General features: G+C 36.7%; 27 protein-coding genes and 6 long non-coding RNA genes across 75 annotated transcripts; 20 read left to right on the top strand and 13 right to left on the bottom strand.

The window, feature by feature from the left end:
* The first annotated feature begins 9,494 nt into the window (after positions 1 to 9,494).
* Positions 9,495 to 24,758, top strand: LOC132907413 (uncharacterized). 5 transcript variants are annotated; one of them, XR_009658169.1, is made up of 5 exons: positions 9,506 to 9,597; positions 9,872 to 11,678; positions 20,195 to 20,355; positions 23,246 to 24,282; positions 24,386 to 24,758. It is a non-coding gene; the product is annotated as an uncharacterized LOC132907413 (long non-coding RNA). The 5 variants fall into 5 exon arrangements; XR_009658166.1 differs by lacking the exon at positions 9,506 to 9,597 and having other exon boundaries at positions 9,604 to 11,678; positions 23,246 to 23,428; positions 23,914 to 24,282; XR_009658167.1 differs by lacking the exon at positions 9,872 to 11,678 and having other exon boundaries at positions 9,495 to 9,597.
* Positions 24,759 to 122,731: 97,973 nt separating this feature from the next.
* LOC132907129 (uncharacterized) lies at positions 122,732 to 233,350 on the top strand. Its single transcript, XR_009658121.1, has 3 exons — positions 122,732 to 122,926; positions 178,953 to 179,245; positions 232,544 to 233,350. It is a non-coding gene; the product is annotated as an uncharacterized LOC132907129 (long non-coding RNA).
* On the bottom strand, positions 127,218 to 154,316 carry LOC132907387 (CYFIP-related Rac1 interactor B). Of its 5 annotated transcripts, none has more exons than XM_060960442.1 (7): positions 153,739 to 154,316; positions 135,794 to 135,930; positions 135,376 to 135,600; positions 133,552 to 133,886; positions 131,778 to 131,857; positions 131,528 to 131,654; positions 127,218 to 131,210 (listed from the first exon to the last, which is right to left on the bottom strand). In XM_060960442.1, exons 2-7 carry the CDS (start codon positions 135,900 to 135,902, stop codon positions 131,073 to 131,075), a joined length of 1,014 nt encoding a protein of 337 aa, XP_060816425.1. In that variant the 5' UTR covers positions 135,903 to 135,930; positions 153,739 to 154,316; the 3' UTR covers positions 127,218 to 131,072. The 5 variants fall into 5 exon arrangements, with proteins under 5 accessions (XP_060816425.1, XP_060816427.1, XP_060816428.1 ...); XM_060960444.1 differs by lacking the exon at positions 153,739 to 154,316 and adding an exon at positions 153,582 to 153,720; XM_060960445.1 differs by lacking the exon at positions 153,739 to 154,316 and adding an exon at positions 140,955 to 141,085.
* On the top strand, positions 140,327 to 140,701 carry LOC132907388 (uncharacterized). Its single transcript, XR_009658162.1, has 2 exons — positions 140,327 to 140,497; positions 140,560 to 140,701. It is a non-coding gene; the product is annotated as an uncharacterized LOC132907388 (long non-coding RNA).
* A 373-nt stretch (positions 233,351 to 233,723) lies between the features above and the next one.
* LOC132907089 (transcriptional regulator Myc-like) lies at positions 233,724 to 271,994 on the top strand. Of its 3 annotated transcripts, none has more exons than XM_060959842.1 (3): positions 233,724 to 234,636; positions 240,655 to 241,422; positions 259,333 to 271,994. In XM_060959842.1, exons 2-3 carry the CDS (start codon positions 240,660 to 240,662, stop codon positions 259,941 to 259,943), a joined length of 1,374 nt encoding a protein of 457 aa, XP_060815825.1. In that variant the 5' UTR covers positions 233,724 to 234,636; positions 240,655 to 240,659; the 3' UTR covers positions 259,944 to 271,994. The 3 variants fall into 3 exon arrangements, with proteins under 3 accessions (XP_060815825.1, XP_060815824.1, XP_060815826.1); XM_060959841.1 differs by lacking the exon at positions 233,724 to 234,636 and adding an exon at positions 235,708 to 236,312; XM_060959843.1 differs by lacking the exon at positions 233,724 to 234,636 and adding an exon at positions 239,139 to 239,305.
* A 5,112-nt stretch (positions 271,995 to 277,106) lies between these two features.
* LOC132907090 (tRNA dimethylallyltransferase) lies at positions 277,107 to 397,404 on the top strand. Of its 2 annotated transcripts, none has more exons than XM_060959845.1 (9): positions 277,107 to 277,301; positions 312,529 to 312,669; positions 313,382 to 313,656; positions 349,956 to 350,091; positions 382,970 to 383,085; positions 395,742 to 395,838; positions 396,564 to 396,677; positions 396,803 to 396,988; positions 397,083 to 397,404. In XM_060959845.1, exons 1-9 carry the CDS (start codon positions 277,122 to 277,124, stop codon positions 397,308 to 397,310), a joined length of 1,473 nt encoding a protein of 490 aa, XP_060815828.1. In that variant the 5' UTR covers positions 277,107 to 277,121; the 3' UTR covers positions 397,311 to 397,404. The 2 variants fall into 2 exon arrangements, with proteins under 2 accessions (XP_060815828.1, XP_060815829.1); XM_060959846.1 differs by lacking the exon at positions 277,107 to 277,301 and adding an exon at positions 297,354 to 297,495.
* A 10,895-nt stretch (positions 397,405 to 408,299) lies between these two features.
* On the top strand, positions 408,300 to 757,150 carry LOC132906645 (collagen alpha-1(XVIII) chain). 8 transcript variants are annotated; one of them, XM_060959003.1, is made up of 25 exons: positions 408,300 to 408,540; positions 408,620 to 409,366; positions 430,451 to 430,521; positions 488,312 to 488,577; positions 489,408 to 489,683; positions 688,779 to 688,850; positions 724,213 to 724,299; positions 732,303 to 732,384; positions 732,887 to 732,981; positions 735,884 to 736,036; positions 736,330 to 736,527; positions 746,424 to 746,453; positions 747,331 to 747,700; positions 747,983 to 748,374; positions 749,509 to 749,520; positions 749,828 to 749,932; positions 751,623 to 751,878; positions 752,318 to 752,392; positions 752,538 to 752,632; positions 752,732 to 752,824; positions 753,129 to 753,251; positions 753,353 to 753,367; positions 754,170 to 754,364; positions 754,485 to 754,600; positions 755,328 to 757,150. In XM_060959003.1, exons 2-25 carry the CDS (start codon positions 409,356 to 409,358, stop codon positions 755,620 to 755,622), a joined length of 3,483 nt encoding a protein of 1,160 aa, XP_060814986.1. In that variant the 5' UTR covers positions 408,300 to 408,540; positions 408,620 to 409,355; the 3' UTR covers positions 755,623 to 757,150. The 8 variants fall into 8 exon arrangements, with proteins under 8 accessions (XP_060814986.1, XP_060814982.1, XP_060814985.1 ...); XM_060958999.1 differs by having other exon boundaries at positions 752,264 to 752,392; XM_060959002.1 differs by lacking the exon at positions 746,424 to 746,453 and having other exon boundaries at positions 752,264 to 752,392.
* Positions 559,190 to 595,099, top strand: LOC132906648 (uncharacterized). The gene is made up of 2 exons (XR_009658020.1): positions 559,190 to 559,979; positions 594,406 to 595,099. It is a non-coding gene; the product is annotated as an uncharacterized LOC132906648 (long non-coding RNA).
* Positions 757,151 to 757,579: 429 nt separating the features above from the next.
* Positions 757,580 to 760,653, bottom strand: LOC132906647 (THO complex subunit 1). 3 transcript variants are annotated; one of them, XM_060959007.1, is made up of 9 exons: positions 760,310 to 760,650; positions 759,542 to 760,234; positions 759,218 to 759,465; positions 759,042 to 759,068; positions 758,671 to 758,970; positions 758,438 to 758,587; positions 758,212 to 758,359; positions 757,880 to 758,116; positions 757,580 to 757,806 (listed from the first exon to the last, which is right to left on the bottom strand). In XM_060959007.1, exons 1-9 carry the CDS (start codon positions 760,343 to 760,345, stop codon positions 757,651 to 757,653), a joined length of 1,995 nt encoding a protein of 664 aa, XP_060814990.1. In that variant the 5' UTR covers positions 760,346 to 760,650; the 3' UTR covers positions 757,580 to 757,650. The 3 variants fall into 3 exon arrangements, with proteins under 3 accessions (XP_060814990.1, XP_060814992.1, XP_060814993.1); XM_060959009.1 differs by lacking the exon at positions 759,042 to 759,068 and having other exon boundaries at positions 757,880 to 758,113; positions 760,310 to 760,651; XM_060959010.1 differs by lacking the exon at positions 757,580 to 757,806 and having other exon boundaries at positions 758,056 to 758,139; positions 760,310 to 760,653.
* A 1,487-nt stretch (positions 760,654 to 762,140) lies between these two features.
* On the bottom strand, positions 762,141 to 770,974 carry LOC132906614 (E3 ubiquitin-protein ligase SMURF2). 4 transcript variants are annotated; one of them, XR_009658014.1, is made up of 13 exons: positions 770,748 to 770,953; positions 769,731 to 769,769; positions 769,551 to 769,659; positions 769,346 to 769,479; positions 768,878 to 769,142; positions 768,344 to 768,807; positions 768,021 to 768,270; positions 767,775 to 767,941; positions 767,120 to 767,310; positions 766,649 to 767,046; positions 766,119 to 766,579; positions 765,404 to 766,035; positions 762,141 to 765,335 (listed from the first exon to the last, which is right to left on the bottom strand). XR_009658014.1 is itself a non-coding variant. In XM_060958940.1 (13 exons), exons 1-12 carry the CDS (start codon positions 770,800 to 770,802, stop codon positions 765,848 to 765,850), a joined length of 2,721 nt encoding a protein of 906 aa, XP_060814923.1. In that variant the 5' UTR covers positions 770,803 to 770,954; the 3' UTR covers positions 762,141 to 765,765; positions 765,845 to 765,847. The 4 variants fall into 4 exon arrangements, 3 of the variants coding, with proteins under 3 accessions (XP_060814923.1, XP_060814922.1, XP_060814924.1); XM_060958940.1 differs by having other exon boundaries at positions 762,141 to 765,765; positions 765,845 to 766,035; positions 770,748 to 770,954; XM_060958939.1 differs by having other exon boundaries at positions 762,141 to 765,768; positions 765,845 to 766,035.
* A 445-nt stretch (positions 770,975 to 771,419) lies between these two features.
* On the bottom strand, positions 771,420 to 894,704 carry LOC132906642 (uncharacterized). Of its 3 annotated transcripts, none has more exons than XM_060958993.1 (4): positions 894,694 to 894,704; positions 776,331 to 776,377; positions 773,852 to 774,010; positions 771,420 to 772,808 (listed from the first exon to the last, which is right to left on the bottom strand). In XM_060958993.1, exons 2-4 carry the CDS (start codon positions 776,370 to 776,372, stop codon positions 772,620 to 772,622), a joined length of 390 nt encoding a protein of 129 aa, XP_060814976.1. In that variant the 5' UTR covers positions 776,373 to 776,377; positions 894,694 to 894,704; the 3' UTR covers positions 771,420 to 772,619. The 3 variants fall into 3 exon arrangements, with proteins under 3 accessions (XP_060814976.1, XP_060814977.1, XP_060814975.1); XM_060958994.1 differs by lacking the exon at positions 894,694 to 894,704 and adding an exon at positions 859,158 to 859,168; XM_060958992.1 differs by lacking the exon at positions 894,694 to 894,704 and adding an exon at positions 779,993 to 780,158 and having other exon boundaries at positions 776,331 to 776,382.
* LOC132907097 (uncharacterized) lies at positions 783,850 to 786,324 on the bottom strand. The gene is made up of 3 exons (XM_060959854.1): positions 786,187 to 786,324; positions 784,477 to 784,713; positions 783,850 to 784,371 (listed from the first exon to the last, which is right to left on the bottom strand). The coding sequence occupies exons 1-3, from the start codon at positions 786,322 to 786,324 to the stop codon at positions 784,126 to 784,128; spliced, it is 621 nt and encodes a 206-aa protein (XP_060815837.1). The 3' UTR covers positions 783,850 to 784,125.
* LOC132906624 (myelin transcription factor 1-like) lies at positions 803,887 to 865,064 on the top strand. Its single transcript, XM_060958966.1, has 3 exons — positions 803,887 to 804,496; positions 860,475 to 861,434; positions 861,975 to 865,064. The coding sequence occupies exons 2-3, from the start codon at positions 860,586 to 860,588 to the stop codon at positions 862,440 to 862,442; spliced, it is 1,317 nt and encodes a 438-aa protein (XP_060814949.1). The 5' UTR covers positions 803,887 to 804,496; positions 860,475 to 860,585; the 3' UTR covers positions 862,443 to 865,064.
* Positions 828,630 to 830,476, bottom strand: LOC132907050 (uncharacterized). Its single transcript, XR_009658101.1, has 3 exons — positions 830,144 to 830,476; positions 829,736 to 829,991; positions 828,630 to 829,177 (listed from the first exon to the last, which is right to left on the bottom strand). It is a non-coding gene; the product is annotated as an uncharacterized LOC132907050 (long non-coding RNA).
* Positions 864,703 to 866,019, bottom strand: LOC132906632 (rRNA methyltransferase 2, mitochondrial). Its single transcript, XM_060958982.1, has one exon. It carries the CDS (start codon positions 865,808 to 865,810, stop codon positions 865,055 to 865,057), a length of 756 nt encoding a protein of 251 aa, XP_060814965.1. The 5' UTR covers positions 865,811 to 866,019; the 3' UTR covers positions 864,703 to 865,054.
* Positions 866,078 to 871,545, top strand: LOC132906628 (WD repeat domain phosphoinositide-interacting protein 3). 3 transcript variants are annotated; one of them, XR_009658017.1, is made up of 8 exons: positions 866,078 to 866,276; positions 866,994 to 867,167; positions 867,248 to 867,505; positions 867,580 to 867,781; positions 867,860 to 868,083; positions 868,173 to 868,297; positions 868,379 to 868,419; positions 871,465 to 871,545. XR_009658017.1 is itself a non-coding variant. In XM_060958974.1 (8 exons), exons 2-7 carry the CDS (start codon positions 866,995 to 866,997, stop codon positions 868,277 to 868,279), a joined length of 900 nt encoding a protein of 299 aa, XP_060814957.1. In that variant the 5' UTR covers positions 866,139 to 866,276; position 866,994; the 3' UTR covers positions 868,280 to 868,297; positions 868,379 to 869,218. The 3 variants fall into 3 exon arrangements, 2 of the variants coding, with proteins under 2 accessions (XP_060814956.1, XP_060814957.1); XM_060958974.1 differs by lacking the exon at positions 871,465 to 871,545 and having other exon boundaries at positions 866,139 to 866,276; positions 866,994 to 867,008; positions 867,073 to 867,167; positions 868,379 to 869,218; XM_060958973.1 differs by lacking the exon at positions 871,465 to 871,545 and having other exon boundaries at positions 868,379 to 869,218.
* LOC132906637 (uncharacterized) lies at positions 869,671 to 872,489 on the bottom strand. The gene is made up of 6 exons (XM_060958986.1): positions 872,218 to 872,489; positions 871,426 to 871,548; positions 871,151 to 871,325; positions 870,939 to 871,024; positions 870,735 to 870,870; positions 869,671 to 870,245 (listed from the first exon to the last, which is right to left on the bottom strand). The coding sequence occupies exons 2-6, from the start codon at positions 871,504 to 871,506 to the stop codon at positions 870,055 to 870,057; spliced, it is 669 nt and encodes a 222-aa protein (XP_060814969.1). The 5' UTR covers positions 871,507 to 871,548; positions 872,218 to 872,489; the 3' UTR covers positions 869,671 to 870,054.
* On the top strand, positions 872,760 to 875,122 carry LOC132906633 (UPF0193 protein EVG1-like). The gene is made up of 5 exons (XM_060958983.1): positions 872,760 to 873,539; positions 873,815 to 873,948; positions 874,015 to 874,111; positions 874,292 to 874,435; positions 874,502 to 875,122. Exons 1-5 carry the CDS (start codon positions 873,443 to 873,445, stop codon positions 874,720 to 874,722), a joined length of 693 nt encoding a protein of 230 aa, XP_060814966.1. The 5' UTR covers positions 872,760 to 873,442; the 3' UTR covers positions 874,723 to 875,122.
* On the top strand, positions 875,292 to 893,565 carry LOC132906622 (sorting nexin-8-like). 2 transcript variants are annotated; one of them, XM_060958964.1, is made up of 9 exons: positions 875,292 to 875,548; positions 876,171 to 876,298; positions 889,014 to 889,146; positions 890,283 to 890,476; positions 890,758 to 890,875; positions 891,060 to 891,519; positions 891,687 to 891,903; positions 892,448 to 892,636; positions 892,882 to 893,565. In XM_060958964.1, the coding sequence occupies exons 1-9, from the start codon at positions 875,524 to 875,526 to the stop codon at positions 892,966 to 892,968; spliced, it is 1,551 nt and encodes a 516-aa protein (XP_060814947.1). In that variant the 5' UTR covers positions 875,292 to 875,523; the 3' UTR covers positions 892,969 to 893,565. The 2 variants fall into 2 exon arrangements, with proteins under 2 accessions (XP_060814947.1, XP_060814946.1); XM_060958963.1 differs by lacking the exon at positions 875,292 to 875,548 and having other exon boundaries at positions 876,129 to 876,298.
* On the bottom strand, positions 893,670 to 895,665 carry LOC132906631 (U6 snRNA phosphodiesterase 1). 2 transcript variants are annotated; one of them, XM_060958981.1, is made up of 4 exons: positions 895,551 to 895,665; positions 894,478 to 894,620; positions 894,069 to 894,406; positions 893,670 to 893,948 (listed from the first exon to the last, which is right to left on the bottom strand). In XM_060958981.1, exons 1-4 carry the CDS (start codon positions 895,562 to 895,564, stop codon positions 893,760 to 893,762), a joined length of 684 nt encoding a protein of 227 aa, XP_060814964.1. In that variant the 5' UTR covers positions 895,565 to 895,665; the 3' UTR covers positions 893,670 to 893,759. The 2 variants fall into 2 exon arrangements, with proteins under 2 accessions (XP_060814964.1, XP_060814963.1); XM_060958980.1 differs by lacking the exon at positions 895,551 to 895,665 and adding an exon at positions 894,954 to 895,334.
* LOC132906636 (zinc finger CCHC-type and RNA-binding motif-containing protein 1-like) lies at positions 895,466 to 897,314 on the bottom strand. The gene is made up of 5 exons (XM_060958985.1): positions 897,172 to 897,314; positions 896,647 to 896,811; positions 896,203 to 896,314; positions 895,825 to 896,133; positions 895,466 to 895,759 (listed from the first exon to the last, which is right to left on the bottom strand). The coding sequence occupies exons 2-5, from the start codon at positions 896,757 to 896,759 to the stop codon at positions 895,622 to 895,624; spliced, it is 672 nt and encodes a 223-aa protein (XP_060814968.1). The 5' UTR covers positions 896,760 to 896,811; positions 897,172 to 897,314; the 3' UTR covers positions 895,466 to 895,621.
* Positions 897,315 to 897,836: 522 nt separating this feature from the next.
* On the bottom strand, positions 897,837 to 901,216 carry LOC132906620 (D-glucuronyl C5-epimerase B). The gene is made up of 8 exons (XM_060958961.1): positions 901,090 to 901,216; positions 900,560 to 900,776; positions 900,375 to 900,469; positions 900,124 to 900,271; positions 899,865 to 899,993; positions 899,085 to 899,798; positions 898,826 to 899,013; positions 897,837 to 898,749 (listed from the first exon to the last, which is right to left on the bottom strand). The coding sequence occupies exons 4-8, from the start codon at positions 900,262 to 900,264 to the stop codon at positions 898,218 to 898,220; spliced, it is 1,704 nt and encodes a 567-aa protein (XP_060814944.1). The 5' UTR covers positions 900,265 to 900,271; positions 900,375 to 900,469; positions 900,560 to 900,776; positions 901,090 to 901,216; the 3' UTR covers positions 897,837 to 898,217.
* Positions 901,217 to 901,245: 29 nt separating this feature from the next.
* Positions 901,246 to 906,220, top strand: LOC132906615 (centrosome-associated zinc finger protein CP190). 5 transcript variants are annotated; one of them, XM_060958943.1, is made up of 8 exons: positions 901,246 to 901,413; positions 901,533 to 901,722; positions 901,810 to 901,921; positions 902,165 to 902,229; positions 902,540 to 902,711; positions 902,833 to 902,972; positions 903,051 to 903,311; positions 903,438 to 906,220. In XM_060958943.1, exons 5-8 carry the CDS (start codon positions 902,547 to 902,549, stop codon positions 905,434 to 905,436), a joined length of 2,565 nt encoding a protein of 854 aa, XP_060814926.1. In that variant the 5' UTR covers positions 901,246 to 901,413; positions 901,533 to 901,722; positions 901,810 to 901,921; positions 902,165 to 902,229; positions 902,540 to 902,546; the 3' UTR covers positions 905,437 to 906,220. The 5 variants fall into 5 exon arrangements, with proteins under 5 accessions (XP_060814926.1, XP_060814927.1, XP_060814928.1 ...); XM_060958945.1 differs by lacking the exon at positions 901,246 to 901,413 and having other exon boundaries at positions 901,435 to 901,722; positions 901,810 to 901,896; XM_060958942.1 differs by lacking the exon at positions 901,246 to 901,413 and having other exon boundaries at positions 901,435 to 901,722.
* Positions 906,221 to 910,138: 3,918 nt separating this feature from the next.
* On the top strand, positions 910,139 to 918,326 carry LOC132906618 (PAS domain-containing protein cky-1). Of its 2 annotated transcripts, none has more exons than XM_060958950.1 (9): positions 910,139 to 910,294; positions 910,822 to 910,998; positions 914,804 to 914,865; positions 914,957 to 915,046; positions 915,247 to 915,423; positions 915,649 to 915,833; positions 915,931 to 916,037; positions 916,227 to 916,380; positions 916,632 to 918,326. In XM_060958950.1, the coding sequence occupies exons 2-9, from the start codon at positions 910,950 to 910,952 to the stop codon at positions 917,548 to 917,550; spliced, it is 1,743 nt and encodes a 580-aa protein (XP_060814933.1). In that variant the 5' UTR covers positions 910,139 to 910,294; positions 910,822 to 910,949; the 3' UTR covers positions 917,551 to 918,326. The 2 variants fall into 2 exon arrangements, with proteins under 2 accessions (XP_060814933.1, XP_060814931.1); XM_060958948.1 differs by having other exon boundaries at positions 910,817 to 910,998.
* Positions 918,327 to 919,174: 848 nt separating this feature from the next.
* LOC132906611 (mediator of RNA polymerase II transcription subunit 1) lies at positions 919,175 to 930,481 on the top strand. Of its 3 annotated transcripts, none has more exons than XM_060958927.1 (9): positions 919,175 to 919,468; positions 919,794 to 919,939; positions 920,010 to 920,143; positions 920,225 to 920,363; positions 920,445 to 920,664; positions 920,745 to 920,970; positions 921,049 to 921,280; positions 921,354 to 925,547; positions 925,707 to 930,481. In XM_060958927.1, the coding sequence occupies exons 1-9, from the start codon at positions 919,438 to 919,440 to the stop codon at positions 925,755 to 925,757; spliced, it is 5,373 nt and encodes a 1,790-aa protein (XP_060814910.1). In that variant the 5' UTR covers positions 919,175 to 919,437; the 3' UTR covers positions 925,758 to 930,481. The 3 variants fall into 3 exon arrangements, with proteins under 3 accessions (XP_060814910.1, XP_060814907.1, XP_060814908.1); XM_060958924.1 differs by having other exon boundaries at positions 919,184 to 919,295; positions 919,381 to 919,468; positions 921,354 to 930,481; XM_060958925.1 differs by having other exon boundaries at positions 919,188 to 919,295; positions 921,354 to 930,481.
* An 856-nt stretch (positions 930,482 to 931,337) lies between these two features.
* Positions 931,338 to 937,579, bottom strand: LOC132906621 (sterol O-acyltransferase 1). Its single transcript, XM_060958962.1, has 10 exons — positions 936,903 to 937,579; positions 936,796 to 936,854; positions 936,528 to 936,598; positions 935,888 to 936,015; positions 934,673 to 934,843; positions 934,050 to 934,198; positions 933,824 to 933,963; positions 933,324 to 933,487; positions 932,333 to 932,606; positions 931,338 to 931,928 (listed from the first exon to the last, which is right to left on the bottom strand). Exons 1-10 carry the CDS (start codon positions 936,914 to 936,916, stop codon positions 931,509 to 931,511), a joined length of 1,590 nt encoding a protein of 529 aa, XP_060814945.1. The 5' UTR covers positions 936,917 to 937,579; the 3' UTR covers positions 931,338 to 931,508.
* Positions 937,580 to 942,406: 4,827 nt separating this feature from the next.
* Positions 942,407 to 976,394, top strand: LOC132906612 (chitin synthase chs-2). 7 transcript variants are annotated; one of them, XM_060958931.1, is made up of 21 exons: positions 942,413 to 943,391; positions 956,066 to 956,179; positions 956,643 to 956,887; positions 959,142 to 959,435; positions 959,850 to 960,059; positions 960,345 to 960,689; positions 961,169 to 961,560; positions 962,966 to 963,233; positions 963,327 to 963,589; positions 964,001 to 964,211; positions 964,292 to 964,539; positions 964,696 to 964,888; positions 965,053 to 965,207; positions 966,632 to 966,937; positions 967,931 to 968,178; positions 968,751 to 969,063; positions 969,883 to 970,059; positions 973,868 to 974,035; positions 974,320 to 974,548; positions 975,083 to 975,443; positions 975,518 to 976,394. In XM_060958931.1, the coding sequence occupies exons 2-20, from the start codon at positions 956,067 to 956,069 to the stop codon at positions 975,400 to 975,402; spliced, it is 4,698 nt and encodes a 1,565-aa protein (XP_060814914.1). In that variant the 5' UTR covers positions 942,413 to 943,391; position 956,066; the 3' UTR covers positions 975,403 to 975,443; positions 975,518 to 976,394. The 7 variants fall into 7 exon arrangements, with proteins under 7 accessions (XP_060814913.1, XP_060814916.1, XP_060814917.1 ...); XM_060958930.1 differs by lacking the exons at positions 966,632 to 966,937; positions 969,883 to 970,059 and adding exons at positions 965,754 to 966,059; positions 970,668 to 970,844 and having other exon boundaries at positions 942,407 to 943,391; positions 975,083 to 976,394; XM_060958934.1 differs by lacking the exon at positions 969,883 to 970,059 and adding an exon at positions 970,668 to 970,844 and having other exon boundaries at positions 942,410 to 943,391; positions 975,083 to 976,394.
* Positions 976,395 to 977,263: 869 nt separating this feature from the next.
* LOC132906639 (uncharacterized) lies at positions 977,264 to 978,560 on the bottom strand. Its single transcript, XM_060958988.1, has 4 exons — positions 978,224 to 978,560; positions 977,939 to 978,150; positions 977,577 to 977,680; positions 977,264 to 977,467 (listed from the first exon to the last, which is right to left on the bottom strand). Exons 1-4 carry the CDS (start codon positions 978,417 to 978,419, stop codon positions 977,287 to 977,289), a joined length of 693 nt encoding a protein of 230 aa, XP_060814971.1. The 5' UTR covers positions 978,420 to 978,560; the 3' UTR covers positions 977,264 to 977,286.
* A 467-nt stretch (positions 978,561 to 979,027) lies between these two features.
* LOC132907096 (mucin-2-like) lies at positions 979,028 to 990,865 on the top strand. Its single transcript, XM_060959853.1, has 3 exons — positions 979,028 to 979,147; positions 979,357 to 990,475; positions 990,609 to 990,865. The coding sequence occupies exons 1-3, from the start codon at positions 979,028 to 979,030 to the stop codon at positions 990,863 to 990,865; spliced, it is 11,496 nt and encodes a 3,831-aa protein (XP_060815836.1).
* A 20-nt stretch (positions 990,866 to 990,885) lies between these two features.
* Positions 990,886 to 999,512, top strand: LOC132907095 (mucin-2-like). The gene is made up of 3 exons (XM_060959851.1): positions 990,886 to 996,423; positions 996,490 to 998,531; positions 998,818 to 999,512. The coding sequence occupies exons 1-3, from the start codon at positions 991,004 to 991,006 to the stop codon at positions 999,132 to 999,134; spliced, it is 7,779 nt and encodes a 2,592-aa protein (XP_060815834.1). The 5' UTR covers positions 990,886 to 991,003; the 3' UTR covers positions 999,135 to 999,512.
* A 973-nt stretch (positions 999,513 to 1,000,485) lies between these two features.
* On the top strand, positions 1,000,486 to 1,001,867 carry LOC132907380 (uncharacterized). The gene is made up of 3 exons (XR_009658160.1): positions 1,000,486 to 1,001,195; positions 1,001,296 to 1,001,466; positions 1,001,825 to 1,001,867. It is a non-coding gene; the product is annotated as an uncharacterized LOC132907380 (long non-coding RNA).
* Positions 1,001,868 to 1,001,904: 37 nt separating this feature from the next.
* On the top strand, positions 1,001,905 to 1,005,570 carry LOC132906983 (protein spaetzle-like). The gene is made up of 5 exons (XM_060959671.1): positions 1,001,905 to 1,001,961; positions 1,003,381 to 1,003,542; positions 1,004,148 to 1,004,213; positions 1,004,271 to 1,004,374; positions 1,004,790 to 1,005,570. The coding sequence occupies exons 1-5, from the start codon at positions 1,001,905 to 1,001,907 to the stop codon at positions 1,005,013 to 1,005,015; spliced, it is 615 nt and encodes a 204-aa protein (XP_060815654.1). The 3' UTR covers positions 1,005,016 to 1,005,570.
* Positions 1,005,571 to 1,007,390: 1,820 nt separating this feature from the next.
* On the top strand, positions 1,007,391 to 1,010,818 carry LOC132907094 (uncharacterized transmembrane protein DDB_G0289901-like). Its single transcript, XM_060959850.1, has 2 exons — positions 1,007,391 to 1,009,402; positions 1,009,706 to 1,010,818. The coding sequence occupies exons 1-2, from the start codon at positions 1,007,464 to 1,007,466 to the stop codon at positions 1,010,551 to 1,010,553; spliced, it is 2,787 nt and encodes a 928-aa protein (XP_060815833.1). The 5' UTR covers positions 1,007,391 to 1,007,463; the 3' UTR covers positions 1,010,554 to 1,010,818.
* The last annotated feature ends 204 nt before the right edge of the window (positions 1,010,819 to 1,011,022 follow it).

The following is a 1,011,022-nucleotide window of genomic DNA, read 5'->3' as shown; positions in this document are numbered from 1 at the left end:
AAACTTCGATCGCTCGACACGCCAGCTTGGAAAGTTGCCGCACGTTATTTTATCCGGCATGACAATACCGCGATCGCGAATTTACGACTGGATCGTAACAGCGCCTGGTTGCGTTATCCTACTCCGGCCCACCGTTAAAGACACCACGCGGACAGGGAATCGCAACAACGTAAATCGAAGATCTAGATTATCGCTCCAACCGGTGCACCGTTTCGTCGTCGTGGTTAACGTTACTACGGACTCGCGCGTTTAATTAGATCAGAGTGGATCGAAGCTTGGCACCGAGACGTACGTCGACGGCGATACTTTACTCGTCGCGACCGCTGTGTGCCAGAACGGAATGTCGCAGCGAATGAAGCTGAAACGAGGATGAGCTCATTTGCTCTGACGTATTTAAGAAACACAAAAGATCCGCTGAAAGTAAAAAAGAACAAGGAAAAACCTCTGCCTCTATATCGTTACTGACAGAAAAGCTTCGAGTCGTAACGCGGTAGACAACTGCAGTAGGGCAGAATCGTCTGGTTTTCTGCATTCTTTCGGCGCTTCGTGCCATTATGGGCATTATGAGTATGCAAATTGACGAAGAAGGATAACGGGTGCGTTGACCAACCTATTAGTAGACACAGGCCGCCTCGATCGTGTCTCCTTATTGACGTAACGGTTCTCAGTGACGATTTTCGTTCCGTTTCGGAGGCCGTGGCGGACGCGGGGGCAGCGCGTCTCGCATCGATCGTACAGGCATGCTCGTTACGTCAGGATCGTACGATTTCTAGAATTAATTAGCCGCGATAGATCACGTCGCGGCTTTTTCACCGTTCGCCTTCGACCTTTTTTCTAGCCGCGTGCACGAGAAAAAATATCGTAATTGCTTTGCGTGGGTAAGAAAAGTTGATTACGCTAACGGTACCTCGGCTTCTTTTATCGGAGAACTTCCAGCGGAACGACGACCCGACGGTCTATCACGTGAAAACGAAAACTATTCACGGTGAATGTTTAATTTTGATTCCGATTGATCTTACACTTCGAAAATTTGTACGTAACTCTTCTAAGGAAAGATAACGTGTTACTTGTTGGTCGGTTGATCGTTTATCTATAGTCTACGGATAATACGAGTATTTTCCTTCTTGTCGAGTATCTGCAGGACGAGGTGTTCGGTATGGTTTTTGATGTTTTTATCGTTGGCTCGTAGAGGCCGATAGTTCTATCGGTGCTAATACCCTAAGTGCTGTGTGCCTCGGATTAATTTCATACTTCGCGACGTGAAAAAAATATAGCGGGGCCGACGAGCACCACCTTCCCCGGCAATTTGATCGTTTATCACGATCAATTAAATTTCCTGCGCGGCGACGATAATTGACCAACGCCATCACCCTTGTACCACGGTGTCGAGATAATCTCTGGTGCAAGTGCCGATAAATGGCGCATTCGCGTGAATGGCGCATTCTGTACCGCGCTATCATTATTTTACGAGATACGTTTTAAGCGTAATAAATTTTATTGTGCTTCCACCGTCCACCCCCCTCCACCCTCTCTCTGCCACCACCATCGATTCCTTGGCCTTCCTCGAAACAAGCTCGAGCGTCGCGGCTCCTCGCGAACAAACCGGAACCGGTAAACAGATTTTCTAGAATTCCGGATGGTAAACGAATCGAGGAAAAATCCTGGCATCGCTCGCGATCGCTGGAAATCGTAGCTATTTCACGAATAACCTTTCTTACTTTACGCGATCTAATCGTTGAGAGAGCCAGACGATGCTTTGAAAATTTTCATCGCCTCCTTAATATTTTTACCGTTCTAAGTGAACGTCGTAACAGTTACTATTAATTATTTTTTTCATCAAAGTCGAATTCTGTAGTCTAACGAATTAATAACTTGCGAATGTATCAGAAGCAGATTTTCTAGTTCTCCGTCAATCACGAACATATTAGAGGAAAAATGAAAGAACCACGTATAGATATGTAGTTCCTCGTGATTTTGCCACCTCGCCTCTCTGTATTGCTAGCACGTATATCCCGTAAATATGTGGTAAATTAATGTTATAAATCATATAACAGGAGACAATAATTACATCTTTCCGTTCAATTTGCCATGACACGCATACAAATAGGGAAATATGTACTTTTTTATTGAATTGACTACGATGACATTTACGTACATCATATCGTGTTCCAAGTTGCTCGTTGAACTATAATTGCCAGAGAAACCGAGACATTTCAACGAATTATTCTTGAAGAAATGCTGATATTGTTCGGGATGCAACATAAGCGTAGTGGCTGAAGGTAGTGTTGTGCAGCTAGGAATAGTGCCGGTGATTTCCGCGTCGCGACGCTCGCGACGGGCTCGTCGTTGTAACGCGGTGCCGGCCACGAGCACGCGCGACTATACAAATCAATATTTTCTACATATCTCACGAGTTTTCCCTAATTGGCCGGCTGCACGAGCCACACCACTCGACATGGCCATGCCGCGTTTTTATGATTGTTTGCTGGAAACACGTATCTCGATTGAATCTGGAGGATGCGCGTCATTTCTTATTTTTCAAATAAAAACACCTTTCAACTGTCGTCAACCCTGTGTCGCCGGGCAAAAACCAACTATGACAGAATGCTTGCAAAAACTTGTTGTTCGTCAAGCGAATCAACGCGATCATCCCTTTTGTTCCTATTATTGGATCGTTATGGCAGCGGTCTTAGTAGATGCGTTGCAAATATGCAAGGCATATTTAGATCATAATGTTTGTTACATTAAGAATATTGATAGAGTGGCAGTTACGCTCGAATAGATTCTCTTCCACGTAAGTTTATGAAATGTTTGAATAATTAAAAGAGAAGAAACGATCTATAATTTTTCGCCATTTATCATTTGCTTACATTTTTTACCAGACAAAACCTGCAGCGATTCATTTTCAATACACTGTTCGGATATGCAAATAATCGTATGATATATCCATAGATACAAAGTGGAATGAGGATAAAAACAAATGAAATTTCCAAGTAAATATTCTTATGATATATTACAGTTGCGTAACCGCTGTAATTTTCCTTTCGAAATGACCCTGATTTTCTACAGAATTTAAAACGTCGTTGAATATTCTACGAATTCTACTACAAATCGTGTTTACAAATGGATTATTCGTGCTCTAACTGCTTCCAATTGCCTCAGTTAACTGTAATTGTAGATAAACTAATTTCTTGATAGTCAATGTCGATAAGCAATATTCCATCTGGTGTCCTCGCGTGTGTTTGATCAGTAACGTAAGCATTATTTCGGACGGAATTTTCGGAAAGAAGGAGAAACTATCTTCTGAGAAATTGCAGACGTTCGTCCACACGGTGAACGAGTTCGGAGGTATTATGAAATAAATCTCGTTATTGCTTGGTCGAGGAAGAAAAGCGGGCGGTCAGTTTTAATTAAAGAACTCGGGGCGTCAGCTGCTCCTTGCCAACGGCTCGCTGGTTTCCCTTCTTTTCCTTTTTTTTCCCCTCTCTTTCTTCCAGTCGTGCATCGCGACCGATATCGCCTACGTATGTACCATAAAACCCACGGTTTCGATGAGAAAAATAGTCACCGAACGAAAACGGTGACTCGTCAATGCTGCACTATATTCTTAAATCGAGGTACGAACGAATTCATTAATAACACGATCATAGTAAATCAAGTAGATCTCTTTCATACGCGTCATACGATCAACGTGACGTTACGTAAATCAATTTTATTTAACGCTTGACGAACCGACGTAAACGCTAATATCGGTAATTAACGTCTTATATCGAGTCATAAATTAAAATGAAATTCATAACGAAAGAATATGCCAATTAGACTTGCATATGTACAAAGAAACATGTTTCTGAAGAGCGAGAAATGGTAAATTCGTGTCCTTGAATTAGTTTAGATAACGACGTAATTACGCAACCGATAATATATTGCAACTTTGTATAAATAAAAAATAATAAGTACATTATGCATGAATATGGTAAAGTTAATAAATGTCATCGTTATTATTTTTCTTATTCTACCAAAGATTATTTGCTGCCATATGCAGATGAATTTTTTATGTTAATATATTTATAATTTGTTACGTATGCGTTCTAAGGTGAACGGATCGATAAATTTCCTTATCAATGAAATAAGAGTAACGGAGAAAAATGAAAGCGAATCGTAAACTACACGTAAGAGGCTGCATTCCTAATAATTTGTACACTTGGAAACCTGTCGCACATATAACCATCGATGTCTCATCGCGCCACGTGGATCGTAAAACTAAAGAGTGACTAGCATCGTACTGGAGGTACTTAACGAATAGGTAAAAGAGCTCGAAGAGCAACGGGCAATCGAAGAAATTGCCAGTACAATTTTATACGAACGGGAGGCAGGGAGGGAGGGAGGAAGGGACGCGTCGCGTTCTAGTTAATGCGAAAAATATTTACAACGGTACACATGTCCACGATCGGAAACACACCCAAGATGACGCTTTTATTATTCCAGAGAATGTGCTCCACGAAAGCGTGTACTACATCATAGACGTAACATTTTATGGGTCGTACCGGTGACCTTATGAGGCAGCCACGGTGAATTCTTTAAGACTCCTGCAGAGATAATATAATCCGCTATAACGCGGAGCCACCGAGTAACCGAGTAACCAAACATCACTGGGATCCAATAAAGAACCGTACTTGACGAAATAATGCTAGACTACTGGCATGGAAAGTAGACATAATTGACTCGGTAATGACGAGGTAAACGGACAGTTCTATTAAGCGCTGTAGTACGTACGTGCTGAACATGATGGATACCACCGCGTAACTACCTGCAAAAATAATTACTTTCACATTTTGCATGGGGCCAGGCAAATGTCAGTGTAACCGGTGAAATTCGATTTTTCACGAAATTCATCGACTGATATAAATATTCTTTCTTACGAAAAGTTTTGGATAGTCGAAGTTCACATTAGGACGTTACGTGGTTAAACAGGCAAGGTTTTCAAAAACAACGATGTGTATGTTTCGCGATGTAAAACTCGCGGACTGCGGGTCACACACGGTCGATGTGTTAAGTGCCATAAACAGTGATAGTCGAAGAATTTCCTGCTTATCTTTCAAGTTACAATAATAGCATAAAATATAAAATACCACATGCGTTATAAGCGTTAAGCAATCTTACCTTTTAATAAGATATACATTTTACATTTTACACGCGTTATGTTATACATTTTATGTAGGTATGTCATGTTGAAATGCGTATAATATATGGCACTATCTTAGCGCTGTGAATAAGGCTTACAAAATCTGTTCCGTAGGTAAGGTACGCGTTAAGAAAAAAACCCTACTTGCAAAGAGAACAAGCGTGTTGAAAGCTAAAGTGAAAGAAATAGTCAGAGAACGTTATCCGAGAACACGAAGCTCGTAATTAGAAATGGAATGTAATAACGAACCGAGCGAGCGTTTCTTGCCCTAGAAACTCGTTTCTGTCGTTGCGAATATGCAGCATCGTGGCCTACAATTCCGTGAAATATCGCCAAGCTGTATGTCTCAATTAGCCACGCGTCGCAATTAGAACGTCATTTTCGCGACATGTTTTAAACGGATCGCGTTAAAGTCTCGGGACAAGCCAAGACGAGAACCGAAGGTACCTAGAACCGGACAGCAAGACGGATAAACGCGCAACGAGACGAAACGCGCGTCCTCCTCGTCGCGGAACAAAGTTACTCAAAGTTGTAGCGAAGCGTCGAATGGACCTAACGAGCAGCAACGAACCGCCAGAACGAGCATCACCGTGCCTCATTAGTGACTTTTAATTTTCCAAAGCGAGTCTCTCTCCTTCGAGTACTCGGAAACGACCACTAGGCGTTGTCGCTGTGAGAATAAAAAGAGCGCAGAAAAATACAGAGATGAAGGAAGAAAGAAAGAGGAAAAGAAAGAGAAACAGCAACAGCAACACGGCACGGTGCGGTGGCCCGCGCGCCATTGTTCCCTCGGTTCTTTATTCCTCCTCCATCTCCTCCCTCCTCTTTTTCTTCTGTCCTCGCGCACCGTGGCTTTATTGTGTTTGAGCTCGACGCTCCACTCTTTTGTTTTGCTTCGCGCGCCATTAGAGGGGCTAATTGCCGCTCATACGCGATCGCCTTTTGTTTCCTCCTTTTGCCACCTTTTCTCCGGGAGTCCCTTCACCCAACAACAGAGTTTCATCTCTCTCACCCCTGACGCGACGTCGCCTGTGTCCACTTCATGCCTTCCTCTTTGCGGCCACGAGAACCAGAGAGAGCTGAGTCATATCTCCTTCTTGCACCACCCTTGTCTTCCTCTCGCTTCTGTCCCGTCCAATACAGTCGGGAACTTGTCGTTCCGTCTTCTTCTCGCCGGGAAACGATCGGTTTTTATCATCTTCCCCTCGCGATCTTCCACGCCATTCCATCGTTCGCGTTCCACGCTGACTTTCCGACTTGGCGCGATTCTGCTTCTCTTTTCTACTGGCAGCTTTTCTCTACAGGGAAAAGCGAGAGAGCGAGAGAGCGAGAACGAGAGAGAGGGAAGAAGAAAGAGGGAAGGAGAACGAGGGAAGACGAAGAGACGCGTTTTAACGCCTCGGTGACCTTCGTCGATGCTTGTTCTTCTTCTCCGCGGTGTTCCTCGGATTGTCGCGGTTGCGCGTATACGACGTTCCTTTCTGATTGCCTAACTAAAGCGAATTCATTCGATCGATGCATCATAGTTGATAAGATTAGACGATCGATCTCTCGTCCATGTTGGCGGTTGTGTGTAGAAACGATCGAACGTGAGACGATTAGATGATCGAGCACGGCTGTATTACTCGGTGAAAGAAGAGACTTGTTCTTTGTACGGATGCTTCCAGCAAATTAACGACAAATCGGAATGAACACGCGGAGATGAGGCAAGATAACGGTTATTAGGAAACGCGATATTGTACTGCGTGTTTGAAATAACAATTTTTGTGTTGAACTTATTGCTTTCAGGGAAGCAACTGTTTTCGACGTTGTAATTTATGGACTGTGGAATGAAGATTCAACCTTGAGCATTGGATGTGTTTAGTGGGATCGAGGATTTTATATCTTAATTCTTTGTTAATGGGCTTCCTCCTCGAAGATAAACCGTAAGCTATGCGTCAACCCTCGTTTGTCCCCCTTTTGTTTCTTAGAAATAAATAGACGACAATGGCGAAAAGCTACTTTATAACGAGAAGATAAATATTTTCAAATTCTTTAATTAAATACAACGATAAAATAATGTACGGGATATACTGAATTTAACATATATTAACAGAGCGTGCGAAAACGCGGACGAGTTAAACGAGTCTCGTCCCTTATTTAAATTTTAATTGTTGTAGCAAACCAGCATATAAAATTTGAAAAAATTGCAACAAATCCACAAAGAATTTTTATGAAAAGTTAGAAAAACGAGCGCAGCTTAAACGTATCCACGGAAGAATAGGGATATCGAGGGAAAAACGAGGAGCAGCCCGAGGGAGGCCCATAACCAAGAGAGAAAAGATCCAGCAACGGGATAGACGGTTTTAATTCGGTGGAAAGCTAATAATTCCGGTATTGTGCGATCCTTACCAACGTTATTGTTTCCCTGCGGGGCCTCGTACTCGCGCAGAGGACTCTTCTCGTATCCTGCTTCCATCGTTCTTTTCAATCGAGCCGAACAATGAGAAGAAGAGCCAGTTCTCTTCCTTTTTCTCCTCCTCCTATATATACAATATATATATATATATATTGTAGCTTAATTATTGGTTTTATTATGATTTTGTCCTTCTCGCCGAGAGCTTGCTCTCGCGGTCATCATCCCACTGGCGAAGGAAAAAGAAGAAAAGTCGAGAAGGCAGAAAAGGAGAGACGGTGAACAACAAAAGAAAGAAAAGAAATAGAGACGAGAGAAAGAAGGTGCAGTCTCGATGACAATACGCTTCGTTCTCCCTCTGCCTCTGACGCTTATTAGAACGAAGATGAGAAAGGACTTGGAGCGAGCAAGCAGCTTCATTATTAATTTCGAGGGGCTTGACAACGACCATCGACACTCTGGCTTTGCTCCGCCAAGGTCACGCGTGCCGATTAACCCTCTCGTGGCAGTATTTTAAAAAAGGCACGGAGGGTGGCGTATGAATAGGGTACCAAAGTCGTTGCACGAGTCTCGATCGTTCGATGCCTGTCATTTATTATTTCATTGTACCTCGGCTCGTTAAGCCGGCAACAGAAACTCCGATTGTTTTCGGGTAATCGAGTGTTCATCGCGTGCGGGATGCACATGAATGAAAATAAGCATTGATAATGTTTTTAGAATAAATAATAGTTCTTTGTTTGGAAGACATTTAAAACGAAGATTTGAACGAAATTGGAACGAAGCAAAGCATTGGAATCACGAATGCAATAACCATTTTCTGGAATTTCTTGCAAATATGAAAATTAATCTGTAATATTGAATTTTACATTCGTTACCACTCTAACGTCTATCATTCTAACAAATTCAGGAGAACTTCACCGATACATCAGAGATACGAGAATTTCATAATTTCTAATTATTTCCAATATTACTAATTTCTGACGTAAATATCCGTTCGCTTTATTTTCATCTTGCAACCTTGTAACGAGTTAAGATCCCGGAAATCTACGCATTCTCGTCGCGATAAATCAGAGTAGTAACAAGGTAGCAGCGACGGAGCAATTCCGACATTTACACAATCATGCCGAGCCAGAAAATTGTCCACCTTTGTAAAATTACACGGTCCTGGTTAGTTCCTGACCGATTTCGATCCGCGAACGCGCACGTGAACCCGGGGGTTGAAGGTATCCCCCGAGATATTCATCGAAAGAAATGAATTCGCACGAAAGCCGCGCTCGAGCTCGGCCGTAATCGCGTGATTGTAACATCGTGAAGCGCGGTAATTACGGTGCCGGCGCGAGCTACGACCGATTTTCTCGGAAGCGATTCGAAAAAGGCGAAACGTCAGCTGACCATATTGTAGTTTACGCGAAAGAAGGGTACGAGGTAAATGGTAGGACCCGAAACGCAGGCGAAACGCAGGCGGACAGAAGGTTTCGAGCGAGGAGGACGAACGTGTTGGTCGAGTTCGGGGACACCAGAAGGGGAGGAAGGTGGTGAAGGAGGAGGCCGAAGCCAGGGAGGACATGGCATGTCCCCCGTAATTATAGCAACAATAAAACAATTTTGATAATTATCTCAACTAGTGTATGGGAACACACGACATTACAGCGGGCACGGGTATAGAAACGGAAAGAGAGACGCATGGCGGAGAAAGAGAGCGGGGTAGGGGCGGAGAGGAGAGAAGAGGAGAGGAGAGGAGAGAAGAGAGAGGACACAACGACCGGGGCAGAATAATGACAATAATTACCATTTATATGCAAGTGCCGTCATTACCTGCACACGAGCAGAGCACGCATTCAATTTCGTATCTAATTTGAATAATTCAAACAAATCTCTCCTTCCTGCCCTCCTTCCTCTGCACGCTTTATAATCCCAATAAACGCGACGAGACATCGACAGTGATTCGCTTTTTCAGTGCTTACGAAGACTCCTTCTCTACGTTTACCTTGATTCCCTTCTGCGCTGCCCAATTGCACCGGTAACAATCGTTCGCTATCTTTTTTATTAAGCTAACGAGAGGCATCGTCAATTTTCCTTTTGTTTCCTTTTTCTCTTTGGATAATCGCGTGCGACGTTTGTTACGCTGCGATTCCACCGGTAAACAACGGAAGAATTACCATGTACCGTTTCTGCGATAATTAGTTGATACGTATTCGTGAGATAGAAATCCGGAAATCCAATAGCAACTAACGATCATTCGTGGATTACGATTGTAACGATTTACGATAAAAATGTATTACACGTGTTTCTAGTGTTGTAAGCAGCTTTGAAACGTGCATCGATAATATCGCTGATCGCTTCAAATGGGACGTCAAGTACTAAAACAGTGGCGACCTATCGCTTTAAATTCAATGGTGTGACATAAAAATAATTTCCTCCTCGATTGAATGAGATCGACGCGAACGAGACGCGAAAGGAAAGCGAATTAAATAAATAAGTAGGTCGTAAATTCTCGGAAGCGTTATGCATCCGAGGCACCGGCAGATTTCGCTAAATCAAGCGCAATTACCGATCCGTCGTCTCGTCTGAACCTGCAATTCCCCCATTGCCCTTACCTTCGCAACGATTCCAGTTCCTACCCTGGAATCACTCAATCCCCGTTTACCTCTCCCGTTCGCGCAATGTTTGCGCGCAGTCATGGCACCAGCAAAGTGGCCCTATCAATATTAATCGCAATATTTGCCTGGCATGCTCTTCGTCGCACTCTCTATTACCAATTAATCCGGTCGTGCGAAGTATGCTGCGAACGAGCAGATAGGCCATAACGCGCGAGATGAAGCGAGGGAACGAGAGAGCAAGAGTGACCAGGGGACAAATAAAAATGATGGAAGAAGAAAGACGGACAGAGAGGAAGAGAAAGAACGGGTGAGACAGTGAGACGGTGAAGGGGAAAGCGAGAGAGGCCAAAGAGAAAGAGAGAGAAACGACTCGTTGACGGGTTAGATATTGTGTCAGCCGAGTCGTCCAGCATTAAAAGTAATTACGACGTGATTGACCGAGGGCCCGTTGGCCGAGGGTGAGGCGACGCCGAGGGGAAGGCTAAATCATCGGAGTGACGCACGTAGCTCGTTGTTGCCTCCCAATTATACAATCAGCGAGACCAAGCAGAGGAGAAGCGAGAGGGAAAAACCGAAAGATAGACGAAGAGTGGGAAGGCCAACCCGTGCAGCAGAAGAAAGAAGCAAAGAATATACTTGGATCTTGTATCTCGTGACGGACGAAAGACGAGAAGAGACGGTGGCGGAATTACGTCAGGAACGTAGTGGGGCAGCCGTGGTCGTTCGAGTCGGCGAAGATCGGTGCCATCGCAACGATAATTGCCAACCGGAACCACCAGCACGACCGGGGATGCATCGAGACTCTCCAACATCGACTTTTCACAGCTACTTTCAAGGACAACGTTTTGTACTCGTGAACGTTACACATTCGACGGAAGGTGTTTGAATCCGCCCCTGTGCGAGACGAGAAGAAGAGGAAGACGGACGAAGGAAGATGGACCGATCGCGATCGTTATCGTCTATTATAAAGTCGAGTAAGTTGGCCTGTGATGCAGCTGCCGTTTTGTACGGCGATGACGACGGTGGTTTATAAGTCGTGATCTAGAAACAAATGAGCCATTGTGGAGGACAATCGTTCCGTTAAGGACGGGAGGAGGGCCAAATAGGCGTGAAGAATCGAACGACCGAGCTGGCAAGAAGAAGTAATCGATTTCGAGATGGTTTCCGTCGTACTGCGACGACGTCTAATCCAACCATTGCAAAAGGAAAACACATTTCGCGCTCGAACACCTCCCAAGTGCTACGCGCTACCATTCTTCGTTCGTTTAACGTTTGTTCCTCTCCGTGAATCAACGTGCGAGCTTTATTTAAACGTTTCTATTCTTACGTTTCTTTTCGACAAAATTGATCCCGTGATATTGAAATAACAAAGATACAAACTCGGTCGAAAGTATTAAAACTGTTCGGTTGGATATAAAAACTTAGTCGAAGAATGCTAAGAACAACGAAACGAAACCGAACGATACCACACCTCTACTCAATTAGGTTGAGTATTTAACAGGTAGGTATACACGTAACACTGGAAGAAAAGGAAACAATAATATTTTGATTTTGTTAGCGGTATTGTTCCAACCATAATCTTGTGTACCCTTCGTTTCAAGTACTAGACACTTGAGTATTTCACGCTATGAAGTACGCGCCAATTGAGAGACAAAGGGCTGCACGAGTTGGCAAGGGTGACTCGGTATGACGATATTACAATAGTTTCTATGAAGCCTTTTCTTCGAAGCTATGGCCATTAACGGCGCCCTCTTCCTCTTTCTGCCGATCGTTCATTCCGTTATTTTACTGTTTGACTCGACTTTAGAGCCTTTTCAAGGTTGTACTTGAAGACATTCATCGTGATAAATAGTCTCCTACGTGGTGCGACCACAATTAACGGAACCGTTTTCACGCGGCAGCGGCTCTTCGTGGCGGTTATTCAGAAAAATCCGCTTTGTTGCATGGGAAAATACCAGACGCGAATTTTTTCCCTTTCGGGAAATCAATTTCCTGCCGAAGATGGATATTTTATCAGCGACAAACTCAAGGACTTGGAATCGTTATTTACGACGAATGTGATAATTGAGCGTGAAGTATAGATACGTTACGTTATTGCAAAACGAAACGTGAGAGCAAATTAATCGAATCCATAGTTCGTTGCCATCGAGCGCACAACAAAGCGTCGTACATATTAACTTTTGAAATCGTCGATCCACGTCGCAAAGCTAATTCGTCGGTGAAAATCGGTGGACACTGGCGAAACGACTTTGTGCTCGTTTATTCGCGATGCGTGTACAAATTCGTATTGCATACACGTACCGAGTATGCCACTCCTGCGTTTAAGCCACCAATTTTACGACATTGCAGAACCGTGATTCAAATCCTGGAAACCTTGCTCGAATTAAACACCGACGCGTTCCAAATATTAACATTAATAATATACCAGTGTCTACATGCCGGTTTAACAGTAACTTTCAGATCGAAAAACATTTTCCCGCTTCTTCGCTAATTTACTTCGCGAAAGGGGAATAGATCGGTAAAGATCGGGCAGCGAATTAATACTTGGAACGTGGTAAAATTTAAATAACATAATCTACGTGTCAAGGTACAACAAATACTTAAAAATAATAGATATTCTACGGAATTTCAACAACAAGTTGTTTATCGCGCGATTTTTACAAACTTTTACAACTTCGCGAAGCTATGAAATCAACGTGGCAGGAGAAGAATCGTTTCGAATCCACCAAGTTCCTTTTTATAAGTAGAAAAAACAAGGATCGATAATATTTAAGTGAAAAAAGAAATTACAGATGAAACGTTGCGTTAAGAGAACGTTGACCCTTGACGAATCGAGATAAACCAATTCACAGAAAAGCTTCTCACTAAATTTCTCTACTCTAACCATTCTATCCTAGTAATAGCGACCGAGCCATTACCATTAATTGAAGAACAACAATCGAACAGGCTTTCGACCATCATTATCCTCTAGTAGATCGCGTTTCTACGATTCGTTCGGCAACATGAAAGAGTGGGATCCATCCGCGGGCCTTCGCTCGCATTTCACGACTCATCGACGAAAGCCGTCCGATCGATCTTGGATCTCGCGATCCAGGTTCCGTGTTCGATGTGGGACCCGTCTGAGAGGCCCCGCGTCAGCCAAGGCAGCTCGCGTCCAACGGTTATCCAGGCACCGACGAGACGCGTCCGCGGTTTGAAAGGTGGGCGCCCCGGCACCGGTTACGAGCCTGGGCGTTAAAATGTATCGAAAAGAGACAGCGTTACGTACGCGGCACGTATTTATGGGCATGAACCCGGTCAGAACGGAGAAAGAGACAGAAGGAGGCGATCGGTATGGACGAGTCGGCGGATCCGGGCTAGGTCGTTCAACCAACCGGTGAACCATCGAACCATCCGAGCGACCAGCAACGGTCGGTGCGGAGCACCTTGCTCTCTTAACAGTCCTAACCGAGGTTAGAAAGAGAGGAACTGGCCCCTCGCGCGGGGACGAGGAAAGCGGCCGGAACGGGCCGCGGAATAGAGCGAGAGAGAGAGGAGCCGTAACGATCGGCGGTCGCACAGGATCCGCCAATGGTGAGTGACTTTATGTCTCCGTTGCAAGTGTGAACCGGGCATAAGCAGGCAATCTTACAGAGAAATCGCGCGCGACTGTGCACGCCAATGTTACGATACGCTCGACTCTTCTCGCTCGTGAGCCCTGGCTCCCCAGGGTGGAGTCCAAAGGCTCGCCGGTGTATTAATAACGTCGCCCTGATTTATCGCGACGCGAGGGTTTCACTCGGTCATGAGCTCGCGAAAGTGTTTTAAACGCCGGTATCGTGGCTAACTGGTAAATGGATTAATTGAATTGAAAGAGGAAGTTGGATTTATGGATGTATATCGGAGGCCAGTGGGTTTGAAGATGATGAAACGGTAGAATTTTGGTATCGTAAAGCATCTGACTGAAAGATGGTAGTGATATATAGTATGGTAGCAGGATACACGTGCGAGGATATACCTATTTTTCTTGCAAGAGTAGCGGCACGAGAGAAGGCGAATTCGTGCTCCTTTGAAGATGCTCTTAAACGTTTCACAGATTCCAGCTCTGTCAAACAAGTCCCTCCTTCCTTGCTCGTATGCGCCAACGTACGAAAGGTTCGTTTGTTTCCACTTGCTTCGCAGAATCTCTTTATACAGTCTAACGATCCCGTACGTGAAACAGGGTTGTTACACATACGAGAGAAGTCTAACTGGTACGTACATCCCGAAGAAGGCTACGAGTCGGAGCAGCGATAAAACCTTCTCGAAACGCTTCGGATAATTGTTACGAGAAGGTAGGTATCCGTTATTCGGCGTGCACTGGTGAAATTTCAAAAAAATCCGCGAGAGAAATAAAAACGAGGATGTGTTGGGATTAAAAGACCGTTGTTTATCCGAGTCTTCCATTGAGTTACTTCGCCATTAAACAGATTAAAGGGACACAATCAAGGAGAAAGCACTTGTCGTCGAAAAAAACACCTAAATCAATGATATCTCGACGGCCTGAAATCGTAAGGTACGCGGGTCTGGCAACCCGCCCACAGTTCAGGCTCCGCTCTGTTCACGTCCGTTCCTCCCAAACATAGCAAAATGGAGAAACGTGTTGTCTCGACGTCAAATCGTAGCACGCGGCGAACACCGTGCCTCCCCCGGGCCGTCCATTCCTCGATCTCTGGAATAATATTCCCAACGTTTTTTTACGGGCCACGTACTCAAGACAAGAGGAAGGAAGAAAGGGACCACGGGCAGAACGAGGAGAAGAACAGTGGAAGACGGTGGAGGCGCTCCACCACGGAGAATTGAAAATGATGATTGGCGGTAAGCGGGCTGCCAGCAGTGATGGAGGAGCAGTAGAGAGGTGGTCAGCTACGAGAAACGGACAGGGAAAGGGATAAAGAGAAGGAGATAGAACGAGGCGATGGGGTACTAAATAAGAAAGCGATGAGGGGGAGGTGGAAGCCGGAGGAGGACATCCAACCTAACCGGAGGGGAAGAGAGACCACTTGGAAGGAAAAAGAGTCAGGAGCGCGCGAATTAAGTCGATCGCAGTGCGTGGAACCACATCCTTCGCGCCCGCTACCTTCGAGGATATCGCTTTTCTTTCGTCCTTTCCCTCCTCGCCCTGTTTCGGCCACCTCCCTCTCTGTCCCACCTTTTAACGTTGTTCGAAGCGCGTACCTCTTCTTTATTATCGGCATCAAGCATCGTCTTTTGTTTTATAATAACCGGCGTTGCTGCGGTCGCGCCGCTCTCGTAGCTCCTTTTGCAATGCCGGAGGAGCAGCTCTCCAACTACTGCAAAGAGAAGAGAAGAGAGACGCGGGACGGGGAACGAACGAAAGGAGAGGGGTATCGCGATAAATTGCCAATGCCTCGTAACGCTGACTTCACGCGCTCTTGAACACGCACTTTGGGTATTGTCACTGAAAAGCCGCGTCCCCGTCCGCGGGACTATTCTTGTGATTAACCGCAAGGCGAATTATTTCTATCGAAATCGCTCCAACGGGAAAAATCGGTCCACAAGGGAACAATGTTTCAAGACAAAGATCGGTCGTGCGAATCGTCGTAAGGAATATTTCGTAAAAAGAAATCGTGACGACAGCTGGCATCAGTCGCCGAACTTGCGATATTAGACGTAGCCGACGCAAACACGGAGTAATCCCTGGAGCAGCAGGGTGCATCCGGAAGTATTTAAACTCAAGTCGCTGACATTGCGCTCGAAGCTGCTCATCTCGCACCCTTATATTAAATATTCTCCATTGCATCCCGGAGAGGCGATGACCACAGAAATATATATATATATACTCTCTCTCTCTCTTCTCTTTTTTCTCGTTTTCCATCTTCGTTCTTTTTTTATTCTTTTTGGACTGGAAGACGAGATCGAGCGGACGGATAAGGCTGTGACACGCAGCGACGCGCAGGGCGCCCTTAATCCGGCAATAAAAACCTCGGCTCACGTATATTATTTTATTTAGTTTCCCAAACTGCCACGACTTAAACGCATCCATAATTACCGGCGACTACGTGAACCGCTTAACTTATCGCGCGTTTCGACCGACTCTCTCGACCCTCTGTGCACCGCTGTACGATCGTCGACGGTCGTGTGTGCGCGCACGCCAACATGTATCGTCGATCGTACGTACGAACGTAATTTATGCGTGCGTGGATTTTAACTCCCACGCCATGAAGGCATACCACGAGATTGTTCGTGCCCACGATTGCGCGTATACCTGTCCGACCCGTAAGAATTATCCGTGTCCATTTGCGACTGGCTCCCGATACGCCCAGCCCGAATTCGGCTCAATGGAGTCGTTATCTATCGGGAACAAGGTGTTGAGAATTCGGACGGTCGCGATATTTCCCTCGTAATTTCCTAGAATCGGATATTAGGGTTTTTATGCGACCAGCTCTTCTCTAGCGTCCGTTTCGATCGCTCGATGGACCATGTTACTAAATATATATTATTCTTAAAAGCACGCAATACGTTGAAAGAAAATTGTTGGAATCGAAGATTAGATATGCGTAAAATCTTAGTGCAGCAAGTTAAGTTTAAGTTACGTTTTATTAGAAAGATTTATGCGCTTTGTTCGTGGATACTGATCGTAAAATTGAAGAGGCAAAAAATCATTTACGTTCTCCAGGTTCCATAATGGCAAAATGTTCAGAAACATTAACATCAAATATCAAGTGAATTGACAATAAGCACTTCATACTTCATACGTGTAATCAAAGTTTAGTTTCGATGTAACAGATTATCTGTGCAAACGCATAACCCGTGAAACGATTTAAATGATAAAATTCGTAAAGCAAAGAACATCGTAAAATTAAAAATTTCTGTATAAAGATACATATTTCTCGATATAGGACTAAACTTCTTTAACGTGATTTTCTACTAATATTCTTTATTATGATATTATAATTTATTTTTAATTTTCGCAGATTATAAGAACAAATTTTTCGGTTTGTTCGGTAGAATTCTTCCAACTTGTCTCAATTTCTAACCGCGTCTCGCACTGCGAAAGCACTCTGAGAGCTCGCGTTAAATTAACGCCAGTCATAAATAATATACGTATATATCGATATGTATGTAAATTAGTGGCAATTTTACGTTCGTGTTCGTTGTCTTTTCGAGGTTCGTTCCTCGCCGACTCGAAAGCGAGTTAGTCCCCCTTCGGATGGCATTACTTTCCCTTACTTAGTACCAAGAGAAATAAAACGCATCCCTTATACTTAACTACCGTATAATGGCTTGCAGTCGCCTAGGTAGCAGTCGCGAATCATTGTATCCAAAGCAGAAGCAGCAGCAGCAGCAGCAGCCAGTTGCTTTGGTCTTTGGTCGACGAAGGGAAACACGAGAGGGGAACGGCATAACAAGTGAAGCGCGCGATCAAGAATAATGTGAAAACGGACAGCGCGCGCGGACAAAACGACGAAAAAGAGGAGAACAATGAACGATGCTCGCGCTCGCTCCACGTAGACCCAGCAATTTCGTCGAATTGCAAGCGATTACCGTCGCACGGCAGCTCGAATTTTCCGTTTGTTTGAGTTACGGAGTTGTGCAAGGCCGCGAAATGCTTCGAGGTTCGACGAAACAGACCCACGGCCAACAACACACCAGAAACATCAGAAGACTCTCTCTCTGTCTGTCTGTCTGTCTGTCTGTCTCGTCTAGAGAATAGCCATAGTTGGAAAAGAGGAGCGAGTTGTACGACGAACAGTTTGAACAACGAGCGCAACGAAGAGGTACAACAAGAAGAAATTAGAGGTCTCGAAGAAGAAACGAGAACGGACAAACGGGAAAGAGATACGGGAAAAGAACCCACACGGTTTACCTGAGCGTATTACCGGTCCGGTAATATGCCCAATGGCCACAGATTAACACTCAAATGAACTGCGGGAAACACCAGAGTCTCTTGCCCTTTCGAGAGAACCTAGTTTACTCTTTACCAGACTCTTTGTTCGAAACGTTTCTGAATCTTCGTTTGCCTCTCTGTCTGTTTGTCTGTACGTACCACTGCTAGACAATGGTACTGGCTATTCCACGCCACGATTTTTCCGGCTGCCGAATAAAGAAGGAGCAGCCGAGGGAGATAGAGGGGAGATCGGAGAAAGAGAACTCGCGCGCGCGTCTCCAGCAGCAGACCCGCTAGAAAGAGGATAATTCCCTGTAAGTGGATAATGCCTCGACGGTGCTCCTTGCCTACGCACCCAAGATCGTACTCCAACCTCCTGCTTCCTCCTCGTTCTCGATCCTCCTTTCCTACCGTCGTTTCGCATGGTAGTTTTGTGGCTGGTGGTTGAAGGCTTTGTAGTTTGGAGCCCGGTAGTCTCCGTCGCTCCTTCTATCGTTTCTATCTACGCGGTTCTATCTTCGTCCTTCTGCAGGATCTTATTGTACAACTCGCTTTCAAAGTTCCACTCGTTGCACCCGGACGCGCCACCACCGTGGAATTCGCGTTTTTCCTTCTTCGTCGCTTTCTCCCACCTCCTATCCTCTCCCTTCGCTCCCCTTCACCTTCCTTCCCTCCCCCATCGCTGGCTCTAGGGTTTTATCGCGCGAGATACCCTCGCTGCCGTTTGCGGTTCATCCTCCAATTATCCCTAATACAGAGAATACCGTGGAGCGTTATTATTACTCCCGGCTATTCCCGATTGTTGCTCTTTCCTCGAGATTTTCGTTTGTGCCACGTTGTAGGTGCAGTCTAAACTCGGACGAACAGACGGATGGTAATTGGCCTGATTCTTCCAGTCGAAAATCCGTGAGCATATTCAAAGTGTTTCGTTGTTTAATATTCCAAGGTATTCAAACGTTTTCAGAGAAACAAAGTTGTTGCTTTACGGCGCGGTATCAAGAGAATCCAGGTCTATAATTGTAAAATTGTTGGTATTTTAGATTTAAAAGTTTAACCCTTACGAATGTGAGCAAAATTTTGCTGTTATCCGATATGTGTATACGTAAATTCGAAGCTTTGATATTTAAAACATTCACGGAAATTCTCACATAAAAATGGCGAAAAAGATGTGGATCCAGAGAAATTATTTTGATTTTCCGGAGCGAAGTCGCGTTATCGCAAAAGTTTGTGCGCTCTGTGATATCTTTTCTCCAGAAATGAAAGCGGTATGTACTCAAAGAGAGGAAAAATATGTACCGAATAGGTTGTTCGAGGTCGTGGATAATTGTCGTATTTCGAGTCGGGTATTGGAGTACGTGCAAACTGTCGACGGTACATCCCTTACGGTTAAACGAACGAAAGAACGTGGTAATACTGTTCGTCGTTAAATCCATGGCATGGCCTAACGTAGCGTTTCGCATGGCTACCACTGTCTGAAAGGCAAAGAACAGACGGTCAAACGATACACCGCCCTGAAATCTACATTTATCCTCTGAATTTTATAGGCTGCCGTCAGAGCGATTCCGTTGTTCTCGGCACCGAGAGCTTCTCTCTTTGATGGTCTTTCCTGCAACAGCTAAATGCTCGACGCGGCGTGAACGAATCATCCACCGTGCAACTTTTTGCCCGTCGATCGCAATGACTTTTACGACGGTCAAGTCCCTGGGATGGTTCTTACGATCATAAACGTGTCAGCTGTTAACTTTCGATCGGTATGCTATCGCGCGAGCCGATGATAGCGTTAGCAAGCTCGCAACCGAATATCCTGTCCACGCAATACCTGACGGAGGAACGATTGATGCCGCGTCATTTCGAACGAGAATTCGCAAATTTGCCGCGTACTTTAACAGTCACGCGTGAATCTCGCGGTTAGCCGATTCTCGAGTCGGTATTTCAGTAGAAATGCAGATTCCTTTCTCTTCGCCAGGTTTCTCGAGTATAATCGCGAAGACGATGCGCGTAAGATCGTAAAAGATCATCGTGCGAACAGAATACGATGGTCTGTCGAGAATTTTAGCTAGAAGCGAACGATCTAGGAAAAGGAGTAACGAGTATCGAGTTTCCACGAAGAATGACGAAACAAGGAAGTAAATTTTACGCTCGTCTAGGTTTCCCGCGCGACCATACGACGAACGATGGAACACACAGAGAAGCGAGGAGAAGGAACTGAGTGCAGAACGATCCAGAGCAACGGAACCAGTAGAAATCTCTCGCTACCTTTTCCAGACCTCCAGCGGCGCGGCGATCGAAAACGATAGAATAGAGCAAGGTATTCCGTGTAAAGCGTTCGTCAGGGCAATCGTATAGCGGTGAGAACGAGTTCGCTCGCGTTTCATCGAATGTTCCCATGGATGCCGTGGTTCGTGATGCCGGAAAAATCCATAACGTCAGCCACTAGTAGGCAAAGCACAATCCTATTGGCTCTCTTCCCGTTGCTCGACACACTGCGAGAGAGCTGATAGCGTCCAAGCTGACGAGTCCATAAGCCAAGTTTTCGAAGTGCATCTTGAGACTGCTGCGCGTTCCTGTATCGTGTATACCACGTTGGTCGCGTACAAGTATATATAAGTATTTCCACGTACGGGGATGACTCGGTAGACGACCAGCGGACAGGGATCAGCGAAGACCTCGGCCGAGCACAGTTTTGTTATGAGGATCGTATAATATTCCAGTCAGACTCGCGGCTGTACAACGGGCATCGGCATCCGCGAGCTGAATGACAATTCGGCGGATCCGAAGCGCTGGGTAATTGCCAGCTTAGCCAATCATTATAACGTGTATGGTGGATATGCTACGGGTTGACAGGCCTCGAATAACCGACAGTTAACGGACGGTTGACATTCGTGATTTACGTGAATGCGCCATAAATCTGGCTAGCTCTGAAACCTAGACCCCTTGCGCTCGTGCCTTTTTAACATGCTGCGACCGATTCGTTCTAAAGCTTCGGCTACCTTATTTGGAGGATTTGTCTACCGCTTCGTAGATCAGCCGTCGATAAATGTGTTCCTAGTTGATACCAGTCATGGCTATTATACAAAAACTTATGTGTCTAGTATATGATGTAACAATTTGACGACTGACGCAGTTAAATTTGATTGCATATCACGAATTGGTATATCAGATATATGAAAAGTTCTTCGGACATTTATTTATCCTTTACAAGAAACAACTCTGTCTCAACTTTCATGTGTCTTACTGTACGATCTTTGACGATTAATTTTTATGCCTTTCTCTTTGCAATTTCGTATCGATTAGAAACACAACAGATCGCGAATGACCAACTTAGTCAGATTCGCAGCGATCCCCGATTTATTACATAGCGAACTACTACGATGCCAAGTTATTATGGAAAACCTATCCATATTAGAAATCAAATTAAATGGCTTCTCTTGCCAAGGAGAAGTAAACGATCGCGACGATATTCCTCGAGGTAAATCGGAATACGATAAATTATTGCAAATAATAATGTCATCGCGTACCGTGGAAGGTGCTCGTTAAACAGAAGGCAGTACAATCGTGCTGCTAATGACCGGAGCAGGAGAGTTGTTTCTTAGTATAACAACGCCAGCGACCGTAGATACTTCGTCACGCGTAGAGGATGTACGAGTCCCAGCGAATCATTAGCAAGGTATCCGCCTTGAAGGCTGGTGCTTTCCTTTTAGCCAGATGCTTTTGTAGATTTTAATCCGCAGATCGTTCGTACGTTACCACCCAAATGAGATCCTTTATTTCCTCTCAGCTCAATAAACACGATATCTCGCTGCAATGCTTATTCGATTAAACCACTGGAACCATGTGATTTCGTAATTCTGCGATTGTCCTAATATTTACGTAATATTTACGTTTAGGTTGGTAGTTCATTGTCCCTTAAATATTGTGTTTTTTTTTCTTTTTTTACCTTATTAAATATTTATCGAAGACGATCTTTAAAATTCACCTAATGGCCAGGAGATATGTTCCAGCTCGAGAAAAGAAACAATGAGTGGAAATCACGAATTGGAATTTACGTCACATAGTTTTGAAGTTGGTGTGCCGGCTATTTTTACGTGCTACGCGAAGAATGAATAATAAACCGCGTATCCGCGTTTTAACTTCTGAACTGGAGAACAACATAACTGTTCAGGTTGCGTGGGTTATTCGTAGTATAAATGGATATTGACAAAACCATCTAATTAGACTTGTAGCGAATATACCCAAGTGAAAGGTTCGTAGGCGTGGCAGGAAGTGCACAATGGATGGGAAACATGATAGCACACATTAAATATATATGACCGCGAAAACCTGAGGCTAAGAAAGTTACTATACCGCAAAAGGTTAATTACTACGCAGAGTATTATTATTCTTACTACTAGTAATGCAGTTTGATCGCGGACCATGATATTTCCCTTACGTTACCGAATCAAACCTCTTCCATCGAGATCGCGATATATATAAATCAATTCTTGCCCGATGGAGGCCGAATCACCGCTGTCACGAGCGTCGGCTATTTTATTTCATGTATATTACGTTTTATTAAGCGAAGAATGAAAAAGTCTTGCAATACCGGAAGGCAAGCAACGGATAAACCTAACTATATGCAAAACACTTTTTACCTCTACGTGATAATTACATAAATTTAAAAAAAAATAAGGTCGCTCACATGGTTCAGATAGCCGTTGAGAAATATTTGCATATTTCCTTGTTCTCCTTATCAGGCTTTATTCATTTCACTTTCATGGTTATTTTCATAGCTGTATAAAAATACTACCATGTAAATGATATGAAATTTAACATACTAGGATCTGATAGATTATCTAAATAAATATAATAATATGCAAACGCTTTTCGTAGCTACTGTAAATGTAACCTAGAAAATAATAGACGTGTCTTCAACGCCCGTTAAGTAACACGTATTGACTATTTAATTTTACCTTATACTATTAGAGTTTAACACTACTCAAGATATCGTCGGTTATTTTCGTTTTATTTGCCACCACTGAACGCGTGTACGTCGAAGCGCGGCGCATTATGTAAATTATTTGTGATGGAGTACACGGTTCGCGGGTTCGTTAGTTAAAGAAAATTATTGCGACCGGCAAAAAGGATCGCGAAGAAGGATCGAACGTATTAATGCGTTCAAGGAAGGTATGGCCATGTAATGTTTCGAGTTTCTGTTTCAGGAACCGTACGACGTTTCGCGGAACACAACGGCTCGTAAGCGGCCGTCGTGCAGGCGTTAAAGATCTGATGCCCACTAATGACGAAGTCTTGTGTTCACGTGTTGACACTAACTGATCACGAAAAGGAGGACGAAGAAGTGTCAATGATTGCTTCGCTGTGTCATCCTGTCCGTTTGATAAATGGTCAGAACTCTAATAATATAATACATATTTCAGTACGGAGCATGTGTTTGGTATTTTTTCAAATTCCACCGATTGAATATCCTTTTCGCGGCCATTATCACCATCCATTTCTTGGCCATAATAAATCGTACAGAATACGTTCATTACGACTGCTATCGCGCAGGTATCGCTGGTAGATCTCCAAGATTCTAATTCAATTAGATTCGGGTTTTACATTCGATTCACCATCTCACGTTTTCTTATCAGATTCTTCCTGAATAAAAATGTCATAGTTGCGGACCCATTTCGTCTCGTTATTGATTTAAAAATACAAAAGTTCTAGAGAAAATTAACGTTACCGACAAAACGATCAGAGACTTATCGATGATTCGCGAATCCCGTCTAAAGAGCTTCTCTCGATTTTTCATTTCTTGTAAAAGATATAAATATAAGAGTACGTAATAAGAAGACGAAAGAGGCAACGAGCTAATAAAACGCACTATTAGGTTGGCAATATCGGAGAGAATAGGGTACCGAGAAATCAAGCGTCCGGTAGAAGAATCTCCGGACGGATCCGAACAAGGGCTGGTCGTGCAGGCGTTAAGGATCCGATGACGCTAATGACGAGGCCATGTGTCCGCATATTGACGCTAACTGGACTGACCGCGAAGAAGGAAAGCAAGAAGGATACGAAAGAAGAAGCAGAAGAAGAGAAGAAAGATAAAAGGGGAAGAGGTGGCGATGGTTTGCAGTACCACGAGTAGAGTAGAAGACCGGTGTGCACGGAGGTAACGGAGGTAACAAACGTCTCCTCGAGGCCTCGAGTGTGGTAGAAAGGCGGAGGAGGGAGGGCCGCGGCAAAGGGTTCTTCCGAGGTGAGGAGGCCGTTTTTGAGCCGCGGAGATGATTTACCTTACAACTAACAATATCCCTCCTTACGGCCCTGGCGGATTTATTAGTTCTCTCTCTTTCCTTTAGGGTTAGTCCGCAGAGGTGAGAGGCAGATCGTCTCGCGAGAAGGACCGCGCTCGAGGGAGAAGGAAGATGAGAAAGCCCCAGGCTCGAGCCCAGCACCTCATTACCCGATAATTTACTACGCGAGTAATTAACTGGGCACACAAACGGTGCCACGTTATATACACCCTGCGCGCATATATACGCCTCGACGACTCTTCCCTGGCTCTTTTCGATTCTCCAGGCTCATATATTACCGGTGCCGCGTCCTCTTGCCGATCTATTTATCCATTCGTTTGTAAGCGATGAACCTTCGACGTGCGAGTGCACGTAGGTATTTCCAAAGACCAGTCTGACAATAATCGCTTAAACGATAGAAAATGAGACGGCGGAGACGGAACCGCGTGCGGAACATCGCCACGGAATCGTACGTAGTTCGGTGCACCGTGTTTCTTTCGTTCGCACGGTTATAAATGCGACGCGATATTCCTCGTTCGCGCCCAACGTGTTGTATGCTTACAAAGCACCGGCAAACGAGTGTATATATCGGGGGATATCGTATGTTGCGAAAGAAAGTATCAATCGAATCCTCGTTACGTGTGGTACACGCTTGTTTCATGATCTATACGCTGTGTTAACCATTCTTCTGTATTTGTACTTTTTAACGCAACGTTACGGATAGGTACACTTAGTTCTATATTACCTAACAATGTCTCTCTGAATCTCGTGAGAAGCTTTAACATTTATCTAGGAATTTACGATCATTTACCTTACCTGCTTGTCAGAAATAAGTTTGTGCAAGTCATCCGGTTTTTAAGAAATTCAACAGCGTATCGAACCACTCCGGGGGTACTTATTTTATTCTCGGGAATTAGTCCGAGCAATGAAATGAAAAAAAAAAGATCTTGCTGTTGAAAGAATAGGACGAAATACATATTTAGATTGTAGTTCCCCTAAACGCATTTCTCGATGATTTAGTTTCGCAAATATGGATCCGGTGGACACTAAGAATATATAGTATTTTGAGCTCGTCATTAGCATCGGATCTACGGCCGTTACTCTACCGATTCCCCGAGTTGGTGTTCGCAAAATATGGACTGGATCGTTGAAAGGCGGCCGTGTGTCGGCGAGGCGAACGTTTCCGCGAAAGACGGACGAGAACCGAAGAAATCGCCATTTATAGGCGCTACCGAGGTGGCTATCGCTTGTTATTCGTACGAGCCCCGGCACGTTCCTGGATTTTTCATTTGATACGCATTTTACGATTTTTCGCGTGCGACTAGCTTAGCCTCGGCTTCTCTGTGCAGTCATCAGATCGAGGCTGCCTGCATGCTAATCGATCTCTCTGGCTGAGCCAGAGAAAACTATGCATGAAGAATGGTTCGCCGTGCTAGGGCTGCGAAATCGATCGTTCGATTTCTTTCAGCCGATCCGAAAGCCGATTGGCGCGGTTCTATTCGTTGTCATCGTAATTTTCATTACACGATACGTCCCGTCCATGAATCAACGCTCTACGACATTGGTATACTGATTCGGTTAGAAGCACGTGGACGTGATTGATAACAAAAGCGCGAACCGGTACTTTTCCTTTCCCACAACCGCGTGGTGGTTCGCGGGTTCGAACACGGCGCCGATCGTCGGTGCCAAACTTAATTTATTAAAGGTAATATGTTATCATTTTCCGTTAATAAATTTTTGCCACATCGGCAATAATTTAGCAATGCAGGCAGATTAATTTGAGCGTCGCCTCGGCGGGTTGTTAAGCGGACGATAAATATCCCCGTAAATCTGCAACGACAATGTAAATCACACCTCCAAATTTATCATCTTTCAGCTATTTAAACGAAGAGGAGGAAGAGTAAGAATAATTCTAAGACGGGGATGCGTACGAATATTAAAATAAGGTGTCAACCCCTGGACGGTATAATAAATTGCTGGCAAACGGTAGGAACCACCGAAGAGACAGTAGTTTATTATCAGGCCATGAGCACCACTGGCAAACTGACATCGTGTTGACCACCGACACGTTTGCCGAGAAGGATGCATATGCTGGCCGCCGTGGTGCAGAGCAGTTCGGTACGCGAACAGAGCACTAAAATAATAATGCTCGCGACTATAGGGCCCTCTGGGGCTTCGTCGACCGCAGGAGAGGCCGCGAAGAGAAGCAAGAGATGCGTGCCTAGGCCCGAAGAAAAGGCGTCGGAGCTGATTAGAATGAGAATAGACGTGGGTGTGGATGCGTGTTAAAGTTGAACGAGGAGGGAAAGAAAAAAGAAAGGAACTACGTATACGAGAACGAAGAGGAACACGAGCAACAGAGAGGGAGACAGCTACGGATCGGAGAACGAACAGATGAGAGATAGAAGCGAGCAAACTAAATAATAACCCCCACTTTCAGGCCGGAGCCATCAGCCGTCCTCTGAAACCCGAAAAGACCACCCGGTGCAACGCAACGGAACGAGAAGTTGTGCGCCGAGCCAACAAGTGGGCTCAGGTGAGCAGAGGTGAGCATTTGAAATGGTAATTACGCCCTGAAACCGACGATCGACGATAAAACGATTTCGAATGGTCACCTCGGTTAGATGAAGTTTCACGTGCCTCCACCGACCGATAGCACATCCTCGCACTGTCCTCTTCTGTATCGTATTTGTCATTTCGAGCCGCAAAAATTTATCGCCTCTCTTCCACGCGTTCCACCTTCGATTTATTCTTCGTTCTTTCTTTTTCTTATTTGTCGTATTGCGTGAAAACACGAAGTAAATCTTGTTTCTCGTTATGACGAGCGTTGAAAAGATACATTGTTAAAACGGTACGCACGAGCACCGAGCAGAAACAAGTATAAGCTCTTTCGAAGCGCAATACCGGAATTTAATTATTCTTTCGTTCGTGTTGCTCATCTTGGACCACGGCGATCGCCAGGCGTCGGTGCATTATGCATACGAGAACCTGAGACCGGGACTTATGAAGGATCTGATTGAGTTCTGAGTAAATGGCATCTGGTTAGCCAAGCTGCTAATTAAACACCCACAAAGGATACTAACCTCGTACCTCTTAGGTGTATCGCATTACAGGCGGACTCGGGTACCGCGTTTGAGTTTCAGTTTCTCGAATCAATTTGTTATATACATTTTGAACGTCTTCCGACATCTCAAATGCCCTTTTATAGGATAAAACATACTATAATAACGTTACGAACGAGGCTGGCATCGGAACGGTATCCTGAATTTCTATAATTACACTTTGATACGTCGATCGATTATTATTTAATAATATCCCATTGAACAATATTCCAACGTAATAAATTAAATGCTTAATTTTCAATCAACTGGCAATAATGCTGTTTAATTATCTGCAACGTGTGTTGGTCTCTTTCCATTGATCGTGGCGGGACATCTCTCACTCGGCATACCTCGAAACACCGAACGTCGGTACATTATGTATACGAGACTCGGAGAGAGAGAGAGGTGCGCTTATGAAGGGATCTGATTGAGTTCTGAGTATATGGCGTCTGGTTTGCCAAGCTGCTAATTAAACACCCGCGAAGAGGGTCCCGACACACAGGCACACAAATCACACACCAGCTTTGTCTTACTAACTGTCGCGTTCTCCTTTACCTCGTTTTCTCTTTCTCTTTCTCCTTATCTTTCCGTCTCCGTTTCTCCTTCTCCCTCTTGCATTACCTTCGCAACCAAGAGTCTCTCGTCCTCTTCCTCTTTTCTTTGCTCTTGCTTCCGCTGATTGATATTTAAGCTTGAGTTTAACCCACCCATGATTCCCCCCTTCAACCACCCTCATCCATGTTCTACGGGGTCGTTAGCGAGCTGCTGCTCCTGGTACTGCCGCTGCTGATGTCCCTGTTGTTGATGTTGGTGTCTGTGTCGTTGCTGGTGATTTCAGCACACCTGGCGAGGAGACTCGCTGGGTACCAGCACGGCTGGTGCCACCGAAGCAATGGCATATACCTCGATTAAATCCGTTTCACTAGCCGATGCCAACATCCTTTGCGACGATTCCCTTCGTCTCTCGGCGACCTAAGTGCCTTATTCCAGTTGCTCTGACCGGAAACAGGAATGCCATCGAAATGCAGATTCATGAAATCGGCTAAGCCAGCCAAGCAACGCGCCACGACACGAATAATTTGAATCAGCATGTTTCTGAAGAATATTGAAATTGGAAAAATCATAATCCACGCTTATGCATTGAAAATATCACACGCTGAATTTTCAACAGAGGGAGAGTATTTCACGAAAGAAGAGAATTCCATCTTTTAAGAAGATGCTTTAACTCTATTCTCATACTTGAGCCTACGTTGCGACTACACGCTAAAAGGAAATCTGTCGATTTCTTCTAATGCGTTATGCTATTGGCTCGATCTCTGCGTAAAACATTATATGCCAATAAATTAAAATATTCACGCGTGTGTATACCGAATTTTCAAAAAACAAGAGAGGGTAGAAAAGACGTGCGTCGAACGGAGTACTGTTGGACAGGATCGTAAATCTGCATCGAATTCCACGAGGTGAACCGTGGCCTCACTTTCAGACCGGGTTGCAGGAACGGCGTCAGCGAGGATATATATGGCTCGCGTGGCTTTTTACGGGAACGCTTTGTCCGAAGTAATTACACGTGTACGAACGAATCCTCGCGCACGTTGCGCCACGTACGAGGCGGGCAAGACAAGAGGTGTTCGAAGTCCAATAAACGGTCGAAGACACGCGTGGATTCTCGCCGCCTGGGAGTCACAGTGACTGGTCCCCGCGTACGTACACGTATATACAGGGTTACATCAAGAGTGTAAAAGGTTCCTGTAAGTCGCTCGGGGGACCCCAGGACGATTCTCCTCGATCCTTCTTGCCGGACAGGCACGTATAAAGCACCTGTTGGTCGGCCGAATCGCACGCGTTCTTTGCTTTAACCGGCTTGTATATATCGTGCATCGTGCCGGCCCTTTTTGCCACTGGGAACAGAAATATTTTCACAGCTGACCGAGCATCGTCGAGAGCGTACTTGGCACCTCGTCGCTGATGGATACGCTTCGACTAGATTATATGCAAAATTCCTTATCGTGCCAATTCCTTCTTCCCTCCCCTTTCCTTCTCTTTTCCCTTTTGCCCGCTTTCTTTCTTCTCCTTGTTTTCTTTTATTTTGTCGTACTGACACGATTCTCTACGCATCAGGCAATGAGATAGATCGCATCCTCGTTGAATTACAAAATGCATACTAACTTCTTTACTCGTTGGCTGACTCTGGCTCCAACCAGCTGGCTATATTATAATGGTGGTTAATACACGGCTTTATCGAGCTGCTCGATAACGGGCCAAGTCCGCAAGATGATAAAATTTCTGCGAGCTGGCAGTTTTATAACGATCTCGCAAGAATAGAGCGGCCGGCTTCATTACCGCGTAATGCCTATGAATTATACGCAGTTATATATGAGTTTCTATTATCCTAAGTTTCAATTTACTGCACTTGTGCGTGCGATCGATGCGTTTCTTAGCAGCGGACGCGGCATTTAATTGGACAAAATAGACGGGGCGCGATCGTATCGTGTACACACAGCTCTGCGTCACCTCGCCGCCACCAAAAAGATGTAACGCAACGTGTAATTATATGGTGGGTGTCTCCCGTGTATATCAGCGACGTGGCTATCGTCGAACACGGACCATTAACAAGTTCATAATCGTACCAGCAGCTGTTATCCTTACACGATACGCCCGGTAATTGATACGAGATTTCGAGGAAGCGCGTCTCCGCTCCGCGACCAACCACTCCGTAGCCGCTTACCGAAGTAACAAAATCAAAAGGAGGAGAAACCGAGAGATGCGCCACTCCTTGGCACCTTTTTGGTGCTGCAGGTCTGCTGGACTACCCGGATCAACGTCCATGAAAGATATCACGAACAGTCTCTAACGTGGTCGCCGGAGGGTCCTCCTCTCGAGGTGGCTGGTAATTTATACGTTTATCTCATTCCGTCAATATTTAAAGAAGGACGCGCGGTACGGTTCGTCCGGAGCCCCCTAAAACTCGCTTCGGGATCCCATTTGGGAATGGCCGCGGGAGAACAGCTTTCGTCGCACCGGTTAGATTTATGTCAACCAAAGTGTACGCGGCTAATTTAACGTTAATATGCATATCGTCATTAAGATCACGAAAAGTTCGGCTTATCTGCTACGGGCATCTTTTAACGATGAGACGAGTTTGATAAATGGCGACTCTCTTACGAGTTGAAGTGGATATTGCGTTTCCAGTCTAATGTTTAATTAGTAGTAGTGTAGTAACGACGTTTATTTACAAGTAAACATGCGCGAATTATGCGTTATCTATGTTAAATGAGAATAACGATTTATGTATTGAAGTACTTACTACTATTTCAATTAGTGAAAATGTAGAACGTTGTAGCGGAAAGTGAACGAGGCGCTGAATAATTTCCTTGTAAAAAGAAAAAAAGAAAAAAGAACAAGTGCTAAGTCGAAGTGGTTGGTTGAGTAAACAGCGAGGTGATTCATAAGGAAAAGAACACGCAGCAATACATTTTTACGCATTCCAGTTAAAAAAAAACGTTCCGGAGTGTATTTTCAGACCCAATAGCATTTGCATAAAGTAAATATCTAGTTCATTGTAGCGATGTTTGCACGGCGAGGTGTAACGCGAGATCAAAGAGGCAAATTTGACTTTGGTACTATCGGATTTCCAAGGAATCTTGACATTTCCGTTACGTAATTATTCTTTATTAAAAAATTAAGAACATCAGATAAGAAAATTTCCTTGCTATTTCACATTCCTTCAGATATATTTGTACTCTTTACAACTTATTCTCCATTTCTATCTTCTAAGATAATAAGGTCTAACACGAAGAAAATAAATTATATACGATAAATATATGATACATTATGTACGATAAATTTCGCTCAAAAATCAAAAGACGAACCTTGTTTCAAAAGTAATAAACAAATTGCTAATTGAAAATAAATTAAAAATACTCTCAAACGATATATGTCGTGTGCTATTGACTTTAAGAAATTTTTTAAACTATAAAAAATATGTTTCTGCTGAATTGATTTTTCATTAACTTTAATGGAAATTATTAAGACTCGAGTTTACAAACGCTGTTCCAGTGAATTTCTACACAGGGCTATTTTTACCAACAAAAGAATAAAAGACTTTTAAAAATGTATCTGTATCTGTATCTGTACACCGTAGAATACGTAGGAGATAAGAGCGAAACAGAAAACGAGGAGATCAGAAACGTATCCCGTCTCATTGCATACAGGGAGATGGCAATGCAGTGTTAGCAAACTGTGCATTAGCATCACAAAGACTGCATCTGCAGCTTTGCTCGCGTTGCTTACGGATCGCATGTGACCACGTGTGCGTGTATCCGTGTACCGTGTACACACTACGTAGACCCAGGTATCTGTGTGTTAACGCCAAAACGAACTCGTGTGTGCACCGATTTCATAGCGTACAGTGGTGACACAGAATGCTACGACGAAATAAGCAACGCACGAACCGGGCAAGCCTCGTAATTATCCTTAAACACAGTAATTAACGTTCGCGGGACGAGTTCGGGGGTGTCGCGGCGACGTTTTCACCCTTCTTTAACCCCTCATCACGGCCATTATCGTCCAGGTTATGATTATACGACGGAGGCAAGCTATACGCGACAGAGAAAGGGAAAAAGGCATTGAAAGTCACATCAGACCGGCCACATGAATTAATTCTACTGAAATTATGAGCGACTGTGCGTGTGGAAAATTAGTCGGAGAAAATGTGGACTGACGAATCGACGTCCTCGGCCGGTGATTCTTTATAACGCAACGATGTATAATGTAACAGATGCACGTTCCAGCTTTGATTCTATCAATACGACGAATACGTGTACATATAAGGATCGATGCGATGTATTTGAATTGTACAAGATGTCGCTTTCGTGATCGGTAGCCTGATGAAGCCAGATAAATTAACCCGGGTTCAACGTAAGATACTACGAAATTGGTAATAATAATAATAATAATAGAATAACAATTTTCCTCTACTTCTGTTGGTAAATAGGTATTCTCGACGAATAAAACTAAAAATTACTGGAATTTATTCGAATAAATTCCTGACTCCTCCACTCTTGTAACACGATTATAATAAGATCTAGCTCAAAAAAACATAGAATATACATGTTTTAAACTAGATGTCAGAAGAAACAACAACATTCTGTTTGAGATCAACGCGCAAAGGATTGAAATCCGTTACTCTAATCCTGCACAGCGTACATCATGGTCATTAAATTCATGAAAGATGTCCCAGCCGAGGTAGCAATAAAAGGGACAAGGGAATCAATAAGGTTGCATAGTATCTATCGCGGAGACTAAGTACCGGATTTAATCGACACCAGGGACGAATCGACAGTTGGCGGTAATCGCAGACAAGCGCTACCGTACCGAATAAGAGGGTCAGGCGGCCGCGGTGGAATAGGAGGATGGAAGGAGGGATGATTGTGCAGAGCACCGCGTATAATTAGCGTAATAAGTAGTTTTTTGAGGCGGGGCCCGTGCAGAGAGAAAACAAAGCGATGGCTGGAAGGCAGCTAATTTTGATCCAGGATCGGAGGACAAAAGGAGTTAAAGCGCGTGTGTGCGTTAATAGAGCCAGGAGCAGGGTGGTGAAGGGCGGAGGAGGAGAAATGCCAGAAAAGAAAAAGCAGCGCCTGACGCACATCCTCCCTCGTCCATTCATTCTTTTTCAGCGGGTCCGCTTGGTTTCGAATCAAAAGGCGGGGGCACCCTTTGGGTCCGCGAGACCGTATTTTTTTCTTCGTCTATCTCGCTCTTTCTCTACGTTCGACCCCTTTTATACGCGGCCGTGCCGACAAAAGATCAGGGTGCGCGCGTGCACACCAAGACAAGAGAGACGATCGCTGGGGAGACACCCGGTAAATCTCGACAATGAACCGCACCGGTGTACAAGCTCCTCGAAAACGGATTAATTACAGTTTACCTCCGTAATTAGCCCCGCGGGAACGGCCTCTCGCTGGGCCTTCTATTTCTCTGGGACCGATCACGTAATGCGTCCTGTGCGCGAGTTTTTCTTCCCTCCCTATTGTGAGTATTTCTGGAGAATAATCAGTCCGTGAGCTAAATATTCTCAAAAAGCTGCATCGTGTATATAATTAGAATATCGATACTAGCGTTTCGAAGAACAGATAGAGAATAAAAAAGAAATCTCTAAGAAAAATATCTGAACTTTCGTTGGATGTTTTCAATCGGACAAGACGACATCGAGATAGGTTTCCTTTTAGAAAACTAACAAAAAGAAATAAACCGCGAAGAGATGTCAAGAAAACAGATCCGGCACCGAGAACCAAGAGAGAGCAACGTTTGTGCAAGATCGTGCGATGTTTGTACGAATTTACGAGTCGCGCTAAAAACGTAGCGGCATAAACCGGTAACGATCGTTCCCTTTATCGAACGGTCGCAAAGGAAACGAAGCAAGAAAATCTAGAAGACGATACGCGTACATGTGAATGCAAATCGCGTAAGTAGAGAGGACCGCTAACCCGATATATTTCACGGACAAGCGCATGAACGCACGGCGCACGGATTATCGGTATCAAGCACAAGAATAGAAGAAGGTTGTCATAACGCGAGCAAATAAACTTCCATCAAGCTCGTGCACGGATCAGATCGCGATTTCTGGTTATATTAACGCCAACGGCGAGATTACCAGTAACCTAACATCACACACTGAACAACTTGCATAATTAATTAATTAACATAAGCTTTAAGGCGTCGTTGCTTTACGTTTATTCGATTCTTCTCTTTTCCAAAGCCCTCCCTGCTGTTCTGTGTACCCGTAACCTAACGAAACGCAACGTTTGTCTTCCTTTTATGTCAAGAGTCCGCGAGTGAACGTATCTAAACTACATCAAGGCATTACAACGTTTAAACTCCACCATGCCAATTTCAGCTAGAAGCTGGCTTTTTCTTCCTTTCTTTCTTTATCCTGTAATGCGACCGAACGCAGTGTCATCAAACCTGTGCATATAGTTGACTCCGGCCGCGATATCTCGTTGTATTAATGCCAACGGCAAGCGCAGCACCGTCATGAGAGAGAGCATGATAATCGGGTAGGTAGTATACCTGGAATTAGCATGCCTCCGAATCATCGATTTTCTACTTATCGGCTATCTCCGGCCTTCCCTCCCCTTCGTCTCTTCATCCATGTTTCGCTCGACGCGACCTCTTACCGGTCATTATACAACGTTCTGCTAGCTTGTGCTCGCGAACCCTCTAACAGAGAGCTGCACTTAGCTGTTCGCCGCGCATACTTTGCCTGGATGGTGCTTGGTGCCGATGATGAAGAGGAGGACGTTCCTGGCTGCTAGTCGAGCTCTCATCCGAGGCTTCTATATCGATACTTTCGATCGTGTTCGCATCGAAGATCGCGTGTCCACGCGCAACGGTTCCGCGAACGACCAAGCTACAATGGGCCGCAAGTGGCAGTCGTGGGTGATCGTCGATATAACACGTGTGAGAACTCCACGCCGCGCTTCAGATTTGTAACAGCGATCACCGCCAATCGTACACGACGTACCGTGTATTCCCATTCCATCGAACGTTTCTGCGCGGAAACGAACGCTTGTTAACACCGACCGTTTGTAATCAATCACCATACCGCTCCAAGTTGGTCGCTTACCAACGATCTTCTTATTTTTCTACCGACGCGACATGAATCCGCGAAATTGGAAAATTGACATATAACAAGTACGAGAATCGGAGGGATAGGAGAACCGTTATAGCGAGGTAGTGGATTTACTTTGAAGTAGAAATGTTTTATAAAGGAAGATATCGATATAAATATTAGATAGAGAACTGTGTTAAAAAATCTTGTCCGTCCTCTACATGTTTAATTTTCACTCGCTTGTTTCAACGAAAGATACGTACATTTGCCGGTTCATCTATCCAATTGGGAAAATTATTGCTTCGTGAAGCAGTGCATGGTGAACAATAGACTGCATGCAAGAGGAAACAAGATTATTAAATAAATATCGTAATGGCTATGAAATGCTACAAATATGAATTCTTGTTAAATCCGTAATTACAATACGACCCAAGAAGTCGAAGAGCACGAATCACGACTTTAGTTTAAGTGAAGGAAGAAAAGAAAGTTTATTACGTAAGATAACAACCGCGAGAGAATCGTAGGAATCTGAAATCCTAGAAACTTTCGCTAAGAATATAACGGCCATAATTAAGAAGATGGTTCTCGCGCATTGAGAACTTTGCTAATAACTCTGGATGAAACGCCATCTCTCGAAGATTCTCGTGGTGTGGTTCGCGTTCCTGAAGTTTGTTAACTCTCGTAAGCTTCCCGTTTGAAGAGGAAGGGTACTAGGGTGGTATACGGCGAACGAAATGAAGGGAGTTTCCCTGCGTGGAGTGAGTTTTTGGTGATTAGATTAGACTCCGCTCGCCGATGGGCCAGCTGTCCACCGGAATTCGCTCAAGAATCTGCCTAAGTGGATGAAACCAACAAGGAAGGTCGTCCGGTCGATTCGACTCGTTGTAATGAACGAACCGTACGAGTTCCAAGAACTTCTTTATTGCCAAAGTTTCGACCTACACTCTGCCCTGTAATGATCGGGCGTTTAGCGATAAAGGATTAAAAATTTATCAACGACGACTAACCGAGCATATATACCATTTCTTTCGAATGGAATTCTTGAAGAGAAAAAGCCAGTATAATTTGATTTCCTCGGTAGAGCATCGCGACAGCGATAGGAATATTAAATGTACAGAATTCAAGACGTCAAATACGTATAAATAATAGTAACTTACAATTTATTTTGTTTTTGAATATTTTGAAGCCAGTTTAAGCAATCAATTTAATAGATTGATACAACAAAATTTGATTTTCTTATTTCTGCGGCTATTTAGAAGAATATTTGTCAATTACATAAACCGACAAGTGTAATATTCAGTACCTATATATAAATTTGACGTGTTCTTGGAAGCGAGAGCCGTTTCTTCCAGAGTCATCCTACAAAGAAGTATCCTTTTCCAGAGAACGTTTCAATTGGACCTAAAATTACGAGTACGAGCAGAATCGAGACGTTCTGGCGATCGCTGATGCTGAACAAATCAAGGAAAGAAATCGTGTAAAATTTTGTAATCACCCGAGAGGCCGGGGATCGGGCCGAGTACGAATCAAAGAACGACGAACGCACATTCCGAAACGAGATCGAGAGTTAAATTTACCGAAGTTATTTCCATTGGTCGGTCGAGCACACCACGAATCGTCGCAATATCGGCCGAGGGGCAGCGGGAGGAAAGAGAGGAGAGGTGAAAGGGGAGGGGCAGGGTAGGGCACGGCGATCGATAACAATAATAATGGGAAATGATCGCGACCGCAGTGGCACGTGATCCAATGACTATGCCCAGGAGGCGATGCCTCATTATTTCGATTTCCAAGCAACTAACCAGCGACCTTAGCAGCCTCACGAAATACGAACGCCTCCTCCGCCCTCCAATTCCCCTTTTCCTTCGTCTCGTCATCATCTTCATTCTTCGTGCGAACCCAATCATTCTTCCCGCTCGAGCTGTACCAAGCCTGATGCATTCGACCTCGAATATCTTACGGTTCAATAATCGAATGTTATAATTGCAGGCCCGAGAACGATTCCTTTATTGATTTTACGAGCGAGTCGATCGTCTCGGCACCGTCTTAAGACAAGCTGCTTAATAACACTTCGAATAATGAGCGTATCAATTCCGGAGCACGAGATATCAAGACTATACTGCTACAAAATTAATAAGAACACGATATAGCGACGTAGGTAAATGCCGACTTAAAGGGATAATTTTGCAAACATCTGTTTCCGTGAAACGAGTATCTTTCGTTACGAGTGTTCGGTGATCATTTCGAATGTTATGCACGAAATGTTAAATATCCCCGTGAAACGTTTGAAGAAGTAACATTCAGCCCACCTCCGGCCTTTTTTTCCAACGTCGAGATCAAGATTGCGGCGAAGATTTAACGATACGAAACATAATTACACCGAAGCTGCAGGCCGGCACGGTTAGGCGCAATTATAACAACGCGCACATCCCAAGAGTACCGTCCTTCCACGAAGACACCGGAATATTGACCCCGGCCTCGGAGTCTGCACCTGCAGGGGCTATATGCAATCTTTGCGCGCATAACGACCCTACCGAGAGGGATACATTCTTCGGGAGTATTGCGTTTCTATGTTGGATATATTAGAATAGAAAGATAGGAGCTCTCGATATCTCGTCATTGCGAGCGCGGAAATAAGACATCGGAGCGAGGAAGAATCCGTAGGGGCAGATAAAAGCGCGGAGATCAGGAAATGGAATACCAGCCGCTGCCGCCAGCTGGGAAGTTACCGCGAACATACTGTAGAAAAATTCTCGAAGGTGTATAACCGCGCGCGCTTTCTTTGTTCCGATATAGATAGAGAGCACGAGGTTCGAAGGTTACATGGTAATTATTCGGGATAACGACCGAGCAGTTCGTTTCTTGAAAACGCTCTTTCCCACCGTTGGCCGAACGTTGCTCGAAGCTCGCGGTATTCGCTCAACCAGAGAGAACGAACCGAGCAAGCGTTCGAAGAATCGAAAAGAAAGGAGAGAAGAAAAGGAGTACGTAGGAAAATCATCTTTCGCGTACAATTTTCGTCGAACAAAATCTGCCTAACAGCCGACCGCACGAATACGAATAAAAACTATATAAACGAAAGACCCTTCTTAGCCGATAATTTCTCGTGATCCACCGTCGAAAAGCTTGATAGCCAAATGGTTGTTGGTTATTTTTTTCCTCTCCTCTCCTCTACTCTACGAAAGACCTGAAAAGCCTACGGGTCACGGGTTAAACGGGCCTTCCCGTGACAAGGCCCTCAGGACGCGTTCCTCGAGACAGGATGCGGCTCGCTCGACAGGGTATACACACCGAAGGCTTCGGTTCCTGTGATAAAGTGCTCATAATGTTTTTAACGAGTAAGCTGCGCGTAATTTTATAATTCGGCCGTGGCTCCGGCCCCGTGGTATTTCGAGAGTGGATATAATGATTCGATGATTATGCGGCCATATCTCACCCACGGCTTCGTCCCAAGGGAGATACAGCCGGTGAAGAGATCACCATCCCGTCCGTCCGGATGGAAACAATGTCGATGGACCCTCCCACGCCACGTACAGGGACTGTACCACGGCGAGCCGGAGTAATTCCCCCAATTATAAAATTATTATCCTGCGGTTGGCACCCCCGGGCAACACGCGGGACCAGCCTGGCCTCTACTCTCCTCTCGGCCTCGTTCGCCATGTTCTCCGTGTACTCTCTTCTTTTCTCTTCTCCTCTCCTCTCTCCTCTTTATTCTTCCTTTCCTTTCCCTTTCCTTTCCCTTTCCTTGCCCCTTCTTCCACCTACCACCGTCGTGTTCCATCCGGCCTCTCGTCGATCCTCGTTGATTCGCGGATTGGATGCTGCGCACGTTTGCCGCGAAAGATCACCGCTCTTTCCTCGCCGATCCGGATTATTTCAAATTGATTAACCCTTCGCCCGTATTTGGTCTCGGTTTTCAGTGTTTTGTAGTCGAACGTTTTCGGCATTCAACCGCCATTCAACGGATAATTATTGGAATAATCGTGCCGGTTATATCATTTCGAAAAATCTCCTCGTCGTATTAAGTATTCTGACGAAGTAACTTCTCCCATTTATGTGACTCTCTTCAACTCTCACGTAATTGGTAACATTTTAAAAACACTTTGCCGCTTAACTTCGTTCTAACGATAATTCCAGACTTCGAGAATAATGTATCAGAATCGAGTCGTTCCTTTCTTCGATTATCCTTTGAGATACGAGCGGATGAAACCTTGGTGTGCGAAGAAACACACTAAGAAGTTCATCTTTTTTTTTTTTTTTGTTTTGACCTATGTATTTCTTTCCTTGATTCGTGATGCTCGTAGTTATCGTTAAATTGAATTTCGATAAACTTTAGACTAATGGCAGGATAAGTAGCAAGATCGAACATTAAAATTCGTCTCGATGATAAAGAAAGATCGAGTAGAAGGAAACAAGCAAAAAATAAGAAGATGTCTGCTTTGTAAATCATAAATTATGGTAGTACGGTGGTCGTCCTTTTCTTCTCCACCTACTTTAAATTCGTTTGTGGTGTACTTCTTTACGTTATTGAAAGACCACTCTGGAGGATGGTACTCCTCAACGATAAAAAGACAGAGTACTCAGAAATTAGCGAACCTTCCTCGCGTCGTCGCCAAGTTTCCTTCCTGTCTCGCAGAACTGGCAGTAATGTTGTCGCTAAGGAGCCATTTATAGAAGAATTTATACCAGCCGTTAGGGTAGAAAAGATCGACCCGTAGAAGGGTGAAAAATAAATAAATATAAACGGAGCAACCCTCGCACGGGGCGATCCTTTCTTAACTCGAGCTCGTTCATAATCTTGCCAGTGACTGCTGGTGACTTTAACCGAGCAACGTCTCTGTGTTCCATCGTCTGTAACAACGTGTGGATACGTGCGTGAAATTTCGACGACACAGGCAGAACACTCGAAACGACGATTCTATTAAAGAATGACAACCACAGGCAGTGAAACGCATGGTTTTCTCCAACGACATAGCAATTAATATCGAAAAACAATAACAACGTTCTAAGTATCGAACTGCAAATTATTATTGCTACTTTGCTCGATACGTGTTTCTATAAAATTATTTTACGCAAAGTTTAGTTACAAACTAAATCAAAAGTTTCCGAAAAGGACATTCAGAAGGAAAATACAGCGTTTCTTCTAATGGTTAAATATCGAGGAAAAGAAATCCCAATATCTAGCATAGCCCAGAAATTAGCGATCCGTGGTTCTCTGGAAGAGTCACGATCCGTCACGGACACGAACCATTAGTCTGGTCTCGACGAGGTTTCGGTAAAAATGAACGAGAAGAAAGAGCGAAGGTAGAAAGAGGAGCTTATGTTGGTTGAAGAAAGGCGACGCGACGTTGGTCCCCGTGGGTGGGGTGCTCCCGCGAGTTAAAAGGACAAGAATGTTTGACAGCCATTTTTCAGTGATCACACCGAGTTAGTTATCGACGTTGAGATCTTTCACCCCAGCTGCCCCCTTGACACCCCGTGCAGCAACCCAATCTCAACAAGCCGGTCTTCGTTTTCTATTTCTCTTCGTGTTCCCAATGAAGAGAGAAGTTATCTCTCATCTTCTCCTTCTCGCGTCCGGGCACGTATTCGGTGTTTCTTCGTGGTTCGGTATCGAGAATCTTACGCCACGGTCCTTTTCTCTCCCTCGTGTGCCACCCTGTGCTATCGGTGGCCACCGACTCACCGACGAGTCGAGAGCCAACTCTCCAACGAGAGAGGGGTCCTCCTCTCTCCTCTAATGCGAGCCATTGTGCGTCTAGTTAACGGCGATCCGCCCAACGCAACGTGATTCATTTTTTACTTCCACGAAAAGTTTTTTGATTGATCGGAAATTAGGGACTTTAAATACCACCCCGGGGCACGACACGTCCGAATAGAGATCGTAATCGATCCATCGGCGTGGAGCCGGGGGACTTTCGACTTCCATTGTGAACCAGCGGAGAGCAACGTCGATGCGTGTGTAGTATACATAAATTCACTCTTCTCGTCTCACGACGCGGCGTCTCTCTCGCGTTTTCGACTTCGCTTGGACCTTGCTCCTTCGTTCCCTGCCAATTGACGAGCGTGAAGCCCTTGCTGCTTTCGTGGATGATGTTCGGCGTTGGCCCCTCGATTACCCATAAATCTGCGCTAAAGGTTTGAGGCCAGCGACTTAAATGATGGACCGTCTTTCTTCCTTTCCTTCCTTCGGGTGATGCTCAACGCCAGGATCGCCGCGAGCAACCGCGAATGGAACGCAAAGTGCCTGGACGGATCGCGCGCTTTTACGGGTTCCCTTCGCTGTTCGTAATTACTGGTATTCTTTAAAAAAAAGCCCCGGCCAACCGCTTTTCGAGGCGTCCGTACTAAATCATACAAAGTCCAATCCATCGCGGTGAGTCGCGCGGCGATAAATAAATTGTATCTCTCTTATAAAAACGCACACGATGCACAGGTGTATCGAGCAAGGTTGCGAACGAGTCTCGTAGAAATTGGAGAAAAGAAACGAGAGGACGAATTTGAAGCGTGCCGGACACGTTGAAGACAGTTATTGAACAAAATGACAGTAACTATATGCAAATATTGGATGTCCGGCGGGACATTATTGAAAATGATTTTGCAAAATGATCGCGATGATGTGGCAGACGTCGAAGATAATAATGTAAAGAAAACTGCTCGAATCACGCGTGTTTGCCGGCTTAAAAATAATTCACCGACATCCTCGATCAAACTGGTCCGATTGCGAGATAAAATTGAATCCTGTATACGAAGTTTCAATGTAGCTTCTTTAATTCCCTTTTTCCGTGATTCGACGAGTGACGTAGGTACGTTCCTGCTCGTGATTTAATGTCTTTCTCAGCATATTATTCGCCTACCTTTCGTACGTCTTTGAGTACCATGTTACTTGCAGTCGATTATTTTAATGCTTTAGCGATGTAATTTACAAACAAATTCTCAATTTTATCTAAGCGTAATATATCTTTTAAACAAACATTACATCCATTCGACGTTGTTTGGAAACTTCACGGCTCGTTTGACAGTCGATATATTACGCTTGTATTTAATGAAATTGGATGGAACTTGTGTTAAATATATAAAGTGGTGAATTCGAACGAAAAGAGTTGCTGGATAGAAAAAGTGTCGTTAGATCTTACGTATCGATGAGAAGCGACCAAAGCATGTGACCTTATTTTAAGTTCTTCTTGCCGTGAAAAACGATACATGCGTTATTTAATAAAACGCTAATTTTGTAAAACTTTCGTCATTCGAATAATCGAGTATTCATCGTCGAGAACCGCTCTTAAATAAAGTAGCCCTGTACAAATATCCGTGCGCAACGAACGTAACGAACAGCGAACGGTCTCCTAATAATCGTTAAGGTGACCACAGGTTTTCAATATTCAAAAGATCTCGCCCGATAACGGAGTATGACAGTTTCATAATAAATCTTCATCGTTCTCGGTATCTCCGAAAAATCTTTTCAATTCCAAATATCGGCTGGGTGCCCCGACCTGCCACTTCTTCGTGCGTACAGAAGAGAGTCGATCACACGCGAGGTCTCGCAATTAACGAATCAGATACGGCGCGACATCAAAAAGACAAATGACCCCGGAGAGATGGGAGCGGATAAACCGCGTTCTTTTTTCCCTCCCGTTCCTGCCTCCCCCTGTGCTGATCGCCTCTCTCTCTCTCTTTCTCTCTCTCTCTCTCTCTCCTTTCCTCTCTCTCGCTCGCTCTCTCTTGGTTCCACTTCGCTCGCGCTTGACGAGTATGAATCGGGGATCTGATAACCGAAGAAACGGTTCGAGCGACCAGAGAGTATGGGGCAGTTGAGAAAGAAGAGAAGAGAAGATGGAGAGAGACGCGGGAGAGGCAGGGGAGACTGAAAGAAGGGAAAGGAAGGTGGATGAGTATGAAAATTATTCTTTGGATGCGCGTACGGGGCGCACACTTGTCAAGATGGCGCATGGAATTAATTAAATTAAGCCTGCACCTCCCTCGAAGAAGATAACCTGTCCGACAGAGGCCGCGATTCCTTGGTAAATCGAAGAAGGAGAGAAGAAGAAATGCAGGGGCCGAGGGGAGAAACGAAGACCAAGAGGTATCTTCGGTTCGACATCGAGTGCAAGTCATTCCAGTCATTGGTTGCTCCATAGGAATCTTAGCTGTTAGTGTGTACGCGGTCGAACGACCGGCCATATACGTGTGGGTGGACGAGGTGTGTTTTGACGTTTGCCCTCACGCCAGGTATTCTCGTTCCTCCGACCCCGTCGTGACGGAATTTCTGGCGCGCGAAACGCTTTTCTAACCAGTCTGATTCGCGGATTTTATCCGGTACGCTAGAGGAGAACGCGTAATCTCTTATGAATAGATAACCGATTAAACTCGAGTATTTTTTACAGACATTGGTACGAAGAATGTTATAAGAGAGGTTCAGATGTAGTTACGTTGCTAGTCGATAGAAGCATTAACGATGGTGAAAAAGAAAATTAATTAGCATCTAAAGACTTTGTCGTCGAATTACCGATTCTTAGGAAATTATCGTGAATTCCTGCGAGTTCTTTTACATGGCTGTAAGATTTCTGGAATTCGTAAGATTTTCGTCGTTCACGTGACTCTGTATCATCTCACTCAACTATTCTAATCATCCATAAAATAAACTATATATAAACAATCCTACTCTTTCCTCGTATTCACTGGATATATCGTCACCGACAAAGTCTCCTTACATTTGTCACCGTTTCGTTCTTACGTACCGCATAGATTACGTTCGTCGATGCTCATAATCCAACACCGTGCACGAGATTTGATCAAACGCGAAACAAGGAGGGGAAAGAACGAAAGAATAGGAGAAGGATCGGCCGAAGGGTCCAGTCGTTCGGATATTGCTGTTAGGTGGTACGTACCTGAGCAATGCCGGCTTGTTGACACTTGGCCCCTGGGCCGCTAAATCGCTTTGGAGTTAAGCATCCGATGGCCTAAACGGCTCTCCCCTGCAGAGCGAGAGAATAACGCGGAAAGAAGAGAGGAAAAAGAGGACGCTGGTCGAAGAGCCGTGATACTTCTCTTCCTCTTTGCTAGCGCGCGGGACAAAACAAAAAAGGGGGAAAAAGAAAGAAAACGGTTGAAACAAGGACAGAGGGAGCGAACGCGAGAAGAATGGCGGGTTCCTGGGATAAAGGATGCAAATGCTCATGCCGGCCATCAAAATCTAATTAACCAACGAAAGAACGATGCCTGGGCAAAAGCCAGAAAGGTTCCAGGAAGAAAAAGGCTCGGGTGGAGGTTTAGCAGTTCGAAGGTGTCGGAGACCGGTAAGGTTCCCTTATGCATATGCCAAGTGCCTTCCACCCACTCTGCCTTGCCCCACCACCCGACGAAGCCTTAACCTCCTTCATCCGAGTCTATATGGGGTGAGAGGACCAGAGCAGAGAAATCTCTATAGCAAACGTCGTTACGAGCCGGGTTTTATGTCGCTCGCCACGTATAACACCCTACAGCATGAAATTCGTCGGCATGTAACGGGGGTCCTAAATTTCGAGCGTGTACTCTTGGAGGAAGCGCACGAGATCGAGTCGTGTTTAAACTTTATCCACTACAATGCCCATGCGTTTATTTATCGGGGGAATATATCTTAACTTGGTCGTGTAAGATATGGCTGGTTATGTTTCACACAATAGTCGCCAGTTACACACGTGTAATTTATATTACCTCGCGTGCTTATCAATCGCCACGCGAAAAACCTTCAAAAGGAATCGCATGCGGATAGAGGTTGGGATTTGAAATTGAAATGCTGTACGCGTTGGTCATGTCAAGTATATAAGTAGGAGCTGGTAAAGATTATTTTACAAATGGAGCTCTTTACAGCTATATTTTGTAGTTTTTCAATTCCATAAATTGAAACGCAGAGAAAAGTGACGATGCCGCGAACACTATTTTTTAAATTTACCCTAGAATTTAGTATCGTCATGCTTGCTGTAACGAATGATCTTATGAAAGTAAATCATCTGTTCCTTGAAAGTTCCTTTAGCACCTGAGAGACTGATATTGTCACGCTTATCGTCAACTTCAACTTGCGCCACAGTCTCTCATTCTGCGATAGTCTTCTATAGAAATTCAGGTATTTATCATCGCTCAAGTTCACCCATTTGATAAAAGAACTTCTCGTTCTCGCGATAAGTAGAAATCTCTTAAACCAAGAATGGTTTCTAGATCATCTTCCTTCATTATCGCATATTATACTAACTTGACCAGCTTTGAAATCAATAATCGCATTATGTCTCGCGAGACGATAAAACGATTCAAAACTAAGGTAAAAAGCACGCTCCGAGCTTGAGCCTGAGTTCAAATCGAGTCGAAGGATTTGTGAATCGAAGCATTGGAACTAGAAGAGAGCCTTTGCGATACCACCTTTGCGCCTGCTCCACGTTAGCATAAGTAGTTGTAGCTTTATTAAGATTATTGATGCAAGATCGCATCTACAGCCGGATTAGTCAAGCTGGTTCTGATTCTCCTGATCTCCCTTCCTCCCTTTTTCACCGTCCACCTTTTCAACCGCCTTATCACTGGTGCTCTCGTGTATTTATTCCTCCCACCTCCGCGCAAACTCAACCGTGGACAACCAAACTTGTACCACTAGACGAGTCTATAGCACGATCAACAGAGATTTCGCTCTCTGCGTTCGTCTTGAATGACTTCGACGTTTAACGACTTCGATACTCGTTTCGAGAACCATCCTACTCAATAGAATATGGAACGCGTGATATTTCTCATTGTACTTCCCACGTGTCAATAGTAATAACAACATTTTCTCTACTTTAGCCTTAAATATCAAATATTGTTCGCGCAACAGTACGTACAACTGTTCTCCGAATGTAAAATCGTACTGCGCGGTTGGCATGAGAAGCAATTCATTACAAGGGACACGATGAGTAAAAGCAAGAGAATCGACGACGAATAAATCTGCTTTCGAGTAAGAAGAAAACACTTTTTCGAAGCGAAAGTTCGCTTGGATCCTGGGAGCATTTTGGATGGCGATCGCTGGCCAGGTGGACCACGAGCCGGCAATCGAAGATCGAAGTAGTTTCCGATGTCAACGACTGCGACCTCCGGCGTCTACCGCGGCCTGTTTCCAAGGATAATTCGCGATTCATGTCGGCCGTAACTCTTCTTTCTCTTTCTCCTTAGCAGGCCTCTCGCACTCGCGTCCCTGCCCGGAATTACAGGCGGATTTACAAGGAGCGGCGGATTTACAAGCCGGCCAAGAGTGGCCTTTCCTGTTCGCCGATGCCCGCGCCGGGCCCTGAAATCGTTGGAAAGTACCGAAAAAGCAGACCGCGAGGCAGCATAGCCGGAATGTTCGAAAGAAACTGCCGCGATTATTTCGAACACGTCCGGCCGCGATACAAAGTCACAGCGTTAGCGATCGACCAGCTTGAACGCTCAGTCTTGGGCTATTAAACGTTTCGCTACAACGGATAGAACGTAATTCCTATAATTGTTCGATTCATCCTCGCGATTATCGTAATCCGTTGTTAACGAGTTCGAAGCAGAAGGAACACGGCAGTCGCGAATTAAGCTGAAATCGAATGTACCTGGTCCGACGAAAATCTTTTCTGATCCCTGTCGATGTAGTCTTACACGGTTTGTTCGTAGCCGCGGGAAAGAATTTTCGATAAGCAACCGCTGCCCCTTTAAAAGTCACATTAAAGCGAATAATACAGAATCGACATAATGGCTCAATTTATGGCCGAGATTATTGTAATTTCGTGAGTGGCGAACCGTCGAGGAACCATTAAGCCGACACGATGCGCGTTGTATAATAACGATTCTCGCTTGATAAATCGACTAGAAACGTAACGCTCTTGCCGCGATACTTTGAAAGGAAAGAATGACTCTGAGAGTGCGGACCGAGCAAACGCAGATATTCTCCTGTAGCCGTGAAAAATCGTCGATTTAAGGTGCTTCCGAGCAGATAGATAGTATTGCGAGCAGGGAGACCGCCGCGACGGATTATCCAGAGTGGAATAAAACTTCGCTTTCCACCATGATATAAATACAGACACATCGAAGACTCGATATTCGATGCGTTAGAGCGCGATTCTTTCGAACGCGTACCTAAAGACGTTAAAGAAACGATAGGCACACCCATTGAATTTCGTCAATAAAATCTTTCTTTTCCCTTTCTGCTTTCGTTCTTTTACTTTCTTCCGTTCTGCCGTGTGCGCGATACATCGACATTATCGCGGCGGACACCCAGTATAGTTGCGGGCGTCCTAAAACAACAATGGAGGCATTAAGATGATCTACGGCCAAGTCGCTTGACCCTCTGATTCAAAAAAGGTGTTCGAATCCACTCGGTGAACGAGGAAGGAAATAGAAAGAACGGTGGATAAAACGAAAGAAGAAGAAACGAGTGGACGAGCAAAAGAAACAGAGGAAAATAGGCAGAGAGAAGAAGAGAGAGGGTTCTCTCTGGCTCGTTCGTGTGGGTGTCAGCTTAATGTTCCTGGTCAGCTGTGTTCGTGGCCATCGAACGACTCAAGTGTGAGTCCAGCCTTTAACTCCCTGTGCATGAGCGCGCGAGCGCGCGCCAGCGTACTTTTGGGCCTGATTAAATATATATTAGGAGTGAGAGAAGAGCTGGGAGAGGGGACTAGCTCACGGCGGGGGGTGTGGTATTTTTTCAAGAGGGCAAGCAAGTGGGCCCCCATGGCCAAAGGGTGCGGTCCAACGGTGATACCGAATTCGTGAACCAACATTTGCCCCGACGATGCTTTTTCCTCGATAGCATTCATAAGCTGTATTATTCTCGTTAAGAATTCCTTGTAATCCCACGCTGATCAAGATTTATGTAGTTAATGTAATTGAACGCGTACAAGGACGCACATTGTTAAACGTGATCTTCGATCGTTTGAAATTCTCTTCTCAAAAGAAATATATCACTTAAATCCAAAGAGTTTCTTTAAACGCTTTCCTGTTAAAATCCAATGATTTTTCGTTTCTTTTTTCTCGACATAAAGATCCATCGAAGATCATAATATTTCGATCTTACTTTACTCGGTTATTTCGTGATAGGAATATAAGACATACCGCGATGAAATTCTATTCTCTTCGCGAGGTTTGCTCAACGCATAAACTAAACAAGATTTATGAAAAGCGAGCTTTCGGTTCCGCCTCGTACGAAGTGCCGGCTGCTGTGCTCTGTGGCTTTGTTTATTCGCCAAGCGTCAGAATTGTTTCTGATTTGCATAATGTAAGAAAAATGAATACTCGATCGACGTAATGGAAATATTATGAAGAGGAAAGGAAGAACGAGGAAAGAGGTAAAATATGATTCACGTGAAGTGCGAGACCATAGTGACAGAGACAAGTATCGAATTAATCATCAGGTTTTACGCTGTCATTAAACAGCAAAAGAGTATCTTTAGTCGAGACGATGTGGATCACCCTCTATCACGATTTCGTCTCTTTTCGTTTAGAAATATGAGGAAGGCGCCCTCCCAAGTAGCCACGACCGTGTCGTGTCTCCGAATTTATCTTCGGCTCATTAATAAGAGACGACAAGCATCGATAAGGAAGTAGTAAGGGCTCGGCTAGAACGGGCTAAAATGAAAGGAACGACAAACGACTGTCGGTGAAAACCGTACAGCAGGTAGTTTCATTTACGAACAGCCTATCCTAGTCGCGTTCGTTGGCCATCAGTCATTAATGTGCTACCGGATGCCTTTCGAAGTACTTCGTCGTCTAGTCGAGTATAAATATCAAAATTCAATTCCTACGTATTAAATATAGCCAACATTTTTGCGCAATTATTCTGTCTATTTATAATTGCAAAAAAAAAAAAAAAATATTAGACCACCGCATAAATAACACGATTTTGCCGAGAGACAAGTTTAAAATAACGGATTTGGTTACTTTTTAAAAAATTAATTTTAGAAATTTATATCTATATATGTAAATTAAAATATGCGTATTCCACGTTTATATTCTTATACAGTACTAAACGTAGAATGTTACCGAACGATGTTGTTAAAGATAGTGAGGGAGAAAAGAGGGTGAAACCGGGGGTGGTATTGTATTCTGGTCCCTGGTCAGATAAGTCATAATAGTGGCTCGGTCGACGTTGTTAATAGTCAACAGAGGATCACGCCGAGATAGCGCGCTAATGCACGCATTTATTTGAAATATTAAACCTCGAAGAAAAGAGAAGGAAGAGGCAGGTTCTCTTCTTGTTCTTCCCCGTCTGCGAGGACCAGCTTTACTGGGAGGAAAGGCACGGGAAGAGACAATTATAAATGATGATAATTAACGAAGATCTTAACTGGTCAGTCCGCGACTTTACGGTTGTGATTCTACGTTCGAAGCCCAAGGCGTATTTGTTTAATTTGTTGACTTTGTAAATAGTCTAATCAGGTTCTTATTTATTCTTCCAATTATCATAAAAATCATTGTTAGAAAGAGAAATGCTTCCGCCGGTTATAAAATGATTTCTCTTCTTATTTCCAATTCCCTCGTTCGTGTATAGAAATTTTAATTCTGGCCAGGTGAGAAACGTTTAAAGAATTATGAAAAATTTCTTTCTAGCGAACAGAAGAATGGCAGGGAACGCAATAAAAATCGTATTAATTTAACGAACAAGAAAACATCTCTTTTCGAACCACCTTAATAATTGTTTCTTCTTCGTTCCCATCGTATTCCATCGAGCAGACGAAGAATCCCAGACAGGCTGATCAAATCAACACTGAGTAACAGTGATACCACTAACTCTCTTGCTTTTTCTCTCCTTCGTTCTCTTCCTAATTATTAATGTGCTCGAACGAACAGATAATCCTCACAATCATCGTCGATGCATTCAAAGCCCTCTCGCTCTATCTCTCGTTATTGAATATGAGTGATTAATTAAGAACACCTCACGACCTGCTGACTCGCCGTTCACTCTTCCCCCAGCCAAAAACAAACTTTGAATATCACATCCAAGGAATTGGTTTACACCGAACGCGTGTAATGGAATTATTTTTGAGGATCACGCACCGTTCGATCTACGAAACGAGTGATCGACGACGAATCACAAACAACGGAATACCTACCGGTCGAAGCGATAAAAAAATCTCGGTCGTACGGAATTCTACGAGCACTCCGTTTGTCAGCGTTCACAGTGAACAATCGTAAAGACCCTTTGTTTCATTCTTGCACCCCAACAGAGTTCAGGCTACGTAGAGAGACCTTGCTACAATGACTCGGAAAAAAAGAGGCGACGACGAAGACAACTGATACAATATTCATTTACTGCTACGTGTGCCTATGTTTCATAATGTCACGCTGGAAAGAGAAAAGGGAGGAAGAGCAAAAAGAGACAGATGAAGGAGAGTTGCATTCAAATGAAGGAATGCCGGGGGCGGTGGGATGGGGGGAGGATAGGTGGGACCCCAGGATGACACTTCTCTTAGGTGATTTATACCCGTTGGTCGAATGACCATCATCTCGTGGAAAGATCTACAGGATCTCAGAGTCACTTAGTTAGTCTTTGGACGAAGGATAGTTAGTCCCTAGGATGCTACACAGAGTAGGAAGAGGGGGAGGGGGGTGGATACAACGAAGACTTAACGCATAATGGGGGGCCTTATGTAACGTGAAACATATAATTCCGTGGCACTCTCGTTACTCTCAGGTAACACTATCATTTATTTAAGCATCGACGTTCATTGCGTCGTTTGCAAACCTTAAGCTTACATTTCTCTCTGGCGCAGGCGGATCCGTATCGATAATATATCACGCTAAAAAACCATATTTGTAGTGCGAGTTAATAACGTTCTTGATTTACATAAAAAATTCGCCTGGTGTAACGCCACTTTGAGATAAATTTCAAAATACCTATAACCTCAGTTTTTATTCTGAACAACTAGGAAAATATAATATAGTTACCTACTGAAAATATTTTTACTCGAATTTTAATAATTCGGTATAAACAAACAACTCGTTGCCAGTAGCAATGGACGTGACAGGGTGATAACCGAATAGAATAAAGCTTAGGAAAATAAAACTTGTTAAAAATATTCGCTCGTCTTGTTTGAAGTAATACATTTAAGAAAATGTACATGCTCGTGCATGCGTCAGAAGAAAAGCTTGTACATATGCTTCATCGTGACGAAAGAATTAGTGCAGCAATTTGTACATAAATTTAACGACTAGTATGAAGACAATATTAAGTGCATATTCATCGAGGTAAATATGGTTAAAATAGCCCAGGGATCAAACCAACGCAAAGTTAAAACTCCTCTCCTGAATTTTACTTCGGGCTAGGTACACGCACAAGTACTTGCATTAACTGTGTAAATAGCTACTTCAGTTTTAAGTGGTTGGATAAGAATTAGTGTTTTAACGCTAGAAAGAGGCAAAGAGAAAGAAACGAAAGTGGTATCTCGAGTGACACCAACTGGATTTTTGCTACTTTTTTCAAGTATTTGATCAATCTCTTTTTCTCTTCATAGTTCCGATAAATGAAAAGATATAACCGGTTTTAGGATAATCGAGTTTCGTGGATAAGTAGAAGGAAGTTGAAAAAGAAACAAACGCGTGTACTAAATTAAATTCAAATCTACCAATTATTACGATTGGGAAGCAATAAAGTTACGCTACCTGCAAATGACCAAATTATAGAATAATTTGAAAATTGTAGAAAGCGATGGTTTATTGAGCAATAAGCAAAATTTATGTAGATCACAAAAGTGACAATATCTCGGATTATATGAAAGTTATAAACCATAAATCTTTACGCTCGATTTGTGACCATTTTTCGCCAGCGACATGCTTCCGTGATAATTCGTGAAAGTCTCGAGAAAGTTACGAGAAATTAGAGGAAAATCGTTTTGCGGCCAGAATCTTTCGTTCGACTACACGCATCACTGATTATTAATTTCAAGCCTCTCACGACTTACGGTGCTTCCAGATAAGGCTATCGGGCCTTTGTAACTGTTTAATGTATACGATGATTAAATAGAATTATGAACCAATAGAGAACGATCAAATTCTTGATGCGCAACCCACGCACAGTTATTTTCGATTTATCTTCGTGCCACGTAATTTGAATAGCTAATTCAATAAAATACCCAGATTACGTCAGATTTCGGTAACTACCGGAAACGATGAGGATGATGAACAGAACTTTCAAATAATATTATTAGTAGCCCTGTAAGTATTTATGATAATGAGACATGCCAAAATATGCAAAATGGATATTGTATTTTAAATTGTACCAAAGTATCGTTATTATTTCTAAATGAGATGTTAAATGAAACACGTAATTACAGCATCTGACTTACGAGAAACTGTAGGTAAATCTTAACAATTGATCTCGGAATACTAATCATTAAACAAAAAATTAAGCAAACTGGAGGATTTACATTGGGAAGATTTCATTTGGCCAACTTTCTCCTTCAATTTACATTTTTATGACTTTATATGAGTTTTTTATGATAAAAGAGATATCGTCCATTGTGGCCAGATACGCAATAAACAACGTTAATTATACAAAAATGTTACGAATTTTTCAAACAGCTCAACGATAATGGATTATTCTTACAAACAACCGAATATATTTCAACTATTCACTTCCGCGTAAGTAATCGAAGCTCGGATTCGTCAAACCGAGTTATATAGCATGACGAAGAGAGCTACGAACTGACGATATGGTGTAATATCGAAACCATAAAGATTCGCGCGATTTGATCAGCGGTATAGAAATTGTGGAGTGCGGGCCGAAAGGAGCGTTTCACGTGGCAAAAAGAAGAGACCTGATTTGACAGTCATCGGTGTGGGAAACACGTCGACTTTGAGGCTAACGAAGCTGCAGGCGTGTGTACACATAAAGTCGATGTCGAGAGTTCACGAACCATGAAGTAGAGGAGGAAGAAAAGAAGACGAGGACGAGAAAAGGTGGTGGTGGCGGAGAGGAGGCGATGGAGGACACAACGTAGACGAAGAAGAAACCGGGGAGGCAGAGGACGTTCCGAAGGTAAGAGGAAAAGAGAAGAACCGGCGCCACTCTTCGAAACGGAGCCTTGTCCTCGTCTTCATGGTGTGCAGGCTCGCGCGCCAACTCGCGGGGGTAAACAGACGAAATTATATCGAAGAAAAATTACCCCGAGATAATAGTGATTAATGATCTGCTGCCACGCGCGTGTGCGTGGACAGGATTGTGTGCGTGCTTGTCGGTACGTTGATGCCCGGTAAAATATGATACTTGGTAAACTCTGCACCGTTCGCCTTCCTTCTCTATTGCTCTTCCTGTCTTTCCCATTGGCAAACTGGCTTGCCATCTACCGTCCAGTTTGGCGACAGCGTACGAAGGCCGTGGAACGAACAAGAAGAAGAGGGAGTGGAGGAATTGGCAGAGAGCAATCTTCTCTAATTAACACATTAAGACTAATCAGAGCCAGTTGGGTTATTCCTGTTCGAGGGCCCACTCGCCTAGATTTAACGTTCCACCTAAATTAATTCTAATTATTACCATGCCCGTTGCGAGCCGTATATTGGGATCGACGTCGCCGTTTCGCTGGTCGAAAATGCCGCAACTGGCCTGGCATTAATCTTCTTTGTCTGTGAACATTTTGTTTCGAAAACAACCCGGTTCTCTCTTCGATCTTAAACGCTTCGCCTCTGTATATTTTTCATCTTATCCCACACGAGAATTACTCAATTTTGCTTCAAAATGACCGTTTTAATCTATAACTGTTTTGTCTTTTCTGTTTTTTTCTTTTTTTTTTTTTTGTTTTTTTTTTTAATTCGTATTATTGGATCTATATGGGTTGTATTATAAGAGTGTAAAATTCAAAGCAATGAAAGAAATAAACGTTTGAACACAGATCTAGCTCGATTTCGTACGCGAAAGCTAAGTACTCGTGATAATTAATAATCGTCGGAAGATCCTTTCTACACACGAACGAGTTTCCGAGAGACCCTCGTGGACGAGCATAATAGCGACCATACGAAAAAATGAGAGCTGAAGATCACCGTCGAGATCTGACCCGAGATAGCTGGACGGGCCTTATACATTCGAGCGTGCCAGAGGAGCGAGTATATCTCTACCTATGTAAAACACGTGCCCAGAAAATATTTAAACCAGTTCCCTCCACATGTCCCCTCTCTTAAACCTTTTTTCTTCGGTCACAATGTACGTACGATGGATCAGTCATTGTCATTGACAATTCAGCTGCGGAACGTTTGTTTTTATCACACCAAACCACATCTCTCTTTCCTTTTGCGGCTACCTATCTTTTATCGCGGAATTGTCTTGTCAATACTAATAAGATATAGACAAAATAAAAAAATAATAAATTGCTTCATATAAATTAGAGATACTTACACTCACGTACAATACTATTTGCGATTATTTTCAAAAGCTTATAGATATTTTGTAACCATTGAATTTGTCCTTCGTATTTAACTTTAAGTCAGGTCAAATAATTCTATTTTAAATAAATTATCATTTAAATAGTGGTAAAACTAAATAATGAAATTACGTTTAAGTACGCGAAAAATGAAATTCATAGAGTGTTATTAAGAGACAGAAGTATATTATTCTTTAGATTATCTGATTTTCACTAATATTTATATAGACAGTATTTTCCTAAATAAAATAATAGTATTCTTCATCTATTAAATTACGAAATAATTATGTAATATTTTAAACAGGCGTTTTACTTAATAGGATAATACTGTACAAAAGTAATATAAAAAATTTGAGAAATATTTTTGACTCACCAAAATCTCCGACACACCACCATTGATACAAATATCTTTCATCGAGTTTTTCAAATTGATGTTCTTCTTCGCAACAGCAAAGGCAGCTCACACCACACACCAGCTATATAATATAAAAGTTAATTAGGTTAAATATACGATTGTCACTCGAGTACTGATTAAATTTAATCATGAATGATCTCATTAATATTCCGCAGGTGATTGATACAATTCGTATGATTATGCAGCAACCTACGTGTCATTTACAATAGATATCTTTCATAATTAACGGTGTCAGTCTGACGAAAGAGATTCTTTTTGTGATCACAATCTACGGGTGGTATAATGGAAGACTGATTATCCGAGCATCTTTCAAGTGTACGTTCAATGACCCAATAGCTAATAATCAATGTGTAAGAAAAATATTCTTTTTGTAAATAAATTATATCGTTAATGCATTACTTTCAATGCATATATTCAATATTTATCTTGAGATATCGATAAGCCTATTCGATTTATCGTCTCAATGATGCGAATAAAAGTTTCGAATTGATATTGATAATGAAAATGATGTAAGAGAATATTGAAACTGAGAATTGGTAATATAAAAGATGAAATATAAAATAATAATGAAAATTGAGGAGAATAATAAAAGAAAACGTATTATTGCAAAACATAAAAAAATTAATATCGAGAATATTAGAACACATAAATTATCCTATTAATATTAATAGGACATAGTAATAATAAATTTAATAAATATGAAATATTTTAATATAATATAAATATCAATTTTATTAATATTTATTAATTAAATTAAATTAAATAAACAAAAGGATTAATAATAATATGAAATTACAATGTAATAGAAATGTAAAAGAAGAATACAAAACATAATTGCAGCAACGAGTTAACTTGAATTTCTGAAACATTATTGTTAAGAATTTGGCGAAAAGTACAAATTATATTTGGCAGTATTCTTTTTATCTCTAAATACCTCTTAGCTTGTTTCTGGCGCACCTGACATTGATCATTTCGTGGAAAGAGCAGATGTTTGCTCGCTGAAATCATTGACCTGTTTGTTTACGTGTACGGTCGTTCGTGTACAACTATATCGAATAACAAAACATTTACACACAGACAGCTTATCGGTATTACGCCAAAATTGTGTGATCGCGAAACTGTTCTAAAAATTCTATGTATTATCTTTTACGAAATTCGTATATTCGAATATGTTTCTAAACCAGTTAGTATAATTAGATATTTATGCAAATGTGAACAACTTTACATGTGTTTACATGTGGTAGAACAAGCAATATTTGATACCTTTTAAGAAATATTATATTAGTTTTGTTTCATGTAATTATGCTTGCTATCCAAAAGGCATGCAATGATCTAATACGTATCTTTTAATGCACTGCATATTGTTGTACAACCTGACAATACGTTATTTGTACATACGTATATATAAATATATAACTCATATTTTATTACGTTTATTCGATCACCAATGATAACTTTTTATTATATATACCCATTGACATTTAAGTGACTAATGTCTTATTTATTATTTATTCATTCTTTATAATGTTATTTATTATTTTCTGCTTTTCCGTATAAAATTTTAATAACAAATGTAAGAAACATTAGATAAGAATTACTTAGTAATCGTTTACATATATTTCGTGCTATACTGTTTCATCCATTTCCCGCTATTTTCTGTCTTTGATCTAGTCGCCATTACGTACTTTTTCAGTTCGAACAATAACAAAGTTTACTTATATTTGAAACACTTCGTTTTTATTGGCATGGATACGTACTCACTTGCTTCGATGATCTGTATTATAAATCACTTTGACATTCACTGGCAATTAATATTTTAACTTCGTTCGTTATCAGTAACGATAAAACCGAAAGCACGTACCGAACTCTATTACACGATTCAAATCGATCTATGAACGTCGTACATGGTATAAATTTTCTGTACCCAACTTAACAATTATTGGGTCGCCACCTGCGATAGTGTATCGCGCGCCATCTGCCGAAAATATTATCAACTAGTTTCATGCATAGAAGCCTGTATGTACTTTCGTATTTACCACATGCGCAATTTATGGTTAAGAAGAAAAAATGTCGTTTTACAATTAGTGAATTTAAAAGTTTAAACGATCGACATTTGTTATTTTATAGTGTTAGATGTTTAAGTATTAAAGTCTTTATGCAATGTGAAGCCTGGAGAGTATCTTACACCTTAAAATATATTTATCTGTACGTATTAACTTTTTGTTATGATTATTCATACGCATGTATATTCTTATACAAGAGAATATCGTTTGCAATTTGAAATTTGAACAACACGTACCTTTTCTAGATTTAATGTCACGTTGGAGAGTACAGGAAAATAGAATTTGGAATTTGGAAGGATATCACAACGAAATGTGAGTAAAACTTCACATAATAATCGAATGTCAGAGAAAAGATGTGCGTGTGGTATATATGTATATGTGTGTGTGCGTTATATGTACAGAATGTCTATAACAAATGTTTGGTTATGATTTATCTTTTCTAATATATCCTTCTCTGTTTAAAGCATCGAAGTCCCCAAAATATATATTATTATAAGATTTATTACGTAATTATTTAACAAATGAGCTTCTAAGAATAATATCTACCATATTAATATATTATTTAATCAAGTAAAAAAGCAATAATTATTTAATAGGCGAAGATACTTGATCTGTTCATTCAGATATTAAAAACGATTTCCTCCAATATAATATTTCATTATTTATATTCATTCTTGTTTGTACCTTATTTAATTGACATCCAAATTTTTTCAAATACAAAAAATATGTTCCATTCTGTCTCAAAAGCTTTCATTGTTTATTATAAAACATTGGAGTTTGATGTAGATTATGAACATTGAACTCCATTTTTTCTCTCAAAATAATATAATTTTTTCAAATCTAACATAAACATTAATTATCCTGAAACTTCTAAACAGGAGGGTGTATATACCTGATTTCTTGTTAATGCCTAGAAAGTGCATAAATAGCGTACACTAAATAAACATAGGAAAATATTAAAAACCTTTCTGAAAGCTATTTCTTTCAATAACAGCTATTCGTTTCCGGCTTTCTAAAGCTCTCGGATATAACAAGAACCGGTGACATTTCTGAATAATTCCTTGAAACTGCACGGAATGGTAGCCAGCCATTAAGAGCTAGGACGCGAAAGACGTTTTACCCGGATAAATATTTGAAACGTTCTCTGACAGTCTTGAGAGGTTCATTACGGGGGATTACACAACTCATATCGAGGACTTAGAATTCTCCTTTCGCGCGAGAAGACATGATCACAGTCTTTGCAAACTGATTCGAGCGTAGGAAATTAGTTCGCTGAGCTTTCATTCTTGAATACTCAATATTCTTCTCGTAGGTAATTATTCCTTCGTGAAATGGCCTTTTTCGAAAATGAATGCCCTCTGTTCCTTTCGTTTTATTGCTGCCTTTCTGATATGCTTATGAAATATTCTACCATTGGATAGTATATCATTAATGAATGTGAATCGAGATTCCTGCATCGTTTTCTCGGTTTAAAATGGCTACTTTTTATTATATATATAGCATACTACCAATTTCTCTGCTATATATTTTATTTTTCTCTCAGTAAGTTCTCAAACTGTCGAATATTAATATGAATGACGTGCTTGAGAGTCTTTTTATAAAAAATGAATTAACGAAATCATCGGTTTTATGTGTCCGATTGGAAGGCAGATTTAAAATCATGTCAGATCAGTGAAAGCAAAATTAATTTTGTCATTCGTGTAATGTGTGTAATTTCACTGAATACGCGAAATTTTGTATACTATTACACACGTCTATAATTCACATAAGCATTAAAGTAACATCACAAGAAGGAAACGACAGTAAATAAAACAAATAATACCGTACAAGTGACTAAAACAATACGTATTTTCCATTTTAAAGAAGTCAGCAAAAATTCTACTCTGTTCTCCATATTACAAAGTATATTTTCAATTTAAACAACCCTGCAAGCATGTTAACGTAATATCGTCCAGTAGAGACGTCCAAAAGTCTCATCATTACGCGATACTCGATGCGCAGTGAATATTCAATGGCCAACTAAAAAATATCCATTGCCTCGGTGCACGTTGCCGTGCATGGCGTACAATTTTTCATTTCTCAAGACGTTGATATGCATACTGATTACTTGTGTACACGAGAAACCTTTGAGAGTATGCGAATCTACGTCTATATATGTGTGTAACGTGGATTTCGAATTCGGCTCAGCTAATATTAGCATCGACGAACGCTATAGAACAACACTATTCTTCGGATAATAGGCATTTAAGGCTTAATATATGCATTGAAAACTATTAGGTATTCAAATACTCGGATTGCGTTACGTTATACTATAATATCCGACTTCCTCCAATACATCTACCAAATTGCCACCATTATCGTTATTATATCTTATTTATTAGCCACGATGGCCTTAATCCATCCTAAATGGTATCGGTACAGACATTCGTGAACTACGATCTTTCCGACTGAGCAGAAGCTAGTCCTTTTCATGTACATACATATGTTATTTTCAGTACGAGAAATTTACGTTAAAATTCGAAGAATGAAATTTTAATTGACATCTTCTACTTCTCAATTTTATTCCAACCTAATGTTTTATTCATATAGTAAATTAGGTATATAAGGTATACTTTATCAAAAGTAATAATTTTAAACGAAATAAGTGGGTACCTGCTTGAAAGTAATTTAAATAAAATATTTTAACGCTCTTTTCAAAAGTATTCAAGAATAAATTTTAAGATCCCGAATTGGCTACCATACTTCTGTTATGATATACGGATAATATTTCAAAAATATACTTCAGTAAGTTTTATAAACTATCCAAAAATACTACAGACAAATAATAGCTGTCATTTACAATTTTGAACAAAATTTTCTTTAAATTTTTGTCAATCTTCAAAGAAGAATAATGTCTAAAACTGTATATATATAGTTTTCATTTCATTCAACATCAGAGACAAGTCACATACTATGAACCTTCACAGATTCTAAACTTCGGTTGGAGAGAAGAAAATAAAGCGTCGATTTTTATCATCGAATTTTCATCTAACACGTTACACAGCGATGATTTTAATTAACACACACAGACCAGAAAAAGAACTATACGAAACTCTAATACGAAGGTCGTTGATTGTTGCGAAGGCCTTCGGTTCGGAGAGGTCCGATTCGATTCGCTGTTACAAAACTCGTTACACGACGGCCGGTGTACCGAGGCTTCTTACAAGACAGTGGCCGTGCTCGACGCTGAAGAAGGCGTCTCGCTTCATTAGCGATAAGCCCTTTTTCCTCTTCATTGCCGTACCGACGAGTTTTTCTACTCTACTCGTTTTTGACTTCACCCGCCTCGCGACTTTATGGACCTATGCGCATTCCTTGTTGATCGTTTCAAACCAGATGCGGTACTGTCATTAAGGATAAATCATATCTGAAGGATGTACGCTCGAATGTTTGCAATGACTGTAATGCACTTACACGATCTCGTTACTTAAAACCTTCCATAATTCCGTGCTACGTTTCAACCTTTCAGATTACTTCGTGGTTCATTTACGAACCGCTGCAAATTCGAAACACTCTTCCGCAACACTTAATGTTTTTTTCCTTCTTCCTTTGAGTAAAATCTTCAGCGTACGAAACTCAGTAAACATTTATTTCGGTATAAAGAAAATTATTTGTCTAGTAAGTATATAATTCTTTGAAATTAGAGATCGAAAGTTAAAGTACAAATTTTAATACATATTCACAATCATAAATATCTTTTCTTTACAAAAATTTCGTACATATATTTTAGTAATAATAATAATAATAATAGTTTGTATACCGCTCATATATTTATTTATTTTCGTGTTACAATAGTCCTAAACTAGTGCTTTCAATAATATACACACGTATACACGAGACATCAGATATCTTATATAACCAAGGGGAAAAAGAAAGGTCGTCTTAAATCGTGGAGTCACATCAGGCAGATCTCGAGCAACAAAGAAATTGTGGCTCTCGGTAAGTGTGTCGAGTGGTGTCGGGGCAGTCAAACGGAGCCTCCGGGCTGTCCGGCAATTAATTTCGCGGGGTTTCGGCGAACGGGCCAGAAGAATCGTCCGAGGGATTCCTGAAACCGAGAACCGATATCGGATCTGGCCCTTTTCTCGAAGCCGCTCTTTTCCGCCCGATGCCGATCTAATTAATAACGGATCGGCGCCTGATCCCTTGCCCCCTGTCCAACTCCTTCCATCGTTCTTTCTCTCTCTTTCTGTTTCGCCAGTCCCTTCTGGCTACAACTGGCTCACACAGAGCTCCGAAGCTGAGTCCCGTTCACCGGTCGGCCGCCGGTTCGATTTAAATTGAAACGTTCGAAACAAAGGAACGGAGTGGAGAGCGCGCGAAATTAAACAACCTGCAATATCTCGGGGCTGACTATGCCACCCTACAAAGGCGCGTTCACACCCGATTAGGCACAAGGTCCACATGCTATGGCTACGGAGTGGCAGGATGGGGCGTTTGCTCGGATCTATCTATCGGTAACGCAGGAATGTCTAATAACGAACGTATATCTCGCTCCGACGAACCACTTCGTGCATCGGGACTCGAATTCGCTAAAGGAGATAGGGATTGTACGAACCTTTCCAGAAGCAAAAATGTGGGTTTCCGAGTTTCACGATTGTTCGTGGTATACTTGTACTTCCATAAGTATGGCAAAGTAGGCTTTTGATTATTTGAGTCACCCCAGCTTCGATATCGACATTAAAATTCAACGTTGTATTTTACATAGAATAATCAAACTTGTTCATTATGTATCTTTAATATAATAACAAAATTATATAATAGAATATAAGAACGAATGAAAAAATATTGGTGTAATTTATGACTGGGAAGGAAAGATATCAAAAAACGAAAAAATAAAAGTGAGAGGAGCGTTATTTGCAATGGAGATTAGTTTTCCACATGTCGTTGGTATAATAGAATAGGTTGCTCTGATAAAGTATTAAGAGAAGTTATAGACAGGACGTTGCCAATTACATTGTTTAATGGTTGTACTATAATGATGAAACAAACATCTGTCGAGGTCGGTTTCGGTAATTACTGGCCAATTTCGTCCATTATTCGGCGTAGCAGGACTAAGTGGGCAACGAAGCGTGCACCGGTTTCTACAGATTTGAATGTAATTAGTGCCTCGAACTGTTCGCGATACCATCTTCGGAACTAACACGATCTTTTTCATTTATAGATTCTATAGTCTATAATACCCTGAACGTTATTACGGCCTTTCGCGAAGCGGAAACAAATTGCACACCTCTTGACGATTAATTGTATCAACCGGAGCAATACCGAGTTCGGGGAAATTAAAGTTAACTTCGCAATCAATCTGGAAAAACGCGTCCTTCGTTGGCCGTAACTTTGTATAAAGAAAGTCGTTATGTGAGGCAGTGGTGGTAAGAGAAACCGAGGGTCGGAGAATGAAAGGAAGCCGTGGGGTGGGCTAGATTCCGGGGGTTGAGTTTTTAATCCGGCAAGCCGCCCCCGTGTAATCGTTCCGTTTTTAAATTAAAGAAATAAAGGAAAAGATCCTCGCGCTGAAAAGCTCGAGGCGACGGCGGAACTCATTTGCACTTAAAAAAATGACGAGCCATAAAACTAACACCTGGAGAACGCAGAGAATTAACGACGAGGAGAGAGTGAGAGAGAGAGGCTGAAGAGGAGACAGAGGCAAGTAGGCTGACGAAGGAATTTTAAGAGGGGCAAGCGTTAATAAATGAACGCTTGCTTTATCGGCCGGAAACGATTCTGATCCTAACCATTTTCTCGTTTAAATCTTTAACGCTGTACCCGTCAGATTCTTTAATCGGATTTTTAATTGGTGCTATTTGCGCTACATTAAACCACCCCTCGACTTCTAAATACTTCCCATCTCGCTCTATATTTATTTTTATTATTGTATCCGACAATTTTCGACCAGGTCTTCTCCTTCATTCTTTGTACAAATTTCTTCGTTCCTCGACACCTGTATTCAGCCAAGACTAATTGTAAAATCTTCGATCGATCGTGTAGCGATATATCGTTTAAAAAGTAATACAGAACTTTGGAAATAGATAGAATTTTATAAAACGTTACAAAATGTTACGATACAAGTTAATCGTCGTATAATTGCACGAAACGTAAAAACGTCGTCGAGATCGTTTTATCATGGAAGCAGCGGAAGAGAAAGAGACTCGATAGAGCGCGGATTAGGAACACGTTGAAAATCGGTAGCATGTAACCCCAACCCCCGTTCGTCGGTGACGAAACATCGCCGGAACATTGACGGTAGTAATAATCGCAATAATCACAATCGCACCAGGGCGCGAGCCAATTTGAATATGAATCCAAGTGCGAACAATGTCATCGCGAGGGTGGGTGGGGGATTGCAGGGGTTTATACGTGCCGTATCTCCCCCACAGATCGGCTCCTGCCCGGTACTTGCTAACTGTCCGGGACTGTTAGTTAGTTAACTGGCCCGCCACGATGACAGTCACGTACTAGAGAGAGCATTCGAATCCGGAACTCTCATCAGAATCAGCGCTCGCTACGTTTAACCCGATAATTAAACTCGCCGCCACCCTCTGGCTCGTTTCATCGGCAGAGAGAGATGGAAAGAGAGATTTCTCTTCAACCGTGACCCCCCTCCCCACTGGATTGTTCAACCCCGGACCGTTTCGACGAGGGAAATCGTGCGGTCCGGAATTTGCATTCGCAGATTTCGTTTTCATCGGCGAGCGGACGTGTTCGCGCCTCTAATCCGGATTATTTCTACGGTAGTCACTTCGCGTCACTTGTGATTCATTATTCCAGCGACCGACTCCACCGGGGATGACGGTTACACGGTGTCGATTATTCTCTGATTACGGCTGCATTAAGCCCGAAGTACGCGATCGTGTAAAATTGCCTCGGTACGTGGAACGGGAGATTAAAAGTTTTCGTATCATGAATCACATTATCGATGAAATTTTACTTTTACTCCCTGTTGCCTGATGCAATTCTTTTTTTTTTTTTTGGTTTTCTACTAATTAAACGAACAATGGAAATCATATTTGAATATTTGCAGTGTAAAATGTATATTATCTTTAAGTAGAGAACAATTTCTTTTTACCAATTTTAAATGTTATATTTTTATGTATAGTGGAAGGTATACAAAATTACGATCGACACAGGATATAAGTAGTATATAATTTTCAATCTTCGAAACAGCAAAATCTAACTTTGTCGTTTGAGATTAGTTTCGGAATAAAGTGCACCACTTGACCGGGGTAAAGGACGAACAAAGTTATTTAAAACAGTTTACACTTGTTCCCCCGATAGAAGCATTCGTGGTAGTTTTAATAGGAAGTTGGAGAGGGTATCTTCCTCGAGTCGCGGAACAAAAAGCAGGTAGTCTATACGAGAAGCGAGCCCGTGGATCTATACCATAAAAGGGTCGCGTGGCTGAGAAACATTCGCGAATTGGATGGTTAGACATCGCTAGGCAGTGGCGATAGTGGTGACTGGCCCCAACAATTACATCCGAATAAAAGCAAATAAAATCCTCCCCGAGGGGGAAGTCAGGGTGGAAGTCGTCTGAGTGGGATGGATGATTCGTCTAGTAGGAGGGAGGTCGGCGGTTAAAAACAAGGCTAGACCAAAATAATGGTTAGATCCGTCGTAGGAGATAGTTGCCAAGGGTAATGGAAAAGAAACCATTTAAAAATAGGACTTTAGGCAGCTGATTCGGCCGCGATTTCGTGACTGCCACCGTTATGCTAGCATTCACATGCTTTATGTGTTGTTCTTACGTGTTCTTACTCGCGTCAAGCAGACTTAATCCGTCGTATTCTTCGTTGGGTTTTCGCTCGCTCGATCAAGGTAATTGTCCTCCAGATTTGTATCATTTTAGACACGTGAATACGAAAACTGTTTTCGAATCGGTGTTGTAATCGAATAATTAATTTTGATGCAAACGTTCATTGATAAAGGAAAAGTCAAGATATATATTATTCTTTATTGATTGCTAGATATTTGGTAGAATTACAAAACTGATAGATTGATATTATATTTGCAAAAGGGTTGACTAAATCGCACTATGTTTCTAAAATTCTATTGGTTATCGGGATCCAATCTTTATTAAAATTACGTCTAACGCTACCATGTGTTCGGTAAGTTCTGAGATAGAAGAGTAACGTCAAAGTAGTCAGGTCAACAGGTTTCCATTTTCTGAAAGTTAAAGTAACGAATCTCGGGAAGAGGAATACAGGCAGCTTAATCAAATTCTCAAAGGCAGTCATGGATCGTAAAAACAAGTCATGGGCATCGAGTCGAGTAATGATAAGCGAGAGTAGATAAAGAACAGCTGACTACATCTGTCGGTGAGTGTAGGAACTACCCAGTGGCCGGCACCCTTCCGTCCAGCGATTCAAGGGGTTGCTCGACCTGGACCGTTCCTTCGGAGCTATCGTTTTTCCCTTTTCTTCCCGAGAAAACCGGCTGAATATAGGAGCTGGAGGAAACGAGAAAGGAGAAGGAAGGATCAGGGAGAAGGTTTAAACGTGCAAGAGAGAAAGATACGAAATATAGCTAACGTAGCGAAGGCTAGTTAGTATGCATAGTGCGGGAGTTGGCTGGGAATGAAACGTCAACCCGAGACTCGTCATGCTGGCCTCGTGCTTTCGTCCTTTCCAACGACTTTCGTCTCTACGGTTCCTCCGTTTCTATCCCTGCTCGATCAAGCTACCCTTTGCATGCGCTTTATCCGCAATGACATCAACACCGTCACGATTATTCCAATTGCCTGGTTTATTTTTAAATCCGCAAAAATGGAAACTCTCTGATGCTACAGAGCATTTTAATATAAGACATTTTTTAAGCAACAAATAGAAGAACGTGGTCTAGGCGTCTTTAATCTATAATTTTAAATTGTCTATAATTATTTTGTATCAGTAATTGATATAGTAACATACGCGCTTTTTCATAATTGCTTTCATTATTTTCAATGGATTCAAGTACACTATTAATACTTACGTGTTCAATAATTTTAAACAGTTGCGTCTCAGACAGTATCTACTTTCTCAGATCTATAAATATATTCGGAAATAGTTAAAAATACTTGTACCTTTCTTTTGTTGTTCCTACGGCTTTGTACTCTGTTACAATTTAAATTATCTCTGTAACAATTAAGAATCCAGATATTTTTTGTTCTTAGAGGATAGATGGAATTTAATCTCCGAATAATAATTTTTATCGTAAACGATACTCGATATCCCAGTGATTGATTGAAATGTTCACGCAAGAAATATTCTATGCATAGTAAGCGTCAAGATCTTCAAGGGTGTAATCGGCTTTTCGAAACACAGTGGCAGCAATTGCGAGAGATCCTCATCAATTGCGAAAGGGTTAGAAGGTCCCACGAAGACAAGGGTTCTGTGATCACTTGGCAGGATCAGCATTACGTTAGTACGCCAATTAGGGATGAACGGGGGGTGAGAATAGCCCGCGGCTCCGGAAAGGGGTAAAGAACATCGCGATCCAGGCTGCAGGGCACTAGCTCACGCATCAGAGGGCAGTATCGCTCAAGTTAGTCGGTTAACAATGCTAATAATAACTAAGAGAGGTGGCGGGATACAAGCGTACCCTTTGCTTCCATTTGCAATGCTAGCAGAAAGCTTGTTCACTTTGTTGAAACATGAGAAAGTATCACAGTTTACTCTAACTAAATATACCTTTCTAACAGCATAAATAATCTGTTTGTTAAATATTTGATCAATTTAGATGTTATTTTAGGTGTAATTACAAATTAACAAGTACAGATCAGAAATAGCAACTTAATACAGGAAAAAGGAAGAATATAGTAACATTAAGGATTTAGCAATTTTCTCTCAATTGAAAGTCAGAAAATCAAAATGGACTTATCATACTTCTCTGTGTCGTTTTTCAAATAATTTACGGGGCATAATAAACTTATTCATATGACAAAATATCATTTATCATGACGAGCACGAAACACAAAGCGTAATAACCCAGAAGCCATCCCATGACTCGTTTCCACTTTGTCTTTGAAGATGAAAAGATCCGTCAGGATTCTGCGGAAGCTTCCGGCTGGAGTCTGCGAAAGGGGTCGATTCTTGGTCCCAATTAAACCTCATTCATACAAGGCTAATTATTATCCCCGCGGGTTATGCACGGGTACATACACGCGTATCGCGCCTAATTCGGCCAATCGGCACCCAGCGGCGGGTCGTTAGTCGCTTGTTTCGGGTATAATGGCGAGCTCGCGCTGCGAAGCGCATTACGATCGTGCATGATTTTACATAGTTCGGCTCTATTGTACCGCCATAATCACGTGATTTCGTTAGCGATCCTCGTTGTTCATTCTGCGCGCCACGTTTCTACGTATGCGCCAAAATTTCGAGTAATTTGCCATTATGTAAAGCGTTTTCATAGAATTATATAATTAGAATAATGAGGCAATTAAGCTGTAAAAATGGAGGAAATTTAGTTGCTTCAGTACTGTGAGAGATCAATCATATTTCTTTTATAGTAGGGAGAGAAGTGGTTCAATTATGTAATTATGTAATTGAAATTCTCTATACCTATAACTGATAGATATATAAAAACATACAATTGTAAGAAGAAAAGATGAATCACGCTGATTAATAACGTTTAAATCAACCCGACCTCAAAATAAAATTGCAAATATTTTTAATGATTACGTAAGAAGCAAAGAAGTCTAGTAAGAAAGCAAAGTAAAAATTGGTAAAAGTTCCCTGAAGAAACAAAATATAATTTATTCTTTACAAAAAGACGTTGTTGTAATAGACGTGGCGAATATTTTCGAGTATCTATATTTGTCTTTTTAATGCAAAAGAAAGAGGAAAGTGCCATAATTTTCGCAGAAAGGGAGCGTTCTGCACACAAACGGTAATCCTTTCGGTGTTCTTCTTATGAATCACCTTTTAAGCCGGCAAAAGTGTGCGCGCACACCTAAGGAAGATCTCGTAGTACATCTGACTGTCCTCTTGGACACCCAAGGACTGATCTAGATGGGTGTTAGCGAGGGGAACATCGAATCGAAGTAGCAGGTGAAGGAACAGGAGAAAGGGACGAGATAAATTCAAATCCAGGACTCAGAAGTCCCGAACCGCAAATCACGTTCCGCTCCTATATACATCGAGGATCATCTCTCTTCGACGCTGACCAACCCCTTACACCGTTACACCCATAGCTGTCATCCCCTTACTTATCCAATGTCGGCCAGAAGACGACCAAGACGCGTTCGAGACTCGATTTCAAAAGACACGCGAGATCTATCGCCCCCATCCGTATTCAAATCTACAATGACGTATCGTGAATAAAATGTTCTGCAACCGTGAACGAAAATTTCGTTTCAAAGTCGTGGAATTAGTTTTATTTTTAACTCAATATTATAAACGAAGTATCGTCCAAATACCGCCCAAAAGGTGTTAATCAAACTCGAATATAGAAGGTGCTGACAAAAATTACTTGTTAAGCTGCATATTCGTACCCAAAGGTGACTCACCTTAACTGTACCTACGCGTCATATATCATTCCTCGGTGTTAAATTGTTCTGAACCGCGCAAACACGGCTAACATGCTCCAAAATAGCATTTTTATCGTACGCACTACGTTTTCCTCCGAATGATTTAAATGGTCATCTGCATTTCCATCTTCTCTACACGTACGCGCGATTACACGCACTCGCGCAAGCACGCGTATCGAAAGGACATACACAGGCAAAGAGCATCGCACGGCGCGTACGTCATGACAAATTCGGAATAAACAAATGTGACAAGCCAGAATGGAAAATAACTCGGCTGACACAGATGGTCGTTGCTCGAGCAGGCAAGATATGTACGTGTATATGCATCGTATGCACGCGAATATGAAAGTAAGCAACGAACGACTGCAGTAACAGGTGCATCTGGCCTTTGCTTTTGACCGCGCAGAAGGATAAGGATGTCTGAAAAGAGTTTCCTTGGCGCGACCGCAGAATTTCTCTCACCGGAAGCGATATGAAATTATTCGGTATACCGTTACACGGTGACACGCAAACTTCCTTCTTTTCGATAAGAAAAAAGAGCGGAACAAGAGAAGGAAGAAGCTAAACTCGATGAAACAGGTTTCACGTGCGACTCGAACAATTCATTTGAAAATGCGCCCTCGGCTAGCAAGGAAATGGGAAGAGTCTCGCATAAGAATAAAACCGCGGAATAAATATTGGATGTTTCTGCTACTTTAAACGGTAACGGAGCACCCCGTGTATAAACAGAAGTAGGTATGCACATGCAGAAATCCATATACCATGGAGGGGGCGCAATATTTAGAGAGCACGGGAATCGAACGCTCGCACCGTCTGCTGTGCCATCAATATACATGATCTATGTATATACCGCTATACGTGTGTGCTGTCTTTCCGCGCTTGTCTGCGTACACGCATACGTATGTCTAAGGATACACGTATGGGCGCACATGCGCGCGCGATATCCGCGGTTACCAAAGTTACGCGAAGCTCCAGACGGAAACTGCCCCTCTCACCCTTGCCACCCTATTTCCAGAGGGCCGAATTTGCATACATACGACGTCACACACGACCCGCTTTAATATCTCCGGCCATGGCTGGAAATTAAGTCCCGAAACCCAAGCCGATGCACGCGGAACAATTGAACTAGCAAACGCCGCCATATTCGCGATTGCACTCGCTTCCGGTGTTTCGTGTCGTAAACGGGACTGCTAGAACGATCGGCGGCAGATGATAACGACACGGGAAATATCGTGGTTATCAATCGACCTTTGGTCCGATGAACGATTATTTGATAACGAGTTCTTCGTAATTTCGCGTTTCAGAGTGATCATTGAAGTTTCGAAGAAAATATATGTCCGTAACCACGTACGTGTAGTATAAAGGTACTTTGCAGAAAACATGAAATCGAATTTACGATTTTGCTCACGATACGATTCATTATTTTTAGAAGCGAATTTTTTATTCATCGGCGATGAAAACATACCTATGTCTTTACGAGATACATACTTGGAAGATCCTTTGGAAGTTAAGAGCGTCGTATCGAGCGACGTTTCTTCTGCGCAATCGTATCGGTTCGATGGAAAAACGTAATCGTCCGCGTTCGCGGCAATTGTTAATGGACTCCCGCGGTACGAACGACCGATCTAGATTCTGGAATGTTCTCTCATGACCGTGACATTCTTTCCCGATGCGTATCTGCGTCACGATCTCGAAGCGTTCGCTGATCTCATCGTGGATACCGATCGTTTCTGTCCCTTGATGAACGATTTAGATATCAACATCGGCTCTCGGTGCGCGGGAAGATTGATTATCGCCACGACTAATAATCCTACGATCAAAGAGAAGATGTCAGTAGGAACCTGATTGAGCGTTTAGTCGTATAACGCACGTGGCTCCGTGCGGTTATTAAGTCGCTACGTGGCATTGGAAACAAAGACCGCGTTAATACATCATCCAATCAAACGATTGATCAAAAATTCAGTGAGCGGTAGGCTAAGACCGCGGAGGCCGTGCGGTTGGGGACGATCAGCAATGAGATTTCTAGACCAGTGACCAATATTTCTTGGTATTCCTTCTACGTACTTCCAGCGAGTCCGTAAATCCTGTCGCCACTCACTGCGTCCTCGGTTCCACTCGGCGAGATCCTAAATACCAGGACAACGAAGAGAGGACCGCGGATCTCCAGCTGGGCCCCCGAAGGATCCCTTCGACCTGTGCGGCACACATGCGTAAATATAGTGGAACGTGTGTTCGTTGGTATATGTGTGTGCACGCGTAGGAGACGTAGTCGACGTATAAAAGGCACATGGGGCCCCAATGGCTACCATCACTCGCTTTATAATTCGCATATTCCTTTCCCCTCGCGCCCTCTTTCCCTTATCTCTCGTCGGGATCTACCGAGGGCCAAGGAGAATCCTCCTTCCAACCTCCTTCCCTTCCACGAACGGTTCCTCTATCTTCCACCTCGGCCTCCTCTTTCACCTTTCGGCCTCCCTCTCTCCCTATCGACGTGTACACATCGTCGCGCTGCCCGTTGTTTCTAATAGACGATTTGAATTTTTGAATATATTTCGGCTCCCGGCTCCGCTTTGTCCCTACGATCCGTTCCCGTGTTCTACCTCCCGTTCGCTTCCCTTTCGGCTCCCTAACCCTCTCCCGCTCCACGTTTCACGTTATTATCTACTGTGCCGCTGCCGATAGAGAAACTGTCATCGTCTTTTCGGTGCTCGAGCGAACGAGAAAAGGAGTCAGAGCCTACGAAAGGAATGATTTTGAAATATTTGTCGCCAGGCATAAATTTGGTGGCGGCGGTCTTGCATACTTAAATATGGACCGGACCTTCCGTCTTTCTCCTTCCTACCTTTCTTCTTCTTCTTCTTCTTTCGCTGCTTCTATTTCTTTTTCATCTCCTTCTTTTTCTTCCACATGCTCAGCTCGTGCTCCAAGTTGCTGCTGACTCTTACCTCACCGCTTCTCTCCTTCCTCGTTTTTCCTCTTCTTCTTTTCGGGTCCCGACCTCCATTGTCTTCAGAGCGCTAATAAACTATCCCGGGGCCACCCCGTGCAGATACCCATTGTCGTTATTATTGTTCCTGCTCGCGAGTACGAGGAACGAATCGAGCAAGATTCGTCCCGCGCTCGTGCATTATGGAGTTTGAAATTTTCGATTGGTTGACAATCGTTTTGATCGATTTCCGTACCATTCCTTCATCCAGAATTCTACGTAACAACGCGTGCCGATCGAGATATCGATAGGAAGATAACAATTATTATTTAAGTTTCTTCTCGATCGAGATAATTATTGTTGAAACTTGATTCTTCTTGCGATATCGTTGTATAATTGAATTGCTGCAATACAAATTAAATAATAGAAAAATAAATTCTTCAACAAGAATCTCTCTCGTCCTAATTCATCGATCATCATGCAATTAACGTTGTTATACCGGAAAGCCTGATCACCTCGGTCTCATTCCACTTCCAAGTAGTATCATCTCTATCAGCGCACACCGCTGTTATTTAATGAGTGACGCAGCCACGTACACTACGCGGTCGGGGTTTCGTTATCGAGTCGTTGAAAGATTGCCGCAGATAGACAGCACATAAACGTCTTTCCAGTCGTGTAACTCCATTACATTATTTCAACGGGCGTATTGTGGAGATCGGCGGGTATCTGTAACCAGAGGTGCACGCCCGTGGTCGTTCTCGATCCCGACAATCTCATCGTGCACCTTAAGTATCCGGATAAGATTAAATCCCTAGACGACGTGGCCCCGACGCGACGTAACAGGCGTTCGCAATCCAGTCACACTTAAAAAGGACGCGCCGCTAACGTTATATCCAGCCGCGTCAGAGCCTTCGAGGGAATCCGGAAAATTAAGATTACCAGATAAGGTCGGCTTAAATCCAGCCCTGTTGCCGCTACGACTTCATTTCGAATATACGCTGGCTGCCGACCGCACGCAACGTCGTAATGATAATCGCGTAACGCTCGCAACGCTGATAACGGGCCACGGTATCAGGGAAAAGCGGTATCGGTGATGCTGAGGATCGTGGTTAAAGGGAATGAACAGGAGCGAAAGCGAAGGAACGACAGAGGAGTAAAACGGGAGCCGAGTGTAGCAGCACGCAAACTTCTCTCTACATTGGCCTCAAAATAAAAAGGATGCCGGGTGTAATATGAGAATCTCGTATAGTAGTGGCTAAGATCTAATCTGCTGTGTCTGTCCACGGGGGGAAACACTAGACACAGAGGGAACACCAGCGGACAGGCGGATGGGCCCCTACCAAACAAGAATCTCGAGCTACCTTCTTGGAACAAGGAGTCTCGCGGATATTTCGAGGTCAGCATCCTCGAAATATTACAAAATTTCGCCTGTCCGTGTCGATACGTTCGACCGTGACTCTCGCTACTTTTTAACGACTTTGTTTTACGTGGTATAACGCGTGGAAAAGGGTTGGATTTAACGCGAATGTGAATTGTCATCGGCATCGAACACGAGTTCCTTTCTAGCGATGCGATATGAAGTTATTTGCTAATCGTTCTCCGCAATATTTTTCATATTTTACGATCTAATGCGTAACCGTATTTAATTCAGAACCAACGTTATATTTCATTTGCGATCTTTCTCATTCAATTTATTTTACCGAATTCCACGTTATTTTGCTGCTCGATATGGACGAGTCGTAGAACGACACGTGTAAGCAATTATCGTTGATCTTTATCCCAGAATTTCATAAATATACAAAGAAGATAGTAATTGATTTATCTGGCCATAAAACAGGTGAATTCCACACAATTTAATTTACGTAGGAATTACTGGAATTATCTACTCGACTGAGACAGCAAATTTATTCATGAACCAGGTCGTTCGCTTCCCAAATGTCGCATTGCTTCCTCCGCTACAAATAAATTCTTAAACTGGCGTCTTCCGTTCGTGGACAATTAGGCAACCGATGACAAACCTCGAACAGCAGGCAAGCGTTTCTTCGACTTTCACTGGAATCCGTTCTTACGAAACGTATTTCCTCGTCCTTACAATTCATTCCAATACTACGATATATTCTCTTATAAATTTTACGAAAACTAATTTAAACAATGACTTGACAAGTATACTTGGAATCTTTATTGAAAGAAAGAATCGTAGTCTCGATGGAACTACGATATTATTTTTAGAATAGAGTGTTTAGAATTTCGTCAGGGTCCTTGAAGGAGAGCTAGAAATAGTAAAAGAAAAGGTGGCAGCGTCGGCGGACGATTAAGCAAATAAGAATCGTTTCGATTAGCATATTTGGTTGGCCGGCTGGCTATCGAGGCGCAACGGATCGTAAAGGAGACGAGTTGGCTGACATTGCGCGGGGTGTGCTTGTGAAGTGTCAAGGGGGATGAATGGAAACAAAAGACCGATCGGTATCAACGCGCACGCGGTTCCCGTCACGGTTTCTGGCTGACCCTTCCGAAGCAGCCTGCGTGGCGGTCCTTCGATCTTTATCTGCCATGTGGATTGCGACGAAATTTCATGAAAGCACGATCAGCTCCTTTATCACCGACAAAATTCATTAAAGCGATCGATTTTCTACCATCGTTTCTCCTCTAAAGCAATTTATTCACTCTCTTCGATCATTTTATTCCTATGAAAATAAAATCTTATAAAAATTTACGTATTTTTCTAATTAATTAAATTATTCAATTGGACAAGCTTTCGCAGACATATTCGCAAATCGTAATGCCTTGCGCATTTCTCAATCCAATCATTAATAAATCGCAGATTGCACAATATCGTATTCGAATGCATAAAATCAATTTCCCGTAGTTAATTCTTAATAGTTATTGAAACTCCGTACGTATGCAGCGTGATACTCGAGCACTCCCATCGGAATCGACTTCTATGAATATGAACTGACTAATGTCAGCTATAATGTCGCGCAATTACTAAGACACAGCGTATATCTGCAATTACCGTATCTCGTATATCCCTACGTACGAACGATGGCGCGAATACGGATAGAGAAAACAGAAAGACGCATTGGGATATGCACGCGCGTTGGTTCTGCGTGTGCCGAAGAAATTGTACATGCACTCGCGATATTGCACATGCAGGTACAACGTTGCACGTGCACGCACCTTGAAGTACATCATCACACCAACGTGAATGTACGGATGCACCCGCCGGCAGGTCGCCACGCTATGCAAGTGGGAGTTGAATGGAATGCTGGTAGGAATGCAGGGCTCCTCCCTGCAGGGCGCATGGTGCATTATAGAGTTACGAACTCTTCGTTGCAACGGGTGGGCCTGGCGATTTCGAAACTCTCTCCACCCTTTCTTTTTACATTCGCGCGGCTTTCTGCACGTGATCGTCGAACGACGACCACGGCACGGGTCCTATCCAACCGTCTTTTTTACCGAGCATTTCGCTAAGCCACGCCATGCCACCTTGATGCGTTCATTGAGTTATTCGTTCATCGCCTAAGATGTCCTAAGATGGACTCGAAATATAATTCAATGGCTCAGAAACCATGCTAATTAATTCCACAAATTGGAACGTACAGAGAAATGACAACTACATAATCTATTTCTAAAAATTTGTCTCGGGATTTGCGATCATTCGTGTTATCCCATGATAAATGAATTTATGTAAATAAATGAAAATATGAAAGAATTCACTATTGAAAAGAAGGAAAAGTTCTTCGCGAGAGGAATTATGAAATTGTTCGTAAATTAGAGCATATGTATAAGTAGAAAGAAGGACTGGCTTTGAATTTTTCTTACAATTAGCTACGAACATTCAAAAGAAACCGATATATTATATACGATTCCGTATCGTTGCAAATTCCTTTTCGAAAGACACCCGTTGTGCACCGGCGAGAACAGTCGAAACGGAATGAGTATTCGACCCGTAACATCGCCGGACTTCGGAGCATTTAAAATTAATTTGACCGAAACAAAACGCGATCGATCAATAAGTATTGTTGGCATAGTCCGACGGGACGATCGACGAACGTCACGTTGCGAAGAGGATCGGAGGGGAAGAAGGTAGGTGTGGGGCGCCCCACGGGGTTTCAATTTTTGAATTTTCGAGTCATTAATCTCGTACGTCACCGACAGCGCCGAAGTGTGCGTGCATCAGGAACAAACCATTGTTCTAATTCAAATCAGCTCGATCCGATCTCTAACGTTAGCTCCTCTTCGTCGGTCGTCCCTCTGTTTCTCTTCCTCTAACATCGTGCTCTCTATGTGTCTAACATCTACCCATCCGTACGTCCGGTTGGACGTTCATTCGTCCCGTGATATATTATAATAGATTCGTTGCCTCGGAATCATGCATTTCGTTTCGAACTCCATTACGCAAGTTGCACGTATTACTAACCGAACTCGCGTTCTCTTGCTCCTTCGATCTTCTTGTTTCTTTCCTAGATTCGTTCGAATTTCAATAGACGTCTATGGAAATTGACCAAGAACCTTGACATTCGAGCGACTGACGCACGGAGATCATTGAAAATTGAGATCGGTTGGTTAATACCGCGCGATACGGCTAGAGGCTGCGACGAAACCTCGATTTGACGAATGTTTCTAGGACGATTCTTCTCGGCCTGCCTTTTTAATCGCTTTGAAACAATTTCTAGGGGTTGGAATTCCTGTCAGTTTGCACGTGCACGTCAAAATCTACCCACTGCATTTTGCCATCAGACAACAGAGCTACGTGTGACTAATTCAATAATTCTCCCTGCCGAAATATGTACCTATTCTTGTTAAAATTTTGTCCAAGTGCATTGTTGACGAGCTCGAGATTGATCTGGCCAACTTAACAAAGAGCTAACTCGCCGGTGACTCGCAGAGGAAACATGAAACGAGTTAACGACTTTTTGGCCAGCTACGTCCACACGTCCTTATCGAAATTCTTCCTGGAAAAAGTGCTTGACACGGAGTGGCACTTGGTCGTGAAGCAGCCGAGTGATCTCGCGAGACAAGAGAGTGGTCCTTTGGCCCTGGTTGATGCGTCCAGGTACTCGAAATTAACCGGTCGGCTACCCGTCATAACAGCCACTGATACGCGCCAAAAATTCGCGTCTGTCGTCCGGAAGCACAGGGACAAGGTGCGCGTTCCTCGAGCACGGAACGACCGGGCCGTGCTCCAACGTTTTAATTCAAGAATTTTTTGAATGGAACCGCTTCTGACTCGCCGCGAAGCAAGTTGAACTGGCCTGTTAACGGGCATTTCGGGTCCTACCACGCACCGTTCTGGCCCCTGCTTTTATCCATAATTTCATCTTAATTTCAGACCGGTGTGTGTCTGTCCGCGGTGCCGCGTCGCATTCTGGTTTATGAAATTCTCCGCGGCATGACAGATGGTTCCGGCGTGGTTTCGTACGTGATTCTCTCCTTTTACATATTCCCCATCTCGCCTAGCCTCTTTTCCTCCTGCTTCTCTGCTTCCTTCGCCGCCGTGTATCCGCGCGCGGTCGCGCGATACGGTCGGTTTTCTTTTCTCGCTCCCGCCTTTTTTCTGATCGTACCGGTCGATTGCGCGCCTGGACCAGCTCCTCCAGTTCGGTCTTTCCTCTCCACCTCCTAAGTTGACCGCCTTCTAACGCGGCGCCGCCATGAATGAGACCGAGCACGACTTGTAATTCAAATATTTGAATTCATTAGGCGAACCACGCTCGTACCCTCGTTCCCCTTCGTCGAACCGTCTTGCCGTCCACGTTGTCGTGCCGCCTCCTTCAGCTTTCTCTCCCCTTTTCCAACCCGATATCTCGCCTCTTTTTCCCTCTCGTGGTCTTTGCGCGAATGTAACAGGCCCCTGCTATTAATGGCCCCCTGTTGTCCTCTCGTAAGCACGTCCGTTACATGCGTGCCCGATTTCACGTTTCGTACAGATGGGGGAATAACAAGTACGCACTTTTATGGTAACGCCGTGCCTCGGTAGGTACATTCCGTGGGGCTCGATTCGCGTGCTCCGAGACTACACAGATTCCGTATCCGGGAATCTTTCGTTCAAGACTCTACCTTCTTCGATGTTCGAAGAAATCATTCGTAACGCCTTCTTTCGCCTCGTTCCTTGTTCCTTCGACAATTTATATTTGCTTCTCTATCTATCTATATTTATACCGATGCCATTCGATTAGTTATTTCAATTGGAGTAGATTTTCAAAATATCTTAAAATTGCTGGTTTATTTATTAATATCTCTGTTACATTATACAATCGTTTATTAAGTCAAGTGTTTGAATCTTTCAGTAAAGGTAGAAATCCAGAGATAAGAAATTAAAGGATGGAATTTTCTTCGTTTCACTTTGCTTACGGTTAATTTAAACATTATCATCGATAATCATACATATTTTACGATGATGTTGAACTTTAATAAAGACCCACCAAGTATGTACATGTATAGAAATGTTCATTCCCCTTAACAGTTAGCAGAGATTGTAAAAAAAATGCGAAATCTTTCCTTGCTGACTCGCAGTGGTATTCATACAATAAGGAAGAGATCCGCGGTTAAACCTTTAGAACGTTCGTGTAGACTAGTGTAGAGCAATATAACGCAGATATTCCGCGTGAAAGTATCCCATGCATCTCGTCACCGTGTTTCCCGGTTTAGCCCCTTGTACGTGTGTCGAAGAGGTACGTGCGAATGCAAGTGTACCGTTTTTTATGGTAACCAACGCATTCCGAGCGTATATGTACAATTCTGGGAGGGCGAACGTCCCGTGTTTTTCCAGCGATCGGTCCCGGAACGTGCTTAACGAACTAACGCGCTCATTAGAAAATTCTATTGGCCGGCGATCGATTCGCATTAACAATCGGCCGATCGCCGCGATAGTGAAACGCTTATCGCCTCGAAACGACTGACTACCATGGCTGCCAGCCGACCACCGGCCGAGCCGTGGCATCGACAACTAGAGCATTTAGCCTGGAGAAACCTCGCGAGAATCCCGATGTCCTTTTCTTTATTCGAAAGCGAAGGAACGTTTAGCACCAGGTGCGATATAATTCTGAGCTGGTGAACTACCGCGAACATCGCGCTCCTCCATGTTGATTCCTGTCACGCGCACTGAAATCGTGCCACCGACTCGACAAAAACCTTTGCGTAAGAAAGATGATGTTTCAATTCGTCCAGGCGTGGCTCGTGTTTAAGAATTTCATTTTGGTACTACGTTTTATATTACCGTCGATGCATGTAGGCTCTTTGAATAATTGTGTAATCTTTTACGATAGAAATATAAGATGGAGAGTGGATCGTTGCGACAAAATAGTTAGAAGACAAAGAGAAATAAATTGTTCTAGGGTTCTTGGATTTCTAATGTACAGTAGAACTCTGCTGATATCAACATGTTGAGGGACAAATAGTTTACAGAATTGGATGTCGTATAATATTGTTTTAAAATGTGTCCTAAGATCGCAAACATGTCATTTCATCAAAGTTTATGTAAATATCACACTTTGTGAAAACAAAGCTATTTAAGTAAGTGAAATGAAATGAATATTTTCAATTTTCGTATTTATATATTTATCGCACTTGATACTTATCTATACTCGAAACAACATACAATTATTTTAGGTACATAAAAAATTTACTAAAGACTAGTCATTACTAAACTCTTATTTGGCCTACTATAAATACATTCCTTTATTAAATACAAATAATATGCTGGTTCAATCTTTCTTAATACCATCATTCGTACATATCCATGCCCTACTATAGAATTACCAAATTCTCCGTGATATTCCATATTAATAAAAGAATAGATGCAGCGATCTGATAAAACGTTATTGTGCAGGACGAAAGACAAAATTCGGCCGTACGAAATTGGATTCACTGGCTTGCAATTTAAGATTCACCGGTTCCTATCGAGATATCGGTTTTCATATCGTGTCGATTCTGATTCCGAGGCATTTGCAATTGTTTAAAGTAAACGTTTGTCCGGAATATATGTTCGCATGAATATTTTGGCCATTGTCGGTCTTACTGCTTCAGAAAACAGATCGTGTGTCGTTCTTCCACCCTGTCGCTATTCTGTCGACATCGATCCTCTCGATCCACCTGCGTTTTGTGACAGACTTCGTACCATGATGTAGGACCATGATGAATGTTCGACCTGCAAGTAGGCTCTTCATGAAGATGTTAATGTCGATTGACGGATACTCCCTGATGCTATAGCCGGACACAAAGATGAATCGAATTTTCATTGAATATTCCATAACTTATACGCTACAAACACCAGCGGGCCAGCATACCCGCATTTCCTCCACTACGTCTATAACTAAGCTCTTACAGATTATAATTTACGTAGCTTCCCTGTTATTTTGAAATGTATGGGCACGCTTGCACACGATAGATGAAAAGCCGTCATATAGAAGTTGCCCAATCCATTATCTAGATTATATCAAAGCGCAGCACAGTATTGTTTCCGAAGGAAATCGACGTTGTTTTGGTAACAGAAAGAAAAAATGATTAACATTGTTCTAGTGATGCAAGATTCGTTGAATCTTCTTTAGAGTTTCTTAAACCATGTTAAAGGTTTGAATTAAATACACGTTATAATGACGAACGAATCTCTCAACATTGCCTAGAATCCTTACAATTTTTTACCATTTATGTATATCAACAAAACTCCATTCTTTTAAAAAATCATCAATCAAAATCCTAAAATAACAAAACACTATCTATATATCGCTAAAATCAATTAGCTTTAACCTCCTTCGTGAACATCTTTAAACCTACGTTCAACTATTTTCCCGACAAGCCAAGGTACCACTATTTTCAATACAATTCAATAGGGGATAATCGATAACAGTTTGAAAAAGGAATAATAGGAGATGGTGTTTTCTTGAAGGCCTTCTCGTCAGCCGAGCCGCTACTCTCGGGGAGATCTTACGTCTCGTTACACACGTGTGCCGTGTAACTACCGTGCGCGGCTATGGGGAGTCCTCCACGTGCAACAATCTCCAACACGTATCGGTGGGGTATGCATAATAAATGAGACTGGTACGCGTCGGTTTGCGGTGGTACCCGTTAAGCACCATGTTTCGTTTTCTATCGACGCGGTCATCTCTAATTCGGCGTGGGCGATACACTTTTCTTCGTACGATGGTACCTTTGTCGTACATGGTCACGTAAGAAGCGCGATTGAAAATAAGTTACCGATAGAGTGCTTCTAAGTTCGAACGTCAATAATGAGAATCATCTACAAGCATTTTTATACTCTTCCTCTCTCCTTTTTTCTTTTCTTTTTTTTTTTTTTCGAGATGTATTTGGCATGTTGCATACGCTCATTCGAACCTAACCTACCTTTCATTTCTCAAATGATATCTGCATATTGACGTGCATCAATTTATATCTTTACGTATTGTCAGTTTATTACAGTTCATCGCGACTTTCACCAGAGTAGAAAGGTACACAATTACTGTTCTAATAAGTCTTACCGATTTATTGCAATTGGAATAAAATTCAAGTCAATATATAATCTTACTTCATATTTATCTTTCCTTACGCAACAACATGCCATTATATATATTCCGCTATATAATCATTTATTTCCTTGGCCGAGTTGCGCAAGAATTAAATTCGTCTGCGTCCGTAAGCCTTTTAGACAGGCAGGTGAGACATTATTTAAGCAAAAATGTTAATCACCATGTTGGGAACAGATCTCTTATTATCGGGCAGCATTGGTTAAATGAACAGTGATACCCTGCGGTGCCGATGCATGCTAATGATCGCTCGATGTGACACCAGCGTTAAGAAAAGGGTGGTACACGTTTATCGATAGCAATGATCGACACCGACGATATCCTGAATCCGGTACTGGCCGAAAAGGAGAGGAGCGAACGCCTTACGCTAATAACACACCTTGCCTGTAACATTCTCGCCCCCGTAATAATTGGTTGCCATGGTCGGTCGTCGTCCGAGCAGCGATGAAGATCTCGCTCCGTTTCTCTTCTCTCGTGCATTAATAACACAACTGGCACATTGCCACACCAACGATGCGTTTTGTTTAACTCGCCTGCTACTCAAGAATGTCGATTTACTTTACTTTTGTTTCAATTATTCTCGTTATTATCATAGCGAAACATGTGCACGAAAGCCTTAAAAAGAGAATTTTAGGAATTATGTTTTTGAAGAAGGTTCAAAATCATCTTTGATACGGTAGTGAAAGATAGATCAATTTACTGAAGTTAGAGGCAGATGTATCCCGAACTATTAAAGTATAGTTTGCAGTCAAGGTATTAGGTTTCTAGGTGATTCCAGAAGGTTCTCCCTTATCCAATGCGTTTTAAGTGGAAATCTAAGCTGTTTTCATATTTATTCGTCCTTCCAAATCAAAGTTTCTTAAACGAAGAATATCTTTTATATAACTATTACAATTACATAACATGTTCGAAAATAAAATACAAACAAAGAGAAAGCGCTTTAAACACCTTAAGCAAGAATCTAATTTCGTTCAAACGTTGTTATTTTCATATTTATTTGTTCTTCGGAGAAAAAATACTCCAAACGAAGAATACATTTTGTATTACAAATAAAATTCCTCAAGTGGAAACAAACGATGATTGTCAGACTATCGACTCTGCTTCCTAAATATCCTCCCAAATAATAAATACTTTCAACAGGTCTTCACGTCTTATATCATCGTCAGAATTGAAATAAAAAATATCACGAGAATTTCCCCGTAAAGCGAAACTCTATCCTGCTTTTACAGGCCAGGTGAATCCGATGCGAGGGACGAAATGACGCGACATCACGAAAGTGGCATGCGAGGTGACGAGGTGTAACATTCGCGCGGCGATAGACGCTACGGGTTAGTCGCGAACTAATTTACAAAGATCTTATTAATGCGCGGAAACGCATGTGTCCAAGCCGGCGGAATGCCGAGTAAGGTGGACGCCGCGTGAATTTAAATTGTCCTGTTAAGCGCGGGCGCCGGTTGTCTAGCGGGAGGATCTCGCTCACGTACTCGGACACGTTTCTCTCGAGGAACTTGTGGACTCGGCTGTTGGTATGGTTACGTGTACAGAAACGACGGCGGCACCAGCAGCCAGCAGCCAACACCACCAGCACTCTGGGCTAAAAGCGATCCAAAACGGTTTCCCTCGTAGAACGAACGAAGACGCGATTGCCCGAGTGTCATTCACGAGGACGGGCTCGTTTACGATAAATATGTCGTTTGAATGACGCTGGCCTCGTGTCGTTATTATCTTTCGTGAATTCGTACGTTTGTACGAGGCTTTCCTGTTTACCGCCGCTACTCTCATAAATTAGCGGTTACCGTTGCGAAAGCGATTTGCTCGAAGAATTGGTAATTAGGAGTTTACATGGCTTTGCGTGTCGTCGAGTTGGAAACGTAGTTATCCTATAATAACGTGTATACAAATCGTTGGTATGCTAGAGGAATAACGCAACTAGGAAAAATACATTTTTTTGAAAATTTCAGAAGTGGAAGAATTTAAGGTAGAAAGCGATTACACGATTATTCAGAGATGAGAAGATATTTTTTTTTACAATTTAGGTAATTGTTTACGAGTTTGTCTTTATAGAGTAAAATACCTTATGCGACGCACTTCGATTTCGCAGCGGTAAAACTGCATTATTATCATTGATATTTAATATTAAAGTGGCTTTTACTTTAAAATAAGCAGAAACTCACGGTACAGCGTCTGATAACTTATTCTCCCATGCGACATATGTATGTACATCCGTATCAGCTTTCGCAGCGCGCGTTTTATGTAGCTCTCCCCCGCCCCTGCTTCAGAGAAAATATTGAAGAATTCTACTCGATCTCGCACTACTACGCCGAGAAAAATGGATTCGCATGCATACCCTAAAGAGATAAGAGTTATCATCTACTGTTACATACATTATACTTATCTCTTTTTATGAGACAACAACATTTTATATTGTTCGAACATCGCGGGTCTACATTATTATTGGCATTCTTGCTGTATTCGTCTCAAACAGAGTCAACCCTTTCAGCAGTACTGCGCTGCACTGTACGCGTCTGCGTCATTATGGCTGCCTGTAGCCAGGCGCTGGTGTTAAAGTATCCTACCAATAGAAAATATACAGTTAAATTTAATCTTAAGAAACTTATTTTGAATGACATAATTGCATTCACGTTTAACATTAAGCAAGATAATAAGAATAAAATTGTTAAGCTTACGTTAGATTTAAACTTAATTTTACGATTTAGGTTTTAAAACGAAAACATTCCTCGTTTAGCTAAGATTACATCCATTCTTTCTTACGACACTATTCCCGTTATTAAACAGCATCTAATGAATCAAACGTTCTCCATTGACCTATTGGCGTAGTTTCCTTCCAACGTATTTCAAACAGTTAAAGATGTAAAATTCTAAAAGACAGCTCTACAATCTATCATCGATATATCGACAAATTGATTAGATGCCCTCGCGTTCCAATTCGCGCCGAGCGCTGCGACCGATTACTAATCCGTGGAATCGGCGAAAGAGATACCGCTTGGTTCTATGGTCTTGGTTGTGGGCTCCGTCGGTCGCAACATCCGAAGAAGGACACAACTACGAAGAAGAAGGAAAGGAAAGCAAGTCTGCCGCGTACCGGAGAAGCCGGGAGGCTGCTTAGCACACAAAGAAAGTTCGAAAAGTCCCTTCTTGCCAACCTTTTTGCCCTCTCCCCGTTCAGCTTGCTCCTCGAGTTGGCTGCTCTCGAAGGAGCGAAGGTTTGTCCTCCGTCCCGTTTCCTCCCTCTTTCCACATCCTTTCGTCTCTGCCTCTTTCGCTCTTACACTCTTTTTCACTGCCCTCCAGCATGCTAATGCACGCACGAAGCGCAACTGTTCTCGCGGCCCTCCGTTCTCTCTTGCGTTCCTCCCGGTTTCCCCTTCGTCTCTTCGTTTATTTGGCCAAATTTGATTCACCAACGAGATCCGATCTGACATCCCGATCGCTTCTTGTCCTCCAACTCCTCTTTCTCTCTTTCGCCGGCTCGTCTCGCTCGTCTAGCTCCCTCTCTACCTCTTCTTTTCGCCCTTTTATATCATGTCTCGCTTCATCCGGATCCTCTTCGTCCTCGCTGTCGTCGTCGCCGTCGCCATCGTCGTCGTCGTCGCTCCATCGTCGTCGAGTTTTTCTCTCGACACCGTTCCAACTTGCCGCTCCAACGTCACCGACTGCCTTCGATTCAGTCCACCGAATTAGGAGCTCGCTTTTTGGTGGTCGGCTGGCTCAATTTTTTTCTCTCCTGCCGCCTTCTATCGCTACCGTGTACCGCCTCGTAATAAGTCGGAATTTTCCAGGCTGTACGCATACGCCGATTCTCCTACCGCGGAAAGCTTCTTTAAGGGTCCTGGCTTTAACGCCGATCGATCATCGCCTGGTTGTTATGAACGAAAGACTCCGTAGAAAGTAGGAATCTTTTGGAGAAGAAAATATATAATAAAATAACATTTCGTGAATCTATCGTACAAAATATTATAAACGACAAAATATAAATCTTGATGGTATTAAATTCAATCCGTAATACCGACCGACAAATTAGACTTGGTTACTATTTTCTTCTTCTCCTAATTCGCCATTCGTCAGGTTTTTTTTCCAACTATCGACTTTCTGATTTCGCCTCGTGGCTAATAAATACCGTACGATTTCAGTGTGACATCGTTGATTATCATTAGAAGATAGGGCGGGTCGAGTATGCTTCGATGAATTATTATCGATGCCATTATCGACGACGCGCTACATTCGTTTCGCGAACAGCACAGACACTCGTGGAAGCTTTACACCTAACGAAGCCATAAATACCAGGATCGAGATATACAAGCGATCGTGCACGTGGTGCAAGTTCGAGGTATAGACGGAGAATGCCACAAATGCGTGCTCTTTGGGGCCTATTGTCCGCTGCGTTTAAATTTGAATCGCGGGGAATCTGATCGTTTATTGTTTAAATTTGTAGACCCACTCTTAATTTGAATTTAAGATTATTCGCTGGCGCGTTGCGAGACGATTTGACTTGGTGATGGTCGCCAGCTCGCCTTCCTATACCTATCCCCTCCGTCTCTTCTCTCGAAAGACTGCTCTCCTCCCTTGGACCTTCTCTTTTTCGCTCTCCGCTCTTCTCTTTCTTCCATTCGTCTATGCTTATTTGCCCCGTATATACAGACATATGTACATCGACGTATACTTTTGATTCGTTATACTTCGGATTCGACGTGTCTGCTCATGAGCGTGCGCTCTATCTTTTTACGCTTTATGTCCTCTTTCGTCGTAAATCGAAAATTGCGCTGATACGTGTTTAGAAAAGACTCGATAAGAATTGGAATATGGCGAATTAATAGATAACACCGTTCTGAATATTTTCAAAGAGGACCGTCCGATAAGAGACGCGGAGAAAAGGAGAGAACTGAATCTTTATTTAGAGGGGATAGTACACGATTCTTCGTTTTAAGAGTCTAGTTTCTGCATCTTTAGTCATTAGATATCTTTTATTATTCTTAGAATCTATAGAATTATATGTATGTTAAATCTATAAAGTATTGGACTTGATCAAAAAATTCCTGGCATTCCTGATATTTCGTTATTTGACATGGAACGAAACAGAATTTTATACAACGTATCTTTACCGGGTAACGAAATTCTGAACAACTCGTTAAAAGACATCACGAAGAGGCAATATCCAGTAATTACGTTACAAATCGTATGATGTCGTCGCGACTAACGGCGTCCGTGTGCGTACATCGCGACTTTTTCGACTCGCATCGAATTTTCACGTGCGCGCGAGTCGTTCGATAAATAATGGATAAAATGCGTTACAAAATCCTTTTCTCACTCGAGCCGTCGAACAGGAATACTACTGCGCGCTCGTTGTCTGGTCGAGAGAAAAAAAAATCGGGTCCAAGAAAGGAATAGAACGAAGTCGGGGCCAGTACAGTCCGCTCGTTCGTCACGCCAGTGGTCTTGGTTTCCGCGCGGTGGCCAGCCCTCCTGCATCGTGAGGGCTTCTCGCCGGACTGTACTTATCTACATGGCATACCAAATGGGGATTCACCATGGCGAGTCGCAAGATCTCGCTGACTGACGTTAGTCAATCAAACCGGAGAAAAAATGCTCACCTTGGCGGATGCTCCGGTGAATTCCTGCCAGCGGTGCTCCAGTCACGGCACCCTCGTCAGAATCGATACTTTGTATTCCGTGGCGGTCGCACACGGCCTCCTCCAAGGATTAACATTAAAATTCGAGCGTCATTAAGACATGCCGCAGAAACTCGATATCCGCGCGAATCTCACTCGTTCTCGTCTCGTGCGCGGCTCGCAGATGCAGAGAGAGATCAGTCGGACGATGGTACGTCGGCTGAAACCTCGACTTATGATAATTTTATTACGGTAATTACTAGATAGAAACCTGATGAGATGCAAAACGGATGTGGCGGGGGTGAAGGAGTATCCGGAGCCTGGGATCTCGTTGAGGCAATTTTTCAGGAGATCTCGCTTTTATCTACTTACCATGTAGAAAGAAAAGAAACAGAAGAGCGGCATGACGAGCCGCTGCTTCGGTTCTTCCTAATTGAATTAAAGTTTGATCGCTCGTCGGCCGTCCAACCGGGCTTTATACCGGCGTCCACCCCGGAATAATGGAATAATGGTGGAATGGCGAAAGGTGGAGATCGAGATCGGCAGAATCTTGGTGGCACGGGTAGCAGGTGACGCTGTCTGCCTAGCCCGACCCTTCCTCTTTTCCTTTTCGCCCCCGTCTCTCTTTTCCCCGTTCCATTCGAATAAATTTAAATTCAAGCGCACGCATCTGTTACATCTCCATCGGGTGGTTAATTAGGAACGCTTAAGCGAGCCTGATTCCATGCATATCCATTACCATCACCCGTTTATTACGTTCGATAGAATACTTTGTGTCCAGTAATAGGAAGTTTGAAGGTATAGGTACTGTTAATTATTTTGCGATTATAGGGATTGAACCAATTTCGATTGTCGATCACGTATTAAAACACTTAGACGATCGGGATGAATTTCGTATTGTCGAAGCGTAACAGCTATTTATGTGAAAAATTTGGCAAAAATATGTAATCGTATACTTTCCGTCAGTACGCTATATAACTTAATTACTTTCTATCGTATTGTCTGTAGGTTGTAGATCGATAACAAAAATAAGATCTTGCGATCGTTAGTAACTTCGATCTTCACGCATTTCGTCGTAACGCGAGAAAGATAAAAGACCGAGGGAATATCTAGCGGCTGTTGGCAGTTTCTGCTTGCGCGTTTGACCGCGTGGAACCTCTTTTGATTCGGCCGGAGAAATTAAGGGAATTTGTGTTCCGAATTATTCATAATTGGAGCCGGCACTTTGTGCGGTGTTCTACGCTCGATGGGACGGATCAAACGGCTCTTTTGCCGGCTAATTCGATTGCAGGGAAATTTGAATTTGAAATCCCATTGCGAGGTCACGATGCGTCGATTGGACGAATGATTTTTCACCGCGGCCGTTCGCAGAGTCAATATTTTTTGAAATGTGAAAAGGCCAATTTGGTAGTAAAATTTCAACGAACGCTTCGGATTCCCACCAAAGTGGGAGGGGATGGGTGGAAAAAAGGATGCGATTTTGTAACTGTGCACCATGGCGGCGAACGATGTTAGCATTTCCATGAAAAGTGAGCGTTCCATAAATTCGAAAATTATACGACGTATTTCGGCTGGAAAAACTGTTTCTCCCTATGTCGTTGTTGCTCTCTCTCTCTCTCTCTCGCTCTCTATTCGTATGATTTCTCTCAAAAATCCAAAATAACCGTGTTCCGTTAAATTACTATTCAAATGACCAAAATATCGTTATTATTCATTGACAGAAAATACATTATTAAACACGTCGGAAAAGTTTCATCATTCAGCAAATAGGAATAATCATTGAGAGAAAAAAGAGAACTATTCAAAATCCAACTCCCTTTTCCTATCGTCAAATATTCCAAAGTAAAATGGTATGTTGCTTTTAATATTCGGCCGAAACTCTATTAACTTTTGCATAAAATAGCCATATGTTAATCCAAACATTGGTCATTCTTCAAACGTAAACTTTCCCAAGTGCGGGCATAAAAATGTCAACTCTCGACACTGGAATAAATCTATCTAATTCGTAGATATTAGAAAAACAGAAGGAAACGAACAATTTATCGCGTTTACTTACCCTCAACGAGCCCATTCATCTATTCCCATTAAGCGTGGCCGTTTCTTCCATACATTACGTTTCTCTCGGTTCGTTCGTTGCGGTGCTGGCCTATAGAACGGCGACACACGGCTAGTTATTCACCTGTATAAATATGCAGAGGTAAGTGGTGCGTGGCGTGAAATACGATGTAATAAAAAGGTGGCGTAAGCATTTTCAGTGGGGCTGTTCCGGGGTTGGCCGACAGAAACCGGAGGGCCGCGCGTACTTATAAATGAACCCACGGTAACTTTATAACTTTTTAGAGGATTACGTCATTAGCCCGACAGCAGCCAGACGTGGCCCGCCCTAGCTTTTAATAATTTAAACAAAATTACCTTCGCGCGCTGCGGCTGGATAAATTAAGCCGGGAAGGAACGAGGCTGTTCCTTTTCTCCGCTCGCTTGCGCACCGCGGACGCATGAATCTCCACCTAATTTTCGAATCAGGGCGATTGTCCGTGATATTATACCGGGAATCCGTTCCCCTCCAGGACAGCTACACGGGACAGATTTTATGATATCGCTGCGTATCTGTCGTTCCAACGTTTTAACGAATCTCTGTTTCGCTAGGAATAATTAGGTTTGGCATTGGACCCTTTTCCAATCGAAGAATCGACTTTTAAAATTATTTTTTGGAACAGCTTGTAACAGCCGAGACGGGATAGTCTGTTGCAAAGAACGATGCATGTATCTTTGTTATATATTGGTAGGTAATTAGAAACCAGTTATTTTTCGTTTCAAATCCTTAAACTACTAACAATTTCTTTTCCTATTAAAACAAAACTAAGGCAAAATTTACAAACTTTATATGTCGTGGTGAATAAACGATCGCAGTAATTATACACAAATGTAAATTTTTGTAGGTACACGTAATATATTAAGTATCGATACCAGTACACTATAAAACTCATTGTTTCGATTTTTATTAATTTTTATTAATCGTTCCATATTTAAATGCACAAAGCCTTAATAAAAAAAAGAATTCAACGATCAAACCACTCGACTAAGTCACAGAGATGAATATTCCACGAACCACCGAAAATTCCACTTGCAGTGGCTGTCACGCGAGCAGTCTGTTCAAAACTCTCTTTTTTCACTGGGTGTCGTGTCCGACTGCAGCAGGCGGCGTAGTTCAGAAATTAATCTTCCCTAGTGTTTCGTGGAGCGCGTCTATCTGCCGGGGAAAGAGGAAATAAAAAAGATACCAGTTCGTAGGTGTTCGAAATGTGAAATATAGTGGCAACGGCGACGAGGGGTTTCGTTCTTTTCGTTTTATTCCGTTGGTGGAAAGGGCGAACGTCAACAAGGTCGTTCGTCAACTGTGAGAGAGCTGCTAGTCTGACAAGGGAGAAACGGATTATATTGGTTATTAGAGAAAAAAACACAACAGCATTACGGGACAGATGTGATACTTTGTCAAATGAGCTTCGCTTTTCCATGATTGAAAAATATTTCGTCGTATAAGTTATCTTGTATCGAAAATGTTCAATGAATCGCAATAACTTTTATCTTTTTCCGATAAAATTATTTTTATAAAAATGTTTATACCTATAAGAATTTATGACGATAACAATTAGTTGTAATGAAATTTGATCTTTACGTTAATCGCTGGTCTCAAAGCTGAACGATTTCGAAATAGTATTTTCACCGGATGTTCAACCAAGCGAAAGTTTCCATCCTATATTTTATTGGAGAAATTAATAGGCGTAATGAAATTCAGCTAACCCACTTTATCGGCCAGTTTATCGTCCCTCGGATGATTCTTTTTAAAATTTCAATCTTCAGCGACCTGGAAAACACGTACACGTTTATTACGCGAGATTGGATTTAATTAAGGATAAAATTAAAGCCCGGCAGAGTAATTGCGTGATTAGCTGTAGAGAGCGGCAATCCAATCTAGAGATCCGCCGTATAGCCAATCGAGGCCTCCACTCGAAGACGCATTCGAGCAATTTGCATGGAATCTACATGTCCATTCGTTTGCATCAAACGAGATACCACTGAGATATTATCAGTGATGAGATTTTCATGCCGAACAACTTACACGTGTACAGGGAATTTTAAAACTTTTAATGAACATACTTTCGTGATTTGTATCTTTTATCGCTCAATCGTTATCTGTTATCTGTACCTCTGTTGAAAATACTTGAGAACTTATTTCACTTAGGTCTGATGTTAATAATCATTGATATGTTCTAAGGATAAATTTCAGAGTTGCCGGTATGACGAAAATTATTTCAAATGTTTATCCATTTTGACGTTATCTAATAAAAATGATGATATGTAATTCATTAAAGATCATACGATAAGTAATACTATTTAAATATGTATCTTGATTTTCGTGTAAAACATTATTTGCAAAATTGATCCAATTACTTTTTATAACACGATGATGCACAAAGCCGATAATGCAATGATTCAAAGATATCAGATGACTTTCTTATCGTCTACAGACCGGTGTCCAATTGTGACCATTGACGTCAATAAACGTATTATTTCCTTTTTCCATCTATCTTTCACGGTTTCGATACTCTATACCATGATTTTTTACATAAAACAGAAGAAGTAAATTTCTGTTTTAGTCTCGATCCTAAGAAAATCTTCGATTGGGAACATTCTCCTGAGAATCACTCGATGTAAGTGCAAAGTTATTTTAGAATACAACCAACAGAAATACTTTAAATTCGGCTTAATAAAATCGATACCCATATGTACTACTTTAAAAATTACCCTTTCAAATATAAATCAAAATATTCAGCGTAACGATCCAATAAAATTTCTATACTCTAACCCTAATATCAGTGCAAGACGCAGCGACGAGTACTACCTCCACCCTTCCATACTACCCTAATCCGACGAGATACACCCAAGATCGCTCAAATTTCCTAATCAACCAAAACCTGAACGAAAATATCAAAACTCGAACGCATTCCTGAAGCAAGGGTTGAACGATCGAAAAAGAAGCAATCTACATCGTTGCCGGAAGTCTCGGCGCGGAGGCAACGATGGAGGAAACCCCAACGGAGCCTCCAATCAGACGATTCGCCCTTGGTTCTTCTAATTAATACCTTGGTCATTGGTACAGGGGTGAAGTGAGTCCGAGGAAACGGCGTGATATCATTTGTTGGTGGGCGTCTTAATTAATCCCCGGGTATCCGCCTTTGGTGGCTCGGCGCGAAAGGGGCAGGGCGTGGCTCTCCAGTAGAAACAACTGAGCGAGTGCAGTGCTGCCTTCTCTGCCCCACTGACCCCCCTGTCCGCGCTCCGCGGCCGGCCTGGTCCCCTTTCTCCCCCCGTAAGCCGACGAACCAACACCCCCCTTTCGCGTCCTCCTACCCTTCGGTGGCGTTCGTTCGTTCCATCGGCGTGGATGTCACGTGACCGGCCGACAGCCAATCGACGCCCACTAATGAGCAACGCTGCGCCGACGTTTAATTAATTGCACGCGCTGCTGCACCGGTAGGCTCGATCCGCAGTTGCGCAAAGTGCATCCCATACCGGCAGAGGGGCAGCGCGCTCAAACCTATGGCTTTTCCACGAGACTCGCTCGAGTCTCTTATGAAATTTCGAAACGTCTATCGATACTTGATAAATGGTAATGGGACGATTATTTGTGGCAAAGATATAAAGGTAATTGAGGTGGATTGGTTGTTACATGCTAAATAGGAGCAAATGCGGTTTGATTGTGAATTACGTATGGAGTTTGCTTCTTTAACAGATTTATGGATTAATCAGGATTGTCAAGCTTTTTAGAAAAATGTAGAACTTAGGGTAATGCGTAAATAAGCGTAGACTATATCGTACTTTTTAAATTATGTATCTTGCAACTGAGCTGTTCATAAATCACATTGCTCAACCCCGTAGATTGAAAAATGCAGGAATATGATGATTGCGCGAATACGTTAGAACTTACTCACTATTATTTTTGCCATCTTTTTCCAATAAATGATTTTACGCGAGTCGTTCGTCTCTCGAGTATTAAACGTTAACTGTTGAGAAATTTGCAAAAAGTAGAGTTGTTCGGTTTGGCTTCTGAGGCTCATTATAAAAGTAAATAGAAAAACAAAGATCCTTTCTGTATTTTGAACAACGTAGATATCAAAATTTCATATACATCTACTAATTCTAGACGATCTATTCTCACAAATATCGCATACCATATTTTCAATACATTTAACGTTCTTCTAAAACCACCCCCCCCCTGCAATCTCGTAACAAAGTTCTCCACTCGAACTTATTGATCATTCGCCAAGATTTATCCGCGCTGCAACTGCGAGTCGCTTTACTCTACACGAACCGCTGTGCAGCTAATATTCGGAAGTGTCATCGCATTCATTTAACCAGCACTAGCCGACGCATGTATGTGTGCGCGCATAAGCTCATGCAACCTGACACCTACGTCTTGTATGTCGTGGGCGTCGCGTGATTCTCGCAAAAGAATTCTATCCGCGGCGAGAAATTCCAATTCGCCGAGCAAAGAGGAACGAGTATAGGTACCTACGACTACAAGTACAGGTACCTGCATCCCTCTATTCCCGATGAAACGCGAGCACACGCGAACCAACGATAGCCTATGTATGTACGTATGTGTCCACACGAGTGTATCCGAGTGTGTGTCGACTTGACGTGTATAAAGATACACAGGACCGGTAGAATCTACTTTCCTGTCTCGGGCAAACTGAAAATTGATCCAACGACACCCCCATATTTGCGATACACCAGTAACCCTTATAAAACTCGATGCCTGAAATTGCATTCCACGATAAAATAAATTAATATCCGTTCGGTAATGCTCGCGCATTCCCAGGAGCCCCGTCGATGACTCCGCCGGTTTACGACTCTACGACGCCTCGAGTTTGCGATCGTCCTCCAGTCATATACCGAATCGGGTTGCCTTACGCACGAACACCGTTTACCAAAAGACGAATCTTAGATGAACATGACTGATTGGCAAAATTTTTGCGTTCAAGACCCGTCTCTAAACCAATCGCGTATACAGATTCTTTCGAGGAACGATACAATCCCTCCGGCCGCCAAGCTAAAGAGGATTCTGTCACCTCGAAACATTTCGAGCCGATATCGCCGGCCCTGTAACACGTACACGTATACGTACGTTAACGGACACGCATACTAACACCGGCGCATTACTACATACCGATGGTATGCATCGAGTGTCCTTCTATTTCCTTAAAATTCCGATGGATCGTATGCCCCCGGCCTCCACCGAGTGTACTCTGCTCGCACACGTATAGGTGTACACACTCGCGACAGCAGGGACGTACATGCGATCACACGAATCCCCATCCACGCGTTCAGCTCGTTAAGCGTGTGTGGGTGGCGCACACAAGGGAAAAAAGAAAGAGAGGAGGTCTCTCGCGAGGAGAGTACGAAGAGGAGGAAAGCCACGGGGGGGAGGAGAACGAACCTCGGGGAAGAGCAAGAAGAAGCGGACGAAGAGGAAGAAGACGAAGAAGAAGAGGAAGAAGAAAGAGGGTTGAGGAGACGAGAGTAACGGAGGACGACGCCGGCGGCGGTGGTAATGGTGATGGCGAATGGCGATGGTGGTGGCAGGACGCTTTCCTCTGTCGCTGTATACGTAGCCTTGCACGTGTATACGTGTACGTGCACACGCTGCCCGTGTGTGTATAGGGATTCCAGTTTAAAAATACAAATGGAGTATCGAGCTTTCGAGGAACGTTCCGCGAGGGGTGGCGGTGTTCGGTGGCGGCTGGAGGCGGGTGGCGCGCTCAGGCAAGGGCGAGGACGTCGATGGGCCGAGGGGTGGGGAAGATATTTCAAAAATCGAATATTGATCAGAGCTGCCAATCCTACCCTCTGTAATCCGTACGTGTGTGTCGGTCTTACATATCCCTTAGGTGCAGCCAGTGTCTGCGCTCTCTCCCGTTCTCGTTCCTTCAACTTATGCGAGCCTGTGTCATCTTCTTGCGCTGGTGTGCGTACCGGGGATTCGATCTCAAAACTGAATGTCGCGGCTATGTATACTGCCCCTCCGTCAGGTGGCTTTCATTGCGATTTTAACTAACGCCCGTTACCCTCGACGAGCATAATTGGACAGATGCGGGACGTAAATCATATTTTTTGGAAAATTAAACCCGCTGCATGGGGAGATGCAGGAACTTGTTGAAAATATTTTATTGGCAATAACGTCAAGTACAGTTTTACTATGCTCTCAAAATGTTTGGTTCGTGCCAGAAACTCGTAAAAGTATAGATACATGTAGATAAGTAAATGTATCATGTAGATACACGTAGACGAAAATAGATCGAGTAATCATCGTTTGGCAATGTTCTTTTAAACATGTTTGTTAACGAACGTTAAAGAAAGATATGTTTCGGTAGTTGTACCTTAAACAGTTTCTAAACTGTTTTATACGATGCTTAAAACGAAACCAGCAAAGCTGACAATTAACTTGATTCTCTGTCGAAATATATGCAAAATGTAAATAAATATCCATTCCACGCGAAAATCTCGTGACACCAACTCTGAAACTCTAACGGTATTAACGATTATTGGAAAAGAAGTTCACCCCATGAGCGAGCTTCGTTACGTATCCTTCTTCTAAAATCAGACCTCGCATAAAGAAATAATACAAGTTGCGCGCGAAAACATGAAAATAGAAGCTATGCACAGTTTCTCACAATTTACACCCGGCCCTCTATTCTAACTCTTATATACAACGAAGCCGGTGCTTTTCTGCGAGTGGTCGACCGTGTTCCGTGTATTCGTGAACGTACACCACGAGGACCAGTCGCGGGCTCGTAGGGGAAGGAGGAGAGTGAGAAAAAGAAGGAAGGAAAATAAGAAAGGAGGGGTGGCTCTCAGATTACTCACCCTTATATATGGGTGCCGCGGGCGAGAGAGGGAAGGGATGAAATCTTTTAATGGCAGCCATCCAACCGCTCCCCCTTCTTCCTCTCCTCCGTCGGCCACCTCTTTCCCACCCCCGGCTTTCCTTCGCCATTTCCGTATTAGCTATTCTTATGTCCACCAACGAATGCTACCCCTACGAAGGACACCCTTCGAGTAATCGCATTTTAAATTACCCGCGTAGGTATACGAGCTTTACATGGTTCTATATACTCCGGCTCTATGTAAGATGGAAATAGTCGACGGAAGATCGAATGTCAGTGTACGCAGGGGTCGATGTACATGTCGGGATGTGCCTCGGATATAACCGGCTCGGCTATCACGAGCCGCGAATACATCGAGCTTCGTTAAAGCTTCGCTGGAGGTCTCTTCCTATTTCAATGAAGGCTAATTTCGTATGTAAATTGATGGATACGCAGAGAGGAAACTTTATAGTCATTGTCGTCTGATAACGATTATAAATAAGTGTGATTAAAGTGGAACGTCGTTTCTGGACATGTTCGTGAGGAAATCTTTCCCTTCCAACGATGGTAGATTTCGTGTCGCGATGATACGATTTATCTCGCGACCTGTCGCGAGTAGCGAATCGAGAAAACCGTCGATGGGTGCAAGAAGAGACGCGCAGTCCGGATTCGCTCTTAACCAAAGCATTGCCTCCGACTGGTTTCAACTTCACCCTTTCCACGAGCTTCCTGTTAACGGTGCAACTTCTTTCCTCGTAGGAAGACAAAACACTGGCGTCTCGTGTGACAGTGCAAAGAAAACAGTAACAAAACACCCCCTGGATTTCCAAGCCCCGTCTAACAAACGAGTCCTGGCACCCTCTCCACTCGCCGTCGTTTTCTTCCTTCGCCAGCTCGCATAATGGGGCTGATAGCGGTGCGTGTGACGTCACACGAGCCCAGAAACATACACACACACACACACATGCACACACTCACACGCTCGTACATACGTATTTGCACATATAAGAAGTGTATGTAAACGCACACAGAGAAGCGAACATTCGCGTTCGCGAACATAGAGCCCGAAGGAAAAGCCTCGGCCCTGGAGGAGAAGTAAATCCATATTTTACACCACCACCACCGGTAGCTTCATCTCAGCCCCACCATCACCACCACCACTACGGACATCAGCAGTGCCACCAACACCGTCACGACGCCTTCGCTTGTTTCGCTAGCCCGCCAACCTCTCTTCTGCTCCCTCACCGACACCTCCACCCGCCCACAACTTACATACATCCCCTTAAAGATCACGCGCCCGCTCGAAACTCGGGGTGGGGTTTAGAGTCCACTCGTTCAAAAGGGGTTCAGGCCGTGTCTTCGACCGGACACGCTCGTCACCGAACCATTTTTTTTTTTCTTCTCTCTCCTCCCTCCTTTCGTGTTCCTTTCTTCCCCTCTCTCCTCGTCGCAGGCAATAATGACGGGAAGCGTTGTAATATCGGGGCAAGCATCAAGAAGATCAGCGGCGGGGGATGGCGTGTAATTTATGGAATTTCATGCGGCCGATATTGCCAACGAAGTTTGGAAATGTGCCTTCGGAGACGTTGGAAAACGTGACTGCGAGTAATTGAGATCACCGTGTCTCTCTGATGCTGATGTTATATAGTCAGCCTTCTATAGACCCAGCTATAACTTCGGATACCCGGGCCAATGTAGTGTAAAATGTTACGCAGTCGCTCCATTTACAGAGGCTACCGATGGAGTCCTTTACAAAGGATTCGTCGTCAGAGAATTATCATTTCGAGGCGCGTGAAATATGTCAATGTGACAGTGGCTTGAAGGGAATAGAACTTACTAGTAAAAACGAGCTTTCGTTAGACGAAGGAAACTAGTAGGATCCGAAGGATAAGAATTGAAGGAATGAAGTTGGAATTGTATTATTATAGACGGTATATACCTTGTTTTATAATTATTCAGATGACTTCGAAGTATAATATAGATATCGTTCTAGCATAAAGACAGAGTTCGATATTCTAATATAGAATCTCTGGTGTAACTCCGCTATGATTTTCCTTATTTTTAAATTGTTTGGAAATACTACAAGATGTATAACACTCACGAAATCGTTGAAAAGGAGCCAGGAAAGGGATGGAAATTGGAAAAAAAAAAGTAAAGTATCCTGATATCCATTTCTAGTATTGTACATTAAAGGTATGCAATTAAAAGCGTACATCAAAAATATAATTATTGGAACAGAGAGGAATAGTTTCCGCTTATTTAGTTAACGCACGGGTTTAACATTGAAGAAACGCGTAAATCTAAAAAAGCAACTAAGATATCGAAGAATTTCACTGGAAAGGATAAAACATTCTCACAAAATAATCGAATTATCCTACGCGTCAAATGTCAGAACAGTTACCTGTAAACCGGACTACAAACGTCACCTATTCCAAACAGGAACATTAATTGTTAATGCTTTCTGTCAACAAACGCGCCCGTCGTAGCTAGTTAGGCTAGGTTCGCCTTAATCCGCAGTTAAAACAGAACTGGACACTGACCGATCGTTGGTAGACGGTCGAGGCATCTGGTAGCTCGGACTCAACGAGATCTCTAGATCCAGATTAATTACTCGGTGTTCGCGTGTCCCTAGGACAGAAGGTAGATAAATCGCGACTGACTACCGAAACCGTTACAGCAGTCAGGACCTCGTAAAAAAAGAGAGGACAGACAAGAAAAAAAAGGAGCAGCGGCTGCGGGGTCGGTGATCGTTAAAACCGTAAAATCGACACATGGGATTCGTAGCAATCGGTCGTCGCTGGCAAAGATCAATAATTCGATCTCGATATAAATTCGACGATGGAGGAGGGGATCGTTTCTCATGCGCTAGGGTCGCAAACACGCTTCATGGATGGGGTTGAAACCGATCGCCCTTTTTTTTTTCATCGATCACTCTTCCCGTTCGATGCATCGCTTGCCACTCGCGTCTCTGGAATCTAATTTTAGCGGCGGCACGTTGAAAGTATATCGAGAAAATGTGACGTAACGTCGATACTTCGCGCTTAATAATTTCTGTTTCACCCTCTGTGCGAGCCTTGTCCGTTATTATTGCTTAGCTGGATGACTTTGGAATCGACCGTCTTAAGAAACCGAGGCTATGTGCTGCTCTTTCAACGTCATTGTATTTTAAGGTCGAGTCTCAAATCGTATGCACGTGGAATAAATCGTTTTATCAAAATTTTTAGTATATACGTAAGTTATGTTCGATCACAAGTTTTAATAAGAATAAGTAACAGTGAACAGTCACGAGATTTTTTACAGTTGTTAGACATCTCACATTTTATCCTCCCATTTGCAATTTCGTAATTGATTAGTGGAACCAATTTTTCACGTTTAGTTTATACAGAGGCACAGAGATTTCCCAGGAAACATGTTTCTGACTGATTCTGCGTGATTCATTTGACCACAGTGTAACGACTGCTACACTTCTGCAGCCGATTCAGCGATTTCAGCGAGTCTTTTATAGTTTGGCGCGCTAAAACCTGTAGTTTTTTCCACGCACGTCCACGGTTCGTGGCATTTCGAAAGTTTTCATCGAGCTGTCGCGAGGCATCGCGACAAGAATACTAGAAATCGCATGAACTCCGAATACCGGGAATCCAATAGTCGTGAGCAGAACAATGGTTGAGCAGAACATCACGATGCTCGATAAAAATTGCCATGGTTTTATTATGCAGTCCAAGGGCTCGAGCCACTCTGCGAGATCGTCTGATGAGGCGAGCCGAGGATCCTCCTCTGGGAAATACTCATCTTCACCCCCGCGTTTCCCCATGCTGTTATGTTACTTGTCTCTCCCATGATAGACTGGCCCTTTTTTTAGTGCTATGATTGACTTATCTTCGCGTGCCTGTTTGCACATAGCAATTTTTAACGCTTGCAATTTTACGAAATACGCCCGATTTGATTCAATAAGTAATAGATTATTCTTATAAAATGATTTTTAGCTGTTATACAAAAAGTTCGATTTTAATGGCTTTATGTGGAATTATTTTTCAAGGTGTGTTGGAAAATAAAAATCGCATTTACCATTTCTACGAATAGTATGTAATATTTTTAAAAGAATCTAAATTTAATAACGTATTATTCTTTTCCTCTGATATTAAGAAGCCTACCCTTTTTATTTCGGTAGTTAACATTCTCCTAAATTTTGCGCATGCATGCAACATCATTTACGAGCACGATAACTTTCGATTCGGAGAACTGCGTTAGCTGCTCCACTCAAGCACACGACGCTACGTTGCAAAGTCATTCGTTTCGAACAAGAAGGGAAAAGGGGGTAGTTTTAGCGAGGGCTAGAAAGATGGAGAGCAAAGCAGAGTGAGTCCCCCGTAAGAAGAATGAAACGAAGCAGCAAAACTAGAGAGGTTTATGAAAACAAAATGAAAGCAAAAATAGAGAGACGTGCGTTGCCTATATTACCACGAGTGAACTCACGGTATCCCCTTGTTTCGAAATTAACGTCTGTCACTCCTAACATCATCTTCTAAAATTATTTCTATATTATTTCTTTCTAAATATTTTGGACAACACGATATAACAGAGAAACTAATTATTTCTATTTTAATATCAACTTTTACTGTAGTTTTTCTTACAGAAATTTTCTAGATACACAACGGTATATCGTTCAGAATTTAAGTCAATTTGGTAAAGTACTTGTATAGATAAAAGCTCGTTTTGCGTAAAAAAATTTTTCCCACAAAAAAAAGTTAGCGCAGGAAGTACAAAATGGCAACACATTGTAAGAATTAGCAAAGAGAGGGGTGGAGAAACGGTTTTCGAGAAACTTCCCGTGTCGAGACACGTAGGGGACCACGGTCATCCATAAAACCCGAAGGGTACGAGCGACAGCCACTCCTTCGCCGTGCAGTTTCGTAGCCTGAATAAACTCCCGGCACGAAGCTAATCATATTTTCTAATCCAGCGCTGAAAGTGGAGAGAATGGCGGACGAAGGCGGAAAAAGCTCGCGTTCCCAGCTATCATATAATTTTTCTGACAAAAAGCACTTACGCTTCCTCGTCCCTTGCTATAACCTATACACCCTCTTGGAAACACGTTGCAAACTGGACGAGGACAGAAAGTCTCGAAGAAAGGAAGGGAATTTATATCGAATTCCGTGTAAAATTTTGCGAGCTTCGTGACATGTTCGCTGCTTAAGTTTCGCGAATCGTTGTTTCCTTCGCAGGAAAATAGTTTTAAGCTCGTATTGCTCTCGAAAGCGTGTTCACCCAGCAGTGCCTCTGACAATTGGTTTTACAAATTTTTCTCTTCGTTCGGGAAAAATGGTTTTAAAATTGAGTAAAATGTCGAAATTGCGGATAGAACGAATGAATCGAATTCGATTAGAAAATTTGAAACCTTTCCATTTTGATAAAATTTTTATTCAATTTTAGATATCGATGTTATCTGTTTAGAGATTAATATAAGTATAAGCTTTAATCGCGGACACGTTCGATAATAAGTTTCAATTAAATACAAAGAGAGTGTATTGTATTTTACGAAACAGATAGAAATTCGTGATAATCGAGAAGAAATAATATCAAAGGAACCTGAAGGAATACAAGTGTCGCCATCTATGAACAAGAACGTCGCGTAGGTTTCTCCCAGTTTCTTCAAGTACGACGACCGTTCTCCACCGTTGATTGCCGCCACGGTCAGTTTTCACCACTCGATACCATCCACGAGTTAATAAACCCCGACCCACTGATCAATACCAAAAACCTACCCTTCGAACAAACTCGGAGCAGCCATCTGGAATCCATGAAACCCAACGAAGTAGCAACCGAAGAACATTATACGTAATTCTGCCGGTTAAAGTACAAGGCATTCTCCTAAGAGAATCATCCTTTTCTAACAATATTCTCTGAAACGATTCTCCTCGCCCGCCTCTCGAGAAATTAACGGGAGAAATAATCAGCAAACTCTTGAGTCCTTTGAATCCCTTTCAAAGAGCTCTACCAAGAAGAAGTTACCCCGTACCGGGCGAGGAACGTGTAACGAGCGGGCCCGAGGGTACGGGAGGCGGTGACGTGGGGACACAAGGGGGTGGAGAGGGGTGGAAGAGAGTGGTGACGGTGGAAGGTGACTGAGGAGGGAAATGTGTCGGAGGGGGTGGCAGAAATTAAGTCGGTTCCCCACCCTCGACGTTCCTCGAAACGACACCTCTTTTTCCTCCTCTTCTTCTTCCACTACTTCTTCTTCCTCTTCTCCTCCTCGTGCGTTGGATTCTGAAATAAGCTCGTCTTTCCCTTCCCCTCCCGTCCCTCGACGGCCTATACGAACCGCCACCTTCCACCTCCTCGATCTCCCTTCCAGCTTCCAACGCGACTTCGAGCACCTTTCCACGCGAGAGCTCGCGCACACGCGTGCGTTCACAGACACAATCGAGCCCTCGTGCTGCCTAGACCGCGACATTCGCGTTCGTGTGTATACGTGTGCCGTCGTACGTGTATCAAATCCCCTAGAAGGGTGGAGGACCTGCGCGTGAGGGGTAGGTGGTACCAAAATGGCCGAGGCCGCACCCACAACCCGCTGGTGGGAGCGATTCAGGGGAATCAGACCTGGTGGGGGATTACACACGACGGACACACGTGCACCGGCTGGCTGATGCGGGTGAACCAAAGTGTGTGCGGACGATGAACCATGTGTACGCGCGCGCATGTGTACGTGAGAAAGGGAGACAGCGAGAGAGAAGAAAAGGGACATCGGTGCGCGATACACTTCGGTCACGATGTAACCCCGGGGATACCGGGTGGGAGGATACAGACCTGGGCATACCTATGCGCCACTCGAAAGGTGTGGCTCGGTTACCGGGCCAATTAAGTCGGTTAATTAGGTTGGTTAATTAATTACGCGTTAATTGAAGCTGGAATAATTTTCATAAATGTCATCGATGTTCTAAAATGGGTTTCCCATTTGTTTCACCATATATTGCGTAAAATTCTTCGATTTGGAATTGGTATTTCGTTTATTTTATCGCAGTTGTAGGACGAATAGGAATAAGATCGATAGGAGGGCGTTAATTACAAAGAGATGACAGCTTACTTGTATTTTGGATAATTGGAAAATATCCAACGTTCTCAGTCCCTTTCGTTTTCGCATATGCCTACTAACGATTGCTTAACCTGTACCTGGTTTTTCTATGCTGAGAAAAATATATCATATCGCAGGATCATTAACGAAACGAAAAGGAAACGAGAAACGAACCGATTCATCGGTTTACATAATGAAAATCCTTTGCAGACGTACTTGGCGGACTGTCAGTAACAAACAGCGCGGCCAAACTTAAATCGCGTTTTCCTCGAACTCGATGGATGCGAAAGAAGTTTCGTTTCGGACGACACGAGGAGCAGGGAGCTGGGAAAGAGAAGGAGAGAACGAAGGTATGGGGATTGGCGAGGTCTCGTCGAACCCCTGAACAATTGCCGCTTCAGCAATAGTACGAAGGCAATATCGTTTTCCCCGAGGAAGAAAAACATGCAGATTCGATCGATCGCGCGGGAGGTCGAAATTCCAGCGTGTTCCGGGGGCTTCCTGCGGCAGACAGAGTGTCCTTTTTTGTCGCCCTAAATGTCCACCCTCTTCGCCGGCAAAAAAAGGACACGGGAGACACGCACGGCTCCTCGACGCTCGTGGGGGATGCACACGAAAACGAGAGCGAACGAAACACGCGTACGTGTGCGTGCGTGTGTTATTTTTTCCGAGGCATTAAGCTTGCTTTCCTGAGGGTAGGGATGCTTGTTCTCCGATAGGGATGAGGTATAGTTTAGTTTAGGGATTCCACGCGAAACACAGTCAAGGACTCTGCTTCTGTAATACGCTTCGCGACGCTCTCCAACGTCGACAGATTTGTCATGGGATTCGGTCGCGTTAAACGACCGAGCTTGTCCTCGTTAAAATATCGAACGATGCCCCGAAGCTTTGACGTCGATTCTGATCCTGTCCTTGCTTGCTTAGCGTATATTACTATGCTCTATAAGTAACGTAATATCTTTGCTCCCTCCCAAACCGAAAACACTCCGTAATCGCGAACGATGGTTGTTGGTAAAAATGCTATTTAGCTTGGATATTCTATACGCAATGGAAGGTGAATAATTTTTTGATCGAATTAATTAAATCAGCAAGAATTATTAGGTGGAGTTAGAAAATCTGGTAATAGCTCTTAGTAGCATGTTCAAATGAAGATAGTTAAATCAGACTATCTCGTGTTATAAGGTCAAGTCGTGACCATTGCAAGGATTATGACACTGTTTCAACGAAAGCAAGTTACGTTACTGATCTTTTGCGTTTGAGAGTGTTGCATCAGTGAACATTTAACTTTTGCTCGAGTAGTTTCTATAATTAAAGTGAGGTCATTCCAAAATAATATAAATAAATATTCAAGGAATGCCATCGTTTAACACCTACTCTATTTAAAGTATTCGGACCATTAATGTAATATACCATTTTCACGTATTTTTACCTCTTACCACTTAGCTTTACCTACAAAAGAAATAGGAAAATATGACAGTCTAATTTTTCTATCGTCTTCACCCGGCGCCGAATACATACTTCGTTCGCCAGCCGCTTATCCCAAGCCCGTAGGACGATTCCGTGGCTTTTCAATCATCGCTTGGCGACGAATTCGCGTCGCGGCGAAGGAGCCATCCCGAGTGGAACAGGATTTGCGAGATGGGCTTCTTACAATCACAAATGTAGCCCGAGTTAACTCGGCGATTCGTTCTTATTGTTCGAGCAAGCAGACCGACTCGGGTTCGTCGACTGCGCTGGCGTGGCCGGTGCCACACAGTTTGTCCTTGCTCCTGTACGCCAGAGAAAGATAGACTCGATTTCCATTCATTTATTTTCACCGCCATTTCACTGATTGCCACACCATCGCTCCTCCTTCGCTCGCCTCTCCGTTCCACCAGAGTTTCCTTCGCTCTAATTCCCGGCTTTACTTTAATCACCAGGAGTGCGGGCCCTCTCTCGTCTTCTCTAGTCCATCCTCGTTCGGGTCAAGTGCTTGGTAACCCATCCGACGTTATTTTGTCCCCGGGAACTCACCCCTGTCGCGCGAATTCTTCTCGAGACAAAAAAAGAAAATATAAAGAAAAGAAGGAAGCGCGCCACTCGGTCCTCCGTTTCTCAATATGCCGTTTACTCCTTCGGGGAAATATGAAAGTGCCTTGAGCTTGAGACGGTTTCGTGCACCTTTGTCTCTGTAAGATGCCATCCGCGTCTTCATTTGTCGATGGAGATCCTTAGAATGCACAACCACCGCCGCGGGTCAATTATTCCGCGAGCCTCTTTGACTCGTTAAGTTCACTCTACTCGTGGATGCTTTCTGACGGATTATTCCGACTCTGCCATCTTCAGCGGTTTTGTGCGTTTTGTTTCTTTAGAATCGCTCGAGGAGATTGTACTGGATTTTAGACGAGCTCGGACAATGGACTTAATTTCAGCGTTGGGAAAGTTACCGAGCATTTGTTGATGACGATGTTTACATTAAATCCAGCAATGTGGCTTAAATTACGATTTGGAAGGTACCTGAAAATTTCATAGAATATTTATTGTATTTTTATCGAGGATATAAAAGTATCTGTTGAAATAAGCGCGATAGCGACGATCGTACAAGTTCGAACGTATGGTCTTGTGAAAGCAGATACTACAAATGATTTTCTTCTGAATTTAATATTCTTTCAACGTATCTAGGTATCATATGAAATTATCAAACTTATGTATCATATCGAGTTGATAAAATTTGTTTAAGAATTCTTAGGAAAAAAGAAATATCGATAAGAAGAATATAGAATATATTTAAAAAAAAATTCCGAATAAAATACATGAAAAGAAATCAGGATGCTGTCGTTCGCTTTAAACTACGATCGTACCAATATTACTAACAATTATTAAATCACTGTGACACGATCCCATGTAAAACAAAATCTAACTATACTTCCTATCACTTTTCTCCATGTTTTCCATCGGAAACATCCTCGAACGCAATTTTCCTCAATGGCGCCCATACATCTGTCGCTTTCCGCCTCTCTACATGAATCAATCTCCGAATCGATCTCTCGTCCTCGTAACGACCAATCGACGCATTCTGCTTGATCCTGATAACTCCCTCGTTCCTGAAACAACAAAAAAAAAGAGGAAGCAGAGCATCGAGGTAGAAGAAGGGAATCCTGCAGGGTCCGCGTTCATTAATAACTGGCCAGGGCGAAATGTGTTTTTGGCAAGAAAAGTCACGTATAGCGAATAAATGGTCAGGAAGAGGTGGGCAGGTGGAGGGGAGGGATCGGAGGCTATGACATTAATGGCAGAAGTGGGACGCATAAAGCACGGGAAATCTACGGAAAAAGGCAATTTATGAGGTGGGGCAAAAAAATAACGGTATGATAATGAAAAAAATGTAGTCTGGCGTGCGTGCACGTGCGCGCGCGTTAACTCGCTTCCTCCGAAACAAGCGGGCCATAGGAAAAGTAGAAAAAGAGCGGGAAGCGGGATAAAGGAGGAAGAGGAAAGAAGAAGGTAGATAGCAGCGACCTTCCCCTTTTTCTGCCAACTCGACGTGGGGAGTTGACTTCAGGGGTGGTCGAGCGTGGTCCACGGAATGAGTAGAGGCTCGCTACAAGGGAGAAACGAAGAGGAAAGACGGCAGGGATAAGGGCAAATCCACGCTTATGAGGCACGCCAAGACAAAAGCCTCCATTTCGGCAGAGCCAATATACGAGCGTGCTGCAATTCGATATAAATGCATCTGCGCTGATCGTAACCTTTACAAATCGTACGAAGAGACGAGAGAACGAAGGCGGAGAAACGATAGAGAGATGCACGAACGAGGATTAGAGAGAGGTCGGAGGACGTTTCTTCGCACAAGGGTCCATCTATCCGCTGTCTGTGGATTAATTAGGGGGTTTGGGGATTACGGGTCTTCTCATCCACAGAAACAACAATTCCATTTACTTGGCGGATAGGCTGGGAACTAATGCGGAAAGATCATGTGAAAGCGTTTTTCCTTTTCTAAATAATTATACATAATTAGCTCTGAAAATAAAGTTTTAGCGACCGACAACCACGTTTTACCTTCCATTTTATTAAATTAATATTAATGGAGAAGATCTCACACTTCGAAGAAGACATTCTTCATCGGAATATTTCTGATAAATTTTGATAAATTCGGGCCGATATCGGCGTGGAAGGGATCGTTTATTTCCACGGCGAGAAGCAATTCCGCGCATAAATCAATATACGTTTCGACAATACGTAAGTTCCAAGGCGATACAGGCGGCCACGCTGGAAAGCAATCCGAGTCCAAAGATTCAACAATCACCGTCGCTTTCGCACTCTGATCCCCGGTATAAATCTCTAACGTCGCGACACCCGCTCGCGGGATACAACCATGCTCTGGCACGGTCAACGCCGTGAAAACGTGAAAAATTCCTCGCGATTTTCCTCGCAGTTTTTCGGCGGAAGAACCATTTTTGTTTGCCGCTTATTCCTCCCGTGGATATAAGCCTTTGCAGCGAAGCCAGTGGAAGCTAATCTAATCCTCGAGTGTATAGTCGGCTCAGCGTAGACACAGAACGTCGTGCATCGAGACACACGAACGCGTCGTGCACTCGAACGCGCATCAACCTGTGTGTGTGTGTATACACAGAGGAGACACGGAAAGTGGAGAAGGATGAGAAGTAAGAAGGAGGAGGAGGAGGAGACGTTTGTGTAATACCTGAGAGAGGTTTACTCGTGCTCACACGTGTGAGGCTAAGAGTACGTTATACGCGTGTGTATGTGCGCGTGATGAGGGTGGCATGAGAAGGAGGGATGGGAGGAAGATGTGGATAGGGAGAGGGTGGCAGAGCCAGCAATGGCGCCCCGCACGGGCGTTTATTATTATGATTATACTTGATATCCCCTGCCCAAAGCAGGGCCAGCCAGCCAGCCAGCCAGCCAGCCAGCCAGCCAGCCTGCGAAACTTTCCCTCCTTTCCTTTCCGATATTAATATTATTTTTGCCCGGGCGTAGCGGCCGCCATATATCTCGCTCTGGGCATAAAATCCATTCCCCGTTCCCCAAACCACCTATCCACCTCGACTGCCTCTCACCCCCTTCTACAGCTGGAAAGAGCGGAACAGAGAAAAGGAGAAAGAGAAAGAGGAATAGAACGGGGATCGTGGAAGAGAGAACAACCCTCGTTTCCGTCTCCCTTTCACCCTCGTTCCCCCGTTTCTGTCCTCTTTCTCGGTTTGCCAGTCCGCGGCTACGCGCTCGGTTCTATTATTAATTAATGGCGGGCCGGCCATTTTCTTTTCTCCGACCGTCCGGTCCTTCGTCCGACTCTCCTCGACGTTCCTCGAGAATTCCTCTCGGCTGATTAACGTGTCTGTTGCACGCCCACTTGCGCCGCCACGCGCGCTGCACGGTGCGGTCCAGGTGAGCGCGCCGGCCAATGAGCGAGAATCGCGAAAAACAGATCGTTAAATATGTATGAATAAGTTCCACCGGTGCGATAGTTTAAAATAGTCCGCGTTTGAATAATGTATGCGCGATAGAAGGTGGATCAGTCGCCCCGTCGAGTTCTCCAATTCATACCTAACCAGAGGTCAACGACCATCTTTCGATTTCTTCGCTTTCCAATTTATCCGATAGCTTTCTCTCCATTCCAAAAATTTGCCATTTTCCTCCTTCTTCTTCCATCTGCCTTGTCCTTATTTTACTCGTGAGTTCCTGGCTTTTTAAAAATCGTCATTGCAAGATGTAGCCGTGCGAATCTGGACGCGTAGCGAGTAACGAGATAGCGTCGTTTGTAGACGTCGTCGCGACCACTAGCGTGCGCCCGCTCTTGCAAGGTTCGCGAAAAATAATTCGTCAGCGCAACGTTGACAGGACGCGAGTCACCTTAGAGCCCACGGGGTCGGGTGGATTGGCGGATGAGCCGGTTGTCTTGGATGAAAAGGGCGCGGGTGGTTTCCGGGCTTCGTGTGAGAAATTTTAAACTACGATCACCTCGAGGGTAACCCGATGGCGGTACATAGGAAAGAGGTAGGAGGTCGAAGGGAGTTTGTATGGCTCGAGATCGACCCAGAAGACGCCCATCGCCAGGTTCTACGTGCAGGACATCATAGGACACGGGGGTTGAGAGAATTGCTCATTTGTTCGCCATAGTGACGGGGCCGGAGGATGCCCTGTAATGTCCTACAGCCTCCTTCTACTTTCTACTCCTCCTACTGCTCCCATCTCCCCCTTCTTCCTCTTTCTCCTCCTCCTCCACCTTCTTGCCTCCTCCCGTTCTCATTTTCTCTCCTGCTCTCTCCGCTTCTGCTCTATTCACCCCTCTCGTTCCTCTGCCGTGGCGGTGTTCGATCGAAATTCAATTTCCACCGAGCCACCCCTCTCACCTACCACCCCCTGTTTCTCTTCATCCGCCACCCCCCTCCGTTCCCTTCTTCTTTCGTGCTTTCCTCCTCTCTCCATTCGGGAAACCCTGAGGACTCGGGAAAGGAAGCCACCGGCTGCATTCCTTGCGATAAATTACGCGGCTCAATTATTCACGGGAATCTCCTGCGCCTCTGTTTAAGACGTGGATGTTCTTTTCTCGCATCCCCGACCTCGTGCGATCTTCACCGTGAGAGAACAATGTGCGAAGTCGTGCTTCGTGCTAAATATTAGAAACATGTTACACCGAGAAAATGTTCGAATGGCGATTCTAGTTTTTCTTCGTCCTGATAGCTCAGAGAAGTCACAACGTTGCGAGCGATTTTCGGATTATTCCTATTTCTTTTGACATTTCGTTGTTTTTTTCCTCATATTTATTTCAACGCAAGCTGGCGGTACATAAATTAACGTTGATGCGCTTCTTGGCGTACGGTCAAAATGCAATAAAAAAAATGATTTCCAAAATATTCCTGCAGTAGATCATGCATATCATCGCTCAGTATATATCGCGAGCAATTAACATAAATGGGAAGTTACGTATAGATGAATATTAACTTCAAATAATGCTCTTCTTATTTGGAAAATAAGATACGAGAGATGTACAAAAATTAAGCTGTGATTTTCTTTAGAAATAGGTTTATTTTCTGGTTAATTAATATTTATATCGATCGGTATAATAATCTGAAATAAACGTTACTTGTATTGATAAATATATCAGCGGGATTAACTACTTCATAATACGACACTTAAAAATTTAAAGCTAATCAGTGATTATTGTCCAATGGAAACGAACTTAACCCTTTAATATTTATTATTTAACGGAAAATGATTCGTTCCTTGAATAAAACATAGCATTAATGAAACCTTCTATGGTATTCATTCGTATGGCCGATTGCTGCACATTGAGATGAAGCCATGGAGAACCGACCCGCCATCAAAGCAACCCCACCCACCGTTGGATCGTACCTATTTAAATAGCTTTTTTTCTGAGGGGAGTTCGAATGAACCCCACCCTCTTGGCTTCCTCCATTTCGGAGCAATGCACTAGTTACTACGAATTCCGGGACCCTTCTTAAGGCTGAATTATGCATTTAATCGAAGTACCGCCATTTTCTTTCACAATGTTTGTTAAATGAAAATCTGAAGGTTGATCTACCTGCAACAAATAACGAAATGTAGTTACATTTTAATTTAACAGTAGGAATAAAAGTTCTACCTGCGAATTAATTTTCCTTGTTTCGAGATATTAATAAATTCTATAAAAAGATGATACAGATTCATAGCGCTGAAATCTTTCGCAAAGATTTATTGCAGCATACTGTAATTACGAAATGTAACTAAATTATAGAAACGAAAAGAGTAACAAGGCATGTAACATTTTCGATAAAAGCATAATGTATCTGAAAGTTCGTTCAATTCATTTCACCAGTATATTCAGCACTTGTAACTTCTACGTTAATGATTCTTCGTACAACCACAAGTAATGTAAAATGATCGATAATAGCCGTCCTAGAAACGCCAAATGTTACACATTAGATTTGTTAATATCCAAAGTCTACCGTGGTTCACTTTGAGAATCTATCGCGAAAAGTAATTTATAAAAATATCCATAAAACCACTAGTTTCTTAATATCGTTTCCACTAAGAATATATTTACGTAACTTTGGAAGATCTCGTAATTCATGTTCGTGTATATTAAACTTTGCGTAATCCAAGCGTCCAACTAAAATCCGTTACTAAATTGAAAATGTGTATAAACCTGAAGTAACGAAAGAGAAAAGATTAATTGACATACAATATAAATTACGGTAGACAGAAGATCCATCAACTCCGTGTGACAGTCCGTGAAAACGCAAAAAAGTGGGAAAAGGGAAGAAGTTAGAAGGAAATGCAGAGACACTAAATTTTATGCGTCATCCAGGGCGATCTATAACGAAACACACGGAAGCAGGACACGGAGGTGTGCGCGGCTCAAAGAGGCATCAAGAAACACAGGAAGGCGGCAACGGGGGTAGAAGAGAGACGGGCCTTTGCACACAAAAGCAATAACGGGCTGATATTCTACGCGGGATTCGAGCTCGGTCGTCTCGGCCATCCGCCTCGCCATCAGACCTTTTCGCGAGACCGAGTCTTTACCGGGGGCATACGAGGGTGGCCGCAGAACAAATACATTAATTTCACTCCCCACCCTCTGTTCATCCCTCCGCGCCCCACATAAGCGCAAGCTCTCCCGCATACTCTCGCACGGTTCTCGTCCCTGGTCTCTTCTGTGAATCGTATCTACGTATACGCATACGAAAGATTCGACTATGTGCGTACGTATGTGTACGCGTGGTGATAACACACGCTCCCGTGTACGCATACAGACACAGACAGGGAGGTCGAGCTACCACCTCCATCAACGGGTACACACACAGACAAGCGCATACGTGCACATGTGCCAACGCGCGTCCTCCGGCATATAAGTAAACGGGGTGCAGAGTGTATGAGGTGGGAGGGGGGACGGGTAGAGGGTGGTGTGTGGTTACCATGGAAACGCCCAGTCCCTCTCTTATAATTATATGGGGAAAAATGGCTCGCGGACTTTTACCCCGCGTTACACCCCCGCCCCATTCGCTCCACTCTTTCCCCGCTCGTTCTGTCTCTCTTTCTCGCCCCTTTTCCACCCTCGTCTCTTTCGCGCGCCATCTCCGTACTTTCTTTCGCCTCTGCCTTTTCTTCCGCCTCTCGTTCGTCTCCTTGCTCTCTCCTCTGTTCCATTTCACTCTTTTTTTTTTTTTTTTTTTTTGCTCTCCGTATCCTTCATCCGGTCTCACCTCCGTCGTCTCATCGTACCGCGGCACCTACTTTCCCTGCCTCGGGAATATTATGCTTGCACCTCGCCGGGGTGACTGTGTAACCGTCCTTAACTCGCTTTAGGGCTGACTGCTCGACGTCTCTTGGATTTCGCGTTACTTCGTCGGAAACGCTACGCGGGCCGAGGTTGCACGGTTCGTTTCGATATTCCACAGCGAGACCGATCCTTCCTGGAGAATTTACGCGAAAAATCAGAGCGACGTGTTGTAAGTAGTCGATCGGTGTGGTTATTGTTAAATAAGGAATTGACGGATAAACGTGTCTAAGAAAGCTTTGACGCAAGCTTGGTACTGTCGACCTATAGCTTTTCTAGAAATTTTACAGGGTTAATTAGGTTTACGAGATAATATTACGAATCAAATGATAACCATAATCGAAAGGTTTGCGGCATTAAGCAGACAACGCCAATATTTGAATTATATTTATCGCAGTAGTATTTTAGATTAGATATTCTTTGTACTATCCTTCTTTGCCATAATTAATTGTTTCTACCCTGTCGATCAAAGATTGGAAATTTGCATCGAAAGTATAAATTACTCGGATAAAATGCAAGGAAGAAATTGATTGACTTAAAATACTTTCTTCTATTTCGAAACTCTAGGAAAAGCTAATCCCTTTATCAAGTCGGTTCATTCATCGATGTTCGGGGTTGAGGTGACATTTTTTTACTAACACGACCAAATCCGATTAACTTTTAGCGTTAAAGTCAATATAGAAGGCATTACTACAAATCGAAAAGGAAATTAAGAGGAGAGGACACTTGAGCGGTCGCCAAAGAAAGAAAATTGAAGGAAGAAAAGGCGGAAAGGCAAGAGAGGGTAAAAACTAGAAGGGAGGAAGATCCTCTCGCAGATAGCTAATGTCTTTGGTCAGCATTTAGTGGCATAGTGTATCGAGCAAAGAATTGGCATCGCCGATACAGCTAGAAAATTCTCATTTCGAACTGACTTCTCGGATAACAACTGCATCTGCGTCATTACTTTTCCAAGCACATTAAGGTTTCCTTTTACGTTTCTGACCAAAATCTTCGCTCATTTAAGACGTAATTTAAAAACTTGTTTTAAATTCTGTAAGTCGGTGCAACTATAATTGGAAAATAATTAAGAAGGATTTTGTATATTCGCTCTTTTTCTTCCTTATTCCAATATTTATTTAATTATACCTGTTCTCAATTCACATGGCCATTTATTTGTAATTGGTAGGGCATAATTAATCTTCTCAAAGATCGACAGGAGAACTATATATTTGACTAGTTTATATAGGAATGACTTGCGGATTTTTATGATTAATCCGTAGAAGAACATTATTCTAATAATATCTATCATTGTTTAATCGTTGTAAATTATTGTTCCCCCAATAATAATCGATCCACCTACAAAATTAATCAGAAACGAGTCTTATGAATTACAAATGATCTTTTATTGAACAACGATAAACCTATCGTTGGTTTTGAATTTATGAGACATCAGCACTCATCGATCGAATATGATCATTTCCTCCGCAATAATCGATCCACCAAATTACCAAACGTAATCAGACACAAACAAAATCATTTCATTAACATCCATACAAAATTTCCACATCGTCAGAAATAAATTAAAAGAAATATCGATCGTCGATGATAAGAGGATCCAAGACATAAAACGAAGCACACTCTGAATGGAGCTCGTCAATCGGCGGCTAATGCCATACGTTGAACGTTTAACGAGGAAACGCAACGATAGGTTGAGTAGGAACACCAGGCAAACTCTCGTTGCTTTTCGAGATAACGGGCATCGGTCGAGAGATAGAAGATTGCTTGTGTATATTCCGCGTGTGTTGGCCACACGTGTGTCCACTCGGGGGTGGTGTCTTCGGGAACGAAGCAAGAGGGTAAAGCAAGGAAAAAGTGAGAGGGAGCATATTGCTCCGGAGTAATCCTACTTGATCGCGGTTTTCGGTTTCTCCTGCGCGCGCGCGCGTGCTCTCGTAGCCAAACAGCCGTGTCTCCAGCGTGTACACGTATAGAATCGCAGCTCCAGTTCGATGTGTTCATCTTATAGACGGGACTAATACTCGTGCGTGAGAGCCCGGAGGATTACTGCCTTTAGGAGCCGCCCTGGCCCGTCCCTCCGTCCCTGCGCGCTGCCTCGCGAACGATGAACGAAGGACGAGGAGTCTTTAAATACCCTCGGGATGCGAGCGTCCAGGACGCCGAGAACGTGTCTTGACGACAAAAAATATAATTTCGTCCGAACAGCCCCTGCCTCTGACCTCGCCGTCATCCTCTTCACCCCTTTCCTCCGACTCGCTAGATCGAGGATTAGACCAGTTCGACTAAAGCTCGATCCTCGTGTACATGTAGCTATTGTAGACTCACAGAAACTTCAAACACGATAAGGGAGATTTCTCTGTTTTATCAATTATTCTTGTAGAAGTCGTTACGTACGTTATAAATGGTCGTGAAATTGGTTCAGATGTATTGACCGTTTCAAGGAGGTGATTTTATTTGGAGGAGGGTCTATGACGAATCGAAGTAAAGATTTATTAGAACTTGTGCGTGAAGTACTCGACGAAATTGTGAATTACGAGATCCAAAAAAGAGTTTTTTACTCTTGGTGTGCATTTTTCAGCACAGTATCTTATATCAGAAACATACACGAATATAATTCGTGTCATTGTAATCAACCATAATTAACGATCATAATTTTTTTACTTAAAAGTAATTATCATGATTTTATTATTAACGACCCTAACAGTCGTTTAAAATCCCAATACCTTGGAAAATGTATATATATACTATTTAGTAGTATTAGCTATATCTTTGCCTCGATCTAACGAGTAATTATAATTAAAGGCACATAACAACGAGTAAATTACAACTAAAAAAAATAATATAATTGTATAAAATGTTTCATATGTGTCTTCTATATGTTTTATACCGTTTCCGTGTATAACGAATCGAGTTTAAACTCGATGGTGGCGTATTTAGGATCGATCTTCGGCTTTTAAGTGCTCGTCCGTGCCTGTTCATCGAGAATCCTCTGTTCCGGTAGGCCATGCGAATGATTAGTCGATTTAATGAAATAATCCCCTTTGATCGACCTCCTTCTCTGACCTTCCCACCCCCCTTTGGCCTTCCTTCGGGATGCCCTGGCATCCTCAAAGGGAAACACTTGAACCAGAACGTTTTAATTGCGAGGCCCGCAGCGATCTCATTGTTTCCGCTTAGCCTGTGAGTGCTGCACCGCGATAGAGGATAGGGAAATACGAGGAAAATACTTCTTAAAAACTTAGCGAAGAATCAAGAGGGGCGATAGCTCCTTTGATTGCACAAGGGTAGAAAGGTGTACATATATATCCGTCCTTGTACTTCTCCCCTTACTTGGTCTACTTTTTAATCATTTAACTTTCTCCCGTTCGAAAGACTCCCGTTTCCTTCCTCACCACGAGGTTCATTTTTAATCGATAAATTTAATGTAGGTCGCTTGACATTTTTGGCCGATGGAAATTCTCCTCATAAATATGTAAATTAAGAAACCGTAAATTTGGAAATAAGGCTGGTTAGTGGGGAAGTTACGCAGTGTAGATAACATCATTGGCAAGCGTGAAGCACTTTATCATCGTTGAAAAGATATTACTGTTACTGTATAATGTTACGAAATTAACACTTTTAAAAAACTAAACACAATTTTATAAACGTTCCAGCGAGGGATAATCGAGGCAAGAGACATTTAACGTTATTGTTCCAAAAGGCCATTATTTTATGAATGCTACGTTCGTAGCTAAAATTATATAGTAGCGGTCTCCCAACCACCAAAGAGGAAGAACAAGGAAAATGTAAATGCAATGTAAAGCTAACGTAAAAGTTGATCGAAGGATGAAACGAAAGAGGCAAAACAATATTCTGTAGAAGCTTGACGTGTAACAATGGATCCGTTTAAACGTAGAAGATCGAAGATCGTTAATAAAATACGGGTATCATTGTAAGAAAAAACAAATGAAAAATTAAAATATCACTGCCATATTGACTAATCACAGCAAAATACTTTATACTCTAATTACCGATATTCCTTCGATCGTACATCGTCCAATAAAGTACGATTGCACTAAAAATTTCAACGGATGACGATGGCACATTAAAAAATACGCACGAATTACATGGAAAAAGGGAATACGTGAATAGGAGAAATATTAATAATTATGTTAATGTGGTGATGCAGGGTTCAAGCGAAAGACGTCGAAGGGAAGGGGTGGCCCTCGACGTCAGAATATCTCCTTAGTTCCCTCCGATGGGGCTGGCTTCACGGGGGTGTGTGGGGGTGGGGATGGACCTTCGCGTATTTTTATCAATATCTCGCGAGTTGCGCCTGCGCACCATCCAGCATCCCTTCCGACGAACCCTCGAGGTCCACACGTAGAAACAGTTGGAGAAAGGGAGAAAGCCAAATGCGACTGCTAGAAGAGAGGAGAAAGATGAAAAGAGGAAAAAGGGAGGAGAAAAAGGGAGAAGAAAAATGTACGATGGTGTGTGCCACGGCAGCGTGCATGCGTGACCGTTCCTAATGAATGTGTGCACCATGAGAACGTCGGTGTGTTGGTTGTGTAGCGTGGAGGCGCCTAAGGACCCCCAGGACAAAATGGAACCCGCTTATACTCCGTTGCTGCTGCAAAGTGCATCCTTTTCCAGAATTCCCTTTCTTTCTTCCCTTCTGTCCCGTTTCTTTTCTTACTAGTCCTCCTCTTCGTCTTCTTTCTCTTGTTTCTTCCTCGTTTCTACTCTCTGTTTCTTCTCTGAAATCCGTCTCAAGGGTCAGATATTCTCTCATGCGGATGCAAAATCAACGGAACTTCTTGAGATAATTGCTATGGTGAATACTCGGTCGTACTGCAATCGTTTTCCAGACGGAACAATGTTCCTTTGGAATTTCTTCCAGTTTTTGTAACTTCAAGTTTCGTAATTAATTCTTGATGTATGAATATCTTGTACGGCGACGAATAGATGTTTACACCACCATGTGAATTTCACTGTGAATTTAAATTACGATTTTTCCTGTCTTTTTCCACTTATCCTTTCGCTTGCCCAGCAGGTATTTCCTCATGCGAATGCAAAGTCGCTGAAGCTTTCCAGGATAATTGCTGCTACGGGACTCGATGCCAAACATGAATATATTTCGACTACTTGAAGAAAGGTTTTTCTCCTAGCCAAGAGGCTACACGTAGTAATCTTTCCTTTTGAATCGTTCCTTAGAATAGATCTTGTTCGTTACCGTTCATGAATATACTTCCACGGTAAGGAAATTGAAATATTCGAGAAATATTTGCAAAAATAATAATTCTGTATTTAGCGTGTTACAGGGATTTGCTAAAATTTTTGTAATGAATAAATAAATTAGATTCGAACTTATCGTTAGTATAAAAATTATCAAACGTTCGAAATGAATATTTCACATTGTAGACAGTGAAAAGTTCTCGATTTAAGAGTGATTTTCATTAGATGAATATTATTTAAGATCAGTCCGAGTTATTTATTCAACGTTTAAAACAATAATATAGAACGTATGCTTTTTTTATCCATCATTGGTTATCTTGTTTTATTCACCCCATACGGGATGGGCTGTTCGTCTCCTTAATTATGAATCACTGACGTTATTTACTTTTATTTATCGTGATACAATTCCGCTTGATTTATCTGTTCGAAAGTTACGTCTATTATTCCAGTTTTTGTGCTCCGCTTGAGATCTATTATTTGCCCGTGACAATCTGCTTTCTCTTCTCTTTTTTCGAGCGTTTCAGACTTTTTCCGACCGCGAGACATATGTGCTTAGGACTTTCAGTGAAATAATTCACGAGTCCTTCTTCCAAATCAATAGCCCATAAATATTCGCCTAACTGTGACCACGTTGCATTCATGAATTCATCGAATTATGAACACGAGTTGCAAATAAATTCCTCTTGTGTACAATCATACGACAGATTATTTTTAGAGAATTCTAAATACATTCTAGAAAATCCATTAGTTTAATAGGTCTTGTCATCCTGTTACAAACGACAAACAAGTACTATATCGTAGCTTAATAGTTATCAATCTTCGAAAAAATCTATCGCTAAGTGATCTTTAAGTAAATTTTCTTTCGCCTTTATCTTTATCAATATTTTATTTTAATCCCATTAAATTCGACAACATTATATATCTCTTTAATAATTCGGAACATAATGAATTTCCATATTTTTAGTTGTCGATTAACACACCTATCTATCTTCTAATCCTCTCAAATAATTCACAAACAGACTTCTTTTCTCTTTTCGCAAAATGACAGGGAATTATTTGAGTGTATTTCGTACAAGATCTCGGTTGCTTTCTCCGCGAATCTTTAAGTTCTCTTACATTCTCCGTCAATGACTTTCGATTCTTCTCTTTTCCTTCAATTCGTTTTACGTTCTTTTCTCCGCGACCGAGTCTTTCTTGTCCAGTCATGCGTTTACTCATACGAACGCAAGTCTCCTCTTCCTCCGGAATCATCATTTCTATCAATGGCTTCGCTCGCATTCGTCCCGTCGCCCGTAATGGCCATTCGCATAAGCAAAACTCCTCAACTGCGTGCGTTTCGTTCGAACAAAAACCATCAGCTGTGGCAAGAACCCCACGTTATTAACTCCATTATCCACACGAAAAAAACTCCGATTCGCCGTACCTGTCCGCGGCAAACCAGCCATAAACACCTCCCCTAATTACCATTAACCCAATGAAATTGTCTTGATTCCCTACAGCACGGGTAGATCCCGTGGAAATTGCGTTTCCTCTCGGATAATATAACGCGGCTATCATCAAGCATGTACTTATACATCGTGCTCTTCCTCGCCTCTCCCCCTTTCCATTCCTTCGTTCTCTCTCTCTCTCTCTCTCTCTCTCTCTCTCTCTCTATTTTTCAACTAGATCTTCTTCGGCGTTGCCACTCGTCGCTCGCAGAGAGATAGATATTATTTCCAACATCGTGGCATGGCCAGGGATGAGCAGCGAGAAGGAGAGGGTTGCCAAGAGGGTGGCTTGGGTGTTTTGCAGCGCGAAATACCCTCCATTACACCGTGGGCGTCGTATATAAGAGATTATTTTTCTTTTCTCTCGCCTGACGCTACCCACCATCCCCCTCTACTCTTTTCTTCTTCGTGTTTACCTTTCCTTCTTTCTCTTTTCCATCTTTTTCTTCTGGAGGCCACGTCGACGTGCCAGCAAGTCTCTGAGAGCGTATCGAAGGGGATGAGTGTTGCAGGGGGTAACGTCCAGAAAAGCTCCGACTTACTCCGCGCTCCTTCTTCTTCTTCTTCTTCCCCTTTCTACTTTCCTCCTTTCTACACCCATCCGTGTCTTCCGTATTCTTCGACCTCCTTTTTCTTTTTGAGAAATTACAGAAAATTAGTTCCATGACGAGGTCGCTTCGTTATCCGACTCATCTTGTCGCAAGCGGCTGAGAGACAGAGAGAGAGGGAGAGAGAGAGAGAGAGAGAGAAGAGGATGGTAGAAAGGAAGATAGACGTGGGGTGAGAGTATAAACGACAAACGAGTTCACGACTCGTTCGCGAATGTTTTAATCTCGGGGGAACCCGGACCAAGGAAAAAAGCATTTTCTTTTTAATGGAAGACCAGAAAGACAGAAAGTAAGGGAGCAGAGACGGCGAATCTCTCTAACTTTCGACGACCGAATTTTTCGCTTCGTTTCAACCTTTCTGACGTGTATAGAAATTAGACGTTCCTTGGATATATTTGTCGTAATTAACGTTACTAGAAAGTGACTGAATATTTGACGTATCTCTGAGAAAGAACGATTTTGATGGAAATTTAACTACGTAAGAGAGACGGATTTTGAGGAAAAGACAGAAGATTTATTTAAGAGATACGTCGATTATGCGAATTGTCATCGAACGATGATCTCCTTTGAGCGATACTAGAACTCGTAGAAAACCATAAATTCCTTATCCTTATAAAATCCTTATATTATATCCTTGGTATATTAGATCCTTACATCCGTATAAAACTTTTGTAGTTACAATTTTGCCTATACTTGCACGATAGTACTTTTAAACTCGTTTCAAACTTTAACGTACCCCTTTACATAAATTAATAAGAGTGAAAAAGATATTAAACATACCAACCATTGTACCAGTGTCATTTGTCAAACTACAATCGATGTAACTTTCCACACACTATTCGCACTTATTCTGCTGATCATTTGATGAACACTACCTGTTACTTAGTAACATTTATATTACAAACTGGCAAGATCTGTCACAACTAACGCAAGAAGCGTACAGTTTGATACGAACCGAATCGAGAACAAGTTTTCCAAAGACTCACCGTACCGAAGTGAGCCAGGTGAGTGACTGGCTGACTGAAAAATTTTGCTTTCCTAGCCACGGGGGTACAGATGCTGGTCTATAAAAAACGATCTCCACCCCAGGCACGGGTACCCTTGGAATAAAAAAAAATGCTCCCCCCTCAGGAAAACCCTTGTATAAAAACCGAAGGGGGTCACTCACCTACCCAACCTGGGTAGCGAGGGGACTGAGATGTTCACGAAATTTTTCGAGCTGCACATATCGTCCTGGCATCTACTAAAATAATTTAATAACGCTATAAATTCGATTCTGAAAATTTTTTATGGCGAGACAATAATTTGTACGATTTCGTTATAATAGATTACTATCGCTAGTTTAAGGAAACTTCTTCAATGCATACATATTAATATTTCGCTTCGAAGTTTTGTTCCTAGGCAAAAGGTCTGGTAAAGCGAAAGTAATTTATTTCACATTTCTTTTTAAGAGGGTAGAAGATATCGAAAGGTTAGAAGATTGTACAATAATATCATAAATGCCTCGTATTTTTGTTAATAACATTTCCTTTTTAAAATTAATAATTTATTAATTATTATTTATTTCTGCGCGAAAATTTGTATATTACAGAGATAATAACTTTTTAAGAACTTATTGCTACTCCATACACGATGTATACACCGAAAGTAGTTCAGATTTCGATTCTTTTAAAAGTCTTTGTTTCCATCGAATCCAAATTTATAAGCAGAGAAAGCTTATAAAATTATTTAACGTTTTAAAAGCACGAAACGAGCGTGAATATGAATTTTTTAAGAGCGTAAATAATCGTTAATTTAGACAGTAATAAATAATATTTACGTGGCATTAACTCAGAAACGCTTTGTCTTCGAACGCAATGGACACGATAAAAAGTTTTTTTCGATCGTGGGGCCTGCTTCCTGTCCCATTCTACGATCGTGGGGACATAGAAATTTCGGGGGTACTCAGAGAAACGCGTGCCCCAGGTTTTTTTTTCATTCTCACGTCGCTACTACCCCCACAGAATTTACGGAGCCCTACGCTGTCCGTCATCAAACACTCGTTATTCCTGTCCATCCGGGATTACGGGATTTCCAGGATATTTTTTTTCACGAAAAAGTCTTATATCCAAGTGTATCACGATAGGATTACACGAGCGGCGCACCATGAAATGACCACCATCCGTATAATCTTCCAAAGAAAAAATTAGTGACCGTGGTAATCGCACTCGAGATCGTCCATTTACCTATCGGTCATCGTCATCCCTCGTACTACGAGCAAAAGTTGGAAAAGCGATTACATTCGTTGATTTCTTCAATTTATCGCCCGTTCGTGATCCCAACTTTTGTCTATTCCGTCTATCGAAATACTAGATTCTTTTTTTGTTTCAATTCTACGTGAGTAAGAAACGAATAAGGTAGGAGATGATTTTATGTGAAACAGTTTGTGTCATCGAAATAATCATTATCGCGTTAATTCATTTCGCGATAGAAATTTTTATTTCTATTATCTACGTTGTAAAAGGAAAAAATTTCTCTTTCGTCTGTTCCGTCAGGATATGCAGGAGTCACATTTCCGCCGTTTGTAAAAGAGGAGACCCTTTGAAAGAAAACGACCGATTCGATGAGGTGTTCGTGAATGGCACGGTTCCTGATCGTGTACGCGCAGCCGATCAGTTTCGGGAAATTTTTTTGCGAAAATAACGGTGTTCCATCGACAGAGGAAAGAGTATGAAAAAAATGAGAAACATCTGTCGATCCTCGATGTCTATCGAACGGTTCGTCCTATTTCGTTGAATACCAATATTCTTGCCTAGTATGAAGGAATCATAGAACAGTGATAGAACCATGTTGTTGTTTAAAATATTATTTAAATTTGTTAAGCTAATCATATTCATAAATTGTTGGTAAGAACGGAAATCTATCAATAATTAGTATAAATGAACAGACTTTAATTCATTTTCTAGGTTCAATTTATCACAAGTAAGAATAAAAGGAACAAAGGGAAATTGTTTAATTATTTCAAAGAAATATACGTTTCAGAAATATTTATAATTCTATTTCTACTAAGATTAAAATCGTTTTGATCAATAATAATCCAACATCTAACCAATTAGTATTTAAAGTTAACGGTACAGAATAGTTTCGAAATAATTTATAAATCGTTTCCGTAAAAATACCGATATCAAAATTAGTACGACTAATTTTGATTACGTACAAAGATTATTCGTTATCGATTGACGCAATCTAACTTCATGCACTCAAAAACCAAACACGCAGCCAACTGCATAGTTTGTTGTAGAAAAAGCAACATCCCCAAATACATACTTGAAACATTAGTTACGCGTACAATAAAGCATTTCCATAAATGACTATCACAGCAAAGGCGATAATGCTCGTATCGTATATCGAGAACGATACTATCTAGTGGAAACGAATAATTTTCATGATCGAAACGAGGCGATCCAGTCGGGGCAGCGTGTGAAAAAAAGGAAGAAAAAACTATTAGTTCCGGTCTGCGAGGGGGAGTGCATGGGGTGTTTTTTTATACGCGAGAGCGAAGAGTTTCGAAGGAGAGAGGGAGAAAGTGGACCTCCCTCGTAAGGTTTCACCCTCGAAGGACCTCGCGTTGCCTTCCACGCTCATTTCATAAATTCTAATTTATCGTCCGCAGAAAATTGGATCCGACTAATCCCGACGATCGATGCTCGACTACGTCCACGTATCCAGAACGAACCACGTCGATGCGAATGATGCATGATTCTATCGAACCACCTGAATGGGAGGAGACGCTCGATTGTTTCCCGTCACGATTAATTTCAAATAGAATTAGAAAGGATTCGAGCGTTCTGCGAATGAAGATTATTCGAAAGGTGAGTCGACTGTTGTGTAATTTCTTTAAAAGTATGTGAGAGAGTTATGCGTATATTATACGTAGTCATGCTCCAAACATATGTTCTCTCCGTGTTCTCTTCTGCAACACTGTAGCTAATGATCATTGGTATCTACCTAAATATATTATACATAAAGTAAAATAATTAATGTGATACGATAAACGCAAAGAAATATATGCAATCATGTTTCTGTCTTAGTAAAGGTAAGCATTATTATTGCCAGAAACGTACGCTCGCAAGTTATTAGTAATAGCAAAATCAACAAATCTGATATCAGTCGGTTTGATATTGTAGTTACAGTATTAAGATAAAATGTTCCTATTAGAAATCGATAAGTATCGGTAGCTCGTTACGAGTTCTCAGAAACAAAGCGTGCCTTATTCGAATCAAATGGCACTGTAAGAGAGTTATAAGTCGCTGATAAAATTTTTCAATCTATTAGAAGCTCCAAAGCAGACGAAGAAATTTATCGATTAAACCAACAGTAGCTCGTAAATAATTGAAAGTAACGTGCGAATAACGGAGCGAATAATTTAGAGTAAAATTTCCGAAAAATCCCTCTCGATCCTGTCAATAGATTTTTGTTTTTTTTGTCCAACATCAACAACGAACGCAAACGATATCGGACGCATAAAGCTGCGTCGGTTCATTAATTTTTCCCAGTTTACAACCACCGAAACGTGCATCTATAAAATCACTAACGACGTCTGAAGTTAATAAATTACAAAGCTAATACGTTTGAAACTACCAGCTCGCCAAATATCATAATTCATAACGTCCTAATTATCTCTTTCGAATTCGAGAAACCCTTTCGAACTCGTACCAGCGTGACGGTGTCGAAGACATTTAACGCGTGTCCTTCGATTAGTCGCTCTCCCTTTCTTCTAACATCTAGCAACGTTTTTTCTTTCTCTTTTTTTTTTTTTTTATCATCTCATGCCGAGAGACAACCGCGTGTTTTTCTGCGCCGGCCAATTTTCGGGTGTGCAAACACGGTCCATTGTCATCGCGCACGCGCCCTTACCTCGATCTCTTCCTCTCTTCTCTCCGGCAACCCCTTTCTCCCTCTCTCTTTCTCGCTCGAGCCACCCCATTTCCAGCTCCCTCGATCCTGCTCGCATTCTACGACGGATTTAAATATGCAAAACGACTTTTTTCTTCGCCACCGCGGCTCCTTCCCTTGTTTGGTCCACCGCGCCCACATAATTACCGGGTGGCAGGAAAATAACGCGCAAAAAACGATAGACGAGAAGACAGACCGGGCGAGGTACGAGCCTAAAGGGAAAAAAAACAACGAGCGAAAAAAAGGCGATATCGCAATTAGACTGGTTACAAGGGTGCATAGTATCCCACAGCGTGGCGAAAGGGGTGGTATGCCGCTATTGTAAACTTCGCATTATGCTCGTGCGTCACTATGCTCCCGAAGGTTAATGGGTGTAGACACTCGATGCGCTACTTTCTCCTTTTTATTTCGTTTTTTTTTTTCTTTTTTTTCTTTTTCCTTTTCGTCAGTAAAGGAACGTGACAAAGTTTTCGTTAAATATTAGGTCATTTTGCAAGTTTTCGTTGTTCGAGGCCGTTCGTTTTAAAGGAACGGAGGAACATTGTATCCTTGTCGAAATTAAACGTTTTTATTTAAAATAATTTCTATTATGTTCGATTTTTGTCGATGTATTACGAGAGCATTGATACGTTTACTGCTGATTGAATTTTTGCTGTTCATACTTTATACTATGAAAGTCTTTACGCAGGAAGATTTTAACAAACCCTCAAATTTCTTCGATTTTTAATAAAATTTTTAACGTAAGATTTCGCTCGTACCTTGTACTTCGTCGTATAGTCGTCGTCGGGTAGTTCGTTCTATGATGCGCTACATCACATACGTATGGCGTTTTCTCCAAGCTAATAGAAAATAAATATTACCACATAGCAGAGCTCCCCATCGTCAATATTATTCTCAGTTACCAATAAGCTTCGGAAAAAAATTGAAATCTAAACGCGTTACCTCTAACCATTAGTACGATATTTAAGATTTATATTCATTCGTGCAAAGCGAAAGCCAGGTATGTTAAAGACAGAGCGAGTGATCCGTATCCGCCAGATCGAGCCTCGCGAAATCATAAACACAGTGGGACTGAATGTTTTTATTGGTCCATTAATGCGTGGCCCTTGTCGCGCGATTACTCTCGAGGAAACGCAATTCGTATCGGTAAGACTTTCGAGTGGTCGGCTGGAGGAGCGGACCGTGCAAGGAATTAATGTACAGGGTGTGTCGGACGGATTAGTCTCATTATTATTCCCGAGCAGCCACGGTACCGTGGTGAGGAAAAAAGAAAGAGGAAGAACAAAACCGTCGGAAGATTAACGAGCGACGAACCCTTATGAGCCAGCTCGACGCCTCGAAAATCACAGAGAGACAGAAGTGAAAAGCCACGATGCGACAGACAGGGACAGACTGAGAGAAAACGAAACCGCTGGAAAAAATAAGATGAATCGCGAAAAGCTACTGGATATCGCAATTAAACAGGCCGCCAACCCTACAAATTGGGGGTTGAATTTTTTTTAGGACCTTCGCCAGGGGTTGCTCGAGCCCTTAAAACATCGTGGACCGATCCTGACAAGGGTTGGCGGGGTAAGCACCGACAGGGGCAGGGGGGTGAACTCGCGGTACGGAAAAAATCCATAGGGGTCCCTGCCTCCTCTTTTCGTCTCTCTCGCGCTGTCGACTTTCGAGCTGAAAAAAAAAGAGAAACGATCATCGGTACGGGTAGTGTGAAAGTTGAGGGGTGGTGGGGTTTACAGCTCGACGGGGGAAGAAAATTCTGTAAGGGTGGTGCTGATGGCGGTGGCGGTCGCGCTAAAGGCAAAACAACAGCCGAGCGACACATTCTTGGACGCCTTCGAAAACATGGCCGTGCTGGCGAGTGCTGAGAGAGCCCAGTCGGAAACGATTTCGTCGTTCCAAGCTCGAATTCGATGTATTTAACGCGATGAAAGAGGAAAGGAGACGTTACGATGGTTAAAATTTGGTTTGGAGACGATACGATGGTTAAAACACGATGTGAATCTGACTGCCTTTTTATTGGATTGATGGAAGTCGTTTATTGCGTGCAATGACCTGTGCAGATCGATTGATATCGATTTGCAATTACCGAATAATATTTATATGGTAAATAGTAACATTTGGATATTTCTTGCAACTAAATAGTCGAATTATTTATTCGTATTGAAAATGAAAAGTTTCTAAAAGGTATTTCTAAAATATCGAATATACTCGATTATTTAAATTCACTGTGAAACGTATAATACAGTTAAGGAAAAGGAATTTCGATCGCGAACGTATTACGGAATACATAATACGATCGCCTCGTATGATAATCTTTTCTCCTTCGAGTATTTGAATGCATATACTGTCCGAGAAATATATGTTAAATATTCTACAATGATTGATGGAGAAATCAACGATGCGATGCTTTAAACTTCTTTTTTTTTCCATCCAACGTGCGCGAAATAAAAATTCAAAGCTCGGATCGAAGTTACCCCGGAAAATTCAACGATAGACACGTTCAAAAAATGTTCGATACCGCGATACAAATGATAAACGAACGCATGATCCTTCGTAAAACATTTAAACGAGCCGATAATTAAAAATTTATCTGTGAAATAGGCCGCATTTATAATGGGAGAAAAAATCCATAGAGACCGGCCGCGCCCATCATATATAATAGACGATCTTCCCTTCCCATCTACCTTCTCATCTCATCTCGTCCGTTCGTCTAACCTCCACCTCTTCCTCCCTTCACTCCGTCCACCTTGAGCTTCCGCCCACCGACTCCAACCCACTTTCAATCAATATTTAAAGAATTGCGCCTTAATAACCGCCGTGGCGTCGCGTAATGGCGGGCTTTGACCTTTTTTCATCCACCTGCAGACGGAACTATGTACTAAGTTTTTTAGGCAGATTTTTGTCGTTAACTCGGAAAACAATCTTATCGACGAACGTTGAGAATAAATACGAACATGTTCTATATTATCGATCGTAGACAACGTGTTGATAGTATCGACTGTGGTCAAACAAATTTTGTCACACGCGACATTACCGATACAGTATACAACAAGAGCGCTACACATCCAGTGGATGGAATTAGAACTAAATTTTCCTGTGAAATTGCGAATAAACTATAGAATATGTCTTGTAATCGCATACAAGATATGGAATTTTGGATTTTACGATATCTGCTGTTCACTTTTGTATCATTAAAACACAAGGTATTTATATAATGTATTTTATTAACTTTCGGGATTCTACAATTTCATTTTCAAGTAACAATGTTTGTAAATAGATAATATTGCGCAATAATCTTAAGGTATTAATCATAAATGTTACTTAAACGTAAATACACTGAGAAACCAAAATTCTGTGCACAACGTATCTATCGAATGAACATAAGCTTAATTCAACTTACTATATCAGAATAGATTTGACGACATTTCTAGAAATATCGTCGCGTTCTACTTAAAGTAAAAATACATTTACACGAAAACGCGCGTACAATAGAATTATAAATTTCGTTTCTTCTCGGACAGTCGTGATTAAATTAACATTCGTAGCAAATTCACCGACAGACAAATGCAAATATTTGTATTTATAAAAAAATGTGTTCGTACGTTTGTATTTTTCAGTCGCACACAGGTATCTTTATCTTGTACGTAGAATTTAGCTTTCTTTACGCTGTGAAAGTAGTATTTCACGAGATATTCGTATTATTATATTAAATTTCTTTTATGTAACCTTCGTGCTCCCTCGTTGATCCTTTTTGTACAAACGATGCGGCTAAACTTTCGGATCGAGGAAAGCGTAACAAACCTTTGAGTATCGATCGTTAACGCGATTGTAAAAATCAATATATTTCTATAACTACGTTAGTAACATTTCCTTTATTTTACGATAAACGTCGGAATCTTGCAACCGTCTTTTTTTCCGTTCGTGCTGTGATTAAGAAAATGGAACATCGATTGATCATTTTTAAGAAAATCGTTGGAAGATAAACGCGACACTCGTACGAGTACAAGTATAATCTGCATATTTAGAAGGAGGAAGTATAATATTCGTTATTACGTTCATACTTTCTTTATACAGCGACGTATATAAAGGAAAGTTTATTTTTTGTACTAGACACTTTTAATCATTTGGTTAACAGTCATCTATCGTATTTACCAAATACAATGGATAATTCATCGCTTTCGTAAATATAATTCCATTTATTAAATTAATGTAATTCGTCGTACTCTATCGCTTTTAAACTTTCTTTTACCCGACACTGTGCATAAAAACAGCGCAAATTGAATAATTTTACGTAGAGTATTCAATTCTAATTCTCAACTAATATCGTTGAATATTAGAAAAGTGATCGAAACAGCAGTTTAGGTTAAATTATTTCATTTTAAAGCACTTGATTTCGTACTCTGTGTTTTACTTGATAAATATCATCGATGACACGTGCAATCGTGTAAGATATAAAATACAAATTGCCATTAAGTAATCCGAATATAATTTAAACCGAACTAAATCTAACCCAAACTGTTGTGCTCACTCAATAATATCAGTTAAAAATTAAAATAAACTATAGAATATGTCTTGTAATCGCATACAAGATATGGAATTTTGAATTTTTTTCAAAATTTTAGAATTTTAGAATTTTTACTTATAATTTATTCGAAAAGATTGTAAATTTCGATGCAAAACTAGATTCACGAGTCTAATTATTGCTCTTATTTGTTATTACGGTTAAAAAATTTGTCTACGTAGGAAGAAATATATATGTACTACACACTATAAATTTATATAAATTACATTCATTAAATGGTAGACAAACGAGGGAATACTGTTAATTAAAAACGATCAATCGATTTTTTGATAATTAAGCTTACAACAAGCAATTTATAAGTTACATGAAATGCTATACGGAAAATAGTTTGTCATCAGTCTGTCTTGCAAAATGGTATCAAAAGATATATGTAATTATGTAGTAAAAGTAAAAAAATGTATCCATAATTAGGTTCGTATGAAAGCAACAACCGCAAGATTATAATAAATATCACTGAAAAAGTTCAAGCTATAACTAACATTTGAGAATTCCGCTTTTAAAAGCTGTCTCGTGTCCATCCGTTTTTTAAATTCAGAATCCAAAATGGAATGTGCGATCGTAGGTATTTATAAGAACCTTGTTTTAAATTTAACTTTGAATTATTAAATAGTTTGGACAAATGCAAAAGACAAAAAATTTATCGATTTATTTGGAAAATAAGAAAATCTGGTACTTCTTTATCATTTGTCGTATTAATTTAAATTAAATAGCTTGGACAAATGCAAAAGGCAAAAAATTTATCGATTTACTTGGAAAATAAGAAAATCTGGTACTTCTTTATCATTTGTCGTACTAGTTTAAATTAAATAGCTTGGACAAATGCAAAAGACAAAAAATTTATCGATTTATTTGGAAAATAAGAAAATCTGGTACTTCTTTATCATTTGTCGTACTAGTTTAAATTAAATAGCTTGGACAAATGCAAAAGGCAAAAAATTTATCGATTTATTTGGAAAATATGAAAATCTGGTACTTCTTTATCATTTGTCGTACTAGTTTAAATTAATAGTAATTTCACTAAAATTTCACAAAGCGCGCCAGACAGCTTTTAAGAACGGATAGTGTACTAAATAATATAATTTCATAACATCGGATATCTAAATAGTAAAATTCTTGATGCAAGAAAACCTACACTGTAGATCGGTCACGTACGTTTAGAATCCTTAAATGTGCACTTAGAAAAAGAGTGTGCGACGCGATGCCGGCGCCAACAACGATATCGTTCACATATGAATTTGTTTGTCGCGAGAACATTGACAATTTTTCCCCATGGCAAAGTATATATATTCGCGTCAACGGATAACTTTTTTCTCTGGCGGTATAAATAACGTGTTTCTCGAAAATACTGCAATAATAAATTTATAATAAAATCAATGATAGGTATATAAACGTTAGCATAACAACATCTTTGGTTCTTAATTCTCTGTTATATAGAAACGAACAAAAAGCTTAAAAAAATGAGAAGAAATACAACAACATAAATTCTTTTCAAAAGAAGAAAGTACGTTTGTCTCAACTAGTAATAAAGAGATAAAACAAATCTGTAATAAATATATTGACATTAAGAAAACAAGGTAAAGAGTCATTCCCGATTTTCGATTCCAATGATCGATATCCAGTCCCAGTATTTATAACAATTTCTCTTTGATCGTCTCTTCGCCCGGATGACAACCATTCAACAACGAAAACAATTGCTAAAGATCTGTGTAATATCTTACAACGTTCTTAAACCTCTCATTGTAACACTGCGAATCGTCTGCAATCATTGAAAATTACCCTATATATGTTATTGATATGCTCTAATTAACTCGATCCCATCCTCCCTGATTCGGGAAGACAAATACAATGTTAATACACGTGGTGACAAGTTAGTCAGGGCAATAATACTTCGGATGACAATAATAACTGGAATAAACGTCAAAAATCGCAATAATAGTAATGATCGATAATAATCAAGATATCATGTGTGTCTGTGTGTCTGTGTGTGAGAGATAGAGAGGGAGATAGTAATATTATAATAATAATTCCTAAATGTTTTCGCACTCGTAACGGCGATAAAGGCATCGCTTAAGAACGAGTTTAGCAATTCCTCCAATGTTCAGTCGTTTCGATATTTTTTTTTTTTTTTTTTCTTCTTTTTGCCTTTCTACGATTTCCCTACCTGTCTTTTTTACTTTTTTATTTTTTTTTTCTTTTTTATTTTTATCTTTTTTTTTCTTTTTGTCAGAAGGTATGTAGAATTCGGCAGTTTTAGGGCAGCTATAGACTCGGTTACGAAAGACACGTTTTTAGTGGTCCACCACCCAGCCACGATCAGAAACAGGAGATTGCTCTTGGATCATGTGGAGTCGCCGAGGATATCGTCTTCGATATCCTCGTGACGCTACACAAAATAAATGGCATCGCTCGTTTAGCTTCTGACATATCAGCAGCCAACTGTCTCAGCTTCTGATGCAGCAGCCGCGTTGCTTCGGTAATCATGCTGCTAGCAGGTTCTTGATATTTTTTGGTGTGTTCTCCTCGTTCAGGTGCTTGGTGGTATAACGGAGAGCGTTCAGAAGACCCTCGCTTTTGCAGGGTGGTTGATCCTTCAACAGCTTCACACAGCCTTTAACCTGAAGAAATAATATACTTTTAGCATCCAAGAATCTCGTGTTTAAATTCAATACGAAGCTTTAAATTTTTATGTATAATAATATCGTAAATAATATAATTATAGATATACTAGGACTCTTATTCCTATAAATATAATCTAACTCGATGTTATTTCTGTTCGGCTATAAATATCTAGAATATTTTGTCCTTTCATCACGTATTTGCTACATATATTTTTAAAGTATTTCTTAAAATAGGTCGATCCATCAATTGACGTCAGGGACATATTAAATATATCCATTTTTCAATACACGTAGCAATAAACGTTAATACTTACATCGACATTCGAACCCTTAACAAAGGCACCTTGGGGATGAACGTGATCATAAAGGATCACTAACCCTACCATCACTCTCAGAACAAAGAGTTGAGTTTCCTCCCGTTGGAATTGCGCCAGTAGATTCCTAAGAACAATAACATATCTCATCTCGAACTGTTGTTGTTTCTTTATCTTTCTTTAGAAATCTTTTCCTCTAGACTACGTGAATGTTCTTTCGACTCGACTGCCAGTTCAATGCATTACTTACGGATTTTCTAACATGCGCAGGCAAACCTTGGCCATGGTACCAAGCGTTTCGGTGATGTTTTCGCGTGCTACATCTTCGTTCTGAAACAAGTACGAAATATTTGAAATTTAATATAATACGAATTTTCTACAAATTACGATAAAACATGAATATTACGGCAATGGTATATCATACTGCTCTATTCTCGATACTTCTGTCATTCTTTCTTACAGCTGTCACCAGCTATTGTAACGATGTTCGTCTAAGGTGAACAAGGAATTGTAATACTATCAATACGAATGCGAATAAGAATCGTATCGATCTATCGTACGTCGATTATTCTAAACTTCTATCGTGTGTTTTGTACCTATTATCCGGCTTATTGTATCGACATAACGTAGAATTGTTTGGAACTGCTTTGTTAAGCATACACGTACGACACTTGCACTATCCTTTCGTGGATATTCCAGATATTCCTTTCGTAGCAAAAGGAATATCCGAGTCAACAAATTACACGCGATAATATACTACACAGCATGAAAAATGCTTCTTCGTAAGCTGAAGGCTTACTTAGTATTTAATAGTAGTTACTATATCGTAAAACGAATAACCACTTCCTCTGTGGTACCAATTAAAGTACACATCTACAGATTTATTGCGAATGAATCTGTTATCCATTATGCGGGTAAATGTTCCGAGAACTGTTTTACCCTGAATCACTTGGAATAATAGCTTTTAATTTTCTGCTTCAGTGCCTGTCATTATTTATATCGACCTATTTTCTTTGTACACTGTCCCTCCACGCGTTTCGTCCCGTTAACGAAGCTACCCCGCTTTAATATTTATACGAGGAAACGCAACGTTCTTTTGTCCTCCTCCAAAATGAAGACTCGGGATGAAAAATGGAAAGTTAATTATTAATTCCGAGGCAAGATATAAAGCAGAGTGTTTAGTATTGCGTAGAGTAGAAAGCCAACTATATATATAAACACACATATACGCTATACGTACACACGTGTGCTTGAAGAATGGATTTTGCGACAATACCGCCTATTCAGTGTTGCCGAAGCAAGTAAATTTATTTTCAAGATTCTACAGACCTTTCACGTTTCTCTTTTCTCTATTGTAAACTACCTTTTTGCTCGTTTACTCCCGGAAACAAAGTCGATTTTAAAGCACGTTGAATGATTCAAAGTTAATAAACTCGCGAAAATTGTCAGAATTTTACTTGTTGCTTGAAACAACGTTCCACAGAATGTGCACTTTTCCTTTGCCCATTATAATTTGTCAGTCCTTTTCAGGAAACATTTACGTGACAGAATGAATAAGAGAGCTATTTAAATAACTTTTATTACGTCTGAAAAATTCTACGCACGAAAGGTATGAAACTCGATTACCTCGACTTTTATAAAATTGTTTTTTTCATTCGTGTCTTTTCTATTTATTTGACTATCATAGTGTCAAAAATATGCGAAAAACATACTGTAATTGTATTATGAAACAGACATTCACGTACAAAAATGTCAACCACAAAATCCTAGTAGTCATCCAAACTGGAAAGAAAGAATGACAAGTCAGAAAACGTATATCTTCTTAGGAAATATAAGCAAAAGAATTTTTTCACAAACGAGAAACAATATTTTTCGTTTCTATTACAAAGTACTAGTTTCTATTAATTCCATTCAACCGGAATTCTTGGCAATCAATATCGATTGGCGTCCGGATGGGTCGATAATTGTCGAGAAACGGTGCATAGATAGGGGAGAGTACAAAAAGGAGAAGCAATACCACTTACGTCCATCAAGAAAGTAATGGTCGCGTGACTCAGAACACGAAGCATGGGTGTCGCGTGGGCGTAGAACAAGGACATTCGGTTGGCGAGCTCATTTCCAACCACGAGGTCCTTCTCGGCGTTTTCCTGTCGCGCCAGGGATGCTCTGGTCAATGTTCTTCGATAATAACTGAAGTCGTTCTGAATTGCGGGAGTCTTCATCTTGTGTTCATCGAACTTCAAAACAAACTCTAGAATTTCTGCCAGCTGTTTCACCAAAGCCTGCTGAGTCTCCAGATGTTGGGTCGGCGAGAGGTTGCCAGAGCATAGTTCACCCAAGATCTTTGGTACTACCTTTTCTGGAAAATATCGAAGCATTTGCAAGATGAGCATTACGATTTCTAAACTCGAACAATTTGTTCCTTCTTCTCCTTTCTTTGCAACTTCGTCGGATGGTTAAGAATTCTTTTCTGTTTACCACATGTGTACAGAATTATCTGTGAATCAGTTGCCATGGTATTTCAACTGGTTTTATTAGTTAAATAAAAAAAGTATTACAAAGATATGTTCGTTGGCATCGTTCGTAGACACGGTTCGTTGGAATAAAATCAAGAATTTATTAATACATAAGGAAACTTTCTTTCCATAAAAAACTGAAATCACCTTGCCTCTTTTTTAAATGATATTCGAAATAAAACAGGGACACTTTGATAAACAAAATTTTTATTCCAAGCTGTAGATTTATTTTTTCACGTGAAATCACTTTTTCGTTGATCGCAAGTTACATGATTCCCTTGTCATTTCAGCATGAAGCATTCGTCTTTTTACTATTAGCTCTTAATTTACCTGACTAAAATCTTACGTAATAACAAGTTATGCAAAATACTAGTTTGAAAATGTACAAGGAGAATTATACAAATTTGAAGGAATATAAAAGTCAGTAAGCAGAAAACGTCGAAGAAGTTGGTTATAACTCTTTAGGTTGTCCTTTTTATTTCCGAGTTTCTAGATTTGTTTATGATGGAAAGATTCTGTCCAGATGATATGCTTCTGGTATTAATAGTTCACGAGGTGGCGAACATTTTCACTTCCACTTGGATAACTATTACTACGTTATGCAAAATAAAAGCAATAAATGCCCCTGAAGTTTATAAGCGGTTGCGAGTTTCGCTGGTGCCGATGCAACGATATTGGATTTCCAATCATCGTGTGTACCGGAATATTCAGGCTACATTGAGGCTAAACAACAATCCCTCGCGATTCGTTGCTAAGCCAGTATCGACATTTAGGTTCTTACGTTCTTATTTGATTTCAGCGAATGACATCGTAATTAAAACTATAGAAAAAAAATAAATGTTCGTTTAAAAACGCGACAAGCCTGTACCACGAATTTTGAAGGAATTGATAGATTTTGCTTCAGAAAGAATAATGGTCAGTCTTCGAGAGGAAAATTAATCCTGTCATGGGAGAATTTATTTGAATAAACTTGCGTTAAGGTACCCTCGCACAGCCAGTAGCCTTGTGCATCCGCAATTTTTCAATTACCCACGATAATTACCCACGAAATCTCATTGGCTAGATACATATATACGGAAATAATTTACCTTTATGCTTACGTAATCTTCTATTTGTCTATCGTGTAAGATTATAATATTAGACACCTCTAGCGTTTTACTATTAAATATTTATTGACTGTTACAGATATACATCGTGCTACTTTAAACAATCAATTTTGATAATATCGAGAAACGTTCCGCTTAATGAAACGAGGTTTTATAAAGTGCCCTAAGACGTTTCAAAATATAGGAAATGATTAAAGGAATATGTATATGAAAGATTAACACTCACCAAGTTCCAATGAAAATTCATAGAATCTTTTGAGCTTCGCAACCAGAGGGGCAACAGTCAGATAGGCTTTTCGTTGACACTCCTCCGTGGGCGCCGAAATCGCCTCTCTGATTTCTTTCCCTGCCCCTTTGTAGCACTGAATCTCCTCTAAGATAGATTCTGAATTTTTCAGAACCCTTTGCACCGCTTCAAAGGTTTCCCGCTCTATCTCAGAAGGTTGTGCATCTAGAAATATTTGATAAGAGCCAACTATTAGTCTTTGGAAACAAGTTTTCTTCGCAAATGTTAAACAGTACGATATTGCGCAACGTTCTGCGTTGTCAAATAAAAGTTGGAAAGCATTGCGAACGACAAATTCAACGTGCAAGAACTACGACCGAAAGGAACGTTTCCGCTGGAGTGTGCTTGTCGAACTTACTTTCGAAATCCAAAAAGACATCGTACTTTTGAGGCGTGCAACAGGTAGACTCGTCTCGAGCCAAAAGACTCAAAAGCTTGCCCATCTTCAGTCTGATACTTCTTTTCATTCAGTATTATTTACAAAATGAAAGACATCTGTAACAGATGAAAATATACATATTAAAGTCTCTTTAAATTTAACAGCTCGTTAAAACGAAATATCACAACCTGCTACTCGCTTTTATCTATCCAACAAATTATTTAGTCTCCTTTTAAACAACTTATCGCGCTTATCCTTACAAAAAAGTCACACGTAGGACTGAAAAAAAAATGGTAGACTTTAGAATCGACCCCTAATCAAAGTTTAATCAAACTCTAGTGAGAGTTTCTCCATGATACGAAGTTTATCTAAAGTTGGAATATCACGAAAATCAAGAACACTCTTGGGAAAACTGGTTGATGGGTATATCACGAGGTAGAAGGACGGTCGAACGAGTGCCAAAACCTATCAAAAACAGTCTGAGTGGAAGAGAGTGAGAGACAGTTGGCCTGGCGTTCCGAGTTTGCGTCGTTACTGCACGGAGTCACAGCGGAATTTGAATTTCTGACTCGATCACTGCGCTGATCCGCGCGTACATGTCGAAGTGTTAATTCCAGACAAACTACGCGTGCTTGTACGTACGTATATACGTACGTGTAAGAGTACATTAGGCAAGCCGCGTGTCCGTATCGGGAACGCAGAACGAATGAGTTCTGCGAACTCGTCAACGAGGGATGAACCTTCTGTTAATTCCAACTAACAGAGTTAATCTGTGTTGACCTTACCTGGAACGGCTAAAGATTTCAAGGACTAACGTCTCTCGTGCGTATCAAGGCCAACTTATCATCGTAAGCTTTGATTGATTTTCACCCTCGGCTTTTACCCTCGTTGGATCATACGTAATATCATGAGATTTAGGAATAAATACGGGTTAGGTTGATTAATCTTAAAATTTTTTAAATTTAGCGTCCAATATGAAACGTTTACTTGATACTATAGACAGTAATAGAATTAAAAAATAGACACACATATATGGAATAGAATAAATAATGTGAAATGAGTAAAAAATTGTGTGAAAAATGATATGGAAAACCAAAGGTTGCATTTTTTGGGGAGAACGAAAATTCGTACAATATGGAAGCTAATGGATATCTACTTTCTGTTAAAATATTTATAATCTTTATTGACTGCCACCTATCGTGTCAGTATTCGTTAAAAATCTCTAATTTTCGTTTCTGTTATAGAATCTTTTCTGCTCATTATTCAGGCATTCGGAATTAAGATACGTATTATGTAATTAAACGCCGTTTATGTTCTTTATGGCGTAAATCACAGAATATTAATTAAAACGTAATGCTCTAAAATTAAATAAATTAATCGAAACTCTCTTACGATGATGCTACTTGAGGCTGAAAGTATTTACTTTAGAAGCATTTATTTCAAAGGATTCGTAGGTATAGCACAAAATTTTGCGTTCGTATTCAATTCCTGGACTGAAGATGTTTCAACGTAGAGAAATTAACACCAGCAGAGGCGGAGAAATTTGTTCCGGTGGTAGAAGAGAAACTCGAGTTTTGGATGAAAAGCAATTACAAACGAAGAGCTAGATAAAGATAAGTTTAAATTACCAGCGAAACTGGTTTGTTAGTTCTCCGTGACATAACAAGAGAACCTTATCAACTTTCGTTGCAAAAGGCAATTAAGTTTCACTCGCGGAATGCAATCGTACTTGAATGATGGAACGAGAAGTTCCTTTATCGTGCAACGTGTAATCAATGATACGTGGTAACGATAAAGTCTCTGACAAATGCTGGAAACGCTCGACGAATGCTTGTCACACACGTGAGAGGACAACGATCGAGTTTGCTAGATCTAAAATTGGGCACGGAGGGATTCCAATGTACCGGCGAATGTCTCCGTTATTTTTAGCAGAAAACGGTGTGTTCCGTTAACGAACTTCTCTTGTCACGTTGAACCGCTTAGATCTACCTAATTAGCCAGCGATCCTCCGCAAAACCAGTTCCTGTTTGTTCTTATTAAAACGATTTACATAGAAATCTATCGTAAAGCTATGTATTATTCGTTTCTTCCAACACGGTGCTGGCTCGATCACGTATCGGATGCAATCGAAGATAACTCCCATAAATGTGATAAATGTTTACGTTGAAAATTCCACCGATGATTCGACGCAGAAGCGTATCCGGGATCGCAAAATGTTATCACAGTAGGGATACAATAATCTCCGCTTTCGTACCATCGTAGGCTAACGAAACGATTCTTGGCCGAACAGAGCGATTGCCTCACGATCAATCGTACAAACAAACCATTCGAACCATCTGAAATCGCGTTAACGAATCACCTCGTGGCACGCGTTCTGGTTAGAATTGAAGCACAAAGAAAAATCTATCCTCGAAGAAATAAAAATATCCATAGACACAGATGGACGAACAGACAGAAAATAACAAATTAGTCGGAACAACCGGCAGATTCTCCTGTTCGAAAGTCGAAAAGAGGATGACAACGATTTAGTGGCACGAAAGATGATATGTGAAAAAGTTTCCTTCAGAAACTCACCGTGAAGAAGAGTCGGCGTGATCGCGCTCGAGAACGCGAATACATGACGCTGACAGGTGCACGTCGAAACCTGGGGATGGTCAACAAGTACGCGTACCGAGTGCAACAACTGTCATTCAACGGACGGCCATGTTGCTGTTCGTAAGGGGTTGCGTTGTGTAGTGGCGCGGTTCGAGCCCTCTCCTTATTTGGTAAACGACAGTGGCGGCGGCACGTTCGCGCGAAAAATCAATGAGGTTAGTTCACCGGTTCATCCTCAGGGTGACGCTGCTTACCACTTATTTAGAATCGCAAAGGATTTCGAAATTTTCCATTATTCGAATAATCGACAAAATTTGTAGAACTTTGGAAAAATGTTAAATGAAAGAATGATCTTTTAATAGTACATAATCGGTTCGGTGGGAATTTGGGAAGAATTATATCTTTAGATACAAGTAATTTACAGTGACGGGTAGTTTAACATCGACAAAAGCTATTATCGAAGTTCATATATAATCATGGAATTTTTTATCGATATTATGCCAGACTTTTCGTGCTCAGCACATTTGGTAAATAGTTTAAAAGCTGTTATAAATCGGAGCGAATTAATTTAGTTTCAAAATATAGAAAGTTTAAAATTATCGAACATTTCCTGTCTTTTTTCTACCGCGTGTAATTTTACGTCAATATCGTGGAAACTTTAAAAGTTATCTGCTACATCTTTTATCTTTCATTGCTTAATTCGCCGGAACTTACTTAAGCTAGCTTTAATTTTTGATCCGTTTAAAATTACATTACATTCTAGAGTGCAAGCGTATGCGTAAATGTGTAGAATTCAGATGCGACATGTGCAGGAATAAGCGAAAGAATGCAAAGAGGGTTTACCTGATAAATAAAAGAATATGACGATGAATAAATATCTCTCTACAGGTTCGTCAAATAAAATTTAGAAATAATTAAGGCATCGAACATCCTAATTTCCAAAATTATCTCCAAAGAAGTGATATAGATCGAATCAAAATCTTTTAATCAAAAAGCACACGTTTATTTAATCTTTTCAATATTTTTGAATCTTTTCCGATGTTTGTCTAAAGTATCACCACATTTTTCAAATATACATCGATTGATATATCTTTTCTAACATTCGATTCTTCCCATTAAAATTGTAAATTGCAAACACGTCGAAATCCCCTGTGCCTTTACTGTCGGATTATCGACGTCGGTACGGTAACAGCTCGTATTATAAAATACGTTTATAAATTTAGAAGTCCTCTAGAACTCGTGTTCAACTCATCCGTGAGGGAGTACAATCCTCGTCTTTTTTCATCCTAGACTGTAGACCAACGGATTGCTAGTGACGGTCAAGATGAGACTCAAAAGTGTGAACAATATCTACGTCTTGTCTGACTGACAATGAATATAGCCTGACCGATTTACCAGGAATCAATCGCGTTAATGTTTATACAGCTTTGCCTGGAATACTCGGGTCAGTACCTTTATGGGTTAACGCTCGTGGGGTAAACGAATGACATTGAGATGGCGAGCCATTTATGGACTACAAGAATATTCGTCTCGCTTGTTACTAAACTTCTTTCAGAGAGTTTCCTCGAAAGTTTTGCATTTCAAAGATTTGATTTGTCGATGCAATGATCGTAGAAAAGTTTTAAAAATATTTCTTTTCAACAACTATATCTTTAAAATGAAAGAATAATAATAAAATATAAACATATTTTTATAGAAAAAATAGGAATATTACTATCTTTTCTCTTTAATGGCGATATAAACGGGAACTCGTATTTAAACAACGACATATCACCCAATCTTATAGATCGTTATACATCGTGACACGTTCAAACAAGATGTGGAGAAATCGTTATTTGCTTCAAGGAAATTCCGTGTCAAGAGAGAATTAGTTCGTATGATCTATCGGATACTGAAAGAAGAACCAACGACGTGGATAACCGTCGCGATTTCACTACCATTTTTTCGATAAAGCAGTAATCGTTGCTGACATTACACAAACCACCCTACGCTTCACAAACCTCACGTGCATTTACTACTTGAAATGCGTGTGATAGGGCGAGTCTTATCTGCAAATGTTCTCTCTCACTGTATCGCAAAAGTACGACCGTGTTCCATAATAATGTTTTTTTTTTTTTTTTACAATTTGTCCTAAAGGACATTTGGTAAAGTGTTATCATAATAATGTATGCACCACAAAGAGTTTTTTTCCATTTTTCCATGCACAACACAAACCGTAAAAGAAATTAAGGTGCCTTTGACGAGATATTTAAAAAATTTATTTCACACAAGATGGACTTTTTCAAGTAGCCTTTGACAAAAATAAATTCTGATTAAATTATTATAAAATATTCGTTTAGGCTGTTCATTAAGGTCGAAGATGTAAATAGAATTATTAATTTCTATCAAAGTCTGAAATGAATTTCGAGAGGTATCTTTATCACTCGGTTAAAAATCAATTTACTCATAGCAACCGATGTTATCTCTCTCTCTCTCTCTCTTTCTAAGTTATTTATTATAAAACAGGAAACAATGGTTAATTATTTATTAAACTTATGATACTTACAAAAAGAAAAAGTCTTACAACACTTCTCGATTCTGCACTGTCAACACTGTTCTCTTCGACTCTTCTTACAACTCTACTCTCTTCGACTCTTCTTACAACTCTACTCTCTTCGACTCTTCTTACAACTCTACTCTCTTCGACTCTTCTTACAACTCTACTCTCTTCGACTGCCGTTACAGCTCTCTAGCGACTACCTTTTATGTTGCATTTTGGTATTCATACAGATGTGGATGACTATGGTCAAGTACACCTTTCTTAATTAAGAATAACGGGTATATGGCCCATCCGTTAACACTTATATTGCTTTTTACCTGGGGTTCATTGTATATTATAAAATTCTAAATACTATTTTATGGATATTACCGACAAACTGACTCTGATCCTCAACAGAATATATAACTATGTAATAAATAACAAACATCCTAATTTACGTGACAGAATTTCTGCCGAAACGACCGAATCACGTTGTTGTTCCACGTACATATTCTTCTTTGTTCGCTTGTCCCTAACGGTGCAAGACTTTCAGTGTCTGTTTAGACCATCGTCAGTTTCCGCGATGCATCGTTTCAGTATTATCGCGGTGTCGTGATTTTTGCACCTCTTTCAAGTACACGATTGGATAATCGTCGGAAACCGTGGGCGAAGATAATCGACGTCTATTAAAGGCCTTTTTGTGCATCAATTCCAGCAAATCAATTGAGACCCTCACCACCTCCCACCATGACCCTCCATACGGTCCTCTCGAGCTCCCCTTTCCTTCGGTCAACCTTAATTTTCGTCGCTGCGACGATAGGCAAACCGACAACCATGATCACGATGACTCTGCTACCAGTTACTTATGTGCTCACGTACTTACGTATGTACATGTATAGACACTTGTAATCCACCAGATACTTTATGCGTCAAATGTTACCACGACTTATGACTGGCACTGACTTTTTCTTCCACTCCTAGTTCGCCTTTATTAGAAGAAATTGCTTACCAGAACGGCTTTTGTCCGTCTCACGCGTAACGTTCTCTGGATAAACTGTATGACGCAGAGTTGTCTAATAAGCAGGTTTATCGAATGGAAGAAAGTGAAAGAAGCTAAGGTATAAACTGGTTCGATTTTTCTAGCAAGTCTATAGGAGTACATATCCGACGCTTTTTCGTGCTACCGGTTGCACATTATATTAATGGCATAATCGGATGAACGTATGATCTAAATACGTAATTCAGGATTTTTAGTCGATAAAACAATTTGGAAACATTTTTAGTATTTTCACGAATACGTTAATCTTTTGATATTACAGATTAGCTGACATTTTATGAAAACGACATTCTGTCGCCACATATTTCTATATTATCTCTAAAAGCGAAAGTGTTAATACTATAATAACCGATGGTGCTACACTGGGATCATATGAGTATTAACTATTAACGTTGATATTATTTTTTTATATCAGCTTCGAAGCAGTGCTGGCGTGTGTATGAGCGCCCATTAATATATAATTACTATTGTTAAATTTTCTAAAAACCTCTTAGAATCCCTGTAGATTTAAAAAAACGTTATACAATCTACCAAATGAAAATAGAATATTTGAAGTTATTGAACTTCTCTATAAACCTAACTCAAACTGTACTTTATTAAGTTCACGGTAATAGTCGGCCACTAATTTACTCGAAACTATCCAGCCGTCGTATTAATGACGCTTCTTAATCGAAGCGTAGCATAACTAATCGTAAGACAGCGAAGAAATAGCTTGGCAGTGTATGTTAAGCGCGTAGGTAAGCACGCCACTCATTCCCGAGTGGCTCATGAGTCGGGATACGCAGTGGCGTGCGTGCTTAATAAGGGAAACGTGTGCGCAAGTACGTACGCGGCTTAAATACCAGGCGAGTAGCGCACGTACCAACGACGCATCGCCGCGACATGACACGTCGCGATATGGTAACGCACGCTTGGTCTCCTCGTCTCCTGGCCAATCACTAAACCGGGCTAACCATATCGTGCACAGCTCGGTGGCCTCCTTAACAACCTGAGCAAATTAATCGCGGAACACAGCGAGGATCAGGGCCACCAGGGACGAGCACGTCGCTTTAAAAAGTTATGCGACCATTAAGTCGAAACTGGCACTGAAAGTGGCGCGCATGGAATACAAGAAAGAAGTCTCCCTGTCTGCTTAGAAGAAAGATGTTCAGTGCTACTTTTGCTTGTGGAAGCTCCTTGAGCTTGCGGGTTGTAGAGTGGAATCGAAACAGTTGCTTTCTTTTAACGAGGTATAATTTGTTCGTTAAAGTGACATTAATGGAATCATTAATTAGCAATTTAATCCCCTCTGATACTATTCAACATGTACAATGCAATAACGTTTTCTATCTATTCAATTGTATAAAAATATTAAATACATGTTCAATGAAATTGTTTCGACATATGTAGTAGAAATATTGTGCTGTCAGGTAATCTATTTATATCAATTATTAGTTCCATATCCCCTATCGGAATATAAATAACTGCAATCATATTGCATGAAGCGAGCATGTAATCATATTATTTAATTTCCTTCGATATTAGTTGGATTTGAATTATAGGAGCGTGTTCCGTAAGTAGATACCTTTTTCTCATTTAAGAATTATGAGGAAGTATGCATCATATTTTTGTTAAACATATCGCTGTCTATTTCAATCTGCTTTTCAGTTTCTTAAAAAGTTTCTTAAAAAAAATTATCTGTGAAAGTATGTCTCTGCAACGTTATGAGTTGACGCTATCGCGTAAAAAGAAAATGATTAATTGACCTATGATACTGATCACTCTGCTGCTGCTTAAATACGAGTGGAGTTAAAGTCTGTTTGACTCATTCGTATCAAGATACTGAAACGTTAAACCAACTAATATCGTTGGAAATTATTTTAGGCCATAGATATTTCATAACCAGTACGTCGCATCGTGCAAGTATGTGGTCTGCGATATCTAGAAGGTTATAACGTGCTAATAATTTACACGTTGTAAAATTCTTATTCCAAAAATTCTTACAAAATACAAATACGAATTACGAACATAACGAAGAATGTTCTTATATTAAATTACAGGATTGCTTTTTCTCATTCAAATCAGATAAATAATTTTTAGAAACTCTTATCGATTAATTTTTTCCCTTTGTTTTGTTCACCCTAACTTTTTTAATCTTTTTTTTCTTCATTAAAATTTCAACTTAAATAGAAACTTAATATTATAATAAGAAACTTAAATATTAATGTAATGGAGGTCATTTTATAAAATTAAAAAGTTCAAACGATTTAGAAACCATTCGCACCCACACGCACCATACGAAACCTTTGAGCACGCGAGGCTATTATTGTTCAGTGGCCCTGTCCTCCTTAAGAACGAGGCAAATTAATTAAAAGCGGCAACGGTAGAAAGAGGAAATGACCGAACCTCAGATTATACCGCATTTCCCATGTGAGCATTAATAACGTGCCAAATTAGATGTCGCTAAATCATGCATATAATGGCATTAAATTGACTTTGTTTTCCCATACGAAAGAAAAGGAAGAGAATTAAAAGCTGCATCGAACAAATTCATTTAAAATAACATTCTGACTTTACCAATAAATATCATATAGCAGTTTATCGATCAACCATGATCAATTAATCAATTATCGTGCGTCAGTTAAGCAAATTAATTCCATCATCCTATTTGCCCTATAAAGCATCAAACCACTTCAGAATCTCTAAATTGAATTTGTTTGGCGACCTGATCGAACATCCTGTCATAAACCAAGCAATTTTATAGTATAACGTAGTTTATGGGTTTCCAATCTTATCCGAAAGTATCCAATCTGACAACGTTTCGGAGTACTCGAAGGGGTATACTTTATTTACCGATTTAATATGATGCAATTGTCCGCTGCTCTTAGTATCAATAGGAAATTAAGATCGACAGTTCCATCAATTCCATCAAATCGTTCCATTAAAATTAGAAGTTACACGGACGAATTACCGATATAGAACAGGGATCCTGCTTTTCCCAAAACGAGAACATCGCGTACAAGACGGTCTAAAGGAGCCAGACTTTCTATTTCGTCTATTCCGATATAGTATTGTACTCTATACATTATACATATAGTGCAGATTCTCAGATAGCTATAGATATACATATAATAGAATACCACATAGTTGTTGGTAGCGAAATTATCGTACGAAACACCAAACTCGGAAAATGTAGATTTGGATATAGCGATTAAGCAAGATTTATTTCTTGAGAGTAGTTTAAAATGGTTCAATTTTAACAAGAGACTAATTATCCGATACCTCATTCTTCCAACGAGAAACTAAATCCCAACATTCGACCATGAAACCATGAATATAGTCGTGAGCCAGATAGCTTTCAACACGAACAAGATGCTCCATTTTTTGAAACAGATTCCTGTAATCACGATTCAGATTCTAGAGGATGGAGTGATAAAGAATGACTCAGTGGTTTTGTCACAACAGAGAATTAGCGAGAGAGCTGTCATCGGGTACTCCTATTTCTACTATACATATATCTCTATGAATAACATACGTGTGATAGTGCACGTGTTCGCATAACGAGAGAAGGGACGAAGGGAAGAAAGGGTTGACGTGTTCGTAGATGCATAGATCATTTCAAGATTCAATGGTTAATCTGTCCTTTTTTCTCTTCTTGCATTCTACTCTTCTTTCTTTTCTTTTTCTTTTTTCGTTCCTTCATAAGTGGATGCATGTAATCGATTCAACGAGGTTTAAGTTTCTGTTTCGTATCTCGGTACTTGGGTTACGTGATGCAGAAGCAAAATACGATAGACGTGAAAGTCTCTCACGCTGTACGTTAATTTTCCGTAAGCTATCACATGACAATCATGCGAACGTGAAACATATCTGAAAGGGCGATACCCTGGTAAGAGCGTTTTAATTATTCAGATTCGGAGCAGAGCGTTTCTCCTCTCGATGGAGGATGGGTTGAACATTCAGGAAGAAAGTATGAATCGTTTAGCTGGAAAGTAAGCAGTGAAGTATCAGTTATGTACCGATTATGATATTACACGAGTATTTGAGACTGAATAATTTTTAATTAATTACAATCACGATTCACCTTTAACAACTATTTTAATAGACGAATCGAAAGACGTTACAAATTTTATAGATAACCGGCAAAAATTTATATAATACAATTAAAATTCGAAATCTATAACTTTTTAGTTTAGGAACAAATTACAATACGAAATTTTTCCTAAATGGTAAAATTGTTTAATCGAATGATGTGGTGGACCCAAAAAAAAAATTAAACATTTTATATATCGCAGAAATATTTTATATCTGAAATATTTTAAAGGAAGCAAATTTCTTTAAACAAATTCCAATGGTTACATAATCTGTCATTGAATAGTATGGTTTTTATCAGAAATCGCACGTACCACGGATATTTTTATGGTTGCTTACGCCACTGGCCAAGCAGGGGGGATATCGTCATATCCCGGACGAAGACAGGAAACCTCCGAGCAAAATTCCCCTCTGCTCGTATGCACGTTTGCTTTGACAAACCTCTCTACATACATACGTATATGTGCACTTGATTACAAATGAAGCAAACAGAGAAAAGGAGTGAACCGTTATAGAACGATCGCGATTAGTTGACAGCGATCGATCGACATCTGTCGTCTGGGCAGAAAATATTCAAATTCGTAGCATACATCGCCAAGTCGGTGGAAAATATTTATAGCACCTATACAGAAAATTAATCGCACCAGTTATGTATCGGAAAATTATTGACATAGACAGAAATATTATATTTACATTCTATGGTATTTATTAGCTGTTTATAAAATAATCGATAGTATACACTCTAAGGGCAAAATACTTTTTTATACAACATGAAAGCGTGTGTCGAGTTAAATTCAATCATGTACGATGCAATGATTTTTCAAGGTAAAAGATCTAGGTAAAAATAATCTCTTAGCACAATATACGTATTGGTTTCTTTTATTGCGAAAATTACAATTTTATTTTGAACGTTTTTGTTTCAGTGTTGATTAGTGATAATTGGTATATGCATATATATTATGCATACAACGTACGCAATGAATTCTTTTTTTGTACTTTAAGTTCGATCCAGTGACTTAGTACGTATCTCCTTATTCCTGACATCCCGTGTTTTTATATGTTCATTTTCTTACGATAAACAGAATTACGTCACGGTGTACGAAGCACACACGTGCGATAGCATGTAAGTAAATACTTTCCACACACGTGATCACGCCACATCCGCCTATATGCGATACCCCATAGAAGGATGTTAATGCTTGTTCCTATGGTTACCCATATTGAAGAGTTTATGGTATGTAAACAAAGTAGTACCACCTCTATCAACACGATTCGAATTTCATTACGTTCCATCACGCGAATTCCGATGTTTCGATCGTTTTTATTTCAGCTACGAATCCAATTATTTAAATGAAATATCTACCTCGCACGAATACGAAATATCTTCCTTTACAATTATAATCGAAGCGTCTGATACACGACGTTACAGATTACTCGCAAGCTACGTGTCTCAATAAATTACCATATAGAAAAATTGTAGCAAAAGCTATCTCTGCTGTGTTATCTTTCTATTTCAAACTAAGGTACTAAAGCGAGTTGATAAGTTGATTGCTTCCGGTCAGACTTCATAAATAATTCAATTAAAATTATAAGTTAAACATGCAGGATATCCTACGAGCATCCGTGGAAATTAAACATAAAAATAGAACCACAAATGATCTATAAAAAGGTCTTGATAAAAATGTGAAATTGAAGGAAATAATAATTTGCTGCTAATATCATTGCATGTCATATTCTACTGAAACTACGCACTTCTCTATCATTTTCAATTATAGAATATAATAGTTAAACTTATATGGAAATCTATAGAACACCCTGTATATTTATACATTCAGATAGTCTTTATTAGATTAATGTTACATTCGATTAAAGTTCATTAAAGTTGCATTTCTACCATCTTAATAATATTCCCTTCGTTATTATACACGTAGAGGTACCAAAATCTTAGTATTGCTTCCAAACAAACACAGGTACACAAAATCAATCTTTAGATCAAAAAAGAAATCGAAGAAATAGTTGATAGAAGGTTGCACAAATTTCTTACATTTTTAATTTTTATCGTATGAAGATTTCATGTTCTTTATGTAGATGATCTATCGTTCAATTCTAGATAGCATTTAGCGACCCCAAAATCGCCAAATTTTCCATTGGGTCAAGGCTATTGACCAGGAATGCATCGACATGCGGTACCGTTCGGCGAATCAATTTCTACCTGGAACAGCAACAGCCCGATGGAATTCGATCGATGAAATTCTCCGTAGTTAGCCAGAAAATGAGTACACCGCTGTGTGGCTCTATTATATAGTCGGAATCAATACCAATTTCTAGCATGCACTGCTTGGGTCTCGATGTAACTACAAATTGAGGAAGACTCGACCAGCTACGTATACACACCAAACAAACTCCAAAGTTTTGCCACTTCTGGAAATTTGTATTCACGACCGTTCGTCTGCGAGACAATTCCATTCGAATGAGATTCATCTCTCCGGGCAACAAAATTGTTGCTTTCCCCCCAGTACCTACCTGTTGTTTCCCTGTTCTAGTTTTATTATAAAATATTATGATCCTTTCAATAGGAATCTCTCTGTAGCATTTTAATTTTATGATCGTCTGTTTTTATCGTAATATAGTAATTTGATATTAACATACAAATACTTGTATTACCGTAAATGTCAGGGTTTAAGTTATTTGTTTTATAGATCTTTTGTAAAATGTATATATATAAGAAATGACGAAAGGTTTTTGTGATCAGAATGATTATGACGAATGAATTATCGCTCATTAAATACCACTGGTACAAGATCAAGTTTCTTCAAGATTAAAATATATCCATGTCAACTAATTATCAATGATTTTAAAGAAAAGAATTTGATTAACTCGTACGCATTCGTAGAAAACAATGGAATAACGGCGATTTCTACAATGTTGCGCTAATTAATCTTCAATTTCGTATGTACATAATTTGCAACCTTTAATTAATAAGAAATATCTTGATTTTATACGGGGGAAAGATCTCATTCGGTCTTGATCATGAAGCTATTGTGTGCTAACATTCGTCATTAACCAAATTTCTCCTGTGTTCGATTCTTCTGAATCCTTGTTAATCGTTAATAGAAATTCTTTCGGTTCCTTTGCACTCCGTGCAGTTTACTGTTCCTCCGGTTCCGTTACTCGACCGATAAACATTTCAGGAATATTCCATTTATAGCGATGTATATACAATTAAACTTACAAGTACTGCTTGTTTCCACAAAGGATACAACGTTTTTAATCGGCATACTAAATCACAAGATTTAATTAGAATCGAGACGTAACGAACAAGATTTATTGGCAACAGATGAAGAATACAGTTCTTTGTAAGGAACTCGTGCTTGAAAGTTAAACTATAAATATGATTAACGTAACGATTGAGTGAACGATTAAAGAGTTTGGATTCAATACCTTTCTTCTTATACTCATATTTAATTGATAGAGATTGATGAGAAAATAATACTACTTTTAACAGCATAGGGACATTTAGATCGTGCATGTTTGTGCAAATTCATATTTTTATAAATAGAACATGAGAAAATTGATCCTAAGCAGGTTTACATGATATTTACAAGTAAGCTTCCTCTTATTGACTCAAATAACTATTATAAAATTATTCGAGTCATTTTTTCGTTCTTACAGATACTTTTTCTCACTCAACTTAAAATGCACAATATTTCCACATTCTTCCGTTACTGTATTAAGGTGTATCATAATATGAAACAAGGTTGAATTTTTTAAGGCGTAGAAGCTTAGCTGACGACAATAACCCTACCTTACTCTATAGTGGGTAGTATACTTTCTCATATACATTTTTGTAATTTTAAGTATCGCAGCCATTCTAGATTAAACTATCGTCCAGTTGAATAATATGTGAAAAACGCTACGTAACGAATGGTTACGGTTTTCCATTTTGCGGTTTCCCATTTTTGGTTCCCATTTTCGGTTCCCGCAAAAGAGCGGATGACCTACTTGTTAATTGGCCGACAGATAGGACAGATAGAAGCGTCCTGATTACGAGTAACGTGCCTCGATAATCTAATAACGTATCACCGGTCATGGATCCATAAAGAACATGATGAAAAAGAAACGAAGACCCTCTGAGGGTTCGATACTCGTTCGATGTTCGTCGTTGAAAAAAGTATCCTATGAAAGTTCGTATTTTATCGCGCACGATTCTGCGCCAAACGCGACCCTGCTTTCATCGCCCTTTTTTCTCTTGTTACTTTCTTTCGTGATGCCTTTTTGCAGTGTATCGAGTACCGTAATTATGGCCGTGTTAAGCACTCTGTTGATATAAAAATTCGTCGTATAAAAACAGTTGATTGCAATCATTTTTATCGAAGTTACTCGAAACACTCGTAAACTCTACTTTTTCTTCTTTAGAAAATTCAGTCACGTATTTCGTTTGGTAAGACTAAACATGTTATTTAAACATTATTACGAAACATTAGTTAACTAAGTGAAATCTCATACCCGGAAAAGATACGTATGTTGTAATGATTTTCATTTGCGTAACTTTAAGAATGTGTGCTTTATTTTTCTTTTATTTTTGTCATAGATAATATAAATAACGTGATGATTATTGGTACAAACGCAAGCTGTTATATAACATTATCATATTTATCGTATATAGATAGGTTAATAAAAATAGTGTAGCGTAGGTCAATAAAAATACATTTGTCACTTATTCACTGGTAAATCAAACTTAACCTTGCTGTTTAGGTACTATGAAATATAATTTTCATTTATCTATGTATTCTATCTATGTATCATTTATCTATCTAAATAGTAATTTGTGAACTTACACACCTTTCTATTCCTCTTTCATGGTTAATAATCCGTGCAAGTGCTTGATCGATTACAAATTTAACGATGATTGCACTAAGAAAATATGGGATAAAGCAAAACACGGATAGGAAGACACGATAGTACATTGTCGGCAGAATTCAACACGGTAGGTGGAGAGTGCGTGAACGAATTTTCAATTAAAAGGAATTAACGATAACGAGTTCGGCGAAGAAGAAAATAAAAAGTTCCGTAGACGGTTCGAAATAATAACGCATAGGCGATCTTCGATGCACGCTTCCTTCTTCCGGCGTTCGAACCAAAACAGAATTTCAAGACAGCGCGCACAAGGAAATAGAAAGAGAACGAGAGAAAGAGAAGGACAGAGGGCAAAGTAAATGCGTTTAACGTTTTAAATGATCCGGAAAAAGCAGAAATTAAGCGAGTCTGCTCGCAATTAAGAATAATTAACGATAATCCGTTCGGGAGAACACGGGTTCCTCGCAGTTATACGCGCGAGCGCGCTATTTCAAATTCTCCAGGTTCTGTCTTGAAATCGTCTTGAACGACGATTTGTCGTCTGGCAAATCGACATCGTGGAGGACGTTAGTATGAAATTGAGCCGTCATACAGCCTTGTGCGAATTTATTACGTTCGCCTCGAGTTTCGCGGTTTCCTTTGTCCGGCCGATAAAAAATTTTTCAACGTGAAAACAGCGCTCGCGTGTGCATCTGGCGTAGAGATTCCCTTCTCTCTCTCTCTCTTTTTCTTTTACCCTCTCGATTCATCTTTGTCTCTCTCGCTCGGTTCTCCATCGAGCATTAATGATTCTGTCCTTGTCTCTTCGAGAGGCCTGATACGCACTTGACTTCCACGCGGAAACGAATCGTACACGTGATACAAGAGCACTTCCGACGACAGAATAATTCATATATACATAATTTAGCGAAAAAACAAACGAATCATCGTCCCGTTTTCACCGTGTCTCGCGCTGGAAAATCGATTGTTAATGCTTTCGCGCCTCTTCAGTGGTCTGAATCGCGTGATCCAACAGCGTTTGCAAAATATACGTGTGGATATTAGGCGTGCATTGGTAAATTGGTCTGTCTGGGTGTAGAAGGGAAATTCGATTTTAACCATTAGTTCAGCGGTAGCATTTATCTCTATCTTACCTTAGTTTTGGTTACTAGATAGAAGCTATAATATGTATTTGTATAAAGTTGAAAAAATTGGAGTTTAGCGTATAAGAAAAGATATTTCTCAGAATCAACGACATTGCTCGTATCTGTCCGAGTATTTATGCTTCTCAATGCGCGACGTGTAGGTATTCCATATACAAAAGCATAAAACAATGGACAAGAGATGACGGAATAATTTGCATCGTGGACAAGATGACGAGACCTTGCATCTGTCAATCATTTCCGAAACGGCAAACATACTGCGTTGATTTGCAGTCGATGATTAACTGTGCGTTGTAGCGTTAATAAAACAATTTTTGTATTTGCTAGAAATATAAGTTAAGAATACTCTAGCGCTATGATATATGTAGTATTCCATTTTCAGTATGTTAAATTGAACTCGGGCGAAATTTCTGAGAATTAGGTGATTCGCATAGCTCTTCTAGTGTTACTTTAACATACTTAAGATCAAGTTCATAATTTAATTGAGCCACGTTTTGTTAGTAGTTATGTTCAATCGTATTACGTTTATCTCCCTTTACTCTTGTATATTAGACATAATATGTGGTAATATGTATAAAGTGCACACTGTTACATACAATTACTCGTAATTTCTTCTAGACATGATACAATAGCAATGATAAAATTATCCATCAGTATTGTTGATCTAAGTACAGTATCGAAAAAATATGATCTATATTGATACAATTTCTAGATAAATGATATTCTTAAACTTGACAGATACTTAGAATGTACCTGCAAACATGTTCATCTGAATTTCATAAATTATTTTACATTATTTATTTAAAAAAATAAAATATAAAATATGTTTGAATAAATCTGAGCTGCTTTCATCAAAATATTCAATTGCATTGTTATACATTTGATTCAACGCACCATTGCACGTTAAACCTTCGTACAATAATTTTATACCATTTTTCCCTGTACGGTATTTCTCATTAATTTTTAATTGCCTCGATCCTCCTATTTCGCCGAAAATTCCAACAAAGAAATTACATTTTATTTTCCTTCTATCTTTTATCAATATGAGTAATATCATTTATCAATACTATTGTATTAATTGATAAAATTCACTGAAGTAAAAGAATTAAGTGTCTCATCCGTTTTCTAAAAGTCTTATCGTAAAGTCTGACGAAATTAATTAAAAGAATCGTTACTTTTGCAATTATTATTTTCCAATTTTTGCAATATTTTCCAACCAGTCTTCTATCGTATCAACTGCAAACTTTTTTCCCTATTTCTAGCTCAACCACGCAAGGACAATACGATAGTACAAATATGACGATAGGTATAAAAATACTCGTCACGCTCTGAAAACGGTTTCTTTGACGAACCCCTGGTATTATCCGCGGTGATTATCGCAATTTGTAGCAATTTCTTCAATCCGCACGTAATGACCGTTGGCGAGGTGCGCGTTTTGCAACGAAGAATCCTCGCGAAAACTGCACGACCCTATATTCAGATGCGTAACGAACCAAAAGAAACGAATAGAGAGGAAAGTTTATTTACCTTTCGTTGAAGCGCAAGAAGGCAAAGCATGACTCAACGGGCCCGAATTATTATCTTGAAAAACGTGAGAGAGAGAGAGAGGGAGAGAAAGGGAGAGAAAGGGAGAGAGAATAGCGGCTTCAAGGGAAGATGTTCTCGAGTGTCGACATTGTTCTACCTTCGTCTGGTTAATAGCCACTTCCGGTTATCCAGGAAGAAGTAACCCTCTTCAGGCTTGGGCGGGAGAGAAGAGCCTTTTTCAAAAAGGAAAACGATCCGCCTCTTTCGCGCTGACCCAAAAGGTCTCCGGTTGCCGCGCGACGATAAGCTTTTATCACTCACAAAACACGCAGCACAAATTCGTAGAATGTCTCAATACAGATTTCCTTGTGTCTGGTACTAGATGTTTGTTTTATCTTGTTTACCGATGCGTCTTGGGAATTTCTAGCAAGTTCTCGAAAAAAGAAAAAAAGTGGAAACTAAAAAATGGAGCGAACTAACGTTCCTCTCGTTCTTCCCTTATTTCCCTCTACCCCTTTCCCTTATTCACTCGATCGTTTTTCCTATTTATCTTTCAAAACTGTTCCAAACTGTCGTAAAGAGTCCCCCACACGAATGTTTCTATATGCGAATCACAGTTCGTCGGAAAATTCTCGATGGAAGTTTCTCTTTCTTTTGAGTTCCAGAAGTGAGATTTATGAAAGAAGAGAACACACCGACTGTGCTCGGCCGGAGGTTGATATAACACTGTCAAAGCAACGGCGTGCGGCAAACGACGAGACAGTTTCACCGAGAGGCCAGTCAGCTGGCGCTCCCCACTCTTGATACGTCACTGTGTACACTCCTCCGTCGTTCTTTACAGATTTTCAATTCCACGGGTCGTTCTCTCCTGTGATTTCGCTTATATAGAACCGTGATGGAGCTCATTGTCCACCGGGGGATTGGAAAACGTGTCTCTCGCGACCCGATGTAAAAATTTTGTTTCTACCAGTGGCCCCGTGAAAGTCTCCAGAACCAATAAATACGTTGATTAACGCACGCTTTTACCTATTCGAACGGTGGATTAGATTTTCACCGCAACGATATTAGAAACGATCATTCGGTTTGATTTATGCGCTATACTCGTTAATTTGTTTCATCGGCTGCAACATGAAAGTCTACACAAGTAATGAGAATTTTGATTAATACTCTGTAACTGTATAATGCACATAATTCAGTCGGTGATATTATAGGAAGAGGAAAGATCGTCGGTCTTATTGCTTTTAATGCTATTACAATTTTCGAATAAATATTTATTTAATCGTAAAATTATATTGATATTTGAAATAATAGATTACATGAAAATTTATAAAATTAATGGAATTCGAACAAATACGCGATCATACAACGAATATTAGTCTGTATTTGTCATTTTTCTGTCGGCTTGATAATATTAAAAAACGTATATTCGAAACGATTTTATATTTTCACACTCGATAAAATACCGTGGCGCAGGTACAAACGAATCAAATTTTTTATTAAATTTCCAAAAATTCACGATGCAATGTTAATTCTTGCAGAATATTTCCGTCATGCATTTGCACTGTGTACGTGCAACATTTCGTAATTCATGATTCATTGCTTCTTGATCGATGAACTTGTTTCTACGGTTGCTCGAAGGGAAAAAAAACAGTAATAGCGTGATTTACTGAGCAGCTTTGTACCTTGTTACACTGTTTCTGTTTCTATCGACATCCGTTCAGTATTACTCTATTATACTTATAAACATTCGTCTTCGATAACGTACTACTTATAGTGTAGGGAAATGTAATACACGCTTTCACGAGTTCTACTTCACGACATAACTTTAATATACTTTCTCAAATAATTGTTCCATTATCGAATTTAAATTGACTAATAAATTGATTCGGTTACTATTAATTTCAAAACAAAGACAAATTATGTTCCAAAGAAGCAGAACTTAAGATAAATGATCAAACTGAAGATGACATGCATGACCGCCCACGTTAATTACGTGAGCATATTATATACATAATCCTATGGTAAGGTCCATTTAATTAAGTTTTAATGAAGTACGTGCATGCTTCGCGTGCTTTCCAAATTGATTTTTTAGAACACAAAAACTACAACAGTATTCTAGTAGATGTACCTTTGCTTAGAGACACGTCTACGTACCCTTGCTCCCTAGTAATTTACCTAAATTACCTTCGAGAAGGTAGCATCGCATAAAGTAGAGCTTCTTAATTTGAAAATAACATGCACCCACTTTTATAAAATAAAGTATAGCCTAACTACATAGAAATTACATTTTTTTCTATTCGATGAAAAAAATATATAAGTTTAACTATTCGCCTTTCCGTTGTACCGATTTTGTGCCATTTATATCAGGCGATACAGCAGGTTATGCAAATGAAGTTAAAGTCAGTCAAGAATTGTCAAAATCTCATTATCAACTGGAAATTTCTTCAAATTACAACTAACAAAACTGATGTTTCAATACATCGCTTGGAATAATGGAAAAATTATAATAACATGAAAACGATGTTAATTTAAGACTATCTAGACTTAGAGCGTGCTTGCAATCACCAGTCTGTTCACGTCAACAGCAAGAAGAAAAATCCGCCAAAGAAAAGCAGGTATGAACAGATCTATAAATATTAATATCCACATATCATGTTCACTCGGATTGAAACTCGTTACCAAGTTGAATTCGTTGGGTAATCGCTGGTAATAACGCGCCGTGATACCGAAGCAACGAACGTAAAAAGCGAGTGCAGGTAGCGCGAGATGCAAAATTACACAGTACCACGGTGAAAATTAACTCGTTTCAGTCTTCAAAAAGCAACCATATGGTGTAGCCAGAATATCGTTGAAAGAGCAAGGCGGAGCAAGGAGTCATCTTCTAATTCAGTCGAGGGAATAATGGCATGTTGTAGCGTAGATCATGAATAAATTCGAACGAAGCCAGAAAAAGTTTAAAATTTTTATATTTCTTTCTGCAGAAGCTTCTCAGTATGTATTTCGTTGCTAAAGAATTACGAGAATAATATATAGCAGAGCAATTTTAAAATTCAATGCGTCGTCAACCAATTTCATATCGAAACTATCTTTCCACTTGATTTTGGGATTAAATATGCGTTGTTGTAACCCTTTTGAACATTTACAAAATATTGGAAACGTTAATTACATAGAAAAATTGCATTAATTAAAATTAATTAAGATGAACTCAATGATTAAACCAACGTTGTTCGTCTGTTATAAAACGTTGTAGATTTATGGCTTATTTAAAAAACAAATAATAGTCATATATTCTTGTCATATAAGAATTAACATGGTTATTTTTGATTTATTTTCCTTTTTTATTTGGATATAAATATTCTAAACTGAGAGAATTATTGCACGGTGCATTCCTTCGCCATGAAATGTAAATTCCGAACATTTCTGCAACTATCATTAAGTGGCAATCGTTCGACATATTCCTTTTTCACGACGTGAAGAGTGAAACGCGAGGGAAAAACTGGAACAAAATCGAAATGGTTCGAAGCTGTCCCCGAAAAGAATCAAATTAACCGGTGATTTGTATTCACCGAACGGCGAATAATTTTTGCGTATGAATTATTTAAATGATCGACAATAAAAAAGAAAACGGAGGGTTGGCGAGCAATTTTAACGATCGAGTTACCCGACGTAAATAGCGGCGCGATCGATGGTTCCTTTTTGTTCCTCAAGTAAGTCACGTGGTGAAACCTTTCTTCGAAGGACGGCGGACAATCGCACGTGCGACCGCTATTCGCACGTAAATCTAATGCTCTCGACCAAAGATCCGCAATTTTTCATGCTTATCTGCTTATTTTCATCTAAAGAACAACGATTTCTTTAATCAATACGCTTGCAAAATAAAAGCTAATATCCAGAGGAAAGGTATAATTAGAAATTGACTTTGTGATATGCAAGCAACCAATTAAACTTGCTACGATCCTGAAATTTTTTGTGTCTCGGAGAAAGGACTTGTAATGTTTAAAAATGATATTTAACAGAAAATTAAAACGTTCGATATTCAAATATCGATAATATTACTCGCTCAATTAATTAGGAAATTGTATTAAAATGATTAATTAAAATTCGAAATAATTTATGAGTCATTCTTATCTATCTTCTACCTAATCCTAACGCATTATAACATTCATATATCAAAAATTAACGAGATTCGTCAGAAAGAAACTTAGCCACGGTGAATGTACCGATCTGTTACGATCACATGTTCGGAAATTATAATAAATGGTATTTCATAGATTTCTACCAGAAGGTGAAAGCGCGTTATTAAGTGAAATATCTCTTTGCTTAGAAAATTATTTAAAACGAAACGTAGAAAGCAGCGTTGCGGGATTCGGTCAAGTCATAAAGCAATCATATTAATAACGACGTTCGTCGACGTTCCGCACGAGAATCGACGATTTGAGAAAGATGAAAGATTTCGCTTTTGACGAAGCATCGTGGAACCAGTGAAATCGGCAGGGAGTTGATTCTTGTGCGAAAGTGCTTCCTTAACGTGCATCAGCGACCTGCCTTAATGCAATGCGCATATGTAATAACGATCAGCGCATGCCGGGTACAATGACTTGGTAAACGCCATGCTGCACGCAAACGGCGCAACTGTCTTGCCCACGGATGCATATCCTTTTGTACTAGCGGAATGGGACACGTAATATTTCCAGTGGATTAATTAAAAGGCAATGCTGTCGTCGTGCTGTCTCTTCAACTTTTCTTGGTCCTATCGTATAGATTTGAGTATCTTTTTAAAATGTCTGATTCTCTGATCGATTTAATTTTTGTATTAATTTTTCAGAATATTTATTAATTTCTAGAAATTTGTTTACATTCGTTTCTAAAATTATTAATAATTACGTTAGTAAGGGATTTTATATTACTAGAAATATTATGAAAAGAAATATTTATTAATATATGAATTTTTTTAATTCTCCACGATAATTTGCCATGTGTAAAAAAGTTATTTATCTTAGATTGCATTTTCGTGGTATATATGTGAGAATGCGAAAGATAAGTGGACAAAGAATTTAATAATGCATAAAATGAATCTTGTAAGTAAATTAGGGAAAACAATTAGAATGAAATTACAGTATTACGAAAACTGAATGGAAATATTGAATATAGTATGAGCACGTGGGTTATGTAATTATTACACCAGATATGACCATATCACTATGCATGAAATCGGAGCATGCAACACTTAGCAAATAAGTATAATATTATCATAATTATTCCATTCAACCGCACTCGACAAATGTTTATTAAACAACAGCCATTACTAATATAATTATCTTTTTACCATTAAGGTTAATTTTTAACTTTAATATTTTATTACATTAGTTTCATTAAATAAATGCAAACAACAGTTTACCTGTCTCTTTCTGAAATCAAAGTATCAACTTCTGCTAATAGAACAGAAAATGTCCATTAATTGAAACGACATTAACCAATGTGATCGATTAATTGATGGCAAGTAAAAGACGTTCTCTTGGAGTTCATAGTTGGAGCATACATATAATACTTGGCTGGCTAAAGAGCTTTGTTTCTGCAACTCATTGTGGAACGACTTCTCCCATAAGTACTTACGTGGCACGCATTGTGTGCTACACGTACACAAGCAAAATCGACACAGAATGTATGCAACTCTTGTTTAATTTACATTATGCAAGACTAATGCCATTTCCACGCCTATTTAAGTCGACGTGTTCAGCTTAATCAAAGCATGCCCTAAATTACTACGCTGAAGTTAAAAGCGATAGCGAAGGCTATTAGCCGCAATATCTAGCGTGTCGTTCGGTATACCGTTAAGAAGTACAAGGATTAATTATTATTCAAACGTAAAATTGGTAAAACTATTTAAACTTAAATTTATCTAAATTAAAAATTATCCAAACATCATTCGCATTAGATACTTTACATCAGCTCGTTTTCATAAATATATATTTAGATATAAAAATTTTATATTTAAAAAAATTATCACAATTTTGAGAGCTTCCGTTTATCCTTTATCTTTTATTTCTCTCTAGATTTATGTTTTATAAATTTTGAATTATTATCAAAGCCAGAAGCGATTCAACGTTCAAGTAATTATTTTAAAAGTATGTCAAAAATACGCTTTTTTCTCTCTTTTTACAGACAAGATTTTAAAGCACAGGGAATCGATCGAAACGATGATATATAAAATATAAATTTTATTGTCCTTTCTTTATCGGATTAAACGTTTTCCCTGTAATCTGTTAAATTCGTTTCAACGTCGTTTTTATAAAATTTTCTATTATGTATGAAACTTTATATCCTGAAGTTTGCAGATTTTTCTTTATAAAGCTTCTTTTGTCGTAGAAATCAACATATTTGAAATCATGATTCATTTTCTACTATCTTCGTTGCCTGCTTCTTTCATACATCTTTCTTTGCATTTGAAAAGATGCAGCTCCACAGAAAATGATCTTATATCTACGTGTGCCTTTCCATTTTCAACGATATGCTTTCAGGCAAGCAGACAAAACTACGTACATAAACAGCATTTAGATTGTAACAACGTCACAGTCAGGACTTGTTGCCCTTATGAGAATTTATCGAAATCTTCTCTTCGCGGTTGTCAGTTTTCTCAAATAATTTCGTCCTTTGAAAAACTATTCCACGTCCTATCAGTCGCAGCTTAATTTCCAGCTGCGTAAGACACGATGTTGCTGGAATTAATTCCTTCCCTTGGCACAACAAATTTAATTGTACATCTCTGAATATTTCTTTTATGTACGTTTCTTCATGATGTCTTGAACGTTGTGAGGTAAATAGGCCGTGATAGTGCAGTAGTTTCTGATGTGTTTGGTGAGACAGGTTCTGCTGCGGGTCGCCGGTGTCTCTGCTGGGATACTGCTGTATTTTTCTTCTCGTTTCTCGGGTCGTGGAAGAAAAATCGAATTCCGAATGTTCGTAACCTTAGGCGCTAACCACTGCACTGTCGTCGTCCGACGTTAAGTTAGTGTCGAGTGGTGGTATTTTGATGTCGAGTGCCGCCACAGGTGCAATTTATCAAAGACGAAAAATTAAACAAACATTTTTAATTAATGAATACCGGTTTTGAGACGTTCTACACTTAATATACTTCCATGAAGAGAATAACTACAAATTGGTAATATATAAAAGACAAATACTCGACGATGGTTGAGCGAATTTTGTAAAAATTTCAGTTTGCAACTGAAAGCGCTATCGACCTGTATTGATCGAGTGCAGTGCTTATCGTTTGTTATTAGTGGAAATTATCTATTTTCAATGTGCGCGATGATACACACGAACGTATACAGAGTGTCCGCCCAGTTAGCTATTCAAACTTCGCACGCGTGATTAACGAATTATTCTGACAAAAGATGTCACGTATACTATAAGTTTGTTTCAATATTGAGATTAACATTGTTTGTGGTGATTTTAATTATGAAGCTTCCTAATAGAATAAGTTAAATAATAAGTTAAAGCTTGTGTATGACGTTCCGCCTTTTATACTTCATTTAAGCGTTTCAATAGAATTTATGGTGCCCGATATTTATGGTGCAACATGTGAATTGATGTACATGTAGGTTATTATTTCCAATTAATTCAATGAAAAGCCGCGTAATATTATAAAATATGGTTTATTGTTATTTATGGACATTGATTTATAGTAAGTGTATATAGTAATTCGAAATAGTAAACGGGTACTTTGTTAGGCTATATATCATAGAGACACAAGTAAGAGCGAATTATACATTAGAAAGTTTGATAGAAAATTAGAAGAAAAATCGGAATAAAATTAGGAAAATAGTATTTCGTATTAAAACAGAACTAATAGTCATGTAATAGTTATTAGATCAGTGTATCACTTTTGCTTTTTTTTTTTTAATATCCTGTTGAACGAGTAAAGAGTTTATTGAATATCTCATGTAAACATTTCACGTATAAAGTGTAAATAAATTGTATGTCTATGTGAGTAGTTCTTTGGAAAAATGGAACAGATAAAATTCTTATAATATTTACTCTTGATTAAGGAAGGAAACGTATGATTAAATGTTAGGGCGTTACGAAAGTTATATTTTTGAATAAATTTGTAGAAATATTTTTTATACCCGTAATAGAAATTATAGGGATCTCTATGGTGTTACGCCTACATACTGCATTGCTGAACAGCAATGATGCAGCATCGATGAATGCAGTATGATTTCGCCATCGCCGACGTATTCTTAAGATTCAACCATCATCGGGGAATTGTATTTTCCATGACTGAATCACAAAATAGATATTATATGCATGCATGTTACGAGACTACCTGTCTCGTGTTCTGTAATACCGATTTCGTACATAATTAACTCACTCGTCAAAGGCGATAAATATACGATTGAGTGAAATAACATTCGCCTTGAACACTCGCATTTCGATAAAGAATAGAATGAAAGAAAGCGATGCAGCCACTTGCAATGATTAAATGCAGGCACAAATATTGACTGCATACAGATTTACTAAATGATTGAACGTCAAGTTTATCGTGGATTTAATTGAGGTGTCGAGTGTATTTTACCTCTAGTCAATAATAAAGTCTGTTACCAATACTTGGCAAATTAAGGAGGTAATTAAAGGAGAGCAAGTACTATCGAGTGATAAAACAGTAACAGTTATGAATATCTACTTTATCAACACATTAACTTTACCGATACCTACATACTGTATTACCAACATAAACCGTAGGTCGGTAACTGTAGATTGTCTATGCCACGTGACGAGGGACACGAAAATAATATGAGGAGTTACGTGACCATCACCCGAAATAATAGGACGTGAAAATTTATTGAATATCACACCTATTGTGTACCCCGTTGGTGTTCCATACATACATATTAACACAAGTAAGGTACAGAATAGACATGAGATTCCTCTATTTAGTTAATGCTATTAAAATATTTCTTAACTACTTGAAAGAAATTACTAGTAAATTAGGAATTTTTCAATTAATTTTAATAAAATTTTTAAAGCGTTGCTGAGTCGGTAAACGTAAGCCACGTGTTACGTAGTTGACGCGTGCTCTGCTAGGTGGCACTACATGCTCGTTCGAATGATAAAATTTAAATTATCGGGCGAATGAAATATTAAAAGTTTAAAAATTTTATTACACGACAATTTTAAAACTCTGTGACACTATCTCAGATATATAAAAATACTTTTAATTCAAATTCAATACACTGAATCTTAGCGCGAAGATCTTTCTCAATTTTTTATTTATTCCAAAATACGTACAAAGAATCGTCTAGCCCAAAGCATTTATACTCGATTAACTGCTTCCGAAGTTTCACCTGAATCTATTTCCTGTGAATACATTTTGACATTCTATTCTAATCAACTCTAAAACCTGTTTCCGTCAAGTTAGTTTGAAGTTCTAATTCAGGCCCTTGCTCAAACTTATCTATTCATTCATAGTTTTTAAGTAGGTCAAAAACGTTCACCGTCGTATCTTCTCGTTTTATATTACAAAATTCTATTACCCTACTTTTCGTATACCAATGCTTCAATTAGAAATAAAAATTAAAAATTTGCATTTGCAATTCTACAACATCATAATTCGTAACTTCACCACACGTTAACAAATTAACTTTCTCGCGCATTCGCAAACCGGTGAGATATCATTCCCCACTTCCACGTTAGTCAATCGATTACAAAATCGCGTCATTCCCTAATATTAATTTCCCTTAATTTTGGTTCGCCTTGTCGAGCAATCGTAGCTTCCTTTGCACCTAGTTAGTTCCATGTAAATAAGGAATATTAACGAAGCCATTGATCCAACAAGATTTACAAAGCGTTTAATTTTTATTCTCTACGCGATTACGTCTACCGGATATTTAAATCGACGGCGATACGATCGAACTTTTTCGGTAACTAAAAGCCGAGTACAAAATCTCCATGACACACTGACGAAACAGAAAAATCGAAATCAGAATGCGATTGTCCCTTGGTAACCTGTATTCGACGACTCGATGAGAAATTAGCGATTCTAAGCAGTTTCTTTTCTGTGCACACGCACTGCGTTTACACACGTGTTCGACATAGCCAACGTTCGTTAATTACTTGGCGCCAATGATACCTATTTGAATTTCCTATTTCTTACGTCTTATCGATCGTCGTGACATGTTCTTTACGGCAGCGTCGTGTCTGTTCTGTTCGAAGAATAACGTTTTCTCATTCGTTTCTAGAATAATTAAATAGTCTTAGCACAGCTCTCAAACTCGAACTTCATTTTTCTTCGGTTGAACGAGGGTACGTGTGAAATATACGGGTAGAAAATGAATTCCTTATTTTTCGATATATTATACACATTGTTAAATTCGTTCACGTTATCGATAAAAGGTATGAATACTCTAAGAAATTTTCTACAACGTATTTTGCATCTTCGAGTCATTGTTATAGAGAATATGCGTCGACTATGCAGAAAATTTGAAGCAAACCGATGACCCGAATGTTACGCGTTCCCTGTGTAAAGCAATGGCATACGCTGCGAGCCATTAGATAACAACCGTTTCCTTTACTATCAGACATTCAAACACGTTATGTTATCAAACTATTTTATTTTATATTTTAAATTGTCCGTGATATTTTAAATGTCTGGGAATAAAGTTACATCAAATTAAAAATTCCAGAATTAATCTCGATGATACCAATTTAAGAGTAACTCGTAAATAGAAATTTTTCTGAAACAGAATCCTAAACCTTCGAAAATAACAACCTTCGTACATCGCTGTATAAAATTCCACGCCAAATATACGATCTTTCCATCGCGACCTTGAGATGCCTACAGTTAAAGAAGAAATATCCAAATTCAGTAATAGATATACCATAAGAAGATATATAAGAAGATGTACCAAGAATTAACAATCACCAAAACCCACTTAGACATAAAAGATATAACTTAGAAAAAACGAAGCTGGCACCCCGCTGGGGGTAGCCACCCACATGCTATATTTATTTTTATTTTATTTTTTTTTATTTTTTTCACCAATAAGATATAACACTTTACCAAATGTCCATAAGGACAAATTGTAAAATAACCAAAATAAAATAAAAAAAAAAAAAAAAACTTTACCAAATGTCCATAAGGACAAATTGTAAAATAACCAAAATAAAATAAAAAAAAAAAAAACTTTACCAAATGTCCATAAGGACAAATTGTAAAATAACCAAAATAAAATAAAAAAAAAAAAAACTTTACCAAATGTCCATAAGGACAAATTGTAAAATAACCAAAATAAAATAAAAAAAAAAAAAAAAAAACTTTACCAAATGTCCATAAGGACAAATTGTAAAATAACCAAAATAAAATAAAAAAAAAAAAAAAAACTTTACCAAATGTCCATAAGGACAAATTGTAAAATAACCAAAATAAAATAAAAAAAAAAAAAAAACTTTACCAAATGTCCATAAGGACAAATTGTAAAATAACCAAACTAAAATAAAAAAAAAAAAAGAACCCACTTAGTTACCCAATTACTTGACACGACGGATCAGATGCACAGGCTAAAAAGACATTACCCTCTAGATTTAAACATTAGATTCAGCTAGAATCAAACATACGATAATCATTTATTATTCAGGTAAGAATAATTTACCACGCTAGAATAATTTACTTATAATTCTCAATGAAAATTCATTGTAAACTACACGCAAATAAAAGCAAAAGTACGATCTATACCGAAACACCGTATATACAGGCACGAAACGTCCAAAAATCACGACACTGGCATTCAAATTTTTCTTCGAAAGAATGACACATCCCGTCCTCTCTTTCGACCAAACGAAAAGAGAAAAACGCTTGGAGAGTACCGATAAAAAATGCTCGATAAGCTCATTATCGCAAAGGCAAGTTCATCGCGAGTTGGGGCGTCGCGTCTCCTCCGTTGTGGCGGAGGCGAGTAGCGAGCAAAGCGATGGTGCGTGCGCGAACGGATCCTAAAGTCATGGAGGCGCGAGCAGGTGGCACCCGCATTCGAATCAAACGAAAAAATCCCAGGAAGAAATAAGCGGCTAGGCGGGCCGAGGCTGCCATACCGGGGCAAATTTAATTGACCGTTCGTTTTATTTGAACGTTAGTATGGAATTAAATGGCGATACTGACCGGACGAGGTTGCGCGTCGACGACGAGGACAAAAATGGTGTCCTCGTCGTCGTCTTCGTGGTTCGATGATAAGATCGCGCGATTAAAGGCTTCAGCGACTCTAACAACGCCGGTGAATCAGGTGTACAAGTTGTAGGAGACGAGGATACGTGCCATGAGCAATTAATTACATAGAAAATGATGGAAACTCGAACTGGTTAATAATCTCTTCGATATGATAATTCGTGTATTTAGAAGTTTTCATTTTTATCACTTACTGTGCGACGATATTTTATTCATTCGTGTGGAGGGCAAATTACGTAACTTGTGGAATTAAATGTGCAAAGAAATGTAATTAGCAATTATTTTGTTCTGCTCGGAGTTGTTTATGGTTAGAGGAATAACATTTGTAGGAATAAAGCATTTGAAAATTTTGGGAAGAAAATATCTTTAGCGATGCAATTGTGAAGAATAAATGCGAAGAGATGGGGAAGATAGATATTGTTAATGTTAAAAACAATTTAAATGTACGATGATAATAATATAACGAGATATTATCCCAGTTTGTAAAAGAAAGAATAAAAGTCATAAATAAAAAAAAAATGATTAATTCTCGTGTAAGGATAAATGAAAAAGGAAAGACGTAAAAGGAAAGAAACTGGCTCGAACTCGTAAAAAAACACAATTTGCTTGAAATGTGGACCACAGCCAGTTTCGGCGTGAAGCTTTCATCGGGGCCCGCGTTTTACGTTTCAATCATGCTAACGATACATTTTCTGAAACATTATGCGGAGTACATTGCAACGAAATTGCAGTGCGGCAGCTCGTACTGGGGCAAGTTCGTGTGTTGCACCTGCAAAACGAGGCAGAACTAATGCAGCCATCTTGTTCGATCGATGTTGCGCACGAAGGAAAAAGTTTATAACGGATAACGTAAAAGACTCGAATTTTGCGATATTCCACCTATGGTATAAAGATGGATAAACAATATCCGCGCTGTTTTTCTTCGAAATTGTGCCCTGGCAAAATGCTGCCGTTCGTTTATAATTTGTAAAATACAATTTTTTTAAAAATCTGCGTGTAACTACAAATATGATTTTCAAGACGCTTTTCAAATAATAGATATTTTTAATCATTAAATTAGGTTGGCAATTATATCTTTGAATTTTATATTTATCAACTACCCGGCGTTGTTAATTAGATAACCATTTTCTTACGATCAAGACTGTTAAAGAAGGCAAAAGACTCGAGTTTTGCGATATTCCTCCTATGGTATGAAGATGGATAAACAATATCCGCGCTGTTTTTCTTCGAAATTGTGCCCTGGAAAAATGCTGCCGTTCGTTTATAATTTGTAAAATACAATTTTTTAAAAAATCTGCGTGTAACTAAAAATATGATTTTCAAGACGCTTTTCAAATAATAGATATTTTTAATCGTTAAATTAGGTTGGCAATTATATCTTTAAATTTTATATTTATCAATTACCCGGCGTTGTTAATTAGGTAACCATTTTCTTACGATCAAGACTGTTAAAGAAGGCAAAAGACTCGAGTTTTGGGATATTCCTCCTATGGTATAAAGATGGATAAACAATATCCGCGCTGTTTTTCTTCGAAATTGTGCCCTGGCAAAATGCTGCCGTTCGTTTATAATTTGTAAAATACAATTTTTTAAAAATCTGCGTGTAACTACAAATATGATTTTCAAGACGCTTTTCAAATAATAGATATTTTTAATCGTTAAATTAGGTTGGCAGTTATATCTTTGAATTTTATATTTATCAATTACCCGGCGTTGTTAATTAGGTAACCATTTTCTTACGGTCAAGACTGTTAAAGAAGGCTAAAGACTTCGTATGCCTTCGATCTAGTTGTATTTAATCGCGGTCACCATAAAAAATTTCTAATCAAATTATTACATATAACTCGTACGTAGTCGGATATAACATGTATTATCATAATATAAAAAATTTATCTGATAATGTATTTATACTATAATGTATAATATAATATAACGTAGAGTAATATAACAACAGATAATATAATATGACTAACAATTATTTTCTTCGTAGATCGCGTACAATTATTTTATACGTTTAATCGTGCAGCTGAAATATTAATTGTAAAATTTTCGAAAGTACTTTTCACTTTCGTAATTAACGATCTTACAAAGAATTTAATGAAAGTATAAAATTACTATGCATATTCGCAATAACAGTCAAATGCGCCTTTCCCGAGTGTTTTCTTTTTTTAAGAAACGGGTAGCGAACGAGTAACTCATTCGAAGAAATGTTAATTGAAGTGTAATAACTTTTGATCAACGAAACAATCTTGATAAAGAGCTGAAGTATACTGATTTCTATAATTTAGTTTCAATTATTCGAATAGAAAGTATATGGATAATTAAAAAACAAGAGTGCTCGAAGGCGTGTAATCACAAACGTAAGCAATTTATAGTGATTATAAACAGAGCTGCTCCAGACCTCAAAAATAGCTGCTTAGAAGATACTGTTATAGAAACTCGAATCTATTCTTAACCTGAGCCCAAAATGCTCTGAATCCTGAATCCAAAAATACTGTTAACTAATCTTCTTTTCACGTAAAAAACTCCATGTCGTTGAACTTGAACATCTTCGTGTAAAATCACACAAACGTCACGTGATAAGTCCACTTCCGTTGATTTTCTAATTTTCACCGATGGCTAAAAAATAGTACGTAAACCTAAACAAAACGCAAGCAATATTTTTGAAATATCCAAACTTGTGACAAATGTACGTATATATTTGATTTCGAAATCGCTTAGAAACACTCCTTTGCTGATATAAAATGTTAAAGTAACTGCAATATAAAAATTGAAAAGTCCGATCTATGATGTTTCTGCTCCTTCTACGATCTTGGTATACGTATACATATTTTACAATGTACAATGCGCCATTGAATTTCTGCTTGAGAATCTTTCAACATCCACGATCGTTATTCCGATCTTTGCGACATAATTTACATATCCCTGCTGCTACGAAGCAACACAATCGTATTTTTAATTGTCTGTGCGCCAAAGAGAGGCGAACAGAAGATCACGAGGAGATCGTGGAACGTCATCGCGACAACCCTTTGCAGCAAGAAGCGTTCGAGCTAACTACGATCGCGTAATGGTTCCTCGGACGGTTGTTTCGCGCGTCGCGGCGCGTATTTTAATGCAACAAAATTGCTGGTCTGCAGGCCGGGCAAGGGTGAATTTCATACACCTGCATGATTTTATATACACCTGCGGAAGAGTTGTACGGTTAAAGAGCGCGAGACGGCAGCCATGTCGCGCGTAAAGTGGCAAGGTTAAACCGTACGTACGCGACTTCTCGTCAAAATGGAAAGGAGGAGGCAACGAGACGAGGACGGTAAAAACGAAAAAGGGCGGAGAGAAAATAAATGCTCGCCGCTTATAAATACTTTTTCCATCGAATGGCAGAACTCGTCGTACCTCCGGAAATATTTGTTCTGCTACATAAGTTTCAGATATACATCCGTGCAACCGGCGTCGCATTCGAATAGATACGCATCCGTTTCGACGTTGTTGGGGAGGATGAATTAATGAGAGAGGTAGAGATGAAGGCCGACGTATATGAGCACCATGATTGTACAGAATTTATGAAATGCTTCGACTCCCCGTTTTTAATCCATTAAGCATCAACGTCGCGTTTAACATTTCATTTGCAATTTTTTTCTTTTCTTCCTTTTCCTTTTTCAAACATTGACTTCTTACTCGCTTTTCGAACATTGTTACGATGAGAGGGAATTTCAAAAACTCCTTTAATGTTTTGTTCTTCGATCGCTGTTCTTGCGCCAACGTTCTATAATTTTATGAAATTTGAAGAAATCTAAGTTTCCTTATTCGTGATTTGTACAGTAGGTTTCCGTAGTATCCAGTAATAATTATTATATTTAGATACGTTTTCGAATAGGTATTGACACGTCTACACAATTTTTTATTTCACTGTTTGGCTTAACGACTTCTGCGTGACTTCTTTGTGCAACTCCCCGTTCACAGTACGATGTGTGCGATGGTAGTGTTTGGTTTGAAATTAAGTTTAATTAATGGTCGTCAGATGGGAATGGAACGTAAGTACACGACACGTAACATGCAAGTTGGAAAATTTGGATCCAAGCGAGATCGATTAAGTAAGGTCCGAACGAGGCATTATTGATTTAGCAATTTTCTAGGAGAAATCGTAGTAATTTACGTGCAGACGCTACTTTTAAAAGACATACAGATATTTGCAATTCTAACTTTGATAATTTGATGTTTTAAACACTTCGTATCGTCGTTGTATTCGTAAAATCTTGCACCAACGGCGTAAACAAAATTAATTATACACTTCTTTTAAGAAATTTTATCAAAAAATTCATTTACATATTCTAAAGTATGTATGAAAATAGGGAAAATCAAGAAATATCGTGTTCCAAAAGTTCGCTAAAGTAATTATACCAATCTGAAAGAGATGGCTAATTTAGAAGTACACAAATTAATTTTGCAACAAAATTGTTCGAAATTACGCTTACCCAACTACATTGCCAAAGAATATACGGAGATCGAATCACACTTTTGCGTGCGTGGAAATGTACGGCGAATTCAGCACCGTATGCAATTAAGGAAGCCATAAGTAGAATGATATCTCCGCAGGGAGCAACAATTTCCGAAAAGATAACGGCTCGAAGACAGAAAAATCGAGCTCGTATCGTTTTAGATGCGATATACATGAGATTCGTTAAAAAAGATTGTGCAACCTTCTTTAATCCTTGATCCTCGTCCCTTTGCTGTCCGTATTAAACATCATTTTACAAGCCAAGCGTACAGTTTGAAGAATCGAGCTTTGTCAATCAGCTACGCAATTGAATGTAGAAAAACGATTGATGTTAAAGAAGGATCAAAGAGGAGAGAAGGATCATTGTACTGTTAATATCCTTCAATCTTCAGGATTAACCGGCAACAGCCTTGAGCGGTTAGTATTAGAGAAGCACAGTGTAATCAGGATAACGGAATTTACTGCAACGTCGTAAATGTGAGCGGTTGAAGATTATTTTATACTATAAGAAAGACTATAAGAATGAATTGCTCTCCCTCTACCTGTCTCTTTTATTGTTGATCAGGTGATTATAGAATAATACGTAGCAAATATTTCAAGTATAATAGATCTAGTATAATAGTAGTATAATAATTCTATTCTAGCGATTTATGCGTATGTTCATGCCGACACGAAGAATTTATTTTATGATTATGAATTTTATTTATGGAGTTCCTTTCGTGGCCACTTTATTTCTCCTTCCTCCCCTGTAATCCCTTCTCAAGTATATTAGATTTCGTATCATTTAGCAGTACCTTCGTATAGTTATACAAATTTGATATTATGAAAATGAAGTGTAGAAGCTGATAAAAAAACGCTTCATTGAAAAATAGGGCTATGTGCAAATACGTTTTGTAGCCACTGAACGTAGAGGGTGCAAACTCTTAAAAAAGTCCATTCAAGAAGTGTGTGTGTGTGTGTTTGTGTAATCAAATATAGAAAAAAGAAACGGTAATCGCAAGAAGAATAAAGAAAACAAGCTTTCTCGTATTTTTGAAAACGTTTCAATTTAAGAACAAAATGATGATAAAATATAATTACTAACGAAGTTAACATACCTGCTCCCTTTATGCGAAGCATGATGAATATACAGCTGAGGTAGCTGTAGATAGCTATAAAAGTTTATGTCAATTTGTGACAAATTGGTTCAACAGACACTGGCTTTCTCCATATCCAAACTGGTTTATCACGTAACCAGCAAAAATGGGTTCGTGGAACTGTACACGAAGCCAGATAATATCGCAAAGTTCCACCAACCATGGTTCGAACTTTGCGAGCTGATGGTGGCTGGTTTTTTGTCGAATCATCTCCGGACATCGAAAGCTGTTTCGCTCGTTTCCGTACGCGTCTGCAACAATGTTGCACATCGAAGACGCCAATGAGTCGGCGAATTTTGGACAAAAGAGGGTAGAACCAATCTAAGAAATCTGAAATGAAGCGAAGAGAGAGAGCTCTGTGTGCGGATAAACCGGCTGCGATCGTTGAACGAGCTTATCGTCGAGCAAAAAATCAAAGTGAAATGTTTCATTAATTTCACGCGCGCGTACTCGCAACACGAAGTTTGAAGGCTGATGGAAGGTCGATCTTCGTTCTTCTTGTTGCGATCTCGAGCTTGAGCATCATTATTGAGCTGTACCTATCGTTTTATACATTCGCGATAATCGAGGTTCACGAACAAGCCGACGACCTTGTTCGTAATCTATTCATCACATAACTGTGAAATAAACTGCGTCAAATCGTAAATTAATTTAAATTAAATTGATTATAGTAAAGCACGATATGGAAAGCTTGCGTTAATGTAGCGACAAAGTTGAATGATACAGATCCAAATATAAAGAGAATAGAATCAAAGGAATATTGTCTACGATTGAAAAATGTTACTTTTTTTTTCTCTTACTGCAACACTAGAATTCTACAATTAAGTGAATTAACAGTATTGATCGAAGGCGCTGCTGCAATAAGAAAACACTTTTCAGTAGTATGAGTAAATCAAGGAAAGTCAACTAAATATCGTTGAAAACCAAATCGCTTTTTGAAACGTGCTAAAGATTCATAGTCAACTAATATTCGTAATAAAAAACTTTTGCAGCTTTGAAAATGAGAACACGTGCCACGATCTTGATATTACGTTTGGTAGAGATAAGCGGCGACTTTCTATCATAACGACGACCTGGCTATAACACAACTCATCTGTCTTGCCACACGCGGCACCAAAACCGACACAAAAAAAATCATTTAGTGATTACACCTGCTTTCGATGGTGTTGGTTTGCACCTGGAATTCGGTGGCCCAATTCGGTGAAGGTAATCCGGGCCACCTATCTGCTTCGCATTTCCACGATGACATCGCTTCGCGTTCCAAACGCAGGAAGTAAAAGTAAGCGTCGTACAATCCAGGTGAAACTTTTCGTAGTCGTGATGATGGACGAGAGGCGAGCGAAAAGGACAGGAAAGGTCGGCTTTTCTGTTGTGTGTTATTCGTGCAAAAGGCTGAGGGTTCGAGCTCCTATGAAGTTTCGACTAATCCAGCTGGCGAAGGAAGAAAAGAGATCACCGGATCTCCCTCTTGTTCCTCTTCCTTTTCTTCTTTTCACCGAGCAAACTTGCTACCCTGTCCCTTCTTACATTTGCACGCAGTCGGCTTCTCTTCCCTCTTTCCATCTGGTCTGCATCTTTCACGTGGCCTTCTACGAAAATCCCGCCGACGAGTATGATTAATCGATTCAAATCCGGAATATTTCCGACTGGTTGTCGGATTTTAGGGAAATCGAGAGACAGGTTCGGTCCCAGCGGACTTGAAAAATGCGTGTCATTCGAGGTATGGCCGAATCATCGATGCGTTTGACTTAACTGGATGATTTTGTGACATATCGCGGTCATAATAACGGGAGAACCTGACCTGAGAAAATGTTGTGGGATGGTTAAGAAGTTCGAAGATTATTTTCTCAGGTGGTTTTGAAATAATAATATTTCTTTGGCTTTTTTTGTACTTTAATGTTACTCTGTTTTCTTCTCTAATTTTTCATTTTGTTTATGATTATTCTTTACCTTTGTTAGAGTCATACTCGAAGGAAATAGACGTATTACCTACTTGGTAAAATATCGTTGGTTAGAATGTTCTATAATGTTTGCAATGTTCAATTCACCCTTAGCAAAAGCCACGTGTGCATGATTGATGACCCTATCAAACTTACTCGAAAATGATCCTGCTTGATCTTACTTTGAATAGTTTTTCCATCGAGAACCAAAGCCTTTCCTTCCATTTTAATGCGTAAGATGTGATTTTTCAAATTTCAAACCTTAGATCTCATACTTTGACTATATACTTTAAGTTCGTGCATACATGTCGTTGCTTGGCATTGATAGTGGCACGAAAATTTAAACTTTAAAGCTTTTAAACTACGAGGCTTTTTAAAATGTACAGCTTTGAAAATACTAAATAATTGCCCTCTGACAGGAAACTGATAGAATTATAAATACGTAGTTTTACACGATAAGAACAGAAACATAGGTCTTGTATGCAATAAAAGTAAATTTAAAATTTTTTTACTTGTGCCACTATTATTATGCTGTTATTGGCGTTACCCTTGATTAAACAGCGAAGTGTACAGTACAATATTTTTACCGGAAGCGAAACGAAAAATATTAAAAACACAGCTTCTTACTTCGTCATTTCCGACTCCTCTGCTTCCTGTGTTGTGAGAAAAAGACGGTCAAACCCTACCCTCGATTATTTACACAGCATTCGCGGTCACTTGTTCGCCAACTGTTCTGGACCTGTTTACTCGACGTGTATGGGACGTTTATCGCCACGTGTTGCGAGAAAGTTGGTTGCAAAACAGAGCGTAAGAAAAAGGAAAAATAAAGCCGAATGAAAGGAAATAAAACGCGGACGTAACACGTGCGAACGAATATTCATACAAAGTACAGTGTGAAATATAACTTTTGCTAATTGATCCATAAAGGCTGAATCAAAAAAGAAGGCAAAATTTTTCCCTCTTTACGTTTTCTTTTTACCATAATTGCTCGTAATTTGTACTCAAAATTGAACTCAGAATTAATGCTTGATTTTTTGTCGTACGGAGGTTGCCTGACAGCTAACAATAAGAAATTACATGTACAGGGTGTCCCGTAGTATCGGGGATCCACCTTAGCGATGGATTTTGCATACAAAAACAAAGGAAAAGAATTTATATAAACATATACCCTATTTCATCTTTTTTTCGAGTCATAGCGAGTTTCTTTTCCAACGAACTTTATCTGCGCACACCTTTACAAGAGCTGTCCAACATGACCTCCTTGCATCCGAGCACAAGCCTGGAGACGTTTTACCACTGACTGCCTTAACCTTTCCATTTCTCCAGATAGTGTTTTGATTTTCTAAATATACTGTACATTTTTGGACTTTTAAATTCCACATAAATCCATAGAAATCCGCAGTCTGCCCATAAAAAATTCGAATTAAATTTCCCTCGAGAACTATAACTCAGCTTCTACGGTCTCGCTTGTCCAATCGTTCGTTACTCGCAATAGAATCGTTAATAACAATAACAAGCTACATATAAACGTCACGAGAAGATTCCAAGTCCGCGAAAAGGAATAGAAATTACATAATGAAACGACGAGTTCCTCCGTTTAATAAACTACCCCCGATACAGCAGGAGCGTGCTGCTCCGCGTCGATAGGATTCGTCACGAGGATCCTATTCCCCTGGCGGATCGATGAATATTTATCTTCCGTATGGAAGCGACAGATACGTTCTCCCTTCTTTTCGTCCCCCTTCCTTCTTCCTCTTCGATATTCATTGGACGTTTGCGCCACAAGGTAGAAGAACCTCTACAAACCATGGCCCATTAGGACGAGAAGGAATGGGTTAAAGGCTCTCTCGGTTCCTTCGGTATATAAAGGAAGATCGCGAAATTCGCAGCTGTCGCTCTCTCAGCACCTGCCTCTCCTGCGATCGATCTTCTCTCTTTCTCGCGGTGTGGTACGCGCGTGTGTGTGCAGGTTTGTCCGTGTTACACGCGTGTATTGGTGCGTAAGATTTTATGTGTTGTTTACCTGCAGGCTGGTCCCGGCTACACGCGTATACCGATACGATTTACCAACACGTCGTAGGAAGTTGCTCGTAGGAAGGAGTTAAAGAGAGAAAGAGGGAGGAAACTGGGTACATATGGCGATGACGGGGGTAGGAGAGGATACATGTATCTGATCTATGGCATACTACAGGTTCTTTTTTCTTCGATGCCACGTTGTTAAGTAATACGAGCTACTTTTTGATACTTAACGACGCTCCTGAGACTTTTAAGGTGTGTGAAAAATTGCCAGAAAGCGGCTTCCTTCCAAAGTACCGCGCGGTTTTGCTTGCTTCTGTTGCTTTTCTCTTTATATTCTGTTATTATTGTTTCTTCCGTTGTTATTTGTTTAGAGGTATGTATAGAGATTGCAAATAGGCTCGTTAAAATTCAATGAGTATCTGCGAAGTAACAGTCGTACATTAAGAGGAACAAGTTTGATAAAACGTAAAGATCGGAAGTTTCGACTGACCGCTTGTGACAATGGGGTGGAACCACTTCCATGGCATCAGGGATTCTATTTATATTCTTGCACCGATCTCTCTCGTCTCCCTTCTTTCATTATACAGATACGTGACGCACATAATACTCGTCTATCATTACCAAAATCGACTATAAAAGGTGTGCACAAAACACATTTTTAACTATTGCAACTACATAATAAATTTACGGATAACTATTTTTTAACTATTCTTATTTTCATATCGGCTATTAGATATTAGAGTGATAGGCTATTAAAGTAATATTCTTTTAAGTTCGATACCTCTTTAATCAATTTTACGACTTCGAACGTCGTCAATATATTTTACTTGAGAGACACCCGTTACGTGGTACGAGCAACCCTCCAAATGCCATTTACACGAGTCTCGAGACTTTACAACTGTCGTTTGCCTTTGTACGCGATATTGGATCGATTTGCATTTACATTTAAATTCATCAAGCCATCGAAAGTTAAGCGAACGAATGAAAGATGAATAGCCTGATGGAGAATGCGAAATGTTACGCCAGTAGGACAAAGCCACGCTTAAAAGTCGCCGATACTTCAAGTTCTGACTGCGTTTTCTACTCACACCATCGTGTTATGATTCACGATGCATTGTTGCGGGATGCTTTGAAGCGATCTATACCTCAGAAAACTGAAAGAAAGTTTTCGTTGCAATGAAATGTTTCGCATTGCAGTCGGATTTCAAGAGTTTTCGACTCGATTTCACGAAAACTGAATTACGATGTAGAAGTTTAACGACAGTTGTATCAAACAATTTTCACGTCGACTTTTAATTGTGATTTATATCGTGGATTAATAACATTTTCTTTTAAAACCTGCGGATCATCTGCACTGTAAGAAGAAGGATTTTATCTTTGTGAGTCTAAAGCGTAAGAAGTACAATTCTATCTTCGTAACTCCACTTTTAAACGAAACGAAGATAGAGACGTTCCTATTTCCAATTTAATCGCTTAACCTTTGCACGAGGATTTATATCAGTGAACGCTCGCTTCCCAAATGTAACTGTGTCAAAATCTTTAACGCAATTATACATAAATCCATTTATATATCTTGTAACGTCAAAGGCATCAAATGGCGTTCATATCGAGTTCTTTCTGACTTTTAGCCTACTCAGCTATGTACGACCTAGAATGAAAAATATTTCTCTTTAGTTAGCGAACGCGTATTTTACGTAAAACTATTTTTCAAATTAGCAATTTATACTAAAAAGTCACAGAAAAATAAATTATAGGATACTTCGTTTAGATACTTTCTTTACTTTGCTAGTAAGCAACATTATCCATTTAATCTTCCATTGCTATCGTCCGATTGTTAATGAGATTGGAAATTCACAATAATTTCAGCTGATATAACTTTAGTTTACTTAAAATTCTACTCTATATTTTCACCGATGAAGGCTATTAATTAAAAAACCTAAACTGACAATAAACGATCATCCACTACGCATTATACAATCGAAAGTTAGCTCTAGAACGCCAGAAATACGACAAGAAGAAGATCCCAGAAGTATACAAAATGGTGAAGAGGGTATAAGAGGAAAAACACTTTCGCGGTAAGGCGACCAATGCATATCATCGCCCGGACGCATAAAAATAACGGAATGCGATGAATATTCCGCGCGATATCGCTGATAGACGCCAATACCGTTGTAAGTATGTATACACGAGCGTCGAAGCCGAAGAAAAAGCAGCGCGTAAGTACTTACAGGCGCACGCGCGCCACGCTGATGGAAGGGGACGTCGTTCACCTTTTTTTCCTTTTCTGCTGGTCACGTGAATCGGCCTTAAGAAGCGAAGTAAGGTGGCGGAGCCATCTGCCCTCAGATTGCGTGGCCAGGAGGGTCGAGGGAGGGACGAATAAAAATCAGGCCCGAAAGCATTACCCAGCTGGCACGCGTCTACCTCGCAGCCATTATCTTTAAACAGGATCACATCGCGAGGACTCCACGGGAGGATTTCTTCTTCTTTCTCCACCTTCCCGGCCCCCTCTACGGAGAGTGTCTTTTCTCCTTCGGCCTACCTCTCCTTTTCCTCTCTCTCTCTTCTTTTCTTTTCTTCTCTTCTCTTTCATCCATCGAAGCTCGTGCTCGTTTTGTTGTCCAGAAGCACCTGCTGCCACCACCATACCGGTGTTTTCATCCTGAAAGCCCTTCGACAAGATAAATATTCCTCGTTCCACCGAGGACTGGCTCAGACCTCTGCTCCTAGGATATCGCTTTCGGCGGTTTCGATTTCGAAAATCACTGGGATTATGAGACATCGACGACAAACCTGCGATGACTTGACGTATCCTCCGATGTGATTGGCGGAAGTTGAATAGGTCAACGAACGAGAAAGTCCAGCGTTAAGGGGTTGAGAATCACGCGAGGATCATTGGGGAGTTTTCTTCAGATAGATTTAAATCTGGTCAGCTTCCTCCGAACTTACATTTTTGTGAACGACGGTGACGAGGTCAGCTTTGACGCATAATATACAATTTTATTTTTATTTCATTTAGAAGATTAGTGTTATATGTGTATGATCAGTTTTATATGATATATATATAAGAATCTTGTAAGAAGAATCTTGCATTTATTTTTCATTTGGAGGAGAAAATGTTGTAATTATAAATTTTATAGGGAATGTATTTTATAATTTATATTTGCGATTGTTATGTTGCAGCTTTATTACAAAACGAAGGCTATGAAACTAGGATTATTATAAAATTACGAAGAAACAAAGAAACTAATACCATAAAAAATTAAAATAGGAACAGATATCGTATAAAAAAATTTAATCACTGCAAAACTACCGACGTTACATTAAACGTATCACGGTCTCTTCGCCTAATAATAAGTTCTCCGGTTCCTATAATAAAAAGAATTACCCATATTCCATCTCAGTCTGTGGTATATGAAATGAAAGTTTAAAGGGTCAAATCGATCGCTCGCGAATTGGGTTACCACGAGGTCACAGGCATTTAAAAATCGTATCTTTTAATCTTCGGGATAGTAACATCGGTGTACGTCTTCTCTTAATCTCTTTTTTTCTCTATGTTCGCAGGTACGAAATTGTTCGAGTTTTTTGTGCTCGTTGCTCGTGATTCTGGACAGCTGAGTAACGGGGAGAGAAGAAGCAGATCGGGAAGAAGAAACAGATGTTAAGTGTAAACGCTTGCGCTAATTTCAACGGCAAATACATAGACGATTGGACTTCCTCGCTATAGACTCGCTGCTTGATTACTGTGTAGTTGAAAATGGCCCGTCTAATTGAAACTGAATAGACGAAGCGGGAGAAACGGAGGTAGAACGTCGAGAGGAAATGTTTAACAGTTGAATCTTTTTGCCGCGTTCCAAGTAAGTAGCTTGTGTTAATATATGGATTGCGTTACGATTTTCGTACGAAGAAATAATTATATTGGTCTTAGATTTTCCCTCAGACAGTAAATAGAACTAGCTTTTGTGCTACATTTGATATTTGAACGGCCCATTTTTTATAATCTTTGATTTTCATTGATACTAAAATAGTGCGTATGAAATAGTTCCCTCAAATAAAACTTTTATTATATGCAGCTTTCTCAGAGGGTCAAATTAATATTCTAATTAATATCAAAAGAGGCTTTCTTGGGGGAAAAGATAAATTCCATGATAAATGCTTTAGAATAATGTAGTTTAATTATTTACATAGTTAAAGTTACGTATTAAAAAAAGAGACGATATCATAGTTTTTCATTATGTTAAAAATCATTGATTCTGGCAATTGCATCATTTTGTCTTCTCACTTATCTAATCTGCTTTTATATGTATAATTCTGCAAATCATTAGTCTGCTGTTTTTCATGAATCACTAGAATGTTCTGATAATTTCAATCCAGCGCTTATATTTCATACTATTACCCAACATAGCATTGTGTTGTGTATTTTAGAATTTGTTTTAATATCAAATTTCACTTATACATTAATACCATATCGCATCGATAGGTCTCGTTTCGTGTTACAATCACCGAATTAGCATAGCATTCGAAAATATACAAAGTATCCTGTAAAATGTAAAGTACTCCTAACTAGTAACATTTAGCCAATGAAACGATGTTAAGTTTCATAGCTTCGTTCTTTGTCGTGAAAATATAAATTTGCATAGATATCCTCGGTTCGCGTGTAAAATTACAATCACTGTTTCTGAAGTGGTCAACGGTGCAGAAACTCCATATGTATCCTCAAATAGAAGTACACAGTCTTAGAAACGCGTGGTTGGTTAACAGCGTATTAAATTTTAAGCCTGCTTCTTTTAATTACATTAACCCCAATTGGATATTTAAATGAATCGAAGTGACATATCCCTCAACTATTTAACTTTCTACAACACGACAAGAAATCATAACCGCGATATAGCCGCGTCGTCGCATCCGGATTCCTAGATTAATAATAACCGAACGTAAACCGGGTGGAATCGGCAAAAAGCGAGGCAGACTTGGAACAGAAGAGACGGTACTTACGTTTCAACCTTAACTCGACCGGTTTGCTAGCCGGTATCCCGTAGCAAACAAATCGAGTTGAAGAGCACGCAGGGCTGGCCAGCATGGCGCGCAAAATGAATTATTCGAGGCACAAAACGCGACACGGTGTTCGTGAGAAGAGAAACACGGATCCGAGACATTAAACGGCAGGGAAGAAAAGCGGGAAGAAACGGCAAATAGGTCGATCTGCATCGCGCCAAGGAAAAACAAAGAGAAGGAAAGAACAAAAAAAAGAGAAAAAAAATAAGAAGAACCAAGAGACAGAAAGAAAAAGGAAGAAAGAGAAAGAGAATTTAACATGCGTTTTCCCATGCTTCCTCGAGCGTGCCCGACGTGTAACAACGAAACTCTAATTGGAATATCGTTAACCTTGCTCGGTAGCAGCGGCTGGTTCACAGAGACCGGCGACGTAACAAAGAAAAATTTTTGAAGACGCTAGGCGAACGTTTTCGAATTCAAACCCTTTGTTGCGCGACCGTGGAATGTAATCCTTTTCTTTTTCTTGGCCTAAATCCTTCCTAATGATCTTGCGGCCGGCCCAAAAGGAAACTGTTTGCCCGTGCCGCTAATGACCGGGTCAGGCCATTTTTTTTTTTTTTTCTTTCTGCGCGCGAGCAAGGACCTCTTCGCTCGTCTCGAAAATCGGCCGACTTCGCAGAAGAACAGGCTCGTGCGATCTGCAATTAACCGGCAGGCATTTCTCCGTGGCAGGTGAGCTTGAAACCAGCAGGGGAAAAGAAGTACAACTTGGACTGTCTCGGATGCCACGATGCGCAGATGACGCATGGAAATCGCGTGTCGCGACCGACAATTCGATATTCTGTTTCTGCTGCGTTTCGCAGTTGCGTAAACCGACTTTGCAATTACGTGGCACGACGAATCGCAATACACCAGGTTTATCTGTCGACTCGTTTTGTGATTATATTCTTTCTGAGCCCACCAACTTCTCTTTCTATGCATACCAACGATACTGAATGGAAATGGTTGCTTAGTAGCTTGATTTAGGTGTTTGTATCCTTTTTGTAGATTAAGAGTGTGTGGATGGTGAGACAGAGGAGTCGACGGGGTTGAGAGAGGATGGTGATGTTGATTGATTGGTGCTTAATAGGGTTTGGAAAGTGATGTGTAAATTATAGAGACGAGAGGTGGTTATATTGTGATATATATGTCGTCGGTTTGATGGGAGAAAGACGAGCAAAACGATAATATTTCATATAACAATCGCGGTTTTTCTGATACTGAAAGGAACGGTTTAGATTTCTTATTTGAATACATTCTCATAAGAAAACGCATAAACTCGTTGTTATATCAACAATATAAAATTCAAATAAACTCCATGGGCATTTCAAGAGGAAGAAAATATTTATTCTCGTACCGAACCACTCTTATTTGATACATTGTCTTAATGATATCGAGCGTTTTATCTACTTGATTACTTTATAATTACGGGTCCGACGGTTCCATATCATTAGCGTCCATTTTTTTCACCTTGCCATGTCGGATTCGCGTTAATTTGGCAAACAGAAAAAAAATATTTTTCACCCCGAACATTATTTTAGTTGTACTGTATCTGCAACTCTTGAGCCGCGTACCTCGGAAATTCCAGGAAACGAGAAAAGGACGAAGGTCGTAAATTTAAGCAACCGAACAGCTGGAATACGAATGCACGCACTATTCGTGACTCGGTGGTGCGTCTGTGTTGCCTTGGTATCCACAAACCCACCAGGCCCACGAAGAAAAGAGGGACACGAAAAATCTTGAGAGCAGGCAACATCGTGTCCGATCGCGGTCGAAAAGAATTCTTTCTCTCGATTTACGGTCGGTGATACCCAGTTTCTTTATTAAATTAGCTACTTTCTTAACCTATTAATCGTAGAAATTAACTCGTCACTCAAATTCCCAGTCTTTTAGATAACAATTTCTTTATTTACATTTACATCTCTTATTTTTTATTTTGTCGTAATCGTATATTTTTAAGAATTAAAATCAACTTACCTGGAATTAATTTGTCTTAATCAACTGTTGATTCTGTAATTGTGGAAATGTTCGGTCAAAGAACAACTCCGTTATCAGGTTAAATAAATAACAAAAGGGTTAGATGAATGTAAAGTCATTACTCGTTACCAATAGAGAAAAGAGAGTTTTAAAATAAGAAAATATTTAATAAAATATATACACAAGCAAAAAATTAAAAGTTCTGTCGTATTACGATACGATACTTGGTGTTATAAATAGCTTTATCGTGTAACTTAATGAGTGGATGGAGCAACTACGAAATAATGAATTAATATTTTATCAATGTCCATAATTTATTCTAAATGGAAACGTTTGATATTTTATAGCAATTTTCATTTATTGAAATACAATTCTTAATACGCCAAGGTAATTTTGATACCTACGTATTACATAAATACTTTTTAAAGAATTTACAGGTATCATCCCGAAGATAACCTTAAGTAATTGTTTTCTCTTTTACAATACATAAATTTATGTGTAATAATGTTAAGATAAACGAATAATTGCCACGTGACATTTATCTACTACTTCGATATTATAACATCGGAAAAAATTGCTTTTTCTTCAGCAACATTACCAGAGTATAACATGTTTCTAAATAACGTTAATTCTTCGTTATAATTATATTTCTTTTATGCTACATACAAATCAAATTAAACATTGTTATAATATACGATATGAATGTGATCTCTTTTAGCAATCAAAAACTGATGTACTTTACAATCTAAACAAAGTTACAAAAATTTAATTCATATTATTTAATAGTGGTACGAATACACACATCTCTGTTCTTCGTCGTAATGAATCTGCATCCCTTAATTCTTCATCTTACTCTGTTAACTCTAATAATAATAAGTTGTATTTTGCGTCTCACTCAAATTAGAACAGGAAACTTACATAACATATATTTCACTTATTTAACGACATTTTTACGTAATCTTGATTTAAACACTGATACTTCTCAGCGGTCTTGCAAAAGGATTGCGGCTCTGTGTAAGTTTATTAAGTGAAAAATCAGTTTGGGCATAACTTCAATTTATTCTGAGACAGCTGAGCAAGACTTTCTGTCAGAATTGAGACAGGCATAAATACTACAAGTGAAAGATATTCGAAAACAATCATTTCGATAAATTGCCGCAACAAACAAAATTGCATCGTTAAAGATGAAAGCATTAACGAATAACCTGTTACCGTACCAAGTTGTGCAGCTGCTTCTGATTTCGTTCAACGCATTTTTCCCGAAGTAAACGAAATGTTGTACACCCTCAATTAGTATAAACAATGATGTAGCAAACATATAATTTGTATAGTTATATTTTTGTGATAATTATATATTATTCTAAAATCAAGCAATAATAATAAATAAATAAATAATTGAGTTAAATTTCAATTTAACTCTCTGACACACGGTTAAATCAGAAGAAGTTTTCCATATAATCCGCCTGAACAAATACGATAAAATTTTCTATATAAGATAGGAATCTGCTATGCAAAAGTTCCATACGAAGAAATTTCCAATTTACGTAAGAGCTTTTCAAAATTAAATTTCTGTAAATTTACTTAAACAACCGTTTAGAAAGAAGAAAGGTTTAAAGTAATTCCAACTTCTTAATTAAAGATATTCTCACTTTTCATTTGAGATCGCAATCGTCTGAGAAGAAACTAGTCGTAACTTCTCTTCTTTGCTTTATGAACGATGCGTTCTCACGTGAAATGATGACTAGAAAGAACCACGTGGTGGCCTTGCCAATGATTTCGCGCCTCCAATTGCGTTCATTGTCTGCTTCGTAATTTCCACGTGCTGTGTTCATTCATTCTGACGATTCTCGCTTCTCTAATTATCCGCGCGTATTAGCGAGTTGGTCGTAACACGCGGAAGGTGTAATTTCCGACACGTATTTCCAGCGGAAGCGCGGCTCGGAATTATAAGTAGCGTCGAGCTGTCAAGATAATCGATCGATCCCCCCTTTCCATTATCGTTCCACGATTTTTAATTCCGTTCGATTTCTAGTCGCGGAACCAATGAATCGTGTTTTCCATTCTCGACGAGAGTTCGACACTGATACTTCCTTCGTTGGGGTAAATAAATTCCACGCGAAAATTAACTCCACGAGTATGTACATTGAAATAAACATTCTAATTTTTAAAATACGAACAACATTCGCCGTTCGGTAAGGTTCTAAGAAGAGGAATAAAAATAAACATATATAATTAAATAATTGTGTCAAACAAGATGTGCTTAATTTATCGTAAAAATCTTTGTTAATGTTCATCGCAAGAAGACTAAAAAGGAAACACCCAATAGACCTCATAAAAGATATAACTTAGAAAACACGAAGCTGGCACCCCGCTGGGGGTAGCCATCAACATGCTATATTTATTTTATTTTATTTTTTTTATTTACCAACACTTTACCAAATGTCCTTCAGGAGAAATTGTAAAAACCAAAATAAAATAAAAAAAAAATGTTCATTCAGTTCGATTTTGTATTTTTTTCTTAAATCAGATTATTTTTTATTATTTAATTTGTACTTTACAATTTGTCCAGCTGGACATTCGGTAAATTTTTCTAGCTTAATTGCTACATAACATGTGGATGGCTACCCCGAGCGGAATACCATCTTCGAGTTTGACTATTTTATTGCTTTAGTAAGGTCAGTGGGTTGTTTTCTTTTTAGTCTTCTTGAGAGTTTTGTTCGCTTCAGCAGCCAGCTGGTTTGGATGTGTTGCCGTTTTTTCCTTGTATTTTTCTGCGTACCTGCCGACTTCACTTGAATCAGATACGTATTAAAACTCTGTTTTAGTCTGTTTTCGGACATCACAAGCCTTTATTAGATCTTCTCCCCAAAATTTGAGCTTGATTTTTTAACTCGATCATGGAAAATTCTATTCCAACAATGTATTGCGTTACAATTGTATTTATCGCATCATGTTGTTTTATAAAAACAATCCTATCGTACAACATAGGAAAGAATGTGTAATATCCCCTGGTAAACAAAAAGAAAAAACGCTATTTCATGAGAGTTAATAAAAGTGAAACAAACGATTAACCATGGGAATCTAACTATCAGAAAAATTCTTTAATGAATCGATTCATAAATTCTGATTAATAAACTTTACGATTATGATGTGTACAGTTTGAAAGTATTATTAAAGCCGGCAACAACGTAATTTACATTCTACAGATAGTATCGCACAGTTGGTTCCCTGTCAGCTTTACTATTTTCTCGGACGTGTGACTGATCGCGGTCTATCATGGAACGGTAAAATTAGTAACTGAACTTTGCTTTTCGATATGCATACAGAGACCTCTTTATAATCGTGTTACTTTGCAATCGTAACCAGACAAGCCGTGAATTTTTCCACGGTACGACATGTGTTCGTGACGTGTTCTCAAGAAAGACGATACCTCTACCTATCGTATGTTTGGTTTGTAAGAAAAAAAAAGAAGTCCTTTGACACTCTATAGTCGGTCATCCGGTTAGATAGCCATTATCTCGTTGCAACTTACAACGTGTACGATCGCACCATGTTGTAGAAAAATCGATAACTTGCAGACATTTGGTAGTATAAAGTACAGTGGGTTAGGTTAGGATAGAAAGTAAACTGGTATGTAATTGGTCTACAAACCTCGTTCGTATCGCTCGTTCTTTTTAACTTACACTAAAATATTTGCACTGATAGATAAAAAAGACCTAATAGATAGGTAATAAGTGAAAAATACTGTGATTCTCATAAATATAATCCTGATAAAAGATATAGAGGATAAACCGAAGGAATTTGTTATTCAAAATAACTTGTTATCTATCATTTGTATAAGAAAATGTCTTCGTACATCAGGTGTACAGCAATCGTTTGCATAAAAGCAAAAATGGATTACAGAAACTTTAAGTCTCAAATTATAATAAATTAGGAAAGCAGCGAAGTAAATATCGGTTAATTATATACAGTCTGCTTGCTATTTAATGTATATTAAAATTTATTTTATCGAATATCTTATTTTAATTTGTCACCCCTCGGAAATTTCACCCCAATAGCGAAACAGGTGCGCTAATTAGCGATTACCCAAAGACCAACTTATCCTCAGCTTATCCAAGTAATCGATGTTCTACCATGTTGGCGTATCCAATTTATAAAATATAGGTCACAATATACATACTTTCCAATAATTAAAGGTATATTTCATTAAAACGACTGGAAATGTAAAATGTCTTCTGAGATCTGATAAGACAAACAAGTTTGAATTTCCGAAATTCATTATCGCAGAACTATCACAAACCAATTAAATTAAATTAGCAAATTGATCTATCGCTATTCAGATCATATCTTTAATATCAAAAATTAGATCTACGAAAATACGATACAAAAGAAAAATCTTTGTTCTTAAAAGAAAAATTACTCGATCGAATTTCCATTATTCCAATAATTCAACTTGGGACGATTACGAGAAATCGGTCGACAAATTTCACAACCGATAAATGCTCTACTTCGAATGGACGCTCGTAAACGTCATGGTGTGCAAAATATAATTTGAAAACGTTGAAAAAATTGACCAAGAACAAACCATCCCGAATACAATGACGATTCGATAAACGGAAAACCGGCCGTCTATTTTCACTACACAGAGAAGTTGCTGTTACATTATTCAACAGCTATTTTTCCTCCTGGAATTCTGACAAAAGCGACACGCTCAAGTGGCTATTGTTATTCAACCAGGAATAGAAAGAGAAAGAGAAAAGACGTTTTTCGTTCACCTCATAAGCTGTACGAGATTTATACAGATACTGTCGATTTCGCTTCGCATAAGGGTATTTTGCTTGCAGGAGGCGAACGAAAGAAAAGGAAAGTTATGGACGAAATACTGGAACGTAACAAAAGCTAGCATTTACTTCGTGAGTGTTAATGCTTCGACTAAATTGGTGTCCTAATTTAAATTCATTTTGTATTGCAACTGGGTTCAATGTAATTAGAATTCGGTAACAATGATTATAATTAGTAACAAGTTTGAAGAAATTTGAAAGGAAAACTGGTTAGTTAGGAAGCATATGGCCAAATGTAATAGATTTTTATAATTATACTGAATATGCTTATGCATATAAAATATGTTAAACGTGAGATTATAAAATACGTATATATGTAAAATGTAAAAAGCTTTTATATACATATTTTCAAAAAATCATTGAAATTATTTATAAATTTGTTAAATTTTTATAAAAAATTGCAGATTGGTAGCTCATAAGAACGAGGATGCTCATTTTGATACAAAATATCCTCAAAACCTAACCCCAGTCGATCCCACTAGTGTATATTCTCACACCCCTTATTTCTCAAATATTCTAATGCATTATTTATCAGTTTGACACATTTATCTTCACGCACGCTAACCACGATGTATTGACTTTTCTACGGCGTGTTCTATTACCAAAAAAAGAGAGGAGGACGCTCTAGATTATCTATAATTTCCCAAAGCTCCGACACTCCATGGGTGTTGACGAAGAAAGGGAGAGAAAGCTGGGGAAAAAAGGAGTTTAAGAAAGTTCTTCGTAACCGAAGAACAGATGCCACGGCCAGGTCCTCTCAGGCCCTGGACCCCATGGAACGAAGTAATGCGTGTGTTCTTCCATTAGTCACGGGAATTTCTTTACTCCCGTGACGTATTAACCCCACGCTTCGATCTCCACGTATCGATAAAACCCACGATGCAAGGTGAACGAATGCGATAAGTCGCGCTTGCTTGACTAACGATCTTGTATTTTTGGGATGATACGTACCGATATTGGCAGTGGAATAATCATGAGAGAGCTCTACGAGAGATAACAAATTGAATTATTATTGCCGCTTGGCCCATGTAAGCGACGATAATGCGAGGTTGTAATTTGCACTTTTTTTCCTCAACAGTTTCCGTTCCATCCCTATAAAAGATTATATGGTTAGATTGTCGTAAATTATGATAAATAGACGCCTTTAAATAGCGTTCGTATAATCTTTAATTATTTGGAGGCTATAAGGAAACGTGAGCAGTGTGAAGAATATATTATAGATATCGTAAAATTTCCTGTTTAATATATAATTTGTAAAATTAATGGAGTGAAGAAGATTTTGCAGATATTACGTTCTTTAGTTCCAAATTGTAGACTCGAAAGATATTTCGCTACTACAAAGAGTGTATATGTGATCAGAAAATTTCCAGTTTTCGATAACATAAAAAGTTTCAAGCATTGAAATACTCAATTAGATACTATACTATCATCAAACGCAAAGTATGACGTAAAGACAAAGTTATTTAAAACCACACGAGCTGCCTATTTCATATTCAACAACAGATAATCAGAAATGACTAATATCTGTCATATGAATCACTATAAACTTTAATCGAATCTAATTTTTATTCTCCTACTCGTCCTGTCTTCTAAAGTTTCTTACGAAAGATCAAACTATTTTCAAATTAAAAATTAGAAATTACACCAATAGTTTCAACTACCATAAATTCCCTCGATTACCAAATCGACCGAAAATATTTAATCCTAAACGCGTAGACCAACCAGAAGTATCCGATTATCATCAACTTGTCATAGGATCGTTTAATCATCAATCTCTAAACACGTGCACACGTGTTTACACCTAAAGCGTCTCCAATAGCTATTTATCGTTATTTACACGACTGTGTCCTTCGGGTTGATCCAGGTCGATGCACCCAAAACCACTGGCGATCGAAGATTAAACATCTCCGGTTCGTCTGTTTTATCTTTCTCTCTTTCCTACCTTTTCCTCTAAACGAAAGAGCTCGAGACGCAATGAATTACGAATCACGATCCTGGCGAAGGCGTGCAACGATCCGCAAATACGAACGACAGCATTTCCCCTTGAATTTCCGCAACTGGTGCAACGTGGCGCAAAGCGTGGCGCAACGTGGTGCAACACCCTCGTGACCGCGACCTGACTCAACTCGAGGCCCCTCGGTCGCGATCGATGTGGTTATTTCGAGACGAGAGAATCGCTGGAAAGATCGTAATAGCCAGCTACGATAAATAATATACGTGTCCGGAAGATCGCGGGGAGGGCGAGAATGACGCACACCTATCTATTTCATGATTGCGCGATCCTGCGTAAGAAGGAAACGCGAAGAACGAGGATGCGGAGAAACTAGAGAACTAGGTTGACCGATATGCTTAGTTAAAAGTAACATTTACTGGGTTAAGGCATAAAGCGACGATTTTTAACCAGTGTACCACAGAATAATAATTATTAGTTAGTTTATGTGTGTGATGAGATGAAAGTCGTTGGCTTAAAGTAGAGTTTCTTAAACTGTGGGTCATAATCCCATATAGAGTCGTGTAACAGAATTATGACAATGACACGAAAAATATCAATCGTCTACCATTAAAGGATCAAAGAGAATTGATCGAGTTATTGTTCGAAATAATTGTAAAACAGCGACTTTTTAAAAAATTTAAATGGATTTAAATGGATTTTTGATAAGTGATGACAAGTGATAAAATTATAACGATAGACTCATAACTTATAACAAAGAATTGTTTAAAATTATACTTCTTTGATTTATTATCGATTAATATTTTATGTACATATTTATTTTATGTACTCTCTTATGTACATAACCGGATTTGGAAAATAGGGTCGCGAATGAAAAAAGTTTAAGAAGCGCTAGCTTAAAGGATTGCCTTTGAAGAGATGGTAGACGATTCTATCTTCGGTTAAAGTGTCCTATCTAGCATAAGTAAAACTTTGTTTGATTCTTTCTTTAAGATTTCTTCAGATTTCTATCTTGAATTATCGTTGGCATATGAAAGGAACAGGGAACTACGATTTAAGTGTATTGGTACATCGATAAACTCAATAATAATAAGAGATAGTAGTTTGGGAAATACTTTAAGTTCATATAACAACGCTTATCCGATGTTGAAATCAATATAAACGTTGGCAATCGTCGTTATTATAGTTAACATATAAAGCAGCTATTGTATATACTGGGTTTCAAACCAAGCTCCTATTACTTAATACTAATATTCGTGCATGTATGAAATGCATCAAATAATTGAAAAAAATAAATTTTACAACATTCATATATAATATTTAAGATATTTTAATTTCGTTTGAACTAGAGCTATTACGTAAAATAGTTACATCTTTACGAGAATAATTAGAAAACGAGATTACGAAGAACAAAGTAAGAAAGAATATTAAATTAAAGCGAAATTTATCGAGGAAACGAAGTCATTAGGCGAATTGACGTTGTAATTCTATCGGGAAGCAATGTTTGGCAATTTAATTTGAACATGGTACACATTCTACGAGAGAAATTATATGACAATTATTAATGTAATTCGCGCGTATTGTCTAAAATATACATACTAAGTTAGCCTAAAATCAGATTAAATCAAATGTACTACAAGAAGAGGGCGGATCCAGTCCTTCAGACTCCAAATTCGGGTGGAGTCCCTTTCATGGTTACTAACTGCTGTGCCGCGCATGCGATTTTCACTGAATCTCAGTCAAACTTTGCGACACCATCAAATACAGTTGTCACAAGTTAATTTCAAGATATCGAGAGAGAGAGAGAGAGAGAGAGAGAGAGAAAACGATCGTTTCTCAACAATCAATTACAAATATTTTATTTAAACATTTAACACAATAAAAAATATCTCGTTCTAAAGTAATTTGGTTCAAAGTTTAGTTGAATCGCTAAAATTTTTAAAGACAGAAATGCTTTCATCAAAATTCAATTTTGGAAATCTTTTTCTTCTGAAAATTTGCAATGCTTCAAAATTTTTAAAAGATCCCGTGAAAAGAAAGTATCTAGAATATTCGTAAAATACTTGAATGCATTAACTCGATAATATCTACTAAAATTTTAATTTGCAAGTAATGTGATAATTCATTTTTCAATTATTCTTGACAAAAATAACTTTTCTCGACGTACAGTCATGTCACAGTCTATTACGAATACATATAGCAACATTCTTATAATAAATTCCTATTATAATTTAACAAATTCCTTCATAACGAAGAAAACTTCTCTCAGAAGTTCTCTCGAAGAAAAACTATAGCCATTGTCTAAATTCTAGCCTGCTTTTTTATGTTAACTCTATACCTTTTGTGCTTCATACGTTATTAAAATATTTCGTAATTAATTTAAAATTATCACCCGAGTCAAGCGATCTTTCTTCCAAATTTTAGGTATGGTATTTATTCGTGTAGAATTTAGAAAGTACGCTGAAAATCGAAAGGCGCGAACGAAGAAAAAGCAGGGTCGTTTTCTGATGCTTTCGCGCGTCACATCGCCCGAAAATCAGCGTCGGCTCCTTCGGCGATCTTCGGAGGGTAAATGCGACCTAGCTCAATCCGACGACCTTCGAGGCCAGGGTGGAACGAACGGTCGGTCGTATACGAAAGTTGGGTATGAGGCTTGCGGGACAGAGACGAAGGAGCGGCGTTGCTTCATGGGGAAACATCTCGGGGAATAAAGGTATGGGGACGTCTGTCTCCATGGTGATCCCATCGAGCGGTTCCGAGCGAGCCGAGAGCCGGAGAGCGGGAAAACGCCCTTCGCGTTCCGTTCCCTTGCCTCGTCGTCGACGACAAGAGGGTCAAGGAACCTCTTGTGCCGTTTTCCTGATCGGCAAACAGATATACGAACCGCTGGATGAAACCTCCGAGATATTGCACGGTAGACAAAGACATTTTTCAACTCCGTTAATTTTGTCGAAAGATTTACCCCGCGACGGTACTGGGAACTTTCGACGAACGGGTCTTTTTCTTCATACACATCTTCGAGCTACTCGAAGAATACGTTTGGCAAGATTCGTCGAGGAACGAAGGGAAAGCCGAGGAAACGAGGCCTCGTGACGAGTCGTTCATCTCGCCCGGACTGAATTTCACCCTCGGACGTCGCTGCGTCGCGCGCTCAAGATAATTGGAATCGACTAGGTCGAACATGAAGGGAGATTTCTTTGATGGAAGCTGTATGAGGTAAAGGTGAAAAGTTCGGGATAGAAGAAAACTTTGGATGCTGCCAGTAAAATATTTGTGTAAGGTGGAAAATGTTGATGACATAATAGAGAATGGAATAACGTGGTCGAACTAATACGGAAACCGAAGCGAACGAAATTCTCAAATCAATTCTCTTAATTAAGGCAGTAAATTAAGATTGTATTATGACTATTCGTAACCGTACTATGACTCAAAATAAATTGACATGCTCAAAGCTGCTCGATTAAGGCGAATTAAATGTCGTACGACTTCCAACAACGATGGCACAAACTTCGTCGGCTAATCTCGACGTCATTTTAGCAAATACGAGGCTCGCCGTTCAATCAAATAAATTCAAGGTCCTTAGACGCAATTATTGGCCCTCTTGATTAGGCGTGACTCATGTACTCCGCCAAATCTAACTATGCGACCAGTCCATCGCTCTCTGAATGGATCTGTGTACTCGTTGCTTCTGTGGATGATTAATTACTATACGGGATGTTCAATGAATGTGCGTGGGAAAGTACTATTCACCAGCACGTGTACCGTTTTAACGCAATGAGCTTCGATAATTTCGGAAACGGTGGTACAATTTTTCACAATTGAAGAATGCTTGTAGAAAACACTCTGAATTCCAAAATTGAAAAATTTTGTTTTTTATGAGAGAATTTTTTACATACTATAGTATAGAATTTAGGTGCAATTTCTCTTCCTAAAATAGCTACAAATAGTGCTAGAAGATAGTGGGCTTCGCCTCGATTTAAATGAACATTGAGCTTTTTTGGCAACTAAGAGATGGCATGTAAAGACTTTTCGACAGATACGCTCTCCTTTTTCGTGAATTTGGACTATATTGATGAATAAGTTTTCTTTTCCATTTATGAAACTAGTTTCTTTGCTCTTACTGGGTTTTATAGAAGTATTCTTCAATTATTATACGGTGATACAGTATAAATATAAATATTTCTGTAAAGAACATGGTAGATTTATTTTCCTTAAATGTCAAAAATGTAAAATACAGGACACAAGAAAGAAGAAGCAGGTTTAATCGATTGTTGTATCAATAATGGTAAAAGTTTCTCGTTTTCTCTATATCCGAAAGAGTAAACCGACTTTAAAAAGGCTTTAAGTCGTACGTATATCTCATCCGCTTTAATGATTTTTTGTCTCTTACAGAAGATGAATTTCATCAATTTAATGAACATAGAAAATGTATGCGTAAATAATTTTCATAAGTAATCGTATTATTAACATTTTTGTGTGTTTAATTAATTTTTCTGTTATCCAAGAATTCTTTTACATTTCCAACGTGACATTCATAGATAATTGTACTTTTCTGAAAAAAATTATAATTCATGCAGACTATGAATATCCGTGAAATACGATTCGTTCCTTAATTATCTACGGACGTAAGAAAAGTGAATTACGATGAGGGTAATGGACTGTCTCTTTCAAGGTACGCACTCGTTTCTTTTCTTCCTCCCTTTAATTAATTGCTTCTCCCTTATATTACATTTTCGTAGAATAATTTATACGGTATCGATAATTTCCGAATTAGATCACTATTTTTGCAAGCTCCTCCCATTTTAGTTCAAGAGAGTGATAATAAAGTTAATGAAAACGAACTTGCGTTGATTAAACATTATTTAAAAAGGTTAATACTTGTATTATTTGCACAAGATTTTATTTAATAAAAATAATCAACTGACATTCACAGCATATCGGTGTAACGTCCAAGCAATTATACCAATGCCTGCTACGTTATATTTATCACAAACCACTATCTTTCTTTTAATTTCATAATTTTGTTTTTTCATAATTCAGGTATAAAGAAAAAAGTTAATTTTTGTATACATACGTAAACTCGTTACATCTTCAACTAATATTTACACCTAATACGATAGAGAATCAATACCACCTTGCACTCTCACGCCTATCCCCCACTCTCACCTAAGTGACAAAGACTACCTGCACGTCTGCAATCCTGAACGATTCTTTATCACGACTGTAATTCAAAGAACCTATTTCAATTAATCAAACGATCAATTTATTTCTAAGAATCATCGCTCACCATTCATCGATCGTCTCCTTTGCGATACACGAAGCCTTCTCCTTTCTTTGCCGATCTTCTTCCTTTCTTTGTTCTTCCGCTCTTTCCTTTCAGGCATCGATAGATCCATCGTTGCGTTTAATTTCTTTTGCACGCGCGTCGTAACAATCGAACAATCCTTCGACCCCTCGTTCACGTGCATCTACGTGTACAGAAACATTGTTGTTCGCGATTGAGATTACTTAACAAGATTAAATTTTATAGTCTATACAAAGTTGTCGGGCTGTGCTAATGCCATACCGCAGCGTATCGGGTCTACGATCGTAGTACCGTTTAATAAACGTCCTGAGCACGCGCACGTAAAAATATTGGCCTCGATAATAAACCATGGTACGTACATACTATATTGTGTACCATCCACTTATTCTGCTGAGTGAATGCGAAGAGGTCATCCTCTTCGTCGACCAAAATGTGAAATTGCACGGTTTCAGGTGATTCTCTTTAATGAAACTACTTCACCTGTGGCTTCGTTACCTTCGTTTCCTTTCGGTCAGCTATTGCCTGGAGAGCTGCGGCTTTGTATTTGTATAAATTGATTATAGTTATAAAGACACTTTTTCCAAACTTACTTTTAACGCTAAAAACCTGATATTTACCCGTGCAATTATAATTTTATTTCAAGCAAAACGATTAATGTAATTGGACTTCATATAATAGTTCACTAATCCACCTCGTAACCTGTGATTTTTATAAGAGTCCCTACTAATAAATCAAGTTTAATAAATGATGAAATAATCGTCTTAAAAATATTTTTATTGCGTATCATTTATTAAATTTCTAAGACTTCTGTTTGCTCGATCGATATGATACGATCATTCATGGTAGCGATCGTTTCGTGCACTGCATAGTAGAACTCTGTTTATTGGTACGAAATTTTTATTGGTATCTGATCAATCAAACTCCTATTAAGTAAATGAAAAAGCACAGATAATGGGAAGGATCGGTGTATTATTAAATAAAGTCCACTTTAAACGTTACACATTGTTCGCCAATGTTCCATGCAACTCACCCCAACTTCTCGGAATAGCTATACATATACATGCACATCTTGCCTAGAGGTAATGCAGCACTTCCGTGTTCGAAAAACTCCCCTAAAGGATCATTTAACCCGAAGTCTGCCTAAAAATGCGACAGAGAATATCTTCGGCAAACCCCCATTTGAGATATAGTAGTCATCTTGTAATTACATAGCGGGACATATCAAGCGTATTCGCTCGGTTACATTGTATATACGGGGAAGAAGTTTGAGCGTAGTGCGTTTTCGGGCGTTTCGCATGCAAAGCCGGCTGACACGACGCGAACCACCCTTCAATCAGGAACGTCATTATAACGGTTGTAAAACTGACCTTAAAACTAAAATACCGTCGTCGTTGGCCGTTAGGATCGTGCGAAGAATTACGCTTCACGGTCGCGCATCGTACGACCAAGCCAACGAACGATGCTTCCGCGAAACGAGCGTCAAGCTCGGAAAGTACGAACGCTGTCTTATTAACGTTAAAGGGAGGTGATCGTGTATCGTGCACGTGGCGAACACCTGTCATGCAGTTTCGTTAAAGGAAATGCGGCGTAATGAAAGAGCCGGAGCAGAAGCGCGCGAAAACGGAGCCAAAGACGAAGAAACGCGCGCGCTATGCGTAACGGAAGAACTCACTCCCTCCTCCCCCCTTAAGTACAACGTATCTACCGCATAAATATTCGTAATCGGTCGTTTTTAAGTATAATAGCGTCATTCGTTCTATCCTCTCACTTCTACTCGTATTTCCTGAAAAAAATCTTGAAACTTGAACTTCCCTTCAGGTCAAAACCATTACATTCGGAACATTCGGACCGATTATCAATCTATGATTACCGATTATCTTTCTAGCTAATTAGCATCGGATTCTTCCAAAATTTTTCCCGTACATATTAATTGTAAGCATGTAAAACATAAATGATTCTGCCATGGTCGCGTTATCCGTGAATGATGACTTTGTTTGAACTGTATCCGTTAAATTAATCAAGAGACTGTGACAAAAATTTGAGGATATTCCAAGAGCACATAGCCAAGATTCTTTCTTCTATTAGATATAGAACGAAGTTTGTTTTCGTTTCGGCCTCCTGGTTCATAAGAAATATGTACAAATACATACCATATCTCGTTTTCAGCAGTCAGCCAAATGGAATTCTCGACCGACAAAGTTTGCCGGGTTATGGTCTATTGTGCTGCCGTGCTACCCTCCTTTTGTTTCGTTCAAGACTTGCCCGCGACTCGATTAACTCCTACGTGAACGCCTGGAACGCGTGTGTATCTTCCTCTGAAATCTAATTACCTTCTTGAAAGGTGCTCGTGACGATACGCTGTATTGGAAGGTCCGTCACGGTGTTTTGTGTTGATCTCCAGAGGGTGGAGTTTCTTTCACCGGGAGCTTCCTGAACTGTGTGTAGCACGTGTGGGATTTAATTTGCGTAGGAAGTCAGGAAAGAGAACTTTTGTTACTAAATTGTTTTGTTAATTTTGTTGATAAATGCTATATGTACTTAACTTTAGTTAAAATAATTCCTTTCTCCATAAAGAAATTATTTTGCAGTACATTGGACAGTTAAAATTTTCAAGAAACGAACGAATAAAACACTAATAATATTACTCGGTTCTTTTTTCTCAACTTTATTAAGATGTATTTTATATTATTTCTGATTGTTTCTATCAAAAATTGTTTGCTATTGCAATTATTATCTCTTATGTATCTCTCGGCTCGCGATCTCCTTCATTCTTCTTGCACGACAAGTGTGGCTTTGTCACGAAAAAACAAGGCTTTCGTTGTAGTTCCACGAAGTCCTCGACATTTTCGAAGTTTCTTCTTTGCAGAAAAAAAAGTATTGGATTGGCCGCAGAAGAAGATGATGTTCCCACGGAGCATGTCCACGGAATGTGGTGGGTGTGGTAAAAGTTCCCACCCGAATACGTGTAATTTTTTTGCGCTTGCCTTGCAATATTCCGACAAGCGTTGCCTTGCCAGAATACAATGCTACTACCGATTGATAAATCGCGTCATTTATCAATTGTGGCCGACTCGAATTCTTCCGATCTAGCACGGTGTTTTTCGACATTCATGATTTCATTTGTGCTACTTTTTTAACTAATTTGTCAGTATTCGTCTTATTTCCTCTACTAACTTCGTTTATACTTTATTCGCCTTGGACTATCATACAAACTTCGCTCTTTACTTTTAGCTTCTAATTAGTACATTGAAATTAGTTCATAATTTTTATGCAATGAGAATTGTTTTCACGCTTCTTGCATTTCGATATTTTCGTTGTTTAAAAAACTTACATCACTCCAGCACATCAATTTTTCATTTCTTAATATTAAAAATGTAATGATTCTTCAAGTACCGCTACCAATTTTATATGAATTATATTCAGCTATTCAGTAATTTTATGATTTTTTTCATTACAATCTTAGAGATGCACAATCTTTTCCTACATATCTCAGAGAGTCGTTGTTTAATCAATGATAAAAAATAGATAGATATGCAAACATTTTATCTTTTTCTTAAAATAACTCGTACGAGAAGAAAGAGAAATATTTCCTGTAAACTAATTTTTCTCTTCTGTCATTTAACATTCGTGAACTTTAATATTCGTCAAACTTATTTTTCTTAAGCCTAATAAATCTTAAATAATTATTCGATCATTTATATATAATCTGTCTAATTTTTTGTGTTAACATTTTTTCTGTAAACATTAAATTATACAACAAATTCTACGACTAACTTACAGAGTAGTATGGATGAATATTTTTACTCGAGTGTTTAATATTTATTCCCACTATGGAAAGCAAAATAAAAAACGGACAAACAGGTATACATTCGGATTCTAAAGATATTCAGAAACAGAAGAATTTCGGAGAAAAGATAACCATTTACGTTGCATTTAAAGAAAAATATCATGCTACTAATTTACTAATACGAGCAATCGTAAAGCATTCCAGTATCATTTGCCAATTGAAAATCCTTGGCCATGATAAGACACGAACTTTTCTTCTTCCTAGAAAGCATTTTATGTATACGCAGGTATATTTGTATTTTTTTCTGGAACGATATATCTAGAAAATCTAAAAACGAATTCCTGAAATTACACAACTGTATTGAAAATTTTGGACCCTTACGAAAATAAATATAAAGTTCTATGTGCTGTCTAAATAAGAATTAAAAAATATATTATGTAAATGTATCGTGTGTAAAATGTTACAATATATCTTTTTATCTTTATCTTACATGCGTATTTCTTCAAAATGAAGTTCTTCTTAAAATGTTGTTGAACAGTTTTTTTGTATTCGAGATAGCAATACATTTTAAAGTATATATATCAGCATCACTTTTTAACATTTCACTATGAATATCACGTATTCCAGATCATTGGTACGTGACGAAATCTGACCCGTTTTGATCTTCGAAATAAAATATGATCTTTTGCTTGTCACGTATGACCTTTCAAAACGGCATCTTTTTTTATAGATATGTGGATTATTATTTCACGAAAAAGTTGAAAGATAAAAATATCCAACTTACATATAAACACTATTCCATAACTAGTTTACCTACTAAATATTATAATGAATAATTTACCTTAGATATATTTTAAATATTTTAACGTATCACTCACATAGATCCCGTATATTTTTGCATCTTTAAGTTCATTACAATTTTTCGTATCGCTAAAAAGAATTCAGAACCCGAGATTGTATCTTTCTATGCAAACAGCAACCACCATGTACTTCACTTACCATCCAAGAACGGTTCACCAAACTCACTCGAACATATCTCAACATTAAACGAACAAACAATCATTTCACGACGTCAAAGCACATCAACATCGAACGAAAAAAGAAGCGTCTTGCATATCGAAAAAAAATATCTCCCATACAGGAAAATTATTTCTTCGAGAGGCCACCGTTCGAGACGTTGTACGCGTCGTCGACCGTTTAATAAGAAATAATCGAAGAGACTCGGTCGGAATCGTGAAGACGGCGAAGAAGCAACCGTGTAGATGACGCGGACAGGACAGAATTTAAGGACGCTACGAGGTTACGACACTTTCAAGGATCGGTTGTTGGGGTCCTGAAACAAAGGGAGGCGCCTGTAGCACGAGGCTGGCTCGTAACGAGAAGAAGAGCAACGATCGCGTTGTATCTGGACAAAGGGAGACGGACGGTGCCGAAAATTGCTGCTGCAGGCCAACCTGTCTGCGAAAAATAGAGAAGTTGACGGTGGCAAGGAGAAAGAGAGACGAAGAGGATCGGTCGCTGATCGAGGAGAAGGAGAGTCAGATACAGAGAATTCTACCTGTTCGAAGAGGCACGATCACTCGCGGAGCCCGTGCCGATCTTTCCGTGCCATGCAGTCTCTCTCTTGAAAAAGAGCGATTTCATTCAGCGAACAGTCATTGACAACGTCAGCGTGTCTGGTTCATTAGGCCAGCTAACTGTGCCGTGCACCCGGAGCTATTTTCTAGCCAAATTTCCTGCAACCTTGTGGCTCTCGAATTTCGTTTATAATCCAATAAAACGAACGTGTACGGGTGCTTCGCGAGAGGTAGAATCGTTTATGGAATTTCTACGCGGAGCTGAGTAGCTTGGCAATCGAGGCGTGTCGCTGGTAGACAACGTTGATAGATTTTTTATTACCAGAGTTAAACGCGATTATCGTCTCGTTCGAGAGACATTACTGAAATACAACTGACTTTTCTTCGACTGCAATTCATTCGATGTTGGGGTCCACTAATTGCGTTAATTGGTTTAAGCTCGGTATTATGTTACCATTGGTCCGTGGTAATTAAGATTTTGAAGAGAGATAAAGTAATTGATAGAGAGTTTAGCGTCTCGCGTGGATTGCTGTAGTTAATGATTTGTATAATCTTTTTGAGGCTCAGTGTGCTAACGACTTTTACAATTTCAAAAGATGTATATTATCTCTGGCAATAAAAGCTTTCTATTTTTTCGTTTCGTTTGCTAGAAATAAACGAAGATAACATTAATCATGGTACCAGATACCCAACTTCTACGAATGTTCGTAATTGCAAAGAAAACAGTACGCGAGTCATTATAACTTTGGATGATATAACGTAATGAATCATACATAGAGGAATTAAGATTTGCTCGAGCATATGCGCACTGTGAAGCACGCCACTTCGATGAAAGTATTTTTGTTCCAACTGGAATATAATTTAACGAAATAAATTCAATTAAATATAACGCGTTAATAAGTTGCAATGAAAATTAGAATTGTGAATTTCATAAGAAGAATTGTGTATAAAATTGACATTTGAAAGTGAAATTTAGAAAGCGTAAGAGAAACTCTGTTAAAAACAACGTAAATATAATTTAAGATCATTAAAAGAATGTAATAACACAAAATATTCAACTATAAATAACATACCAAACACAAAAGAAACTTTTTATAATCATTAAACTTTAATTTACCAGTTGAACTTGCAATTCACAATAGGTATCATTATATAACATAGTCTTTATAGAACCGACCACTTTTTTACACAAACTTTATATTAACCAGACGCATAAAAAAAACAAAGCGCATCAAACATAAAATTAATCATCTCTCGAAACTGACAACTAACCCGCACCTAAAAGAAACATTTCAAATAAAGTCTATAGTTCCCAAATAATCAAAATAAAGTAACACACTTAACCTCGATCAAAATCAAATTCCCTATCAAAACATCTACTTATCTTTCGCAATGCGCGTCTCACCAAATATACCTGTCCTCTCGAAAACTTCATTTTCAAGTCGACCAAATCTTCACGATCAAATAGTAAACTGTCATCTAATTGCTACAATGATGATGCACAAAGGCTGCCAGTACATAATCCTATCTTCCAACGAAGCGTTTTTTTATGAAGTTTTACATTTCATTTTGGTAATATCAAATTGCTATAGTTATACGGAAATACTATCGAATGATAAAAAATTTCATACACTTGAATCTAATTAACAGAATGCAAAAATATAACATGTAAAAATACATAAAATATCCAGGATGTATTACCGGTTATAACACTTAGCGTGTAAAACAATTCTCTACCTAGATTTCACATTTCTAATTATCTTCATAAAAATATAAATTTGCATAAATATTCGCAGTCTACTAACTAATTTACTCGCTAATTAATTAGTATGTAAATGTTATAACGAATACAATGGAGCGCCAATATTTTTTGTATTCACTGTACACGTATATCACCTCTATTCTAGGAGTCGAAGAGGTCTAAGCTCTATCTTGGTGTACCATTTTCCCCTCGACTGATCCCGAAATAGAAATACCCACTCGCGTATCGATCCAACGAGTACGAGTGAATTCCCGCGGTGTGTTCGCGATCCTGGTAAGCTGGGTCCCTTTATTTGCAGAAGGATAAGGCCGGATGCGGTTATCAGGCGGACCGATAAACAGCCCCTAGGGCCCCGAGAGCCCGCGTCAAGACTTCTTGTATTTATAATATTTGATCTGCACGAGCTGTGTTGCTTTGGATAGTGTCAAACCATTGAGCCTTTCTCTGTCTTCATATATATCTGTGGGGCCTGGTCATGGTCCTTGAAGGATCCCCAGACTCAGGTAGACAGGACAGCCATTCATGGTCTGTTAAAGAAGGCCAAGCCTCGAACAGGAAACGCTGGGACCGAGTGGATGCTATTTAGAAGTGTTTTTTCAAAAAAATTCCTAGCTGCTTGGTAGGAGGATAGCACTTTACCCAACCCCGTTTCCAGGACCCGGCTCCGCTTGTTTGCTTTATCCAAGCGTGCGCCTTGACTCAGAATCATCCTGAAGGGATCTAGGTTACCTGGTGATCCCTGCTTTGGATACTGCTTTGGATACGCCGACATGCTGGATCCTCTCGGTTAGTCGATATACTAAGGATCGACCACGGATTTTGATACCTTGGTAATGGAGTTATATGAGAGGATGAAAGAAGTGTACGCTTCTGTTCCCCCTTTCACCAGCGAATTAGCCTGGTTCCTTCGGATTTGATACGATATTGTTGAGCTGTCTAGCGTGTCAAGATGTTCTGCTTGTATTTTTGGTGTATATGGACTGTTTTTTCTTTTTCTGTAAAGAATGAGTTTCGATGGCTCCTTTAAAAATTGGAGAATTATGAGAATGATATTGAGTTGAAAAGTGCGTTCGAGAAGTTGAATGAGTGGAAATTAATGGTAGCGTGTTGAGAAAGGAAACGAAGTATGTATTTAATTTGTACTTTGCTAGAATCCGGTCATCTGAACGTGAGCACCTATTATATGAATGAAAAATCATAGGCGGTGGGAAGTATGAGGTGGTCACCTATTATACTTCAATTATATAAACTGTTTGTTTCCCGACAAATCCACATAATCAAGGATCTACTGTATTTTAAAACTAATGTACGTACGCATAATATATTTTAAAGCGAGAGGTATATGTGCAGTCTGTATCACAATTTTGAAAACACAGCCATGTTTCTTTTTTAATTCTTTCGCCATTTCTGTCTTTCTTAGAATTTGCACGTGACATGAACGAGTCACGTAGTGGTCACGTAAGTAGCTGTCGCTATTTACGTCTTTCTAAATCACTCACCGTAGCTATCGCATAAAAAATTCAAAGTGTCTTGATATTTATAAATTTTTCGTATCTTCACAGTCAAAAAAAGAAATCCCAGAATAGCTCAAGTTACGTCACTCACTATCGTAAATGATACAAAGTTTCCGCGATGATTACAAATTTATTGCCACTCGACTTACATTTGGTCCAAGCATAGTTGATCTATTTTCGGAGTCTCATTTGTCAAAGGAGCTGACTCTGCTTTCGAAATCGTCTACGCAATAGTCGGTGCAGATAAAAGAACTGTGAGATCGCGTGTGGTTTTTAATTTGGACATGCATTTCGGCACGCATTTAATATCCCGCATTGTGGATCCGGTCGAGATCTCTCGATTAGGCGATTTAAGATGTTCCCCGGTTGACGTACCATCGCGATTCCCCTATTCCCGTAATTGCCCTATTCCCTTATTCTAAATTGCACAAAGAATGGAAGTGGCAACGTGTGTCGTGGAACAATTATTTTATCTGATAATTAATCTTTAACTTAACAGAACTCGTCTGTAACAGGAATGTAAATTTTTTATTTCATTACGATAGTTTTATAGAGAATTTTTGAAACTTCGGCAATTGAACTCTATTAGCTATAAAATTTTAGAAAAGAAATCGGAACGGTCCATTTAACATTATTAAAATAGAGTTAGAAGAAAGTGAATGAAATTCAAGTACACTAATAACATAAAATATGACAAGTTACATTGTGATAAAAAATAATCGTAAAAGAACAAATAGATGTCGTGAGAAAAAATTCAAGAATAAACGCAAATTCCAAACAAATTGTATCAGCATTGTTTAGTGATTTAATCTCTCGTCGTTAAAAAATAATTGCTAATGTCCCACATTGAGTCATAGGAGCTCGCAGCTCTTTTTAATGTCCTTTGTCACGCATAAGTCTTACTACGAATTATGTTGTAGCTTATAAAATTCGTAAATTACTGCTATCTATTCCTACTTCTTTCGAATAATTGTCATAATTGTTCTTATCAATAGGAATCACTGACATAATACACAATTGATCAATTATTTCTTTCGTAAAATAATTCTATCGATTTTATCTTGACAGTAAAGAGATAACTAAAAATACTTGTTCCTGTTTAATTTCTTGTATGCAATTTAGAAAAACTTTTTGTTCTAACTTATTTTTGTTAAAGAAAAATATATTTTCTAAGACAGCGAGGAACAAAATTTATATATTTGAAATTCAGAAATAAAAAGATAATTCTTTACTAATTCAGCTTTAGTAGAATCTGATTTCTAACTTATAATCCATTAAGGAAGAAGCTGATTCGTCACACAGAAATAAATCAAAAATATCAAACAAAATTTTATTATACGAGGAAAAAACGATAATTTAGTAGGCATAATCAACATTCGATTGAACAACACTTATCGCCATTTTTATCAATATTGACAATTCCAAAATATTTCTTAAGTATGTCTCGCAGCAGAACCGTACGATATTAACTCGATACAATTTCTTCTAACTTTCAAAGAAACACTTGTATCGATAACGATAACCACGTACAAATTGGATCAGATTGATTTTTTTATTAGTGTAATATCGTATTCACTATATAAAGTAAAATGATTAGGGGAAAGTATAATACACGGAACAGAACTTGAGCTATGCTGATAGAAATCGTATTCCTCTTTTCCAGCAAACTACTGTAAAAAATTATAATATTTATGTAACAAAAATTGATTGATATAAGTACCACATGATAACACATCAGAATGTGAATCTATATCAAACAAATCCTTTTATATAAAATATAATATTAAATAGTTCCTCAAAAATCTAATAATCGACTCCAAAAGACAACCAAATTTTTTTTTTTTTTTATTATTTAATTTGTACTTTACAATTTGTCCAGCTGGATATTCGGTAAATTTTTCTAGCTTAATTGCTAAATAACATGTGAATAGCTACCCTCAGCGGGATACCACGAGGCCAACCAAATAGATACATATCACAAAGATACAACCTAAGTAAAATTGTATAAACAACCAATATATGTCACATATCAAATTTTTCCAATAGATTTCGAAGAACGGTTACTGAAGAGAGCTGTATGTAAATACCCACATTATCGGTGCGGGTATAAAATGTGGGAAACAGTTATAGTATCTATGCTAAAAGCCCGATACATATGCATACCAAAGATACAATAAGTTCTTGTAATGTCAGTGTATTCATTTCAGTCGCCGTTCAGACGGTGACAAATCTACATGAATAATTTTTCATTGCCTTTCCTTCGTCAAAATTCATAACTAAAATGTGGATCTTTATACATTTACATCTCTATGAGAAACTTAACACTTAATCGATATCTTTGAATTATTGGTATTAAAAGTTTAGAATATTTAATTTTCATTTAAGCAATGGTTTTGATCGTCATTTAGTTCGTCTCCGTAAATAATTATTGAGAAACTATAATCTTCTAAATGGGAAAAGAAGGTGAAATTATTTTACTAGAGATTTTATATTTTGTACTTTATATTATCAATGGTGTTTCTCCTGTATAGCGTAAAATGTAAAGTAAAATTGAGCAACCTGTCTAAAACTAACCTCACCTGTAAAGATCAATTGTAATAATTGATACACGTTGACGATGACACAAAAGATATAACCTAGCAAACACGAAGATGGCACCCCGCTGGGGGTAGCCACCCACATGCTATATTTCTATTTTTATTTTTTTTTTCTTTCCTAATCACTAAGATACAATACTTTACCAAATGTCCCTCTGGACAAATTGTAAAAACCAAAATAAGATAAAAAAAAAAAAAACGTTGGCGATGAAATATAGAAAAATACACAAAATACATATAATACGCAAGAATATGTAAAATATACAAAGTAAGATATGCATATATTATAATATTCAAAAATAAATTTGTGAAATAAATTTCTGCAATTGTGCCTATAAAAATATGAATTTACAGAATGCATATTTGCATTCGTAGTCTACTTACGACGAAGAGACAGTGTTCCGAATAAGATGGTTTTCCATATGGACGCTTCCATGATTCCGTCAGACTGGACGTATAATTACAGGCAATATCATTAAAAATAACCTCTAATTCAAGGTAACCAAGAGGGTATCACGATCTCGTGTCCGGATATAGTTGGACAGGACTGATCAGAAAGTTGCACAATTTGCATAATTAGGAATAATCACGCGAGATGAACCGTCAAGATTATCAGTTCGCTACGTATCTTCGTTAGCATATCTATTGCACGGTAAAGCTCGATATTCCCGACGTTCTCCTTCCGATTTTTATTACGATTGTTGTGGTATTATCGGTGAATTTCATAAGAAATGCAAATTCTAGCACTTTATCAAAAGGAGGAAATTCGTGACGGTGTCGGATTTGAAATTTTTATACCACCTTCGTCCACCGTGAAATTAATTAAATATCTGATATACGTCACATTACTTGTTTCGTTTTTCAAGTATAAATAAGTATGGTTTCGTGCGCAACTAAAAGAACAGATCCTCCTCTCGTGATCACGAGATTAAAACAAAAAAGAAATACGAGTGGCTCTGTTTCTTCCTGAAGGTTTGTAATCAGGCTTAAGTTATTCGTTACGTCTTAATATTTTATCTATATTATACCTCGTATTAACGAACTAAAAATGTACTAATTAAATGATTAAAACTACAAAGAATAACAAATGTTCTGATTTGATACTCTCTGAATCTTATCAATGAATAAGATCATTTCTACAGATCTGTTCTTGCTTTTATAAATTTCAACCGTTTCAATTACTCCGGAAACCTTATCGCCAATCGTATCGATACAATTCCGAAACCCCAATTTCAAAACCCCAATTTCAATCCACCCAATCTTACTTCGAAAGTCCCTCAACTGATCACCCATTCATTCATCCCTCGAAAACCACATATTCCATCAACACCCCAAATGAGCAACAAATATCCGCCTCCTATAACCACATGGATTCGGGCAAAGCAAATAAAGCGAAACTAACGCGGCAGGCTGCGTCCATGATTGACCGACGAGCAGGAAAATCTGACGTCACATTTTTCATTCCGATGAAAGGAAAGGGAGAGCGAAGCGGTGTCAGAAAATAGTGGCGCCGATTTCTACCCGTCCTTGACGCGAACGTGAACGTGAATGTTCTCTCAACTAGGCGGAACATTATCGTTTAAGCTAATCGGCGATTAATTTTTGTATTTTGGTGCGGCGGCGGCGGCGGCGTGGTCGTGGAAGAAATTCAAGATCCGATCGAAGGTCTCTGTGGCTTGTAAAGGAGAACGAACCGGCGGGCCAGGTGCTGCTGGCCCGGATCCACGAGGGGAAAGAAAGAACCAGTTTTTTTAGGGTCTCCTTTCTTTCAATTCGTCGCGACGAAGGGCACCGTATTCGCGCGTCTGCCCTAAGCCATACGTCGCGTCGTTCTCCTCGCGCCTGAACAGTGGGAAAGTTACACGGTGCACGCCGTTTTCGAATTTGCCGGGGGTTAGGGTTGCTCTTCATCTTGCTCCTTTTTTTCTCTCCCCTTCTCTCTCTTTTCTTTCTTCCTCTTTTATTCCGTCGTTGAGCACGATGCGTACCTGTCGACGAAGAGTTCAACATCGACGACTATTTATGGGATCGTCCTGCGATTGCGTGCCTACTTTCCACGTCCGGCATCGTTTGCGCGTTTCCTGTGATGCTTGTTAAAGGGTGGAGTGCGTACAGCTCGAATGGCACGTGGGTTTTCTTGACGTGTTACACTAACGAGAAACGGGCGGGAATCTATTTACGTTCCAACTTTGGTATTGTTCGATGGTTAGGGACTTAATTTGGGGATGGTCCTGGATAGAACGAGGGAAGATGAGGAGTTTGTGATACGTGTGTTTATAGTGATTCACTCGTATTTTTATATCTGTTATTGTTTCGATAGTTTGTGAAATTAAATTTTTAATAATTTATTAAATTAAACAGAAATAGATATAATTGCATAATCGTAATTGAATTGTATGATATGACAGAAATTGGACTGATTAAAGGATATATATTACGTTAATATTACGAAGAAATAATAATTTATAAAATCAAAGAGACTCCCTTGTTCAGTGCATGCAATTTAGTGACGAGAAAGAATCATGTACAAGAGACGTAAATGGTCTGTGTAAAGCATTTCTATCTAATTATATTGTTCGAATTGCAGTTGATACTGAATTAAACTTATGTTTTATACACCGATGTTTACCTACATATTGCCTTATGTTATCCTGTACCATATACATAATTGAATTTTATCGATCAGTGTACCTATCTTATAATATCATCTGTTACCCCATTCTCTCCTTCCCCACCTCTAGAAGCAATAAAACGACACGCTTGGTGTATTCTAAGTCAGTATAATGAAATTATCTTCTAACCTTACTTCCAAATGATTTATGGACTGCAACGATATTCAAAGTATAAAAATTAATTTTTAGAAAATAAAAACTAATTTACTTAGATAATAATATTAAATAATCAAATGATTCTAATTTAACTTACATATATCAAAGAATAACGTAACAATCTTTTCAATTATTATTACCACATTCTCGCAATATCTCCTCTCGATAAAAATTGATCACACAACCGTTCCTATCCATTCATCAATTAACGTAAAAAGAGGAATGTTAAGCTCAGGTCACAAACTTGGCTTCTTTTCTTCGAAAAGAGTCCTGAAGTGGTTGAACTCGAGGTCCAAAGGAGAGATCGATTAAAGAGGGCGGCGAGTTAAATGGTATTAAGCTCGAAAGCTGTTTCTCTCTCAAAGGGTTTCCAAGGTGCCAAAGTCGATGGCTTTCGAGTGTTTCGCGCCGTTCTCTCTCGCCTACTTCCCCCTCCCCCTCTTTGGCTCTCAGCGAGCCAAAACTCTTGCTAATATTTTTATTGCGGCAGACCTCTATGAAAGTGAGAACGTTCGTGTGAAAGGAGAGGGAATAAACGATCTTACCCTTCATCCTCTTAATTCGTACACTCTCTTAAGCACACGAGTGGTAAAAACCGTTTTTCCGAGTTTCATGCATGTTTCGTGCGTATAAATGTGCGTAAAATGCTTTGAAAGCATGAAATAATTATTAGTAGATAACAATGTTACAATATTATTGTAACAATGTAACAATTACAAATCAGAAATATGAAATATTATAATTAATGTTCAATGTAATCAATGTATCTTAACTTATGAAACATTTTTATTTGCGCGATTAAGCAGAATCTTTAGCAATAATTACTTTGGAAAGTAATTATTCATGTGTTATATCGTTTCTTAGGATTTTTTAATCTTATCGGTTACTATTATAAATTGTTTAACTTACGGAGCAATTCAATGACCTATAATACATATCATAAAAGATGACCTTTTACATACACGCTCAAATCTAGTCTATGTGAGATGTATTGTAAGATGTGTCCGTATACAACCGATATAAACCAACTGACGGATGATACAAAAAAACGAGTATCGTTGCTAAGTTAATATCTTATATGAAAATTAATAACAAAAATATTACCTTTAACATGATACTGCTTTAACTTCAACAAGCGTTTGAACGACTATTTTTAAAATAACACTGCATTAAAAAACATATCATCGATCAAATTAAAATATTCGTGAAACACGCACGACATCCACAACAACATCATTAAAAATCAAGTATCATCGCAAGAACGAATCACGTTTACCTGTAAAATAATTAATCAACTCGATAACCTCTCATATCAAATATACCAAAGAAACAAAAAAACAACCATATCATTAACATATCACAAAAGAGTTTCTCGCTAGAAACGTCAATTAAAAACCCGGAATCCTTGCTGCCCCTTCCCCTCTCAGCAGTCCATTCCCCTTCTAAATTTTACCGCGAGAACATTTCAATGTCCCGTGATCGTACAAGGATGTCCGCTGGTATCTACACAGCTGGTAAAAAAGCTAACAAGCCAGCGTGCAGGCAGGCTACGGCGAACGCAGACGATCGTACAACGCGCGGAGCTCGCAAAGTCGCAGTGGAAGGTTAAGGGTCAAGAACCCCGCAGCCTTTTTGCCACTCGATTAGCGACTCGTCGGTGCGAGTCGTCCGAAACTTCCGGAGGACGCGGTCGCCTCTCGCTTAATCCACACGACGATCGTTCCTCCTACTCCTCATCTTCCTTCCTGCTCTTCATTGTCGATTTTCTTCGTCGCCTTCGTCTTCTTCTGTTTCACGCGCGTTCCTCTTGCCCCTCCATGGCAATTTTCGGGCAGGCGATGCGACGCAACGCGACGCGACGTATCCCCATCGTACGATCGCGAGGCTGCATACGAAAGCGCAGGGGCAGACACAGGAGGCCAGACGCGTCGCGAACGAGTAGCCACGCATCGCTGAATAAACCGATGCGTTCGTGTCGCGTACGAACGCTACGTGCAACGTATTTTTGCAGGACACGCGGCTTTCGTTTCGATGAACTTTCCCTTTCTGTTCTTTCAGTCCGTCCGTCTTTGTTCCTCTTTCACCCCCTCTCGCCTCCTTGAGCCGTCTTTATCCTCGGACGAACCGCGTTGCCTCCTCTTTTCTTTTTTTTTTTTTTTATTATTCTCGATCCTTTTATTCGTGATTCTTTATTCGCCGTTGCGCGCTAGGCGAACGGACGTCTGCGAGCATGCGCAAACCCGCGTATTATTTCGCTCGTAATATGCATTTGAAACTGGTTTTTCTTTCGGACACGGTACAGTAAACGAAGCCGTCGACAGATTGCTCGAAAATGAAACTGGGAGTAACATTGTCGGGACAATCGTTCTCCCATATATGTTAGAGCTGTTTGGAAAAAGATTATACGATAATGGTGGAGTGTTTCTTTTTTGAGGGGGTAAGGGCGGGATTCTACGCGCATGCGCCTCCTTTAAAATAGCACACGTTTGTTGACGTTTGTTTTAAAGACCTTTCTTTAAATCGTGGTAGATACGTTTCGACTTCTTTATATTTCGAAGAAGCTTTTAACGTTATTTTTTAAAATACAGCATATAGGATAACAGCAAGCTTTAATAACGTACAATTTCGTAAAAAGTTCACGGGTAATGAAAAAGTTGCAAATGTAAGATGGACAAGAATAATATCAAACAAAGATGTATCGGCATTAAAAAATAGTATCTTATCAGAAAGAAACAGCCAACAAGTCGAGACGAACAACTCCGTTCATCAACCAACTATGGAACAGAATAAACAGAATCGTCAAACGCATCATCCATCATCGTACAAGACCGATTCGCGGCGTCATAATATTCGAACCCTCGAACAACGCAAAACGATTCCATACATTCGGCGTAGGATCGCAAAGGATAACCTCGTTACGCGTCTTCCTCTGGCCCTCTAACCTTCCTCTATCTTAGCCGAGGACTGCCCTCTTCTTTTCACTCTTTATCCCTCACGCTTTATTCTCGATGGCCCGGTTGCAAACGTGGCATAGACAGCAGAAGAGTATACGCGTTCGCGCAGCCCCCGAATAGCATAATGCATTTCGAACTGGTTTTATTCTGGCGAACGTAGCGCGTCTCATTTTTCCCATTGGCCTGAATCGTACGCTACTCTTTCCCTCCTCCTTCTTCTCCTGCTACTCCTTTCTTCTACCTTTTTTCGTTCCTCCATTCTTGTTTTCCATCCTCCCCCTAACCCCTCCCCCTTCTTTCTCTATTTCTTCGCTTCTCTTTCTTGCTCATTGTTAACGCAACAGGGAGTATAAAGAGTCTAGACCGACACCTGTGTACCCCCGGACAACTGCCCCTCCTCTCCTCTCCGCCCCTTTCTCTCTTTTTTTCTCTCTTTCTCACACGTTTTCATATTTCTCTCGTGCGCGTCCTTTTTTCGCCACCCCATAGCCGAGTCACCCTTGTTGCATCCCGTTTATACAATTTCCCCTGCCGCGCCTCACCCCGGAACTGCATTTTGCATAGGGGAGGAAGATACACGCGCAGGGAGGGAACGATATGTCCGTCGACCTTTTTTCGCAGAACGTTTTCACGCTGACCGCGTATCCGACATTAAATGGGGCCGAGGCGAATAGAACGAGAGGAAAGTGATGGCCCTGAAGAGAATGGTCAACGATAGGGTAGCGGAGGCTACGAGGCGCGCATTATTGTGAATTAATACACGAACGAACAATCGAATCACTATGATAATTGAGAATCCGATTTCTATGGTTCGTTGTTGTTCTTTAAGCATTTTAGCCTCGAATGTTTTCTCGATTGTAGGACAATTGTTTTATCGATTATTAATAATGGAAATACATCTTCTTCGGTGTTTCTGTAAAGAATACATCGTGTACCAAAATTAGAATTGCACCGTGTACCAAAATTAGGATCAGTTTTACCAAAAACAAACATATTTATCGTTTATTAGCAATTCGTTGAAGTACGACTTAAAAAAAGTTAACCTGACGCCGGTATGGTGGACTATAATATGTCTATCGCAATATTTTAAAAATTAGTATTACGTACTATTGCTACAAGGTAATGTATAAGCAATTGATAACAATTATTAACTCAGACTATCTTTTTGCGGTTAAAGATTTTCTTCGTTTCCTCTTAACGTTATTCGATGATAAAAGCTCTCGATCCGCTGTACGGGACCGTGCAGGTTTTCCAACTAACTGTGAATCGGCGTGCGCCCGCGCCTGTCCGAACAGTAACAGAAAACAAGTTTCATAGCCCGGTAATTCCGCCCGAAATGATTCATCATAATTTAAGTTTCACGCGCGTGCACCCAAATTGACGGTTATCGGACAGGAAGAGAGATAGCGAGAGACACACTGCACCGATTCGGGTTGACATTCGATCGATGCGCGAACATTTTTTTTCAGTGTGCATCGTTTCGCTCTGAAACGAACGTGATGCCTCTTAAACGCGTAATCATTCTCCTTCACGGGATGTCCCGCGAGGAATCGAAAAAACGAGCAAACCGAAACGGCAAGAAAAAAAGGAAAAGTAAAGAGAAGGTGAGAACGAACTACGAAGGAAGAAGCGGCCGACGAGGCCAGATATAAATGGCCCGATTTAAATCCATCCGTGAATAAGAAAAAGGGGCAGGAAGCAGCACGAGAGAACGTGTAATTTTTTCTTCGATGCCCGTCGAATGTGGCGCGTAATTAAATTCGAGCGCGATAAAGGCACGCAACCGACTGTGCAGAGAGAAGAGAGGCAAGCCCGGTATCGATTCTTATTACCGACGAAATTGCATTCGCGAGAACGCATTGACGTGAATTTATCGACCCTCGGATCCACCCTGGACCGATGGTTGGACCGTTAATTAATGGTTGGAAATAAATAAAAATGTTTCGCGTGGCCCAAACGTCGATCGCGATGCCAGCGCACGTGACAAGAGGAACGAAGAAGGACGAACGATGGCAGAACAGATGAGAGAAAAAAAGGAAAGAAGGTTAATGGTAGATCGAGTTTTAATATTCAATCGATGCGTCGCCGATTCTCTGTAAACCTGCCACTTCCGGCGGGTGTGCACCACCGCGAATTCCGGTGCTGATAGTAAACGTTATACATTAACTTCTCCGCGAGTTCCAGCTCGTATAGCTTCACCCTCGTTTTTTCCAGCCACCGTGTCCTTACGTTCGGTTTCGCTGGCGCGCATCACGACCTTTAACGAAGCGCGGCAGGATGCGTCGGGGATCAAGATTGCTACCAACTTAATTGGCTAATTAATAAAGACGCCTAATTACCGCGTAGCCAAAGCCTTTTTAAGCTTTCCCCTGTTCCTGGACAAAGAGAGAATCTAACCGAATGTTCGTTGCGTTCTCTTCGATTGGCTGATAAATCTCACTTTCGATCGAGTCTCGTTTCACTTCTGTCTACTATAATCTCGGATGATGCGTACTACGCTCGTAGTTACACTTGACGGTAGCATAGATCGTGTTGTTTTTACAATTTCCTAGTATAAGTGCTCCCTATTTTTGCTTCTTTTTGTCGTTACAACTTGAGATTCCAAGCCATTAATAAACAAATATAATCGACGTCAATTAAAAAACGCGTGTAAAATCATTCAATAGTTTCAACGAGATTAATTTGGGATTTAACGATTATAGGTTTTTGCTTTGTTTCTATAGACATAGTGTATCAAATATGAATTCATCTGAGAAAGAGTTAAATTAAAATTAAAACAGGCCAAACCCGCCATCGTAATTAAGTTTTTGTTTTCTTATGTCTAATTTAAGCTGTCAAGAAAATTGCCATAACACAATGGTGGTGATAAAAGTGAATAAAACGAACAAGATAATTTGCAATTTCACGGTAGCTACATTTTGTTCATACTTGTACATGTTATGTATCAACTTGTGAACTGCTTGAAATTCTTTTAAATCAACATTAGGCATAAGTCACATAGTATTTAAAATGAAATTAAGATATAATCTTTCCCTATATAGGTACCATAATTTTTTGTTTTTTCTTATGGTAAGAAAATATTTTTGCGCAAGTTATATTCAACAATGTTCATGCATCAAATTAAAAGCGTCAGCACGCTATTAACCTTAATACATGGTGAAACCATGGTGGAACCGACATTATTATTAATTTACTTCCGACCTAATTAACGTATCCTGTAATTTTTACAGTTTTTACCGCTTGACTCTCGCTTATGGCGAGTAAATGTACGATTTGATGCATTAAATTCTCCAGTACACCGCATTCTTCCATCGTGATAACTCTTATATCCTAACTTTTAATTTCCTTCTGGTTTGTACACGTTCCTTTTTTTATGGCAAACATTGAAATGCGACATATTATACGTTTTCATTACATCAAAATAATTGTATGAATTATATAATTGTATGTATGAACAATTACCGTTCATAGCTTGCGATTTCATTTACAATTTAGTTTATTATTCTACACTAAATACTATAATTGCAACTAACGATCGCATTTAAAGACCATAAAAAACATGTTATACACTTAGACGTAATTATAGAGCCTCTTTTTAGTTATAAATTTCCTTGGATTTCTTATTTTCAGACTTCTATTTTCTAAGGATAGTGCGAATCTATTTAATAAATAGAATTTACTCGTATTTAGAATCCAATTCCATTAGATTGAATATCAATTCGAACGAATTAAGATTACATCGCTTTCAAATTCTGCGCTAAATTTGAAGTCCTTAATTTGAAGAAAAAGTCCTTAAGTTTATCTTTGTGAAATGCGGTGTTTCAAGATATGATAACACAAACTAAATACGATATTTTATTAGATAGTAGGTACTTGTCTTAAATTGATAACGCGTTTCTTGTCAAGTGAAAAAATTACCACAAGGCAACGGGACATATTCTCGATTTTCCTAATATCCGAAAACTTCTACTATAGTAAAAACTACGCTGGTCTAAATTAGCTGTCAATTTCATCAAGCATACGTTCCTATCTATCCCTCCTTGCAAAATTGTAATTAAATATCAAAATTCCAGAGCTAATGCTGCCCTCCTATCTCTTAAGAGAAAGTAAGAAATTTCTCATAAGAAGAAGAAAAAAATCTGCCCGAGGAATGCCAGTCTGGCAGCTAAAGAACGTTCAGAACGTGAAAGGGTTAATAAATGGTCCCTTCTACGATGTTATTCGCGTCTATCATCTTTATTCGTTGATCAAAGTAGTACGAGGCCGTTTAACGCTGCTCTGTTCTACCTTCTAAACCAGGTAATCCCCCGATTTTCTGTTCTGTGCCGAAATTCCGCCACAGGTAGGTAGAAGCAGAGAAGAGAGAAAGGGAAAATAGCGGAGAAATAAAGAGGCAAGGATTCCTTTGTACACGAAATTCCCGACGCGGCGTCCTTATTCGGAGTAGCGAAACCAACTGGAATCGCGGTCGCTGTTGGGTTCATTTATTTTCATTCGCGGCTACGACGCGGTTCGAACGGGTAATTAAGGTATAAATTTTAACAAGGCGACCTGGCAACTAATTAGACTTTCGATCGGGGACTGCCTGACTGGACGAACAATAAAAGAGAAGGAAAGACCTGACAGATTCGATAATTGAGAAATAGGCGAGTCCTCTGTCCACCGGTCCTTCCGAGGGCCGTGCCTTTAAGTAACTTCTCCAGATTTCCATTCGTGTCGATGGTGGTCATTTCGTTGTTTTATGCAAACTTTAACTACCTCCAGTAGGCAAATTGTGTCATCGACAGTCTAAAGTATATTCCTTTCCTAAATTTCTTTTTTCTTCTTTACTTCGGTTGAAAAATGTCCAAATAAATGTTCGACCTAATTAGCTGAAAATTATCAGCTCACGGAAGAAGGAAACTTGAAGATTTTTGATACACTTATCAAAATTAAGCCTTCTGTAGTTATCCTATTGGAGTCGGTTATCTGAGCGCGTGCATCTTATCATCACGTAAAAATATTTTTTAAAAATATTCCTATTACTTCGATATAAAGATATATAAGGTAAATTTGTTTTACGAATTATGAAATTGAAGTCTTCAAAAATTGTTTTCAATTCATACTTCTGATGGTATCCCGCTGGGGGTAGCCATCCGCATGTTATTTAGCAATTAAGTTAGAGAAATTTAGCAAATATTCGGCTGGACAAATTGTAAAGTACAAATTAAATAATAAAAAATTCATACTTTTATTTAGTTTCCCATTCGTCGAAAAAATCAGCAATCTTATTCGTAGAAGAATTTAAAAAGAAATTGGAAAAGGTTATTATCGAATTTTATCTACTGTTAATCGTAGACAATTATTATCGCGTTTGACATTTCGACAAAACGATCAATTATCGTACTCTTCAGAAATCTGGAGTCAATTTTTTAGCAACTTACTGATTACGCTTGAAGTCAAGGTCTCGAATTTATCGATAACCTCGAGATGCCATATAATCGAAACAGATAATTGATAATTTCGACTTTTACGCAGCCAGATAAAATTATACATGATATCGAGACATGTATTAACATATTGAAATAGGTACATTATGAAGAGTTTTAAAAAACGAGTCTTCTACATGGTTGATTGAGCAGAAGATATGTCATCGTTTCAAAAATGAATTACAACGTAAAAATAATATTTAAGTATTATAATTACTATTATTATAAGTATTATAAGTACTAATATTTAGTATAAGATAAAATGCAGAGAGGTGATACTTGTAACGATATTTTATAAATTTCATATTTGTAGAATGTTTGTCTCTCGAAGAATATTCGTCTTTTTGAACCAGGAAAATGTAACATTCGTTACCATCATTTTTAATTCTGAACTCACAAACACACAGAAAAGTTTTATCTCGATGAGCAGATGCTGTACACGTGGCTGTAAAAAAGGGTACATATCATATATCATAAAATCATGTAGCAAGTTCCTTATTCGTAGGAAACATTAAATAAAACAATATGAGATCTCGTTATTCCTCTTTTCCAAATATTTTATCACATTCTGAATTCGTACGTATCCTTTTATCGAGTCTTGTATCAATCTTTGAACAAGTCCTATGTAAGTTTAAAAATTAAAAATTATTATTAAATTTCATATTTCTTTGATTCTCTCTGTACGATAAAATAAAAGTTTCAATCGCAGGATAATCGAGATACAAATAAAATATTCCTTGAACAATAGGCAGACGTCTGACACACGTCGCTATCGCAGCAGGATGTCCGATCGGTCGCACCATACGTCGTCTTAACTCACTCGAGCTATAATTTCATTACGTTATACACTATCACTTCACTATCATCCAACTCAGTGTAAGATCGCGCACTTTAGATAAAGCGGCAATTAAGAATCCAAAATACTTCATCGAATGCACGATATGTACCTCTGGCATCCCCACTACTACAGCAAAATGGAAATACTCGAACCTGCTAGAAGTTAGTCCGCGAAACTAGGTTACCCACTGCGTTATCATTATTCGATGTATCTCAGTGTACACCAGACACTCGTAGCTTAAATTATTGCTTTTTGAAGATTACGCGAATCAAGAAGGTCGTCGATTATCACACCGAACGAACGCCACTTTCGTTTCGACGATCCATCACATCCACCTCCTGCTTTTTTGACTTCGTTTTCTAAATTTTATATTCGAAATCTTCAAACAGTCGAGGTTACACATCCACCCTATCGTGACGACGACCGATCCCGTGATCGTACTATACGTTGCCTCTTGTGCAACGACTCGTGGTGTCGTGGCTCGTCGTCGATCCAGGATCATACGAATCAATTCTGACTTTACGATTGGCCGAGACAGGCGCGAGCGACACCGCGGCACGAGATTATGCATCTGCAAGATAATAAAGCCTGTGTCTACTTAATTGGAAGAATCAGAAAACAGGTCGAGATAGTGGCCGATGGGTCGTTATCTCTTGGCAACTTCTGAACTTTTCCACGATCCGCCACTTCTTTTCTCTCTTTTGGTCTCGTTCCCGCGCGATGAATTCGTCACAGAATGTTTTATACTCTATCCATTTTTCGATTTTTGTTGATAGATAAACCGCCGAGGTTTTCCTTCGCATTTATACTTGTACATTTTTAATAAATTGATTAAAAAATCTGACTCCAATTAATCAACTCACCCTTAATCGATAGAAATTGTTTTTCACCAAAGAAATTAATGAACGCGAGAAGCATGAAATTATCATTCTCAATATTGAATGTAAAATGGCTTTCTTACAATTGGTAATCTTCTCGTTCGAAAAAGAAAAGAAAAAAGGATGAAAAAAACGCAACAAGCTCTTAATTGCACTTCGTTCGGCGATCGTGCAACAAGCATCGTCAAAGATCCAAGACATTGAGCATTGACAGAATGGCGCCGGTTACGTAAAATCGGACCTGGTTCGATGCCAAAAAACTAGCGGAGGCACTTTCTCGACTAGCCGTCACACCAGGGTGCTTCCGAGAAAGCTGGAAAGCGGGATGAAAGTCGTTTAGACTTTACCACCACTCAGCTCGAGGGAAATAAATGATGTCAGGACTGGGTATGTTTATTCTCCACGGTTCTCCGCGATATTTATGGGAACATCGTAAAACGACAATTTCTCGTCGAGTTTAGGATGCTGCGCTCTCCACCATCCCTATTCTGGTACACTAGGTCTTTTTTTGCGGTGTCGTATATCTGCTTTCTCTAAAAAGTAGCCTATACAACCGGAGAAAGCATATAGGTTGTGCATTGCCGGTGGACGAAATGCCAGGAAATCTTACCCACGCTGGGCTTTAAAGCAATTTAGTCTTTAATAGAACGAAGGTCAGCTTCGGAAGAATAAAGTGGTACCATCTCGTTTCTTAGTGTGAACGTGTACGATGTGTGTGAGCATGTTTGAGCGTATTCTGTAATAAAATAAGTGGTTCCCAGAGATCCTTATTAGTCGCAAGGGTGGAGAAGGAAGAGAAAGAGAGGGAAATAAAATGGAGATGATCATAATCGATATCACAAGTGCAGCGGAAGGAACGAGATGTTCCTTTGATCTGATTCGGCGTGAATGATGCTTTATTAGTGTCGGTCATTATCGGGCCAATTGCTGTTATACAGGGTGTTTTATTTTACAGTGTTATCCAAAATAAGTGTCTTAGTTAGAATAAAATGTTATTTCTCGTTGTTTCTCTATGGAAGTTAATAGATTTATCGAAGCCAGCGTTCGTTTCTACATTATTGCGAAACTAATAATTGGTGGAAGATCGCATGTACTTGAAATAATTCATTTTTACGTGATATTCTTCGCGGATTTATCGTCTAATTGTGTAAGGAAAAATTTCCACTTTGCGACAAAGTAACGAAGAAACTCGTCAACGTGGAACGTGATTTGTGAATCATATGTATTCGTAGCGATAAGAAGATTTAGGTATTAACTTTGAAGACTCTCTTGTTAAGGAATTTCATCTGAAATTATCACGGATACAATTGACGATACTGAAAGAAGTAAAGATTAATATTGAACTTAATTGAATGAATTGTCGTCCTTGAATTAGTTTTATGATATCTGATCGTATGCTTTGCACCACGTACCGATATTACTGATCGATTAGGCTATTCAAATAACGTTTAACGAAATTCCTGTCAAACGTCACATCATATGCTGTTTGATTAGCTATATGTGTTACGAGTTTACATTCTGGAACATCTCTCAAAGTAAATTAAAATTGTAATCTAAAATTGTCGAATATGCAGAAAGTATTTTATATCGATCGATTAATCTCTAGCATCTTGCTTCGTAATTACCTAAATATTCTCTGTGTATTTGTGTATTCGAATTTCTTTGATTATTGATTATACCAAGATAATGATCTCCGGTAATTAAAGTCCTCGATTTACATTGTTCCATTAATTGTCCCATTTGTAATTCAATTCAAAATTCATTTGTATCCATTTGTACACGTAAATAATAAATTAGTACTCTTAACAAACAAGAGAAAAAGATGAAATAACGATAAAAAAATGATAACAAGAAAGTTAACAAGATCTGAAAATTGAACTCGAGGTAGCCATTGTTCTATATATAACGTTATCAATCGTTTGCAGACTTCACGGATTTATTGTTCTACGAGCGTGAACGAATCTCTAGTAAAGTAATCTACAATGTTCACTGGGAACCTTGACTAGCGAGCTCGGATGAGTGTCGAGAACCCACGAAATTCTTTCGGAATGTTTAATTACCTTATCGTCGGCTGCTTGGCCTACCACGTATCGCGTATTACCTGGTGTCTACCGATAGAAAGCGGCCAAGGTAAATAGTGGAGAAAAACGGAGAAAGGTATCTCTGGGATTGCGATTACGAGATCCCTTTTCACCGGGCCAATTCATCATGGAATTTTGCAACCCTGTTTCTTGCAACATGTCATTCGATACAACAAACGAGACGTAATTTCATACAAAATTATTTCGCGCCAACAGAACAGACGTAATCCTAATCGTTTTATTAATATCTACATCGTCTCACGTAATTCGTACTGTCGATTATCAATTAAGTAATTGATAAGTGATTAGCTATCGTAAGATTGTTGTAGGGTATCGATCAATCAAATACCGTGTATGTCTGTGATATGAATAAGTTTATGAGAACTAAGATATTCAGGGAAGAAGAGATTCTCACTGAGAATTGATTGTAAAATACTCCCAAATAAAAAAAGAAGAAAAAGAAAAAGAAGAGAAGAAGAGCTTTAGTTTAGTAAGAAAGGTTAGAAAGTGGGATCCGTTTCTTTAAGATACGTACACGATCACACACCGTATAAATTGTTCTACTCTATCTTGAGAGTTTTATTAATGCATCATAGCAATTTCGAAATTACTATACTTATGATAGTATATCTGTATAGAGTCAATACGGTGCGTCAATAGATAATTCCACGTCGATCAGAATTAAATAGCAATGATATTACAATGATTTATAGATAACTTGAAAATAATAGTCTAAAGAGATAAAAATTAAATATTAATAAACAGTTTAAAAAAATAAAAACAATCTCTCATCTCCGACTTATAACTGACCCAATTCGATATACCACATTTCGAAATTTAAGTTTCCACCCATACCTGTTAACTAATCACCCAAATCTCTACGAAATCCAAAATTTCATCGAACCCATACCGTCCCAAGTTCATCCATAACACCCTAAAATCGATCGTATTACATCGGCCCAATAAATAAATCGATATCACGAGAAAGGTTAATTATCGACTATCGTTACGAAAACGAAAAAGCGCCGCCAATACCTGATTCCAGACTTTTACATACAATCTTGTCGCGCTGGGTTCTATCCAAAAGCGGCACTTATTCGCCATAGAAGGGCCATTACTCTTCGGTTCGTCCGTGAACGTCTTTTCCGGAGCCAGGTCGTTGTGAAATTCGGGAACCCTTCTTCTCAGTATTCCTTGGGTATTGCCTTGAACGGCAGCTTTACGGTCAGGTCCAAAAACCATCTGATTCCAAGATACTGTAGGAACGACATAGAGGAAGAACGGAGCGTTGCCGATCCACGATGAACCAAGAAACGCTTATTTCACAATTTACGACTCTGCATGTGAAAAGTTTGGGAAAAAGAAAAAGAAAAAAGAAAAAGAAGAAAAATCACTTCCAACTATGTTGTCTTTTATGCTTCGGTTGTCCCTGTCCGTTTTGACCCTCTCGTTAAGCTCAAATGGCTGGCGTGTTCTAAAGTGACACCTTGGGGCGTAGCTCGATACTTTTAAGGTGACCCATGCCGACGTGCCTTTCTTTCGTTTTTCTTTCCCTTTGCTATTTTTTTTCTTTTTTTTTCCTGGGCTGAGCTCTTAAGTGAGAACACTTGTCGAACCTACATGGTATCGACGATGAAGCCACCGCTCGCGTAGAAGCGCGACATCCCCGGCATTCTGCTCGCGTCTTCTGGGCTTGGTTTAAGCGCGCGAACGCTCCAGTGTGGCCAGTTCTCTTCCCAGAGCAAGTCCAGGGACGAGTTTCGGAAAAAACTTTTCTGCGCCAGCTTGTCTCAAAGCCTTCGCTTCGATTACGCTCTCTCGATCCCGTGGCGTTTGACTATCGCGAAGTAAATATCTTCCGAAGTGAAGCGTTCGGCTTGAAAACTGTTTCTCGTTGGCTACGCCCCTTTGCTTCTTGAGGTGGTTGTTATCCATAGCTTATCTTGTGAAATTATATATAGGATGTATGGTTTTGTTTGTATACTAAGATCTTTTGGGGAAAGCTGTGAAAGATTTTTTAACGCTACATCTACATTTTTATCAATTTTTAAGGTATTTTTTCCGTTTCGTTTGTACCGTGCAGCATTTCAATTATTCCCACGTATATATGGTTCACAACTTTTGAAGTAATCGCGTTTCACATTTAAAGTATTCTATGTGTTATTTATTTGTATCGAAGTAATCGCAGGTATTAGATAATCTGATTTTTCGATTCGCAGTGTGACAGAGGATTTCAATTTTAAAAGATTGTCGCTGTGATATAATTTCGCAGAAAGATAGGGTTCGAGCGAACAGGTAGTGTGTCGTCGTTTTTAATACGATTAGATTCGAAATAAAAATACATAAATCTATCAGTGGCGCCAAACGAGACAAATGTTCGTCTGCATCTAGATCAAACATAGATACTTGTATAACTTATTAAATAAATCGACAGTTACCGAAAGATACGAATGATCGATTCCCAGTTAAGAACAGTTCTTACTCGATTTTAAAGTTTAAATAGAAGACGTTAGCGTTGTTATCGCGCTAACCATTAAAGTCCGATACTAATACTCTCGTATCGAGATTAAAGCTCGACCGTTACTTTATCACTCGAGTCCCTTTTCCTGATACAACTTGCACCGATTCGCGTAAACAGTTTCCACAAATACTATTCCACACTAAGTAAACGTTACATCTTGAGTAAGGTAAGGTAAGGTAAGGTAACCTATCTCCAATGCAAATTCAGTTTAACGTTAGATTAAAATATTTTTCTCATATTTATGAAATACAATATTATAGATACGAAAGAAGTTAAATTAAACGTTAAGTTAACGAAATTAAATGAAAATTGCCTTGAAACTTTGTTTTTGGATAAGGAGTTGTCGTATCACGAAGATAAGCGTCATGATCGACAGTGATTTCTTCTTTTCGAGGAATTCCAAGGCACATGAATTTTTTAAACTGCCATGGGCGTGTCTACGAGAACAAACAAACAGTGCACAAAAAGTTTGTTTGAATTCTTACATTCTCGAGCATCTTTTCTGCGAATATTTGGCATACAAATTCCTGAAAGTAAATGAAAAATGTAAACATATGTTTGTTCGGCAAACTTTTTTCAGCAAACAACAGAAGTTCAGAGGAAAATAAGTAACGTATTTAAAAATACTTTATACAATTTATATTTAAAAATGAGAATTTTTAAATATAATTGTAGGCCTATACAGGGTATTTATTCACATAGAAAAAATTTTTATATTGTTATACAATACAATCGAAATACAACGCACCGGATACAAAATATTTCATAAACAGAAAGAAGTGAAAGTATGAGACCTCCAAGAATCGTACGGATATGATGAAAAATGTGGCACAACTACTATGTGCAAAAAAATGGCTGAACATTGTAACCATATATATATATATAACACGTGTTAATACGTAGTTCGAAAATCAGGTTATTGTAACATCAATCACCTGTTGAGGAAAAAATTATTCCCCATGACACGGCTTTATTCTTTTCATAAAGGATTTCATACTGAACGTGTCGATCCTTTTCCTTCGTTACGCCCCGCCTTTAACTGTTTTTCTTTTTGATGCTCTTAATGGCAAAATACTTTGTTGCTGATACCCATCTCGATCCCTCGCAATATTGCAAATCACCAAGATCAATCATCCGCATTATATTCGACATCTGAGGACGAGCAAAAAATTCGATTTCGTAAAAAAAAGATTTTAGTGTCTTGTAGCCCGCCTTGATTTCGTGTTTACCATTTCTGCCAATTTCGTATTATCCATGCAAGAAGGCTATTGGTTTGTTATTCAATTATGCAAAAAATGTCTTCAGTTACCTTAATCTCATTAACTTCTGCTAATTCGTTAATTTCAAATTGGTTATTTTAATAAACTTTAATAGACTTCGATGTTTATTCGTATATATCTTAGAAAATATTAATTTTCAACTGATATTGCTTTTACATATTTTTTTCATAAGATCTTGTATATCTATGATCCCTCAAAAATTTTGTAATTTTTTCATCCTCTTTAATTTTAACTTCACCAAATTAAGAAACAAGTAAATTCTAAAACATTACGATATATCTTTCAGAAAACAGAGATATATAAGATTATTTTTTTTTTCTTTTTTAAATACATCAGATAAAGAAATTTCCTACAAAATTTGTCGTTTACAAAACATAAATAAATTGCTTATAGCATTCAATAAATAAAACTTATGTTCGTCAAGTAATCTAATAATACGGAAGCATATCGTTTATGATGATTTATTGCCCCATCACTTCAGCCATAAAATTCAAAATGTAAAAATGGAAGGATAAGCCTGGATTCGAAGCACAAATATCCTGACCTCTCAATTTTAATAGATTATTATTATGAGCAAAGAAAATGTTATAGCTCGGTATTATTCTGCAATGATTTAACCAAATATTACACATTAGACATTGTATTAGATACGCATTAACAGAGTATAAACTTGAATGCAACGGCTGCTTCTCTGTAGGCAATACCAATGCCTACCACCACTTAATCTCCAAGCAGTAAAAGGATTTATTGCGGATAATTCTTAGTACCTAGTACCGTTAGTTCGAAGAAATATTTTCAAGAACCATTAAGTTACCGAAAAATATTCTCGATCTTTCAAGTACGGATCTTCGTAACTAAACACCCCGCTGATAAAGCCATAATGATGTCATGATTTAGTTAAGTATTTTTAAAGCTGTTCTTAACATTTGGGGTAGACTACCACGTACTATGCTTTCATAGGGTGAAACGTATAGAATTTATAGTCGTAATTAGCTTAGGATAGCATTCTTCGACTTATTTTGTACGATGTAGGTATGTAATTGCTTTTTATTGGCGGTTAGTTGACGCAATCTTTATTTTATATTATTTATATTATCCTATGTTAGTGAAATGAAAAAACAAAGTTTTCAAAAGAAGGCATCGACACGTGTAGTACGAAGAATTTTTATTAAAGAGATATCGATACTATATGAATTTTTGACTTTTGCAAAAACAGATCGAAACCTACTGTTAATAAAAATAATTAATGATCTAACAAGATTAAGTTCCACTTTCGTATTAGCCTTCTCTTTGCAGATACTCTACATTTATGTTTAAATGAATCAAACGAATCCTCCGTACGAGTTAATGGTACTATCAATTTATTCTTCTAAATGTTCTATCATTCAAAGCGAGGAATTCATGGAAATTCCGGAATGAAATATTTAATTAAACAGATGTACGATATAATTTTACGATATTATTCGCGGGATGAAATTAAATTCGGGTATAATTTTCGCAGTAAGTAAAGAAGCATCTATAGAAAAGATTAGTTAAAAGCTTCGTCAAGAGATGTGGAATTCATTCCTCACAGGCAGAGCATTTACACGAGTTAAGGGTGGTCCCGGCGTATTTTGGCTGCTCGTTAGCGGAACAATTGAAAAGCCACTCGAACGGGAAGGAAGCGTATTCCTCCTGCTGCCTCGGCGCTAACAATTAACATGCGACCCAAGGAAAGTATATATGTATATACTTTAGATATACCAACGGAGTTTCGTCGTGACCAAATGGTATGGCGTTAATTTTCGCGTAGAACCTGCCTTGAAATTTCAATCACCTCTTGAAGTTAAACTTTCTTTTACTTAACATTTCCATCGTGAATTCGTCGTAATCGTGATAGCACTTATATAACATTACAGGATATCCCTGATAAATATAAAACGCTTTTCTTCGAGATACGAATCTTAAACCACTCGAAATAGTAAAAGGACTACTACCACTTAAAAGAAATAAAATAAATCTCTACGATAGACATCTTTTATAAATATATTATATGCAAAAATGTAGAAAATATGCACAGTAAATCGCTAACTAGGACACTTAGCGTGTTCTCTATTTACGTTCCATTTGTTTACTTGCATCGACAACGATGGAAAATTGCATAACCTTCCGTGGTCTATGGACCAGAAAATCTTCAAAATACAGAACGTTACACGATCGAACCAAAAATAAAAGAAATCTCAGGACGATCGCCTACGCGCGTTGCAAGTCAGCCGGAACGAAGGGTAAGCGTTAGTTCGCATGCATTCCGCGGCTACGGCGGCTTCCGTCGATCGTGGAGGGGCCAGACGGTGAATCAAAGGTTACGCGATTGCACAAATTCGCATAAGATCCACGCTCGAAGGATCGACGTATCCGATGACGTCACCACTGGCAAATCTCACCTTCTGGGTGGAGGCAGACGCCGGTTGACCTTGCTTGCGCGCGGTCATCTGCCAGTCGGTTATTCACACGAGATGGCGGAAAGGAGAAGAGGTGCGAAGGAAGGAGAGGAGAAAGAGGCCGCCAGTGGAAAAAGCGAAGAGAGAAGGTGGTATCGGCGAAGAAACACCGAGATAGGTATAATGAAAAAGAGAGACAGAGAAGGGTGTGGAGACGCGCATGCGGTCAACCAGCTCAGCCTCCCACTATACTCACGATACCTCCTTCTCATCTACCTCAACCTTTCACTATCTTCCGTCCGCCGTGGCCGAGGATACTACGATACTACTTATTGCTGTCAGTCAGTGCACTCGTAGCGTGGTTTAATGAATGAAAGGAATCGGAAACGTTCCCTACACGGATGGTACTTCGATTTCGAGCTCGTGGAATTGATACTATCGATCGACGAGCAGACCAGTTAACAACCATACGAATAGGCAGACAAGAAACGGTTTTGGATAGGGCTGCCAGAGTTTCGGTAATGGACGTCTTTCGATCGACCATGGAGCATTTTAATTTTGAATCTCACGATTTTTTTTCTCGATGTGACTGTATCTACAGATATGCAAATGTTTTCCGCAAAGTTCCTCGAAGAGTGAATATACTAAATTCACAGTAAAAGATGAAATGTGGATGTTAAGAGGACAGCATTTAAATCTTCGTTTTAAGGAGAATTCTTTGTACGATGATTCAATCGGTACGAGACTATACTAGTTTCATAATTGACGGATTATCACACAGCTGCGAATTGATTACAGAATCGTACAAGACGGTATGCAAAAAACCTATCAACGCGTACAACGATTTAACGAGACATAAGACGATTTTTCCTTCGGCGTTTCACTCCTACTATCGCTCGACATTTATTAATCAATAAGTTCTCTTTGGCGTCATATCGCCTAACAATTCGTTCCAATATCGTAGTGAGAAGTATTTTAACACCTACACACATTTTCACGCAAAACTGCATCCAACCATCAAATCTTTCTTCGACCCACGCCCTTCTCAAACAACGTCACAAACAGACACAAGTGAAATTGCGCAAATCCTTTCGTCACGATCGACCGTGTAAAAGAAAATCAGATTCTATGATACTTTCAGAAGCTAAACGCTTATAATCTTGGAAAAAAGCGGAGATTCGTCGTATCTGCGAAATATCACCTAGCGCGAGATGTATCCGTCGGTTAATCCCAATTAACACAGTTAAAACGATTCGTCTCGTAAATTGGAATCGGGAAACATCGAACTTTTCTGCTGGTATATACTTCGCACAGGGCAAAAGGAAGGAAACTTGTGGAATGTCGTTACGGTACTGTCAAATACGCGTTCCGAATAATCCATCAGTTTGCCCCCTCGAAGCCTCTCTCTTTGCCTACGCCATTGCGAGATTCATAGATAGATAGTTACCTGGAAAGAGAGAGTCGACCCCCAAGAGCTTTTTCGGCATGGTAAGGCTCTTTCAGTATCCTTTCGAATGGTCAAAAGATCGATCCTCTATTGACCGTTCGCAGTTATCAGTCAACTGGCAGAATTATTGATCGATCAGCGACACCGTCATACCGGAGCTGGAGATCTTTGATTGTGTTTTCAGATCGCTCTCCGACGCGAAATCGTACCAATGGAACAGCCAAAAGCGATAGGACGAATTTGTTTTTTGAGAGTAATTGAAAAGTTGAAAGGATGCCAGATATAAAGGGAATCTTTTTTTCCTTTTTCGTTTTTGCTGCTAGGTTAAGCGAGAGTAGTGTTTGTACAGATTTTTTTATCCTTTTTACTTATCGTATCGTGATACCTTTAAGGTAGCGAAAAAAAGTTTGAACATATTGTTGTCAAAGTTGACCAGATTCCTAGAAATGTTATTATTAAACATCCATATGGAAACAAGGATTTACGAAGATGAAGAAAGTATGTACGTTTTGTGTATACTTCTCGGCAAAAACTGAAAAAAACGTTTGCGGCTGTTTACACTGGAGATGAATGAAAAACATGGTCGAATGGCAAATATCACGACGACAGTACCTGTTGCCTATAGTTTTTCTTGAAATATTTGAAGCTATTGTGTAGAACATTCACTGTAAACTGCCGTGTGAAATTCCACATTGATATCCTGGTGATTTTCAAAACCCGAGGACCATTGGAAAGTGACCCAACGGTTTGTGCCATTCGTTTGTGTCAATTAGGGTCTATTAAATATTGTTTGCCTTCACCTAACTATTTGCCGAAAATATTCTATTCAGTTTTCCGTTAGAAAAATATTTATCATTCAGTACACAATTTTTGTTGTTTTGAATCATCATTTTTCTTATAATGCGGATGATGTTGTTCAATTTCTCCAGAATAATATTATGTATAATATTAAATAATATAAATAAATTAATGTAATGTAAATAATATATAATGATATATTGTTAATATTTAAGAATTATATATGAATCATCAGACGTACTAAAGAGTTGAACAAATTATTAAAGGTACTAAATTATTATAAAGAAATTTCTATTCAAATAATAGATAACCTAACGAACAATAAATTCTAAACAAATTTCTGACATCACGCTGTATTAACAAAAAAACAAAATCGAGCCAACGAGTGTTCTCGACACGAATTTGTTCGCGCAAACGAATTTGTAAGTCGATTTGACGCAAAAGTCAGATTTCTGCGAGATTAGCTGTTCATTGGTTCTGCAGGGCGGATGATTTCGCAACCTCTGAAACTGGATCGATTTTCAAAGTTATCGAGTTTCACAGCGACTTTAGAGGCCGAATACTACGTTGCTTCCGTACGAACCAGTCGAGTGTGAACTGTCAAGGATGATCTGACTCTCTGCCGCGTCCTTATTGACGTTTCCAGTCTAAACAAAGTGCTGCTTTAAGAACTACGTCTCGACCACGGAATTCGAAATACGAACCAACGTTTGACCACTTCGGCTACGCGTCAATATTTACAAATTTTCATCATCGCTATCGCGACATCATATTTCGAACCGCTTCCTTTGTTTTTTCAAAACATCTACGAATATCATCCGAACAAAAGTGAGCTTTTGCGGTGTTATATGATGAGGAAAAAAAGACTGGAGAATGCGATCTGGCGAACGAATCGAGATAGAAATCTCTAAATTTGTTATCTAACTCCCAACTGCTTATCGGTCTTTGCTTCCCTCCCCTTTTTTTCTTACCCAAGCTCTCGTAACGAAACACAGATAGTATGCTTTTTTGCCCGGTAATAACTATATGCATAAATAACTCGCGTGAAATACGAACAAGTTAAGCATCCAGTCAATAACGAAAAAATTTTTCGACGTACTGAGTCCCCTTCGATGTCTATAAAATTTAGTAGCAGAATCCGAGATATGGCATTTTTTACCTCGTTATTTTGGTATTTTTGTTTTTGATAAAAAATATTAATCAGTTTAGCTGTTGAAAATTACAATATCTAAGTAAACCTAACCAGCGACGCTTCAATAGAAAGAAAGCTGATCAATTATAAGACTGGAAAAGAACTGAAAAAGATTATTGAATTCTACACAGAACAGTAAGGTAATACTTAACGACACGATGCTTAGGTAAAGTTTGTCAAAAGCACACATAATATATAGCTAGCTATATACATGTATATATATATATATATAAATAGCTAGTGAAATTCTAAATAGAACATAACATAGAATAAAATAGAATGGAATCAAAATGGTGTTACTAGAACATTATTAGTAAAATAAATAGGAAGAATTTTCACAACCTACCGCAACTTACTCGAACAGGAGTTTGGACGTATTTGAGAATGTTTACTCGCGAGCTGCTCGAATCTGTTACTAAGGCGTCTATGCCGCAGCGCTCAATATTACGCGACGAGAAGTAGTCCGCAAAGCCGCTATTCCACGCCAAAAATCTCTCGAAGTACATCACGACAGATACTCAAACTTGTTGAGTAGCTTCGATTAACGTCGTGGACAACTACGATCAAGCTTTCTGCAAACAAAACGACGTAATTTCTGTAATATATGCAACATTATGGCAACGAGAATCGGGCGGGCGCGGCCCCCTATACGGACTCGTCCAGTAGCGTCGCACGCGATTCTAGCACCCAATCGATAGATTTGAATAGAGTAACTGGAATTTGAAAATTTTCAACCAAAATTTGTTAAAATAATATAAAAATGAATAACGTAGTCCATGCAATAGTATAAATATCGTAACATGTATGGATATAGTATTTGTTCATTTTCGTAATAAATAATTTCAATCAGATGTCACAGTATACGTAATACAATATATTTAATTGTTACTTTAAATGTATAAAAATCGACGTGAATTTTATTACAGTCCGATATTACATACGATCTGATTTTTATCAAGATCGTATAAGGTATATTTTGAGCCCAACTCTCAAGAGATTAGATAGAATTAGAAGACGCGAGTTGAGGAAAATGTTTACAGTATATTGTTCCCGTATAAAGTCTTTTAATAAATAGTTCTCAAAGAATACACAGAGTTTACCTATATTGATAGCCGAGTTCATGGTTAAATAAGGTTCAACAAGTTGTTTTCGTGAATTCTATGAATAATTACGATAAAGGGTGTGCGGATGCGATTAAATTAAAGTTTTAACATGTTTACGAATGGAGATTGTTATCCTTTTGTTATTCTTTGCTTGAATCATTTGCAGACGATAATGAAAACTTTGATAGAAAGGGAAATCCATAATCAATAATCTCGGTTCGTCGAAACCTGTCATAAATTTAACCCTTTACTGCTGAAGGTGACGTAACGTCAAGACACTATCAGCCGCTGGTTTCCGTGCAGCTTCGAATTGCACAACATTGTGTGTCAAGGGCTACAAACGTTAGAAGCAGCCTTCTCGGGCATGGCCAACGTGAAACTTCTCTTAAGTCTTAAGTTAATAAGTACCTCGAGTAGAAGACACGTTGCCACATGCTCGCTAATTACATTGTTCCTTAGGACAGAACTGAAAGAGAAAGCGGATTCTGTGAAATCAATAATAAATGCAAAAGAATTGAATTCTTTGAGACGAAAGATGTTCGAATGTATTCTCAAGTTTTTGTACTGAAATAACTTTATACGTACCCCTTTAAGTTTTAGGTAAAATTGCGACACTTTCAATTATGCATACTCTTACTGCTCTTATTGGTCCTATAAACGAATCTATTCTAGGTGTACTTTATTTTACACATTCTTTCAATTACTCGTTGAGTTGAAAGGAACAACAATTGCTAGATAATATAATATTATTTATAATTTGACGTTTGCGAATATCGCATACGTCGATTTCAGGCATTCGCTATTTTAGCCATTCTAGTTGCTTGATTTGAGGTAACTTGACTAACACGAACGAATCTCTAAGCGACAATGTTGACTTGGAATATTATCGAGTCAGTTTTTCCCCGTTATTTTTTCAATCAGTTCCTCGCTATTATGTAAGCCTGATTTAAAAACGAGGCAATCGCATCGTAACGCGTAATAACAGGAATATGATTGTTTCAGTTGCCTTGGAAACGAACGTGCCGAAAGGAAGTTGTTACGGGATTACGTATAAAAACCAGGAAGCGTGAATCTCTCAGATTTATTTACGAATTTGCCGATTGATGTTTGGCGATAAGGAGGAACCGATTAAATTGCAGAAACGATAAACAAGAAAAAGAGAAAGATCGTTTGTTGAACGAAAGGAGCGTTCGACGTTGTATTCGCCTAGAGCAGAGCGGTTGTTACGAAGAATAATAACTGTGGGAGCGTCGCCAATATAATATCTTTTATACTACACGACTGGTTGTAGTATTAAATCCGCACAGGTTCCGACAGGTTGCCAACCACAAGCTTACTCCACATGCGGACTCCACATTTCTCCCATGACAAATTCATGCAAGACAGCGTACATCAAACCATAACATATTCTCTCAACTACACAGGTCGAGCAGCTGCGACGTGATACAAAAGAACGCGATACTACCTGTCTAACGTGAGCGTGGGGTAAACGGTGATCGGTATTCGAGTCGTCAGAAACAATGATCGTTCTATCTTGAAATCGACTGCAGATGGCTTCGTTTGTACAATGTGTCAATGAACTTGCGTGTATACGGGCTATAAATTTTAGTTAGCAAGTTACGAAGATATTGTTGATTATGCATATGCAAGTTAGTTAGCGCTGAAAGGATTGTAAATGCTTTGTATTCAACGAGTCAAAACTAGATGATATATCGCGATCGTAAGTCATGACGAACAATACCAATTAATAAATATATCTCTCGGTCGTATATTTTCATAGAACGAAATTATACGATAGAGTTACGTCTGATCTTACGGATATTATTTACAATACATCTTATTTATAAAAAATGGGGTATTCCGTTGCAATTTTGTATTCCTTCTTATAATAATTTTTACTTAGGCTCGTTAAACATCTTCTAAATAATAAATCACGTATTTCTGTAAGATCCAATCTTCGGTTCTAATCTTTAATCCATGATTAGAAACAATGATTAGAGTTAAAAGGAAAACGTTGCAAAAACAAGTAGACGCGGAAAATTCTTTGAGTCATAAACGCATAAACAATTTATCGCTAATTGCTGGTTCGATACTGGAAAACCGGTAAAAAACAAAAAATTCTTTTTTTTTTTTGTTCAACTTCATAACTTATCGTATCATGAAACATCAATTATAGCCGTACGTACTCGATAATAAGGTAATTATTTACGAATAACAATTAGTAGTATGTAGACATATATTTGTATAGGATTAGTCGTATAGAATAGAATGGGAGAGCTTTGACTAGACTGTGTCCTTAAGTAGCAACGCGATTATCGAGCGATACGACACTAGGGGGCGAAATACTCGAACCAGAAGCATAGTATGCGTACGGTGGTGGTAGAAAGGGGCGCGGCGATTGGTGGCACAGCCCTGACGCCGGGTCCCGTAGCGGTGGGCATGCCTGTGGAAGATGGAAGGCGCTCGAGCCGAGTAGTTTAGTCGCCTTTAACCGGCCTTAAAGTGAAGATCGGGTCGTCGCCGATTGCCGTGCGCGTGCACAAGAAAGAGAGAGTTAGAGCCACCGGCTTATCGTACGGATCGCGCCGAGAATGAAATTCTTTCTTTGCTTGGTAAAATATAGCAGCAGCAGTAGTAGTAGCAGCAGTCCTTCGTTGTACGACAGTCTCGATAATAAAAGAAAACGAGTGGAACGTTCGTGGCCAAACGACAGTAGTACCGGCGGCTGCATCGCCTGAACGAATTTTCTCGTCGATAAACACAACACGACCATTTTCCACGCGTTCCGTCTGCTACGGGCATAACGAAGAAAATCGACGCCGTTCTTTCTTTCATTATTTTTCGTCCTTTTTGTTTATATATAGTTTGTCGCTCAGTGCCGCGTAATAGTTCTGTTTCGCGAGGCTCATCCATCATTCGAGACCGGGCCAAACAGATTCTATAGACAACGCCATATAGAAGAAAAAGAGGCGGGACGCGCCTAAGTTTGTTTTATTGGTTTAGTTTCTAGCGCGAGACTCGAACTCGCGCCAAAGTGTGTTCCACAGTGGAGGATACTATCTATCTTTTGGGTTACAACGATAGGTGGCCGACAGGTTTGTACAGTGCAACTTATACATTTTTTCTATTTTCGTCTATCCTTTTCTTTTTTTATTCCCTCGATTTTAGTGTCGAATTCGAAACGAATGACGTTCGTAATCGCGGTTAAGGCACGTATCGACGATAGACCTCGCGCTTGTGTGGATTTCTTTCCCCATTTTGACAGTTCCACGCGAACGCCGCCACTCGCGACCGGTTCGAGCTGGAATTTCAATGAGAAACGGGATCGTTCGCGTCTCAATCGTTCGCCAGACATATTAACGTTAATACACTAGTAAATTATATAGACAAATCTATCTCGTCGAGTGATGTTTAGAACGCATTAAAATTTTGCCAAATAATCCGGCGTGCTTCCGAAGATTCATCTATAGCCTTTTTGACTCGAATCCATGGTTTCGCGTATAAATATCGATGAGAGAGCTTATTTCGCGAAAAGTGAAATTCCTCGAACACTTTGTAGTAAGTTAGGAATTTCTTCTTTGGCAGCTAGCCTGTCTATTCGAATTTATACTGTCTCCTATAAATAGAATTAAATATATTCGATTCATCACGTCTATCGGGTATGATTTTTGGTTATTAGTAAGTTTGCCGCCAAAATTTCTGGTGTTGGATTTTTCGCGCGTAATTTCCAATTTCGGTAATTAATTTCAAATAACTAACGAATTTTGATCTATAAATACAAGAATAATCTTAAAATTTGGTATTTTTTATTTTTTTTCGTGTATATCGTTCTGATCTATTGAAATTCGGTATTGGAATGTATATTTTAACATATATCTTTATTATACGGAATCACTATTTTTATCGTTCGATAATTTTCTTAAATCTTCGTCGATATTTTATTTTTCATTCTTTGATAGGTTTTTTAATCCATCGACTTATTGATTTTTGATGCCTGATATTTCGATTTCGATGTTTTACTTCCAAATTCAGGTTTCCTACGTTATTGAAAATAATTTCATTATTTAACTATGACTTTCTTTGCATATATATTATTCTTGTTGGAACTTCGTTATATGTTTGACATTTTGGAAATCGTTTTACCATCGGCTATAGCCATACATGGGTTGTTGTTCATGTGACCAAATAACACGCGTCGCGTCCCATCGGGATCGATATACGTGAAAATATGTCAAGTGGAGATAGGCACGTTAACCGATATGTTGCACTTTCTGTTGCAACATTATGCAGTACGTCGATCCAGCCCGCGCTTTCGCGCGTCTCCTACGGTTTCACAAATTGGTGTAACTACGCTGGTGTATAGGAACTTTAGTAAGACAACGAATGGGAGGAGAGCGTCGTTTTTCATTTCGCTTTTGCCGGTGTGTCCTGCGTCCTTTCGTCTCACGAAGAAAGCCACCGTTAATTAGAGTGCGGTAGGAAAGCTGTCAGCTCGTTACACGCTCGAACGATAATGTTCGACGGAAGTTAGCGAGACACACGCAACACATGCACACGGCGCTACCTATATCTAAAGCTGTTGCCCGTGGACCGGTTTGTCTGTTTCTCTCAGCGCGTGTAGGCAGAAAAGTTCGATCCATCGATCGACGCTCTCGTGGCCATGGAATGTGCTTTAATACACTTACATGTATGATCGTACGTGTGGTACATATATATATAGATTTTCGAAAGTCCTGTCTAAACGAAAGCGGTCAGCCGGTGTCTTTATCGGGTCGGTAAATAATTTCTTTCTCTTTTTTCCTCTTTACCTTGCTCCCGCCTTTGTCGATATTCAATTTACCATCACGCACACCAATGTAGTAAACTTCAAAATCTTGTTTCTCTTTTACGATCATATGCATATAATGTGATATTACCCTGTCGTGTATCGTGAAATTGAGTTTTTAAAGCTGTTGAAGTGTCGCCACGCAATTTTCGTGAAAGTGTGATCCATTACCAACGAGATCGTGATACACGTGATTGTGTCTGTTACGTAACCGGAGAGAAAGAAGACTTATCGATTGGTAACAAGGTTCGGTAGAAACACGACGAGCGTTCGGCGAAATTCGCACCAGATATTATTACCGACGTTTCTTCCCAAAACACTTAGCGCGAGCTCTGTTGCCCCTGTCTGTTTATTATTCGACGAGAAACACTTTTTTCCCGCGTGTTTGGTCGACGCTTCGAGAACAGTTTCACGAAAGTTTATCTCGTTTCTTTTCTACTCTCATTTTTTCCCTCCGTTTTTCTCTCTCACGACGAGAGTAAACTCGAGGTATACACTGAAGCTTTCTTTCGTTTCCAAGGCCGTTCTAGGAAGGTGATTTCCCCTATCGACCGTCTTTTGTTCGATTCAGAGGTAAAGCAGGGGCAAGTAGGAACGGATAATGTGTCTTTGTTTTTCAACGGTGTGCGTTTTTCACGGGTGACCGAGTCATAAAGGCCATGGTTTTTCTTTCCGTCTCTCTCTTTCTTTCACCTCTGTCGCCTTTCTGTCCCTTTCACTTTTTTTCATTCTTGTTGCTTATTTTTCTGGCCCTCGCGCCAGTTTTCGATAAGAATCTCACGTAAAACGTGAAACAGACTCATTTACCATCAAACGTCTTTGTCAGGCAACGCTTGTCAAAATATTAACATCGATATGTAGTTTAGTTTTTCGGCGAAATCGTTCTCCAACCTTGTTCGTTCTTCGCGTAAATACCGCGCGGGATTGTCTTTCTTGTCGATCGAAAAGAAACAGATGTGTATACCAGTTTTGGCGCGCGTATATTTTTTTGCGTTTTAATTCCACCGTTTTACTATCGTTACGATGTTTAGTCACATGGTACGAGATCGTAAGGAGATACGTAGCCGGGTTGTAAAATTTTTAATAAAGATAAAATTCAATTCCTTAAATATATCCCCCATGACAAATAACTATATGATAATAAATAATTCTATCGTTTAACTTTTTAATTGCTTAACACTTGAACTGCGAATGTATTCTGTAGGTCATGGTTTTTTTCCCTTTTTTTTTTTTTTTTACAAAAAATGATAAAAATCTGTTCATTTATATTTTTTTCGTAATTTCAAAATTGTCTAAACGAATGCTAAATACTTGAAAACACCCTCAGCACTTGAAGATCGTTTAACTCTTTAATTGCTTAACACTTGAACTGCGAATGTATTCTGTAGGTCATGGTTTTTTTCCTTTTTTTTTTTTTACAAAAAATGATAAAAATCTGTACATTTATATTTTTTTCATAATTTCAAAATTGTCTAAACGAATGCTAAATACTTGAAAACACCCGCAGCACTTGAAGATTGTTTAACTCTTTAATTGCTCAACACTTGGACTGCGAATGTATTCTGTAGGTCATGGTTTTTTTCCTTTTTTTTTTTTTTTTTACAAAAAGTGATAAAAATCTTCATTTATATTTTTTTCATAATTTCAAAATTGTCTAAACGAATGCTAAATACTTGAAAACACCCGCAACACTTGAAGATCGTTTAACTCTTTAATTGCTTAATACTTGAACTGCGAATGTATTCTGTAGGTCATGGTTTTTTTTCCTTTTTTTTCTTTTTTTTTTTTTTTTTTGTACAAAAAAGGATAAAAATCTGTTCATTTATATTTTTTTCATAATTTCAAAATTGTCTAAACGAATGCTAAATACTCGAAAACACCCGCAGCAGTTGAAGATGTTAAATAGATTCTATATTTCCTAAAGTGCGAAATTTGTTAAGATTTCCCATCGATGTTTCTTTATATTTTTCTCATTCATTGTTTCCTTCTTTAAGCGAACTTTGTCTCAATAATTTTGTTTTTTTTTTTTCAATGATACACGCAACGGCGTATGCGCGTGTTTATCGCGAAAGTTACAGTTTCCGCAACAATCGGCGTTATGCAACGATTAATTGGCTCGCGGAGGGTGGTCTGCGCGGGAACGAAAAAGATAACCGGCGACCGCACGCGCGCTTTCGGTTGTCACCGTCGAGGTGGGCCTAATCGAGCGGATGTAATGTTTGAGTTAGGTCGCCGACAATAAAAAGCAGAGCTTCTCTTCTGGTGTTGTAGATCCGCGAAACCGATACAGCCGACGAATTTCGTTGTAAGTCTCATGAGTCACTCGAGCCGCCCATATCGAGTCATTCCATTTGACTTTCCGATGCATCTCCATCCGAGCTCCCTCCACCTCCATCTTGTGTGTTCTTCTTTCTCGATGAACGTTCCCAACGATCACATTGGTTACGAGTGATCGCCAACATCGAATCTCGTTGCCAGTGTGTCAATGTGTAACGTGTTAGCGTATGCAAAATGACGCGTCATTCCGCTAAAGAATTGGTTTTTCCTCGTCTCGTAGATGCGGCACGGTTATTCCTTAGTATATATCATTGATGTCGACTACTGTCCTCTTTGCATTCAGATGGTTATTTCGGAATACATAGTTGAACCGTAGACGTAGACAATCTGTTCTTTGCTTCTGCGAGATTACACGAGATTCTAAGGATCTCGCTGCAACACCTGGTGGGCAAAACGTACCGTGAACGGTTGTCGGTTTGCCGTTCGGTGCAGAGAAAGATGCGTAACGGTTCTCTCATGCAAGGAGGGAAAAAGTTGCGTTCTCTAGGGATGTTTCGTGAGGCGGGTCGTGATTTATTCGAAGGCATCTCGTCCGAGCGAATTCGATTCGTACCGGTTCCTTTTTATTTTCTGTTCCCATGTGCAGAGGCTTATCGACCGCTGTAAGTGTTTTGCACCAAGAACCAAGTATCGGGAGTGTGAAGGTATTTCACATGAATTCGATGGTTAACTTCTTGTCTATAATAATACGGCTATGTTTATTCCCAGTCAATTTATCTAAGTTGATTTTTTTTTTATCGTAACGAACAATTTATAAGTTACAACTTACGATCATCGCACCAACAGTATCGTTTATCGGAGGAAGCAGAATAGCATTTCTCATTTGGTATTATAATTTTCAATAGGCTCGCAAACAGAAAATCGTAAGGAATGTGTCACGTGTCACTGATTTATGACCTTAGTTACTTATCGATAAATAGTGTAAATAACGTATCTGTGAATGTAAGACATAAATATGTGTAAAATGCATGTATTTGTTTCCTAATATAGTCTTTTGTTAACTTGTAAAGATTCATATGAGAATACATAGTATAGAAAATAATACTTGAAGTGAACAATAGATTTGAGTCAGCGTAAGAGATATTTATGGTGATGGCAAAACTGCGAGAATTCTTAATTCCGTTCGAAATTTTTGTCGTTTCGAGCCTTTGATTACAAGAAATCTTTTCTCTCATAAACAAACAAAATTGTAGTTCTAGACATTCTGCATTTTCTGTTTCGTTAATCGTCGATATTGATTTTATCCCATGTTTAACTGGCGCTTTTTATCAAGACGCAGCAAAAAAGCGTGCAAAGTGGATATGTCGGCAACGAAGGACGTCTATTTTTATTGCGTACACGCGAGCCAGTTCCGACCTCTGTTCGTATTTTCATAGCATTAACTGTACATATTCGTTTCGCTGATTTCTGTGATAATGCGTTGATGTTACGACACGCGGCGCAGTACCGAACAGTGCTCTACGGTGAAGCAACATGCTGTAACTGTAAAGGAACTGGGCTGCTTTCGATGGATGATCGATCAGATAATCGACAAGTTTCATTTCCAATTGAAATTTATTTAAATAGTGATAACACATAAAAGAACTTTCGATTTTCTTTCTTCGAATGCTTTTTCTATTTTCCCTCTTAAAATTAACAGTGAATGGGATTAGGTCTTCTTTTGTCGTATGTACTTTATCATTGGGTATTACACCACTATCTGAATAACATGCATAATGCGTAAAACGCTGAGTTAAAATTCGGAAGCAAAATATTTAAAGGCAAAAACTTTTTTTTTTTTAAACTTTCAGCGTCTTTCGCATTATGCGTGTTATTTAGATAGAGGAGCAATACCCGATGACATAGTTTTTATCAATTTTATCAAAGGCTTGAACATAAAACGACTTAATTTTCTACGAGGATTTAACCGAAATGACTGTTTTGATGAGTGGTGTATGGTTGATTCCTTTAGGCGAAATGCCGGTGCCGGTTTGGGACTGCTCTGACCTGGGCCTGTTAGGCGAGCCCCTGGACACTGCGACAGTGGTGTCCGACGACATATGGAAGAAGTTCGATCTTCCGGACTTCTTCTCTATAGATCACAGAATGGACGCCTACTCGGAAATGTATTACGAGCGCACTTTCGACGATGGCATGTTGCCGGATCCGCAATACGACAAGACGACCTGCCTGTCTCGAGAGATACGTCATCACGACTGTATGTGGGCAGGACTATGCATCAGTAAAGAGCACAACAGAACGTTGCCTGCGAAGAAAGACTCGCTGATACAGAAAAAGGTGCCGGCTGGTCGAAGCGTTTTGATTTCACGAGCAAATACCGCTTATATAGGGAATTCGTTGGCAGTGAATCAGCAACAGGCCCAGCAACTGTGCCGTGCAAAAAATCTGGAGAGCGACGGCGAATCCACTAGGCCAGAAACACCACAAAGCTCCAGCTCCGATACAGAAACAGAGGACGAAGGTCCGTTCTTTAGACACGACCAGATCAACATACACGAGAAATTATCCGAGTGTATATCGGTACCAGCTACCAAGACCGTACGAGTAAGCCAGAATAAGCGAAAGACCGGTCGACGTGGCAGAAGGAAAGAGCAGGATCAGTGTCAAGTGCATAGAGAGACGAATATTAGGAATACTCTCAGCGACCATTGCTATCACTTGAATCAATCGTTCAGCAAAAATCTAGAACACCTTGGAGTGCAGACACCTTCCGATTCCGGTGAGTCACTATTCTGTTTTCCTTATTCACGTTGTTCTTTAAGATGTTGCTTTGTATTTTCGTTGTCCGTCGCGTCATCATACCCGTATCTCTGACTATATATATTATATTATTGTATATAATATATTATATATATAAGTATATAGATACTATACATATAATAAAAGAAATACGTAAAATACTATATATATGTACGTTTTCATAATTATAGGAAATGAGTAAGGAAGTTGACCAATTTTCATTTCATTTTTTGCTCGTTGAATAGTTTAACCTATGCGTTGCGACATTGACTTCACTCCACGTGTCGTTTATATTTCTTCGTCTCTTTTTAATCACTATTTTTCCAAGACTAGTTGAAATGAAATAATTACACGTAAAAAGAATACGTTCATTAAATTTTCATATTCATTTAATATAAATATTCCAGATTTTTCATTTTCATTTTTCTTGTAGAATATTGTATATTTTATCTTTGGTTAATAACTGAACGTGTTATCTAGTTTCGTAATTGCTAACAAAATAGCATGGTTAATTAGCGTGAAGGTTAACCAGACTATAATTCACAGGAAATATTAACATCGTTTCATTTTCATATGTCAATATGTATGCGGTTTGCCGTGAAATTTAAGTAGCAGAAATATACCTCTTGTTCTGGGTCGGGATACGTTTTATCTGATGCATCCGCCAAAGGATCAACCAGTTTATTCATCTGCTTCTTTTGTGCCCTCCTAAACGGAGGCAGCAAGGTCGGACTAAGAAGGATCCTCTTAATCGAGTGCAATTGAAGGCACGGCGCTCCGCACCCGGGAGAGAGTGCAGTTCGCCGAATTCGGGTACCCGCATGAGTATGCTAATCACGCGTTTGGTTATTCGTCATTCGTCGCGGCAGTACCGTGAATGCGACACAATCGAGAAAAGAAACTCGTTTCGGGCGAGTTCGGAGGTCGTTACGCTAACGTCCTCGGCACGACAAAACGGCGTTCTTTCTTCGTGGCTCTATTCTTTGGTAGGGAACGGAAAAAGCGAAAAAAGGACGGAAAGAGATAGAGAAAGAAACCCGTGAGAATTTTGTGTTTGCTACACACGCTTGCCTTTCGAAAACCTGAACGCACGTGGGTCGCACGACGTCCTGTTTCGTGTTTGTGCAAACAATTTGATCCGCGTTAGTGTGCAGGATGGAAGACGAATTTTTCGCCATTTCTTGTTTTATTTCTCTTCATTTTCATTTACCGCGCAGGTTCCAAGGACAAAGAGGAGGCGCGCGCCTTTTGTCGTTACCGCGGCGTGAACAATTTTCACATCTCGCAGGTAATCTTGTCGAACAGAGACGTTTTTGTTCCGTAAGGGTGTGATTTTTCAGCCATCCACGCGTGTCACCGTCTCATACAATGTATGAAGTGGTTCAACAGTCGATAGAGATACAGTCGAGAAGGCCCTCCTTTCACGTGCCCGCGATCTCATTGTCGGTATATACGTTCCTATATACGTTACCGACCCTCTTGAATATTTTACAACGGTATCTTCTTAGATGCTAGCTAGCACCGTCTGCCTTCAGGACGAGACATTCCGCTCGTTTTAGTTTAATAGCGGCGAAGGTTATGCATCAGTATACACTCGCCACGGAACATAAGTATAATTTAATTGCTGTATACGCAACGTTCATTTGCTTTCAATGACGAGGATGATTGCTATCGGTGAAGAAGGGAGTCGATGTTTATCTCGTTGCGTCAGTATCATTGGAAAATCTCTTGCAGTAAATGTACGATAAGAGAGATAATTTTTTCTTCTAAGTAACAATAAATAGGTAGGGTAAGAAAAAGGCGAAGAAAATTTTAACGTGTTCGATATTTGACAAATGAAATATTAACGAGGGGTCTGTTCATCGCATCAGCTGATAATAGTTCATTACATATGTAAACTAAATAAAAAGATCGTATTCGTAGTTGGCTGAAACATTCACATATTAAATACACATATAGCTCATTTTTTGACCTACATAATTTCACAAAGAAACGTCATTCTCTAGGTTTTCCAACATTAATTACTTTTGCCGATTTACCTGGATACATGCCAATTTCATGCATATGATGTTTGCATACGACATTCGATATTTGCGTTAAAATACATGTGTACGTTTACAACATTCGTAGATACTAGTAGACATTTAGTGCTCGTTCCGAACAGTGAACATTATTTCTATCCGTGTCGGTAACTTCACGCATATTTAAGCGCACGAGCACGCTAGCTTGTCTCGTGCCACATATAACGTAGAAAATTAGAATATCGAAGTCAGGAACATCGGAGAAGCAGACGTGTGATTACGTACGATGAATCGTATAGTTTAGACTGATATGTATTACATTTTGCAGAAAAAGAGAGGCTTATCGAATTGCGATAAACCGCTAAAAAGAATGCAATTATGTTACAAAGTTACTATGAAAAAATTCAGGGTGGAGCTCGACTTTCTTAAACTGATTCATTCAATATGGAACGATGTACGTTAGGTTGTTATTTATTAAGATCGCAGGACTGACCTCCTATCTATATGTAAAATATAGACAAGTCACATATACACAAGTAAGTCATTTGAAAAGTTCTCGGACCGTAATAGGAAAACAGTATCATCTACAATCTATTTTTAATTAATTATCGTCAATAGCTCTTTCAAATCTTCTAACAAACATTTCATACACGAGTTCGCTTCAGATTCTGTAACATGGAAATTCGTTTACATTTGCATCTCGAATTTGTCCATCTTATTTTTAAACGTCCAGATATTTAGAGGGAACATACTTTTCTCGGCTTTTTTTAAATTCTACGATAATATAACTCTTTCAGTCTTAAGACGCGCTTGGGGTCAGCACTGCGCAGACGGGTCCGCAGCGACGATACTGTTGTGCGCGCGCAGAAATATGCAGGCGCGTCGCACGAATTTCTCCAGTGGTCATTTGGGTTGTTCGGTCTGGCAGCTCGCGATTAGGTTAACCAGCGGTCGGTTTTCAGGGCTCGTCACGTATAGTTAGCTTCCTCGTAGCCCAGTGGAGACGTCGTTCCATGTCTACTTGATCTAACTATAGCTATAACGATTCCGGGAGAGAGTAAGAGAGACAGTCCTCTGAAGAGGAACAGAGAGGGAAGCTGTGCACAGTTTGGCGCGGCTCGCATAATTCGCTCGGACTGTGCACAGTGCCGTCTCCTCGACCTAGGGGAATGGTGTTGTTTGCCACCTGAAAATATGTTGCACCACATGGTGACATCCTAACGTCGTTTTATAGATACCGAGAATGCACGCACACGAAGATAGCCGATGTTATTCGGACGCTGCAGTTGCGCGTGTGTACAGGGTTCGTATGATAGGAGAACATGACGAGGAAAGAGTCGCGCAATGACCGCGTCGCTCTGCCCGCACACGCGTGTATACCGGTTGCAGTTGCGTGCACGTGTGCGGCGTCACTTAACGCGCGCGCACGTGACCCGACGCTTAGCCGGTGCGCACGGCCTTTCCTTCCGATTACTCGTCAAATCGAACCTCGGTGCACTGGGCCGTGTAGTTACGTCGTTGCCCTCTAATTCTTCTGCGTCATGCTTGCGACGCGCTCGGTACAATGTGACATTTCGAGCACGCTCGCGAATAGCTGTCTTAACCTTCATGTTCCTGCCAGCATCTCGCGGTCTTCGTTTTGGCTGATTATCGAATGTTGTCGGATGTGATCGACGAAACTGGTAACATTTCCTTTCGCATACTTCATATAACAAAGTACTTGTATTCTTGGTACAAAAAGTTTCTTACATACTTGCATAAAAACCTTCTTACAAAATACACACTTGATACAGGCAAAAAGCTCTGAAAAAAAGAAGAGGAACACGATTGAGATCAAAGATCGAAGCATTCATCTTACTTTTTTCTTTTTAGAATTTCATTTAATATTTACTTCAAGCTATGCACGTCTACTATTCAAAATACATATTCAGTAAATATTTTTTACGTTTTATCGCAGAAAGTAGCAAGCTAATCGATTTGGTGCTACACGTGTTGCGTTTACTCGTGACAGATTAACGATTGTATACATGATACGACGAAAAATCGATAGAACCCGGAGACCGAGTAATTGTCTGTAACGTTTGATCGACGTAGTTGAATTTTCTGAGTGGGTGAGGAATGGGAGAGCGCGTTGGCTGTAAAACGGTGAGAGAATTCTTGAGCGTAGTACGTCGACCGCGCAGCCGACCTCTTATAAAAGCTATCCGCCGTTTCCTGATCGGGCTCTTAATGGATCAAGAAGACGGCATCGTGTGACCGGACACCATCGCAGTTTCGGCCTTCGTGTTATCGTGTCACCGTTCGTAATTGGTAATTGCCAGGGCCATGACTTGCAAATGGCTACTTTTGACCGCGGTCAGACAGGTCAGTGAAACAACGAGAAATCGGTGCACAGGGACGAACAACGTCGTAACCTCGTTAAATGTATTAATGATTACTTAATGTTGTTTCCTTCGGAAGACGTTAACGAGCATCCGTTCTTGTTTGAACGATGGAACAAGAAAGAGAAAGATAAGATAGCAGGAATAGAGAAATTAATATATGGATAACATTAGTCGATCCACGAAAAGTTCTAACATCGATGAGTCATTTCAGTTCGAAGAGCATATATATACACATATACGCACAATCAGCTCTCACTCTTACGTAATTTGTGATTATGAGATCTGGCCTCGTTTCTGGTGAGAAAGCACCCGTTCTTGATATCTGGCAAGACCTTTGCACCGTTGCCCTCTCGTGTAATCTGATTTGTTCGAGAGTCCACGGGATGATTTTTTTCTCCTCCATTTTTCCCGTTAGCGTCGATATGAGGCAATGTCTCGATAACGAACCAAACTTTTTTCTATTCCTCTTTGGATTGCTTCTACTTACAGACTCTAGATAGTACGAAGGTTTTATCATCCGGTTCGGTCGATAATTCAATTCCCTCGATAATCGACGAGAAAATTCCACTTCGGAAAAAATAAACAGTGTTACGTACGATTCTGTTCGATCGTGGAACACGGAGCTTTAAATTGAACAATTCCCTGCAAGAGATAAGGTAAAGTCAGGGTTGCTGCACCGGAGAGGCATGACGGCGAACGCATGCGCATCTTTTTCATGCGAGCAATGCGCCGCGAACTAGGGGGCTGCGCCACGCTGCGTGACGTCTGCGGTACCTGACCGGTCATTTACTGCCGACCAGCTTACGTCAAGTATTACCTTCTCTGCTCAATATACCAAAGTCATCCAATCGCCTCAAACTTCTACTTTTTCCGTTTATTTTGTTAAAACAGAAATTTCAAAAATAATTCAGAGTGATAAAGAAAATTTTAACGAGCACGCCTGATAAGGAAAAGAACATAATTTTCAAGCGTTATCGCGTTGCATTTTACCTGATGCGTTCACGGATGCGCGAGCGTGTGTGCAGGTGCACACTCGGTTGAAGCAGGATCGTCGGAGCATGCGCAGTTAATCGCGCGGGAACTCGAAGGTCACGCGGTACCAAGTGACGTCAATCGATAGCCGGCCGGCCGGTCGGTCGCTGCTTGCGGTCAAGCGTGGGACCCCGCCGCGGCGGTTTAAATGGTCGCCGGAATGCGGTTAAGCCTTTTTGCCATTCGCGCCGTAGTCGCGTTCGCCGCGGCGAGGGATACTACAGTGGCGTGTTACGCGGGCACCGTGCCCCCTTGGCATCTCTGTTTTCACTTCAATATCTTTGAAATATTTTCAACTTTGTACAATTACATTTCATATAATGATAACGATGATAACGATACGTAATACGTGTGTTATCGTATCATAGGAACACAAGGATACAGATAAGCGCTGTTATTTTAAAGCTGTAACGCTAACGCCGATAGGTTAGATTTTTTCGTGATGTAAAAAATAGCCATTTCGAATAGAAGGTCGAATAGAACGATGATTATCGCATCTTCTAGAACGTTTCAAGCTAGATCTTGTTGTCGAAGGTTCTGTCAGAAAGACTTTTTTATTATCTATTATCAAAGTTACTTATCTGCTATGTATTCAAAATTCAGTTTCGCTATATCTTACATGAATAATCAGAAACGATTAAAAGATTTTCGCTATTCATCTGTTTTAAATCTAATCTATATCCCGATTAGAAGATTTGATTCTATAAAGGTGTACTACCAAGAAATTGCGCTAATCGAGAAATACATACCGAGGAATTATCTTCCAATTGCCCCGGCGTTAGCGGGAATTTCGCATCGTAAAGTATCGCTTTGGAAATATCAATATTTGCATAATACATACGTAGGATAGTCTAGTCTAGTTGTAATTTCCTCGTCAAAGTTGAAGAAAGACCGACGATTTCCATGCACGTGTGTCATCCACGTGACAGCAATAAGGAACTTATACATTGTACTCTATTTTTGCCCGGTAGCACGTTTCACTCTTTGATCGAACGACGTTTATCTGCATTCGTGTGTGTATACGTGTGTTACGTGTAGCGCCAATTGCAGCTGCCTAGCGCCATTAATTACGTAAACCCCGGTAAGTACCGCGTAAACTTGGACATCGCGGAGGATAGGAGGAAAGGGATTCTCGTTACGGAAAGAATGATCGTTGAATTCTACGAAGTTATTTCTATTTGCTGAATCCCGGTGGTTTATGGTTTAACGGATTAATCATCCCGGTGAAAAATCAATTTTCTCAACGGAACACACGGTCAACTGATTCTTGGAAACGAATAGCCGCCTCAACGTCGAGGCATGTATTTTAGCGCGGAAACGCGTCGTGCTTAGAAATCGTTAGACTAGTCTGTCAGGCCTATTAAGAATCTTCATCGACTCTGTAATATCACGGCGCACGAAGGTCGTGCCAAGTCCTACTTTTATGCGCCGCAAACGTTGGAAAGTAAAATACGCGGTTGCAATATTTCTCTTTCCGTTCGTCGATGACAAGTTGAATTCGTAATTGACTGGAGCCATAGGAGTTTTTCTATGATCGTTAAATATTCAACGGAATATCAGATGCTAAGAAAGTTTTTATGCAAACACGATACCACATATTCGTCGTTAAGTATTATGAAAATCAGTATTTGCTAATTTATATATTATAACTTAATGATAATACCGATAAATACATATAACGCAGAAAACTTTTTTCATTTCTTTACTTTTTTTTTTAATTATCTGTATATTTCTGAATATTGCCTGTGCGACAAAATGATCATCACGCAGATTACTGGTTAAATTTCTGTATTACATTTTAGACATGAAAATGAAAAGGTTTTTATTCCATTTGAATGTAGAAGAAGAGTTTCGTAAGATCTGAATATTCCGTGTTTGACAAAGTTTTTTTAATTCGAGGCGCGAGATGCATGGAGTATCGTCAACCTGGTGTGACTTTCCCCTTTGTAGAATGTGTCACCGGGTTCTCAGCACCGATCCTCTCGAGTTTCCTCGTTGTAACGAGGAGTCAGGGTATATTGGTACGATCCTGCGATCCCCGGGACACATTCAACGAAGACGCCGGTTCGTCTTACGTCTGGACCTTCCTTTTTCGTGGTATTCGCACGCAACCCCGCCTAGCCTCTCCTTTTCCATCGACCAGGACTTCATTCCGTTGCTCATGCAAATTCTCCAGTTGAAGGTTCCTGGAAAATCGCGCGGCACGCTGGAACGCGAGCGGAGAACGGTCGTGCTCATAAAAATGTACGCGTTGTCGTCGGTATCGTCACTTCCAATGTGCTCGCCCGATTCTGGAATTCAGTGGGTGCAGCGTGCATGCACTTTAGATAGACGCACATATACGCGATAAGCTATAGCCTAAGTTTCGATTTCAGCGAATCGGCGAAAGCAACGTTCGAAGAAAGTCGATGGCGCGCAGCCACCACGAAATTCGCGGTATCATTTTCACTTTGACCATTTTCCTTCACGGTCTGAATCGGTTTGTGCCAGTTACGAACGGCTGGTCCGCCACAAAAGGAAATAAACGTCGTGTTCGATATAGTAAGAGCATTGATTTGATATCGAGAGCTGTTCAACACGTTTTATCTATCTCGTGCCGATTTTAGCCGCGTAACGAAACGAAAGTGGAAATACGGCGCCCGACCGCCCTGGTTTACTATTATTAAAATAAGTCTCTCTCTCTCTCTCTGTCTCTCTCTTACACACACACACACACATACACACAAAGTCCCCCTTCTGACTGACGTGGGTACTGCATTCTGATAATACTGAAATGCGGTTTCACCGAGAGCGCGTAACGGTCCTTGCGGTTATTGCAAAACAATTCAGCCTCGCGGTATCGGTTTTATACGCAGGTGGGTTTGGCATCTCTCGAAGGTATTAGTTAATATTCTACGTAAGTATAAGCTGTAAGCAATTATTTTCCCGCTCTCTTTCTCTTTTTCTTCGTTAAGACGTTTCATCGTGTTACCCCCACCGTGAATATTCGCAATAGTGGTTGGTTACTCTCGGTTCTTTCACCAAGATATCTATAATTATGCCTTTCCCTCGGGAGAGCAAGTAGGTGCCTATTTTTGTGCAGGAACTCCTCCGACGTTGTACGTATAAGTGCATCTCCGGCTGTGACGTAATTCATTCATTCATTCATTCATTAAGTTCGGCCGCGTGGGAGAGGCTGCTGCTCTGATAAGTATCGTAGTAAAAACGTTAGGTCACTCTTAGGACTTTTAGTTTTATCGCTGCTAATTTTCATTCCGCGTTCTTAAAATCGATATTCCGTTTCTTGCTTGATATAAAGCTTGAATTTTACCCCTCTTGATATGTCAAATTTGTAGAAGAATTGAAGTTGAATATAAAAGTTTACACATAGAATTTTCGTTACTAATGCAATTTATTGATTAGATTGTATATATTTGGAGTCGAAATTCGAAACATTTATTCCGCTTTGAATTCTTCTGTGAAATGAATTTTATGTGCTGAATTTTTGTAATTGATATTAATTACTGGTCATTTTATGCTGCTTTCGATACAAGAGAAAGAAGTACACATTAATAACCGATCATTTTTCTTCTGCATCAAATGTCTGGTCGACGAACCAGGATGCCTGCGCCACCTCTGTAACAAGAATTAGGAGGTTGGTTGCCGAAATGTCAGACAAGTAAAACTTGATTCGGGAATGCCGACCGGCATCAGCGGCGACCAGAGAACCTTTTTCTTTTTACCATTTTTGTCCTCCCTCCTTCTCCGTAGCACACTCTATACCACAATTCCCCTCTCTGCAATACAAAAATAGCGAATTATCAATTTTAATTTCCATCGGGAGTTTTATCAAATGTATATTCTGATGACGAACCGTTCAATCTTTTTAAGGATAAGAACTTGTATAGAAAGTTCGAAGTTTTTACCCGATGCTGCAAGCAAAATAAGGCAGGAGACAGAAAACCCTCGTAGGAGCAAATACCGCGTTGGCCAATTAAAAATTCGAAATTGATTAGATCGTAAGAAAGAGAGGGCATAACGAAAGGAGAGAGGGAATGTTGGCGGTTCGCAAGTTCTCTCTCACGTTCCTCCCGCGCACCGTAGTCCCCGATACGGCACTCCTTCCTCTTTACTCGATCGCAATGGCATGGCATGGCGGCAGCACGGCGGTTGTCCTCTTCTTATTGCATTTCTCGTTCTTCCGAGGCGGCGTGCCAGACTCGCTCCTCTCTCCTTCTCTTTCTCTTCTGTCCTCTCGACTCGATCGAATGAGAAACAGAGAAGAATATGTATAGCCAAAGACAGTCTTCCAGAGTGAACAGAGGATGGAAAGAGTGGAAGAGTGGAATCGAAGAGGGGAGAAAAGAAAGGGAAGAGAAAGGAAAGAAAAGATGGAAGGAAAGAGACAGATGTAAGAACGGCGAGTAACTGGCATTTTCTGTGAGTCAATCGAGCCAGGAAAAAGACGATGGAGGAGAGACGTCTTTCCGTATCTTCTCCTTTCCCCACGTCTGTATTCCATAGATACAAAAGTGGTATCGATGACGATGCGTCAGTAGCGCGGAAGTCGTCGTCAACGTTCGTCTAGCGCGATATATGTGACGGTTCACGCGAACGTCGATGACGCGATGTGCATCCCGTTTCGTGGGCGGATCTCGTCTCGTGGGCAGAGCTTAATGGTGTCTGGTCACCGGGTCGTTTCCTGGCTACTATCCCCCAGATACGTCTGCCGTATTTCGTATCTCGCGTAGGTTGTTATCCATGGTAGTATCTCGCGGCATGCTTTCCAAGTGCATCCGTGTACTCGCGCGAACACACGGGGCGGATACACAGTGGAGCCCGGAGACTCCTCGTAATTGGACTTGGCCGTCGGATAGTAACGCGTTATGGTCTGTGATTTTTTTGAACGAGCTTTACCTGTTCGCTACGTACTTCGCTACCTTCCTCCGGTTACTCTTGCTCCGATTCGAACAAAGTAGAACAGAAAACGCCAGCGGGTCTTTATGAATTTGTCGATAGCGAAGTAAACTGGCAGATGTGCGTGGGTGGTGGCTCGTCGTGTTGGATCGTTAATGTTACCTTTAAATCAAAGGGGTTGTCTGAGTTGGTATTTAGAGTAGAGAGTTGTTAGTCGGAAGAATTTAACGAGTTCGCTCGCCAGGCAATTAGAAAATTCGTCTCGGAGGTATGTCTCGGCGCCGCTGGCTGGCGAACATCGTGTGTATCGTCGAGCACAAGGAGAAAATCCATGGATCGTTCGGCTTCTTGCACGCAACGCGCCGATTTCTGTGTCCCCCGCGAACCGTTTCTCGCGTGGAACGCGATGCCGCCGCGGTGTTCCGTGACTTTCGAGCCGTCGACCGGTACCTGGTGAGAGAGAAAGAAGGCATTTTGCACGTCGTGCGCGCGCGCGCCCTCACTTTCGTAACTGGAGTGGATGAGTCGCCTGGTAGTACGAGGCATTAGCCGCGAGCGCGCCAGAGTCTTGGGCACGACGAGATTTATGGCTTCGCCTCCTATACGGATGTGTACATCGAGTGACCAGGAAGAGAAACGTGCCGTCACGTTCGCATATGTGGCTCCGCTTAAAGGGATTGTCATCTCGGGATAGTTGGAATCGTGGGGTTCGTTTTTGGGCACAGAATTCCACGAAAAGTAATTTCATGCCGTGCTCGTCACCAAATGCTTTTTGCTTTGATATCGCTGGAATTCAGTCTGCCCAAGGTTACAGAACCATCGAGCAAATCGTCCAACTGGGACAGTGTTACGCCACGAGGCTCAGTAGAGATCATATTTTCAACCGATGTTCGTTAGACTAAGCGACTTTGTTCGTCAGAGCTCTCGATGCGTGCAGTATGAATTTTCGAAGGAGACTTTTTACATGCGACTGTTCAGTTAGAATTGTCGAATGTGACTGATCATCTTGGACCGATTCTTTGTCTTTCGGGGAGACAACCTCCACTACGCTAGGATCACGCCAACGTTCGCACCGATGATCACGTAGGCCAATTCCTTTGTGAGATGAAATAACGGTCCCAATCGACGGTTCCAGAACTCGCTGCTTGGTGACAACTATGCGCTCGTCGATACATTGTATGTTTTTCGTCGGATAGATAAGAGGATATGTCTGCGACGCTGGAGGACCGCGAGCGAGGGTTGGAAATACGATCTCTACTTAGCTTCGTGGCGTAACAGACAGGAAAAGAAAATGATAGAAGTCGCTTGTCGAATTTGTGTTTTACGTATTTAAAAGTCGACACGACGTTCGGGTGTAATCTGTGCACGTTTTAAATGGTCTTTGCTGTTATTATCTTGTTCGTCGAAGCTCTCGTTGAAAATGTTATGCGATCTCGAGAAAGTTAATGATCCATGAATGACGAATTAGCGCAACACTCTGCTCAGAGTTCGCGCGGGTCACTACGGATGCAGAGCACTCGTACAGATTTCTAGCGGAGTTCACATAGATTTCTCTTATCTGTTGTGCGAAGTAACGGGTCATCGGACATTGGGAGACCTACATATCGTGTGGCGTGTCTGAGAAACTCGAGTGCGAAACTGCGATCTTTTTTCTATACGAGTTAGTGTCAATGAGAGTGACGAATCGGTATTTGACTGCTGTACAGATTGAATCACGTGCCACGTATCGTACGGCTGAGTTGACTCTCTAGCTACAGTACCGATGGTACGTTATCTGCTTGCTTTCCCCTTGGACTATAGGCTGTAATGGAATTTTCACGCCCTTCTCGCTGCATACGGACAGATTAGCAAGCGCGTTTATGCACGTGTATCTCAAAAGAGCGCATGCTCTCCTCCGCATTGTGCTATAATTTTTTCAATTCTAGCTCGTCGGCGATAGTGATCGTTGCCTCGCGTAACGGAACCACCTAACGCCGAGCTTGGCTAAATTCCATACTTTATATACAGACTTCTCGCGAGTCCAGTTCGCGAGCCTCCCGGACACTTGTCTCAGTTATCTGCGAACGGGATCAAAGAAATTTATATACGGTACGTTCACTTCCAAAGCGAGCGTGCCGCACGCGTGCTACACGCAGGGTTACCGCGTTCTGCGCATTGTGTTTTCTCCCGGGCGAGAGGTGTACCTCCCCTCGGAAAATATTCGGCCAGCCAGACGGGTGTGCCGCGCCCTGTGCGAAACATACAAATCAAAACGCGTAATCAGCCAAAAGGGATTTGTCGGGAAAAAATTGCAGGACTTTCATCCGGATACCCGACGTTCGAGGGTGTGCGGAGCAGAGAGATAGGAAAATGGAGACGAGAGAGACAGCTTTATACGGTTCAGTCTAAAGAAGAGAAAGAAGAGAAAGGAAATTCATCCCTTCTCCTGGTTTTTTGAAGCTCGCTCCGCAGGCAGACAGCCGAAGCGACCGTTCGATATCACGAAAACCTCTCCCCTCTCCTCGTGTCTCTCTTGTCTCGCGGTCGCCTATCCCAACGAGAGAGGAGAGCCGATCGATTCGCGTCGACGTACTACTATGGCCTGCTTACACGGAGAGCACTGACCCCCAAGGTCGCTCTTACACGGCTGCACGTGCTGCCGCGAATTGACGTTACCACCCTTTCCTTCTTCCGTCTCCCGCCAATCTGCCCCTTCCCCCGTCGAGCATCGCAACGTGGTCGACTCGCGGTTCACACCGTACACCGTCATCGCTACCCCTCCCCTCTTTTTCGCGCAGCAAAATTGCTTCTCAAAGTTTCCTCTCGTCGCAGCGTCACGTCGCGTCGCGCCTCTTTCTGGGCCGCCGACCTCTTCCGCAGCCTCCTCGCGCGCGCCCTCTTTTGCAGACGTGGCCATGCATTGTCACATACGTGTACACTGTACACGTAGTACGTGCGTTCCTCGCCATGTCGTGTTTCTTCCATTCGTGTCCTCGTCTCTTTTGCGTGCGATTTACGCCTCTTCCTGACTCGGTTTCTGCTTCTGCTAATTTTGGACGAGTTTCAGCCCAAGCTCGTTGAGTGGGATAGGTTGGGAGAGGATGACGACGCTCTCTTTGACGTTCGTGATTCCGTTTGTAGTCATGTTTGGTAGGTGTGTTGGGTGTGCGGATGTTTGCAAGAATCTCGCAGATTAATTCCGTTTTAGGTGTGAGATTAATTTGGTTTGGGTTGAATAGACGATGAATTTCGATGTTCATTTGTCAATTTTCTTAATCGATAGACGATATTTTATAAATCTTTAAATAGTCGGTTCTGTTTTAAGAGTAGTCTTTTTACTGATAAATGTCATTATTTTTAAATCTTGATCGTAGTTTTACTCGCATATTCAAATATGCTAAATAGTCAAGCTGGAAATCTTTCATAGTGCGTCACACGTATATATTTCATGTTAATGTCTGATACAAAGTTGGCGCATCAGACATGTAACGTGTGATAACTACATGACTCTATGATCTATATTTAAATCTTTTCGTTATTAAACTAAAGTCAATCACAGAAATTGATCTAGCAAGACAACTCTTATTTATTATTTATTTATTTTATTTTTATTTATTTTAACCATTTATTTTGTCACAGCAAGTAACTATACATGAACTGTCGAATGAAAATGACCACCAGTTCGATAGCGAAAACGTAACCGTGCACAATTCGAGCGAACGTTAAAATTCTCGTTCTCCATTAAAGACTCGTATTAATGCCAATAGTAACATAATTCCTGGCTACGATTCACAGTCTTTCGTCAAATACATATATCGATCAACCTTGTTCAATTAGCGATTCGATGGTCTCGACTTTTCGACTGCTGGGTCATGCGACAGAAGAACGAAATACGAGACACTTCCTTCCTCGCTGAGAAACATTAACACCTTGATTTGCGCACGAATTTCGTATAAATTATCTGTACAATGGAAGTGGCGCTTATTTCGGCGCGATATATTGCAACGTATGAGTCACTCACAAAAATAAAACTGATCGATCTCACTTTCTAAAAATTTGTTAATTATAGCCATTCTTTATAGCGACTTTACCATTTTCAAGTTACATACAAATTATTAATAAATTTATGTGATTATCGTCGTTATTATTAGATACAAACTATAAATGTTCTTCGATAAGAATGGAGAAAATAGAGAAGAGCGGGTAAAAGGAATGTAAATCAAAGTGAAACAGAAATAGGTGGCACGTGGGTCGACGAGTATGATGTCGGGTGCTATTCCAGTGGAAAAGAGACGAGACCAAAGGGGAAGTGGTTCTCGCGACTCGCGACCCTCGGTGTTCCTTCTATAGTTAGTTTAGAGTTTAGGTGGCTCCTGTGGTTATTTTTAGAAATTTCGCGCCTTTTCACAGTTGCTCACCGTCGACCTGGCGGCACGCCAGTTTCGGGAAGATTCGTGCGTCTGGCCTAACCGGTACGATGATACACGTGCAAGCGGCGTGTATGTCTGTGAAACGGAGGCGGAGGGTTGCTGCGTTCGTTGCCTTGCACACGGACATACGCGCTACGTATGCGGCGTCTCTCCTCTCGTTTGGCTTCTTCCTCGTTCTTCGAGAGACTCTTTCCTCTTGGCCCCGTTCGACACTTTAAATGGATTCAACTCCAGCCTCTGATTAATATTTCATCCAGCGATGATTTTCAATTTGGGTCAGTTATTCGAGTTCTTAGTAGAATTGGCGTTCAAATAAAATCGATGCATTCGTTATTTATTTGCATGTGTTGGAATCAATCGACCCTGGATGGTCGTGTTGTATTGGAACGGATGATAGGCGTGTGATCTAAAGGAGAAAAGTTTTTTTCTCGGTTTGTCGGGCATTAATTAAAAGTTCACGCTGCGATTGCAGCGGCCAGGTAAAGTGAAACCGGAAGACGCGGCTGGATGTTTTGCAGGCCGAGCGTAACGTGTTCCAAGATATTCTACATATAGCTAGGAATTTTTGTAATTTAAATCGATAACTGACCGTCTGTATTTTGTGTAACGAGACACAGTCTCATGGAAGCGGATAGTAAAATTCGACAAGGTTTAGCGAATCCATTGCGAGTGATTGAACTCAACGAAACGAAACAAGCGAAGAAAAGAAAAAAGAAAACAGGAAAATGGTAGAATTAACGAGCTCTTCCTCTGCCATATCGGAGAGAAACTTGTGATTTTATATTTAAGGCCAAGTTCGTTTCACATCCGATCTCGGAACATCTATATATTTCGCATCTTCATTTCTCTCGTTGCAGATAAAATACCGAAATCGTAAAATAAGTACTATGTGTAACTACATATAAGTCGGTTCACATTAACAGAATGATGTATGAAAGTGCAGCGATCGTAAAGTGAGCGGATCGGATTCAGGCGAGAGAAACGTACTTCCTCACCGTGAATCGACTTTACGCTTCGAATCGACGATGTACTTTTCATCGTTGGATTCCTTTATTAAACCATCCCTTCCCCGCCATTTGTTACACTAACCTTGCCATTACATACTAATACACGTTTATTCGGCATCGAACGATACACACCGGGTATTTATTAAATGTCGCAAAATACGGTTTACACGCCGATGTTGTCCGGAATTCAATTATAAATGTATTTACGAGCGTTGCCCGGTTAATGGTTCGTTTTATGAACGAGCTGTTGCGGAACGAAATTTATCCGTAAATCGACCGCACGTAATCGAACCGCTATACAGACAGACAGATAGAGAGAGAGACCGATATACGAAGAGAAAGGCTTCCTGTCGCGAAACGCGCGTCGACATTGAGCGATTGTATCCCGAACGTTGTCCTTGAGGAAAGAGTTACGATCCGTATCCGCGGTAGAGAGGAATCTGGACCAACCGGATTTCCACCGATTGTGCCAGACGCTATGGATGACACAGTTTGCAGAAACGCCCACGGTGTCGTATGTCCCTTCGAACGCCTCCGCAACGGTGGCCACGTGCTTTCAAAGGATAACCGTTACCATATCGATCTTCCTTTTTTCTGCTCTAATAGGGTAGGAACCCTACCTCCTCCAGTAGATTAGAGCCCCCACCAAAGCTTCCACATCTTAAGATTCCATCTTGTACTTTGCACGGAATAATGAAACTTATACGTACATTACGAGGCTCCGTTGGTTAGACAACGAGAGAATGAGAAAATATCGTGTACTTTAGGCATAGCAGGAAAAGATATCAAAGCGAGAAGATAATTCGAATCGCTATCACGCTACTGATTTATGATAATTACAACTGAGGATATTAACATTAATGAGATTTTTCTTTTAATGGGAAATTATATCCTCGTAGAATGATCGTCGAGCTGTTTGTCATGCTATTAATAACGATGTAAATATATTTATACGCAGATTGCTTAAAAACTGTTGCTAAGAAAAATTGGCAAATAAAATAAATTACATAGCTCGACTCGAATATCTTTCTGACCCACATAATCCTATTTTACTCGGTTCTCTTGCGGCTCGTACGCAACGTCTTCTATCGTGGCAAAGATAGACCATAGTCTATTTAGTCTGGCTCGTAACCGGCAGGGAATCTCTCGAGATAAACGATATCGATGGCATCCGGTTTGGGTTCAGGGTCGATTCGAAGTTAGCTCACTCTCACGTGACACGATCTCTTTCCGTTGTCCGCAGTCAGCCTTCACCCTGAATATAGGATTGCCGAGGTGAAAACAGAGCCGAGCTTGTTCCGTCCCGACTAATTAGCGACGTTTCACGGCTGTCCGCGAACGCTAACTGCTTCTCCAAAGAAAAAATACTATCGGCGTATCTCGCAGCATCTTTGCAACTCGTGCGGGTGACACTGTCCTTCGGTAAATCGCCTTGATTCTCTGATTGCACTCAGCCTTAATTCGAATAGGCAGAAATGGGATTGTCTCTTTTTGTGCTACATTCAAAGTAGATTTCTTGCGAACGGTATATGTATTTAACTAGTAAAAAATTAATTGTTAACATAAGTCTAGATACTTAGTAGTGAAATGTTAATCTATTGTCTTATTAAATATTAGGTTGTCAGAGATGTTTCTTTCGTTTTATAAGGAATTAATACACGTACAATGTTTTCTGTTTTATATTAGTTTATTGAATTACGCACGAACGTAATAATAGAAATAGAACGAAATGGATCATACCTAATTCAATAAAATAATATAAAACAAATTGTCGTTCATCTATTATCACCTTACGAAACGAAAGAAACTTTTCAGACAACCTAATAATAACAGACTTCACGAAGCAGCCAATAGTAGCTATGTGGACTTTGATTTTATCAGGAAATGATGAAAAAGGTCAATTATAACAATTTATGTTTTAGTGTCTAGATTTAAAGTTCATCGTATAAAGCTACAATATGACTACAATAGACTAGAATACGAATAGATTTCAGATGAGAAATATTCGTTCGTCTCAACAGTTTAAATCGTCAGTTTCAACGAATCTGATATATTTAATCTAAATATCTAGTTTCGATTATCTGGACCAGTTACGTTCGTCCGAATAATCATAAAATTACTTCTTCTTCTGCCTGTTACAGAAGAGGAAGAGATCGACGTGGTAAGCTTCGATAAACCGTGCAGACCAGCGGTTTTACCAACGAATCCAAGCTTGGCCGACCAGCAACATTTCCAATTAACAGTTAACACCGCGTTCAAAGAGAAACCCCCGGGTTCGAGACCTCGTGGTCGACCTCCCTCGAACCCAGCACGGAAAAGAGCTGCCCAGGTCGAGCAGAGGCCAGCGAAACGAGCTCGTCACAGGACATGTCAGAGGAGAAACAAGGTAGGACGCACCATGTCATCGTCTACGTCCATATCATCTTCACCTTCGATGAGGTCAACCACGTCGAGAAGTTCCTCGGATGATGAATTAGACACTGAGAAGAGGAGAGAACATAACAACATGGAACGTCAAAGGCGGATAGAGTTACGAAACGCGTTCGAAGAGCTACGCGTTCTCGTGCCAGCTGTTGAGAAAAAGGACAAGGCACCGAAAGTCGCGATTCTCAGGCAAGCGTCTGCATATTGTGCTTTGTTGGCTGCGAACGATATATCGTATACTGCCACGGTGACGGAATTAAGGCGGCAACAGGAGAAGCTTCGAGCATCGCTCAGTTATCTAAGGAGGAGTCTCGCCATGACGCGCTGAGGGAGAGACTCTGATCGAATTTAATCCAACACAACAACAAAAAAAGAAAAAAAAGAATACTTTGCTCGGAACGTTTTGGAGTCGAACTTGTTGTTACCCTGGTGGATCGATGACAAAAATTGGTCACTCGGCGTTTCGAGATAGAACGTGATTATGGAAAATAAATGCCTTTACGCAAACGAGAAAAACCGCCTACCTTGTCTGTTTGGCTCTGGCTATTCACCTTCGGTCGCGCGGCTGACGAGGGCAAAGAAGGCACTTCAAACAGCGCATTCAGGAGAACCAGAAGTGCGCTGTTTGAAGAGACATAGAAGAGCCTGGTCCAATCATCGACAAGAGAAAAAACGCTGTGTTGTGGTTCTGTGATTCACTTGGGCGGATATGGATAAACCGAATCTTTGAAAATCTGTTTTACCATAGAAGAAACAAGTATATATATATATATGTGTATAGACACTTTTGCGTGAGAACAAAGAGAAAGTTAGACCGAAGGGAGAATCGAAGAGTGGATGAAGAGTGAATGCGTATCGAGAACGAAGAAGGAACACTGTTCGCGTCGAATCGGCATCAAGCGTTGGAAGAAATCGAAAGAAACGATACAAAGAGCTTTGAAAAGAATATTTATACGTATATATATATTTGTAGGAAAGATATTTCGAATGGCGAGTTACTAAAGAGAGGCGGGGAATTGGTCGTAGATTGCTTTGTCCAAATTCACGAAGTTATCTATGAGAACGTAAAATTGAGTTTAGCTAGTTTAAAGAGGAAACGTTATCGACAATAGATCTTCAGTTTTTTGTTTTTTTTCTCTCTCTCTTTTTTGTTAACACATGTACATATTACAGTAAGAAAAAATTGACGATTCACGAGGCTGAATCGCCGCGAATAGCGTCAATTCCATTTTTTATCCTTCGAATTCTCGATCAGTGTCATCTTTACGCGTTATAGAGTATCGACTAAGACCGGTTTCCGAGCTAGGTAATGTTTTATATATTTTAGAGAAAATATGTTTTACGTTCATGAAGATATTCGAAACGTTCGACGAGATCGAACGACGGCCACGCAATCCGCTATTTATCACGCATTTTTTGCGCGTTTCTGCACGTTTTGTATAACACGCTCGTATACACACGAGTTTTTCTTTTTCACACGAGTAAAACATGCATTTAGACGAGTCGAGACAAATCCGACGAGAGAAAGCCAAAAATGAACAAGACTACGATTGTTATTAATAATAGTCTCGACTGTATTGGATTTCGAATCGGCCTCGAATCGTTCGATATCTCGTCGTTGTTTGGAATTTCGTTCTGCGATGCGAAATCCATGTACGACGAAGGAAAACGAGGCTTATTATCGAACGTTATCCGACGTTAGTTGCACCGGTTCCGAACTAACTGGTCTTAGGACGCATTTCAAAGCTGAACCGGTTTCTAGGTATATCTTTCATTTTTAGGAAATGAACGAGAAAAAGAATAATATAGGAAAGAAAGAAGAGTGGGAAGCACACGCAGGTTCTTTTTCCAAAACTCGTATCGATAAATCAATAAAGATACGAGAGAAATAGCTGCTTGAATTTTACATCAACGATTTTGTATCGAATAGTCGTGATAAACCTGTAGTTTGACAAGTTGCCATTTAAACTTGCACAAGATGTTCGCCTTGTAATTACGGTACTGGTATTGTGTCATTCGATCGAAACGAAATTCGTACAGATTCAAATTCAGAGACAAATTCGAACGAGTTTTGGTAATTGAACGAGTGCAATGCACGAACTACGCGTGTGACTATTCAGAACTGTTATATTCCTCGCAATCCTCGCAATTTCACGTTGTTTGAAAGGTTTCAAGGTAGAAATTATAGCAAGTCTCATTAATATTATCTCATATGATCGAGCAAAACCGTCGAGATCCCGAAATCCCGATGAATGTGTTCCAAAGAGAGGCGTGTTTCGCGTTACGGGTAGGAAACGCGTGTTCGACAATGCCATTCAACATGGAAAAAGAAAAACCATAGATGACTGGTCCGTTAACAATACCTATTCACAAATATTTTCTTTATCGAATTCCATTGTTTTCTCCGTTGCAATCTCGCGTTGTTTTTTTTTTTTTTTTAACAGCGTCGCTAATAGTAGTTACTTACCGATCGATTGATGATCGCTGTGCGATCTTTACGTTTTTCGACGTTTCACGCCTTCGATAGCATGAATCTAAACGCGTTTTATAGTAGAGTGATTGTATTCTGGGAATCTTGCAAGTAGGTGAAAGATCGTATGAGTCATAAAACGTGTAGGTAGAGACAGTTTGCACCTAGTACATACGCGTTATATGTATGTACCGTAGGGCACAGAGAGAAAGTCATAGACATACACGCATACTACAAAGAGATAATATTAGAAATTTAGTCCGGGTACCTTACACACACACATATTCCGTTTTTGTTACGAATACATCAGATGCATCTTCATTTCGGATCATTTCGGTACGCGTAACGATATTAGCGAAGTTCGGGTTTCGAGTCGAAGTCCTGTCTGTCTTTTCTCTACCTTCTTCCTCGTTCTTCTAATCCGGCTATGGCGCAAAACGGATACAAACGCGACAAAAACCTCGTAAATGGTAGTTTTCGTCTTTTTCTTCGCGCCTCTGTTTCCTTCTTTCCGCCGATATTTCGCGCAGATAAACACGAAGATCGACGAAGCACACCGACCTTCGTAGCTGAGCGCCTATTCACATGTGTTCAGATTTTATATAAAAATGCGTTAGAACTCTTTAAACTGGTGCAATAAGAGACACGAAAGAATATTACCTTCGTGGTAGATCGTTATTTTGTTGTTAAACGATCATCGGGACTTGGTTCATCCGAGAAAGAAGTAGACAGGGCGCTGAAACCTGGAGACTAAGGATCGAATTGTTCACTTCCTTTATTCTCATCCTTCTATTAATTTTCGTTTTTATAATACGAACGATCGATCCGATATCTGTGCTCGTTTTCGAAGCTTTTCTACGGCTGAGAAACGTCGAGTTGGAAAAGAAGAGACGTCGGATCTCGCGCTATCGAGAGATTGTAAATGTCGAAGAGAAAACTAACCTCGATTAGCATGTTTTCATTTTTTTTGTCTTTAGGACTTTTTGTTTTCGTTCGTACACGATACACGTTCGCTAAGGTGGATGCTGAACAGCAACACACGGTTTTATAACAGAAGAAGGAAATCTTTTTTATCTGGTTAAGATCCGTGTGGAATACGCTTTTTAAACGCGTGTAAATAATGTACATACATATATAGGACAATATATAAACATGCATAAATAATACATAGCCATGTATGCATGTACATTGCAAATTATAGACGCTGAGGCGTGTAAGTACGTAAGGTAGAAAGAAAAATAGATCGAGAGGGAGGGACAAAGCTTGGGTGGGAGAATACTACTACTACTATTACTACTACTACTACTACTACTACTACTACTACTGCTACTATTACTAATTATTATTATTATTATTATTATCATTATTATTATGATTATAATCATTATTATTATTATTACTACTACTACTACTACTACTATTACTACTACTACTACTGCTACCACCATCACCACTACTACCACTACCACTACTACCACTACCACTACTACTACTATTACTACTACTACTATTATTACTACTACTACTACTACTAATTACTACTACTACTACTATTACTAACTACTACTACTACTACTACTACTACTACTACTACTACTACTATTATTATTATTATTATTATTATTATTATTATTATTATTATTATTATCATTATTAATATGTTTCATTATCACCATTATGCTAACTATTATAATTATAATTGTTACGAGTTTTAGTTAACAAGTTTTTCCTAGCATTTCACTGCTACGATATATAAATATATATAATATATCGCATGATGATGATAATAATAACGACGGAATTTTAGAGACGGGAAAAAAAGAGATGGATAGTATATCACACGGACGATGAGAAACTGGATCGTTCGTGTAATGTTTAATTGATTGCGGACGCGCGATCTATATAATTAGATTACGTTGTTTGGCGACGATTTAGATTTAGATGATCGGCAACAGAAATGAGAAAAGAAGATATATTATGGTAGGAATTATATTATATTATATATTACGATGAAAAAATATATATAAATATATGTCTATGTATACTGTAATTAACAGAGAAGAAAAGCAAATGGAAAGAAATCGAGACGATTAAAATATTAGTAATATACGGACGTGCATGAGAGAAAGAAAAAAAATACGTCGTTGTCGCGGCCGATCGCGGAAATATACCGGAAGACGTGTTTATAGAGAGAGGAGCGAGTGCAGTGCCCTCGCGAGGGGAGATAAAAGAAAATATAGAAAAGGCAAAATAATGTGTTCATTACAATTGTAGGTAACAGTATTCGTTTATATACATACTTTTTACGGGCTATATTGAAAGAAATAGAAAATGATAAAAAAGAAAAAAAAATATAAAGAAATAAGAAACGGTAAACGGAGAAGTTATAGCAACGACCGGAAGAAACAATCTTTCGGTAGATAAGCTTTTTTCACATATACGTACATGCATACGTACCTTTATGTACACACGATATACACACACGTACCATATATACATATATACTCCCTCTCCCATACATATTACAAACGTACACAATTTGTATTACACGCAAATATTCTAATGACTACACCTTCGCGTACGTATTATGCACTACGCGTGCGTATACACGCGCGAGTACGAACGAGTTAATATCGTGAACGGATATACTCGGAGAGGAGAGAGGGCTGCCAGTGAGAAGAACGCACGCTCTCTCTACAATGTCGGACGAAAATTAAAGAGGGATTGAAAAGTCGCGATGACAGCATGGTCGGGAGGGACTCGAGGGGTAAAACTGATTGACCGACACAGGACGGACGCGTACGAAATGCAAAGACGTAAAGAGATCGGCCTCTTTGGGAATCTACGTCCGAAAGCGTGTGCACGTGCATCCGGAAATAATGTTTCGACGTATTCGTCATTCCTCGCTCGGCGTTGTAATATACGATCGCCAACACGCGTGTATACGCACGCATATGTACATATACATTTTATACACCACACCTAATAATACCGTGCAAATAGCTCATATACATGTACGGACAGATCGCATACGAGACACGCGGCAATCACCTATACACGCATACGAATACAGGTTAATTAAAGACTAATCGACGATACGACCTGAAACCTGAATCGCAACCCAAGTGCTTCAAATTTATATAGGTACATATTAATCGCGGTAATAATGCAGTTCGGAACCACGGGTGGAACGCATTTTTTTCGGCTGGCGTATATTAAAGTAGAGGAGGGTGATGTAGATTCAATAACGTCGAGGAGTTAGTTTCGAAGGGTAGTCGAAGGGACTTGACTTGAAATCCCTTGTTTCTTTCGTTCTCGAGCGGTTCAATCGTGTTCTTTTTAATTGTTGCTCCAAGTATGAAAGACATACGAGATCCTTCGCGTGTCTTTCGGAAGAGATTTTTCGAAATGAGTATCGGAACGAGTACGATGACGTTGAAGTCTAGTTTTATGAAAATCTATCTGTAAAGATAGTCGAAAAAAACATTTTTACCTGTACGCTTTACATACATAATGACCGACGACGTGGCTTTACTCGTCGAAAAATAAAAGATAAGAGAAGAAGAAAAGAAAGTTTTTACGTAGGGAAATATGACTAGCGACTCACCGTAGGAAAAAACGAGATAATATTTGAATACCGAACGAAATATGCACAAAGGCCTTACAAATCGAATCACAGTTTCGACGTTCTTACACCCGCGACATTTTCTAGGCGTAGCTCCCGTACTATTTTTGACAGATTTTTTATACGTTTAACCCTGCGGTCGCACTGACGATAATTATTAAAAAAAAAAAAAGATTTACGCGATTACAGGAACTATTATTATATTATATTATTACCGAATGGAAACAATAACAAAACCAGAAGACTAAGAAACATTAGAATGGAGGGAGAAGAAGAAGATAAAACATGGAGGAAATGTTTTTTATAAACGAACGAAGTGGATTAGTTAACGAAAACGGAACGTTGTTCGCATACTCAGGATAATAATAAGAGGCGCCTTAATTTTTAACCGTACTAAGAAAAACAAAAAAACAAATTTGGTCTCTGGGAATCTTTTCGTACTACATCATATATTTTACGTGTACATAAGAGAGAATCAGGGAATGGAGTAAAGAAGAAGGAAATATAACGTTCCTCTTCCTCTGCGCGTCAAAATTTCGTCGAAGGAGGCTCGCGTTTTGAATTGGGCTCGCGTTTTGAATTGGGCTCGCGTTTTGAATTGGGCTCGCGTTTTGAATTAGACTTGCGTTTTGAATTGGTTTAGAGTTTTGAATTGGACGGGCGTTTTGAATTGGGCGCGCGTATGCATTGCGCATGCGCAAATTGCCACTGATCGAATAACGAAATAGGATGACAGACAAAAAAGAGAAAAAGAATAGTGTAGCATTATATCGGTCACGGTTTTGAAGTTCTTCCGCTTTTAACGAAGATGAGAAATTCGTTAGTTTGATGCGACGAAATGAAACTCTACTATATCAACTCAACTCATACTGAAACTCAACTATATATATATACATATATATATATATATAGCATTATGTATAATATACATACCTCGCAATAGATTTCGCCTTCGCAAGACGGTAGCCTTCTCGTCACGCTAAATAATAAAATAGCGAATCCCCGTTTTATAGCAGCTCTCTGCTTTCTTTTTTCTCGACTTTTGCTCGTGTGTCCGACCTGTGAGTTCTTTATATTGTGCCAAATTATGAGAGAAGGGAAGGTGGATCAAGAGAAAGGAAAAGGAAGAAAGAGGAATCATAGTTGCAGATTTAACAGAGCGTTATTTTAGCCGAATTTAGTCCGATGCGTTTAGACTGTCCATTAGTTAGAAAAGAACGACTAGCTTATCTGTTTTTTCTTTCTTTCTTAATATTTATCCGAACATGTAGCTCAAAATACAAGGGACGCCCTTTACTAGGGTCGGTTCTCGTTGTACACGCTTTTTCCTTCCTTTCCCTTTTTCCTGTTCTTTTATTTAGTTTTATTCTCCCGTATCTTTTTCGTTTTTCACTATAGATATACATATATACGTCGGAGATGAAAATATGTATATTTTTTTCGTTTCTCCCTTCGATCGACTAGAAAATATCTCTAGGCCTTCTCTCGACAAAGACATTTCTTCGAAAATTGCTCAGAGAGTGACCCTTGCTGTTGGATCGTGGAAACGTGCTTTTTTTCTCGTTTGCGATCTCTTTCCCTGCTTCACGATTCCCCCCACCCCCCCTGGTTAGTCCATGCGACGCTTTTTATCCTATGAATTGTCGTTCGGGACGATAGCCGACCGGGTACACGCGTTAATTGAGGCTTGGAGGAACGGAGAGCTATTTTCCTCCGTTTCTTTTCTTATATATAAGATATAAATATGTATGTATATTAAAAGAAAATAATATTATATACGTCTTCGTGATTTTACATAATGATACTTGCGCGTTTATCCGCGGGGTTCAGGTTCCATCGTTTCGAATGTCGGTGTGAATTTTTACGCGCGTTTCTTGATCATGCGTCCCGGGACGAGCCGGGGTTGAAAGCTTTAGAGATCAAGGCACGTTGTTCGAAATCTTCGAAAAATTTTATGCAATCCCCCGCGACATATCGCAAATCGTGTCTGTTAACAGCCAGCGGAAGCCTGACAGTAAAATGACAGATGTCGCGAGAACGATATTTTCGGTGAATTTGAAACGAACGTATCGGGAGAGGGGCCGAGAAGTAGTAGTAGAATTTATTTAGCATTTTTAAAGATTATGAACTAATATAATATAAAAGAAAGAACAATGTTGCGAGAAATTAACACGTTCCCCCGTTCTTTTACGGCGATATTGAAGAGTGCAAACGTACCTGCTAGCCACATAGACATTAAAAATAATAATAATAGTTAATTGTGTAAAGGAAAGGTGTTATGTACGAAATATTACGCGTTTGTAAACGACACGCATCGACGTAGCTTTAGCTTAAGAAAGGATAAGGCAATTATATACTATTATAAAATACTGTTATCATTGTATAATAACGACTCGACGTGGCGCATGAGATTCGCCTCCGACATACAGTTCTGCGTTCTGCGCCAGGATCAAATACGTTGTATTTTCTTTTTTCGTTTTTCTCCTTTTATTCTTTCATTTTATTTCAACAATTCGAGATACACACGCATGAGAATGATTAGAATAATTGAATTTGCGCGTTTACCCGGATCCAGCGAATCTCGCGTCCACGGTGTTTCCTTTTTGTAAATTTTTTTACATATACACGCGTGCAGTGCAGTCGTTAATTATAAAATACGTGCATAGATGCAGAGAACGTCCCCTCCTCCAAATGCAACAATATCGTGCTTACACGATTACGCATTCTATCTTTTTTCCCGTGTTCTCTTTGTTTATTTTTTCCCTCGTTTTATACCATATTTTTTGTTTCGTTTGATTTATGACGTGCGGTAAACGTCACGTTCGCTCATTCTTTTTGCAATGCACGCATAAACAATGCCACAAGAACGACTTTACCGCTGTGTATGTCGATACGAATGTGTAGAAAACAAGAAAAAAACAATTAGCAAAAACTGAATAGTAAAAGCAAATGAGTGAATGAGTGAGTGTGTGAGCGATTGAACGTGTGTGTAAGAGAACGAATGGTAAAATGCGAGAGTGAGACTGAACGATTCTGAGATGGAGTATTTTATGTATGTGTATAAGTAAAGTACATACAGTTTGCTATTGAGGAACCGCGTATCACGTTGTATCAGACCTTTAATATTTTTAAAGGTAAGAACGTGTGTCAGAGAGAACGAAAGAGAGGGATGAAGAGAAAATTCTGGTTGCGCGTGACGAATCCATTTTTTCAGGGGAGGGGGAGGGGATGGGTTCTCGACGAGAATACTTAAAATATAACATTAGGTTTTTTATTCAAAGCAAAACAATATTTTTTATTTATCCCTTTATTTTTATATGACGTTGCTACTGGAAACCGTCTCATGAGCGAAAAGAAGGGGTGAATGGGAAAGAATGACAGAAATCGAACCAGAAGATGGAGCGAATGAGACAGAAAGGGTTTAATTATGTCGACGAACGGGTGGTAACCAGAGCTACACAACGAAATGAACCTTTCTATAAGTTGGGGTAACGAGAGGGGATCGTATATATAATCCGGGATGAAATAGGAGTAAAGGAAACATAAAGGAAAATAAATTGGGAACCCCTATACACAGATTTTTGAACTGCGATATTCATGTTATATTATATTATATATATAATATATATATATTATATACAGATATAGACCGATAGAATCTCTTATTTTTGCAAGAAAACCAGATTCCCGAAAAATAGAAAAAAAAAGTAAAAAGGAAAAAAAAAATACTGAAAACTACGTTCGTCGTTACGCGACGGAGAAGACGAAGGACGTTTCTCGAAATCATTTTTCCCTTAATATAGACACATTTTCTTTTCATATTTCAGTCTTTTGACGCCTTGTATCTTTTCTATTCTATTTTATTTTATTTTATTACACCTTTTCTTTCTTCGGTACCGAGGCAATAAATTTCAACGTTATTTTATTCGTTGTTCCAACTCGATGAATTTTTTCCGTATTCTAACGAAACCAAAAAGGGCGCGTCCTTTGCCTTCTTGGTCGCGTTTAATTCGACGGACGCGCACCACAGAGACTTAGCCGCTTTAAACCGGGGGTGGCGTACGTTGGAATTTCGTCTCGATTCTCGCGACATTCGACGACACAAGCTTTCTACGTAATCATGATATTTTAAAGAACCAAAAAAAAAAAGGACAAAACGACAAAAAAAATGACGACGATAATGATGATAAGAAACAGCGTAAAGTGTAAATCGAGGGACCCTATGTTCCGACCGTATGAGATAAAGATCTCGCTTTTAAAGGAAACGCTTATATGAATAAAAAGAACGTGGAAATTTTGTTCTCCCTTTGAGAGGGTGGAAAAGCGCGAGTTTTATATTACAGAGGATTTGGTCCTGCTAGAGGACAGGTGGGAAAGTTCGTGACAGACAGTAGGTAGATATAATCGTATAGGATTTTTGCTTACTAACTATCTAATTACTCTATTATCGATTATCGAGCAATACTGTTAATAATTATTTAAAAACTATTAACGGTAAATAACGATTGTACTACTCACTTGTAATTGTATTATATGATAATAATATTTAATATATAATATTATATAATATATTATATTATACATTTTATATAATAATCATATACGCATATAGAACAGCATATACTGTATAACCTTTTATCTAATAATATAATATATTATCGATAATATTAATATTAATTATTAACGATAACAATATTCGGTAAGGTATCTGCGTGTAATGGATGCTTCTCGAGTTTCGTTTCCACCGAGACGCTTTCCTAGATTTCTTTTTACGTTTATCATACGTACGTTTTAAGGATTCGTGATCGGCCGATCTCGCGGATAATAGACGAAGTTAACCGGACCCACCTCCTTTATTAAAAATGAGTAAATAAATTTAAAAAAAAAAAAAAAAAAAGAGTTCACTTGTACCTATACCTCGAGCGATTTGTTGAATGTAAAGTAGTAAGGGAAAGGGAACGTTAAGAGTTTTAGGATTTTTACGATTTTACCGAGAACGATCGTGATTGTCGTTCCCCGACAACATCCGTATTCCCATTACCGCCCCCGGTCTCTTTTCTTTTTTTCACTTTTTTCTTCCTCCGGTTGTGTACTGTGAGATCGGAAGTTGTCGGGGAATCGTCGAAACGTAAAAGTCACCCCCGTACAATTACGTAACATTGACCTTATATAATACATAAATACATATACGCATACATACACATACACATACGCATGTTGACTGGGAGAAAAGGAAAAAGAAAATGAAGATGGAACTATTAACGATAAGCGAAGCGCATCGCGAAGAATTAAGACACGTTTATACGACAGCACTATGACGCGATTAGTGGTGTACACGTACATGTGTATACGCAACCCACGTATTTTATATTCCGTGTGCTCGGTGCACCTGTACGTGTATGCGGCATATGCTACATTACTAGATAGAAGATAATAAATGAAAAAAGAATATTTATTCCACAAGTTAAATAGTAATATTAGAAGTAATATTTATATCTCTTTATTTACTATTTGCATATTATATAACGACGTAACCCTCACCATTTCGGTAGGATGGACGGGTGGATTTTGTACGGAAAGAATGATACAAAACAAAAGAAACAAAAAAAAAAAAAAAAAAATAAGGAGAAAGAAACTGAAAGAAAAGCGAGAGAGAGAGAGAGAGAGAGAGAGAGAGAGAGAGAGAGTAGGCAACAAGGAAGATATGCTTATTGGTACTGAAAAATAGATAGTATAGTGTGTGTGTGATTGGAAAAAGTGTTACAGAGAGAGTGTGATAGCGAAAGAAAAAACTAAGAATGAACGAAAAGAATAGGTTTTGTACTTAAATTTAAAAGAAAAGAAGAGAAAAAAAGGTCATTCGCGTACGTAACACGCTTCGTTTTCGTTTCTTATTTTGGTTCCGTTTTCGTCGACGAGAGCGATCTATATAGAAATATATTATTGTACACGAACGAAATTGTTCCTTTCTCAGCGGCATTGCGTCCGTTTTCCAGGCGTTGTTGGTGATCGACGATCGTTTTTGGTTAAGTCGAAATGAAAATGGATCGTGCTCGATGGTTATCGTTTAGTAATGAAGTTGTACGACGGCAATATAAGTTTGAGTGATATGCATATTAGGAATTTTTGGTTTTTTGTTACATTAGTGGTCAGCTGCGATAAATTAGGCGAAAAGAAAGTCTTTGATGTTTCTTTTTTTCAGGAAAAAGAATGAAACAGTTCCTTGACATTTATATTTCGAAGTATCTTATTATATCAATAAAAATATTATCATTTATCCGAAACTGCTACTTTTTTCTTATACCCTTCGATCCTATATCCAAAATCCTATCTTTAGTTCGTAAGATCGAAGATCGTTAGGATCGAGTTACCTACAATATTTTGATCATCTTTATGTTAGTCACTCTGAAAACTCGAATGTATAGCCATTGAGTAAATAATAAGGCGAGGGCTCGAAGATTACAAATTGCCGCGGGATAAAAAAAAAATTCGTTTCATACGTTTCTGATAGTTCGCTAATCATTATCTTTCATAACCAATGACTTATCGCAAGCAATAGAAATATGTTCGAAATAATGAATCGGATAAGGCTATGTCTTCAAGGGGACATTTTCCTTTCGTAAGATCGAGTAATAGTAACGTGTCTGGTAAGATAGATGCATTGACATGCTATCAAAGAGGGTAGCTGAAGGGGTCGAAAGAGGCACGAAACCGAAAATCGAAGAAGGGGAAAAAATGGCAAAAGAAGAAGAAAAAAAGGAGAATATAATCGAATTCCAGTCATCCGGTTCATTTCACTCATACCGTATATCACGTTATGGCGATTAACGGTACGATCGACGACCGGCACCGGTTTTACGAGCCTTTATTTCGCTCGTTGAATTAATTCGACGTCATAAAGAGCAAGATAATGGCCGGCTGGGATGCATCCGAAACAGCGAGCCGGGGAGAAGGTAAGCCAAAGCAGAAATTTAACGAGAAAGCCACCGTAGTCGCTGCGTTATACGCCCCGGACGAACCAAAACTAACCATTCTACCGATCAGATACGCGTTTTCTCTTTTTTCCTTAGCCTTTTTGCGATGTTCCTTCCCTTATATCCAACTCCCGCCTCTTTATTTTCTCCTTTTCTGCCATTTTCTTTCTACTTTGCTTTTTGTTTCACCGCGTCTACTCCCTTTCACTTTGTTCCTCTTTCCCTTATTTTCTTCTTTTAATTTTTTCCCCCGTGCTTCTTTCTGTTCCATCCGCATATTTCGCAACCCCTTGTTTCCATTTAATCTTTTTATCGCTGGATAGCTTTATTTCTTTTTATTTCCGTCATAATTTCACGTATTTCCTGTCTGTCCATTCTCCTTTCTCTAATTTTCCTATTCCTCCTGTTTCTTTTCCTTTAGAACGCATGCTCCCTGCCACGCTCGCTTTCCTCCAGCTCTTTCCCCTTTTAATCCGCTTTTTTCTCTCGTTATCCTTTCAGTTATTCCCTGCCGATCGTTCTTTTTTCTGCAAGTCTTCCTTCTTCCTGTCTTATTTCCTTTACGTCGTGTGTCTCGTGCCCTCGATCGTTGGTTTCGATTAGCATTCTTTCTTTCTACCTTCACAACGTTCGCGCTTCCTGTGGAAAGTTCCCGTGCAGTTGCGTCAATAGAATATTTCGAACAGGCCAACCGCGATTAGGCGGCTAAATGCGAGAATTATGGAAAGCAGAGGCAACGTGCACGCATCCGCGGGACTAATAAAGCGAATGATATATAACGGGTCTCCGAAATACCACGCGTAATCCAGGATTCCACAAAAGACGACTAAACGCGAAATCGTCGGGAAACCTTTATCGGGTGTAAAATTGATTATAAATCAAATTGCCCGTCTCGACGATTCGCGATTCCGCTTTGAGGAAACTTTGTTCCCCTACCATTTCTCCCCAATTCTTGAAATTTTGGATTCCAGCTTCCGAGGGATGTGAATCTATTGCCTTTCGTCTTACACACATACGTATTCTTCCTGCAATTGACTTGTATTTAATGTACCTATGTTTTATATAATAAGAGGATAGCAGATACTTGAAGCTAATGTGAATAGCGGATAATAAACTCTGCATAATAATAAACAAAATCGTAAATGAGTATTACGTATCTTTACGCTATATAATCGTAGATTTATCATAGCTTATAAATGAATTACTTAATTATCGAAGTTTCAAGTATTCAAATTTTCCAGTTATCCAATTTTTCACTTTCGTTAAAGAGTAGCGTTCAAATACGAACTGTCCTCGAAATTTCTATGATAAATCTTGATTCGACTTGGAAGGATTTTCTAATAATCCTGCTAATAATATCAAGTATCATCATTTTGCTTTCTATCTTGTCCATTTGAATTCTCTAAGGCAAAATCTAGCGTCTAAATTTAGAGCCAAGAAAGATCATAATTTGAGGTATGTATTTCAAACAGTGGATTCTTTAGAATTTATATGTTGTTAAGATACACAAGCCTCCGCTTAGTTCATGCAAATCACAAAGAGTGTCTGTGTAGATATAAGAACGTCATTCTAAAATCATATCTTTTTCAAAATATAAGCATTCGATGGTATTTGGTAAAAGAACAGAACGGAACAAGAGATTACGTAATCTCGAAAGATGTTAAGTCTACGCCCAATAGATTAAAGGCTATCGAGCCTCTCCAACTTGGTCTACTAAACGTCCGTCTACATTGACAAAACTGTTAAGAAATCGTACGTTTTGCCAGTCAGCAGGGCCACTTTTGAAAATAAAAATTTCCATTACTTGTTTATAGCTATTTTTTGCATATCGTAATAATTTTTTATGCATATTTATGAGAACACGTGTGCTAATGTTAACACACGAGTTTTGCGGATTACGACAACTTCCGTTCAATACTTTTATCGCTTTAATCGATGGTATATTTTAATTGTAATTTGTTAAAGTTTTCCTTGAAACTGAAATAAAATTAACATAGTACGTTACTTAATGCTTCTTTTTATATGAATTATTCTTTAACTATGATCACGTGGTAACAGCAAAGAATATTTCACTCTTTCGAAAGAAGCATATGGTAAACATCAATTACAACAATCTCAGTTTCTTTCCTAAGTTAACCAGAAAAAATATAAAAATGGATTAAATGAATCAATCCTAAGCAAAGAAAAAAAAGATTCGAGAAGCGTGTAGCAGTATTAATTCTCTCAACACATATACAGGGAGATAAAGTTTCGAACTTCTCTTCAAAATATTGTTTTACATTATCAATAAGGATGCAGGTATTGAAGAGACAACGATAATTAGTAGCAGAAACAACGTTTAACCACGAAATAAGCGTATCTTGGTGGTATCAATGTCTACCCCCTTCCTATTTTAGGATAAAATCCAACATATTTTAATGGCCGAATTATCTGAATTCATGTAGATAGAAATTATCTGAGATCTCCCACGACCAGGTAAGGTTACTTTTTTTTTACAATACCGTGTTATCTTATCAACGCTCTTGAAGGCAGAGCAAAATCAGAAACTATTTTTTCTTTTCTCGAAAATAAATGGCGACACGTAATTTACCGTACTACATAGACGGTAGGTTGGTAAATAGTGTCTATAAATATTTAATAGAGAATATTATGCAATAGAAATGTAAAGAACGATGTAACATACCAGATAATAATTTGTAAACAGTGTCTATTTCGAGCAAGTAGAAATTGACTTTAAATGAAAGGAAACAGGTATTTAAATATTTTAGTGGATGATAACTGATTCAAGTGGTCTGCAATTTAATTAAATTTTATTTTCTTCCATTTTTGCATGCACTTTATTAATATACACTTAAAATAATATGCACACGTATATCCAGACGAATGTAGTTAGATAATACGTTATTACACGTACAGTAAATTTTGGCAGTGATGCTTAATCGCTAAGTTTGTCTTTCACGTGATACAAAGCATGCACTGAATGAATATCATAGACTTAATTGCATATTGCAATCTTTTTATATATTATCGTATCAATGGTAAATATCGGTGCGATGTTTATGTGACGAATGTTTATTTCTTATCTATTCCCTAGAAGCAGAATTAGTGAAGGTTTCCGAACTATTGAATTTGGAAATCTTTGTTATATATATAAATATAATAACATAATCAGCAGTTATCAATCGTCTATAGGTGGATTTAGCCAGTCGATGAGCCTTCCAGTCAGCTGTATAAACTAAAATATGTACATCTTACGCTCTTTATCTCGAAAGTATAACCTGTGATATAACAAGTGCCCAAACGCTATCTCTTGTGGATTAAAGTAACGAATGATTTTTGGGATGTTTTTTAATTGGATCGTTCGAAATATGGATTAGAATTAGCTATGATACATATGACGCCACATATGTAATACGTTGCTGGCGTCTGATCGAATTAACGATAACAGAATATCACTGGTAAGTATAGATTGTATGTAACACGCATTTTTTAGACACTTTATCAGCGAATAAAATTATGCGAAGTACGAGAGCGCGTGTTGGAGATTAAACTGCTAATGAAATCATTCACAATGTCGTTGAAGTTCAATTATTTCTGTATAACGGTTAGTATATTATGTAATGTATTATATTACTGTACAGTATGGTAAGTTTAGAATGTAAAGTGGCAAAGGATATATTGAAAATTTTTGTTTATACGAAGATATGATTAACGATGCTTTACAGTGTAGTGACAACGAACAAATCTATGCTTCAGTTCATCTGTACCGTATGCGTAATCAGCTAAATATATATGGAAGAACTGAGTGTGATTTTAGATATGGATAGTCGTCAATTGCGTATTTGATTGCGTCTAAAATTGTAAAAGTTATACTATTTTCGTTGTAACATGCTTTGTAATATTATATAACAATTTACTATACATGTGCAAATTATCTTTTTTGAAGAGTAACATCATATCAGAAAATAATAACTCCAAAATACACGTATAATAATATAAAACAATTATATAATTAGTTGATTATTGTTGTATCAAATTATCTAAGGGACCAGAATAGTAGTATTAATATTATAATACAATTCTGAAAATAGTATTATAGATATAAATATAATATAAATACATTATTAATAAGTGTAATGGTTATAAGTACAATAACATTAGCCAAATATTTAAGTGGTGCTATATTTAAAATATAAAATAAAGCTCTGATATAACTTGCAATGAAAAATGAATGGGACCTTAATCATAACGTAGTTTCCAAGGATACAATGATATTACGAAATATTTTCTTATTAATAATAACGAATTATATTTATGCGGTAAATACAGTAATCATAACTGACACGAAATCAGTAAGAAAGCGTGACGCGTCGTAAGTGTCCGTTCAAAATCTACCGCCTTTGGCTTTCATAGCTCGGTGAACGGAACGAGAAACACATGCAGACCGTGGCTGCGCATGCGCAGTTTCAAGTAACTATAAGTGATCGTAGAATGGTCGATATGTCGCGTGTGCCAATTTTAACAATTTTGGGATCTACAGGATGTGGAAAATCACGTTTGAGTATCGAATTGGCCCGCAAATTTTCTGGAGAAATTATTTCGGCCGACAGCATGCAAGTAAGTGAGAAAACAATCGCTTATTATCTTGTTCTTTCCATCGTGGTCCTTGTAGGTTAGGTGCGTATTTAAAAGTTGTTTATTACCAGCGAACCTTCGAAATAGAATACTTTAATTTCGATTCGTACAAAAATCCTAAACATACTACTTTATTAGCTAATTGAAAGACGATATATTAATCGTGGAAAATAGTTTGTTTGTTGAAGCGATCGAATAGGTTGAAACCTATAGTGTATATGCATCATGCTATTTGACTTCCTCTTTCGCGTCCGAGTCTGTTTACGTTTTAATATGGAAACATAGAAACGGTTATTCTAATACGTCACATTTTATAAGGACAGAACATACTGAATGGTGTTTTGAAAACCATTAAAGTATAGGAATGTTGTTGTATACGTGTTATTACATTCTCTTACAATTGCCTGCCAACTTTTATGCTCACTTGCATTTTATTTATATATTATTAACAGTAAATTTCATTTTGTCTCATTTACGTGCATGATATAGTGCATGCTTTTTCTACAAGCGTATGTACATACGACTGTTACATTGTAGATCGTCATTAGTAATTAAAATTATTATACCGATTTATTGTGTAGGAACAAGAGAAAACGATTAACGTATTGTTGATCCAGAACTTAAAATTATTTATAGAAATTAAAATACGAATCTGTATTACTTAATTTTTATTATTGCTATAGCTTTTGTTCAATATAAATGTTATATTCAACGTAAATAACATATAATAACTAGTCTTTAATGAAAAAAAATATTTTCAATTGACGTATCTATGATAATAAATACATAACAGTATTGCGTTATTCCGAAACACATTTGTATTCGAAGACTATCACTATAATCACGTTTCCAACGTTGAATGAAAATTATCGAACCACATGAGAGAACAGATTATGTACAGCGTTAAATGAGAGCGTACTTGCGGAACTAATCCATCTTGCTCTTTCTCTGCGACCCGTTTCCTATTATCTTTCGCATAGTTTAGATTCAGCTGCGTTATAAGAGCTAGTTTTCTCGACAGCCGCGGTCGTAGATTTCAGCCTGGTAACTTTCGGAGAGGGTCCGGAGTTAATCGTTCTAATTACCCTACTCTTTCACATGTGTAAGGTAACCACGACGAGCGTTTAATTACATCGTCTGTGACATAGGGATGGCCCTTTCGTCGAAAATGTCGCGTTCGTAATTATCTTTTGATCGTTTTGTCGTTGGTCTTCAGACACGTATCAAGTTAGCGTTACGCGTTCCGTGCACGAACATTTAAATCCCACGATGGAGTCTTTGTATAGTTATCTTTATTGTTTCACGAAAGAAGACAACTTTTCGAATTTAATCCTGCTGTTTTCCTTGGGACAATATTAAATAGCACAATGAGATAAATAGATATTACTATGGTATAGGTAGTGGTTAAATATTTGATCTTAGTATTTAATATATTTATATTTACATTTGTTATACTTTCTGTGTATTTCACATTTCTTATTAATAAAATTTCGTAAAAATGAAGAGAAGATATCTAAAGGGATATAGAAATGAAGAAGAAACGAGAAGAAAAACAGGATTAATGTGTTATTTCAATTAATTGTTTTATATTATTACAATCAAGGTTTTCTTTTTGAGGTAGTTGAATAGAGAAATAATTTTTATATGTATTATTATAATTCAATGAATTATAGTTGTATGTCTTAATTGTTTTGTAAATTGTGTTTATAAAAAAAAAATATGAACTCTTTGAGTTGTTGAATATAAATGTTCAGTTTAATGTTTTGGAATATCAAAAGTTTTTTGTATGCCAAAAGATTCATGAATGACTGCTGTTTCTTAATACTAGATTACTGAATAAATCTATGCGTGATTTATCGTGTAGTAAAACTCTTATCAATTTCAAAGAAATCATCGTTAAAAAAACGTCCTCGTTTAAAGAGCAAATCATTTGATATCGAAGATGTTTTTAAAAACCCTACTTCCGCATTAGTTTCGTCAGCATTCAGAAGTTTTGCGATCTGATTTTATTGCATCAAGAGTATTGCAAAACCGGAAGTTTGAATATTTTAGTTCTCTATTTGCCATATCATGATTTCAAAAGTGTTACTGCATCATTTCTATTTTTACATAATCTTGGAGATATTTAATATTGCTAATACCATTACATTCATTTTAATAAACAAAATCTACGAAATAATTGAAAATATCTATCTATGATTCATAAAATTATTACAGTAATATAAACATTCAAATTGGATCTCAAATATCTATTTAACAATGATTGACCGTCCCTGAAAGAATATTAGAATAAAAGGAATTCGTTTGTTCGCCGAATCCTTCTTAAATCAGAGTATCGTTTTCAAAGAATTGCCTAAACGATTCTCAGAATCCCTTTGTACAAAGAACTTATCAAACAGATAAATGTAGTTACGTAAAGTGTTTCTCCAATTGACGCGTTATTTTTTCACTTTGCATATATGTATCTTCCGCATTAATGGACGGTCTTTATATCGCGCTTTATTAATATATCCGAGTGTGTTTTATTATCTTGTGGCCCGCAAAGCAAACTGTATAAATGCAAAGTAGTAAAGCTCGCATGATAGTCGTTATAAAGTAAGTGGATCGAATTAAACTTTGTCCTCTTGATGTGTGCATTACCCTGGAGGACCGTGGGACTTCCGGTCCTTTTTTGGCCATTGAATAGTATTTCCACTGTTTCCTTCACCCCACTACTCGAAGAAAGTGAAAACTACACGAACATCCTTCGTTAAAAAGTTTTCTGAGAATTCTTTTTCTCTCGGACCTTTTCCTCCTTGAATAACTGTTCTTTGACCAAACGTATTATATTCATTCCGTGAATATATTCTTATTTCTTTTCTACATTTTTCAGGTCACCTTCTTGTTTGTTTAGAAATTCAAATGTTACCTTCGTATTTTCATGTTTGTTCTTTATTAGACTATAGAAAAAATGGATTACTAAGTTGCTGTTTTTGTGATAATTACATCAGACATGTTAAATACGTGTAAAAAAAAATCGGGTTATTAATTTTTTTTGTAGAAAAAATAGGAAGTTGTTAGATTTTTTTGTAGAAAGAAATAACAAGTTAGTAAATTAGATATCTATATAGAATTTTTGTTCAAGGTGATATTAAATATCGTGTGCACTAGAAATTTAATACTAACTTCTTAATATTAAATATTTCATTCAATAAGAACTCGTTTGAATGAACTATTCTGTATTTATTTTAACTGCTGTATATCGAATTACATTAATTAATTTTAATGAAGTTGTAGTAAAATATATGTCCTTAAAATCATGTTTAGTTAAAGAAAGCAAACGCATATCAACGGAATAAATAAAAAGAAAGTAAGAAAAATAAAGGTAAAATCATCGAGTAGCGTACATTTTCCTTTCGTACAATTTTTTCATAAGATATTTCCGAGGAACGTAAATTTTTTACTGCACGAAGAATGTTGGACATAAATCACTATTTCACAGTTTTTCTATATCGTCGTATACTTTCGCATTGACTCGTTTTAACTCGTCACTCGTCAATTTCGTTTTTAAACGGCCGCTTTCGCACGTGACAACTCTTCAACTCATTTATAAATCACGTGTTCTTCGTCATTGAGTTATTTTCGAATCTGTCCTCAGACGATTTCTATTACTCTCATTTGTTACGCGTAACTTCGATTAATCACCTCGAGCACTGGTCTCTTTTTCCTAGTCGCTGCCTACACGTTTTCAAAATCATGTTGTTCGTCTTTCCACACGGAGTTCCCTCGACATTTTATCTTCTCCCACGTTCCTTTGTCTCTGTATCATCGCCCGTAATTGACGGAGGATTTCCCTTCTAATTTGCGCAATCAGAATAAGCTTGAGATTCTGATCGTTAGAGCTGCATCATATTTCTTAATCGTCTCGCATGTTCGCTGCTAATGTCTGCGATTATTCAACGGAATTTTGTTCTATTGCGTTTTTTGTTTAGTCAGAATCTGAATAATTGTTGAAGTTTTACGTGGATTTTTAATTTGATATCCATTTCGGTTATTAATTTAGATACGTCGTTATACATTATCCTTTATTGATTTATTGATTCACTGTGAAGAACATTTAAGGCAAAAAGTCATTATTTAAAACAATCGCAAAATATTACATTTTTCTATGACTTTTGCTCTTTTCCAAAGTGATTGCGTTATCTCTTTAAAAGAATAGCGTAGTTTCGAAGAAATTATCCTTAGTACTGGTATTTTCTCTCTCATCCTTTGATGTAATGCAAAGAATAGGAAGATGTGTGTGAGCGTTATAAAGCTACACGTACGCATCGACACTCGAAAATTACATACTTTGCCTATCTCTATTACCACATGCTTACCGAGAAATCTACTTACATATATCTGTGGCTAGTTTTTATTTTTCCCCATGAGAATAAAAAGCTAATCAATAGTAATTTGCTTTCTCATTTCAAAGGTTAGTAATAAAACTATGACCTGCTAGTGTGCAGCGAAGTATATTGTATGCACGTAGATGAATATATTTGAATGGTGTGATGAAGTGAATTAGCAATGAAGTACAAATTCGCAGTATAGAAATAAAAATGTCTGCTAACTTTTTCAAATTAACATATCTCCTAAGCTTTTTACATATAAGTAGGTTAATATTATTCTTATAAAAAGTGATTCAATAGAAATAGATGTTCGTACGGTCATGCTATTGAAAGGGGTTAAAAGATTAGCATATCATTGCATACAACGCCTTTAGGTTATATAGTTTACTGTATAACAACGACTTGAATTTCCAACGTGAACTATTTAATTAGACGATTAAAGATTCATTTAGAATTAAATAAATTTCTCAAACGATTGAAAACATCAACCAGTTGGTAACTAAGCAATTAGAGATTCGACTGTGGGATTTAAAAATCTGTCAAATAAATGACAGTAACACCGATTAAATGTTCATTTTACAACTGTAAGAATATCGCAAACTATTGAAAATACCATCCAGCTGACGATAAAATGGTTAAAGGTTCATTTATGGAATTGAGAAATTTCTCAAACGACTGAAATTACTATGTGGTTGATATCTAACTGATTAAAGGTTCGTTTTAGAATTCAAAGATCTTCCAAACGATTGAAAGTATTATTTAGTCGAGTCACATGCGTATAACAATACGAATGGTCATAAAACGTGGTGACCGAAACGTCAAAACGACACTTGGTTGTGTGCATAAATTACGCTGGCTTGACCGTATGTACCGGGGAAACCCGGACAGACTCAGACACGTGTCTGCCCACACGAGCGACGAAAAAAGATATCTGCAAATTTTGTGGCGACGGGAACCGCCTCTGAGATTCTTCCTACACTCTACAACTCTGCACGATCGAGGATCGAGGACCAAGCGGTGGTCCTCTCCGCGAAATTATAGATCGCGTTCGTCCAGGGAATTGTTTTTCCGCTGGTTTTGATGACGAATTCTCCAGGGATAGTGGCACCACGGTCGTTCCTCGTCGATGCTCTAAAGCGAGTAATTTTCGAGCTGCCGATGAACAGAGGAACCTTCTGGTTGGCTGATTCTCAGGGACGAATCGATGGGACGTTACGCGATGCGGAGAAGTCGATGAACCGAGTGCTGTACGAGTTCTGCTCCAAAGTCCCACCGGTGTGTCTGGCCTAGCATTTGGCCCACTGAATCTTAATATCGCGTCGTGTCAGGTCACGTAGGAATTTGAATGAGCGCACGAGTTCTTTGAAATTATTCGTTTTAGGCGACACGATCGGGTTATAGGTGTGGAATTTTGGAAAGTTTAGATTTACGTGGAAGTTCGCCAACTGCTTAGAAATTGCTAATATTTATTTAGATTTGCAGATTTTTATGCATTCTTTAGAAATTCTATACAAAAGTGCACAGGATGCACAGAGTGTTAAAAACGTGGCTGTAGGTGCATTATATAGCGATTGTTGTAACGATTGAAATATACGAATGCACGAAGAGCAGTTGATTTTATTGTTTAAAGGATCAGCTGGTTAATTACGTCCCAGGAGCAAAATGTTAGAACGAATGATAAATTAGCATACGTATCTACACGTCGTGTTTGTCAGAGTAGTTATTGTTACACTGGAAACCTTGTATTCCATTTCCTACTGTGTCCGCCAGTGTATACTGCTTCTCACCGTGACTTCGTTAAAACTTTCACACGCGAGCTGCTTCATTGAGATTTTCTCGTTGATAGAGAGTCTGACGTTCCATTGATTTAAAGCGCTCATAGGAAGGAAATGAAGGAAATAATGGTGGCACGAAGTAGGACATTATTCGTACAACACTGTTCACGTAATATTCTAACCTCTATATGTAACATCGTTTCGCTAATTTTTGATTACACGAATATTTTTATTAAATTTTGATTAACTCGTATACATTTTAATTATATATCGCTATGTATATCGTTGTTGTTAAATTAACATAGCTTCGTGAAAAAATATAAATTGCATTTTGACAGAAAAATTGTTTCGCATTTCTACGGTGCTATCCATCGTAACGAAGGAATGACGTAATGCAAGTGTAATGAAACACGCTTCTCTTACGAAATTCCGCGTAACGACTCCAACCTCACGGATTTAATACATTATTTTACATATTCTAGGACAGGCGTACTTGAGCTAAATCTGTGATTCAAACTTTGCTTCCTACATTAACGCGAGTGCACGTGTACCGAGCGAGCATTCAACTCTATCATTTTGGGAATAAAAGTTGCTTAAAGGAGCGTGCTTTTACAAAACAATTCATTTAACTAATTAGATCGATAGCTCACTCTCCCTTACATCGAGCGTTACGAAAAATCGGTGCACTATTTGCTCCATGGAAATAAGAGGACTTCGGAACTTTAGTTCGTTATTCAACAAAGGCCACGATGTAATTTGCGATCTATTGGGCTCGTGGGATAGATTGAGCCAGCGAATCGTGAACAATGCGGGCTCGAATCACTCTATTCGAAGTTCAATGGATTCATGTAAGATGTCGATGTGAAACAAATAATTTTTCTGTTTCTTGTATGTATGTACGAAAAAAGAAAAAAGTATTTTAAGATGAGGATTTTAAGTATTTTAAGATGAAAAAAGTATTTTGTAAGATGTCGATGTGAAACAAATAATTTTTCTGTTTCTTGTATGTATGTACGAAAAAAGAAAAAAGTATTTTAAGATGAGGATTTTAAGTATTTTAAGATGAAAAAAGTATTTTGTAAGATGTCGATGTGAAACAAATAATTTTTCTGTTTCTTGTATGTATGTACGAAAAAAGAAAAAAGTATTTTAAGATGAGGATTTTAAGTATTTTAAGATGAAAAAAGTATTTTGTAAGATGTCGATGTGAAACAAATAATTTTTCTGTTTCTTGTATGTATGTACGAAAAAAGAAAAAAGTATTTTATCTTAACGAAATCAAAATGTTATTACGTATTAGCCATCGCCATTTTTCGTACACTCAAACTGTGTAAAACTCTGTGCGTTGTTAACGATTTATTTTATATTTTTAGCAAACTTTAAAAATTCTGTCACGCTAAAAAAAAATTAGATTTTGATCATTCAGAAGATAGAAGATAGCAATAATAAAGTTAATAGAAACGATACTCGAAAATATTCAACTCTCACGTTTTCTATTGCAAATAATGAACTGCCACGAATGTCGAAATTAGTGACCTATCTTGACCTAGTCCCATTTCGATCTTTTCACTGTGAAGAAAGTGAACGTTTCCACGGAACTCTCTTTTCTTACCGGCGCACGCTGCAACGATCTTTTTCGTTGTTGAAGCAAAGCGATATGCACGCAACGAGTGGTTTGCAATTTCTGTAATAGCGTAAACGGCCGGTTATTTAATTGTCAACGGTTATAGTATTCGTTTAGGAATTTAATAATACCTCAGTTACAAATTGCGAAACGTTGCATCGCCACGGGTTCCCTTTCTTTTCTTTTTTCTCTTACAAACCATGGGGACATTTAACGATTGCCGCGCGTTCGCCCGGATTTCTTGTCTCTCGATTGAGAAATTGGTTTGTGCAATCTGTCGTCCGATCGATATCGATAGAAGTTGCGTCTGCGATCGCAGTTAACGTTCAATGCTAACCACTTGCACTTTTAACAGCTCTCGTACATTTTGCGTTTGTTTTGTCATTTGGAAAAAAAAGTATTTACTAATTATAATTTTCAGATATTTACGTTCATTGTACTCTGTGTTCTTTTTTTCTTCTTCGTGAGATATGTTTATTAATGGTCAAGGGGTGGCCGTTTATCGTTTGGAAGGGTTTAATTGGGATTAATGTGCATTTGGTTGTAATGGAGTGTTTCTGTTATTGTGCTAATGAAGTGTTTGACGACGCGGTGGTAACTGAAGTCAATGGCTTGTTTGAATTGCGTGAGGTAGTCATCTTCAATAATATTAAAACAGACAAATTTTCATAGTCAAATTTTATTATGATTTATGCTAATGTATTAATACTATATCTCTATGTACATATATAATATTATAAATTGTTTAACTATACCTACAGCTTTTTTTTACAAAATTACTGACGTAATTAACGTACAATCTTACTTCATTTGCCATTGCCTAATTAAAAATTCAAGATATCTGGCTTATCTTTCAAATTTCAAATTTTCGCGGAATACGCGATCAAAAGAATCATTCTTAAGCATATGATCAAAAAATGATTCAAATAGCTGAGTCTGTATAATTATTTTCTTCTAAATAATAATTACCAATCACAAGCTGCCAGTGTTGCGTCTAGTCCGGAGAAATTCCATTAATTAGAACCGGATAGAATATCTACTTCAAAAAGATCGTGTCGATGGTCAAGGAATTTCAAACTGGTTCTCTGTTCTCTCTTTTCCTACTTCCTCTTTCTTTTTTTTTTTTTTTTAGACCACCGATTCTCTACGACATTTGTTGATAGTTTATCACGACAGTGACCCGTGGAAGGCAACGGACCGCGGTCCTTGAATTCAAAATAGTTTTCGTCGTTTCGTCTGGAGAAACGGCTGCGTGCTGAGCATGAAAAACTTCCGTTCTTGTCCATGAGAATAGCGCCTCAAATTACGGAAAGCAGAATTTGTCGTACATGAAAGCGTTAATCGAATTTTCTGGGGAACTTTTCGTTACAATCGATTCTACACGCTTTTCAACTCGATTTTCGTTTCACTCGATATTCGTTGAATTTTCATGCACTGAAACGTGATGAAAAGTCGAAACATACCCACGAACGTTATTGTATCAGATTATTTCCAGACTTCCTGGTGAAATTGTAGGAAAATTTATCCTTAGATGTATAATATCGTCGTTAACTTGGCACTAGCAATACAGAGAAAATAGGATGGATTATTCAGCTATCTTTTTGTAGTTTCGGGACACCTAAGTTAGTATCTAGGGCTTGAAGATAATATTATCATAGATCTGTTTGTTTCGCTACCAGACTTGTTACTGTAATACAATACAAATCAGTTTCTTAAAACTGTTACATAATTGGTAATTTATGACTTGTAAAATTGCGATAATAGCGTAATAGTTTAATTGTGTATGAAGATACTAAAGATAGAATTATTTCACTAGAACGATAGTAATGATAAGTATAGATTCGAGGTGAACGATCGTTACGAGTCAGACTCGACTCTTTAGAAGAACAGAATGACGCATTTTCACTCGACCTTCTCTAAAATTATGAAAATGTTCCTAACTACTACTAACTCGTACTAATTCTTCCTATTTACATCGAAATTTCATTAATCATACCATATTAGTGCTATGCAGCGTGCTACTTTTCCTACATAAAATATACGAAATCGATAAAAGTGATTTAGCACATAATGTTTCAATAGTAAGCGCGATAATAGATTCTCTAAGTTGAAACTGTACAAATACGATGATATTTCATGTCTTTTTTCGCGTATAATGTTTTATATCGATGCTCGAGTTGCATTCGATACGGTATTTAATAAATAATTTACGCTTGAGGGGGGGATTCATCGTGTTCACGGCTTATAGCGATAATCGCGTCTGGTTTATTATGAACGATACGAAAATTGCGGTAAAAATCGTGAGTTACAGCTGGTCACGTACGTACAAGGCACTTGACCAACCGGTTTTAAATCCACGAGGTGATGACGCGAAATTTACGGGGCTCCTTTTGTCGACGTAGCCCTTGAGCAGGCTCACGACCGATGTTTCATTAGATTGTCGCGCTATATTCGCTCTTATCCTCGAGAAAATTATATTTTTTCGTTTCTCTATCTCTATCGTTATTGACAGAAATCGATTGGATATAAATTTTCCAATCGTTCTTTTATGTTCAGACCTTTTCGCAACCAGAATTACAATTTTACGACATAAAACGTTATTCTGTATCAAAATTGTAAAACGAGATCTTCTTTATATCAGTTTATTTATTTCTGGAAGGAACTGATTTAATAAAGTAATAAAAAGTATATAAAATATATGAAATAAGATTTAGTTTCCACTATTTTATCGCGAATTAATATTATTGCGATGTATCGTCCTTATGAAACGAATCGAAATCGTTGAATATATTTTTTGTCGATTCTGAGAAAGGAAACTTCGCAAACAATCAAATTTGCATATAATATATAGAAATTGTAATTTCTGAACACTATTTTTGTGGCGAAAATATCGATGTGTTTGCGTGTCTGAAAGGAAAAGCTACTGCGGCATTTAATTTTTTGATTAAAGTAGGATTAAGAGTTTCAACGTTTTATTATCGAAGGGGACAGAGACGAAGAATTACTAGGTAAATTATTATTATTAACTTGAATATTAACTATATTACTGCCTTGTGTTCAAATTTATCGCATAATTCAAAGTAACAAATTCTGTGTCACTCTTCGAAATATTTCTCGTTGGAAACAACGATTCTGATGGGAACAATAGAAGCTGCATTTTGGGGCTTGTGTTAAATTTAATCCAAGAATAGTCTAGCCGATTCAAAATGACCCGCAGCTCGTCAATTGAAGGGCTGAGTCAGAAAAGGGGGCTTACAGACCGCATAACTTTGCGGCCCATGGCTCCCTTCTAATTTCCAACCCTGCAGTTTTCTTCTTGCTAGTGGTTAGTAATTTTCCTCCCCATTGCGATCCATTCTTTTTCATTTGCTATTTTTCTTTCGTCGTCGAGCAATTTTTAATAGTCATTCTTCGTTTCTCTTCAATTTAATGCGTTCTTGTGACGAATATTTTTATAAAATTAATAATTCGAAAATTAAAAGTTAACGTTGATCAAAGTAACCTGGGTTATAAATAAATCTTGTAAATTTTCAATTTAAAACAGTTCAATTAATACCAATGCTTTGTTCCATATTTTTGAAGGACAAACTTGTTAACGACATAATTCAGAAAATGATTGTAATTTAATTTTCGAATTAATTTTGAAGAGGAAGTGTAAATCGATCAAGAATATTCACGAAATAATTATAAAAGAATTACAGGATTATCAAGTGTTCGTAAGGCGAATGGAAATTTTACGATCGTCCAAAAATATCGGGAGACACGGAACGGAATATTTAACTTAATTTTCTTCGGGTTTGTTGAATCAAGATATTGCGTAAGCTTGGTCTGACATTATTATTGCCTGTTTGCAGTATACGTTGATTTAACGAAGTATTGTTTATTCTTTGTTGTGTCTGCACGTCTTAATTTCAGCGTAAAAGCGTCGTACCGTTTGTACAGCTGATTCAATGAATTTTGTAATACTTTCTTTCGTACACGTTGACCTCGATATTTCGTTGGTCTTTCTGGTTTCTGAGATACCAATAGAACATCGTGGTTCGCGTCTCTATGTAAAAAAGTTTATTTTTCTGGATCTTTAACCAGACAACTGGCCATTATACCGTACCGACGATAAACGTAAGTCGTTCTGTTTAAGTAATATCTCAGGAAACGTAGATTTACCGTTAGTTTCTGCGATTTATCATTTTTTCTGACGATGTATAAAATTGCCCTTAGGAATCTAGTTAACATTTTTCCATAGCCTTCTATAATTCATTTAATACATCGAGTACAGTTACATAGGCTAATTATAAATAACTTTGAAGAAAGGAGAATTTTTTTAATTTATTTGTATCAGTTATAATAGATAATATATAAAGCATGATTACCGTTGCTTTAATTATAGAAATTTATCCTGGATGATTTTAGAATTTCCATAAAATTACTACTTGTGAATATATTAATAATTTACTATAAAATAAACACACACGCATGTATATATATATATATATATATATATATATATATATATATAAATTAAAAAGAGTAATTTAGAAAGAATAAGTAATAAATTATTGCCAAATTATACATGCAGCCCTAGATAGAGGCAACGAATTACCATGTATTTCAAGCTTTTATAATCCAAATGAAAAGGTAGACGCAAAGGCATTCATTGTGGATTAGTTATGGTAATGGTAACAATGTCGCTGGAAATTAGTTGTTAGACAAATGTTTTACTGACAAAAACGAATGACTTTCTGAGAAGTTTTTTCTATCAATCGTTAATCGGACTCGCCGATAACATAGTCCATTCAATGACGGTTTAGATCAGAAGAAACGGATGTGTCATACATTTCTTGATTATGGTCCTCAGAACGAGTTTATTATATCCTTATGATTAATGCACTCGACTCTGTACTTATTACTAAGAATCATATAAGTAGTACTTCATCGTGGTCGTGTGGTGCTGTTGTATAATCAGCGGCTGATTATGTCGTTACATAATGTTACAATTATTCATAAGCAATCAGAAAAACAATACTCTTTTATTCCATTCCATTCCCGTTAGAAAATAATAAAGCGATTTATGAACTGTTCGCCACCATTCTTCGTCATTTTCTTCACAATCGCCGTGTCATCGTTAAATCGTGGTCATGGTCGTGAAATAACCAGCGAAGGTATCGATTCGTTATAGACGTTTCTAATTATTTAAATCGACAAATCGTAGATAAAACAATACTTGAATCTTTTTGTTACTTCCTTTTCATTATTTCAATCTTCTTACGTTTAGTAATTATTTCTTAAAGCGATCGTTCTATTTGTACAATTGCTTTTTAAATGAAATTCCTATCGTGTAAAAAGAGGAACATGCAATTTGACGATATGAAATCTGATATTGTTACCAAAAAATTGACTACAGTTCGACTAATGTGTGTCTACGAATCAAACGTCGTAAATGTCACGAAAGTCAATAAAACAAGCAGGAAAGAAAAAGGAATCAAGGGATGATAGTTCGTAGAACAAGACGAGCGGTATTTAATGAAAGTTTTTCTGGTCCAACTACGTGGGCGAGCGTGGTTTGACAGAGTAATAACAGAAATACGCACCGGTTTCGCAGGTCGTCGACCTTAAAGCATCGCAGGTTTTTCGCCTTAATATACTTAAATTCGTGACTAACGCATCTGGAGAGACACTCGATGGAATTTGCAATAATACTAGCCAATTAATGTACATTACTTTGACCTTTTACATTTTCTCGTCTTATTTTAGCGCGAAGGTATGCTTACAGGAAAATTGCAACATCTTTGATTCGATAATTGATACTTTAATGTCTTATTCCGCGATTAAAACGTGAGTTCAATTGTTGATACGCCTTCTCCTATTTAAGATGCATTCTTTCGCGTTACTCTTCCGTATAGCTTTTACGAACGTTAGAAAATGACGTAAGAAGAGTATTTTCATAATTTACGAATATATCGACGAGAAACGTTATAAAATTTGGATATCTAATTTGGAAATAAGTGATAAAAAATAATCTTGCAATCTTACAGAAAAAATCCTCGGGTCAGAGCCTCGGTTTCGCAATGTTTTAGACGTTTAAAGTTCCCTGATTTAAAGTTATCAAATCACCTGTTTTACTTTATCTACTAAGCGCTAAGTGTGAAAAAATGCGTAAAAGGATGTGCTTGGTGATATTAGATAAAAAATGAAACTGAAACTGCAACTTTAATCTGAAATGCTAGACGTGACATTTAAACGAACAAAAAATAAGAAATAAGATTAAGATAATGTTCGATACAAAGCATCATTAATCTATTTCATGCTCTTTCACAATATGTACCGCTTATAAACACAATCCATCGACATCGTTCAACAATGTCTATCTTATCTGTAACAACCGCTGATATCATAATACCAGAACCGTGAGTTCCGTAACGAGATTAGAACGTTTAATTGAATCGACCATCGAGGATTCTTTAAACAATATTCAAGTGTCTTCGTTTCTACGAACTTTCTGCTTTTTACCTTGTAATAAATTCCAACAAATTCAGCGCTTGTAATATCTCCATGATTTTATGATTTGTTGATTTTTCATAAATATCATTCTTCCACAGGAGAAACTTAAATACAGAATACGTAATCAGAAAAGAAAAATCGTTGAAGTTTGTGTAAAATCAAGTATTTAGATTTCTCTTAAGACTTTTCAGGCTAGAAATGGATTCGTATAATTTTTAGAAAAATTTGATACACTATAGGAATTTCGATAGAAGCTAGACATAGTATCCAAATGTTATACAGCTATCTATACAAATCTAATCGCGCATACCTTTCGAGAGTACTTACAATTTCATTTCTAGTTGCGACAGTAGCCTATAAGGAACATTCTACATATTTTTCGCATAAATAATTTTATAAGGATGTGAAATAAGCAATCAAATTTAAATCTATCTAATTATGTAGCCACGTGTGTTTTGAACGTGTTATTTGAAATTTACATAACTCTCGATTAATGGGAAACTTGTGAATTCTATTTCCCCACCAACTCAAAACATCCGTACAAAGACACCATAACGTGATTAAAAGAGAACCTTGCGAACCACGATATTGTTAATTAGAGCTTCCTAGATAGGACAAAAATAGCTGGCCAAGATAAACAGAGTAACACGATGAACTAGCATCGTACGATGCAATGGGATGTCGGTTTGCGCGCACGCCCGATAATGTCCAGGTTAATTAAATGCGGTAACCAGGTGCTAAACCAGAAACCAGATCCCACGGCGAGGTAGGCCAGGACGTCGCCTCGAGAATTCCACGATCACGAATGGCCACGAAAGATCTAGCGACGCGACGGACTCTCGTCGATCGCACGTGAATGGGATTTAGAATGCCTCGTGATCGACGATCGTACATAGCCGATGACCTCTTCGAGGAATGGTTGCGCAATTGCTACATCAAGGTCGTGCTTCCAGTTCTCCAAGGTTGGAACGGTGAACCATTCGAATCGTTTCTCTTCGATCTTTGCTATTCCTGTCTAGGCGTACGTACTTCTTCTATGGCCGATTATCTTATTTCGATCTGTCGATTTGAATTATTTTTGTCACTTTGTCACTATGTTGTTGGTAGCGATATGCTGTGAAAAAGTTCGAATCTCATCGAATACGTACGGTATCGGTCATTTTGTAAACCACGAATGTTTATGCAAATTTATATTCTTATGAATAAAAGACAAATAAAAAGATAGAACGTAAGCAGAAATTTGTTTCATCTGAATAAATTCTACAATGTGTACTATTACTTTGGTTACTTTATATATTTTTGCATATTCCAGTTCGAGCACGATCGGATACTAAAAACATTTAAAAGTCTCGATAAAACTTGAATCTCGAGTCTTGATAGGTCTTGGTCCGTAATGTTTCGATAAGTCTTACGATAAGCTCTGAGAAATTCATTTTATACGATATATATATCGCTGTGCATCGTAATAACAAGCGGGTTTTCCGTTTCATAAGTTGCTTAGCCGTTTGCTTTCATGTCAATTCTTATTCCGCGAAATATCGATGAATGTTAATTCGCTGACGACGATATGTAACGCGTCATTTTTCCTCCGCGATCCGCAAATATTACGGCATTCCCCGTTTTATCTCGCCCAGTGAGTCAATGAGTCAATTACCGTAAAACATTGCGATCCACAGAGGTGATATTACCCAGAGGTCATTAACGTTCTGAATTCTTTCTCGTCTTCGCCATTCAACGACGTCCTACTTCGTTAATATGCGTTCTGTCGACTAAAATTTCAGGCGTGTTTCTTTAAATTGCATCTCGGTTTAATTACGGTATATAGAAATTCCTTCGGACTAAACTTTTTCGAATGCACAAGTCCATCTGTGAAGTTCATGAAAGTTTACGAAAGGTTTCTGGATATAAGTATAATTACTCATAAAAATTGCAGAGAAAAATGTAACATTAGGAGGAAATTTTATAGACGTTAAAGGAGCTCAATTTTGTTTGGTCAAATTTATAAAATTTGTAGATTTATATGAGAAAAAAGACCAAAAATTATTAACGCTGTTTTAAGAGTTCAAATATAAAAAAACAAAGGAACCTAGTTCTTTGAAGTGTCAAGAAAAAAGTGATAAAAAGTAAGAAAAATTATTTGGATATATGAATTTAAAAAAAAATTCGACAAGATAAGAGATTATTCGAAAAGAAATGTAGCTATTGAGTAATCAAAAGAGGGTCACCGAATGTTAATTATGTTAGAGTTCTAAATTAATTGGTAAGATATAACGGTAATGAGAATAATACAATGTATCCTAAGATTCATTCATAAGAACAAAACATTTCCGTTTGGTAGATCGTGTAAGACCTTTTCACAGTATTGTGTTTCAAAAGATAATCTTCTATTTTCATGATTAGATCGCATTTAAGGTTTCTTTGCTGCGATGATACTTGGCACACGGGCATTTTTAAATTATGCGTGGTTTCTTAATAGGCCATAAGGCAGAAAATTGATTATATGCGTCATGTCGCATGGATATTAAACTAAAAAAGTTGCTAATGATCGATCTTTTTCTCGCTGTTCCAATGTGATATGCAACGACTTGTTTAATTAAACGAGAAATTAATTACACTTCGCAGTTTCCGCTATTATAGAAGCTGCGATTTCTTTCGAGATACATTATTTACGAATTTTAGTTATCTCAAATATTTGTTACATATAACGCTAAAAGTAATAAATCCATTCTTGTACAATTGAATTACTCAAATGTATTACAAAAGTCGAGCATAAAACGTAAAATACGAATAAAACCATCGGGCAAGAACCCAACTCCAGTTGTGCAAAAGCAAAATCGTTGAACGTGTAATCTCGTTAGTATTGGAAGTAGTGATGGATTTAAGTATGTCGCAAGCATATTGGCCAACTAGATACGAATATTTAGAGGAAAAGAAGGAAGATACTCTGGTACTCTTAAATATAATCAACGATTGATCGAATAGATTCGAAACTTTACGAGCATCTCGACAGAAATTCTCTATTCCGCTACAGTAACTTCCTGTATAATCTAATTATACTATACTTGGTTAATAATTAATCATACTCTCCTTGCAGAGACACACGTAGAATACGTTATACATTTTTGACTCTCGTGACTCGACTAGGGTTTGTAAGAGTATCGATTCGTTCTAACATCGAAATAAATAGACAGACGTAGATAGATTTTCGAAACATTCAGGTACAACGAACGAACTATTATATGTCATGAGTAAGTATACGAAACCCACGAAGTGAACCTTGGGCATCGGATTTGATTCGGATTTATCACGCGTTGAATTTGATCCCATCGCTAGTTGAAAGGCACGGAGATGCTAATAAGCGGTCGAGAAGAGCACGCGCTGGCTAGCGAACGCAAAATTTCGCGGACATAGTGTTAATCGTAGACAGAGTTACGAGACGAGAGCGTATCTCGTCGCGGAATAGACGTATCGCGAAAGAAATCGCGAAACTGGTCCCATTAGAGTTCCGAATGTGTATCGTAGATTTCCGCGCGGTCCGCGTTCGGCCATACTAAACGAACGCCTAAGATCCACTTAACATTTACGATAATTAGTAGGATTCCACGATGCTAATGGCCGGTCGTTCTCGTAAGATCGTCTCGTAAGATGGTCTACGTGTGTGTGTACGCGTGTTGGTGGAACGGCTAACGTAAGGGGGAACTGGACAAGTTCACTTTGTATCTCTTTCGTTTTACGTTCGGTTCACACTGGCTGCTTGGAAACAACTTGGTGTTACTCGTCCAGCGTGCCATCGTTCTCCAGGAATTATCTTAATCTTCCGTGAGCTGGCGTGGTATGCAAGGGTTTCGTTTTTCGCCGGTCCCATCGGTTTGTCCCTCTTTCACCCTCGTGCTATTTTGCTTCATCTTCCTTTAGCTTCCTCCTCCGCGTTACCTCTGAATGAGATTATTAATTGACTTTCTTTCGGACACCCTGTTCGATCCTATCTCCGAAGGTTGTCGGATGTAGAGGAACGAGGGCTTCGAGGGATTGGTCTCGTTGATCGCTTGAATGAAAAGGAGAGCTACGATTCTGATTCCTACAGCTTTTTTGTTTGTGGTTGTGGTTGGATTTACGGCCACATATGGGAGAGTCTTTGTACGTTTATTTTAAGAATTATTTTTATTTAAGTAAATGATATACGAGACACCTGGAACCAAAGGGATGCTGTGACATTTTTCTGATATCGAGGAAATTGATCTTGAAATTCAAACGCTAAAACAATTCCAAAAGGTAGAGTCTGCGAAAATTAAGTTATATACTCAATGCATGACTGTAGCAAGGACTTGGCAGTCAACTTTTTTAGCCTTCAAACGGTACTTTTACGCAACGTTGGATTGCTTGAATTATTTACAACATGATATTCAACGATTAAATTAATCATTTCTGTTGTTGATTCGAAATTTTACAAATGTCACTTGCATTCCTTTGGTTCTATGTGCTCCGTATAATATCGTTTGATAATATATTTGTTTATCAGAATATGTTGTAATGTTTTCGGTACAAGACGCAGTAATTTTGCAGGGAAATTTCCTGACATTTGATTTTCATGAAAATAACCTTTCTCTACAGAGTGTCTGTATTTATTGCAATTACAAAGAACGTCGATAAAGTATTTTTATAAAAGATTTTTGACGGGGATGTAATGTAGTATAAGGAAAGAAAATCAAGTTCATTTGTTAAGACAGACACACATTTTGATTCATAATACCATATCGTTTGTAACAAATTGAATGATGTGCTAACGAGCCATTTATCTTATTATTTCGGATTATTGTCGTTACATTACGATGTACAGTTCTTTTTCATACAAATTACCTACTATTCTAGCCGATAATTGCGAGATATAATCATCGAGCCTCTCAGTTAAAGTACTTTACAAGACATTGAATGGACCCGGTAATGTATATATGCATTTACCTTTCCAGGAATGCGAAGAAATATTCAAGAGTATTCAATAACACGGGATAGAGTTACCTCATTATGCAAATGCTTATACGAAATGTTAAAAAATTCATTCCACTTTAATACAAATTGAAAGTAATCGCGTGTTTGGCACTTTTCAGTTATCAGAGAGATCTGTTTCAATAAATATTAAGAAATAAATATTCGTAATATTTGAATGAAAGACAGATCGAAGCGTTCGAGTGAAAGTTACAAATATAGAAATCTTACGTTCATTTTCATTCAAAATTTGTTTAATTCTATCAAACCTTTTTAAATTTAACTTTTTTTTTAGCCTTTGAGAAAATTACTTTCTATTAATTGTTAAAGGGTTAATTTGTAACAAACATATTCTGTTTTCAAAATAACTACTAGATAATCCACTAACGATATGAACTTAATGATAAAAAATACCGAAAATTCGCAAAAACTAAAACTCCACTGAAAAGCAAGTTCATTGAAAAATATCTCCTCTACGCGACATCTGCGTACTTATTCGTAGTAAGAGACAAAGCAACAAAAATTTGAAACGTCATCCTGTCGCGTAGTCGAACGTTACAGTTAGATAAACAACGTTTAGAAAAAGCAGAAACACCAACAGTACGTGGCTTTCGGCTTGTTGTTATCAGGATTTCATTGAAACGTCCCCTACCCCTGTGAATTCTTGCGCAGATACCTTTAACCTTTGCAAATTGGATGCTCTTTGGTTAGTCGGCTCTTGACAGCGAATCACTCAGTACCATTAATCGCGTTATTTTCTTCTTCTTTCTTTTTTTTCGTTTGGTTTTTGTTCACGTATGCACATGTATCGTGTGATCTTTCGACTTTCGTTATGTCAGTGTCGTAATGTTTGCCCACATTGAGTAAAAGTAAATTTCAGTGTACGTGAGAATGGATTTCAAATTGCTTCGCGACGATCTTTCAAGGTAAATTTATTTATTTCGTTGCTTTTATTATTATTCTTCAAACAAGAGATAATACGTGTATTAAAATCTCAATTCAGCGTAGATTCGTTGCATAAACAATTAATTATTTATGACTTAGATGTCTTGCCAGATAAAAATTCTTCGATAGTTCCGCAATATTTGATTTTCATCTTCGCTGTCATTTTCGTGGAACGAAATTCGTGTCGCGGCTTTCCTCCGTATTCGAATTTCTTATCTTTCGGAAAGTATGGGATTCCGGCAACGGGAGAAGTTGTTGGCTGGCTTCGTATAAAGGAGCATCGTAAGATACAAGGTTTAGGAGGCACGAAATTAGCAAGCCCCGAAGTTTTGACACTTCGAGGTTCCAATAATTTAAGGCCTTTAAACTTGGCTGTCTCAGAATCTCCGGCCTTTGACGCTTCGAAACTTCGAACCACTCGCCAGCCTACCCTTCTTATTAACATTCTGCCAGCTTTACAGTTTATAAAACGTTCTCTTTTTTTTCCTTTAACGGGCGCTTCCATTCTTTCGATATTACGCTGTATTTCAATTTTTTATTTTACGGTAATTTACCTACAACTGCATTAATTACTACTCTTTATACTTGAATTATTTCTATGCAAACTGAATTTTTGTTAAGATGAGATTCTCGTGACAGTTACGTTTTGCGTTAAAATGTATTAAATTCACGAAGATGTGAACGTAGATATATCGCTGATATTTAATTCTTTGTTCGTTCATGCAATTCAATAAATAAATAATTGTAATGGAATGTACGTTTATAATTGATGCAGAGTACGAATATTTCAACTTGGAAATTTAATCATACCATAATTATCGGTTACAAATTATCAGAAGCCTTCGTATAAACGTACAATACAATCAACGAAGTGGGAGAAACAGAAATCTGTACTCTAATTCATTCATTTTACACCAAAATATTAATTTATAATTCCTAGAATCATAAAAATTGTTTCGCTAAGAAAATCCTCTGAACTACAACAAGCACCTTATAAATTCTCAAACATTATATCACTTTAGTAACCTATTATACGTATCGAAGAGTTGTGGTAATGAATCGTACATCAAAATCTAACGATGCTCATCCAGGAAAATATACGAACAACATTATCGCTTTGTGACAGTATCCATTTCTCTATGTAGATGCTTCCGTGTCACCGACATCGAAAACTATTAGCACCGACATGATGTTCCCAAATATTTACGACTTGTACTCGGCGATACCGAGCGAACATTCGCCTTTACAACCATGACGTTCTATTATATCCAGAATTTACTCATCGAAGCGAAGAAAGAAACACGCGTTTTCCTATTGAAGCTCGTTCGAGAAGCTCGTGCAACGATCTGACAGTTCGTCTGGCAACGTCTAGGATCCACTGAACGTTCAACGATGATTAGTAGGAATTCGCGTTGCCTAATGATCGGTCAGCGTGTACCCACTACTACGTGACTCGTTGTACAGTGCACAAAATCAAGCATAGAAGCTGCCTTCTCTCCCGTTGCCCGATTATTAAGCGGATATTAAGAGTGGTGCGTGATCTTCCTTATCTTTGCGATCCGTTCCTCATCGAACTGCTTTTCTCAATTAAAATGTCCCATTTAACGTTGTTTTTAGTTTACAAGATATGTCAACATATTCGAAGTTTTCTACGTTTCTTATCGTTTAAGTAGAATTATGAAGCTGTACGCGCCTTTTAGAGAAATTTCGGATAAGTTCTTAGTCAACTTTAAATCGGTTTTAAAGATGCAGGTCGTTTCTGGAAATTTGAATTGGCGTTGTTTTTAGTTTTCAAGATATGTCCAAATATTCGAAGTTTTCTACGTTTCTTATCGTTTAAGTAGAATTATGAAGCTGTACGCGCCTTTTAGAGAAATTTCGGATAAGTTCTTAGTCAACTTTAAATCGGTTTTAAAGATGCAGATCGTTTCTGGAAATTTGAATTGGCGTTGTTTTTAGTTTACAAGATATGTCAAAATATTCGAAGTTTTCTACGTTTCTTATCGTTTAAGTAGAATTATGAAGCTGTACGCGCCTTTTAGAGAAATTTCGGATAAGTTCTTAGTCAACTTTAAATCGGTTTTAAAGATGCAGATCGTTTCTGGAAATTTGAATTGGCGTTGTTTTTAGTTTACAAGATATGTCAAAATATTCGAAGTTTTCTACGTTTCTTATCGTTTAAGTAGAATTATGAAGCTGTACGCGCCTTTTAGAGAAATTTCGGATAAGTTCTTAGTCAACTTTAAATCGGTTTTAAAGATGCAGATCGTTTCTGGAAATTTGAATTGGCGTCAGAGCCGACGCATCTGTTGCGTTAAGTCTTTCTTGCGCACTTGCAGGAAGTGATTAGTATTCGTTAACGTTCGTTGTTAGATACGCTTGCATCGGTCTAGACCGGTTTTGGCTATGATGGAAGAGGTTCTTACTTGGAATTGCTCTCGAATGGGCTTGAAGGATGTTCAATTTTGTCTACAATCTGTGTTGCTGGTTACCGATGTGGTATCCAGCTGGTTTAGGTATTTAGTACATCTTAAATGGAATTACATATTACCAGAGAGAAGAGAAGATGACCGGAAGTTTGTTTTTAAGAAATATTTACTTTGCATCTCGTTTTCCACTGATAGTCTAATTTAGAAATGGTGGGATGTATATTAAGGAATTGCATAGTACGTTAGTAGTTGAAAATTGCTAAGATTATATGTTATTGAATTTGATGGACAAAACTTTGCTTCGATAGTATAATATTTTTCACAAAATTTTGTTTACTGTCACTATAATTAGGAACAGGTTTCTTCGTTAGAGTAAATGTCAAACGCCGAAAGAATTCTATTCACTTCGGCCCCGTACTAAGTGAGTATCGCTTAATTCCTCTTGTCATAAGCGGAATTAGTGGAAATCAATATAGATATATCTCTGGGAAGATCGACGTTATGGAATGTTAATGATTCCTTCGAGATTTAATTAAATATCTTTTAATATCATTCACAAGTATCAAAGTCATAGAACCTTCAAAATATATTTGTTTGTCGTTAACATATTTTATAAAGCAACATACGTTACGTATACGTTTAAAAAGAATCTGAAGGATATACGATGAATTTTTCCAATAAATAGTCTTAGATGAGGTATATATCTTCGAAGAATTACTATTCGAAGAGATTATTTCTTCTCCATTAGAAAACTTTCAAAGAAACGTTTCATAAATTACTGTCCACCATAAAACAGCGTAAAACCACCTTGAACTCGCAGAGCAACTCGAGAAGCAAACCTCGGATCAGACCGCAGTTTCATGTCGCGTTACATGTTACAATCATTCGTTCCCTAACCAGCTGCGTGAATATAATGATTTTCACGTTATCCTCAAAATTTCGTCTATTCCGCCAAGATTTATCGTTACTTTCTCCAACTAATGTCCGATCGACCTCTTTCTATCTCGAATTAATTAGCGTCTGTCTATAAGATCGTCATTTTACAGTTTTCGTAAATTATGTGTAATAGGTAATATAAAGCGTTTTATGAAATTTATTTCATTGCCATAGTGAAATTTCGCGATTTCTTTGACCCTGATGCGTATTTCTCTCCGCACGGCATATGTATTCACGGATGATCAGCGAGCTGTACATGGATTCAGGGAGGACCGGTTTTTTCAAACTTGATAAGAGGATGACGTGAGAAACTCTAATGCCCGATATGTGGCCGTACGATTTCGTTCGGGCCAGGCAAAGGGAGACAGGTGATTGGCGAAAGGAAGAGGTAGGATAATGGTCGGGGCCAGGATGGAACAAGAGAGAAGGCCAGCCGATTGTACGGACCGCCTCGAGGATAGAGCGGAGACGAGATCGTTTGTATGCGCCATTCCTCTTCCCTGGACCAGTTTTCGTGCAGGTACCCTAAAGCTATACGACCCTGGCGGAATACTTCAAGGGTTTGGATCTGCTTCCTACAAGATCGGACTTGTTCTTCGTTGTCATACCGTAGCCGCAGATTAATCTGCCGCGTTCTTTCTCGCGAGATAGAGGTGCTTCGATGAATTTTTAGCTTCGTTAAAGTTTCGTTGCTTCGAATACTCTTTGTTTCAAAAACAAAATTCCTTATCGTGGTTAATTTGTAACATATGTAGGAACGATCGAAGGAAATATTGATTATAATATGTATTATTGATTATATAATTGGTTATAACTGACCATGATATAATATCAGGTCTATTCGAAAAATTCGTAGTGGAATTTAACTGGAGTTAAACTTTACGTAATTTACAACTTCACAAGTCTTTTCTTGAAAAATTGAAAGTCTTGCCTGTTACTTCGCTCGCATCATACAGTGGCTACAGAAATATTTAGTTGTTAACAAAGCGTTATTTATCAGCTTCTATTTCGTTTACATAATACTTACCGAACTTTCTTTTAGTCGCATGATCGTAGTACTAAGAGATACGAAGTTTAACATATTAGGTTGTCCGAAAAGTATCTTTCTTTCGCAAACGTGTTTTTTACAATGATGCACCTTCATACAAACGTGAATCCAAGTCTGTGAAATGTCGCTGTGTTTATCTCAACAAGCAAAATGGATCGTACGTAAGTCGACAAAATAATATAAAACAAAAAACTTATTTCCTTATAAAACGAAAGAAACTTTTCGGACAACCTAATACATACTTGGAGTCAATTAATTGGTATGTAAGTGCTATAATAAATACAATGGTGCACAAATCCTTTTGCAACTATTATGCGTGTCTTATAATGTAAAACGCTAAATGAAGTAAAAGTTTTTAGAATTTTCCAATAAATATAACGAGTAGTTGTCCTAATGCTTTAGCCGGTAGTATACGCGTACACATTGAGTTAAGTAAGGAACATAGGCCATAATTTAAATATTTTTGCGCTCCCTGGAAAGAGTATCGCGTTAAATGCAACTATCTTAGAACGTGCCTCTATAGTGGCGCGCCCTCGTAACAGATATTTCTTGAAATTTATTGTCAATTATTCCGCTGATACGTAGCCGCGTGTGTGGTAGCTTAACTCGCAAAGATAAACGCTGGTACATTCACTTTTGTGATTCAGTATTGTCGTTATTCGCCCCTTTCTAACAGGAGAATGACTCGTTGTCGAGATCAGTTCGTTGGCAGGTGAAACGTTTTAAATACAGAGAAAAAAAATGTAAGCCGACAAAGAGATACCGCATCTTCGAAAGTTTTTACGGCATTTCGAAAGGACCTGGACGAATACTCGAGTGCACTCTGCTTGTTTGATCGCTATGAACGTCGCTTAAAAGTCTCTGTGTGCACGCGGGCAACATTTACCCTCGGTTTCATGCGAAATAAATGTTTCGTACCCTCGTTATATCGTGAGAGATACGCGTAAAACATCTATTTATCTTGGAAAATTATTACTCGTGTTCGTTCATGGAAATATTAATTTTTTGTAAACGATATCTTTTCACACAGGCAAACTACGTATCATTCACGTTCAAACCCAATTTGTTTACGATTATAGCCTTTAAAAAAATGTAGAACATATTTCGGACTATCTATTATCACATTGATTACACCGTACAATCGTTCGAAATGTATTTTAGAAATCGAGTGAAATAGGAATCGATTACTAAACAAAATAAAATTATAACGTATTCTTAACAATTGGGCTTCTGAAAATAACGTCTTGTTGAATTAAATGAAATTAATGAGAAAAGAATGTATCTACGGTAAGAGACAAAATTGGCTAAAACTTGACCGTTCGCTTCCGATAGAAACAGGATCGAGTTGCTAAATAAGGGAATCCGTTAGAGGCAAGAGACAAAGAGGGTCTTGTAAAAGTTCCATCCAATTGGAAACGAACTCTCAGAATTCGTTGGTGCCTAGAAATAGTATCTAACCGATGGGTACGGCGTCTTTGAAGTCAGGCTAGTTGTGTTGGATGAATATTAAAATTTCCAAAGGGGTATACGTTAACGGTATGGCGCTTGACCTAGTCATTCTAGGAAGTTGCGAATTATATCGCAACATCCTTTTACTCTACCAGGCACATCCTTTCGGATGTCCTGAATATTTCGTGATCCACATGATCAAGCGTATTCCACCGACTCTCTGAGTACGCCTAAATAATTCTAACGTCGCCGCAATTGAAGTCAATCGACGTGCCGCTATGCGGCCTGCGTTTTCTACTGATTAAGTATTCTACGTGGACCCTTTCCTTTGCTGATTTATTGACCCTTCACGATCGAACTTTGGCAAGTGGCACGCCACCTTTATAAAGGATACCCCGCCTCTTTCACAACGATCCACACTGGCAACTTGCTTTGTTTTATGCATATTTCGCCAATGATTATATACTCGAGTATCGAATGCTCGAAAGGGTTTGAACAGGTCGCAAAGGCTCTAATTGCTCGTCAATTTCGATGTTAATGAAGATATAAAATATTTGAAGGTTGGAATTTCAAACTGAGAATTTGCGATTTCAAATTTAGAGCTTTTAATATGAAATTGAAATTAAAAGATTCAAAGATTAAAAAATTTAAAAATTTGAAATCTGTGCATTTGGAAAGTTTGCAATTCAAAATTTGCAACTCGCGAAGTTTAACGTTGATAGAAGCCGGAGTATGCGTAAATTCCATTAAAATATTTCCAATGAAATAAAATTAAAAATTATAGACCTACATTGGTGCAAGGATATGATAATTTACTTTGCGATATCGCAGAATATCCAAGACAGATTCAATGAACGTAAGAATTTTTGAAAAATATATTCATTGATTTCTCATAAATTCTCGTTTATTCGAGTATTATTAAAAACCCTTCTTTATTTAATTTCCATAAGGGGCGAAACTTTTGAAAGGTTCTACTTGTAAGCTGAAAGTGCTATTAAAACGAGGTCGCTATTTATGTTGCGAGGTATTGAAATTTTAAGCAAACGAGTTTTTCCCTTCGAATCGACGATTTACATTAAGAGCTTCTATTGACACGAGTGTCTTCGAGAGATAATGCAAATTAGTGAATACAATGTGCACGATCCGGATGTAGTACTCATGAATAATAATCTACCCTGTATTACAAACTTCCAGAACCGTGTATTTCGATTCGTTTCATCAACGAAATGTAACACTTGCGTATATGATATTCTCGTCCATGGTTTATAAATCTATCTTCCATTTGGTCATTAAGTGGGCCAATTAAAATTAATTAAAGGCACGGTTAAATGAAACTTAAGAGTCAGAGATTAGATCTATTTTATCGTTAACCTTCGTTTGATGTCGTAAAGGCTCGCGATTACTTCTAATCGCGAATAGAAAATTCTATCGAATTTTAAATCACATTTTGTATTTTTAACTTCGAGGTATAGAAATTTTTTATCGCCAATTCGTCGAAATATTTCTTTAAATTCTTCGATATTTTATAAAATACTTGTTTCTCTTTTTTGTACAAAAGATTTTTCTCATTTCTCTCAGTTTCATTTTTCTCTACTATAAATTTGGAGATATCGACACAAATTATTTTTGTATATTTTAGTTAACAAACTAAAAACTATATTTTAGAATCTCCAATAAATGTATAAAGTGAAAAATGAGAATGCAAATGTAAAGGTAAATAATAATAAGGAACTTTATGACATAAAAAAGGATAGTCGAAATCGAGTACGGAGTATAAGGAAAAGGTATCGGAGCTGTAGTTATTTTTACTATACACGAGATATTGATCTCTTTCTCCGAATATAACTTACCTTAAGAGGAGATAGTATTTTTCTTACGAAAATCGGATCCAATAAAAATCAAAGTGTTCGCTGTCAGATATAATTCATTCCAAAGTGCCAAAGCAGAAAAGGGTGTAGCACCAGCGTGCGCTTACATCATTCGCGATCCCATGAGTGAAAGCGAAATTTGCCTTCACCGAGCTTTCTTTCGTAATTTGTTCGACCCGTGACCGATGAAAATATTAACACCCGCTTACAGAAACATACTTTCGAAACACTTTACGTGTCTTCGAAGTATCGAAAAAGAATATATTCTGAACATTTTTTCTATAAATGTTCAATAAAAGAATTCAGCTAACTAGTCTGTATTTAAAACGAAGTTCCTCGTGTTCTATCGTTAATCGACCGAGCTTTATGATCAAATCGTTAGACAGACTCCAAAGCATCTCACCCTCGGATCCACTCGTAATTCATTCTAATTTCACTCAAAGAGTCGAGAGCCTAGCTGAATTACGATCGCCATTACCAGACGGTACTCGAAGGCACCTCGATCTATTCGCACGCGCGCGATAGGATTCCGATCGATTACGCATCGGATGTAATTGACCCGCGATTCGCTGGCTACTCGGATAATTGCGGCCTCGGTAACTCTCGGAGGTCTGCATAGCGATACCGGTAAATCACGCAACGCGCAAATTTCCTCCATTAAACGCCGAGTTAAATCGTCACGTTGGATTTCAGTGCTTCGCTCCTAATTTGTCGATCGTTTCCTTCGCTCCTGCGTTCGTTTTCTTTCCTCTGTTTTTTGCGTTTCTATCGTTCCTTTCCCCCGCTTCTGTATTCCTCCTGCTTCTTTCCTCCGCTTCTTTTCTCTCCTTCTGCATCTCTTCCACTTCTTTCCTCCACGTCTATGTCCGAAGCTGTCTCTTTCCGGCGTTAGACTCACGACCTTGAGTCTGGGAAACAATCAAAGCGTTCCCGGCCAATGTCTATTTGCGGTGGCTCGAGTCGAGCTCGTCTGCAGTCGACCGTCTGGATGCGTCGCGAACTCTTCCCGAGAAGGGAATTTCCGCTTCACCTTCTAGGATTCCTCGGTGGGACCGATTGAGAATGATGAATGACCGAGGGCTGAATGACGTTTCCAGTCGAGACGGATTTCGACACTGGGCGTACGGTTAATTAATCATGCAGCTTCGATGGTTTTTCGCGTTATGTAACACGACCAGACCGGCAAGACGCGCGAGTCTAGCAAATACGTACGAAGATCGGTTTGACTGGCTGGAATTAGGTTGCCGGTAACCTCCTCGTCGACGACCAGTTAAGCAGCCGCTTGAAGTTTCTCGTTATTTGCATTGCTTATTTATTAACCGAGAAAGTTTTTGATTTTATTAAATACGGTTAACATGGTTGGTATTTTAGTTAGGGGTAAGATAAATTGACGTGTATTTGTAATATATATTAATATGTTGTTACATTGTAAGCAGATCCATTGTGATTCACGTATTTACGTATATGTATATGTTGTTGTTAACTGTTGGTGATTGTTTTCTGATTGATTTCCCGTCGAAACTGACGAGCGAATAATTTGTTTTTAAGGTAATGAGAATTAAACGAGGTGGTTATATATTGAGGATTATTAATTTAGTTTGTTCGAGGAGACGAGGATTACGTAAGAGGCCAATGTTCTTTCGTGTACGTTAAATATTTATATTTATTAATTTTGCAATGCAACTACTTTGCAGGACTTTTATTCGTGTTTGCGTTTATATTAGTATACTGTGGATAATTTCTTTGAAGAAATATTCTTTCTCGTTAAGAAATGAATTGCTAATTTAGAAATACTGTTACCGATGTTGCCGTTTGTCCAAATCTAGCATTATACGTCGATGGTCTAAATGAAAAGACAATAACGAGTTCATGGATTACTTTGAACGTCGTTGAGTAATTCGTGACATAAATTCTTTTATTACATCATTATATATTTCTACGTGCAAAAAAAATCTTTTATTTCGTTATAATTTTTTATAAAATTTTTCTAAATCTCAATACAGATATTTTATTTTATATTCCAAAGTTATCGATTATCTGTAATAATTTATTAAACAATAATGAGAATTATCGACGAGTACACCACATTACCATTACCAACGTCATATATTTTATTAAGTATAGCTGAATAACCAATAAGATTCGAAGAAACAAAGAGTAAAGAATCATTTAAAACGTCGAGATACAACAATATTGATTAGTATGGAACAGATACTAATTCTGTTAATAAAAGGGAGCGGTCGTTGCTCGATTTCTCTCCTTGAACCGTGCCGGTATCTCGTCCACGTGTTACTCGGCATCCTCTACTTTCTTTTTCCGTTTGTTTTATCATTACGCCTTCCGACGAAGCAGCACATAAGTATAAACAAACTTCCGACAGGAACATTTGCTTGTCTACGCATCAATCGGTTCTTTTTTTGAATATCAAACCGTTCCTATTATCGCTAAGAATCTCGTTCCGTATGCTTCATTTTTCTTTGCCTTCGACAAAGCTTCTTTCGTCTTTCATAATATTTTCTAGTTTACCGCTCTAGAGAATTGCTTTTCTTTTATTCCTATCAGTATAGAAAAATTATAATATTTGATGCAAAGAAGCGTATTAAAAATTGTAGAATCAAAGGAATGTCGATCAAAAAATGTACCTATCGCGTTCGCTATAAAATTTCTTGTCGTTGATAAAATTTCGAGAAACCGTATGGAATTTTTACAGTAATATAACATTTCGTTTTGAGAAAATAGCAGTTTCCTCGAACTTCATTTTTCATTCTTATCCTGTCCGTCGAAATACGTTTTTTCCTTCAATCACGAAGTTTTATTACTCGTAATGATCCAAGCAACATGCTTATCTCGCGATCGCTGATCCTCGATGACGATGGAAAATAGCTCTCTCCAAGACATTTACATGTTGGATAAATATTTGAAATGATTACATGTCATCGTTACTTGCGTTTACGCCTGCAATAAATTTGATTTATACGTGTAGTTGTCGTCGCATATAGTTACGGAAATTGTCGTTTTTCTTCTTGGCAACGCGGCGTGATCTTCAAATGGAACTTCCGTTTGCGTTACTTGCTTTGAAGAATTCTGCAGCAAGATTCGGTCCAATAAGACGTTGATGAAAAAGGTTAATGAAGGTTGAAGACATGGTTACTCAAGTTACCCAGGCACAAACCGTAACGTCGGAAACCTGTTTGTTCGGTCAGTGATAGCGTAACTTAACGGAACATCGTGGACATAAAGTATAAAATTTTTGCGTTGCAAAAATATTCAGACCATCCAACAGCATCGAAGTTATCCTTTGTGAAATCGCGTAGAAAAATTTCTTTAAGTCTTTTTACCATCGAATCGTGGTGCATACGACATATTTTTTCCAAGAAAACTTGAATCACACGTATGTTTTATCGAAACACAAATTTATATGTACGTTTTTATATATTTTTGTATATTTATTGAGACCTTTAAAAAGAAGCGCTTCCGGAATTCCAAAATACTTGGAATAAAATTATTACAGTTTCGTCATCTCCACTTCTTCTTAAAATAGTTTGCCTTTTAACTTCACTTTTAAAATATTATCTAGGTAGGATACAAGATGTCTTTCAAATTCTCTAAATGCTAAATTCATGTTCCCATCAACTTTCATGCAGCATTTTACAAAGTTACGTACCTTTGTCGTAAATCTTCTTATCACTAAACGCAATATAAATGATTTATAGGAAATTTCTTCATTCGCGCTAGAATTCAAAGAATTTTTATTTGAATAGCAGGCTGTTCTGCTGTGGTCGAGGAATGCAAGAAAATTTCGGAACCATTAAAGAAGAAGATAATCTGGCTATTATGCGCGTTTATTCTATCACGCTGTAATCATTGTAGCCTCAAGTCTCCGCGAACTTTGTACACGCTAGAGCTGGCTCTTAATAGTTAACTTTGAATGAAATAGAATTATGTACGTAGCAGTGCCAAGGCTACAAATACCGTTTATGTGCTTCCTTCGAGCGACGAACCTGCTTTTCATTCTCATTGCTTTCGCGTACCTCGTGGTGGGGAAAGGTAAAAAGGAAGGAACAGGGCGAGTCGTTCCGTGTGCCGAATGAGTTGGTCAATCATCATCGAAACGCGACGAAAATGTTTCGAGTTCTCTCCAATTTCAGGTATGGCAGAGGTGTTTTTAGCGGCACGAAAGGTTGCGCGCTTTAATGGCGCGGATGGAATTTATTTCAGCAGTTTCGTTAATTAACGAACGCGTCGAAACGAGCAGCGAACGCGAGTATTGTATCGTATTTTACATGGCCGTGATCGCGCGCAGAATTAAAATATCACAAACGTCCGGTATGATAAAAATCGATAATGAACCAGCACGATTGTTTCAGTACGAAAAAAAATCGCGATGGAGTACGATGAAAGCGGTGAGATTTTTTTTTCTGCGTTCACCGATGCAGGCTCGACGTAATTAACGGGGAAAATAATTTCGCCGAGGCCTATGTTTTTAGTGGCTTTTCGCTTAATTGATACTTCATTGCTGTTTGGTTGGACAACGAGGCGAAACTCGCGTATAATCGGTCTTCCAGTTGACAAACGAATGCCATTGTAAGGAGTCGATTTCGCTTTCCGGCGATTTAAATAAATGAGAAAAACTATAAAAATGTTGGAATTTTAACCGATTAACCGGGTCACTCCTTAACCAGAATTTTTTATAATCATGAAATTGAAAGTTAATAAAGACAAATTAATTTTTTTAAATCGGTAATATCGGTTCTGACGGATTTTATCGAAATCATAAATTTCCATCCTATCTATCAAAAACCGAAAGCCTTGTATTTCAGTCTTCTTATCCTACAAATTTAATTCCTTCCTTAATCTCTGTTTCCTCTAGCCTTTTTAAACTTTGTTTCGATTCAAGATAAATTGCGTAAACATGCAGCCATCCAAAACGTGTAAATCCATGCAGCATAAAATGTCACCGCCGTCATTACCTCATCCGAACGTTTAACACGCTTAAACGAAAACAGATGTTTTAATTGCTGTAAATTCTGTGCTTATTTCAGCTTCGATTTTCTTTTTCTTACACGGTGATGTTGAACCGTTTTCTCTCTCTCTCTCTCTTTTTTTTTTTTTGTCGAAAACGTGAAGTCTGTAGTCGCTGAAAGATAAGAAATAATCCGCGCGTTATCCGTTTCTCACAATTTCCTTTTTATTTTATCTTCGTTGTCCAACAGTGACACTTACGTATCGTAAGAAAGAATGAAACGACCTGACAGCGGCCGGGTTTGGTAACGTTGATAACTAGCATGACACGGGCTTTGACATTTCCTGATTCGGCTTTCTACATTTCACTTATCTTCAACTTCGTTCCACGGCTGATGAAACCGAGCGTCGAGATACAATCTCCACGGTTTCGACGTTTCGATTCGCGTGACACGTTCAATACGATCGAACCACGAGATTCAGGAATTTCAAGGATCTTTATCCATCATCGATGCGAACAATTTTGGGAATAGATAGAATTTGGTGAATAGATAGGTTCGATTCGCATGACACGTTCAATAGGATCGAACCACGAGATTCAGGAATTTCAAGGATCTTTATCCATCATCGATGCGAACAATTTTGGGAATAGATAGAATTTGGTGAATAGATAGGTTCGATTCGCATGACACGTTCAATAGGATCGAACCACGAGATTCAGGAATTTCAAGGATCTTTATCCATCATCGATGCGAACAATTTTGGGAATAGATAGAATTTGGTGAATAAATAGGTTCGATTCGCATGACACGTTCAATACGATCGAACCACGAGATTCGGGAATTTCAAGGATCTTTATCCATCATCGATGCGAACAATTTTGGGAATAGATAGAATTTGGTGAATAGATAGGTTCGATTCGCATGACACGTTCAATAGGATCAAACCACGAGTTCTAGGAATTTCAAGGATCTTTATCCATCATCGATGCGAACAATTTTGGGAATAGATAGAATTTGGTGAATAGATAGGTTCGATTCGCATGACACGTTCAATAGGATCAAACCACGAGTTCTAGGAATTTCAAGGATCTTTATCCATCATCGATGCGAACAATTTTGGGAATAGATAGAATTTGGTGAATAGATAGGTTCGATTCGCATGACACGTTCAATAGGATCGAACCACGAGATTCAGGAATTTCAAGGATCTTTATCCATCATCGATGCGAACAATTTTGGGAATAGATAGAATTTGGTGAATAGATAGGTTCGATTCGCATGACACGTTCAATAGGATCGAACCACGAGATTCAGGAATTTCAAGGATCTTTATCCATCATCGATGCGAACAATTTTGGGAATAGATAGAATTTGGTGAATAAATAGGTTCGATTCGCATGACACGTTCAATACGATCGAACCACGAGATTCGGGAATTTCAAGGATCTTTATCCATCATCGATGCGAAAAATTTTGGGAATAGATAAAATTTGGTGAATAGATAGGTTCGATTCGCATGACACGTTCAATAGGATCGAACCACGAGTTCTAGGAATTTCAAGGATCTTTATCCATCATCGATGCGAACAATTTTGGGAATAGATAGAATTTGGTGAATAGATAGGTTCGATTCGCACGACACGTTCAATAGGATCGAACCACGAGATTCAGGAATTTCAAGGATCTTTATCCATCATCGATGCGAACAATTTTGGGAATAGATAGAATTTGGTGAATAGATAGGTTCGATTCGCATGACACGTTCAATACGATCGAACCACGAGATTCAGGAATTTCAAGGATCTTTATCCATCATCAATGCGAACAATTTTGGGAATAGATAGAATTTGGTGAATAGATAGGTTCGATTCGCATGACACGTTCAATACGATCGAACCACGAGTTCTAGGAATTTCAAGGATCTTTATCCATCATCGATGCGAAAAATTTTGGGAGAATTTGATGAATAGATAAGTTCGATTCTGTATAGGAAATTTACTGTGGCATGTTCAAGTTAAATATTTCTGGACCAAATTCAGTCCAACGAAGATAATACTATAATAGATCGTTTCGTCCTTTAGTTGTGGAAACTACGTATGTACGTTACTTTTTTAACTGTCTACTTTTTAAATCGGTATTTAGTTTTTAATAGTATTTCTTATAATTCGAGGAAATTATTACTAAATTTGTTATTACTAAATATTCAAGAAAGATAATTTGTAAATATAAATGAATTCTTTCAGAGAAATATCCAAAGTATAGGATTTCTATTATTTCCATGAAATTTCTACCGATACAAGATCTCTGTATTAATTTACAGGTGTACAGAGGTCTCGACATTATCACCGCGAAAGTAACAGAAGAGGAAAAGAAAATGGCACCACATCACATGCTGGATATTCTAGATCCCCTGAAACATAATTACTCGGTGGTACAATTCAGGGACATGGCTATACCCATTGTAATTTTTCCTTTTTCCATCACGTTCGTTATCAATCACGATACATATTAAAAATTTCCCAAAACTAATGTCAGAGCGTGTATCAAATATCATATATACGAAAACTCGTTGCACGGAAATTTAACGTTTCCAAAATTCGCTAAAACACAAACGATCTGCCGAACCGCGACAGCTTAGCAACTTTCGAAATACGCGTCGTTCCTCAAAAACCAGAATCTAGGAATAAAAAGAAAAAGCGAAAGGAGGAAAAAAACCGTCTGTGGAATGCGATATCGCTCGAATACCATCGTCGTCTAGCTATTGTGCGTAATAATTAAGAAGCAGCTCGTGAAAATGTCGACGCCGCGTTGCGAATCTCTCGAACTATGTTTCTGTATTTACATTTTCCGCGGGATTAATATTCGCGCCAGCATTTTGACATGATAGTTCTTGGTAGTTTCGCGAAATCGGCTCGCTCCCCTTTTGTCTCCAACCCTCTTCAACGTCTAGTTTATCCAACGTTGAAACGAGCATCACGTTTTTTTTTTTTTCAAAACGAGAACGCTTCGAAAAATGGAAATATTTGGACGAAGCCGAACGATACCACGAGGAGAGCCATGATATAGCTGTAATATGCCACGGTCCCTCTGGTCCCTCTACCGATATTCGATCCACGTTGCACTCCAGCTTTTAGCCTTCTTCGAACGTTACTCTTCTTCTTTGGTCGATCTAGATCAACGATCTACAAGCGAGAAAGAAGCTCCCGATCATCGTCGGTGGGACCAACTATTACATAGAGTCTATACTTTGGAAAGTTCTAATAGATTCGATAGACATGAAGAAAGATGGTCAATCGGACGAAGAGAATGTGTCATGCTCGAAAAAGATGAAGATAGAATATGATCGGTCGACCACGAAAACCAACCAGGAACTCTACGAGGAGCTGGTCCGAGTTGATCCGGAAATGGCCAAGCGATTTCATTCGAACAATAGGAGAAAGATCATTCGGTGAGTAGTTTAATACATTTACTACACTGTGTACAATTATTAGATCTAGTTAGTACCAAAGTATTAATTTATTGTATCGATCAAATAGATAAAAGCGTAATGTAAGCTGTTCGGAAGCTACGTTGATCAATTTCATAAAGTGAAAAGTAGGGGAGAGTGATGATGTTATAAAAACTGTTTTCTAAATGAACTGTTTGATCGTAAGAATCAACAGATTATCGTGTTAGGAATTTTAATTTTTCAGCATTTAGCTACGTTTCATTCACTTTTATTTATGCAATTAACTTTTCGTCGTTATAATACATTTAATAAATATTTCCGTCGAAAAATAGCGTCGTGTGTTGGAATCGCCTTGATCGTCCTACTTTATGAACCTATTAAAATTACACGTTTATCGAGTAATCGGCTAAACGTTTATCAAAATAATCTCCCTTTTCGATATCTGCTAGAGAAACTAATTTACAAAATTTCTTTCATCTTGCAAATATATTACGCTCGTCCAAAACAGCTTACTTTTTGTTAACTATTTCGCATGTAATTTTGTGTCCGAATTTTGTTACCACGATCTAATGGTACAAATTTCAGTCCAGTATAAATGTCTTTAAATTCTACTTCACACCTGAATTAACTTCAAATTTCAATCATCTTCGCTTCAGTACTCTTCACGAAGTTATAAAGAACGAAAAAGAAATAAGAAACACGTCGGTTCGGTTCTTTAGTACGTTACAGCCTTACGAAACGTGTCCTCGTCCGCATAATCTGTCGCTAAAGAGATATTCATTTTTCTCGTGTTAATGGCCTTTGTCGGTCTTGATACATGTCGCATTCCATATTTAATAAGGTACTTTAATTTCATCGATCGAATTCCTAGCTGATAAACATTTGAAATTCACAAGACTTTAAATATCTCGCAAATAGTTTAACCAAATATTTGGCTTATCGACATCAATTAGCTTATCGAATAGTATTGATTTTTGTATAATTAATTAATCGTCGTATTAAACTGTGTCAAGATTTTCATGAAATTAAAGGAAATTATTTTTATTTAAACATTGTACAAATCGTTCGATGTAAAATGTAACCAATCTTGTTATTTTCCAAAAATTATATCTTTTTACCGATCTGCCACTCGTAATTTAACTCTTATTAAATGCTCGCGTTTTATCATACATGAATCTTGATTGCAAACACGTTATCTAGCCAGATTAGAATTGGATTTTCTCTACAATGTTCTTTTGAAACACGGTCGATAGAATTCTCATTTATGTAGTCCCGATTTTTAACTTACTGGTCGATTGTACCAGAATGAACCGGTTGCGCTAGCCTTGATAAAGATAAGCAAGGTCTGTGAACGGATTAATTTCGAGCACTATTATCCCTCCAATTGAATAACCGATCCTTCTGGCCATGTAACATTGTGTGCTCTTAGTTAACCCTCATAGTACGGAATCAATAGTTTATTAAATGTACTTTTCCATGTAATTCGTAGAGTTGACACTTCAATATATTTTTGTTGGCGATAAATGGTATTTGTCATCGTTTAGATAACAGATGTTTAAGTAAAAAGGAATAGAGATCTCTATATAGAATTCGTTGATAGATAACCGTGATAGAAAAATATACCTACCGTATTAACTAATAGCTAAGCTACGGGTGTTCACGTATCACGTATCACGTGAACATCTATTAATAACAGAAGAAATATACATTTAATTAATAATAACAGAAGAAAAGATAGACCAACAAGGTAAGAAAGCAATCGACTTGTGTCACTGTTAGATAACCTAGTTGCACGATAAACGGTATCACGAAATCGTCTTACGGTGCTACGATTTCGATCGAACAGATTTTATACCTTATCGAATCCACGTGTGGTATCCAAACGGTCGGTCGATAAATCGATGTCCCGCTAAATGCTGGAATCGTAAATAAAAGTCGCTACTTAACCAGGCCGAGAGAATCGGAGGGTAACGAGCGTGGATCTAAAGCTGCATCCTCACTGAAACAACAGCGGGAAACTTTCTATCGTCAGTTATCGCGATGTAATATGCTCTATACTATAACATACTGTAACTCTGATTACGTCGCTTCGCTGCAAATAAAATATTCATTTTAAAAATTGATATTTGTCGAGTACTGCTTGAAATATGCAACATCGAACAAGAAGCATAAAGTTGCTGGCAGTTGTTTCAGTGAGGATGCAGCTTAAAGGCTTCACGCGATCGGATAACGATTCGTGACATCTGATAACGATCGCCGGTTACAAGGATGTTCGGTCGTATATAAATCGTGGCGGGGAATTTCGAGGGAAAAGACGGAATTTCAGGCCGGTTCGTTTGGCTGTTCCCCTCTTGCGGAACGATATCGTAATTCAGGCCACGACGCTCGTTCTGTTTATCACGCGACGAATCCCGTGATAAATTACGGTAATTATGTTTTCTTAGTCTCGGAGAGATGCAAATTACCTGTGCGCGACTGCCTGCCCGGCCGGGTAATTGCGTGAAACCTTTAGTCGCGAATTGCTTGCCAAGGTTGCGGCGTCTCTCGAACCGGCTCTATTGAAAACGACGCTTTCAGCGATTGATTTTCGATGCTTGTCTCGTTTGTACGTTCCGTTGCCGATAAATCAGCGCGCATAACTCGCCAGAACGAACCGTTCAAAGCAATTCGATTTGCGAATTTCTGAATAGTCTGCTACTTGCGTTTAGTAGCTACGACCTACAGCATCTTCTGTTGTGTTCGTTTTGTTTGATATACTACGTGTTGTGTGTAACTAATGTTAAATTTTGCCATATAACAATTATCTTATTGTAACGTATCGTAATCCTCTGATTCTCCTAACTTAGCTTATATTATCGATGTAATTATGAGAAATTTTGTTCATTTCTGTGTGTCTATATCCTATGTCATAGATCCTAGCCTGTGTAGGTGTAAGTATTTTTCTTTCTTATTTTTAGGAATTGTTTTATATGTTGTGTTTTAAAGAACGATAAAATAGTTTTCACTCTGTAGTTGTGTGTGTGTGTGTGTGTGCGTGTAGTTTTTATTGCATTATAAATAAAATTTGATTTCTAGATTATATCTGTTCGAGTTAACAAGAAAGAAGCATACGTATTTCATATTCTGGCCTTTCGATCAGACGTTATATAATTTTCTGTCCTACTTTTCGTGTTACTTAATTCGATGTATTTGTACATTCGCCGGTACATCTTCCTTATCGAGAAATGCTTATCGTTGAATATTTGAGGAAATTTTCGATACATCGTATAACTAATCAGACTGCGACGGTTTATGCAAATTCCTAATTTTATGAATACGAGCGAAGAAGAAGAATCTAATTGAAAGTTTGTTTAATTTATTAAATATTTCTTTACCGCTACTTTACTAAATATTACTAATAACTACTTAACTTTCGATATTTTATATATTTTCTATGCTTTCTGCAGAGTTTTTTTACCTTTAAATTTCCCCATAAATACATTGCAAACATTCAAAAAGTAAATTTATACCTAAAGAAATCTCCTACCCTTTTTTGAATGTAAAAAGGAGATTAAGGTGCAAATTCTTATCCTTATCGTTTCGTCTGCAATGTTTTCCGAGTCGTGCAGAATTAAAAGCGGTTCTTGTTGCTAATTTGTCATTCGACACACTAGTCACCCTTTCGCAAATTGCGTGGTTAATTATGGTAATTGCGTTTCCTTCGGTCGATGTCGATGGAAATTATTCTCGTGGTTGGACGGTTTCCTTGGCGATACAGATGCTATCTTACAAACGAGCTGCGACCCGTTTAAAATTGTAATAATGACGATAATAATAATCTGTCTCTCCTCCATTATCTTTTGGTCAAACTATGTTTTAATTAAGCGTGCTCATAAGCGAACAGAATGAGCATCGGTTTCGCGGTCGCAGGCGTAGCCGCAGACAGATCGTATGCACGCATTATGCAAAAAGGGCTCTGTCTCCCGTAAAATTGACTTTCGAATTCGTCCTGGCTCGAGAGTTGCGGTTTTTGATACCGTTCGCACGCGTTACGCAATAATCGCGAATATCGGAAAGAAATGGACACAAATCGAGAGAACCGGACCAAGTATCAGGCATATTATTTTTAGTGAGAAAGTTTTTTGAAAGTCGTTGATCTTGTTTTAAAACGGGATTTGCATGGTCGTCATATGTAAAAAGTAGTTTAATCGGTCAGATTATTCGAAGGACATGTTATTTTCAAACATTGATTTGACACACAATATACACAGACTCGCAAAAGTATACGAACATTTGTAGACACCTTTGATGAATATATTGCGTGTTTCTTTTTTTTTTTTTTTTAGTTTATTTTGGTTTTTACAATTTGTTCTGAAGGACATTTGGTGAAGTATTATATCTTATTGGTAAAAAAAAAATAAATAAAAATAAAATATAGCATGTGGGTGGCTACCCCCAGCGGGGTGCCATCTTCGTGTTTGCTAGGTTATATCTTTTATGATATTGCGTGTGTTATACGAAACTTGTTCAAATTTTATTAGCATTGCTACGAGTCTCTACTAACATTATTGTATTAGTTATTGTTGGGTGTTATACCGCGATGTATCGAGGATTTTATTAAATCAGGTTTATGCCACGATCAAGAACAGTCGCTACTTTTCAGGATTAGAATTTTAGCGCTACGATCGTTTGTTTGCTAGCGCTCAGATGGCATGTGAGTAATTTAACGGATTTGCAAAATCCATATATTTTTCATTTTTTCGCGGCACTTTTCCATAATAGACCTCATAAAAGATATAACTTAGTAAAAACGAAGCTGGCACCCCGCTGGGGGTAGCCGTCCACATGCTATATTTATTTTTTTATTATATTTTTTTCTTCACCAACAAGATATAACACTTTACCAAATGTCCACAAGGACAAATTGTAAAATAACCAAAATAAAATAAAAAAAAAAAAAACTTTTCCATAATAGCTCGATATCCGAGGCCTTGCCATAAACCATGGAGTTTTCAAACGATCTTTCGACGACCGACTTAACGGTTCTCTCTTAGCCTCTCGAAAATTCCAGGGGTATGCACATTTCACCGTCTCCACGCACATTCTCACATAGCACAGAGTCCAGGTACCGCTTTCAAAGACACAACGTGGAATGGAAGGGAGGATACGAGTTATTAAAAATGTTTAAACAGCGTATTTTCGGAATAATTGCGATCGTATCTCAAAAAAAGTCAAGCTAAATCGCTATATCGTTGTACATCGCTTCGTGTAAAGTATCGTGACGACAACGTCGTTACCTCTGCACACATTACATACACACACGCTCAACAGTTTTGTGCGTAAATACATTAAAAAATCACGATCAATCACCCGTAATCAATTTACCTTCTCCGCTCACACATCGCGAGAGCGAACACGATTGGTTACGCCCCTTGATCGAAATGAGACCTTTCTCTCCATTTTACAGTTATATTGAAAAAGTGTGAAACAAAGCTGAAACAAAGAAAATATATATATATATATATATATATATATATATATATATATATATATATATATATAGAGAGAGAGAGAGAGAGAGAGAGAGGAATTATAAAAATATTGAAATTTTTCATTTATCGATATTTTCAAAATTCGTCACTCGTAAGAAATTCAGAGTCGTGTAGACTTAATAACAGTCGAGTAGAGTATTAGACTGCAAATAAGTATCGATTTCAATTTTTACACACTTTTCTTCATTATTTTACTTCTGCGCGATATAATTTCTCTGACGTCTTTTTGAATACCGATTGACATAAAATTCCTCTTCGAAACATGTGCACACGTAGCATCATTGGTCTCCAGGGTTTTAAATTTCGAAACTAACTTCCAATCCATCGTCCTGGTATGTTCTGAAAAAAAGCTCTTCTACAGAAAGTTAAGGGATCCCTTTCTATCGAATAACTGCTAAAAAATTGCAAGGTTTTATCTCGCACAATTTCAGAGATACAAGTTTATAGAAACATGGCCGACACACCCTGAAAGTAAGAAGGAAAGGAAAGGAAAGTCGAGTTGATTCCACCTGCTCTTCTTTCCTCTGCTATCATCTGTGATATTAAGAGCGGTAGAAGCGCATTCGCGCGATGGCCAGCTGTCAGCCTGCGTAATAACTTTCCCAGGATATAAATTTGTAGGCTCGAAGAAGATCGCATCTTGACTAAAGATACCCTCGCGTATTTGCGTGAAACTGTTGCGGAAGAGGAAGAAGTCCCTTTGAATCGTTTAAACTGTTTAATTCGACACTGGCCAAGAATGACGCGAAATTGCTGGCGTTATTAGAGGTTGCCACGCGATGGTCTGCATAAGCAGATCTTGATTATTGTAATTAAATAACATTTAATTAATATCGTTAAATATCGAGCGTTCATTTCGATTGCAAAATTCTAATTTAATTCGTAGATTGAAATCTATGGTCTTCGTCGGTTATTCTTATTTAGTTTTCAGTAATTTTAATTCAGATTATAAACATTATCCAAACATTATGGAACTCACCCGATGATTTCAACCGAGCCGCTAATAATTCATTAAAGTAGCTTATGCGACTATCGGTTAATTAAAAAAATTCTTCGAAACGAATTTTTGCATGGAAATAAATCAAAATTCAGCAAATAGACGTAGATCAGATCCATTTCCCTCTAAAAGCAATAAGATTGAAATATGGTAGGTCCATTTACGAGTCTTATCTCGGATGATAAATCATTCTCTTCAAATAACATGTCGTTTGCAAAAATTGTTCTTCTGCATAGATAATTCAGTCAGATTGTTCAAATTGGAGAAAGGAAAATAAAAATCATGGCAACGTAGTAGCACGGCCAAGGCTGTTTGATTTTTATCGCGACGCAACAGAACCTCGAATGGACGGAATGGTCGGCAATGGCCAATTAGGGTAGGGCAAGTACATTTCTAGGCAACTGCTACACTTTCACAATATGGTCACTGGCAGCTGCTAACGCTAAATCTTCTCTGCCGGAAGGTCCATGGAAAAGGTTTCGTTTTCCTTGGTGGAAAGATGTGACTGGTTTCATAGAACGCCTCGAGCTCAGGTCAGGTCAGGCCAAGGGCCAGGTGTCGAATTTTCCTTTGTATTTGGCTTCTATTCGGCCAAGAAATATGTTATGCTGTCGTAGATTGCCTGCAGCTGGTCGAGATTGTTTGTTTAATCGTCGTTTTCGAACATTTTTCAGTGGAGAATGGCCGATCTAACGAAAAAAAAGATGGGACTTATTGTTGAAATATGTAGAAGTCTCGTCCAAGAACTCTTTTTGAGAGAAAGTCAGCCTTTATCCTCTTTTTGACGAACCTAACATACCAAAATTTAGTTCCGTTGCCTTTGTACATTGTTTGTTAAATTATTGGTCTATCTCTGTACTTTTAATATTCACAATAGAAGATCCATAAAGGCACGATAATTCTATAAATTGTGATATCCAGTAAGATCCGAAAAATCTTTCTGTTTGTTAAAATGCAAACAAGATGATTCTATCTACGTGAAAGATTTTTTTTTTATTTTATTTTGGTTTTTTACAATTTGTCCTTATGGACATTTGGTAAAGTGTTATATCTTATTGGTGAAAAAAAAAAAAAAATAAAAATAAATATAGCATGTGGGTGGCTACCCCCAGCGAGGTGCCAGCTTCGTTTATTCTAAGTTATATCTTTTATGTTACGTGAAAGATTTTTTTTTTTTTATTTTATTTTGGTTATTTTACAATTTGTCCTTATGGACATTTGGTAAAGTGTTATATCTTATTGGTGAAAAAAAAAAAAATAAAATAAAAATAAATATAGCATGTGGGTGGCTACCCCCAGCGGGGTGCCAGCTTCGTTTTTTTTAAGTTATATCTCTTATGTTACGTGAAAGATGCGCATTTTTCTAACGAGCTTAACGAAAGTTGAAACATAGTGTTGATGTTTCGCGAAATTATTCTTTGTATCAAATTTTTCGAACGTAACAAGACGTTATTTCAGAAGGTTAGCATTATTGTTCCACGAAACAACGTATCCTCGCCGATCTTTTTTCCGTGTCCGATCATTATCATGCGGCGAGCGTTTGGGTAGCTTGCAAGACGATTTAAAGTCGTTAGCTTCTTGTTTAATCATACGGCATCTTTGGGCGCATTTTGTTTTATGAACTGAACGAAGGGAGCAAAAAACAAGGAAGGTAGACCGTTATGGAGCTATTTTTTCCACGGCGAAAGCTGATACATTTTTTAAGCCACCAACCGACTCGGGTGGTTGCCTCTTAGCAAGTGGTAACATTAGCAATATTTTAGAATTCTTAAGAAGCGTGCTCAAGACCGAATCGCTAAAGCACAGAGAAAATGCACGAGCGTAATTTTGTACGGTGAACAGTTTTAATTTCTGCTCGATATACACATGTACATATTTGATTATGTTGTGAATTCTTTATTTTGTTATTTTAATGTCTGACGGCAAATACGATCTAGAAATGTAAGTGTATTTATAGTATTTGAATAGAGGTAATTAATTTTGAATGTTTGAGCCTTATTATAGATTTCTTACTCTTGGTACGATAGAACTCTATTTATATGAACTTCATTAATTTATTACTGAATTCGTTAATTTGAATCTCAGCTACTATATATGCGAACGTAAAATAATAAATAGTAGGAATAATTGATAACCTTCTATTATATCAACTCCGATTTTGAATTGAATTTCAATTTCAATTTTGGAACTTGAATCTTTATTTTCATTTTCAAACGAATCATTTTACCCACATATTCGCTGTCTCAATTACTTTACCATATATATCGGTACTTAATGATTATTTAAATCGGTATTGTTAAGAGACAACGTATCTTCTCCTCTGCACGATTATCAATTTACACGCATACTCGTGCTATCGATATAAATATGTCATCGGGTGTTCCGACCTGCGTACTTTGAGTCGTGACATCTGAGCATTGATCGAACAACCATGTACTTAATCGTGTCTTTCCCGTCGTACCAAACACATATCGTATCTGGTCAGGGACGAACTGGGACTGAAATTTTTACCGGAAGATTACCCACATGACTGACCCTCCATTTTTAGTTCATTAATTAAATTCTACATCGAGCGATCCCAATATGAAATTGTCCGGCATTCGTGTTTTCTCATTATTTTTGCGACAATTTGAAAAAATTTACGACTGTAATTTTATGCATATAGTTTTTCGTACAAAAATTAAATTTTACGTTTCCAAATTCCTTTTGACCCACCGGAAATTTTCCTAAAGTCACGATTGTTAGGTCGTACCTGTCTGGGGTACGCATCGGAAACAATGGGAAAACGTGCTTCAGTTCTTCCTTTCCGGCCTTGGTTGGCAAAAGGGACACAGTTTCGATCGGAAACTTTCTACAACTTCGGTCAATCCTTTTTGTGTCGTTAATTTTACTTACAAGTTTTCAAAATAATCGAAATCATATAGAAATATATTCGGGCATACTAACACAATACCTAACGATTTTCCAGACGGTTGTCTACTGCCGAAACAATAAGTCTGGCGACTGTTTAAAAATATATTTCGTCTCGTTGTATATCGTTCACGTATTTACACGTGTGTGTAAGATTGTACATGAGCAACGTGGTGCGATAGGGCCGTGTCACGACTTCCTGGCGCCCGATGGGTACTTTCTTCCGGAAACGACACGTTCCATTAATTTTACGTGAAACACGGGCTCTGTTTTCGCGAGGCTAAAACATACGGTGATCGTTCCTTCAAGGTTGTTTATTGTTTTTACCAATCGTATTTGTGCTCGAAATGCGTTACGCTTTTTTATGATTGCTCCAAGTTGATTACACGAAAGCAGCATGAAGTTTACGAGAAGCGTAAAGATTGTTGTAAGTGATAGAAACTTATTTCGTACACTTTTAATGGCGGAAAAGTGATATAGGGATACGGTGAAGAAGACGTTGGTCTTAAAAGTAGGAGTTACGATGTAGTAAAAGAAACATTGAAGGCTTTGGGTATGTATAAAATTTATCAAAATGAGTGGAACGTTAAGAAAATATAGACGAAGAAATTAGCGTCGACACAGATATTAAACGACTCTTGGAAATTCCCGCTCATAGTCATAATATTAATAAGATAGGATTCACGATAATGTAAATTAACTGAAAAAAGAATTGCAATTGGAAATGTCCCATTAATTATTTAAGAAACATGACGTATATACACTTTGATTCTGTTTAATTTACCCAATTATCGTAGCCACGGATTTTTCACGATAATCTTATTGAGAAACAAAAGGATTACAATATCATTGCAATTCTCTTCCAGACCGAGGAAACCTCAAATCTCTGATTTGTTGTATATCATAAAAGGTATGTTATACATCCATTTATAATCGTTAGTTTTTTTTATTATTTTATAAAAATATTAACGGTTATATATGTATAAGATAAATATAACAAATGGGTTAATTCCAAGTGTTCCCAAATGTCACCGTGCCAGTTTCCGGCATAACATGGTAGAAGCGTTTCATTGTTTTCACCCTCTTCGCTTCCGAATCCTCGCGGTCGTTCTCATTTTCTCCGTGGACTACGATGGCGTTTCACGACCAAAGTTGACAGCCTTGAAACGATCAAAAGATCGGCCGAAAGGGAGCACGATGAATTTTCTTGAAACAGAGGCTATAAATCCGACTTTTGTTAGCAGGTGGTCCGTACGGTTTATTCGTCCGCGATGCCATCCGAAACAACCTCCGGAGTTACCGAATTTCTGACATAATTCACGGTTTCAGCATAAAGAGCTAATTGTTACTGTACCCCATTTAACTTTATTTGGAACACTTTAAGGACCAGCCAGAGCCAGTTTCGCGTTAATATCGATTCGAAGAAGGTTAAGTGACTCACTTACGCTATTACATAAAAGGGATATCACTTTTACCCACATTTTCTTCTTTCCTCCTATATCGTTTTAATTTTGTCGGCGTTAATTATCGCGCAAACGCCGGAATTCAGATACAACGGTGTTTATACGACGTGATGAATTCTAATTAGCATAATAGGATTGGTCGAAGCACGAAAACCGGATACATATTATCGGAATCTTTGATCTTTTACACCGAAGCGTGTTTCGTGAAATGTCTCTTTGGCTACATGCTTCTGCATCTTTTAACCATTTCTGTTTTACGGAGAAATTATTCTCCATTTATATTTACATATATATGAATAATGTTTTATGTAAATCGTTACGTATAGTTTTAAATTTGAAATTTGAAAATTGAAATTGCTAAGTATTTTCATCATTTTGGTCGTATCGACACATAATATATTTTGACCTATACCAACAACGGCAGAATGAAAGATTCATAGTGGTTGGTTTTCACAATGCTTTCTCCAACATCGATGATACCGTCGAAGATCAGTCGCAAACGGAAGTGACGCGAGTTCGAGTCGAATTGTTACGAAACTCAAGGACTCGAGAATCTTTTTTAAGATCTCTGTTGTATCGTCGCAAGATCGCTGGGGCATCGACCTGATTCAGATACGAGAAGGAACGAGCAACCGAGGCCAAGCAATACTAATTTCACTGAATCAGCACTCGAGATAAGCTGCCAGCTGGTTCAATGATTTATAGCCACTCCTAAACAAATTATGTAGATCGCGGTATTTGATTAGCGCCAAGCAGATAGCACACAGAGGCCGATGTTGGTACACGGAGTCGCGAAACCTCGCAGTGAAACCGAATGTTAGTAGATAAAGTCTTTACCTCGCGACACTACCAAATCACTCGAGTCTTTATTCTCATCTCGTTTGACCTCAACTCGATCTTCACCATTTTCTCTCGCGAATTGTTGAATTATTCGGTGATTTGAGATTTTCTGAACCAGCTGGCAGCTGAAACGTGCAACACAACAAACATCGCAAGAAGACTAAAAAGGAAACACCCAATAGACCTCATAAAAGATATAACTTAGAAAACACGAAGCTGGCATCCCGTTGGGGGTAGCCACCCACATGCTATATTTATTTTATTTTATTTTTTTTATTTATTTAGATATAACACTTTACCAAATGTCCATCAGGACAAATTGTAAAAACCAAAATAAAATAAAAAAAAAAAAATTTGAGATTTTCTCGGTTCATCTTCATTTATGTTGGATAATTACTCAAACAATCACCTACGTACAGATTAGTTAAAAATATTTAGAGATAGATTTTAATCGAGTAAAAAGGAATGGAATAATAATTATTTGTCCTTTTCCTTAAACAAACAGCAGAATAACATATACATAGGCGATATAGGTCAATATAGAAGGTAAAGAGCGAATTGTAATGGTGTGCATGGAAGAAACGTGTGATGGATCGACGCGTGAAAGTTTCGCTCGCGTAATACGGGCTTAAGTTCGAGTAGTAAAGGGAATGCCCTGTCTTTATCGCAGCCGGTGTTTCAGCATTGACCCCGCTGCCTTAATAAAGCAGCGGGTTTTCGATTCGATCTGTCTGGACACGCCCAGTGATCCTTTCACGCTTCTTTCCCAACTTACCCGATCGTTCTCTCTCTGTCCCTTTCTCTTTTTCTCCTCGTCTTTCGCGTCGTCGCTTAACCACCATGTCTCTGTCTCGTGATTCTTAACCTCTTCTTATAGTATGTGGCAAAGACGAATAAGTTTCGTGCACATTTTCATCGACGGCCAAAAAAGAACCCAGTCTCTCTGCGTAACATTTCCTTTGTCATGACTTTTGACCGACCCATTCACGACGTTTGTATTCGTTACGAGAATTATAACGTAGATGTCTGACTCTAACCCTTTTCTGTTTCCGTTTTTCCACGCGAGTTTCCTAATTATCGGTGAGATTTACGATTAAAGGGGAAAATAAAGAGGAATGTTGCGGGATAACTTTATTACGAATAGCAAGATCAATATTCGATACTTTAGTCTACCAATAGAGCAACAAAATGTAGTTTAATTTCAGTTTATAATGTGTTTATTAATTATAGGTTGAAGTTTATCAATTTAATTTCGTTTATAACGAACGTGATACATGGACGAAAAGATAATTTCTTTGTTGTTTCTTAAATCAAGATGTCGAAGCTGCCAGGAATTGGATTAGTTACTTAATGATGGTCTTATGAAAGCACTTATGGTTTATTAAAAACTCACAGTGCGTATAAAAACCACTTGCTCGAAGCTCGTACGTTACGGTTAGAAGTCATTTTATATCCTGTTTAAAATAATAATGCGGTGGAACGCTGACTATCCTGACGCGGATTACGTGGACACCGATTATCCAGAGTGTCGATTACACGGAAATCGATTCCTTGATCCGCCGATTATCCAAACATGTAAATTGAGATTGTGAATATAAGTTAGCGATTAAATAGAGGAAAACAAAGTTATATTCATGAAGCTTTTCTGTGAGGACGAATCGTGTCATGTTTTACAAAAGAATCAGGTATTTATCGGAGATAATGTATTAATCAGCGTGGAGTAATGGTTAAACAAGATAATGGATATTTTAATACACACAATATTTCTACTTGTGATAGTTGATTGATATGCAACCCCAGGTACATCGCTCCTTGAGATTTCTCTCCTTTTCCTTATTGACAGCATTTTAATATGTTAGTTTTGACACAGGGGAGAGGAAGGAAAAATGTGTGGAAAAAACATTGCATGTATTCTGGATCTCAAATATTTGAATTCCTCAAACGACGTTTACATTTACGCGATTAAACCTAGTTAATCGTTCAGATTTCATTCTACATTTCATATCTTAACTCTTTAGCATTAAAATTTCATTTATTTACGGAAAGAAAATATAATTCATTAAAAATCTGTCCGTTAATCTGAAATTTTACAATTACTAATTATATCTATTGTAACAGATAAGCAATTCATATATTAGATTAAAATACATTAATAAGATATTGTACAATAATACGGCGATAATCAAATAAAATGATGTTTATTTTTGTTTGCTTATCAAATAAGAATTCAATAAAGACAATTGATTAGAAAACAAAAGTTTGAACGAGCGCAATACAACAGTTCTTCACGATACTCAAGTATCCTTTATTCTTCTCAGTAATTACACTCGATGTACAAGTATCCGAGGAATTCTTTCATATTAATAAAAATTCCCTCGCCCGTCTCGGACAATTTCAATAAACGTTATTTCACATACCGCGCTTGCAACACAAGCGAAGCTCATTCATTATCCATTCATCCAAACATTTTTCTCGTTCGTTAAATACAGCCTCGCAAATTCATTAACGTGAAAGGAAACTTTATCTTCGCCATGTATTCCCTCTTCGTTTTCATCTTTTCGTTCAATTTGCTGTATGAATAGCAAAATTCATCAACGCTCGTACATAAAGTATCTTCCATCTGCAATTACGTAACGTGTTCATCGATAATACATGCGGACGAACGCTGATACGTCGACAAAAAATACCGAGTTTTTCCACGGTAATTTCCCGCGAAGGTGGAATAAGATTTTTCAATAAGACAGGATAAAAGTTTAAGGGGATATTATACTGTGGCAGACGCTCGCTTTCTTTTTGACATATTTTCGCAAGCAATTTGTACAAATTGTTTTATCATTGTTCAATATATAAGAAATTTATATTTATATACGTTTCGGTAATTACAAATCTTCTGAAAGGAAACCAACCAAAATTGGCGCTGCTGTAAATATTCAAACGCGTCTGTTCGCTTCTTTATCTGTTTCGACAAAATCAATTATGTTTGTGAATATTTACAAATGCTTCTTCCTTAATGAGATAACAAATGTTATAGGATTTGATAATAACTTAAAATAATTTTCAAGTTTTCATATGTGTTCTAATATTTATGAACATGCGTTGTATCTCCGAGGCATTATCTTTTCCAAAAATCTAGAGGTAAGACAAAGAAAGAAACCGACTTTTCTAAGGGTCTACGATAGAATACGCCCTCAAGCTGCGTTTCGACGTTTCGACGGGAATCGTTGGCGAGAATTTCCATGTGAAAAGATGGTAGTAAGTAACGAGTCGCACGCGCCGCGTTATAAACTCTCTGGACACTCGGTGAGAAGGAAGAAAGCGCTAGAAGAAGCACGGAAAAATAGCGTGGAACGTCGGGTAGCATGAAAGTATCGCTATACGAGGAGAATTTAGCAAGTCTCTCGGTTCGCTATCGTTGAACATTGTCGCGCGGTTGTATTTATTTCGAAGTTTCCCATCTGCCCGTAGCCAGAGCCTGACAAATGCAGATATCTTTACTGCGCATTATTTCGCACTCTACAGGACTGATAACAGTGACTTAGCGCTATAAATTCTATTCTTCTTGCAATTGCTGGCCATGCTCTGGCAAAGTGTTGGCGGAGGGGAACCAACCGCCATCGTTGGGATACACGTGCATCTGGCTGGGTGAATTTATCAGCCAGCTTTCTTATTCCACGCTGTTCACCCCTCTCGATACCAGTGCAATTTCACGGGAACAGTTTACGGGTGCGTTTCGCGAAATCATGCGGAGAACTAGTGATATATGTAGTTCCTGAGCAGGGTAAATCCTTTATTCTAAAGCGACTGAATTATGTCGGAGGGCTTCCTAACAGGAAAGCTTCTGTTCTATTCGGTTTTGTACGCGATATTTATGGGATTTCGTGACTGTTGGGAACTTCAAACACTTTGTTGTGGGATCTTGTATGGAAGCTTTGAGAATCTTGTCTTTAAAACCTTTTGCATAATTAGAGTAATATTATTGATGAAATTTTATGTCACAAATATGTTACAAATGATCGATATTTAAAAATTTCATCATTATAGAAAGCCACGGCTGTTGTTGTATTGGACAAGCGTGAAACGAATCTGCAAATGTATATAGTAATTACAATATACTTATTGCAATATATATTTAATGAAAAATTAGTATACAGTATCTTAAGCATAGAGGGGAGAGTCGTGCGATACCGACCGCTCTAAGTTCTTTTTATTGTATCTTGGTTTAGAGTCAAAATCAAAATTTTGTTTATTCAAACCTCAGTATTAATATCTAGCGAAAAAAGCCAAATCTAATTTTGGTCGGTACTGAACGATTTTCCTTTGATAGACGTCCCACCGAATATCTTCAGATTTGTTTCAAACTTTACTGTATCAATATTATCATAATACTCGAGTATCACAGTAATACCAGCGAAATTGCAAAATGTTGTATAGCACGTGTAACGTATTCATAAAAGGCGTTTACTTACAAGTATTGGAATAAGTACTTTAGCGAGTTTGTGCGATAACTTTAGATATCAAGATAGCGAATGCCAGATTTTAAGGGCATTCGTAGAGAAAGTATTTTAAAATAATTGCGTCTTCCATATGTATATCTCCAGTGACGAACGTAAGATAGCCACACGATTAAGTTTTTGATTTCTGTGCATTGTGCAATCACACGCGCGTTGAAGTAACTGCCGTTACGACAAGTGTTGTAATGTTATGTAACGTAACAGTATAATAACGTATGCATAACGTATGCATAAGTAGCATAACGTATGCGGTGACGCTCGTAGACCTCCGATAGAACTCAGACTTTTCATCATTTCTTTATTTTACTTTAAAAAGTTCCATAGAAGCAAAGACAAACATTTCAACAATATTTTCGCAAGTATAAAAATTCTCTCGTTTTTCTTCTATGTCCAATATCATTGTATAGAATTTTCCTCGACATCTTTGTAAGTGACACGAGGCTTCGTGGACAGAAACCAAAGTATATACGTACACATACGTATGTGCCCCCTATCCCTTTTGTACGCCTTGTCTGTGAGGCAAGACTCCACTGGGGTCATTTGATGGAAAGATATTGTATAGAACCAAGTGAAACAAGAAGAAATTTTCAACGGCAATGTATTTCAACAAAGTTATAAAAGTAAGCAGAAAAAGTTACAAAAGGAATAAAATACGTATTATTTTAACCCGGACATTTACGGACATTTCGATTGTGTCAAATTGACGCGTATCCGTAAACCTAGTGTCAATAAAATGCATGGTAATTAGTTAGAAAGTCGATACCATCTTGGATCTCGATGATTTCTTTAATACGTCGTAGAAATCGTTTAGATTCTTTTAGATTTGGAGATATCTCCAGGAAAAGTGTCGGTACCATTGCAGTAAATTCTGCTTATATCGTGCGTCCGTGACAGCGTATACGTTAGTATTGGTTGTCTCACGGCGGCCGAATAAATGACACCTAACCCAAACCTATATAAACTATAAACAAAAGATAAGAATTAGGTTTGGGTTAGGCGTTATCTTATCCGGTCGCCGCCGTGAGGCGGCCGACAACCAATACCAACGCATACCTTGTCACGGAAACACAATTATGGGAAGAATTCAGTGTAGTGATACCCGATAGTTCCTCGTACATACTTGGAAGCTAAGGCCGAGTGGCGGTTACATGATAGATAAAAGTTGTTCAGAATCATGCTCCTGACAACATACTAGAAAATCATCGAAATCCAAGGTGGCTGCAATTATTTTAAATAATTGCACTCTTCGTTTATATAACAAACTGGTATCGACAAATCAATTTTCTTGAATTCGTGTTCAAGTTAATGTTTTCAGAATGACGTCTTACTACTACTTACCGTATTTATTATTCAACAACATGTCACACTTTTAAACTGCGTGTCCACTCGCAACAAGTACTGGAAACTCATCAATAACAAGGCTTTCTCTAATATCTTTCGAACACCATTAAAAGATTCCAACACTTCTTATATCGTCACATTTACCGTTTTCCCTCAAAGAGGTCGAGAAATCATCAATTTGGAATCACGATACATATTACTCTGGCCTCAAGAAGCTTTATATCTGCCCCGGACATCGTAGTTCCGCACCACTAGTCACAGGTTCGCTTAAAATCGTACAGTGCTTCCTTCCTCTCTTGTTACGAGGCTAGGATCCCAAGATCCTAATATACGAGCATATCGCCACGTTCGCGCTTTTTTCGCGATATAAGTCGTCACCGAATATTTCACCGCATTTCTGTCAATACGGTCGAGTCCTTCTCCACCTCGATCGTGAAAAAGGAGCACGAACTGGACGTGGGCATGCGACAGGGAAAAAGGGCGCCTCCACGAGAAATAAGAAGGGGATAAATAAGATCGGAAAGAAGGGAGAGAGAGAGAAAGTTGGCGAGATGAACAAAGGTCCAGACACAGAGAAAAGGGGAAATATTCCGGACGCGCTCCGCTGAGACAGGCAGGCCCTTGCAATCACTGTTTGAATCTTTGCCAAGCTTTCTCCGAACCTTTCGTGTCCCCTCCTATTTATCTACTCCTGTTCCACTCTCTCTTTTTCTATTTCCTATCGGTTCTTTGCCTCTTCTTCTCGCGTTCGAGACGTTGTCCTGCAGCCAGTTTTCTCCTAAACGCATACCGATTTCGAGGGACGTAATAGGCGATTTCACTTGATGAATATACTCGCGACCCATCCGGTCTAGACGGTATTAAACCATCGCTGCGAAGTGGAAACGATCATAAGTCCGAAAATAGGGGTTACCGAGGCGGTAACTCTATCTTACGTTTCCTTTAAGATCGATAAGGGCGAGTCGAGTGTTCCTCGAAAACGTGTCGGTTGTTCGATGTCCGGTTGATTTGCCGGCGAAGTGCACAGGATAGATTTTGATACTTTGGATTTTGAAACGAAACGAATTTTTTAAAAATAACTCCACGTTTTCTGTTAGTCTTTATCGTGATCTAACATAGCTTGATTATCGAGATTGTTACGAGATAATGACCAAATATTTATATTGAATCGAGGGAAACAAAGGTGGCACGATGAAACGTTAGTTTTTGTCAGCTTCGAAATGGTAGACAAGATATTTTAGCTAGAGAGGAGAAATTACTCTCAATGAATTCCATTATACCTTTATTCAAAGGTAAAATTATAATTAAAAGGTAAGTTATACTTATACCTAAAGCGAGTACTTACTAATAGACGAAACTTGAAGAAATTTAAAGTCGGTCTTATAATTGTGCGACGAATTACTTACTGTGCCCTCAGAAGTTTTAATCGTCCGCGTAAAGTTGATTTATATAACTCGGTTTATCTTTGATTTATCATTGTTTCCGTTATGTTTCTATTTGTTCTTTTCGCTTGCGGCATGTTATGCAAAAATGATTCAACTTGGCGATCGATTCATCAGGCTTCTCCTCGTCAGCGTCGCAACAAGCTACACCGCGCTAATACTTTGAAATATTTTTAATCGGCGACGCGATAATGGTTGTGCAATTTTAACCACTTTGTAGTAACGTCGCTACATCATCGTAGTACGTTGTTTGTGTTACTATATCATTATCAGATAATACGTTCCTAGGTCATCGGTCTTTTAAAATTCTGTATTTTTTATCATAACTGGATATCTCGTCGCATTTAAATTGAAAAATAAATATATCGTCTAGTAATATATCTAGGATCGAATGAATTTCATAGAAACGAATTACTTATGTTCGCTTTCCCATATTAAATTATTATTGCATTATATAACTTGTTATATTTGACTTTTTTATGATTTTCGAAAGATAATATAATGTACTTATAGTGTACTTGTTTTGTAGACGTTTAATTCTTTTTCACTGCTATACTAGACGATGACCAAACGTTGACGATAGTAGACGATGAATCATTCTTCTGCGCTTAATTTTACAAGATAATGCAGTATAAATGAATAACATACTAACCCATATAAATGCGTATATTATATTAGAACAGAAACGTGTGTTAATATATTTTTATAACTAGTAATTAGTTCAAATAATTCTTTTGCTTGTATCCAGGAAAATGTATATATATTTGCATACAAATCCGCAGTCTATTCATAACTTGTAATTCGTGTAATATGTAATTGATAATATTTTACGATTTGGTCGCTATTTTCGATTTTTTCCAAATATCAATATATTGAAAAGAGCTATCGAAAAGGGTAAAATATCATTCAAAAAAGTGTCGTAAACGATTCTAAGTACCTTTATTCCTACGTTGGAACTACATCTGAACCTAACCTAAAACTAACTATATAAACGCAAATTAACTTACAGAAAGTAAACGTAAACGGTTAAAGAACGGTTTGATTTAATCTTTATTAATAAAATTGTTACATAACAAAAAAATTACGAAACATATAACAAGTAATATTAAAAAACTTTAACGTATTGTTCGAGTTAAGGTTAGGTTTAGCTCTAGTGGACGAGTCGTGAAATAAAAATGACGAAATTTAATGCGGTTTATAGTAGATTGAGGTTTACGTAGTTTTAAATTGTATACAAAGTATTTGTAATTGTTCGAGATATCTATTTTTGGTTTCTTAAAAAGCAAGAGAGAAAAATACGTTTAATTTTCATGATATAATTCGTAGTAGGATTTTGTTGCAAACAGTCTCGTGTTAGATGATGTTTTGAAGCTTGGGCGGGATTCAAGGCGATTCTCGCGATGACATTGAAGCGTTCACACTGTTCACAGTCCATGGACGGGAGACGAGGCGTTACGACTGCAACTGCGTCTGTTCTGAGAGTCGATAGTCAGAAATAGCTGTATGTTTGCCGACAATAAACTGACAATTTGGTTGTTCATTTGGCATTCACGTGGAAAAACGTGTCGTTCGAACAATGCATCGTTTGTTGCAAATTGGTTGTGCATCGTTATTTTTTATTTCTTCCGTTTCATTACAAAATGACTTATTCACTCGATTAATTAGAAGATTAGTTTCATGAATTGGCAAATAGAGCCTTCCAATGTTTTGTGCGATGCAGACGTGGATGGTACTCGAGTGTTCGCAGTTTGATAAATGACGTGTTTATGCATGGATATGTCTCTATGAAAACATTTGACATAGCTCTTGCAATGGAAATATTATACGAATTGAAGATGAAATTTTATTGGATATTCTTTGTTTTGAGTTTTAGAAACATTGCCTGGAATAATGAAAGAATTAATTACTAGAAGAAATGGAAGAACAAAAATAAATAAAACATATAAAAGCGTAGTAAAACTTAAGATAAACTGCGTTAGCTTTGGAAGTTTGTCGAAATATTTTTCATCAGGGTAGACGCGATTCTTTCGATCATGAAATTGATACTTATGACTTACTTGGCGAGTAAACGCTGGTCCTCCTTCGTCGAGTCGAGTTGCATCTCTTCGGAGCCGGTTTTACAGTTAAGGTACCGGCCTTGACTCCACGAACATTCAGGAAAAGGAATGTTAACAAACGGTTTACAGCTTCTCTGGTTCGATCTTAGCCGCGACTCGATGACCACCATTAACCGCGAATGTTTCAATTTCTTTCGTATTTCCTGTCGTCCAAGTGGAACAGGCTCGAATTTCCATTGGATCAATTTTATTGACTCGTGTATCGCACGGTTACAGTACAATGTCCCATAATTTCTCTCTATTTCATCTTTTAATACAGCTATTATTTGGATGTAGTTATATCAAGCATTATTTATTCTGTTATATTTATATTTCGTTATAATAGGTGTAAATTTCAAAAAAATTAACGAATCAGTGAAAGAACTGGAGATTTAATGGTCAAAAATCGCATATCATATATAAAAATCATAGCATCATCGGTATTGTCAATATTAGTAGAAAGTTAATTACCCAACATGTGCCTCGGTATGAGACTTCAGAAGAAAAATTTTCACGCGAAGATTTTGTAAAAATAAATGGTTGAAATTTATTTTGAAGACGCCGTTAAGCAAAAGAGAAATGACATGTCTACCAGCGAGTCCTTTTTTCTTTTACTAATTATTACATTGAAGAGGATTTAGTGCAGTCGGTTTAGGTTAGATGACAGAGGGTCGTTGTACTCCGAGGAAATGTTAAACCGCTAAACTGTTCGAAAACGTTTGTCGAGTATTTTAGTCAACCACCAACGCGTGGGGCATAGAGACACATGTTTCAATTTTTGTTCCGTAGATTTAATATTACACTCGTTTAATTTTCAGCTTTCCGTAACAATTTACTCTTAACACAGATTCTTACATAACTGCTTTAAAAATTGATATCATTGTATAATCGATCATCGCTCATCACGGAATTTCATAAAAGAAATATCAGCACATTTGTAAGTCAGGGTACATTTTGCTCTTGTTTAGAATCCAAGCAACAAAAAGTCTGAACTGACGAGGAACGAGCAAACCGAAGCGAGCGATAAAAAGGTGATTAAAAAAAGCCTGAAAGAAGGAGAATAAAAAAAGAGAGGAAGGGCCCCCCAGCATGGATACTCTTTCTAATTTTGAATCTCCATTCGATCCAGACATCGGTCTTGATTCACGCCAGTCCCTCGAGATGCTACGTTTTTTTTTCCTGTGACGAAACGCCGGGAAACATTCGCGCGCGACAAGACTGAAAGACAGCTAGGGAAAGAAAATGTTCGAGTGGGTGGCTCGACATGACACGTGCGTACGCGTGTGACGCGTGCTGCGTTTAAGTTCCGTACGTTTACGCTCGTGCGTGTTTCGAGAGAAACGTAGTCGAACCGACAGTTTCTCTGGCGTTTACGTAACTAGGCAGGGCGTGTTCCTCCTGATAAATTCCATAGCGATAGGAACGCGCCATAATTGTAGGTCGGAGTTAAAAGATCGATCGAGTAATGGATCAGATAGAAGAACTATATGAAGATTTAAGAATCGATAGTGGTAAATAGAAATTACGCATACCCTCGAGCATTGGGGCTCCTGCTGGTTTTGTTAGAAATGAAATGTCGTATGGAGATTGCCAGGAAAATGATTAATCGATCAAAATTTTCTTTTCATGCAAAGTATCTAATAAAGTTGGCATAATATTGAAGTTGTTTTCAAGTGTTATAAAAAGATAATGAATTAACACATTGGTATGGAAATTTCTTCACACTAAATATTTCTGGATGTATATATATATATATATACATGTATGGATAATAAGGCTTCACTGAAAGTTTAATTAAGTTGCCTGAAATGGGAGTAATATTTTTATATTTGTAATAGTCATTGAAAATTGTATTATTTGAAACGAAGTGGTAAAAATTGCTTAAAAGTGATTTAGGTTGTGATATATTCAGGTTTTATATGTATATATTTAAAAGTTTGCAAATACGAAGATGGAAGTAGATGTCGATGGCAAAATACGTTTTCCATCGGTATTGATAGCCCGTAAAAATGCTGTTCTCATGCTTCTTAACGTTATTTGACGTCTGGTAACTACGATCTGACAAATATCATGTTGCGGTTGCGGTTGAGTTTGCAGAATGAAGTATAATGTGATATTTTCCGTGGAATTTCTGTATAAATCGTATTGTAACTTATGAAAGTAATATTGAAGTGGAATTTTCCAAGAGAATCACGATACAATGTTGTATAATTGCTTACTATTTGTTAAATATAATATATATTTTATTTTATTGTTACAAATCATTTGGGATGGGGGAACATTATCGCGATATTTAGCGTTGTATTATCTAAATTTTATTGATTGTCATTCGTTTGATTTTTCTTACTATAACGAATATCTTTGGATTTATTTCTGATAAAAAAGAACGAAAACAAAGTGTATCCATCGAGGGAAATTCAAGCTCCACATGCAGATGCATTTTAGTTGATCCACGAGGAATCAGGTTTCTCAATTGAACGTGTCCTCCAATATAATTCCAGTTTCATCGACCATAAACCAGTTTTAAATCGAGTACGTGGGAGAGAACTTTTCGTGACGCGAAATGTTCGTTTCGCGCTCCGAAATGTCCCTTGTTGAAAATACCATTGATTTTTAACGCGCTATGCAAATTCTTTTATTGCAATTAAACGATCTGCCGATACTATAAACATGGGTTTTCTGAAGTTTATTGTATCGCTCGAATTTTTTATCACGCAAAATAATCGAAGTACATATTGTACGAATGAAATACGTTATTATCTTAAAAATAATGAAATTCATGCTTAACTGGAGCTCATCGGAGTAGACATTCATTCATTTCGTTATAACAGATATGTATTCGAAGTTTATGATCAGTTAAAAAAAGATTAACCTATAAATTTCATAAAATCATATTGAATATAGAATTCATGTATATGTTAAAAAAAGATTAACCTATAAATTTCATAAAATCATATTGAATATAGAATTCATGTATATTTCCGCTGTAGTCGATGAACATTGATTCTTGATTTTATTCGATGCAGTCGGAATAATTGAATCAATATAATATTCCATTCGATAACTGTATAATAACTTTTATATTTTATAAATAAGTGTAAGCGTTACATTATCTTTGGTAGCGAAATATCGATTGGGTATAAATTAATGAAGCAAGAGATCCATTATATTCGAAAATTAGATTAAATTACAATTTTATCTTTATCTATACGTTCCATTAACTAGAATTAACTCAGGAGCATAAAATTGAATTTCGATCGAACTAAACCCTAAATCCGATCAACGTGTCAAACGTTCGTACAGATCCAGAATTTCTTAAATTGAAGAAATAGAATCGTATAACATCTCTTTCTCCTTCTTATCGTTAGTATCGTTAGATTCTTCATTATCTTTTAATCGATAAACGCGATGCAACACGAATAAAAACATGGAGTTTCAAACGAAGCAAAAAGTTATAAAAAGAAGAGAAAAAACAAAGAAGCGATTATAATTCCTTCATTACTTCCTGAATCATCGAAGCAGAAAATTTGTCCGCGTAGGTTATGAATAACTAATAATCCATTGTCGCACGCGAACGCTTCATGTAAATACCTGTGTACAATGTATGGTTCGATCGATTTTCTCGCAAACATTAATTGCCCATAAAATACCTTTTTTCATTTCACAGCCGATTTGGAATGACACGTGTAACTGCGGGAAAATTAGCCCTTGAATGGCTTAGATCCGTCGATTTTATCCGCTTCGTTTTGTTCGCATTTCGTTCGATTTTATATCGACAAGTAATTGATTGGTTCTCCTTTGTTATCTTTATTCCTTGCCTATCTATATAATCGTTTTGTATCGTTAAACGGCGCTACATTTGCACAATAAAATTGTTAGCTACATTGTGTGGTTCAACATTCAAGTTGAATGCGACTTCGATATTTGCAAGCCAGCTGTTTAATTGAAATTTTAATCATTAGTAGATCTTGTTATCCTTTAAAAAAAAAAAACATGGAATATTATAGAGACTGGTGTTCGGTAGTTTTCGGGATATTAAAACTTGGAGTTTCTATTAGGGATAGCAGCAATTTTAGACACTGGGATTTATCTTTCTCCGAGTAAATTTCAATATAAAAGCTTCGTTTTATGAGATTAGATGGCAACCCATAAGAGTTGTATGTTCTGTACTCGTAGAATGTCCGCGTAGATCGTATTAACATTGTTTTCAACCTTAATCGATCGTTTCTAATCATTTTTTTATGGCGATGGGTGCAACTGTGAATTTTCGATAAAAACGACGGAAAGGGGAAAATCGAATTTTTTTGTGAACAGAATGACGAAATGCACCAATGATGTTTGAATACATTCAATAAATTCTAGAACTACCAACGACTGAAATATAAAAACTTAAAAAGAAAAAAATGAAAGATATGTAAGAATTGTCCATATATTTTACAAAAAATTATATTAAATCCCCAAACATCATAAATTCAAATATTAATATAAATCTATAAAATTTAGAATCGATTATTTCGACCATTTTGATTGTTCAATGGGTGTCTCAAAGCTGTTGCTTTCTTTGTTAGAACGTAGGGTGATTATACGCATGGCCAGCTGTTGCGCGATCGTAATATTAATTTCGATCGCAAAAGGGGATTGCCGCTTTTCTTATCAGTTCGAACGATGATTTTTTATTTACTGTCCCCTATCGGTAAGCCGTCCTGTTTTCTAAAACATGTTTCTCTTGCCTTTCAACTTGTTTTCTCTTTTTTCTTTCGTACCTTGGTCAGATCGTTCGACCGTACGCTAAACATTTATGCTCACTATGGTAGTTGCATGGTGTCTGTTCCAATTAGCTGTATCGACCGATAGAGAAACAGAGAGATAGTGCGTCAGGTGAAATACTAAACTGGGTATTTATTAGAAGCGAAGACTAAATATGAACAGGTGTTGTCCTGTGTACTCAGATTTGCTCCTGTGTCCATGTCGTTGCTGTATACTATAGTGTATAGAATGGTTAGATGGATGTAAGTATTTAGATGGCCTATGTAAGAGACACGAGAAAAGCGAGACTGTTTCACAACACTTTGAGAGGAAGAACATGTTAACATTGTAATGCGTTGTCAAGGTTTCGCGTGGAAAATCGAGGCTGCAATTGTGTGAGTTCTTCTTCGTAATTTCCTGTACCAGAAATTTAGAAAAGGAATCACAATAATTACAGAATATAGTGCATTAATTCTCTTAATTAATCTTCATTGAATACAAAAGTGTTCTAATTTTGTTTGATTCGACAATAGGGAAGATCCTATCGTTTGATATAAATCTATATTTACAACATAATAGTAATCGTGGAATTTGAGAATAGGGATTTAAATATAGCCGATGCTGGAATATCGGTTCGAAATCCCGATATAAAAAGAGAGTCTATGATTTTTTCGGGGCTACAAATAGGAAACAGACGCGAAAGCAGTTAACTTCAGACATAAGTTACAAAACAATCTATAAAACAGGCATTTTTATGAGACTATATACTGTATACGATAATGCAAACTGGGATAAATTTTTATAGTGTTTAATTTTTGTTCTATATTCGGTGTATCATAGATCTCTGTCTGTGCCTTTGATCTGAATTTATGCGGATTCCTTAGCTGTATCTTTCGGTATTTAAACTGTATGAAACTATGATTACGAGGCTAAATTGTTTCTAGATTCGAAGGTAATGTTTATTAATTGTACGTTATTATCCTTTGCGATTGCTGGCTTCCATTTGATAATTAAGTATGAGGTAATTCAAGTATAGTTACGCGATGTACATAATTATGCTATGGGGTAAAGACATAAATGAAAAATTTTAAAGTTGCAAGCAGGAAGTAATCATAACGTAGTTACCTAGTATATAGTAATAATCTGACCTCCTCGGTGAATTATATTATTTATAAAATTGCTTTCGATGATATAGGAATTGTTAATTAAAAATTAGACGTTCTGGAAAAAAAATAAATAATATACGAAAATTCTTTTATTTAATGTGTTTATATACAAAGAGAATCGTATTTCCTCCTTAGGAAAATCATAGGAACTGATGAATTATATTATTTATAAAATTGCTTTCGATGATATAGGAATTGTTAATTAAAAATTAGACGTTCTAGAAAAAAAAATAGATAATATACGAAAATTCTTTTATTTGATGTGTTTATATACAAAGAGAATCGTATTTCCTCCTTAGAAAAATCATAGGAACTGTATCCAAAGATCATAAATATCCAACTCGTGGTCTAAGATCGTACATTTTGAGTATTTAGTTCATTGGTATTAAAATTAAAAAACTCGATACATTAGCAATAAATTCCCTACCACTGTAAAAATTGCGTAACAAATTCTTACACAGAGAATTTCGAAATCGCTTGAACAACGTTTTCAAAACGCTTTAGCAAAGTACGTTTTCAAAAAATTATTCTACAATTTCAGTTTTTCTATTTTTAAAACGTAAAGCGAAGATAAAATATACTTAAGCAACTTCGAATTATTGACCTTTCAAAACTAGAGCAAGCCGCAAATTAATATCTGGAATTCGAAGCAGCGCCTCTCTCGCCGCTCCGAATCTGCACCGGTTAGAAACGTCCTCCGCTTTCGCGATTCGTTATTCAGAGGAAAAGGACATTCTCTCCACGTCGCGTCGGTTCACCGGCCCATAAATAGCTCGCGGAGCAGAAGTGTAACACTTCCTATTCCTATCGGTATCGCGATTCTAGACATAGTTTCATCCGAGGCACAACGTGCTCGTTACCGTGTCTCGAACCAACTTCAACACGACTGCAGCGGTTCCGAAATGAGATCTTCGTCTTTCTCTCTCTATCCATCTTTCTCTCTTTCTCTTTCTCTTCCTCTCTCTTTCCAGCGTGTCCCCATAAATCATCGCCGATGAAAATACTTAGGGTGAAAGACAAGAGCGCCAACGGCGGAAGCGTGGTTAAACGTCGCGGCTATTATTGGTGTGCGGGTGGAATTACGTTACCCTTGTCTTTTATTAGCTGGCTGCGGTTCCCTTTCTTCCCGCTCGAGCCTCCCGCGGGATGACTAACGTCTATGCCCGTTATTCTGGCACAAAGCCAGAACGTTTCCCCGAGGAACGGATAGATTTTACTCGAGGCTCGCCGTTCTCTGTCTTGGCACAACCTTGGCCAAGCCAGGTACTCCTGTCATTGCCACGTGGAGAGACAACTTCTCTACGAGAACGTTGCCTCCTTCCAGCTCTTCTTCATCCGCGAGCTCTGATAAGAGATACGCTAGGAACCGAGAAATGAATTCTCGTTCTGGATGGATGTGGAGATTCAGGATGTATGATAGCGAGATGAATATTCGATTACACTACGCGGGAAATTTATGTTATTTTAACTATGTACAGTGACTACAAAAAGTATTGGCACATAGCCGTATTTTCGAACGAAGCATTTTTCTAATCGAGTTTTACATTTCATTTTTCTGTTTGCAGTCGTATGAAAGTGTTACTAAACGATTTAATATACCTGGACCTAATTAATTAATACGCTATAACAAATACACGGAGCTTCTTTAAGTGATTGTTTGTTCGTTGAGTATCTCTTGCTCTGTAAGACAAAATCTTCATAATTCAAAGACTTCTTCCCTTGAAATTCGAGTTAACAAGGATCGACTGTAACATCCATTTCACATTTAGAATCTGCACGGTGAGCGACTCGAAAATTTCACTCGATGACGAACGATAAATATCTGTAGCAAGCCAGACAGATTACAGTCATGGTTCCAATTCCACAATGTAACCAGATTCGATTGCTAATTGCCGCGATAATTTATAGAACTTACTCCCGCGATATTATTAATCGCCTGTCACGTAGTGTCTCCGCGGTGTGTCGAGAATGTCGCGGGAAGGATTTATAGCGAGCACGACGAAAACGCGAGTGGAAAGCGGCCTTTAGTCGTGCCACGAGAACTGTTCGTAAAATTCTAATCTCGCATTATCTGCTACGTACGTTCTCTTTGCATATTTCGCCGTGGCCGCATTTATGCTTCCCCGAGAACGTTGGGGAAAGTCCGACGTAACGAATCACCATAGCGAATTCAACGTAGCGCTCGCGCCTGTCTGTAGATGAATTTGCGCTGACGTTATCTTCACCTATGCCCGTTTTCTTTTTTTTTCGTCGTTTTCGTTCCTTTCTTTTCTACGTTGTTGTTTGTACAAAGTTGTAAAAGCTTCGTTCTATCGTACATGGCTGAAACACTTGGGTGAATGCACATAGAACATGGAAAATTTACACCATAGCGACGTTGAGAACGTGTCTCGTTTCTGAACCTCGCTGGGGATGATCTTCGAGTGTTTTGAAAGATTGATGAAATTGTACAGTGGTTCGCAATAATTTACAATTAGAGAAACATTTAACAAATATATTATGTGTGTTGTACAAAACATTTTGAAATTTTATCAACAGTTTAGCGAGACACGACTATCGTGATTTTACGTATACGTAAAATTTGGAATTTATAGCATTTCTAAAGAATTATAGATAATATATTATTATGAACAATGTAATGGGTTTGTCTGTGAGTAAACATAATCGATATCTAATAGAATAAAATATTTTTTCAGATCGTATTTTAATATAACATTAAGCGAGTTGAATAAATGTGATATTTTGTGACTTTGAATATACCTGCATAATAAATCGTAATAATTACAATAATTATAATTATATATATATATAATTACAATAATTATATATATATATATATATAATCATGTTTGTACAGATTCGTTATGTAATTGTTTAAATGGAAACTGAAATCATATTTCCATATGGTTCGATAGATTTTTTTTATTTATGTTCGATATTATCCTCGCGCGCAAAGTGTTCACGTGTTTCACTCTTATCGCATTTTGCAGTTATTTATATCAATAAAATCGCGGCATGTTCTTTCTCAACATGATATCAGTTTTATTATTCTACTTCGCACTTATCTTTCATTGCCAATTGTTATAACATATTGTATAATATATACAGGAAATAAGTGTCTCTTCTTTTTTCCTTATCTGTTATCGTTTAAAAAAGAAGGATAAAATTGTTGCTCATAACAACTTTATACCTAATCTGCGAGTATTGTAACAGAGTAGGAAATGTGAAGTAACGCGATAAGCTTTAAACATTTAAATTTATTTTCTGTTTTGCATATATGTTTTCATTGCATACTTATGCGTGTTTGGAATAAATTATTATACACATGTGACTCAAGTATTTAATTACTATAATAATTTACTTACTTGTAATTTTAAATAATTGTATATCAGAAGCTCAGACATCAAAGTCAATCTATTTAAAATTGTTGTCATCAAACAAATACATTTCTTTTAAATTGTTCATATCATAATTATAATATATAGATATTTTCTAAATTAGAATGTTATGTAGATATTACGGACGTTCGAATTATAGATAATAGAATAGCGGCTTGTTATTATTTCGCCTATTTTAGATATCTGTTTTATAATTAGAATTAGTCTTTGCTCGTAGAAGATAAAGTAATTTCATTAAAATACTAGAGACGTCTGTAAGTTTTTAAAAGAATTATTTGTCGTGTCATCGTTTGCGTTGCAAAGGGGCCTTTAAACTTAATCTTCTCTTCTATATCTTTCTATATCATTAGATTCTGTAAGAAGGGTTTATGTCGTAAGAAGTTTTTCGCTGAAAGAAATAATTACAGTCGTCACCTTTGATACCATGAATACACTCGTAGCTCCAATATGTATTTCAATCTCATATAGTTCTAGTTATCATAATAAAAGCAATAGCTTTAGTCATTCCTACAAAATGTTGTGTTTAATAATTTTATGTATGTATATATTATTTTCGAGACACGAGATATTTAGGTTAATATAAAATAAAAATAGACAAAAAGATTACCAATCTGTATAGCCAATTTTAATTTCAGTTTGTAACGTAGAAACTAATGATTGCTATACATAGAATGATCGATATCAAGAAAATAATATTCTACGTACCATCAGATACAATGGAACGTTTTGTAGCATTCCATTAGCAATTATTCTTTTTTAACAAACTATATTTAATATTCATAACTAAACTGATAATCGATTGAATTTCAACCGACCCATAAGCATTGCTATCATGTCGTATTATTTCCATTTGTAATAAATGATCTCAGGCTAATCGAACTTATCATCTAACCATTGAATCCTTTCATTCGCACGAAACCAGTCTAATCGCCAAGAAACAACAGTAACCGGCTGTTACAATCCGCTCTGTTCGATCCATTTGTCCGCCAGCAAATCCAGCAGTCGTGGGAGTGACATAATGCTCGGGGTGCTGTTGGATTAACTTGTCTCTCCGAAGAGAAAGTACGCTTTTCCGTTCTGTTCTCCCGACTCTTACCTTTTCCAATTCTTCTCGATTGCACCGTCTTGGAATTTTGCAATAATTCGTTGCACGACTCGCGCTTGTTTCTTATAAAACATAACGAAAGAAAAGGGAAAATAGATTATCGAGCTATATTACAGATGCTGAACAAAGACTGGAGGAGAGAGACACGATAAATCACAATTCAAGTATTTTGGAGAAATAATTTGAAAGTTCAAGATATTTTGAGCCAATTGCATATCAAAATTATCTATTTGTCTGATTTTGAAATTACATTTTTATCTTTGTCACTCTCCTAAACGCTGAATTAAGTTAAATTAACATGAAAATTCAAACTAATATTAGTTTCTTAGAAAAAATTCTGGATTTGTCTGCTATTTTCAAACGGCCTGTATATTCCAAACTATCAGATTAATCCCTTCAGCTTCGTTTTAATCACCAAGTGGTATAAAGATTGGAAAATTAACAAAAACGAACTTGTCATATTCTTTTCGTGTCTCTAAGTAGCAAATGTGATCGAAACTTAACCAAATATTTTTTAACGGAATTCCGTATGTCTATGAAATATTTTATACACGTATAACGTATACAATATGGACCTGAAAGTTCTCTATGGCAAGTGTTCAAATACTTTCGTGAGCCAACGTGTAAGTATAGACGGAGACTTTCCTTTTTCTTTCTTCCCTTGGTTTTCCCCATGCAACAATACGACGGCATAGCTGCGAATCGTCCGCTTCTCATCGAACTCTTCTCATCGAACGCGTGTTCCGGATGTGCTGGAACAAAGTGCCACGATCCCATCCCACTGGTTCATCGGCCGAATTATTAAGCCTATTCGTGAGCTAATCGACCGGACCAGAGTTCATCCAGCAACCCGTTCATATGTCAAAATACAGAGATACATAAGTTGTTACTAAATCGTGCCACCAACCGACTAATTAAACGAAGCTCTTATGAAACTGATAATACATATCGGTGTGTATCTCGCGACGCCACCAACATTATCGTTCCGTTTTGACCCCGATTTGACGATATTTGGATCCCTGACTCTTCTTATCGATTCGTTCTTTCTTTGTCCATTTTGCTGTGCATCGTATCTACAATAACTATATTTTCTGGAAGAAAATGGGGAACAACCCTGAGCTTCCTCGACGAAAGGTTGGAAAATACAGATCGATTTATGAAATAGCTACGAATCTTCAATGTTACCATTTTGAAATATACTGATTTTCATTCATCATTTTGAAATATACTGTGAACCTAGATCCTATCCGGAGCGTTTATGGTAAAAGATTAATATCAGTTTCTGATATGTTTACAAATCTCCGAAATTAGTATTTTTAAGTACTCTGTAAACGTAAGTTGCATTGGAAATCTTTCATGGTAACAAATGGCAGTGGTTTATAGAATAATTGAAAATCCCCCAAATCAATATTCTGAAATGTGCTCGCAGTGGGAGGTAGGTGGTACGTATTTGAGAAATCGATTATCGTTTATTGGAATTTGTTTGTAATTTGTAGTTTTATTGCCTCCTGCATGATACCGGATGATAATTTTCGTACATGCAATCAGAGCACAAATGGCACAAGGAGTAATGCAAACGAAAATCGATCCCAGTATTTACCACCCACGCAATCATCTATCTGAGTGTAACCTTTGCTTCGATAACCCTATGTTATATACAGATTTTTTTATACACAGATCGAAATATGTAAGCAACTTTAATTGTTTATACGTTTAAGATTATCGACTGTTTACATTTAATATTTATGTATTTATAGAAAAACACAGTGCAATACATTTAGTTTCAACATTTTCATCCATCAAAAACATCCACTTACAAGCATCCATCTTTGTGTCAATATGTCGAGAGAAAAATTTCCGCTCGATAAGATGCCTAGCTATTATTATTTTTTTTTTCAACTGTCAAAGCTTGACAACTTGATTCGTGGAAGTTGAACTTTGTATTGGGAAATATTTGCTCTCTATTTGACGAAGATCTGTCGGTACATATTACCTTGGATTAAAAGAGCAAGTGCGTTTTGCGAACGTATGCATATCGATTCACGTGATATGGTATCGGTGTTGAACGCTATTTGACTTTGACCCACTTATCGTTTCGTAGTTTGACGATGACATTAAATTAATTATCGGCATGCTGTATCGACTGTTTAAACGTTAAAAACTTCAATTACGAACGTGCACAATCGCCCTCTAACATCTAAAAATAAGTGGCGCTCGATCTTCGAATTCCTCGAATTTCTTTCTTGGCGCCACGTTCAAAATGCTTCGCCATGAAATGAATGAATAACGTTGAAAATGGAAATTGTGTCCGTTTTTTTTTTTTTTTTTTTTTTTTCATCGACAGTGGATACCTGCAGCTGATCGGATTTCGTTTGTTTGTGGAAACGAAACCGACGCGAAACGATCGGGAGAGCATCACGCACGACATGTTGCATAATAAATGTGCGCATAACCGAGCTCTGAACTAAATTCGTATTATTGGTTTATCGAAATGGGTGACATTATTAAGAAAAGTATATTCGGGAAATTAATTTGAAATAGAAACTTTGGCATAGAAAATTATCGATTCTTCAACCATTTAGTTATGGAAACAAGTTATGTTTTTTTATTAGCATTTACTTAGATTTATTTTTTAATAGAACATCGTTTATGTTTTAGTAAAAAAGGGTTGAAATGGCCCCATGAATCGTGATAATGCTTTCGTCAAATTCTAGAATTTTATTGGATAAAATTGTAACAGCATCATCATAAGATTGTTTTTTCTTTTTGGAAAAGATAAAGAGGAGCACAATTTATTTATAACTTTTCATTTCATTGTACACTTTTCTACTATTTCGATCCTCTTCTTTTTTAAATCTCTTCTACCTTTTGTCGAGGTTTTAAAATACGTTATTTATGAGAAAATCTGGAATTATAGCATTAAAATGTGTACACGTATTATATAATGTAATATAAACATGCTTATATATTTTATAACGTTATAATAAATCATAGATACTATAAACCACTTTTATCGTGTATAGGAAATTTGATCGAAGCTTTACGACGTGTTCAGAGTTTAAAACAAAAATAAACACTATAAAATATCATGTCAGTCTCAAGGTAGTGGCATAAAGCTTTATGTCATGAGACATTTTTGAAATTCAGTGCCAGATTCTTTCATTCTAACAATGAACTTCAAATCGAATCTTATAAATTTTAATTTCATTTTAACTTTAATATTATTAAACCAATAACCTATGTAACCGTAGAATGATTAATTCTTACATTCATTTGATATATTATTTTATTCAGCCAATCGCTGTTCGAGGGGCGTTTGCAAAAATAGAAACTGGCAACGAAAATTCAAGTATCACGATTATTCCAATATACATGTATATGTTTTCATCGTGTATGATAAATGTAATTGTGTTCCACGTGTTGGTCGCAAACTAAGTTGGGGTTTTCCTTAGAAAATCTTACAGTTTCATGGATTTTATAATACTTTGAAGACACGTAAATAAAGTATAAAGTTCATAATTTATTCTCTATATAAAAAATCGTTTCTACTGAATTGCAAAAAATTCCATAATCTTATAACAAGTAAAAAAAAAATATTTTGGAATGAAAATAGATAAAAAGATAAACATCTGTTATAGAATATTATAATTGTAGAATAGAATAGAATCAAGAAATAATTTATTTACAAATGAATAAGATTATATCGCATACAAAAATACAGTGAACAAATAAATCGTTAAAATACATAAAATCTCATGATACTAGTCTCGTTTGATTAAAAGATAGAAAAAGAAGGAAAAAGAAGGGAAAAACTGAATTGATCTCCGGAACTACGGGGGCTGATGTCCCTTGCTTCCACCATTATCTCTACAGTGCTGTTCCACGATGGTGATTGCTATTAGGCCTAGTATTCTGCATCATGTTGCGTTACGCTGTGATAGATACACGTCCACTTTAAGTGCGACTTGTTGTAGCATTACACTATGATACGTTTTGTCTGTATTACCAACGTAAAAATAATCATGGTATTGCTAAATAAATAATTACAGGATGTAAGGATGTTCGTAGCGAAGCTATTTCCTTCTAATAGGACTATTTGTGATAATGTGCCGGTATTTTATAAATTGAATGAATTTTATGTATCCCTAGCGTGATTTTAAGCGACCGTTACTCTACTTAAACAGCCGTTGTAATTTTCACGCGAGCGATTAGCTTTCTACTCTGTTGCGGTAGTCTTTTAACTTGAATTTGCCAACGAGCAGAAATTGAACCGGCTTCTGGGTTAAGAAACTGTGCGAATTGTATTTTTAAAGATTAAGGTTGAAATTTGGAATTACCTTAAATCTGACACTTTGAAATTTAAAGTTGAGGCAACTTTCACTTGTCGTAGACAATATGTTTGATCAAACTCGAAGGTTGAATTATTTGCAGTAATGTCGCCGAGGAAATTATTCCATAAAATGTTCGAATAATGAAACAAAAAAACGGACAAAGATATCTAACATTTTTTTCGTCACCTCTTATCCAAATCGCACATATCACTCCAATTTCTTTCTAAAATAACTGTTCTGCAATAAAAACGCGGATTAGACCTTGCGAACCAAACTTTAACAATCAGTGATAAGCTTGTTTGCTCGAAATTAAAGACTCTTAGCAACAGTTTTATAATGGAGACAAACGCCGAGAGTTCGAAGAAAAGAGAAAAGGAAAGATCTCGTCTCAAATAACGTTTAATTTTTTATTCTTTTTGCAGATCTTTGGAAGTGTTCGAGCAATATGGCATAAAACATTCGGAGCTATTGAAAATTCAAAGAACAGCCGGTGGTTCTGGATTAGGTGGTCCTTTGAGACATCAGAACTCCATACTCTTATGGCTCCGGTGTGATATGGTAAGTGTTTCATTATGTGATAATTAATAACTCAGAGCAATTATGTTTCACCCTTAAATGCATCTGGACAATTTAATTGAAAATTTAATTTAACTTGTATGTTCTACATATTTTATAACTTTTTTCCAAGTAAAAGTACAAAAGCTACACATTTTTTATTCTCTGTAATAGATAACAGTATAATGGATAAATAGACGAATAAATTATTTTTGTATAATTTTTTGATATGTAAGTAATTTTAATGTGTTTTCTTATATCTAGAAAAATCATGCATTTAAGGTTTAAGATAGAATTTCTAAAAGGATTATTCGATTATTATATGCACATACATAAAAGATTTATGATGGAATTATTTTAAAAAAATCAGTTTGCAGGTAAGTGTATTTATAATTATCTAAATCAAATTTTAATATCATTTATGCTTCATTACGTTAAATTACCCTAACGTTTATTTTTTGTGTTAATTTAAATCCTACGATTTAGATCTAATCTTATCAAAAATCAACATTAGTCGAAATCACATTCTTTATCATTAAACTCTGATTTAATAATAAAATTTTATGCTTCCTTCGATTCGTTACCCTTTTGAAAATCATGGGAAGAGAGGGAAGATGTAAACCGGCCGTTTTCAAGGCTGCACGGAGCGACCGTACCAAGTTTCATAACATTGCGCTATTTGATAAACGATAAATTTTATCGGTCGACCATTAAGCTTCGACGTGCCGTTAACGCGCGCGGTCCAACTGTAGATAATTCGTCCATTGAGTTTTCATTCGTTCTGAGATTATATTGTCGTGGCGCTTAGAACTACAATCGCGCGTTTGCTCTCTTTCCTTCGATAATTCATAAATTTTATCTCTAACCACAATGATGCGCGATTAGGTTGCCGTGGGATTTTACTCCGGAAAATCGTCAGGAGGAAAATCAAAAAATAAGATTGATCGAAGTTTAGAAAACTCATATCTGGAGACAAAAGATGATTTTATATCTTTTTTTAACTCCAAAATTCTTTACGGTTTGTCTGCGTGGAAATTACGTAAATTCGTATATTTCCTATTGGATTGAATATCACGTGGTCGATTTTAAATATTAGTATGTTATGTATGTATTTTATTATTTATTATTATTATGGTAGCATAAATTACTATATTATAATATAGAAAACATAGAATGATATTCGTGTAAGTTTTAAAAATAGTACAATAATAAGTTCTTTATCTTGTAAATATAAATGCACTTTTTTATGTATTTTAATTCGTTCGAATTTCGTTGTTAGATTTTGTTCTACATATTTTGTTGCAAGATTGTCGCACTGTGAATTTATATCATTATAATATAAATAAAGCAATATCTGGTTGTACTGAAAATTTAATCATCATTGAATGGGAACTGCGGTAGCTGATAACTTAAGCCTCAAGTGACGTATTGGAGGTCATGTCTGAATTAAAAATAATTGTAGTACGTTCCTATAACATCGTTTATGTTTCTTGATAAACGATAAATTTTATCAGGTTTCCCGGTACTTTAGTATTTGGTTAACAGTTCTGTTAGGCACATCAAACGCACCATCGGCTGCGTTATCGTTAATACCTCATTCCGTCTTTCAAATACAAATATCGTAATTGAAGAATTTTGAACCTGTGTAACTGATGCGATAGCTAGATGTGTTAATTTTTAACTGTTCAAAAGTCTTTCTCGCCGAACATTTAATCCTAACTTTTTCATACGTAATTGTTCATTGTAATTTCAATTGTAATTCATTTCAGTAATGCTCGAATTTTTGAATTTGATATTTGAGAGAACTTTTAAATCTCAGCAAGAACGTGGAACGTCACTCGTGAGAATTTAATAATTTTTATTAAATCGTCAGTGCGAGATTTTTAGTTTCTGTATCTCTCTCTTTTTCTTTTTCTTTTTTATTTGAGTATATTTTCGTTTGAGATAGCGAAAGACCATGAACGTAATAGATTTATTGCGTGCGCTGACATTTCAGACAGTATCGCGTGTGTCTTCGGCTTAACTTTAGTGATTTGTAAAGTTTTCAATGTGGCTGGCGTTTGCAATCAAGCTTTTTTTTTTTACATAAAATAGCTGGGTTTAGAAATGATATCCTGAGCGTCGGGTTTATTACATCGTTTCCTTGGAACTATTTGTATTATACCTAGGAGAAAAATTGCCAGATCGGTGAATACTTTTCCTAGAATCAATTTTTGCGTACGCGATTATAGCCTTCCTAGCGTAGGACTTATCTTCAGCACGTAATTTATTCCGAAAAATTACAAAACACGAGGGAAACAACGTTTTCTCTATAAAATCGATCTTCGAGACTCGAAACATGGTCAAAATTTTTTGATAAAACTTTCCCCGTAGTAATTTGCCTTATAGCGTATATTTGTACAGTGCCAGATTTTTATTCATTCTTTTATTAATTTCTTTTTACTCTTAAATTCACAAAGTAATATCAAATATTCCGATCACCATTTTTCTATCATTTTATCAATCTTCTTAAAATTCACATCTGTTAAAGATCAAATTACTAATTAAAAAGATAGGCAACTGAGAAACGGTGTGGTGTTGTGGTTGAAAGACAGGTAGAGAATAATATGTTTGCTTATTAGAAATCGTTAATTAAAAAGCGGTAGAATTTATGAAACGATCTAATACTATCACAAAATTCACAAAACGAGACGATGATTTATCACGTACATATGTACAAAAGTTTCTATGTACATATATAATAATAGATGCTGACCTTTAATTCCATCTGATGGTCCAAATTTTGTTTCTACAAATATTTCACTTTTCAATAAATCGGTCTGGCAGTAGCTTTTCGAGGTCTCGATCCAGCCTCGTTACACGGAAACTGTCTGCGGTTACATAACTATCTGCTCGTGGTAGCGACTGTCACGGGGTTAAAATTTGCAGAATTCATTGACACGAATAGCTGAGCGTTAGAAACTGGCGTATTCCAGATACCAGTGCGGTGTCCGTACTGTGATTTCTAAATCGGAAGTCTATCCATCGGCCTTGCGTACTGCAGTCGTAACATAGCAGTTCGTTTAATAATTTCTTTTGACCGGGGAGCAAGAGACAGGAGAAGGAGAGGAGAGAGAAAGAGAGAGGGAGAGGGAGAGAGATTGGAGCAAATCAGAACTTTCCCTGAAGGGGTCGTTGAGTAACACATCTAGATAGACGTGTGCGAATAGGTGAAAAATTGAGTAATAATCGTTGCACTCCTGTTTCACTTACGCTATCGTTACCAGCCTCGAATGGGTTAGTACCTGTGGAATGTCGTTTTTAAAGACAAAACTCTAGCGCGTAGTTTCTTCGGTGCATCATATTTAATTAAAGTAACTTTTTTGTGATTCTGTGCAATTTTTGAATGATTAGTTGGTTTCGTTACTGCAGATTTGTAAGAATTATTGGTTCTAGATTTCAGTAATTCTTGCAATGGAGTTGTTATAATTTTTTCATTTATAGTATTTTTTTAAATACTTTGTTAGCCCCATCTAAATTTATGTTCGCAGTAACTTCGGCAGTATCTTCTCCAAATTAAATTTCATCCAAAAGAATTATACAAACATTCTGATCTTTTATACAAGTATACAATGGGATTCTCATGTTTTTATTTGAAATCTACTGAACACGTTATTAAATATACATCAAATCTGATCATTTCCATTCGGCCATTCTGATTCTTTGGAAACGCCGAGGGAACGTGTTTTAGTATGAGAAAGACCTTGGTTTTGTTTTAACGTTGCTCTATTTTTTCTTCTTCTTTCTTTCCTTTGCATTTTTATGGATTGCTCGTAGTCGTAGATTTTATGTTACGAAGTTTTATGAAGTACTATCCGTGTCCATGTACTTCGAGATTTTATGCTCGCTAAACTTTATTCGTTTCGCGATAGATTCCGGTTTTATTATTTGCAGATTTCAAATGTGCCTTAGAAATTATACGAAAATGAATTTGATTACATATTAAGCATCAAGTAGAAAATTTCAAATATCAAATATCAAATATCAGGTAGCAGGAACACAAGCAACTGTGAATATCCAAAAATCAGATCCGATAAAATATCGGTTTCTGGCTAAACATTTTTCAAACAATAACTTCCTCTTCTAAAATAACCTATTACAATAATAATTTCTTTGATAATATATATAATCTATGAAATAATATTTTTAAAAGCAAAAAAGAGAAAACGTCTCTGTTTTCACACCAGCAGCAGCTGGTCGTTTTCTCTACATTGACGCGCATGAAATCAGAATAGGAATTCCGAGCGCTGCCTAGCCGGTACGAAGAAATCGTGAAGTTTTGAAGCAGAGAGATGTATCATTAGAGAAATACGTCATGCCGATTCCTTTCACCCCTTTCTACGCGGTTCATCTTCTTGGAGAAGCGTTCTACGAGAGGCTCTTCTCATTCGTTCTGGGGCAAAACGTCCGACTGAACTTTCCCTGAAAGAGACACGATCGTTAAGTAACGGCGCTCGACTAACGCCGCTCGTCCACGGATCGTTGAGCTGCGTTTAGCGAGCCAGCCGCGCTGGAATGCTGAATTTTTCTGTCCCGATCGAAAGACCTCTCTCCCTTCCATCAGCTATCCGCCATTCACATACACCTTCGTTGCTGGGTGAGTGAGAGGCGATATCGATTTGCTTTTCCCGTTATTGACCTCGGTTAAGTCCGATAGGATTGCTGATCCGACCGTAAACCGTGTCATCCCGAAATTTTGCGTTTTCTGTGGATTAGATTAGATTTAGCTGAGATTCTTGCGAACCATGATTTTTCTTTTCCTGGTGAAAGTATGGATAGTTAAAGAAAATGATCATTTGCAATTGGGTTATTTGGGTCTTTCGAGTACTATGATAATTAGGCACAGTTTTAATATTAGTAGACCGCGGTTGTATTTATGAGAAGCGTAATACTTATTCGTTATAATATTTTAAGGATAAAACAAATTTCTGTCTAGGTCTCATTTTTTAGAATTTTATATATGAAAATATGAAATTGCATTAGCATTGAATTTTATAATATTTTAGCTTTCCTATAAAAGAGAGGGAACGTGATGTAAGTCGTGTCTTTCCCCTGTGAAAAATGGGATTGCGGAATATCAAGCAACTATAAAAGCTACACAGCTACCTAACCTAGAATTTAAAAGAGAAGTTAAACTGACAACTCGAAACTACAGCAAAGTATATTCGAATATTAAAAAATGAATTGTTTTTATTAAAGGACAAAGACATTAGAGCTTTGTGCCAAGTACAAATATAAATAACGCCAGATATGTTACACGTCGGTGTAAATATAGCTGTACAGAAACTTCGATAGAAATAGTACTCGTACAGACGAAGTTCCGTGTATTTTGTGTTGGTTTCGTGATAGTTGCTTGCTCACTTCGTACCAACGACGATCAATTACGTTCGTTCTCGAATGTGCGTCACTGGATCGATTTCATAGGGTATCTTACAGCATTTTGCGTTCGTCCGTTGTGGAAGGGTCGTTTGAAAATAAGGAGGGAAGTTTAATGTACGAGGGACATATTTATGACATCTCTGTCTGCCGTTGAAATTAAAGATTTCTCAACGAAACTTGTCGACTCCCTATAGCGTGGATAATATGAACATGCGTGAAGAATGCGTAAAACATGTAACTGAATTCATCGTGGAAAAAAGAAAAAAGAAAAAAAAAAAGACCACGAATCGAAGAAACGGTTAATTCAGCATAGTTCCTTGGAAGAAGTTTTTTTTTTATGTGTCGAGATTGATAGTCTGTTCCGATTTGAAAGGGTTAAGGGAAACGTATATCAGCTCGTGAGACGTTAATGGTTGGTATAATTGATTATCGAGACTCGCCGGTAAATTACTTTTTCGGATTTAAGGGGGATTTAAGGAAGATATGTTTGCCTTTTGCGATTTGTGAATAGTTAGTGATTTAATTTATATAACAAGAGGGAACAAGAGGTTTGGACTAATTGTGATTGATCACAATCCGGGTATCGAGAAATAGAGCGAGCTTCTCTCGCTCATTCTTATGAGATTCTGTATAATTTAATTTCAAGCGAAACTACGTTTTGCATAATTATAGCAGTTAATATTATCATAACGAAGAAGGAAAATTGATTAAAATTCTAGAAGCTAAGATGAAATTTAGTTGAAAAGATTTTTACGAAAACTCAAAATAACGTATCACTGTTATTTATGCAGAGACGAAGCACATATTACTTTTCAAAAATGTTAAGCTCTGAAATAATATATTGTATTTTATATCGAATATACTGTTTTCAATAATATGATCAGCTGTCTCGTAGAGTCAGTCACGGAAGCAATTTGTCGATGTGGATGAGTCTGCGTCGAGGAACAAGAGGGAAATGGGTCGGATTAAAATAAAAGCCTGACTAAGTCCACCCACGCTGATGGTCTAGCTATCGTATGGGATTCTCGAGAATTAGAGCGGACAGTTACATGTTGCTCGAAATTCGCAGATGGAAAGCACGATTATTTGCAAATTGCGAGTGAATTCGTCAGGAACGCGAGAACATAAAATTTATTCAATTACAAAGAGAGAATGTAAAATATATTGCTATTTGAATTATAGGAAAATTTCGATATTAGTTTTACAATAAAAGATATTTATTTACGCTATTTTTATTTTAACCAGACAATGTAATTATATCAAAAAGAAGCTTTATCTTTATTTATGTTTATTCTATCATTGATCTTTTAATTGTGTTTTTAATTAAGAAATCGTCTAATTTCCTACCGTATTTGATCGTTCTACAACTTCGATTAGTTCCTTGCAGCACTACAATATGATGGAATTACATTTTCTTTAATACTTTGTTGTTTAAATTTTTTATAAATTTTAAATAATTAAAAAAAGATAGTAAATAACATTTCTGTTATATAATAGAAGACTGTTTCCCATTTATGTTTTACGAGAATTGAATTGAACGTTTCAAATAATTTTAACGCATCTAGAAACGTTCATTTTCTACCATAGCTTTGTCCAAGATTTGATATGTATTCGCTTCGGTGTACCGCTACGAACCACGAGTTTCCTTCCGCCGACGAAGGGGAAAGAGAGTGACGAGAGAGTGCGCTCTCTCACGCGTCTCTCCGCGAGAACGTTTTTGCACCTTCGCGAATCCCTCGACAACGGAGGATGAGAAAAGTGAACCAGTCCCGGTAGCTAATTCATGGAACAGATACTAATTATTACGGGAAGCATAAGTGCGTTTAAGTGTGTGTAAACGCGAGCTTCTACGATTCTCAATGTATTTATTCCATTCATTTTGTGGAACTTCCTTTGTCAAAAATGATTTTTATTGACAGATTAAGATTAGTTTCACAATTTATAGCAAACGAAATAGGGAATGTGAAATCGCCCATCAAGCCAAACGAATTTTCGATTTTAATGTAACGCTGCATTTTTATGTTAAAACGTTTGGCACACCTTGTATCACTTTTACATGGTTTTCATTTCCTTCGAGCGAACTGTTTAAAATTGAACGAGTATTACGTTTGTGTGTTCAATACGCATTGTGTATTACGTTTAACAGAGATTTAATAAAAGAAAGAGACCATGTTTGAATCTGGTTGGATCGATACGTGGAATTTACGCACTCGCGTGTAAATTATGCACTCGATAAAATGTAGCATGTTCTATTTATGAAGAGATAAAAAGAACTCGTGTATTTTCTGCAGATTTCGCTGCAAAAGTTTTATCTTATCCCTTTAGTGGGATCGTCGATTAAATTTGTCAGAAGTATTTGCCGTTCGTCAATAACTTCCATGCTGTTATTGATAATTGTTTATTTACGGAATTATCGGCAATTTACAGTCTATTTTTATTTTATTTTCCTACACGCGTACGTACGTTGCAACGTGTGAGTTTGTGGTTTTTCACCGCAACTCTGCGTATACTGTGTAAGTTCACGGTCGTGTTGCAACGTAGTAAACATTTTAATATTTCCTTATTACGATACGAACGCTGTTACAACGTTGTTCGTTTAAACGTGCAAAGCAGAATTCGTTGCACGTCGAGACTTATAAACATTTTTTTATAGTTTTATGTTGATCGAACGTGTTATTCATTATTACATAAAAGATATGGCATCACCTGAAAATTTCTAATGACACGTAATTTTATTATATTATTAATATAGATGTTATCAAAAAAGATATTTAAATCGTACGTGAAATAATGAGTTTTCGAAAAGAAATGATCAATTCCATACACCGTTCCAGATTAAAAATTCTCTTTTAATTAATCTATCCTTTAATATATTCATACTATAGACGCTAGTGAATTATATAAACTTTTATGCAATTTCATAATGTGTTTTCGAATTATTTTGCATAATGTGTATATAAGCGCTCTCTATTAGATGGAAGTTTCATGTTAATCATTTTTTATCGGATCCGTATCGTGATTATCGTATAGTTAGAATTATCATGAAAATTATTACTTTCTGAGAAAGATCCATGAATATTATTTGAAGAAAATAAGTAGAAAATTAACGCTAGTTAAATCCAAATAAATATCCTAAGAAGTTCCTCGCATTTAATTTCACAATCGAAAAACATTATATTTTATTAAAGTACTTGTTATATATTTTCTTTATCATAAGTGATCAAGGAAAATAGGAGAAAGATACTCGAACATACTCTAAACAAAAAGAATTCCATGTATAACATTTTCTTTTCTCATATAATTCATCACATTTATCTCGACGAGCGCTTGTCGAATAAAAGAAAGACTACAAACAACTCGTTTGTTCCAACAATAAATTGTTATATCATATTCGTGCGCATAACACGAATTGTTTCTTTGGTCGATACTTCTATTCGTACTTAGTAGCGCCGCAATATCGCGGATTGTTATCGCAATACCCGGTACGCCATGGCGAGCTCGGTCTGATTTGAATCGTTGCAACTTCACTTTCTCGCCTTCCCTCCTTCTTTCGCCAGGTTACGCTTACCTAGCCGTACAATGAGCACGTGAATGTATCCGCGTTTTTACGTGGCGGTCGCGGAGGCGCGCACGCGTCCGTGTGTACGAGGCTTTACGAGCGACGTGGTTGCATCGTAGTACGCGACCGGCTGAATGCACCTCGTAGTAGTAGTAGCCTGCGTGCGTCGGCCGCGTTATTTTTATGAATGACTTGCCGGCAACGTAATCCAACGTGCAACTACGACGACGTACAGGGACGGATCTAGCCACGTTGCGTTTTGTACACACTGCGATTTCTTTCATTTCTTTTACCGAAATGAAAATGAACTTATCGTCTTTCCCGTTTGCTAATACTTTTATATGTATTGCTCTTTGGAGCATTGTCTATTATTTTTATAGCTTAGGTTTATAGTTATAGTTTTGACGATCGAATATATTCTTCAGTTCTCGTGACGCGCTTCAAGTACCATATTGAATCAGTAATTTAATTTACGCTATAAAAAGAAATAACTTTGCATTGCGAGGCTTACAATAACGACAACAATGTTAATGCGATAGAGTTCAAATTGAAAATTGGAAACTTTGTCACAAACTTTTCTGTCACGTTAAATTAAAAAAAGAAACGGAAGAAGAGATCCAACACTGTCTAATAAAACATACCAACAGAGTTTCGTTTCCATGTTACAGCCTACACCATCCATTAAAACATATTTATAGAAGCGTATCTGGTGTATAAGAAGGCGTGCAAAAATTCAAGGCTTCAAATTTCGAGTCTGATCGACGGTTTTTTTCTCTGTCGGCTAGCTTATAACTCCAGAAACGCGAATATCGAGTATCCTCGATGATTCAACAGAACTGAACGATCTAAAAAGCAATTAACAATGGAATTTTCATACATTATCAATTGGCCGGGGTAGCTTTCTGCGTATTTCATGTTTACTCATACAGATTGTAAGGAATCACGATAGAACATAGTGTTTACACGGGCACCGCCATTTATCGTCGTTCGAGTCCTTGTAAAATCGACGATCGCAAAAATACCCGATAATTCCGTTTCTTAAGATCTTCGTTCCGCTAGATCACCTGTTGACGACACAGCCTAGATTAAGTGCTCTTTCTTTGATATTTAACTTGAAACAAGTCCTCGAATTAATTGATTCTACTTTTTTTTTTTGAGTTAATAGTGATTTCTCGTGAGTATGAAATTTGTTTTTTCGTTTTATAAGATGTTTATTATTCGTAGATATGTAGGTTAACAAGATCGTAAAGCGTTGGTATACGCTTCACGGAGGCAGAAATGACGATAACAAAATCGATTTCTAGCAATGAAGCATTTTTCGTGTCAATATCGATAGTACGTGCAACGTCGTTGATTGATTTTTATCTGTGTAAATATTGACAATTTTTTTTTTTTATTATTGAAATATGATTGCGTACTGTGAATCTTTAGAAATTTTAATAAGTTTCGTTCAAAATGATATTTTCGTAAGTTAGTTATAAAATAAAATTATATTAGAAATTAAAACATTTTATATCAAATTATTATGCGAACAATCGTTTAAATTTAATTAAGGTTCGTACGTTCTATTAATTGACTTTCTTAACATCTATGCATCTTACAGAATAGTTCGTGACAAAGAGCAGTTAAAATATTATATTGTATCTCGTTGGAAGTTCATTGTGCTTAAGGTTACAAACTCATTCAGAGTTTAAATGCCATGACAATATTAATCGCTCTGTTTCCGTCTGGTACTAATTAAAATGATACTTTTTCCTGTCCAATTAATGAAGTCTTAAAATTACTTGATTCACAAGTTTATGGTTGCATATGAGTAAGCTCATAAAGAAGTTTCTTTTATATTTAACGAAAAAAATTGTACTTTACATCGGTTCCCTGTAAAAAATGTTCCGTTTGAAAAATCATAATGTTCTTCCTAATTTTGAGATTTTATCGTTACTAATGAATATCTTCTGCATAATGTGTGAAGTCTCGTAATAAGTATTCTCATAATAGCTATTCATTACGTGTAATACCATGAAGTCATTCATAACTTAGCGTTGCCACGAAATTAACCATTTCGTTTCTGTCTGGATAGAATTATATTTCGTTGGAGAAAATTACTGCAGCGTGTAATATCGACTAAATTAAACAGTTGACGGTTTTAATATTCGTTTAAATTATTCATTGACATTTTTTAATATAATATTCATAGCTTTCTTATCCCAAATCTTCTATCATATTCATATTAAGTTCTATCATGAGTTTTAAGCCTAAACGTTCAAATAGGTATTGTATCTATTTTCAATTATCACGCAACGAAACTATATTTTAATATCCTGATAGCATCCTCATCCGATTAAACATGATGTCGCGTATAGTTAAAAAGCATGTTCACTGTCAACGCTCGAAACCTACTAGCGTATTAAATAAAAGAAAAGTTTATCTTCAACTCTACCGTATCACAAAGCGAACCATTCATACACCAACATTCCTTGTATCTTCCAATGCTGCTAATCATTCCGCCGAAGCGTTCTCCAAAGAAACAAAAAACGCATATAACCAAAAAAAAAAGTTAGTGGTTTCGTCAAAAGCAGGGACGCCGTTTTGATATTCTCGGTTGGCATCGAGGAAGAGGCGCGTTAATAGTTATCACGAAGGCATTATCGCGAGAAGCCAGCCCAGCGAATCTTATTCCTCGAGGCGAAAAGGGGGAAGGCCGCTTCCTGTTATCCGTTCCCCAGGACTCGAGCGAGAGAGATAGTTGGGAAAAGGGTCATCGGATGGCCCTGAGCTCGGGGTCACCCGTCTCGGAGGATGTCTGGGCGTTAATTAAAATGTGCCGCGCATCTGGCGATGCCACGCCGACTTCGACCGCCAACCACCTCTTTCCCCTTCTTCTTCTACATGCTTCTTCTTCTTCGCCATCGTGTTTCCTTTCGTTCCAACGTTCCCGCCATTTCCCTTTCTCTGCCAGTGGTAGAATGTTTGTTCGACCGACCATCGTCTCGTTCCTTCCTGACTCGAGGACTCTTCTTGCTCGCTCATTGCGTGCGATCGCACGCGAAGAGAATCGCAACTTTAAAGCTTTGAACGGGGGAATGCCACTTGGACGACAGCTGCCGCGTTTCGTGCACACGTATACGCGTTCCTGAGACACATGCCGAGGATGTGTCGTCACTTCCTGCGAACGACAGCTTGCACGAATCCGGGGGGTTCCACGTATTTTTGCCCGCGAACTCAGCGTCCCGATCGCTAATCAACGATAACGTTGGACCGTTAGTCGTTCGAGGAAGCTGACTAATTCGGTGATAATTAAGACCTAGCTGGAGATTGATCGCGCAAACCATGTCAGTCCTTCGAGATTTTTGCTTTTGATGTACGGCTAGCGAGTGTATGGCAGGTTGTTGGGGCTCGTGGTTCGGCTTTGAACAGGTTGTTGCACGGTGTTTAAACGAGGGAGCGCCTGGATGGGGCGTCGTTTACATGGGTGCTCGTATGTAGGTTAAGGGTTAACGGAGCATGAATACGTATTTTGATGTCGTGGTTCCCTTCTCTTTTCTAATTGGAATAAGATTTTGGGAAAATGGGATTTTAGTGTGATACGTGTTATTTGGAATGGATATATTAATGAAGATACTCGTTAGTGAATGTTATTTACGTTTAATCATTTGTTGAGTCATCGAATGGAATAAAATAATGGTTTGTCTAGCTTACGTTAATTACGGCGTGAAATATTTTTCTACGGAGTTGGTGTTCTATTTTATTTTGCTTTCATTTACGATTCGATTAAGTTAGTTTCAAAAAACACATTTTATCAATGTATGTATTACATGTACGATATTAGCTAGTGAAATATAGAATACCATCGATAGTTTCACTTAAATATTTAACTCCCCAATATCGAGGCACCGGAACCGAGTAATCTTTTCATAAAAGTACATATCAGTAACACACATTATCTACGTTTGTAAAAATCCTCCCTGGCTTAACCCCGTGCCTCACGCTATCAAATCACATTCAGGGCGCGGACCATGAACCAAGTGCGATAAAGGCAAGTTATATCCACAGTAAATTTTTATGTTCTTTGCGATTACAGTTCTGATTCATGAAATCAACTATTTATGAAACACGTACAATCACAGTGGCGAAATGTAATTTATTTTTACGGCAGGTACAACACACGTGTTACAAACGCGCAAATGAAAAATCCAGCAATTAATAATTTCTACCGTAATATAATATTTTACAAAAATTGAATATTATGACTCATAGAAACAACAAATTCGCGTGGCAGCCAATTTGTTACCGCGTTAAAGAATTAAAATTACACGCAGCCGATCGATTTCATCGGAACAGTTCTCCTCTTTAACGTCGGTTACCACAGTTTCGATTGTTCATGCGCTACAAGTGTTGTTTCCATATAAAATAAAATCTGCGGTGACACCACGTGAATACCACCTGTCGCTCCGTGTATATACGCGTTTGCTCGCTCCTGGCGATACGCAACGAGGATATGTTGTCACTTCCTGCCGGCGACGCGACGTCACGCCCTCGCAAACTACCGGTTTTATTTTAGCGACACTGGGTATTTGTCACACTGTGCCGGCGCACGTAACCGCTCCGTGGTACAAAGTGCTTGCTAATATGGACACTATGACCGCTTGGTGCGTTCATTCAGAAAATGCATCGTTTAAATTTGAAGTCAACTCTTTCTGCGTTACGAACGTTATCGAAATACATATATAAATTTCGATAAGTTGTTCAGTCACTTCCAAGTCGTACGTCACGAGTTTCGAAAAATTATGTATCATATATTACACATTCATTTATCGGACTAATATATTTTCTGTATCTTAACAAAATGATATGCAAGTGGTTTCATAGCCACTATATTTTTTAATAATATTGTGTTTATACAACTTTCGCACATTATTCTCGAAAGAGATGCACCGCAGATTATTTGAATATTGTGTAATAAAGGAGAATTGCAGCTCGACAAATATTGAGAGACACTGGTCTATGACATCCCTCTACTCCATTATGCACACTTTGATCATAACTTTTCGCTCGATTCCTTGTGCTCTTTCATAGGCAGAGAAAAAGTACGTTTCGGTCGCTCGTTTCCTCTGTCGCAGGAGCGTTTCATTGGACGTGGACCGCTCTTAACACCCGTAAATACAGGGCCGTAAATATACGTCAGGACGTATATTAAACTCGTGTCATGTGCTTCTTCGGCGATGTCGTTTTACGCGGTCGTCGTCAAAAAGTCTGAGAAACGTCGCTTATTTTTGCAATCAACTTCTCAGTGAAGTTACGACGGCGACAAAGAAATTACGACGATAGAGACACGAAGCGGATACGAAAGATTTCAAAGACGCTTTAACGACGCGTTTGTAGATGATATGTAGAAGGATATGTTAATCTCATTTGCATGATCTCAGTGTCGGAGATTTCTGCAATGATATTTGTTAGAATCTAATATGGATATTAGATTAGATTGTACCAGCGATATGTAATTTCGATGTCTTTGCTACATCTTCTAATATGATACGAATGATACAATGTTTTTCTAACGAGGTAATCTTCCTGAATTTTTTGAAATTATAATTTCGATACCATCGTTTGCTTGATTTGCAAGTTTCTTGGAATTCTTCTTCTATTTATTAGGAATTAGGTTTCTTCTTATATGTTGAAAATAACTACTTACATTATCAATATCGATATTTTTTGTAATAGAGAAAATTCCACGAAACAAGCATATAATTTTTGTCATGGCAATTTGCCTGAGCAACGTTCAGCGAGAAACCATTCGAGCTGTCCAAAGTTCTAGTTCGAGCGACTGGACCAACGACCACATGGATCTTCCGACGAACTACAGAGAACTTTGGGCGACTGAGTGATCGTTCGCGCCACTTTATCGCGGTTTCTTGGAGAATCATCCCGGAAATAGTGTTCTCGACAACCATACCTCAAAATCCGGGAAGCGGACGATAGGGAAATCAACGTGTGTCCGCGCTACGAAACGAGAGATTTTGCTCGCGTTTCGCTTTGAAAATCGGGCGTGAAAGGCGCCTCTTAAATATAGATCAGCCTCCCACGAGGAACGAATGCGCGAACGAGCTCTTAAAGCGGACTGCGTTACTATTAATAAAGCAATTATAAGGGCTACGACCGGCGCCGTTTCTTCGACGCTCATGAACCTGTTACTTTCGATCTGACGTCTCCATTAAAGCTTTTAGTCTGCTAATGGAGATGGCCAGTTTAGCGATCCCCTTTTATTCGCTGGTCCTTTACGAATTGGATGGAAACGTAGTTTTAGATTATGGGACAGCAGAGTAGTTACGGTTTTGGATATCAAAATGAGTGTAAATTAAGTGAAACGAATTGTCGAGATTACTGTGATGATATGGCCATAAAGAAAGACGTATTTGGTTAATCTCTCAAGGTGTCGTCTCTCCGAAATTCAAAATTAATAGAAAGATATCAGATACGAAGACATCTGATATCTGATTCCAATTAATTTTACAGCGTGAATTGTAATTTGATTTAAGTCTATGATTTGGCTATGATTAGACGATGACAATATAATTTGATTTTTGTTACAGCTTTATAACTGGTTCTATGATTTATTTATTTATAATTATTGAAGTCGTTTCATGATTACGTAGTCTAACATAATATAGATTCTGCTTTTATTCCAATGTTGACTTTCAACTTATGTTAAAGAAGTTTATATAATTTGAAAATTGTTCTACTACAGAGTATGTAGGGACCTCCTTATATAAATATAACATTTCTCTCTGCTGTTACTTATTTCTTTCATCGGTATTTACTGCACTTATTGAACTTTCCAACCGTAAATAATTGCCACTCAATTAGACGTCGTAACTCAGAGAAAGTAGCCGTAAATTGCGTAACCGATAGTCCAGGATAAATAGCATAGAAATTATTTGATACACGATCGTTCTTCTATTACGTATCTGATTTCTCGAAATATTTGAATTTTGCGAAATAACTTGATCAGTGTTCTATTTAGTCGTTTGAAATAACGAAGTGTCAGCTTCCACTCGTCTAGACTTCTACACGCGTCGTTTAACTCATGCGAAATCTATTTGTCCATTACCCTGTTAGTTGTGCCAAATGATGAGTAATCATAAGGCTAGGCTCAGTTGTATTTGAAATATTACGTTTTAATTTGTCGTCTATTATTTTCGATAATCCCTTTATAAACAATGTTAGAAATACTATATTGCGTTCTGTGGCTTTCTCCTTGATTTATTGTATTTTGCAATGGAATATTGCTAGTATCTATTTCTACAAATTAACGTTCAACCATCCTACCTATAAGTTTCTTCAAAATATTAATTTTATATTTTTAGCAATTTTTACGATTCGTTTCCAAAAAAAAAAAAAAAATATTACTAGTTTTTAATTAAGTCTACAAATCAACGTTCAACTATGCTAAGATTCATAAACATAAATTTCTTCGAAATATTTAATATTTCGTACCTTCAGCAACTTTTACGATGAATTTTTATTTCAAAACTCATAAGCATTCACTGATGACTATAACATCTAATAAATAACATCTAATCGTAAATATAATTTAAATTTAATTTTTGAAATTTTAATATATACACGTATGTAAGTAATAAACAATTATAATACCCATTTCATTTACGTTAGTTCATTTCATTCGCGTATATTTTCCTTTTACATTTCACCCTGTCTCGCAATTTATTCTTTGCCAACATATCAACTCCGTACCAGTACCAATATCAGTTACATTGATCATCCAGCCAATCCCAGTAATACTACACTAACAAAACGCGGCCATATTACCTCGATATAACAAAACTGCCAACTATGTACGAGTATCGATTCCCCATCCATCTTGAAGTAAAGCAGAAAAGAGGAGAAAAAGGGGGAGCGGACACAACAGAAGGAAAAGCAACGAAGAAAAGGGACCGATGAAACTCTCATCCGTTCCCATGGTGCGTTTCGCTTTCACTTTCATGAGTTCTCGCGATGCGAATTCGACTGTTGAATAAAAAGCTCCTTGCCTTCGAGTCGTGTGTTCCCTTCTCCCCTGCGTTTCTCTGGCCTTCGAGCAAGACTTGACGGAAATACCATACAAGCCGTGCCATCTAAAATCACCGGTGGCTGTTAGATACTGACTGACGAGGTACACGAGCAATAAAATCCAGAAGAAGATGGAACAAGTGACACCTAGCTGCGGAAAAGAGCATCGATTTCGCCGGTCGCGACGCGTTCGTCCAGATTGGATTTCGATTTTCTCTTGGCTACGATACCAGACACTCTACTCGATGACCTATATTTCTATCACTCGACGGGATACCCTGTCAATTGACAGGAAATCGAACGATCTGACGCGGAGCTGCCGCCATTTTGCGAGCTCTGTAATTGATTCGACGTCGCGACGCGACGCTGAATGGGAACACGTGTCACGTGGACGGGGTGATTTCTGGCTTTCGTACGCGATAAATATGCTGAGATTGATGATCGTCTAGGTTTCTGGCTTTTGGAGAAATTCCATGAAATGTTAGTAGCTTTCTCTTCAAATCGAACAAGGAAAATTATGTAAGCAGCATATATATTACAAAGGTCAACGTATATTTTATAAAGAGGCCATTTTTATTGAGATACGATACATATAAAGTGGTGTAATAGCGCAAAATGATTGTACAGCAGAATAATTCCACCATTAAAACGTTTAAATACGAAGTACTAAATTATTTATTAGTGTAACGGTATCATATTAATTGCACAATATTATCTTAAATAACATGCGATCAAATTCGAAATGATCTCATAAATTTGGTCCAAAGTGCGTAAGCAAATTTATTTTCTGTACGGTCAAGTAACTTTCACTTTTACCGCGGCAGAAGTTCATGAATTCTACCGTATCGGGTAAAACTCTTCGAAAAGCAAATACTATCGACGAGTTCTTTGACGTTAAAAATTGTACGCTTGATTTACAGCTGTTTCATAGCATGACCATAATTCGTCACGTTGAAACAGAAACAGCGAGTTTAATTCTCGTCGCACGATTATCATATCGGCAAGGTGGAGGATTACGCGCGGTAGCAAAACGTCTTTCTCGCGATCGAACGTCCATTATAGAATCGCTGACGGTGATTAGAATTGGATTTCGAAACGTGCTTGTCGATTGCAAGTTTTCGAACCAACAGGAATTTCGAGTTACAATTTCCCCCGCCCCCCAATGTTCGTATGTTTGTAGTTAAAAGTTATTCTAATTCTAAAAATTCTAAAATATTAGATTTATTATTATTTTATTTTATATTATATTTTATATTATATTATAGATTTTATATTATAGAGAACGTAAAATGTATTAAAAATGTAGTTTTTTTAAAATAATTTCTTTTTTTGACTAATTGGTTAAGATTTTATGTTCTTAGTTCCATTGCACGATGTTCAAATTCTTCGTTCGACAAACGTGATTGATTTTTATCAGTAACTTGTCGAAATGAGCTGTTTTAAGACAATCTTCGAAAATTATTCAAATGTATGCACAAGGTGTTTCTGTAATCAAGCTACAATTGAAGAGAGGATGATTCTACTTGAGAATCATATAATTTTCCTATCGACGCGTTTCCCATTCCAGAAAATCGAGTTTAAATTAAATCTTTTAAAACTTTCTCATTCGTTCGAACCATTTTATCCCTATTCTCTTTCTAACCATTCACTAACCGATGTCATTTTTTCGCTCTTTTAAATTACGGCTGAAACAGCCGAGACTGTACTTGACCTACAGCAAGGACCACGATGCGAGATAACCGCAATAATTCATCGTTCGCGATTTTGATAACTCAATTTACATCGAGATTGGAATAAAGGTGCAGCTCGAATGGAATCGTTGAAAACGAACCACTGGTTAATTTCACTACGTTCCAACAGGTTGGGTGGAGCATAACTAACATAGTCGTTCTTGCGGCGATCGTGGTAATTGCGCCATTTTATCGGCTGTCCCCCTCGATGCTGTAAACGGGGTTGGGCATTTAACTACCTTCTATACGTAGAGAAAATAACCGTGTCTGGAATGTAGACCTTTATTTCGCCTATTCCCAATGTAGACGTTCTACTTCCGTTCATATTTAAGCGATCTACAGAACTACGAGGTTTCGCTGGGCTCGTCTTAGGAAAAGGTCAATCCGTACGTAGTTTCGACCCATGTGCAATTTGTTTCAACCCGTGTAGCAGACTATTACCGAATAGCTCCACTTTATTTCAGACCAAGTGTGTTAGACCGCTGTGAAATCTATTTTATTGCCTCCATTCTCGTTGAATCCAAATCGTTGTTGATCGTTGTGAGCATGTGGAATTTGTAATAGGATTTTGTGCGAGTCGAATCGACGAGTAAAGTGTTTCGTGTCTGTCGAGAATTATTGGCAATATGTTTTGTATTTGATACTGTCGCAATACAGATGGCGAAATAATTGTTTCCTTGTGTATCGTATATAAATCTTCATCATTTGTAGATTGAATTTTACATCCTTTTTGTATTCATTATATTTTGTGTTACAGCTTTAATCGGTATTACGTAAATGGACGATAGATTTAATGAAAGCGAAGAAACAGGATTGTTGGAGATGTCAAATGGAGATCATGTTGAATAGTATATTTCATTTTCTATAATATATAAAAATATATTTTACTCGAAAATATAAAAAGCGTTTGATACTGAACTGTAGAAGCGTATAGAATTATAAATTCGATCAATTTCCATTTTCTTATCTTTGTGTTATCATTCAAGCTAAATCAAAGTATAACGTACAAGTGTACGAGCTTATTACATTCTTCGTGAGCGAAAATATCACGTATACAGTTACGCTTTTTCTTCCTTGCAATCCAACGTAGAAAGGGTTATGAGAAGCCTAAGAAATTCTTCACGACACCAACGCTTCATTTCACTGATCCTGTACTTTTAATTTGAAGAACCCTCGGTGCGGCTTCTTTCTTAACCCTTTCGGGTTGGATGGTGTTTGTGAAAAAAAAAGACGCCAACCGAAAATCGAACGTATCACGGCAATCTTTTCACTTCCTTTCTGCTTTATATTTCTATTCGTTACCGCGATAAAAATTTGCTTAGTATTTTTCTCTTTGTTTTAATACGATATATCATGATGTTATTAAATGAAAGCGAATCTTGCGTTGATCTCGCTGACTAAGAATTATCGTATTGAGTTAGTAGATAGCTTTCTGCAGACGACCACAATCAGTACTTGGAATTAGATGAATTTTGATAATTAATAATTAATTAATTGATACGTCGATAAAGAAGAAAATATAATTTCTATAAATTTCTTTTACATTAAGGTTTATTTACGTTAATTTTGCACTAGCGAAATTATGATAAATTGTTGCCTCTTAAATATTAAAGGTGGAAGAGAGGAATTTTTTAAATGTTAATGGAGTTAAACGAAATCTGAGAGAATCAATTTTTTGTTGGCGGTAACGTAAGAACACATGTGGCAATAGTTGTGGACTTGTAAAAAAATCGCAACAAGTGGGTTCCGAAGTTCTTTATCTGCCTTATTCACGAGAGTACTCTCCCGCAGATTACCATGCACATATTTAGAAATCTTTCCAGGAAAGCGTAGGAAACGTAAGAATACTAAAATAGAAATGTTAAATATAATCCTTTGAATTGAGAAATCCTTCGAGTCAAGTCAGTGCTTCTCTCAACTCAACCTCTTCGTTATAAAAATATAATTTTTCATTTTTTACTAGTTGCAAATATTCTATCTATTATTTTCACATTTGAAAACAATTCAAATTTTTATTTTAATTCCTTTTACAGTAAAAAAGAAAGGGGGGAAGATACACGAGCTGTTCAATATTTATATGCTAACTGATCCTTCAATGTTAAAATTTCTATATGCAGAGAGTCCAAGTTAATTTCCATTCCCCGATAATTTCAATAGCATGCTTCAGTTACTTCAAAGATCGCTTCTTTAATCTCATCCCATGCACAGCACAAAATATTTACCCCTTTCAATGGTGTATTATCGTTCAGGAATATTATCGTTTTGGAATTCGAGGCAGCCTAATCGAGTTTAGTAACGATGAGACGACCCCAACGGTATTCAGCATACTCAAACAGTGGTTCTCAATCCTTTCCTAATAACTATCCACTTTTAACCCCTCTATTCTCGTATACTAAATGTAAAATTTACAATTTTTAATTCTTCAACCATTACCATCCATTCCCTATAATAAGTGCGGAGAACGAAGCATACGGTTCTTCCACTTCTATACGTTTTTACTACTATAGTTACTAGAGTAGCCAAAATTAAGATCTTCTATAAATGCATCTATTTAGGATTATGTAGAATTACGTGAAATCCTATATTTTTACAATTATTTTGTATTCGATAAATTAAATTATTATGAAATTTGTTTTTATTTTGTAAAGAGCACATTTTTTTAACAACCCTTATAATTACAAATTTGAACGTAGCTAGTATTAAAAGATTGAAACTAAAGCTTTTGATGCGATCTCTCCAATTCATCATTTTATGTTGTGACCCTTTTCTCAGAAAGCTCTACAGTTCGTAATTTTTCATCGAAATGTCACTAATTCACAATTGGGGATTCGAGTGATTCTTTGTAAAATGTTGAGACAAAATGTTGCTTTCTTCGTAATAATTTCGTCTCTACTTCTTTGGTGCAAGTCTTTTACGCTTTAGTCGTCGACAGTGCTAGCGTTAAAACAAAATCGGCTCGAGCAGAGGAGCATAATTCCAAGGCTGGTACCGAGGTGAGTTCTGCCACGAATACACGCGCACGAATTTATGCTGGCCTTTCTGTAACGCCTCTTTGATCGAGGAATCAGCGTGGCTAGGCAGCTTCGTAGCGAGCTGCCGTCGAAAATAGAGAACCTGGCCAACGTGCATCGCCGGGAACGCGGCCAGGCATTCCCATGGTAGGTCCCCGGGTGCGTGCTTCTCATTCTGTTTCGCCTGGACGCCATTAAGATAGCCCATCTCTCCCTAGTCCGCTTTATTTCACAGAGATTCCTATCGACTCGAATAGAAAACCACCTGTTTTCGTTTTCGTGTGAGCTTCCTCGTTTCCCGATGATGATTCGCTAACCAGCTCGTCTGTGAAAGTTGGAGTCCCCTGTCCTGGCTTTTGCTCATACGAATGAAATCATTTTTCAAATTGTTAACAGGATCATATACAGACCATATACGAGTAGAAGTAATATTTAATAAACGCAAATTGATAAGTTGAGCTTAGTTCTTCTAATTTATTTGCAACCGTCATGAAACGTTAGTAAAAAATATAACAGAAGATTTGTAAGCGAAGGAGCAGTTACATTCGAGTGACGAGTTAACTTGTCCTCCCTAATTAACAGATTAAAGTTTGCAATCTTTGTGAAATCTTATTCCAAATACGCGTTAACATGAAAAGCAAAAATGTTGAAAGGTTGAATTTAATTTTAAACAAGCGACTTTCTTAGACATACGTGTCGGTATAAGAAATTAATATATAATATATATAGTAGTTATTAATAAAGTTCAGTGCAAAAGTATCGTGATTGTGTCTTATAATTAAGCTGTCGATAATTATTTGTGGTTCAGTTCTCCTTTTTCGTCGGCGTTACGCTTTGGTCGCTGCTTAAATTGATTCAATAGGGGCGAGAAGAAAAAGGGGATCGTTGAGCTAATGTAGTTTCCATTCTCTTTGCCTAAAGCGTCTCGTTGATTGGATCGAGCTCGCTGGGAAAAAGTGTGTGAGCTTATTTAATCTTTGGGTAATCGAGCGGGTCTCGGTTAAATACGAGTGTTTGCGGATAAAGGATGGGAAATTCTGGCAAAAGTAATGGAATTAAAGCCGTGATCAGAGAGGTACGATGCTTTTTTTTTGGAATGGGTGTTTGGTTTTTAATCAGCGGTTTGTGTAATTTGTGCCCATAAACTTGTACGATTTCTAACATTTTTTCCTCCTTTTTTTTTGGATTCTTTAGAATATATTTTAAATAGAACATAATTTGTTTAGAATAAATTTAGTTCATTATCGTCAACATTTTCATTCAAAACTTGTTTAGTATGAAATTTGAAACGAGAACCGGGCAGTCGAAACGAATATACTCCTGGTTATTTGATAATTATACGTTACAAATTGAAGAATTTATTTGTAACGTTACAAGAAAATAAAATTGTGGACACATGTGAGTCATGCGAGGTATTCCTGTTTCAATTACCATACAAAATTCGTAGTGATTAAGTTTTTATTGAAGAATATTCTTGTTTGTCAAACTTGCCTATAATTCATCCTATAAACGCGACTCTTATTTGTCATACATGATTCATATACCATATTACAAGTCACGTAAATACATTATTACAAGGTAAAGTTTAAGTAACACTTTATTATCCACTTACTGCCCATTAAATTTGGGTACATCTGAAATCGATTCGACGTTCATACACATACAAATATCCTCAATGTTCATTCGTAAATTATTTCAACGATTTCGTTGCGGCAAAGAATACAGAAAGTAAACATCGTAGCGGACAATAATTCCGTTCGATTTGGAATCTCACGCGATGTACCGACAAATAAGTGCTCGAAGACACGTCGATCGGTTGCTACGTTTAGCATTTATCGGACGGATATTTTGATAATAAGTGAAGACGATCGAATTTGCTGCACGAAACGCAAGCCGAAAGCGTGTCATTAGCGTACAAATTTAGTCGGTACGCGACCTCTCATGAGTGTTTACCAACGGGGCCGGAGGCGCTCTCGATGGCTTGGCAATTTTTCTGAATACGTTTGTATCTCTTTCATTCTACCACGCTTTTTTCGGCCGTCGGTTTTTTGACGAGCTGAGAATCGACCGGTGTTCTCACGAATAGCGCACGCCAACGCCCTGGGCATGCCCTGGTTTTCCACGAAAATCATTTCTGCAAATTACACGTCGCCGCAGCGCAACACGTCTCTTCTCTATAGAAAAGTTCGGATATTCGGTTTGTGGTAAGAAACGTTTCGTCCGCGCCGTTTTTGTTTAGAATTCCAGCGTTTTCTTGGCTTTCATGTGTATCGCGCTGCGTGTGATTATTGTTCTTCGGCGTAGAGTGTTGAGAATTAAAAAAAATTACATTTAAATGTTTAAGGACGCTTAACAATCAACGAGTCGTTTAATGCTCTCTATTTCAAAATATCGGTTTACAAAGATGTCTAGTAAGCTCTTCAGGCTCTAAATACCCAATCTCCTAATTACACATAGCCACGCATTAATACGCACCATTCATCACATCTATCTTCTCCAAGGTTCTCAAAACGATCTTTAACCGGCTGCCTGAAACATCAAAGAAACTAACAAGAGAGAAAAAAGGATCTGCGGTCTAACTGTTTTGTTCGTATGACGTACAGGCGGTACAGGCTAGACGAAGCGTGTCGCTTGGTTTATTTTGTCTGACGTTTGGATTAGCTGTATTAATAAACCATTAGCAATTGAGATTACCAAACACAGTAAAATAGAAAAGAACTGATAAAGTAGATAAGATTTTTACATATCGTACATCATTTAAGAAAAGGAAATATTATAAATTAAAGACTATGGATTTTTATACATTTGTGAAAAATTTGAAGACGTAAAAATATTCGGTTGTTTACAATATTTGGAACGTAAGACAATTTTTTATCCAAGTTCCTCTTTTTTAAATTATATAGAGAAATTTTATGCAAATATCCACCGTTTAATTATTAATATACGAGACGAATTTTTTATTATCATGCAGCGTAGAGACCATTTCAACTGAAAGTCTTCACTTTTAATGCTTGCATTTACCATTTCAACTGGTCGATTACTCACATCCTATGCGTAATGCGGTCGTCTGGGATCGGTTTTTTCTTCTGTCATTTCAGCCGATTTTTTGTCCAAACTCAGCTGTTCGATAATATGGGCCTGACGTTTAACTGTGCAAAAATCCTAATGTCAAGGTTGAATCGTTATCGTGGTCGGACATCGAGCGCGTGATTTCTGCGAAACGCGGACTTGTCTCGCCGTCGAAAGACGAATCGTACGTTCACGCCCACGCGTACACGTGAAGCACGTGCATGTTTACCAAATCGAGTCTGCTGAAGCCATTGACTTTTTCACCTTCAGACGGGATCATCGAAAGCAAGAGAAGGTCGATACGATTGCAGAAGAATCAGCGCCGATGCAATAAATCTTCTTATATCTCGAACCTGCATCTAATAATGCAACTTTGAGGAAAAAATGACCGTGATCAATGATTTAGTGGACCTTTTCGCGGAGAAAGGAAAAACAGTTTCGTTAACGCGATTTTGATTCCAGAATATCATTTTCAAGTTAAGCTGATCAGCTAAATTCCCTCTTAATTTTAATGTCAGAATAATTATTTATTATCTAATTTTTGAAGAATCAAATATTATAGTGGTGGAGTTAGTGGTGAACGATGTAAATGCCAAAGGAAATAAAAAGAAGAACGAAAAGAACGATTCTGGCAAGAAGATCCTGAGTGCTAGAATAATTTATTTTAGCTTTCGGGGTTGCTGCAAGATAAAACTACGATCATAAACTAGACAACGGTTAAAAAAAGAAAAGGATTGAAAAAAATGAGAGTAGTAAAAGCATAGCATTAGCCTAGCCACGACTAATGTGAGTGGCTGATGTAAAGGATTGTTGGATTCTAGAGCATTGTGGCACACAAATTATCTTTTTTCTTCTTCAAATTTTAGAAATTTTTTTCGTGCCTGCAATTTGTGTCGTTGACTGTTATATTAATATATATATATATATATAATATATAATATTAATTATAAAATATAATTCATTGTCGCAAATTTTATAGCTTAGTCGTCACTAGTTTTAGTTTTAGTAAATAAATATGAAATATTTCCCAACTGAATTACACTCCTTAGAGCTTGAATTTTCTGTTTCGCCAAAAAGTCTTGCAGAAGTTCTACCTTTCTACTGGCACATATATAGTTCTACATTCTATAATTCTACGTTCTATAGTTCTACGTTCTATAGTTCTACGTTCTATAGTTCTACGTTCTATAGTTCTACGTTCTATAGTTCTACGTTCTAATACGAGGCTAACGTTAGAACGAGGCATAGGCGAGCAGAATCGTAGAACAGGGTCGTGAAAATTCGCACGCGCTCACATTCCTCCTCGTCTTCTTCTTCTGTTTCTTCTGGAAGAACCTTGGCCCGATTTGGCTGACAACTAGGCGAGCACACGAGGCTTTCTAGTTTCAGCTCTTCGTTCCTTCGCTTTCAGTTAGCCACGGTGGTGAAACCGGAGGAATCAGTCGTCTCTTTGCATTACGTAAACCGCGTTCCTTCGTGCTCTCGAACCGAAGATGATCGAGAATTAAACACGCCGTTGTTATCGCTGCAATCCTAAAATCCAACGATTCCTTCTCGTTCCATTCATCACGCGCTACTTTACTTGCTAGTTAGTAGCTGGTTTCCGTTGCCTAACAGAGACCGTTCAGAAACTATTCCTGGACGAGATACGGCTACCTTCGCGTAGACAGCAGCTATAATTGAATAGCGAGCAACGTGGTCCGGTGGCAGGTTTTATTTGAACGTTTAGCGCCGGAACACGGTAGACAATTTTATAAATTTAAAATAATAACAATAATAAATAACGAGTAGAATGTTGGAAATATCTAAGTTTGGAAGTCTTATTCAAATAAACGATACCATTATACATTCACTCGTACGCTTGACATACGCTGGCTCATAAAAGTATTTGAATATTTATTATTTTATAGAAAAAATTTTATTACTATAGAAAATGTTATGCTCGATCCACTCGTATGTCAATATTGTATATGTTATATAAAATATCTTGAAACTTTATCAATGCTATAATGAGACACGACTGTCGTAATTAGGTTGTTATAAAAAATATTATTTGAATATCTAGTTGTTAAACATTGATGAAATATTAAGATATTCGTGTGTTCCCATTGTATCAGTTACTAAAATTGTAAATATATAGGAAAATTAAAATGATATGTATATGAAAATCCACGAAAATGTAGCGCGATAAATTTGTCTATTCGGATTGTTTAATTTTGTCCACTGTACGACATAGTATTTTGACTGTAGCGTTTCCTATTCGAATTATTTTAAGGACGAGGTACTAAGAACCGTGTTATAGGGTCACGGTGTAGTAAACCGTGTGGATGGTTCGCGGTTTCGTTTCCTCAATTGCGGTATTGGAAGGTGTCGACAGAATGGCCGAGATGTTGTGCGAATTTTTTTTTTGTCGAATGTCTGTTATTGAGATCATTTAGTTTTGACGATTGTATCTTTTTTATATTTTGTATAAGTTTACTTATTTAAAGCGGAGTGATAGGTTATATTCAAAGTCTGTACTAATTTATACCATTTGTATTAATTTATGTAATCTTACGTTAGAAAGTGTATCTTGAAGGTTAGAAAAGGATATTAATTCGATTAGTACATAGCGTACAAAATTTTTCATGCATTTACACGTTTACGTAACAATCAAGGTTGATGGAACTTGAATATTCATTTAGAGGTAGAAAATAAGATACTCTAGATACTTGATTCGTTGGAAAAGAGTGAACGGATAATTTCGAAATATCGTGTACATATTTATTTAATTGGAGAATTAATAAACATTTTTTGAAATTGAAATATGTTTCCGAATATACGTGTGAGAATACATATTGAAAGTAGATATTTACAAATGATTTTTTAAAATAATGTACCTTAGCGTAGAAACTTCTAAACTATTTGTTTCTTACTTTTAATCCAAATCTATCCAAAATATGTATGTACAAAAATGAGCTAATTAACTTGAATAATTCCTCCAGCTTTAAAAGTACTAATAGATATTTGTCGATTCCCATAGTCTACACGTTATTCACAGTTAGACAGAATTCCATGCAAGATCGTACAATCGGCTTTCACTTCCTTCGATAAAGCGAGATTAAGCCATCATCCACTAAGGGGTAATTTACCAATCCCTGCAGTCAGCAGGATCGGAAGGAGAATCAAATCCATCAAGCTGACCGTTATTAACACACATCAGTGTCAAATTTTTTGGGCAGCTACAAATTTTCATGAAAGCGTAACCTTCTACCCATCGCACACGCTCTTTCTTTTTTCTTTAATCCTCGCGTGTATGGTTGGTCAGTAAGCTTATACAATTGTAACAACTGTTATGTGATTGCTACCGTTAATGCATTCATATTTATACTTACTGCTTCTAAAATTATCAAAACTATTTATTTAGAATTCCTAACATACAACCGTTACTTATCAAGATAGTAAATTACTACGCAGTAAATTAATTATTAAATTAACGTACAAGTACCCATTGCCATCTTATATATCAGGAACGAATATTTCTCGCGATCGTTGCTCGTAGCACAGCATGTTATCATCCTCCTTCTGGTATTTCTTTCGCTCTATCCTTTCTCCCTTACACGTAACATGTTCGTTGGTCCTCTTCCTTCGTCTTCGTCCCCTGTATTTCTCTCTTTTCCCTTTCTCATCTTTCTCATGGAGCGCGGTGTCACGAAAACTGGCTGGTTCGGTTCCATGCGATAAGTGAAACGTGTTCGAGCCACGTCTGGCCCCACGTATACGTGTACCGTGTGGTCATCAAATAGCGACTCGTCCAAGTTGGCGAGAATCTTGCGTCATTGACGCGGCAGCCGCCCATGAATGAAACCGTGGAGGCGCACGTGTGCAGCTCGCGAGCTCCGCCGGCATTTAAATACGATTTAAAGCGAACGCGGCCCGAAACGGGTTGCGGAGGTCGCGTTTTAACCGTGAACGAGCGTGAGAACGATTCGCCGCTGTCCAAGGAGCTGTTTCCCGTGCACGCCTTGTCGACTGCCGCCATTTTAGGACAGAAACCTGCTTTCCCCTTCTTTACCTTTCTACTATTTCTCTTCGTCTGGTTTCGAATTTTGCAATTTGGGATATTTTTAAATTCGTTGCAGATTAAAGAGGCGTATTTTCTTATGCTTTCGTCTCTTTCTACCTTCTTCTGGTGTTATTAAGTTTGTATTATTTTATATAGAATTTAGAAAGAAATATTTTTTTATATTATCCGTTTCAAAAAATTATTTTTCAATTTTATTACCATATTGTCTTAATGTATTATATCATTAGTACAATAAATTAAACCGTTAATTTATTCAGCCAATTAAGCAAAATCGTATCGGTCGTGTAGAATTGCAAATTAGTACGAAATTTGTAAATTACCTGAGAATATATTTAATTAATAATTCATTTAAATCTAATTAACTATTCGTTTAATATTTAACATAAATCAGAAGAAATTGCTGAAATAAATGTTATCCTCGATTCTGTTTTATTTATTTATCGTATTTAAACTGTGTTTAACGTTCCGCCTTGCGTCAGTAAAATGTCGCGTGTGGAAACGCGTTTGTTGTAATTACAATACTATCGCATATTATGCTATCATCGACGGCTAAAAACCGTTATTATACGCTATTCGATATTGGAATGGCGAGCGGTATGGCCGAAAGAAATGAAATCGATCTTAGACCTATCGTTGCTCTTAGTAGGATATTAATAGCCACCTCGATTTGACATTCGCTGTATTTATCTGATTATCGAAGGTTATCGTTTCAACGAAATGTTAATGATCATCGCGCAATGTAGGTGGTCTTCCATTAAAAATGAAATACAAAAAAGGAGGAAAGGATAGAAGGAAAAAAATGAAGGGATGGATTTTTACGATGAAGAGGGAAGATTCGTTGAATCGACTCCGATTTCACCGTTATTTCGTACGAGTGCTTTTTTCAGAAGATTTCTCAATTAGATACATTTCAGTCGAATATTAGAGAAATTTTCGAATAGACGTACAAGTGTATGAAACAGAAAATACAATATCTTTTTCTATATCTAATGAAAGGCGCGCAGAGAAAAAATGACTTCCAAAGATGTGTTTACTTTCGACAAGACTGTGCTAATTTTCGGGGCATACACTTTCCACGGTGTCGTGTAACTGTTTCATGAAAACGTGTCCGTCTTGTTATATACCTTCTAACGTTTGCACGAATTCGTTTTGCTTGTTTTATCGGAATTTCTAATCGACGCCTTAGCGGTGTGCCTTTCGAAACTATATATATATTTAGTAAAGGGGAAATCGGCGACCGGTCGGGTTGATCAAATATTCGACGTGTTTTAAGGTAGACTGAGATAACGTCATAAAGTTATTTATAACTGTCCGAGGACGATTCCGTCATATCGATTTACGACTTGCAAATACGATACTTTTGTAGCTCCCCTTTTTTTTTATTATTAACTTTATCTTCGTTCCGATAAAACATTTTTAATTGCCGCCTGTACGATCGTGAAACGTGATGAAACGATCGACTACGCGGAGTGGCATTTAATATTAAAAGTTCGCGGAACATCTGTTAATTAGCGAAATCAAGCATTTTTTGAGGAAAAGATCATTACGAAGGTAGACGTCAGCTTCTCGCTCAGGTTACGACTGTAAGAAGTTTATACTCGAGATTAAGGTACAAGTAAAGTTAAAATACTCTGTGGCAGACATTTAAATTTTTAAGACCCTGTGTCGTGTAAATATACCTATTTAAGTATACATAGATAAAAATTGAGACACGTATATATATATATTTTTTTACAGTTTTTTTTTAAATAGTTGTTTTTATTCCTAAAAAGCAATTAGTATTTAATATGATAATGAGAAAAGGTATACTAGAGCTATAAATTTTTCATTATTCCTGCTTACTTTCGTATACTAATCTTATATCCTTCTTGATGCAAAAAAAAAAAAAATGCATAATTTCAGCGGTTGAATATAATTTAAGAAATTATTGATTTATAATCTAGGATATCTTGTGCAGAGGCTTAATCAAGCAATTATTTTTATAAACTCAGAATATTATACTCAAAAGTAGCTAAAATTTTTTCTTCCCGAATTCTGAAGATAATCGTATACAATTTTTACGACAAATATTCCCTTTTATCATTTTAAAAGAATTTTGTAAATTTCACCGTATAAAATATTCAGAAATATTACCGAAAGAATTTTTATTAAACAAATTGAGGTCAAATGTCGATAAAAGTGTTACACGAAGGAAAAAATTTGTCGGTGTTCCCCGAACTATCTAACGATTAATTTCACCCATGTCTTCGCAGTGTGTAACGTATTTTAGCTCCGTCGAATATTTTTATGAATGACGTTCCTTTTTTTCGTAGCGCTTTTAACGCGATACACGTCGAGAAACGAGTCACGTCGAAACGGTTTATCGCCTTCGATATGGCATACCTTACTATTCAAAGATTTTGCACGAACAGGATTTCGAGGACACACACCTCATCTAACGCGTTTTAGTAGTTAGCGAGTACATATCAAATAGGAAAGAACGAGAAGGAGGGAGAGGGAAAGAGATAGGATCAATTTGAAAACCTGTCGAAGGCCACGATGTTTATCCTTTCCTTTTTCTAATGACACGAGATAGCCTTCGAACTAACCCAAGCGCTTCATTGATATTAAATTGCTCCTTAACAAGTCACGGTGACGGTTTCCTCAATGGAAATGACGCGAATCTAAATTGAATTTCAAAGATATTTTAATTTGGCGTGGAGGTATGTATGGGTTATGGTTTTGAATTTTTTCCACTTTGGATGTTTTATATCCTGAATTTTTATGATTCTAAACATTTTAAATTTTCAATTATGATTCGGAATTATATTTGCATATTTATCAAAAGAGTACATCTTTTAAAAGAAGAGAATAGTCCTTTAGAAGATCGATAAAAAGAGGAAAACCGAGTTTTACAAAGAGATCATGTGATAAGGCTGTTAGGAAAGTGCGAAACTAAGTAGAAAACGTTTCCAAAGAGACTGAACACCTACGATTCTTCTTCTGACAGATTCGATTGCCACCGATGCATTCGTGGGTGTAAAATGTGACATTTATACGAACGCGTTGGATACGTTGGTGTTTTAAAATGTGATCATGCTTGCTTGTTAAACTGTCAAGTCGGAAGAGAAAGGTGTTTCATTTTTGTGAAATCAAGGTTTTTATCCTTGTACAGATCTTTTTAGTATCAAACCAATAAATGTAGAATTATATACTACAATGAACATATTCGATTTTTAAAAATTATTTTAGAAATTTGAATAAATGTATAATGTATATCTTATACGACTTCATTTATTTTTAAATATGCTGAACGACAAAGAGTTTATGCAAGATATATCTCAAAGAGGAATCATTCCACGTAAAAAGTTTAAATCGAAAATATAAAATGAAACGTTTTTGTACCATGCTTCATTTTCGCGAAAATCGGACTGGAAAATTTGTCGCGTACACGCCATCTATATCGACCTAATTCGTAAACTAAGTACGTTTAAACTTATTTCCCCTAAAACGAGCTTATAAAGGGAGAAATTTTATTCTACGTTCTTTTACTACTTCTATTCAGTAGAGAATTATCGACGTTTACGTACACTAGACGAGTCCTACAATGAGCTACCATTTCATTTTTATAGCGACATCGTAAAATACAAGATCATTTAGTACTCTTTAATATTCTTTCATAAAAAAAGTATCAAACTTTTTTCTTTGAACAGGATACTCATTTATAGTCGTACAATCGATCGTTAAAATATTACAAAATCACGATGTTCTTCAGAATGTCGTCTTCCTAGAAATCCTAGGAAATCTTATCGAGGATAAATTAATGAAATGCGTTAAGTAGAAAACGTCGAAACGAATAAAAGAAATATATAACTTGGAGATAATTGGAAAGTAGCCGATAAATGTGGCCGTTTCTTAATATAGATGACACGCCGTTGAATTGCGGTCAATTAATTCGAGAACCGTTTCTCCGAAATTGTTGCAGAAAGTCCTCGAGGAACGATTGGACAGCAGGGTCGACGCCATGGTTGAGACCGGTCTGGTGCAGGAAATGCTTGACTTTCATCAGAGATACAACGAGGAACGGATTAAATCCAACACGTAAGTGCACGAGTTATATCAGTAAGTGCTTTATATCACGCGATCCCGGTCTGCCGGTTCAAGGATTTATTCTTCGTTTTTCTCCTGTTTTCGTTGAGTCCCCGATCCATGCTCGCCAGACCGTTCGACGAGTCCGTTCGCTTGAAAATTTTCTCCCCAACCGAAGCCTGCTTCCCTCGTTAAAGCAGTAAATTAATTAAAAGTTTCGAATTTTCAAATGATATTACTTCTGTTTAAAAATTTAGGTTGTTTGTTTAATGGGCCGTTGAAGGGGTTGCATGTGGTTTAGCGACTTTCAAACATTATCAAATTGTTAAACAACTTAGAAAATTAAAATTACTAAATGTTCCATGCACAAACGAGTTGTGTATTTAATTTTAAAATGTATCATCGTGTCAAGTTTTTTAATTGATAGTTTAATGTTATAGTCTGCTAAGCACGTAAGAAGGTAGCAAATGTTCTTTGAAGCACTAATTTCTTACTAGTTTGCACATTTTTGTACGCTTCATTCTCCGCTAGGAAATTTCCAAAGGTTTTATTCATCAAATACAGATGCCAGAAAGTTCTCAAAGCAATTTAAAAATTCACATAGGATCCATTAATTATCGTTAGTTCCCCACACTTTTCAACCAGAACCCAATCTGCCCGTGCATACACTCCTTAACAACTCATTAACTCTCGTACTCGTCAATTACGCTTCATCAAAGAAAAAACCAAGCAAGAAAAACCATTTTACACCACCATTTTTCTAAGCGATATCATCTTTGAAACATCTCCACGCTGGCTTCCATCGTCCTATCGTGATGGAGTCTTCCATCTTCTCTGCTGAACTCTGTCGTAACGGAAAGAATAATATCGTCTGTGAATCGAGAGTAATCTCGAGATACACGCGTATTTCACGCTGCTCGAAATTCACGAATCACGTGTGCATAGCGAGCACGTGATTCGTACGAGACACGCTAGAGCCTTTGTGAATGAAGTCTGGCGGTGCACGGCTCTCGCCTTACTCGCTTCCGGAAATCGCAAGCGCGTCGACCGGATGCCCGAGAGAAAATAAAGGAAGTAGCCAGTCGTGAGGAAAAGTAAGTACATACCGGCCTTCGTGGCGGTGTACGAGCACCGCGCGCGATAGAACAACGAAAAAAGAAAAAGAGAGAAAGAATTATACTGGCTCGACTGAATGATAATCGCCTTATCTCTTGATATCTGGGAAGCTCCGAGCTGATTCGACGCAGCGATTCTCAAACGCCTTTCGCGGTTCGACGGCTCTTTTCAAAGAGATCTTCGGGATTTTAATTGAGTTTCAAACGTAAGAACAGATTTTTTTACAACAGCGCATTTTTATTCCAGTTAAATTAATATTCGAATATTATAATATAAAAGATTTCATTTTCTCGTTCTCGTACGAATATATACATATCCCATTGTCTACAATGAAGTGTAAAAGTTTTGGATAAGAAAGATTCTTCGCTTTATAATCCAAAAATGATATTTTAAAGAATTTTAAATAATTAAGATTATGTACTTTTATAACAGTGTCTACTTTGTTCTACTGTTTTCTTTCACTGGCTTCCTTCTATTGTAGTTAAGATTATTTTAGATGTCACTTTCGGAATACAAAGCGAGAAATCTATCTGATCGGAAACTTTTGCGCATCACCGTATGTTTGAAAGACGATGATTATATTGCTATGCGAATGGTTTTTGTGATTTGCCGAATACCACGGTGAAATTAATCGAAAATGAAAGCGAATGTGTTTCAAAATTCGAAATATATGCTAATGTATACCCATAAAAATAAGAAGTGACATTCTTTTCTGCATACGGTAACAGAAGGTGAAAAGATGCTATTTAAGAGCTGTTACATGTCGAGTAAATCAAGCTGGTATAACGTATTAGCAAAAATTATGAGGTTTAAATGTATTCCTCTTAATTACTTACGACCTTGCGGAAACTGTATTAATTATTCAACAATACGAATTGATATTCGAAAAGCATCCGCAGTATTTGATAAGTGGAATATCGAGTTTAAAGTTTGTATTATCTTTTCAAAATACGTTAAGATCTTTATTCGTTTACCTGTAATTTGATAGTTCTGTTAGCGTGTCCCTCTTTTGCAGATTTCGTTCATTAAAACTAGTATTAAACATTAATTGTTAATTGATACGTTAATTATTCAGAAACTTTTTCGAATGTTACTAAGATAATATTAAAAAATTAGAGAAACTAAAGTAGCAGACGATGAACAAAAAATGCATTTCTCTTAGTCTTGTTTTTATATCATTTATCACTTGAACTCTATGCACATTTTTAACATTCTATATCATTTAAAAAATATAGTAGACTTTCTAGTTGCTATTTAGAATTATATGATGCAAATTTAAGACACATAATTTATATTTTTATATTTACTCTTCTTTTGTGAAAAGATAGTAGCGATAAAATTAATGTAGCGGCACGAGTCACCTAGCTTCTTTAGAAAATTTGGCAAAATGAATTCGAAATCAAGAATTATCTTTGCAGCATTGTAAATTAAAAGAGGAATTTGGCATTTATAACGCTAAAATTAAAACCAATTATTTTCAATCGCATATAAGAATTCCAGAAAAGCTAACAGAAATCCTCGTCGAATTATAGAGTTAAAAAGAGAATGCTGAAACGAATCTTAATATCGATAGAGTTAAGACAATTATTCTATTGCATTAAGGGATTTTAAATATTCGGCAAAAATTCTTTATTAATGGATTGACGAATTAAAAAGTTGAGAACACTGAACGCTAAGAAAAGAAAATTCCAGTATTTATAGCGTTGAGACGAGTTTTCAATTACATCTAAGAATTCTCAAAATCCAATAGAAATTCACCACGGATGTAGTTCAAAGAGATAACGAGCATTGCAGCAACTAGCCTCTAAGAGGTATAATCGTATTCCTCGACTTCGTATCGCCATTCGTAACGACGAAGGGCGCAAAATGTATAAGCGGTATAGGCGAGGTGAATAAAAACAATAAACCTGGTTTCTCGAATCGTTTATCGGCGATGTACTTTTTCCATAGTGTACTGCTGCTGGCGTAATGCTTAAATCGAATCGATACACTAGCTTATCGCGATTCGCGTTTTCTCTCTTGCTAACGGTTCTCTGGCCGCGGTTGTTTCGCCTGTGATCCGGCGGAAAGGACAGCCAGAGATTGGAAATGCTTCATACCCGCTGTCGATGCCATTTTTCCACCGTTACTTATCCAGGTGAAATGAATTTCTCGTCGACCGATTGTGTTCGCCGCGGATAGAACATTGCACGGGTTCAGCAACGTAACAGGATCACCTTGAGTCGCTTCTAAATTACGGCCTCGCTGAAAAATTGCCTCGTTGGAATGAAACGTTGCGCACGCTTGCATGATTCCAGGGTAACGTTGTGTACACGTATATTCGAAATTGAATTGAGTATTTGTAATACTAGCTTGTAACATAAGAGACACAAGCTTCTATTTGCGTACGCTAACGCTTATGATCAGATTGCGAAAGTTTATGCATTTGTGGGAAATTTAAAGATACAAAACTGCACACAATACGCTAAAGCGCACGAAATATACAAAGTGTACTACTCATCATAATATTCAGCGAGAGAAAAGAGTCGAGAGAAGATACTGGTTAAGAAGGTACAACATAATTTAATACGTTTCACCTGAAAAGTATTTACGTATGCAGAACTATCCACCTTCTGGTTATCGAGTGACACTGACACAGGGAATGCAAAGAATTCGATAAAATGTCACAAATATCAGCTGTATTTTTAACACTATGTGGAGGAAAACAACGTTTCATTCCTCTAATGTTTATTTAAAGCGTAGTACTGTTATACTATTAGAATTAAAATTGTAAGCATTATATAAGCTGAGCGCGAGTTCAAGGATCGGGAAGTAGTTATAGTTTTCGTGCTAAATTCAAATCTGCTAGTATTTTACAGTGGTATTATTTGTCTACGAGTTTTTTTTTGGATTCAAGAATACAATTCTAAATCGAAAAAAAACTACGTAATTCTGAAATTTAATGTGTGCTTGTATTAAGTCAAAGTATAATTCCATTGTTTCTATATGTTATTAGTAAAACATACTAGCTCAATACCTTGACTTTTGCTACCGATATTCATGAATGTCTTCGGTAAATTTTCGTTTCCTACAAAATCCCACTAAATATCGATTTCGATTTCTCTTTTTAAGTTATATTTCTTTTTAAACATTATCTTTACAAAAATACCCTTTTTTAAAATATTTTTTTTAAAGTAAATATTAAATTTATTAAAAAAAAAAAGAAAAAAACAGAAAAAGAATCGTATACCATTTTACATAAAAAATTATGGATATCCCCTGTTCCCTTAGCGGATAAATTCATTATACATGAAACGACGTATGCCAAACATCGCAAATGATTAAAAAATAAATCTTGACAGCGTCACCACTGGACCTTGCATTCGTGTAAAAGAGGCAAACAGAGGCGACGATAAGGCGAAGCGTTTTATGTCTGCTACCTGATTCTCGTGGAATTTGATGACTTGTTGAGAATGTTGTAAATTGAATCCTTGTTGAGACTGTGTACAACGACAAAACGCGTAACTGTCGTTTATAAACAACGAGAAATTCCGTATTTGCAACGATGTGACGTCCAAGTGCAGTGCAAATGAGATTCAATGATCTCGCAACTTCTCGTCCAAAAATTAATATTTTTCGTTCGTATGATTTTGACAGCACAGTTTTTATAGAACCGAGGAAATTCACCAGTTAATTTACCGGTGCTAATGGATTCTCCACTTCCTGCCCCAAAGAGGACAATTCCCACCCTTGTACACACGCAACTCTTCTTTTTCTCTATCCTTCCTTCTCATTCGCACTCACCCTCATTTAATCTTTCTCTCTCTCTCCCTCTATGACACATTAACACACCTTCTTTCTTTGCTCTCACCTCTTTCATTCTCACCCTTCTGCCACCCTTTCATTACCCACTTTTCCACGCACACACCCTTCTTGTTGAATTATCTACTCCTCTTTCTCTTTCAGCGCTCTCTTTATTACGTACACCATTTCCCCAGCGAACGCTTACCCCTTTCGCGTCCCCTTTTTCCCCATTTTGATCCGTGTTTGCCCGTCGCGTCCCATCAACCGACAAAATCCCTGACTTTCCGGTCGTTCGACGCGACGCTTTAATTCCTTTCGCTGACAATTATCGTTAATTATCGCCGCTCGCTATCGTATACATGCGTGCGGATCGCCTGAGTGAACGGCGCATCGCGCCGCTGCACCAGCAGCTATGCAAATTACGCCGTCAGGCCAATTTGCAGTCGGCTTCGCTACGGCACGTGCAATGCGCGGTACGCAACTTGCAGCCAGTCAGGGGGTTCCGACTGAATTACATTGACGTCTGGAAGGAGTTCATGGGAACGGGACTACCAGAGCAGTCTACGAGAAGGTTAGCGTCTTGTAGGTAGCATGAGCTTTAGTGTACGGTATATACGTGCATATATGATACAAGGGATGAAAATCATTGTTTTTCGGTAATTGATAAGGGAAAGCTACGTACGTTTGCAGGTGAAACAAGCTTTCAAAGATGAACACCATAATCTTATAATATGGAACGATATTGGTTAGTTCGTTAACTGGACTATCAGAACAGTCTATGAGAAATTTAGCGTCTTCCAGGTCGCAAATTGGCTTAACGTACGATGCAAGGGATGGAAGCTTTTTTCTTTTTTCTTTTCTGGTCCGCAGGAGAGGACTAGATAAAAGGAGATTTAGAAGAAATTATAGTTTTTATATTTGATATGCGATTTAAATTTTCAGTGGTGTACGATTCTTCTTCTAGTAACCCAGGTCAAGCATCGCGAATTTTGGACGAGAGAGTTCTGGGGTTGAAGGCTTTGCACGAGACCAACAGATGTTTAGGACGAAGGCCGACAATTATGAATGGAGATGTATCAAATAAAAATATCGGATTATCCTGGTATAATACACAATTGATCAGTCTTCTGTTACGACATTGTTAACATTAAAAATTCTAGTCATCTACAAAAAGAGGACAAGTTGTAGAGTATTCTGACGAGTAATGAAAATATTTTAACATTTAAATAGCGAAGAAGAGAGAACACTGTAATAATATCATGTAAAATTCATATGATTTATAAAAGAGAGAAAAGATGAGAAAATCGTGCGCAGAATATTACGAAGGTTGATAAAAATGTTTTATTATCCTATATATATTTAAATATATATCGAAAATAATATTTAAATAAGAATGAAGAAAAGAGAAAGGAAACAGTAATGATATCGTGTAAAAGTCACGTGCTATAAATTTCTTCATGGCCCACGCGCTTGACAATAATTTTACACGCGTAACAAGGAACAAGTTCATTATATTTCGCTACGTGTAACGAAGAAACAAGCCCACGTCAAAATATTTTCACGATGATTATATCTCGTACAATTATCGGCTCTTCTTTTTCTCCACGTCTTATAACCTTCTTCCACGGTTTCGCTCCTACTTACATAGCTCGATACTCGCACATTTCTGCAAGTAGCATGTCTCGTATTATGCAAATGCTCCTGTTCACCGGCTTTGCCTGCTCGGCTTCTGCCGGATGTGACGTCACTGCCTGAAACATCAAAGTTTCAGAAGGCAGGTGTGATTAATACAGTGTACCGATACGAGAGCGATGAGATCGGTTAATTACACGAAACCTTCATGACGCTAAATAAACCGTGCATGTTACTAAATTTTCGATCCCCCGATCTGTCCATTGTTTTATTCATATGCTAATCTTTGTCGATTTTTGTTGGTTCTATCCTCAATGTCAGATACTCGAATAAATGCTTCATTTGGATGTTGTGGTAATTGCACCGGTGTTTATACAGTTTGTTCTTTCATTTAAATGTCTATAAGCACAGATGGTTGGTTTTTTGACACAGTTAAAAATAGCATAAAAAGGTTGTTTAATTTAGAGATAGCTTCATGAATATTTTCTTTATTTGTTCCTTTTGATAGGTACTTTTTTCTTAGAATTAGATTGACAGATTTCATCTCATCGCATAAAATTCAAGAGTTTAAAAAAAAGAAAAGATCGGCTTAGAATTTTGGATTTCTTTAGGAAACTTTTTCGTAGAACGTTTATTTAACTAAGAGAAATTATTATTGATATCTGTATCGTTAATATTAAATCACGATACGAAATACATATCTATTTATACCGTGCATTTGAATATTTAAAATTCTATACTATATCTTTTCCTCGATGCATTCTTAAAACTCCTATTTCGTTATATTCGCTGTTTTCCATATACGAGGAAATAAGTCTAGAATACCTATAGCGTTACAATATTTCCGATCGTTCAATTTATTCCTCAATGCCATGTAACTCGTATTTATATGCAAATTAAAAATCTTTCGCTCATTATGAATGGATTCGTTAATTATGATTCTGTTAATCGCGATAAGATATTGATAATGCATGACACGCGAAGAATGGAGGATCCCGCGATGAGTTCGGAATTTTCATGATCAATCAAGTCAGTTTCTTGCAAATTCCATTCATTGCAAATCATGGAAAAACCGGAAAATAACCAGCTCCCGAGCAACATTTGACCTTCTTTCTTTTCACGTGTTTCTTGAAACGTGTTGTTATCATCATGTTCCATGAATCGATCACTGTCTTATAATTCCTTGATGTTATCATGGTTTTTATAAACTCGCGTTTTATCGATTTTTAATATTTCTAGGAAGCGTTGGAAAATGTTTAACGAACATTGAGATTTATTTATTAAGTTACTCTTACAAGTTGAATAACTTGGGTATAAGTTTTCTAAATTTTTAATATTCCAAACTTTCAAATTTTTTAATATTTAAACTTCAAACTTTAAGATTTTAAAGCTTTCAGGTATTCTAACTTCCAAACTTCCGAGGTCTGAAATATTCAAAAATATATAAATACTTCCAAATTTTTAAATATTTAAACTTCAAACTTCAAGATTTTAAAGCTTCCAGATATTCTAACTTCCAAACTTCCGAGGTCTGAAATATTCAAAATTACAAATTTTCAATTATCCGAATATTAAAATTTAAAAATACTTTGCATATTATAACTGTGGGATATTAGAGGATATAACATCGATATCATACGGTTATACAAAATGTAACAGAGTTGCAAAACGATATGCATTACGAAATAGTGTTAAATGACACGTATAAAGTTCATTAGCATCGATGTAAAAAATTTCCCGACCAAATCTGTAGCCGTTAATCGACTGACAATTTCTATCAGGTCGGTAGAGTTTGACAAGGGAAAGAAACACACCTTGTCGTATACGCAACATGTTGAATATTCTCAGCTTATCAACTTTCGCTAATCACATCGTGAGATAATATCTAATAGCGTACTAAAGTGAACATTTAGAAACGTTTCTTTATTGCAATCTCGAAAATATGAAAAGCTCATGAAAGCCTAATTTCTATTTAAAGATCGTTTCTGTCCAGTGACTTCTATTAATATTCCTGTTAATATAAATTTATTATATACGTATATAAAATTAATGTAAATTGCTCATTGTCCGAATTCACTTGCGATTGTAAATTTCACCATTATTGAATTCATCGCTTATTATGCAAAAGGCTATGTAAATCAAACGAATAACGTCTATTTTTCTATCAACTACAAGAAGTGTTCAAATATATTAAGAAGCAGTTAATTCAATAGCATTATCGTCAAGAAATATATAGAGGAATCTTTATGATATCCGAGTATTAATAGTCATTGTACGAGGAATATAAAATTGGCAAAATTACATCAGGTGTCTAAATACTTATCAACTGGTAGCGTATATTATGTATCTCTTCTGAACCTGATAACCTCGGGTGCGTGTAAAAGTAAATGATACGTCTGCCTGGCAACGAGTAGCAAAAATAGTTCAAAGCATTTATGTATTCGTGATAATGATTACTGTCACTCGTCGTTATCTTAATTACTTTTGCCACTACTATCACCGTACGTGGCTGTTGTCATTATCGCTACACACCTGCTATTGGCACCGGAATTATCGTGAACCGATGCAAGAATGTTGGCGCATCTCTGATTAATTTCGGATCGTGTATCTAACGCGAATATCAATGTTATCGATACTATCGGTTCGTTAATAACGATTTTCTTGAAAACGATAAATATGAAATTTTTAGATAAAACGGTGTCGCGTTGGTTAAGTACGGCGATCGGCGAGATACGTGCATTCGGTATCGTGGAAAATTAGCGCGATCTTTGATACGCTAGGGCAAGAAACGAAAAAAGACGTTAACGAGCTCTCTGCAAATACGTTTAACAGGGATCTAAAACGGTTTGTTAAGTTGACGTATTAAGTATCGAAATGTCGCAGGGTTAGTCAATTTGCATTAATTTGAACAGATTTACGATGCCTGGCGAAAGATACCGACCACCGTGTAGTTTTATGATATAGTATGCTTCGAAAAGATAGATGGGCAAAAATTTTCTATACGAGCAATGTTTGTACAGAGGGCGTTTCGAAAGGATTCGACAAAAAGTTTATGTACGAAATATATTTATACAGGATACTTTAAAAAGGTTAGACGGAAGTTTGTACGAGAAAAAAGTTCATTGTATGTCTCTGTGCTTGTAAATATACATCGTTGACTAAAAGTTTGGCATCGCTTCGCGTTTCACAGATGCCTGAAATTTCAAAGATAGTAAGATTCTGTTATTTTCAAAGTTGCTGTTTTAGGAAGATTTATCAAAGAAATGACAATTGTTATCGATACGTACAGCATTAATTTTGGATTGACAACAAAATTAGAGCAACATTCAAGAAATGTGATCTTAAATTGTTAATTATCAATGACTACTCGTAAGTATCTGAATACTTTATTCATTTCCAATAATGATATGTGAGTTTTATCAAGACGTACAAATTAATGGTATCTTAATGGCTAGAAATCGCACTTATCGTCATTTTATGGAATCAACACGCTATAAATTCGAATTGTGTATTAAAAAGCCAGTCCCTAATCAACAAACATATGCATGTTCTCTTTTATTCGTGAATTATAATCTTTGTTTTATATTCTTTCGTCTGCTTCGTTTTGATTATCTCAAGTATTATTATATTGTTAGATCGTTTTAACCACTGTGGACAAAATTTAATTAGCGTTATATTAATTTAATTTAATTAATTATCAGATCGGTATTTTCGATATACGATACTTTTAATTATCGTACTATGTCCAAGTTTTATCTCTTTATTCAATTGGAACTAGTTCACTTGTTTCATTTATTTTGGAAATATATATATATATATATATATATATATATATATATATATATATATCTGACATTACAATTTATAATATTTTCTTGCAAATAAATTGTAAAATAAGTTATAAAAGTGCGAAGCGAAGAGTACAAAGCGTGTATATAATGGAAGGTTATTATAGAATTTTAGAAAAAGTAGTTAGATATTTCTGTATAGTGGGAAAAATATAACTGACATCGAGAATTTCGAAGAAAAATGACTTTTGAGAAAATATTAACTTTTCATCTTAGTTTTCTAATGGAATCATTAATCTTCGTTTGTAATGTACAATAGCTCCGTATTTCTAGTGTCAAAGAAGGTAACGATGTGTCATATTTTCGACAGACACATTGTGTGCTATCGTAATAAAAAATGATGTTAATGTGCTTCCCGATGGTCGTCTACAAACACAAATTTCGTGGACTGTCTGTTAAATATCGATGACGAAACAGCGATATACCTGGCAAGTGACTTTAGCGGTCGATGTTAAAACGCATGTAATAAAAATGGAAAAGAACAATATATCCTTACATCGTTACCTTCCTAAATGTTATATTCGAACGAAATGACACGAACAACCCTAATCTCCAAGATGAATTAAAACACATAACATTTATAAAAATCGTTGCTTTTCTCCCCAAATATTTCTCAATATATAGAGTTAATTATTATGGTTTCCGAGCGACTCGTGTAGCAAGTAAAACGCTGCTCCATATAAATCGGTAACTTTACATTCTTAACGTTCGATATATTTCAATTAAATTTCAAAAAAAAATCATCAATCAATTAAAAAACTGTTGTTAATTTCTCAACAAGCTACGACCACAAAGCAGTGGATGAAAAGTGATCCAAGTGATATAAGTCATCCTAGTCAGCCATATAAACGAGACAATCCACTTGAGATTCAAAATTTCCAATTACTCTGTTACGTAAAGCTTAAATCGTAGCTAAATCTATTCTCAGCGATTCTTAACCAGAAATAAGATGTTCGGAACGAAGTTTATGTCGTGATTGTCCGCCGATGCCCGTAACACCATTAACGTAATACGCGCGCGTGCACTTGCACACCCACACCACCGTTAGATTCCGATATCTACTTGCACTACTGGCAGTTACATATTTGGCATTGACACGTGTGCCAGCAAGTGAACCGTGGCCGCGGCTTCGACTTTTCCCGCCACGTAAGCTAGGCCTCGCCTCGCCCGCTATCGCTATCCACAGTATCCACCCATGATAAGACCGCTAGCCCGCAAAATGCAGTCTCTCGCCAACCGAGACACGATCGCCACTCGAGAACCTGACCCGAGGACGTGCTTGTCGGACGACGTTTAAAGACGATGGAACCAAGGCCTCCGCAAATGTCTTTAGAAAATAATAATTCGATATTAACAAAAGTCGAAACAACCATGTTACTAATTAACACGTGGCTGACTGCCACGGTGGTCGTCGGTGACCTACGTTTCGTTAGACTTTTTATTAATTTTTTTTTATTAATTTCACGGCTTAGAAAATCTTCAACGACGCGAATAATTTAGATAATATCGTCGGAGAAAAGAATGTGCAAATATAACATAATATTTTAGAAGAATTAAGTGTTACGGCGTGTAGTATATTTCAATCTGTTGCGGTTCCCAGGGCAAAGTGTAAAGAACTCACGTGACGCTCGATATATCAACGATCGAGATAATGGTAACGATAATCATTTTATTTTATAGAAATTGCGTAGATAAAATTGCCTAGATACTGTTAATGATCCTTGATGCTTTCGCAACCTGGTTTATTAGATCTAACGCTGTTAAACGACTAAAAGTATTTTTCCAGACGCGCAGCAGTATCAGCGCGTCCTTCGAACCTTACTATGAAACTCTAACTGCAAAGTTGGCGAAACGTCTGGGAATTTCTTCCTGTTTGATACGGTTCATACCCGGAATCCACCGACAGCGTTAGACGCCAAACGCTGCCGAGATTTATTAGGATTTCGTTCGAAGTTGAAATCGTATATCTGTATCTTGTAATTCGTTGAAATTATCGAAACTGCAAACACCTTGGGTAAAAAGCGTATTTTAACTGGCGCACGCGCGACCGACGAAGATCGTAATTTAGCCAAAACGATGCTTATCGAACGATCTGCGAACTCACTGGTCACCAAGTGTTAATTAGCAGTAAAAGAGAAAAGCAAAGGGAAAATGAGGCATAAACGCACATGCGAGACACGGTGAAGCTGCCGGAGAATGGAATCGGTGATCGGCGGCGCGAGCGAAGCGAAAGAGGCGGAGAGAGGCTGTGCGAGAGCAGACACGATTCGGCGAATGTTTACATTCCAGGTCAGCCGATTACACGAAGGGCATCTTTCAGAGCATCGGCTTCAAGGAGTTTCACGCTTACCTCGTGTTGCCTGAGGATGAGAAGCAAGAGAAAAAGGTAAGCAGGAGCGGCGAACTGCAACGTCGTCACGTTCTTCGTCGTAGCTGCGCGTCGTTGTTGCACGAAGCAGACGTTTTATATCTTTTAGAGAAAGGAAGAAAGAGAGAAATGAAATCGAAGGCAGAGGGCTTTAAGGGGATGCTCGATGTTCTTGTTGGATGTTGCGGTTCCAAGAGTGGAGCATCCATTCTCTTTTTCTTTTTTACATTCCATCGTCTTCCTTCCAGTGTTTTTGCGCGTCAGTCTTTCGACAGACTTTCGATATACGTATACACGTAGTGAGGTAGCATCGTTGCGTATGTCGAAAAATGACAAAGTACCGGATAGAGCAGTCCCATCGAGGACGACGCTAGAAGTACGACGAATCGGCCAATTGCGAGACAAATTACTTAGCTCGAGTCGAATAATCCTACTTTATCATACGCGTTTGAAGTTGCGAGATTAGCGGCGCGAGTCGTGCAAGAACAGTTGCGAATGATCGAAGAGCGGTAGAGCGATGTTTGAAGAGCTTTTTTAAACTGTTTTCTCTTGTTATTATTACCGATATCGTTTGGAAGACGGAGAAATTGGCAAGATGTACGACGACGATGACAGTTTCTTTTTGGATCTGACGCATCGGTTGTTCGAATGAGAAAGATCGATAGAGAGCTAACATAAAGTATATATTATATTCCCACGAGTCATGTTATATCGATATATAGATGAGAATGTTTTACTTAAAGGGTCAGGAATTACTACGACAGGGTATCGACGATCTAAAAATAGTTACGAAAAGGTACGCGAAGAAGCAAGAAAAATGGATCCAAAATCGTTTACTTCGTCGCAGTGATAGACAGGTATGATTCAACTGTATAAATATCTTACTTAAAGACAATATAATGTTCTTTGTGCGTTTATGTATTATAACATATTTATTATGTTTGATGGAATTTTTGAATTCTGTTCAATTAAACGATTGCAGGTACCGCCAATTTATACATTAGATTGCACTAATCTGGATCAGTGGAACAGTCATGTGTACGAACCAGCTGTAGCAATAATCGAAGCTGTGCTTAGAGGGGAGAAACCTATACAGAAACCTTTGAACGAGACGGTGGAAAACGAAAAAGTTAGCGACAGCAGCAACGAGGAAAGACATTATTGCGATGTAACATTTTTTCTTATATTTATAATTATCGATCATCGACGTATGGTTACTCTGGCATTGGAAACAATTATAAGGTTCCATTTTTTCTTGATAGATCTGCGACAGGATATTTATTGGAGAATATCAGTGGAACTGTCATATAAAAAGTATAAAGCATGGAAGAATTTTGGCAAGAAAAAAGAGATTGGAGAGACTACAAAAATTGGAAGAAGAAAAACAGTGGGAAGAGCAAAAAAAATTTGAAGGAAAAGAGTGTGCTGAGCAAGAAAAATTTGAAGAAAAAGAAGGACCAATGGAACAAACGATTCAAGAAAATCGATGATAACGTTTAATATACCATTTCGTGTGCTTCTATTTTGTGAAATATTAAAAGATAGCTATATTTTGTATTATATATAAAAGTTCTTGAAATATTAGCCGATTCGTGTTGTTGTTCTCTTTTTCTATGATTTCATCGTGTAAGCAAATATTTTAAAAGGTAACGTAGGGAACTGGTTACCTTATCCCGATAAGTAAGATATTCTCGTCTTCTGTTATCGACCGATGTTGAATACCGTATTGTGTCATCGGTAATATCATCTGGTGGTAAATATTATAACAAATTCTTATTAATATTAATGTATAAATGCTTCGCTTATACATATTAAGATTTGTTTATGACATGCCACGACTAGTTTTTAAAATTATTTATTTTCTCGACAGGTTTCTTATCGGGACTGTCTCAATCGGTAAGAAAGAACTCTAATTTTTTTAGAATCGATATATGTACGTTCTACAGTTTCCAGCAAATCCGTATAGATGGCAACACATGCTTTTACTAATCGTATCAATAATTTCCACGATATTTAAAATTCTCGAAATGCCTATTTTGTACACCGCATTGTCCCATTCTTTCGTCGCATTTCACTAAATTACAGAATATCACTGTTTGCGTAATATTCAACCGAATCGGAACATCGTATACAATGACCGTAAAATGTATTCGTAGCGAATTTATCATACAATTTTTATCACGATTGCGCGGCGTCTATATTCTTAGTGCAAATTTAAAACCGACGCAGAACGATCCGATCACGCTTAAATCATTTTTCCATCTTCGTCTTCCCATCGCATATTTATTTTCTCTTAACAGCACCCTCTTTCAAACAGTACGCAACTTTATTTTCCTCAATCGTATTTCATATAACGCAATAATTTTCCGTTCTTTGAAAAAGTCGTAGTTACTCGCCGATTCAGAAACGTCGCACTCCAGCCGTCCTTCTCCATCCGTTTCATTCAAGAATCACACTCAATCAGTGTCGATACCAGCTGCATTTGCTCAAGCTACCGCAAATCATCAAGCCCGAACCTCGTACCTCCTTCACGGTCGACTCGAACGAAACAAAATTTCCCATTACCCGTTCGATTCACCGGCAGAAATAGCGTTTTCACGCGAGTTCTCGTCACGCGGAGGATTCGCGTTTCTCCTCGTTCGTTCCCTTGCGGAAATTCTCGTGTCTGCGCGCGACGTTTCGCCTTTATTAAAGCGGACGAACGTGGCGAGATGCGACAAACGTTTTGCCGGTCCGCTTGACGCCTCGTGGAATTACCACGGGGTGAAAGAGCAAACGCCCTTTCAGCCGGCCTGTTTTACGATTTCAATGATTTCAATTAACATCGGAGCCACCCTCGTGTACCTAGCGACCGAACGCTGTGCTCCTTTGGTCCAATGGTCGACGGCCCTTCGACCATTTGCGGCCTTCAATGCACCTGGGGAATGTTGGTGGTTTGGCGAAACATTGTCAAACGCACGCGTCTCGCGTTGCACGCGGGTCTGCGCCTCGACTTCGCTGAAACCAGCGTGCAACAGCGAACCGCCAGTGAACGTGCGACCAACGAGCGTCGATCAACCATGTCGCGATTTCCAGGAATGTTTCCAGGCTCGTGGAACTTTTTCTGCCGGTTGGAAGACGTTTTAATTCAGACCGATAAGTAGACTGCTGATTTTCGCGCGTTTACAGCAAATATGGAGATGCGAAAACGCACAGAATGCATACGATATGTAAAAATATATTAAATACCCAAGAGCACTTTAACAGATGAAACTGTAAGAAATGTGGATCTTTGGTGCCGAAATAATGTTGAAGGAACATTGAATATACACTGGGGTGTAATATTAGAATAATAATATATTTATTACAAGAAGGATTTCTCACATATTCTTCGATTCACACTTGCACGCGTCTCCGCACTTTCTCTACACTCGACAGCTAACCGATCCTTCTGGATGCTTCTTAACGACTGCCAATCGTCCTTTGTCTCAACTCAGGCCTGGACGCGCTCTGACGCTTACACACACATTCACATGTACAGTGTAACTGTATCATCTTCCTAACAGAAACAATTTTTTATCCGAGTTCCAAGTTTTTAATTATGTTCGTAAAGATACGAATTTGTATAAATATCCGCAGTCTAGCGACGAGTAGCAGGTAAAATTATTTAAACAAAGCCAAGTAATTTGTCCTGTAATTCTCTAAATTTAGTTCTGAACAATTTCTAAGCGATCTACAATTTGGAAATAAACTTCAACTCGTTAATAGTGGCGCGATATTCTACGAAAACGTAGCTTCTATTTATTAGAAAAAGGGGAAAAGCAAAGAGAAAAATATACATCGGTTGCATATGTCAGAGTATAGAAATGTATTACCGAGAACATCGATCGAACATGAATTTACGACAGAAATCAGAAATTTATACGATTTCCATTGATTTTTAGTTGACTTTTATTTGCTCGTTTTGTACACTTGCTTGAACTATAATTATGTCGTTTCATATTAAGATACATATGACGTAACTCATTTTGTTACAACAAAGGAATATTATATTTTATACGAAGAAAATTACGGTGCTTCTGTCTTTAAAGAAGTAGAATTTAATGGGCAATTGAAACTCGCTTCGAGATATACTATTAACCACTAATTTAATACCATCTTTTACATCGTTGTGTTGTAGACCGCAATAATCGAACAACTATAATTACGCTTTAACCGTAACTACTTACGATAATTACTACTTATTTGCTCGCTGGAGTAATGTCTTAATAATCGTTTTAGAGTTAAATACTTTATCTGTGAAATACGAAACGTAACAGAGAATTAAACGTATTCGATAGAGAAATATATTCGATAATAATACAAAAATGCGGCAGAGGACGAAGGAAACAAATATGCTATTAAGAAATTCCAACTATATCGTCGGATACATAACGCTAAACGTTAACACCGTGTTCTGTCTATCGTTGTTTTTAAATTCAAATGTAACTTTTGAATATTTCAAAATATCTCAAGTTTGAGGAAAATATGAAAAAATTGTCACGGCTATAGATAATTTCTCGTTTCGATTTTTCGATTTAAATATTCTTTTGAAACGTTAGAAATTTTTTTTTTCTTCCCCCTAGGAACGAGAGCAAGATCGAAATATAAAAGATCGAGGTTGGCAGCAGGCTCGAGTCAAACCGTCCTCGATAATATGCCATACCGCAATTTATACGCTAGAACTTTCATATTGTGCGATTAAATCCTTAAAACCAGCAGCATGCAGGTGAAAATAGGCGAAGACAAAAGAGTAGAGTGGAAAATCGTGACTCGATTTGCGAATAATTCTGCCGGTGCATGAGACGTTTAACAACGGAAGTATGTATACTCGGTCGTAAAACTGGTTTTGAACAGGCTCGATTAACTAGCTAGACGGTGATTTACGTCGGTTCATTTGGCTATCTAGCCGGACTGAAAGACAAGTGAAAAGAGGAGAAGGACGATGCACGAGGTATTTTCTAACCGAGCTCGACCAGATATCGGACGGCGATTCAAACGGCAACCTTGAACAGCCGTCGGATATGGAAATACATCGGCGAATGCCGTAATCGTGACATGCATATTCGTGTCGATACTTGTCTTTGAAGTATCGAGTCTACTTGGAGCAAGTCGTTTATACGGAGCAACAGATATCGCGGTTCACCGATACGAGCAACGAACGAGGAATATGGAATTTTATCTGTGATCGAAATGCACGTTGTTAGTCTAATTAGAAAACCTCTTAATTCAGAACCTTTGTACGTTACAAGGAATGCGAGCAATTTCTTTTCTCTGCGTAAAAATACATTTCTTTTTAATTCGCCATAAAGATTTATAATCGAAATAGAATGGAACTTTCTACGATGCAGGATTTATACAAGATGTGGTAGAACAGTACATGGAATAATTACGTAATTAAAATGTCTTTCTTATCAAACGTTTCTTTATCTTTCAAGATAATTAAAATATTTATCGTGTGGCCCGTTTTTATTTACTTTTGAGTAAAGTTATATTATATTATATTGCACGGTCTATTACGAAACAACGACTAAATGTGTCTTAAACGAAACGAAGGAAAATAAAAATTGCACGAAGAAAATGGTAAAAATAGAGTTTTCTTCTGTTTGAGAATTATTTTGAAAAATAGAAAGAACAAATTTTCAAACGGTTTTACGTTCACCTTCGAACTCGCTCCGATTTTCGAGTTTCTCTAATGTAAATTGTCAAAAGTCAAAGTTGCACGTGTTCGTTCGTAATCGAACTCGTCGAGTGTTACGGTAACGTAGTAGTAGGTACGTTGCTGGTGATTCGTTTCAGTCGAAGCAACGTACGTAAGCGTGCATCAGGGAGAATTGTTAATTAACGCGTGTCAAGTTAGGTATGGACAACGCGTCGGCTTTCTACCCGGTTACCTCGTTTTTCCTCATTTGCCAGTAATCTGTTAAGTACGACGGACGCCTGTGTCGTTCGAGAGAAAAAAAGGAATGGGGACGTTAATGCAAGAATCGCGGCAATTCGCGTTCGTTTCTATAATGGGCCGTTTATTCAACTCGTTTAACTTCCTCGACGCTCGATCTGAGCTCAACACGGCGTAAATTTTTAGCGGCGTCGACGTTCGATCCTGATTCATGTTCAGTCGAAAAGGTATTCGTTCGCTCCCGCCGGAATATTAATTCGTCGTTTCTGTTCCTACTTATGTCGCAATATTCCACTGTTCCAAGCTTCCTGGCATATCGCACTTGTATTTGCAATCGGATGAACGATGTTTGAATAAAAGATAGAATTTAGTTTAATGGACTTTCCTTACAGCGATCGTGTATGACATTTTTATCGGTTAAAAGATAATTTATCACAAGCTATGTACAGACAATGTGGATCAAAATAAAGTGTTTCATCTTTCAAGGGTCAATATTTATTGAATATTTCTTTTGATATATAAAGTTCTTGTATTTATATTTGCCATCTTGCACGAGATAGTCGAGTCTCATTATTGGCAAGGAAAACTTTTGAAACACGTAATGTCAAAATATGCCTTGCTCGTTAGAAATTCTCTACACTTACGTTATTTCATAAAAGATATAACTTAGAAAAAACGAAGCTGGCACCCCGCTGGGGGTAGCCACCCACATGCTATATTTATTTTTATTTTATCTTTCTTTTTTTCACCAATAAGATATAACACTTTACCAAATGTCCATAAGGACAAATTGTAAAAAAACCAAAATAAAATAAAATAAAAAAAAAACTTACGTTATTTACTATTTCTAACACGCGTAATAATACGTTCGTTAGAAAATTTCAATAAACCGCTGGAACAGCATCGTGATTTTCTGTATGTAAATATCGAAATACAGGCTTCTTGTTGGAAATTTTCATTTTCGACGCTTCGATCGTTTACTATTTCAATTTCTCCATTTACGTCAACTCTAACTCATCCTCGCGAACCTATCAACACGAACAAACGAGAATTTCCGTCGCATAAAATCACGTGTCGCTGCATAAATTATACATCGTCGAATCGACGAAACCTTGAACGGCGATAAAACGGTCCCCGATGGATCTATAAAGCGACGCGTCAAAAGGTTTTAAACGGGCAACGGGTTAGAGGTGTTGCGAGCGACGTGTAATTAGATGTTGCCGTGTTTCCCGGCCACCCCAGATCGGCCTCTGTTCTGATACGTTCATTATGACCTTCGATCGCGACACGAGAAAACAATAAACCCCGTCCCGGTCATAACTGCATCACCGCGTCTATAATGCTCGATTATTCAGTCGGCTCACCGTTCCAGGCGCGTTATTAATAAACCTTGTGATGGTGTTGCGTGCGATCGATCGTTGGTAGGCAGACATCGTTTGTCCACCGATAAAGAATTCCAGTCAGCCGCGGTGCGAAAGCGAATCGAAACCGATGATATTGTTTATTAGCCCGTGCACGGTTTTGTGGTGAATCGATTAATCATGGAGACGGGTTGACTTTTTTTCCTTTTTGCCTCAGCTTCTTCTCGTATTAGTTTCACGCGAAATTCGTCTGTTCGCGATATACGATTGTATTTCGTAAGACAATGAAGGATGTAATTTAGTAACTAATGACAATGGTTGATCGTCGAAGTCGCGAGTTATAAATAGACTGCGGATTTTCATGCATTTAAATAAAATATGCAAATTGTTAGTATGTAATGTTGCGATACTTTCAACGAGCGAAAGAATCGCCTACGTAGGTTTCATTATTCAAATTATATTTATAAAAATGTGAATTGCTATAAATATCCGCGGCACAGTCTTAAGTTTTTGCGCAAACAATTTCTACAATTTTATAATTTCTCGTCGAATAGGAGAATTGGGGTTCTCTTGCACGGTGCAATCCATATTACAAAAATTGCACGGTTTTGTGGTGAATTGATTAATCATGGGGACGGGTTGACTTTTTTTCCTTTTTGCCTCAGCTTCTTCTCGTATTAGTTTCACGCGAAATTCGTCTGTTCGCGATATACGATTGTATTTCGTAAGACAACGAAGGATGTAATTTAGTAACTAATAACAATGGTTGATCGTCGAAGTCGCGACTTATAAATAGACTGCGGATTTTTATGCATTTAAATAAAATATGCAAATTGTTAGTATGTAATGTTGCGATACTTTCAACGAGCGAAAGAATCGCCTACGTAAGTTTCATTATTCAAATTATATTTATAAAAATGTGAATTGCTATAAATATCCGCGGTACAGTTTTAAATTTTTGCGCAAACAATTTCTACAATTTTATAATTTCTCATCGAATAGGAAAATTGGGGTTCTCTTGCACGATGCAATTCATGTTACAAAAATTGCACGTGTCACGAGTCACGTGTCATCTTGTATTTATATTTAAAGATTATTATTTAGTGTAAGATTGTAAAATTGTAAAAGGGAAGTTTATCTTGTCGTTGCTAGTGGAAAATAAAACAAATGAATAGATAGAAATTATATTTTGACAATACGATAAAGAAGAAAAATATACAAATCGTTGATTCGTATACCGTAATAAAAAATAAATTTGAGAAAATTCTAAATTGATAAGGAAATGATCGTTACGCGAAATAAATTTTCATTGTTGTTCACGGCGATTTCTTTATCTGAAAATACTGGACTGCAATAAAGACTTATTGTTTGCGAATAGACATCGTCTACCGTAGGATTTTTACGAAGTTTTCACGGAAACTGGATTGACACTGTCGTTCATCTAAATAAAGAAACAAAGGTTTTTCATCAAGTGTGATTGTCCCGTTGATACAATCGTTCAGCGATAAAAGATTTTAATCACGACTGACGGTTTAGCCGGTGCCGAATCAATCGTAAAACGTGTCTTCTATTTCATTTCAATGAATTCGTATTACGTTTCGTATGAATAATAGTCTTTAGTCGTCACAAATTATTCTTCTTATTTCATTCTATAGACATAGAAGAGTGAATACGAATCGGTAATGTAAATAAAATAAATTACAACTCACTTTGATCGTTTCATTAATTTTCTATATCTCCTATTCATAAATGGAATATAAACAATTTCAATTTTAATTCAGACACTTGTCGTGGAAAAATTTAAGTTTCTTCAATTCGTATTTCTGTATTTCTATCTCTTCGTATTAATGTTTACTCTGTCATTCAGTTGGAATGGACTGATTTCTGTGATATCAATTCAAATGATGTGATTGATTCAACGAATGGAAAAATTCCATAACACATATGTACATAAATTCTAATAATTAAATTCATTGCCATATAAATGATATTTAATTCTAAAGAGCTCTTGACTAAAACTTTTAAACTCCATTAATTGCATCGTTTCCAACTCGGACACATTTTCACACGAAAGTTACATAGGTTTATGAAAAGAAATTAATATTATTCGTGTTTCTGATTGCCCTTGATACGGATAATGTAGAAAAATTTTGAGAAAATAAATTATCCTGTGAAAAATTTTGATAATTTGCGTGACAAGTTGGGTCATTCTCTTCGGTTAAAAGACGAATATCATCGCCGTGTCGATTCTGTATTCCTGTCAACCGTTGAAAGTCATAATTCTCACTCACAATACTTTGTGCCCTATATGCGCTTTTCGAAATCTCGACAGCGGTAAACAATAAATAACACGGTAAAAAATGTGAGTTGTATTCTGCATATATAAAACTGCTTTCTCTCTACATTCGAAGATATCAAATTTGACACGTATCGAAAAAATTATTCAGGACTTTTTCTTAACTTCGGTTCTTTCTTGTTTAATAGCGATCTACTTATATCAAGAATTTTGAAAATTTTCTAAAAGGACCGCTGTTTAAATTCTATTATTTCGTTATAAATTTCGTTTAATCGTTTTTGGCCGCTGTTTGATTCTTTTTTTAATTTTTAAAAATGGCTATTCTTTAAAGAAGATCGAACTCTATCTTCATGTTGTTTTTAATCTATGTGCTTCTGTTGCTATTTTCTGAAAAGATTGCTGATTTTATACAGAATATACTATCTTCATTACTCAGTCTCTTTCTTGTTCAGTAACTTGAATCGAATAAATCACAGGAATAGAAAATTTATCGAGAGATTGTGGACATAATTTGGTTAAAAAATCTCTTAACGATATTTCAAAGAATATTCCAGTCCAAGCGAAGTCATTATTTGTTAAAAACCTGTTACAATTCTTCTACAAACTGACGCAAAGTCTATCCATAATCCCTGACGTTTATGGCAACATATTTAAAAATAATTACAAGGATGGAGCAGCTGTCGATCGTCATGTTACATCAACAACGTTTACACAGGAAGGAATCATCGTGAGTCACGCTAATATAACTCGATCACTGAGGTTTATCTTTCGGCTATAAGAATGAATGGTCTTGTGGACGTAAAGGCAGAAGATCAAGTTGGGAGGGCGAATGATGAACTCCCGTTATAGAATTCCGATTACAGTAGCGTTAGCAGCACGATCGCCGGAGGAGAAGAGACTTGTTTCTCTATCGACTCGAGTACGTCACGTCCGTTTTTAGAAGTCTGTTTCTTCTTTTCAGATTATTCAACGAACGACTAATTCTTCAACGTAGCGATAATTCGTATCGCGTTTTCATTAATATTTAGTAAATCGTTATCGTGTATTGAAACATTGCAGTTGAATAGAAAGCTACGTCTTGATTCATCAATGAATCCAAATATAGTTTCGATGGTAATTGACTAGTCACGATAGTCGTTTTTATTTTGTTCGCAAAACACTGTATAGGGAAAGCGTTAACCCTTTGAAGATCGAACATTTTTCATATACTGATAAAAAGTTGCTTTTATAAAAAATTTAAATATTACAAAATAAATTGTAATCGATATTTTTAATAACTATATGTGTATACATATTTATTATTATTATTATTATCATTAATTAATTGATCTTCTTGAATTCTATTTTGTTACCAATTTGGTAAAAAAAATACGTTTATTGTTTTGTTGTTTAATAATTTTTAAAGTACAGTGTTGCTTAATATCGAAAAGGTTAAGATTTTCGTAGTGTAAAATTGTATTAGAATAATTAAGATTAAAGCACTTCTAAATATATTACGGCGTTATCGATGCGTAAAAATGTAGAACAATGTTCTCTCAATTGTCAGGTTCTGTGAATTGTAATCACTGGCTTCTACTCTGACACATGTCAGACAGATCGTACTCACATGTGAGGCAAAGCGATTGAAGTGGCGCAAAGAGCAGGCCAATGTTATTTATACGGCGCCAATGATTTTATTGTTATGATTCGATTACCGCTCTTACATGGAAACAACATAGAAATTAGTTTGTTATCGCTTGTTTTCCTTCCTTTGATTGTTTTGTCTATACTGACCCAAGCCTGCACTTTGTACCATTACGAATATGCTTTTTCGTCTTAATTCAATAATTTAAACATTTAGATTACGAAATAACGTATTTCGATTTAAAAAAAAAATACGATTGAAGTGAAGCGAAGAAATTGAAAAAATAAAAAAAAGAAGATAATTTAAAAAGAAGATTTTTTATTTCGTTTTTACTTTCTTGTCTCTTATTTATTTTGTCTTTTGAGTCGCTGTGGGTGTCGTATCTTCTATTTAATATTCCTATTTTGTTACGAATCAGATGACTCAACTTTTATTTATGCACACGTTACGATTGTCAGAGCTATTGTACTTAATTCGTTATAAGATGCTCGTACACGTATTATGGATCATTAAGTGCCGTCGATACATATTCAATGCCATTACTCTAATGAGAAACATCTTCGCCCTTCAATTTTGCGCAGTTACAGAAATCAATTCGTATCATCGTGATATATAAATTACTTTTTTAAGCGAAAGAAATTTTCATTGTATATCTGTTTCATAAATATATGTACTAAACTTCGTCAAATATCTCAAATGGTACAATCACTTAGCTTATGAAAGTTGCATTATTTATGAGATTTATATAACAAACTTTTTAACGCTATAGGATTTATAAGACTTACAAGATTTGCTAATAATATCAATCCGTTTATGCAAACAATTTCCATAACAATTCAATTAGCAAAAAAATTCTGACCGAGACATTCCAAACGATAATAAACCTAATTTACCGAAACTCATTACAATAAAAATTATCATCGACCTGGGTATCGTATTAATTCTCCTTATAATTAACATACACAATTCCCATGTGAAACTCACGAAACGAGTATACATACACGCAAACGTTAGGACCCAGCATCGATACCATCGATTCGCTATCGCTCTGAAACCACCAGATTCCTTGCAGGTCCCCGGTAGCCGGGAAAACCGGTGGAGCAGAAACACGAAGAGGAAAGGAGACGAGAGAAACGATCAAAGAAAAAAAAAGAAGAAAAAAAAGGAGAAAAAGGAGGAAGCATGAAAATGTCTGGTGCAATTTCGTCGCGGTGGCGGGTTCACTAAAACGGATTTAGCCGGCGGCCGCAAGATGGCGACGCATTGCCCGGCGCCGGGCGTCGTGCCGGTGGCAGTCGCAAGGACGACGCCGTCGCCGCCACGTGGGGAGCGAATTTGAATCGGCCGCCACCGGTTGGTAGCTTCGTCGTCGACTTAAAGCCACGCAGAACAGCGTGGAGCTCGCTGGGCCTCCTGGAACCGTGACCCATACACCTTGACGACCGATCGTCGTTTCAACCCCCATCGCACGACCATCGACTTCTCTCTTCTCAACATTTGGTTCGCGAACCAAGAAAGAAGGGTTAGTAGGTTTAAATTAACTATGACGGAGAATTGTTGCACTTAAGGCTAAAGCTATTATTGGTGATCTGTTAAGACAGGAGCGGAAACAGTTGGAAAAAGAGGAGCAAGAGTGTATATGGAGCGAGAGGAGAGGGAGAGAGAGCAGAAGAGAGACTAGATCAGCGTGACGACGTCTAGTACGACGTTGAGCCGGCAGCCGCGGAGTAGGAGGAGGTTAGGAGGGAGAAAAATCGAGAAGGAAGCGGCAAGTGTCACGAAGGGACTGTTGTCAGTGAGTGGTGGACCGTGGAGTCGATTGGGCTGTCAGCGGTTGCGACATAGCGAATGGTAGAACGCGATTGGTACCTACGAGGATCTCGTTCTTACAGATTGTTAGTGAAAGCGAGGAAAATCGTTCGATACGACAGCGTGCGGTAACTATAGTGATCAGAGGGAGATCTCTGGTGCCGATCCGACCCGGAAGTACATTGACCTTGCTCTTCGGCCCGACCTTGGAAATTGGCGCCACCGTCGGCCCCTTACAGTTTGCGGCTATCGAGCTGAAATCGAGTGTACCCCGACCGCGTTACATTGAACTTCAACTTCTGCTTTCTTCGATCGAACGATTTGATTGGTACTAGAGAGAGAAAGAGAGAGAAAGAAAGTTTAGACAATTCGGTGTCGCGCAGTGAGCTTTTAAGAGTGGTAGCAGAGTCACCTTCGAGCGGTCGGAAGTTTAGCGGGTGAAATAGAAGACGGGCAGAAACGGTTTCGGGGGAGAGATTCATCAGGGGCAAGATTAACCACCTGTCAAGTCAGATGGAATGACTCAACATGCGGCCTAGGTGAGTGTTTACGTGTTATTATTATTATTTACGTGTTGTTATTATTGGGAGATTTATTAGCAGACTGCGGATGTTCATCTAAATTTGTCCTTTTACAGTTTAGTGATATCTAAACAGGGATTTGGTATAATGAATATTTTATTTTTGACATTTTGTATATTTTTGCATAGTATTTGCATTCTATATATTCTGCACAGTTAATTCTTCCATAAATCTACAAACATCCGCGATCTATTTATTGCTCCGTAAATATAATTAATTAATGTCATTTAAGACAATAGAGCATGTTCCGTATTCTTATTTTTTTCAATTTTGAGGAAATATTGTTAAACATATCACAAATAATTTAAAAAGATTTTTCATACAAGGATTTATAGACTTACGATCCTGTCTTCTGGAAATCTTCACACTTGCTCGCAATAAATAAATAGAAAATAAAATTAAGCAGGAAATAAGAAATAAATAGGTATAAAGAATAAATGGAGGATACGATTCTATTCTAAAGACATGATCAATGTAACGAATCAAAGAGACGGATTAGGGGTTTGAACGAGAGCGAACGAGCCACAGGTAGGATTTGCTAGAAAGAAGGATAGGAATGCCACTTGGCTGATTTCGCGGTTTCTCACCTCCACAAGTTTTCAACCCTCGTAAACGCGAGGACGCTTGTCGTCGCAGAGTGGTTTCTGCCTGTATAGTCGTTACAACTCGAGAAACCGTGAACGTAGGGTAGTTTCCCGTGGTGCAGTCGTAACAACCAAAGGAATCATGGGACGTGGAACACGATGGTAACGAGGTCTTGGCCGGTGATAAATCGACAGTCGTTCGTTCGTTGGAAAATCGGGTTCACAGACGTAATTCGGCCTTTATTTACGCGCCGCCATGAATGGAACGAAGGAAAGGCTTTCTTCGTTCTGGTCGTTGACCTCGAAATCGCTTTACGTTCTACCGGTTGTGTTTGCTCTTGCTGTCGCGTGTCATTGATTGCGTTGTCGCTTCGTAATTTTCGAGTCGTGTTGTCTTGCGGATGTTTGGAACACTGTACGCTCGAAACTATTCTTTTGCTCGTTTTTGCTCGATGAACGCAAGTTGATCGATGTTTATGTGACTGGATTCACGTGTACGCGGCTGTTACCGCTGTACAATTTATAATTCGTACGAGCATGAATATGTCGTTCGCGTTTAAATTGTGAGAAGGTAGAATAAGGTTGTTTCGAGTACGGTTTGGAGGAATAAATTAATATCGTGGAGGTCGATAAGTCAAGAAAATTGAGAAATACTGATTAAGAATTTGGTTGGATGTTGGTAGAATTTTAAGTAATATTTGCATCGAGGTATAATTAAGGTACACGAATAATATTTATATAAATAGCATGATAAATATTCATTGTACTATAAATAAGCAAATTTAAAACATCGTGAATTTTTCGTTCTAACTAGTAATACGAAAATGATATTTTCATGGCACATTGAAATTTTATTCATAACGAAATCTAAATATTTAAATAACAAATTTGAAGATCCAATAATAATGATTCCACTCGTCGTCTACCTATTAATAATTAAAATGTTTAGACGTCGGATTTAGTTTTATGTGAATTTGATCTTCTGCAGGAAAATTAACACGTATTTTATTTCCTTCGTTTGAATTCACGAACGTATTACAAGTATAGAAATGAAGAAATATTCTTCTATTTTTCTTTTGTCGACTATGCCAGGTATTACATATTCAGTCGCACTTCTGGATAACCGGATCTGCTTCTGGAACACCCATTCTTCGTCTAAAATATCTGTACGTTCACGTATCGTCCCAACGGAAATTCAGTCGTCTATAATAATCGGGCTGGTACGTTTCCAGGAACGAGCCAGTCTCGATCCCATCAAGTACCTGCGCTTTGCGTTTCCTTAAGTCCTTTATATTCATTTAACAGTCATTTAAGCGCAGTCACACGCGAGTGCGCGATTTGTAAAAGAGGAAAGATATTTCCTTAAAGAACCATTAAATTTTCCACGCGTCTATTTTATTATATTTGAAGTAAAATTGGAAAAGAAACATTTGATTTTCATTTTACGTTTCTTTTCGATAATTTCTTAGCCAGGCATCTCGTTTATATAATTGTAATTTATTTATAAGTATTCGTAAATATTATGGAATTTATAGAAGAAGAAACTGTTATAATAATACCATAAGGATCGATTTATAAAATATTTGCATTAAGTAGTGATGCGTATCTTCTTTAATATCTAGACACAGAAATCAAAGTTTATACATATGTATTTCCATATATGAATATTGAATTCGATTGATTTCTTCTATTCAGAATATTTTCATCGGAGAAGATTGCCGTAGAAAGTTATTCTGCGAAATGGTATGAAGAGAATAATTAATCATATAGTGTATATGAATAATTTATAGTACCTTAATTTATTTAGAAGTTGAGCCTTATTCCGATAGGTTTCTGTGAATGGATCTATGGACAGAATAAAGATGAATCAAAGGCAATTTTATTTTGAGACTATGATATTTGTGTACTCCATTCGTGACATTTATTTAGTATTCTTCGTCTTCTTATGAGAGATCTCTTATTAATAGAAACATGGAAGAATAGTATTTAGTAGTGTTCGATGTATTATTTATTCGTATCGGTTTAAATCTGGCTGACCTCGTTGTAAAATATATCACGTAGAAGATATAGATTACGATAAAAGTTCATCGAAATGTTGCATTATTCCAGCAATAGTTCAGTGGTGTAGTATGAATTCTTTGAATTCTATCAATCACATTTTGAAACTATGTACTTTATCGCAGGCTATAGTATAACATGATAGGATAAGCGGTTTATACTCAGTGTTGTGCAGTTTTATAAAAGACGCTTCGTAAAATATATTCAAAGATACTATGAGTAGGTGGTTGTAGTTTTTGCGAACAATTAGTATATTTACAGAAATCGAAATCATTTTGTAACGTAGTAGGTAATTTCAATGCTTCGAACATGACAAAATATATGCAGAGATACAACGATATACAAAATATCGAAAGTAAGATATATTTCATAAATTCAGAAAATGCGAGATGCTTTTATCGAAGAATCGAGGAAATACGAATTTCTTAATGTAATCTTTTCAAGTAGAATGCTGTTGACGATTTATCGCTGGCATCTTCGTCGTTGCTACAAAATTGATCACTGAATTAAAAGGAAGAGAACTCACGCCAACTCATGCAACTTTTCTTAAATGGACTTACACAAACCTTCGCTCTCCAAACTTTCTCATTAAACCTTTCAAATGGAAAAGAACCTTTGAGAACACGATCGACGTATCGAAGCATGCCGAATTCTCTACTTAGATACTACGAGGAACACGATCATGTATCAGGAATCGTACTCCAACGAGCGGTTGGATTTGCATTATGCAGTGTCACGAGCATATCGCGATGCGTTCACGCGTATATCTTGCCAACAAAAAGTATTATAAAGCGAGAGAGAAAGAGAAGAAGGAGGTGTAATAAACGAAAAATAACGCGTCAAGCCTTGCATCGTAGGTGCATTACGTGATACGGTATTAATCCCGCTGGCCGAAGAGGGTCGAGGTGGCATTCGCACTTGCCGTGTTTTTCGGTTCGACGACATAACTCACTGTCGTTGCTCTTTTTGGAATTCTCTCTCTGGCCACCCTACTAGCGCGTCGAATGCAAACGAGAAAGAGAGGCAGAAGGAAGAGACAGAAGAATAGAAGGTGAAACAGAGGCAAGTGGGAAAAGTGAGATGGAAAAAGGGTGAGTATAACGAAGAGAGAGAGAGGAAATTGCGAGGGGATGAGAGAGGGGTGAAACACACGTGGCACGTGATGTCCGCGTGTTAATCCACGCGGAGTGTATTTACGAGTGCGTTCGCATTCGGCGCACGTGTGCCGCGGCAGCTTTAACTGGGAGCTCGTAAGCGCGACGCGGACTACCGTGTTGCGCGTTGTTCTACATCCAGTCGTAGATAAAATCTACGAACGTGTCGCGACCACTGTTCTTCCTTGCACGCCAGCAAATGGCTGATTCATTTTCAGCCCCCGCGGAGGATTCCTCTCTCGTCGTGAATTCGTAGGATCGTTCCCATCGTTTGTCCCGGACCCGGTGTGCCCTCGCTTTCCCAGAATAGAAACGACTATTTTTTAATGCTTTTTTTGCGCGCAGATTATCGCGAATTTGTGTTCCAATTGTAACGGATCAGCTGCAGGATCGCGATTGTAACGATCCTTGTTGGAAGGAGTTTAGGGGAGAGTTTGAGGGTAGCATTTTAAACTTTTATCTTTTTCCTATAAATTTCTGAATTTTTTTCATTTCGCGTTTGCAAGTTAGACTCCTCTAAAGCACAGTAATTTTGGGATAATTCTTTTCCTACGTTTTTAATATTTCTCTTTCCATCAAATGAAAATAGGAATTGGAATAGTTTGAGGAACTTTGGTAGTTTCGTTTAAACAGACTCAATACCGTGTAATTCATTACTAACAATTTTGTGAATTTATGATTACCGAACATTGAATACTTTTGTCCGAGAGGAGACATATCTTCTGTCGTAATCAATCACGGTAACAAAATATAATACTTGATTTTGATTTATCAGTAACAAGTTCTTATACACGTACCACCGATCATATTTGATTTCCTGCTATGCTAAATTTATTCGGTTTATTTTCTTCATTTGAAAGCAAGTCATTATCCCAGTTTTTAATACGTATCAATAAAATTATCACATAACTTTGATGACTCCACTTCACCGATGTTTCAATTCCTCGCACGAAAGATCGAATGATACGGGGGAAAGTCAGAGTTGTTAAGTTAGTCATTGGAAACGCGAATTCGAAAAAGCGTTCGTTTCCCTCGTATTCGCGGCAGCAATTACAGTTCGAAAGAACGGTTCTGTCGGTGTAATTCACTGTAAAATTGATAAAGAGAACGGCGTATTCGCGCTGCTGCTGGCAAAGGTTTCTGAAAGGGAAAGAATAATTTATTTCCATACGACGAGTCGCGAGGAACTTTTATAGCGTTTTCTCGAGCGAAAACTATTCGAAAGTTCAGTCGGTGTCGTCTGCTCCCATAATGTACCGGCCAAGGTTTCTAGAAAATTGAAAATACCGACTTATTCATGGCTCTGTCTATTTTGCGCAACGGGTTAAGGGCGGATGGAGTTTTGAAAACAATTCGGTGAACGTTGCCATTCCCGATACACGTGCGCCTCTGCATATCGGTATTAAATTCGAAAATGAAAACAGACAAATTCTGAATTCATCGAGATACGCCGATGGATGGGCTAATATTAGATTTAGCGGGTAAACGCGATAATGGCTTTGTTCGCCGGTTAACGCTATTCCAAACAGTCACGTGTATTGAGCCCTGGAATGATATTCCCCCTTAACTATTCTGATTTTTAGACGACTTTATTCACGGTACGTTTAAATTTTTAATCTCTCCGCGTGTACGCGAAATCTTACTTGGAGATTCACAGAGTGAAACATAAATCTTTGCAATTGTTGAACTCAAATGATTAATATCCTTTAATAGTATACAGTCGGAAACATTTACCAATATATAACGCAATAACTAAGCTGTCGATTGATATCTCGTTTGTTGAAAAAGAGCAATTCGTTATAAGGTAAATGGAGATTTAAACAAATCATCGAATTCAATAATTGAGATAATACGAACGTTTCTCTAACTGTATATTTTCAAGCAAACTACTATATCATTAAGCAAATTACATTCATCTATACTGAAATCTATCATTAAGAAGAAACTCGCCGTGAAATTCTGTGTTACAACAATCGACCGTTCTATTCTAATCTTCGATCGAATAGCATCCACCTCGTATTTTCACAATAACTCGTTAACATGAAAGATACACTGCAGCACTCAGCATGCAATTAAACGCACCCTGACGCAACTGAAATTGCAACACGCAGAAATATCATCGAGCCTGTCCGCTTCTGTTAGAGAAAACGTTCGATCGCCGTATTCAAACTTACTATTCGCTCTTTACCTCGTCGTTGGTCGTTTCACGACCATCGCGTATTTCAAACGTTCGTTCATTCTCGCTGGAAGATTGCGCGGCGAAATCCTTTCCTCGTCCGCGAACGTTCGTTTGTTCGATTCGATTCGCGTGAAGAAGAGAGGGAATTACTCGTAACGCGTTTCACTGGCGGGAAGAGGAACGAAAGGGCGGCGAATAAACGTCAGATTCAAAAACGGCGAATAAATGTGACGCGGAGGTGGGACACGAACGAGCAAGGACGTCTCCTTCGCTTTGACAAACGAAATTTCAACGCGAGCACAGATCCGTTAGTAGAATTTTACGATTGGATTCGGAAGAATTTCATGAATAATGAATGCTACGAGCGTGCGGGCGTGGCGACTATGAATGAAATTAATGGAGGAATTAAAGAACGTGAATGCATAATAGGCGGATAGAACTAGGATCGAGAAATTCGTAAGACGCGATGACGGATTGGTTATATGAAGGTTTGGGACATTAATGATTGACTTAAACGTTTGACAATGTACCATGGTGAATCATATGTAACACAATTATTAATATTTATCGTTTATCGAAAGTTAGATATATGTATTTTTTTTATCTAATGCGAGAAATGCAAAATTCTTAAGAATTAACTGTATTCTAAATACTTCGTTATTGTGTTATACTTTCAAAGGGTTAACCTGTTAATGAAGTCGTTCCGTAATTAGAGACTTCTATGATAGGATATATGAGATGAAAAGTGTTAAAATGTTTTTTTAAATCTATCTTAGAATTTATTAGTATTTATGTCACCTTCTTGCAATGAACTATGGAAGTAAATCTTTTGTTTCTTGAGAATCGAAAAGGGATAGTATACTTATGCAATGAAATTAGAAAATTGATAAAACCTGGAATTGATCAGTTCGGCATTAATACACATTGTACATTATTTAGTATTCCTCGATATTGTTTCGTAATTCGTCGTTGAATGCTTAGAAATTATTTGGATATAAATTACTCGGTCCAATTAGTCGTCTGTAAGAACACAATTTTTCTTCACGAGGCTAGTTGATCGCCGACGAAATTGAGACTGCAACAAAAATACTTGATTGTTCATGCTTGTATTAAGTAATTTCTTGAGTTTCGCTGGAGGAAATATAAGTTGACACCGGTGCTGTAAATTGTGGAAAATAGACGGGCGTGTATATCTGCGTTCCACGTTGAATTGCCTTTTTCTAGCGTCCAATCGCTTCCATGCCACTCTAACAACATTTTTCTCGCGAATACATTTCGAAGGCGTACGAAAGTTAACTCTCCAATTTACGGCCTTTCAGGGGATAGCTGGAAATAGTGCAGATTTTAACCGCGGTTCCAAATGAGTCGGATTTATCACAGACGACGTGTAATCCTTATTCGTGATACGCTTCCTGTTCTCGATGAATTTCTAATGATTACTTTAAAAGCTAATGGTTAAAGAGTAATCTTAAAATAATTGGTATTGATTTATGGAGAAATTATTCAAATGAAATAGTGTAATATAACGTAGGTAAGTAATATATGTTAAAAATTGTCTTTTTTGTAGGTACATTTATTTTTCACGACATATCTTACGTTTCGTTTACAAATGATATGCTGTACTTTTTGATGTTAGTTTATTGTCTTTTATTTGTGCCAATCGATAATATTGAATATCGTTAATGTTTCATATTTGGAAATGTAGAAACTTTACAATTACATATATTTTTAGCTTGGAAAAGATCACACGTGTTATTTAATCATTAAATGGTTGTCCTCTAATTTCTAAAATCTACAATTTTGTTTTTTTTCTTTACGAAGTCTTTATATCTACGCGATCAATTAAGGAGGATAGACGCCGCCTTTCCAATATTCATCGGTAGGACGCACTTTCAGATCTGCCTACGCGAATTTCCAATTACTCTGCCCTGCAAATTCCTCAGTCTTCATGTTAAAATTGAACCTATCTAGCATCCTCCTGTCGAAATTAAAACTTTTATTCCAATTAAATTCCGGACATTACCCTTTTACCTTAGATATCGAATTAGATCAAAATGAATAACTGATTTATTAATATTCTATTATAATGTCAACGTATAGTTGTATACTATTAAAATAATAAATTATCAAAAAAAAAAAAAAAATGGAGTAATAAGAAATACAGTAAAAATATTTGTAAAATTTCTTCTAAACGTTATCGGGAAATTAATTTTATTTTGATCGATATATTTAATATCTAATTATACTAAATTGCGTTCAAGCCGTAATGCTTAGGTAATTGAGTCAAACAAGAGCTTATGCTAACGATGAGTATTAAAGGAAAGTTTGAACCGACGTACTGATGAAACCTAATCTATGGGATTTTCAATGATCAAAGATACAAATAGCTTCAGAATTAAACCCATAATTTTACTATCATTTAGGAAAATGTTGTGTTGTTTAATTATGTTCTAATGAAGACAATCATTTACATATAAACAACAGTATGAATTAATTTCTGAATTATTGAATATAACGATGAAATAAATACTAATAAGAAAAAATAAAATAAAGTAAATTATTTATATGTTTAGAAAGCAACCTATTTCAACTCATCGTACGAATGTTTTGTTCCTTTTATTTATCATATTTTTTTCGTTGCGAAACATATCGTGATAATACCATACATAATTCTACGTTATAGTTTCAATTTCACCAGAGGTTCAAGGTACCAGGAAGTTAAAGGCGTGCTAGATCTCATGTTTAGAAGTTTTACTGCCATATAAAAGGAGAATTCTGTGTCCACAAATATGGTGCACGAAAGTTTTAACCTAGTTTCTAGTGGACAACTTTCTGTCAAGAATACTGTCTTCATCGTTTCATATTTATGATCCGCCATTTAATGGCTATAAGTTTTTCGTCATTTCCTTCGACACTATAAATTTAGTCGATTGCTCTGATCATCATCTTGTTTTTACACTTTTATCGTATTTCATTTCTAAAAAAGAGAATTGGCGACTAACATAATTAAGACAAAAATATGTTAATAATAGTAACCAAAATTCTTGATATATTTATGATACTACTTTTAATTCTTCGATTCTGTCATTACCTTTTTGTGAACATCTACTTCGAATGTATACATACGTATAATCAATCATCTTTCCATTTACTACTTTCTAATAAATTTCAAGAATGGAACAAAATGTCCCCTTTTTCATTCAACCAGAATAATTGTGCCTTTCCTAAAATTGAATCGCAATTGTCGTTAATCCATCGATAGGTGTGATTTTATCTTATCTTATAAATATCAATGGTATAAACGAACGAAATAAAAGTAACTCTTAGTTGTCCGCTCGGAGAAACGTGCAACTGCCTCGCATGCCATGATAAATTAAGTTCAAAGCATGCAATCGTGGAATACGATGTAGTTCGCGTCGCAATAATGCACAAGCATACCGGTGTGGCCACAAATGAAACTGCTAACGCGGCATTTATTTCGAATTGTACGGGCGAGGTGAACCGGTGATTAACATCAAGTTTCTTTTTATCTCATGGAATTGTCATCTGTTTTACCATGCAGTAAAAATTTTTCGGATCGAAGGATGTTAATTTATTAAGAATAAAAGTCGCGTTGAATTTTGTTTAGATTGCATGTATCAACGCTTTTATATTTCGTAAATAAATATTCTTGCAATTTTTATCGCGGCATTCCGCATGGTGTTCCTCTGGTGGGTAAAACGATAATGCATTGTAACGGCTCAATTAATATGGAATTTAATTAAAACTCCGTTAAAATGGAAATGACTGTGAGAAGGAACGGCTGTTTCGTTTAATATGTAATATTAGTTGTGGCGTTGAACAAATAGAAATGCTTTCTCCGGTATGCCATTTTTAATTTAATGAATATAGTCATGAGTATCAATCTAATAGTAAATACAAAGAAAAATATACTTTTATAGATCAATGTGTCTGCTCTTACTAATTAGAAATGCAATAATTTTAGTGAGTTTCATCTTCAGATCTTTGCGTAGTTTATTATACTATACCTATTTTATACTATTTTCTCTATAGTTTATCGCTATTTTATTAAATTTAAATAGCAGCTAATATATTTTTAGATCATTTATTTCCACATAGAAAAATCTTCTTCTAGTTGATTTCATGGATCTCGTAAAATTTCAAAGTGGTTAAAGAAAGTAATTACCATGAGATTCAAGTACTTTGGCATATTAGGATTTTCCTTCCATTTTCTTGTTACCTTGCTGAGTTCCATTTTCTTTTATAGCATTATAATAAGACTGTATACCCATCTAATAAGAAAATATCGTTTCACGACATTCTAGTTACAGTTCAGCCGGTGTTACAACAACTCCTGGTCTTTAAGTAGATATTTCATATTGTCATACATCTTTTATTACATTGATTCAACGATTTAAAAATATATTAAGTTGAATTTATTCATCGATTTCGAGAGATAGATTCAGCTTACTGTAAAAGACAAACATCAAAGGAATATGTATCCGGAAAGTAATAAAGAAGTCGATTGCAGTAAGAAGTTACTGGCATCTTGGGCAATTTGCATTATTTGTTAAAATGAGACAGTAGAAGCCGTAAGACACGAATATAAATTGCATTCTTGCTACGCATAGTCATAAAATGATACGATTCTTGAAACTTTACGAGATGAATTTATTTTGTCTTCGGTAGTGGACACTCTTGGTTGCTTAAAAATTACAAAATAATACTTCTCTATTTTTATTTCAAAAGTATAGAACCTGCTTCTGAGCTGTAACTGATATAATAATATTAGGACACGGGTTTTACGAAGTGTAATAAATTAAAGTAATCGAATCTAATGGTATGGTTTAGTTCTTGCTGTTTCTTGAAAATCTTTACGAATATCTAGGTTGCTTAAAATGAGAAATAGATATAATAAAATAAGGAAATTTCACATAAATAAAAAATGTTAATTTTGCCTTTACAACTTCATTAAGTTTGTGGATAAAGTTCTTTTTATACAAATAGACATGAACAATATAAGAGAATCAAATATAAGAGGATTTTTTAAAAATTCAGATTAAAAATTAAATATGAACTTCCTTTACTTTCCTATCAATGTAAAGGACCTGATGTAAAGCAAAGGACTTAACGAAGAACCATATGAAATGAAACTTTCATTTTCCTAAAATTTCACGTTCGATGTGTAATTTTCATTCAAAGAATGTGAATGAATAATTTTATATCAAATGCTTCTGCAGTAATTACGCGAGAACTATTCCAATTCAAAAACTATTTCACCCTTTAAACGTTCTACCAATTCTATAAAAAAATTCTTCGATATTTATAAAAACCTCCTAAAACTCATTTCAGTTAAAACTAAAAGAGAAAGAGAGAGAGAGAGAGAGAGAAAGAGAGAGGTCTCTGTGTTCACGAAAATAATAATTACACTAAAAATAGAATCCAAATGGAAATATGTTCCATCCGAAAAATAATACGAGTATTGTACTTTGAATATTTTACATATTTTTATATACATATATGCATTCTATGCATATTTGGATCTTTAAATTTCTCACAAGTGTATCCGCAGTCTGATGATATGTCTTGGTGTCTATTTTTCTATTTGTTCATTCCATTCTTCCAAAAAACAAAAAAAGGGATTGCCATTGCATAATTCCTCGTAAATCCTGAATGGCATTTCCCAAGTGTGCACCGTGGCTAATCTTAGGATGTAATACTGGCGTAACCGGGCAGGTTGTCTGACACAGTCCGATCTAAAGAAAGAAAAACGAGATGAAAATTCTCGGGCGGAATAGTTGGCAGTTTTCCCTTGAACGTTGTAGGACGTTGTCGTTTGGGGTTTAAAGCCGGAGCAACAAGCTCCGATCGATGAACTCTGTCGATGTTCCTTTTCCTCCTTATGTGTGAATTACACCATGTGCTCCTGGACAGGGTTAATGAGTGGAGATGCATGAAAAGACACGCGCGTGTAAACCAACGGCGATTAAAAGCGTCTGTGTCGCGTGTCTCGCGAAGACTTATACTGAAAGGTTCAGCCTACGTTTAAATACCGAGTTATTTTAATCTTTGTTTCGTGCGGACTTAAGAACTTAATGGAACAGAAATAATTTACCGAAGAATCAAACCTTTTGTAACATCGTGCAAAGAGGAAAGTATCAGAAGGTGTACAAAAATATTCGAATATCTGTTTACCTTCAAAGGAGTGGGGTTTAATTATAAAATTAGAGATGAGAGATTCTATAACGAAGTATAAAATAGTAAAAAATATTAGCATAAAACGGGATGAAATTGATTTTTAAGAAACGCTTGGATAATCTATGTATGTGTGTAAATGACAGCAAGAGGAAAGTTGGCACAGTTGAAAAATTAATCGATTCCGTTAACCGATGCAATGTCGTAGAAGTATTTTTACGTTTTTATGTATCGGGTCTCTTTGCTTATAAAAACATAACGTGTTCTATATAGAATCTTGTATAAACGCTTATCACTGACTGAAAGCTAGTTTAGGAAAGTTACTTTAACAAGTTAAATAGATGATAGTTGCGCTATTTGAATTGAGCAACTTAACGTTGTCAGCTGAAGTTTGACCAGGTATGCATATTTCCTATCAGTCACGGAAGATTAAGTTACCGTAAGTTACAGCACGTCTTGCTATAATTGCATTTTCTATACTATGGAAGTTCCAACAGATTTATTTAAAAAAAAATTAGCTAAAGGTTCTATCTCTAGCTAAAGCTACATCTCTTTTATATATTCTGTTATATATTACCATTTCCTTGATACATTTAGAACTCTGTGCTTTAAAGATAAGATTGTCAAAGTGTAGAAGACACATAAAGTATTCCTTTTACAATTTAACATCAAGAAACTTTGTATCCATTTTTCCAATATATTTATGCAAAACTTAATGAAAAATTTAATTATACGGAGTATCGAAATTCTGAAAACAGGAATTGAAAAACACCTTCTCCGTATTATCTTAAAAAAATATAGTATTCTTTATATTATTCTTCATCATAATATACAATATTCTCTATATCACCTTCTATAAGTAAATTATTATTATTATAGTATTAGTATTATAAAATACATAAAGAACTCTTGTTCACCTATTGTCTACAATTTGTTCCCCTAATTTCAACATAATTTTCTTTCGAATAAAATCATAGATGACTCGCACAATTTCACCCAACAGCTACATACACAAATTTTGGAACAGACCTACAAAATCGAGTTGTACAACCATTTGTAATTACTCCTCATCAAACTATCCGTTCCTAAGCTCAGTCCCCTTTGTTCCTAATAGCTTTGGAATTAAACAGACATAAAGCATTTTGTCCGTAGCATAAAGCTATTGCGCACGGAGTGAAGAGGGCTGAGATTTTAAGTCAAATAAATTCCCGTTTATTTAGCGACTATAAACGGCGCATCGCATATTCCTTTTGAAGCATTATCGCGATGTATTTTCGCCTAACGCGATTTTATGATTTATATCGCGTTAGTCGACACGGTTGAACGTTCTTTACGAGCGGATCTGCACGTTGCTCATCGCTTCGTCCGTTCGTCAATACGGACACGAACCATTTCTGTCGTGAATCTTTACGAGCGACGTTCAGGCAAGCGTCAGGATCATCTTGACCGCGTATCGCCAGAGGCACGTGGTCCTAAACGTCGGTTTATAGATAGCGACGTGCCAGAGATGGCTTAAGGGACTGGAGGACGTTGTTCAGCCACGACCATGGTTGAATTATCGCCTCTTACGAGACCGAGATTAAAGTTCCGCTTCCTAACGTTGAATTCAACGAAATTGCGATTTTCCTTTGTCCACGTAATGCTTTGAACACATTTCGTTTTATGTTAAATTTTTGGGGTTTGGCCGGCAACAGGGTCTTAATGAGAATTTTTAAGGCTCGGTTAAAGTTTCAGATTGAATTACACCCTTTAGGTTTTACTCAGGAATTGGGATTGAATGAGAATTCTTACATTTTGATCAAGATTAAATATCGACTGAGAATTTTTAGATTGTGAGTAACGATTGGATAGGAAAGACGTAGTTTTGTTGCGATAGCTTCTTGGATAGAGGTTGGTTTTTGTTGTAATCGAAAATAAAATATAATTTCTGTGTGATAACGAGCTTAAGCTTCTGTATTAATACAGAAAAACACAAACATTCATTTTTATACAAAAATTTCATGTCATGGGCAAAATGTCTTTTAAGTAAAATATTAGTGAACGTGTTTTTTGTATTTCCCACTTGCGTTTATGTTTTTCTCTTGTATTTTACAATTAAAATAGAAAATATTGTAATTTTCATTTTTACTAACTCTCAGTTCGAATCTGTAGCTGACAGTTTTGTAGATGATTCGCAATTCAAATGGGGAATCGCAATTTCGTGAAGCGCCGAATGGTTTTATCGGACACCTGCAGCTCTGTCGACTCTAATTATAATAAATTCGTTCTGTATAGACAGTTGGTCTATCCGATAGTAATATCATCACCATAAAGCAGCGTTATCGGTTTGTTGACTCTATAACGTCGGTATTGCTTGTACGATATTACAGCGGTAGACAGGTTGTAGGTACATCGATTACATTTCTATGTACTACATGAAGTGGAAGATTAAGTCGTAAGAATGCAATAAAAGGGAAGAGACAAGATACTGCTAATAATTTTGAATTTATGAACTATAAGCTATTCAATTTTGTTGCTTCGTCTCTTTGATAGATTAAAATGTATCTTGTGAGAGTTCTTTTTCCTATATTTTCTACCTTCGCATTTATATTGTAATAATAATCTAAATTTTCATAAACCTCCACTTTTATCCAAAGAAATAATTGTTTACTATAAATATTTTTTTGAAACTTCATGACATTGTAAAATCTAGATGGAGAAAGAAATAGCGACAAGAAGATTATTAAACAAATACTTGGAATTTTATTTTACAACCACACTGTTAAAAAGCAGATTTCGATAAATTGAGTGAGAAAAAATTGCAAATGAAATCGTACGTTAACAGATTAAATTCTCTTCTTAATCTGAATATTACAAAGAGAGAAAAAAAAAAAAATCAATTTCACGATCTCTGTAGTACATACATTGAAGAAGAAGCTCTTCTTTCGTCGCCTTACTACTTCATATGTTTCTCACGCACGTGTCAAACATTCCAGGAAGGCTCGTAAACATATCGAAAGTCTGCGCGAATTCTTGGACCGTGTTGGAAGCCAAAAATAAAAATGTTTTCATTAAGTGTACAAATCTCTTCTTCGGTTTCCCTTTGGCACTATAACCACGAGAGATTTGTGATCTTACTTTCGGTTTTCGGGACAGGAATAAATTAACTTCTTTATTTTTCGCCATTCGTCATCTAGTCATGGCTCCTCGAGATTCGCTGGACCATGTGTCATCGATCGCAAAAGCTCGATGAAATACAAACCAGCATCGTTCCCTTCCGCGTACGCGCAATGATATACGACGCTGTTAATTAAAGCGTCGGGGGAAATTCGACAGAGTACAAGGCGAACTTAATGGGGAGAACGTCGAAAAAAATATACGAGCATTCTGTAGATAGCACGGTATCTCTAGAGTGGTATGATTCGGACAAATTTTCGCGGTATAACTTTATAATGACTATGCGAGAGGATGCGTTGGATTTCATCTCTCAAGGATGCTTGATTTCTTGCTTTACATAGGTGATAAGAAATAAGATAAGATTGTTCTTATCAATTGGAGGTCGTTTTAGACATTGCAATAGCTCACAAAAGTATTCGAATACTTATAAAAACTTTCTACGAATATATTATTTATATTATACGAATCGTCTTGAGAAATTTTATTGGCACTGCAGTGACGATTGTTAATAATTTTTAATACAAAATTGCAAATGTACATAGAATACCTACGAGATATGTATTTAGTGCTGGTACATATACATTTCGTAGAAATTACTAATTTGCGAAGAATATTACTTTTAAATTTTTTAAAATAAAAAGAATCGTATAGAAAGGCATCAAAAATTTGATCTTAACCCGTTAAAGATATTAAAGTATTTATACTAGCGCGATAAAGAAGAATTCGAGAAAAGGCAGTAATTAACCGCATAATTTCCTGAAACATCTGAATTAAAGCCAAACGACGTTTCCTTCCTGTGACATCAGATTGTAAATGTGAAATTGGTTATCCGGCGTCGTCACTCCAAAGAATGGAAGGTACGGATCCTTTGTTTGCCGAAGTTTCCCCAGAATTTTGTCGGCTCTTCAACCGTCTCTGGTGCATCGGTTCATTAACGAGCACCACTTGGGCGTCGTCGTTGTCGTCGACGACGTCGCCACTCGAGTTCCACGCTTAATTATTCCACCTGCTACACGTGTCTCTGGATCTCATTGAGGCTTTCCCCGTTCTTTTAATTCCGCTTTATATCGTTCCTTGGGCCACTAGGTTAATGGAGTGTCGTCATTCCTCGACATTACAGCGAACGATGGTAGCGTCCGTATTTTCATTTCTCGATGTTAACCTCGCCCCCGTGAGACAGCTTTACCGCCCCGCGACCGAATTGAGAAATTTAAATCGCTTCATGGAATTTTTGCAATCTTCCTGCTAACATTCTGCGAGATGTTGAGTAATTGCTTGATTTAATGTGCGCGTGAAGTTGCTATTAAATGAGCGTTTCTTTAGGATGATCCAAAAATAATTGAATTGTCTTATTTTTATAACCCTTTGTTGGATCAAATATGTTTAATTAGACGGTGGATACTATTGCGATGGGGAAAATGATAATTATATTTTTTTCATTGCATTAATTAAAGACAAAATGTGTCGTTCATTTATTTTCAAGTGTTACTTATTATGATTTAAAAAAGACCGCCAAAGGACATCAAATTGAAACAAGAGTTGAGCAATAAAATACGGACTGAACTTCTTTCCTTGTAGAAGTTACACAGACATATACTTACATATTTCTGCTTTGTGATTTCGTTATTTCTTATTCGTTATTACAAATTACAACTGTTATCGTTGCGGTATTTTTCTTTTTCTTTCTTTATGGTACGTTTCCGTTGGATTGAGATTTATTTGCCTTTTCCCTAAGAAATTTCTTGCTTGATGATGTCATCCGTTTAAAAAGATGAATCTTTCAAAGCAGCCGGCCTGTTGTAATAAAAATAAAAGTGAAGATCTTAATCGACGACGACCAACTATCTTTTAATACGAATAATTTATGAGCTTTTAAAGATAAAAATTCTTCATCTCCCTCTAACTGGTTTCATTAATTTTCTTCTTTTATCTTAATTACGAGTTTTATGTTGCATCATCAGCGACGAAATTGTCTTGATTTCTTTTTATTACTTTAATAAACAACTTTGAGTCACTGTTCATTATTCCATTATTTGAATAATATTGTTTATTAAATCAAAATTAAATATTTCTTTATTAATTATATCGGGACGTAAATTATGATTTAATGAAAATTAAATTTTCTTCATCTTGTTGTAACGTCTGCTACAATTCATTATGGTCATTTTGAAGAAGAAAAGTTGTTTTTTGATTTATTCTTTCACTTTTTTGTACACGCAAAACAAGACATTTTTTCCACTTATCGAGCAAGTCACATTTATTATTAATCACATATTTGTTTACAAAATATCATATATGCAGTTCTACCAATAAAATCCCGATATGTACGGTCAATAAAAGCTCATTCTTTCATTTGTGCTCAATATGCTTTTATCAAAGTAGATACTGTCGGTCGAATGGCAACGTTACGAATCATACATTCTATTATACGTTGAATAAATTGTATTATATGAATAAGTACAGCGAGCAACGAGTAACTTTCTTTATTAGTTCAAATTTTTCATACAGATTTTAGAAATACGAAATATCTTATCAATTCGACATAAAAGTATACCTCATAGAGATCTCTCTATGTTAGTTATTAGTTTTAGAAATATTTGCAATCATTTTTAGATTACTCTACTGCGTTATTAAATTAGAATGTTACTTTTTTCTGCCTTGAAGTGTGTAACTGTTTTCCCTTATCCTTGGCGAAGAATTTGCTCGATGTTAGCAATATTCTTTTTTCATTTTCATTCCACCCATTGCGAATCGCCATTGCGTGAATTTAAAAGAGCTATCCCATTATCCTATTAAAGCGTATGCATGTGCATTTCAGTAAATGTTCCGAAACACATTTCCTACATCGCTTAGAAAGGAAAGAAAAAATATCTGAAACAACTGTTGAAGCATAATATAATTTTCGATATTGAAAACAATTTTCCATAGACTCGCGTTACAAACTTAACATTCTTATTTTTTTTTTTATTATTTCTGTAGGATATTATTTATATTTTATACTGTATTTTACCCGAATTCCATTTTAAAGCTATAAAAACGGAGTGCGACAACTTTGAGTATTTTATATTTTTCATCATTCCTCGTCGATCGTTTAAATGTCGTCATAAACCAATGAGTTTGATAACTTACCGAAGCTTTTTCAAATTCGTTTATCTCAATCGAATTCCGTTATAGCATCAAAGTGCAACGACCTTGACAAACGGAAATCGAAATCCGCGGGCACGGCCGTATACGTGGGACGGTTGCAAGCGTTACGCAAGGCTATAGTCCTCGATCGTGATTCATGATCGACGGTTGCTGCCAAACGCCCGCAATCGCCTTTCGCCGACTGATGCAAATGCGTGTCCACACTCTTGCAACGAATTCCTCGTGTTACACTAACCTCGACACGTGAGAAATCGTCTGTAGGTTGACGCGCATACAGTCGTACCTACAGTAGCATACATAGACGTCGCGTCATTCGATGTTACGATCGTTTTATCCGCCACTTTTATGTATTTCTATGGATATGCGTAGATTTTTCTGCTGACAAGAAAAATCTCTTCGCTTGCTCGTACCATAAAAGAGTTCGTAATAAATTTCAACGTCCATTTGGTTTGGAAAATGATTGCTCGGGGATTTGCTAAAAAAAGAGTTATACATCCCATAAAGAGCTTAGATTCCTACTAAGTTTATTACAGCATAGAATAGAACAATAGTTAGATTTTAATTACAAGTAATTAATAATAAAAAATTTCAATATTTTCTTTCTCGAGTCAGTCATTATTAAACCTAAGGTTTTAAGCAGTTTCGTGTCCATCGTTTTTGATTTTGTTCTACTTTTGCTAGTCTTTTATCCGTGGAATCTTTTACCTCGGAAGATGCTGATTTTTCGATCTAAGCTTCGGAGACCTTTTTCATACCCTTTGAGACTCTGCTTTCTTATCTCTGAGATTTTCTTCTCTTTTAAAACCGAAGATTTGGAACTATATTTTATAAATTGTTGTTACATTATTTACTTTAACGCGATTGTTATAATCTTTGTCCCGTTTTAACTCACAGTTATACCTTTCACACTTCCATGTGTTAGTAAAATATCGCCACGCCCTTAACGCTGTTGTAACATACGTAATAAGAAAGAACAACCCTCGTGTATACAATTTTAACGCAACACTTATTTATCTTAAAAGAGCCGTCAAGATATGTAGAACATTTCATAAAAGGTGGATTTCCTTTTTGCAAGGGGTACTTACGCTGAATAAGTTCGTTGTATACAGTAGCCATTTTCACGGAGCAGATTTTCAACACCTTTTGAAGACTTGCTTTTTCCGTAAGAGATCGCATTAACGAAACACGTTTCAGCGAACCCAATTTTCCGGCGTCCGTATCATCCGCCCCCGCTTTCAGTCTCAAGAGACGGACTTTATTGTTTTACTCTGGAACAACGCTAACATTTCGAATCGTTTTTGCGCTAATCTCGCGCCTTTCTTTCACCAGATCGCGTATCTCTTCCTATGCAATCGTTACAGCCCCCATTTAGCCCCGTTTTAATCGCTATCGTTTCGGTTTTTCATTTCACCATATCTCCACATCTGTTTTTACCTGTGCATTTAGCTCTATGTCGGAAATGCTTGTATCTAAATACAGGAAAACCGAGTAATGATCGATACTCAGAATATTGGAATGATACGAAGGATATCGTAACAGGACTATCAAGAAGTTTTTCGCGTATCTAGAAATGATATTTCAGTGGAAAAGGGAATTTTGTGTTTGCCATGTTTTAAAGATAGCATAGATATAGAGTAGCTTAGGAATAATGTAATATATTATTCTTATGTCAAAGAGAGTTATGTATACGTAGAACGTAGAAGAACTTTAACAAGAAAGAGTAGTTGAAAAGGATTGTTAGGAAAGTTGGATTTTTTTAGTTAGTTTGTGTTTCTATATTGAAAGAAAGTGTAACTTTATTTCTTCCAATCTTAGTAAATGTCGTGCATATTAATTTAAGTCTCTCTGTAAGTAGATGGAATTGGTCAAGTTGCTATCAGTATTCCTTCGTTAACATCTTCGTCTTTAATTTTAATTGTAATCAGAATATTTTAAAATGGACTTCGCATTAGTTACTTTTCAGCCTAAAAAACAATTAGATTTACCTATTCGTCATTTATCTGTATTGTTTTTACAATTCCCATATAAATATCACTGGAATTTTATTTTATCCTGGAATCAACATTACTGCGTTATACAAGAATTATCCAACATACAGATTTCATTATAACATTCGTATCATGCATTTAAAGAAAGAAAAGCATAAACGTATAAATCGGAAGAAAATTTGATTATCACACTATATCGATATCTATTACATTTTTAACCCATTTGCATAATGGCTCTAATTAAGAGGATTGGTCCCTATCACCACGCGCAGTCGGTCGTAGGTGCAGTAAATGAGATCCGAATTCTTCATGGAGTTTATCGAAAATTTACTGTTCAAAACGATTGGTAGACAGTGTTACTTCGCAAACATCGCATCCTACATTCTTTATAACAGAGGAAAAAAGTAAAAATTGTTTATTTAGAAAAGAATTATTTAGATTAAAATGGAAATAAAAAAAAAAAGCAGTCGCAGCGCGCGTAATAATCCGCGTTTGGTGATAAAAGACAGTCGCAGGATGCAAATGGGTTAATTAATTATTTCAAATACGAAATAAAGTAACATCGGAACATTTAATTTCAGATTGCAGTGGTTGATATTCGTCCTGTTCTGTGTGACGCGCGTCAACGCGGACTTTTTCAACGAGAAAAAAGGTAAGTGTCAGTTCATTCAACGATAATGGGCCGACTCGGGGGTTGGTGATTCAGAGATTCGAGGACCATTTGTCCCTCTCTGCCCTTCCAGACGTCGTCTACTATGACGATCCGTGGTACAAAATTCTCAGGAGGGCTCTTCACTCGTCGAGGACTTCTCAAGAATATTCAGCGGGTTTTTTACCAATCTTTCTCGCGAACTTCCAACGTTATTCGTTTTACGTGAGCAATGCTTCGTTACAAAGCTATTCGCGAATTGTCCGCAACAAGCTGAACGAAATTTCGTCGGTTTCTGTTTCAATCGCTTTACATTTTTCAGTAAGTCACTTTTCGTCTGTGTTGTTTTAATATTCATATCCTTTTCTTTCTTACTGCAATAGCTTCTTGTTTTTATCGATTAATAATACTTATTAGGAAATTATATTTATTAGGAATTGTTAGCGATTGTCGGTTTAATTTTAGGATCAAGCTGGTTCTTGAAATAAATATTTAAGGGACAGTTAATATAAATATAGAGAAGTAAGAGAAATATTAATGGAAAGGACAAAGTTAAAAAGGAAGTTGAAGTGGTTTGTTTTATTTACACTGTATTTCATGTTGATACCAAAACTTCATCAAATACATGTAAAGTATGAACAGTTTGTTTGTCGTACTGATAGCTCCTTTGAATTCAGTTATAGCTCGAATTTCTTCCGTCGAATGTGGAAAGTGCAGTGATTCTTTCCGAACCCGCGGACTTCTTTCTTACTTAAGTGAGGTCGGTCACTCGTAAAAACAAATCGTCCACCCATTCTCTATGGACCATCTCGTTGAAGTTGATGTAACATGAAGTTAGAATCTTTATTTTTGGATTTTTAAGTTACCCTTATATTGTGAAAGTAACAACGACAAATTCGATTATTTCAGATTATCTGTTCGTCCATAAGATGATAATATCAAAATAATATTCTTTTATCCTGTATCATACATGAATTTTCTTTAAATAATTCTCACTTTTTAACGCTGCAGTATAATGTGAACGCTTTAAGAATAATTTGTAATAGCAATTCTATTAAGGGAAAGTATGATAAATACAGGATTGTAACAATTTTATGGTGTTGTAAATTTTCACGAAACTATTTCATATTTCCGAGCAATTTTCCATTTTTCATGAAGTGAGGTAAAATATTAGCAGTAATGCGAAGCAAGTTTCGAAGAAGAATGGAGATTCCCGAAGAAGGATTTAATAAAAATCTTGCTTGAATCGTGATTACAAAGCCCTAATATCTTGAAATGGTTTTATGATCATCAGCATATCTTTATTTCCTCCTTTAAGAATTTCATAACCCGAAGAGTCGCTTCTCAGATTCAGCAGATATTTCATTCCGGCGAATCGTTTTTATACAGACCTTCATTTCGTTTCCGGCATTCCATATTATTCTGATCAGTCGTTATAAAATCGAGGAATCACGGTTGAATCGTTAAGAAATAATTTGTCGATTCTTTCATTTTTCCTATACTGTCATTGTATCGACAAATATATTAAAAGCGAAACAAATATTCCTTTCTTCAAGATATTGAAGGAAGTTTGTAAAAAAGGACGTGTCACGGTGATGTTTCCACTTAAATCGATATCATTCCATGTTTTAAATATCTTTTTACTAAATGTAAAAGTATCGTATTATTGTACGAGTATTTCTTCAACAATAAATAAATAAATAAAAAAATATATAGTATAATATATATGCATATATATATATATGAAATTTTAGTAGATTTTTAACAAGTTTTTTAAATAATTAAAGAAACCTACACGTTATATTAACGTTTGAGGAAATATTTTGAAATTAGTTTATGGTTGAAATACCATATTTTTTTTTAACTAAAATAGATTTAGTTTCTTAACTTGTCGTTAACATTTATTAAATTTCCAAATAGCTAATTACAAAATTTGAATACGCAACACGCTATCTGTATCAAGAAAACAATCGCAATGCTCAAAATCATTTCAACGATAATTTAAGATTATGAACGATTCGCATTCATACTTTAATTTCCCAAGCGATTTTGCGGCGATGCATAGACACAATTCTAAGGAACTGTCTCGAAGACAATCCGAAGTCGATAATCCACGAACGCAAGAAGCATCGCGTTATCCGGAAGCTCGAAAGACTCAGCCGCTCGGTGAGTTTCCGGTTCTCTTATCAGGGGCGGATGCAAAGAGGGTAGGTCGGCTATGTCGGTGGTGTTATAGTATAGGAAAGCGGGGTGAAAAGGGACGAATAGCTCCCACAGGATGCGAGATAACTCTCATCCCCATAGCCTCATTTGTATCCGCCTCTCTTCTTCCACCTTCCATGGTGAACGGTTACTTTTTGCATCATTGCCTCGTCAATATTTAACGACGATTCATTGGTCAGACCCAATTGCCATTCAGTTTCATCTTTCTTCCCTACTGTTTTAAAACGATAATTGAGAATATTTAATTATAACGACTAATTTTTTACAATTATTGTGGAACTTCTGATAAAATTTAGGGATTTATCAAAGAAATATAGACGTAATTGAAAATATCATAAATTACAGCAATAGAATAAAAATACTATTGTTAGAATGAATGATATTAGTTTATGTTTTAAGCTACATCGAAACGTAAGGAATAATAGCAAAAGATTACGCTAATTATATCGAAAAATTCTTTTTTTTAATGATACTACTGCTATTTTAAAATATTGACCAACGTAAATGTAGATATTCTTTTATGATAAAAGATAGTTTCACTAGTACTGCATAATAGGATCGTGAATAATTCCTTTTTCTTTTTTTTTCTTCTAGAGAAAATACAGATAATTGTTTAGTTTTTATTTGTAATACATTTATTCGATAAGCTGGAAACTAATTCCACGTGCAATTGCATTGGTCGTCGTAACGAAAAGAAAGAAACGATCCGAGAATTCATTGTGGTTCATTCATCTTTCCATGAAATTGTTCTTGCAACAAGATAATGAATATACTTGGATGCGTTTCAGGAACCGTGCAAATAGAAATTTACTGCTATTGGTTTAATTATCTTTCCAGCGTACATTTCAGCGAAACAGTAGAATATGGACACGAAATAGATAAATTACTAGAGGAGCATCGTCCACGTTGATTTATCGCTGTGAGAGTTTGACCGATTGAAATTAAATTCAATGGCATTCTACATCCTCAAAGATAGTCAATATTCCTTCTGATGATAGACTGCAAGTTAGACTAAAGATAATCGTTGAACCTATTTGTTCTATCCATTACGTCTAATCTTTTCTAAGAATAAAACAAAATACATATATGCTACTTTATTTGGCGCAATTGTACATAATATTTTTTCTCACAAATATTTAAATTTAAAATTTTGCCGAATTGTTACCGAAAAATGGTACGAAATTTAGTGACACGGTAGTAAAAAAATATGAAGCATGGTTCTCCGTTGTCTGGCAGACGAAGCGTTCAAAACTGTTTTATTGTCGGTCTGTTTACCTTAGGAAACAGCGAGGAGAATTGCTTCCTGAGAATGTCGCGAATAAGGAACTGAAATATTACAAATTTGCATCGAAAATGTTTTAGTTTACACGACCAGCTCGACAGTTGTTCCGATCGTAAAGAAAATCCTTACTTCTTCTTCTCCGGCACGCTCTCTACATTACATTTTCGATTCGATTCCTCGATTACATTTTCATACTCAAGAGAAATAATGCGTTAAAAAGACAGTGATGACTCGAAGTATAAATATCTCTTAATCGAAAAGAATATATCTGCCATTTCATTAAATTATTAAATTGGTCTCGGATGTAAAACATTCTTTTTGCCACAAGATTTGATAATGATGAATATCGTTCATAAATATGTCATTTCAGTTGTATTGTTAAAAAAAATAGAGCTAATAATATTTATTAGTATTTTTTAGATGAATAAACTATACGTATGTTCAGACTCAGTTTCAATATTACGAAATGTTTATAATTCCCTTCAGAAATAACGTGTAAATTTGTTATATTACTTATCTTTCAACAGAAGAATTTCTGACTATTATAAATTATTAGGATATCAAATTCATAGAAGTATAATCACATAAGAGTAACGATGAGCTTAAGAATTTCATCTTATATCGCTATACTTCTATCAAAAAAGTTATTTGAAGTCTAGAATTCTTCAATTAAAAAGTTTTCAAATTTGTAAAACAGAACTTAGATCTTCAACAGGCAAATAGGGAAAAAATATCGAGCTGAACATTATGAGGAATAGCGGAACACGTCAGATGCCGTAGCGGTTACGATTGATAGCGTAATTCTTTAGAAATAAATGAGACGTCGCGGTCGGCTGGATTAAAATTTATGAGCAGAAACAAGGTCAGTTAAAAATCGGAGACGAACTAACAGTGACAGTTTCTTTTCAGCGACAAGGGGAGATCATGCGGGAATGCGCTAAAATAATGTTCTTACAACTAATATTCTTTCCAGTTATGCTCGTAAAAGGTTACATTTAACGAATCCTCTAATAATTTTGATATGATCAATATGCATATTAAGACCACACGCAGTGACTACATTTAACATTATTATCTTTTATTATGAAATATTGTAGATCCACGTTCAGTAACGTCTCACGCACATTAATATCCGAAAGTGCTTTCCGAACCAAATTCCTCTGGAAAATTGCATCACTATAAATATCCATTACCCTACGTTACTTTGAGCGACCACTGAAGCATCTTTTTAAAAGCTGTCCCACAACTTACGGAAGTTTATTCGGCGCGACTTTTTCAGGTCAGCTATCCTTCGCGTTGAGTAATACTTAATCTCGTAGCACGTTATTTCCGGATTCACGACAGATGATGAATCTACTTTAACAAATAAGAACGTTTTGAGATTCATGTTACACGATCACTTTGGTATTTTCGTATCTGTCACTGAAAACTAGAGCGTTCATTAATTTGAAGCTCGTTCGCTAACAAATTTTACCGAGCAAAGCGCGAAATAAAAGGGATCGGCTGGAACAGAAAGGAAGAGGTTGCGCAAAGGATTGGCCCGATGAAACGTTTTACGACACGATGTGCCTCGAATTTCGTTGTTTTTTCTTTGGTGAGTGCCGGATGTGGGCGTCGATCGAATCTCACATACTTCGTAATCGCAATGGGGTCCAATAATTCGGCATGACTCATCGATCAGTCACGGCTTAAGCTGAATTTACATGCGGCGTGTGTCGGCTAATCGATTCCACTCGTGGATTCCTGTTGCATTTTAATGGCCGTGAGAGCGGTGACGTACTAAGAATTTCGTGTCGAATTGACCTGCTTTTTGCTGGATAATCGATTCCCGGAAATTGGAAATGTAAGTGCGATTGTTTCCATCGACTTTTTGGGTCGATCGAATAGGTAGGTTCGTGTGGATGATTTATAAAAATTGATCTTTTTGACGAACATGTTTTGACGTACGTTAGAGAGAATAGTTCAAGGAGCATTTAGTTTTTAGAAATGAACATTTCGGAATATCGGAACTGTCGTGATGACTCTTTTCTGATAAAAATTATTATGGCCATATAAATAAAATATGTTGATGCGAAATCGGTTCTTCCTTTAGATTAAATAAATTAGTTTTTAATATTTTAGTGCTGAAGTCGAATATAAATATAAAGTATTTCTTGGAACTTCGCTTTGAAGTTCATTTAAATTATTTAGAAAGTTTGGACAACAGATTTGTGTTGAAAAATAAATGTGTTTTGATAAAGTTGAACAGAATTTATATTTTATATTCACCGAAAATGATTGACTTACAATGTTTGTATCGAAGGTCTGTTGCTAATTGTAACTCTCAGTTTATTATTCAGATTGTAAGCATGACTTCATATTTGGGCGTGATTTTAAAGTAACTGGAACAACTTGGACGATCTCTGTCATCCCCTGATAGAATTATTTTTACGATTCTGAATCATGATGACGAAGCACATGTGTGTCTCATCCGTAAAACATAGTCATGGCATAAATACTTCAATCAAGGTAAATGCAATTCGTCACAGGGGAGAATAAAATGGAATTATGACAACTTCTTTCCAGTTACGATTACCATATCCATTTGTTACTTGTAATAGCTTATATCTGAAGTGTAAAAGTATATTGACAGCAGAATGGATAAATTAATCTAGATGATTCCATCATTATGAGTACAAGGACGATATGTATATACATACAACTCCATTCAAAATTAAATATCAAATGAAATATTATATTTGATATTCTGAACAGCAATTTACAGAATTTGCTAATCGTAAGACATAATCAATAACCTGATTAATTCTGTTTTATGGAATCACTTGAATAATTATATATCGGTTTATTTTATTAAGTACAGTTTACATTTTTAACGACATACCATTAACGCGATAATATCTGACCAATATACGAAGATAAAAATTATATAAATTATAAAAACCGCGTGCAAGTATGAAAATACTTTGTCCTATCGAATATAAACTACTCCATCATTTACAAGGAGATAAAAATTCTCGTGGAGTTATTCAAAATATTTCGATCACGAGAACTCGAAAAAGCAAGGAAAATGCAAAATTTGAGGAAGAAAAAGAATATGTCAAAAAAATATAACAGCTAATCTATCACAAGTAGTCAGCAAGTGATAGAAGCTGTGTGAAATATCATAGTTTGTTCGCAAGATAGCCTCGGGGATATGAATCGGGGAGCAGCAGACTGATAAACCGCAGGATTATACACATGTTAGAGACAAGGGGGTTGATGTTGTACGTGGAACAAGTAGGCGATATATTACAAGCTGGGTTAACCATACGTAGTGAAAGTTGCGGGGATTGTCGGGAAGAGGAGAAAGGGTGAGAACAAGCTTCCAGACATTTTATACTTTCCCGGCACGTTTCGTGCCCAATATATCTCGCCTCGGTCACAGACATGTCTGTAACACGTTTCCGTAATCATTTTCTATGATTTCTCTGTATATAATTTCCTTCTGTTTCTAATATTCTCCTTTATATTTTGTACTATAAAGTTTTTAAAGATACGGTTGTTCTACAATGGCAGAAAATTTGCTAAATCATAATTAGTTGGTAGATTTATTCCTATCTTCCAATTATACTATTCTTTAGAAACTTTAACATTTTCTATGAGATACAGAGATTTTCTTGCGCGTGTATAAATTATATGATAGTTTACATTTTTTAAACATTGTAATCCATTAATAGTTTCTAAGATATATCTTCGTACGATTTTTACAATATTAGTAATTTTGTAAGAAAAGTTATTTTTGATTATTCTGAGTTTTTTAAAATTAAGAAGTTGATGTGACTTTTTATTAAAATTTAAATACACTGCCGAAGCAAAGAACTATTGAAGCATTTAAACGATTTTATATAATTTTTCACATTCTTTTCTTATCTGTGAAAAAAAAAACAAATCAATTATCCTACGCAATAATATATTCTTATAGAAATTTTAGCAGATAGAATAACGATCAACTAAAAAGTTAATTTTCGTAACTGATCGCGAGTAATATTAATTTGTGAACGTAATTATTCCTTTGCCGCTTCACTTTGAAGGTATATGTATATGTATATGTATACGTCAATCAGAACCAGTTCGAAAATGTCAATCAATTAGCGCGCAGCAACCACTATAACAAGTTGGACAGATAGTAATTACACTGTGTAACACCTTAATGTAATTAACTCTGCCCAATTGCATATCTTCTACACTAGTCAGACAAGATTAATCTGTCATATGACATGCAGATTATTACAATCTATGCAACAGATGCGCTCCGAGTAAATTTCCTGCGATGATAAGAATAACATTGATTTCGTTAATTTGATGTCAAGGAAATGTAGGCATTTTAAGGAGTTCGAATTAGGCTAGAAACAGACTGAAATAAATAATAGGAAAATAAAGTGTAACGAAAGTATCTTTAGATAATAATGGAAATTAAACAATACCAAGTAAAAATTCAAGAGCGATAATTTTCTCATCAAATTATATATATTGTTTTTTTTTTACGAACAGTGATCTCCTCAATTTCAGATAAGTTCCAATGCGAATAAAATCATAGAGAAGAGGTACCGATCAAAGGATAAAACAAATCTGTACTCAGATTCCATTTAGTTCTGTCCATAAAGATACAAATTTTCATAAATATCTGCTGTCTAATAATCGAGTTCTATTCGATCGTATTTTTATGGACCTCGGTTCAAGGGATTCCATCGCTGCAAATAAGAAAAAATAGCGTGGAAAGGGATGATTGTCGGGAGAAAAGCGATTTCGTTTTTAGGTGAGCGTGCTCGTAAAACAGTCGTGGATACTCGCGATATTTCTTGCACAAAATGAAACACACACACACACACGTAAATATATATTGTACGTTCTTTTTTCTCCTATCATTTTCTTCACGCGTGTATCCATTTCCTGGCCCGTTTTGTCGTTGCCACAACCATTTTCGTCGATGTCCGTCAATCGAGCACGGACCAACCGTTATTTTCCCTCGCAAGTTCTTCTTTTCTACCGTTTCAAGAATTTTCGTGGCCGTTTCTCGTTTTATTTGGCATTTAAAAGTTTGTGGTCGGCGAAAGCAGCTTGATAAAAGTACGTGATACAGGAGCGTTGGTTTGTCCAAGACAATTCAGCTTCGAGTTTCTTTTTTGTTTATACGAAGTTCTTTAGGAAAGAAATCGAAGGATTTATTATAATTTATTTAAAAAAAATAGATTTGTAATACATTTTTTATAGATAAATTTTCAGCCTTTAATTGCTACCGTTGATTAAACAAATCCCGATAAAATTTATATTTTACAAACAATTTTACAAGAAAAATTTTCCGAAATAAATAGGAAGGAACTTGAAAGGATACATTAATTTTGTAGTAATATTAGTTAAGTTTTTTTTTACTTTCTTTCTTCCATAAATTAAGTTCATTGATTTTCAATAAAATACCAACTGGAGCATCTCCACAACTTGATTTATTCGTAGTTGTATTGTAGTTATTTAAGCGCGGTTTGTGGTGGTTCGGGATCCACCCAACTAAATTCTCCACATGTCCCCTAAAATCATTGTTGCTCACTCCGCTAGTACGCACTAAGGCGTTAGAGTAACAGTGGTCCATATGCACTAGAATTAGAGTACTAGAATCCTTGTACGCGAGTAAAACATTGATGATACATGTGTCGTTGAATCCGCAAAGTAGTTGCTAGTGACTCCACAGTCGATGCGACTGCGAGTAAAGAATATAACAAACAAACTAATTGGAAATTTCACAGAGCATAATTTAATATTTTAAATTTAGGATTTAAAAAGTACCGGGCGTGAAAATAGCCATGTAAATGTGTCCCACGTATAAAGTGCACTTTAATCTTCGTTATTATTCGCATTTAAGTAATATCACACGAACTCCTGTGGCCACATATACTCGCCTTGGCTTCTCGCGAGGAAAAATTAATAAATAGTGGAATTTCAGCCGGTGAAATCGGATTAAGGCTGGAGAACGAAAATTCGACCAAGTCGTGTGAAAGCAACAAAGCAGAAAAGCGATATTAAGAAGAGAGAGAAGTGTGCGAAACAGGGGAAAGCAACTTTATGCTTGAGCTTCGGCATTTAAAAGCATTCCGCGTTGAAAAGCTGCCGCCTGAGCTAACTTTATGGCAGTTTCTTGCGTGCCATGAACAGAGAAAAAGAGTCGCATTATAGGAGATCGGTAAGAGAGGATGGAAATTGGAAAATCACAGATTCAGGTGGACGTTGTTTGGCTGCTGTTATTATTTTTAATTTGGAACGTTATTTAACTGGTAACATATTTTTTATATTTATTTTATATATTATATATAATATATATTTATATATATTTTATATATATAGAGAGAAAGAGAATGAAAAAACCATCTGTTCAAAATTAATTTTATCAAAATAAATTAAAAACTTTTATTTTTTTAAATTTTATTTTTTATTTTATTATTTATTAAAAATAAATTATAATGAATGACTGATAATAATTTAATGATAAGAAATAATTAGAAAAAATTAACGATAATAAATTATAATACCAATGAAATCATAACAGTGGGCATTAATTAAATTTTTATTAATTTTGTACATTCGATAAAGAACTTAATTTCTGAACAGATATTAGATCTAGATAGTATGTATGTAGCTATAACTGTAATATAAGTTTCCTTTATTTCCATCCACACTTCCAGTTGGGTAAATTGATGTTACTGAAATGTGTAATTTAATACATCTGTGTGTATGTTGCAACTATAAGTGAACATGAAGTCTGAAAGCATAACGTATATACTTGTGTGCAATCATAACATTCCAAGTTTCTGTGTACCTATTTAATTCTGGTGTAAGCTTCAATTCAAGTTTATGTTCGATAATGTGTTTCGTACAAAGTGCGGTATATACATATGTATAAAAGGTTAATAAAAGGACAGAGTCGCATAACAAAGTCCTTCGAATGAAAATCAAAAGCCATTTCCTACTGATCCTTATTAGTTTATCAATACAATTAATTTCATTTTACGGATAATATAGATTTATCTATGTATAATATTTCTCTTAAAATCTCAATGGACCGTCTATTTAAAATACGTTACAAAGGTAAAAGATTTAACGAATAACCTAATCACATGACACATCGAAAACTATAACTACTTAGCGAACTAATTCAACTCACTGTCACCTCCAAGCTCCAATGTTTAATTCAGTTCAAAAACAAACTTCCCAAACTCACTATCAACGATTCAACGTAACACTCCGTCGACAAAGAAGCAGTTAATCTTTCAGAATCCCACTCTTTTCTTCAATATGACGAGCAGCATGCGTCATAAATCGCGTATCACATATATTATGCGTCCCTCAGCTTCGTATCCCCTAAACGCATAATATCACGACATGGAGTGATCATAAAAGCTCTTTGAGCTGTCGAATGCGTGAAACGAGCGACGAAAGGCGCGTAGCCGTGGAATAAGTCGACTTTATTAGAATTTGTCGGCACACCCGGAAGTAACGGATGCGGATGAGAAGAAGCGAACGAATGGGGGAAGGCGGAAATTCGCGAAGGCTGGGACGAGAGGAGAGCTTTCTCTCACCTGCGGAACGGAAGTGGCGAGTGGCTGGTAACGAATGGTCGTTACTCTCATGCCGGAACAAAAGCCTCGTAAACAAAACACTGCCGCCGGTCTACTACATGCCTCGTGGCTGCACCTTTGCTAGTTCCACGCGTCTCCTCTACACTTTCGCCCTTCCCTCGCCCTCGTGCTCCACATTCGAAACCACCGACGCTCTTCGTTCGATCAACGTACACTGGGTTTCATGAACTCCGAATGTTTTACGTTACAGACAATTTCGTGGTTTTATCTTTTGAGGCGCCTTCTTCGAAGCGAAATTTGTATAATGGTAATTTTTGCAGGGTTGCTTTTTATTCGAAGGATTTTGTAGTTGCATTGTTGACTTTTAGGTTTTCTTTTTCAAGCTGTTGCATTTCTGTACTACATGTATAGAGAATTTAAATAACGAGGATTATACGTTGAACAATTTAGCCCTGTAATTGTAGCTAGTAGTACGAGCTCGCTCGTCTTTAGTCAAGGAATTAGAGTGTCGTGGAAACTATTAGGATAATTCTTGCAGAGGCTGTATGCGCGTTTCTCACGAGATTTGTCGGAGAATCGAGGATGCAGTGTCGATGTTTTTACGTGGGAGTACACGTACTCTGCATCAGGTGTCCCGGAAAACACGGCATTTGCATGCCTGACCTTCTTCTCGCCTCCCGGATCCTTTTCTACCTTTCTTTTTCACCTTTCATCTGCTTCTTTCTCTTCTCAACATTCCATCCTTCATTCTCTGTGTAGTCCTTTCTAATTTTGTACACCTTGCTTCGTTCCGTCACGTAATTACAATTAACCTAGTGAACAATCCGTTAAACGCATTTTGTGCTTTCTAAAGAAAAATGCTATTTTGTTGATGTAAGGTATTTTATTGATCAAATAACAAAATAAATAAGATGAAATATATACCGTTTTATTTGTAGAAAATACTGAAGTGTGTAGTATGGAAAAATAAAGACGAATGAAAGATGAAATAGTTGAAGGCAAAGATATTGAAGATACAGGTTGCCCGAGCGAAATTAATAATTTATTTTTCAGTCGTGAATTTAGTAGGCCGCTTACTTTTTGAGGATCGCTTTAAGAACTTTTGTTTCCATTGAAACTCGATATATTTAGATTTCGTCAAGTGTGAGGCACCGTGCAAGTCGTATGCAATCGTAACTTTGGAATGCAGGCCAGAACTGAGACCATAAACTCGCATCTTTATTGCTTGTATTTCCTGTTCTGTCATGTAAAAGAAACGAAGCTGATATCATCGTTATTTATTAATTTTCGTTGAAATCAAAGGTAGACCCGTAGCTTTGATACGTTCTTGTCTTTCCTCCTTCGTTCGTCCATTTCATCCTTTTTTCCTTCTGTTCGATTTTGTTCTCAAAATCAAACGAAACTGGTTCGTTTATTTTAACGTCGCACCGTTCTCCTCGGGAGAGCGATATGAATTTATCAAACACGTTTTCGCAATAAAAATGTAGTTTAGTCTAATTTTATTTTACTGGTTTAGATTTGTTTCGAACGTACGTGTTGTTGGATAAAGCAAACATTCAAAGTTAAATTATAACTAATTTAGTTAACGATAAAAATCTTCTTTTAGTATTTTTTTATTTATTATATAATATATTCTATTCTCCTAATATTTTTTTCTCTTTAAATGTACATCATTTCTCATTACAGATGCACGATCAGTATTCATATCAAAATTCATATCGATATGAGCAACTATACGAAAGGCTTGTATCGTAGAGTGTCGTTCCATTTATTTCACAAAACGTAAATTCGAAAATGTTTTTTTCATCACCGTAAAAGTACACCTTTATTCCCCGATTCATTTTAGTAATTGCTTATATTCGCGGTGAAATACCTTTTAAGCTTTCCACGCCTCCCACGGGACAAACTTTGAACCCTCGTTCCCAGCGATGTTATTGATGCAAATTGTTGTCAGCCAGCAGAGACGATACAAAGGAACATCTCGAATCACGCCTAGTATTTCTTTCTGGATTTATTGTTTGCAAAGGAACCCTGCACAATGTTATTTATTCGTGTAGATACTTTACGCAACCTCTTCTGATTCTTGTGAAATTCTTTTTCCATCTTTATGCTTCATGTTGATTATTCCATAACTTTTTTATTGTTTTCTGTAACTAGAAGTAGAAAAACGTGTGAATTTCTTTATTGTATATTAAGGTGCCGTAGTTAGAGAAAATGTAATTTTTCGGATTTGCACGCAATACGTTTTTTTTATTTAAATACTGATTAATTCACAATGGTTCTTTGGATGTAGCGAGTTGAAAATAATACCGATTTAAGTCTGAGATTATAAAACCTTTCACGATCCGAGTAATTCGATTATTTTTACGGGGATTGCTACGTAGTGATTACTTTTAATTCGAATTTCCGGTGTATAATTTTATCTTCCGCCTGGATACCTTCGCACTTTTTCATTTCAGTGCTCATAAAGGATTCAGGGAATTATTTTTAATTGAAATGATTTATTACCAGTAAATCTAAAGCTTAAAAATTGTTTACTAATAATACCGCAATTTATTAAATACATTTATCGAAGATTAAGTTTCATACACTACAACTCTTTATCTGAAATAAGTAAATTAAAAATAGGTAAGAAACGAAAGTTCATCTTTAAACTTTGTCCGAATTAATCAACTTACTCAAATATCTATAATACTACTAAATTATTACCACTAAAAATGATATAAAATATAATATACCTAAACCTAATTATTCCATATCAAAATCCCATAATAAATACAACGGTGTGCAAATACTTTTTCACGTATACTATAAGCCGTGTGAATGTGCCTTAAGGAAAGTGTGTGTTTAAAGAGAAAACTTTGTGTTATGGATGAAAGGTGATGTTTTAACCATAACTAAGAACAAGTAGATAAAATAAATGACGAGTTATCTATATATTTAGGAATTCGTTTTAAAAGATACGAGAAAATGAGAAGCATGAAAAATTCCTTGGAATAACAAAGGAAATGGATTTCTTTATGCCATCGTTGACATTGTTTGAGTAAGGTCAAACGTCGATTGTCTACTCCCTACTTCGACTTTTAACAAGGTGGACGCATGTTATACGATTATTGGAGGGCACGCGTTGCCCCATAGGGTCCAGAAACCGAACACGTGTGGTCCGTTCACGGGGCAGACAGCCATGGTAGGGACGAGTTTCGAGAAGTTCATTTTGCTTGAAATGTATCTGCTTGGTCAGCACCATAAACCTGATCCACAGCTTATCTGGAGCCTCTAGGGTGGCCACCTGTCCGCTTTTATTCGACGTTCGTTTCATTGGTCGGACCACAGATGTCGAGATGGACACTTCTTTCCGCGGAATGTCTCCACATTTTGATCGGAACATAACGATGATCGACAACCGTCTTGGAGAAATCGATGGGTATCTACGTTGTAAAGCAAGTTTTCTTCTCCAACAATTTTTTTTATCTTTCATCTTTCATTTTTACCAGATAAATATGTACCTTTATTGTGGGAAATTTTACGTATGCGTATTTAAACTGATCGAACATAAGTTTATCGAGATATCGATTGTTCTAAAACGTTGCGATTATTAATAGTGGAATTTGACATGAAAATGTTAATATCGATATGAATTAATGTGTAGCTAGATTGAAATTAATTACAAAGTTAATAAACTTTAAATCTACCTTTATATTCATGGTGCGTAAAATATGTCGTACGAAATATTTCTTAAATATTTATAGAAATTGTTGAAGATAAATAACGTATTAATTTCTTACTCCCTATATTAATAGATAATAAATTTCACCTACCTTTTACATCGGCTCGTGGAATTTGAGAGGAGCAAGTATGAAATTAACATTTAGTTACAAACTTTATAGCGCGTAGAATTACAGGATGCAATTTACTTAATTTCAGAAGAAATATTCAAAAGGGAAGATTACCTTAAGACTATGAAATTAGATATTATAATTTATTATCAATTTCATTAGTGTTTTATTTAGTAACGTTACGTGGAATAGTTATTTATTATTTTTCGCTGCACCATCCAAGGCAGCTTTCGTTCTTTCCACTCTATTTTAGCTGTTACATATTGCACGCTTGTCGTTCCTATCTCAAAAATATGTAAACGTCTTTCTTCGCTCGCGATGAACATTTCTCCAATCTTTTGTTTCTTGTTGGCTGCCACAGAAACAGGTTTCTCGAACGCGAATCGACGAATACAGGTAAAGAGCGTGAAAAGGGGAACGATGAAAAAGGAGAACGTTTCAATCAAATGAAATTATATGTTGAATAGACGTTCTGTAAACGTTATTACTTTCGGGTTCGATAATGAATTATAACATTTTTAATTTTCACACAAATCTGTAACTATTTCATCGCTGTCGTTTATTTTATTTTTTACCAATTTCAAATTTTTGTAGAAGAAAATAGCTTTAGTGAAAATTCGTATTGGACAAACCTGTGGTTTAGTTTAGTATAATAACTGACTTAAGATTCATACGACAAGTTAATTTATAATTTTAGTGAATTATTTTATTTGAAATAGTACTTTTTTTTAGATGAAAAGCGGAGTTAATTTTCTTAAAGTTTGTTAGATATTTGAGTGGATTTTCACTTAGCTCGCCACGACGGAAACATGGAGATAAACGAGGAACGCGACAACATTCCTTTTGATTACTTCTTATTTGTCTCCAGAGACGTAAAGAGTTGTCTTCATTATGAGAGACTTTATACACTATCTTGTACCGTGTCACATATATTTTCGGATAAAGTTTGGAAACGTGTTTGCAACATTTTCTCCTCATCAATGAAAATATATTTACATATACGTCATGATGAAATGTTTGCCTTTTTATTGAAAAAGGTTCTATTATAATAGATCCTTATTACGAATAAGGAATACGGAATTATGAGACGATATTTGATTTCCTTGTTAGGAATACGTATTCATGTGTTTTGCAAAATATGTTCAAGCAATTAATAGTTATATTCCTGAATTTGTTCAGTCATTTAATTTTAGACATTTCTTGTTTGCGTTGAATTATGTAATTCATCTATTGGTACTCTCTATGGGTATACAGGTTTACTCATAACGTGAGAATATAATTTTATACCCGAAATTCCATTAAGACAATAAGAAAATAGTTGCTACAACCATTGCGGATTCTATCGTTGTAAATTCCAATATTTTCTATGTTAATAGATATTTTAATGATTTTATTAAAATATTGAGTCGAGTTCATTTACTCGATGGAAATTTCCGAATAAACTTAATTATTTGAATCAAAATTGAACAAACTTATACGAGATTTAAAATACACGATACGAATTTTCTTTTTATTCTTAATCGTCAGATTACTACTGTGAATATACACATTTTAGAAGCACATTTTATGAAATACACTGTATACTTTCTCTTACAAATGTGGTTGCGCAGTACCATGTGTACTCTTGGGAGGAAAAGTATCTGTCCAATTTTCGTCTGTGTTGCTAAAACAGTCTTGATGGTTCTTTCCTCTACTATTCTGCTTATTCCATTAGTCGTGTCCCCTAAGGAAGCAAAGCCAATGTTCTGTTTGAGTTTTCGCTTCTCTTCATCTTCCTACATCCTCGCTTTTCTTATCTTACGTGTACGTTTTACTTTGCCTATACTTGAGCTACTTCCTATATGAGAATGTTTCAATGATAGCTCCCTTATAAATGTTTCCTGTTCGATTAGCTCGTGTGTCGAGATTATACAATTTTTTAATATTTATACATCTATAAATGTAAGGTTTAATTACTCTATAGGAAATAAGGAATAATAATTAACGAATGACTATTTAAATATTTAGATTATTGCTGTCAAATTATTGTAAGCCTGATTTTCTGCAGATTATATCAATGTTATTTCGTTACAAATCTTGGACAAATTTTGAAGATTACAAATAGAAAGATTACGATACAAAATCGAGAAATATTTCTCAAAATTTACTATTACAAATACGGGAAAGCAAACAGTCGTATTTCTCGAATAAAGGAAAATGCAATTCACTGAATAATAAAAAAGCGTGCCACGTCTTAATCGAAAGATATCTTTTTGTCGTATATTCTACAATATACAAAGATTGTTAACAAAATTAACAGAAAAAGCTAAAATTAATTTTATTATCACCCAATATCGTAATATTAGCATACAAAACTTTACACACAATATAATAATAATATTAATAATAATATTAGCATACAAACCGAAAAACTCGGAGAAGACACTTTACGAATCATGATGAAAGGGTTGCAAAAGGAAAACGCTGGTTCTATGGTGAAGGTGCACAAGCACTATAGTGCGATTCCCAAAGCAAATAGGCACCATCCCGCTGGTCGTGGAGGCAGACACTACATCCAAAGTGATCTTCGTCTTCCGAGGATAGAAGAGCAGGATGTTTGCTTGGCTAGCAGCACGAAAAGTGGATTTCCTGAGGCTTCCTTGCCGGAAAAACGGTTTCACCGCTTCAACCTGTTCCCGATTTCGATTCTTACAGACGAACGAATATGTTCTATAAATGTATCGGAGACGGTTGTTTGTTTTTAGAACAGGGATTTCATTCGCTTTAGGAACGTTTTCGAACCACCTTATCGTCTTCTATTTCGGGAAACGTTCCCCTTGGGCAAGCGATGGGGAAATGTTAAAAATGGATGTAGATAAATATCTCTGATCGGAAGATTTCTAGGATGATAGAGCATTGAGATATAAAATTGTTTCTTTGTTATTTCGTGCCTGATTATTGGCTACCTGCTTGTTTGTACACAATAGCGAATAAGAAATATCGATTTCGTATTTCTATCAATGTTCTCGAACTTGTTACTCGAAGCGAGTCCTACTAAATTGGATAAGTTAGTACGTTAAAGGTTTCAATTCTTTGAAACGATAGTTTAATCACTCTAGGAAAGAATGACTAGTTTTAAGAGGAACTTAAAGTAGGATACAAAGTTCAGATGATTTAAGTACAAATCATTTGTTATTTCAAACACGAGCAAAAAATCTTTCGAACAAACGTGTAACAATCTTTTCTCTTGCAAGTGACCATCTTCAAATTTCACGTTCTAATCGTCGTTTTTTAACTTATAGTCTAATATTCACTCTGATACAATATAAAATGGAAAGTAAGACGTTTCACAGAGGTAAAAGTAATCGGCTATCAGCTAATCGGCTATTGATTCACAAATTAGATTTATACGTCACGCATATTTAATAATCTTTCGCAAATTCTTCAACTCTATTTCGTTTGTACACGAATGCAATTGCTTCGGAAGAGATAATCTTTCAAGCAACATCCCATTTTTGTTTATCTACGCGTCATCCATTTCTCTGGAGCTCTATCAGGCTCAGTTGATCGTTCGATCAACTCTTGCGCGCTCTGTTACCCGCGTTTCGCCTGCGTTCTCGCTTTTTGCCCATCATCTTTCCAATTTCTGCTGCTGCCTCGTATTCTTCTTGCTCTTACCTTTCCTTTTGGTTTCAAGTTTCGAGGAGCCATCTACCCTTTGAGATTTAACGGCGGATTTTCCAGCCGGGCCGCGCAATAACGCTTCGTTGTATGCAGATCACAACACAGGCGAAAGGATACTTGCGTTGCACAGATGTACCTTGTCTGCTTTGACGGTAGAGTTTTAGGTGTTAAGGGGATCTTCGTTCGTGCTTTGATACCGTTGGTTTAAAAGGGATAACGTGACACTCAAAACGTGTCCATTTCTCACTTCTCCATTCGTGCGAATACGCTTAGCTGGTCGTTAATTTTGAGCATCGGTGGTCGTACATTTTCTCCGAATTAAACGATTTGAAATGGTCGAGCGAAAGGGAATTAGTGTTAACTTTATTGGATGTCTGAGTAGCAATATAATTAGTTTACGGGTTGATAGACATCTCTCAGTGAGTATTATATTTTATTTTCACGCAGAATATCAAAACTTAATGGAATTATGCTCAAGGAGATTAGATTTTTATATTTGAATTGTACTCGTTTTAAATTCTAAATGGTCAGAGAAAGTTACGATTTCTAATTTCGGTTTAGCATATTTCTTGTCGCTTCTATTGTAAGTTGATTAGCCGTATTCAGAAAATTCCCAAAAGATATTCTTTGCTTTTCGGTATCTACAGGATCATCATGACCTTCTCATTTTCACCCTCTTATCCATCAACGTTATACCATTCTCCTTGTAAAATGTTGAAGGAGAATTCCAGCACGTTAAAGTCAGGCTTTTCCTCTGAAAATACCTCTTGTTGGTACCAAGGCGTTTTCCCCCTCCGCTGTACGAATTACGTTCTTCCACGGTGTTCTCTTTTTGCAAATGTATTCCATCGTCGTTCTCTTTCCTTTTTGCATTTCGCCGACAGCTTCCTTCTGCTTGGCTTCCGGCAACTACTTATCCTCCGGGACTTTATGTCACAGTTGCACCTGTACGATGTAATATTGTCCCGCGTGCGCATACTCACCCTCGTAAATGCGAATACTCGCGATCCTAACGTCGTATATTAGAACATTCCGCGTTGATACTTACGCGAGTATATTGGGGATAAACGTGGGAAAGGAAGGTGAAATACGAAACGATAGTCCGCTTGTCTGCAATAAAAAGGGTAATCGTTTGATCGAAATCCTATACGCGCAGTCAAATGGAATCGAGCACGATGGAAACGCGAGTTAATGTCGAATGAAGGCGAAATATAATTTCGTGCGAAGAGCCGAAGGATATTAGATATGGAAATGTGTAGAATAATATTATAATGTATATAAAATACAAATGTTTATAAAATACTACTATCTTGGAGATTTATCATATATTTATATGTGCAATTTGTTAAATTGATCATCTTTATTCGCCAGGATTTATCAAAAAGATTCGGAATCTTCATATTTATGAAACTTTAATTTTTAATGTTTATTTTGTGTTTCATATCTAGTTCGTTTATTCGTGTACCTTCTTCTTACAAAATTCAAACAGCGAAATTAATTTTTCATTTAATACAAAATGTCTATTCGAAATTATAGAATCGTAAAATGACCTACTGTCGCTTTACCGATATTATAACGAAGTAAATTATCGTACAAGAGGGCTCAGATGTGAAAATCTCACAAATTAAATTGAACTATTCTGCTGATCAGGTTACAATACACGTCCTTTAATTTGATATAATCTCATAATAATTAGTTAAAATACAAGCGTGAAAACCTTTCAAACCTACCTAATCTTACCACCGAGATACAATGCATACTAATTAAGGCAATATCTACTACTTTAGTATTCTAATATTCCTAGAGAAATAACATTACCTCTATCACATAGCGCGTTCAACGCTCCCAACGACAGCGACCAAAATTAACTCGCGCATTTCTAGAATCTCTACGACACAAGGGATTTACGGTTGCGCGATGAAACTCCACAAATTCCCCACGCAGCCGCCAGTTTGCGAATTAGTACGCTCTTCCTAAATATCGCTTCCCGGGAACTAATTAAGTAATTGCAGGGTGGCATCGTTCCGAAATGGAATCGTCGCCACATCCTCCAAATCGATTATCGTTTTTTGATTTTGATAAATTCGCCAGATTCCAACGAACTACATATTCCATAATAGGCATTAGATTCTCGATTTTTAAATCTTTGAAAATTCGGAATTCCTCGACACTACGGAGATTCAAATCATTTCGAACATAAATGCGAAACATAGAATTCTTGAAGATCTTGCTCAAGAGGATATTCGTAGAAATTCATATTTTTATGAATATAATTTGAAAAACGGAGCTTGGGTAGAAAATTATTTTATTTATCAAATATTGTACAAAGTATTATATGTTGGATATTTTGTATATTTTCTTATATTATATGTATTCTGTGTATTTTTGCATCTTCAAATCTCTCATAAACACATAATACTCCGTAGTCTAGTAATCATATTTCTATCTCAGTAAAAGGGATCATAGATATTACCGAAAACACTTGTATATTTTTCAGTAATTGCGAGAACAAATACTTTCGCGAACCACAACATAAATTCGAAGAGACTCGAACTGTTTTAGATCCCATTCACCAGAACCTTGAAAATATTTTATTTCTCCTTGGAGAAATTCGATGATCGTTATCGCGACATGGATTAACCGTGAAGAGTGTACCTCGCGTGCTTGCCCTGGCTAATTTTCTGGCTGGTCCATGGAACCAATTAAAACGATTTTCCGGATTGCTATGCCGCGGGGACAATGAGTGTTACCCTGTGGTCGTTTCCGGCCAAGCAATTTCCCGCGTGTCTGAGAAGAGAATTCAGCTGACACAATATGCAGCCGTTTGGAGGCTGGCCAAATGAAACCGAAAAATTACGAGCCGGACAAAAGCTGTGCTTTATACACGTGTCGCGATAGGGAAAACGTGTTGCACGCGACACCTTTGATTCAATGTTCGACATGCTTGCGCAACGTGTAAAAATGTTTCATCCTATTCTCTCGTATTTTGTTTCGAGGAATGTACGAAGTAATTCAGTTTTTGACGACGAAAATAAAAGGTAATCTAATTTACCAGTTTTGAGGGATGCAAAATTATTTGAGAAATAGAGGTTCTTTATGGTTACGTGTGTTCATTCGTTTCGTTGTTTCCGTCTTTAATTCGGCAGGATGGAATTTAAAGTTTGGGTAGAGGGAAATATTTTAAGAATAGAATAGAATGATTTAAGAAAGAAGAAATTAATAATAAGAAAATAATCTAATAGTAAGAGCAGGGTATTCTTTAAGAAATATTTTCCAATGATAACTCAATTACAAGTAATATAATAGCGATATGACAGTAATATAACAGTAATGTAATTATCATTTAGAATTGATATATAAAGCTGCTGCAAAATTTGATTTTACTATACGATTATTCTATTGCGAGTTTTATACCTAATAGTTTGAAACGACGTTTTTCTCCGTGTATTTTCTTCTTTTCGAATGTTCTAAATACGATTCGTTTTTCGCTTATGTATTTCCATTCGAATCCTTTTCCCATTGCGACAAGTCTTTTCTCGCCAACATTACACGAGTTTTTCCTTTTTCAGTACTATAAGAACAGGAGTAACGTATAATTTGTGCCGTTTCGTAATCGAAGCGTCCAAAGGACTAGAATCGAATTCCGAATCCGAGGTTTTACCCCAGAAACAAGAGATAGTGCAAAGGATAACTGCGAATTCGTGAAATTAAAATGGGCGACGATTTTTGCAAGCCGTTCTTTCCGAATAGTGCTCTTGATGGGAACGCGTGATGTATACATAAGCCTTTGGGAAATAATAAAATCAATTTCTGTAGAATCAGAAGGAACAGAAGATGCGCGACTTCGTTAAAATTGCGATATAGGTGGCCTGATTTTAGGCTGAATGACAGGACCACCGATTTCTTCGGGATCGCTGAATAAGTAGGCTACCTCGAATCTCTTGCTATTTTAAATTGAATGGGTATCCTGTATTTACGTGATTTGGCTCTTGTTGTGAACTGATGACACAACGGATAGTTAAAATGGGATCTTATTCTTCTTTTTCTTCCGACTCGATGAGATCAAATAACTAATTTTGAATAGTATTTGTTCTTTTTTTTCTTTAATAATGCGTTAATTTGGAAGTGTTTTATTACAATTTTATTTCTTTCAATTAAAACTGAAATGGAGTTTTCATCTTCTCTCTGATGTGTTGAGATGTATCTACTTTTGCAAAAAGATTTTTAAAGATCCCGTAAACGCATAAACGCATAATCTATTCATCATTGTTCCAAATCAGAATCTCGGAAACAATCATCCTTCACAACAAGCAAATCTTTTTATCTTCCCTAACCGTTTGCATTCCTCAAGTTGCATTAAAACGAAGCGATTGTTCGAAAGCGCGATCGACGGGAAACGATCGATTATTCGAGTTCAAAACGGACCACAGGAAGCGAACGGCCGTTTATCGGGTCACATTTGTCAAGGCTGGCTCTGCTGAACGACGAAGAATGGGAAGAAGGAAAAAATAGAGGAAAGGGAACACAGAGGGTAGTAGTAACGCTCTTCGACTCCCGGGGAAGATAATCGAGAAGTTTGAATGCGATTTTACCCGTGGTTACAGCCCGTTTGAGAATATTCGTGAGATATTACGAGCTCGTTCTTTCTTCACCTTTCTTTTTTCGCGCCCTCTGCTTCCATCTTTTTCCAAGACCTTCCGTTGAGATTTTTACCGCTAGGATGTTGGAGTTTTTATATGAATGTCTTATGTGGACGACGTTCGAGAATGATATGTAGGATGCAACGCTCGAATGGAATTTTTTATCTAGTATCACGGAGATTTCTTGGTTGGTATTAACTGTAACCTGTGGATTCTGAGTCTTTCTGAGTTCAATCGTAGCATAATCGCAAGATCGAATAAATTTTACATTGAGAAATATTTGATATGAAAATTTCTTAAATGATTTAGAAAAACGATTGCGCGTTAGTTTTATCGTTATTGAGATAGAATTTTTTATACGTATATTAATAGGTAGTATCCAAGAATTTTCATATAGTATATATTTTACACGGTATATTATTTTGAAAAATAATAATAACAACAAGGAAACAAAGAAGCATATAGAGCGGAATTTGTAATATGTAACCGATGAATTAAGAAGATAGACACAGGTAGTGAGATGAAAGAATGGCTGGCGTGCAGATTAGAAGTGGCGAACTGAGACGCGACCAAGGGATTTTTGAAGCTCTTTTCTAGATACAGAAGGCCTCACCGGATACGACAGCGCATCCTCGGTAATATTTAATCATAGAACTTGCCTTCGTATCCAACATTCTGCCGCGTATCCTGTAGGTATATACCTACTATGTAAATATACCAGTTGACCCTTTCCACGTCCAGCTTTCGTTTCCGTAGCCATCTAGTACCGTTACACAGTTTTCCCCGCAGCATCTACTTTTCCTACAACTTTTAGCGAGTTCGTTTATCATTCGCCGCACAGCCGGTTACACACAAGGTGAATTTCTTTAATGCACGAAGAAGGAAAAGTTGAAATATGTACTTTAGACAGTGTACGGATTCTTGATTTGAAAAACTGCGAGAAATTTTTGATGCAAAGCTTACGTGCATTGTAAATCTCAGTTGGTACTTCCTCTTACCGTCGTTTTCTTAAGCTGATTTTAAAAAACAATATTTTATTAATTCGGGACATGATCGCATTGTTTAAAATGTCTTTTTTTCTTTTGCTACACCATCTCTTTTATTAGTATTCACAACTTTTATAAGAAAAGAAAACAGTGAAAGTTAAATGAAAACTTTTGTAACACTTATCTGAATCTCGTTTAATACGAAGAATTTTAATGTATTGCCAAAGGTAAACGGCGAAGTTTTCTTTCCTAGCGAGAAAATTTTTATTAGGACAACGATGTTCGGTCGGGAACTTTCTGCTGGAAAATTATTCTCCTGTAGATAAAACTGATTTTGCTCGCAAAATCATGTCGGAAAGTCAAAGGACAGTCTTGCAAGAACCGCCGTAGTTGGGATCGCGATAAGAGAAAGTTATCGAACTTCTTGGAATTATGATAGAGATCGCATCCTTAATGGGAATATTAACCTTCCAACTTCAATATCGTCCCAGTAATTAATTACAACTGATTTTTCCTTTGAACTAACAGTTGTTACACTGAAGATCGTTGCTGTGAATTATCGTCCTTTACTATATTCGACAGGCTAAAGCAGAAGCAAGCAAAACTTATAAAAACATTGCAAGTTGAAAGCGTGAACACTAAAATATTTCACTTAGAAGATTACACTTAAGATAGTTGCAATAAAAAAATTTTAAGTACATTTAAAATCTATTAATTGTTGAGTAAGTAACTTCGAAAATAGGACAAGTTTCGTTTGCTACATTCTCGAAGTAAATATTTCTAAGAAATTTTGCTGTTAGAAGAAATTCTTCGCGATAAACTTACGATAATAATGATTCCTAACATCTAAAAAGTTAATGTGTATTTATAATTCAGGATTAAGAAAGATATTTCATTTGCAACCAAAGTCGTACAACTGATAACGTATACAATTAAAGTCATTCACTTTCTCATACTAATTGAAAGCAGTGTTATTATATTTATAGTTATGCAAATCAAACTGAAGATAATTCTCACTTCTCGAAACTTCTGTACGATATGGTTCATAGAGAGATCTACATATTCCACGGTTTATTACATTACCCTTGTATAAATTCAAAATACAGTAGATCTGTAGCGAAAGATAATTCGAAACTTTGTATTAAATTCGTTTAATAAAGCCGCGAAACAAGAATGGGGAAACAAAGCGATTATATCAGCCGTAACCTCTGTGAAAAGCATTCTATGCCAGACTGTACGACTTTGTGCTTCTCCACTAACCAGCCGATCTTCCCTTTTTAACGCGGCTGACCCATACACGCCGTTTCCACTGTCTGTCCATTATCTCTGATTCCACCGCGTCTGATTATTCGCATCTTCTCTACTGTGTTCTATTCGACGTGACCACGACGGCCTGTTTTTAAACTCTAAAGGACACCGTATTCATTATTTCTGTATTGTTCATCTTCATTAACGTAGTCGCTTCGCACATCGAATATGCTTTTTATATGTTTTATGTAACATATTTCGAACATTTTATTTTAGTTGCTTACTTTCTGTTGAATGTCAAATTAAAAAGAAACTCTGAATATTAAGAATATTCTATTCAATTCAAATATTCTGTTACTGTTATTAAGTAATGTAAAAATTTCAAATTTTTCTAAATTTTTCAATTGACAAACGAACCCTTTAAATTAGTCCAATGTCAAAGATCCGGTATAACATCTTCGATTAATTTTTCCTTCATTTACAAACATAAGATAGGCAAGATTGGTAGCACCGTGAGACAAGAGATTCCTCAATTTTTCGTCTCTTTGCACTGCCGTCGCGATTCTCGATCAACTCGCGAGCACCATCGAAAGTTCGAAAATGAATTCAACGTTCGGCTTCGGCCGTGTACACAGAGTTGAAATGGAAAACGGCTCGAGTCGGTCGTATGAAAAGCGGCTCGAAATTAACGGGATTCGACTTCTCTTAGGAAGCAATAATGCCCGAATTCTCGGTGGGATGATAATCGCGCGAACGCAACGACCGAGAGAACTTCTTAATAAAGGAGACAGAAGGAATAATCGAGCCACTCATCTCGCGTTTAGATCGTAGATATCGTGACCGGTCGCGCTTTTGAATAATTTAAAACTCATCCCACAGGATATATACTGGGAATTTCGAGACGTTTCAAGACAGAATCCGAACGATTTCAAGCTACGATTGGCTCATCGAGTTTAAATAGCGTTTGTTGGCTTCGTGATTCTGCTATATCGCGTTCGATCGTTGGTAGTGATTTCATACTTCATCGTTTTCGTTTTTTAGGCAAAATCGACAAAATTATTTCTCGCTGTCGGTTGTAAAGAATTAAAAGTTTGTAATCTTAATACACAATGTATTTTTTCAAAAAGCGTTAGTATCATACGTAATCAGTTCATACGGTTATATACTGATATCTACCTCTATCAATTTAAAATAGGATTCACAAATGGCACAAAATATGGCACGTAATTTTTAAGACACATTTTAATAATGCTGAAATTGTTCAAAATGCTGCACGTGGTGCCGCATGTACAACTCTGCTCTCTGAATTAAATAATCGTGCACGTTCTGGAACAGATTGCTAATATTAAAGTCCTGCCTTTTAAATGATGGAAGTAAATGCTGATATACTAACAATCATTTAATTAACAATTTTTTTTAAACTTTCATATAATTTAAAAATTCGTATCGACATGTTACATATGACAAATTCATAGCCATCAAATATTAAAGTTATATGAAAAATAGAACCTAGTCTAATACCTTTAACCAGTGCGATACCTATTTACATGAGATTCATCAGTCATTTGCATAATACATTTAGTCAGATCCACTCACCATAACTTCTTCTTTTCTAATCTAATTTCTTACAATCTAGGCTCTTGGCTCAATCGCCTCGTATAAAAATTCATATCGAACGACTTCATAGGAGGATATTAAAAAATGACCATTTTTGGACCTCCTTACGAACGGAAAATTCTTGCAGGTCGTTTAACAGCATCTCTCAAGGAACAAAAAACGTTATTAGTATTTATTCTGACTCATCTATGAAATAATTCTTTAGAAATTCTGCTGATAAACCAATTGAAGTTTGGAATCGAGCAAATCCGAAATACCACGAGATCGTTATTGGTTGTTGTTCTCACGTAGTAACAATCTGATGATACTGTAGATTTACTCGATTTTGAACTTTGAGTGATTTACCAGCAGAATTTCTGAAGAATTATTTTGTCGATCTAGATGAATAATTATTCTGTCGCTGGATCAGAAATTGCAAAAAATGAAGATTAGGTGTAAAAGTAAGGCGCATGGGTATGTGTTTTCATCTTCGAAAAAATTTTGTTCCAAAACTGACCATTTGTTAATATTCTCATCTGCATCTGAAGCTCTCTACCTTTGAAACGAAAAAGATATCAATTGGAATTTCCAAGCTTTTTCAAAACGCGTAGTTTTCCGCGCGACAGTGTCTCTAGATTGAAATAACAAAAGATATTGGTTGATATTTTTCCACGGTACAGTGGACATGGGAGGCACGCGACGCGTCTCCCTAGTCCACGGGGCTTCCAGTTTAATTTTCTTTCCTCCGATACGCAAATATCCCTCGGGGCGATCGTTTCCCCTTTTCAAGCGTCGCGATGGGAAGCGTCCTCGAGTCACGTCGTGGATAGAAGCCCGATGACCTGGTGGCGACGTGGCTCGTTCCTCGATTTTCCCTGGGACCAGCGATTTTTCCACGCGCCCACCGATTTCCACACCGACAAAGGAATCGGGAAACAGACGAGCCGGTTTAGTATTCCAGGAACACGTGGGCTGGCTGCTACGGCACAGATTTCCAGGACCTTCGATGCTCCTGGGAGAATATTCAATTGTACAAGATTCCTTTTCCGCGGCGAATCAATTTGTTCCTCTATTTTACAAATTTCGTCGTAAATTCCCACGGCGACGACTGTGTACCGTTGTAAAAACATATGCTGCATCCGATATTTCCGGATGGAAATCGTAATACCATGGAACGACGACTCAAACACTTGTTCGCGATTCAGGTATTCGTATAATATATTTTGCGTAATATGCCCAAGATATACAGGCTTACAAAAGTACTTGTACAGTTGTAGACGTCATTTATACGCAGTGGTCATAGTTTAATCATGATTTTATTTTAGTCGAATATCTTACATCGATAAAATTCTTTTATGATTATATGTGGAAGAGCACACTTCATCAATTTTAATGCTTTTTAATATATATTATTAAGCACAGTGTTTTGAATCATCTCATTTATTCATACAGCCATCGATCAATTTTAAGTTCAATTTTAATGAAAATTCAAAGGACGAAAATCTATAAAACGAAATTAATTAATCAGTGAAATTACGCGAACCTTATCCTCATACTATTTTGACGTTGAAAATATTTCGCTTGGAATGAAAAATTGCGATATATGCTAGGGCAAACAGGAGAAATGCGTTCGTCTCGGTGAATTTATGCTTTCGCGACGTCGAAAAATTTTTTCTCCATTCGTTGTGGCGGCAGGCGACGAAATGAGATCCCACGATTCTTGTTATCGCTCTCCCATTCGTCATCCCTTTATTTTTCCACGACCAAGCATCCTTCGAGACTCTGAGCATCAAAATGGCAAAGCCACGGAACCGCGTCTCGTCCCCTTAATGATCACGGAAGACCGTAACATTCTTACAGTGTCGTAACATTGAATTTTCACGGTACGTTAAGTTCTGCTAAGTTATCGCCAGCATAACCAGTGCGATACAAGAACAATTCTGAAGAACGAAAACAGTTAATTCGATAGCCTTTTTTAATTCCTGTAGCTTTTTAGAATTTGAACAACTTTTTATAAAATATATGGATAGGTAAATAAAATTATCTCTCTTCCACACTATATCCTTACGTTAGACGAGAGATTATATACCTCTGTCGATAATTCTAGTACGTAAAAACGGAACTGCATTGAAATTAAATTGAAAAAAATCAGATTTAGATCGAATATCATTCTTCGTCATTTTCTTTCCCTGCCGCGCATTAACGATTTCTACGTAACGTATTCATTTATATGTCACTATCCCCAATTCTATCGTTATATCCCCAATTCTATCGCACCACTGAACTGGTTATACTTACGCTTTATTCTCTTATTTCGGTTTAAAATCCACTGTAACGGGTTCGTAAAATGTTCAAATCGACGTCGTTTCGCGAAACTCGATCGGACCGGGAACGTTGAGAGAAAATGCGGCCCGTTTTTCGAGGATACGCAGCTGTAGCTATTTAATGGCGCGTTTTGTAGAGCCACAGGCTGGGGTATAATGGAACGCTGTAAGCGTACTTAGAAAACTGAGCGGTATTATTCCGTGCGCGATGCCTTTTCCGCCCGTTTTCTCAGCTCGATTCCGTTTTGCCACGGTCATTCGTACCTCCCCTCTCTTTTCGTGAATTCTCTCTCTTTTCGTATCCTTCTGTCTAAGCGACGTTCATATTTACACAAACGTTATCTCCCGACAGCTCCCGTTGGATCGTAAGAAAAACACAACCCTCGAAATTACACGCACTCGTGCGAACCGACACTCGGATCGTCCCTGCGGGAGCATTGATAACACCATGAAAATTTGCTCTTCTCCCCCGTTATATTACGCCAGCGGCAGAAAGTACAGCGCGAGAAAAACTCAATTCTACGTTGACAGGTTTTCGATGACGCGTGTTAAGCTTTGTTGTTAAATTATATTTATGATACGATCGAGACGTTTTAAGTTCGGATACTCCTTTAAATTAACGAGAATATCTGTAACATGCAGGAATAATAGGCGATCGTAACAACACGCGTTCTTATAATTTAGGTAACGAGAGTTTGGATCTATCCTGTGATATTGTATGTCCTGTGTTTTCGTGGACGGATGGACGATGATATAGGGTTGCTTAATTGTTTTATTTGAGTGTTTTATTTGGTTAGGAGTGCGAGATAATGTTTGGGATAGGGGTGGTGTAGTTTTGATGAGGTTTTGATGGGTTTCATTTAGCAGTTGGTAGATATCTTAATGAAATTCGGACATGATTGACGTGAATGTTTGGTTTGCAAGACACAGCATTGAAACGGCTCATTTCATAAATTAAATTTGTGGAATAGAAAATTTTCTCTTGGTGACTGCATTAAATTACTTCTTCCAAGTATCGTTCATGTGCTTTTCATTTTAAATTCATTTAAAAGCAAAGCAAAAGCAATCTTGTAATGAAAGTTGGGTAGAAATATACTTTGTGAATTCGTATTACACTCCTTTCACAAATATTCAATCGATACTGTGATTGTGTCAATAAGAAATTATATGAAATTAAAAGCAAAAGATTTTATTATTTCTTTTCACCATTTTTATTTCAAAAGATCGTAAAAGGCTATTGTAAAGGACTGTAAAGACTGTATTAATCTTTTCTTAAACTACACAAACGACGAAACTGTATTTCTGACGTTTCTGCGTTCATTTTATTTGTGCGATACCTACTACCTAGTAATATTTCCACGATTTTAGTATAACTTCGTTTCACGGTTAATAGAGAGCAATGCACAGAGTCGTTACGTCAAACGAACGTTATAATTAACAGTTAGATTGATCTATTTTTGTATAAGTTTACATTCGAGTAATTAATGTTCTAATAATATCGGGATTAGCAAATCGCATCGACGATTATGTTATTAACTGGAGCGATAATTAACGGCTGAGGTTCAATACCGTGACGGATCTTGTTATACGTCAATAATTACTCTCCTTTGTTGTAACTAGACTTAATAGATACATGCATCAATCTATCACACTGTCAAACACAACGCGTCCTTCATAAGCTACAAGATAATCGAGAAAGTTTCATTTCGATAATATTGGAAATAACAAGGCGATTAGTTAAGTAATTTACTTCATGCACGTCTATTGATCTTCATTAACTCTTTATCGAAAATTTTGTTTCAGAAAATAAGTTGAAGGTGATGAATTATAATATATCTATGAAAAATGATAATATCGCGTAGATTAACAAATTCAACGTTTAAGTAATTTTTTTACACATTTTCATCGAATTCAATAATCGATACACGTAACTCCTCATGAAATATTCTTCCCGTTCAATGATTAATTAATCGCACAATAATTTCCCAGTGTTTCAATCGCAATAATCATAGTAAATAAGTCAATGTCGAAGTAAATGTTATAGAATGATTCTACTCGATTTTTAGAAAATTTTCTTCTCTCATTAAACGGTTAATTAATCGTATTATACAATACTTCTCTCAACTTTCTTCTTTCGAGGTAAAAACTTACGACTGAAAAGTTTAATGCGAATTAACGTTGCTGGTCGAACAGAGTGGAAGTATATGCTGGAAACGCTGAAAACGCTGGAAACGGTTCCGCGCGCGCAGTCGAACGCTCGCTCCCTTTCGCGTTTATCGCACGATTCTGCAACACATAAACTGCACGCGGCGTTGTCTTCTTTTCCGCTCGCCGCTTGCTACACCGCTGTCTGGAATTTAATTGGTGGATGCACGTCGCCACGCGGACGCAGGCTGCTAGAAAACCAGGCTGAATTTTCGTCCGCGCTCCACTTCTAAATTTACGAGATTATTCGAGCGCGATGCTCGAATTCGTCGCTCCTCTGCATCGCCGTAGAAATCGTTCTTTCGACAGACATTGTTCATTTCGACGAACATTGCTTCTGTATTTCTTCGTTCGTATTTATTTTTCGTTTGGATATGGATATGGAATGGAGTTGAGGTGATTCAACTCCGCTTCAAGTTGTTTTAACGTAACGTTTTATTTGCGATTCCTTTTCAGTCAATTTGCATTACTGAATGCTGCCTTCTGTCTTAATAATGTTATTAAGTTAATTAGCTAATTTAATATTGAAATACCATTATTAAATTAACAGATTTATTCCTAGCGATTAAAATCCACATAACGAAGAGAATCTCCATTATTCGAATATTTCATATATCGCTTACAATTTCTTAACGAAGTATACGCATACCTGTATTTGCAGTAGACGATGACACGATCTTGAGATAATCAAATAAACGGGATACTCTTAACATGGTTTCATTTCAATGACGTCTCATTACTTATCCAAGTTTAATACTCGAAAACCTCCTACACTGTAAGATGAGACTTGTCGAACAATTTTGTTACTTAGTCAAGACTAGCGGCCTAATTTTCAATTAAATGAAAAACAGCAGAATTTCGTAACAAAGTATCCTAGATACTAATAAGGTATTTTCGTTATAACATTATAATAACACCTTTTAAATTTCTCTGGAAACGTTGAATAATTCGTACAAGTGATTTTATCGCCAATTAAAGAAGAAAGCTATAAGAATTTATTTAATATATTTTATCAACAATAACTTACCTTTACAAACATTAGACAATTGAAAACAAACAGAGATTGGGAAAAGGAAAGTCAATAAAAAATATTTTGTATCAGTATCCAGTGAGATATTGATCACGTGGACCCTGGATTACCAACCCCTGGTCCTCCTTTTACACAGAATTATTCACGAGCGACCGAACCATTTAATAAACTCGTGGAAGAGCACGAAATAGCAATCACAGGCCTGACGTGTCGCACGTGTGCCGTACATCGTGTTGCGGTGGCTGAAACAGCGAGAGAGCAACAGTGAAACGCAGGCAGAAAACAAGCAAGGGTTGTCACAGGGAATCAAATTATAAAAGGGTTGCTTCTTTCCGCGCCCCTTTCTATTTCGAGCTTTTTCCAGCTTTTTCGAGTCAATTTTGCCTGTCATGTGTCGTTTCGCACATTACAGTTTCCCATTTGTCTTATCGTTTCGGCAACCTATTCTCAGATACTATTTATTCACTAGTATTCTTTTCCTTGAATTTATCGCAATAATTTTTTCTCTATTTTTGATTATTCATCCTCGTACGCTTTTTCTTCATATTTTATTCGATTGTTTGTTTATAATTTAACAGCGTTTTATTTACTTTGCTTTTCCTTTTAGCTTTTCCTATATTAATCCTTCTGAAACATTTACCTGCATATGTAGTATATGTCACATATATATAACTCTTTTGACGTAACGTATATTTTTATTCAGATAAAATTTTGATATCGTATGGAATTTTTATTATAAAAAGTAGAAAAAAATGCAATATGTATAAACAGAAATGAATAAGGAATAGCAAGGAGAGAGATCAAAGGATGTAAATACAGAGTTTGAAACCTGAAATTAAACATCGGTCAAAAGAATGGTACATATATGCATACGTATTGCGAAGTTCCACTATGGTATAGGTACTTTTCAAACTAAAATTCCATTTTTTTTCTGTTTTTGGTAGCTACAGTACTCTACTTTCAGTCAGTTACTCTTTTATAGAAGTTTCATTTTATTGTTTAGCGTGGTTTTTATTTTTTCTCCTTACATTTGTTTAACCTCCGTCCAATGAATTCCAAGCTGGTTTCTTGTTCTGGTTTCCAAGAGTATCTCTCACAATTCGCCTTCTCTCGGCTGGCACCCTTTCCTTTTCTCTGATGCGGCCCTTTCTAAGCGAGTCGCGTCACTTCAATCCCCTCGTTTCGTGCTCGAATGAAATATTTAATAAACTCGTTACGCGAGTCTCAACGACCGTGAGCTCACAGCCACGGCAACATAATAAATCGTCGACGAATGTTCCCAGTGGCTAGTACCCGGCTTTTTAACGCTGTCCAGATTTAGCTACTTTACATCGTCCAATTCTCTTGGCACGCTCGTGAAATTTTCTCACGTACTATCACCTGCGCTTTTCCTATCGCGTCCGCTTGTGTCCTGGTTCCTGGACTTTTACAGTTAATTTTACTGCTGGTAAAAGTTAAATTATATTTTCGTTGTCATTCATTTTGTTCCCTCAATAGTGGCTCACGCAAAACGAATGATAGATCATTGTGATTCGTCGATGAATATTTGAGTTAGTAAGTTAGATTTGAGTATGTAGGTATATGTTCTACTTATGCTCTATTGTAAATTGAATTTTTCAATATTCGAACAGTTGTACTGTTGTTACCTGAGTTATACTAATTACAAATTATACATATTATGGCATTTTATTGTTGTATTTATATAATAATCTGAATATATATATTAATGAGATATATAATGAATATAAATAGCGTAGTAAATGCTAATATAGTAATCTAATGTTATATTAATATCTACGTAATTAATAACAATAATTCTATTATTTTCAAATAATTCTATTTAATTCTATTTTAAAGCATAAAGTTTTTATTCATATAGGTTAATTTACATAGATAATTTTAGAATTTATATATCGATATTTTTAAACTTTAACATGGAATAATAATAATTTATTATGCGATAAGAGCAATTTAAACAAATAATTTTTTCAAATATTTGTAAATTCTTACATCTGAAACATTTTTCTTTCTATCTCGATTAAACTTAAAATTCGATGATATCACGTAATCGTCGTATGTATTGAAATAACTTGAATGGTGGACATTTACTGAAAACAATATAGCGAGGAACATGGTTAATTCAACCAATCTAGACAAAATCACTGTTGAAAATCGTGGCTGGAAATCGCGTGAACACAAATTCGATGGGTCCAATATTATACGTGTATTTATTGTTTCTGTAACGGTAGATATCGGCAATATTGAGTTTAATCAGGATTACCGAGTAAAGTGCAGTTTGATTAAAGTCAGAATTACCATGTTGCTGAAAATTTATCGGCGTTATTACCTTATAACGGTGTAGAGGACTTTGCGCCATTTCTATTGCATTGCACACTGCGTATAGTAGAAATCCAATTATTCGAATACCGTGTCGTATGAACACCTGTTAACTGAATTTCGGTATTGCTAAATGCTAGTTGGAAATTGATCGATTATTGACTAATTCTATTATTATGTTTCTTCCGTATCGTGCATGTAATACTTGAAATTTTATTATAAATGTTCATTCATTTTGTTGAAAAAGACGAGTATCACATCGAATGTCTTCCACTTGAAGAGATATTGGAAATATTCTGAAGACAAAAATCCAAACAACTTTGAATAGTACCATCTTTTGCCTATTTTTAAGAAGGCAAACTTAAATCTTATTTCGATCTCCAAAATTTTAAGTTCGATTTTAGTTTAGAAAGTTTGACGTATTCGATTAATATACTTTTATCGATTGTTAAAATTACTAATTATTCAGATTACAGTATAGATTTTATTTCTTCTATATAAATTTAATACAATTTTTATAAATTATAATTTCTCCAAGTACGATCGCGCTATATTCTCCGATTGTTTTTACATAATATCATTTGATAAAAAGGTAAAAACCTTCTTTTAATAGAAATATTTCTTTAGAAAGTCGAATGTATATCAATGATTTGTTGGTGGTTTTACCAAGAGATCTTTCGGGTCGCATTTATTAGAAAATTGTGAAATGTAACGTGTCGATATTCAATGGCCGATGTGGGTGCATAATAGTCTTCCACTGAGCGGTTGCCTGAAACTCAGAAGCAGTTAAATCCAATTCCGATATTGGATGGCGTCCGACGATCGGTGGTTTGTAAATTATGCGAAGCTCGCACAGGAAATACGATTTGCCCAACCATATGACGGTTTCGATCTCGATGAATGAAGGTAAAACTATTTTAATCTCCACCAACTTTCTGACGAACCACTGGATGGTCTTTCGTCTACTGGAACTGTAGGATTCTAGCTCAGTTTATTGGTCGAAAGAAACGAAACTTACGTTTTCTCATTTTCAATATATCTAAATATTGTTACTTATTTTAATCTTTCTTTATTTTTTTACGATCTAATACTTGAATATGGTATGTAATAGATATACTAGAGACGTCTTCTTTTTATATATATGTATGTTTCTTGTATATATCGTTATTAAATCATTTTCATATAATAACAAAATGACGGAGAAAATTCCCATCACAGCGTTGTTTATTTATTCGAAAATACTTTTCCCTTTATTCGATCCAGCTTGACGCTTCTCAAAAGGGTCAAATTAAAATTCTTCCGACACGCAACAGAGAGGAAGGAGGATCATTTTTACGGATCTGTGAATCCTTTGGTGTCTCTCCCTCCGTTCTCGGTTAATATTTGGCATCGAGGAGTCGGCATTGTTGCGACCCCTCGAAGAAGACGTAATCCTTCAAACCCTTTCTCGACTATCGTCGAATAGAATTCTCGTCACTTCGGTTCCCATTCCAGGATGGTCGTTACACCGAATTCTCATATCTCCTTCGTCACGAACCATCCTATTCGTGATACAAAATTAAATACACGACGAAGAAGGAATTGGAGGACTTGGAGTGTTTTTACTTGTGAAAATGTTTTCCGTTCGTATATATTTTCAAATACTTGTCCAGAGAAATACTCGTCTCTGTATTAGTATGTTTCACATTGTTTAATTTCATATTAAACCATTATAAATTAATCAACATGCCACGGTATTCATAAACTTGTGAAATATACCATTTATTTCAATATATGTCTAAAATTTTGCAAATTTGGCAAAAGTGATGATCTGCTGTCAAGGGTCATTCACAAAACGTGTAGTATGTACAAGTAATTTCAATTTTAAATACGAAATACAGAAGAAAGGATTGTCAATTTTTAAACAAAATACCACTGAGTACATAGAGCGAAATGTGCTCTTTAAAACGCACTCTGTCTCATGTCGATACGATAATTCGTTCCCGAGATATCATTGAAAGGATACGCGATTGAAACATAGGGTACGGATACTGAATGACGGCTAAAATTGTGCCGTGACCTACAATTCTTTCCAGGAAAATACGCACGTCGCGAATAATAGTAATAGTAAAAAACAAAAGGCTATGACTCAGCGTTCGTCGCTGACTGCTACACGCGTGTCTAGCGTGGGGCAGGTCAGTGTAACGGCACGAGTGAGAGACCCTATTCCTACAGAGAGAAAGTCGTAGCGAAATGTTGAAAATTACGTTTTACTTCAAACAACATTATCTTCGGAATAAAAAATCGAGTCGATATAAGACGAAAAATATTTCAAAGAGGATGATTTCCTCGTTGTTATGTTATAAATTATAATTTGATTAGAAAGCAATTGTATTGCTTTTTTCATGAATTTAAAAGGTCTCGGTTGTGTCTAAAACTATGGTCTTTTTTATTTTAATTTATTTTAATTCATGGTTAATGTTAATAATTGCTATTTTATAAATATTTATATGGTATATGTAGATGTTGTCTTGAGATAGTGTTAAATTATTTAAGTAGGCAAATGATCGTCCAAAGTTTGTTTCGACCAAAGTTTGTCCAAGAGTATCATTATTGCTAGATCGTGAATTAAAAACATTGCATCTGGATAAAGAACTGGTTTACTTATTAAGTATTGCGACAAGTCGGATATTTTATATATTTGTGGATATTACGTAGATTCTGTGCATTTTAATGTCTGCAAATTTCCCATAATGCTTCTCATAATTATCCTCAAAAATCCTCAGTATAATCATTATTATTTGTTAGAATTAATATCATTGAGTACAGGAAAACACGGTTGAGTTTATGTGAAAGAGAAATCAAACTTTTAGAAATTTAATAAACGAAAAGAAATATGACGTATGATATTTTTTGCTCCTGATGAAATTGGAATCTAGCAACAGAGTTTAGAATGCAAGTTTCAACATTGTAGTGCATCAAAGTTCGTGCTTGTGCAAGAAAATTTTAATAAATTTTTATTCGCACGATACATTCGAAGTTAATAAACAGAAAATATCATTAGTTCAAATTTAAATACTATATTTATGAAACAACAATATGAAAATCAGTGTTTTACATGAGGTTAAAATATGAATTTTGATGACGTGCATGATCAGAGTGATATTACAATAATTTAATAATGGCGTACTGATTATGGTAATGCACTACATTACGTTAATCGCGCGTTCGAATGATAATTCAATTAATTTGATATTACATTTGTTAATATGGAAGTCGTTGTGTTTAAAATAAAAAATATTTGTCAATTTCATAAGTAATATATCATTCGTTTAACATAACAAGACTTCTTATACATTTATGCGAAATTTAAACATGCAAAAATGGAGAGAATGCATGTAATATATAAAACGTCCACATAATACACAAAAATATCAAAAATATATATAAAACATCTAAAGTAGAATACTCGTCATAAGCGTTTTCTTATTTCCTTAATTACGTCCATAAAAATATAAATTTGCATAAAATTTTACAGTCCAAACACCAATCGTTTTTGTCTAAATTACAAATTTCTGAAATCCAATATTATTCTAACTTTCACGCTATTCAATTCGCTTTAAATTTCAAGTGTTGAACTCTACTATCGTGGAGTATCGACAACGAAAATTTTTCACGTGTCGTTACATACATCTTTATTATACTGGCGAGGCGAGAAAGTAACGACGCTCCTGTCTGTCGATAATTCGAAGACGAACGTCGAAAGACAAGAAGATAAAAACTGTTTAAGAAAAGTGGGGCGACATTTTCGAAAAACTATGAGCTCGAGTGACAGGATCATTTTGCCATGTTACGTTGGCGAAAATTCGAACAGGAAGCACAATAGGGTGAGGGTAGAGAACGGGATAGAAGTCGACGACATCGACTCGGTGTTAAGCCTTTGAAATTACACGGAGAAGTTAGAGCAAGGCTGTACTATGTTCTCCATTACCTTCCTATTTCCTCACCTCTTACTAACTCGACTAAAGTTTCACAAATTACTTCGTATCACCTCACACTGACCTGACCTGTTCGTCGCAGTTTAGCCGGAGTAATTATCGAGTCCTGTGACAGGAGTTTAAGTATCTATTCCAATGGATTTACTTATTCGATAACAAGCGTATTGTCTTCTATGCGCAGCGTCAAATTATTTTTTAACAATGTACATAGGAAATCTTCGCGCTTAATTAATTCTACATGCAAATTTCTTTCCTGCATTTTCACGTTCCATTATCTCTGTAAAGCAACAGTGTAATAAAAAGCTATTGATATCGCTTCGACATCTAACATACCGATCTAAGCCTTTAATCGATGTCATTACCCAATCTGATAAGCATCTAAAAGCCCTATTTAAGTTCATTTAGTGAGAAACTTAATTTCAAGGGTAATAATCTCACTTCTAACCGTTGAAAATTGAAATTCTACAAAAGAACAGACGAAACAGACTGTAATATTTGTCATCTCTTTCGTAGCATGAAGCTTCTAACCTTTTTTTCATAAATAACAATTATGATCCCGAGAGTTCGAAATTTTTACGAAAAAGTCGAGAGACAAATATTTTTTGATACGTATGACTTTTATGTTCGCCATGTACATTTCCGATACCCTTTGAAAGGTAAAGTAAATGCGAAACGAAGAAAAAGAAGGTAAAAAGACGGAAGAAAAGAAATGATCACGAAGGCGTACGTTTTCTCGGGAGAGATGCTCGAGAATGACGAGTCTGAAATATGAGGGCACCCCGGATGTCTCGAGGCTGCCCTGCAAGACAATACGAGGAGTACACGTCGAGACTACCACTCAGACTTGCCTGCAGGCAACCTGTAATAAACAATATGACTCTTACCTGCACCTTTTGTATGCCACTCGGTACTTCCTGTCCTAGAGGGCCGAGGGTTCATCCAGGATGCCCTACGGCCCTGCCCTGGCACGCACACTGCAAACACAGTCCGACAGGAATTTAATTCTACAGAACGGTCATCCTGTTCTTGTGCATGAATTAAGAATCGGTTCTGTTTGATCAGACTTTTGCTTCAGTTAGACTCGACACGATTCGAGAGAGTTTTCTTTTCTCTCATATATGAGTGGAACTTTGTTTAATTCATGTTAACGCTTAAAATGGTCGTGTGCCTCGAAAGTCACGTCTTTGTTGGGAGATTTCAAGGGGCGATGTCTTTGAAACTGAGTCTCGCGATTCGAGTTGCTTTCGACATTTTCTATTAACTGGTTTGTAAGGCCCATTTGCAGGTTGTTAATGTGACAGTTTATGAATTATGTATATCTTTATGCTGTAATATCTAACGTAATAATGAACGTAGTAATGATAATGAAGTAACATCAAGTAATATTTACAGTAATATTTATAAATTAAATAATATTTGTAACACAGGCTATTTGTACCGCTTTGAAGATACTATTAATAATGTTGTACATTAATAGCGTTTGCAGACAAGTAAAGACACACTATAAAGCTAAATACAGCATTGTGTACTTTTGATTTTCTTATGAAAGCTTTTACGCGTTCATAAAATATTATGGACAAACAAGCTTCACGAAAGATGTTAATTAACGAGGACTCTGTTTTCTCTTTTCTCCTCTCACAGGGTGAGATGGCAAGCGTTACCTAATAGGCTTGTAGCTAATTTTCTCGTTGTTTTCAGATGCCGAAGGAATACACGTTTTACTTATCCGTAAACGTTGATACATTAATGAACAAGCTGTTAATCGATTCAAACGATATCTTAAAATGGTATTTGTATAAGTTTTTAGACCTAATTAAAGTTCTCTTTTATCGTAACATTTTTACTCTTTGGAAAATAGATAAATAAATTTTCTTATACGTATACATAATGTATTTCCATGTAAATCGCGTTAATTACGCTTATGCAAGGTTTTATGTAGACAATGTCTTAAGCGACGTATGATCTATGTTTCATAATTTAAAGAATTTAATTTTACGTGAAAACGAGAAAAATGTTTGTACGATTTATTAATTTCCTTTTCGTGACTGGAACATGAAAATAAAGCTGCATTGCTTGCTCGTTAATTCGAATTTTTCTCGCCAAGTTTTATCTTGATATAAAATTATGAACTTGCTAGTTTATTTAATTTCCCAAAGTGAACCATAACTTGGAAATTTATCACTTCTTTTTACCGAATTAACGCAACCTTCCACGAGAATCTGCGTACACCAAGTCACCAAATAATTGCGTTAAACTAACTTCAGACAGCTCTTGGTGCACTCAAGTCGATTAGCCTCGCAAACAAAGAGAAGGAGTACTGACCACACCTTGTCGCTTGCTATTTTATAAAAACCAAAAAATAAAAAAGAGGGATAAAGCGTTCCTTAACAAGTTTTGAAAATTCGCTGTCATCTATAATTATCTCGTATAAATTACTCGTGATTTTTTCATTCATGAAACACTCTGTTTTTTATTAGAACTCAATTTAATAAACATACAGTCTTGCCATGAGTTAAACAAGTGTGGAATTAGAAAAGCGAAAGCTAAATAAGGATATCTGCTATTATTAAATAAATCTAAATGGTATAAAAGATACTTTACCTTTAATCTGTATATTTCTACGTATTTAAATTTTCCATAAATGCATTTAGCCATTAGCTGGGAAAAGAAGTTAAGAACTAACATTAACTGTTTCATTTTGTAATTTATTCGTAGTCTTGAAAGTCGTGCTAAAAGAATTCTTTTATGTTTAATAACGCTGCGTTTACGAGTATTTCTGCAGCCACATTTTTGTCCTGGATTTATATAATTTATTATTATTAAATTGTTATAATCATTCTCTATTAATCTTCCAAATGCAACAATTTTCACATAATAGTGACTTAAGAAAGTTGTTAATAAAACGTGAGAATTCGAGCGGCGTAATCGGGGTTGCAGCTGGAAATTACTGTGATTTCGTTTTCTCGCAAAAAGTTTGCAGTTCTCGGGACAGACAGTTCACATTAGATGTTCTTTCCTTAAATCAAGATTGTCGGCGAAGGAAAAAGACTGGGAGGAATTTTCTGGTTTCACAGTTCCGCTTGGACGCGCGAGGCGAACACTCCTTATAATTTCCAACAATTCCAACAGAATTGTCCGAACACGCCGTGGTTTCCAAGTGTTTGCTTCTTGTTTCAAAATACTCGCCCCCGGTGGAGGGTAAATTAGGAGAGCGGAGTTGAATCCAATTAACGCCCTTCATGCACTCGCACCCTTACCGCTTCTTACGTACCTCTTAAGTGCTTCATTTTCCTTAACGACGACGAATCATTGCCATCAACATCACAAAGAACAAAAGTGTTTCACGTTCCATACAAATACATTGATTATTTTATTCTATTTTATTTTTTGAGGAAAAGGGTAGTTGTGCTAGTTTTAATTTATTGTCTTTGTATATTTTGGGTCAGGTTTCGTTATTACCATTTTCATTTTCATTTACATGGCAGTTTTATATTTTGGAAGAATTTGAATGTATCGTATAGTGCTACAATATGTGAATTGTTTCGGCGAGATGATTTGAAAGTTACTTTTATAAAAGTTTATTCTTTTTTTTTTGATACATATGCACGAGTCGAATATTTCTCGTTTGTCTCTTGAAAGTGTCATAGAGACGAGTATTTAAAAAAGAAAGAATCGAAGTACTTAACTTTTATGTTTCATACTTGCACGTTGATATACAATATAATTTTTTTCAATTCCACGAAATTGCATTTTTCTGTTGAAAAACGTTGTATGACATTTTCTGTATGAAGCTATGTGAAAGTTAATGCTACGAATTGAATAAACTTCAATGGTTCTGTTAAAAGTTTGAAGGAATGTCGTGAGACTGTGTCCATCACAAAAATGTTTTGAATTTTATTTACAAAATTGCGCGAAGGTAATGAAGAAGCATAAAACAAAATACCAGTGCGAAAATTTTTTTAATCACCGCGGTTCGGCTTTTCATCTCGTTCACGAAGTGACCTTCCAGAAAGCATCTCAACAATGCGCAACATATGGCACGCGATACGTTCATATTCCATCGGAGTAAATAATGTTTCGAAACGAAAAATATACGAGGGATATCTCACCTTTGACTCGTTGGGGTATCTTTCTTTTCGCTTCTCTTCCTTTCCTTCTGTTCTTCCCTCTACCTCTGAGAACTTGTATGCTCTCTCGTTCCTTTGAGAACGGTTGATTTACGAGGGAGCTTGGAGATGAGCCAGACTGTCATATTTGGTTTGCTTCTGAAACGTATTGCAGTACGAATGGTAGGGAGGAGGCATAACCGAGATAACGTTTCTCGAGGGTGTAACAAATTTTCAGACGATACGAGATGTATTCATTCGAATCGCGAGGACGACGGATTTTATGGGCCGATGAAAGTCTGCCAATCTTCCTCTTCCTTTCGTGTTTGTATAAGTTATTCCATGTTCGAGCTGTAGCTATGATTTCTACTAATGTGGCTTTTCTTTGATAATTGCTATGGATTATTTAAAGACATTACCGTTTAATTGAAGAATACGTATCGGTTTCTTAACTACGAATTCGGTGTTGTAGCAGATTGGACTAAATTGTTACAGGATGTTAGAAAATTTAGAAAATAAACTACATTTGGAATTATTAATTTCATTCTTCTTTATTGAATTATTGTGAAATAAAAATTCACCATATCGTTCTAATAAATCTGTTAGATCGTTCGAAGTTAACCGTGTCTTTCAATCGTTGACAAAGTTTCTTAGATTCAAGAAATATTTAGAAAAATGCCGGTATGCATAATTTCTTCTTGCAACTTCATGCTAATGTATTTCTTAAAGAATTTAAGGTTTTCTTCTTTGTTGACGCGGCAACGAAATTAGGATTTCAAAGTTCAAAGAACGTAGCGAAATTAATTTCCTTATAAAGTTCCTAAAAATTCGGGAATATTCTGGTCCTATCGTATCTTTTTTTTAATTCCAAAAATAAAAATCTGAGCGACAGAATAGAGCATCGAAGAGACGGACAAACGTCAGTGAAACAATAAACGATTCGTTTCGTGTCCACGACAGTTTCTCGATTGTATTCAGGTTGAAACGACGCGTAGGACGAATAAGAACCGAACAATCGTTTCAAATGCGATAACGTAATCTCACCGCGAATTTTCTTCGATTTCGAGCAATTTCGAGGAGCGAAAAACGCGACAAGTCATTTTGACGGAAGTTAAACAATGGAAAGTTAAGAATGGAAAGGCGTAGAGGACAAAGAGGAGGAAGGGCAGCGACCGGAGGATCGAACAGAGAAGAAACTGTCCTCTCGTTTCAAGTTTTCTGATTAAATCTGTTCTTTGGTTTCTAAGTTGGAGGGCGAACAAGAGGCAAGGAGAGAAAGGGATGGAATCAACTACGTTTTCTTCTCGTTTAGACCCGGAATCGGGCCATCGGAAGCACCAGGTGGGAAAAAGAGCTCGGAAAGAGGAAACTGTGACTCTTTTACGCTCGCTAACTGTCCTCACTTCGATGATCAAGGAGAAATTCCACTTAACGTTCCAGAAAAGTTCTTCAATTTTTGCAGATACTTTTATTGAAAGGTTGGCCGGAAAATTGGTATGTCAAGTTAATGCTACTCGATAGGGTTAACAAGTGATGAAATAAAAATTAGTAAACGAAGCGTACAATAATTAAAATGAACTGTAGAGTTATTAAAATTAGTGGGATGTTGGTCTTTCTTATAAGTGAAATAATTGTATAGATTAGTGTAACTATGAAAATTAAAATAGGTATAATGTATTCGGTAGACATGTAGATAGGCAAAATGTAGATACGTACCTTGAGTTTTTCGCAAAGAAATATTTTGTGTGGATAGAGTTTCTGTTCTTTCTTAAATAAAGCAGAATAAGATACTATTTGCTTAAATCCTCAGCAAGTAGTTTTACTCTACGATATCTTGTACTTAAAGAGGAGAAGAAACTTAGTTCCTTGAGGAGTGATCAACGTGATTACACGATGCTAGATAAATACCATTTTACTGATAGATAGAATTTGAATTTCTAGAAACTACAAATTACGAATTCAATTTTCAGTTTTATCTAATCCATTAATCTTATTACTTAATCGAAGCTCGATCAGAAATCCATCATAGTTTCAAGTCGAGTAATTTTTGCCACGTCCATAAAGGAAATGCTTTTTTCACGAAATTGAAAATTAATCAGGATTTGATTAATGAATTATATCTACACTCGATGACGTTTTTCTTTTATCGTGGTTTCCCCTAGTCTTTCGATAGTCCCTGAGAACGCGATTCGTGGCTTGGAGATCTCCTCTTGCCACGAACACCATTCTTTCCTCTAGAGCCATTTATCATCGCGCACCAGCCAAAGACGGCCTGTATCGCTCGTTGTCGAAGCCGGCCTCGAACAATGGCTGAACATCTCGCGGCAAATAATTGCGAGAATCTGTCGATTCCTTTCATATAACATTTTGTCACGCTCTATTTAATCAGCTTCCCGAAATTCTTTCTTTCACCTGGACGATACCTAATGTCAAAGAACAATTTTTTACTGGGAATTAGATCCGATTCGTTGTAAGGAATATCGCTGACGAAGCAAGCATAGAGATCACCCTCGTGATGAATGATCGAGAAATAAAATAATTAAGAATGGAATAATTACTGCTTAGAGATTATAAATATTGTGAGTTAAAATGTGACAGGATGTTTATCCAGGAGAGAAATGTTATTAGGCTTTTATATTTCTTTAGTTATTTTCACACCTTCGTTAATAATCTTCATGTATTAAATAGACATCTGTGTGATTTAAAGCAGTCGAAGTATGATACGATATACGTAACATTTTTCCACATTTTTTCGGCGTATGATTCATGAGCAGCTGCTTTCCGTAGATGGACTCGATATATCGTGACAATGCACACACATCAGAAAACAAATATTTATGACAGATATTGATGCAGGACAACTGACAGGGTAAAAATGCAACGAGGGAATGTCAGGGATGAAACAGTGTAATCCTTATGAAATATGAAATCATTTTACTTAAAATGCCAGCATTACGGGAAAAATGTGCAGTGCTGTTTTAAAAACGTGAAATTTTTTACGCGAAATGAATCTATTACGCAAAATGTGACATTGCAACTGCGAACGAATTTGAAAAATTTGTCTCTAATTTAATAAAATGAAAATGTCTAGTCTATTACGAAGGTAAAGTTGAATTTGTTACTTTTAATTTAAAGAAATGATTTCTAACTTATGATAATTTCTTCTAATAATAATTGACACAAAAAATGCTTGTGGGGGAGGGAAAAGTCAATGACGAAGTGCTTACAAGATTTTGTTGTCTTTCGATACAAATATGGTGAATAAAGTATCAATAATCCTGACCTATTTCGAACATAATTTCAAGATACACATGTACTCCTGATGCATTACGTGAGGAGAATATTGAAAAATGCATTTCCAAGGGAAGCGATGATTTAAAGGGTGCAATAAATTCTCCTTCGAAGCCGATTTTCCTGCAGCTCTGATTGCGTTTTTAGTATCCCAAAACGATTGCCAGTCCATTGTTTTTATTTCTGCGATATATTTTCAGGAAATATCTCGAAATTCTAGGCAAGACACGTTACAAAAATAAGTTCTACAAATTTACCTCCGAGCACGTTCCATCTTTTTTCTGTATTCTCTTTGTGTTTAATAGTTTGGTCTATTTCACATGAGCTCGTGCAATACGATACATTTAAAAATATTACCGTACTGCCGCAAAGCCTCCGTAAAAATACAATTTATTTTAAAATAGATTTAAAACTGTACGCATTATACTGGCACACCTACATCATGTTTTTCTTAACTTATTTTATTTGAAAATTAATATAAATTAATATTCAAAACTTCATGCGAAAATGCACATAGAACTGATACAAATAGATACAAAATATTTATTGCAGAGATACATTTCGCGTAAGCTTGCAAAATTATTTAGACGGTCAATTATTTATTATATTAATAATCTCTCGTAGTCGATGAGACAAATCGCGAGAAGTTTTGTGTGATAGGTAGAATGTACTCTTAAAAATCGTCTATGATAAGTGATCGCTGTCGATTGCTGTTGGATTTGCACAAACATCTCCATTCCTTTATAATCAAGTTAGTAAGGATGGCCCAGCATTGCGGAGTGCAATTTCGCTTCCCAATTTACTTGAACCATTAACTTGGTCCGCTGTCGCCGATGTTCGTTGTGAAACAAAGCGCTTTGTAGAATCCGCCGTAAGCCCGCATGAGCTTTGATTTCAGGGCGCGTTAAATCGCCGCTGACTCGCCAATTAACGCGGGCTCATCGTTTCGCGCAGCCTTGGCGAACAATTAGCCTAACTTGCTCGACAAATAAAACTTGTTCGACGTCTGGATGCGCTGGTTTCTACAAGACAGACAGAGAGCAAGAGAGTTGCTGGATCGTTTCCTTCGATTTGTCTTGTCGCTATCGCGCGTTGCAAAGCGACGAAAGTTCGCCGAGTTGCAAGCAAACAACTTTATTTTAATTTTAATCTAGTTAATTGAATTTCGTCTTTACATGGAGTAAATTCATACAATAAATGCTTGATATTGTTCGTATATTACAATTGAAAATTATTAAAATTTCACCATTTGATCTCAAATACGATAAGAAAAATTGTGGAAAGAGAGTTTTCTGAATTACCTCTACGAGAAAGCTTTCTGCGAGTTCTTCAGGGTTATAAAGTAAAAAATGACAAGAATTACACTTAATCTTGTTTGGGTACTTTTCCTGCTGAGAAATTTGAATAACAAAATAATATATTATTAAGCTCTATAGGATAGTGTTCTACTTTTTAATGTTTTTCAAATACTTCAAACAAATTGTATGCAAATATTCCCAGGATATATTCAAATCTTCGCTACAAATATTTTTTTCTCATCCAATTCTCAATATTTGGAACATAATGACCCGTTTTACCAAATTTCCTTCCCCACAATATTGCCGATGAGAATTTGGAAAAGCGGAATGCCCTACGATTCAACTCCCGAGAAAGGCGAATGAGGATCATCAGTCATTCGTATTACCTTGCCTCGGAAATCCATTTCGTAACTTTTCTTTGTCTATTCGGAATGCTCTTGTCTTCCCTCTTTTATTTCTACAAATCAGTTGGAGATCGGAAACCGCTGAACCATAAAGAATGTTTGATTGATCGCAAGTTGTTAACAGGAATACAACGGAAAAATAAGAGAGAACTGGGTAAGCAAAGAAGAAAGCTAGAGTTTTAAATGAAATTTAGTATGGATTTGACTATTTTGTTAAAAAATGATTTTTCCAATATACGTTTGAACGTTCCAAAATTTTACATAAAGTTCTATGTAAATTAAGTAAATTTATAGACAACGTAATTTTTTGTCTCCAAAACGATTGATCAAATTCTTTAATTTAATTTAAATTTCAATTTAAAAAGTTTGTTCAAACAGCTGAATGAAAAAAGAAAATAGTCTAATGAAATGTTAATTTAGAATTATGTGCTAGGGAGTAAAGTAGGTAGTGACTGTAACGAGTCAGACAACTGGTCGTCGATCAGACTGGCGCCATCTAACGGGAAAAGGTTGAACCACGACAGTTTGTAAAAAAAAGATGTCGAATAAAAGCGCGCGCGTTATTTACAAGCGAAATTTGAAGAGAAAATGAAGGAATTTTCAACAGAATTTCGGCAGATCGGAGCATTCTACGATCTTGATTCATTGAAGTTTCGCGTCACTTAATAGTAAGTAGTTCTCTAACGAATTTATCCGATAAACTTACAATTTAATTTCATAGTTGCCTCTTGCATGCTTGTCAAGACTGTGTCGCACTCTGTTCAAGCATCATTTTTTTATTCTCTTAATTTTGAAAGAGATAAACGTGAAAAAGAAGTGGAAAATCGTTCTAAATGGTAATTTCGTTACCATTTTAATAGGTTAATGTTCTTATGACATTTCTTTTTAGAATGTGCTTTCATTAGCGTTTTCGTTATTGAGGTTAATTATTCTTATAATTTTTAGTTTAATTATACGGAGAGAAATTAAGTTGTTGTAGCTATAGAGTTCACTTTTACTTGAAACGTTTTAAATTTCTCAAGTAATGTAAAACTTTTCTTCATAATATAATACACAATCAGCGAGTAAGTAATGTAGAAGTTAGATATATGTATATACATATATGTATATGCAGTACATTTATTGTTTTATGGAACAGAATTATTAGGTTATCTATTAAATTATTTTTAGAAAATATAAATTAATTACCTTATTTAAGATTTCTTTGCTTTAAGTAACATTTTTCTCAGTTAGTTTTTGAAATATTTATTTCAGTATTTCTTCAGCTGCCGTTTTAATAAATCTTTCCACTCGTGCGATATTGTCATGAGCAAAATGTGACATAACCTCAAAATGTATAAAATCCCCGCTATCCATATGTCACATGTACAAACAAATGTATCATTATCCAGGAAGTATTTAAAAAAAAAATATTCAAAAAACTTTTTTAGGAGACAAAGTTTACATAAAATCACTGTTTAACAAATTTTAGCATCCTATGGAGGATTAAAATGTACATGTAACACTTATTCGACAATGGCTGGTTTTATCGCGATTTCATGAGCGGAATACAAGCGGTTCTTCGCTCGTTAGTCGACGTGTTAACACGATGGAACGGAACGCATGTAAAGCCGCAGCTAAATGAGTAACAAGAAGTTTACCTCGTAATTATCGAATGCTAGGGACATTCTGAAACACACGTTGTCCCGAGGTCTGAGTAAAAACGTGACGGTACACGTGTTGCCACGTCTGTTGCACCGATCCTCTCGGAAATGAGTGCAAAACCAAAAAGATGAACAGAGTCGCATATGTTAGCGACGCTTTTTATCCGTGAAAATAATTAACTGTACCGTTCCTTGTTGAGTTCATAGAACACCAAGTTGCAACGATCTGGCGTGGGAATATATCAGGATCTTAATGGAAAATGTTTTTCCTTCGACCAAAGTGTTCGTAGCAACATTTAAGAAAAATTAAGAAAATATCTTATCAAATTATATATATAATTATATTATATATAATATATATAATATATATATAATATAATTAATAATAATATAATATAATAATATAATAATATTATATAATATTATTATATTAATAATATTATATAATATATTTAATAATATTAATATAATATTATATAATTAATAATATTATATAATATTATTATATTATTATATATAATATAGAAATATATATAATTAAATTTGTTTCTTTAAATGTCTTTTTAAAAATCGTCAGATAATTTCATTATTTCATTCGAAAGTTCCTTGAAATCCTTACAGGATATTTTTTTTTCAATTTTTCATTATTAATCATTTGAGGAATATTGGCACATAAATATATTTAATTTTTAGTCTTTGTTAGTTCACACGTGACTTCGAAAGACACAATGACTATAAATGTATAGACCATTATATATTTAATGATCTAACCAAATGTATAGATTATTTTAATCTTACGTGTTCTAATTCATAAAACTGGCTAATAATTATTAGGAACTATAAGCAGATATTGGAAACAACGAAAGACATATTTCTATTACGTGTTAACGGATATCTTGAAACTTTTAGTTCGAAGTATACATCCTCGGTTCACAGGTTTCACTAGCCATATTTTCAGCCACGTATAGCGCTTACGTTAACCATAGGTATCCACAGCGAATTGGTTGAAACTGCTCGCAAAGATGTCCGGATACTTTTACGTATGTTGAAAGCATCGTCGATAGGATTTCTAAATTTTCTACGGCTCGAGGAATCTTACGGTTATCTGGTAGCGCATGTTAAAAGTGGGAACAGAAGATCGATATTTTATTGCAATTCTACACGCTGTGATAGCTTTTCCGATAGCAGAACCTGATACCCTTTTTCAAAGATAATTGCAAAATTTCTCGGGTATCATTTATGGAACATAGTTCCTCTGTTTCTTTTACTCTTGTTGCTGATGTTTGATTTTATGTCACGCTTTCGATTCCGGTCATACTGTTGCTCGTTCGATAAAATTTTATCTACTTTTTCTGTTTCCTCCTCTTTTTTATGATTTACTATGTAACTCGTTTTGCGCAGAAATTGTCCTTTCAATTGACGCGATGCGTTTATCAGATCGATAATTCTTTACAGCGCGATATTTGTGTGCGCATTAAAAAATTGCAAGCCAGCACTTGACGTTCGACGGCAGGCTTGAATTTTTTATTTTTTTCTGTTTTTGTTTTTTCGCCTCAGTTATAAACTTTTACGACTTTCATATTTGGATACTACACGCGCGGTACATTTTTCGTTATATTTAGAACGTAATGTTTTTTTTGTTTTTTTGGAAGATTATTTCTGTGGGATTTTGTTACCGGTTTTAGGTTGATCATATTTTATACCGAAGTATTTAATTACTGCGAATGATATTTGACATTAGCCAAGCTCGAGTTTCATAAGCATAGGCAAAAATAGAAATAATACAACCTTTTAGAGATATTTATTCTTAGGGTTATCATTGGATTCAAAGTGTACGAGGTAGAATTTACTCTCTGTATGAAAGTAATTCGTCAACTAATTCACACAGAAGTTTTGTGTATTTTTCACAAAGGCTTTGCACATATTCCAAAAACAAAGGAACGGAAAACTTGCTAATTTGGCTGCCTTTACGGCGCGCGACTCTGAATAAAAATTCTGCTTTCCAGAGTATGAACAGCTATATCCGGTGGTTTAATGAACCCATTGTTGCCATGTAACATTCCCCAGAGCCCCAAAATCACCCTTCACATAAACGCATCAAAATATTATCTCGCGATATTTAATATCTAACAACGTCCTAGCAAAGTTTTATTTCAACGTTATTATTATTTTCCAGCTTATAATTAATTCTCGTAATATCGTATTCGATATGATGATATTCAAACACGCGAGAGACACCTCTTTAAAAACAATCCAGTCTTTCCTATTTACCAGTTGGTCGAATGTAAATTTGCAAAACCGTGCGAAGGGTGAGATCGCGTTAAAACCGGATGCTCCATTTATCTTCATTAGCCGCGAAGCACGGTTTAGGATCAATCGGTGATTTCGTATGCATTGTTCCCCAACTATCGATTCGTATTGGCAGTTTGCTCACGGGAGAAATTGATCGTTCGGACGCGAATTCCTCTCGCGAATCATCCGTGTCAATCCATTGGGGCGCGCGCGTGAACGCGTCGAACTCGACCCCGATCATCTCCATGGAATTGGCCGGCAGTTTTTAATCGAACGTAGCACGAGCAGAGAACGAAAATGACGATGGAAACTATGTGAATCTATAGCCGCGAAAGTGGAGGTAAACGTTTGCCTTGGGTTCTAACCGAAGTGGTCGTTTTACTTCTCTGTCGATCGCTGGTGCAGCAAGAATCGAATTAAAACGGGCGTGAAACGGATACGTAAGAAGACGCTTGTAGAAGATCGGTCCTCGTGAAAATTCCGAAGTGGCCTCGACTTTCCTCGAGGAAACTTGGTCCCGCGAGAGGGCAAGCTTTGAGAACTTCTCGCGACAGGATAACGCTGAACTTTCGGTCCATCTCGAGATCGCCTTATCTGACACTGATCGTTATTGTATTACACCGTCTTCCTTCTTTTTTCCCCTCTATTCCTTGTTTTATTAGTTGGAAACTCTTGTCTAGGGAAGTTGTTGGTAGTTTTCTTTTGGCGTTTTTTGTGCTTCGTGTTTTAGGAGATCGTGAGAGCTTACCGTAAGTCCTTTAATGAATTAAAAGGTGTAATGGCTAGAGGAGGTTAGTGAAAATTTCTTGTACAAGATACGTTAATTATCTAAGTGTTTAGCGTATGTGTTTAGTTTAAATAATACGTGTTTAGCGCAATAGATTTGTTTAAGAAGTATCTTCAGGTGCAATAATTTACTTGGGCAATGATTCTTCTTGTCAATGTTGGAATTTTGGAAATAAAATAATGTTATCTTGTAAATCAAATTAACGTGATCTACGTTAATTTCATTCGTTGTAATCTTCGAACTTCTAAAAAAAGTTTAAAACAAACTTTATTTTTATTGTTCCATAAAATTTCGAAGTAGCTTGCGATATTATTATCATCTACCGTTACAACTTTAGTAATTGGTATGGCTTTACGATTTTACAGTTTCTCAAATTTCCATCAAATCGCACAATGTCGAACTATTTTGTTTATCTTCCTTTATTAAGGAAAATTTCACTGTAAAAGAACTTTTTAAACCAGAAGTTTATAATTTTATTTCCTACTTTTTCCTATATACTGAAACTTGCAAATATCGTAATTCAATTAAAAATATACATTATTTTTTTAACATACACAATTTCTAATCTGAGATTCACAATTTTTGTTATTTTTCTCTATTTGTGTTAAGGAACATTCTATATGTTCAGCCAGCATCATCTACTCTTGATTTCGCATTTATGAAACTATAAAGACCAAAAGACAGTTCAATTTGCTGATCGTAACAAACGAATTTCTTCGTAACGATCGATGGAATTCGCTTCGCGGATTCCTATAAATACAGAAGAGGTTTTCGATGAATTCAAGGCTGTATCGTCTCGTGGGAGAGATTTTAAGCGAAAGATTGGTTTTGAGCGAAATATCTTTCTCCTTTACTCGAATAGGAACAATGACGTTTTTCATACGTTCCTGCCGCCTTATGTAATTCTTTCATAAAATGTATTTTCGAGGTGCCTTTTGACGGTTTGATGGAATCATATCAATCGAGTTATTTACTCGCGTGTAAGCTGTATCTGCAATCTTATTTCATTTCATTTTTCACGATGAAAACAGTTTCCATGTTTCATTCTCAACTTTATAGTTGGCCCTACTTTTATGTCATATGATAGACATTGATTTAGTATTTTTCTACGACGTTGGCTTTTATAGAAGACACAATATAAAAGTTGTTTAACTTGTTAGATCGTATCATTATTAGTTACAGAATATTAAGAATAAGAATTTTTATGCGTAATTAAGAGTTACAGCATAAGAAAATTATAATTGGAGAATTGTTACTTTTGTAGTCTTACATTAAGTTGATTGCAATCTTCATTAAACGAGGAAATACTTCTTGCTTTACATTCTCTCAGCACTGCCCCGACAATGTTCTTATACATATCTATTGTACCGCTTAGTTTCTGCAGATGATGCAAGAGGAAAATTTCGTAAGAAAACAGATCACGACAAAATTGCATAGAAATCAAATTATTTTGCTCGTCGTACAATTTTAATATAGAATCACGTCGTGAGATATTTCTTTGTTACATGTATTTTTTATTCTCACAGAAATAATTATTCATGGAAGATATTGAAGTAAAGAATACGTACTTGGAGATTCCTCAGTCTGTAAGATTCTTACAAGATTATCATTTAAAAATAACACTACAGTGTGTTTTATTAATCCATACGAGCTTGTGTTAAATATTTTATCACGCGATTGATATCATTAATTCTCTTCGCCACGTGTATTTTGTTGTAATTTCTGCGCAAAACGTAGTTGCGTATTAGGAGAATATACGAGTTTGGAAGGTTTCCACCGACCATGTCTTATGCGTTCGTTGAAGTCTCCATAGACGTATATTCTGTGATCGAATCCGTCAAGCATTGAAATCTTCGCCCTCGAACTTCCTCGAATCTTGCAACGTGTTCCTATCGGCGGGAAAGCTTTAAGAAAGCAGAATCGAACATTTAGAATTCGAAGTATTGTACAGCTCGCTGCCTCTCAATAGCTTCTGGACCTCCTGTTTAGGGAAGATAAAGCGAAAGATCCATCGGAAAACACATCTAAAGATTGCTTCGTTTGTATCAGGCTAACAGACCAGCGTAGGAATAGCTACGGCTGAAGATTTGGAGCATTTATTTAAGATTTCATAACAATTCCTCTTTCATACGATATTGTGTTACGAGGTTTGTTTTAAAATTGTCTTGGAATATTTTTGAGAGGAATTTTGTTAAAAAATGGAAAATGTACTACAGCTATTTATTGACTTATTCTTTAATGATATGTAATTTAAAATAATCATGAAATATAGCTATATTTATTTAGCATAAAATACAATAGCAGGTATATAAATATATATCTACATGTACATTAAACGTATAATGTTTAAAAAGGTTCACGTGTGGGAAGAAATTTTCCAAGCGGAACAATGCTAGGCATACAATTTTTAATGCGATTTACGGACTTATATTTCGGCAATAAATATCGATTATCGAAGCAAGCTTTCAGCTGCGGTAACCGCAGTATATCGAGTCTCGCGAATCTATATGACGCATAGTGCGCGAAATGGGGCTGTAATGTATTAAAAAAGTATGATCATAATCACTTGGAAGTCTAGTTTAAAGCGTATAAAACCAATATAATATGAATTTAACCAATATCATTCATATGCATAATTTTATTGAGTTTGGAAAGCATAGATATGTGTAATACCATTTGAATTTAGTATAAAACCATTTGAATTCGGAAGTTGCATTTATACATTAAAACTCATTCGTGTAACGTAGTAATTTAAATATTACCATAAATTCTGTATAATCAAATTTATCGATTTCTGCTTCTCGTGAATTCTTGATAACATTAAAAATATTCCCCTCTTTTTATTTCGATTGAAGATCGACTCATCTTTTATTTAATGTTCAGCAAAATTTTTAGTTTTATTTTCAGTTTTATTTTTCAAGTCGACACTAGTTTCATTGAAATTGTATTGTTAACGATAGTATCGACTAGCCAATTCTAGAAATAGGAATGGATTATCAGCGAAAACTACGAATGGCTGAAACAACTGCCCGTTAAACTGTAAAACAAATTGTTCGTAAAATTTGTATATTTAGTTATTTTTGGAATTGATTGGTTAAAACTATTATCGACGGATTTCATATTTTTACCATTACCTATCAAAGCAAAAAATATTTATCAAGTAAATTAAAATTATATTCATGTAAAGGAATTACGATATTCATAACAAATACCCTTAAGAGCTTTTTTACCTTTCTCGTTCTTTCACGAATCGAAGAACTTCACAACCAATTCCAATTTCAAAAAAGGTAACTCGCTGCCGCGAACTTTAACTACGTCTGGAGACCTGTCCAATTTAAACTGCTTAATAATTCCAATCAGTTCGACCAAACAAGATGTTCAAGGGCGTTAACCTTTCAGGACTTTCTCGTAGTCCGAATCGTATCCGGCTGGTGGCTTTATCAAGATTTCGTTCGCTAATCCCGTGAAGGCGGCTGCCCCAAGTCTCCACGCACCGAATTAATTAAAGTTCTCTCGCTTCGAGTTTGAACTACTTTTCGTCGGTTCGCATTTTTCGCCCCCTCTGCCGCGACTCGCCTCGCTTTCAACAGCATGTCGTTAATTAACTATAGTCTCGTAGGGAATCGAACAGTTCGCGTAACAGTCGCGTTTAAATAATATCCGCGGTTCACCGTGATATTACAAGAACCCGATATGTTGTTCGAACTGCGTTTAAACAATTTGCATGAAACGAGAGGTGCAAATTAGACGCCTGCTATATAATACCAGGGATGCATTATAACAACGCCGGTCAAGTATTTCCCTGTGTAAATAACAATCCCTCTGGATTATCATTTAATCTCGAGGCGGGAAATTCGGCTATTTTTTCCACGTAGGAATGTTCAATGGATTTTCGTTTATTTTCCCTGTTATTCCACGAAAATAGAGCTCGTGAATTTTGCCAGAGTTCTGGGGCTTTATTGGAAGCATCCAGGGATTCGAAAGGAATTTGCAGTGAAATTTTGATCACTGAAAGGATCAGCGTAATGAAATTATGTAAAAATTCCAATTTTCGCGATAATTACACTTCGTTTCCGTCGATTTTCGCACCAGAAATCGCATAAATCGTTAAAGTTTTTATTTCAGTGATTGTATATTTATACAACGGTGGTATCTATCGTTATCTCACGTTTGATATTTTTTTGTTATCGAGAATTGTTCGATGTTAGTTGATCGCTGATGTTTGAAAAAGTAGGGAAAATTATAAAATTGCTACAATGATATAATGGATTGTGAATTATTCTTAAAAAAGTTCCGAGGAAAGGATTTCTAATTATGTTTGAGATCCTCGTCGTTCTTTTTTCCCCTTCTCAAGTACTTGTCCACTTTCATGATGTTGATCTAAAATCGTCTTAACGGGAGGAGTTTTATACACTTTGAAGCTCCAAGTCTTGAATCTTTTGCTCTCTTTTACTTAAGGGAGTTTGCAATTTTGTGGAACAGGTTGGCAAATAGAAATAAGGGAAAACGAGATGCGCAGGCACGCTTGTATGAGAGTTAGCTTATTTGCCTCTGACTTGGATTAAATAAAAATGAAAGAACCGTAGAGTTCTTGATCGATCAACCTGTGTCAGTCATGTATCTGGTTCTATTCTCGCATTTCGTTACGCTATATATGTATTAATAATTACAATTCCTGCATAATTCTATTTATTACTCTTTAATATGACTTTTAATATTAACGGAACTTTTAATATTAAATTCAAGTCCGGATTTTATGTAATAAACGTTCATCGGATATTAGCCAGCAGATAGAGGCTTATAAATGATTGGAAATCAATTTATTTATTTTAAGGGATGTAATATAACTTTACGTTTTTAGTTCGATATGTACGGAATCTAAATGTTTACGTCTCATTGAGATTAAAATTTCTCTTTGCGGCCATGAAATATTAAACACAATTTTTATCGACGAGTTGTAATCGATATTTTCTGAAGAAGAAAGCCTTCTAACTGTTTTTCTTCATACCCTTTTGTTTCAGAGCTGGAATATGATTTACTTCAAGCTTCCGTGGCATTAACAGACGACAATAATTTGTACATCGACGATGGTCTCGACGGATTTCCAAGTTTTGGCTTCCGACCTGGCTCCGAAGTTAAACAGCCGTATCGATTATATTTGCCGGAAAAATTGCCAGCAGAGTTCACTTTGGTGGCAACCTTTAAGCCGACGTCATTTAGAACCAGTTATCTCTTCGCCGTTCTAAATCCCTTCGAAACTGTTGTGCAATTAGGCATCCGGATATCCGTAAGTACATCAATTTACACGTACAAGGAATATGTAAGGAATCTGTAAGAAACAATAGAAATATAACATCGAAGCTAAAAGCTATTTTATTAAACGTTGTACGTTATCTTCCATTCTTACGATACAATCAACATAAAATGTTTTTGTAACCAAATAATACACAAGTATTTCCATTCTAAATTTTTCTATTTTAGTTAAAAATGTTAACGAACGATCACACTGTCGTATCCTCATTCCTGTAACAAGAATAATATATTTTAAACAATGGATGGCGAGCGTGAAACTTAAAAGATTTCTGATAAGACAGGGTTCGCAGTCTCACTCGTCTGCTTTCGTCGAATTACGTTTCATAAAACCGTGAAACGAAACACAAACGATTCGGGTCTGAATATAAAAGCAATCGGAAAATAGGCAAAAATTTCCAAGTACAATCGGTCGATTTAGAAGGAACCGGCTGCGGTGGCGCGATAGACTTTTAAGTCGACGCTCCCTGTCGGTGTATGGAGGGCATTTCCTCATGTTTCCCAATATCTTTGAGGCCGTTGTTGTAGCTTGCCGGGTCTTCAAGTTTCTTTGAGATCTTTCACGTTTCCTGCGGCACCGTTTCCACGGGTAATACCGCTTCTACGTGTTCCGCAGCGAAAGCAGCTCTCCGTTGCTTTCGACGTTTCGAAAGAGAGTACGATCCCCATGAGAATCGATAGCGACGGGTTGAGACCGCGCGAAAACGCTTCGACTTTCGAATCTCTTGGCATTTTCTCCCGATTCAAACCGATCTAAAGAAAATTCTACTATTTTTAATATTAAATATAAAATTCTCTCTGTTATAGGATGGTCCAGGAACAAACCAGAATGTCTCACTGGTCTACACCAATTCTGATTTGCATTCGCATTCGGAAGAGGTGGCGAAATTCACGGTGCCGAAGTTGACAAAGAAATGGTCGAAGATCGTAATAAGAGTATCGACGACTGATGTCACCTTATATCTAAACTGTCACGAAATGGCCAAGCAACGAGTAACGAGGATTCCTCTGGAGTTGATGTTCGACACAGCCAGCACATTGTACATCGCTCAAGCTGGACCTCATATTCAGGAAAAATACGATGTAAGTACATAAAGTATTTTATCATCTAGTATTACTGTTGAAATTGATGTAGTCATTGTAACGGCGCTGAACCAGGTTGGATCTGTTTTGATTTTCGATAACGAAACTGTAATTTCTGGTTACTGGTTTATGACCGAATCGAGTAAATTGGACCGGCATCGATTAAACCGACTATAAATTTTACTTTCCTAGAAACTAAACAAGTTCGAGATTCATTGTGATATCTATTGTACACGAGTGACATATGTCATTAAAAACCTACATAACGATATTCAAAAATAACAATTTCAAATTTAAAATATCATACGATATTTTTAGAAAATTCTCAATTGTAAATTAATGTGTGATATCTCGATTCAAAGAGATTAACTTTAAAACACAAATTTCATACATATCAACGTGTCGATTATTTTTATTTATTTATCGTTATGCACGAGCAATCTTCTTAAAATTGAAGCGTTACGAACGAGAAAACAGATTCAACTTTGCTTTTTCAACTATCCTACGTATCACGTCTCACTACGAAATAGTTCGTTTGAGAGGTATTTCCTGAAAATAGCAACTTTATTAAAGGAAACGAGTTCAAAGAAGCATGTAGCTTCCCCTTTTAGTTTGTGAAAAGACGAAAATGATCGGTTGAAGCGTTCAGAGCCGTTCCGTTCTTAAGTAAGTATTAAAACTTGTCTCTCGGGTCTCGTCGAGTCAAACAGACTTGCCAACGATTACGGATTAACCTCGAAACGCAATGGTCACAGAACCGTGAGTAGAAAATCTCTCGATATATAGTTATGTACATAGTTACGATCATATTTTGGAATAAAAATTTAATATCAAGTTAGCCGAACAAAAAATTCGACCAAGTAGAAAAAGAGAAACAATCTTATTGAAATAATGTCGTGTCGTGGAAAAGAAAAAGACTTAGGGAAAGGTGGAAATTGGAAAACGCAGTATCGAAATCCTGTATACTATCTCTTTAAAGGATTCGCCACAGTCGTTATTTTTTCAAAGAGCTTTCATGGTATATTAGAATCGACTTGGTTCTTTAAACTACTTAACTAAAGGTACTTTTCGTAAAACTCTTTGAAAATTATAGAATGTTGCAAAATCTTTCCATAAGCTTTTCGAAATTCAGCGGATTGTACTATCCCTGATAATCGTAGAATAAATTATAATGACACGACTCGATTAAATGTTAAGTGCGTGGAATAATCACTATAGTTACTCTGGCAAAATTTCACGCAATAGAAGTATTCAGCGATTATCGCCGCGAACAATAACTTCAGCACATTTATTACAATTCGCTCGGCAATCGGATATAGTTATTTGTAATTTTAAGACCGTACCGTTCGGTACATCGATTTTCTGGTTGCCATTTCAAGTCGTCGCTTAACGATAATTAGCTTCCATACCGATGCACTCCGATTTTCCGTATGCCGTGTACGCGCCCCATAACGATAGCGTGCAGAGACAATGATTTACTTTGGTTCTTTGTTAATTAGCCACTGACGATAATTGTTGCAATCTGGCGCGTTGCAACATTTCGTTATAATTATATAGCAACGCACTACCCGGCGAAGGGAAATTATACCGTTACGATTAATACGCTCCGATTTATCGGCGAAATTACTACCGTTCATTTTTCTATTTTTGATAATTTTTCTTTTTATTTTTCGAATTTTAATTCTGCTCAATTTGAAATATTATGCCGACTGTGTTTCTCTCGTGTTAACTCATTTTTATCAACATCTCTAGTATCTTTGTATAATTTTGATTTCGAAGAAATTCAACTGGAAATATACGACGGAACAAATGTATGTATATATGTGTAATTCATATTAGTAATATATTAATAAACTTGTATTGTAAATATTCACAAATAGCTACTATTATTTTCAAGTACATATATAGAATCATACGTTGTTTCATGCTTACGGTTGAAATTGCCGAATGAAAGGATACCTTTTAATGTAATAATTTATGAATTTGTATAAAATGTGAAACAGAATGCATTAGATTAAATTTTAGAAAAGATTTCAGAGAACACCGAGCATAATTCTAAACTACGGACGCATCGTATTGATTTTTTATTTATAGAAATTTTTTCTCATTGTCTTCCGGTATTGGCGATTTAGCTTTGATCCAGGTTTCGTCAATTATGAAGCACTCTGTATGTAGAACGGTCGAGTATCAGCCAAAAGCGATTAATCTACGGTATTCTCATTGCGAGAATAAAAATACCCTGGACATTTCACCGCGAAGTATGATGAAAATACCATTAGCTGGCTATAAAAATTATTACGGTGGTAAAGGGAGAAAAAATACGGCGTATAAAGTGAGATAATGAGATGGGAAAAGAATAATGCGAAACAAAAGCCAGATCACCGGTGAATATTCCAAAATATCGTTAATAACGATATTCTCGTATCAGATAAATATTTCTCACGATTTGCTCGCAATTATCGTCGTGCTCTCCTGTTGTCAACAGTATTTCGGCATTAATCTGGACAAAGTGAACAAAAGGAATTATCGACCTTTGTGAAATCTGCTTGTTATACCGTTTTTAATCCTGTTTTCGACGTGTAGATATTAATGAAATAAATATAATTGTAATAAATAATAAATAGTAAATAAATAGAAGTAACATAGGTATCGTAATAAGAAAATCGAAATCTAGCGAACTAACTATGGTATATTTCAAATAGAGACTGCTTGTTTTGTATAGAATTTATTTTTAGACGCGAGACTCCACTAATTAGACCTGTAACATGTTGTCAATTTTACGCAATGCGTAAAGCAAACATCTGTCTAGCAAAGTATTTTCGAAGCTAGAAGTAACAGTTTTTGTTGAAAATGTATTATACATACGAGAATCGTTCAGAAAGTAATATCCGTTTTGAAATAACAACGATACAAATCCATCTTGAAAAGTTTTCTTTGTTGGTAATTTCAGTATATCTACTAAGTTCTTTTACAATACAACCACCAGCCCTATTTGAACACTTATGGTAACGTTATACGAGCTTTTCGTACGTCTTTGTCATATGCTTCCGCCCTCAGTTCACATAACCATCGTTTTACTCAATTCTTTAAATCATCGTTTCTTGTGAAGCATTATCGACCGAAAAACTCCTTAAGTTTTTGTAAAAAAAAAAAAAAAAAAAAAAAAAAACGTAATGAATATCATTTGCAATGAAATTGCAGACACGTTCTTGAGCTCCTCTGTAATGAGAGACGGGCAGCCTGAATATTTTATGATATAAATTTAGCCAGTATTATTACTAATTCATCCGCAACTTTATTACCGTTAATTGCTGTAAATCGGCGGTGAATTTCTTTTGGAAGAATTTTTACAGCCCTGGAAAAGCGTAAGTGGCATCGAAGGGATTTTCAAGCCGCATCGTCATTTTAAACGTGTGACACAACGACAATATTTGAAATATTTAAACACAAAATTTTGCATAACTTTCGCCAATACACGAATGAAGCTAGGTGATCCTCTGTAAGTACATTCCATCGTTTTATATGGCTTCTGTACGGATAGTACTGTCTGAACGACCCACGTAGATCAGCAATAGCTAAGATTGAATTAGTGAAATCGAATACATTTTGATTAAGTTTAGCCGGTTGATGGAATAAAATATTTTAGAATATATAATATATAGAATATAAAATATTTTAAAATATTCTCTTCTAAACTGATCGGTAAAATATTAAAGTTTATTTGATTATCCAAGTGAAAAAATGAACACTTTATACATTTTATGTTTTTATATATTTCACTATGTTTCAAAATATGGTATTGATCAAACACTCAAATTTAGCCATATTCGATGAATAGTTCACGAAACTATGGCGGTTCGTAATATTGAAAATTAACTTTAATTACAATTTCACCCAAAAAGTTATGAAATTATTATAGAACGTTGTCGTTTCTGGATAGATATCTAAACCTCGAATAAGATTAATGGTAGGATGATATGTGTTTGAGCAATAAAAATCGTTATCGAGTTTCGTGTTTGGAGAAACGTTGCGCGCACGAGACACCGTTAAAATCGTCATTAAATATCTAAATGAAATCGGAATGGACGCGAGCTGAGGTTCGTCGTGCGACGATAAATAAATAAAACTGTCGGGGGAATCGGGTCAACGCGACAGCTAAACTGGAAGAATAGTAATTGCTATCGAACGAATATTAACGCGATCTGCTTGCCTGGTCTTTTACGTTTTTTTAAAGCGCCGTGCCTCTACATTCCATGATTTTTCGAACTGCTTTTTAATCACTGCCAGTATTACAAAGACGTGGATGTAATTTTGATTCTATTTATAAAACGTCGGATATAAACAAATTTCTTTTATTTCTAAAGTAAATTATAGGTGATTAAGCTACTGTTTAGACGGACGAATATTATGTTTTAAATAACTGGCGTGCTTATTAGTTCAAGCTTATTAAAAATTTCATACTACAGATTCTTGAAGATATTAAAAATTAAAAAAGTAAATTATAGGTGATTAAGCTACTGTTTAGACGGATGAATATTATGTTTCAAATAACTGGCTTGTTTATTAGTTCAAGTTTATTGAAAATCTCATACTACAGATTCTTGAAGATATTAAAAATTTCATATTATATTGCTGTTTTTGCGCAGCCATATAAATTGCTCTCAAAAAAAAAAAAAAAAATTATGGAAAAATAGAGAGATAAGCTAGGTTCAAAACAATTTTATGATATGAATTTATGAAATCCCAGCAAGCTTTAAATATAGCATATTCTTCGCTTACTTTCTGTCTGAAGTACATACATATTTATACATATTATGTACATATACATATATACATATTATTACAATCTTAATAACGGGTCGGATTTATGATTTAATGATTTTACCAATAAACGAAATGAAAATTTATTTTCACGTTGGCTCCACTTGTTTCAATTAACAAGAGATAAAATCAGTCTTGTTGATTAGTAAATACCAATAAAACTAATAAAAGACAGAATTATTTGTTTTATCGATATTTGATCAGTTAAAAAGGACCTCTCGTTATTTGCAGATACATGTTCTAGCAATCGAAATGTTATTTCGCATCGTCGATCATACACCCGTTTCAAATATTGAAAAACGTCGAATCGAAATTAATTTTGAATCGTCGAATGTTTCTATTTTGCGAGCACGCAGTTTGCGTGAATAGTCTTTATTCAGAAAAAAAAAAAAAAAGAACGAAGACACTCGTTTGGACCGATTAAATCGGCTATTTAATTCAATAGCTGTGGTTTATGCAGAATTCTGACCTGCCTGAGTTAGACAGAATTTGATTGACAATTTATTTTCCAAGCCGCTGATTCCGCATTGTTTCAAAGGGTGAGAACAGAAAAATGGAATTTCACTTCATAGAAAGCCGAACAGCGTTTCCGAGCAATCGGAAATATCTTTTATTAATGGCATTATATCGTTCGATTGGAGAAAATTGGAGTTTGAGGACATTTCATATTCTTCGGTGTGACCGATTAAATTTTTACTTTCACATTTTCTTCTTCTGTTGATCGGAGTCATTTAAGCCTGTTCGTGAGAAAGAGATACATAGCGTTACACGTAGAAGTTTACATTGCATTATATGCATATGATCACTGCTGAAAGCAATTTATCTAATATCAGTTTTGACATAAAAAGTAAGATATTGAATCGAGAAGCAACAACTTTTTTAAATACACGCGCTAGTTTCGAGTACATTAAATACGTTGTATCAAAATTTCTCGTTTTCATAAAATAGACAAGAGCATCAAAAGTTTAATTACTCTTTAGAGATTTATAAAATAATTTTATATCTCATAAAGTTTCTGTCTCATTGTCGAAAACTCATCGAGAGTGCGATAATGCGAGAATGTGTTAATGGCACTTTAGTCTCGCATATACGTATAACAACTCACAGAATGAATCAGAGAAATTAGGACACCTATAAAAATCTTACATGAATTATTTTGAAATTTCCTTACCATTCTAAAGAGAATCGACTGTCGTGATTATGTCGGTCAATAGGTCTATAGGCATATTTATCAAAAAGCAATCGTTTTTCCCAAGAAGCTTTTTCCATAGAAAACCACATGCACGTACACCTACGTCTCATCGAATGATTCCATTCGTTGGATGGCGTGGTTCCTGAGGGACGTTCTTATCGAGTGTTCACTGCTATTTCCATCTGACAGTCCCCTTTCACCGTGCTTTCTATATCTGGCCTTCTCATACTCTTTTAGAACCTACGATACCTGAAGAAGTTTTTTCTTTCTGAATTCTTTTTTCATTCTGCCTTTACCATAAGGTATCGTATTGTATTCTTTTTCACGTTTCGTCCGCTCGAAGCTAATCCCTCGCAAATTGCCTGGATGCTTCACAAGGCGGCACTTTCAAAAGCAGATATCTATCATCGATGTGAGAATATCGAAAATTTATGAGGGGAACTCGGTTATTAGTTGATAAAATGTTTATACGAGGTTCGATGGATTTATCGAGACGAAGGGTGGAAAATGCTGTTAAATTGCTCGGCTTTCGCTGTGTCTCAGGGCGAAGACTTCCACGAGCCAGGGTAAATCTATGCTTTCGACATTAGAATTTCATAAACTCTGGTTCGATTATGAATTGACTGGGAATTATTTATAGTACAGAATTCGCTCGCAGCAGTTTCGAACCACGCTTTCGCAATTTGTTTGCCGAAATAAATGATCGAACTAGGCTCGGAGTTCGGTAGCTTGACTTAAGCCAGTTCCATGAAATGTTTTCCTTTAACGTTTAATGAAATCTCAGTCCAAGTGAATATTACGACGAAAATTGATAAAGATGTCGGGATCCCTCTAGTTCCCGAAAATCTCGAAATTAATATGAATTTAATTTATAAAAAAATATATTTTGGTTAATTACGGTAATATTTACGATACAAACGAGTATGATGTAAGATTTATTATTTCCAGAATTTATCACAAAACAACGAGAAAAGTAGTCGTATTCTAGAATTATGAACTACATCGCTCATGTTTGGTTTCTGAAGTATGCCGACAAACGAGTAAAACAAAAGCAATTAGTTTCTACTTTTATTTGTATGATACTTCAAAGATATATATTCTCAATCAAAAATTTTGGTACATGGTTTGTTTCTGATAAAGTGTCGGTACTGGTGTACCAACGTAGGTTATCAGTGTAAAATCGTATGGATTCTATAGTATATACATTAGCACAATATACCCTAGAAACTTTCTTTGTCGTATACAGTATCGAGTTGAATAATATCCTTCGTATGTTTCAACGACTATTTAATTTTGTCCGAGTTCTACACACGAGTGTACAGAATTAAACTGAAACACCCTAAAAACCGCAGAAACTTTCAGTATGACCTGATATTTCGTTCGAAAGCAGTCGACAGATCGCAAATGTGCTAAGAAACTGTTTAAGAAGAACAGAATATCCATTTATAGTCTGTTCGGTAAAGCTGTAATTTTTCAATTTTGCAACGATAAAGAAAGACGATGCTCTGTCGCGTGACAGAAGCGGGGCATTCGTCGAATCTCTCGATTTTCGATAAGAATATACATAATCCTTTCTTCAGACACACGATATACGTTATCGAATAACGCATGTCGGGATACAAGAACGGTGTGGGACGATTTAAAAATCGAACGCGGAAAGTTCGACGCAACAAAAGAAGGTGAATCGAGGTGGAAGATCTGACCCGTGAACAATTCGTCGTTTATCTACGTGTGTCGTCGAGCTGTGCTCGTTCTCTCGCCTTTCTGTCTCGCGCGATTACTTTTCTTCCGAAGTAATACCTCTTGAATTCTTTTATATTTTTCTATCTTCTTTCTCTTCTCGTTGTCTCAAACGGAATAAGTTTGCCGGAGCCAGTATGAATTCATCGGAATGACTCGGCTACGAATCGGATGCAGCTGGCTTGTTTTAACTCGATCAATCAGAGCCAAGTGAACCATTCGGTTCGGAGGCTACTTTAAAGCTTTTCAACGCTTTCAGTTTCGGAGATGTAGTAAGGAGAAGGTAAGGACAATGATCTGCATGGAATTAACGAAGTTTCAACGATATGGCAAATATAAACTGTAAATATAAATTGTAAGTATATACAAATAAATATATAGTATAGATAAGGTTATATACATAAATTATAAATGTATACAAATTTTGATATAAACTATTAACAATTGTGAATTCACAGTTTGTAGAACTTTATTGGAAGATCGACGATAGGTTTTGCATTTTCTGAAAGCTATTTACCGACAAAGTTAATATTCGCGTCGAAAATTGCAAGTTTCTCGAAGGGGAATGGACTTATCTTGAATCTTTTCAAGATGAAAGTGACCTCATAACTTTGCCAGAGATTTTACAATAAATTACCTTGGAATAATTACACTTTGTTACTTTCATCTGGAAAAAATCTTTTCCAAAGCTTCCGAAACTCTTTAAACAATATTTTTGTTTTGCGTCCCGATTTCGAGTCACGTAGTTCTTTGAGGTCAAAGCAACCTACGATCAATTAATGTACCGTTTGATCGAATCGTTCTGCCAGAAAATTAAATTTGCTTTCAGCGTGTGTAGCGCCGTTCCAATATCATGCTGCTTATTTTTTGACCTAAAAATACAAGAAACAGTGTTCCAAGGGTTTGTTAACTGTTCATACATCTCCAAACCAGAAACCTCGTAAACGTATTATACCTATCGTTCCTATTTCCCTTTTTCCAGAATTCGATCGATCTCCGGTACTCTTCGTTTTTGCTTCAGTTTGAATGCCATTTCCTTCCTTGCTATTTGTACGTTCTCAAAAGAAGAGTGTAGCGTTTTGCTTCTCAAGAAGTTAGGTATGTTCGCATACATATTCCTAATTCTGCAGTGGCGTTCTGTGGCTTCACTGCACACTTTAATCATTCCGAGATGCATTTTGTTTAAACTCGCCCAAATTTGGGGAACAGGATAAAGTGAGAATAAATAGGTAATTTTCTTAAGAGGTACATATATATGTATAGTTTCATTTTGGGTCTCAGTATCAACAGAAGAAATATGATAATGCAGAATTAAATTTTTACGATAATATCTATATAGTATAATATAGTATAATATTTATAAAAAGATATTGGAAAATTCCATTTATTTTACGCATCGAATGAACTTTTTTACGAACTAGGAAAGTATTATTCTTTGATGATACTTAGTTACATACTCGCATTATAAAGCACTAACAAGTTCTGCGGAATTTTCGACGTCCCAGCAGCTTCTATCCACCTATTACAAGCAAAAGTGGAGAAAGGTATCGAAATTAGAAATCTCCCAAATTTGCCAAATAATTCAACAAAATTAGATTGGGATCAGAATTTCTTTCGGTTCGAAGCTCCTTATTCGACGTATAAAATAAACTTTCAGTTATAAAACTATCCAGGTTATTTCCAAGACCGGGTAAACGTTGAATGTGTATATGCATGTGAAACGCTTTATAGAATCCCGTGTTATATTTGGACAGCGACTTGCAGGATCAAGCTTCCGGAAAAATCAGCGAGCGTAAAGAAGAGACCGCGGACGCATCGCGTGTAATTATTTCGCGGTGAAAGCTGCAACGGTCTTTAATTTACGATCGAATCTACATAAAAGGGCCGTAAGTTACGTAAGAACGTGGCGGGTACACCGCTTTTGCTCGCATTTTACATCGGTGTGGTTACGTTTACAGCGGCATTATAATACCTTCGTGTAAGTTTCATCGTGTTTCAAAGATAATGTAGCATTCAGCCTTTCCGGACGCGTACGATCTAATCCGTATTTCGCATTACTTATTAATGCCACTCTTTTAAGCGGTAAATGTAAAATAACTCATAGCCTGATACTTCGCGAGGTATTACGTCGTTGTTTCGGATGCACGCCTAAATAACTATCTGGCGAACTGCATATTTTATTGCCATATTCTTTTTAAATTATCCGTGAATCCAATTATAGGCGCAGGGTGTCGAAAAAATTAGTCCCTGTCACATTGCGTTTGGATTTCAGTTGATATTATTCGGTCGTAGATAATCTATGTATAAAAATCAAAATCAGGCGATTCAATTTCGACTGTTCTACATACATTTTCGTTCTATTTCAAAATATACATGGCAGTAATAATAATAAAAAAAGAAAATTATTTTTCTGACCTTTTTATCTGTAATTTTATCAAAAGCATTTTGCTAAAAATAAGTGTTCGTATATTTTCTAGCAATATACATATGAATATTGAGCTTGGAATGAATATTAGATGAACGTCATTTTATAAAATCGATAGGTTATTTCTGGTTTGAAATGATTTATAAAGGATTGATTAAATTAAACTAATAATGTAGAGATTTTAAAGTTTCAGCAGCTTTAGATTTGGAAAAACAGATATTAAAAAATGGTATTTATTTACGTGAATATTTAAAGCTTTAGATATGCGTTGTTACGCTGCATTGAAAAAGGTTTATGATTTTGGTTTAACGATAAAATGCAGGTTTGAGATATTAACTACGAAAAATATTAATATGAATTGTTACAATCCAGTAAATATCGTTTAACGATTTCCGTTTTTAATTAAAATATAAAAATTTACTACGCTATTACATTTTCAGCCCTTATTTACATTGAAACAATTTTCATCGATGTTTGTTATTCGGTTCCCTGAAAAGTTATAGATTTTTATTTGAAAAGGTGGACATGTAACGGACGATGGACGTGGTCATGGAAAAAGTTTGTAAGAAATTAATTGCATAGTATTAAAATGGTGTTGCCGCTAGTAAATGTGTCAGCATGAATTATTCAGGGGCCACTAATTGCAAAAAAATGTGGTGCCGCGCAATTTGCAGTTCTCCATCAATGAAAGCAGTAACATTGTTCCGTAAAATGTGCAGTTACAAAAACGAAGTTAATTTTCTATGGTACAAGAGCACGATATAGACGTTGAATTGTATACTTTCAACCAAAAACTTTACTTTATTCACATCGAAATGATACTCGATTAAATAGTAAAAGCGTATTATTCCTTCTTCTGAAATGATTTAATTGCATGACAAAACACAATTTTGATTATCATATATGAATTGTTAATGAAATTGTTTTCATGTTTCGTGTCGCCTACGCGTTAAACGGTAAAACATTAATTTATTTAACTAATTGAGTGGAAACATATCGATTATGTCGAATTTTGAATTAATAGACGTAAAGAAAGAAAAATAGGAATAAAAGATAAACGAAATATAATTAAGTATACGATCTGTGCTGAAACTTTCTATTTTCGTTTCCTCATTTCCCTGATGTCAGCCTAATATACAAGAAGTCCAAAATCAGCTAGACGATGTCCGTAGCGATTCTTTGGCGAAAAAATCTCGAGCTTCCTTGGAAGGACTTGCGCGTAAGGATAGCCAGGCTTGGTTCGCGACCACGAAGGTGTATCTGTATTATTCTTTAGGATCGTAAGGATATATAACCACGAAGAAGGGAATGAACAACAGGATGGGGGAGTATAACGAGGACGGAGTGGATGCGCATGGTGTGGCGGAGCATAAGCCAGAATGTGAAATGCGCCATCAGCATCAGGGAGGACGTACGGCGGGATAAAAGCGTAGACCGACGACTACTTTCACGTCTTTCTCCCTTTTTCCTTAAGAAGAGGCACGCGATACTCGAAGCAACGGTGTTCTTTCGCAAGGAAACCAAAAACGAGCTTCTTCTATGCGAAATTAACGGGGTCAGAGACGCCCTTTGTTCCGCCCCATATTCTTGGACCTTCTTCTTCATCGTTTCTTTGCGCCTGTGTTGGTAAGGATTTCCTTCCAAAAATCTCCTAGTATCCTTTGCTTTCGCGATATTCTGCTTTTTTTCTCGCGTCATCTGCTGATCCAGTTGGATGGCTTTTGGTATTGCTCGTGAAAATCACGAAGATTATTCTCGTAAGGAAATGGAATAGGTACACCGAGCAAAATTTCGAAAATTTAATGTAATAGAGGTGTATATGAACGATTTGATTTCAGTAATTCAGAAGGGAGTTTTTGTTTTATGTGCTTATTTTTCTACAATTTCTTCTCTTAATTAATTGTTCATTGTAGCAACCGTTGTGATAGGTTATTAGCAACGCATTGTTATCAATTGAAATTATAGGTAGCTGGAGTAGTTTTCCGATCTTACAGGAGAAGATTTAATTTGACAAAAGTGGAACGTTTCCTGCTGTATGAATAACTCATATCATAAATATAGAATATATTTTGACGTATTAACATATTACAAATAGCGTATGCCGATCATTCGCCTGGATGAAATCGGTCGTGAATGGTAAAGAGATCGATTAATTCTAGATATTAGCATGTTACGTTCTTAGCCTACGAGCATTACGATTTCTTTCTTTCTCTGGATTGTTCTCCGTATCTGCGTTTCTTTAATGAGCGTCGTTACAACCGTGGAACAGGCGTCGGGCCGTAGAGATTGCTTCGTTATATGAAATTAGCCATTTAGAGGCAGCCTTTCCCGCGCAGGTACATGCCTTCTTCATCGTTCCATAGTCAGCAGAACGAATTTCTTTTTATTACCCGTAGTGAGAAAAGAGAGAATTCACGTGCATATAAAGTCTTTTCATTCATAGCGTTAATTATCAAAATTCGCTATTCGATTTTGTACAATATTGTAATCGAAACCTCTAAAAATGAAAGCTATAATTTTCCGCTATAATCAAACAGATTATGAATTTTATAAATTCAGATTATAAGTTATACTTCTATAAATCAATGATCCGAATTCGTTTCTAAACACAGTTAAACCGTTAAAAATTAACGTTTTAGTAATTATTAACAAAGTATCCAGGAAACGTTATTAACAGTCTCAGAAAAATAAAACGAGAATACAATACCAATGTTGCAAACATAAAACCACCAAAGTAATAACAATCGTTTCATGAAAATTTTGGAAATCGAATAGAAGTATCCAATATAACGAATCGATATAATTGCCTTCGATTCCCTTTGTCGATTAGAAGCTCAAGCGATATTCGCGTTTAGTAGCGTTCGCTTCTCTAATGAGAGTCGTTACGAGGAAGATGGGCGTGACCTGTCGTCGGGGCTGATTACTCAATTAAAATTAATCATTTAAACGCGCGTCGTCTTTTTCATACACGTCGCATTACCTTTTAATCGCCTACTTTTTGATATCGTTTTAGAATGTTCCGCAGCTGTCAGACATTTCGCGAAATAAATTTAGCCGGACGTAATTGTTTCGTACTCGACGCGCGCGGTTTGAAAATGTGCTCCAAGCAACATTTTAATTCGTTTCTGTTGTATCGGCTGGAAAGCGTTTCGCGATTTCGGGTTAAAACGCCGTTTGTTAGTAGTCCGCGTCGAATGAGATCGGCGATGAATTAAATGCTGATGGCGTCGACTTTTATAATCATTATTTTCATTCGCGTTAATTGCGCTTTCGCGTATGAGCACGCGTTTCTTGCGCATTAATATGCGGCACAGAACGTGCAACACTCGCTAATTTATTGGTTTATTGTAGTACAGTTTTCATGGAGGATTTTAAGAGAAAAATTGGGAAGTGAAAACCAAATCGAAGATAGGATAATTATTTTTATTCTGAAGGATTTTGATATATTTGTGAAAAAGTGAATCTAATGTAGGGTGGCCTGAAAATTTAATTAAATGGAATTTTAACCGAGGACGTAATATCGGAAGAAAATTAATATCGATTCGATTGGTTATAATTGTCCATTGTGGTAAAGAAAAATGGTTGACAGTTATACACTTTCGTGACATTTATATGACATAGATTTATAGTTTTATATGTAGAGAATCGAAAAAGACGGTAGAGCGGCAGTATCCTTTCATCGTGATATTGTCTAAGCTCCAAAATTATAGGTTATTATCATAATTAATTAGAAATATCTAAAAGGATCAAATATACGTATAACCATTTCTCGCAAAGCACGCGAAATAACGAACCGACAAACTCAAACAATAGGAATATCAACTTAAATCGAATTGCACGACAGTCGGATAGAAAGCAAGTGTTTCGCTTCGACGTGATCGCCACGCTTCCGTTGCAAATCGAGACGAGCTTGGTCTCGAAACATCCAATCAAAATCAAGGTGGAACGCGCCATGAAGTTCGAGGAATCTCAAAGCAGAGAAAGAGAACGAACACAAGAGAGATAGATAGAGAGAGAAAATCCAGTGATTTCCAAGAGCTACGTTATCCTTATGTCGGCGTATCGGAATACGGTCCTGGTACATCGGTGTCTAGGCGTGGAGATTACTCTGCTGCATGAAATTAGCCGTTTAGGAGTAACTTCGTTCCACCCCTCGTGGAAACTTGCCTGCAGACGGAAATACCGGCGCTGCACGACGCTTCCTAGAAATGATCATTGTAATTTTCCCTCCCTTCTGAAAGCGCTGTTCGCCTTCCTTTTCTCTCGTCGTCGAATTCCTGTTTATCTTTTTTCCCTCTTTGTAAGCTTACCCTCGACCACTTTTCTGTTCGTTCGTGCCGAACACTTGCTAACGTTTTACCTTGTCGTTTTTGATACCTTAACACGCATGGATTTCCACCTTTTGTTAAGATTCGTTAAGATAGTACGTTATTAAATAAGTTAATTGTTATCAAATTTATCTTTAACCTAGTATAGTATAAAATTGTTTAGATTTGGATATATATCTAGTTTTGGATATAGATGGGTTCATTAATTAATATTAATACATAAATGACAGTACCGACTGTCATATGAAATATGTATGTTATTCAGACGATGTATGACACGCATCAGAAATAGATATTTTATATAATTCCCACCTCGGTAAATCAATTTCGAACAAACAATCCAGCTTTCTAGATCGTGGAGCTAAATTAATTCGAATTTGGATGCGCTATGCAAATCATCTGTGTATTAAACACAGAAAATCTAATACTGCTTGAAACGTGTCATGCCACGCGAAATCCACCAACGACCAAAAATCATGAAATCATTTAACTGTCAACTGGTTTAACGTTTGTCCTAATAAATATTCGCTGGTCTGAACTTGCTGTTTCACGAATGTTCTATCCTCAATTATAATTTTCCTTCCTCTAACAAAAATTTCTCTCTTTATTTGCCGAATAAATTCAAAATATTGTTCATGAAACAGAGGACCTATCTAGAACTACCTATCTTCATTAATAAAAAGCCTGCAAATATTCATGCAATAATATTGTATAATTTCAATCAAAGAAATAAAATCTACACAGAGATTTGTTTCACCCCCTAAATATAGTGGTGACTTCTATATATTTTATATTTTCTGCATCTTTAAAATCCCCATAAAAAGGTAGATATCCAGTGTTTTTTAATTAGTAGCCTTTGATTTCTCAAAACCTAAATTAACTATCCTAAAGAGGAAATCTGGCTCTTGTTTCCCTGGTATTTACCAAGTTAACTGGACCAACAAGAGAGAAAGGAAAATGGTGGTTTGGCGGAGGATGAAACGTGAGATCGTCAAATCTACGTTCCTCTATTTTCCTATTCGACAGACTCATTTAAATATTAATACAGGCGAATTATTTTTTGTCCTACCATAACTCACTGTCTTATTCTTTCTGTTCGTTCCCTTTATATTTCTATCGTTAGTTCAATTATTTTGTTGTACGTCCTGTTTTTTTTTTTCTTTTTTACGCGTCACCTAGTTGTCTTAACTTCAATTTCAGCTTAATTTCAACGTGCCCTATATTTTTGAAACTCTATTATCGCCGTATCTCTGTTACCAGCGATTTTTCTATTTCGTTTTCTTTTAGTTTTCAATTTGATCTGCCGTCACGTTTTTTGTATTTTATTACTTTATTTTTTTCGTTTATCTTCATCCTGCGTTCCTATTCTTTACGATCGTCCATTTTTCTAACAATTTCCCCTATTTCTCTCTGTGTTTGCCGTGCTTATTTGGTTTTAATATATTGTGGTCGATACTATTCTACCATATTTCTTCGCTTCGTGCTGTATATCATATTCGTAGTCTTGTGTTTTCTCTTTTGCTTCTCCTATTTGCTTTGTTTCCACTATTTTTCTATACTCTCTCGCTTATCTTGTTTAATTCTCGCTTTTGCCTTTCGATGCTTTATATTTTAATTCCACGCCACTCTCTGTCTAAAGATCGCAGATGTTCGTAATTACTTATTTCTTGTCTTTTCCCATTTTACTTAAAGGATAACTTCTAATGCGTCCATATGTAAAGGGAATTTTATTCCTGACTCAGGATTTTATACACGTTGACTCACAGAAATATTTGCTCATTCATCAAACAGATATTATTTCAACATATAACAAAATACAAACATTTCATTTGAAAACGACAAATGTTTGTTATTATACATCCAACCAATTATTATTTTTTATTATTATTTATTATTTTTATAAATAATAATTATTTTATTTCATACATCTGTTATTATCCAATATCTAACGAATTTTACTTACTAAAAAGATACCTATTGTAATATGTTATCGATTATTTTTATTTATCTCTTTTATTTTTTATCAATTAATACATTTATCGATTATTTTTGATTTTTAATTTTCAATTTATCAATCAATAAATATCATGATAAATATTAAAGCGTCCAATATCGTCAAACGACCTAAACACCACACGCCTAATTTAATCTCCGAGAATTTTCAAAGCGTTGCCCGAAACTTGCAGCACGTGCAATTAAATTTCACTTACGAACGGTATTATCGTCATGAAAATACATCATTCCAGTCTACTTCATTAGTACTCGACTTCATCCATCACCGCTCATTAGTTTTCATAGCGGATAGCTTTCTGTCACTGGTTTTTATCGTTTTTCTTGGAAATTTCCTACATCCGGTCATTACGTAACCGACGCATTGCGCTTCGGCTGATTTTTACCGCAATCGATACCCCCGTAACCGCCAGACACTTAATTAAGTCCCTCAAAGGATGCTCGCTCCGTCGTAGAAATAAAATAAATTCGCGACTTCGCTCTCTGTATTTCGATTCGATTTCGACCATCCTGTTCTCCATCGTTTCGTCGGCCAATCTCGAGCAAAAGCGACGACGGTCGTCGCGTTGTTCTGTCGGGCGAGCAGTAAATTGATTATCGATTCCGAATAAATTCCGTCAGCCTCGGGTCGTTCCTCGATCACGCCGCGTCCTCTTAGCTGAATCGTCGCAACGCGATGCCTCTCGAGGACTCTTCCTGCACTTCCACCGGAAACACCGCTCTTTTCCCTTTATTTAAAGACTCGAGACGGGATTACGTGACGACCGGGTGGGTCGAGTGCACTCGATTAGAACGCGTTACTCGGTCGAGCAATTATTCCGACCGGTCATGCTGCTTGCACCAACTAGATATAGATATATGGTTCGTTCTCTCGGTTTAAGTTAATTCCTCATTTAGATATTTTAAACAAGGATTGTTGTTTACTTGAATGCTGATTTCAACGATGTAAAACGCGACTCTGCTGTCTCCTGGTTTGAAATTGTTACACCAGGATTTTTGTATAAATGTTTCAGTAACAAGGTTTACATAAAAGATCAACTCGGTTGGTTTGCTGGTTGGTTGGTGGCAAAGGTTTCCTTTCTTTCGAGAGTTTAATGTGAAAAGCCGATTAGACGAAACTGACCAGTATTACAAAGCTGATGGATCGTCAATTATTTTTCAGATATTAAGACTTTTAGGAACGAGAATAAAACGAAACGAAGAATAAGGTATAAAAGGTCTAATGAATAATTTGAGGCAATTTTTATTATTTTCAGATGCAATTTAAGTTCTTGCTGTACGTTCGCTCTGTACGCCTTGGATTTAAGTCAACGCGTATCTATCTATAGCTTCCTAAATTGCAAAACTTTACTTCGCAAACTTTACAGGAAATAACTTTTATAAGGGTTTATGTAAAGTTTTGTAATACACAAACATGATATAAAATAAAAATTATAGAATATAGAGAGGTATGGATCTGAAAAGAGTATTTTAAAGATTTGCCTATTTGAAATAGAAATACATATTCACGAAATTATCTAATTCTTATAATAATAATTATTTTTTTAACTATACGTAACGTGATCTATATTTCTTTACTACATTTATCTCGTGTCTTAAAATCATTAGTAGCAACGATACGCTTGATGCGCCATTCGACGAAATCGTGACGGGTGAGGATTTTAATTAAAGTAGGCTAAATCTAAGATCCAACGGGCTGTGAAACAATTAAAGTTGCTCACAGAAGTAAAGGGAAAAAAGGAAGAACCCGGTACCCGGGTTGAAACTGGCGGGAGGCGATGCCGTTCGATGAGTACGAGGAGCTCAAAGATAAATTTCATCGGCCGCGCTGACATTTGAGTTTCGAGCACCACCGTAAACAGAAAACTTTTCTCTCTCCGGTTCGGAAGAACGAAAGTTCCCGGAAAATCTTGGGGGGACGTGGTAAACCGGAAACGATGCGAAAGTAATTAGCTGGGTATTTACGAATTTAACACCATGCTCTCCGTTCCGTGGAGAAACGAAGAGGAATCGAAGGAAAGAGCAAGACGAAGAGAAAAAAGAAGTCGTAAGACGTCTTCTTTTTACGTTCCGCGGCTACTATCGTGCTGCAACTTGAACAGTTAATTAAAGAAACGAAAATAAAAGGAAATATTTCGATTAAATGATCAGTCGAAACCCCTTCCAACTCTGTTCGTTCCTACCGATCTTGTCTAGTCTAGAACATTTTAAAGTGACTACTAGAATTTTCGGACTATTTGTGATATACTGTTTCGTACGAATGTAAAAAAAGAGATACTTAGGATAAATTCTTATAAAATCGATCGATATTCTCGTATAATACTTGAGAAAGGGTTGAACGTGGAATTAACAAATTTTGTTATTTTCGTAAAGATTCGGGGATCTATCGCGCAAAGAATTGGAATTTAATAACGCGAGTAAAATTTGACGATCAATTGTTCGATAAATTTTTATCAAATCTTGTTTCGTATTGTAAGACACTGAAATTTCATTTCGATTAGCTTTGTAGCTACAATTTGTTTTCGATATTTGTTAAAGAATTTACCAAGTCTTGTTACAATTGATAAAAATTGTTTTTACACACTGGTACTCTTTTCGTTTAAGGTGGAACACAGACGAATTAAAATTGAAAAATACCAAGCAAACGCAATAATCCTAATGCTATAGCGAGATACGGGGATACATCGTGATTGCGTGCAAGCGTGGTAGACGGTGTTCCACATCGATCAATTTTCATTTTCGTTATTTCGTTTCATTAATCTGCGTTAGTGACCAACATTTTGTCATCGGTTTCTCTTTCACTGCTGTCGGGATAGGCGAGTGATCAAAGTGGCGAAAGTAACACAGGAAACAGGACAATCCTGCGCCAACGTCGATTATAAATTTGCTTATACGGTTAAATAGATCTTCGGATAATAAGTTTACAGTAATTCCATTGCAATTCACAGATTTATAAACCATCGAGCTTCGAATAGAACTGGAAACCTTATTTTATGGAAACTAACAAGTTTTTAACTTGCAATATATCGTTTATTTTATTTTTTTTGTGAAAATATCCATCTCTTAGCAATCTATAGTTTTACATTCCGTTTTTCTGTCTGTATTATTCATTTTTATATTTTTAATAAATTTGTTTAATTGTTATTAATTAAATTCGAAACATTCAATAAATTCTGATCTACGTTTCTATTTTTTTTTTTTTTTTTTTATTGCAAAAGTATTTACAGCGGAGGTTCGTTTATAACGTTCGAGGATGGCATTCATTAGGGAAAATTATTTTTAAATTCGATTTCTGAAATTCCAGCAGGTACGTGATAACAGAAACAATTGCCTCTCCAAGCAATCATCGCCATTCTACTAGTTTACCAACGTGTTGAATTCTACATCGGAATTTCAATTAACAAGGTTAATCGAAATAGAAACGGGTCACTTGAACCTAAAATTCACTAAATAATTGAAATTTCCAAGGTAAACGTGGTTCATGGCATCTTCATCAAAGTAAAACCCTCGTACACTACTGCCAAACATTCCCTTTGAAGAAACATTACATAAACGATTATGTAACGTTCTCTGCGAATAATCTGTTTGCTTGTGGATTAACTCAATAAATTCATTTGATAAATATATATGACAAAAATAACGTTTACAGAAAATAATGACAAATGCTTATCTAAATTTTTCTTGATTATTAATGCGTTAATTATCAGTTGCATGAAATATGGTAGCACTATTTGATAATTGCATATACATATAATTAATACACGAAATAGCACAAAATATTCAAACGAAATTCATTTTCGTTCCTGTCATCCTGAAATTTTATTGAAATTCAGAAATTCAGGAATTAATTAATTTACTAAAAGTATGTGTACAAGACGAGGACCAATCAAGATACCACTGATTGATACTGATTATCGAAATCGTGTATATATATAGTACGTCATCTCATCAGTGTTGTTAATTGGTGGATTGATAATTCCTTGACATTTCGATATACTATTACTGTTTCGATATAATCAACGTGATTATCCTATATTTGATGTTTGGTCAGTAGATGTAATTTACGCGTCGATATTTGATCAGTGTCATTTATTCTAATTCCGTTTTTCGGGTTTAAATGACATTAACGTTTACCATTAAAACATCGTTTCACCGTTGATTGCATGTAGATTAAAACACTGATAAATTCCATCATCTAAAACACCACTTCTTTGTTGCAGTCGATTAGTTCTTCTAAAGAATTAAGCCTTAACAGATGTTAGGAGTACATACACATAATATATCGAACAAAATCGTAAATAGAAAATCTGGATATATCTAAAACAGAAAACATACTTTATCTATTTTACATTACATTTATACATTACATAAGTTACACCACTAGAAGATCGAAATAACGACTACTTGAATTATTTCTTTCAAATGAAAAATATATTTTCGTACATACTATTTCTTTAGGTTTCAGAAAATAGTAGAAATAAAAAGAAATGCCTGAAATTGTGAAATTTCGAATGATTTCAACTTCCTAAACGAAATTCTACTGTCGGAAAAATTAATAGTTAATTGATGTGTTGTACGATAATTAAAAAATAGCAGAAAATGAACTTGTAATAACAACACCAGTAAATCACACCCGTAGAAATCGTCAGAATCCATAGTCCATCAGTGGCGGGGTTAAACGTATTCATTTATTCTATCTATAAACGGAACAATCGACATCTCGCTACTTAACATCCAACTAATTTTCCGTCGTATTCCAATCGTACGATCAATTCTGTTTGCAACAAAATCGACAGAACTCCCCCGAGCACATACACGGAATTTAACACGCATACAGTATTCGAAACTTGAACGTCATAAGACACAACCTTTCCAGCTTGTTCCTGTGGTAGTTGATATGCACAGCAAATGTTTATATTTAACGATAGTCGGAGCAGATGAGGGAGCATCGATCTCTGGCCGCGTTTGTCGTTGCGTATTCGCAAGCAATCAAGCTAGTCTGTCGAAAATGCAAACCAACGGCCGTAGGAATTCGCGTTCCGCCACGTAGATTGGCCGCGTCCGCAATCGACGACTGATTAAAATGCGATCGACGCGGCTCTCGATTAGCATAAACAAATCCTTCCTCTTTCTCTCTCTTCTCCACCTCATTTCTTTCTTTTTCTTTCTTCTCTTCTTTTTTTGTAACTTCGTCCGTCGTTGTTCTTTTTTTTTTTGTTTGTTTCGCCTGTTTTCATCGCGGCGCCATTTGCACGTCCGCCATTCGACGCGGTGTAATTGACGGTCGCGTATTTGCCGCGGGTAAACAACCGGCGACAATTAGCTAGCTGATGAAATTAATTTATTAAAGCGACCGAACACTCACGTCACACTCGCCATGATTTATCGCAACGTTTATAGAGGATAACGCGAAAGAAGCATTACCTTTTCATTTTGTCGCTATTTGTTTTTTTTTTTCTTTTTACATTATACATACAATGTATACGTGAAAGTTTCCTGTAATAAATGTTAAAATACTGAACATAAAATGTCTATCTTGTTCCTCTTTCATAAATTATTCAGTCATTAAATAGTATCGTTAGGCTCTAGATGACTATAATAACCTATGTTAGATTACCAAAATGTAAAATATTTCATTCATATTTTGTATTTTACATTCTTCGTGATAGAGATTAGCAATAAAATCAAATTTAATTAAATATCCAAAATTAAATAATCTAGCCCTAAATTATTATGCTTTCTAATGGTTCAACGATAGATAGTAGTTAAGAGAGATAAAACTTCTTGTATTACACACTGTGCTATGTACTGTTTTATTTCCAGTTCTCGTTGTCTTTTTGTTATTATGGTTTGCTCAATTCGTTATTTTGCTTCTTCCCCTAGCTTTGTCTGTCTGTATCTTCTTTTTTGGTTGCGTTTGGCTACGCCGTTTTGCAGTATCAATTTTGTCAAACCGCTGGGGGCGATTGAATCGAGAGCGACGTCCGTCGCGTTTCATCGCGAGTGATTCGATTAACGAGCCGCGAAGAATCGTCCATTTTCCCCACAGTTCTTGCATCGTAGAAAAGTGAGCTTCTGACGAAAAGTCACGCTGAAGTACGGGCTCGATGAGGCCATGATTGGAAAAAGTTAACGAGGTTTGTTCCTTTGAGAGGCTAATTTTTGGTTCTTGAAGTAAATTGTAATTGTTAAAGCTTCGAAATTATAGTGTACGTGGAACTTTCTTTGTGCATTCAGAAATGATAAATTATGAATTGTTACTCATAATTATATTATTTGATGTACTTCAATTTTTCAATCTATAATTCTTTGTAATGATTTTTCAATAAATCTCTCGGTAGTTTCTCTATTTAAAATCTAAATTTAATGATTTTTGTATCGTCGTTAGAGATATATCTGGTTTGCAAAAATGAAATAAACAATCGACGATTTCCTTCAGGATAAACGATAAACATAGCTGAATTAAAAGAGTATCGTAGCAATTGAAATATAAGAAATTAATAACAAATATTTGTCTGCTTCAGGCACAAAGGAAACTTTTATCCAGCAATATCAAAGTACAAAACTACGATTAGTATTATCAGACAATCGTAAGATTACATAGTCCAGTATCCGGAAATTATTGTTTCATTGACCATACCGGATCACATACTTTCTACTTACCAATGATTCTCTCCAACAATCTTGTTTTCTTTTAACTCGATTTTCTATTTCGCAAGCTAGTCAGCTTCCGCTAACAAGTTACACGGTATCCGGTCGTGGTTTATTGGACAATAAATGTTTGGACACATAAATGAAATGCGATGGCGCGACGCGGCAAGTTATTAAGGAAACGTGCGGTTGGTAGCGCACAAAAGCGGCTTTATTTCGCTTTTCGGAGTGACGTTCTACATTCAGGACAATATCTACTATATAAATACATACTTTTCAAAATGTCATTAGGATTTAGTAGAAACGTTTCTTCTTTTACATTTTTATCTCGTTTGATTTCTCTGGAGACCTTACGATCCTAATCTATTATGTTTCACTCTCGTCTCATGTAATACTATTTCATTAAACTACTTTTTATAAATGTTGTTCCCGATGAAATACGTAAGAATTATTTATACATTTTTGTTTAAATATCTAGTTTCTTTTAGTTTATATTTTTATTTATTATCACACATCACGAACATAAAATTATTATACGCAGAAAATACTTTGATCGAAGCATTTGAAAATCCATTTGAATCTCTAAAAATAAACCTTCGTAAATTCATAAAACGTCTATGGAAAATTACGAATTACCCGTTTTGACTACTCTAGAAATTCTGATATATTTCTCGAAATATTCTTTCGAATGATACTGAAATAAGTAGAATCATAGAATACTTTAAATCGAATATATTTATCAATTTTTACAATCAAACATAAGGTACTACTTGTGGCTTGGAATATTGCGTTTGCAAGATTTAAGTCGTAGGTTAACAAGAGAATTTGTACACTGCTGCGGTGTAAGCGTATGGGTACACACACTTACCTACGTTTCTTACAACCAGCAATCTAGCGAGCAAAATAACGTTGCAAAATAACTGGTCACCTTTCATACACCGTATACTGGTCGTACATACGCTGCAGTATAGAATTTCCAAGAAGTAGCGGCAACGATTCGTGTGTCTGCTCGGGGTTAAACTCGTGGAGTTTGCGACTTCGGGTCGGTGAAACGGATTTTTCACGTTTCGAGTGAACCACGGGGTTAAAAGGTTTAGGATGGAAAAATGTACAGCGGACAGTATCGTTATATTAAGTCGAAAATTGATTTAAAGGCTTAAGGGTGAAATTAACACTTTTCACTTTTATATCTTTCAATTCGATCTATCGATAATTTATATCGTAGATTTTAAAAATACAAAAAATAGTTAAATATAGAAATGGCGAAATAAACATAACGCAAGCTTTGTGCGCGTTCGCTCAGAATATTTATGTTAAATTTTGATATTATTGGTATATGTTAAACAAAGTATTCGTGAAGATCAGAATGAAGAAGAATTCCAAAATAATATAATTGGTAAATATAATTTACAAGAGGTTGATTCAACCAAAATTTAGCAAGCTTTGTGTTCGTTCGCTCAGAATATTTATGTTAAATTTTGATGTTATTGGTATATGTTAAACAAAGTATTCGTGAAGATCAGAATGAAGAATTCCAAAACAATATAATTGGTAAATATAATTTATAAGAGGTTGATTCAACCAACATTTAGCAAGCTTAACATTGAAATTTCTAAATTGTCCGATAATAATTCAGAAATATGTTTCAATTAGAATTATTTTCCATTTCAACGAGATTTACCATTCGAAAACACTAGAAATACCAGAAAAAGTCGTTATCGAAAGAGATGATAACTGATTTCCGATTTTGACGTTATGCACTGATAGTACACGCTGTTATGGAACGATATCACTGGAAATAAAAGGCACTAAAAGGCGGAAAAACAGGGGAAAACAGCAGGATCGATGTAAACGGTGACGTTGTTGTCGACTTTCACGCAAGAGCGGCGATGCCTGTAAATAAAAAACCGCGTGTTTCAGTGGTTCGAATTGATTGTCGTTTTGACATTCGCATCGGGGTACGAGCGTTTGGTGAAACTTGTTTGCCAATTCGACATCAGACTGGTAAAAATTGTTACGTGTGCATTACTAAAACAAGAATTGCCTCGTTGAAAAAAGCTATGCCTCTAGTATTTTCATTGGAAGTTTTTGCTGCGAGACAGAAGGATCATGTAACTATACTTTCTGGTTCTCGATTGTTCTTGTAATATGAAACTAAAATTAAATATCAATAACACGATACTTTCTTAATCGATGATAGAAGAATAATTCGTTTTGCATAATTCTTAAATTCAATAATAACCCAGAAATCAAGGAACATCTACTAATTTTCAAAATCTTAGTGATATTTCAATTTTGTGCCATCGTTAAAACATCAAAGCAGCATAGTGTACATTGAAACGTCTTGATATTCATTTCTTGAAATTAACTTCGACAAGTTCCGAGCGAAATAATGTGCGCTCCACTCTTAAAGCTTTCAAAGCTGGAAGATGCGCGAAAGCGTGTTGTTAATTTTCCAAGATAGCGTTTCTAAATTCGAGATTGTTAACCAGCCGAAGAATACGAATCGTTGAAGATCCTTTTAAGTAGAGTGTAAGCGTAACTTGATGTAAAACGAAGATTTAAAAGGAACACGAGGAAAAATATTTAAATTTGGCGCTGAATCTTCTTGATTGCTCCAAAATATTCGTTAATTATATAAGTATATACTCTAATGTTAAGCAGTCATAACCATAAGTCGATAGCATCTTTCGTCCCCGTTTTCTTCTAATCCTCAAAGAACTGTGTTCATCGGTTCGATTCTCCTGACGTTTCGAAAGTTCCCCTTTGCTATCTCGAGTTTGCAACGAAAGCAAAATTTTCTTCTCTATTTTTCGTTTCCGTTTTTCCAGTTTGATCAAGCGAATTTTCAGAGGAACAATCGATCTTCAAAGTTAACTTACTACATTCGCTATTGGATAACAAGTTGAGATTTGGTTCGGTTTGAACGTTTGAACTTTGCAGAAAGTTCAACCAATGATTGGTAACGTTCTATGGAACAATCGGGAGAATTAAATTTTTATGGTTCAATTCGGAAACGTGGCGTGGTCGTTGATCGCAGAGAAATGTCGAGTGATATAATTGGTTACATGATGGATACAACTGAGTTCACATTTAGTGTACGCTGGAAATAGGCATCGACATAGGATGTGGCGGATATCGGTGTTAAATGTGAAAATATGACATACTATTATAAAAGCAATGACACATTTCCTTTTTAGCAAAATGTGCATTTCGAGATACTCTTAAAAGCATTTAGTTCACTATTTTTTATTAAAGATATGAAATTTTAATGGACAAAGCATATTTACATTGCACAATACTTATTTATCAGAATATCGATTATTACAAAAAAAAAAAAATTCCAGAAGATATCAATACTTGATATTATCTAAGCTACAATAGTAAATTTATAGATACAATAATTAGAGCAATGAGATACAATACTCTGATGCGAATACTCGTAAATATTGTTTGAAAATGCACGATGACGATAAAACATTGCGTAAGAATTATAAATAATATCCAAAGTAATAATGGCAGGTTCCTCTGGGATTTACGAGTAATAACAGACTCGTATAACTTTAATACGGAAATGTAGTTTTACATCTTGCGAGATAAAAATTTAAGCTGTTAAAATAATTCCACCGTCCCAAGATATATGAAATTCGTTATCCGTAAATTTTTGCCAGCAGTGCTGAGCTATCGTTCGAAAAAGCTCAGTTATATAGCAACTTCGCACGTTATTAGAATAATTCCGCGAACAGAAGTGGTACGATATATACAATGTATTCATAGTACCGTGAAAATTAAAAAAATGTCATGGTTACATTCACAAGTTATCATTATCGTTATCTACCATCGCCTGAAAATATTTCGCACGTGAAACTTCCTTTTGGAATTGAAATATTAATTAAAATTCATGTACTAACATTATGTGTCAGAAATTGTTTTAATAATTCTTTTATTCCAGTTATCACTTAGTATTACAGAAATACCGTTTGTAAAATACTGATCAATAATATATAATAGTATTATATTTATATTTATATTAGGTATACATTAGTAGTATCTACAGCGTTCTATGTGAATTTAGTATAATAAATTCATACGAGAATATGGAAATACGAATCGGAATTGAATAGTTAATAATGTTATATAATATTACAGTGCCACTAATAATATATGTTCGAAATTTGTCAATTTTCGAATACGAATTTTTAAGAGATCATAAATAATATATTAATATAGAAATAGATGTTATATTTTATTTCAATGAAAGATTAATATTATTATTTATCCGTTTATTTGCATATCTGATTATTGATTATTTAAATTTACTTTACTTCACTAGCGCGATAATCGACCTAACGAGAGTGGTCGTGACAATATACATATTTTACGAAGATACCATAACTAAAAAGTGAAAACAAAATAACATGTGAATATATATGATAAATGATGACTGCCAGAGAAATTCGCGTTGTAATAAATTTATACCTGAATTCCACTGAAATAAAATTTCTCTCGTTTTCTTTGCAGCTACTGCTACATTAACGCAACGAGATGCACTATTTTGTTATTTCAGAATATCCATTGAACAGAATCAAACGAACTTTAACGATAAAAAGCAGCTACATAAAAATTTTAAAGAATGTTAAAAATAAAAAAGAACTATTATATGGTAACTTAATATCATCTAAATAGATAGGACCAAACAATTACTTAATTAACCCCATGCATCTCGTTGTTGCACTATAATTCCCTCGGAACGAATCGTGGTAATTCTTATCTCTAAATACCTTTTCCCCTCGGCCCCCTTGCCTGAATGTTTCTTCGCCGAAGGGAGAAATATATATCCTGGCCGTTCTTAGCGGATTCTCCACTCAATTCCAATAAATATACATGCATACACACGTATAGCAGGGCCACACGTATACAAACGTGGCAATGCCGTGGCTGCCAGTAGCAAATAAATAGCCGATATAGCGGTATAGGGGCAGCTGGCGGGGGTGGGACATTACGGGCGTCCTTTCATTGAGGGGGCGCGTGAACACCGGGGTCGACGAGATTTAGAGAGGTTTAATTTTCCAAAAAGCTGGATTTGCGGGCAAAGCGACGTCCGTGTCGTCGATTTATCGCCAGGGACGCAGTCGTGGAAAAATTCCGAGGGACCGATAAACGCGTTCGCTTCGTTCTTCTATTTCTTTTATCCCGATCGGCCATTTTCTTACGAATTTTCCGCGCTCTTGGTTAACGTAGGAGAGAAAAAAAAAAAAAGGAAAAGAAAAAAAGAAATGATAGAACAGAATCGAACGTTGATTCAAGAGTTAAAATTCAAGGCTATCTTCCTTCCTTCCTTCCGTCCTGGATGTCTAATTTACATTCGGAGAAAAGTTTTTCGTTGTACCTGCGGGTAGGTTGATGAAATAGTCGATGGTCCTTTTTAATCAGGCTGGTTGTTGAAAGTTACGCTCGAAAAGGGGACAGTTAGACAGAGTTCGAGTTGTAATGTCGCGGTATGTTGAGTACGTTCCGCGTTGGGTGATATTAGTTTTAAATGTAGTTGGGTATTTAATTAGGAACTTAGTTTCTATACTAATAAGAAGGTCAGCGTATTTGATATCCTAGTTGTCGTACGTAACGACCACTTTACGTTCCCGTGCTACGGTTGTAGTAACTTTGTATTTGGAACTTTTTGCTTGAGTTATGGCGTGTACGAAGCGACCTGTTAAAAAATTTCTTGTGTATTTTCTACTTAGCTTTTAACGAGGATTGTTCATCTATCACGTACACGATATTGAAAATGAAATTTAATATCTACGATTAAATTGTGTCAATAAAGCGTTTATCGAATCCAATCTACTCGGGTTAATTTCATCGTCGCTAAGAAATGGAATTTTCTGATTGTAGATTTAATTATTATTGGTACTTAGTATTGAATTAACAACTTCCAATATCGTTCAATTATCTAGCACGAAATCATCGTCTAGTTATCCGCTGATTATCTAGCTTATGATCATTACCAGTTACATAATCGTATCGCTTTGCCAATCTGCTCGTTAGTAACGACATTTCGCTGTTTCCTCTACTTTGTCCCTCAGACGCATCAGTCTGTTTCCATTAACCAGTGAATAATCCAAATTTATCTTTGCGTATAATATTGAAACTAAAATAAAGTAGGACGTCGAAGAAAAATGTTACTTAATATCAATGTTACCTTGAACGTCGCATGGTGTCTCTGTTCAACGATGCAATTTTAACACGCGAGCAGGATCAAAGGGGTGAATTAAAAGCGTAGAAGAAAGGTCATTTATCGTGGCACCACCGGCATTATCCTCGTCGAGATTCACAGTAATCGGGAAACGAAACTTAGAGTAAGGGTATCGACGGGGCGGAAGAGCCAGTTGCGAACGGAATTAACTGGTAAGATAAACTTCCGGCCCGTAAATTTTCGTGGCGATGTTGCCGATCGAATTAGAAAGCCGTCTTGGGCGTTTCTACAGCCCAGGCTTGTCCCTTCCGAAACAGTGAACAAAACGCCTATTAAACTTCAGTCGTGTCGTGCCAAATAAATCCAGGAATAGTAGTTTGTCACTGGGTTGCATCTTTGTTCGAAGGAAAAAAGCACGCGGGATTATGGTTGCATAATGAACGGCGATCTCTCGTTTGGCTTATCGGTGTTTAAGCGTCAACTTTGGTATCACTTTTCTCTGTATCGACAAATACTTCGATTACGATGTTTCAAAATATTTTCGGTGAATTTACTAGGATGTTTGGAAAGTTTGTAGTTTTGTTTTTAATTTTGTTTTATGTTGTCTTTTGATAGTATTTTAATATACCTTTTCCTTCACGATGATTTCTAGCGTATTTCAATCAATCGAATCCATTTTACTAAACGAGAAAGATTTGTGATATTTTAAGAATTAAAATGAGAAATTGTACATACTGTACATACAATATAATAGTCTCGTTGCAGTCTTGTTCAAATTCGAGATATTTTAATGTTAGGAGAATATAATTAGTCTAGGAATGACAACAAATACGGAACGACATTTATGTATTAATACATTGTTATATTATTAATTATATTATGTACATTTCGTGAGATTGGGGGATGAACTTTTACTAAACAACAAAACACTATGCAGAGTTTTTAAAACTTTTTAATTAAGGAGCGATGGTTAATTTCAACAGAAGATTATATTCTCTCTACGCTATTTTAAGAAATTTTCTCTCTTTGGTGTTATGGCTTTGTGTAACATAGTGTTTTTTCTTATTCAGAGGAGAATATCACTTTTTCTTATGGAAATTTTCCATGAAAATATTTCCCCCTCCTTTTTGTTTGGCCTGGGGAAAAAAGTCTTTTCGAGCGGCTTCTTTGTTTTATCAAAAAATGTTCTATTCCTTTCAGGGGCAATTTTCTATAGAAAACTGTATACTTACTCTGTTTTTCTCCTCCTTCCCGCGCTCGTCCGTTTATTTATACGAAGTCATGGCGCGTGAAAAATATCGTCCCTTTGGTACATCTCTCAACTGCAACTCCCCAGCTGTGCCGACCTCACAAAGTACGTTAAACGTGTTTAGAACTCGATTAATAATGCCCACTTAAGGTTAAAAAATTCATACGAATGACGCGATATAAATGTGCCATTAAATTCGTAAAACTGTTACACATAACGTGGAATCTAAAAAGTTGCCAATTTGAAACTACTTATTCCACAAATTTAAAGTAGGAAATTGTTTGACTTACTAAATACTACTGCGCTTCGTGTGTTTTATATATTTTTGCATATTATGCGCAATTTTGCATCTTTAAATTCCACATAGTCGCAGAAAAGTCACGCGTATCAAGATCCTGCAAAGAACGATTAACGTAAGATCAGCATGGATAATCTCCAATTCATCCAATCATAATTACCGCCCTAACAACCAGAATTTTTCCCATTTCCCCGTTTCCATCCGGAGAGATGCGTTTCTGGTACGCGTGCGACCAGAAGGGCAAAAATCACTGCGATAAGGGAAAGAGATAAACACGAAGCAGAGATAGGGGGGAACGGGGATAAAGCAGAGAAGGGGGATATCTGGAAAATTGGACCTGGCTTTCCGAAAGAGGGGAAGGAAGAGAGAGAAAGAGAGAGAGAAAGGAGACGCCAACAGTGGAGGGTTAGGACGATTTCAGGGCGAATTGAAGTCACCCTTATCTGATCTGGACGCTTGTATAAATCCACGCAATCAAAAGATGACCATCTAAACAGTCTAGATCCCGCGAGAAGGCGTGCAGAATGACGGAGAAACTATTGGCTGAATCCCTTTACCCACCGACACAGTTCCTCGAATTAATCTGGAACATTTTATTCGAAGCCTTTCGCCCTTGAAAAAATATTACAGCTTTGTAGATGTTACGATTATAGAGATCTCCTCGATAATTAAGGATGGACTCGGTTTAAACACGTTTGGCTTTACGAATTAAAATTGTCATTTCTACGTTTACAGTGACTCGCCAAAGTATTTAAACGCTTAGCGTAAAGAACGTTTATGTTTGCGCTGTACATGTCGTATAAAATATTTTGAAATTCCGTTGGTATCGAGATACGACCACTTCATAAAAGGTTTCTACAGATGTTCGAATATTTTCACGAGCAACTGTATATCGACTTTGTAGAGATTAGGAGTTGTACGAGTTTGCTACTAGTGCTAGAGTTTAGAATTTGTACAATTTAGGGTTGCGAAGTTTGAGGTTATGAAGTGGAGATTCAGGAATATTCAAAGTTCGCGCAATGGAAAGAGAATATTCCTTGTTGTCTTGCCAGTTATTGTCTTTTACCTATAGTTAGACAATAAATTAATTTTCAAAATCTATCAAGCCTAATAAGATTGGAATATGATACATTTTAATAGAATTTTAGTTACATGGAACAAATTTGTGGAAATTGTTTTTACTCCATAAGTAAATAATTTAATCTATACATACATAACAAACGAAGGAAACGTAGAAAAATTAATGAGTTGCTTTCATTGGTAAAGAGCATATCACGTCATTCTACGTGAATTAGTCAAAGGTTAAAATTTTAACAAAGCCGCGTCAAGCACAGGATTGAAGCATCTTACACGTGCAAGACGAGTCGATTAAACCCTAGAGTCTCAAGAAATACCTTGAATTATATATGTGATTACGATGGTAACAATTAAATGATAAAATTCGAACTACATTTTGCCGAAGCCCATCGTTCCATTTGCACTGTAACGATTTGTCGGTTTTATTTCGGATCTTAATAGCTCAGATACTGGTGTATGAACTCTAAATTTACACTTGGAATTTATATTAGAATAGTTATATATTTATTTTATAAATGATTCCAATGATATTTATCGATACACATTTGCACGCGTCTCAGCACTTTCTTCCATACCCGACTGTTAGCCGATTGAACAGTTTACATTCATTTGTTTTCGAAGCCGTGCACACACATGCTTCTACACATTGATATTCACATACAAGTAGTACTATTACGCATCTAAGCTAATCTAGCACATAAAATTATACATATCTCGATACACACGAACATTAAAAAACATAAATATCCACTCATAATCGTGTATTTAATTTCACTATTATTTTTCATAAAATAGTGGTCTACGTTTATTATTATATGAAATATGAAACTTCGTCTATGAAAGAGGAACTAGTTACGAAACTAGCAATGCTTCTAACAGTTGAATAAATTCTCGAAACTTTGACTTACATGACTATAATTTTGAATCCACCAATTGTCTAGCACCATCCCAAACTTGTGCATAACGTACGAAACGACGAGAACGTACGAAACTCAACATAAACATCGATAGAAACTGCCAGAAAGAGACGTTCGGTCATCCTGGATCATTGTTCCGGATCATCCTGGTTCCATTAATTAGTCCGTGTAACGAACACAAAATAATTATCGCCGCATCGAAGGCGGAACCTTATTGTCCTCCTCGCGAATCGGTCGAGAACAGGCGTGAATACTAATTAACCGACTGCAAATTATTTTCATCCACGTATAGGGTTTCGATATTTGTGAATCGAACATTCATTAGTGGCTGCTAGCTAATTAGACGCGACCGCTACGTAGTCGGTGACTTATATCGGTACGTTTGTTATCATCGCGTGTAACGGGCATCTGCTATAGCTGTTTTTCCTGGGTTGCTGGTTTGAAATTTCGCTGGTTACGTCGAAGGAAACGCCGGGCAAAAATAACGTATCATGCGCACGCGTGACAGCACGGTTTGTGGCCTGTCATCGTTTATTCGTTCACGAGCGAGTTGCAGTTGAAATTCGCAGGGAAAATCCGGTTCGATGCGGCAGCCTGCCATCGGGACGAGTTTCGGTCCGTTTTATCGGACCTTTGCAGGACGTTGCGGCGCCGGTGTAAAGTCATAAAGCCAACAGACACGGTCGTTTACTGTTTCGATGGTACTCGCTCGTTTGCAGCTCTTTCGCTCTAGGGACGAGTTTATTAAATTTCTTTTTCACTCACATCCGTGTTCGGTAGATTTTAGATTTGAGAAAATATTATAAATTAAGTTAATTTCGCTTATTAATGTATCCGCGGTAAATTTAGGTATGCTATCGATAAAAGGTTTGGAAAGAAGATGATATCTAAGATCAAGCCAAGCATCTTTGGTGTTAAATCGTGACAAATGGTAATTTACGATTAACAAATCGAATAATGATAATGTAATACACAAGTAATAGAGATAATAAATATAAAAGGCTATTACAAAAGTGTGTTTAAACTTTTTCTCGATAGTGTGGCTTTTACTTTATAGCGTATTATGTTTATAGGCTATTAGGAGAATTTCGAAAATTTGAAGTTGACATCATCTTTCTCTTACTTTGGATAGTAAAATTGTTATTCTTTCTAAGACTTTAATAGAAAAATTGTTACACTTTTGAGGAGAAAGAGCGCGGGATTAAGGAAACTTTTACCATAGACCAGGATTTAGTCTTGTAGTCTTCGAGAGTTTATGCATCTAGCCAGTTTCCTTAATAAAACTCGTCTTCGAGTCCACGGTTCTAAAGTAAGCGTTCTTCTTGCACAGAACATTATTATCCCTTCTACCTCGTGAAAGTTTCATATTTTTAACGAACTCTTATATCAGAGTTCAACCCCTGTGACGTGTAATCAGTAATCACTTACGTTATTATAACTTCGCCACCTTTCTCATTTCTTACCGATAGTTTGACTTATTACGCGAATCTTAAACCTAAAGAAATTTAATCTTAGAGATTCAATTATTTTTTATTTAAATTTATTATATTCAATATGATCAGAATGTCCTTTTTTATTTTTTATCTGCCGAGTACACGTGTAATGTTAACTCGAATAATTTCAACTTGCAGTAAAATTTTTACAATTTCACAAAGAGTAACATATTTTTTTATCTTTTGCAATAAGTATTTTTTTCGCGTACTTCATTTTCGAGCTTTTTGCGTTGTTACAGAAGTTTCGTTGGAAATGTCGGTTCGTTGTTAGCGAACAAATGACTTATGCAACGATTAATCTACGTTCCATAGACAACAATGGCAATTTACATTATACTTCTGTCCCGTTTGATTGATATTGACCGTACAATTTTGACTGAAAGTAGCGAACGAAGAAAAAATTGGCAAGTTCGCCCTTAATTTTCGTCAAATGTCCAAGCCAGGAACGAGCCACGCGTAAAGTGGAAATGAAATGAAGAGAAAAGGGGGATTAAAGAATTGTAAAATTGTATCCTTTGTGTTCATGATTAACCGCTTTAAACGCGATTCGTTTGTGTATATGTAAGACATTGTCTCGACGATGTAAAGAAATTTCGGTATTTTAAGATAAATAATTTTTGTAATTAGGCCATGTCAAGCAACCTTCGAAAAGAACACAGAAAGACACGGTGCTATTGTATTACATCTGGCGTGAAACGAATTTCCCAGCTTTCTGTGAAAATTGTTTCTCTTGGAGAAAAACCTTAAAAGTCTTTTACCGCATCGCATAATGGTATTAAAACGAGTATTTGAAAAACTTGCAAACCTGGCGTTTCATAAATTGTTTTGCTTTCATGACGGCGTTTCTGCATTTTAAATTGTAATTTTTTATTTTACACAAAACGCAGGTTGCGCAGGTAGATACAAATTGGAAAGATGAAATGTACTCTCTTAAAATTAATCGTCTCATCTTATTGTTATCGAGAACGTGAAAATTGTATATACTGTGAAAAAGGAATGAACGTTTGTTTAATAATAGATCAATATCATATCTATTAATAATCATATCTAGTAATATCAGTAATTTGCAAAATACGACTTTGACACTGGAATAATCACTTCTGCTATAAGAGATCTTTATAATGCCATGATTATAATCAGTTTCTTACTTGATACACCAAACGAGTCATAGATTTGACAAATTAGTTCCTAAAATAGTAAAAATGTAACTGTACATCATCAAAAAATTAATTGGGTATATTTTATGTGTTTACACGTATTAATATAAAAGTTCCACGGTAATTAATACTCGAGGTAGAATTTCAGATATATTAAACAGCCTGAGAGGATTTCTTGCGTCTCCTGGAATGCAACCCTCCACAAAACCACTCTAACCGTTAAAGTTTATTATCCTGTCAAGAAATACACTTAACGAAATAATACGAAATGAATTCGCAAATCAGAAAATTCATCAAACTCCTCAACAACTCCCACACATCCGCAAACAACATATCCATAAATCGCATTAAAATCCAACTTCGTTCGTTCTCGAATTGCCTAATCCACGCGAAGCGCCACTAATTTCTCTTGCTGTGTACAACGCGACACAGCAAACTAGTAAGAACAAAAGAAGGTCCTTATCGGAGGTCTTTCTGGTCAAATAATAGTTCGAGACGCTGCTGTCTTGTATCAGTGCAAATAATCACCTAATGGAGTCGCTAATTGGACGGGCAAAGACGCGGTAGTTTCTCGAGTGCATGCACGAATATCGGGGATACCTCGACAAAGCTCTCCGTCCTTTTCTTCCTCTCGTCTTTCTGCTCCTTTCTCACCCCCATGCTCGAGTATATTACACCAGCCGGGAACAGAGGGAGCTTTGTGCGCCGAAGCTTCGCAGGGTGGCTTTATCGTATTTTATCCGGCAAAGCGACACAATTTGAAGTCTTCCGCGCTTCGCGGAATCGCAATCTCCGTCTTTCATCTCCGCGGCGACACGGGACACAGGCTGTGTCCGTGGAAATCGGTGTCAACGCGAAACTGCTTGGTTCCCGGCAATTCGTTGGCAATCAAAAACTGGTTGTTTTTGTTGTCGTTATCCGCATGGACAGGCCGGCGAATGAAATTCACGGGAATCGAATCGCGTCGTTCGTTCGCTTCGTCGATGCGTCAAGTTTTAAAGCGACCATTTTGTTTCACCCATTACGGAGGCTCGTAGCGTTTCGATTGTATCTGCGATCGATTCACGAACGGTTCGGGAATTTCGAATGGAACCGAAGTGGAAACGATCGAGAGACGTTTTTTTGGGATGGTGAAGAGGGAAGGATTGATGGGTGTTTGAATTTGCGGTCGTGAGACCTCGGAGATGCCGGGATATTCTTGCATTCACGTGGAAAGGTGGAATGTTGGCTTAGAGATAAATGGTTTATTGATATTTATATGTTTGGATATATCTGCATTGCATCGTTGATTTCGCATTGTCACTTCTTCACACAATTGTGAAAAGTGACTCGAGAGATATTTAGTGAGAATCTTTAGTCACTTAATAAAATTAATGCGCTAATCCATTGCGCTAATTATTAGTAGTATATGAGAATTTATTTCATTGCTAAAAGCATTTTAATGTTGTGTCGTTAAATGGCAAATTTTGTTGAAGCTTCGATTTACGGATTTTTCAGCCTTTCTGCTTTAATTACGCGACAGAGAATACATTGAAAAGTAATGATCGCAGTCAATTTTTAGTATTCGCTCATTGTTTGGCAATCGACGTTAGAGTAGTCTCTTTGTTCATACGTGAATGTATTATTTGAATGCTTTACACACTTTATTCGCGGTAAACAATTTATGCCAATTGAATAAATAACTTTACAGTGATTACTTTGATTTGATTAATTTGATTTTCTCGATTGATTTTTATTAAAGGTAAATTAAATAAAATTCCGAACATTTGCGTTTCAATTCTTCGATATTTTAAAAGCTGCTGTTTTTAGCGATCGATATTATATCGTTTCACTCGTAAAGACTATAGAGAAAAAAATTTCAATGCGATATGATCAGATGCTCTTTTCGAAAACATCACAATCATTTACCAAAGATTGATATAAATTCAGTAAGTGTATACTTCACAGCTTCTTTTATACCTTTGCCCCGTGATATTCAAGCTTCTATTCTTCTTGAGGCTATTTTGACCTGAACTTGCATTGTCTACTTTCGACGTTGGTATCTCGTGTTATACTTGAGTAAACACAAACCAGTGTTGTTGCGACGATTTTTCAATCCTCGACCGATCAATAAACCTTCAAAATGTCGCGAAAGCTGCACGAAAAGAATTGGTGAAGAATTTATAATATACGAGATGAATCGCAATTTTTAACGCAATAAATAAAAGACAAGTAATGAAAAGGGTAAATTGTTCTACAGAAAAAAATTACATTTATTTAATTATCTACATAATATTTGTTTTCTGCAGTTTATTACTTTGGCCATATTTCACTCTCAAATATCTATTCATACTAAGTCCCAATGCAAATATTTGATATTTTTATTTCTGGGTACAATGTATACACAATATTTATTCACATTTTTCATCATTATATCAAAGGTTAACGATGTCTCATAATATACAACAAGCTCGATTGTTCTATTCTAAATTCGAAATAAAAGTTTAAGATATCAAAGCTTGAATTACCCAGGTAACCATAGCTTATCTCATACAGTTAAAATTAAAACTAGTAAATTCAAGTTTTTAAAAAATATACCAGAGTGACATACCGTGTATACAAATCCTGTGGTAACAGTGTCTATTTAGTCTTGCACAGATGGTCATCTCTGTTTGTCGGATGCATTGGAATGCAGCCAATATATTCACGAACGCCGCATGCTCAGGAGGAGTAGCAAGAATGTGCTTTCCATGACTGTGTGTACGGTCAATGAAATTTTGCGGGGATGAAAAATAAATGGGAGTTTCGCATCTGGATCCGAGGTCTGACACTTCGGAAACGAATGAAATATGAAAGGGTCGTTGGCGAGTGGAGTTCAAAAGCAACAGGAGTCTCGTTTCTCGGTCCTGCACCGGGATGGCTTTATCGTCGGATGCGACATACCTTGGCTGCTTCCGCGATTTTCCATCTTCGTTGCGACGTGCTTCGGAACACAACGAAATTCTTCCAATACGCTCGGTGATTAATCACGCGCTTGAATCAAATATCGTCGAACTTTTTTGTACAGAATGTTCCATTTTTATTTTTCATTTACAATAGGTTCTGTTACAACATGTTCATATTCTACGAAAACAGAAGAAAGTTTCAATTTTTTAGTCATGTAGCATCATTAAGAGCTAATTTAAAGATTCTATAAGATTAAGAATAGAACCGAATCATTTTATTTAAATAATTCAACGATGCTTAATATTCTTCCATTGATGAGATTATTAAAATCTTTTTTATATTTGTATGATTATGTGTAAATTATACATAAATCTACCTAGATTTAGGTACGTTAGTTTTCAATGATTTTATTAGTGGAAGAATATTAAGCGTCGTTGAATTATTTTGATAAAATGCCTCGGTTCCATTCCTGATTCTGTATAATGTCTGAATTAATTTTTAATGACGCTATATGATTCTAAAATTGAAATTTTCGTGAGTTTCTACATTTCATAATATTTCATAACATACACAATTCCAAACATACGCACAAAGGATTAGTATAATTCCATAGAGGATGACAAAATAGAAATTATTTTCGTAGAAAGTTAACAATTTCAAGCAACTACGTGGGTAGTTGTTTCTTTGTAGCGTGTGCACAATAATAATCTGAGAAAACGACTACGTACTCTGCAGAAATCCTGTACTTTGTCCGCATGTTCCTCTCCCTTTATCTCTCTCTCTCTAATTCTATTATGATTGTATTATAAATCTATTTGATCGCCTTTATACGTTTTTAAAGTGAGAACAGATTTTTATAGGAAAAGGGAAAAAAGGAGAACGAACAATGCGATGAACCTTCTTGAACAGTAAAACGGCTCTTCAACGTCAAGGAAACACCGTAATAAAAATAAAATTAATATCCCTGGTGCGCGAACCACGGGATAGAAACACATCGAAACGCTTCGGTTGGCGTCCTGTAACCATTATGAAATTTTAATATTCCCGTGGTTTCAAAGAAATTCCAGCCCGAAGACCGAGAGGTACCTATCGTTTATCATGTTCCCGTATCTTCTTGTCTTACTTTTTGCACGCTTCTCTGCCGAGACTTATCAAAGTTCCGTCGAATGTCGAACAGAGCCCACAGGCCAATAGTTTCGCCGCGAAACGATAGAAAGCCAGATATATAAACAGATAGGCGGCAGAATAAAAGAAGACAGACAATAGAGATAAGGAATTCTTGTGGAGGATCCTCTCACGGAAGGTTACTCTCAATATCAGCAGGAAAAGGTATTATCCCTTCGGGTTTACTTGTGACCTCGGCTCTTTGGCTACCTTGCAACCACGTGCTGAGAGGAATTGGACAAAAGACAAAGTATCTTGTCGGGTTTGCTTAGATTGAATTATCGAGCAACCGGTTGTGATTGCTGTACGCTCATAAATTTCCTTTACATTTCATTTTCCCAGCGTTGCGTGCTGGTTTGTTGGTAGAAGGATTAATAAAGGAAAGAGGTAACCAGGAAAATATCGAGAACCCCAGAGAGAAAGCTTAACGAGTAGATTAATTGAAAAGTTGCGCTCCTTTTATAACGATAGATTTGGTGTATGCAAAAAGATGCACGTGTTTGTTGTCAGTTTATGTTTTCGAGTTCGGTGTGCAATTTATTTTTGCGTGTAAAATACGGGACACGGATTATAATTAATAATGTTTTCTAATTTCAATATAATCCGTACTTTCGTTGTCACGTATTACTTAACAATATCAATTAATGATTAATGTCTTCTAATGAACTTCGAATCGATACTAATATTCGATATAATAATATTTCTACTTAATTTGAGTAACATCTGTATTTAATCCGAGTTGAGATTTTTTTCTGCATAGATGTATGCATGGACAAATGATTTTTAATTTTTTGAAGTAGGAAGAATGCTGTAATCAAATTAGAGATAAATATTCCTTCTACATAGAGCAGAAAAAATATTTTAAAATTTTTGTACGTCTAGCTGACGCCTGCATAGTCAATGTATTCAAATAAGAGAAAGAAAGGTAGAAAATAGGACGTGGAAGTAAAATCCACCGGATATTTAAAAATATAAAATCCTGAAATATTTGAAATCCTATAAATATTACAATATTTCAGAGAAGCAGACGTACATGTAAGCGCATCATTGAACACGAATAAATTGTGCTTTGGATATTAAAATACATTGTACGTTGGATATTAAACATGTTGCATTTTTTAAATATTTGCTATGTGAATCACTCGGAAAAATGTATCTCGTGTATTTGTTCGTTTATCAAGGAAATAGTGGATTTTAGTAATATTTAAAAATCGATTCTGGATATAAATTTTACATATATGGATTTGAAAGTAAGTTAAATTTAAACGTTTACGTTTTCGTACAAGTATAACATTTTTTCCATCACCTTCTAAGCAAAAAGTTCAAAGGTTAGTTAGCTATTTAATTTATAGGAACTCATTTGATCGAATAGTTTTAGCGCAAATGTACTCGTAAACGAAACAGAAAAATTACGACAAGTCGAAAAGGTTACGGAGGATAAATCGGTAAAAGCATTGAACATCTCTTGATGCGGGTGCTTTAAGGATAAGAAGCTTTTCTCCGTGGAAAAAGGATACCATATCTGTCGTTCCACGAGACATTGCATGAAAAAACGAAGAGAATAACGTATTTCTTAGCTAGAAAAGTTTGTTTCTCGATAAATCGGTAAATTAAAGTTATTCAAGCAATGCAGAGAAACGTTGTTTCAAAAATTTGCATCCAAGGTGTTTCAATATCTTCATGCACTTAATTACATTATTTAATGTCATTTACTTACTGTATCTTATCTATGACGAATTATATAAAAATTACTTGAATGTGAACTGAAAACAACGTAGAGTCCTGAAAGAGTAAAAGGTAAAGTAAGGATTTCTAGCAAAATCTTAAGAAATAATTAGATGTATATACACGTATCAAATAGCAATTTCACGTTTACCAGATTTGACAAACGCAATTTAATCACGTTACAATTATCGTTTGATTAATCTTGAAATATTTCTCAGAAATACAATTTTTAAAAATGTTCCACAAATCATTTATTCTGACTTGGCAGCTTTAACCGCGGTTAAAGCGAAAAGATGTAAAACTTTTTAGCTCTAAGAGCAACGTTATCATCATCCCTTCCACGTAGATAAAAGCAATCGATAATCAGCGTGACTGTCGTAACTGGAGGATAATACGAAGCGAACGTCCATAGAATGGGCATTGCTGGAACTCTCGAAGGAAGGTTCCAGCTTCCTCCCGACAAGTTTAAATCTGTACTTGATGAATCGACGACGGATCGAGAATAGCTTCAAAGAGGAATAAACCAGCTTCTTAACCCAATTCCTGACGTCGCTCCATTCTTCCTTCTAAACCTTGAGAACCGTTTAATGCGATCAAAGTTTATCCTCGGCCCCAGCCCAGAGATACGGATAATTAAAAGAAACAACGGATCCTCTTTTTCGGTTCCATCCCAGCGATGAAACGAGGAAATATCGCAGTCACGCTTTTGTATTCCGCGTGAAACGAGGTTTATAGCCCAATTTCGAACTTTGAAAAGAAAATTCGTTTCTCCGTCTATTAATATTAATAAAGCAGCGGAATGTACTAAACAGAATATTTGGTTCCTTTAGCTGGCTGACAGTCTGCTGGTGTAGAGATAGTCAAATCTCTTGGTCGGAAATAAAAAATAATATTTTTAGTTCAAACAGGTTTTTTCAGTGAAGGTAATGATGGTTCTAAAGAATTTAACGACTAATATGTAAGATACTAAAAGCGTAAATTTTTAGTAACGCAGAAAGTTGGTCCAGTTAGTGTCTGAATTTTTTAATGTTATATTTCACGATTTTGAATCTCCCTTTTTTGTATATTTATCTCTGCATTAGTTTAGTCGATTTTAGAACTACGAATAACGAGTTGACAATAATTTGAGAGAAAGTTTTTATTAAACATTTAATATAGGCATGTAGCATATTTCACGCACCGTATAGTTACAATTACAAATGAGGCTAATAAAATCATTCAAAGTCTGAATCCTTCGAGTTGCGCGAAGTATGAATTAATATAACATGTAATTAAATTTATAGTACCTACGCGATATTAATTTTGTTGTGTACGCGTATATTTTAGCCTGGAATTCGTGGCGTTTACGTAGCTAATGTAAAACTCATTGAATCTAGAAATATCGCAGCTAATGAATTCGCGCGAACTTACTGAATGATCTTGATGGACGAAAATAAAACAATTTATTATCTTTATCTGCATTAACATTATAGTGAAAAGGTTTTTACGAGGATCAGTTTTGTTTAAAGTGATAATACTATTGATATTTTAATTTTAGAAAATTTTCTCGAGAACGACCTAAATATACAAACTATAATTAAGTAAAGCCATTCCACTCATCGATTATATGTGTTAATAACGAAAGATTACTGTTATAAAATACAATATGATTGCAAACGCTTGTTAATTTATCTTCGTTCTATTTTCGGTTTAGAAAATTATTCAATTGTAGAATATTTCTTTTTATTTGTGATAGAAGACGCTTTTAGTACTAAAAGAATTTACCAGATCTAAAATCGAACGTATTTTTCTATTTTAATGACTCTCAGAGATAATTACTGACGTTGATGAGAGGAATCCTTTAACCGATTTACTTTGGAATTATCTCCTGCCCCTGACTTAACAGGATAATATTTAATAATAAATTCGTCTCAACCGTAGATTTTTGTTATCAATGGATGATTGATCATATTAGAGTAATTATTAATAAAGTATCAGTACCCTTATTGATATTTTCTTGATTGATTAATCATTCAGATTTTTGAAATGTTTCGAATCTAAATGTAGAAATCTTTCGAATTTAAAGGTATTGGAATTAAATTTTAATCCTTTAAATTCAATAACATATAAATCGAACTTGATTTTTCCAGTTCAATTTTGTAATAAAAATTTTTCCAAGCGAGAAACAAAGAGCAAGAGTTTGATTTTTTAATCTTCACTTCAGCCAATGGAGCACAAAAATTTTTTTCAATGGAAAGAGAGAACCTACTCAAATTCTTCGATTTCAATCAGTAAAGATAGTTTTCACGAATCAGCCGAGCATCAGTTTGTGTAATAATGATCGACGTTCGATAAAAAGTTGAAATCGATAAAAATTGGTATAGCTTGTTACGAAATATATTTTATATTCTCTGTATTTGTATAACTGAAAAAAATGAACTTCAACAATTTGCTTTTGCTTTCCAATTTCCAACCCGCTTGTTACAGCTTTCTAAATTTTGATCAATAGAAATAACTAGTCAATCAGACCATTGTTTATTATATTCGTGTATTGTGCTCCCAGAGGGAACTGAAACAATAGGTTCTTATTATATCAAATATTCCAAATTGTAGCCAAAGGAGTGCTGCATTGAATGTTTAACGTTCCCCTGATCGTTTGGTAACGTTCTTTATTGTAACTTTAATATGTAAAAGGAAATATTTAATACAACACGTGACATGTAATACGTAACTTAACATACGTATACGTATGTAGCATGTAATATGGTAGCACAAAATTGCGTGAAACTTTGGGATAAGAAAGTTCGAAGTAAGAATTTTTAACAATCAAATTCAAAATTTGGATATTTGAAAGTTTGAAACCTCGAATGCCGAAAACTCGAATCCGAACACTGACATTATTTTTTAAGACAATGGACCAACTGCGATCAATGGTTTCTTTAACAAATTTGATCCTGGAAATAATTAGTAGAATACAATATAAATAAAAATTTATACTTAGGTTCCTAAATCGAGATTACTTTTGTCATATATTTTTAGCCCAATTTCCATCGCATCTATGGTCATATATATCATCGTATATATAATATCGACATATACATATATCGATATATAGCTATACGTGCATCACTTTCTATATCGTGTACAATTAAGCGCTGTACTTAATCAATTGGGTTTTTGCCATTTCGGACGAGTACTCGAACTACTTTCTTTGCGTGTCTTGCACGATACAGTGCGAGAAGGGAAAAAGCACCGATGGTCACGAGACCCAGGCAAAAGAAAAATGTCCGAGGCTTACGAGGAAACGGAGAGCTCTTTTTGTGGTTTCCTGAAGCGGAAGTTCCGTTGCTTCGGGGGAATTAACACAAGGAGAAAGAATTCATCGATAGATGCGGTTGACAAGACTGCCTGCCCTGCGGTGTTCGAACTTCCGTAAACGCGGCAGCATGTGCGTACCAACGTCAGAAGCAGTTATTTTCGACGCAACTTTCGATGTTGAATTATGCTGCTCTTTCAACCGCAATCCTTTCCAAGATCATTTTCACCTTTAAATAACTCTTCTGCCGTTCCTACGAAGATATTCCAGGCATTTCTCTGACGATCGTTACGAATACGAAACGATGTTATTCCTAAAATAGTCGATGTGTTAGAATTTATCGTGGAATTTTGATGGAGCAGATGCGTGGCAATTTAATGAAACTGTATGGCAGTTTTCGTGATTCTTGACACTCCTTTTTTGTTTTTTTAAGTGAAGTATACATTTTGTCGAGTTCCATGTTTTCTTTCGTGGTTACTAGATTCTTGAAGAATTCCGAATTTGAAAGTTAACAATTGACATTGGTGGTTATGAAATTATTAAATAGTATCGAATAAATGATGGACCGAAGACCTCTTTTTTATTTTTAGGTATTATGGAATACAGTGTGAATTCGATAACAGAAATACGATATTTTTAGTGCTGGTTGAATAATACTTTAGAAATATTATCTTATTTTATTAGAGATGCTCTGTTAAGAAATATTTTAAATAGATCTTAAATACATTTGTTGAAAATTGGCAAATTATACAAGGAAGTCCTTATCAAATAAAGTAATTATCAAGTAAAATTGGACTATTTTTTGCTCGAGCTGAATGTATTTAATATCTGATTTTTAAACGACCGACGTTTCTGAAACTATATCTGTTAACCTACATTCAGAGATTGTTAGAATTTTAATTTAATTTTCATGTTCTGAAGTCACTCTACGATTGCAGAAAATCAGATCGCAAATGTTTATAAACTGTAAGAATCTCTCTTTAATAGAACTATAATTAATTTAATTAATTAAATTAATAACACGCAATTAGGTAGCGATTACCGTATGGATAATATTAAAAACACGGTAAACCGTACGTTACGCGCGTAAATTTGGCACTGCAGAGGTAAACAACGATATAATTATGGTTTCAAAAAGTAAGTTTTATTTTTGGAAGTGTTACACGCGCAATTAGCCTGCGTTTATTGGTCCCAAAAGCAGCGTTTGTCTTTTACGCTGTGATCAAAACTTTCCACTGTCGATTGTATGTTGTTATATCGACAAGACTAACTCGTTTCTAGAGAAATAGTACTCCTGGGAAAATTATGAATCCGTGTTGATAAATGAGTGGAACTGCGTGTGCGTCTAAACGTGGCTTTCTAGCGTTTTGACTCGTTCAAGCACACGTACAGTTGACGAAGAACAATTGCCTAACACGGTCGACGTTTCACGTCTGATATTTAAAAATAATCTGAAAGCTCGTCGATATATATCACTGCGTAACTTTAATCGATTTATAGTATTTTAATACCAATTATGTTATTTAAGTATTGAAATAAAAGAGTGGTGCCAAATTGAAAAAGACCATCGAATTCGTAGATGATCGCTAGATTGTAGGTTTCTGTGCATTTTGGAAAATTTCACAATGGAAAAATGTATAGAATATAATGTAATTTTAAAAAATAGAGAAAGTAGAAGTTTGAGATACACATCTTATTTTTTGGCCCAGGGAATACTGAAATAGTTGTAAATAAAAATGTCAGACGATTAACTTTAATAGATGAATTATCTTATTGTTATTGTTTCATATTTCTATCTTATCTCATGCTGAGGTAGGCAGGTAAATAGAGTGGAAACAAATTTCTACCTGTGTTCCATTTTCCAGCCATATTCGTAATAATTTGAATCTGCATAATATCTAATAATCGCGAGATGAAATTCATCGATGAAAAGATCGAAATGAAGGTCAACGCGAAAGAGACGTGAAATTAAATCGGACGTTATAGCGAATTTTTGACAGTCAAAGAGTTCGAAAAGTTAGTCGAAAATTAGGCAATCGCGTGGATTGAAATTCACCCATTGAAATCGACTATAAAATAGAATTCTTATAATAGTTTCCTTCACGGTGTGGTTTGATGGAATAGAAATGTGCAGGACTGGTATATACGAGGTTAGATCGTGAGGTTTTTATCGATGTTGTAGTCTGTTGTTGTAAATTTAGTATATAAATTATATTCGCTGAGTCGTTCGTACAGAGTAAAAATCGCAAAGTCAATTTTGCTAATTGTTAAGGTTATTCGATGTATGTGGAATCAAAGAAACGCGTGGGTAAATTGTAAGGTATTGTAAGTACATATATATTGTGAATATTAAAGTACAAAGTGTGGAATACAATGTAAGCTGGTCCAGATCCGCACGCCAGCAATGTTACCCTGAGACTAAAAGAACCCTGAAGCTAACGTCGCACGTGTACCGCTTATGGTCTGTCATCGACGCATTCTTTTGTCTATGCGCTATCGATGACCTCAGCGCTTGAGAAAACCGAAGACCAGATGCAGAGTTTTCTTAGAAGAGGCGATCACTTCGACACTAATGATACTTGATAAAATGCACGTTAGGTACTCGATGGGAACTTGGTAGAAACTCGCAGAATCACTCGTATAACTCGGATAATAACTGAATAATAACTCGCTAAGGAACCGCTCGCTAATAACTGCTCGCTCGCGATCGCGTCCGTTTATTTATACTGGTCGAGGGAGAGTCGGAAAATTCAAATTTATCTTAGATCGACGGTTGCCCTCAACGGTGACATTGTTCTTGCCCGGAGATAATCTAACGTTAATTTCGTGTGTCGGAACGGGGTCCGTGTTCCGAGGCACAACAACAACATGAACCGCATTCCCTTCGTCCCGTCTTATGACTCATGTGCCGCTAGAGAAATATGAGGCGAGAAATCTTGATCTTATTCGAAATCTTAATCTTGGGCGAGAAATAGCGCAAAATCGACGCCAGGGCGGTAAGCAGCTGTTGGTTGAACGCGATTGACGGGGCTCGTAAATTGACGAAATTAAATGGAAAAGCGAACGAAGATAGCTGGGTGGAGGCGGAGTTATGATAAAACGAAACGAAAACGGTACTGAAGAAACAGCGTCCCGTATATGATGCCAGTTATGGAGGATCAAAATGGAACATGATGATGGGGCGCGATGAAATCCGGTCGACTGCCGGGATTGGAACGACCCGGTGAAATGGTATAGCGCTGAATGAGAAGTTACGACGAATGATAAGGAAGGAGGGAACGCGTGATTCCTGCTGAGATAGAAGCCATGATAACCGGTACTCAAATGTCATTTTTGACATTGTTATTACGGTGTATAAATTGAAATTTTGATAACGAGATCTTGATTGTCTGGGTCTAGGGAAATTTTGTGGGAATTTATGGTTTATAGGGAGTAATAGAATAATTAAGTTTATGTGGAGTTAAGTAGAGTGGAGAGTATGTGAAGAGAAGTGGAATATTAATCACCGTTTGAATATTTTAGAATTTTCGTTAAATTTTTGTTAAGTTTGAGATAAACAAGGAAAAAGGTAATTTGAAATAACAAAAATAAATTACTACTGGCGATCATTAGAAAATATTTTACAGTACAAGGTCAAGTGGTTTAGAAACGAGTTGTTAATGTTCAACAGGTTTGAATTGGATTTGGCTTAGGTGCGCTTACGAAATGAAGAAGTATAAACGTAAAGTGAAAAAATAAAAAGAAATGGATAATGAATGAATGATTAACTTTCTTGACGATTGAGTTTTCTCGCAACGTTTCTCCGGTGCAAATTTAAAATTCATTTATGCTTAAACTTTTGATTGCTTGCACGCAATTTAACATTGATTTCGAGAAGATAATAATTCGAAGTTCTCCAGTTGTTTGCTACAAACATTAAATAACGTATATAGTCTAAAGTAGATGGACTGGTTAACCTTGCTTGTAGCAACAGATTTTAACTCGGAGGTAAATGCAACTTTGCCATCTTGTTACAAAATTAATTTTGCTATGTTATATTTTTTATATACTTTCGTACAATCCATTTACTTGCTTAACTACATAATAACTTCTCTTCGAGCTACATTATCCGCAGAAATTAAATTTGTATGCCGCTAATCGACGATATCATAATTTTCAATGAATTAATTTTCAAAATAATTAAAAATAACTCGGAAATATTAAAAGGAAACCATCAAAGGAAACCTTTCTTCGTTCAAAGAATAGATTCATCTACACATATTATAAGCAAAAAAAAAAAAGAAGAAAAAATAAAGATCTTTGCAATTCTGGAAGATTTTTGAAAATATTCAATCGTATATTTTTATAAAATCGCCTGTTAAGAGCATTAAGTGATATACTAACGTAAAATAAGAATTTTTTAGATTGTAAAATGGAACATCACTGCTGATAAAAACCTTACATTTCGAATTTTACACAACTCAAAAGAAAGAATAATTGGAAAGGGATAAATAAATAATAACTCTTGAGTACCAAAAAATAAAAAAAAAGACATATTCGTAAGTAGCGCAGCAAAGTACATTTACGATAGTTTGACAAAAATTTTCATCTGTCAAAATAAATTTTTGATCAAAGAGATAAATGGTTCCACACGACGTAACGTGACTAAAAACCGTAGAATTCGTCGCGAGTGACTTCCTTTTTTATTCCGATTTTTGCTTGCTCTGAAACTGTGCACGAAAATCTGGGTCGACAGTAAAGGGGTCTCTGCAAAAGGATCTCTCAGAGAAAAATTCTTCGCTCTCTTCATGGCACCTCTGGGCGCGTGTCGTAGATAGCAAAAAGGGACAGTCAAATCGAACTGATCTTGTTGCAGACCGGAATATTACCTTTTATTGTACCCGGTATTCGTACTGGATAATCTCGAGGCGCCCATTTTATCACTCAACCATTCCCTTCGTAACTTCTTTTCTTATCTCCTCGCGAGAGTCGAAGTTTAAGCGCATCTACCAACAGAAAATCGCCATGACATCTTCACCGACCTTTTCACCTTGTTTTGCGTTAATTTCATCTTCAACTTTCCTCGTAAACGAACTAGAATCATCGTGATTTCATTATGTGATTCGACTTGAACGAGATTCAGTCGAAAAACAATTATCTCTTGGTAATTGATTTTATTGGACTTTTTACGGAGATGTTATTTCCTGGTTATTATCGTCTTAGAAAATTAAGAGGATTGTTTTCTGCGTACTGTGGGGAATTTTAAACAAGTTTAATTAAGATTACAACGGGGATCAAGAATTACGATACTTCTGAAATTTAAATAAATCATTAAACGATGTACCTAGTATGTAATTATTGTTTAAATGGCTAAACGAACTATTATTTCTTACACATTGAGTTATATGATTTGCTCTGGAACTAAATCGATCGATGCTACTATTTATAAAGTTGTCAAATCCACAATGTTCAGACACATGATTAATATTCAACACCTCGAAAAAGGGAACCTTATTTTCATAAATTTATTTATGTAGATTACTGATCAGAATATTTAACATGTATATGAATATGGTTATGTATATAAATCATGAAATATGGTTCAGTAATATTCTTTGCTGTAAGTATAATATAATACAGAATGTGGAACTTTAGAGCAACAATTTTGAACAATTAAACTTGAAAAATTAATAGAAGAGGAGCGACACGCCAATTATCGATCGATCCATATTCAAAATAGTATTCATAACACTGAAATTAAAATAAATTAAAATAACAAAATTTACATCAGCGTAAAGTTTCCAGGGTCTCTATCGTTATTAGCCTAATAATTTCACAGACGTTAAATCGTAGGTCGATTAGCATCGAAAAAAAGGAATTTATATTTTTCCAGTAGTTTTTTCTCCTTTAGAACCTTGGCCATGTTAAATCTATCGATAGTCGGAATCCAAACCGGTACACTAAGTAGTCGCAGAAAAAAAGTGGTGGTCCCTGTTTAAACAAACTTGGATTCCAAGTTAAGTTACAGTTTGCTCGAAATATTTCAGTGGCGCTTATCCAGAAGCGGCATTAAAGTGCTGATGAAATACGTTTCTTTGGGGATCCTAGTAACCCGGCTCGTTTGTCTCTTTTCGTGACTGCAACACCGCAACTTTGCATTCGGCCGCAGAGTTAATTCGAGAGACGATTTAAACAATCACGATCCGTTCTACGGTTAGGGAATCACCGTAATCTAGCCAAATTAGAATGAAAAAAAAAGAAGAAAATGGAATAGTGGGGGTAGAATGAAAGTTAGAATGAAAAAAAAGAAGAAAATGGAATAGTGGGGGTAGAATTAGAAGAAGGATTAAAAATGCATGAAAACTATCGACGTTCTATCGACCAAAAGCCATCTCACATGAATTTATAGTTGGATTAAACAGACTAGGCTACATTGCCTCAAAATAAATTAGGATGTACTTAAACGTTACCTAATCTAAATTAGAGTATCCTTAAACTTCATCTAATCTAATGTTTAATTTCATCTTCGAGTGATCGCGATATCTGTGAAATTACGTAAAGTGTATCAAAGTTTATGATTTTAGCTTGAGATTTCACGTATGTATATAGAGTTTCGAGTCAGAGTTTATTATAATATGATAATTGAGAAACAAATGAATAAAATTCAAATCATACATATCAAAGGCTCAAATACTCTACGTATAGCTTGAATTTCTCGAATGAAGAATTAATAACTCTGTTGATTATGAATTTAAACACCCTCTGCATTATATCGAAGAATTAAATCAAAACTATAACGTAATAATTCATTCGCTTTCCGAAGCTTCGAAAGAAACGAAATTCGTGCAGATTTTAACGCCCCGCGACCATTGTAAAGATCATCAAAATAACGGTAATGCGTTAAGTCACAATATCGAGCTATCGTTTAAGTGGCGATCTCAGATAACTTTGTGTCAATAACCACTGGCAAACTAGCTCAGAATGGCGAGCTATCGCTTCAAGTAGAACAACCCTGTATCTGATCTGGCAGTTACAGTTCAATCGATAGCAACCTGATATTCCCGGGGCGGAGATTTAATTCGGTAATGGATAAGATTCCCGAAGACCGGCCGAAAATGTCCAAATTGTGATCCAAAGAACCTCTTCCTTCTTTAATTTTAACTGTCAAATATTCTGCCTTAATACCTGAATAAATTATGAAAAATTATTGTATATATAAATTATATAATAAACGCACACTGGATAAATCGTCTATTCTTCCTTCTTGAATTTTACTGTCAAATATTCTGTCTTAATACCTGAATAAATTATGAAAAATTATTGTATATATAAATTATATAATAAATACATACTGGATAAATCGTCTATTCTTCCTTTTAATATCAAAGATACCGTACGAATAGCCAATGAGATCAAATTAAGCGATAATAAATTTTTTAAGAAACTATTTTTATTAATAAGTACATTCATTAGTCATATGTAATTATACAAAAATGATCGCGGATTCAGTTCGAGAATTCGTAGATTTGTTATTCACCATTAAAGGGAAATAGTCAGTATTTAGTCGGACAAGCAATGAAGCTGCGGTCTGTATCGTAAGTAGAATGGTTCGTCTTTGGTTAGACTCTCACGCAAGTTAAGGTGTAACAAACTTGGACGAAGTGTTACTTCCAGTTTTGTAAATTGCTTCTTGTTATGACATTACATAATATCATGCAACTAATATCAAAATGTTTCTATTTTGTCAATGTTTATTTTATTAATGTCTAAATACGCCAATTATGTTTCATCTCTCTCAAAATATAAACAAGTTAAATATGTAAAGTAACAATGATGCAATAAATATATATTGTCATCTATAAATCATGTAAATTTTAAACGAAACTCTGTAGCGGTGTAAAAAATTAAACTAAAAAACTAATCCAGTACAAAAATATTATCTCGCCTTAGACTCTGCATATAAAAATATCTAATAAGAAGCTTAGGTCTTGGAAGTGTAAATTTAAGCATCTGGTAAATTTTATTTATCCAACGTGAGAAATGTGTTGGAAGACGGTTGAATTCCTTTATCAAACATACGCGACGTGAAATTAAATTTACCAAAGAGAACGGTGTTCCGTGTGTTCAACGAGGTAAAGCGTAAAATGCCCATGAAATTTAAGAACTAACCTTCTTCGAGCAACCGGAATGGTACGCGAGCAGATTTCGGAACTCGAGCACGTCCTGCCGAAGGGTTACGTTAATACTAAATCACATTTCGTGTGTCGCCAAGAACGTTGAAATGACTGTATCTAACGAACGTATTAGATCCATCGAATGTGATCGAAATATTCCATCAATTTTCAATTTGTAACAGGAATGTCGTTCTGTCCTTTCTTTCTTTCTTATGAAAATTCATTTTCAATATTAATTTCGTCCATCGAGATGAGTTAAAGAAATTAACAAGTTTCTAACCAAATAAGTTAATACACTTGATAAAAAAAAAACATATATTTGGAAACGTACGCTATAGAATATCTTTAATTGAAATATCTCCTTACAGAATAGAATGGACCGTAATTTTGCATTAGCATCAATTAAATTTCTATTGATTTAAGTAATTTCATCTGTATCGGAAGTGATTTAACACTAGAACTATGGAACTCGTTAAAATGACGGATTTCAGTTTCTATCTTTTCTTGCAATTACTAAGAACATAAAAATGCTTTCGACGGAATTAATATTAGCCGATATCGACGTCAAATTTTACAGCCGAGTTGCTCGAGCGTTAATATCAAACATCAAAACATGCAGATAAAACAGATAAATCGATCGATTCTTTTCAAACCGTTTTTCTCGTTTCACTCCATTTTCCGAGGTATGAGTATCAATCGTTAGAAGCTTCTTTCCATCAATTCTTTTCGACCGAGCAGAGATTGTTCGTTCAAAAAGTGATCATTAATCTATCCCGTGCTGCGTGCTAGCGTTCACTCGAATGAAAAATCTCGTGTGAAGCGACAAACGATAAAATTCCGCTATTATTATTATCCTGTATGTTCCGGTTACGTATTTTGAAGATAACAAAATCGAAAATGATAGAGAAAAACAAAGGGATGCGTCAACGAACAAACAAGAGAATAGAGAGAAAGTAATGGGACAGTTTCTACTTTCGAACAGGCAAGATAAAAGCCAGGGAAAATCGAAACTCAATTGAAAGCTGCTCCCGCGAGCAATAAACGTTACGATGAGACAACGTGGCAGGGAAAACAGAACTTATTTAAAGGTGAAAACAAGTTGAACGATTAAATTGTTGATCAAAAATCTCAGGAGTCATTCGTTCGCTAACGGGTATCAGCGTTAGTTGACAATTGCAACGTTTCTGGATACATCGGTTAACGCGAAATCGTATTTCGCGTAGTAGACAATGCACCTGTGCAAACACAGCGCTGTTTTGTCGCAAATAAAAGAATCTGATTTGTTCTCGTTACTTGTCCACGAGAACTATCGAACGAGGATACTCTTTATGAATCCATCGACAGCTTCTGGAGAATTGACGATCAACATCGTGACACCCACGAGCGTTGCAAGCGAGAACTGTTTCGATGACGTGAAACTATAACGGAGAACAAATGTATTAGTATTCGGCGATTTTTAGTTCTTGCATCATTGGATATTTTATTACCTCTTATTATTTGTGCATGATCCACGAAATTAATTTTTGGTAAACTGCGATTATCTTTCGCTCTGAACCTTTCACTTTGGGCTTAATTGCTTTAAGCCAAATTTATACTGTTTCACTTTGAAGGAATACGACGGATGAACGCTGCTTTCATCCTCGTTTCATCTGCAAATGAAAGCAGCGTTTCTCGAAAGAGGAATAGTGTAAATTCGACTTTACCAGTATAAACATTCTATAACAGATTTGGATTGAAATTATGATCTATGGCCAGAACTTTATTATAATTAGAATTTGTTATAATTATTTTGATTGTTTGATACCAATCCAAAGTCGTGATAACGAAATATAATAATCCGATGATAAGAGAATAGTGTTTAAAATATATAAACGCACGGTGCATAATTTTGAAGGTATATAATATAGCTGAAATATTATAAGCATGAAATAAAAATTTAAGAATACAAAAATAAGTATAAGATACAAGATAAATAAAAGAGTAAATCGTCATTGACGATTATGCGCGTAATACATGAATTAAAATATTATCTTATCCATTATAACACGGATGTACGATTCGTAGAGAGTGAAATGTACAGAAATATATCGCTTCAGTGATTCTTGGTGGAGTACCAACGTTAAACATTGAGAGGAAAAATATGTTTGCCGTTTCTCCGTGAGAGCAAACCTAGGATCTAGGTTTCGACACTTTGAATCGTCGACGCATGAGGGCTGCGGAGATATTCTAAATTAACAAAGGGAAGGAGCAGAGTGTAAATTAAACATCAGATACAACGATGGAATGGTAAAAGCATGCGGGCAAGCATTGTAGATTCGAAAGCATATTTGGTCAACCAGGAAACAACGATAATAAGAAATTGGTGTAAAAATATAGAAACAACAGAAAATTCCGCTTCTTAATTGGCCTTTACTTGTATAAGCTGCTCTTTGAACCTAACCGGCGCTAACATCGTCATTCGTATTTCTTTCAATGAAAAATTATCAAATTAGATTCAATATATAATAATAATTCTATACGTACGTACTATGTTAAATTTTTTATCTACGTTGTGTTCTTCTTTTCCAGTATTTTCTTTGCACGATGCTAGTTCGCAAAAATTCCCTTCGTTTCGTGCTTGTGTACAAGAAACAAGAAATAATTAACTTTTTAATCATACCATTTGAAATCATACCATTCCAAGCGCGCCCACGTGAATTTTTCTGTCAATGTACGGTTCACATGGAAAAAGTTCATCAAGAAATAAAAGAATGCTTGTTAAGAGAGAAGAATTAATCGTTTATTTTCTACAATTTTGTGTAATTGCGAAAAGTATATATGTATGTGGTATAATAGAAAATTCCATTATAAAACCTATATGAAACTGTATCTAGCCAATTGTTCATAAAATTGAAATACTTTTTCTTTTTTTTTATTTTATTTTGGTTATTTTACAATTTGTCCTTATGGACATTTGGTAAAGTGTTATATCTTATTGGTGAAGAAAAAAAATAAAATAAAAATAAATATAGCATGTGGGTGGCTACCCCCAGCGGGGTGCCAGCTTCGTTTTTTCTAAGTTATATCTTTTATGGAATTGAAATACTTGTATCGTTTCAATTTTAGTTAATTTTATTTCAGGATATTAATCATTGGTTATGAAAATATCCAAGTTTTAATTAGGAATCAGAAAGCTGGAAAGCGTGGGTATGTGTGTGCGCGTGTTGCCTCTCGCTTCTTGACGGCGATTCGTGCATTGTAAACCCTGGAGAACGTCGGATATCCGACAGGGACTATGGGATTACGACCCGATTTCCCAAGTCTAGAACGTGACCAACGTTCCTGTATTGCGTGCTTGCATAATCTATGCAGCTGGTTCGCGCAGGGCATATGAAAAGTTGAAAAAAAGCAACCAAAAAACCCTTATCGACGTTCACACGCCTTGCTCTTGATTCGCAAATCTTTAAAAAATACTTTGCATCATAAATTTTATTCCTGTACATATTTTCTTATCCTTCCCTTCGATAATAAAACGTTATATTTTTGTGACTTTTGAGCATTTAAAACTATTTAAACCAATTTGTGGTTTCTACTAACTCAGAACTTTGCGAGTGTTTGGATTGAATTTTGCAAGCTTCTGAATTCGACGAAGTTACATCCAATTTGCAGCTGCAATAATCACGCAAACAGTGAAACAAGATACAAGCGCAAGACACAAATTGCCAACGCTAAGTTTGTTAAATTGAGAGCATCTTTTAACTAATCGGTATTGGTTAACGAGCCTGAAGCTGGTCAACCTCTCTGCTATAAATTTTAGAAAATCTAAAACGCAATGTAATTTTTCAAAATTGACACTATTGATACTAGAATTACCGATAACGACAGTATAAAACGTGTCAAAGAAATTAAACTGAAATAACGCGAAGGAAAAATTTGTTAATCGATACAGTGGACTCTATATTAAAAATTATGAATTATTTATTGGATCTCCATTTATTTGAGCGAAATTTTAATTAATACCCGATTACCTGAATGACTAACTTTTGTTGGTTTATTTTATTTATCTGGACACGAGTTCCTATTGTATAAACAAAAAATAATAAATCGTTGGAGAGCTTCTACTATACTTTGATTATATAAATTGTTTGTCCCTCGACAAATTCAGATAAATTAGTTTCATTACTCTGATAGTCCTAGTGCTAAGTAACATATAGTCTACCATTTTACAGTCTACTTTTTTCTCATATTATCTTCACTCTTGCAAGCACAATTAATTACTTCTTGGGCATATCGTTGAACGCAGAACATTCCATACGTATAAAAACAGATCGAAGGAGTTTCTGATCATTTAAAATCGATAAAAGCAGCGTGACAATTTTTTTTCCAAAAATCTCGTAATTCTCCACGATACGTCTGATTTAGATAGGGACAGATCGATGAAAGAAGGCCAGCTAATTGAGTGGTCGTTCAAGCAAGATGGGTCATCGATTTTTTCCTGAAGCAACTGGGTGATTAGTGACGCGAAGTTCCGCTCGAAAAAGCCTACCGCAAACGTATCGCCTGTGTTCTTGTTCGTCTGCCACGTCAGTCCTCAGAAATGTCAGGTAATATGTTTTCCTTTAGGATAAGCCAGAGTGGCTGCTAAATCGTAGCCGTGCTTTTTGCAGCCACGTTAGGATACCGGGCGTAATGTAATATTCTTCTTGTTGTCGCTTGATTCGGGTTATTCTACTTGTCGAAACAGAAGCGTCGAGATTAACGTGAATTTCGAACAAAGTTGATTCACTCGCTCGAATAATAAATTGTAGTACAATAGATTTTTGTCCTCTTACGTTCCTCGGATTTGTCTTAATATCGAGGAAAAGTTCGTCTTGAACGAAAAAACTCTCAATGAATTTATACGAAATTGTTGTTGTTTCGTAATTGTTTTCTCTCATAATTGAGGTTTTATAATTGAGATTAAAATTTACTCACCCTTCGTGCTGGTTTGTTCATGAGTGGCAAGAGTAACTCGAAAATTGGTAATTGCTCCTTGAAATAGAAGCATCGTTGATATCGATATGGCTATTGAAACCAGACACTCTTTAATCCTCTGACAACTGCTAGATTATCTAAAGACTATTAAAATTGCAGCAATAGCGACCGATCGGAAATTAACGCTCTAAAAAGTTTATTTTGCTTTCTACATAAATAAACTGTAAAAGCTTTCGCAACGTTAAAATCCTCAGGAAAATTGCTGCATCTTTTATTACAGTAAAGATATTTTATAAGGAAAGTCGATGGATATAAAAATTGCAAATAAAAAGCAATGTTGGCATAGCTAAATTGTTGAATAATTAGTCATTTTCTACATCAAACTTTCTATTTCAAATTGATATAGGTGGAACATTTTCTTTTCTTATCTGTTATTATTCATCAAATTATTGATGTTTATGCAATATTCGTGTTTTTTACGGAGGTAACTGACAAAACGGATTGTGAATGTAGAGTATCGTATAACTGGAAATGAAAACGATATGTTTGGCTCAAAGATATAAGCCCCTTAAAAATAGCTTTTATGCTGATGAAGTTGTATAATAGCCAAATGCATAACTATCAAAACATTTCAGCAGCAACATTTTAATACCTTTAATTTTAATATTATGACAAGCAATTTTTTTTTTAATTACAAACAGAATGGAACAACGTGTACCCAATTTCAAAACCAAACGGAAAGAAAACTTTGGTAATATGTACAACAACGTACTAAATTTAAAAATTGCTTTCCTGTAAAAAATAAAAAATGTGATTTATCGTGTTTTTTCCCTCCAGTCTTCGTACAAATACGCCGGAGGTATGCGATGTGCAAGTGCATAAATAAAAACAAACAAAAAAAAGAAAGAAATATGAGGTTTGCTTCTTCCTTTTGCATCAATATTACTAAACACAATCAAACAGATAGAACATCGCGCATTCCTGTAACATTTTCCCGAAAGAATTTCAGTGGCGGGACTTTCAAAGATAATTTCACGGAGGCAGCCGTCAGAAATCACGTCGCCTGTGTCCCTCGAAAATTGAACACGCGATACATCGAAATTTGACCGGAAATAGAGAACTCTTCTAACGAGTCACTGAGAGAAAGAGTCTAGATTTTTTAACTGGCAAACGAAACGTTGACGAACAGGAGATGACCGACGTCTGTAGTCGATAAAACCATCAAAAAGAAAAAAAAAAAAAGAAACACCGTGCGAAAATAAAAGAGAAAACGAGGAAGACGAAAAGCGAGAAGAAAGAGATAGCGGGCTATCGTAACTCGATGCGGATAAGGGCGCAAAGGGATGGTATGGACCGCGTTAACCAATGCTTTTTGGGGGCTGAAATTAGTTTACCAGAGATCTGTCGGGTCGATAGCGAAATTCGACCTGAAAGGGATAAACAGGATTGCAACGGTAAAATGACAGAGGCACGAAGATGAGAAAGCGTAGAAAGAGAGAAAGAGCAAGAGGTATAATGGCTGAACAGAGAAGGAACATTGGCGGGGAAAGAAAATGAGCTGCGTTTTGCAAGGGAGAAAGAAAAAAATAGGTCGAATGTGCTTTTGCATTTCCACTCCCAGGGGAAGAATCGATTTGTTTGTCGTTGAATCCCTTGTTTTCAAGCCATTTCACCAGGGAAACGCACGCGAATAAGAGTCGTAGAAGGATACAAACGTATCTTGGAACGATATCTCTGTGGTTACCTTTTCCATGGTCCCCTAGATTGATGGTTTGCGTCGATTCAATCGGATACGTCCAAGATAATAGACGAACGAATCATGAACGATTGTTCGAGCGTAGGTATTTACGTCGTAATGAGAAATAAATTTTTCAACGACAAATTATTTGGATTTGCCTTGTAAGAGAATTATTTGCTGAACAGATAATGTAGACAGAAAGAATAGAATTTGATTTTTGATCTTGATTTTCTACTAATATAGAAGTAAATTATTTTGAATTATAAATTGTTCCAAAATACACTTTCCAATTATTTGAAATGTTTATTGTAATATTTGTCTCGCTAATTTCTTTTTCTTTGCAAAATTTTCTCTCATTTTAATATACATACGTGTAAGATTCGATGTTCGTTTCGTCTGAAAATTGCACTAGTCCGTGATAATCGTATTGAAAAGTACATAGAAAGATGATATTTATCAAAGAGGAATTTCTATCGAATTATTTACTTCAATTTAAAGCTTTGTTTCTATTCACCGCTCTATCGTTACTCACCCTGTTTCATGCTAATGAATTGATTTCGTTTCGGTAGTACGTAATCGCAGTTGAAATTCGTATTTGCCTGTATCTGAAATCAGTAATTTTAAACTATACAAATTATTCTGTTAGCGTAATTGCAGAGACAATGGAATTTCTCGAATCGCCTTTCCAATAGTCTAATGATTCTCGTCGTAAAAAGGTTATAATAATACGAGGGGCGATGAATACAGAGGTATTTTCACAAGTGGTTAAACTAAACTGTATGAATAATCGACAGAAGAGGATAAATTCACCTCGCAACATCATAAGCCATGATAATCCATAGCGGAATGATATACGTATGCAATAATAACATCAAGGAGAGGAATTAAATTTATTATAATGGAACGGATAATTCATCGAATGTAGGATAAGTGATACCAATTTAGTGGTGAAGAAGGACGATCGTTATTACTCTTCGAATAATGTAGGAATACGCCAATCGCTGTTCGCATTAAATAATGTAATTGATTGAATTCGATACGCGTAACGCGAAATGAAATTATCTTTGGTTAACGATAATTTTTGTGAAAATCCTATTTGTAATTCCATTATGAAGAAAGAAATACAGTAATAAATATAATTGAATCGATGATAAGAATTTCCAAGCAAAAGTATCATTTATTTTTATCTAGAGCGTGAAAATAAAAATCAACGTTGCTAGTTTCTCGTTACCGTCTTATGCGAAGAGTAAACAAATAGAGAATAGAATTGCAGTAGAATTTCTATACGATATGTTCCTTTTCCTAGTTTCTTTAATATCCAAAATTAATAATAAATAATTAGAAAGTAATAATTAGTATAGTATGGTACTATATCTAAATGCTAAAACAACCATAGACGACTATGATCACTCGTTAGAATTCTGAAACTCGTTAGAATTTCGAAAAGACATCAGTGGTCTACGTATAGTTTTCCAATTGATAATACAATTTTTGCTGTATCGGTGCCCAAAGTTTACAGTTGACGCAACAAAAGCGGTTTAAATAATAACCTCGTGATAGCGACATGGATACGAGTAGGTCTGTTGTCCCATTCGACACGGAAAAACGGGAAAGGATAGAGTAAAAGGGAGAGAAGAGGAGAAAAACACATAGAATAGGTGAGATATGTACAGATGGACCTTCAAAAAGAGAGAGAAAGGTATATTAGATAGGAGAGAAAGAGAAAGAGAGCTCTTCGATTGGATGGAACAAAATGTTGCGAAAACAGGAACAACGTGCAAGTTCCAATGCAGGACGCAGTGAACCATAACGAAACCGTTTGTCGCACATGAACAGCCGTGTAACGAGCACGATAAGGCTTCCGGGTTGGGCCGAAGTGCATTTCACACCGGTCGAAGCTGTCCTTGTCAAACTGTTGCGCTGTATCGGTCGCGTCGATTCAGCATTCACTGCAGGAACAATGAAATTGCGGTGCAGAGGACAGGGAATTACGCTCGCATCGGCCGCTTTGTTTAAACGAAAAGAGACACGGTCCAGACTGTCGCGTTCTTTTACCTAGGAAATTTTACTTGCTCCTTTTCTAACAATCTTCCGGAGAACACGAGACAGTTTTTAGGAATAAATGGTTTTACCCTCGAAATTTCTTTAGGTGTTAGCTTTGATCGATGATTAAATGGAAGATTAAATGGCTTTACGAAGGAAGGGTCTATGATCCATAAGTTTTAGAATAATTTGAACATATTACAGTCGTTTAAAGTCATTGCAATTATCAATTTAAACGTAGCTAATATTAAAGATTAAAATTAATCGTCAGGCTCCTAACGTAATTTACTCGATTCGCCAGTTTGTTTTATGAATCTTCTTTCAAGAAAGCTCTTCCATTACTGGAACTGAGAAGTTGATGCAATAATGGCTTCATTTCTTGGATGTTAGTATTTTCTATTTAGTACGCGATGTAGAGGAAAGAAGGTAGACTTTGAAGATTTATAAGAGAAGGTTTCTTTTGGATGAATTGATTGCTTCGAACTGAAGGGCTTATTTTAAGAGGAAATATTTAAGTATAGATCTCATTTCTGCATTTGAAAAATCGTTTCTTATTTATTTATCGTCTCATTTACTATTATCTCGGATTTCGACTAGATACTCAATTAATATCATCCCCAAATTTCGAAGCTTTTAACACTTCGTTCCGTTTCGTCTTATCGAATTTCAGGCGAGAAATCCCACCGATGAGGAGATAAAAGATTTGAAATGTCCAGACTCGATCGGCTTTCTCGTCTTTGCTTTGTGTCGGAGAGTCTCTTTACGTTTTACAGCGAAGACCATCGAGATCCGTTTTTCGTTTTAACCACTCTCTACGCTTGTCTGGGCTAACTTCCAGGGGAACTTCGGTTAACTTCAAAAATTTAAAGAAGGAAAAGTCACTGGGAAGAAGTTTCGCTGGTAGAACATCGAAGAAACAAGCACGAAGAGAATAATTGACAGAGCAATTAAAAGATAGTTATCCGATTGCTTAGAAATCTTGTTTATAATTTAGAAAAATGCGTAGAATTATACGGTCGACGCGTTCGAAAAATATTTGTCAGGGCAAAATGTTAATTTACGTATTTGTATAATATTTTTAAAACAAGAATTCCCAATACGGCATAGACTGATTAAATTCACTGGTCCCTCAAGTATACCGTAATCCGTGATGCAACTTCCAGGACTGTGACCTCTGCAGCGTTCAATATTTTATCACTTGTATCATTTTCCTCCTAAATCTTCTACCGCACTGATTCGTGCAATTACCTGTGATTTTTTGTTCGTATAATACGAATTTATATTTAATTAAGTAAAATAAATTCTTTCAATAAATGGAATTCTCTCACATTTATTTTCCTCGTGAAATCTATTTCTACTAGAAAACATCTTTAAAAAATTGCTTCAGGGAACCCTAAAAAATTGCATATATTTAAACGAAACTTCTCAACTAATGCCCCGTGTTACGTCACCCGACTCTCTGCCTAGACCGGGCCACACGTCGCGGGCAGGATGGCAACCAAATGTCTTCACATCCTTACCGCGTACCTTCAATAGTCTCAAGTACCCTCCATAGATCCCAGGCATTTTCTATTTAAGGTCCTTCAGACCAACCAAATATTCTTTCACTGAATAGTTTATTGTCCACTACGGGAAGATACGGGAAAGTTGGTTTCTCTCACCTTCAGTATCTTCCGTTAGCGACTTTCTCTCGAGGGCGGCTAAGACCCTTCCTAGTCCACCAGCCGTCTATTATTCAATCAGAAGCAACGTCTATTGCCCTCACTTTCCTAGCCAAAATTGTCATCAACAAATCCGATGGTTCCGTGCACGAGACACACCCATCCTTAGCTTTCCTCCGCTACAGCATCGTCACCGAACGGCACTGATTTTCCATCTTTCGAACTGTCAACACCTTTGACCGGGTTTCTACCTTTAGATCAGTCACCTACTTAACTTATACGTACGTAGTGTAACTATATTCGTTACAAAGTTTTTGGAATAAACTGTAACTTATAATTTGTTATATCAGTGTCATAATCAATTTAACTACCTCTATTATCCTAACCGAAATAGGGGATCGATTGTCTAATCGTAACGGGAATTTACGACTTCCGTTGACGTGCTTCCTCGCGATCGCGTCTCTCCGCGAGTGAACGAAATATCCCGTTTCGTAATTGTTGAGATATGTATAATTTTCCGTGTTGGACTGGGTTAAATACGTATTGGAGTTACTTGTCTGTGAGTATCAGTGTGTGGATACATGTGTGTAAGCGTCAGAGGGCGTCCAGGCTTCAGTTAGGACAAAAGACGATTGGCAGTGGTTTACAAGCATCTGGAAGAGTCGGTTAGCAGTCGAGTGTAGAGAAAGTGCGGAGACGCGTGCAAGTGTGAATCGAAGAATATGTGAGAAATCCTTCTTGTAATAAATATATTATTATTTTAATATTACACCCCAGTGTATATTCAATGTTCCTTCAACATTATTTCGGCACCAAAGATCCACAATTCTTAACAGTAATATCGTAGAATGGTAATAGTGAAGCGCATCTCTCCTGTTCATTGAAAGAAAAAAAATCTCGTGGTTAATCGCAAATCTTTCCGCAACGGCGAAACGCGAAAACTCGTGTTCGTGCAAGCTTTCGAGAGAAATTTGTCCACTTGGCACAGACGAAAATAGGCATAGCCATCATCTGGTATTTATTCTCGTGGAGAGTCAGAGGGGAAAAAGCGTCGTTGTATCGGTTTAGCCCGTGAAACGTGCGACAATACGAATTTTACGGTCAGGCTGGATTTATGGTGTTTCGAGTCGTTGAGCCGGGTGAAAAATTCGTGAACATGCCACGGAGTAGGGTACAAGCAAATCGTTTATATCGAACAGTTGTGGATTATGGGCCGTCAAGCGATCATATGTCGCCATTCTCTTCGTGGATTATTCGCACCATTAAAAATTCACGTGCAAACGTTAACTGGCCTCGTTTAACGACGATTGGTTCGTTTCTAAGCGAACGATTTTCATGGTAACGTCGTTGCGCGAATTATTTTCATCGATTTATTCGTTTTACAGCGTCCTATACGTTGATTCGTAAGGTATCGGTGTTTGGAAATTTATTTGTCATCGATGTAGTTCTTATTATAATTTTCAACGAATACGCAAGAGAGGATTTGTGAAATATTTGAGCGAAGTGATACGGAACTAATTGCTAGCGGATACGTATTCTAAGATCTTGACAGCGAACAAGGATTTATACGGAGAATACATATGTATTTACGTAGACTAGGATGCATGGTATCTAACCGTAGACTAGGATCATGGATTAGTAGCTACGTCGTAATTGTATTACGGACTTTATGCTGTTTCGTGTTTTCATCGGAGAATATTCTAGGAACCGAATGAAGTAAAACTGTTGTAAGCAACAAGAAACGTTGAACAACGAAAGGGAGGAAATTTTAGCTGAAACGAAGATACATTTCCTTTATGATTATCTTAGGTCTGCCGAGAGTGTCAAATTGTAATTTCGCAAATTCCATACTATGGAAAAATATAGTTTTGCTTCAAATCTCGATAGAATGGTAACGCGTATTCCTCGGAATTGAAAAATCGACAACTGCCTCAATATGAATTGCAAAAACTTACGTGCAGTATACCTTGCTTTTTTCCCAACAAAGCAATTCTAGAAATTTTGTAAATGGAAAACGATAATTGTGTTTAACAAGCAATCGCAACACAGTCTTGTTTTTTCGTTAAAAAGAATATTGCACATGTAGGTACAATGCAATTTCGAACTGAATTAGAAGTAGAATTTGGGGATGGGATATTGACGTTATTCTTTTGACCGTTCTTTTTCAGCTTTATCATTTGCAAGATTTTTCTCTGCAAATATTACAGATATGAATATGGTTATAAATATTATCAATAATACAGTATATAACAGAGTAGCATATAATATAATAATGTTTAAAATATATACTGTTATAAAATATCTACTTCTTATCCGAGACAAAGGTAGCAGTAAGAAATAGTGAAAATGAGCATTGCTGGTAGAAGCGACAAGGGATGGAAGTTTCAGGTAGCTGAAGAAAGTTAAGTCGACACCTGAGAGTTATAAATTATAAATACGTCCGTACAGTGGTCTACCTTGTAACAAAGAAAATTCGTACTTGTAATTAATCCTCTTGTATGCTTAGTTTCCCAGCTTATTTTTCCTGTTAAACACATAACTGAAGATAGAGAAACAGATATTAGAGATAAGTACATTTACATGTTGGAAGATTAGAATTTTGGATGTTTCTATACACCGTGAAACTATTAGCATCAAAAAATACTCCTGTTTAAAGAATTAATCCATTTCATCGTAGAAAGTGCGGCGTATTTTATTAATTTTTAAATAATTGGTTTTACGAACTTTGCGAAAACCAAAAACTGATGACTGCATTGCGGCAGGTTTTAGTAATCTAACATCTTTATAAACGCGAATAAAGAAGTGGAACCTGCATGGAGATTCAGCTTATATATTAAATATTATAACGAATACTTTGAATATTTCATATATTTGCATTCTGTACATTTTAACACCTTCAAATTTTCTATAAATACATAAATATCCGCGATCTAATAACTATAGACAATAATGGTATTAAATATTTAACAAGGAAGCCGATTTCAAAGATAATAAACGTCATTTTACTTCTCTTAATAGACGTTTCTAGTTCATTTGGAAAGCTTTCGCCGTATCCAGAAATGAAACATTGAGAAACGGGCAACAATTCTTTACCCGTGACGCGTTGCTTAATCCAAGTGACAGGATGCGAGAAGAGTAGTGATTGTTAGCCGAGATCGAGCTCGATAATTGGACGGTTAATTCAATTGCGGCGATCGATAAGACGCTAGAATAGATTTCAATCGGGCCAATTTTCTGCTTTCGTAACCACGTCCAGTAGATTATTCGTCGTTTCTGTCGCCGGCCATGGTATCGGACAAACTGACAAACTATAACGCGTTCGTTGTTCGATCCAAGGAAAATCAATAAACGCCTTGTGAAACTTGCGAATTAATGGCCCGATTAACGTTTAATTCTCACATTAAACTCCGTGATGGCCAGAATGACAGCAGTAGTAATTTCATTAGCGCATGTTGAAATGAGTGTCGCGTTCAACGTAATACAACGTCTTTCGCCATAACCAAAATTTCACGATGTATCCTATTTCTTGGTAATTTGTTATCCGATGATCTCTTTTATTGCGTTCTTTACTGTCGTTTCGTTTGCTTATTCTGCTCAGTGTATCGTGGTCGAGAGAAATAAGTCATCGAGATACTATATTAAATCTATGATGACGAATATAATTATTTCTCCGATTCCAATTTTTGTCATCGCGTTCATGGACAACGAAACCATTCGGTTGATTGATCGAATCGAGAAAAAAGCAGGGCAGCGGTAATTTAATTAAATTGTCCCAGGCGAAGTTTGTTTTCTTTAATCAATATAATCAGTTAAACTGCCGTCACTCGTTGCGACAGCTGAAATTTCGTTTATTTGATCCTTTTTTAAAATAAGAGGACGAGACTTCCATTTTCTGTCACGACGGCGATAATTATTTTTAGAAAACTTGATAATTTATCTTTTTCCTCCATTTTAAATCATTTTACGTCAAATTGATTTATCCGGTATAAAACGTCGAGTTTTTCAAATTATATCTGGGGTTTATGACCTTTCATCTATCGAACGAAGGTACATAGAATTCTGACGTTCGAAGAATTTAAGTAGTACAACCGTAAAATATGTCTGACGCAATCTCTACTGTTTTCACATAAGTTTATCTAACGTTGAATTACACATTGAATTTAACGTGGTCAAAGAACGAACGTGACTTGTATATCACGAAGTTTATATTGCACGTAGTAATGATAATCAAGGGGTAAATAAAACAAATATGAATTTACGTGAATTTTAGACTAAAAATATTGTTCAATGACACATGTTTCAAATGTAATAATGGAATCAATTATACCGCTGTTAGCGATGGGAAAGAAATAAGAAAGGGAAATATAAAGCGTTCAGTATTGTTATATGTCAAAGAAAATTTGACGGAATGGGTGGAAGTTTTAACGAGTCATTGTTTTACGTCTGTGTGTATTCTGGGAGTGGTTTATACTACAGACAGGAAAGAACCGAGTGGCAATGAAGGGAAAAGATAGACGAGGGAGGTTAAATATATATGAGAGGCGGTAGAGTTTGCTCGCAATTTAACCTTGGTGTCAACGTCAGTGCCATAGCTAATGTGGTACATCACGCGCAACATTTTCTTCTTGAAATATAAAAAGCTAAAGAATTACGGTTTTTTAGGACTTATTAACCAAAGGAATTTACAGACAGCCTCATAAAACAAGTGGAGGCACCAGTTGTCAGAGGTAGGACAGTAAAAACTTTAACGAAATAAACAGCTTATAAATACGTTAAACGGGTCGAATTAATGAATATTATAATAAAACGAATAAAATAAAATGAATAGCGTTGAAATATCGGTGATAAACGTGTGATGTTAAATTAAAAGCAAAAGTGATAAAAAAATTATTTGATATTGAAGAATTAAAAAATATAAAAACATAAAATAAATAAATATAAAAGTGTAATTAATAATATCTGTTTTTTTTTAAGAAACGTTTTAAGACACGTACCTACTATGTTTATTTGTTGCATAATAAGATATTAGTTAGTAAGAAGTAAAAAAGAAAATTTTGCACTTTCACAATCAAAAATAATAGAAGCGTGATCTAAAAGTTTTTTTCCAGTTACACATATTTATAAAATACCTATTAACTTGAATAACTTCAACTTAAGACACAAAATGCGTGATGCATCTATGAAAAAGTGCAGCGATGTACAAATCCCAGTAGTATGATAGTGTGTCTGACTATAAACGATCCACTTCTACTTGTGCCTCTGCATGTATCTGCGTATTCGTTCAAACCATGCCCAATTCTGTTTTGTCGCATCCATTATTGCATGCATCACGTCGAATATACATCTTGAATAATGAACTTTTTAAATTAGCAAAGATTTTTAATCAAGAGCTTATATCACGATTTACTTCATTGAAAAGAAATTAATGTTTCTTTCGCACAGAACGTAGGATATTCACATTATGAGAACATATTTATATGTTAATTGGTTTTTAAATATAAAAATATTCATATAACATTTCTTAACAAAATTAGAAAAACAACTGGCACGCACTTGACGGTCAGTCACTTTTTAACATAATTTCTCATAATCACATTTATATAAATTTTTATCAAAGTTAAAGAAACAGCTGAAATAAGTTTGACAATGTGTCAGATTTTGAATATTTATACAATAACCATAATAGTGAAAATATTCACTTGGGATACTTCTGACGGTAAAAGAATATACAAACATGGCGAAGAGAAGAACGAAACGATACGAAACGAATTACCGAAACACTCGGTAAAATCGCGCTTCAAGCAAGACTATGACTTAAAAACTTACTGAATGAACCGATCGACTCATTATCAATGCCAACCTCTTTAACCTCACTCAATCAGCAAACACAATTTCGTTAAACCACTGTACCACGAATACACTAAGCACATCGCATTCCGAATCAACCATCACCATCTACCTATCAAAACCAACCATCTTCCTCAAAAAGCCCACCTCTCCGGTCGAATATCAAACCGAACATCAACCATAAATTCCTCGTTTCCTGTCAAAAATCACGCAAAAATTCAATCGCTCCTCAAATCTTCTGTCTACACATATCGCAGTAGGGGCAATACCTGAAAATGTCTCGTGGAATCGTGTCCAGAGGGCAAAGAGAGGATTCGCTGGTACGCAGCGTCCGTCTGGACCGAGGATCGAGGGGTAGAGAAGCAGGAGGGGGTTGGAGAGGGTCGCGACGCAGCCGCCCCACTCGGCGTCGGCGTCGCGGACGCGACTGTGGGGGTAGACTCTCGGCGGACGTCGCGGAACCGCGCTCAGTTTCGTTGGAAGGAGCGCCACGAGGCGGCAGCATCGTTCTCCAGGCGAGAACTCGAGGCGTCGTCAGTGTGTCCGTTCGTTCGAGCGGCGTCGGAGCCCGCGCCGCCCCCCGAGTCCTCTCGGCGTCTCCGCGCCACCTGCCGCCGCGCGGCGCCGCGTCGCGACGCGCCTCCATTGAATCTATCTCTCGCGGTGGCTCGGTCGTGTCTCTTTGATCGCTGGCTCACTGGCCGCCACGTACGCGGAGGATCCACGACGACGAGCAGCGATCCGTGCGAGAGCCGCGGCGGGCGCGCTCGAATGCCGGCCCTCTCTGTTTATGAGAGGCGTCCCGACGCGACCGGCTGACCTAGGCCGGCGGCAATTTCGACCGCGGATTCGGATCGGTTTGATACGCGCGCGAACGCGCTGTTGCGCCCGCAGGAGACGAAGGAAAAAAACCCTGTCAAACATAACGGGATCAGCGATCACACTCTGTTCCTGGGAACGAACGCGTGCATCGAAATCGAATCGTGTTCCCGTGAAGTCTCGTATTCCTTTCCTCGTGCAACCTCGCGGTACCTCGTCTCGTTATTATTAACGTGCCGACTGCAATAAATTGTGATCCTCGTTGGGATCCTTTTCGTGATCCTCACTGACAAAGTTTGCGTGTTCAGTCGCGTGTCCTATTTGCTACGCATCACGATCGAACCTGATAATACGGATGTGATGATAATCTGATGGTGATGATCGCGGAGGATACGAAGCGGATCGACGACAAACCAGCAGGTGTAAGTAACAAACCGTTGCACGATACGTGACACGGTGTTGGGTTAACTCGCGTGAGAAACGCTTCGATGGGGATTCGAAGCTGATGGCCTCGGTGGATTGGGACTTGCAAGCGATCGAGGCTCTTTTTCTTTGCTCTCGATCGAGCTAGCGCTCGTTGAATCCTCTTCTATCGTTAGTGTGTCTCCGGTGGTTGGATGCGGTGAAGGATGGTGATTCTGTTAGCCACAGATACAAAGAGGATGGCCGGAGATTGAAGAAAGAAACGGAGTAAAACGACGACTCCTCTCCGTCTCTTTCGATACGTGTATCTCTTTCTTCCTGGTTTTCTCCCGTGCTTTTTGATTCGTCGAACGTGGCACAGAAGTTTAAACGAAACGTAGAAAGAAGACTCGCTTCTTCCTATTTCCTTCGCGTCCTTTCTTTTTTCTTTGTTAAACTCGTAACGTTATTGGAGGTCGAGTAGCAAGCGAAACGAAGGAACCGGATTGACACGAGTGTTATTAAACTGTGCGAAGCACAGTAGGAAGGGGGCAGGACTTGTAGAAATTCCAAACTGTTATTGCTCGAGATTACAGTTTCCACCGATTTGAATGTTGTCGAGTTTTAGGTCAGATTAGCCATACCAAGGTATAATTTTCCACGGTTTACCGCTTAAATCTCCGCCAACGGCAATCTAACCTTGTTCGACGATGAATTCGTCCGCGTTATTCCATTCAATCCAAAAGTCTCGAAATGAATAGTTTTCGATTCGCGAGATTCGCTTGTGAAATGTGATTTAAGGAATTACAGACGCTTCGATCTAGAAATTCGTAGGAATTTTTGAAGAAGTGTGTTGCGTGAATAAGAGAATACGAGAGAATAAGAGGAACACTCCTGGTTTCCCGCTTAAAGTGGTCGATCGACGGAAATATTACGAGAAAAGACATTGATTCGCGGCGGAAATCGAAGCACGTGACAGGTGTTCGAACGGAATTCGGTTTGAAAGTATCGAGAAGTGATAAAGAACCGAGTTACGAACGTTAAGGATCTCTCTTTCTTCTGGATAAGGGTGACGTATTTCCCGAAATACAAAGTTATATCGTCGGGTGTTCGTGGAGTTGCCTGGAACTTTCAAATGGCAATAATTCCCAGTTTAAGGTCTTCCAGACTTCGATTCCTCTTTCCTTGTTTTAATTGTACCAATTAAAAGTGGACGGAATTTTTAAACTGCTGGTAGTTTATTGCGTTGTTAAATCTTGACAGTTTATTGTATCGAACAGTACTAATTACGGTAATTTGTTTCGTAATAAATAAATTATGAAAAATTTTAATTATACGCTATTATTATAAACTGTATAAAATAACCAGAGCTTAACGGTCGTTACAAGTCGCTTAAATTTTATTTCTTTAATTGTGTTTATAAAAATATGAATTTGTACATAAATCCGCATTTCAATGATAAATATTTATCCACGCTTGTGAACAAAGTATTACATTCGTTTTGTGAAATGTAATCCTCAGTGATATGTTGTCTTTAGAAAAGACCTTATGGCTCATAAATTTTAATCCTATACGTACTCGCAGTGCAGATATTTTTAAAACGTGTATGAAAGGAAATTTGCTCTATAAAAATTTATTACGTGGCGTAGCTTATAAACCAAATGACTAATACCGAACCTTATCACGTAGTTAACAGTGTCCTCGTACAAATACAGAACATACTTAGAATTTCATGAAACTTGCACTGGTATTAATGAAATTGCCCTTTTTCCTAGAAAAGAAAGAGATAGGTTATTTTTTCATATCTATTCGAATATTAATGAAGCAATATTAAAAAGTAACTGATCACTGTCACTTCATTGAAGTAATTAAAACAAACCTTGAATGGAACGTTTTACGAGATAATATGTCCAATGTACGAATAATCAGTCAAACGATTAAACGGTCGTGGATTATACGAGCAAACTGAACGTGATTTATGAAAACCTCGAAATCGATAATTAAAATGAAAAGTATAGAAATCATTATACAGCGCTGTCTTCTATCTTAAACCTTCGCAGAGGGCAAGAAAAAATGACAAATAAGGTAATGTTAAACACAAATAATCGATTCACCGTTGGGAACAAAACCCTGAAAAAATAACGAACTGATTGAACAGTGTATCTACTAAATAAAGGAAACTCGAAAGCAACGATACAGAACTACGTCGATGATCATTCAGCGTGAGAGCTATAGATGCAACTGAACGTGCAATGATTAGAGGAACGTCATTAGAACGTGGCTAATTACGAAAACGAGGTGTCTCCGGTAAGCGATAGTCGAAGTCTCTCATGATCGTCAGGATTTTCCCTGCTTGGCCGCCAATCTGTTCTCAATGACTAATTATGCCTCGGCATTTGGATGCTGTCTACTCACGTTAATGAACTCGCCGGAAGTTTCGAAGCGAGGGCTACCGCGTAAGTAGCGATGCTTTCGATACGTCGCCGCGAATCATCGATTGCCCCGGCTTCCAACTAATAATCCGGTGGCATTAAAGCTCTTTCGAATCGGATTAACGAGCTAATTCGTAATTGGTCCATCGAAGTAGCCTTGCCTTTCACACAAAATATCCCTTCGAGGAATAATTAGCACGATGACGCGTTTTCGTTCGCGAAAAGAAAGGTCCCATAGAAATTTAGGGATGCTTTCTCGTTTGTCACTCGATGAAACTTTCTTCGGCTTGTACTATCCATTGTTACAGATGGATGTCAAGCTTTTTATACATCGTTTATTACGTTATTAACGAATAAGAAGGTTTCGTGGAAGTGGCACGGTAATAGCGAGAAATTATTTTTTAATTAATATTCGCAGAATTATAGAACAGCTGGAATACTGATTTTTATGCATTTATGAGACGTTTCAACCTCTTAGAAGCCAAACCGATCACCTCCACTTTTCATGTAGTTCCAATTTTACGTTATTCACATGAATGAGAATCTTATACTCGTAAATCTATTTATTAGAAACAGATATCACGTGTATGCGAATACTCGCAAATGATAAGATAAATTTGAAAAAATTGTGTTTGTAATTGCTATTTTTCTATGAATTTATGGAGTTTATCGTAAAAAATAATATTCGATTAATCATTTTATCGAATCAAGAACTAGTCCATCGTTATTCCATGTTTTGCTTACAACATTTAACAAAGCATCCGTCTACGTTCACACGGCATTTTTATGCTTCACTTCTAAAAAAGGCTGTATTTACTCATAAGGAAAACTTTTTATTTATAAAACATGCTGCTGTGATATCGCGGAAAAATCTGGGATATCTGTTTATTAAACTATTCTCTCTATATATATAAAAAAACAATCTATTTAAAACAAGAATTATTTTCCAATTAAAATTTTCAAAAGAAAGGAAAAATATCGCATTGAACGAGTTTGCTGGTAAATCGTGTGTCCCTGAAATCAATGGAAAACCGTGAAGTGAGCGTTTACATTCGCTGTTTCGAAGCGGCTTCCTTTCGTTTCGCGGACTACATTCCACAGGAATCGAGAATGAAAGTGACGTACTCCGTGCTCGTTACGTCGTTCTTTGAAGAAGGACGTGTGTACACACACATAGAAAAACATCTACACGCTTGTGTTTCGTGTGCGTGTATGCGTGTGTGTGTGTGCGCGCGCGCTCGCGCGCGAAAATAGCGATAGCAGTGCGACGTCAGGTGACTACTTTAAGGTTAACCTTTTGCGGTCCTCGACGACACACTTTACCCTGAATAGCTTTATTTCGAGCTGAACACGTCGTCGAGCCGGCGAAAATTCTTTCCTCGCAATAAAAACCCGTAGCGTTGGGAAAAAAACGACGTACAAAACGTAATACGTGCATCGTACGTGCCCCAATATCGGATAGTTTTACAGTGTTTTTCATTGTTCGCTTAATTGAATTTGTTTGCTATTTATTGGCAGCTCGGTGTACCCTACTGATAAGCTTGTAGGCTTTATTATGCGCCGTTCCACATATCCGCGTCGAGAAAAGCGGGACGATGTTCGTAACACCGATTGGAATTTTCCAACTGGCGCGATTTATTGAGAACAGGCCACTTCTGTTCGTCGATCGATCAGGTTACAAGAAGAATTCCGTTAGAGCATATTTTATACTAATTGTTCGAAGATCAGAAGGAAACGTGAACAAGTAAAACCAATTACAAGGAAATAATGGAAAAAATATATTGCCCCTTGAAAGCAAAAATTTTCGAACGAATAACTATGGAACCATTCTCATTTCTATTGTAAAAAGAAAAACGATGATGATGAAGTATAAAAATGAAAAAATTGACAAAAGTAAATAAGTAGTATGATATTCGTTGCTATGGAAAAATACTAGAAAGAAAAGTTGCTACCCTTTAAAAAGCAAAAATTTGAAAATAAATCACGGTAGAGCTATTTCCAGCAAAGCTCGTAGTCTGGTAAAGTTGGGTTCACTTAGAAATTTGATTAAATAGATACAGAGAGAGAATGTTAATCGTAATATAACAGCGGGTATCGTTGCATTACCATTGTGTACCGGTAGAGAATAGTGTAGCTATTTGAGGGGTGAAACTGCAAGAGTTTGCAAAGGGAGAGAGAACGCGCGTGCCGAGTCTGGCAGGAATTTTAATTGCTTCGATAAAACCTGCAACCCTCGTCGATTCGATGTGTAAGAAGATATTTAGGATGAATGGAATGTTGTTGCTTCCTCTGGGCCAAGCTCATCGATCAAATCGTTCCGTTTATTCCGCGAGGGAAACTACGGGAACGCCTTTGACCATCGAAACGAAACGTATCCGAATAGTCGAAGAGACACTGCGTTATCGAAAACATTCGATTCTATGCTTTATTTACTTTATTCGGAAGAAGACGTTAAAATAATAGGTAATACTTCTTTTACATTTTGTTCTCTATCGGAAACGTTACTCGGAGATGCGTATCTACGTACGTCGAATATGTTACATATTTGGGTTTCGAATTTTTCAGATGCGATCCAGAGGAACGTGTGAAATAATTTCGCGTTTCACGCGAAAGAGAGAAAACAGGCATCACATTCGAGACATTTTTTCTTTGTTCCGGTTTACTCTCTGAAACAGTAGCTTGTAACACATACCGATATTTTATATTGATCGCACAATTTTGCTGTTTCGTCTGTGATATCGTGAAGACGACAAAACGGATCGAATTTAGAAAGAGAAATATAATTAGAGATAGAAACATAATTCACGCGAATCTTACGGGGAAATGTGTTGCAATATTATAATTGATATTCTGTATTTCTTCGAACATCGTTTAATAGTTTTCAAAGAAAAGAACTTCATAGAACTGTATAGAATCTACAATTCTCATTAACAGTATATTCTCATTAATAGTATAAGTATTGTCTATTAAACGATTTCGAGAGAATTTTTATTTAAGTAAAACTCACATTTTATTTTCTTCTATGTATAAATTGTAGGATTTTATTTATTATTTATTTAAAATGGATTAAACAGGAAACGAACTAAATACAGTAATGTGTTATAACTAAGACAATTAAATAGTTAATTTACAACTCTCGTCACCACGGTTCCAACGCTCTCTTTCACGCGGACCACGTCTCTTACAACGCTGACAACGGTCTCTAACTCCTCGACTCACATTGACTGTTAATTCGTCTTTCTCCCTTAAGCATCCCTTTGTCTTTTCTCATAGCCCCACCACGTACGTGGTCCGCAACCGATCGTGGCCAAAGTCACATAGGCTCTTTTTCCGCGTAAATTCGACCGAAGGACCGACGACACATTGATGAGCCTGTCGGCACCTAGGCTTTCTGGCGACATTGTTTATGGCTCACCCGATATTTCTTAAACCATTTGTCCACGATACTACGACATTCTATTCTTAATTTTTTAAATCAATATTAAATTACTTGTCTTCAAAGTAAAAGAATGTAGAAAAGCATCAAACTTCTTCTGATGAAATTCTTACGTGTCATTTTATTATACCAAATTTCTAAGTGCATTTCTATGGAAACATTTTTAATTCGTTCGTTATCAGAGCGACTCTTCTCGAAACTAAAACAGAACGCAAATACAATTAACGTTAAATTAGAATAATGGACTTTCAGGTGTAATTAAATTATGGTATGTTAAAAATTTGTTTAATATCTCGATTAAGCTGACTGGTAGCAATACGAATACGTATAACCGACACTCGATATGTTTGCAGTAATCGATCCTCTGTATGCGTTCTAGATCGATTCGAACAAAATTCCGGCAACCGTTTCCACTATCGATGATATATGGAAAATGGCTGGACATTAAAACGTTTGAAGTGTTTAAAAGCAAGTTAAATCGAATGAAACAGGCGTCAACAGGGAATTTTAATTTTTAGAGAGATCGGATTCTTTTAATAGACGACTGAAGTTTTGTTTACCATGATTTAAAAATATATTTTTTTACACCTCTGTTTTTATTTGTGTTACGAAAACATGACAAAGATACAGGATGGTAGGAACGATACAAATCATACTTTTAACAGTATTGAAAAGTAATAAATCAAAAGATGAGTAGTTGGAAACATAAAAAATATTGATTTAATACGGGAACATAAATCTCAGCAGAGCTTTTCCTGCGATTTTTTAAAGAATCTTTGTTGTTAGAGCTAAAGAGTTCTGCTCGTAAAAATATAAATTTGAACAGAACATAGAAAAATTTCTATAAATCTGGAATTAAATAGAAGTTACGTAAACATAAGTACGTATGTATAATATTTTAGGAGGAAGTAAAACGTACGTATATTTTACGAATCGACCGTAGATTTTTTTTAAAACGATGTAAAACGTTTCGGATATATTTTAACTAGAATTTTGATGTAATGGTCTAGTCGATATGCTTATATTGCGTAATATATTTTGGAATAGTAGAGAATATTTGTATTTTTAACGTAGTTTGAAGTTAAAGATTAAAGAGTTCTAAGCGGCTCAAAGACAAAGTCGGATAAAATACTTGGCGAGCTTGTGTTGAAGTTTCGTAAGGTAGGTGGTAATCTTTTGCTTCTATTAAAGGATTCATTTTTATTCGAGTGTTTTATTTATTCAAGCCGTATAGAATTAAAATAATATTTGCCCCACCGACAAGGATCAGTCAGATCTCATCGCCAATATTTTATCTTCATAGGTTCATAATCAACGCGCCATTTTCGCAAGTAATATTATATATACATATATATATTTACAGTATTTAGACTCTAACGTAAAAAATAGATTTTACGTAAATCTCAAATCGATAGAAATGGAACAAAATTGAGTTTAAAGTCCAATTTTAATAATAAATGTAAAGGTACCAAATATATTTTCTAATCAAATAGTTGAATTATTATGAAACTTTTTATTGCTTTATAAATATAAAAATGTAATTACTATGGACGAATTGAAACCGAAACTTTCAACACAATTTACTCAATCCACTATTTTATATCGTAGGTTCGTTCCCCAGGAAGCTCCTCAATTATTTTACTATTAATACATTTTCCAGTATATTCCTCATGGATTCTACATCCTACCCTGTGGATATCGTTTTCTATTTTTTGGTACTCGCATCGTTTACCATTTCAACTCCCCAATCGCTCATGAAAAATTTATGGATCGTCCGTGAAAATATGGAAAACCTATCCTCGCTAAGTTCTTCTGTCTATACCGGATAACCGAAGAAAATAATCTCCCACGAAGGAGAACGAGAATATCGTGGCCAGGCGATTCGAAACTATTGCCAGGAAGATGCCAAACACGTCAGGACGGTGAAAGAATAGGGAAGATCGTTGAACGAGAAGGTGTACGTATGTATATACGGCTATATTCTGATCCGTACGCTCACGTATCGCCAAATCTTTTATTTCGTTATTCCGCGTCCACAGTCGAGTACCTCGTTGCTTCTTATTTCGCGGATCGCGTGGACGCGAGTTCCTCTCGTTTTCCCTTTACTTCCATCGCGGAACGAGAACTTCCGTACACACGTGTTTCGTGTATCGAACAACCTCGTTTCCGATCCTCCATATTCTGTCGGCGAACGTGTTCCTGGAACCTCTCACTCAAGAGGAGCTGTTGCCTCTTTGGATGACACTCGAGTTTCCTCGATCACTTCTCTAGCTAAATTCATGTTTTCGCGAATGCAATTAAAGAAGTGAAACGTAAACGTAGTTTTATTCTGTCACATATATTTATATTTTATATATTTTTGGGTATTATCCGCATTCTGCGTACTTTTGCAGCTTTCAGTTTCACATAAATGCACCAACATCCGCAGTCTAGTAGCAATAATAATTATTTGAATACTTAATATTCCGTTGAAGGCTGAGGTACTCCTTATCTCTTGAAAACTTTAACATTCTCAAGTGTTCTAGAAACCTTTTACTTTTAACATTTTAATCTGCAGGCACTAGAAATATTTTTAACTCCTCCATGCATACGCTTACAAGCGATTGAACAAACCGAGTACCATCATATTTGCTTCTTACTCACGATGCGAACGTTTATATACCGCGTTCTTTCTCCTATCAATTTTTCTATATTCCAACCACTGTAATGCGATTCTTAAAGAAAGAATGAAAAAGGAGAAGTGTTTCTGATATTTCAAGAGATACAAATATTCAGCGTGAAACATCTACTCTGAATTAATATCGATCGTTCGATACGTTCCATGCGAAATAGAAAAATAAGTCGATTCATGAAACGTTATTTGGTTAGCGACTCTATTCTTTCTTTACATTTATAAATTGATTCCAGGAATGTTCTTTTCTCGAAGCAAATCGTGGAAGTACAAACATAAAATTGCAATAAAATATAATCTTGCATACCTTGACAAACTTCTTTTTTCTTTTGCTCGCCGTTGAACTTGCACTATCTTTCCAGAGCAAATGTATTTTATTAATTTATACTTAAATTAGTAACTTTATCAAGCCTCTATATTGAATAGTTTGCAGCACGTGAAACTATACTTACGATACATTCGTTGCTATTTAAAATTCACGAAGCAGCTTATTAATGCAAATACGAAGTGATTTCTAGTACAAACACGAGTTGATAGTATAGAACACTTTCTTTTTATAGGTAGCTTCGTTTTCTGAAAGGAGAGAAAAGAAGTTTTTATCACTGTACGTGTTCGATCCTGTATTTAAATATGCCTTGATTACGTGTCCGCCTATCATGCATACGAAAACGCGAGATCTGTGAAAAAATTTAACAAACCGCTTAGATCCTATCATTTAATACACGTGACAACGTTACGTAATATCGTTTGAATAACAAACTTCAATTACTCTTATCGATACTTTTATCCATTAATACGATGTTCCTTCGCAATCGTTTCAAAACTCTACTGTCAAAATTACGTTCGTATATTTGTATTTACGTCGCAATTTTTGCCACGTTTTCAATAAAGCTTGGCAAACGAAAAAAATCTTATTACTGGATCAAGAATTTTAATAAAAAATTTCTCAACACCAAATTGTACGCAAATTTATGTTCTGCGATGTATTATGCACGAGTATTCAAACTGCTCTCATTTTGTTATTTTTATACTTGGCTTACAAGATGTGCTTTCACTGTAATTTCTTTACTTATACATACACCTCCTCCGCGATTTTTCGCAATGCTGCAACTTTTCTTACCACTTCATTCGCCCCTTGGTTTGTTACTACTTCGCGCAAAAGTTTCTAAAACTCTCTAGAATCAACAATGTCCGTATCCAGAGATACCGGTGGAAAGGGCTGGGTGCTAGAAAAATTCTGATAAAAGGGAAATGCAAATACCATTCGGTGTATGCAGCACGTCGAAAAGAAGCAAGTGTATTCTCCTTCCTTCTCTCATCTTCCATTGTCTGATAATTCCGTTATATTTTGTAATTTTCCGCGTTCTACGAGCGCGTCGAATATCGTGCGGAACGAGTGGCATGTAGAAGCTTTGCCTTTTTATTTCGACGAAAATCGTAGAGCGGGGGAAAAAGAAAGAATACGTAAAGCTTCAACGATTTCCTCCTTGTTATGCTCGATGCAATTTTATCTTGTTGGCTTTAATTATTTCTCTCTTTTTCCCTGTTTCAATCCTCCAGGTTAATTGTTTTTTCCTGAGCAACGCTTAATGGAAACGTTGATTAATAAATGAATCGCGACAACATTAGCCTAGGAATAAGACGCGAATTTAAAACCGGGCTCGTTTATCGCAAGCAGAAAGGCAATTGAATAAATTTCCCCTTGTCGTTGCGCAATGTTACAGCACTGTATTTCTGCGTTTTACCTGGAACGTTAACAGTGTGGTTAATTATCTTCCAGAAAAGTTTCCGGGGATGGTTCTGTAAAACTGCTCTAGACAAATGAAGATTGTTGTTGTTTCTGAGTGAAATATAATTGGAAATACATGTAAAGATACTAGTTTCTCTCAAGTTTCAATTGGTCGTTTTAATCACTGAAAAATGGTCTCGTCATCGATTCGAAACAATCGTCAATATCCTACACTTACATCTAATCACACGCTAGCATCATTGAAGACAGTAGAACGTTAGGAAAAGAAATCATACCAAGACGTTTTTGAGTGATAGCGCTAAATAGTTGTTTGGTCATTTCAAAAATAATTAAGAAAAGTCTTGTTTCCTATGTCTACAAACAGTCATAAAAGCAGCTAGAGTAACGTAGTGCTGAAAATATTACTAAAAATGACAGAAAATTGAATATACCTGAACGTGATTAATTATATAGTATGTAAACGATATAATAAGTAAAACAACACGGAGATAATTTTTCTAGCCATTGTATTTCTCATAGGACGTTAATTGGCGTTCATTGTCGTTGATTTATCAACAGAGAAACGATGAACAAATTGGAAGCTGCGCGACGAAGAACGCAACATACAAAAAATATCTACGCGACATTTTTACGCGTTCATCGATGATCGACCTTGTCAATTCGCATAATCCGGGGCTTGCGACTGTTTAAATACATTTTATCTGACGTCACGCGACATTGTCATCTGTCGCTTAACGTAATGCTTTCTAAACGCGTCCCTCGTGCTTGAATGTACAGTGAGCGCCGAATTTACGACCGGAAGACGACGTCAGCCTGCAGCGACAGCTGTCGTGTTCGAGAATTTCGCTTACAAGAACGATTTCTCTTTAATGTCAAAGCCGAAATGTTCTTAGCGTGGTTCCAGAGGCGGGATCATTGAATTTCGCGAAGTACCCAGGCCCTGTTCTCGGTTCGTCGCCTTCTTTTCGCGGATTTCATGTAATAGAGCCTTTAATATTTCACGCTACATATCAAGAAAAAGGCGGAGGAACCTTTGTACCCGTTGAAACTTCTTTCTTCTTCGACCCACCCTCGCCGACTCCCTCTGTTTGTCGTTTGCCCTTTCTTCTCTTCATTCTACTACTTCTTCTTCTTCTCTCTCCTTTTTCACTTCTTTTTATTAGACGGTTTTTACCCCGTGTCGGAGAGGAAAGGGTCGCGAGACTCGTTTTTAATGGCCGCGAAAAGTGAAAGCGACGCTCAGATACGACGTTATCGGAATCCATAAATCTTCCGGTCTGGAAGAAATTAGAAAAATTTTTTTATTACCTGAAATATAATAATACGGAACGGGGAGCAGGTGACAGAGCGGCCGAACAATTTCTCCGGAATGCAGGACATGCCGGAATTCACCGGAATTTATGGATAATATCTACAGTAGTATAGTAGTATAATATCTATATAGTTAACTATTAAAGGTTGGAAACTCGGGTGCGACCGCTTCTCCTTTTTTTCCTCTTTCTTCTTTATTGTTCTTCGATGAAACGTTCGATCAAAGCTGCTGAAATTCCACATAGTCATATGGTTATCTTAGTTCGAAGTTTTGTTAATATCAACATTATTTTTCCTTCGCATCGGTAATTCTTTTGATAATAAAATTATTAATAGAAAATATAGTAAAGACGAATATGTTTAAAAGCTTCGTAAATATGTAGCAACTCGTTAAAGTATTTGAATATTTATCGTACAAAGGTTTAATGATAATCACCAAATAATCGCGATTATATCGCGAACATTAACACGAATCGTTCCTTTTTTCCGTGGAATTAAGTACACAGAAATCGCACACCACTAATTTGATTATCCAAACAATCACGCGTTTAATAATTCTGTTTAATAAATAAAAATTATTATATCGCAAACATTAACGAAATCGGTCTATTTCCTAGGCAATTAGGGACACAGAGATCGAGACGTCTCACTTTTCGACTAATTCCAGGAACCGGCATATTTCACTAACTTTTTTCGTACGATTCGTTCTCCTTTTCTCACATTCTGCCTGTTTCTCCTTTTCGTTCGTTTTAGTCTGGTAAACTATCGATTTGTCAAAGTGCTGACACGTACAAAGACCCGTCAATTAAAACGAAACAACGAAGCAACAACGCGGAAGATAAAGCCATTAATTTTCAACGTGAGTGAAACATCGTTACACTGAGTCGATTAGCCGAAGAAAACAACGTTCGTTTAGTTTACCCTTTGATTCCTCTTACGGTTAAATATCACGATACTTATTTTCTCTATTTTTTCCCCTCTTTTTTTTTTTTTGTTTCATCCTTTTTGATTGCTTTTTTGATCATCGGGAACTTTCGTTTTATCTCGTATTATAGAATACTCTTTTTTAGGGGTTGATTATTTTTTTGCCATCGACCGACATGCATCGTGCATAAAATGGTTTCATGGAAAAATTCATCGGTGTGGCGAACGTGAAATAATCGAGCAGAAAGGATGAAAGCGTGTAGCAGGAAATGAGTACAGGGCCCGAAACAGCGCAACATTAAAATCGATTGTTTCGGTACATGCGTCGACTTCACATTTTACACGAGTTCTTTTTCATCTGCATCTGGTTTATCGCTTCTTTCCAAGAGGAGGGATTGCCTCGGTTAAAAACACTAGCAAAAGTATTTATTATACAGAGATTATTTATTGTACCTATTATACAATTTGAAATTTTATTAGCATCGCGATGAAACACGATTGTCATAGTGGTATATCGTTCGACCATTAACAAGCCATAAGTAACTTGAAAATATTTGCCCGCTTTGAGGAAAACAGAACGTATTTTATTCGTTTCAATTAATGATAATAATTAAACAACACGTATTTCTGACAAATACAATTGTAATATTAAAATATATTTAAGATGAACATAAATGCGTAAAAGCGTAGGAAGTTGAGGAAGAACGATGCGAACTACTTATTACGATATTTATACTTTTACTGGTTTATAGAATTCTGTAGAAGTATGAATTTATAGAAGTAATCGCGGTCCAGCGAAATTTTCAATGGAAATTTTTTCGACTTCTCTTTTTTTCTTAATAGCAGAACCTTGGGATTTTCTGCTTTAGGATCTCGGTAAAATTACCAACTGCGAATATGTTAAAACAAGCTAACGCTGCTTATCGAAGAAACTCGTAAAACGCTGGCATCTGTGGCGAGAATGCTTCCATTAATTCTCGGAATAATGTTTGCACTGCAAGCGGGGGAAAAGATTGTTCGAGATCGTAGAATCGAGGGAAATTTCATTCTGTCTCTTGATAAATCTCGTAAATTTACGTAGAATATTCTATTCCTAGAATTTTGAAATTTAATTACGAATAAATAGGTCTGTAACGATTTTAAAATGCGATATCTCACAGCTTCTTCTGGATTTGACAATTATTAGTCAAAAATGATTTCACTTAATTTAATCATCTATGACTTCTCGTTTCCTAAACTAAGTAGCTTGTCAATACTGTTTTTAAATTTTGATTGAAGAAGTAAAAGAAAATACGGATGCTCATATAGAATCCAGATCTCTAGAAGGATCTATAAGTGAAACTTCTAAAAATGGAAAAGGTGTTAACGATGATATACTGTTAGTAAATGGAGTTATCTTCGCAATGTAAAATAATATTTTAGAAGTAAAGTGTTACGACGTTAATCCCTGTAGTTTTTCACCACATTTGATTCGTAGATCGCTGTAGTAAAATTTTTAAGATAATAGCAAGTATTATGTTTTCTCATTAATTTGTGAATTTTGATAAAATTCAAGCAGTTTCTGAAAATCGTAGAATTTATTTAGGGTTTTGAGGTAAAGAATCGACTATTAATTTAATTATTAATTAAGTTTCAATAATTAGAAGTTAAGCATAATTTTTATACAATTAATATTATAATTATTTACGTAGAAAATATAAAATGTAGTTAATTGAGATGCAAGTTTATTTCGCGTAATGAAGAGAATGAAGTAGATGATAAAAATTTTTCAAAAATGTCCCCCTTCAAAAGGTGTTCTTTCGTAACAAAAAAAAGCATAAGAGGCAGACGAACGGTCGAATAAAAATGTAATTACCTTGACTAGCTATTAGTTTATAAAGTAGCGCAACGAGGTTTGAGCTATTAATGAAAATTCAACGGACTCGCGAAGTCTCCGTCTAGAATTTGATTTTAACTTGTTAAAATTTAATTCTCTTGTTCTCGGAGCACCAGCCTGCTCTTCTACTTTTTTCCAAAGCATATCTAACCATAATAATGCGTTTAAACCGAACTATTAAATTTTATTCGATCTTTAAATGCTTTAAGAGTTACAAAGGAAATGTACATTACTTAGGGTAACGAACAAAAGAAATTTAAAACACGATAATTTTACAAAACTAAAGATAATCCATCTTTTTCATCTTTTCATCATTTCTGCTAATTTTATCATCCAAATTTTCGTCGTTGGTACTCACTTTGGCGGACAATAAATCTTTAACGTCTGAATTCTATATAAATAAAACTTCTTGTTACACAAATCACTTTTCATCTTCTAGTAGTACAAAATTCTGCTTGAATATATGCAGTACAATTTGTAATAATATCCTCGGCATATTAATCATACTCGTACAAGACAGGAGTTACGAATAGATGTAATTCAAGTTGCAGAATAGATGAAGGTTGTCAGACTATTAAAACATGACCAGCACGAAAGTTAGCCATATACGCAAGTAGCAATTTTTAACTTGCTCTTGTCTAGCGCAATGTGCGAAAAAACGGGAATAGTTTCAGGCCAACTGTCCATATGCAACAACGAGAAATATGAAAGGGAAAAATAATGGGAATTCTGAATTTCTGTAGTGTATTCGAAGTTGTGTGATTTGTACATTGTGTGTAGCATCCTGAATTAACAACTGCGTTCCCTGCATCGACAGGTGTCCATCTAAAAACAACAAACAATAGATATCTTGTTTCTTTTCAATCGACCGGAACGCAATCGTAATTTGCATCATAACGCGCTGTTTGACTCACAAAGATTGAAATAAAAATAATCAACGAATAAATAGTTGGAAAAAATCGTATAAAATACGTATAATTTTAATCGATCATATTATCGATGCATTGTGTATTATCGAATGAACGTTCTCGTTGTACGTTAATACACAGTTTTAATTCGGTGAGTATACAATTAGCAGAGCTTTGGTTTAGTGCTGTTTACTTATTGTTTTGAGATATTGATAGATTTTATGGAGGATTTCGGACCAGTAAAATTAATGAGAGATAACGATACCTTCAAAGTTTGAAATAACACGAGATATAGCGTACAGGTACGTGAAATGACATAATCCTTTATTTATTATTTCGATGTGTCAGCTGTCGATTGGGGAAGGGCCGAAACATCCACTTTGCATTATTCAACATGCAATTCCATCAGTTGAATCAAACGATTCCCTAGCACGACGTAAATATACATCTGCCGGGGTTAAATGGCATATTTTAGGAAGGAGAATAAATTGATAATAAATATCTTCCTTTTTCGTGTCTAGCCGTGCAATCGTAATGAATTCATATGGACTCGTACGATATCAGAAAAACGTATCAATCCATTTGGGGGGAAAGCTTTTTCGAAAAATGTCCAACCGTCGAAAACGAAAAACAATTTACTTCGCTCGAGTTTTTCATTGCAGCTACAATAGTCTTTTTAGCTGTCGATGAAACTTGTCATTGTGAATACGATATTGATATCCAACGATTCGATATTACCCGAATACATTTCCAATTTCGTCGATTATGAAACGAAGCAGTTCATGGTATGAGCTTATTTATAGACAGTATCGAAAAAATGAATTCCTGCCAACACCTATCGGCACGAAACGATCATTTTCGCAGCCAGTTGCTCGATATTCGCGAAATAAATATAGTATTTCTCATATTTTTTAGCCCATCATGATGAAAGCTCTGTAGCATATTTTACTTTTGTTACGCGTTCGACTACTTCTATTCGACCGTTGTGCTACGATGAAAATAGAAATAATTTTTGGAGAAAATAGATATGAACGTTCAACTTACCGCGAATCAGTCAAAACCTAAGGATTGCAATTAATAGTAAATCTTCATAAATTCCATGAACATTATGAACATCCAATGAATAATTTTTTAAGAAACAAGTAACGCTTTAACGCGTGTCCATGTAACATATATGTAATTACCAATTACATATATTACCAATTACTAATTAAAATTCTTCAATTGGAACACTCGACCAATAATCTTCCAAAAATCAAGCAACGATAATTACCACACACGTAACATCCACGTACGATTTATCGACATACATCGATCCGCAAAGCGAGTATATTGTGGACTAGTTACGACTCCGCAATACCAATTAACGACTAAGCTGCAGGAACTCGAGTCAATAATCTTTCAAGTCTAAGCAATAATCTTGTAAAAATCCCGGTGACAGTTTTACAACATAAATAACGATTTCACAGCGCGTGCATGTAACGTGCACGTAAAATCCCTGGACACGCATCAATCAACCAAATCAACATCCGCTGTGTCCCAAAAACCCATCATACCTCTCGCACCTCCCCGCTCGCGCCCATAAAAAAAAAGAAAATAAATAAATTTCCACGCGAACATCACATTCTCAAAAAAGAAAAAAAAAAAGAACCTGCTCCCGGTTGCAAATTCACGCGAAACTCGTTGAACGAGGATTTTACGATACGCACGCTACGCTAACGAGCGAGGTGCGCCACTCTGAATTGACAGCTGTCGATCCGGAAGACGCGGTCCCAGGGCAGAAGAAGAGTGCGAACGCGCGCGTGTACGCTACTGCACACGCGAGTTTCTGTACTCGGCCATATACAAAGCTCCACTCGTGACTCGTGCCGCTCTCGACCGAGGCCAGGCGTTTTTTCAACCAAGCCACTCCGAGTTCGTTCGTTCTCCCTTGGTGTTTCCTCGCGTCTCGCCTCGGAATGATAAATTTTTTGATGTACCGTCGACGACGCTACTCCAAAGAGAAAGAGAGAAAGAGAAGGAGGGAAAGGGAGAACACTTCAGAATGGATTTTCAATTACTCGTGTCTGCGCGCGTACCGTGCCGCGTACTGCTACGTCGTAAAATCGAGTTATCGCGCGCCGTGACAGCCGGCTCGTTTACGCTCGATGGCGCGCGAGATGGCCCTGAATGGGAAATCATTGTTAAGAGGATTGTAATTGAATATCACGAGGAATTCCACGCGTACAGAAGTCGCGCTGAAAGCGACCGCTATTCTACCAGCCTGTTTCAGGGGAATAAACGTTTCCCAGGCCTCGTAGAAACGCGCTGCCTCTGAATCGTTGTTTATCGGTGGCATTCGACTAGGCGGAATTTATTCGCTTGCTAGTTAACTCGCATTCTTTCTTTATTCGATTGCACTTTGTTTCGTCTGCCTCGCCACAGGCTAGGATTCTCGTAATTCTTGACAATTTTCCGCGTTCTCTGGTTTCGCTCGCGTGGAAACGACCGAGAGCCAACTTAACACGTTACCGGTATAGGGCGGATTTAATGATCGCGATTGCGGAGCTAGGTGTTAGGTTCTTGCACACGATACGTGTTTCTTTCTTCTTCCTTTTTCTTCTCTTCTTTTTGTAAACTGAAATTTTAATCATACAGTTTCCTTGGAATATTTTATTATGAGATTTAATCGCAACAATTCGCACGTGATTTTGTGCATATAGTTTCCTCAATGATTAAATTGATTTTCGTATTTCAGTATGAATGGTTCTTTCATACATGTAAAGCGATCCACAGGGTGTCAATAATTTACGGACATCGAAGAGAAGTTTGTTTGTTAGCCGAAATGAAAATTTCGCTCGGGCAAGGAGTTAAAGGATTAATAAAAGGATTAAGAGAAATGATTAATTTTTGCAAATGATTTCCATTTCACTAATAACGCTTTCTCCTCGCCTTTCAAAATTTTTAAACAACATTCTTTCTTCGTACAAAACGACATATATGTGCCGGTGATAGTAAAAGTAGCCTAAATCGTGAATCTAAAAATCCCTCGTTTTGCATTGCATCTGTTTACATTACAACAATCTGAAAAATCACCTTTGCAAACTAGTAGAGATGGAGTCTCTAGTAGCGTTGTTCAACGGAATTCGGCTCATGCGTCAAACGCAAAACATTAAATAATAATCGCTGGTACGTATAAATATTTAAAAAGACCAGACTAAAAATTAGAAAATATAGAAATATCGATAGCAGTGGTAAAGGAGGATTATCTCGTATCGGGCGACATTGCTAAGCGAAACGATGGAAATAATTCGATTGGGATGGTGTCGCGGCGAAGTTCTCAATGAAATCATGCGTTATGTATAGAACCGCGATGTCGAAGCGCTTAGAACCGCATGTTGTCGCATGTTGAGCTGCCTCATAGTCATAGTACACGGTATGCTGAATGCATTCATGTCGAAAAGTGCATTATAGCGAGAACAGCGACTCGCAACCGTTGGCTCGGCGAAGTTGTAACTAGAGCGTAACCTCGTTTAAGTTGCAAGATATAACGGTTCACCGGGAGTTATCAATTAGGACGAGTGCCAATTCGCTGTTTTTCCAACGACTTTTAACTTTTATACGTGTTCCTTTGATTCTTCGAACGATCGCGTTTTATTTTTACGCGAAACAGTAGCAGATGTTATTACTCGCGAAGACGGAAATAAATTGCTCGAACGGTTGTTCAATGAGAGGCGATGTACCGTATATTATAATGATAACGTCGCTACAGAACTTGTTCATTTTATTTGTAAACTATAACTGGAAAAATCATAAAAGTTTGAAGATCTACAATTTAAAGGAAACATTTACAAACAAACAATTTAAACGAGTACGCTTTCTTAAAGATACTCCAAGTTTTCGGTTTTAAAAATCGACTCGTTGATTAATTCCCACGATACGATGATCGTTGAAGGCGCGCCATTCACTTTCCATGCGTCGAATCGAAATTCTGAAGAACTTTCTTCGAGAGAAATAGGCAGATTACCATTAATGGCAAAGAATTGCTAAACGAGTGCGCGGCGTTGACACAACTTCGAGCTTTGATCTTCTGTTACTCGTTTATGGAATTATTTACGTTTTATTGGTTCAACTTAACGCTATTATGTTTGTTATCAGTTCGGTATTAAATTAAATCGCCGTGCTGCTAATCATTCGCCCTCCGTTCTCTCTTCCTCTCTGTTTCACTTTCACTTTCACTTTCCGTTACAACAGGGCCACGATTTTCCGGCAATTTCGCCGCAAATAACCACACCGCGTTGCGGTTCCGCAGATGGAGCACTCAAACGCGGTATTTTGCTCGGTTTAAACTTTGAATCCCTGTACACGCCTACGAAAAGTCGTGGTTGCGTGATTTTGGCTACAAGAAATATAAACGAACGTTGGTATTTACAAAGAGTATGCATAAAACGTCTGATATCGCTGAACACGAATTTCAAATTCGTGCAAAAATTTCGTTTCCTTGCTACGAGATTCGAAATTCTTGATCCCGTTAGAGACGAGACATCGAAACAGGATTTTATTAACAGAGGATACAAATTTTATTGAGTAATTCTTACTCGTCCATCTGAATAAATAATTCACTTTCTTTCAAAATTGATACGCTTCGATTTTTATTCAAATTCGTACTTTTTCAAACGCAAATAAAGAATTACAAGTCGAAGGGATATACATGCTATTTCTGATATTTTAGATACTTTTGCGTTTCTCTACGTTCTCGTATATTTTTGCCATAAACATTTGGAATGCTTATAATAAAACTGTAGACGTCCATCGAGCGTTTCGCATCGAAAAATTGAAAAACGTTTCTTCTTCAATTTCCTGAAAACAAATTTTTCTTCTTATTTCTTTCTCTCCGGTTCGATTATGTTACGTGTTTTTTCCACACGCTGCAATAAACACCATTCTCACGTTAATTGTTACAAATTACGGGCAGCCGAGAGAAAAAATTTCGCAATTTGCCGAACTGTAACGCGGTTCAATGCGTTGCGCGTGTTGACCTATGACCTGCCCGGCTATGAGTCTCAGGGGCATTGCCTCGCCGTGAGAGAGATTATTCCTCATCGTTAAAGAAATAAGTTAGAGAGAAAAGCAGCTACGTTCGAAATGAAATCTCGAGCGAAATTTATATTTGACGAGAGGTAGCAATGTAGCCAAAGGATAAAAATGGGTTGAACTCGTGGTCCCAACTACCCCCTACCAAACGAACGCGATGAGAGGTAAGCGAGCATGGATCACGGCGTGGTTTAAACGCGTTGGCAAATGCGTTCGTTATTATTGAATCGTTTGCGTACAGTACAGCCAGCATGTGTACACCACAGAAAATTTTTCTGAATATAAAATATTATTGTATGTGTTATGTGAAACTTTTTAAAATTTCGTAAGCGCTGTAACGGGCCATGACTATGATCGTTACAGTAGTAATATTTAAAATCAATGCGAAATTTTAATAAATTAAAGAACAGAGAAAAATAATTGTAAAATTTACTTCGAAATTTATGATCACTTACACCTTCTTTTTGCATGAAATAAATTTATAGAAATACGCAATTTGTTTTATGTCAAGTTAAATACTAATTATATACTTAGATATTTAGCAAAAGTGGAGTTGATCAAATTGGCTTCTAAAAGAGCAAATGTATCTTGTTTGTATGTGGTTACAGTGAAATAATAAAGCGAAAGAATTAAAGTTTATTTAAAATAAAATAAAATAAAATGAGCAGAGCTACATATGTACATGGATATATAAAAATCTAATTATGTAAATTTGATAATAAACTCGGTATAAATCTAGTAATGTAGAAAATAAACTAATTTCTACTTTACGATTAAAATTTATGATAAAAAATTAGTTTACGAAAAAAATAAAAGGAAGCTTTTTGAGCTGGAATCTTTTTACGGGGCTCGAGATGTATCGACGGTCATAGACACGAAAGATAACGATGGAAAAAGCTTTTCCCGATCTCGATGCTTTTTCGATGACATGACTAGATCGAGCTCGTTCGAACTTTTCAATTTCCGCGGTGTTACACTGTAGCATTGACTTCTCTCCTGAAAGGCTGGAAAGACGAGAGGAGGATAAAAAAGAGGAGTCAGACGAAATTTCGAGTCTTTTGGCAACGATCGAGGCGAATGTTACCTCTTTTATATCGACGGAATCTTTTACGTGTCATAAACGAATTGTGAACTGCTTCAAACGAAGAAAATTGAAGTGTTCTGAAACTTACTGTAAGCGATTGAAACGATTACGATTTCTCAACGAAATGTTAGGTGAAATGCTACGTAAATTAGAAGATATAAAATTCTATGGCATTCTTTCAACTTTTTCTATTTTTCTCGACAATGTTATGTTATTCCGATAATCTTAATTTCACCCCAGTAATTCGACAATTAATCCATCAACGTCAAATTTAGAAAATTCTTTCTCCTTGTCATTTTTAATAACTTTAATGCCTTACAATTACTTTGGTAATTAATACTTTGGCATATTCAAACGATCGAAAGTTCGTTTCTTAAAAATTTAAGAGATCGATGAAATTACCCGAAATTACTTCATAAAAAAAAAAAAAACTTTCACCCGCTCGCGTTTTTCCCTCTTCATCGCGGCCATTAAAACTTATTTTTCGTTTATCGCCGCGTCGTTGTGTAACGTTTTTCTCTGACGTTGTATTATTTTGCTAACGCCTGTGCCGGCGAATTAATTAAACCTGTAGTTTAACTCGTTTACGCATTCATGAGTTCCGTTGCTCGTTCTCCTTTATATTTTCGAAGCGCAACGCGGTAATTAGTAATAAACAACGCGTTGTTAAATCAGATACTGATCTAATAGGCCCCTCCAATTTAATTTTTAACCGAGGGTTGGTCGCATTATTAAAACGCGCCCTTGGAAAGCTCCGAGTTGGAGATACGCCTTTATTATTAAACGCTTAGCGCTTATAGTAAATTGCTAAATTTCTCTAGCGTTATTAATATCTGATACCATGTACTTAATGGTTAATTGTGGTTTAATGGAAATAACATTTAAGTCACTATCAAAGCATCGTATCTACGCGCAAACAATGTAATAATCTTTAATAATTGCCGCTTATTATTTACCACAAGGTAACGCGTCAAAATATATATTTTGATATTTTACTTATATCAAGTTGAGATGTTTCAACACATATTTGTCAACCGGATGAAAGACACTTTTGTATATGTAGAAGAAGATCCTTACAATTCGACTATTATTAATTTTTAGGGAAACAATTGCAGAAATTTCATACATACAGGTGAATATTATCGTCATTATGAAACGATATCTAGCGAATACTAAGCAGTTTGAAAATATCATACGTTTATCTGTTCGCTTTGTGAATTTTCTAAAACAATTGCGGATTATTTTAAAATATTGTCGACATTTTCGCCTGAAAATAAATGTTACCGCCTTCTTTCCTTCGAATCGCTTTATCTAGATACTGCAGCAAAATATAGATCAAAAACTAGTCTTAGTAATTCCAGGGGAAGGCCAAAGTTTCCCCGTTCCAAACTGGCGAATTTTTCTTCGCTAATAGGAAACGCGATAACGATCGCCTTTCCGTCCCCATAACTTACAACCCACGAAATATCGGTTGTGGGAGTTCCATTCTACCACCAACTCCGACCATAGCGTAAAGAAGTAAGATCTTTTATAGTAATGAAGAAGTAACGAGTATCGAAGCCAACGATTAACTTGTATACTTATTTATTGCTACTTGTACTTTCTTATGTATTAAGAAAAAAAATAGATAGATGAAATTGAAGCAATAATAGCGAAGATTAAATCAAATTTAGTGCACGAAAGACAAGGGAAACATAAACGCAAGCATTCCGTCCCGTGTTTTTCTTTTGTGCAAAGTTTTACAAAATTACACTTGAGTTATCCTTTAAGCTAAGTATTTGTCATCCAAGTACACTTAACACCTTTTTTTGTAGAGAATTAGAAAGTGGATCGAATGATTAATAAACAATTATAGAGTTCCATTTAAAGCAGGAACGTAATTGCACTTTGCCAATGCGTCGTTGCATACCAAACGAAAGTGGAAACCTACGAACATAAGTCTTATCATGCTATTCAATTTTTATTCTCTACGATTTTCATCTATCCTCAACGAAATCGCTGCGTTACAACCCGTCCCAGTTGCATGGTTCGCCGCGCATAATTCTGTGTATTTAATAATTTACACGTGTACATATTAAACGATAGTTCCAGCATTAAAAAATCAGATCCAACAAATAATTTGCAAGTAGCCCTCATTAGAATAGACACACACATGATCACACACGCGTACGGAATATCCAGAGATAATTAAAAAGCAAGTAGTACGCGAGTATGCGATGAATTTTTCGCCGATTTGCCGACGGAAGATTTCCCAAGTGTGAGTGGATATCTCGGTCAGCAATGGACTGTATGAACGTTCTTCTCGACATCGCACTCGATGCCCCGGTCACGAATTTTCCACCTCGTCTTCGTCGTTGCTGTCTCCTGGATCTTCTTAATTAAAGCGGACATTAGTCGAGGTTGACGTAATTATTTCGTTTTGCCGGTGAACGTGTGACCGCGTCACGACTGCTCATTTTTCAGTGCGATTAAAGCCGTTTAAACTGTTACATCACGATAATTTTAACGATTCAACGGACGTCATGATTTTTTTGATAGAAGTTACGGAATTTGTTGCGTCATGAGATTCGAAAATATAAAACTGGAAAGAATTTTCCTCTTTAAAGAAGTAACGTTCATTGAGTAGTTTGTGTCTTGTAATTTTAATTGCCATGGTTTTTTAATTTTGAGTGAGATAGACGTGTCTTATATTATAATCTAATCTTAATTTGAGTATATTGAAGGGTTTTATAGGTTTTGAAGAATGTATTTAATATTTTGTGAATTACCTCGCTTGTGCTTTAACTCGCTTGACATGATATTAGTTCGTCTGAAAAGTATCTTTCTTTTACAACAACGCAGCTTTATACAAATATGAAACCTAATCTGTCGAACGTTGTGATCTTTATATCGATAGAACAAAATGGATCATACGTAATTCGATGGAATAATATAAAACGAAAAATGTTGTGCATCCATTATTTTCTTATAAAACGAAAGAAACTTTTCGGACAACCTAATATTTTAAAAGCTAGCGCGTACAAATTAATTCTTCTAAAGAAAAAAGAATACGAAAATAGAGCCATTTCTTCCTGTAAATTTATAGCAGGATCTTTAATTCATAAAGGACTTCGATATTCACTGATGGTATCCTAGATGATATTCAGCAAGTTCATCTCTGGATGTTAGATACTTAAAAACGACGATGTAATTCTGTGTTTTTTACGAGTGGTAGTGAAATGATAGCTGAAGTATTTTAGTCCTTCGATTATTAATTGATAAATCGTGAGATAAATTAGATACAAACAGATTATTAAATTAGTACAGATTAAATAAAAGGCTGAAACGGAAATCAAAATTGCATCGATATTCTAAATAATGCAAATTAAAAATAGGACGACACAGTATTTATGACACGACGACAGCCGAGCATAGATATAACATGCTATTATATAAATATTCAAGTAGATAATACTGTACTAAGATAAAACGAAGGCAGGCAAATTATAATTTCGTTACCAGCGTGAAATTGATTTTCTCGGTTTTAAGCGCCACTGAATAGAAGCTGACGAAATTTTCAAATATCAAACTGCCATGATTCGTAATTACAGAATTTGATAAAATATGTAGGATAGAATGTTTCCGCTCTTTCTACCAAATTCATTCAATTTCTATCAAGTTCATTAAATTCAGACATCGAATAAATTTACATTTACCGGGTTTTGAGCTCGAAAAATAACACTACTTAATTACAGAGTTGGCGAAATTTACGAATTAAACAGAATGTTTTTTCTCGTTTCATTTTCCCATCGATCCGAACGAAACAGGCTTCTTAACTTCTTTTTCGAAGCTACCTCATGCCTAAGAGTTATGTGAAATAATGAAATTACTGATAAAACGAACGATCCTGTCGCGAAGTCTCTTCCTTTCTCTCTTCCTCTTTCGCAGAAGGCACACGAATTTTTCAAATAATTCGCGTTTCACCAAACACGGATCAAAGGCATCGTGCGCGATCCTCTTTTTCGACGTTTCGTGAGTAATATGAATCTTTAAAGGCGCAATATTCCTGGGCCGGAGAAACGACAAGGAAAGAATCAAGAACGAATATTGTGTTAGCGAGCAGGGCCTCGTGTTTTGTCGGCACCCAGTAGATACAGAATTTAATTTCCTTTCCCCTGGGTTATCTTTGTTTCATAGCAGCCGTCGTTTGTACCTGATTGCCTTTTCGCCTTCAGAAATTTTTGCGAACCTTTAAAAAGCGGTCATCGTGTATTTTTGAAAGGAGCAGTGACCGCTGCTCGTGAAAATTCAAGAGGGTTCGTCCGCTATGATCGTTCGGTTCTCCCAGTGTATATCAGGGTTCAAGATTGTTTGAATAAAATATTTCAAAAATATATCACAACTTTTAAATAATACAGCACGTTGTTTGGTTTATAAATCTTTTGGATTAACTCTATGTGTCTTAAAAGAAATAACTTTTCTATGAATTATTGTATTATTTGATGCGATTACTATTTGGAATGTTTAATGTGAGATGCACAATTATATACGGAAATGATCATTCTGAAATGAATTGTTTAATCTAATTTAATGTTACATTGACAATAAACGACTGAAAATGTCGCGAAAATAATATACAATATTAACATACACGATATAATACGATACCACATGTTTAGTATATAATTTTGGTAATTTTGCGGATTCATCAGTAATTAAATACGAAATTACTAATTTATTTTCGGTAACCATACTGTGAGCATAGTCGCTCGTACAACGTAAAATCACTTTAAATTTCCAATGCGTTTGTTACATCAGATACTTATGTAAACTTGTATATTTTTAAAGAAGTATATAAACTAGCGGCAAACGAAAATAATAAACAATTCTAACCGAGATGCAAATGCAATTTTAACATTAAGATTAACAAGACCTTTTTGCGCAATAATTTGGCGATAAATAACATTGTTCGAGAACATAGCCTCGAGAGGATCGCAAATTGTTCGAGACCCTAGACTCGAAAGGGTGTACCAACAAACATTATTTACTACAACAAGGAAATGTTTTTTTCTAGTTTATTTTGTTTTTTACAATTTGTCCAGGACATTTGGTAAAGTATTATATCTTAGTGATTAGGAAAAAAAAATAAAAATAAAAATATCTTTTTCGTGTCTGCTAGGTTATATCTTTTATGAGATCTGTTGGGTGTTTCCTTTTCAGTCTTCTTACAATGTTTGTTGTGTTGTTCGTTTCCGCTGCCAGCCGGTTCGGGTGTGTTGCTATTCTTTCTCTGTAGTTTCGACTCGGTGTATAAAATTTCGTTTCGTGCAATAAACCGCGAAGGATCTTAGCACCGAACAAACATTATAATTTTAGTGTATCTTACACTTACGAGACACAGTGTAACGTAAAAAGGAATCAACCGACGAACTCTAATAAAATAATTCGAAGAATACGTAAAATCCATATAAATCGAGTTTTGCATCCACGTGATTGTCTGGGAAGATAATGTCCGGTTTTGAAAAGTGGAGCGACTGTCGACGTGATATCTACGATCTCGCACGTACGTACGAGGATCGGTGGAGGAAGCCGAGCCGAGTGCATTTTTCTCCCGAGGGAAACGCCGAGAAATTATCGATGGCCGAAACAAGAGGATATCGACGTTCGAAACGGAGCAGAGCAGGGAAATATATGTGGCTCACGTTCGCGATGGAGGATGCGCGAGCGGTTAAAAGTAAGGAATGGAGACGAGAGCAGAAGGGGATGAGAAAAGAAATGGAGCAGTAAAAAGGAGAAAGGAGCACGAGAAAAGGAGGACCCGATGCTACTCCAGAAGGAGACGAGAGCAAGCGCGGGTGCATGCCTTGCGTTTGAATGACGAGAACAGGATGAGGTAAAAGATAAACGCAAGGAGAGTAAGAAAGAGAAAGAATGAAAAAAGGAGAGTCTCTCGTGTAATGAAGGGACGGGGTTTCACCCCGCGTTTTGTTTCGCCTGTGATTCGCCTTCTATGAACTCTCGCCGGCCTTTCACTCGGCTGAAAACGAGCTACCTGAGGATATTCTAGGAGAAAAAGCCGGACGATGGGCGACTGAGAGTGGGAAGAAAAAAAAAAGAAAAGAAGAGTGGAAAGTTGGCGAGCCGTGGAGAGGAAAAGGGCCAGCTGGAGGGCAGGGGGATCGAATTAACGAGCGAAATCGTATGAACTTCTGGCTGTTTACTTTTGTGAATTAAAAGCAGTCGAAGCGCAAAAAGCTCATGGAAACCGTGGAAACTCGTTTATCTTCCGCTTTTCGCCCTCTTTCTTCTCCTCTGTGTCCGTCTTTGTTCTCCGCTTTTTTCGTTATTAAAATATACCTAGAATAAAAACGAGCGAAACGCGCCGGGTTGGGGTTGGGAAAAAAGCGAAGGGGGAATTGAAGTAAAGCAAGGAGATATTGTTAGGCGATAGCGCGGAGACGCGCGTGAACAAATTGCCGGAAGAGCAACGGAGGAAAAAGCATCCGCTACGAACGGTGTTTACCGGAAGAGATAGAAAAATAGAGGAAGTTGTCGTCGTGGCGATGGTCACGCTCGTGGTCCGCCCTGCTTCAGGCGGAACACGTTCATTTGCATACCTCTTCGACCGACTTGCGCTTTGAATTTTTCAAGTCTCCTCTCGCCGGCCACCAACCTTCCACTGGTTACGTGGAACGTGCAACCGTGTCCGGGTTTCAAAAGCTTCCGAACAAATAGAAATATAATGATAAGGCACTCTCGACGCTTGAAAATGCGGCCACGTAGAAACTATCTCTTATGACTTTTGCCCTTTCCAATGCGTATCGATAGTGCGGTCACATATGCCAGGAATTTGTGTCTCTTTGAGAGAACAACGGAGCCCCCGTTATCCCAACAAATAGAGAGACAAAATTGTTCGGATTGTGGAATTTTCAGATAATACAACGATCACTTTTCTGATATGAAATTTCTTTTAGTCGAATACAGGTTAAGATTAATTGGCAGATTCTTCGAATATTTATGAATCTCATATTTTCTTTACCGCTAAATCACGTAATCTTTCAACAACGTTCCTTTTATACTTCGAACCATCGAAACTCCTTTCCGAACGCCACGAATGCTTCGATACGAGAAGACGCCATTCCATTACCACTTTCGATTGCTGTTTCCATTTGCATAGAATCTTCATTATTATCGTTTTTGTCCCAACGAAACCATTTCATTACATCGGTATGTTTAAGATTATCCTACTGTTACCATCTGAGGAATCTACGTGCTTCAGATAATTCTCAACGTGTTTGATGTTTTTGTCTTTTGGTGTCTGTGATTGTGGCTTTTCACATCTACATCACTGTTTTAATTATGCCGTATTTTGTTTCGATAATTACAACGCTATTAGTTCCGTAATAAATTTTTATAATCAAAATTCACTCGATCGAACGAAGGAAAGAATGCGTGTAATGAAGCACAGCACATATTTGAAACGAAAGAAGGCATCCGTTATTGGAAAATATAATTTAAAATATAATACAAAATAGGTTTCATACTCGGATAAGGGTGCCTCTATTGTATTTTTTAATTTCCATATACATCTTTAGATTTGTTTCAAACTTTATCAGCGTCATCATGATACTTGTGATTCATGGGATTTTAAAATGTTTTGTATAACGCATAAGATATTCATACAATTTTTCTACGATAAATGCACAAGTACATTCGCGACTCACTGCGTGTAAAAAGGAAATGAATCTTCATATACACATTCAGTAGTTTAATATGTGGAAGTTCGAAATAATTGGCTTGAAACCAGCTCATAAAATACATAACTCGACGAAACTTTCATCTCCGGAGTTTTATACGTCTGTGCAATATATTCTTTTTCTTGAAGAGAGGAAAAGATAATGTTAGAATCGGAGTCCGTAATATTGGAAGAAACTTATTGCGTGTAAATGTTCTTTTTCTGTTCGTACAGCGCGCATTTCAAGTAATATTGAAACGATATCGATTACTTTAAGTGGCGCTGCGTTGTTTGTGCTTTTAATACGATTTCGTGATCGACGATCATCACGTACCTCTTAACTTTCAATTTATGTTTTATAAAACGAGATATCGCTTTTACCGCGAAATCGCACGATGTGTCGATAAATGTAAAAACGAGTACTCAGATTTAAAAAGTAATATTTCATACTGCGTTAAAGTAAACAGAAATAATAACATTTCTATATATTCTGAAGTTACGAAATCGCAATACTCGATCTGTCAAGTCTTAAATTACGAAATTATAATATTTAATCTACTGTTTAAAACTACTAACTGCCAACATCTTCTCTTTACCTAATCACAATTTTTTTCTTACTTTATTCGGAAATATCTTTTCAGACGTATTCTAAAAACTCTTTTCTAAGATTTACTTAGCATCTCTATAAATCGATGCTGAAAGTTTCAAAAGATAGAAATAGAATGCTGCAACCTACGCGTCGAAACTTCGACAGAATAGAGGCGCGAACACATTTTTCGATCTAAAACATTGCAACAGAAACTCAATTATCGTGAGCAAAATTGGGGGAAAAAATGCACGAACGTGACAATTTTCCCTCTCTTCATTATTTGCGGCATAACGGTTCCAAAGTGAATTACACCTGATACGACCAAATTTCCGTGGAATTTTTCCTCGAATTTCAGCGCAAAATCTCTGTTTGAATTCCTTTTTATAGAAACTGTCGAAAATATCCGAATTTTAACACAAAATTCCGCGATCCAATGCATTAATCGCTCGTCTTAGGGTTAGAATCGTCTGTAACGTATACCTACAAATTTTATATTCAACATACGATTTCTATATTCAATATACGATTATTTAGATAATCATAATTAAAAAAGTTTTTGCGAAAAGGTGATAAGACTCTGTAAGACAAAATAACAAAATAAAAATAATTTATTCCTAATTTTCAAATATTAGCCACTGTTGGATATAAGTATAACGACACTTTAAAGACCTTTATTTATATTCATAAAATAAATGAGGATTTTATAATTCAATTACTTGACTAGAAAATACACTTAATATCTGAATATTCTTTACAGTATTTATTAGGCGAAACAACTTTTTAACCAAGTTGTATTTTTTCACTATATTCGTCAAAATATGAATTTGCAACGAACATCCTAGTCTAATGATTCTTCTTCTTCTTCTACGTAACATTTGTTAGTATAATTCGAATACTAATTTAAATATCTCTAAATTATGTATATTCTCGAATATCGAATCAACAACGATGAGAACTTGGGCACTGAATTGCAGGCGATTATATAATAGTTTGAATTAATAATATTCGTTCCGTGAATCACGACTATTCTGAAACTGTGAGAAGAAGCGTCACGCGCTATCCAGCCAGCCTTCCGGTGGCTTTCCAATGTTGAATGACGGTGAACCGATATGACCGCGGTAAACGAATCACCTTCGTGCTCCTCTTTGATTCAGCTTCTGCTTTGACGACACTCCCGTTTCACATTTTCAGGTCGTGATCCGTAGTAATTTGCGGACTTACGAGAGCATCTGTGTGCAGGAATTGTCCGCTTATTGTTGAGAATAGAATAGAATAGAATAGAATGTTAAAAGCGGGACATGATTTAGACTTTTTCGATGGGATTTTGTTTACGTGAGGTATGTACGTGTCGAAGCTTAAATTTTTGTAAGTACTGCAAATATTAGTAATAATAATTGTTATTTAATTCAACAAAATTACATATGGAAAACGTAAGATATAATGAAAAATGAATATAGTTTTTTATGAACGTGATAATGTCTGAATTATGCTAACCTACACATTCCGGGTAATAAAAGAAGAACGTTGAATTAAGACGGAAAATTAAATGATATTTAATAAGTATCATCAAGTACAATGGAATTTAATGTAATTTAATAGGATGCTCTTGTCCTGTTATTTAAATTCGATACAGGCATCTACAATTGATTTAATCGAAGATAGATATCATAGGAAATATAATTTCGAACAGATCAAGAGTTTTATGGATAATGTTGGAAGCTATCGAAATATTTTTACAACATAAAGTATTAAATCTGAGTATCGATCGTATTTAGACACGATGCGTTTCGTGTTACTTTTCTTCTACCAGTGAACATGAGAAATGGTAACGAATATGGAAAAATGTTTCACAATGCTGAATTTGCTAAAAGAATGGTAATAATCCTATTGATCACTATGTATATTTAGTGATAAGATAATATGACCCCTGAAATTAAATTTACCCGCAATGAAGTAACACAAAATTCGATTAAAAAGTTGTTATTATCAATATAGAAATTGAACAACATTTTATTTTATTATTTATTTTATTATTATTTAGTTTATTTCTAAAAGAAAGATCAATTAAACATTCCCATAAAATCAGTATAGATATACAAACTCTGAAAATTGATTATTCCGAATTAAAATCATTGCGGATGCTTCTACCCATAATTTTATTATATTACATGTAAAATGGCATACAGTGTGCATCTAAAATACATATCCCCAAATAACAATAATTTCGAGGTTTTTCTCCGAATGCCTCAAATATTCTTCCACTGTTTATCTACGATTATTTAACAAATTATTTAACGATTAAATTAACGTACACTTTATACATTATTTACACCCAATTCTCACGAATGCACGACGCAGGGACGAATCAGCGTGGTCGAAATTCAACCTGGTCCAAATAGCCTAATGCGTTCCTCATTTTCATTACGTCCTTCGATACCGGCCGCATTAACATTCGCGACCGCGTTCGCCCGTGCATTTTACCGTGTAAAATGAAAATAGCGTTCCCTGCTAACGGACGAGGTTCGTCGAATGAAAATGCTGTTACCGTGTGACCGCGATAACACCCGGGAAAATTGATCCCAGTGTTTAAGATCCAACACGTCCCGCCGTGATTCCATGCCGCTAATTCGCGTTTAGTTCGCGGTGTTTCGCGCCCTGCAATTTTCAGCGCGCAAGGGATGTTCTACTAACCGAATGGCGTTTCCTTCGATTTGACGAAGCGAACTGTTAATCGTAAAAAAATCGATTTAAGAAGACGATTTTTGTTTTTCGATCTTGGAGATATCTCAGAGAATTGTTCGTGAGAATCGTTCAAAAGACAAATTGATTCTGTTATTAAAATATTCTTGCAGCTAAACGTTCTGATAGAAAATATTTTTTTTCTTTTTATCTTATGATCTTATAGGTATCTTATAAATATTTTATTATTAACGATAAAGAATAAGGAATTCTTCCTTTATATTCCTCTATAAAATATCTTCTCTTTACAATCAAAGTTTTCAATATCGTATTTATTTTTGTGAAAAAGTTTTGCGAAGATTTACCAAAAGACTGTGAAAGCTGCTACTATCGCAGATTTTTATAACCGAATCTCGTCCAATAAGATGCAGTTTGTCCACGGATTTACGGATCGAATTCTCGACGACAAACTAATATTTCTAGCAACATTATAACGTCTTGTTACATCTTATATTTCGATAGTTATAACGTACGTATATTTCAGCTACCTGGGATTTATAGAGCCAAATTATATGATTTGTAAAACCACGTTATATGACCTATACAATTCTCGGATCAATCTAATACTTTCGAAGTTAAGGACATTCGAACGAAGGAAACTTTCAGGTGGAATATTGGAAAATTGTGCCCAGAAGTTTTACATACCCTTTCGTAGACGAAGAAGCGAAGGATGTAGAGATTTATTTGCGATCGTAGAAACTTATAAATACGTATACAAGGAACTTGAATTTTTTTCTACCATTTTCAGATGGAAAATATATCAATTTGTCTAGAATATTTGTAAAATCGAGAGCAAAAGCGAAAGAATTATAAAGCTTCGACTTTATGCTAAAGTTTTCCTTTACACAGAAATATCGAGTCTCTTTATCTATTGAAATAACAACGAGATTGGCCAGTAAAAATTCAAAGACCATGGCATGTCTGAAAAGGAAGATGTAATTAGTCGGAAATATAACTTTTACAAATGGAAGATATAGTTTTCTGTAAGTAGATAAAAAATGGAAGGGTTATTAAAAAACTTTCTTTAAAGAAGATTTATCTTCATTAACGCCTCGAAGTATATCCCTATTAGCGAATGCACTTGGCAAGTTATCAATTTTATTCGCTAAGACCACAATGTTGATTAATTAGTAAAGAGAATAGCGATTCTTCGAGCAATTAAATTCTCATTCTAGGACAGTTTACGTCGATGGCCAACTTCTGTAAAGAACAAGCAATTTACCAAATTATATCGTCTCATTATATTCCGGCCGTAGTAGCCGTCGAACTTTCGATACACAAATTGAAAATTAACTTCGTTACGTTTATTAAAGTTAGGGATAGTCTAACTTTCAATTAAAAATCTCTAGAATTTGTTTACAATTAACATCCTTCCTGCGTTTACATAACTTTTACAAAGTGGAAAATCAAACGAGTAACTTAATGACCATAGAAAGTTTCAAAACTGAGCGATATAAAGAACGATGTATCGTTGCCAACATATTAAAAAATATCTAGTACAAAAGTTTCTGATACCAAAATCCTCGAATGTCAGTTTTATAACCTTCTTTTATCCCCAACTGTATACATAATATCAAATTGGTATTTTGCATCGTGTACAAAACATTGTGTACAATGACGATCGATAATGATAATCATTGCAAATCATACTCTATAGGAAATGTTCGCGTCTCGAATATTTACCGCTGCAAGCATTAATTCTGTGTCAAACATTCACCGCAAACATCCACCAATCCGACCACAATTTTCCACGCTGACAAAACTTCTCTAAATGTCGTAAATCCTTCGCTCACGTAGCTCTCGATTCATCGAACGGTCCTATTCTCTCGCAACAATCCACCGAGACGTGTCTTTGAAGCTGCATCGAAAGATCTCTCGAATCCCTATTAACTCTACGGTCGGAAAATTCGTGACGTCTGGTTGTTTTCATAACATCTAGGAAAGTGACTTTCCACGGCGATTAGAGGCCGCCTGAATCGACGGCGGTGCAGTCCAAGAGAGGCAGATCTGAAAGGCCACGGTGAAACGAGGACAACGAGGAGTGGGAACACGAACGAGGGATCGAAGATCGTTGAAGAGAGTCTTCCGAGACTTCTCGTTTCCGGAGGTCTCGTTAAACGAATCCTCGAAAGACCGAGGCCAACCGTGTAATATAGAAGATATTCTCCGGTGTATCTCGTTGCTGAAACAATTCCCCGGAGAAGTTTATTGTTGATTATTCAGACGAATTTATCGGAACTCGTTGTTGTTGACCCCTCGCGACCGTTAAACTTGTTGATCCGCGCAAGTGTGCATCGTGTTTCGCTAGGAGCCACCGTAGAACGCCATCGAACGTTTCTTCCTTCGCGTCGAAATGAGTACGAATTCGACGTAGGATAGAAAAGGCAAAAGAAAAAAAAAAAAGAGCACGTTGATACTCGGAACGGGAAACTCTGTGTCTGCTCTTGTGATCGCTCGAGCCTCGAGTGCTCGGAGAACACGGCTGTTTCCGAGAGAGGTTGCTCCGGGACAGAGGAAAACCAATGTGGAGGGATAGGGTTTTGTTTATTGAGTCTATAAGAAGGTTGTTGGAGTTTCGTGCGCCGGGAAACCTGTTTCTTCGTAAAGCTTTCTCGTCACGGGAGGGAAATTTATGGAATTGAAAAAATGTCTAACGCGTCTGGGTATCGTGCACGCGCATAGAAGCGTTTCCTCGGAGGAAGGTTGGGCGAAGCTAGTTTAACGACTCGAAGTCGCAAAGAACCGTAAGAAAAAGAAGTTTTAATTGTTACACTCGGATCAGTATTAAGAATCTTCCTCGTGACGAGAGATTAGAAGAACGATCAGAAACTGAAACGTACACGAAAGTTACGGAAAAGAGTCATCGCAAGATTATCGGATAGATTGACAGATGCGAAGAGGATCGCTTTAATGCGTAACCATCGACCGTCGTGAGTGTATACCGGGTGTATCGTACGAAGTAGAGTGCTCGACGAAATTACGAAGGAGCGGGGTCACGAAGGACGACGTTAAGGAATTCGAAGAGGAGCGAGTCCCTCGTCGACCAAGTTCTCGAAAGCGTGTTAAACTTGTTGACCTCTTCCAACTCCGTGGAGGGTTGGGCCGTAGTGGAATCGTGGTATCCGCGGTGAGCGATATATCCCGAAGAAATTTCCGTAATTCGTCGCGAAATTTCCGAAAGCGAAACCGGACGTGTGACAAGCGATCGAGATAGTACGTTGGGGAAAGTTGAGTCAAGCTCGGGAAGTGCGAGACGTGGACGGAGGACTGGCGAGTTCCTGCTAAACATAGGACCGACCAAACGCAACGAGGTAAACGGAGTCCTCTTCTTCGTCCTCTTCGAGCGAGGTTTCCAAAGAGAATTCTTGGAGCGGAAGCTGAATCGAAGGAACATCGAATCGAAGGGCGAACAGGATCTCTGAAAGAAAGAGAAAGAAATCTGAAACAGCGGTCCGAGAGAAAACCTCGAAGCATTGATGGTGGTGGTTAGAGGCGAGGCTGTGAAAGATCGTACGATCGATCTTGGAAAATCGAGCCAGGAGAACGAGTCACATTCTGCCAGATGACTTTAAGGAGGGTCCACGAGGACTCGGCTGACACGTCGTCGATATTCGAGTACGAGGACGTGATAAAGTTATAATAACAGCGGCAGCCTTAGTTGAAAATCGTTGTCGGCACTGATGTATGGCCGTGTGAGAGAGGAATATTCTAGTTAGTCCCCGCTCCTACTCCCCTAAAAGAAGAAACAAAGAGAGAGATATATATTCATATACCTAGATATATATGTATACATAAATGATATATTGATGTTAATCGAAGTTATTAATTGATTGATCGTTTTCCATCTGGTTAGACTGGTTGGAAATTGTTCGTTGAGATATTCGGATTAACCGATTCGGTGTTGGCAAAGTGTTGGTGAACAAGTAAGATACCAAAAGGAAGGGGAGATAGTCCGAAAGACGAGGAAAAATGGCAATGGTAATATCGCCCCGTAGCAAAATCGTGACTCTGTCGTTGTTGATCGGTATCATTACGCTGGTGGCGTTGATAATCACGGGTGTGATCGGTATATGGCACAAGAGCGAGAAACCGACGAAACCGGGGACGAAGATGGTCAGCAGCAAGCTTCAACAGATCACCGGCTACACCGCCACCAAACATGTGAGTAGAAACTTCCTTTTCGTGACGGCCACGTGCCCTGCGCTGAATTCTCGCGCATTTTTTACGGTAGGTCGATTTCATTGGTTTATTAGCGATTATTGAACGATGTTTATCGATGTGGTGACATTTGCCGATTCAGAGTATCAATTATATGCGAGTGTCGTTATTAATTTTATTAATAAGTACGTGTATAATTGAGAAAAATGTATATTTCTTACATTGTGATACAGGTAGGAAAAATTAATTAAAATATATTTAGAGGAAATTTGAAATTTTAAGAGCAATATCTTCGACTCTTTGCGGGAATCTTTGCTTTTAAATCGTTTGAATAGCTCTGTGAAGTAAAGTGCGTTCGAAGATCGATTCTCTAATACAGATAATAGAGTGGTAAAAGTATCAAGACGGCTGCTGGGTATGATATGAAATATAATAAAGCATTTCAATTTTATAAATATTAATTTCAATGTTAATTATATATGCATGTTTATGAAATTCGATATCTCTTCATTAAAATAAATAAATCACCGCCATTTCGTTTATAATTTCATTTCTGTTTGTAGTTTTCTATTATTGTTAATAACTCGTTAACTAATTAATCATACCGAGTGATGTACTGGAATTATAATATATGGCATGTAAAACGGTATTAAATGAACATATTGAATATTTTTAATTAATTTGTACTTTACGTAGAACTGGTATTGTTCCGTTCATCGTGTAACTTTCATTTTGTATCAACGATAAGAAAGAAAAATCTATTCGAAAAGAAGATGGTTACTCTTAAAACTTACGTAAGAAACAAATTTGACAAATAATCTAAACTAGATTTACTTAAACAGATGAACGTTTCCATAGACCCCAACCAAATTTATTATTTTCAGTAATGTCCACGTATTACGAGGTTTATTTCTCGTGGTACTCGAGCGATCCATCGCTGTGCGTTGTTAATATTTTTCACTGAAAAATTCCGGAAATTCGTGTCTTAATCGAATTATAGAGGTGCAGCTTCTCCGCTCCGCTTGATTCCTAATCCGATCTCTACCGTTTTAGCCTGATACGAGGCGCATCGCGCAATTCGACCATGTACGATCCAGTTAAAGTTGCATCACCTACGTAATCGTTAATGCGTTGCTTCATGGTCTTGTTACGCTCGCAGACGTTACAACGAAGTTAAAGATTTTCGACAAGAACAAAGTTTTGTGAGATTCTTCGGAGGAATCGGGCTAAAGCGAATACTTTTTGCAATTTTTTTACCGCAGTTCAAGCAGGTATTTTTAAATCCCGAATTTCTAACTCGATGTTGTATATAACTAGCAATGCATAATACAATAATGTACGCTTAGTTTCATTTCTTACTTCTATCTTTTTACTTTTAATATTTTAAATTAATGAATTTTTCAACAAACATAGTCTGTCGTATTTTCTTAATTTTTTAACGCGTAGATTAAAACTAATCGATAGTCGTAGCGTTAACGATCGCAATAGCGATTTTTGATAAACGAAAGACGCGTAAATAATCCTCGTAAATAATCCACCGCAGGATCGATCCGTCTAATGTGAATAAAGAACGGGCTGGCTCAACGTAGCCGTAGTAATTCGAAAAATTAATCAAGAGCCGATCGATCGAGTAAACTTGGAAGTTGGTTCTATACCGGCGAACGTCTCGCGGCGGCGCTTACAAATGGCCGTCGGCCATCGGCATTCGAATACATAAAACACTGAGAGGTTGCCAGCAGTATTATTTATCACTATGGGGCACGTTGGAATTCCAACCACGACTCCATCCAGGGAATTCCGATATTCCTACGAAACGAAGGAAAATCATGAAAACGCGGGAAAATTTGTTCTTCAACGCGGTGGAAACGTCCGCGTGTCTACGAGACTCGCGACACATTCCACGTCCGCGTAAATCTCCGTGGTGGTTACACGAGACACGGCTCGTAAGATTCGCTCATGCATATTAATAATGTTCGATGTAAACTACGAACGACGCCTGGCAACTTTGTAATCGCATCACGGCGAAGACCACCGGTAGGGTAATACCGTTGTCGCGAAACAGCATTATTTTTCGATCAGCACGCGAACTGCGACCTGATCCTTCACGCTCATGGACCACGTTCCCGGAAGCTTCTCCACGCGAAACGTAGAGTGACGGCGCGTTGACTCGTGCCGAGTCGGGCAACGAATATTGGAAATTAGTTTTGATGGAAGGGTGCAGAAAGTGGCTTAGACTTACATCCAAGATGCGCTTTGGTTCGCACCGCTTTTATGGTGAGTTGGATATTGTATGTAATGCACTTTTATATATATGCTATTTATGCGATGAATTGAATCGTAGAGTTAACGAAGTTACGATAAATACCAAAGAAGAATCATACTTGTATGAGAAAAGTATACACGGTAAGAGATAAATCAGTATCGAGTATTGGTAAAGATTTCTGATTGATTTCCAACACGCCAATCTTGCGCAACTCGTCTAACGAATGAATTGTTTACTTGTATACGAGGGTTATGCGAGTATAGAGCAAATTTTTGCAATTTTTGTCAAGTTCTGTGATATCGAAATTCGCTCTTCTTTGGTTTTCTTCTTAACGTAATTAGAATCGATCGTTCGAAATTAACGTTCATTTATTACATCAATAACAGGTAAAAGATGATTTTATGAAAAATAAAGTAGCACAGAGTTTCGAAAATAAGCTTTATATTTGTTCCATGGTCGTGGACTTGTTTTTTTTTTTTTTTTTTTTTTTTAAACTAAAATCAAAGTTACGAAGTTAAATTTATAGATACGTAGTGTTCAGTGCATGTAATTACTTTGGCATAGTAAACAGATCTTTCAATATTTAAACACAAATCCTTTTTCAAAACATCGATTAAATCGAAAAAATCGAATAAACATAAGCCGATAACCCAAAGCAGTACCTTCATATATTTTGAATAAATGTTTTATCTGCAAATAAGTAGAAACGTAAATATTTTTTATTTTCTTTTTTTTTTTTTGTTTATCACACAGTATACATTTTCGTTTACATAGTTTTCATGATATTCCAACTTTTACAATTTCATATCTTTTTACGCTGATATTTGAAGAATGCTAAATGATACGGACTATTCTTTTGTACGTGCGATACTTTTAACATAATTATACTAAATTTCCTATAATCCCTTATTGTATAATTTTTAGTCACAAGTAAAAATATTATACAAAATATAGCTTTATTGTTGTATATATTACTATAAAATATTACTTCGACGTAGAATTTAAGTACAGTAGGATACTGTATAACGCGATGAAAATATTATGAAAGAAAGTTGTGTTATTTTAACGTTAAAAGTACGAATGTTAATTTAAAACATTAATTAAAATCCGATTCACATTTTGACTATTCATACGAATTCGTAGACGCATATTAATAGTACGAGCAAAAGACATTAATCGCAATGCTGAAAAGACGGTATAACGAACGATCCTGCACCCTTGTATCGCACGAATAAATTTTCCATGATTTATTTCGATTAATTCTCAGCGAAATTACGCGTCTCTGCGTTAACTTGCGTCCGCGTTTCGTGCTTTCTTTCCAGCTGCAGTTATTACAACTATCTTGATTAACGTCATTCACGTGATATTTCTCAATTTTTATGCTTAACGAGGAACACAATGGGTTGTCAGGACGTATGTTTGCTTTTATAACTTTTACGTATGGGAATACGTGTGACGTCCATGATTGATGACAGAACCGAATCGATGAAAGTTAAAAGGAGTCAAGAACCTTTACTCGAACTACTGTGCTTTTTTGTAATACACTGTCGGTTTGCTGGAAGAATGCGTAGTCTTTGCAATTATTAATTCAAACAGATTCATTCTGCAAAATTTATTTCAAAAGAATTTCCAAAAAATCGGTGTAATTTCACAAAAGCACGCAACAGATGGTAAATTATATTTTAAATATCATACGTTCACCTAACTCTTTTTATGATATCCAACGCTATTCGACGTTGTATTTATAAATGGAAAAATGAACTTCTGCGTAAAAGGTTCTTCGACATCGTTTCGGTTTACGGTTTAACTTGCAGCTTCGCTAACGTAACACAGAAAACTACAGTTAGCAATTAAGAAACCATCATTGCCGTTTAAATTAATTTGTCCTAAGAAGTTGTAGAATAAGTCGACGAGAGCACAAATAACATTAATTTGAAAGTAAGCTCCGATATTCGAAAGTAAGAGAACCAATGTCTGCAGAAGCAATTATGGGGGAGGAAATTAAATGAGCTAAACTTCGTTACCACGGTCGTCGCTGCTTTGTAACAAGTTAATGAATCGCAGTCGCCATTTCTTGTAAGCCGAGATTCAGTGTCGACATCATTGAGAGAATTCCACAATTATTTTCAAACAGAATCGAATCACTTCCCACGAAGAATTTCTTTCAAGTAGAAAGACCTACTACGATGTAATTTTTTTAAATTATCGACAAACATTTATTCGCGATATTTTTATAAATACTCTACAATCTGGAACACGATAATAGGTATTTATATAACGTTACAGAAAAATAATAATAACGGAATTGTTTCGATGCCGTAAATGGATTTAATATCCAATATTTACTATATAATATCGCATTATATACATTACGTTACTTATTACGTTATTACAAATTTATTACATAATATATCTATATTATAGTATCATAAAATTTGCAAGATTTACTTATAGATATTTACCGAAGCTTTTTACATCAGTCACTTCTATTCTCGAAAATTTAATTTCATTTGATAAAAATTTATTCGATTGATATTTTTTTCTCCTCCTTCTTCTTTTTTTCTTTTTTTTTTTTTTCTTCTTAAAATCCCGTCAGGTATATAAAATATTATATAAAGTTAGAGAAACTCGAATGAATGGATATTGATGATTCCTCAGATTTATTCGAAAATATAACCGCAATGTCGGGGGCAATTTACGAAATAAATGCGAGCTCAAAATTGCTCCGCGATCAAAATGAGTTCAATTAAACAAGAGATTTAAATCTTCCTCCCTCAGCGATTTCCTATTTCAATTACCTCATTCCCAACAATGTGTGCGTTGCACGTACAATGATAGATTTAATTTTTTGACGCAATGCGCTAATTATAATGTTCATTTATGTCCGATATTGCATCGAGGTCCAATATAGAATCGTTGCGACCGTTTTCCGATTGTAATTAGACAACTATACCGTCGATGGAAAATCACTGGTGGGAAAAAATGAAATACCGTTTTTTCTCGTCCAACGGTAATTTCTTCCTTTTAATCTTTAACGAGATAAAGGATTTAACAATTGAATTTATTTTCTGTGGGAAAGAAGTACATTGATTTTCAATTTATCGAACAAGCTACACGCCCATTGCCTGTTAAACGAGTGTTAAAAATCGAACTTTCTTAAATTTGCATCTTGTCGATTAATAATTCTCTTACTTACGTCGTCGTTTATCGGCTTATTGACTTTCTGGTTGTTCGAACTTCCTCGTAAAAGAAAAATCTTTTGCAAATTTTAGAAAATGAGGCATGAGCAGAATAATTTAAACGGCATGAAATACGTCTTATTTGACATTTAAAAATTAAAAAATTGTTTCGTTATACGTAACGAAAATCGAATCCGCAAAGAACGAATTAATTTCTCTACATCTTTTTAAAAGTTTCCGATCAAAATAAGATTTTCTTTCGTCAAAAAATTCCTCGTGTCTGAGAAACGTAAGAAATAATTTCTCGTTTCAACGTTACATTAAGGATTTTTTTAAAACGTTAAAATTCCTTCTTTCGCTTGAAACCAAACGAGAATGAAAAACGAGAAGAATAGAATTTCTTCAAATTGGCTCGCTGCCGAATGATTTTCATCAAATTTTATGACACCGAATACACGTTTGATTTTCTATATTTCAATTGTGTGGCACGGTGCGATATCACCAGGAAACAGAAGGAAACAACTAGAAATAGGGGTCGAGATGGAGATACGATAAAGAGCAGTAAATAAAATGTACAGTGGGTCATGAAGTGCACGGTCGTCGAGACTGAGCCGCGTTTTCCTTTTGTATACCTTCTCCGCGGTATCTTCCCATCAAATTTCCTGCGGAGAATGCGGCACAATCGTCTCGAAGGGTTTGCTCGCGTGATAAATGCTCGCGCATGCTTCAGAAATATTTCCTGGATCTGAAATTCCCGCCGTATCGAGGCGAACTTACCCAAGTGCCTAGCTTGGGCGTTCACGTTCGCGTGGATGCCTTAATGATACGTTACGAAATTTATGTTAAATGTTTACGAGTAGCTTTGTGCTTTGCGCGGAAAACGGAGGTGTACGAGTATCGATACGAGCAATCGTATTTGACTCACAAATGATATCGTTGCGTCGTAGCCGCCGTAAGTGACTACAAAAGCTTAGCTTACGTTACTTAACGTTTAACTACAGACCGCCTATCAGAAACGTCTGAATTTTTATTTTATAAGCTGTAATCTGGTAAAAGAAACTTCGCAAGTTGCAGCATTTCGAACAAATTCATTTTGAAAAGTTATATCAATCGAGATATTCTCTGAACAGAAAGGAGCAAGTAGTATTTCATTAAGTCAAAATATACTCGTTTGATGTTATTTGCATCGTATCACGTTACGGTTTCTAATTTAAGCTTCCGAAGGTTTTCATGAAAACAGTGACAAATTCCTTGTTCGATGCTGCGATATTCTTTTAAAGAATAAAAGGTATCGATATATGAAAATATACACAAGAAATCAAAGTAAAAAATGAATATATAAAGGGAGAAATTTTTTTTCGTATAATACGCGAGGGATATTTTATAGAATTTTCTTTTATACCCGAAATTCTATCCATATTTTGTATCATTTATTTCGTTTCGTCGATCTTAGCATGGGAAACACGAAGTGAGTGAGATAGACAGAAAGATTCATCGGTTGATTCACTGATACCAGTATATTTCCAACATAAAATATTATCGCTTCTGTTTTGAGAGATAAGCCTCAAACGGCATTTTTCTACAGAAACTTTTCACATCGTTTTGACGTCTATAAATATTCTCGTACCTCACACGTTTTATAACAATCTACCGTATATCTCTATATTTACTAGAAACTTCGTTCCACATTTTCATACGCATAATCCTGACACGTATCAATCATAAAGTTTCGTCATTGTCATCTTAACGCCACAATACTCTTGAAAAAAGGAACTAAAAAAAGAAAGTTTAAAAATCGCCGAGTACGAAAAAGAGAAAAATTTCATATATCACAGAGTCAGGGATAAAAAAATAAAATATATCCGTACGCAAAACGTCGAGAGTGACAAGTATTATTCATAATAAAAGCGGAATAATAAATCTTTTTGCCTTCATCTTATTCCTATAGCGGCTAATGCGTCATTGGTAAATGTAGAACACGATCGGGAGAAATTGTCCTCGACAAAAATTCCACGGAAAGGTTGGAATAGGATAATGCAAATCGTTTTAGCGAACGTACGGATAGCAAGATGATATGTCCCCGTTTTACGAGCGCGACCCCTCTTCAGAACGGTTTTCTCGTCTTGTCAGGAACCGGTGGAATTTTCGTTCGATGCAACCCTGCGGCTTTCCTTGTTCGAGTTGCTAGTTTGGCTGACCCAGATAAATGTTTGCTACGCTGACCCTTTTGGTTTCCCTCGCCTCTGGAATCCGTGGTTTGCGCGCAATGTGCAAAGAATTTTCAGTTTCATCGACAACCGGCCGTAGAATTCGGCGCCAACAGTAATTGGAAATGGACTTTCGATTATCGAGTGTCGATGGTTATTTGAATTATTCTGATTTATGTAGTGGAGGTTGGTATATCGAAATTTTGAAAGACAGACGATTCGCGAATGTAAAGGGCGAAGGGTAAATAGAGAAGTTTCAAAAGGTTTTTGATGAAAATTTTTAATATCAAATTCTTGTCGTGGCATGTTTTCGTGATCGATGGAACTTTGATTTGAGGGACGATGGTTTTTGGATAGATCGATATCGTTTCGATCGTTGTATTAGATAGAATGTTAAAATGATAAAAATAAGTAATTGAAATTGAAAAAAAGGAAATCCTATAAAATGAGATTGGGATGATTGTGAAATATTCAGAGTTATTTATGGTCGTGCTTAATTATCAGCGCCAATTGTAACAAATATTCACCTGCATTGTTCGAAATAAATAATCCTATTTGCCGCAAACTCTTCAAACAGGATAACAAATTTATATCGTTATTATGATAAATTGTTATTCGTTTGGGTAGGTTGACTTCGTTGGGCGCTTAAATTATAGAAACAAATGTAAAATACATTATTCATAGGTTTTCTGTACGCAGCGTGAAATGAATTGTTCATTACTTAATATACAATTACTCGATATTAAAACTCAATAATTTTATGAAAATCTGTACGTTGAAGATGGAATAGAAGTATGAAAAGGAACTTTTTCTAAAATTGTAGGTTATCGTCGTAAATAATAAAAAGGGAAATATAAAACCTATAGATGCGTGCAAGGAATATAAACGAATACATATGTTTCCACGCTATAATTCGATTTTATTATCCAATTCGATCTACAATTTTTATTGCTCCTCCTATTTTTTTTTAACCTTGTAATCCCATTATATTTCTCAATATTTATTTATATATTTTGCAGTATGCAGTGAAATTATTGTTTTCGTTTTAATGTTTCCACACTTTACGCGAATTTTCTTAGAAATTCTCATGTCGTGTATCTATCTACTGCTAAGATATCGGAATAAAATCATTTATTTCGAAATTAAGCGTTGTACATTGTGATGAAATTTGTATTTCTAATTCTCAGTTGTGCATGCTTGAAATTCTTACTCGTGTAAAAGAAACGGATAATTAATTACATATTAACATTTTTGCACATTTTCGTCTATACTGTCTTTTTATAAAAATAAATCTACGATTCAATCGAATTCTTAAGTAAAGTCAAATTTAAATATTCCAAGCTATTCAAGTGACATTTCACCTCGTTAGTCTGGTTTCAGGAATCAATAATTTCGCTCGTTACCAAAATTGATCCTCTCGTTTAATGCGTTCCATATTACGGAGGATGTTTAATTCAAAAGAACTAGTATGTAGACCAAATTCGTCACAGCTTGGATTCCTCTCGCAGCTAATCCAAAACTTTTATTGAAATTTTGACAAATTACATTTTGAAACCATATCGTATCATAAAACTAAAGATGCATAGAAAATCGTGAATTCTACGAATGTTTATGTTCTTGGATTAAATAATACGCCGATACTTTACGTAGCTTTACTTTATAAGATAACTTCAAACTTGCAGTTGCAAACCTTACGTAGTAATCGCTTACAGGAGACTTCGTCGTCCGCTACGCCATGCTAAATAACTTTCGGAGCCATAATACTTGTCCTACCTCGCTAATCATCGTTGTCGACGTTCTTGCATCCTTCATTGACCTCCTTTCGCTCCTCCTTTTTCCATCGTTTCTTTTCCCTCTAGTCGCCGCTCGTTTTGTTGTTGGTGGTAGGAGCTGGTTGCAAGTTTTATTGGCCGCCGTTGACGCGGTCGGGACGAAAAAGCATTTTCAGCGGTAATCTGCTTTCGGTCGGGCGTACAGGTAGACCAAGAAAGCTTCAAGTAATGCTGGCTCCGCCAGAAATCCGGAATAGGTAATCTAAATCGCTTTAGGGGGAATGCGACGGACAGCCCGATAAAATATACCCCGATCTTTGCTTCTTTCCCTTGATTTAACCTGTGCTTGGCGAGCACCACGTTACCGGCACATTCCCCCTTTTCGAAGGAATTGCGAAATTCAGCATGAAATGGAAGAGCAGCTTTGTTGGCTTTAGTTGTATCGAGATCCGTAACGATTTTGACGTATAGTTAACCGGCTGGCTCTGTTTGCCACCCATTCGTTGCCACTCGTTATCAGGCTGATGTATTTGTTAGAAATACCTTGCGAAACGTAGAGAGTGGTGCTTTGGAATTGTTTGAGATTCTGACGATTTTTATACAATTTATTATTACTCATTCGATGGTGGGAGTTGCTTGGTGAAACAGGCTATGGATTTTTTTGTAAAAGTACAATAGTACAATAGTTTCTTTCTTCTTTTCCTTTTTCCTTTTTTTTTCTTTTTGTCTTTTTTTTAGATTGTTTGCATCGGTCACAACTTTAACTTTATTTACGATAATCTTTCGCAGTTGTCCAACGAAGCTTTTTTCATCAGATTCTATTTCATTGGTGCGCGCATAAAAACGTGAATATGCATAAACGTCCGCAGTGTATGTATTTATAAAGTGTAACACAGTGTATGTTTTAATACAATAGAACGTATTAAATGTGAACAATGTGGCATGTTATTTTATTATATATATATTTATATATCGTTATATTAAAGTAGATTGCTGCTGTATTATGCATAATGTAGCTGTTAATTTTGTGAAGTTATTATGAAACTGCAATGGTGGTATTATTATTGCCATTACAAACCGACTCTCTCTTAGATATTTTTATTTTCGAAAAGTTATGTTATCAACGAAGGTTGTTACTGAAATTACCACGAACGAGACTTTTTTTAAATAGAAACCTTATGCAAATAGGATTCTTCTATGGTGGTTATAATGAAAAGTTTAGTGAATTTTAATATAATGTATTGAATGCACTGTGGTAATGCAGCTACTTTCTGCATTCCAATATTTTTTCTACTCGGATCTGGGTGGCTTTAATGTTTGTTTTCCACTTTCCATTCGTCTCTTATACACACTTGTTAAATATTTAATTCCTAAAGTTTTCAAACGACGCTATTGCTGAGTAATATTTCTTTAAAATACATATTTCATCAGTGTACTACTTTCGTGGTAAATTTTATAGTACGTTCATTTTTTTAGACAATACATAATCGCCATTTATTATACAAAGAAGCATAATTTACTTCGTACGTTTTGATGAATATTTATTATCCTTTAACAACAAAAGAACGCAACAAATACGTACGATATACGTACAGAGTTTAATGAAATTTATAGACTCGAAGAATACGTGATACTTTCTTTTTCAATTGGCGATCTTTCAATGTGAGAACAATCCTCTACTTCGAAGATTGTAACTGTATTTTTTGGAATATCTCGAAAACTGGAAGTCGTATGGGTTCGAAGAAAAATATTCTTTTAAACGAATTAGCTGTAGGCGATTTGAAAATTGAATCGTAGAAAAATTTCAGAAGAAATTCATAGAGTAAATGACGTATTAAAAATTTGAACGTTTAATAATGTTTATAATAAGTATTACTATAAAAACTGTAACAGTTTCTTTAAAAACATTGATTCAGGTTTGCTGTCTTATTAGGAAGCTTTCGTGATCTCTATCAGCGATATGTTGCTCGTCATTAATAGAATAAATATCCTAATTAAACCATATTGTCAATCTTAATTCGGTCATCGCGATCTCTTGAATTTTCAAAGAAAATCGATCGACGAGTAGTTCAGAAAATGATCTTGTTGTTTAAATTAAAGTTAGTTGAATTAAGAAAATTTAAATGAACAGCATCGGATCAAGTTGAATTAAAATTTACAGAGACGTGACTGAATTCGAAATACAAATCCTGCTTCTGGATACAGTCGGAAAAATCCATTTCCGGATCTGTATCGTTCGGTCGTAGATCCGGCATCTTTCGCTCGATTTTATACCTTAGGAAAAGATTAAAAGCTAGGAAGAAGCGCGAAGTAAGAGGTCGATACCCTCCAAAGGATGGTAGCTATCGACATTAAATAATTAAAAGAAGTTAATGCAGTCGGAACGTGTAGCCTTCTTTCTCGTCATGATCGAATAACTTCGCTGATATAATCCTTGCTCCAAATAAAAATCTCTAGCTAATTACGAATACTTTATGAAACGTTTTGAGACGAAACTGCACAGGAACAGGTAATTGTAAAGGACTGTACATTTTCACAATGTGCATGGCTTTTAATCTTAATTTTGGTTAGCAGTTTAATTGATTAATTTCAATTTCGTTACGTCTACAGGAGGTAAATGCAAATTTCATATTTCCGTAGTCAATCATTTTTGTAAATATCTCGTTATATCATTTTCGTAATCTCATAGAAATTGGGCGTTTTAAATGTCTTAAATACATATAGAAGTGTTCAAGCGAAATATAACATTAAAAAAAAGGATTGTTCTATTTGGGAAGAGAGGCCAGCTACGTTAGACCCGAGTAGATTGGAAATAAATATTCCAAATTTATCGTTTTCTTTAGAACGTACAATTTGTAGAAACTATTGTATCTTCTGGTAAAATGTATCATAATCGTAGAATAAATTTACATCTCCATTTCAAAGCAACCTGTACCACGCGATAAAGATACATTACGATAAGTTCCCAGCATTTCGCTGGATCTCGAACGTACTGTTGGCTAACAATATCCAAAAACAGAGAAAATATCTGGCAGTAGCTTTCGCTTAAAGACGACATTTCAATGCTGGTAAATTCAATGTTAGTATCGGCGTATGAATAAATTTTCCTCGAGATCTCAAGAGCTGATTCTATCCCTCTCTTATTCCATGTTAGCCATTAAACGAGTAAAAATTTTCCTGAACATTTTCGTTCCATCTCGTTTCTATACGAGATATTGCCTCGAGTACGATCGCTTCAAAGAACGTCTTTTAGCGCACGACGCGGCGTATCGGGAATAAGTTAGTTGGAATCGTTTCGCGAATCTAATATGCAGTGCCCGATAACGCATACAATATTCCTGGTTCGCTCGAGTGGAAAGCAAGACGTTCGGTTCTTCCCACCAGCGAACGTTAAAAATGTATTTGTTCACCTCCGATAAAGAGTTAATAATTCAACTCATGAAAACTTGACATTCTTTTCCTTCTTCTAATTCGATTCGAAGTTTATTTAAAGCTGTTCACAGGTACGATTTTTAGTTAAACATCTCGAGTTCCTACGATTTCGTATTTGTTTGCTCGTTGCTGTTTCATAGATTTTTGCCAAATTTCATATCCTTGCGTACCATTATTTAATTATAATATCATTTATCATATCTACCACATAAATTTGCTATTTAAAAATAACAAAGGTTTAGAAAAGTCAAAAGTCTCGATATTTATCTAAAAACGTCATTATAATTAATTTGTAAAATCAATATCACAAGCGATAATACGGTCCATCTCATAGTTCAAAGGTCAAAGAATCTGAAAATAAGGAATTTATCAAACAATAAAACTGTTCTATATGCATATTGACTTTCGAACATCGATTTAATCGGATTATAATATATCATCGTACGTAGTTATGGCAATTCTGAGGAACAACGTTATTGCTATTAACAAAGTATTCTCCGTTTCGTAATTAATATATCTTGCCAAAACTGTGGTCCACTTTGTATCACTGTGCAACGTACAACTTTCTCATAAAAGTGAATCTACCTTCTTGGTTGTTGAAAGAGAGAGAGAAAGAGAGAAAAAAGGAATATTCCTGAATTTCGTTTAGAAAAGGAGCAGGTGTTTGGCAGCTACAATAGCCATTCCACTTATCGCAACTATTCGCAGTCTAATATTTGATGCGGCGTTGGTTCGGTGGTAAAATCGAGGCTGCGTCCCACGGGGGATCGACGGTTTCGTGGCGCACACCGTGCTTCACAGAATCTTACTTGGAGCTGTGAAACGCGCCGGTGCTAGTCGTTGGATTTCACGGACGACTCTCGACGGAATGACGCGTCGTTCTGAAAGGTATTTCGACAGGAACGAATGGTTATGCGGCCCACATACGGCTATTCAATTTCAAACGGTTTTTCTCTCTTCGACTCGGCCTCCGCCGGCTGACCGAATTCGGATTTTTCTGTTTCGCGAGAACTTCAGGCGAGAGAGTGGAACAGCGTGTGTGTAGTCGTTAGTCCGCTGCGAATGAGGCTAATTTTCTATATTTCTTCGCCTCGTTTTTTCCGAGTAAATTTTTGACAGAGTTTCGAAATTTTATAAGGACGGACTGTTGAGTGGAGCTGAGCATTTAAAAAAAAATTGCAACACGCTATTTCGAAATATTTGAGAACACTGTAGCTTTATGTTTCTCCTTTTGGTGTTGTTTTTGCTTCCCTTCGTTCGATTTAAAATATTTAGTCGTTACAATTTAACATAGAATCGACATATCACAACAATAGCTATTATTTACTTCAGGTTTAATACGTTTTTTAATTTAACCACTATGGAAAACAGGATTAGGTCGGAAAGTTTATATTATTTAATCCAGATACATCTGAATTCTATCTTCCTTTTCACATGATCTTGAAATAGTTTCATTTTCTTATTCGAGATTGTAATTATAATTTCAATAAAAATTCATAGAAAATCTTTCTTTTTTTCTTAAGAAGAAAATATTCATGTCAAAAACTGCGTAAACCGTGCAACATATATAAAGCGTGCATTTCGAAAGAAAGAACAAACTTCAACGATATAATTCACTGTGCCAAAGCACTAAATACGTTGTCCATGTCCAAGTAAGAAATGTTGATGATAACGATGATAACGAGCAGCGACTCTAATTGCGTGAAATGCGATCGAAATTCGGTAAATCAGTTCAGTGAGGTAAAAACGGAGGAGAACGACAGAGGAGTGGGTATGTTCGTACAAGTGGCGCGATAAAATGAGAAATCGAAGCAGCCGCGCTTCCGCACGTATCGATCGAACCGGAAAAATTGGAACTTGGAAACGCTTCCAGATTATCGTGTTTGTATAACTGTTCTTTGTCGTTCGACCACCGAACGAGAGTACCACTGTGCACAACGATTTAAATTTATTCTTCAGAATAATCGAACTGTACGATTTTCATCAATTAGTTTCAAGCTCCGTTCCACAGTGGAAAATCGTTTTCCGCGTAATTCGGATGGTTTCTTTCTACTTTGTTTCGGAATCTACCGCGTTTTATAGTCTTGTGACGAGAGGGAAAGAGCAAAGACAATTTGTTGCCATGAAACTGTTTGTTCTGTATTTATATTACTTGTTTGTTCTATATGTAGGTAATCCGATAGTACTTGTCTGGGCTTACTTTGGAACCAGTTAAAAGTTGAAAATGAAATTAACTGCGCAAGAAGTTAATGTAATCTGCTTAATTGAAAGGAAGCTATATACTTGCATTCTGATCCGTTGAATCATATTTTGATTGATATTATTTTTGACAAAGCTATATGTTGACAATTGTGGATCTTAATCGCAGAAATAAAAATAAAGGAACGCTAAGATTACGCTTAGAATTTATATTAAAATAGTTTTAGATTTATTTAATAAACGCTTTGCAGAATCTTCGTCGATGTACATTTGCACGCGTCTCAGCACTCTCTTTGCCTCGCCAAACTTCCATGCCACACCACCAACGGAACAGTTGCATTCATTTATTTTTCGAGACGCTGTGCACGCACATGCTTCCATACTCTCATACTCGCGTACTTGTGTTGCTACCACGTGGCTAATCTTGTCTAGCACATGAAATTATACATATCTCATTACTATAAACACTGAAAATTGTATTAAAAATTCCAACATATATAATTCTATAAAATCAAGACTTTGAGAATTCGAATTTTTCCACGTATTTCAATTTTTAAAAGTATCGCCCCTTTAGTTCCATAATTAAATAATTTAATTCTCCTCCACGATACCTTTTTAAGATTTGGAAAAATATACCGAATTTTTATAATAATAAACGTGGGACACATATTCTTTTATGCAAACAGTAGACTGACTTATACCATTCGAATTCTTAGCGCCTTCATATTATAGGAATTTCTAGTGATTTCTAATAATTTCTAACAACATCTAAATTATTATATTCGCGTTTTTCATTGCTTGATCTTTGACGCCTGAACTATATTTAATTTTAAAGAAGTTTCAAAGAATAAAACTCTGGAGTACAAGCAAGGAGAGTGCTTCTTTTCATCGTATTATTAAAATTTCATTTCCTCTTCGACGTGTCATCTCCATCACTGAATAACTTTTTTATTTAACAGATGTAAGAGGTCGTTTGAATCTGTGAATTTAAAGCTCTGGCGTGAAATTACACGTGTGACGCAAACGCGACTGCTGGAATAATCCCTTCCGTCTAGCCTCCGGCTTCGGTACTTCCGATTCGGAATCCGTAATCGCAATGCAAAGCGTTTTTCGTGCTACGAACTCGACTTTGAAGCATCAACGCTTTGCTGCAACATTTACGCTTCCGAAGATACGGCTTTAACAACGATGTAAGAGACGCCCTCGACGTAAAAGCAACCGGCTGGAAGTAACATTATTTATTTGCAGATCGCTAGAAATGATCTCGGACAAGTGCTTCCTTGCGTTACTACCGGCAATCTTCGTTACGAATTAAGTACGTTTAATATAAATTTTAAGGAGACGTTGTATTCAGGATGATATGGTTTAATTAAACTTGGAGTATTTAGCAAGGTAAAGGAATTTGATAAAAATTTGATAAGAACGGCCATCTGTTCTTGCAAATATTTTTGTTCAACTATAAAAATCAATATTACATTTTCAACGTATATTTTATTCGCTAATAATACGTTCGATTGATCGAAAAATTTTGCCTTTTTTTCCTATGCTGATTTATATATCATATCTTTTTTAGTATCTTTGAAAGGAAGAAATTAATTGTTTTATTGAAATTTCTATTAGTAATCTTTAATACAGTATTCATTCTTATTTGTTATTAACTTTCATTAATCTTTGTGACTTACGTCTTAGGTAAAAGATAAATAAATAAACGCTGCATCATTGGAGATTCATATAGATACATATATCTTATATGGTGAATATTTAACTCATTCGTATTAAACAAATATTTTAATTGACGAAATTAGACAATAATATTGTAGATGTATCGCTGGACGGATAACCTCGAATATTCCCAATTTTTTCAAAGTTTTCTATCTGTTTATTAAAATTCTTTCGTGTTTGCGATATAATGAGACGGATTATTCCAGGAAAAGAAAAATATCACATAATTTTTTTTTTATTTTATTTTGGTTTTTATAATTTGTCCTGAAGGACATTTGGTAAAGTGTTATATCTCATTGGTAAATAAAAAAAAAAAAATCAAATAAATATAGCATGTGGGTGGCTACCCCCAGCGGGGTGCCAGCTTCGTGTTTTCCAAATTATATCTTTTATGATAAAATACCACGTAGATAGAAAATTTTACTCTACGATAGTAGAACTGCAAGAAATAATAGAAACGACGATTTTCCGCCGTCTTGCCTTCAAGAATCAATTTTCTCGTTATGTCGTTTCTGGATTCGTCGAGCTCTGAAAGACGGCCCCGTAATTCACGTCCAAGCGTGAAATCGTCAACGACAAGAAGGGCCACGCAAAGGTATCCAAGGCGAGGTTCCCGATAACAAGGCGAGTTTCTGTACCGCTGTGAAGCAGCTGGCGCAACTGCAGTGCTGCAGTTTAGTTTCGCATAGGTTAGCTCGCGTCAGCGATTGCAAGAAGCAATTTGCGGCCACGTATCTCTTACTCCTTGCCAATGAGAATCACTCGATATACCGTAATAAGGAGCCGTTCTCAGTTTGGAGACCAGTTGCTCTTACATTATGATATATCGAAAGAGATACCTAACGATTAACATAGCTGAATCGATACTCTTATATCGAAAAGGAAATTAGAGATTGATACAATAAATATTTATCTATATTGGATAATGTAAATATAAAGTTAAGAAAATATTTATTTACTATTTTATTAAAATGTGTATTACTAAGGAAGACAATTTTTGTTTCTCTGTTGATCTAATTAAATGGAGACAAAGGGTATTATTTTTCTTCTTTTTAATATTCTGAATGATATACTCTGGGATAAAGAAATATTTACTTTTTAGTCTACTTCGATCAGTATATCGATGGCGTTATTATCGTCTTATATATTCCAGCACTTGGTGAATACATAGGAAAATATTATTGTAGTGACGTAATTCAGTCACACATTATATTACAACTTCTTTTCTTTGATATATTTAGCATTATATTTTTCACTAACATAAATTTGTCATATAGACTTATATGTCAGCGTTTGTACGCCAAGTTAACTGGCAGAGGACGAGAAAAGCTTGCTAAGCTCCAAAGCTTAACATGAACAATACTGACACGGGTCCTTCTCCCTGAAGCCTAAAACTTTAGGAATAACGATGTCTATGTCAAGCTGATGTTATTTCGTTAAAGAAATTTCGAAGAAAACGCTTTGAGGCTAAAATATTTCAATCTTTATTTTCGCTAATCTTTAACGATATTTTTTCATCCTTGGCATTTTTTTTTTTTTTTAATTTTCTACCTTTGACACTAGAAATCTTGAAATTTTCTAATTTTCATCGCACAGTGTTTTTCAATTTAATCTGTGTACATTTATACTCTTGCTACTAATAGTTAAATGCGAAATATTTGATAAACTTTGTTATTAGTTGATTTGAGTATCACGATTACTAGAACTCAACAGGATGCTTTCAGAGCTATAAAATATTCAGATTTTACGTCGTAACATCCAAGAAGGGCCTGTAAATATTTTATTCCTACAAACAGTTTGATATCGGTTCGGTCTCCTTTCCTCGCCACTCTCTCTCTCTCTCTCTTGATATTAATATTTGTCGCCCCCATTTTTTTTTACATTAAACGTTAATTATTTCTTTTCCTTTTCGCGGTGCACCATTATGTACGAGCGAAAAAAAGACATCGCAACATAAATTCGTTCGTTAGAGTAATTATGTTTGCCCAGATTGTTACAAATTTTTGTTTGCCGTTGTTGCGCTTCCTGGTTACTGGATTTCATACTGTGTCCACGAAAACAAACGTAACCGTAGTCACCACTTTCTTTTTTTCGTACGTTAAAATAGTTGTTGTAACGTATGTTCCAACGTAACGTAGCGATATTTCACATGCGAAATTCATTAAATTTATACTTTAATCTTACGATAAGTACGCTTACATTTCTTGCGCAAATATCATTTTACACGTATCACTTATCGTTTTTTAAACGATTCAACAAACAATAATATGAGAATTTAATGTTTAATCTGGAAAGTACATGACTCGTAATTATGCCTGCTCGTTTATCAAAGCGTCGTATTAAAGTCATAACATCCCCATTTATTATTTTTATGTAACATTTCCATAACAATATTTCCAGTCACCGTTATTTCAAATATTTTTCGTCCGATACCTAAAAATGTTTATTTTGCGTGATGAAATTTACTATGCTTTAAAGATAAAGAAACTTTCCGTGTGTTATTTTCCCGTTATATCATAATATCAGTGAGTGAACATAAATATCCATTAAATTTTCACAAAAATTTTGCTACGAGATGATCTGCAGTGTTCGAAGCAATATTAAATTAAATTATCCTCTATTTTCGCAAATACGTATATCGATAGATACAACTGTTACTTCTTATAGTTTCGAGGAAATCAATGCTATTGGAAATAAGGAACATCCTTAGAAATATTCCTTGTATGTTTTCATCAAGAGAAATGTCCAAATACGCAAGAAGCAAGAAACAAAGTAAGAAGAAAGTAAAAAAGTTTTAGACCGTGCAAGTAATATAAGTGCACGATAGACTCGATAGTAGTGCCACTACGCTTATTCCTATGTATGTTTTATTATTTTATTATTTAAATATTTATTATTTTCTATGTATTCCATATTCCTTTAATAACAAATAAATTCTCATATATCACCTTCCCTGAAAAAAAAAAACAAAAGTATTCACACTATTGACACGACAATACGGCGCAATAAATACTTGAAAACAATGAATTCTATTCGAACGAACAAAAATATTCGTATTACCTGCGGTTTAATGCAATAAATTCCCGAGAATCATGAATATCATTCAAAAAGCATTCTCCTCGTCGCTCGTCATCAAAAATGATAAAAAAAAACAACAAACAACAAAAGAAAAAATTTCTAAAATGGGACGAAATCTTTCGTAAACTATCAGGAAGATTTACGTTCGACTGGAAACATGCGCGAGAGACTGGAATTTTTCAAAACCAAAAATAGACATCCTGCTTTGACAAAGTGGCAAGCACAGTAGGCCAAAAAGGGGTAGCATAGATGAAACACGGAAATGGAGGCGGAAAATAGTCCGATACGAGGGTCGCAAATTTCCGTATCAATTTCCTCGACGAAATTCTGGTCTAGGGATGCCCGCAGACACTGGCTGCCGCTCGTGAAATTTTTCCCACGAAGATCTGGCATATTGCGCGGTCACGAGAGCACTCTAATACGGAATTGAAGCGGCCCGAAACAAGGTTGGCGCGCATCGAGCGCGTATCGCGACTGCATATTGCAAAACGGAAACGAGAATGCGCGCTGCGATTCCTCGCGACCTCGCCATTTCGTATGCCGTTGACATTCACCCGGCCACGCTAACTTTCGCGTTAAGCTGACTACCGAGTTGGCGCTAAGTAGCTGCCCCGTTCGGGGAAGTTAGCTAGGAAAAGTGGATTGCTGTTGATGGCGGAGAAGGACGGGAGAAAGAGTCCCCCAACTTTCGCTATAAATCGTAGTCGGATTCTTCTTCGCCTGTTTTACCGATGAATCTTTTAGCGAGAAGAATTTTGCGTTACAGCCGCGTGGTTTCCTTGATTTTTCAATAGATATCGACATTGCAATTTTTATGGCTAAGAGTGTAATACGAGGTAGAAGATGTAACTGTATTATATGAACTTCATATTTTTATAATTTCGAACTACATAACCAATCGCGTGATCTTGCCAAAGAATTTAATCACTCGCTCTTTTTCTTTGAAAACGAAACTCTTGTCATTGAGAACGGTCGAATGGCTTTTTCAAACGTTCCCTTTATTCCTTTCTTAGATCGATTCCTAAAGGTTATACGACTACGTCCCTCGGCCAAAAGTTTCCGAGTACACCTTTTCTTCCAAAGGTAAAGTACCATCTCTCCGAAGATTCTTTGTAATACTTCGCTTTTAAGTACGGATAACATCTTGATTCTTTTTCCGCGTTCTTGGATTTGACTCGTGCTTCTTCCTCGCCGAGTAGACAAGAAACTGATCGAACTTGACTTCGCACGAGCGCCTCGATTCGCGTTAAAGTTGAACAAATTTTCGAAATTGACGAACGAGAAGCTTTGCCTTTCGCTTCGGAAAGACAATCGTTTTGGTTTTATCGCGACCTTCGACACCAAAATGTTTCGTGTAATATACCTACGTTGTATATCAAAAATAAATTAAAGGCATTTATAATATTAGTTCGTATACTTTCATTAGCCACCGTACATGTTCGTACCTAAAAATGCCATTATTTTGTACATTCATCGTAGTTTCCCCTTCCTAATCTCTAAACACTGCATAGTGCATATACGGTTCCCGCGTTAATTGGAATGAAGGTACGTAGACGCATTGTTGGGTACAGTGGCACGTAGTGGTTCGTGGACGAATTCAAAGCAGCTGGCTTAATCTGCCCGTAATTTTTGTTGTCCGTTGAGAACGGAAGAGCTATGAGGGGAAAAAGGAAACATTGGAAAGAAAAGTAGCGGCCACGTACGAATTAACATACTTAATTAGAAAACGAGCCGGACCGGCATTAGTGTTAATTTGGCCGACCAGCTGCCAAGTTGTCGCTAAGCAGCCGGTGCATTAAGAAAAGTTAGCCAAGTTCTAGATGGTCGGCAACGAAGACGAACTTTCCTAATAAATTATTATTACGCGCTGTCTCGACGAAACGTGTCGGCCGCGTGCTCACTTCGTCTCGAACGATTCGAAAAAGTCTCGTTGAAATAGCGAGAAGATTGACCCGTTATTTCTTATTTATTCGCCTGCTTCTTTCGTATTTATTGCTTAATATTTTATACGCTATTCGTGATAATGTTGTAATCGATAATGTAGTATCGGGAATATACTGCTTAATAATTAACAAGATGAATGATGGTTTATTTACAAAGAATGGATTGATACAGATGTTGATTAGACAAGAAACGATGGTTATTTAACATGAACTAACCACAATAACGTACTATATTTTAGACAACTCAATAATTAATTTGCAGCTCTCGTCACAACAGATCCAACGCTCTCTCTCTCTCTCTCTCTCTCTCTCTCTCTCTCTCTCTCACGCGGAACATACTCTCTCGACAACAACTCGCACTCCCTGACTTCTCGACTCACACTCTCTGACTTCTTCACTGACACTGACTGTGAATTTGTCTCCCTGTCTTAGCATCCCTTTTGTTCCTTTGTCTTAGTCTCACCACACGCGTGTTACGCAACCGCTCGTGGCCAGAGTTACGTAGGCCTTTTTTCCACGAAACTCTTCAGCTAAAGGACCCACGACTCATTGATGGGCCTGTCCGCAACTCGGCTCGCGACAATGTTTGTGGTTTACCCGATATGTTTAGGCCTTTTCGTCCACGATACTACAATAGTATGCTGCTATTTGAACGACGTCTATAAAATTTTCTTTCTCAAAGTTTAGGTGTGACTGTGTACATTGGCAAGAAATCGTAGAATTTCTATTGCAGTGACTTCTTTTACGCGCAATACGATAAGAAGCATATTTTATATTTGTTGGAATACAACGATATTTCATGTTGTGCATAGGCACAATACCCTTAAACAGACACCCACACAGGCATTTGAACAGGACACTTACACAGGTCATACTCGTTACTGTATAGAGAGTGGGGCTCAAGTATTTAAGGGATCATGGATCACTACCTACGTCTAGTCTGAAAGTAACTGGCCAACAATTAACAATTCTTGTATACGTTGTTAATTGTATCACTCGTTTATATACATCAGGTTCTGTAGTTCTGTTTAATAAACATCACTGAATATTATTTCAACACAAACATTGTCTTCCAAAGATTATTCATCTTAACTTCAAGATTAAATTCTAACAATATTTGTTATATTCGTTCGGTATCGACGAGAACTTTAAAGACTTTGTTTAAGGTGCTTTCATTCTTTGTGCATTTGTCTAGCACCGAGATAACCTTAGAAAATTGTGTTGAACATACTTTTTCTGTAGTCGTACAAATACAGCACAGTATTCATAGTGATTCGTGTCCTTACTTTACCAAGACAATTTCACGGGATTATAGGTATATTTTGTGATATTAATTGACGAGGGTCGTTTATATTTCGTCAAATTTACGCTAATCTGAAACGATGTATCTCGAGATGATATCGATGTTGAAACTTAAACGAAGGCACTTAAATTATATTGTATTTATACTTTGTTCAATTTATTGTTTGTTAAATCCATGGTAAAATATTTACATGTCTATAGTGATGTGTTGCAATGAGCTCGATCGAACGAATTCGCGACATTAAACCCATTACACGTCAAGAATTTACGCTCGCTACATTTCTTTTCAAACAAATTTCCGATTAACAGTTTACATTATTGTACGGCTTTCACTAGATAAATCGTATCTAATAAAAAAGCATTTGTACCGTTGAATTTATAAAAACGAGAACTATCCGGGAAATATCTTCGACCGAATCGAATAAAATTATTGTTAAAATAACCAGGAAATTTTTACACGAAATTTCAATTACTTTTTCGACCTGTTATTATAAATACATTTTATTCGATATCGTTAATCGACACGTATAATTCTAGAGACATCAAAAATGCCCAACAAGGACGTTTTAGATCTTGCAAGTAGTATAAGTACGTGATATGTCAGACATCAGCGCAATTTCCTTAATAATTCGTCTCAATAGAAAGAAGTTCGTGAATAAATATTAGAAATATTAATGTTAAGATAGCCGTAGAATAAAATACATCAAAATTATGAGATACGAAAAATGAAACATTAAAATAATCAATTTTAAACCAAAAGCGAATCAAGCTACAAAGAAAGAGATTGTTTCTTACACCGTGGTAATAGAAACGTTCAATTAGTCTTAGCCTTTGATATTTCTAAATTAAAACATCCTCCACGTTCTATTTGAAGGACATCAGCCTTCGAATACCTTTCCAATAAATATCGCACAAATCTTCGGATCGCTATTACGACTGTGCTGTATAGCGAGCAAGAAACCAAGACAAACTGGTATCTCTGATTCTCGATGTCGTTTATATCGAACTTCCTCACGCAGTTCTTATTTGAATCGACTTAAATGCGTTATTCTATCGTCGATGTATTACAAAACTGTAGTTGTACTGCACAGTGTACTTCATCGTACTTTATATACCGTGCTACGTTATGCCACGGTACATTAAATTCTATAATTCTAGCTAATACATTTTTCTGCCTCTTCTATATCTCTCGTTGCTGTACGACAGTACGAAATTTTATTAAACGAAAGTGCTAACCGTAGCTACGAGAAGCGCCTAAATCGCGATACGGAAGTACTGTTCGCGTGAAACGTATCTTCTCTCGTAAATCAATAGAATCATTGAAATTTTGTTGCGACTACAGAAAATACCATTATATTTCACGAAGATTACGCAATACGCAGAAAATATTGTCCAATAAAAAGTCCAGCCGAGAGCTTAATAAATTACATGCGTGCAAATCGTGCACGATATTCGCGAATTCTTATCGCTGCTAAAGTGGATGCTCTTCCGCTTGATAATCGAGAATTCCTTGTCCGTACCGTCAATTCCATGAAAGGATTTTAAATCCTGTCGACGCAGTTTCGCGAGAGGAGACAGGAAGGCATCGGTGTTTAAAGGGTAAGCGCACTGTTTCTCCATTGAGTGAAAGTTACGTAAATTCGATTATTATGAATCTGCGTGGCTAGTCCGCGAATTTACGACGTTCTCTGGCCAATTGGGATTACGTAAAAGCACCGTCGCTTCGCTTTCGATAACAACGAAAAGGGAATTAGACAAAGAGGAAGAGGAGTAAACAGGGGGAGGGGAGAAGAAGAGCGAGGGATGGTACATGTTAATTGCATTTGCAGATCCGAATTCCGTTTGAACGTGGAACGGAACTCGAAAGAACGATTAATTACTGTGATTGCACGGCCGAAATACTTTAGATTATAAATTCGGAAGTTCGAATAGCTTCGAACAACGAATCGGCTCGTTCAATGGCGAACAATCCCCGTAAAGTCTCCGTGGATTAAAGTAGGCTTCTTCGTGGAAAGCTGCTTTGGCAGAAATCGAGTCTATTAAAGCTTAATGCTGTTTATGTGCTCTGATATTTTATTCTTGGTTCGTATTTATTACAGAATTTATTATTTTCTTTTATAGGCGTTGAAATATTTATGTATTATGAATGTACAAATTTTTATTTATAAAATGTACAACAAAAGAGGAAGTAATAATAAATTCTACGATAATTTAATAATTTAGATTTCTATGATAAAAATACAAAATTCATTCAGTCGCTTAGAAATGTCCAGAGCACAAAAAACTACTTATTTACACAGCTAAATCTTAACAGAACAAGATTTTTTTTTAACGATTGAATAATTATTGATAGTATGCTTCCTCTGTTTCAAACAGATTTCTTGAACAATTTCATTTTCTTAGTTGTATCGATCTTTTAACAGGCCATAAGGATTGTAAATTCTTTTGAACGTATATACGATGCACGAGCAAAATATGTTTTTCACGAATTGATGCTACCTTTTGGAAACAAGGTAGTCGCTGCACAATACGCGTAACAACTTTAGTCTCTTATTTTCGAAATTCTCTCGAGAAATCTATTTGTTACGTCGATCGTTCAACCAAAATAAATATTTGAAAACGATATTTTCCCCAAGTCAATCGTATGCAAGCAGAGTATTCCCGAGTGGCATATTCACTTTTCGGTGACAAAAGAAGCAACAATGTAGTTGCATGTGGCAAGAACTCCCACATAGACAACCAGAACACACGGTGAAACGACGTGTTGATTATTCAAATATTAAAGCGATATACGTTGGTCGACGTGTTGACATTAGTCAGTTCGATGTTCGCAAACCACAAGCCATTCTGTTTCTCGGTACAAGGAGAACTAGTGTCCAGGTAGAAATTCGCAAGGACGAACAAGGTTCGATCTGGTAGACTGTGTTTGTACCCTCTGTACAGCCATAGAAACTACAATTAGAAATGCAAACTAGCGCGGTACCGACGTACGAAATTTGTTCAATCGATTGTCTCGAGTAGTCCTCGTCGAATTTATCTATTTATCTATTAAGGAGCTTGACAGAAGAGCAACAGAGTGTCCAAGGAATCTACCTTGGAACAAAATTTTCTATTTCTATCTCTTGTATTTCACAACTTATATCTTATCGTAACTTCTCTTCTAAATCACTTCGATTCAATCATTTCAATCAATTAAAAAAAAAAAATAAAAAATGTCTTTTAATTTGTGATAAAATATATTCTCTTATATAAGGTTTCTATGTCTGTCCAAAAAGGAAGAATATCAGACTTGCGATATTTAGATACCTTAAAATAAATTCGCACTATTTGGAAAAAGGGAAGACGAATAAAACGAAATATTGAATTTGTTCTGGAACGTGGTGTTTTTTAAGTTTGCATGTTTAATGATTTACCGTTAAAAATCCCCCCGTTTTATACACGCTGCATTTTCGCATTATACCATTACCATAAATCTAAAATCAAAATGAAGACACACGGCTGTGATACGGACGTAACATTTATATTGACACAGATGTACAAATTCGCATGTGAAAATGCGAATATTCCAGGGAATGAAATGCTTTCAACGTTATTGTGTTACAAAAATTTAGTAAAACGCGAGTGAAATTTACAAGGTAGAACCTTAGCAGGGTATGCCACGATACTTGCATTATTTGATATTTCTATGAAACTGGAACTCTTAAAAGCACTTGTTAACCTTATCCTTCCATTTTTCCCATTAAATAACTTTTCCGTGTATTTGAAAAGTCCATTTCAACGCAAAATCATTTTCAATTTAATTTACATTAATTATCTTATTGGCAAAAGAGCTTACTGTCGATGTATATAAAAGTCATTTTTTAATTTTATTAACCTTCGATGCTGTTTAAATTCACTCGAGAAGAAACATTAAGAAAGAAAGTTTCGACTCGATCTAATCTTATAATATATGTTATTTCATAAACTAATTTCCTCTGTTGTGTGCCATTTAGATTATCATCTTTTAATTTCTTCTGGCACGGTAGCGTACAGTATCAGTGCCAGTATCCTTCAAGAGGTTAATTAGTGGTCGTCAAAGTGAGATTGCGGTACAACTTCTATTGATTTTGAAATTATGTACTCTTTACTATTAATTGACGATGAATCTATTCGGAAGAAGAGTAGGATACGTTTATAAGACTCAAAAATCTGAGAAAATTTGTAATCTTATCCATACTACCACGAAATACATTTTACTCGTCAATATTTAAGACGCAACATTCTTGTATATTTAATCTTTTGAAAACTTAGCACGAGATAGATTCGCAAAAATCTGAGAAAATTTGTAATCTTATCCATACTACCACGAAATACACTTTACTCGTCAATATTTAAGACGCAACATTCTTGTATATTTAATCATTTGAAAACGTAGCACGAGATAGATTCGCAAAAATCTGAGAAAATTTGTAATCTTATCCATACTACCACGAAATACACTTTACTCGTCGATATTTAAGACGCAACATTGTTATACATTTAATCATTTGAAAACTTAGCACGAGATAGATTCGCAAAAATCTGAGAAAATTTGTAATCTTATCCATACTACCACGAAATACACTTTACTCGTCAATGTTTAAGACACAACATTCTTATACATTTAATCTTTTGAAAACGTAGCACGAGATAGATTCGCACAACCATGAACATTTTGTTCACGTGTACTTCACGTGTCTGATAGCAGAAACACAAAAAATGTTGACGATAAAGGAATGATTATGTTCGAAATTATTCGCCTTGAATTCTTCGTCATTTTATTACGGCTATCGAAGGATTAAACGAGCAATAGTAGCACTGACAAGAAATTCAAAATTATGAAAGGAGATAAACGACACTTATAAATCAGAAAGACGTCGGAAAAAATCGCCAAGGGTAGCGTTTGTAATAGTAATAGTATCTAGTAACAAGCGTATCGAAATTAATGCTCGAAAATTGATATTTTACTGGGCATTGGTAACGGTAACCCGCGTTTCACGTTTGTATCGAGGTTTTTTCTGTTCTCGTTACGAATTTCTGCCGCGTAACTTCAACCGGTCGAGTCCGGTTCGCGCGTCACCGAGTAAGATAACGAATCGTTGGCTCGAATTTCCAGCGTGGAATGTCAAAACGAATTTTTTAATAGGAGCTTTTGTCCGGTCGCGTTCACCGCTGCCTCGCGGGCGCAATCATTTTGCTCTTTCTCCTTGTCCGTTTCGCGTTATCTCTCTCCAGATATGCGACTCTTAGGCCATTTTAGGAAAGCGCGTTAAAAAAATTAAGCAGATGGGCGGACGCGTTGAAAGCTCGATCGATACCTTTTATTCGATGTATTACATTTTTCACTGATGACCAATTCTAGAATTCCCTAGGCGCGGCGGAATCACCTCGTGAAATATCGTCGTACTGGAACCGATCGGAAGAAAATAAAATTTGATGGATCTCCATGGACGATTTCCAAGGTTTTTCTTCTTTTTTAGTTTGATTTAATTGGCATCGTAATTTATAGGTAATATTTTAATGGAAGGGGCATGTGGAGAATGGATTCCGGAGAATAATGATTGATAAGTGATCGATAACTGTCGCGTTTGATTGACACGTTTTTGTACTTTACGCATTTTATCTTTTTTGTATTTTAAATTTCTCCACCACCGTCAACTGTGGAAATTTACAGTTAACTGTAAAAGTTGAAACTGTTGGAAGAAACAGTTGAAACTCTGTTTCATCATTTCCAACAACCGTTTTCTTATTTAGAAACTCTTCGTCCTGAGATTGTTTAATTCCCAATCTTACGACGTCTCAACTTGGTAACTAAATTAAACAATGAATAGACCGTTTAACCTGATGACCTATACAAGTATAGAAGACAGTCACGATTAATTGAAACAGCGAGTCGTAAAATTAGCGGTTGTCTACATCGACGAATATACCTTAATACTTTATAAATTTGTAATCTTATCGATTTCATGAAAGATACGATAAATGCCAAACGGCGCTGAACTGTTTTTGCCATATTCTTATATACCACTAGTGTGATGCACCCTAGTAAAATCCACTTATACCGTTGCTACAAATAGATCAAAGTCTCCGGATCTTTACAAACAACAGCGTACTTCACCCTCCTATCCAAACATCAAAGTAAAAGAAAGGGGAAGAACCTCGTTGGAGTTAATTTATAACGATCCTATCGCTTATTATTCATAGGGAATCGTTAAACCGTGGCCGGAGGAGATCGTTTCAACGCGACTGGTCGCCACGATTAATCACCATGCTTCTCCCCCTCTCCTTTACACGGTGGAACGTTGTTCGTGCAACGAGCTATGTATGCGCAGAGAATACCGGGCGTGTTCTGTGACATGACAATTCGCGATAGCACGGTGACACGATACGAATCGAACCGTTTAAATAGAGCGACCGGTCAACTGAAACGGTTCACTTGAACGCGAACGCAATCACGGGGCCAATCATGGATGGAACATTAGGTGAATACCATCCTCCAAGGATCCATGCGTGCGAACGACCGAGAATTGTCGCAGGTAACCGACAACAAAACCCGTATTACAACGACGTTTCACGCAACCCGCCGTTAGAACGACAGGGTGTAATGAAATTCAGTTTCATTGATTAAGCTTCTGTACAGTCAGTTCCGATATCCGTCATCCGACTCTCTATTCTCGTTTAAAGTCTCGTCTTCTATCCGTGAATCACTTTCACGGCGACTCCATTCTACGCGTGTTGACGAAAGTTTTAATCGAATGGTTGTTCAACGCCACGCCGCCGCCGCCTCTTTCGTCAGACAATTGTTCCGCGATAGATCGAATCGATTTGTTGAACTGTTTTCAAAGACACGCTTCCTTGAATTGAAGTTTTCTTTGTGGTGCTGTGATCGTCGGCTTGGAATTGTCAGAAGTTAGGAATTGTTCAATAAGAATTATTCAGTAAAAGTAGAATTTTAATGGAAACAAAAGCACGTTGAACTATACAGGGAAGGAAGGTTACAAGTCAATTTTCCTATTTTGTTTTCTCTGAGTTCATCCGAGTTTAACATAACGAATATCTAACTCGGAGCAGGGTTATGAAATGAATGATGATATACGAGAGGGAAAGTTATTTCGTAATACGATGGAAAATTGATTTTTTCGTTTGTACTTCGACTTCATTTACCTTTGCTACTTCTTCGGTTTACTTTTGATTTCACTAGATTTTACGCAAGGTATACGCAATTCTGTCTCATTTCTCTCGCTTATTTCGTTTTCGAAAGAAAATACACTTCTTTGATACGTACGCTATTTTTCTTAGTTTACTTGTCACATATAATTGACTATGGTATGGTCGTTTAGTTACACGAAACAAGACGCGAAAATATTTATACGCGAATTTTCATATCTAACATAGTCGAGAATCTTCGAAAAGAACAGCTGTATGTTCTACATCTTTGCTCTGTCTTGTTTTCATAAATATTGAAAAGCAGAAAATGAGACTGTCAATCTTTTCGCGGCTTTTTGAAGAAAATATGTGCGTTTAAGATCACTGCCTCTCGTTTTACGATTATTTAAATGTAAAAAAATGCAGTGCCTGCATGTTGTCAAAGTTGTCACAATTTCTTTCTCTTTTAACGATTCGCAAAAAGAAATGGAGCACGCGTTATCAACGCGCTATTACAGTGTCTTGGAAAATATCTTACAATTCGTAGATCGATAGTTTTGTCCGACGATCCAATAATCGTTAGAATAAAAATATGTAAAAATTTTGCGAATTATCTGCATCGACATACATAGAATATTTTCTAGAACGTGCTTTTCATATCATTGCTCTGCTATTTTCTTTCTTGATTACTCACATGCACGTAATATTGCGTGTACAATGCTAGAGTTTCTTGTACTCGATACAGTTGGAAAGCAGACGAATTTTCTAGAGAGTTTGGATAGAGAATGTTTAAAGTCGCCCTTGGCTGAAACTGGCTTTTGAATACCAGTTGAGGAAAATGTAATTCACCTAAGTGAAATTCCTTGTAAAGGTGCTCTATAAGTCGAAAGTAACTTGTAGCTCGCATAAAAGTAACTCGCTTTCAATGGAAATTTTAACGCAAGCCCGCGTAGAGAGATCCGCGTAGGTTCGGAAAAGATCTTGAGCGGAATAATTTTTCGACGCGACAAACGATTGAAATATATCAGATCGCTTAAACGAAAATAAAATATTAGTTGGAAACGTGAACGTTGAAATATAGATTGTGGCAACGATATTTCGTATTTAAATAAAAACCTGTTACATTGCGATTCAATCATAATTTGAAATTTGAAATAATATGGGTAAAATTGGAGAAGAATATTTAAAAATTTGTTGAAAAATCTAGAAAGTCCTACAGTCGACTACAAAAATTATTTATTTTTATTTTAGTAGAAGAATTATTATCCCTCTTTTTTTGACAACAAATATTTTCAAAAAGTTTCATCGGAAAATATGTCAAAGTTGTTATCAATCGTGTTAAAAATTTTCAGCAAAATGCAGAGTTCTATATAATTTCTCTTTTCGAATACTAGAAAATTCTTTTCCTAAATAAATATCCTCCTTTTAAATAAGATATAGGAAATCTATACGTAAGAATTCGAGACACTAACGTACTCAACTTTCTCACAAACGCATCAACACTCTTGAAATTAATCGTAACCATAGGAGGGCTGATGATAATCATAGTGCTATTTTTTATAAAACGATGTTCTGCGTTTATCGTTGTACAAAATTCGCTATAATCTTCGAAATCACGAAAGCGTACCGCGGCAAAGAATAGAGCTAAAACTTAATTAATGATGGAACCGAGGGAACGATACTTTCAAGAGTTGGAAGTACACGACTAAATGCAATTTCTTCAAAATTGTAATCCCCGCTGCTAGGATTTTCAGCCCGTCAATTATCGCAACGAGCCACTTCCTACAAACTAGCGACTTCCCACGAAACAAATCGATATTTTTCTCATGATCGAACTACCTTCGATCAACTTAATCGGATCTCGGTACTTGGTTGCCAAGATACAAATACGAATGCAGTACACGATTTAACACGATCTCTCTCCAGAGACAGGCTGAAACTAGAACAGAGATGCTGAGAATCGCGTAAATCCGCTAGTAGAAAACTGTCGAATTGCAGCCGGCACAATTACGCGTGAAAGTACGAAGCTGCGCGGTATACTGTTCTCCAAGGATTAAAACTGAAACAACCGTGAGCGGTTTCTATTCTGACGATCCTGGCTGAAGTTATATCTTCCAGCGAACAGAAAGATAACCGGAGGCAGGCTGGATCGTTGGTGCATTATTATTTCCCTCCCCAAACGACATACATATGCGAGAACACGGTGGGCTGAGACGTCGGAGATGAAAGGGTGTAGGGTGGCTGCTTAAAATTCAAGAATTTTTATGCGACCTCCGCGGCTAGATTTAATATAAGCAGAACGGAGAAGCGTCTGGTTTTCTATTCTTCCTGCGTGATAAATTAGCTTTCGTCACTTAGGGAAGTTTTCAGAAAAATTCGCTCTCACGAGCGGAATGAAGAAAAGCAGGTTGTTTTGGTCGGTGCATGCGGATTCGCGAAAGTAGAAAGTTGAAAACTGTATTATGGAATTAGGGATGTTAATAGAACCGAGTATAGAAAAGTCTGGGTGTTTGGGAATTTTTGCTGCGAGTTTTCATGTTGGTATTATTTCTTAATATTTACTTTATATTTATTTAGCTCATCGAGTCTTACTGATATACGAGTAGCGTGAACGATACGTAAAAAGGATGCGAGCATGTGGAACACGGACGCGTTACATATGTTTTATACACATTGACGTAAGTTTATTAACGAAAATTCCGAACGAATATCTTCCATGTAAATATAGACGGTGCATATGAAAAGTTGCTTTCCCAAAATGTCATTTATCGAATTTTGTTCTCTCGTCAATTATCGACTTCGTTAAAAAAAGACGAAATTTGTTGTGAAAGAAAATTAAAAAATGACGAAAATATTAAAACAAACGTATCTTTTCGTATCCTTTTCTTATAAGAATCTATTTTTATATGTAACACGGAATAGTTTGAACAATCCTGGAAGTAATAAAAAGAACGAACCGCTGTAATTAGAAAAAAATGGTTTATTCTAAGAAAATACAATGTTATATCGCAGAGTAAGAAAACCGAGTCTCGAATTTAATTAAATTCATCCGCAACTTAATGTAAATACTAGTTCAAAGAACAGAATGCGGCGGAAACTCCAGCGGCTATAAGAATCGAGTTATACCATCTTCTTGCTCGCTTCATTATAATAACTGTCTGCGAGGAACGTGTCCTCGTTATTATCGACTACGTGCACGAATTTTATGATTTCCCATGCGAAGGGAGACTAGATTTTCGTCAACAGCATTTAATTGGTCATTTTAAACTTTGATGATTCAAAAAAAGAAAAAAAAATGTCTACCAACTTCCAACTTTTTTCCAATTTTTATATAATTCTAGAGATTTTAATTGGCATAAATTTGATCTTACAGATTTAATTTCTCAATAAAAGGATAAACAAAATATCTTTTTCGAGCATCAACTATACGTAGGTCTACTATGAATTTCAAATACTTTTTAAATATTTTTATTCCAGTAAAAAGATATCTGAAGAATTTATACAATATTTAACAATATATATTCGACAAAAAGAATATTTCTGTTATATTATTTGCAACGTTCTATATTATTTGATTGTACATTAGATTATTATCTTTTTGTATATTTAAAAAATCGTGGTCACGCTGTGCATCCTCTTGAATCAAGAGAGACATTTTCCTGTCTCGCTAACTTTAAATGTTGATAAGCTTAAATTTCTCTACTACGTATTACGAATTTCACGATCGTCTAATTCTGATCAAAGAGGCGCAAAGTACAATCCTTTCAAACAAAGGGACCGTCTGTGTAATAGGATACTGGGCGCTCGCCAGTTAATCGTCTTGTCTCTCAAGACTTCGACTTTATGAATAGCTATCAATCTAATCTAAACGCGTTAGTTTGGAAAGTTTGGAAATCGATGAAAGAGAACGTGGTACACGAATTGAATGGTACGCGGGTTCTTTGAAATGGGTCGAGAGGAGCTTATAGAATATACTTACATCGCTAGAATCCTGAAATTGGAATTAACAATATTGCGGAACTCTAAAATGTCCACGCCTGACGGAAATGCAATCTGACGAAATTTCCGTCATTCGACGACTGCTGTTACATTATCGTAATACTTATCAATTGCCCTTGAGATCCTTGCAACGCAAATCACCCCTACTAGCCGAGTTCACTGCTAATCAATTTTTTATTTATCGCTTATTTATCCATTGACACGCCAATTAGATACCAGTACACATGAACACAGCGAAAACTATAAACCGTTAAGATTTACAACTGCAACGAAGACGAAGAATTATATATTTCTTATACCCCAATAATTGAATAACTATATGCAAAATCCATAGGAAACAACTGTTCTTTAAATCTCGCAACGTAGTTATCGAAGATAACCGGAAAAGAATCAAGAAGATTGAAAGAAGACTGAGAAGAAGAATCAAGTACGTAAGAATGAAGTGGATGTAGAAGGTTTATCGTCGACATACCCGTGTTGTTTTACCGACGAACTAAAGCTACGATTAAAGCCAGAATAAATCTTTCCTTTCTTTCCCTTCATTACCAATGCACGGTCTTCGCAAACATTCTCTCCACCACCACCTCACTGACAGCAACTCCCATCTAACTCTGTCCAACCTCGATCATCCGAAACTTCAAACCGGTCATTGTCTTTCGTTCACCGATAGAATGCGAGTCGATATCCTTTCTGGAAACAGATTCTGCACGCGAAATGAGGACGCTGTCGCAAGGCAAGCGGGTAAAGGGAGCATAATTAAGCGTGCTACGAGCAGAGGCGACCGCGAACCAATCGTGTCTCGAATTTAATTAAAAGCCCCCGGCACGACTCCGAGTCCGGTTGCTCAAAGAAGTTGGCTTGCCCGACTGAGCACGGGATTCAATTGTGCCTTCCTTCCCTTACACTACCTCGCCCCATTATGATAACTACATACGCGGGACGCGCCGCGCCGCGCTATCCCAATTACGAAGCTGCACGTGTGCTACGGGAAATTCGAGGCAGCCAGGCGAATCCACAACGATCCACGCCATCTTCGTTCGCTTCCCTTCTCCGTAAAAGAGAACGCTTAACTACGTTTCGCTATTTCTAAATGCGAGCCTATGTCGCGGTCGATGTGTCTTCTATTTGTAGTCCAGCCGATGAATGTTTACAACGTAGACACATGGCGGTGCTTCTTTTTTTTCTTTTTCGAGAAAGTTCATATGTAGATGATGTATAATTTAGACCGCGGTTAGGGTTGACGTATCGTTTCGAAGAATAGGTAAAAGTTATTGGATTTTGTTACGAGCACCGCGTGAAAGAAAGTTATTTTATATCTCGGATTTATTTTTTCGCATAAAACCAACCCCTTGTCGATTGTATCACGAATCTCGTAAAAATGATCTGGAAAAAAATTCTTTCCACCGTTACGCGCACCCCTCCGAACGACGTTACTTTGTCCTGAGAAAGGATTTCCGTGTAATCAAAAATATGGCAGATATTTAAGCAATCCCACTCGAATGAGATTCAGCTCCTTATCCGAGGTTAGTCTAAAGTATTTTTATCTGTATAAAATTTATCGTTTTCTCACCACCTCAAGGAATAAATGCTTATGGATTTCATACTCTTTGAAAAATATGGAAACGTATTCGGTTAAAGCTCTTCATCGACAGCAGGGTTTAAAAATCACTTCGCTTCTATTATACTCCCGTCGCGCAAAGACCGGACAATCGTTCAAACGAATCAAAAATCTTAATACGATGCGTACAGTAAAAACCGGCCGACTGCGCTCGAAAGAGCGACGCGGTAATTATTCCGCTTCGAATCGTCAAACGATCTTTTGGAAACGGTATTGCGCTCCTAGATAGATCCGCATTTCTGATTCCTGCGGTTTCGACCATAGATGATCCATTTTCTGTGTTTATTGGCCAAGGGTTGCGGGGGAAACATCGCCGCCGGTGCAGCGTGCTTCTTGGTGGAATAATGAAATTTCGAACCCCTATCGTCGGAGGAGGGTTATTGCAATGTGGTTGCATGTGTGAGGCAGGATTCTCGAGATGGCTCGCTTTGGATGCGAATAGATTGAGTTATCGATCGTTGCCTGTGGTTTTTGCATCGATTTTTTCCTCGAGGTACTTTGAAGCGTAGTCGAAGATTGTTTTTAGCGTCTTTTCTTCGCTTTTAACGTTATGCAAATTTATCGATATCGTCGAACGGTGTCGATTTTTTCTTTAGCGATCTTGCTTCTTTTTTAAATGCTTTTGCACCGAGTTTCTCCTTTTTCCCGGTGTACAATATGAATGTATACGTACGAGTACAACACCATTAACCTCTTATGTGATCCATCATAGGCTAATGCGGTTTGATCACGTCGCCTTCACGTTGCAAAAGGTAACAATGTCAGAAGAATTAGACGAGAGAGCAGATTGCGTCGATGGATGATGGATCATATATTCAAATTCTCCGCGCTGACCAAATTCCGAATATAAAATATTTAATTTATAATTCGGAACATAATCTTTTCGGAAATCTTGTAAGAAAAAGTGGATACTTTTTGAACGATTTCTTACCAATCACAAAAATGTTACTTCGCAAACGGAGGAAGAATAAAATTCACGTTTCTACGAACACAGCTGATGAAATAGGATCTAAACAACGATTCTATTCGATTAAATATTACAGTAAACGCTACAATTTCGATATTTTATATATCTTTGCATATTATGTGCGTTCTATGTATTTTCACTTTGAGCTACCCGTTTCACAAATTTAACAACAAAACCGGCAGAAGACTCTTATCGAGGAAGGGTAATTTACAATCAAAATTTATCTTTCACGAGTGCATCTTTCCTTACACCTTGTTCACTATCTCGCAAAGTGAAGCGCAATAATAACAGTGAAGTAAGCAAGAGAATGCAAAATAACAAGTGACAAAAGCAACCTTACGCATAACAAACATCATCCTGTTAAAGAAACTTGTTCTCGTGAACCTGTACCTTGTACGCTACCTTCATCTATCGCTTAATGCATCCGCCTCGTGCAAACTATCTCCGGAGAACATTTTCGTGAACGATAAGAAGCAACTGCCTAGTTACAAGCGTCGACCGATTATCCCGTATTACGTTGCATAACAAACGGCTAGAAATCGCGTTCTGCCAGTTATCTGGGTCGTCCTCGCAACACTGACGTTTGCAGAACTTAGCGCAACAAGCGGCTGCCATAACTGGCTACGACACGGCCTGTCAGCGTTCCGCTTGCTCGAGTAATCGGCCGTCGAGCCAACCACCGTCCGGATCGGACGTCATTGCCGCTTTGACGAGTTTGTTAAAGCAGCGATCGAGAAACTTGCTGGCAGCGAACGATTCCCAGGCGAATCGCGCCACTCGATACAGACTTCCAGACATGGTCACTTGTTTAGTAGTTAAATTGAATGTTTCAAATTTTAATCCCTTTGGAATTTTTGACGAGACGCGCGATGTGACTTGATTGTATATTTGGTATTTTATACTGGTTAAAATAATTATACGGTCGTTTTACCTATGTAGCAGTTTGTTTTTTATATCCGCGTTACGCTTTTGTGTACATTTGTTGTTATCTTAATTTGTCAAGTATGTTGAACGTGTCAGGTGATGATCCAAGTTCTCAGTCTGTGAGAAGTAACAGTTTCTTTATTTACAGGTCTGATATTTTTTAACGCGTCGTATGATCTCTGTTAAGAAAACAATTAGTTGTAACAATGTTGAAAATAAATTGATAGAAATTCTCTGTTACTTCCGTTTTCCAATTTGAAAGAATAACAAACATAGGATAATATATAGTTAGCAGTACGAAAAATTCGAAAGGAATTCGAAATAACACGTATGATACTTGTTAAGGTTATTCGGTGTATGTGGAATTAAAGAAACGCGTGGGTAAATTGTAAAGTACTGTAAGTATATATATTGTGAATATTAAAGCACAAAGTGTGGAATACAATGTAAGCTGGTCCAGATCCTCACGCTAGCAATGTTACCCTGAGATTAAAAGAACCCTGAAGCCAACGTCGCACGTGTACCGCTTATGGTCTGTCATCGACGCATTCTTTTGTCTATGCGCTATCGATGACCTTAGCGCTTGAGAAAACCGAAGACCAGATAGTTATCTTAGAAGTGGTGATTACTTCAACAATACTGAAACTTAAAAATACATAAAATATTCAAAAGTAAAAATGTATAGGATAAAAGAATGTTATACGGTTAAATGCAAAATCGTACGCTTCTACGATATAAATGATAAATGTGCAATGCAACAGAAAAATTCAAGTAGCTTCGTTTAAGCAGCAACTGATTCTTAACTTTGCAACTGGGATACATTTTTGGAATAAAACTTGGTCCTTTGCAGAGCCATTTCTACTGCACCGAGCCGCGAGCAACTTTGCCGTCCTGCATGAGGAAAGTCAGCCGCGTATTTTTCCGCTACAACCTTTCCACTCCGAATTCGAGATACGTGAAACAGCGAAATGGAAAGAGATTTTGTTTCGCGCGCGGAAAGTTTGAGAACCTGGCGAAAATTCAACGTGTTAGACGATGGCAATTTTTCTTTTTTTTTTTTTTTTCGTGTTTTGAAAGTTACACGTGGGGGGAAGGGTCGTTGCTGTTTGTTAAGGAATGTCCTTAGTAATTGACGTTTTAACCCGTTACAACGTTAACCTACTTTCAACTTTTCAGTTCACCGAAGGAAAATCCTAATATTGTTAATTAGATCGAGAAGCTTTTTTAAAAAAGTTGTCCATTGTAATTACTATGTCGCGAATTTTTATACAACTTTTGACAAATAAATTGTACGTTATTAATGAAATAATCAACTCTACGAACTAATGTACGAGCCAACAACCGTCATTTATGGATAATGTGTTAACGTTGTTAGCAACTATCGTTCCTGATGAGAAACGATAAAAATGCAACAGACTGCGACATTTCGAGTAAAACGTAAAGCCTTTGGATGCGACGAAACTACACACACGTAGTAGCAGTATCGTATGGATGTAAAAGAGAGAAATTGCAAAAAAGTAAATGAGAAATTCGTCGGATCTCGTCAAAATGCGTCTGGTGTTTCTGTCCTTGGTTGTCGGCTTTGAAAAAGAGTATTTAACAAACTGCAGTTCATAACTGGAGCCACCTGTACTTGTCGTGGCGTATGCTGGCGTAATTAATCACAGTCGAATAATAAATGTCCATCGGCTGACGGGTTTGTAAAGGGAAAAAATCTCCAGGCACCACGGCAATCCCGGATTAGCCGGATATCAGCAACACGATGCTTCGATGATTACTGCCAAAAAAATCTAATCAAACTTTACACTAGCGAGATTCCTGATAAAATTGCTGCAATCCAAAAAAAAAATAATTATAAATAAATTCTTAGGCTACGATACTCGTATTATGAAGTTTAAAATTATCGTAATCTAATACGATTAAATTATTAATATAGAATATTCTCGCATACTTGTTCTTGGTCTTTCAATCGAGTATTATGTGCGTCAAAGATGAAATTGAAATTCAATTACGTTTCTGGACCGGAAACCTTATTTTTAACGATATTGATAAATTTATGTTAAAAATGAAACGTGCTTGAATTTATTTTAGGCATGCTATATATAAAATGAAACAACGTTAAAATGTGATTTAACTGTAATCATGAGCAATATCGTAACGTATTCATCACGTACGCGTACTGTTCTTCCGTGAATGACTACAAATGAGCACTCCGTGAAATTACACAGGCAGTTACAGCCCTCGATATTTATAAATGTAGCTATGTATATCGATAAATCTAATTTTTCAATAATATAAATGAGAACTTAAAATAGCAATTTAACATTAAATACCATCCTTTATTCCGTGTTCGTCTGCATAAATTTCAATTTCGTTATTCAGTACAACGAAATCCGATTATTTAGGAATTACATGAATATTTTAATTTGCTCAAACGTATCGCGAACCTTTCTTTCGCTACTTATTTCGCCGTATATTTCGTACCAAATAGATTTCAGACGTAAAGACGACAATGCGTATTATTAATCCACAGAAACGGTACAAATAAATTTGTTTTCTCCCATCTTCGATTATTGTTGAAAATGACGTGTGTTTGTGCTCGCCATTCATATGCAGATGCACTGATTACAATAAATAGTAACTAGAAGATTGTTCTACATACAATCGATAGGTTTAAGACGTTCTTTTCTTTTTATCCCTAGTTCATGTAAAAATGTGCAATAAAGATTTTTTTGGCTCACAATGATGTGATAGATTTATCCAAAGAATAAAATAATAGCTATTGTAATCCTACCTCTGAATATAGAAATAACAACAATTATAATATAATCTTCTTCGTCCACAAAGGAACAAAAGTCTGCCGTTATGAAGAATCAACCGATAAAAATATCTTTTAGAATCCACGTGTGTTTAACGTTTTCCTTTTTCAAGAGTAACGAAATTTAACATGCAGCGAGCTAAAATAGAAGATAAGGGAATTTCTTTGACAATTTCCTGTGCCTTCGCCGTCGCAGGTGCATTACGATTCAGGGCAATTTCTAGGATCGTTAGAGAACGCTAAAATCGAGGCACGAACGTTGCATAAATCGATCACGCGGGAACGATCTTCGCGTATCTGCGATCGTTCTCGATTGGCGCGGCAGAATTGGCCGGTGTTCGCAAGCTCTTGAAACCGTGCAGCCTTCATCGTTACCGGGGTACGGCCACCTCCAACCCACATCTCGATGTGTTTGCATAATTTATTCCGGTGACGTATGAGCACGCGTTATGCTGCGACTGGAATTAACGGCTTCTGTTTACCGCGAACAAATTGGCGCAATTATCGGCGCAGCCGAATGAATTGTACCCGCGGACGCGACTTCCAAGCAACCGAACTTCTGCTCCTATTCTGCTTCTGTTCCACAGCCTCTCGCGTCAACAAATTGCGCGCAATTCGTCCGTTGTAATCAAATATTCTTGGCTACCGTGTATTTTGCAAGCTATTGCAGAATTGCTCGAAGTAAGTCATTTTTAGAAGCATATAACTTTTGTTGTTTGTTTAAAATGGGCGATAATTTGATTATTTGGTCGTCGTTAGAGCTTCGATGTTTCTGTATTTATGGCAAATTTAGCTCTTTGACGGGGTAACAAAATGATAAAGGATTGATAGTACGAATTTCAAAGATAATTATCCTTTTATTCTGAGGATCCTTTAGAAAACGATAAGTCGCATTTTTACGAAAGATACAGGAGAGTAATTTAAAAAATTCGTACGTTATCGCGCGAATTATCAAAGTTTTTGTTTGCTCTGTAAGCTAAACGCGGTATTGTCCCATCCTCCTCGATCTCAAAATATTATCTTTAATTTTTCTAAGGCTAGAAGATACATAATATGAGAGAAAATAATAATTATTTCTTCTAGTTGTTTCATTCGATCAAACGAAAGTAAAATGAAAACTAATACAAAGATTTCTCCGTTCTATCGGAGTAATAAATTATTCATCCGATGATAAATAATAAATTGTTGATGAGAATAATATTAAAACCTCGGGACATTTATTAAATTGATGTAGGATTTATCAGACCATAACAGCTATACATTCTTGAAACATACTGATACAGAGTGCAGCGAAACTTCCCATATATATGTATATACATCGTTTGGTTGAATTATGTAAAATTATGTAAACTATGCTGAGAGAGCGACTCCGGAACTGCAAGGTATTCGTAATGCAGTGATATTAGATTCAAAGGTGGCTCTGATCTCGGAGAACCAGTAATTAATAAAGTACCCTATCACAGAATAGATTTGTCCCAAAATTAACCGCGGTCTGTGGTACTGTCTCATACGAGTTATTATCATAATGGTATTCTTCACGTTTACTATACTTCGCTTCATTATTTTCTGATTTTACGGTCGATTTTATACGTAGCAAGATTGATTAACGAATACTAATTTTATATTGTTGCGTTAAAATTAAGCAACTGTTAGATTAATGGAATAAAATATAACTTTTGGAATCCACGAAACAAAAGCTACACCTACTTGATAGAAATTAAATAAATTACTTCAAAGATTCGTCTGTCTCGAACAATGAATTCTGTCGCAACGAACTGACAAGTCTATGAAGTGTAAAATTAGGCGTCTCCTTTCACAGGTATACGTGCAGTTACTAAAGTCGATCAACGGTAGAGTCACACGAACGAGACAAGTTTCCCGCACTTAATTAACATATTGGCTTTTACTTCTTAGATTTCCCTCGGCAGACTTGGTATATTTTTATCCGATTCGTTAGCTTGGTTTCAAAATGTTCCATTCCAATGTTTCGAAGATGCTAATTTTTTTGACAGAATTTCAATTTTTCTCGTTATATCGATATAATAGTAGTAACTGCTGGTTAGAAGATTAAATAGGTTCGTCAAACATTGTTTATACGAATAGTTAGGAAAATTTTAATTTGCTCGAAAATTTGAATAAAATTTGACAATGATAGTAGAGTTGAAATTTCAAATATACCATAGCATGGCATTTAAATACACAGGATGTCGCTTTGTAATTTTACAGACTCCGAAAAATGATGGAAATATCTCAATTCGATGAGCATTTTTTTTCTTTCCCTTTTTTTCTTTTTTGTTATATTATCGCAAATATTTCGAAAAATTTACTGCGTTAAAAATGATGCTTCTAGGGGAGAAGATTCGCAAAAGTATTGGGAAACCTACGGACGCCTTTTACGATTATATTACGTTACGCGAGACACTTTGAAATTTCATTAACGCTGTTATTAGACTAGGCTACAGTAGAGGCTACAGTATGGAATTATTTAAATTCCACAAAATAAAACATTAAAAATACAGTAACTATCGGAGACAGTGTATGGAAGAACTAAAATTTGTAACTTCTTGAATGGAATGAAAAATCGCTTTAGATGATGCAAAAGTTACTCGATTACCCGAATACATTTTTAACTATCGTACACGAGTTTTCTGTACAGTTTCCCAACAACGTTCCGACTATCATCGCTAATTTCCCTCGTAAACAATATAAACGACATAATTCGCATTAATTATCCTCCTTGGTGTCCATAGACACTAGAAGGAACATCTAATTAATCGGGAAGCAGTTTCGAAGTGCTCATGGCCCGGCGGCTGGCCTTATTTGCTCCGGAATTAATAATTCATATTTACACGCGCAATTACAAACAGGGCAGGCCAGCAGCGTGCATTAACAGCCGAGGTTGCAATTAACGTTTCGTGTAGTCTACACACGCGTATTCTCCCGTGTTTGTGTACCGACCGCGAGCCCTATCCTCAAAGGGTGAAATTAATCAACGCGAGTCGCTTTAATTTTCCTAAAGAAGACAATTGGTGTAAAGGAAGTAACTGAATGACGAAATTGCTATGGAACGGTAGAATCTATAGAGTTGAAATTGCATTGTCGAATTTTGTGGCTGAATTTGTCGAATCGTAAGAGTTCGAAGTTGGTCGAATTATCAATTTTTTAAGGTTCTTAAGAATTATTTATTTAAATTCAGTGTGATTAGTTTTATCCTGAAAATGAAGGAGAATAAATAGTTTCGAGAGAAATAAGAGAAATTATCGGTAATATCTGTTGAGATATGTATAATCTTTCGTGTTGGACTGGGTTAAATGCGTGTTAGAGTTACTTGTATGTGAATATCAGTGTGTGGATACATGTGTGTAAGCGTCGATGGGCGTCCAGGCTTTTGTCAGGACAAATGACGATCGGCGAGAGTTTGGAAGCATCTGGAAGAAGAGTCAGTTAGCAGTCGAGTGTAGAGAGGGTACTGAGACGCGTGCTAGTGTGTATCGATGAATATATGAGAGATCCTTCTTGAAATAAATATATTATTATTCTAATATTACATCCCAGTGTATAGTCAATGTTCCTGTAATATTATTTCGGCACCAAAGATCCACAATTCTTAACAATATCGTTGAACATTTCGGTTTGTTCGGCTTTTTTCTTCGTTTCCTCCGCGCTTCGATGTTTCCTTTTGTTTATTTGAAAAACATAGTCGAATACTTTATTCCTTCGATACGGAGACAGAAAAATCAGGTCGTGGTTCAAGCTAGATGGATCGGTGTGAAAAAATGGATTGCACGCTGCACATGATCCATCCTGATTCTCTTCGAATTTGATATTGAAGAGGGACTATAATATGTCATACGGGTAGCATGATATATGTGTCGATCGTGATGTAATTCGATGAAATTTACGCGAAATTCGGTAATTGATTGTTCTTTTCTCTCTTTTCAACGACAGCGTTGCACGAGGGAATTATTTTTCAGTCACTTGTCACACGCTCGATTATTAAATGATGTCTTGCTCGAGTTACACGAGACACTCTGTGTATTCTCAATTTGCAACAAGTTCTTGGAAATTTTAAACGAAACAATAATTTCAATAGAAATTCATTTGAGACATACAGAAGGCAAATCGATCATCTTCGTCGAAATTAATAAAGTTTAGTTTAGTCTCTGAAGAATTAAACGAAGATCACAGGTGAAGAAGAAGAAAAAGAAATTGAGCGATCTTAGTTGTCCATGACTCTTCTTTTATCGAAGAACATATCTAAATCAAATATTATTACAAATATAGTACAACTAAGAATCGTTAGCTTCGTAAAGATTTCGTAATTTATTCTCCCGTATTTGGCTCTCTATGGTTTTTCTTCTGATTCTATCGACTTTCATCCTGTATCCAATGGAATGAATATATCGATGATTGAACAGTAACCAACGACGACTCTTTCAGTTCTAACTACGTACCGTAAATATTGAAAGAAAAAATTAAATAATCGAGGAAGAATCAATAAAGAACTTCGTACGTCGATAAAACATCGTCACCGTGGCGGTCGTTCCATCGTAGCTTTCAACGTAGCAGCACACCGATCAAAATGCAAAGTAAACCGCAAACAGGCCGGAACGGCCGATCGATTTGTCTCGCAAACGTTATCAGACCGTTTCATTAGAGGCTAATACGCGGTCTCTAGGCAATCGTCGAGTAAAAAACGTAACGCGAGGCACGACGAAAGGCGGATGTCGAACAGACAAAAACGATTACTTCTCTCTTGCTCCCTCTTTCTCTCTCTGAGGGAGACTATGCTTTATTAAAGGAGCAAAAGAGCTTTTTCTCGCGAAAGACCCTCGATAAACGAGAGGAGAGGCGAGGAAAAGAGTAAGGTCATTCTTTGACGAGGGAAAGTCGAGCGAGTCTAAGAGTAGTTTGTCAGAATTTCGTGAAAATTCTTGTGAGATCGAACGGTGGCTCGCGCGAATACCATAGCGAATCAACTTGTTCGAAATAGCGTAATGGCTTATTCACGATGACTTACTAACGCGAAGACTTCAGTTAACGTCGGACTAGTGCGTTTTCTTTACATCTTATTTAGTTTCGCATAATTATGATCTTGCGGTTGTGTTTTAACTGGCTACTACGTTGTACGTACGATACTTCACTCGTGGGGGAATAAATAAATCATACGATAGAAATCCACCATTTTTCTCCGCTTTGCTTATTAATGAATTAAATAAAATTTCGCTGTGATAAAAGAGATTTCACTCTACTTGTACCCTGTGTACAAATCGGTCGGTAAATCATACTACGGCCTGTCGTGATATAGTAGATACGATTTAGGGATTTGGTGAGATCGTTGAGAAAGCTGATTGGAATGTATTTAGTTTCGCCGTCGATCCGATCTTAAATAAATTTAATTGATTTATCGGTTTATCGACTTGCTTGATACCTGGCAGAAATAGTTGCTTGTTTCTTCAATTGGCTGTGTTTGTCTGACGAATGCAGTGGTGCGTTTACAAAGATGTACTTATGAGAGTGAAAACGAGAAAGAATAGAACAGTCCAGTCAGCGAATTCAACAACTCGAATTCGTCTCGATTTATTGCGCTGTGATTTATAGCTCTCGATAAATGATTCAAATTCAAATGGTTGAAAAATCCGCGAAAATCCTGGGAAAATGGAAACGTGGTTTGGGAGAGGAATAGGTACTCTGGCGGTGGTTGTTCGGTTGCATTAATAATGAGAAGCTACGTGTAGGTGACATTAGCTGATGAGAAACGCGAAGAAGGTAGACATGCTTGGGAAAGAAGAAGGGCGTATAATGTATTTATGCTCCTGCTGCTACAGCGACGCAAGAATATGTCCTCGTGAGGCGAACTAATTTCTTTGAATGATACGCCACAGCGTAGACGTTGTTTATGGTACTACTTTGCGACGCGGGCTTGTATTAACGCCACTGTCGCCTGTGAACTATTGTTCTTCAGAATTTTATTCATATTAATATTTTTTTCAAGGAAACTCGCTCGAGATCCCGCGAATATTCGATCATAGTTTATATATGGAAACACGAGTACTTGAAACTCGATATTAATGATGCTATCGAGCAACTCTTAGGATATTCTAGAAATTGTAATTGATACGGGCCTGTAATCTTGGAAGTTAATTTGTTGTTTAGGATAATGATAGGTAAGACGAGAATAATTAAATTATAGCACAAACAAACAAGGTAAAGCAGAATGGTTGGTACCTTTTCAGGAGTGTGAAATTTGTTTAAATACATATTTATATTTAGCGAATTTCGTAAACGTTGAATTAAAGGCTAGGTGAGTACGAATTAATGTTTCTTAAAAAGTAATTTTCAGCTAGTCTGAAACTAAAATAGCAAAAGAATATAAGCGCTCGCCATTTTATACGATGTTCGCTGCAAACGCGTAACAAAGTTTTATTCCATAGGAAGGATGTATGTAATAAAATGCCAACAATTTACGTTTATACTTGTAGGTACTTTGTTAGAGAGAATGACGAAATAATTTTGGTTAATGAAAATGGAATAGACCGGTGGTACATAGAAAGAAAATTTCAGTATGTATTATACGATGCACTCATTTTTTCATTGCAAAAGAAAAACGTTTCATCTTCAGTTTAGTCAGCGATGAGAAGAAGCATTGGTATAACGCTAAATGGTTCGTGAAATAGCGATCGATTTCTCTGAAATTCAACCAACCAATTTAAGCGAAGATAAAGCACGCGTGTCATGCGATTAATTCTTAACTCAAAGAGGATAACTGGTTCGTAGGTGCGTATCTACGCAGAATTCGCGCAACCCTAAACGCATAACCAGACGAAAGCGGCAGCGAACTGGCCTTCAGAAATTCAGGCTTAACGCAAACATTTACCGTGCCGCTCTATATATGCTCGGTGAATTAGTTAATCCCAAACCATCTGCGTGACAAAACACGCAACGTTTATGAGCAAACAGCAACTCCGGGATTAAATAAACAAACATAAATCAGAACTTGCGTGGCTGGGAAAAGCTTCTTCGCTACCCGAAACGAATTTATATTTTGATACATCCTGTGTAAAGGGCCTGCTGGCTGGCCTCGTTTGTCAGGCCGGTAAAAGCCAGGTCTGTCGCAAACGTTGGCAGGATTTCATCCACGTCGGGCGTCAAATTGCAGCAGCGTGTGCGACACGTCGCTAGCAATAATCCAGCGATCCTTCTTCTCCCGCGCGAAATTTTCAACGTTTACAGCGAGAAAGAGAAAAAACGAACACTCGGGGCGAACCTGAAACCGCAAACCCAGACGACGTTTCCGCTTGAACGTAACAAACGCTTTGCGAACGTCTCTGCCCGGTGAACGTTAATATCGTGGAAATTCGCGTAATTTTTTTTCCCCTTTCTTTCTGTCTTCCTTTTTGCATGACCGTTTGCCTCGTGGTAATTGCACAAAGGGCTGCGTGTCATCAATATTTCAAAAGGTCGCGCCGAGCAACGGCTAATGCGATTTGTTCGAGTCGACCTCTCGGAGTGCATTCTTGTTTCCGGCAAATTTTCAAGAGCCGGTCGAATAACGAGATAAAGGATAAAAAGCTGGCTCGAGAACCGGGTATAGTGGGGCAAATTAAAAATCCATTCGTGTACGCTCACCTCGTCGATGGATACACAATTCCTTCTTTTTCCCTGTTTGCTTAACCCTTTTTTTTCGCTTTTTGGTTCTTTTTGTTGTCGATGGCGTTGTTTTTTTTTTTTTAGGTGTATTGTGGCGTCATGAGCACGGAACAAACGCGAGAGTAACTGTAAATGAGAGATTTTTATCGGGGATTCATTTTCGCGCTATCGGACTTTTTGCCACTGAATCGGCTTGTTTACTATGTGAAATAGATACATATACGTGGTGCGAGCTAACGTTTTGGAAGGTTGAATGGGAAAATAGAAGGGGAGAAAAGTTTTTGGGGGGAATATTAATAACTGATGGTATCTTTTCAAATGTAGATTATTCAATTTTTATCGTCGAGAAGGTTTGCAGGAAAAGCGGTATAATATATGAAAAAAAAGTCAGTAATTTTTAACTCGAAATGAGTGGATGATCGAATCGTTATATAAAAATTAGAAAAGAATTATTCTCTGTTTCGATCCATCATTTTACGAGTAATCGTGCAATTAAGATAATAACCAACGTAGGTGGCAAAAATGGAGATTCGTCGAGAAAGACACAACGAATTTCTATTAATTTTCGTCGATCTCATCCATCGATTAATTATTCCAAGCACGTTTCAACCTCGACGCGTTACTACTATGCTCGTTAAAGAAAGGAACAGAGGCAGAGAATCGTAGTCACGCAAGTTGCTGTCGTATCAAAGCTCAAAGAGACAAGTTTCATGAGAACAGAGCTGCTGCTTGGGAACGAAAGGACGAGTATGAACTCTCGATGCTCGAATGTCGTCGTTAAAGGTGGATAAAGCGTGCAAGTCGAATTACGAGGTACAGGTGATTTTTTTTCCTCTGTAAAACTCTCCCTTCGAGGTAGACAGGGGCAGTTACGGCTACTGGATATAAGAGCAGCGATCGAGAGCGTTTCAGAAACTTCTTACGGGAATGAGATGATAAGAACGACAATGGAGGGTGGTGCAATTGTCGAGAGCGAGGTCGAACGAAATGAATATGAAGCGAAGGAAAAGCGTAGTCGATCGTGTTGGATGACAGACCGTTCCCGTTTACTCCTCCTTATGATAATAGCTCGTTAAGATGGAGTGAAAATGGTTCATTTGAAAAATTAGAGGAATTCACGATGGTTCTATATTATTCGAATCGATGCTTTTTATACGGAATATTCAGAATTTTATCCTTTTCTTATTCTTATGGAGAGAATCCTGCATTTTATAATTTTAATATTAAAAGCTTTCGAACTGCAGACACTTGAGTATACGTGGTTTCAACGTTTCTGCGTATGGATAAATTATACTTAATCTCTTGATTCACCAAGTTCACGATTAAAATTATACATCTCGTTACGAAATTAAACCTGTGAAACTGGAATATTTATTGAGACGAGTATGTCGGCATCGGAAGTTTATGAAAATTTCGTACGTAATATACTTGGCAATTACCTTCAGCCATGATTCGAGATCGCCACCACTTGGCGAAAATCGATTAGGAAAAGTTCCTTTCCCCGGATTTACCTGGGAAAATAGTCGCGAAGTAGTTAATCGAATTTCTTAATTACCTTTAAAACATTTTATTGTTGCGTTAAAGAAACAAGTCATGATCGTAATCGTTGATTTTTATCGTCAAAAATATGATTGACAATGTTGTACTCTTTAATCTGTCACGATGATCTTACGTCTTGTAATCATTTTATTCGTATATACATAAAACCGAATGGTAGAAGGAAGCCGACTTGTAGAAAGCTTATCGATTATTTGTTCACAGAGGAGCAACGTCACAAAGGAAGGTTAATAATTTTTATTTACATCGTCGATAGAAATTTTTCAATTAAACCCACGCGATCCTTAACTCTTTCACTACAAAGAGCGCAAATAACACTCTTAAATATTGAATAATCATTTATTAGCAGTACTACGTATACGTTCCCTGTAACATGGAATCAGCTTTATCTCCATCGATATATCTTAATTAATTGTACACAATATTCAAATGCACGTTTACGCATATATTTCTTTTCTACTAAAAAAGCTGCAACCCAATCTACTTCTATCATCTGTTAAATATTTATTTATTATATTATTTCTATTATCTATCTATTATAAATCTATCATGCAATCTTTCACACGAAAAGTAGTTTTTTCGACTCAGGAAGAGACGAACTATCTTTGGCATTTTGTGACAACGCGTTTTAACCTCGCACGAACGGATCTCGCGGAACAAACTTGCCCACTGTCACCGACTAGCCGTGATAATTTATCATTCTCGATTACCGTCTAAACGGCTGTGGGAATAGGCCAGACGAGAATGAATTATTTATCCCTGTCTTTCAGCTGTACTCGCCGCACTCTCCACGAGTTCCAGCAGCGTTGTTCGATCGTGGCGTCGAAAACAGTCAGCGTGGATTATAATACCGCGTAATTCGCGGTCGATGGTCAGATCAGACAATCGATTGTATACGATAACATTATCTCGTGGAAGTTTCGTGGTTCGGTATTGTACAACCATTGTACTATCTACGTTTACACGCACGACACACGTCGCTCGACATCTATCCGGATATCACGAACATACGATCCAAGCCGATTCCCCTGCGGCCACCCAGCGAACTTCACGAGAGTGCTCGGCCCGAGGCGTCTGTTCGCAGTTCGCAGTTTGCGAAACGATCGCTGGCAAGATTCGAAATAGGATAATAAAAAAAAAAGTTGCACGAGCACGGCCGTGTGTGCGGAATACCATGCAAGTGCCTTCTATTTGACTGATTCCGTTTCGTTTCGTGTTTTTCTGTCGCCGTCTCTCCTTTTTTGTTTTTATTTTATTTTTTTTATATATACTAAGAATATGTATATTTTATTGGATCAATAGGCAGAGCCGGTAGATACTTTTCCGAAAATTGATTTTCACGGCGCAAAGTAACCTTCGAGGAGAATATATTGCCTGGAAATAAACGTAGAAAGAAGGATTGAAAAGAAAGCGATAGGTTTCTTGGAAAATGTAGATAGAGTATTGTATTAAGATAACTAACGTAAAGCTACCTTTTCCTATTGCATTGATGTCTAGAATCCATCCTATGTACATATTATATCTTCCACATATTTTATAGCTCTAACGTATATCGAGTTTTCCTTGCTCGAATCGTTATCGTCGTTATCAGATGGTTCACGAATGGAACGTCCGTCATTCGTCAACCATGCAACAGAGAGAAGGCAACCCCGTTTGTGACCGGTTGCTCAGCTCGCAAGAGAATTTCGCGGTGAAGCGGCCGCTTTGTGTCACGAGAGGTTTCATGAAAGTTCGAGACGCTCGTTAAATTGGCGAGGGGCCCCTGGAGCGGCGGCGCGTGCGTCCCGTTTATTCCATGGCATCGTTGCTTAGCGCCGATAGCTTATAAACTTGGCAAAGCGTAATCGGCTGTCACTATCTTGTCGGCCGCGCTGACGAGCCACTGATTCGTAAGTCAAACCGTCGCGGTCACGCGAGGATGTCAGGCCCTCGTCTGTTATCGCGATTTCCAGCGGAATACCGCCTGAGGATCGATGCGTCAGCAAAACGGCCGCCCCCGCGTTTCGTATTTAACTTACGTGTTGGAAGTTCGAACGCGTCAGGAACCATTTAAGACACGTTCCTTCTCTCCTGCTACTTACTCAGTCGAAACGTGTATTTTAACACTCTCACGGCACGGCGGGTGGTTGTACGTCGGCTGCTAGCGATTATAACAGCGTACAGGTCGTGCAGAAATTATTGCGAAATAAAACAGATATTTGCGGAACACCGAGAAGAAGCAGAGCTGTGCCAGAATATTTGCAAGATATAAATTTAAAGGAAAATTCGAAGGATAGAAACTACATTTTTATTTAGAAGCTCTCGTTACTGTTTCATATTGATATTTAGAGAGTTGTTCGAAATAAATGATCTTATTCCGTATGGGAACAAGGTTGTTCGATTATTCGAACAGCATGTACCATAGAAAGTAGTTCCCATAGTTAAAATTTTAATATAAAGCCATGGCACAAAATAGCCACTGAAAAATATGTATTATTAGACTTGTGAAATTGAGAAGTTGAAATGGAACTAATTAACGTCACATTTTTACTATCAATTTTCTTTCTAAATCTAGAAAGAACTTCGTTCGTCAATATCGAATGCACGGATGGTTATTTTGAGACGACAAGATTACTTATCTTTCCATTTAAGATCCAATTGTATCCAAATCGATCTTGAATTGAATTTTGAATATTCGTTCTCTGCAATTATTAAAAATATACAAGTGCTTCTGTATATTTTTAGTAATTGCAGAGAAATGTTTTTTTCTTCGTTAGAATTGTATACATTTATTTGAAATACACATTTAGATTAGTATTAGGAGTGTTACGAGTGTTATGGGTAGTTTTAGTGTTAAAGAAAAATAAAGTGTTCTCACGTGTTGTCAAGTGTTATCATATATCCATAAGTGTAAAAGAAAAAATTTTATCATAAGAAAGTATAGTTAAGGTTCATAACATTAACATATTAGGAAAGGAAGCAAGCAGAGCAGTCTACAATTAATTTTGCGAAAGATTTACTGCTCTGAGTCACGTTCTCGTATTTCTGTTTTAGAACGAGAGAAAAAGGTTTTAGAACGTTAGAAACGCGCTGCGAAGTTTCGCAAATATTGCACAATTATTTAAACGATTCTCAACATTTGTAACGATATCGAGAAATTAGGCTTCGCGGAATTAGATAGTTTTAGTTAGAAACTTGCGTATCGTGTTATTAACTTTCTAACGATAAGAGGAATTTATCGTGTTATATAACATGGGGCATGGTTATGTTAAATGGTTCACTATCTGAAAATTAATGAAATGTAGCTGATCAACCGATACGTTAGATATTATTGGAGACACACACTAACAGCATGCTCTAATTATACGGGGTGCATTTAAAACGGATAATCTAGTAGAATAAATGACTTAAAAGCAGAAAAATGTATATTTTAATGTTGGAAACAAATAACTATTATAGCTAAAAAGAAACAATTATTCGCCTATCTATTAGAACTTTTTTAATGCAACTATACTTGTGTTCAAACAAAATTCTTTTCATTTTTAGCGAAGAGGAACATTACCCGATATCTAATTTAGATACCACGAACTTTCCGTCTGTTTAATTTTCACGTCATATTTGTTTATTAAAATTCACATCTCGAAACGTGTCTTATTTTGGATATCTACGAAACAATTATAGAAAAATGAACAAAAATGTAAACAAACAATGAAAGGTGTATCTAAAGCAAGTACATATCGAGGAACATGATTTCGTGTATTTCATATTATTTTGTATTACTGTTTACGCTATTAGTAGAGAACAAATATTTAGTGCAAACAGCTTTATTCCAACAGATTACAATATGGCATGGTATTCGAACGTCAACCGTATCTGTTTGCTTTGAACAAAAAGTCAACATATTCCAACATATTAATTATTATAAGATATACAAACCTGATACCGCGAGTAATTCCACATTGCAAAATTACGCTACATTTATTTAATGCAAAATCATATATAATGCCTATATTATAAGCGTAATTTTAACATTAATTCCTGACTGAATGAAAATCATTACTATGCAGAAATATACAGCAATATGATCGTCTCTTTTATGAACGTACCATAGACGTATTATATTCTTATGAACGTATATCGAAGAAGTTAAACATACGCGTAAAACACTATTTTACGAAATTGCTAGTAAACAGATTCGCATCACTGTGATTCTCAGCAAGCCAATTAATATTCCTTTATACCATTTAGCTATTACTATATGAAATTTCCCACTTTAGAAACAGAGATGCTAACTAGGCTTCCTGTGTGGAGAAGTTCTAAACGCACAAATTTTACTACCACATGCTAACATATATAAAATATTCAAAGTAGAATAACCGTTGTAATTCTTTATTTGTCAAACGAATTTAGTTGTTATTTCTTTAATCGATGTTCATGAAAATATAAATTTCTATAGAAATCCAGAATGTAGCGATAACTGTTCCAAGAGTTTCGAGCGGAAACGTACTTGCACCGAAATCGGTTCCGTCCCTAACAAAGACCATTTACATCCATTACGTTGCACGAAACGTTGCCTGTGGATGTTCTAGGAAAAGGAGAAACAAGACCATAAACGTAGACCAGCGGAGAAAGTAACGTTTTCACGGTAAGAAATAATGTTTCTCTATCGGCAAAAAGTTGGTTGTTAGTTGGTGGAGAAAAAGAGAGGAAGAGAAAGGACGAAGAAAGAACGGAACGGTCGACGAATCTCCGCACCTTTCGGTCTTCTCTTCTCGTGCGGGATACGCTGGGAAACGGTAATGGCGGTACTTTCAAAGTATGCTGAAATGTAAACTGGAACGTATCTCACGTGGAAGTGGAAGTTTCGTAGGAAGCGCGAAAACGCATCTTCAAACGCGGATATGACTGCGATGTGCCAAGTTGCATTAATTAAAGCCGGAGTGAAAGAGAAGAAGGGCTGAGAGGAGGCAAGGAGGGATGAGGAGTTGGGCGTTTTGTTTCGACGTTCAGGCAGCGTCGGAGGCGCTCCAAGTATCGTACAATGGGGAAACGGGCAGACGAACAAGTTTCTGTGTTTTCCGACTTGGAGGAAACGAAGCATCGATGACGCGATTGAAGGAGGATCTTAAGGATTCTAAGGATCGTAAGGCAACCTTACTTCCCATAATTCCTGTGAATATGTACGTGTATACACCACCATTCAGAAATCAGGACATTCGTAGGAAATAATACATACAGTCGTTCAGAAGTCTCAGGACAGTTATTATATTAGCTTTAAAATATGTCCCGTGACCCTTCCCATAAACCATACTCCATCCCTCGGTCAAGACGATGAGACCACCAGATGTCTAAATATCCTTATTCGAACCCACGATGATAAGGAACCTTCATAAATTTTAGCATTTTTTTACGGTCAAGGTCCTTAGGTCCTACGAGTATCTATCAAATGGAAACGTTCCTTAGGGTGCGCATTACACGTCGATAACAATCGGCATACTGGATTATTTTAGGAACATTCAATTTATATCGATGACTCGAAAAATATGTCTATTTTGACAACTTCATAATTGCCCAAAATATACTACGTAGCTTTCCGAGAGATCAAAATTGTATTATCTGAATAAATTGCATTATCCAAATCTTCTGTTAAGCAACTGATTCGCTCGATGAACCGTTTGCTTACATAATTAACTCGCGATTAAATATTCCCTACCTGCACTTCAATTTTAGTTCTTCTTTTAAACAATAGTTTGAAACAAAATTGATAATTTTATTAGATTTCGTTATAATTCTCTGTATTCGTATTTCTATGGTATTCAGAAGACTAAAGACTAACTCTTAAGAGTAAACCTTTTATACTAATAAATAATAATTAAAAAAGAAGCAAGAAAGCGTGTCTTATAATTGTATTCTTTTGCTAAAGTGCATGAAGTCGCAGAAAGTTTGCGCACAGAAGAGCTGAATTTTACCTTACAGCAACTTCTCACCGTGTTTTAAACAACTAAACTTTGTGCAACAGTTTCTTTGCTTTAATTTAACAGCTAGAATTTATCAAATAGTATGCAGTACGTCTATAGAACAGCAAAAATGAAGATATTAGTAGAAAGAAGCCTTGATCAAGATACTTTTTTAACTTTTCGAAAAACATTCCGAAATTTCATTAGCACTGTAATAACATCGGACTATTCTGCTTATACCAGTAAACTTTGAAACGAATCTGAATATATAAAAGTTACCAGAATATTTAAAGCCATAATATTGAAACATCTGTAACGCTAATTATATATTTAGTATTCCTAATTAAAAGTAAATTAATTACACATTATTAAATTAAAGTATTCTAATTAGCTGTTCATCCTGTATACTAACTTTTGCTTTGATATTTGTAATAAATTTGTAAACAAAATTTTCTAATTTCTATATACAATTTCGGAATAATTCCAAATTTTATCAATCGCGACAGACAATGAAATTTCAAAAAGTTTCATATAACGTGCGTAAACCCTCGTAGAAATTGTCTACGGTAAATGTCGGAATATTTTCGCGAGTATCTTCGATCGTGCTATCGAAATACAAGATCGCGGGGACAGGTCGGACCTGGATCTTGATCGCGTGATAAAAATTCCAGCTTCCGTTTTGCACGAGGATCGCACTACGTGTCCGATTTCGCGTTTCGCCGTGAGCCATATGAAGGTAATTAAAATTGCAATGGCCGCGTCGAAATGGCAAAGAGAGGAAGAGGACACAGGAGTATACAGGGTGGGTGGAAAAATTTCGCGCAACCGGATCACCGCATTCTGCGCCGAACTGCACGCCTGAAGATCGCATTTCAGATTCCATTCGCGGCCACCATGCTTGTACAAACGTTCGTTGAACGCGTCTCTCTCGTCCTTTTCCCCCTCGATCTTCCTGCACAATTTCTCTGTGTGTGTATATTATGCGTACGTGTATGTGTGTGTCTTTCGCGCGGTTTTACGGGTTGGTTTCTCTAGCCGGTTCGGTAAACGATGGGAGCCGATGTTTGCACGGCCAATTCTCGCAGCGCGTTTCTTCCACTTGAGAGTCGAATGTCAATCCACAGCTATGTGTGCCGACCGACAGGGGATCCCTTCTCGAAGACTTAGACTCCTGCGGGATCGTAAACACAGCTGTCCCTGCATACCCGCGTCAGATTGCCTCGCACTCGTCGCCTAACTTTCGAATTTTCCAACTCCTTCGCGAAGTCTTTTGTTAATACGGATTGACTTTCAGATAGGAAGATATAAGGTGTACCCGTAAGAAAGTTCTGACGATATCAATAACGATATGGATTTATTTGGAAGGAAAACGACGCGAGAGATAATATTTATAATCCCTTCGAGTTTGTACTGTCTTGTAATTTAATAATGTAAAATGTAAATATATTTCTGTTTGATTTAATCAGTCTCAAACTTTTACGTATGAAAATGTCCGAAGAAAGCGTGTTCCTATTGTCAATACGAAACAATTCTTCTCATAACCTAAAGAAATTTACCAAATGTCCAACTGGATAAATTGTAAAGTACAAATTAAATAATAATAAAAAAAATAAACTAAAGAATATCCGGCTCTGGAAACTTAAACGTAAACTCCAAGGAAGAAATAAATATTAACATGTTCAAAATCTTGTAACCAATATAAGTAGTCTACATAGACCTCCGTTAATTCAGCAAGTTCAAAAATAAATACCCATTGCATAGATATTTAATTGTTTCAAAAGTTTCGTTCGTTTTATAAAGAAATAATAGATGAACAAGGTTTTTGTTTTATATTATTTTATTGAACCACGTATGATCCATTTTGTTCTATTGGAACAATTGGAATTCCAATAAAAACTTTTGCGATAATTTAATATAATATTTATTGTATATTATAATATGCATATACGTATTATAAGGCTTTTTATCAAGAGATTTTCGTTGATATATAGCTTAAACCAAACAAGAAATATAACGTTAGCCAGAAATTTCTGACTGCCACTGTGAATGTATATTAAAAATGTATATTGGATGCTGTTTGAAATGAAACACTGAAATATGAATACAATTATTGCTAACGATACGAGATACGAGAATCAAAACGTGAAATTCCTAAGACCATTTATAAACAGCAGTTCTCTTTCTGTCGCTGTATTTTTCATTCCACGCGAGCTTCCTGTTTTTCTTTTTTTTTTTTACGTTTAAAATGTTTCTTTTTTATATTTCTTCAAACCTCGCGAATTCCAAAATTTAGTTTCAACATCTTTCGACTCTCCTTTAAAATTTCCCATAATTTTCTACGACAAACCAGGCAAGTAGTCGATAAAATTATAGACTAGAACATGAAAGGGGAACGAACTTAAAACAGTGCCACGATCACGAGGAAACGCCTATTTCAAAAGGTGCATTAAAACAATTAACTCGACAATGGAGTGGGCACACGAAGCAATGCTTCAACTCTGTGCAAAACTTCACGGCAATTTCTGATTACTAAACGCAACGCATGAATACAGGATCCGCATTAAGCGAAGCGCCGGCAACTGTCTTTTCCCAAGCAAATTGTAATTGTCCTTTCGTCGACAGCGACGATGTCGTTTCGCTAGAAAGGCACGTGCCGCACTCGCTTCTCGAACACACAAACGCGAATGCATTATCCCGCGCGTGCGAGGCGACGCGACGCTTAGAACGTATCACGCTCGACTTCCGTTCTAATTGGATCTTCCGGCACGTTTCATCGGACGCCTCACCGCTTCGTAATTAATTCATATTGCCGATACGTCTTGTCTCCGGCACGATCGAACTTCCTCGCCGTTCTTGTCTTATTTTCCAAACTGTTCGATCCAGATTCCACGCAGAATTGCTCTTTATCTCTGATTGATTGAAAACAAACGGATCTCTGATTGAAATCATTGGAGAGATTAGAGAAAGGGATGCATTTATTAGAGAAAGGTGTTTTAATAAAAAACGTAATGTAATTTTTGTACAAAATGGTCTTTTCTTTTACCTGTTTTACCTTAGATGTTCGCTACACTTTTGTGAGTTATTGATTAATCAAATGATAAGCGTATCTGTCTTTGGTGAAACTAATTTCGGGTTTAATCGTCCGAAGAAACGAGCTTCTCTTGTTGATAGTTGATAAAAGATTAGTTTTCTCACAAGATGAAGAAAAATTCTGTCTCGAAAGGGCTAGCTATGTAAAACTATCGACAGTTCACGTATGAAACTCGTTTAAAAAGAAGAATCAAAGTGGAGAGTATATATAATGCAAGTGGAGAGAAAAGTCTTTATTTATATATTTTACAGCAAATGATTCGAATATCCAAAAATGTACGTATGTCGTCGTAGATAACTATAAATATATAAATAACTAAAAACAGATGAAAGATCAAGGACCTAATAGGATTATTTAAAAAAATATTAAACGAACCTATCTCATTTGTTTGATTATTTTTACGAAGCAATGATGCTTGAAGAATTAATCTAAAGCAAAGCACTGGAACAAAGCAAGAATTGCATTTTATCCGATATAAATCACGTGTCTTGAACGAAGGTAATCTCCTTAGTTATTGAGAAAATTTCAGCGTTCCACGATAGAAACACAAATCCATTCGAAAATAAGTAATTTTTTCTTCACAAAGGATTAAATGACCTTTCGCACAAAGTTCGAGATTTCTTCTAATTTTCTCAGTTTCTTCTTTCGATTAGGAATCAAAGTTTAAATTTCATCGATAATCTAACATAAAAAGTGACGTAAGCCACGAAGTTTCTGTGATTTAAAATTTCAAAGCAGCGCCGAGTTTCCACGGCGAAGGTGATCGGACAAAACGAAGGAAGCCGTGGGCAATTAAATTTCCTTTGAAACCACCGAGTATCCTAATTCTCGTGGGGGAAATGAAAGTCGTTAAACTGGGATCGATATTCGAATGGCATTACCAAATTAACCAGACTATCTGACAACCGGACTGACTACGTGATCAGACCTTTCCTCTATTTTTTATTTTCTTTTCTTTTTTTTAACAAAGGATCGAAAGACTTCGAGTTGTTTAAGAGGACGTTAAATCGTATCCGATAAACCTAATTGACGTATTATCGACATAAAGCGTAAATTTTCAATTGAAAAAATATTAGATTAAAAAGAAAAATGTCTCGTTAGACACGTTACGGAACGTTTACAAAGTACAGAAGGATCATTAGTTATATAACCGATAGTAAGTCAACCGAAGAAAATGCATTATTTCGTATAATTCGAACATTCGTGACTTTTAATCTTTAGTAATTCATTAGCGTGAAATCTCATTATCTATGGCTTCGATATTAATTATGTGAAATGCAAATTAAATAGATTACCACTGTTATTACGCATCGTTGAACATACGCAGTTATATAATACGTCGCATCCATATTTATGAGTCAAGCAATGAATAATGTGGCGGATATATTAGATCAAATTTATTTTGACAAAAAAGAATAACTATTTTTTCAAAGTAATAGAAATTACGTCTTTCTTCCTGATATCAAAACGTATGACCATCGTTTCAAAACCTTCCTTCTTCGCGTTATTAATTTTAATTTAATTGATTACATAAAAAGAATTCTAGTCATATCTGATAATCTTAAAGGACAATAAAATATGCAGATAATCGAACAATTACTTACTAACTAAAAATGTCGTTACTTATAATAATTACTCATAGCAACAATTGTTAAATAATGACGATTTGATTTGTTTGATTTAATCGATTGCATAAATATTTCTTTCAATATATTTTTCAAATACCGCAACACTTGCTAAAACATTAATCGTCAAACATTTCATAACGAACGAAACAAATTAATTGTATTAATAAAATATAATAAAAATAAAAAAGAAGAGTTTGAATAAATTATATCGAGAGCCAACATGATAGGAGCTTAATTAGCATCATAAACCAACGTTGCATCAATATCGGATTACCCGTGTTTCCGCGTTTAATACCGGATCTAGTCTCGACGTCGTTTCAAGCTTAGGACTAGTACTAAACTACCTTCGACTCTAATCGAGCAGTCAAACTCCAAACATTCTGCTACCAAAGTTCATTTCTGCCTAAATGATGAACCGTTTGGATACGTTCGCTACCAGGAAATACTATACGAATCAGCTGTAAATATTTGCGATCTCGTACTCCCTCCGCCAGGTAGATTATTATAAGTTTTTAGTAAATATTTAGTTAGCTTCTTTGAAATAATAACTTTTGTTGATAAACGATCAATTTATTACTGCGGTACTTTACGTATCGTCGAAACAATTAATATCACAGTTGCGTTCCTAAACTCACGCATGCAAATATGTTTATTTTATCCGCTAACAAGAGTTAGTTTAGCGATTGAACGATTAAATGTTGTCGCTTGTAGCTGATATCGTGATTATCGAAATCGATACGCGAATATAGTATAATTTCTTCGTTTACCTACCGTGTCTAGAACAACTCGAGCGAACCTTGTAAAAGCGAAAACTGATAATCCACCACTTTCTGTTCTTACTGGGCTAAATCGTTGGTATTAAATTCCTCGGAAAGTAAATAATTTACCACGATCCATTTAATTCGGAATTGAAATATAAAAGGATTTTGAATTGCGAGTACGTAAGCCGCAGTGAAGTATAGGAAGCAGTAACTAGCGCGAAGTGAAACGGGTCAACGTTATCTCAGACGGTGGTAGCTCAGATCGAAATCGAAGTAGTAACATGGCCTGGGTAACTCTGGTGGATAGAGAATTAGGCAAAAGATGGAAAGGGCGTCATGGAGGATTGGTTTAAGCATCTCGCGGGCAAAAGGAAGCGGCTGAAAGCGTATCCTGCTTTATATGGTGGTTTACGTACCTTTATCTTTACGATTACGCTCGCGTAAAATCGGAGTTTAATATAAAGCCCAGGGAAGCACGGTAGAGAAAGAGACCTTATACCATGAACATTCGGTTGCCTGCATCCTTCTTCCAGAACCTCGTGCGGAAGTTCGAACGAGAAAGGAAATACGAGGATGGAACGATGGAACTCTACTAGGTGTCCTCGAAAGGAAAGAGCTAGCGAATTTAAATGAGAAGCGCGATTCTTCAAACTTGTTTAACTATCGATATATTTTACTTTCTTATATACTTTATACTTGTATCGCCAGTAGAGTTTATATTCTTCAACCAAATACATAGTCTGAATCTTTATTTTGCAAGTGACACTTACGTTTCGCTCTATTTACAATACCAAGATACAACGACCAGTTGTAATTCAATTTACTCCGATAGTAAATCCTCGAATCAGACTATTCGTTTCTATTCGCTTCTATAGCTTCTCATTTTCTCAACCGTTATATATTAATGATGAATAGCCAATGATCTGCGTCGTAAACGTACCGAGCAATCTTCGTTGAGATGTGCAACCACCGTGAGATACGCGAAGGTGACGTCTGCAGCAGGAAGGGTCACAAGGAATCAAAGGGGTCCCAGGTGCCTACGTGGCTAACAGACCCGTTAATTGCCATGATACAATCGCAGGTTTATGATATTCCAATAGCTAAGGAAACTAGGACGTTGGAAGCGGACGTGCTTACCAAATGTGCACTAATCCATGACTTCCAAGGTTCTAACTACGGAATAATACGATATTTCTAGACAACATTTTACTCGTCTACGTTATACCAGGCTTTAGAATCGAAGTTCATCGGCAACAAGTAGGCGAGTGAAACAATTTCATCTGCCAGTCAAATAAATCAGTTTTATCCACATATCGTTCTTCCTTCGAGTATTTGTCAGCAATTTTTAAAATCGAAGCCTACTCGCAACAACTCTATCCAGCTAAATGAATTAATATTATGATCATAATACACGAAACAGTTATATCCATCAGCCAATCGTATCAAACGAATCAATTTAATTCAACGATCAAACGAAACGATATTATAAAGCAGTGAAACACGTCCGTTTAAAACTTCAGAATAATAACCAAAGTAAAAATGATGTTATGGAAGAAATGAAAAATTACGTTTGAAAGAACTTATAGTAGAAAGAAAGCGCTTCGTGGCTTATTGCAGGCTGTCGAAAAAATCAGCACCTGCAAACGTTTTTTTTTTTTTTTTTTTTTTTATTTTATTTTATTTTGATTATTTTACAATTTGTCCTTATGGACATTTGGTAAAGTATCTTGTTGGTGAAGAAAAAAAAAATAAAAAATAAATATAGCATGTGGGCGGCTACCCCCAGCGGGGTGCCAGCTTCGTTTTTTCTAAGTTATATCTTTTATGACCTGCAAACGTGTTAAACGATTCCACCAAATTCAGCTTATCGTCGTTTCCACCATCATTCGTTTATCGTCGACGAACAAATTCGTATTTCTTTAGCGAGATTCGCGCTAACCACGTTTATTTCGCGATCCTTCGACAATTTCTCTGTCGAATTTAATCATTTTTTCGTATCTCTGTTATACTCGTTGAAAACCATAAAGAATTCTACGAACAATCATTTCCCAAGCCAACGATCTTTCACTGTAGAACACCCCGTATACCAGCAGCAACGAGCAAGAGAGCTCGAATGCATAAAGTTAAATACCCGGCGGCATAACCCGAGCTCGACTATGCTCGAGTATCCTCGGTAAGCCCTCAGCGGAGATCACGTATTCCTTCGGGAGTACAAGCTCTTTTTAGTGTCGCGATCTTCAGAATTTCTTCCTTTCCCCTACTTTCTTTTCTCTCCTATCTCTCCTTCTTCGTTCGTTTCTCCTTTTCTTAACAATAACCACGTCAGTTTGTCCTCGTACTTCCTCCATCACATTTCTTTCGCGCTTATTCTCTGTTTCTCTATCCCCTCGAGTGTTTCGATGTTTCGTAAAATGGATTTGCTTCCTGCGGTGGCGTTGTCGCGTTTCTAGATGGAAAGCGCACCGCTGCGAGAACGGATGAAAATTTCGGCTCTATTCCCAACTGAAAAATAGTAATCGATCCTGGGGAGGCGAGCGAAAGTGGAATTGGAAACTGTTTTTTGTTTCGTCGACGATGTTGATTGTATTTTTTCAACGTGAACGTATGGTGCATCGAGGATATATTACGGGTATTTTGATTAAGTCCGTGACAACTTGAGAGAGAAAGAGAGAGCATTGAACGAGGAACTATCGATTCGTTCGCTGATCTTTCTGAGAAGTGGAAGATGGATTCACTGCATTTTTACTGTTGCGCTCGCGTCATTTATAAAGCTCACCTTAACTTCGAGCTTGTCGTAGGTACATCTTTTATTTTTTTGAAGTTTTTCTTACTTCGTTTCTGTCCTATGGAAACGTAAAAATGCAGAGAATACATATAATATGCGGAAACGCGTAAAATATCCAAAGTACAGTAACTATTCTGACGTTCAGTCAGTAAAGTTCTCTGCTTAAATTCTATTAGGTCGTCCGAAAAGTTTCTTTCGTCCTATAAGGAAATAATGGATGCACAACATTTTCCGTTGCATATTATTTTATCGAATTACGTGTGATCCATTTTGTTCTATCAAAATAGAGATCACAACGTTCGACAGATTAAAAAACGGGTCTGTGAAAGAAGACATTTTTCGGACAACCTAATATTTCTTTGTTTGCGTTTATAAAAAATTTTATTTGCATAAAAATTCACCTTATAAAAGAAAGGAGAAGAAAAATTCAGTTGTCTTTAAACGAAGCACCCTGTATACGGATTCAGAGCTCCAAAGTGTTAATGACAACGTTGTAAAAATCTGCAGAGATGTTCAATGATGCTCATAAAAAGACACTTGTACAGCTGCAGGAACACTAGACTTCCACCTGCAGCTCGTCAGGAATTATTTTTATCCCACCTGTCCTCTCTTCCTTTTCTCCTTGCAAAAATAAGCAAACGACGTTCTTGCGATCGCGGAAACAGCGCAATCGGCGAGAATCTGTCCCCGCGTACGTTCGAAAAGGACGAATAGAATAAGAATGTGATGTGAAAAAGTCTCGCTGACAATAATGACTGTAAAGCACCGAAGATCGTCCGTTCTCGTTAATTAACCGCTAAATCCTGTGTAGTATAATCTTCTCGAAATTCTCGAGTCGCGAGAAAGTAAGACGAAACCGCGGTCATAAAAGTGTTTCATTAAAACGACGCGACGAAAAGAGGGAAAACTCGAGCGAGTCGAATGAAATCTCGCGTCATTAACGCGGTCTTAGATCCTCGTAAAATGAACGAGAACCGAGTGTACTATTGTTATATGGATCGTTGGAAGTAATTCAGTCGTACGTCGCTTGTAAATCCTATTAACTCGTCTACGTACGATTAACCTTCTGACGGTATTTTATTTCATCTAAACACGTAAGAATGATAAAACATCAACATCGGGTTAGAATTTTTCATTGGATGAATTTCCCTTTAGGAGAATCTCATTAGGAGAATACACGTATAATAGTTAGACTGCGAATATTTATCCGAACGCTTATCTTTGTGAACACAGCTAACGGAATGAAACCCAAAGACAGATTCGTTTCGCCTACTAAACGTTCGAACGGAAATTTTACTTGAAAAATTACTTATATAAATATAAAGTCATCTATGTTTATGAGTAATTTTTAAATAATTGGAACGAATTAAAACAAACAAATAATTAAAGAAATATATAAATATAAAGTCACGTATTTTTATATTTTTCTAATTATTTGTCGTTTCTAACTTTCAAGTATTCAAAGTAATAATATCGAAAATTTTGCAATTTTCTCGTCAATATGTTAACCAAACAATTGATCGTTCCTAAAGTTTCATTTGTTCTATAATCAAACTTGACGATGTTACGGAAAAATATTTCTTAATTCTCGTAACTTGTAACTCGTGAGAGTTATAAAAGCCTTAAATTATCTGACGATGCTATTATTACAAAAACAATGGTCTATAGATTTTAGAACAATTTACCAAAGATTAAAAGTTACTCCAATAACTTTCCATAGATCTAGTCACGGTATTAATACGAAATTTCAGTGCTAGAACTGTCTTAACATTCGACCACCTTTTCGATGTTCCAAATGCTGAGAAACGATGGTAGGATAAAAGCGATTGAAAAGATAGAAAAGTCAGAGGGCCGTGTTGGAATTTTCGTTGGAACGGCGATTCGCGTGGAAAAATAAAAAGCAGAGAACACGCCCCGTAATCCCTGGATGCCACGGAACGGCCGGGTAACATTTATTCCCGGGCGGAGAGCCGACGGTTTTTCACGCGGATGGAAGCGTGGCATCTTCGTCGAATTGCGGTTTAAAAAGGGAGCAAAAGACCGGGAGGAAATGGATAAATCAGTCTAGTATCGGCGGAGCATCTGGAGTGCGGTGAATTGCGGCCATTCGTAACGAAACGAAGGCGCAAGCTTCGAAACCGCGATAACTTTGTCACGCCCCTGTTTCGTGACGCTTTCCAAATCCGCGAGTTACGTGTCATATAAATACGCTTTGTTCGCGTTTGTCGAACACGACTCCACCTTAAATTACAATGAACTTTGTGCAAACGATAGCCAGACGCGCGAGTAACAAGTCCATACATTTTTATCGCAAATAGCGAAAAGATATATTTCAAAATGTGGTCCACGCTTGATACGACAATACGAACCTACACAATGTTTAAGAATTATATTATTGACTTATCTGGTTTCGTACGTTCTGCTTAAAAATGTCCTATGATAATAAATTTAACATTAGAACTACCACGGTTTTATCATTTTATTTTAAAATTCCTACTTCTTGTTATATTTTTTCCTCGCAATGATGCAATGACTTTCGCAACGATAAATAAAAGAATAATATAATGAATTTTATGTATTGAAACTTAAAATAACTTTGTATCAAAACTACTTATACCAATACCAGACGAAATGACTGATACTTGTCAAAGCGTAAAAGGATCTGCAATCTGTTTATCGAACCCCAATTAACCTCGTTTTTCCTCGTTTTCTACAACTTGCAACACGTTTTTAAAATTTTAACCGCATATCGTTCGATATGACGATATCAGTTATCAGGAAAATTGCGGATCGATCGCTAGATCGCTAGATGCTAACGCTAGAAATATCACACCAGACAAAATGACTGTTTCTACAATTTTATAAACGTGGCAACCCTCGATTAGGAATCATGGTCGCAGATGGATTAATAATACCAAAAATATACTACATAACATGGAATTCCTTCTGTAAAAAAAGTAATAAATCAATAAATATAAAAATATTCTATTATTACGTATTTTTTAAAAACCAGTAATTTTCACTGGTTTTGGTAGAAATAGCTTCGTGTTAACTATCGATAGTTCTAGCGTAAACGTGGGAAGCTACAGCGAGTACGTTTTCAATATCGGAAGGATTCAATTGGAACCGTTTTTCCTTCTTCCCTGGTCGTTAATGTATACATATATAATATTTAGCTCGAAGTGGTATAAATTAAAGGTTGAACAGCCATTGGGTAGGACAGCTTTGTAAAATGTTGCCCACTTTTCAGAGAATTAATTCCATGGTTAATCGCAATGGGAATGAAATCTGTTCGTGCGAAGAATTCATTTTAACCTTAATATGATTAAACACGGCAATATTTATCCAAATAGAAGAGGATTGCCAATTGATGAGACTAAAGAATAATAAAGGCTCGAATTTTAATTTAAACGTCGCAATTGTCTTCAAGCGGAAACTTCGGTAATATTTAATCCTTTGTCGGTTTATTGCTAATAATTATCGACGGATTTGTCTTCGAGTACAATGATCCAAGTATTATCGTATCGCCTATGATAAAGCTACGAATGCGCAAATTTTTACTTCTCCGCTAAACAATTAGGTCAAACATCTTTCTCTTCTTCTTCGCATCTATATCAATCAATATCGAATACTGTTACTTTATTAATCAAATTTATCGGTAATAAACCGATATGTAATATTTCGTAGAAGAAAAAGAACAGGCTAAACAATTTCCTCTTTGATCATTTTTACTTTATGACCGGAAAGAAGAACCTCGAAGAAACTTTTCCATAATGATAACTTAAAAAAAAAAGAACACTTTTTACAAGCTGTATCACCTCTCCGACAAAGACATTGCGATACGTGTTTTATTTACCAACCATCGTAAAAAACCTTTCTCTAAATTTCCTAAATTTTAATTTCGTGTCTCGTGGCTGGTCCAGTGTCCACTGAATGTCCTAACTGTACGTGCTGACTCGAATACGAGACGCACGCGTGTGCGTGCTGAACGTAGAACGAAACAAAATCTCGGAATTTACAAAACACGTTATCCCCTGCGACAAAGGAGAACTCCCATGCTACGAACAATACAATTCGTTTCAAGCTGCCCCGTCAATTAGTTTCCGGAATATCAAGCTGGAAAGCGCGCCGCGTAAAACGCGTTCAGCATGAATGACAATTGAAACCCCGTAACCCGGTTTTCTCCGTGGAGATACGCACGTTGCGTAGCAGAGTAGTAAAAAAATACGCTGAAACAGCTTCCATCGCTGGCCAACGCTTCCATATTGAGTTTAGCATAGTTCGGCAAGGAAGTACGAGACACATAGACGCGGAAGAATTTGCAAAATTACGGCACGTTTTAATCGGCGGTAATGGAACGTCGTATCACGTTCAAAAAAGATGATTTTAACCGCTCGAGCATCGAGAACTTTCAGAAATTCTGTAAAAAAAGTCCCGAACTTTGTATCTTTCATTTAGTAACGTTCTAAGTTTTAAGTTTAGTCTGACTAGTAAATCGTGATTGAAATTGCTAAATTTAGAAATAAATAGATTTCAAGCGCTGAACGATGGTAAATGGCAAAAACAAATTTACATCGTTTCCCGTTGGACAAGTTGTTCCTTTATCTTTTTGTTACTTGGACCAATTATCATTTACCGTTTCAACTCTTCAATTAATAGAAGATCCTAAAAACCTTTTCATTGTGTTGCAACATTGTGGTAATACAGCACGATATAATGCAACCTGAAATTCTACTTATTTCCACTTGAAGGATCCTTCGCATCGATGAACGTAGATGTAAATCGTTTTAGTACTTTGATCTACAACCTCGCTACGTCATTTCCATCGCAAGACTACGTTTAAAATAAAGATAATTGAATGTTGGAAGCACAGAGAAGTAAATTTAAGACGAATTATTAGAAACGCTCTAAAGTATCGCGCTTTTTAAGAGCATCTTAAACATGTTGCATTAATCATAGAATATTCACGTGCTGCGATAAATCGATGAAAAACGAAACGCTGTTGAAGAAGCATTATTAAGCACGCTTATTAACTAAAACTCGGAGCCCCGGAATTTCACAATTTTCAGCTGTTCGATTTCCGAGCGTTAAAACACTCGAACTTTCAGTTCGGGCGAAACTCTTGTGCCCGCCGAATTCGAAGGTGCTTCAAAAAAACTCCGAGCGTTGGCAAAATTGCCGTTCAAATTTATGAAGAACGTACAAACGGATCAATTAATTACTCGTTCCTCTCACACGTTCATTCCGCTAATAAACTAATCAAATCCTGCTTGAACCTATCTTGAAAGCAATTGCTCGTAACCACTCTTGCCCTAATTCCAACACTCTGTTAGCTCTGCTATACGATCTTCGAATTTTTATGTTCCAATTTCGCTCTCGTTTCGGCAAACGATTAACGAGTCTATGTAACTTAATAAATCGTTCGTTGGAAAGAGAAGTGAAAATTAAAGTAAACTGTCCTGGAATAAGGATGTTAATCGCTCGAGGAATGGTCTGGTTATTTTCTTTGGTAATCGATCGACGTTCAAGCCTTAGTGCGTGGAATTACTTGCCGAGCGAATCCGCTAATAACGCCGTACTTTGAAGCGTTGATGAAAATAAATCTTCTTTAAAGAAAGTTCTGTAGCAGTCCATCCAATTTTTATTAGAGCTAGAGAAAAATATATTACAACTTTCATTTATAAGAACGATATACTTTTCGACAGATCCTATCTCTCTGTAGAACCTGTTTCGAGTATTTAAATTCCGATCTTGATCTCGTTTTAACGAATTTCGTACGAATCGCGTATTTAAGAATTTTAATAATAATAAGGATTTCAAGAGTTAATAAACGCGTAGCTCAGGTAATAAAAATTAAGTTAAAGTATACAGACGGATGAGCACAATATTTATTTAATAAACACGATGGTTAAAGCATGCTACGAACGAAAGGAAAGGAAGGTGTGAGAGGAAACGAAGAAAATAGCAGAGATAAGAGAGCGGTTCTGACCTAACCGTGAGATGAAAGGCGGGAAAAAAAAAAAAGGATGGAGCCGAAAGAAAAGCGTCACGAGTGTTTCAACATGGCAGAAGAGGAGAACCTAAGCCGAACGAAAGGCTCGTCTTTATCTCAATCCTTTCGATACGCGAACCGAATCGAAGTTCCAACGTTCTCTCCGCGTTTCTCTCTTCGTTTCGGCTTTTGTGCCAGGTCGGCCAGACTGCTCCCTTTAATTAGAGCTGTTTCCACACGCGATACCGTTCGAACCATGCTCCCCTCTACCCTTTTTCTTTTCTTTCCTATCCCCTTTTCTGCTTTTCCTCTTTCTTCTTCTACGCGGGCTTTTCCACCGATCGAAAACAATAGTCCCACAGATGTGAGATAGAGAGCATTGTTTCCGAGGGATTTCAGATGTTCCGGAAGTTGGTCGGTTGCGAATCCGCCGAGAGATGCTGCCTGCTAGATCCGCTACTACGAGAAAGCACGTCCAGTTTGTGTAATGAAATCGTTAACTGATCAGCCGACATACACTGCTTTGGGACTGACGTAGTTTCGATACAAGAATAGCTTTTGATCGTTGATACCGGATAGCCTACTTGTGATATGACAGTGTTAGGGCAGAAATTAGGATATCGAATGGAAAATTTGATAACATCACGTTTGTTAATTATTCGCGATATGGTAGAATCTTACCGTTGTAATAATCGAAAGAAGGATATACATATAATGTAATTGAAAAAAGACGCAACATAGCCTTATCTTGTTTCAGAGGTTTAACTTTTTAAATATGCTCATAGAAGAAGATCGCTTACTTCGTATTTCAAATATTAATTTTTCCATAACGCGAGTTAAGCCGAATCGGTGTATCCCGAATGAGGAACATTGGATATGGTACCGAATGAAGTAGAAGATCCTGAGGTATATTTCTTATACAAAGAAACTATAAATGAGACGAAAAGTGTGATAAAACGAATGAGCTATGAACGGTGTTCGTGTCGAACGGGTTAAGAAAATTGTGTTTGATATTTCAGTAAAATAAATCCGATATTAAAAATACAATTACATATTAAGTGACAACAATCTCATTACATTAAATCTCGCGTTCAATCATGATTATTTAATAATTATTCGTGCGTCCGCTTCGAAAAAGGAGTAAAAGCAGCGCATTACTCGCGACCAGTTGGAGTAAAACGCGCCGCGTAAACGCCGTAAACGATCGTAATCCAATTTAATCGGGTTTTGAAATAATTAAGACAAATAATCACGTTGCCAATTACGTCCCGTTATCAACAGCACAGTAGTCATTACGTTGCTTTTAATGAGCTCATGTGTCCGCTTAATTATAAACGTATTCGTTATCAAATGAATTACGTAATGCATTTCGGTGTTTAATCCAATTTTCCGTTTAACGTGATAAGTACTCGAACGACGAGATGAGCAAAAAGCGCGTCGAATAATAGACGATCGTCTCATCGAATAACCATCGCGAATCGTTCGCTCTCGATTGGAAAAGCGGAAAAGAAAGATCGACGATTATATCGAAAATGAATGATCGGCGATCGAATTGATCGGAACCGAATTAAAGTTTCGAACCGAACTGTTCGGAAACTCATCTAGCCTCTTTATCTCGATATGGACGATAATTTCGCGACCGATGGCTCGACACATCCGGTTCTGTCCCTTGGCCGCGTTCTTCGAATCGGAAGTCTCGCTACTGAAAATCCGATAGATACGGATCGCGGTTTCGCAAAGGAAACTTTCGAGTAAGAGAATTGAGAGCTCGAACGAAATTGCCTGTAAAATTTTTAATGATATCGATTCGTTTCGTATGTCAAAGGTAGTTCGAAAGCTACCTAGTTGTACGATTTCGTGTACGAATCGTTCTGCGTCTCACTACCGATGACTCTGTTCGTTGTTGAAAATCGTAGGAAACAACAACGTAACGTTAAATACGATTCACATAGGTACGTTATGAATGTTTATGCAAATTCATGTTTGTATATTGTTGAGGTTGGCCGATTGGACAACGAGTGAACGAATTTGTAATGGAAAAATATATTGAAGTATAAGTATAATGTACAAGTTCCTCACTCTCATAGTGTTACAATATAATAAAATCGATAGGGGCACGTTCATATATTTATAGCAAAAGGACATTACCAAAAAAGTTAACCTTATAGCTTTACTAAAGGCTACAAGGAACATAAATAGAAACCTATTTATCAGTTCCTTTGTTCCTAGATCTTGTAACCTAAAACAATTTATATTCAAGGGCACAATAATATGGACCTCTTCTTATTTAGAATATTTTTGTTTCGCTGAATTCTATTTTCTGCGTAATAGCGATCTCCAGGTCACGGATGTACATAAAGAAAGATGTAGAGTTTTTCTTGCAATAGTTACTTTAACATATATATATCTTTACTGCGATGAGAGATATAAATGTAAAATTTATAGTCGTTTCACATGTACCTAATACAGATTACGCAAGCCAAGAATCTTTGAACAAAACCTTTTTGCTTTCGATATACGAACAGAGAGTTCGAACGAATATGTATGCAGCTAAATGAAGATTAAACGTAACAACGTAAGAGAAAGGTCTGACTGATCGATGGACGAAATATGGGAGACGCGTAAAGAGCTAGAATGTTATTTATCAATTATAGTATTATATAATCTACCTGTTACTACAATCTGATATCTCAGACGAAACTTGTAAATTTGATTTCTTCGTTATTACAAGAAGAAAAAAATAAAAGTTTGTTAGCTGAAATGAATAGGTTACCGTGCGATTCATTAATCAGTTGTGCAAAAACTCGAGCAACAAGAATAAATATAGGCTTATCGGGTCTAGGATCGCGATGAAAAACGCGTTAAGCTTTCACGCTTGTATAACTGCACGCGATAAAGATATCACGAAAATAAAAAGGTAATATCCAGTAACGGGTGTCGCGATTGCTATTATATGGAAAAAGGACAGGTACAAATTACTATAATACCCGCGTTCAAATTCGCCACGCTACTGCGATTTCATTCTTATCGTTATTTACGCTCGAATTTCACGCGCAGAAATTACAATTTCGTTATTCCGCCGCCGCTGGAGCAATTTCGCCGAGAAAAGATATTAATTTGCCGCGCGATTGCACTCTCTTGACTTTCGCATTTTCTCTTCCTTCCTTCCTACCTGGTTTTCCCACATTTCCCATCTTTAACGATTTTCGCGGGGCTTGCGTCAGATTTCCGTAAATGCGACTCCTTCGTTTTAAAAGGTTGCGGCCGAAGAATATCGGATATCACGGAGAATACAAACGTCTCCTGTCAGCCGCGATTGTAGAAATCACCAACGCCGATATTTCATCGGTTTTTACGGTAAATTCGAAGTATATCGACTTTCTTTTTCCGGAATATCTCGTTTCCGTCTTAATTACTAAATTCTGCCGAATTAAAGCGCTCTTATATTTCGTTCTTCTCTCTAGTTCTCTCCTATTTCACATATTTTTGTATAATTTAGGATCGCATTGTGATAAAGATGTATTTAATAGAAGACGCAAAGGAAACAGTAATAGATATATTTTAATAGGAAGAAAAATATATCGTAGAAATTTCATTGGTAATTAAATGGAATTCAAGAAGATAAAATTGAACGAATAGAACGATATTTCATCCTCGAACTTGATAGAATCTCTTTTACTTCGTAATCGGAGTTTCTTCATTTATAAGTATCGCAGTTGTTGAGAAAGAGAAATGCAGATACCTCGTTAACTAGCTAAAGAAGTGCAGTAGAAGAAGGTATCTAATGACATAACGTAGATAAAATTCTAGCATATCGTTACATCGTAAAAGAAACTTTCCTCGCTGGATGAGTAGCAGATAATTAGCAACTTTACTTATATTAGTACACATCCGATCTTTGACGTGATAGAATAAATGCAAGATCGCTAATTCGAGTGACAGCTTAACGAAGAATTTGCAAAAAGTAAAATTATAATCATCCTTCGATACGGATAACGACAAAAGACTGAAACTTATAGACGTACAAATATATAATTTTGTTAGATTGTTTCAAAAGTTCGTAATGGGGGGTTAACTGGAATTATATGCGAATAGTTGTTATCGAACTTAATTAAATTTACGTAAAACATCTTTTCATTCTATCTCGTTAAAAAGTTATACGGCAGATACTTCCTTCTAAGAAGTCAAAAAATAAGAAAAATAAGCGTATCTTGGATTAAAGTTTGAAATGTTAAATAAGAAAGGAAAGCAAGAGGTGAACGTAGATCAAAATGATACAAGTTTATAGTAAACTTTACGCGTGATACAAATCGATACGATCCTACCACGGAATATCTTCGGTCATTTAAAATTGAACACTCGAGCGAGCGTCCGTAAATACTTCGAATCGCGCTGTTCCAGGTAGATAGGAATAAGCGAACTCGACGTACGAGGCAAGCGGAAAAGAGAGTTTCCCTTAATCAGAGACTTTGTTCCTTCCCCACCCAGTCTCCGAGCCCATCCACCGTGAAGACTTTAATTGTAAATTTCCCCAAAGACCAGCTCCCCGCTAATTATCAATCGACAACAATGCTGCTGGTAGTTTCTGTCCCGTTCCATCTTCCGTTTCACGTTATAAGGGGAAAAGATATCTATCCTTCGAGCAGGTAGAGGGGCGAATAAAAGAGAGAGAAGAAAAGAAAGAAGATAGCAAAGGATGGTCGACGATAATTCCCATGGCAGAACAAAGTGCAGAAGCAGCGAAGTAAAATAGTTGAACGAACGAAACCAAGGTAGTTACGATTCTCGAACTCCATAGAAAGAGGGGCAGCTTGCCTTTTACCCTGCGTCCCGCTGTTGCGGCCAGAGCTTTTATTTGGCCAAGAATTTTCGACCATGCCAAACCAGCCTGGTCTGCCTTGCCAAGCCAGTAGGTGCGTTTCCAGTATGGTGGAAAAACGGATGGTACTGCGAAAGCAACGAAACACCTGGTAAACGTTACGAGCCATTAACCTTTTACCGTCCATTTAACCCCTCCCCATGGGATTCAACGTTTCTTAGACGACGTCGTAAGGGGATACGAAATCTGAACGCAAATAGCAAGCCGAGAAACATCGCAATTGCCTTATGATTACCTCTGTCCTAATTACATACTAACTGGTTGACGACGATTACGCGGACGCTAATTTTAAACGTCGTTTAATTACCGTCAACACCCCCGCGGAATAGTTCGAGAGCCGACAGCGCGGGCTTGTTCATTTGCGACGCATTCTTCCGGCTCTATTTCGTTTTGGACGCTCGGGTCTCGTTAAGGAATCGCGCGAAATCGAATGGACCAAGTGGAGGAAAGTGGGTTGGATGATCTAACGATGTACAGAAATTACAAAAACAACGGAAAGATTTAATTGTAATGAATATAACTTTTTAACATTATCATGCGTTATTGTCCGTTTTTAATTGAATTTTTCAATCATTTAAACGCAAATACCAGACTTTCACTTTTGAACTATACGTATAATATGCAGTAGCCTAAACCTTAAGCAGTTTCAACCACGTTTCGCTATATGTCCTATGACAGTTGCCCGTTTTTGCTTTATCGAAGACGAAGAATTGAGACACGTTCTCGAAAACATAAAACATAAAAGATATAACTTAGAAAAAACGAAGCTGACACCCCGCTGGGGGTAGCCACCCACATGCTATATTTATTTTTATTTTATTTTTTTTTTTCACCAATAAGATATAACACTTTACCAAATGTCCATAAGGACAAATTGTAAAAATCCAAAATAAAATAAAAAAAAAAAACTTATCGAACACTCATCTGTGTTTTCTCGCTTAAAAATATGATAAAATATTTCGTTGAGGCTAAATATAGAATAAAGTTAAAGTTAAGAAAAATAAAGTACAATGAAGATGTGTCGAGAAAGATTAAGTATTTCTACTAAATGCGAGCTTAAAAATAGACGGTGTAATTTTTTTACGGAAAAACGTGAAAGGAGGATTTCAATTTTAGGATATTCGATGTTTAAAAGAAACTAAAATACACCAAAATATTTATCCGTACGGATAGTACACGAATGTCTCTTGTGCGTGTATTGCGAATTTTTCAAAGATTTTAAAGAGGGAAGTTTGTTTGTGTTTGTAAAGATTGTTAGGATGAGTGGATTTTATAGGAGAAGAGAAGTATGGCGGACAGATAAAGATGTACGGACCCTGTGTCTATACCTTCCAGTTTTTGTTTCAACCCATTTACTACCACGGCTCCCGTTTGGCAATCGTAAAAATGAATTTGTATTTTTATAGTACTACACGTGGTTTCTAAATGGAGGTTATTTTTAATCAAACGGATATACGCATGTATACTCGTGCACGTTTGATGTTTTAGAAACATTTTTCAATTATTTGTTTTAATATCAGAAAGGTCTTGTATAATATATTAACTTGTTCAAAAAATAACTACAAAAACAACAAATATTTTATAACATTCCGGGAGAATTATTTATTGCATATTTTGTACAAAATATCGCTTGCACTTGGACACTAGATGCATCGATTAAAATGAACAATTTAACGTTGAACAATAAAAAGAGTTACAGTTTCCCAAAAAGAAAAAAATCCTTGTATTTCAATGAAAAGTCAGTAAAAAATGTTTAACATCCACGAGAAACTTGCTCCATTTTATTAATATCCGTGCTTTACGAAACGTTCTCTTTCTGACAACACATTGAATACTGCAGAGGTCTAAAAATTTCTTCAAGGAACTCATTGCCAATTACGTCACAATTTCTACATACATCAGCATATTTATTTCAAACTTTACCAACATGCTAATGAAACTCCAAAATGTCTCTCACAAAACACATAATATATTCCAGAAGGATTTCCATAATTAGAGTGCGAGTATTTATGCGAATTCATAATTTTTACGAATACAATTTAGAAAATGGAAGCTAGACAGAAATTCAAATATTCCATACTATGATATTACGATATCATGATATCTCATACAGTTTTGCATACTTTGTGCATTTTTATATCTTCGAATTTCCTATAAATGCGCAAAAAGTCGCGGTCTACTCGTAGTAAATATTCAAACACTTTCGTCAATCGCTATACGTATCTAGGTCGAATTGTTTCCCAGTGCACGCATCATAACGCAGCAAAACTCGCATCTTCCGACCAACCGCTAACGATCACCGATTCGGGATCTTCGAACCATGCAATTCCCCCATTATTCTCCGCTTCTTGCTATCGTTCGCCACCTCCACCGCGGCACGTTCCGATCGAGCAATCGCGAATTCACCTGGCCCGTACGCGCTATCGAATGCACAGGCTCTCTCTTTGTACAAGATATCGATCCGATCGAGATAGTTATCCCCGGTTGACCGGGCGTGCGTAGCCTTACGGTGCACGAAATAAGCTCGCCGAAGCTTATTATGCGTTCGTGGTCAATAATAATCCGCGTAGTACCCCTTGTCAAACGCAGCCTCCACTCTGCGTGTTGCGACTGTTCATCGTAACGACAATATTACCGCAGCCATTCCTATAGCGCAACCTATAAACCTGCATTACGTGGCGGAGAAGGTTTTGTCCCTATCGTAGCTCGTTGGAATCAGGTTAAGATAGCCGCGCCTGTTGCTTTGTTTGTGTGACGACGTTGTCGGAGGAACAACAATTTTTGCTAGCAAAAAGAAAGTATTCGAACTCGTAGACATCGAACCGCGTATACATATATTATATGTGTGTTTGTAGGGAACATTTTCGAATTTCATTAGCGTTGTTGCAAAGTAAGAGTGACGTGTTTCTATCGATTAAATTTGAAAGCAATCTGAACATACATATATCGCGTGTAAGATATAAAATATATTATGGAGGATGTGACACGCAACTGGGATCTATGAGAAAATGTATTACGTTTGAAGCTGTAAAACACTACCGTTTACAAAATGGACACATCCGAGACACATCGAATCGTGCATCATTGATGAAATTCTTTCCTATCCTTTATCGTTTCGGATTTATAGCTTGTTCCATTTCCCCGGAATATCCTGTATAAAAATATATCACGTGATATGTTTACAGTAACTTTTATACTTTTAGACAGGTTTGAAACTTGACCAACAATAATGTAATCGTGACAGCTTTGTTTTCTTTTTGCTTGCCAATGGAATTTCGAAATGTTTTAAACGACGCACACGCAATGCCTGTACTGATAATCGTCGAAATACTTTTGCGAGCTATGCGTAGAAATAAATATGTTGGCGGGACGAGCGAAGCAAAGCGAAGAAAAATTGAAAAGTGGAAGTGGAAAGTGGCGGAGACGAGGGTCACGTTCAACTTCTCAACCCTCTCAGGGCTCGCTCACGAGCGATTAGTCTCACGAAACCCTCTTTGATTCGATCTCCACGATCCATCGAGCGAACGGCGATGATCGCGAAGAGATTGTTCGCTCGATTCGGTTTTAATTGTTCTTTAGAGCGCGTTTGGATTCGAGGTGTTCGATTGAATGTTACTCGATTGCTTTGTTGCCGAGGGGCTGTGGTTAAACGATCGTTTGTGAAGGATCTGTGTGAATGGAATAAGATAGATGGTTGAGTGTGATCGGAGAAAATGTGCTTCTTCTTGTACCTTTGAATGTTCCACTTTTTTACGTGGATAAATAATTGATAGATAATGAAATTACACGTGTATCGTTTCATGTAAAAAGCACTTTGTCCAAATATGTCAATGCTAAACTTTACTTTATTCTATTTTATATATCGTACTAAACAATTCTTGTACGTACGACAATTATTACCCTTTACAATTTAGACGAAAGGGAAAGCTTACGATATTTACCAGCGGCTTTCTTTATTGTTCCTTCGAACAGAGAATTTGCCAAATGTTCCTTTTCTCTACGCACGATCGTTAGGTATATTTTATTCGGCGGTGAAAGCACCGGATAAAACTGAGAAACGACTATGCTTAAATTTAATTTCCCCTGCTTTTTAAATAAAATAAAAGTCGCATTTGAATATGAAGTATTGAGAAATTCATCAGAATCTAGGTCGCTCTCCGAATTATTTCGAATGTTAGAATTATTTTTAAAAAATCCAATAAATGGAGAAATTAATTAAAGCACTCAAATAAACTCTTATCCAAATTTTAATCTAAATTACTGTTATTAAAACATTATATTGAATTAAGCGAATTTAAAGCAAGAACAATAATTAAAGACGCGATTGAATTGTAGATATAATTGAGTTTGATTAAAGAGGAAGAACAAACAGTCTAAGGAAACTCTTAAATGTATAAATTACCACTAATTGTTACAGATGCTGGCTGTATCAGTTGTAAAACAGTCAAATCGCTCGAAATTCAGAAAAAAGAGAGCGTCGAAATAACAGAAAACAGTTGTCTGATAGGACGAAACATTAACAGAAAAAGCTTTTGATATATCGTAACGCGTACTTGCTTAAAAATTTCCATCGGATATCTTTGATTTTTTTACTACGCTATACTGTACAATTATCGATCCTAACGATAATTGATCATGCTTTTTACCAGGCAGATATCGTAGTTTTAACGGTATTCAACATTTTGTAAATGATGCAATACTGTTATTAAAATATTGTTTAATTAATGTCTGAGAAAGAGATGGTATGTAGCATATAAAAAATATTTGCTTGACACAAATCTATCTTTCATGTACCTTTCATTTTGAATCTTCTTTCCTTTTTTTTTTTTTTTTTTTTTTTTTTTGGATAAGTTTTATACTTTACTCGTCGTGAATTTTAATGTCAAAAATGAACCACAAATTAAAGAAATATGGTTCTTAAAAGTCGAACGAGTTAGAATTAAAATTTACTGTTAACAAAGATCGCATTTATGGTTTAATGACGAACATTCGATTAAAACCATTTGCAAATTATAAGAACGCATGGAAAACACGACTAACAAATTGCGTACATATACGACTAATTAGCCTGTTTCATGAGCGGCCTAATAATCGGTGGTTAGGGTCGGATGATCGACACGAATCGTTTCACGGAAACGTGAAAAACAAATTGGAGCGACGTGTTACAATTACACGGGGGAGGGTTGTACTTTTAATCGTGAAAATTTACTCGACTCCACTTGGCAATTAAATCTCGTTCATTTCCCAGCGTTTCGACAGGCGCATCGATTTATAAACGAATTAATCGATGACACCGACAACACCGAATTAAATGACAATTTTATTCCCGATGTTAAACCGATTCCCGCGATACAACAGGATGAAATTCGTTAAATTTCGCGAACGGCTTGTCACGCTGCTGTCCGAATGAATCAGGTTAATGTTTTATATCAATCTGTTCTAAATGCCTAAACCCGATGATGTTTAACTGTATGGAAACATAGTATTATCAGGTAAAACATAATTTTCTTCCCTTTCACATTTGGGAAATATATATGCAGATATGAACAATTGTTCGATCTCGTATCGTTGTTCTTTTTCATTCGGTTTAATTCGATATTTAATCAACAGGATAATTTATAATGCGATTCATTTAGAATATTAAAGATTTCCTGCATTCGTATAAAGTAAAAAAAGATGGAATTCTTTTTAAGCTGTGAAACGCACTTCTTCTTATTATTGATAATAGAAAGATATTTATAATGTCCTTGAAAAAAAGACATAATGTACTAAAATTTAACATTGGTTTTACCAAATGTTGATATTTATCGTTTAATTAATCGATAACCTGTTCAAGTAAATATAGCGATAATCTGTAAAGTACAGTAACAAATATTATAAATAAAGTTCTTCCAATTATTTAATATAAAAAATGTAGTTTCATCTCATGCAACAAATAGCAATCTTATTTTATGGGTATTATTATTACATTCTATCTTTAAAATTTTTATTCAAGAAATACAAGATCCCTTTGCTGAAAGGAAAATTATTATTAGAAGAAAGATCTTGAGATCTTAAGTCAAAGGTTGAAACCTAAGTAATGCGATTGCGGATATATACATATACATATATATATATATAGGTACATTTCAATGCTACTTTGTTGGAGGGCTTTTTGTATAAAATTTTAATTCTTGCTACTTTGCTCGTTACCTCGTAAAAAGTTTCAGATTTATTTCAGAAAATAATTTCTTCGTGAATTAATAAACGCTATAGGAAAATCCTATTAGTTGCAAGGTCCAAACGACCGTGTTTCTGCAAGAAAATTTCATTTACATATTTTAGCCATTTCAAAACATGTCATCTCATTATCACCTTATTAAATATAATACGGTACGTTTCTCTCTAGTGAATTCCGCTTATTAAAATATGCCAAACGTGTCCACAATACGTGATTAAAATACTTAACTATGCATACGAGAACTCGTCGCCAAATAAAAAATGGGATAGAAAAATTCAACTGCGAATGTCGAAATATAAACACGTGACGCATCAACGGATTTAAAATTTCATTACTAAACATCGAATTCCTTTAAACCTCGATATCACCTTCGAATATTTAGATCGCAATATAGTACACTCTTAAAAGAACGCAGAAGCCTGCCATTTTTGAAGAAAAATATCTTAAAGACATGTCAAGTATAAAATGAAAACGAGAAATTGAGCACGTTAAAAATGATTCTTTCGTGTTTTCCTCCAACTTAGAAGATGTTCTCGCGATAAAGAAGGTAACCTGAAAGACGTAGCGACGTTGACATTAATAATCTTCATCGATAGGAAAGTGAAAGAAGGAAAACTTACTGTATGTCGTTTATAATATTTTTCTTTTCAAAGGGAAATCCCCGGTTTCAAAAAATTACGCCGTAAAGTCGTACTAGAGTTTCTAATTGATCGTATCATAGAAATTTGTAGAGGGTGGAAGATATTAAATCCTTAGAAACATACTCGCATCTATCACCGTCGCCAAATTATTTTCACATCAATTAAAACTCCTCCTCGTAAAGTTTCAAGTTTAAAGTTAAATCCAAAGCAGACCGTTAAGTTTCGAGTTTACTTCAAAACTTTAAATCCAAAGTTCAAACTTAACTTGTTAGAGTCTAGACGTTGGAAGCTCAACAAAATAAGCGACGTTCGTAGTTTCGTAGCTTTATTTCTATCGTTTTCGAAAATTCGTCCATCGTGTATACCTTCGTTCGTCGATCCACGTTCCTTGTCATTGAAAAGTCTTTAGACACTTGTCTATATCTGACGATATATGTAATTTTATTATACAATTATAAATAAAGAAACTACAATAATTTTGCCTTTTACTATTACTATGATACGATAGAGTACAGATTAGTATGATGGAATTAATTTTTAAAAGGTAATATACACGTAAAACAACGAAATTAACGTCTATGATTAACAAATCACGTTATGCAACGGTTCTATCGATCAACAAGCTCCTTATTGTCCTTATATCGTTTAATTTCTAAGCTATTGATCCGAGAAAGACCTTGTTTTAAAATTAGTAATAAAATTTCCTAGTCGTTGATTAATTAGTTTATACATTTTGATAAATTTCATTCGTACATCGTCATTGCAAATGGAGCAAAATGACGGGACACTTACCGGAGATGGTGTGTACCTACGATGGCAAAAATACACGTCACAATGGCCTCTAAATATATGCAAATATACGTATGCAAATACTTACGTGCGTTGACCCAGATCCCTTTGAAGCAGTCCCGTTTACAATGCGTTTCACGAGGAAATTAGCCGGAGCGCGTTCGATAACAAAATTGGCGAATTGAATCGGTCTCGATGATCGCATAGCATGGAAGCGCAAATCGAACCAGATTTAAACGGACATCATTTCAACAAACTGTATACAGGGCAAAAGTGGCCGAATATCGAAACTGGTGATGGAGGATGGCGCGAATTTTCGATCGCGATGGAAGTACGGGGAGCAAGGCCAGAACTGAAAATGGTCGTGCATTGTTTGCGCTCGAACGCGGCCAGAACAATGGGAATCCATTAAAAGCCGCGGTTTCGTTTACTCGCGAATTATACATTTACGAGTGGCGAACAAATGTTCGCAAATCGAGAACCGCGATACGCTTCTGCATGAGCTGGTTGCGATATTTTGTCGCGTCCTTTCGCGTTACGGTTATCCTCTTGCGACTCGTGCAAAAGAATCTACTCCGATTCGTATTTTTTAAATTAGAAGCTTTAAAAAAATTATTAGAAACGAATAGTATAACGAATTTTGTATATAAATTCGAAATTAAGGGAGATTGTTGGCGAAGGAAACGGATATAGTTAATATTTTTTAAATCGTGGAAGGTAAAATTACAACGTTTATCGCTTCGATCTATGGTGGGAGGTTAGCGAAGATGGAAAAGACGAACGATGAAAGAGAATATGTTACTTGTTTTAAGCTCCAGATCGTAAGAGGGTAACTTTCAATTTTGAAGTAAAAGTCTCATCTGTAGAGTGTTTCTTTCACGATAAGAGATTAATCATGAAAGAACTAATGCTGAACTTTGCCAGTTGTAGCAGAAAGATCGGATGTACTTTATCTTAAGTAGATACCGTCGAAATCTAATCGTTTCAAATTTCGTTCTGAAATAGAAAATGTTTGAAAGATGAAGTTGATTACCGTTGATTAAAATATATCGTTTCGCGACGTATTTTATTTATTTTATGATAATTTGGTTCGGAGGATTTTATGATGCATTTAAAGCAAATAAATAATTGGAAAATAAAGATATATGCGTAATTGGCTATATTCAAATCGCAACGAAAGTAATTTCAACAATTTTAATATGTGTATGAAAATTTTATATTGTTCGATAAAGGCCATAATTTTACAGTAGCCGGAATAAATATTTTACAAGGGAAGCAGCGGAATATGAATGTTTGTCAAATAGCGATCCAATATATGTTAATATTTTAATTTTCCCCATCGTTTGACGCTTGCAATTTTTATGCTACAGTTAACACGAATACACGTGAAAATGCAAAATTGCCTTTTGCTTCTAAATAGAGGAAACTTGTCGATAACCGAAGTACCTTTTTATCGCAGAAAATATAAAAGAAGAGTACGAAATACTTGCGATCGAATTTAAATGCAAACTAAATTATATAAATTGTAACATACTAAATCGTAACTTGCAAACAATCGAGCGATTAACATCCGAGCCTCTCAGAAATCAGATTGATAAACACCACTTTTTATTAATCCTACAATTTCTTTAAACAACTACACGATGAATATTCGATTTTCCAGAAGCAAATGGATTACTTTCGTAAGATTATTCCAGGAAAATTGTATAAATAGTAGCAAGTTGAAAAGTAAGTTTAGAGAACAGTGTTTGTAACACTATTCCTTTTTTCCATTTTTCAATTTATACAATTGATCAACGTGACTTCTGAATTGTTAATTTATCAGTACGTACTAACAATGTGTAGTAACAACAACTTTCAACGTCGAACAACTTAGATTATTACCTGTTTTACGACATTAAAAAATTCTGAAACCTCAAAGTCACGTCGGACATGAAATGTCTACTTCCGTCACCTTTCCAAACACACCTTTTTCATAATGTAAGAAATAATAATATCCTTGAAAAGATCCTTGCAAGAAGATACTTTTTCACGGGAATTCTTTACAAAAAAAAAAAAAAAAAAAAAAAAAAAAATATCGAAGACCGAGAAAGATGAGAAATTTGCAAACTAGAGATAAATTTTTGTTGACACGGCCAATAAATTGAAATGTAAACTTGTAAAATGATGCAGACGCCTGAATAGGATGGGCGAGCTAGTGGCGCTTCTGTTCATCTTTGAAGTGGGCGTTTGCGGTCGCTTCTATATATAAAACGTGACGAACAGGACGCAGAAGGCGGACGCCGAAAATTCTACCAAATATTTAATCCCTCTCGGAAGCCCGCGAGCCGCTTAGAAAAGCGTTAACTTGATTTCTTATCACGCTCTAATAAATCCGGAAAATTAAGCGTATTCCGACGATCCGCCTTTCGTTTTTGCGCCGACGGACCCCTGGGGATTAAAATTTGCCGGACGTCTCGCTGTTCTTGGTTAACTCTTCGTCGGAATGAAATAATCGCGACTTGGCTTTTAAGAGGCGACTCACGACCGCGATGCGCCGAGAAACACGCGCAACGAGGAAGTAATTGTAGACGGAAGGGGGTTGAATCGCGATGCTAAATTGCAGGGAAAAAGGATTAGAGAAACTCGCTTAGGTATTCAGAGCATGCTGTTTTTCTTCTCTTTTTTTTTCTACTACAATTTCTTTACTAATTAATTATTATAACTTTCCTCTTATCTATTTTTTGTCTAAAATTTACCCTTTACGAAAAAGATGCTGGCAATTAATTTTTCTATATTCCTATCGTCGCGAAACGACGAGCAAACATTTACGTGAACTTACGCACATATTTTATGTAGCTATTCGTGTCCATAGTAGTCGATTCTAGTACAAGGAACAAGATCTGAAAAAGATTATTATTGTCACATTTTGAATATTCATGAGGCACTAAATCGTTGTCGAAATTTTGGTATGTTAATATTTTCACGCGTAACATGCCGCAGATAAGGATGATTTATTTCCTGTTCTCTCGTAAATACCATTTCAGATAATGTTGTTCGGTCAATTACGCGTTACATTAAATGTAGATATTTCATTCTCGATAAATGCGGCCCAATAAGCCAAACACGATTCAAGTTAATAAGTTTTATACGCGCATATTAGGTTGACATTACTACACTGAATAATTGATAATTAATAATCTTACATTCCTATCGATATATTTGCTAACCCAAACAAGTTGTGTTTTTATTCATACTGGAAGCTGATCGAAGATAGTACAAAAAAAATAATAAAACAATGGTAAAAAGGAGAACGTAGAAGCGTTTAAAAGAAGCGTATGGATTACGTATTAGCGCCTATTTACGCTTCGATCATAAGCCAAGGAATCTCGTTTTAAAAAAAGGCTCGCCGCATAAGCGTGTGTTGTCGCTTGCTCCATTTAAATGCAAATGAATCCAACACGGCCCGAGTAGAACAAGTAAATTAAATTCAGAATCAATAGCAAGTTTGCATATTCTTCCTCGAATGTCTGGTTAAGAATAAACATCGCGTCAAACTTCCTTTATCGTAGTTGAGAATAAATGTTTCGAGTAGGATGTAGTGCAAGTTCATTGTATCCAAAACGTTCGAAGACGGAACGCGAATAGAACGGAATGAAGCGCTAGAACGAAACGTAGCGGTGGAACGAAACACAACTACATATATCGCTAATCTTTAATTGATACGGGTCACGAGTGATTTAATGCTGCTAAATATATGGCTGCGCAAACACGGCTCGCTATCGGCTTCCGATCGAAATTGGGAAACGAAATATAAAAAGTTTTTTATTTGTTGGGATATTTACAACGTCGAAAGAGACAATTTTTTCCTCTTTATTTATTCGGTTACATAGCGGATTCCATAAACGTTTAACACTCGCGAATAAATAAAATTGACATTTGCTGGAGGACTGATAAATCTAGGATGGGAATCTATGGAATCTAAACAATACATTATGCGTGTATTTGTACGTATAAATAGTGCTGATAGTTTTTAGTTAATATGCTTGCTTTGAACTATTAAACAGATTCTATGAAATAGATCAAGTTTGCATAAATTAAATATTAGGAAATATATTATGGAACTTTTGGTGGGGCAATGGAACGATGGCATTTTTCAGACAACTGACAGTTGATTATATGGAAATGGAAATGATTCCTTCGACTTTGTATCGCTACATTCTGGGCAAAGGTTACACGCAAATATTAATCTAGCTTACAATTGCAAAGTTATTACGTGAAATGCAGATATCGAACGGTTTTAATACAATACACGCATAATATTTAACACGATACACACATAGTATTTAACGTATTGTATCGAGTAATTAAAATATCAAATTTCTGTAAATTAGTCATCGAAATTGCCTGGAAACTATCAAATATTAGAACGGTAATGTTACAATATCAAATCAATTTACGTACACTATTGCAATTTTCGATAATGTTTTACCAAATGGAAGTATTTCGCATTATCGCGATATAATTACAATTCGTCTGTTTTTCCATCTACCGTTACGATATTCTTTCTTGATCTCTCTTTTTCCTAACCAAAGTTTCAAAATACTTTTTCTCACCTACGCGCATTTAATAACAATGACCAAATTGTAGGCTATCGCAGATAAATTAGACCCGTTAGACTAAATCCATTGAAATGGCATTTACACGGCATAAGGGAATTCTTAATGAAATGAAACTCGTACTGGCTGACCTCTGAATCTTTCATATAATTTTCTCAAAGGGACTGTACGCGGTAAAATTTGCAGATTCTCTAAATAACGAAACTTCGCATGAAACAAAGTAAGCCAGCACGTAATTCTTCCTTTATAAATCACCCGTTGCCTCGTCCGTGGCACGCGTTGTTTGTTGATGCTTCCTTTCTGCGGACAAAAATCGTGAAGCGTAAAACGAGCTACGGCTACGGGACCAGACGGAAGAACCACTTCTCCCCTCTCTCTGATTCTTCGTCGGTGGGTCTCGTGACGTCTAGCGTGGTAGAACAGTCATCCGCGTTCATCTCGAACGAAACGATCGGTCGGGACGCGACCGGAAGTGCCCGTTTTCCGTCCGATTAGTCCGCTACCTCGCTGCTCGACCGTCCAAACTTTCGCCCGCGATTTTTCACCGAAACGTTTCCGCTAGAATCGCTCGCGGTTCCTGCCACGCGTGTCCATCGACGGAATCGTGGAACCGTTGTCTCTTTCCTCGGTGAGAACATCGATTTTTAACGACGATATTTCACACGATGAAATATTTAGTCGGAGAAGTGGTTTCGCGTTTTATCTGTACGGTGCTTCGCGATTTTTACGTAAATCCAGTTTTGATTCCATCGTTCTGTTAATGGAAATTCTGATATTCTGACAGAGCTTCTGATCGACGGATTAGATTTCTTTCGATTGTTATATCGACGCCAGTTTTAGAAGATCGAACGGTGTTGCTGCGAACAGTGTGTGTAATAGGAGTTTGGATATTATTCGAAGAAAACATTTGAAAAATGGTCGTTTGAACGATATATAATTTTATTTGCTCACGTTTTCAACAATGGTGCGTTGATTTATTTGAAACAAGCAGATTATTTTTCTTTGGATTATTTCGTTATCTAATTTGATTTCAGAAGATACATAATTTATTTCCAACAAAGGGAAAGATTTGTTACTAACAGGCTACGACAACCTCCGAACCGCGCAGCTTTTATAAATGAAGTTCTTTCGTATCTCTAGAAGCGATAGAGACATTGAAAGCAACGAAATTCGTCACAAAAATTCTTACTTAGTATATAACACATATATTTCAGCAATCTCACCGTAACCGCGAGTTATCGACGTCTAAACCGACCACATCATACCACCCAAACGCTATAATCATCCCCTCTCAGTACCTCCGTTTGAAACCTCTGAAAGAATTTCTTTCCACAACGCCTTCATTTCATCATTACCATAACAAAGAAAGCAAGAAATCTCCTATAACAAACCAGCAATTCCCTCCGCAACATCAGCACGTTTCGCTGTCATGAACCCTTCTCATAATCGCTGCAACAGAAATTAGACGAACCGAAACCGGAAGAAAAGGAACAAAAATTCAGCGCGTTCACGGCCGACGGCGAAACATTTCACGCGGCGAGCAACCAGCAGGAGGGTCGCGGGAAAATTCATTTCGAGGAGAATTAATTCGAAGCGGAACGGGTTAACAGCCGGCGGCGTTGGTATTTTAAAAATTACCAAGCCGGCTAATCTCCTAAGTCCAACATTAAATTTCGCGGACCGCGCGATCGCAGTTTTAAATCGCGTTTAACGCGCGCGCGTACTTGTATCCTGCGGCCGGTTTAATCGGCGTCGAGGAAACCGCGATCGAGCGTTTCCAGCAGCGTAGCGGGACGCGAGAACGACTTTTTACCTGGGCAAATCCACTTGGGCGGGCGAGGAGGAGGATTTTTCCGACCGAAAAAATCCGCGATGTAGCAGCCGCGCGACGACTAACCTGCAAAAAAAACCTTGTACGTACCAAGAGGAGGGTGTAAAAACTCGCGTCGTAACGCGCGCGTTACCGCGAACCATTTGGGAAGATCGATCGATCCCCGCGAACGCTTTCCGAATGATCGATGCGACGTTCCACCGCGTCGCTTTCTTTTTTCGCGGATAAAACGCGCTGAATTCGTTTGTCGACCGTGGATAAATCGTAGATTCCCGTTTTTTTTTTCCCCCTATCCTTCGCTGTTCTATTCCGTGACTCTGTGACAATTGCGCGTTGTGGAAGTTTGTTACGTATCTGCGCGATATTTACGCGATGGTCTTGAGGGTTGATTCACAGAGGAAGTTTAGATTGGTGTTTTTGCTTTCGTAGAGAGAGAGAGAGTCTTGTTGATTTAGTTAGTAGTTTTAATAGGAAAAATTGGAGAGATATTGGTAAAATATGTGATGGGAATAACGAAATGATAAAATTATAGGATACGAGTGTTACGTAGTTTGATGTTAGAACTCCACTTTGTTTAGGCAGCTGTAACAGCTAAGATCGTGCACTTTCGACATTTCTATCTCACATCGGCGATTAAAAGAATATTTTGTAACTCGTTCGGATGAAAATCGGATTTAGGAACAGGAAACATCATTTCTAGCTACGTACGTGAAGAGAAATTCACGTTGGAAAATTAGTTGTACGCAAGATTTAAGGTTTTAATTTAGGAGTTAATTTATTCGTTGAATGAACGATTAAACGAAAAAATATTCTGATAATAAAATGTAACGTAAAATGAACTAATGGAATAATTCCATCTGTAATTTTAATATTTTTAGAGAAAGGAAAGTATTGAACTGTATCTTTTTTTGTGACGAATGTACACGGAAAACGCACGAAATAGTATCGTCTGAAATATCAAAAGTCAAAATGAGACCCATAAAAGTGATCCTTTACAACCAACGAACGTTTCGTGTACCCACTGCGTATATTTTTCTTCGCAAAAACCAAAAGCTCCGAAAAGGTAGACAGTGCAAGAAAAACGCGATAGAATAACTCTTACACGAATTTATTCGATCGCTTTCACGATCGAGAGGGAAAAGCTGCGCGTTCTCGTCGATGCGAAACTTTCAATCAAAGTTTCGAGCCAGAACAAAAAAGAAAAAAGAAAAAAGGGGAACCGAATCAGCCGGGACACGGACATGCTTTGCAAAAGTTGCTCGTGGATATTTTCCAAGAGTCTAGATTGTTAGTCAATCCACCGGGTTGCCGGTTAATTACAATTCGAACAAGATTGTCGTGTTCCGTTGAAAAGCTGATGGATAAATCACGCGGATTTATACGTTGAGCGCGCGCAAAAATCATTTTTCCCAATTTTTTTCTTTTTTAAGTTGGTACCCCTTCACGCATCTCGAATCGAAACTGTACCCGTTCACGCGTTTTTCCATCATTTTTGGCACACGAGCTTGTTTTTTCACATCGCACGGTGGAGTGTTTGGCTTATAAAGCTGCCCAAACATTTTAAGCTTTCAAACATTTTAAAACAAAGAAGGCAAGGTTTTGCATTTTTACTTATTCCTAAAGTTATCTTTTTTCAAAAATCAATGAAATTTGCAAACTTTTTTTAACGCCACTATTCAATATCCTGACGGCATAAATAATGTTTCAGAAAATATTAATTTTATTTACGAACGTTCCTGTCGCTTTTTTATTTTATAAATAAGCAATATAAGTGTTTCAGTGTCCAAGAACGTGACGAAATCTTACGTTTCATGCAAAGATCAAACGAAAGAACGGTTCTCATATAAAATTGATCGACAACGTATTGAACGTTTAAATTACTCTGCCATAAAAGACGACAGAGAAAATTGTTACTCGCTTATATAATATTCGTCGCTCGTGGTTTTCATTCGTAAGCAAGTTTAAATTTATTAAGGCAGAGACGATAATGTTGCGACAGTTTTCTGGACCAAGTACTCCACTTTGTGGCGAGTGGAGTTATTTCTTTGGAACCGATCCACCACTGTCGAACCGACAGTTAATTTACTGCTTTCACGCCGCGCGATTTATAAAGAACGCGAGAAAGCGCAGGTTTATCGGCGACAAAAAATTATTTGTGGATCCACGTAGAAGAGCTTTCATCCTGATGTAAACGTCGACGCGATTGCGAGCGAGCGGTCGCGATGCATAATCCAGATTTGTCGCGAAATAAATCGTGAAACACGCGGCACCGGAATTTATCCCACCGATGAATCCGAATCACGCGACCGAATTCGTCATCGTAAAAATATTGTGCATTTTCTCGCGATTACCCGTTCCGGCAGCTCATAAATAGCTACCTCGCGAATTCAATTCGCGCGATTGATAAGCGTATTATCCAACAGGGACGGGCAGAAGTGGATTCCGTTGTCGTTCAGGGTTTCCAGGATGTTTCTGTCAGGTGACGTGCATCGGTGACGATCGATTAACGTTAAAACCAAGCGAGGAAGCAGTTTCTTACGTAGAAAGAAGCCAAAACTTGGAAAGTTTCTTCTCTCCCCAATGAAATTTTCCAACGTTTCTTGTTTAGGAAATGTTAATCTTAGAAATTGATGTTTCGTCTACGAGGCGTGGCTGATAATTTATCGTTTATGATAAAGAGAACATTGACTGCTTTTTTATTTCTTTTAGAATATACAGAGATATACAAGAGTACATAAGAATATATATAATGTACAATTTTGTATGTACAACTTTTTTCTCAACGAAATTTTTCATATACTCTATTATAATATTCGAGACATGATTTATCCTCGAAAAAGTGCAGTAATTTGATTTTCTGATTTTACAATTACTAGCGCTTTATAAATAAACGACAAGATTATTCTGACTGAAGAAACGATACTTATTTAAAGCTCGTGAATTATTAACGTTTTATAGAGCGAAGTACTCCGTTGTTTTATGTCGAAAACGTATATATGAGATATAAAGTTGTCAAAAAGCTCGGATCGATTTTTCGTGTTTATTTAGAAGAAGTGACTTTTACGTTGAAAAGTGTAATCGTCGAGAACTGTGACCATAGCGTTTCGTCGTGAACAGCGAGAAGGAGGAGCGGACGAGGTTCGAAAAGAGACATGACGAATCATGTGTGCCGTGCAATCGTCTACTATTTCCTGATTGTTTATTTAAAGGGTCTACTGCAATCCTTGAAGCTCTATTCCGGACATCCAGCGGATTTGGTAAAATGCACGGCCGACTTCAACGTGAGTACACATGCAATTTTAATAATATCGATAGTTGAATTCTGTTTCTTTAATGTTAACGTACGGTAGAATTTTGGATTGTGTCTATGTTTAGTTAGAAATATTTGTGACTGCTGGAGGTCTGAGAAAGAAATTCGTCGATAACAAATTAAAGAAATCTTTCGTTCCGTTATGAACTCTATACGGAGATGTTGTTTTCTATATTTCATTCGTCGATATTTGCTTTCTCATACCTCTTTCTACGTTTTTCCAACTTCATTTGATCAGGTTTCATTTGTAATTTTGTAATATTGGATATAGACAGCCTTCTCTGAACTTTCTTCGATCTTTAATTGCTTATCCAAAGAATCTTGTCACGTTCGTATTATAAAGTTACTCAACCTGTGAGTTGAGAAAGAGTAAAATAGAAAATGGAAGGTCTCTTCGTACGACTTTAACAATTTCTCGCAATGATGTACTTTCGCCGAGATACGATTCGTTAGAAAAACAGTGTCCCCGCTAAAATAATTACCGTTGGAACGAAAATAAAAAGGGGGAAAGAAAAAGCTCGTCAGAGGTCCAAGAAAATTGTCCAAGTATCCCATAGGCCGTAGGTCATCGGGGTCCAACAGGATAGCCCCAAGGGGTAGCGATGCACCGCGAATGGAACCCGGTGAGTCAGCAACGATAAATCGAGCGATTTATGAAGCGGCACGAGCATTCTCCGGGAATAATGCCGCTATCGATGTGCGTATACACAGGTGGCACAGGGACGAGGTATAGTCGACTCAATCATCTTGATCTCCGACGCTTCGATTCTCGATAAATCTTCGAAGAAAATCGATCGGTTTTCGTACTTGAGCGAGACACGAAACGAATTTATTACTCGGTCTGTGTTCCAGAGTAATTCGATAATTAATTATTTTAAGAAAATCCGCGTCAAGAACGATCAAGTCAGGTCTTAAAGCACAGATTAATAATTTCTTCGATAAATCAACCAGTCTTTCAGCAACAAATCAAACCATTTGACCGAAATGTCGATGGATCTTCCTCGATCGATAAAATTCAAACTAAATAAAGCAAACGTTAAATAGCAAAACCATCGATAAATAATAAAAGATAATAAAATTTAAATACGCATATATTATTATTTTTCTCGCTGTCCCGATTCCATAAATCCTTCGAAATCGTAATTAATCACTCTCAATCCAACCGATCACTCGCCTATCAAACATTCACGATGATTCTACGATACTTCAATCTCGATCGCCTAACGAGCGAATCACGGCGAATCCTAACCGGATCCTAACTGAAAAAAAAAAAAAATAACGAGACAAAGACAAACTGCGTAAACATCGTTCCGTGTTTCAGGATAATAAAAATAATTTGACGAAACGAACACCCTCGCGTAGATACTCGCGTATGCATTGCTTGCACGAGCAAAAAGCGGAGAATCTCGTGAAACAAAGACGCGTGCGAGTGACACTTCGCGCGTGGATGAGCGACGACGATTTATTTAATTTGTCAACGTCAGTCAGGCCGCGTGGCACACGATCGGGAAATCTTCAATCAAAATATGACGAAAGCGAGACGCGACGCGACCCCGTTTCAATCGTAATTAATTTCGATGCCGAAGCAAGGGTGGGAGATTGGTATCACGCGGATAATTCCGTTCCGATTATAGCTGCGATTTCGTAGAGGAACGTGTTTCACGTATCGCGAAATAATTATTCGACCGTCCAGCGAAAACGGCTAGGTATTTATGGTGGCGATAATATCCGTCATAAACGAGCCGATTCGTCGTTCAACACACGTATACACGCGCGTTTTTCATCCGAATGCGCCGCCATAAATCGGCTAATTAATGAATAAATAAAGCGAAAACAGGTTCCACGATACACGAATTACGTATTTCGTTTAGACGTTCCACAGAATGCCAAGAACAATAATCTGTACGAGTTTGACGAGTTTCTTTTCTGTCTCCATCGACGGCGTTGGTATTGCGCGAATGTGTTTCTTTTTTTTTTTTCTTTCTTTCTTTTTTCTTTATCTGAAAGACGAGTTAATTATATTTTAATATGGAAGGTAAAGTTTTCATTGGATACTATTTTTGGCACAGATTATCTATTCTGTAGTTGACGAAACACTTGACACGTTAGTCTCTGGTTTTGTTCAAACTTTTAACCTTGATGGTAAATAATTTATATGAGGTGTAAATTTCGTGTAACGAGATGAAAAGTTATTTATTATATTTATGAGAATAGATCTATTCGTTCGTTGAATATTGCGATAAAAATACTGGCGTTAAGTGGAATATCCAAACTATTCGTAATATTTAGTAAGTAAAACAAGAAGAAACTTCGCTTAGAATATGAAATCGTTCCATAAGGCAAAATACACGTAGATTTACATACAATTTCCATTTAGTGATATAATCGAATCGATATCCGATATTTCGAATGTACAATCAGTATCGAATATTTGGAAATTCTGGAGATCTCAGTCCTGTTAATCAGCTCGAAAACGAGAATAGAAAGAGACGTCTGCGTGACATAATTGATTCAGAAACTCTCGTTATAGCGTATTATAACGTCACGAAATAACCGCGTTTCGGCATCAGACGGTAAAATTAACGTCATTCCGAATTTATGCTTGGTTCAGACCGTTCGCCGGCCATCAGTTTTCACGGTTGCCCGCGTTTACATTAACACATCCGCTTGATAAGAAGTAATAACGACAGCTCGAACGCGACACCATGATTTGCGAACAGGATTGTTGCATCGGACGCAACAGGAAATTGCCGATAAAGTGAAATATCCTGTTGTCGCTGTATTTATCGAATTTACCAAGGAACGTGCAAACTAGTTTTACGTTTGTCAATTTAGACACTGAACATCTTTTTTCTTTTTTTTTTTTTTTTTTTTTTTTTTTTTGTCAGTCAGTTATCCCGTCGAAGGTTTCAGAGCACTTGGAAACTCTTGAAACGTTAGAACTGAACACCGTTCGAAGGACTTTTGTGGAGAATTTTGTGAAATTTTATCTCAATTTTGTTTCCTGACAACGCTGTAATTGTTTTTACTGGTAAATCGACAATGATCGATAGTTGATCCGTAATCGAGGAAGATCATTCTTTGTGTAATTTAATTGAATTCATTATCGTATCATTACGATAACGTGATCGACTATTTGAAATTTGAACGATTAATTAGTTATTAACTTAAATTGTATAGAAAATGTTCTCAGCAATTAGCTTAGAAAACATTGTCAGATAAAAATAAAACAAAATTTATCACCGTAATAATATTATTTATCTCCGAGACAAATATGTTAAGGAAAAAAAAGAAGCTTTTAATCCTATTTTACAATGAATCTTCACCTTTCTTTTATCGTTATCATTATCGATACATTTTATACTCAATTACAGTTTACGCGTCTTCCCTTTGGCTCGTAATTTAGGAGAAGATTTATCACGATTCCACGTAATTTTGGAGAAGTCAGCATTTAGCTTAGAAAACATTGTCAGATAAAAATAAAACAAAATTTATCACTGTAATAATATTATTTATCTCCGAGACAAATATGTTAAGGAAAAAAAAAGAAGCTTTTAATCCTATTTTACAATGAATCTTCACCTTCCTTTTATCGTTATCATTATCGATACATTTTATACTCAATTACAGTTTACGCGTCTTTCCTTTGGCTCGTAATTTAGGAGAAGATTTATCACGATTCCACGTAATTTTGGAGAAGTTAAATTGTAACCGTTTTCTCGTTAAGAAGGCCAACTCGAGTCGCTGAAATTCTGATGGCTTTTGATGCAATTTCACTCGCGAGCCGCGCCCGTACTACAAATATCAGTAGAAATGCATACAGACACAGTTACCAGTTTCCATTGAAACATCGAAGACTTTTAATTATTGTTTGTGCAACTGTTATACTGAAATATTTTAAATTACGTCAGGCAGATTACTTTTGCTTCAAAAAGGTATGAAAGGAGTATATTATTATAGAAAATTCGTGACAAAGAAGCGGAAATATCAATGGTCGCTTATTTCGAATAACTTTCGATACCTATAATTTCATAGATTTCTTTTGACAATTACCTTCTCCCGTACTAGATCATAATATTTCGCGGAATTTATTTATTCGCGATATTCCTTTATAAAAGAAGTAAAATATTCGATAATGGAATATAAAATTTTATCTGAAAAATCCTTGCGTTGTTTCACCATTAATCGAAATGAATTTGTTTCACATACGTTGATCTCACTGAAAAAATATCCATTTAAAATAGACCTTTTTCCTAACACTTTTAATTGAGTATATTCGAGATTTCTTTAGTATCTTCCAACATTCGTCGAATTAAGTACTAAAAACTTAGCGGATTTATATCCCTTTGAAATTTCATGTTTAATGACGAATTGGAACTACTTTGCGGACAGTGGAAATGAAATATTTTATTCATAAGGGCATAGACGTAGACGGTGAAGAAGATTTTAGATTCTAGACGAAAAGAGGAAAGGTAATTTTAGTGCGAGTTAATCTTGTAACGATAAGAAGCATTTATTAATTGTTGATATCATCGTTGATTACTACGCCATCAAATTATATCTATTACCAAAATCGAATAATTTTCTACTAATATTAAGAAGACACGGAACGTTACTTTCCTTTTCCCTTTGACAAAAGAACAAAGTATTTAAAAGCGTTCGATGTATAATAAAAAGATGTACAGCTTAAACGATAAAAAGAGCAGACGAAAAGGAAGAAATATCGAAGAAGGACAATCAGCGCGGAAATAAAAATCGAATGAAAAGCGTATATCCAGCTCGCAATCGTTTAATGCTAATTGCTATCAAAATCGAGATGGCTTCGTTAATACCGGTTCATGGCAATGAAGTTGATAGGAGAAACGAAACTCGGAGTCGAAAGAACATTCAAAACGATGACGCGAAAAGAAAGCTGCTCGTGTCAGACGGACAGAGAAGAGTAAAGTAGTGGAGACTACTCGAGACTAAAAGTTGTCGCTGGGAAAAAAGCAGGAGAACAAAAGAAGAAGGAAGAAAGAAAAATGAAAGAGGAGAAGAAGAAAGATTTTGCTCCGTCGATCAACTTTTTTCTATCGAGAAATCGAGAAAATACCTATATATTATTCTTGGCGAAGTGGTCCCCAAAGGGAGTGGCAAGAGTTGTTTCTAGTTTAATTCCAGTAATTCGATTTCCATTAAACGGTTTCACTACGCTGTGTACCCGACGATCCTCGCGGGAGTCGAACGGTAAACGAAAAAGATTGACGTGGTGTGCGAAAAGAAAGGAAAACTCCGGTGCGAAAGTTTGAAAAACGTGACGGGAAAAAGGAACGTAAAATTACAAAAGGCGGTCACTCGATGTTTGCCGGTGAATTAATCGGTTCTCGAACAGAATTAAAACGGCGACATTCGGGGAATATCGAGTGGTTTCCTTTTATCCGGCTGTTATTAGATTTGTTGCTCGAATAGTTGCCGCGTTTGTCCGCTTTCCAATCCACCTTGAGCCTGGATTTTATCCGATTAGACAAAATTTGTTGCGATCCTATCGTACGAGTTATCGTATCAACTGTTTAGAAGAAATACGAACGATTTTAAATAGAAACGTGTGCTACTGCTAAATCGTGTTACAAGAAATTGTTAACGTCACATTAGTTGACGATCGATCCGAAGTCGTTGTACGAGAGTATATTCTACCAAGAGAATTTATTATACGAACTCCTATTATACGAACGAAAAATCATAAACGGTGGAAATAACTATCGATACAAGTTAATGAAATATCGTATAAACTCCAAACAGGTTCGTAACTTACGTATATTTGAGTCACGTGAAAGTCTAATCAAATCCACTGACGATCATCGTTTGATTTCAAACATTGATCGGATATTCCGGTGCTAAACCGAAGACTTTTTCAAAAATTGTTCAATTTGGCTCCCAAACGATTCATTTATACCTGTACTGCATAAAAATCACTTCGATTTCGTACATTTTTCTTCTCTTTGTACGTTAAATCGTTCCTTATCCGCCCATCTCCAAGCTACTCTATGATTGAATGGCATAAAATTTAGATTCGTTGATAATCATGGTATGAATTATTGTTCTTTCATAGTATATCTATCTCTCATAGTATATATAGTAAATCATAGTATATCTATTAAACCTGCCGAAAAACGCATCTTAAATCGGCGTCCACGTGAAAGTATAATCAACTCCACTGATGATCGTCGTTTGATTTCTATGAAGAATCAAACATTGATCAGATATTCCGGTGCTAAACCGAGGACTTTTTCAAAAATTGTTCAATTTGGCTCCCAAACGATTCATTTATACCTGTACTGCATAAAAATTACTTCGATTTCGTACATTTTTCTTCTCTTTGTACGTTAAATCGTTCCTTATCCGCCCATCTCCAAGCTACTCTATGATTGAATGGCATAAAATTTAGATTCGTTGATATGAATCATGGTATGAATTATTGTTCTTTCATAGTATATATAGTAAATCATAGTATATCTATTAAACCTGCCGAAAAACACATCTTAAATCGGCGTCCACGTGAAAGTCTAATCAACTCCACTGATGATCATCGTTTGATTTCTATGAAGGATCAAACATTGATCAGATATTCCGGTGCTAAACCGAAGACTTTTTCAAAAATTGTTCAATTTGGTTCCCAAACGATTCATTTATACCTGTACTGCATAAAAATCACTTCGATTTCGTACATTTCTCTTCTCTTTGTACGTTAAATCGTTCCTTATCCTCCCATCTCTAAGCTACTCTATGATTGAATGGCATAAAATTTAGATTCGTTGATATGAATCATGGTATGAATTATTGTTCTTTCATAGTATATATAGTAAATCATAGTATATCTATTAAACCTGCCGAAAAACACATCTTAAATCGGCGTCCACGTGAAAGTCTAATCGACTCCACTGACGATCATCGTTTGATTTCTATGAGGGATCAAACATTGATCAGATATTCCGGTGCTAAACCAAAGACTTTTTCAAAAATTGTTCAATTTGGCTCCCAAACGATTCATTTATACCTGTACTGCATAAAAATCACTTCGATTTCGTACGTTAAATCGTTCCTTATCCGCCCATCTCTAAGCTACTCTATGATTGAATGGCATAAAATTTACGATTCGTTGATATGAATCATGGTATGAATTATTGTTCTTTCATAGTATATCTATCTTTCATAGTATATATAGTAAATCATAGTATATCTATTAAACCTGCCGAAAAACGCATCTTAAATCGGCGTCCAATTACCAAGTTCCACGATCGTGTTCCCGTGTTAATCTGCTAAACGAACTCTTCGCTAATTACAGGTCCCTGATGTAGCTCAAATTATGACTTATGATTTGATGTCTAAGCTGCAAGTATCCGTGCCCTTTGAAACGGCCCGTTAATCATGCGATCCGCCCTAAAGTTTACTCAGCTTGCCTCTCGATTACGTAAAGAGCCTGGCTGAATATATAGCGGCATCGTGACACATGATCATTAAGGGAACACCATCAAACTTGGGGAATATCGTATCGCGTGTAATAGTTTTCTTCTGTTACACATACAAACGTGTCGATGTCTTAAATATGATAATGGAACTAAAGGGTTCTTCGTTTTATGTACCAAAAGACAGAATATAAATATCGTATTGAATGGTTCATTGAAATTTATTAAAATTTAGCGTATTAAATATTATTTGATATGAACGAGCAAAGGTTCAACGAAAAATACAAAAATCTAATCATCGTTAAATATCACCTCTAATTCGCAATTTGTAGTATTTACGATTAAACGACTAATTCAATGCGCAGACATGATTTTTATGGGACATATTTTCACGAGCCATGTACCCTTAAGGGAAATACCTGGCGAATATCGGCGCGTCAACGAAACATCTCCGTGAACGGATTCGAGTTACGAGAAAACATGATTAGAACAGAGCTTCGATAAATTAAAGAGGAATTCAGATTCTGGAGATTTCAACGTGCTTCGATAATCAGCTGTACGGAGGCATTGTTTAAATTTGCGTAACTAGAATCAATTTAACGATTGCATTTCGTAAGGACACCGTTATTTAACCTTTGCTTAGTTTCTTATATATTTTAATTGTAAACAAATTTAGACAAGCAAATACATTAGTAAAAAAAACAGTTATGTTAATAGTAAGATTAACAAGTAATCTGGAAGAATACATACATGTCAGTGATAGTGAGAAAAATACAGATGTGTACGATTAAAAATTAGGACCAAGAGTAGAATGAAATTTATTACAGGATTGAAACGGATGATACGTGGATTTTATAAAATCTTCCATCGTTCTGCATTTTTGACACTGATGACGTTAAAAGAAGATTTAGAGCACGACTTCTCCGAAAACTATATTAATATTCTACGATAATAGCTGGAATTATATCTTTGCAGACAGAATACCAAACAATTTCCAATACTATTTCAAACAAAAGATTCGTTTGAAAAAAAAGTATAAATCGACGTTCGATAAAATTTTCCAGTTGTTTCAACCAATTTTCTGAAAAATCGACTTTTCCTGGTTGTATAGTTCTTACAACAAACGAATTGTGTGTATATCACAGTCTAATACATTATCTATACGACAGCATATACCGTACAATGGTTTTTCATTTCAATTACAATGAAACAGAATAGAGAAATGGAAAATGCAACGATTGTGAAAAAAGGAACTGCGAAATTGTGTTTTAATTTAAAACGAGCTGCGTGATCGATGCGCACAGAATGGAGGCGTATGTTGGCACTTAAACTACTTTTTCCCCGGACTAGTACTCGGAGAGCAACGTTTGGAAAATCTCGATAATCGGACCGTGAATAATCAAGCCCGCGAGCGAATGCGAACGATGAAAATTGGAATGATAAACAATCGTTTCCGATAGTCCATCAACCTTTTTTTAAAGAGACGTTGCTATGCTCGATCACGTAAAACTTCGCTGTTTAACGGGGCATTTATGTACATTTGTATCCATCTGTATTCGTCTGCATGTTATGCGTCACATTTGCACCACGGAAAAGTATTGGAAAATTCACTCGTACAAAGCGAAAGACAAGACAAAGTTACAACGCGTGCAAGAAACAAAGGACAAGCATCGCTTTTAGCAATTTGGCGCATACACTTTTGCTGAATATTCGCTTCAATTGAAAGAATAAATCGAATAGTCGTGTTCAAATTTTAAGCGAAATTCGGTCGTTTCTAATTTTTTAATGATCGTTATTAATCTTGTTTCATAATCATACAGGGTGAGATGATAAAGTAACTATGTTCAAATATTAAATGACGGAATTCCTTTTGTGTGACGATAGAACCGATCTAAAATTATTACGTTCTATTCTTTTCTCGCTTCTAGCGCTAAATATTGGAAATGTTAGTAATACGTGTAGTACGAGTAATCAATGCTTGGTTGTCACTCGATTCACTCGATATCAATCATCTGTTCACGATTGAACAGGGAGAGGAAGACATTGACGCTGCATCGTTCTACCTGAAATATTACGCCCTTCACAATGTGATACAAGAGAGATTCGAACAAAACTATAGGTAAATGCACATAGCTCATACACCCGATTAAATTCCAAACCAAAAACAGTTAATCCTTTCATCATCAAAACGAATCACAAAATACTGTGCACTTTATCAAATTTTTTCAGTGTTCATCCGCGGTTCTATTATTGCCACCCTGTAGAATCGACGTTTTGAATCTATCCATTCATATTCATTCGAATGCCATTGAGGGAGGGAGATAACGCGCTTTATCCAGTTCGCGTTAACGTCACGTTTTTCGCGTTGTAACTCATTCGTTTTCGCGCGAAGATCCGCGGGATGACAATCCCGATAGCTTGATCCGTCGATTCCCACCGAAAGAAATATCCGTCGAGGATAGTAGATTTTAGACGCAAAGCGGTATAACGTGACAAGTACAGAAATTGCGACGTCCTAAACGAATCAATAACGAAAACAGTATATGTTTATATCATTAGGATAAGCTACGATATTTTCGTTAAAAAATTCTTCTGTGTTCCTGATTTTACAGAAAGTTTCTATAAATATCTATTACTGTAAAAGAAGATTCTTGTATCTCGATAGAACAATAGGTAAATTGTTTTGTAAATCGTTCGATGATCTTATGTTTGCCTCGCTCTTATCCAACATTCGATTCCTTGGTACGCAGTGGATTAACGAAAATGCAAGAATTATGAAAACGCAGTCCAATTCTGATATGTACGGATCTGGTAAATAATCTTCTCCTTCTGTTAATTATTTTCATTTCATTTGACGCGGAAAAGAATTTCATCTTCGTGGAATACTATCATAACTGGCGTGATCGATGCGCGGATAATTCATAACCGGAAGCAAAGGTGGAATTTTTCAGGCAACAACGAGCTTCTCATCGCACCCGCATTTTCAGCTTCATTTCTCCCCGTCCTCGAGATCGTTTCCCCTCGACTTTCACGGTTTACGAGTTTCCTTCTGGTCTCTTAGTCGCTGCTCGACGCGAGTGAGAGAGGAAAAGAAAAAAAGTCGTCTAAAGGGCAAAAAGCCAAGAAAAAAAGTCAAGTATGGTGGTGAAAGAGAAGAGATCAAATAAGTTTAGACAGGGATTAGAAAAAGAAAACCAATGAAATGAGGTAAAAGGAAGGGAATGAAGGGTGAAAATGATGAAACGTAAAAGAAGCAAAGATAGAATAGGTGAAAAGAGAAGAACGGTGAACGAAAAGGGAAAAGTTACGATTGTGACCGAGTTGTCGTACTTGTGAAGCCTTGCAAGACTTTTGACAACACTAGACACTAGTATAAATGCGCTTGCAGCTCGTGCACGACGTGGAACTGCACCGGGAGTAGTAGACGACCACAACACAAATCAAATTCTTTTTTGCCAAAACTTCTGTCGACCGAAGAATAGCCAATGTTCCCGTGTCTCGCTTAATTCGTGTTCAAGACACGGCCAATTTAAATGCACTGCGAACTATCGCTTGTCGTTGTGTCGAATTCTGGCTAATAGACGTTGCGATTCTAATTGTAAGTGTTATGTTACGAATTCTAATCGAATTGTTAGAATTTAATCTTGAAGTTAAGATTAATAATCTGTGGAAGACACAATGTTTATCTTGAAATAATATTCGGTGATGTTTATTAAACAGAACTACAGAACCTGATGTATATAAGCGAGTGATATAACTAACGACTTATGGCAGAATTGTTGATTGTTGGCCAGTTACTCTCAGACTACATAAAAGATATAACTTAGAAAAAACGAAGCTGGCACCCCGCTGGGGGTAGCCACCCACATGCTATATTTATTTTTATTTTATTTTTTTTTTTTTTTCACCAACAAGTTATAACACTTTACCAAATGTCCATAAGGACAAATTGTAAAAAAACCAAAATAAAATAAAAAAAAAAGTTACTCTCAGACTAGACTTAGGTAGTGACCCATCATCCCTTAAATATTTTGAACCCTACTCTCTATACAGTAACGAATATGACCTGTGTAAGTGTCCTGATCAAATGCCTGTGTGGATGCCTGTGTAAGGGTACTTATGACTATGCATGAAATATCGTTGTATTCCAACACGAATTACGAATGTTTATACATTTACGCATCTATACTACTATAACGACAGTTCTGTTTTATCAAATATCGATCCGTGTTCTGGAACACGGACTTGCATGAAATTGTTATAGATTCTCGGAGCTAATTTTACAACGTTCAACTTTCTATTCTGGAATCTTTCGCTCGCAAACTTTTACGCGTACCCTTTGAAACTAATGATAGCCAAACATCAAGTTCTTGAAAAACTGAATATCCTCCGAGAAATTATAGAGTAATAAAACAGGTATTTTATGAATAAAGAATTCGCGAATACTTTTCGAAAAATATCAAGCAGCATGAAAGAAAAATATTTAAATTCCCCAATTTTAAATTTGAAAGGAAAGTATATCGGGGAAAGAGATTATCTCTCAATAACATCGGTATACAAATCAATATGTATGAATAAGTGATAATTCCAAGAGCAGGAATAACTTTTTCGTACGTTTCTCCATACATTGTGTATATATATATAAGTTTTCTCTCGGAGATTTCGGTTCAAAAATTAGTCTTCATCTGTGACAAATTGCTCTAACGAGGATATCTATATCTAAGGAAATATATATCTATAAGATCTGACTAACAAGCATATTTTTCCAATTTTAATCTTATTTGGTGTCTAAACACGTATTTTAACTTGACAGTTGAAATGGAGACTTTTGGTAGATGCAATATACAAGCTGCTTAAAAATAGTCGAAAATTACACATTCGCATAAAACTCAATCGATAGTTTTAAAATATTCAACCGCACATGACAAAAATATATGTGTAGTGGCGTTCCAAAAATGAGAAGATAATTTTGTCGTACTGGAAGTAAAAATGTTTTTCCTAAAAGAAGATAAGAAATGTTACTTGTCATATATTTATTCTCTATAGTCTTCATATTATATATATATATCCATATTATATATAAATATTATATATATATACACATATATTCAACGTCATTCGATGGCATTAGGCAATGCAATTACGTTGGATTCAACCACCGATTGACGTTGATCTTCGGTTCTAATTTATTGTACTCTAATTTACGATATTCTACTCCATGGAATGATATTATGTGGCAGATTGTTGCATTCGTCTCAAAGAAACGCCACTATATTACGAATAAAAACACGTAGGGTTTCATTTAAAAAAATTAATTTGACGTTGATATCTCCCTCGCTACTACAGCTACAAGAAAATATATTTTACAAAAAAATTATTTACACCGCCTAATAGCCCTTTTGTAAGAACAATTTTTTGATAACTTTGATCCCTCGAGAGACGTTTCACCGTTTCTACAACAGTTAAGCGAAACACTCTGTATACGTACACATTTATATCTAGTTTAACACGATTAAATAACTTCAAATATATGTAATTGCAAATTGAATCGCGATTATTAAATAATTTCGCGGAGAAACGCGATACATACACGATATTTACACACAATACAGTTTTTAAAAGAACAAAAATGAAAGCAAGAGGCAAACAGATTATTCGAATGTACTCTATGTTGTGTAAATCCAACTGGAAAACTGTCCTTTTTTTTTTTTTTTTTGTATTTTACGTCCATCAAATCTCTCAACGGGCTGACTCAACCAAAGTGAACAAATCCTCGTTTGATATCCTATATATTTTTCTGTGACAAAATAATACATCCGGTTGGAAAAAATACTGATTTATTAAATTTTACGCAACTAACCGAACGAAATATCTCTGCTACTGTACCACGATAGGGGCGTAATTTAAACAAAAAATCCTGAACCGCATATATGAAACATCGAATAAAATATTCCCCAACTTCCACTTGCTTTCAGCTTGACATTTACTATGAATGTTACATCCTGTCTGGCAAGCTAAATCGATATGTTTTCTAAATTTTTTAATATCGAGAGTACTGAGAACATCGAGAAAGATTGGATTGCAAGAGATCGTAACATGGCAAATAATTAAAATAAAATTATAAACAAAACATATATGTATACAAAGAGATACGCGATACCTTTGTGCTATTTTTTCTTATTTTTACCAACTTTGATGCCTTTCGTACAATTGATTAAACCATCTTCTCTTGTCATTCACCGACAAATCAATTGAATATTGCGTTATAACGAGAGACAGGAATTTTCCGTGGACCTCGGTTTGTGGATAAAATGTCCATCACGAAATGTCGCGTATCGAATACCTCGTGGAAAAATATTTTACTTCGTGCTGTTCGAAATGACATTGTTCTTTTTTTCTTTTTCTATGTCATGCACATTGCGCAGCGTTAGATACGATACGCGAATGAAACTGCGATAAAATTTACCGGTGCAGGAATTTGTTACGACGAAATAAGTCGAAGTTGTAGAAATATTTTGCATGAAATTGCACATTCTTAATTTCTTAATTTTTAAAAACATCGTTCTATGAAATACTAGCTCGATCAGATCAAACGCGTAAAAACTTCGAAATTGTATGAAAAGAAGGTGAAACTGGTGAATTGCGAATTATACTAACAAAATTTGTTGTTCGATAGAATATAGTAAATAATATTAAAATACAAATATCTTTGGAACTACTATTATAATTTTGTTTGCATACGAGAGGTAAAAATTGTAATTCGCAACGATCGTTTGCTTTCATTCGGCGTTCAGAAAGTAATAATTAAGTGGAATAAAGGATTCGACGCTGGTACAACGCAATACGTAACGTATGGTACAACGTAATAAAGCACAATAATAAAATGGTGATACTATTACTATCGATACTTACACGTGTACATATATGATACTAGTACCATTTTCCTCTCTCAGATATAAAAACTCCACGAGAAACCATACCAAACATCATCTCACCCTAAAGTTTCCTATCCCAAAAACTTAAAACTTCGTTCGATCGTAAAAAAAAAATCATGCAGAAATGAGATACGAGGAAAACATGACAGTGGAGGGTTCTCTACTTTCCGGCGGCGGCTCGTTCCCAGTGTTACGTACGCCGGAATATGAATAACGTCGACCGGAGGATCTAGGAAATTTTATTTCACCGCAATGCTATTACGAGAGACTGGTCGAAAAAAAGGCGTACCAAGAGCCAGACCAGGCCCGTTGCTCCTACGAGCCACACCAGAGGCGTTCTATCGCCACACAGGCGAGAGATGTTCATGAAAATTCATACTAATAACGATAATTCAAATTTAAGCTTGAACCTAGTAATTCGGCTGGACGATGAATCCTGGCCAAAAAAAAAGAAGAAGAAAAGAAAAAGAAAGAAAGAAGATGATGCAGAAGAAGGAGAAGAGGGAGAAGAAGAGAAGCTGAACGTTACAGAAGATCGTTAGGAAAGGATCGATCGATATCTCATGGCAAAGGCGTGAAAATTGAGCGGTTCGGTGAGTGGCCAGTGGCCAGGGACCAACGACGGAAACAAGAGCAAATCGACGAGGTTCGTCGAAATTGTGGTATTGTACGCGGGATATGCTCGAGTTTCAGGTTGCAGCTAGCTTTTATTCCGTTTCGCTTCGTCCGGACTACCACGAGAATCGAGGGATGATCAACACGAAGTAGGCGAGATTTCGTTATTAGTTGAGAACTACGGAGCGTGTTTATGAAATTCCAGGTTGAACCTGGAGTGGCGAAGCAGCGTCAGATTTTACGGTGAAAATATATTCCATTGTTTTGTCAATAATGATCGTCATTGTTCTACAGAAAAAGCCGATTTTCTGCTTCGTTGCTAAGAGACCGAATGATTGCGTTCGTGAAACTCGATTCGCGAGTACGAAATTGAAAACGCGAATGTGTCTCTTCCTTGTTTAATTTGATAAGGTGATGTAAGTTTGCTTGCTTTTAGATGGTAATTTTCAGTGGAATTCAGTGGATTTCAGTGGAATTGGCCAACAGGAATTCTAACTTTCAACTTATCTCTCACTGTATAACGGTGTATAATATAGCGCTTTACAAGTTCTTCTACGTTTCTTTCCTGTAATATACGTCATAAAATATTTGTCCATTATAATTGAAATTATTCGATTTATGGCTTATACTGTACACATATGAAATTATTCTTTCTCCGCTGGTTTTGTTCTGGAAGAACGTTAACGTTATAAACTCTAATGCTTCCTTAACTCGATATTCTAGCCGTATAGCTTCTTACGTAATTAGTCTTGGAACATCTTCCCTGCCATTAGTTCATGATGCATATAAATCTATGTTGCGTCCGCTTTTGCCTAAACTGCAAGCTCATCGATTCGTTGTACGTCGTAAAGCGATATATTGAAGTTGGTAGCTATTATATGAGTCAGTGAATATTGGACACTGATTAGTGATACGAATTCCACTTACAAATAATTTACAGACTTGAATCACCATAATCAAGCGTTATACTTTATCTTTATTCTTTATGGTCGATAACGGAACAACAATTTTTAATAAAGTTAATCAAGTGGTAGAGATTAACTGAGAAGATTAAACAGTAAATTTTGTAAGTAGTAAATGCGAATATAGAAAAACTTAATGAAATTGAAAATACTAAAAGCAACTCGAAACTGCTTCGACCCGTGTTTTATATAAGCTATAAACTGCATTTTAGAATAAACTTGAAATCCTTCTCTTAACTTTCCTATGAATTATAGCTGTAATAAAGACTTTTAACGCCCTATTGATCGCTTTCGAACGAACGAAAATTAATAAGTTACTAGTTACATGAAATCTTTCGTTGAACGAATAGGAAACTAAAGGATTCATCAAAGATCTAGTTTTACTTTATCAAATTATTATTTTATTCAAATATAAAATTCAACTATTTCAATATCTTATTAGATGAACTAATATCGTAGCGATAATAGGATAATATTCTTGAAAAACGAAAGCTTTTTCCAAAATTTACTAAATTTTTGATTACTTCTTCCTGCTATGCTCGACGCGCTTAATTTTCAAACAATCAAAGATAACAAAATATACGATATTTTATCAAATTATTTTATTGCAAGGGATAGGTATAAATTTTCATATAGAAAAAATTAAGCGTGCCGGTTTTGCCGGATCCATATAAATCCAAACGCAGCAGCAAAAAGTAGAACTGATTTGAAATTAAGACAAATGAATCGCTATTAAAATGCAGTTGTTCCCTCCCTCCCTCCTACCCCTCTTTACTCTTTATCCTCTCTTCTACCCCGTAAAAATTAAAATTATTATGTTCTCTATATACGGTTTCGTAGGGAATGTCACATAAATCTCACGAGGGAGATTAATTCATTTCAACCGAAATTATTTTAATAGCAACTGCAGTTTCTCGTGAAATACGTCTTCGCGAAGTATGCATTGTGCTCTTTAGCAACTCGAAACAAGTACAACTACGATTTATGATGTTATATGAGTGCAACATGATATTTTATCGAGAAATATTCCTCATCTATTAAACAACATACGTAATTTCTATAAATTAAAAACTTACGGTATTATATATATATTATACATATATATATATATATATATATATATATGTATATAATAAGGATAAGCGAATTAGAAGTTGTACGATTTTAAAGAAAAGTTCACAATGATTTACGTAAATCGTAATATAGAAATAGCTCTGAAAATTATTTATCGGTGTCAATTTCCAATACATTTCCAATATTCCAATGTCAATACATTGCCAATGGACGATAAACAATAAACGCGTCAAGTAGAAAACGGAACATTAAATTACAAAGAGTAACAGGTAAAAATTATTAGTATATTTTTAATGCAGATGCAATTAGCAATGAACATGTCAAGCACAATACGGAACTCTACATTAAAAATAGAATAACAAATAGAATAAGGTGCAATTTCAGAACAATAACGACGTATGTATAAACGACCCGACAGAAGCCTTCTAATAGCCGATAAATTGAACCGTGATATGAATTACATGACAGAAATACACGAAAAAAACAAAGAAGGAGAAGAAGAAGAAGAAGAAGAAGAGCGCGAAATTGTATTATGATGCACGTAGGTAACATTTAAATTGGTCACGGGGTAGAACGATATTAACCTCATTCAACCCACATGCCACCATGTGGCCGCACGAAATTCATATGTATCTTTCTCATACGTGATTCGCCTTTTAAACCGATCTACGATATTTTCCTTTCCTATATCTTTCTCTCTCTATATATATATATATTTATTTATTGTTGCTTGTATCGAATTAGGGCTACTTCGTCTATAAATGCAACGAATTTACGGTATATTCTTCCACTCTTTTCCCTCCATTTATCCCTGACTTTGTAATTAATCGAATTAATGGAACGTTGCGTTCGAATTATCGCGGACAATGAAAATTCTTTGCAATCCTTTGTGCGATTAACCATTGCTCTGTTGATTTTCAGAATGGATTTTTAAGAATGCCTTTAATAATTTGACGAGGATCGTTTCTCTCGTTGCAATTTGCGATAACGATACTTATTTCTAGTTCGATAAAGAGCAGCCTCGTACATTTTACCACGAGTTGAAAGCGTTTTTAAGCTTGCGAGATGAAACCTCGTTGATGAGCTTGCATCCGAAATGAAAAATTATAACGGGTTTAGTAATATATGGATGTTGTTGATCGAGAAATTAATTATAGAAAACGCGTTTTTTTTTTTTTATTCTAACGTACATCTTCCGCCTTAAAAGCTAATTTCTGAAAGAAAATTTTCGTTTATTAAAAATTTCGTTTGACATATTGTACTAAAACACGAATTTCTAGGCAAGTGTAATGACAAGGAGGCACTATAGATTCTTTTAGCTCCTTGGAATTTATATCAGACGGTTTTATATTAGGTATTGTAACTTCGTTACATGGAATTTTTATGACCAAAAGTATGTCATTGAAACAGTGCTTTTCCCGTGATTTATTGTACAGAGGATCCTTTCTTTGCGTATGAAAAAGGTCAGTATTTAATTGCTTCTATTCAATCACAATTTCTATATAAAGCAAGATGCCAACGATTCGTCAAAGATCCGCTTAAAATTCAACATTGAAATTCAATAAAACAGAAAGATAATAAACTAATCATCCTACTTACGAGATTACGTTACTTGAATATCAATTATTGCCTTTATTTACACAAAATTCCAATATCGAGGGGACTCCCGTCGACTTTTGAATCATTCGAGAAATAAAATGGCACGAACGATCAAATAAAAGGGTTCGTTGAAAGTCATAGTCGTGAAGAGGAGGAAGAGGAAAGTTCACGCTTCTTGTTCCCCCGAAGGTGTCGAGGGTTTTAATTTCATGGGACGTTAAATACGTTCTCGAAGATGAAAGAGAAAAAGAACAAGAAAGAGATCGTAGAGCATAAGAGGGAGAGAGAGAGAGAGAGAGAGAGAGGTTCCAGAGAAAAAAAGACGAGAGAAAGCATTCTGTGGCCTTTGGAGTGTAACGACGATCATTACACAAACTTCTTGAACCTTTTATGATTCTCGATGTTGTATTAATTCCGATGGATCTCTTTGTTTCCTAGACAAGTATCCTAATTTATTCGATGTTCAAATTACTTCAAGTTTTCTGCTTAATCGAAGATTCTTATCCAAATTCTTATGAAAATATCCTATGAAAAAAGTTTCTTACTTCCTCTTCGAATCACGTAATTCCAGATTGTGTCTTAACGTTACGTTAGGTTCAATTGAGAATTTGTTCGTATAAAGTTTCAAATTGTAACTTCCGCATTGCGGGCACAAAACATTTCATAATTTTCTTATTCAAACACAGTGACAAAATAATGTATCGATTATTTAGAAATTGTTTAATTACGATTTTGTACGTGCGATGAAATCTTGAATGAGAATACTACGTGATAAAATTATAAAATGTCAATGTCGAATATCGATTGTCATTTTATCTGTTGTTATTTTATATGTTGTTAATTTTGGTTTAAAATATCCGTATACATGAATAATATCTATTATACGATAAACACGAATACATATTTCATCCTGCTGTCAGAATGATGGGAAACGCGTTAAAAAGAAGTTTTCAATTATTCGGAATATTATCATTCATATGGAATAATTTTCAGAAAAACATTTCAACGGAGACGTTGAATCGTTTAAACGATAAGAAGATTTCATTCAAATAAGTTGCCGCTTCTTTTAGAACACGTGATAAGTACATTGTTCCTAATTCGAATTTCCTCGTGCCCCATATTCGACTGTCGATGGTCTACTTTTAATTATGCAGTCACCGCTGAAACGTTTCCACTAAAAGCGTACATTTTTCAAAGGAGAAATTTCATAGAATTTCATCCAACAGAAAAGAATACGCGGTCATATCGGTTCTTTCGGAAAAAAGAAGATGGTGTCTACTGTCTTTTGGCTTGAATAATTTCACCATCATTTATCAGTGATTAAATTTACGAAGTAAGTCATTTATCAATGGCCTTTTAACGACCGTTAATCGTACAATATGACTTGCAACTTGTCGATTTTAGTAATTTGAAGATCATTCACCATAATTCTTAAATGTTCTAAATTCTAACGACTTCCAATTTACGTGCACTATCTTGTAGATAACAAACGATTGTATCGATAAATTATCGCAACAGAGTTTGTCAACAATTTGCTCGTTAACAATTAATTCCTATAGTTCAGCTATTCATCGAACGATATAGTATTATAGTACAATATTAGATACATTGCAAGATCATATTAATAAATAAGTAGCAAGCTGAAGTCTTAATTACTTTTGTGTCATGACTTATTAGAGAAACATAATTCACTAACGAGCATGATTATTTAACAAATCGAATTCCTATAATAAGTCGCCATTTCAGGACGAAGTATACATGTCTATCGATACGTCGTGATTTATTATTGTATCATAAAACCATCGAATCGTCGATAGATTACGAAACATAGACAAAATGTTGATTAATCTTTCTGTCTAGTATATTATTGTTTATTTATAGGTCGTGTCATTCATCAGTAAAATTATTCGCGTGTCTAAATGTTATAGAGTCAGCAAGAAATTTATAAAACTATTATCTAATCTAACGAATCGTACAATTTAATACTTAATAATTAATGTATATATAATTACTTGATAGATTGTGAATGACTAGCGAATTACAGTTAATAATCATAACGTATTATATATATATATTAAAAATAATTTATATATATTTAGAAATAAACTATAGATCATTAACACGCAGCGGATCATCAGTGCACTACAAGTATCTCCTGTATTTTGTTTATTAGTGATGCATAATTTATCACCAGGTCGTAATTTATTACACGACGATGGAATATTAATGAATTCTGAGTGATCGCTATGCAATCAGTTGTTAGTAAATTATAGCTCATAGACAAGCCCGGCGTTAATTTAGAAAATTAGGCGTGACTTATAATGAATTAATCAAAGACCAGTTAAAGATCTGGAAAATTATACCGTCGTTCTACCAGCTAGTTAATTTAAACAAAGTCAAATTCTTCCCCTTAAAAAAACACAACAAATAAAATTGGCACGAGTATGTCAAACTAACGATACATTTTCTAAATTTCATTCTAGCCTCATCTAGCGTCGGTTAAATTAATCTAAATTCATTTAACAAGCTCAAAATGAATTTATAACACGCTACTTCTACTGGAATTTCAAGAATGTCACAAATTCTAAATTGGAAATGACGGAACTCTGTGTGACGATATTACTTACGTAACAGTATTTACAACGTTTCACTCAAATTTTGTACAATCGATGCACAGTCAGTTTCACGTAAACAATTACCGCTTTGTGCTCTTCCCTTAATATCTATAATTAATGGCTGCTGTGGAGCAGAGCATCTTATGTAAATTGCTCGAGATTTTCAATACGTTTTCAGGACATAAATTTAGAATTTAGAATGTCCGCTGTATAGTAACGCGTCTTATGAATTATTCATCGTACGAGTGATCGTTGTCTCTGGTGAAGTAGTAATAAGGTAGAAGTTACTAATGTCGTGCTTTTAATTCGAGCTTAACTCCTTTCTCGGTCTAACGATCGTTCGTTATAACAATGGCTCACTCTCGCAAAGGATCCTATCCGGAGAGGAGCAACTACGCTGTAACGATGTATAATGTCGCGTGGCTCAGTCCTCTATCCTCTTAGAGCAATTCCGTCGTTTAATCCAGAAATTATCCCGACGACGATTCAAGTGCCGGTGAACGGAAAAATAGCAGAGTTTCGTTTAACGCGACTCGCGATCAGATAAACCGGATCGGAGCCAAGATAACTTTGAAAAGCTGCACTTCCATTCCAGCGACGAAATGCTTTTCAAACTCATCTAGCAAGGCAATTTATTTAGTATAGTCCTTTATTTCTTATTCATTTGTATCTTATTATACGGTTATAAATTTTGTTTTAGAACGAGAGGCAAAAGTATTCGTACAGTTGGAACTTAGTATACTATACCGTACTATACGTCTATGTCATTAAATATATTCAAGTGTATGTATTCTTTAATTGCTTTCAGAAAAATATGAACTTGTATAAACATTCATAGTCTAGCTATATTTATAATGTCTGTATATAGAATTTTTTTTCAACTTCCAATTTTTTCTTTTTTTTTTTTTTTTACTTCTTATTAACTGTGAATATTGGAATATAAATCTTATTAAAAGCTGTAGAAACCTTAGAGAGATAATTATAGAAAGGCTAACACAACGCAGAATTACAGAAAGGTTAATACAATTTAATTTGAAATTAATCAATATACTGAAAGGTCAGTTTAGTTAAATACATAGGATTGATTTCGAAATTAATTAAAACACTTGAATTATAGAACGATTAATGTAAATTACGCACTGAAATTTGCGAAACATCATTTATTGTATATACACGTAATGAGAAGCAATTAAAACTAGATTTCTACTGTACTGTGTTCCTAGCAATTCTTTTTACTAGTTTAAAATTATGAAACTATAGTAGAATCGTGTTTTGTAAGATTTATACGAACTAATGTGCGTCATGAGCACCGAGTATCGCAGAAAGTATGCAATTTAAACGGATATTTGTAATTCGATACTATATTTAAATTGATTTAGACGCATTTTCAAGCTGAATAAGTATTAAACTAATATATATCAAGTAGACACGATTCCGCTTAAATTGTCTGCATTGAAACGCAACAGAAGATAATAGAGAAACGAAAATTGATACGTATGATGCTACAAAATGCGACCGAACGTGATGATTTCGCATGAACATTCTTGCTAGCGGGACAATTGTAAAAATTTGATGCTATTGAAGATCCGTGGCTGTAAATACGATAGCAAACGTAGTCGAATGTACAATGTACACGTGCACGCTTCTGAAATTGCTGAGGAACGATGATAATTCAAGATACACCACCGAGAATAACCTGCGATAGCCACATATCACGAAAGTTATGGCGTTCCACAGTGGCACCAGGTTAGACGAACGAGTCGATTTTTCAATTTGCCTTTCGATTTAGTGTTTGTTAAATATTATTGTAAAAGAATAAATTTTAATCTTTATATAACATTGAAATAATGTAAAACAGTATAAAATATAATACAGAATAGGAATAAAATATAGAATATAAAATATTTGTGTTATAATTTCTGAGAAAAATTATTTTTAAGGTACAAGAATAAAATGCTACGTTATTTCGATAATATCTTGTAAATTAGTTAAAAGGTGTAATTTTACGAATAAAGATAATAATAATTGCATTCATCTATTATGATGTTGATTATTCAGAATAATGATTTAAATATACCAGCTTGTATAATGTAAAGCTTTAATGAAAAAATTCCCGGAGAATCTGCTTTTAAGTCTAATTACGAAGGAAGTATATAAATTTATTAGCCCTTTTAATTTATGTTCAGAAACTTTTTTAATATCATGCATTGTAACGTTTTCTTATGCGGCTTTAAATACTCCTCCGTAATTTCCCGTCAAATCCGATGTTGATATGAAAATTCAACACGGTAATGTATTTGCTTACTATTAAAGTTCCATGTTACACGAGCAAGAAATTAAATTTATTAGCCGAGCTAACTTTTTTAAGTATCCAAATCAAAACTGAACGAGACAAGAGAATCGATTTTTCATTAACTCTCTTTTTAGCGTATTCGGTAAACGAATACATCCAGAGATTGTATTAAGCGCCGTATCTACAGGGTGATCACGATAGTTTACAAAGTACCACGATATGAAAGAAAATTGTTTCTCTTAATTTTATATATTCCTGTACCGCATGCGTGCGTGTTTATCTTTTAATTACACGATGTCGATTACTTCTAGAAATTAGCACAGTGAATTTTCGAGGTATGTGGAAAATGTAATGCGAATGAAAATATAATTGAAATATTATCAGATTCGAAAAATTGAAACTTTTATCAAACGTCGTGTCTAGTTCACATAAATTCCTACGTCAAACTATTTCCTTGAGAAATAGCGAACAAATAGTTAAAATTCCGATATTCGTACGAACAGTGGTCGATTTCGGGAAGTGATTTTACCATTTCGTGAAATCTGTATCACGTGTTTCGGTATAATCGCGCGTTTAAATCCATTCAAGTTCTATGTAATATCGCGTACCGTTGTTATTAACAAATTTTATAACGATGTCGTTATCGACGCTACGTATGCATATTCGTCCCACCGTGCTTTTCATTTCTATCCTCTTAATACACCATTCGAAATGATTTTATTATTCTCCACTCGCAAGCTCCCGCGGGAGACCACGGATTTTCGTTAGAACAATTCTCTTCGAAATTAAAAAAGAAACATTTCCCTCGGTTAACGTCTACCTTTAGGCTATGGATTTTATAAAAATTTTATTTGTAACATAAAAAGTAATTAATTTTTATAGCCTTTTTGATCGCTGAGAAATAATTACGAATGGTGTAAAATGGTACGCGTCTTTATATTACAAAAGAGTCCTTTCAGTTCCTTGTCGCGGTTACTGTAATATTTTAAACGGGCGTAAAGCCGCGTTTTCACACGTGCGATACGCTACTCGGAGTATTCAACGAACACGTGCGCTGAATATTCATTTTAGAGACGATGATACTACGTTTGGCCCCCTTTTAAAGGTTTCGAATGTGTTCTGCGACTTTGGTTAGAGCGATGAAAACGCGACTTAAGGATGCTCCGCTCGATCTTACCATAGTTAATCGTTTGAAAAACATGCGTTCTCTCAATTGCATCATCAGAGTATAAACCGCATTCTACGTCTTTATAAAACTCTTTATCGTCTATATAAATTGTATAAATCAAAGAGAATAAAAGTCGTAGAAAAATTGTTGATCCTAATTTTTATCGAATGCGGTAGAATATGAATGAAAAACAAATGGATTAATTAATGGTTTACCGAACATCGTAGCTGAATTAATAATTTTATGTTTACTTGTTTGTTGGTTCATATAGATAATTACGTAATTCTTCGTTCATCCATTATAATCGTTGTTAAATCATTTTAGCTGAAATTTGCAGTTAAATTAATTCTGTTTTATAACCGGAGTTTTCTTAGCATGAACGCATTTTCATGGAAATTTAGATGCAAGGGAAGTAAATGGAATTTCCGGGATCTTAATGAGAAGCCAAGAAGATCTTGCCTTAATAGAGCGAATTTCTGTGACAATTGGTAGTCTGATAAATTACGGATAAACGTGTTCATAATCTTGTTATCATAGTCTGCTTTCTCTTATTCCGAGTACGACAAATTATGCTACAAATACTTTACAGTATTATTTAAACTGGGATTATTTTTAGAAAATATTTAATTAAAATGCTATTATTAATATCGAAGAATATGTGATATCAAATACTTTACCTCGATGTTAATGACATTGTCGTATTCGTATCTTTTCACTGACAAAGAGCATTCAATTTATTTTTAGGACGTGCGTTTGCCTGGAAACCATCTTTCTAAAAGTATTTAGAATTTTACTCGACAATGGGACGAACTTAATGTAAACTATAGATAGTAAATGAATTTTTTCCAATAGATAGAGAAATTAATTATTAATTTTGTAGAGATAATACGTCATTTTTCAAATATTATCCCATACAAGATGTATTCTATGTATCATTCTGCTTCTACTTGTTCTACTTGTCCTACCCTTTAAAGTTTCGTAACTAAAACTCTATAAACTTATACTTGTAAATGTTAACCAATGTTACCAATACTCTCACAGTTTATACTCTAAACCAAAGGACCACAACAAAATCATCCACGAGTAAACTAACCAAATTGAATTCGTTTAAACAAGAGCATTATTTCTGTTCATTCACAAACCATTCATCAAACTTCAAAATGACAAGTTTATAGACACGCTGACTATTTTAACCTCCCTCGACTCGAGCTCCGATTTTTTTTTTCTTTTTTCTTTTCTCTTTTTCTTTTTGCATAAAGCGTGTAGCAATTAAAAGATAGGGCGTGTGATTCGTTTGTTAAACATTTACGGTAACTCCTTTCATGGTTTTACGCTATTCCTTTCGTGGTTTTACGGTTTTACGCATTTTGCTCGGCTTTCACCCGATCTTCGCTTGGCTCCTTTCAAATCGTTGTGAATGAAATAATGCGAAATTTTCTTCGGTACAGTATCACCGCTATTTCTCCCACATCCCTTACCTTCGCTACGACCTGGTTACGAAGAAATGAATTCACGTTCTGAACTTTACAGCCGGGAAAAATAGAACGAAAATACTTAACGTGCCGCGGCGGGGGCCAGACAAAAGAAAATTCTTTAAATTGCTTCAGCGGTAACGTGTTTGGGAGAATTCTTACACGGGCACACGATGTTGCGAATTAAACTGCGATGAGTTAAGTTTATACGTTTCCGTGAATTACACCAAACCGTTGCCAGGGAATGAACGAAGCTGCGATAAATTGTAAGAAAAAAGAAAAAACAAGTCCATAAGAATTAATTTTTATCGGGACGTAAAAGTCGGTACAAACGTTTAAGCGTTCTGCGAGAAATCTGAAACTTACGGTATACGATAGTTAAAGTTTTTAACAGCGTTGTACATTGTTTGTGATGTGTAACGAAACGTCTAAATTAACGATTAGAATATTCATAAGGAAAGAAATATTCTATGAATATTAATTTTCCTATTAATTTCATGCGTAACTCGTAAATGAAATTTAGTTGGCTTGTATCTTGTTATTCATTGACAAAATTCTGCATTCCATAGATGCAATAGGATTTTCAGGTATATGTAATAGGATTGACAAGCGTTTGGATGAAAGTGATAGCCTGGAAAAACATTCGTACAAATGTATGCTCGATTCGCGCTTGACCTAAATCAAAAGATATTTCTGTCCGACAGATCTTCGCAAACCCTCGATCAATTCGTCTCACGCTATCTTTTACTTGAGTCGAGAAGTTTTTCAATTCAATACTTTATCAACATCTTCATAATTTCAAAAATGTTACTTGTCATGAAATAAAGCTATTAATGTCGTTGAACTATTATTCTTTAATATCTTTTCACAGAACTTTGTCGATCAATCATCAATGTTTAGAAACATCTTTGATTATCGGGTGACAGTAAACTAAGAAACTCGCCAAAGATATACTTATCGAGTCTTCCTTCAGTGAACTCCATGTAGAATCGCATGACGTTAGACCAAGTACAATCATCTTGATGGAAAAAACGCGGATATCAGACGAAAAGCGAATGGACCGAAGGAAGAAAGAAATCGTTGCGTTTGCGACGTGAGAAATCTCGAGTCGTCAGAGAATTCACCAGTCGACGGGATATTGTCTGACGAATGCTTCTGTCCTGTTGTCAGCCAGGTCGTCAGATCGCGAAATCACGCCGCTGATATTTTGTCGTGGAATATTTTGGATTGGAGCGTGGATAGATCGGGGTCGAGGGTGCTCCTGTCGTACGCTCGCGCGCGCACGCCTCTCGAAGGTACGGTTTTTCGATATCCAGAGGTAACGCCGGAAAAAAGCAGGTCGTGTCGGTCGTAATCGATAAGGTATTGCCGTGCGAGAAACTCGAAAACATTTAAAACAACTTGGCCGCCAAACGAGAGGCTACAAATATTCGATCGGTGAGAAAGCAGCTTGGTTCTTCAACCTGCTGATCCTCGATACGATTGTGTTCTCTGGCTATTTACCGAACGAACGTTACTCAGAGTCTTTTAAATGTACCGAAAACTCGACGATTTAGCTTTTGCGGGCAACTATCGAACGAAATAAGTTTGAACGTAGATGTAAGGAAGAGAAAAGCAAGAAAATTTATAGTATTCGGTTGTTTGAGAAATTTGCAGCGCGATTTAATTTTTTTAGAATCAAAAGTTCTTTGAAACATCGGAAGAATTTCTCTCTCTTTTTTTAATAATTATTAAATCCTAATTTAAGATCTTTCAAATGCGTTTGCGCTTGGTAAAATTCATTCCAATTGTAATGGATTTTGTCTTCCTTAAAAAAAGGTTGGGAAGGTGTATTTCCATTACCAATAATCGAAAAGGACTATTTGCTTCACAGTCAAAGATACGCTTGGTTCTAAAAGAGTTAATCGTTTCTAATAGTTTGTCTAGTCTTAAATATATCTCGGAATTAAGTGGAAATGCAATTAATCGTTCTTCGATCTGGAAAACATTCAAAGTGGTTTTATTTCAATCAGTTTTCAAAAAATGTGTCGGAGACGTTGATCGAATATTTTGCTGAAGAATTTCCTTTAATCCTATATCGCGTTAAGTGGAGAGAAGATTGTAGACTTTTCTACTCATGCTTAATTGGCTGACACGTTGGTTCTCGGTGCAGGATAAGAGGGTTGTACGCGTTTAATCCAAGCCCACCTAGGATCACCGTCCATAAATCAAGATGATCAAACATGTCTCGACGAGTAAAGTGTAATGATTATGATCTACAAGTGAAAGTGTCGTGTAGATAGCTTCTTGTAATGAATCTCCTTTATCAAGGTATATAGTTCTACTCGAAACATGAAAAAACATATACAGGAATCGTTCGATAATTGGACAAAAATCGAGACCCCAGCGTTGCAATTGCGCACAGTTAGAAACAATTTGATTCCTCGAAATTGAGATCTTAGATGTAGCGAATATAGAAGAGGACAACGCGAATGAAAGAGAAAGGGGGGCTGAGGGTCGAAGCGTTCGACAAATATTAAATGTTCGTGACAAAATGAGACTTTTAACTCAAAAATCAAAATTTTTTATCTTCGATTTGTCATCAATGAAACTTCTACCAACATATTTGTTGCGTTTTCCTGATTAAAATGACACCAAACAGCATTATAATTTGCAGCATATTTATTTACCTAATAAATGATAATTAAGTACATATCAGTGAGTAAATATAATTCAAATTATATCGTTTTTGGTCTCATTTGGTCTCAAGGAAAATCTCATTAATACGTTAGTACAGGTTTCATTTTTAAAAAGTCAAAAATAAAAAGGTTTTTCTTTTGGATTAGTACTTAGTACCTTTTTTTCTTTTTTTTTTTTTTTTTTTTTTTTTTTTCGTGGAGGAAACCTTCATAGGCGCCCCGTGTCCTCCGGAGAGAGGGCACCGGGTAATGCCGGATTCGTACCGGCTAAAACCTCCACGGTGGCCGTACTTGTCGCATGGCGGAAGGGGACCACTCATAAGCATGACATCACGAGCCCCCTCCGCGCCGAGTTCACCTCGAGTTATGCGAATTTAACTAAAGACGCGATGCGCGGCCACCTAACATTGGATTATGTCACAGCACTCGATCACAGCGGGGCGTCGAGCTCCTTGGTGCAACCTCCTCCTCGTAGGGAGGATGCCTACTGTGCAATTATCGAATGTTTCCTGTAGTAGAAAAAATTAAAGGCAGTGGAAAGATACCTACGCCATCCACAAAGGCGATGCCGGATGTGCTGTGAATATAATGAACGTGGAACAATAATTTATATCTACAAAACGTTGCAATGCACCTTTTCACGGAAGAACATGGCTCGAAAAAATCATGCAATACTAATTTATTGACGTTCAAATAGAATATATCTATTTTGTTTCGAAATAAAAAATTCAATCGTAATATTTATTTGTGTAATTGAATTTAAATAAAATCTATTACGAATAGAGCAACGTATGTATCTTATAAATTAATTATAAAATAATTACTATATAGAGAGTTTCGAAATTTTATCATAAGAAATTTTATGAAAAGATGTTTGATGTTTCAAAAATTCTAACCATTTTCGTAAAGCCACGCGATATAGACAGAAGCCTTAAAATATGTCGGCTACACGCATCAGTTTTCCCGCAAACAGCCCGGACCGTGATGAGTTAACGTTCTGTTATAATATTCTTTTTATATATCCATCCCTCAAGAATGTGTCATAATTCTAGAATTTTATGAACGTCACGATCAAAATTTAAAAATTTACAATTTACATCGAACTTTGTAATTACTAAATGCGGAATCTATTCGACGTATTGTAGTAAATCGGACATATTTAAAATTAACTTACAGATACGATCTGTTACCAAGTTCGTTCAATTTCAATCTAATCGATGTACGGAATTTTTTATCGAAATTGAAGCTTAGCCTTGCTTCTGAAAAATTTCAATATAAACGAAAATAATACACAAAATTCTTACATCGTGTATCGATCTACCTATATTTAAAAGTAGTACAGCGAATAGTTTTGAGTCACTTTTTCATACTTGTACGTATCTATAGCCTATCCTCTGGTGATTTGAAACTTTTACATTCTGTGGAAGGCGTACGTCGATTTTAGCAGCGGCTAAAATTTTAGGATCAGCCGGGATATTGGGACAGAAATTCATACAAGATATGGAATCTAGAGCTCGCATATGCAAAACCGGATGAATCTGCTTCGATCAAAATTGAAATACACCCAGGTGCAGTGGTCGCATGGCATTAATTATTGTGATATAATATAGGAATTCTCCCGAAAACCGCTATCTTGTTATTAAGTTAAATGACACTGTCACGGAATTAGAGACAATTAAAAAAGGCAAACGTTTAATTAAATATCAGTGTCTTGTCAATTTCAGTTTTTTTGAATTCTAATTTTAGCATTATCATACGATCAAAAGCATACAAATTTTATGACATCGAGGTTCTTATTTTTTCATCTTTCTTTTAACAGTATAATTGATTCTTAAAATTTTGATCGCTTATAAAACTAATTAATATGATTAATATTTTTATTTTCAATTCTCTTCTTCCGTTCGTTATGTTTCATAAACGTCTATATTATTTATTACCGTTCTTAACATTAGAAGTCTGTCCGTTATCTTACAGCCGGTTAAAATACCCGAGGGATTATGACACGAATATTTTGTGACTCGAGACAAATTGCTACGATGTTATTTGCATAATGAAATTCATGAATTTTCTGTCGTCGATTTTAATTGCGAATGACGAATAATGAATTGGAATATGAAGTAAAACGGATCTATTGTGTGTAAGTTGAATATCGATTTCACTGCGAAACGAGATGATATTCTTCGGCAACTCGGACAGTCTATCTGAATACGTCAAATAAAACATAAAATAAGAATTCGATATTCCTTCCAATATTTTTACTTTGGTGTTTTGAAACCTAATGCCATGTTCCATTACGAAGAGTTTACGAAATTTTGAAAAGCTAGACAACTAAAATACGTTTCCTTGCTAAAACGAGAGAAATTAATACGGTAAGTTAAAACGTTATACAGCTCCTCTTTCCCCACAACATTTCTGCAAAAAATTAACCAACCTTTGTTGATGAAACAAGCAAACAAGAATCGAACGCAATTTATATGCAAACTGTAGTCGGTATCGCACAAACTCTTCCATATAAATATTCTTTTGTTCGGTATTCCGATAATAAACAATCGCTCTCATAATTACAAGTTTTCATATATCCGAAAAACTGTTATTCAAAGGATATCCTTTTCATTGTATTTACAGCAATCGAAGAATAACTACGGAATAAAATGATGAATTAGGTTGTATAGTAAGTTCGTTCGTCTTTTAGTGTCATATTTTGAGAACTATCGTAAAGTTACTTTTATCGGCCGTAGAGGCCGAACATGCTAGTAATATGGGTAAACGTTGTTCGTAAGTTTACTTAATAGTATACTTAAATCATTTACTAATAAACACACGAAGTATCAATTGTTTCAGTACTTAGAATTTTTCTTACGAGTAATCATCAAATAACTTAAACGGTATAAAGATACGCGGAAATTTTTTGATAAAAGGAGGAAAATTTTGAAATCACAGAATAGGTAAACCACATAATTTATTTATATACAACAAACTAATCTTTACGTAATGCGTTGATTAAATAAATGTTATATAATTATCTTCACCCCTCCTATTTTTTTTAATGCGAGCTTATCGCACAATCTAATAGAATACAATCTAAAAGAATAAATGTAAAAGAAGAAAGGAGGAAAGTAACGTTTAAAGGCTAACTAGAAGATCGGAATATTCCGTATGCTCGATAAATATGCATTGGAGTTCGTTTGATTAATCGAATTTCGAACAGACGCCTCGCTAAGATATTAATGAATTTTCCGCTGCGGGATTAAACAAATTGGCCGTCTCCGCGAAACTGACGAGCAATCGACATGGGATCTTGGCCGTTTGAATAATTGAAAAGGGGCGAAGCCGAGCGTGTTGGATCAGAAATCGCCAAAATGAGATTAATTAAGCTCAGTACGCTTGTCCGCTCGCGCACACAAAATGACAGCGGCAGCGTTAACAACGTGTAAAGTGTATTACACGGCGAGTGTTTAAGTGGATTAGTTTCTAATTTCAATCGGAAGTTTGACTTGGCCGCGGCGTTCGCGTGAATCCGCTCGATAAATGCCTTCGATTAGCCCTTTAAATATTGTACATGCGTATATAGTAACTTTCAGAAGGATCATTATGGACACTTGGATCCTTTCGACCACGGGCAAATATTCTATTTTTAATATTAAGTTAGAAAATTATTCGTGTGATTCGTACTTGGGGATTAGATAACCCGATAACAAAGAATTGAATTACCCTGCTAGAATATTTCGTCAAAGATCTTTTTACATGTATTTTGCAAGTAAGTTACATTTTGTTGAAAAAGAAGCCTTATATCATTAACGTGTTATCGTTAGACGTGTTAGCTACAAAAGAAAATGCTTCCCTTGCTTTACATGATTTCCTTGTTTTATAGTAACGTAGACGCGTTATGAACAGAGTAAATACTTTTCTTATTTTACATCACTCTACAGCATGGAAAGTCAAAGTCCTAGCTTGATTCTTTAAGGTCCACTTTCGTAATCTGATACCAACTTTATCGCGGATTAACTTAAAGCTGTGTAATATTACGTATCTGGTCTTTGTATGCTTAATCTGCTGTTATAAATACATTGTCGTATAATTTTACAAACTTTTATACGATATTAAAATAAAGGATGCTGATCTAATTCGAAAACACGTGTTACATGATATTTTTATTATAATGTCGTACGACATAGGAGAAGTTACATACTTATTATTATAATTGATACTATGAATATTACTTCTATAATTATATCGTTGTATTGCCAAGCAATCTATCCAAACCAATTATTAGCTTTTTTATTTCTTTCATCAAAATGGAAAATTGCTAGCGAGCGTAAACTATTTTTCTCGTTTCCTCGAGCAATGGAAAGATCCAGTTACGGAGAGTTAATCAATGTCTGTTGTCGTATGTAAAATAGAAATAAATAAATTTAAATAAACAGTGATGGTCACTAGATGTATCCATTGGCGCCACAGATTACTGGCCATCTATAGAAACCGCTTAAATCCCAAGTATTCAGCACTCAAACGATAAAAGGCGTCGATGGTACTTGATTGGACGTTTTAATTGCGTTTCGTTAATTCCAGTGTGATTAATGCAGCGATCGCGGGATTTCAAATTTCGGTTCGTTGCCTATGAAACGAGGTGGTAATTTTGGTAAAAACTTTAACAAAGATGTGTTTAAATTTAGAAATACCTGTTTCGTCTATTCGTACGAAATTGTTTATTTACATCTTAGAATACGCACGGATATTTTCATGTATTTTAAACGAGTCTATAAATTTATAAAAACATTCGTTTCGTACTAAAAGATAACAATTCTACTTTTTCACATTATCAAGCCTGATGAAGAAGGTATTGGAGAAAAACCTTATCGAAGCTAATTATTTTAAAGCAGATATGTTTTCTCTTCTATCTTTTTTCCCGTTATTAAATACTAGTTCAATCAAAGTTGAACGTATCGTGAAAAGAATTTCACCTAAATCGAAACTATTAAACCAACTGATTTCAGATGATTTAAATTAACTAACAATTAGAATCTACAAAAAATTGAGAACACATAATCAAAGTATAACCCTGTCAGTGTTCAGCATCATTTTCATATTTGAAAAATCATTTCTTCGATATAATCGTGTTTCGAAGTTATTTCTATAAATAATTACGTTTGAATTTTGTTCGGCCAACATAGGCAGAAACAATTAAAATAAAATTTTGAAAAATATAGATCTATAAATGTAATGAAAAGGAAAGATGTAAAATCTGTTGTAACTGAAAGAAACGTTATAAGAATAAAATCAACGGAACAACGGTTGTTTTTCAATACGCAGCTGTTGTTCGAAGAAAGACGATGATTAGAAATTACACGCGTGAACTCTAGCAGAAGTTCACGCAGTGTATGTGAATTAATAATCATGGAAGACTGATTTCCTCTCAGAGGAATTAATGGGATACCAGGGGATTAATTCGGTTTGTTTAACTCAGTATCGCCTCGACATTTGGCCTCGCTTAGTTCGCAATTACGTATACCTTGACCTATCCATTTTACGCTGTGTAAATTTAGATCGGTATGTGTAGCGTAAAACGAGCATAAGGATACCGGCACTATACTGTGCAATATTAGGACTAATTAATTATCCCGTTTACATCGGTGATACAACATATAATTACGATATCGATACCAATGACGCGCGTATTTGCCTATCATATATTATCGGAGCACGATATTGTATCATTGAAACGTCTTTTTATCTTTTAATCGAGCCTCAATTTAACCGTTAAAAGCTACCACAAGCGAAATTTCATAGCAGTACGTTTCCTTCTCTATTTTAAGGATCGATGAAGTTAATCAAATACAATTAGATGGTTTATGATAACCTTTAAGAGTTAGTATCTTACGATAGAGGGAAAGAATTGTATAAATTTTCATATTACAAATAACTTGCATCGATGTTTTCACATATGCATTACGTATGCTTTTTTCAGTTAATAAGAATAATTTTCCTTTGACAATTAACTCGCATTTTACAGATATAGAGATATAGACTTTTCGGCTTTAAATAGACCGAGTAAAATCATTTAAAGGAGAATTCATAGACAGCTAATATCAGCGAGAATAAATTGTTGAACAAAATAAAAATTCGTAAAAACTGTCGGAAGTCTGTGATTTTAAAATATAAATTCTATATATGATAAAAAATACATATTTTTCTGGTAAAATCAAATAACAAATACTCATACGTACATCGAATAGAGAGAGATATTAAAATAATTTACTTCTCAAATACTATTCAAAAATATTACTTAAATAATATAATATAATAAGCAACGAGTAGAACAACAATTTTAAATAAACATGCACAATATCCAATCTTGATCTGTATCACAGAGCGTATCTGATAATAAACGCAACATCGGATTTTTCTAGAGCAGAATTCTTCCCAATTCTCACCATGGAATCCTCAAAAAGGTCTGATTCTAATAATAAATTTCTTTTATAGTTCGACCCAGACGAGGATCTCGGCTCAGGCGATATCAATAACGACTTGATTGACGGTTTGGAAGACGTTGACACTAATGTGCCCGACGTGAGTTGCGTGATGAAGCTGAGTTCCGCTGAAAACTTACAATACGACGTGCTCACTAATTATTTGTTTCGCAAGCAACGTCTTAACTAACCCGATTGCATTAACACGAACTTCGCTTCGATGTTTGCTAACGAGATATTCTATAAACTTCTCGACCGCGATGCTCTCTCATCTTTGACGAGCAGATTCGAAAGAATAATTTATCATCATGGTATAGGATCGAATACAAACTTCGACTAAAAACAGACTGGCTGAAAAGATGAGAAACAATCGTGGTCATGAGTTTTCTAATTTTGCGCCTACTAACGGTTGCGGTAACGATTACTACTTTTCTATTTCAGCAGAAACGACGATTTTCGTTGTAACGCTGCTCTATCGAGTTATTCCGATAACAAACGAGTCTTAATCGCGAGAAAAAGTTCGATTAACCTTCGATCGATATCATTGAGTCAGCTGATCGCAGCAGATATTTAATCGCAATTTATATTTTATATTTTACGTCGCAGATGCTATTAATTGTCGCGTAAAATACAGGAAAACTAAAACAAAAAAGATTAATTAAAGCTATTATGAATCAACGATGACTCAACGATATCAATTGGTTAAATACGGTGCTTTCGTTTTTCATTTAGATTGTCCAATCTTGGTTGAAATACGACAAAACGTAAACGTGGTACTATATACTTAACACATTCATTGTCATTGATCTCGTACACGGTGCATTTATAACCTGCAACTTGTAACTTGCCAATTTCAAGAATCAAATAATCTATCGTAGATACTTTCTTTCTCCGATCAATTAGACGTTATTGCTTCATCGCCGGTTTTCATTGCTTGAAAATATCTCGGAGCGCTTGATTCAACGATTCGTTTGTTCGATCTGTTACTCGAAAGATACAAAGAAGAGGGAAAAGGAACAAGAACAAAGAGCTCGCACATGAAACGTTTTAATTGCGACTATTCGAGAGCGATCGAGTTATATAAGACGCTTCGATAACCCACAAAAGAATTCCCTAGGAACCTGTCGAGCGTTAGAAGAGGAACACGGTGATCGCTTTATGAGGATAATCTTTGGAACACCGGGAGAATAATCTTGGAGATTCTGACGGGATCTTGCATCGGTAACAGCACCGAAAACGCTTCGTTTCTCAGAAAGCTTTGCAAAACTTCCCACCAACGTCGTGGTTCTCAACGATTTTCTCTTAATCCAAACGAAGTTAGGGCCATGCCGCGTTGTGACACCAGTTTTCTCAAACTTATCCGACCCATTAAATCTTTCAACGATTAAATTTAATAAGGAGCCGGAAGGTTTGGTCGTTGCCTCTGTTCGTTCGTCATCTATTCTCGCCACGCGATGAAATACGAAGCTTGAGTCTTTCGATTTATTAAAATTGCTTTTATATCGTTGGATTCCTACGGTTATAAATAAGTTTTCAGAGAGAAGAAGGTGAATTTTATGGTTGAAACTGTCGTGGAAAGTTTCCAGAAGGGATACATCACAATTATTTGAGGAATTTAATTGAAAGGATCGTTACTCTATGTTCAAATTCTTGGAAACCAATGAGAACGGGAAATCGATTAATTACTTAATTAACACCTTTGAATTTCCACTTAGAAGTAGCGAAGAAACGTTTAGCCATTCCAACGAGTCTTCGATCTAAGACAACAAGATTCCAAGAAAGCAAATTCCTTGAAAATTGCTGTGTTACAAAAGACTTCTTTCGAGGATCGATCACGAGTGCTTAACTGGTTAGACGCAGCAGGAGATTCAATCTCGTGGAAGAGAAATCGGATTATTCGAATGGAATTAGCGAACAACAAATCGTCGAGAGGTGGTACGATTCGAAAACAGGTTCATCAAAATGCAATTGCCTCGGAGGTATCTCCTTTTCGACTATCCTCCGCAAGCTACACGAACGATGAATGCAAGGAATCGAGCGAGGAATTCACGGAGGGAATTAAATTCTGACTGAACCGAGGGTGTTAGAAAGTTGTAAAATATAGAGAGACAGCTCGAGCGATGCAAAAGTACAAAAAGATATAGAAAGACGAAGAAGATAGAGAATAAACGGAGAATGTACGGGAAAGTAGGATCGAAGACGAACTTTGACTTTTGCCACCTAACTATTCACGTTGGCAATTAGACGAGGTGATCTAGCTCTGTCGAAGTTAAACTTGCCAACTAGAATTGACTTCGATTCGTTCTGCTGGCCACAGCCGAGGATCTATTAGGTTTGATCTTCCGATGTTAGCTACCAACGAACGAACGTTTGTTAAAAAGACTCTTCTCGATTCCGGTCAAGTAGATTTTAAACGCGAATTAACTCTAAAGTGAGAGTTAATTAAAACAGGAGTTAGAGTCTTGTAATTTACTCGTAATTACTCGCAGAATAAGAGGGAAATGTATTTAGGTGTTCTAAATCGTTGGAAATGCGAAGTTGGGAAAGTATAAGTAGAAAAGTCGATTATTGGTCAGACATCGGATACACGTACTGTATGTAGGTGACGTTCAATTATCGTTTCTTTAAAGAGATTTATTTTTTGAAAATAGTAAATGAAATCTATCGCGTTTCTTTACATAAATATGATCTTGCTTTAACTATTTTAAAATATACGTGTAATAATTTGACACATTTGAGATATTGTATGGAAAATTGGGTATGAGATTCGCCTTTAAATTTAAAATATATTTATAACGTACAACTATTTTTATTATCACGTGACATCAAAAAAAGCTGGTCTACTTTGTTTCAAACTTTCGGGTTCTAATTTTTAGCTAAAATAAATTTTAATTAATCGCTAGAGTCACTTCTGAAGTTATTTATATTATAGACATAGTTAACCGATTTCGTTCAACGATAGATCTCGTTAAAATTTAATCAACGTGACAAATTCATCGTGTTTCAAGCTCTCGTATGTAACAGAGTTTGAACGGTGTACGATCATCTTTATTATACACAGCACCGGTCAGCAAATATAAACACGCTTTCACCCTTATCTTCCTAGCCAGCAATACGCTATCCCACAATGCAGCCACTGACAAACAATTCTTCCGTAAAAGGGGAACCGCAGTACACAATTCCTCGCTAGATTTAGCTTTGTTGGGCTGCTTTCCGTCTGCTTCGTTTAAATTAAAGTTGAAAGGTCAACATTTTATATACTTTACCTAAATTTGACGAAGCGTGCCATAAAATCCTTTTGTGATTTCGTCCAAAATGTATTCTTTACTTTATTACTGTACTTTGAGCATCTTATACGAGAATTTCACACATTAAGAAATACGAAACTACTTTTTACGATGAACAACGAATTCCTGTAAGATCCTTACTTTTTGCTTCTTTGTATCTAGATCGCGGATTTTTATGCGCGTCTTTGTCTAAGAAAACGAAAGAACACTTCGTTATCTTTCATTTTCGTACGATTCGTTTCAATTTTTTGAAACAGAATATTCGGTAATTATACCGCGAAAGAATTGTATCCTAGAAATCGTCGTTTCCTAAAAATTTCGAAAGTGAACTTCTTTCTCGTTAGAACGTTTAAAGAGCGAAACAATTTCTATTTATTTCTATTATTATTATTATTATTATTATTTCTATTATTTCTATTTCTATTTATCTTCCGTTTCTTTAATTTTATTCATAAAAATATAGACTTTCGTGAAAGTGTCCAATCTATTTGTTGCTTTATTCTCGTAGTTTTATATAGCAACAAATAATTGTGTGATGATACGAATTCTCTTCGTACAACGTTTATCGCGATACCTGCGTAAGTCTTCGATTCAGAATTAATGCTCGAGCTCGATCGAACGAAAATAATTAAGAATACTTTCTTCCAACTTTCTGACACAAATTCCTCCGGAACAGTCGCGTCAACCGAGCCGTTCGAAAAATTCGCTCGTGCTTCCTATCCTCGTCGACTCGTCGAACGAACAAAAAAGAGGAAACAAGAGTCGGCAAAGGAATAAAAAGAAAAAGAAAGCCGGAGGAATTTATTTCAGCCGTGAAATCCTACTTCAGAAGAAAAGCTCCCAGAACGGCGATGCAAAGACGCAGCCGTGCATGCTGGAGCTGATCAGGATGTACGTATACCGGGTGAACGAATTCACTGAAACAGCCTGCGGTTCTTCCCGTCGTTCAGAGCGCGCTATATATTACTGCGATCGGCCATTGATTTCACATGCGCCTTAAATTTCTACTGTTTCGCGAATGCTCGTGTCTTTGCTCCTTGATGAAACTTTATTCGCTGTACCCACATGTTCCTCCATTTCTAGTTATTTTAGGAATACATAGATCTGTCGGCAAGTGCTATCCGCTTTCTTGAGAAAGGATTTGGAAACACGGAGCTGTTAAAGGCAACTAAAGATAGCGATAGAGTTGATTTCCTCAACTTGCTGGAATAGATGACAGTCCGAAATGGGCGACTGCGATAGTTGATTCTAAGAATGTGATATTTACTAGGATAGGTATGTCGTAATAACGTTATATTGAACAGAAAGAATTTTACAATTTAAAGAAATTGTTTAAAAAATGAGAATTTCGAATCGAGAGATGTATATCGTTATATCGTGCTAGAGAATGGTTCGAGCCAAATTCAAGATATTAACATAATCGAAAGTACAATGTTTCAAAGCGAATACAAATCTCATTTACTTATGTATTTGTGGGTTTTCGTTTCATCATAGCTTCGCTTATTTGTTCGCTCGTTAAACGTTTCTTTGTTCGTTACAAACAGACATACGTAAAATATAGTTCACGTATAGGCATATTTGATCGGTAGATGAAATCCGTATAAAATATATTCTCTCGTTTAGAGGAATATTTGCGTGCGTGCTTTTACTTGTGCGTACTGCCAGCACGAAATGTAAATTTGCCTTGCTGTGTATACGTAGAAAGACATGAATTACAAATTGCCTCGAACGTGACTTAGATATCCTAGCGATCCGATTAAAATGTTAATTACCAAATAATTTCATGCTTTGTCGGCCAAATGAATCGCTAAAAATAGCCGAAGCTCTTAAAAGAAATGACAGAATTATTTGTGTTATGAATTTCTCCTATGAAAATAATTGATGGAAAAATATAAAGGTGTTTTTGTTAAAAAGCACGAAGGAAGATATTTTTTGTTTTGAAAAAATCCTAATGTTCCGTTAAATTCATAAGGAAGAAAATTACGGTCAAAGAAACTTCATTTCTATTTTCCGCGAAATTTAATCTATAATACAGATTAAGAGAAATTGCTGAATCGTTTAATTGCGTAGGTAGAATCAAACATAAATCAAATCGAACTTTTTATAACGCTACGTGATTTAAATCCATATTTTATAATATTTACGTGTCACTTTGCTATTATATTTTATTATTGTATCATCGTATCGATTTATTCCAATTATTGGTCGCTCGTTTTCAAATCCAAAGTGAAAAATTGTATTTAATCGAAACCTCTGTTCTCACGATCGAACAGAAGCTTCGCGTTTATCGCGTCTAACAACTATGAAAGATAATTTTTATCCTTCAAACAATCATGAGTAGCAACTTCGAGAATCGGAACAAGTCACACAAATTAATCGACTTGTACTTTTTAAAGAAACACAACGCAAAAAATACTGCGGAATAACTTGAAAAATTCCAGTCATCGTATCTGTGAAAATGTTTCGAACAAATCAACTGTAATTTAATCGATCGAAAAGAAAAACAAAATCTGACTACAGAGAGCTAAAAAACAATCGAGTATCGACTTTGTACGATGCAACAACGTTTTGTAGGAAAATATCAGACGCAATATCAGTCGTGTTCAAACATTTTCTTCCAAACGTACCGTGTATTTCCATACTTATTCCATATTTCGATCAAATACGAAATAACACATAACTACTGGTTCTTGTCGGAGAAACGATATTCAGTTGGAAATCTTTTGTCGTTTATACGCGACGAAACGCAATTTTGTAGGCAAATAAAGATTTTATAGAAAATCGTGAAGTCGGTTTAACGCCCCCCGAAAGCGTCGCTTAAAGGATCCCAGGAATCATAAACGCGGAGGATGTTGTTGCATTATATTTCCCATGAGAATCCAAAATCCGTGGAACCCCATACGCGTCAATCTTATCCGATTTACCTAGTGTTTTCCAGTTTATACGGCGTTCGCGGCGAGAGAAACAAACGTAAAAAAATTATCTCGACGATTTACCATCTATGAATTACAAAGCATGGTGTGGGATGAGGAACAAAAGAGTTGAAATGACGCGAGAGCAAGGAGAATTGTATTTAATTCTGTTTGTTTGTTTAAAGGGACGAGAAAACAACTTCAAACTTCAACGGCGTTCTCTAAATATTTACAATCGCAAAATACAAATATTTATTATCGCTGTTAATTTTATAACAACGGCTTGCGACTAAATTGTAGAATGAAGTAATTGATATTAACTTTGCGAATTAGCTCATGATTCCATATAATATCATGTGTTTAATCGAAGTAATTTCCAAATGATTCAACGTACCTTCTCGATGATTATCTAGTTCCATTATTCCAGATTTATAAGAATTATCGATTATAAAATTAAAAAATTCTTCGAATGGATCACATATAATTCAAATCTTATCTTCAAAGCATTAAGGTTAAGAGTATCGAAGAATGATAAATGTAAAAATGATCTTGTATTGTAACACCTCTTACGTGACATTAAAGGGAATGATCGATCTAAAATTTTTGATAATTTACGTATTACATATATTCCTACGTGCTATTAAACATATTAAATATTACATTATTATTCGAATAACGATAACCATATGCAGAGGTAAATCAATATTAAGCTAAAGAGAAGTTTCAGATATGTCAAGCGGAAAATCAACGATAAATAACTGTCAACGTGCGGTTCGGCTCGATAAATCTGCACCGTTGTTAATAATTATTGGAAAGTAGTTAGGCCAAATATGTGCTAACCGTTCCGCTTGATTTAACCGAAAATTCATTAATCACCGTCTACGCGTGCGATATCATTCATTTTTCGAGAGGAAAAAACATACGACTCGAAAAATTGATCCTTCAATTTTAAACGCTCTAATTAATCTCTAAAGAAGATACTCGATAAAAACTATAACCACGCGATGCCAATAGTCAATCACCCTCGATGAAAAATAGCGTATTTTTTTGTTCCACGAAAAGCGATTCTTAAAAGGGTAGAAAAAATATCGAAAGTTTTTTTACACCGCTCTTTTTCTTGTATTTAAAAATTCTTAAAACCTTTCCGCGTATAACTACAATTTAAAATTACAAATCTTGTTCCAGAACTTCGTTACAAAAGAAAGCTTTCGCTACAGAAAATTGAAATATTTTAACGAAGTTACCATTCGTATGTTTAAAATCTTTCTCTAGCAAAATTATAATACGTAGCAATTGTTCAAACGTTGCATTGTGCAGTACTGCAATACTTCGTCGGTTATACTGAATTGTACGTATTCTAGATATCTTATTTTTGGAATATCGTATTTTATATTTTATGTCTTAATATGTTATTTATTTCTGGAAAACAAATCAGTTAAACAACGTATATTTATAATTATCAAATATAATACATATTTATACCATATATTTTATCTAGAATTATCAAAAACTGAATAGTCTCGATAGCATGCGATATTCAATTAAACAATTCAACGACTCGTTGAATTAATTTCTGCTTCGCTAATATCTAAACGTCCTCGGAATATTTCTTTGTGCCACTAACTTGTGCTTTTAATCATTTCCTAACGACACGGTATATTAACCACGAACTCGATAGCAAATCGCCGAGGATGGAGTGATTTCTCTGCTTTTCCCATCGCAAATAAATCGAGGCAACGCAATGTGCAATCAATCACACCCACCCATAAGCGATGAAACTTTTACGCTGTTCGTTTTTCGTTTTAGCTTTCTCCTCGTCTTTTTTTCTTTCTTTTACCATATAACGACATATAAATCACGGTTAGTGTTCTTATTCAACGTTTCTTCTTACCATCCGTTTTCAGATCGGACGAGACGATGACGAAGACAGAAGCGAGGAAAGCAATCCACCGCCATTCATCACACCCCCTCCTCCCAATCCGGACTGTGAGTAATCGCGAGGAATTTGCGAGTTTATTTAATCATAAGATCACAGATAAGAAATACCCTGACTGATGGCGACGACGTCGAAATTCCATTAAATGGCGTTTTCTTTAATCACCGTACCAAGCTTCGTTACGAGCATCCTTTGTCGACAATATTCCAAAGAATTTTCTCAAACTCTCGAACGAAGTTATTAACGTACTTTGAAATTTCGTTCGTAGAAGATTTATATATCTTCTTCTGAAAAGTATGTTTGAAGTTCATTGAAAGCTCAGATCGTGCAATACTTTCGTCTCATTTTCTTTCACTTTATCAGATATTTTGATCGAATATTTCAAATAAACATCAATGCCAGCAGTGTTGGTTTTATTGAATATATTGGTCGACAAAGAAAAATGCTTGGCTAAATTCCTTTTATAAACGATATACGACAGACGAAGAGAGTGGATATGTGTTATTATCCGTTTAGATGTGATTTATAACGTGTTTTTCTTAAATTTCTTAGACAAAGGGCCGAAGGGTGAGAAAGGTGATAAAGGAGACAAAGGAGAGAGCGTTCGGGGACCTCCAGGTCCACCCGGACCACCTGGTCAAGACGAGGTAAATACGTAATTCTACCAATACTAATCAAGTAAGAGATATTGAGCGTTACTGCATCGTACAATATCTAATTATATTTTTATAATCAAACTTCAAATAAGAAAAATAAATTTCACGCTAAATTCACAAATTAGAGAATTTTTAAAACAAAAAAAAGATATACGAACGCTTTCGTCAAATTTCCATGATTATAGATGATTTCTAAAAATGATCAAAGGTCGATAGCGTACAAGTCCAGAAAATATTTATCGATTGAGTCAAATTCCAAGGAATCCGTCCGGTAAAGATGATTTTAAAAAATAGAAACAATTAGAGGACCCAAAACCGGCTTTATACTCGCGCGTATTCCCTTTACACACTAATCAGTAATTTCCATTCGTTCTAAAACGTGGAATTAAATTTAAGGTAGGATTTAAAGTTCACTCGTATCCGGCATCGCTATACGTACGACTGTTACGTAGCACGTAGAATGCATAAATGTCCGCGTAATTTATGCAAATTGTATACACCGAACTATATTATATACCCAGTGGCATATCGCATGCGTTATATCGGGTGTATGTATCGTACCGCACCGAAGATGTTCCATTAGCAATCCTTACACAAACCGCTGGACTTCCTGTTGTTATAGTTCAGTAGTCTATACACGTATAAAGGCAGGCTGAATGCGTTGTGCATATTACAGGATTACACGCGTTTGCATCAGGTTTCGCTTACGACCACGCGTTACTGCATTGTTCAATTATGAAAGAATATCGAATGACCTAAATACTGACGGTTTAATGTCATTCAACGAGGAACGTCATAAAGGAATAAGAAATTAAATAGAATTATCGTTGAAACGATCCCATTCAATACCGAGAGAGGTAGAAATCAGAAAGAAAAATAAGATTGATTATTTCTTGTTGCGACATGTTGTTTATCGCTTCGTAATATATTTCCACGGATGTAGATTTTATTGGTATTTTCAACGTTCGCCAAGTTTCATTACAATAAATGAATAATAATCCAGCAGTAAGTACGTGTATTAAGGGAAATGGCGTGTGTATCGATTTAACGCTATTCCATAGACTTGTTGAAACGACATCCATCTTTTATGATGAAGTAATGACGGCAGTTTAGCGTACATTACGAATGTTACGATTCGTTGGACGTTTGCAACGAACGAATATATTTTCATAATTTGAGTCGCTTCTTGCGCTAAAAATTAACGATATACGATAATCTTACTGTATTACCGATTTATCGCTCGATCAGGTAATCATTGTATATGTATATGGCACGAAGTGATTTGCTAACTAGTCTCGAAGATCCACTTTCGAATTTTTTTTAATACATTTCAAACGTTCCTTAACACACGCTGCGCTTGCTCGCGAAAGTATTTCGACAGTTACCATAGAAAACTTTTACATCCGTATTGTATATTTCGTATGAAACTTTTTGAAATTTCACAAACACCGTAATATATTCGTAAAAGATATTTACGAATATAAAGGGAGGATCTAAGAGCTATTTATTAAGCGAATACTTTCATTTCGATTATTAAAAAAGTTGAACGTTTCGAATTCTAGATTATTTAAAAGGCAACAAAGGTAAAATCAAAATAGTCTTTGAAACCATCCCCTTTATGAAAATATCCATTTATGAAGTACTTAAGTAGGTACAGGAATCTGTACTTAACGACAACGAAGATCCAGCGCTAGAAATCTCTCATTATTCGAGATATATACGAGTGCCGCACACACACATATTTCAGCAATAATAATTCAGTGGCGCTTGTGCATATGAAGCGAGCTTGAATGCATTCCAATCCAGGATCACTCATTTATCTTGCTACTCGAGCAAGCCAATTTAGCCAACATGCTGAAGTACTGGTAACCACTGCATGTAACATTGATTACAGAGAAACCGCTTTCACGATATTCACTATCTTCCGAAATTATCAGCATACGGGTATGAACACGACTGTATTTGTTTAACGCCTGATGCATTCAACCTCTGCCCGGAAAACGCTGTAATTCTCGAACCCGGTGGCTCGTGATTCAATGCAAAAAAAAAAAAGAGATCGAAACAACATCGTTACGTAGAGAATGCACGAATTGGAGAAAATGAACAACGAGCACGATAAAGTTTAATTAATATCGGTAAATTTCGGTTAATTGAAAGTTGATGAGCGAAAGCTAAGCGGGATGTATATATTCAGAGAAATCAGAGTATATTTAACGATGAATAATGAGAAAGAATAATGAAGAAGGTAGAATAGTAGCGTAAAATATTTCTGTGACTGCAAATGATTAATCTTCAACATTAAGCCTTTTAATTAATTTTAATTCGATCTTTAATCTACAAATCATCGTATACTGTGTTTTGTAATTGCTGGTACAATCGAGAAGAACCTGATTCTACACGAATACGACATAATTCTGTCTTTCGCTTTATACAAAATAAACATTTCTTTTATAATAACAAAAAAGGAACTTTATATATTAAAAGTAAAATTTGTCGCCTATAAAGGTGTCGTAGCATTCTTTTTTTTTTTTCCTCTTTTCTTGAAACTAAACGCTAGGGACTGGACGCTACACTTAAAGCCACGCTAAATTTATTCTAGTCAAACGACGTAGCTTTCATATTTTCGATTATCTACTACCTCTCCACGACCTTACTCCGTAAGATATTAAAACGCATTATTAACGATAAAGTTTTAGGGAAGAATTATCTGTAAAATCGTGTAACAGTATGCACGATGTAAATAAGCAATTACAAAGTCGCAGAGATAGAAGTTTTGTTATCCGGTAATTCGATTAGCTGTTAGGAAAGCAGCAAAGCACGTAACAAAGTTTACCGTGCCGCGAACCTACCGACTGTATATATTTGCAATGACAGACTGATCAAAATGCTGCAGGGTCCACCAGGGAAGAAAGGAGAACCAGGCACGTGCACCTGCAATGCAACAGCCCTGATGGCATCCTTTACGATGCCAAAGATGATCCAAGGACCGAAAGGAGAACAAGGAGTGCCGGGGCAAGAGGGGAAACAAGGCCAAATGGGGCTGACGGTATTGACGCTTTGTAAAAACCAAACACATGCTTCGGAATAAAAAAGAAAAGAACGCAAGAAAAATCCAATGATGTTAACCATCGAATAATCGTTATGTTAAATAAAGAATGTCTTTTTATAGACGAACCAAGTAATCCCTTCAAAACCTTCGAACCTGTTAATATTATATAAAATCATTATTCTTATATTACCCATTATATTAAAGTTACTATAACATTTTACATGGTTTGTTTGAAATTTATTAATATCAGATCGCGAAGGGTTTGTTGAAATTTGTAACAAATTGTGCAGGGTGCAGCTGGACCACCTGGAGAGAGAGGACTGGAAGGACCACAGGGTCCTAAGGGTGACAAAGGAGACGTGGGAATAGCAGGACCGGAAGGTCCTCAAGGACAGAAAGGGGAGCCTGGTCGTGATGGAATACCCGGAGAGAAGGGCGCTCAAGGACCTCCAGGACCGCCAGGAAAGGGTGAATTTTCTGGATACGACGTAAGTAACAAAATTTGTTTGCAACTGTACTGATTTTAAATTTGACTATCTTACGATGAAATGCAAACTTTAACGATACGATCAGTTACATCGTTAGCTTTCTTTTACGCGAATTTTCGAAACTGAATAAAATGATTGAAAAGATTTGTTCAATACATGTTTGATACAATATGGAACAAGTATCGAAGTATTACGGCATCGTTTATATATTTTTGAGTAAATATCTGATATAAGATACTTTTGATACTTTTGTATTGAGACTCGAGTAAATATATATTACTTAATAAATTACATACTTGTATAAAAAAGGATGAAATTTTTTCGGTACTATAAAGCCAGTAGAATTTTTTAAGAAATATGTTATAAAATATCTTCATAACATTTACGATTATATCGATATACCAATCAGCGTCGTATCATATGATTTTCGTTTCGTGCTTTCGTTGTCGATTATTTCGTTTAATATAAACTTATTGACAACTGACTGAAAAGCTCCGAATTTCAATTGAACTAAGCTCTCAGTACCGAAAGTGCCTGACATACTACCTTTAAAGAACATCCCACTTGAGGGTCCACGCTTCCTATCATAAACCCGTTCAATTATCATTCCAATGCGGTCTCCTGGCAGCACGGAAACTGAATTTACATCCCGGTTGAACCTTCCCCGACCATAAACGCGTGCGCGTTTCAGTCCAATATAAACTACCCCGATCTCTCGTATACCATAGAGTGAGAGCGATTCCTAAGCAAACAAGAATATTAAGCACCATGGATGGTATAAACAATGTACAACTTCGTACCATTAATTTCTCTGTCATTCTTGCAAAATATTCGCAAAACACTCGCAAAATATTCACAAAATATTCGCAAAATACTGACAGGATATGCACTCGCAAACAGGCAACTTGCAAGACAACGCGTTTTAATCTTTAGCTATTCTTTTCAGAAATATTCATAAATATACATAGAAAACATACATAGTATACATAATACACATCATGCATACCACAATATACGTCACGATATACATCTTGCATAATACATCCTTGTAATATGACTTAATGTTTCTGATGTTTAGAGATATTTACGATAAATTTTTAACGTATCAGTCACAATCTTCGTAAGCTTAATACATAAAGAATATATATTAATATTAATCTCGGTATGATATTTCCATCGAAGAAGAACCACCAGTCGACAAACATCATTTCCATATCTTCAAATTCTACTTCTAATCGCGCAAATAGAATTCAACATATAAAATTAACATACTTTATTACAAAATCCAAAGAATTATACGTATGCGCCGCGTCGTTATATCTCATATGCGTAAGCAGGACACAGAGGGGTAGTACTTGGCGCTTCGTGAATTCCCCGTAACTCTACGAAATTGACGAAAGTCCCTGGATACCTGACCGCTGCCCTGGCTCTGGTCTGTCGCGACATTCTCGGACCGACATACTTACGTTGCACGTTTTTACGGCATTCGATCGCAACTATTCAAGCTTGTAGACGAGCAAGGATAACGAGAAATTCGTTGAATGGAAATGGAACGCGATATCGGTCCGCAGAGAATAAGTAGCCATGCATGTGATAAAGGTAGAACCTTTTGCATCCACTTCTCCTTCTTTCATCTCCATTTTTTCGCAATCTTTTCGTACATTTCTCTTTTAACGACCAAGTGGCCCTCAGCTTTCTCCTTATACAAATAAAACGACCGAAAATCTTAAGACGTTATCAAAATTTTAAGCCGCCTTCATAATGGCCATTCCGATGTTATTTTTTAGTTGTAGACGCGTTTTTCTATACGCATTTCCATCTTATTTATCTTTGTTTCGTTTATTGCCAGGAGAGCTTCTAATCTTCTAGGATTAACGAAACGTTCCGAGTTTCTTTCTATTTCCTGTTCTTCGAACAACCCAATAGTTTTTCATGCAACCTTACAACCGCACAATCCACATTTTTTTCTTTTTAACGATACAAATACTAATCCTACTTGTGAGAAGGTTCGCGACGCAACGAAGAAGAAAAAAAATAGAGAATTGAAGAAGAAACCGCGCGTGTATCCGTGTGGTAACGTTCTTGGTGGATAGCACATCAGTGAACGTGCGCCATCGTATGACCTACTTCGGATACCAGCGTGGAAATTAAATAGGGTGCGAAACGTAGCTGATGCTCCTGGTGAAAAATGAACAACGCATCTCGGTATTCCGCGAGCGGAATATGACGCGTGTATTTGAAACACGTTTCAGTGGAAACAGGCGGTTTTGTTGCTCCGCCATGAAATTTCTGCAAACTTCGTTTATTACCCGGCTTTGTCTTCTTCCTCGTCGTTGGCTGATGCGCGTTATTTATTCTGTCCGTTGATCAAGAGCCTTGCAAGTTTTCACGCGAGAAACCATTTTAATCTGTTAACTAATCGCAACGATTTCCCGTGCAACGAGGATAAAATGAAAATAAAGTTGGAATACAGTGGTTCGTAAAGATATTGCAACACTTACCAAATTAAAACTTCTGCGAATATATTATTGTGCGTTATACCAAACTTTTTAAAAAATCACGTCAATACAGCATGAATAGCGATGTTAAACATATGAGACAAAACAACGTGATAACAATTTTTTAATTATCAACTGAGGCTGAAGTAGCAAAAATTTCGTACAACTTTTTTATCTATTGGAAAATCTCTCACAATTCTTAAATCTATTGGAAAGTCGATGAAACGTGAACGAACGAAATCAGGAAAAAGAAAGCAGCGATAATATACGAGCGAGAAATAATGTTATCTTGGCGAATGTTCGCACATATACAAACAAACGCACACGAACGCGAATCCAGAAAGGAACGAGCTGGTGTAACGACGACGACTCAATGAAATTATTATCGTGATAGCCGCAATCATAGTCGCCGGCGGAAGTGGCACGATTTTCCGTACTTTTCTGTGCTTTTAACGTACTTTGGAACGAACAAAGCTCTTCCGAGCTTCCGACGTTTCAACAATTAGCAGGCGAGGTCAGGCCACTCGTTTCGTTCTCGTGGCGTAACATTTGGAAGTGTGCCACCGGCAAGAATGGAACGAGAAAGAAACAAACTGAACGTAATGAAGTGCATGATTTTTTCGCGAATCCCCAGTCAACCGTTTAAACTGTGTTAAAGCAAACCGTGAAATATAATAACGTTAACGAATCGTTTAATATTGGCTGGTAATTGCGTGTATCTCGTGTCATTCTCTCTTCTATTCGTCGAAAATGAAATTAGAAAGAGATAAAATGAATATTTTCCTTTTATGTATATTCTTCGCTTCGTAGTTTCTTTTCTTTCGAAATCATTGCACAGTTTCAACTTATAGATTTATCCATTTTCGATCCTATGTATTTGATCAAACTGGAGATTGTTGTTTCGTTGTGACGAATAATTTCTCTTGCGCTATATTGTATTTGGTATAATTTATACAACTACTTACTTTCTCTAGTAAATTACTGCAAAATATTCGTCTTTCTCCATTTTATTGTTATCGATGTATTATTTCCTGTTATTCTTTTTTATTAAAAAAAATGGTAATAAAATAAAATGCATTACTTGGTTTAATCTATATAAAATTTCTAGAATAATCCATTTATAAAATATATTATAAAATACCATGGAGGATAAAAAGAAGATTAAAATCAGATAAACAATCATGTTTGTAGAAATGTAAAATTCATTTAAACGTATAAAAGCGTTAAACATATCGATTAACCGCAACCTCTGTTAATTGTAATTAAAAAATATAGCATTCAACGATTTATAATTAAAACCGACTTAAATTTTTGCATAAATCCAAACAATTTTACGCAAACGTAATACACGTGTGTAACGTACGTAGATTTATTACACTAATAATGGAACTATCGCACGTTTTGGTTAATAGGAACAAGGCAAAAATAAGTGCTCTGGAAGTAAATTTATCACGACAGCCTTGATAAATTATGCTTACGAAAGTTGAACTGTGCATAATTTCGGCTGCGTCGTATACGGTAGATAATTCTTAAATTTACTGCATCTAATTACACGGATTTTAATAGAATCCTACGAACTCCGTTCCGCCAGTTCTTTTCGCGTACAAATTCATTTTACTACAGACACATATTTACGAATAAAAAGCAAGATACTTTAAGTTCATTTTGCAGAAAATCCATTCATCAAATGAAAAAAAAACCACTGTATTATTTTAAAGAATAAATGATTTCGACCTTTCCTTTTCGAGATGTGACTTTTTGTTCCGAAAAGTTTCACGAAAGAGCGTTGACACTACGACGAGCTAGCTTTGTATGTAACTTTCACGTGAAGGATCGAAGGGCTCGTAACGAAAGAACCTTTGTTCGTGTTTCCCAAAAAACCAAAGAATTTACGCTAGTAAACTATAGTTATTGAAAATTGAACATTAATCGTCCACCTTTGTACTGAAATTAAATTGACGAAAAGTGAAATCGATCCACAGGCTCAAATGAATATCTATACTGTGCAGTAGGTAATAGAGTTAACGGCTATACAGCGCCAGTGTCAAAGAGGAGTGGAATTTTATCGACGCGAAGTATCTTACGGAGAGAAATAAAATGTCTGTATAATATTTTAAAGTCGTATCGTAACACGTGTAAAACATGTAACGGTATCGTGCACAAACATTTTACGGCAAAAACAAGGTGCATCTTGGTCGGAAGATATTCTGGTCGCGCGAGAACTTTCAGAAAGAGATATTGAGATCCTGCAACCTCGCGCTACTTGTACCAGAGTATTCTTACAGCGTCACGCGATGGTAAAAGATTCCCAACGTAAGAAAACCCTATGTGAATAATACTTTTCGTGTGCAGCATTTTGCGTAAGATTTTTCAAAAAGGTGTCACGTATTTTTCCGCGCACACATGTTGCAACATCCTAACGGTAAACTGGAATGTCTATGTGATATCAGAGTACCAAAGTAAATTTTTAGAAAAAAAATTAAATAAACGCTGCACAGAAAATTGTGACTATCGTAGAGTATGTATCGTAAGTATTTTATATGCCTGGAATTTCTTCGCCAGGAATTGCTTCGAAATTAATCTCTGAGGCGGACCATTTCTTGGTCACAACTTAATCGTAGAATTAGAAATTAATAAAAACGCGTCAATTCCCGTTAAGTCGATTTGGAAAATCTGTCGATAAAAAAAATTGGGAATTCTATTACCAGGCGAAGTTGAATAAATACATGTGCATCTTTAATAGTTTCTATATTTGTAATGTTCATAAATATGATGTAGTATCGTGTATCGTAAATCGTTGCCAGATATATACGTAAAATCGATACAAAGTGTTCCGATTTGACACTTTAATGGAATGATTTAACACCTTGTACTTTCCTAATGGTTTGGCGCTATAAATTTGATAAAATCGTCTTCTAAAAACATTATTCTATATGGGAAATAAAATTGGTAATCAAAAGCTTTTTCTGTCATAGAAGAATCTAAGAACTGCAACTTCGTACTTTCCAAATTTCCTACTATAAAAATATCAATATATCTTTTATATGATTTTATGATATTATTATTAAAACAACATCGATATAATAGAGTACGTGTATGATGCATAAAAATTTCCATGATAAAAGATGCTTTCGAAATCGTACAGACCCTTGAGACTTGGCTGAGAGCTTCGTAATGGGACACACCGAGAATTTTATAGCTGACTCAGCGCTGTATAGCACGAAAGTTGTAAATTTATATAAAGGAAATATTAACGGGGGATATCAAATGTTCGCTGGAATAAATTTCTTATTATTCGGAGTTTGTGACAGATAGGTAGTCCGTATTTGATCAACTATTGTCTGTAAACTGCTTTAGACAATATCTACCTTATCGCGTTACCCTTCGGTGGAAACAACATCGCCACAACCAAAGAAGTTAGTAATTCAAAAGTAACGATAATTCAACGAACCACTTTTTGTATATCGATTATCAATAATAAAAAATGACAGTATAAAAATTCGAAGACCGCATCAGGGTGAACTAAAAAATTACGAATCTACGTAACTTTGTGGCACAAATTACCTTGCAGCAAATAAAATTCCAAGAACGGAAACCCTTGGATATATGAAGCAACTTCTGAGGATCATCTTCTCTTCCTTCGATTCCTTCGATTAAAGAAGGAAAGTATTAAAAATTGTTCGTTGAAACGGAAATTCAGGAGCTCGTTAATTTCGACGAAACCCAACAGATGTACGGTAAAGCGTTTAAATTAATTAAACTACTTTGGTGGTGTGCGTGCTGCTTCAAAACTCGAGGAAAACCACCCTCTCAGCTGACTTTTCGTCCTTTACACCGCCATACGGAGAACTTTGCAACCTTGCAAGGGCTTTGGGAATCCTCGACAGGCGAAGTATCTCGCTTTGACCTCGAGTGTTATCTTACGTGACCCGGTGCCGGTTCGTGCACCAACGTACAAGCGTCCGATTTCCCCTGAGAATACAGAAACCAATTTCTAGGCTGTGCCGACCAGGTACGGCAGGTGAGTGACTGGTGGGTGGGTGTCGGGTTGGTTAGGCGAAGGAACTCGTCGGGAGAAACTACACATCTGCGGGAAAGGCGTTTTGCCCGGTTATACGAATCACTTGACCGACTGCCACGTACTTAGTCGGTTTTGTGGAAGATGAGAAATCTGGATTAGAGACGATGATGTAAAGGGAATGAACGCGGAGATCTTATTTTGACGTTTTGATTCTTTATGTCGGGATCTTTGAAATAGATTTCGTGCACGTACAACACGAAGGACAGAAACGTTGGCAGAGGGAGGGAGAATGGGAAAATAAGGATTAGATCTTTTGCGTCGTTGTTAAGTTCGCCCGCTATACGTGTAATATGTACTATATCTCGTATGACTGGCTGACAATTAAAACTGCGTATCTAGCATAAAATTCAGTTGCTTGTAACTTGAAAAATCAATCTCAAACACGTTCTTGGGCGTAAATCTTTTTTATGTACACAAGTTTAATTATACTGTATTTCGTTACTACAAATTTAATTATCTTAGCAACCTTTAACGCGTCTATACTGCTGATACCAAACTATCGTACTAATTATAGTAATATTATAATGCTTGGTAGGTAAAAATTAAAGCACCAGCGTAACGTGATATTTTTAGGAATAACGAAAGGATCGTATAACAAGATTATTAAAATTGTGCAGGAATATGTGGGAAATGATCTTGTAATCTTTTTTTATTAGGCTTTGTAATTAGATTATTTTAATGTGGTATAATTTTAAAATAATAGCTCTCGGTTATTATTAGCGAATGTATAAGTAACTTAAATCGATGTACGTATTCCTTGTAATCATAAAAGATTGATTATTACCGATGGTTTTACTTGACTTAGTCGTTCGTAATAGTCGATCGTTCATAGTAACGTCATCGTGTAGAATGATGCAATTTGACATCATTCATACTAAACCTCACATTGCAACGATGTATTCCATGTTCCTCGTAGGTTAATTGAGTGTGCTAACCTGACATTGCGACCAGTGGAATATTTCACGTACTCATTTTCGTGCTTCAGGGGCTGTTACATTATTCTCAATTTGAATAATTGTATCGCACGAGAGTATGAAAACATATATCGAAACAGATTTATTAGACCACTTGCGTATATGAATTCCAGAAATAAGAAAATACTCGTAAAAAAATCAATACGTCCATCGTTATTTGTTCTCGTGTTTCTTTTTCTTCCTTCTTTTTTTTTATGAAATTGTATCTATTAATTTGTCGTTTGTGTTCTTATGGTTCAGAAAAATACATCTTTCTTGCCATCGAAGTAAGAAATAATAATTGACATCCAATTAAAAAATATGTTACTTAACAGTAATTTCTAGTTGGCTTACAAATAGTAAAAAGATTGATACACACGTAAAGATACAAATTTTTAAAAAGGAATAACTTTTATACCTAAGTTTTTTTAATTAAATTTTTCGTTCAATATATTTCAATTATTATGCAGAATCATTTTTTGACGAGTCATCGTTCGAAAACATAACGCGATGCTTTCATAAAATAACAATCTCGCTAATAAGGATTGTTTCCAACGAATATATAAATTTTCATTCCACGATAAATCAAGACATAAATCAATTTTTATGGTATTGGTTCCATCACGTTGTAAATCTCGCTTCTGTTTACCAAAGTGTATCGTTACCAAAAAAACCAAGAAATTTAACAAGGGTTGTTTTTGTTACAGTATCCTCGACTATTTTATTATGCTTCTCGTAACTTTTAATATTAATAATCTGCACGATGACAAATATCACAGAAGGAACGGTATTACTCGTTAAAAACAATACCATAATGGAAACAAAACAACAAACGTAAATATTTCACTCTGTCAACTCCATTTTACTGAATTAACCTCAGGGTCCTTTGATCATCCGAAATCTACTTTACAATATACTCGATACGAGATAAAAGAGAAGAAAGACGGAATGCAGGATACCTATTGAATACGAACCTCTCGATAGAAAGTCTGAAAGTTCGATACCAGTCGGTAGAAAAGCTTTAAGAAGCTGGCGTGACGTATAAGCAAGCGATCGGTGGCGTTGATAAATAGGCGTTCAGAGGCTTTCGTGCAAAGATAGATGAAAGGAAAAAGAGGGAAAAGAAAAGAATATATTTGATTCGTTCGCGGTTTCGGAAACTGAGACTTGTAAACGGTCGAATAAACGCGTGTCTATCGGCTAGAACAATCCGGCACATTCATCGACAAAATTAAACGTACAAAACACGATATCGATCAAAAACTTTTCACTTTCAAAACAGTCCGCACATTTTTCTCCTATTTCTTTCTTTTCTCTTCGTTCTCCGGACGTTCTTTTTCTTCTTTTAACAGAATTGGACATTTCGTTTGAGCATCCGCGTCGGTTAATTTCTAGCGATACAACAATGGCCATTTGAAACGTACCTACGACTTCACCGTTTGATAAATGCCCAGTGCAGGATGCGGTTGTTATAATCGCCAATACAAATATTGATTCGCGTAATGTTTGCGTGTTAAAATATTTTTGATGAATGGACGTTAAGAACTCGTTGACCATTCTATCGCGAATATTTGAACCGTTCTATTTGCCACTGGACCGCGACAGAATATCCAATTCGAATATATTGGATTGGTGGCAAAACAATGATATTTCACGGTGATAAGATAAACAGTTTCAAATAGCTTACACGTCACTGGCCTCGATAGATTCAAATTACCACCCTTTTCTACGTTTACGAAATCGTTTAAACGAACAACGCGTTCGTTGAAGTCGAGAAACCCACGTACAACATTTTCTTCGATTACAATTGCGTTCGTCTCTTTTTTATTCTAAATTCCAATTGAGACTCGAATACTTCAGATACGACGTGACGTGAAATCTTACGATCCTCGCTAATCGAGGCATTGTTGTTTAAAATTTTGTCGATTCTAGCTAACAATTCGCACACTGTTTCCATTTAATCCAATACGTTAGTCGCAAATTATTCATTATTTCTAATATGGTATAAGATCCAATTGCGCGCAAAGAGAATTACAAAACGAAATCCTATCCTTTCACGGTGACAAGGTACGTACCTGTAATAAGTTCCTTCGATCATTGAATAATTCGTCTCTATTCGACGTAAGTCAGCGGTAAAAGGATCAGTTACTTGTTCGCAAAACAAACTGGTCTAATGTCGGTAACGAGAACAGCATAATAGTTCAATTGAACATTGGAGACAATTGTTTGAACGATGATTGTTCGTCAACGACCATTAGACGATACAAATGAGCAGGTAGCAGGTCGGGTCGACCGACTGCTTTTAGCTTTACGACCTTATACCGATGATTAAACAGAGAAATTTTGGCTATTATGCGCATGCAGCCCAGTTGGAAACCTCGAGGCATTTATAGGGTGAGTAATAGTTCCATATTTGGAGCAACTTTGGTACGAAAGCTTCTTTCGAGATTGTACCGGTATGCTACAGGCATTCCGTCTTGCGCTCTGCGGTGTGCTGAAATTTATCACGAAACTTTATGATGAATTTCAAACGACAATTGCATTACCAAAAGCTTCTTCTCTTTGTATTCTAAAATACGTTCCAAGTTTCGAAAATAAACTGTATTTTATAAAAAATTGTAGTGGTTAAATGTTTTTAGAATTTACAGAAAGTTCATTATTGAATATTGCAAAATGTCGTAGCATAATAAAATTATTAATAGAAAATGAGTATAGTGCGTGTAACGCGATTCACGTAGATCTTCGTAAGCAAATATATCTTTCACGCTCCAAATCTAATATTTTTGTAGAATGTTAATAATTTTATTGCTAGGGTTTCAAAATATTATAGAAAATTCGGAGATATTTACCGACGTCTCTATTTTATTATACGGTCGTACGTCACAAGCAAATATTTGGAACCTTTTTCAGTGAAATATTCTCTTAAAGCAGAGTCAAACAAATTCGTCGTCAACGATCTAGTTCGTCTAGCGAAAATTAAAACTATCCTATACTCGAAATTACCGTTCACAAAGGACTCGCAGTCAACGAAATTCTCGTCGAGGCATAAAAAGATAAAAAGCTTTCTATTAAAATATATCTAAGTCAGAAAATAAAAGTACTGAGATCACAAAATAACTAGAAGGATTATAAAACTTCCAAATAAATTTGTAGTTTCTAATAAAAATATATATCTAACGAATATATAATGGATACGTTCAATTGAGATATCTAAGTAAAATAATAAGATGACGGTGGGTCGTAATCTGAAGAAATTTGTTCTAAACTTTAGACGGAGGGCATCACCATGAGACCAGGACTGCCAGGACAGAAAGGCGAGGCCGGACTTCCAGGAAGCCCAGGACCGAAAGGAGAGACGGGAATCGCCGGTGCCAAAGGATACAAAGGCGAACCAGGGCACAAGGGTGCAAAAGGCGATCATGGAAAAGAAGGTCCACGAGGAATTCAAGGATTCAAGGGTGAACCTGGTGCTCCGGGAGCACCGGGGCTTCCTGGCGCGCCAGGTGAGAATGGAAGACCAGCAGAGAAAGGTGACAAAGGAGACACAGGACCAGAAGGGAAACCAGGCCCTGCGGGTGCACCTGGACCACCGGGATTGCCTGGATTGAGCGGCTCTGGTGGAGTAAACGTTGGAGAAGCGAGTAAGAATATGCTCATTTTGTGGTTTTTATCAAATGAAATTAAATAATCGACGGGTCTGGTCATCCGATTTAAAAAATGAAATCAAATATAGAAGGAAATTTAAATGCACGAATCGAAGATTCGATCAGTTGTCATCGAACGCTTAAGTCGATTGATATATTCTTAGAAGAAAAGATGACGAACGGTGCCGATTCCAATTTGGAAGCGATACGATATCTTTACGTTTAGATTAATTAATGTTACATGAAAAATTATCTGCCTGAAAGTCACGAATTAATTAGTGTTAAGGGAAAAGGGCGATAAGGGCGAGAGTGGTACACGAGGATACAAAGGAGATAAGGGCACCAAAGGCGAGAAGGGAGACAAAGGTGATTCTGGACCAGCCGGAATTCCTGGTGTGAATGGTATCCAAGGACCGCAAGGCAACAAAGGCGAGCCAGGGAAGGACGGAGTTCCCGGAGCACCGGGAGTCGTCGGTGCAAAGGGCGAAAAAGGTGAGAGAGGTCCGCCAGGAGCTACAGCTATAGCGAGCTCTGGAGACTACATCACCATCAAAGGTGAAAAAGGAGCAGAAGGCAAGAGAGGTAGAAGAGGGCGTCCTGGACCACCAGGACCGGTCGGCCCACCTGGGAAGACGGGAGCGATGGGAGAAATTGGGTTACCTGGATGGGCGGTATGAGAAAACTCCTTCTATACTTCTTATCTTCTTTTCTTTTTCGTTTTTATCGATCAAAGCCTCGATTTCCGTTTGATTTCCTCGCCATTAGTAAAATAGAATTTCGTAACGTAATTTTCTTGTCGCTATTTGCATGAATGGCTACGTATTATTTAATCTTGTATGCAGTGTAATGAAAAGCTGTGTTTGTTTCTTGCTCCGAGTAAAATTTTTAATTTTGTTGTCAGTATATGGGAGAAATAATCGTTTATAGTCGTTTACTTACGATAAAGAATTGTAATAGAAAATAGATAACTAGGAATGAATCTTTGGAATATACCTTTCACAGATTGTACATTATATATGTATAACGATCCTAAAAGCTTCGCGTACATTCATCGAATGATTTAAACTTGTCCAAACTTGAGCTTAATAAATGTATTTTAAATATACATTAAAAAGTATATAAAGGCTCTCGATTATATACTACATTTAATCAAAATATGAATAAAAAGAAACATAAATTCTGATCTGATATTACGAAAACTTACACGTATCGCCATTTGTGTAAGCGAAGATCGATAATAATCGGCAAGCTGAACATTGGAAACATAGCCAGCAGGCTGGATAGAGTTCTAAATTCCACGACATGACAACGGCTTTTGACGGATTCCACAACTCTGAAGCCGTAGAGTTCTGAGTTTCAAGACATTGGATTAATTGACGACCGACTACCTTAACCTAGTAATAGACAAGTATAAGTCAACGAATCTGCAGGTCTTGTCAGACACGCTTTCGTGTCGTGCTGAGTTCTCTGCATACATAATCGAAGTTTAAATTATCGGTTACTGTTTTAAACTAATAAGAGCTAAAGAATTTAATAATTTTAGTTAGTAGAAATTCCAAGGAAAATTAATATAATGCAACATATTCTCAATAGTACAATATATGAGGTAACACTTAAGCCAAACTCATCTTTACATACTGTGAAAGGATTTTTCTAATTGCTGGTATTTTAACAAAATTACATGACAATTAAGAAATACTCCCTGCTACTGGAAACAATTACGATTATAATTATCCACTTACATATAAAAATGTAAAGTCTAAAATGAGAATATACTTTTTTCAATGCTATGTTCCAATGCACAGAACTCCATGAAAGTGAGTATTACACAGAACTTACATAATTCTAATAGATAAGATAAGAACAATTTATACCTTAATTTTAACTGTGTCGGCTTTCAATCATAATTTCGTTGATTAATTACTTTGAATGGCGTTAATAGACTAATTTACCTCTGTTAACTGCGTAATAATCCGGTCATAAAATTAGAAATCACACCAATCGACCAAAGTGTATGCTAGATTGAACTGCACGCGAGATTAATTAAAGGTTTAATGAACATAGAATATTCATGAACAGGAAGGTAGAACATGAACGCTATGTATCGGTAACTACTTCTAACAGGGTCGTCCTGGAACTCCCGGACTTCCTGGACCTGTTGGACCAGTGGGGCCCAAGGGAGAAAAAGGAGAACCTGGTACACCGAGCCCTTACGGAGTCTCTGTCGGCGTAAGTACGATTCACCGATTCTCATTAAAATCGAAATACCCGTAAGCAATTCCCTCTGAAATCAATGGGATCCGTGTTACAGAGAAATTAGGCGAATTAGGAGAAACATAGTACGCCACAGAAAATAGTTTTAAATATATATATGTACAGAAAATAAACTTGAATCTTTGACTAATAATTTTCTGAATATTAAATATTGGACTATCAAATATTTGGAATATTATTTGTATTTTGAAATATGTATGTTATTCCTTCCTGTCTTACGTTTAATAAAAATTCTATGCACTGAGAAAATCTACATAACAGATGAGAAAATATTGGAAAATTTTTCCAATAAATTCGGCAGAGTGGCTAATGTCATCTTTCGCGCTTTAAGAATTATTCTGGCTAAGTTGATGCGAGGGAAAAATCGGTAGGTAAACGCAAAGTGTTAAAGAGCTTGCAGCGCGGAACAAATAAAGATAATGGATGCATTTTTTATCCTGTCTCGTAGCGGGGGAAAGGTCGAAGTGGAGATATACACACGGTGATTTATAACTCTCGCTATAAAGTTTTCGAAATTGTCAAAGAGAAGTCATTTTGGCCAAAAAAAAAAAAAATGTCACGGGAACACAAAATTTATAGTTACTCGCAATTAAAGTACACTTTCGTGTACACTGCAAAACTTAAAAAGACAGAACATTGAAAATATTATCCTCAAACTTACACGACGAGTATAACGGGAAAGACATAACATGAAAGAAAATAAAGCTATACAATGAAAACCCATTACTTCCTACAAACTTCCTCCTCGTCTAAAATATTTTTTTTCTCTTTTTTGTCCGATTCGATTCGATTCTTTCCAGAGCTGTTTAATCACTGTTACGACATGAAACCCTCGTACGAGTTGTGCCACGAACGAGCAGTCTCGAACATTTTTTAGTCGGAACGACCACTTCGTGAAGCTCGCGAAACTAGTAACAGTGCTCGTAGATCACCGTGTACACTCGCAAGTCTCATTGAACGAGCCATAGAACGTGTAGAGTGACGGAAATTAATGCAAGTGTGCGCTTGACGCCCCGTTCCTTCTCTTTTTATTCTATTTTTTCCCCTCCTAGTATCCCTCTCACATCTACTCTGCTTGTTCTTTTTCATCTTTGTCGGCTAGCGAAGCCACGACTCGATTTATTCGGCGTCCCAAACAGAAATTCGTCGAAATTTCGTCGTCGCAGTTGACAAGCGACGAACACGAAACGAATGCGCGTGGCAGGCTTTAATTCACTACACTTTGGTTTAAAAGCCGAGCCAACGTAAGGCAAATTCGCTGCTTTTATTGCGCTTTCGAACGGCCTCACACCCACCAAGGCACGTCCTGTGATTTATTCCGACATCCACTTAGCGAAACTGGCTCAAGTATCTTCTCCCCAGGATTATATATCTAAACATTGCTTTGCAGAAATTAGTTTGCATATACGAATAACATAATTAGAACTTAAATCAGAGAATCGTGATATTATACATTAGCCTCTCAACCAGTAATGCACGTATCCACTGCATATAAATAATTTTGTGTAATATACGCTATAAACATTGTATCATTCAGAAGTTTATTTTCAATGTTAATGCGTACCTCGATTCTTAGAATATAATCATAATTCGTATAATATTCGTGTACATCAATTTCATATCTGTCTGTCTAAATGATATTCAGATCAAAGGCGATAAGGGAGACGATGGTTTCCCTGGAATTCCTGGACAACCTGGAAGAGACGGTCAAAGAGGACCTCCAGGGCCACCCGGACCACCTGGACCACCGTCTCAAGGAAACTATATTCCAGTTCCGGGTCCCCCGGGGCCTCCTGGACCGCCAGGACCACCTGGACTATCTTTGATTGGACAGAAAGGAGAACCAGGAATTGGTAGAAGTCACATCTTTGGCGAAAGAGACTATTACGGCGTTAGACAGGGTAAGAAAGATTCATTGATCGTAAATAATATAATTTAAGTATCATATGCAAAAAATAGTTGACCACCTCTGCTTAAAAGTATGTCATCTATCAAATATTTCGGATTATGTACTTCCTCGATTGTTTCTATATCGAATCTTCCGTTAATTTTATCGCTAAGTCGAATTTAAAGCTGCATATATCAATAACAATTTCCCTCGTTTCGGTAGATTTTTCACGAGAGAATTGCTTAAAGCATCGAAATTCCAAGCTGACTTTTCTTCAAATTCTTGGATTTTGTAGAACACATAGTGATTCTAAGCTTCTGGTGTCCCTGTATATTTTACTCAGATTAACAAATATAAGAAAGATATTGAAAATATATGAAAAAATATTAAATTTGCAGTTCCAAAGAATATAAAAGATTTTAAACACAATATGTTCTTTGGCACGCTGCAAGGACCTAGAACTAGTCTAGACGAATTGAAGGCTCTGCGAGAACTAAAGCAACTGAAGGAACTTAAAGAACATTTAGGTAACGCACTAAATGTAAAATATCGTAAAACGACGTTTCTAAAAGACATTAATTTTCTTGGTATATTCTAAATTAGAAGAATTGCGTAGTAAAGTTTAATGCATCTTTAAAAACACATCCTAATTACCTATAAAACTTTTATAAGGTGCTGCAACCACCGCAACTAGAGGTCCCTTAGAAAGTACCACGAAGATCGTACCAGGAGCTGTGACTTTCCAAAATACCGAAGCTATGACCAAAGTAAATCTTTCAATATCCTCAAAACATGATTTTGAACAATATACGTATAAATACTCTAATTATTATAACTTTTAATGCTTCTAACTACTACATACTTAGATGTCTGCCGTGAGCCCAGTTGGAACATTAGCTTATATTATTGACGAGCAAGCTCTGCTCGTTAGAGTGAACAATGGCTGGCAATACATCGCAGTTAGTATACAAATTTTCCTATTTATTCTATTTTTACATTCTTCTTGTAATATTTACTCAAAGGTCGACTAATATATAATTCATTCATGTAACTTCTAACGATGTACAGAAGAAAATTTATTAAGCTAAAACATTTAACTAGAAAGCTTCATCGATGTTACAAAATATTTTATCAAACGCAACTTTTTCCTTTTGTTAATCGTAATTACTGTATATCAGCTAAGAGTATAAATCTTTAATCTTACCTATTTAGCAAACTATATAGCTTCAATTTAATTCAAGATATTTATGCTGTGTTCTGTAGTTGGGTTCGCTTCTACCAATAACTACACCAGCACCACCAACCACGTCACCGCCTCCGGTGAATCCACCTTTCGAAGCTTCCAACCTGATCAACCAGATACCCGTAAAAGCAGACGGAACAGGGGTGAGTTACTATCTTAATCCTGTTGAGTGTAAAACGTTATCGATAAGAGGTGGACTAATGCATTACTTAATTACAATTGAATTTTCTTCCTGCTTCCAAAGTGGTATCCACGGATGGTAAGATATTGGCATGATTAATCTTTCGACGTTATCGTCCTCTTATACGTTCCCTCTTTCAGTTTTTTATAATTTTCGCAAGAACGCTTCGTTCCATTTCATTTTCGTTAAGTACGAAGAAGAGAAACGAATTTTCATTACCTATTGAACGAATCGTTCTTAATTCTTTTTGCACTCAAATCTTTTACCATATTACGAAGAAGATTGACGGCAAACTATATCGAAAATTTAGAGAAAGATTTATCTCTTCGTCAATTGTGCGCATTAACGTGCCTAGGATCTAGAAATCTACTTAATACACGTAGGAATTCAAGTATCTATTTGGAAGCTGGACCTAAGAGAACTGTATATACTGAAACTATAATTTACAGAGTGCAGTACGATTGTAATGTGGAGGGATGAGTGATTATAGGGCTTTTCATAAACCAAGTCCATTCTATGAACTTGGATCCTGGGAACTGGAATTACAATATATATATTATTATACACGAAAACTATAATTTTCAGAAAAACGATTCTTTGCTTAGCAAAATGCTATATATTGGCAAAATATATACCAAAACCTTTCTTTGACGTATACTATACTACTTTGAAGTATCATTTATTTCAATATTTGAAGCTCTCCAAAAAACAGGAGCTGTTTTTGTATTTTAAGAAACGATGAAAGTCTATTATCTGTGCTAAGATATAAATAAATAATAATTTCACTTCTATTTTTATTTACTAATTTCAATTCTTACTTATTTTCCCGCTTGCCTAAATAATTCATACAAGAACGTCACATTGATATTACAATTTCCAGTTACGAATGGCTGCTTTGAACGAGCCATTTACGGGAGACATGCACGGTGTACGTGGAGCTGACTACGCTTGTTATCGACAAGCGAAGCGAGCTGGTTTGAGGGGTACGTTCCGAGCATTCCTCAGCTCCAGAGTTCAAAATGTTGACAGCATCGTGAGACTTGGGGACCGTGATCTTCCTATAGTTAACATAAAGGTGACTCGCAATATATAGATTCTGAACGATTTATTTGTGAAAGTATTTCAGCCAAGTTTCCAAGCAATTTTCCATAAGCGCGTCGCGCATGTTACGAAACATTTGTTTTCTATCCCCTAGGGCGATGTACTTTTCAACTCGTGGAAAGAGATGTTCAACGGAAACGGGGCCTACTTCTCGCAAAATCCAAGGATTTACAGTTTCAATGGCAAAAATATCCTCACCGACTTTGCATGGTAACTATCTCGTTTATTTTTCTTTTTGTCCTATAATAAAATAAAGATTTATATTTTTGGTAATCCATATGTATACGTAATTATAAAAACGCAGAATGAGGCATGACTTTTTGATATATTCATCGACTTTTCAAACGATAATTCTGATAGTCAGCTCTAGCTAAACTTACAACACGGCGGAATCAATGTTCTAAGGAATATTCTATAAAAACCTATTTCGCGAGATCTGCTACAACTTCATGATTTAATTAAATATATTTCTTTTATTTCTATATAATTATAGATACACTTGTAAAAATTATCTAGTACAATGTATATTTTGTACAAAAAAAAAAAAAATTGAAATATAAATGAAAGCGAAATTAAAGACTAGATTTATATTTTTGATAATCCATATGTATACGTAATTACAAAAACGCAGAATGAGGCATGACTTTTTGATAGATTCATCGACTTTTCAAACGATAATACATTCTGGTAGTCAGCTCTAGCTAAACTTACAACACGGCGGAATCAATGTTCTAAGGAATATTCCATAAAAACCTTTTTCGCGAGATTTACTACTTCATGATTTAATTAAATATATTTATTTTATTTCTATATAATTATAGATACACTTGTAAGAATTATCTAGTACAATGTATATTTTGTACAAAAAAAAAAAAAAAATTGAAATTAAAGACTAGAGCTAAGATAGAGGCAAACTTATCATCGTCTGATATTTTAGGCCAGAAAAGGTGGCATGGCACGGATCGCACAAATTAGGAGACCGGGCAATGGACACGTATTGCGACGCCTGGCATTCAAGTAGTTCGGATCGTTACGGATTAGGATCACCGTTAACTGGGGGACGCCTCTTGGAGCAAGTTCGTTATTCCTGCGACAACAAGTTCGCGTTGCTCTGTATAGAAGTAACCAGCGAGACCACAAGAAGGAGGAGAAGCGTCGAAGTTTCGGAGGATGAGGACGAAATGTCGGAGAACGATTATAAGGAGTACTTGGATTCTCTGATGGAAAACTAACCCTTCTACCGTTCCCATTCCCATCTCTTCTATCCCAATTTTCTCTCTGTCTTTTAACATACGTAAAATACACAGCAACAACATCGTTGTATAGATAGAAACCGAGATGAGTCAACCGCGTATCGTTCCTGTTTGATGAACTGTATAATGAAAAGCAATAGAAAAAGAAAAGAGAAGAAAACATAAAAAAAAAAAAAAAAGAAAAAAATGTTCAAACAGAAGAATACGATGAATACACAATAAAAACAGAGTAATCATCTCGTTTCTAATCAGCGTGAAATCTATCTGTAATTCGAAAGGTTATAACCCTAATCGCGAGTCATTAGCCAACGCTTTATACCGAGTTTCCGTTCTCTCTTTAAGAAATAAGACTGATCGTCTAGACATCGTTCATCAGTGTTTCATATCGATTACTCGCCTGTACTCTTAATCCGTCATCGTTATCGAGCGTCGGAAAAACGCGACATCACCGGTTTCTTCGGCGCGCGTCAACCAACTCGACGCCATTAGAAGTTCCCTACGTCACGATAAACGTCCAGTACTTAGAACGCTGCTACGAGAGGAGATTCTTTGAAGCGTGGTCAAAGATGTTCATCATTCGAGTCATAATTTACTGTTTAAGGGATTAAAGAACGAAACAAAAAGAATAAAAATGAAAAAAAAATTGCAGAAAAAAACAGAACGTAAACTAACGGCTGCCCTACGACCTAATAAAAATGTCGGAATTCATATCCGCAATCGAATTACATTTACACTTTAGCCAATACATATGAGTGTGTATGTTAGATATAAGAAACGAATCGATTAAAAAAAAAAAAAACAAACAAATAAATAAAGGATTCCGTATAAGATGATTGAGTTTCTTGCATCCGGAATCCAGATTTATGCTCTGTGTACAATTCGCGGCAGACGCGTTTGGTGCGATAGTAAATTGCATGATTGTACAGTAAGGATGTAAGTACTTATACTTACGGTGCTACAGGCCCATAAATGTAACAGTATGTATATGCGATGAAAGGATTATTTAGAAATTGGATTAACAATCGCGAACAGTTGTGGAATATGCTTCTAAAACTATTTCGGCGTATATGTAGCAATATTTTATAACTTACGTATAGTTCTCGTTGGAAAAGAAACACGTTGTATACACCATTCCGCGAGCTGTCGCTGTCTTAATCGTCATTGGCCTCTGCTTTTACATCGAGCATAAATCGAGTCTAAGTCAGTGTCTATAATTCGAAGATACGATATATTACTAACGTTAAACTAATTTATTACGATTAAGTAGAGAGAACGTCGGTCTATACCTTTAGGTTGTCAGCATGCTTGTTGGCGAATCGATTTCACTCCAAAAAAATAACAAATAATGAAAATTCTCCCGATGCCGTAATGTAGGTCTTGACGTACCGATGTAAAACCAACTATCCTTCGATATAGTTTGCACCGACGACCGTTTTAGTTCGAAATTTTGTATTATTTGTACACTTTATTATTGTCTTTCTAAATAAAGAACGGAAAGTGCATCTAACGGACTCTTGAATCAAATTCGATCTATCGATATCATGTAATGTTACGATACTCGAAAATCGATTAATCTAATATTCGCGCTATGTTCAAATTGGAGAGATGATTTCTTATTGAAACATATGTGATTTATTTAAAAAAGAATATATGTATAGAATATTTAAATTTTAGTGTATATAGAAACATAACTATTTCACTACGTGAAACTGTTCTGAAGACTATCTATTTACTTCGTCCCATTTTGTCAAACAATGTCTATCTAAATGTTGTTAATAGTTGCTGAAACAATGATACCATAAAAGTAAGTACAATATTTATGTATTTTTTAATTAATGCTTTAGTTATTTTTAATTAATACTGACTATTGTTGTTGGAATATAAGAAATATAATTTACTATTGAGATTAAGATTAAGATTTATAGAAAACACATCGTTCCAAAAACTGTAAAAGTTTAATTCATATAGTATCATACATTTTTTAAGATTATCTCTTTCACGAGGTAATTAAGATTTTAAAACAGCTAGCGCTTCCGTGAATTTTAAACCTTCTAAAATATATGCTAAATTTTCCATCGATGCATCTACATCTTCTTCCGCCCAAATTTCCAACATATTTTTACATTGCTCGTACGGCGTTGGTTTCCCTTGGAAAAATGTAATCTAGAAAAAGATATAGATTGTAGTTAGTGAGCTGTGATTTTTTAAGCTTCTACGCTATAAAATTTGTTGCTACCTCTTCACTAGTGTAACCAAACTTGGTTGCTAACTTTTTCCAATCGTTTTTCAGAATTTCTGATAATTTCGCCACCATGTCAGGTGTCACTTTCGTTAATTTTCGTCCTTTCGTATCCGTATTTTCGGCTTCAACTTGTTCACTCTCTTGCTTGAGAACATCTTCGTTAAATTCTTGATCGTTCGCTTCTGGCGGGGGAGTCTCCTCTGTTTCTAATTTTATATCCGACTGTGTCTGCTTCAAAAGTCAAAAACAATTCACTTTTAAATCTACACGGTAAATTCACTTTGAAGATCTAACATAGATTAATGAAACAAAGGTGTTACACTCACTGGCCGATCTTTAGCGATTTTTTTAATCATTGTTTCGAGATATTCAGGTAATTTATTAATAGGATAATTCCCATGGACAAAAAAATGAGGACTACGTCTAGCTAGTAATCTCAATGCTCGCCAACCAAAATTCCCATCGTTTACTTTTCTGTGACAAATAAACAAAAATAATATAATTAAAAATAATATAATAACAACACAGAAATATATAAAATAAAACATTTACTTGTATTCATCTTCTACCATTGCATTAGGATCTAATTGCATAATAGCTTCTTCAAAATATGTCTCTAAAGATGGAAGGAAGTCTCTTTCTTTAGATTTACATGCTTCAAGATTATTAGGACATAAGTTCCATAATTTCGTGAGTTCTGGGCTGCAAAGCAATTAAATTCAATTGTATATAATGTATTTTCTAATAAGGAAAAAAAATAAATAGTTTTTTCTATGGTTTCTTACTTTCCCATATGATATTTTCCTACTCCTTGGGCGTCTCTAATGACATCTCCGATTCTACGCCTTGGTCTCTTTGGTTTTTTTGATTCCTCTATGTCGGCACTAGAATCTGGAGTTGGTCTTTTAAATGGTGGGCATCCTTCATTTTTCCAAGCATTCCAGTGCTCTTCGCGTTTCAATATATTTTTAACAGTTTCTGCAAATGTTGGACCATCGGGAGGTGTTTCTGTCAGTAAGGCATATACTTGCTCCGTGGTTCCTTTTACCCATTCTACTTGGTCAGGCTTTAGTTCATGTGTTTCACTTAAAAAATACAAAATTTATTGAGACTTTGAAATATAAATAACCTGAAACACTATTTAAGGAAAGCAGACCTTGTCTCATAGCCACTGGCAAGGAAGCTTTGGAAAACAAACATCGTTTTATAGCTTTCAAAGTCATTTTACTAATAATTCATTAAAAATGTGCAATTCTAACAAGAGGAATTGTGAATTTGGTTGTAATAAAATACAAGTGTATATAAAGATATGTACAAATTATAGATACTTACGCTTTAAATTTAACAGTGCTATTAAGATATTGGAAAAGAATGAGAAATTGCAGCAATACATATCGTCTGAAATTTGAATCAGATAGTTGTAGCTCCAACAATTTTTGATTTGTTAAATATTTTGCAAAATAAGGGGTTTCCTTATGAGATCCCTCCATGGAAGATTCAACTTTAACACATGTTGAAGGATAATTACGTTGTTCTTCCAATTTAAAAGATGAAAATGCTGACAATACACTTGAAGCATGCTAAACGAATAAAATATTTATGACAAAAAAGTATAAGAATATAGAAGGTTATAAGAATACAATAATTTAATCTTACCGTTGAAAATATCTTCCAATGCATTTTTAGGTATAACTGATTGGGATTTCTGAAAAAATCTTGGAGTGCCCAAAATTTTCTATATAAATTATAATCAATTGGCACTTTAGTCTCTGATTTATCATCATCCTTAGTTATTTGTTCCAAATCGTCTCCCTCTGATTTTTCTGAGCCAAATTCTGTATGGTTCTCCAAATTAAATTCACTAACAATATTAAGACCAGACCTCTCAGAAAAAGGAAAAAACTTAGCCAGAAATAAAAGAATTCTTCCACAAAATACAGTTTGTTGTGATCTAGATAACCTTCTAAGTAAGTCATTGCACATCCTTAACAAATTGTTTTTACAGGCACTAAAGAATAAATCTTCCTTCCACACAACCACATTGTTCTCAACAAAAGTAAACAACTGTTCGCATCTGTCGAGTGTCATAGAATCAAATATATCACCAAGTAGCATCACTGGCATACTTGCAGTTGCTAAGTCTTTTCTGCATAATTCGATGCAGAATGTAATATAGGTCTCAAGTAAAGGCACATTACTTGATACATTTTCAGATAATATTACAAGAAGAGTATCCCTTAATGCTTGATCAATTGCAGCTTTTCTATCACTGTCATTTGTACACCGTTCGACACATTTCTTCTGAAATATTTGTATATCTGACAGCTTAAAACACTGTTGCAAATAATTCTAGAAAAACAGAAAATCATTTAAAATCATAAATCGTATAACCTCAAAAGTATTATCAATTTTTATAATCCTTACACTATATTCTTTTCTTAAAACTTCGAACATGGCCATCGTGTAAAACAAATTTTTATAATTATATTCTTTTATCTTAAAATATGGACAATTTCTTTCTACTACATATCAAGTATCTCATAAACTATCAAGACCTATGCTTATACCACAATCGTACAAGCAAATCCCAGCGTCGACACTTGCTAGGGGATACTGTCCGAAAATTGACTTGTGAAAAATTTATATATAATCTATCTAACAAGACGAGGCAGTGAACGTAAACAAAATTTGATTACTGTGGCTACAATGATTGGCTACTGATGTACCGTTTGGACGAGGTTAGTCAATGATTATATTCCGTGGTAGAGGACGTCACGATAATACGACGACCTGTATTTCTCCAATCCACCACTAGGAGCGCTGCTGCAGAGATGTCAAACAATGTTTATGTTTTATTATTAATTTTTGTATTCCGAACATTTTTTTAGTATTACCTATCAGCAAGTTCGACGCAATATTGAAATGAATTTTATTAGAAAAGAAAAATTTTGTTATTTTATTCTAATGTCAGTTAATGTAAAAAAATCTGTATTTTATATTTTTTAATCCTTTATGGTATGATACGTCTGGAAACATTAATTTCAACATTAAATTACTGTAAATATTTGTACACATAATTACATATAATTTTGCCTCTGAATAATTAATCAATTTAAATTAAAATATTGTAATAAATTAAAAATTTCCAAGTAATTAAATTTGATATTAATTACATGTTTACGTATAGTTCTCGTTGGAAAAGAGGCACATTGTATACACCATTCCGCGAGCTGTATGAGCGAGCAAAAAAGTATAAAAGAGAAATAATATTCAGATTACACGAGGACGGCAAATCATATAACGAGATTGCCGGAATTGTGAACAGAGATAAGTCCACAATACATTGTATCATAAAAAAATCGAAGAATGAGGGAACACTTGCAAACAAAGCTCGATCAGGTCGACCAAAGAAATTGACTGGAAGAGAGGAGAAAGTTATCATTCGCGAATTAAAAAAAAATCCTACCACATCCGCTCTTTAACTCGCAAGTATGGTAGCTGATATGTTTCATAAAGAAGTTCACCCGGAATTATGTCGACGAATCTTACGAAACAATGATTTTCATGGCAGAGTACCGCGAAAGGAGCCATACATATATTAATGCTGTAAATCATAAAAAAAAATTGACTTTTGCAAAAATCTATATTAATAAAGATAATTCTTTTTGAGATAAAGTCATCTTTTTGGACGAGTCAAATATTTCTGACTCAGATGGTCAAAATTATACGTGGAAAAAACCAAATACGGAATTGGAAATTCGACGTTAACATCAAACAGAGAAACAGTGAATCACTAGATCACTTAATTATTTCACTATTAAAACAAAGAAGAAAGAGTAAAACCATAGATTTCTATAAACCTGTGAATAAAACGTGATTTTTTAATATCTTAGGAAATATAATGCATTATCTAATTACTTCATATTTATGTTATTTTTATTTAACATCTAAATATCAATCCTTTCAAAAATAATAATCAACATTTATATAATAGTTGACACATATTAGATTCCTATTTTAAACCAACATAATTTAAAAAAGTAACATCGGAAATTCTGTAATAATAAATTAAAAATTACTCTCTTTAAATATTTGATCTTTTGAATCATTTAAATAATTTTGACTTATACAACTATTTAATTCAATTCTTCAGATTTTCATTCTTTCCATTTAAAGAAGATATTATTAATATACATATTATTAAAAGAAAAGATTAGGAAGATTCATTTTTATTTACAGCAATATAAAGACAAAATTTAAAAAGTTCATACTTTGGATATTTTATTAAAATATACATTTCATCCAAAATACAAAAGGAAAAGATGTATATACAATTGTGTTCCGAAGGTTCTGCGCAATAATGATAATAACAACGGTTATAATAGCAATAATAATAATACAATAATTGCAGTATAGTAACGTATTCGCAATTTCTTAAAAATTTCGCGCATAGCTTAGTACGGAATTTTTAAATACCGGCGTATATGAACACACGGTTGTGAATAAACGATTCCTTTCCATCTCAATATTTTCCTTTTTCATCTCTCGACAAAATAAAATTTCTTTCTTCGATCTTGAAAGTTTGTTCTTTTACGGATACCGATAAATGTTAGCAAAATATCCTGCTATTTGGTAGAATAAAATTCTATTATTGCCGAGCACAGTATACGATATACTTAACATGGAATTCGAAATCCGGTCACCATATACCTTTATTAAGGACTTTAAACATTTATACAATTCAAGAGAGCATTTATACCCGTAATGCACTAATAATTATTGAATTTAATTAAAATTACGTTCGTATTTGAAACTTCACATCGTAGTGACAGTTAATTTACATGATATGTATTAAATCATTTTCTAATTTTGTACCTTCCGTTTTTTAATCCAATGTTCAATATTGTCTCCTGCTGAAGCTTTGTATAATTAGGCTGTCGAAAAGCTTTGAAAGCATTTGCATCATTTTATAACAAAAAATTACATGAAAAAGTAACCAAAAATTTAATTGCACATAGTGATATGTGTTTAAAAGTGTGAATGATTCTTCTCATTCATATTTAATAGATTTAATTCTCTTTGATTATCCATGCATGTAACATGCTTAGAAGTGCCGAAGCTTTTTCAAGATAGTATTTATTGCATTATTGATTTGTAGATCATTTATTTATAAAATATTTATATGTGTAATTTCTTTCAATATATATATATATATATGTATGTATATATATGCTTTCTTTTTTATCTAACAGCAAGAGATGAATTAAAAAAGATTTCTAATATTCGATAACTTAAAAATCTGAATAATTTAAATTTTCTTTGGCAATGCTTGCCCAAGTGGTGACCTTAGTATCAATTTCTATTCGTTCCTCAATTATTCCTCATTTATTCCCTAATAGTCTATACATATACTCATAAGATTTGCATTGTGATAATTTTTAGATGCTTTTGAAATTAATTATTTTTTCCTTCTAAAACTTGCTTGTAGTATTATTTTTTATTCCAAAATATGATGAGCATAAAATTTGTTATTTTCCACATTGATATCAACTCCAAGGCACTAATAAGGCCTTTATTCCCTTATATGTGACAGAAGTTGAAAAAAGTTTAAAATATAACAGATTTGTGGGAGACCCTCATTGTATTTGTTAAATATTCAATTTAAAAAATAGTATATGTAGATTGTAGCCTTAATAAATAGATTTAACTCTTATTAAAAAGTTGAATTATATAAGTCTTAAAACATTAATATCGTAAACTGAGAAAAATGTGAATAATGTTGCTTGATTGAACATTTACAAATCAGCAATATTATTCGATCGATTTCAAGTTAATACTGTTTTACAACATTTATCAAATGCACAATGATTGTCATTGTTACACATTTTCTCATTTTAAAGTCAAATGATTGCTTCGTTAATATTATACCGTTTTACGCGCAAAGAATAATATATACCTTCATTTTATTATTAATTTTATTAGTAATTAATAAAATTAATAGTAAAATTTCAGAGGTATAAAAGCAAAGTAATCAGACCGTATTTCAAAACCGAAAACGGGTGATACTTTTGCGTATTTAAATATAAAATATAATAACTTTTTGTTAACGAAATAATTATTAAAACGAATATACGTATAAACTTTTACGGTTTAAAAAAAAATATGAGTAAACGAGTATAATATTCAGGACAAACCTACAAAGGTGTCTCCCACTGCTTCTTCTCTTTTCACGATATGTTTGATCACAGTTACGTGCAGAATAAAATACAATAATGCAATAATAATACGAAATGATGATTGGTGCTATCAGCCACTAGATATTTTTTACAATAAAAGTAAATGCTAGAGACTAAATAAAGAATTCGTGCGATAAATAAATGTCTCTATGCTTTACTGCTAGTAGCAAAGTATAGATTATTTCATGAACTTCTACAACAAAGAGTCGATTCGAGTAAAACCATTCTAACTTTACATAAACTCGTCGAATAAACTCTTTCTTTAAATATGTGTTCAATTTTTTTAAATTAAAGCTAATGTACACAATTCACGATTTAGCCTACACTAGAACCGACGCGTTTTTATCGTGCAGAAGCCAACTAACTGACTGGCACGTTATACCGTCGTGTTAATTTTATATTAAACACTGTACTATTTACATTTTGTTAACGCACTCGGTGCTATTGGCTCTTAAACAAGCAACAATGATCGTCGCACAACTCATGTTGTGCTACAATAACAAAATTTGCCGATTGCGTTACAAAGTTCCTCGAAGCAAGTGTTCATATACCAATAGAAATAATTTTTAATACTGAGGACATGTATACCACTTTTTCTTACAACTGATAAATGTATTTTGTATTCGTTAATTTCAATTTACGATGAAGTTAAGAACTCAACACTTGCATCAAAGGTCATGATATACAGATTTCATATTTTCCCCTTAATCACGATGACCGACTTGAAATAATACATTATATGTACTAAATTCCCAGCACTGCTTTTTAATTGTTATTTGACTATAATAATGAATTTGAGTATATATTCTTATTTTGTTACTAAACTCTATTATTTGAAAGATTGTTAATATGGAATTATTAATTGACTGTGCATATTGTAATTACATTTAATAAAAAAGAAATTGAAAGCTTTCGAGAATGAAATACATTGTATGGCTGATTTAAAATTCATTGCAAGTAATGCATATTACGAGTTTTTGTAATGAGATTCTTAAACGATTAATATACTTTTGTTCTCTTCATTTTTTACTATTTTCGCTTAATATAAAATACTAACATGAGCGTGTCTGTAATTGAACAATGTTTTCCATTATGTGAAAGAATTCATTTTCTATACATATTTGTGCATGCATGATTTTTATATTTTTTTTACCATACCTCGAAAACAATGAAGTTAATTCTTTGATGGTGATCTTATAAGTAAATTACTGAGCCTAAAGTTATGACGGAAAACATGATTAATATAAATAAAATAAACATTTAGGCCAATCAACATATTTACCTCAATGAAATTATAACTTTTTGCACATCTCTATCAGTCACTGAATAATAAATAGTTAAAGACCAATATAACCAGAACTTCTGAGGAACCATTCATTAAAATGTTCATGGACGAAGTGTGTAAATCACAAGAGTGTTCACATACATAATGTACCAATCGACAATCACTTAGAAGTCATTACAACCATCAAGGCCATTCAATCATTTGTACAAAACATAGTCAGAATTATTTCCGACATTTTACGTATTAACATTTTCATTTTATAATACTAGCTCTTCCCGTACTCTCGTGAGATAACATCTCTTGGTACTTCAAAATTTATTTTTAATTTAGCGACAGTAAAATCTGTCGATAAATATTTCCTACTACGAATGTGTGCAATCTCAGTAATTATATAAAACAAATACATTATATTAATAAATTGAAGTTATGCCTTTTTACCTATTATTCAACAGCGAAACCACAAGTTTCCTCAACTGCTTGTGTAAGTTTGTCAAGCATTTTCTGATAACTGGGATAACTTTCTGGAATATCTATTCTATTGAAACAGGTATGTGCTTTTGGTAAATTTTCACTTGGCGCATCAACGGCATGTATTGTAAATAATCGTGGACCTGCGGCTCCTGTTGATCCTATAAACATGTTTGGGAAATAACAATGTATCTTTATGAAGCAAAATTATTAGGAATTATTTATTTAATTCACGAGTATTTACCTTGTAAAGCTTTAAATCCTTGCAAAGGAACTCGAGAACTTCCAGTAACGAATTGAAGTAATCGAGCTCTCATTTCTTCTCCATAAGATTCTACTATTTGCCAAAACCATTTTACTACTGGCGTATCAGGTGTACAATGTTTTAATCGTGTGTGCATTTTCCAATCATTAATGTCAATCGTTCCTAAACCACCAATAACCAATTCTAATTCCCTTTCATCGAAAGGTCTTAATAGTTGAGGTGGAATTAGTTCGTGAAATCCTTTTTGTAATGCCAGAAACTGTTGTTCAATACCTCGCATAAAGCGATAGTTTACATATAAACGTACATATTCCTTTTTATTTTCTTCAGTTACAGGAATGTCTTTACCACCTGGTTTAAGTTCATGATTTTTCAACACTCCAAAACTACTATGTTCCACTGAAAACGTAGCATCCAATACTCCATCTATACTATTTTCCCTATAAACAAAATGATATTTTTACATTGTTATCTGAAAATTGTACACGATTATTATTTTTCTTACTTACAACATCCATGTAAGACTTCTATGTAATTCTGGATCAACTCCTTCTATGTCAGTAAGAGTAATTGCTTTATTAAGCAGCATTTTATAGAATGGAGTTGTAAAACCTCCATCTATATGATGACCATGAAAAACGGCGATTCCTATTATCCTACCGGCAAAGTGGAAGTACGATAAATGTTCTGGATTTATTCCCGAATCTGGATTAATTTGAAGTGTGTAATTGTCATCTCTTGAATATTGGAAAAGCCCATATTGTGGATTCAACATCTCATGCGACAATAAATATAACCACTCTCGTGCTACTCCACCATAATCAAGGCCTTCCTCACCGCGAAATTTAACCATAAGTCTTTTACGCATGTCTTTTGGTCGCATTTTCATTATTAATCTGTATGATTCCTATAAAATAGATATATATATTATTACACCGTTCTTTTAAGCTGCGTAAATATGAATATAAAACTGTACTCACCTCAAATATTTCATTCCTTGATACCTCAAGCCTACAATGTCCACTTTGAGGTTGAAGGGCATTTAATTCTGCTCTCAGACATTTCAATTTTGCCACTAAATCACGTTTATACTTCGGCAGTAATTCATTGTCCATTAGTTCCTTTGGCAATTCTGATACAGTTTGAGCATTTTGAGCTGACGTATTTTCCACTAAAAAGTAAATATAATAAATAAATATGCAAGACAATAAACAAAAATTGTTTTCATTTAACAGCTATTACAATAATGCGTTCTAACAAATAAAATTCCCCAAAAATGAAAAGGCATTCTGCTGGAGTAAAACTGATTAACAATAGGAACTAACCACCAAACAGATATCCGTATAGAGATAAGATAAAATTCTATAATGCACAAATATGTTTTTGTTTTCTTTCTAGATAGCATTAAATAGATAAACTTTTCTACGATTTAAGCGATATTAATAACATTCGAATTTTATAATTTTATAATATACTCAAATATTTAATTTTTATAATATATTCAAATATTAATTTTTATAATATATTCAAAAACATACTTTGTGCTCATATTACATATTTAACTTTGTTATGTATATTATATATTTGTATTACACATTTAATAAGCCTAATACCATTAAAATGTGTTAAGCTTACATGACGCAGAATTATTATTGCTTCCATTCTCTGTTCTTGGCCTCTGAACCATGTTGCATTGAATACTTGGTGATGCAGGTGTCTCTATTTCTGTAGATTCATTTGCAGCTGTAGTTGTATTATTTGAACTACTTGTAGTTTGATTAGTTGTACTATTTTGTCGCCTACTATGAGCAAAACATTTTACAAGTTAAATTATACATAAATTATCGTAAATTAAAATATTTTCATTTACAACTAACTTACTTTAACAGATTGCTTATGATTTGACTGGATAACCTAGGATCAGTAAATTGTGTAGTTCTGTTATTGTGATCCACAAAATAAACACGGCCACTTTGAGTTTGTCGCATTTCCCATCCACTCGGTAATGGCCCAAGTTCATTTGCTAATTCATTAGCTGGTAAATCGCGAGGTATTCTAGGATCGTGCCAAGTGGATGAACCAGTTGGTACATGATAAAAATACACTTGACCTTGTTGCGTTTTTCTCATTTCTGTAAAATTTATTTTAAAATTTTTTACTTTGCACGTATATATACTGTTATAATCATCAATTTCGATATTTACCATAACCTCTGGGTAAGTCTGGTGGTTGCGGAGGATCGTACCTCCTCTCGTTATAAACCAGTGCGCTATTTCTATTTCTATTACTTCGATTAGGCCTTCGTGGTTGAGCGTTGTTAATACCACGTTCAGGCCTAGCATTACCATTCTGATTGCCATTTTGTTCGTCGCTTGCTCGTACTGGCCGTCGTTCCCTTGATGATGCGGGTGTTACGTTTCTTGTGTTATGTTGATTTTGTTGATTTCTATTTTGCTGCTGAGTGGGTGTATTTCTTGGCGTATTTGGGGTAGAACTATCTCTGCTAGGAGTTCTACTAGGTGTTCCATCCCCATTCCATTCAGGTGTACATCTAGTAGGACTTTCAGTTCTTATATTAGGAGGACTTCCACTGCCACTGGGAGATGTAGGTTCAGAAGAAGGTAATGGTGGTGGTTCTGGTGTAGTTGGTATTATACCATTGGTGGGTCTATTATAATCATTAATAAAAATGAATCTAACGAAAAAGAAAAATATATCTTTAGAAAAACAAAACCAACCGTGCATTTGGACGAATCCACTGTGTAGTTCTGGTATAGTGGTTAACATAATATAGTCGTCCACTTCGAGTCCTTCTTTCTTCCCATCCATCTGGCAAATCATTTGGACAGCTCAGATCTCCAAGAACATCAACAACAGCATTATGACCCACTGTATTACTCACAGCACCATTATGACCATCTCGTGATAAAAGAGATACTACAACTTCTCCTTTAACAACATCTGTGTCATCTGAATGCGCTTTGCAAAGATCTAATCGCTGATCTATAAAAGAATTAAATTTAGTAATTAAACACTGTAAAATTCTAATATTAATAATTGTATAATTTTATAGAAATTAACAGAATGAAGTGAATGAATGGGTGTCAGTATTTGAGTACAGATTATAAACTAAGTCCTTTTTCGGTTATGGAGCTAAAATAAAGAAATAATAAAATATTACTATTATTATAGAAAATAATAATTACATCCTGTATCTTTGAGTCTTTGAATCGTGTTGGATAATATTCTTACACATCCCAAAAATCCTCCACCTTTCTTTTTATGGATCTTTTTATGATTCCAAACTGATATCGTAATACCATCATCTTTCCCAATGTACCTGTAGAATTAAGAATTTATGTACTTTTTGTGTGGAAAATTATGCTTTTATTATAATGGAGAAATAATTACAAGTCATAATGTTGATTCCACATGGGATCTAGAGTTGCCTTGCACGTATGCGTACTATGACATTGACCTGAACCATCAACAGTTATTTTAGCAAAAGGGTCTGGTAGGCCTGAAAGAAATTTTTCTTTACACAAGATATTCTTTATAATTTTTATCCATTTTAACCTAAAAGATACTCACGAAACAGATCTTTTCTGGCAAGATTACGGGCACATAAAACTGTAAAATTGACACAATAAATACATAAATTCACTTTAAATAAATATAATTTCTAATAAATAAGTAAAATTTCTGTAGTGTAGATAATAATGATTCATGGAATAATACAATCAAGAGGAAAGCCACATAAATATACTATTAATTTCTAAACACATTTACTTAGCAGCGTAAGAAAGATAGCATCATAATATACATAAATATCATTCCTCTTTAATATCTTTGACATTGACCCATTAGTTTTATCATTTAATACTTTCTAGTGCACAATGATATGAAATAATAATATGCAATTTCATTAATTCAAGAAAAGCTTGACAATTTAAAGGATCAAAGGATAATTTTTTATTATAAATCTCATAAAATAGAATTAGCCATGAATTGACAAATTTACAGTTGTCTTTAAAATAACAAAATATTATCAGACGAATAAATCGGACATTCGTTTAACGGATATTAAACTGGTGTATCGGTAGTAAGCGTCTGACATTTGTTAATTAGGCCTATTCACATTCGATTATGAGCTCGGCAATAATCTCCATTGAATCAATCAACAAGGAGCGATTTCAAAGTAAAAAATGATCGTAACGTTTCAAGCCCTATGGGACATGTCATATATCGAGGGAGAGCTGATGCGGGTGTAACAAGTCCACCAAAATTAACGTCTTCAGTCTACGGTCTCCCGGAGTGCTCACGGTGGGGTCTTGACCTCCGATAGGGAGTTGCCATAACCAAAGGACGAAAACCCTAGTCAGATCTTTCTGCGTATTCTTTTCCTCGTACTAATCGAATGATATACGATATCCATAATGATGGTTCTGACGTTGTTGAAAGATGGGCTATCGTAAAAATTATGACAGGGCTATATCAACGGATACATAACAAATCAAGACACAGGAAGGATCACAACGCGTGTTGGCTATCGGTCGACTTTCACGCTCCTGTCTCGTTAGATTCATCGTGATTTCTTAATAAACTCACTCGTCAAACGAATCTTCATGGCCCCGTTCCTCCTGCTACCGCCCGGATTCGACATTTTCCACGCACATTTAACGCTTCCTATCGCACATCGGCACTCTAATTAGTAAATAAAACTGCTGCTCGAAGCGGCGGTACAATCTGCACACACGCAACTATGCACGATCGACTATTGCAGCTGATCGACCTTACCGACTCATATCGACTCAAAACGCCTGTCGACTCGTGCCTCTCGAAATATATCGAAGCCAAACTATGACCTACCGGACGATTACATTGAAATGATATTAAGTTTTAATTTAAAGTAAGTATTTCTCTTTACTATAAACAAATTATATTTGAACGTAAATCGTACATGCCTTATTTCTTATACGTATTTATATATAAAACTTTGTGCTTGTAAATATATTTAAACAATGTGTCAAGACTTTATTATATAAGATTATTTTACGCACAATATACATTCTAATTGAACTTTCAATTTTTCAAATAGCGGTCTTAATGCTATTTATAAAGTATCTTAACGTACGTTATATAATATTAGTTAACCAAAGCTATATTTATTCCAAAAGAATTTTACACAACATAAAACGATTAATGTTTTGAACAGAATTGAAGAGAACCGTTTCTTTTGCTACTAAAGTAATCATCATTATTTTAAATGTAGATTGTTCATTGAAGATTTACATGTTCTGACGACATAAAGAGCTTATAAATTAATAAAATGAAATAAGAGTCAGTAAGCATTTAAAAATAATAAATACGTGAATAATTAATTATGATATAAGGCAATAGAAAAGAAAGAGTATTATTTCAATATGTTTAACCAACTTACAGTAAATATGGCGTCGTGATTGTGGTTTAATTTATGTGTAACGATCGCGATTACAGCGCTTTCACTGGCCTTACGTTAGAAAGGAATTTATTCGAAAAAAATATTTTGCTACTTTCAACATATTAAATTTGAGTTTGAAAAAGATACAAATAAATAAATATTAAGATCGGTCAATAAGTTCGTGCAATTCCTGTTTCTTTATTTACACGTTGAAAACCACACGAACTTTTCGTCAACCAAATATTATTCATACTTTCTCGTTTGATACAAATTGGTTGGGGCAGTTCGAAGCCATAATAAATACCAAGAAAAGGAATTTTTTCCTGAACAAATATGGATCATGAAAACATTCGAACGTTTTGCAAACGAAAATTTTATAACTACGATATAAAAACGAAAATGTTTACAAAGCTATTATTAATACGATGAGATATAATAATTAATGTGTTACAAAATTTGAAGAAAATTTAATAAAAAATAATTGCAAAGTATTTTAACAATCGTTCTTTGGGAATCAAAAATTGATTTAAGTATAACACAGTTAGAATTGAAAATTATAAAGCGATAAGAAGCACTTTGTTTCTTCAAATTTTGTAATGCGGTATTTACATAAATCTTTACTAAAAGTTTTTGGTTTTATGCATTCAAATACATATGTAGACTCATATACATATTGTACATATAATAACACAACTCACAGTTTCTCATCTAGCACGAATTTGCTATAAAAAATTACTCAATTATTGTGATATAAGAATTGTTTCTTTCTAAAAACAAATTTTTACTTCAGCGATAAAAGAAATTAAAAAATCTTTATTCAAAATGTTATTTTTAATTCTACTCCCTTGATATCCACAAAATTCCTCTTACGAATCAATCTTTCACTTTTTTCACCTGCTTCTTCTCCAAGTTTTCAAGAATAAAGATTTTTCCGCGATAATCAGTTCGATTCCTTCGATATTTGGCAGCAGCTTATTTAATACATTTTCGATGATTAGGCGGTCTCTGACATTATTTAAGAATTATTATTTTTCTGTACTTTAGGCTTCTCCTCGAAACACGAGTATCGCATCCACCAAAAATAAAACTCCCTCGGCGATGCTGATACAGCCTTTAGCGAGTCCAGTATCGCGGAAAGAACCACGATAAACCGAATTTGAGAAGTGGTCAAGGATCAAAGCACCGGCGACGACGAACAGGATGAAACCGGCCGCTGAGTAAAACATGTCCTGCAAGTTAAGACTCTTGTAAGTTACATATCTTTCTATAATTTACATAAAATACTAGTTGCTTTTTACCATTGACATCATTTTATCTACTAACCTGTTAACCGAGACATCTCTTAACAAGATATTTTGCAACGCAATGTCGTTCATACGATGTTTTGTAGGAAATATATCTCTGACGCAATATCGTTCACGTGATGCTTCATAGGGAATATCTTGTATTTTCATTTTTCAATGTTTACAACTGAATGTCGCATATCAGGCATTGTAACATAGTATTACATATAATACCATGCTTTGAATTATTTTATATAATTTGGAAATATAAAGTCATTTGCTTATAAAACATTTCGTACATTTAACATGGCTAACTCCTTTCACATTCACAAACACAGTGTCTTATAAAGTTGGCCAAAATATCTAACGTTTTAATGAAAAGAAGACACGCGAGAGAACTCGCATGAACGATATTGCATTGAAAGGTACGTCGCCCAAAAGAGATACAGATCTGACGCGAAGGGATTAAATAAAAATTCGAACGATGAACTGATTCATTGTTTGCGGGTGAACAGATTAACCCACTATTCGTGCTTGCGACATTTTAATAAAATTGATGACGGCAGAGTTATGGAAAACTTAACGGTATATCTAACTATGTTGCGCTGATATTTTATGATTTCGATGAAAAACGTAGAGAAACTCAGAACGAATACATTAATAAAAGTTTGAAGCACGGTTTAAAGAAAATATAGGATACAATTTGCACATATAGAGTGTTTTGTCTTGGAAATTCTTATCAATACGGAGAACTACATAAAAGATATAACTTATAAAAAACGAAGCTGGCACCCCGCTGGGGGTAGCCGCCCACATGCTATATTTATTTTTTCTTCACCAACAAGATATAACACTTTACCAAATGTCCACAAGGACAAATTGTAAAATAACCAAAAAAAAAAAAAAAAAAAAAAAAAAAAAAAAAAAAAAAAAAAAAAAAAAAAAAAAAATACGGAGAACTAGTATAAGTTTTATTAAACGTTACTTACTAGGCGTCGATCCATGCTACATCCCATAATAATTCCAAAGAATACACCAGCCAGGATAATTAAATATCCACCGAAAGTGCCCACCGTGATCATCGCACTGTTTCGGCCACCATCACTGAAAGAGTGATAATGCAACCCTATGAGGATGCATACCATTACCTGAAAATGATATAAAAGAACGTATACGATTTATAAAAGCGTTAAATATATATTTAGAGAGTTAAAAATAAAGCAAAGGAATAACGTACACAAAGAAACTATATAGTAAATATAATCAAAAGTTATCTCAAGTACTAGGTGCTTAATTAAATATCTCTAAACTGTTGTATGAGTCACTATCGCGAATAATCAGATTTTAATTCGAGTGCTACTCAACCAAGCATTTCGATCATAATTAATCGTACCTAATTCGAAGCAAGACTATATCTGTTGAGAATGCCAATGAAAAATCGTTTACTTCTTTAAATTCTGATGGTAGGTACATGCTTCAAAGTATCATTGTTATTAAGATACTGTCCTCAATGAAATATCTCTAGAATCTAGGACTTTAATAATTCTTGAAATATTTGAAATACAAAAGTAACAATAAAAGATAAAAAAAGATATAGCGCAGAGACTAAAGCGTTACAGGATCAGAGTTTCCGAATTCGTGTTCAAGCTGTGCTATTCGTAAACAATGTTAGAGAACAGAGTCAGAATATAAAAGGCGCGGGTTATAAGCAGTTCTGTTAAAAGGGGGAGTAGTGATAAGTATACGAAAGTGGGCCAACGAAACAAGTGCATCCAACTCCATAAATAACCCATTAGGATCCAACGATCGGGTTCCGCTTAGGAGAGACGATTCTATTTCAAGGGTATAAGTTTTGAAAGGAGACATACGTATATACGTATAACGATAAGTGGGAAAGTGGGCCAAACTGACAAAGTGCATCGACTCCATCGATACCACCATAAGTAGTAACTCATTACGATTCAACGACCGTATTCTATTTCGTTTTAAATAGAAGTCGATTCTATTACAGAGATGTAAATTTTCAACAGAAATCCACTCGATGGCGATCCATGTACGAATTTGGAAGCATTCTGCCGTCATTCTTAATGTTACATTCATGGCGTATTATGAGTCCTGTCCACTTCATCGTGTTGTATTGTTAATTAATTAGATAACATTACGTCATACATTCAGTTTTTGGTATTAGATGTGACACGAATTCCTGACAATTATTTGTCTTTTTTTTTTTGTTGATATAATAATAACACTGATCTTTGTTCCCTGAAAAATCTGAATTCGGTATTGGGGAATACATCTTAGATGTTTATCCGATGTAATCGGTTTGATAATGTATTGGGAGAATAGTTATAGTATTGGGAGAGTAGTTGGTTTGAAGAGATAAAACGTGTAATAATCTTTTGTAATAATCGTGAAAAAGGAAATACGGTTTGTTAGCATATTTGAGATGATCGAATAGCAGAATTACAAATTTGTTATTTCTCACTACGATATCTTTACATTTCTTTCAATAAGGTAGCAATATTTTTAAGAAAACGCACTGTCAATATTTACTTGAATTTCTTAAATCATTTTAATGTACTTTTTCGTTCATTTTCGTATTCTCTCAATCTATTTCAATTTCTGGGTCTGTGACTCGATAATACTCGATATTTTACTATGTTTTACATTAAATCATTAAATCCTTAGCGATGCAAATTTTCTGAGAAACCGCAGACTAAATCAACCTGATCCTTCGATTCTCATTAAACGCACCTGCTCAATGTAGTGAAAATATCAAAAATAGAAATAAGATATACATATACATATATAAGAAAAGATGACCAACATTATAGAGAGAATTTAAGCGAGATAAAGAAAGCTTGATTATCGAAACCACTAGGAAAATTTACGCAATACATAACGTAGCACGCGCATCTGAGGAATTGTAACGGATACTTGAATAGTGATTGACTTCCGGCTCAAGGCACAATCATAGAACATGAAGAGAATTTCGCATACAGTATCTAATCACAAGCTATTATGTCATTCTCCATTCTGCTAAACCTGCTCTGCAATACCAAAGAAACTAGTGTCTAGAAATCTCTAGAAGATTTGAACGTTTATTGTTGATTTTTGAGAGACCTAAAAAAGCAAAGCAGAAGTGGAAACCAACAATTTATGAGAAGTTATCTCCGGATGCAACTAAAAAAATTCACAATAAAAATAACCTCACCGTAGATGTAAACGAGTCAAAGAGAATAATACATTGAAGATAAGAATAGTTCTTTTACGATGTAGCAAAGACCCATGTAAATACTGAAAATTTTAGTTTTAGACGATATAGTGCTAGATAGGCTTCCAAGTTTACCGATCGTGGATTTTTTTATTTTTCTTGTTGATATTCCAATATTTATGGAGTTGCGATAATCTTAATTTTAGTAGTTAGATAATACGATTCTTGTGTTTGGTAATTATCACCATACTTACCAACTGTAACAGTTTGATGATAGTCATCTTATTGAACGCCATTCTGACTTATCTGTAAAAGAGCAGCATTATTTCAAAATTTAAGTAAATAATGTTGTGAAGTTTCTTTAGTTATAAGATGATACTTTTGTAACCTTTGTTTTTAATTTCAAAGTTACTTTGAAATTGATAGTATACGACTATAGGAAAGTTTCAACAGCTTGCTTCCTTCTTGAATAAAATGTACATAATACGTGCGAAATTATAAGCTAGCTATGATAGTAATTATTGTACTTCTATGGTAAAATTATAAGAAGCCAAAGTTATAATAAATTAACCATAATATATCGATGGTTTACACACTTACTGCTAATGTTCACAGATTATTATTATTTCGAATATTTTTAATCAAGAAATCAGTGAATCGTCTCTTTTCTCCTTGATCAATCGTCATCTGCAACTATTCTCGAATTATCGAAATCAGTTTCAGATCGAACGAAACAAACAAAAGAAACGCGATGTAACGTAACTGCGATATTCCTCGTAATAAAATCAATCTTCTGATAAGTAACGCGGATATGTATACATCTGATAAACATACTATTTAAGCGAATAAAAAAACATTTAATAATTTTTATAAGTTCTCAACTACGCTAGGTATTAAATTTCGTCGATCGTTTCGTATCTCTAATAGCAAAATGATTACTCACGAGAATCGAAATCAATTGCTCATTCATCTCATGAATCACGTAGCAAACTATAATACGTTCGAATAAAAAAAGAGCAGACATTTGCACGATACATTTTCTAATGTCACCTGATAAGCTTCTAGGATATAGACGGTAAACAATTGCTCGTTGCTCTGACGCATCCCATTCGTGCAAATTAAATAGCAAATGCGAAGGCTCTACGAAACTTATATCTACGCGTTGATGCTGTTTCCTGAATAGATTTGCGTGTCTGTAGTGCATATTATTAGCATTTGAATTGCATGTTTTGATAAACAACGATGTTTTGTTGCTTCAAAATTTGATGATTAAGTTATCGTGTAATAGTCTTCAATTGCCTTTAACAGTTATGTGTGTACATAGCAATATTTTTTTTTTTTTTTTATTTTATTTTGGTTATTTTACAATTTGTCCTTGCGGACATTTGGTAAAGTGTTATATCTTGTTGGTGAAGAAAAAAAAAAAATATAAATAAAAAAATAAATATAGCATGTGGGCGGCTACCCCCAGCGGGGTGCCAGCTTCGTTTTTTCTAAGTTATATCTTTTATGTACATAGCAATATGAATTTTAAAACGGAAGATTTAGACTTTCACCAAAATATATTTCGAAATGATGTATTTCGTACATTTGCACGTAGTTGGGTCAGAGAAACGGACGGTCATTTATGGTAACCAAGTTCGTCCAAAAATGGACAGAAAGAAAACTCGCAGAAACGTTAACACCTGATTCGAACGATTAGATCATTATCAAACGACTCGCAGTACGAAAACGATTGAGAATATTGGAGATCGAGGAGAGACTAGAACATTTAACTGCATCTCAACCTTAATGAATACGTATGGTAATATGTTCCAGTGTTTGAAAATACGAAGATTCCTCTCTTGAAGCCAAACTGTATTTTTTTTTTTTTTTTTTGGGTTATTTTACAATTTGTCCTTGCGGACATTTGGTAAAGTGTTATATCTTGTTGGTGAAGAAAAAAAAAAAAAAATATAAATAAAAAATAATATAGCATGTGGCTACCCCCAGCGGGGTGCCAGCTTCGTTTTTTCTAAGTTATATCTTTTATGAGGTCCAAACTGTATTCGCAATTTCTTAAATTACAGATTTTAAAGCGTATTTTATGCCTCTTTCTTTCTGAATCTCTCGAATGGCTTTCCAGAGGATTATATTTGTAAAAAGAAGTACGTTTATATTTATAGAAACTCTAGGTAAATTTGAAAGCCCAAACACGATTTTATCGACTTCTTAAGCATAAGTTTAAAATATCGAGGTTGAACGTAGGAAGATATTTATGAGTTTAGTTGTCTGGCACGAAGTTTGACAGAGAACTCGGTTTATCGAACACTCGAATGCTGTTCTTAGTATCTCCATTTATCAAAACAACGAAAGCTGAGAGGTCTATAAAATCTTTAAAGAATTTAATTTGCAAATTTGTTTCGTTAAAAGGATACAAGCGAAACAGGAAACGGATGTGCATTGCATGAAACATTCAGTGCTGAAAAGAAAGTCGCACTTTCACTCGTACTGTCATCGGTCTGAAAACCTTGACTCGATTCTTTGACGTTATTTCTTTTAGCAATTTCCTTCTCGAAAGATTATTTATTTTTTATTTTACTGTTTATTGCTTTAAGATCGATTTTCATAAGTCTGATTTTATAAATCCTTAAGGATCAGTTTTCGTAAACCTTTCAACACCATCGTTCGATATGTTTGAAAAGTATATATCTTATTAATTTAAAGCTATTGCGAGGAAGTTATCTCGATGCGTTTTCTTTTTATGGTTTCCTTTGGAATAGCGAAGAAGAAGAATGCGAGTCAGTTTGTTTAAAATATTTTCACATTCGCGCTTTTACACTCTTTCGTGCGAAATTTATCATTCGATGGATGAGCAAAGCTAACACTATCACGTTTAAAATAATTATGATTCATTCCGACCCTGATAAAATTTAATCTTATTGATTTTTTCTAACTTGACAGATTTCTTTCATTCGCTCATTTCAAAGATATCAAAATTCCTGATAGAATCTCACGCGTTGAAATAAACAATTATTGAAATGTGCATTTAATTTCACTTAAATAAATACTGTGTTTCGTTGAAGAAACTAAAATAATTGATATTTCTTTTAACCATATGCGCATCCATCGCTAATAAACCAAAACTAAATTAAAATTCATTTAAAATGTAAGAAGTTTAAAACGTTGTATACATTACCGAAACGTTACATCCTAACTTAAATGTTTTAATTAATTTTAAAGCAGTTAGGAAACTGTTACCTCGAACATTTCTAAGTTGAATATCTGCTTCTCTAAAACGTTTAAAGTATAGAACGGTTTCATTTAAGTTGATTGTGCAAAAGAACCTTACTTAAACATCCTTGCGTAAACAACCTTACATAAATCGAAGAAAGCGGCATTCTGTCTAAATGAACCGCCACTTGTAAAACAGAAGTATATAATTATCCTATGCTCAAGAAAGACATATACAAACACTAAAGTAATTCATAAAAAAATTCAAGATGAAAGTGAATCGAGTTTACATTATTCAACGAAGAGAATTTTTATTTATCACATAGGAAACAGGAACATATTCTTAATTAATTAACATCGGTTATTACTCTACTTTGTCGTAATGAATTATTAATGCTGTTTTGCTTTCAACACTTCTCCTATCACGTTATAAATCATCTGTCGATTCTCTGTCAGAATTTTTTTAATTAATTTAATTTACGTTCGTATAAGAAAAGGTAGAAAAAGTTATGATAAAATTATATTAATATCACGCTTCTTATTGATCGATTGCTTATTAAATCAAAGTGATATTTTTCTCGATAATTTAATTCGTTTCGTTCATTAAAAATTCACTATTGTTGCTTTCAATTCGTTGAAAATATCGTAGAAAACCTGATCGAGATCGATCCACTTTGTTATATCTTGTTGAAAAGAAACTTACTTCGAAGTTTAGATTCAAAGATTCAACTTGATCGGACGTGGATGTTCACGAGACGAGAGTTCGGCAAAGACTAAACGCTGAAGACCGATCACGAATCGTGAGGAGCAACGTTGATCAACAATTTTTCTACCGGATTGAAATCAGTGACTGTGACTGAACGTGTCTACGTTTACACGATCTCTTACATACGCACACTGCATGTAGTGTAACCTCGGCTTTGCTAACGTCTCGTCGTGTTTTTCTTGTAGTAGTATAGTGTTTCTCAATTACTCTTTCGTTTATTTTCTTTTGCAATGAGACAGAGATTGCTCAGGAACTCTACAAAAATAAAGAATTTCTAGCGAACGATCAGTAAAAAAATTATCTCTGTCGATTATTTTGCGTTCTAAATTTTATTAATAAATTATAGTACAAGCGCAATAGTAGTTAGCAAAAGATTTGTAAATAGAGATATAATCGCTGATGATCTTGATCAGAAATAATATACTCGGAATATGACACACAGAACATGAACATCTATATCTACTCTCTAAAATCAATCTTCTAATTTGTTTGTGTAATTACCAATTAATTAGTCGAACAAGCATGTTATTTTAAACTGTTCGAACTTAAAACTTCGAAGTACATCGAATCTCGTTTCAAATTCTAAATTATATTAACTTTGAATGTAATTTCTATGATCTCGAGAATCGTACAGAAATAAAAGAATACGCGAAGTGAACAAAAATCGTAAAGAAAGTCTGTGTGACCGTAAACAATACTTCATAGTAAAATTAAATTTTCCATAATCCCATCTTACCACCGCTGGTAACAATCTTTTTGTAAATACGTACTTTTCTTTTTTTGCAAACAGCAATAAATGCTAAAAAATTTGATCGAGTAAATTTAAGCTAAGAAATTTAATACTTTTTATATCCTTGATATAAAATTGAGTTAAGTGGAGAATCAGGTTGAAAAACTGAGAAGCACTGGAAACGCGATCACGTTCATTCAAGTCAATGGTCAGGCGTTGGTTTTCATGAAAGAGAATATACATATGTATGTATGTATATCGAGCTTTATTTAACCTTGTTAGGTACATCTTCATAACCATTTGGTACGCCTTACTTTGGATATTAAATTAATACTGTGTACTTAATTACGATGTTGTATTTCTTACTATTTATCTACTAGTAACACACATTTTATTTCTATCTCTAAACGCTGTTAGTTGTTAACGTTATTTCAAGCCTCTGATTCATTTTTCGCTAATATATACGTCAGCAATGTTATTATCAATCACCACGCGTGATTCATATCATTATTAATTTTATTAGCTACGATGATACATTTTTATCTGTTTAGAGGAATTATTACTCAAATAAAAGCAAATTTTAATCAAACCATAATTAAATTTAATCTTTTTATTTAGTCTCGAAATTAAGCGCAAATGTAAGAAGCAATTGTAATCTTTGAATTATTCCTTCAAACTTCGAAGCACAATAGAATAAAACGTAGACATTTGAACAAACTATCGTTCATGTCCTAGCCTAATTTTTTCATAATTACAATTTCCACGAATTTTTTCATAAATTTTCTCCAAGAAGATTATAAAGAAATTTCAAAAACATTATAAGAACAGTTATCGCATCGATCTGTATCGTATATATCTAGTAGACCTTCCTTAAATGTTCAAACCACGCCTTTCGTTGACTCTTACGTCACTTCTTACCCCTCCTAAATGACATCATGTCGCTGATTACGTCTACAGTGTCATACAGTGTCTCTCTCATACGCGAAGCATCGTAAAATTCGCATTGGAGGAATTTACAATGGCAAATTATGAGAGCGCACAAGCTACGTCACGTTCTTTAATACATATCATCCAAGAGCAAAAGAAACAACGTCACTACCATACGAGAATTCGAGTCAAAATGTGTGGATCGTCGACTATTTCCTGTTTTCGTATTTTCTTTTTCTATTATCAGAATCTTTCACGCTGATCTTTTTTCTATCCGTTCTCCCGTTACCTTGACTTCGATTATTTACTGAACGCATCGTTTTCCTTTGCTTATTCCGATTACGAGAATACAATTTCTGGGTTATGTTGAAATTCTAGTTCATGAGAAACTGCATCGTAGTAACTTTAATGTAAAATATAGTGTGAAATCGTATTTAGTGGAAATATCTAATACAGTTCGATAAAAGTGAATACTTCTAAATCCAGCTATAAAATGTTATCTCTTTTAAGAAACGATATTCTTAGTATAATTCGATATATGTTGGTATGTAATATATAAAATGGATTCGAGCGTGATAAATTTTCCTGTTTCATCTTGGTTTTTATTTCTGTGATAATGGGTGAGAAACTAACTTAAACTTAGACTAACTTGTGTTTGTACGATATATGTGACAGTTTTCACATGACTGAATGATGATGAATGACGTTACGTATATTTTAAAAATAATGTTTCTACCGAGCTGTGCGCAATGAAGACCCAGTCCTTTAAATTATACATGTCATAGAAGCAAACGTTAATATTAAAGCTACATATGTCTCTTAGACATGATTCATTTTTCTTATTCCATGATTATTAAATGATGCAATTATTTTTCGTACTTGAAAAGAATTTAAGTTCTTAGTTTAAGTTTAAGTTTATTCAAACAGAACATTTATTCCATTCCAGAAAATTTTAAAATGTGAATGCGTATAAAATTATATGAGAGGTTATCTTTTATTTTAAACGTAAAATTAAAGAGGAGACACTCACCTTCACAAAATAAATCGTTACTGTTTTACGATACAAATTTCATTGAATTTTCAAGACTTTCATCGATATAAAAGAATATGAATATAAAGCATAATTGAACGTAATTTATAAGATCATTCTAAATGCTAAATAAACCTTCGATTGTCCTTAGGTTTAATATTTTCATTCGTGTGGTACTAAATACATATTTATGTAGCCCTATAATAAGATGGGAAATTTATTTTGTACCTTGGTTGTAGCTTCATACTGTATCTTGTCTGTACCACTAAACAAATCACTAGCATTCTGCGCCCTCTCTGATATAACGCGGTAATCTTCATAGTTATCGATGAAAAAATTACCAGATTTTAAATTTCTTAAAATTTTTTGATATTTACATAAGTCTACTTCACGTTTCGACAACAAAGGATATATTGTATCCTGCGCAGTTGTAATAGAATTTAAGACGAAAGATCACATGACGTGAATTACTTGAAATTCATGCAATGGTTGATCCATTTGTCTTCTTTGTTTGAGGTAATTATACCAATCGACGAAGCAGCAGTAAAAAATAACATCTTCTTCATCTATACCCTGCGAGTCATAACAAACTGTTTATAGTACAATTTCTATAATTTTTCATTTTCATTAAGTAATATATAACAAATATATAACAAATAAATAGTAGAAATTCGTTATTTTATAACAACCACGATCACAAATCGATTAAAAGCAGAAACTAGTTTAAAATTGCGTTTCGAATACAGACCGGATTGTGTAGAAAGTCAGTGGTTTCGAATAAAGCGATATTATCGACAGTAAGAAAGTGATCGACGATATACCGAAAGTTGGTTTCATAGATGGCGGAAGAATTAAATCGCAGATAAGATATATATCGTCGTCTTTGATTCAGGCAAAGATCATATAAAACAGATAAAATAAAAATAAAATAATTCTTAGACATTACGTTTGGTAAAACATTAATGATATCAAAATTAAAAGTAAAAATAATAATTTACATTTAATCTTCGTTCTATTATTTTGCGATACATAGGAACGAAAAAATTTTTGGAATATTCTGTTGCTTACCAATGTCTTCGATTCTTTTAAAGAAGGAAGTGTATCTAACGTAGCAATTGGTACCAGCTTGCCAGGTGTTTCATGGTTCATTGTTTTATGTCCTTCATCTTGTCTGCTAAGACCTTGTGTCGCATCGGTGCCCGTCTCAGAGTCAGTATACTGAAAATCACTAACTCCACCTTGTTTTCTTATCTGAGGATAGTTAAAAATAGTTATCGAAAAACCAAAGAAACTTACCAAATGTTACACATTATAAAAATTAGTACGTCGTAACTGTTTTTAATTATGATTTGAATTACGAACTGTTCTAATTAAAAAATTAAACTAAATTCGATGGAAATTCGAACGTACCCATTGATAATAATCTAACAAAATCCAACCTTGTATAAGGTAGATGCTCATACAGAAAATCGATATCAAGCACATGATGAAGTTGTGAATAAAAATTGGGTGTACCAACAGTTCGTCGTCGTTGATTTTAGTTAGATCGAGATACCAATCTGCGTGCTTCATTTCGACTACTCCGATTATAAACATTAAAGAAGCTGCTACAAAGCATCCAATGATAACCTACATTTGTATTATTTTTTATTATTATTATTATCCTTTATCAATGATAAATAGAGATTATCCACACTTTGTTTATTGTGTAAATATAATGCTGGATTAAACAACGCTACAGATAATACATAACAATTTAACATTACTAACGATTTTTGGATTTCTGCTGAAAATATCTGTGAAAATCCATATAACTGCGAATGTTAGGCTCGCAAGCATGCACAATGGATAGATCAAAAAAATTATATTTGTCTCTTCAGGCAAATAGGATACGGACTCGTCTTCTTTTTGACGTTGCCTGTTTACATAATGATGGATGTGATGGAACAGTATCAACGCAAGACCGATAATCTATACAAATTTCCTATAATTATAAAGATATTTAAAGTCACGATCGAAGTATTTATGACACTATGATCCTTAACAAAAGACGCGTGTTCTCGAGGCTCGATCGAATTCGCAGGAAAAATTAGAACAAACGTAACGAAACACCAAAAGCACAACGAAACTCTATCTTATCTTCGAATCGTGTAAAATTGCAACACGAAAAAGAGGAGAAAGAAAAGAAGTAGAATGAAACCAAGCGCTGACACGCAACTTTTTCACGACACAAGTTGACGCGTGTCAAGATCTTGTTTCCGATTGCGTAACAATAACAATAAAAAAGAAAAGGACGACGGTAACCCTCGTTGATATCGTTGAATCATACTCGCGACATTTCGCTACGTAAGAGTCACACTATGAAATTAGGTCACACGGTTAGGATCTACTGCGTGTATTCACGCGTGTGCCTTCGATTCGCACTTCCTGCTTGTAACTAGACACTCTTGACTCTAAACAGAGATTTAAGTAATATGCAGCTTATGATAATATACGATTGAATAGCGAAATTGAATACGGGCACGAGCCAAGTTAATCAAAGGGGGAGAAGATTGACTCGAGTCATCGGGCAATATTTGTGTTATTAGGAGAAAGGCGATTGCATTTCGCAAATATTTTTGCATTCTTAAACCGTGTCGTTCTAGCCGAGTTTTTGTGACACTCTTTCACGCTGCCTTGCGAATTATAATATCTTTCGCGAACTAGATAAAACGGGGCTACTCGTGTCGGTGAAAACACTATGGTTCTAGCTTTCGCGTAATAATAGGTTGTATAGCCTATGAAATTAACAATATCCGTGCCTATACATATACTGTACGTATATTTTATAACAAATACATTAGTTGTTGCAAAAGTTACTTTCGTTTTAGAAGGAAATAATACATGCACGATATTTCTTACGATCATACATAATTCGATAAAATGATATCAAATAAAAAATGTACCTCTATTATACTGTATGTATATTTAATATACTGTACGTATATATATTTTATAACAAATATATTAGTTGTTGCAAAAGTTACTTTTGTTTTAGAAGGAAATAATACATGCACGATATTTCTTACGATCATACATAATTCGATAAAACAATATCAAATAAAAAATGTACCTCTATTATACTGTATGTATATTTAATATACTCTAATATACTGTACGTATATATAGTTTATAACAAATATATTACTTGTTGCAAAAGTTACTTTTGTTTTAGAAGGAAATAATACATGCACGATATTTCTTACGATCATACATAACTCGATAAAATAATATCAAATAAAGAATGTACCTTTATTATTTCCTCATACAACGCAAGGAAGTTTTGGCACAACTTAATATTTAGATTGTTTCACAATAATATCGTACGTATTCAAAGATGAATAATTTTTGAAAATTAGGACGATTAAAATTAAGGAGGAGATTGTATTAGTAGAATGAACTTACAAATTGAAAAACATGCAAGCCAGCATGAACCACGTGAGAAAGATTTCTATTTCGTACCAATTTCGTTCTGTTCCTATGATAAATACTAGCGATTTTTGCCATTTCACGAAGTTTCTCCACAGTGTCAGCTTCGTTCATGATTGTATCGGATATTTTTTTTGAAAATGCAGATAATAAGACAGAGACCGTTCCCTCTGTAACCACGGCCTTTACGCATTCAGACGTCAAGCAATTTTAAACACAGCATTAGCGAACATATTAATAGCCTGCTACATTCATTGACTACCTACATATTAATAGCTTGCTACATTCATTGACTACATATTAATATGCTACGTTATTCGATACTATATTCATTTTGTAATTAAATAAAAAAAAAAATCAATCTATTATAGATAATATAGCAATAAATATTTCAATATTGGAATAAAGAAAATTTCCTCAATATTTAATAATAGGAAATATCGTTTAATAAAAATTAAAAAGATAGAATGGATATTTTCTTCCAAAGGGGACAGAAAAATAGAATGAAAATGGCAATAATATATTTATCTCGTATTGGAACTACAGGTAAATGTTTCTAGTCCTAATTGTCCTTTTTCGGTCACATTTCTATAAATGTGTGAAAATACTAATAATACTAATAATTTCCAGATTATTCAGTCTTATCTTCTGTATTCGTACAATGAAATGTCGTTTATTCGTTTTATGTACACGCTATTGTTATCCTCATATTACATATTATCGCTAAAACAAAAAAGGCACGTTCTTATCTTCTTAAACAAATATTGATATATCAAGCCATTCGATTTTTATTTTTACCTTTAATCATGTTTCTACACACGAGTCGCTTCTTATTTCTTCATATAAATGGGTCACATTTAGTTATGAAAAGAACAAATAATATCTACTGCTAACAAGTTTATTCACCGTTTTACGAAGCTGCTTTAATATTTTCCTATTAAAAGCAAGATTAAATCAATGAATATAGAGAGACTATCAGATTCCATTCAAAGTAAAGGAGTAACTGTACTTTACAACCGAACATATTCATGCTCATGAATGGATAATGGTGACACAGAAACGGTATCTAACACCATTCAATCTTCCCTTATATTCAATCTTCACATCTCGCATAGTTTCGACAATAAATCCATTCAAATTCCATAGCATGTCTGTTTTAATTAGAGACATTGGAAGATCCCAGAGTCAAGTTGGTCTTTTTAAACGGCTGCTATATTGTTCTCTTTACACTGAAATAGTATTTCTCGTGACAAATTCAACAGCATACGACAATAATTTTATTGTTTTTATTATAATACGTTTTACCATAGATTAAGTATTCCACCTGCTAGGTACAAGAAAATATCGAAATACACCTGACACCACCTCAGACATCGCCGATATGAATTCCATCGCTACTAATACTAATCACCCTGGAACACAGCAAACAAGATTATTTTTGCTAGAGATCATTTTGTCCCCTAAAACTTCACGCGTCCTAATTATTTCTCTTTCTATCGATAGCTTTTTCATAATCCTTTCTAATCTCTTTCTTTTTTCTTTCTAATCCTTTCTAATCTCTTTCTTTTTCTTTCTAATCCTTTCTAATCCTTTCTAATCTCTTTCTTTTTTCTTTCTAATCCTTTTAATCCTCATAATCCCTTTCCTTCCACCATCTGTCTAAATGTATCGCCGCAACGATCACAGATTCCTAGAGGTTTGAATCATCTTTTAGAAATTTTCCAAGCAGCCACGGCAGTAGCAGGATATTTCGAAAGACTCGAGACGATTAACGGGTGAACGAGAGCGGCGACGAAAAACGAAGTGCGATGATAGCCCTTTACGAACTGATTCCAGGCAGAAATACTTTCCATAATGAAAGCGAACGCCTCGTACCGCCTGGCAATAGGCGCACAGTCCATTCGAGTGTGCAGGTTGCGTAATGTCTGCGCGGACAGAAATTCCAGAACGAAGTCCTTTTTCTTCCTCAAAGCGAGATCAAGAAGGAAGAATCTTCGAGGAATCGAAAACTTGCGCGATTCCTGGAACGATTAAGAATAGATTTAATTGCTATTAGAGGGTATTATACCGCGCTTTGGGTTTTCCCATTCCGATGAATGGAAATTTTGCTTTTGATTATTGCGTTTAATAGGGTGAAAGTGGAATAGACCGTGGGGTTGCGACTTACAAAAGGATCACCGTCTAAAGAAGATTCTATCGTCGAGATTCTTTCGCACGATTCGACCGATATTATCAGTTAGCTAGTTATTAATTTACGAAAATGTCAAGTCAGCTGATTATTTTGTTTGTTTGATTTGTCATCGTTTTAATATGCATTCTTTTTCTTTCTGCAAACAAGACTTATTTTGTTTGCCGAATGATCGAGTTCAATATCTTGTACGAGTACACAATTCCCTAACGAATACGTATATCTGCAAATAAAAATTCAATAAAAAATTATACTATTAACAAACGTGATATGATTTTAGATACCTTGTTCTAAAAATACGTAAATTTTTCATTTAATCGCAATACAAACTGACGAACATCTATATTCGTTGCTTGTTTTACATCGTGCTGTAACGGTGAATTACAAAGGAAATGAGAATCTTTACGCAATTCTTGTAATTTATCGTACACGCTTAGCTATAATGAAAAAAACCGTATTTTTTTCCTTGCGGCACGATTAACCTCCATCAACAGCTAGGGTAAGAACGCGTAAATATACAGTACTTGTGGCTCATCAATGGCGCCATAGTTCCTTTCTCCGTCATCTGAATAACCTTGACGGTCCCGTGCTAGAGAAAAATCTATTTTTTTTTTAATTCTACTAGCATTTCCGAGTAAATAAATCGATATTGTAGATGCAGCGTTATGAAGATTATCGCGAAGCATCATGAGAATCCTATGAAATGATTGACACAACAATGAAACGACGTAAAAAGAAATTTCAGTAATTTTAAAGAAATTGCAGCTTTGATGAAGCGCTTAACATTCTTTTCTTCGTAGATCTTATTAAAGAGTATGAAAACAATTTAAAAAATACAATAAAAACTAAAATACCTAGGATTTAATAATTTTTTAAATATAACATTGTGAAAAAAATATTGAAAATAATTTTAATTAAATATTTTTAATTGAATCGAATCATGCGTCATCTTCGTTCGAGTTTCCTGATTAAATACATCGAAGAGATTCCGTATTATTTTTTACTCAATTTTCATAAAGCCTACCTTCGCTTAAAATTATTCATCCATTGCGATTTTTAATGTTTTCCAAGATAATTTTTAGTAGATTCGTTGCTTCAATTTTTTATTAAAACTTAAGATATTGTTATACCGTATAAGGAACTCGACAAAAGACTTATAAATCAGTGGATAAAGTTAACATCTCTATCTCGCTTTCCCTGTGACTCATCGGAAAAAGGAAAGTCCAAAAAATCGTTAGAAACAGAGGTTCCCTGAGGGTAGGACACGGAAGAAATGAGAAAGAGTAAGGTAAAAAGAAAAGGACAAATTCTTCGTGCCAAATTCTTTGTAAGATTAAGTGTGTCGAGATCAAAGATATACCGAGAATTTGGTACTTCTGAAAAGGGATCTTTCCGAGAATTTAGGGGTCTTGGGGCAGAGATTTTTCGTGTCTGTGTAACAGGTTGACACGGGAGTAAATTTGTATCGAATCACGTATTAGTAATTTCCTTGTTACGAATAATAACGAAAATTAGTTTATTATTTCATGTAGATCTATTTCTTATTTTAATTACTTTTCGATATTAATTTGTTATTAATTAATTTCGATATTAACTTAAAAACATCTGAAAAAATATTATATTTGCCTGATATAAATTGCAAATAGAATTAAGAGGTAACCATCTGTTGTACTGTTATATGTATTAACGCAAACAACTCCTTCACATTCTTTCGCATGTGCGGTTTGCACCCTTCGACATCGTAGGATCAACAAAGTTTACGCAGTAAGTTATCTCACCCTCGTATCTGTATCGAAGGGTAGAAAAGACAGTATCAACAAAGAAACGTGCTTGACATAGCCAAGGAATGTTTCTATAAAAGCAGAGACGTGCATGCCATGACCGATATTTCTTGCAACATTAAAAAGAAGGACGATAATCTTAAATAGAATTCGAAACGCTATCACACGTATATTTAATAACAAATAAATATAAAGCTCGAATAGCTATCTCAGACGTACGAGCATTACAATACAGTTAATACCGAAAATACCGAGGTTTGTATCAAGTAACGAGGTTCATTAATATAACGAATAATTAATTGTTTAAACGATGCCTTTGTGATAGTTGCGAAATATACATACATATACTTGTAGTAATCCTGCAGTTTATCTATACATTTTCTTTCTTTCAAACTTTATCGATATCATCGCGATAATCGAGCCTCATAACGGTGCTAATGAAATTTCAAAATGTTTCGTATAATGTATTCATAAAAGGTAGAATATATTCGTAAACGGTGTTGGAATACTGCGCGTGTAGCTGTGCTTTAATTAAATTAATCAGGCACGGGGGTTAAAGGTTAAAATACGGAATATCCAGCCTGGAGGCACCACCCTGTCTGGATCGGTTTCTCCAAGATCGCGGTACTGTGGTGTTAACCCAGTTACGACATTTATTGCTTTATAGTATAGGGAGCGCGTTATTAGCGGGTACGAGCGGCCGCATTGAACACTGAGCTCTTTGTCGGCAAAAGGATTTAATATTCATGCGGGCCGGTACGGCGGGCGCGGCATTGCTTCTTCGCGACGAAATTGCGTCTGAAGGCTTCCGCGGCTCGTGAACGACGCTTTATCGCTTTTCCTCGCGTTTTTAACGAGCGAATAACGCAACCCAGTAAACGTTGATTAAGCGAGAAACATTATTTCAACGCTGCCACGTCTCGCTGGGAACCGAGGCCGCCGATGATTTAACCCTTTCTGCCTGCTTCCGTTTAAACCGCTCGTTTATTACCATCAACTTGTTTACTTTATTTTTCCTTCATTTTTTCTTCTCTTTTTTGTTCTTCCAAGTGACCATAAACGGGGAAACTTTGATAGTGAAATTCGATGCAAACAGGTTTCAAATAAATACGTATCCATTTTCTGTTATATTGCATAATCGCAAAGAATCGCATCATGTTGGCCAGTTTGTAGGAAGTTACACGCGTTCGTTGTTGATTAATTTTTTCATTAGGTAAAAATGTTCTATGGTATTAAATAAGTGTCATAGAGAATCTAATTTTAAATTGTAAAATTCTATATGTGTATTTCACACGAATCGTTACAATGAAGATTTTCTCGAAATTTCGTGATTTTTAATTCGTCCGTTTGACTCATGCTGATAACATACACATCTTTCAAAAATAGTTTATACGAGAATATTACTTTTATAAGAATATTAATATAAAACTGTACTAATTTTTTCTATCTCCATACGATCTCTCAATTGTTTTATAAATGGGAGCATGTTTACGTCTGAAAAGATTAACAACTGTCTGGTGACATATCGTTGATCAGATTGCGATGGAATATTTCGTGTAGATAAAAATAAAGCAACGAAGGAAAAGATCTAAAGAAAAATATAAAGAACGAAACTGTAATCTTTCTAAATAAACGTTATAATCTTGTCATAATACGTTACATATGTTTAATAACTTTCAACAGCGTCTAAAATGGGAACTAAGTGTTCATGAAAGGTACGAGCTACGTAGCAGATAATTTTCAGAAGCGTAAATTTATGACCATTTTTAATCGGTCGCGATTTTTTTTTCTCTCTACTGTTCCGGTTAAATCTCCAAAGCCGTGAAATCATTGTTAATTAACTGGAATGCACCAGCGATCGGACTTTAGTCTTCGTTACTTTGTAATTGCGTAGCATAGAAATATAAATTTCGCAGCTATTTTTCCATTAAAAATCGGACCAACTCCATATTAAGTACGATGACGCAAATCCTCGGATTACAGCAATGAAAATGATTCAGAATTTCACCTAGATTACGCGCGGCTTCGTTCATTCGTAAGGATTAAATTAGAATTTTCGTGGCCGTGAAAAGTATTTTCGCTTCGTTTTATCATTATAATCCATATGGTCATAATTAATATCCTTAGTTAAAACCAGACAGAAACTCTGAACGAATAAGGAAATAAATATAAAACATAGAACGATACGAGATGAAATTAAAGTGCCTGTTCTGTGATATTATGAATCAAAACGAAAGCTATCGATATTAAAATAGTGGATTTTTATCATATTTTTACTCGTAATGCGACATAGAACTTAGGACGATTGTATTCGCTAAAAAGAGTGAATCATAGAATACTATGATATCGAGACTTCGTTTCTGAGTATATACAAAGAGAATGGAATAAATGACACCTGAAACGACTTTAAGATAAAATTTGAAAAGGAACGAGATCTTTTATCGATTCCTCTAACACACACACACACACATACATTTCTCTAACATCTTCAATTCACTGTTTCGACGTTGCTTCTAAAGATACAAACCGCAACATTTTTAGAAACACCTCCCTCTTGTTTCACAAATTACCGAATCGTCAGCTCGGTTACTGGCTCATTTCCGTAGAATCCTTTCATTTTGTTACTTTTCTGTAGTACAGGTTGATTGCTACTTACGGTTTGTCTGGTGATCAACACTGATAAGGGTTGTGAAAATCTTTATTGCCAGATGAAGTAGCTACGTTTCGTAGCTATCTGTTACGTTAAAAAAGCACAGGCATTTACTGTTTGAAAAGAACGAAAGCGGATATACATGAAATAGCTAATAAATGGCTGATGTATTTATTACCTATATTATCGGTAATAAATTACTTGCATTTTATTTTTCGCCGATTACTTTGTATCCTTGGAGATTAATTAACTTTTCGTAGATTAGTGAACGTTTGTTTGCTTATAACTATGTCGCTTTCCTACGTTTTATTGACAATTTGGAAACTCCCGTACGTTTAATTGCCCATTTACGAGCATCTAAAATCAAGATTAGTACATCTTCGTTTAAATTTATCATCGTTCCGTTGTAAATGTAATATCGTTCAACCATTCCCTATTTTGAGAGTATACTGTTTCATGGACAGTTTTTTAACTTGGAATATTTATGACAATGGAGTGACATGGAAGCATTAATACGTTAAATCATAATGTATATTATACACAACAATGGAGATAGATATCACTTTTGTATCAAAATATGAATTCTGGATATAAGCAATGCAGGATATTTTAAAAGCGTCGAAATGTTTGTTTTTGGCTATTTCGCAGTTAGGACAAAATTCACTTGAAACCGTGTCAAGCATAAAATAATATCAAAATGTTTATCTGTATTATTTAAAACTTAGTTTTCAAGATCATCTTAAACGATTAAGAAATAAATCGATCGTGTCTTAGCAATCGAGTTAACCAATTACATTACAAACAACTTAATATCGAAATACTAGATTTAAATCTAAATCCTATGGAAGAAAACATCTCGCTTTACCACAAAATTAATCCTTCTAAAAATAGTCTGTCCAATTTGGCTGGAAATTTATTACTCACGTATCTACGATTCTACTACCAATTTTATTGGAAACGCTATTATCGTTACAAGAATTATCCTGTTACAAGCTGGTAAACAGGTATCTAACGCAATGATCCAACATCGATAGAGTTGTAATTGAACACGAGGCTCGTTCCCGTAATACGAAGACGTTCGAATTATCTCGACGTCGGTTATCATCGAAAATTTTCCAATCGATTCCCTTTTGTACCTAAGCGGCTTTCATTTTCGACCGAGCTTGTTCCTTGGCAGACATGTAGCGGCACGTAATCATCGAAGAGGTAGAGGGAACGTCATTAATGATCGAAACACGGAACGGTATACGTGGGGATTTAACGAGTCGGATTAACTTCAACCTGCTGGATTAAGCAATCGTGTGGAAAAGTGGGACGAGCATAAGGATAAGTGCGGGACTGATCGGTTCCGGGACGAAATGATCGAAAGTCGTAAAGAGAAGACGTACAGAGAATCACGTAGTGATTCACACGTCGTTGAGTAAGTCTTTTTTTATAACAGGAGCAGACAAGTTTCTTTGGTTTCGTTAATCGGATGAGGTTCTGTGGAAAAACAGAAATTCCGAAAATTTTCTTTTCAATTTTTTATAACGTAATCTTGTAACATATTTTTGCATGTGTGCTTTACGTATGCAAATGAAAATGGAATTATTTTTTCTACAAGAATTTTTTCTAATATAATGCTAAATTTTGTTATTTGTTGTAAAATGGTTGAGTGGAATAATTGTAATTCTTTCAACGTAATGAAGTACTTATACAAGTAAAAAGTTGAGATTTCCTTCTGTTAATTTAAATTAATGAAAATAAATCTACAAACTGTGCTTGTAAACACGAAATTGTTCGATTCTATGTCATAGAATTATATTTATCAAATAGCCAATTAATCTTGCAAACGTTAATAATTATCAATCTCCACACTGTCATTTTTCAAAGCATAATGGAGTATTTGAAATACACCATTACTAAAGCGATATTATCAAATGAATACATATGGAGACAGAAACCGAATGATTGGCACAATTAGAGGAATCACAAGATTCCTGGAATAGATGTCGTCACGAGCTCATTCACGATACCCTTAACAATCGTGAGCGTGAAAAAAGTTCCACGCAGCATCGGAGAGGCAAGCAATCAATTAACTAATCTGTTAATTACCGCCACGAGTCGACAGCTGTGAGCATAGTTCAAAGGAGGCTCGCGTTCAATGAGACCTTTATGATCAGAGAAAAGTGCCATCTTGTAGTTTCTTCTCGGCACATTCTGCTATTTCCTTTCATCGGTCCTTTTCCATGGCTCCCTCGAAACGCACTGATAGACCTCGTTAAACCTAATTTTCCTCCGAGCTGTTTGTTTTAATTAGCCCATTCGACTATATTCAGCTATATGTACAACTTTCTTCAACGTGTAAAACACTAAACGCTCGTTAGGAACAAGAATTTTAATGACTAGCCAAATATTCGTAGAGTTTTCAGTGTGACGTTACAAATATTTGTACTTTTTGTATTCTGTAGAGAAATATTTGAATCGTAGAATTTTCCAAAAGGTCGTGTCTACGTTTAGAACGAAATAAATTGCTACAACTATTTTTATGTAACTATTGAAAGCTACTTCGAAATCGTAATTAAATCGCTCTGTCGTTTCTGTAAAGTAAAAATGTTTTCGTACGGGTTTCTTTTATCTAAATTTAAGAAAAGAAAAAAGATACAAAATAAATTAAAATACCGCAGAACCGTTGAACCATTCAACAAGCAGAATTTCATATTTGACTGATTCGCCAACTAAAAAGTTCCTAAAGAAGAAATTCGATTCCGTGCGCAGAAGATCCACGGTTAATGTCGGAAAGAAAAGGAAAGAGAAAAAGAAGAGAAATACTATTACCACCGCGAAACGAAAAAGGTAACAGTATTACGACAAAGATAACCATGAAACTTCTTTTACCATTCGAAAGACCATTTTCAATCTAATTAACGGTAACCATGGAACAAAAAGTTGCGACCCACGCAACGAGCGATCGACTAACGAGGAAAAACGCTGGACTCTTTTATTTCTGGGATTTTTCTGAATTCCCGCTTTCCTCGTAGCGGTTCTACGTCGCCCGCTCATTTTCTGTCTTTCCCCTCGCATTACGCGATCCGCTTCGCGAGCATGGCATAGGTACAGCTGCAAACCGCGGCTCGTAGGGTCATCCACGTTGCAGGAAACAGGAAATCCTGAGAAGTGAAACCAAGCAGAAACGTCGGGAACGCACAGAGCCGCCACTGTCTAGGATTCGTAGTGGTAAGACAAGATTGAGGAGGTCTGCTCGTTTCGCTTGGAAATCTTGTTGCCTCGCTTTGACAGTGAGAGATGCAAATTGTGAAGTAAGCTGGAGAATATGAGTTACCGTGGCCGCGTCACGAATAATCAGAGTGCACCAGGTCTGGTCTTCTTATTGTTTTTACCGAAGAAGAAGGATATGCCGTGGTACAGATAACTGATGAATGAAAATGTTAAAAAAATGTTTTCCACCGATTCGCAAATCGCGATCTGCAAACGAACAGTAACTAAAGGAAACGTATAACTCGTTCGTTGATAAAAGTTATTATAATTGCTCCTGAATCGACACCGAGTTAACGCGTATAGAATTTCTGAAGTCTGAAATTCCGAATAATCGCGCTAACTGCCTCCTGGGGAAACGTACTATACGAGCATAAAAACGTTCTCGACGCGTGTACCTCTCAATATTTCCCCGCGGTTTCTGCACGAGCATTAAAACGCACAGTTTATATACACGACGAAGGGAAAAATGCGACGATAAAGCGAAGAATGGTACAAGGTACACGAGCGTGTTCTGAACGATTGCTTTGGCCGCAAATCGCGATCGCTAATCACGAAATAACTAGTCGTGTATGTCGACTGCTGCAAGTCGATCGATAATATGAAATAGCGAGAATAGCGAGGCCCATAGAAAGCACGTTGCACAACCTTCCTAACGGATAGACACGTAGCTTTTTTACACTTGAATCGTTCGTTTTTCGATACAAGGTCTTGGGTGAGGCATAAAACGCATTTTTCCAAATCGTACTTTCGCTCGAGCAAACGTACTCTTACGTAATCGGAAATAAAAGGAACGGCAGAAGTTTTAATATCAAAGATGCCTGGCTACGACTAATTATTCGAAAGTTCTCTTCGTCGACATATAAAACTAATATGAATGGGCGTACACATATAAAACTAAGACGAAAAGCTAAGATTACGTAGAGCGCGTTCTTCGCGACGTTTTCTACTTACTTTATCCCGTAGATTCATCCCCTGAAATATGGACACGCGTTTATTATTCGGTCTGTACGCCGTGATATCGAAATCCATAAGTTAAAATTGCAACCGAGGTAAGCAACGAAAGGATCGAGAACACACGAGGTACGTGTAGTATACACACACGACGATGAGTATAAACGGCGGTTCTCGTTGGCGCAATTAAAAATTCAGCATCTCGTTCCGTGGATCGAGAGCACCGTAACAAGCTCGTGCACTGTAACTACACGCGTATATCGCCGGAGAGGAAACTCCGACCTCGAGCAGACATAGTCCTCGAATTTCTGTAAACTTCCGTAAATCCTGGTCCGGCTTCCTCACCCTTCTCACCCCCATCGATCTTCCGGCCGGCTAACCGACAATTAAACTTTCATAACCTGTTCATTAGCGCGAATTAACGCGGTGCGCTAACTCATCTGGATTCCGCTAATGCAGCGCACTTAATTTACAGCGGCGGCCGTCCTCGCGCTTGCTGCAGGCCCTGGTGTTTGCCCTCCTTCTCCCCGGAGGATGGCGTCGACGAAACGGAGACAGAGGGTAAGTGAGATTATAAACGACGCATACCGCTAGACAGAGAGGGTCGGATGGAGGAACGACAGAGGGACATTTAGAGACTGATGGCGCAAACCTTTTAGGCAAACTAATGCACCGAACCTGTTACATCAGAGAGGCTACTCGCGGCTGTCCACCGTCCCTCCCTCCGTCTCTCTCGCACTTAAGTCCCCTTTGCATTGCTACATACTCGTGTACCTACCAGTTGGATTTATTATGGGAAACGCGCCTTGTGCGAGTATCGAGTTCTTTTAAACCCCGAAACTGTTCCAACGGAGTTCAAGAAGGGACGCAGTCGGATGACGATGCGTTACGGTGTATCGTGAAATTTTAGAAAATTGTTTACACGTCGTTCGTGCACGAATCGGTAGTTGGAGTTGAAAACCAGTTGGATCTTAAGTAACCAAAATTTCGTTCTAACAAACGAAGTTCTATTGCACTTTACGCAATAGAACAAACCACTTGGAAGCCACCGTTGATCGACTCTGTAAATTGAAAGAATAGAAAAAGCAGCGATATTACGAACACGATTTTTTTAGATTCATCATTACCATTTTACCAATTTACCATTATTTGTATCATCTTCTTGCGACGAGCGAACTTACGGAAGAAAGTATCTGTCTTTTGTAAACTGAATGTTAATCATATACCTATACAGGGTGCGCCGTTAGAATCCGGACAAAAGAAGTTTTGTGCAGAAAGTTGTTTATTTAAGTCAATACACAAAAACACATGAAAATGTTGTTATATCTCATTTAAAGGGTCCTTGCTGAGAACTTTTATTCTATGTAACCACCCTCTGCCTCTATGACCTGCTCTATTCTTGCTCTAAAGCGCGAGCACGCTGACTTCAACTGGTCGCGTTTAATTGTCGCGAATTCTGACTCGATAGCAGCTCGTAGGGAGTTGACGTTGGGGTGCCTGCATTTATTAGTTTGTCTCTCGATAACGCCCCACACGTAATAGTCCAATGGGTTTAGGTCGGGACTGTTAGGAGGCCAGAAATCTTTCGACCAAAACATGTCCACATTGTCAGAGAGCCAATTTTGAACAAGATGACTTGTGTGAGCAGGTGCGCCATCTTGTTGAAATAAATACGGCCTTCCAGAAGCCGTAATTTCCATCCACGGCTTTATTACTGTCTTCAGGACCTCCAAATAAACCTCCTTTGTGATTCTTTCGCCTTTTTGGAAGAAGTGCGGAGGCATGACGTCGCCCTCACTTGAGACAACGCTCAAAACGTGAACACTTGCTGGAAATTTGGTTTTGCCCACAACAAAATTAAATTACCGTCGATCTTGGGTAGCTAAAGAATTTTATAATTTCGACCGGCGTTCTCCCGGCGCGAAGACTTTCTATAATCGCCGCTCTTCTATCGTATTCCGGGTTTTGCTTAACGAGTTCTGTCATTTTGAGGTTATAGAAGACTTATTGACATATTTAACTAACTTCAGAGTCAATCAGCACAAACATCTGAATTCTAATATGGTGGGAACTACAAATTGAATTCTGTCCGAATTCTAACGGCGCACCCTGTATATCTACTGAAACGAAGGAATTAATGAAAAGCGAAATCAGTTAGTGTTGCTTCGGAGAAACTGAAACAATAAACTAAAGTATTGCGATAGTTCTCACCGAAAATAAATCGAATTGAGAGGTGTGTTAGCAAAAGGATAGAGAATAAACACTGACCTATGAGAACCTTATGGTAAGCAGGCTCCAATTATCGCACGTATAAAGCTGTTCCTGCTCCAGAGAGAACGTATACACGCGCGTGCAATTACCTGCACGTCCCCGCCTACTTGTTCGACTAGAGCGTGCACACATAATTACTGTGGGGAACTGGCAATTATTAATTTAGGTGTTACTCTACAGACCTATATGCCGGCTTGCTCCTTCGCGGGACAGCTGCGTTGATGAGAATCGTTTCGTAGCCCGTGGAAATTAATATTACACGTGTGCTGCTTTTACACGATTGCACGACGCGATGTTCGGTCGCTCCTCGTTATTACCCGTTTCTCGATACTATATATAGCCAACGACGTCGTTAAACAATCGTGAAAAAGCTCTTAACGTCGTTCGTCGTTCGATTCGGTCTTAATTAAAAACGTTTCTTTGTTCGCCAATATTTTTAATAGTATTTAAACGATAGTCGTATAATTCTAAAATTGTTTTAATTATCCTGGTAACTTAGATCGATCCAGGTATTTAAAAGCCAATTAATTTGTTAAGAAGTAAAAAGGTATGACAAACGAGCGTCGGATGCTCTGTGTTTTCTATTTAGGTTAGGAAGTCAAATGTTGCTCGACTATGAAAAGTCATAAAATAATTCATGAATTATTCGTTTTCCCTTCTTAAATCTTGTGACTCGAGATTAAGAATCCAAGTTTCGAGCCTCGTATAGCTCTCGACATACGATACGTACATATTCTCACTATTGAAGTATACCAACGTAAAATACATCGATACGAAGTGATACAGTAATAAACATAAATTTTCGAGACACGTCTAGGCATACTATGATTATGCATTGTAAATCAGTATCCATTGCACAATCGATTATCTAAATGGTACTATATCATTCAACATCCCAAACACTGTAATTACACACACTAGTAATGATTTTAGTAAATGTTATTACTTGAATAATCTCCATCCTTTCATCGGTTTGATCATTCAATTTACATGTTTAATCTAAGTCACTCGAATGTGTTTATTTATCGTGTGGCTTAACACATGTTACACCTATTCGAATATTTAAATAGCGATGATAATAATTTTTGCATCGTAATCTCTGTGTGTTTAAAAAAAAGTAATGTAGACAGGACACGAAGCAAGGAATAAAGGTTATTACTCAAACTAAGGACACGCACACACATTTCTGATGCAAACAATAGTAAGGTTACAGGAATTATTTTAGTAGCAACGAAGCAGTTTTAAGCAACTCGATCAATTTCAATATTTTAGTTAACGAAAACTTGCTCGAAACGAATTAATTAGTTTCTAAACTTTTCCCTCGATTTAAATCACCACTAATTAAAACAATCGCGAGCGTTATTTTAATCTCGCTAAAAATATCGACGAATAAGAGGGATTAATCCAAATTTCTTTACTCATTGTCTAACGTATACTCGATAAAATGATAGGAAACATACATAAAATCCCAATTTAAATCAAACGTTACAATTCTTATCGCACGATTTCCTAGTCCACGAAATTCACACATTACGAACAGAGAAGATAATATCGTGCCACTTTATCATCGAGGACACGTAACCGAAAAAAAGAGGGAAAAAATCGGAAGATCTAACGGGTATCCGACTTAATTACAAGCCAGCATATGGACCGGACCCCAAGTTGGTTCCCTTTCCTCTCGCGGTATGAATATCGCATTAAGTCATGAGTGAGAGATAGCTCCGGGCAGGGGTGGGCCCCCGATGGGAAACTACGAATTTAATAGAATAATAAATGGAGCCGTCTGCGTTGCGGCGATGCCGATGGCGACGACCACGAGACCTCGTGGTACGCGTACGTACACACCAGGAAGATAATTCGGTTCCTTTTTCCTCCGAGCGGCTCGATTCCCTTCGATTCCACTCGTGCAACGCTTCTTCTTCGATGTCGAAAAACATCACGCTGACAGATACCACGCCGAGGTATCGTTAAATTGCTGTAATCGGGATATAATGTAGCAGAAATATCGTAGGAAGTTGACCGGCCCGGTAAACTTTTATAACAGTGATTACGGTAATAGTCGACATTACGCGGCGCGATTCTTTTAAGAAACAAACCGCGCGCTTTATATGCGCGATTATAATAGCGCGTGTATAAAAGAAGTTACCGAGTTCGAGTTTGCCCTGGCTCTTTCATCTCGACGAAATTTCACCCCGTTATTGCAGGTTTCTCAGTCGAAGTTTGCGTTATAGAATAAATAGAGTTGCCCGAAGCCATGTTCCAACTTGCGCGAAGAATTTGTTGAAAATTAACTTTCCAAGGACTGATAAATTATATATCATTGGTTATTATAAATTCGCGCAGTGTACAATAGCAGCGGAAATTATCTAACAACTAGATCGGTTTCAAATTTTACTAATATAAAATACTAATATAAATACTAATATAAAATATAAAATCTCAACATCTTCTATGTAATACTCGCGCGATATCCACGAGAATTTTCTATGGTAACTATTCAAATATTTCGCGAATCACTGTAGCTTTACATTTTACAAAATGTTTACAAAACACCGAGCACGATGGAATAATTGCGAGAGACACGCGTGCCGTTGGAGTAAAACACCACGCCAGAGTGTCATCTTGGTCCCAGGGGATTGAACAAGATGTCCATCGTTAATTACACGCACGGCACGCTTTACACGCGGAAGCGGAAGCAACGGAGCCATCGGTTAAAGTGGGGGAGTCCCGGACAAATATACATGCATGTATTCCCGAAAAAGCGTGGACAAGAGCCACGGGTCGTTCGATCTGTCGCGTTACACGCCGTTGCAATTTTCAGCACACGAACGAAAGAGACGATAGGTCGGTGGGGGCTCGTGTTAGCACAGTTTACAAAATAAACACTGGTGCTTGTAGCAGATCGGAAAGGGCGACCGATGATGGTCAGGACGAGGCGAGGAGAATGGAGGCAGCGTCCGTTCTGCACTGATAACACAATTAGCTTGTCTCGTCATGCGCGACCTCTGATAAGGGATTCCCTCGCTCTTGTCCTCTCTCTAACATCGCTCACCCTCCGCTTCCATCGCCCATTCTCTGTCCTACTCTCTCTGTTCCCCTTTCTAGTATTCGCTCATTGTTTCTCTTCGTCGTACCAGACTTGCATACCCCCCTATCCCTCTAGCCCACTTTGGTCGCTCAGCGAGCAGGATCGCGCTCGTCAGTCGAGTAAATCCAGACGAGAAGATCCCTTGGGAGTACACGGCGTTTCAGGGACGCGCGATAAGGGCAGCGGGGGTACAGCTTAACCCTCTCCGGGATGCGAGAAGGGACACAACACGCGGGGTGAGCCGACCCCAACGTTAATACCTTCCGGCAGGTTTTCTTCACTTGATTTATTCCGCAGGGGCTGAAATCGCGTGGCATGGCACGCACGTGCGTGCACACGCGCTGCCGTGCTGGTTTTCGCACGGACAAGCCGATCTGTGTGGGTGCACCGAGGGGCGGCCCGGACCTGCAGCCATCGAACCAACTGGATATATACTTTAACGAAGTCCGCCAAATGTCCGGATCGTGTCCTGGCGAACAAATTTGTCGAGACACGAGGGATGATTCCACCACCGATGATGAAGAGCCAACGAACGAAGAGCGAGGGAGTAGGTTGGACCTCGAGATTTTTTAAGCCGATTACTATGAATGGACGACGAAGACATCTTTGTTCTGGAACTCAGTTTACTAGAGAGTCAAAGGTGAGCGTCGATGGGTATCAGGATATTGTCTCGGTCGTTGGGACGTTTGGAGAAAATTCGTAAATACGATAATCGTTATGGGTTAAGAAGATTATGCGACTTAATAACTCGGATTTGTATATTACCTGCATAATACCTGCATGCTACCGGAATAAATATTCTATTATTTCAAATGGCTTTCAGTAAGATGGGTGTTATTGAAATATATAAATCAAACTGAAGTTTTGAAACTGAACAAAGAAACTTTCAATACCTTGCTGATTGGAAAAGAAACACAATTATTTCAACAGAAATTAGCTATATCTTAGTGAATCTACACGTGTGTTAGAGTATGGTATATTGCAGATATAATAATATTTAAAATAATTTAGAATATTTTGCTTGTAGAAAATCTAAAAGAATTATTATTTTAAAACAATTACGTTAGCTATATCTTTATACATATTAATCGTTATCGATTTCTTAATGATGTACATTTACATATGGAAATTATACAATCCTAAATTACGAATGATCGCATCTATTAGTATTTTGCATAAGATCTTCCAAGGCTCGGTTGTATAGCTTTTTAACCTATTTTTAACCGATGTCTTCTTACACGAAATCTCTGACCGGTGCCCCCAAAATCACATCTGAACCGGTTTTGGCGTCAGGACACTGAACATTTTGTCTACTTCGAAACATCACTTTCCTAACATAAATTTCCAATTGAACGTATAAACTATCGACGAGATAATTAAAAGCGACGCGAAAAAATACTAAATAGTATGTATTTTAACTAAGGAGGGCGGCATGTTCCATCGAAAATTGCCGGGTATATACATGAAAAATCATTTCTCTCGGATGTTTTTCAGGACGGTCGAGTCATCGTGGAAGCAATAGGAGGACGAAGGAAGGAAGCACAGTGTGGCGATGCCTACGATTGAAAAGAAGAGGCCACCGGGAAGCGGTAGCCATAGACCTCGGCGCAGTGGAGCATAGGGGGTGGCAGCGGTGCGGTAATAGCATAAATCCGCGGTTGTAGTCGGCTCTCTCGATGCCGCTAGGGCGGGGGAAGGGACAGGCCAGGAGCAGCCGACTGTCGGAAGAAACGACAGTCGCCACTCGACGCCTGCATCGAACAGAAGGCAGCCTGTGCGCAGACGCAAGCCGCATTTTTCGAGAGTGCATCCGTTCCCCGGGACGAGAATCGAAACTGGTTTCGAACGTGGATCATGATCCCGGTGAAATCGATCGCGACGCAATGAAAACCCAACGAACCGTTTTTCGCGTTATCTTCTCCCCGTCCTTTTAAACGAAAGCCAAAGATACGACGCGACGAAGTTGTTTGGTGCTGTGACAGTGTTGATTCCTTTTCGTGAGAAACGGAACGACAACCGAAGAGGACTCCAGCTGAATAAGACGCTCTTCTTATCGGATAACGTCCAGGGACCCGGTTCAACAAGCAGCGATTCGAATGGTGAGTCCTATCAATTTTCTTTATTGTTCATTCAGTTTGACAATCGCGCAAACGACGCGTTCTTATTTAACACGTTCACGGCCGCTGATTTCGTGGAAATCGTCGATTAGAAAAGCGTAAATCTTTGCTATTGCGGAAGGGTAAAGTATCGTGATTTGTGACAATTGTTCTTATTAAATTTGAATATACGGAAGAAATTCCTTTTTGCTTGTAACCGTTGATAATTAAACTATCGGAATATAATTCAGCAATGAAAGTACGTAATATTATGTCAGCTGCCGTTACTGTGTTAATCCTCGTTCGTTCTTTGTTTTCGCAACTTTGGTGTCGAATTGACACGATGATGAATCTTCGTTACGAAGGAAAAATAAATAGCTATAAATTTGGATATTCTTTTATTACAATCTTTATACATCGAAACGTAAAATAACAGAATGCTGTTAGGACGTGCTGCCTTTTTAACATACGTAATTTATAACAACGTGTGAAATTGATACAAGGAACGAATGAGAGTATATTCTAGATCGATGTTAAATCGAAGATATTCGAAAACGAACTTTTGTAGTTGATTTCTAAAAATGCACGTGTATGTCAATTTAACGAAAGCAAGGAGGAATCGAGAAGAATAGTAGAGAAACGAACGTGTACTATTCTAAACACAATTCGATGTTCGTGTTCGTTGATTGTATTTGTGTGATTATTGTAGACTTGACTCGCTGGTTTACTTTGAAGTCGTACGTCGTTCAAAAGTCGTACAACGAATATTTCTCTCCTCGATCGAGTCAACGCTGAATTAAAAAACATACTTTTGCGATGTTAAGCAGAAGATTTTGAAAAGGAACCTGTGTTTAGTATGTTCTATCGGTAGCTGAACGTTTAAATCGATCCGTACGAAAATAAAATCGATCGTTTATTTAAAGAACTTCGGTTTCATAATTGATCGTGTACATAGCTACTTCTAAAGATAATATACCAAGTTGTCTGTGCCATTCATTAGTAAATCAAAATATACAAGCTATTTGATACGTAATATTATTCAAATCACGAAGACTTCGATTACAAAATGAAAATCGACAATGAGGAACTACTAACGTAACTGTCTTCGAAATTTCTCCGTCCCAACTTTCTCACTTTCAAAAATTCCTAAAGATTCGTGATTAGTCGAGATTTTCTTCTTTTGTCTCAAGTTCGATATGGGGTGAAGAAATATAGAAGTAAAGAAAGAATAATTAAGATAAATCCATTATTTCAAACATCCAAACTTCTTTCATCGAAGCTACGAAGAGAACGTCATTCGTTTCGAAATATTTCACAGACCTTTCACCGTTCGAAAAGTTCTACATATTTATATTAGAAACTTACCTCTGAATAGGAACAGTTTAGAAAGAAATTCGTCACATATCTTTCATCGCCTCGTAATACCTCGACATATTCGACGGTATTGTCGAACTTTCTAACGTTTAATCCCATATCACGGTAATCCCCATGGAATTTCCCGCTAACGGAATAAAAATTTTTCGCTTATAACCAGCAACAATATACATATATACGATATATACACCGATCGTATCAAGCAGGAATTATTTATCCATAGCCTGTTATCGTCATTCCATTTGTACCGTGAATAATCTGTTTACGGCGAGTAGAACTCGCTTCAACAACAAACTTGACTTTGTTTTTCTCTCTCTCTTTCTCTCTCTCCTTCTTTCTCTGGTAATAAGGGCCGGGGGTCAGTAATTGTGAAATTTCGGTCTCGAAGACCTACGTATGCCCTTTCGGTTTTCCAGTCTGTGTAAACGACCGGATATTATTAACGGCTATAAGATACCGTTACCCAGTAAACCGAGCGTGTTTACCCGGTTTCGTAAAATTTTTTCGAAAACTCGGTCATTTCGTGCGACTGGTGTCGAGAAGGTGAAGATTCGAAAACACAAGAGAAAAAAAGAAACAGATGAGAACCCCTGGGATCATGCTGGTCGGTATTGTATGCTTTGGGGATGAGTCCTCGTCGAAAAAGATAATGAAGCGAGGAACGATGATAAAGCGTGCGAGAAGGGAGGGGACAGATAATACTGTAAAAAGTTAGGAACTTAATGTCTTTGACCATTAGAAGAGAGTCACAGGCAGATTGGGTTAGGTATACGTTGAACGTCAGATTAACGTATACCGGACGGTGAAATATTTCCGCTTCCTTTCTCGCGTTGAACACGCCTCGTCCTTTTAGCTCCGAACAATAGATGGGGGGGCCACGTTTATTTCCGGACAGGATTATATTGGCTTCTATTGCCGACTCGATGAACCCATGATCGGATCGGATCAGCTAACGAATAAAAACACGATCTCGCGATCGTTTTCATCGTAACACGTTCGTACGACTCCCGTTTGCTTCTGGCTAGTAGGGATATCGATATAGAAAGGTTGTGCTGTAACTCGCGGCATGAAGGACTGTGTGCGTGTATGTGTGTATGAATGAGCGTGTGGTGGTTGATGGAAATTCTTCTGTTACGAGGAATATCAATTCTGTCTCCGAATACGGAGCGAAAAAGGGTAATTGTTTCGTGTACTCGCGATAGGAAGATTAACGTTTATTGTAAAATATCGCAATATGATCGTTGTTCGATGTCTCGTAACTACTCAATTTTTTTCTGTTTATTGCTTTGGGAAACACGACCAATTACCGCGTGTAATAAAATAAATTCACGTTTGACATGTAAAGATAGCTGTGAAACTTACACGATTTACTTTTATCTCGGATTAATGGTTGTGGCATAAAGTACACGATTGTTGGTAAATATCTGACAGCGAACGAAAACATTAATTCTTTCAACGCAGTAATTCTTTCGAATGACCTATTTTTAAAGCTAAGTATGACTAGTGGAAGAAAATTGATAAAACACCGTTAGATTAGGCAGCTTTCGGCTTTCCTTCATCTCGTTTCTTCTTCATATATCTTCATTAACATAAGATTCAGCGTTACAGATAAGCTCCGTGCTCTTATCGAATCTCATATTTTCCTTTAATCTTCCCTGGGTTTCTCAAAAGAGAAAACCGAGCTTGTGAAAAGTTTATTCCTCTAAAACGATTATATATACGCAAAAGAGTGACCCGGAAATCAAATACGAGAAGATAGAAGCGTGCTTCGTTGTTACTTCATTCGCGACAGACGTCGTACGATTTAAATCAACGAACGGAGCAAAACCGTTTAAAATTTGTCAACAAGTATAACAAGTAAATCATTGGACAATCGCGACCGACCGTGCATCTTTACGCGTTAAATATCCAACTGTCTCGCGTTTCAATTTTTCCTACCTCCTAACATCTGATTCCATTGTTTTAGCTATGAATTATATAGAAAGCCAATATTTTAGGAATCCAATCGATAAGAAGCGATATTCCGTAGACAAGTTCGGTTGTCGAGGTCAGAGATACCAGGTTAACGGAGGTCAGGATCCGTGTTCGGGTCGCGTCGAGGCCATAGAAAAGCGGATCGAGATCAAAGTAGATTGCGATCATTCGTCGCGAGCCTGCTGATGTACTTTGACTCGTTTCTTCTTGCGAGCGTAGCTTAAACGGTCGCTCCGCTGCAGCTTGTATCCACGCAGGTGTAGGCCTTATGACAATATTATGAGCGCCCGTGCAAGTCGCTTGTCGATCCTGTTTTGTAACCCCGCCAGTGCAGCTCTTCGAGTTTATACGTCGACTTTTCTTCCGATAGCAAGCGAGTGAATGCGCGCGCGCGAGCTATGACACGAGCGTGTAGTTCTTGCACGCTATTAACGATTGATTAACGGTGAAAAGCGGTTCGATTTGGTTCATTCTTTCTTCTCGATATTATCTATTTGCACGGAAGGTGAATCATTTAAAGATCTTTTTCCTTCTTATTAGTTTTCTTCGAAGAAATTCTAGTCAGCGCCAATTTTGTTATGCCAATTATGTACTTGAATTACCTGTTCGTTTCAGGATATGTCGTTGGTGGTGATGTTTGATAATTATTTTTGATAAACGTTATCTGTTTTACGATGAATCATTCGAATAACCAAAATTGTATAACTGTAAATCTATAAAACTTCTGTCTTTATGATTATTTTCATTGCTCTGCTACTTTTATATATTTTTAGTCTTAAGGTTTGTTTGTAATAGTGGCGCTTGGTTTTAATCAAAACGCCTGATATTGCGGATCAGTTAATAAAATAGCAAAACAGTATTTTTCGTTAATTTTCGTTTTTTATCAGAAGGGGAAATTTAATTTCATTCTCTGTTTAGAAATTTTATTATTTTACCGGTCGATACGTACGTTTTATCTAAAAAACAACAGACTGGTTTCATAAAGATTAGATATGTAAAAGAATAGGACTCACTGTTGAATTCTTCAATCGTGTCGTCCAACGGGAAATATCGTCGGAAACAAGTTTTCCGGTGATTTCCTATTCGATAATTCCATCGAATAATTGAATCAAAGACTCTGGTAATCGCTCATAAATCGGAACTAGATTGATAGTTCGTGTTTGCGAGTTACGTTACATTAAGTTATGTCATTCGAAGTTATTAATCCTGTTTCGATATCTCGACAGCACGGTTCTCGCCTCTTGTAATCTGTAATAATGCGTTTCGTGTACGTATACGTCGTGTACCTCGTGCTCTTCCTCTTAAACACACGATTCTGCTCTAACAAAATCTTTCATATCGTATAATTATCATAATCGTATTCATATAACGAGTCTTTGTCAAAGATTAATTTCAAACGGATCAATTTTAATTCTTCCAAATCCAAATACGATATAATCTATTTTCAATGGAAATTCGTACGAATATTATCGTATTGACAAGCGTGAAAATTTCGTTCCAACTCGTTTTTCTCGCTTTAAAGAATTAAAAAAAAAAAAAAAAAATACCAGTCACCGGTCGGGTATTTCACAAATTCTCGTCCATCGATCGAGTGTTTGATACAAAAAAAGAATCGTGCAAAGGGGTAAATCAGAATCGTGTTCCACGACACGGCGTGTAGTTGAGGAAGATCGAACGTCCTAAGATCGTTCGTTTTAGTTATGCAGGAGCGTGTTGTGGCAAGAGCACGAATCGCCTCGATCCTCGCCTTAATATTACTTCACGTAAGGCTGTGCACTGTGTGCATACATTTCCACTCTATATATAGGCATTTACGAGGCGGGATAAGCGCGTCAGATGGATGGTGCAACACTTTCTAACGTGACTCTTGATCGGAATATCGGATTCGACGTCGATCCCGATTACGCGTACAGGGCAGATTCATCTCACGTTCCTTTTTTCCTGCGGTTTAACGACGAAAGTGCACGCACCATGGTGTTGTAGTCGGTATGTACCTACTTATACACCACGCACGCCCAACTACCTCGGCCATGACACTCTTTTCATTTCGACGCGGCTCGTGCACTGTCTCCAAGAAACCTGGAGAATGTGAGGAAATTTTCGATGAACCCCGCTCTCACACTTTTTTTTTTTTTTCTTTCTTTCTTTGGGCGTGGTGAAAGGAACCGACCATTCGAAATCCACAATTTCGACGGTAATTCTCTTTATTGGATTAATTAAGACGTCTTCATACTTCTGCGACTCCCTGTCAAGTTTATTTCCAGTAATCGTGTTCGTGGAGAAATGTGAGAAAGCTTTTATGCTGTATCGATGGCTGTGAACGAATGAGTAGGATGAAACTTGGGACTCAAGGTAGTTGACATGTTTTATGTATCGTTTATACATCAGCACTCGTATCACGCCAGTTAAGGTTCGAGAATATTTCAAAAATACACTGTAAAATATAATTTTAAAGATGTTTCGCTTATCGATCCAGATAAAAAACTATTTAGATATATAGCAATCGTGTGTAACGATTTCTCAAAAAGAAGCTACGTAAAGCGCGACATAAAAGATATAACTTAGAAAAAACGAAGCTGCCACCCCGCTGGGGGTAGCCGCCCACATGCTATATTTATTTTTTATTTTTATTTTTTTTTTCTTCACCAACAAGATATAACACTTTACCAAATGTCCATAAGGACAAATTGTAAAATAACCAAAATAAAATAAAAAAAAAAAAGCGTAAAGCGCGACAAATTTAAGATTGCCTTAAATCGTGGATTCGAAGCAACCCCAAGGGTAGAAATATTCAATCATCCGATAATATCGGATACGAAATCCCTTCTGAAAATTCGTATATCCGTCTTAGCCGTAAATTCCATAGTCGAATTGAAATTCAAGTTTAGATTTATTCTCGGCGACGGAAAAGGCCGCAGCTGCGCTTAGACCGTGGTGGATTTGAAACGAAGCCTCGTAGGTGTATACGATATACAAACGAACGAAAAAGGGGTATGAGTGATCGGGGAGGGGTCGATAATTGTGACAGAAATTCAATCCTTTGGATGGTGAACCTAATGCCCGGTAGTGACCGCCAATTCAATCAAGTGCCGACCAATCGTGGCCCTCGATACGGGATTTTAGCCTCGGATCGCGGCTGGGGATTTTGAAACGGTCCACCGGGGCCAAATAAAATGTCCATAGATTCTATGATTGTGTACGCGTATACATATATGAATATATATTCACCAAAACGAAAATAGGTATTAACTATTCAATGGCGCGCGAGCCTGATGAACCGAACTGTATTTGTGCGTAAACCGTTCGTCAGTTTTGATCGCGCGGTGTACCCGTATCGGAGACAGATTTTCGACGTGGTAGCAGGACCTGCTCTGCTTTGAAAGGAGTTTTCAAAAAATCAAGAAAATCGTTTGGTTTCCGCGAACGTAGGAGCGATATTTTTTTTATCCACTTCTTATGGAGTCATAAAAGATATAACTTAGAAAAAACGAAGCTGGCACCCCGCTGGGGGTAGCCGCCCACATGCTATATTATTTTTTATTTATATTTTTTTTTTTCTTCACCAACAAGATATAACACTTTACCAAATGTCCGCAAGGACAAATTGTAAAATAACCAAAATAAAATAAAAATTTCTTATGGAAGTCTCGTGAAATCGATGGAATCTTGCTTTTATTTTTAAAAAAGCTAGTTAGACGAGGATCAAATAGGATTCTCTAGTTTAGGATTAAGGGTAACTCGCGCGATATTGGTTAATCTCATACTGCTTGATATAACGAGAGGATCGTGTTACATTGATTTTTATGTCCACCTCACGGGTTATAATTTAAGCTATGTTGAGAATCGAAGGATACTTGCGCGTAACGTAACAATCTCTAAACAAAAGGTAAAGCAAAGGATAGCAAGCTGCTCGCCTTTTCTATTTCGCACAAACCAACCGGCATTACGAGTTCGATCACGAATTCCGCGTCAAACTAAATTTTCCGATTTTCCTTTGTATCGAGGGTCTGGAGCGAAGAGAAAGAGAAAAGAGCGCGTGGCTCTCTCAGTCGCTGCGTAACTCGGCCCGTAACAAATTAACAACACGTGTTTCGCATTCGCATCGGCGCGTTGCAAAGGCGACGCTAAACTTTATGGACCTGTGTTTCCAGCGTAAAGTCAGTCGAATCATAGCATCCGTGCAAACTCCACTTTACCCAGAGGGGAACCATATCCCGCGTACGACGCGTGAAGGCGCGCAAATGACACGTTATAATCCTTAATCATCATATAGTTATCTTCGAGTGTATACGTACATATGAATTTTCCAATTACTCAAATTTGTTTTGCATACGGAGATAAAAGCAAGTAAGCTTAATCTTAAAAATAAACAACAAAAATCACTTTAAGGAAACGCTTAGATCAGTTATGTACTTGTACTTATGTACAGCAATACACTTACATAGATACTTTATGTATGTTTCCTCGAGAACAGAGAAAGCGTACGACACAACTCCGCAGTTTAGCGTTACGGTAAACGCGTGGTCTAACAGTTTCGAGACGGAGATGCGATCGTTGTAAAGTTAGGTTTTAAATTTCGAGTTGAACGTTAGAGGCTGAGAGAAGGATCGAGTCTAAACGAAAAATTACGCGTAATAACACCTGCGTTTTATCACTTACCGCTATTTATCGAGGGAAAACGTTCTTCGATGTCTCGACAAAGGGGCAATGACTAAAAGAGTCGATTTTAATTCGACCGTGATGAAAATTTAAATCTATGCGGTATTTCATAGAGACGGCAATTTATTTGAACGATATTCTCGCGTCTCGATTCTTCTTTATTAATTTCTCATAATCAATGACTAATGCTCGTTGATAGCGCCATTTATTACTCACATAAAATGTTACAAGTTCTGAATCATTCCAATATCAATTCCTTTTTAAGAATAGCAGCGCGATTAAAAGAAAAATCGAGGGTGTCGGTTGTAAACTCTCGCTCTACTGACACATAAATAATTAAAAGAAAGTACGAATTTCACTCTCAAGCCTAGGCGTGCTTTCATGCGGCACTTTTAGGTGTTCGAACGACTGCACGAAATGCATTTCGTAACGTTCACCTCGATGTAGTCAGCGTAGACCTTGCGACGTGTCGCGAAAGGTATTGCTAGCTAGTTTTACGCGAACAATTAAGACACCTGCGCTAATTTCTCCATCGTGGGAGGCGTTACAAGTGGCGGTCGTTTCCTGGTAACACCGGTATCACCGGTGAATCCAGTTCACTCTGCGTGCACGCCATTTCCGAGTCACGTAACCGAAAAATCTTCTATTTTAACGGACACGACGAATATAATTCAGAAAAAAGAAACGGTTTCTTAGCTTCAACCATTGGAACAGCGTTTCTTTCGGAGGAATCTGGGATACATATTACATTTGGTTTCACCGTGATTTCATACGTAAAAAGACAGAGAAAAACTTGCAGGAAAAGACTTACCCGAGTGATATATAAAATCGAATATAAAAAGGATAAATAATTCGTAGAATGAAACTCGATCAAAATTGTAGCAACGTTGGATGTTTTTAAGTTTAGATCGGAGGTCGGAATTAAATAAGAATCAGATCGAGCGCAATATCAAATTGCCTTGTCACGGTGTAACGAGAAGTTAGAAAATTGCGAAATAGTAAGAAATCAAATATCTACGAAAAAAATCAGCTGGCCGTGTACATAAAAATATGAATTTCCCGATGCTATGAAAATTTTTGATATTTCGTTATTACGATACCACGACCCCTAAGATAAATAAATTGAAAGAAACTTATCCTGAAACCTACTACTACTACACAGAGTTTCGTCGAGAACAACGAACTCCGTTAGATTTTTCGTATTCTTCGTTTCTTTCCTCTTACATAAAACACGTAGACGATCGCTTTGCCCGCGACACGTAACGTGTCGTAAAGCAGGCTGAGAGTCAACCGGAAAGTTCTCTTCTCTGTTGCTCCGAGGCGCGATTCAAAACTGTTCCGGCGAGGTGGAAGCGGTAGCTGCTCACTGAATGCCTTATGAACCAGACGAACGGACATCCTGGCGTTACGTAACTTTGACCAGCGACGAATAACCTTCTAATCTTTTCATTCCACGCTTCGTCAACTACTCTCTCCGTTTTCTTTCTCTTTCCTTGTTCCTCTAGCGACTGTTGCTCTCTGTCCGTTTTACATTTTTTTTCTCTCTTCTTTTTTCGAGTAGCCACCTTTCTCCAGTGAACAGCGAGACGATCCTCGAACGAGGTCACCAGACGATGTCCGTGCCAAAATCACCTGGCAAAAATTGACACCTACGTGATGCGAAGAATCGCAGCATTTATACAGATCACGTTGTTGGCCACGAGTTCAGCCCTTGAACGTGAAATCATCCGTGAGAAAGTGTACCACGCGGTTAAGTCGCAGCTTTTCGCGTTTCTTAGGACGCGTCCAAAGTATTATGTCGTTTGTGTTACGCGTCGAATCTGTTATTCGTACAGAGAAATATATTATTTGGTTTCGTGGAGTAGAAATATCGTTCTACATAAAACTTCCAACGTCCAAATGTTGCAAATTGTGCGAAGGACTTGCATTTCTCAAACATTTTTGGCAATACATAAAAGATATAACTTAGAAAAAACGAAGCTGGCACCCCGCTGGGGGTGGCCGCCCACATGCTATATTTATTTTTTTTTTCTTCACCAACAAGATATAACACTTTACCAAATGTCCATAAGGACAAATTATAAAATAACCAAAATAAAATAAAAATCTTTTCTAAAGCTTAAAAAAAAAAAAAAAAAAAATTTTGGCAATGTCAATTTAAAATTTACAGAAAATAAGATTCAAATATTACGAGAATCGCTAGTATTAAATCGTATCCATCGACGCTAATAGGAACATTTACGTTTTGTCAAACATGTTATAAACTTTCCGAATATTTGTACCTAAAAAACCGGTATTCATCTTTCCCCACAGCAATTTTCATGAAAACAAATGTATCTTTGTTGCATTCTCACGATCGCAATTTCTCTTTTTCGCGATAATCACCGTACACCGGATACTATGAGCGTCGGTTGTCTCTCGCAATGGGTAACGGGAATACGAGAAAACAATACGAAGATATGAACGCAGTTCGTCGACGGTATAGTAATTTCTCTGATTATTCTGTTAACTTTACCTCAGTGTCAATGGTTCTTTTGTTAGCATCCTATCCTTTCACCACACGATACGACCAGCTCTCAAGGATTTTACCGATCTTTGCTTTCGATCGTTGCTTACCTGCCTGTCTACCTGAAGCATGATCGTTCATGATGTATATACCGATAGAACACTCGATCCAGTTATTTAACTCTCGATTATCTGACCTATTTGTGGAACTAGTTTTCGATGCAATCAGCGATCTAACCCTTTGAGAGTGTGAAAATAAAACGAGTGAAAATACGGTGGGAAAATTATAGTTTAATTTAATCAATTTAGAAAATAGTTACATACCTCTTTATCTACATAAAAGATATAACTTAGAAAAAACGAAGCTGGCACCCCGCTGGGGGTAGCCACCCACATGCTATTTTTATTTTTATTTTATTTTTTTTTCACCAATAAGATATAACACTTTACCAAATGTCCATAAGGACAAATTGTAAAAAACCAAAATAAAATAAAAAAAAAATATCTCTTTATCTTTCAGATTTCTTTTGGTACTAGATACAAAAAATATCTACTTTTAACTTTTTTATAGAAAATAAATATTTATAATTTAAGTTGATGATATTTTGGTAGGTATCCTGTTTGACAGCTTTCGCGAATCTTTCTCGAGTTACTTAACTGATTTACTTAAGCCTGCTGCAAACTTTTCACTGTCTCGATTTCGCTTTGGTTTTAGTCGAAAAAGGACTTGTAATATCTTAGGGAAATCTCTAACATACAAATGAAGTAATAAATCACGCGTATCGCTGTAACAATTCTTCCTTCTGTTCTTCGAACTTAGACAACTTTCTGGCTGATAGAAAACTACGATTGGGTTGTAAATAATCCGACAAACTGTGACAGAGAGACGTTGAAGCCCAGTAGGATACGAGTCTGCGTAAATACTTGTTCTATTGTAACAGACGGAAGTACGGTGTTCCTCTGGCCCCTGAATGAGGGATACAATGAAACTGTGGTTCGAGCAGTGGCGTAATGATCATTACCGTTATATCTCTCTTGAATCGAGCAAAAAACCGGCATCGAATACTTCGTTGTGTCCATAAAGTCGCACCTTTTTGTAAGTTTGCTTGATTGTCACAGGTAGAAGGCTGGAAAATATTACGCAGTGATATTACTTTCAAAAATTATGCTATTAAATACTGCTGGGGATATTTTGTCTTCATTCAGAGAATTTTTACACAATTGATCGGAGCGTTATTACAAATTATAACGATAGTATCGATTTTCTTCTCCAAAAAGCTACCTTCGTTTCGTAAACGAATAAATCCGATAAACGAAACATTCTTCTTTAAAGCTTATTCCCTATTTTGCAAGTTTATTTATTACGATTAAATAGTCGCCTGTTGTTATGCCATACGACCTCTTAAACAACCCGTGTTTTAGCCAGGATCCAAACAATTCATCCCTTTAATCGTGACTCGATATCAAGCATACGTTTGACGCGTCGAATATGGTCAGAAAAGACCAATCTTCGAAAAGACTCGGGCATTGTATTCCTGTTCATGCACCGAAGCACAGTCATATTCAGCAAATTGAGCGAGAAATCCGACGCATTGGTTAAATCCTTTCTTTCTGGCACGACTCAGTCAGGCTTTATAGACTTTCCAGTCGACCGAGCATCGATACAATTCGCCGTGTTTACATGCCTGACTTGGTCACTGTTCCAGCCAAGTCATTCGGGACACGTTTCCATCCCATATTCGATACGAGGCGAATCAATTAGATGCTCTTCAATTATAGGAGCATGCACATGCGTGTACAGACATAGGCACGTGTATATAGTCGACCATCTGGGAGAACGATAGATGAAAAAGGCATTTGACGATTGCGATTATATTTTTGCGATGTTTGTTGCATACGCGTGTATTTTCTTGGCGAATACCGTTTCACTTGGTATATGTAATTGTTATCATCACAGGTGCAGTTTCTATTTAAAGATCGGCCCCGTTAATCGCCGAGTGTACAGGGTTAGATCGAAGATATTGGTTGGCTGGTCAGAGGCAGCTTTGATGAATTCTGTTTAGCCTCGTTTGCAGCGTCTTTGCGTTAGTATTCTGTCACGACATCCGCTGATAACGATTCTTCTTTGAACGTGCGCTGTTTACTATGGAAGTTGGTTAAAAGAGTCATGGTTTTTTCATTAGCTGAGTTGAGATTTGTATTTTGTTATTTCATAGGAGTTATGTGATTGAATTTTAGAACTCTTTTTGATATATCGTTGTCGATAAAGTAATTTTTATATAAAGGATATATTACGAGAAACACGTGCGTAATGTTTTCTAAAATTTCACTTCCTCTCTCTCTCTCTCTCTCTCTCATATTCTATATGAGTTCTCTCGACGTGAAATATTCGATCGAATCGATTCGAAAGAAGTTTCATCGTAAAATCAAATTTCTGGCAATAAAATGTCGTTTAAACGAGATCTTTTTCTCCGTCCTGCTCGCGTAACACGTTACGGAACTAACGAAAGTCGTAGACGTAAGATACTTAAAAACGGGAAACGTTAAATTCCCTTACCAGAATGTAAAGTCTTACTACGACGAAAAACGAAGTCCGCTAACAGATTTTACAATTTCGATATCGGAATTTGTAATTTTATTTTATTGCTGATATTTTCACAATTATTAAACGTTAATTGTAAGCTATATCGAACGCAACGTCTTATTTTAATTCTACTTTAAAGCAGATTTTGTAATCTAAGTAAAGGACTTTTGTTTTATCGTTAATACATACGTCTCTTTATCGAAACTTTATCTTTATTTGTATCGACCGTATTATTAGAAATCGTAAATGTTTTAAATTTCACTCAATATCCATTCAAGCAATATCCATCGTGCTCCTTACCGTACCATCGATCGCCTAAGAAAAATGTAAAATCGTCAAAAGGGAAAAACTCGGGTAAACGACATGGATATAATTACTGGCAACACTGGCTACGATGTTGCCGTGGAGCCGTGGTAAGTGGGCCAACCAGTGTGTGGGTCAGTGCCAAACCGCGTCTCGAACTCGATCTCGACGAGGGATGAGGCTTTCTCAGGGCCAGCGACCGTTGGCCTACCGAATGAACTCTCATCGCGGATCTGCCCGCCATCGATTCGATCTACGATCTCCTCGTCTCGTGTTACATCGATCCATCGTAACGGATTACCACAGCCGCAGGCCAAACCGTGATCGTTTGTCTCTTAGGATATATGGTACTCTCGTTCACCGATGCTCGACTTTTATGCTCTGCTTTTTCTACAAACACGGCCGCCACCTCTCTCTTTCTCGACGTTTAATTGGAGCCTCGAACTGTATCGACGAATAAGCAAACTCGCTGGAAATGTTAATTAGAAGACGGTTGGGCTAATTGGCCTGCGCTGGAAGAAGAGAACGAACTAGGGAGAACTGTGTAATTGGATTTCTGAACCGTGAATACGATGTTATTGGGCAAAGGAGTTTGATAACGATGGACGGAAGTTCGCCGAAGAAACCAGCCAACTTCTTTCGATATCTTGTAGTTCAGACGAAACTTCTTTTTTTTTTTTTGTGCCTGTCTCTACGAAGAGGAAGTCGGGGAATTATTGGATTTTTACGGGTTGGATATATTGTTCGAATTTAACGAGACCTAGGTAGAAATTGGAGAAAGTGTGTGATTGAAATTAGCTTTGTAAATTACGAAAATAATACAGTTGCTGAATTAGATACGAACGTACGTTATTAACCAAAAGTTTGCTATTTCCTTGTGCTGTATAGAACTGGAGAGATCCAGTTTCAAGCAATTCTCGAACGTTTAAAAATAGTCTTTGGATTCTGTTACTCTAGAAAAATCTTCCTTACAGTTGTAGTATTAAATATCTTTAGTATAATCTTCAGAGATTGTTTATGACTATTTTTGATTAAGGTTTGTTCGATCGTTTCACGAGATTGTAAAGACTCGTTCGTAATAAAATCTACAATTATCCGTTTGTCTACTTCCAATTAACGAAATTGATTTACAGTTAAATCGTAGTCAAATTGCCGTTAATGATAAACTGTACGCGCTACAGACACACAGACGCAAGAAATTCTAATGGAATTTATATGTAATGGAATAGGCATTAGCGATAGAATTTAAAATAAAGGAAAAATTACAGTATACGGATAAGATGTTACCCGAACGAGATCAAAGTCTCTTTTTTTCTCTTTTCGGGTGTGAACGATACTTAAATCACTTTGAGACACGATGCTCGGTGCAAAGCGGTCTGGTGGCCTTAGGCTGTCGGTCACTGACACTGTTTCACAACCCGTGCGACGAGCTGCGACGGTCGTGTGTCACGTGACGGGGCGAGGTAGAATCGAAAAGTAAGTGAAAGATTCGTAAAATTGAAACGGCCGTTCGCCAGAGTCCCCCCTTTGAAATCGTATTAGCATTGCACGGTCGCGTCGACTTGGCGCAAACACTCGTGAAAGGAAACTGAATTTTAATCTCGAACCGGTGCCGCTAAAGCGGCCAATGTTCCCCGACGCCGCACCGTGCCGTCGCTTTCCCACGTGATTCTTTTAATTAAACTGTATCATTGACCACCGGTCTATTGGAACGTCAAAGAAACTTTTAGAAGTCGAAAAACGAGTTCCAGCGTATCTCTTCCAGTGCGAAAAGTCAGCGACGTCGTAAAACGATGTCTATACTCTTTCAACAAAGTAGTACCGAACAATATAAACTTCTTCCAACGTTCTCGTCATACGTTTAACAATGTCGCTAAAAGAATACGAAATTCATCGCACGAAGCATAGCCAGCAGATGATTTCCTGAACTCCCGCGTGTTTGAACGCGAACTCTTATTGCGTAAACGAAACGTACGCGAAAATTAACGAAGATTGATAAACTTCTCGCGCGTATGACCACCAGCTGCACGAACTATTTATCCCTTGACGAGCTCGCGTAAATGGAATGCGTTTGCTTAGAAAGTAAGGAAAACCGAAGGACTAATTTCACTGGTAAATCTGTACACGTGCGGCAAAACAACCAGCCCATTGAAACGCCGCGCCGTCTCGTCGGATGTATTTTAAGAAGACGGTTGTTCCAACGAACGTTTAAGGAACATCGTAATACGTAGAAGCTTCTTCCGAGAGTCCATTTTTTTCGAGTACTTCATAAACAAAGTTGGACGAGAGTTCTCGGAGGATCGCCTGTTCCGCGGCGCAAAATAGCGACAGCCTCTCGAAAAGCAGAAGGAGCAGTCGCGGCGCGTTCATTGTCTCGTTCGATTAGCGCAGCGGAGACCGAAAGGCCACCTTCACTTGGTGAAGGAGTTCGACTTTTCCGCGACCTTGAGGAGTTTGAGCATAAACTGGCGACGAGCGGCGAGAAGGCGACGTCTCACTACGACTGACTGGTCCACGACAACTCTCCAAAGGGCGTTCTAAAGTCGGCCTTAAGGTCGTCCAGTGAACGATAGAATCAGATATTTCTCTGCGAGCTTCGTTCCTCTGTCCACCGTTATTCCGTAGGATCGTGTTACGTTTCACCAACCATTTTTCACGAACCTTCGTATGAAAAGGACCTGCAGTTCTCTTTGTTAAGTCGTTACCATATCTTCTTCGGCCTTTTGTCTCGTCGCCGAGAGGACTAGAACCTGCCTGGATCTTGAAAGATACTCGGCGTAAGGTTTGAATTTCGACGCGCTGGAGAAAATGGGAAACTCGTGGAGTTTTGTTTCGTTCTCGATGTGAGACAACTTGGGATATTTTTCTACCAATCTGCATATATATATATTTATCGAGCAACTCGAAACAAATTCGTACAAAGAAAAACTAAACGGAATTACGAGTTATAAAAACCATCGTCGAACCTTGTAACAACTTTTAACGTCATATCTCACAATTAAAAATTAACAACTATTATTAACAAGGGCATCTAACGTTCTAAATTCCAGTTCGAAGTGGAAATTGCCAGTATCGGCCTGAAACGAGCGTCGCTTCTATCAGTCGTATTAAAGACCATACGTATACATCAAAGCTATTTAGCCTCGAATAGATTACAGCGTAGCAGTCGTTAAGACGTATATAATCGACGAAACTTTATTCGTTCGCTGGCAGAACACCGATCCAAAGCTTGGCTAATGGTCGCCACTTCAAAGTCGATTCGGCTTCAAGTGAACCAGAAGAAAAAAGGTTGGATAAAAAGAAAACGTAAATGTTGGCCAGGACACGCAAGCGACTGATATAGAAGACATGGTCGAAATCCTGGCCACGAACGCAGCTTGTCTCACGCGTCTAGGAGGGTTAACAGTTGGGTCAATTCGTCAACTAAACCAGTTAGTCGGAAGAACAGATGCGATCGTTTGAACCGATCGCCCGTTTAACCGAATTATCCCCAAGATCGATCGAGAATCAACCGAACGTTGGCTTTGTAGAAATGTTATTACAGCGAAACGTTTGTTACGTTCGAAGTGGATATTCGTGTAGCATAAACCAAGGAAAAATGAAAACATACGAGTTTGTATACTTTTAGCGAGATTTGTACACTTTTTACGGTAAAGCATGCCACGCTAGCAGAGATTTCAAAATTTCGCATTCCTCGAATAAACGGTCCTCCAATTGATCCTCCGGTCGTTTCACTTTGTATCAAACTTTAACCCTGTTGGCTTCTTCCGGTCATTTTCGCTGCGTTAGTACTTTTCGAGTTGCGTTTCAAAGTAAAATCTTTTTCAGCGGAATTCAAACTTTCAGATATACGCGAATCGACGATGCATCCTTCAATCACGAACGATTATTGCGTTGTTCGTTCAAATTCTTGCACGAGGCGTCCGTTAATTGCCGCAACGCAGTCGATTGCGCAATTGCTTTGTTTTCTCGCGTCCGCAATAATTCGCAACAATAACGAGCATTACGCTTCCGCAGCTCGACGAACGTGATCGTGAAACGTATGTTCATAATCTTCGACGGCGAAACATTCGCAACGAGCGAAAAATTTTCGTCACCGCGAACTTTATCGCGTCCTGGTATAAACAGTAACGATAGGCGCGTGCTAATTGTTCGATTATACTCAATTACCGTGGCGAGAAAAACGAGAATGGCGGCGGGGGATATTTTTGTCGAGCCGTAGGTAATTAATAATTCGCATCGAGAATAATTAGCACGCCACGTTAAACGCAATTAGCGGCTGACCGTATCGCTGACGCGCCTGTTACTTCGTTCGTGTCAAGGTTTTTTAAAGATCGTTAACCCTCTGTGATATTTTATTTCCCAGTTTTTATAAATCGTTGACCCTCCCTAATGTCATGTAAACTACGGATTACGTACTTTGTATATCTATATTTCTGAAATTTTCTTTTATTTCTTATTTTTCTGCTGCGTGGTTTCAATTTGTTATTTCATTGTATCGACGTATGTACTTTATTCGTAGCTTACTCGTAGAATTTCAACAGTACGTAGATTTTAAGAAGATCGTTATGTTAAAGGTAACATACTGTAAATAATAGTAAATAATGAATTGTCGTTTTAATGTTTCTATAAGTTCTACATTAGATATTTGGATTAATTTGTGACGTAATATTTGTTATAACATTTTCTAGCAATGATACGATATGTTCTATACTCTGTAGTATCAATCAGGAAATATTCGTAATTCGTTCCACTATTTTACTACCATGAACACCATCTCTCGCATATCGTTTACACTCGTTTATTTTGACATTTATTTTCACAAACATTCAGCGCCCTAATTGGAGTATGTTCAAACAAACTTCAACAGCCATAAGCCGTTTCAAGGTAAAACATCATAACCGATGATTAAAGCTGGGTCAAAATTGGAACGAGCGAATAATTATTTTTCGTTAATAATACGTAATTAATAGGCAATGGAACGCTAATTACATGGAAATCCATCAATGAATTGCAAAAACAATGTGATTCTTACAATTGGAATCTTTTCCGATAATATTATCGCATTCTGTTTAAACAATACCGTTCAACGAACTTTGCAAATCATTTCACGATATGGAAGGAAAAAGAAGATCGCAACGAAATTTAATCTAAAAATTTAAGACGAAAAGATGGATTCGTTGTTTCTATTTAAATAGCAAATACTTTTAATATATTTCCTACCAAAGATCAAAGGTACGCAATAACAGTGGATGTTTGATTTCAAAATATTTATTCCGTCCTTTAGAAATCAAATATCGATTCCTTTCCTTTCAGACAGAAGACATCAACGGGCCCTAACACACGAACAAAAATTGCCGTTATCTTTAATACTTTCGGAGAAAACAGTCTGTAACACTTTAGGCGGAGCTCCTATATAGGTCGCCAATCGTAATCCCTGCTAATTGTTAGATACGGTCAAGTAACTCGTTCAACAGCTTGTCGCGAAGAAAAATCAACATTTTTAAATGGCATAAAATTTGGAATTTCGCTAACAACTGATTAATGAAGTTATGCTTCTTCGTATATAAGAGCTAAAAATTCTGAGATATTTTGGATCTTTCGCAAATGTTATATTTTCAGCAACTTCCACGACCTATTTTTCAAATTTAAACTCGTGCAAGAAAATCACAGATATTCCGATTATTCGTCACTGCTAACAACAAGATGTTCATATTTCTATCAGAAATCTTCGTAACATTAAATAACCATATACACACACACACATCGTATAACAATTTTTTTCTTCTTCAACGCGATCGATAATTCGCCATAGAACGAAATTTAATAGGTAATACTGATTTAATAATCGATCATCGACTGATCGTCGACTAAGGGATAGCCGATTAAGTACAATTAGAGAATCGTATACCACACGCAATACGTAGTCTACTTTAAACAATTGAAACTCCATGCAGCTAAATAATCCCGGGACAGGTCTAGCCGACGTATTCGTCAACCGACTGAAAAACCACGGAAAGGAAAGAAATGGAGGAACGAAAGAGGGTCGGTAAAAGATCTACGAAGAAAAATACGTACGCCTCCGGTCACGTGCCCGCAGCATAAAGCGATCCAAGCTTCAAAGGTGTCGGCGTGCGCGAACGTTCCAGAGCTGTCTGAGCATCTCCGTGGAAGCTGCCGTAAGAGAAAACGCGATGAAAGCTCGATCATCGTCGTGCTCGAGGAAAGATGTTGCACGCAGAAAGCTCGTCCTTTTATCTCTGAAAATTCTGTAGACGATCTACGTACTTACATACAGGTTGGCCCGGGGCCAACAGTTTCCAGACAGTTGGGCGCATTACTTGACGTGCCACGGGGCAACGTTATCGAAGGAAAAGCTTCGTCGTCCCGGTGGGAATAATATTTACGGCTGCTAGAACGGCGATAGGAAGAGGGTTGAGGATCGTCGACCACAGAGAGACCACGAACAGAAGCCACGTCTGGCTTATCTTTGGCCCCTTCCCCTTGTTATCGAGCGTTTCGCGTGATATTACGCCTCCTAATCGTGGGTGGTATAGGTACTTTGTGCGTAGGCTGTTAACGGTGTCCAAATTGTCAGGTTTGATGCTTTAAACGATACTTCAAGGGGCAAGTTCCTATCTCTCTACCTCTTTTGTTTTCCTGGGAAAAGAGAAGGATCAAGGTCACAGTTAGGGATGATTTAATTTGGAAATATGTCTCTTCTTGCGTCTTTTAATTGCTGTTTGACGAAGCGTCGATTGTAACGTTATTAGAGTTATAGTAACGTTATTCGGCCCAGAAAATATTTACCACGTTGAAAAGAAAGATATCAAAGCAAAGAATCTATTTAATTCGAATTTTACGACAATTTATGAATTCTATCGTAATCCATCAGCGGCGTGATCGATATCACAACAAGCGATGTTAAACAGACCACGTCTGAACTGTTTTCTTTTTTCAAACGTAATATACGTTTCCTAAAGGTGTCCTCAGGCAGCCAATAATATTGCCAATACTTCAAGGTTCTCAACATCGTTGTATAATACTGACAATATTGTATTAACAATATACATATTGATCTTTTTAATTGCCAACCTCGAGATATCGACGATATACGTATACCGACAGCTTGAGGGTACCGTAACAAATACGTCGTCTTAACAGAACGAATAATCTTTTGTAACAATGGAGAAGATTCCTCCATGAAGCAAGGAATTCTGGAGAGCGACATGGTTGATTTAGTCGATGGCCGTCGAAAGCTGGCGGCTTCTGAAGTTATTTCGGCTTATCTTGGCTCAACTTGTTATCCCGTGGCGTGCAAAACTATTCGATTTATGGATTTCTTTGGAGCGGCGGCAGATGCTGCTCGTACCGCGATAAATTTCAAACAAAGAGTAGAAGAAAGAGAGAGGGGGTGGGCAGAATGTAGGGTGAGCTGGTTCGCGTATTAGGAGAGATTTATACGTAAAATTCGCGTGCGAAGAACGGCGCGTGAACCTCGTGATATAATGGTTCCGGTAAGGAAAACATTTCGAAACATACTCGATCATGGTATTAAGGGCAAAAAGGAAGGAGAAGAAAGTGTTTACGATGGGGGGAAAGAAACTTGAATGGATCTTCGGCTTTAGGGATTCGTAACGTAAAATATTCTTAACGCGTTTAAGATTTCAATCGTTGTTCTTGTGGTTCCAACTGCAACGGAGAACTACAAATGGAGTATGAAACACGCGTATAACGATATTGCTAACGGAACTGAATATTGCCAATGAGAACTTGTAAAATTGTCTAAATTTAATATTCGAATTTGAATTTCAAATATTCAGGGAAAAGGTTTAACTTGAAAAATCCAATTTCTTCTTCTCGTATTACGAAATTTGAATTTTGAGATTGCAACGTTTCAATTTAGATTTTGAATCGCAAAATTTGTTTGTATCGCGGTCTTTGAAAGACAAATGTTGGAAAACGTGTACCATATCTACCATTTATTCGTACGATTACGAAACGACAAAGGAAAAGATAACCGTTAGCCCTGAAAAAGAAATTTATGACGAACGTTAGGTGAGATAAGTGTCTTCATAATTCACGCAGTACATCAAACATAAGCGTCAAATATACGTGCGCGAAGATAAATTTTTTCCTCCGATCGCGATCGCTTGTAAACGTCGAATTTCTAACTTTTCTCCTCAAGTCGGTAAATTCACGTTGCGTTTGACGCCCGTCCAAGTTCTTCTTTCAAGTTGGTTGATTTATTGCTCAGGGAACAAATGGAAATCGTGACGATAAGTTATTGTTATCGATTCGAACTCGATATATTTTGTTAGACGTTATTTGCGTCTATTGCGAATACTGTACGTGTCCTACATTTCACTGAGAAATGACAAACAACGTGTCGCTTATTATGACACGAGTCATAAATTATCACGCGGTACGAATAAGTCGGAATTTTCTTTCGTACTGAATTAAATGAAATTTTACAAACAAATTTTTCAAATTACAAATCACCTCGTTATTCTATTCGTAGAATCGTAAAATTATAAAAAATCAGTCGATAGTTGCTAGTATTATTCGTTTCTAAATCGTTATACGAAAGAGCCCTGACAATAACTTTTATCGCTTTTTTATCGAATCAAGATGAGCCGATCGTAATTCCCAATGTTAAAATATTCGTTTCTCTGTTTTGTCCACCCGGTGTACTCGTCGGGCCCGCAAAATCGTCAAAGCAAACTGCGGTAGGCGCTTCTTGGTTTACACATTATTTCAGTAGCTCTAAGTTCGCGCTTGTTATTAACGGTCTCGTAAAAAGGCCATGATTTATGGATTCCTTCGTCGGAAGCGTGTTTCGAGAGCGTGAAACGTTTCTCCCCCTTTGCATCTACATTCGACATGAAAACAATGAACGTGGAACACGTATACGCGAAGATAAACCAAAGACGCGAGCCAACTATCACGGCTGATATCGTTTTATTCATCGCTGTGGGTCCCCAAGTATATGTACGTATTAATTGTTTAATCTAACGACGTTCCACGTTACATTAATACGCATAATACGTTATCGGTAAAATAAAAGGAAATTGCAGATTTTTATGCCGTGTATTTACACGAACGTAAATAAAGAAACAGAGCAGCACTCTAAGTAGAGATTTCTTCCACCTGCTAAATATTGGAATAAATATTCCGCTTTGAATACTTTCCGAGTTTTCTCGCATAGCACGCGTTCTATATACACATTTTTATATCTTTAAATTTTCCTCAAACGCATAAAAATACGTGGACTAATAACAACACACAATACACATACGTAAAAGCTTTTTATAGCAAGCGTACAAATACTTTCGCGAGCCAGTATAATTATATTAATAAAAGAGGATAACTCGTATCTTGATCGATGTCGCGTTATTCTACGATACGTCTTACTGTCCGCCTCCGATCTCTCGTAACAATTCGTTTTAATAGGCTCGACGATCCCGTTCGTTCCTCAAGGGCATTTATTAGATCCCTTAGTTTGCCGCACGTGTTCCCGCCAGTCCTCGTGGATCTTTTTTATCTTCTACGTTTTCATTAATCTCCGCGTCCACTTGTGTACACGTATTTTTACGTCGTTTCGAGACAGTCCTCCCCGGCGACGCCTAACCATCCAACGAATTTATGCGTCTGGCAATAATACGTTAACTTTTTCGATCTGATGCGTGCCTGCTGTAATGTTTTTGTGGGGTGGCCTATTAAGTGACATATGGATCGTTCGTTTGCCACATTGCCTACGAGGTGATAAATGATTGTCCGGGATTTAATTAGCTCTGGTATGCGCACGAAATCGTTTGAAGCCTGTTAGACAGGAATGTTCTCATGGGGCGCCGTTGGAAAAGTACCAACGCATGTTTTAGGAGATTGTATTGATACGGTTCGTGCTTTGTACGCTAGAAAATTGCCACCTTTTGAGAATTTAAAGATACAGCGACGTAGAAAAGATATCAGTTAATTTAAGATGGAGTAACAAATGGAATGAAAATGTTATTCGAACAATTATTGAAGTGAAAATTGCCGAGCTCGATTTTATATCGTATATTATATATATTAGGGGTACTAGAGAGGAAAATCAGTATCTCTTTCTCGAAGGAATTAAAATGGAAATTTTTATTTAGAGTCGGAAAAGAGACGGAATTAAAATTCTGCTTGAAAATAAACGTTATTGTATTATTTTCAGAAATCGATCATTCGCAAAGTACCGACTTGCCAAATATTTGAATATTTCAAATAATAAAGAATAATAAATCATCGTAAACCTTTTATATGTAAGGCACAAACTTATTAGCGGGTATTATCATCATCCTTGAAGCAACTAGGTAGTCAAATTCTCTTATAGATTATCGGGAAGTAGGAGAAGAAATCTACTTAGACTTAGACATCAGAATATAAACACTTGCCATAAAAGCAAACACCGTTGGTGATAACGATTGTCTGATTTCTACGGGTTCGGAATAGGAATTCCACACACCATGAAAGAACAGCTTTATTTTCTTGATAAAATTAAATAACAGATATTTAGACGGCAAATATAACGACAAATATTAATTTATATTTCCTAAATATATTATTATTTAAATAACGTTGTTTGAAACAAAATGACAGAGTAAATAGTAAATAGGATACAAATTTTATTTGAGTAATTAATTTGAGAAATTACGATTTTTAAGATCTATAATCAAATTAGTATTTCTGAAGAAAATTTTTAATTATCGTCGTTGAAAGTAAATTGTCAATCTTTATCGGATCGATCAGAAATTTCTAAATTTGTATTTAAATATTAAAAAGATTGTTAATAATACGGTAACCGTTTTTAAAATACTATACAACTTACAACTTACATGAAATATTAGATAACAATCTCAACAATTACTTATGCTACGCTTAACTTTAAATTATCCCAATTAGCAAAGGTGAAAAACGCAAGTAACCACAGATATTATCTTCATAAGATAATTGTTAGACAAATAGCGGACGAGCAAGAAAATAAAGGAGAATACAAGTTTAAGATGGTAAACGGAACAGAGATGAAAATTGTTTAGCCAGACTAGCCAACGATAAACACGCAAGAAACAAAGTTTCTTGACAACGATGTAATTATATGGTTTTAAAATATAATTACTTATCCATTAATCAAATAGTGGATCGTTCGGTCGTTACAGATTTATATAATTCTTTGCTTTTTTTCTTGTACAGCTCGTTAAGTACAAAACCTTCGATAATACAACTGTCTCACTGCTGTCGTGATATTTTCATAAAATCATCTGCAAGCAAAAAATCATTTAACGTACATAATAGTAATCGCAATTATCATAAATTAATAAATTAATGACTGAGATGTTTATTTTTTCATGTTCGCGGGTAATCGCTGAATACATAAGCAGGACGTAAAATAAGAAGTGTGTCTAATGACCGTAAGGACTTTAATCTTGCGCTACGATCGCTGTAGAATAAAATTACATTTATCGCAACTCTTTCTTTTATCTTTTATCATCTGTTGGAACAGAATTTCCTTCGCGATGCAAATACAAAAGTTTACTAGAATACGTGTTCCAAGAAGAAGACTTCTAAACTTTAATTAATTCTTAATCGAGAAACGCACAGAATTTTCTACGTCTCAGTTCAGGCTTTCTATGTACAAACCAATTTCCTGAAAACCTTCTTTTTTCTAATTATACCGCTCTTACCGCTGTTATACGGACACGTAAAGCGCATGAAATTTCACAATATAGAAATGGACGTTATAAAATATTTTTCCACCAGAAATTATCCTCGGCTAATAGCGTATAGATAATGGAAAGTTTCATAATGAGCATAGAAACCGGAACCAGACCAGAAAATTCCAGAACCCTTCTCCGATTCCCTTAGTCGCTTAACCAGCTCGCGGTCCATCGTATCCTCTTTACGTCCAACGCCATCAAAACACCATCAAACTCGGCAAACTCCGGAGACCGGCCGGCCCGTTCCTCGTAGCCAAGTTAAACTTTCACCCGGCTTGAACAGCCGTGGCCAGGCGAGGAACAAGTTATCCCTTTACACGAAAAAGAAGGCGAGAAAAGACGACGGGTCCCAAACAGCCTGAAAAACACGCGACGGCGGGGTTTTAAAGGGTTAAAAATACACACCGGCTCGTGATTCAGCTGAGCCACGACACAATGGGCCCCGTTTCTCCGAGCTCGATGGCTCGTGCTTCGCCTTTGTTTATTTTCGTGCACATGCACCTTGCTGACCCTGTTACCTTGACCGTGGTGCACCTGAATTCCCCTCGATGACTCCATTGGCGTAACCTAGCCATGCCTCGCAGGTTCCCCTGGGAAAAAGAGAATTTCCTCTGACAAACGTTGGAATCCGGAATGGTCGCCTGGTCGGCCTTAGTCACGCTGGAATTAAAAATATTTACTTATATCGAAGTGTCTGAAAGGTGGATCGTTTGTCGGCTGGCCTGGCTCAAGGTGGACGTCAAATCGAGAAAAGAACACGGTATTTATCCGGCAGTCGACGCGAACCGGACCTAAGTGACGCACGAGGAAACTTTCCTCGCTGATCTTTCGGCTGTGTCGCGCGAGGAAACTTACTGCAAATGTTTTCGACATCAGGATAAACGCGTTTCCAGGATATTATTATGCTCGATTATCGCGACGAAACGGATCTTCTCGACACTTTTTAGACGCTGATTGGTACTTTTGAAGTTTGTTTCGATTTAGAATTTTTCGGCTTGAATCGAGGTACTTTAGTTTATCGGAGGATTTATTTTAACGGACCATTGGGTTGAACTTGCTGGAAGCGGTCTTCGATATTTTTATGAATTTTCTATGTAACGTTGCGGATTGAAGTGAAAAATTCAACACTGATTTTGTGTCAAGTAAACTTTTCATATCTACATATATTTGTATAACGCTGCTGCAATCTTCCAACTCGTATGTTTCAATTTTGCTCTCAGTTTGAAGAGTATTCGTAACGTTCTACACGAGGCGTAGCATGAAATTCAAACAGGAAATCACGAGTATCGATAAACGTCTTTCTATATTTTATTCAAACTTGCGATAATTTTTAACGTCAGAAAATAGATAATTTTACAAAGCAAAGTATACGATTAATAACAATCAAGTTTGTATATAAATATCGCGTTAATTTCGTCATCGAAGCCACAGTCGTAGCCACCTCGCAAAAATGATAAATTATAAATTATAATTTTATTCGGACGCGCTGTGACGATTATTCTTCGAAATTATGTAGAAAAATACTAATTCAAAGCAGAAATATTAATGACATTATTATCTGCAGTATAATATCAGTACGAGGAAATGAAAGATTCCATAGTAGCTACTACGTCTCTCGTGTAATAATTTCCATCACGATGCTTGTGTTATAAAAATAGTATCAGTTGATGCCCGAGCGAGTCAACGTCGAAGATTAAAGCGGCCATGATGTGATAAACTGATCTTGCGTGGTCACATGCAAGATCATTAACAACAAAGTCATCAGACGCTAGCGATGATATTTATGGCGTTTTAAACGCTAGATCAACGCCGCGCTGGCTTGCTAGATAATGGCAGCAATAAAAACGAGTATTTTACTTGCACGGGATTTGATCGGGTGATTCGTTACAGTGGAATTTATCGTTCGCTCCTGGCGAACGGGAAAACTCGTCCACGAAATTCGTCGGGTTTAATGGCACTGACTCTTCCTCTACGATACGATACGACCAATATTTTTCTTCCAGCGTCGTTCTTTTTCGACCGAGTCAATGGTCCGAGCATCATCTGGGCATGACGGGAGTAGCTTGTTGATTTAAACTGTTCCGTTTTCATAATCGTTTCTGTAAACTTTCGATCGAGAATGTCTTTGTGGTTGGAAAATTTTTCCAATGAATTTCCAACAGAAATACAAAATTACAGAAAAGTTTAGAGAAAATAGACGTTTATATAAAAATGCATAATTTAATAGCGAATGAACGTTATCGTAGAATTTTGCCTAGTCTTTACGAGTATTTTCGCAGCAGTTTCCGATAAGTATGTAGCTACGCAATTAATTTGTGTATGTGTGTGTGTACGTATGCAAAGAATACACGGAAAGTAAAGTTTTTTTTTAACAAACACCAATGATATTAAATTACGAAAAAAAGTTGTTTAAAAATATCCAATAGAATTACGTAAGAATTTTTGAAAGAAGATATATTACAAATGTATAATATTCGATAAAATATTTGTGGTATTTTTATTGGAAGAAGGTGTGAAAGACGAGGAGAAAAAGAAGAAAATGGATCAAGCGTTTCCTCTTCGATGCTCCGCAAGTATCTTTCATCGTACAAGAGTCTTATATCGGAAATTCAGCATCTTTCTGATAGAGAAGATACGATGAAAGAAGTGGAGTGTCATTCTTTTGCCGACTTCCTCTTTTCTTTGAAATATCTCTCGACATCGGCCGATTCGGCACGTTTCTTCGTATCGCGTAAACTTGTTTCTTTCTTCTATGCTTCGGCAAATTTTGCTTACATGTTTCCCTTTATCTGGCTGTCGGATACATCGAGAGGTTCATTACGCTTCTAGCTTTTGAGGAATTTTATTGATTTTTGCTTAGATATAATATCGACGTCTCAAACTTACATCTTTCGCCGTAATAATAGTAAAATTTAAATGTTTGAGAATATTACGAGGAAACAAATGTCAAAGAAAAGCCGAAAACGAAAACGAAATGGGAACTCGCATCGATGTCTTATCTACGCAAATATAATTTACGCGCAAACATGAATGACAATGTAACGATTACAAAGCTGGCAGATGTACGGACGATTTGTATCTCATGCTAGACCGGAAGTGGGTCATATCGCGAACGTGATTACACGAGTTCGTACTTTTATGACACAGTGATTGCATTTCATCATGAGAAAACAGACGCAAGAGAAGCATTTATTACGCTGACAATAAAATTGATTAACCGATTACATAAAAACAATTTCTTACAAATATTATTATTATCGGCAAAATTTTACCTTAACTTTCATTTAGAGAAGAAACAAAATAATTCACTTCTGTATTAAAAGAACATCAAAATCGTCGAAGAAAGATTTCGAGACATCGAGTAAGACTGAAAATTACAAATATAATACGTATTTCACCATTTTTTCCTACAGTCCATTTTTTCTGCTATATTACCCATGTAATAACTCATTTTTCTCGAAGCTTCCAAATAGTTCTCCGCTTCTTTGTCCGAAAAGCTTCCTCGAGTACCGTTACTCTCCAAGCATCACGGTTCTAATATGCACACGTTGCTTTGCTTAGAGAAATCGGAAAATAACACCCTTCGTCGATTCGTCTCTAAAAACCAATTATTATTATTATCGGCAAAATTTTACCTTAGCTTTAATTTGAAGAAGAAACGAAATAATTCACTTCTGTATTAAAAGAACATCAAAATCGTCGAAGGAAGATTTCGAGACATCGAGTAAGACTGAAAATTACAAATATAATACGTATTTCACCATTTTTTCCTACAGTCCATTCTTTCTGCTAATATTACCCATGTAATAACTCATTTTTCTCGAAGCTTCCAAATAGTTATCCGCTTCTTTGTCCGAAAAGCTTCCTCGAGTACCGTTACTCTCCAAGCACCACAGTTCTAATATGCGTACGTTGCTTTGCTCAGAGAAATCGAAAGATAACACCCTTCGTCGATTCGTCTCTAAAAACCAATTATTATTATTATCGGCAAAATTTTACCTTAACTTTCATTTAAAGAAGTAACAAAATAATTCACTTCTGTATTAAAAGAACATCAAGATCGTCGAAGGAAGATTTCGAGTCATTGAGTAAGACTGAAAATTACAAATATAATACGTATTTCACCATTTTTTCCTACAGTCCATTCTTTCTGCTAATATTACCCATGTAATAACTCATTTTTCTCGAAGCTTTCAAATAGTTCCCCGCTTCTTTGTCCGAAAAGCTTCCTCGAGTACCGTTACTATCCAAGCATCACAGTTCTAATATGCACAGGTTGCTTTGCTCAGAGAAATCGAAAAATAACACCCTTCGTCGATTCGTCTCTAAAAACCAATTATTATTATTATCGGCAAAATTTTACCTTAACTTTCATTTAAAGAAGAAACGAAATAATTCACTTCTGTATTAAAAGAACATCAAGATCGTCGAAGGAAGATTTCGAGTCATCGAGTAAGACTAAAAATTACAAATATAATACGTATTTCACCATTTTTTCCTACAGTCCATTCTTTCTGCTAATATTATCTATGTAATAACTCATTTTTCTCGAAGCTTCCAAATAGTTCTCCGCTTCTTTGTCCGAAAAGCTTCCTCGAGTACCGTTACTCTCCAAGCATCACGGTTCTAATATGCACACGTTGCTTTGCTCAGAGAAATCGAAAAATAACACCCTTCGTCGATTCGTCTCTAAAAACCAATTATTATTATTATCGGCAAAATTTTGCCTTAACTTTCATTTAGAGAAGAAACAAAATAATTCACTTCTGTATTAAAAGAACATCAAAATCGTCGAAGGAAGATTTCGAGTCATCGAGTAAGACTGAAAATTACAAATATAATACGTATTTCACCATTTTTTCCTACAGTCCATTCTTTCTGCTAATATTACCTATGTAATAACTCATTTTTCTCGAAGCTTTCGAATAGTTCTCCGCTTCTTTGTCCGAAAAGCTTCCTAGAGTATCGTTACTCTCCAAGCACCACAATTCTAATATGCACACGTTGCTTTGCTCAGAGAAATTGAAAAATAATACCCTTCGTTAAGGATTCAGACTTCCTTTGGTAGGATATCCTGGGAAATTTCGACAAGATAACATACCTTCGTCCCCGTTCACCCTTGTATCTATCGTTTTCGACCCTTTAAGTGCCTCCTCCCTTACCCCTGATTCGTCGATTTCCATAATATAGCGCGCGAAGGGACACGCGTCTGCCCCATTAACGCGACCGTCGCTTTTCAATGGAACCGTAGAAACTTCGTTTCGCAACGCTCTCCCTTTCCACGTTCTGTCTCTTTTCTCTCATCCCTCGGTTTCGTTCTTCGCTGAGAAGCTCGTGCACGCGCGCGCGTGACAACGCTTTATCAATGGCCACGTCATCGAGAGGTATCGGGACGAATCGGAAACGATCCAAGAATCTGATGCGTTCAACGACCATTAATCCAGCGATGTATCTCGCGTTACTTAATCGACGACCCTGAAATAGGGCTGCTTTCGTAATACCGTCGACGTGAAATTCACCTGGAATTCATTATGCACGCTGGAACTGGCCGCGTTAATTAGCCCCGTTGAATTCCTGGCCGTGCTCGGTTCTTTGACTGCTAACCGTGTCGACGGCCATATCAGTGTGATTTATGCATTTTTCTTCTTTTTCCCTTCCCTCGCCACGTTCGCGTTCGCGTTCGCGCTCGCGCGCCGTTGCATATTAATGCCACGAATCTGGTTATCGATAGTTTCAGAGATCTTAGGTGTAACGTTAACGGTCGAGGAATTTATTTCTGGTTGGTAAAGATAGTTGAGAAATTCGTAGATATACGCAGGATAGAGAATTATATGGGACGATGAAAGATCAGTGAAAGGTGCGCGTGCAATTTAAGTCATTTCCTAGGTTCTTTCTCGTTTTTCTTTTTTTGCTCGGCCTAAAATAACCTACGCTATATTTTCTCATTTTTCCATTGATAAAGTATCAAAAATTAACGGTGTTTCGTAACATGCAAGAAATTATTCATAGTAAAGTAAAGAGAGATAACGATATAGGAAGTTATACGCGATAAATAATATACAAATAGAGATTGAATCAACTGGTTCAAATAACCCTATCCTAACCGTGTGACGTTTACTAATTCCTGGTGTTTATCGTTATACTAGAATACCAAACAAACTCGTATTGTTCGAAATCTTGTACGATTAGTTAGCATGGTCACGACGTCGCGATGTTCTTTGACCAACGATAACCCCAGCTAGGTACACATACCAGCAAAGTCCATTCGAGAGCGTATCGGAATAATTATCGCAGGGTCCATCTACATTCACGAATACGAGAAACACCAGGCGTCCCGTTAATTAAGAGATACTGCAATAATTACCAACAAGCGTAGAACAACGTGTTGTTCGCCAAACGTATTACGTACTCTTCGCTCGTCGTCGCTATCCCCATTTTTTTCTTCTCCTCGTTTTCTTTTTTTCAATCGAGGTAATGGTACTGTTACAACTGCGAAAACTCTCCTTTGTCACGGGGCTAATGGCGCCATTGCAACTTGGAAATCCTTTTATTCGAAACACGCAGCCACCTCCATAGAAGCGTGACTCTCTTTTTGTTCGCTCAAACACATTTTCTCGTCTGTAGCGTCTTTTGACCGACATTATAGCTGTTGTTTTTGTCGCTGATCCGTGACCATGTTTCCTTGGCCCAGCTGACAATTTACTCACCTTGAAATACATCCTCTCTTACTCTTCTACGACCTTTTTAATCCTAAAGATATCAAGCTTTGCAAACGTTTCTAAACGTAATGAAGATTTGCCGAATAACGAGAAGAAGAGCAAAGTGAGAGATAAAGTTTGGTAAATTGAAAATCCTGCTTCATAGACACTGTGTCGGGCGAAGGACGAGTAATTTTGAGGATTTGTGTTTTGATTTATTATTCGAATACCACATACTTAGATTTAGGTTCAGGTTTACGTGCAAAATCGAATTTGAATACTTGGAGTTTGAATAATTTCGCGAACGCGAGAGAACGAGAAACGAGAGAAAAGGGTCGATCGAATATGAAAGTTAACGTAGAGTGAAACATATGTTAACGTGTTATAAAATTCATTCTCACTGCGACGAAGTCTTTCAACGATTATCTTTTCGTATTTAGAACAACGTTGCAATGAATGAGCGATGGTCTAGTAACAAACGAGAACGAACTGAACGCAATAAAAGCATATTTTACGCGCTATTAACTATAACCAGAGTGAAGTGGTGTATCTGAACTTAGCGTGACGTGTTTCACGCAAACAATTCTCAAATGAGAACCATATATTTCATTTAACTTTCTTCTTACTGTTCTTTCGATGCGAGAGCCGCGACTCTACACGGTGGAACGGAATTACTTACGTTTCACATACAGCTGTTGAATGTTGTTATTACGTAACGACATTTAAAAAAGAAAACTTTACTGGCCAAAAAATTTCAAACATTTCCTTTTGTTATTTTATGCAATCTTTGAGACGATTATATATTTACTCTCTGTAAACGAAATGTTATCCTTCGGTTCTTTAAAAGAATCTTTATTTTCATTGAAAAGAATTCCAAATATCCGACCCGATCAACTTTTGTACAACGTGACAGAGACATCGACAAGTATCCCAGAATTTTATCCTTACTTTTAAAAGCATGGAACGGCAAAGAAACTGGAATATCTCTCCTCTCTATGTATATTATTTTCTCTGATCACGATCGTGTAAAAAGGATCCTCAAACAGGTAAAGATACATCTTGTTTTCTCTGATTTCGCCATTGGCGTTCTCAATTAGTATTCTCGAATTATTTCAACGGGAATCCCTAATCAGAGAGACAAGCACAGCGTAAATCATCGTCGCGGTCAAGATGTGCAGGCACGTACCAATCGTATCAGTGGCTCGTAACACGTTGCGACCAAATGTTGTCGCGCGCCTGAAATGTCGCAAAAATTACCAGCCATGCCGCGTGCTATGGAATTTCGCTATAAGCGTCCGCCAAAACGTCTGCGATTTTACATCGAGTGAATTCAATCCTTCCAGGACGACAGCCTTTGAACCAGTTTTTTGCAGCGGCCTTTTTACCTCGATGAGGTTATCGCATACGTCGACGATTATCACGCACGATGAATCAAGAGCGATTGTTTCTAAAATAAAAGGAAAATAAGAACTCGTTGAACAGCGAAATCATTAATTTCGAACGATGTCGTTGATCGAAAGAACGATTGATTTTCTAATTAATTCCTTGGTTATTGATAACAAATAATCATGTAGTAATAGCGTAATCATGTAGTATTTTTTACCATCGTGATTCCAACGATAAGAATAATCCACGTGAATAATATTAGCCAGCAAACGTTGTTAAACGAAGCAAAAAGTAATGAATTTCTAATGATGTTGCTACATACATGGAAAGTGGTATATGCAGAAAAATCTGCAACTAGAGACTCAGAGGTGTAACTATTGCTTTTAAATACTATGTAGGAAAGCGTTGCTCGAGTCGACGAATTGCGATAGACTCAGGCGTCCAAGTCTATCAGAGCGTGTCTGAAGGAGTTGCATTGATTTTTCATCGATTCCAGTTTGCTGTTGGTATTAAATATTGCTCGACAGACTTTGATATAATATCTCTCTAATTCTAAAGAATAGTGATTTCAACTTTTTTTTTCTTGTTTTCCTTATGTGCGTTACTATGATTTATAGAGGAAGAAGTTACCATTTTACGTAAAAATTACGCATTTCTATCGAACTTTCGTTAAAATTATTTTTCATTTTCCAGCAAAATGAACAAAATATATCGTAACAAATGTTTAATCGTGGAAAAGAAATTAATAAAAAAATGCGAATTGCGCTCAAAGGCAATTCCTTTTGAAACAATTAAATAATTGCGACTGATTTGTCAAAATTTTTATCGTCTCGGTTTCTGACCACCTTTCGCAAAGTTTCTCTATCTTGTTTCTTTTTTCCTTAGGTTATTGTAATAATTCTTTGGTGCGGTGAACAGCGAATGCAAAATAGAAATTAGAATGTCAATGTGAACGGTGACTGAATGCATTATTGCAACTATTTATTAAGATTCCCGTATAATTGGCATTATTACATACCGCTATGCAAATAGCTAAATTAAATAATAATCAAGCGTTTAAATAATAGCAAAATGTAATATCTTTACTATCTAACAGAAGAACTCGCTGACATTTTTATCGTAAGTTATTCGATTCTGGAATCTACCGATTTCGGTATACTTAAGTCAATCTGAAAAAAAAAAGAAAAAGAAAGATATGCTCTATCATTATTTGACATTTACATTCACGATAGATTGGAGGGTTTGATTTAGAAACTTCGATTACTTGGCAATTATTTGCACGATTTTCTTTCTTTAACCGGACCAATGAACCTTCGACGAACTCTGGTCACGCGATTGACCACGTTCTCAAAGAAATATCGGAAACAAACGATTTGTCGCGCGTTTTATGTATCGTACACCGTGTGAAATAAAATTTCCTTAACCCTTTCCCCTCAGATTATGTAACTTACTGCCAGAATTTTCTAATCTTTGCATTGGTACAATTTCATTATCGATTCGTTTCATTACGAATACCCATTACGAATTCGTATTACTTTATTTATCTCTCTGTCGCCGAAACAAAGTCGTATAATCTTAACATTCCTCGTTTACACGCTAACATTCCTTTCACTCCGTTAAATTCTAGCAATTCGTTGGATCGAATGGTTAATACCTCGTACGATTGATTTTACGCAAAAAAAAAAAGAAAATTGCATATAACCGTGCAGCAGGGTTAAGCAACACGCGTTCTTGCTTTATAACATCGACTGCTGACTGATTAATTAATTTACACAAAAGTTTGCTGATGACACCAAAGCGAGACAGTTAGTCCCAAGGCCCCGTCGGCTGCCATTCGCGATAGCCTCAAATATTACTTAACGTTACACGTTATAAACGGAATTATTCCGAGCACGTAGTTTGTTCCGTTAATGCAAGGAAAAAATCGAGTAACGCGATATCTTTCGTTGCTTAATTCGAGCTACGCCGTTCGTAGTAACCATGTAATGCAATATTTGAAGCTGGAAAATGTGGAAATGCCGTTTTAGAACTCGATGGCGTTGTGTCTACTGCGAGTGTTGTGACAGTCTGTTATTATTGGGAAAGTTGCTATGCTCTGTGTGTGTAGGTAAAAGTTGTGCTTCAGGAATGTGTATTATTATCGCAATATTAGCATAGAAAATTCTACGTACGTTGGCATCGCTGTGTGCAAGCTGAAGTTGTGCTTCAGGAATGTACCGAGTGTTCCACGCAATTGGGTCAAACCGTAGAGCTTGAAAATGGTAGAAGGTAGAAAATAATTTCGTTAGATAGAATGGATTTATAATGTATTTATTCATACAAAGAGAAGTATAGATTTCGTATTCGAAGGTGGGAAAATTATTCGCTGCAAAACATTTTTTTTTAATCAATTTGATTTTGATCGACCATGAATCGATTTTCGTCGGTTTACCTAAATTACCATGTAGAGAGTAGAGCTCCTATCGCGACAGCCTCGATTCGTAGGAACCGTTCCGTTCCTCGACAGAATCGGACTGCGAATGGAGTTCTACAGAAATACATCGACCTGTCGCTTAGGCTTAGAGAAAAAAAAAAAAAAGAATAAAAGTGGAAAGTGGAAGGCGTGATTCGTGGCATTCGTAAAACTGCGCTTGTGTCGTGTGTCATTTTTTTCACGCTTCAGAGGTCCCGTTGGAACGCGTTAGACTTAATTCTTCATAAAGCGCGCGTGTACGTTTTCCCTTTCCAATATTTCCACGTGAAAGAATTTCAATCGTGCTGAGCGCGACGTAAAAAATCTTAAGGCACGTACCTCTGTACTGTTCGTACACAACACCGGGAACACACTCGTAATCGTCGTTCAATGCACACGAGTATCGAAAGCCGGCTGTCTTAAGGGGGCGGGTTCACAGCTCAGCGAGCAAGAATGTTTTTGTCAGACCTGGAGGAGGCGCACACCTCCGCGTTCATCTTGTATTTATTATATCTCAACATCTTCGACTTTGTTGCCTCTGTTGTCCAATGGTTCGAACCTCGATCGCCTAACTATGCGTTTAAAGCGAACGTGAAACAGTTTCGCGTTCTTTATTTTCTTTCTATTCGTTAATGGATATGGGAAATTTGTATATAGAACGTGAGTATCGATGTACGTACCGAGGCTCCATAAGCGAGCATAATTAAAGGTCAATCTAACGTTATGTAATTTCTACTGGAAAACATGGACGCTGATGAGAGAAGATTGCGTGTAATTTATAAAGATTGCAATGATATATTCTTTAATGACGAATGAAATTAATGTAACGATTTTGAAAAATATTACGAAACTATGATTAATTTGTTTGTTCTTCCACCGATTGCTTCATTGAAATTCTTTAAACCGTTTAGAGTATTTTTTCAACGTTTCTACATATATAGAATCAACGTGCGTGTGCTATAAATATAAATAATACACGTATCGTGTATTGCTAAAACGTTCGTTAAAATTGTGCAAATCGTATCAGTTCGAATACTACAACATCAAACACATTTATCTTTTTAAATGGAATTACATATACCAATCGATACAGTTGCTTGAATACTAATTAACCTTATATATACTAACTTTGATTCTTCAAAATATCATCTACTTCTGACGTTTCAGCCATCTTCACTGGTACACAATTTTTAATTGTTTTAATTTAATCTGTTACCTCGGTCAAACTTTGTCTATTTTCACGTATACGTATAGCTGTAACATCAAACCTCTAAACGCTTTTCCTCTATTCGCTGGAACGCTTAACAATTTACCTTTTTATCATGAAAATACCATTCATTACAGGCATTCGTTTCAGCGGTCGGCGTCACACCGCTTCGTAAACACGCGGCATACACTTCCATACGCGTTAAAATCGAAATTCAGTGAAAACTCGTTAAAAATTCATACGGTCGACCGGCACTTTTAAAATGGCCATCGGTTTCTTCGAGATGGTGCACATCGTTTCACCTGGTTTCATCTTCTTTCTATCGTTTCTCTCTTCCTTCCTTTACCTGGCATGAAATAGAGCCATACGAGATAAGGATCCGCTCGAAAGGAAAAAGAATAAAAAGTCACGCACGATACACAGAGCGCGGAGCCGCGAGAAAAATACATTTGCTTCTAAATATAGCAGGTCGTTGGACGGATTTAGAAACGCTTGGCTTGTCCGTGTTTTTTCCGAACTAGAAGGAAGAAAAAGACGAAAGGGAATCCAGTCGTCGGGATTCTTGTAACAGCTCGCTGCCTCTTCTCAGCTTTTTACCGTTTTTACCAACCATCGGGTGCAACAGACTTCGAAGTATCCCCATAAAGTTCCAAATATTTCCCATATTTTGTTAGCAAGCGAACCTACCACTCCTTCTCTCGCCTATTATTATCGTGGCCCAGCGTGAAACGCAGACCAAACGCAGAATGTATCGAACGAAACACGAAAATATGCCAACCTGGAGGATTTTCCCTCGTGGGATCGATTCTTCCTCGGCTACTGTTCGTCGATGTCACGAACGTGACTCTACGAATGAAAAATTTACTTTGTAATTTATTTTCGGAATGTTTTATGGACAACGTTTAGCGGTCATAAAGATGCTTTGTGCTTATCAGATTAAATGGGAAGAGAAACGATACGTAGAAGATTAATGCGTTGAATGATTTGATATACGAGATATGATAATAAGGTTTCGGTGTTGTACGAAGCTGTTTATCTTACAAATTAATCGAACGTGAGGCCATTTTCAACGCGGTCGCCTTGAGGTTGTGTACTAGTACCCATTTCGCTTTTTTCATTCGTTCTTCGTAGAATCTTTAATGCTCCTTTCATTCCGCGGAGAAGATTAAGAAAAATAGAGTAAGAAAACATTCCGGTATTAAAAATATGAATTAAATATAAATAATCCGACTTGTACAAAAGGTCGTATTTCCTATCAAACATAGAAACACGAAATTAACGTTCAGGAAATTCGCGTAATCGACGTTAACGAGTTCGCATTTGTGTCAATATTTTCACAGTCGTCCATATAAATATACCTCGAAACTCATTCTCGCGCATTCCGCGGAAGCAATCACTCATTGCTCCATTCGCTTTATCCGATGTTCATTCAAACGCAAGCCGATTACGTTAGTTTTCAGCCGATGCTCGAACTTCGTTCAGGTCGATCAACGCGAACAAGTGTTTCCACGAATAGAAATGAATCGTATGTTAGAAATGACTTAAAATTAAATGAATTGCCGAAAATTACTTGGAAAAAAATATTTCAAATACGATAAATGTTCCATTATCCGAACCATCGCGTAGACAAAATTGTTCGAACAATGGAATATTTTCAGATAATAAAACAATCGCTTTCCTGATGTGGAATTTCATTTATTCGATTTATCTTTCTTGCTGCTACGTTACACAATTTTCTTAGCGCAAGTAACTGTTGAGAGTTACGTTCTTCTTATGCTTCGAACCATCGAAGCTCTTTTTCGAGTGCCACGAATGCTTCGACGCGAGAAGACGCCTCTTCGTTATTACTTTCGTTTGCTGTTTCCATTCGTATCAAATCTTTATCACGATGAAACCACTTCGTTACATCGGTATGTTTAAGATTTTCCTACCGTTGCCAGCACTTGACCAATCCACGTGCTTCAGATAATTTTCAGTATCGTGTTTTTGTTTTTTAGTGTCTGCGATTGTGGCTTTTCCAACGTCGTTTATCATTGCTAAATCTGTCGTACTTTCACCACATCCTTCGTGTTTCTTAATTAATTAATTACTTTACTTCGACGGTTAGAACGCCACTAGTTTCACGCTAAATTCTTGTAATCAGAATTCACTTGATCGAATAAAAGAAAGAATACATCCGATAAAATAAACACAGTTTAAAACGGAAAAGACATTCTTTACTGGGAAATATGTATTATGTTCGAATAATAGAGCGTTTAGATAATAAAACGTTCGGATAATGGGTGTTAGTAAAGTAAAGAATCGATAATATGTTTCAAATTACTCGAATCGTTTAAATTGCGGTAATTCGACTAAACAGTAACGAGGTCACGAGAACAGTTTAACGCTGCTAATTAATTTTCAATAATTATCACGTTAACAGCACTGAAACGCGAATACTGCAAACTGATAAAATATTTTCTTACAACGTAAGGTAATTATGCATCGATATCTTTCGTAGCCACTGTATATACAATTAATAATTTCCAGTCTGCAGGCTCGAATATTCCCTTTCTCGTGGCATTGATCGTTATAATCGTTGCAATTGGAACAATTCTCTCTCCAGATGGACGACCGTGTTCCTCGAAACAATGGAAACGCGGTAATTCATTTTCTAGAAGGCAATCTCGGGGTAAATATCGCGCAGGCTTACAAGCTGAACGCTAATGGGCGTAGTGGAATATCTGGCCGAGTGAAAGGATCGCGATTCTGTAACGTTCAGCCGTGCTCGAGAAATTTAGAAGTTATACCCGATGCCATGGTAAATCGTCGAATTAAAAGAATAAAAAATAGTCGAGATCGACAAAATGCAGACTAATGGGAGAAAAAAATACATATAGGAGATTGTAAATTATTTGATTATTATAAAAAAGGACCGCAAGTTGAAACAGGTTGGAAAACGATATCCTAGAACTCTACGTATCGTCCACTAATGGTCGTATCAAGCGTTCTTTGCTCCTGATTCAGCAATTACTTGGACTCGTGTAACAGAGCACTTGTGTGAATTACAGGTATCGCTAGTTTCGCGCGGTGCCCGGTGCAGGGTTTAACGTTACTCAGGATCGGCGTATGCATTACGAAGACGTTCTCAGGGACAGGAAACAATATGAGCAGTTTGCAGATAGCGTTTTACGCTTCGTTTTATCGACGACGTATTTTCTGACCGGTGGACTGCGTTTATTTTTGGTCAAAGCGATACCTCGCGTTGCATTCGTTAAATTACGCCGGGAACGCGAATCCTCTGGTATTATGAAAGTATACAGGATATGTTGAAAAGAATGTGAAACATTGGAGGCTTGTGGTAATTTATATGTAGGAGTGAAACGTTACAAAGGTAGAGATAATGGATATTGAGTATAATAAGGAGCGTGTATTTTCTTTGCAGGATCTTATTCTCTGAATTAAGATTATGGACTTTACGAATTATATACAAAACTAACAACTTAATTGATCGTAATTACACGTATATAGAAAAATTATTTTCAAGCGATTTAATCAACGGTCTTGAAGCTTGGACTTTTGCCTAAAAGTGAAACAGCTTACAACGTAAAGTAACACGAATACGTATTGTACAAGCAAAACTTAGGTATATAAATAATACTAACAAAAATACGATACTTTAAAATACAACAATCATTGTTTATAAATTCACTGTTCCACGAATCATTTACCAGAGGGTTGCAGGCCTTCCCAGACGCGCAGAAGGTGAATTTAAGAATACATTTTCCGAATTTTTCTTTTCTGGAACTATAGCCAATACATAATTGGGCAAGAATTTCCAATCGAAACAAAATTGTATATGTCTCGGAACGTTGCTCGACCAGTGAATCACGTTCGTGATTCCTTCGTTTATACGTCGGTTGAAGGTTGATACCTATATATTCTAATTAAAAATATTATTATATTTCTTATCGCAATGCCATGTTAACAGCCTATATTCGAATAATTAGCTTCTAATTTCCATCGGAATGTGTAAAGCCACGATCGATTCGGATCGATTCGTAATCTTCTTCTCTAAGTAAGAGCCGAAATAATTCCCAACCAATTTCCACGGATTTCCCAGCCAATACGTTGAATCGCGTATTAATATATCCAAGAAAATGGTAGGTATTTTCCCAGAGTATTTATACGTCGAGGAAATGGCACGTGACACGGTACGGTCGACAGATGATTTTAACCGTGTTCGTATTAACAGGAAATCGCGTTAATTCCTGCCAGGCCATCGTCCGTAAATCGTGAGCGGCGTGGCGTGTATTAGCACGGTGAGAAAAGACGGAGAAAAAATAAAAGTACGAAAGAGAAGGCGCAACACGGTGGTGAAAGAAGCGGCGAAGTAAAGAGAAATTCAGTCGCCCAGACTCGTTAGTCATCCTCAGAGGCAGGTGTCTATGATTAAGGAGTATCGGGGGCGTGCGTGTGTGCGCGGTGGCGGGTTGGCGAATCGCCAAACTCTTAATTCTTACGACGACCCAGACGAACTTTCGGTCGTGCCGATTATTACCGCCTCTCTTTCCAACCTCCTTGGCCTGCGGCCAAACATGTTGCAAACATGCTCCGGAATTCCCCTCGCGAACACCTTCGTCGATACGTGCGCAACGTACGCTACACGGATCACCGTCGCTGTTCACGGAAAAAGTTCTGGTGCTTTGGGAAAAATACCTTTTTCGGTTGTTATACGACCGTGTTGTTTTTCGCATAACGATCAATGAATCGTCGATCGCTGGCATCGATACGGACGTCGTGTGTCTCCGTTATTGGACAACGAAACGGTACGAAAGAAGCGACGAGTGTCTTTTCTTTCTCGTTATTTATCATTTTGCGTATTTCTGTACACTAAAATTTCCCATAAATGCACGGACATCGTCGAAAACAAAGAATTAGTCGAAGTAAAGTATCGAAGCACAAATACGATGCTATTGCAGCAAGTAAACGTTACGTCTCGGTTTAAAGAATAGGTGAGAAATCACTGTTATTTGGAAAACTACCGACACCGGACAAGCTAAACATCGAATAGCATTTATTTATCGCCTGATCCATTCTCCAACTTCTACATCTATTTCAAGCTCCATGCAAATAATCAAACCAGTGGGAAAAGAAGCAAACCACCGAAGCACGAAACAGCCCAATTAAGCTCCTTTCATAAACAAAACCTCCAGAATCATTAACATCCTCCGAAAGAGAGAAGAAACAAAAATATAGAAAAACCATACAAAATCCCGGTTGAAGCTTCCACATAAACATACATAGACAACCAGGAAGTACAATCGTACTTCGTTCGAAGCTCATCTGACATTCACCCACGACTCCATTTCCAGGTAGCTTATTATTGATTCTTGCGATGCGCCGATACATTGTGCAGAAAATATATATCGAGGGTAGTAAAGACTCTCACGAAGGGCATGGACGTTTTTCGACCTGCGGATCCCACATTCAGTCGATATAAAGAAGATAAACAGGGGGTAGCAGAAGGTAGCACAAGGGACAGGTCAGTCACTGTGTTCCCGCTCGTGCCATTCATCGTAGAAGAACTGTCGATGTTCGTGTATTTGTGAGAAATTTTTAAACGTACAGAATATACGTAGTAGGCGAAGATATACAGAGTATCAACGACGTAGTTACGATATATGGCGGATAAAAAAAAATCTCCGCGTAGCAAAGTAGTAGTAATTTACATAAATATCCACAGTCTAATTATAGTTATTTTTGTACACTTACTTCCACGTATAATTAAACTTCCTTATAATGTTAGCCTTAAGCGTTTTATAAGCGGATTTTTTCAAGCATTTCCTGTCTCTTAATTCGCATTTATCATCGCGAATCAGAATCGTCAATCGACGAACAATTAAAGCCAGCATTGATTTATGGATATCGTCGTGGTCGCCAAAATAGAGAAAATAAATCGGATTACTACGAGACTAGTAAAAGTAGGTGGTCTAAGATGTTTTGCGCGGTACTGTATGAGTATACATGATCCTGAGGCATCGCGATACTAGCGGCGACCGGTGAAAAATAAAAAGAATAACAAGAAGAAGGAGAAGAAGCAGGAGAAGAAGAAGAAGAAGAAGAAGAAGCTGCCGCCTCTGAGAGAGGAGGCCTCGAGGTCGTGGCTGCGTAGTTCCTTTACGCTGGCTCCCACGAGCTCAGCCACCAACAGTCGCTTTCCAGATCAGATTCATTGACCCCGCTGAATCTCTCTCTTCCTCTCTCTTTCCTCGCGGTGTCTTCCCTCTGTCCCGTATGTAAGTACGTGGACTTGGCCGCTGGTGCTTTTTCTTCGCGACATCGACACACCAACAGGAGGAGAAGGAGGGGGCCACTGGAAAAGGGAAAAAACCGCGCTATCGTGGACACGATTAATGCGATCTCGCGACCAGCCTTCACCATTCCGCGATTTCTTACCACCAGTTTAAGGATAATGGCACAGAGAGAACATGTCGATTTCATGGTTACAAAGTGGTGATAAGAGTATGAAGACGAATGTGAAGGTTATGAGAGCCGGCTCTCGAGTTCAGGGTTGCAGAGGTTCGATATGGATGACGGAAAGATGGTACGAGAGAAGTTCGTTTATTCGAAATACATTTGTCGAAACGAAATTTTACTTATAGTTGAGAAGCTCCCGTTAAAGGTACTTGATACGAAGGTGCTACTTTCTAGTGAAAAAGTCGGACCATTGTGAAATTTTTATTTATTTCAAACGTGTAAAAGGGAGGATCTTCTTTACTGTCAGCGTAATCATTAATTGTAACACAGCTAATATTAAAGGACTATCGCGAGAGTTGTAAAACTTGCGACGTAATCGACTCGATTCGTGATTTTGAAAAATCTCACATTCGTATGGGTAACAAAAAAGAACGTATGAAACTTAAAATTCGTAGTATTATTTGCCTGTCTTTGCGAATAAGAATCGTAGTAGCATTTTTCTCAGATGGAATAAAATAAAAACTTGTTCAGTGTACATCGGAACGGTAGATTAAATATTTTCGGTTTTTCCTGCAAGGTCGAAAATTAGTTACTCGATTATTTGTTTCGTTGAACTTTGAACCTGATTTCAGGTATCGCGTATCGATGCTATTGGAAAAAATGTGCCAAGAAAAAAAGAAAAACGAATGTATTAATAGTCATATCTCGAGGCAAGTTTTTGTGCGCGCGAGCGAGACTGAAATTAATCGAGAAAGGGGGAGCAAAGAAGTAGTACAGGTTCACCATAAAGCTCGTTTATCTCGAGGGGCGCTACAAGGGTTCCGATGTGGCGCCCTAGCAGAGAAAATAAACGATCGAACAAACAGGAAGTCAAGTGCACGGAAAAAAGTTGCGTGCCCTAGGCAGATTGCCAATGCCTGTGTACAGGAAATCTACGAAGGTCTTCGAGACGATTGCTCACCGAAATTGTTTTTAGAGGAAGGGAACTTGCTTCTAAAATTACCAACACGTATAAAAAATATTCAACTTCTCATCGATTATAAACCTTTCGATTTATTTTTCTACGCGAACGTTCATTCTCCTTCCTACGATGTTTAACTACTAGCATTTTGCGCAGAAAACTGTCGTAATATTTTTTAAAAAAAGATATTTTTCTTTTTCGTATCAAACGTATATCTTTCTTTCAATTTATCGATTATTATTTTCCGTAACTGCATCTTTCGGTACGCTAGTATCTTCGAAGCAATTACCATGAATAGGAATTACATACTGTGATCGAAAACGACGCGAATATTTATCGTTTAAACGTTGTTTCTCGAAATGGCTGAGAAAGCTTCTATAAGGCGCTGTATTAACCTAACGAAGCTCCTTTTTAAGTAACGCGTCTTTAATGGAATTCGATCAGGCACGATTCTAGATCATCCGCGCGATGTAATCGATTCAGTCCTATCATTGACACATTTTCCGCACGTGTGACAATTGCGCGATGAAACATGAAATCTGTTACTACTATTATATAGCGTGTTTACGTTCACACTCGAACGATCATACGTCGTACGTTTCAGATTATACGTACGATAAATTAAAGATTGACTCGACCGATATCTGTCACGGGAATCGTTATAAAAAATTGATCCCACTGAAAAGCATCGAGTCCGAGAATCATCGATCGAGGAATCGTTTTATCTACGACTTCCTTTAAACGCTATTTACACGTGTACCGATCTACGCGAGTAGCCAATCCTTCGCGTCAAAGATTGGCCATAGGAACCACCTCGATCGTATTAAATACAACTCGCAAGCACTTAATGGCCCACCTACCATTCGATCGATCGATCCACTACAAAAAGCTATCAAGCCGTAAAGCTACTCGAAGACCGATAAGCATCCCACAGAGAGCTGAAGCTCGCGTTGAACGCAGCCGACGACGAGTAGAGAGCAAAAAGGAACACTCACATGGTACGTACACACGTACGTACGCGCGCACATACACCGAACGGCGCCTTTGAAGTCCGTAAAAATGCAAAGAAGGCGGAGAGGGGAGTAGAAAGAAAAAGATTCTGCCTCGAATATCTTCTGGAACTAGAACACGATCGCCGGCTGTCGATCGAGCAGAACCTAGTCGGCCAGAGAAACCAAGAGTAGCTGGTTCACTAATCAGCCGAGAAACGCCGCGATTACAATCCGGTGGAATGTGCTTAGAACCGTCGTTTCGAAAGGCTTCTACTCTCGCGTTCTAGCGACTGCGTGTACATACTCCGGTCGATCGCGTGTGTACACGCCGAACACGCGTCCTCTGCGCATCGGTTACAGGAATTCGTGCAATTGTAAGATCAGAGATCGTGCTTAATCCCCTAACGCTTGAATTTTCTTTTTCCCTTCCACCTGGTCACCCGCTCTTTTGCAAGCAAGCGATCGAATCCTTGTTATTTATTCAGTTCTTCATCCTATATTGACGAGTTTGAGAATTTTTAGGCAAATTCATATTTTCAAGGATAGAATCAAGGAAGCTTTCACGACGAGATTTATAAACTGAAACGTAGAGTCTGATAGAAAAGAACTCTTCGTTAGGAAATACGTTAGGATATGTGTAAATAGCTTTCGTAGCACGTTATGTAAGTACTGCGGTAAATAAACTGATATTAGATCAGGTGAAAAAGAAAAGACAAATAGTTGGTAGAAAAGTAACAGGTGACTAACTCTATATGCGAACGCGAGTATGTACAATTCTCGGCCTCCTTGGACCAGAGAATGTTCGATATATGTACTCCGTGAAATTGTTTCGAAACCATTCGCGTTATCTGGAGGAATTCTATGTAAATCACAAAGATTAATATTACGCGTAATTGAATTAACGCTTCGCACGATTTGCTTTGATCTTGAAGAAAGATCGGTATTTAGAACGGCTGAACGGTTCTGTAATTTTATTACGCTGTCCGAGAATTAATCAGTTTTACTCGTTCTAGGAAAGTATTTTATAGAAGCTAGCAAAAAGACAATATCGTTAACGAATATCGTATATAACTTGTTTTCGCATTCGATTAAATACGAAGAAATCGAACGAACGAATAGAAAAACAGTCAAAAGTGGATGAGTTTAATGGAAGTGAAAGCTTTATTACTGGCTAATCCTGAAAACACTAATGGGTTTTGCTTGTATTGCTGTAAAACGTTATCGGTGAGAATGATACTACAGTCGAATATGTTATTTAAAACGTTATCTATCCATGAAACTAAAGAGACAACGAAATTTAACAAATTTTGTGAGAAATTTTGTAAAATTCTCATCTTTAAACTTTGCGAACTAAATTTTCATTTTCGTAAAAGAAAAAAAAACCATCAAACGAGAATGCGTTCTATCGCCCTTTATTTTTACGATACTATAATTTTCCAAAGAATTGATTCGATAATAAATAAAACTTGTATATAATATTAATATATAATTTAAAAAACAAAACTCTTTTACGAAAACATTGATTTTTGATTTCAACGTGTTCAAACGTAACTTACAAGAAACCGACACGAGCGTTATCTTATACATCGAAGATCATTATCGATTCACATCCTTCGCTTAAAATTACCATAATACTAAGAAGAACCGTAAGAAAGATCGTTATACAGGTAAATGAATTCGCGCGATCAATGACAATTAGGTTTCGCAATTTCTACACCGGAGCTACAGGATTCACTGAAATCACGTGTCCTTTCGAACACTTCGTGGTAAAAAGTTATTTAAGGAGAGGTCAGACTGTCATGAATCATTGTAGATTCGAGAGGCATGACATGTTGGCCTCGTGAGGAACGAAAGTTCACGAAGACACCGCACCGTCTGCATTGCTCATCTCGAGGCCGTTCAATCCCTCGCGGCCTGTCTCGACCGATATTAATTCTTATTCGATGTCATTTGCTTTAAAACAATATGCCATGCAGCGCCTGAACCAACTTTGCATTTGGAATACAGTTTATCATCGTTGTTTCGATCGGCAAACGTTCGTTCAACGAATACCAACTAGAATTTAGTTGGAACGAATGGCGTTCGTATTTGTATTAAATTTCGATCGTATACTAAATTCGTATAACGTCGATGCGTCGATCTTGTAGGTAAAGAAATACTACTATACTTGCAATACTAGCCGATACTCATACGTCGTAAATGATAGAAAATTCCGAAACAATTAGACCAGAGAAATTAGCTTGAAAAGCAGACCACGCCTTTTTGATTTATTTGAACCGGTTTGGCTACTGTTTGTACAGCTTTTGTAACGAAACGAAACGAAACGGTATTAGAGGTGATACTACGAAGCATAAATCGCTACATTTGATATCCGCGATTAATATCGAACTACGAACATATATATATATAAGTTTTAATTGGTGCGATTAAAATTCTCGATCGATCAGAGGAAAAAGACACTGCAACGTAAAAATCGTTCTAATTTATGATCAAGATGCGAAGAAAAGTGCACAAGACCATATCTAATATCGGTAAACGCACTTCTCATGCATATTTTACCGTTTCTACCCTCGTGTTTGCTCAAACAACAAAATGAACGCTCTGGCTACGCTTCGAAAATTGGAAATTTCGTCGAACACGCTGAATTCTCCGGGGATCGCCATTCGATTGTTATTCGACGATGATTAACGCATCTAGATTCCGGAGCACGTAAATGTTAGTTCCATCGATTCTACCGCCCGACGTAAAATAAATATACTCCGCTTCTCGTAAGTATATACGAATTACTAAGAGACTTTAAACAGATAAATTTCGATATTTGTTCGTGCCTATCTCGAGCTCTACCAGCTCCGATGAAAAAAATTTAACCGTCACGATACATTTTACTATTTCTTAATCGATGTTTGAGTAACGAAAGGAATTTTAATACTTGTCGTCGAAACCCGCGATTGTTCGAGTCGTACTTGAAAATTCAATACTCCGTTTGACGTATTAGACGCGTGAATTAATTCGATGCTTTTAGATGTATCTAGTTCGAGTGGTCGATAGATGTGTCATATTTTGAAAAGAACTTGAGGATTTGGAAGATCGTCTTCTCGTTTCGATGTATATCGATAGAAATTGGAAAATTCTCTTTGAAATACGATAACGTGATATCACAGAATGAGTAATATCGTATAATTGAAACGTACGCGAATCTTTTAAGGATTCACGAGTCCGTAAAACATCTTGCGATTTTTAGAGCTTTTTAATGTATTTATAACGAGTTGAATTTTTGTTTGTAGTTTCGTATACACGAGGTATAGCTTGTGTAATTTAACGGTCTACCAAATGGATTGGAAAACTTATGCACCGTCATCAACTCGAATAATTACCTGCCGTTGATTAAGTTCCGGTAATTTCGTCGATCGGTGTGTTCCACGCGCGTGTTCTTCGTTAATGATTTAACGAGCCACAGAGAAAGTTTATAAAGCGGAAACCTGATTCGGTACGAAATTAGGAAAACATATTTGATACATGGAACGTAATATTCCGCGACTAATTGCTTTACAAATGTATGCTAATTAAACTATATTAGCCGTAAAAAATATCCACGCACGGTAATTGTAAATGTAAACAGAGGAATAAATCTCAAGATTCGTCATTTTTCACTTTTACTTTTACATCTTACGTCGTTTGTAACAAATAACGAAGTTGTTGGTTAAAAATATTTAGCGGCTCGTTGCGATACGTTGCAACCTGGAAAAAGAATTATACAACTTTTCCATCTTCTGTCTTTTCTTCGATCCTCGAATAATTAATCACGCGTGCTAGATTTGCAAGCTTGACAGGTAACAAATATTCGCTCTTGCAATATTCGGTCTTGCAAAGGGATAATCATAACGTGCGACGCATTCCTTGAGCTAATTACAATTCTTCGAAAACTGCTCTTAAATACGGTGACCCGAATGACGGAAAGATCGATTAGTCTCCACTTTCACTGAAAAAAAATTTCAACACTTTCCCGAAAATTCTCAAAGAAAATCGAGAAACGTATCAAGCTATATCCCTGCGTATCATCAAGATATTCAGTTATATAACGATTCTTTAAATTTGACCATTAACTTGGAACGAACAACCAACGACTATTAGAAGTCACGAACTACCCAAACAGGTTTGCTAAACGACCAAAGAACGAATGGAAACTTACAATTTCGACAAGCGTTCCATAAATAAAAATTATCCGTACAAAGTTTCTGCCCGTTCAAAAACGATTCGGTGAATTTTGCCAATAATTCGGAGTGAATAGCAAACGCGGTTATCTGCAGGCACGCTAGACAGAGCGAATAAAACGAGAATTCGTTGGACAACGCAACGTCCCGAACCGGTTGCAAGTGCAAACGAGCGCGCACCGATAACGTTATCGGAACCCGTTGCATTGTCAATCGCGCGGTTCAAAGAATCACCAATTTGGAGTAGCGATATTGTTATCTCGCGCGAAGAGAGTTCTCGATATCCAGACGATTGTACAATGCAATGAAAACAGGGGAGTTAAGCCATTGACAAACACGGCTGGATAGTAATGGACCTTGCCAGATCTCCGCCAAGAAAGAAACTGCTACCGGTTATCGAGCACATTTACATTCATCGTGTAGAAAGTGCACGCGATCACCGACTTTCCTCGTTCGGGAACGCGGACAGGCGTCGGATAGAAATTTCTGCCGGGCGATTACGCAACGGAAGCTGCGGTCTCTTCCGGGGATTTGGTGCAGCGTAGCGTGAACTGCGATCGCCAGTCGCCGAGGGATAACGTTCGGAATTTGCCAACGTTTGGGGAGAACAGGTTCTTCGATTGCGTCGTGAAATTGCGAGTGACGAGTTTCGACGAAAATTAATAATATGGAAATTATCGTTGAAAATGTGAATCTTTGTGGTCGTTCGCTTGCTTTAGTCGTTTGGTCGCTGTAAAGGGAAGTCAGAAATTCCTGGTTTTCAGCGTCTACGATCCTATTCGAGCGAGCGGCAATTTTGAAAATTGGAAACGCGGTTTCATAATTTGACTATCTTATCGCGATAACAGGTAACAGAGAAAATCGTTTGTCGGATTTTCGTAATCCAAAAGGAAAATGCCACCGTGTGGAAGAAGCAAGTTTAACAGCCCCTCGGAAAGCCTGAATTAAAATTCTTCGTTCGTAACACGCGACACAACATTCGTTACAATGAAATAAATAAAATGGTACAGCGATCGTCGCATCTCTCGCAATTTCAACTTCCATTTAGACTTTCGCCGCACGCGTTGTAGTCGCATAGCAATAAATTATCGATAAAAATCAAGCCTCGTTCGAACGATCGTTTACGTCCAAGCAACGATCGTTCGACGCGGACCAAAAAGAGATGTCCATTCGTTTCGTGAATATTAAATCAAGCATCGTGAAATCCGAGTATGCGTACTTTGCGGTAAAAGATAACAAAGCAAGCGGTCAACAGATTCGTAACGTCGAATCGAAAGACACGTATCGATGAGTCCAAAACTACACTCGAATTACTCGAATTATCGAAATTCGAGCAACTTAATCCTTGGCGAACGAGAATTTTATAACAGCTTACGTAGCAACAACGGACGCTTATGGTATTGGACACGTTCAGAAGTTAATTAAAAGCGAAGGCGATGTAACTATCAATGACTCGTATAAACACAATCTTAAATTCAAGTAATTTGACTGGAGGTTTTATTCAAACGGAAAAAAGATAATTTCGATGCTTGGGTTTTTTTCTCAGTGGGATCTGATCGTGCTGCTCGTTCCTATGAGGCTGGTTTCTCCTTTATTTATAGTATCTTCCATTTCCACTAGTCATCGTGTTCGCTAAGGTTCAGCTGGCTGACGATCGCGCAAAGTTGTCTCCTTCCGACCGGATACTCCCTTCTGATCGTAAAGCTTCCAAGTGTAACACGCGACGAGGGAACGCGTTCATCCTACGAGTTTCTTGCTCGATTCGCGGCCCTTTTTTCCCCGCACCGTTTGTCGAAATAATGGGCAAACGGTCGTCTTTGTGTTTATAAACAGGACCTCTCGAATCTTCAAATGCCTTCGCGTCTGTGTAATTGACCGAAAAGAAGAAGGATAGAAAAAGCAAAGTAAGAAAAGCAAGCGCGAAAGGAACTTTACGAATAGATCGCGGATTGTTTATGTAAATTCGTATTAAATCTTGATCGCTTAAATCTCTTAGAAATACGCAAACACCTTTAAAGTAATTCGAAAATCTGTAAATAATTCGAAAAAGAAAAATAATGCCGAATGAAATACGAAACGTCCATAAAACAAATCTATAAATAATTTGTTATTTTAGGTTGCGGTTCCTCGCTTACTATTATGGACGAGATGAGTCATTTCAACAAATACTATATTTCGGTGGATTGTTCTAACAAAAGCTAGTTAATATATTTTCAGATGGAAACTTTTAAACGAAATGTAGTCGATGTAGCAAGCTGTAAAAGTTTACGTCGATTTACCACAAAATTGTTTGTTAAACAGATACACTTATAACGCCTTGAAGTATCAAATGCTACCAATTTAACATTCCAAATATTAGATAGCTTTTTGATAGCTCCTTTCGGAATAAATCGTTTACAACTGCGTGAGTAATTCTGTTTAAATATTACAATCTTTTTGATAATTCTTTTCGAAACAAATCGTTTAGAACTCGACGAACGAGCGAAAGGAAAATTCATGGGAAAAAATTCATCTCGCGAAGGAATCAGGTAGAAATGGAAAATGCTATTGTATGGAAACAATGGGCTGACCCCCGAAACGCCGGCGAAATCTTCGTATTTTTAAAAAAAGCTGTTTTCATTCTCTGGACGATAACGTTGCACGAGTAAACGTTTCAGCGAGCATGCGTAGGTCACGCGACTTTTTTGCAAAATATACAAACCGCGTTCGTAAACTATAGAATCGCAATCGTCTGGAACAATATCATCGTTTGCGAGCCGATTTGTTTGAGTACGCGGAAATCGAACGCGAGTTCGCATAATTTACGACGTTATTTTCGGTTTTGCGTGACTCATTCGAAGTTACAAAAACCTGATCCGACGGGAACGTGGCTTGGAATTCGACCGAGAGATACACAGTGGAACTTAAATCGCTTCGCTTTCGTCCATCGTTAATCGGTGTTACGATTATTAACGTAAAAGCAAAAGAAGAATCTACTTGTTTATGGAAAATAGAGAATTCGTGCGTCACCAGATCAGGACTAAATAGAGGAAACTTCCATCGTTATAGCGCACTTAGTCCCTTAATAGCCCTTAATAGAGTTCGTTCACACGCGTCTTTAGATAACCGTGTGCAAGAATGTGAAACATACTTGCCAGTATCTTCGAACAAGAATTCCTATGCGCTCTCAGCTTCGTTTTATCATCCACGCTACTGTTTTATGCCGCTACCCAGAGTCACCGTGATAACGTTTGTTACCGATGTCTCACGTTGCAAGCATTCGTATTCCACTTGCCGGTTCTCGCTTCCCTGCTCTATTTATTTGTCTTTCGACTTGAACTTCGACCCCTTGAAACGAGTTGGCACGGAAGAACAACGGAATTACGTGGTTGTCGAAACGATTCGAGTCGTGTTCCTTCGAAAGAACATCATAGAATATACCAAAGTAACGCGGATCAGGCTAAAATATCTCACATTCTACGATGTCGCAGAATATTTTAGAGAAGATTGTAAACTGCTCGTACACGTACGAAACTTGCAATTTCGATAGTTGTGCGGTAACGACGAGAGTCGCGTGTCTCTTTAATTAAAAGCAGGATTAACGCGATTCGGGAATTAGGATCGAGAACTTGGATGGATCTCTTTGTTTAGCAAGGCGAGGGGAAAGATATTTGGGAAAAGTGCGACGAATTAAAAACGTGACTACTTACGTTTCGCCTTCTGTCGGATTCTATTTCTTAACGATCGTTGATTCTCGATCGATGATATATCTCTGTGAACACGGCGAAGCAGGATACTCGAGACTCGTAGACGAGAAAGCGAAATGGTCCTAGACCGTTTTAGGTAAAATAGTATCAAGACGCGTGTGTACTTGCATGGAATTATAACAATTCGTAAACGGACTCGCAAAGTATTTTACGATACAAATCGAATTTAATAATCCAGAGAATTGGGAGGAACGAAATCGGATCGAATAGACGATAAACGTTTTCACCGCGTAAACAACGGACCGTAACCTCGAAGATCTCGCAACCAAGTCACTGTATTCGTGGATTACAAGGGAAAATGTAGGTTCCTTGCGTAATCTGACCTTTGATTCGACTTTGCTATAACGCCTTGTTTCAATGCAACTTTCATTATGCAGAAAGGTCATAAGACGAGAGAACGTACACGTGTATATAGGAATCGTAAAAGATCGTAACGTAACGATGCAAAGTGTTAATTATAGATTTTTCATCGCGCGATATTCTTATCATTCGTACTTATTGTCGGAGAATTCATCCACTGGAAAATTATTCCCCGTTTCGCAAACACATAATAATTCATACATTTTTCCTGGAAATCGTCGCACAATCGGTTGACACGTTACAGAACAAATGGTGTACTCGATATGATATCATCGTGTCTATAAAGATCAAGGATATCTTGTACGCGTTATCGATATGACAACCGAAAGAATATTAAAAACCAATACGAATATTTGCATTAAAAGGTTTTCATCGGTGCCACGAAGAAATTGTTTCGTAGCAACGTTTCTTCCTTGACGTTTGTCATTTTATTCTGCATGGTAACGGAGCAAAGTATTTTCTTAAGTTCACGCGTAACAAAGTACCAAAACTAAACGCCAGTGGTCAAAACGTTTTATTACAAATAAGATGATCGAAATAATTCTAATCTCCGCAATACTACGATACTTTTCCAACCTTATCGAACAACCGATAGAATCGAGTGGAACAACGAAAATGAAAGTACAACTATAACATTTCGTTTCAATCGTAAAATTCGAAACAGCTGTACCGTTTCTCCGTTTTCACATCTTCCTCCTCGTTCGCGTCTCTAGAACGCGTCGAACAACCGCACGCATCGACGTTGCCTTTAACATACCTCGAGATCGATATTTAACTCGGTAGAATAAGAAGAAGCAAAGTACGCTACAGGAACATCCATTGTAGCATTTCGTTGGAATCGCGAAACGTTGTTTCTCCGCTTTGATCTTTTTTCCCATGAACACGTTGCACGTATCGAGGACGCAACCGCGTACAGCAGGAAACGCAGTTTCTATCGCACCTTAAGATCGATAGTTTCACTCGATAGAACAACGAAAACGAAAGTAATAGAAGACAAAAACAAGTTGGAGGAGAAGGGGGAAGAAATTGATCGATCATCCGTGGCGTGGAATTTTATTTCGATCACGCAATCCAACGGCGCCATCCCACGTTCCTCCTCTTGTTCGCTGTTCAAGGTATCGAGGATGCCTGACACGTTCGTGAATCCGAATCTCGTGTTTGTACGGCCTATTCACGGCGTAGACATAATCGTGGCGTGGCTGCATAACGGTAAAAACAGATCGGCGTGCATTCACTTTTCCCCGTTGCGAGCGGAGTGCAGTTTCTATCGCATATACCAGACGAAGACTGCTACAGCCATGCAATACCTTTTAAAACTGACGAGTCATCGATCCACCCAGTCACCGTGTACAAATAACTCTAATGGAATTACCCTTTCCTTTCGGTGTTTCGTTTCGAGATCGCAGCCGATCTGCATCTGCCGTCATCCGCTCTCCCTATTCCAGATCCAATCGCAGAGTTCAATGAAATTAACGATCGCCACCGAATATCAACTTGATCACCGGAGTCTGCGTTGTGGAAAGTACATTCTGATTAACCCTTTCGCTACGAGTATAGACACGTTTATGCGTATTATAACATATACACGCGTATAGGCACGCGTGTACGTGCATTACCGTCCATAAATCACAGGGCACTTGTTAATCTTAAACATAACTTTTCTGGGAACAGGTTTCTAATAAAATCTTTGAAACAGCATAATTCAGTTTTCCTTATGGCACACGCCGTAACTTTCTTTCTATAAATTTCATTCGTTCGAACGAGATTTTAATTAGTGTCCGATTGAACGAACTTCTACCCGTTAAATCCACCTATCTATAAACGTGGAAAATCATAGATAGTAGAGAGAATCGGTGGACTCTTATCTCATATTAGATTTACTCGTATCGCCAAGTTCGTACGAACGCTTGAAAGAAATTTGAAAGAAAATCTGTATCGTTTTTTTTTTAGATATTCCAAGATTTATTATCGTAGAATAAAATCTGGTGCCGATTAAAGACCGTTGGCTAGAATTCCAAGCAGAAGCTCGTACCTTGTAATTCGTTAAATAAGTCTGCGAAAGATATAGATGCCATTTAAACGAGCAGTGTCTATTAAGGTTGAAAAGTAGGCTAACATAGAGGCTGAAGATGATTCGATGCTCGAGTGAAAGCTGTGACAACCGAAGTTGAATGCAAACCTTGTGACACGATATACCTACGTAATTTCTTCCTCCGTTCTAATTACTCGGAGAATTTTAAACGTAACTCGATATATTATGTTTGCGAAAATATATTTCTTCTTTTATACAAACGTACGTATAATATCGTCTTAAGTTACAATTTTCCGTTTTCTCTGTTATTACGTAATTTTCAATTTCTTATTTGCAGACGATTCCGGTGTGCCACGGTTCGAGGGGAAGGTGACGAGCAGGTTTCAGACGAGAATCTTCAAGATACCTCGAACGAATCCGGCAAGAAACCTCGTCGACAGAAACGAACATGTTCGTGATAAACCAGCGTCAAAGGCATCCTTGTTGGAGGATGCTGCTAGCCATCGTCATTTTATCCGGCCTCATTAGGTATTGCGAACCAATGTCCACGAAGAGGCTAACAGACTCATCTCCATCGTCGTTACCTACGTTATCGAGAAGTTCCGGTGAATCGAGGTCACAGAATCTTGGCTCGCCGAGTGATCTAGCCTGGCAAGCTTGGCTCCTTCTGGGCTCGCAAACAGGGGGACACTCTAGCTTGGATTCCGCCAGTTTTCTCAAACGAATCACGCCTAAGAGCGTATTCATCGCTCCAGAACTACCAGCCTGTCCTGATGGATATCGAGCGGACACGATGGGCAGATGCGTGAAAAGAGTGATCATCAATCCTCAAGCTCACATCGGTTTCCTTTTACAACAATTGAATAACAGATATAGTAACCAAGCTAGTGGTTCCGAGACGTCGTCTAATAATAAAAAAAAGTCCAGTGGCCCGCTGCAGTTGAACATCCCGTTGTTTTCCGACATGGACACCAAATCGGTTCCTGTAGACCACGAGGAGACCAGAGGAGACCACTCGATAAACATACCGATCGTAGTTCCTTCGAGAGAGGATGTGCAAGTAGAGGAGATAGAAGAGGAAGTGGAGGAAGTAAAGGAGGTAGAAGAAGCGAAGGACGTAGAAAAAACGAAGGATTTAATAGAAACGAAGAACGTAGAAGAAGCGACGGACTTAATAGAAGTGAAGAGCGTAAAAGAAGCGAAGGACGTAATAGAAGTGAAGAGCGTAAAAGAAGCGAAGGACGTAATAGAAGTGAAGAACGTAGAAGACATAGAAGACATAGAAGAACCGAAGGAGGTAATAAAACGAAGGGGCTTTTTTACTCGTAAGAGTGATATCTATAAATGAATCGACTTCTTTCGATCAAAATGAGAACAAACAATGTCGTTCAAAGCGTTGGACACTGTATTCTGTTCTACCATGTTTCGCTAGAATTTTAGTAAAGTACGAGCTAGATGAGACCGCGTTTAGATTCATTTCCATTGAAAAAATCTTACTTGCTCGTTCGTAATACGATCATCAACGTATAATAACAAGTACAATAGAACATATTTTACTTGAGGCTGGTAGCGAACGTGTTAAAAATTCTGTGTCGATTATATTGCACTTGCAGATTATTCAAAACGAAGCTATAATTATAGTTGAAACTTAAATACTTTGAATATCCTCTGTTCTTTGAACATCCTTGCTAGAGTTATCCTTGCTTTATCGAATTAAAAAGCTGATCCAAGCCACTATTGTTCCAAGCTTCGAATAACGAACCATAACAGTCACAGTAACTTTATCCAATACTTGGTCGAATTAAAATTTTACCGATCTGTATTTATGTTGTATCAGACGCTGAACACCAGCGAAGGAAACGAGGAGGAGGAGGAGGAGGAGGAGGAAGAGATAGAGGAAGAAGAAGAGGAGAACGAACCCAGTGTCACCCCTGGGAACACCACTATCTCTGACGAGCCTTCGGAAAACGAGGAAGACGATCAGAGTACCACGTCGTCTACGCTCGACACGATAGTTCCCGTAGCGGAGTTCGTAGACGATACGAACGACACGAATTTCTCCGGCGTGATCGACTATAAGATCCCGATCGATCTCCCCACGCCGTTGAATACATCCAACGTAAGAGCAACGAACGCTACCGACGATCAAGAATTGTGGGGCGAAGAATCGCAACTCTTAAACTCGACCGAAGTGTCACCGATGTTAATCCTTCTTTCATCGACGACAACGATGTCACCGAATTCGATAGCACCTGAGATAGAACTAGAACTGGCCAACAGTACTCGGAGGACTGTTCAATTGTAGTATCGTTCTCCGTTTATTAGATCTGTTTCTCTTCCTTTAACTCAACTTCCTCTCGTGGAGGAACTACGATTGATGATACCTGACCCTACTACCGGGGTCACAAGCATCTTCTTCGTGAGTTCGTGAACCTAAGTCCTGGCACGTGCGTACGACATTGCGTATAAACTACACGTAGTAACGCTATATATGTAATGTTATCGTAATTGATAATTCGATTGTACGAAAGCAAATTGCTGGATTTACCTTAGGACGCTAATTTTTTGTCACCGAATATTTTGCACGTAAAATTATTCTTCGGTATTTTATCTTTCACCTGTTTCTCGTCGTTTCTTATTTATTCCATATTCGAAAAAAGCAAGATCGATTGTTTGCGATTATTTCTCTTATCATCAAAGAAGATGGTTCTCTGACAATAGAACTAGACAATGATCCGTGATCCATCAATTGCATATACAAGTTTTCCTTTTTGAGTTCAACTCGTTGAGTTGAGATCTTTGTGGCCTGAGACATATTCGACGTTTTACCCCAACTAATTTATTATAATAACTTATTTTTAAAATATGTTTTTAATTTTTGACTATAATTTCACAGTTTCATCGTCAACAACACATCTGCGCTGATATGTTTCTATTAAATTAAGTTGTGCGTGCGTAGATGTAATATATATATAGTATTAGTATCAAAATATAAAAAAAAAGAATGTTTTATAAAGAATGACATAGAAGGGTTAAATAGGATCTATGGATCTTCGCAAAGAATCAATCAAAACTTTACCACGTTTTCATAATACTAAAATTCATATATGGACGCGTGCTTGTAATAATAATATGACATAGTAAGAACGCGCATTTGTATACTCGTATAATTACAAATTACATTTTCTATCGATTCACGAAAAGATCATCTTCGAAAATACCCGTGTATTATGTATATGCACCGGAATCCGAGTTTACCAACTCACGGAGAACATGCTTGTGACCCCGGTATATCGAATCAGACTGATTTTAGCGGTATTTGCTTTATTTATAGAACATTTATAGAACAAAGAAATCATGAATCCCTCTATCACGAATAAATCTCACGAAAGAGGTGCGCGTTAATCTGCTCTGCAGCGACCAAGTATTGTCCATACAGCTTCATCATGTACGTCATCGTGTCTGCTCTTGTACGGAGAAACATAAACTGTTGCGATCGTACTTTCTTTCTTGAAATTTGTTTTTTTTTCTTTTTATACTTGGATTAAAAAAAGGCAGAGAAAAAGAGAGAGAGAGAGAGAGAGAGAAAGAGAGAGAGAAGAGAATTATAGAACACATGCTGTGGAATTTTGATATAGAACGTTAAGAAGAGATATTGTGATGTAAAAAAAAAAGAGTCTCCATCTTATTCTGATACAAATCTCTTTACAATTTGTTTAGTTCAGATGTATATGCGCGATTATTTCTTTTAGGATATTACAATTGAAAAAAATTAATGAAAATGACTTTATGTACGAATTAGTAACAGTTTCGTTATGAAAACGTACCTACTAGTAATGTGACATTTTCCTATAAGAATATTAATAAATAAGTAAAAAATTCGTTTCGCTTAAGGAACTTAAATATTTATTTTCTTTTAATTTAATTTTTAAATTCCAAATTGCAACTGCGCGTATTAATCAAGATCGAATGTACTGATAATTATTTAATTTTCATCAAGAAACCATTGACCATAACTGAAAGGAATCATCATATTAAATTCTATGAAGAACAATGAACACTTGGATCTGCAAAAATCGCAACACTCTATGTCTCTCCAGTGTAATTGAGTCGAAGCTTACACCTACATTGTATAGCGAAAATACGTATCTATGTAGTATGAATGTTTTCGGTATGCGATTTGATCATTGTTCTATCCAAGCGCAGCGCTCCGAAGATAATGCTCGGAACAGTGTGAATCGGAATAACCTCGTCGTTTAGCTTTACGACCGTTGTTGTGATAATTCTTTTCCACTTTTTACACGTACGATAACTTTTTTGTACGAGAATACGCGGTAGAATGCATGCAATTACGGAAAGAAAAATTCTTATTATCAGTAACAGAATCCATCAGATACCATTCGAATTTTCGACGAAATGAAATTATATCTAATTACGTGTGATTATCACGTAGGTACGAAACGAAAGTTACGAATCTGACATCGCGGCCAGTAAATCTTTTTTACTGCTCTACGTATGCTTCGATGTGGTGTGTAATCTCTCTTTCTCATCTATTTGAATGTTGGTTCGTGTACATATTAATTTTATTAAGAGAAATTGTATATACAATGCATAATTAAGAAGCGTTATCGGCGTTTTAAATGTGTATTAATTGTAACTGTATAAAAATATTATTGTATTATTTATAGCTAAATATATCGATGTATATTACACATTGTCGTGTCGTGTCGTGTAGGAGTCGTTAGATCGCAGAATGAAAGAACTTATAAAAATCACTCGATGTTGGTCCTGTACCAAAATATCATGCTTTGTTATTATTTACAACCTTCCAGGCATGATAAGCGATTATGTTACAAATCATTTTATTCATTAAGCATTTTTTATTGTACATAACTTAATTGTTAAAGAAACTGCATGTTACGTTGTATTACTGGATGTACTTTTTATTCCTTTAAATCCCCTAGCTATGAAAAACTTCTCTGTAGACTCGTCTCTCGTTGCCACAGGTCTTATGGATTTTACATATTTATAAAATTTTAACAAATCTTTCTCAAATTGTTGAGACTTTCCACCGTCCCATATTTTACAGACAAATGTTCCATTTCTTTCACTAGTTTGTAAAGCAAATTTCAAAGCAATATATGCGAGTTGTATTATCGTCTCGTGATCTAAGTCTCTTATGCCAGACGCATTTGGTGCCATATCTGATAAAATTACATTAGGTTTTCTACCATTTAAATGTTTTAGAAGTAGACTTCGTGATGCTGGATTAGTAAAGTCCATGCCGCTCAATAATGTTGCACCTTCGATCGGATATATAGGTTGCTTGTCTATTCCAAAAACAGTTCCAACATCACCATCTTCCTTAGCATTTGCATTTGTTGCTTTAATAGCAACTTGTGTCCAACTGCCAGGAGCAGCTCCACAATCGATTACAATATGCCCTGGCTGCAATATTTTAAATTTATCATTGATTTCTAACAGTTTGTATGCACTTCTACATCTATAATTTTCTTTTCGAGCCAACTCCACGTAAGGATCTTTTAACTGTCTTACAAGCCATAATTGCGAGCTATGCTTCTTCCCTTTTAAATCATTTGGTACTTCTCGAAATAATGTAGTACTGCTATGCAAGTCCCTTAATATCAAAAGATTTCGAGAAAGACGCTTCATGATATAACCTAACTAAATACTGGCAATGGTGAAAAAAGCTTCATATGCAAAATATATACACACAAATGAATCGTCTTCTTATTTTTTATAACTCAATGACTATTCGATCATTCATTACACAAAATTAGTCATACAAATTAAACATCGTCTAAATAATATTGTAACACTTAATGTGGTCGAATATAATCTCTTGTATAGTTACAAGTTGTAAACTACGATTCGGCTCGAGCACGTATCAGCTGATTAGTACAAATGAATACGCATGCGTGGAGATTCTATGATGGTGACGGAACTTCGTAGTTACAAAAAGTATCTCATGTGCTTGCCGGCGAAGATGTGATAGAATTCCACGGGTAATGATCGTTTGAACGAATGTTGCGATTAAAAAAGTGATTTACAATGAACCTAACCACAGGGAATCCTTACGGGAACGGTTTGCTTTACGCTGGTTTCAATCAGGATCAAGGTACGTGACCGAGTGTGCTACATTTGACAGTCCAGTCATGTACTGTCAAATTTATTTTTTTACTCCTAACCTTTGCATCTAACACCTGTCGAATAAATTTATCATAATTTCACTTTTCTATACGATTAATATCAATTTAACCTGAAAAAATATGTTTCCATCGTACTCTGTTTGCTTAAAATGGCTAAAATGAAAGAATTTATTATCACTTTCTTCTTTTTAACCTCATTCGTGTACAATTATTCCAAATTTTTAATAATAACTTTGCATTGAATATATTTTATGAAGTTATTTATAAATCAGTCGTATGACCCATTATGTTTAAAAAATTATTTAAATTTCTTTTTCGATTATATTATTAGAATTTCCTTTCAATTGTTTATAATGAATTGTTTTAAAACTCATTGGTTTGATTTGAATTATTAGAAAATCTATTTTCGTATTTCATTACTATCTCTCTTATACGTTTCTCATTCTTTTATATATATCGTATAATCGTACAATGTGATATTATTCCATAAAGAGTTCCATGATAATCATTCAACTGTGGTAGTTTATCTTCTTAGTGTTCTATGTGTCAAATAAGGAATATATATGTACATATATATCGAATACCATATTGTGATTTTAAAGGGAAAAGACTGTGTAATGTAACTGTGTAATGTAAGAGAATAGATAGCAATATCTTAATTGTTTGTATAATCTTTCCATTTGTAGGATGTTTCGCTTGTGGTATGGAAAATGGCTTCAGAGTATATAATTGTGATCCTTTAAAAGAAAAAGTGCGTCATTTCAGTGATGGAGGCCTTGGTTATGTGGAAATGCTATTCAGATGTAATTATTTAGCATTAGTTGGTAGCGGAGCAAAACCTATGTATCCAACAAATAAAGGTAACATATTTCATATATTTTCTCTATCTTAAAATAAATAAAGTGGATTATTTGTGATTTATTTTATATAAAACTTGCAGTTATGATATGGGATGACCTTAAAAAATCACCAGCAATTACTTTAGAATTCAATGCTCCTGTAAGAGGTGTTAAATTAAGAAGAGATAGGATAGTAGTAATTTTAGAAGGAGTTATAAAAGTATATACATTTACGCAAAATCCTCAGCAACTTCACGTGTTTGAGACTAATCCAAATCCCAGAGGTCTATGTGTCTTATGTCCAAATAGTAGTAATTCCTTGCTTGCTTTCCCTGGTAGAAAAAATGGACACGTTCAAGGTAAATCTTAAGCAAGAAATTTTGGTCTTCTACATTCTTCAAATTTATAAAATAACTTGTTTTCACTATTACAGTGATAGATTTGGCTAATACAGAGAAACAACCATTAAATATTGAAGCGCATGAAACACCTTTATCATGTATAGCTTTAAACTTACAAGGTACTAGACTAGCTACAGCTTCAGAAAAGGGAACCTTAATAAGAGTATTCGAAACACAGACTGGAAATATGATTAACGAATTAAGAAGGGGAGCTAATCATGCAAATATCTACTGGTAATTAAAACAAAATATTTTATAAACAGTTATATATTACTAAAGTAATATTAATTATTCAAATTTATATTATTATAGCATTAATTTCAACCATGATTCAACTTGGTTATGTGTAGCAAGTGACCATGGAACTGTACACGTTTTTGCTGTAGAGGATCAAAAATTAAATCGTCAATCTAGTTTAGCATCTGCTACTTTCCTGCCAAAATATTTTAGTTCCAGCTGGAGCTTTTGTAAATTTCAAGTTCCAGGTGGTCCACAATGTATGTGTGCATTTGGAACTGATAACAATAGTATTATAGGTCAGTATTATAAAGCAATATATTCAGAAATGTAAATATATAGCGTGGTAATGATTTCTTACATAACAATGGTTTTTTTGTTGTTACAGTAATATGCGCAGATGGTAGTTATTATAAATTTGTGTTTAACAATAAAGGTGAATGTACGAAAGATTTTTATGCACAGTTCCTCGAATTAACAGATGATAAAATGTGATTGGAAAATAAGGAAGAGGTAAACTATACACTGATTAGTATATACTGATTATGAAATGATTAAATAAAAATATATGTATCTTTAACATTATGTTTTCAGTATTCATTGGATGAGATCACATGGAATAGTTTATATGGGAAGTGAGTACTGTGTTGTTATTTGAAGTCGTATTATATGGTAGAGGACCAAATGAAAAGTACTATTATTTGTTGGTGTTATGTCCACTGTGCAGTACTGTGCTAACTATATGATATAAAAAGAACTTTAAGGAGCGCTAGCAGGCCTATTTCTGAGATGTTTACTTATGGAACTATACGTTCTTAGATGTTATACGCAAAGAGAAGAACTCAATGTTTATGAATTTTGCTTAATGTGTCAGTGTAAAAAGTAATTTTCTTACACATAAATTAAACAATCTTTTAACTAACGCTGATGCAAATATATAAGGAATATCATTCTGAAAGTAATTGAACGATTTTTGGTGGTTCATTATGCTCACCAAGTCATACGTATTTTTTTATATTTATTTTATAAAATTACAAATGTCTCATTTAACGTAGCAGAAAATATATGATGTTCAAATATATTCCGTATTTTCCGTATTTTGTGTCACAAATGTAGGCAAATTAATGTAAAACTATGAAATTTGGCTACTTATCGATCGTATTCGATGATTAACCAAATAAAATAATAATACGTGTATAACGTAATCGAGTTTTATAACCTTTATTTTTATTTTTATTTTTATTGTTTCATACATTTAATATACATATACACAAGAAATAACTACATTCAATTATTATTATTGAAATATTACCACAAAATGTGAAGTCTGTAGTGTCACAAAGAAGTTGGAATCGAATATAAAATAAAAATGATCATGAGACGAAACGCTGTATTTGTTTAAAATAAAATATAAATAATATTTATCAGTTGCAAGCATGTATTTTGTTTCTTTTTTTGTTTTGTTTTGTTTTGTAATATATATATATATGTATATATACATATATGTATATATTATGCGAAATTTGATGAAAAGTTTTACGCAACATTAGTAATTAAAATTCAGTCTTACAGAAAGAGAATACACGTTGCTAAACCAAAGCTTTCCAACCTAGAGTCGTTGTTAAATTGAATAAATTTTACAATTTATCATGGTATCGGCTTTAAAATGAAAAAAAAGTATATATATAATATATATATATATATATTATATTACGATATATGCGTCGTCGCATTTCGATATGCAGTTTAGATTTACATTAAGAATATTGTAATTATTCATCTGTGTGCGTTGTTCGAAATTTCGAGTATCATTAAAAAACAACGCGAAGCTCTTAACAATTAATCATAATATATGAACAATAACACGTATAATAATACGAAGCAGGCTTTTTGTACTGCAGATTTATTTTGAGCTTTTGTAAAATGGAACATCTCCATCGTGTTATGTATAGAAATAAGATGCACAGTGTTTTTCTAACATAAATTTACCGCACCTTTCTCATTCGTCTTTCCTTCCTTTTATTCAATTATCGTCAAAGACGGAACACGTTGACGTTTGACTGGATTACAAAATTTTACATGACAAGATTGAATCCGTAGGCCTTGTTGGCAGACCGAGGGTGATCTTAAAATTTGTTTAAAAAACACTGTCATTTGAAAGGTACTTCCCGATAATGAGAGCTCTTGCCATCGAACGCGACCTTTCTCATTCATTGTAACGAATAAATCCGATTTTCTGTCGCTATCTCTATATCTTTGTTTAATAATCTTTAAACCTCGAAAGGTTTATTCGCGTCCGCCTTAACGACTTTCGATTTTTTCACGACTGGAACTGCAGACTTTTTCTTCACGCCATGAAGAACGTGGGTCAGTCCTTTCTTAGTCTCGAGACTCTTGTAAGCGCTGTACACGACGAGCCACACGTACGAATTACTGATTGCGACGAGCAAAACGATTATGCCTGGAAAAGAGACAACTTTCGATAACGATATAAATCAGAAATTTCCGAAATGGTAGACATTTTTGGTCAACGATAGATATATCATGAATATACTAAATTGGTACATATGAAATTTCGCTTTTCAAAAGTTTGAAATTAACAAGTAAACACATGTCTTAAAGTCTATAGGAAATAATAAAATAAAATTTCGCCGCATCGCTTATATATGATTCTTATACATCCAATCTTGCACTTATGGATTATTTCATTATCATTCTGTTACATATTTAAACGAATTATTCCAGAATAAAGAAAGTATCAAAACAGCATTCGAATAATTTTATAACCTAAAGTTGACAGTTCATACGAACACAGAATATCGAGATTAAGTAATTGGTAGGAAGATTACATACATACAATTACGTAGAAGTTATTTTAAAGGTTTCATACGATATAACAATTTAGCATTTGTTATAATAATTTGCTTGCTTCGTTCGTTTATCAACTTACGTTCACAAATATCAGCATTGCCTCCGAGCGTAGCAATAAACGGGCAGCCTTGTTCTACCACGAACACAGAAATTGTCAACGCCGATATTATCGTCATCATGACCACCAACCAGGGCGCCATGAAGTGGCGATTGTTCTACCGAAAGAAACAACTTGTCTTACCATGAAATTATTCTCGAGAATAACTACGTAAACTGTAATTACCGCCAGCACACCGTACAACAGCAGGATAGTGGAAATAAAATGTATCACTGTGATCACCAAACCGCAGTATATCGAGTACACCGTTTCTAAACACGTGTGAAAGATTTTTAAAATTGATGTATAATGAGCGAATACTAGAGATAAACAGTTAAATGAATAATTAGGCGAAAATAGTAGAATATAAAATATTTGTAAGATTATATTGTAAGCACCAGTTGCATTATGGTGAGCCATATCCATTTTCTTAGTATTTAGATGATTAGACGATATATCTTCCAAGGCCTCTCTCTCGAGAGCATCCTCCGTGTCCCTTACCACCATTTCTTGAATTCCCATCGTGTGTACTAGTGCCAGCACGAAAAATGTCATATTGAATCCTGATATAAGCTGTGTTAAAAAATGAAATAATTTAATATAATTTAACGCATGCTAATTTCTTATGTGTTTCTTACACAGTGATAATAATTAAACGATAGATCATATTTACCAATTGAAATACTGCTATTAACACTGTACCTTCTTCCAGGTTAAAATAATGCACGAAATTCTTTAACAGTCCCACCTTCATTTTGCCTATTCTTTTTAACAGAACGCTGTGCAATTATTATTCCTGAAAATATATAGAAATAATAAAAATTTACATCCAACAATTGAAGCGATTCCACTTTCCACAAATTTGAGTACATTCAAAGAAATCAGCACACAATCAATTACAATCAAATCATTATTTGGAACGTGCCATCAATTCAATAGTAATAAATTTGTGCACTTTTGATTGTGAAATCTATACCTTTCTTTCTCTTCCAATAAATACAATTTAAATATTGGGGCTGTCTTCTATCGCTGAAAATCTTTCAATCTTTATCAAATGCAAGCATCATCGAAGGAAAACAACAATAGAAACATCGTTCAAAATTTGTATACCAATTTGTGTACCGTGTGATGAAGCATCCGCCAAAGTCTCCAATTATCAAGCGAAGCATCAAATATATCGACTATCATACAAAATATAAAAGTTCGCTGCAATGATCGCAGCAGTCTTTTGAATTAATATTCTAAATAAAAAGGCGCAACCCTCGGAGGTTACAAACAAGGTAACTATTATGTACCGCGATGTTCGTGGTGTACATACAACGATAACAATAATACAAAAATAAAGAAGAAACAGAAAGAGGAAGTGCGAGGAAGTGCATTCTCAATCGAGAATGCAGTCGCGCTCCAGGTTGAAGATTCGTCGCTTTCGAATGGAAAGCGAGTGACGCGATATGTCGTTACTCACCTCGCGGAAAAAGGAGCACGGAATATCACTGAAACGTAGTTCACAATGAGAATCAATAACTTTCACTGTCTCTCGCTTGGACGAAAGCGAAAGATGCGATTGTCAAATGAAATGGAATCACGCGAAGAATAAAGAACTTGCCATGAAAATATGTTGCTCCAGTTTTGGTAGCCTCTTTGAGAGGCTATCGAGAGCGAACGATAATTCAGAGGGATGCCCGTTTGTGTGCGTTCGACGCACAAAGCGCGAGTTTACCTCGTCCAGGGGGTTGAAACGTAACCCCTAGCGGTAGATTAAACGACATGCGCACCACACACCGATCCACTGCCGCATCCTTCAAGATGCATCCGTTCTCAATTGATCATTGATTGCTAGTTCCGCAAAATGATTAATTCTCAACCCGATAGATCTGAGTTATTCGAAACCTTGTTTTGAGTTTTATTGACCCGCGACTAAAATTGAAAGTGTTCTAAATGGGATTTGGTTTATTAGGGGTTGTGGTATGGTTTATTATTGATTTACCGATTATGTGGGTGTTCTGTGCAAATAGATATTTATATATATATATATTGCGCTTTATACAAAATAGATAAATTGATGTTAGATGTGGAGGATGTTTATTTTTTACCCAAATACGATTAATTGAACATCTGTATTTTATTCTATACATTTATATATATTATATTATACTATATAATTTATATTTTATTTCATTTATATTTTATAAGGAATTTGTTTATTATTTAGTCAGTTTTCCTTAAAATACATTATTAAACCGATATTTTGAAACAATCGTATTTTAACAAATATAAAACTTAACTTTGGTTTTGTCGCGTATAGTATTTTAACTTCGATAAATCTCTTTGCGTTGCATAAGCTACAATTCCTATTATCGAAAGGCAATATGATTGTTTTAAAATATCCATAAACGCTGCAATTTCGTTGAAATTGTCTATATTCCATTACTACGTTGAAACGAATGCCATATGATTGTTTTATTGTCAACGTGTATCGTGGAAGTTTGAATCACAGTTCGAAAGTTGGTTCGATCGAGATTGAATCATTTTCAAAGTAGTCATAGAAACGCGACACGGACGCGGCCCTCCATACTCGTATCGTGGTTGTCTTTTGAACGTAGCACGAATTGTGACAGTTTGTTCGCAGCTTTTAAGCTATATTAACGCGCTGATAGCCTCGATATACGATCTTTCCAGGAGGTTAAAAAATGGATCGGAAATATCAGAGAGTGGAGATGGGGGTGGGTGCGTTTCATCACCCACCGAGAGCAAAATATAGCGAGGAAACGAAGAATTTGATCAAACGTAAGCAAATTCACCGAAAATTTAATCAAACAGATTTTAAATTCCTTACTTAAAATAATTTTTGTATTTAATTTTTCCTATATTTATATCGAATTAGAAATACGATAGTGTTACAACCCATTAAATATTTAAATATTTCTTATTGTTTAATGGAATCATTAATGTCTTCGCAAAAACACACTAATAGGTTTAATTCTTCTCTTATAAAGTACTTAATACTGATCTACGTTACTTTTCTTGTCGAAATTAACATTTTGATAAATCTGTGATCTTAGTTCTAATGGAAGAGTCCAAAGTGAGTATGATGAAAAGGAGGTGTATTGAAGAAGCGATTAACAAAGGTGAATCCTTGCCAACTGCTGTGGAAAGATCGGAAACAGGATCGAATAAGCATAATTTAGGATACCAGGTAAAATTGATAAGTTAAGATTAACGGGCAACAAGAAAATGAAATTAATAAAATCTATCTATGTAGGTTTTAATGCCTACCGTCTGGAAAAAACGATCGCAAGATACGATTATTAAGAGCGGCGCGTATGAGAGGGAACAATATAGAAGAACGTCTCCTTTACGTAAGTTTATATCGGTCTTTTACATAATGATTAGAATGTACAAATATTTATTGTAATAATAAAATAATTATTTGTATCAAATAAGATTAGAAGTTAATAGTTTCCTGATTTAAGACCAAGTTTTGTAATAGATTTTTATCTAAATTTACGTGTATTTATTTTCTCATTATTAACATTCAGGTAATACGGAAAAGCAAAAGCGTCATTTAGCATGCATGATGGCGTATGGAAAGGACATGCCAGAAACTCCTCGTGGCCCAAGGATTCTTCATAAAGCGAGACGAGAACCACACTTTCCTGATACCAGTGATCCTATCGATGATTGTATATAACTAAAATAGATAGCTATATTATGTTCTTGTTCTAATATACTTTTTCTTATTTTTTTAGTGGTTCGTGGAATTCAAGAAAGAATGGAGTTTTTAAACGACATGGAATGTCTTGGAATGGGGAAAAAATATCGTCTTACAATACAACAAGAAATAGCGCATAAATTACGATTGATCGAATCTGTAGACAAGCAGAGATCGAAGGAAATTCGAAAAGAGATCAGAGAACTTGAAAGACCATTGCCAAAACCATTTCCCTTAGGACAGCTAGATGACAATTAATAATTTTTATAATTCACGGCCTTTTATACTTAACCAATTTATATTTTTTATAAAGTTTACAGAACATATATTATACAGTATTTTAGATAAACCAAGCGATAGGTATAATAAAATAATAAAACGTCAGTATATACAATATATTATTCTACTTATATAAAACTGTCGGAGGACAGGCAATTCGTATAACTAGAATTCACATTTTTTGTTCATATAATTAGACACTGATTAAAATTTCACTTAAATAAATGGAGTTTTACGATGTTTTTACACAAGTTTTTCATATTTCGATAATTTATAATTTCAATTTATACGTACAGACGAACATATTCGATACACAGAATATTTATATACGACAATGTAATAATAATGGCGTAATAAATGCAATTTATGCATATAACATTTATATATAATAGATTTTTAATATTATATAATATCAAATAACTCCTTGGAACGCAAAACTTCAGAGTTACGAATTTGCCGCGCTCGAATCGTACACAACGGCTAGTGTAAGTAGGACGTGTGAGAGGGCGCATGCGCGGCGGGAGAAATAAGAACGGTCCTGCCGGAGAAATCGCGGTAGCTCGTCAGTTTTGCGCCACACGGCAATGGCGTATGTTGTTGGTGTTTTTGTGTTGTCGTTGGTATCTCGCCGACAGGTCATATTGTCATTCCATCAAAATAAGCAACGCGAGTGCTCATAAAACATCGTACGAAAGACAATCCGTGGAACGTGACTGTATTTTCGAAAAGCCGCGGCGCAACCATCTCGCAGGATCCCGGATGATCTACAAGTGATCCAATATGGCGTCGACCGATCTGTCGTTCGGTAAATGATAAACCCGTGTACCGTACGCACCTTTGACAAGGTCTTCCCGAGGTCGTCCGGTTTTTAAGATCAACGTGTATCCCTTTTAACGTTGCCGAGCGTCACTAACTCCATCTTTCTTTCTCTTCCCTTCTTTCCTTCTCTTAATAGCATCATATTTGCGCGTTGTGCTTTGTTTGTACAACTTTTTTCTCACTGTTTGTGAATTAAACGTTTCATTATTTATATTCGATCGCATCGTAAACACACTTTCAAATATTACACGTTGGATGTATCTTTAGAATATCAACAAAATATTCACGAATAACGCTCACATTCCATCGTAAAATAAGTGATATTACGTATACGTTAAAGAAACGGTTAGCCAAAATTTAATCGAACGAATTTATCGAAACTCCAGTTTCGAAATATCGATCATCGATATACGCTATTGCATTCGCTATCTAAAGTTGACACATGTTTACGCAATAATAATTCTCATTAACATCTCTGGGGTTTTTCCTAATTGGTAAATAACTCGTTTGTATCGGTCTCTACGTAATGCTAATTTTTCTGAAGAAAAGTGAGATTTCTCGTGAAGTGATGTCCTTTTATTTTGGTTCTCGTCGCCGCACCAAACCAGGCTGCATACCGGCGTTCTACAGAGAAGTCTACGAGAAGATCTGCTCTCCCACAAGTGGAAATGTAGAACGAGAGGTGTTTAAATCCCTTCTTGTCAAGTCCCAGCTGAGTAGCTCCGTTCTCAGCCAGGTATGTTTCCTTTTTGTCTCGTTCTTGTCTCTTTCTCCGTGTCGCTGAGCCTGTGCCAGCCACTGCCAGATAGAAAGAAGAGAGAGTACCGTGCCTTTAACTTTGTAATTTCTTCGCACGCCGCGCTTAGGTTAATGCCACCGTTAATGCTATAGCTGCGCGTTAACTCTTCTTCCGTATCGTATCACGGTTAAATCGTTCATGCATACTAGATGAGAAACGCGTTTTCAATTTATTACATTTATCGTAATTAGTAAAGTTATTAGATTTAATACATTCTTAAATATAATAAATAATAAAATTATAATAATGAAAGTTGGTAAATTTAATATTAAATTCATTGAATTAATTTTTAAAGCGAATCGTATAACTAAATTTTTAAACTAACATTTCAAGCGATTTAAAACGTTCGCTACAAGTGTCACATATCTGTGTTATTTTAACTTTAACCGCTAAATAAATGGATGTACTTATCACAGAAAGTATTTACATATACGTCGTAGATACACGACTGTCATAATTCAGATTACAAAGAAACAAAATATTTAGCAAATGTATATTTAGTAAAAATTAGAATTCTGAGTGAATAGCGATCTTTAACACGAACTTTAATGGACACTTTGCTTTCTTTGTTTTCTGCGATAATGAACGTGGTAATTAATGTCTTGAACTTCGATATTTGAAAAATATTTTGAGTATAATTTAGGATATTTTTTATTCAAATTTTGCTTCAATCGCAAATTAAATTGCAAAACAAAATTATTATGATAAGTAGAGTTGTTAAAACGTTGTTTTAGTATTCTTTATCTTGATGCAGAGTATAAGTATAGTTGTTTTGTGTGCATACAGCATGGGATTATGCAATCTTTTACCGTTAGTGAATAGCAATGATTCAATGACGCATAATGAATATTATATCAAATGCACGTTTCTAATCAAGTTTTTATAAAATTTATGTTTTCCTGAGTAAATTAGAAACTGTATACATCTAAAGGACAGTGACTCATTGGAAGTTGAGAAATCTTTCCTATTAGTAAGCAGCTACTTTTAAGTTTAAGAAACAGTTATTGTCAGATCATCCGTATAAAAATCGACCATGCTTCATTAATATTAAACAATAATGGTCCTTTGTTGGTAACAGGAACAGTTCAACGTCCTGATTTTGAAACATGAATATTTTAATATATTTAAACATATTATTCTTTGCGTTGCAGATAATTTAATATAAAATATGATATTTTACACAAGATAAACTACCACACGGAAATGGTAATTACCATCTTTATCTATTTCTCCTTTAATTTATTTAATGGTAAATATAATGGATAATAAATATACCTTAAATAGATATAATAGATTGTATCTAATATAACGAATTATTTCAGTATTTATTTTCAACATTTACATTAATAAAGTAAATCTTAAGAATTACTCAATTTATTATTACTCGTAAAGCTACGGCATATGGTTTGTATAGTGATTCGTTTAGCCACGATAATGGTCAAGTGCATGCGTACTCGGAGGAAATTCAAAGTCGATTTTCTCGAAAACAAAACCTCAAATGGAAAAAATGTATTCCATATTTTCGACTTACTTTTTCACGTGCAATCACCAGTTCCAAGTTATATCATCATCGACACTGGGACATTCTGTATATATTGTACTACATCTATTTCACAGAACAATGTAATTCTAATTGATAAAAATTACATTTTTTTCTGTCAGTGAAAATCTGGATTTAACGAGAAATATTTGTATTGCAATCTGTTTACATTCTTCTTTAGCAAGAAAACTTTGTATACTCAGGGTTCCTATATTTACGTTTCTGGTTTATTCTGGACGGATTATCAAAATATTCTGTGCTTAGTTCGATAAAGATGTTATTGAATGTCCGGCTGGTGCAACGAAACGATCGTAATTCCATTCGAATCGAATTCGAAGACCGAAAGACCAACCGAAGCTGCCTTTCCCAATTAAATCTACTTTGACCAATTTGTAGTTCGTCCACAACGGTAAACGCGCTAAACGATCATTAATACGTCACTGTCAGCGCAAACGCATCGCATGACACGAATTACGTATATACATCGACACGGTTAGATAACGAAATCGTACAACGGTATATGAACTACGTGCCCGAAACAGATAATACTGCGTGAATAAATTTCTCGAGTAGCGGTAGCGGTTTCCATTGTGGAAAAACCGTTTCAGAATTTCATTTACGATTATTATTCGACGATTAAACGCCGGAGAACGTTCTTTTATCCTACGTATTTGCGATCTCGTGTTATCCTTACGAATGGACGAAAATGGAAGAAAAACGAATAGATATTCAGACCGTGCCATATGGTATTTGACTCGAGTCATACGGTATTTGGTACTAGTATTCGATACTAGTATTCTGAACGGTGTGTCTGAATCACTGAGGTCATACGAAACATGAATATATAACGATATGATTCAACGTTTCGTCTATACGTAATTCCATTTAGTTGTCTATCGAGGCAAAGATCGGTTTTAAAAGAAAAATTGAACGTTTTTCCTATCTACAGAGAGATTGTTGTTTTCTTTTTTTTTTAGAAGTAGACCTGTGTCATTACGAGTATTTTTTACTTTGAAGATCCCCCTCTCCCTTCTTCAATAATTTTCTGAAACAACGTTGGACAAACGTTCTTTTTAATCGTAGATATATTTTATATAAAATTAATTCTTTTCTTTTTGATATTAATAAGGATAGAGGTACATCCGTGCCGATTAAATTACACGCGTCGAATTTGCTTGTTTTAGAAGGATCGGTATTATAACGTTTGTTTTATGCGATTATGCAATTTCAAGGCCATCTTCTATTGTACCGTCATAAGTTTCACAAATTTAAAATTTATTTGAAATTTCCTTTATCGTTGAGAGATGTTATTTTACATTGCAAAGCATGTACCTGTGTATACAAAATGCCATAGGAGAAAAATAAGCGTCTACGCAAAGTTCCGTAGCATGCTCAAACCATCCTTCCTCCTAGAATCCTCGAAATTATCATTCGTACAGGCAACTCGTGATCGTTAACAATTGCTTTGCGGTCGTTGAATAAAATTTCTTTCCGTAACGATTATATTGTCCTGTGTCTGCTGTGACGCTATCATTATTTTATCATTAACACGCCCGCTCACGATAGTCTGCACGGGACGCCCCTTTATAATAGTGGAAGATTACGTAGCAGGGTCAGCTACAAACGCTTTACGATGAATGCATCTTACGAATCTCGATGTTTTCATATTTACAACGAAGATCGCAGGGGGAAAAGGGTAATTCTGAAATTGTAGATATCTTTGAATCTAACAAGTTGTTTCTATTTCTGACTATGCTACGTTAATCCCAGTATAGGATCCATTTTTGTATTTTTTTTTTTTTCATTTTTTAGCAGTGTTTTTTACTTTTTATTAAAAATCACTTGGACATTTTCACGACAAGGATACAAAAGTTTTAAATTTTAAAGTTTTAGATCTGCTTATACTTGCGTATTCATTCGAATAATCGCTGCATTAAAAATCCATATATTTAAAATCGAATATATCTAGTTGCCAACCCAATAACATTTCATTTTGAAATTTTCAAGTCGTTTACGTCTTCGTGTCCCCAAGTGTTCGAGTTTCTATGTTTAGATTTTCAAATTTCCGAATTTTTCTGATCGTTCGATCTTTCGATTCTCAAATTTCTTATTGCACGGTAATTTTCCCCTTACTTTTATATTATTTCACCGAGGTTGGTCCACTTCCTTTTCGATAACACAAAAGTCAGAAAATTTATAAAAATTCACTGCTCGTTTTGCAACTGCGATTTTCCTACGTTATAATTTTCATCGTATTTATATTCGACAGATTGCTCGTGTCAATTGAAAAATTAATTTCTATGAAACTATAAATATTTTCAATCGGCATGACGAGCTTTTTTCTCTGCAATGTACGTTGCAAAATCGCTTATGTTCCATTCGTAATTACTAGATTACGTCAAGTATCTGCTTACAGTTGTGAAGCGTATATTTATGAATGAAAGCACTATTCGTGTAGGATAGTTTCTTGAACTACATTAAGACGATCATACAGCGGAAAGCAACTCGCTATTTTCATAATCATGTTTGTAATACGATCATCTTATATCTGCGCGATATTACGTTTTCCTAAATCGAACAAAAAGTTTGTCAAACTTATCGTTAAAATCTTGCGCAGACTAAAAGTCGACAAAACGTTTGAAATTCAACGTGTTGCGAACAAATGTTCTTTTAACGATATTTAAACAATCATTAACGTTTCGCTCGAAAACATAGATCGAGTTTTATAATCTTCAGGGAAGATTACGTCCTTTTAAAAATTTGATCGCGTTGTTGTGACGTTCCAAATTTTCACGCTATACCTTACCACAGGATAAACAAAGAAAATGTAACTACGTTTCTATAAAAATGTTCCTTCGTTGATCTCGCAATTCCGCAAACTACGATATCAAATTTATTTAAAGAACATTCTACTACGCGCTACTTTGTCACGTTAGATTAGACAATCATCGGCACTTAGCTTTGAAAAATCTGTCGAGCACGATTGTTGGGGTAATTAGAAACGACAGGGCGACACGACATGACACAACACGTCGCGATAGGACGTAACAGGGATTGAACGTCGCGTCTCGTTCATTGACTAACGACACAATCAAAATAACGTTACGTGGGTCGCTGCTTTATCGCTAGTCATCGCGGGTCACTATAAATAGGCCGATCCAGAAGATGATACAAAGTGTCCCTTTGCTTTCGTGCTTGTTTACACGTATATTTAACCCTTTGCGGACATTCCACGAAACTTTTATAGACGATATTTTTTTAATATTCTTGCTCCTTTCGTCTTATTTTCTACTTTTTCCATTTTTATAGCCAGCTCGTTAATTATTTAAATTCCTTGCTATCGTATAATAACCACGCAGCGAGTAACGGTAAAAAAAGTATTGTCGTTGAATTATCGTTAACGTTAATCTTGTTAATTACGATTCTTAATAGATATCTGCGAGTGAATAGTTTCAGAATTAAACAAATATGAGCGTAAGAGCTTTCATAACAGGATGACGAAATCTTCGAGATGTGAAACGTGGAATAGTAAAATTTTCACTCGCGGTGACGCAATGGCATATCTTTTGACGTGTAATTAACGAAAGTTGCACAGATCCGCGTTTATACTAAGCGGCATTAGGTGGTAATGACAAAAGCCGCAATCACTTAGTTGCCAAGCCAATAACAGCGGAGGAATCGAATAAAAAGAAAAAGATACTGTTCGATCGTCGGATCTTTCTAGTTGGCGAGTCGACCTACTTTAATTATCGATATTTCGCGCATTTCTCTCGAGAATACGCTTAAAACAAAGAATACGACAGATTTATATCCAAGTTGTTTAAAGAGTTCTGTTCCCTCTTTTCTTTTATTCAAATCGACAAACAGCTCGATTGCTCGTATTTAATTTTAGTGGAAAGTTGGAAACGAAATACATTTCTATTTCTACGTGAAGAACAAAGGACTCAAACCTCAAGGCTGTACGCTCTGAAACGGAGGGAAAATCCTATCAAGCATCGCAATAAGAGAAAACTATCGAACGTAGCGAAACATCGTGCGCTACATGTGCAATCCTCTTCGACGAAACAGGTTTTAAATGTTAATGCATTTAGTCTTGCTCGTAATGTCGAAAATTGTGTTCCTGCTATTAATAATTAATAAAAACGTAATTCTCCCTCGTGGATTACAAAAGATTAAATACTGAAAGGTTACATTACTATTAATCGTAGTTAACACTGTACAAGTTTCGCTCGAAAAAAAATATAGTGAAATTTTCATTAAAATAATATGATAATCTGAAAATAATATAATAAAGCAAATTTTAAATTAGAAAAAAAAAGAACGTTATTAACAGGAAGTTTAGTAGATCTGGTTATAGGATCCTCGGACGCGTACCATGCGACGATCGACACGAACGTAGTATGCACGTGAGATAAAGCTATCGTGATAGCCATAGTCATGAGTCGATCTCCCTTCCCTCTGATTTTCTTCCGTCGCGGACGAGACTAATTTTGTTTAATGACATTCCAGTTGTTTCGCGCTTTATACGATACACACGCGTTCGTCTTCCCTCTTCCTGCTTATCGATGCTTCTGTACTCCTATTTTCCTTTTTATTTCATTTTGTTCGTTCGACTTGTATTTATTTCTCCTTTCTCGTTACCAATAACTCCGTCTAATTATTTTTTTTTTTACATATAAAACTTAATATGTCCTTGGTACGAGATTGACGTTGATCGAACGTTAGAAAGTTTTTCAACGTTCTGAGCTAGAAGATGTCGGACAGAGTTTTAAACGAATACTCCACAAGTACACGTGTATCTACGCTCGTATTTCCTCTTCCTGTTTACTGCTATACACATACACGTACTACTCTCTACTTGTGTTCCTGCCACTTTTTCCTTTATTTTCTCCTTCGTTATTACGTCCAGTTATATTATCGTAGTATCAAGTACAGTTCTCGCTTTATTTCGTTTACTCTCGTTTAGTATTACAAGAGAGTCTCGAAACGTTAATCGATTAATTAAACAAAGTATTTACATCTGTTTCTACATATCGATTGACGTGATATAAAGCCGCAAGAATTTTCAAATCAAACCTATGAACGACAGCGTCGTCTTGGATCTCCTTAAACAGTAAATACTTTAACCTTTCTTTTTTGTGTGTTTATTTATGCCAAGATAGTTTTTTATACATTGAATGTAATTCACTTAAACCATGAATTAGCATAAGGTGTGTTAGGCAAAGGTACCGATACGCGACGTAGCCAAGCTATATTATGTGTCGTAGTTTTTACAGTTTTTTGTGTTTTTCATTCTTGTGTTTTTGGATTTAAGCTCTTGTGTATTCTTGTTTGTGTTGTATTTTTTGTCCTGAGACTTGGCCGCAAAACAGGACGATACTTTGACCTTTCCTAAGACCAGGCTGATCATCCACGTTCTTTTATACACGCACATGCACTCTTCCTTCTACATAAAAGATATAACTTAGAAAAAACGAAGCTGGCACCCCGCTGGGGGTAGCCACCCACATGCTATATTTATTTTTATTTTATTTTTTTCTTTTTTCTCTTCACCAATAAGATATAACACTTTACCAAATGTCCATAAGGACAAATTGTAAAATAACCAAAATAAAATAAAAAAAAAACTTCCTTCTCTATAAAAGGAAGACGTTTCATCGACGGTCCGAATTCCTAATTGATCGAGAATAAGAGATAAACATAACGACGAACAAAAGAGTTTTAACACCGCGCCATGTACAATCCGTAACGTTCAACGCCGATTAAACTACCACACAAGTAACGCAACTTTCAAAAGAACGCACGAAATCGGTAACTTTCCTCTCGACGTTCGATGTTCCGTGAAAATCGTCTGAAAAGAAGATTTTAAGAGACTATTCGTGCAAATTGCGGTCGTCCGTGCATTGCAATGCTGTATAAACGCAAACGGAGAATAAAATAGGAAAACGGTTGTTTCGTCGGGTCACGGGCAATCGTATTTCAGAGGAGAATTCCTCGGCGCGATTCGAATGCAACGGAGGTAAAAAGGGAGAAAAAGAGAGAAACAGCGAAAGAGAGGGATTATTGAAATTGAAAAGACGAGCTGTCGTGACGCGCACACTGCCAGCTTTCGCGGCGATTGTTCAGCGACCAGGTTCGCACGTACCACGAACAAGGGACTTATTTTCATTGTAGTTTCCTTTACCGGTGAACTTGATCAACGATTAAGATTTAATAATGCTCGTGAAACCAACTAGAGAAGAAGGAGCCCGACGCTTTCCAACAGCGAGAACAACCACCGGAACACACTACGCTCTCTGTCCACTTTTGTATTTGCCCATATTTCACGTTCGAACGCACTCGCTTTTCCTTCTTTTTCCATTCTTCCGTCTCTGCCACGGTCCCATTCGCACGTCCTTTATTCGCTTCCTAAATCTTTCGTCGTTCCTTACAATGGAAATCGCCCAGATGTTAAATTAGTCTTGTAAAGAGAACACGTGGCTGTCGCGGGCACTTTACAGGATTTGACTCGTTAAGGAACGAGCTAACTGTTAGTGAAAATTGATCGTAATCATTAGGTTGTCCGAAAAGTTTCTTCCCTTTCATAAGGCGATAATAGATGAACGACAATTTCTGTTTTATATTATTTTATTGAATTACGTATGATCTATTTCTATTATTATTCAGTTTCTATTATAATCCAATAAACTAATATAAAACGAAAAACATTGTACGTCTATTATTTCCTTATAAAACGAAAGAAATTTTATGGACAACCTAATAGCTCTGAGAATACGTCTAATTAATAATTTCCTCTTTACGATCTTGTAGTAATTTCTTAGATTTATCGGAGTATCCTTTTATTTTCCGAGTTTCAAAAGTTTGTATCGCCTTTGAATTGTTTCAATTCGTAATTTTATAGTTTTCTTAACATAATATCGTATATATATAATATTAACGCTTTGTAATAAGTCAAATCTTCCTTAAGGATAGCTTCGCTTTTCGCCTCCTTCTTTTCTCTCTCGTTCGACCCTGTTCTACGTTGAAATTCATCTTCGCTCGTGTCACGTCGTAGACACGGGGAGTGGTGAAATTAAGAAAATCGCTGGTCGTTTCCTCGCGTCGTTCGAATGATTTTATGAGCAAGGTAAGAAAAATAGTTATACTGGCAGAGTTTATTACGTGAATCCAACAGAGCGACGGTTAAGAATGTTAGAACAGAAAATATCGAGAGCTGATTTTAGGAGCTGATTTTTAGTTTGGCTCCCATGGAAGAGGTGTCAGGTCAGAGATGGCCATGCTGTTGCTATTTTCTGACATTGGAACACTCTCTACGTTGTTGTTTCGATAGCCTGCGGAATGTTCGTTAGACCCCGTTGGTTTTTCTATCGCTAATTTATGGCTCTGTAACGCTCGCAAATCAGCGACTGACGTCCTTACGTCTGATCAGATGATCAGCGATGCGACGATGGATATGTCTGTGTCACACGCTCAGAAGCAGTAATAGGATAGGCAAAACATCCTGCATGTCACAAACATCGAAACAATAACCAGATAGTAACAGAATAGCCGCGTCTGATATACACCCGACGGTAAAACCCCTCCAGAGGGATCAAACCTTGGTATAACAACCCTCCGAAATCAGCTCTCAACACCTTTTTCGTTATAACGCTCTGAACCGTCACTCTGTTGGATTCGTACAATAAATTTTACTACCATATTTAACGCTACCGATAGTTAACACGAAGCTGCTTCTACCAAAACCAGCGAAAATGACTGATCTTTAAAAAATACGTAATAATAGAATATTTTTATATTTTATTACTTTTATTACTTTTATTACTTTTATTTATTTTATTACTTTTTTTTACAGAAGCAATTCCATGTTATATAGTACATCTTTGGTATCATTAATCCATCCCTAAACGAGGGTCCACACATTTATAAAATCGTAGAACCAGTTATTTCGACGGCTGTGGTATTTCTAGCGTTAGCATCTAGCGATCCAGCGATCGATCCGCAATTTTCCTGATAACTGATATGATAATGATGCGCGGTTAAAATTTAAAAAACGAATGGCAAGTTGTACAAAACGAGGAAACTGGTTAATTGGGGTTCGATAAACAGATTGCAGCACCCTTTTACGCTTTAACAAGTACCGTTCATTTCGACTGGTATTGGTATAAGTAGCCTTGATACAAAATTACTTTCAGTTTGAATGCATAAAAAAACAAAATAAAATTTTGTCATTACATCATCATATGCGGAAAAAATATAACACGAAGTAGGAATTTGAAAATAAAATTGTACACCCAGTCAATTTGACTGATGTAGTTCCAGTGTTAAAGTTCAATTTTTTAGCTTATTTATGGAACGTTCGGAAGTACGACGCGAGGAGATCACCGGTGATCTGTCAATTTCATGATTTCTTGTGTCTTCTACGTAACATCTGCATTCTGACAAAAACACGAGAGAGAAATAGGTAGGTTCGATACGTGACAATAAGTCGTTATTCTTGTAGAGACAAGCTTAATCGCATCCTGCTGTCGTATGCCAAGAAATTGTGATTTGAATACATTGCGTTGTTAAAGCTCGTCTTATAAAGAATCATTTGCATTCTACAGTCATTTGTATCTTGAATAGAAGATATGTTGAAGTTCATTTGTATTCTACTAACTTATTTCCCTACTACCGTAACATTCAAAACTAATGCAACTTCTTGGAAGCTACTTCTCTTCTCGAATTTATCCGTCGAATGTTCGATTATGGAGAAACTTTTCGAAAAAAGCAACAGACGATGTAACTTACGAGCGTCGCTCTCGTTCTCGCTTAGGAAAATCTGCGTTATCACTTTTTGGTAAAAATGCTCGATTGCAGAATGACACGGACGATGGGTTATCGTGAATGTCGAAGCAGAAATCTAGATGCGCGTAACGTGCGGTCTGCGCGTATTCTGCCAGATCGTAGAAAGACAGAGAGCCAGTGGGAATGATAGAAGGAGAGGTAAAATGGCAGAGCAAAGTTATAAAAATTCTTGGAATGCAGTTACTTTCATTTATGGCCTAATCCTTCGGACTCGTTCGCAGTGTTAACCGAGGTTGCACCGTTAGTCGAGTGTATCGCGCGGATTACGTCGAATTAAACCCTTTTTTAAATTAAATCAACGCTCTCCTCTGTTTCTCGTAAATACGTCCTCGCCTTGCTTTTAGTTCTATCTCATACAACTCGCTGCGTATACGTATACACGCGATACATAGTGATAAAAATTAGGTATATTTGTAAGTTAGAAGAAAGATTAGTTGCTGGTATCTCATCCGGTTTCGATTAACCTCGCAAGTGAAAATAGCGATAAATGGCAAATGGAAATTAAGGATGAGACGAAACCAGTTACATTTGTTAACGAAGATACCTTCTTTTAGCTTTCGATAAATACAGATTTGGTATAGAGTGGCAAATTGTAATTGCCACGACTGTTCGCTGATTCGAGATGTTTAAGTTTCGCGTTTTCGTTACTTAGTAATATAATTCGGACTAGCATTGATATTCTTCTTTGATTTCGGTTCGTACAGAAAATTAAATCGGTTCGTATGCAGATACAAAGCGGCGAATAAGTCGTTGCCAGGATTGTTTCCATAAAATTTTAGAGGATTTTGCGTCTGGTTTATTCGTTAACTCGAATCCATTTGTCTTCTCCTCTTGAAATATGTCGGAATAATTTTGGAATCTTTAAACGTGAGATTATTTTTCCTTTTCTCTTCTTTTCACGAACACCTGTTTACACGACACAAATCGTTTCGTGGTGTTTTTTCAAGCTGTTGGATTTAGGTGATAAGAAACAAGAGCAGGATTATTTCGTACAACCCTGAACTTTTATCGGTCACGCAGCGTCGAGAAAGTCGTCTCCGCACGGAATAAGGCTAATATTCTTCCTTCTTTCTCATGGTTTTCCTCGCAAACCTGTTCCATAATTTTCCCGCGCGCGCCTTTTGCGCAACCGTGTTATTTTCTGCCAGGCGTGCCTTTCAAATTTCAAGTTGCGGTTATCGTGCTATTTTGAATAGAAAAAATCCAATGCAGAGGCGTGAAAAGAATTTTTAAAGGACTGGAAATTGATAGAAAGGAATTGGAAGTGATATTTTAATAATCGAACGCTTTTACGCACCGAAACTTTTTCTTCTTTTTTCCTATCGATTACAAGATTCTCCAAAATTCACGATAGATAACAAAATGATAAATAATGAAAGATAATCGTAGAATCGATCTGTTCTTGAATACGTTAAAAATCTTTAACGATTAAGGAAATCTAATTTCTCGAAGCTAATTTCCACGCTTATTTCAACCTATGCGAACTTCCGTAGAACCTGCTGCGTGAATAAAGATATACATCTTCGTTACGTTCTTTACGAATTATATAACGAGAGAAAAAATACACACGATTATCAGATAGGAATGCAAAGGACAAGACTCGGCGATGAAAGATTCGTTGCTATTAAATTCGACCTTGATTGAATTTCGTGTCGGCAATGCCTCGTTGTGAGAATCGTATCGACGGTAAAAGAAAAAATTGTTGACGTGGAACTTTCCTGAGCCAGAATAACAGAACGATTAGCAGATGGAGAGGAAGTTGGAAAAGATGCTTTATGCGAAACTACAGTCTCCTTTAATTTTCATCAAAATACAGAATCCTTTGTACAAAATTTCTACGAATGTTTCCATTAAAAATAAAGCTACTGAACTAACGAATCTGACTATGTCCATCTACGAATTTACTAATATCCTTTAGTTGATAAAACGTTTAATTAAATAAGTGTAACAAATTAGTTTCACGCCGTGAACATATCGAATCTAATAAATCTGCTTTAATGCATGCGATTAATATTTTAGCGTATCGGTATAAGTATCTAGATTTCTTATTTGTTTAATTAAATATTATTTTAGTATAATTCATGGGACACGTGTAAAAATTCATCGCCACAGCAGAATTAAATGCGCGCATTGTACGTGTATTCTGACGTTAATGTTGCGTTAAAAGTCTATATTTCATCTTTGAAAATCTTGGGGAAAGGAAAGCAGGATATCCTCGTGGATATTGTTTTAGATTTTAGCAATTTTTTCTCTTTTCCTCGCAATTAGATATGGGAACTCGTGGACAGCAAGACGGGTTATCTGACCAGGAGCGGATTGTACAAGGGTCTTGCTCTAGTCGCGTTTGCTCAGCAAGGAAAGCACCCAAGCGACAAACTCCTGGAGAATTCCGAATCTCAAGGTACGTTACTCGCTTTTTTCATTCGAACGTAAACTTGACGCGATTTAGAATAATAGAAAAGTTTGTATAAATTGATTTTATGACATATACATTTGCATATATAGAATCTTTTACTTGCTACAAATTAACGAGCCAAACGAACGACTTTCTCTTCCTTCTCAAAAGATTCTAAATCGACGTAAACACCCAAAAATACTCCAACGGAGAAGCAAGCATTCTGTTGCTACTGTGCGTTCGACAGATAACGGAGTGCACGCTACTAAAAGCAACGCTGTAATTAGCTCCTTAGCAGACAATGACTTCTAATAATGGAAAGAACGTATCGCGATTAACATCCGTGCAAAGAAACCTGGTTTTTATTGGTGTCACTGACCAACACAATCAGTCGTTTCCCTTATCGCGAAGAAAACGTAGCTTCGTCACGAACGAAAGCTGTTCACCGGAAGTGCACCGTTCTTCCGATAATCTCTCCCGCTGTGACTCTGTCGTCCACAGTAAAAAATTCAAATCGAAGAAAATAAATTCGCAGACGAGTTTCATTTTCAAACGAACAAATTACCGATTGCACAACTCGTCCAATTTTTCGTACGATTAAGTTTCCCAAGTTCTGATCGATCCAACGAAAAATCGCGAGTCGAAGGTCTTTCCTTTGCAATTGTTCCACGTTGTATTCTACTATTTGACGTAACAAGAAGAGAAACGACGAACAAGCAACAAAGAAGAGATCAAGGATGAGCGTCGGATCTTATCACGAACAGGCAACAAAGTGTCGTAGGTCTGAAAAGCCTTTTCCAGTATCGAGGTTGCGGCTACGACGACGATTACCTTTCACATCGGTGGAACGACAATGCTTCGAGAAGTTACTTGCTTGTGACTTGGAAAATAATTATAATAAACTACACGCGATCTAACCGTACCGTAGATTTTATCGATACGATCCACGTTGTCGCCATAAATTATTCGTCACCTAAAACGAAGAGATAAAGGAATAAAAAGCGAGCTAACGTGGTACGGTATTATCGACTATATCCTTGCTGATTTTTCAGAGTCTCGTTAAATTATAGTCTTGTCGCGACTGGTCCGTTTCATTCCATCCAACGCTTTAAAATCTTTCTTAATGTTTGTTTTTTCCATAGAGCTACCTGTTCCTGTCCTGGGCGATCTCTCCGAGGTAACACTTTTGGCTCAAAGATTGCACAAAGGCAGCAATCCAGCCAAATTGAATCTCACTTATTCCGATATATGCAATTTGGATACGATAGAGGTGAACTTAGTGCCTGAGAAAAAAGGAATCTTTTTGAAACACGTGGAGTATCAAGTGACCAGCAAAGTGCGTGTTCTTTTTCTTTTTCTCTCTTTTTAATTTTCTATACTTGCAAAAGTACATTTTTGATGCTACCCTCAATTTTAGTTTTTGATGTTTAATTTCTATTTCAGTTCTTATTATATAAGTTAGTCTCATTTTTTCGAAACGTAATGCATGTGGTTAAGGTTTAGGGAATTGTAAAGCAAAGTTCGTTCTTGAGTTCGCCTTGAGACTGGAATTAATAAAATATCTATAATACGTGCGATTATGGAAGGATGGTTGAGAAGAATTTCTTCTATTTGCAGAGATTCAATTCCGTCGTTTATAGACGTTACAACGACTTCGTGTCGTTGCACGAACTTCTCTTGGCGAGATTTCCCTACAGGTTGATACCGAAATTACCACCGAAGAAAATCGTAGGAGGTAACGTCTTGGTTTCTTCGTGTATTCTATAATGGTAGATGCTATGAATTTCAATATCGAAGGAAATAAAAATAATACTTTTAAGAAAGTAAATTAAATTTATTTGGCTATTAATTTACTACTTAAGATACCGCAAGATATATTATTCCGTTACGATTACTAACTGTAACATAAATATTTACAGCGGATTCTCAATTTCTCGAAGAAAGAAGACGATCTTTGCTAAGATTTCTCACCGTGATCGCTCGTCACCCTGTAGTGAGCAAAGACCACATTGTACAATTCTTCTTTACTTACACCGGTGAAGAAACGCAACACAAGATTCGAGAAGTATTTAGGCGAGTACCCGATGAGTTCGCGACGTCGGAATTATCGTCGAGGGCAAAGGAACTGGTGCCACCGGAAACATTAACGGAATTTGCGAACAGCCGCGACCAAATCAGAGTAATACTTCTTGGAATTTCCCGACTGAAGAATATCGCTGATTGTCTGGCAATCAGATCGCATAGTTACGCGGTAGATATGGCAGAACTGGGTACGCAATTAAGCAATTTAGCCTCAGAACCTCATGGCACTACGGCATGGGCCACCGGTGGTTCCACTATTTGGCAAGAGATGAAGAAGGGCTTTCACATAATTTCAAAGTAAGCGTCCACGCGAGATAACGTGAGACTTCGTTGAATGTATCGAGAACATATTTTCCATATTGAATCTAATTTATCGCCAAGCATATTTACGCTACTAATTACTTTATTATTTTACTATGTATTTACTCTGTTCTAAAGGAATTCTCGTGTATTCGTAATTTCAGAGAATTTAATCTACTTTCAACGAGAGCACTACAACAAGCAGTCAGAGAGGAAACGAGAGTATGTGAAAGGCTGAATCTCCTGTTGGACGTGCTAGTGGCGCATAGAATCCTATGCGAAAGGCACGAGCGTGGTGTCAGCGCTGATCATCAGCGCGCATTGTCTACGATGTTGTCCTTAAAGAAGAGGCAAATGCAGGGCGTTATACGCGGTACTGACGTAAGTAAATCCTTCGAGATGGACGAACGGCAAACGATGATTTACAGCCTTAAGAAAAGTATATTTATCCAATGACTTAACTCGACTCACTGTAACAGCGTGCGCCGTCATTACGTGATTATTCGGAAATTGCTCAAGGTCTTTTATGTTAATGTCAGAGGAAAAATGTGATAATATATAATCTCGAGCTTGTATCGTCTTACATAATTCGTCCCAATTGAAAACAGGCTGATGTGTGCAGCTGTTGCATTTCCACGAGTTCCCTTGGTCCTTTGTATCGATTATTATACCATTCATGTTTCGCTTCAAATGTCTGTGATATATTATTACCTATAGCTTTAGAATGAATTTGGATCGATACTAATAGCAAAAGCAAAATAATGCGCCATTTACTCGTATTAGTATTATTAGATATTATGACTTTATTTTGTAATAGCGCTTAATATCGTGTAATAGTATATCTTATGACAGAGTATAAATTATCAAAAGTAAAACATTCTTATTAGTAGGTGCTTTAATGTCTAAAATTTCTTTTTATTTACAGAGTGACACAGTCGAATACCTGGAAAATAAGATGGTTGCTCAAGAATCGGTGATTGCAAACGTTGAGTTGCGAAATTGCTTTTCGTTACACTGTTTACACATGGAGACGCAGCTCGTTCATGCTCATTTGGAAATACTCGCCACGGTTCTACAAAGTCTTGTTAATGTTCAAATACGCGGCCATTCTGAGGTAAGATTCCTTCACGATACGTACATATTTTATAATATACTTTATTACGATAATTTTTACCGTGTTTATGCTATCAAAAATAAACAAAAGAAAAAAAAACTGAGAATTTGGTAAGTGTTATTCATAAATGTAAGAAAGAGAAGAATATTTTTATTGCAATCTTTCGTAAACATATCAGGATGAAAATGATCGAAGTAGTATCTTTACCAAATATTTAAATAAATAACATTTAAAATGCGCCATAGCTCGCTGAGGTGTGGAAGTTGATAGAGCCAACAATTATGAAGTGTTTACCAGAGAAATCAACAAGTGGATCAAATGGAATTTCATAGCGAGGAACGAAAACCTAGGTAAAGGTAAGCCTTGTTATTAAGAAGGAAAAAATTCGCGAAATAATTATAATGGTTATAAGATGCCCATATTAAAAACATTTAAAAGACAAATATATCTAATTGCGCCATATATCATTATTAGTAATAAACACTGATCATTTAAAAAGATGAATCCAGGTGCAATACGTAATTAAACGTTTGCAATTAGATGTATAAAAATATGGTGTACATGTTATTATATTTTAAACATATACAACTCCAAGACTTTTGTAATACATTCCTTGTTGTGTACTTAATATATTTTATGAGGTAACCGATACTCGTTAGACGAGCATGTAATGTTGTATATACAATAAATGACGCTTTCTTTTGTAAAGATGAATAATTAGATAAAACTTCTGTATAAAAATACTAAAAGCTTGTAAATAATTTGTTTACCGACATATTATGTTTTTTATACGATTTAGAAGTCTGACGAGAATTAATGTAATTTCCGTACATCACGTTGATCGTGGATACGCGGTATATTTTACACACATTTATATACGATACCCGCCTTTGTATAGTGGCAACAAAATATATATTGTTATTGAATAATCGTATTTATTTACTTTCACATTCCTATTAAACTACGAATTACTTGAATTCAATCTTAAATGTAAAGATTTTTAGGTATACTAACATAGGGAAAAAGAAGAAAGTAAAGTTTTAAAAAAATTGTTATTATATTATAGTATAACTTTATTATTATCAGTATTTTATATTTAATTCGTATCAATTATTATTATTTGTTACCTCAGTTTAAATACATATAACTTGTTTCCAATCTTAAGATATATTTTAGTGACATTTATGTATCTTGCCTCTGCATGTTCAATCAAAAATTGATTTAATTTAATAGTCAAAAAGTGTGCTTGATCGTTTAGAACTGACAGTTCGTTGCCAAGACACCATAAAAAACTTATATGATAAGAAGAATCCTAAATGTGGAAAATGATAATTTATTATCATTATTACAATAAATATAAAACTTTTATCGAAAATAACTTGTTGCACTTTTGAGTAACATATATAATTGCTGTTTAAAATACGTTACTTACTTCATAAAAAGCTGGTAAATCATATTCAGCAAGGAACTTATTAACATTTTTCACAAAATGACCAAGGACTCCTTTACGATCGATACATTCTATCCCAAGAAATGTTCGAGTTTTTTCCTCGTTAGTATATGCCTGTACATTTAGAAGCTCCAAATTAAACTGATCTGTCTGCTCGCATAACTTCTTGGTCTCCTCTACGAACGATTCAATCCAATGAAACTTTAAAATTAAAGTTCTTGATAGACTAATATGAAACTGCTCAGAAAATATATTACATTTAACTGGCACTTCTCCCAAAACTGAAAACATCCATGAGAGCATGTCCTCGCTGGGTTCATCTGCAATTTAAGGTAACTATAATGATTTTATTCTTGTAATTAAAACATATATACCTTTATTAAATACTAACAGTCAATATAAATTAACGTCGCCCAGTTACCACGTTCATGTTTAAAACTTCTTACTCTTCCCTCGTGTTGTAATGGATTATCATCTACTTCTTCATGATGAGGAACACCTTTCCATGCTGTAATGCTTCTAGGCAAAGGTAATCTATAAAATAAAAGATATTTTCTATGATTTTTTTAGTACAAATATTTGGTTTACTAAAACCTGTTTTTAACTATTTATTTCGAATTTAAATCTGCGAAATCTAAACATAGATAATGAACGCGCATGTGATACCTTCATATAAATCATTAAATCTGTTTATAAAAGTTAAAAAATAAATTTATCAAATATATATTTCTCGATACATGCATACTGTAGAAATGAATAGTTATTCCAATTATAAACATTTATTACCTAATAATTTATTAAAATGTATTTGAATACTTATAAGCAATTGTAAGTATAATAATTATAAAAACCAAAGAAGACAGATACCGTTTAGAATTCTCCTCAGATTTACTGTTATCGTTAATTTCATCTTCTTCAGAATCAGAAGCGTACGTACTTAGCAAATCTAAACCTGACATAGTGTATAATATTTGTAATTAACTTAAATCTTTTATCCTTTGAGGTTATATTTTGAAATTATTTATAACTAATTGTTCGATTTTTTATTTTTTCAAAATACAGTAATATTTTGGTAATATTTAATCTTTGTTGTTCGAAATACATTGAGTTTAAAGATTATAAGTATAAAGAAAATAGTAATATTAAAATTTCTTTTAATGACTTTCGAGTGGCATTTGTAAGGTTAAGCTTTCCAATCTACTAAGCTGCAATCATACTAACATAACATAACGTAAAATAAAATAACATATATAGCACATACTATGTTAATATATACACACATATATACACATGATTTATTGTAAAAAGTAATTAAATAACTTTTGTTGCATTTAATTACTAAATATGAAACAAAATAAAATTTCAATTAAAAACTAAAGTTGAAGTTATAAATTTATTTCAATTTCTACACGAGTCAATGAGTTGTCAATATACAAATCTATATACAAACAATATTTTACAAACTTAATATTAAACATTCTTTAAACTTTATTATATCATAACTTTTTATTCTTATATTATTTTATTACATTTACTTATTCACTAAAATCTTCTTCGTCACTAAAATATTGGTTCTTTTTATATCTTTTGCCAGATTTATGAACTGATCTGCTTTCCTCCTCATGTCCCTTATTTCCCAGTTGGTGATTATTTTCTAATTCTTTTTGTCTTTGCTATAATGTACATATAGATAATAAATACAAATATTTATTACATTTGGATCACATTAAAACATTACCTCTAACGCAATAGCAGCGCTTAATGTTTCTACTTCTTCATCCCAATTATCCTCTGCTGATTCATCATCGCTATTTTTATTAAAATCGCTTGTTTGGTGAGTATTAGCTTTATGTTTTTTTCTGATTCTAATCTTCTTTAATGGTGGATTTCTTGGTCCTAATGTATTGTTCCTACAATTGTACGATAAATGTCCTTCTTCACCACATTCATAACATTGAGATTTATCTGGATAGTCTCTGCGACGTATAAATTCAGTACTCCTTCCATTATCTACAGCTATGGAACTTTTTATTGTACGACCACCTATCTGTTAAAAAATAATGCATGAAAAATACCTTAAGATGAATATTATTACATAAGAAAAATTACAGTTTACCTCTGTGTTATTTAAGTTTTCTGCGCAACTAATAGCATCCTCTGAAGTAAGAAACAATACAAATGCAACACCTCGACTTCTTCTTGTAATTCTGTTTTTCATTACTGTCACTCTAAAGATAAGATTATACTTCAAATATATATAAGATTATACTTTAAATTATTTAGTGTACACGTAATGTAAAAAATTTATTTTATTCTATAAAAATTGAAAATTTTTATATTTTATTAAAATCAAGATATATAAGAAAATTTAATCTGAAAATATGTGAGGATTAAGAATATAGTAAACAATAATTTTTATACAATTTTTGATGAAAGGATAAGGGTAGAATATCAGGATAAATGAAATATATAAAATATTTAAATAATATATTTCTACAAATATATATTTAATAAACTAATAAAGAATTAAAAAGTTAGCTACTTAAATTTCATAACTTACTTTACAATTTTGCCATAACTCTGTAAAAGTTGATGTATATCATTATTTGTTAGTGAAAAAGGTAAATTTGAAATATAAACTGTTGATTTACTTGGAACTACTCCACCACTCATTTTTACATATTAAATTTCGTTTATTATTTATGGCGCTTGTGTTTAATTTAACCTGAAATACAAGAATAGAAAAAACGATAATTATAAAGTTAAAATGTTATAAAATGTTTGTCATGCATTGTATTTCGCTTATTTTCTCTTTTCGAAATATTTATATTCAGTAACGCATTCAATAATTATAATTTTATACTAATACTTATTTCCTTGCAAGCAAAACTGCTTTTTTGCTCCATTTAAAAGCTATTTATTATATTAGCAATTAAGTCATAAATACAATTAACGATAATATAATACGTTCCGTAAATTGAATTTAAAAATCATTTCCTGTAGTTCAAAACGTATATAATTTGATATATTTCAGTAATATTTCAATTTTATATTAAACAATAACAATTACGTTAAAAATACTCACAAAAAATTGTTATAATTACTTATACGCTCTATAATATTAATTCTTGCATACATATTGGAATAACTGTCTTGTAAACTATAAGAACATATACCACAAACTAAGCTATCAGTAATACCAACATGTAACAGATCATATTCATTCCCAAGCATACATTCAAATCAAATGAAACAAGTTTCATTCTTTTTTAAATTATATATATTTAGGGAAAAAATTAGGTTAAAAACTTATATATGAACAGGTACAAAAAATTTATAAATAAAATAATTTCATTTTATTTGTTAAATTGGTATCACACATGTATAAGTTCTAACAAGATTTCATATAAAAGTAGTATAATATACAAAAAAACTTCAAAATGTATTACATTCTTACTCGGAACAACTTTTTATTTAATGTAAATAATTTGCATTAAAGGTATGGAATTTATCTTAATCTATACATTTGTTAAAAATAAAACATTCAGATATTCAAAGGAATGTAATACATAACATTGAAATTAAAAAATGTATATTTATAAAATAGTTTAAATGTTGAGTTTAATTCTTTAAGTACAAAATTTACATGTAACGCAATTACATATATCATTCCATTATATCTACAAATTAAGTTTCATAAGTCATGTTCAGGGATGGCTTCTTCTAAATATTAATTTAAAATATCTGAAATACTCTAAATAGGCATTTTATTTATTATAATTAAATGGAATAAATTACTTTTAAATATAATAATACACTTGTCTTTTTAAATATATATAGTTTTAACTATCAAATATTAAATTTGATATTTTGCTATGATGGGATAGCCAAGTACATACGCAGCATCCATTAATAACAAACAAATGTTACGAATTTGATTGTTACTGTTTCCATGTAACAACAATTACATAAAAAGATAAGTATAGTTTGGTCCACTTTATTCTGTGACTATTTTTTTTTATTTACAAAATGTATGATACAAAATAGAGCAGACGGAACGAAATATTAAATATCAATAAATTAAAAATAAAAATGAATGCAAAAATCAGTTGATCGCTAAAGGATAGTATGTTAATTGTGTGCAGCTCTCTTACCATTCATGTAACCTATCCATCGTTCTGCTGTAGTAGTAAAAATCGGATCATTATCAATTGAATTTAAAAGAAGAAGTTGATTAACATGAGTAGAATGATAATCCCACCTAGCTAAATTTGGAGCAGTTTTTAACGTAAAATGACGTAAATCATATGTAGTACCAGAACCTGTATCGTATAGCGTTAACATGTTTTTCAAGGATGTCATACCCTGATTAAAAAGGCGAGATGCTTCTACCGCATCCTTACCTGTTGCTATGCTTTTTAGATCATACAAACCAATTAAGGAATAAATAAATCCATTAAGTATAAATGAAGAGGGTGTCGTAGGATATTCTTCGTACCACACGTATTTGCTTAAAAATATTGCAGCTACGCCGCCTTTGCTAGAGGATACCTTAAAAGGTTGCAAACCTCTAATAGCAGCTTGCAAATATTTTTCTTCGCCCGAATGATAATATGCTCGTGCTAATACAGAAATTGCATGTCCTTGACCCATACTAGAATACCTGTAAAAACATGCATTTAAATAAGTATATTGTGATAACATATATATATATTAAATAATTTATTAAAGTAAAATACCATCCAGGTTCAAGAGTAGCCATTCCTGGAGCTACTTTTCTTCTGACAGGATTTGCCCATCCACCAGAACTAATGTTCTGGTTACTGACAAACCATCTAGCTGCATCATAGAATTGTTCCATGTGTTCACTTGTGGATAATGTTATGTTATCAATCATTCCAGATCCATACAACGTCATTTTCACGATCTGAAAAATAAATCATTCTTAACATTTATGTTTTTAATTATCTTATAGCAGTTGTTAAGTATATACATTACCTTTAATTTTGAGCGAGACATTTTCTTTTTATTTTTATCATTTAAGTATAAACCTTTTTGTAAATCTATTACTAGATCTCTAGTGAATCTTCTCCATTGATGATTAATTTGACCAATTCCATAATAAACGTGATTGTTATATATATGCAATACTATGTTACTAGTAACATAATGAAGGTAATACGTTTCTTTTCTTTCTCTAGATTGTAATGTGATCATAATGCTTCCATTATCTTTAATATTAAAATCCCATTTCAATACAAAATCAAGTACATGATCTAATTTTAAGGTAATACCAGATGTACTAGTTTCTGGTGTTGCAAATCTCATTACATGACTGTTAACATGTTTATCAAATATTCTAGATGCAATAGATCCTTGAGGTATAATCCATTCTCTTTTAACTTTATCAGAATCTTCTATCACTTTTCTGTGAGGTTCTGGTTCTGTCAAATTTTTGCTATAATGTGATAATCCAAATTGAGCAATTTGAGTAGGATAATAATATCCCTGACTCTCCCATTGAGTAGATATTGGTACTCCGTCATTTCCACTAATACATTTAACACGTTCTCGAACTTCAACATTATAATTTTCAAAGGTCATAAACACTCCTCTGGGATCATATTTTCCTTTAGGATTAACGATTTTGGAATAACTGTGTAACCATTCAAATCTTTCTAAGCCATCATACGTGGCTAATTTTCCATAAATCTGACGTATTTTAAACTCATTAGTATTTTCTTGTGATTAATCATTTACTTTACTTTTACTACTTACCTCAAAATATTTATGAATAAATGAAAATGGTATGTAAACTTCATCTCCTTCTTTACGACATCCAATAGAATAATCACCATTTATATGACAATCTATCTCCTGATATCCAGTTTCTAAGTTCACTCTGTCCTTTATATAAAAAAAATAATAATAATAGTAAATAATAAATATTATTATTGTATAAAATTTCTATACCAAATAATTTTATAGAAATAATAATGTATGTTAAATTTATACATCTGACACAAATTATGCTTACTTTATGCTGAAATTTTGATTTCCAATCAGTGTTTTTAAAAAACGATGGGCTGCCACAATTATTCCATGATGTTAATATTGAACTTAATACTGCAACTATTATTACAAGTAATAATGTTTTAAAGTTCAACCTCATCATCATATAATACCTGTTGTAGTTTGAATGAAAATGATTTTTTATAAATAATATCAATACATAGGAAGATTAATTTTATAAAGTATAAATAATATTGCTATGTAATGCTTACTTACAAGATGTTATTAAAATTCTTGCCTTCCTATCTGTTAAAAACAGCTGCGATTAAAGATAAGTACTTTTTCCCCCATTTTTTTTAAATTGTAGAATTCTGAAAGGAGATAAAGCCATTTCTTTAAAAACAACAAGAAACAAATGGTAGCAGCCGATGGCAACTTTTAAAATGCATATATGTATTCACCTATTTTATGGATATTCCCTTTACATTTTCCATCAAGGACTTTATACGTTTAATCACCGATGGTTATCGATGTTAGCTATTGTTTCATACATTCCATTCATAATATTGTCTGCAGTAACCAAAATGTTGTATCTGTTCTCGTTAATTGCATTGTCTATTTTATAAAAAAAATTGTATGCATTCTTGATTATAGTGTCAGTAGCATTACATAAATTCCCTAGAATTCGTTTGCGAAATATTAACTATGGGTAAAGTTTCAGTGGTTTTAAGAAATCTCGATTATATGGAAGAAATTTGAAGAACAGATTGTATATTTGCATGTGCATCAATTTTTAACATTTTGCATGAATTTTGTATATTATAATATATATTGTGAAGAAATATTTTTAAATACTCTAAACTTTAATGTGATATAAATAATAAAAATCTTTTGTTTACAAATTCAATTGATTATTGATAATATTTAAAACTATTAACAGCCATTCTTCGCCATAAGTTCGTATTGCCCATTCTCGTAGTTCATTCGTTACCTTCCACCTAAATTTATAAAATTAATTATATTTTTTCCATGTAAATTCTCTCTGCTTTCATCATATGGAATCATACACAATAACACAAAAATACCTTTTTGTGTATTATGCAGATTACACAAAATATGAGCAATCGTAGTTTATACTAGCGGTTCATAATTCTATAGTTGAAGGTTTCTTTATATCCTGTTACTGTGTGATCAGTTGATACGTATAACTCCATCTGTGAGTCGTGATATACAATGGAATGTTCAATATTACTTGTGTACTAAGGAAATTTATAAGAGATGGAGCTGAGAGGAATATTGAAATATTGTTAAATAGGTATGTGCAATACATCCACAGGGTATTTTGAATTTGTACATATTCGAAATAACCATTAATATGCTCGACTTTGATCGTGGAAGGAAGATGTGCATCATTATTAAACTTCCATTTTTCAGCGTTCCGCAAAGTATGCGCTGATACTTTCGTCAGAAGCCTCTTTTACTTCTTTTCATTTGCATAGCATTCTTCTTTTTGCAATATTGTAGTCTAATCGAATTTCGAAGCGATCGCAGCAATGTATATATGGTGATATACATGCTAAAGAATTTTTACGTTAGCGTACTTCGCTTGCTACTAGTCGCTACTGTAAGTCACACAACCATATTCCGATGTCAATGGACCCCGCTGATGCACTATTATTATAATGTTAGATATGAAACTTTTGATTTTTAGAAGCCAGTCAGGTTAAGTTACTACTAAGTAATTAGTTGGGGAATAATTTCCCTTTGTGACATGGATTGTATGGCATTTGAGTCACAAGTACGAAGAGATTATTCTCAAGAATGTTAAGTAATATTTGTAGCCTTTGAAATAGCATGTGTGGTGTAAATAATTTCTTTTCATATGATACTATATAATCTTGTAATTAATAGTTAACTTCTAACATTTGTGAGTAATGTAACTGAAAAGATTTGAAATTTCTCTTCATATATTTTTTTTTGTTACAGAATAAAATCATAGTGTAGTATCTTATAATTTAATTTTAAAGATTAAGATCATGATATCTTTTATTCTTCTCTTATTACAGGATTTGGTCCATGTGGGTTGTCAGCATAAGTAGATATAATAAATAATTAAACTTTATAATATCAGGTAAAGAAATGTAGTATAGTTTATTAGATTAATATTTTATATTAATCTAATAATTTAATTTTCTTATAAACAGCATATTGTAGTAAAAAAATTATTTATTTTGTACTACGATGTATATGTATTTTCTAATACTTAATTTTTATTACTAATTTTATTAATGTACTTTGAAGATAATATTAAACAGCTACATACTAATATTTTAATTAATTTTTCTACAAAAAATATTAGTGAAAGATTTATTAAGTAGTGATGAATCTTTCAAAAGGAATCTTTCAAAAGGTTTTTTTTAACTACAACTAATAACATACAGGTGTACGATGGAAACGGCAAATCAGGAAAAACAACTTCCTTCACGGGGATTGAAGCAAGTGAAGGTAGATAACTGGGGGACTTTCTTTCTTCAAAGACTTCAACAGCTCTATTTTGAAGAAGAATTGCTTGATCTTACAATCAAGTTTCCCACCAGTGATATCACTGTTCAGGTATTAATCTTGTACATTCCTTATTTATATTTAAAAATTATTATTAAATATTTAAAATTAAATATTTTTTCACTATTTATTGTTGTATTTAGTTCAAAAAACTTCTTCATTAATATTTCAGGCTCATCGTTTAGTCATAACAACATGCACAGATTATTTTATGCAACTTGAACGTGAACAGAAAGAAAAAGATGAAAATTTTGATGGAGTAATTATCATGCCACCAGATATGCCATATGAATGTGTGAAGTCAATTATAAGGTAAATTTTAACACAGTCTGTATAGCAAATAAAGTTATCATACTTGCAATATACATACATATTATAATACTTTTATAGTTTTATGTACACTGGACAATTAGAATATTGGACTTCTGAGCAACATGCTTTGTATCGTACAGCACAGAAAATGAACATGACTGTTCTAACTAAATTACTTGATGCACAATTTAATACTGCTTCTCTGCAAAATGAACAAACAGTGAAATGCAATACCCGACCTATAATAGCAGTTTCAAAGCCTTCAACATCTAGCACAAAAGCAACAACTACTTCCACTTCATCCTCAGGGCTGTCAAATCAGCCATTACCAGGTAGAAAGTAAGTATGTCTGCATATAGATTAGAGATTCAAATACTCATTCTAGTTACAAATAATGTAGCTATGTATCTGAATCTTACTCTTCAATTTTACATGTACAAAAAAATTTTCTTTTTATTATGTTAGACTCCCTATATGGAAAAGGAAATTAGATACACCACAAAGTATGCCATCGCTTAATTATGAAATGCGAACATTCCACGGGATGCCGTCGACAAATAGGCCTACAGAGGTAACTCCTGGACCTTCCCGATTTGATCTCCCCGAAGCTGAAGAGTTTGCGCTCGGGGTGTTCTCGTCATTCGATGATATTACGTACAATACAAAGCCTATCGTTCAAGCGCCAGACAAATATAAAAGAGATAATTCGCCTAGTGGTAAATGTTCCCCAGACAGAGACAGTAAAAATGATACAACCGAAGATGAGGAAGATGACAATCATACAAACGAGAAGAGTCTGAAGGAAATGAATTCCGACGATGATTGGTCCGTGACTAGATGTTTCCAAAGGGGTCAAGATACGCAGCCATCGCCATCTAAGAGAGTGCGATTTGATCTCGAAGAAAAAGAAAACATGGAAAAGGGAAAACGAACGAACTCAGAAGACTCGATAAATAATCACGCAAAGATCATTCGAGAAGTATTGAAGAAATACCCCCATTTGGTGAAAAATAACAAGAACATACGTTTGAAAATCATGCAAAAAGAAGCAAAGTCTTCAGATAGTAATTCAGCATGCAAGACAAAAGTCTCCTACGTAGTTTTGAAGTCTGATCACCTGATGTCAAGCAATAACAGCGACGAAACTGAGACAAAGAGTAACGGAAGCGTAGATGGTGGCGAGACTGGACCTTGGAAATGTAACAAGTGTGATTTAGAAGAGGAGTATACGAACTACTATATGTACAGAAGACACATGCAAGATGTACACGATGAAAAGTTTGATATGCGTGTTTGTGAACACTGTGGTTATAAAGCAATCAAACGAAACATCCTGATGTATCATCTTTATACAAAACACAATGTGCCTCCTCCGAAAAGCATGAGTTTTCCAAAATGCCAAGCATGTTCTTACGTGGCACTATCGGAAGCGTTTTTGGTGAGACATCAAATCAACCATAATCATCGACCAACGTCGCGTCAACATTCGTCATCCATCGAAGAGATTCAGTGCATACAATGTTCACAAACGTTTAAAGACGTTACTGAATTAACAACCCATGAAATTAATACGGGCCATGGAAACTTGCCGGATGGCAAAAAGAAGGGACATCGTTGCACTCATTGTGGTAAAGTTTTTGTACAAGCTACGAATTTGCAAGTTCATATCGATTGCGTGCACAAGGATCTGCGAGACTCGGATGCAGCTTCAATCTCTATGCCAACGATTTCTTTAGAACCTTCTTCAGAAGCGGAAGCCTTGAGTCACGTGGCTAGTGGTATAGCGGCATCCTTAGGTGTTGGAGATAGCGTTTCCTCGGAACCTCAGGATGGAGCTTCGAACGTATCGGAATATATTGTACCGGGGATGCAATTAAATAATATTTCGCACGAAATGACTTACAACACGCACGAGCTGGACGGGCAGCATATGATAATGCTGATTGATAATGACAACTACCAACAGCAGGAAAATGATCAACAGCAGCAGCCACAACAGCTAAACATTACCGATAACGAACAAATTGTAATGCAAGGTACGGAGGATGGGATGATCGTTTACATTCACGGAAACGAAGAAGTAGAACGGCAAACGTACGAGAATTATCAGTCGGAAGAACTTACCGAAGAAACTGAGGAGATAGTGGAGGAAGTGGTTGAAGAAGTTGAGGAAAAGGTGATGGAGGAGGAAATGCAAGTTGAACAATCGGAAATATTGGAGGAATGCAGTTCTGATCAGGTAGAAGAAGTTATACAATACGTGGAAGAACAAACAGAAATAGTGGAATATGATGAACAATGCAGCGAACAGAGTAACAGTGTAGGCGAATCGCAAGAATCGGTTATGATCATTGAAGAGGAGCATCTTGAGGGAGAACAAGAGGTGGAAAAAAATGATAAGCAAACTAAAGCGAATAGCTTTACAGAATGGGATGATGATAGTAGAGAATTAGCTGATTCATAAATAATAATATTAACTTTATCACACCTTATGTTTGATCAATATCCGTGATTAACAAAATGGCATGTTTGAATTGCATTTTATTTTGCTTCTTTGTTCTGTTTTTACATAGTAATTGATCGAAGGAACTATACAGAGTATTTTCTACTTTACTGGCAAGTTTGTAGATCATGTTCCACAATCCTGCCGGAAAAGTAAGAAACACCTTGTATATACAGATACAGAAGAAGCAATATAAATGAATTATTTCATTTTTAGAGGATATGTAGAGTCATAAGCTTCAATTGATTCGTGCAAATTGATTTTAACTTCAACATTTATCCTAAAACAAATGTTTGTATATACAGCTTAAAAGCTGATATATATATATATATGTATGTATGTATGATTGTATTCAATCGTTAGAGATTTAATTTGATCACATCTGCAAAAAAACGGAAGATAGAAAGTGGAAGAAATGTTCATGAACTTTTCTTAATTACCACATAATTGCAATTTTCAATTCCTCTGAACATATAGTTGCACAAACGTGTGGCAGTGGACAAATATGAAATGCAGAAAATGAAGAGTCATAAATGTCGAATTTCTGATTAATTCCTAACTGCATATGTTCAATACAAATATTTAAAAATAAAGAGATTAAAAGTAATAAGTTTCTTTCAGAAATTCTTTCTTAGACTTTATAATGTTGAATTTGATGATTATTCATGATAATTGGTATATATCTTTCGTATTTTGCGTTTAGATAAACATGATGCACCAAAATAAAAGATAGTAGCCAATTAAGCGTTAATAACAAAATGTTATTTTATATTTCTTTCATTATTTCAAGTCCATTAATAAAATTTTTTTGTCGGAATTGATATAATAAAAGAAATAAAACTCAATCACTTTTTCCTTACCAAATTATACATTTTATTATTTCTTTCATTACATGATTTGGAGAATTTTAAGATATATAGTTCCAAATATTTAAAATTTTATACAAACATTTGAATAAAGCAAATCGAATATAATTCATTAACTAATTTATATAAAAAAATATGCTTTGTATAGTCATATATTCGCTATTTTCTGGAAGGAATAATATGATTTTATTGCAGAGATATTAATAATTTAAAAAATTCTTGAAATCAAATACCATTCTACATCATTTGCAATTAAATATATGATGCCTGTTTCATATTAAAAAATAGAAAATAAAACATTCAAAAAACCGAATACAGAAGATAATATATTTTTAATAAAGTCGGACAGAATATCTTGTATATGTACAGCGTGAGTCACTTAACGCGTTTTATTTAGTCAATTCTCTTTCTCATAAGTAACTTGTTTAGTTTTTTCAGCATAATATTTTAAATTAGAGTAATATTATCGTAAATTCAGTAAAAATTTCGAAGATGGTATTTAGAGTTAATACAATCCAAGCTATATATAGAAGAATATTTGAGTTAGTAAGATTCAACGAATAATACATGTAAATGCAGATCACGATAAAGTAGATAAAATATGCTAGAAACATTTGTATTTTTAACACACGCGTTCAATTTTACCGTAAATCAAACACATAAATTTAGTTTAGTTATTTTGTTCCGTCTAGTATATTTAACTTCAAATGTTTTTTTTTTTTTTGACTTATACATATCTATATATATGTATAAAATTGTTTCTATCGATTAAGTGAATACAAAATTAAAATTGAAATTTTTTTATTTATAATTAAATGGGAAATCATTTGATACGAAGAAAATTCAAACAGAGTAACAAATTAGCGTGCAAATACACGTTATGGTGTTAAAGAATCATTTTATTTTTAACTTGGAAATGCGATGAATTCAATATATACGATAAATTTCTCTGTTTTAAAGAAAAATACTAATCACGGTGCGTGCGTATTAAGTGCCTCGTTTTATATATACATGGAAAATACTGATTTACGTCAATATGTAATTTCTGAGTTCTCCTTTACTACAACCTACGCACGATTAACAAATTATAACGTCGAAGAATTTTATCTGAAATATACATTAGTCAAATACTAACATAACTTCATCACCGTAACGCATTCTGGTCCAGTAACAATCTTTTGTTTCAGTATTTTCAGTTATAGAAATTGAAGAAAAAATTAAGATTAACATTTTTCAAGATTCGTAGGAATTTTTGGGTCAAAAAATATTTTATCTGTATATCTAATTTAGTATTATTCGTTAGATTGGAAAGGATTTATCTTGTCCATATCGTGCAATTTTGGTTAAACGAATTTTGTATTAATTTTCGTATTATTAATTGTATCATTTTTTTTTGTATTAATTTTTATATTATTAATATATAATTGAAATGTATATCAATCTTTGGTAAATGTCTATTTTTTCCGCAAAATACGATATCTGCTTATTATTAGTAAATAAATAGTACATTATAGATGAAGTTCGAAAACCGTTCTATATATTGTATCGACGATATTAATAATTTGAACAGTAATTAATTATATTAGGATATACGAATGAGTTCAATAGTAACGAAAATTTTATATGTAAAATCGACCAAAGGTTGATTTAAATTGTTTTGTGTTTGGATCTCTGATTATTGCAAATAAGGACAGAAAGACTGGAGGGACAAGAAAATTAGATCTAGAATGCATGCAAAATAGAAGGAAATTAATTGCCGTAGTTCGATTATGGCCATTATCAAATTATTAGCAACTACTTTATACGATATTTTTAAAAATAGTTGGCAGTGTTACATAAAAATCGTTACATTAGATTCGATACGATACGATATCATTAAGTTACGCATATACATACTTACTTAAGCTTATCATCTTACATTGTATAAGATTCTTTTACCACTTTTTCTTCATAATTTAGTTACGCGAAGTATGGAAACGTACAGGGTGCTTCCTTAGACTTTTTTAATTGCTTAGACAATTAATTAGAAACGAGAAATTTCTGAGATAAAAATAATATGATTCTTAGTGCGATAAGTTTTTAGTGCACATTGATCTTTTAATTTATTGAAAACCGACATAATTTTGTCAATCCTAGAGGTGCATAATATTTTGTTTTCTTGATGTATCAATTTTTTTTTTCGTTTTAAAATGTTTTAAAAAATCTTGAAAAGCGACACATCATATCGTCTGTAATTTGGAAAATGGATAAACAAATGTTCGTAAAATCGATTAAAAAATTTCGCAACCCGATATTTCGTTCCGAGTATAATTTTAAGCTGAACTAACGAACGTTGGCTGTCGAATCGATTAATATAAAAAGACCGATATCTGTACTTTTACGTGTGCTGCTCAAAATAATTAAGAGATCACCTCCTAAATTATACAATTAAATAAATACATAAGCTTGATCATTACTAAAGTCAACAGAGTGCTATTGCAATTATTTCGAGCAGCGTAATTTCTTACAAGAAATATGCTTATGAAGTAAGATAAATAAATGAAATTCGATGTACTGATTCAATTTATGTGCAGTAACGTGATTTACAGTAAAAGGAAAAAAAAACAATGTCAAGAAATATCTCTATACGAATAAAGTCGAGAAAATAGGTGATAATAAAATTATCCGATATCGAAGTAAAGATAATTTTAGTGCAAATTAAGTATTAATATTGTAAGAAGGGAAGAAAATTCGTTCGATCAATAGTTTATCACAATGTAATCGTTAATGATTGACACAAAGCTGCCTCTGATGCCAATAATCTCGTAAAACGATATTTTAAATAGGAAATATGTATAAGATATTTGACGAAAAATGTGTAATAAAGTAACGAATATATAAATGAAAAAAGGAAATATCAAATAATTTCATTATTCTCTTTATTTGACGAATAACAAGAGTGACATCAAAAAATATCACGTAAGAATATATCATAAGAAATAACGTAAAAAGTAACATGTCCTTACTTCGTTCTTTCTATAAATTCGATAATACTTTGACTGCCTTTGTACGTTACATCGTTTCGACTCAAAGAACAAATTATTCAAAAGAATTTGCAAATATCTGCAAATTACATACGGAAAGTATAAACATTCTTTAAATTCAGTAACATTTAAGCCTACTGTATCTCACACTGTTTTAATTTTAAAATAATAAATTATTCAAAATAATTGAAACTTGTTAGCAAAGAACCAGAGAAAAGATTAAAAAAAAAAAGACATTTTGAAATCGGAAATCTACGGGTTGTTTTACGAACATTTACCTTGTCCGAAAGGTTGGCTCCGTTCGGAAAAATCCCAACCTTACCCGAGTACCGTGATGGTGTACCCCTGGCGCACGCTCTGCAACCAGTACCGAAAAGTTCTCGAGGCGGGACTTTGCGCAAATGATTCGGACAAAACCGCATGTACAGGAAACGTAACCAGTAGCCGGTGGTAGTGGCGAGGATGGCGATGATGGCGGTGGTAGAGGGACACGATTGCCCGATCGTGACCGTAGTAGCAACATGGGGTAAAGGTGCGAGCGAGCGAAAAACTGGAGAAAGGGAATAAACGAGTGAGATAAATTGACGAGTGGGAGCGACCAAGAAATATAAACAGCGAAACAGGGAAGAAAATATCATACCATTTGCGTGTTGGAAGAGGATGGCCTGAGCTCGAGGTAGATGGAAAGGGAGGTAAAGGTGGGTGGCGGTGGTGGTGGCGGCAAAGGAGAAAAAGGGGGGCTGCGGAGGTGAGAAGGTAGGAGAACCAGCCTCTGCCAGTATCCACGTGTTCAGTGTAGTAGCGCGTTATGACCCGGATGTTAGATCGTAGCTGCAGTTTTGCGAGAACCTGCCGACCCGGATGTCTCGTTCGTCGTCTACAAGTGATCCGCTACTAATGTCCTCCTGGTTACCGAAATATGTTCAATCGGTAAGTAATGCTCGGTCACGTGATCGACGTGTCGAACGATACATTTAACGCATTCACTTATCACTCGACCATTGACCGTCGATTCTGATTCCTACCCCTTTAGCGCCTTCGACAGTGGCATTCGTCAGACTGTACATTGTATTCGATCAGTTCGCAGAAATTTAAATTTCGATGTAAATTTTTTTTCCATCGAAACGATGGGGGATTAACTGTTATTCCTCTCTTATACAGTATCGTATTATATTCTATTGATAACGGTTTAATTTTCCGTCAGTGATGTAAAAACAGTCGCTCGAGCATATCTTTACATATATTTAAAAAATAATATAAGTTTTCATTTGCATATAGTTTAAACAATTCTTACGTATATATATATGTATATGTATTGTGTGTGTGTTTTGTTATCTGCAAGGAATCGGTTAGAAGTAGTAGAAATGTCCGTTGAACGCGCGTCAATTTCGCAAGTAGATTCAGCCGTCCGGTAAAGTATAGCGTATCGGTAACATCTGAGTGTGCTTGAAGGATAGATGCGAGCAAATCAACGAAAGGTGCCAGCAAACTTCGAAGGGACCTGATAAATGCCGAAATCGCCAACTTACGTGATTTACTGCCATTACCGCCCTCAACTCGTCAGAGGCTTTCCCAGTTACAACTTATGGCCTTGGTCTGCGTATTTCTTCGAAAAGCCAATTACTTTCAACAAGGTAAGCATCAAAGGATAAATTTAATCGAGTTGTTTAACTAAAGAGTCCCAAAAATTTGGAAACCGGAAGATTTTTAGGTATATACGTTAACGATATCCTTATCGTAATCGCGCGTTACGTTTGTTCTCATCGAGTCGATCATCTTGGTACTCGGTTAATGCGTAAAAGACCATGGTTATTACGCGAGTGACTATGTTTTTGTGGTATTCGAGTGATTTTTTTTTAAACGGTACTCGGCAACCGCCATGTTTGATTCCGGAAAACTCTATACCGCGAAAACAAATATTACTCGCTTACATCAACGTAATTTCGATATTTTGATTTCGTTACAGTTATTTATATAAAATTCGATGGAAAAGCAGTCGTTTGATATAGATTAAATTTTGCATAAATTTTTCTGGGTAGATACGAATAAGCTATGTAATTACCATGCTTTAAAAAAAATCTACGACCATCGGCATGAGAAAGTTGCGAAGTACAATTAGAAGTAGAAAGAAATGCTTTTCGTAGACTGACTGGTTTGTTTAGTTTAATAATTTGTTGAATACACGCGATGCGAGTCAGAGAAGAGGCACATGGTTCATTTCTGATTATCGCATACGTATGTTATTTCATTGATTTTCAGCGGTTCTTGTATCTGAAAGCCTAAAATTAAATATTTAACTGGCCCACAGCCGCTTCCCTGATTTTACAACTTAAAATTTGTAAATAAACGACTAATACTGTATTCTCGATCCTAAGTAATTAGAATTTTACTTTATAATAATACATCGTAGAAAACTTTGTCGAAGAATTATCTATATCTATAACTTACGAAGTTAAAATCTAAATGTAAAATTAAAAGTGAGGATTTTATGGATCTTCGCTACGTATAACGTTCTTAAATGCTTTATAAATCGTTATAAATCATCATCAGTTTATGAAGTATAGATTTCAGTGTACAATCTGCGTAAGAAAATTCTATTTTGTTTTTCATAATTCAATGAATAAATCGAAATTTTTAGAATATGACAAAGAAACACTAGATGTTATAATAATTTTTATTGTGCATAGACAACGGTTATTATTCATGAATATATAATATATTAATTGTTAATTTCCCTAATACTACAAAGAATTTCGTTGTGCATGAAATAACTGATTTTATAATAGATATGAAAAACTGTTGAGATGCAAAGATAAAAAATTGCGAATGCTTTTGCGCATACTTGCTGCACGGTGAACGCTATGCCTTTGTTTCATGGCGAGACGCTTGTCGTTTTAATTTTTACATTCTCCGTCTTCCAGTAGACTTGTACGTCACCACAAAAACCAATATCAAAATATCAGTAACTGTATTAGTTATTTCAAGGTAGTAAGTGGTAGATAATCGTAGGACTAAAATAGCATTATCGATTATTGCAGTCGTTTTTAAAAATATAAATATTATAGGAACAGCGATACCGATTATTTTCAACTTTTAATGCTCGAACAATAAATGTACGAATATGTTGATCTAATACCATGGAACGGATAAGGTAACACAGTGGTACGTTATAAATTAATGTCCATAACAAAATGATCTTTAAAATGAATTATCAACGACTCAGGCCATTAAATTATAACTACATTGTTCATAAAGTTACATCGTTCAACATGACATAAAGTAATTTCACAAGTCAAGTTCTGTATTATCTAAATAATTGTTCACCCTTTGCGTCTCCATAATTTCACAGTTATACCACTTTTTCATTACTTTTGAGACAATTCCTTGACAATGTACAGTGTTAAAAATAGAAGAAGTAAAAAAACTATCGATATGTTATCAAGTTACAAAAGTGGATTAACATAGAAAGTTTTCGAGGTTCTCTGTTCGTTTGTCTAAACTTCAACTTTTCAAACTCGGATCATACAAATTTTTGCACATTACCGAATCTTGCTTTTCGTCTATTATATTTTAAAAAATCCTGTTCTATTTGCAACTCTTATTGTACTCATAATATCATAAATATGTATGGTCCAAGAATTTCTTGAACCGAAACAACAAAATTATATCATCAACAATTCAAATACATTTCAAATGGAAATTCGAACATGCAAAAATATACATATCTAACAGACACATACAATAGAAAAATACATATCTCCATAGACACAATGAAGGAAGTAGAACTTAAGCGAGCTTTTTAATATTAATTCTTTGAGTATCACATAATTTTACATGTTATATACATTCTGAACATTTTTGTACTTTCAAATTTTCCATAAACACGTAAAAATCTAGCTACGATATGCACAGGGCAAAGAAAATCTCCGCTTAAATATCGTTTCAGTGTATTCAGTGTATTCTTCCATGAACATTCTCGATGAATAATGATAAGTATTATAATTTCTAACAGGGAAGTCACTACTATTTTAATAATCCTAATATCGATCGAAATTTCGTAGAAATAAGGATCGATCGTTTGACAAGAATATTAAACGGTCGTTCGAGCATCAAAAACTTCGGGCATCTCCGTTGTGCAAGCGTAGAGAGTAATATATAGGTAAAAGGTAGGGAGGTAGGTAAGGCAAGAAGGTAAGATCGGCGTACATTCAAACTCAGCGGAGTCTAAGCGCGAGTTCCGGGTGATCCGCTGACCTGTCGGCCTTTGCAACAACACTCTCACGCTCCTGTAACCCATACTCCCTCTGTATCGTCTCTCCACTCTCCGTCGTTCTTTCTTTCTCTCCTACATACTCATTGTTTCACAGTATTCGATACTATAGTCCCGTGTAGCGCCGTTTGTAAACGTACCCGTACTGCATTAGCATACGCTTCTTTCCCTCTCCTCTTTCTCGCTCCTTTTTTCTTTCCCTAGGTATCTTTCCCCGGGACAATCATGAAAAACGCGCAGAGCCAACGAATTTTCTGTCGTTACTCTTTCGTTTCCTTGGATTTCAATCGCTTATGCCCCTTTTTCATGGCGGACGAAGGAAGATTTCGATAGAGGAGAGGGGATTTGATTATATTTTCATCAAACTCGATGTACTTTGAGAAATACCGCTTTGGTTGTATCTTGGTTGAGCGATCCTGAGGAAAAGTAGCACATATTCAATTTGAAGAAATTATGGATAGAATTGAACACTGAAAGTTTGAACACGGGAAGGTTTTCGGTACCGAAATCCTCTAAACAAAGGAATTTTGAAACAACGCGCTATTCTAATTACTTTAATCGAACTATTTATATCGACAACGTTATCGAAGCTTTATCGCATAATTTATATTTATTATTTTCCTCGTTATCCTATGTTTACATACGAGATGTTGTCCATAAAGCTATTTTATAGTTATTGAGATAACAATAGGATCTTATCTGGAAAAGTTTTAAGCTGGAATGTTTATGAATAATAAAAGCAACGGTAACGATAAGATCCAGGCAATACAGACATTGCTTTCATACACCATTTTTGAACATCGTAATAACTTTATGTTATCATACGCGAAGCTTAAGTTTTATAACGTATTGTATAACAGTCATAAACGTTTCTAATCCATCAATTTTGATGATGTTACGCGAGTAACTTCAATTTTAATTCACGAACATGCATTTATGCACCATCAACATTTGTAGATTTATTACAGAGCGATTCATAACTAATATTAATTATAAAAAAGTTAATAACGAAACGAAAACTGTTTTTATCTTAATACTTGATCCCTCTATTTTCGTAAATCTAACGTTTCGTACGAAAATTAAAAAAATATATTGGATGAGACTATCCTCAGATCTTTGATTAATTACTGAATGTCGAATAATACATCGATTGTATTTTTTTGTTTCAGCCTTGAAAAACTGTCCGTCCGACTCTTCGAATATCCCGACCCCTAACATTGGATTTTCAAAAGTAATATTGTTTATCATGATATCGCATTGTATTTTTGACCGTTAGTTGCTGCGGTACAAACGTTGGCCATACAATGCATGCAATTTTTCAGGCCATGTCCGGATTTATAATGATGATGACCCAGCAAGGGAAACTGTTGTATATATCGGAAAATGCGGCAGAATATCTTGGACACTCTATGGTAAAGTAATTGCAAAGACACAACAATTATGGTAATCGAACATATTAAGAATTCACTAAGACAAACACAAAATAATTGCTTCTAAATGTTTCGTTGTTCATGATAAAACGAAAGATATGATACTATATATAATATACGTACATAATTTGTCAGAGAAATTAAATTTAATTCAATGTTCTACATTGCACAATGTATTTTAGGAGGATTTGCTTATCCACGGGGATAGTGTTTACGACGTAATAGACAAGCAAGATCACATGGTTGTACAAAATCAATTATCTAGAAATAGTCCAATTCCAAGCGATAGAAGATTGTTTCTTTGTCGGATCAACGTATCCAGGAATTCTCGGAGGCAACTTCGTTTCGGTGATCAAAAAGTAAGTTTTGCATTTAGTCAAAATAATAACACTTTCTTTTTTAAATTCAATAAACTTCTCTTTGTCCTTTCCTTAACGTAGAATAAGAAATTCTTGTTTTAATTCTATTTTACGTTATGCTAGCAATTATATATTCTGAATGTTTATTTTTGTTTCCTAATGTTATCTTTTTGGTAGTGCATAGTATATTATTTGTGCGTTTAGTTTTATCGTTATTTTTTATAGGTGGTTTTAGTTGAAGGCCATTTTTTACCTTTCGTTCCTGTTTGTAATCGAAATGAGTTTGTTTTCCTTGCTTCCTGTACACCCGTTGTTTTGCCAGAAACTAGAGAAAGTATCGTGCAGGGTGCGACAAATATTTTCACCACCATTCACTCTATGGATATGAAATACCTTCATATCGATAAAACGTAACATTTTTATTTCTTTGTTTGAAAAATATAAAAGATTCCAATGATCTTTGAAAGTAGAATACATTTTTGTTGAATGATTTTGTTGAATTTTCAGTGCTGAAAGCCATTTGGAATACACCCGTAACGAATTAGTAAATATGTCATGGTATAATTTATTACACTGGGATTCGATACGAACAGCATATTGCAAACATCAGACTGGTACGTTCATAGAAATTTAAAATAGTTCGACTTTCGAGTTTATCTTTAATCGAAAACAAATATAAATACATTTTAGTATGTTTTTCTTCAATTTTAAAAATATGAAATAGAGACTCGTTTAAAAATTAAACGATACGTCTTAATATTTAAAACATTTGAAAGTTTCGATATCATCCACGGTTGTTTCAGTTATTCAATCTGATCAAGAACGGTCAGCAACTGCATTGTTGAGACTGCAAAGCCGTTCCGGACGGTGGTTCTGGGTGCATTGCGTTTTACAAGTCAAAGATACTTCCGAAGAATGTCAACATCCTATCATTGTGTGCACGAATCAAGTTCTGAGGTGCGTTTCCATATTTCTAATTTTCATTTCCGAATATTTCTCGCTTTCTTCTTTTCATATTGGAGAGTAATGAATTTCGTATCCGCTAAATAGAATTTTAAAGATCATGTACAAAATATATCCATCCTTTTCTTATAAATTAAATAGATAATACTAGGTTAATTATTAATAATTAGTTTAGTAATTATTAGTAAAATAAAGATGGTAACGGTTATAACAAAAAGCGTGTTCGGTGTAATGCACTATTACAGTGACAGGGAGGCGGAAGTAATGCGTTCAAGTTCCTGGCTGTACCAGTATTCATCCCAAACTAAATTTACTTACACCATCTGCTCCGGGAGTCAGAACCGCGGTGTGCCATATGCTACCGGGAGCCAAAGTAATCAGCAGCAAGATTACAGTCGTTCCTTATCCCACGCGCATAACAACGACACGCAACACTCTCCTGATATACGAAATTCGGATCAGGATCCGCACAATTCGTCCAAGACACAGTTAAAGGATTACACAACTAGAAATCCACGAGAGGATGCAGAACCGGTTGATATGTCGATCAGTAGTAGCGAACATGAGAATAGGAACGTACACATGAATATTCAACATGGTCATTATGCGCTTGGTCAATTCACCGATAGGTACAAAGCGCATCATAAAAATTCACTAAATTTGAGCGGTTATCGTGCAAAATTTATGCAATGTCACAGCCAATACAGTATGGACACGTTGTCGCCCAAGTACTATATCACGGACTTGGATAAAGAGTACTGTTGTAACGAAAGGAATAGCAGCCATAAACGACTTCCGGGTAAAGCGTTATCCACGACAACAGGATCGACGGCAGATCCTTCGGAGTTACCCATGGAACATTGGAATTCGAGTCCAGTTTGGTCGGACACTCTGCAAAGGGTACCGGATGTCGTTCACCAGGAACTTAGCCCATATGTAGCGACGCCAACTACGCCAGTCGATACTCCAGACTCCGAGCTACATCCGGAAACTCCAATTTTTAATTTCGATTGGGCGGCCGAACAGCATGTGCCCAATTTGAAGATCACGTTTCGTAGCTCGAATCAGGGGCCCAGGAAAGTCCAGGATGTTCAACCTATCACGTTGCAGTTACCACGGAAAAAGGGCCAGTCCATGAATGATTCTAAAGACTTTCCTAAATAAGACTGTGCACTTGTTTAATTGGTGCTTTACAGTTAGATAGGCAAATATTTGTTTTTTCTTTAAGTAGGTATAACTTTGTAAGTTTGAGAGTTCGAGTCTGTGAGTAGGATGAAAGTTGGTATAGATCAGTTGAAGGTTAGATTAGAAGAATTTGTAAAAAATTGAAAGAAGGAAAGATCAATTTTGAATTGGTGACAGTCGATCCATTAAATTAGTTCCTAATATAATAATATTGAGAGATTTAAGATTGACTGGTATCATACAAGATTGGAATTGATTTTTTAATCAGATCATTTTTCAATTAAAGTAAAAATGATGCATATGGTAATTTCATAATTTTTATTAAAAAGAAACTTGTTTTCTCGTTGGATTGAAAGCTATCATCAGTATTAAATAAAATCTGCTTGCTGGTAACAGAGATTTATGGGTAAGATGCCATAAAGTATTAGGGTAATTAATAAAAGGTAGACGTGGAAATTTTGTCATATACGTAGAAATATCGATCGCAAGAGTACCTAATTTTTTTTTAGTGGTAAAAAAAAGTACTTTAACTAGCGTCTAAAAGTTTTATAGAAGAAATTTTAGGAAAAATGTTGAAATACAGCTTTTTAGAAATCATTTTCGTGTAATATTTTTAAATAATGGACATTTCAGTGTAGTAGCATTATTAATATCTTGGCAAAATGTTTAATAATTAATAATGAAGTTAATTGCATAAGTTTTAGCCGAAGTTCAAGAAGAAGGAATGTCCATTAATAAAGAATATTTTCAATGTTCATTGAAGTTATTAAACTGCAACCAATGTCCTTTCCCGGATTTCCTCCTTTCTTTTTCCTAATCATCAAAAATAAATTAATATCTACGTAGCAGATTTTTGATTTAAATGTTATTAAACATTTACATACAACGAAGAGAAGACAAAATATGTTTTAGAAAGGACATTTTATTCAATTAACTATTTAATTTTAATTTTTAGTATTAACATTATTTTATATTGTACTTCCAATGTATAATCCTATAGTAATTAGTATTCTCTGGTACTGATTTAAACTTGTAGAGTTTAATGGAAATTTTATGGTAATTAGACTCAGTTTGTTTTAATTACTTGTCAATGCATATGTACATATCTCGAGTGTACATTTACATATCTACCTGCATTAATTAGGGACATTTTTTTGCTTTCTTAGACACGCCAGGAGATGTCGCTTCGTTCAACGCTTCGATATCGTTCTCAAACGCATTAAAATGTTACAGTTTGAAAATATATATTACTTACAATATCGTTTGAATTATAAATGAAATATTTTTCATTATTTGTCAATATATTTGTCTTGTTATGATTCTAGATATACATAATATTACATGAGTATAATAATTTATATAGAAATGTATTTCATATTATCCGCTTCTGCTATCTGCTACTTCTAGAAATTTTACGTTTTAATTATACAATGTATTATTATATTATATTCATATCAAATTAAGAAACAAATATTTTTTCCAAAAACATAATTAATTATTTGTTATGAATAAAGTATGAAATATTTTAATGAACATTCATCTGCTAAATGTAACTAGAGAGGGCGTAAAAGAATGAAATTTAATAAACCGTTATAGTATTCCCCCTCTTAAGGCATACTATGGATGAAAACCACGGTGTGTACGATCGTGATGAAAACGCCTATACGAAGAAACGTATGGCTTCTAAGTATAGTTAGTATATTGTGTGTAAAGGTTAGGAGCAGGTAAGCGATCTAACGTGGGTTAGGTGAAAATAACAGCTCCTATCACAATGTAGTGTATAATAATGTTTTTGTGATATTATAATAGTAAACGTATATCGATATACGCGTAGATAAAACATCCGTGTGATCCACCACGGAATACATGGATGTTGCGAACGGACAAAAGCCCCTCAGTGAGTGTAATTTACAATTTATTTAATGTAATTTATGAAATTTTATTTTATTTCGAAATAAATTAAATATTTTAGTCCGTTGAATAAAATATTTGTATAGAAATCATTTTTAAAAATTTGAACGTTTATTGAAACTTCGTCTTATATTTATTCATACATATACAAAAAGTTAATTACTCTTTCAATGACATAACATACATTACGATTATGGAAATTTGTTCACCTTACTTATTGAAACTAATTTCTTTTATTTGCTATTCATTTAATACTCGTTTTGTATTTTATGACGAATTACACAATTTATTGGATAAATTTTATAATTTAGGTGGGCAACCTTCTGCCTCTGGTGGTTCAGGGATGGATAAGGGAAAAGAGTGGCAGATGGAATTACTTATGGAAAAATTACGTTCCAAAGCTTCCACATTCAAATCCCTAGTGGAAACCGCCAAAAATTTACGAATGGCCATGTTGGTAAGCGTCTTGCAATATTTTGATAAATTATATTTAGGTAAACATTAATATCTTTTATTATTTTTAATAGGATAAAAGGTTTGCAATTGATAGTGCGGAGAAAGGTCAACTACAAAAATGTTTGGATACTTTGCAACATTCCATTAAAGTAACGTCTCTACAATCTATGGTAGAGCGTTTGGAGAGTTTAACCAGACAATTAGGGTAAATATTTGTGAATAATCTATTTTAGGAAAAATTAAATTAGGTAATTTAGTCAACATTTGTATTGTAATTGTGTTACAGCTTAAAGTTTATGATGTCTGGTCCACCAGGCACAGAATTGTTTATCTCCTCTGATATGTTCTTTTTGGAGGTTCTTTTGGAGCCATCAGGTGTAGTTAAAGATGTTAAAATTCATCACGAAGGGAAAAACGAACAGCAGGTATAGATTATTAGTTTTTGTAAGAAAATAATTTTTGAAATATATTTTATTATATAATAATTCTTAATGACATTTTTGCAGAGCTGTGATGTATTGGTGTCTTGTTTGTCCAGAGGAGACTTCCTTGATTTTACAGTACAATTAGAAGGTTTAGCTTCAATATATCAATTAAATGCTGATAAGAAGGTAAAATGTAAAGCATTTAGTGCTTTACAGTCACTGGAGGCTGATCTGGGTATCTTAGCTCAATTGCAAACATTTATAAAAGAACCTTTTAATCTTGTTCATAAAAGCCCAGTTGGTTAGTGTTAAATCATATTTATTTTTATGAGATTAAGGAGATACAAATTTCCATGATAAGACAAAGATTTTTTATTCCAGGAATCCTTGAACGAAGGAGAGGTGGTCACGCTATGAAGCTGACATACTTTGTTTCTCCTTATGATTTAATAGATCAGGAGAATCGTACCTGTGATGCATTGAATTCAGAAATAGTTATCAAGCGGAAGATTGGTCATTCCGTTACTGTTTGTATGGAAGGTTCGACTGCTCACAAGTTGCCTACATCTAGTATCATAACTGTAAATAGAAGTCCTACAGGAAAAAGGTTTGTAGTTTTTTACGAAATATGTACAGTACATTGATCTTAATGATCAATTTCTTATTGATAACTAATATTTTGTAGTACTCCATCATATGCTCCGTTAACTGGTACAAATTCCTCGGTATTACCCGCTTGTTTTGTATTGAAGCTCGCCAAGAAAATGCCGATGTGCATGGAACTAGTGCGTAGGATACAGAAAGTAACAGAATTAGAATGTGGAGACATATCCGCTCCCCATCCATTACTTAGTTTAATTATTCAGCATGCCAGTGAAGGACAACAGGATTGTCGGAATAACAGAGGACTTTATGTTGTATGTGAAACATTTTACGTGATATTTAATAATTAAAATCTTATGCTATTTTAAACGTTACTTTCTGTTACAGACTTTACCCGATCAACAGCACTGTTATTTCATGACAGAGAACAAAAATATGGAAGGTGTGTTAGTGTGTAGTATTCCTTTTACTCATCCGGCGCATGTCCCACAAATCTTGGTATACTTGCGTCAACAAGCGCTCTTTAATACGTTAATCGCTAGTTGCGTTAGACCTATGGCTCGGCAAGATCCAGAACATGCAACTATATTCGAAGTAAGCTCTTTATCATGGCAACACATATCGGTAAGTTTGGAGCATCCTTTCGAAGAGACAATGGCAACAGCAGAGTTGGATTTGACGGATATCTCTGCGCTCAAGTGCAAATTGTATGGCATAAGTATAACGAACACGGAACAAACGTCAGATCTGACGGGTAAAGTCTTGCAGAAGTGTTTAAGTATACCTCTGACAATGAGAATTCTCATGAAGTCGTGGGAGAGTCGTGACTCTTTAAGTACGATGAACAATCTGAATAGCGGAAATGGAAGCTATAATGTAAATCTCGGTTCCGGAAAAGATCAGAATAGCCAGAATGGTTCCGGGATGCCCGACTTCACTAACGGAGAAACGAAAATCAAACAGGAACCTGGGTTGAATAATGGAAATGGAACAATGGGGAGGCAACAGTTGTCGCAACAGCAGCAGCAACAACAGCAACAGCAACAACAGCAGTCTTTTTTAGATGCCGGAACGGAGAATAGTATCGGGTTTCCGTCGTATTCCGGCCAATCCGATACCGCGACTACTGCTATGTTAAATCCATTACAATTGGGAGCGTTACTTGGACAGGCAAAAAACTCTATGTCCAATCCAATGAATGAACGTACAAAAAAAACACGTAAAAGAAAAACCGCGGATGGTATTTGGCGAAGTCCCAAAAGAAAGGGAGACGAGAGTGCTGAAATATTACTGGAAAGTTCTAGTTCAGATTCTACGCCCTTAGGTACACCAACCGGTGGTAGAGAAAATTTAAACGAGACAAGAACATCTACGCCAACATCAGCTACAAGCTTAACCAGTGGTTTGGATTTTTCTAATTTGGATCCAACGGATATTTTAGGAACGGATAAGAGCTCCGATTATGATATTGACAATGAGAGCGAGATAACGGAAGTTCACGATTTGCAAGACGTGGAAGAATTGATCAAGCGCGATCGTAAATCGAGGAAGAGAGAGGAGAAAAAGAGTCCGATTATTTTTGAAGAGAACAAAAGTCTGGTGCCGCCATCCGTAAGTATAACGCCTATTTCAAGCAGTAGTTTGGGTCAGACTGCGAACTATAACTCTGTACTTACGGGGATGGGTTTGGAAAGGAGGCCAGGCATTGAAATAATACCGATAGCATCGTCACCGCAAGCCACTTTACCGAGCTCTATTACTATAACCCCAATAGCTGGGCCGACACAGTCGAAAAGTTTGACGGATGAACGTAGAGAACGAAAAAGTTCCAAGGGCAAGTCGACAGAGGATAAGGGGAAGTTGGAAAAAAGACGTAAGCGTAAGAGGGAGGACAGTCCTATGGGACCGCCACCGGATAAAATACCATCTAAACAAGATCCTTTGTCGAAACCAGTTTCAGTGAGCATAAAACCGACTGAATCGCCGCCAAATTTGAGTTCACGACCGTCATCACCTGCCGCGACATTAAGAAAATTTAGTTCGTCTCCGACGCACACCAGTCCACTTGCTCTCGTAGGTAAGTCCAGTCCTACATTGAAACAGTCAACAAACAAGCCAGTGCAAAGTCCAAAGCACTCTCCGGTCTATAGCAGTAGTCCCAAACATACGCCAGTACCTGCGAGTGTGAGTCCGAAACACGGCACTTCGTCACCGAAGCACGGCAGTTCAGCGAGCACTGGTAAGCCGAGTATGTCTGCGCTGAAATCTGCGGCGAATTCACCATCCAGTAAAACCACTGATTCTGGACAATCAAAAATAAAATCTTCGTCATCGTCGAGCAAAGACTCCAATCGAGAGAAGGAGAGAAAAACATCGTCTTTAGCCTTCAGTGGATCGAGTGGTCATCAGAGTCCGAAGACGAAGTCTTCCAGTGGTAAGTTAAAACAACTGGAATTAATACCTAGCGGGGAAACGCAATCTACTTTGCCTAGCAGTGGAGGCAGCACACCACCATCGGGCAATTCTGAACTTGGAAAGTCAGCCATCGCTCAACAAGCGAGAAACAGAAAGGGCTCGTTGAGTGCCGTTATCGATAAGCTGAAGAACGCTCAGCATTGTACGGATGATAGTGGCAACGGTGGGACGAAGTCAACAACTAGTGGAAGTGGTAATTCGAGCGGTCAGAAAGAAAGAAATGTTGGAAGCTCTTCGAATAAAACCGCAGAAGGAAAGTGTATTAGTAAAAATTCATCTATGGATACGAAAAATCCTGCAGAGTATATGGTAAAGCATAGTTCCGATGGAATGAAGATAACAATTAATAAAACTCGCACGAAAGATTCCAAGTCTGGTACGAATCTTAAATTGTCTTCTTCCTCGGCGTCTGTTGCTACTGGAACATCTTCGAGTTCGTCCACGTCGTCGACAGCTATATCCGGTAATGGTTCTCCGAAAACGCACACTGGTTTGAAGCCAGGGGTAAGCTCCGGTCCTGCATCAAAGAAACCATCGTCTCAAACATCCCCAAAGCTATCTGGATCCTCCTCTTCCGGTTCTGGCGGTAGTAGTGGAAACAAAGGAAATCTTCTAGGACAAAAGATGTTGTCTGCCTTGAAGTCTATTTCAGGGTCGAATTCTGGAAGCGGTAACGGAGCTGGAGGAATCAGTGTTGGGAGTAGCGGTAGTAGTGGATTACTTTCTAAAAATGTGATGTCCTCCAAATCTTCTTCGAGTTCTCCGAAAACAGCAAGTTCCGGTGTGACGGATCTCAGTCGAAATCGTGATAAATCCCGATTATCAAAGTCTAGCGACAAAAGTATATTTCCTTCAAAAGGAATCGGGGATACCAGAAAATCAAGTCCGTCAGGATTACGAGAGGAGAGCGAGAGTGAAAGAGCGTTCAAGCTGCTGGCTGCTCATGCTTCCATGTCGAATCTATCGAATTTACCCAATTTACCGCCGCAGTTGGTCGTCGAAGGCCTCATGAAACAGCTGGATACTAAATTTCAAATACCCAAATTGTCCGCTAGAGCTAACGCAGACTCTAGCGACAAGAAATCAGAGAAGTTATCCATGCTTCCCGATAGTGGAAAAACGTTGGACAATCTTGCCACAAAGCAGACGTCGGAACAGGGAAAACTACAAACTTTATCGAACACGTCGAGCTCCGCTTCTAAGACAGCCTCAGAGGATCAATCGAGCCAGGGTAGAAGAGACCATGTACAAACGAAACCTGACAATCTTTCCATGACAAGCGCTGCCTCGGTAATAAATCTCGGTACGGACAGTACCAGTAACCTTCTACTTCCTAGTTTATCTAGTGGAAGCTCGCACGACTTGGACGTTCCTACGAATCTCTCGATGCAGTCAACCGAGAACGAATCTCGCGACAAAGAGTCACCGATGAGTAGGACTAGCACGCAATTTCTGAGTAGCAGTTTAAATTCCACTGTTGTTGGTAAAGACGACACTAGTGGTCCGGTAATGGCCGTTCTATCCAAAGCATCCGATTCACAGCCTAATAGTAAATCCGTCTACCCCACGATGATGACGACAGGCACGATAACTAGCGGAAGCGGCACAGTTACAACGAGTTCCGGTAGCGGAACCTCAGAAAGCTTGAATCTAAGTATCAAGCCAGTGGACGTCACGTTGACAAAATACAAATCCGACGATAAGAAGCAACAACCATCGCAGCAGTCTCAGCAACAGCAACAGCCTCAGCCACCTCAGCCGCAACAGCAACAATCTCAACAACAAACGTCACAGTCACAACAGTCTCAGCAGCAACAAATACAAACACCGCAAGTTCCGTCTTCCGGAGGATCTTCCTCTTCGTCTTCGTTGGGAACAACGGTGTCTTCGGAGGGTTCCTCGAGTACGATGAAGCCTCCTGGCACCGAGATACCTACAACGACGTCTCAAGAAGCTGCTGAAATGCTTCTGGACTTTTCTACGCCGAAGGAGGTAGCTAAGAGTCTGAACTTCACCAGTATCCCCGAGCGGGCCATGACCCAGGCAGCTTCGGTTCGCAGGAACACGCCACCACCTCCACCGCCTGCATTTCCAGCGAGTCCTTCCGTGAGTGTGCACATCGTGAAAAGTCCTGCACCCTCACCGAGGGTCATCCCGCCCTCGCCTCACTCCGCTTCGCCGTGCATCACCGATGACGAGCTGATGGACGAGGCGCTGGTGGGAATGGGCAAATGAAGGTTACTGAAACTTTAGATTTAATTTTAGCCGCGACTGGTACAGGGTGTCCTGAAAGGCTGGCTGACTGGCTGCTGTTGAATTAGTCGGTCCTGCTCCGCTGTGCTCCACGTTTTCGTCCGTTCTTTTTCAAATATGATATCGTGGTGCACAGCCTGGAATTGTCGTCCAGTTAATTGGCGCTCCTCGAATTTTTGAAACGTTGGGTGAAGGAATGTCTTTATCAGATGATTTTTAATAATTTGGTATCTTTGTTGTATCTATCTTTTTATTTCTCTTTGGTTGCTTGGTCAGTAGAGAGTAGAGCTAAAGAATGAAGTTTACAGGCGAAAAATATGGTAAGATATTTCTCGTTTTTTTATAGAGGAGCAATTTTCAAATTCAATTTCTTGACATCTAATTCTACATCAAAGCCATCTTTATGCATTTGATTTTGAGATTAAGTATATTAATATATTAATAATAATATATTAATAATGATTTCTTACCATCTTGAGTGTATAAAAGTATTAATAATGTTAGTTAGTTATATAGACTATTGTTAATTAAATTAAACTAACATAGGGTTTATATCTCTTCGAATTTATCAGGTCATGCACTTTTTTAGCTATTTCATATCAAAAAATCTCTTTTTACTCATCGACTGATATAAAAATCAGGAGATCAATAAAAGTAAAGTCATATCTTTCTTGTGTGATCTTCGAATGTCATGGGAACATAATTGTTTGATATGTAAAAGTGGGAGGATTGCTAGTTTTTGTTCAATCTTATCTTTGATGATTTTAAGCGAAAATGTATGCGCTTGTATTTGAATGTTTATTACTGCATGTTATTTACAAAGATATGAAAGATCGTTGTATCCAAATTTAATATTCAACATCGTTTCGTATTAATTATTAGTATTGATCGATCTTGCCCAATCTACAATTACTTACTTCTTACGCTTTCTTGATAATATCCAAATAAATTTATGAAATTGACTAATCACAATAAAGAAAACATATGCTGGTTTAAGAACCAGATGTGAACAAAGCAGATCATTCTGATCTTAGATTATTTAAATTTTTTAAATAATTAATTTTATCTAATCTGTAGGCTACGAGAGATTGAACAACGATTTGATTTGATCGAGTCTGTTACCAATTCCAGCGTTATTGAGTACGTGTAAATGTAAATATCTTTTCTTACCATATTTTGTCTTCTTTAACTAGACAAATATCTTTGTAAATTAATATCCATTTACACAAACATTTTCGCTCAAATTATGTATGTTTTGTAAATTATGAAAATATTATCCGAGATCTTACGAATGTTAGAAGAATTTGTATGGTCGAAAATATATCTTCCTACGAGTTATGCGTTAAGAATTCTCAGGCGAGCGCATTACTTATGTTTCTCAAAGGTTAAATAATTGATAAATGTCAGAAGGGGACACCCTGTATATAGCAGAGAATTTTCACTTCTCCTGAAATGTCCTGCCGAATATAAATATAGTTTACGTCCCCGTATGCGAATCTCGAGCAAGTTCAATTTTCTTATGCATATGTATAAATATATATAAATATATATATAAAAGAAAGCATACAAAAAAAGGAAGGAGAAATGAAAAAGAGAAACTGGGAGAAAGAGAAAAACAAGCGGTCCCTTTGTAAAGATACTTTAAAGATATAGGAACGAAGATTTAATCAGCGTGTATATCAAAGTGATTACTATTATAAATAAAATTCATATGCCGCGATTGACTCTAGACTAGCAATAAAACAATTGTTTATAGATTTCTAAGAGAGAGAAAGATAGCGTGTGTGAAAAAGAGTGAACGTTGTACTAAATGATTGCGACATACGAGGAATAATATAGACAAGGACATAACGAGTTATTTTCGATAGAAATCCATGTTGGACAATATTTATAAGGGCACCGTAGAATGGGCATATGGTATTAAATATATTGACAGGATATTTCTCGATTGGCGTATTTCATATATCTGGAATTTTTACTAATTACAGAATATAAACGTTTCGAAGATAATAATAATTTTAGCGAAAATTTATTTATATTTGAAATTATGGATATTTGAAGAAAGGGAAGAATGATTGATTATATCAAATACTATGTTGTTATTGACATAAATTTTGCTCGTTTTTCATCAGAAACTTTCTCAAGTTATATGGAATACACTATTTTGAAAATATCATGGATACGGAGAAATTTTGTTCGACGAGGAGCCGTGAGAAAGGTAGATTATATAGCCAATTTATCGAGTCCTTTATCTTTACCTTCCTGTTCTTGTACTCGCTTCAATTGTCCTTCCTCGTAACCGTGTTCTTCGGTAGTTTACAACGAAGAAAAGTCAATGTTTCGATATGGCAAAAGTTGTTCCCATAGTTCGAGTAATTCTCGTTTGACAAATTACATGAATATTTATGAAGAAGAAGAAAGAAACAGTAAAGGAAAGAGAAAAAGTCAACATTTGTTAACGCATCGAAAATCATCTTTGTCACGTATTAATGATAAAACTTTACATCGACAATGAGAATTAATCGCATAGTTTCGTTTAACACGATGCTTCGTTTTCACAAAAAAAAAAAAAAAAAAAGAAAAGATATTTTAGAATGAATGGGTTTCTGACGAAAGAAAGTCACGGAATGATCGAAGCATCGAAGGACACGTCGCGATGATGAAAATTGAGCTTGTAAACAATTTTCTGTAAACCAGTTCACAAAATTTTTACGGAATCTTATTGGAATCGATACGTTTTGATTAGAATATTTTTCAAGTGTCCTCAGTGTTTCAGCTGCGTGGTGGAAAATTGTGTATCAAAGAAGTAAACGGAAGGGAAGAGATAGTAGGTACCAAGTGCCAAGTAGAGGTAAAAAAGAAGAAAGGAAGAACGACAATTTTCGAGGATGGAGTTTTAATCCTTTGGCTTTGATGCTTCCTACTATTTTCGTTTCAATATGGAATTGCTTATCTCACGGAATTAATGTTTCCAAATGAACTAATTTTTATTTAATTTCTAAATAGTCAGATCTGTTTCACTTAAGTTTAATTAATAATTAATATTATTTTTCAGGATGAGTTTATCGGTAATAATACATACATATTATGTTTTTCAAAGGATTGAAATTCTGATCTTAAGAAAATAACGTTGTCTTTGTACAAATTAGACAAAAATGTTTCGGTTTAAAGATTGAATAAACGTCAACGAAAATTAGATGTATCGATCTGTGTTGCATTTATTCGATGTTTGAACCAAAGATTAAGACAAGAGAACAGACACAGAAGTTATATGAATAAAGTAAGCGAGTTATATGTCTGTTGCGGATAATTAAGAGATATTAGAGAAAAAGCGAGAGTAAGAAAGAGAAGATTAAAAGTGAATTAAAATAACGACGTACAGATCATTTTCCAAGTGTAAATTTGACGAAAATTGTATTTTCGAGCGGGAGTACCGTACCGTAGACAATACTTTGCTCCGATGGATAAAAGAAAAAATAAAAAAGAAGATAAGATGAGAGGAATAAAGAAATTCTTGAAGAGGAAATTGTCCGGTGCTCCCGAGGGAAAAATATGGTTTATTTTTTCAATACTCACGATGGTGTACATATACCTAGAAGGCGTTTGCGCTGCGTAAACGGTGCTGTAATAAAATAAAAAATATACAAATACGATAACTGATAAATATTGAATTTAATTAATTCAACGTGAACGAAAGGAAGGAAGATATGAGAATGTGAGAGATGTTCAGTTAGCCACCATTTCATTATTTCTATAATTATTTATTTGAACACAGGTACAAATAATGCAATTTTGTTTTTATTATTTATCCCTCTTCTCTGAGATATTCCGAATGAAATATATTGTGGCAAAACTTCCCAAATTGCGCATCAGCTGTGAAGAAGAAAAAAAAAAGGAGTAAAAATGTAAGCGACATAAGTTCAATTTTGAAAGTTTGAAATCTTTTATCACCTGTTTCTTCAATCTTCCACCAAAGTGTTAAACCTAATTTCATTTCGCGACACTTGTTATTAAAGTTTTTTCGGTTTAAGAACTGCAACGTTTTCGCTTTCCTCGAAAGCAAAGGAATTTTTTGTTAGAAAATTGAAGATGTTACGACTGTAAAATTTCAGATGTAATTTAACGTACCGTGAAAACGTCGCGTGAAACTTGGAAGAATTTTATGGATTGTACATATGGAATATGTTTATTTCTCTATGATACACGTGCGTGAAATATGTTCCTCTGGTTCAGAATGAATATCGATAATGCAGTGCCGGTTAGTTTATGCTGTATGGAATATTTCGTCAGGATCAATAGTCCTGTGGTTTGAGACGATTTCTGGATCGTCCCATTTCCAGAAGGACGTGTACTTTCAAGCGAGAAATTGTGAATGTTTCGATTTTGATCGATCGGATTATGAATACATGTACTTATGTACTGATATTGATAGTAATCGTTGTTGTGAATATGAAAAACTAGTTTCTGTAAAGAGTTTTCCTTAAGAAGTTTAAGTTTAATCGAATTGTTGAAAGAGAAGAAAATGGAAATACAAATCTGTGAAGGAACCTCTGTATAAATGTAACTGTATTAGCGCGTACATGTACATTTAAGCGTCGACTTGTATAGAGAAAAAGAAGATATATACATATAATTATAAAGTATATATATATATATATAATTATCTTCATCGACGAGTGTCTTCGAATACACGCTGAATTCTCGGGACACGTATGTAAGCCTTGATAATAAAGACTATGTCTTTTTTTGGAAATTCGCGCGTTTCTTCAACTTTGGTTCTATCAGAAGTTACTAAAGACAAAAAAAAAAAAAAAAAGGAAAAAAGAGGAAAGGGGAAGGAGAGAGGAGTAAATATAACATGAGAAAACAAATAATAGTCGTTTATTTCATTGTTTTATACATATACGTATACACCTCCGTCCATAACTATTTGGACTTATAATAAAATCCATAAGTATTACGTGTTTGTAGATTTCGCATAAACATTTTACAAAGGTCAATTTAACGAATCATTGTGTTACTATAATCATACTACTGCAATCGTGATATTGTTCTTAGATAGTATAAATAATATCTATTAAAAATTAATTTATAAATTAATATAAAATTGATATCATCTAAAGGTATCTGAAGATATAGAAATACCGAATTTCACAAGAAATAAACGTATCAAATAGATCGCATCGTGAAAAAACAGACGAGAGACAAACTTATGTGAAACTTTCTTTTATCATCTCGATGATTTCTATATGTTAATAAATATTGCTCAATATCTCCGAAAAGTAACATCAAGGATAACGCAATAAATCCATAAAAGAAATTGAAATCTACGCGAAATCTGCAAATGTGTAAATGCTCGAAAGCTTATGGATGGGAGTATTACATGATACACATTGATACCTAGCATACAAACATTATCATTCAAACATTATCATTTTTCTTTCTCTAATTAAAAGATTATGATTCCTTTCTTAGTTATAATTCCTTGGCTTTTATTTCTCGGTCATCTCTCTAAAATTAAAGAGATGGTATTTTATAATTCATAAGATACAACTCATGAACCATAAATTGTACATCTTAGATATATAATATATATACATGTGTATATTTTATAGCTTTACGCAATGCTCTGTGTTTAATTCCTTCTGCTTCAGATAATTCACGATAGATCTATACTAATTTATACAGCTTCGGTTATAGCGTTCTTCAAATATATCTGAAATTCAATAACCACTGGCAAAAATCCTCACACAAACAAGTTCACAACATATTCAGAACGTCTATTCGAATAAAACTTAAAACATTCGTTATCCCTCACTTAAAAATACACGCCCAACTTCTGGGGATGAAAACGTCCCAGAAATCGTCTCGAACCGGAGGACAATTGATCCTGGCGAAATACTCCATGCAGTATAAGCTAACCATTACTCCATTACCTACGCTCAAGCTGAACCACATGAAAACGTTTCCAGCAGTCTTCAATACAAACACGACCGTGAGGCCAATAACACCGAAAAGAATCAGCATAACTGGATAAAAGAAATGGGTGGTGAAGCTGAGGATGTATTCGTGAATGATCGCCGAGATAGCGAAGACCGCACAAGTAGATATAGTCCTGTTTCCTGGAGTCAGGATCTCGTACATGTCCTTGTAAATGTAAGTGTATAACCAGTCGTGTACCACGATGTTCCAGGTTCGATAATAAGTGCTGAAGCAGATCGAGTTCCACCAATCCTGCAATTCGAATGGTATAACATAAATTTACTGCCACTTTGTCATTGTGTTATGCGTGTATAAATAATCTATAAAGAGAGAATCCATGAATCGATGAACGTCCCATAAGAAAGTTGCGATAGATCGGAAGGAGTAGATAGATTGGAAAGAACGATGACGAAGCATCAACATGAACACGATGGATTTGATGCAACGATCCCGATGACTCAGGTAGGCTGTTAGGAAATTCGAGATGCCAGAAGCATTTAGAGTATATTATGCGGTTTTGTGAATGGAATTTGGAGGCTGTGATATTTTTTCTTTTTTTTTTTTTTGCTGACTGTTCGTTGGTTTCCAGGATATATGTGTCATGCGTTGAGGTAATCTTTCATTGAGCGTGACGTTGAAGATGTTTAGAAACTTACTTTATAAAACATCTTGTCAGCGAATCGTAACAGTTCAGCGGTAGCATTCATCCAACAATGCAGGAGAAGATAAAAACCGCAAACGAACATTAAAATGCCAGGCAGCATCGAGCTGAGAATATTGAGTATCATTTTTCCCACTTCGACTGGATGTTTCCCAAAATCCCGATAGTTTGGATATAACAAACGCTCGTAGAGAAGCGCAACGAAAATGATGATCGTTATTACTTCGACGAAATTCGACAGAACGACGTTCCATCGAATGCGCTTCGACCTAAACAGTGGAATATTTCATATGTTACATGTAAACGTTTATTTCAAATAATATGTCGATCTTTCTTCTATATTTACTTATCTTATTTATACATGAGATTGAAATTTAAGATTAGAATGTGTATTTTTGATATTCAAAATTTGTTTCTCGCATGATTCTTCTATTTCTTAACAAAGTGCAAAATCTAAGATTGAAATATTTATAGAACAGTTTATTTTCGAGCGTATCCAAATCTTTGATCGTAGCTTTCGATATTTGCAATTTTTATCTCTTGTAGACTGATAAGAAGAATCAAAATACCGATTGTTCTTTCGATAGAATAATTATCAAGTGCTCGAAATCTTGATAATTCGATTTGCAGCTTAATATTTTAGTACTTACAGATCTATCGCGTATGCTATCTCGAGAGCCATTTAAACTGGAAAAGATCATTCAGCGACACAGATAGTCATTTTTAAAGACGTAATAATACATTTTGAAAAGCTTTCTCATATCTTAAGGCGTAATATTTCCTCGTGTCGATTCTTGAATCTCGATTTTCACACGATAGAATGATAGATTTAAGGAATACTTTGATTCAATATACGTAAATTTGGTTGTTATAGAAAGAGAAGAAAATATTCTAGATATTTTGGAGAACGTTAAATTTCAGCTCACGTATAACATCGTATAACGATAATCATTGAATTTAAGTATAATTCTAAGTTTTCAACTTACCTAGGATATCTGTCTTGGTAAATGAGAGTTGGTGCGAACAAGAAATAGAGATACTTTGAAAAACCAGGTGGCTGTGGTATTGGTGTATCTGAATGAGGTTTAAAGGATAAAAATTTTGGTGCAACGCTTCTTATGAATGCATGAATCTTCATGACTAGCCGGACCTATGAAATGCATAAGAAGGTACATTTTTATTTTGCAATTTTACGAGTATTTTAATTTAACGAGTATTAATTTATGACTGATATACATTACAAATACCTATTCTCAATTCTCAATTGTAAAAAGATTTTTCTCCAGAAATTATATGTATAGGAATATATTCCTTACATGAATTTTATGAAAAAATTAATTAGGCAAATGTTAGTAAATAATTACATGATATTTTCTTTCCACTACCGATAGAAATTATTCGTTTGTAATCAAATAAGATTTCGAGAAAACGATTTAATCTCGCATGATTTGATTAGTCAACGACAATTGCTATAAAATATACTTACTTGCTCCATAAGAATGATCATACTAGATGCAAAGGGCAAATCGTTGTCGAGTAAAGCTTTGGTAGGAAGTACAAATAAGAAAGTCAGATATAGGATGATGCCTGCTAGCCATAGGTAATCCCAAACTTCTTTGGCAAAAGCTGCAAAAAAAATTTGTAAGCATCGGTAGCTCGAAGTTTATTAAAATCTTCTTATTAAAATTAAAATTGAGTCGAAATTGACTTACAATTTGGCGCGTATTTGAGGCGACGAGTGGCCCAACAACAGAAAGTGGGGTATACTCCTAGAACCGATGACTTCATAAGGGTCCAAATGAGCAATACTATTGGAAATTTACCAAAACCAGCTCGCACTGTGTCGATGCCGAGATTAGGCCTGAAAGAGTAAATTATGTGGACGATCGAAGATTTTTGCACGTATTATATTCCATAGTACTTTTCTATCTTATTATTCTCTGTTATGTTTCTTGGGTCACTTCTCATCTAATCGTATTTTTCTATCGTTGCTAAGAAATTGTTTAAAGTTGTGGAAAATACGAAAGATAATTCGATACGTCTCACTTCTTATTTCAATCTTATGGCAAAGTTTTATCTAAAACGTCAAAGTATTTTTTGCCTCATCGAAAGAAAAGTGAAATTGAGACACAAAAATTCAAAAACTCTAACAGGATCAATTAATTTCAATTCGAAGGTTTCCCTTTCTATTACTTCCAATACGACGATCTTTCTTGTTTACATCGAGCTCGATTTTACATAATAATCGATTCGAGTAAATATTTTCTCGAGTGTTGACTCTTTTTGGTAAAGAAATATTAAGATAAATGAGTGCAAGGAGTACGCGTGTACTTACGAGCCTATGTGACGGATATCGTACGCAGCGGTGTGTATTAAGAGAATTATCAACATTGCTACGATGGCATTATAAAGGGTACGAATATGTTTAATCTCGTACAGGTCGGTCAATAGAGAATTTCTTTGAAGAAATTGTTTGGTAGGTAACATGTTCTCCTTTGTTGCTTTCCTATAGTAAAATGACAATGAAACGATCAATATTTAAGAAATTAGATTTAACGCTCAATTACTTGCGACAAAAATATCAATTGACGTAAATTAAATCTTTTTTTTTTAACGTGGATCATGAAAAAAAAAAAAGAAAAGAAATGGACTGAAATTGCGAAATTATCTAATTCGCGAAAACAGCTTTGGATATGCAAGTACATTTGTACTTAAGTTCAATGTATCTTGCTTTATACTTTTATCATGTTTTCATAGCACGTATACAAAATTATGATAGCACGAAGGAATGTTATTTTATCGTTCATGTCTTGGTTCCTTTGCTTATTAATCTTTGCGAACACAGTTTACAATTCTTTTTTTTCTTCTCTCTAATATAATGTAGCTTTGTTTTTAGCTTTCTGACCACAATATTATTCTTTATAATTTTACTATTGTTATCAGTTTTTGAATGTTGTACATATACATATGCTGTGTACAAACAATAGAATACACTAAAGTTTGTCGAATCGGGTCAAAGCGGTTAAGCGCGAGGTCAGACCTTTGTTTCACAGCTAAATGTTTGCGTGAATTATTTATTCGAAAATTGCCACCTATATCTTCCAAGAGAAAGATTGTTCTCCTTTCTTTGTCATTGTCAATTGGCTACCATAGTGTTGTACTCGCATGAACCATGGACAAACAAATAATTTTGGATGCAATTTAAACGAAATATAAAATTGAAATTTTCGTTTCGAATCTAAAGAAACAAATATGAAATGAATCTTTTTACTTCAACGGATTAAATTCCTTTTTTTACGTTTGAGAATTCTTTTTCGAAAAAGTATTTGACCTTTTCCTGATTTTGATAAAATACAATGAAGCAAACGATTTAATTAACTTGCGATAATTCACACGAGTAAAATAATTTGTCAATTTAAAAAATAATTGATATCGAATAGTTGCTCCCGAAGAATGGATTTGAAGCATAAGGAATGCAATAGTGTAAGTCGAAAGTAATGTGAGCATAGAAGAGTGTAATATCAAGGTTTAAGTGCGATTATGCAATTACGTTCTGTTAGAGTATTTCTCGGACTCCGTCAGATCTTTCAACTCCGTTGAATTGAATCTGCTCATTATTTCCGATATCATATCGTTCATTTGGCTGTTAATGATCTCCAAAATGTCTTGCCTAATTTCCTGTAGAAAAAAAGATAATTATATTTTATTATCGCCTTTAACAAGTTTATTTTATAAAGTCAATTTTAACTTTTAACAAGCCCATAGCGTCCAGTAATCGATTAATTCGCCCGTATAATAATGTTTCCAATTTATCTTTTAGTGCTTTTACAATAATCATGCAATTGAACGCTTTCATTATTAATTAATTTCACTTAATCGAATCAAACGAATCAGTTGTAATGAACATATGCAAATTTACAATTTCCTGTATTTTACAATAGTTCCAAAAATTAATTAGATCGATCGTGTATGTGTTTGATCAATTATCTATACGAAGAATTAATTATATTTATCAGATTCCTCTATTAAAATTAAACGAGTTTGTGAATTAGCAAGAAACGAACATCTGGCGTTACCATCTGTTCTCGAATTTTATTGGATTCCATTAAGAAGACAACATTCAGATGAATTAATATAAATCGATTATACTATACGTGAATTATTATAAATTACAGTTTGATTTTTCACACCTGCATTTGTCCTTGCACTTCATTGATAATTATATCACGCACTTCGCCTTGCTTGAATTTGGTAGACATCTCTGCAATAAAGTAATAAAAAGATACAATGCTTGCAAGATATTCAAAACTTAGCTTTAATCGTACTCTCATCTGTCAATTGCAATTATTTTCCTGTCGTTCGAAAGAAAATTTCGGAAAGCACATATCTGTATCGAGTACAATTTCCGCTTTAAAGGTAACAATATCAATATCGCTATAAAATCAATTCAGCACGTACTTTGTGTCTTCAGATCCTCCTGCGTCTCACTGGTATTCTCACTGGTATTCTCACTGGTATTCTCACTGGTATTCTCACTGGTATTCTCACTGGTATTCTCACTGATAACGTGTTCCATCATAGTTCTTTATTCGTTTTCCCTTATCTGCGATTCAACGATTCATTATTTTATATTCAATGAACCTCGGAGGACCTCGATACCGGTCAGGTTTCACGAAAATACCATACGGTTGGCAATTCACCCCGGAAATATTGGAATAATCTGCGCCAAGTATCCCGAGATCTGTACAGATATCGCTAAATCGTGACAAACCTGTGGATCAACCAAGCGAATATTACTGAAATCGTAGGCACTCGATCCGAAGGAAATAGTATTTTGCTTGATCTTGTGAATTAATTTATTGTTCGTAGAGCTTCGGAGACGAGTTGATTGAAAAACGCATACGACGATTCGAAGAGCTAATATATCTAATAGCCACTTCAACGGCAATGATGTTTAAAAAACAGATCGATTTCGAGTGTCGATGATAGAAAAAGAAATCGTTTCGAAAACGTTGACGATTTAAAATCGGTTCGAGCACTACGATAATTCGAATCCATTCAATTTGGTCTCTTTAACCGATAATCGACTTAGCCGATTTTCACGACCAAAGAGGTTCGAAGACGAATCGACCGAACGACGTCAGAAGGTAGAGAAGCGTTTACACTATACGAGGCGCAAACCGCTACTGATCCATCGGCCGGATCGGGAAGAGCACAAGCATATAGAACGTACAAGTATACAGACGACCGTCCAACGATTATCGAATTTTTCAGCTGATCGTGCGCTAGTAGTATCACCCGCGTTTCTTTCGTCTAGGCGGTGATATCGTCCTTTCATTCTTCGTCGAGTACACGCGCACTCGTTACTCGTTTCTATGTCCTCGTCTCTTCTGATTAAGTAATTGTAATAGCGGTTTGCGGCTTGCCTGGACGTTTACTGAATCTGTCGCGTTCACAGCGCGAAACAACGCCGAACCAAGAGATACGAAAATATGCAGTGTAAATTACAGGCTGAAAAATATTCGGAACTCGTTGCACGTCGTTCATACCCGAGAAATTTTATTGTTTCTTAGGATAGTTTCGCGACTCGGTACTTGCTTTCGCAAGTTTGTTTCTAGGAACGAAATAATAGGAATTAGGTGCGCTATTGCTAGAATAAGATCTTTTTCAATTTTTATTTCAATTCTTTATTCGTTGTTCTAGAAGAAAACTTGTTCGTTAATTATCTTTCCTAGATCTTATATTCTGTGCTTTGCATTTTGCATTTTTATCCTAGATTCTATAATGTATGTTTTTTTTTTATTGTAAATGTTAAATCTTAAAATTAATCTAATTCGAAGTAATCATTGCTTTGACTTTATACCGAGGAATAAATTCGTCTTACTGTTTCGCGTTTATATTTTATGAGGGGAAAGTAGTTCTGCGAAACTCGAGAAACGTTAGGAAAATATCAAATAAATTATTCTTGTTACCATAAAGAGAAATCTTTAAACTGGTTTTCTAAAAAGAATGAAAATTGTCTAAAATAAAGTATTTAACTCCGTGTCATTAGTAATTCGATATAATTGCAGCAATTTATTTGTGCGATCTAAGCTAGTGAATAAACAGATTGTGAATAAACAAATTTCATTTTTTAATTATCCAGAACGAATTGTATTTGGTAGAATTTTTGATAAGATTGATTAGTAGATTTAGCACAGTTTTAGGTTAGGGTAAAGATCATACGATAAGCCTGTGAGTGTTTATAAATATCATATACAATCTCGCGTTAGGGTCACTTCTATCATATTGAATGTTATGTTTTGACGTATTTTAATTTCAAAATATGGAAATAAGGTCAAATTATATAATTTCACTTACGGTGTCAGTCTCATTTTACTATTATTTACGGAATTTAATACACGTAAGAAAAAATCTTTAATTTACAAGCATTATTTAACTTAAGATTTGCTACAGAAACTTGTATGCTTCCAATCATTAAACTTCGTTAATCATCACTTTACTATACGTAGCCATGAAACTTGGAAGTTCATAACGAAATTCTCCTTGCATTTATATGCAAGACGACGAATATTTATATTAAACGACGAAAGCAGAAAAGCAAGCAAATCTCCGTGATTTGCGAAATTGCTCCTATCGATAATTTGATTTATTAATAGCTACAAAAGATTTACTCGAAAAACAAAAGAATTATACGTATCGTTGGACCAATCATTTTACTGATACGTAAAATGATATTTGTTATCCATATCGTACAAGAACGATTATTTATACAAATTATACAGTCTCTTAAATGTTAGGGTGTCAAGAACCTCGTAGATCGAACGAACTCCTTGGCGACTACATTTCCTAACCAGTTTAATCTCGAAACCGATTTAACAACCATAATAAAAATTGGTATTGACGTTGATGGTATAAAGATATACCAAATTTCCTTAAAATCTATTCTAAATTTCTCACAAATACATGAATATTCTCAGGTTAATTATAAAAAGAGAAAGAATATTTATTCTTTTTTTTTTATTATTATATTATATTTTATATTACAAATTAGAAATTTTTCGTACTCGTAATGTATCATATGATGAAGACGTTAGTCCATTTTGCTCTTTCGTCGCCTCTCCTATTCGACTCGCATAGAAAAGATAACAGGCCAACAATGGGAATAATGGCCTTTATATCTGTTTTCCCTGTAATAAAAGCACATGGTGGTTGCAGTCATCGTATCCTTAGGAATAAGTACGAGGCAAATTCTTGTATAAGTTCCCGATGTTCTCATGTAACACGATTTATTTTAAGAATAAATCATCATTGATTCATGAAAGAAATGACTAAAGCCAGTACCTAAGTTATCGCATCGTATTTTCCGTTCTCTTTATCACCCCTTCGATTTTCTCATATCTTCTCTACGATACTTTCGTTTACAATATACTGATATTATAATATTTGTATAGTTTACTGTAGATAGCTGAGTTTCCTTTCCTTTCATTTCCCTTCTTCTTAGTTATGATAAATAGAATGTTGGAAGTTTCATTTTGGGATAGAGGACAGGAAATATCACTGGCTGTTATAAATTCAAATATATATTTTTTATTAGAACTTTTAATAATTGAAACTAATTAATTTAATAATTGAAAATAATTGAAATATTTTTGTTTCTTTTTATTTTTACATCGTTTCGTGCGTTATCGAGCATTGTGAAATAAATATTTTATTACTAAATATCGAAATAACATAACCGGAGTAAATGTATACCTACGAAATTGGAAATTTGTTCTCATTTGATTTAAATGATTAGACGTTCCTTTAAAATTTTGATCCATATCGTCGGCAATTTTATCTTTCAAATTTCCAAAGTGATTCGAAAATCTTTTTTTTTGGGAAAACATATTTTTGTTTCTTTTTATTTTTACATCGTTTCGTGCTCTATCGAGCATTGTGAAACAAGTATTTTATTATTAAATATCGATATAACATAACCGGAGTAAATATATACCTACGAAATTAGAAAATCTGTTCTCATTTGATTTAGATGATTAGACGTTCCTTTAAAATTTTGATCCATATCGTCGGCAATTTTATCTTTCAAATTTCCAAAGTGATTCGAAAATCTTTTTTCTGGGAAAAGTTGAAACAATGAGACGGAATATCGAAGATACGTTGATACAACGAAACTGAGTTAATAATATTTTACATTGACCAAAGATACTAAAAAACGATTATCGATAGTAACTTTCAACACTAGAAAAAATAAATTGAAATTAATTCAATTGAAATAGAAGAAATGCTCAAAATTCGAAAGTAGCTATGATAGATTCCGAGAAAATAGGATGACGTAATGACATTAAATAAAAAGATATAACAAGGAATCGTATGAAATATGAATTCTGATGTAAGTTGTGAATTGAATGGCTACTTCAAAGGATTAGAAGTAAGAGGCAGTGATAGATAACGAAACAAAACATTTATATCTACTTACTTACTGTGTACTTACTCACTGAATTACCATCATATCGATGATGTTCTGCCATCTGTTGGTAGATGTTGACATAATAAAGCTGCAGTTGCACGGAGGATATCGTCGCAACTCCATGTTGAAGAACTTTGACTTTTGGGATCTTTACTACGATAATTTACAATATAGTTTATAATATAACATACATTGTACATGTACTTTTTAAATCAACTAATCATGTGTTTATTTCTTTATTTAAGTAGGAAATTTTAACTTTATTAGCGAAATTTTATAAATCTATGTTAATTGTCATATTTTTTCTCTATTAGGTATTTATATTTACGCACATATCGTTTCATATGAAATTCAGGCTTTCTTTCGATAATTTATTCGATGCGCTTTTATGTACATTCGAATTTGCCAGTGTTTAATAAAATTAAAAGCGTTGTTATATTTATAGAATTAGTACAAAAGATTCTTTTTTGGGAAGAAAATTAGAATTTAACGTTTATCACAATCGCATACGGTGATCTTTTCCAAAATGTTGGAGACATCGATGCCTCGTAGAACGTGCGTCACGTCACGGAAGTATTCAGTTTACGTTTAAATTCTCTCGTATCCCTTCTATCTTGCGATTGATTGTTTAAAATGTGTGTAACAATTAGAAACGCAAATACGAAGAAATATTTTCCTGTATACTCATCTTTCCATTCTTTTAGTATCTGTAAAGTTCGTTGAATTTTGCTCCAACTGAAAGGGAAATAATTTTACGTCTACGATAAATAAACACGAAGAGTTATTAAAAAGTCGTTAATGAGAGCTGCGAGTGAATGAAGCGCGCCTTTCCATGGTAAACAGTATCCTCGGTTCTCATCATTGTAATCAATCTTGCGCTCAACACTATACTTATGACATCTTTGTATAATTTAAAGAAAACAAACAAACATGCAATATACATAATTAATATTTAAAATTAAAAGTTCCAAGTCAGGAAAGACTATTCGCTGACTATATCGTATCGTTTTCTTAAATATCTTCGATCAAGCCATCTATTCAGACAGAACGGATATCCGCGAATCTTCGCAAGATGTCCAAATACGACCTTCTGGATAAATGCAACGCTCGGAAACAGCGAAGGTGTTTAGTTCGGGTCGAGTGCAATTTAAGCGGACGCATTCGTTGCACGCACAATTAATTACGCGGCCGTAACTGATATCGCAATATGCAAATTCATCGAGATTATTGCTAAACGTTCGATCGTACCGTTAAAGAAAAATTCATCGTAAAAGCGACGTATCTCAATCGGATTACAGGGCATTTCCTTATCAAATTATTCCTCGGAGGGGCCACTTTTTAAAATTTCTATTTTTCTTTGTTAACATAAATTAGAAATTTTCTATCGTTAGTTGGAACTAAATTAATCAATTCGCGCATACTAGAACGGATGAAGGTATCAGAGATCGATCAAATATCTGATAACGATAACGTCTTCAGCCGATGATAGTGAGTGACGTAAACTCAAGGACGTTGATAGAGCAATCGAATTGGCTATTCGAATAGTTTCAGTCATTTCGATATTCTATATTAACGCGTTTCTCGAACGTCATAGTCGTAATTTCGCAAGAACGTTCTCATGACACGAACCTCGACACCGTGTGTTTCTAACTCTTTATAGAACAACCGAGCCAAGGTGAGAAGCAAAAGTACTGTCCTGATGAACTATCAAATCCTGGATCGAATCACCAAACGTCATAACTTCCGATTGTAATTAGCAAAAATTTAAAAATATTGTAATTAGCAAGAAATTATCGCAAGGAAGCTTCGTACTCGGAAAGAAATCCTGATTCTCGAGGATTCTCTTCCGGTTCTTCGATATCTTCGATATATTTCTTGATATCGTGGAATTTCGCAATGAGCCTGAATTCCAAGCGATAGATCGACCGTTGTTACACGTGTCTCCAAGCATCGGTCAACCGGGTTTGACATAAAAAATCGTCGAAGGGGCAGCGGGTCTGGGATTTGCGAGACGAAGAAGGGGCGACGGAGAGGAGGCTTTGAAAAATCGTGAGAGGAAGGAAAGAGAGAAAGAGAGACTCGCTCTCTAGCCTCGTGTATGCCGTGAAAGTTATAGCGAAGAGAGGCAAGCAAGGGGGGATTCTGAATCGCTTCTGGTACCTCTGGTAGATCGTGGCTAAGCCAGTCGCTCGCTTGCCGCTCACCTAAACGGCTTTCACCTGGGCGATTACGAAGATCCTTGGTCGTCGACCGCCTTCGAACGATCGTGTTCAACGGACAACCGTTCTCTCAATCTGCGCGGATGTACACGAAAATCCCGTGGTTCCGTGGCCGGTGATCGGTGATCGACCCAACAGTCGACATGTCTTCTGGATGGTGAATGGTGTATTTTCTTTGTAGAAATAGTGTCTTTGTACGATCAAGAGGAAACGAGGGATTTTGTTGTTCGCCAGCAAGTTAGAGAGCCTGTCAAAAGCATCGTTGACGATCGGCTGACGGCTTTGGACCGCTGATCCCGTTGGACGAATCGGTCTGATCGGTTTCTGTTTCGACTGCAAGTGGAGGTTTCACTTTCGTCTAGCAGGTACGTGGTTTTCTGTGCTTGTGTTTTCATCGACGATGCGACGCGGAGAAAGTGCGGTATTGCCGTGTTCTCGAGACGAATCGCGCGGTACAACGTGATCTTCGATGCGCGAATATTATTATTTTTATTTTTATCGTCGTATTTAGTCTTGTTGTATCGCGTATGCGGTTGCGTTTCGTTTCCATTGGACGCGCGGGACCAGGTGAATTCCAATCGGTTCGAAATCGTGGTCCCGTGGCCAGAGTACGTGACCCGTTTCTTTCTTTCTGGGGAACGTTTCTCTGCCGCGACTGTTGACTTTCTATTGTACATCGAAGCCACGAGGTTTCGTAATTTCGTGAATGATCCGATCGCTTCCGACCGTCTTACCAACCGATGACAGCTGTTTTACTTGGAATCACGGGATTACTGAACCGCTTGGCATTGCGTTTGACGCTTTATGGTTGTTGGTACAAGGCGATGAACCCTGACGAACCGGATGAATTATGGAAATGCTTGTTATCTGCAGTGTCAACTTACATTGATTTCGTCGGGTTACATCAAATTACGTTTGGTTTGTTTAAAGTCTCTTTACGGGAGATGTATGGTTCACCTATGAATATACATCTAAATTCTCTTTCATCTTTTCTTCCATTTCTATTATACTATCTATTTATAGTTCTACATAGTTTTATAACTCTTTCGCTTCTTCCATCAATTCACTGGTTTGATGGCATTAATTAATCGTTGTCTTTACCAAAGAGATGCAGAATGATAATTTTCTATAAAATATCCATAATATGAATTATGGATTTATTTGTTATTACATCAGTTGTATTTAATGTTTAACGTTAGCTTCGTGGTAACAGATTTGTAATTTTGTTTGTTTGTTAATTATTGTATTATAATTATTCGTAGAATATTTGTTACGAACCTCTGTTGTTATTTACCTCTATCGTTAAATTTTGTCAGATCAAATTCTATTTTTTATTACGTATGAGTTTATCTTTAAATATGTAAATGTCACTGAAGAATTTTCAAATTCTAGTAGCGTAGAACTTCATAGAAAAATGATAGAAGAATTTATTTCTGGATAACAAAAATTCCTTCCTAGGAAATATGTGGTTTCTCCACTAACCATTTAGCATGTAACACCTGATGTGCAAGTTTGCGGCTTGTCGGAAGTTCGAGTTTCAATCGAATCGAATCAAATTTCAATTTCAGCAGATAAATGAGACTTAAATTTTACCAGAAAATCGATCTTCTCATTGTAATTAGGCAACTCATAGCAGTTCCTAGTCACTTGTCACGATATTGTGATAAATGTGACAAGCGTCGCGTGTCTCGTTTGTCATCGCATTAGAAAACGCGGCAAAATTTTTCATCATCGAGACAGAACGGAAAATATTCTGCGAAATATTACAATTTTATTAAGTACGCAAATTTTTCTGTCACTTACGTGAAATTTAAAAGAGTCATAGTACACGGAATACATAGGATACGCAAATATACATAAGATAGAATGTTATATGTACAGTATTGGGTAATTGGGAAAAATCCTTGTTTAAATTCCATTTTCTCGATTGTACTTAGCAAGGTATTAATTTGTATAAATATTCATAATCTATTTATAACTAAGCAGCAATTTGAATTGTGCTATTTCTAAAAATGGTCCAATTTAATGTACAAGTTTCTAAATTGATAAATATAATTTAATAATAATTCTAATAATTATTAAATTTAGGAAAATAAGGGAACAGGTTATTCGTGTTGGCCGTCGCGTACGGTTCCGCTGTCTAATTATGAGAATGCGTGATTTCCATATCAGTACTAGCGATTGAGATTTCATTGATCATTTTGCAAGACAACACGCTAACATATAACGGTATTGCAAAAGAGCGACGAGGGCGTGAGGTGGAAATTAGATATTTATAGGACGGTCTGACGTGTTGCCGATGTCGTCTTTCTCTCTCTTTCCTACTGTTTTTACTTTCGTTGATTATTCTCCTTTTTTTCTTCGTTTCGAGATACTAATTTGTCGAGGATCGAAGAGATCGTTTAGAAAGTATGGTGCGCTTCTTGTTCGACTCTTTAATCGCGGTGCGTTGCGTGATCGATGTTATATGTTTTCGATTACATGTTGCATAATTGGTAAGAAAGTGGTTCCCTTCGAGTTTCCGTTGATAGAATGGTTTAAATAGGAATACATACTTCTATGTAAATTATTTGTATCAAACAACAGTTTCTAATTTACTAATTTCTTTCCGATGTTTTTCTGTTTTCAATTCGCTTCAACTTATTTTTAATTTATTTGCAAAGTACAGTGTTCCCAAGTTTCGTTACGTAGGATTTTCCGTACTAAACTCGCATATCGATTAAATGTCAAATTTATAAGATGAATATCAACGAAATCTGATAATACGTTGATATTGGATCGAGACGCTATTATAATCGACATTAATCAAGATTCGAGTAATTATTAAATAATTTGAGAGGCTACTTTATCTTGATACGCCTCTTTGTATCTCAGGATATTCTATAAAATGGTCGATCAAATAATGGATTACGTATCCTGTAATGATACATCGTCGTCATAAGTATCTTTATCGACCTAATATCTGTGTAATATCTAAATTTTTACATCGAAAACCGGAGAGTACTCTTTACACGCTTGTACAATGTTCAATTAACGAGTTGTAGTGTGTCGTTTGAACAGGTGAATCTTTGATTGTAGATATGTACTTTAAAGATAGATTGGAACAGTAAAAAATGAAAAGTAAGTCAACGAAAACATCAAGTTAATCCATAAATTCGTACCACAAGTTAATTTTAATCCGTCCGTAAGTTATTTTTTAGTTACAAAGAATTACATTTGTTTTCTATAATACTGTAGAATTTAGAAATTAGGTATCCCTATATCCATATCTTGAAAGTTTTATTTTCTTTGTTTATTACTCAATGGTCGTACTTTATCAATATACCATTGTACTGCTACCAAACGATTCATTTATAAGGTCTGTCAATCCGTAGGTTTCTGACCGAAGCGAAAAACTACGATCAACTAGTCCTCTTCCCCTTATAGTTAAATAGTACCTAAACAGATACTGTTTAATGAATCTATTTAATAAACTGAATTCTTACTATCTCGATTATAGCGTTTTAATGTGATCCTTGTACAATTTTCACCCATTACGTGTTTTCAAGAAGTTAAACAAAAATTATTCCAGCACCTGTAGACTTACCAGATATTCCAAGTAATAACATTTCTGAACCGCGTGATGAAAAATGATTCAGTTCCTCGAATTTAGAAAAATGTCTTATCTTCCGATGAAAAAGTTTTCCTTTGTAATAAAATTCGCTATTATCTGTCTTGAATCATCGAGGAACAATAAGCCACGATGTTCTGATCTTTGTAGCTTCTAAATCGTAAATCCGTACGCAACTGTTTTTTACAACAGTCATCGATTAGAAATGGGATCCGTCAAAGAGAAAAAAATCATGCGATTGTTATCAATATGTTCGCGATAGACGAGTTTAATGTTTACTTGTAATAAAAATGATTTTCCTTTTAATACTCTTCTAAGGTCGATCAATACAGACATTGACCCATATATGTGCAAATAACATTATGATGATCGTTATCGGTTTTATTATCTCTTACATGTCCACTAGATGTGGCAACTGGAATTGCGCAAACAGACCGGATTAAAGATTGAAAGAACGATAATCGATAAAGATAATGCAGTTTGCAATTAAATGCAATTGTAAAATCTATTTCAATTTTCATCGTTCTAATTAAAATCTGTTGCAATTAATAGATTCGAAAAGATATGATATTACAGCTATGATAGAAATAAATTAATGACAGGAAGTGATTTAGTAAATACACGTACAAATACTAGTTAATATTATCGATAGTCCAGCATATTTTAATTTGTAATTCTTGTCACAAAGTTTACGTTACAATTCCTTGAATGTCGTAGTAACGGAAAATAAAATACGACAAAGAAAATGATAATAATGCAACGTTATCGAGATTAAGAAATTATTGTTAAACTCGCACATAGTAGATTTCAGTGTGACTTATATTTTAGAATCGCATTGCCTCTCGTCATTGAGGTTTATTAGTTCCTGCGCTATCAAGGTAACTATTTTCTTGAAATTATGTCGAATTACATCGAATTATTCGAATGAAATACGATTCTTTTACATATTTTCGAAAGATTTCAATATACAAGCCATATCGATCGATACGATGCAACTTTGAAAGTTGCTTCGATCAAACGTTCACTGCAATATCATATATCAGGGAACATTATTATCTTTCTGTCACTCGTTCAAGAATCTTATTTTTCTTTTTCGTTATTCCAAGAAAATAAGCTAGTTCGAATAAGTAGAAATAATCCGTAGTAATTGAACAGAGAAATCTAATTTAGATAAATATCAAATATTTGATCGGAATATACATTCACAAGTGTATTAATACAGAAGTGCATTGATAAAATATATTTATTCCGCTACCTTACAATAATTAATAACGCAATTTTACACGTTATTTGATCATAAGAAAGCAATTCCAAATCCTACACTTTTATTTACTTAACATTACATTAATCTGCGATTTGTCTTTAAATTATATTTTAATAATACATATAAAGAAATGCATTTATATAGATACATATAGGTGAAGAGAAGATTCTTTCTCGCGATTAAACAACTAAGTGCATACATAGTATTTGACGTGCAATCCAATAATAGATTACGCTGTTATTAGTGTTGCATCGAATTAGTATTCACTCATCTGACTATCTTCTCACAGCGAGTTTCGAAATTGTTGCGACGCTGTTAATGTCAAAGACAGACGAACGTAAGATGCTTAAATTATTATTTTCAAAATGTTGAAATTTTGTCTAATTATATAACGATTTACAAGTCCATCCAAAAGATATTACATTATGAATATTATGGTAGAATTTCCTTCGACATATATTAATCTGTCATTAATTCAATATTCAAATATTAATTTAATTAATCAATTATATGCATATATACCTACTATTTAAACGCATATCCCTTCTATCATGTTGGTATGAAATTGATGTAATTCATAAACGAAACGATATGTACTTAAAAAGCAGAGAAACGATAAAGTTACAACAATGTGCAACTTTGAGAATGTTCTCATTCTGAAGTATGCATGTACTTGCAGTACGAGGCAAAATACATTTATGGAGGCATTTACGTCCAGCCTAACATATGAAAGAATTTAGCGGTACGAAAAGTATACGATTACTCTTAGAATATTCCGTGAGACAAATCCCTAGTTGTGCTCGTATAATTTATCGTTGTTCGTTGTTAAAATAATCGTTCTAGCATTTAGCGAACGAAACATACTTTTGTTCAAGCTCTATTTCCTTATTAACGTCGATAAAAATTTGTATTTTTACGCACAAACATCCGCAGTGTAATTATCACCTTTCTCTCTACTTCCTGGGCATCGAAGCGGCTATTAAGGGCGCATTTTTCATTTTCCCGCGATTGTAAATCCCACCATTCATCAGAAACGTGCAATATCCACAGCGTAGTAATCATTGTAATTTTTACTAAGTGAAAAAAATCTTCGCCTAAGCTCCGTTGTCTTAACAATCTTCGTATAAGTTCGAATTTGCTTACATATCTATACTTTCTACGTTTCTCTGTAATCCAGTCGTTCAAATTCCACACCATCTATCAAGAACACGCCACGACCTCGGCAGATTCACTCAGACACGATGTAATATTTCTCCCGCGTTGAGTTTTTCCTGCGGCAAACTTTCGAAGAGCTCGCGTGTAGTATTAAGAAAGCGATCGAAGATGACAAAGTCAAGTGAATCACACGCGTCGCGTGGGAATCACGCGTTGCGCCTAGAGACACAGTAACCCATCGGCGACACTAGGATATAAAAGAGGAAGCGGGTTGCCGGATACGCGGGAAAACTGTTGATTCACAAAGAATTTACAGCGAGGGGAACCGGTTAATCGTCGTTCGCGTCTTTGTACGTGTTCTATCCGTGTAATCGATTCGAAATATCCTCCACTGCAAGGTCATTCCTTTCTCCCTAGGCTCGCGTTCTTCTGCGAAAGTGTCTCCCTTTTCTTAATCCCGTGATTCATTCGCGCTCGTTACCGTTTTCGTAAATTCCTCCTCGATTCGAATCATCGATCGTTTCCCCTCGTCTCCTTTTCATTATTCTGCGAAACGAAAGGTGCAAGAGTTGCGGGATCCGTTTGTTTGCTGAAAAATGAATCCATGTGTCAGTTCTTTTGGCTTGTCTCTAGACAAGATGAATTTTAAAGTGATTTGTTTTAGGATTAGCCTGTTTTAGAGATAGTCATTAAGAGACAGCTTATTAAGGAAATCTGAGTTTTTAATATAATTGTTGTTATATGTAAATAATCTACGGAGATCAGTTTTTAAGTGTTTATTGTTTAAGATACGTTCTTTTCCTTGAACCATATGGAGGCATCTAGATAGCAGTTGTAGTAATATAGCGATAGCTTTTATCAAATTTTTGCCAAAATTATCAACATCTTTGGGAAATAGTGTTTCTTCTGCAGGTATTAATTAAACGAAAAGAATAGTCTAATCATTGTTATCAGGTCTAATCGCTAGAATGGGAATGGTGATCGAAATATGTTTTATGGTAGCAATAAAATTTCTGTTGAATCAATAACTTCTTCGGTATAAGCCATTCAAGTTTACTTTTGTCATTCGGTTGCAACTCGAGGATCAATATGTTAGCCACCATGATCACCGGATTTAACTCAGATTTTTTATTGTATGGTATTATTTAAATTTAAATTATTCAAGAAATACGTATTCATATTATGTATATTTTCATATTTTTTATAACGGTAACTCAAATAGCCTTGTTCAATTTTATGAAACATCCTGTAGTCTGTCACGCGTATGGAACCACGTTCCACGCAGTCGATTCGATCGGTAGATGTAGCGCGACATTTGGATCTCTGTCATCGGTGTCACGGCTACAAGGAAGCGTTACCGTTATCTCCTTCTGTCGAATAATCGAGTGACTCGTGTTAGTATGCGCGATTCAATCGACTGAAAATATACGGCGTCCAGTGAAGAAAATTTTCCACCTAATCAAGCTTTTATGTACAAACGATCACGTCTAGTCGATTATGAAAGAGAAACTATTAGAGAAATTATTAGATGTTTTAGCAAAAGAAGAATTGGAGCAGAGAAGTAAAATGTATAATATTAAGTTGTTATATCGAAGTTGCTATGGGATAAGAATGGAAACTAGGACGTTCGTGTTAACAGCAAAACGAAACAGTTAAGTGAACGTTTTTGGAGAAATCGCTGAAAATAGTAGCGTCCGACATTTAAAATTTTTTCATCGACGCGGTATGTAATCGGTAGAAAGTAGTACGTTTGATTTTGTACTTTTTTCATTTCCAAGGGAGATCGCAAATTGCGTATTTCTACAAAGCTTCGGTGTGTTCGTTAAAAATTTAAACTTCAAAAACGCTTACTCGTCCTTAATATCTATAAGAAGACGAACAAGCTTTTGATCAGATATTTTGTACCAAAATATTTAAATCTCTAACAATACAGTCTTATAAATCTGTGAAACTTTTACGAAATAAAACTACATATGACTTAAAATTAAAAAATAGACAAACTAAGTGATAAAATAAATTAAACAAAAATCACAAATTGCTAATTTTCATGGTAATTCTAGTACCTGTTAAAAATCATATTAACTCAACTTCCATTTACTACTATTACCGCAATCATATCCGTACACCTTGTACGCTTCCATAACGTTCCCTTCTACGCAACGCACACATGTACGATCCAAAAAAGGAAATACCGTGACCGGATAGCATTCGAAGTTAACAGTCGAGAAGACGGAAAGTTCGCGCATATAAAAGTAATCGTAGGTATACGGTATACACGTTTGTTGAATTCCTCGTTAAATGCAGAGACAAGTGGTCGCGAGAGCCAAGCGAAGTTGGCTGGACCGCGACAAGGGTTAAAGCATCGAGGGGAAGGCGAACAATTCCATGGTGGACAATGACTCATAGGACAACGGCCTTAAGACGACGAAAAGTGGTAGCCTAGGGAGTAGAGACACGCGCTATAACCATGCATAACCTCACGATGTTTCTATGGTCGTACTCGCTTGACGTTTATGCATGCGAGCATAACTTATGATCGGAATAAAATACAAGAAGAATAGACTATATACGAAGCCTGATAAGCTTCACGCAGACATTCCATCGTATTTTTTCATGTTTCTTGCGAGACTCTTAATGGTACCAACGTCTCGCTGGTTCAAACACGATTTCTTTCACAATACTTCGATATCGAATCGAAGGAAAATTTTAAGGACATAAGGAAGCCGTTAACTTCGATTGGGTATTTCGAAGCTTTTATTTTTAACCTTCGACTTGCTTCGTATTTTTGACAGATTCTTTGTCTCGTAAAATTGTTGCGCTCAAAATTGAAGGAGCTGTACGTAACAAAGATGATCCGTGTCAAATTTTTAGGCTTCTCGAATAATGACGTATTATAACAGTTAGAAAATAGAACGACAACGTGATGTCAATGTTGTACAAAATCTCCTGTATCTTGGTTTATTGCCGAACGAAGATTCTTCCTATTTAAAAGCTTTATATTAATTTTTAAAAATAAATATACCTAAGAAATAGAATTTTCGTTGAGAATGTTTGAGAATGTCGAATTATTAAAAGATGTAATTTTAGTATACAATATATTAATAGAAAAATATCTGATATTCTGGAGGAACTCTTGCCTTCGATATTGAACTGTTGGTGGATGAAGCTTCACTGGAAATCTTCAGACTGAAGTTCTATTTTCTGTAGAGTAATTTCTATTTTCTATAGAGGACGTAGAATCGTTCTATTTTATTCGTTGTGTAACGATTCGGTTATTCAAGCACGCGAATTCAGTATTAACCGAGGCGTAATTGTTTCATTCGCGATGAAGATTAATCAACGATCAGCGGTTACTCCTGAGATTACTTAGACAAGAAAGTAGAAGAAGACGGTTAGAAAGACGAGCATCGGTTAAACGGTGGATTGTTAGCCAAATGATAAATTAGAAACGATTCTTCGGGATTGGACGCAACGAGTCCCTATTATTTATATATTACATGATTACGTTGTTAGTAATAAGCATGATTGATCATCGCTGTTAGCTAACTAGGAAATTTGAGATTTCTAGTAGCAAAAGGGAATTTGCGTGACTAATTATTTATTGTTTCTATGTTTGATAAATGTTTCTAAGATTACATTCATTCTACTGTAATTTAGTGACTACAAAAAGATTTAGCACACGGTTGTATTTATGATAGCAGTTATATACTAATCAATTAGATTCAAGTATATTTCGTATTTAATATTTTCTTCTTTAATACTTTGTTATTGGCTATTTTATTCTCACCACTGTAGAATTATAGAGTATGATAATATTAACAAAAAAAAAAAAAAAAAAAAAAAAAGAATAAAGACAAAATCACATTTTTAATGATACTTTTTGAACTTTAACATTTCATTCTTTATCGCGAACAATCATGATTTATCAATATAAAACCTGAATCGTTTAATTATTCCGAATAGAGCACGAAATATTCAAAATTCCATAGCGAGTAGAGGCCTCGTTGAAGCCACAAAAATGACCTTCCACGAGAGCCAGAATGGAATAAAACCAGCATAAAAAGGAGCTCAGGTAATGTTGAAGTCAGACGAAAGCACCGTAGCAACTTACAAAAAACTTTGAAAACCCGATCGTACAATTATCGATCATCGTATCGCCATTATAATTTCAAATCCTTGTCTGATCAGAACGAAACGAATCTCCTTTAACATATGTAACTTTCCTTCGAACTTAAATAACAACCGATCGACTTGTTGATCGAACGTCGATCGACATCCCTGAATCAAGAACCGCGGGAAACAAGCCAGGGAACAAAGGAGGGTGAGGTAGAAAAGAACGTCGAGTCGGTGAACAGAAGATACGTGGAGCCTGGTGAGCGGCGTCGAGGGGGTGAAACCGAGGAACGAACGAATCCGTGACGTGCCTCGAGGGCAGCAACCGACACGGCGAGTTGCAGTGGACGTCCTTGCTATGTTATCTTTCACGGTTCGTTCCCTTTCACTTTCAGTGTCCAGGAACCAGAAAGCCCAGACCTCCACGAACAAAGATACGCCTCCGCCTTCGCGTTGTCCGTGTGAGATCGAAACGCGCCACGAACGATCGCGAGGAGCACGAGCCAGATCTCGTTCTACTCCGCCTCCGACGTTCCACCTACCTTCTTTTCTTTATTCTGCCCTATTTCGCCACTTAATAGCAATTGCCTCTTTTGGCAAAACCGATAATTAGATCTGGAGGAAACGGTACCAGGTAAGGTACACTTGGTAAACGACGTGTGACACGACAGCCGATTTTCCGTGATTCTTCGAGAGTTTCGTAACATATGTCAGGCGATATCTCGATGACGGCGGAACTCAGAATGCAGAAAGAATAGTGTTTCTGTTTGGTGCAATGGATCGAGTGTGAATATGATCTTTGATCGGCCTAGATTTATAATCCTGCGACGATCGTTTCCACTTGGGTCGTGTTCGATAAAATCGTATTTTACCGTTCATTGAGAGATTTCATTTCAACTTTGAAGAAGATACCGGAGATTAATTAATGGGTCATTAACCAGCAGGAAAGATGTTATAAGAAATATTATGTTAACTCTTAACTGTTACGTACTGTATTAGATTTTCCTTACGTCAATCTGAATCTCTAGGAATCCTGTGAAAAATACTTTCGTTTCTGTTAATAAAAGTCTTTTCATTCGTTCATTGCACGCTAGAACTAGCGATCAATAACGCTTGTACCGAAGAGAACGCGAGAAGGAAAGCCAAACTTGACCCACATACTTAATCCAAAAATTCATCGTTTTAAATCCGTAAGATTCGATAAAAAATTGGAAATTGGTCCTTTCGATAGAAATATACGTTATAAGTTTACAAAGATCGAAATTAGTACATTTTTGCAAGAGTTCAATCGCCTGTCTTTTTATGGTATGCGTAACTACTTAATAATTAGCAGACAACGTATGAGTGATACACATTCCATCGAAGTAATAAAGCGGATAGTTGCAGAAACTAGCAACTTCTTATTCCGCTTTCGATGAATCACTAATTAGTTCAACGAGGAGACCCTTTCGCCAGCGTGCTCGTGCATACTGTTCATACAGAGCGATTTTTCTCGCAAAAAACGCAGTTATAGTATAATCGGTATGTAGAATAAAACTCATAAAACATGGCGGGAAGTAAAGAAAGTCGGTTACCTACTGATCCGTTACATACCGTTTATTTCATCGCCCCTTTTTATTTCAATAATATTTGATATTTGATCGGTGAATTTATACGTCGATAAACTACGGAATACTGCGACAATTCGTCTCGTTTCACCGACAATTCCTACTTTTTCCATTTTCCAATCATTATGTGATGCTTACAGCGACGAGGTTCCTTTTCATCGACCAACTTTCTTCTTTAATACGCGTGTTCTACATGCTAGCTTTCTTTATCTTTCCTCTTCTCTATAAGCTTCTTTTCGATATGTATTTTCAGAATTACTTCAAACATTACCAATATAATGTAGTTTTGTACAATACGTATAATATATTTATAAAAGGTGTTATATTTTGTCTTTGATAATCTTATCGAGTTTCTTCTACAGTCTAAAGAATGAAGCGAGACGATCGTTGCGAAATCTAGGAAATAGGGCCGTTGGTGTATTCGCTTGTTTTTGAATTAGCAGTAATATCGTGCGATGAATAATATTCTGAATATTTTCTTACGATCAAAATATTAAGTCATGCGGTTCAAAAAGTAGGATGTAACAATTTGTTCAGCTGTTCGATATAATCGGTAAATATTTGTTCCGAAATGGTTAAGCTTTCTAACATGCAGAAAGCAATTTTTGGTGTACAGTTCGCGCTTCCTGGTTCACTTGTTATTATTCGAAACAATTCAGTGGTTCACGCTTCGTGTGAAATTATTCATAGAGGCGAAGACGTTCAAGATACCAAAGTTAGGTTAGCTTAGAACTTCAACTGACCAGGCGAATAATCATAAATTATATCTCTACTTTCTCTAAATGATAAATGACACTGGGTGACAGTTTAAATAATGCTTCAAATCTATCTTGTCTTTTTAAAATAAAAACATGTTACGAAATCATATATTTAATGTTTTCATTAGGACAAAGTTTTTGCTTCGCAGCGTCTTATAACGCGACGATTAAAATCAATAGCTTTCAATTACGTATACCTCGAATCGTATATCTTTGGTTTGATGATGGATAATTTGTGTATAATTTGTGTATTACGTTTCGTTAAATTTAGATCTTGAATTGTTATTTGTATACAAAAAATAAACTATATTTTTAGTTGGTGGTATTGAAATTTGTGAATTGTTATTTCAGTGGTTTGGCATTTACGAAATGATTGAGAATATATTTATAAGATGTCTACACCGTGAAACTTAAAATTCATTGATCACAATTATTTAACTTGCAAAGTTACAGTTGTTACTTAAGCAAAGTTATATCGTCATTCTTTGTTTCTTTTAAAAGACATTTTGGTAAAAGAAATATTTTTTTACAGAATGTCAAAAAGTCAGCAACAGAATGGAATGATAGGAGGCGGTGGACCGGTCGCTGACACTGACGATTTTTCGGATGGTGAGAGTACTCCATTGACTCAGGACTATGGCGAGAGGTATGTGGCAAATGTGTCCTTAACCAAGCAGCTATGGTATTCGCAAACGTCGCTCGTTTTATTTTTAACGGAGAGAGGAAAAAAGCAAACGAGATTTGCTTTCGTTCTTTGCGTCAGTCGAGCCATTTCGTTTTTCGAGAAAAATCGCAGTTATTGCCTCGATTTAATTCTCTTTTAATGGATATTTATATGAAATTTAGGAGTTGATCCAGGCGACTTTTTTTAATTAGAGTTTAAAACTGTCACGTATAATTGGAATTGAAACTAATAACTAGATCACGAATTTTTATGCGTTTATGGGAAATTCGAAGGTGAAAAGTTAGTTATGTTAATAACAATACGAAACTGCGTAAAAATGTTGTTGAGAAGACAGTCAGAATTAACATATCGGCTCCATCTGTTTTAATTAAGAAGTCGAGTGCAGCTGTTTAATTTAATTATGTCTGTTTGTTTCGTTTTTTAGTCAAAGAACTGTCGTGGAAACGAAAGGATGGGACGTGTTCCGGAATCCACCGCCAAAGATCGATTCTGGTTCGATGGCGAATCAAAGATGCCTCGAGATGACGGTACAGATCACGAAAGTGATCGTCTACCTACTAGTATTTGTGATAGTATTAGGAAGCGGCGTAGTAGCCAAAGGAACAATTCTATTTATGACGTCGCAGTTAAGAGCTAATCGAACGATCGCTTACTGCAACAAGAAATTAGGTGAGTGATAGTCAAACTCTCGTACATATCATCGCTATCGTTAGATATTATTAATTGATTAATTAATAGGACTTTTGACGCCTCTTGTAGCTCTGGGCAATTCGATGTTATTCGTATCTTGACTGGCTTTATCCTATTTTTAAAACCTGCTGTTACATTAGATTAGTGACATAAATTATTGCTTAAATATTCTTTACTTAAATATTTTTTGCAGTAAAATCGATCTTCATTGTCGTTTCATTATTTTCTCGATTTCACTTTCATTTTTACTTTGGTCACAGATACTATCTAGCATGTCCTCTGTCCAGTAATATCGGTCCAATGAAAATAACGCAATAAAGTAATTTAATATATAAAGCTATTAACCCAACATAAAACTAATAAAACTAAAATCTACTCTGCGAATGGTACAGATTTCAAGTTTTAAAACCAAAGCAAGCATCGAAGCTCTTTTTCTCGTATTTCTATATATTTATTCATGCAATAAATGGAATTAAAATAATAGTACTATAAAATGTACCGTTCATACGTTCAAATTCTCATTCGTATTTCCATGCGAATCGAACGCTCGATGACCGCTTTGTAAACTAAATTGCGTTTGTGTAGTGAATTTTCTACAAATTACGCCTGTGTTGAATTCGGTGCTTGATGCAACACGTAATCCGTTCGATGGATGTAATCCAGATTCGTAGTATAATAGCAATACGTTATCTGCGGTTCATTATTACGCGATTTTCCTTTCTTATATTTGATAAGCCAATTAACGTTTGCGAAATGACCGCTTTATAGGATTATACGCTAATCCACTTTGTAGGTCTGTAAGAATACTATAGTGGGGTACAACGTGAAATTAAGTGCCTGCAGGGTATACCTTGCAGACGTTTATGAGCTTAACCCTTATTTGTTCTTTTTATGTAAAATGTAACACGTTTATTTTAACCGTTTGACAGTGTAATAAAACGACGAAGAATTTTAAATGAACGACTTAGAAGATAATCGAAAAGCTTGCTGGAATAAAGGTTCGTAAGGTAAAATAACGAATCGATTAAATCGCGTTAGAAATTTTAATTATAATTTTTCAATATTAGCAACGTTTGGATCGATAATCAGATTTTTACACATTTATAGCAAAATTTGAAGTTGCGAAAATACACAAAATGTACATAATATGAAAAAATATATCAAACGCGTCACTCATGCAAAAACCAAATTGCACTTCTTGAGTTTCAGAACGGTAAAACATTCATGGAAACCGTCGCGGAGTAACGTAAAAAGTGGATCGTGCTCGCAACATAGTTACAACGGAATTTTTTCGCTATGTATAACCGCGGTGCGAGCAAAGGAGAGAAAGTACGTGAAACCAGGTTGAAGTATTACATACGCGAGGCTACCTTCTACAAAATCGTTCGAATCTATATAATAAAAGTTAATTAAAAAAATCTTGCGAACCTAGTACCCTAGTTGCTTTTCTATACGGTGGTTGATAGTTTCTTTTGACGGCAAATTTCGCCGTCGTAGCATGGTATTCGAGGAATTATTCTAGAATGAACGACACGAAAGAACTGAGAGTAATTATATAAGCAAAAATAAGCCATTAGGAAGAATACTGTTATTCTTTTCGAAGTTTTATTTTGGCGAAAATCAAGTTTGAAAATCTGTCGAATGCAGGTGCACTTTTCTGGCTGGCTCCCGATCAAACGCGTTTACTGTTCGATGATAAAGAATGGTTTGCTCTTTGCTTTAAACTTGCTTTTTCAAATAAGAATTTTTGAGCGGTATTAGAAAATTATATTTAACAAATAAAAAAAAAGAACTGTATTAATCTTAATCAATGTTTCAATTTTCATTATTTGTCGTTATTTGTCGCTTTCCCAATCATTACATGCAGATTTTTCTAGGCTTATTTATATTTTTGTATTAAATCTTCAAAGTGTAGAAAATAATTTGAATTCATCGATAACAAGTACTTCTTTATGTTGCGATATTTTGCACCTTTTACTAGTATCTCATTGGCGTAAACCTGCTTTACAAATCGAATATCGATTTTTCTTTTGAATCGAAACGAGTGCATGATTAGTATCTAATTTTGAAACGATGTCATGATGACATGCTGATAACAGTTATACTGATAATTTATGTAATATGAAAAAGTGGGCTTTCTTCTTCCTGTTCTGTTTTCAGATAAGCTTTGAGAACATATTTGTTGTTTCGTGAATCCAATTTCAGAAGACGTATTTCTTCCTCTCTGTTACAGGCCGCGATAGGCAATGGTCAGTAACGTTACCAGAAGAGGAGAGGATAGCGTGGATCTGGTGCATCATAATCGCGTTCGCGGTGCCAGAATTCGGCACGTTAATCCGCAGCACTAGGATATGTATTTTCAAATCGTGGAAGAAACCACCGGCTTCTCACTTCCTTCTTGTCTTTCTCATGGAGACATTCCACGTGACCGGTCTGGCTCTGATGTTTATGGCAGTACTTCCTGAATTGGACGTGGTTAAAGGTGCGATGCTGACGAACTGCGTGTGCTTCGTACCTGGTTTACTAGGTAAGATACGCCATGTTTCACAACATGTTTTGAACTTCAATTTTTAACGCGTTTCTCTTTACGTTTTACGTCGGAACTGGTAGAACAGCATGTTTGTTACGTAATTAGCGGAACGAGGTCGATTTGACCGAAAGATGCAAGAGAAAGGTGAATTATGTATTTGCATTAATACTAGAAATACCAGACTGATAGAAATCTAACATGTACTTAATCGTGATTTTACATAGAAATTTATTTTCCAACATTTTTGGGAAATTTGATAGTATTACGAAGCTTTAAGAATTATTTATGAGCCCTTGGGATTTTAAGAGCTCCGAGAGTTCTTCGTTAAAAGAAGACATCACGAAGTTCGATTTATCGATAACGAGGGAACTTGTACTGGATTAAGACGAAGATTTCTTTCGATTGTTCAAGGACTGCTCTCTCGCAATAAGAACAAAGACGAGTCGAAGAGATTTGTTTTGGTGCTGATAGATATTGCCGCGCTCGCTGCTCAAGGAACAAGTTTCTTCCTCTGGCCTTTGCTGGATAGTTCTCGACCCTCGTTATGGCTCATACCACCATCTTTATTCCTAGTTTCGTGCGGCTGGTGGGAAAATTATGTTTCGACACAGAGTCCGATCGGTAAGTATTACGATATCGATGAGACACCATTAAGAAGAAACTGTTATCGAGTGTTAAAGAAAAACAGAATTTATTCAATTTATTCAGGTATTATTCAGTATTTTTTTAATGTTATAATCGATATCAAGTCATTGATCTGAATCAACCCTTCCTGCTTAATTCTATTCAAATATTACTACAAATAATATATTTATTATTATTATACTTAATTATTATAAATTATATATTATAATAATAAAAAGAAGATATTCCAATATTCAGGATAATTGTAATCTTCCTTGTTAGGATTTGTTCGAGCTCTGGGAAGGGTGAAGAAAGAAATGCGGTTGACGAGATACTTCACTTATATGTTCATCTCGGTTTGGAAGATCCTGGCATTTTTCATTAGCACCTTGTTGATACTCCACGTCAAAGGCGAAACAGTTGGCCATTTGTTCACGATGTTGAGTGACGCTTTCGGAAGCCATGATATCATGGCATGGACACAACGGGCTGAAGCCATTGATAAAATCACCGATGTCGCTGATATTTTGGAAATTGGCGACACAGTACCTGTACCAGGAAGCGTAGATACCCCTATATACGTTCTACTGCTGCAAATATTTGGTGCTTACTTCACATACATATTTGGTAAGTATTTGTATTTTCTTTATTATATTTTTACCTCCAACTAGATTAAATAATTTTTTAAATACCAAACTAGGCTATGTATCTAGACTATGAATATTTATAAAACTTACAGTTTTGCAAAGGCAACGTTGGCAAAGGCATTAAAAAAGAATTGTTATTAAAGACAAGTTATTTAAATTAGAAAGTTTTATAACAAAATCATGACATGGAACATGATATTATGGCAATCAATATTTCCCAAACATTCATCAACATTGTGTGATTAAAATACATATTTAATTTGCAAATCGGACGAAGAGTCCGATATAAAGTTTGCCAATTTGATTTGATTGACACATCCACTTATTGGATTTTTAAACATTGGTCGCCTGAAAAAAGGAAAAACGAAAAATACAATTTATTACGTTTTTCCCTATTTACATGTTGAAAAAAAAGTAGAAGAAGAGAACGGAAAATGAATGGTATTTCGCTTGTTTCAGGTAAATTCGCGTGCAAAATTCTGATACAGGGATTCAGTTATGCTTTCCCGGTAAATCTAACAATTCCAGTGTCAATCTCTTTATTGATTGCTGCTTGTGGCTTGAGGAACACCGATCCTTGCATATTTCAAGGAACGATTCCGGATTATCTTTTCTACGAGTCACCGCCAACCCATTTCATCAATGATTTCGTGTCGAAACAATATGCTTGGGTATGGTTGTTGTGGTTGCTGTCGCAAACTTGGATTACTTTGCACGTTTGGACACCGAAATGCGAGCGTCTCGCCGCTACAGAGAAATTGTTCGTCGTTCCTATGTATAATTCTCTGTTAATCGATCAATCGATGGGTCTAAACCGAAAGAGGGACGACCAACCGGAAGTGAAAGTCGAGGTAATTTACTATAAAACAATTTCAAGCCTAGTGGCATGGCAAAATTTTTACTTGTCTTCTTTAAGCAACGTTTTATATTAACTTTTTACAAAGTTATGCCCTGAGTAGATATCAAATGTACTTCCCAGTTAGGCGATTATGAAACTTTTATGCAGATTTAAGAAAACAGAGTTCTTTAAAATATTAAAAGGCCATAATTAAAACCTCCAACGTAATTTTACTCGCCGCCATTCTATCTTATACACTGTTTTTATGAAAAACCCGGCATTTTCTTATTTCTATTATTCTTTCTCTGTTAATACTAACTATAAAGCTACATTTTGTTTTGAAAAAATTAATTTTAAATCTTATATGATCCCTTGTCTATAGTTAAGGATAAAAAGATTTTTTAACACTTGCAATGAGTGTATAGAAAACCATAAAAATCTTGTGTACAGTATTTCCAGTGCTTTTCACGAGTTTTCATCACCATTAGATTCTATATTTGATTGGTTTTAATTTCTTAAAGGAAATCCCTTGTCTCAACGCTTAATGTCTCTTCATTCACAGAGAGAGCCACTAAGTAACTAGTATACTTTTACCTCTTTAGTTTGTCTTTATTTGAAACAGTTTTTCATCCGTCATAATCCTTAAAGAAATGTTCAATCTTTTAAAATTAAAACCGTATGCTTCTTTTTAGTCTCATTAAAAATAAGAATGAAGTCAACGGAGTAAAAGTATCCTGGTATAAATACAATTTAACAATTTTTATAATCGTAAAATAGGAGCAAGTATAAATATCCAATATATTCGGCACTTTAAAATAAAGAACGCGCTAAACGAGATCCGTCTTCTTATTATTCATGGGTCGACTGTCAAGCTTTATCGCGAAGAAGTGTTTCTTAATTAAAAGAATACCAAGAAAGATAGAAGGATACATTGACGGAAAAGATTTGATAGGGAAAATCGATTTAATAAAAATAAAATTCGTACAAAAAATAGAATTCAAATAAATTCACGCATAATAAAAATATTAATCGTAATAACAGTATTAGTCATAATGATAGTTTCGTATTCACCAAATCTCTTTCTTCGAACAAGAAAATATGTTAAGTGCTAAAATAAGGTTCCAGGTTAACATAAATAATTCCACTTTATTCGTTGTTTTGAATCATAATGCTGCTTTCAACAACATTTTGTGTTGTCTTGTTGGCGGAAATATTATGAGGAGCTTATTGAGATGCTTTTGTTTCGAAACGTGCAGAATTAAATTAATCCGCTAAAAGTTTCTAATGCAAGTCTTGTATTTAAAAGAAATATATATATATCTTTTTTACGCATAGCAAGACAAAGTTTTCTATAGGCTCGATTGTTATCGGAGGCACGGTCGTTTATATAAAAATATAAGAATTGTATTTTCGGGTAGGATCTGGCAGAAATAGAGAAAGAAAAGGGAGACGGAGATTATGAGACCATATACGAACAGACGGATGGCACGACTACACCTCCATCAGCTGTAAAGAGCAGCGATCACGTAACAAGAATATACGCCTGCGCGACTATGTGGCACGAGAACAAGGAGGAAATGATGGAATTTTTGAAAAGTATCTTACGTTTGGACGAGGACCAGTGTGCTAGACGTGTAGCCCAAAAGTACTTGAAGGTTGTCGATCCGGACTACTATGAATTCGAAAGTAGGTATCCATGTGCGCTTTCTGATGTTAGCGTTGTAGTCTGCAAGATCTCGATCGTTCAAGCACGTTGAGAGACGTTGTTTATTCTTTCAGCTCACATCTTTTTCGATGATGCGTTCGAGTTATCGGATCACGATGAGAACGAACAGCAAGTGAATAGATTCGTAAAATTGTTGGTGGGCACTCTAGATGAGGCAGCGTCGGACGTTCATCAAACACGGATGCACGTCAGAGCACCGAAGAAGTATCCGACGCCTTACGGTGGCCGATTAGTCTGGACTCTTCCTGGAAAAACGAAGATGATCGCACATTTGAAGGACAAGAGCAAGATTCGTCACCGAAAACGTTGGAGCCAGGTAGGAATTAAAGTCGAATGAAGTTTTAAACGAATTTCTTTGCTTTGAAATTCCCATACAACTTTGAAGCTTTAATATTTTTCAAGAATTTATGACTAAGAAATCTTATAGTAGAAGATCCATTAATAATATCAGAGATGCATAGTTTTTAAAATGAATGAAATTCCAGTAATTCTAATGGAGCCTGATATTTTACAATCTATTAGTATCTCTAGAAACGTATAGTATTGAGAAGCAGTCGGAAGCAAGTGATAGTTTTAATAATTACAAAGCAATTTGTAAAAAATTTTGATTAAAAGTATACACAGTACTCAATAGTAATTCAGAATACTCATAACCATTGTAGTTCGTACCAATTACTCGTAGTAGTTAAAATTCATTTATATTTTTAAATTTTTCACATCATTCCAGGTTATGTACATGTATTATTTATTGGGACATCGTTTAATGGAATTGCCAATTAGCGTAGATCGTAAGGAGGTGATCGCAGAAAACACTTACTTATTAACTCTTGATGGTGATATCGATTTTCAACCAGCCGCTGTGAAACTGCTCGTGGATTTGATGAAGAAGAATAAAAATCTTGGCGCAGCCTGTGGTCGTATTCATCCAGTCGGTTCAGGTAATCTTCGTCGAACAACTTTCAACCTACGACAGATTTTAGTAATAAAGTTTTATGTACAACTTTTTTTATGATATTAGGTCCTATGGTTTGGTATCAGATGTTCGAGTACGCTATCGGACATTGGCTGCAAAAAGCAACTGAGCATATGATCGGCTGTGTACTTTGTAGTCCTGGTTGCTTCTCGTTGTTCAGAGGAAAAGCTTTGATGGACGATAACGTGATGAAGAAATACACAACGAGATCCGACGAAGCTAGACATTACGTTCAATACGATCAAGGAGAGGATCGATGGCTTTGTACGCTTCTTTTGCAACGTGGGTACAGGGTAAGTATCCAGAGAAGTTTCCGAAATTATTATTACTTAATCTAGATACTAAATTTATACAGGAGGACAGTGATTAAAGTCTTTATTCAAGTTCAATATTTGATGAAATATTCTATGATGTCATTTATTCACATTCTTCACCGTTTAATCTTATAGGTAGAATATTCAGCAGCCAGCGATGCTTACACTCACGCACCCGAAGGTTTCAACGAGTTTTACAATCAGCGGCGTCGATGGGTACCATCTACCATTGCCAATATCATGGATCTTCTGATGGACGCAAAACGAACGATTAAGATCAACGATAACATTTCTCTTCCTTACATCTCTTATCAAATCCTACTCATGGGTCAGTCAAACTCTCGTTCTATTTTTATTTCTCTATTAATTAATTGCCTGTCTCGGCACTGAAACTTCCATGTAATTTCTATAATCCCATTATATTAATTTCATTCTTCGTGCTCTGAGATTTCTCAATTATGAATTAAAAAGTTGTCTAAATCCTTCTTGCAGGTGGAACCATTTTAGGACCAGGCACGATTTTCCTTATGTTGGTCGGTGCTTTCGTCGCAGCTTTCAAGATCGATAATTGGACCAGCTTCTACTATAATATTATTCCTATTCTATTCTTCATGCTTGTATGTTTCACTTGTAAAGCGAGCATTCAGGTAAATCCACTTATAATTAATACTTGTTATACGTGCTTATCGTAAACGAAGAACACAGGAAAAGGACATGATAAAAACAATTTGAAAATTCAACAGTTAATCCTACGTTATCAAAATTGTCTCTTTAATTCGTTATGAGATCACGTACAATGGCTATAAATGTCATTTGTACACCTTGGTATTTATAATAGCATTTGCGTGCTAGTTAATTACGTCCAAGTATGTCAAATTTCGTATCACTTAGTAATATTTTCATATGATTACGAATGATCGATGGAGATAAACTAAACATGGAGACTACAAAAAGAAAAAGAATATATATGTAGAATCTGATAAACAAGTTCTTCATTGAAAAATGAGAACGTGTGTAAATATCTTTTATTGCCACCGTATTTTCAGAGAACTTGAGAAGTTGTCGAGATCTTGGTGAGATTAAGAGATCAGTGATAAAGTGATCTGTCATGTTCCTTCTACCTGCTCTTCAAATATTTGTCGCTTTGATTGTTCTTGCAATTCTTTTTTTTTTTTCGTGTTGTTGTCTTTCAGCTTCTGTGCGCGCAGATATTGTCGACAGGATACGCGATGATAATGATGGCTGTGATCGTAGGTACGGCCCTCCAACTTGGGGAGGATGGTATCGGTTCACCTTCCGCGATATTCTTAATATCATTATCCAGCTCCTTTTTCATAGCCGCCTGTTTACATCCTCAAGAGTTTTGGTGTATCGTTCCTGGCATAATATACCTCCTTTCAATCCCTTCGATGTACCTTCTTTTGATCCTTTACTCGATTATAAACTTGAACGTCGTCTCGTGGGGAACTCGTGAGGTCCAAGTGAAAAAAACCAAAAAGGTTCGTTCCTTTGTATTGGCTTTACCGGACAATTTCTTTTTTCTTTCTTCCCCTTGTTCAACTAACTGGACAGTATTTGGTTAGATCATGTTTGTCAATTTTGAGGGATTGTACATATACCATTATTCTATAAAACCATCGGAAACATGTGGTGGTGGTAAATCAAAATGGCAAATGCTTTTAGACAATTTCACGCGAGCTACGAGCTTTTTTGTCTGCATGTGTACGTTCTAACTCGTTTATAATGACTGAGAGTGACATTATGTTGAGGATACGAGAATTTTAATTCAAGAATTCGATATTTAACACTTTTAGAACTGAACGTTTCGTAGCCAGTTGGAAAAAGATTCGTTCGTCAATTATTAGTAGCAATATATAATAAATGGAAAAAATAGTATACGTACAAACGTATAGCGTAAAAAAATTATTATGCCTAAGATTAGTATGAATTAGATTCAGAAAAGTTACCCCAATATCCTCAACGTATTACCACTATTTTATACAAGATCAAACAAAAATTGGTTTACACGCGTGAGCATCGATAACTGCTAATAATAACAACGGTGTGCCAGGTTTTCGTGGCGGCGATAATAAGTACTCTGTACGGCATGGTGATGATCGCCGTGATCGTTGGGACTGCGATTAACATCGTTCAGGACGGGATAATGTCGCCATCCGCGATGTTCCTATTTTTAGTAATATCTCAGATGATAATAACTGCACTATTGCACCCCGAAGAAATGTATTGCTTATTATACAGCATCATATACTTCATCACCGTCCCATCGATGTACGTGTTGCTTATTTTTTATTCGATCTGTAATCTGAACAACATCACATGGGGTACGAGAGAGGTGAAGACTAAGAAAACTGCTGCGGTAATTATCAGCTCAATCTTAATTGAATAATCGACTCTACTTTTAATCGTGCTCTTCTTTTCTGTTATTTTATTAAATACCATTAATAATTATGCACCTTGAAGCAAACAGAAATTAGACTTATCTAACTTATCAAGCTTTAACAAAATCCATTTGAAAATTATTGACTCATAATAGTGATTCCTGTCACAAGAATTAAATTATCAAATTCAAATCCGCCACTATGTCAGTATAACTGACATCTATATTACGGCTAAATCTCACTATTAGATCTATGTATTTGACGTAGATATATACGGCAATAGAGTAAACTGCGCGAGTAAATCCACTTAATTCGACTAAACTATGTAAATGCACTACATTGGGTGGGGATGCTCAGTATTGCTCAGGTGGGATTACAAAATTAGATTCTGCAAGAACAGTTTCTATCGAGAAACTATTCAAGAAGTTATATAGAAACAGGGAAGAAACAATTTAATTTGTACAACGTTCGAAGCATTTTATCGATTTCGATTTTTCAAATGGACGACGTAAATGCTTCTTTTCTTTTCTTCTAAAAATAAATTAATTTTAAATTTTAAAAAGATTTATTTGAAGCATGTGTTTTTAATTTGCGCGGACGTATAATACTATAGATCATTGTCTTCTTCAGAACTTATATCAAGCTCTCTCTCTCTCAATAATTTTTCTATTCATACATTAATAATTCAGGAGTGAAAAGCAACATGAGCGAAAAGTATTTGAATTTCCAATGAACGTTCGACTGAAAAATTTGTTTCAAGGTGTAATGCTTTCTAGTATTTCATATTACGTTTGTAGATATAATCATAACTAATAAATTAATAACAAGCAATTAATAATTTTTTAATACATTTGCTACTGTCTCATATATTTCTTTAGAAACAGTATTTACTATAATAGCGTTTATGTATTTACATTTTATGTATATGATCAAAATTAAAATACGTTACATATTTCTCGCTGAATCGATAGGAACTTGAACAAGAGAAAAAGGAAGCCGAGGAAGCAAAACGGAAAGCGAAGCAGAAATCTCTGTTAGGGTTTCTTCAAAGTGGTGTAGGTTCGAACGACGATGAAGAAGGATCGATAGAAATTTCTTTGTCAGGATTGTTCAAGTGCATGTTCTGCACTCATGGACAGACCTCGAATGAGAAACAGCAATTAGTCGCTATTGCTGAATCTTTGGAGCAAGTTAGCAAACGCTTGGAAGTTATCGAAAGGTTCTTTGATTTTATATTATTCTAAAAATATTTTACACTGTACGCTTTATAAATTCAAATGTTTATTGACTTGGTCGATTATTTCAACGCAAAACTTTACAAATCTGTTAATATTCTTTTATTTTTTATTTATTGCCTTCCTATAACCATAACAGTAGTAATTAAATTTCCATAATATCTATTAACATGCAAAACTAAACAATCAATTTCAATTTATACGACGAGTTGAAATGAATTTTTAATGAAATTTCAAATGAGATCTCTCGAATGATCTATGATTATGGCTTATTATGATTTATTTTACATAATCCTTGTCATCTGGTCTAAATATAATCTATTATACTAAACTAAATATAATATCACTAGCATGATGCTGAATTAGACGTAACAAAAAGTCGTACAAAATGCATTTTTTTTTTTTTTTTTTTGCGTTTTCTGAATCGAAAATTTCAGAGCTGAAGCCGGAAGTATCTTTTAACAAAGCAAAGCTTCCCTAATTCTAAATAATGAAATCTGTGAAGTAATTCCGACGATTATATTCAACTTGAATTTAATATAAATCCATTTATCAGAGCCGTGGATCCTCATGGGGTGACGAGTCGACGTCGTGCATCCTCCGTGGGTTCTCGAACAGCCGATCATTTAGGGGCCATTGGCGAAGATCCAGCAGAGGATCAGGATTGTCATAGTGAAGCTGAAACGGTGACTAGTCAGAATACGGAAGGGAATCGCGAAGCTAACAACTTCCTAAGCAGACCTTACTGGCTGAGCGACGAAGGACTCAAAAAAGGTGAAATCGATGTCCTGTCGCTGCAGGAGGAATTATTTTGGAAGGATCTTCTGGAGAAGTATCTGTATCCTATAGACGAGGACAAGGCAGAAAAGGTAAGAAGTTTTAATCAAACTGTAGTCATTTGTCTTTTTTTATTTCTTAAAATTTCTTAAAATTTGAGAAGAATTTTTGTCTATCTTTTCTTTCTTCTATACTTGAGTTAAATTTATATTTTTTGTAATTTTGAAAAACTTCCTATTCTAAAATTTTGTTCAATGTTTAGAGTAATTGTTTTGGATAAAAAATAAAGTTTTCGAAGTGCTTATTTTGCGTAGGACTTACAAATTATTTATGAAATCGTAGTATTTGTTATTTTATCATTTATATATATATATCGTTATCAGTCAAGTTTTTAGTATTATTTGTTAATTGAATATGTATAACCAGCGTCGAGGATGTTGCTCGATCGTAGAACAATTAATTCTGTTTTATTTATTTCAGTATCTCTCGTGTAAAATCCAACGAATTCAAAATAGATTAAAAAAGATAGATATTATTTGGAAATTGCGAAGTATAAAACTAAAAAGTTCCGTAAAATATTTGAATCAAATAACTTTGCGAATAACGGAATGAAAATAACTGTTTCAACATTTTTTTAAATTTCTTAATCGATTGTTTTTACAGTATTTTTAATTGTTATTTCACATAGTATATACATTAACGTTACTAAGATTTTCAAAAATTTTGGAACTTTACAAGATTAAGATAAAAAAAAAAGAATAGTTTGCAACAAAATCTAAAGAATCTAAAGAAATCTTACTGGAAATAACTGAAAGATTAAACGATTAATAATTGTATGTACGAAATAACGGTTGTTTAAATTTGTCAATAATCGAAGAATATAAATAATCGATCCATGCTACTTGCGTCAGGCACGAATCGCCAAAGATCTAAAGGACCTACGTGACCAGAGCGTTTTCGCGTTTTTCATGATGAACGCCCTCTTCGTCCTGATCGTCTTTCTGCTGCAATTAAACAAAGATTTGTTGCACGTGAAGTGGCCCTTTGGTATCAAGACGAACATCACCTATGATGATCACTCCCAGGAGGTAAAGACCGCTCCGTCCACGTCGTGTTGTCCTGCTTCTTAAATCATATCCCCTTTCCCCTAAAACAGCAAACAAACAAAAAATAATATAGATAATTAGTAAGGTCTATCCCACGAGCCATATAGCCGTTTTATTAATTCTTTGTTTAGCTTCTTGTAGCAAAACATTTCAAATGCTAAAAGCGTATACTTTACCCAAAATACTAGATTCAAGCAATTAAAGATATATCAGTCGAAAACACAAATGAAAGGATTGTCATATATAACAATAAATATCATAATGGAAAAAAATATTTTCGTAAAACCACAGGAAAAAGTAAAAAAGAAAGGTAATTTAAAAGTATACAAAATTTATGCACGATGATTCAAGTTAAGCATTCAAATTGTTTTGCAGCAAAAACTCGTAGTAGCGATTTTTATATTTTTCCTTATCGCTTGTTAAGAAGCTTTTTAGAGGATGAGAGTGTGCTTGAAGACCTAAACGATCACGGATAGGAACCTCCCTCGAAAGGAGCCGATGGATCAACGATCGACCGGACGGAGCGTATTTTTCTTCATATCTTTGCTAATCTATGCTTTTTCTTTTTTTTCTTCTCTGGTCCACGACAGACTCGCATTGCCGCCGACCTAATTGAGCTGCGGAACAAGAGCGTGTTCGCGTTTTTTATGTTCAATGCGTTGTTCGTTCTGATCGTATTCTTGCTCCAGCTGAACAAAGATCAGCTGCACGTTGTCTGGCCACTCGGCGTCAAGACGAATATCACCTTCATCGAAGAGACCTCGGAGGTATCTGGTAGTGTTCTAAACGAAAAACAGAGATGCTGTCTCACTGATGCCTCGGGAGACTAACACATCCGTGTGCTCCGTTGCTCGTATTTTATCTTTTCTGTTTTTTCTCCATTTTCTTTCTTCTCGTTTTATTCCTACGTTTCCACTTTTCTGACGATGACGTTTAAATTAGGGGTCTCTATTTTACGCGTGTTTAAATATACGAATACGAGTGCAGTTAAATTATTTACAATACACGTAGTTTTTAATACCCATACATTTTCCTGTTTTAATCTGTGTAGTTTTTAGTATACACATACGCGTATATTAAAAATTAAAACACGAATATATTAATTACATGTGTGACTTTGATACATGTTCAAAATCTTCAATTTACATTCGTCGTTATTTGTCGACTTGATAGCGGCAATGAGTCAGAATGGAACAATTTTGCGCGAGGACGGAGTCATGTAGAGGAAGAAGAGAAAGGGTCGATTGGATCGTCAGATTGAAATTCGAGCGTGGATCCTTCGTTTTTTAGAATGATTGTTTCATTCTCATTTCAGAGATACCTTTTTTTTAAGTGTAATTTTAGATACGTTTAGAATGAAAGTTTAGAGCTTCTATTTAGTTCAAATAGAATCGAGCTTGCGGTTGCGATACTTTTAATATTTCTCCTTTGCCTTCTCTAGTTTAGATTTCAGGAATAGAGTATTTACTTCGTGAGCTGCTTCTTTTGTCAATTTAGATATTTAGCAATTTCTGCTTTCATTATTCACATATGATCGATTTAATATTTTTCATCGCTCTAAAATTAAACACTTATTTAATGAAAAATTGGAATAAAACAAAATATTTGTATTCAGTATTTATAATTAAATTCAATTCCTGTCTAAAAATTCTTATTTCTTTTTAAAAATTACAATTTTCCTTGATCTGAATTCAACTCAGTCTAATTGAAATTCAAGCGGTGAAATTGCCTGAATGAATTCTGCGTTCAAGAAACGTAGAAACAAATTTCGTATCCAAGAAATATAAAAATGAATTTTCATTTTTTCTCGAAGAGGAATAAAGAAATTGCTAAAAATCATAAAAAAACGATATAACTAGTATACAGAGAAAGGGATCGCAGTTCAATAATGAGCATCGGAGCACGCTGGAAATGGTATACCCGGTGATAATGTTGCACTTGCTGGGACATGTCTGTGTTTTGTCAATAACGTGGATCATGAGCACGTGGCGAGTTACCATTAACATGTTTGCACAGGTACTCCCGAAGCGTATGGAAAAGCTGGGGGCACTATCAATCAACTGACTCGAAACTAGTTAGCTAAGTCACAAATAACATCGATGCCTTGTTATTTCAAATCCTATTATCCTTCCTCGTTATGTGTACGTCTACTTTCTTTTAGTATCCGTAAAAAGTAAAACGATATGGTGGCCATGGAGCGTGATCACTCAGATCACTCGCACCATCAAGTTTCCACCTTGACTAACATCGACATTCTTCTTGATTAACGTTGTCGAGGTTCAGAGAACAAATGTAAAGTCACACGTTACTTTAATTTTGAATATTAATAGATTACATGCGTATAATTGTGTAAATCATATTAGAAAATTAAATCGAAAAGAATTCGAATAAGTAACGCGTTGAATAGAAACAATATTTTTGAATTTAAGTAACACTCGAATATTATCTTTTATTCAATTGAATAAAATTTCTGTAATTTTCATAATTATTTTTTCGAAGTTCTCTTAGCTTCTGCACACCTTTTGGCTCTCTCGTGATTGTTTACTTTCCCAAGGCTCGAGTTAGAAGTTTTGTTTCCTATTTTTCAATGAACAATAGCACGTGCACGATTTGTGGGTCACGAAAGAGTCGAAAAAGCACCTTTGAACATGTCTCATTTTTTTCCGCTCACCTGGTTCAATACGAACGGGGGAGAAATTGTTAAGCAGATTTTCACGTTTTTCTATGTGTCTAATTTTGATAACGCACTGCTAGGTATGGCAGCAGAGGAGCACCACTAACGAGTTACCGTCAATGTAACTAAACGGTGGCTTATATGTGTATACATATGTGTCTCGAAAAATGATTTTTAAATTGTATTTATCGCGGTGATCCTGATCGTACGAACGAATAGCTGACATAAAAATGATTGAAAAATGGAACGATAGAAATTTTCCAATTAGTACCTCCACAAATTTTCCAATAAATATTTTTCAACGCTATTTAACAGAAATATTCGTTGAAATTAGGATTAAAAAATTGGAAAACGCGACAGAGTTTTCATTAAGCACTTGCTTCCTAACAGCTATCGCTATGTACGTTCAGGAAATTAATAATTGTTATTTCATTACGAATTACCAGTCATAATTACATTTTGTATTTTACCGTATAAGTGGCTGAAAAATGTGTGGAGGCCTGAGAATCATAGAGTTATACGTTAATCCCGCTATTTTGCATTAAAATAGTGCTCTGTGTTTATTATTAGAAAAGACTCATTATGCTTCATCGAGTCGTGAAAACTTATCGCAGCAAAGAATAAAGTTATAATTAGATTGTGGATGTTCGTGCACGTTTAAATTTGTGTGAACGTCATTAAAAAAAAATAGAAATTAAATAGAAATTTCTTTCGTCCTTTCAATATTATAAACACGCTTATGATATTATAAGTAGCCTTATTTGGATGTTTCGTGTATTCTTGGATATTATGTTTATTCTGTACATTATTGTTTATTTAAATTACCCATAGATGCATAAAAATCCTCGATTTAAATGTAACTTAATTATATAAGAATCCTTAAGAATCGGGAATGTGTGATTAAATCCAAATTTCCAAAATCTTGATTTACATCACTATGATTTTTAGTTCGCTATACATATATTCGTAATGAGGTAACAACGAAATACACATTAATGAAAATTATAACAAATGTGAATCGTTTTATGTGTTCTCTGTTTGCGACTTTATTTATATTTTGGCTTGTATTACGATTAATTTATTAATTTCTTCTCTAACAATGAACGTATTTCGTAGGTACACATTACGAAGGAGTACCTACAACTCGAGCCTATCGGTTTGGTGTTCGTGTTCTTCTTCGCATTGATATTAGTTATTCAATTCACCGCGATGCTGTTCCATCGATTTGGCACGTTCGCTCATATTCTAGCCAGCACCAGCTTAGATTGGTACTGCTGCAAGAAGGTGAGTGTTATCTACAACTGTCGGTGATAAAATTTTACTACAATTAGTTAGTATCAAAGATTTTCATTGTTCACATTATTCACGTCATTCTTTCCTATTAGTAATTAGTAATAGTTCCTATACAATTTTCCATTTTATCTTTTTTTTTTATTCTCATTTTCATAATGTTACAGTTAAATAACGATTTGATAAAATCCCGAATAATTATGATACAACTTTTAATACAATTTGTGATTGTAATCGTAGTATAATCGTCTTTAAATCTTTTCTGTTTAATTCACCAGACCAAGGATTTATCGGAAGAAGCGTTATTATCAAAACACGCGGTGGAAATAGTCAGGGATTTGCAAAGATTAGATGGTATGGAGGGTGACTACGAGGAAGGTAGTGGTAGCGGTCCGGGAAGAAGGAAAACCATAAGAAATCTTGAAAAAAGCCGAAGAAAAACGCAGGCAATCAATACGCTTGATGTCGCTTTTAGACAGCGATTCTTCAGTATGTCAGAAGGCAATGGTGTGTAAGATGTTTGTGCGAAATTTTTGCATTTATCATAAGAAGCTGATGGATTGGAAATTTAAATCCCGAAATACTTTACGACCTTCTTATAAATACAAAGATGCGAGAAATGAAAAAGTAAACTAAGTACTTAATACTTAGTTTAATCGTTTGCGATCTGAAACTTCGTTTCATTAGTGCAAGGCCAAATTTAAATTAGAAAAAGAAACGAAGAAAAATGAAATTGTAATATAATAATTTATTTTAGTTTTCTTATTTTTTTGTTTCTTATTTCAAGTAAAACGTATCCAAATCTGGTCTTAAATGGAACGATATCTCAGTTTGTAATAGGTACATGAATATTTTTCGATTATGCGTATACTTTTGTTTACATACTTTTATATATGCAAATGTTATATATATTTTAATATTTCCACGTGTTTCCGTCTCTTCGGCAATTTTCAAATATGCTGTGTAATATATTAGGGGAATTATATTAGTAATGCCTCGATTTTAAGATGAGAATATTCGTTGATTAATGTTTCAATTTAGGTCTGCCGAGGAACATGTCGACTAGAAGATCTGCAAAGGCTTTTAAGGCATTCGAGGGGCGCAGGAACAGCATAATGGCGATGAGGAGGAAGTCGCAGATGCAAACGTTAGGAGCCAATAACATTTACGGTGTGGCAGGCAATCCTTTAGGGATACAAGGTCGTCCCTCGAGAAGCAGTCAGATTTCTGTAAAAGACGTGTTCGAAGGACACGCTGGTCACACGAATTCAGCCTATGAACCTGACGAAAATACCGGAAGTAGCCTCAGACTTCACAATCTAGGTCAGAGCACGTGGAGAGATGCGAATACCAATATTTAATTGAAACGAATGAACGTAATTCGAACAAATTCTTCACGGACGTACGTAATTGTTGGAAAATATTAAAACTGACGAATTTTTTTACTTTATATCCTTATATAAAAATATTTGTTAGATGATCAACGACGATAACCATCACATACGTTTCACGAGAAACGAGAAATGGCTACGCCTCCTTCGTTAAACATTACAAGCGATAAAATCGATTCCCATTTAAATTATAATATTATCACGCATTTAAGCGCTTCGTCTAGCAATTGTCTATTAATTATCTGACTCTATATGACGTAAGAGCGAATAGAAAAGTACGAAAAGACTGCCTCCGAGTAGACTAATTTATGATGAAGTGAAATGGAACAGGGCCGTCTTTAAACTCTCTATTTATTTATTCGAAGAAAAAAATGAACAAAGTTCCCTTCTTCTCTGAACTATAAAGAACAACGAAGAACAAAAGAAAAAAAATTATATAAGAATAGAAACTAGAAATTTAAATATAATAAGTTAGGGATTTTAATAGAATTAGATATAAATATTTGTTAAACTTGAACGAGTTAAAGACAGTCCTGAGGAAGAAAACGTTTTTTGTCTTCATTTTTATTCTTTTTATTTTATTTCTTTTTTTTTTATTCGCGCTTAGATATTTAAGATAAATGAACTGACCGGTTAATAACGATATTTGTTAGTACAGCTACTGCCGTACGATTATTAAACGGTTTTAGAGAATAATTCTCTGTTTAGGTATTAATTGAACGTAACAGCCCTGTTAGCTGATGTCGTATCAAACGAGTGTGACAGTAATCACAACGACGACAACGCTTACACTTCTTTCGTTCTTGTAAACGTGATATACCGCCGTTTATATAAATATACTTATTGTATTTAATAGATATACAATTCTTTTTGTACATATCGCGTGCGTACATGTAACGTTAAGCCTGTAGAAAAATCGTGTTGGTATAAACATAAACGAAATAAAGTTCGAACAATCAGCACTCAACTTCGAATTCATTTCATCCAATTGTTCTTCTTACATAGCGCAATTCTACATTCTTTCCTGTATTCTTCAATAAATTACATACTACATATATATGTATCTTTGGTTGGTGATTTAAAAGTGGAAGATGGATATGGGATAAATGAAATCATAAAAGTGTTCAAAATTATTGACCACATGACAAATTTTATTTCTTACGATAAAATAGATTTATCTTATAAAGTTTGCTAGCGTTTATACATTTCTAAAGTTATTCTCCAAGAGTTTAATAATGATTTCTTATAAAACACGAGGAACGATTAATCTGCTAGAATTTTGTATTCACGTCAGGTAACAATTTCAAATATACATAAAGTTCATAGAGAATATTTTACAATAATTAACGATTATGTTGAAAATATGAATAAAAATTGCCTGTTTTGAATTTCATTGAAAAAAATACTATTGTGTCTTAAAAAAAAATACGCGATTTCAAAGGCGTATACAGATAGTACGAGACAGATTTGGAACGAGTTCAGTCTCGCCTCGGGGCGAGCCCGATTTGTCGGGTTTTTTGGCAAGATTAAAGATGCTCACAGATTCTATCTCACTTCGTTTAGACGCATGTTGAACAACTTTATCGAAAATTTCCCCTCGCTTGCTCGCCTAGCGTACTTTATTCATGACGACACGAGGAAACTCGAGCAAGACAGCAGTCTCGCGGATGAATCTCGCGGGTTAGCTTCGTATTGTCTCTATATAACTTTGAAAAAATGATTAAACAGAAAGACAGAGGAATTATTAATTTCATATACAACGTAGCAACATTTTAAATAATTACAAGAAATATATACATTGCAATAAATGTATATGTAAATTAAGCAGAGAGCAACAGAGGGAAAGAAAGATTTTTATGACGTGCCAGCTTGTCGTAAAGCTTCCGTCATGCACATGACGTAAGTCGCCATCAAGTAATCGTTAATGGTACGTCGCATGGTCCATCCTTGATAAAATCCTTCCGGAGATAGCGCCCAATTCGCCAGGAGCAGAGGATAATTTGCTACTACAGCGTAATTATTACCCACCGTATACCTGAATATCATTTCGAGAACTTTGAATTAATTGTCAATTTATATACATTAAACAGTGTAATAATATAACTTATAATTAATTTGCAATTAGAGAAAACTGCTGCACTTACGCGAAACTTCCACCAAGAATTACCCAATTGAATATGTTAAGCCTTGATTCATAGGTTGCTTTCGTTTCACTTGAATTATCGTAGAAACGCGACATTTCCATTTCCTGGAATTAAAAATCCAACACATGGTTCGATCTTGAAATATACTTTATATATACCCTGCAATCTTTTATTTTAAAAAAGTGTCTTGAAGTTGAACGAAATTTGTCGAAATAAAAAATTAACACTACAGCATATATTTAAGATCATTGTATCTTTCAAGTAATCCATCGTGGAACCACAGTATAGAATTTTTCAAACGACGAGTTAATGCGAACCTTTAAATTGCTGAAGAAATTTCGCGTTATATTTTATGAAACTACCTCTGTCTGTTTCTTCTTTATTCTGTACAGTTTGAACAAGTCTAAAATTGATAAGCTAGTTACAACACAGACACCGAGCGCGTAATATCCATGACAGGAGTACAAAGAATAAATTAAGCCGGCCATGCTCAAGGTTCGAAAGATCTCGTCTATAACATTGAATCGTTCTTTGTTCCTTTCTTCCTCCAGCTGCATCATAAACGGATCGAACGCTGAAAAATACAAATTTATTGATTTTCGATTAATTGACTGTAAAACGATACACAAAGTTGATAAGCTACTTACTATAATCCTTAAAGAAAAGTTTGTACATAAGAACGATGAATGATCGAGAACCAATCATAGCGATACTGGCACAGGCACACGCAACATGTGTTAATAATTTCGAATACTGAGCGTAAGAGTATCTTATCAAGATGTAAATTGACGAACCACATGTTAGCGTTAGATTCGTGCACGAAAAAATGGACTCCAATATCATAGCATAGCTTGCATTAAATAGAAGCAAGAATTAATTGATACATCTGTACATATACTAATATATGGTACGGTTAAATATTTAAAAAAGTTCAAACACGATGAACGATGAAAAGTAGCAGAAATAATTGTCATTGACCGATGTCATTCGTATTGACATCGAAACACGATTGAAGGTAAATGTCACTTTTGTTTTTTATTATATAAGCTCTCTATTATTAACCTTAATTGCTCATTACTCGAATGAGAATAATTTAAATAGCAATAGAAAATTATTTCCTATTATCTCACATACCATTCAATATTTTATCGTTTGTTGAAAATCGCTACTACATATCGTATCATGGACTGTGTATTATTTTGAAAAGCGTATCGATACATGCAACGAAACTAATTTATTCAGAAATCGAAAATAATCGATGGCACACGCGGTCGAACTATACCATGACGAAATTACTTACAATACTACGTTCGCGTGACAGTTCGTTTGACACGATGATACGCGACAGGATTGATAAGCATGCGTTAGAAAAGTGCGAGAATATCAATGAACGTGCGTGATATGACGCTATGCAAAATATATTTCTCATTGTGATTTGTAAGTTGATTGCGATGTACATGACAATAGCAGGAGAGAAAGTACGTGCAACTGTCGACATCACTGAAAACATTGATAACCATCCCGTTTACAATAACAGTAACAATAGAGCTATTATAATGGAAGATAATACTGTAAGTACATGCAAAAAGTTTCGTCGAACAATTCAAAAGCGTTGCCATTAATAGTTAACGAAATAAAATGTTATAATTTTTTATTTGGTAATTTCGAGAATACTTAATACGTCACGATCATAACCAATTGGCAATCGCTGTTAAAGATTACTGTCACGATCGAATCGCTACTGTCATTAAGTATATTAATTATAGAATGTTGATTATAGAACGTTAATTTTTATGCTACGGAAACAGTGAAAATATTGCAAGAAGATATTATAGTAAATAACGAACGAATGAACTCGTATCATGCTGAGTGTACCGATTTATCAGCGATCCTCGAACAATGGCGGAGAAATATTAATTTACGGAACAATAGCAGTACAGTAGAAAAAAATTTCATTCGGATATCATCTAAGAACGATTTAGATTTAGTAAATATCGAAGAGACACGGTACAAATCGAAGTCTGTTCCTATGAAGGATCACGAAGTTAGTTATCCTTATCCTTTCACAGATTATATTCATCCCCGATTTTGCGCCGATTTTTCACCTATAAGTACTTATAGAAAGCCACACCATCGGCTTGTCAGGAATCTGAAATCAATTCCGGTTAATCATGAATCGAATTTAAGAGACGATCGTGAAAGAACAAAAAGGACAAGAAGATGGTTAAATTCGTTCTTTCGTGGCAAACGGAAAAAATTGAATCAGAGTTCTTCGATCGACGAATATTTTAAGTTAGAAGATCAATGGAATAAAACGCATTTATTGCCGAGATTGGTAGAAGCATCGCAGGCGCAACGAATTATCAATGAAACGACATCCGGCTCACCCTCCACAAGCCAAAATTTAAATCTGTATCAAATATTGAGATTACATTTGATTCCTAAGAAAACTACAGCTTTCGTTAAGAAAAGGAGAAAAAGGAATGTTAGAAATAGAAAAGACATAGGTGAGAAAACAACGAATGTTTATGAAAAAGAAATCCATGCGTATTCGGATATTGTGCAGCTGCTACATACGACCAAATCGGATATCGAGTCTCAGTTAACTTATAACACTGAACACCAAAGCGAAATAGATAGGTTACAGACAACTTTGAGCTGGTTAAATCAAATAGGAACAGCAACTGTGTCTATTTTAGATACGCATGTTGTGTATGAGGAAGAAAGTACTAAAGGGACTTCTAGGTGGCACGGATATGATGATTATATTGGAACAATGGCAATAACATCGAAAGAAACAATCAGCCTGTACGAATCACAAATAACTACACGTACAACGTCACATACGATAGAAAACATCCCCATTACCAGCATGACTACGATGCCGTCGCCAATGCTTGAAACAACTCCGACCAAATCCATTATTACTCCAACAACAATGTCGCCATCGACAACCATGGAAACTACTATGCATGAAATTACTGATATCACAATACTATTACCAACGACAACTACAACCTTCCAACCAACAACTATGAAAAAGACTACTACAGAAGAAACTATAATTGCGACGACATCGACACTTGAAACGACAACTATCACTCACGTAACTGTTAAAATGCCGTCACCAACGTCAGTGGAAACCACCACAAAAGAACAAACTGTTACAACGACACTCTTACACGACATAACAACTACCATTCCTTTATATACCACTGCCATAACGTTGCCAACGACAATGGCTAAAACCACTACGGAAGAAACTACTATTACTACAACGGTATCAACATCTATATTTCCCATTACCACGAAGTTTACAATGTCGCATTACAAAATTGTGGCAACCACTGTAAAAGACACTTCTATTACTACAGAACCAGTAACTGAAACAACATCTAGCTCTCCCATTACCACCATGTATACAATGTTACCACTCACATCTCTGGAAATGTTTGTGGAACAAGCTACTGTCGCTACGACACTGATTCCTGAAACGAAATATGTCTCTCCCATTACCACCACTTCCACAATGTTGCCTCCAATAACTATCAAAACTACTAGAGAAAAAGATACCGTTATTACAATACCCAAACCTGAAACAACTCGAACTCCAATTAAGACTTCAACTACACCGTTGCCGACAACAAATACGGAAACAACTGCGGAAGAATCTGCTGATACTACTACAGCAACCAGGCCCGAAATACCTACTATAATCGATACAACTACAATTACAGGGAAGCTACTAACAAGTGTAGACACCACAGCGTTAGAAACTACTGTGACTGCATCGCAGGCCACTGAGACAATAATTATCTCCCCTATTACAGACACTACTACAATGTCCCCTTCACTGTCTGTGGAAACAACTACTGAAGTAACTGCAGTTATTACAAAACCAGGAATTGAAACAACAACAACACCTACCACGACTACAGCCACACTGTCGCCTCCTACAATAGTGGAAACAATTGTGCAAGAAACTACTGTTTCTACAATAGCTACACAAGAAACAACTACCACTGTCGTCACGACTACAGCCATAACATCGCCTCCTACAACAGTGGAAAAAGCTACAGAGGGAACTGCTGTTACTACAGCAACCTGGACAGAGACACCTACCACAGCCGTCGTGACTAGAACAACACTGTCGCCTTCCACAATTGTGAAAACGACTGTGGAAGAAACAGATGTCTCTACAATAGCCACACCTCAAGCAAGTACAACTGCGGTCATGACTACAGCCACACCACCGCCTGCTCCAACTGTGAAAGACACTACAGTGTCTACAACACACACGCCAGAAAAAGCTACCACTCCCTTCGCGACTACGACCACACTATCAGCTTCCATAACTGTGGAAACAACTGTGGAAGAAATTACTGTTTCTACAATAGCCAGGCCAGGAACAACTACCACTCCCGTCACGACCACAGGGACACCGACGCCTCGAACAACTGTGGAAACTACTATGGAGGAAACTAATGCTATTAAAACACCCTCGATTGAGACAGCTACCACTCCCGTCACGACTACAGTCACACCATCGCTTCCGACAACTCTGAAAACAACTATAGAGGAAGCTGCTGTTACTACAAATCCGCGGTTTGAGATAGCTACAACTACCGTCGTGACTACAACTACGCTGTCTCCTCCGACAACTGAGGAAACAACTACAGAGGAAACAGTTGTTACTACATCACAGTGGATTGAGACAACTACCACACCTGTCACGACTACAACCACAACGCCGCCTCTTACAACTGTGGAAATAGCTACAGAGGAAACAGTTGTTACTACATCATCGTGGATTGAGACAACTACTGCTACCGTCATGACTACAACCACACTGTCGCCTCCCACAACTGTAGAAACTACTATGGAGGTAACTACTGTTATTGCAACACCCTGGATTGAGACATCTACCACTGCCGTCACGACTACAACCACACCGTTGCCTTTTACAAATGTGGAAACAACTGTAGAGGAAACAGTTGTTACTACAACACCGTGGATTGAGGCATCTATCACTCCCGTCATGACTACAACCACACCGCCGCCTGTTACAACTGTGGAAATAACTACAGAGGAAACAGTTGTTACTACATCATCGTGGATTGAGACAACTACCACTACCGTCACGACTACAACCACACCGTCGCCTCCCACAACAGTAGAAACTACTATGGAGGAAACTACTGTAATAAAATCACCGTGGATTGAAACAACTACCACTCCCGTCACGACTACAACCACACCGTCGCCTATTACAACTGTGGAAACAACTACAGAGGAAACAGTTCCTACTACATTACCGTGGATGGAGACAACCACCACTCACGTCACGACTACAACCACACCGCCGCCTCCTACAACTGTGGAAACAACTACAGAGGAAGAGGTTGTTATTACATCACCAAGGGTTGATACAACCACCACTCCCGTCTCGAGAACAGCCACACCGTTACCACTTACAACCGTGGAAACAACTGTAGAGGAATCAATTGTTACTACAGCACCGTGGAGTGTGACAACTGCCACTCCCGTAACCACTACAACCACACCGTCGTCTCTTACAACTGTGGAAACAACTGTAGAGGAAACAGTTGTTACTACATCACCGTGGTTTGAGACAACCTCCACTCCCCGCACGACTACAACCACACCGCCGCCTCCTACAACTGTGGAAACAACTACAGAGGAAGAGGTTGTTATTACATCACCAAGGGTTGATACAACCACCACTCCCGTCTCGAGAACAGCCACACCGTTACCACTTACAACCGTGGAAACAACTGTAGAGGAATCAATTGTTACTACAGCACCGTGGAGTGTGACAACTGCCACTCCCGTAACCACTACAACCACACCGTCGTCTCTTACAACTGTGGAAACAACTGTAGAGGAAACAGTTGTTACTACATCACCGTGGTTTGAGACAACCTCCACTCCCCGCACGACTACAACCACACCGCCGCCTCTTACAACTGTGGAAACAACTACGGTGGAAACAGTTGTTACTACATCACCGAGGATTGAGACAACCACCACTCCCGTCATGACTACAACCACACCGCCGCCTCTTACAACTGTGGAAACGACTACAGAGGAAACAGTTGTTGCTACAACACCGTGGGTTGAGACAGCTACCGCTCCGGTCACGACTACAAGCACACCATCGCCTCTTACAACCGTGGAAACAACTACAGAGGAAACAGTTGTTACCACATCACCGTGGGTTGAGACAACTACCACTCCCGTCGCGATGACCACTACACCGTCGCCTCTTACAACTGTGGAAACAACTACGGTGGAAACAGTTGTTGCTACAACACCGAGGATTGAGACAACCACCACTCCCGTCATGACTACAACCACACCGCCGCCTCTTACAACTGCGGAAACAACTACAGAGGAAACAGTTGTTACTACATCACCGAGGATTGAGACAACCACCACTGCCGTCGTGACTACAACCACACCGCCGCCTCTTACAACTGCGGAAACAACTTCAGAGGAAACTGTTGTTACTACAACACCGTGGGTTGAGACAACTACCACTCCCGTCGCGATGACCACTACACCGTCGCCTCTTACAACTGTGGAAACAACTACGGTGGAAACAGTTGTTGCTACAACACCGAGGATTGAGACAACCACCACTCCCGTTACGACTACAACCACATCGTCGCCTCTTACAACTGTGGAAACAACTACAGAGGAAACTGTTGTTGCTACAACACCGTGGGTTGAGACAGCTACCGCTCCGGTCACGACTACAAGCACACCATCGCCTTTTACAACCGTGGAAACAACTGTAGTGGAAACACTTGTTACTACAATACGGTGGGTTGAGACAACTGCCACTACCGTAATGACTACAACCACACCACTGCCTCTTACAACTGTGGAAACAACTACAGAGGAAACTGTTGTTACTACATCATCGTCGATTGAGACAACCACCACTCCCTTCTCGACTACAGCCACACCGTTAACAATTACAACCTTGGAAACAACTGTAGTGGAAACAGTTGTTACAACATCACCGAGGATTGAGACAACCACCACACCCGTCATGACTACAACCACACCGCCGCCTCTTACAACTGCGGAAACAACTTCAGAGGAAACTGTTGTTACTACAATACCGCGGGTTGAGACAACTACCACTCCCGTTACGACTACAACCACACCGTCGCCTCTTACAACTGTGGAAACAACTACAGAGGAAACTGTTGTTACTACAACACCGTGGGTTGAGACAACTACCACTCCCGTCGCGATGACCACTACACCGTCGCCTCTTACAACTGTGGAAACAACTACGGTGGAAACAGTTGTTGCTACAACACCGAGGATTGAGACAACCACCACTCCCGTCATGACTACAACCACACCGCCGCCTCTTACAACTGCGGAAACAACTACAGTGGAAACAGTTGTTACTACATCACCGAGGATTGAGACAACCACCACTGCCGTCGTGACTACAACCACACCGCCGCATCTTACAACTGCGGAAACAACTTCAGAGGAAACTGTTGTTATTACAATACCGCGGGTTGAGACAACTACCACTCCCGTTACGACTACAACCACATCGTCGCCTCTTACAACTGTGGAAACAACTACAGAGGAAACTGTTGTTGCTACAACACCGTGGGTTGAGACAGCTACCGCTCCGGTCACGACTACAAGCACACCATCGCCTTTTACAACCGTGGAAACAACTTCAGAGGAAACTGTTGTTATTACAATACCGCGGGTTGAGACAACTACCACTCCCGTTACGACTACAACCACATCGTCGCCTCTTACAACTGTGGAAACAACTACAGAGGAAACTGTTGTTACTACATCATCGTCGATTGAGACAACCACCACTCCCTTCTCGACTACAGCCACACCGTTAACACTTACAACCTTGGAAACAACTGTAGTGGAAACAGTTGTTACAACATCACCGAGGATTGAGACAACCACCACTCCCGTCATGACTACAACCACACCGCCGCCTCTTACAACTGCGGAAACAACTTCAGAGGAAACTGTTGTTACTACAATACCGCGGGTTGAGACAACTACCACTCCCGTTACGACTACAACCACACCGTCGCCTCTTACAACTGTGGAAACAACTACAGAGGAAACTGTTGTTACTACAATACCGTGGGTTGAGACAACTATCACTCCCGTCGCGAGTACAACTACACCGTCGCCTCTTACAACTGTGGAAACGACTACAGGGGAAACAGTTGTTGCTACAACACCGTGGGTTGAGACAGCTACCGCTCCGGTCACGACTACAAGCACACCATCGCTTTTTACAACCGTGGAAACAACTGTAGTGGAAACACTTGTTACTACAATACGGTGGGTTGAGACAACTGCCACTACCGTAATGACTACAACCACACCGCTGCCTCTCACAACTGTGGAAACAACTACAGAGGAAACTGTTGTTACAACATCACCGTGGATTGAGACAACTACCACTCCGGTCGCGATGACCACTACACCGTCGCCTCTTACAACTGTGGAAACAACTACGGTGGAAACAGTTGTTACTACATCACCGAGGATTGAGACAACCACCACTCCCGTCATGACTACAACCACACCGCCGCCTCTTACAACTGTGGAAACGACTGTAGAGGAAACAGTTGTTACTACAATAGCGCGGGTTGAGACAACTACCACTCACGTTACTACTACAACCACACCGTCGCCTCTTACAACTGTGGAAACTACTACAGAGGAAACAGTTGTTACTACAACACCATGGATTGAGACAGCTACTGCTCCCGTCACAACTACAACCACTCCGTCGCCTCTTATAACTGTGGAAACTACTACAGAGGAAACAGTTGTTACTACAACACCATGGATTGAGACAGCTACTGCTCCCGTCACGACTACAACCACTCCGTCGCCTCTTACAACTGTGGAGGCTACTACAGAGGAAACTGTTGTTACAACATCACCGTGGATTGAGACAACTACCACTCCGGTCGCGATGACCACTACACCGTCGCCTCTTACAACTGTGGAAACAACTACGGTGGAAACACTTGTTACTACAATACGGTGGGTTGAGACAACCACCACTCCCGTCATGACTACAACCACACCGCCGCCTCTTACAACTGTGGAAACAACTACAGAGGAAAAAGTTGTTGCTACAACACCGTGGGTTGAGACAACTACCACTCCCGTCGCGATGACCACTACACCGTCGCCTCTTACAACTGTGGAAACAACTACGGTGGAAACAGTTGTTGCTACAACACCGAGGATTGAGACAACCACCACTCCCGTCATGACTACAACCACACCGCCGCCTCTTACAACTGCGGAAACAACTTCAGAGGAAACTGTTGTTACTACAATACCGCGGGTTGAGACAACTACCACTCCCGTTACGACTACAACCACATCGTCGCCTCTTACAACTGTGGAAACAACTACAGAGGAAACTGTTGTTACTACAATACCGTGGGTTGAGACAACTATCACACCCGTCGCGAGTACAACTATACCGTCGCCTCTTACAACTGTGGAAACGACTACAGGGGAAACAGTTGTTACTACAACACCATGGATTGAGACAGCTACTGCTCCCGTCACGACTACAACCACTCCGTCGCCTCTTACAACTGTGGAAACAACTACGGTGGAAACAGTTGTTACTACATCACCGAGGATTGAGACAACCACCACTCCCGTCATGACTACAACCACACCGCCGCCTCTTACAACTGTGGAAACGACTACAGAGGAAACAGTTGTTGCTACAACACCGTGGGTTGAGACAGCTACCGCTCCGGTCACGACTACAAGCACACCATCGCCTCTTACAACCGTGGAAACAACTACAGAGGAAACAGTTGTTACCACATCACCGTGGATTGAGACAACCACCACTCCCGTCATGACTACAACCACACCGCCGCCTCTTACAACTGTGGAGGCTACTACAGAGGAAACTGTTGTTACAACATCACCGTGGATTGAGACAACTACCACTCCGGTCGCGATGACCACTACACCGTCGCCTCTTACAACTGTGGAAACAACTACGGTGGAAACACTTGTTACTACAATACGGTGGGTTGAGACAACCACCACTCCCGTCATGACTACAACCACACCGCCGCCTCTTACAACTGTGGAAACAACTACAGAGGAAACAGTTGTTGCTACAACACCGTGGGTTGAGACAACTACCACTCCCGTCGCGATGACCACTACACCGTCGCCTCTTACAACTGTGGAAACAACTACGGTGGAAACAGTTGTTGCTACAACACCGAGGATTGAGACAACCACCACTCCCGTCATGACTACAACCACACCGCCGCCTCTTACAACTGCGGAAACAACTTCAGAGGAAACTGTTGTTACTACAATACCGCGGGTTGAGACAACTACCACTCCCGTTACGACTACAACCACATCGTCGCCTCTTACAACTGTGGAAACAACTACAGAGGAAACTGTTGTTACTACAATACCGTGGGTTGAGACAACTATCACTCCCGTCGCGAGTACAACTACACCGTCGCCTCTTACAACTGTGGAAACGACTACAGGGGAAACAGTTGTTGCAACAACACCGTGGGTTGAGACAGCTACCGCTCCCGTCGCGATGACCACTACACCGTCGCCTCTTACAACTGTGGAAACAACTACGGTGGAAACAGTTGTTACTACATCACCGAGGATTGAGACAACCACCACTCCCGTCATGACTACAACCACACCGCCGCCTCTTACAACTGTGGAAACGACTGTAGAGGAAACAGTTGTTACTACAATAGCGCGGGTTGAGACAACTACCACTCACGTTACTACTACAACCACACCGTCGCCTCTTACAACTGTGGAAACTACTACAGAGGAAACAGTTGTTACTACAACACCATGGATTGAGACAGCTACTGCTCCCGTCACGACTACAACCACTCCGTCGCCTCTTACAACTGTGGAAACAACTACGGTGGAAACAGTTGTTACTACATCACCGAGGATTGAGACAACCACCACTCCCGTCATGACTACAACCACACCGCCGCCTCTTACAACTGTGGAAACGACTACAGAGGAAACAGTTGTTGCTACAACACCGTGGGTTGAGACAGCTACCGCTCCGGTCACGACTACAAGCACACCATCGCCTCTTACAACCGTGGAAACAACTACAGAGGAAACAGTTGTTACCACATCACCGTGGATTGAGACAACCACCACTCCCGTCATGACTACAACCACACCGCCGCCTCTTACAACTGTGGCAACTACTATGGAGGAAACTACTGTTATTGCAACACCCTGGATTGAAACAACTACCACTCCCGTCACGACTACAACCACACCGCCGCCTCTTGCAACTGTGGAAACAACTACAGAGGAAACAGTTGTTACTACATCACCGTGGATTGAGACATCTATCGCTCCTGTCACGACTACAACTATTCTGTCGCCTCCCACAACTGTGGAAACTACTATGGAGGAAACTACTGTTATTGCAACACCCTGGTTTGAAACAACTACCACTCCCGTCACGACTACAACCACACCGTCGCCTCTTGCAACTGTGGAAACAACTACAGAGGAAACAGTTGTTACCACATCACCGTGGATTGAGACAACCACCACTCCCTCCTCGACTACAGCCACACCGTTGTCTCTTACAACTGTGGAAACAACTGTAGAAGAAACAGTTGTTACTACATCACCGTGGATTGGGACAACCACCACTCCCTTCTCGACTACAGCCACACCGTTGTCTCTTACAACTGTGGAAACGACTGTAGAGGAAACAGTTGTTACTACATCACCGTGGATTGAGACAACTACCACTCCCGTCGCGAGTACAACTACACCGTCGCCTCTTACAACTGTGGAAACGACTGTAGAGGAAACAGTTGTTGCTACAACACCGTGGAGTGAGACAACCACCACTCCCGTCGCGAGTACAACTACACCGTCGCCTCTTACAACTGTGGAAACGACTGTAGAGGAAACAGTTGTTGCTACAACACCGTGGAGTGAGACAACCACCACTCCCGTCACGACTACAACCACACCGTCGCCTCTTGCAACTGTGGAAACAACTGTAGAAGAAACAGTTGTTACTACATCACCGTGGATTGGGAAAACCACCACTCCCGTCTCGACTACAGCCACACCGTTGTCTCTTACAACTGTGGAAACAACTACAGAGGAAACTGTTGTTACTACATCACCGTGGATTGAGACTACTACCACTCCCGTCGCGATGACAACTACACCGTCGCCTCTTACAACTGTGGAAACAACTACAGAGGAAACTGTTGTTACTACATCACCGTGGATTGAGACAACTACCACTCCCGTCGCGAGTACAACTACACCGTCGCCTCTTACAACTGTGGAAACGACTGTAGAGGAAACAGTTGTTGCTACAACACCGTGGAGTGAGACAACCACCACTCCCGTCACGACTACAACCACACCGTCGCCTCTTACAGCTTTAGAAACAACTATAGAGGAAACAGTTATTACTACAACACCGTGGATTGAGACAGCTACTTCTCCCGTTACGACTACAACCATACCGTCGCCTCCCACAACTGTAGAAACTACTATGGAGGAGACTACTGTGATTACAACACCTTGGATTGAGACATCTACCACTCCTGTCACGACTACAACCACACCGTCGCCTCCTACAACTGTGGAAACAACTATAGAGGAAACTGCTGTTACTACAACTCCGCTGTTTGAGACAGCTACCTCTCCCGTCATAACTGTAACCACACTATCACCTCCGACATATGTGGGAATAACTACGATAGAAACTGTTGTTACTGCTACACCTGTTCCCGAAACAACTACTACTATAATAATTACTGGTATATTTGTAATAACATCTTTTCGTTTGTACAACTTTCGAAAGGAGTGCTTCTGAAGTTCTAATTGAATTTTCAGTTTCTGCCACTGCGGCATTTATTACTGAGATCTTAATTTCATTGTTTCCTATAACAGTGACGACAATAACTGCACCCGATACATCAACTATAGAGTTTACTACTGAAAGTGTTACATCCGTTATGGAAATACCACTAACGACGGAAACATTGTTAGAATTTACCACAGAACTGTATGCCGTCACTTCCGAGATTTCTGTATTTCCATCTACCACGATTTTTACTCTTCCTTCATTGTCGACTGCATCAGAAGTTATAACATTATTCACTACAACTGAAATAGTAAGTTGGAAAAGAATTTTATTTTCCTCCTAAGACATGCAATATCCGAGGTAATGGTGTTAGAAAGGCAATCGTTAATTATATTTTTATAATGATACCTTTTGTATGTTTACTTCAAATACCAGAGTTAGTCTATATAACGATTTTAAACTATCTATGTAGGCTACGCCAATGGAGACATTTGTACTTACAACACCATCTGAAGAGACATTGCCAGTAACTGAATTTGTTAGTATGTTCGAAACTTATCATGAATTAGAATATGAAGAGGAATATAAAGAAGAAGAGAAAGAAGAAGAAGAGAAGGAATCTGCAAAGCCGGAATGGTACGAGTACGAAGAGACCACGAAATTACTTATTATAACATCCACTTCTATGTCGTGGTATATAATCACAACTGCACCAATTACAACAATTACAAGAACAACATTTACGACAGCAAGTACAACAGAAACAACTATGATAACTTCAGAATTTACCACGATGTTAAAGCTTACAACTACGAAATTACCTACCACTAAAATTATTCCTACCGAAAGTACAGTCATTACTACGGAAAGTGTACGGCTCACTACTGAGAGGCCTATCACCGAGAATACTACTACTGCGCTTGAGATCACTACCAGGTTACTTTTACCAGTTACTACAAAGAGTACAGCTACAGAAATTTTACCAATTACAACTAAGGGTGTTACTACAGAAACACTTCCAACAGCGACTGATAGTATCACCGCAATTTATCTAACCACAACATCAATAAAAACAACAACTATACCTATCACAACACTACAAATCATTACAAGATTACCCACTCCTGAACCTGAAACGACATTCCATGTTTTAGTTGAAATCACAACGCCATTTACTAAAATTACAAATGTTACAACCCCATATATTACTACGGAAAGTACTACAACTAAATCTACTATTGTAACGGTAGAGACAACGCCTGTCGTTGTAACAACTGTAATAACCGCTCCTCCATCAACTGTTCCTGCAATTAGATTGCCTACTACTCAAGTTACAAATATTACCACAGAAACACAATATACCACAACTGAAAGTATCACAGTTAAAATTCCTGTAACAGCAACAACACTACCAACCACCGTAACGGCCGTAAAAACCGAAACCACCTCCTCTATTACGATACAGTTTGCGTTTCCTACGATCGAAGTAATCAACATTACTACGAAAACACCATTCATCACTACTGAAACACCATCAATAACAATAACAAAACTGATTCCAATTCCCGTCACTATTGAGACAACTAAAACAACATTTGCTGTGAAAGTAGAAATTACCTCGCCTGCAGTAGAAGTCACGAATGTTACCACAGAGGCCGTACCCACTACCACTGAAACACTGATAGTGAAAACAACTGAAACGATTCCAGTTCCTATCACTACATCGACAACTGAAACAACATTTATTGTTGAAGTTGAAATTACCTCGCCTACAGTCCGAATCACAAATGTTTCCACAGAGGCCGTGACCACTACTACTGAAATACCGGTGGTGATGACAACTGAAGCAATTCCAATTCTTGTTACTACAGAGACAACTGAAACAACATTTGCTGTTGAAGTTGAAATTACCTCCCCTATAGCCGAAGTCACAAATGTCACCACAGAGACACTGCTCACTACCACTGAAAGAGCTGTGGTGACAACAACTGAAGCGATTCCAATTCCTATTACTACCGTGACAACTGAAACGACACCAATTCCTATTACTACCGCGACAACTGAAACGAGTCCAATTCCTATTACTACCGCGACAACTGAAACAACATTTGCTGGTGAAGTTGAAATTACGTCGCCTACAGTCGAAGTAACAAATGTCACCACAGAGACCCTGCCCATTACGACTGAAACACCGCTGCTGACAACAACTGAAGCAATTCCAATTCCTATCACTACAGAGACAACTGAAACAACATTGGCTGTTGAAGTGGAAATTACTTCGCCTACAGTCGAAGTCACAAATGTCACCACAGAGACCGTACCCACTACCACTGAAACACGTGTGGTGACAACAACTGAAACGACTCCCATTCCTGTTACTACCGCGACAACTGAAACAACATTTGCTGTTGAAGTTGAAATTACCTCCCCTATAGCCGAAGTCACAAATGTCACCACAGAGACACTGCTCACTACCACTGAAAGAGCTGTGGTGACAACAACTGAAACGATTCCAATTCCTCTCACTACAGAGACAACTGAAATAACATTTGCTGTCGAAGTTGAAATTACATCGCCTACAGTCGAAGTAACAAATGTCACCACAGAGACCCTGCCCATTACGACTGAAACACCGCTGCTGACAACAACTGAAGCAATTCCAATTCCTATCACTGCAGAAACAACTGAAACAACATTGGCTGTTGAAGTGGAAATTACGTCGCCTACAGTCGAAGTAACAAATGTCACCACAGAGACCGTACCCACTACCACTGAAACACGTGTGGTGACAACAACTGAAACGACTCCCATTCCTGTTACTACCGCGACAACTGAAACAACATTTGCTGTCGAAGTCGAAATTACATCGCCTACAGTCGAAGTAACAAATGTCACCACAGAGGCCGTACCCACTACCACTGAAACACGTGTGGTGACAACAACTGAAACGACTCCCATTCCTGTTACTACCGCGACAACTGAAACAACATTTGCTGTTGAAGTGGAAATTACGTCTCCTACAGTCGAAGTAACAAATGTCACCAGAGAGACCGTACCCACTACCACTGAAACACGTGTTGTGACAACAACTGAAACGATTCCCATTCCTGTTACTACCGCGACAACTGAAACAACATTTGCTGTTGAAGTTGAAATTACCTCCCCTATAGCCGAAGTCACAAATGTCACCACAGAGACACTGCTCACTACCACTGAAAGAGCTGTGGTGACAACAACTGAAACGATTCCAGTTCCTGTCACTACGGAGACAACTGAATCAACTTTTGCTATCGAAATTGAAATTACGTCGCCTACAGTCGAAGTCACAAATGTTACCACAGAGACCCTGCCCACTACTACTGAAACAGCTGTGGTGACAGCAACTGAAACGATTCCAATTCCTGTCACTACGGAGACAACTGAATCAACTTTTGCTGTCGAAATTGAAATTACATCGCCTACAGTCGAAGTTACAAATGTCACCACAGAGACCCCGCCCGTTATCACTGAAACACCGATGTTGACGACAACAGAAGCAATTCCAATTCCTGTCACTACGGAGACAACTGAATCAACTTTTGCTGTCGAAATTGAAATTACATCGCCTACAGTCGAAGTTACAAATGTCACCACAGAGACCCCGCCCGTTACCACTGAATCGCCGATACTGACGACAACTGAAACGATTCCAATTTCTATCACTACGGAGACAACTGAAACATTTGCTGTTGAAGTTGAAACTACCTCCCCTATAGTCGAAGTCACAAATGTCACCACAGAGACCCCGCCCGTTACCACTGAAACGCCGATGCTGACGACAACTGAAACGATTCCAATTCCTGTCAGTACCGAGACAATTGAAACAACATTTGCTGTTAAAGTTGAAATTACCTCCCCTATAGTCGAAGTCACAAATGTTACCACAGAGACCCTGCCCACTACCACTGAAACAGCTGTGGTGACAACAACTGAAATGATTCCAATTCCTGTTACTACGGAGACAACTGAATCAACTTTTGCTGTCGAAGTTGAAATTACATCGCCTACAGTCGAAGTTACAAATGTCACCACAGAGACCCCGCCCGTTATCACTGAAACACCGATGTTGACGACAACAGAAGCAATTCCAATTCTTGTTACTACAGAGACAACTGAAACAACATTTGCTGTTGAAGTTGAAATTACGTCGCTTACAGTCGAAGTCACAAATGTTACCACAGAGACCCTGCCCACTACTACTGAAACAGCTGTGGTGACAGCAACTGAAACGATTCCAATTCCTGTCACTACGGAGACAACTGAATCAACTTTTGCTGTCGAAATTGAAATTACATCGCCTACAGTCGAAGTTACAAATGTCACCACAGAGACCCCGCCCGTTATCACTGAAACACCAATGTTGACGACAACAGAAGCAATTCCAATTCCTGTTACTACGGAGACAACTGAATCAACTTTTGCTATCGAAATTGAAATTACATCGCCTACAGTCGAAGTTACAAATGTCACCACAGAAACCCCGCCCGTTACCACTGAATCGCCGATACTGACGACAACTGAAACGATTCCAATTTCTATCACTACGGAGACAACTGAAACATTTGCTGTTGAAGTTGAAACTACCTCCCCTATAGTCGAAGTCACAAATGTCACCACAGAGACCCCGCCCGTTACCACTGAAACGCCGATGCTGACGACAACTGAAACGATTCCAATTCCTGTCAGTACCGAGACAATTGAAACAACATTTGCTGTTGAAGTTGAAATTACCTCCCCTATAGTCGAAGTCACAAATGTTACCACAGAGACCCTGCCCACTACCACTGAAACAGCTGTGGTGACAACAACTGAAATGATTCCAATTCCTGTTACTACGGAGACAACTGAATCAACTTTTGCTGTCGAAGTTGAAATTACATCGCCTACAGTCGAAGTTACAAATGTCACCACAGAGACCCCGCCCGTTACCACTGAAACGCCGATGCTGACGACATCTGAAACGATTCCAATTCCTGTCAGTACCGAGACAACTGAAACAACATTTGCTGTTGAAGTTGAAATTACCTCCCCTATAGTCGAAGTCACAAATGTTACCACAGAGACCCTGCCCACTACCACTGAAACACTTGTGGTGACAACAACTGAAATGATTCCAATTCCTGTTACTACGGAGACAACTGAATCAACTTTTGCTGTCGAAGTTGAAATTACATCGCCTACAGTCGAAGTTACAAATGTCACCACAGAGACCCCGCCCGTTATCACTGAAACACCGATGTTGACGACAACAGAAGCAATTCCAATTCTTGTTACTACAGAGACAACTGAAACAACATTTGCTGTTGAAGTTGAAGTTACATCGCCTACAGTCGAAGTCACAAATGTCACCACAGAGACCCCGCCCGTTACCACTGAATCGCCGATACTGACGACAACTGAAACAATTCTAATTCCTGTCACTACGGAGACAACTGAATCAACTTTTGCTGTTGAAGTTGAAATAACGTCGCCTACAGTCGAAGTAACAAATGTCACCACAAAGACCCTGCCCACTACCACTGAAACACTTGTGGTGACAACAATTGAAGCGATTCCAATTCTTGTCACTACCGAGAGAACTATTGCAGTAAAATATCCTGTTACAACCGAAGTACCCACACTTGTAGAATTAACAGAGACCTTATCACCGATAACGGGTCATTGGGAAGTTAATATCACTAGCCCTTATGTAAATGAAACAATCGTAATTTTGACAACTGAGTTGGCCGTAGTAACAGCTGAAACGACTGAATTTACTACAACAACAATCGTGTCCCCTATCATTACAACGACAGAAGAAGAAATATATGAAGTATATGAAGAAACAGTTCCTAAAGAAGAATACAAAGAAGAGGAGGAAGAGGAGGAGGAAGAGGAGGAGGAGGAGGAGGAGGAGGAGGAGAAGAAAGAAGAAGAAAAGACATTCAGTCCGCCTTGGTACGACTATGTAGAAGAAAATATAACAACGACGACTCCAAAAATTGAAACACCTACGAAAGAAATTATACGAATAGAAGTTACAATTATCAAAGATGAACTAAATATTACAACTCCCTTTGTGACTATACCTGAAATAGTATCTACTACTTTAACTCCATTATTTATTGAGGAAACAACATTGAAAAGTCCAGCTATTGAAACAACGACAGAAAAATCCATTGAGATAGAAATAACTGAAAAGTCTAATATCACTACTTTGAAGTATACGCTGCCTCCAACTTTGAAATTCACTACGGAATACTTACCAATCGATTATTTGGAAGAAAATATTACAAGACCGGCAAAAGTTACAACACTCTTACCCATAACTTCTACAACGATATCGAATATTACTAAAGAAAAAGTTAGCAAGCTACCTATTTCTCCTGAATTTACAACACCTATAGTGACACGCACGACGAATCAGGAACAAAAGAAAGAACGTCAAGAGGAGAAGAAAGAAGAGTTAATAAAAGAACTGAAAGAATTAGAACAAACTGCGGAAATAATTATAGATAGAGAGAAGGAGCTGGATAGAGCAGAGAAAGAATGGGAAATGGATAAGGCAAGACGAATGCACGAAATCTTCCAGAAGGAAAAAGAAATGAAAACCGCTTATGAAACCAAGTCTTCCTTAAAAACAGGAACTGAACGTGTCACTGGAGAACCTCCAGTTTTACCCAAAGCAACGCCTTCGGTTAATGTTACGGTCCCCCAAACTGATGCTGTTCCAATGAAACCAGAAATGACAATACATCCTGCAATGACGACAAAAGATGAACTCGAGGCAGAAGTTGAAGACTTGGAGAAGAAATATTCTGAAAAAGAGAAATGGCTGGAGATGCGAGAGAAGGAATTATTAGAAAGAGAAAAGAAGTTTCAGAAGGAGAAAGAAGAATTCGAGAAGAAACTAAAGGAAATGGAGGAGAAATTAGCGAGAGGGGAAGAAATTTCATTGACCACGGAGCCCTATTATGAAGAACCAATGCGTACGACGCCATCTTTCTCGCAGGTACCACCTACAGAGAAAACGACAATTGAAATTCGGGAAACAACAGTAGCAGAAGCTATAAAGGAGACTAGTGTGAGAAAAATCGTGACACAGTCTGATGAGGAGGAAGAGGAAGAAGAAGAACACGAAGAACGGGTGAAAGTAAAAGATACAACGAAGATATGTTTGAATGTTTTAAAGTCAAAACCTTTGGAAGAACAAGCTGAAGGTTTAGTGACGGGAAAACTTTGCTTACCGTTCAGTTCAGATAAATTGGCGTCCAAAGAGCAGAAAACAAAGATCAGTGGACTGCACCTTAAAGAACACGAATGGACTGAAAGTGCATTTACGAAGGGACATGAAGAATCGCGGACAGAATTCGAGAAGGAGGAGAATCGATTTAAACGAAACATTCCTCAGAGTGAGAACGTTTGTCCTGAATTTCAGATTAATCAATTTACTAATGGAAATGAAGATATAAAGACGCAGATTGAGCAGCCATTTTCCAAATATGGAAATCATAGCTTTCGGCTTACGAATATTTTCATGATCACCGAAGCGTCAAAGACTACTGAGAAGAGTTATTGGAAAATTAGTAGTACCAGATATAAGGTTAGATCTATGTTGCAAATTATTGAAGTTGAAGATGAAGAGAATGAGGAGGACGATGAAATAATTGTGAAAAGAGATGAAACAGGTGTTGAAAATTGTTATTACGAGGATCAAGTCGAAAGAAATCCGAGACAAGACGAAAGCACTTTCCCAGGTACAACGGAAAGTACAGATGATGAAATCGAAGAGGAGGCCGTAAAATCCGAGATTGAATCGAGCGAAGATAATTCGTTCAAGAATGATGCAGATAGAAAAACAGAATCTGTTCCGGAGAAGGAAACGTATAGTAACGAAGATGAAGTGGAGGAAGTAACTGAAAGCCAACGTATTAAGGAAAAACCAAGCGAAAGAAAGTACAAAGATAAAGATAAAGAAACAGACGGTAAAGGTGAGATAATTTATTAAACCAAAACTGTAATAGACTAAACAGTTCTGATATATTTAATTAAATTAAACGGAACATTTTCGAAGTAAGTCACATAAAAATTATATGTATTTAGGAAAAGAAAAATTTTTCTAAATATCCCTCTTCAAAATTTCGTATTACATACGAAGAAATCGTAAAACATTTACTTACTAATAACATCGTTACATTTCCATTATTATTTATAACAAGGCTAGTACAAGTTTGTGCAGAGTTATATTATTCAAACGTTATTCACTCTGATTTTCAGGTAAAGAAAAATCGAGACAGACACCTGGTCCGGAATGGCCAACGGAAGCTTTAACCGCTTATCACGTAGGTGGTACTAGAATCTGGATGCTAGAGTATCCAGAACGCGAATTTTCGGAATTGAAGGAAGGCGAGCAAGATGTGAAAAACGTCGGAGAACGACCACTCGAGGCAACGACTTGCTACTATGTTATTCTTGAGGACGAGGAGGGCAGTCTCGAAAATCCCGAGAAAGATTACGATAAAGAAAATAGCTTTGAATCATCCTTGAAAGAATATATTCCAAATGCAAACGACCCACAGCCCAGGTACAGATAAATCCTGACGCAAAAAATCAGCTAAGAAAGATACATAAATATCACGATAAAAATTCTACTGTTATGAAAAAAGTGAAGAATTATCATTTTTTAACTATAATACTTCATTCTCGATAAAATACATACAGTGACTCACAAAAATATTTGATTAGCAACATAATATGTTGAGAGCAAGTTTCTATAAGTGTTTAGATACTTTCATGTGCCACTGTACATAGTATGTATTTTTCAGAAGCACCAAAAAGGAATAACGAAAAAGCATAAATCAGTAAAATAGCAGTAAGATGTAGCACGTAATGCTAACAAGTTGTAAAATTTGTATATATGTATATATATGTAAAAGAGTATATTAATAAATTTAATTAGAAATTCATTTTAAACAGATAGCAATGTCAACCGATTAATGACAGAATTTGCAATGGTACCATCGCTATTAATTCGTTAAGCAATCAGTTTGATTAATTCTTTAGTAGTAACCGCACTGGCCGCAGATCTCTAACCGGAAGTTTACAGTGGTTCGTAAATACTCGGACTGACAATGGAATATCTTCGCCAAAAGTTTACCTTTGGCCAGATCGTTTCGTCGACCGTTTTATTTTTTAGTGGAATCGAAAAAGATTTCACGAAATAAATTTCTATTCTTTTTGCATTGGAAAGAAATTCCCCTAATAATAAATCGAATTTATAATTTATCGATATGTTGTAGACGTGGAATTTATACTTGTTTAAAGAAAGTTCTAATACAGTGGCACATTTATCTCTATGTAATAGTACCCCTACACCCCACTACGATATTATGTACATTGTACATTCATCAGAGATCATTTTGATGCTACATGGTAAAGGTATCGCATTAAGTATTCACACTTAAGTGGCCATACAAGAAGTCTATTACTGAATTTAGATCTAGTTACTACAAATAAGGAAATTGGGGAATATATTGGGTTAGCGACTAAATAATTGCGGATTTTGTCAATACCACCTAATGACAAGATCCGCAATCATTTAGTTGCCAACCTAATAGTATTAATTTTACGAGAATGTAAAATCGGAGAATACCTTTTATTTTTCGATAATCTTTTTTTTAAGCTCACGAACGATACGAATTCAATTTCCATCAATTTCTCTATTTCAATATTTAATATCGAAAATGCGATCTCTCTTATTTACGGACACGTCGTTTCACTAAAAAATCTAAATTTTATTTTCAAATACATTTATAGCGCGTATTATACAGTAATATTATAATATCGTATTGAAAATTATTTGTACAACTTTGTGATAAATAACTACAAAATTAAAAAATGTTAAATTAATAGAATAAAATTCCTTTCAAAAATACGTGATATCGAGGTAAAACAGAAAACAAAGACCACGTTTGATCCTCGCTATCCATTTTTGACAGGAAACGATAGTTCTGGAAGGATTATCGAGGCTTTCTCGCGGTCGAATAATTAGATCCGCTGAAACTCGATCAATCTTTCGTTAGGCGTGCCTTGTAAGACGATTTCGTTAAATTCAATTTGCCAGCAGTAAGCATTATCGATATTTCATCGGCAATGAAACGACCATATATCGCTGATATCGCGATCAATAAAATTTATCGATAAACTTGATGGAAAAAGTCAGAGTTGTCATATAAATACGAACGGCATGACGAAACTATCCAGAGTGCTTATACACGACGAATTTTTGTAGTTGTGCGTAACTTGTTTTTCAAGGTAAAATATTCATTGAAATTTTCCTATAATTTAGGTATGTATGGGACTAATTATCATATGTTCAGTTTGCCACAGAAATAACGCTATCGACCGGGAAAGTTCTCCACTAAAAATGTAAGAGAATGCTCGAATTGGGAACGAGAAATATTTTTTCACGATATGATCGTACAAAACCTCGGAATCAGTCGTTAAGAAGTCGTTCGGGGTACTAGTTTCTTGACACTGACGATCACCGGACCTTGTTTACACCAGAGTCTAGTGACTAGACTAAAAACACACCTTGTTGAGTCGTGCGCAAGTCGAATGTTTCATCCAAAAGAACAAAAAACGTGAGGATTTTCGTGAGTAATTTTATGACGTACAGTTTCGCACTATTTCCGCTACTTTCCAGAAGAATTTTTTTCAGTCGAAACATTAACATTTACAATGACTTTTTTCCAGCGATAGTGGCGATGCTTTCATTTTACACGTTCGTCGTGTTCTCAGTAACCGAGCGTATTATAAACGTCTGTTACATCCGAAGGATCATTAGCCACCTGTATCGGTCGAGGACAATCTAGAAGAATTTCCGCGATCCTTGCCTAATTGATTCGAAACTTCACGTTCGTCCAGGTATCGCTCATCCTTTTCTCATTAAGCGTCTCCCGCGCACGAAAGTGCATGAATAAGCGAGCAAGCATGCTGATGGACTTTTGGCCTTGTTAAACGCTCGATCAAGTCAAGATCAAGTCAAGAGTCAAGACCGTTCTCGTCCGAGCGCTATACGTATTCGCGAACCTTATCTCAATAGCCGGAAATTAGAAACTTTCGAAACCTTGTCATCGTTCGGAGAAAAACACCCCTTACATTAGTGAAGTTGACAATTATCATCCGCTACTTTCCCTCATGAATAAGTTAGTCAAAATTAATTGCAACTGTACATAGCTGAAGTTAGTGAAACGGTCATTGAAATTAACATATCGTGTTCTAGCGAAAAAGGAAGGAAAGAAATCATTTAGGAAAAAGGAACAAGCTGTTATCACAGTGTGGAATATTGGTCACTGAGACACGATGAAGGAATATCAAAGCATAATTTCTGTATTCAATGTTGCAATCAGTTTGTTACTGGTAAGTAATATGGAAAAGTCTTAATTATATTTTAATAAGTTACTATTTAACTTAGCACTGGATTTTTGGTATCTTTTTTACAAAAGCATCCAATGAGTTTAAGAAATCCAATAATTTAAGAAATAATTTTTATTCGATTCTGAATGATAAGCCTCCATGCTGTAAATAATTAATTATTATATTTGTTCTGGATAAAACTATTCTCAAAGTTTAGTGCATTGTCTCTTCTTTACAAAACTACCCGAAGAAGTGTTTCTATCATTAATAATTAATAAAAACAATTTTTCTCAAAGACTAAAAATATTAGGTTCTGAATTATACGAATTTTATCAATTGTAAATCTGATACTATCAGGTCTGATAGTTTGGATTTAATTGTAGTAATCATAATCATGGTAGTTTCGACTAAATAGTGTTTCTCTGTTACTAAACAACTATCTTAAGTTTAAAAAAAATACGAATGAATCGTTATTGACATGCATAAATTTTTGTTCCTATTTTTTGTTAATGTTTTTCTTAAAACCTACGAAATGACAGTTCATACATAAATAAAATACAAGTAAAATACATAAAATATATTTCTAAGCCTTTTTGCTTGATAAAACAAGAATGAGAGTAGAATAGCATAATTCAAGGACCGTAGCAAAGATAATACAGTAATCTTTGAGTTAACCATTTAACCATTTTCAAGCTTGAAGCCGAATAATCGCGTTAACCCAAATGAAGATTAAACGAAATTCATTTATCGGATAGTTTGATTACAAGGCCGTTGTTTGAAACAATACGCTGAAACGATAAACTTCTCGTAGAACTTAAACCAACGACCGTCTTTGCAATTGACTGATCGTGGTCCACAGACTTGTCAGAAGTCTCAAAGGGAACGTCAGCTTTTGATTACAGAGTAGCTCGATGCCCTGAGTCTCGACGAGATTAGATACCATTTGAATTAAAAGTAATAATTATTTTACGTTTGTTTTCTTTATTTCTCGTGTATCTTATTAGAATCCCTCGCGTTGAAAGTTGAAAATATGTATTAACGCAATCTACCAACAACAAAGAAAACAATCTGTCAGCTGTATTTGAAAAGGATTTTCCAGGACATCTCCTCTATATCTTTTGGTATTATGAAAGGAACGGTAGCTTTTTTGAACGAAGTTGAGTATATTGGAAACCTGATATATAAAAATAAATATACAAGAAATTATTTGTCGAAGGTTGGTACGTAAAAATTTTAATAAATTTCAAGGTATACATCTCAATGATTAATTCCGAATCAACCAAAGGTTTCATAATATTAGAAAGAACGAACATTTGTAAGGAATATCTCAATATTTTAAGACACACGGTTAAATATTTTTTTCCATTTTTGATTCAAAGTATCAGAAACATTAGGATCTTAACGAATCGTATCTTTTGAAAGGTCTTCAACAACGTTCACAGTGATACTCAGTGGCAAAATGAACCAATACCTTCTTGTAAAGGACAAACCTTCTGCGAGAATGTTACGAATTATCCCTTTGATGTGGTGAAGAAAATAATTAACAAGCATTCGCTTCTTAAAAATTATAGTAATCTCGATATGGTTAGTATTCATTTTTACAAAAGTATTTTCATTTTCTAACTGAAGATCATAGGAAGAAAACACGATAAGTATGTATATATGCGTCGATTTTCTGATTTTATTGTCACTCATTTTTAAAACGATGGATTAAAACGGAGAATTTAAATGAGATATAATTGGAAATCAAAATAATCTGTTAGATTCAGAGGTCTTTTAGAAATAGCTGATAAGTTGAAAAAACTTTATGAAAGCCAAAAACATAACTATTAAAACGGACGGTACTTTAACATTATGACTAGAAATTAAAAAATTCTGATATTTTTACAATTTTAAAGCGAATTTAAAAAGATGACATGTAAAAAGTCAAAATCAAATGAAAAGACAATTTTGGTAATAAGTATGGTACTAACCGATAACTGAATTTTAAAGTTGTTTTCCTGTACAAGATAGGAAATGCGACTTATCGTGTTCTTCTCCTAATATTCAATCTTTTTTCTCCAATTTCATATTTTTATTAATCAATTTATAAATTACTTCATTCTTTCACTTTTTTTTAACATATTTATATATAATATCTGTAAATGATAGATATTTCATTTTTCAAATTTTGTTGATTTTACTTTTAGGTAGAACCACTTAAACCCACTCTACCGATGTACTCAGAATATGGAACGAAACTCTGTCAGTCAATCGTAAGTACGTAAAATTTAGTACTTGATTTCTATCTATATCTTTCAAAATAATTTCAGGAGAAAATTATCTTTCCAAAAACGGCGGAAAATATGAATAACGAGTGGTCGTACGTCCTTAACACTGACGATGTGGTACAGGGAGTACACATAGAAAAATGCGTGTATGTACAATACATACGTTGTCTATATAAAAGAATTGACCCCCCTATCGGCTCTGTTTGTTTCGAGTCATAAAATACCAACAGCTTTTTATATTTATATTATTGCTACTTATATACATAGGAAGAAGAATATTTGAACAGATTGGACGATATAAGCAGCAATAACTAATATATTATCGTTGTCAATTTTATCGTTAAATATCTTAGATCAGTGGTCGTCAACCTGAAGTGCGTGTATTCCAAATTGTAAGGGTAAAGACTTATAAGAATATGTCAGGACCTTATCGATTGGTTATTAAAATTTTATAAAATTTGTTAAATGTTTGTGTCATCTTTCTATATATATAGTCTATATTTATTTTATTAAAATATTTTATTTCATTAAAACGATCTTGAAATCATTATTTTTTTATAGCAACGAAGGCAAACTCTGTAGCTCGATAAATGGGTTCGCAAGAGGTTACATAACCGTATGTAAACAAAGGTACGTTCATAATCAACTCCTAGGACTTCAGAAGGGTGGCTCGTACACCTATCAACAATTCCGATTTCCATCCCATTGCTACTGTTACATTGAATACGTCGGCCCTGACATACGGCTCGTCGAAAACCTTCAAAACAAATCGAGCGATATCAATTAACCTTATTAAATTCGTCTAAAACAGATGTCTATTTTATATCGAAGAATGAAATAATTAAGAGAAAATTCCATTATTCTGTGATTTTTCTTTTTTCATAACATTTACCCTTCTGTTATAGCTCGTTTATCCATATATTTTTATTGATTATCTATACGCGATATAGTCGTTATGTAAGATACAAGATTGTGCATATAAAGCTTCTTAAAAAGATAAAGAGAAGTGTTTATTGTTGTAAGAAATTTTTGCAGGAAATATTAGGTAATAAATAACTGAGCAATTATATTTTAATCTTTTTTATCTTTGTTAATATAGATGAATTTTTAAAGAAACGAATTGTGTTCTTTTATATTTTTATTCCATTGTTTTGTGTTTAATATTTATTGTTTAATAATCAGACATTTATTATATTTCATTTATACATGTAAGTACATATCCTTCGAATAAGAAAAGTGACAAAGTATATAGATATAAATGTAAATATAAAATTTGAATATCACGACAGGACGAAGTAATAAAGTGTTACATATGAAAAGTGCGGTGAAATAAATAAAAACAATAACTGCAAAAATATGTCCTCAATTTTTTCATTTTATCAGAAACTGTATGAATAACGGAATATTTCCAAGCATTAGACTTTCATTTTATTTCCCATTAAATTTGGTAAATAAAAATAAAAATATAGTTAATCTTCTAAAATCCAACTTCTTTCGCTTACGTAAGAAAAGATTGTAATTAACTGCAGTTTTTATTTTGATGCAAAATTTAAGAATTAATAATTGTTAGCTATAAAGAGATAGTTTGGTGGCAACGCAATCTGTATACTAAAAATAGTAACTAATAAAATATAATAGCATAGTAGCAACCGAATAAAAAATTTTTTCTTGCTATATTTATTTTATTTCACGTTTCGGTTGTCATTCTCAACAGCTGAATATATTGTGATTCAGTAATACGTCACCATGTCATAACACCTGTTAAACTGATAAATATGATATCTGGAAAATAATATGGGAAACAAAGCTACATACAGAACGAAAAAATTTGGAATTTTTTGATTTCTTGGCAACATATTTCGATAATATTTTCAACGTTATTTTACAATAAAATTTATTTATATTTTATTACCTTCAATGGGATTTGTTCCAATTGTACATTTCTTGTTCAATAATCTTGCTTACAATGTTATAATCCTCTCAAACAGTTTTACATTTATTACCAAATTAAAGATCATCTTCCTTTTTATAAAATCAATTTGTTTTAATTATTTTTCTTTGGTTTGTAAATATTGTACATTAGGATTTCGATAATTTAAAGACAATTATTTATATATAATACTCTGAATACAAACAAGTATTTAGATTAATAAATTGTTAAAAAATTTTCTTAAGATATCAGTTAATTTTAGAATGCATAAATAAAGAACGGAAAAGCACGAATAATTACTAAAACATGAATTATAAAATTGAACTTCTGTTCTGCGAAATAATAAAAATTTCCATTTATGTGTTTTTCTCAAGACGTAAACAACGTTGCTTCCACTTGTCAAAGCACAATATTCGTCCTTTCATTTCTGAGCTGATATTTTATTTAATACTGTTTGAAACAAATAAATAAAATTTACAATAAATTTTCTTTAATTATGTATATCTAAAGTCATACATGTGTCTTTTTAATACATCTTTAATACGTTTTCTCAAAACAAGTTACTTGCGTGCAATAGTAACAATATTTAAACAAGTGACATTGATGATATTAGTATAATTCTGTCACTTATAATAAAAGCAACTTACATAATTTACGTAAGTACTTTTATATTCAACAATATCTTTTTTTATTTAATACCATGTTGCTCTGATATCTCGATGTTTCTTAACTTTGACTGTAACGTTCGAAAATGATAGAATAATAAAACGAAACTCTCGTATCTTGTTCTAAAAATATTATAACAGCAACATTAATCAATAATTAAATGGAAATAACCGCGAATATGCGAAAATACAATACGATTAACATTCTAGCTAAATGCCAAACGAACAAACATAATTTGTTATTACACGTAACTCGTCTACTTTGCGTTTCGTTATATGCAAATACGAAACATTTAAGTATTAAAATATCCTTTGCACAGGATAACAAAGCAAGTATAATTGGGATATTTTAAAATTCGAAATAACATTAACTTGAATAAACCATAAAACTTTTGACAGGTTGAGAAAACACAGCAGGACATACTAATTACGAGAGCTTCCGCAAACGAATGTCAATACCTATCGCCACATTGCAAATTGACGTTCATCATACCGCTTCAAAGAAAATAAACGGAAATAAAAATATGTCTGCGGAAAGAAATATTCGCGGTTGCAGGTGTTGATGTTTAATTTTCATTCAAGTATAAAAGCAACAACTTCGTCACCGTATTGCATCAGTCCAAAAAAGAAACAGCTAACTATGAAGATCGCGTTGTTGTTGTTGGCAGTATTCGTCTGCGTGCAGATAGCGATCGCAGGCGTGAGTATAGAAGCTAGAAAGGAAGGGGATGCGTCTGCAGAAAGCTCCGGATCGAAGAGTTCCCAAGCGGAGAAAAAGGAAGAAGCATCGCAAAGCTCCTCAGCTTCTAAATCGTCAAATGAAAAAGAAAGCGGGAAAATTGGCGGAGGCGTAGAAATCAGCGGAGGCTTAGAAATCGGCGGAGGCTCAGAAAGCGGCGGAAATTGGAAAAACGGTGGAAGCTCGGGTAGCAGCGAGAAATGGAAAAACGGTGAAAGCTCGGAAAACGGCGGAAAATGGAATAACGGTGCAAGCTCGGAAAACGGCGAAAAATGGAATAACGGCGGAAATTCGGACAGCGCAAAGTGGAATAACGGTGGAAGTTCGGAAAACAAAGAAAAATGGAAGAACGGTGGAAGCTCGGAAAACGGCGAAAAATGGAATAATAACGGAAGCTGGAAGAACGGTGGAAGCTCGGGAAGCGACAAAAATTGGAAGAACGGTGGAAGCTCGGGCAGCGGCGGAAAATGGAATAACGGTGGAAGCTCGGAAAACAGCGAGAAATGGAATAACGGTGGAAATTCCGAAAGTGGCGAAAATTGGAATAACGGTGGGAACTCGGAAAGCGGCGGAAAATGGAATAACGGTGGAAGCTCGGGAAGTGGCGAAAATTGGAAGAACGGCGGAAGCTCGGAGAGCGGCAAAAATTGGAAGAACGGCGGAAGCTCTGAAAGCGACAAAAATTGGAAGAACGGCGGAAGCTCTGAAAGCGACAAAAACTCGAAGAACGGCGGAAACTCTGAAAGCGACAAAAACTCGAAGAACGGCGGAAACTCTGAAAGCGACAAAAATTCGAAGAACGGCGGAAGCTCTGAAAGCGACAAAAATTCGAAAAACGGCGGAAGCTCTGAAAGCGACAAAAATTCGAAGAACGGTGGAAGCTGGGAAAGCGGCAAAAATTGGAAGAACGGTGGAAGCTGGGAAAGCGGCAAAAATTGGAAGAACGGCGGAAGCTGGGAAAGCGACAAAAATTGGAAGAACGGCGGAAGTTCCGAAAGCGACAAAAATTCGAAGAACAGCGGAAGCTCTGAAAGCGACAAAAATTCGAAGAACAGCGGAAGCTCTGAAAGCGACAAAAATTCGAAGAACAGCGGAAGCTCTGAAAGCGACAAAAATTCGAAGAACGGTGGAAGCTGGGAAAGCGGCAAAAATTGGAAGAACGGTGGAAGCTGGGAAAGTGGCAAAAATTGGAAGAACGGCGGAAGCTCAGAAAGCGACAAAAATTGGAAGAACGGCGGAAGCTCTGAAAGCGACAAAAATTCGAAGAACAGCGGAAGCTCTGAAAGCGACAAAAATTCGAAGAACAGCGGAAGCTCTGAAAGCGACAAAAATTCGAAGAACGGTGGAAGCTGGGAAAGCGGCAAAAATTGGAAGAACGGCGGAAGCTGGGAAAGCGGCAAAAATTGGAAGAACGGCGGAAGCTCAGAAAGCGGCAAAAATTGGAAGAACGGCGGAAGCTCAGAAAGCGACAAAAATTGGAAGAACGGCGGAAGCTCTGAAAGCGACAAAAATTCGAAGAACAGCGGAAGCTCTGAAAGCGACAAAAATTCGAAGAACAGCGGAAGCTCTGAAAGCGACAAAAATTCGAAGAACAGCGGAAGCTCTGAAAGCGACAAAAATTCGAAGAACGGTGGAAGCTGGGAAAGCGGCAAAAATTCGAAGAACGGTGGAAGCTGGGAAAGCGGCAAAAATTGGAAGAACGGCGGAAGCTCGGAGAGCAACGAGGGCTGGAAAAGCAGTGAAAATGGAAAGAACGGCGAAAGCTCAAAAAACAGCGAATCCTGGAAGAACAGCGAAAAGTCAAACAACGACGGCAGCTGGAAGAGCAGTGGAGAATCAGGTAGGATTAATAAATTATCAAACGAATATACAGAAATTTACTACATTATGAAATTTGGAGAAATTGGCGAAATTAAAGCCCTATGAATTGTTCAGTGCGGAAGTAGCCAGGTTAAAGTATACTTATCAAATCTTTAAAACTGATCTCAAAAACGAAGCCTCAGATGGAGAAATGTTATAGTAAATTTATCTCTTATTTTTTCACGTAGAATTGTTCTCTATACGAATATAGATTTGTAAATACTAGAAACACATAAAACAAAAATATTTCTTTAATCCATAAACCAATAAATTTATTTTACAGAAAAGTGGAAGGATGGTGAAGTAGTGGTGGAAGGCAGTATTAGTATAAACTGGTCAGATATCAAAGAGCAGGTTAGCAACATTGCTACATCCTTAGAGGAGGGTGGTAACCTCAAGGCTGTATTGAAAGTAAAGAAAGGGGAAAAGAAAATTTCAAGTTTGGAGGAAACCAAGGAAAAAGTCCAAGTATTACTGAAATGGATTCAAGAAGGCAAAGATACTAGCAGCCTATTAGATTTGAGAAAGGGTAGCAAGGATATTGCGTCGTTGAAAGAAATCAGAGAAAACATCCTTTTGATCATTAAGTTAGTGAATGAAGGAAAAGACACTAGTGGTCTTTTAGATTTAGCAACGAGTGGCAAAGTAATTCTAGAATTGCAAAGCGCCATAGAAGAGGTTCTCGTAAAGTCAGAAAAGATAACCAAAATATCTGAATCTCTTTCCGGTTTACTAAAAAGCAAAACTGTCTCGGACACAAAACCGCTTCAAGCAGTAATTCCTTTAGTCCTTGAATTGCAAAAAACAAGCACTGACCTTAGTATCTTAAACAAGTGGTCCGCCACTAGTGTAAGTTCTATTGACATAGAACGCGTCACGAAAACGGTTCCAGTACTCCTTCAATCCATGAAAGAAGGCACAGATATTCAGACCCTTTTGAGTGAGAAAGGTGCACAGAAACTTGGCATTAGTGCTGTGGACTTGCAGGCTGTTCAAGGAGCTCTCGGCTTGGTTGGAAAGCTAAGTTCAGGTGGTGCGTTGAACCTAAAAGGCTTGTTGAACTTGAAAGGTGGCACTAGTGTGTTAAGTACAGGAAAGGTCGGAGGATTAGTTCCTTTACCGAAACTTTAACAAATAAATCGATAAAGGCAGATATACTCTCGGAAGATTTTGTTTGGAAGTTGAATAGTCCGCAAAAAAATTATTTCTGATTATTATAATTTAACCTAAAATATTAAATAAAATGGAGAAATATATGAGAAATAAGGTTGAAATATATAAATAATAAGTTTTAATTTATACGTAATGTGTTGGGAAGAAATTTCTCTAATAATAGGTTGAATTTATAATTTATCGATATATTGTAAACACGGAACTTGTACTTGTTCAAAGAAAGTTCTAATGTAATACAGAAGAATTAAGCATCATATATTTATTTCTATATAATAGTATCCCTACGCCCCTATAATATTTCCACGATATTAAGTACATTATACATTCATCAGATAATTTTGATGCTACATAGTAAGGGCAATTTTAAAGTATTCACAGATCCATACAAGGGGTCGATTAATGAATTTAGATCTAGTTACTATAATAC

Source organism: Bombus pascuorum, chromosome 5 (genome assembly GCF_905332965.1).
Source record: "Bombus pascuorum chromosome 5, iyBomPasc1.1, whole genome shotgun sequence".
Taxonomy (NCBI): Eukaryota; Metazoa; Arthropoda; class Insecta; order Hymenoptera; family Apidae; genus Bombus; species Bombus pascuorum.
This window is presented reverse-complemented; position numbering and strand designations above follow the sequence as displayed.

Bases quoted from the DNA above. Each gene is read 5' to 3' on its own strand.
- LOC132907089 (XM_060959841.1), top strand. From the start codon at position 236,090: ATGCACACGGCGCTACCTATATCTAAAGCTGTTGCCCGTGGACCGGTT. The intron at 236,313-240,654 runs GTCGGTAAATAA...TGATTCCTTTAG, and splicing joins TCAGCCGGTGTCTTTATCGG to GCGAAATGCCGGTGCCGGTT. The intron at 241,423-259,332 runs GTGAGTCACTAT...TGCCTGTTACAG, and splicing joins GCAGACACCTTCCGATTCCG to AAGAGGAAGAGATCGACGTG.
- LOC132906636 (XM_060958985.1), bottom strand. From the start codon at position 896,759: ATGAGTGGTGGAGTAGTTCCAAGTAAATCAACAGTTTATATTTCAAAT. The intron at 896,315-896,646 runs GTAAGTTATGAA...TCTTATCTTTAG, and splicing joins AGTTATGGCAAAATTGTAAA to AGTGACAGTAATGAAAAACA. The intron at 896,134-896,202 runs GTAAACTGTAAT...ATTTTTTAACAG, and splicing joins AAAACTTAAATAACACAGAG to ATAGGTGGTCGTACAATAAA.
- LOC132907095 (XM_060959851.1), top strand. From the start codon at position 991,004: ATGGAGACATTTGTACTTACAACACCATCTGAAGAGACATTGCCAGTA. The intron at 996,424-996,489 runs GGAGGAGGAAGA...AAAGACATTCAG, and splicing joins TACAAAGAAGAGGAGGAAGA to TCCGCCTTGGTACGACTATG. The intron at 998,532-998,817 runs GTGAGATAATTT...TCTGATTTTCAG, and splicing joins TAAAGAAACAGACGGTAAAG to GTAAAGAAAAATCGAGACAG.
- LOC132906624 (XM_060958966.1), top strand. From the start codon at position 860,586: ATGTTCGTGATAAACCAGCGTCAAAGGCATCCTTGTTGGAGGATGCTG. The intron at 861,435-861,974 runs GTAATAAAACGA...ATGTTGTATCAG, and splicing joins ACATAGAAGAACCGAAGGAG to ACGCTGAACACCAGCGAAGG.
- LOC132906618 (XM_060958948.1), top strand. The intron at 915,047-915,246 runs GTAAAGTAATTG...AATGTATTTTAG, and splicing joins AATATCTTGGACACTCTATG to GAGGATTTGCTTATCCACGG. The intron at 915,834-915,930 runs GTAACATTTTTA...TTGAATTTTCAG, and splicing joins TACCTTCATATCGATAAAAC to TGCTGAAAGCCATTTGGAAT.
- LOC132907096 (XM_060959853.1), top strand. From the start codon at position 979,028: ATGTACATGACAATAGCAGGAGAGAAAGTACGTGCAACTGTCGACATC. The intron at 979,148-979,356 runs GTAAGTACATGC...TGTTGATTATAG, and splicing joins TTATAATGGAAGATAATACT to AACGTTAATTTTTATGCTAC. The intron at 990,476-990,608 runs GTATATTTGTAA...TTCCTATAACAG, and splicing joins TACTACTATAATAATTACTG to TGACGACAATAACTGCACCC.
- LOC132906631 (XM_060958980.1), bottom strand. From the start codon at position 895,045: ATGTCAGGTTTAGATTTGCTAAGTACGTACGCTTCTGATTCTGAAGAA. The intron at 894,621-894,953 runs GTATCTGTCTTC...TTTATTTTATAG, and splicing joins TCTGAGGAGAATTCTAAACG to ATTACCTTTGCCTAGAAGCA. The intron at 893,949-894,068 runs GTAAGTAACGTA...TTCCACATTTAG, and splicing joins ATTTACCAGCTTTTTATGAA to GATTCTTCTTATCATATAAG.
- LOC132907387 (XM_060960442.1), bottom strand. From the start codon at position 135,902: ATGAAAAGAAGTATCAGACTGAAGATGGGCAAGCTTTTGAGTCTTTTG. The intron at 135,601-135,793 runs GTAAGTTCGACA...AAATATTTCTAG, and splicing joins TGTCTTTTTGGATTTCGAAA to ATGCACAACCTTCTGAGATA. The intron at 133,887-135,375 runs GTGAGTGTTAAT...GATATTTTCCAG, and splicing joins TGAATTTTCATTGGAACTTG to AAAAGGTAGTACCAAAGATC.
- LOC132906615 (XM_060958944.1), top strand. From the start codon at position 902,547: ATGGAAACGGCAAATCAGGAAAAACAACTTCCTTCACGGGGATTGAAG. The intron at 902,712-902,832 runs GTATTAATCTTG...TTAATATTTCAG, and splicing joins CCAGTGATATCACTGTTCAG to GCTCATCGTTTAGTCATAAC. The intron at 903,312-903,437 runs GTAAGTATGTCT...TTATTATGTTAG, and splicing joins CAGCCATTACCAGGTAGAAA to ACTCCCTATATGGAAAAGGA.
- LOC132906611 (XM_060958924.1), top strand. From the start codon at position 919,438: ATGGATGTTGCGAACGGACAAAAGCCCCTCA. The intron at 919,940-920,009 runs GTAAGCGTCTTG...TATTTTTAATAG, and splicing joins ATTTACGAATGGCCATGTTG to GATAAAAGGTTTGCAATTGA. The intron at 920,971-921,048 runs GTTTGTAGTTTT...AATATTTTGTAG, and splicing joins AGAAGTCCTACAGGAAAAAG to TACTCCATCATATGCTCCGT.
- LOC132906645 (XM_060958999.1), top strand. The intron at 430,522-488,311 runs GTAAGTGTCAGT...CTTTTGTTTCAG, and splicing joins CTTTTTCAACGAGAAAAAAG to AGCTGGAATATGATTTACTT. The intron at 754,601-755,327 runs GTAACTATCTCG...CTGATATTTTAG, and splicing joins ATCCTCACCGACTTTGCATG to GCCAGAAAAGGTGGCATGGC.
- LOC132906628 (XM_060958973.1), top strand. From the start codon at position 866,210: ATGAACCTAACCACAGGGAATCCTTACGGGAACGGTTTGCTTTACGCT. The intron at 866,277-866,993 runs GTACGTGACCGA...TTCCATTTGTAG, and splicing joins TGGTTTCAATCAGGATCAAG to GATGTTTCGCTTGTGGTATG. The intron at 867,782-867,859 runs GTAATTAAAACA...ATATTATTATAG, and splicing joins AATCATGCAAATATCTACTG to CATTAATTTCAACCATGATT.
- LOC132906622 (XM_060958963.1), top strand. From the start codon at position 876,131: ATGTCCTTTTATTTTGGTTCTCGTCGCCGCACCAAACCAGGCTGCATA. The intron at 891,520-891,686 runs GTAAGCGTCCAC...TCGTAATTTCAG, and splicing joins GGCTTTCACATAATTTCAAA to AGAATTTAATCTACTTTCAA. The intron at 892,637-892,881 runs GTAAGATTCCTT...AATGCGCCATAG, and splicing joins AAATACGCGGCCATTCTGAG to CTCGCTGAGGTGTGGAAGTT.
- LOC132906633 (XM_060958983.1), top strand. From the start codon at position 873,443: ATGGATCGGAAATATCAGAGAGTGGAGATGGGGGTGGGTGCGTTTCAT. The intron at 873,949-874,014 runs GTAAAATTGATA...CTATCTATGTAG, and splicing joins AGCATAATTTAGGATACCAG to GTTTTAATGCCTACCGTCTG. The intron at 874,436-874,501 runs GTATATAACTAA...TTATTTTTTTAG, and splicing joins CAGTGATCCTATCGATGATT to TGGTTCGTGGAATTCAAGAA.
- LOC132907094 (XM_060959850.1), top strand. From the start codon at position 1,007,464: ATGAAGATCGCGTTGTTGTTGTTGGCAGTATTCGTCTGCGTGCAGATA. The intron at 1,009,403-1,009,705 runs GTAGGATTAATA...TTTATTTTACAG, and splicing joins GAAGAGCAGTGGAGAATCAG to AAAAGTGGAAGGATGGTGAA.
- LOC132906647 (XM_060959007.1), bottom strand. From the start codon at position 760,345: ATGGCCATGTTCGAAGTTTTAAGAAAAGAATATAGT. The intron at 758,971-759,041 runs GTCTGCTTTCCT...GTATTTTTTAAG, and splicing joins GCCAGTGGCTATGAGACAAG to TGAAACACATGAACTAAAGC. The intron at 758,360-758,437 runs GTAAATGTTTTA...TATTTGTCACAG, and splicing joins ATGGTAGAAGATGAATACAA to AAAAGTAAACGATGGGAATT.
- LOC132906639 (XM_060958988.1), bottom strand. From the start codon at position 978,419: ATGATATTGGAGTCCATTTTTTCGTGCACGAATCTAACGCTAACATGT. The intron at 978,151-978,223 runs GTAAGTAGCTTA...TGTATTTTTCAG, and splicing joins ACTTTTCTTTAAGGATTATA to CGTTCGATCCGTTTATGATG. The intron at 977,681-977,938 runs GTAGTTTCATAA...TTTTAATTCCAG, and splicing joins TAAAGAAGAAACAGACAGAG to GAAATGGAAATGTCGCGTTT.
- LOC132906614 (XM_060958940.1), bottom strand. From the start codon at position 770,802: ATGTCGAATCCGGGCGGTAGCAGGAGGAACGGGGCCATGAAGATTCGT. The intron at 769,770-770,747 runs GTGAGTTTATTA...TCAATTTTACAG, and splicing joins CATGAAGATTCGTTTGACGA to TTTTATGTGCCCGTAATCTT. The intron at 769,480-769,550 runs GTAATTATTTCT...TTAATTCTACAG, and splicing joins TGGAATCAACATTATGACTT to GTACATTGGGAAAGATGATG.
- LOC132906983 (XM_060959671.1), top strand. From the start codon at position 1,001,905: ATGAAGGAATATCAAAGCATAATTTCTGTATTCAATGTTGCAATCAGT. The intron at 1,003,543-1,004,147 runs GTTAGTATTCAT...TTTTACTTTTAG, and splicing joins ATTATAGTAATCTCGATATG to GTAGAACCACTTAAACCCAC. The intron at 1,004,375-1,004,789 runs GTATGTACAATA...ATTTTTTTATAG, and splicing joins GTACACATAGAAAAATGCGT to CAACGAAGGCAAACTCTGTA.
- LOC132906621 (XM_060958962.1), bottom strand. The intron at 936,016-936,527 runs GTGTGAAAAATC...TTTTTTCTACAG, and splicing joins AAGTGCAAGGACAAATGCAG to GAAATTAGGCAAGACATTTT. The intron at 932,607-933,323 runs GTAAGTTGAAAA...TCCACTGTTTAG, and splicing joins TACCAAGACAGATATCCTAG to GTCGAAGCGCATTCGATGGA.
- LOC132906637 (XM_060958986.1), bottom strand. From the start codon at position 871,506: ATGAAGGTGGGACTGTTAAAGAATTTCGTGCATTATTTTAACCTGGAA. The intron at 870,871-870,938 runs GTAATTACAGTT...TTCTTTCGGTAG, and splicing joins TGTTGTACGGTGTGCTGGCG to AACAATCGCCACTTCATGGC. The intron at 870,246-870,734 runs GTAAGTTGATAA...TCTCTTTTCCAG, and splicing joins CAATGCTGATATTTGTGAAC to GCATAATCGTTTTGCTCGTC.
- LOC132907090 (XM_060959845.1), top strand. From the start codon at position 277,122: ATGCAGACCGTGGCTGCGCATGCGCAGTTTCAAGTAACTATAAGTGAT. The intron at 312,670-313,381 runs GTAATTTTTCCT...TGGTCGATCTAG, and splicing joins GGGACATGGCTATACCCATT to ATCAACGATCTACAAGCGAG. The intron at 350,092-382,969 runs GTAAGTGTTTCA...AAATTGTTGCAG, and splicing joins TATGGCTCCGGTGTGATATG to AAAGTCCTCGAGGAACGATT.
- LOC132906642 (XM_060958993.1), bottom strand. From the start codon at position 776,372: ATGGCGTTCAATAAGATGACTATCATCAAACTGTTACAGTTG. The intron at 774,011-776,330 runs GTAAGTATGGTG...TATCATTTTCAG, and splicing joins TCATCAAACTGTTACAGTTG to GTAATGGTATGCATCCTCAT. The intron at 772,809-773,851 runs GTAAGTAACGTT...CTTAACTTGCAG, and splicing joins GTAGCATGGATCGACGCCTA to GACATGTTTTACTCAGCGGC.
- LOC132906620 (XM_060958961.1), bottom strand. From the start codon at position 900,264: ATGATGATGAGGTTGAACTTTAAAACATTATTACTTGTAATAATAGTT. The intron at 899,799-899,864 runs GTAAGTAGTAAA...AAAATACGTCAG, and splicing joins TTATTCATAAATATTTTGAG to ATTTATGGAAAATTAGCCAC. The intron at 899,014-899,084 runs GTAATGTATATA...TTTATTTTTCAG, and splicing joins TGTCTCGCTCAAAATTAAAG to ATCGTGAAAATGACGTTGTA.
- LOC132907097 (XM_060959854.1), bottom strand. From the start codon at position 786,324: ATGAACGAAGCTGACACTGTGGAGAAACTTCGTGAAATGGCAAAAATC. The intron at 784,714-786,186 runs GTAAGTTCATTC...AAATTTGTATAG, and splicing joins GCTTGCATGTTTTTCAATTT to ATTATCGGTCTTGCGTTGAT. The intron at 784,372-784,476 runs GTTGTTTAATCC...ATACAAATGTAG, and splicing joins TGTTATGTATTATCTGTAGC to GTTATCATTGGATGCTTTGT.
- LOC132906632 (XM_060958982.1), bottom strand. From the start codon at position 865,810: ATGAAGCGTCTTTCTCGAAATCTTTTGATATTAAGGGACTTGCATAGC.
- LOC132906612 (XM_060958930.1), top strand. From the start codon at position 956,067: ATGTCAAAAAGTCAGCAACAGAATGGAATGATAGGAGGCGGTGGACCG. The intron at 968,179-968,750 runs GTTCTTTGATTT...TCCATTTATCAG, and splicing joins CGCTTGGAAGTTATCGAAAG to AGCCGTGGATCCTCATGGGG. The intron at 974,549-975,082 runs GTGTGTAAGATG...GTTTCAATTTAG, and splicing joins CAGTATGTCAGAAGGCAATG to GTCTGCCGAGGAACATGTCG.